The sequence below is a fragment of the Bos javanicus genome, chromosome 4, assembly GCF_032452875.1.
Source record: "Bos javanicus breed banteng chromosome 4, ARS-OSU_banteng_1.0, whole genome shotgun sequence".
In the NCBI taxonomy this organism is placed as follows: Eukaryota; Metazoa; Chordata; class Mammalia; order Artiodactyla; family Bovidae; genus Bos; species Bos javanicus.
In genome coordinates, this window is record NC_083871.1 from 101396439 (window position 1) to 102549871 (window position 1153433).

A 1153433-nucleotide genomic window follows, 5' to 3' on the forward strand; every position below is an offset into this window, starting at 1 on the left:
ACAGTACTTCTAATCTGAGTAAAAAAAAAGTGAAGGTGATAAAATTATTAACAAGATAAATTCAAAAAATTCCCCGGAGTTGAAAGATGTGCTTCTAGATGGAAAATGTCACTAAGGGAGGACCCAGCATTACGCATGATGCTATTTTTTCTCTATATTTGCTCATTTAACCTGTCTTATCATACACATGTGATTTTATTTATTGTAACAAATATGTCAGTGCTTGCAAAGGTATGTCCCTCTTCAATATTTTTGTTCAAAAATTTTTGTTATTTTTATTCATGTCAATTTCATCATGTTTTGATTAAGTTGCATAAATGTGTATAGATATCTGAGTTTATTTTATCTTTACAATGGTAAGGTTTCCTATTCAAAGTTATTCAATACATACAATCAAGTCATCTTTTCTATCCTCTGCTATTTTGCCTGAGTGATTTGTCAATAAACTCTAAGTTTTTTGCTAGTTTAATTCCTAGAAACGTTTTAACCTTTTTTTTTTTTATAAATAGTATTTGTTTGCCATAACAATTTCTGTATATATACCTTCAGTTCAGTTCAATCGTTCAATAGTGTCTGACTCTTTGCAACCCTATGGACTGCAGCACGCCAGTCTTCCCTATCCATCATCAACTCCCAGAGCTTGCTCAAACTCATGTCCATCGAGTTGGTGGTGCCATCCAACCATCTCATCCTCTGTCAGCCCCTTCTCCTCCTGCCTTCAATCTTTCCCAGCATCCGGGTCTTTTCAAATGAGTCAGTTCTTCGCATCAGGTAGCTAAAGGATTGGAGTTTCAGCTTCAGCATCAGTCCTTCCAATGAATATTAGGATTGATTTCCTTTAGGATTGACTGGTTGAATCTCCCTGAAGTCCAAGGGATTCTCAAGAGTGTTCTCCAATACCACAGTTCAAAAGCATCAATTCTTCAGCACTCAGCTTTTTTTTTTTTTTTGAATCCAACTCTCACTATACTCTTACAATTATAAGGTATATAATTGATACCTTAGACAGATATTTAAAAGCAAAGCAGAGGCCAGCAGGCAGATAACTGTAAGCAGCCCTGGTGGGTGGTGGGTGGATGCTTTCTGAGCAAACTAGCATTAAATTTGCATATCCCAAACAAGAGCCCAGACTTCCCCAGTGATGCAGACAGTAAGAATGAGCCTGCAGTGAGGGAGAGCCAGGTTCAATCCCTGGGTTGGGAAGATCCCCTGGAGAAGGAAGTGGCTACCCACTTCAGTATTCTTTCCTGGAGAATTCCAGGGGCAGAAGGGCCTGGTGGGCTATAGTCCCTGGGTTCTCAAGGTGTCAGACATGACTGAGCGACTAATACTTTCACTTTCAAACTAGAGCCCAGATCTCATCTGGACTGGTATTAAGGTCCCAGATGGTTCCAGTCTATGGGAGTATGGATGATTTAGTAGCCTGGTTGTGATAATGTCAAGCATTTCATGATTGGCTTAGAGGTTGAATTGCAAAAGTAGTAACTGAGGTAAGACCTTTCTCCTATTAAAGGACAATTGAAGGATGTCCAGGGCTCTTGCATCATGTGACTTCACTTAGCTTAACATGGAAAATTATTGCTCTACAAATCCAAGTCTTATTTTGATATCCTTCTGTGCAACCCTTTGAAACAAAGTGGTGTAGTATGTCCAAATAAAACTGCTAATTTGGGAAATGTGCAAAATCATCTTAAAATGTCTTTCTTAATATTTATTTTTAAAATTGAATTTAGTATTACTTAGCTGAAAAAACAAAAGTATATAGAAAAAGCTCCTAGAAAAACCAACACCAAGTAACAATTTCTTACTAATTCCAAACTGTAAACACTCCTAGCCTTTTCTTTTTCCTTGAAAATTCCAGAAAGGGAAATGCTTAGCTTATTTTCTTGCTTTTTTTACTTAAACTACAGGATTAAAAGACTTTTAATTTTGGTTATCTCAACTGCTTTCTTTATTTGAATATCTCTATAGCTAATGCACCCAGAGGGATATCAGGTTTCTGAAGTCCTAGGTGTTCCATTTCAAAGAGCCTCATTGTACATAAGCATTGAGCTTTATTGTAGCACGATTCTGTGTAAATAATTTCCACTTTCTATGAGCAGGATATAGTCCTGGCAGGGAGTCTATTTGGCGTGGATATTCTAAATTTAATCTCATTTCCAGTCTCTTTTATGAAATTCATCTATTTAAGCTTCCTATTTCTTTCTACCAGGGTCAGTTTTGCTAAACAACAATTTTCTAGGAAAATATTTTCTTTAAGTTTCCATATATGTTGCACTAAAATTGTCTATAATATTTTTATGTACATCTAAATTTATATCTTCTGTCTCTGTGGCTGTGTCTCCTTTCTTATCTAATAGTCAATATTCTGTGTCTTCTCCCTTTATTGTTCATTAGATTTGTTAGCATCTAAACAGAGAAGAGCTCTTAAAGGAGGAGTTACACAAGAGAGCTCTGATGAGAATCAGACACTCCTTCCATAGTAGTCACGTGTCAGAGAACAATGAGGTGGATTCTACTGACTTTTCAGAATTCTCTACACTGCCAAGTTGTTATTCACATGGCAATGCCCAGGAGGAGATACACCCTTCTCCTATATGCTGTTCTGTGGAAAATGAGGAATTCACTGTGTAAAAAGATAGGCTGTGACTATTCAAATATACAATTGAATCAACATTTTTTTATTAGAGAAAATACTTTATGCTCATATATGTTCCTGAAAATTAAGTAAAATAAAATCAATGTGAAGTAATGTTGGGCTAGAGAGACTAACTATGTCTATGATTTTGAGTATGTGCCTTAAGTCCATAAGCATGGAAAACTAATGTGTTCAACTGCACATGATTCTAGATGCTTCTGGGCTTTATCCCTTTGATTGCCTGATAGACAAGTGCTAGGAGGAGTAAGAACAGATTCTCAGGCTCCTTGAAACCCAGACACATTTCTTTCTAAATCACTGTCATTATCCAGGTCCAGAAAGTCTGAATACGGTGATGAGAGGAGGAGTTGAGGAAAGAGAGAGAAAGGGCAAGAATATTCAAGATTGAATGTATGAGAATGGAGACCAACATGAAGAAGGAAAAAAATAGACAATTGTAGAAGAGTACACATATAACTTGTTGGAACACCAGTAGTATTCCTTGAAAGGCTAGGGAAATTCCAAATCAAAAAAAGTATTAGCCTGGCTTCTGAGAATACAGAAAAGGAGACTGAAGGGGATAGAGCTGCCCTGCATCTACCAAGAAGCATGAGATATAAAGAGTGTAAGATGACTTACCTTAGGACAGCTCCTTTGATTTCCCCAAAACCAGTATGAGGTTGAGAGTATAAAAGAGAATCCTTATATTTTGAGTTCTGGGACCCATTCAAAACCATGAAATCATTAAAGCTTTACATTTCTTTAAAAAGTGCAATAAGATATTCTTATGATCACCCTGAATTGAATCACGAAACCAGGAAGATTTGGCTGGTTTCTATTTCCCTGAGATTAGCAAGAAGAATTAACTGATGAGGATGGAGAGATGTTTATCTTACAGGCAATGACCATGTGTCAGAGTTGCATCAGGGACTTTCTGCCCCAGGGTAAGAAGAGGCAGTAAATAATCCCCAAATGTCCTTTCAGCTCTAAACTCTATGTTTCTAATTCAGTCATATACATGTGGCCTCACGTCATCTTTCTCTTCCACAAATATGAAAATAAATCTTTTTGAAAAGAGGATTTTTCCTAAATTAAAACAAAAAGTGAAACTATAACACAGAATATGTCAAGGCTGTTTATTGCCACCCTGCTTATTTAATTTGTATGCAGAGTACATCATGTGAAATGCTGGGCTGAATCACAAACTGGAATCAAGATTGCCAGGAGAAATATCAACAACCTCAAATATGTAGAAGATACCACTCTAATGACATAAAGTGAACAGCAACTGAAGACCCTCTTGATGAGCATGATAGAGGAGAGTGAAAAAGCTGGCTTAAAACTCAACAGTCAAAAAACTAGGATCATGGTATCCAGTCCCATCACTTCATGACAAATAGATGGGGGGAAAGTGGAAACAGTGACAAACTTTATTTTCCTGTGCTCCAAGATCACTGTGGACATTGACTGCAGCCACGAAATTGAAAGATGCTTGTTCCTTAGAAGACAAGCTATGACAAATCTAGACAGCCTATTAAAAAGCAGAGATATCACTTTGCCAACAAAGATCCATATAGTCAAAGCTATGGTTTTTCCAGTAGTCATGTAAGGATGTGAGAGTTGGACCATAAAGAAGGCTGAGCATTAGAGAATTCATGCTTTTGAATTGTAGTGTTGGAGAAGACACTTGAAAGTCCCTTGACAACAAGGAGATCAAACTAGTCAATCCTGAAGGAAATCAACCCTGAATATTCACTGGAAGGACTGATGCAGAAGCTGAAGCTCCAATCCTTTGGCCACCTGATGTGAAGAGCCGACTCACTGGGAAAGACTGATGCTGGGAAAGATTGAGGGCAGGAGGAGAAGGAGGTGACAGAGGATAAGACGGTTGGACGGCATCACCAACTCAATGGACATGACTTTGAGCAAACTCTGGGAGATAGTGAAGGAATGGCGTGCTGCAGTCCATGGGCTCGCAAAGAGTTGGACACATCTTAGAGACTGAACAACAACAGGAACACACAATAATTTTTATGATCCATCTATGATGTCATTGTTAATATGGTGGTTCCCACTCCTGTACAGACTTTTCTCCTCCCTTTCTTATGAAGGAGAAGAAAACTGACCTGGAAATTTTTAGGCTTCTGTAATTATTATATATTCACAGATACCACATTTTATGATACTGCAAAATAGTATCATTATCTATCTTTATACACAAATATTTGGAGCAGAATTAGTAGAATATCATGCTTTGCCTTTTAGTGGTTTTATATTTAGTTGTATATATATGTATCTGCTCCTAAGGACAGGTCTTGACCACTTTCCAAGCCTAGAATCTAGAATTCCTCAGTGCAATAAGTTTGGTTGAATAAACTTCAATCAGCTTTATAAACGTATGTTTCCTCTATTTAGTAAGTAAAATTCTACAGATGCCTCAAAACATTTCATTCATGCCTAAATTGGCAAGAATGTTCTCCTTCCTTTTGGCAAATATCCTTCTCACTGGGGTTTGTGCAGAACTAATGCCAAACTTACTTACTGTGGTTAGCTTGTGTTTGTGAAACAAGCTTATCATCCACAATGAACACATGGCTTTTAGACATAGGAATTAATCAGTGCTGGAGAGACAGGCTCCTGGCTTAGATTCTGGGCTTCCTGCTTGCATAAGCTTGCTTTTGGGATCTATTACACAAAGCAGAATCCAGGGCTGCAGAGCACAGAATCCCACGCACAGTTCTCTGTCAGCCTTAAACTTTGCAGAAAATGTCTGTTTTGAGTAGAAAATAGTGAGAAACACGGATGGATAGATAAAACTGAGTTAGGAATATGGCTATTTCACAGGGCTAATATGAAAAGCAAATAGAATATTAAATGTGAAAACACTTTAATAATGTGTGTTCTACCTTACTTAAAAAGAAGTTAAAATTGTTTATGCTGCTGCTACGTCGCTTCAGTCGTGTCCGACTCTGCGCAACCCCATAGACTGCAGCCCACCAGGCTTCCCGTCCCTGGGATTCTCCAGGCAAGAACACTGGAGTGGGCTGCCATTTCCTTCTCCAGTGAAAATTGTTTATAGTGACACATAAAATATGGCAAGATATCCTAAATTTGAAATTGATGAGAAAAAAAAAGTGCACAAAAACATGTAAGGTATCCAAGAAAGAAGCTTAATATAAGCTTTGTGTCCTTGCTATTGGTTTTCGACAAAATCAGATTTTATCATTTTATCTGTTAACACATAGAAGAATATCTGATCGATACGGCAGTGCACAATGTCCATATAATTAAATTGCTTAAGAGAAGCACAGTTATTGCCCAGGTTATGGTAGTAAGAAGTTTCTTCCCTGGGTCTTCCAAAATAGAGCAATCTTGGCTACAGTGAGCAAAACACCCTCCTTAACAACTTACCAACATTTTCATAGCCTGACTGTGCCACGTTGTGATCCATCCAGGCTATTCTGGAAGGGCCAATGATATGCACAAGGTTTGCAGGTCTGTGCTGGTTTGCCTCTGGCATCCATACTGAGATGCCAGGAGAAAATGAACTGATTGTTGTTAAAACACTTTGTAAAGTAGAAAGCAAAGTAGTATGTAAATGCAGGATACAATAATTTTCACTGTCATTATGACTTTGCAAGCCAGGTGGTGAATTTGAGACTCAATCCAATCAGCACTAGGAAATCTACAATATTGTTAACAAGGGAGGCTATAGTAAATCTTGTTTTCCTTTTGTTTCTCTTTTGCTGGGAAGCAATTTTCCTCCTGAATAGGTATCAGTCTTCCATAGAAGTATCTAAACGAGGACAGCAATCACTGATTTTACATACAAGCGCTAAGGTAATGACTCAGAAATTCTGGATTTCTTCCCTATCAGGGACAGGCAGATTTTCACAGTAAGGACAGATAATTTATTTGTGCAACAAAAGCAGAAAGTAGAAAATTTAAAATACTGAATACTTTAGAATGCTATCTGCGTATTTAAATGTAGCTATATGTGATATTTTAGAAAGCACCAGTAATGGAAACCAAATATAGATATTGTGCTGTAATGACATCTGTCACCAGGGTTCCTTGTTTCAATTTTTTATGAGAATTGCCTATATAGTATTGACATTAATGCAAGATACGTCTTTTTAAATTACATGTCTTCTCTCTCTAAAGATACCACCCTTTTTACTCTTACATTTACCTGGACTAGAAAGGAAGAGTTTCATTTGTTTGTTTGCTTTTTTAAAATTTTAAATGACTTTTTCTCAGTTACTGAATAGAAAGGGACAAAAAAAATGTTTCTTATGTATTTACTAAATATATTTTAGGTCTTTACTATGAACCAGGCACTAGGTCTACAACTGTCATCATGTAAAATAACAATAATAGCAAAAATAATCAGCCAAGTACCATACTAAGTTCTCTATATGCATTATCTCATTTTAGCATCATGGAAAGCCTATGAACAGTCACTGTTATCATTTCCATTTAACAGATGAAAAAATGATGCACAGAGAGGGTAACTAACTTTTCAAAAGTCACAGAGCTAGTTAGCTACAAAAATGACTATATGGTTTTATTTTGACTCTGCAGTTTAAGCTTTTAACTATGATGATAAAGAGGCATATGACTTCCTGATATAAACTCAGAAATAGAAAGAACAAGTGGTAGGATATGAAGAAACTTGGGGAATATAGCATTTTGGGGGAGGACAATTCCAGTATCATAAAAAGACTCTGTGGAGAAGATTTAAGCTGATTCCCGAAGATCGTGCAAGATTAAGTCTAGTGAAGGAGCAGTGGGGAAAGAGGAGAGGGTATTCCAGATAAAGCAAATGGCATATCTCTGCCATAGCTAAGCACTAGATCTAAATTTAGGATAAGATACAGTGGAGAAAGCAGTAATGTAAAAAAAAGAAATAAGCTAAACAACCCAGTGTCTATAAAGAAATGTAGTGCATTGTCAAGGCAATCATTGAAAGCAAAACAGTAGTCCATTCGTGAGAAAAATAAGATGACATTTCATTATATTGAGATCTAGAGAAATAAATTATATTTTATTCTTCTTCTCCTCTATGATGTATATTACACATTTATTCATTCTCAATAGAGCTTAAAGTGCCTTGAAGGACTTTCTCACCTCCAGCAGCTTATCCTTCTGCTTTATTTAGTAGTCTTATCCACTGACACTTGAAATATTGTTCTAATTAAAGTGCTGGCACTTTAGGGGTGCTGTGAAATTTCTCCTAGAAAAGGGCCCTCTTGTCTTTCTCATTATGAAACCAGGAAAAAGGTTTAGGGACTCATCAAATTTCAAATCTTTTTAAAGCCTCTAGCAATTCATCCTGTAATCATTCCCATGAATGACTGTCAGATCTGGGGTTAGAAATCACCATGCTCGATCTAAAGGTTAGCTTTTTCAGCATTTTTATGCTTTTCAAAATTTCCATAAGACGATAAATGCTGAAGGATCAGTAAGCTCAACAGCTTGGACACCCACTGCTGCCACACAGGCGTGTGAAATGCCTCCATCTGACTCAGAATTAGAGATGTAAAATTGTCATCTAGCTCAGGATTAGAGCTTGGCATTAAATGTATTTATAATTTGTGTTAGCAGAAACTGTGGGCTTGGAAAATCTTTGCTGGAAAACTGGAATTCTTCAAAGAAATTCCAACAAGCAAAAAGGGATCTGAGCAGAATATGTACATATGGAGGAAATAGTCCATCTGCTGATCATCTTCAAATTACTTATATATAGCTACAGCTATTTTAGTCAAAAGTCAACAATACCTTGCATCCTTATTTACATAGGGAAGCAATCCTGTGGTTTTATCTCTTTCTACTCCCCACTGCTGAAACTCCATCCTTACTTTTTTCTAATCAGTTGTCTAATTTGTATATCGACACAGCACAAATTCATTTAAGAAATATTTGTGATATGCCTATTATAAAAAAAGGCAAACTACTAGAAAAGTGAGTATATAATTATGAACAAAATATATGGTTCAAGCAAACTGAAGGACACCGTGAAGCCCCTGCATTGGGACAGATCCTAGTATATTCAAGAACATGAAAGGAACCCCATTCCCTGTTGCCTCATGAAGATGATGAAGATGGACATGAAATAAGGCTGGAGAAAAGGCAGAGCCAGAGCGCAAAAGCTAGATTCCCCTACCTGCCACACCTGTAACCAGTGAGACAAAATGCAACTTGTTAATCAAGATAAAACTTTAGTAGAAAATGTAAAGCTAAAAAATGAGGTCTCGTCTAAATTCCAGTTATTTCATATACAACTTTCTAATCAATTACATTTCAGACTTTGATTTATAGTTGGGATTAATTTGTGTAGTTTTGGAAAGAAATACAATTAGTGCTAAAATGTAATGTACTGGGAGAGATGGCTCTTCCTGTCATGGTGAGGTAGATCACTTGTCACTGGCGTTTTGAATTCAACATTTGAAAAATGACATATGATGTTTATTTTTCTATTTTGGTGGTTGGATTTTTATTTGGCCAAATAAGGTCATTTCAAATAAAACAACCTGTTGTTTCACAAAATGAAGGAAAATTTTACAACAAAAATTGGGAAAGGTATCATTTCAGAATCTTAAAATTAGATTACTTTTATGGCAAGTTAATGAAATGTCTTTATTTTTCTCGTTTCCCTTCAAACCCAGTATATCCTCTCCATTGACCAATGGGCCACATTTAGTAGGTATTAAGATACATGATATTCCATGAGGATTCAGGCAATGAAATTATGAGTTATATATCCTAAATTCTGATGTGTAACTCTCAGTATAAAATGTTCATGTAAAATTCTAGTAATGTGTCGGTTCCTTAAGTAGACATCACGTTCTCTGAGAATTGGCAGAAAGCTGGTTCACTGGGCATGGTGTTGGAGCTCCAAGTAGCCCTTAGGTGGAGACAAATTGGGAAATTAGCATGAAAAATACCACTTAATAAGAATGTGCTTTAAGAACACCAGAATCAAAATGAGGTACTTGCTGTAAAATACATGGAATTCAGCAGATGGCAGGAATCCTAAGACATGCTGAGGCTCATGAAGAGCAGTTGGTTCATAAGAATGTAATACTATTTTACCAAGAGCAAAGATTTAGCAGAAACAGCCCTGCTTGGCTTAAACAAGGGACCTTGCAAGTCTCTCAGCTGGAGACTTGTCTAGGGTTTTCCCTGATTTTGTGTTTAATTGCTGTAGCTCAGTAATATGTGGTTGGAACCAATCATTCTGTGACTGACATTTAAACTGGCTTAGTTGTAATGGTATCTTCCTTCTTGAAGGGAAGTATCCTTTGTAGAAGAGCATGTCTTCTGACCTAATGCAAAGCTGACAAAAGGTATGACTCTTATGACTTTTATGAGGTTAGATTAATTAGAAATACACACACACACACACACACACACACACACATATATATATATATATGTAATTTCTCAGGTTTCTTATACTCAAAGCTCCTTGTGTTTGCAAAGGAATTGAGGCTTTGAATTTATCAGTGCCATTAATTGTTTCTTCTCTCTGCAGACCTGACCAAAAATTTTCTCCTCCTGGTTTTCTCTGTTCTCTCTCTTGGAATCCAATTGTTCAGCTATTTTAACTTGACCCCGTAAATACCTTATTTTCTTCTTTCTAATTTTTCTACTATTTGCTTTATTGGTCCATTCCATTGGAGAATTTTGCATCTTATTTATTTATAAATGTTTATAAATGTATAAATATAATACTGAATTATACAAATCTGCCATCATATTCTTACTTTCTAAAGTTTTTAAAGTAAATCCTATAATTTTTACAACATTATCTTTTATTTCATGGATCCAATCATTTTTTTAAATCTCTGAGCATCTGTGGTCATTCAGTTAATCTAATTTGGAACTGTTTTTCCCAAAATTCCCTTTCCTTTATTGTCCTTGGTTAGAGTTGCCAGTTCACCAAGTGCAGCTCACAAATGTTATCCTTGATCTGTTGGCTACTCTGGGTAGCCAGGCTATAAATCCTCTAATTTCTGCCAAATCTCTTTCTTCAAATTCTCGAAGTCCCAGTCTCAGCACAAATGCAGTTCATGGCAAATAGTACCAACTTTTCTGCAGGAAGTGGACCATTGATGCTGGAGGCGATTAGTCAGGTTATACTTTTCCCTCATGGTTCTAGTTTGCTTTGCTGTCTTCTGCTTCTCATTCAACTTTTATTCCCAACTGCTAACACTTCTGACCAGAATTTAGCTCCACAAGAGATGCAGAGGCAACAGTTTTCCATAGACATGTCCTTCTTTCGTAATAGTGTAAGGACTAATGTCTGCAACAGAAGGCTTTTCTACCTCGCTGGTTGTGGTTCTGCTGCCCTGAATGAACTCTGTGTCCTTTTGGAAGATAGAGAGGAAAAATGAAAAAGATCTAAGACTGGGAACTGACCAGAGAAACTGAACACTATTTATTATTCAAATATAAACAGCAAATATTGATGTAAGCAAGGGGTCTGTTAACTAAATTCTGAAGATAGGAAACAGGCTTCTAAATTCTCATTTTTCATATTAGGATATTAAGAGATAATATCTAAATCTGAAAATAGGGATATATAAATATAAATGTTGGCTATAATCAGTAAGGTGGTAAAACTGACCGTGAGATGAAGGAGGAGGGACAGATTTGCCCATACACACAAAGCAAAAACAGTGGAAAAATAGGACAGTTTAAAACCAACTGGCATGTATAAAACATCACAGAGGATAAATATATGATTCTCTGTATAATTTGCATTGTTGAAGTATAATTTGCTTTACACAAGCTTGGAAGAAAAGCGGTTAGCACACCAAAAGAAAAAAAATTCCAATGAAATTGATATATCAGTACAAGAAGAGGAATTAATGAGCCCAATTTAGTCATGAATGTGGATAGGACCATGAGGTCACTCAGGTAGTAGTGAAAATTAAAGGGGAGTCAGTGTAAGATCTAATGGGGAAAAGAAGAGCTTCTTGTTATTGCTGCTGTTGTTTTCAGTAAAGAGGGAACAGCAAGCATGCAAATGCAATTATTTCTAGCGCTCTCCAGTCTGTTGTTTCCCTAGCTCAGTTCCTTGTGTGTTTAAATAAATCAGTGCAGGCATATTTGTGTTACTTTGCCTCTTCTATTTCTCTATCAGCTAATATCTATGTATAAGCTGTTTTGTTTTGTTTTTTAATTAGGAGTCATAGATGTTCACTATCTTGGCAAGTCCTAACAGGGTTCCTTCCAGAATGTAGCAGCCTTAACTGCTTTCCCTAGTCTTCATGTACACAACAGTAGCCTGGGACCCCAAACCCTCACCCTATAGCAGGGAATTTATAGCAGGGAATACTGCTATAAGTACCCAAAGAAACAATAAAAGAATTGAAAGTAGATGACTGTGGAGAAGAAGATCTGGGTAGATGGGACAGGAATGTAATAGGGGAATACTCTTTTTTGTTGTTATGGCTGTTAAGTCATGTCCCACTCTTTGCAACCCCATGGACTGTAGCATGCCAGGCTCCTCTGTTCTCTACTGTCTCCTAGAATTTGCTCAAATTGATGTCCATTGAGTCAGTAATGCTATCTAAACATTTCATTCTCTGCTGCCCACTTCTTCTTTTGCCTTCTTTCTTTCCCAGCATCAGGGTCTTTCTTTTCAATGAGTCAGCTCTTGGCATCAGGTGGCAGAGTACTAGAGTTTCAGCTTGAGCATCACTTTTTCCAGTGAATAGTCAGGTTGATTTCCTTTAGGATTAACTGGTTTGATCTCCTTATAGCCCAAGGGACTCTCAAGAGTCTTCTCCAGCACCACAGTTTGAAAGCATCAATTCTCATAAGAATTGATGACTTATGATCTACTGGTTTGATCTCCTTACAGCCCAATCAATATTTTGATTGATAATTTGATATTTTGATAATTGATAAATTGATATTTATTATAAATTGATAATTTATAAATCCTTTAGGATGGACTGGTTTGATCTCCTTACAGCCCAAGGGACTCTCAAGAGTCTTCTCCAGCACCACAGTTTGAAAGCATCAATTCTCATAAGAATTGATGAGACTCTTATGAGAATTGATGAGTCTCAATTCTTATGAGACTCCTAAAAGCATGTATTTGGTTATTCACAGATAGTACTTTAGTAAAAATTAAAAAATGCATTTCAAAGGATAATATAAAAATATAAAATAAACATGCAAAATTACCTCAGATGACAGCAAATAGTAAGTACATATCTCAAACATTCTGAGAGAAACCTACTTTCAATCTAGATTCCTATACCTAATTAAACTACTAATCAAGCATAAGGACAGAATAAAGTTATTTTTAAACACCTACGTATTTATAAAGTTATCTTCCCATAAATCTTTCCTTAGGAAAATATTGGAGGATGTATTACCAAACTAGAAGAGGCAGAGGAATGGGGTACAGGAACGAATGAATCCAATTCAAGAGGGTGGTGGAGAGAAGGCTGAAGATGGCAGCAATACAGTGAGCCTAGAGAAAAACCAGTCTAGACAGAAAAGGGAAAATAGAGAAAAATAATTGTGAATATTGACAATATGCAGACTCTAGATGCTTTAAATTAAACACTAGAGAAATTCACCCATAAATTTCCAGCAACAATACACATGGCATATTAAAAGCCCAGACCTGCCCTGGAGAAGTTTGGCACTGTAACACAGCACCTACATTATTGATCAGCCTCAGAAATGTCATTTGGAAAGCAAAACAAACTTATCTGGCTGTCTGCCCATGCTGTATCTACACAGTGAAGGGTTTTTATGTGGCCATTAAAAAGAATGAGGTGTATCTATATTCACTGATATGGAATAATAACCTTGATAAACTAGGAATAACAACAATAATAAACAGACCTGGGAAGCCTAATTTGGATGTAACTTGATTGGCTATTAGCTGTTGGCTTCCAGCCAGTCCAAAGGTGGGTGAACTAAAGTCCTTATCTTAGAAAGAGATGTGAGAAGAGAGTAAGGCCTAGCATCAAAATGACTGGAAACTCCAGTTTGTTTGGGAAGCAGAGAGCAGGAACCTATGGCTCCTAACTTTGCTTGGCCAAACCCCTCTTGATCAGTTTGGAAAAACAGGAGGCAAATAGATGGCTGGAATTCTTGGCACTTTATTGAATAGTTTAGCCAGCAACAGGGGTCAGAATTTAAACTGGATGTTTAAGTGGAAACAGAAAATGGCCGCAGGGCAAGGGTGAATTTAAACTGAGAAAGATTAAGCCCTGAAGACTCACTGAAGGCTAATTTCTATAGTCTCACCCCAGTCATTTTCTTAAACCCACTGTTCATGCAATCTCGAATTTTACTGACTTGTATTTTGAACTCTATTTACCATGCTAAGGGTTTTCATATATTTTTAAATGAAAAATGCAAGATCCCAAGTGTTATATATAACAGTATGCAATAATTTGTGTTATAAATAGAATATTTGAAGACACACACAGGCAGGTACATATATGCTCCCAGCTGTTTGGAGAAGGAGAAGAAACTAATAACAGCAGGTAGAACTGAAGCACAATGATGGGAAGGAGACTTATATTTCTTGCACACATTTTAGTCCTGTTTAAATTTTAATTATTTACCAATTACCTATAATACTTGCTAAATATAATTTTAGTTTAAAAAGAAAAAAAAGAAAAGTCCAAAGGACAAGTCATCAAAATGTTTTAAAAGATCAAAATGTTTTAAAAGAGTGTAAAGGGTTGTGAAAGAAAGTTGATTACGGATGACTGTAGGCTGCTACAAAAAGGGAGAATTTCAGAGTAATGATTAGATAAAGAAGGCTGCATGATATTTGGCAAAACTAATACAATTATGTAAAGTTTAAAAATAAAATAAAATTAAAAAAAAAAAAGAAAAATTGAAGAAAGAAAAAAAAAGAAGGCTGCATGAGATGAAGGGGATGAAGGGGAGGAAATTCTTAACACAAGAATTAAAACATTGTAAATAATGAAATTTGCATAATAAATATTTGGGATTTTTCTTTAAATAACACCTGAATTCACCCTGCTTGGGGAAAATGCAGATTTCACGGTAAAATTCAGGATAAAGGAAACAAACTTTTACTTGGATTAAAAAAAAAAAAACTTTATCTGGTAAAGAAATTATTTTCTTCAATCCTACCATATTTCTATAGTAAGCCTGCTTTACAACATTGTAAGATTTCTTTTCTTTTCTATCAAATTTCTTCCTACATTCCACTCACAGCATTCACCTCATAACACAACATTCAGAAGACAAATCTGTCCAATAGTCATTGATTAAATAGAACTTAATAGGAAAACAAAATGGCTCTCATCTTGAAACTCAACTGAATCTCCACTCATCTCCTCTGTGCTCCAGCTCAACTCTCAAGCCTTTCTAAAGAATCCACAAATAACTAAAGTGGCTTCCTCTGACCACCCCCATCAGGCTGCTCAACACATCCTGACACAATCAGCCTCTTTGCTAGCTGCCGACATCTGAAAATAAAACTCAGTCTTTCCAGATTTTCCTTCCCCTCTTCTTTTTCTAATATATCTGTTTTTGCCCTTGTGATTGACAACAGCCTATTTCTCCTTCATATATGTAAGTAATTAGCACGCATAAAACTAACTCAACATCTGAGTTTTCCTTTGACAATTTCTCCAGTTTCTAGTGAAGCATTATTGACTTGAATTCTAAAATGGTAGCCAGTAAAATTGTGTACCTTAAGGTCTAAATTGTGCCCTTTAAGGGGCTCAGTTTCTCTTGGCTTCTCTGGTTGAATCTCATATGCAGTGATTCAATACTTCAGATCTACCATGCTAAGCACATTTCTTGGTATAGTTTATTTCTGATTATAATTCTGATTGTTTCCATTGTTGACAAAAGTAATGTGGCCGTTGACACTACAGCCTGAGCAACTGGAGATTTCTATCAGGTGGCAGATCGCTGATTCTAATACTGTGGACATTTGGAAGCTTAGGAGTGAGAAGGCATTAGTATTTTGTTGCTCCTTTCGTAAGTAAAATCTACATTTGTTTTTGTTGTTTGCACTGATGTGGCTTCCTCTAATTAAAAAAATTTTCCTCCCCAAACTTAAGCCTTTTTTAGTATTTTTCCATTATGGCCATAGTAGTTGTCAATATCCATAAACATGGAAGTTCGACATCAAAGATGATATTCTTTTAGAAACTTTTGACTGTGATAAAGTGTTATAAGTGGATATTTAGAGTGGAAATGAAAGATAACCTCTGAAATTAAAAGAAATCAACTTTTTTTGATTGGCTAGAAGTCTTTAAACAATGAAATAATTCCAAATTAAGATCCCTTCAGACAGCTTTGGCAATAGCACCCCACTCCAGTACTTTTGCCTAGAAAATCCCATGGACGGAGGAGCCTGGTGGGCTGCAGGTCATGGGGTCACTAGAGTTGGACACGACTGAGCGACTTCACTTTCACTTTTCACTTTCATGCATTAGAGAAGGAAATGGCAACCCACTCCAGTGTTCTTGCCTGGAGAATCCCAGGGACGGGGGAGCCTGGTTGGCTGCCGTCTATGGGGTCGCACAGAGCTGGACACAACTGAAGCGACGCAGCAGCAGCAGCAGCAAGGAGAAAATAGAAATTGATGTTTCTAGAACTTTGTCAATTAAGTTGAAAAATTGCAACTTAAATAGTTATATAAATTTCAAAAGCAGAGACATTACTTTGCCAACAAAGGTCCGTCTAGTCAAGGCTATGGTTTTTCCTGTGGTCATGTATGGATGTGAGAGTTGGACTGTGAAGAAGGCTGAGTGCCAAAGAATTGATGTTTTTGAACTGTGGTGTTGGAGAAGACTCTTGAAAGTCCCTTGGACTGCAAGGAGATCCAACCAGTCCATTCTGAAGGAGATCAGTCCTGGGTGTTCTTTGGAAGGAATGATGCTAAAGCTGAAACTCCAGTACTTTGGCCACCTCATGTGAAGAGTTGACTCATTGGAAAAGACTCTGATGCTGGGAGGGTTTGGAGGCAGGAGGAGAAGAGGATGACAGAGGATGAGATGGCTGGGCGGCATCACTGACTCGATGGATGTGAGTCTGGGTGAACTCCAGGAGTTGGTGATGGACAGGGAGGCCTGGTGTGCTGCGATTCATGGGGTCACAAAGAGTCGGACACGACTGAGCAACTGAACTGAACTGAAGGTATAATTGACATGTAAGAAACTGCACATATTTCAAGTTTACAATTTAATGTTTTGATATATATGTATAAACACCCATGAAACCATTACCACAATCAAGAAAGTGAATATATCCATCATGTCCAAAAGTTTCTTTGTGCCACTTTTTTTTTTTTTTAATTCAGGCTGCAGTGAAGAAGGTGCAATCCTACTACTGACAGCCCTGTGAGTTTTGACATGTGTTTCTGACCTGGACCAGTTTACTCCTCCATAGGCAACCTGGTCACCCTCATTTCAGACAGGTTACCATATTGATGTCAAAGTTAGTGTGGCCCCCAGTGGGCATAGATCACTCACAAAAGCCAGAATCCTGAGCTCAATGAATCCTTCTGCCCCAGCCACCCAAATCCAACTATGACAGTCCTCCGCAGATGATCTTATATTCTGTAACTGGCATAATAATCAGACAGAACATCGAGAACATTAAATTACAGTGTCAATCAAAGATTCCTGAAGCTTTCTATGACAGATGCCATTATCATCTTCCTGAAATATTAATTTTTTCAGTTATTTGTTATCCTTTTCTAATCATTCCAAGATTAGCTGTACTTCTTAAAGTTCTTCCTGAGGTTGACTGATTTTCCCTTCATCTGTCACTGTGCACTTCTGCTGGGCATTGTTGTTGTTGTTCAGACACTCAGGCGTGTCCGACTCTTTGCATCCCCATGAACTGCAGCGTGCCAGCTTCCCTGTCATTCACTATCTCCTGGAGCTCCCTCAAACTCATGTCCATTGAGTTGATGATGGCATCCAACCATCTCATCCTCTGTCATCCCCTTCTCCTCTTGCCCTCAACCTTTCCCATCATCAGAGTTTCTTTCAACTGGTTGGCTCTTCACATCAGGTGGTCAAAGTATTGGAGCTTCTGTTGGGCATAATTCATGCTGTATTGGCCAGAGATTCTGCACGCTTCATGTTCTTGAATTTTTTATTGCTAGAGAATGAGCTCACCAAGCAGACCTTTTTTTTACAATGCTTGTCACTTTCAGATCCATGATCTGTTGCTCTAAATGCCATTTTTTTTTTCAGGTGAAACTGTGGTGAAAAAGTCCCTCAATAAGCTAGACATTCAACACTTGTCAAAGCTGGATGCCAACTTTGCAAGATTCTCTTATTAGGAAGAGCTTTTCAAATTTTCTGTAACTTAGTATACCCATCAATCTCCTACACAAGATTAGGTTCAATCTAATTATAGTCACTAAGGTCACAGATCATATATTTCCACTGAATGAAAGGCTTTGGGGCTATATAGTCACCCCCAACAACAGATAGTAGTATGAGGTTCTGAAGTTTTGTCTTGTAGCTAATCTTGCTAATCAAAATTTCCTGCGAGGCTAGTAATTATATTTAACTGGAGAAAGTTTCAGTTAAGAGACCAAAACTGCTGAAATGATATCCTGAGTTGGGGGTAGGATGATGTGGATGGCAAATACTTCATGGAACCAGATGTAGTTCTTTGTTAGCGCTAAGCCTCCTTTTATTCCAGAGCTATTTTTCCAAGTCCTGCAGACTTCATAGGCCAGGGAAGACCTGAATAGTCACCACACTCCACCACCCACCAGCCAGCAGGTCACTCAGGTGCCAAGACAGCCACACAGCAGCCCGGTGTCCACCCCAGAGTGGCTCCTGCTCCAGGAGCGACTCAGGAAGAGGCCCTCAGCAATCGAGGGCACAGACCAGCCACATGACCCAACAAAGGGTGAGGGGACTCCCAAGGGGGCCTGCCCAGAACCCGCACTCAGTCAGCTAGACAAACCACCTCCTCACCTTTCCCAGAGGTATGCACAGACGGTCTGGTCAGAGGATAACTGACGTGAGGGCACGACCTATCCTTGTGTCACTTTTTAATCTCCCGTGCCTCCTGTCACCCTACCTGGGCAGCCACTTATTTGCTTTCTGTCCTTGTCTATTTAATTGCGTTTTCTAGATTTTATATAAGTCAGAACAGTATGTATTTATTTTTGCCAGGCTTCTATCACTCTTTATAAATAACTTACTATTTCTCCATCGTGTCATGTATATCAGTAGTTCATTTTTATTGCTGAGTATATATTCCCCTGAATGGATGAGCATTCAGTTTGTTTACGCATTCATGTGTTGATGAATATGTATATTGTTTCCAGTATGAGCTAGTTCAAAACAAAGCTGCTAGGAACATTCTTGTTAAGTCTTTCCATATAGATGTATATTTTTATTTCATTGGTTCAAAGTGGTTGTGCCTCTTATATTCCATAAGCAGTATGTGAGAGTTCTGGGTTCTGTATTTCCTTTTTTGGCCGACACATTTCATTTTAGCCAACTTTTGGTATGATCGGGTTTTAATCTTAGGTATTTTTATTTATAACATTTCCACTTAGTGTTTCTTTATACCTTCTATTTATTTGCTGAGACTTTAAAAAAAAATTTGTTTCCAACATGTTTATAATTGCATGTTGAAACACTTTTAAGATGGCTGCTTTAAAATCCTTATTAGGTAAATCTGATATCTCTGTTATCTCACTATCTTTTCTCATTTAGTTTGAGATGTTTGGTTCTTGATATAAGAAGTGATTTTCAGTTGATACCTGGACATTTTGTATACTATGTTAAAAGACTCTGGATTTGTTTTGCAATCTTCTATTTTAACATGTTCCCTCTAGCGCTGCTCCTGTGGTTGAAGAGAGGAACCCGTCATTACTCTCAGTTGTGGGTGTGAGTCCAGGTTTCAATTCAGCTTCTGTTTACACCTGAGGTAGAGGGACTTCTGGTTGCTGCTGGGTGGTGATGGGAGTTCAGTTCAGATTGACTGATGCCAATCTGCCTAGGACAGTCCGATTCATCACTCTTCCCCACGTGACCTCCACTGACCCTGTAGGAGTGTCCTTGTTACTGCCGAGCAGTGATGAAGATCTTGACTCTCCAGTGGGTCTCCTCTGATACCCTGAGATTCCTTGGTGACTCAGAAGGTAAAGAGTCTGCCTGCAATGAGGGTGACCCGAGTTCAATCCCTGGGTTGGGAAAATCCCCTGGAGAAGGACATGGCAACCCACTCAGTATCTTGCCTGGAAAATCCCGTGGACAAAGGAGCCTGGTGGGCTACAGTCCATGGGGTCGCAAAGAGTCAGACACAACTGAGCAACTTCACCTGATACCCTTCCTTCAGAGAAAGAGTAGGCTACCTCCTTACCAAGGATGGGATGAAAGTATAGCCTCTATGTGTGGTCTCTGTTGACATTTCGTAAGGAAGGACACCTTGGTGCCCTGAGTGGAGAGTAAGCACTTACCCTACACTAGGGCTTCTCTGACACCACACTGTCAAAGACAGGGAGGAGGTAGCTTACTACTATTAAGTACAGGTGTAACCCCTGACACAGTCTCCACTGACACAATGGGGTTGCATTATTTCAGATTAGGTTCCCCTTTTTAATATCTGAATAATTATTTTGTGTCTTCTGTTCTAAACATGGTGATTTAGACTGTTTTGACCCTGATCATTCTTTGTCAATATTATATGCATTCTTATGTGTTGTTTAACACTTCCTGGTAGCATTTATTATTTATGTATGTGGGTGTACCTCAAATTTAAGGTAATCATCATGAATACCTCAGGTTGCACTTTTAGCTTCTGCAATTAATAATTTTTCCCAAAAAAATTTAAGAATATCTTTTAGCCTGCTTTATCTTTTCATAAATAAGTTTAAATACTAAGTTTTGTACTCACTATTTTCCCCTAAGATTCTTAAACCCATTTACAAATGGTTGATCATAAATTCTGTGCCAACATAGATGCTTAAAGAGATCTTAAGGTTAAGTATGTAAATTATAACTCAAATTGCACATATTATATCTCCTAAGATTTTAATACTCAGCTTCTGTAAATGATAATACTGAATTCACAGGGAAATAAAAATTAAAGTGCTTGGAATGCTAGGGATGGGATTTATGTATACTTATGGCTGATTCATGTTGTTGTATGGCAGAAACCAATACAACATTGTAAAACATTATCCTACAATTAAAATTAAATTTAAAAAATGATTAATATTTAGTATTTGATCAATAAATACTGATTCACTCTCCTTCAAAGCTAGATTTTATAGACTTAAAAATTTCAAAGTAGGAGAGAGAGCTGAAAATTCATGTTTAGTTTGGAAATATATGAATTATTGGATTAAACTTGTATTCAGTTAGCAGACTCTTTTTATCTTACCAGTTATTCTGTTGAGGAAGCACTTAATGAGCAGGTTTTAGATATCACAAAGGTAAAACTAAAACAATAAGCCCTTAATCCAATGCAATTCAACAAGTATGGTTTGAATGCCCATTAAGCCTAAGGCACTGGACTAAGTACCACGGAGGCTACACATATGAATAAGACCCAGTTTCTGCCCCCTAACATGGCAAAAACGAGTCATTGAAAAGGGGAAGAATGGAAAAGAACTCTATCACAGAGCTGTTGCAACGCACTGTAATCTCATCCAAGTGCACTGAGGGAATGGAGAGAGATAGGCATGAGAAAAGGGAAATGTGGCAGGACGCTAGGAACCTTGCACAAGGGGTTTTCTAGGTTTCCATGGAAACAGTTCGGCTTGAATGCATGGGTGCATAAGGCAGTCTTACCAGGTGCCTGCTATTGGGTTGGAGGAGGGACAAAATTACATTTCCATGACAGTTACAGATTAGCTGAGCAAGTAGCTTTCCAAAGTGATGTACTTGCAAAAAACAGATAAACACTGTCCAGAGTGAAAATGTTTGTATTCTCCAGTGCCAGCTGGGTAATTAGATCTCCCCTTAGAAAGCACGAGATTGCAGTTTGTACTTTCTGACCATTTTACCCAAGATAGCAAGATCTCCTACACAGAAACAGTTTTCTGGGGGGAAAAGTCTCATAATATATAGGTAGACAGTAGGAAAGAAAATTGAATATGTGAGAAAAACTGCCTCAAAGAGAACCCTGCAGACATTTTGGAGGTGACTAAAATAAGACAAGGAGTAAGAGTGTGTGTCCACATAGCAAGTTATGAAATATTTATAATGGCATTGAGACATTGAGGTGTTTGGCGGTGTAGTGAAGCAATACTTTCTGTTGTGAATTGGGATTTAAGAAAGCAACACTTAACCATCCATCACAGATCAAGAGGTGACAAAGAAAAAATGAAAATTAGACAATGTTGCAAAAAGAATCTAACTATATGGGTATAGTCTGAGTTTAGCAAAATATACAATTTAATTTCACACATTTCAGGAACACAAAAGAAAAAATGTTATACTTGCTTCTTCCAAACAAGATAGATAAATTAGGCAGGTAAGTAGGTAGGTAGGTAGATAGTTGCTGTATATTTGATGATTGAATTGTTTATTGAATCTTAATCATATAAATAATAGTGATGAAAGTCACAACAAACCCTCAAAGAACATAAAAGCAATGGCATCGCATACAATAGACTGTCAAAAGTTATAGCATAAATTAAAGATTACTTCTTAAATCCTGCATCATACAGAATAAAGTATTCAGGAAGGGCATGTTAATTGGAAAAATATTTTGAAAGGAGTGAGTTTTGAGTCAGATTTTAAAGATGTGGTGGGTTATGGATTGATAATATGAAGGTGGAGGTCTTATCAGTGGATAGAAATGTTGTTTGCAACCAAGAATAAAATCTATAAACTTCGAGCAAACTTTAAAGACAAGTGTATGGTAAATGTAAATGCAAACATGCAAGTCAGTGACAGGAAGAATAATGCTGAGATAGGTGTAACCGGTCCCCCACCTTGTGTTACTTTTAGAAACTAATAAATTACAGAAGTAATATAGCAATATTGCTGCAAATGTATAAAATATAGAAACGTATAAAATATCCAGTGTAAATGCATGTTCAGTCACTCAGTCATATCCAACTTTTTGCAACCCCAAGGACTGTGGCCCGTACTTTGTCCATGGAATTTTTCAGGCAAGAACTCTGGAATGGGTTGCCATTCCTTTCTCCAGGGGATCTTCCCATTGCAGGGACTAAACACACAGATCTTGCGTCTCCTGCATTGGCAGGTGGATTCTTTACCACTGAGCTACTTGGAAAGCCTCAATTTCTTAAGACTTTTACAATGTTTTCAGACATCTTAATTTTTGACAACAACTGGTTGTACAACAGTATTTTATTGATGTTGTGATTTATTTTTCTAATTACAGAATTTCCAAATAGGACAAGTTATTGGTTATGTTTCTTTTCCTTGTTTTTTATTTGCTTATATCTATTTGTCATATTTCTAGTGGTACTTATCTTCTTTTTTAGTATGGAGAAGATTAATTATTGTTATTTGTTTATATTACTCCTTCATCAACTTTATATATGAAAATAATTGCCCTCAGTTTGTGGCTTTCATATTCACTTTATTTAAGGTGACTCTGATGAAGAAAACTGGTTAATTTTAATTGAGTCTAATTTATCATTTTGTTTCCAGATAATGCTCTATCTTATTTAATACATTTCCTACTATATTTCAGATATTTTCTTTCAAATGCTAAATTATTAAATGGTACTTTACTCTGGGATTGATGTTTTATTCTGCTATTTTATATTCTAACTTTTCCCCATGTGGAGGGCCACCAGATCCATTTATTAAATGGCCCCTCCCATTTCTCTCTGAGGAAATATACCTCATTTCCAGTCATGCAAGGGCCATGATACTGCATTTACTCTTACATCAGCCAGTTTTCCTATTCATGTCACAATACCCCCACTTCCTTACTTCCTATTGTTTTATTATAGGTCTTTATAGTCATTAGGGAAATTTTCCCTTCTTTACCCTTTTTCAGATTGTTCCAGCTATTTAGGCCCTTTGTGCACCCATGAATATTTCATAAACAAATTGTCAATTTATACAAAATATCTTGTGATTTTAATTGCAGTTGTACTCAATACAACACAAAATAGTATTTACAGGTACTGTGGCTGCTTTGTTGACTATGCCAAAGCCTTTGACTACGTGGATCACAATCAACTGTGGAAAATTCTGAAAGAGATGGGAATACCAGACCACCTGATCTGCCTCTTGAGAAATCTGTATGCAGGTCAGGAAGCAAAAGTTAGAACTGGACATAGAACAACAGACTGGTTCCAAATAGGAAAAGGAGTCCGTCAAGGCTGTATATTGTCACCCTGCTTATTTAACTTATATGCAGAGTACATCATGAGAAATGCTGGACTGGAAGAAACACAGCTGGAATCAAGATTGCCAGGAGAAATATCAATAACCTCAGATATGCAGATGACACCACCCTTATGGCAGAAAGTGAAGAGGAACTCAAAAGCCTCTTGATGAAAGTGAAAGTGGAGAGTGAAAAAGTTGGCTTAAAGCTCAACATTCAGAAAACGAAGATCATGGCATCCGGTCCCATCACTTCATGGGAAATAGATGGGGAAACAGTGTCAGACTTTATTTTTTGGGGCTCCAAAATCACTGCAGATAGTGATTGCAGCCATGAAATTAAAAGACGCTTATTCCTTGGAGGGAAAGTTATGACCAACCTAGATAGCATATTAAAAAGCAGAGACATTACTTTGCCAACAAAGGTCCGTCTAGTCAAGGCTATGGTTTTTCCTGTGGTCATGTATAGATGTGAGAGTTTGACTGTGAAGAAGGCTGAGCACCGAAGAATTGATGCTTTTGAACTGTGGTGTTGGAGAAGACTCTTGAAAGTCCCTTGGACTGCAAGGAGATCCAAACAGTCCATCCTAAAGGAGATCAGCCTTGGGATTTCTTTGGAGAGAATGATGCTGAAGCTGAAACTCCAGTACTTTGGCCACCTCATGCGAAGAGTTGACTCATTGGAAAAGACTCTGATGCTGGGAGGGATTGGGGGCAGGAGGAGAAGGGGACGACAGAGGATGAGATGGCTGGATGGCATCACTGACTCGATGGACATGAGTCTGAGTGAACTCCGGGTGTTGGTGATGGACAGGGAGGCCTGGCGTGCTGCGATTCATGGGGTCACAAAGAGTCAGACACGACTGAGCGACTGAACTGAACTGAACTGAACTGTGGATACTAGTGTCTGTCATATATGTTTACTTCATGGATAAGGATGAAACTATAGCTTTTAAATAGAAGCTGAATCCATCTTTCCATCTTCAGATAGCTTCATTTAGAGAAGCTATCTGAAGATAGCTTCATTTCATTTTCTCCCTTTTCACACGGTCGTTAACCTTAGAGCATGTCAAAATGTACCCTCTTGCTGTATTCTTTGTAACTAGATATATAACTTCATAGAAAAGCTACATTCTCCTCTGTAGATAATACTGAGGAGAACTACCATCATTACGGGGCTTCCCAGGTGGGTAAAGAACCTGCCTGCGAAACAGGAGACACCAGAGATATGGGTTCATTTCCTGGGTCAGGGAGATCCCCTGGAGGATGGCACGGCAACCCACTCCAGTATTCTTGCCTGGAGAATTCTGTGGACAGAAGAGCCTGGCGGACTATTGTTCACAGGGTCACAAAGATTCCATAGGTTGCATACAGTTGAATAGGACTGAAGTGACTGAGCACAGCCCAGCACCATCATTATAATCCCAAGTTTTTGTATTTATTAACACATACTATCTTTTCTTCCATTTAAGTATTTTCAATGTCCTTCAAATTGTGTGTTGCTGTTGGCTAGATCTGAATTTATATTTGAGCATTTAATCTCGCTTCCAGCTATCATGCTCTAATTCTGTTGATTGCCTCTAGGTGCTTTAAGATTGCCTGTGAAAATAATAACATGTCCAGTAATAAGACATTTATTTATCCCTTTCCAATCATTACATCTTAATTTACTTTCCTTATTTTATTCCAGTTTTGGCCTTCTACTATAGTGTTAAATAGAAGTAGTAAAAATGGGAATCCCTGTCTTGTTCCTAAATCTATAGGGAACAATTACAGTGCTTACCCATTTATGATCGTGCATATTGTAGAGGGTCTTGTTGTCTTGTAGCAAGTTAGTTTCCTTCTAATTTAGCCTATTAAATCAGTCTTGAATGCTATTAAAAATTTTTCCTGTATCTCTTGAGATGAGCATATTTTTTCTATTATCTATTAATGCAGTGAATTAAATGTATACATTTTCTATTAAAAGTATCATTGTGTTCTTAGAATATAGTGGTGGTGGTTTAGTCACTAAGTTATGCCCGACTCTTTGTGACCCCGTGGACTGTAGCCTGCCAGGCTCCTCCGTCCATGGGATTTCCCAGGCAAAAATTCTGTAGTGGGCTGCCATTTCCCCCTCCAGGGGTTCTTCCCAATCCAGGGATCAAATTCTGGTCTCCTGCATTGCAGGTGGATTCTTTATGGACTGAGCCACCAGGAAGCATATGGTTTTTTTCCCTATAATCTATTAATGCAGTGAATTTTTTATTAAAACATTATTGCATGTTTATGATGTATTTTTGAGAGTACTGGGTTTCATTTGCTAATATTTTATCTAGGACTCTCACAATCATGAGGAAAATAGGATATAATATTTATTTTAATTGATCTAGTTTGGGGTGGTATCAATAAGAATACTGTACCACAGCAAAAAAAACTTCCAAAATTTTAGTAGCAAAACATTATAGTTTTATTTATTGGTCATGCTACATGCTCATCTCACATCAGTCACACAGAGATGCAGGATGACAGAGCTTTCACCATCTGGAACCTTGCCAGTCACCAGGGAGAGAAGGACATAACAAAGCATGCACTGACTTTTAAAGACTTCTTTTTGGAAGTCACACAAATCATAGCGACTCATATTTCCTTAGGCAAAGCCAGGTCAAATTGTCCTGATTCTCATCAAAGGATTAGGCAATTGTAGGTTTGCAGAAGGGAAATAACTAAAAAATTGGTGAATAGCTCTAGGGACTACCATAGTTTACAATTCTGGTAAGAAAACATTTCGTTTTCTCTCCCACACATGTAAAACGTAACCCCCAACTCATGAGACTTAGTACAAAAGTCTTTTCTAATCATGACATCAGTTCAACAAGCCATATTCTAAGGAATATGGTGGTTTGTGCAGTATCTTGGTATTAAGTCTAGATGTGACTCTTGATATGAAGGGCTATAAACATCTCCAAAATCCAATATGTAGTAGTGGAACCAGGACAGATAACTGCTGTAAATATTCTGGCAGAGGACATATTGTAGTCACAAAGAAAACTTTGATCCCAGAAAATAGAGATTTATCTGTCTCAACTCTGAAAAATTTCCAAAAAAACATAATGATAATATCCACTCCCCTCCAAAGTTGGTAGGAAGAGTGGTTATTGAATAGGCACTGGTTCTCTTCTTTAGGTAACTTGTCCAGTTTTCTCCCTGGGTAATTTTTCTTTATCTTCTCTTGCCTTCCCTCTCCCTGCTTTTTTAAAGTTACATTATTCTCCTTGTCTGTATCTGATTTGGACATCATCAAGATGTTCTTCTTGGAACCTGAGCAACTCTCTCGGTTATCTTCTTGCCTATAGATGGTAGACAGCCCTGGGATCTTTTAAGGTATGAAGCAGTCAGGGTCTATTTTAGTCCAAGCTGTTGATTCTTTTGACAGCACAATTTTCTAAAACATAATTTTAGCTTTTCCATTTTATTGAAGTCAGTTCATGAGCAATGACCACACCTAAATGCCTTTGGAATCATAATTCTTACTTTGAATATTTCATTACTGTCTGTTCCTCTTGCCTCTTTCTCCAATTATCTATGTGTATCTAAAGCCTATATGAATGACTTCATTATTACAGTTGTTCATTTTACCAAGTATTTAGCCACTATATAGTAAAGACACTCATTCTTCTGGTCTATGGTAAAAAAAAAACTCCTCATTATCAAGCATATAAGCCATTAAGTCAATATCACATTGTTCGGGTTGTTTGATAGCACTGTATATCAAGGTACCAGTAGCTCTCAGCATAAACCTGACTGTGCCATGTGTGATATTATGATTTATAATAAATATATCTGGCCTTTATCCAGTGCTCTTGGCACAGAGCTCCTAAAACCCTTGGAATTTCCTGTGAGGAAAGTAAAGGTGTCTCTTGTTACATGGCTGAGCCGATTGTAGACCAGCTGGTTATCAGAGCCTTGTGATTAGAAGGAGACTTAAAGTTCTGACCTCCACACTCTCTTCCACATACACACCCTGACCTCCAAGGAGGGAAGAAGGGTTGAAGACCAAGTTTAGCTGCCAATGGCCAATGATTTAATCAATTACGCCTATGTATTGGCACCTCCCCCACTCCAAAAAAAAAAAAGGAGTGGGATCAGAGAGCTTCCTGTTGGTGAACACATGGAGATTTGGAGAGAGTGGCATGCCTGGAAGCTCTATACCCTTTCCCTATATTCTGTTCCATGCACTTCTTCCACCTGGCTCTTCCTGAATTATATCCTTTTATAATAAACCAGTGATCTAGTAAGTAAAATGTTTCTCTGAGTTCTGTGAGCCACTCTAGCAAATTAATCAAAACTAAGGAGGGGGTCTTGGGAACCTCCAATCTATAGCCCGTTGGTCAGAAGCATGGGTGATAACCTGGGCTTGTGACTGGCATCTTTATTAGGGGAGGGAGGGTCTTGTGGGACTAAGCCCTTAACCTGTGAATTCTGATGTTGTTTTCGGGTAGATAATGTCAGAATTCTGTTAAAATGTAGGATATTTAGCTGTGTCCAAAGGATGTCTTGTTGGTGTGAGAGGAAACCACATACACACACACACACACACACACACACACGCACAGGCACACACTGAAACTGGATCCAGGAACCCAAAATACTATGGTAGCAATCAATACCCAAATTATAGGAGCTTAAAATAACAAAGCTTTACATCATTTTTATGATTCAGGGTTGGTTGAGACTCCTCCAAGTCATCCTCACTTGGAGGCATAGGATAAGGAAGTCCTCACTCATCACCCTGGCAGGATAAGGGGAATGTTGCAAACCATTTGCAGGCTCTTAATGGCTTCCAAGCTCAATTAATTGGCCAAAGCCAATCATATGTGCCTGCCTACATTCACCAGAGTGGGAAGGTGCATATTACCACATGCCTGGAAGAAGGAAGGAAAGAAGACAGGAAATCATCATGTTCTATATATATATATCAAATTAATTATTTCAGTTGAAGAAGTATGGGAGAAAGAAAACAGGATGCAAATGTTGGCTGAGATTGTTTCAGCCCTGACCATGAGGGAGCCCTCAGGCTGATATGAACACTGGGTCTTTCTGATAGATGGGATCCTATTGTAAAGACAGAATCATTAAGGCATTAAGCCTGATACCACTAAACATCCTCAGCATTGTACTAACTCATTTTATACCAACTCATGCTCACCACATTATCTTCTAATAAGCTGTCTTTCTATGTAGCTTGCTCTCAAGCAAAAAAAAAAAAAAAAGCACTTGGGAGATGTGAACAGTGTCTGTTCCTTTACAATCATAATTCCCAGTGAAGTTTAGTAAATCAGCATTATGCTTTTATATCTTGTGCGAGATTTGTAGCATGAGTTGGCATCACCAAATCTAATCAGCTCTACTACAGTGACACGATCCAACTCAGAAAAGTGGTAAATTCCAAGGAAAATTACTGCTCAAAAATCTGGAGGCAGGGAGAATCAACCTGACCCTTTTTTCCTTTGCCTGAGGACCACATGAATCTGCATTTATAAAAAATCAAAAACAGATGACAACCCGAAAATTTTGCATTTCCTCTTTTCTTCAGAATACATAAAGTAAAAAATATAAGACAAGGAGATGTGGTAGGAAGAGATCTCAAATTGTGTATGCCATGGTGGCTCAGACTAGGTAAAGAATTTGCCTGTAAAGCTGGAGACCCAGGTTCAGTTCCTGGGTTGGAAAGATCAACTGGAGAAGCGAATAGCAACCTGCCGGGGTCCAGCCCCAGTGGATCCAGGGAATTCGAAGTGGGGACGGCGTCCGCGAGGATCAGGAAACAATTGCTTAATTAAATGTTAATTAAGGATCTAAAGAGTGGTTAAATAAGGATAGCTCAGTGAGGAAATTCAGTGGAGAAAAGAGGCTGAATAATTCAGCCAGAAGGTGAGAGAAAGAACAACATGGGGAGACCAAGTTTCGGTGAACAAGGCCTGCACTTTATTTTCCAAAGTAGTTTTTATACCTTAAGTTATGCTTAGAAGATAATGGGGGAAGGGGTAGAGTCATGCAGTAAGCCAGGCTTTCTTCCTGCAAACTTATCATATGCAAAAGTTTAGGTGATTTACATCATCTTCTGGCCAGGAGGCCTGTTAACATTTTATGACCCTTTCTTCAGAAAACTTATTTTTCTCTAAAGGTGATTATTCTAAAGTCAGGCGCCACCCTCCGAAAGCATTAAAATTGCATTCCTACAGGGCAAAGGTGTGGTGGGCTATAACAAGAAAAGTATTAACTCAAGGGTCCAAGGTTACAAAAATTAAAACTACTACTTACATTCTTATACACCAATTATATTGATCAATACACTGCCAGGGACACAGTAGGTAAGGGACATGGAGACTTAGCAGCAAACACTGGCCCAACAAGTGAAAAAGCCTTCACCAATACAATTTCTAATCAATCTTTTAACTGCTCAAAGGAATCTGTATTTAGACAGTTTAGAACATCTCATGCCTCTCACAGTTGGGAGGCTCTGAACAATCACATGTGGCTGGAAAAACCTATTCAGGCAGGCTAGAGGACTTCCAAAGGAGTTTGTAGGTTGAAACACTGTCACATCCAGGAATTATTAACTGGAGCTGTAAGTTAACTCTTTTTTTCAGAGAGAGGTAGTGGGGGACAGCCCCCCGTAAAGTCCGAGGTGTAGGTGAGAGCACAAAGCAGAAAGTAGGCACTCTGGTTTTGGGGGTAGATGCTCGAGAATTTCCAGGGGGACTCCTGAGGCTCAATCCTGCCTTTGCGTATGCCGAGCCTCCTTCCTCATGACCTTTGCCACGGGTGGAGCTCCTGTTCCCGGCAGCAACCCACTCCAGTATTCTTGCCTGGAGAATTTCATGGCCAGAGGAGCCTGGCAAGCTACAGTCCATGGGGTTGCAAAGAGTTGGTTGGTCATGACTGAGTGGCTAACACGTGCACACACATAGGCAGAGTCAGAGACACTTGTTGGGGAAAAACTGAGCACTAGATCAGAGACTACAGCTTAAAACAAGTCAAGCAGAAAACAGACATGCGTATAAAGCATGGTGATGAGTTGCTGAGTGCAGTGAAAATCAGCCCTGACTGATGGTAGGAGCCGAGACAGGACTCGGAATGGGCTCAGATCACCATGGGGTTCAGAACATGCTCCATCATCCCTGTCCTACAGGCCTTTTTGCAACACAACGAGCTCAATGGATTTTTATTTGGTTGTTACGTCTGCCTGAAATGAGTTTTCACCGTGACTACAAAACTGTGACAGAGGGTAGGTGGGCGAAAGCATGTTCTGGCTGTGCTGGCAACTTCTTGTGCCCTTTTTGCACCATAAGAGTGAAAATAAATGCCTGACAAATGCTTATTGAGTAAATATGAGAGCAACGAATGGCTAAATCATGTACTCCTTTCTTAGAAGAGAAGGCCAATCGTCAGATCTTTGTTGACACAGCATATTGACAAAGGAGATGGGGGACAGAGAGAAACCTGCAGCAATGACATCTTCACAGACTAATCCTTAGTAGGACTAATCTTAGTAGGCTGGTACTATGGTAAAACATAAGACGATAAATGAGAGTCATGAAGTCCCGATTTTGCTGATCTTGATCAGTAGATGATAAATTAATGCTAAATCATTGCACAGAATACCTATTATATCAATGGCTTCACAACAAGCCAGAAAGACTTCCTACTAGCCTAGAGCAGGGCACATATCGCAACATGAGAATGAGAATGAATGTGGGTTCTAAGATGCTCACATCTCCATTTTCTACCACTATGTTTCTATATCCATCCCTCATAAAGAACAATCTCCATTTAGAGATTGAAGATGGATTATCTTGTGCCCATCAGACTCAGGTTAAAAAGAAAGACTAAAATATGAACTCCCTCCACAACAAAATGGAGAAGGCAATGGCAACCCTCTCCAGTACTCTTGCCTGGAAAATCCCATGGAAGGAGGAGCCTGGTAGGCTGCAGTCCATGGGGTCACGAAGAGTCGGACATGACGGAGAAACTTCACTTTCACTTTTCACTTTTATGTATTGCAGAAGGAAATGGTCACCCACTCCAGTGTTCTTGCCTGGAGAATCCCAGTGAGGGCAGAGCCTGGTGGGCTGCCATCTATGGGGTCACACAGAGTCGGACGCGACTAAAGCAACTTAGCAGCAGCAGCAGCAGCCACAACAAAATTAAACATGTTACTAGGCATCAGAAAAATGTAGACCAGCAGTTTTCATGAATTAAAATAATGTGCTTAAAATATGAAATTAAAGCAAAAAATAAAATATTAAGAACTAAAGAAATTATCACTGGAAAAGATAAGTCACGTAAAACATGCAAGCTCTCAAGTCAGAGGTGAAAAGAAAGATAAAAATGTAGCTTTCCAAGCTTCAGGAAAAAAAAAAATCCATCATTAAGGGTATAATTAAATATATTTTAGAATTTTAGAAAGTTGGTGAAGGGTATAGGAAACACAAAAAGAAGTTCAGAAGATATATAGATATGGATATGAAAAAATTGAATAATATTGAAATAAAATTACCAAACTAAATTCAAAGCTGTCTTATCTTACAGGGCAAAATGTATAATGTTCAGATTTATCTTTTCTGGAGAAATCATTTGCATCTAATTAGTTTCCTACAAATTAACTTCCAAGTTTAAAGAGTTGTAAAATGTCTGCTGCTGATCAGTGGGCATGTGTCTCTCAAGTCAGTAGATACTTAGGCAGGTTTATCCGTACAGCATGACTGTGAAGGTCATGCTGCATCCTTCTGCCTTGTATCCACGTAAGATAATCTTTCTTAGCAATCCTTCCTTGTGATAAAAGTAATCACCAAATAGTACTTAATTTACATAAATGGTACTAGAATATGAATCTGTGAATTCATTTATTTTTCTTTGTCAACATTATCTCTTTTTTTGTATTATATAGAGAATGGGAGTGAGATTTTGTTGCTTTTTTTCAAATTAATGTGTGGTGTTCCATTAGTGTGCTTTCACAAGGTGCAGAGCTATGTTCAGGTAACAGTAAAGAGCTTGATGTGACCAGAACATAAGGTCCACAGAGAGAAATCTAAAAGATAAGGAGGATGAGGTCATCTGAGGACAACTGGTAAAGGTCACATGTTTTATGTAATGGTATTTTATTGTTCTGCTGATGATAATGGTTTAATACTAAGTTACTGTTCTTAGAAATTCATCCATTTATTCACTGGTTACCTCACTCACCAAATATTTTTAAAGGGTGATATGTGAAAAAAAAATCAGCAATGTGATAGGTACAAGACAACATGTGTCATGCAAGGAGACAAGTTTTATTTTTTATTTATCAAAATGAAAACATTACACAGGTGATTCATTCTTCGAGTATATACTTCCTTCAACTTTTCATTTATAAATACCCTCTTCTCATCCTTAGGACTTAACATAGATGCTCTGTCTTTTGAGATCTCTCTGATTATCCCAAGCTGAGTTAAGCATATAACTACAGTCTTTGGTAGATACTTCCATTATTGCATTATTGTATTATTATCATGTGTTATTATTACTAGTCTATTTATTTGGCTCCCCACTGAATTTTGTATTGTATCTATTATATTGATATTTTTGGTAGACACATAGCCCTTTATAAATGTTGGGTGAACTGAAAAATCATGAATAAATAGATGAATTCTCTAGGACAGTAACCTAGTATAACACCAAAACAACAAAAAGCCAATATGACTTTTATACCCTTTAAATTATACACAGGACAAGAAGTTCTGGAAACTAATCTTAAGGAAATTAAGTGGCATGAAGATATTTTTTCTGTTATATTGTAACAATAAAATTTGACAGACAAGTCAACATAAATATTGGCAGATAACCATGTAAATAATGGTATATTAACTGGTTAATACATTATTCACTAAAATTATACTATGAACAGTGCAAAAGTATAAAACACTAAGAAAAATCCTTAAAACATAATTATAAATTTAAAAGTCTCAGTTCAGTTGCTCAGTCATGTCCAACTCTTTGTGACCCCATGGAATGCAGCATGCCAAGCCTCCCTGTCCATCACCAACTCCTGGAGTTTACCCAAACTCATGTCCATCGAGTCGGTGATACCATCCAACCATCTCATCCTCTGTCGTCCCTTTCTCTTCCTGCCTTCAATCTTTCCCAGCATCAGGGTCTTTTCAAATGAGTCAATTCTTCACATCAGGTGGCCAAAGTATTGGAGTTTCAGCTTCAGCATCAGTCCTTCCAATGAATATTCAGGACTGATTTCCTTTAGGATAGACTGGTTGGATCTCCTTGTAGTCCAAAGGACTCTCAAGAGTCTTCTCCAACACCACCAAGTTCGGAAGCATCCATTCTTTGGCACTCAGCTTTCTTTATGGTCCAACTCTCACATCCATACATGACTGGAAAAACTAGATAAACCACAACTTTGACTAGATGGACCTTTGCCGGAAAAGTAATGTCTCTGCTTTTTAATATGCTGTCTAAGTTGGTCATAGCTTTTCTTCCAAGGAGCAAGCATCTTTTAATTTCATGGCTGCAGTCACCATCTGCAGTGATTTAAAAATCTAAAAAGTTTATATTCTCAAGAGTTCTAATTATGTAATTATTTATGAATCCAACAGTCAAATCAATGCTGAAAAGATGAAAGATATTTACTTGTTTTTCTATTTATGTTATATAATACTTTGAATACATATTCTTAAGAATTTAACTGAAATAAGCCACAGTTACATGAAGAATAGAAAGTGCTAAAGAAAAAATTTAAAATAAAAATTATTGGAGATAAATCATGTTTAAATTAGACACTGTCTATTGGCATCACTAATTGAAATAAAAATGATTATTAATCACATTGCAAGTTAAGTTCAATTTATATTATCTTATAATTATAGCAAATTGAGATATTTAGGCTGTTAGATAATTAAGCATCATTTTTATCCCTTCTATTTGTCTTACCCCAAATTTAGAACTGAGGAAATTAAGCTTCTCCCTTGTCTCAAATTAAAGGGTTTTTCAAGTGATGAACATATTAGAAATTAAGTATATTGCTTCTTTATTCTGTTCTTTTATCTCCTTGAAAATATCCTGATGTCTTTTCTTATCAGGATGAGAATTTTTTTTTCCATATTTAAATTATAAGCCACATTTGTGATTCCTTCTCTGTGGGAAATAGTGTCAACAAATGCTTAATTAAAACATTTACACATCAGAAAAACACGACTGGAGTTTTATTTGTGACAAGGTATAACACTATTTCTCTCTCCATCTTTTGTCCTTGCAAGCAGAACTCAGAGGCTAGGGAGAGTGTGCAGGACAAAATAGCAGAGAAAAGAGAGATGCACAGACATCTCTGTAGATTTACAGAGGGCCTCCCCTGAGTATTCGACTGAATACTGATCAGCACACCATGGGAGGAAACTGAGGCCAGAGAAAATCACTCACCACGGCTTAAAAGGATAAGAGGTAAGACTATCACTGCTCATACAGGGCAAGGAACAGTGCTTGTTCCCCTGGATTCTGACGATTTATGAGTCATTTAGAATACACAGAGGCTCTTTTCTCATTAATGAGAATTTAATTAGACTGAGCAGTGCTCTGGTCTCAGCTAACAAATCTTAAAAGCTGAAATCAATAGGATCAAACTATCTTCAAGTAACCTAACTGCATTCTAGAACAAAGCTAAATACTGTTTATAGAAACAGAAAAATAGCTAGCATCCAATAAGGTAAAACTCACAGTGTTTTAATCCAATAAAAAATTACTAGGCATGAAAAGAAGCAGGGAAATAAGATCTATAACAAGGACATAAATCAGTTAATTGAAACCTGCCCAGAACTAAAACAGATGTTAGACTTAGCAGACAAGCACATTATAATGGTTATTATCACTACAAGTAGAGTTGTCAAATGAATAGCAATGAAAATACAGTGTGTTCAAAAAACTGAAGTAGAGGCATGGAAGATGGCAACAAGACCCAAATCAAACTGCTAGTAATGAAAACTATGGTATGTTTGGTGAAAACACACTGGATAAAATTAAAAGAAGATTAGGCTTTGGGAAACAAAATATTAGTGAATTAGAAGGCGTAGCAATAGAAGCTATCCAAATAAAATAAAGACATAAAAGACAATGAGGAAAAATGAACAGGGTTTCAGTGAACTGAGCTATAGGACAGCATTAGGAGATCTAACATACCTGCAAATAATGTCCGTAAAATACATGTAAATGGTCTAACTATGCCAGTCAATAGGCAGTGATTCTCAGAATGGGTTAAAAAAAACAAGATCAAATTATTTGCTGCCTACAAGAAATACACTTCAAATAAAAAGACAAAAAATAAGGTATAAGTAAATGAATGGGAAGGCTATACCATGCTACTTTCAAATGAAGTTAGAGTGGCCATATAAATATCAGATAAAGTGTATTTCAGATCAAAGAATATTATTAGCCAACTGTTACTGTTGTTGTTGAGTTGCTAAGTCATGTCTGACTCTTTTGCAACCTCATGGACTGCAGTCCACTAGGCTCTTCTGTCCATGGGATTTTCCAGGTAAGAATACTGGAATGTGTTGCCATTTCCCTTTCCAGGGGATACTCCAGACCCAGGGATTGAACCTGCCTCTCCTGCATTGGCAGACGCATTCTTTACCACCGAAACACCAGGGAAGCCCCCCAAAAGTTATTGCATAATGTTAAAGGGATAGTTTGATCAACTGGATGTAATAGTCATAAACATTTATACCCTGATGTAATGCTTATAGCCTAATATAAAAAATATAGAATAGATGAAAGAGTTCTCCTGCACTGCAAGCAGATTCTTTCCCATAGGAGCCACTAGGGAAGACAATACCCTAATAACACAGCTTCAAAATATATGAAGGAAAACCTATAGAACTACAAGGTGAAATAGAGAAACCCACAATTATAGTCATAGATTTCAATATCTCCCCCTCTCTATAATTGATAGGAAACCCAAGTAGAATATTAAGGCTATAAAATAGATTTTAACACAATCAACAAACCTAGCCTGATAGGTTTAAAACACACTACCTAGCAATGGCAGAACATATACTTTCCTCCAGCACACACAGGATGTTTATAAAAATAGACTATATTTTACTCCCTAAGACATGTCAGAATAAATTTTAAAAGATTCAATTCATATAGTATATATCCTTTGTAATGAGGAAACTAAATTAGAAATCACTTACAGAAAGATAACTGTAAAATCCCCAGATTTTGAAAACTAAGTCATGGGTAAAAGAATAAATCAAAAGAGAAATTGGAAATATTTTTAATAACTAAAATTAAAGCACAGCATAACAAAATTTCTGAGATGCTGCTAAAGCAGTACTGGTAAGGGGAGGATTTACAGCACTAAATAACTGTATTTCAGCAAGACAAAAAGCTATCAACTCAATTAACTCAAGATTCTTTTAAGAAACTAGAAAAAAAGAGAGCAAATTAAACCCAAAAGGGTAGTATAAAGGAGATAATAAAGACAAGAGTGACAATCAATAAAATAAGAAGTAGAAAAACAAGAATATCAATGAAGCCAAAGGTATTTCTTAAAGTGAGTAATAAATTTGATAAATTACTAACCATGAGAGAAAATATGAACTATAATACAGGAAATTTTGAAACTACGTTAGGTGAAAGATGTTAACTAGACTTATTGTGGTGATTATTTCACAATGTATACAAATATCAACTTACTATGTTCAACACTTTAAGCTAATAAAATGTTATAGGTCGATTACATCTCAATTAAAAATATATAATAAATGAGAGAGGTGACATCACTAAAGATTCTATAGCTATTAAAAGGATGATAAGGAAATTCTATTTCTTTAAAACTTAAAGACAATAAATGTAACCACTTAAATGAATGTGCAAATTATTTGAAGGACACAATATATCAATGCTCACTCATAAATAAAAAAATATGAATATCCAATATCTATTAAGGAACTTAAATTTGTAGTTCAAAACACTCCTACAAGGAAACTCCAGTCCTAGATGGCTTCTCTGGGGATTCAACCAATCATTTCAGGAGTAAAAACTACTCATTCTATACAAACTCTTCCAGAAAGTTGAAATGGACAGCATGTCCTGATAGCTTACAGTGAATAGACTTGTGATCTCTGAAGAAGAAAATTTAGCTTCAGGACCAGGGACCAGCTTGATCATTCAAGAGCTTTTGTGTAGCAGAGTCTTATTAAAGCGAGAAGAAACAGAGAAAGCTTCTGACATAGACATCAGAAGGGGGATGGAGAGTGCCCCCACTCACTAGTCTTATCAAGGCCTTATGTACTTTTACCAGACCCACTCCCACAAGATACATCTTAAATTAACAAAATTAGAACTAACAATAAAAAGGTCTTACTAGACTCACTCCCATCACCAGAAAACCTTATTAAGGAGAAATATGTCCTCGAGCAAGATACATTGTTATAATAAATAAAACAAAGCAATGTAAAAAAAAAAATTTGTCTTTTTCTCCATGAGATCCCCAGACCCCTTTCTCCTTCTCTAGGGCTCCAGACCCTTTTCTCCTCCTCAATGATGCTGGGAATTGCTTCTCTCAGTCCCCTGACTTAGTCTGCTGGGCTGCCATAATAAAATAATATGGACTGAATGGCTTAAACAACTGAAATTCATTCCTCACAGTTCTGGAACTGGGAAGTCCAAAATCAAGGTTGCCATCAAGGTAGATTTCAATCTGAGACCTCTTCTCTTGGCTTGTAGATGGCCACCATCTCACTGTGTGCTCATATAACGTTTTCTTTATGCATGCGTGAGGGAGGGGAAGGGAAGAGAGAGGAAGAAAGGGAGAGACACAGAGGGCATGCTCAAGATCTCTGGAGTCTCTTCTTATAATGGCTCTAATCTTACCACAAGGGCCCCACTCTCCTGACCCCATCTAATCCAAATTACCTCCTAAAAACCCCATCTTCAAATACAATCATATTGAGGATTTGGGCTTCAATATATGACTTTAGGAGGGACAAAAACATTCAGTCCATAATAACCCCCAAGTCATTTTACAAAACCAAAATTACCTTGATACCAAAACTAGACATTTTTAGGTGTAGATAAATACCTCTCATGAGCATAAATGCAAAATTTGACAGTAAAAATATGCTTAAAAATGTAGTTAAAAAATTGAATCTGATATTGTATTTAAAAAGATAATACATAGTGATCAAGTGGAGTTTATCCAAGAATGCAAGATTGGTTTATCATTCAAAGGATTCATCAATGCAACACAATATACTAACCAAAAAAGAAGAATATCTGACAATCTCAATCCAGTGTAGAAATGTACTTGACCAAATTCAAGTCCCATTTCTAGTAAAAAAAAAAAAAAAAGAAAGAAAGAAAGAAAGAAACTTTTAACAAACCAGGATTAGAAGGAAAATTCTGCAATCTTATAAAGGGCTTCTATGAAAAATCGACAACCAATAACTATGTATTATGATTTTGGTCTGACCAAAATTGGTCAGTATTCTGTTAGCAAAATTCATCCAACTGTTTGTTAGCAAAATTCATCCAACTGTTCACTTAGAATGGATAGATTTTATTTTTTTATAACTGGTATCTCGATGAGGCTAGGAAAAGTTGAGTAATAAAATCTCTCCTGCAGAATATTCCTTTACATTACATGCTTTTAATTACTATCTGGTCAACATAGATATTTCCTTTGAAAGGGAATTTATAAACACACTAAAGAAAAAACAAAACACAAACCTATTCAATTTTGCCTGCATGCTAATTTGCTTCAGCTGTGTCCGACTCTTTGCGACCCCATGGACTGCAGCCCACCAGGCTCCTCTCTCCATGGGATTCTCCAGAGAAGAATACTGGAGTGGGTTGCCATTGCCTTCTCCAGGGGAATCTTCCTGACCCAGGGATCGAACCCATATCTCCTGAGGCTCCTGCATTGCAGGCAGATTCTTTCAGTTCAGTTCAGTCGCTCAGTCGTGTCCAACTCTTTGTGACGCCATGGACTGCAGCACGCCAGGCTTCCCTATTCATCATCAACTGCCAGAGCTTGCTCAAACTCATTTCCATCCAGTCAGTGGTGCCATCCAACCATCTCATCCTCTGGCATCCCCTTTTCCTGCTGCCTTCAATCTTTCCCAGCATCAGGGTCTTTTCCAATGAGTCAGTTCTTTGCATCAGGTAGCCAAAGTATTGGAGTTTCAGCTTCAGCATCAGTCCTTCCAATGAATATTCAGGACTGATTTCCTCTAGGATGGTCTGGTTGAATCCCCTTGCAGTCCAAGGGACACTCAAGAATCTTCTCCAACACCACAGTTCAAAAGCGTCAATTCTTTGGCATTCAGCTTTCTTTATAGTCCAACTCTCACATCCATACATGACTCCTAAAAAAACCATAGTTTTGACTAGATGGACCTTTGTTTGCAAAGGAATGTCTCTGCTTTTTAATATGCTGCCTAGGTTGGTCATAGTTTTTCTTCCAAGGAGCAAGAGTCTTTTAATTTCATGGCTTCAGTCACCATCTGCAGTGATTTTGGAGCCCAAAAAAATAAAGTCTGTCACTATGACCATTGTTTCCCCATCTATTTGCCATGAAGTGATGGGACTGGGTGCCATCATCTTTGTTTTCTGAATGTTGAGTTTTAAGTCAATTTTTTCACTCTCCTCTTTCACTTTGATCAAGAGGCTCTTTAGTTCTTCCTCGTTTTCTGCCATAAGGGTGGTGTCGTCTGCATATTTGAGGTTACTGATATTTCTCCTGGCAATATTGACTCCAGCTTGTGCTTCTTCCAGCCCAGCATTTCGCAAAATGTACTCTGCATTTTTAAATAAGCAGGGTGACAATATACAGCCTTGACATACTCCTTTCCTGATTTGGAACCAGTCTGTTGTTCCATGTCCAGTTCTAACTGTAACTTCTTGACCTGCATACAGATTTCTTAGAAGGCAGGCCAGGTGGTCTGGTATTCCCATCTCTTTAAGAATTTTCCAGTTTGTTTTTATCCACACAGTCAAAGGCTTTGGCATAGTCAATAAAACATAAGTAAGTGTTTTTCTGGAACTCTCTTGCTTTTTCGATAATCCAATAGATGTTGGATCCGTTAAGACCTTTCATAATATTATAGATTTTGTGCATCAACAGTATCTTAATAACCCGTTTGTACATATACTCCAAACCTTTCCTACTAATTATTGTATTTCTTCCATCTGATGGTCAAATGCCCGTTGTTACTTCAAACTGCCTATTTCCTGGAGAATTTTATACACTTTATTTACACTGTCTTATCATCATTACATGATAGTGTCCCTAGGCAGAACCTGAAGTCTTGTTGGAACTAAAGCTGGCAGTAGCTATTGCTATTTTTATCCAGTTGTAGGTGAGACAACAGAGAGATGTCAATGCGAGGAGCTAACAGAAGGACCAGCTGCTCTCGTTAATGCCACACAGATGAAAAGAATCAAGGGTAGTCATCAGGTACAAAAGTAAATAATTGAGTCATAAAAACAAGGAAATTAGAGCAAGACATACAAAATCCAGGGAGGGAACTAACCTGAGTATGGAGGAAGATGGATATGGCCAAACTTAGAATAAGAAAGTGGTGTGTGCAAAAATAGAGGAATTGAGGACTAAGAAATCAGTGAATCTCTGGAATCTTCAGAAACATACTGAAATGGAGAAGGTACATTCACAGGGATTAAGCTTGAGAATGGATTTCGGTGGTGGCTCTGATGGTAAAGAATCTGCCTGCAATGCAGAGGACCCATGTTCAGTCTCTTGGTCAGAAAGATCCCCTGAAGAAGAGAATGGCAACCCACTCCAGTGTTCTAGCCTGGAGAATTCCATGGACAGAGGAGCCTGGCCAGCTGCTTTCTATGGGGTTGCAAAGAATTGGACACAACTGAGCAACTAACATTTCACAAGCTTGAGAAAGTGTGCCTGGATAGACATATTTGCAGATAATTTCTCCCAGGAAAACCTTGGACCAGGAAACAGGACACAGGTTTATAGAATGAGTGGAGGAGAGGCAAGACAAACAAGCTAATTAAAAGGATCCTTCTAGCTGGATTCTCAAGCCACTCATGTCCAAACCAGTTATCTTCCTTACTTTCAATTTTTGCTTCTATCCTATGTTGTAACTTTCCTTGGTGCCACCTTGTAAAACCGTGTTATTGGTTCTTACTTATTCATTCCCTGAGTCAGTTCCATGTCTAGTAGACTTAAATCATAGCAGATTTAAAGATGTGGCTAGAACCTGGCATGTCCTTGGCTTCTTACTCAGAATAGTGTCAACCTCACAGTAGCAGCAGACATTGTATATTGACAAGATGTATTGTTTGGAAGACTTAAGAGTTACACAGAGTGCTTGGTAGAGGTATGCCCTGGTTGTTAATATTACTATAAACACAGGAATTAGTATTGTGCCAGAACTTAAATGAACACATTTTAGGCCACAGAGCTAAGAGTTCTTATTGAACTGGGCATGGAAGGCCATAGTTAAATTATACCTCAAACTATGGGTACCCCATAATTCACTTGAGTAAGATGAAACTTTGAGTAAAATAGAATATGAATTGGCACAGGAAGAGAAGTTCTGATTTGAGAAGTTGTATAGAATTTGGAGGACTTCCCTGGTGGCTCAGACCGTAAAGAATCCGCCTGCAATGCAAGAGACCTGGGGTCGATCCCTGGGTTGGGAAGATCCCCTGGAGAAGGGAATGGCAACCCACTCCAGTATTCTTGCCTGGAGAATCCCATGGACAGAGGAGCCTGGCAGGCTACAGTCCATGGGCTTGCAAAGTGTTGACCACAACTGAGTGACTAAGCATAGCACGCAGCATAGAGTTCAGAAAAACTGAGAAAACTCACTGAATTCTTTCTTCTCCCCCCCGCCTTACTTTATGATGTAACCAGAACCTACCTTAAAATGCTGTCATTCAGAGTTCTTATCATTAAAATGTTTTCTATTTTATCATTTTTATGAACCTATTCACTCTTTTTTTTCTCACATTTTAGAGATCTTTAATTATGATGAAGAGCACAGTTACTTGCTTTTTAAAATCATTTAACCAATTTACTTTTTTTAAATTTACATTTATTTATTTTAATTAGAGGCTAATTACTTTACAATATTGTATTGGTTTTGCCATACATCAACATGCATCCGCCACGGGTGTACACGTGTTCCCCATCCCGAACCCCCTCCCACCTCTCTCCCCATACCATCCCTCTGGGTCATCCCAGTGCACCAGCCCCGAGCACCCTGTATCATGCATTGAACCTGGGCTGGTGATTCATTTCTTATATGATATTATACATGTTTCAATGCCATTCTCCCAAATCATCCCCCTCCCCCCACAGAGTCCAAAAGACTGTTCTATACATCTGTGTCTCTTTTGCTGTCTCACATACAGGGTTATTGTTACACTCTTAATCCTATTAAATGTTCCACTGGCTGTTAGTTGTAATTTGAAGGGACATAGGTATGTTCTTTGTTTTTGACTGAACCACGCGGCTTGTGAGCTCTTCATTCCCAGACTAGAGATTGAATCTGGGCCCTCAGCAGTAAAGCACTGAGTCCTAACCAATGGACTGTCAGGGAATGCCCCACAGGTAGGCTAGAGACCATCATACACAGTGAATTAAGTTGGAAAGAGAAAAACAATATTGTATATAAATGCATATATGTGGAATCTAGGAAAATGGTACAGATGAACCTATTTGCAAAGCAGAAATGGAGACATGGTGTAGAGAACTAATGGTGTGGACACCAAGTGGGGAACGGGGAGGTGGGGTGAATTGGGAAGTTAGGGTTGACATACATGCATTACTATGTATAGAATAGCTAACTAATGAGAACGGAGCACAGGGAGCTCTATTCAATGCGCTTCGGTGACAAAGAGGGGATATATGCATACATACAGCTGATTCACTTTGCTGCACAGCAGAAACTAACACAACATTGTAAAGCAGCTATACTCCAATAAAAATTGTTTAAAAATTGAGGTCACTGTCAACAGCTGAAGTTCAGTGGCCCCGACCAATAGGGAACATTCCATCGGTCTTTGCTTGGGAGTGTGCCTATTAGGTCTGCTTATTAAACTGTAGATCGCCCACCAACTGCAGCCACTGTATCTAAAAACTGTGCTTTGTCATTAGATAAAATATATTATTTCTTGGTCTCCCCCACACCCAAAGCATACTCGGTTTTCATAAGGATTCTGTAAGGCAACAGAATCTTTTTATTAAACTGTATTATTGGGATAATACAGAAGGCATGAATGTGGAATGAAACCGAGGCCATAATAAATAAACAAAGTAATGTATGGCAAGTCAGTCACTAGAGACTGCCTCCTCTCTGAAGGATTTTTTTTCTTTTTTTTGTAGTTTTACTCATAAAAATAAGAAATATATGCAATGGATAGTGAACTGGGAAACATATTTAAAGGAATATATTTTTTTTTCCTATAGAAAGGCAAAAAAAAAAACCCAGCTAGGAGGCCCCAGTACTGTTCCTGCCTTTTAATTTCAAACTGGAATAAGACTATCAGACAGTAAATCTGTTTTAAAGTGATTTTAACGAGAGAAGGTAGGAGAGACACATGAGAGAGATATTTTAATCTTAGAAGAGTGAAGGGAAATACTTGCAGTGATCTAAAATTGTTATTCTATTTACGTCTAAAATAAACGCGCCGCTGGACAGTCTCACTGAGCAGTGCTCTGTTATGGAGCCGGATTCTTGTTGTAAAGCCCCAGGCTGCTGTCTTCCTTCCCCTATTCCATTTCTAGAAGTTGTGTTGTCGTGACGCCGTGGAGCTCACAGATGGCGGCAGGCAGTAGGGTGGGAGTTATTCGCGGCTCACTCCTGCCTCGCATACCCCTGAGAGTAACTGCAAAATGGAGGCCGTGATTAGAGGGTGGAATTCAGTGACCATTATCCCCGCTTATGTTATTAATTAGGAGCCTTCTGCACATAAACAAGACATGCAGAGGAGCCTGTTATTAATGTAACAAAGAGATCTTTTCAGTATCTGCAATTCACACACACATTAGTCCCCAAGCATTCCCAGAAACTATTAGTACAAGTAAAACCAAGTTGTTTGGAACACATGGTCAGATTTTTGTAATTTCCTCTCCTCTGGGCATGGCATGCTGAAATGAATTATTGAGGGAGAATTTGGGAATAGTAATACTGTTAATTCATATACGTGTAGAGTTCTTAATAGCTTACAAAACATGTACATACATGTTACCTCATTAATCTTCACAACCATATGAGACAGATTACTAATATTATTGCCATTTTTATAAATAAGAGAAATGAAATATCTCATGCCTAAGAAACTTTCCAAGACCCCATGGCTTTTAAATAGTGGAGCTGGAGTTATTCAATATGTGTGGTTTTTTGTTTTTTTTTTTTTTATTGTAAGTTCAAGGGGCCCATTTATGCCAAACTAAAAAGTAACCAACTAACTCCCAAACTGGATAGCATCCTTCTATTATTAGGCACAACCCTATCTGAACATGGGCAAATCATCTTTGCTGAGCACTAGAGATCCATTCTAGGCACAGTAGTAAGGGCCATTCTGAGTATTTGATGTCTCTTAACACAGCACCCCTCATATCATAGTTCCCATACTGCTGGTGGTCTTTCATTTGTAACTGATGTGCAATAAGACAACCACTGAAGTTGAGAACAGACATCTGGAAGACGGTATGGCAATTTAGGGCTTCCGTGGTGGCTCAGTCAGTAAAAAATCCACCTGCAATGCAGGAGACCACCTGTGATGCAGAAGACCTAGGTTCTATCCCTGTGTCGAGAAGATCCCCTGGAGGAGGAAATGGCAACCCACTCCAGTATTCTTGCCTAGGAAATCCCATGGACAGAGGAGCCTGGCAGGCTGCAGTCCTTGGGGTCCCAAAGAGTTGGACATGGCTTAGCAATTAAACCACCATCACAGGGCAGTTTGGCAGAGTAATTTTATGGCTGTTGAATAGTAAAAAATTGAGACCTATATTTTGAATGTCCTTTTTAATAAGTTTTGCTTTTCTATCAATTTATGTTTATTTTACAAAAGGATCAGGCCACAGCAGAATGGGGGGAAAGTGATCGCTCACCCAGTTTTGCATAAAAAAGCACTGCTTTGTCGTACCAGACAGGGTGCCTGCGTTCAAGTTCTACAGGGCATCCTAGGCAGGCTCTGTGCTACTCTACTGAAACTAATTAGCATGGACTCTCCCTAAGGGCCTCCCTCTCTTCTCGTTTTCTCAAGGTCTGCAGTTACAATAAGCATGTCCTTTGGAGTCTGTAATGCCTGCTTCTGAAGAGTGGCTGTGTCTGTTTTGCTGCATAACAGATCACCACAGACTTAGTGGCTGAAAACCACCCATTCATTATCTCCCAGATGCTGCAGGTCAGAAGGCTGAGCGTGATGGAACAGGGTTCTCTGCTCAGGCCTCACAAAGCTGGTACCCAGGTGCTGGCAGGGCTGCAGGCTCACCTGGGGTTTGAGGTGCTCTTCCAGGCATATTCAGGTTGTTGGCAGGATCCAACTTCTTACAGGGTGAAATTTCCCTTGTTATCTGTCAACGGAGCTCACTCTCAGCTCCAGCCACATGTCCTCCTCCAAGACAGGTCACATGTTCACTTGCCTTCTTCCATGCCAGCCTAGAGACGGATTCCAACACGTGACCCTCCTTTACCTCTTCACCTGATTCAGGCAGGCCTACCCCAAATAATCTCCTTTCTGATGAACTCAAAGTCAATTTGTGACCTAATCACTGGATTGATATCCTGTCATGGTCCTTGTTCCCAACCACACTGAAGAGGAGAGAATTGCACAGGGCATGCATGCCAGGGATGAAAATTTGGGGAAGGGGGCAGCATCTTAACATTCTGCCAATCAATGGTTAACACGTGATTAAAAAAAAAAACACTGAGAAAATATATTGCTAATGAACTTTGTCTTAACTACAGTCTTTGAATAGTTACCTAAAAATAGTATTAATTAAAATGTGTAACTTTCCATTCATGTTGAATTATACTAATTCCATGCCTGCTTGTGCCCTCAATTTCTTAGCAGGAGGAATCATCTGTCCCAAGAAGCGTTTTGATCTTCAAATACCAAAATAACAGAGGTCACTAATGCCTTCACGCGGCAAATCCAGACTCCTCAACGCTTTCTGCTGTGGCACTGCCAGATTGCTGGAATTACGCTCATTACAGCTGGCAGTTCTGAGATTACAGGACTGTAAATGAAGCAGAGAACACAGTCTTGGGGTGGGGTCAGAAGTCAGGCTCTGAAACTAATAAAATCAGCACACAATACAACCAAGCGTGACAGCATCTGTAACTCATCCTGCAGTGGGTTTTTTGAAAGTTTACTTCTGAAACTAAGGCATCAAAAACCAAAAACACACAAAAAGAAAATAGCATAAAATAATAGGCAGTCATGGAAATCACAGTAGTTCCATTTGGACACTAATAAAAAATGCTGAAGAAGTCATTGAAAAATTAGAAATTTCCTTCTACCTATTGTATTACCTAAAGACAGTAAAGCTCCAAATTATTACCTTAAAAAAATCAATACCTTTAGTAGTTTCATCCCCAGCAGGAAGGAGTATCACCAGAGTGTTAATAAATATTCTCTTAAATCCATTCAATTCCATTCATTAGCAATAGGCACTAACATTTTATGATACTTTAAAAAAGAATATTTTATTATTTCATGGACATATTTTGATTTGTGCTCAGTCATGTCCAACTTTTTATGGCCCCATAGACTATAGCCCACTAGGCTCTTCTGCCCATGGAATTTTCCAAGCAAGAGTACTGCAGGGTGCTATTTCCCAGTCCAGGGAACCTCCCAGCCCAGGGACTGAACCCACATCTCTTTTGTCTCCTGCTCTGGCAGACAGATTCTTTACCACTAGTGCCACCTGGGAAGCTTTTATTTACTTTTATTTATGCTAACCTTAAAATCTCAAAACAACCTTCTCATTATGATTTGTTTTGACAAATCAATTGTTCTAATAAAAAAAATTTTTTTTTTCTAATAATGAGAACTCTCTGGTGCAAGCTATAGAAATTACTAACTAAAATAGCAAAAAAAAAATGGGGAGGGACAGTTATTAAGAGGATGGAAAAAGGTAATTCTTTAAACAGTATATATATGTAAGGCTCTTATACAGATGTAAAATCAACACATCAAAGATTTTGTTTAACTCATTGATCAATGAGGAAAACAGTAGGTGTTATAGCTTGTTCAAAGTAGAACTGAAAGTACCACACTTATAGTAGTGTAAGGAGGGCTGACACAAATGTTCACAGAAGTTACTCCTGGAAGAATAAATTGAATTTCTGAGCTGAGCTAGAAAGCCTGGACTTCTCTGGACTTTATCGAAGTATTACCAGTATGTGAGATGCATCCAGAAAGAAACAAGTGAATTATTTATCATTAACATTAATGTAGACCATCACATATCAAACCAGCCATCTCAACCGGCCACACCTGAGGAGAGAGTTGCAAAACAAAACTCTCTGCCTCAGTCTCATTTTGCCAGTTCAATGATTCTATACAGATTAAGGCTTGGATTTACCTGCGTATTGTTTGGTATGGAAATTAGACTTACAACTTCTTTAAACTTTTGGAGTTACCCTATTGGAGACACAAACCGATGCATCGTTTCACTCAACCTTTCCTTCCCTAAAGACAGCCTGGTCCAGATTGGCTAACAGAAGGGGCCACTGCAGGAACATCTTGGTAATTGAGACATCGTTAGTCTAATTACTTCTATGGCACCCCTGCTTCACCTTCGCCCTCCCCCCTTTCTTGGAGAAGCATCTGCTAAATGTCAGTAGTTAAGATGTGTCAGACAGGATCCAGAACTGCATAGCTTAGTTTGTTGGGAGGCAGCCAGAGAGGAGAAGAGGAAGAAAAATATTTCTTTCAAATTCTTTTTTTTTTAAATTGTCATCCTGATTGTTTTTACAGAGAGAGAGGAGTCCAACAAAAATTGAAAGAGAAGTTATCTGTGTACCTGAATGAATATGTGTGAGCATATTGTGTGTGTGTGTGTGTGTGTGCATGTGTGAGAGAGAGGGAAAAACAGAGAGAGATTTTCCAGTCAGGGAAGGATAAGGGTATACACATATACAGGAAAAAGCATGACATCACTGGCAAGATTTATATGCCCATTAATGAGTTAATGATTTAATGGCTTTTTAAATAGGGTGGAGAATGGAACATATAAAACTCAGCATTCCACTTGTATCCGTCCCTAATGGATCAGATAGTGAAATTTAGCTACTAAACTAGACACCAATTATCTAAATGTCTATTTGAGGGTGATATCTGTTACTAACTGGTGATGATCAAAATTACATATACCATCTATTCAATGCAAACGTTGTATAAAAGCAAATTTTTCTCTCATCTACAATTAGTGTTTCCCACCGTTTCTATGTGTGGGATAGGGCTACCACCAACAGTAAAACAGGAATTCTTTCCTCATTCTCTCATAGGAGCAGCTACGTCACTGAAGCAATCAACGTCTTGGTATCTGTGGAGAAATCACTAAGGGAAGAAAGATCTGTTTGTTCAAATGCCATCACTTTACTTTGTAAGTACCGATGTCATCAGCAGTCCCTAGTATGTGTATTCAGTCCCATAGAACAGTGGGTCTCACCTTGGGGTCCCCGAAGCAGAGGCCCATTTTTTAAACCCCACAGCTGATTCTCATCTATACCAGGCTGCAAGAATCACTTTAGAGACTTTTGCTCCCTCTGAGCTATCATACCTGTCATACCAGTAGTCACTGCTGGTGGGTGTGTGGTAGTTTAGTCACTAAGTCGTGTCCAACTCTTGCGATCCCTTGGACTGGGAGCCCACCAGGCTCTGTCCATGGGCTTCATCAGGCAGGAATACTGGAGTGGGTAGCCATTCCCTTCTCCAAGTCACTGCTGGCAAATGGACATGGAAACTACTGGATGAGTACATACAAAAGAAAGAAAATATTTTTGAAAAACAATTAATAATTAAATACAAGTTATTTAATAACTTCTTCATTGGTGAAGGAAAAAAATACAAGGAAAAGAATATAAACAAGTAGCTACATGTTAATTCTCTCTAACCTAAACTTACCATTAATTTGGACCACCACTGGCCCCTATTTCTCTTCAGTGGACTGAACACACAACAGGGGAATCTCAATGAGGGCGTGGACTTTGCCATATTCTGCTGTAATTTTCATAGTTTCATACAATCTTGAGCATAGAGTATTGACTTAATAAGTATCAATATTTGTTGAATGAGAGAATCATGTTCTCAGAATAAAATCATTTGGGGAAGAAACTGCTCTGACATTGGTTTTTACATCTTGGTGATTTTTTTTTTTCCAATGCAAAAGCTTCATTATTCTAATCAATGATTATGTCACAAACACCTTCCAAGCCTTGCCTTTGCCATCCCAGCAATCTGGGCCAAATATGAACTATGCTATTCCATAATATCCTTTCCTCTTCCCTCATGTCCAATATCCCTCTGTGCTCCTAATGCAAGAAAATTTACATCAAACTGTCATTTTCTGCTCCAAGATCTGAATTCTGTTTTCAGGGGCCAAAACAAAGGTAAAAAATAAACTGAAAGGATTAAAAGCACCTTGTTTCTGATATCCTCCCCCAGGCATGCTTCTTTAAAAAAATTTTTTTTTCCTATTAGAGAGAGGTTACTTTTGGCCATGAAATCACTCACTCCCCTCCTCCAAGTGTAGCAGACATTAACAAAAACAGAGCTTTTGCTTGCTTCTCTGGTTTCTATAATTTACCATTTGGCGCAGGTTTTCAGTTGAAATGGTTCTGAATTATTCAAGGGAACAATGTGTTTTCCTTTCTCTGAATATTTTACTTCATTTAATATAATAACTTACTCATTCACTTGAAGATATATATTGGACACCTACTATGCTCCAAGCACTGAGTGTATAAGTTGGACACGCCACAGTCTCTCTGTGCTTTCTAGAGGAGGAGACATGCAAGTAAATCAGTGATTAACCATATGAAAACTACTCTGGAAAGTATAGATTTAGTTCCCTGGCAGCGTAAGAGAAGGCTCTCAGAATGTGACAAGACTCTAAAGCAAGACTGCTTAGAAGAAGGAGGACTTGAATCGAGGCTTTGAAAACATGAAAGTGCTACATGATATGTGTAGGTTGGAAGATGTAAGAAACTCTTAACACAAGTGTAATGACTATTACACATAGTCTGAAATGTAGGAAGACTACTTTGGAAACTAGAGTCTGGTACATGTGGAAAGTATATGAAAGTGTGAAGGGAGGTTGGATGAGTAAGAACAATAGACTGAAACGAAGAGTATATGGCAGTTAAACAAATAAACTGACCAGTAGAGTCCAGAAATCAGCTTTAATATAATTTAGTATATGTGTGCGTGTTAGTCACTCAGTCATGTCCAACTCTTTGTGACCCCATGGACTGTACCCCGCCAGGTTCCTCTGTCCATAGGATTCTCAAGGCAAGAATACTGGAGTAGGGTTGCCATTCCCTTCTCCAAATTTAGTATATGACAAAAATATTTTTCAAATATGAAAAATTAATTCTTCAATAGTGGCTTAGGCAACAGGCTAGTTATTTTGCAAAAAAAAAAATTCAAATGAATTTTCTAGCTCACTTCTAATAGCAGATGAAATTCTTTTTTTTTTTTTTTTTTTTTAGCAGATGAAATTCTATGTAGCTCAAAATGCAAAAACCAAATCATAAAGGCTTTGGAAGAAAATATAGGTACTGTGAATTGAAATCCAGCTGAGCTACTTAAAAGATGTCATCCTAAAAGATGATGACATAAAAGTGCTGCACTCAATATGTCAGCACTTTGGAAATTTTTGTACTTTGGAAATTTTGGAAAACAAATTTGCTGTTTTGTTTTGAATGCAATGCCCACAGGACTGGGAAAGGTCAGTTTTCATTCCAATCCTAAATAAGGGTAAAGCCAAAGAATGTTCAAACTACCATATAATTATGCTAATGCTAGCAAGGTTAATCTTAAAATCCTTCCAGTTAAGTTTCAGCAGTATGTGCACTGAGAACTTCCAGATGTACAAGCTGGGTTTTGAAGAGGCAGAGGCACCAGAGATCACATCGCCATTTGTTGGACTATGGAGAAAGCAAGAAAGTTCCAGAAAAACATCTGCTTCTGCTTATTGACTATGCTAAAGCCTTTGACTGTGTGGATCGCAACAAATTTTGGAAAATTCTAAAAGAACCGCGAGTACCAGACCACATTACCTGTCTCCTGAGAAATTCGTATGTGGGTCAAGAAGCAGCAAAACCGGACTTGGAACAATGGACTGGTTCAAAATTGGGAAAGGAGTATGACAAGGCTGCATATTATCACCCTGCTTATTTAAATTATATGCAGGGTACATCAAGCAAAATGCCTGGCTGAATGAAGCACAAGCTGGAATCAAGATTTACAGGAGAAATATCAATAACCTCAGATATTCTGATAACACCACCCTTATGGCAGAAAAAGAAGAAAAACTAAAGAGCCTCTTGATGAAGGTGAAAGAGGAAAGTGAAAAAGCTGACTTAAAACTCAGAATATGATAGATAAATAGATGGCTAATGGTTCAAAAACCGAAGTTACCAAGAGTTTCATCAAGGAACAAGTTGATCTTTTTCTTGGAGCTTTATTTAACCTTTGGTCAGTCCATAGGCCAGTCTTAGGCCAGTTACTAAATATCAACTGCTACTTGATCGACTAAAGTTGCTTTGAACTATTACTGGCTTCTGCCGTTCTACTATAAAATAGTTGAGAATAGAAGTAACCTTCATGCAAAAGAATAGTGAAACAACCTTTTTCAGATCTGTCTGAATGTCCATGTTCCTTTATCCTGAACTTAGTATCAATGCTTTGAAAACGGTGACAAGAAGGACTCTCTTTAATAGATAGAAACAAAGATGAGGCTGAATTTCCTTTTAGTGTGGGATGTCTGATTGCAACTTTTTGTTTTTCCCTCTCTTCATATACTAGATTTTTTTTTCCATTTACTTTATAGAAAATAGATGAGAGCCAATATAAATATGGAGCAATATGCAGAAACAAAGCCAAAATCAAGACTCTGGGGTTGCCTCTCTTCTATTACAATTGTTTTTATTTTGATTTGCTTGCCTGCCAAGTTTTACTTGGAAAAAAGCATTATTCCTCAGGGAAAGTTGAAAAGTCACTAATTCTGCTGTAGAATCAAAAACATTTTGATGCAGTTATAAAAATAACCATCTTTAATTTGAAAATGTCAGTTTGAAAATTTGATATTCAATTCTATTAATTAAAATCAAAAGAAATTACACTCAAGTAACGTGATGGTAAATATTTGGCCACCTAACGCAAAGAACCAACTCATTGGAAAAGACCTTGATGCTGGGAAAGATTGAAGGCAGGAGGAGAAGGGGATGACAGAGGATGAGATGGTTGGATGGTATCATGGATTCAATGGACGTGAGTTTGAGCAAACTCAGGGAGGTAGTGAAGGGCAAGGAAGCCTGGCATGCTGCAGTTTATGGGGTCGCAAAGAGTCAGACACAAGTGAGCAACTGAACAACAAATAGGGTATGCTATTCCTGTAAGGTCTGTATTGACTTTTAAATTTAAATCAAGAAACATCATAGTTTGAAATAGTCCAAAGTTCTCATGTTAATGTATAATTATATATGAAAATAATATTCAAAACTAAATAGAAATACATAGAGGCATTCATCAAATAGGAATAAATATATATTTAGAGTATTGATATCTTTCTAGCAGCCTAGTTGTGATACTAAATGGAAATGCCATCTATTTCCGCTTTTGATGCCAGTGTGTGATGTTCTGATCTTTCACGTAAACTGAAATTAATAAAACTTTCGTGAGAAGGTCATATGCCATTTTTTACATCCATGCTCAGTCTGAAATTTTGTAATTCTGTTACAAAACAATTCTATTGCTACTTCTGGTCCTTTGCTCAGTGCAAAGGGGAAAAAATGCTTGTATGTTTTTACCCTCTACCCTGGTGAGTGAAAAGCTTGTAATATTATAGACATACACATACTTGTCTATGAAGTTTCTGGTTGCAAGATAAAAGAGCAGTTATCATGGGCATGGCATGATTTTCAGTTCTGTTCAGTTCAGTCACTCAGTCGTGTCCGACTCTTTGCAACCCCATGAATCGCAGCACGCCAGGCCTCCCTGTCCATCACCAACTCCCAGAGTTCACCCAGACTCACGTCCATCGAGTCAGTGATGCCATCCAGCCATCTCATCCTCTGTCGTCCCCTTCTCCTTCAGCCCCCAATCCCTCCTAGCATCAGAGTCTTTTCCAATGAGTCAACTCTTTGCATGAGGTGGCCAAAGTACTGGAATTTCAGCTTTAGCATCCTTCCTTCCAAAGAAATCCCAGGGCTGATCTCCTTCAGAATGGACTGGTTGGATCTCCTTGCAGTCCAAGGGACTCTCAAGAGTCTTCTCCAACACCACAGTTCAAAAGCATCAATTCTTTGGCGCTCAGCCTTCTTCACAGTCCAACTCTCACATCCATACATGACCACAGGAAAAACCATAGCCTTAACTAGATGAATCTTTGTTGGCAAAGTAATGTCTCTGCTTTTGAATATGCTATCTAGGTTGGTCATAACTTTCCTTCCAAGGAGTAAGCGTCTTTTAATTTCATGGCTGCAGTCACCATCTGCAGTGATTTTCAAGCCCCAAAAAATAAAGTCTGCCACTGTTTCCACTGTTTCCCCACCTATTTCCCATGAAGTCATGGGACCGGATGCCATGATCTTAGTTTTCTGAATGTTGAACTTTAAGCCAACTTTTTCACTCTCCTCTTTCACTTTCATCAAGAGGCTCTTTAGTTCCTCTTCACTTTCTGCCATAAGCGTGGTGTCATCTGCGTATCTGAGGTTATTGGTATTTCTCCCGGCAATCTTGATTCCAGCTTGTGTTTCTTCCAGTCCAGCGTTTCTCATGATGTACTCTGCATATAAGTTAAATAAGCAGGGTGACAATATACAGCCTTGATGTACTCCTTTTCCTATTTGGAACCAGTCTGTTGTTCCATGTCCAGTTCTAATTGTTGCCTCCTGACCTGCATACAGATTTCTCAAGAGGCAGATCAGGTGGTCTGGTATTCCCATCTCTTTCAGAATTTTCCACAGTTTATTGTGATCCACACAGCCAAAGGCTTTGGCATAGTCAATAAAGCAGAAATAGATGTTTTTCTGGAACTCTCTTGCTTTTTCCATGATCCAGCGGATGTTGGCAATTTGATCTCTGGTTCCTCTGCCTTTTCTAAAACCAGCTTGAACATCAGGAAGTTCACGGTTCACATATTGCTGAAGCCTGGCTTGGAGAATTTTGAGCATTACTTTACTAGCGTGTGAGATGAGTGCAATTGTGCAGTAGTTTGAGCACTCTTTGGCATTGCCTTTCTTTGGGATTGGAATGAAAACTGACCTTTTCCAGTCCTGTGACCACTGCTGAGTTTTCCAAATTTGCTGACATATTGAGTGCAGCACTTTCACAGCATCATCTTTCAGGATTTGAAATAGCTCAACTGGAATTCCCTCACCTCCACTAGCTTTGTTCGTAGTGATGCTTTCTAAGGCCCACTTGACTTCACATTCCAGGATGTCTGGCCCTAGGTCAGTGATCACACCATCATGATTATCTGGGTCGTGAAGATCTTTTATGTACAGTTCTTCTGTGTATTCTTGCCATCTCTTCTTAATATCTTCTGCTTCTGTTAGGTCCATACCATTTCTGTCCTTTATTGAGCCCATCTTTGCATGAAATATTCCCTTGGTATCTCTAATTTTCTTGAAGAGATCTCTAGTCTTTCCCATTCTGTTGTTATCCTCTATTTCTTTGCATTGATCGCTGAAGAAGGCTTTCTTATCTCTTCTTGCTATTCTTTGGAACTCTGCATTCAGATGCTTATATCTTTCCTTTTCTACTTTGCTTTTTGCTTCTCTTTTCACAGCTATTTGTAAGGCTGAAAGGGCAAAATGATAGGATACTGAAAGAGGAACTCCCCAGGTCAGTAGGTGCCCAATATGCTACTGGAGATCAGTGGAGAACTAACTTCAGAAAGAATGAAGGAATGCAGCCAAAGCAAAAACAATACCCAGCTGTGGATGTGACTGGTGATAGAAGCAAGGTCTGATGCTGTAAAGAGCAATATTGCATAGGAACCTGGAATGTCCGGTCCATGAATCAAGGCAAATTGGAAGTGGTCAAACAAGAGATGACAAGAGTGAATGTCAACATTCTAGGAATCAGCGAGCTCAAATGGACTGGAATGGGTGAATTTAGCTCAGATGACCATTATATCTACTACTGCGGGCAAGAATCCCTTAGAAGAAATGGAGTAGCCATCATGGTCCACAAGAGAGTCTGAAATGCAGTACTTGGATACAATGTCAAAAATGACAGAATGATCTCTGTTCATTTCCAAGGCAAACCATTCAATATCACAGTAATCCAAGTCTATGCCCCAACCAGTAATGCTGAAGAAGCTGAAGTTGAACGGTTCTATGAAGACCTACAAGACCTTTTAGAACTAACACCCCAAAAAGATGTCCTTTTCATTATAGGGGACTGAAATGCAAAAGTAGGAAGTCAAGAAACACCTGGAGTAACAGGCAAATTTGGCCTTGGAATACGGAATGAAGCAGGGAAAAGACTAATAGAGTTTTGCCAAGAAAATGCACTGGTCATAACAAACACCCTCTTCCAACAACACAAGAGAAGACTCTATACATGGACATCACCAGATGGTCAACACCGAAATCAGATTGATTATGTTCTTTGCAGCCAAAGATGGAGAAGCTCTATACAGTCAACAAAAACAAGACCAGGAGCTGACTGTGGCTCAGATCATGAACTCCTTATTGCCAAATTCAGACTTAAATTGAAGAAAGTAGGGAAAACCACTAGACCATTCAGGTAGGACCTAAATCAAATCCCTTATGATTATACAGTGGAAGTGAGAAATAGATTTAAGGGCCTAGATCTGATAGATAGAGTGCCTGATGAACTATGGAATGAGGTTCGTGGCATAATTTACTTAACCAGAAACATCCAAAGCTAATAAGCAGAAGACTGTCATGAGCCTCCACAATGAAAAAGTGTAATCCTTTAACCAATATTTGTCAGCTTGTTAATTTTTATAATCTTGTGATTTCCTTTCCCTTTCTAAACTGATATTTATTTTTGTGCCTAATAGGTAATTACCTTAGTTTAGTCAGGCTGTTATGACAAAAATAACATTCATTTCTCACGGTTCAGTTGAGTTCAATTCAGTTCAATCATTCAGTCGTGTCCGACTCTTTGCAACACCATGAACTGCAGCATGCCAGGCCTCCCTGTCTACCACCAACTCATGTCCATTGAGTTGGTGATGCCATCTAGCCATCTCATCCTCTGTCGTCCCCTTCTCCTCCTGCCCTCAATCTTTCCCAGCATCAGGGTCTTTTCCAATGAGTCAGCTCTTCGCATCAGGTGGCCAAAGTATTGGAGTTTCAGCTTCAGCATCAGTCCTTCCAATGAATACCCAGGACTGATATCCTTTAGGATGGACTGGTTGGATCTCCTTACAGTCCAAGGGACTCTCAAGAGTCTTCTCCAACACCACAGTTCAAAAGCATCAATTCTTCTGCACTCAGCCTTCTTCACAGTCCAACTCTCAAATCCATACATGTCCACTGGAAAAACCATAGCCTTGACTAGACAGAGCTTTGTTGACAAAGTAATGTCTCTGCTTTTTAATATGCTGTCTAGGTTGGTTATAACTTTCCTTCCAAGGAGTAAGCGTCTTTTAATTTCATGGCTGCAATCACCATCTGCAGTGATTTTGGAGCCCATAAAAATAAAGTCAGCCACTGTTTCCACTGTTCCCCCATCTATTTGCTGTGAAGTGATGGGACCGGATGCCATGATCTTAGTTTCTGAATGTTGAGCTTTAAGCCAATTTTTTCACTCTCCTTTTTCACTTTCATCAAGAGGCTCTTTAGGTCTTCTTCATTTTCTGCCATAAGGGTGGCATCATCTGCATATCTGAGGTTATTGATATTTCTCCCAGCAATCTTGATTCCAGCTTGTGCTTCCTCTAGTCCAGCATTTCTCATGATGTTGTGAAGATGAAATGTCCAAGACTGAGGCACCAATAGATCCTATGCTTGGTGAGTTCCTCTTTGCTATGACAGAAGGGACAAAAGAGCACTCTGGGGTCTCTGTTATAAGAGCACAGTCCCACTCAGGGGACCTCCACCCTCTTGACCTAATCACCTCCCAAAACCCCACCTCCAAGTACCACCACAATGGAGGTTAGGATTTCAACATATGAAATTTGGGGAAGCACGAACATCCAGCCATTACAATATTAATAATTTATTATTGAAAAAGGAAATTTTAAAATTGATTCTTAAGATTACCAAAGTTCCAGGCCCCCCAAAATCTGGATCTTTCCCTGTGCACAGTGGTTGACTTCATTTCCATTAATTTGTCTATGAGATCACAATATATAAGTTCACAGCACAATAAAACTGAAACCCAAAATTTTTTCTACTGTTTTTGTAGTTAATGAAAAATATAATTTGGGACAAACCACTACTAAATTAGTAGAAGGAACATAAGACTTCCTGAGTAAACTCTGCCACCTTGTTTACTTCTTTGAAAGTTAATCAGACATTTCCTTGTTATATGAGGACTTGGTTTTATGCTGTTGGAATGCTGTTCCCACGTTACCCCACCAAGATCTGTCTTTCAGTTAGTGGATGCAATTTCCAGAAAATAATTAAGGGAAGGTAGACAACACATTTTGATGACTTTCAAGAATGTCAGGAACAGCCCTGGCATTGGGATGTTCCAGAGATAGCATGCTTTGTGTTTGATCAACTTGGAGCAAGGACTCTAAACCTAGAGAGGACAGAGAAAAAACAGGAAAAGAGCACTGGGCAGTTTAAGACTTGAACAAGGTACAATGTATTAGAGGTGGGTGGGGTAAGAAATAATTCCATGGAAACTGAAACTACAGCTGAGAAGAAGGACATTAATCACCTTTGACAGCATTAATCAGCAGAATTAGCATTGCAGAAAATTGATTCGGTGATATACCAGACAATCCTGAGAAGTTTCCTATAAGGCAGAAGGAAAGAATATGATAAGAAAACAACCTAGACTACAATAGATAATGAGAAGAAATAATGAAGATACAAACTCAGAGTGATGGTTGTTCCTGAGTGAGCAGCAGAATAATTAGATCTAAAACAACAGTAACAAAAAGCATAATGTCCTTAGCTGAAAATCAAACAAACAATTAGAAAAACATTAGCATGAAGATAGAATTGGGTTCATCATGTGCCAGAGAATTCAATGAAAATAAATCCACACTGAAACCGACATAACTTTTTTCTTCTTATTATAAGGACAAAAGAGAAATGTCTATAGGTATTCAGGATTAAAAAAAAATCTGAAATCAAAATGTTACACATAGGACATTTTTCTGGTTATATTTAAAAGAACAAAATCTGCCAATATTCAGACTACCTTCTGTAAGAATGAGGTCAGAAACCAAAAAACTAACTCAGTAACTATTTGAAGACAGTAAGATTGTGTATCTAGATAACCCAGGTAATTTAATGGAAAAATTATTAGAAAAAAAGATAGAATTCAAGAAGTGAAAGGGCTGTAGGATGGCCACTGCAGGTTTATGCTATTTTCATCCTGGTTAAGTGGGCTTCCCTGATAGCTCAGTTGGTAAAGAATCCACCTGTAATGTGGGAGTCCCCAGTTCAATTCCTGGGTTGGGAAGATCCACTGAAGAAGGGATAGGCTACCCACACCAGTGTTCTTGGGCTTCCTTGGCGGCTCAGCTGAAGAATCTGCCTGCAATGTGGGAGACCTGGGTTCAATCCCTGGGTTGGGAAGATCCCCTGGAGAAGAGGAAGGCTATCCACTCCAGTATTCTGGCCTGGAGAATTCCATGGACTGTATAGTCCACGGGGTCACAAAGAGTTGGACTCGACTGAGCAACTTTCACTTTCACTTTTATCCTGGTTAACATACCTATAGAATTGTTGAAAACTGGCTGTTGTTTTTGTCTTGGCCATGGTTTAAATTATCCAGTATCCATTTTTTCTACTCATTCCCTTTAGTCATATTATGTTTTGAAAATTGAAGTACACTCTCGTTTAAGAGTTCTTGGTACATTGACAAAGACTGATCATACACTTCTCCTCAAAGAAAAAAGCTTCAATAAATTTTAAAAAGCAGAAATTATCATGCTATAAGCTTTGATAAGTCAATAATAAAATGAGAAATTAAAGCAAGATTTGAACAAAATAACAACAGAACAGAAAATTTTCTGCTAAATAACTCCTGAAGTACTTCAATGATTCAAATGTGACTTGTATGAGGAGAAAAATGTCCTAAGCTGTCTCATTCTCAAGAAAACTGTTTCTCTGGCCAACCCACCAACCTTAGCACGTCCTCTCTCTCCAGGGGTCAGATGTCTCCGGCTAGGATGTCTTCCTTGTCTTTATGCCAGGGTTGTGATTGATTATACATCTTCATTACCTAATCAGTCTGTGCACTGAATGTGGAATGGATTCAGCGGTCAGAGGAGAAAGTGGGAAAACAAAGCTACAACGTCTTGAAATGTGCTATGACTTCGGTATGGAGGAAGGCCTGGCAACCCACTCCAGTACTCTTGCCTGGAGAATCCCATGGACAGAGTAGCCTGGTGGTTACAGGCTATAGGGTCACAAAGACCGTGACACAACTGCAGCAACTTAGCAGGCACACAGAACCTAGGTAAAAGCCGTGGTTTAAGTCCACAGTGATCCCATTCGGCTCTCCACATAGGTATCTTCTTTTCCTTCAGATTTGATGAAGAATGCTCAAACCCTAGAAACGGATTGTGTTCCTCTATCCTTTTCACAATGGGATGACTATTTGTTGTCCATCTTACTGAAAGCCAAGGGAAGCAGCAGTCTAAGGGAAAGGACGTCCATATAGCTAGGGAATAAAGTCAGAAAATTGATGTCTGTATTTTCCCAAAGAACCAAAGCAATTATAAAACACCCTAGTCCAGGCAAAGGGGAGGCTAATTTAATAACTGGAAGAAATAGTTGTCAATAGAAATTATTTGGGACCTCAATCACAGATCCGTAATGATTGTTCCTCACTTCTCAGAAATGGGGAGATTTGGTCTATTTCTTAAAAAATAATTAAGTCTCTGAGAAGAGGAAGACAAGATGGAAAGAAGCATTCTGTGTTTTCCCCTCTACTTCCCTCAAAGGTGAGATCAGAAAACTTCCACAGGGGAGTCCCCAGAAGGGTTTGGGGCTGAGAGACATGTTTAGAAAACCAGAATAAGATTTTGAAGAAGAGAATTTGTTGCAGCCTAATTAAAAACAAAGGTTTTTTCAAGGAAAAAACCTTTAAGCTATTCTAGTGTCTTCATTCTAAAGAGTTGCATTTCAACTAACAGAGGTGGGCAATGTGCTAAGAAATCTTTCTAGGCAGGTGACTGTGTCAGTCTTAGATTCCCCTCCTTTGTTGTACTTCACTGCTCCACGCTTGCCCCTTAGCCCATCGTGATGTGATTGTTTGAGCATGTGTGCGTATTTCCATTAGACTCACAGACTCAGGCGGGCTACCTGCCTGTCTGTTGGTTGTGCAGTGCCTGGCGATAATAACTGCTTGTTGAAAGACTAAATGGAATAGCTACATAGATGGGAATTAGTGGTCATGCTTCTGGTGCTGCTGCTGCTGCTGCTGCTAAGTCGCTTCAGTCGTGTCCAACTCTGTGCGACCCCATGGACTGCAGCCTACCAGGCTTCTCCGTCCATGGGATTCTCCAGGCAAGAACACTGGAGTAGGTTGCCATTTCCTTCTCCAATGCATGAAAGTGGAAAGTGAAAGTGAAGTCGATCAGTAGTGTCTGACTCTTAGCGACCCCATGTACTGCAGCCTACCAGGCTCCTCCATCCATGGGATTTTCCAGGCAACAGTACTGGAGTGAGGTGCCATTGCCTGGTCATACCTATAGTCAAACCTCCAACTGACAGCAGGCATCTCCAGAGAGATGGTACTTTGAACTTTCTGGAATAGCTGCAAGAACAAAGAACTCATGCTTGTAAATGCAAATTAGGTGATTTAAATTATTGGGTAGTGTAATTGGTGATTAACACATTTAGATTATTAGAATATATTAAAATTCTCTTTCTTCTATTGATTTTACCTTACAGAGCTAGGTAGAATATCTCTTCTTCTGTGTATCCCCTCTTTGGTCTTCCCTGGTGGCTCAGCGGTAAAAAAATTCACCTGCCAATGCAGGAAACGTGGGTTCAATCCATGGATCAGGAAGATCCCCTGGAGAAGGAAATGGCAACTCACTCCAGTATTCTTGCCTGGGAAATCCCATGGGTAGAGGAGCCTGAAGGGCTACAATCCATGGGGTCACAAGAGTTGGACATGACTTAGTGACTAACCCAACACCACCACTGCCATCATCTCTTCAAAATCTAACTTCTGCCATCATCTACTCTTTTTCTTTATTATTATAAACAATCTACATACACAGAGCCTCAAACAAACTAAATAACTTATCCAAAGTCAGAAAGCCAAAGTTGATAGGCTATTATGGGACTTAAACTCAGCTCTTTGACTCCATAATCTGTGAGCTTAACCACTCTGTTGTACTGGAAATAACTGCAGTTCTTTAAAATGAACCTTTTTAAGTGGCTTCCACAGTACTTACTATCTCAAAACCCTTTCTCCGTGTACCATTTACTTTGTCAGTATCTCTCAAAAAATGCAGCACTAAAATAAACTCAATGTGTCAGATATTATCTGACTAGGACAGAGTGTGGTGGGGACTGTTACCAAATTTGATTTATCAGGCCCAACAGTTCCATTTCAGTAAAATAAATGTGTATGGATCTTACCAAATCTATATTTATTTTTTAGTAAGCAAAACTTCTGGGTCACTTTTATGCAAATTATTCCAAAGAAAAGTCTCTCCAATCCAGTTGTAGAATTTTCTGTTTTTATTAAAACACAAGATCATTTATCTTTGTTACATTTCATCATTTTGAATTAGACCTGTCATAATCATTTTAAGACTTCATTCTGACGTCTATCATATTAGCCATCCCCCAAATATGATGGCATCTGCACACTTGATAACCATATTTTCTAAGCATTTAGTCATGTCATTGCTAAAATATTAAAAGAACAAGATAAACATTTACCAATATTCTATTAGAAATGTTCCTAAATACAGGAAAAAAAAAAAAAACTAAGCATCTCTGGATCAATGGCTCAATGGTTTGCAGTAGAATAATCTAGATATATTTCACTATATTATTATAATAACTAGAAATAAGGGTAACTTTGTTTAAATGCCATGTAGAAGCCATTATACTCAACATGTCAACTCTATCAAAACAGACTAATTTGCTCTGACATATACTTGTTAGTGAATCCATATTGGCTCTTGATTATCATAGAATCTTTTCTACAGGCCCAGAAAGTGTGAGGTTAATAATATATCCTGGAATTTTCCAGGGAACAGATATCCATGTGTTTGGGAGTTCTTTCTGAGAAAAGAAAACATAGATCTTTCAATGGAAGATAATGGTGAAAACACAAAATGATATTATTCGTAGTACCACGTTTTTGCATAAAACATAATTGTCACCCATTTTCTTCAACACATTTTTTTTCCTGGTCATTTCATTAACTTCACAATTACATGAGACTACATCTTATGTATTTGAATATTTTGAAACTCTCTTATAATTCCAGGATATACTACCAACCTCATACTTTCTGAGCTTGTAGAAAAGATTATGTGATTATCAAGAGCCAATATGGATATTATTGTATGCAGTGTTTTTAAACTAGAAGACAGACTATGTATAGAATTGTATTAGCAGTAGGCCAAGTCCCTTAATATTGTCAAAGCAATTTGCCAATTGGAAGAAAACATGTTGTCATTGCAAATCTTCCTGATGACTGACTATACTGGCTTGAATACTTTAAAAAAAGAAAAATGCTCATCATCCCATAGCCCTTATTTTACTTAAAATCTGTATTTCCTATTATAATTTATATTTCCCAAAAGTTTTCTGTTCAAAAGTGTGAATTTTGCCCTATCCTATACTTCAGACTTTACCACATGAACCCTGTTTTCAGGAGGCGTGGGTTTGTCCAAGGCTCCATTTCACGTTTTATGATTTCATTGATTCTGTTCACAGATCTAATTACTTCAGGCTGACTCTTATTTCTTTTGAAACACTAACTGGTCTTCTTGGAAGGTTTTCTGGATCCCCTCCGGGTTTTGCGGACATTTCTTAGGTATGCTGAGCAGGTGGTATGCACTGACTGACATCTTGGTCATTGGAGTCTCCTCCCTGCAGTGGGGACGTGAATCGCACTGCAGTTCCGACAGGCTCCACATGATGGTGGCCTTGTCTCCGCAAACCGGACTTTAGGTCCCTCCACGTGCTAGAAGTTTACTGGCCTCAGTTTCAGGCTCCCTTATGAGGTTGCTGTCACTTTGCTGAACCCCGTCACATGGCTGAGGTTTTCAGCTTGGGCTCTCCAACTGTGGCTGAGTCACAGAGACTGTGAGCTGCATGAGGCTTGCAGGAGTGCACGCAACTGTGCTTGGCTTTTGATTTTCATTTTTCTCTGGAATATGTTTTCCTAGCACAAAACTCACATTTTGAGGATGGAGGATAAAGATGCAGAATGAAAACATAAATAATGCTACAGTCAGAATTGAGATCTGCAGAAAATGTTAAAACACACACAGGATTTCAAAAGTTTAATATGGAAAAAAGATAATGAAAATTATTTATACATATTTCACATAAAAATGATTACAACTGGAGGTGTATTGGGTTAAATAGAGTATATTAATAAAATTTATTTCACTTGTTACTTTTTAAAATGTGGCTACTAGAATTGATGCTTTTGAACTGTGGTGTTGGAAAAGACTCTTGAGGGTCCCTTGGACAGCAAGGACATCCAACCAATCCACCCTAAAGGAGTTTGGACCTGAATATTTATTGGAAGGACTGATGCTGAAGCTGAAACTCTAATACTCTGGCCACCTGATGCGAAGAACTGACTCCTTGGAAAAGACCCTGATGCTGGGAAAGATTGAAGGCAGGAGGAGAAGGGGACGACAGAGGATGAGATGGCTGGATGGCATCACCAACTCAATGGACATGAGTTGGCGATGGACAGGGAGGCCTAGCAGGCTGCAGTCCATGGGGTCGCAAAGAGTTGGACACGACTGAACAACTGAACTGAGAACTAGAAATTCTAATTTTACACATGACTTGCATTGGTGATTGCATGCTAATTATATTGAACTGAGTTTATATTGTCTAGAAGGAGGTGGGTGATGTTTGTATATTCCTCTGCAGTTATTTCCTAAGGAAATCTCTGACTTCAGCACAGTTGTCAGATTGAGCGAAGAATCTGAATTCTCAGCAAGTGTTGGAGGCCTCCGTATGGCTATGGCATGGAGACATTTTAGAGTGGTCCCAAACAAGAGCTTCTGGGTCATAGTTGATTATCAGAATTATGTGGGAACAACGTTCTAATTGATTGTTGATCCCCTCTACAGATACATTGATTCAATACACATGGATATATTGATGTTTTCCTTTCCTCCATTCGTTTTCTTTCTTTTTCCCTCCTCTCCAATTCCTCCAGTTCCTGGAGGAAGGAGTGACCTCCAGGAAGGAGAATACTGTGCTGCCTGAAGAAACAGATGTGACAGAGGTGTGATGAGTGGAGAGCTGCAGAGAGACTGTGAGCTGAACAAGAGTGGACTGAGGGTTGTCACCTTCAGCGGCACTCCAGAGTAGTTCTGGGATTTCAAAGTAGGGCATATTCAGTTGTACTATCAGAACATGGGCGTAACTGGAAAACCAGCCAGTTGACCCTAAAGTCTGAGGTTGATTTACAGCTACTAAAATTATATAGAATTTCTGCTCACTTCTGTTATCCTGAAAGTGATTATAAAATTGCATACTTTGGACGTACTTTAGATAGGAGATCCATCAGCTCTTCCCTCCACTACTTACATACAACTTTCCTACATTTCGCAGCCATTGGAGCTTTGCTTGAGCTTCACGTACTTTCTCAGAAGGGAACAAAATTCTCTAAAAGAGTAAAATGCATTCATTTGGAAAAGCCTGCAGAATTGAGTTGGGTAGCCGGTGCACTTTTGACCCTTTACTAGTTTCACAGCAACATTTTGACTGGATTCTGTTACAATCTCCCAATGAGGTGTTTTGTTTTTTACTTGTTTTGTTTTTCATTTTAGCAGCCAACTAACTCTCTTGAAGTTAAACTACCAGCCCTAAGATGACATCTGACATTGCAATTTAGTTATTTGATTTTTTTCTTTTTTTAATGGCTTGCTTTGTGTCTACCTTATGTGTCTATATGACCAAAGTGTCAGCCAGAGATTTGAGCAGGGATTTCCACAAAGCTTGGGACTCCCTCTCTCTAGTTCTCTCCTCTCTAAAATTCCTTTCTCATTATCTATCAGCTGTCCCATTTTCTTTGAACTTGCTAGATGAAAATGGATGCTGATTTCCTATCAGAGATTTTGCCTTTCTGTGTGGTTAAGATTATGACCTGCCTTAAGGCTGAAAACCATAATAAAAGGGAAACTTGCCCTCTGTCTTTTGCTTCTTTCAAGTGCTGGCTCCCCTCCCAAATCTCTGTGCTCACATTCTTTCTCAAGTACCTTCAAATAATTATATTTTATGCCTTGACAATCCTTATAGTTGTTGCCTGATGGAGGGCTGGTTCCATGCAAGCTTATTCAGCCATGATGGATGGAAGTGGATTTTCTCCCCTTTGTTATTTTTTATTTTGTAGATTTGTGCTTTCTCCATTTTTATGTTTGATTACTAGCTATCATTTGTATTTGATTGTATAATTTGTTTGATTTGTCTATGTTTCTTCTTTTCCACCTCCCTGGATTTTGATTCATTAATTTGATTTAAAGTTTTTCTATTCTCTATTCATTTTTTATCTGTAATTTTTTCTTCTTTTTGGTTTCTTTTGGCTTATTTTATTGTTATTTTCTACTTTCTTATATCAATAATTTAAATTGTATTTTTTCATGCTTTATATTTATGTATTTATCATAATTATACAAACAATAGCATTAATGTCTAACTATGAAATCTAAATCAGTACACTTTCAAAACAAATGAGCATTTTTGCTCCCCCTTCTCTTCCTATGTATATGTCCTTGATTTTTTTATTAACCTATAAACTTTATTGATCAAATTGCCAACATCCATTGGATCACTGAAAAAGTGAGAGAGTTCCAGAAAAACATCTACTCCTGCTTTATTGACTGTTCCAAAGCCTTTGACTGTGTGGATCACAACAAACTGTGGAAAATTCTTAAACAGATGGGAATACCAGACCACCTGACCTGCTTCCTGAGAAATCTGTACGCAGGTCAAAAAGCAACAATTAGAACTAGACATAGAAAAACAGACCAGTTCCAAATCAGGAAAGTGAGTCTAGGCTGTATATTGTCACCCTGCTTATTTAACTTATATGCAGAGTACATCATGAGAAATGCTGGACTGGATGAAGCAAAGCTGGAATCAAAATTGTGGGGAGAAATATAAATAATCTCAGATATGCAGATAACACCACAGCTATGGCAGAAAGTGAAGAGGAACTAAAGAGCCTCTTGATGAAAGTGAAAGAGGAGAGTAAAAAAAGTTGGCTTAAAACTCAACATTCAGAAAACTAAGATCATGGCATCTGGTCCCATCACTTCATGGCAAATAGATGGGGAAACAATGGAAACAATGACGAATTTTATTTTTTTGGTTTCCAAAATCACTGCAGATGGTGACTTCAGCCAGAAAATTAAAAGATACTTGCTCCTTGGAAGGAAAGTTATGAACAACCTAGACAGCATATTAAAAAGCAGAGACATTACTTTGTCAACAAAGGTCCATCTAATCAAAGCTTTGGTTTTTCTAGTAGTCATGTACAGATGTAAGAGTTGGACTATAAAGAAAACTGAGTGCAGAAAATTGATGCTTTTGAACCATGGTGTTGGAGAAGACTCTTGAGAGTCCCTTGGACTGCAAGGAGATCCAACCAGTCCATCCTAGAGGAAGTCAGTCCTGAATGTTCATTGGAAGGACTGATGCTGAAGCTGAAACCCCAATACCTTGGCCACCTGATGCGAAGAACTGACTCATTTGAAAAGACCCTGAGGCTGGGAATGATTGAAGGTGAGAGGAGAAGGGGATGACGGAGGATGAGATGGTTGGATGGCATCACCAACTCAATGGACATGAGTTTGAGTAAGCTTTAGGAGTTGGTGATGGACAGGGAAGCCTAGCATACCGCAGTCCATGAGGTCCCAAAGAGTTGGAAAGGACTGAGTGACTGAGCTGATAAACTTTATTAGAAACAAATAAGCAAACACTGACTGATACACTGTTCATTTATGGAACCAATCCGTTTAAGTAAGTAACATTTGTAAAGTCTGGGCAAGTTTGATAATGACTTTAAATAATTTATTTTTAGGTTTTTACTTTTATTCCTGTCACTTTCAATGCTATGCACTTGAGTATTGTTTTAAAGTGTTAGTCACTCATTCCTGTTTGACTCTGCAACTCCATGGACTATAGCCCTCCAGGCTTCTCTGTCCGTGGAATACTCCAGGCCAGAATACTGGTGTGGGTAACCATTCCTTTCTCCAGGGGTTCTTCCTGACCTAGGAATCGAACCCAAGTCTCCTGCATTGCAGGAGATTTTTTTTTTTTCCATCATTTGAGACACCAAGGAAGCCCTATTGATTTAAAAGTATCTTGTATATTCTGAATGTTCATTATTTGATTTTTCTTACCATTACTTTTGCAAAAAATTGAATTGCTGACATCCTTACTTGTTATTCAAAACTTGTTTAATAAAAAGTTCTTGAATTTCTAGATTGGACATGCTCACAGGAAAAATAAGTGCAAGATTTAGAAGGTGAACTAGAAGAAGCACCCATTCTAATGCTCTGATGGTGGGTATAGAACTTAAGGTGATGCGGCATCCATGTGTGTAGTCCCTTGTCTGCTAATTCAATTGTTGACATGGGGCAGCATCTAACCCAGCCTCCCAATTCCCATCACATCTTCTCATTTGGTCTCTCAGGTCCTGGCCTATGTGCATTTACAGCTTCATTATAAAAGATGCCAGCTTTCCTGCGGGCCTCCAGCATCATCCAGGTAAGCCAGGAACAGACTCTGGCTCCAGTTTGTACTTTTGGATTCTGATTTATTTCTACAAGTTACAGTTTTCTCTGCTCTCTGACTTCATAAAGACTTCAAGCCCAACCTAGCTCCAAAGGCAACAGTTTGCATAGATTTGCCTACAGTTCCCACAATTGGGAAGAGCCTAATATTATGATAAATTTCTTGTTCTATATCATGTTTAAGAACAGCTTCTTTCATATACCCTTGATTTCAGATATTGGTGCTGGAAGTGGTTCTAGAGAAGCATAACCTCAAAGAGGGTTTCTCTGAATGAATTCTGTGTTATTTGTACTTGTTACTGTGCTGTTGTTGATGTGCTGCTCAGGGAAACATTGATAGTCGATGATAGCATGATAGTTCCTTAAATTATCACCTGTAGATGTCTCTAATAAAGTGTCTATAAAAAACACACAACTTTGGTAGGTCAAGCATTGCAGCCATAAAAGTGTTAGAAAAAATAACCATAACGAGGTGGTTGGTTGGTTGGTTGTATGTTAACTGGAGAATTTGGGGAAAGAATATGCCCAGTCCAAGATTCTACCAGAGTAATTTTATCATTTGCTTGTTAAAAGAAAATTGGAATGGGGACATCTGGGCAGATTCTGTTAAAGCTGGGAAACTTTCCCTGAATTCTGCCAAGTATCTTTGACTCATAAAGAAAGCTCTTTATGTCCTATCAGGGAGATTCATCTCCTCTTTCCCGAAGACTATGTAATGGGCTTCTCTGATAACATTTCAGAATAATTTCTTAATTTTACTAAATTTAGAGAACTACTGATCCTCCTTATGAACTGCCCCCACCATTTCTCATTGTTTCCAGAGCTATAAAAGGACTCGAGTAAAGGCAATCTTAGACTGTAAAGTAAAAAGTGTAACTTTTGAGGAGGACCTCAAAAATGTGCTAATTTGTGTCAATAGAAATCTTGGAAACCTGCAGAGGAATGGATTCTAAGCTACTCATGAGAGGTGTAAGGAATATACTGTTGGATTGCAGCTAAACATTGCTAGTGATGAATTGAGATACGATTCTGTACTCAAAACATTGGCAAAGGTGGCTGGAGGAGCTCAACATTTCATTTGCTTGGTTGACTAGAACCTGGACCCAAAAGTGATCTGCATAGACTAAAGATGAGATGCTTGCTAGACCTTCCAACATAGGTATCCAAAGGATTAGGAAGACTGGAATGTGGTGGAAGACTTGCCCACCCACTCCCTGAATACCTCCCCCCATAAGTCCAGAGGATACTTCCTTCACAAGGGGTATGCAAAATAGATTGGTCAGAGGAGCCCTGACACTACTATCAGAGTGGGTTGCCTGATCTTAATGATGATGATGGGACTCCTGAGTGTCATGGGTCACGTGATGGCACTAAATTACCAAAGACAAGAAATGTATGAATACTGAAAAGAGAGGCAGAGCCCAAGTCTGTAATAGGCATTTTCTCACTGGCAGAAATCGTTGGTATTAAGTAGTGGGTCATGGTTTCTCTAGATAAAAATTAGAGGCCTGCAAAATTTTTACTTAGTTTAGGTAATTAGAAAGCTCTAGGTTTGTTCAACAGAGGACTGACTGAAATCACTGTAATTGAAGGTGAGAAAAGAAGGGGATGACAGAGGATGAGATGGTTGGATGGCATCACTGACGCGATGGACATGAGTTTGAGTAGGCTCCGAGAGTTGGTGATGGACGGGAGGCCTGGCGTGCTGCAGTCCATGGGGTCACAAAGAGTTGGACAAAACTGAGCAACTGAACTGACTGACCAAAAATAACAGAGGGTTTAACAGAGAGCCAGGACTGTGTGGGCACCCTCGCTGGCTACCTCAGGTTAGATGTACTTCTCCTACATCTTCATATATTTTTCATATATTCTTCATCTCATATATTTTCCACTTCTCCTAGTAATGATATCATGGAGTTCAAAACAATGTGCCATTGAAACTGAAAACCAATTGCTGCAGAGAGATACCAGTGATATAGCAAAACTTCACCCTCTTGGAAAAGCTCTTTAATCGGTGGACAACTCGTGTCTCCAGGTTATGATTTGGCACTGCATGCTGAGCCTGTGAGCTCAGTAATCCCTTGTTAACATAGACCTTTTTGGAGGTTCCGCTGATGTGATTGTGAACAATATAAATAGAATAGTGAGTAACAGGGGAGATATTAGGTTAAATGGAAGAGACAATCAGACTACATCTGACTTCACGTTCATCATGAAGCAGCAGAGTTCCATGACCTGCTGCTTTTGAGGTTTTCAAAACTGCTAGTAAAGGAACATTTTGCAGGTTTGTCTTGGTCAGATCCAAATCTACCAAGATTTCCTCATGTCTTGATAAATCAATGGGGTTTCCTCTCATATCTAATTAAAGCTCTTAGTAGAATAATTCCATTATTTCCATAACTTCTTTAATAAAACTCCATGAGTATTGATTTCAAACTCATCAGAGATGTCCTTGGGATTTTTGTCAGTATTGAGAATGTACAAAGAATCTGATTTGTGACCAGGACTGCTATGTGATGCTTTGATGTAACACAAAAGCTACCAAGTATGTACTTACCATTAGGCAGAGATTAACCTGGAGCAGCTGTTACAGACTGGCTGTTGGTGTCCCCCAAAATGTATGTTGGAACCCTAACTCCCAATGGAATAAGAGGGTAACTAGTCCTTTGGGAGATAATTAGGTTCAGATAAGTTCATGAGGGTGGAACCCCCATGTTGATAGGATTAGTGCCCTTAGTAAGAAGAGACTATCTGTTTCCGTGCCATACGAGGATATAGCAAGAAGACGGCTATCTGCAAACCACAAAAGGGGCCCTCACCAGGCACTAAATCTGCTGGCACCTTGATCTTTCTCATCCCAGCCTACAGAACTGTAAGTGTCTGTTGTCTAAGTCACCCAGTCTTTGTCATAGTAGCCCAAGCTGACTAACAGCTACATCAGTTCTGCTTTCTTCTTTGAGGCAGCCAAATGCAGGGTGTGTTTGGGAAGGGAGAGCAGTATGCACACGCACATCATTTGGCAATACATTAGAGTATTTGTTTAAAAAGTAATAACTTAAATAAATACACTCAGGACAGTTTAATCAGAGTTCCTGGATAGGAAAACTATGTGAGGGATTTTGCTGGAAAACCCAGAGAGCAAATACATATTTTCATGGATTCTATCCAGTTAATCAAGATAATGATAGAAAGACCACACATCTCATATATTTTCCACATTGGCAGAATATTTTATTCTTTAATAATACTTGCTGTGCTTAGTATACATTGGAGTATCATTAAAAATGAGCTCATCGTGTGACAGGATGACCGAAAGAAAATAAATCTCCTGTTGCTGTATGTTATTTATCTCTGCCCTATTAAAATTTTCCTTTCAAACTGGCTTTTTAGCTAGCCAGAACATGACCAGATACTATAATAATGACAGTCTACACACACATTTTCTATGAGTCTTTATACAGCTCATGTAAATACTGTAAGAAGTGTCATTCCAATCTTGAAGATTTTTCTTGATATATAAGAACTCTCCTCTCTATGTGCATCATCCTGAAGTCTCTCTTTTCTCCACTCTCATAAAATGTGAGAAGATACTTCTTTCAGAGAGTTATTAAAGTTTGTTTTGCAGTCCACTGGTTGGGAACACAATTTCCTGGTAATTTAATTTTGATGGGTTTCTTAACTTGGGTTTAATTCTATTCATCCCAATAGATATTGGAGTAAAGAAGTACATATTACTGTGAATATGTATTGTATTACTATGAAGTTGAATCATTTTAAATATTTTAATACAGAGCAGTTTCGACTCTGGCAATTTTAATGACTTATATCAACAGTAAAAATTCCAAAAACAGTTACATGAAACAGAAGTATCACTTGGAAAAGGCAAACTGCACACTGGAAATTACACCACAGGACTGCATTACATTGAATAGCATTTCATGGTTCAAGGACTAACCCCAACTCACTCCAAGTGAATTAACAGCATACTAACTCTGGACATGAGAAGCAGAGGGGACTCCCATTAACCATGTTACAGAAAGTGAAAGTTGCTCAGTCATGTCTGACTCTTTGTGACTCCATGGACTATACAGTTCATGGAATTCTCCAGGCCAGAATACTGGAGTGGGTGGCCTATCGCTTCTCCAGGGGACCTTCCCAACCCAGGGATCGAACCCAGGTCTCCCACATTGCAGGTGGATTCCTTACCAGCTGAGCCACAAGGGGAGCCCAAGAATACTGGAGTGGGTAGCCTATGCCTTCTCCAGTGGATCTTCCTGACCCAGGAATCGAACCAGGGTCTCCTGAATTGCAGGTGAATTCTTTACCAACTCAGCTATGTAGAACTGAAGTAGAAAAATCATAATCCCCACATATTGATTTATAGTGATGAAAACAACTCTCCTGGGCTGCAATACTCATTCTGACATGACGCTGATTTTCTTCCCATGTGTGGACATAAATGGGGCTCAGATGTTTGTTCCATGAGATCAGTTCTGTCTAGGCAGTGGTTGTGATAAGGTGTTTGGCCTAGGTTTCCCCTCTGCTGAGTATGTTCATAATGGCACTCCCACATGGACTACTGCAATGCCTCTGTACCTATACTGCTCATCATTTCTCACCTCTCCCCACCACCTCCAGACTCCTAGTTCTTATTGACACATCATTTTTTGATAATTCTGTGACATCAATCTTGCACCACTCAATTTCCGGATCAAACAGCCTTTGGTTTTAAGTTTTCCTTGCATGTGACCTAGTAATCATTGATTTTTTTTGATTAATCCATTTCTTTTTCAACTATATTTTCAAGTTCTGGGAGACTTCCTCTATGTAGATTCCCAACTATTGAAAATCAGCAAAAAAAAAAAAAAATAAATTTACATAATTTTAGAAATTGAAGTATGGTAAATTAAAAACCATTCTGAAAAGAGAAACATAATTAGGAATTACGAAGCAGAGTTGATGGTAGTTAGCTACTGAAGAAGCTGAGCTTAGGCAGATGTCAGAAAAAACATCTTTATGACTCTCAGAAATAACATGATTTCCTTTTGAGAACCATACATTTATTACAAACACTAAACAAGAGATAGTATAAAGAATGAAAGACCCATATTATAAACAATTTTCCCATCCTAGTGTTAACTTATAATGGAGAAAAATAATGACATATCAGGCTTTAATAATCACTTTGACATGAAATTAATTTTCTCTCTTATGTAAAGATTAATATTTATTTTTTCAGAATGAAAGAATAGAATAAGGTTTCAGAAACTCATTCATTACATAAAAGTCTGATCTGGGCAGAGATGTAACATTCCTTTTCTGTCACAGTTAAAAACTGTTCATTGAATTAAAGAATAAGCCAGTGTGTGAGTTCAAGAACAATGAATTAAAAGAAAGCTCGGTAAGAATTGGAGGAGCATGTGGTGGCACTGGTACAAGGAAAGCTAGTATCCCAAAGGAGGAAATAATGGGAACAAGGAGGAAAAGAAAGATGTGTTTGGAGCTTAGCAGGAAGGGGCGCCTGGGGCTTCCCTGGTGTCTCAGACAGTAAAGAAAGTGAAAGTGTTAGTAGCTCCGTCCTGCCCAACTCTGCAATCCCATGGACTGTAGCTCACCAGGCTCCTCTGTTCATGGAATTCTCCAGGCAAGAATACTGGAGTGGGTTGCCATGCCCTTCTCCAGGGGATATTCCAGACCCAGGGATCAAACCCAGGGATCAAACCCAGGTCTCTCACATTGCAGGCCGATTCTGGAGAGAGGAGCCTGGTGGGCTACAGTCCACAGGGTCACAAAGAGTTGGACACAACTGAGTGACTAACACTTTCACATTTCAGGAAGTGTTAGGGAGGAAAGGCAGTTCCCAGTCTGATAAAATACTGAAGGTAAGGTAAGGTGAAGTCACTCAGTCGTATCTGACTCTTTGCGACCCCACGGACTGTAGCCTACCAGGCTCTTCCATCCATGGGATTTCCCAGGCAAGAGTACTAGAGTGGGTTGCCATTTCCTTCTCCAGAGGATCTTCCCGACCCAGGGATTGAACCCAGGTTTCCCGCATTGTGGGCAGATGCTTTACCGTCTGAGCCACCAGGGAAGAGGCCGCTAAAGATTGCAGTACAACAGTACTGTCTTGCTTATGACTGTGACTTCGATTGGAATATGGTTCTGAACCAACCAGTGCCTGAAGTAAACGTGGGAATCCAGGACTTAAATAGGAAAACAAATTATGTTTATTTTCACTCATCTCTAACTGAACTAAAATTAAACATTCTCTTCCCTTGCAAATGTAGGCAACAAACCAAAAGAGTATAAGCAGGATTTTTGACTTTGTCATGAAGAAAATAACAGTCTCGTTGTACTACAGTTATCACAGATAGCTACAAATATCATGCATATTACCACTATCTTCAACAGTTATTAGACTTAACTCTAGATCTAATTTAGTGAGTTAATAGTGAAGCAAAAATATTTCTGCATCAAAAATGTTTCTAAGTATAGAAACTGCATTTCAATATAATTGGAATTATTTATATTCCAATATAGCTTATATTAAGCATTTACAGCATTCTTTGAAGGGATCCACAGCCTTCTCCAGACTGCTAAAGGAGCTCATGGAACAACAACAACAAAAAAACATAAAGAATCACTGCATTAGAATTAGTATTTTGGTTTTAGCATTCCTTACCCTTTTCTCTATCAAATTAGTTCTCCAACAGTTTCCAGGTAAACAACTCCGTCTAGTAGCTCTCTCTAGAATTTTTATGAAATTGATATCTAGGAGAGTCCCTATTAGTATGTAGATAAGATGAACTTTTACATCACCCTTCTGTATTTTCTTTACTCTCTCCTTTGTCCCTTTCTCTTCCCTTTAAATGAATTCCCTATCTTAGCACAGGCTTCTCAGGTGGCACAATGGTAAAGAATCCACCTGCCAAGCAGGAGATACAGGTTTGATCCCTGGGTCGCGAAGATACCCTGGAGAAGGAAATGGCAACCCATTTCCCAGTATTCTGGCCTGGGAAATCCTATGGACGGAGAAGCCTGGCCAGCTACAGTCCACGGGATCACAAAAGAGTTGAACACAACTTTGCGACTGAGTGTGCATGCACACTTTGGCATTTATCTGGAGATGAAGGGGAAAACTTCAAGCAGGCAGGGAGATTCAGGAGGGCTTACATATAAGAACAGAGTTCTCCACACATGGATAGGAGCTGCTGAAAGAAAGGAAAGGAAAAGTTGATGATGGTAGAGGAGACAGAGTTGCCAATGGGAGGGGGAAAGTCCAGCCCAGCAGATAAAAGCCAGCGCTCAGCATCTGGAAAGTACAGACACAGGCCACAGGTTGGCCAGAGGCTAGTATCAGGGAAGTCCGGAAAAAAGTGAAATATTTACTGAAATATAGCCCAGGAAACATGGCAGCAAGTACACTAAGCTCAATCAAAATAGGGATAATTTCCTAGCCTGGAAATTTGATTTGCATCCGATGAGCCGGTCTAGATGTGGAAGAGATTCAGAGCAGGACTATACAGAGGACAGTGGTGGTGTCGACTGGGGCAAGGGTTTGAGAGCAGAAAACAGAGCCCAGATTTATAAGGTAAGGATACCGGGCTAACGACAAAGAAGTTAATTAAGGACATAGTAGAAAAGGGTAATAAAATGGAGGTTTCTTACACTTGGATGCAAGTTGAGCATGAGAGTAATGACGAATTTCTTCTTATTGTATGAGATCATCTTAAATAACGACAGAGAAGATGGTTCACACAAAGTCCGTATTGGGACTAAGTCTGTCAGTCAAGGTGAACCTGATCATTCAAATGGAAACAGAGGGCTTTGAAGGCAGAGAAGCAGGATGTCTATGACAACTGGTCAGCTCTCCAAATCGGCTTTACTCTCTGAGGTATCTATTCCATGTGGCATCAGGCTCCCAAAGCATGAAGCAGAGTGTGTTATTAAGTCAAATCGCCTTGGATCACAACAAAAATAATCAGGCAACAGTGATAGAAGAAGAGAAAAAGAAACAGAAAAAAATGAGTGGGTCGCCAGAGGCAAAAGTGGATGACAGATCCAGATGGCCTTCATTATTTCTCAGTTGGAAAAGTCCAACAACCTCCTAAATCGTCTTCCCATTTTCAGTGCTGCACTACTCAAATTCACCTTATAAACCACTTCCAGGCGACAGACTAAAATTCTTCAAGTGTAAACACTGTTTCTCACTTCAATCTTCTACTAAAAAATACCAACAACTCTTTGTCACCTAACAAGCTCCTTTTCATTCAAATTTCTGCACAATATGGTTCCAACTGATGTCAGTGCTTATTTCCTAGTATGCTTTATTTTTAACTCGAAAGTCATTAAAATAAAACTAGAATACTTATTCTTTGAATCTTCGTTTTTAATGTTTTCTTTTTATTTCTGACAAGTGTGTCCTTCTTTGAAGACTTTCTCTACTTGGTCTCCGTGTGATTTTGGTGGGCTGCCAATCAGAAGGCTATGGACTTCTGACAAGAGAAGTGCCATGTGGCCCTAGAGAGGTCACCCCAGCTCCTCGCCAGGAGGCGCATCCCAAGAGTGCAGGGGCAGGGAGGGACCGAAAGAGTTTGGAACGGAGGCATGTGAGGAATTCTTAGGTGTCTGTGTCTTTATCTCAATGTTCCTCTGATCCTCTATCCTTCCTTAGGCTCTTCCACTCAATTCTTTGAGCTACTCAATATCCTTTCAAGGAATTCCTTTGTGTGTGTACACACACACACAGTTCAGTTTAAGAATAGCAGTTTCTGTTGCTTGTAACCAAAGAACACTGAAGGATGCAGAAATGAGCACAAAAGCATAGGGGAGGCTGTTAGGTACAGAATAGGGCACACACCTTCCCCCACCCTGAGATGACTGGTGTATGTGGAATCAATTCTCAAGCTAAAATATCATAAAAAGCAATGGCACCGACATTAAAATTCTGATACGGGAAATTTAAAGTCATATAAAGGACAGCTGGGAAATAAGGTCATGGATGGGGCTGCCTGGAACACTGTGGGTGAAACTTCTAGGAACTGTTGGCTTTTGTGATTGTTTATCTGGTTTCTGGATAAATGAAACTGAGGGAACTGTGACCTCAAATATTACCATTTTCACTGGGAGGCACGGACTAAAATCCAGAGTCTTCCTGTCCCCATGCCCCATGCATCTCTTTGTACTAGTTGTCACGGGGCTGAGACGGATGAAAACCAAACTGGAGATGGACCGTGCAGCTTGTTACATCAAGGCAATTGAGAATACTGCCACGTATCTTGCATAGATCTCGAGGGAAATAATGGGATATGAGCTGTGCAGCAGATATATTAGTAAACATTTAAGCCTGAAGAAACCTGAGCCACCGGCGCTCTTGCCAACATTCCTGGTCTGCCCTTCCCCTCCTTGACTGAGGAAGCAGAGTCCCCCACAGGAGAAATTAAATGGATCCTGTGGCGCCAAAGCGCCTTGGTGCTGACCTCATGTCCCCTGACCCTCCTGATCTCTTACCCCTCTCCCCTTTGCTTGCTTCACCCCAGGCTCCCTGTTCTTGCTCAGATGCTGGGAGCTCCCATTGCAGGCCTCTGCACTCTCCGCCCTTGCTGCCATCTCTGCTGCCACATTCTCCTGCCAGCGAGGATGGCACGTGGACCCAGTTGCTGCAGCGCGTGAGCCCAGTTGCTCCACAGTGTGTGGGAACCCAGTTCCCCGACCAGGGATCAAACCTGCGTCCCCCGCACTGCAGGGCGGATTCCTAACGACTGGACGACCAGGGAAGTTCCCACACCTGCCTGACTTGTTCCCTCACCTCCTTCCAACTTTTGGGGCCTTGAATGACACCTCCTCCTGGAGATTTCCTCTGGATGTTATATTTGAAATTGCAACACTTGCCCAATATTGTGTTGCCCTTTGGTGTTTTATTTTCTCTGTTGCACTTAACTACCATCCACTATATATTTTACTTTTTTGTGTCCTTTGTTCCCAGACATAGTCCCCAATGAACCCCGCCTCCTGGGACTCACTCCCTCGGGTAGTCCCCCTCCTGGAGAATCTGGGCAGCTCTGCAACTCATTTGAACCTTGAGAATCTGTCAGAAAGGATGCTGAGCCAGTTCCAGGCTTAAGCCTTCAGAGGGCATGCTGACTTCCCACTTTGTGCTTGAGAGGGCTCTGTGCTACCCCGTGAAAAGGCTGGTAACTCCCCTGGGTAGACTCTGTAGAGACAGACAACACCCTGCGGAAAGAGTGAGCCCGTGGACTACATGGAGAAACTGAGAGGCCCAGCCCTCCAGTGGCCCACTTGAATCCAGTTCTCCAGCTGTTTCCACTAAGAGGTCAGGCACAAGAGGAAGCTGCGTTGGACATTGGACATCCAAGCCCTTCAAACTAACATCACACGGAACAAAAGCACTTGAGTCCAGATGAGTCCAGTCAGCCCACCAGGAGAGGCAGGAGATGAACTAGGTGGTTTTGTATGCAGTGGGATGTAACCAAAACATTTTTCATTGTGTTCATTGTCTGTTTCCAGCAAGAGTGTAAATTCCATGAAAACAGGAGTTTGGTGCGGGGTGAAGGGGGGCAGCTCATTTTGTTCTTTGCTGCACCCCTGGCACCAGTAACTGTGCTGAGCACTTAATAAACAATTTGTATGCAGGAAAGCATAAATTAATGAATTTAAACTAAACAGAGACTATGGGATGAAATGTATAATCAGAATTTGGAAGGGGAAATATATTCAACAAGATTTTTAGGAATTAATCTCAATCAATATAATTATCATAGAATAAAATTTGTTCAAATGGGCTTTAGAAATGCACTTCCTAGGAGTGTGGAATCCCATTTTCGATATGATCAAGGTTCTTGATAAGGATGCCTTCACCAGAGTCTGGGTTCAATTTCCAGTGTTGGTTAAGTTGCCAAATTTAACTCATAAACCAAATGGTGCCAATAGAAATCTACTTTAAATGGCCAGATATTTTTTAGCTTAATATAGAGGGAAGGAATTCAGAGACTTCAGGAAATCTTAATCGGAACAGTTATACACAACTTGCCCATTTTCTTCCTGACCACATCCCAGAATAGACCCCTAATAACTCTCTCTTCCTCCTTGCTGCAAGATAGCAGATTGGCATATCTCTAATGAAACTGATGAGAAGCTGAATTATTAGCTATGACCACCTTAAAAGCATACAACTCTGGACTTAGAAGTCTAAAATTTATATCATTTATTGCAAGCATCTCAATCTGTTGGTCATTTATAGCAACTGAGATATTCATGTAATTCTCCAAGAATCTCATAAACTAAGATACTTGAAGATTTCTTTCTCCTGTATTTGATGGATCTGACAACCAAAAGACGGGAGACAAATGATTCATTGCAATTAATGTATTTTATGTAATATTTTACATCTCCACCAAGAGCAAGTTGCATATATGGATTCAGTCACTACATGTTTATACTCTGTAAGGTATTCCTCCATTCCCAGTTTAACTACATGATGTCAGGATTTTCCATGTTGTCATTCTCTAACATAGATTGTATGGCTTCCATGAACATTTCCAAAGAACAAAAGAAAATACATTGCAATAACCTAGATATATAACCCTCTTAGGCTTCCCCAGTGGCTCAGTAGTAAAGAATCCACCTGCAGTACAGGACGTGGGTTTGATCCCTGGGTCAGGAAGATTTCCTGGAGGAGGAAATGGCAACCCACTGTAGCATTCTTGCCTGAAAAATCCCATGGACAGAGGAGCCTGATGGGCTGCAGTCCATGGGGTCGCAAAGAGTCAGACACAACTGGGTGACTGAGCATGAGCATATAACCTTGGCCAATCCTACTAACAATTTAATATTGTAGTTGTAATGAGATATATATATCTAAATACATCAATGTTCTGCTGGTCAAGGTTTTGTCCTTTGAAAATTGTATTATAGAAATTAGATATTGAGAGCTAATTGTTCTTTATTTTTCTTTTTAAATTAAAAAAAAATGGAACACATGTCAGTTTGCATTCATTTGTGTTGAAATATTCTTGAATGACATGATTTTACTTGTGATCCTAATAGGACTAAACATTTACTTTACTTCTGGTGCCTTTTTTAGAAAATTGAAAGACTGGGAAGAAGAGAAACATTGAGGGGGGGGATGGATTGCTAAGATCATGACAAGTTTTTCTCTGATTAAAATGTTCCCTATATTTTATTTCTAGGAGAATTAAAGTCCAATAAGTATCAGGCAGGTATTACTTGCTAAATGCTCTGAATAACATTATGCTCCTTACCCTTATGGAAATGTATTCCAAGATTCTATGTCTTCTTTGAAAGTACTGGAAGATTGAAAATGCATCTATTTGACAGACCTGGAGACATTACTGTCTGCTTAAATAAGTTGTCTGCTGCTTAAATTTCCAGATGCAAGAAAAAGGTGTCCTCTGGCAGCCCAGACTGAGTACGAGAATGCAGGAGGAAAACATGATAAGATAGGGAAAAACATGGAGAGAATTTTTGTAACTCAGAAATAAGCTTGTAGACAGTGAGGAGCCTGTTTTACTCCAAAGAAGAATCTAAAATTTGAATTTACATGAGAAGCGTTGGAACATGATTCTCTACACTCTCGCCTTCTGATTGATTTCACTTTTAAAAGCTTAAAGCTTAAAACTAATTAAATTAAAAGCAAGCCAGAGAAAAAAGAGATTGAGATCAAATGCTTCGATATTGCACATCTAAGGATGCTGATCTGTTGCATTATTTTCCGGAGAAAGTTAATGGGAATAAAGCCCTTTGTTTCACTCCATTAGAGAATCCCACAACTAAAGGCTGATAAAATTTGAATTTTTATGTTTGGAAATTATTTTAAAATAATTCAATTGGTGAAAGATAGTATTTTATATTGCCTCATTCAGTGCTTCCTAAAGCATATTTACCTTTGTTTTTCATTTAAACCAAAGAAGTTATGAAACAATTTCAGACTTTCAGATATATGGAACCAAGAGTTACATATTATGGGAAAATATGTGTTATCTCTTATTCCTAAAGAAATCTGTCTTCTCAGCGGGTAAAGGACTGTAATGTTTCTTTTCTTAAATAAGGCTTCGTATGGTCAAGGACCCATAAATGAAATCATATAGTTCTTTTTTTTTTAATACCTCCACAATTTAGTAGAACTTGATAACTATTTAGAGCATTAAATTCTGTTTGGAGTTCTATTCTTACAGAATTAACAAGACATTATGATATCATTCTAGGAATATAGTGTGATAGGATTCATACAATCAGGACAAATAAGAAAGCCTGTCAAAATCCAAGTGTGAAGGATATGGTCACCATATTGAATAAGGACACATTTGGTAACTGGAAGACTGTTTTTGGTAATTGGGAGAAAACTTTCTTCAGTCGAAGGTCCTTTAAGGAAACATAGCTGATTTCTTTCCATTTCTCTTTCCTTCCTCCAGGCTTAAAGAACACAAGGATAAATAAGTTCATAAAACTCAGAATGATTGGAAGAGAGAGCTTGCTGGGGCACTCTATGAAATACTGAAAATGGTCTTTCTTTTTTTATTTGTCAAGTCAGTGATTTTCAGAGCCTGTCCTTTTGTATTTATGTTTTCAATACTTCAGTAAGATTGAGCAAGGTGTTTAAAGTTGGGGCTGGGATGGAATACTTCTTGAGAATTTAAGTATTTCACACTCTATGCAGTGGAGATTAGCATCCGCACCCTTGCCTTCACAGAAAATCAGGGAGTTAGTGTATGATGTGTTAAGAATCACCCTTCACACAGCAGAGCGCCTTTGGCTTCCTGCCATGTCGTAAGGTTAAAGAAAGAGGGAATGCCATGATTATTTACAGGACTGCTTTTCCTGTGGGAGATTGTGTTCTAGTTCACCTCAGCTCATTACTGATTCATGGGCTGCTATTTTGGCTAAATGATGATGGAGGAGCAATATTAGGTGAGAGGCTAACAAAACATTCTTCAGGCTTTTCCACCATGCCTCTCCTTGCAGAGTCTTTGCTGTCAACAAAACCCAGTCAGGATAATGCCTCCCTTTCATCCCCTCCATCCATCCCCATGAGTACCTTTAGCCTATTAAGGTTCACCTGTAAAAGAACTGCATTCACTATTCATGTTTCTGCATTTGCACTTTACAAGGTACTCTGCTCTTATTAAGCACCAGTTTATAAATTGTTCCACATATGTGCCTAGAGATTCGTTCCTTTTTCTACTGCCCACTGGCAGTTGGCTTTGATTTAGTGGGGAGATATGGACCCCGTCAACATTCCTAGCTCAAGTGGAGTCTTTGACCAGGTGACAAAAATATTTCAACTTTGAAGGCACTTTGGCTGCATCATTAGACCAGTTTGTAATTAGTTTATTGAAAGGTATTGAAACTGTCATTTCTGAAAGTGGACTTAGAGTTATCTTGATAGGTAAGTGTTATTTATTGAGTCTTATCCCTTTAAAAGTAAAGGTGGATTTTTCAAGAGAAATACTTTGAGGTTAATCCCAGCTGACTTCTGAGGTGTTATTTCTCTGAATAATAGAAGCATAGTTGTATGTACTTAAAAACTGTGTTTAGAGCCCAGAAGATAAGGGATTTATTTGCATATCTAGTCTGTGGTACTCATATAGTAGATGATAGAGTAGGAACCATTGGTTTATAGAAACCAGTAACAAGCAACCATTATGCCTGGTGTTAATATGCAAACCCAGCCTTGAATATTCACTGGAAGGAGGGCTGCTGAAACTGAAGCTCCAATTCTTTGGCCACCTGATGTGAAGAAACCACTCATTGGAAAAGACCCTGACGCTGGGAAAGATGCTGGGAAAGAAGGAGAAGGGGGTGGTAGAGGATGAGATGGTTAGATGGCATCACTGACTTGACAGACATAAATTTGAGCAAACTTTGGGAGATGGTGGAGAACAGAGGAGCCTGGTGTGCTACCGTCCACGAGGTCACAAAGAATTAGACATGACTTAGCGACTGAACAACGACAAAGTCCAAACTCAATAGAAGAAGAGCATTTTTCTGTTCCACCAAACCCTAGACTAGTTTGGAACTTTAATTCGGTAGCACCAGTCCAACCTATTATATACGGATAGAAAGTTTAAAATAGAGTTACAGACCTACATCTACAGCTGTGTCAACCCTCTACAACATCTGTGCGCAAGAATGATTTAATTAGTTTGTATGATCATTTCTCTCTGCTAACAGATGAGCTGGGGGAACATAGATGACAAAGAGAGAAGGCTTACAATATCAAATTACTGCACACAAAAGCATCTTTTTTTCAGCATCACCTTGATTTATTTTCCTCGTCTTTTTTTTTCCTCCAATGGAAAAATAATTTCATCAAAAAACAAATATTTCTGCCAAAGTGAAATAATTTCATGTTCTAATGCTTTCTTTTTTTAAAAAAAGTCAACATTGAACTAGGACATGCTCTGACCACCCTCCCCTCATTTTGTTGACTACAATTTTTTAAAAATCCACTGGCAGAAAAAGAGATATTTTCCTCAAATAGGATGACCATATTTTATTGCTGCTTTGTTTAGTAGATATTTTTCTCAATTGGGAAATAAAGTCTAGGTGAAAAAAATTACCTAACAAGAGAAGTAGTTTACATAGTCATAACATTTAAATTGCTGCCAAAAGAAAAAAATGTAAAAAAAAAAATGTAATGTAAAATATCACATAACTTCAAAAAACTTACCTCAGTTTTCTATCACTTAACATGTACTATAAGTCAACATTCTAAATAGGATTACAGTCCTCTATTATAAGTCCCTAGTGGTACTATGGTATATTGATACATTTAAAAAAATGCTACTACAAAATTTTTCTTTTCATTTTGTTTCTGCCTATTGTGTACTTAAGCTATAGATAATTTTTGAATAAAAAGCCTACGGTAGATATAAATGCCATAGTTAACTGATCCTGTTTGCTGATGTCCTTTTCATGGTCCACGGAAGGTGGCGGCTTTTAGTCCAGCATCTTCTCCTGTTTCTTGCCTTCCTTTTTCTTCTTCTTAGATTCTGCTGTGATTAAAATAAAAGAAAGAGAGGAAAAAGTATCACATTAGTAAGCTATGAGAGAGGGAGCCACTTTTATAAATGGCCAGGAATGAAATGATTAAATGCATAGACAAAGTACGTGTGTGTGTGTGTGTGTGTGCACGTGCTTTTGCCAGAGTGCGCCTATGAGAATAGGCAGGAGTAATACAGCTTCCTGTGTGAACACCTATAAATGCCTGGTTTCATACTGGTTGCCCCCATTTGATAAACAACATACTGTCTGGGGGTCTCACTTAGAAAATTGAAACACAGCCGGCCTCTCTGAGAGAATACACTGCTCAATGGAGAGCTACCAACGCTCTCCCAGACCCTCACTTCCCACATTGCCTTCCCATGGGACAGGTGATAAGCTTTTTTTTCCTGTTATCATTTTCAAAGTGCTTCTGCTCCTGAGGTATCCTCTCCTGATGTGTCTTCTGTTTATACATTTGGCCACCTAGTCACAGATGAAGGTCCACCTCTGAATCTACCAAACATGGAGCTTTGACTCTACAGAGACTCCTGGCCTTGGTGAAGCAAGTAAGATGGACCAACCTGGGCTAAACCAGGTAAGTAAAACTATTAGGATTTAAACCAAAAGACTTCATCCTTTTCCATTCAGTCATCTGTCATTTCCCTTTTCCTAAGCCTAGGAGAAAACGGTATGGAATAGGACATGTCAGCTTTGGTTCCAAAGATGAGAATGGTCAGCATCACCAGGCTAGCGAGTGCAAGGATATTGCTAAGTGTTTTTCAGATATTAAATACTTTCCCCATTCTCTCCACATAGCAGCAGACATGTATGGGTTAGGGGCTGGAGCCAGACTGCTGGAGTTTAAATTCTGACTCTATCACTAAGTTAATGTGAGACTCTGAGAAAGTTGTATATCTGTGAATCAGATTCTTCACTTGTGAATGAGCATACGAATAGTACCACTTCATTGGGTTCGTATCCAAATTCGATGAGTTGTATCAGATCCACTGAGAACAGAACATGGGACAATAAAATGGCAATAAAGGTTAGCACTTATTATAAGAACAAGGGGGTGATTGCTCTGTAGGATTAATATTCTTTGTCATCACCAAGACGTTTGCACTGAGCAGGTCATTGAATGAGGAATATCAGGACAGAAACAGTGGCCAGTACGGACTTGTTCATGGGATCACAGGGCACGTGCCCAAGAGGGTCAGAGGTTTATGATGAGAGGGGACATGACCCCAACCACAAGTGGTATACAAAACTCAGCTTATACTTAAGCAGAGCTTGAACTTTTTCCATTCTTATCCTTACCATCTCTTCAGATTGTTCTGAAGTCCATTATATATTAGGCGTAGTAGTATTTCTGTACAAAGTAATTGTCCTGCTGCTGCTAAGTCGCTTCAGTCATGTCCGACTCTGTGCAACCCCAGAGACGGCAGCTCACCAGGCTCCCCCATCCCTGGGATTCTCCAGGCAAGAACACTGGAGTGGGTTGCCATTTCCTCCTCCAATGCATGAAAGTGAAAAGTGAAAGTGAAGTCGTTCAGTTGTGTCCGACTCCTCGAGACCCCATGGACTACAGCCTACCAGGCTCCTCCTTCCATGGGATTTTCCAGGCAAGAGTAACAGAGTGGGGTGCCATTGCCTTCTCCATTGTCCTAAACTTCCTTTATTCAAGCTTCAAGGGTGCAACATACACAATTAGGTCAGGAGTTGCAAAAATGTTGCTGCTCAAAAGTATTCATTTTGTTCACAAATATCCTCAGATTTTTTTTTCCCTCTCCATACTGAAGTAACACTTTTTCACTCTCTCTGTTTCTACTTGTCATTATAATGTCTCTTTTTTGACCTATTATAGGTGAGATGACCAGAACTTCCAAGTTTAAAGATACCTCTAAGGTCAAATAAGGTTTTCTGTTCAGTTTCTGAACAAATAATATCTGAACATTTAATAATCCCCAGTCTTTGGTTGACATTTGAAGTAACAGCTGTATATTAAGATGGTATCCTCAGGGAATAATCTAGGATGACAGCTGAAATATAACTCTTATTTCCCTCGTCTCATTTTCTCCAAATCCCTTACTGGGGAAGCCTCAGTAATTTATAATCCTCTAGCCTCCAGGAGAGGATGTTTGGGGCAACAGTTCACATGTTTTGGCTATCATGTCCCTATTTCAATATGTAAGTAAATGAATCCCACACTCATCAGGTGTTGGTAAAATTTTATTTCATAAAGCTTAAAGTTATTCTGAATATTGGAAACTATTTGATCTAAGTAATGTAGGCAACACTTTGGGAACTGGAATTTCTCCTCAGTTGTCCTTGGTAAAAACAAGAGCACCTCTCTCTGTTACCTGAGCCTGACATTTACTTTATATTCATCAATGAACAACCATTATTGGTTGTTAATGCCATTAAATTTTAATACCATTAAATTGGTATTTAACAATTAAATACCAAGAAACTAAGCAATTGCCTATAAAATCTGCACAATATCAATCAATATTTTTAATGCAACTGACAAATAAGTCACCATGGCATTCTTTTGACACACTACACACCTTAAGTCCACTCTGGGTTCAATCTAAATAGATAAAATGAGGAGTCTTCAGTAAAAGGTAGTGGAAAGAATTTGTATTTGTCTATAGTCAATTTCGGAGAAGGCAATGGCACCCCACTCCAGTACTCTTGCCTGGAAAGTCCCATGCACGGAGGAGCCTGGAAGGCTGCAGTCCATGGGGTCACTGAGGGTCGGACACGACTGAGCGACTTCACTTTCACTTTTCACTTTCATGCACTGGAGAAGGAAATGGCAACCCACCAGTGTTCTTGCCTGGAGAATCCCAGGGACGAGGGAGCCTGGTGGGCTGCCGTCTATGGGGTCGCACAGAGTCGGACATGACTGAAGCGACTTAGCAGCATAGTCCATTTGATTTCTCATACTGTGACCTTTATATATATTTAGTGAGCTTTGTCACTGCTTATCTTTATGGCCTCAAAAACTGATGAACATCCTCTCTAGCTTTACCCTGTCTGTGTTGTGCTGGGCTGTGCTAAGTCGTCTTAGTCTTGTCCGACTCTTGGCGAACCTAGGGACTGTAGCCCACCAGGCTTCTCTGTCCGTGGGATTCTCAGGCAAGAATACTGAGTGGGTCACCATTCCCTCCTCCAGGACATCTTCCCAACCCAGGGATCCAACCCATGTCTCTTTAAGTGTCCTGTGTTGGCAGGCAGGTTCTCTACCACTAGGTCCACCTGGTAAGCCCCAAAGATCATGGATATGTGGCAGCTATTTTTATGGCTTCAGTCCCTATTTCTCTTGCTACCATCACAGATGCATGTTACATAAAAGACAATAAATCGGTATAGAGAAAAAGTATGTCTGTGGTAGATTTAGCCTGAGGGGGGAGAGAATTTCTCCTCTCGGAGTTATTTCATTCTTTTTAAAAAGTATTAGTTTTCCAGCTTTAAGAGTAATACCTATTTATATAAAAATAAAGAAACATATGGTAAAAAAAAATTACCCATGGTTTCACAATATAGAGACAGCACTTCCAGCAAACAGTTCTATTTATGTTTCCTTTCTGCCAATAAATGTAACATACTTTAAGAACATAATGACAGTTGATAGAATATATTATATGAAAAATTCTGTTATATTAGTTTCCCTGCCATTGCATATACTTTGAGACATGACCAAGTAGCATTCTTTTATGACATCTCTGCCTACTTTTCTTCTTTTGTTGGTCAGTCGGCGTGTTCCCACATGTCCCCATTTTTTGTTATTATAAAGAATGAGGCAATGTGTGTTTTGCAGACAAATCACTGTTTGTTTAAACTTTGCCCTAGTGTACATTACTAACAGAGGATCTACTGGATCAAAGAACACAGTATTTTTAAAGCTCTAGGTATGTACTGGTGTATTTCTTTCTTGAAAGGAAGTACAAATTTAAATTTTTATCAACAACTTATATAAGGCTATCATGGGGATGCTCTAGTGCTCCAGTTATTGTGAATCCATCTGCCGATACAGGGAACACAGGTTCGATCCCTGGTTAGTGAAGATGCCACATGCCATTGGGCAGCTAAGCTCCTGCTCCACAACTACTGAACCTGCATGCCTAGAGCCCACGCTCTGCAACAAGCCACGGCAATGAGAAGCCATACACTGCAACGAAGAGTAGCCCCCACTCGCCACAACTAGAGAAAGTCTGCTCAGAGCAATGAAGACCAGGCCCAGCAACAAATAAATAAATAAATACAAATTTTAAAAAAAGAATCGATCACAGCAAACTCCTTCTCAAAAGGCAAATCATCAAACAGGATGCATCATCTCTTTTCCACCCATCCACAGGTCCTTTTAGGAATAGGATCGTCATGTGGTTGGTACAAGTAAACACCCACTCCCATTTCCATTATTAGGGACACCTAGAAGAAATAAGACTGTAAGTGGGAATTGAAAGAAAGACATCACAGATTTTTTTCTGAAGACTTTGAGAGGAGATGGCATTCTAAGAAGCAGAAGAGTTGAAAATTCTGGAGTAAAGTAATCTCATTTTCTTAGCAAAATGTCTTGGTTTGATTTCTTTTTTTCAGATGACCTATGGCATATATAGAAAATGAAAGAAAATTAAGAGATGAAATGATATGAGAGGGGCTTAGATTTTAACTGGGTCAACATCTCTTTGCTACTATTTCAAATAAAATGGCTTTGGGTCATTACACTGATGAGAGGAACTGTTAATTAAAATAGGAAAATATGTTTACCTTCTAAAGAGATAGAATTCCTATAAGAGGAAGCTATGAACTCTCAGAAATGGACACCAAAGCTTTAGAGGTCAAGAGTGCCCATGGACAAGGACAGTGGGTAGTGTGTCACAGAGAGTCCTAAATATAACCTGTGGAGATTCATTCAATAAATCATGAAAACTGAGTGAAGGAAAAGGATCAAGTTACTGTCAACCATGTAAATAAGCCCCAAAGTCTGGATACAACCAACACGTTTGTAATACTTCATGAACGTATTTGAAGGAACTCACCTGTGCTTAAGAATCAGCTGCCTAGTCACCTGGAAATCTCTAATTCCTTCCCAGCTGTTTCTGAACTTTATAACAAGGCTTGCTGAATTGTAAACATACAGCTCGGTGATCCACCAGGGATCTAGGTACTAGCTGGCTCGGCTTCCCACCATGGCACCGTTCATTGAATTCCCCAATATTTCAGGTTAAATGGGGGTCGTGTCTATCAAGTGGCACAATACAAGAAGAAATTTCTGTATATTTAACAATCAAAAGTATCATCTCTTAGTTTTTAATTCTGATTATTCTCAGATATGGTTCAGTCCAACATCTGTGTAATAATTTGTTTCCTCTTCAATTTCTTATTTTGTAATGTCATGCCATTTCTTCTTTTATGGACTCAATACATTTGTAATACTTCTAGAATTATATATGGAATATATGCGTGCATGCATGCTAACTAGCTTCAGTTGTGTCCAACTCTTTGAGACCCTAATGTCTACTCTATTCATGAGATTCTCCAGGGAAGAATACTGGAGTAGATTGTCATGCCCTCCTCCAGGGGATCTTCCCAAACAAGGAATTGAACCCACATCTCTTGACCACTCCTGCACTGGCAGACAGGCAGATTCTTTACCACTAGCACCACCTGGGAAGCCCGTATGGAATATATACATCCCACTATATATATCCACCTTCATAGGGCTGCTCCTCAGTGATGTGCTAATATCTGCCCTTTCCCTCACTGCCCACCTTCCTTTTGCTCAAGTCTATTTCATAACAACACCAACCACTCTCCTCTCTACTACCTGCCCTTCTACACAAGTTTACTTTTGACATCAAGTACAGTACATTAAAAATAGTATACTTCTGTGTCAAAATGCAGACTAAGCATGTCAGGAACCTTTGAGCAACCTCTGTCTGCCTGCATTCACTTAGGGGTGACTCAACACTTAACTGTGTTGCCTCAAAATAGCAAGTTCAGCTATGAAAGCGTGGTGAGTAATGTGGACTTAACAGAGGGTTTAGTGGAGATGAGGAAATTATTTCATCAACTACCCAGAGCAAGTTTAGTAAATGTCCCTAAGCAGGTCAGCTATTTTCCAAAGCAACTCCCCGTGGATCAGTAAACGAAGCTCTTCTCCCTTCACCCAGAGACTCCTCTTTTCAGCCCCTTTTCCCTCTTATCTCTCTGTTTCCTCCTCCTTGAAGGAAAAAGCTGAGACCACTACTGGCTTCTCCAACCCATCAAGAAAGGAATCCTCTCTAGGATGTGCTTTCTTTGTAGGGTAGAAGCGAGTGTGCTGGGGTCACTCCTAGGTCTGACCTATGCACATGGGTTTACCAGGACAAGAGTCGCCAAGTCAAACCCCTCTTTTAACTCAGCTCATTCATACTGTCCTTATGTATCAGTCACGCCTATTCATGTATCTGGAAATGTAAAAATAACACTGAAAATGTTTGTGGACTTTTCCTCTGAGAGTCATGAGAGAGAAGAACGATGAAGATAGGAATCAAGAGATACTTCATCTGTATGTCCTTTAATCCAGGGTTTTCTCACTTGTATACAGTTACAGAAGGAAAACAAAAAACTGTGTGTGTTGTGGGTGTGTATGCTTGTATTCATATTCAGCTGCTACGTTGTTTTTTTCACCTTTGGCCAAAAAAAGTGTTTAAGTACTGAAGAAAATTCAAGAGAGGCAAATACAGCTAAAGCAAATAAAACTTGGCAAAGAATATGTAATTTTATGTAGGTAGCTTTAAGAATGTTGGCATAATTATGGCCATATATATTTGTGGGCTCAATAGCACGCAATTCTGATACCTGTGTTAGAGACTTGTGTGTGCCTGTGTGTGTATGTGTGTGTGTGTGTGTGGTTTGGCAGTCACTGGATGCTGTCATTCTTGGCAATCCTGCCGGCCCTATCTCCATTCCCTACCTACCTTGAAGAACTCTATAAGTCAGCTAGAATAGAGGATATACTTAAATCCACGTGTCTCTGTCTCTCTAACACACACACACATATGCAGAAAGACACACACAACCACAGATGGTGGAATGAATGTCTAGGCTGCTTCTGTTCAGCAAAGCATCTGCTCCTTCCTCGGTCCACAGGCCCCTCTCAACACCTTACACTTCTTGACAGTGACCCCCCCACACAGAGTAACTGACCTCTTCTACATCAAAAGCAGAAAGAATACTTCTTTCTAATATGATATTTAAATGTTTAAAACTTTATTTCTACAATAATGAGGGCATAGGTAGAAAATTTACCTTATTATAAAATGTTATAAATTATATGGTAGCCTAAGTCAGAAATGAAATATATTATTATAAACAATAAGTAGTGCCCACTAAGTACATCATTATTTTTCTATTATCATATCTAATGTTTAATATTTAATGACTGGAGCTATTGGAAACTCAAATTATGATTTATGGAAAAGGGGAAAAGCTTGAACTCTAGAATATTTAAAAACTCAGTAAGTACAGCTCCATGAATCATTTTTAATTCGCTCTTATATTTTTTTGGTTCCTATATATATATGTATACATTATATATGTATACACATTATAAATATATATACATACATTATATATATATGTATGTATATATCAGAATCAGTTGTGATGGGCTGAATTATGTCCCCCTCAAAAATTCCTACTGAATTCCTAACCCCTCAGAGTGTGAACATACTTGGAGACAAAGTTGTTACAGAGGTAAATAGGCTAAAATGAGGTCATTAGAGTGGGCCCTACCCCAGCATGAGTAGTGTCCTTGTAGTAAGAGGGAATTTGGACACAGACAACCCCAGGAAGAGGAGAGCGATCTATGAGCTGAGGAAAGCAGTCTGGAACAGACTCTTCCCTCACAGTACTGAGAGGGAATCAATCCTGCTAAAACCTTGTGAAAAAATTAATTTCTGCTGTTTCAGCCACCCAGCCTGTGGTACTTTGTTATAGCAGACAGTGAACGAATACATCCGTGAACTAGATAACACTAGCTGTCCTTTTTGTATATCCTTCAGATAACCCTCATTAGTTGCAGAAAATATACCTAACTTTATTGTTATTTTTTTTAATGTCCCCCAGATTTTAATTAACATCATTTGAATATGTGACTTTGATACTGTACACGGTAGGACTGTATGCATATGTGTGGTTTCAAGCTGCTCCAGACATTAATCCATCACTGGTCTCCACACCTCCAGATTTAGAGCAGCTGAGCTGTGTTTCAACAACACTCAATTCCACCCTGCCTCCACGCACCCAATGCTCTGTCTACAGCAGCAGCAAGTAGGTCTGAAGAGACTCTCCTCAACTTCTCTGCTGTTGCTGCTGCTGCTGCTAAGTCGCTTCAGTAGCGTCCGACTCTGTGCGACCCCAGAGACAGCAGCCCACCAGGCTCCCCCGTCCCTGGGATTCTCCAGGCAAGGATACTGGAGTGGGTTGCCATTTACTTCTCCAATGCATGAAAGTGAAAAGTGAAAGTGAAATTGCTCAGTCGTGTCTGACTCTTAGCAACCCCATGGACTGCAGCCCACCAGGCTCCTCCGTCCATGGGATTTTCCAGGCAACTTCTCTACATGTTTTTAAACAGCAGTCTTCATAGCAGCTTAATTTATTACTCTGGTGCATGTCAGCAAAGGTCTGAAAATAAAGCTTTTCTGTAGAATGAAAATCATCCCTGGAATTATTTTCACCTTGCAAGAGTGAGCGCCAAGAATGTGTGAGCCTGTGGTAAACAGCTCTGGGCCCTGCCCTCTGTGTGCCCCAGCAGCAGGACACTGGGAAAATGTTTACCTGCTTCTTGCCTTTTGGATTTCTGATGAGCTCTTCTATAAATACTGCATTTTCCTCTAGAAAAAGTCTTTCTTTCCCCTTGCCTCTTTGAGCTGAGCAACAGCCAGCCTGCTTTGATTTCCCTGTAGGTTGCTGAAGGCTGTGCAATGCGGCAGAGCTGGCTGGAGTCACCGGGAACATGCAGAGCGTCTCTCCAGCACTTGTTACCAGGGCACCCACCGGTGCCCTGGATCCTGGGGAAGCACGAGTATTTCAGAGTGGAGAGAAGGTAGCCCCAAAGCCAGCCCTGGGTGGAGCCTGGGAGGCCACCAAGTGTAACGGGGTGCCTGGCACTGCTGTATCTTACTCTGGAGGAAGTCAGCCCCTTTAAGGACCCCCATTGGAGAAAAGTGGCACTAAAAGTTATTATGTGCTCCCATGTGGTTATTATACAAAGAAAAGCTGAGTAAAAAGTATCTGATGCAGCTCAATCGTAAATGACCCCAAACATACTTATACTAATGTTTTAGAGTTCAGCTCAGTACAGTCACTGAGTCGTCGTGTCCAGCTCTTTGCAATGACCCCCCTGGACTGCAGCAGGCCAGGCTTCCCTGTCCATCACCAACTCCCGGAGTTTACTCAAACTCATGTCCATTGAGTCGGTGATGCCATCCAACCATCTCATCCTCAGTTGTGCCCTTCTCCTCCCGCCTTCAATTTTTCCTAGCATCAGGGTCTTTTCCAATGAGTCAGTTATTCACATCAGGTGGCCAAAGTACTGGAGTTTCAGCTTCAGCATCAATCCTTCCAATGAATAGTCAGGACTGTTCTCCTTTAGGATGGACTGGCTGGATCTCCTTGCAGTCTGAGGGACTCTCAAGAGTCTTCTCCAACATCACAGTTCAAAAGCATCAATTCTTCAGTGCTCAGCTTAATTTATAGTCCAACTCTCACATCCATACATAACTACTGGAAAAACAATAGCTTTGACTAGATGGACCTTTGTTGGCAATGTAATGTCTCTGCTTTTTAATATGCAGTCTCAGTTCAGTTCAGTCCCTCAGTCATGTCCGATCTTTGCGACCCCATGAATCGCAGCAGGCCAGGCCTCCCTGTCCATCACCAACTCCTGGAGTTCACTCAAACTCATGTCCATCGAGTCAGTGATGCCATCCAGCCATCTCATCTTCTGTCGTCCCCTTCTCCTCCTGCCCCCAATCCCTCCCATCATCAGGGATCAAGGTCTTTTCTAAGGAGTCAACTCTTCGCATGAGGTGGCCAGAGTATTGGAGTTTCAGCTTTAGCATCAGTCCTTCCAATGAACACCCAGGACTGATCTCCTTTAGAATGGACTGGTTGGATCTCCTTGCAGTCCAAGGGACTCTCAAGAGTCTACTCCAACACCACAGTTCAAAAGCATCAATTCTTCGGTGTTTAGCTTTCTTCACAGTCCAACTCTCATATCTATACATGACCACTGGAAAAACCATACCCTTGACTGTAGGGACCTTCATTGGCAAAGTAATATCTCTGCTTTTTAATATGCTGTCTAGGTTGGTCATAACTTTCCTTCCAATGAGCAAATGCCTTTTAGTTTCATGGCTTCAGTCACCATCTACAGTGATTTTGGAGCCCCCCAAAATAAAGTATGTCACTGTTTCCACTGTTTCCCCATTTATTTGCCATGAAGTGATGGGACCAGATGCCATGATCTTAGTTTTCTGAATGCTGAGTTTTAAGCCAACTTTTTTACTTTCTTTCACTTTCATCAAGAGGCTCTTTAGTTCTTTTTTGCTTTCTGCCATAAGGGTGGACAAAAACCTAAACTATTCAGTTATTTTAGAATACCTAAAGAGATCCCATAGGAAGCAATTTAGGAAGAATTGGTATAATAGAGAAGAACTCTGGACACAGACTCTCTTGACTTCAAGCCTGGCCCCTTACTGGCTAGTGACCTTGTGCATGTTGCAACCTTAGTGTCCTGATTTGTAAAATGCAAACCAAACTCCTTGGGGCTGCTGTGGGGACCAAGTGAGGCAGTACGTGCCAAGGGCTCAGTATAATGCCTTTCCAGGTTTCCCAGGTGGCTCAGTGGGTAAAAAATCTGCCTGCAAAGCAGGAGACATAAGAGACTCGGGTTTGATCCCTGGGTTGGGAAGATCACCTGGAGGAGGACATGGCAACCCACTCCAGTATTTGTGCCTGGAGAATCCCTTGGACAGCGGAGGCTGGAGGGCTATAGCCCATAGGTTCCCAAAGAGTCGGACACGACTGCAGCGACTGAGCACAGACGCACATCATACTCAGTAAACAGCAACTACTCTTGTTACACTCAAGAAATGCTGATGATAATAGCTGTAACCTAAAACTTGAAGCAGAAGTTCTCAATCCAGAAGTTAGAAAGGAAAAATGCAGAAGCTTCAGGGGGAAATAAAAAGAAGGTCCCTCAACCCAGTATCTAATTAGTGCAAACATTGTTCTATTATGCAGCCTTCCTTGATACTAATTATTACATAGCTGTTTTGTGTGTACACAGCTAATGAGCCTCTGAACATGGAATTTACCAAGGGAGATGAAAGCAGATACACAGCATGAAGTAAACCCTACAAATATTTATAGCTGCTAGTCCTCACAGCTGTCCTGGCAATTAGAAGCAAAAATTCTTTAATAAGGATGGGAGTAAAATACCCAGGTGACTCTTCTTCCAAGTGAGTGCCCTGTGCTTTAACTGTGATTTCTCTGTACATTTTTGTTGCAGCCAATGAATGAATGGTGTGCTCTAGTGACCCAGAACAGGATAGTTTATTTACTTGGATACATCATTCAGGGAATTCCCTGGTAGCTCAGATAGTAAAGAATCTGCCTGCAGTGCAGGAGACCCAGGTTTGATCCCTGGGTCGGGAAGATCCCCTGGAGACGGAAATGTCAACCCACTCCAGTAGTCTTGCCTTGAAAATCCCTGGACACAGACAAGATGTCCCATCTTGGACAATGGGGTCACAAGAGTCGGACTTGACTTAGCGACTAAACCACCACCACCATTCATTCATCAAGTCAGTACTATTTGTTAAGCTCCTCTCATGGACTAAGGACCTGAGTTGTAGTAACTTGCATAGGTGAATAGGTAGTGGCTCCTGACCTCCAGTGCTTCAGTGTGGGGCAAGGCAGACATGCACTCATTGCAGAGGCAGTGAGGAATGTCTTATCACAGGAGCCAGCCCTTAGAGATAAGGCAGTCACTGCAGGCTTGGGCAGGGAAGTCTGCAAATTCTCATAGGGATCTCCTTTCTAATCTTCAACAAAAACAAGCTCTTTTTGGCCTCAGGACTCTGAACTTCCCCTTGTTTTATTTAAAATGGTAGTATGGCTTTGTTTTCTTGGGCTCAAAAATCACTGCAGATGGTGCCTGCAGCCATGAAATTAAAAGATGCTTTCTCCTTGGAAGAAAAGCTATGACAAACCTAGACAGTGTATTAAAAAGCAGAGATATTACTTTTCAGACAAAGGTCCATATAGTCAAAGCTATGGTTTTTCCAATAATGTATGAATGTGAGAGCTGGACCATAAAGAAGGCTGAGCACTGCAGAATTGATGCTTTTGAATTGTGTTGGAGAAGATTCTTGAGAGTTCCTTGGACTGCAAGGAGATCAAACCAGTCAATCCTATAGGAAATAAATCCTGAATATTCATTGGAAGGACTAATGCTGAAGCTGAAACTCTAATACTTTGGCCACCTGATGGGAAGAACTAACTCAGTGGAAAAGACTTTGATGCTGAGAAAGATTGAGGGCAGGAGGAGAAGGGGGTGACAGAGGATGAGATGGTTGGATGGCATCATCGACTCGATGGACATGAGTTTGCACAAGCTCTGGGAGATGGAGAAGGACAGGGAAGCGTGGCGTGCTGCAGTCCATGAGGTCACCAAGAGTCAGACACAACTGAGCGACTGAACAACAAAACATTGTAGCTAGCTGCTATTTGTCTTCAAGTCCAAGTTCAAAAGTGACCTCTCAAAGGTGCTCTCCCCAGTTACACTGTCTTAGCCCCCTTCTCTCTTGGTCACTCTAACACTTGGCTCTTTAGATATTAAGACCACTTTCTTCAATACGTAGTTCTCATTTTAATTATTAGTTGTTTATTTTGGTCACTATTATCTACCCACTATCACCACTAGAACACAGAAATAAGAGGGAAGGAAACATTTAACATCAGTAGCACCTAAGATGCAATCTTAAGATTTTATAAATAAATGAATATATTGGAAACTATGTCAAAGGACAGCATGCTTCTCTCAGAGCACTTGGAACTCTCTGCAGTACACTGGGATTTATCTCCTTCTCCTACTGCACTACTGGTCCATGTAGATCATTGTATCCCTGGTGCTGACCTAACCTATAGCACCCACTCCATAAACATTTGCTGAATAAACAAGCTGGGTTTTATAGAATGAAATGTATAAAGCATAGGAGAAGGGAAACAGGTCAAAAGTTTTTAGAATAACAGGTATAGAGAAATGGACATATAACAAATCATGGCCCAGGGATCCATCTGTGGGAGTTTGGTGTGGTTGGGGCGGAGTCTATGAGCAATGCCTGGAGCAAGGATCCAGAAGAGCCAAAGTGGATGATGCATGAGCAGCAAGTCCTGCTAAGGAGCCAGGATCTGATTCTGTGCTCATAGAAGTGACACTCAAAGAGGGATTTTAGGAAGAATAAGTGGGTCTGAAATTCATTACTTTTCTTAGATAAGAAATTGAGAGGCCTATATGGAATAGATACAGGGGTAGGAGGTGTATGCAATGCAGGAAATCTAGAGTCAGGCTGCCTTATATTTAAGTCCTGGCTCCTCTGCCTATTATCTGTATCACCTTACACTAGGCATTTAAGTTTTCTAAGCCATAGTTACCATATATGTAAAATTGGGGATGATCATAACTATTTCACAGAGATTTTGTGAATATTCAATGACAATATATGAGCATTTACCCAACTATAATAAAAACCTATCAGGCTCTCAGGCTTCCCTTAGCTCAGCTGGTAGAGAACCTGCCTGTAATGCAGGAGACCCAGTTCAGTTTCTGGGTTGGGAAGATCCCCTGGAGAAGGGATAAACAACCCACTCCAGTATTCTTACCTGGAGAATCCCATGGACAGAGAAGCCTGGCGGGCTATAGTCCATAGGGTCACAGAGTCAGACACGACTGAAGCAACTTAGCACGCACACACCAGGCTCTCACAAAATATTAACTCTAGTCTCTATTGGTGTAAATCACCATAATTCTTTTGCCTGAAAAAGTGCTGAGGGAAACACCCACCTCAAGAAATCCATTTGGAAGGAAGGAAACATTCTACAAAATACTGCACATTTATCAAAGATTTTTACATAAATTACTTTTATCTATGCAACGTGCTATGAGATATTCATTGTAGATTTTAGTTTCCAGAAGACAAAACAGATATTCCAATAAAAGGTAGGCAGATTTAGATTTTCTCACTTCAAGAACAGTATCATGGATGGGAAATAAAATAGATATTCAAAGATTGCCACAAGCAGAATGAAAAAGAAATGAAAACCTTGAGGCCAAACTGAGTAAGACCGTTTCTCCCTGATCAAAAAGAACAAATTCCCAGGAGTTCTCTTTCTGGTCACATGCAAGGGCAGCAGCCATCGACCCCCCAGGGGTCTCAGAAAGGAGGAAGCCCCTCCCAGACTGGCTGGCACTGGGATTCTGTGCACTGACCTCTCTGAACACGTTCAAAGTCTCTCGGCCTAACAAAGTTCATCCACAGAGTATCGCCATGCTCATTCCCAAGAGACGTCAGAGCCCAAAAAATAGAAAGAAACACTGGGGAGTGTCTTTTATCTTTTAAAGAACTAACCAAAGAATCTATTTAGCAGGAGAGAATTGAGAATGTGGGAAATATAACTTTACTGACCCCCTTTCCCATTTAATGATCAACTGCCAAATGCTATGCTCTGCGCACTGCCGAGTCTCGCACTTAAATGGCTGCTGTGCTTTTGATCTTTAAAGATGAATCGTCAAAGCTGAGAAGCCTAGGAAATCATCCAAAAGAGAGAGAGCAGCAACGTAGCAAAGCTTTTAGAAATAGCCGGGAAGAAATGAAAGGAATCAGGGTTATCGAGAGCAGGGAAACTAGACAAGAACTTGGCACTAGCGGAGTGTACATTGGTGGACAGGATGGCACGAGGGATTAGCGTTGTTGCCTGGACCACCTGTGACACAGCCATCCATCCGTGTGCTCCTCACCCTGCCTCTCCGGGAAACCATTTGTCAATGCCCTCTGTCACACAAACTCGGAAGCAGACACATGCCAAGCTGGTCTGTCGGAATCAAAAGGAGTTTCACATACTTTCTAGTATTTATGTATCTTGTTCATAAAGCAACGAATGATTTCCATATCAAGGAAAACTCAAGATTCTAGAATGATCCAACATGATCATCGTGCTATATCATTTGTGGCACCTAGGAGGATCTCAGCTTCTCTAGGTGCCTCCCACACAAGTCCCCTCCTCGGCCTCATCTCTGACTCTGCACTCAGGTGATAGCTACCAGCAGCCTGCTCCCCTGGGCTGCACCTGCACCCACAGATGGGCCAGCCTGGAGGACCCCAGCCCCCCCCACAGATAGGCCATCCTGCCAGCCTCATTCAGCTGGACCACCTTCTAAGTCTACGGTGAGTCCGTCCTCCAAGGAAACCATGGAGAAACACTCATTACTCTCTGAAGGGTTCTCTGCTCTGATCTTTGTTATAGCACTGTCAACCCTTGCTGGCCACATTTCCAATTTCTGCCCTTGCTCAACAGCTCAAATATTCCTGTACATTATTTTCAAACTGAAAAGACCAAAATGACTCAACAAAGAATGACTGGTGGTTCCAATAAGAAAAGACCTCTCTCTATAGTTGCTTCCCTGATAGCTCAGTTAGTAAAGAATCCACCTGCAATGCAGGAGATCCCAGTTCAATTCCTGGGTGGGGAAGTTCTGCTGGAGAAGGGATAGGCTACCCATTCCAGTATTCTTGGGCTTCCCTTGTGGCTCAGCTGGTAAAGAATCCACCTGCAATGTGGGAGACCTGGCTTCAATGGAAGATCCCCTAGAGAAGGGAAAGGCTACCCACTCCAGTATTCTGGCCTGGAGAATTCCATGGACTGTATAGTCCATGGGGTTGCAAAGAGTCAGACATGACTGATGGACTTCCACTTTCTTTCTTTCTCTCTATAGTTGGGTACTCAACTGGTCCAGTATGATTTTTCTCCAAGAAATGTCATCAGTGCCTCTTCTAGCCCAATAGGAGAGAAGAGTAGGTCTAATGATACACTCCAACACATACTCCCTGGAGGATCACTCACTGAATATCAATTCAAATCCTTTTCAGCTTCTCCTTTGTATTTATAAGCAAAGTTTAGAAAGTTTTAGACATTTTCCAGACCCTCTTGCAGCAGAATTTTATATATGACCCAGTTTACACCATGCAGGCACTCTTAAATGAGTCTTAGAGCAGAGCAAGCAGAAAATAAGGTCAAATTTGGGGAGACTGGACATTTTGGCAAGAAGGGAGGTAGAAGCGTTTGGCTTTGGGGTACAGGGAGGGTGAAGCTTCCAGTGTCCAGCTCTTAGCATTACATGTGTCAAGCAGTCAGTACTTTGAGCAAGAGGGTCTCTGTTCTATCAGTCACGTATGGTGTGATTAGACATTTCTCCTGGATCTGATGTCTTCTCGGCAATATTGCTGAATCCAAGTCAAATCCTCTGGCCCTTCCGGAGAGTCTGTGAGCTATATAAAACTCTTCAATCAACCCCTTTCTGCTTCACTAGCTAGAATAGATCTTGCTGCAGCTAAAATCTCTTCAACAGACACAGGATTTTCTTAATTAAAAATTTTAATTAATACTCTGAATTTCTTTTCCTAAGAAATTAAAATCTTAAGTGCCCAACACAATGACTCACCAATTTCTCCCTGCCAGATTCTGGCAGCAATTAAGCAAATTCCAGTTATAATCTGTCAGTCAGTCAATGACCCTCCCCAGCGCAATCTGTCCTTACCCCAGGAAAGCTACATTTCAATTCTACATCTTCCCATTCTTAAGTCTGTATAGGATATCAATATTCTCCCTTCTTCTGGGTATACAATTCAGAAGTGAATGACTAAAAGCTCTCTTCAGAGTAAGTGGGATTCCAACACAAGAGAAGCTTTAGATAAGGATCGAAATGTTTCACTGAAACTTCGAACCAAGGCTAGAGTGTAGCGTTTGTATAAGATTGCCACAGCAGTAAGAACCACTTCTTTACCTCAAAGGTAATGCTGTGAGAATGAAGCACTATGAATTTTAAGACAATTTTTAACCAAATCAAGTGGGATATTTAGTCATTTCCCAACATTTAGATGGCAATTCTAGATATTAAGCACCTCCTCTCCCCAGGCAAGTCTTTCAGTCTTTTAACCTCATTAATAATCAAGTCACAACGATTATCCCACAAGGAGGATGTTCTCCCATCTTTCCTCAATTTAATGCTGGGTCATCACAGCCTTACAAACATCTTAATATTCCATTCTAAAATTTAAAGAGCATGTTTTTCACACTGAGAATCATGCAGTTTGCATATTAATCCACTACCATTTCTCAAAACAAGAGGCCAGTAACCAAGCAAAAGAGTTTTACAAAACAAGCAGAAAAAAAAAAAAAAAATCCCAGAACTTAATGTTGTGTTTCATGAGAAGGATAATGTTGGAGGAAAGAAAGTATATTTTGGCTATGAGGTCAGTGACTGGGTTAAAAAGACAGACAAATGATGTCAAAAGAGAACAAAGCCTGGAATGATTCTGCTACTAAGCAATAGGGGGACTTGGATGAATCACCGATTTCCTTTGTTCTCATTTGTTACATGAGGGCCCCATCAATCACAGGCAAGGTCCCTGGAAGCTCTACCGTGTAATGAGTCTAGGAATTGGGATTTATCTAATACTGCTAGAGTTTCATGAGTTTATAATCCCTAGCAGCATGTGTGTGTGTGTGTGTGCGTGTGTGCTCAGTCACGCCTGACTCTGCGACTCCACAGACCATAGCCCGCCAGGCTCCTCTATCCAAGGGATTTTCCAGGCAAGAATACTGGAGTGGGTTGCCATGCCCTTCTCCAGGACCTAGGGGCAACACAGAACAATTGAAAAGGCAGTGGGTCTTCCTAGTCAGCTAACTTTACATTTGAATCTTGGTTTCAACACTTACAAGCTGTGAAACCTCAGGCAAGTTGCTTAAACTTTCTGAACCCTGTGTTTCCTCATATAAAAGCAGGATAAACAAAATGCACTGCAAAGTGTTGTTTGATGCTTGAATTAAATGATGAGGAGTACCTATGACAGTGCTTGAGTCAAAATTAGTGGGTCCCCTACCTCCCTGTCTTTTTTATGTGTTTTATAAGCTAAAACACAAGAGAGCATCGATGACTTACTCTTTCCTGAATAAAGGAAGAAACTAATTTATAATGCTATAATTTTGAGAAAAATTTCTTTAAATCATTTCTTTACTACAGCTTCCACCACTCTTTGGTGGATAGGTTTACAAAACATTTTTTTCCTTTTATTAATAGCATTTATTTTATAAATATTTATTCATCACTTACGGTGTGCTGCTCCATGTTCTAAGCAAAAGGGATACAGTGGAGAATAAAATAGACTAAGTCCCCATCCTCCTGGAACTTATATTCTGGGAAATGTCTTTCAGAACAGTTTTGGAAATAATGTTCTAAAAACTATCTTCTTCCATCTGGGCATCATCCCCCACATCACTGTTGGACTTAACAAAGCTCGTGTGTGAGTGCTAAGTCGCTTCAGTCGTGTCCAACTCTTCATGACCCTACAGACTACAGCTCGCCAGACTCCTCTGCCTATGGGGATTCTCCAGGCAAGAATACTGGAGTGGGTTGCCCTGCCCTCCTCCAGGGGATCTTCCTGACCCAGGGATCAAACCTGTGTTTCCTGTGGTTCCTGCACTGCAGGCAGATTCTTTACTGCTGAGCCACCTTTAGAAATCTCATCTTCTCTTATTTCAAAGGAAAATAAACTCATGGAGGTTACCTAATACCCACACGAGATTAAGCAAGAAATCTACAGGGTATGAAAGAGAATATGAATTTAGAGTCAGCCAAGTGTGGACTCTTGTCATTTATTAGAGATGTAGCCCTTGGCAAATAAAGTAACCAGTGTTCTTCAGTATCCTTCATATCAAAATCTACTTGCAAGGATATATGGAATTTTATGAGATAATATATGTAAAACACCTAGAGCAAGGTGAGAGAGTAGAAACAGAACAATACTAATCATAATAGAGATTCTATCTCATTATGACTTGTTTCTCCATTGATTAGAAATAAATGAGCTATCTTAAGGGTAGAAATTGACACAGAGAAAGCTGTAACATCCATTCATGGTTATTTGGGAAAAAAATGGTATAAAAATATATACAACCCACACATGCCACCTGTTACATTTTTACTTAAACCATGAAAAATATGTCATGGAAAGTGTGTGTGAATCCCATTAAGAAAATCTTCTATCTGACAGTCTTCCTAGCTCAACTCATATGGTAAGATTTTCAAAACTACTGATGCTGATTTAGTTGGTCTGGGTTATACCTGGGCACTGGGATCTTTATAAGCTCCCATAGAAAATTGTGTGTGCAGCCCAAGCTGAGAACCTGGTGTGCAAACTGCATTCATAGAACCCTCTGTTGTTGAGAGGGAAAAGATTAGTTTTAGCAAAGGTATGCTATGTACCAAAAGATTGGATCTTAATGACCTATGAGATGCATAACTGGTAGTGTTGTGAAATACAGAACTCACTTCAGGTAAGTCCATTTTCAATTAATTATATACTTTAAATTTTTGACATAAAAAATTAAGTAAAAAAATTTTGACATAAAACAACAGACTGCCTACACACTTGAAATACTGTTACCTCTATTTTTCAAGCCTGAACCAAACTTTTAACCTTCATTATGTATCCCTGGGGCTTCCCTGGTAGCTCAGCGGTTAAAGCATCTGCCTGCAATGCTGGAGACCCAGGTTTGATCCCTGGGTTGGGAAGATCCCCTGGAGAAGGAAATGGCAACCCACTCCAGTATTCTTGCCTGGAGAATCCTATGGATGGAGAAGCCTGGTGGGCTACAGTCCATGGGGTCGCAAAGAGTCGGACATGACTGAGCGACCTCACTTTCACTTTTACTTTATGTATCCCTAAATGGGAAATGTAAAAAAGGGAACTATTCACCAGTCTAATTAAAATGGAACCTCATTTAATGTATTTATCAAATATCCTGAGAAGTCTTTCTTAATCATGTTCCTCCTTTGCCCAACTCATTCCAGACTTTTCGACATTTTACATGTGCACCCAGCCCGACCACCATCCACCACCTGTCTAATCAAAATCCCATTTTTTTTTCTCCTCACCCCGTCAAACTGCAGTTTCTCTTACCAAAGGAGAGAACAGGGAGGGCATGGAAGCTTGTGTGTGTGTGCCTTCCTAACCATGGTCCCTGTGAACTTTACTCTCAATTTTGGCTGATACTGAAATCTCCTAAAAACCATTTTAATTTTTCAAAACTACTGATGCTGATTTAGTTGGTCTGGGTTATACCCGGGCACTGGGATCTTTATAAGTTCCCACAGAAAATTGTGTGTGCAGCCCAGGTTGAGAACCAGTAGACTGGAACATGGAGACATCTTCAATCCCTTTTCTTTTCCACTCTATATTTATGCTGAAGATTTTGGTTCTCTGACTGGATTAAAAATCAACTAATTTGAAAACTGCATCTCTTAGTTCTTCCAGTCTGTGGACTCTCTCACCGAACAGACGAGGTGTGGGATTTTCATTAGATTTCTGTGTCATTGTTTCCAGAAGAGTGATATTTGTACCGTTGGCAGACAAACTCAGTGCACTGACTCTAGCCCCACGTTATGCCTTTCAAATACACACTACAACCAGCAGAGGTTTCCATGACCTGAGGAGAGCGGCCTGAATCCCAGACAGGCACCTGCAGGTCCAGCCTGCATCTGACCATCCTGAGATTGGAGGTAACCGTTTCTAAGGACCACTCCATCAGACTAAAGAGCAAGGCCTATGAAAGGGGTCCTTTCTGCCCATCAGCAGCAAGCCAGTCAATCCTCCTCAGTTTCTGGGGATATTTTTTCTGATTTTAACTTATTATGGACGTTTAATGTTCATTTTCCTGAAGTTTTCCTTATAATTAATCTAGCCAATATGAATTTTCATATCCATTTTAGAGTCCATTTAAACGAGCAAAGGCCAAGGAGATATTTTAAGATAGAGTTCACCAAGGCCCATCATATTCATTTGCTAGGGCTACCATACACCAGATCCCAGAGTGCATGGCTTAACAACAGGAGTTTATTTTCTCATAGTTCTAGAGGCCAGAAATGCAAGATCATGGTGTCAGCAAAGATGATTTCTTCTGAGGTCTCACTTATCGGCTTGTAGATGGCTGTTTTCTCCCTATGTCTTCACCTTGTCTTTCTTGTGTGTCTGTCTGTGTCCTAATCTCCTTATATACTGCTACTGCTGCTGCTGCTAAGTCGCTTCAGTCGTGTCCAACTCTGTGTGACCCCAGAGAGGCAGCCCACCAGGCTTCCCCGTCCCTGGGATTTTCCAGGCAAGAACACCGGAGTGAGTTGCCATTTCCTTTTCCAATGCATGAAAGTGAAAAGTGAAAGTGAAGTCGCTCAGTCGTGTCTGACTCCTAGCGACCCCATGGACTGCAGCCCACCAGGCTCCTCCGTCCATGGGATTTGCCAGGCAAGAGTACTGGAGTGGGGTGCCATTGCCTTTTCCCCTTATATACTAGTCATATTGGATTAGGACCCATCCTTATGACTTCATTTAACTTTAATTACTTCTTTAAAGACCCCATCTCCAGACCCAGTCACATTTGGAGAGACTGAGGGTTAAGACTTCAATATTTGAATTTGGGGGTATATAACTCATCCATACAACCATGAAATAGAAGATTTTAATACCTTCTTGTCTCCCCTCAGCTGGGATTCTATCATATGAAACCATGGCCATGATATTTAGTTTGGTTTACTGTCTCTAGCATGAAAGCTGACTTTCTGGGAATGAATACAAAGATAGCTCTACATAATTTTGGAATTCCATGATAAGCTAATCTAACTAAAAAAAATATTAGAACTACAGAACTTACCAAGTTAGGTAGTAGAAAAAGGAAAAATATAAAATCATGTAACTGATTTCATGAGAACTATATACATTGATTATCTAGGAGAGTTGATTTTGAATTTTCAGCCTTTTGATCTTCCTAAGTGTGTTCACACTTGTCAGGATGTGGTCCTGATTTAGGGCTGAGACTATAAGTCACCACTGTTGTTGTCATTGCTGTTTTAATCACTAATCTTATCTGACTCTTTTGCAAAGCTGTGGACTATAGCCCACCAGGCTCCTCTGTCTGAATGATTTCCCAGGCAAGAATACTGGAGTGGGTAGCCATTTCCCTCTCCAGGGGATCTTCCCGACCCAGGGATCAAGCCTGCATCTTCTGCATTAGCAGGCAGATTCTTTATCACTGAGCCACCAGGGAAGCCTTACAAGTAAGTCACCATAAAACTGTCTTAATTTGCCTGTCTTGTTAAGTTGTTTGTTTCTGCAAGGAGACTATTCCTATACCCTCATCAGTACAGAGGACTTCAATCTGAATGCATCAACTGCCTGCTGCTGAAAAGTACTTGGTGATGCTCAGTATATGGACTCTTTCCAATCCCTTTCTTAAAGTGATTCACAAGACTTCCTTGTGGAAAATTTGCACATCTGAAGATCCTGCCTGAGCCCCTCAGTCCATTCAGATTAAAATTATGGTTCAAAGACAGGAACCTACCTTGAGGTTTGGACTTGGTCAGCTTGCCACAGGGCTTGGAGATGGTGACTGTCTTCTGGCAGTCGGCGTTGTGGAGGGCTCGCTTCAGGCTCCCAGTTCGGGTCTTCAGAGCCGTGTTCAGATCACATTCTCCCCAGGCCTGGAACTGGTATTTGCACTCCGCTGGAGGCAGGGTAGGACCAAACAGAAATCTCTGAGTTCCTCTTGGAGTACCATGAAAACAGACGCTTTTATTTTTGATTTTCTGTAGTGAGGTAATTGTTGGTTCACATGCGGTTGTGAAAAATAATACAGTGAGATCCCATATACCTTGCACCCAGTTTCCCTCCGTGGTGATATCCTGCATAGCTACAGCGCCACCAAGAACTTGTCATGGACACAGTCCAGAGAATCTATTTATTCATTGGAGAAGGAAATGGCAACCCACTCCAGTATTCTTGCCTGGAGAATCCCACGGACAAAGGAGCCTGGTGGGCTACAGTCCATGGGGTCGCCAAGAGTCGGACACGACTGAGCAACTAACACACACACAGTTTCACATGCTCTCATGTGTGTATATGGTATGTGGACACTGACTTCCGTGTGACTTTATCACATGTATAGATAAGAGTGAACACCCCCATCAATAGCATTCAAACCACTTCTAACACAAAGGTCCCTTGGGTGATCCTTTTATAGTCGTAGCTTAGCATCCTTCTTCCTTTCCTACCTCCTTGCCGTGCTGTGCTGTGTTTTCTTAGTCACTCAGTCATGTCTGACTTTTGCGACCCCATGGACTGTAGCCTGCTAGGCTCCTCTGTCCATGGGGATTCTCCAGGTAAGAATACTGGGGTAGATAGCCCATCCCTTGGCCAGGGGATCTTCCCGACCCAGAATCAAACCGGGGTCTCCTGCATTGCAGGTGGATGCTATACCAGCTGAGCTACCAGGGAAGCCCTTCCTACCTCCTGAACCCTTAGTAATTCCTAATCTGTTCTCTGCCTCTATAACTGTGTCATTTTAAGAACACTATATAAATGGAATCATACAGTATGTAATGTTTTGAGATTGGCTTTTTCACTCGGCAGAGTTTCCTGGAGGTCCATCCAACTGTATGAATCAATAGTCTGTTCCTTCCATTGCCGAGGAGTACTCCGTGGTATGCATGTACCCCAGTTTGTTTAACCATTCACCAGCTGAAGGATATCTGGGTTGTTTCCAGCTTTTGGCTATAACAACTAAATCTGCTATACAAATTCATGTATAAATTTTTATAGGAACATAAGTTTCCATTTTCTAGGATAAATGCCTAAGAGTGAAATCACTGCATTGTATAGTAAATACAAGTTTCATTTTGTGAAAAACTGCCATGCTCTTTTCCAGTGTGGCTCTCTGTTCTGTATTCCCATCACCAACGTGTGCATGATCTAGTTTCTCCTGTATCCTTGCTCGCATTTGATGTTATTTCTGACTTTAGCCATTCTTATCGGTGTGTAGTATATAGTGATGCCTCATTGGTTTTCATTTTCATTTTCATCATGGAGAAAAGATGCTGAACATCTTTTGTTTGTTTGCCACCTATGTATCCTCTTTAGTAAAATGACTATTTATGTCTTTTGCCCAATTTCTAATTGGATTGCTAGTTTTGAGAGCTCTTTATGTATTCTAGACATTTATATATATAAGACCTTTAAAACACATTTTAAGACATTTTATGTATAGATCTTTAGAGTAGTTGTACACAATTTAAGATCAAACGGTATCTGAATTTCACCATGCCTTTATAGAATTTACTTCCACTTATATAAAGGTATAACCCCAAAGGTTATAGAGAATGACAAAGATGTAGTGTATGTATTCATTACCCTTCTCCACTGTCCAGTAGCCAAAACACATTTCTGTAAACCAGTGAGAATATTTGGGGCATTGTGTCCCACTATGGCAAGAAAGAGAAGTCTAGAACGTGGGGAAAAAAAAAAAAAACACAGGCAATTTTGGTGTTCCATGGTGGGTTTAGGGTCAAAAGTGTTGAAAGATTCCTTCTCAGATTGGGAGATGAGGTCAACAGGAAACTGGCAATAGTCCCTGAGCTAAAATCTATGAAGAGTGGCTCAGAGCAGTCCAGCTGGGTTGGTGAGGAAAGAGCTATGAACCAGTGTGGCAAGTGGGGAGGGAGAAAGAGAGAGAGAGAAGGCCCGGAAGTAACAGAGAGAGAGATCTGGAGAAGGAGGAGACTAAGTAAGAAAGGAGGAAGGGAAGAAAAAAGGATCTAGAAATAGAAGCAAAGAGCACACTGTTAAGAGGGACCGAGGGCCTATTTTCTGCCCCTGTTGCTAAGGCAGTGGTCTCCGTCAGGGACTACTCTGACCCTCTGCCATGCCCCGAAAGGAAACGTGCAGCAACATCCAGATACTTGCAGCTGTCATAGTTGCTGAGGTGGGGAGTGCTACCAGAAACTAGTGGGTAAAAGTCAGGAATGCAGCTAAATATCCTACGATGCAAAGAGCAGCCCTCCCTCCAGGACAAGACAACTATCTGGTTCCAGATTCTAGCAGTACAGAAAACGAGGGACCCGCGGTTAGGCAAGATGCCAGGTTGTCTTGTATCTGATAAAATAAACTTGTTAAAATAGAGTCAACCTCAAAAAGATACCCGGTGGAAGGATGCAAGAATTATCTCAGGATGGAAGATTAAATCAATAGGACAGTAAGGGTGGGACTCACCTCCAAATTGCTTTTTCCAGTTGCAGGGGATCTTACATCTCTGGGTCTTCATGGTTTGTTTACACTCAGCTCCGGTACGGGTGCCCTCGCGGGTGCCCAGCCCACAGTCCCCACTGGTGGGTACACACACACTCCACTGCCATTCTCCACAGTCAGACTTCTTCACCTTCTTTTCTGAAAGGGAAGAAGGAAAAATTATCAACGCCCAGAAAACTCTTTAGCTCCTGGATAAAACCAAGTTCATTCCTGAGCTCCTTAATTGCATGGTCTGTGATTTTACCTCTCTCTTCAGTGTCTAGGAAAGAGTAGAAACTCGGTGTTAGCTGAATGAATGACTGAATCAACCAATGACCAGGAGAAAACTAGGGAGCTAGAACTAATATTTATTTAATTCTTACTATGTGCCAGGGACTGCGCTAAGTGATGTACTGACACCTCCTTTCGAAGCGAATGTTGCTGAAAAAGAGAAGAAGATCAAAGTCAAGTTAAATCTAAAAAATAGGAAAATAGTCTATGAAAATTAACAGTTGTCAGAGTAGTCATTCCAATGTATGTCAATGCTTCTTTCTCTGTCTTAAGATGGAGTGGTGGTCATGGTTTAGTCACTAAGTTGTGTCCGACTCTTGCGCCCCCACAGGCTGTAGCCTGCCAGGCTCCTGTCTCTGGGATTCTCCAGGCAAGAATACTGGAGTGGGTTGTCATTTCCTTCTCCAGGGGATCTTCCAGACCCAGGGATCAAAACCAGGTCTCCTGTATTGCAGGCAGATTCTTTACCAACTGAGTTACGAGCGAAGCCCATAGATGGAGTAACATGCACTAACTGTGATGGACCACAGACGTAACAGACTCTCAGCTCCACAGCCAACTTAGGACAATGTAAGTGACATAGAAAATGTGCTTTATTCCTGCTAAGATTCAGTTTCCTCCTTTGTTAATGAGATAAAACAAAATTTGCTTCTAGGACTCTTTTTGAAGAAGAGTATCAACCTAAGTTAAACATTTGATTGCCAATTAATTTTCTGAATGATGTAGCTGTTACTAATTATTATTTTAATTAATAGTTAATGGTAACCATCTATATTTCAGGACTTAGAGTGGGGGGATGGGATAAGAGGGCATGTCACTTAGGTGTTCCTCTAAATACTTGGAAGAAAGGAAAGTGGGAAGAAAGGGAAAGAAGGAAAAAAGAGAGGGAAGGAAGGAGAAAAGACAAAAAGCAAGTAGCTGGATTAGATAGACATTAATCAAAGAAGACTTTTGTTCAAAACGATATTGCTCACCTGGTTTCTCTTTCTTTCCTGCTTCAGCGGTGTCCACAGCTGCCAAGATGAAAATAAATGCCAAAAAGGCAGCTGCAAATTTTCGACGTTGCTGCAGGTACTGTGGAGTCTGCATTCTAAGAATAAACAGAGAAATGGAGAAGGTGGAGTCAACCTAAGTCAAAGAAAGCTCACTGAACTCCTTGGTGAAGGACTCCAGTTTCCATTTCTGAAATATCAGATTTTAGGAAAATTTATATCAATTATATGGAGCAGAGTTCAATCTTTTCTCCAACATCCACTGAAGTAAGTGCTCTTCTGCTTTCAGTCATGTATTCATTGATAAAATACAACAGTCCTTCACATAAGACTTCACACATAACCATTTGCTAAGTATGACTTAAGAGCAATGGAAGCAAAAGAATTTTGATGGCATGCATTGGAACAGACTCCTACAGTAAGTCCTACTGATAGTGACACTTGGTAATGGCAATGACTACAGTTATCCTTATAAGTCCTGAAGCTTCCTAAAAACAACCATGATGTTTTCATCCATGTGTATAATGTGAGTAGACATAATGAATAGATTATCTGTGCAAGTATATGTTTGCTGTTATCTTCAGATGCATCCGTAATGATCAATATCTCTCATTTTGTTTTATCATCTCCATGATCACAATTGTCTTATCATCATAGTTGTATTATTCATTGGTCCACTGAAAAGTGAAGCCCAAAACAGAAGTAGAGCTAGCACACCTTCAATATACAGCAAAAACACTTCTAAACTCAAATGTACTAAAAAGCCTCTAAATTCTAGAATGGAGTAAAGGGTTTACATTTACTCATAATTTGAAATCTCCTCATTTGATATCAATAAAAAAAATCCCAGGATAACATTAGCAAGACTCCTGTAGAACTTGAAGTCACTTGTGACAGCATCCTGTCAACATGATCGCCTTGCCAAGCATACTGGGGAAGGCGCCAGGACAAGTGCCAGGACAGCCCACTTCTTGAAGCTGTACCAAGTCACTGGCTGCAGCAACTCACCTGGTAGTCATTGATCTCCATCTAGTATGTTCCTGATATTTTATACTTCATATAAAAATGATAGTAATGGCATACGCTCATTAACTCAGAATTTTTCTTCCAGAAGTGTAGACTGTTGACATGATTTTACATTCTCATGAATGTAAACAATAAAACCTCACATATATAAGGGACTAAGATCACTCTGTTCTGTAATTTCCTTTCCTCGTTCAAGCCTATCTATAAAACGATATCCTTGTCAGTGATTTTTTCTCCCTTTCTGTAACACTGGAAATGCCCATTTTAGTGTTTTTTAATTGATGACTTTGGATTCCATTGTATGGATGAATATTTCGTATTCATCAGTTAAAGTTAATATTTTGGTCATTTGGTCCTTTCCCTGAATCACAAGTCCTAATTAGCAACTCAGCATCTCCATCACTTTCTAAAATCTAAAATTACATGCTTTTACTTTCTGTAAATGTAATTTTTTTTTTTTTTAGAAAGTGAAGATCTGAAGAGCCTCTTGATGAAAGTGAAAGAGGAGAGTGAAAAAGTTGACTTAAAGCTCAACATTCAGAAAATGAAGATCATGGCATCAGGTCCCATCACTTCATAGCAAATAGATGGGGAAACAGTGGAAACAGTGGCAGACTTTATTTTGGGGGCTCCAAAATCACTGCAGATGGTGACTGCAGCCATGAAATTAAAAGGCGCTTACTCCTTGGAAGAAAAGTTATGACCAACCTAGATATCATATTAAAAAGCAGAGACATTACTTTGCCAACAAATGTCCATCTAGTCAAGGCTACGGTTTTTCCAGAAGTTATGTATAGATGTGAGAGTTGAACTATAAGTGAAGCTGAGTGCCGAAGAATTGATTCTTTTGAACTGTGGTGTTGGAGAAGAATCCCCTGGACTGCAAGGATATCCAACCAGTCAATCCTAAAGGAAGTCAGTCCTGAATATTCATTGGAAGGACTGATGCTGAAGCTGAAACTCCAATACTTTGGCCACCTGATGCAAAGAGCTGACTCATTGGAAAAGACCCTAATGCTGGGAAAGATTGAAGGCAGGAGGAGAAGGGGATGACAGAGGATGAAATGGTTGGATGGCATCACGGACTCAATGGACATGAGTTTGAGTAAACTCCAGGACTTTATGGACTGGGAGGCCTGGCATGCTATAGTCTAGGGGGTCGCAAAGAGTCAGACATGACTGAGCGACTGAACTGAACTGAATTGAATGTAAATTTTTATAATTATACTTCAGGGATGATCAAACAGACAAATTGTTACTGATTATGACACTTGTCCTGTGACTTTCATTGGACATGAATTGTCTGAGAAGTGAGTCATATTGGTTGGCAAGTCCTCTCAGAGCTAAGTACCCTGGTGCATCTACACAATACATTTAATACATATCCACATAGCAACTATAATTATGAGATGTAACATGAACCTAAGTGAAGGTCTTCTGGTGTTTTCTCCAAAGGCAGTCCAAGAACATACTCTCAGTGACTAACCACTTTGGAGGAGGAAACTTCTCATTTGAGTCTTCTTAGAGGGTAAGTTATTGGAGAAGGAAATGGCACTCCACTCCAGTACTCTTGCCTGGAAAATCCCATGGATGGAAGAGCCTGGTAGGCTGCAGTCTATGCGGTCGCTAACAGTCGGACACGACTAAGCGACTTCACTTTCATTTTCACTTTCATGCATTGGAGAAGGAAATGGCAACCCACTCCAGTGTTCTTGCCTGGAGAATCCCACGGATGGGGGAGCCTGGTGGGCTGCCATCTATGGGGTCGCACAGAGTCGGACACGACTGAAGCGAATTAGCAGTAGCAGCAGCAGCAGAGGGTAAGTTAACTTTTAAATTTTAATGCATTTCTATGTTGTAATACATCTTTTTGTTTCATAATTACCTATGAATACTTGAAATTAGATTGTGAATAGATTATTGTGTTGTTGTCGTTTTTGTTCAGTCTCTAAGTTGTATCCTACTCTTTGTGACCCCATGGTCTGCAGTGTACCAGGCTTTGCTGTCCTTCATTATCTCCTGGAGTTTGCTCAAACTCATGTCCTTTGAGTCAGTGATGCCATCCAACCATCTCATCCTCTGCTGCCCCCTTCTCCTCCTGCCTTCATTGTTTCCCAGCATCAAGGTCTTTTCCAATGAGTTGGCTCTTTGCATCAGGTGGCCAAAGTACTGGAGCTTCAGCTTCAGCATCAGTCCTTCCAATGAATATTCAGGGTCAATTTCCTTTAGAATTGACTGGTTTGATCTCTTTGCAGTCCAAGGGACTCTCAAGAGTCTTCTCCAGTACCGCAATTCAAAAACGTCAATTCTTTGGCACTCAGCCTTCTTTATAGTCCAACTTTCACATCTATACATGATACTGGAAAAACCATAGGTTTGATTATATGGACCTTTGTTGGCAAAGTAATGTCTCTGCATTTTAATGTGCTGCCTAGGTTTGTCATAGCTTTTCTTTCAAGGAGCAAGTGTAATTTAATTTCATGGGTGCAGTCACCATCTGCAGTAATTTTGGAGCCCCCAAAAATAAAACTGGTCACTGCTTCCACTTTTTCCCGTCTATTTGCTATGAAGTGATGGGGCCAGATGCCATGATCTTGGTTTTTTGAATGTTGAGTTTTAAGCCAGATTTTTCACTCTCCTCTTTCACTGTCAAGAGGTTTTGTAGTTAAGGTAGAATCAAGGTTGCTGGGAGAAATATCAACAACCCCAGATATGCAGATGATACCACTCTAATGGCAGGAAAGTGAGAATTCAGAAATTTCCATCATGAGAGCACAGCTATTGAGAGAATTTTCTGACCAAGCAAAAGAGTGATGCTTGAAGAGCCATGTATCATACACAGTGGAAAGAGAGGTCACTGAGAAAACATGGACACTTAGCAGAAATAGAACTCTTCCATAAACATACACACACAGAGTTATTAATAGAAGGATACTATTGCTGGCTATTTTAACCTCAGCATTTCTAGTCTGACATTGCTAACCTTACTTTTATAATTATTTTTAAAAAGCTTTCTTTCAATCAAGTTAAAGTCACTTTATTTCAAGAGAAAAATCCCACAGAGGCCAGAATTTTCTGAAAAAATGTTCTAAAATCATAGAATCGTCCATTAAACAGGGATCTTAACTGTAGTGGTAGCAGAGAGGAAGAAAGGAGAGAGGAACTGGGATGAGAGTTAGAGTTAATAGAATAAAGTAAACTCTATTTATATTGTTTCCCCCTATGAATTCAGAAAAATTTGGAATCTTAATTAGTGGGCAAATGGTTAATTTCAGCTTTTAGATGTTCTAAAGAAAATGCACACAATTCCATACGTACAGGGAAAATGTGTAAAATTTGTGATCAGCAATAGGTTTGAGTTTTCAACTTATCTTTTCCCCTTCCTCCTGTTTTGGCTGCCATTCTGCTTAAGCCTCTGTTTTGGTAACTTTAGATTCTTCTGGGTAGAGCAAAGGAAACAATTATTTTTTAAAAGAGAGTAAAGGAGTTTAGGAAAGAGATGAGTCAAATTATTAAAAAAAAAAAAAAAAAAAAAAAACAAGTAGCATGCTGGTGCCTTGTTGCGGTGTTAAGAACTTGAGTAACTGAATGTGTGTAGATAAGAGCTTCCCTTGCTTGTGGTATCTGTTGGTTGTTTAACCCACTCCAGTACTCTTGCCTGGAAAATCCCATGGATGTAGGAGCCTGGTAGGCTACAGTCCATGAGGTCGCAAAGAGTCGGACACGACTGAGCGACTTCACTTTCACTTTCTTTCACTTTATTTGTCCTTAGCATCAAACAAAGGCAGAAGTATCTCCATATGGTGTATCTCTGCCGCTCTCCAACACGTGCTAGATGAGCACAGAGGCAAGAATACTGACTTAAGGAAGTGGTCAGGGTCGGGACTTACTTTTCGAATGGAGGGAACTAGAACAATGGCAGAATAAGCCTTGCTAAGCCAGCTCAGGTCTTTTGAATAATTTACTTATTTTCACTCCTCCTACTGCCAACTTTTGCTGTCCTTACTCTGACAGATTTAATTTCATGGGGCTTAAGAGTTAACTAGAAGACTACCCTAGATGCTTGGTGTCTGGAAATCACTGTCACATTATCTCAATCACTAATAAGTATGAATGAAGCTCAAGGATGAAACGAAATCAGTTAAAGAAACCAACTAGGTGGGGGAAGTGTTAATAGATTAAATCCCGGTCACTTCTATAGAAAAAATCACTGATGAGAAGGAAAAGTATTAGTATTTTAATAGGACCTAAAATTTTAAAGATGATTAACATCTGGTGTAAACATAAGACAAGGATGCTGGAATATGTCTCTTAGTGATTTGTTTGGAATGACTAATATAGGATTTAGAGGCAGAAGCTTTGGCTTAAACTTCAGCTCTACCATATAATTTTTGGAATGTTCTTGGGCAAATCACAACCATTTAAACTGCTGTTTTGACATCTACAAAGTGGGTATGATTATAATAACTTGAAAGGTTTGTTGTGAAAATGCAGGATGCAAACTCAGAGCTAACATAGAATATCAAGAAATATTTGTTGTGGAAACTGAGTTGTAGACATAGAGCTAACCCAGATTATCAAGAAATATATTACTAGTTGCTGAATAAAGTTAGTTCACCCCTACACTCATATTACTTATTAAAAGAAAGTACTTATTTTCATTAAGAAATAACGAGCATGACACTTTTAGCTGTCTAATCTTATCTAAAATCAAAGGATAAAATTTTTTTTAAAAACCAGAGAGATATGATTTAATTAATGCCAACTAAAGACTTGTTCAGCTTTATTAGGACACAAATTTGTTCAGGCTTTTGACTTCTTAAAAGGTTAAAAGAAACTCAAGGACCTTTATCCCCAGTATTTCTTTGGAGTTCACTGAAGTATAGAGGCTCCATGTTGAGAACGAATGAAACTGTTATGCAATTTAACATGTATGAAATGAAAAAAAATATAACTTTGCAACTGCATATTATACCTCTTGTGTGGTGAAACTATTCTACTGCCCTCCTTTTATTCAAATACCTGAGACAGGGTCCCAGCACAAAGTTGCCACTTAGTAAATTTTTTGCTAGCAAAAAAATATAGCTAAAACATGGCATCGAATAGAGGAAGTAGTATTCATGCTAAAGTGATGCCTCAGCTCTTTGTCTATGCCATGGATATAAGATTCACTGAAAAAATTGAGCTAGAAACAACCAGGATCTAAAGCAGTTTCATACATACAAGAGCAGTCTATGAATGATTTGTAATACATCAAATATTACACATCACCAAAACTTTCTAGATATTTTGCGATCTATCTTTCTAAAGCTCTGCGAAATAGTAATTTTTTTTTCCTTTTTATAGGCCATTTTTATTTTCACTAACCCTTCTTCAAGTCATAATCCTCAAATTGATTTATTTTCAAATGGTTGATCATTGCCTTAGATTCCTAAAGTCTCATATAAATAACCATTATGTTTACAATGGAATCTTTTGCTAAACCAGCCTTTCACTTTGACCTTGTTAAGCTGCCTTACTTAAACATTAAGCCTTGAAAAGAATGTGTCCCAAGCATGTGTGTTCATGACCTCAGATACACTCTACTCACAGCCCATCAATGAATTCAACCATGTTCTTTGATTTTAACTAAGTACATATCAATCAGATTGATAGTATGACATTTGTTTAATTTTGTATAACACAATAAAAATGGGTAGCTTTCAGGCTGAATTATTTTCACAGCATAATGGCCCCTGTTGGAGAAATGTGATATTTTAGGACATTTTCTTTAGGTATTTATTCACCAATTTTTAGGGTACCTACTGAGGGCTGGATGTCTACTAGGCATAAGAACATGATAAAAGAATATGATTCAGCCCTCCCCCGAAAGAATTCTGTGTAACTGGGAAAAAAATGTGAGAAATGAGTGACATGATTCATTATGTTAAATATCCTGAAGCACTTATACACACAGTGCTATTTGAGTACCTAGGCTCAAGTGATAATTTTGCTTAGCAAGGGTGAGTGAGGTAGAGGGTTGTGGTATATTTTATCAGATTAAAAAAAATAGTTGGTCTTCTAAATAAAGAAATGAGGGAAGGAAGGGAACTTCAGGCAAATGGGATCAAATAAATGAATTTGCGGAGATGATGTATATAATATATTCAGTGACAGAATGTGATTAGAATAGAGTGTACAGTACCAGCTAACAGTGGGTGGACCTCAAAAGGAGGAAGAGGAAATGAGTTAATCATGAAAATTGTGAGGGAGAAAGACAGACAGCGTTATCAACTGCTCAGGAAAAGAGAAGCAAGGGGAAGTCAGGCAGAGAGGAATGTTGTATGCTGTGCTAAGTCACTTCAGCCGTGTCCAACTCTTTGTGACCCCATGGACTGTAGCCCCCCAAGTTGTTCTGTCCATGGGATTCTCCAGGCAAGAATACGGGAGTGGGTTGCCATGCCCTTCTCCAAGAGATATTCCCGACTCAGGGATGAGACCCTCGTCTCTTAGGTCTCCTGCATTGGCAGGTTGGCTCTTTATCACTAGCGCCATCTGGGAAGCCGGCATGCTGTATAAACATAACAAAAACTCTAAGTTACCACGAAAGGGGCAGCCGCCATACTCAACCGGTCATCTCGATACCCTTTATAGTATGTGTGTTTCTCTTTCAGCTTTCTTATTATTTTTGTTTACCCATGTTGTGGATGTTCTGTGTACTTTGGTTCATTTCCAGGTATTTATTACCAAAGTACTTATAATGCTTATAGTACTTGGGAGTCAAGAACATGTTCCAAGACTCACAAACTTCACACACACACATTTAAGAATCTCTTCTGATTTTCATTAGAAAAATAAAGTTAGGCTAAACAATGATTTTTAGAGAACTGCTGTTTCCAGGGAGAGGTCAAGGGCTGCTGCCAGGCATGAAAGAAACCTGAGATGATACTGACAGTCACACCATATCTCCCACCCTTATCTCAGCTTCACCTGCAGCAACTTCTCTTGCACGACTTTCCTTGTAAGGTTTCATTTGTCAAGAAAGAAAAATGTATTTATTTTTTAAAACCAGATACTACTATCTGTTCTTTTTTTTTCAATTAATTTTATTTATTTATTTTTGACTTCACACGGGCTTTTCTGGTTGCAGTATGCAGGCTTCTCATTGCGGTGGCTTCTCTCATTGCGGTGGCTTCTCTCGTTGCAGAGCACGGGCTCTAGGGTGCGTGGGCTTCAGTCATTGCCATGCACGGGTTTACTTGCCCTGTTGCCCTTCCTGGACCAGTGATCAAACCCACGTCCCCTGCATTGGCAGGCAGCTTCTCAACCACTGGACCACCAGGGAAATTCAGAAAAAATGCATTTAAGAGTCACTGGTCTGGCCATTCTGAAAGTCCGTAGGGGATATGATGTTACAAAACAATATTTTTTTCAAAAGTAGAAATGTGAAAATGTTTCAAGTAGTTAATATGAAATATATTTGAGTATGCAAAATGCTTTGTTTTGGGTAGCAAAAACAGGAACTTTACAAGTGTATATTTTAACTATCCCATACTTTAATGTTTGACATGATTATGTCTTCTTATCAAGGATCAAACACACAGTATAATAAGTATGACTACAATTATGAGGAAAATAAGACAGTGAATCATAAGGCATGAAAAACTAATTTTTTAATATATAGAAAAAGAAGAGGGTTTGGAGTCAGCCAGATTTCTTCCATATAAACTTTGTCACTTATTATATCTGTGATGTGAACAAAGCAGTCACTCCCTTTTATTCTCAATACCCTCTGTGGTAAAGAAATTTAAAGTTTTATCATGCAGACTCCTAGTTTTTTTAAAGATTACAATGAGATAACAGATATAAAATATCTGGCATCTTGACAGGCACACGTTAGGTGCTCCATCAGTAGTGACCCCTGTAGCTCTTAGAGGAAGAAAGTGAGGGGTGGAAGCCCCCAGAAGTAGGTTCATAAAGAGGGTGGCAATACCTCCTTTTAAAGTAGTTTGAATTTTGATTAAGTAAGTAAATCTGGAACGAAAAGCATTTCCAATGGAAGAAACATAATCCCTGATGACTCAGCAGTAAAGAACTCGCCTGTAATTCAGGAGATGAGGGCTCGATCCCTGGGTTGGGAAGATCCCCTGGAGAAGGAAATGGCCACTCACTCCAGTATTCTTGCCTGGAAAATCCCATGGATGAGGAGACTGGAGGGCTACAGTCCATGGAGTCACAAAGAGTTGGACACAACTCAGCAACTAAACAACAATGGGTAAATGGAAGAAATTTTAAGGTGAGAAATCAAGAGACTAATTTGAAGGAAATAGTTTGGTTTGTTGGTAAAAGAAGAAAGTGTGATATTGAAAAGTTGGAGCCATAGCAGGCAGATGGTTGAAATCATAATTATTATCAGTGAATATTTAGTGACCGCATACTATGTGAAAAATAATAGGCTAGGTTATAAGGGAGACACAGATTTGAATTATATTTGATCTCACAAACTCTCCAAATGACAAACGCTTTATGGAGCCAAAGACACACGAAGAGTATATGCCATATTTTGTGGTGGAAGATGTAAAAATGTTGCAAGTAAAACAAACGTATTTTTGATGAAAGAAATATCTAATATTCTTGCTAAGATTTCTTCTGCAAATTTTAAAGAGTATTTATCAATTTTAGGCAGTAAAAATCAAAAGAAAGCTGTGGGTACTGGCAAACTTAATTAGTTTCTCAAAGCAAGAGTCAATAGTGTTAACAAATCATGGATAAATGCCCCATGCTGACTGAAGACACAGTCCATACTCCTTCAGCCTAGCTCAGTAAGAAAACACTTTTTTTAAAATATGTGGATCTTAACATCAAATGAAAACATATTTCCTTCAAGATTACCACATTCTCATACTCTTGTAAACAACTGGATACAACTTTATCAACTACTGAGTTCAAATGGCATCTCGTTAATAACTAGTAGCTTTATTTGTTGAAATGAAGTGACCCAATCAAAAATATAATTAACAAAACAGCATGCAAATTTTCATGTTCATTAACATACTGCTCGAAGGACATGAGTTTAAGCAAGCTCCGGGAGTTGGTGATGGACAAGGAGGCCTGTGTGCTGTAGTCCATGGGGTCACAAAGAGTTGGACATGACTGAGTGACTGAACTGAACTGAACATTCTGCTAAGCATTAGGAGAGTATTTCACATCATGTTGTTTGGGGGGTGGGCACTAAATAATAAATATTTTATGGCTGTGTGAGGCAGAGACTTGGTAGAAGAGCAATCAGGATCAATTCAGAGAAGTTCTGCATCTGCCACAAAGGTCAGACAAGTAATGAAAACGTCACACCCGGCAAGTGAGAATTTATTCTTTTTTTTTTTTTTTTTTGAGAGTTTTGAAAAGGGATCTAAATTTATTGACTGGTCTGTTGCAGACTAAACTTGGACCAGAAAAGGAACTGAGTATTACTTTTTGACCACAAAGAAATCACAGAAAATCTCAACCAGTATGTCTTGAATGTATCTGACAGACTATACCAGGTCTCTTAATTTGATACCTAGAATTACCAAAGAACCCTCCAGAAATAAGTTTCTATTTACAATTCAATGGAATTACCCCCAAAAGCTACCAGAACCATAAATGAATTCTGTAATGTTACAGGATACCAGATCAATATACTAATACCAATTACATAACTATATATATGTAAAATATTTATCTTTCAAAGGATTTCCACTAGAATACATAGAGAACATTTACAAATCAGTAATAAGAAAACCCATAAAAATATGAGCAAAAGAACTGCACACTTTCAAAGAAGATACGCAAATGGCAAATGAGCACATCAGAAGATATCCAACATTATCAGGAAACCTCTATGTGATACTACTACACAGCCACTCAACCGACTGAAAGTTAAAGAATAACCATACCAAATGTTAGCAAAGATGTACAGGAACTTTAACTCTCATAATCTGTTAGCTGGAACCACTTTGAAAATTGTCTTTATAGGCATGATGGGGGAAATGCAATTATATTGTTTTAAGGATTTTTTACTTACATAAAATAGTATAAAATTCATTTTAAATAGCAAGTTATATGTCAGAGATACATATGTCAATTCCTAATGCAACCTCTAAAAGAAATAAAGAGTAATAATTTAAAAGAGTAGAAAAATTATAATGCAATGTAAAATAAGGTTTGATTAACCTGAAACAATCAGGAAAGAAGGGACAAAGGAACAAAGAACAAATGGGATAAAAAGAAACAGCAACAAAGTGTATGTAAATCAATACATATGAATAACTGCATTAAATATAAGCAGACAAAATGTATTAAAAACACAATGTCAAGTAAAGAGACAAGCAATATTGAACTGCATGCTATCTATAAAAGATAAATTAAGTATAATTTTTTTTTTAAGTTGAAAGCAAACCAATCATAAAAAAAATTCTAGTGTGGCTATAGTAGTGTTAGTCAATGTAGATGTCAAGACAGGAAGAATTAACAAAACAGAGACATTTCATAATTAGAAAAGTATCTATTAATCTAGAAGACATAATACCAAGAGGGTTTACATATAATAAAATCTCAAAAGACATGAATTACTCAGAACTGGAAAAAAGAAATAGACCAACCCAGAATCATAGTCTAAGGTTTTTGTTGTTCTGTGCCCAACTCTTAATCTGTGCCCGACTCTTTGCAACCCCATGGACTGCAGCATGCCAGGCATCCCGTCCTTCAATATCTCCTGGAGTTTGCTCAAATTCATGTCCATTGAGTCAGTGATGCTATCTAACCATCTCATCTTCTGCTGCCCTCCGACTCAATGGACATGAATTTGAGCAAACTCCAGGAGACTGTGAAGGATAATTGGTATACGTAGAAAAAAATTCAGTATGAATGAACTTGATAACAAAACTTAACAAGGACATTACAAGAAACCTCCTAATGACCATACACTCCTAATGAACATAAACATAAAAACATTTCTAAAATATTAGTAAATAAAATCCAGTAAATATAAAACAAAAGCTAATCATAACGTGGTGTTTATTCCAAGATGCAAGGCTGTTTTAACAGCCAACACATTCACTACATTGGCAGAATTATGACAATAATGGAGAAAAATCATGGGATTAGCTCAATAGATGCCATAAAAATCCTGAATCAAATCCAATACTATTTCCTGATAAAATAATGATGCACTATAATTAAAAATTTCTATAATAGCTTTGTTCTTCTTATTTTTAATGGGTATAAAAAAGTTACCTGGTTATGTTCAAAGACTTTAAGGAAAGCTATCAGAGGAGACTAGTTTTGAGTTTAGTCTCAAATAATATTTTAGGTTAGAGAAAGAAGAACATCCAGGCAAAGGCCTCCAGGTTTGAATAAGTGTGATATAGTCTAGGAATCAATGATTAATTAAAAACTGCTCAAGCACCACTGAGAAAATTTGAGAAATAGAAAAGGAACTAAGAGATGGAAGAGACTAATCTTGTTGTTTCTTGATTGTCATATGTAAGGGTCACATGAGAAATGCAATGATATTTTACTTGAGAAAATATGGAGCTATGAAGAATTTTGAGAGAAGGAGGACCATGGCCAGCTGTGAACCTGAGAGAGTACTCAGCAATAGGTTAGCAGAGTGAACGGGAGATGGTGGACCTGGACTCAGGAGGGCTTAGAGAAGGCCAGTTCACATCATCCAGGTAAGACACAGAGAAGACTTAAACTGTGGCACTGGAAAAGGGATTGAGAGAAGAAAAAAGTAAAGTAGCTATTTTCTACTTTACTAGAAAAGTTTCTACTTTACTAGAAAAATTCTACTAAATTGGCTATTGTGAATAATGTTGTGATGACCATGATAGTTCATTGAGATCTGAAGTTTAATTCTTCTGGATACATATCATATGACAGTTCTAGTTTTAATTTTTCTACTAGCCAATTTTTCTGCTTTACTAGAAAAAAGTAAAAAGGGAAAAAGTTATTTAAGGGGTAAAATGTGTTGGGCTTATCACATTGATTGAACATACAACTTATGTAAGGAGAAGGAAGGAGAAATATAGGACATTTCTCAGTTTCTAATCTTTAATCCAGAAATAGGTGCCAACAGAGAGAATATGGTTTTCAAGCGTTTCCCAAGTAATACACATGATGATCTATGCTAAGGACAGTATTCTCAGCAACTGACATGTATTAAATGTCAGAATATATATAAAAATATTTATATACAATATGGTTTATGAAATATCTATTAATATATTAATACTCAGACATCTGAATGTTTAGGTTCTTCTAATATCCTTACTTTTCAGATCATTAAAAAAAATTGCTTAAAGACACTTAAGGACTAAGATTAAGGAAAGGTAGTAAAGATTTGTTTGGACATGTTGAGTCTGAGGTACCAGTAGGACATTTGGGTTGAACAAGATAGAAGTTATCAATCTGGAAGAAGAGTTCTGATCTAGAGATGGAAATTAAAGTGAAGTCAACATATGCTATCTGAATAAGTAGGCAGACTTGAGATTTCCCAAAGAGACCATGGAGTGAGAAGACATAGAGTAAGAATTGAGGATGTGCATAAGACGTGAGAATTCTGATTCTTACATAAGTGGGAGGAGGGACTTCCCTAGTGGTCAAGTGGTTAAGACTCAGTGCTTTCACTGCAGGGGGACGGGGTTTGATCCCTGGTCAGGGAACTAAGATCCCACAAGCCTGGTGGTGTGGCCAAATTTTCTTTTTTTTTTTTTTTAAGTGAATTGGGAGTAGCAACTGAGGAATAAGAGGCAAGCAAAGGAAGCTGAATCATGGAAACCAAGCAAACAAGAAGTTCTAAGAAGTAAGAAATGATGAACAGGGTCAAATTCCAGGGAAAGGTGTCTATAGGAATTAGCAATAAGGAATCACTGGTAACCTTAACATGGTATGTTTTAGTGAAATTGTGAAGCTAAAAAAATCCCCAAATAGCTGTTTCTGAACCAATCATTAAATTAACATTGCTTTAGAAACTGTTTCTTGGCCAGTGAATATCTATGTTATTTAGCTCAGCATTATGTTACAAGAGCCTAATAAATATTCAACCTGACATAATGAAAGGCTCTGAGAAGTGCCACAGCATAATGGCAAAGACTGTCCAAGAGTCAAAGGACCAAGGCGCCTGCTCAGGGAATGCCATGACTCACAAGGGCTGGAAAGACAATGACTCCTGTCAGAAAGAGAATCCCATGGGACTCCTTCAGGTAATTTGGATTACAGAAAGGAATCTTTTAACTCATTAAAGAAGAAGACATCAGCTCACTGCTTTTGGTTTTGATTCAAAGTGTGCTAGGCACTCAATACTTTGTGTTTTTATAAAGTTCCAAGCCTCTCTTCTGAACCTCTTACTACCCAAAGCACTACTCTGAGACCAGCAGCACCTAGGAGCTTCTTAAAAATTCAGACTAGGTCCCACATCAGACCTGCTAAACTATTCATTCCAACAAGGTCAAGATCCCTAGGTGATATTGAAAATTTCATAAACACTTCTAAACCATAATTTCTTTAGGAATCAAAATTTAAATATTTGCTAATAATTTGATTACTTATTTAAATGATTTATGGCCCAATTTCTTTCAATAATTTTAAGGTAGCTTTTAAAAGATATACAATCTCGAAGAATTACAAAAGAAAAATAAAGAAAAAGGCAAAGGAAAAATAAAGAGTAGGGAAATACAGTAGCCATCATGGATTAAAGGCTTTGCTCTGTGCTAAAAGCTTTATCTTTTATCGTCCCAACATTAGAAATGAGTCAATATTAGTCCAGTTTTGCAGGTGAGAAATACAGAAATTAGAGAATCTAGATAACTTGCCCAAGATCACAAAGTGTTAGAAGAGTGTTTAAGTCAACTTCAATTTTTAAAAAAATAACATTTGAACCTAGATCAGCCAAAACCAAATTAAATCTATGTTCTTAACCACAAAGTTGAATAGAGAAGGTAGAATAAAAAATGCCTGCCATGTACTCTTATATGTTGTTGTTCAGCCGCTTAGTCATGTCCAACTCTTTGTGACCTCATGGACTGCAGCATGCCAGGCTTTCTTGTCCTTCACCATCTCCCAAAGCTAGTTCAAACTCATGTCCATTGAGTCAGTGATGCCATCCAACCATCTCAACCTGTTGTCCCCTTCTCCTCCTGCCTTCAATCTTTCCCAGCATCACAGTCTTTTCTAATGAGTCACCTCTTGGCAGCAGGTGGCCAAAGTATAGGAGCTTCAGTTTCATCATCATTTCTTCCAATGAATATTCAGGATTGATTTTTTTTTTAAGATTGACTGGTTTGATCTCCTTGCATTCCAAGGGACTCTCAAAAGTCTTCCCCAACACCACAGTTCAAAAGCATCAATTTCAGTGCTCAGCCTTCTTTATGGTCCAACTCTTATATCAGTTCAGTTCAGTTCAGTGGCTCAGTCATGTCCGACTCTTCACGACCCCATGAATCGCAGCACGCCAGGCCTCCCTGTCCATCACCAACTCCCGGAGTTCACCCAGACTCACGTCCATCGAGTCAGTGATGCCATCCAGCCATCTCATCCTCTGTCGTCCCCTTCTCTTCCTGCCCCCAATCCCTCCCAGCATCAGAGTCTTTTCCAATGAGTCAACTCTTCGCATGAGGTGGCCAAAGTACTGGAGTTTCAGCTTTAGCATTATTCCTTCCAAAGAAATCCCAGGGCTGATCTCCTTCAGAATGGACTGGTTGGATCTCCTTGCAGTCCAAGGGACTCTCAAGAGTCTTCTCCAACACCACAGTTCAAAAGCATCAATTCTTCGGTGCTCAGCTTTCTTCACAGTCCAACTCTCACATCCATACATGACCATTGGAAAAACCATAGCCTTGACTAGATGGACCTTTGTTGGCAAAGTAACGTTTCTGCTTTTGAATATGCTATCTAGGTTGGTCATAACTTTTCCTCCAAGGAGTAAGCGTCTTTTAATTTCATGGCTGCAGTCACCATCTGCAGTGATTTTAGAGCGTAAAAAAATAGTCTGCCACTGTTTCCACTGTTTCCACATCTATTTCCCATGAAGTGATGGGACCAGATGTCATGATCTTCACTAATAATTTATTGATACATGGCTTTACACTTTCTAGAAACTGATGTAGAAAGAGAATACAAGAACCACATCCATATTTAAGTCTTTGCCCATCAGAATGCTATTTGTACAGTACAGGAGAGCTATCACCACTTTTTAAAGGAGTTATGTGCATGCTCAGACACTTGTCATGTCTGACTCTTTGCAATCCTATGGACTGTAGCCCACCAGGCTCTTCTGTCCATGGGATTCTCCCGGCAGGAATACTGGAGTTGGTTACAATGCCCTCCTCCAAGGGATCTTCCCTACCCCAGGACTGAACCCACATCTCTTGCATTGTAGGTGGATTCTTTGCTCACTGAGCCACCTGGGAAGCCCCTAGAGGAGCTATAGATCCTTGTAAAAAACCTCTACATTTTCTCACTTTGCAGGAGTTCTTGAATATACTTAGTAACATTCTAAAAATGAATGCTGCTGCTGCTGCTGCTAAGTTGCTTCAGTCGTGTCCGACTCTGTGCGACCCCACAGATGGCAGCCTACCAGGCTCTGCCGTCCCCGGGATTCTCCAGGCAAGAACACTGGAGTGGGTTGTCATTGCCTTCTCCACTGCATGAAATTGAAAAGTGAAAGTGAAGTTGCTCAGGCGTGTCTGACTCTTCTCGACCCCATGGACTGCAGCCTACCAGACCATCCGTGGGATTGACTTGAAGGCAAATAATTTCCAAAAGCAAAATAACAAATATTAATAATTTCATCCCCCAAATGTGTGTATGGAGATAGATGGATAGATAGATCGATTGATAGATAGATCGATAGAAAGATCTCTGTAGAGAGATACGAATATAGACTCACATCTTTCACAAAGACACTAGAAACCTTTGTCCTTGGTGTAGGTACCAAAGAAGATGGAGCTGACTGACTTCAGAGCTCATAGTTTTCTCTTTTCTCTGTAGTTTAGGCCCTATGCTAGGTTAGGATCAAACAGCCTGACGGTTATCTTCTCTACATACCCTCCCTCAATCCATGAGTGATGTAAAATCCTTTCCTACACAGTTCCCACACTGGTGGAAGTGTCTAAATGGGTACTAAGCCACTTAAAGGTAAAGATATGGTGTGTGTTTTCTTGGTTTAGCTTGCAAAGGCTGGGTTATTAATGCCTGGTTCCATACCAGGAACAAAGCGCTGGAATAATCAAACAATTGCCCAGGAAGCCATCTGGATTGAAGTTAGTCTCTCCCTCAAGAACGGAAGAGCTGAAACTTGCCAGCTTTGATTTGCACGCCTTTCAGCTACTATTTCCAGCCAATTCAGTTCATACAACTCTAGCTTTCATTTAGAGCTGAGCTCATTGACTAAAAAAATAAAGAAGAATGGGAAGAAAAAAAAAAAGAAATCAAGGAAAGGCTTAATTGATTATGCAGAGTGTTGCTTTGGGAAAGAGGAAAATCTTGTTAGAAGCCTGGCAAACTCACTTCATTAGGGACCTAGTGACATCTTCCAAAATGAGAACATTACATCAGGTTAGTTTAAAACAGCAAGAGACCTTGCAGCTTGGTTGGGATACCTCATCCCCATTCACTCTGTCTGCCTCATTCTTTGCATTCTCCATCATATTTCACTAATGGTGAAAAGTTCGCTACTAAAAAATATGCTGAAAGAGATGTTAACACTGGAAACTAGAAACATTAAAATCAAGGATTGTGATTCTGCTCACTCGCCTTGTCCTCTAAAAGCCCACTTTCTGTTCCTGCTTACATGGTTATTTTCACCTCATTCCAACATCCTCCTCTCACACACATGGTGCCTTCCACTCAATCTTCCTTCATCTGATGATTCACTGAAAGCGCTGTTGGTGAAGGAATTCGGACCTGAGTACGAGACAGTATGCTGGTGCATGAGAATCAATTGCTCCTTGTCCCTTCAGAGATCCTGTGAAGTCCTTCTGCGTGGTTTCCACATCCAAGAAGGAAGCTGATGGTTTTTCTTTCCCCCCTTTTTCGGAAGCATCAATGCCCCACTTACTGAACTGCCTCCTTTCTAGAAATAATTAGCCTGAGGCCTAAAACTACCATTGGAATTTATAAAAGAGTAACGAGATCAAAATGGTTCCTTCACACCAAATAAACCTTATTTAGTTGTGTGAGAAAGTGGCAAGTAATAGTGATCTGATGGCCATAAAGAATCTTGGTTTCAGGAAATTTTGACACGTATTTGGAAAACATACCTCTTGAGTAAGACAGTGAAGTTCCAGTCAGACAATAACACTGTGAGATGGATACAACGTCAGATAACAGGTTCTACCACACAATACTTATATTGAAAGGGGGAAAAAAAATCTAAAATCAGTAATTTAGTCTCTGTCTCAAAAAGCAAGAAAAAAGTTCAAATCCAAATTAAATACAGGTAGGAAAGTAACAAGTACATTTCTATTTTTAAGAAGCTCAAATAGAAAGTTCTTCCTTATACGAGCTGGAGTCTATCCACTGTAAATTTCATTTAATTTTTCTAGCGGTAAATGAGGTGATTTCTTGACAACTCTTACATAGACAATAAGAGACAAAGTTAGCACTGATTATACTATGTCTAACATGACAATGACAGCAGGGAACAACACAAATAGATTATAACCTTGCAGTTGCAAGTTTTAACTAAATTTAAAGTAGTTGCTAACCTAGGTCATGAGCTTCCCAGTAAAAAAATCCCCCTAAAATGCTGGAGACACAGGAGATGTAGGTTTGATCCCTGGGTTGGGAAGATCCCCTAGAGGAGGGCATGGCCACCCTCCACTCCAATATTCTTGCCTGGAAAATCCTATGCACAGAGGAGCCTGGTGGGCTACAGTCTATAAGGGTTGCAAAGAGTTGAATGTGTCTGAAGCAACTGAGCACTAACCTAGATCATATTATTTAAGCCATACAATAACACCTTGCTTTATTGGCAAATAAATCCAGCAATTTTATGTATCTAAAACCTGTGTTCTATATATCTTTTGATCTCTATACTTAGTAATTATGTAGGTACTTGGCACATATTTACTGAATGAATGAAAAAAATTTAAAACTGACCAGCCAAACCCAATGGAACAGTATCACAGGGTTGATACCCTTAGGAGATCCATCATTATCTTTTGAATTTTATATATAATTCTGCAGGTTTGGCTATCTGTTTTTCAAGTCTGTAGTAAATTAGAAGAAAGATAATAAATGCTGCCTCTAAGTATATCATTATCAGCATAAAGATACAGGAAAATATGGGGAAATTATTTTTAAAAACTCAAAGGCACATATGAGTCATTTGGATTGAGTCAAGCAGTCCCCCCAACAACTCAGTTTTCCCTGATTGGAGGCCCCAGATGTCATAGTATTGACATCTGCTAGATAGCTGAGATCATCAGAGACTGAGTGACTTTCACTTTATGATTATGTGGTGGAGGTGATGAATAGAAGATTCAAGGGATTCAATCTGGCAAACAGAGTGCCTGAGGAACTATGGACAGAGATTCGTACACTGTATAGGAGGCAGTCACCAAAACCACCTCAAAGAAAAAGAAATGCAAGAAGTCGAAGTGGTTGTCTGAGGAGGCTTTACAATAGTTGAGGAAAGCAGAGGAGTGAAAGGCAAGAGAGAAAGGGCAAGATATACCAACTGAATGCAGAGTTCCAGAGAATTGCAAGGAGAGATAAGAAGGCCTTCTTAAGTCCACAAAGTAAGAAACAGGGAAACAACAGATGGGAAAGACTAGAGATCTCGTCAAGAAAACTGGAGATACCAAGGGAACACACGCAAGGATGGGCATGACAAAAAACAGACAGTAAGGACCTAACAGAAGCAGAAGATATTAGGAAGAGGTGGCAAGACAATGATGAACTATACAAAAAAGGTCTTAATGACCTGGATAACCACGATGCTGTGGTCACTCACCTAGAGCCAGATATATTGGAGTGTGAAGTCAAGTGGGCCTTAGGAAGCATTACTACCAACAAAACTAGTGGAGGTGATGGAATTCCAATTGAACTATTTAAAATACTGTTGATGCTGTTAAAGTGCTGCACTGAATATGTCAGCAAACTTGGAAAACTTCAGTGGCCACAGGACTGGAAAAGGTCAGTTTTCATCCAATCCCCAAAAAAGGGCAATGCCAAAGAATATTCAAACTACCATACAATTGTACTCATTCCACATGTTAGTAAAGTTATGCTCAAAGTCCTTCAAGCTAGGCTTCAACAGTACATGAATTGAGAACTTCCAGAACCAGAGATCAAATTGACAACATTCGTTGGATCATGGAGAAAGCAAGGGAGATCCAGAAAAACAACTGCTTTATTGACTACTGTAAAGCCTTTGGCCGTGTGGATCACAACAAACTGTGGGAAATTCTTAAAGAGATGGGAATACCAGAACACCTTACTCATATTCTAAGAAATCTGAATGAGGGGCAAGAAGCAACATTCAGAACTGGATATGAAACGATTGATTGGTTCCAAACTGGGAAAGGAGTACGTCAAGGCTGTATATTGTCACCCTGCTTATTTAACTTATATGCACAGTACATCATGCCAAATGCCAGACTGGATGAATTCCAAGCTAGAATCAAGACTACTGGAAGAAATATCAACAACCTCAGATGTGCAGATGATACCACTCTAATAGCAGAAAGTGAATAGGAACTAAAGAGTTTCTTGATGAAAGTGAAAGAGGAGAGTGAAAAAGCTGGCTTAAAACTCAGCATTCAGAAAACTAAGATCATGGCATCTGGTTCCATCACTTCATGGCAAATAAAAGGGGAAAAAGTAGAAGCAGTGACAGATTTCATTTTCTAGGGCTCCAAAATCACTGCAGTCAGTGACTGCAGTCATGAAATTAAAAGACATTTGCTCCTTGGAAGTGAAGTGACGTGAAAGTCACTCAGCAGTGACCGACTGGACTATATAGTCCGTGGGATTCTCCAGGCCAGAATACTGGAGTGAGTAGCCTTTCCCTTCTCCAGGGGACCTTCCCAACCCAGGGATTGAACCCAGGTCTCCCACATTGCAGGCAGATTCTTTACCAGATGAATCAAAAGGGAAGCCCAAGAATACTGGAATGGGTAGCTTATCCCTTCTCCAGCAGATCTTCCCCACTGAGGGATGGAACCGGGGTCTTCTGCATTGCAGGTGGATACTTTGCCAACTGATCTTTGAGGGAAGCCTGCTTCTTGGAAGGAAAGCTATGACTAACCTAGTTATTGTTATTATTCAGTCACTAAGTTGTGTCCTACTCTTTGAGACCCCATGGACTGCGGCACCCAGGTTCCTCTGTCCTCCACTATCTCCCAAAATTTGCTCAAACTTTAAGTCCGTGATGCCATCCAACCACCTCATCCTCTGTCGTCCCCTTCTCCTCCTGCCTTCAATCTTTCCCAGCATCAGGGTCTTTTCCAATGAGCCAGCTCTTCGCATCAGGTGGCCAAAATATTGGAGCTTCAGCTTCAGTTCTGCCAATGAATATGCAGGACTGATTTCCTTTGGAATTGATTGGTTTGATCTCCTTACAGTCCAAGGGACTCTCAAGAGTGTTCTCCAGCACCACCATTGGAAAGCATCAGTCCTTCGGGGCTCAGCCTTCTTTATGGTCCAACTCTCACATCTGAACAAGACTACTGGAAAAACTATAGCTTTGATTATACGAACCTTTGTTGTCAACGTGATGTCTCTGCTTTTTAATATGCTGTGTAGATTTGTAATAGCTAGAGAGCATATTAAAAAGCAGAGACATCACATTGACAACAAATGTCCAGGAGACAGTGCAGGTCAGAGGAGCCTGGGGTGTTGCAATTCATGGGGTTGCAAAGAGTTTAACAAAACAGAAAGAGAATCAGGAGAAACCAGGACCAGTCTACCCCTCAAAGGTAAAGATATTATTTTCCACTTAACCCTTCACTTAGACTGAACAAATTGGTGGTGTGTATGTGTATTACTGTGTGCGTGCGTGTGTGTGTGTGTGTGTGCGCTCAGTTGTGTCAGACTCTTTGTGACCTCCATGCACCACCAGGCTCCTCTGTCCATGGAATTTTCCAGGCAAGAATACTGGGGTGCATTGCCATTTCCTACTCCAGGGGATCGTCCTGACCTAGGGATCCAACCTGTGTCTCTTGTGTCTCCTGCATTGGCAGGTGGATTCTTTACCACCATGCTACCTGGGAAGACCCTGTAAATGTTGATAAGGCAATTCTCTTCATAAAACAGACTCATAAAAAACTTTGGTGGAGTATTTTCAGAATGAGTTAAAAATTCAAAGATATGTTTAAAATTTTATATATATGGTATTAAATTTTTTCCTTTGAAGCACATTTCATTTTAAAGCACTAATTAGACTAAAAAAAAATTAACTACTTTTCAACCCCAAGATGGTATGATTCTATCTTGTTCAATTCTGCTAAATCACTGTGGGATAAACTGTGGCAGGCACTGTTAATCTGCAGTTAATAGACTATGAAATTGAAGATTTAATCGATTGCATAACTTACCCCAAACCACATAGCTAGTTAGTAGTGAAGCCAGATAAGAAGTTAGCTTGATCTTAATCTTAATTAATTATTATATAATATGTCTCAACCATGTTTCAAGACAAGAAATCATCAGCAATCCTACTGCATAGCTTGAATCTTATTCTAGTGGTGTGTTGACAAAGGAGCATGCTGAATAAACAAGACTTGTTCCCTATATGGTATAATAGTTGCTGATCTGCCAGTAAGTTTTTCTCTATCCTCTCTTGACATTCCACAATCATAATTTGTGAACAATTTCACTGTTAACTTCTACTTACAGTGCTTCCTTTAAATAACTACTGTTTCCAGAGGACTTATAAAGAGGGATTTATGAATTACCAAATGTAAAGCTTATCAGCTATTTTGGGGTTGACATGGAGTTCTTTTCTGCTTGGGATGTGATCTAAGTACAAACAAAATGTATATTTTGTTTCTCAGAGAATTTTAAAGAGGAGTGACGTTAAATTGATCCTTCAGCTCCTAATCCATCAATTAGAATTTATTTAGTGTTGTAATGTATAAGACTCCGTGGACATAGTAAAAAAAAAATATATATATATATATATAAATATGACCCTTATCCATAACAAAATTAAATTAAAACTTGAAAGTTTTCATGAAAATGTAAATGCAGCTCCTTTGCTCAGTATGACAAAGTGTCCTATGGAATTAAAAGTTATATAATGTATGTGTTTCTCAAAATGCTTACCACATGGTCCACTGTGAAGCCAGGGAGACCTATTTACTAGATGATTTCTTTTCTTTAATACATTTTTTCCAAATTATAAGTGGTGCATATCATAATTATTATTACCTATAGACTCTACTCAGAAAAGACCAACCAGAAAAATTTGTTAACTAAGAAAAGCTAATTGTACTAAACCTACTACAGTAAGGAAGATATAACCTTGACCACAGGACCCAGGGATTGAACCCATGTCTCTTATGTCTCCTGCATTGGCATGTGGATTCTTTACCACTAACAATTCCTGAGAAGCCCAAGGAATTTACTAGGATTGAGCAAAGTTCATGATATAAAGGTTTCGTGAAACAAAGGTTGTAAAGTGTCTTGATAAGTGAACTGCTGTTTGATAAGCAAACTCTTTACCCAGGTAAGCAATCTATTGCTCTAACTGGGGAACAATTTGCCAAGAAAAGTAAGCTATGTTTTTGAATACATTCGGGAATTTTATGAAGCAACAAAGTTATGACTTGGTTTTATAGCACTAGAGAAGAAAGAAAGAAAAGAAAGAGAAATTTCTCAGTCGTGTCTGACTCTTTGTGACTCAATGGACTGTAGCCTGCCAGGCTCCTTCATCCATGGGATTCTCCAGGCAAGAATACTGGAGTGGGTTGCCATTTCCTTCTCCAGCAGATCATCCCGACCCAGGGATCAAACCAGGGTCTCCCACATTGTAGGCAGACTCTTTATCATCTGAGCCACCAGGGAATCCCCTTATAGCACTATCTTCCTGGCCAAATATTTCCTAGAAAAATGGGAGTAACTCAGAGGCTCTGCCTGGCTTCACTCTCAGGGTTGCTTCTCACCTCCCAGTTCATTTTATATGTTAAGTATGATTTGTAATTATTGTTTATACACTAGAGGATATTTCACCTCATTCTATGGGTCTCCAATGAAAATCAATACATTCAACTTAGTGACCTAAAAATCAAGAATAAATATTAGCATAGAGATGGAAAACACATTTATTTGAGGAAAACAAAATTTCCATTGCAATTTGAAAAATTTAGACCTATCATCTCTCAAGAAAACTAATTAATGTAATATATTCATTAATACTGATATTATTATAGGATATCACTTTTAGTTAACAATAGAAAAACAGCACAATCAGCCCTTCTGCTGGATGGTGGATTTAGTTTGAAAGAAAATAATGTAAATCTGCACTTTCTTTTGCTTTTTTCCTCACTGAAACAAGTTGAGATTATTATTTATTTTGCACTTAAATGCAGGTGTTATACCAAAGCTTTGTACACATATCTTATTTGATAGTCACAACAACTTTGCAAAACAGGTAGCATCATTACCATTTTACAGGTAGCAAAAACAGAATCAAAGAGGCTAAGCAGCTTGCCCAATTCATATAGCTCTTGGCAGAAACACAAATTTTGTATATCTGATTTCTATGGCTGTCTTCTTAGGACTGATAAGAGGAGGTTAACATGACTGTCACTATGAAATTAGAACCTCAGTAATGGGATCTCCTAGCTTTCTAGAAATCAGATCTACTAATGGCTTTCTTGGTCACTCAGTCAGTAAAGAATCTGCCTGCAATACAGGAGACCTGGGTTTGATCCCTGAGTCGGGAAGATACTCTGGAGAAGGAAATGACAACCCACTCCAGTATTTTTGCCTGGGAAATCCCATGGACAGAGGAGTCTGGTGGGCTACAGTCCACGGAGTTGCAGAATTGGACATGACTTAGCAACTAAACCACCAGCACCAATATGGATCCATTAAATGTAGCTATAAAATGGAATTCTATGTGCCCATTACATGTGATCTATCACTATCCACATGAAAATTTGTGACATCTATTTACATGAGAAGTTGTTGACTCAATTTATACACTACAACCCCATTTAATAAAAAAACTACAAATGCACACACACATACAATATACCACATTTTTAGGGTCCTGTGGGATATACTGTTGTTTAGTCCCTAAGTTGTGTCCAACTCTCTTGCGACCCCATGAACTACAGCCCACCAGGCATATCTGTCCATGGGATTTCCCAGGCAAGAATACTGGAGTCAGTTGCCATTTCCTTCTCCAGGGGATTTTCCTGACCCAGGGATCAAGCCTGGGTCTCCCGCATTGCAAATGATGCTTTACCATCTGAGCTACTAGGGAAGTGATATAAGTCATTTTAATTTTCTTTTAATGCTTTCTAAATTTTCTGCAATCCTTATAAGTATTGTATATTATTTAGTGTATTTTTGCCACTCAAAAAATACACTAAAGTGAATCCATTTTACAAAATAATTTGATCCAAACTCAGCCTAGTCACATCCAAGTAACATCAGTTCAGTTCTGTTCAGTCGCTCAGTCATATCTGACTCTTTGGGACCCCATGAATCGCAGCACACCAGGCCTCCCTGTCCATCACCAACTCCTGGAGTTTACTCAAACTCATGTCCATTGAGGCAGTGATGCCATCCAGCCATCTCATCCTTTGTTGTCCCCTTCTCCTCCTGCCCCCAATCCCTCCCAGCATCAGAGTCTTCCAATGAGTCAACTCTTCGCATGAGGTGGTCAAAGTATTGGAGTCTGAGCTTCAGCATCAGTCCTTCCAATGAACACCCAGAACTGATCTCCTTTAGGATGGACTGGTTGGATCTCCTTGCAGTCCAAGGGACTCTCAAGAGTCTTCTCCAACACCACAGTTCAAAAGCATCAATTCTTCAGCGCTCAGCTTTCTTCACAGTCTAACACTCACATCCATACATGACCACTGGAAAAACCATAGCCTTGACTAGATGGACCTTTGTTGGCAAGGTAATATCTCTGCTTTTCAATATGCTACCTAGGTTGGTCATAACTTTCCTTCCAAGGAGTAAGTGTCTTTTAATTTCATGGCTGCAATCACCATCTGCAGTGATTTTGAAGCCCACAAAAATAGTCTGACACTGTTTCCACAACTATTTCCCATGAAGTGATGGGACCAGATGCCATGATCTTCTTTTTCTGAATGTTGAGCTTTAAGCCAACTTTTTCACTCTCCTCTTTCACTTTCATCAAGAGGCTTTTGAGTTCCTCTTCACTTTCTGGCATAAGGGTGGTATCATCTGCATATCTGAGGTTATTTATATTTCTCCCGGCAATCTTGATTCCAGCTTGTGCTTCTCCCAGCCCAGTGTTTCTCATGATGTACTCTGCATAGAAGTTAAATAAGCAGGGTGACAGTATACAGCCTTGACATACTCCTTTTCCTATTTGGAACCAGTCTGTTGTTCCATGTCCAGTTCTAACTGTTGCTTCCTGACCTGCATATAGGTTTCTCGAGAGGCAGGTCAGGTGGTCTGGTATTCCCGTCTCTTTCAGAATTTTCCACAGTTTACTGTGATCCACAAAGTCAAAGGCTGTGGCATAGTCAATAAAGCAGAAATAGATGTTTTTCTGGAACTCTCCTGCTTTTTCCATGATCCAGCAGATGCTGGCAATTTGATCTCTGGTTCCTCTGCCTTTTCTAAAACCAGCTTGAACATCTGGAAGTTCATGGTTCACGTATTGCTGAAGCCTGGCTTGGAGAATTTTGAGCATTACTTTACTAGCATATGAGATGAGTGCAATTGTGGGGTAGTTTGAGCATTCTTTGGCATTGCCTTTCTTTGGGATTGGAATGAAAACTGACCTTTTCCAGTCCTGTGACCACTGCTGAGTTTTCCAAATTTGCTGGCATATTGAGTGCAGCACTTTCACAGCATTATCTTTCAGGATTTGAAATAGCTCAACTGGAATTCCATCACCTCCACTAGCTTTGTTCGTAGTGATGCTTTCTAAGGCCCACTTGACTTCACATTCCAGGATGTCTGGCTCTAGGTCAGTGACCACACCATAGTGATTATCGTGATCATGAAGATCTTTTTTGTACAGTTCTTCTGTGTATTCTTGCCATCTCTTCTTAATATCTTCTGCTTCTGTAAGGTCCATACCATTTCTGTCCTTTATCGAGCCCATCTTTGCATGAAATGTTCCCTTAGTATCTCTAATTTTCTTGAAGAGATCTCTAGTCTTTCCCATTTTGCTGTTTTCCTCTATTTCTTTGCATTGATCGTTGAGGAAGGCTTTCTTATCTCTCCTTGCTATTCTTTGGAACTCTGCATTCAGATGCTTATATCTTTCCTTTTCTCCTTTGCTTTTCACTTCTCTTCTTTTCGCAGCTATTTGTAAGGCCTCCCCAGGCAGCCATTTTGCTTTTTTGCATTTCTTTTCCATGGGGATGGTCTTGATCCCTGTCTCCTGTACAATGTCACGAACCTCCATCCATAGTTCATCAGGCACTCTGTCTATCAGATCTAGTCCCTTAAATCTACTTCTCACTTCCACTGTATAATCACAAGGGATTTTATTTAGGTCAAAGTAACACAGTTACTATTAAGTATCCAAAGAGCCAAATGAAGCTTGAGAATTAAATATGGACCGAGGCTCTCTAACAGATCACTCCTCGTTCCCGTTAATGTAGCCGGGGGCACCAATGTCACAAACTCAGCATCTACCACTGCCTCCAAATCCCTGACTATTCCAGACGCCCAGTTTTGCCTGGAGTCACAAATGTCAATTAACTCTCCCAAGAACATCCTTAACCTAGTCAGGCACTCTGAGCAAAGGAAGAGACTGACGCTTTCTCAAGACTCCAGCTGAAGTGAGTTGAAAGGAATTTCCTTCCTTTATTTTCTCTTTTATGGTCAGTGAAAATATCTGGCTCTTTTTCAATGGCGTTTCCAATCAGATTTGCTGGAATCTATAAATTTCCAGCCAAAGGCAGTGGGTAAAAATGTCCATGAGTTCTTTTGACACACTTGAAAAGTAGGTGTAACTTGGCCAGGGTTTCAATTGCCCATTCTTATCGGGACTATGTTGCTTGGCATCCTCCTCTAGGGACCTAATGTCATTCACCCGCCATGTGCCTTTGTATCTGGGAAATTCAAGCAGCACAGCCCATCCTGCAGCCCACAGGCCTCAGACTGGCTACCCTACTCTTGACTCTCAGGGAAGCGTTCCTTTTCCGGAGCTATTCCTGGTTCTATAAGTGAGCTAACGTAACCAGGGTCTCATGAGAGGCTCATGAGAGGCTCAACAACAGAGTTTGTTTAGACCTAAAACTGCTTCACACCTTAGTCAAGAGATAAGAGAGAAAAAGGAGAATCCATAAATAGATGATGAAGAACCAGCTCCTACTTTCTGAGTCATGGTACTAGAAATAATCATTGAAACTGATTTGTGATGATATGAGGCAGGCATTTTTCACCTCCCAGGCAGTAAAACTACTTACTGGGGAAAAAGCAAAATGCAAGCACCCCTAAATACCTTTACAAGCCATGCATCATACACTTGATAAAGTTTCTGGGCCAGCATACTTGAAATGCTAATAATCGAGGGTGGAATTAGTTGAGCGGGTTGCTGGGGTGCTCAGGGAAGATCAGTTCAGTCTCTCAGTTGTGTCCAACTCTTTGTGACCCCATGGACTGCAACACGCCAGGCTTCACTGTTCATCACCAGCTCCCAGAGTTTGCTCGAACTCATGTCCATTGAGTCAATGATGCCATCCAACTATCTTATCCTCTGTCATCCCCTCCTCCTCCTGCCTTCAATCTTTCCCAGCATCAGGGTCTTTTCCAATGAGCTGGCTCTTCGCATCAGGTGGCCAAAGCACTGGAGTTTCAGCTTCAGCATCAGTCCTTCCAAGGAATATTCAGGACTGGTTTCCTATAGGATTGACTGGTTTGATCTCCTTGCAGTCCAAAGGACTCTCAACAATCTTCTCTAACACCACAGTTCAAAAACATCAATTCTTTGGCACTCAGCTTTCTTTATAGTCCAACTCTCACATTCATACATGACCACTGGAAAAAACATAGCTTTGACTAGATGGACCTTTGTCAGCAAAGTAATGTCTCTGCTTTTTAATATGCTGTCTAGGTTGGTCATAGCTTTTCTTCCAAGGAGCAAGTGTCTTTTAATTTCATGGGGGCAGTCACCACCTGCAGTGATTTTGGAGCCCAAGAAAATAAAGTCTGTCACTGGTTCCATTGTTTCCCCATCTATTTGCCATGAAATGATGGAACTGGATGCCATTATCTTAGTTTTTTGAATGTTCAGTTTTAAGCCAACTTCTTCACTCTGCTCTTTCACTTTCATCAAGAGGCTATTTAGTTCTTCTTCACTTTCTTCTGAGGGAAGATAGAAATATGCTATCTTGGGAAGTGGAGCATTGCATGATTCTACAATGCACAGCACCATGAAGGTGGCAATTGATCTTACTTTTTCAACTGAACAATTTATTATGGAAATAGATATCATGTTAAGAAAGGGTAGAACAGTAAATGTTAAATGCTATTTTCAACAGATGTGATAATGATATTGTGGCTGTAATTTTTAAAGGGCTTTCATCTTGGCATTTTCAGATAAACAATAAAATGTCTAGAATGTGCAAAAGAAAAGTTTTGGCATACCACCCAAGAAAAAAATGTTCACAGAGCATAGTAAGTATATCTCAAGTCTGTTGTTGTATATGTACTCACAATTTGGTTGCTTTTTTGTTTCATTTCCTAGAAAGAAATAGCATTCATATTTAGACCAATTTCAGGTATGTAAGGACATCCACATTTTAGGAATTAGCTCCCTTGCGGCTCAGATGGTAAAGAATACACTTGCAATGCAGGAAACCTGGGTTCGATCCCTGGGTTGGGAAGATCCCCTGGAGAAATGGCAACCCATGGCCCACTCCAGTATTCTTTCCTGGAGAATCCCATGGACAGAGGAGCCTGGTGGGCTACAGTCCCTGAGGTCACAAAGAGTCAGACATGACTGAGTGACTAGCACTATCCCTGACATTTTTTTTAATTGTCCTTCTGTCGTTACTTTTTTATAGCTGAGCCAGGTGGAGTTCTTCCTTCCAGCCATAGTTTGAGTTCTGAACATGGCTGCTTAAGTCCTAAAGTGGGCTGCTGAGGGCCCATAAAGTGTCCTGGTACAAAATTTCACATTGCTTTTCTCCCTACAGCTGAATTCAAGTCCTCAGCAGGGCACAGTCTGCATTGTGTTGCACAAAGTGGAACAGTCTTGGTCCTAAACATTTATGTTCCTTTTCAAAAAAAAATTCATCCCTGGCTGCTTTACTTGGCAATCTAAGTGTCTGGTCAGAAGGCAAATGAGGCTCACTTGCTCCCAATCAGAACATCTCTTGCCCCACCAAAAGAGTTTGGCCAGTTAGGAAGTTTCTCTGCCTTCTGCCCCAGCCACCAGAAAACAGACCAAGCAGCAGTTACTGAAAAGCCCATTATCTATTGTGTCTTTAACCTCTCCTCAGTGCTTTTAATTATGTGTCCCTGTGGTATTGCATATTTGTACATCTTGGGGAAGGTGAGGAGACAAATAAAAACATATCCTATTTCCATTAGCCAAACTGCTTCAATTCCTAATGAAGGTGATAGTAATTGTTTTCATCAAGTAGGTGGAGGACTGGATGTGAATGTCATGTATCTTGGTTACTGTTTCCTCTATTATAAGGCAATCTGTAATTTTAAATAGGAACGTATGCTTACAGAGAGTCTGGCAAACAAAAAACAGAAAAAAATTAACTTTCTCTGGGTCATCAGTAGGTAACTGAGTCAGTGAAATATCCCAACAGTCCATACCTCTCCTGTCTAATACAATAGCCACTGAGTGGATGAACTGTGGGTGGTCTGAACTGAGATATGCAGTAAATGTATAATACGGGCCAGACTTTGAAGACTTAGTATGAACAAAAAGGAACGTAAAAAATATCTCAGAGTTATCTGATTCATTCCATCGAGGACTCATTTACTGACAAATTGGGCAGTGGACTAGTCATTAAAAATGGAGCAATGATTAGTTCTAGTAATTTTCTAGTGGAGTCTTTAGGGTTTTCTATGTAGAGGATCATGTCATCTGCAAACAGTGAGAGTTTTACTTCTTCTTTTCCAATTTGGATTCCTTTTATTTCTTTTTCTGCTCTGATTGCTGTGGCCAAAACTTCCAAGACTATGTTGAATAGTAATGGTGAAAGTGGGCACCCTTGTCTTGTTCCTGACTTTAGAGGAAATGCTTTCAATTTTTCACCATTGAGGATAATGTTTGCTGTGAGTTTGTCATACATAGCTTTTATTATGTTGAGGTATGTTCCTTCTATTCCTGCTTTCTGAAGAGTTTTTATCATAAATGGGTGTTGAATTTTGTCAAAGGCTTTCTCTGCATCTATTGAGATAATCATATGGTTTTTATTTTTCAATTTGTTAATGTGGTGTATTACATTGATTGATTTGTGGATATTGAAGAATCCTTGCATCCCTGGGATAAAGCCCACTTGGTCATGGTGTATGATCTTTTTAATGTGTTGTTGGATTCTGATTGCTAGAATTTTGTTAAGGATTTTTGCATCTATGTTCATCAGTGATATTGGCCTGTAGTTTTCTTTTTTTGTGGGATCTTTGTCAGGTTTTGGTATTAGGGTGATGGTGGCCTCATAGAATGAGTTTGGAAGTTTACCTTCCTCTGCAATTTTCTGGAAGAGTTTGAGCAGGATAGGTGTTAGCTCTTCTCTAAATTTTTGGTAGAATTCAGCTGTGAAGCCATCTGGACCTGGGCTTTTGTTTGCTGGAAGATTTTTGATTACAGTTTCTATTTCCGTGCTTGTGATGGGTCTGTTAAGATTTTCTATTTCTTCCTGGTCCAGTTTTGGAAAGTTGTACTTTTCTAAGAATTTGTCCATTTCTTCCATGTTGTCCATTTTGTTGGCATATAATCATTGATAGTAGTCTCTTATGATCCTTTGTATTTCTGTGTTGTCTGTTGTGATCTCTCCATTTTCATTTCTAATTTTATTGATTTGATTTTTCTCCCTTTGTTTCTTGATGAGTCTGGCTAATGGTTTGTCAATTTTATTTATCCTTTCAAAGAACCAGCTTTTGGCTTTGTTGATTTTTGCTATGGTCTCTTTTGTTTCTTTTGCATTTATTTCTGCTCTAATTTTTAAGATTTCTTTCCTTCTACTAACCCTGGGGTTCTTCATTTCTTCCTTTTCTAGTTGCTTTAGGTGTAGAGTTAGGTTATTTATTTGACTTTTTTCTTGTTTCTTGAGGTGTGCCTGTATTGCTATGAACTTTCCCCTTAGGACTGCTTTTACCGTGTCCCACAGGTTTTGGGTTGTTGTGTTTTCATTTTCATTCGTTTCTATGCAAATTTTTATTTCTTTCTTGATTTCTTCTGTGATTTGTTGGTTATTCAGCAGTGTGTTGTTCATCCTCCATATGTTGGAATTTTTAATAGTTTTTCTCCTGTAGTTGAGATCTAATCTTACTGCATTGTGGTCAGAAAAGATGCTTGGAATGATTTCTATTTTTTTGTATTTACCAAGGCTAGCTTTATGGCCCAGGATGTGATCTATCCTAGAGAAGGTTCCATGTGTGCTTGAGAAAAAGGTGAAATTCATTGTTTTGGGATGAAATGTCCTACAGATATCAATTAGGTCTAACTGGTCTATTGTATCGTTTAAAGTTTGTGTTTCCTTGTTAATTTTCTGTTTAGTTGATCTATCCATAGGTATAGTAAAGTTGCAGGATATAAAATCAACACACGGAAATCCCTTGCATTCCTATACACTAATAATGAGAAAACAGAAAGAGAAATTAAGGAAGCAATTCCATTCACCATTGCAACGGAAAGAATAAAATACTTAGGAATATATCTACCTAAACAAACTAAAGACCTATATATAGAAAACTATAAAACACTGGTGAAAGAAATCAAAGAGGACACTAATAGATGGAGAAATATACCATGTTCATGGATTGGAAGAATCAATATAGTGAAAATGAGTATACTACCCAAAGCAATTTATAGATTCAATGCAATCTCTATCAAGCTACCAACAGTATTCTTCACAGAGCTAGAACAAATAATTTCACAATTTGTATGGAAATACAAAAAACCTCGAATAGCCAAAGCTATCTTGAGAAAGAAGAATGGAACTGGAGGAATCAACCTACCTGACTTCAGGCTCTACTACAAAGCCACAGTTATCAAGACAGTATGGTACTGGCACAAAGACAGAACTATTGATCAATGGAACAAAATAGAAAGCCCAGAGATAAATCCACGCACATATGGACACCTTATCTTTGACAAAGGAGGCAAGAATATACAATGAATTAAAGACAAGCTCTTTAACAAGTGGTGCTGGGAAATCTGGTCAACCACTTGTAAAAGAATGAAACTAGAACACTTTCTAACACCATACACAAAAATAAACTCAAAATGGATTAAAGATCTAAACGTAAGAGCAGAAACTATAAAACTCCTAGAGGAGAACATAGGCAAAACACTCTCTGACATACATCACAGCAGGATCCTCTATGACCCACCTCCCAGAATATTGGAAATAAAAGCAAAAATAAACAAATGGGACCTAATTAAACTTGAAAGCTTCTGCACATCAAAGGAAACTATTAGCAAGGTGAAAAGACAGCCTTCAGAATGGGAGAAAATAATAGCAAATGAAGCAACTGACAAACAACTAATCTCAAAAATATACAAGCAACTCCTACAGCTCAACTCCAGAAAAATAAATGACCCAATCAAAAAATGGGCCAAAGAACTAAACAGACATTTCTCCAAAGAAGACATACAGAGCGCTAACAAACACATGAAAAGATGCTCAATATCACTCATTATCAGAGAAATGCAAATCAAAACCACTATGAGGTACCATTTCACACCAGTCAGAATGGCTGAGATCCAAAAGTCTACAAGCAATAAATGCTGGAGAGGGTGTGGAGAAAAGGGAACCCTCTTACACTGTTGGTGGGAATGCAAACTAGTACAGCCACTATGGAGAACAATGTGGAGATTCCTTAAAAAACTGGAAATAGAACTGCCTTATGACCCAGCAATCCCACTGCTGGGCATACACACTGAGGAAACCAGAAGGGAAAGAGACACGTGTCCCCAGTGTTCATCGCAGCACTGTTTATAGTAGCCAGGACATGGAAGCAACCTAGATGTCCATCAGCAGATGAATGGATAAGAAAGCTGTGGTACATATACACAATGGAGTATTACTCAGCCATTAAAAAGAAAACATTTGAATCAGTTCTAATGAGGTGGAAGATTTGGGAGAATGGCATTGAAACATGTAAAATATCATGTATGAAACAAGATGCCAGTCCAGGTTCGATGCACGATACTGGATGCTTGGGGCTAGTGCACTGGGACGACCCAGAGGGATGGTATGGGGAGGGAGGAGGGGGAGGGTTCAGGATGGGGAACACATGTATACCTGTGGTGGATTCATTTTGATATTTGGCAAAACTAATACAATTATGTAAAGTTTAAAAATAAAATAAAATTTAAAAAAAAGTTGCAAGCCATCGCCTTTAAAAAGACAGTATCTAGGGTGGGACAGGACCTCTATTAGTAAGTTGTATAACTATTTGATCCTTTTCAAATACATGCATATATACTTTTCAAAAAAATTATATTAAAACTTATTTTCCAAAAAAAAAAAAAATGGAGCAATGAATAAGACAAGCTCAGACTTGTAGACAGCTTACAGTCTAGTAGTTGTTATTCAAAACTGTCTTCCCTTATTGGTTGGCCTTCAACTCGAATACTCCTGACTATACTTCTGACATTTTCAAAACAGACATCACTGTAGTGCTGCTGCAACACCAAGGACAGGGATGTCCACTCTGTATGTACATCTTCATGCCACCAGATAAGGGGGCCACTTCCCATTACCTTAGAGCCCCACTGTTCAATAAAACAGCCATGCATCCGAGGGGAATGTTTGAAATGTGACTAGTATAAATTATGATGGGCTACAAGTGTAAAATACACACTGAACTTCAAAAATAGTATAAAAAAACGAATAAAAATTATCTAATTCATTTTATATTGAGCATATAGTGAAATGATATTTTGTATACAGTGGATTAAATAAAATGTATTATTAAAATTAATCATACCCATTTCTTGTTAACTTTTTAATGTGATCACAAGAAAAATTAAGATTACATACTGGCTCCCATATTATTTGTATTGGCCAGCCTTCTCTGTAATGATGCTTTCCACTCCTCCAGGGCAAACAGCCACACCAGATGCCCTCCAGAAACCTGTGGAACAGCTAGTGGAGGAACTTGCACCAAACTAGGGTACTAATAAGCTGGCTCAGCGTCTCCCTCTTTTCTTTTCCATTTGAGGATCACTTGTACCGTGAGTGATTAGTGCATGAGATTCAAATGTGTAGGCAGTATGATGCAACAGAAAGGCAATAGCTGTTAATCAGAAGACCTTGTTTCTGCTGGTCTCAGAGTTCTCAGTCACTTACTGAAAAATCAAGAGCAAATCATGAGATCTTGAGGTATAAATAGAAAAATCTCTTCACGTATTAAATATAAAAACAATCTGTTCTCTCAATTTTAGATAGAATGGTACTACATGAGATAAATATATGCATGTGAAGCCACCTGATAAACTGAAAGCCATATTGTCATTATCATCACTTTGAATAAGGATCATAATAAAATGCTTTCATAAGCAATCAAGAAAACTTTTGAGATGTAAAATATTGAAATACCCTAATTCTGGGGAAATTCGAACAAAAGCAAAAATTCAAATATTAAAACACAAATGTTTCAATAGTAAAACTGGCACAGGAAGAGATGCATTGAAGGAACAGAGACCCCTAGTGGAGGGATGTAGAAGAATGGGGACAGTTTGGTTTTGGAGCTCACCTCTCTATCTATTGCCTGATGCCAAGAGATCACTTTGATATTACTTGTCTCTCCAGTGAACATATTCTTACACATGCTACTGATTTACAACAGCAGCATCAAACTCACCCTATGTATTTGTAGCCAATCATTTGAATATTGCTGCAGTAGCAGTAAGGTCGGAGAAGGCAATGGCACCCCACTCCAGTACTCTTGCCTGGAACATCCCATGGATGGAGGAGCCTGGTAGGCTGCAGTCCATGGGGTCACTAAGAGTCGGACACGACTGAGCAACTTCACTATCACTTTTAACTTGCATACATTGGAGAAGGAAATGGCAACCCACTCCAGTGCTCTTGCCTGGAGAATCCCAGGGATGGGGGAGCCTGGTAGGCTGCTGTCTATGGGGTCGCACAGAGTCAGACATGACTGAAGCGACTTAGCAGCAGCAGCAGCAGAAAGGTGGGCGGGGGGTTTCTGATTTCACAGTGGCTAAGTTGAAGCTTGCTGAAACAGAGGGCACTTTGTACAAGTTCTGGCTTAACAACACCAGGCACCACACCACTTAGCTCATAATTGCACACCAGTGAGACACAGAGACGTGATTATTTTTCTAGGTATGTGAGCTGCTCCCAACATTCCTGGTCTCCATCAGACCCTGAAGATTGGGGCAGACTGATAGTCTCAGAAGTCCTAGTTTGGTTGTGTCTGTTGCAGCCTCAGAAGTTTGTCACAGTGTGGCTATGGAACTATTTCATGCTTACTTGACTGCACCAACAATTGACAAAGTATCCCAATTACTGATTTTAATCAGCAGATATCTCTTCCATTGTGCATGACAAAGAGGTTGACATCATGGGGAAATGTATAGAACTGAAGGAAATGGACTTGGCCCAAAGAACCTTCCATAAGTCAAGGCCAAGTAAATAATGTTAAATAATACTTTCTAATAAAGCATGTTATAAAATAACATATGATCATTTTTTCCCCAAAGAATCTGTGCCACCAGTTTCCTCTATAGTGGCCGGTCAGGCAAGCATGGTTAAGTTTGGCTTAGGTTTGGTTCTGCATTATGGAGGGACTTGGAAATTTACATGGAAGTGGAAATGCTGTAGAGGATATTTAAGACACATGGGCTCCAAAATCACCGCAGATGGTGACTGCAGCCACGAAATTAAAAGACTCTTACTCCTTGGAAGGAAAGTTATGACCAACCTAGATAGCATATTCAAAAGCAGAGACATTACTTTGCCAACAAATGTTCGTCTAGTCAAGGCTATGGTTTTTCCTGTGGTCATGTATGGATGTGAGAGTTGGACTGTGAAGAAGGCTGAGCGCCGAAGAATTGACGCTTTTGAACTGTGGTGTTGGAGAAGATTCTTGAGAGTCCCTTGGACTGCAAAGAGATCCAACCAGTCCATTCTGAAGGAGGTCAGCTCTGGGATTTCTTTGGAAGGAATGATGCTAAAGCTGAAACTCCAGTACTTTGGCCACCTCATGCGAAGAGTTGACTCATTGGAAAAGACTGTGATGCTGGGAGGGATTGGGGGCAGGAGGAGAAGGGGACGACAGAAGATGAGATGGCTGGATGGCATCACTGACTTGATGGACGTGAGTCTGAGTGAACTCCGGGAGTTGGTGATGGACAGGGAGGCCTGGCGTGCTGTGATCCATGGGGTCGCAAATAGTCGGACACGACTGAGCGACTGAACTGAACTGAACTGAACTGAAACCAGTCCCTCTGGAAGGGAGGTTTCACACAGCAGTACATAAAGGGGTCTCATATGAAGCAGTAAGAGTAGTTAGGGGGCATCCCAGGTGGCAGAAAATGCAAGAGATGTGAGTTCAATCCCTGGGTCAGGAATATCCCCTGCAGTAGGAAATGGCACCCCACACCAGCATGCCTGGAAAATTCCATGGGCAGAGGAGCCTGGTGGATTACAGTCATGGGGCCACAAAGTGAAACCAAGAGAAGGTGTTGAAACATCGTGAAGTGAGCAACAAGATGGTGCCACCACCTTTCTATCTGAGGTGGAAAGTGGAAGGAATCATTGTTAGAACCTCGGGAGAGCTCAAAGTGTAGGAGACCACGGCCCCAAAGGACCAACCTCTGCACGCTCAGGAAACAGCCCAGGTCACTCCTCTGTGATCTCTTGACTGTGCCTCCACTGACCAAAGCCAACCAAAATCCAGATGGCAAAGAATCTGTTGATATTTCCTATAAAGGTCAGCCTCCTGGTATTCGGAGAAGAATAGCAAACACTGGAGAGGGAAACTGAAGGGTTGGATAGAACAGATCCCAGAGGACGGATACGTTAGGTCAGGAGGATGCTGTGGGGTGGGAAGCTTCCCTCTGCTGGGCTCGGATGGGGAAGAGTTTGTTTCCTGTCCATCCAAGCTTGCCTGGGTCTGTTTCCTGTTAGGCTCACAACACAGGTATCTCACATGGCAGGCAGCAAAGAACTGTCACAAGCAACTATTCTGTACAGTTTCAACATGAAATCCCTAAGTCAAGGATTAAGGAGCAAGAATGAACAAAAAATAGGTCCCTGGGCCACTTGAAGAGTACAGAAAAATAATTCTTCAATATAAAAACATTATTGTTTCTAATCTTGGGTTTTTGAAAATCCTGAGATTGGTGTTAATTCAAATTTTGATTAAACTAATCCCAAACACTGTATTCATTAGCTGTGTAAATATGCTTTAGATTTTCTTTTTTCTGACTTAGCCAGATATTGATCTGAACTGTCCAAAAGGCTTCTGGGTCTCTTGAGTAGACATCAGACAGAGAAAAGTGTCCCAGTCATTTAATACGGTAGACTCTTTAATGTGATTTTTTTTTTTCAGATTTTCTGCTCCTTCTGTTTTAATAGGTTTTAACACAAAATATTGGTAATTAAAGAGTTATCAACCTCTTATTATAATTCACATTAATAAATACATGGCCACTGGATGGCTGGCCACGGAGACAAAGAGAGACTGAGTCAAAATTCTGTGCACATTGCTAGTGGCTCAGCATACCGTATTGAGAACAGCTTGTTTTCATAGAAGCCCTGCTTTATTCCTGGCCCTGTTGCCCATAATTATTGTAAATCAGGACTATTTCCTGCCTTCCTGCCCAAAATAGCAGGAAGCATCCAACTCTTTCAGCCCACTTTGCTCATGGGCACCACCTCTCTGCAGGGGTTAGGGTTCACTGCCAGGAATTTCCAAAGAGCTAACTCTGTTTTGGTTTCTTATTCAGAACTTCACTCGTGAGCAAAGAAATGAAGCAAGATCTGTCATATATCCAGGGATTTAGAGAAATGGCACCACTTCAGGCCTGGTTAATAGCCCCGAGCCACTGGCAAGATTGAGCCCTCGCTCTTTTCCAGATTCATCATGGGATCAGTTCCAGGTGAGAACTGGTGAGCCTGTGACTAATGGGAAACAACTGGAGAACTCTCAAGAGTTCCATATGAAGTATTAAGAGCAAAGAGAATGTTCACTGCCCCTTGGGATTTAATATAAAACTGCATCGAGCCTCCTCTCTGGGTCCATGCTACTAACTGGGGGCATGCCCAGCCAGAATACTGTTCATGGACAATATGGCCCACATCTAACCTTTGATAGCCCCCAAGGTCACAGGCATCCCAGTGCCCGTGCCCAGTGCCCAGAGTGGACAGCTACTATTTATAATAGTTAACACTGTTATTTATTGTTTGCTTTTGGTTCTGGGCACAATACTAAATGCTCTGTATGCTCTTATCTCAATTACTCAACCCACTCCAGTATTCTTGCCTGGAAAATCCCATGGACAGAGGAAACTGGAAACCTACAGTCCATGGGGTCGCAAAGAGTTGGACACGACTGAGCGATTGAGCATGCATGCATAACCCCACTAGCCATCACTGTTAACCCCACTGTACAGATGAGAATGCCGAGTTTTCAAAAGATCAGGTCCTAAGGAAGGGAGCTAGGGCCCCAGCTAGGAGGTGCTGTGCCATCCAGTGCAGAGGGCACCTGGCCGCACCTCGGAGAGGCCTCTGAGGGACCCAGGGCAGCACCGTGCAGGCCGCAGAGGAGCATCCTGGCGAGACCACCAAACGTGATGGGCGGTCACCTCCAAAGAGGAGGCAGACATTGTTAATACAACTAAACACCATGCTCGGGCATATGAGACACACTCTCAATTACACCCTGTGACCTTGGACAGGGAATCGGCCCCAACCTCTCATCGCTATTTCTGCCCTTGTGAGAGGGACAGAAACACTACTCTCCTATGTTTAACTTCTGCCTGAGAATCAGCCCTAAAAAACTCAACTTCTGACTCTTGCCAGAGACACTGTTCTGACTCTAGAATCACAGGGGCCCCCAAGTAAAAGGTATGCTTTACTTAAAAGGCCACAGAAGTCCCAAATTGTACCATCCCAGCCAAACCCTCAAAACTGTCCTTCATCAGGGCTAATCCTTTCATGGGGCACCCATTCCCTTTTACCCTAAATCTTTTGGTGGGAGCAATGTGGGGACCAAGGGCTTTAGGTGAGGTGACTGTCCCCCACCAGGCAGCAATGTCACCTCTTCTCTGTTTAAAATGAGTCCTTTTTCTTTGTTGCTAGATGACAGATAGATAGGACATTAGTATTGCATTAAAATTCACTATTTAGGGGCATCTCTGGTGATCCAGTGGCTAAGACTCCCTGCTGTCAATATAGGGGGCCCAGGTTCGATCCCTGGCCTGGGAACTAGTTCCCACATGCTGCAACTAAGAACAGGCTGAAACGAAAAAGATCCTGCATGCCACAACGAAGACCAGGGGCAGTCAAATAAATATATAAATATTAAAAATAAATACATTTTAAAAATGAAATTCACAATTTAAGCACCTTTATATCTTTTATCCCATCAGGCCATCAGGGTGGCCATAGGGTCTAAGGCACAGGTTTCGTTGGTCCCAGGAGGATAATTTGGGGAGTATAAAAACACACCAGCTATTTTTAAAGTGCTCAACAATTTTCCCTTATTTCCTTGTGTGTTTATTTTCATTTCTATTTATTAAGTATTTCACAGGTGTCAGCTACAGTGCTAGAGACCAGAGACAGAAGGCAAAACACGGCATGGTACCTGCCCTCAAGGAGACCACAGCCTGGTGGAGAAAACTCACAAAATCAGCCAGCAATGATACAGAGGATATCGAAGTAACATGGAAACAAATGAATAAGGATCTCACTCTTCTTGGGAGTCAGGGTGAGTTGAAGGTGTTTCAGAGACAGTAAAGCCTGGTGGGTCCTGGAAGGGATGAGCAGGCATGAGCATTAGATGCTCTGATGGCACACACAAGCAGGCACCAGGGGCTGGCAGGCCCGCTCAGTACAGCACGTCTCCTGACCAATAAAGAAGGACTAGGGGGATTTGGGAGGAGGCAAGGCAACCCACTCCAGTATTCTTGCCCAGGGGATCCCCATGGACAGAGGAACCTGGTGGGCTACAGTCCAAGGCAGTCGCAAAGAATCGGACACGACTGAGTGACTAAGCCCAGCACAGCACATGCAGGTTTGGAGAAGGGCATTGTATTAACAGCATGAAGGCAAGCCTTCTCTATGTCTCAGATTATCTTCACAGGGCTTTCATTTTTTCCTGAATTCATCAGTTCAACCCCAAGGCATCATAACTTCGATTCCTGAGCAGTACCTTGCCCAGCTAAAGGTTTCACTTCCCAACTTCTATTCTGAATATAGTACAAAATTTGTCTAACCAATTCCTGCCATGTTCTTAGGTGTTGGTTCTTTCATAATTTAATCCTTCCACCTGTACCTTAAAGTGAATTCTCGCTTGCTCCCCATTTGTAAACAGCCACTTCAAGGATATTTTGGATAATTGCAAAGGAGGCAGCAGGCTGAGGTTCTAGAGAGAGAAAATATAAAAGGTGTTGTAATGGATACACTAAAAATGTTGTTTCTGCAATCACCATCCTTATACAACTAGAGTTTCCTAAACAATATCCTAAAGATGTACAAAATGTGTCAGAGAGAGAAATGAACCAAGGCAGTTTGGGAAATAAGAGTTGACATGTGAAAGTAAAGCACTGCTGTAGTTAAAGACAGTCATGGGAAAGAAAACAGAAAGATAATCATCATGTTATCCTCACATAACAACTGGACTGGCTGTTTAAAAAGGGAGAGAAAGTGTGAACATATTGATCAATTCTATCTGAATAGAAGGGTCCTGAGTTTCTCTGAAGGATGCCAAGAGTGGCTGAGAATTATGTATATAAAATCAACAGAAATGTACAACATGCCTACTCCATGCAGAACACCACGTGTAACAGGCGTTTAAATGCTGGATTCTCACGAAAAGGACCAGTGATCTCACTTGACAGGTGCAGAATAAGCAGAATTCCAGGAATTCAGATTAAACCAGGCGAACGTGAAAGCTATTTTCTTTTTCTTTGAACTCGGCATGGTTTTTTTAGTTAGTATCATCATTTAAAGTTATACCTTAGCATTTGAAGATCAAGACCTAACAAAGCAGAGGTAACCCAAAACACTTGACTCTTGATAGTCAAAAATCCAGGCTAAGAATCACAGTGTTAACATAGGTTCTTTAAAAGTTCTGAAAAAAAAAAAAAGTTCTGGTAATTTATTATTATTTTTTAATTTCCTGGGTTTTCACATAACACATCTTAAAAGGCACTCTTTTTAGAAATAAAATTATAAAAGTCATTTCTGTGCAAAATAAAAATTATACAGAGATTTTAAGAGAAGTCAATATAGGGACTCCCCTGTTGGTCCAGCAATTAAGATGCCATGCTTCCACTGCAGGGAGTGCAGTTCAATCCCTGGTTGGGAAACTAAGATCCTGCATTAAAGAATTTTTTAAAAAAATTTTTAATAGAGGTCAGCATAGTAAAGAAAGAAAGTAAAGCCTAAACGGTCCCTACATGTTTTCATTAATTTATGATTTACAAAGAATATTGTGCAGATTTCTTATCTGATCCCAACAATTTTGTGAAGCAAAGGGGGCATCTGTATTATCCCCATCCTCCAGAAGTGAAGCCTAGTCCTCAGAGAAGCTAAATGTCGTGAAGAAGCTGACACATGGATAAACAAGTTGTGGTACATATATACAATGGAATATTACTCAGCTGTTAAAGAAAGGAACACATTTGACCCAGTTCTATTAAGGTGGATGAACCTAGAGCCTATTATACAGAGTGAAATAAGTCAGAAAGAGAAAAACAAATATTGTACATTGATGTATTTATATGGCAATCCACTCCAGTACTATTGCCTGGAAAATCCCATGGACAGAGGAGCCTGGTAGGCTACAGTCCATGGGGTCGCAAAGAGTCGGACACGACTGAGCGACTTCACTTTCACTTCCATATGGAATCTAGAAAGATGGTACTGATCAATCTATTTCCAAGGTAGCAATGAAGAGACAGACATAGAGGACTGACGGACACAGCGGGGGGAAGGAGAGGCAGGGATGAGTTGAGAGAGGTAGCACTGAAACATACCATATATCCCGTTTACCATACGTGAAACAGATAGCCAGCGGGAGTTTCCTGCATGACGCAGGGAGCTCAAACCTGGTGCTCTGGGACAACCTAGAGGGGTGGGAGGAGGTGGGAAGCAGAAGGGAGGTTCAAGAGGGAGGGGACATATGTGTCCCTATGGCTTATTCATGCTGATGTATGGCAGAGGCCAACGCAATGCTATAAAGCAATTATCATCCAATTAAAAATAAAGTCTTAAAAAAGGAGTTAACACAGACAGTAAGAAACAAAGCAGAGGCGATGTAACAGGTCTCCTGACCCTTAGTTACCAAATAGCTGGAATGTTGTTGTGTAGTCATGATATTTAACACATAGGAAGAATGTTATTGCTTCTAAGATGAAAACAAAACTTTCTAGCCATCAGATGAAATTCAGTGAAAAAAATTCAGAGTAGACTACATAAAGCAACATGAAAGTATGGAACTGTTAGTCACCCAGTCGTGTTTGACTCTGCGACCCCATGGACTGTTGCCCGCCAGGCTCCTCTGTCCATGGGATTCTCCAGGCAAGAATCTCCAGAGGATCTTCCCGACCTAGGGACTGAACTCATGTTTCTTGTGTCTACTGCACTGCAGGCAGATTCTTTACCATCTGAGCCAGAAAGAAGAGTGGGAATCAAAAATGGATGCAAACAAGTTTTATTTACCACCAACAATGCCGAATATCACAGGAAGTTTTCCTGGATCGTTAGCACCCTCCCCCTCACATCACCTCTGGGTATGATCTCCAGATAAGGAATTTCACAAGGTATTCAATATTGTGCACTGTCATTGATATGAAATTTTGTTAGGAAGAATGCAACAGAGGACTCCAACATACACTTGGTGCTTTTATAATTTTAAGCCATTTCCATTTCCATTGAATTATTCATTTTATTTTCTTGGTAGGTGGTTGGAATATATAGCATGTGCTATTTAATGGTAGGACACAGTTGCATAAATATCTCAAAATAACTCAAAAAGTGTATCAGTTCTGCTCTGCTCTCCCTGCTTTCAATGTAAACTGTATACAATTTAGTTTCTTCATAAAACAATAGCTATTACTTATATGGCCTCAAAGAGAAAGCACTTGATGTTCGTGTTTATTCATTGTATAGTATTTATTGTAATCATATCAATAAGGCACTGTTTCTATGGGCCAGCTGCATGAGACATGGAAATAGCTTTGTTTCATAACACTCTCTTTGTATTTTTTGGTTGTTGTTATAATGGAATTTTGTTGTATATGGCTCTGAATTCTACTAAGTGCTTCAGACTTGAAGAGTCTGATTGCAAGACTTATTCCTTTACTTTCCCTGTGCTATGACAATAGTTTACAAAACAAGTCGTATATCAGAGTCATCAATTATGAAGCCCAGGAAGAATTTTTAAGTTTCCCAAGTGATTCTGATGAGCTACCAGATTTTTCAATGGCTGTTTTATGGAACATCTTTTTATTTTACTGTAGACTTAGGTTGAATGGTTATATTTTGAGAATTCCATCTGATTATTATTGTATTATTAGAATGAAAACATTTTCCCAGGTAAAACTAAAGCCCAATCACATGAAAACTTCTCTTAGGATGACTCTCAATTTGTAGTAGGATCATTTGATATAAACCAAGTAATTGTGTATGGAAATAATGAATGTTACCAAAGAGAATTTAAGAATTTTTGTCATCTTTACATGATTTTTACATCATCTTTTTACATGATCATATATTACTTAAGTGTTACAATATTACTTAAGTGACAATAAATTTAACATGTAGCATTACCCCTCATCCCAAAAAAGCTTTGATATTACACAGCAGTTTATACTTAAGTAATATCTGATCATGTAGAAAGTACTTAAAATGACAAAAAGTTCTTAGATTCCCTTTGTTTAACACTCATTATTTCCATATACAATTACTAAATAATGTTGAGGTTAGTGCTATGGGCCTAAAGATGAACAGAATGGAGTTCCAGCTCTTAAAAATTTAGTGGGAAAATTACAATTTCATCCTGCTATTAATCTGTTCCTCATCACATTTTTATTGGGAGGGTGTTAAAATAGCATGTATGAGTGAAAGACCAAGCAAATACCACTCACTGAACTACATCTATAGAATTTTTTATAGTTTATCCAAGTGACAATCACTAAGCTCCTAAAAGAGATAAACTTAAGTGCATATGAAATGCCCAGTAGGGCCGTAAAAGACCTTTTGAACACTAGTCTTACAAAGTTTCTAGGAAATGACAATAAATTTAACATGTAGTATCACCCCTCACCCACCTAAAGCTTTGATGTTGCACAATAGTTTGCCACATAATTAAATGGTTTTAAATAAAGTTGTCTACAAGGTAGGAAGGCTGTAATCTGTGTACAGGCTGTGCAATATATTCCAGGTCCACCCCTTAAGAAGATACAGAGACAGATACAAAGCATAATGACTCCCACATGGAGTCACCAAACGTGTTCTTCAAAAACACTGCAAATCATGTTAACTGACCCCAGGGTTTGCATTCCTCCCCTTTTCTCTGATCTTTGCCCCCCTTCTTTCACCTCTCTCCCTTTGCTTTGAGGCCTCTGACAGCCAAGTACTTGCACAGTTACTTTGGGTGACAATATGTTATCCCCAGTGGAAATCACGAGCTTTCATTCAAAAGGTGGCCACTCTTGACCTCTGACCTCGGTGCCTCCCACCCTGCTGCTCCCCTCCATTTTCTGTCTCCATGGATCTGAATAGTCAAGTGGAAAAATGGGAGCAGGAAAAGTCTATAGCTATTCATAGACCAGCCCACTCCCCTTTGCTGCCCTACCCCCCAAAAAGGAGAGAAAGATGAATGAAACTCATTCATCAATAAGCAGGAGATGAAGAAGAAAGCCCTATTGGCTGAAAAGCAAGCCAAGAAGCAGAGAGGGTGAAAGAGAAGAAGTGCCAGGAAAGAAATGGAGAGGAATAAGGGGCTGGTGTCGGGGGCAAGTGGTGAGTTCATGAAAATGAAAACCTAGGCGCTAAAGAGCCACACTGCATGTTTTCCAAGACGAGTTATCTGTAAGGGGCCAACTGTCTCAAAAATGAATGCCTCTCACTTGTGCCACACCTTCTTAAACAAGAACACAGCTAAAAAAGAACAAAAGGGAGAAGGCCCGAGCCTCTGGGACTTCTTTAAACATCTTGATGGAACCTCTGGGATCCAGGACATACAGCAAGTGAGACACTTGCTCTCAGAGTTAAAAACTAAGAACTTAAAATCTACACTCATCCAGAGGAAATGCTTTTATGTGCCAGCAAGTGATAGCAGACATATCCTCCATTACACACAGAGTTGATCTTTATTTCAGCAGTCTTGGTTCAGCAATCTGACGTCCGCAATCTAAGAAAGTGGCCTCACTCAGACTGCCCAATGGCCTCTCAGTCGATCAACCTGATTACAGCATAGAGGCCAGAAAACAGAGAGTAGTTCCTCTCAACCTAAGAATGTTAGGTGTGAAGAAATATCAACATTAAATTCAGATCAATCTCAAGGCTAGATAGAGTTCAATAATTCTGCAGCATTCACCATATTTCCTCCTCCCCCTCACAAGATGTAAACATTTAATAATTTATTAATCATCCATGTAAAAACTTTGGTTTTTTTTTTCCATATGCATGCCATCTCTGAGATTAACAGTTCAAAGAAAAAGTTTTCATTTTATGTGAATCCAAGGCAAAAACACACGCATCTGGATTAAAAAAAAAAAAAAGACCAAGAATATGTTTCTGTGCTCCATTCCTCTTCCACCAGTGGGACATCACTTGCACCCCTATATCTTGATAAGAACTGCATTCACAGCAACGGAGTCACCTGCTTGCTGACATAGTTCAGTTACTTTCAAATAAAGTCTAAAACAATTTTGCCAGAAAATTTGGCATTAGTTCTAAATAATTGTTGCATGTTTCTTAGTTTTCCATCTGTCAGTGATACTCTTCTGACCATCAACATTTCCTAGCACTTAGGTTTTGAGCATAAGAATATGCTTGAAGGAGGTCATGTGTTACGACTGGACAAAAATACAGATGAGGCCGATAGGAAAATTGGCAAATTCACATGAGCTCAAGTCATCAAGTGGAAATCTCGTGAATTTCAAGTGTGTATTACCACCATCAAGGGCAAAGCCCTTGAGCATCTCACACAAAGTGGGACTGGAGATGAGTGTGGAAGAATCCCTGATGGAAGAAGCCATCAGGGACTCTACTATCAGAGTTCTAAGCAGGACACAGAATAACCTGCAGCTAATGATCCTGTCATGACTGCCTGCCTGCGTGGCTCCCTCACCTCCTCCCTTACAATCCTACAGATTCTCATGAAAAGCCCTGAAATGGGGACTAGAATGCAGAGGCAGAGAGGATTCAGCTCCTTTTTGGGCCTCTGCCAGATTCTCATTAGGTCCTGGACATGTGAGCCAATGCTGATTTCCATGGCTGATCTACCCTAAATCTGCCCTTCCTGAAACACTAGCCTTTGTCCTTCCAGTCGCCGTCTCTAAATGGGGATTTGGGTGAGAGCAATACCAAAGGGACCGTCATTATACACCCATTATTATGAAATTGATGGCCTCTAAGTCTTTCTGGCTGAAAGCTCTGACAGGCTGAGATCACACTGGATTGTAGAATCATTGCTTTCCCTGGTAAATCGGGTTACAAATGAGAACTAGAGTGGGAGGGAGGGTGAGCAGGAGGATAAAGGAAGAGTGTTTTTCCTCAAATTCACCTCACTTCATGCTGGAGTGAGAGGCCATCCATACTCACGAAAGGCTAATTATATAAATCAGATGCCCTGGCTGGGTTTCCAACCTCCTGGGAGCTGGGAGAACTTGGAATAAATGAGGTCTTCTGCAAAATGAAAGAAAACCTTTGAAAAAATGCCAAAACCAATGGTTATACAGCTTAACTCACAATTTTTTTTTATAGAAACAGAAAAATCTGGACCAAGGATAACAAAAATAGCTGAGTTTTCATCTTCTAGCAGCTTTGGAAATGTTCTCTGAATTTATTTACCTCCTTGCTAGGATCTACTTGACTTTACTTTGCATCGCTAAATATGACAACTCCCAAGATGTTCAGATGTCTAAATTCATCTTCAAAATAAAAGCTGACTTTTGTTTTAGAAAGATCAGATTTGTGTTAGGATACCATGATAAAAAGCCATTGCTCAAGCAGCAGAGCTAAATAAGGAAAGAAAAATCACATCGTTAAAGGAACAGGGATCTACACCTTTTGTTCTGGCTTTGCCACTTGGGAACATGCAATCTTGCACAATCACTTCAGTTTTCAAGGCTTCAGAGTCATATGAAAATAACTGGATTGGTGTACACTTGCACCATTTGGTCTATGACACTAATTTTCCACACATGCCACAAATAATCAATACTCAGAGGAACAACTAAAATTCACCAGCTGTCAGTGGTGGACATGCCACTTACTTAGAATATGAGTGTTAAACTCTGGGCATTTGGTGGATGCTTTCATGAAGTGAAAGTCACTCAGTTGTGTCTGATTCTTTGCAACCCCATGGACTATACAGTCCATGGAATTCTCCAGGCCAGAATATTGGAGTGGGTAGCCTTTCCCTTCTCCAGGGGATCTTCCCAACCCAGGGATCGAACCCAGGTCTCCTGCACTGAGGGTGGACTTTTTGACCAGCTGATCCACAAGGGAAGTCCAAGAATACTGGAGTGGAATACTTCTTCAGTGGATTGAACCAGGGTCTCCTGCATTGCAGTTGGATTCTTTTCCAACTGAGCTATCAAGAAAGCCCAGCTCATGAAAGTTCTTTCTTATTCTTGTCCCAAGTCACTGATACTGCCTCCTGCTGGATCCACTGAAGTACAGCATCTGAGAACAATTTAATTCCTGACAATGTAAGCTCCTTTTAAGGGCAGGACAGGAAAGGTACCTGGAAATTCTCAAACCTGGTACCTGGAAATCATTCAGTACATGTCTATTAGAATAAATCATTACATAAGTGTGTGAATGTTTGAAGTGAAGTGAAAGTCTCTCAGTTGTATCCGACTCTGTGACCCCATGGATAGAGGAGCCTGGTGGGCTACAGGCAAAAATACTGGTCAGGAAAATCCCATGGAGAAGGGAATGGTTATCTACAGGCAAGAATACTGGTGTAGATAACCATTCCCTTCTCCATGGGATTTTCCTGACCCAGGGATCAAACCCAAGTCTCCTGCATTGCAGGCAAATTCTTTACTATCTTAGCCACCAGGGAAGATGGTATGGATGGGTAGGCTACTTGAATATTTTTAAAGAATGCTTCTAACTGGATGGAGAGCTGACTTATTCATACTGATTTTTCTTTCTGAACAATCCATTTTTTCTAATTTTTCTTTCTGACCAGACCAACATTAAAATTCATTCTTGCCTGTTTAAGAACTCAGACTAAACATACAGGCATAAGTTGTCAAAATCATAGTTATCCAGAGATGGAACATATTACTGAGGCCATCTGGTCTTCCTCCTTTTAGTTTTCAGAGGTAAGAGGCTAAGATAAATTAAATGAAATGTCTTGTTCAAAGTCATACAATCAAAACATGACCACAGTGGAACTGAAGCCAGAACCCATATTTTAGGAAACCTAAGCCAATGGTCTTTCTATCATGTCCCATCCTGATTAAGTTTCTCTTATTTGAATATGTACACACAATATACAATGTATATATACTTAATATATGTATATATGTAAGATCTGCTGTGTTCTTCATAAGTGAGAAACAGCTTCAGCTGCTCATGGAACCTCTAAACTGTCTAGGATTATGTTTTCTGCCCTCTTTTCCCCAAAGGAAAGCATTACAAGATCCCTACTGAGGGGCATACATAGATCTTAGCAATCCTACTCCCTCTAACTTGCTTTTCTTACCGACTGGAAAATCTTTAGTCTGGGGGGAAGGAAGAACCATCTTTTACTGAACCAATTCATCATTTGTTGTTATAATTTTATGCCCTGAGTCCCCCTTGGCTTTGGAGGCCTCCAAATTGATCACCACTCAAAAGTCATAAATTTTGTGCTCTTTTTCCTATGATCTGCTCTAGGCATTCTCTCTTGAGGGCTGCATTATGGTTTTGTCTAGCTACTTAAAGGAAGAAGGGATATAGGGAAACTTGATTTACCAGTCGGGGAAAAGAACAGCACAGAACTAATTCTTCTATTTCACATCATCATTTCATAAAAATACATGCACACTTTTACACAGTCCTACATGCTACCAGTGGTGATTAGATTCTCAAATCAACTAACTAAAACCTATTAAAACCCTTAGAAAGCTTAGCTATCTGCCTGCCTTCCTTTCCATGGTCAGTTATGCCAAAATGCTGGTGAGTTTGGAGTTCAGAGTTTGGTAAGGCAAATTTTTGTTGAAGATATCATAATAGGGACTTCACTGGAGTGATCTAATCATCATCACAGTCTATATTCTAAAACATGCATGCTAAGTCATTCAGTCATGTCCGACTCTTTGCAACTCCATAGTCTGTAGCCTGCTAAACTCCTGTGTCCATAACATTCTCCAGACAAGAATACTGGAGTGGGTTGCCATACCCTCCTCCAGGAGATCTTCCCCACCCAGGTATCAAACCCATGCCTCTTACATCTCCTGCATTGGCAGGCAGGTTCTTTACCACTAGTGCCATTGAAGCCCATATCCTAACACAGGAGAGGATTAAAATCTTTGCAGAAAACAGAATGACCATGGATAAGATGCCCCAAACTCCATCTTGCCATCTCTCTCGAGGACACTCCCCAAGTTCCATGGAACTTAAGACACTATTCTAGGAATTGTGAATACTAGGGCAGAATAAGGTTTGAATCAACTAACTCCAAATTTACTGGGTTACCCTGAATTGTCTGAGATTGATATTTTGCCAACTAAGAGGCTCAAATGGAAATTGTTATCTCTAGACCTAAGAGGATGATCTATCCTATCAGTTCAGATGGCCCGATGAAGTTGGGACTGAAAGATAAAATAAGAGGAGGATGGGATCCAAAATAGACATTGAAATGACTCCTAAAGCAGAGTATAGAGGGAGAGCTGGATAGAGTTTCTCTGTGAAACTGGGTGGTTGGGATGCCTGAGGAAATGGCTTTATATAATCCATTAGCTGCTTTATGCATAGGTAGAAAGACCTGATTGTAAAGTATAGGTGGCAATTCTGAAGCTCTAAGTAATCCATTAAAACTACCAGACACTGCCAACATGGGGGAAGTGTGATGTTTTCCAGTGTGAAGGACAGGATATTAATTATTGTCTATTTTTGGTGCCAGTAGTTTTCAAAGCCAATTTTAAAATTATACAGTGGCAATCATTCTCCAGTGGAAAATGAATATAAAGTAGGGTGTACAGCAACGAAGCAGCCACGTGAATCCATTCGTTTCTCTTTGAGGAGTCTCTGCAGCACACGTTACTTAGGACGGTTTTACTTGCTTTTCTACCAATGAGAGAGATCAGGGTAAATGAGACAGGGAACCAGAGGGTGGGAGGTCTACTGAAATGAGAAATGGAAGATGCTTGAAGATAAACTTTGCCTGGCTTGACATCTTGTCGGGGTGGTTCGTTCGCTTTCTTTGCCTGATGCTTAGCTGTGATCCCTACAGTTTCTGAGCCACATTCTGTGTCTCAACTTTCAAATTCAGTTTACATACCTACCTTTTGAAAGATTGTTGTTATTTATGTTTTAAACTACTCCCCTATCCCTCCTCCATATTTAATGAAAAATATGGGGCTGTTAACACAGGGGAGATTGTTAACCTCTGGTCCAGGGCAGACAAAAAAGGTGGAGAGCTAGAAAATTCTATTTGTCTTTTTAATAAAAATGTTAAAATATTGAATTTTAAATAGAGTCATACTCTTACTATAAAACAAATGTGTAAAACATAAATTATGGAGTAAAGGAATTAGTTAATACTAAAACTGATTTACTTTATTTTTACCTACCTCACAAGGTTGTTCTGAGGATCTAATGAAAAATCAAAGATTGAACATAATAAAAATGCTAAAATAATTTTGTGCTATGGTCTATGTTATTTATACTAGGATATTGTTACCAAGTGCTACTAGGTATTTTAATAACTCTCTCTTTCTCCCTTTTGGTTGTCCATCTCTCACCCATCCTGTGGAAGCCAGGAGTCCTCTTGGTTACGCTCACTCCCACCCAGGTCTCCAAAGAGACTTCTTCAGGGTTATTTGACCTGTCTACCTCCCAGTTTCTATCACATATTGTCTTGTTCAACACCCACCCCAACCCCCTTCCAAAGCTGCAACAAGTGAAAAGCAAAAAGCAGAAAGAGTAAGAAAACTGAATAATTTTTTAAAGAGAATTATATTTCCCAGCCCATCTTAGAGCTGTTTTGTGGCAAAGGCAGCAACTCCTATATTGACCCAGCTCTGGGGTGGGTTTTGAAGAGTCACTCCCAGAAGTTCAACCTAGAATCCATTTCTTCAGCTTTCTCAATAACTCTGGGAAGTATCTCTGTCCCATAATCAATATCTCACTGCTTAAACTACACAGAGGAGATTTTGTTGTTTGCAACTAAAAAAACAGTTGACTTAAACTCACGCTTTCCCTTGTCAAATTCTGTTCTCAGCCCATCCTTCCATAACTGACAAAGGATGAAATAAATTCTTACTAAGATTTTGTATTTCAATTCATACATGAGTAACTATTCTGAAAATTCATAAGACCAGTATAAATCTTACCTCTATCTATCCATATATCTCTAAAAGATTGAAATCTAGTGTATTATAGCTCTCCTATTTGTTGGATTGAGAAGCTTTTATTTAATGCACTTAGGAACCCAATGAAAACTCATATCCTCTTGGAACATAACCTCTTTTCAGCACTGGATGTTCAACACACACAGTCTTACTGGACTGGTAGAGACGTACATTTATTATTCAGCCTCTTTAATTTACCTGCTGAGAAATCACACTAGGAAGGCAGAAGAAAGTACCTGTTTTAGAGTCATTTAAGGAGAATGTTAAGCTATGCCACAAACCCAGAATTTTCAGAAGGCTGCATGATACCCTAAAGATAGTATCCCAAGACAAGCCTGCACTCTAGAATAGGGTTTGCACTGGGTCCTCTGTTAATTACAGCAGGTTCAGCAGTATCATGACTCATTATTCTTTTCTGTATTTACTGACCTACTTTGTTCTATGTTTTAGGGCATACAGCAGAGATGAGAGTCACCATTGAGGAATTCACTGTGAACAGAAGACACATGTAGAGATATTAATAGCAGAATGCAAAGCTGGCATTGTAGAAGTAAAAAGTGCTGTAAGAATACAGACTCTGTCTCAGAAGATTCGATAGGCTTAGAAGTCAAGGAAAATTATATATTCTTGAAGTCTGTCTACATTCTGCCTATTTTTATGTTCTCTTGGGCTCAAACCCATATGCTGCTTTGGGATACTTGATGATTCCTCAGTGTTTCATTCAGTTATCTAGCTAATAACTTTATACATAGTTAACCAATATATATACTCATTCTCTCTGTTAAAATAATTGGTGTGTTGGTTTATCTTGTGGCTAGTCCTGATTGAGCCAGAAATAGACAGCAGGCGTGAGATCAGGAATCAGAACCTCATAGACGGCATTTAGGAACTGGTTTGGTTGTGTCCTTAGGTCTGAACACAGTGATGGGCTCCATGCTAATGGAAAATAGGATGCTAGTAATTATGCAATGCAACGGCATCCCAATTAATCAAATGAACACCTGTGGTTGACTGTGATAAAGTGCCTACTGAAGAACGTGCCTTGAGAGCCCAGATGGCTGATGTCCTTGACCACTGCAGCAGCTAGGATAACTATGGCGTGGGCTGGATTCTTCTGATTACTCTGCAGTGATTAGAGAAAGAAGGGACAAGCTCAAGTCTAAGTTCTTATCACAAATCACAGAAGAGAAGTGGCAACCCTTAAGAGATAAGAGAATCTCTTATGTCTTGTAACTCCTGAGCTGACATTACTGAAAATCTAACGCAACATTTAGTGGTGTGCGTTACAGAATGATAAACTATGTTGAAGTCACAACTTCACCAGGTCTCTAGTGTGAAAGTCAGGACATTGGGAGGTAGAGTTCCTGAAATTTGAAAAGGAGAGATCTAGCTGGACTCAGATAAAACCCAGGTACTTAAACCCCTGAGTTACTCTAAATTTCCCTTTACTAACCATTGCGTGCATGCGTGCATGGTAAGTCACTTCAGTTGTGTCCGACTCTGTGTGACCCTATGAACTGTAGCCCACCAGGCTCCTCTGTCCATGGGATTTTCCAGACAAGAATACTGGAGTGGGTTGCTGTGCCCTCCTCCAGGGGATCTTCCCAACCCAGGGATCAAACCCGCGTTTCTTATGTCTCTGCATTGGCAGCAGGTTCTTTACCACTAGCACCACCTGGGAAACCTGAGAGCCTAACCCAGAGCCAGCTAGAAAAACAGAAATGTGTCTGCAGGGTCCCGACTCCAGCACCACTGGGTAGTGTGTGGAAGAGTGGGTTTGGAGCTGCGACAAGAGTTCCACACAAAAGGGCAGCTAAACTGTACAGTGTGAAAGGAGAGGGGTAGATGATGTTACGCCAGCAAGACTCAGTTACGCTGCTGTGTGATCCTGTCTCTGGCTTTGTTTCTGTATTTGCATATTAAAAAGAAAATGGTGGACTAGAATGGTAGTTTAGTTCCACTTTCGTTTTGAGTAACAAAAACCTCTTATCAAATAAGGCCATGTATAAAACTCAATTACATAAAACATATAAAAATAAGTTGCTCTTATTGTATCTTATACCCAGATGGGGGACCTCCCCTTGCCCACCCTGAGCATCCACCCTAAGCCACCTCTTCAGGCTCTAAGGCTCTACTGAATGCAGTCAGTAAAGCTCTCAAAAGGATCATCTCTCAAGATCCTTCTTGCTCTAAAGGAAGCCGATTCTGAGATTCTCTCTTCATGTCTAAAGTACCTTGTTCTGAAAGCATAGTCCTCCAACCAGCAGCATCACATCACCGGAGACCCAGCAGAAATTAACACGTCAAAGCTGCCTGGGCCCATGTCTCAGGCTCCCCACTCACTCACTGTGCACCCCGGGAGCAAAGTGCTGACCCTCTGCTCTCAAGCCCACCCCTGGAATTTCCATCTCGAGGGCCTCCTTCCTAGTAAGGGAACTCAAATAACATAAGATATCCTTGGGACGACAAACAAGTCACGTTCCTGAGAAATTCAGAGTGAAGCATTTTCCATAATTACACGCCAAGTGACCCAATGGCAGAAAACTTTAAAACAACAGGCCAAGGTCACCTCACACTAATAAGAAAGGCCTCCTGTCTTTCAAACAGGAGGGGGCTGATTTCAAAAATGACCAATGGCAGATACCAAAGGATCGAGAGGGCCCAAAACAGAGTGGAAAGCACTTTCCATGCTGTAGAAACTGACGGGCATTTCAGCAAGAACAATAAGCAGAGGTGCTAAAGGCCCCCCAGGGAGGGCGTGGGGTCTCAGAGTGGCTTCCCAAAGCATCACCTTTCCTACAAATGAGCCAGCTGCCAGATTTGGTAAACGTCATAAATCTCTAAGAACAGGGCTTGCACTCATGAGGTAACCCAGGTGTTTGACCATGGAGGATGTTGAAATATGCAAGGCCAGCACTGCCTGTGCCAAATGGGTCACAGCCGCCCCTCTGGGCACGAGTTTCCCAGGCCCCTTGGTGGAACTGCTCACAATTAACTGCTTTGTCTGTCACCAAGCCCGCCTCTCTGTTGGACATGGGCTTCCTCTCAGGTTGGTGGTCTCTCTCTCTCTGTCTCCGCGTCTCTCTTTCTTATTTCCACGCATGCATAGCAATCTTAATCAGAAATCACATCAGTTACCTAAGAGCCTTTCTGAGACTGTGTTAGTGAATCCATCACTTAGGATGGCAGGCTTGATGAAAAGAGGCCCTGGGTGAGTGGGGAGAGACCAGAGGGCTGGGAAAGCGGACGCAGGCTCCAGGCCTCTTCCTCCTGGTCCTGATCTCTGGATCTAACATGCTTTTGTCATCCCAGCCTGTGTTCAACTCAGAGGTCAGAATGTGATTTTTAGATTTCTTCCCATGTGGTTATGGAGAATATCATGTAAGTTTGAAGATCAATAATTTGATAAACATACAAGCACCTCTGGCATCATAATTTCTTCTTTAAACTTTCTAACTGAGCAGTGGGCATGAGAATGTAGGTAAAAATATGAGAAGAATTGCAGAGGTCCCCAGTGGGGCAACCCCTGGGACCCAAAACTCCTGACCACATATGAAGGAATCTCAACTTTGGGAAACCCTCTAGGCCTTGAAACTTCACTGACTTCCTTTCCACCATCCCAGAAACTCCAAAATGTTCCAGTCTCACATCACCAAATGCAATAACAGATAACCATGGGCCTCTATTCTGTCTGTCATTGGATTTTATAGGGCCTTACTAAGAGAACACCTTAATTAAATATAGTAAAATAATTATATGTAAAACAATTGATACATAAGCAGTGATGCCTTGCAGGGTATTGTGTTATATTTAAAAAAAAAAAAAAAAACTAAGCAGAGTCCCCTATCGTCTTTGCAGGAAGGAAATGCATCAACAGACACTGAGTAACATAAGATCTGTGAATAAGGGCTGACATAAGTACAGTTGGAGCTCAAGAAGTAGATGGTGAGCTTGGATCACTGGGAGGACCCAGAGGGATGGTATGGGGAGGGAGGAGGGAGGAGGGTTCAGGATGGGGAACACATGTATACCTGTGGCGGATTCATTTTGATATTTGGCAAAACTAATACAATTATGTAAAGTTTAAAAATAAAAAAAAGAATTCCTGGATTAAATAGACTTGAAACCTTTCTTCACAAGAAGCAATCTAGTGGCAGAGAGCCCACTGGAGATGAAGGTTTGCAATGGTCCAAGAACATCAGCATCTTGTCATTCTCATGCTGACCTTGATAGTAATCCAAGCCATTCCAGAGACTTCAAACAAATCCTTTTATAAAGTGTTTTATCACACATGGCTCCACATTAAATATTACCTTTTATATATTCTCTATATTTTTTATTTTATATATTGTGGGCTCATCATACATAATTTTAAGACAGCAAGTGGTAGTCTCTTTTTTTTAATTTAAATTTATTTATTTTAATTAGAGGCTAATTACTTTACAATATTGTATTGGTTTTGCCATACATCAACATGAATCTGCCACGGGTGTACACGTGTTCCCAATCCTGAACCCCCCTCCCACTTCCCTCCCCATACCATCCGTCTGGGTCATCCCAGTGCACCAGCCCCAAGCATCCTGTATCCTGCATCAAACCTGGACTGGCGATTCATTTCTTATATGATATTATACATGTTTCAATGCCATTCTCCCAAATCATCCCCCCCCTCCCTCTCCCATAGAGTCCAAAAGACTGTTCTATACATCTGTGTCTCTTTTGCTGTCTTGCATACAGGGTTATCGTTACCATCTTTCTAAATTCCATATATATGTGTTAGTATACTGTATTGGTGTTTTTCTTTCTGGCTTATTTCACTCTGTAAAATCGGCTCCAGTTTCATCCACCTCATTAGAACTGATTCAAATGTATTCTTTTTAATGGCTGAGTAATACTCCATTGTGTACATGTACCACAGAGTGGTAGTCTCTTAAGTTTCATTTAACTTTGTGTTCCATTTCAGAGCTCTGACTCACAAATCTGTGTGCTACGAATGAATGAATACATGAATGAACAGCGGCCACAGGCATCTCTGAGCAGAGTGTTGGTCCTCTTTTATCTTTTAGGGCATTTGTTCATTCTCTGTGAGGTCATAAACAGCATGGATTTTGGAGTCAGACAACCAGAGTTCAAATCTAGCCTTGCTAATCACTAGCTGAGGACTTTCAGATATCTACTTATCCTTTCTAAGACCATGGTTTCCTTATTTGCAAAATAGGATAATAACCCTTTGAGTGAAATAAGGTATTTGAAAACGGTAAGCATAGCACTCAATACATAGAATTAACTTTCCTTCCATCAGCACCCAAGATTCTTTGTTCTCTGGCATTTTAGAGACTAGTGTCATTGTCTCTCCCTTTTTTACCTTACTAAAGGGCGAAGCTTCTAATCCGCCTACCTATCTACACAGCTATCTACTTACCTATCTGTCCATCCACCCCACTAATAGTTAAATTATGTGATATTGCATAACTACTCACAACTTGAGTTCTGGAGTAACACACACACTTGCTTTCAGATCTCACCTACTAACCCTAAGTGCTCATGCCTGCTTGGTTGCTCAGTAATGTCTGACTCTTTGCAACCCCATGGACTGTAGCCTGCCAGGTTCCTTTGTCCATGGGATTTCCCAGGCAAGAATACTGGAGTGGTTGCCATTTCCTTCTCCAGGGGAACTTCCCAATCCAGGGATCAAAACTGTGTCTCCTGCATTGGCAGGCAGATTCTTTACCACTGAGCCACATGGGAAGCCCTACAAACCCAAAGACCTTGTGCGATTTACTTAAGTCTCAACCTCAATGTTCTCATCCATAAAATGGGATTCATTAGTTTCCATTCTGTAGAGAATTACCGTAAGGATTAAATGTCATTTAAATAATGGATTTATCAGAGTTCCCAGCACAAAAATCATTATCTATTGCAAAGCTTGGGCTTCCCAGGTGGCTCAGTGGTAAAGAATTTACCTGCACTGCAGGACACACAGGTTCAAACCCTGGATTGGGAAGATCCCTTGGAGAACGAAATGGCAACCCACTCCAGTATTTTTGCCTGGAAAATCCCATGGTCAGAGGACCTGGCAGTCTACAGTCCAGTGTCACAAAAGAGTCACACACAACTTACTGACTAAAACAAACAATTGCAAAGGTTAGCTTTTTCCCCCTTCCATTTCCTCTCCAGAAGCTTAAGTCTCCATAGTGGGCATGACCTGAATACCCATAACCTGAGATTTCTGCTTTTCAGTATTTCCTTAAAACTTGACATTGAAGCAAAGCACTCCCAGGGACTGAAACTGTCTCTCTGTCATTTTACTGAGACAGCCGCTCTCCGCACACAGCTCACAGTTCTTTTTTTGGCTGTTCAGCTTCCTCAGTAGTCAATGAAATGGAAAACTCAGGATTTCTCCCCGTAGGGTTTTGTCTTCCATTTTATCAGAATCTAACCAAGATCTCAGACTGTTTCTGGGCATCCACAAAGAGTATTCAAACCTGCCCAGACGAGGAGAAGGACAAACTGCCAAGACTTCAGGGCTTGGAGGCTGGGCGCAGGCTCTGGGTTGTCTTGTGGGCAGTGTCTGCTGCCCAGCCTCCAGCATCATGCAGCTTTGCCAGGACTCACTAACACTGTATTTTTCTATGTTGAAGGTAGAGTTTAAGTGACATCAAAGGGTCAGAAGGAATGTTAAGAGGGCCTGGGTCTGTTTCAGTCCATACTCAATAGCACTGCCCTCCTTGATACACCCCTGGATACATACTCTACTAACTAAGAATCTACGTAGATGAGATCCTCCAACATTCTAAGAGGCAGAAAACAAATCCCTCCTTTCTAGCTCTGAAATTCCCATCATACTATATGTACGGTCAGTATGTGCTTGGAAAACACAAACATACATTCATACCTAAATGACAACCATTGAGCATCCTCCAATTTATTTTTATTACTTCTTATTATTTTATGCCATGGAAGAATAAAATAGTCTATTATTTCTTTTCCTATCCCTCTTTCATCACAATTCACCCACACATGCACACACAGCCCCTCCCCCATGCTCACCCTGGCTCCTCACTCACCTGATAGAAAAAATAAAACCCATATGTGGGGTCTAGAATCTTTCTTAAAGCAGACCATTTTAGTGTCAAGTTTAAAATGTGAACTATATTTTCTAACTATTCTATTCTGTTGTTTTCCTCTTAGCGTTTAATACCTGGCCCTGGCGTTAATTAATACATACTTATTTATAAGATTATGAGTACTTTTACTCCATCTACAACTTAAAGCTGTGGCTGGGAGAGATAAAGAAAGGGAAAAAATCTTCTGGAAGGTGTTCAGGTAGGGAAAGAGAATTATGACATGTATCAGAAATACTGTAGAAAAAGATATGATGCTGGACGTGAAACAGAGAAATGGAACATTGTAAAAGTCTGCATCATCCGTTTTCTCTTGATTTTCTGATGTTAGCTTTGCAATTGAATTTCGTTCCTAACAGCAGTAGGCTTCCATAAACCAGTGCTCGGGCCTCTCTGGTCCTGCAGCTCACTGTCTACCTGCCCCACAGGAGACCCTGTTATTCCTCTTCAGAGGTCTGGGCGTGACGATTATTCATCTCCCAGAGCAAGCTGGGCTTGGGGGAGCCCTCTGTGTTAGACCTTCTGGCCTGATTTTCCCCAGACGTCCAGTCAGCTCTGAGGTGAGCTATATGTGCTGTGACTCTGTAAGGAGTATTGAAAAGTGTGCACTGTGTCCCATTCCGAGTATCCAAGCTAATGGACAGTTAAGGAAGTGACCCGACAGCTACTAGGCCTCCCCTGCTATTGCCAGTCCTGTGTGCATGCTCCAAGTGGTGCTGAATAACACCACACGTGGCAAAATAAGCAAAGCAACCCGCCTCCACCACCCTGGGCCCCTCAGGTTAACACCACTTATCAAGTTAGCCTCGGGGCAGCCTTCGACCTGCTCACAGTTGACCAAGAATCAAAGAAATGCTTGCTTTGCAAGAAGACAATCCTTTAAACCAAATATGATTAGAATTTCTGCTTGGCTTTAACAATTTTTAAACAATTCTCTCTATATACATCTACGTATGTATATATGTACACATTATGAATATATGAATAGGAATGAAATGACTATATATATATGTATATATAGGCACAGTTTCATATTTCACCACCTAAAAAAATAAGCTGATGTCTTTGTTTATATCCATGTGTTAAAGACAAAAGTCATATGTGATAATGACAATATTTCTCTTGTCATTAATAGTGCTTATCATTGATGTCAAGTTCTTAAATGACAGATAATAAAAGTATTTTACATGTGGATTTATAATTTCTCTATAACAATATGATTTTTGCAAGCTATGTACTAAAGTTTCAGCAACATTTTTAATGAATGTCAGCATATGTTTTCCTCTCCTTGTCCAAACTCTATTTAATATTCATTTCTCAGTTGAAATACACCCTCAGCCCTTGGGATTCACACATATGGTTCCAGATTAAATACATATAATCAATAAAAATAAGATATTGTCTAATGCTTCAGTCTTGAGTTAAGGTTCTATTCATAAATTCATTATTATGGTTCATTATTAAGGTTTTGCTTTATTTAAAACAGACCATACATGACTAGGCTAAGTAAAACAGTATGTTTCATACCGTGCTCCTGCATTGGCAGGCGGATTTTTTACCACTGAGCCACCTGGGAAGCCCCATTTTATCCCTATCTATCCTTATCTTTGAATTAGGAGAGGAAATAGCATCCTAGCATTCTCAGTGGTAAAAAAAAATCCACCTGCCCATGCAGGAGACACAGGTTTTGATCCCTGGGTTGAGAAAATCCCCTGGAGAAGGAAATGGCAACTCACTCCAGTATTCTTGCCTGGAAAATTCTATGGACAGGGGAGCCTGGCAGGCTACAGCCCATGGGGTCGCCAAGAGTTGGACACGACTTAGAAACAAAACAACAGAAAGTATTTAATAGCTAATTTTCAAAAATATATTGTATTACAAGTTACAGAATAAGAAGTTTAGACTTAGTAACTGAAATTGTAGTTGATAAGATTTGGCAGGTGTTTTTATCACTGTTCAGAAAATAATTTAGTAGAAACCCAATAGGTCTTTCCTGATACCCTCCTCCCTAAACTATCCCCCATTCCTTCAATAAACACAATCATTCTCCATCTAATTGCTCTTTATTATTTTCCTTAGAACTTACCACTAACTGAAATCGTGTCTATTTATTTGGTTCGTCATTTATCAAGAATATAAGTAGGTACCTTTTAGCTTTTCATCCTTGTGTCGCTGTACAGTACAGTATATGGGCATCCTATAAATATCTGATGAGTGATTAAATGGGTGGATGTTTTCATCTATACTCTTTTAAAAATACAAAACATGTAATCTCATATAGTTATATATAGACAGATATACACAGCCACTGCTTTACACAGAAATGTGAAATGATAAAAATGGTCATGTAAACTGAAATCATGGAAAGCAACCTTAATAATAATTAGGAACAGTTATGATTGCTCCTTGAGCTTCAAAAGCTTTTGCAAAATCATTAAAAACTCTTAGTATCAGATGTAAATGTACTGTACATCATGCATCCTTGCTCAGTCGTGTCCAATTCTTTGTGAGCCCATGGACTGAAGTCCATCAGGCTCCTCTGTCCATGGGATTCTCCAGGCAAGAATATTGGAGTGGGTTGCCATCTCCTACTGCAGAGAATCTTCCCAACCTAGGGATTGAACCCCTGTCTCCTGCATTTCCTGCTTTGGCAGGCAGATTCTTCACCACTGCACCTCCTGGGAAGCCCCTGTAAACGCATAGGAAATTTTAAAAATATAGGGAAGCTCATACTTAGTATATGCTAACTTACAACATTAGAAATATTGAGATTTAAAGTGTTTCTTTTTTTGGAAAAATATTTATCATGACTACTTTGAACAGCTTGCTGTCTTCTCACTGTGTAAATTACAATACATTGTGAGCATCTTTCGATGCCTTGGCCAATTGTCATGGCTCTCTAGGTTTGGATTGGCCTCCAGAGTTTTATTCTTCATGCTTTCAATATCTTAAAATATACTTGAGAATTCCATTAAAGTGGGTTTCTTGCCAGCATCAGTTCCTTCGGGACATCTTCATCCTTTGTTTTGTCTGCCTTCCTCATTTATATCGACAAGCTTGTCTCCACTAAGTGTCTTTGGCTGCGAACGCAGAGCTTCTCAACTGGCAGCAGTGTCAACGTACCCACCTACGGATAGATATTTCTTCTCTAACTCCATTTATGTTTCATTTGAATTTCACTTCCAGTGTTAAATCACTTCTCACTTCTCGCCTGCAATTCATCTCTGTTGGCCAATTTCTTCTTTAAATTGTCTGTTTCTGAAAAATGTCATTGGGAGACAAGGAGGCAACAATACTCCAGACTTCACTGTCTGTGCATAAAATGAATTACTGATGCAGAGGGACCACTGATGGGCAAGGGATGGAAGAAATGAGGTGACTGCTCACTGATTATAAAGCAAATCTGTTATTTATGGAGTGATTTGTAGACTGAGGGATTTCCTGGTGGCTCAGACAGTAAAGAGTCTGCCTGCAGTGTGGGAGACCCAGGTTCGATCCCTGGGTCAGGAAGATCCCCTGGAGAAGGGAATGGCAACCCACTCCAGTATTCTTGCCTGGAAAATCCCATGGACACAGGAGCCTGGCAGGCTACAGTCCATGGGATCTCAAAGAGTCAGACACGACTGACCGACTTCACTTTCTTTTTCTTTCTATTTGGGGACTGAGAAGTTAGCAGTTTAATTTGTACTTTATGCAATTACTTATATACTAAAATTTGACCCATGTTGTCAGGGACCTGGTGCTAATTAAACTGTAGTAACCAAACTTCATGCACATTGGAACCATGCAAGACAAAAACCACCCATAATTGAAAATATTAATTCTCTGCCAAACTTTCATATAACCTCTATGTATAAGAGAAGCTACTTTAGAACCATGCAAAATCAGATTCTTTACTCTCAGAAGTCATCAATTAAAAACACAGAGATCAAAAAAAATAAATAAAATAAAAATAATAAAAACACAGAGATCATATTTTCCTTATTGCCCTTCTTTGAGCAATAGAGAACTGTAGACTTTTGGCTGCTGCACAGGTCAAAGAAAACAAGATGTAATTGAACATTTTACATATTCGCATTTATTAGCCAGGATCAGAAATGCGTTAAGTCCGCGGTTTTCAAAGCTCATCATGTGTTAGAATCACCAAAGGGATGATTAAAACACAGATTGTTGACCCCCGTCTGAGTGTTTCTAATTTAACAGGTTTGGGGTGGTACCTGAGAATTTGCCTCTCTCACGAGTTCCCAAGTGAAATGGATGCTGCAGATCAGGAACCACATATTAAGAACCACTGACTGAAGCACATTCAGAAGGGTGTTTCATGAGGAGAGAGAAAAGACTCGGGAGACCAACATTTGGCAAGAAGACAGCCGCTGACTCAAAGTGCTTCAGGCATCTCAGAGATCTTTTTATTTTAGGCTTCTTGTTTTACAATTAAGAAAGTGGAAGCCTGCAAGATTCAAATTACTTAACTCAGAAATAAAGTTAACCAGTCTTAAAGACTGGTCTAAAACCTAGAATCTATTTCCAATAATTTCTGGAAGACAGCTAGCACCATAATAGACCCTATTCTCAACAACTGTAAGGTGAAATTTTTACACACACACACACACACACACACACACAGAGTTTCTCAAACTTTGCTTCATATGAAATGGCCTGGTTAAAAATTAATTTTCCCAAGCCCTCACCTAAAATTTCTGACTGCAGAGGTGGAGGATGCAACCCCAGGAGATCCAAATGCAGGTGAACCGTTCTTTAAGAAACTGCCCTAGAATACTGCAAGCCAATGTTTTAAAGCACAATCTATACACAGGAAAGAATAGAATGCTGACTTTTCTTTGTATTTTTTTTCCACAAAATACTTTTACAGACTATGAAAACTCCTCAAACTATCCTATGAGGTAGATGAGGCACCTCCTTGGAGAACCCTTGGTCAAGTCTCCACTCTCTAAGTTTTCTTTTCCTCATCTGTATAAGGCGTGAAGTTATTAAAACTGATCACCTATGATTGCTCTGAGGACAGAAAGAGAAAAAATATATGAAAGCAATTCGTGAATGGAGAAATATTACATGGAAGTTAGTTGCTAGCTTCATTATAGAGAAGCAAATTTTAATATCAACTGGAGAATCTGCAGATAAAAGATTCTTAATTGTATTACAGTAGGCTCCCCCTGGCAGAAGCTTACCTATTTGTCAAAGGAAACAGAAGAGGTAAAACCTTCATAAAAGTCGTAAGATTTCACTCTCACAGGTTCCCAATTACTGTGAACAGAAGCTGGAGACTAAGTCCTAATTTGTAACAATAAAAACATATAATGTATCCTAGGCACAATGGTTTTCTTAGAAAACTGGCTAATCTCTGTCCCCAGGCCATTTCCTGCCCCTTCTGACTCTCACATGAATTAGGGATTGGAAACCAGACAATTTTGACTTCCTGAGCTTTCTTTGCTCTTGGCAACAATGGAAGAATAATTTTTAAGGCAAGAAAATGAAAATGATCCATTTACCTCGACTCTGCCCTCACTCTGAAGGAGGATCTTGGAGCTGGAGAAAGAAAATACCAGAGAGGGAGGGGAGCCTTCCTTCCCCGCAGAGCGTTGACCATAAGACACGTTCTCCTTTTGAGGGCTCAGCACTTGGGTTTCTCCACATATTTTAATGAATATTCACTGAGCCATAACAATCTGGCATCCACGGTCACTCTGGTGTTGTGTTTCATGAATAACTACTTTTTCCACTGGGTGGAGAAGAAATGACTCTGTACATGGCTGGCAGATCATCATTCCTTCGAGCAAAGCAAAATCAGCAGTTTCAAGGGAAATGTGGGCATCTCAGTGTGGTGATCAGTGCACATCTAAAACATAAACTCAAATTATAGAAGCCAACTCACAGGCCAACTGATCTCTTTTGGAAGATGTGGCTTCAGACCATTCCATGTGCATGTGGAATACTTAGACCTGATTACAGAGTTCTCCTGAAAGCCAATGCATCCCAGGAAACCTTATGAGATACAGCAAAGGAATAACATGTATTCCCCAGCAAATAAAACTGTTAACATGACCTTGCCTCATTCTGGCAGAAGCATGTTGCAAAGTCTCCTGGGGAGGAAGGTACCGTACTGAGCCTGGGAATTTGAGTTCAGCGGGGAGCCTGGTCTCCACTGCCCAAGTGCTGCAAGCCTGAGGCTCCTTCTCATGAAATGGCCTCCAAGATGGTGAAGATGGCCATGAAGGTCAGACCCCCGAGAAGCCTAGATCCAGCTCATGCCCCATTCTGAGGATAATCCATCTTTCCACAATTCCTTCAAGTCCAAGACACTCCACCTCCTCTCCTATATCAGCTCTTTCTGTAGGTTTCTTCCATCAGTGGGACTGGAATTCTTTCAAATTGATCAGCATCTCATTTTTACTCCCCCTTCACACCCATCTTAACATCTAGACTTCCATCCTAATATCAGATAGCTTCTGTTTTCCTTCATAGTGTCTCCAGAAAGAATTCCTCCTAAGTACCCACTAATGTGAAGGCATCAGAAATCCATTCGTTTATTCATTCTTACAGACATTTGACATCATGCGAAGCATTGGGCTAAGACCTCTGTAGTTAAGTAGGGGAGAAACAGCTATTTAAAATAACTGCCATATAAAAATGAAGTCAGGATTCACACTATTGTCCCTACCAGGAACTCCCACATTTTCAGTCTTTAAACACAAGTCTGGAGACACTTCCTCCTGGAAGCCTGCCATGAATCCACTCCCAAATGAATCAGGTATCTCTCTTATGGGCTTTCAAGAGTGCTTATCTAGATCACTGCACTAACCCTGCACCCATTAGCCATTGATGGACCTGCTCTCCAACTAGACTGTGAGCTTTAAAGACACTGTCGTATTCATCTCTGTACTGCTGCTGCTGCTGCTGCTAAGTCGCTTCAGTCATGTCCAACTCTGTGTGACCCCAAAGATGGCAGCCCACCAGGCTCCCCCGTCCCTGGGGTTCTCCAGGCAAGAACACTGGAGTGGGTTGCCATTTTCTTCTCCAATGCATGAAAGTGAAAAGTGAAAGTGAAGTCACTCAGTTGTGTTCGACTCTTTGCGACCCCATGGACTGCAGCCTACCAGGCTCCTCCATCCATGGGATTTTCCAGGCAAGAGTACTAGAGTGGGGTGCCACTGCCTTCTCCAATCTCTGTACTAGGAAGTACTTAACATAGAGCCCAGTAGATCGTGTTTATTGCATATTTTTGAATGAATGGATAAAAACTATAAAAGAAAAATCTTAGAAAGTTGTGAAACAGAAAAAGGAATGAGTATTAAGTTTAGCTAGAGGAATGAAGACAATTTTCATGGAAGATATGGTACTTAAGCAAAGCACCGAAGTGTGAACAGGATTTCCAGAATTTGAAAAGATCAAGGGCTTGGGAGGAGGGGTGGTACACAGAGAATTCCTTTTTAAAACCTAATGGATTCTCCCCACCTCTAATCTGTTATTTCTCTAATCTTTCCTATACTCTAGCAAAGTTTCTCCTTGCTTGTGCAGAACCTCCAAAGATGCCTTATTATTTAACGGGATAAAGCTCAAGTAGATCAGCTTGCATCTCAAGGGTCTTGCTATTGTTATCCAAAACTTTTTTCCTAATCCTAACTTTCACTCCTTGGTCACCCATTGTCTGCACGTATCCAGCCCTTCTACTCTCTGTCCCCAAATATCTTACTTTTTATCATCTCTTTGCTGCTCCTCTCTCTCCAGCCCTCGCCTCGAATGCCTTCCTCATGCCTTCCTGCCATGGACAGCACCACTCTGTCTTTCAAAACCCCACCTCCTTCATGCAGCCTCCCTTTTCCATGCCAGATCAGAGTATCTTCTTCTAGACAACCTGATAACCACTCTTCTACCATTTAACCATTGTGTGGTTTTCTGATTTTAAGCCTGCTTTGTCCCTCTTTGGAAGACCAAATAAGGTACCTACAAGCTAGGATAATGGACAGTGGCTTTTGTAACATGCACAGTGTTTCAGATGACTAATCTGTTGATGAAAAAATCTTGATAACTGAAACACTCTTCTAAGAATGAATGACAAGTCTTTAGGCAGACATCTTATTATTCAGCTACCAGCAGACAGGGGTGCTTTTCCTAGGTACAAGATTGAATTTAATGAGATGAAGCAAATAATCTGTTATTAGTGTGTCTATGTTATGAAATCACTAACTTCGCCTATGTAATGAAAAAAAACTTGCTACTTTCCTCCTTCATTGATAGAAGTACAGTTATAGTTACTTTTTATCTCTTCCATGAAGCCAAAGTAATACTTTTTTTAACGTGTAACTAGCCCTTTAAGATAGGTGCATCCTTTTCAGCGTTTTTACCCTTGCCCTTATCACTGTGGGGCTCCTTCACGCTTTTCAGCTTCCAGGCTTTGCCCCTCGTCAAAGCACATCAATACGAGTCTCCAACCTTAATCATAAAAGACATCTCGAGGGAGAGAGGCTCAGTACTTTACGAAAAGAACTGACCGTATCACACACAACAAGCTGCAAGGCATGGAGAATCCATCACCTAACCTTTCCCAGCCTCTATCCATCTGGGCCCCACTGCTGGATTTCCAAGCTTGACAGTGAATGCTTTCCAATGGGAAACTGTAGCGGGATTTTTTTTCCCATCCTTTGGTCCCTATTGTATGTTCAGCTGCACTGAAGCTAGCTGCTAATCAAAGCCAGAGTCTCTCATACACAAACAAACAAGGCATTGTGGCCTCCCCTGGGGCTGGAACACAGCAATCCAGCAAACACTTTGGTCAGGTGATAGCAGCCCGGAGGAACAGACAGCGCACCACCCAGACATCCTCATCTCCTCTCCTCCCACGCCCGTCCTCAGGACAAGCCAACTGAACACCAGGCCAGGCAAGCCAATGCTTGAGAAAGCAGTGGCAAATAAAATAATATACAATCCAGGCGATCCGGTCTGACAACAGGATTCTTTGTCCAAAAACAGTGGATTCTCTTGACCCTGGTGAGGTAGAAATAAAATACATAGCATGAAAACATATTCCTGGATACAAGAAAGGGGAAGAAGGAAAGGACTGAGTCAAAATATCTTCAGATACTCACTGAGCCCTTGTCACAGAACAGCGGGTGTAGGTGGAAAAGCGTAATGTTTAGGAGCTTTGCGGTTAGATATAGTTGATCTATAATCTCCATTCTACTTCTTGAACTTCCTCGATGGTCCACTGGTTAAGATTCCGAGTGTCTGAAGCAGAAGGTGTGAGTTCAATCCCTTGTCAAGGAACTAAGATTTCACATGCCGCGTGATACAGTCAAGAAACAAACAAATGATGTTCTCGGTTCTACCTCTCACTAGCTTGTGACCTTGAACAAGTTACTTAACCATTCAGGGACTCAGTTAGTAATGTTGGTGAACTGTGCTCAGAACAGAAAAAGGAAAAGTGCTAAGAAAAGAAAGCAAGGTCTCCAGCTTCTAGAAATAGCTGGTGATAGGGGATGAAGACTCCTCCCTGGCCCTGGCACTTCCTAGGATCAGAGCCTCAGATGCGATGGAAGGTCCTGAACTTGACTTACTGCCATTATCCCCAGAGCACACCCAGGGAAACTCAGGATGCCCAAGGCCAGCATGAAGCCTGGATACAGCTGTCTTCATACCACAACAGGCATGGGACTCTGAGTGCCTGCACAATGATTATGAAAACATCCCTAAGTATGAAAGATGGAGTAGAAAAGCTAGAGAGGTCAAAGAAAGTGATTGCTCATGTCATAATTTTTGGTCAAGGCAGCCAGTTAATATTAAATGTCACCAGGGTCGGTGAAGGGAGTGCAGGAGAGCGAGGAAAGTGAGTAGAAACCATGTGAAAGAAAGTGAAGTCCTGTCCGACTCTTTTGTGACCCCATGGACTGTAGCCTACCAGGTTCCTCTGTCCATGGGATTTTCCAGGTAAGAATACTGGAGTGGGTTGCCATTTCCTTCTCCAAGGAATCCTCCTGACCCAGGGATCGAACCTGGGTCTCCCACATTGCAGGCAGACACTTTACTGTCTGAGCCACCAGGGAAGCTCCAAACTTCCCTGTGTGAAAGGTTGTCTTAATTCTATGCAACGATAAACATGAATTGAGTACCTACTACTCAATTTGCCATTTGCTATTTGGGTAGTGGAAGAATTGATGCTTTTGAACTGTAGTGCTGGAGAAGATTCTTGAGAGTCCCTTGGACTGCAAGGAGATCCAACCGGTCCATTCTAAAGGAGATCAGTCCTGGGTGTTCACTGGAAGGACTGATGCTAAAGCTGAAACTCCAATACTTTGGCCACCTCATGTGAAGAGTTGACTCGTTGGAAAAGACTCTGATGCTGGGAGGGATTGAGGGCAGGAGGAGAAGGGGACGACAGAGGATGAGATGGCTGGATGGCATCACTGATTCGATGGATGTGAGTCTGAGTGAACTCTGGGAGTTGGTGATGGACAGGGAGGCCTGGCGTGCTGCAATTCATGGAGTCGCAAAGAGTCGGACACGACTGAGCGACTGAACTGAACTGAATGAACTGACTGAAAGTGAAAGAACTAGAAGCAACTGTCCAGAGGTACAGGATAGAACAAAGAGATCCGGCAAGAAGACACAGGACCACTGAAACTTAGAACCAACACAGTGACTTCCTTTAAATACCAAGGGGAGACAATCCAAAATGATTTAATAATTGAAGCACCTTCATATAGAGACCGACAAATGGAAATAAAATCAGCTAGATGCCATCTTGAGGAATCTATAAGATCTGTAGATTTACTTCAGGAAATACCACTCAATATTTTCATGTCTTATCTTTTCTAGTATGTATCTTAAGTGCTCTTCAATTGCACATGAGACTCCTCGTTGGGTATTTCCAAATCCTTATTTCAGTAAAAGTCAAATTAGTTCGATAAGCCACAGACCCGTAGTTTCTCCATTTTCACCTTCTGGGGGAATTTTTTTTACTTGCTCCTAAGGCTTTCCTAACTGTCCTGCACTCAACCCTTACATTTCTCACCTCTTAAAATTCAGAGGTTCCTAGCCTCCTATCAGGAACTGAGATCTCACTGCAGCATTATGAGTCATAGTAAATACAAATATACAGTAGATACAAATACTTTAGGCTGATCTTCCTCACCGAAGAAACATTAAAATCACCTTAAGGAGAGTGGTCACACCTTCCTGTGTTCTGTACTTATTTTCAATAGTTGCTCAAGTTCCAAAAGATGATGATAAATCTGGCCATACCTTGATATGGACTTGGAAATTAGGTAAGGAAGTGGTCAGATTGAGATGAGAAGAAGACAGGAAACAATACGTAGTTTTTTAAATACAAAGGCCCAAGTCTAAACTTTTTTTTTTTTTTTCTGATTTCAACAAAGATACTTAACATTACATATTAGAGCTGGTGAGTAGAAGTCAAGAGTAGAAAACTAATCCAGGAAACTAACTGGACCAGAAGGGATGCTATTGTGCCCATGAAAGGGAGCCTCTGGGTCTGTTCCTTGATCTCCTTTCATGATCCCCCTACAAGAGTGGGGAAGATATGAAGGGAAGCAATGGGTAGAGGGTAGAAGCCTTATGGACAAGTTGACTCCAGCAACCAGCTTGTCTAGCTCACAGCCCAGCATCCAAGATTGCTCATGTCCTATTTAAGGCAGGAGCTCTTCACTTGAACAACTGATACTGTTTTGTCTGCAAATACTTCCTCTGAGAGAAATAAGGAGGGGACAGGCTTGCTCCTGTCCTAGAATGACTTTGTGGCATTATTATACCAAGAGACATGCAGAGCTTAGGAGATTTAGAAAGCAAACAAGACAAATCCACTGGGGAGAAATCTCCTAACGAACCCCACCAGGGTCAACTGAGCCCAAAGGACCCAAAGAGAGTTCAGGCAGAGTGGAGGAAAGGGTTGGTGGGAACCCCAATACTGGCATAGGCCATAAAAGCATTTAACTTTCACCCCTTCCTAGTGTTCTCTGTAAGATCTGAAGCTCCCAAGCATCAGGCTTCTATCAGACTGTTGGATGTTTTCCCTAAGGCCTCAGTTCAAGTCCACTTCTATTTCTTTTGCATTCTTGGTTCTGCTGCCTTTGAAGTTAAATGCTCTCATTTTAACCTCTTGCAAGAGAAATCACTGGATGAGATATTAGAAACCCATAGTTATCTGCCTTTAGGAAATATGGATTGAGTTAGAGAGAAGTTGGTAGAAATCCACCTCTACCTGCTTATTCCTGCTAAATTGTTTTTGATCTGTTGCTCCAATCCGAGTTCATTTATGACAGCCTTGAAGTACACCTTCCAATCCCCCGATACCATATATCAGAGGGCAAACTCTGTGATCCCTAACCATCAGACCCAAACTGCTGTTTTCAAAGGCTAGAAATTATTTCAGACTCAAGTTGGTGGGAATCCCAATACTGGCACAAACAATAAAAGCATTTAACTTTTGCCCCCTTCTCTACAAACAAGAGTGTGGTTGACAAACCCAAGTGTGATCTGACTCACTTTAAACTAGAGCCAATCTGTACACTAGTCATTCCAAATAATAACAGAGCAAATAAATACTCCCCGAAGAGTGCCAAGCCCTGGGGGGACGTGCCTTAGAGAGGTCAGCTGCCCCTGTAAGCTTACCGCCTGCAGTGCCTCAGGCCCACTCATCTTAGCCCAGAGCAGCTCAGAAGTTCCTCAGGCTCCTGGGACCTGCTAAGGGGTAGAGATTGAACCTGGGTGGGATCAGGCAGCTGTGGCTTCCCTGGGGAGACATTTACCCCTGGATAGTATCTGAAGGGTCCTCAAGGTTAAGAATGAAAGATAATGTTTACCCAGCTTGACCTTTAACTGGCACACACTAAGGTCCACAGGATTATTTGTTCCCATCTAAATATCCATCTTTGCTGGGAGAAAGATTTTTTGTTTGCTTCATTGGATGACGGTTGTTTGTTAGCATTCTTCTATTTCCAACTTTTTAATGAGAGTCCATGATATTAATTTACTAAGCTTTTTATGATTCAAATTTACTGATGTCAAGCTAAATAAATTGAATTTCCGTCTTAAACTGGACCACTTAGTAGAAACAAATGTGCATGGTAATGTGTATAAAACTATAAAAATATAGCATATTTTGATTACAATGTTGACCTAAAAAGCAGGACTATTATTTGCACAACTATTTTCAAAACTTAAATAAGGAAAACTCTAAAAGTGTATCAGAGTGTTAATAGTGGTGCCTATTTTGAGCATAATTATAAGTCATATTTTTCCTTCTTTATAACTTTAAAGATCTGAAAATGCTGTAGCTTGGACACATTATTCCAGAATGAGAAAAAATAGTGTGTTTCTTCAGGTGTATATTTGTGTTTTCCTAATAGCAAACATAGTAATAAAAAAACACATTATGTTTCACATCATTAAAATTAATCAATCTTTTTACAAGTTTGAATTGCACTGAGCTGAATTTAAGGTTCTGAATTTTGCCAGAGGCCTTGAATTGAATAGTTAAACATATATTGTAATTAAAAGAGGATGGGAAGAAAGGCTTTATATTATTGTTTCAAAATGTAAGTACCTCCAACAGTTAAAATAACTTAATAAACTTTCTGCTTTCTTTCACATAGCAGCTTCAGACTTCCTCGTTTGATCATCTTGGACCATAGCTCGTATTTAAAGAAATACATAGTACACAGAAGGCAACATTTTTTTATAGAAAAATTTTTTGAAGAACTAAATTGGCCCTCGCATAAGATTCTCCAAAGCAGCAGGATAATTTTTTTAAGCCAAAGATCCAACTCCTGGCTTAACATGGACACTGTTAAGTGTCCATCTGGCCAGTTGGCAGATGCCCAGTGGAAGCCTTCTGATGTTCTAATGCTCAGAAACGAAAGCCACTATACACTAAAACTTTAGAGGTGATTCTCTGCTGTCGAGAGCAATAATCCCTCAGCCAGGTTAGAAGACGCCGTATTATTCTCAAATGAGGAAGGCCATTACAAAAACATTATTTTAAAGTTTTATATGGTCTCCATTCATTTTATCCTGAGTGAAAAAGAGTTTCTCTGTTAGCTAAAATTGGGACTGAGACATGTTCCTTACTGATTAAATCTGGACTCTGAGACAAAAATCTTTGGCTCCTTCCCTGGGCAGCCCAGTGTCTCCTGGGAAGCCACACAGATGGATGCTCCCTGCTCTACTTCCCTTATGATATGGAAGGGGACCTCCAAGAGAGAAACGATGTTCAAACCTTCAAGAAGAGAATACTGTAGGATGCAGAAAGCCTGTTACATTACATCCTTCTCATACTAAGAATGGAATTTCCTAAATACTTCTTCGCCAGCTTCTAAGGTAAATGAAAATGGCAGTATTTGGCTCACTTACACCCTCTCAGGGAAAAGCTCCAGCAGAGTACCCGTAAGAAGCCTGAAATCACACCTGACAAAGGGCCTTGTATTCCTAAGGGGCTTCAGTCAAGTCAACGGCAATTCGGATGGTGACTCTCAATTTCCTTTGCAAATGATCCAACACTATAAATATTATTTGGACACGAAGATACAGGCGTGATCAGCTTTTGCACTAGAAGGACATGTTACTGCCAGTGACCCTCAGTGTGTGTACTAAGCTATGGACATCATGATTAGAGAGTTCTGATTCCTCTCCTAGTCTTCCAAGGTTATGGAGCTAAACACTGTTGGCTGGTCACTCAACATGAGGTCCCCAGGCCAGCAGCTGCTATCACCAGGGTGTCTGTTGGAAAGGCAGCCTCTGAGAGTCAGCCAGAGGCCTACTGGACCAGAATCTGCATTTTAACAAGATCTCTAGGTGACTGATATGCAAATAAAAGTGTGAGGAGCACATCAATAGTATAAACAAAGGGCTGCTAATCCACCATAAAAACCTAAATTTACTGAGAATAACTGATGGGAATTTTTGGTATGCATCTTGTACAACTCTGAGGAAGCACTCTAACATAATATTTAGTAAAACAATTCAAAAAAAAAAATTCATAGCCATTTTAGTTTAACCTTTTTTAGAGTTGTCTTTTCTCTCCTTTCTTTCACTCTGACTCAAATTTCCTCTTCTTCACACCTGCCTGTCACATATCTCGCCTCCTACTCACTTCATCTGATCAAACTTTCCTTCTGACGTCTTAGGCAGCCTCTAGGTCCTGAGAAAATGATCATGATGAGCAGCAGAAATGAGGAAAGAAACAGAACTGGCCCTATTGATTTTATTAATAGAAGTCATATTTCAAATAACAGTTTACAGTTTATAAACGTTGCATGGACACAACTGCCCTTTACCACCAGCCCACGAGGAAGGCAAAGCATATATCACCACCATCATCGTCATCGCCATCTTACAGCTAGGAAACCTAAGGTTCCAGGACCTACAGGACGTACTCAGCACCAGGCAGAACTGCAGTGAGATAAATGCAGGCTCGCGATTCAAACCTGGACTCCTTCCTCCGAGCTGGCAGCTCCACGAGGGCAGCAGGGCCAGGGAGGACATGGCTGTGGGCATCACAATGCCAGCAATGAAGTGCCTGCACCTTGGATAAGAAGTGTCCAGTGTGCACAATGCTCTCCTGCACACTAACGCGGGCTTCCAAGTGGTGCAATGGTAAAGAATCAGCAGACAAATGCAGGAGATGCAAGAGACTTGGGTTTGATCCCTGGGTTGGGAAGATCCCCTGGAGTAGGAAACAGCAACCCACTCCAGTATCCTTGCCTGGAAAGTTCCATGGACAGAGGAGCCTGGTGGGTTACAGTCCATGGGGTTGCAAAGACTTGGACCCAGCTGAGCAGGAGCACACAGACACTAAAGGAAAGGCCAAGGTCAACAGCCTGATTTGGGGACCTCACGTGTCGGATTCCCTGGGGCCTGGAGCATGATCACATGCCCCATGTGTTTCTTTTCAGAAGGGGTTTTGGATCCGCATTTAGAATAATTTGAGAGTACAGAAGGCAGGAGCATTGCAAGAAGCAGAAAGTCTCACCTTTGTGAGACACATAGGTTTCTGTTTGTCTGTTTGTGTCTCGTGCCAGCTGGACATGAGACATAAAAGCAGTCGAAGAGGGGAAGGCAGAAAGAGCAAGGGTGGGCTTTCATGGGGAGGGATGCACCCCCATAATCAGCATTTCCATTATCTCATCAAATACTCTCTCGCAGTCAGACTCTGGGTTCAGTCCTTCACACTCATTTTCTAGATTAATATTCATGTCAGTCCTAGGAGATAAGTATCATTGCTTCATCTTAGGAATAAGGAAATTGAAGCAAGAAAGATCACAATATTTGCTAATGGTCACACAGCTAGTAAGAAGTGTAGCTGTGATCCACCTTCAGTTCTTTCATCTTAGAGCTCAAATAATGGAGCGTTACAGTTGATGTTTCTAACACATCACCGGCATTCAGGTGGCCTGTCACACGACCGGGTTCTTTGACTCCACCTCTCAAATCAGAATCTCTGGAGATGGGCCCCAGGCATCTGGATGCTAAAACGTGACTCTAGTCATTCTGATACACACTGAGGATCGGAAATCACTACCCTGGGTGATCTGGCCATTCACTGCATAGACACTAGAGATTAGGTTTGATGTGAGAGGCAACAGAGAGAAAATTAACTAGCCAAAGGAAGAGACGGCATTATATTATAGAGGAGGAAAAATATCCAAACTAGGAATTTTAAGATCTTATAAGAACTCCAAGATTCTTGTATGGGGTCATCTTAACCTCTTTAAACTTGTATCCTTATCAACTAAAAAAAAAGTCCTGCTCAGCCTACCTAGGTAGAATTGTTATGAAAATATGATGAGAAAATACATGTTACTAGTTCTGAAAAGCAAAAGCTTATAGCCACACTGAAGTTATGATGAAAATAATGTTCCAAGTGTTCAGTCTTAAGGCTTCAAATAATACAGTTTGTTAAAGAGGAGGTAAGGCATTTCAATGGTTCCATTCTAGATATTCTAGGGTTCTAGGGATGAATGAGTGTCTCTGCCTTCAAGGGGTGAATGGGCTGGGTGGAGTGGAGCTGGTGGTAAAAGTGAGTAATCCTCAGAGGTAAATGATGTGCTTTTCCAATGGTAACACTGCTGGGAAAGGAGGAACTGAAGTCTTGGGCAGGGGTGACAGAGGGGCTGAGAAGACAAGAGGAGGGAGAATTAGAGCACCACCTAGAGGGAGGGTTTGCCTGGGAAAACCCACTCTTGGAGGCTTTAATTTCAGACTGATTCAGTTTCACCCAAATTCCACACTGAAGTTTGAGGACTTGCTGTCTCTCTCTCAGCTTTTCCTCCCACTTCTTCCACTTTTCATACCAAGATATGAGATGACTGTCCTTCAGTGAAATATGTGCCTTAAAATGATGTTTTTGGTTCTCATTCAGCACAATTCTTAGACTTAAGAGCCCAAGTGTCAGTTACTATTGACTTACTTCATTCAAGATTAATATATAACAATAGATCTTTTAACTAACTATGAACTTTAAGAATCTTAAGAATTCTGGTTTTAGGAAACTCATTATGATGATGTTTTTATTCGAAATGTCACTTTATCTAAATCTACTACAAAGAACTGACTCCAAAATAAAGCGGTGTAGAAGAAATTTAATTATTTCTCAAAATACCTTAAGCATGCCATTCACTGTATTCCCTGCCTACTTAAAAGAAATAGGAATTTGTGGTGAGTGTGATCTACATAATCAAATCTGCAATGTTACCATAATTATAATGCCCTCTGATAACATTACATTATAGTTAGCCTTCTAAACCACAGAAGTCTTAACGTGTCATTTACAAATACTAAAATAGGGAGGAACAAAGGGCTTGCTATGTTTGACAATCTAGAAAGGTCTTATGACACCTGGAAAACTATGCCACATAAAAGACTGGCAAGAAGTGCATGGAAACATGGCCCAGTGGATGGAAACTTGAAATGGACATAAACATCAAGCATGGAGAACAGCTTTCCAACACAAGGCTGTGGCCCAAATTCCACTCAAGCCAATTGACTCGATGGGAAAAAGCAGGTCCAGCTCAGAGAGAAGCTCCATATCTGAATATTATTTTACCCCATATGTGACATGGAACTGAGTCAAGAGGAAACAAAAGCTCTCTGATTATTCATTAGAACTGCAGCCAAAAGAGACAACATCACTCACCCTTAGAGAGGCTCCACTCAGCATCCAACTAAGGGAACAAGGGCAACTGCAGACATCTGACTCACCAGATGCTTAAAGGTGAGCATCTCTTCAACAGGACTGGCCTGCACTCAGCTTGCCCCTTGATCACCCTGGGTGGTCTTGGTTTGGGGGAGTCAAGGACAGTTCCCCTTTTTACTATGTCATCATATTAAAAAGTGTATTTGGAGAACTGGGATTCATAATCAGAATTCGGACTACTGGCCCTGAATCCGCGATTAACTCATATACCATTTTGAACAAGCCAACCAAACTCAGTCTCCTGAGGAAATTTTGAATAGTAATAAAATACCACATGGCAAATAAGAATATGATCAGAATGCACATGAGAATGTCATTTAAATGTGAAAGCAAGAGTATCTTCAAAAGGAAAAAAATATTTAAACTCAAAATATTTAATTTCTAAGATTGACTTTATTGATAAAAGCAATTAAAATATTTAAGGATCTTATTTCTCTCAAGTTCTGTGAAAATCCAAACCAGGCCACAAGGTTTTCTAGAGTAAAAACATCAAAAATGTTCATTTAAAAATGTGGGTTCTGTGACATATTGCTATATGTGAAGATTAAGGTATACATGGAAATTTTCAATAAATTGGTAAATGTATTATTCCCAATATCATGAAAAGAAGTCTAGAAATCCACAGAATTGTGTTATAAATATAATATACTCTAAATATTTTTAAATGTTACTATTCTCATTCTATATAAGACCCCATTGAAAAGTCAGATAATAAAAAGTCACATATTAACTGAGTTTCTTTTCTTTCACAGCTCTAGCTTTGAAAATACAATACACTTGTACCGAAATGCACACAGCAGGAACACAGCAGCTAAGGCGTTAAGTATGGCTTCAGGTGGGTGTTCCTTACAGAGGCTTTTCACTACATGAGAAAAAAATGTCCTAAAAGAGGCCTGGGAAGAGGAGGAAGAACAACTTATATCGATTTAAAGTACAATTAGAGAATTCAAAGCACCAAAGTTTCTTAAAGCACAAAATAATAGGGTTTTTTTTTTTTTAATGAAATAATTGTTTAAAAGCCATCCTCTAATTTAAATGAGAAAGTACAAATGTTGCTCCTCTGAAATAACTCATGTCCCAAAGGAAGGAAAAAAAGAAAATATCCACTTAATTGCCTTTGAATTTAACTGGACTATAAATTTTCTTAATGATTTGGTCTTTAGAATGCCTAATTTATTTAAAAATAAAAGCACAAAGAAGATGGAAAAATAGAAGCTTTATTTTCTATGCTGAGAGACACCTCTTTTGTCTCACTCCCATTACCTTCCAATATTTCAAATATCAGTTTATCCCCAGATGCTCAAGAGGCTAAAATGGGCTTTACTGTTTCATCAACTCAACATTTGCCTGAAATCATGAAATTGCTTCATTATGTTTTTAGTTTAAAAGCTTTCTTGATAGTTCCTGGACCTCCTCCCAGGCCCTTTCCTCCAACACATACATACACACACACACACACACACACACATCACCTCTCTCAAGCTGTTAAAGCAAAATGCCTAAATAACCCTCAAGATGAAAGATGTCAAATGCCAAAAAGACTGGAATTTAATTTTTCTCAAATTGTTCCTTCTCCCCAGTCATTGCCACCCCTCCCCCCATATGCCACTCCTAGTTTTTCAGTGTATCCCGCAAACTTATAAAGCAGCTGTTAACAGAGGGAGGGGTAAGTTAACAAAAGTATAAGTAAACTCAGTGTAGTGTTATGTTAAAGAAAAAAGGGTGTTTGCATGTGTGTGTGTGTGAGTTGAAGAGAAAGGAAGTTTTGTTTTATGTATTAAGTAGAGAAGGGAAGCAGTGGAATACATTCCTCTCTTTTAAAATATTTTAACTTATTAGACGCATCAACTCAAAAACTAGGAATCTAGCCAATTAGCAATCAATATACCCTAGCTTTATGTGGAGGAAATAAAAAGTTCAAGTGTCTCGGTACAGGGCAATTCTTAAAATTATTCAAATGAGAAGTGGGATGCAAGGTGTGTCTTTTCAACTTTGGACAGAACCATTTCTAGAACCATTCCTGGGCTGGCAGGCAGGACAAGGAGTGCCCAGATGCTCTGTGAGGGATGCGCAATGTAGCTGGCACTGGGAGGAACAAGCTCCCACTTGGTACCTAGAAATGCCAACCGAAACGCATCAGCTGGCAAGCCCTGGGGCCATCCGGGAAGCTGAGGAAGGATGGGGAAATGAGCCTGCTTGCTCAGGCTGCCTTACTTTCTCTCTCTTCTCTACCCAGCCACAGACACACCTACTAGCTCAGGTTCTACAAAGGGCAAAGCCCCCGCAAGTTCGCCATCCAGCTGGAAGCCGGGAACCCAGTCCACATGCACATCCCATAACATTACAAAACCCAGGGGTCCCTGACTATCTGACCTGACTCCCCCTAAGTAAGCCTCTGGAGAGCTTCAGTGTTGAAAGCAGCCCCACGAGCAGAGACACCAGCAGCCTCTCTCCCACTCTTACCAGTATCACGCGCTGGCGCCCAGAAAGGTGTCGATCCGAGACACCTCTGAAGGAATCGCGCATTCGCTTCGACTTACTTGGAGTCGCAAAAGAGCGGTGCGCGCTCAGGCTGCCTTTGTTGATCCGGGAGAGGTTTTTCTGCCCTGAGTCCAGGTACCCCAGTCGCTGGTGCTCGCGGCGGCCGCTGCTCTCCGCCCCCGCACGCCCGGTGACTCCCTGCTCTCTTTCTTCTACTCTCTCCACTCCGTCTTTTGCTCTGCTCTGTGGCTCCCTTGGCGGGATTTTTGGACTGGAAGGCGGGGAACCCGATCCTGCCTCGGACTGGCGCACGCCCTGCCGGGGAGGGGACGGAAGGGAAATGGAGAATGGGAGGGATGCGAGGAGCGGGCAGGGAGAAGACGCGGCTGGGGAGGAGGGAGCGCGCCGTTCCCTCGCGAGCTGATTGGGAAGCTTCTTCTTAAATGCGAGGTTCTCCCGGGGGCCGTCTCGGCCCCCACCCCCTGCGCCAGCACGCGGATTTGAACCCAGAGGCGGGGAGAATGAAAGACTTGTTCCGTTTTTAGCAGGGACCGATGCAATATCCCTTTGGCAAACTTTGCGCAGGACCTCTTCTGCAGTGGGTGCGTACCCCAGTTTACCAAGTAGCAGACCTGAAATGGACAGTTGAGGGTATCTTAGGTTACAATTTGGGCCCCAGGCGATTTTTGTGGTTGCTACTGAGGGTGAAAAACCACAGTCTTCAGAACCAAGCCCTTGTTTGTCCCCACTCCCCCCCCCAACGCCCTTCCCCCTCTCTCCCAAACCTTTGCACAGCTTCAGTCACTCCCGCGGTCAGTCCCGTCCCACCTGCGCGTCACTAAATGTGCAAAGGACTTTTTGGCGCTTGTCACAAAGAGTGACAGATGTCTGAAAGTTCCCAATTAAATGCCACTTTCCTTTAGGGGGCTCTTTCTTTTTCTGGCTTCCTTGATGCATTTAGTGACCTACTTAATGACATTCTTTGACACTCAAGAATTTAGGGGCTTAATCCACGTGGCTCCAACTCCGAGGTTTTCTTTCTGGAATTTCCATTTTCTTCGAATGAGGACAGAAGTTAAGGTAATATACCTAGGATTATTTGAGTAACACATAAATGAGTATTTGTGATACAGATGAGAGGAAAGTGTTGCGTGAAATTATTAAGTATAAAGCAAATGTACCCAAGCACGGTCAAAAAGGAGATTGTCCACTGCTCACCGGTTCTTTTCTGTTCTTTCTCTTGCTTCTTTTACTTCCTTTCCACTTATTGTTTGCAGACCCCAAACGTAGTTGCAAAATATACTTCCCTTCCGTTTCCCATAGTTCTGAAGTAACTTCCTTGCAAATCGATTTAAGAGATAGCTACTAAGTGACTTATATAACTCTTAAAATTTACATGAACCAACCTAAACCCCAAAAACCATTGTTTTGTGGGAAGTAGCTCTTAGAATCTTAGAGACTTTGCTGGCTACACGGACAAATGTTCCATGGAGGGGCTGGGTGGGGACAAAGAGCCTTCGCTACAGGCAGTGCTTTGAATCAATCAATCCATTTTTTTTTTTTCAAAAGCACAAGCATCAGAAATTCACCTACACACCTCTGGTCTATCCCTATAGCTGAATTCTCCATATACCCGACACACACCTTCTTCAAATGAAATAAATGAATAAGGAGCTGTCTTCCTTCCATATACAAACTTCAGGTTGCCTGCGTCCCTTTTGTGATCCCATTTATCCAATGAAGTAAAGCAATATTTGTTTTAATCTGATTTTACCTGTATAAATTGTGGAGGAATGCATATTATCACTTATGATTATTTTTCCCAGATCCTGTACTGAAAGAGATTTCTCTGTATTCACTGTCACTTCATAGGGGTGAAATTTCCAGGCCATTAAACAAGGAGTTATCCATTTTTTGGTGGTAGTAGATTAGTCGCTGGGTCATGTCTGACTTTTATGACCCCATGGACTGTAGCCCATCAGGCTTCTCTTGCCCACCAGGCAAGCATACTGGAGTGGGTTGCCATTTCCCTCACCAGGGGATCTTCCCAACCCAGGGATTGAACCCTTGTCTCCTGCAATGGTAGGTGGATTCGTTACCGCTGACACGCCAGGGATACCTTCTTAAACACTATCTTAACATCTCCAAATGTAACATATTGCTACCAGTTATTATGGTGCTTCTCTAAAGGGATCCATAAAGTAAGCATGAGATCCCCATGATTTCCATTCTATTGTATGTGTTATATCAAAAAATAACCCTTTATTCAAATAGGGACATATGAAAATTATTTTCATCCGTGGTTCTCAACCAGGAGCTATTTTGCCATTAAGTGAACATTTGGCAATGACTGGAGACATTGCTGTTGTCACAGCCTGGGGGAGGAAGCTGTTACTATGCCCAGTGAGCAGAGGCCAGGGATGCTGCTACACATGGTACAGTGCACAGGACAGCTTCCCCACAACGAAGAATTATTTGGCCTGAAATGTTAATAGAGCTGAAATTAAGAAACCCCGACAAACATTATTAATGTTTGTTTGTATTCTTTCATTTAAAAAATTTGTATTTATTTTTACTTTTTTATTGTGGTAAAATATACAGTAATTTTTAAGTGTACAGTTCAGTGACATTATACACACACATTGTCCTGTGACCAGCACCACCAGGCTTCCTAGGCTCTTAATGAGAGATTATAATGGCTGGATGGGACGATAATAACCATTTTTAGCCATTGTATTTTTAAAATATAAAAGGAAGATGAAAAAGAGGTTTTTTTTCTTTTTTTTTTTTAAGAAATAGAAATCTATAATGTTTAGATTAGTCAACCCAGCAGGTACAACAAAGTTGAAGAAGAAGAAGATGCTTTTTAACACACTCTGAAATGTGCGATTTCAAATTGAAACTTCTTCCTGTGGCACAGACATGGGTCTGTCTGTTGATTTAAGATTTCAAGTCATTTCATTTATTTAGCTGACTTGGAGCACTTAAGTTTTTGAGTGAATAGAGCCATGAACAAAAATAAATGAAAATCCCACTCTCAAATATCTTGCACTTTTATTGATATAAACTAGCAAATGAAATTAATTAACAAATTAGTAAAATTTGTTAAAGATATAAGCCTATGAAGGAAGATGAAAGCATCAGTTTGGAGGAGGAAAGACTTCCGGAGTGAAGACTTAAAAGAGGTGAGGGAACTGGCTGAGAAAATATTTGGGAGAAGGACCTCCAGGCAAAGTTCAGCAAATGCGAAGGCCCTGAGGCCTGACTGCGGGATGGTAGAGGACCTCTGGGGAGGTGACAAGTGGGTGGAGGTGGGGATGGAGGGGAGGAAGGTAGCAGGCCAGATTGTGCAAGGTCTGTGTCCTCCGTCAGGAATTCCGCTTTTATTCTGAATGAGGTGAAAGGCAGTTAAGTCTCTGGTTTAGCAGGGTCTCTCTGCTGTGTTGAAAAGACCACACAAAGACAGGGGTAGAAGCAGAGATTCCAGTTAGGAGGCTACAGCGGCTTCTCACTGACCAGACTTCTGCTTGTCCCTGTTTCTTGTGAAGAATAACTAACTCCAAACTTACTCTTTCACACATTCTCTGCCCCCGAAAATGCCTGTCAGCAGTCACCTTGACTTGCTCATCCCAGCTCCCCATCCTCTCCAGGGTAATTAGTGAGCCCTCTGCATGGGTGTTGCCAGGCTAAAATATAACTACATGCAGGATGATTTGAAATCATAGAAATTATAACATATCCTAAGGGTGTTTTGAAAATGAGGCGGCTGATTCTGCAGTGACAAATACAAGGAGAAGTGTGATCAGCATGAAGTTAAAAAATGTGAAGCAACCTGCTGAAAAATTGGCCAGCGTGTCTCCTGGATTGCCTACTTGGCAGGACGTTTAAATTCTTGATTACCACCCTGAGTTCTTCAATATGCCTAGAATGCAAAAGGACAATTCATCACACCCTCAGTGTGATGCAAGTTTCATTAATACATTTCCCTTCCTCTCTCTGGAATAGTTAAGAGGTAATTTTTTAAAGAAACTTTTTTTTTTTATCTTTGTGACTAAATTACAAAACTTACTTCAATTTAAGGTAATTTTTTTTTAATGACTGCAGTTTTACTGGATAAGAAAACAGAAAACTCAGCTAAGAAGGGCTTAAGTAGTTCGAGAATTTGTCTCATGAACAACATAGTTGGATCAAGTCAGTATTTTAAAGTCTTCAAGGACTCAGGTCTTTCCATCTTTCGACTCTGCATCTTTAATTTGTGAACCAAGTCTCTTCAGTATGGGTCAGGGAGCTTCAGACATATGTGGCTTAAAGTAAAGAAGGTCCCAAACCCTTTTCTCCATATCCTCACCAACATTTGTTATTTGTAGACTTTTTCATGATAGCCATTTTGACAAGTGTGAGGTAATATCTCATTGTGGTTTTGATTTGCATTTATCTGATGATTAGCAATATTGAGCATTTTTTTTTTCATGTGCCTCAGAGCCATCTGTGTATCTTCTTTGGAACAAATGTCTATCAGATAGGCTCTATTTTTAGAAAAAAAGGACAAATTTGGAAGACACATTGCTTGGTATCAAGTCCTGCTATAAAATAAAAATAATCAAAATTGTTGTTTACTAATTATGTTTAATAAGTAGAGAATCATGGATAATATGGAGAAGAAAATGACAACCCACTCTAGTACTCTTGCCTGGAAAATCCCATGGACGGAGGAGCCTGGTAGGCTGCAGTCCATGGGGTCTCGAAGAGTCAGACATGACTGAGTGACTTCACTTTTACTTCATTTTCATGGGTAATAAAGAACAAAATCATCAATTCACAAATGGACTCCAACATATTTCAGTGGAGACAAGATGGTCTTTCTAACAAATGATCCTGAAAGAATTTAATAACCAGATGGAAAGGAGCAAATTTTGACACCATAGAGAAAAGTTGACGGCCCAATAGACCTAAATGTAAAAGCAAATAATATAGAATTTCTAGATAAAGAGTTGGAGAAAATCTTTCTTACTCTGAAGTTGGTAAAGATTTCATAGGTTAGACATGAAAGCACAAATTATTATTAAAACATTGATAAATTGCACTTTATCTAAGTTGAAATCTCGCTCTTTGAAAGCCATCTTAAAAATAATGAGGCAATCCTGACAATGAAAGTAAGTATAGTTGTCCCTCAGTATTTGCCAGGGAGATTGGTTCTAGGACCTCTGTGGTACTAAAACCTAATCATGCTCAAGTCCCTTATATAAAACAGCATAGTGCAGTTGACCTTCTGTATCCATGGGTTTCACAGCCTCAGATACAGGAGAGGCCAGCTGTTTCTCAAAATATGTGTCTGACAGAGATTGTGACCGAGGATATTAAAGATTCCACATAACTCAATAATCAGAAGTCAGCCATCCTAATAAAAAATTGCCAAAAGGTCTCACCAGACACATCACAAAAGAAAATATGTAAATGCTAATAAGCTTGAAATGCAAATTCAAACCCCAGTGAGATACCATTACCTACCTACCCAAAGAGCTAAAATTAAAAAGACTGACAATCCTAAGCATTGGTGACAATATAAAATGATACAACCAGTTTGGAAAATAGTTTGACACCTGTTAATAAATTCAATAGATTAAAAATGCATCTACCATATGATCTGGACTTTTCACTCTTAGGTATTTACTCAAGTTAAATAAAAATCTGTACCCCACACAAGAGTTTTTACATAAATGCACTTTTATTCTCAACAGACCCAAATTGGAAATCCATCAGTTGTTGAATGTGTTAATAAAATGTAGTAGGTCCATTCAATGAGATGTTACTCAGCAATACAAGAATAAACTGCTGATACATACAACAATGTGGATAAACTTCAAAATCATTACACAGTGCAAAACAAGCCAGACACTTGTGAGTATGTAAGGTATGATTATATTATATAAAATTCTAGGAAAATCAAATCTAATCTGCATTGACAAAAAGCAGATCAGCATTGCCTGTGACTGCAATACAGGGTGGGAGAGGTTGATAGAAGAACCACCAAATAATCTATCGATGTGGTTACATGAAAATACACATTTATTAAAAATCTTCAAACTATACACTTAGCATGGGTACACTTTATATAATTAAAATTCTGTATATAATTAAAATTCTGAAATGGACCTCAAGAAAATTTTTTACAAAATCAAATAATAAGGTCTTTAGGTGTAGTGGTTAATAACATTGACTGTAATCAGAGTAACTGGTTCCAAACCTGGGACTTTCACTGACTGACTGTGTGACCTTTAGTAACTTATTTAAGCCCTCTGTGCCTTGGTTTGGGCTTTCCAGGTGGCTCAGTGGTAAAGAATCCACCTGCCAGTTCAGAAGACTGGTTCGATCCTGGGTCAGGAAGATCCCCTAGAGAAGGAAATGGCAACCCACTCCAGTATTCTTGCCTGGAAAATCCCATGGACAGAGGAGCCTAGCAGGCTACAGTCCCTGCAGTCACAAAGAATCAGACATGACTTAGCCACTGAGCATGCACGCATGCCTTGGTTTACCATTTGAAAAGTAAGGATAATAACAGTGCCTGCCACGCAAGTTTGCAAAGGAAATTAAGCTTTTAATATGTCTAGAACACTGCTTGGTTATTAACAAACACTATATCTCCATTTGCTAAATTGGTAAAGAATCTTTAAAATCACTGTGTTAAAATCTGGGCCAGACACTGCATTAAATTGGCTCTAGATCCATGTATAAAGGAAATATGTCATGAAGTAACAAGTCCTTTAAATATAAACATCCCTTAAATAAAAGCTGTATCCTAAGACTTTCAAAAGTAGACCACTTAATTTTAAGAAATCATTTTTTTTCTTTGCTCATTTCCCAAATTAGATTGCTCACCCCTATTATTAATAGGTATTTGGTTGATAGTCAACCAGGAAGGATGTGTGCAGTGTATAGGTGCCTGAGTAGTCAAGCTTCAGATTCTGCTTCAAGACCAGGGCAGTACTTATGCTGGGGGCACACAAAGACAGAGCCACAATGAAAGACACGCGCCCTGTCCTCCAAGAAGTTACGCATATGGCATGACTGGCAGATGTGCATGGGTTTATAATGAAGGGCTTTTTCTTTAGTCCAGAGGAAAAATCACCCACAGCCAAAGTCAGGAAAAATGAGAGAACACTTAATAGAAACAGATTTATATTGGATTTTGAAGAATTTTGTTTGTTTGCTTGTTTGTTTTTGAATGTGAGGAGTAGAGTCAGACACAGCGATTATTCCAGCTAAGAAAGTCCAGTAAGAATGCTGGCTGTGGTTTGTGGGCGGTTTTGGCCAAAGCAGAGACCAGGTCTGGGAGCAAACCTGAGTTGACCCGAGAGTCACTTTGAGGCAGCTCTTGAGTCTGCCTTTATTGTATTGATAGACCCTGCAGAGACGTGGGGGTTTCTGAAAAAGATTGACACAGTGTATGCAGTATTTAGGAAGCTTAATTTGACAGATGTATAACGCATGGAGAAAGACTGAAAGAAAGAAAATCTTTTAAGAACTTGTCATCTTGTCAATCTTTGATTCAATAATCCAAAATTTTCCAGTGCAGGTAAGATGTTTTTGAATGACATTATCTAAAATTTGGTCCTTCATAATGTGTTTCATTTCTCATTGTCTCCAGTATCCATTTTTACTGTAGCCAGGCAGCTGTCCCAGTGGCCTTTGCGTGTAACATGCTTCTTTATGTCTGAGTTCCCGCTATTTTTCTGGATCAATAAAGTCTTCCCTGCTCTAATGCATTTGCCAAAACCTGTTCCTCAGTCAAGTTCCTCCTGCACCATAAAGACGGATAATACAGTGGCAATGAACTGGCCATCACCTCCAGCACCTCTCTCTTGACTCTTTGTTTCAAAAACAAAACAGTGAATTGTCATTTGTAAGGAATGCAAACCCAAGAATATCAGGTTAAAAGTGAGCCTTGTCAGATCCCCTTGACCTGCTGCTGGTTCGTTTTCTTACTTTGAATAAATCACCCGTGAGGTTTGACCTTTTTCTTTGTCTCTCTAAAATATAGTAGTAGAACAAGTGATCTAAACTCCTGATGTCCTGAGTATGAGATTGGACATTTTAATATAATTTCAGGGATTTGGAAGTCCATAATTAATATGTGTTCATCTGAACAAAATCCATCTTTCTTTTCCTTTTACCTCTTAAAATTGTCACCTTCAAGTACTACATACAGCAATACCTCTTTCTTTATGTATTATAAGTTTTACAAAGTCTTTCACATATGTTTTCTCACTTGATGTATATCAGGAACACATAAGGAAAGATGTCATTATTACTCTGTCAGAGCTGAGGAAGCAGAAGTTTAATCCTCTAATGAGGATGGCGGCAAATTTTCAGAGACATTTCTATCTAATCTATGGTTCTCTGCCTCCCTCCCTTCCTCACTCTCTCACTCAGTAATTCCCTCTGCCACTGAACTGGTTCCAGAAAACATACATATTTTGTATGTGAGATGAACTAATTGCTCCCTCACGGCAATTTTGCAGTATATGGAAAAAGAGCAAGATTATGTCCACGGACTCAGCATAGATTGTCCTTCAGACATTAGTATTTCTTTTCTTTTATCAGAAGATATTTTTAGGAGAGTTAGGCAAAGGGATGTGAGCCTGAGCCATCCTGTTCTGATATGTCGGGCTCTGTGGTTTAAGATCAGTTACTATTTAGCAAGGTACAGTCCTAGTCTTATTTTGGAAATGACTTTCAGCTTCCATTGGGCATGAATACTGAAACCACGATTATTATTATTTGAGACCAAAGTTTAGCCTGAGGAACTCAGTGGAACATATTCCAAGACTCAAGGAGAATGTGACTCTAGGACATATTAGTACAGATGCTCTGCAGAGCACCTACCACACACCTATACACAAATACATAATCACACGCACAAGCCAGGAAGGAATCAAAGGAAACCTGTCCACAAATGACATATTACATATGGTCTTTTGGCAAAGGGTACAGACACACACACACACATCTAGGAATGAAAGAAAATGTGGCCACAAATTATGTTTACCAAAATTGCTCCTTGAGATGAAATTTCAGAATAGTCATTAGTTCATTAGAGAGACAGAGAAGGAGAGGGGAAAGGAGAGGCGGAAGCAGAAGAAGCCTGGAGAATCTGAAAACCTTGTTTATCCAGGGCTAACTGGCAGTACGGTTCATAGTCATGTATGGATGTGAGAGTTGGACTATATAAAGAAAGCTGAGCGCCGAAGAATTGATGCCTTTGAATTGTGGTGCTGGAGAAGACTCTCGAGAGTCCCTTGGACTGCAAGGAGATCCAACCAGTCCATCCTAAAGGAAATCAGTCCTGAATATTCATTGGAAGGACTGATGCTGAAGCTGAAATTCCAATACTTTGGCCACCTGATGTGAAGAACTGACTCTTTTGAAAAGACCCTGTTGCTGGGAAAGATTGAAGGGAGGAGGAGAAGGGGACGACAGAGGATGAGATGGTTGGATGTCATCACCGACTCAATAGACATGAGTTTGAGTAAACTCCGGGAGTTGGTGATGGACAGGGAGGCCTGGCATGTTGCAGTCCGTGGGGCTGCAAAGAGTCGGACACGACTGAGCAACTGAACTGAACTGACAGTATCTTATATCTGTAAAGCAATTTTTCTTTCAAAGATATGCTGAACTGTCCATTTCCTGCTATATGTGCATAATGAAGTAGATGCAGATGTTGGATAACAGAGCTGGAATTGGAAATGTTCTTCTTCCTCCTGGGGTACCAGAGCTCAGAGTTTGCAGCAATTTCTGCTTCTGCCCTCTCCCCCCACCCCCGCACGGGTTTGGGTTGTGCATGAAAAGGGAGATTCTGTGACTAATATCAATGAGACAAAGAAATGAAAGCTCTCTAATCCCTGGGCCAGGCGCCAGCCATCCCACTGTACGGGGCCATTGGCCAGAAATCCCACTGTAGGCTGGGCCCTAAGCCAACCAGGATTGGATACAATGAGTTTCACAGCCACCTTTTCAGAGCTGACAGCGAATGTCAGGGCACCAACAGCCTTTGATAAGAGCTCCAACTTTCTCTCTAACATTTCTACCCAATAATAATAAAAAAGCTTTTTTTTTTTTTTTTAAATTTATAAAGCGGTACTTTCTTGAAGATTGCTTAGTGCTTTTAGAGACACAAACTCAATTCATCTCAATGCTTATAGTGAGAAGAGGTGGGGCTGGTGGCCAAGACTGGGAAATCAATATTCTCTTCCTGTTGAGAGAGAGAGGGAGAGAGAGAAAAAGAGAGAGAGAGAGAAACAGGCACATTACTTTATGCAACAGTTCATTCTGTTATTGAGATTTCTAGACAAAATCTCACATGAATATTCTTCCTTAAATTAAATGGGTGTCCTGAGCTAATAATGCATACTTGCGGGGTGATTCCTAATGAGTTGTTTACTTAGAATGTCTTCTCTCTTCTTAAGACTGGGGGCTTTTGAAAGGCCAAACACATACGCAAACCAGTTAGTACTGGCACCCTTCATGGAAATTTCTGGCGGTTTCAGATTTAAATATTGATTTCTTTCTTTCACTTTCTCTGTCTCTTCTCAACGGCAGCAGCTGTCAGGAAGTGAGGAACTTCATGCCAAGAAATCACCCAAGAGACTGTGAACACCATTAAAATATATTTTACCTTTTACTTTATTGTTCTCAAAAGCTCTTGAGTAGCTAGCTGAATATTGGGTAACCAAGACGGGCTGCTCCACACCAGGAAGCGTTGGATCTGATTTCCATTAGAGATTCTGAATAATTTAGTGGGAATTGAGTGCCCTAATCAGTTGCTTTCTGAGTGGTTGCCTCTAGGCACAAGTCTATGTGCCTTGAGGTCTTCTTCTCCTGAACACAGAGCATGCGCAATTTGAAACTTGCTCATTTTTATTTAGAATGGTGGGAGACAAACTTACTTTCTGATAATTAAATCGGGTATAAAATATATCTAGTATGCAAAGTAAGCCCTAGTATACTGAAAATTAACAGAATTGTGAGGACCTCACTTAATCACAACCTGTTGTCATTTTAGTCTCTTATCATAATGTATTCCGCTATACAATTCTCAGATTTTTCATTCTTTCAAACTGCAAATTGATGGTAATTGCTGTAAGAAGTTAAATTCCTAGCACTCATTATCCTGCTGACTAACTGGTATATATTTAGTGGATTGACATTTTTGATTGACACTAATGGAGATTTCAGTGGAAATCTAGACAAGAAAATAAAAGTTTGGGTTGAAGGAAGCCAATATGCAGATACATATATATCGCTTTCTATCTCTGTGTACCTGTGAAAAAGTCATAAAAACTAAAACAATACAACTGACCACTCATTCTAGATTTGTCATTTTTTTCATTACACAGCATACTTAGAAAGGGATTGTACAGGGGATTGATATGAACAGATGAACATGGGTCAGATTTATGGATAACATTGCCCATAGTCTTAAAGAGTTAGAATTTATTTTATTGCTATGAAAGTGAAAGTTCAAGTTGCTCAGTTGGGTTCGACTGCGACACCACGGACTATACAGTCCATGCAATTCTCCAGGCCAGAATCCTGGAGTGGGTAGCCTTTCCCTTCTCCAGGGGATCTTCCCAACCCAGGGATCGAATCCAAGTCTCCCGCATTGCAGGCAGATTTGTTTACCAGCTGAGCCACAAAGGAAGCCCACTTTATTGTTACAGGCATTCCTTAGTCTGTTTTAAGCTACAGAGTGCCATCTATCAGATTTTCACTTGAAAAGTCTTTCTGCATTGAGTTGGTAGAAGAAAACGAAAAAAAAATTAAAAAAAAAAAAGAAGAAAACGAGTGAAGATGAAGCACGGCAGCTGAGAAGACCTAGCTGGGTAATCACATGCTTGAATAAGTAAATCAGCAACATGAATTTGAGTAAGCTCTGGGAGTTGGTAATGGACGGGGAAGCCTGGCGTGCTGCAGTCCGTGGGGTCACAGTCGGACACAACTGAGTGACTGAATTAACTGAGCTGATGGGGCAACAGGAGATTCGAGAAAAAAAAAAAGATCACTGTCAAGGAGCAGTGGATGGGGACATCCCTGGTGGTCCAGTGGCTAAGACTCCCCACTCCCAATGCAGGGGGCCTGGGTTTGAACCCTGGTTAGAAAACTGGATCCCACTTGCTGCAACTAAGAATTCACATACCACAATTAAAGATCCTGCAGGCCACAGCGAAGATCAAAGACAATGCAAGCCACAAAAAGAGAGAGAAAAAAAATAAAGCAGCGGCAGTGGATCAGCTCTGTGTGGTGAAAGGAAAAATGATCAAAAATAACTCCTAGGATTCCACCTCTGCGGATGATGATGCCAGTCTTTGAGACGTGAGACAGGACTGGACAACTAGAGATGAGCTCACCTTTGGAAATGTTGAGTTCTGTGATTTATGTGAGATTCAGTACAGAGCATTATTTAAGCAAAATTCAGAAGAAGTATATACCATGGTACAAACTGACAATTTAAAATTCCTCTTTCATATGTTTTCAAAGAATGATCCAAAACTATGGGCCACTTGCTTTAATTAGTTCATTTATAATGCCTCCCTAAATCAATTTGTGCAAGAAGCTCTCGACCCTATTATAAAAATCTTTTCAAGCTGGAGTTTGCCCTTTTAAAAGGGGTGTTTAATTTATCTTTCTGATGCTTCCATGTCCAAAACAGAAAAGGAGAAACTTAGCTAGTGGCTAATTCTTTGATTTCTCTCCAACGTCAAGGTAACCATATTTTGGTAGCTCCCTGCATCAAAGTGGCTGGAGAAAAGGGAACCCATGCCTTTTAAAGAAAAATCTGGTTATCTACTACTTAAGTGACAAACTCGGGAGCTTAACTCAGTTTTGTTTCCCACCCCATCCCAAACCCCATCCCTTCTCTTATCCATTTAAACATTAGAATGAATTATAACTTGCAAGAAGATTTTTGCTGTTATCCAAGGCTTACAATCTCAGTGTCTTAAACTCTGCTTGCTTTTTGTCTTCTTGAGTGCAAGTTTGTGAGTCTTCTTTCTTTTTTAATAAAATAATTTTACCTTTATTCTATTTTTGGCTGTGCTAGGCCTTCATTGCTGCATGGGCTTTTCTCCAGTTGTGGAGAGCAGGGTCTACTTTCCAGTTGACTGGCACAGCCTTCTCATTGCAGTTGCTTCTCTTGTCATGAAGCATAAACTCTAGAGCACAGTCTCAATAGTTGTGGCTCACAGGTTTAGTCGTTCCACAGCATGTGGGATCTTCCCAGACCAGGGGTTGAACCTATGTCTCCTGCATTGGCAGGCAGATTCTTTACCATTGAGTCACCAAAGGAAGCTCGAGTCTTTGCTTTTCATTTTGTTTCATTTTGGCTTTTCGTGTGCATGCATGAGAGCTTCAGTGCAACCTTGAGGTCTGTGCTATTTCCTTGCCCCAGCTAGAGGAAATTTTTCTGACACTGATATGACACATGTTAAGCTGAGCCTTCAGAACCCCATGAACACTATGAAAAGGCAAAATGATAGGATACTGAAAGAGGAACTCCCCAGGTCAGTAGGTGCCCAATATGTACTGGAGATCAGTGGAGAAATAACTCCAGAAAGAATGAAGGGATGAGCCAAAGCAAAAACAATACCCAGTTGTGGTTGTGACTGGTGATAGAAGCAAGGTTTGATGCTGTAAGGAGCAATATTGCATAGGAACCTAGAATGTTAGGTCCATGAATCAAGGCAAATTGGAAGTGGTCAAATAGGAGATGGCAAGAGTGAATGTCGACATTCTAGGTATCAGCGAACTAAAATGGACTGGAATGCGTGAATTTAACTCAAATGACCATTATATCTACTACTGTGGGCAGGAATCCCTTAGAAGGAATGGAGTAGCCATCACGGTCAACAAAAGAGTCCAAAATGCAGTACTTCGATGCAATCTCAAAAAGGACAGAATGATCTCTATTCATTTCCAAGGCAAACCATTCAATATCACAGTAATCCAAGCCTATGCCCCAACCAGTAACGCTGAAAAGCTGATGTTCAACGATTCTATGAAGACCTACAAGACCTTTTAAAACTAACACCCAAAAAAGATGTCCTTTTCCTTATAAGGGACTGGAATGCAAAAGTAGGAAGTCAAGAAACACCTGAGGTAACAGGCAAATTTGGCCTTGGAATACGGAATGAAGCAGGGCAAAGGCTAATAGACTTTTGCCAAGAGAACGCACTGGTCATAGCAAACACCCTCTTCCAACAACACAAGAGAAGACTCTACACATGGACATCACCAGATGGTCAACACCGAAATCAGACTGATTATATTACTTGCAGCCAAAGATGGAGAAGCTCTATACAGTCAGCAAAAACAAGACCAGGACCTGACTGTGGCTCAGATCCTGAACTCCTTATTGCCAAATTCAGGCTTAAATTGAAGAAAGTAGTGAAAACCACTAGACCATTCAGATATGACCTAAATCAAATCCCTTATGATTATACAGTGGAAGTAAGAAATAGATTTAAGGGACTAGATCTGATAGAGTGCCTGATGAACTATGGACGGAGGTTCGTGACATTGTACAGGAGAGAGAGATCAAGACCATCCCCATGGAAAAGAAATGCAAAAAAGCAAAATGGCTGTCTGGGGAGGCCTTACAAATAGCTGTGAAAAGAAGAGAAGCAAAAAGCAAAGGAGAAAAGGAAAGACATAAGCATCTGAATGCAGAGTTCCAAAGAATAGCAAGAAGAGATAAGAAAGCCTTCCTCAGCGATCAATGCAAAGAAATAGAGGAAAACAACAGAATGGGAAAGACTAGAGATCTCTTCAAGAAAATTAGAGATACCAAGGGAACATTTCATGCAAAGATGGGCTCAATAAAGGACATAAATGGTATGGACCTAACAGAAGCAGAAGATATTAAGAGGTGGCAAGAATACACAGGAGAACTGTACAAAAAGAGCTTCATGACCCAGATAATCATAATGGTGTGATCACTCACCTAGAGCCAGACATCCTGGAATGTGAAGTCAAGTGGGCCTTAGAAAGCATCACTACGAACAAAGCTAGTGGAGGTGATGGAATTCCAGTTGAGCTATTTCAAATCCTGAAAGATGATGCTGTGAAAGTGCTACACTCAATATGCCAGCAAATTTGGAAAACTCAGCAGTGGCCACAGGACTGGAAAAGGTCAGTTTTCATTACAATCCCAAAGAAGAGCAATGCCAAAGAATGCTCAAACTACTGCACAATTGCACTCATCTCACATGCTAGTAAAGTGATGCTTAAAATTCTCCAAGCCAGGCTTCAGCAATATGTGAACCGTGAACTTCCTGATGTTCAAGCTGGTTTTAGAAAAGGCAGAGGAACCAGAGATCAAATTGCCAACATCCGCTGGATCATCGAGGAAGCCAGAGAGTTCCAGAAAAACATCTATTTCTGCTTTATTGACTATGCCAAGGCCTTTGACTGTGTGGACAATAAACTGTGGAAAACTCTGAAAGAGATGGGAATACCAGACCACCTGACCTGCCTCTTGAGAAACCTGTATGCAGATCCGGAAGCAACAGTTAGAACCAGACATGGAACAACAGACTGGTTCCAAATAGGAAAAGGAGTCCGTCAAGGCTGTATATTGTCACCCTGCTTATTTAACTTCTATGCAGAGTACATCATGAGAAACGCTGGGCTGGAAGATGCACAAGCTGGAATCAAGATTGCCGGGAGAAATATCAATAACCTCAGATATGCAGATGACACCACCTTTATGGCAGAAAGTGAAGAGGAACTTAAAAGCCTCTTGATGAAAGTGAAAGAGGAGAGTGAAAAAGTTGGCTTCAAGCTCAACATTCAGAAAACGAAGATCATGGCATCTGGTCCCATTTACTTCATGGGAAATAGATGGGGAAACAGTGGAAACAGTGTCAGACTTTATTTTGGGGGCTCCAAAATCACTGCAGATGGTGACTGCAGCCATGAAATTAAAAGACACTTACTCCTTGGAAGGAAAGTTATGACCAACCTAGATAGCATATTGAAAAGCAGAGACATTACTTTGCTAACAAAGGTCCGTCTAGTCAAGGCTATGGTTTTTCCAGTGGTCATGTATGGATGTGAGAGTTGGACTGTGAAGAAAGCTGAGCGCCGAAGAATTGATGCTTTTGAACTGTGGTGTTGGAGAAGACTCTTGAGAGTCCCTTGGACTGCAAGGAGATCCAACCAGTCCATTCTAAAGGAGATCATTCCTGGGTGTTCTTTGGAAGGACTGATGCTAAAGCTGAAAATCCAGTACTTTGGCCACCTCATGCGAAGAGTTGACTCACTGGAAAAGATTCTGATGCTGGGAGGGATTGGGGGCAGGAGGAGAAGGGGACGACAGAGGATGAGATGGCTGAATGGCATCACCGACTCGATGAACGTGAGTTTGAGTGAACTCCAGGAGTTGGTGATGGACAGGGAGGCCTGGTGTGCTGCAGTTCATGGGAATGCTAAGAGTCAGACACGACTGAGTGACTGAACTGAACTGAACTGAGCTGAGTACCTGTCTCCAGTTAATTTGACATTCCTATGCTCTTACCTTCCCCCGTCTTCCCTTGCAGTACACTAATTTTTGTCTCATCCTAGTTAGGTGAGAGAGAGAGATGGTGAGAGGAGTACAATATTTGGTTCCTGCAGTAATAGATAAAGAATTGGAATAACTATTGAAGAAAAGCTTACACACCAATAGGAATTTTGTCAAAAAGGAAAAACGAATATATTTGATAAGTAAATAAAGATTTTCTTAAAAGCTGAAAAAGAGCAATGAATATTTAAAAATGACTATAAAATTGAACATTTATTTTGCAAATTATTTCAGGAGTATATAGTAAAAAAAAAAAAAAGCTATAATCCTCTTCATCTTCCAGGCACTGGGGTAAGCAATTTACAAATATCACATGTAATTCTCACAAAAACTCTATGAGGTACATGACTCATTATCCTATTTTTTGGATGAGATCACACAACTAGATGGGGTCAAGTTGAGGTCTGAGGCAGTCCTGACCCAGAGTAGACTCTGGTCTTTTTCAATCATCATCTTCCCAAATTTTTCATTACATTTTTGCCACGTCCTGTAACATTTTGATCTGTGGGAAATGAATTATAATGATTGTTCACGTTTTGAAGCTGCAAACTGCTAGAGAAAAATCATGATGGCATTCAAATGTGTAGATAGATTACTATCTAAAGTGTGGCCTTCATCTATAGGGATAATTCAGAATGCTTGCAGCTTCAAATAACAGAAAACGTGACTAATGTTATGTTGCATAATGAGATGTCTAGAAATAGGTGGTTGCTGGCATTGATTCAGTGTCTCAAAGATTTGGATTCAGTGTGATGTCTCTGCCATACTGCTGTCCTGCACTTGTGTCTACAAGATGGCTATATCTCAGGTGTGCAGGACAGAGGGTTTCTCCTTGGGCACCTCTTTCTTGGAGGGAAAAGATAAATCCTTCCAAAGGCCCCCAGAAGACCCCTTACACATTATTAGCCATGACAGGGTTATAAGTGATCGACATGCAAGGAAGATCTAGTAAGCTGAAGATACAATTTTTTTCAGCTTCTATATGGGAGGCAGGCAAAGGGAATAAATACAGGTGGCAGAATGCCATAGGGTGGCCAGCAAACACATCTACTACAACTATTACTTGACGTGTGTATATTGTTCCCCTTTAATTTGATGAGTATGTTGTAATTACATAATCTCTTCTCCAAATACCAAATATAGTGACTTGCACCTACCTGGGTTTTGGTTTTTGGATTTTTGATGCTGAATTTCAGCAATTGTACTGAGTTTTGGCAACATTCTTTAATTTCCTCTAACTACCTCACTTTATTAATAAAAAGCCGTTGCAGTGGAAAAATAGTTATTACGTATAATTTCCATCAAATCACTTCTGCCTGTGCCAACATTCTTTAAACAGTTCTATCCTTTCCCTTACACCTTTCGTTTTCTTTTTATTCATTTATTTATTTTATTTTTGACTGCTTTGGGTCTTAGCTGTGGCGGGTGGGTTCTTCATTAGGGCCCACGAGCTTTTCTCTAGCTGTGGTGTGCAGGCCCCAGAGCCCATGGGCTCAGTAGTTTGCAGCCCTCCCACGGCTTACTTGCCCTGTGGCATGTGGGATCTTAGTTCTTCGACCAGGGATCGATCAAAACACGTCTCCTGAATTGGAAGGTAGATTCTTAGCCGCTGGACCACCAGGGAAGTCACTTTCATTTTCTGTTTCGGACTCTTCCTCTAGAAGAGATTTTGGTTGTTCTCACCTTGTAAACTCAGGATTCCTTAGCAAGTTCTATCGATAACTAATTTGTGTATATTGAAATTAACTATGTATTTTTGATATTAACATTTTGTTTCTCTGGATCAAAGAGGAAAAGGACAAGTTAATAACTGAGAAATTACTGCTTCAAACAATTTTTCTATCATATTGTTTAGAATCAGAAAATAGTAAGAGTATAAGATACGTTTTCAATAAGTCACACTAATTCCTTATCCAACCAAATATTTCATCTGTAACTGGCACAAAAGATGCATAATGTGGCCAAATGTTATTAAAGGAGGGATATCTGTTAAAGAAGGTTAATTCTTCCTGATTAGTCATTAATTTATTTCCTGTTGAATTTTCCAAACCCCAGTGGTTTCAGTTCATATTTCTTTTCCACTTAAAGAGTGGGGAGCTTTGAGAGAACCACATGTAATGCCATCCTGTGGCTGTGCCTCTCTAAAAGCCAGTTAATAGGAAGCCCACTTGTCTTCCAATATGAGCCACACATCCAATATCAGATTTATCAGTAATAAAGGCAATATTTAGGGCTCTCATTTGCTTTGTCCCATTGTGCTTTTATTTATTTTTCTGAGTTGGCTTTGAACTTGAGCTGTAATAGTGGTGTATTATTTACTGGGCCCATCAATAAACAACTTACAAACATAAATCCTTTCTTTCACTCAATAGCTATCTGACTATATAACCCCTTCACTGCTGTCCTCTAATATGTATATATATCATATAGATGACACTTTATCAAAGGACATAATAAAGCTCTGGAGCCTTTAGATCAATATTAGCAGTAAAAGTATAATAATGAAAAAAAATTAATCCACATTAACATAGATAGCATTTACTGTGTTCCACATGTTAATAGTGGTCCACTTCCATGGAAGTGTTGAAGATCACTGGAGTCAATGATACAGATACTGAAAGAACCTGAAAACTGGGATTCTATTCCCAGATTAACTTTCCTGAACTCTGTTTTTGTTTTGTTTTGTTTTTTAACTTTCAAAATATGCTTTGCGAGGACTCTCCAATTCCCTAATTTTATGATTCTATACTATTTCAGGCCACTTCAATACCACCAATTCAATTACTGATTTGGACCAAAAAAAAAAAAAAAAATCATGTAACAGTCCCTCCTGTGTCGCCAGTCACATAGGGAATGGATCACAAATGGTCAAGCCAAGTGGGTTGTCTCCTTTTTCAGATAGCAAGTTCAGTTCAGTTCAGTCACTCAGTTGTGTCCAACTCTGCAACCCCATGGACGGCAGTATGCCAGTCCTCCCTGTCCATCACTAACTCCCGGAGTTGACTCAAATTCATGTCCATTGAGTCAGTGATGCCATCCAACCATCTCATTCTCTGTCATCCCCTTCTCCTCCCACCTTCGATCTTTCCCAGCATCAGAGTCTTTTCCAATGAGTCAGTTCTTCCCACCAGGTGTCCAAACTATTCAGCTTCAGAATCAGTCCTTCCAGTGAACACCCAGGACCAATCTCCTTTAGGATGGACTGGTTGGATCTCCTTGCAGTCCAAGGGACTCTTAAGAGTCTTCTCCAAAACCACAGTTCCAAAGCATCAATTCTTCGGCGCTCAGCTTTCTTTATAGCAAGGTTCTGTTTCAACTATCTATTGCTGTGTTGTTATAAGGAAGAACCTTGTATTCTTCCCTCTTACAAGTTTATCACTAAAGGGTTGTTGCCTGTTCAGCTTAAATTATACATAATGCTCCATCTCTGGGAACCCTGCCTCCTAAGTAAAGAACATTAAGCTAAAATACCTTAGTGTACCTCACAGCTCCACCTGTGAATGACTGCAGGGAGGAGGAAATGCACACCTCTCCCCAGGAGGCTGATGGAAAATAGGAAAGGTTTGGCTTGGCTCCCTCCCCTTTCAGTAAAGAGAAGCCTGGATTCTGACTCAGGCAAGATGATCCCTCAGGAGACAAGTCCGCCAATCTTCTAGGTCTGCTAGTTTTCCGAACCAAGTTGCTATTTCTTGCCCCAACAAGTTATCTCTCAATCTATTGGCCTGTCATTGGGTGACCAGCAGGACCTTGGACTCAGTAAACAAATTTTCGCACAACCAGGCAGTAGGCTTGTGGCAATGGTCATAGCAGCTGACCGACTGCTAGTCCTGAGGACCTCGTCTTGTCCAAGGACTGCTGTTTCAAATTCCCCAAAACAACAGTTGTCCCAGCATCTGTGGGATGGCAATAAGGTGTCACTCCGGTGTACACAGCCAGGAACATTACTGTCTCTCCTTTGTGGGCTTTTTCTCTGGAATAAGCCAGTTTGGCTTCTGTTTGAGTTGGGTACCCTGTTGGAGAAAGGAAGGAGTTGCATTTCCTCTCTGGGGCTTTTTCTCTGAAACAAGTGGATTTGTTTTGCAGTTGAGTGAACTGTGAAAAGAAGAGAAGAGAAAAGCAAAGGAGAAAAGGAAAGATATATCTATTTGAATGCAGAGTTCCAAAGAATAGCAAGGAGGGATAAGAAAGCCTTCCTTAGTGATCAATGCAAAGAAATAGAGGAAAACAATAGAATGGGAAAGACTAGAGATCTCTTCAAGAAAATGAGAGACCAAGGGAACATTTCATGCAAAGATGGGCTCAATAAAGGACAGAAATGGTGTGGACCTAACAGAAGCAGAACATATTAAGAAGAGGGGGCAAGAACACACAGAAGAACTGCACAAAAAACATCTTCACAACCCAGATAATCATGAAGATGTGATCACTCACACTCACCTAGAGCCAGACATCCTGGAATGTGAAATCAGGTGGGCCTTAGGAAGCATCACTGCGAACAAAGCTAGTGGAGGTGATAGAATTCCAGTTGAGCTATTTCAAATCCTGAAAGATGATGCTGTGAAACTGTTGCACTCACTATGTCAGAAAATTTGGAAAACTCAGCAGTGGCCACAGGACTGGAAAAGGTCAGTTTTCATTACAATCCCAAAGAAGAGCAATGCCAAAGAATGCTCAAACTACTGCACAATTACACTCATCTCACACACTGGTAAAGTAATGCTTAAAATTCTCCAAGCCAGGCTTCAGCAATATGTGAACCGTGAACTTCCTGATGTTCAAGCTGGTTTTAGAAAAGGCAGAGGAACCAGAGATCAAATTGCCAACATCTGCTGGATCATTGAAGAAGCAAGAGAGTTCCAGAAAAACATCTATTTCTGCTTTACTGACTATGCCAAAGCCTTTGACTGTGTGGGTCACAATAAACTGTGGAAAGTTCTGAAAGAGATTGGAATACCAGACCACCTGACCTGCCTCTTGAGAAACCTGTATGCAGGTCAGGAAGCAACAGTTAGAACTGGACATGGAACAACAGACTGGTTCCAAATAGGAAAAGGAGTCCGTCAAGGCTGTATATTGTCACCCTGCTTATTTAACTTATATGCAGAGTACATCATGAGAAACGCTGGGCTGGAGGAAGCACAAGCTGGAATCAAGATTGCCGAGAGAAATATCAATAACCTCAGATATGCAGATGATACCACCCTTATGGCAGAAAGTGAAGAGGAACTACAGAGCCTCTTGATGAAAGTGAAAAAGGAGAGTGAAAAAGTTGTCTTAAAGCTCAACATTCAGAAAACGAAGATCATGGCATCTAGTCTTGTCACTTCATGGGAAATCGATGGGGAAACAGTGGAAACAGTGTCAGACTTTATTTTTTGGGCTCCCAAATCACTGCAGATGGTGATTGCAGCCATGAAATTAAAAGACACTTACTCCTTGGAAGGAAAGTTATGACCAACCTAGATAGCATATTGAAAAGCAGAGACATTACTTTGCCAAAAAAGGTCCATCTAGTCAAGGCTATGGTTTTTCCAGTAGTCATGTATGGATGTGAGAGTTGGACTATAAAGAAAGCTGAGCACCGAAGAATTGATGCTTTTGAACTGTGGTGTTGGAGAAGACTCTTGCGAGTCCCTTGGACTGCAAGGAGATCCAACCAGTCCATCCTAAAGGAAATCAGTCCTAGGTGTTCATTGGAGGGACTGATGTTGAAGCTGAAACTCCAATACTTTGGCCACCTGATGCAGATAGCTGACCTATTTGAAAAGCCCCTGAAGCTGGGAAAGATGGAAGGGAGGAGAAGGGGACGACAGAGGATGAGATGGTTGGATGGTATCACTGACACAATGGACATGGGTTTGGGTGGACTCTGGGAGTTGGTGATGGACAGGGAGACCTGGCGTGCTGCGGTTCATGGGGTCGCAGAGAGTCGGACATGACTGAGCAACTGAACTGAACTAAACTGAGCTGAGGGTACCCTTTGGAGAGAGGGAACTGTTGTTGGACTTTGACCCAATTTGTGAACCGGTTCATTTGTTTCTTTGGATGCTAGCATCTGTGTGTGCAGGTTGTGTCTTGTTTTTCTTGAATTTCTGTCTTTAAGAATGGGTAGTGTTAGAACTATTCATAAAGAAAGTCCTCTGAGCTGCATTTTAGGGAAGTGATCTGATTACAGCCGTAAACCCAGTGGGTGAGGAGTATATGATACTTCATTGTAACAATGCTGTGTAACCACAGCACCTGTTAGGATCTCTGCTTGGGTCTGGGCAGGGGTATCTCAGGACCCCACGTACCACTGACTGCTCCCCTTGCTGTGTTAAACACGTCATTTATGGTCTCCTGCATCAGTGTATGTCCAACCTCAAGAGCAAACTTAAGGGCTTATTTAGGATTTTCTGTTTGCCCTTTGTTTTTCATTTCAGTTTGTTTGGTAACGTTGCTTCATTTACAGCCAAATCAGTTTTGTGATATTTAAAACCTTTACTGATGTCAAAGGGAAGAAAGGATCAGGGAAAAAAACCAAACTTTTCTTGTCCAAGAGTGGGACTTTCCTAGGGAAGAAGAGACAGGCTCCACTTGGTCCCTAAAATTTAAAAAAGCTACAAATAGAAATAGAAGTGTGTTTTCCATAAATACTGGTAAAAAGGGGTTAGCCAGCTAGACAGGTGATGTTGATCTGTGTTATCTGCCGGAAGCCCAATTTGAATCCAACCTCTTTTTTTACTGATGGGTTTTATGTTGTTTTACCTGATTCAGTTTTTGTTTTTTTTAAATACTTTTTAATTTTCTCTGGCAGACAGCATTTACAGTTAAATTTAGCCTTTTTAGTTTTAGTGCTACCAAGAGATTCTTCAGTCTTTCTCATTCAAATGACCCATTGTATTGAGAATTCTTTTCTTTCTACAGGACCACTTGCTCACTACTTAAATAGATACAGATTGCAAGAGAACCTCAGCAGGAATGCTGAAGGCATGTGATATAGGTTATCAATTCAACAATTTAGCACTCTATCACCATGGCTTCTGCTTCATAATCAGCAATGAGGCCTTCAGAAAGATATTCAGCCATCCTTTATCTTTACACATGATGCTTCCTGAAATATTTTTCAGTTACTCTCCACAGTGTTAATCATACCATGTTTCATATTTTAAAAGTTTCCCAATCATCAAGTTTTGGCTCAACTATTCTTAAATCTAAGAGGATTTCCATATAATTATGCAAAACTGGTTAAATATTTAAAATTTCTTTACAGAGAATGGTAAGATGAACATAAGTCACTCACATACAGAAATGTTACGATTCGTCTTCAAACTGGCTTTATCACTACTCTTCCCGCAATAAAAAGACACTGAAAATATCATGAGTTTTAAAGATATTTAGATAAATGTAATTCAACTTTCTAAATTCTGAAAACATTAGAGTTCCTCAATATCTCTTCGCATAATTTACTCTTCTCTTAGTTTACTACTTTTGTTAAGAGTGGGACTTTTGGACATTTTCTTAAAAACCTAAAGCAGGAGAAGGAAATGGAAACCCACTCCAGTATTCCTGCCTGGAAAAGTCCATGGACAGAGGAGCCTGGTGGGCTGCAGTCCATGGGGTTACATGACTGAGCGCGCATGCATGAGGGTGGAGGGAGATGGGTTGGTAGCAATAAACTGGTAGAATTTAAAAACAGAAAACAATGCAAAAACCAAATGCAGGTGTCAAAAATAGTAAAGTTTATCAACTGCCTTCATACTCTCACAAGCGAGTAAGGCAACCTGAGCAGATACAATCATCCTCATTTTGTAGACGAAGACACAAGGCTCAGACAAGTTAAATGACTTGTCCAAAATCAAACACCTGAATAACTGGCAGTTCTGAGGCTTGACTGCAGAACTGTAGATTTTACAGTCAGAGCACTAATGACAGGATATACATGGAAGCATAGAGACCTACTGCACTGTTACTCACTGTTGAAATATCTCTGGCCATGATATGCTGATTTCATCCCTCCTACCGTCTTGCTGGGGCTTCTCCTTTGCCCTTCGATGTGGGGTATCTTTTTTTGGTGGGATCCAACATTCTCCTGTTGATGGTTTTTCAGCAGCGAGTTGTAATTTTGGAGTTCTTGCAAGAGAGGATGAGTGCATGTCCTTCTTCTCTGCACATGTGGACATCATAGATGGTAGATACTGAAATCAGATTGATGATATTCTTTGCAGCCAAAGATACAGTCAGCAAAAACAAGACTGGGAGATGACTGTGGCGCAAATCATGAACTCCTTATTGCCAAATTCACACTTAAATTGAAGAAAGTAGGGAAAACCAATAGACCATTCAGGTATGACCTAAATCAAATCCCTTAGGATTATATAGTGGAAGTGACAAATAGATTCAAGGGATTAGATCTGACAGATAGAGTGCCTGAAGAACTATGGACAGAGGTCATGGCATCCTACAGGAGGCAGTGATCAAGACCATCCCCAAGAAAAAGAAATGCAAAAAGGCAAAATTGTTGCCCCAGGAGGCCTTACAAATAGCTGAGAAAAGAAAAGACAAAGGCAAAGGAGATAAGGAAAGATATGCCCATTTGAATGCAGAGTTCCAAAGAATATCAAGGAGAGTAAGAAAGGCTTCCTCAGCGATCAATGCAAAGAAATAGAGGAAAACAACAGAATGGCAAAGACTAGAGATCGCTTCAAGAAAATTAGAGATACCAAGGGAACATTTCATGCAAAGATGGGCTCAATAAAGGACAGAAATGGTATGGACCTAACAGAAGCAGAAGATATTAAGAAGAGGTGGCTGCTGCTGCTGCTGCTGCTAAGTCACTTCAATTGTGTCCGACTCTGTGTGACCCCATAGACGGCAGCCCACCAGGCTCCCCCGTCCCTGGGATTCTCCAGTTAAGAACACTGGAGTGGGTTGCCATTTCCTTCTCCAATGCATGAAAGTGAAAAGTGAAAGTGAAGTCGCTCAGTCATGTCTGACTCTTTGCGACCCCATGGACTGCAGTCTACCAGGCTCCTCCATCCATGGGATTTGCCAGGCAAGAGTACTGGAGTGGGGTGCCATTGCCTTCTCCAAGAATACACAAAAGAACTGAACAAAAAGATCTTCATGACCCAGATAACCACAATGGTGTGATCACTCACATAGAGCCAGACTTCCTAGAATGCGAAGTGAAGTGGGCCTTAGGAAACATCACTACAAAGATAGTGGAGGTGATGGAATTCCAGTTGAGCTATTTCCAATCCTAAAAGATGATGCTAAGAAAGTGTTGCACTGAATATGCCAGCAAATTATTTGTTTGATTAATGCAGATGTGTCTTTAGCATTAAGAATAATGCTTCTACTGTACCTAAGTTTATTGGAAATCAATTAAGACCTTATTATTCCTTTTACAAAGTTTGTTAAACAAGAAAAATAACAATATGACAAAGCTTTTCAGTAAATAAAATAGAGATACATGTTGTAGGAGTTTTAGGTAAATGCTATAGGTATAATTATGTTTGGGGAATGTCTAGCTAAAATAGTCTCTCTTGATTTTCATAACTTGCAACTTAACTAATTAAATAGAGAGACTCCATTGACTTCCAGAATGTGGTCCACTGGAGAAGGGAATGGCAAACCACTTCAGTATTTTTGCCTTGAGAACCCCATGAACAGTATGAAAAGGCAAAATGATAGGATACTGAAAGAGAAACTCCCCAGGTCAGTAAGTGCCCAATATGCTACTGGAGATCAGTGGAGAAATAACTCCAGAAAGAATGAAGGGATGGAGTCAAAGCAAAAAGAATACCCAGCTGTGGATGTGACTGGTGATAGAAGCAAGGTCCAATGCTATAAAGAGCAATATTGCATAGGAACCTGGAATGTCAGGTCCATGAATCAAGGCAAATTGGAAGTGGTCAAACAAGAGATGGCAAGAGTGAATGTCGACATTCTAGGAATCAGCGAACTGAAATGGACTGGAATGGGTGAATTTCATTCAGATGACAATTATATCTACTACTGCGGGCAGGAATCCCTCAGAAGAAATGGAGTAGCCATCATGGTCAACAAAAGAGTCCAAAATGCAGTACTTGGTTGCAATCTCAAAAACGACAGAATGATCTCTATTCGTTTCCAAGGCAAACCATTCAATATCAGGGTAATCCAAGTCTATGCCCCCACCAGTAACGCTGAAGAAGCTGAAGTTGAATGGTTCTATGAAGACCTACAAGACCTTTTAGAACGAACACCCAAAGAAGATGTCCTTTTCATTATAGGTGACTGGAATGCAAAAGTAGGAAGTCAAGAAACACCTGGAGTAACACGCAAATTTGGCCTTGGAATACAGAATGAAGCAGGGCAAAGACTAATAGAGTTTTGTCAAGAAAATGCACTGGTCATAACAAACACCCTCTTCCAACAACACAAGAGAAGACTCTATACATGGACATCACCAGATGGTCAACACCAAAATCAGATTGATTATATTCTTTGCAGCCAAAGATGGGGAAGCTCTATACAGTCAGCAAAAACAAGACCAGGACCTGACTGTGGCTCAGACCATGAACTCCTTATTGCCAAATTCAGACTGAAATTGAAGAAAGTAGGGAAAACCACTAGACCATTCAGGTATGACCTAAATCAAATCCCTTATGATTATACAGTGGAAGTGAGAAATAGATTTAAGGGCCTAGATCTGATAGATAGAGTGCCTGATGAACTATGGATGGAGGTTCGTGACATTGTACAAGAGACAGGGATCAAGACCATCCCCATGGAAAAGAAATGCAAAAAAGCAAAATGGCTGTCTGGGGAGGCCTTACAAATAGCTGTGAAGAGAAGAGAAGTGAAAAGCAAAGGAGAAAAGGAAAGATATAAGTATCTGAATGCAGAGTTCCAAAGAATAGCAAGAAGAGATAAGAAAGTCTTCTTCAGTGATCAATGCAAAGAAATAGAGGAAAACAACAGAATGGGAAAGACTAGAGATCTCTTCAAGAAAATCCGAGATACCAAAGGAACATTTCATGCAAAGATGGGTTCGATAAAGGACAGAAATGGTATGGACCTAACAGAAGCAGAAGATATTAAGAAGAGATGGCAAGAATATACAGAAGAACTGGACAAAAAATATCTTCACGACCCAGATAATCACGATGGTGTGATCACTGACCTAGAGCCAGACATCCTGGAATGTGAAGTCAAGTGGGCCTTAGAAACCATCACTACGAACAAAGCTAGTGGAGGTGATGGAATTCCAGTTGAGCTATTCCAAATCCTGAAAGATGATGCTGTGAAAGTGCTACACTCAATATGCCAGCAAATGTAGAAAACTCAGCAGTGGCCACAGGACTGGAAAAGGTCAGTTTTCATTCCAATCCCAAAGAAAGGCAATGCCAAAGAATGCTCAAACTACCACACAATTGTACTCATCTCACACGCTTGTAAAGTAATGGTCAAAATTCTCCAAGCCAGGCTTCAGCAATATGTGAACCGTGAACTTCCTGATGTTCAAGCTGGTATTAGAAAAGGCAGAGGAACCAGAAATCAAAATGCCAACATCCGCTGGAGCATCGAAAAAGCAAGAGAGTTCCAGAAAAAACATCTATTTCTGCTTTATTGACTATGCCAAAGCCTTTGACTGTGTGGATCATAATCAACTGTGGAAAATTCTGAAAGAGATGGGAAGACCAGACCACCTGACCTCTTGAGAAATCTGTATGCAGGTCAGGAAGCAACAGTTAGAATTGGACATGGAACAACAGACTGGTTCCAAATAGGAAAAGGAGTCCGTCAAGGCTATATATTGTCACCCTGTTTATTTAACTTATATGCAGAGTACATCATGAGAAATGCTGGACTGCAAGAAACACAAGCTAGAAATAAGATTGCCGGGAGAAATATTAATAAGCTCAGATATGCAGATGACACCACCCTTATGGCAGAAAGCGAAGAGGAACTAAAAAGCCTCTTGATGAAAGTGAAAGTGGAGAGTGAAAAAATTGGCTTAAAGCTCAACATTCAGAAAAAGAAGATCATGGCATCCGGTCCCATTACTTCATGGGAAATCGATGGGGAAACAGTGGAAACAGTGTCAGACTTTATTTTTGGGGGCTCCAAAATCACTGCAGATGGTGACTGCAGCCATGAAATTAAAAGACGCTTACTCCTTGGAAGGAAAGTTATGCCCAACCTAGATAGCATATTGAAAAGCAGAGACATTACTCTGCCAACAAAGATTCGTCTAGTCAAGGCTATGGTTTTTCCTGTGGTCATGTATGGATGTGAGAGTTGGAGTGTGAAGAAGGCTGAGCACCGAAGAATTGATGCTTTTGAACTGTGGTGTTGGAGAAGACTCTTGAGAGTCCCTTGGACTGCAAGGAGATCCAACCAGTCTATTCTGAAGGAGATCAGCCCTGGGATTTCTTCAGAAGGAATGATGCTAAAGCTGAAACTCCAGTACTTTGGCCACCTCATACGAAGAGTTGACTCGTTGGAACAGACTGTGATGCTGGGAGGGATTGGGGGCAGGAAGAGAAGGGGACGACAGAGGATGAGATGGCTGGATGGCATCACTTACTTGATGGACGTGAGTCTTAGTGAACTCCGGAAGTTGATGATGGACAGTGAGGCCTGGTGTGCTGCGATTCATGGGGTCGCAAAGAGTCGGACACAACTGAGTGACTGATCTGATCTGATTGAATACCTGGGTCATTTTTATTTATTTTAATTTTTTTTTTAAATTTTTATTCGGCTGCACTGGATCCTGTTGTGGTACGTGGGATCTTTAGTTCCATGACCAGGGATCGAACCCAGGCTCCCTGCGTTTGAGAGCCTGGAATCTTAGCCACTGGACCACCGAAGAAACCCTACCTGGGTCATTTTTAATAGGACAAAATATTAGAACATTAGTTGCTGGGCTGGTCTAAGTTTATCTACCTTTGCCTTCTTAGGAGAGGAAGACTAAAGCATACGTTTGTTGATTGGGAAATGTTAGAATGACAGTTTACAATGACTTGTCTCTAGGTTTTCATTAGAGATTAAGGTTTTAAGGTTAAGAATTATAAGGGAAAGATTTCAGTATGCAAAGATGCAGGATGTGTGTTTTCAGCAAAGAGGATTTGAGAAATGGAAATGCATTTTGTTAGAGGGGAAAAGGTAGTTTTGTCCTAGCACTCATTTCTGAATGTAAGAGAAAGTGAGTGACAGATTAATATGAATACAGAAAGACAAAAGTTTGTGGAGGAGGAAAACTGAGTTTTATGCATGGTCTGGCTTGGCTAAGACGAGATTGAACTTAAGAAAATGAATTTTAAAGGTAAAGTGGTTCAAAACCTGAATTTGGCTAAGAGGAAAAAGTTTTCTTAAAATATTGTATTGCTTTTGGTAATAGATTGTGAATTTAAGTGATCTGTATTTGCCACTGAGATCTTTTATATCACTGGTTAAATTTTTGATATTTTTGAAAAACTTTCCAAAGATCAAATTTTAAATGAAGTTCATTTGACTCCTAACTGACTTGAGGTTTCTCAAAGGGTCCCTAATGTTAGTCACTCAGTCATGTTCAATTCTTTGTGACCTCATGGACTATAGCCCATCAGGTTCCTCTGTGGACGGAATTCTCCAGGCAAGAACACTGGAGTGGGTTGCCATTTCCTACTCCAGGGGATCTTCCCCACCCAGGGATCAAACCCAGGTTTCCTGCATTGCAGGCAGATTCTTTAACATTTGAGCCATCAGGGAAGCCATCAAAGGGTCCCTGAAACACCTCAAGTTATTTGTTTTCTCTCCATCTCACAGAAGAATATTAAACTAATTAGGCTTATTTGGTATGGTAAATTACATGTGAAGCACTGTCAAATATCAATAACTGCAGATACGCAGATGACACCACCGTTATGGCAGAAAGTGAAGAGGAACTGAAGAGCCTCTTGATGAAAATGAAAGAGGAAAGTGAAAAATCTGGCTTAAAACTCAACATTCAGAAAACTAAGATCATGGCATCCAGTCCCATTATTTCATGGAAAATAGATGGGGAAACAGTGACAGATTTTATTTTCTTGGGTTCCAAAATCACTGCAGATCGTGACTGCAGCCATGAAATTAAAAGGTGCCTGCTCCTTGGAAGAAAAGCTATGACCAACGTAGACAGCATCTTAAAAACCAGAGACATTACTTTGCCAACAAAGGTACATCTAGTTAAGGCTATGGTTTTTCCAGCAGTTATGTATGGATGTTAGAGTTGGACTATAAAGAAAGCTGAGTGCCAAAGAATTGATGCTGTTGAACTATGGTGTTGGAGAAGACTCCTGAGAGTCCTTTGGACTGCAAGGAGATCAAACCAGTGAATCCTCAAGGAAATCAGTCCTAAATATTCATTGGAAGGACTGATGCTGAAGCTGAAACTCCAATACTTTGGACACCTGATGCGAAAAGCTGACTCATTGGAAAAGACCCTGATGCTGGGAAAGATTGAAGGCAGGAGAAGGGGATGACAGAGGATGAGATGGTTGGATGGCGTCACCGACTCGATGCATATGACTTTGAGCAAGCTCCAGGAGTTGGTGATGAACAGGGAGGCCTGGCGTGTTGCAGTCCGTGGGGTTGCAAAGAGTTGGACACGACTGGTAACTGAACTGAACTGATTGTCAAATAAGTGGTGATAAAACTTCTTAGGCTGTATCATATGGGTGAACATTATTAATATATACATTTAAGAAATTATATGAAACTCCTAAAATTCTAGTATATCCTGGTTAGTGATATCAGTCATAATTTTAGTAGTTATCATAAATTTTTGTATGTCAATGCAGTAACCAAGTTTCTTTTGAATTGTATAGTAATCCTGGTTGGCTAATGCCAAAGCAAATAGACATCCTTTTAGTGTTTAAGATGGTCAATTAGTCTTTAGGTTTTAGAGTGACTTTTTAAAAAACTGAAGTATAGTTGATTTAAGATATTGTTTCAGTTGAACAGCAAAGTGATTCAGTTACTTATGGTTGTTTAGTCACTAAGTCATGTCTGACTCTTTCGCGACCCCATGGACTGTCGCCTGCCAGGCTCCTCTGTCCATGACCTTCTCCAGGCAAGAATACTGGGGTGGATTGCTATTTTCTTCTCCAGGGGATCTTCCCAACCCAGGGATCAAACCTGCTTCTCCTGCATTGGCATGTGGATTCTTTAACACTGAGTCATCAGGGCAACATATATATAAAATTGTTCTTTATCAGATGCTTTTCCCTTATAGCTTATTGCCAAATACTGAGTATAGTTCCCTGTGCTATACAATAGGTCCTTGTTGGTTATCACTTTATATATGCTTCGTCACTCAGTCACGTCTGACTCTTTGCAACCCCATGGACTGTATCCCATCAGGCCCTTCTGTCTATGGGATTTTCCAGGCAAGAATATTGGAGTGGGCTGCCATTTCCTTCTCCAGGGGGTCTTTCGGACCCAGGGATCGAATCCATGTCTCCTGCATTGCAGGCAGATTCTTTACCTGCTCAGCCATCAGGGAAGCCCTAGTAGTGTGTGTATGTTAATTCCAAACTCCTGATTTATCCTCCCCCACCTTCCCATTTGGTAACCATAAATTTGTTTTTAAGTCTACGCGTCTATCTCTACTTTGTATATAAGTTTATTTGTATCATATTTTTAGATTCCACGTACGATATTTGTCTTTCTCTGTGTTGTTTACCTCACCTAGTATGATAATCTCTAGGTCCATCTATATTGCAGCAAATAGCATTACTTTATTGTTTTATATGGCTAAGTAATATTCTGTCATTTATATATAATATACCACATCTTCTTTATCCATTTATCTGTTGATGGACATTTAGGTTGCTTTCACGTCTTGGCTATTGTAAATAGTGCTGCAATGAATATTGGGGTGATGGATCTTTTCCAATTATAATTTCTCTGGATATATGCCCAGGAGTTGGACTGCAGGATCACATGGTACCTCTATGTTCAGTTTTTAAGGAACCTCCATACTGTTCTCCATAATGACTATACCATTTTACATTCCCACCAACAATGTAGGAGAGTTCTCTTTTCTCCACACTTTCTCAAGCACTTATTGCTTTTAGACTTTTTGATGATGGTCATTCTGACCAGTCTGAGGTGATATTTAACTGTAGTTTTGATTTGCCCCACCCTTATGGCAGAATGTGAAGAGGAACTAAAAAGCCTCTTGATGAAAGTGAAAGTGGAAAGTGAAAAAGTTGGCTTAAAGCTCAACATTCAGAAAACGAAGATCATGGCATCTGGCCCTATCACTTCATGGGAAATAGATGGGGAAACAGTGTCAGACTTTATTTTTGGGGGCTCCAAAATCACTGCAGATGGTGACTGCAGCCATGAAATTAAAAGACGCTTACTCTTTGGAAGGAAAGTTATAACCAACCTAGATAGCATATTCAATAGCAGAGACATTACTCTGCCAACAAAGGTTCGTCTAGTCAAGGCTATGGTTTTTCCAGTGGTCATGTATGGATGTGAGAGTTGGACTGTGAAGAAGGCTGAGCACCGAAGAATTGATGCTTTTGAACTGTGGTGGTGGAGAAGACTCTTGAGAGTCTCTTGGACTGCAAGGAGATCCAACCAGTCCATTCTGAAGGAGATCAGCCCTGGGATTTCTTTAGAAGGAATGATGCTAAAGCTGAAACTCCAGTACTTTGGCTACCTCATGCGAAGAGTTGACTCATTGGAAAAGACTCTGATGCTGGGAGGGATTGGGGGGCAAGAGGAGAAGGGGACGACAGAGGATGAGATGGCTGGATGGCATCACTGACTCGATGGACGTGAGTCTGAGTGAACTCCGGGAGTTGGTGATGGACAGGGAGGCCTGGCGTGCTACGATTCATGCAGTCGCAAAGAGTCGGACACGACTGAGCGACTGATCTGAGCTGATCTGATCTTTGAGCTTTCCAGGTGGCACTAGTGATAAAGAACTTGCCTTCTGATACAGGAGACATAAGAGGTGCGGGTTCGATTCCTGGGTCAGGAAGATCCCCCGGAGGAGGGCATGACAGCCACTCCAATATTCTTGCCTGGAAAATCCTGTAGAAGAGCCTGGCAGGCTACAGTACAGGGGGTTGCAAAGAGTTGGACATGACTGAAGTGACTTAGCATGCAAGCACATGCTTCTTTAGAGAAATGTCTAGTTCTCCTGCCCATTTCTTGTTTGGGTTGTTTGTGTTTTTGATCTTGACTATATGAGCTGTTTGTGTATTTTGGAAGTTAATCCTTTGTCAGTCGTATCATTTGTAAATATTTTCTCTGTTTCTGAAGGTTATCTTTTCATTTTGTTTATGGCTTCTTTTGCTGCATGGAAGATTTATGTTTTACTTAGGTCCCATTTGTTTATTTTTGTTTGTATTTCTATTACTCTAGGAGATGAATCAAAAAAGATATTGCTGTGATTTATGCTAAAGAGTGTTCTGCCTATGTTTTCCTCTAGTAGTTTTATAGAATCTAGTCTTACATTTATGTTTTTAATCCATTTTGAATTTATTTTTCTGTATGATGATAGAAAATGTTCTAATTTAATTCTTTTACAGGTAGTTATCCAATTTTCCCTACACTACTTGTTTTTTATTTATATTTATTTTTAATTGTAGGATGATTACTTTACAATATTGTAATGGTTTTTTCCATATATCAGCATGAATCAGCCATAGGTATGCCTATGTCCCCTCCCTCTTATATTCCTCTCCCACTTTCTTCCCCCTCCAGATTGCTATGGACCGCCAACTTTGGGTTCCCTGCATCATACAGCAAAGTCCCCCTGGCTCTCTATTTTTTATGATAATGTGTACGTTTCAATGCTGTTTCCTCAAATCATCCCACCCTCTCTCCTTCCCTCACTGTTCTCTATGTGTGTGTCTCCTTTGTTTCCTTGCACATAGGGTCATCGGTACTATCATTCTAGATTCCATGTGTATGAGTTAATATATGATATTTGTCCTTCTCTTTCTGCCTTACTTCACTCGGTATAATAGGTTCATCACTCTAGGTTTGTCTACCTCATTAGAACTGGTTCAGATGAGTTCCTTTTTATGTGTATATGTACGATATTGTGTATATCTACTACAATTTCCTTATCCATTCATCTGTCAGTGGACATCTAGGTTGCTTCTATGTCCTAGCTATTGTAAACAGCCCAGCACTACTTACTGAAGAGACTGTCTTTTCTCCATTGTATATTCTTGCCTCCTTTGTCATACATAAATTGACTTTAGGTACATGGGTTTATTTCTCGGCTCTCTATCCTGTTCCATTGATCTCTTTGCCTGTTCTGTGCTAGTACCATACTCTTCTGATGCTTGTGGCTTTGTAGTATAGTGTGAAGTCAGGGAGCCTGATTCTTCAAGCTCTGTTGCTGCTCACGATTGCTTTAGCTACTGAGGACCTTTTGTGCTTCCATAAATTTTTTTAAAAATTTTGTTCTATTTCTATGGAAAATGCCATTGGAAATTTGATAGGGGTTTCACTGAATTTGTAGAGTGCTTTGGGCAGTTTAGTCAGTTTGATAATATTGATTCTTCAATCCAAGAATACAGTGTATCTTCCCATCTGTTTGTGTCACCTTTCTTTCATCAGTGTCTTATAGTTTTTAGAGTGCAGGTATTTTCCTTTCTTAGGTATGTTTATTCCTAGATATATTACTCTTTCTGATGTGATGGTAAATGGGATTGCTTTCTTAATTTCTCTTTCTGATCTTTTGTTAGTGAATAGAAATGAAACAAATATGTATGTATGTATGTGTATATATATATATATATATATATATATATATATATATATTTGCATCCTGCAACTTTAGTGAATTCATTGATAAGCTCTAGTCATTTTCTGGTAGTGTTTCTAGGATTTTCTATGTATAGTGCCATGCCATCTTCAAAGAGTGACTATTTTACTTCCTTTCCCATTTGGATTCCTTTTTTCTTTCTTGTCTAATTGCTGTGGTTAGGACTTCCAAAACTATGTTGAATAAAAGTGGTGAGAATGGACATCTTTGTCTTTTTCCTGATCTTACAGAAAATGCTTTCAGCTATTCTCCATTGACTATGATGTGCTGTGAGTTTGTCACATATGGCCTTTATTATGTTGAGGCATGTTCCCTCTCTGTCCACTTTCTGGAGAATTTTTTATTGTAAATTGGTGTTGCATTTTGTTAAAAGCTTTTTCTGCATCTATTGACATGATCCTGTTTTTTATTCTTCATTTAGTGTGATGTATCACAGTGATTTGTGGATATTGAAAAATCCTTGCATCACTGAGTTAAATCTCACTTGAACATGGCGTATGATCTGTTTAATATACTACTGGGTTTGATTTGCTAGTATTCTGTTGATTTTTGTGCCTGTGGTTATGAGGGATACTGGCTTGTAATTTTCTTTCTCTTTTATGATATCTTTGGTTCTGCTATCAGGGTAATGATGGCCTTACAGAATATGTTTAGAAGTGTTTCTTCCTCTGCAACTTTTTGGAATGGTTTCAGAAGGATAGGTATTAACTCTTCTCTAGATGTTTATAGCATTTGCTTGTGAAGCCATCTTTCCTGAACTTGTTTTTTGTTCAGTTCCGAAGACATGTCTGACTCTTTGAGACCCCATGGACTGCAGCACACCAGGCTTCCCTGTCTTTCACTGTCTCCCAGAGATTGCTCAAACTCATGTCCATTGAGTTGATGATACCATCCAATCATCTCATCCTCTCTCACCTGCCTCTTTTCCTGCCCTCAATGTTTCCCAGCATCAGGGTCCTTTCCAATGAGTCAGCTCTATGCATCAGGCCAAAGTATTGGAGCTTCAGCATCAGTTCTTTCAGTGAATATTCAAGGTTGATTTCTTTTAGGATTGACTGGTTTGACCTCCTTGCTGTCCAAGGGACCTTTTGCTGTCCAAGCAGTCTGCTCCTGCATCACAATTCAAAACCATCAGTTCTTTGGTGCTCAGCCTTCTTTATGGTTCAACTCTCACATCCATACATGACTACTGGAAAAACCATAGCTCTGATTATATAGACATTTGTCAGCAAAGTGATGCCTCTGCTTTTTAATACACTGTCTGGGTTTGTCATAGCCTTTTTTCCAAGGATCACGTGTCTTTTAATTTTATGACTGAAGTTACCATCCACAGCCCAAGAAAATAAAATCTGTCACTGTTTCTATTGTTTCCCCACCTATTTGCCATGAAGTGATGGGACGAGATGCCATGATCTTAGCTTTTCGAATACTGAGTTTTAAGCCAGTGTTTTCTCTCTCCTCATTCACTTCATCAAGAGCTTGTTTAGATCCTCTTTGCTTTCTGCCATTGGGAATTTGTAAATCAGATTTAATTTCAGTACGTGTGATTTTTCTGTTTATATGTGATTTTTCTGTTTATATTTTCTATTTCCTCCTGGTTTACTCCTCGGAGATTGTTCCTCTCTAAAAATCTGTCCGTTTCTTCTAGGTTGTCCAGTTTATTGCTTGTTGTTGTTGTATTTTATGGTCCTTTATATTTCTGTGGTGTCTTGTAACTTCACCTTTTTCATTTCTGATTTTATTGATTTAGGCCCTCTCCCCTCTTTTCTCAATGAGTCTGGCTAAAGCTTTATCAATTTTGTTTATCATTTCAAAGAACCGGCTTTTAGTTTCTATTGTTAGTCTCCAATTCCTTTATTTCTGTTCTGATCTTTATGATTTCTGTTCTTCTCCCCACTTGGGGTTTCATTGGTTCACCTTTCTCTGGTTGCTTAGGTGTAATGTTATGCTGTTTCTTTGAGGTGTCTCTTGTTTTCTGAGGTACACTTGTCTTGGTATAAGCTATCTTGGAACTATTTTTACTGCCTCTCGTGGGTTTTGGGTCATCAAGTTTTTGTTTTCATTTGTCTCTAGGTATTTTTTTTTTTTAATTTTCTCTTTAACTTCCTCAGTGATCCATTGGTTGTTTAGTAGCATTATTGAGCCTCCATGTGTTTGTGGTTTTCTTTTTTTTTGCATCTTTTCCTTATAGTTGATGTCTAATCTCATAGTGTTATCATCAGAAAAGGTGCTTGATATGATATCAATTGTCTTAAATTTACTGAGGCTTCTGTGGCCCAGCATGTGATCTATCCTGGAGAATGTGCTGTGTGGACTAGAAAAGCATGTGTACAGGGAGTCCCCTACAAACGAGTTCTATTCTGAGACTGCATTTGTAAGTCCAGTTTGTTCATAAGTCTGACAAAGTTAGCCTAGGTCCCCAACTAAGTTTTCACACAAATAATACATAAAAACAAACAAATAAATATTTTTAATCTTACAGGATGTTGAAAAATGCAACGGTACAATACAATAGATGGCACACGGGGGCTGGCATTGAGCGAACAGGCAAGAAGAGTTACTGACTGGAGGAGGAAGAGCGGGTATGAGATGGTAGAGCTGAAGGGTCATCAGCAATAGAAGATGGAGGCAAGCTGCAGTTTCATTCATGCCTGACATTGATGGCACAGGTTCTGGTTCCTTGCTGGGTTCAACTCTGTCTACCCTTTTGAAAAAGCGATCCAGTGACATCTGGGTAGTAGATCTTATTTGTCATCATAGATGATACAACACTGCTCTGCCTTCCGAATGGCTGCTGCAGCCTTCATGTACCATTGTACGTTCAGGTGCCTCAAAAACTAACCGTGCGTCTTCAAAAAAATAAAAGAAAAACCCTTGACATTTCTTGCATCTTGAATCTCTTTGGTTCTTCAGCTACTTCTTCTTCCTCTTGTCTCTCTTGGTCCTTTCTCTGGGCCTCCAGTTTCAACAGGTCTTCATTAGTAAGCTCCTCTTGCTGTGCAGCAAGGAATTCAGTGAAGTTGTCCACTTGCAGATCTAGCTCCAGCTTCTTGCTGAGGGTCACTGAATTGCTGAAGACCTCTTTGGGCTCCTCATCCACTTTCTCTCATCCACAAAAATTGTGAATAATCTGTGGGCAAAAGTTCTTCCAAACCCCATTCATGATGACAGCTGTAACCTCATGCCAAACAAAGTAAATGTTTTTTATGGCTTTGTAGATGTTAGAGTCCTTCCAGAATTGTCTTGGGTGGTTCCTGATTTGTCACTCACCTTTACTGCCTGACAAAAAGTGTGACATAAATAATATTTCTTGAAAGTCACTGTAACTCCCTCATCGACAGTTTCGATGAGTGACATAGTATTTTGTGGCAGATGCACTACTTTGATGTTGAGGTGAAAGTTGTCCCCAAAGGGGGGTGGCCCAGAGTACTGTCGAGTAGCAAAAGATTGTTGAATGGGATATCATTCTCCAAGCAATATTTCTCTACCTCTAGGATAAAGAAGTGGAAAGACTAGTCCTGGAATATGGTCTGTGAAACCCAGATTCTTGGGCTTCCCCAGTGGCTCAGTGGGATATGCTCCCACCAGTGCAGGAGATGCGGGTTCAATCCCTGGTCCAGGAAGAGTCCCTGGAGATGGAAATGGCAGCCCACTCCAGTATCCTTGCCTGGGAAATCCCATGGACAGAGGAACCTAGAGGGCTACAGTCTATGGGGTCACAAAGAATCAGACAGGACTTTGCGACTGAACAACAGCCCAGGCTTTGGGATTACTCTTCCACACAACAGGAAACCCTTGGCTATGTTTTTAAGGGTTCTTGGGTTTTCTGGATGATAAATTATGAGAGGCTTAAGCTTCATATTTCCAGAAGCATTGCCACCAAACAACAGAGTTAGCCTGTCCTTTGCTGCTTTATAGCCTGGCATCAACTTTTCATCCTTACTGATGTAACTTTTGTCTGGCTTCTTCTTCCAGTATAGTCTGGTCTCATCCATGTTAAAAACCTGCTCAAATAAATATATAGCTTCATCAATAATTTATCAAAGCATTTCAGGAAATTCTTGGGAAGCTACTGTATCTGCACTCGCTGCCTCACCACTTCCTTTCACATTGTGAAGGTTGGCTCTAGCCTTGAGCCGATGAAACCAGCCAAGGCTGACATTAAAAGGTGCCCTCTCATTCTTCATCGTGTTTCTTCTCTAAGTTCTCATAAATGCTTTCTCTTGAGTCAGCATTAAGCTGAGTGGGACTGAATGCTGATGTGGATCCTGCGTCTATACACTGAGCAATTTCTCCATCTCCTCCCTCACTTTCCCCTGCTTCTTTGATGTCTTCATCATCAGGACAGCAGATTTCACATGTTCCTTGTTCTTTAGAATCATGCTGATGGTTGAATGATTCGTGTTGTAAGAATGAGTGACCATGCTTATGCCTCGATCCACTCTCAATTATTTTCACTTTTGTTTCCATCATTATTTGACACTTTCTAGTAGTCCCAGCTATATCACTGCTGCTCTTACGCTTGCTTCTGGACATCCTGGGTTTGAAATAAAGACACTAGTGTACTCTATACAGTACTGTACAGTAAAGTACACAAAAGCACAATCAGGGACTTCCCTGGCAGTCCAGTGGTTAAGAATCCGCCTTCCAATACAGAGGACTCAGGTTCGATCCCTGGTCAGGGAACTAAGATCCCATATGCTTCATGGCAAGCCAGCACACCACAGCTACTGAGCCCACGTGCCCCAAATACAGAGAAGCTCACGCACCACCACTAAGACCTGACACAGCTAAAAATATATTTAAACACACACACACACACACACACACACAGCCAGGCCTTGGTGCCAAAGCTCTAGGAGAGCTCACACTACACTGATGAATACTCCCTGTTACCTCCACCACCTCATTCCCACAGTGAGCCCCAGCTTCCCCCTGCCTTCCCCAGGAGATGCTCCAAGACCAGCAGGGAGGCCTGGCTCAGCCTCCTGTGGAGTCACTGCTCCGCCCTGTGTCCCAGGGTGCATGGGACACTGCCAAAGGTGACATGTCTCTTTCCCCCAGTCCTGTGGAGTTCCTTCTATAAAGCCCCACTGGCCTGCCAAGTCAATAGCTCTGGGGGTTCCTCCTTCTGATGCCAGACCCCCAGGGTGGGGAGTCTGCTGTGGGGCTTAAAACTCTCATTCCTCTTTGAGAACTTCTGTGATGTAATTATTTCCCCCAGTTTGTGGGTCACCCACTTGAAGAGGTATGGAATTTGATTATATCATGACTTCACCCCTCCTACTGTCTCACTGTGGTTTCTTCTTTATGTCTTTAGATGTAGAATATTTGGGGACAGTTTTCAGTCTTTTTATTGATGGTTGTTCAGCAGTTAGTTGTGATTTGGGTGTGCTTGTGAGAAGAAGTGAGCTGAAGTCCTACTCTGCCACCTTGTCCAGGAACTCCAGCCACTTTTTAAAAAATCTATAGCCGGGACGTCCTGGGCAGTGATTAAGACTTCACACTTCCAATGTAGGAGCTGCATGTTCGATCCCTGGCTGGGGAACTAAGGTACCATGTGCCTTGTGGCATCACACACACACACACAAAAGCAGCTTTTGAAGGACTCTAGCTATTTTGTGAAGAAGCAGGGAAGGACGATGAAATCCTTTATGTGCAAGCATTTGTGCCACTACATCAGGGAAAGTAAGAAAGGAGAGGGTATAAGAGTGAGAATGTTGTTGTTCAGTCGCCAAGTCACATCCGACTCTTTGCAACCCCATGGACTACAGCACACCAGGCTTCCCTGTCCTTCACTATCTCCCAGAGATTGCCCAAGTTCATGTCCTTTGAGTTGCTAATGCCATGTAACTGTCTCATCCTGTGTCGTCCCCTTCTCCTCTTGCCCTCAATCTTTCCCAGCATCAGGGTCTTTTCCAATGAGTTGGCTCTTCGTACCAGGTGGCCAAAGTATTGGGCTTCAGCATCAGTCCTTCCAATGAATATTCAGGGTTATTTCTTCTAGGACTGACTGATTTGTTCTCCTTGCTTTCCAAGATACTCTCAAGAGTCTTCTCCAGCACCACAGTTTGAAAGCATTAATTCTTCAGCACTCTGCCTTCTTCACTCACTTCCAGCTCTCTCATCTGTACATGACTACTGGAAAGACCATAGCCTTTACTATATGGACCTTTGTCAGCAAAGTGATGTCTTTGCTTTTTAACACACTGTCTAGGTTTGTCATAGCTTTCCTGCCAAGAAGCAATTGTCTTCTAATTTCATGGCTGAAATGTTGCTTCAAACTGTAACACCTCTGCTTGAGCTAGCTGTCCCAGGCTCTTACACCCACATATTCATCCCTTCTGCCACCTTCCATTCCTTTCCAGCCCCAATTCCTGGCACGGGCACTCAGGACTGTCTCTCCTTACTGGGAAAAATTAAAAAATTCTGTGTTAATTTCTGGGGCACAGGACTTAGTCTGGTATCACCATCTACAACCCAAGATGGCACCCAGGAGCCACTCCCAGGGCAGGGCAGTTTTCATCACTGTTATCTCATATAGGGGATGAAATGCAAATGATCAGCCATCTGGGTTTCTCAGACTTTAATTGAATCTTTAATTTAAATCTTCCTTTATAGGAAGGATCCTCTAAACCTGGTCCATTTGGTAGCATCCACAGCTGAACCAAACTGGGACCCTAGTGAGGGAAGAATGCCCTTTCTAGAGCACCCCCTATTCGTGAATCTCTGCAGATATTTGAAAGGGGGGACCAAAGCAAAAGCATTTGAACATAATTCAAGAAATTCAGTAAAAAAAAAAAATCAAAACCTTTCTGAATTTTTCAAAAGGATTTATCAGGCCTACAGATGTCATACTAATACAGATCCTGAAGCCCTTGAAAATATTAGAATGGTAAATTTGACCTTTCAAGGGGCAAAGTGCCTTAGATGTCAGAAGAAATTGCAAAATTTAGATGCTTCCTTTGTAATGAACCCTTCTTAATGGGTAGATATTGCTTTTAAAGTGTTCAATAGGGGGAAAGAAAGAAAAAAGAAAATGCCCCCTTTTTTGGCAGCAACATTGGGTTTCCCAGAGGGCAGGAAACCCAAAGAGAAGTAGACCACTACGGGAAAGGAACAATGTGCTTACTGGAAGGAGGGAGAACATTGGAAAACAGAGAGGAACACTCTGATGAATGACGAGGTCCAGGGTACGCCTCGGACTTGAGCTATCTAATTTCCCACGGTAGCCCTGGGCAGAACTGACAGTGGGGAATGAGCTGATTAACTTTCCCGTAGATCTCACCTTGAAGTTTTACCGCAGAACAGCTTGACATCAGAGTCCCACCAGAACTTGCTTTAAGCCTATAGATGGCGCTTATGAAAACCCCAGGAAAGGAGACAGAGCTTCCCCCCGCCCACCCGCCCCCAGGTCTACAGAAAGGGAAGATCACAAGTGTACTAATGGTATCCCAGGGAAGGCCAAAAACACAGGGCCACTGTGCATCCCATTGAGAGGGACACTGGGACATTAATCTAAAGCAATATATTCTGAGGCAAGAGAATTACTTCTTCCACAGATTGACTTGTCAAAATACCAGCTAGAGTATTCAGAAAAGGACCAAGAGACGGCCAAAGAGTAAGGATACACCTTGGACGCTGTGGCCGCACGTTCATAACAGAATCATACATTAAAAAGGAACATCTCTAAAATATGTCAAGAGACCAATTTTACCTGGGTTAAGGCCTTGCAAGTTCCCCTGCTATGGATCAGTGGCTTCTAGGAGCAGGCCTAAATTAACCTCCTTTAAAATATTGTGGGCGGTTCCAGGTGTTAGTCCAGGTGGGAGAACCTATAAATGCTCTAAAGGACCTAGCAATTATCAATTATGCTAAAACTTTGGGTGCTATAATAACCTCTGTTCATGAGTTGGCCTCCAATAGGTCTGTCTATCCAGCTGAAGTAGATGGTAATTTCATTGTAGTTGAAGTGTCAACCAATTTTGTTTAATTTTGTCCAAATTCATTTTGGGAACTGGAACCAAAACCCCAAGTTCAATTACAAATAAGACAAAGTGCTAAGTGGTTTTATCAGGTTCAAATAGTTGTAGATAAAAAACGACTGGCTAAAGAGTCTAAGGAATATTTGTTGCGTCAACTCAGTAGGAATGAGCCAGCAAAGTCTTCATCCCTTTTCCTTATAAGATTGTGAAGTAGATATAGACTGTGGGGAATTGTAATAGGGAAGAAACTTTGTATTCTACTACAAGTCAGGAAAGGAATGTTGCCTATAAGCTTAAATTACACATCTTATCTCTGGGAACCCTGCCTCCTAGGTAATGAGCATTAAGCTAAAATACTTTTGGTTTAGCTCACTGGAAACATCCTGACAAGGCCCACCTGTGAATGACTGCCAGGAGAAAGAAATTAGCACATCCCCTCTGGAGGCCGACCTGAGCCAGGAAAGGTTTGATTTTACTCCTTCCGCTTTTAGTATAAAAGAAGCCTGACTTCCTTTTTTTTGGGGGGGGGGCTTCTTTTTTAATTTTTTTAATTTATTTATTTTTTTACTTAACAATATTGTATTGGTTTTTGCCATACATCAACATAAATCCGTCACGGGTATACATGTGTTCCCCATCCTGAAGCCCCCTCCCACCTCCCTCCCTGTACCATCCCTCTGAGTCATCCCAGTGCACCAGCCCCAAGCATCCTGTATCTTGCATCAAAACTGGACTGGCGATTCGTTTCATATATGATATTATACATGTTTCAATGCCATTCTCCCAAATCATCCCACCCTCTCCCTCTCCCACAGAGTCCAAAAGACTGTTCTATACATCTGTGTCTCTTTTGCTGTCTCACATACAGGGTTATTGTTACCATCTTTCAAAATTCCATATATATGCATTAGTATATTGTATTGGTGTTTTTCTTTCTGGCTTACTTCACTCTGTATAATAGGCTCCAGTTTCATCCACCTCGTTAGAACTGATTCAAACGTATTCTTTTTAATGGCTGAGTAATACTCCATTGTGTATATGTACCACAGCTTTTTTATCCATTCACCTGCTGATGGACATCTAGGTTGCTTCCATGTCCTGGCTATTATAAACAGTGCTGGGATGAACATTGGGGCACATGTGTCTCTTTCAATTCTGGTTTCCTCGGTGTGTATGCCTAGCAGTGGGATTGCTGGGTCATAACTCAGGCAGGATGGTTCTTTGGGATACCGGTACACCACCTTCTCTTTACTTTCCAAGTAAAGTCACTATTTCTTGCCCTAAGAGCTCGTCTCTCAATTTATTCATCTATAACATGGCGGGCAGTATTATCTTGGACTTGGTCACAGTGATAGAAACCACCCAAAACTCAGTGGCATTTACACGCGTATGTTTATGCAGTTTAGACCAGGCTTGTCAGGCCAGTTCTACTCTGCATTATGCTGGGACTAGAACATCTGAGAAGTCTTCTTCAAATACATATCTGACAGATGCCTTAGCTCGGGAGGCTATTCACATCTCTTCTTTCTGTACACCTCCCCATTTGGCTAACTTGGGATTTGTCCAAATGGTGCTGAGTTTCCAGAAGGAGGAGACCAAGGGGACAAACCCAAAGTGCACATGCCTCCTTTCAAACCAGCACTTAGTTCACACCTGCAAATGTCCCATCAGCAAGAGGAACAAATCCAAAGTTAATGCTGGAAGGGACTATAAAGGAAGTTAATGCTGGAAGGGACTATAAAGGACACTCAGCAGAGATCAGGGTTCTCTGGGGCCAAAAGGAACAGTCAGCCAGAGACGCCAACATGAGATTTCTGGTTCAAACAACTAATACCGGGGAGTACACTAGAACAGCTTCTGACCCAGGCTCTTACAATCTGTATTGTTCCTTGAAAATAAAAAACATACAACAGAACTAAACTCTGGGAAATTCATATTTATTGTGTGGGCCTATTCTATCAAATGACTAGTTCATTTTTCTAGTATAAACTGCAGGGATGACATTTAACACTTGTTGCTCAGCCAACTTTTACTCCCTAGTTCTTTTTAAATAAGATAAATAGAATGGAAAATATGAGCTGATTTGGGTCAGACCTAGAAAATCCCATTCCTTCAGTATCGCCCTTCTCCTGACAGCTTAAATGGCTATTTCACATCTGGTGATTAAGAATGTAGTTTTTACCAGAGGCTACTGCTGACGGAGTTCAGACTCCTGCTCCTGATTGTCTCTGTCAGAGAAATAAGTGTCTTAGGCAGACAGGGAAGCTGTAACCTCTTCCTGCAATAAACCAGCAGCTCACTGAGCTGGCACCAACTGCTTCCATCAATTTTTCTATACAGATAATTGAAAATGGCTCATATGCCGGCTCATTGCAACTGAAGAAGCACTTTCCTTTCTGTGGAAGTACCCCCACCCCAAGTACCCCCCTTCAAAACAAACAAAAAACAAAACACCAAAATTCAGAGGAACCAGGCCAATTTCAGAACTGAGATGAAAAGTTATGGATAGGGGAAGTGTACAGAGGCTTCAAGCAATGGGAATAAACACAGAAGCTGAAAATGAACTTATGAGGCATGTGGAGTACATGTTGAATATCACTACAATGCAAACATTGTCACGCATGCTCAGTTGCTTCAGTCGTGTCCAACTCTGCGATTCTGTGGACGGCAGCCTACCAGGCTCCTCTGTCCATGGGGGTTCTCCAGGCAAGAATACTGGAGTGGGTTGCCATTTCCTCCTCCAGGGAATCCTCCTGACCCAGGGATTGAACGTGGATCGCCAAGAGTCAGACAGCACCACCTGGGAAGTTCCAAACATGGTCTTAGGTTTTAAAATTATGAAAGAATCTTCCAAAGTTTGGTTAATATAACATCTAAGTTTAAAACTTTGGTGGCTTTCAGAAAAATGAAGATAGTTTAAAAACAGGTAAATTAAAAAAAAATGAATTCAAAGACTGAAACTAAATTGTTAATATGCACTGAGTGCCTACTCATGCACTTCCAAAGGAAGAGCACGGTGTTTCCCTCTTAAACAGGCAATACACACTGACTGACATACTATGAAACAAGACCAGAGGTCAAGCTGATGGATTTTTTTGCCTTATTAATTTCAGACTTTTTTTTTTTTAACTTTTCTTTTAAATTCCCAGGTAGCTCAGATGGTAAAGAATCTGCCTGCAATGCAGGAGACCTGGGTTCCTTTTCTGGGTCGGGAAGATCATCTGGAGAAGGCAATGGCAATCCACTCCAGTATTCTTGCCTGGAGAATTCCATGGACAGATCATGCGGTCACAGAGCTGGACACAACTGAGCAACTAATGCTACACTTGATTTACAATACTGTGTTAGTTTCAGGTGTATAGCATCCTGATTCAGATGTTGTTATTCAGTTGCTAACTTTTGTCCAATCTTTTCTGACCCCATGGACTGTGCCAGGCTTCCCTGTCCTTCACTATCTCCCAGAGTTTGCTCAGACTTATATGCATTGACTTGGTGATGCCATCCAGTCATCTCATCTTCTGTCAGCCCCTTCTCCTCCTGCCCTCAGGCTTTTGCAGGATCAGAATCTTTTCCAATGACTCAGCTCTTCACATCAGATGGCCAATATTTTAGAGCTTCAGCATCAGTCCTTTCAATGAATATTCAGGGTTGACGTCTTTTAGGACTGACTGGTTTGACCTCCTTGCTGTCCAAGGGACTCAAAAATCTTCTTCAGCACCACAGTTCAAAAGCATCAGTTCTAAAGTGCTCAGCCTTCTTTATGGTCCACCTCTCACATCAGTACATGACTACTGGAAAAACCATAACTTTGTCTATACGGACCTTTGTTGGCAAAGTAATGTCTTTGCTTTTTAATATGCTATCTAGGTTTGTCATAGCTTTTCTTCTATTAAAAGAAGTAAGAATCTTTTAATTTCATGGCTGCAGTCACAATATGCAGTGATTTTGGAGACCAAAGAAAATAAAGTCAGTCACTGTTTCCATTATTTCCCCATCTATTTGCCATGAAGTGATGGAACCGGATGCCATGATGTTAGTTTTTTGAATGTTAAATTTTAAGTCAGCTTTTCCACTCTCCTCTTTCACCTTCATCAAGAGACTCTTAGTTCCTCTTCACTTTCTGCCATAAAGGGTGGTGCCCTTTGCATAAATGAAGTTGTTCATATTTCTCCCAGCAATCTTGATGCCAGCTTGTGATTCATCCAGCCTGGCATTTCTCATGATGCACTCTGCATATAAGTTAAATATTCAGGGTAACACTATACAGCCTTGACATACTCCTTTCCCAATTTTGAACATCTATTGTACCATGTCTGGTTCTAACTGTTGCTTCTTGACCTGCATACAGGTTTCCTAGGAGACAGGTAAGGTGTCTGGTATTCCCATCTCTTGAAGAATTTTCCACAGTTTGTTGTGATCCACACAGTCAAAGGCTTTAGTGTAGTTAAGGAAGAAGAAGGAGATGGTTTTCTGGACTTCTCATATTGGCAATTTGATCTCTGGTTCCTCTGCCTTTTCTAAATCCAACTGGAACATCTGGAAGTTCTCATTTCACATACTAATAAAGTCTAACTTGGAGAATTTTGAACATTACTTCATGAGCATATGAAGTGAGTGCAATTGTGTGCTAGTTTGAACATTATTTGCCATTGCCTTTTTGGGGGGTTGGAATGAAAATTGACGTTTTCCAGTTCTGTGGCCACTGCTGAGGCTTCCAAATTTGCTGGCATATTGAGTGCAGCACTTCAATAGCATCATCTTTTAGGATTTGAAATAGCTCAGCTGGAATTCCATCACCTCCACTAGCTTTGTTCGCAGTGATGCTTCCTAAGGCCCACTTGACTTCACATTCCAGGATATCTGGCTCTAGGTGAGTGATCACATCATAATGATTATCTGGGTCATTAATATCTTATTTGTATAATTTTCCTGTGTATTCTTGCCACCTCTTCTCAATATCTGCTTCTGTTAGATCCATACCATTTCTGTCCTTTATTGTGCCCATCTTTGCATGAAGTGTTCCCTTGGTATCTCTGATTTTCTTGACGAGATCACTAGTCTTCCCATTCTATTGTTTTCCTCTATTTCTTTGCATTGTTCACTTAGGAAGACTTTTTGATCTCTCCGTGCTTTTCTTTGGAACTCTGCATTCAGATGAGTATATCCTTCCTTTTCTCCTTAGCCTTTTGCTTCTCTTCTTTTCTCAGCTATTTGTAAAGCCTCCTCAGACAACCATTTTGCTTTTTTGCATTTCTTTTTCTTGGGGATGGTCTTGATCCCTGTCTCCTGTACAATGTCATGAACCTCCATCCATAGTTCTTGAGGCACTTTATCTATCAGATCTAGTCCTTTAAATCTATTTCTCACTTCCACTGTATAATAGTAAGGGATTTGATTTAGGTCATGCCCGAATGGCCTTGTGGTTTTCCCTACTTTCTTTAAGTTTGAATTTGGCAATAAGGAATTTATGATATGAGCCACTGTTAGCTCATGGTCTTGTTTTTGTTGACTGTACAGAGCTTCTCCATCTTCGGGTGCAAAGAATATAATTGATCTGATTTTGACCATCTGGTGATTGGAAGGAGGTGTTTGCTATGACCAGTGTGTTCTCTTGGCAAAACTCTGTTAGCTTTTGCTCTGGTTCATTTTGTACTCCAAGGCCAAACTTATCTGTACTGCAGGTATCTCTTGACTTCCTACTTTCGCATTCTAATCCCCTATGATGAAAAGGACTTTTTTGGTGTTTTTTTGGTGTTAGTTCTAGAAGGTCTTGTAGGTCTTCATAGAACCATTCAACTTCAGCTTCTTTGGCATTAGTGGATGAAAATCCAAGTCAAATCAATAGACTTGGATTACTATGATATTGAATGGTTTGATCTCTTCAAGAAAATTAGAGACCCTATGGGAAATTTCATGCAAAGATGAGCACAGTAAAAGACAAATGGTATGGACCTAACATAAGCAGAATATATTAAGACGAGGTGGCAAGAATAAACAGAAGAACTATATAAAAAAAACTTCATGACCCAGATAACCATGATGGTGTGATCACTCACCTAGAGCCAGACATCCTGGAATGTGAAGTCAAGTGGGCCTTAGGAAGAAGCATCACTATGAGCAAAGCTAGTGGAGGTGATGAAATTCCAGTTGAACTATTTCAAATCCTGAAAGATGATGCTGTGAAAGTGCTGCAATCAGTATGCCAGCAAGTTTGGAAAACTCAGCAGCGGCAACAGGACTAGAAAAGGTCAGTTTTCATTCCAATCCCCAAAAAAGGCAATACCAAAGAATGCTCAAACTATCACACAATTGCACTCATCTCACATGCCTGCAAAGTAATGCTCAAGATTCTCCAAGCCAGGCTTCAACCGTATGTGAACCGTGAACTTCCAAACGTTCAAGCTGGATTTAGAAAAGGCAGAGGAACCAGAGATCAAGTTACCAACATCCATTGGATCATTGAAAAGCATGAGAGTTCCAGAAAAACATCCACTTTTGCTTTATTGACTACACCAAAGCCTTTGACTGTGTGAATCACAACAAACTGTGGAAAATTCTTCAAGAGATGGGAATACCAGATCACGTGATCTACCTCCTGAGAAATCTGTATGCCGGTCAAGAAGCTCCAGTTAGAACTGAACATGGAACAACAGATTGGTTCCAAATCAGGAAAGGAGTACATCAAGGCTGTATATTGTCACCCTGTTTATTTAACTTTTATGCAGAGTACATCATGCGAAATGCTGGGCTGGATGAAGCACAAACAGGAATCAAGATTGCCGGGATAAATATCAATAACCTCAGATACTCTTATGACACCACCCTTATGCCAGAAATTGAAGAAGAACTGAAGAGCCTCTTGATGAAAGTGAAAGAGGAGAGTGAAAAAGTTGGTTTAAAACTCAACATTCAGAAAACGAAAATCATGGCACCCAGTTCCATCACTTCATGGTCCCAACACTAGATGGGGAACAATGGAAACAGTGAGAGACTTTATTTTCTTGGGCTCCATAATCACTGCGGACAGTGACTGCAGCCATGAAATTAAAAGACGCTTACTCCTTGGAAGAAAAGTTGTGACCAACCTAGACAGCATATTAAAAAGCAGAGACATTATTTTACCAACAAAGGTCTGTCTTGTCAAAAATATGGTTTTTCCAGTAGTCATATATGGATGTGAGAGTTGGACTATAAAGAAAGCTGACCACCAAAGAACTGATGCTTTTGAATTGTGGTGTTGGAGAAGACTCTTGAGATCCAACCAGTTGCAAGGAGATCCAATCAGTCCATCCTAAAGGAAAGCAGTCCTGAATATTCATTGGAAGGACTGATGCTGAAGCTTAAACTCCAATACTTTGGCCACCTCATGCAAATAACTGACTCATTTGAAAAGACCCTGATGCTGGGAAAGATTGAAGTTGGGAGGAGAAGGGGATGACAGAGGATGAGATGGTTGGATGGCATCACCAACTCAATGGACATGAGTTTGAGTAAACTCTGGGAGTTGGTGATGGACAGGGAGGCCTGGTGTGCTGCAGTCCATGAGGTTGCAAAGAGTTGGACACAACTGAGTGACTAAACTGAACTGAGGTTTTGATATAACAGTCTCTCTCTCTTTACATATATGTGTGTGTGTGTGTGTGTGTGTGTGTGTATGTATTTATATACATGATTGAAGTTGCTGATCTTTTAAGTTCAAACTCATTTTAATTATCCTGCATTTGTATTCTCCTCCTCACAATTACAGGTTTGATACCATATTGGTGTGTGTATAATTTCTTAACCTTTACTGTATGTTTGGTTTTACTGGTGAGCTTTCCTTTTTCATAATTTTCTTGTATCTAGTTGTGGCTTTTTCTTTTCCACCTAGAAATGTTCCTTTCAGTTCAGTTCAGTTCAATTCAGTTATGTTCCTTTAGCATCTGTCATAAAGCTGGTTTGATGGTACTGAGTTCTAGCTTTTCCTTGACTGTAAAAGTTTTTTTGACATCTCTGTCACATCTGAATAAGAGCCTTACTGGGTGGAGTAGTATTGGCTGTAGGTTTTTTCCTTTTTTCTCTTAAATATATTATGCCACTTCCTTCTGGTCTGCAGAGGTTCTGCTGAAAACTCAGCTTGATGGTCTTATGGGGGGTTCCATTGTATGTTATTTGTTGCTTTTCCCTTGTTTCTTTTAGTATTTTCTGTTTGTCTTTAATTTTTGTCAGTGTAATTATATGTCTTTGTGTGTTTCTCTTGGGTTTTTCCTGTATGAGACTCTCTGCAACTCCTGGAGTTGGATGACTGTTTCTATTCCTGTGCTAGGAGAGTTTTCACCTATTATCTCTTCAAATAATTTTTAAGGCTCTTTTCTCTCCCTCTTCTCCTTCTGGCACCCCTATATATGAATGCTGGTGCATTTGGTATTGTCTCAGAGGTCTCTTAAACTGTTCTCATTTCTTTTCATTGTTTTTCCTTTATTCTATTCCATGACAATTATTTTTACCGCTTTGTCTTCCAGTTCACTGATATGTTCTTCTGCCCTATTTACTCTGCTGTTGATTCCTTCTTGTATATTTTTCATCTGAGTTGTTGCATTCTTCAACTTTGTTTGGTTCTTCTTTATACATTCTAGCTCTTTGCTAAGAATTTCTTGTATCCTCTTGCTCTGTGCATCCATCTTTTTTCCCAAGTTTCTGGTTCATCTAAAAAGATGATAAGATCATTACTCTGAACTCTGTTTTGGGTACATTGTCTTTCTCCACTTCACTTAGTTCTGAGGTTTTATTTTGCTCCTTCACTTGGAACATATTCCTTTGCATTCTCATTTTGTCTAAAACTCTATTTACATTTTTATGTGTATAGTGGGTGAATTACATTTCTTGACCTTGGAGAAGTCACCCTCTGTAGGCGATTTCCTGTGTATCACAGCAGTACAGTCCCCTCTCATCACTAAGGCCCAGGGAGCAGCTGGTTCCACTGCAGGTTCTGACCAATGTTTTCAGACTCAGACTCAGTTTGCAGGCTGCAGTACCATACTTTTCTTGCCTCTGGTGACTGCCCCATGATGGATGAGGCTGGTCTGGAGGCTCATGAAGTCTTCTTGGTGGAAGGAGTTGCTCCCCGCCTGCTGGTGGGTAGAACTGGATCTTGATCCTCTGGTGTGCAGGGGTGTGTCAAGTGGCATGTGAAGAGGTGGCTGCAGGTTCAAGAACTTTTTAGGGTAGGCTGTCTGCTGATTGCTAGTGCTGTATCCTTCCTGGTTGGTTGTCTGGACTCGGGTGTCCCAGCACTGAATCCCACGGGCTGTTGGATAGGGCTGGATCTCTAGGCCAAAGGCCCACGATGGCTGCGTTCAGCCAGAGTTCACATAGGTGAACACTCCCTGCTATGTTCACCACCAGCTTTTATGACGCCAGAGAGAGCCAAAGCCACCTCCCTACAAGACCCTCCAACACCAGCATGTAGGTCTGGTCCAGGCTCTTGCAGAATCACTGCTTTTTACCCTGGCCCCAGTGATGCAAGACTTTGTGTGCACTTTCTAAGAATGGAGTCTCTGTTTCCCCAAGACCTGAGGAGCTCCTGAAGTCAAACCCCGTTGGTCTTCAAAGCCGAACGCTTTGGGGTCTCCTCCTCCCAGGGCTGGACTCCTGGGCTAGGGAGCCTCACATGGGGCTCAGAGCTCTCATTCCTGTGGAAAAACTTCTACAGTATAATTATCCTCATGTTTGTGGGTCACCCACCTGGGTGGTATGGGATTTGATTATATTGCAAGTGCACCAATCTGTTGTGGTTTCCTCTTTGTGTCTTTGAATGTGAAGTATCTTTTTTGTAGATTCCAGTCCTTTTTTAGTGGATGGTTGTTCAGTCTTTTGTTGTGGTTTTGGTTTGCTTGTTAGAGGAGGAGAGCTCTACATCATCTTGTCTCTCTCCTCTCCATTTCAAACTTTTGGCTATATTTATTGCATATTTTCAGTCAATCTGTTTTCAGAGTTGTACCTTATCACTGTCAAAGTTTGTATATCTTTAACTTTTTAAGACACATTTTTAAGCTACAGGGAATAAAAACAATTGAGGCAAACTTAAAAGGTTAGGACTTCAATGTCAAACCAACTGGATCTAATGAACTAAGATATCTAAAGTGAGAGCATCTTGCCTGTCCCCTATGCCACAGTGCATTCAGTTCAGTTCAGTCACTCAGCCGTGTCCGACTCTTTGCGACTCCATGAATCTCAGCACGCCAGGCCTCCCTGTCCATCACCAACTCCCGGAGTTCACTCAAACTCATGTCCATCGAGTTGGTGATACCATCCAGCCATCTCATCCTCTGTCGTCCCCTTCTCCTCCTGCCCCCAATCCCTCCCAGCATCAGACTCTTAGAACAGTGTTACAAATATGATATTATGTGTTTCACCAGTGTATCATCCCCAGCATATTTTCATAGGTATAACTTACTATGTGGGCTTCCCAGGAGGTTCAGTGGTAAAAACTCCACCTGCAATGCAGGAGAAATGAGTTCAATTCCTGGGTCTGGAAAACCCCCTGGAGAAGGAAATGGCAATCTACTCTAGTATTCTTGCCTAGAAATCTCCTGGACAGAGGAGCCTGGCAGGCTGTAGTCCATGGGGTCACAAAAGAGTTGGACACAACTTAGTGACTAAACAACAACTTACAATGTGCTAGGCATTATTCTAAATATTTTTCTAGACAATATCTCATTTAATGTCCATAACAACTCCATTTGGTTGGCAGTGGTGTTTTCTGTATTTCTGATGAGGAAACTGAGGTTCAGAAAGAGAGAGAGTTATGTGGACTCAGTTTATTGTCAGCACCATAGATGCCAAACCCAGGGCTGTCCACACTGATTCAGAAAATGCCAAGCAGGAAAGAAATCCACTGTGACCCTCTTACATTCAGCAGTGAAGAAGAAACACCCTTCCTCATTAGCTATCATGACCACATCCTCCGTGTGGTTTTAACACATAATGCTTATTAAGCATCCATGCTCTGGGTAAGTTCTGGTCCTTTCCATCTGTATAAAACTGAACTAATTATCTTTACACCTTTCAAGTGATAGACTGTAGAGTCAAGGAACTAGCAACCTGTGGCTGACTGTATTGATCTCTAGAAATAAAGACACACAAAATTCCAAGGTTTGAAACCTGTAAGAGGTGTGGGATTGAAGCCATAGATGTTTTATAGAAAAAGATATTGTAGATTTTTAAAATGCCAGTCAGCATGACTACTATGACAAATATTGCTCAAACAGTATACTTTGTGGGAGACTTTAGTGGTTTCCAAAGTGAAGGCTTTAAACAGTGATCAATTTGAAGCTTTTCCCATCTTTATAATGAGTCTTCTATAAAAAGATTCCCTTCAGGGAATCCCACCACTTGAAAGCAGAAGGAGGTCCAGAGACCATCAGTTGTTCAGACTTGTTTTACAGATCAGGAAACTGGGCTCCTCCAGAGCAGAACTGGGCCTGGGATCCAGTGTATTTTTCTTCTACCACAAGTATCTGCTTCATCCTCATAATTCCTTCAGCTGGAATCTAAAGCATTTGAATGTTGCAATTGTGACACAAGCTGCAGATGAGAAGTCCCTAAGCTTTGGTGAAGTCTCCCTGTCACTATTTAGCTATGTGATCCTGAGCAGTGTTTTAAGCTCTTGGAACCACAGTTTTCTCCTCTGCACAATGCAGTTTGATGGCCATGGTGTCTGGAGTCATTTTACTACTGTAACATGGAACTCTGTGATTTAATCTATTTGAAATGAACTTCTACTTTTCACAAAGTACAGGGCCTTCTTTTTCCTCATTAAGACTCTCTGTATTTCTAAGAAAAATGGCTTTGGAACTAGAATTCCCAAGATAGACAAGCTCTAAAAGATAAAATAGGCATTTTTAGATATGCAAGAACCCAATTAATTCCCCTTATTCCTAGTTTTAATAAGCATTTTGTGGCTATCCATCAGCAATACAAGGAATTAAGACATGGATATCAAGAAGTAATAAGACAAACGCTGAAGCCCAAAAGAAGACCATCCTAAGGAAATAATTTTTCATCATCCCTAGGAAACCATTAATCAAAACTAGAACAGGAAGCCAGTGGACTCTGAGAAGGATGCCTTCATGAGAAAGAACTGGAATGGATTCCAAGAATCATTAGGGAGTTAGATGACACTAGCGACATTTTCTTTTTTTTAATTATGTGTGTACGTGTGTGTTTTATCTTTCCACAGAATAAAAATAACCAACACCAAGGGAAAGAAATTCATAAATCAGAGAGTACAAATATGAAGCAGAATGATTCAAATAGAAGTCAGAAAAGAAACTATTTGACCCAGATAAAGGAACATTGTCTTCCATTGGCATTGGGGTCTGGCCTTGAATGTTATCAGAAAGGAATGCGGTTGTCGCACATTATGATCCATTGCAGGGCACACAAACCTGCCAGGCTAACGCAACTCCCCACTCCTGCTTTCAACTATTAGAATAAAATTTGACAACACACAGAATCTCTAATATTGATACCACATAGGGGTCAAAGCTTACTTCGGTGACAGGGAATATTGTTAACAGATGTTGAGGAGGAGAAGAAGGGACAAAAGATGGGGATGTGCTGAGATTCACACAAAACCATCACTGTGTTCCCCCTGTGACCAGAGAGGGGCAGGAAATGGGACTAAAGGGGGAAAACACAGGAGATGGTAATGTTTTGTTAAGAAATAAAAGCTGGATAGACAGGAAAGGTGCAACCTGGCTAGTGGCAACAGGCATCTTCCCCAGTCTTGTGGGAGCTGACTGCTGTTTCTTACCATCTGGTTCTTTTTCCAGTGTTGGGTACTTTCCTCATTTGCATATCCTGGTAAGTATTTCATTAAATACTTGAGTGGGGGGTCTCTGCAGAACTCTAGGGTTATTTCTCTGTGTGGATCTCTTCTCTCTGATACTCAGTTCTAGAAGCTCTAGCTGCCTTGGTCTCCCAAGGTCTCAGCTCTTTCTTACCAATTTAGGAAATCTTCCAGGCTCTGCCTCAATTTCTACTCCTTGAGCCATTGCCAAGAAACTCTCTGAAGTCTGTAAAAATGAAGAAATCATAGAGCTAATTTTATTTAATTCTCATTTCTCAGGGATTACTGTCTTTCTTTGCCTGAGTCCAGTGTCTTAACAATTATAGTTTTATATATAGATTTTAAAAATTCAGTTAGAGTAAATCTGGTCTCTCTTAGTCCAGATTTACTGGACAAGAAGTCTAAAAGTTTTTTTTCTGCCTTATCAGGAAAATAGTTTAGTTTCTACCATCCCCAAAACAGGCAGTGCTTCATTTGCTTCCAAATTTTGAAAATCGAATTTAACCCCCTAAAGGATAATATTCACACCAACTACACGTAACAGCCAGTAACCAAAGAAAAGAAACTAATTGTAGTTCTTAATTTTTATTCTGTACATGTCCACACAATTCACAATACAGAAAAAGTGTCCAAAAAGTAACTGTAACTAGTCAATGTCTTTTTTCAGAGATTAGTTCAATCTCCCAAATTAATTCCAGTGAAAATCTCTGTAGAGCAACGCGGTGATCAAGATACTTTGTATAAATAGGAAATGCCAGAAAATTAGGGAAAAATACTTTATGACTTTGTTACAAAAACTCCATTCTCCCGCAGCCCACCCTCCCCACCCACCCTCCATTTTATGTTATCTGGATCCTCCTTTACCTGGCAATAAACTTCCTCATCCTCCTGCCGCAGATGCTACTTTGGTTTGGATTCCACCTGCCAGCTGGCAGCTTTGCAAAGGCGTGACTGTGGGATGTGGTAGGGCAGAAGCAGAAATCATGAAAGAGCCCTTTATAATGTGACTGCAATGCTTCCTACAGACATAGCCTTCGAGAGTGGACTCCCACAGCCAAGGGTACTCTGGATGCCCAGGAACATTATCCCACTCAGAAATCAAATTAAATGAAAGGTATTCACTCTTCTGGAACTGAGATTGTCCTCTATTTCTTAATTCTTTACAGGAATGGTTTTCATCATTTTCAATCAGCTATAGTCCATACAATATTCAGATTCATAGTTGCCCACTTCATCATTGGTAATTTTTAAAAAACCCCACAGCCTAACTTTTTAACTGAGACTAATTTGGACCCTAACTTTTCAAAGATGTGTTTTGCAAAATATTCTGTTGTCTTAGAATATTTTGTCTATTAAATTTCCAAATCTCACTACCCAGGATGGCAAGAATCCCACATGTCCCAGCCCACAATCAGGATGTTAGCAAGCATCAAGCTAGGTGCCAGTTGCATTGGGAATTATACATGTTATCAAAGCCTCGGTCCAACTAATGGGGGAGGGGGACAGGGAATGAAAAAGTTTACAGTTAATAAAACCTAAAAGGTTAGGAACCATTTGGATTCATCACACAAAGTACAATAAATATCAAAGCTAGACTCTACCTTAAAAATTGATCTCACTAACATATTTGAGAGAATTACCCACAAATTTAAAAAAATATATAAGGTAAACCAATTTAGGGCTTTCATCTATTTATTTTTACAAGAAAATTCATAATAATCTACTTCTATAATTCTTAAGAGGAAAGGTTACATGTAAACCCCCCAAAAGGAAAGTCATAGTCTCAGAATTTGTAAGGATTATGAAAAAGTCCCTAAATTGTCCTTTATTTTTCTCAGATTTTATCGGAGTCCTGCACAAGTCCACAGTCTAATCTCTGAACATTTGGAGAAACTCTTTCAAAATCAACCCAGTCCTTTGGAAAGCTCTGCTGGAAAGTTCTTCCTTCTATTACCAGAGCCCTGTTTTCTCCTAAATTCTAGACATAATCTAATTCTTCTAAGCAATATATGTTGACTATTTCACAACTGAGAAACTCTTTGTAGCCACTCTAAACCACTTCAATTTTTCTCTGTATCTTCTGAATTTGCTTTTCATGAGGATCAAAGTTTGCTGAGAGTATATATTATTCATTTGTGGGTTGCCATGGCAATTTAAGACTAGCGCCCTATTACTGTATTACTTGAGAATCTTTTTTTTTTTTTTCCCTATTACTCTGCTTTTTCTTACCTTCCTGAGCCAGAGGCAAGTGGGAAGGGTGGGAGACAAGATGGAGTGGGAGCAATTCTCTGAGCAAGCCTCCAGATACGGGTCCACGGTTAACAACTATCTCAGAACGACTCCCACCCCCATGCAGCCAACCTGAAATCTAGGAATTCATGGAAGTAAGGGAAGGTAGGCAATTAAAACTAGTTCACAAACAGAAACATCCTGGGAAAATTAGTCTAGGGATGGGAGGTTAAGTCCTGTTTCATGACAACAGGTTACAGAAATTGCCTCCATGCCTTTTTGTAGTCAGAAAATACAGAGATCTTCTGCCCGTTCTCCAAGCTCCAGTTCCAAATGCACACCCCAAACAAAAAAAATGGGGAGAAAGTAGGAGAGTGAACACTAGATCCTTTGTTTTCACTTTAATTCCTGAATTTGTGACTTATGACTTAGGAGAAATATATATCTTATTTAGAGATTTGGGAATTGGCTGGCAGTGGTGAGTGTGTGTGTGTAAGCAAAGCAAATTTTTTTTTTAAGGTCATGAAATACCGGCTTCTAAATGGTCTGGGATATATTTACAGTGTCTGGTATTTTTACAGAAATACTTTCATTGCATCTATATGGCAGGAACTTCAAAGAAGGGGGCTGTAATTGAGTTCTGCTCCAGTCTAAAATCATAGAAATTGAAACCTGGAAAACATCACAGAAGTCTTAGTCCAAGCAATTGCTTTAACATGATCCCTGATCTGGTTGTTCAATATTTACTTATATGCTATAAGAAACATCAGCTGTGATAAGTTCACTGTTTTTTAGGAAACCCAATTCATTTTTCTGGATGTAATGTTTAGGGAAAACAAAATCCTTACATAAGAAATAAAGCTGCCTCCCCTCCATGTCTGTTCCTGATCTCGTCTGTCCTACAGAATTTGGACCTCATAGTCCTACTTAAGCCATCTTCTCCCAACATTCCTATTCATCTGGCTCCCTTCCAGATTACACACCCCTCTTTTACATATTCATCAACTGCCCACAGTGGTGCCTTGTAAATATGAGATTAGGAATGGAAGGATATCTCAGGCCCGTTTGTTCTTTCTACCTCAAGTGTGGCGTCTTCAGTGTTAGGCCTCTATGTATTGTGTTGGCTAAAAAAGTTTGGGTTTGTCCATAACATCTCATAGACAAGCCCAAAAGAATATTTTGGCCAACCCCATACGTTAATGTGTATGATGGATTTAGCCTTGTATACTCACCCAAAACTTTAAGCTTTGGAGTCTTGAATGGCAAGACACATTTTGGTGCAGTATTCTGAAATATTATTATTCCAGTTGTGACTTTCAAGGAGAGAAAATAATACCAACATTTAAAAATGCTGAGACTCACAAAGCAGAGAAGCCAAGAAGTAAAATTTCGTAAGTGTCATTTCGTAAAATCCATCCTGGTGCCAAAACATTTGGTCTTTTCTCCCCCTTGAAATGTGTCCAACCTGATAAGCCTCTGTCTGAGAGCAAAACCCCTAAATTTTTAATTTCATATTCTCCCTCAGTCCTAACCAACTCATGCTATGGAATCTTAGGTAAATATTTTTTCAAGGAGGCACCTTCTAAATGATGGAAATCTGAATGATGGATGTAAAGAAGCATTGAAAGCAATGGTGGAAAATTATTTACTTAGAAAACATCTATTGTAGACACATTAGTCTGGAATATCTGAAGATCTTAGCTGTGCTACAGTTCTATCACTTACTACATGTATCAGTGTTAGTCAAATTCATTGCTCTGAGATTCTATTTATTTATTTTAAACACATTATATGCATTAAATCTCAGGGGTTTGCACTGAGGCTCAAAAGTGTAAAAAATGCATCAAAATGCCTAAGTAACATTCTAAAATCATTGAAACTGTTACTAATACATTGTACAGATTTGAGTGCTTAAAATTATTTTTATTGAAAGCTATACGCACTAGAGGATTGAGAAACAATTTTCAGTTGCTCCCACCACTACAGCCTCCCATGTCAAATGCTATTTGGCTCAAAATACTGACACTATGGGAAAATGGGCAAAACCAGAATCATTACTTATTTTCATGGGTAAGCTCTCCCTTGTAATTACCATGCCAGGAGCAGAAGCCAGGGAACTTTCCAGGATTGCCTTTCATGGACATTTGCTTGGACCTCAAACATCTTTTAGGCAGCGCTTTCTCCTCTGATTATACCAGATCACAAGTAATTCTAAGAATATCAAACCACAGCACGTTTTTATCCTGAATTTGAATAGACAGTAAAACAGATTTCAAATAGGACTTTTAAGGATGCCTAAGAATATTCATCAGAATCCATGATGCTTCCAGAAGTAGAGTTATACCTCTTGGTATGCTTTCTTTTCATTAGCTCTTAAACTCATGCTTAGTTTTAAGATTTTTAAATGATAAATAAACATCATTCTCTTTAAGACTTAGACTGTCACAAAATGATATTTTAGAAGATTAAAAGTCAAGATTTTTATAAAATTTTTAAAGGGATTCCTCCCTTTCAACAAAGTCATTTTAAAAGAACATTTAAAAAAGCTCCCAGAATCGAATCCAGCCCCCTCAGACACATGTCCTAAATCACAGCATCCCTCCAGGTGGTCCACGTAGCCTCTGCTTAAATACTCCCCATTACTAAAAGTTTCTAATTCTGGGACAACTCCACCATTTGATGATCCAACGGTGGAGTTTTGATTTTGCAGTCAAAATCTAACTGCAAGTTTTGCCTCTTGTTCCTAGTTCTGTCCTCGAAAATAGGATAAACATTTGGGCTCTCATTTTAGTAGAGTTTCTAAGTCTCATCTTGAAGTCTTGGTTTCAGATCCTTTTTTTTTTTTTTTTTTTTTAAGAACAGTAACAAGACTCCAAGAGAAAGGGAATGCAAACTGTGGCTTCTTTCCTATTCTCATTTCACATTTCATAGAAATAAAACATGGTTAGACTTGAACTTGCAGGGCATGCTCCCCAGTACCATGGGCTTCTCTGTACAGAACTTATCAGATTGGAATTTGCATTTTCTCCTAGACTGAGTTCCATGAGGTCAAGAGTTCTCTCTCTCTTGCAGTAATTCTTATATCCTTTGTATGGTGCCTGCACCAGAGTAAACATATCTTCAAATGCATGATTAAATATATGATTGTATAATTGATTTGTGAACAGATGACTGTGTGTAAAATGACTGAATATATGTATAAACAGATTCTGGAATATGTCCACCATGAAGATACCATCCAATATTCAAATCTCTACTTTAAAACATACTGCTTCAACAGCCTAAGAATTATTTTTTATGTCTTTTTTTTTTTTTTTGGTGGGGAGCGGGTTGGGGGGACAAGTTCAGTAACTGCCAGTGTCCTGGACAAACAGGTTGTCGTGAGCACGATTCCCCTCTTAGTTTCTAGTTTTAGGTTTCTCTCTGTGAGGTTGTTGTTTGTCGTTTAGTCGCTAAGTCATGTCTGACTCTTTGCGACCCCATGGACTATAGCCCACCAGGCTTCTCTGCCCATGGGATTTCCCAGGCAAGAATACTGGAGTGGGTTGCCATTTCCTTCTCCAGGGGATCTTTCCTACCCAGGGATCGAACATGCACCTCCTACATTGGCAGATGGATTTTTTACCATTGAGCCACCAGGGAAGCCCATGAGATTTCTCATTCAACTGTGGGGAGATGGCCTAAATCCATAAATGGCCAGTAGGGATAAAACACGCACAGAATCCAGCCACCCAGGTGACTTCCTGGGGGCACACGGTTTACATCACTGGGTGTGGAAAAAGCTTCTATAATTGTGTACTCTCATCGTGTGACTAGGACAGAAATTTGCTCAATCTATCTGGGAAATTACTTCTCAGAATAAGACCTCTTGTAACTGTGCAAGATGATCAAGGTCAGTGGGAGTCTATTTGTCCTTTAGGCAAAATGGATACTTGTCCTGGAGGGTAATTTCATTTTGATTCAGTTTGAACATAATATCTGGGGGAGACTCGGGCATCTGTATAATGGAATTATTGAAGGTAGTGGCAGAAAGTCCAGGAGTGGGACTACTGCTATGGTCAGACAATTGGAGGGACCAGAGATGGGATTATGACCAGGAAATAAAAATGGGTTGGTGCCAAAGTCAGTGTGAGGGGCCGAGCAGAGGGAAAAAAAACATAGGACTTAAAATAATCAGCTGAATATGGCATTTAGAGAATTAGAAACTTGAGATATCCAGAGATGGTTCTGCTAAGACCTGGGCAGAAGCAATTTTATACTAAATAAATGTTAAAGATCAGAAAACTCTCTAAAGGATGTTACACTTTTCCCCCTAAAATAAAAATAATCCATTTAAGTAATCAGTTTTATTGGATGGTTATGATGAGCCAGTTTAACAACAATCTACTTTATTTTTAAATAGCATAACTTAATATAAGATGCTGTTTTCAGTGATTTCATTAGCTACTCTTACTGGAAGGAAGCCAAGTTACTCAGACCCTACCCATAATCCAAGTTGTGACACCTTTTTGGCGGGAGCTTGCCAGAATTAAATATCATTAGGCAGCCTACTGACTGTCAGTCCTGTAAACTCAGCCTTGTAAAGGTGTGTAAGTGTCACAGAGAAACTCTCCACTCGAGATCCACAAATAGCACAGACAAGTCTCGAGGCTCAGGTAGGTTGCATGCTTCATGGAAGGTAAGAAAAACAATTATAAGACCTCTTGGTCACAGATTTTATGACACAGGCAAGAACAAATGTCATGTGCATTTGAAGTGCTGCAGTAACAGAACTGGGCTTAGTAATAGGAAAAATAACACAGAATAAAAGAAAAATTTCCTATTACCTTATCGTTGCCCGTTGGAGTTAACCACACAGGCACAGATGACTAGCATGCTTATAAAATGTTTTTTTAAACTTATGCAATATATGTGTATAGGATATATACACATATATGTCTACAAATAAATACATCTCTATGTGTGCGTGGAGGCTTGTATATGCAGAGTATGTCTGACATATGTACAAGCAACAATGTTTATCTGTGTTCCCGCTGTTTATCTCTAAGGGCCGAACAGAGGACTCTACACCAGCAGAGAGCAACACCTTGACACTGCATGTGATACTCATCTGTGGTATTAGAACTTCTTATAAAAAGCACATTCAACTTTTATAATTTAAAAAACCTAAACATTTAAAATAAAGTTGACATGGGAAAAAAAAAAAAAACTGCTGCCCCACATTTTTTAAGACATGAATATTGTAAGGTGTCCAGTCAATAAATCCTGGAAATCCTTTAGGCAAAGAAACTGTTATTAGGTCTAAATGGAAACTACTTGCTTGTTGAGGATCTCTCAATGTAAACGGACATGCCTACACACTCAGGCCAGCTAGAACAGAAGGATGGGAACAACGGGGCACGTGTGAGGCTTTCCAGTACTTGCTGCTAGTTTCAAGGCTGTGTACTCGGCGGTTAAATTCTCCATTTCAGACACTGCATTCGTTTTAGGTTAAAACCTCTGTGTGTGAGCTCAGTTGTGTTTGACTCTTTGCGACCCCATGGACTATAACCTCTACAGAGGTAACTGAAACTCTGAAAGTGAAATTCCCGGCCATGGTGTTTATTTTCTTCTTAGCTTCTGTTCTTTATCATAGTCCTTGAATGTGATAAGCACAGCACAACTGGGTCCTTTTTCATTAAATGCATCATACCAGAATATAAGGCTAACCAGAAAATGACTAGCTTTAAGGTTATATAATGTTGGCTTTTAATAACTCTCCATTTCTCACACCTCTATCTGCCCAATCTAAAAATGGAATCCCAGAGCAGACAGCAGCACAACGCGAAGAGCTCTCCTGAGCCAAACACAGAGGAATGGCAGCTGAGCCAGCTACACTTGGCAGTGCTCTCAGTAGGTTTTGTGGAAAATTGTATTTCCATAGGTGTACAGTTTCATGTCTTTTAAAGTTACGTGGTTATCAGACCAGCGCCAGACTATTTGCTCCCATGCTTCCTGATGGCCCAGGAGAGGGGCTACTACCTACCTAAGCTACGTTGGAGACTCCTAGAGCACATGCCCTTCTCTCTTTTCTAAAGCCCAGGACTGTCACATGCAGTGGCCATTTTTTTAAAAAAAGCTACAGGAGGTAGATTTAATGTTTAAACCATTAAATAGGTCACTATTCTGACCATTTCTGATGCTTTTTTTCCCCTCAAAACCTAAGTTCTTAGGGTGTTTGCTTTTTCAAAGAGATATTTGCCTTTGTCCTATGTCATTCCCCCATCAATTTTTGGTTTGGAACAATTTCCAAATGCATCAGGACCCCTACAGTAGTCATTACTTCATCTATTTCCATACTGAAGATTTACGTGTGACTTCAGCTGGAGCTATTTGAATTGGCCCACAGCCACCTGCACCCTCAATTTTCTCTGGGCTGTTTGGAAGCATCACAGAGAAATATGAGATGGTGGTTGGTGAGAGCAGAATCCTTCATCCCAGCGATTGCTATGTGGCCAAATGCTTGGCTCAATATAGGGCATGGAAGGCACCATTCAAAGCCAGATTCCAGTCTGTCGTAAGGATTATATTTCTGTCATCACAACATCTCCTTGACAGTCTCACCAACTGAAAAATTCCCAGCAGAAGCCCAGTGATTAAATTCTCCTGGAGCATGTTTCTTTCCAGCTTCTGGAAACAATCTACTGCAGTCCCTTTGGCCCTTGCCAGAAAACCCAAAAGATCGCTCCGTTTCTAAGACTGATGTATGAAAACAGATTCTACTTTCCAAGCTGAAACTAACGCCATCAGTTTGACTTGGAAATAACTAAGGGCAGATGTGGTCCCCATCCACCGAGAGGCTGTTCCCACTTAATACAGTGCATCATCTCTCTACTTTCAAAATGACACGTGACCCAAAGGGGTTCAGATAAGCGAGGCGGCACCCCTGGACTTTAACTTAAATGCAGAGAGACAATCATTTATGCTCACATGCAGAAACACAAAGGAAACACATGGCTTGTGTCTCAGAGCAAAATGGAGGAAAGCTCAGAAGACATTGGTTTAGTTTAAAGCAAAAAGCGTCACCCACTTTCACTTCTGCCTTATGCCCAAGTCAAGCAGATGTTTTCTCTGAAAGTGAGGAGACTTTTTCTCCTGATTCTTTAGTTATGAGAGAGTGCCTAACAGAGGTACCTTTGAGTACCAACTGGTCTGTGGCAGGATGAAAAGCTGTAATTCTACTGCCTGCGAGATGCTTCCAGTTAGACTCCCAACAGTAGTTGGCACTAAGAACATTCTGGCAGGGGAAATAGAGAAAAGGATATATTCGACTGCCCTGTACATGAACAGCGGGGCTACAGTGCTATCAGGCATGACCCTGGAATCTGACAACAGTAGGTGAAGCATCCATCTGAATGATCCAGGCATCTTGAAAGTCTGGCAGTGGAGCTCGTAAAACAAGGCTTTGTCCTTGGGACAAGGCTCCCTCAGGGTAATGAAAACCAAGACCTTAGAAGGAAAACCTAAAGCGGGCCCCCTCTCAGCACTGTACCCGAACCTATTAGCCTCTGTGCAGCACTCCAGTGACTGTTTTCTTCTTAAGTGAGTTATTTTGACATATGTTGCTACTTTTGCTTTTGCTGTTTTATTTCAAGTCAATTAGCCTGCTTTCTACTATCAGTCAAAACGCCTAACAGTAAACGCTGTTGTAGTGCTCCATTTCCTGTCACCAGAGTTCCCACTCACGGTTCTCTGCTCTGCAATTTCAACAGCACTTAAAATGGAGTGGTTCTGCAAAGCCGCTACGGGCCTTGGTGAGAATCCACTGCCCATCTCTGCTGCAGCAAAAGGCAAAGATGGCTACACATAGGCAGTACAGAGCTGGGCCAACAGCCCAAGCTGAACCAGTCCTCCACGGCTCTTGGCAACAGTGCCGCCATCTGGGCTGACCCCTGGGTCCCCCCTCCGAGGTACCACTCAACCCAGGCAACTCCCATGCCACCTTGCCGCACCTCAGAGATATTGCACACAAGCGGACGCTATCTTATGTGGCACTCCCAGCTCCTATATAATGAAAAAGGGTTAGGGAGGGAGAGGAGACATGCAGAAAGGTCACTAAGTAGTCTCGGTATATTTAGTCTTGGAAGTGGAAGCAGTTTTACAGTTATATTTCTGCAGGACATCCAGAGGGTTTGAAAAGACCTTCAGAGTCTCATGGTCTTCAAAGACTGAATGTAAAGAGAACAGATCATATTTTTTGTTTTTAAATCGATGGGTCGTTACAGTAGAATTGTGCGGTACAGGGGAAAAGTGAATGCATAGGGGGGCAAGGGAGCAGTGCCATTTATACGAACATCCTTGGATCTTTAAAATAAATTATACAGGTGAACACAGAAGTTCATGCTACTTGCTGGAAGCAATAAGGATCGAATTTTGTGGAACTCGCAGTCCACAAATCTCCAGGTATCCTGCCTCATCCTCAGTGGGCTATCATGTTCTGTGGTACATCTTGGTAGCCCTTAAAACTGGTGGCATGGTCTCAGATAGATTCTTGCAGGAGAGACAGATTTATGGATTCCATCAGCTTCTTCCAGGGGAGCCGCCCGATCACCAGGAGGGCACAGGTGAGATGCTTGTTGAGGTTCTCTCAGCCTGTCTACCAGGGTCAAACAGCAGTTTCCAGGTCCTCATGGCCAATGATCTTATAATTCTGGCGGCTTTCCAGGTAGGCAGCCAAGTCTGGGTCCCCGGCCTGTTGGGCTCTGTCTTGAGGTGTCTTACCCTGTAGGTAACAGTGAAGAGGAAAGAGACACGAACACTTGGGAAACATTTTTTAAAAAATCATAGAAACAGAGCAGCTCAAAGATAACTCACTAAAACTGATCTTTCCATGTTTTCTGTTTGAGTTGATGAGATACTTTCTAAATCTATTATTGCATCAAACGTGTGAGATATGCAAGTTCAAAAGAGATGATCACTTTTCAGAGGTGGGGCTTCCATCAAAGGAAAGGGAGGTTCTAGAGTAATTAGTTAGACAGCAGCAAATCGTGTAGCACAGGAAGTATGAGAACCCAGATTCTCTTCAGAGGGGGATAGAAATCACTGAACAGAAAGTAGGGAACCAGGCATTCTGATTTCTAGTTTGAAAGTCTTTCTGTGATACTAAATCCTGGGAAAATAACAAGCAGAAACAAAAGAGGGATGATCAGAAACAATTTAAAAGGTGTTTCTTCGCTGGTTTCAAAGTCTTCAGTTTGGTTCTCCCTAATTTAGAACTATTTTATCTCCCTAAAAAGTAAGTTAATTTCTGATAATAAAAGTGATGGGTGTTGAGTACAGAAATCTTGGGAAAGTAGAAAAGCATAAGTAAGCAAAAATCACCAGTAATTCCACTATACTAAGATAACTGCTGTTACCCTTCCCATAAAGTAGCTATTTTCTTATTTCTGTAGCTCTACACACAATTAGTTTTATGAAAACTAAACCATACTTTGTTTATATACTTAGGTAATGTGCTTTTGCACTTAATAACGTATAAAACCTCTATGTCATGAAATGTTCTTCTGCATCATTGTAAATGACTGTATCATTTTTTGCAGTCTATTATAATGTTGGGTTTCCCTGGTAGCTCAGCAGTAAAGAAGCTGGCTGCCAATGCAGGAGGTGCGGGTTTGATCCCTGGGTTGAGAAGATCCCCTGGAGGAGGAAATGGCAACCTACTCCACTATTCTTGCCTGGGAAATCCCATGGTCAGAGGAGTCTGATGGGCTACAGTCCACGGAATTACAAAAGAGTCAGATACAACTCAGTGACTGAACAACAACAAATTATAATGCTATATGTATATTTATTGATTTGGGTCATACCTGAATGGTCTAGTGATTTTCCCTACTTTCTTCAATTTAAGTCTGAATTTGGCAATAAGGAGTTCAGGATCTGAGCCACAGTCAGCTCCCGGTCTTGTTTTTGCTGACGGTATAGAGCATAGGCTCTAAAATCACTGCAGATGGTGACTGCAGCCATGAAATTAAAAGACACCTTGCTCCTTGGAAGAAAAGTTATGACCAAAGTTATGGCAAAGACATTACTTTGTCAACAAAGGTCAGTCTAGTCAAGGCTATGGTTCTTCCAGTAGTCATATATGGATGTGAGAGTTGGGCTATAAAGAAAGCTGAGCACCGAAAAATTGATGCTTTTGAACTGTGGTATTGGACAAGACTCTTGAGAGTGCCTTGGACTGCAAAGAGATCCAACCAGTCCATCCAAAGGAAATCAGTCCTGAATATTCATTGGAAGGATTGATGCTGAAGCTGAAACTCCAATACTTTGGCCACCTAATGTGAAGAACTGACTCATTGGAAAGGACCCTGATGCTGGGAAAGACTGAAGGTGGGCAGAGAAGGGGAGGACAGAGGATGAGATGGTTGGATGGCATCACTGACTCAATGGACATGAGTCTGAGTAAACTCTAGGAGTTGGTGATGGACAGGGAGGCCTGGTGTGATGCAGTCTATGGGGTCGCAAAGAGTCGGACACGACTGAGTGACTGAATTGAACTGAACTGATGTATATTTATACACGTAATATTTCTGAAATGAGGCCAACAAACATAAGTCAACCGTTAAAGGAGGAATGGTCTTCATTATTTTGAATGTTTATAGACATACTTAACCGTCCTTGACACTTCTAATTTTTGTTCAATGGTATCTACTTAAAAATGATATTGTTTTAAAAATGTTTGTTGGAGTATAGTTGATTTACAGTGTTGTGTGTTTCTGCTGTATAGCAAAGTGAATCAGTTATATACTCTTTAGATTCTGTTCCCATATAGGTCATCACAGAGTACGGAGCAGAGTTCCTGTGCTATAGAGTAGGTCCTTATTAGTTAGTTATCTACTTATATATTATAGTGTGTATATGTTATTCTCCAATCTTCCAGTTTACCCTTTTCCTCCTCCCTTTCCCCCTTGGTAGCCATAAGTTTGTTTTCTACATTAGTAACTTTATTTCTGTTTTGTAAATAGATTTATTGGTATCATCTTTTTAGATTCCACATCAGTGATACCATATGATACCTGTCTTTCTGTGTGTGACCGACTTCACTCAGCATGACAGTCTCTAGGTTCATCCGTGTCACTGCAAATGGTATTACTTTGCTCTTTTATATAGCTGAGTAATATTCCATTGTGTATATGTACAAAATGATATTAAGTTCTAAGGAAAGGATAGAGGCATGATCACTGTACCAGATAAATAGTTCCATGTATAAAAATGCACACAAGTATTACAGAAACTATCAAACACTTCTCAGCCTTATCTTTTGCAATGGATGGTATCAACTTCAATTAAGTCTGATCCTAGTAGCCTACAAGGGCATGTGGAATAGAAGACAAAAGGGATGTAACAATGGCTCTAAACGCTCTAAAATTTTTACCTATTTAGTTGGGATTTAATATTCAGCCATAGCTCCAAGTTCCTATAATTTTATTCAATTTGGTTACAGTACTTGTAGCTTATCTTTTTTCTTTTGGAATATAGATGATTTACAATACTGTGTCAGTTTCAGGTATGCAGCAAAGTGATTCAGTTTATTTACACACACACACACATATCCCAATTCTTTTTCAGATTCTTTTTGCATACGGGTTATTATAGAATATTGAGTAGAGTTCCCTGTGCTATACAGTAGGTCCTTGTTGATTATCTATTTTATTTATATGTAGTAGTATGTATATAAAATAGATAATCTCCCAATTTTTCCAAAACTTTCACCAAAACTCCTAATTCCCCGCCCCCCAACCTTTCCCCTTTAGTAACCATAAATTTGTTTTTAAGGTTTATGAGTCTGTTTCTATTTTGTAAATAAGTTTCTTTGTATCATTTTTTAAAGAGATTATCTTGTCATCAACATTAATGAGGTTGAGATTCCCAGTTTCTAAATAGAGGTGGAGTGAGTGAGCCTTTGAGTTGATTTTTAAGGAGCCATTCTCTATTGAGAGAAATTCTCTCAAAATATTGCTTCTCTCCAAAAATTTACAGGAGAAGACCCAGTCATAATTATGATATTCAGCTTTCACCAAGCATAAAATTAGGGAATGGAAAAAATTAGAGGATCCCTGAAAAGGATGAAGCATAGCTCTATTACTCCAAACGATAAGCTCTCTAAAACAAAATGTTGGGTGCAAACGTAGGTTATACAGTAGCATGTAGTATAGCTTGACTTTACCTACTTGCAGGAAATGAGAGAGAAAAATGGACATACCCACATGTGAGGAGAAATCATTAACGTTTTATTGGTATATAGGTCTAGATTGTGGGATTTCTAGCAGTTTTTACTTTTTAAAAAATTTTTGCATTGCTAGAGGTTTCTATGAGGCTGTACTATATTTATAATAAAAATAATAAAACTTTGCATTTTGAAAAGAGGACATACATACATAACACAAAATAGAAATATCAAGGAACATTGAGAACCTTTATTTGATTCAGAAACTTAGATTAAAAAAGAACCATCTGCTCTGGGTCCAGGTCTCCTGGCCAGTCTCTTCTTGGTCCCTCTATTTCATCTTGCTCCTCCCTTCTACCACCTGAGGTGAGACCAGTCTCTGGTGCCCAGACAAGGGCCCTGCTGTGTTCTAGTGGCTCCAGCAAGAAAGGCCAAGCCCACCTCAAATCTTGGCCTCTGCTGATCTTGCTTCCCTGGGTTGTGCCTCTCACTAAGGTTACACATCAAAGCACCTGAATGCAAATATCATCTGGGAAGAATATCACAGTGAGTAATTATCTGCCATTTGGAATCTTACACCCAGTTAGCTAACCAGACAGGTAATAGATCAGCTAGAAATGAAGACCCGGCTTAATGAATTCAATAGTCTAGATTTATCAGAATTAAGACAGCCAGGGACCTCAGAGAGCAAGGATCTGGTGGGTCACAAGGGAAATGAAGAATCAAGGCACTGAAACTGGTTCAGAAAGGACAGAAAGGTCCATATCAGAGAGAAAGCCATGTCACAAGGTACTGCGGTTGGAGGAAACTCCAGAGTGAAAACCACACACAGCTCCCATTAGATTTATTTAAGTGATGAGCAATTCTGAAGTCATCAGTAGGCTTGTAAGTTACCTGTTTCTTGTCTACATTCATTGATGCCAAACTTAGGTTACTTAGCACATACTTAATGAAGTCCTCACTTATATATTAAAATTCTTCTCTGTAACCTGCTACAGTTAAGTGGCTTGTCCTTTCTTAGAGGGTGCTTTAAAACTCAGAGCCAACCATGACCATGACCTCAGATCATCATAGCAAATTACTCTATGGGGTTGATCTCTATTAACTCTTCTCTCTGCCTCTCTCTCCCCTTGAGTCCTGAGGTCAGAGCGTTCAGAGGTCTATGAAGCCCCTTGGACAAGCACACACCCTCCCTTTGTGCTTATACATTTAAACTGCAGTTTCTCTAAATGAAACACTTTATTTTGGCCTCCTTTTTCCAAAGCCCCAGGCACTTCCATAAGTACAGAAAGGATGCCTTTGCTCCAAGGCAATGGAGCCAGAGATCCTGCCCTGGGGAGGATGCCTGCACTCACTCATCAAGTTACCTTGGAGTCCGTCTTTCTCAGAGATGCTCCTGCGTCCACCAGAAGCTGGCACACGGCCCGGTTCCGCTGGCAGGCTGCCTTGTGCAGTGCAGTCTCACCCCTAAATCAAAGATGAAATGGGTAAAGGGCTGGAGGCGGGAGTTGGGGTGGGGGAAAGGGGGCAGGGAGGGAAGCGAGGGTCGCATCGTACCCCTGCTGCTGACCTTCTGTGCCCCCTGGCCACTTTCCCACCTATGGTTGAGACCACAGTTGCAGGGCATGGACAGGGGCGGTGGCTGACCGGGGTCCTAAAAGTACCCTGAGTTGGTCATCGTCTCACCATAACATCTGACTCCAGCCTCTTTTTCAGTGTTGGCTGGTTAGGTAGGCTGAGTGATTTTGTTTTAAATGACTACTGTCTGATGTAAGTACTCTTCAGTGGCACTCTGAAATAGACTGATGTGCGTAGATGTGTCTGAACAGTGTGCAGCCACTCTGTGTAGACATTCCAGCTGTGTCCCGTAGACATTGGGACATAGCCGGAATGACGGGAGGTGAGGTGCACACAGGAGCAGCACGGAGCACCACATCGCAGGGCTCAGTAGACCACCTGGCCCTGGGAAGACCACCTCCTGGGACTTGACTTCAAAGGCCCAGGAGGCAGCCACTCTGCCCGACCCGCTGATTCCTTGTGAGTGGAAGGGGAGGGGCAGCCCCAGAGGATATCTGGGAGGGACAGTAAGAACTCTGGGAGAATTCAGCAGCCCAAGTCACCTCTAGTTAGCGGCAGGCCTGAGGTCAGCCCACTCGGGATGGGGAATAGCCATGGCAAAGCGACTATTTCTCCAACCCCCAGAGCCAACCAGAGCCAGCCAAGACAGCAGAGGGAGAAGAATATTCCCATCCTGAGTCTAAAATTGAAAAGACACTTAATGCCAAGCTAGGGTGAATGACAACCTTGCTGATGGGATGTGTGGTACACGAACAAGCTCCCGTAGCAATGGATGGTTCCTTCCTTGTCAGTGACTCATGACTAAATCCTTCCTACTTTTCTTCCTTCCGGTCTCCTTAGCCCTTCTCCACTCCACTGACTCAGTGGACATGAGTTTGAGCAGACTTGGGGAGATAGTGAAGGACAGGGAAGCCTGGTGTGCTACAGTCCATGGGGTCACAAAGAGTCGGACACAATTTACAGACTAAACAACCATAACTCCACCCCACCCATTCTTTATCCTTGTTATATTTCACTGCAGTTCTCTAGAGGCTCCTCCTGGCTTCCAGGGTTAGATGTTTTTAGCCTTTCTTTGTCCCTGCTTGGGGAATAGTAACTGTTGTGCTATTCTGGGAATAAAAACGTTGACAACAAATGTTATCAGTTTGGGGGCCAACTGCAGAGCTGGTGAGTTTCTCAACCAGAATTCCTCTTCTGAGGCACAAAACATGGAAATGGTTGGAGCCACTATGTTCCTGGTTCTCCAGTGGTTGCATATAACTTGTCCCATTCTAGATTTAGCACAGAGAAATTGTCTCACTGCACAAAAAGGATGCCTTAGGGCATTAGGGCTTAATTTGCTTATAAACCTCAGTTGAGAAAGAGTAAATGGATGGGTAATTAAGAGCTAAGTACATTAGACTTCTCTGCCATTCAAGGTGCACCAGTGCAGAAGTACCTCCCTTGAAGGAAGTTCTAAATGATGACCAGCAATGGTTATGTATGCAATCATCATGACAGGTACCATCTATTCTTACTATGTAATCTTTGATTTAGAAGATTAGCTCTACAGTCATAAAGGCAAGTGAAAGTAGATATTTTTATATGATCTCAAGAAGACAATCTAGACTACATAATGCAAGGCAACACTCACGTTTCACTGTCTGCCATATCCAATAACTCGGACGGTCCTAAAGAAGAGGAAAAGCAAGACGCCCATCAGAAAAAAGTTCAAAAAATCACCATTAATAAAAAAACCAAAACTGTAGTCACAGAATTAAAATACTTTGGGAGGCTGAATAAGAGCAGAGTATTTAGTTTCAGGGATAATAAGACCACCTCCCCCTCCAAAAGAGAAATGCTCCCTCCAACTCCCCCTCATCAATCTCTCAATCATCACCAGGCAATATGTAGAGAATGGGAGATAAAAAAGAACATAGCCCCTGCCTTCAAGAGACTTTCAAACAAGCTGAAGAAATAAAATTAATAGGGATAGAATAAATTAAGAATAATTAAGTGGCTACCTAAAGAGGAAAAGGAGAATCGAGTGGGCTTTAAAGTCTACTTTTAGCACAGGTTGTTCGGGAAGGTCTTATACAGCATACCATTAAAACTACGAGAGACTGTATTATTAAGTGCTCTTTATCTGACATAACGCTTAGCAGCTTACACTAAGTCAAGACATTATCTACCCCAATTTCTTTATTTTAGAAATAGAGTAAAATTCTATTTTTCATAAAATTTCCCTCCCCAAATCTGGAAGAAATGTTAATATACAAACATCAAATGGTTCTAGATGCTTCATCAGGAATTGAACATTCTGAGCTTTCACATTCACAACTTCTTATTTGTTCACTAATTTACTCAATTCAACCTGCAAACGCTGCTTGGAATGCCCATCTCTCCCCCTGCTGCACTACTGCTTTCCTCCAAACCCTTCCTGCAACTTCCTACCTGCAGGTATCAGCTGGTCCACATTTTCTCCAGAAAGCTCTCTATTACTGCATTCTTAATATTGCACTAGATGCCCTGCCCATGTGTTCCCTCATTTTGTATGTTAACCCTATTTCCTACAGTTAGGAGGGTAATATAATTAACCATCAAAACTGAGAGTATCCCTAACAAGTAGGGATATACAATCACCTTACTTATCATGACACTTGTCAAGCCATATTAAAATTACCTGCTGTCTTGTCTCTCTCCACAACTAGATTCTGGAAAACCCCTTGAAGTTGTGGCAGATGCCTTGTCCAACACTGTGTCCACTGGCATAGAGCACGGTGCCAAGCAGAGGCTTAACTGTTTGTCTGAATTAATGAATAAGGAGCCTGGCAAGCTACAGTCCATGGGGTTCCAAAGAGTTGAACACAACTGAGCAAATGACACACAAACAGATGGAAAGGTATACAGTGTTCTTGGACTGGAACAAATGCAATCTCTATCAAATTACCAGTGCCATTTTTCACAGGACTAGAACAATGAAGTTTAAAAATTTTATGGAAACACAAAAGACTCCAAATAGCCAAAGCAATCTTGACGAAGAATGGAGCTGAGGAGTCAGGCTCATTGACTTCAGACTATACAAAGCTACAGTAATCAAAGTTGTTTGGTACTCGCCCAAAAGCATATAGATTAATGGCACAGGATAGAAAGCCCTGAAATAAACTCAGGTACCTATGGTCAATTAATCTACAACAAGGGAGGCAAGAATATACAATGGAGAAAAGAGAGTCTCTTCAATAAGTGGTGCTGGGAACACTCGACAGCTACATGTAAAAACTTGAAATTAGAACATTCTCTAACACCATACACAAAAATAAACTCAAAATGGATCAAAGACCTAAATGCAAGAACAGAAACCATAAAACTCCTAGAGGGAAACATAGGCAGAACACTCTGACATAAATTGCAGCAATATCTTTTTGGATCTGTCTCCTAGGCTAATGGAAATAAAAACAAAAATAAACGAGACCTAAGTAAACTTAAAAGCTTTTGCACAGCAAAAGAGAGCATAAACAAAATGAAAAGACAACTTCCAGAATGAGGGGAAATATCTGCAACAATGCAACCAAAACATGCAAATAGCTCATATAGCTCAGTGTCAAAACAAAACAGAACAAAAAACCCATTAAAAAATGGGCAGAAGATATAAATATTTCTCCAAAGATGATATGCAAATAGCTAACAGACACATGAAAAAATGCTCAACATCACTAATTATTAGAGAAGTGCAAATAAAAACTACAATGAGGTATCACCTCACACCAGTCAGAATAGCCACCATCAAAAATATCTACAAACAATAAATGCTAGAAAGGGTGTGGAGAAAAGGAAACCTTCCTACACTGTTGGTGGTGACGGAAATTGGTACAGCCACTATGGAGAACAGCATAGAGGTTTTTTAAAAACTCAAAATAGAACTACCATATGATCCTGCAATCTCATTCCGGGGCATAAATCAGAGAAAAACATAATTCGAAAAGATACATGCACCTCCATATTAACTGCAGCACTATATACAATAGGCAGATATGGGAACAACCTAAATGTCCATCAACAGATAAATGGATAAAGAAGATGTGGTGCACACATATATGCTGGGCTTCCCTGGTGGCTCAGATTGTAAAGTGTCTGCCTGCAATGCGGGAGACTTGGGTTTGATCCCTGGGTCGGGAAGATCCCCTGGAGAAGGCAATGGCAACCCACTCCAGTACTCTTGCCTGGAAAATCCTATGGATGGATAAGCCTGGTGGGCTACAGTCCATGGGGTCACAAAGAGTCAGACATGACTGAGCAACTTCACTTCACTTCACATATACACACACACACACACACACACACACACAGTGGGACACTACTCAGCCATAAAAAGGAATGAAATAATGCTATCTGCAGCACATGGATGGACCTAGAGAGTATAAGAACTAAGCCAGAAGAGAAAAACAAATACATGATATTGCTTATATGTGGAATCTTAAAAAAAAATTAAAAAAATAAACTTATTTATAAAACAGAAAAAGACTCTCAGACATAGAAAACAAACTTATGGTTACAGAAGGGGAAAGGAGGTGGGCAGGATAAATTAGGAATTTGGGAGTAACCTAAACACACTGCTACATATAAAATCGATAAACAAAGACCTATTGTCTAGCACAAGGAAGTTTACTCATCATTTCATAGTTTTGAAAAAGAACATATAGATACATTTTCTTTTCAATATACGTGTGTGTGCGTGAGTGTGAGTGTGAGTGTGTGTGTGTGTGTGTGTGTGTGTGTGTATATGTACACACACATTAAACTGAATCACTGTGCTATATACCTGAAACTAATTTAACACTGTTAATCAACTACACTTTTCAATAAAAACAAAAGTCACTGGTCAAGGGGAAGGGAGATGTTCACAATCCTCCTGGTCATCCAGGAGCTACATCACCAACCTCCTCTCCTTTCTTTCCATCTATGGTCCTTAGGACAGGTCAATCTTCTCTTGGAACGTCTGTCCTATTACTTGTTCCAATTTGTCCTATTTGACAAATACACTTCCTAATAGGTCTCCGTCAGGGACATAATGAGCATGCAGGACTGTTACTAAGAAAACATATAAAGATCTAACATTTAGATTTCTAGGCTTCAAATTCATCATATGTCCTCTGTCTCCCCAAGTATTTAAAACATTGAAGTTCACAGTCTTTCACTTGGAACTACCCCACCTCAATTTGTTCTCAAGGCTCCATTTTATTTATTTTTTGTATAAGCTAAATCAGTAGCTGCATGATCACCCAAATATTTCTAAGACTCTCCCAGCTCTGAGAGCTTGCTCCCTCCAGCTATGTAGAGCAGCATTTTCTACCCACATACCTAAATCTTTGGAGGAACAAATGGCAATCCAGTCCAGTATTCTTGCCTGGAAAACCCTACGGACAGAGGAACCTGGTGGACTACAGTCCACAGGGTCACAAAGAGTTGGATGCGACTGAGCATGCACTCACCTAAATCTTACACATCCTTTAAAAGCCCAGTGTGTGACCAGGTCCTCTGAAAAGGCCACCTTTAACCCCATTTCTGAACTCCCGTAACACTGGGGTTGGCCCTTGTACTGTGCATTTGCTTTCTGAATGTATGCCTTATCTCTTTAATTATTCTACATCTTTTAAGTGTAAGAACACTTTTTCTTACCCTTCTAACACATTCCCTGTTTCACAGGTTCAATGAGGATTTTATTCATTCATGTTTGTTCCTCAGTCCTATGATTCTAAGGAAACTGGAATGATAACTCTCCACCCCCATCACCCCCTGCCCCACTGACATCCCCCTAATGTGTCAAGCAGTCTAGTGCAGTGATTAAGAGCGAGGGCTTTGGTGCTGAACATCCTTGGGCCCAAACTCCAGCTATCTCTGCCCCTCACGAGATCTCAGGCAAGTTCATTGTATTTCTCAGTCCCTTGATTACTGCACAAGTAAATTATCATTAATAATACTATTTATCGCATAGATTTGTTATGAGATTTCGTAAGTTAATACAAAAAAAGTGCTTAAAACAGTAGCTGGGACACTACATGCAATGTGTAAAGTTTAGGTATAATTAAGCATTCTATTCTCTGACATAACACAGCAGCTTACATTAAGCTCGGGTGCTGGAACATCAATGAGGGAAGGAGATATAAAAGGGTGCCTTGGCTCCCACTTACATTTGAAGTAAGTGTTGACTCCAATTCAGTGTTCTGAGAACCAAGTACTCCAGGCCTATTCCGTCTTGGACGAAGCAGCCTCCACAAGGTCAGGAGCAAGAATGCTTACAGAGCCCAATGATCCTTTTAGAGAGCTCCTGTCACCTTCAGCAAAGTCATTCATTTTGCAAGGAATTCCATGAACATGAGCAGTGGCCTCACCAGTGTCTGTTCCCACCATTACTGATAATTGTGTAACCAAGCAGGACGCTATGGGGACTTCTCCTGGGGACAGACACCTCCCACATAGCTCCTCTTTGGAGCACCTAGAAAATGCACATTTTCTGATGTGCATGATGCACATTTCTGAGTTGTTTTACAGATGCTGAAACCACCAACAAATGGAGGAAGTTAACTGATGATCATGAGCCCCCAGACCTACTGGCCCCTAAGGATTGATAATGTTAACCTCTGTGACACTGCCATGACCTCACCATCAGATGAGCTGATCATATACTCTGCAATGCCTCTCCCTCACCTGGCCTTTAAAAATACTTTGTTGAAACCCTTTGAGTTCGAGGTCTGGGGACACAAGCCACCTGTTCTCCTTGTTTGGCCCTGCAGTAAACCTTTCTCTGCTCCAAACTCTGATGTTTCCGTTTGTTTTGGCCTCGTTGTATGTTAGGCACACAGCCTCGCATTTGGTAACAATTGCACAAATATTTAGGCAGTAGGGGGTCTCATCTCATTTCCTCAGCTCTGTCACCTGGTACTCTCAGAAGTGCAACCACAGTGGGTCCATGGACTCTGGGGTCCATGCCTTCGTGCAGTGAGAGGATGATAAAGCAGTTTAATCTGGGCTAAAAAAAGTGGGACAAAGAAAAGAAGCTTGTTTCTCAAACTCCTGACAAGAAATCACTATAAATGAAACCAACCCAGCAGGATTCCAGAGCTGATCATCTAATCTGGGAGTCAGGCCTGCCTTGAGCTGTTTATTGTCTCCTCCTTCCTCTCCAATCCTCTGTCCTTGACAGAGATTCAGATACTAAAACAAGATGTAACTTTTTGCTCTTAATTAATACCCAAAGCAACTTCAATTAAAGGTTTTAGAAAGATGGACTCTGGAAAGATGGACTTAACTGACAGCAAGGAGATTTAGGAGAAGAAAGGACAAGAGGAGTGCATGCCAGGTGGAGTCTGAGACAGAACTGTGGTTTCCCTCCCTATGTGTGTCTCCAGTGACCTACTGGGAGCTATTTTTAATAGTGTATCAAGCTATCACTGCTATGTGGAATCTAAAACAGGACACAAATGTACCTATGCATGAAACAGACTGAATCAGGGACACAGAGAATAAACTGGCGGTTGCCAAGGAGGAGAAGGCTGGGAGAGGGCTGAATTGGGAGTTTGGGATTAGCAGATGCAAACTGATATATATATAATGGATAAACAACAAGGCCTTACTGTATAGCACAGGGGACTGCATTCAGTATCCTGTGAGAAGCCAAAATGGAAATGAATATGAAAATATATGTGTGTGTGTATATCAGTACATAAAACTGAGTCACTTTGCCGTATAGCAGTAATTAACACAATACTGTGAATCAACTGTACTCCGATTCAAAGATAAAAAGGAATTTTTTACAAAAATGTACATGAGTAGAATTACATTTTGCAAACAATAAAAATTAAGTTTTCTTGGAACAAAAATAGTGCATCATGCTGTCTAATAGCGCCCTGTGTAGATTAGTAGCATAAGATAAGATTTGGAGGTGGGAGCATGTCCAGAGAAACAAAAACCATCAACAAAGACCACAAGTATATTCCCTTGAAAGAAAAAAATAAATGTGAAAAAGCAGCAACTATGATTTTTGGAAAAGTTAATTCCAGCCTCAGCCATAAGGGAAAGAACAGGAGAAAGAGAAAAAATAAAGATGGAATTCCTTCAAGTAGATCAACGGGGGAACATTTGGGTTTGGGCTTAGTTTGTCATGTGTACATACGTTCTGATTGTGGACACTATGCATCTCCCCTAAGGAATTGGAAGGAATGCCGTTAAATTATCAGCAGAGAATTCCTGATTGTTCCCTGAATAGAAAAAGTCTTGGCTTTCTGTCTCCCCAGAGTTTACTAAAAGACCCACAGTTCAGACCCCAGCTGACCTGCCCAGGAAGCAACCACTGAATCTCTACTGAGGGGATATAGGTACAGATTTCTCCATGAACGTTTCAGAAGGTGATCGTCCTTCCATAGTCTATGCCAGTTATCAGTAGAATCCTGTATATGATATTCATTTCAAACTACCCTGAATTGTGGTTGTTTATCTATGCTTTATTTCTCTCACTGAGTTTTAGGAATACACAGGGCAGAGACCATATCTTGTATTATGGGTGAGCTTTTGCAAGTCATCCAGCTTTGCTACACTTCAGTTTTACCACCCGTCAAGTAGAGATAAAAGAACTTACCTTGTGGGCTTGTTGTAAGAATCAAATACATAAATACACATAAAGCACTCAGAACAATAAAGATGAGCAGTGATTATTACAATAATATTTCTGTTTAAAAGTGTATGGGACAGACTTTTTGAATGAATGAATGACATTTAAAAATCCACTTGGATCTTGGCCAATATCACACTTTTTTTCCTAAGAGAGAAAGACCCATAAAAGGAACATGGATTTAAAAAAATTTAAAAAGCCATGCTATCTGAGAAATGGTCTGAAAAATAAAGGGGAAAGAAAAATACATTGTGGGTGGAAACATATCATTTTTCGGATGCGGGTCAGGGAATTCAAAAAGAAGCAAAACTTCACAAACGTCCCAACATTGAAAAAGTCACAGCGTGGTAAGTAGTCAAACTTTCCAAAGTTCAAATCGACTGCCCAGTCAGTGCTCATCCCAGAGGCTCTTCCAGGAACCCATGCAATTGTGTCATCACCATTTCGCCTGTATTATATATGATGTGTCTTTTGTCACAGGCATCCTTTAATTTGCTTCCCACACCGAGCCATCCAAATCCCCTTTGCTGTCCCCCCACCTCCCCGTGGTCTCTCTCCCTCTGGACCTCATTTCCCATTAGTCTCCCTGACGCTGCCAGCAGACCATTCCAAATCCTCCTGAGCGCCGACAAAAGCTGCACAGATGTGGGGAGAGCCGGCACTGGGAACTCTCAACAGCACGGCCATCCTGTCCCAGCGGGACGGGGGTCGTTTCTCTTGGGGACCAGAGGCAGAGAGGGGGGTGGGTGAAAAAAAAAGAGAAAAGAAAGACTGAAGGCAGAAAAAGAGGGAAGACAAAGTAAGCCATTGAAATCAGAAAGGAAATGCATGAGTGAGATTTCTATCAGGAAACACAGTAGGGGGCAGGGGGGGTGGGCGCTGGGAGAATAAAAACAAAAGAGCAAAATGTGCCCGGTGGTTAAAGACTAAGACGCCACAAAAGTCTCTGGGAGGGTACAACGAGGGAGGAGGGAGTGGGCAAAAATATGGTTGAAAGGAGTTGAAAAGCAGGAACCGCTGGGGGGTGGGGGCTCTCCGCTGGAATCCCTCCCGTCCTCCTCTCTCCACCCAGTCCTTGTGGTATTCTTAGGCTCTCTCTCCCACCTCCATTCTCTTTTCAACCCTCCCATTGCCCAAATTCCAGTTTTTCATAAAGGGAAGCAGCGTGTTGTGTATTTAAGAGAAGAAGTCCCAAAGAAGATGAGGGACGAGAAAAATTCAAGCCTCCTGTGGCTTTTGAGAAATAACCATAGGTCCCATGGCCCCCCAGCCCGTGTTCAAAAGAGCCCTGAGAAGAGAAATTTGTGGCTGAATGTGGTGCCTGGGAGAATGACTAAGCTCTCACGACTCCCATTCAAGAGGCATCCTGACTGCGGACCCCCACCATCAATAAGACATGAAGAAGAGGGTGAAGCAGAGAGGAGAGAGGCGCTCCCTGGAGTAAGGATGCAGGAGGCAAACAAGTCCCATCAGTCATGCTCCTTGAAAAGGGCCCTCTGATTTCTTAGGACCCTTGTCTTTAAAGGTATCTTGACAGGCGGGTCTTTGAACAGTCTTTAGGATTTATATACTATAAACCCAAGGAAGGACTTGAATCTAGTTTTTAACACAAAAATTTTAAAAGTACAATTTCAAGAGGTTTGCAACAACCGAGATGGCAAGAAGGGGTGTCTCTTGATCTTTGCCACAGTATGAAATCTGCATGGATTTATTCTTTTATTTATGTGAATCCAAACTGATCAGATCCATCCACTGTAAATCTAACATTAACTTATCAATACGATGCCGTAGACATCTCTGAACCCCAGCCTCACAGAGGCATCTCAGCAAAGGCTATTTTCCATCAAATCAAGGGAATTTCAGAGTCAGCATCATTACTAATCAGGCAAGACTATTTGCTGAGCAGAGACCACACTAAGAAGATGATTACAGAGTAGAGAAAGTGTCATGTTTTCTGTGTATGTATCCCTGACTTCAAGAACACCGCAAAGGGCTTGCTGCAATTTAAGAGAGATGACTAGTTCTGCAAAGACAGTTTTCAATTCTAAACGTACAAGTTTATAAAATCATATCAGCAACTAAAGATATTAAGACAAATGACAACAACAGAAATGGTTGAGCCAAAGTGCTCAGCTCTTAAACAACATGGAGAATTAGGCGGACAATGTCAATAGATTTCACATCCATGCTCCTCAATAACTAGAAATAATGAAGTTGATGTTAAGAATGAAATGGACCATCAATTCAGTCAACCTGAATTGACTATCAGGTTGATAAATACTAATTTTAATAAAAATCAACTACAGATCAGTTTTTATTATTTGACTGTAGGAGAAGGCAAAGGCACCCCACTCCAGTACTCTTGCCTGGAAAATCCCATGGGCGGAGGAGCCTCATAGGCTGCAGTCCATGGGGTCACTAAGAGTCGGACACGACTGAGCAACTTCACTTTCACTTTTCACTTTCATCCATTGGAGAAGGCAATGGCACCCCACTCCAGTACTCTTGCCTGGAAAATCCCATGGATGGAGGAGCCTAGAAGGCTGAATCCATGGGATGGCTGAGGGTCGGACACGACTGAGCGACTTCACTTTCACTTTTCACTTAAATCCATTGGAGAAGGCAATGGCACCCCACTCCAGTACTCTTGCCTGGAAAATCCCATGGACGGAGGAGCCTAGAAGGCTGAATCCATGGGATGGCTGAGGGTCGGACACGACTGAGCGACTTCACTTTCACTTTTCACTTCCATGCATTGGAGAAGGAAATGGCAACCCACTCCAGTGTTCTTGCCTGGAGAATCCCAGGGACGGGGGAGCCTGGTGGGCTGCCGTCTATGGAGTTGCACAGAGTCTGACACGACTGAAGTGACTTAGCAGCTTAGCAGTACCAAAAGGTTAAAAATCACCACCCATCAATATCCAACAGTGATCTTTGGACTGTAGATCATAGTCAGATTTTATTTTCAGACAGAAGAGATGGATTTGGCTGCATGATCTTCAGAGTCATACATCTACCGGCCAATTACAGACCCACAAGGCAGATGCAGTGACCGTGAGAACTGCCTGCCTGTGAGCGAAGTGGAGGTGATTACAAGAATATTGTGTTTTCTCCTTAGTGTAAATATTAAAGTGACTAATTTACAAAAGTTAACCAAAAAAATGAGAAAAATAAGCTTCTCCCTTCCCCAAGTTACTAACAAATTCTTCCTGTCCTTTAGTGTTGACACAAAGAGCTATACTGCATGATTCACTCTTTGCAAAATCTCTCACTCTAAACTGCATGATTCACTCTTGGGATCCAAGAGAAAGGAGTTCGGTGTTGGAATGTCAGGCTTTGGTGCAAGCACTCAGAGATGTGCCAGTTGGATTTCATGGCAGGAAAAGCGTGTGCACTGATCTACAGCTTGGTTAGAAACTCCAAGCCCTGGGAGCTCGAGTTACAGGGGCCTTTCTAGGTCGTCTTATTTAAGGCAGTGGAAAGAGAAGTGGGTGGTGGGGGTTGTGAAAATCCATGGTGTTAGAGCAATACCATCTCAAGCCTCCTCATTCAAGCCCCTGGGGAGACTCAGCTGAAATGAAGATTTCTGGTTTTTAGTGTAAGCATGTCCCCAATATTGCATGGGACATACTTCTGCTAAAAAAGTGTTATCATGACTTGTATTTTGATTTGCTAAATCTTGAAGCCCTAGCTTAGGACCCTAAACCAAGGGAAAATATAAAATCTGAGTTCCAGGGAATTCCAAGTGAGTCAGTAGTTCAGGATATTGAGAAGATCACCATTTTCAGCTGAAGAAGACAGAGAGTAAGGGAGGGGACAGATTGAACACATCCATTAATTTTGGAGCCAAGAGGTCTATTTCTCCGACCCTTGAGCCGGGGCTGCCTCCATGACTCGTTTCAGCTGACAGACTGCCACAGAGGTGAGGCAGACTTCTCCAGCCTGGCCTCTGAATGTCTGGAAGCTTCCATTCTCACCCTCCTGAAACCCGGGGATCGTCATGCTGTGAGGAAGCCTGAGATGAAAGTCCAGGTGTCCCAAGCACCCCAGCTGACAGCCCCGAACACGTAAGAATCCATCTTAAATACAGACTCAGTCAAAAGTGCAGTTCCCTGCAGCCTGACAGGTAATAACAAGTGAGATACCAGCAGATCACTGATGAGAAAGGATCCCAGAACCAGGGACGGGAATTCCTATTCTTCAGGAGAGGTAGAGAGGGGAGGAGAGAGAATTTCTAAGAGGTCTCATCACTCAAATAGATAGCCGGTGTCTCACCAACCCTAGAGAGGTACTTGGGTACTGAGCAGATTAAGGTGTGAGGGCAAGCACTCAACTTCATGGGGTAAAAGCCAAACCAGGAGGGAATATCAAGATGACAGCCACCAGGAGAACTTGAACCTGAGCTAAAAGCAAACAAGGTGAGGGCATATATCCAAAGCTCACCTTCACTTTGTCCAGGGGAAATTCTGAAATCTTTTCTATGAAGAGAAAAATAACTATGGAAGCTTTGTGACCTGTATGCACTGTCTATGGGGCTGGGTTCTCATATTTGGTTCTGCCTGTCACCAGCTTTTGGAAGAGTCACTACAGGAAAACACCTACAGTTTGTGTGTGTGTGCAAAAGGCAAGTAGAATTTATGCCACCATTGTCTATTCAAGTCATTGTTTAAAGAGGCATGCTTTAATTGCTGGAGGCCGAATGGTCAGGGGAGTGGGAGACAGAATATACACACCCCTGACACAGCACCAGGAATAGATCTAGGCTTTCTGGGGCAGACAGGCTCGGGACAATCCAATCTAGCCTATGGGGGTGGCGGAGGGGAGTGGGGAGAAAGCCTCTAATGGTGACCATCCTACTTGGATACCCTTTCCTTTTCCTAAATCACTCTTTCTGCCATAATTCAGGCCAAGGGTTCAGGCAAACTCTCCATGGTGAGAAGGTATTGAAGACAAAAGCAAGGCGAGTCAAATGGGACTGAGGGTCTAATCCTTTTCAAGGTCCTTGTAAAGCTTAAATGATAGGATGTGTTCATTCTAAGCACGTGGCATACAACCAGTGCTCGAGAAACGGCAGCTCTGTTAGTTATCTCTTTGTGACTTTACAGTAGGATTTAAGAGTCCTACATACAACCACTTTCAATTTAATGATGCATATGATTATATTTTTTATCCTGCAATTGCTTGACAACAGAGACTTTATTTTTGTGTGTGTGTCGGTTTATGCCAGATAGTTCCTGTGAAGTACCCACAAATATTCGATGAATGAATGAATGGGTACATAGAATAAGACATGTTTGCTGAACTGAATAAAAAGAGGAATAAAAAGGAATGTAAATCAATACATAGAAAACAAATTTATGGTTACCAAAGGGGAAAAGGAAGGGGAGGGATAAATTGGGAGTTTGGAATTAACAGATACACCCGACTGTATAGAAAATAAACAGCAAGGACCTACTATATAGCACAGGGAACTATATTCACTATCTTGTAATAATCTGTAATGGGAAAAGAATCTGGAAAAGATTAAATATATGTATAACTTATCAGTGGCTCAGCAGTGAAGAATTCGCCTGTAATGCAGGAGACATGGGAGACATGGGTTCAATTCCTGGGTTGGGAGGATCCCCTGGAGGAGGAAATGGCAACCCACTCCAGTATTCTTGCCAGGAAAATCCCATGGAGAGAGGAGCCCTGAGGGCTACAGTCCATAGGGTTGCAAAGAGTTGGACAAGACTGAGCAACTGAACATACATGTCTTTAACTGAATCACTTTGCTGTACAGCTGAAACTGACATACTGTAAATTGACTATACTTCAGTTTTTTTAAAAAGGGAATGTGACTGTGTACCAAAGGGAATGTGACTCTGTGCTAAAATGCTTACTATTTACAGCCAAAATATGGATACAATGAGGGTAGGCCATTGGCTCAGTGCTAGGGCTCACAGAAAATCTTTTAGGATCTCTGTATACCTGAATTCAGCAGAGCCAGAGATTCCTCAAAAACAGCCAAGCTAGGGAGACTTTGCCCGCTTCTATCCTATTTTTCAGTCCTAGAAACACTATAAACAAGGGAAGCAGAAAGTACGGTCTACTTCCAAAGAAAGTATCAAAGAAAGATTTGATACTCCTCTGACGTGTCTGTGCCTCTAAAGGGCTATTAGAGGTAGGTGCTGAGGTCACCATCTAACACCAGATTACAAACCCAGTTAGGAGGCTGTCCAGGGGGTGAACATGGCCTGCCACAGAGGACACAGCAGTACCAGATTTTTTTGAAGAGAATAAAAGGTGACTTGAGTTGAAAAGGTGAATGAGATTCAAATAGAAAAAAAAAAAGGGAAATTAGAAAGATGGAAATAAATATGCACATTACTCCTCAGAATGATCAGCTATAAATATGGATTAGGTACCTGGTCCCAACTCGTTAACTTCCCAAAACCCTTCCCAAACAGTACATGATGCCAAGTCCACACTCGGTTTTATCTTTCATTTTGTAAGTAATCAGCCCCCAAATACCCTGCAAAGGCCTTGATATGGAAATGATTCCTGTTAAGGTTAAGGTGGTTAAGGTACAGGTAAAGGCTTGGTTAAGGTGACCTGTGTCAGGGGTCTGGAATCCTGGCTCCGTCACACAAGCAAGGAGAGTCAGCGAAAGCTCAAGGGTCTCTCCACCATTCTGAGGACAGCCTGGATGAAAGTCAACTTCGAAAATGCAGTCTGTTTCATGGATAATTGATTCTTGGTTTGCTATGCCTACTCACCGTGGTCAAGGATATATTTCACAATGTCCCCGTTGCCGGTTTTAGCTGCGTAATGAAGGAGTGAACAGTGGTCTGGTCCCTGAATTAGCAGGCTGCCTCCATTTTTATAGCTTTCTATTAGCTGCAAAAGAGACATAGGAAAAGCAACTCAGACAGAGTCCGGAACAAGGAAAACAGCTAGCTGGTGATAAAATAAAAGTCATGTAGCAAACCACAAATGTCTCCAGCCTCAGAGGACACAGGGAAAAGTCAAAGAGATGAAGTAACATTCCTGGGTTGTGTTATCATTCAAATAGATGGCCAGTGTCTCAGCAAATTCCGGAGAGGGTAAGTGGGTACTGAACAGCCTAAGGGAATGGAAGCATGCTAAATTACTTGCTCCCTTTCTGTTTTTTTGTCCTTTTCTGGGCACTGAAAGAATGAAAGAGAGGAGAATGAAAGCTTCCCTATGTAGGCTGAGTGTTCTTGAGTTAAAGAACAATTAAGTCTATAGGCAGGAAGAGCTTGATGTCTGGTAGCGATGTTCCCTCCGCCCTTTAACTTTTTCTGCCCTCTCTAATGAACCCAGTTACTGAGTACAGAAGCTGCTTACCCCTTCCCAGCATAAGATCACACACACAGGCATACAGCAGACACATGCACAGCCATGTTTGGCTCCCTCCTTCATCCAGATCTGCAGTCTGCCTGCCTTCTATTTATCATCCAACACATACCACCCAACAAGGCTTGAGATGATCCGTGGGATGAGAACCAAAAGGGTTCAGAGAATGTAGTAGTAGAAACCTAAAAGACTTCCAAAAGACTGGGGGGAAAAACAGATTTTTCAGCCTGAGAATTAGGCGCTAAATAAGGCCACAGTCTTAAGTTTGTGAAATACTGCACATTACCAAACTGTAATGTAAGTGAAAATGGATCTCTGTTCTCTAAACTGTAATAATCAGAACAAGGGCCTTACTAGAGCTTCTAAAATGTAGCTTTAGAATAAATAAGAATCAACTAACTCATCATGTAATAAGCAAAAGGAATATGTCTACCACCAAGAAGTTAGATAGCATAGCATTATTAAAAACAAAACTCATAAGGTCAAAGAGACTAAACTCATAGTTTATACATTCACTCAAATACAACTATAGATTAGCCATGTGCCAGATGCCAAGGAAACTAACATGAATACAACTTGACCACTGACCTCTAAGCCTCCAAGACCTCACTGTCCATGGGAGAGAGAGATTTTTAAAGAATTGCAGAATCCCACTGCTGGGCATACACACTGAGGAAACCAGAAGGGAAAGAGACATGTGTACCCCAATGTTCATCGCAGTGCTGTTCATAATAGCCAGGACATGGAAGCAACCTAGATGTCCATCAGCAGATGAATGGATAAGAAAGCTATAGTACATATACACAATGGAGTATTACTCAGCCATTAAAAAGAATACATTTGAATCAGTTCTAATGAGGTGGATGAAACTGGAGCCTATTATACAGAGTGAAGTAAGCCAGAAAGAAACACACCAATATAGTATACTCACACATATATATGGAATTTAGAAAGATGGTAACAATAACCCTGTATACGAGACAGCAAAAGAGACACTGATGTATAGAACAGTCTTATGGACTCTGTTGGAGAGGGAGAGGGTGGGAAGATTTGGGAGAATGGCATTGAAACATGTATACTATCATGTATGAAACGAGTCACCAGTCCAGGTTCGATGCACGATACTGGATGCTTGGGGCTGGTGCACTGGGACGACCCAGAGGGATGGTATGGGGAGGGAGGAGGGAGGAGGGTTCAGGATGGGGAACACGTGTATACCTGTGGCGGATTCATTTCGATATTTGGCAAAACCAATACAATATTGTAAAGTTTAAAAATAAAATAAAATTTAAAAAAAGAATAAAGTTAATAAATAAAAAACAAAAAAGAATTGCACAGAGATGAAGAGGACAATGAGAAGGGTAGCACAGGGCACTAGGAAAACATGAAGTAGGGGATGGAAAAACCATGGAAGACTTCCTAGAAAACTGATCACAAAGGAGCAACTGACTGGAAGTAAGGAACACGGGGCTTCCCAGGAGGCACTAGTGGTAAAGAACCTGCCCGCCAGTGCAGGAGACGTAAGTGATGTGGGTTCAGGCCCAGGGTTTGCAAGATTCCCTAGAGGAAGAAACGGCAACCCACTCCAGTATTCTTGCCTGAAGAATCTTCACGGACAGAGGAGCCTGGCAGGCTACAGTCCATAGGGATGCGAAGAGTCGGACACGACTGAAGCGACTGAGCGTGCACAAGGAACATAGAGTTTTCATGCCTAAATTGAGAAGCAAAGGAACAGGAAGAAGTAGCTGTCTTCCATGACAATCTAAGAATCCTGTTCTGTTCAACTGTACTGTCTCACAATGGCACATCCATTCTTTGTGGGAAGATCCACAAAGGATTTGGGCTCACAGAGTCACAGAGACCCAACCCATCAGCTGCCCCGATTTTGCCTTACTGTGGTGTTCATAGACACTGTGGCCATTAGGTTAGTCCATGGGTATGCTGTGCAGCCCGGTGGATAGGAGCTACGCATGACAGCCTGCACGCAGGGCTGATCCAGGGTCTATTCTCAGTTCACTGGTGTGCTTGGACCTTGCTTCCCCTTTCAACTCTCCCATTCTCCCCCTCCTTCCTCACACTTGTGACACACACACCCAGTTGAGTATTTAATATTTATAGTACTTTCTACATGGGACAGAGAAATGGAAGAAGATAAAGAAAAGGAGGGGAAAGTACTTGGGAATGAAAAGAAAGCAAAAAGTGAAAAAGAAAAACCCTCAGGCTTTATATTTCACCTCTCAGTAAATCAGATGTTACTGAGTCATTTCTCAGTCATCTAGGAAAGAATTATAACAGAGAATGAAATAAGGCAACCAGCCGAATATAGTGATTACCCTTCTCTCACATAATTCTCTGTTAAGTACCAAAGAAGTGCAGTAACATGCCCAGGGCCCTGGAAAATCTGTTGCCTAGACTAAAAGTATATACAAAACAAAATGAAGTGGTTTCAAAGGTACAACAACATTTTGCAAAATTTTCTGGCTTAGAAACTCTCCAAGAGGAGGGATCAGGTCTGAACTCATGCCTTTTGCTCACAGAATCCAAAAAGGCTTTGCAGGGAATATAGGATAATATTTGGTTTAATCCACTGCTTGGAAATGGCACTGAATTCAGGTATATACACTGCTTAGAGAGCACTTTCCTCTTGTGGCTAGCAATTCCTAGTAACACTGTGATCTGGTCATGGCACGGGCACCATTCCCAGGGATGTGTGTCTGAAGATGACAGTTTAACAAGATGCTGACAACCTTCTCAGCCCTTGTTTTCTTCTAGTAACCTGTTAACAATGTAGCTCTGAGGTTTCTCAGTTTATTCAACAGATGTGCTTCCAAAGAACTTGTATACAAGAGCCTGTGTGTGTGTAAAAGTCGCTCAGTCGTGTCCGACTCTTTGCAGCCCCATGGACTATACAGTCCATAGATAGGATTTTCCAGGCCAGAATACTGGAGTGAGCACCCTTTCCCTTCTCCAGGGGATCTTCCCAACCCAGGGATCGAACTCAGGTCTCCTGCATTGCAGGTGGATTTTTTACTAGCTGCGTCATTAGGGAAGCCCAAGAATACTGGAGTAGGTAGCCTATCCTTTATCCAGCAGATCTTTTCAACTCAGGAATTGAACTGGGGTCTCCTGCATTGCAGGCAGATTCTTTATCAACTGAGCTAGTGCTTCTTAACTTTCTTTTAAGGCTTCTGGGTTCTCAATCTGGGATAGCACTGAACTTGAGTTAGTTGGAGCCTCTGCCTGGGAAAGTTGCTGATAATACAGAGCAGATCAATGCCATTATGACGTATACAGGGATACCCAGGCAGTCTTAAGTCCTGACACCTGAAAATAACTTGGGACCAAATATAGCTTTCTGGGTATTCATGGACTATATTATACTTTATAACAAACATTTGTCTCTCTGTTATGTTTAACTATTAAAGGAACACAGATTAACACTGTATTAACAAAATAGCTATCTTGGGAGAGTCCCTTCTATGAAGTTATAGGAACAATCTTAAGAGCTTTACATGAATTTTATATTCAATCCTCACAGTAAAGCAAAGAGAAGACCAATGTGATTCCATTTTACAGATGAAGAAACGGAAGCCCAGAGACAATTAGGTAATTATACAAAGTCTCATATATAGTCAAAGGCAGAGCCAAGATCTGAACCCAGACAGTCTGACTTCAGAATTTGCATTCACTCAGGAGGCAGCAGTTTCCTCTCAACTAAATTCTCCAGAAAACATGAGCACAAATCACAATATTCAAGGCAGATCAGAGTATCTTCTGATTAACTGTGATCCCCAGAGTTCAAAATGGCAATAATGTTGCATGATGTTGTCTCTTGCTTAAACAAAGTATTTCTGGGTATTGTCCAGGTTATTCTTACAGATGCATTCATTTAAAGACTTGGGCTGAAAGAAATCTTTAAACTTCAAATATTAGTTCCAGATAGCAGGAACCCGGGGTACTATAAGTACTGTCTCCTGGGGACACATATCAGTTGTAACCAGTCAAGGCAGACAGCACTGTGCCTTTGCACAGACCCTTTGCTGTTTGGAGACATGGTGATGCTACAAGGACTCCTCTCACCCTCTCTGCTCAATTCTCAAAAAGAACATCCTTCTGCCTTCTACCCAGCTAGCACCAGGGGGATGGGAAATCATAAATGGGATCATGAAAATTTGGTGAGAAATTATGCTGATTTAGAGTTCTTAAAGAATCACCAAAAGTTCTGGTAGGAAGATATCTTACCTTCATAAGATCACCAGCTATTACTGCCTGCAAAATTGCTGTGAAAGACAAAAGAGAGATGTCCCATTAGTAGAAGACCCTCTCATGAAAATATTACAAAGGGCTGGATCCATATTTGGGAGACACAGTCTACATTTGGGGTGGGGGTCAGGGGAGGAGAAGCATGCCAAAGGTTGAAACGTGGGACAAACTGAGGCCTTCTCTTCACCCCTTCCCTCCCTGGGCATTCATCTTGTACATCATTCTAGAGCCGACAGGAACCCCCTCCAGCCCTAGTACAGAAAAGCGAACATGAAATGTAGAGTCACACATACTGGATTCAAATCTTAGCTCTGACCCTTACAGGCGGTGGAATTCTAGGCGAGTTATCTAACCCCTCTGAGCCTCAGTTTCCACATCTGTAAACCAGCAAGTCTCAATTATATCAGATCTTTGAAAGGGTTTATTAAATCACATAAGTGTTCTTATCTCATCCACTGATGCAGAGTGCCTGATTATTAGGATTGTTTCTGCTCCCTTCTTTCTAATTCCTTCTACTTTGTCCTTTGGGGGTTCAAAAATTATTAGTAATTTTGTGTTCTATAATTATAAATAAATACCTACTGCTATGGAAAGAAGGATTAGAAGCAATAAAGAAGAAACACATATTTTAATTATGTTCTAAAGAAAGTAATCATACATTTAGCATACAATTTATTGGTGATTCTTATGAAAGAACTCTGAAAGTTTAATTAAACTAATTGTAAGGCTACTTGGTGGCGGTGGTGGCGATTTAGTCGCTGAGTCATGTCCAACTCTTGCGACCCCATGGACTGTTGTCTGTCAGGCTCCTCTGTTCATGGGACTCTCCAGGCAAGAATATTGGAGTGCACTGCCATTTCCTTCTACTTAGCTGAGGGGAAAATAATCTAAATACCTGTGCATGTCACGTGGGGTGCAGAAGAAAAACGAAAAAAATATAACTAATAAAAGAGGAAAAGAATATATGACTCTAATGGTGGTTATGACTCCTAAAGGGGACAGTTGTGTTAGGTCAAAAATGGTCCCTTTAGAAAAATACCTATATTTTAAAATTGCTCAAGAAAAAGATCATTTTAAAGTTTTAAAGTCACCTCCCCCCAAGTTAGAAGGTTTGAAGTTTATTTTTCAAAGTATCATTTTACTCTTATTTCAGAGTCTCTCGTATACAGTTGGCCAAAAATGCAGTATCAAAGCATATGGTGGCCTTGACTATCACTGAACAAACCCCGTGAAGCTTTCATCATGCGCACTTATGGGCCCTGGGTGATCAGAGCCAAAGAACCACAGACACGTTCAACTTGTTCAGAGGCCCAGGGCCAACTGCCTTCCCTCTGACCAAAGCAGAAGTCTCGGAAAACTTAGGAAATGATGACAGCTGCTTGAGCACGGAAGGGAGAATAAAGGAAGAAGAGCAAGAAAGGAAGAACAGGAAAGAGAGGGAAGAATGTTTCTTTTCCATAACAAGCTGTTTAAGCTGGGACTATGACTCCAGGCGCAATAATGCTCTTTGTATACAGTTAGTGTGCACCAATCAGTTGTTGAACTGACAGAACAGAGTGCTAGTTGCTCAGTCATGTCCAGCTCTTTGTGACCCCATGGACTATAGCCCATCAGGCTCCTCTGTCCATGGGATTCTCCAGGTAAGAATACTGGAGTGGGCTGCCATTTCCTTCTCCAGACAGAAAAGAGAGCAAAGAGGAAAGGAGTGAAAGGCAATGGAGATAAAAATAACAGAAAAGGGGACTTTCTAATGGTCCAGTGGCTAATACTCTGCACTCCTAATGCAGGGGAGGTGGGGTTCTATCCCTGGTCAGAGAACTAGACCCCAAGTGTCACAGCTAACAATTCACATGCCATAACTAAAGATCCTGTGTGCTGCAGCTATGACCTGGCACAGACAAGCAAACAAATAGATGTTTCTAAAAAATAACAGAAAGGGAATTAATAAAATGTTGTATGTCAAAAGAACCTAAAAAACGTGTCTCATTCTTCCTTTTACAGATGGGACACTGACATTCAGATGGAAATGACTCTCTCAGGGCACAGAGACCATGGTAGCTCAATCACCCCACAATGCAGGTCCCTGTGACCATCCCAGGCTCTGTCCTGTGCCCTCTGGGAGTTCACCCTGTAGTAAGTCTCCAAGGCTTTGTGGGGCCTAAGGAAAATGAAAGGAAATAGTCTTTAACTGGAGTCTAATTCCGATCTCTGCAATTTACTTGTTGTTTAGTCATTAAGTCATGTCCGACTCTGCAACTGCATGGACTGTAGCACACCAGACTTCCCTGTCCTTCACTATCTCCCAGAGTTTGCTCAAACTCATGTCCATTGAGGCGGTGATGCCATCCAACCATCTCATCCTCTGCCAGCCCCTCTACTCCTGTCCTCAATCTTTCCCACCCTCAGGGTTTTTTCTAATGAGTCAACTCTTCACATCAGGTGGCCAAAGTACTGGAGCTTCAGCCTTATCATCAGTCCTTCCAATGGGTATTCAGGGTTGATTTCCTTTAGGAATGACTGCTTTGATCTCCTTGCAGTCCAAGGGACTCTCAAGAGTTCTCCAGCACCACAATTTGAAAGCATCAGTTCTTCAGCACTCAGCCTTAAGAAGTCAAACTTTTTAAATCAACTTTCTTATCTAAAGTAAGATTAACAGCTGTCCTGGTCACCTCTCTGTAGTAAAGATGAAGCCAAATAAGCAGTTTATAAATAGGATAAGTTATACTGACAGAAGGGATAGATTACAGTACTTCTGTGACTACACCTAAGTTACATGAAAAACACATACACACATTTCAGAAGGAGCCTAGCAAGGAGGGTGAATTGGTGTGTGAAGTCAATCGGGCATATCGCTGTTCATATGGCCCTCATCAGAGGTGAGGCCGGGCTGCAGGAGCCAGTGAGATGGTGGAGCTTTCCCAAGATGTCAACTCTGTGTGAGAGGACAGGGAGAGGGAGGCAGGGGCAAGCATGAGCAATTGCAGGTGTGGGCGAATGACTCAGTTTGGGCTTTTACGCTACAGGATACTCTATATCCATTTAGGAGAGAAAGAAGGCTAGGGTAACTGCCTGAGAAGGCAGTTCGTGAAAAGCCTTGAAAATGACACACAGACGTTCCTGACAATATAGAGCCTGCATTTTCAAGACCACACTGAAACACTTCCCAGACATTTAAAAGAAATAGAAAAAAGAAAGAACAAAGGAGAGAGAAAAGTAGAATTCGCTAACTTAAAGCACCAGTGAATAACATTTGGTGCATATGAGCAATAAGTCAGGATGATGAAAAAATTCTCCAGGATAAATACTATTGGAAGAGTATTGAACATGAGTGAATGGATGAATGAGAGGCTGGGGGGAAACTCACTGGCTACCTGCCGAGTTCAAAGGATTGTTGGAGGAGGTGAAGTTAAGCCAACTCTTCCACAATCAGTGGTTTCATTAGCAAAAAAGATTTGGGAAATCCTTAAAAGATGAAGGGAAGATACAAATGAGGACTTGTAAGTTAAGAGGCTGTCCGAAGGGCCCTGGGAAGAGGTCTGTGTGATCACCCCTGAGGCTGGGTTGTCACACATCATGACTGTGAAGTTCCAGTGCGACCACTCCGGTGAGCACCTCTTCGTCCAGAGAAGGGACCTACATTTTTATCCTGTGAGCAATGAGAAGCTAAGGATGAGTTGAAAGTAAATCAGAGAATCACGTAAATGTCCTGACGCCTGCCAGTTTGATTCGGCCCCTCCCTTCCTGCGAACAGAGTTGCGACCTGCTCTCAGTTCATGTGCCCCCATCACGGCAGCTTTCCATTGCTACCTCACTCCATTCCCAACATCTTTATTTATGTCTTTTGGTTTCCTAGCTTCCCAATTTAAAGTCCCCCTGAACAGACAGAAGAGCATATAAAAGAATCATAACCACAAATAATTTCCAATTGTACTGAGATGGAAAACATGAATATTTATTTTTAAGTCAAGCAATACACTCAAGGGTAGCTATTATGCAAACATTATTAGGCACAAGGCCCTCTTCTCTGCTGATTAATGTCCTTCCCTCCTGAACACTGTTGTTTAAGATTTCCTCTGCATAAACAGAGCTTGACTCCATTAGTATTCAACTCCAGATAATAACCTTCTGAAAGATCAAGCTTAAAAACAAATAATGAATTGTTATGATTACAGCATTATTTTTTTTATTATTATTTCTTCAGCTCAGAGCCTGCCTTCTGGCCTTTTCCAAAACTCCTTCATATAGGGTAAACAATGCTCCCAAATTCAAAAGAACAAGGGAAGTTAAATGGCCAGTGGGATACAAGGGTTATTGAGTATATGACTACTAGGTTTCCTAGACGATTAAATCACATAAACTTATATAGTCAGACAGGAAAGTAAAGGGGTAGAGGATTGAAAAGTTTGTCATTTTTGAGAGTTTAGAAGTTGGATCATTAGCTTATAAGAAATGATTTATTTTTCCTTCAGCACTGTGCCTCCTGATCAACTGCAGAACGGTAAGCATCCTGAGACAGAAAGCTGGAATGGAAAAGTCAGGACTACCGGGAAGGTCAAATGTCTTCCTCTTACAGCCCCTCTTCGGCCTGGATTCCCAGAAGCCCAGACATCCTTAGATATCTGTGCACAGAAGGCAAAAAGTGACTCCCTCCCATCATGATGGGAGAAAATAGTCCATGGGCCACAGGCTGGCCCACCTGCTTCTGCCAGGCCAGGCCCTGTTCCAAGCTGACTGTACAAAATAAACTCCATCCTCTCCGAAAACTGATATTTTGGCAAGAAATCCAAATTAGGAAGGGATATATTTTAACTGAGTTTAGAATCATATTGCCTGAGTTTAAGGCTTGTGAGCCTGGTGGGCTACAGTCCATAGCATTGCAAAGAGTCAGACATGACTGAAGTGACTTAATACACCCGCACATCATTAACTAGTGGGCAAGTTATTTTAACCAAGCTTCAGGTCTCTCATTATGAAAACGAAGATAAAATCAGTTCTTTTGAGACTCTGCCTTGCAAGTAAGCTCAAGGAACAGTGACTGTGACCACTGTGGTTTTCTGTGTAGAACACCACGGAATACTGATGTTAACACCATTACACAGAAATGAATCACTTCTTAGCTGTGAAATGAGGTGAGACTCAAGTCAATTACAGTTCTAGAACACGTCACATGACTAATTCCAAAGGGATAGTTTAAGGTTGCAAAGTCTGCTTTGCAACAAAAATATTTGCAAAAAAAAAAAAAAAAGTGTACTGAACTTGGCAAAGCCACAATGCTTGTAAATCTCAGTAAATCAACTAAAATAACTATAAACAGAGTCACAACTCTGAGCACTTGTGTCTATTTAAAAATTTTAACCTTTCATGTTATTTTTCAGTTTTAAAATTAATGTTCTGTTCCTGATTGTCACTTGTTAATGATAGTGGCCATTTAAATCTTTTAATTGTGGGAGAAAAAGATTAAAAGTAACAACAAAAACTGTTGAACAAAAATGGCTTCTGGAGGCCTACGGGGTAAAAATCAGCCGATTCACTGAGATTCATAAATACACATCTGACTTTGCCAAGTTCTGCATACATTTTGCTCCTAAATATTTACAAAGCAAGAATCAGAACATAAAATAATGTGTCAGGAGTCATATTCCACATTCCAGAGCTCTATGTAGCCTTAGTCTAACCCTTGCATTTAATAGAGGAGGAAAATGGTGCTTGAGAAGTAACTTTCCAAGGTCACACAGGTAGTTAGCAATCCAGCTGAGAGAAAAAAGGATGCTAGTTTCTTTTATTTTTATTTTTTAAAAAATATTTTCTCTGAATCTGAGGTCACAGTTCCTTCCACCTTCTGTTTCTTCTGTAACTGGGGGCAGGGTGGCAGAAATTAAAACAACCTCAAACAAAAGCTTCACAGATGCATCAGACAGAAAGTGAAGTCATTTTATGGCTCCAGGCTCCAACCCTTCTTACACCAAAGCAGAGGCTGAAGAACCAGCCCCTCTATGGCCAATGTCAGGTTCACAGTTCCCTTGATCTGATCACAACACGTGTCTTCACACTTTTCCTTTCTTAGTATTGCTCAGCCCCACCGAGGCTGCACTCCCAGGTGCCCGAGAGCTTACTTCTCTGAGATCCATATTTCTACATAGTTTTTCCTGTATTTTCCTTATCAGCAGCATTCTGTCCAATTTCTCTGCTTCATGAACAGCAAACCCTGGTACATGAGCAACAAACTGTGAAGGCTCAGCTCCCCAAAATGGAATTTAAAATAAGCATCAAAAATAGCAAAAGTAACCTAACACACATTTCATGGTATGGATAACTACGCTGAATTATGCTAATCAGACATAAAGGAGGAAGCCGCTCATGAAAATACTGTAATTAATATTATTTTACATACTCTTACTGAACAATTCCAAGACAAGGTGAAAGAAAAGAGGAATTAGATATTGCTAAAGACCTCTGCATGTTAACTGAGGCCTCAAGGAAGTTTTGACAATTGATAATAACATATGTTGCCAAGTTATTTATTAATAGTAAGAGCCAAAGCACTAAGGGTTCTTAAAAATATATTAGAACAAATTTAAGATTATTCTTCTAATGACACACAAATCTGTATCAGTTCCCTATCCTTGCATAGCAAAACATTCCAAAACACAGTGACTTAAAACACGACAATTATTTATTTTGCTCAAAAGCTGAAGCTTGGGCTGGGTTAAGCAGAAATTGTTGTTTCTGCTCAATCTGGCATCAGCTGGGGCAGATTCACTGAGAGCTCAAAGATCTGCTTTCAAGATGATCACACACATGACTGCTAAGTAGGAGGTGGCTTCAGCTGGGAGCTCTGACGCCTCTTGTGTGGACGTCCATGGACTGCCTGGGTCACACACATGACTGCTAAGTAGGAGCTGGCTTCACCTGGGAGCTCTGACGCCTCTTGTGTGGACGTCCATGGGCTGCCGGGGCTTCCTCTGGAAATGATGACTGTGTTTCAAAAGCAACCATTCCAAGGGAGCCCAGGGGAAGTCACCTTGCCTTGGACCCCACCACAGCGTCACGTGTGCCCCGCTTCAGTCTTAAGTTTGTCCATTTTCAAGGAAAGGAGATACACACCCCATAGCTCAATGAAAAAATAGTCAAAGACATGTTGCAAGGAGAATGTGTAGGATGGGAGACAATGCTGTTTTAGGAAAAATACGATCTGTCACATCCTACACTTGCATCATGATGTGGTTGGAGTCAAGGGGTGGGTGCTGACCTTCAGTCAGTGTTGGGAGATGCCCAAGAACACTTGTGTGACAGATACAATGTCATCTGTTTTACATTAAGCATCTCAGCAGATAAATAAAAAAGGCTGAGAACTACTTATCTGAAGAACCAGGTTTTTGGAGTCGGAAGAGGAAAGGCAAGTAGAAGACTCTGCAGACAGCAAATGCTGGTTGAGTTGAATTAAGAATTCTATATAAGGTATTAAAAAGCATAGACATCACTTTGCTGACTAGGGCCTGTATACTCAAAGCTATGGCTTTTCCAAGGTCAGGAGTGGCGGCTGTGAGGAGATACCCCACATCCAAGGTCAGAGAAACCCCAGTAAGATGGTAGCTGCTGGACTGGCTGTGAGGAGATACCCCACATCCAAGGTCAGAGAAACCCCAGTAAGATGGTAGGTGCTGGACTGGCTGTGAGGAGATACCCCACATCCAAGGTCAGAGAAACCCCAGTAAGATGGTAGCTGCTGGACTGGCTGTGAGGAGATACCCCACATCCAAGGGCAAAGGAGAAGCCCCAGCAAGATGGTAGGAGGGTGGATTCACGCTTAGAATCAAACCCCATTCCTGCCAGAGACGCTCAGAGGGCTCAAACAAACCTTGTGTGCACCAGGGGCCAGAGACCCCACAGATACTGAGGACAGAACTGTGTTTGAGTGTCTCCTGTGGAGGTACAGGTCAGCAGTGGACTGCCACAGGGCCAGGGGCTCTGGGTGCAGCAATCCTGGGTATGGCATAAGCCCTCTTGGACGAGGTCGTCATTAACCCCGCCACAGAGCTACCAGAATTTACACAGGATTGGGAAATCGACTCTTGGAGGGTACAGACAGAACCTTGTGTGCACCAGGACCCAGGAGAAAGGAGCAGGGACCCCACAAGAGACTGACCCAGACTTGCCGGGGAGTGTCCAGGAGTCTCTGCAGAGGCGTGGGTCCTGGTGGCCTGCTGCAGGGTTGGGGGCACTAGGGGTAGCAGTGCGTGCATGGAACTTTTGGAGGAGGTCCCCATTATCTTCATTACCTCCACCAGAGTTTGGCCTCAGATAAATAGCAGGGAGGGAACAGAGCCCCTCCCATCAACATTCAAACTCTTAAAGATTCTCTGAGCATGGCCCCATCCATCAGAACAAGAATAGTTGCCCCCTCAGTCAGTCTCTCCCATCAGGAAGCTCCCATAAGCCTCTTATCCTTCTCCATCAGAGGGCAGACAGACTGAAAACCACAGAAAACTAACCAATCTAATCACAGGGACCACAGTCTTGTCTAACTCAATGAAACTGTGAGCCATGCCATGTAGGGCCACCCAAGATGGACGGGTCATAGTGGAGAGTTCTGACAAAATGTGGTCCACTGGAGAAGGGAATGGCAAACCACTTCAGTATTCTTGCCTTGAGAACCCCATGAACAGTATGAAAAGACAAAGATAGGACACTGAAAGATGAATTCCCCACGTCGGTAGGTGCCCAATATGTTACTGGAGATCAGTGGAGAAATAACTCCAGAAAGAATGAAGGGATGGAGCCAAAGCAAAAACAACACCCATTTGTGCATGTGACTGGTGACAAAAGAAAGGTCTGATGCTGTAAAGAGCAATATTGCATAGGAACCTGGAATGTTAGGTCCATGAATCAAGGCAAACTGGAACTGGTCAAACAGGAGATGGCAAGAGTGAATGTCAACATTCTAGGAATCAGCGAACTAAAAGGGACTGGAATGCGTGAATATAACTTAGATGATCATTATATCTACTACCGTGGGCAAGAATCCCTTAGAAGAAATGTAGTAGCCATCATAGTCAACAGAAGAGTCCGAAATGCAGTACATGGATGCAATCTCAAAAATGACAGAATGATCTCTGTTCATTTCCAAGGCAAACCATTCAATATCAGGGTAATCCAAGTCTATGCCCCGACCAGTAATGCTGAAGAAGCCAAAGTTGAATGGAGCTGACTGTGGCTCAGATCATGAATTCCTTATTGCAATTCAGACTTAAAATGAAGAAGGTAGGGAAAACCAGTAGACCATTCAGGTATGACCTAAATCAAATTCCTTATGATTTTACAGTGAAAGTGAGAAATAGATGTAAGGGACTAGATCTGATACAGTGCCTAATGAACTATGGAAGGTTTGTGATACCATACAGGAGACAGGGATCAAGACCATCCCCAAGAAAAAGAAATGCAGAAAAGCAAAATGGCTGTCAGAGAAGGCCTTAAAAATAGCTGTGAAAGGAAGAGAAGCCAAAAGCAAAGGAGAAAAGGAAAGATATACCCATTTGAATGCAGAGTTCTAAAGAATAGTGAGGTGAGATAAGAAAGCCTTCCTCAGTGATCAATGCAAGAAATAGAGGAAAACAATAGAATGGGAAAGACGAGAGATCTCTTCAAGAAAATTAGAGATACCAAGGGAATATTTCATGCAAAGATGGGCTCAATAAAGGACAGAAATGATATGGACCTAACAGAAGCAGAACATATTAAGAAGAGGTGGCAAGAGAACACAGAAGAACTGTACAAAAAAGATCATCACGACCAAGATAATCACGATGGTGTGATCACTCACCTAGAGCCAGACATCCCAGAATGTGAAGTCAAGTGGGCCTTAGGAAGCATCACTATGAACAAAGCTAGTGGAGGTGATGGAATTCCAGCTGAGCTATTTCAAATCCTGAAAGATGATGCTGTGAAAGTGCTGCACTCAATATGCCAGCAAATTTGGAAAACTCAGCCGTGGCCACAGGACTGGAAAAGGTCAGTTTTCTTTCCAATCCCAAAGAAAGGCAATGCCAAAGAATGCTCAAACTATTACACAATTGCACTCATCTCACATGCTAGTAGAGTAATGCTCAAAATTCTCCAAGCCAGGCTTCAGCAATACGTGAACCGTGAACTTCCAGATGTTCAAGCTGGTTTTCGAAAAGGCAGAGGAACCAGAGATCAAATTGCCAACATGTGCTGGATCATGGAAAAAGCAAGAGAGTTCCAGAAAAACATCTATTTCTGCTTTATTGACTATGCCAAAGCCTTTGACTGTGTGGATCACAATAAACTGTGGAAAATTCTGAAAGAGATGGGAATACCAGACCACCTGACCTGCCTCTTGAGAAACCTGTATGCAGGTCAGGAAGCAAGTTAGAACTGGACATGGAACAACAGACTGGTTCCAAATAGGAAAAGGAGTACGTCAAGTCTGTATACTGTCACCCTGCTTATTTAACTTATATGCAGAGAACATCATGAGAAATGCTGGACTAGATGAAGCATAAGCTGAAATCAAGATTGCCGGGAGAAATATCAATTACCTCAGATATACAGATGACACCACACTTGTGGCAAAAAATGAAGAACTAAAGAGTCTTTTGATGAGATTGAAAGAGGAGAGTGAAAAAGTTGGTTCAAAACCCAACATCAGAAAACTAAGATCATGGCATCTGGTCCCATCACTTCCATGGCAAATAGATGGAGAAACAGTAGAAAGAGTGGCTGACTTTATTTTTTTGGGCTCCAAAATCACTACAGATGTTGACTACAGCCAAGAAATTAAAAGACACTCCTTGGAAGGAAAGTTATGACCAACCTAGACAGCATATTAAAAAGCAGAGACATTACTTTGTCAACAAAGGTCTACCTAGTCAAGGCTATGGTTTTTCCAGTAGTCATGTATGGATGTGAGAGCTGGACTATAAAGAAAGCTGAGCAGGGAAGAATTGATGCTTTTGAACTGTGGTTTGGAGAAGACTCTTGAGAGTCCCTTGGACTGCAAGGAGATCCAACCAGTCCATCCTAAAGGAAATTGGCCCTGAATATTCATTGGAAGGACTGATACTGAAGCTGAAACTCCCATACTTTGGCCACCTGATGCGAAGAGCTGCCTCATTTGAAAAGACCCTGATGCTGGGGAAGATTGAAGGCGGGAGGAGAAGGGGACGACAGAGGATGAGATGCTTGAATGGCATCACCGACTCAATGGACCTGAGTTTGAGTAAACTCCGGAAGTTGGTGATGGACAGGGAAGCCTGGTGTGCTGCAGTGAAATAGGTTGCAAAAAGTTGGACACAACTGAGCGACTGAACTGAACTGATGGCTTTTCCAGTAGCCATCATCACGTATGGATGTGAGAGTTGGACCATAAAGAAGGCAGAGTGCCAAAGAACTGATGCTTTTGAACTGTGATGTTGGAGAAGACTCTTGAAAGTCCCTAAGGCAAGAGCAAGGAGATCAAACCAAGCAATCCTAAAGGAAATCAACCCTGAATATTCATTAGAAGGACTAATGCTGAAACTCCAATACTCTGGGCACCTGATGCAAACAGCCAACTCACGGGAAAAGACTCTGATGCTGGGAAAGATTAAGGGCAGGAGGAAATGAGGGAGACAGAAGATGAGATGGTTGGATGGCATCACTGACTGAATGGACATGAATTTGAACAAATTCCTGGTGACAGTGATGTGCAGGGAAGCCTGGTGTGCTGCAGTCCATGGGGCTGCAAAGAGTTGGACACGACTGAGCGACTGTACAATAACAACCACACAAGGTGTGCTCTCATTAATCATCGAATGTGAGAGAAGACTGTGCCTTCTCTTTCTCTTCTCCAGTCAGGCGAACACTCATAGATCTTGAGTCTTAAATTCCTCGTATTCTGCCTACTGGTGTCTCCTCCACTGCTGAAATAGAGCGTGTGGGGTACAGAGCACACATCTCACATATTCCATTATCACCTCTTCTTCGTTGGGATGAACCCATCGGTGGTTAATGTAAAGGCCATTCAATGCTACAGTGGTCTAAGACTCACATACCACCTGTGCCAAATTCCTTTTAGCTTGTGCAACCATAGATGGAGACATAAATAGGTTTTGTGTCTCTCTAATGACAGAGTTAATCCTCAAATTCAATTAGCCCCTGCTAACTGAATGCATGAATGTATATGGGTTCTTTCCATCTGCTGCAGCAATCTTTCTGAAGCTGCTATTAGCATGGAAGACATCTCCTGTTTGCAGAAAAAACAAACAGCCTCCCCGCCCCGCCCCCCAACTCATCCAGCATTCCCTTCTGGCAGAGAATGTGCACCTTGCTGCCAGAGCACCAGGATGTGCTCTGTTCACAGTCACTTCCATTTCTCTTACAGATCACTGGAATTAGCCATAAACCTGAAGGAACCAGATGTCTCTCCCAAACATCTCATTTGTTTATCTCTTGTTGTGAAACTGTTTTCCGGTTATTTTTCGTCTTTAAGCTCCATCTCTGCAATTAAGCCATAAGCACAGAGATGGTGTTTTTAGTTTTTTCCCTCTTTGCTTTATCCATATGCCACCTCTTAATGAAAATTCTCTAGTACAGGAAATATATGTAATGCGTACTAGCCACTTGGTCTGGTGATTCACCTAGCCAGGTGAATCATTTCAACACTCTTCAAACTGTGGGTCAAGGGAGATGTTCTAAGGAATAGAATAAAACCTATTTTACTGCCCCTGCTACACATGGCAGTTGATTTTGGAGCTGAAAATATTTCCATAGCTTTTAAAATTATATCATGGTGCTTACCAGATGCAGTGAAACAGCATTATAAAAGTATCTCAATAAACCAGAAATGTTTACAAATGGGTCAAATCAGAGCCTTTAAGCCTTGTGTTCATTACTCAATTGTGTCTGACTCTTTGTGACCCCGTGAACTGTAGCCTGTCAAGCTCCTCTGTCCATGGGATTCTCCAGGCAAGAATACTGGAGTGGGCTGCCATGCCCTTCTCCAGGGCTTAGTTCCTTGTTAAAACAAATGTCACACATTAATTAATTTGCTTTGGGTACTGGGTTAGAGAAAAGTTCACAGGTTAAAGGGCCAACTGGGTTCATACTCTTTCAGAGTCACAATATGTTACTTTCCACCAACTGTGAAAATATGCAGTGACAATTACTGGGGGCCAGAGAAGTTCTTGAAAATTCCTTCTTGACAGTCTGTAGAGCTCAAAATTAATGTTTTTTCTAGTGATGACAGATTAATGTCATTTTCGTATGAAGTGGGTCAACACACTTTTTTCTTTGTAGTGCCCTCTTCGAAAGTAATATCCAATTATTCCCATAAAACTAGAAAAATATAAATTCATCTTTAGCATCAAGATTATAGAATTATTTATTTTTGTTCAATAAATATTAAGCCTCCATCCACAGTGAGGATTTTTCCTATTAGTCAAGGGTTTTAATCTGATTACAACTGACTGAATTCATGAATCCTAAATAATCGTAGTATACAATAACACTCTTTCTCCTTATCGTGTGGATAAAGTCATACATATTAAAATACTTAGTGCATGGCAAACTGCTTTAGGAATGTCAGAGATTAAAAAGGAAGTTCTAGTATTTTCCAAAAGTTGTTCATCCCTAGAATGCTGAGATAATTTAATTTAGATGGACAAACTTTGTTGATTTTTTTCTTTCCTGGCATTTGGATGATGAAGCATCATCCTGAGAGGGCCGGAGAAATAGAAGAACTAAGAAATAAGGTCCCTGTTAGCCTCACAGATGAGAGGAAGGTGCCCAGGAGAAGACAGGCTGCTGGCCACAGTCCTGACAACTTTTCCTAAGGATCTTGGGTGACAGCATGGGGGCTGGGGCTTCATTCTTTCCCTTATTGTCAGGCTGGCTTCCTCCTGTGACGGGTCTCCTTAAACTCACACGATGTATTTTAGCAGTGTCCTTCATGACGTCTAAAAGGAACTTAGGTTGGAAAAGTGTGCTCATATATCATTCACTGATAGCCACAAGCAGATCTGACGGGGCTTGAAAGTGACGGATGGTTATTGGTTTTAACCAAACATCAAGACTGTGTGGGAAGTGGCATTTAAGGCCAGGATCCAAGAACAAATGATTGTGCTCTTGAGCTCAAACTGATGAGAGGTCTACAGGTCATCCAGTCACCAGGATGTCCGTTGAGTTCCTTGTCATCATCCAGCAGCATGCTGACCACTCTGTCAGATGAAGACCTTTGTGACTGAGAGGAAGACTGCGTTTAGCCCCAACACCCCTCTCTGGAACAAAATAAAGCCAAGGAGGAGTTGACACAGCAAAAGTCACTTTCAGGGACACAGATCAGTGAAATGCACTTCTAACAGAAGTGTACCATTACAGTATAGAATCCACCTGCAATGCAGGAGCCAAAGGAGACATGAGTTTGATCCCTGGGTCAGGAGAATCCCCTAAAGGAGGAAATGGCAACCCACTCCAGTATTCTTGCCTGGAGAATCCCAAGGACAGAGAAGCCTGGCGGGCTACAGTCCATAGGGTCACAAAGAATCAGAAACGACACTATTTTTCTAAAAGATAAAACTTTTAGAGTCTGTCCTTACTTGTAAAAGTGAAGACAGACAAGAAGATTTATACCTGGAATTAGGTTATAATAAAAACACGAATTTTGACTCCTCCCATATCAGCATGTGGGCTTCCCAGGTGGCTCAGTGGTAAAGAATCCACCTGCCAATGCAGAAGACATGGCTTTGATCCCTGGGTTGGGAAGATCTCCCAGGTCCCCTGGAAGTGGCAACTCACTCTAGTATTCTTGCCTGGAAAATCCCATGGGGACTGTGGGCTACAGTTCATGGAGTCGTAAAGAGTCAGACATGACTAAGCACGCACACACACACACATATCTGTCATATGCTGATATGCATATGTGGACAGCTGTGAATTGGAAGCATAGAAAAATCAAACATTTTGTTTCAGAGGAATGAAAAATAAGCTTTAACTTTCACTTAAGTATTATGCTAAGTTGATGAAGCAAGATCACACCTTAGAGGCAAGAGTAATAAAGTTCTTGGTTAGTTCTAATGCTTGCTCTACGGGTAAGATACAAAATAGAATAGGCTTTATTGTATGAGTTGAACTTCAATGATCTTTATTAAAGAGCAGATTTTACTGTTCAGCTTCTAAGAAAGGAAATGAAAATTAAACCTTCATCCTTCTAGGGATTCATATATTCTAAAGACAGAGAGCTAAGAGTAACTATAAAGGGACATGTACACTGACACAGACATAGGGAGCCCTGCTTGCTAAAGTAGCATGATGTACGGAACAATTTCCTAGGGAATTTGTTAGAAATTGTTTCAAAAGGGGAGATTTGCACTGGCAAAAAATGATGGGAGGAAAGTTTTATTTAGAGAAGACACACTGGCATAGAGACATGGAGGGCAAAGCGAAAAGCAGTTTCACCTGATAAAGAAGGAAAGCTGAGGGACCTCCCTGGCGGTCCAGTGGTTAAGATGCTGTACCTTCAGTGCAAGGGGCGCAGGTTCGATCCCTAGTTGGGAACTAAGAACCCACATGCTGTGCAGCAAGGCCAAGGGGAAAAAAAAAAAAGAGAGCTAAAATGGGGGCAGGGAGCAATGAATCATAAATAGAGGGCGCTTCCAACATGCAGAGAGCAATGTGAGGTCAAAGACTTTTTTTAAAAAAAATGTCAATGAAAATCACTCAGCAATTCCATTTTCCAAATATAACCTTGGCCATGACCATCATTCTTTTCCTTGAAGATAAAAAGAGCTTAAATATAGACAAGAGGGGAAAAAGGAAAGGTCACTGGGAAATCAATACCAGAAGAAGAATGTCTGTGAATGGGTCATGTTTTCTGAGAACGAGAAGCCCTCAGGGTTAGTTGAGGAGGATACAAGGACCAAAGAGACACCTGGTCAGACAAACAGAGCAAACTGCTGCTGACACAGTATGGCTGAAATGCCGTTTTTGTTACCTTATAAAACAGCACTCTGATTTTTCCGCAGTGGCTGAAAAAACTGCCTTCACTTCCTGGAGTGGAAAGAGGGGATGGGAATGTCACCAGGCTAAGCACAACTGAGTGGATTCTGGCTGATTACAAGCCCCCTTTTCAATAAGCAATGAGGCTTTGCTTTGTCAGGAGAGAAGCTGGAAGCTGCATAATTAAATAGTAATGTATGTTGCCACTGTGATAAAAAAAAAAAAAAAGCTACAGTGTGAAAGCTGCCTGCAGCCTTTATGCACTTTCAAAGTTCCTGTCTTTTTGGAAGATGGGTGCATGGTGAGGTATGGAAATAGCAGAGCTCTTTGTCACCCAGGCAGAAGTAACAGACTGGCACTCAGTTGCAGGAATCCACATGCTAACAGGACATACGAGTCTCCAAAATACCTTTCCAAAATGGAAGATGACATTATTAGTTTTGCCTCATGTGCTTCATTGTCCAATATCCTTTTCTAGCTCAGAGGTCTGAATTTATAGAACAGAAGGGGTCTCCGGTGTCAGCCAGCTTGGCCAGCTCAGTGAAGAGACCAAGGCGTGAAAGCGTTGCTCTGCCCAGGGTCCCCAGCCTGTGAAGGGTGGTGCCTGGACCTTCTCATGCTAAGACCAAGGCTCTTGGTCTTTGCCTGATACCACCATCCATGCTCGCCTGACCACTGCCCAGAAAGATACAGTCTTTCTCTGTCTGTTGGGCTTCCTAAAGGAGTTGTTTAGTTCCTGTAAATTTATAAAACAGGCTTAAATAAAGTCATAACCTCATGCAAATAGAATCCAGCAGGTTTACTCATTTTGGTTATTTGACCTTGATTGTTTCTTTTGTTCTCTGTTGCATTTTTACTCTCTTGCTGTGTCCCTTTCTTTTGTTAATACTTGCAAGCACACTATGCACTAGGCATAGAGTGAAATGCTTTCCCTACATTATCTGATTTGATCCTCATGGAAAGTTGACAGTAATATGTAGTATTATGGCTATCAACCTCATCTGAAGGATGAAGAAAGTGAGGCTGGCTGAGGCTGCAATCTGCACAAGGGCACACAGCTAGCCTGTAATAGAGCCAGGCTGACAAGGAAGCCTTTCCTCCCCCTTATTCGGCTGTACAGACTGTCAGATGGCGCTATGGTGATGAACCCAGGTCCTCCCTTCCCACCATTCCCCTGGTCAGCCATGGGGGATGCAGGTTTCGTTGTCTCCATGCCCCATACTTTTCTGGCTCTGATGAGTGAAGGTGCAGAAAACAGAGCTGCAGAGCTGGTGAAAGGAAATGCAGAGGTGATTAACCTCTCACAGGTATTGTGTGGAGTTGTGATGACTGGAAGAAGGGATGATGCATGAAGCTAAGAAAGTCATCCCCTAAAATTCAGAGCATCCAAAATGGACCCAGAAAAAGAGGCTGATATAGAAGGTTGGCAAAGACAGGAAGCATTCAGTTGATTTCATTATGTTGCTAAAGAAGAGCTGGACTGATGATGATTTTCCTAGCTCTATGCAGGAGAGCACTGGCCTAAGAAGCCATAATGGGCATTGTGGGCAGACAGAAACACACACTGGAAAACTGCTTCTAGATTCTGGAACGTACAGGTTGAAGTAACACATCCAGAACTAACTTCCAGGAGCCAACTGAAAGAAAGGGCAATGCATTCTAATATTTTGCAACTAGTACTTGTGATGAGAGGCTTAGTCTAAGATCATGATTTAAGGATACCAGTCACCAATAGCACTAACTCAATTCTTTGCAAGAAAAAGCCATCAAAATAGAAAATAAGTTTTAGCTAGAATAAATTGGGGGCTCTCCAGTGGCTCAGCAGTAAAGAATCTGCCTGCAATGCAGGAGACCCAGGTTTGATCCCTGGGTCAAGAAGATCCCCTGGAGAAGTAAATGGCAACCCACTCCAGTGTTCTTGCCTGGAGAATCCCAGGGACAAAGGGGCCTTTCCGACTCCATGGGGTCGGAAAGAGGTGGACACGACTGAAGTGACTGAGCATGCACACACGCACAGAGCAGATTGGGTGAAAAGCTTTCACTGGCTTTTAGGGTTTCTAGTCAAGTAGAGGGAGAGGGCAATGGCAAGCCACTCCAGTACTCTTGCCTAGAAAATCCCATGGATGGAGGAGCCTGGTGGGCTGCATTCCACGGGGTCACTACGAGTCAGTCGCCACTGAGCGACTTCACTTTCACTTTTCACTTTCAGGCAATGGAGAAGGAAATGGCAACTCACTCCAGTGTTCTTGCCTGGAGAATCCCAGGGACAGCAGAGCCTGGTGGGCTGCCGTCTATGGGGTCGCACAGAGTCGGATACGACTGAAGCGACTTAACAGCAGCAACAGCAGCAGTCAAGTAGAACACAGGCAAACAGTGTGACAATAACCATGATCCTTATATAAGGACTGTACTATTATTAATACTATCATAGCTGCCAATGTACCTGCTACCCCCTAGGTTAAATAGGTACCACTATAAACCAGATAAAATCATTGTATAGAGTAAAAAGCTTAAACAAACAGTTTGAACTTTAGTTCAAAAAGCAAGCACAGTTCACTTCTTCATTTCTCACTTTCTTCTTAAACACTTACCTGTAGAACAGGGGAGGTATCTGTAGGAATGAAACCTATGATTGCTTCCCTCGTTGCCGGAAGATCCATGACACAGCCGTGTTTGATGACCTCTTCCCACCCATCCACTTAAAAGCAAACCAGGAGGTTAGCTTTCCTCCCTTCCTAGCTCTCTCCTTTTTTTCTGTTACTTTCTCATTTTGCAATGTTTTTAAATCCTTTAACTTAAATATTCTCTGAGGCCAAAGGCAATCTAAACTGAAGCTGTACATAAATCTTAGTAAAGAATGCTCCCCACTCAACACACACAGACATCTATAATTAGTCTTCAAGAGATAATTAGATAATGATCACCAGCAAAGTCTTCCAAAGAACCCAGAAGGCTCAAAGGATTATAGAGTTACAGTCAATAGTCAGATTTAATAAGGGGGAGTGAGAGAGAACAGTAGGGTCAGGGAAGAAGTAAAGTAATATAACCTGATTTCAGAAAGCCCAGGGTAAGGGTTTGTTTTGTTTTGTTTGTTGGTTCTGATTTGTTTTTGCTTTTAATCAGCAGTGATTGTCTGTTTTCCTAGGAAATGTGAAAGAAGACAAGCCAAGGAAAAGCGTGCTGCCATTTCTGATCCCTTCCTTTCACAGAGCCTGGGGAGCACCCAGTGAGACCACCATTAAAGGCCATCTTTTCAGCACAGTAGTAATGAATTTCTTTGGAAAAGGACCAGCACTAACCTATCTTCTACAAGAGGGAACAATGTTAATGAGGCTACAATGGAACTCAAAGATGTGTACTGAAGGGTTTGTTTGCCAACATCACATACTGCAGCAAATGTAACAGTGAGACTTGTACAGAGAGAATCAACTCTGTGCCAGGGCACAGCACAGAATGGGGCAACGTCTCTATTCATTGAGTGTAGAGTTAAATAGGAAAGGCAGCACCGCCCATGGGGAGAAAAACTGGAATCCACTCAAAAAAACCAGTGAATAGGGAAGGAGAAATCATGGGCATTTGAGCTGTCAGAAAAATTCATCATTGTTTGTCCTTAGAATTGACGGAGGTGGTTCCAAAACACCGAATTAATGAGCACAGAGGAGGGACTGGAATGAAGGACAAGGAAGGTGGTCTGCCAGAGAGATAGTAGGAGGGCACAGCAGCCGCATGGATGTGTGAGTATGAGGGAGATGGGATCTGGAGATGGGCCACAAGCAGGGGGTAGAAGTAATTCATTAAGGCAACAGAAGCAAAACCAGGATGGAGAAGAACCTCAAGAGCCAGCGCTAAAAAGTTTGAATCCAAATAAAAAGCCAATAGAGGCTTCCATATCACAAAGTGAACTGGGGCAAATGGACACACACACACACACACACACACACACACACGCATGCAGAGCAAAAACAAAACACTCTAACCACTTTGTACTAGCTAGCCCAAGGTCACTGCAAAGCGGCATACTGCAATGGCCAATGATAAAAATTCTTCCCAGTAAGGCAGTTAAAGATCAGTAGATGTTTCCATCTGTACCATTGGCTATGTTTACTCATTACATTTTACTAATAAATAGCTTGTAGAATATAAAAGGGAAGAATATCTAACTTTCTTAATCCACTCTCTGTACTGGTCATAAAATACTGGGTTGTTTAAAAAGTTTGTTCGGGTTTTTTGGCAAGATGTTATAAAAAAAACCTGAATGAACTTTTTGGCCGACCCAATAACGGTCTTTATATGTGGTATTTCCTTAAGGAAATAGCTACTTTTCAAGAATTCTACCTCTTTAAAGAGTGAGTGCTACTGACAGGAAATTAGATACCTGTTTCTTTGATTGTGGAAGTGTGAAGGTGAAATAAGCAGACAAGAATATAGCTTTAAATTGTTCTTCTCTATTAAGGGAACTGCTCACTGATATGAGAAGAAAAAAATAAAACCTCTTTGTTAATGATCAGCTCCAACCCAATAATTTTGAGGTCTCTTTTCAGCCAAAAGAATCAAGATTTCCTATTACACTAGCTCAAAACTTAGCCATGCTATTGAGAGATTGTATAGATGGGGTAAATGTGGGATCTGGATGTAAAGTATTTGAGTTTAAATCCTAGTTTTAAGCCTTACCACCTACACATGTGACCTTGGACAAGTCACCTAATAGGTCCGTGCCTTACTTTCCTCATCAGTAAAATGGGAATAATAGTAGTACTATGATTGTACTGAAAATTAAACACACATAAAACATTTAGGGCAGTTTGTTCAGTATATAATAGTTTGGTGTGATCTTATAGTTATTTAATATCTCTAAACCTCAACAGAAAGTCTCTTAAACCAGTGGTCCCCAACTAGTTTGGCACCAGAGACTGGTTTCAGAAGACAATTTTTCCATATACGGGAAGGGGGTAGTTTGGGGATGATTAAAGTGCACTATATTTACTGTGTACTTTAATTCTATTATTACTACATCAGTTCCACCTCAGATCATCAGGCATTATATCCCAGAGGTTGGGGAGACCTGCCTTAAGCCACTGCCTAGAACTTATTAATTTTTAATAAGTACTAACCTTTATTTTCTAGCTTTAACCACACATATTATGGCAAGTAATTTCAAAGAAGTAGTTGAAATTATTTTTGCTAAAACATAAGGACCAAAACCATTAATCCCTCTAAACTTAGTTTCTCAAAACTCAATTATTCTTTTTAATTTCAGAAGATAACATATGTTTTAAAATATAACTCTTAAGGTTTGGAACTATTATTTGAATAAAAATGAATACAGGTTTCTTTTTCAGATAACAAGAGGAATGAGATACTTTCTTAACATTTTAAGCCAAAATGCTAGATTAAAAAAAAAAAATCAGGAAATGTGGAAAGATGCTTGTAATACTTGCAGCAGACTTTTTGAATATTCCCAAATCTCCACATATACAGAGACAGAGAAACTAGAAGAACCAAAAACACACGGTGAAATTTAAGACAAAGTAACCAGATATCCTTACAAACCTCAAGATTATGAGTGGCTGGAGAGAAGACACTGACAAGTCAAGTGACCTGCATTCTATCAACATCTGTGCAGGGAAGCAATGGGGCAGCTGATGGACCTGAGAACAGGAAGCCTCACAACAGCCAAGTGATCATGGAATAGGATAGTGGGCCAAGCTGAGCACAGATGCAGAAACAGTCAGAAGCTTTCCCTACCTGGAACCTGCCCATGTAGACCCCCAAATAAAACTGTGCCCCCAAAGAAAAAAAGCTGTGCAAATGAATAAAAAGTAAAGACGACAAAGGACTTAGCAAGAAACTTGGTATTGTATGGGACTAAACACAAAATCAAAGAACACCTTTATATGAATCTACTGACATCATCTGAATAAGATGCTCTTTGAATTAATATCTCTGTGTTTCCTATGCATTCTAAACAAGAACCAAACAAGCATCCCTACATACAAACGCAAGAATGGAGAATTTAATTTATATTAGTCGAGTCTGGTAGTTTTCTCTGGCAACTGGAAAAGCTCGCAGAAGGAGTTAAAGAACTCTTATGCATAAAGGGCCAAGGAAATGAGCGTCTCACCTAGAACAATCTAAAGTGAACATGAACACGAATTAGTAAAAATGAACACGAAGGTAACTCTTAACTTATCTGGGATTCATTCCAGAGAAACAAAGAGATGACAAAATAGGGAAGGAGGGTAAGACACATGTAGGCTAGCATAAAAATGTCTAACATGCGTCTAAATGGAATTCCAGAAGGCGCTACGTAAGAGAAGGCATTCAGGTAATGCTTGTACGTAAATGTCTGAGTCAGGGGGTAAAAAAGTAGAAAAGGAATAAAAACAAGACAACTGATTAGAGGAAAGGAAGCTATAAACATAAGACACTAATGAAACAGAAGACAAATATATAATACAGAGGACCAATAAAGGTAAAAAGTAGTTTCTTAAAAAGCCAGGAACATAAACAGATCTCTAAGCCCCTGGTGTGCTTCATACACATACAAGAAGCAGGTACAAACAACATTAAACGTGAAAAGGCAGCTGTAACCTCAGGTCTCATAGAAATGACACAGGTAATAAGATAGTATTTAAAAATTTATGCCAACATGAAAAATAACTTTAATAAAATGGATGAACTTCTTAAATATAGTTATCAATATTGATTTAATAAGAAACAGAAAATCTATTTCTGTAAACATTAAAAAATAGAAATCTGTCATTGAAATTTATTCCCACAAAGGGAATGCCAGCCCCAGACAATTTTGCTAAGAGGATGTTTCAAGATATAACAGAAATAGATAGCTCAAGTGTTACACAAAGTCTTCCAGATATTGAGGAAGGAAATCAAGGAAATGAGGGGACAGTTTCCAAATCATTTGATGAAGCTTGGAATACCATACAACAAAAAAGAAAAATCAAAGACCAATCACACTGATGAACATGGATGTAAAAATTCTAAATAGAATATTAGTAAGCTGAACCCAGCAATATACAAAGGAGATATATGTAATAACCAACTTGAGTTCATCTCATGGACATAATAGGTTTTCTATTATAAAATCAATTGATGAAGTGTACCACAGTAAAAGACTAAATGAGAAAAAGCATATTATCATCTCAAAAGATGAGAAAAATCAATAAAATTTAGTATTTGTTGAATTTAACAAATTTGATTGAAGGGTGAAATCCTTAATAGTCTCTCCACAAAGCAACCATACCGGCAGCACCACGACCACCTCATCAGCCTTCACAAGCAGTGCTGACTTGTGGATGGCACTGACTTGGAGATCAGGAAAAGGCAATGATGCTGACTGACTACCTCTATGTCTATTCGATACTGTACCAAGGGTTCTAATCAGCAAAGAAGGAATGAGAAAAACATACCGAGCGTAACGGTTGGAAAGGATGAAACAAAATTCTTAGTCCTTGTAGATAATATTGCCTATGGAATTTTGTCCTTACAAAAGGTCCCTATGAGTATAAATATTAGCAGGAATCTTGAGTTGAGATTTTGAAACAAGACTCTAAGGCAATTGCCTTTTAGTATGCCAACAATAATCACTTGAAAATACAATTTTAAAAATACAAAATATCGCTAAAAATGTTAAGTACTTAGGAATATATTTAACAAAATATGGTCAAAACTTTCATGAAACAAATTATAAAGCTCTGTTGACAGGCACTTTAAAAGGTTAATTAGTCTTAAAAAATTAAATACAGAGATGTGGTTGAGATGCAAAGACTCATTATCATAAAAATATCAATCCTCTTACTACGGAGGTACAGATTCATGCAATTGCCATGGGAATTGCAACAAAAAACTTGGTAACTTGATTCTAAAATTTATATGAAAAAAAATAAAAAAATAAAATTTATATGAAGAAGCAAAAATCCATGTGTATCAAGACACCCTGAATGAAGAACAAATTTAAGGTAACTCCTAGATAATCAAGATTTCCATCGAATTTAGAACTTTTAAAACATGTGAAAAAACTGGCTGGAAACTCAACATTCAAAAAACTAAGATCATGGCATCCGGTCTCATCACTTCATGGCAAACAAAAGGAGAAAAAGCAGAAGCGGTGACAGATTTTATTTTCTTGGGCTCCAAAATCACTGCGATGGTGACTGCAGCCATGAAATTATAAGATGCTTGTTCCTTGAAAGGAAAGTTATGACAAAACTAGACAGAGTATTAGAAAGCTGAGACATCACTGTGCTGACAAAGGTCCATCTAGTCAAAGTTATGGTTTTTCCAGTAGTCATGTATGGATGTGAGAGCTGGAAAATAAAGAAGGCTAAGCATCGAAGGACTGATGCTTTTGAACTGTGGTGCTGGAGAAGACTCTTGAGAGTCCCTTGGATAGCAAGGAGATCAAACCAGTCAATCCTAAAGGAAATAAACCCTGGATGTTCATTGGAAGGACTGATGCTAAAACTGAAGCTCCAACACTTTGGCCACCTGATGTGAAAAGCCGACTCACTAGAGAAGATCCTGATGCTGGGAAAGACTGAAGGCAAAAGGAGAATGGGGGTTACAGAGGATGAGACGGTTAGATAGTATAGCCAACTCAATGTGCATGAATTTTAATGAAATGTGAGAGATAACGGAGGACAGAGGAACCTAGTGTGCTGCAGTCCACGTGGTCACAAAGAATCAGACATGACATAGTGACTGAGTAACAACAAACCTATGCCATCCCTATGTTTAAACCACAGAGACATTCTTGCAAATGGACACCAGGAGGAGTTATAAAAAAGAATGTTCATAACAGTATTGTTTATAAAAAGAACAAAACCAAACAAAAACACCCTAGAGTCCACCTAAACATTAATCAAAATTTGGACATGTAAACTGTTCTATATTCATACAGTAGAACTATATATCAACATGATAGCTGCTCATCAACAGGATGAATCAGAGAAACACTATTGTGAAACAAAAGATACAAATCATAGAAGAGTTTGCAAAAGAATTCAACTTATAAAAGTGCAAAATAAGCAAAACTATATATATATACACAAACATATATGTGGAATACATATATAATATACATATACATATATATTCATATGTGGAATATTCATATGTGTAATAAAATGATAGATAACAAGGAAGTTCTTAACAAAAAAGCAGGACAGTAGTCATCCCATAGGAGAGGGAAGATAATGTATAATAAAGGCAAACACAAAGCTTCCAGATTGCTACAAATATTTTACGGTTTAGGCTGGGGGCTGAGTACTGAGCCCCTTGGCTATAATTTAAACCAAGCCAATAAATTTTATATATTTTTATGAGTATTTCTATTTCAGCAAAATCTATGTACATGGATATATTTATACTAGAGAGAAAAATGAACGTATGGTATTCGAGCCAGAGACAGGCCCTGATGTATTGAGCTCTGGGTCAGTCCACTCTGTGTTTCCCTGCACGACCCACTGCAAACTAAAACTGCCTCAAGCATTTCAGTGGCTCATCCTTGGGCACTTACACGAGTGACTGTAGATGTTACCATTTTTATTTCAGGATAACCCCTCCTCCCATTCTTGTTCACTGTGTTACTGTTGCAACAGCAGAAGTACCATGTAGTGTGAGGACCATTTTTACCAACAACAGGTCTAGCGGGTGGCATAGGAGAGGGACACCTGTTTCAGATATGCCGGGGGAATCAAGATTGCTTGGCACTGCCGCTCCAGAGAGTCCATGGATGTCCTTAACTTTGTAAGTGAACAGACACTGGTTGGAAGCTGACCCTCGGTTGCTGCCTGGGTGTAGATAGCAGCAGCACAGAGGCGATCTGAGTAGCCTGAAAAGCAAGAGGTTAAGACGACAGGGCAAAATCTGAGAGCTCAGAGAAGCAGAGGCAGCCTGGGCACTGGAGGTGGCTCCAGGGGCAATTTAAATGATGAAGTGATAGGCACGAAATGCAGTGGAAACTCGGAGGACAGGGCAATCCATCATCACCAAGCTTATCTTCTGACAAAGACTAGGACTCGGCTTCCAGCTGTAACATTTAAATGTAATGTTCCCCCTGGGACTCAGCATGGCAGGCTTCCCTGAAGCTTCAGTTTCACTCAGTTAACTAATTATGAGAGAATGTGACATTGGTATTTACTTTTTCTACAGGGACAAATCATTCCCAGCAGGAGGGAGAAGTTGTTGTTTTTGGTCTGTTTTGGTTTGTCATTAAAAAGAAATTACTCACACAGTAGTAAATAAACTCTTGTTAGAGGGAAATGTTTTTCTTTCTACAATTCGATCAATTCACCTGAATGGTGACACTCATTTCTTTTGTTCTCTGGGGACATAGTGAGCAAATGAACAAGAGCTGAGTGTTTAGACTAGGTGTGAAAATTAACACCACCACCAACTTGTGTAAGAGCTCTTGAGTTTCCTCCCCTAAAAACTGAGAACACATTTACTGTGTCCTGTGATTTGTTACAGATGAAATGAAATGACATAACTGAAACACTTTAGCAGAGTGTTTCTGCCTAAGAAGCACTCAAAAGATTTCAGCCTTTATTCTTTTTTTTTTTCTCTAATTTTATTTTATTTTTAAACTTTACATAATTGTATTACTTTTGCCAAATATCAAAATGAATCCACCACAGGTATACATGTGTTCCCCATCCCGAACCCTCCTCCCTCCTCCCTCCCCATACCATCCCTCTGGGCCGTCCCAGTGCACCAGCCCCAAGCATCCAGCATCATGCATTGAACCTGGACTGGCAACTCGTTTCCTACATGATATTTTACATGTTTCATTGCCATTCTCCCAAATCTTCCCACCCTCTCCCTCTCCCACAGAGTCCATAAGACTGTTCTATACATCAGTGTCTCTTTTGCTGTCTCGTACACCGGGTTATTGTTACCATCTTTCTAAATTCCATATATATGCGTTAGTATACTGTATTTATGTTTTTCCTTCTGGCTTACTTCACTCTGTATAATAGGCTCCAGTTTTATCCACCTCATCAGAACTGATTCAAATGTATTCTTTTTAATGGCTGAGTAATACTCCATTGTGTATATGTATCACAGCTTTCTTATCCATTCATCTGCTGATGGACATCTAGGTTGCTTCCATGTCTTGGCTATTATAAACAGTGCTGCAATGAACATTGGGGTACACGTGTCTCTTTCCCTTCTGGTTTCCTCAGTGTGTATGCCCAGCAGTGGGGTTGCTGGATCATAAGGCAATTCTATTTCCAGTTTTTTAAGGAATCTCCACACTGTTCTCCATAGTGGCTGTACTAGTTTGCATTCCCACCAACAGTGTAAAAGGGTTCCCTTTTCTCCACACCCTCTCCAGCATTTATTATTTGTAGACTTTTGGATCGCAGCCATTCTGACTGGTGTGAAATGGTACCTCATAGTGGTTTTGATTTGCATTTCTCTGATAATGAGTGATGTTGAGCATCTTTTCATGTGTTTGTTAGCCATCTGTATGTCTTTTTTGGAGAAATGTCTATTTAGTTCTTTGGCCCATTTTTTGATTGGGTCATTTATTTTTCTGGAGTTGAGCTGGAGGAGTTGCTTGTATATTTTTGAGATTAGTTGTTTGTCGGTTGCTTCATTTGCTATTATTTTCTCCCATTCTGAAGGCTGTCTTTTCACCTTGCTAATAGTTTCCTTTGATGTGCAGAAGCTTTTAAGGTTAATTAGGTCCCATTTGTTTATTTTTGCTTTTATTTCCAATATTCTGGGAGGTGGGTCATAGAGGATCCTGCTGTGATGTATGTCGGAGAGTGTTTTGCCTATGTTCTCCTCTAGGAGTTTTATAGTTTCTGGTCTTACGTTTAGATCTTTAATCCATTTTGAGTTTATTTTTGTGTATGGTGTTAGAAAGTGGTCCAGTTTCATTCTTTTACAAGTGGTTGACCAGATTTCCCAGCACCACTTGTTAAAGAGATTGTCTTTAATCCATTGTATATTCTTGCCTCCTTTGTCGAAGATAAGGTGTCCATATGTGCGTGGATTTATCTCTGGGCTTTCTATTTTATTCCATTGATCAATATTTCTGTCTTTGTGCCAGTACCATACTGTCTTGATAACTGTGGCTTTGTAGTAGAGCCTGAAGTCAGGTAGGTTGATTCCTCCAGTTCCATTCTTCTTTCTCAAGATCGCTTTGGCTATTCGAGGTTTTTTGTATTTCCATACAAATTGTGAAATTATTTGTTCTAGCTCTGTGAAGAATACTGTTGGTAGCTTGATAGGGATTGCGTTGAATCTATAAATTGCTTTGGGTAGTATACTCATTTTCACTATATTGATTCTTCCAATCCATGAACATGGTATATTTCTCCATCTATTAGTGTCCTCTTTGATTTCTTTCACCAGTGTTTTATAGTTTTCTATATATAGGTCTTTAGTTTCTTTAGGTAGATATATTCCTAAGTATTTTATTCTTTCCGTTGCAATGGTGAATGGAATTGTTTCCTTAATTTCTCTTTCTGTTTTCTCATTATTAGTGTATAGGAATGCAAGGGATTTCTGTGTGTTGATTTTATATCCTGCAACTTTACTGTAGTCATTGATTATTTCTAGTAATTTTCTGGTGGATTCTTTAGGGTTTTCTATGTAGAGGATCATGTCATCTGCAAATAGTGAGAGTTTTACTTCTTCTTTTCCAATTTGGATTCCTTTTATTTCTTTTTCTGCTCTGATTGCTGTGGCCAAAACTTCCAAAACTATGTTGAATAGTAATGGTGAAAGTGGGCACCCTTGTCTTGTTCCTGATTTTAGAGGAAATGCTTTCAATTTTTCACCATTGAGGATAATGTTTGCTGTGGGTTTGTCATATATAGCTTTTACAACTCTGATATTCTGGTGCAATTGGTTCTACACTTCATTTATGCCTTAAATCATCAATTCCTCATATATACTGATCCTGCATCTAATTAAACACTGGCCCTTTACTTTATCACTGCAAGCTAAATTGTGTATTTTTTTTTACTCCTCCTCACCTAGACAAAAAAATTTTCCAATGAAATTTAATATTTAATGATAATGTTGAAAGAAACGTTTCTCACACGCCCTCTCATTTCCAGCACATCTTTTAACTTGTCAAAGGCAGGGCATAATGCTGAGCGAACATCATAGTAAACACATATTTCCCCATCCACCGTGGACAACAACAGCGTTATGTTAGGGCTGCTTTTCGCAAATGGGAAAGTGATTTCACAGACAATTTCACAACTGAACTCACAACAATCCCATGAGGAAGGCAGGCAAGGTAGATACGAACAGCCTCGCTTTATGGCCGAGGAAACTGAAACCAAGAAGGAAAATGACAAAGCCACGCTAACCAAAGCACATTTTCTGTAAAATGGTGATAATCTGAGGGGACTGAGAAGGTCAGGGCTACCGGACTCTGGAAAATGAGATTTTCTCAAGAACAAAGTCCGTTTTGGGGATGCCCAAAGGGACCAGTCAGAGTGAGGGACCGGATCACTGAGGAAAGCAAATGAAATAGAAAAGCAAGAGGCACTGAGCTTTCTACTCTGATTTCATGATTGCCGATGTGCCTTGACTTTTCTACCCATAACTTTGAGAAAGCAAAATTACTAGTTCTTACTTCTCTTCCAAGTATATTTCAGTGTTATTATTATATACAAACACAGCTTGATGACATGATACATAAGGTTTTATGCAAACCACAGCAAACATGAACACTTTAAAATGTATAAACATAAGAAAACACATTTTAAGTACTAGTAGAAAATCTTGGTGATAAAGGAAAAGAATATTCTTCCATGGATACATGGGCCAGAAGATGAAAATCAGATGAGATTAGTTACATCATCATTGTAAGTTTATGTTACATATTTGAATCACTTTTGGAAGTTGCAGAATCAAATTAAGAGGCATGCCATGTAATAAATGTTTTGAAGCCATGCTGCTGCTAAGTCACTTCAGTCGTGTCTGACTTTGTGCGACCCCATAGATGGCAGCCCACCAGGCTCCCCCATCCCCAGGATTCTCAAGGCAAGAACACTGGAGTGGGTTGCCATTTCCTTCTCCAATGCATGAAAGTGAAAAGTGAAAGTGAAGTCCCTCAGTCGTGTCCGACTCCCAGCGACCCCATGGACTGTAGCCCACCAGGCTCCTCCATCCATGGGATTCTCCAGGCAAGAGTACTGGAGTGGGGTGCCACTGCCTTCTCCATGGATGGAAAAACCCTAAGTTTGGATAATGTTCCTTTAACTGATCACATACACCCATTTTCAAAATAATCGATTCTGAAGTGCTGTTAATACTGAACAAGACTTCCTGGTAGTCATCACCTTTCAGGACTCCCCAGGATACGGGCAGTGCTCACTGATAGCTCATAATCCTTAAGAATTCCCAGTGGACTATGGACTATAGAAATGGAATTCTAAAGTCTCACTCCCTTTTATTCTGGAATAGGGAATAAGTTCTTATACAGAGAAGAAGGCGAATGCAAACAAAGTTCATTACAGTAAACCCCAGTTCAAAATAAATACTGAACATAAGTTTCTGGTTTATCATATGAACCTGAAATCCAAGGGCTCCTAAATATGCAATTTAAAAAACCCAGTCATACCAACACTGATGGACAAAATAGCATACAACAGTAGGTCATCATTAGATGGTCGATACTTGACTTGATAGGCCTGAACATAACTGCCCTATGATTTTTCATAAAACACGACACAACTTTATTCCAATGTAGAGAAAGACGTTATGATATGGCAGCAGAACAGGTCTGCTTAAAAACTGCCCCCTCTCTCGTCAGTATATTCAATTAATAAACATCTTTTGAATGTTTGCTGTTTGTTGGGATCTTTATCAAAAAACTCACAGTCTAGCGGGGAAGACTGGTAAATCAAGCATCAAATTTTTAAGTCAAATTCTAGAATGAAGAAAAATGTGCATTGCATTTTTAAGCAGGGTAGAAGGCTCTCATGGAGGATGGATGATTGACAAGGATAAACTCTCTTTGACAAAAAGGAGGAGGGACCTCGGTCAGAACAGTCTGGATAAAAGTGGGAAACATTATAAATATGGTGAGTTTCAGAAACTATACATAGCACCTCATGGCTAGAGCACAGAGAGAAGGGAAAAGATGCCCAGAGAAACAACAACCAGGAGAGGAAGACAGAGTCCATCATCTAGGACTTTCTAGTTCAGGTTTAAGTTCAGCATTGGAAAGAAGAATACAACTGTTGGTCTAGTGAAAAGGTTTCACCCCACAGGCTATGGGAGTAGATTTTTGCCATAATCAGTTTTGGTGATAGGCAGTTACAAAGTGAAATAAAAGAAGGAATTCTAGAGGAATGGCTATCAGTTAGAAGGCACTTTTAAAGGTCCAAGTAAGACAGAGAGAGGCCCTAAACAAAAGGAATGGGAATGAAAAAGAAAACAGAGAAAAAAGTAGTATAAAAAATAGGGTTGGCAGAATTTAGTGACCAGGTAGGAAATAGAGGGTGAAGAGGAAAACTTAAAACATGTCTTTTATTTTTTTACTTGATTGCCTAAATAAATCATGGTGCCTTAGCTGAATAGGAAGAGCATGAAGGAGAACATCCATGGTACTCTTACAGTCCTAGCTCATCCCTCTTTTATAAGATGAATTGCATTTTGTTTTGTATAGCAGCAGGTATATGGCATTCCACTAACTCCATCCCCCAAAAAATCCTTGAGGGAGAAAGCTGTGTGTCACGCATCATCCTGTCCCTGCACATAGCCCCGCACAGCATACCTGTATAACATGATCATATAACTGACCCACTGTAAACACTTAAACATTTTTGACCGACTGATTGAATACACACACAACTTCAAAGCTTAGCTGAGACAAAACTATACACATTCTCCTTTGAATAAGACAGTTGTCTCTTAAAATGTAAATAACTCATCTTAACTGTGTGACAACTCAGACAACTACCACTCAGCCTCATATCAGATTCATAACATCCTCCACACATCTCAGTGTCCCATTTGGAAGGGACTTTGGGAAATATGTACTACAACCCCCATTTTAAAGGTGAAATCTGTGACTCAGAGAAGTCACACGACTAGCCCAAAGTCACAAAAAGTACAGTTAACCCTTGAACAACATGAGTTTGACCTGCCCAGGTCCACTTGTGTGAGGAATTATTTTCAATAGTAAAAACTACGGCACTACAGGAATCACAGCTGGTTGAATTCAAGAAAATGGAGAGATCACAGATACGAAGGGTCAGCTCTAAGTCACACACAGATTTCTGACTGTGTGGAGGACTGGTGCTCCTAATCCCCACATGGGTCAAGGGTTAACTATATCCAGAGATGGGACGGAAATCAGAATACATTAAACTTTACAATATTTGTCAAACAAATAAGTTGTAACAGATCTGAAGATAGTACAAGATACCAAATTCAGCTAGGGTGAATTAAGCTTTTAAAAGCATTTCATAATTGGCACTTAAAAAACACAAGACAAACATCTTAAAGACATTTTCTTAAATGATTCTGCTGACAATGAAATGCAAGGACCACAGCTCAACTTTCACCTTTGAATTAGTATAAGTAAGACAGATTCTTACCGTGATCTTCTGAAGAGACTGGTGACCTAAAATGAGACAATAAGCATGATAAATCTTTTGCAAGTGATACTGATAATTCTAAGTACAATGATCAAGAATAATTTTGTCGAAATTACACCATGAAAATTCAGTTAAACAGAAATTCAATACAGTAGATGGTATAATTAATGTGTTGGTTGTATGGTATATTCCAGTGAGTAACTCCCAAAGCTTACCTGGATTAGTTAAGTGGTAGATCTTTTACTAAAAGAGTCTATTAGTGGGACTTCCCTGCTGGTTTGGTGGTTAAGAATCTGCCTGGTAATGCAGTAGACATGAGTTTGATTCCTGATCTGGGGAGATCCCACATGCCACAGAGCAACTGAGCCTGCGCACTGCAACTACTGAGCCTGCCTGCCTAGAGGCTGTGTTCTGTAACAAAGGAAGCCACCCCGACGAGAAGCCCATGAACCGCAATTAGAGAAAGTCCTCGCGCATCAGTGAAGACCCAGAGCAGCCAAACATGTATAAACAAATAACATTCAAAAAACAGTCTGTTGGCATGGTGATGTAAGACTGAAACAAACTTAGTTAAACTGTCTGGATTTATCACACACGAAAAAAGAACTCACAGAAATGTGATGATGGACAAAATCCTTGCCATGCCACTACTGCCCAAGGCCAGCTCTCCAGAGAAAATGCCAGGGAGGTAAATAAGCCCTAGATTAAGTGTCTATCGGTAAAAAGAAATCTACTTGGACAATAAAAAATGAAACCAAAGTAAAAAGCAATGATGTTCCCTAAGCATTATTGGTTTTTGCTTCCACTGTTCATGGAATTTAATGTTTGAGTGATATGACATAGACACTTTATAAGTTGGCTTTGTGTTTCTAAACCTATCAGAATCAGGATTAGACAATAGGGCAACCACTGGGGTCCCACAGAATTTTCACAAATCGGTGACTTTTACCTATCATTTGAGGCTCAGGTTTAATTACGACATTAAGATACCAATGGATGGGACTTCCCTGGTGATCCAGTGATTAAGACTCCTTGATTCCAATGCAGGGGGTGTGGGTACCAACTCTGGTCAGGGAACTAAGACCCCACATGCCACAGGGTATGGCCAAAAAACAAAAATAAAGTGACATTAAAGAGAAGAAAGATGCCAAAAGATACCAGTGGATAATGCATCAACCCCTTTCACAATTAAAACCTTTTCTTTCTCAGCTGACTACATATTAAGTTAATTGGGGCAATACAGACACAACCTTGTGGATGAATTCCCCTCAAGCTTGAAAGATACTGTCTTGACTACCAACTCATGCTTTACTTGGGAGAAAGAGATGTATAATACCATCTTCAGAGGTGTTGGAAGTTTGAAGCGAGAGGCAAGAAACCAGGAGGGAGGGGTCCTCTCTAAACGATGGGCCCGCTGGGGCCCATAGCAGGGAGATGACCAAAGGCTAATGCGTGAGTTTGGTAATAAAGCTACCAAACTTAAATAACTAATATTTATATGTAGTCATAATACAACTAAACCTAGACAGCATACTAAAAAGCAGAAACATCACTTTGCCAACAGAGGTCTATACAGTCAAAGCTATGGTTTTTCCAGGAGTCATGTACAGATGTGAGAGTTGGACCATAAAGAAAACTGAGCATTGAAGAACTGTGGTGTTTTCGAACTGTGGTGCCACAGAAGACTCTGGAGAGTCCTTTAGACAGCAAGGAGATCAAACCAGTCAATCATAAAGAAAGTCAACCCTAAATATTCATTGCAAGGTTGATGATAAAGCTCCAATACTTTGGCCACTTGATGCGAAGAGCCAACTCATTGGAAAAGACTCTGATGCTGGTAAAGATTGAGGGCAAGAGGAGAAAGGGGTGAAGGGGGATGAGATGGTTGGATGGCATCACCGACTCAGTGGACATGAGTTTGAGCAAGCTCCGGGAGATAGTGAAAGACAGGGAAGCTTGGCGTGCTGCAGTCCATGGAGTTGCAAAGCATCAGACACGACTTAGCAACTGAACAACAACAACAATATAATGTTTATGAGACAGGATGCAAACATTGAGGCAAGGATGATTCAATTGGGACATAGTGGTTGAAGGACAATTTTAGCTACTTTGGGATGCCCAATACCATTTTACTTTATCTACTGATCAGAAATATTTTTGTCCATTATGTGAACAAGCAGTACAGTAATACAGACATAGGAGTAATGGTGAGACAGCCTTAACTTTCACTGGGTGGTGAAGTGTGAAATTAGTTCAACCTCAGCAGTCTCTTTAAGTAGACACTTGCATGTGAAGACTACAGAGGGTCCCAAGATCTGGTGGAGAGTAAGTAGGCATCTGGGAGGCAGACACAGGGAGGGCCCCTGACACCACCCTAAATCATCTCTGTGGCATCTGCTTGAGAAATGCCACTGGGACTCCCAGGTGGAGCTGACCTGTCCTCTCCCTAAGGGCCACTGTTTCATACTTTCACACACCAGCCTTCTCACTAAGCTGTGGTGGTGGTGGTGGTTTAGTTGCTAAGTCGTGTCCAACTCTTTGCAACCCCAATGACTGCAGCCCACCAGGCTCCTCTGTCCATGAGATTTCCCAGGCAAGAATACTGGAGTGGGGTGCAATTTCCTTTCCCAGGAAGGAGATCCCTTCTTCCTGACCCAGGGATCGAATCTGCCTCTCCTGCTTGGCAGGCAGATTCTTTACCATTGAGCCACCAGGGAAGCCCCACTAGGCTGTGAGCTCCTTGGAAACTAGGACCATGTCTTATTTAGAACACAGAGGATCCCTGATTAAAAGGTATGAAATGGCATTAATTTCAGCACCATACACTAGAGTTTGGACTCAGACACATTCTGGAACTCCTCAAAAATCACATCACCTTCAAACTACCTTCTAGTCTGCCAGCTCCTAGGTCAGCTAGGAAGGAAGGATCCAGGGAGTGATCTGAAGCTTCACATTAGTGACGATGTGGGCACTCTCCAGGCTCCACCCCACCCCAGACATGCCCACCATCCAATAAAGGACCAGAGGGGCCTGAACAAAGGAGCAGCAGGATTGACATGTACACACTGCTATATTTAAAACATAACCAACAAGGGCCTACTGTATAGCACAGGGGACTCTGCTCAATACTCTGTTCCAACCTAAATGGGAAAGGAATTTGAAAAAGAACTGACATATGTGTATGTACATCAATCACTTTTGCTGCACTCCTGAAACTAACACAGCATCATTAATCAACACCACTCCTGCACAAAATAAAAATTAAAAAGGAAAAAAGAAACTGGAGAATTTTTTAAGCTACCCAGGACATAAAAAAGAGCTAGTAACAAGGAAACATCTTCATTCATGGTGTTTTCTGATGAGAAGTAAGCAAAAGCCTGTCTTGGATGGTTCACAATTAATTTCTCACAGAGTTATAGGAATAAAGGAAAATCCATGCCGATGGATGGACCACTAGATGTCTCAGGTGGAAGACCCAGGAGGAAGGGTTTTTGCTGCCTTTCTGTAGAAGCAAAGTACTAATATTAAACCTGAAAAATTCCAGATGGCTCCATGAGAGCCCCAGGGGGATGCCTTCTGCGGTATGTCCAGGCAGCGGGGAAGAAAGATCGATTTCAGACTGTTTTCTAAGGATTAGTCATGTTGAGTTTCTGTGTGGAATGTCTCCCACACGCCTAGGTTTGTGGAATTTTAAGACATATGGAGTATTTCAATCCTCACTCAGCATTTCACCTTTCACCGGAGCGAGTCACTAAATTATTCCACTGAGACAGGCACATCATCCATTATTGCTGGAAATGGGCATAAAAAGTTTTATGGAACTTAGCTCAGGAGAGAAGAAATACCATGAAATCAGCAGTATACACAGTTATTTTTAAAACAGAGAGGTTGAGTCCCGGGAAGAGATAACCTTCCTTAACCTGACAACGCAGGAAGGCAAGAAAGCTCGCTGCTTTTCCTCCAGTTGCACCTGAATGACTTGAAGTGTTGTCCCAGCCTGCTCATTTCTCCTCCACATACATTTTATCCTGGAAAAAGTATCTACTCTCTTAATGCTGACTATAGCTTTGCTGCTGCTGCTGCTGCTGCTGCTGCTGCTGCTGCTAAATCGCTTCAGTCATGTCCGACTCTGTGCGACCCCATAGACGGCAGCTCACCAGGCTCCTCAGTCCCTGGGATTCTCCAGGCAAGAACACTGGAGTGGGTTGCCATTTCCTTCTCCAATGCATGAAGGTGAAAAGTGAAAGTGAAGTCGCTCAGTCGTGTCCGACTCTTCTCGACCCCATGGACTGCAGCCCACCAGGCTCCTCCGTCCATGGGATTCTAGCGCTCAAATAGCTCCAGGATTTAGAGTTTGCCTCCTCACTTTTTTCCTCACCACAGGTTTCTTTTATGATGGGCTTCCCTGGTGGCTCAGGGGCAGAGAATCCACCTGCCGATGCAGGAGATGCAGGTTAGATTCCTGGGTTGGGAAGATCCCCTGGAGAAGGAAATGGCAACCCACTCTAGTATTCTTGCCTGAGAAATCCCATGGACAGAGGAGCCTGGTGGGCTACGGTCAACAGGGTCACAAAAGAGTCAGATACGACTTAGTGGCTGAACAACAACAGGAACTTTATACTTGATTTTGTCCTGTTTTGTTTGTTTTGGTATTATTTCACATGTTTATTTACATTCCATTCAAATCCAGCAGAGACAGTGAAAACAGAAATTCAAGTCCAGCATTTAAAAATCTTTCACCTATTTTATTAACCCTGAATAATGATTATTCAGATCTGAATCTTTCCATTTATAATGACTTGAACCTGAATAACTGTTACTTGAGACCCTCTTAACCACCAGGCCCTAAATGTGATGTAGATTGACAAAGAAACAAGACATCAATTTCAAGGAACACATAACCTAGTGTAGGAGGAAAATATCTAACCAAATGATTATAATGAAAAACTGCAATCATCAAAACATGTATGAGTAAAGAGCACAGAAGAGAGGAAGACCAGTGCTCTTTCAAAAAAAGTAAAAGAAGGCTTCAAAACTCAAGAACTGTCTGAGCTGGGCTTTTTTTTTGTTTTTAGTTGGCATATAATTGCTTTTAAAATTGTGTGTTGGTTTCTGCTGTACAATGAAATAATCAGCTTAAATATACATATATCCCTTGCCTCTTGAGCCTCCCTTCTGCCCCTCATCCCACCCCTACAGTTCAACACAGAGCACTGAGCTGAGCTCCCTGTGCAATACAGCAGATTCCTGCCAGCTATCTAGTTCACATATGGTAATGTATATGTATTGCCAGCAAATTTGGAAAACTCAGCAGTGGCCACAGGACTGGAAAAGGTCAGTATTCATTCCAATCCCAAAGAAAGGCAATGCCAAAGAATGCTCAAACTACCACACAATTGCATTCATCTCACACGCTAGTAAAGTAATACTCAAAATTCTCTAAGCCAGGCTTCAACAATATGCGAACCGTGAACTTTCAGATGTTCAAGCTGGATTTAGAAAAGGCAGAGGAACCAGAGATCAAATTGCCAACATCCGTTGGATCAATGAAAAAGCAAGAGTTCCAGAAAAATATCTATCTCTGCTTTACTGACTATGCTGAAGATTTTGACTGTGTGGATCACCACAAACTGAAAAATTCTGAAAGAGATGGGAATTCCAGACCACCTTACCTGCCTCCCGAGAAATCTATATGCAGATCAGGAAGCAACAGTTAGAACTGGACATAGAACAACAGACTGGTTCCAAATAGGAAAAGGAGTACGTCAAGGCTGTATATTGTCACCCTGCTTATTTAACTTATATGCAGAGTACATCATGAGAAACACTGGGCTGGATGAAGCACAAGCTGGAATCAAGATTGCCAGGAGAAATATCAATAACCTCAGATATGCAGATGACACCACCCTTATGGCAGAAAGTGAAGAAGAACTAAAGAGCCTCTTGATGAAAGTGAAAGAGGAGAGTGAAAACGTTGGCTTAAAGCTCAACATTCAGAATACGAAGATCATGGCATCTGGTCCCATTACTTCATGGCAAACAGATGGGGAAACAGTGTCAGACTTTATTTTTTTGGGCTCCAAAATCACTGCAGATGGGGACTGCAGCCATGAAATTAAAAGACGCTTATTCTTTGGGAGGAAAGTTATGACCAACCTAGACAGCATATTAAAAAGCAGAGACATTACTTTGTCAACAAAGGTCCATCTAGTCAAGGCTATGGTTTTTCCAGTGGTCATGTATGGATAAGAGGGTTGGACTATAAAGAAAGCTGAGCGCCAGAGAATTGATGCTTTTGAACTGTGGTGTTGGAGAAGACTCTTGAGAGTCCCTTGGACTGCAGGGAGATCCAACCAGTCCATCCTAAAGGAAATCAGTCCTGGGTGTTCACTGGAAGGACTGGTGCTGAAGCTGAAACTCCAATACTTTGGCAACCTCATGCGAAGAGCTGACTCACTGGAAAAGACCCTGATGCTGGGAAAGATTGAAGGCAGGAGGAGAAGGGGACGACAGAGGATGAGATGGTTGGATGCATCACCAACTCAGTGGACATGAGTTTGAGTGAACTCTGGGAGTTGGTGATGGACAAGGAGGTCTGGTGTGCTGTAGTCCTTGGGGTCGCAAAGAGTCGGACACGACTGAGTGACTGAACTGGATGTGTATGTTTCAGTGCTCCTCTCTCAACTCTTTCCAGCCTCCCCTGTCCCCACCACGTGTCCCCAAGTCCTTTCTCTTGGGGGAAAATGCATGCCTTTCTATTGTTGCTCTGCAAATAGGTTCATCGGTACCATTTTTCTAACTTCCAGATATATGCGTTAATATATGATTATTTGTTTTTCTTTTTGACTTACTTCAATCTGTACAGCAGACTCCAGGTTCACCCACATCTCCAAAATATACAAACATCTCTTGCAGCTCAATATCAAAAAAAATAAATAATACAATCAAAAAATGAGCAAAAGACCTAAACAGACATTTCTCCAAAGAAGATATCCAGATGGCCAGGAAACACATGAAAAGATGCTCAATATCACCAGTTATTAGAGAAATTCAAATCAAAATCACAGTGAGGTAGTTACCTCACACTGGTCAGAACGGCCATCATCAAAAAATTTATAAACGATTTGGGCTTGAAGGATAAGTCGAAGCCTATTAGGTAAGTAAGAAACAAAGAATTATTTCAGGTGGAGGCTACAGGCATATGAGAAAGGATTAGGATAGAAAATTTCACAACATGTGATCAGATATACAAGCAACTTAGTGTTGCTCGCATGTAGAGGAGTCATAAACATTATGCCTAGAGCCACAAGAGGGAGGGGCGTTTCATATAGAGGCTGAGGGGCTTGTCATTTAGGTTCTAAGCTACACGGAGCAAAGTTCTGATGCAGAGAAGTCACAGCTTCTCATCTGTGCTTTTGATCGTGCAGTTGGGGACAGAGCAGATCACAAAACAGTGAGAATAAAGTCAGAAGACAAGCTACAGACTAGAATCGCAGAACCTCCGCATCCGTGTGCTCTTCAATCCTTTTTGAAATCCATGGCAAATAACAGGGACAATGAGAAACAGAAAAGAAAGCATCATCTCTGGCTAAACTAGAAGACGTCCCTAAATTGGAATTATTAGATATGAAGAGCTACTAAGTCTAGTAAAGCTGGACCACGTTCAAGCAGACAGAATGTGTCCATCTTAAATGAGGAGACAAGGCTAACCAAAGCCCTTAGCTCTGAGCCATTCAGGAGCAGAAGCAAACCCTAGAGGAGAGTGCTGCTAAGAAAGAGTATGAAGACTAGAGACTCAAAGTTTCCAGAAACCCACCAACCTTCTTTCCCTAATTATTCATCCCAAGCAGTAGTTCTAAAAAGAACTCGCCCCAAACAAATGTGAGTTATGAACAAAAGGGGATCAGCAGGACATCTACACAAAACTACCCTAAGAAGAGAGCAGAACAGGGATTTCTGACAGATAAAACACAGGCAGAGTCCGCACTAAAAAGACAACGGCAAGAAGCAAGTAAAAACTTAATGCTTTGCCATGAGATCAATAGATGGAATAAGGGGAGGAAGGAAGAAACAAGGGAAGGAAACAGAGTCTGAACAGAAACTTAAAGAAGAAACACAACAGTCAAAAAAAAGCTAGAAGACCACAGCAGAGGACAAGTATAAAGGTTTACCCAGATCTTTGAATTATTAAATTATAGAAAAAACCTGCAGGCTTTCCCTACTGTGTCCCCACTGCACTGGGGAAATAAAAGGATTAAAAGGAGGTGACTCACAATTAAAACTGCATTAAGAAGGAATCCATTCATTTATTCATCCCTTCAAATATCTGCTTTGTGGAAGAGTTTTGCTTTTTAAGCCACTCTGATACACTTTTCTATGAATCTTAATTTGAACATGGGCTAGTGAAAGTCCCCTTTCCAATGTTAACCCCACTTACTTGAATATTCATACTTTTCTTTCCCTTCAAATGAAGGTAAGACTTCTCAAATGAGAGTATACATGGGAACCTGAAAATAAATGCTTTCCTGGCAGCTCAGATGGTAAAGAATCTGCTTGTAATGCGGGAGACCCAGGTTCCATCTCTGGGTTGGAAAGATCCCCTGGAGAAGGGAATGGCTAACCTCCTCCAGTATTCTTGCCTGGATAATCCCATAGACAAAGGAGACTGGTGGGCTACTTTGCTACCATGGGGTTGCAAAGAGTCAGACATGACTGAGTGACTAACACTTTTCAGGAAAATAAGACATTGCTTTCAGATGGGAATTATATGGTTTAACTGGTAAAATATTTTCATACTGAAAATTCCATAGCCATATTATAGCTATTGATCTCAAAGTAAAAGTCACTTGAATTCTTAACAAAAAACAATACAGTAAAAAAAAAAAAAAAAAATCTGAGTTTAAGACTGTCAGCTTCAGGAACGTCTCCAAGGTCTGCTAGGGGATCGGTTTGTTCTCCTCTGGAAAGGGACGTTTTCAAGAAAAAGGAAATACGAAATGATCTGCTTAAATACAGTTATAGCATCTCAGAATGAATCGTAAGATTAGTGTATGCAGATATCAACAATCCAAGGGGATGAGACATGAAGCACACCCTGGCTGCAGCTGCTGTCCTGGACGGGACTGCTTCTAGACCGTGTCATCATCAAGACACAAGGAACCTCTGAGAATCACAAAGATGCTTGTGTAAATTGCCTTCCATCAGCAAGCTTCCCGTCAAGGCCTCTGATCTTTCAGTCGATCAATCACAAGGCTTAAGGACACTGAAAAATGTGCCCAGTTTTCTACCAGCGATGTAGTAATAAGAGAGCACAAGTATGTCCTGGTTATGAAGGTGAAAGTCTTTGAGAAATATGCCACTGCTTGTGATGTTTTACTGTTTTTAATCAATAAAGCTAGAACTGAGGTGATAAGGCATCATGACTAGTTCAGCCTTTATGATGTGTTAATATTCTTTGCTGTACATTTTTGAAACATGCATTTTCTTGGAAACTTCTATGAAATCTGAGATGCTGTAAATCTACAAGCTCTTCAAATGTGATATCTTTTGTATTTGAGTAATACTGTTCTGACTCTACTTTTTTAAAAGGCCTCTAAAAATATTGTCTTTTTTTTTTTTATCCCATGGTTTTATCTTGATAGCATCCATGGCTTTCTTTCTTGGCCCTTCCTTGGAACATCGGTATCATTTCCCCACTAGGAAAGGGGTAGATCAATAGACTATCCATTTTGCACAATCTTTCCTAAAGATAGATCAGATGAATATTGGGGTGCCACCTATACTGGTCTACTACTTTTTAGAGAGGATCACTCACAAATGAACATCAATCTTTCTTTCCCAGTGTACCCAACACATAAGACTTTCTACTTAAGAGTTTCTAAACCATCACCTGGCTTGGAGTTGGCAACGAACCAGGTCACCACACAGAGGTGAGTTTGGAATGAAAATATAGCACATGTGTAAAAGGCACTTCAAAGAAAGTGAAAGCATTGATCGCTCAATCATGTCCAACTCTTTGCTACCACATGGACTGTAGCCCGCCAGGCTCCTCTGTCCATGGAATTCTCCAGGCAAGAATACTGGAATGGGTTACCATTTCCTTCTCCCGGGGATCTTCCCGACCCAGGTCTCCTGCATTGAAGGTGGGCTTTTTACCATCTGAGCCACCGGACACAAAAACAAAGATTCGTATTCTGAAAATACGAATGAGACATTTCTATAAGAATGTGGATAGGGGAGGGGAGCTCTGAGATATTTCCTATCAACTTACAGGCCTGGCTGGATGAGCCGAGGTCCCCTTCATTTTCTGGTTGCCATTATGAAATTAGAATAGAAAACACAGGAAGAAACACAGTATGGTGGTCCAGGAGCCACACTACCTCTAGAATCCTCCTGGCACACTACAAATAAACCGCCCTCAGGCGTGAAGTCTTCACGAACAAGCAAGTCCGTGTCTGTACTTTGAAAGCAACTCTCGATGTATGTTTCACCGATTTTCCTTTTCATGCCTACCTTTTCTCTTAACACTCCAGCTTTTGGGATGAGCAAAAACACTACTTTCTATAAGCAGAGGGTCGATCATCCATCCTACTTAGGAAGAGAAAGAGAAGCATCTGGTTTCTTCCAGTTTTATGTCAACTCTATTCTTTCCCTCTCTCCTTTGTCATTCTACATTCATTCCTTCTGCCCTCTCCTGACCACAGCCCTGAAAGTTCCCTGGACTTGCCCACTTTTCTCACACTTTGGTGAAACCTAGTATCTGTGCATATAGGCTCCCATCGTGTGCTGATGCACTTATTCCTACTGAAGAACATGAAGAACATTCAGGCCTGATTTGCAGAGATGTGGATGGACCTAGAGACTGTCACACAGAGAGAAGTCAGTCGGAAACAGGAAAATAAATTGCCAACATCTGTTGGATCATTGAAAAAGTAAAAGAATTCCAGAAAAACATCTACTTCTGCTTTATTGATTACACCAAAGCCTTTTTGACTATGTAGCTCACAACAAACTGTGGAAAAATCCTTCAAGAGATGGGAATACCAGTTCACCTTACCCACCTCCTGAGAAATCTATAGGTAGGTCAAGAAGCAACAGTTAGAACTGAACATGGAACAATGGACTGGTTCCAAATTGGGAAAGTAGTATGTCAAGGCTGTATATTGTCACCCTGCTTATTTAACTTATATGCAGAGTACATCATGAGAAACGCTAGGCTGGAGGAAACACAAGCTGGAGTCAAGATTGCCAGGAGAAATATCAATAACCTCAGATATGCAGATGACACCACCCTTATGGCAGAAAGTGAAGAAGAACTAAAGAGTCTCTTGATGAAAGTGAAAGAGGAGAGTGAAAAAGTTGGCTTAAAGCACAACATTCAGAAAACTAAGATCATGGCATCCGGTCTCATCACTTCATGGCAAATAGATGGGGAAACAGTGGAAACAGTGTCAGACTTTATTTTGGGGGGCTCCAAAATCACTGCAGATTGTGACTGCAGCCATGAAATTAAAAGACGCTTACTCCTTGGAAGGAAAGTTATGACCAATCTAGGTAGCATATTAAAAAGCAGAGACATTACTTTGCCAAAAAAGGTCTGTCTCATCAAGGCTATGGTTTTTCCAGTAGTCATGTATGGATGTGAGAGTTGGACTATAAAGAAAGCTGAGCGCCAAAGAATTGATGCTTTTGAACTGTGGTGTTGGAGAAGACTCTTGAGTGTCTCCTGGACTGCAAGGAGATCCAACCAGTCCATCCTAAAGGAAATCAGTCCTGAATATTCACTGGAAGGACTGATGCTAAAGCTGAAACTCCAATACTCTGGCCACGTGATGTGAAGAACTGACTCATTTGAAAAGACCCTTTTGCTGGTAAAGATTGAAGGCAGGAGGAGAAGGGGACGACAGAGGATGAGATGGTTGGATGGCATCACTGACTCGATAGACCTAAGTGTGAGCAAGCTCCAGGAATTGGTGATGGACAGGGAAGCCTGGCATGCTGCAGTCCATGGGGTTGGAACGAGTCGGACACAACTGAGCAACTGAACTGAACTGAACCTATATATGTGGAATCTAGGAAAATGGTACAGATGAACTTATTTGCCAAGCACGTCTAGAGACATGGACATAGAGAGCAAACATATGGGCATCAAGGAGGGAAGGAGGGGGTGGGATAGACTGGGAGATTGGGATTGCCATACATACACCACTATGTATAACATAGATTACTAATGAGAACTGACTGTGTAGCACAGGGAACCCTACTCAGTGCTCTGTGGTAACTTAAATGGGAAGGAAATGCAAGGAAGAGGAGATATATGTGTACTTGTGGCTGATTCACCTTGCTGTACAGCAGAAACCAACACAACATTGTAAAGCAGCTGCATTCCAATTTTGAAAAAAGACAACATTCAGGCCTGGGCAAAGTTCCCCAGGCTGGACTCTTGTCTCCTGCCTGGGCCATTATTACTAGCTGTCTGTTAACAAACTCTTGAGAAATGGCCTGAGTGGAAACTGATTTCCCAGCTGGACATCCTGTCCAGGCTCATTTCAAGGGTCCACACACCACTGCTGCAGAAACACCATCTTTATTTTTCTCTTGTTTTATATTAAAGTCACGAGGCTTCACAAATTGAATTTATTTCCTGCAACTGTGGATGAACGAAGAACACTCAGTTTAAATCAAGCCGGCCTAGGGATGATTTAATATGGTCTCAAAGCATGACTGTAGGTAATCATCTCTGGGCAACTGCATTCTCCCTTGAGCTTTCCTTGAGGATATGCATTGCCTAAAGATTGCTATGCCCAGCCCATGACATCATCTTGAGGGCTTGAGGGAGCGACAGTGAGATCATGGATATAGGTGACATCTTCACCACCATCACTCCAGCCCCCAAGCATCTCCAACAAGGTAAAATAGAACCAGAAATCCCTCAGCACTGAGAATCTCCATCAATTATACAAGCCTCTCTTTGTTTTCTTTTCCTCCCTGCTAATTATGAAAATTGCTATTAAGACAATGAACAAAGCACATACAGTAAGGGAGCAGGCGAGAATAAGAGTGAGAGATGAAAGTTACAGCAGCCACACAGAGTGGCATTGAAATGGGAGAAAGACAAACACATTCTCTATTCAAGTGGTCACAAACCCATTCAGGGACTGCCAAACAGCCTCAAAGGTAACATTCACCACCAACAGAGGGGAGGGTGCGGAAAGAGGAAGGAGAGAGATGGGCATTTGTGTGGAGGTGGGGAAATAAGTTCCAGGACTCAAATAATAAGGCTGTTTGGTGAGTTCTTCTCCTTTGATGTAAATTTCTTCTAATTCTATTCATGCTCATAGTTTCCTCCTATTCAAATATATACCCGATGGTCCCCACGTGAGCTGTACTTGAAATATCCTCTGTTTTTAAATAAGTTCCTGTGTTTAGTTATATTTGGTGTTTTGAAAACACCCCTGTTTTACCACTTGCTTGTATAATTCCGTTTCTCCTGTGCAGAGTGAGCAGGCCCTCCTTAATCAGTCTGCAGAGTGAGGAGGCCCTTAATCAGTCTGCAGAGTGAGGAGGCCCTTAAACGCTCTTTGAGCTTGAAACTGTACTGCCACCTACTGTTTATCACTAAGAACTGCAACAAAGGGAAAGGAAGGTGTTGGAAATGCAAGGACAAAGGGGCAAAAGTGGGAAGTGGATACAAGAAAAATCAGATTAAAAAAATGATGTAGAAGAATCTAATACTGTCCAAGTTCCTTCAACATGAAAACTGGACTATCACACTTTTTATTATGTAAAATCTGAACACTCCAGGGAAATACATTTAACATAACAACAACAAAAAAACTGCATCAGACATTGTACAATCACGCAGAAAAAAAGATGTGATGGTTCATATTACAAGTCAGTCTTTGCAATATAGTTTCCTGCCTAGTTTCTAAAAAGAGACTAAAGGAATAGAAAAGGCATGCTATTCTAAAATCTGATCAAGGGAAATATACCTGCGGAGAGCTGTCCAGAGCATTAGCAAGGAATACCTTTTAGAAAGAGTTGCCGGCTTTAGCCTAATGACTCTGGGAACCCTGGCCTACAACTCCTGTTGAGACACAATCCATCTGGAGTTTTCTGAATGTGGACTTTTTTTTTTAAGCATAAATTGAAACATGAAGCTCTCAATTGTGAGGGCAAGTCACCTGAGTGCTACATTCAGTATTAACACAAGCCAATGTGCTCAACTGCTGCAGTCATGTCCGACTCTTTGAGACCCAGAGACTGTAGTCCACAAAGCTCCTCTGTCCATGGGATTTCCCAGGCAAGAATACTGGAGTGGGTTGCCATGCCCAATTCCAGGAAATCTGCCTGACTCAGGGATCGAACCCACATCTCCTGCAGTGCAGGTGGATTCTTTACCCACTGAGCCACCTGGGAAACCCATTAAAATAAGAAACTTATACAAAAAACTATCTCACATACCACAACATGCAGGAGAGATAATATTTACCTTGTGGGGCCAAGGTGATTGAGCAAGGCTTACCCACAGCTAATTATTTTTATGAAATGCCATAAGGACTTCTGAATCCAGCATCAGAAAACGGAAGAAAAAAATAGGTAGAGTTGGGAGTGGCTTTGCTGCTTCTCCTGAAGATAACTGTCATATACTCTGGAAGTTTTCCTGTCAACATCTCCTCCCATCTCACTCAGTTCTCAGAAGAGGAAATTCACGTTCTAGACACTGGCATGAGAAACAAAATCCAAAAAAAAAAACCAAAAAAAACACACCTCTCTTCCCCACTCTTCTGTGTCCAAAAACAGGGCAGTTTCTATATAACATTTACATTATAAGCAACACAAAACAGGAAAGGAGCTGTAGGAGAAAATGAGAAATTGATATAGATAAATCATGGTGCATTCTTCCACTTCTGGCAAAGCCCCTGAAAACAAACAAATGCCCATTCCTATACTGCCATAAAAACACTCTAACTCCTCCAGTGCAGAAGGAGATGGGAGTTGTTTTCCCAGTTTTAGAATGGTGCTTAAGTGAATTTGTCCCCAAAGGCTCTTGTCACCTTCTGACTTGCTTTCCTTATGCCCTATGGCACTCTGTGTTGTTGGAAGGAAAGAGAAATCCCCTGATTTGATTTTAAAGAAGACTCAATAATTTCCTGAGATGCCCTTCCCATTGATCTCTGCCTCTCAGCAAACTCAAGGAAAGTGCTTTCCTGCACAAATTGCTCTCGTACTTCCCAATGCTCTGGCTTTGCCGTGTCTCTTTTAGTTGGAAATCCGAGAATTCTCTTCCACCCATAACATGTTGATAGTTTTTGGCTCCCCACAAGCCACATTTCTCCCTTCTGTCCAAAGAATATTCACAACCTCTTCAAGAACTAAACTTCACTACCGACATAATTGAGACGTACGACATAGGCTTCTCAGGTGGCGCTAGTGGTAAAGAATCCACCTGCGGGTTCAATCCCCAGATAGGGAAGGTCCCCGGAAGAGGAAATGGCACCACATTCCAGTATTCTTGCCTGGAATTCCTTGGGCAGAGGAGCCTGGTGGGCTGCAGTCCATAGTGTCACAAAGAGTCGGACATGACTGAGTGACAGCACATATGAGCATGGCATGGGAGACATGCAAAGGCTTCTAGGAACAATTCTTTCTCCTGGCTCCACCCTATGCTGTGCTCGTCAGCAGTACCTACCACTGCCAGTGTCCACCAGTCACCTTTTACTGTCTAGCTTATAAAATAGCAACAGCTCTCTGAGTCAGGGATTCAGTGCATCTTTATTACTATAGGATGTTAATTTCCTGCATGCAATTGAGGAGCAATTAGAGAAAGAACAGAGCACCATTTCTTATTAATTATTTTGCACACATAAAAGGAGAGAGTATTATTATGTGTTTGGCAAGAGAGGATAATGACTGGAGGTAAGTTAGGAGAAAAAGAAGAAAAAAGGAAGATACATGCCAGCTAAACTGCACTTTCTCCAGCTTGAGTGATTAGCCAGGGAGAGCAAGATTTAGAGTCATCAAAGGTAAGTAGGGATGGGACCCAACTATCTTCGTGAAGCAGACACAAGAGACTGTCTCTATACTGACAGCACTGATCTCATCTCTGAGATAGATTCCAGCAAAACCTGCCTCCCACTAAGAGGATTAATTTTCTCCCTCTTATCTGATTTTGATGCTTGAAGGATATTTCCACAACCAAAATCGCTGCCCAATAGGCTGTCTTCCTGTTGAGAACCTGGAGCTTTGACAGCAAGCACAATTATCCTTTTTTTTTTAGAATCAGGCCATCACCTAATGTTCCAAGAAGAAATTGGGCAAAGTAAATAGCTGAAGACAAGTCAGGCAAGCAACTGTTACTCCTATATTCAAACCAGAACTTCTGAGTTTTGGGAAAAGGTGAAGTTTGGGATCTATCTTCTTGATAGGGTGGTTCAGAATTCTAGACTACACTAAAAAGACCAATTTTTTAAAGTATTATTAAGTGTTTAGGCTATCCTTAAATAATGTTCCAGTTGTACAAACTTCCTTAAGGACACTTTAGGTAGAGTGATGTGAAACTGTCATGGAATATTCAATTATTTGACAGGCATTTCTGGTGATGAGGGCTTCTCTGGTGGCTCAGATGCTAAAGAATTTGCCTGTAATGCAGGAGACCTGGGTTCAATCCCTGGGTCAGGAAGATCCCCTGGAGAAGGAAATGGCAACCCACTTCAGTATTCTTGCCTGGAGAATCCCATGGACAGAGGAGCCTGGTGGGCTATAGTACATGGGGTCACAAAGAGTCTGACGGGACCGACAGACTAACACTATCACTTTTCTGGTGATATAATGATCAAAGTGAAGAGGAATTCAAAAGCCTCGATGAAAGTGAAAGAGGAGAGTGAAAAAGTTGGCTTAAAGCTCAACATTCAGAAAACTAACATCATGGCATCTGGTCCCATCACTTCATGGGAAATAGATGGGGAAACAGTGGAAACAGTGTCAGACTTAATTTTTTGGGCTCCCAAATCACTGCAGATGGTGGTTGCAGCCTTGAAACTAAAAGACGCTTACTCCTTGGAAGAAAAGTTATGACCAACCTAGATAGCATATTAAAAAGCAGAGACATTACTTTGCCAACAAAGGTCTGTCTAGTCAAGGCTATGGTTTTTCCAGTGGTCAGGTATGGATGTGAGAGTTGGACTGTGAAGAAGGCTGAGTGCCGGAAAATTGATGCTTTTGAACTGTGGTGTTGGACAAGACTCTTGAGAGTCCCTTGGACTGCAAGGAGATCCAACCAGTCCATCCTAAAGGAGATCAGGCCTGGGTGTTCATTGGAAGGACTGATGCTGAGGCTGAAACTCCAGTACTTTGGCCACCCCATGCAAAGAGTTGACTAATTGGAAAAGACTCTGATGCTGGGAGGGATGGAGGCAGGAGGAGAAGGGGACGACAGAGGATGAGATGGCTGGATGGCATCACCAACTCGATGGACATGAGTTTGGGTAAACTCCAGGAGTTGGTGATGGACAGGGAGGCCTGGTGTGCTGTGATTCATGGGGTCGCCAAGAGTCAGACACAACTGAGAGATTGAACTGAATGATGAAAAGCAGATACTTCTCTGATCACAGGCAAAAGATGAAGAAAATAAGCAGAGAGCCCTTTAAAAAGCCTCCTTTTTCCTTAGAGGCTTACATTTTCATTAAATCTTTAAATATTCATCCTTTTGACATAAAAATATAAAAGTGAAATCTAGAGGGAGAAGCAAATTCTTTTTCCTCTTGTTTCCAGAACACTCTATGCATATATCCATTATAACACTTGCCATAGGGAACTATGATAACTGGTTTGTTGAGTATTTCCTCTAAATATATAAATATATTTTCCCATAGAATATAAGTTCTTTAAAGATGATAATTTATCATTTAGTTCTACATCATCAATGCCTCAGTGTGTGTGTACACACACACATATATACACCCACACGTATACACACACACACACACACACACATATATATATAGCTCCTACCTAGAAGGTGCGGAATATGTATTTTCCCAAAAAATAAATGACTAACTGAATGGCTCAACCCATTTTTTAGAGTCCAATCAATCCAATGGAATCCATTTAAATTCCAATGCCAAAAATCCAAATCATAAATCATATCAGATACCTTATCATTCAACTTTTGATAATACTGTCTCTTGATAGAGACAGAAATGCTCTACTGATCATAATAATCCACCAGTCCTGCCTCGGTCGCAGACATCTGAGCACACGGATGTCTAGACTGAACGTCTGCCTTTGGGTGGTTCCCTACGCTGTCTCTCAGTGTCTTTTATTTCTACTCGTGTGACCTTTACCTTAGCTCTTGCAGGCTCAGGACTTGAGGACACTAAGAAAAAGTGCATCTCCTTCAGTCAATTTTGGGGGGTTTCACACAAACCAAAAGATAAAAGACCTAGAAAATACTACTTTTATTCATAAACTAAATAATATCTTCTGGTCCCTTTACCTGTTTTCCCTTAACCTATTTAATTCAGTGGTAAGTCTGTCCTTTCTCAAAGATAACTTGAAAAGATCATATAAGAGTTTCCACTGAGTGCCTATTTTTTCTTTAATCTCATAGATCCTAAAGTCAGGAAAAGTCTTCCTTAGGAATCAAACAGATTCTGTCTGCTAAAATTTTAATTACTTCCTTATGAATCTTGTGTCAAAATATAATCTTGTTATGAATTGTTGTGGTACAATTAATGATGACAGTAAATGTGTTTCCAGAAACATGTTATTTTACTAGCACTTTCATAGACACTGAAAACATTGTTCACAGAGAAAAACATTTTCAAACATCTTTAAAGACAAATTCATTAAGGTCGTAGCAGTAACAGTGTGAGTCAACTATTTCTCATCAATTTATTATAAACATTGGTTCATAAAAACTGTTTTTTTTTAACTGTGTTCATAGGATTTCAAGATCCTATATGTGTTGTATAGCTTTCTTTGGAATTGTTGTCTCCTCTAGAGGACCTGTGTAAGCAGATACAACACACACACACACACACACAGAGAGTATCTACATATATTAATACCTAAATTTTCAAAAAAAAATGAGTAAAGGAAATAACTGAAGACAGGAGAGGGATGAAGTTATTACAGACAAGCATACATATGTCTGTCTATCTATGATTTCCAAATCCTGAGTCAACCAATCACAGACCATATACTATGTTCACAATCTATGGTTGGTTGAATCTGAGATGCTGATCTGCAAATACAGAGAGCTGACTATGGGACTCGAGGCTCCATTTGATTTTGGTCCTAAAATCAATTCCCTGCAGATGCCAACAGATGACTCTATAAATCTTTCTTTAAAAATTGCAATGTATCTACAATGGAATTTTAATATAAATGTAATCAGTTCCAGTAAGAACAGAAATCTAATTCATTCTATGTGTTCATTCTGTTTGCACTCCCTGAAGAGGGATAGAGGTTGATGCATCTTACAAATGAAAGTTAAAACTCTGAGCCTTGCTCCTCTCCCTGAGGGGAGAAGAGGTTGGCTGGGTCAATTAGAGTTTAGAGGGGAAAGAGTCACCCGAGCAGGAGGAAGAATGAGTTGGGGAAGCACTGGAGTTGCATTTTTGTTTGCCTCTTATATTTTAATCTTCTTAGAATTTTGTCTGTTTTGAAAGAACCAATTTTTAGAATTTTTATTATTGGTTAATCATTTATTTTGTCTGTTTTGTTCTCCTTGTCACTGATTTCTATCTCTATTATTTTTCTTCCCCCTTGTTTCTTTGTCCTCTACGCTGGGACTCTTTCTCCAGTTTATCAAATTGAATGCTTTATTTGTATGCCATCATTTTTCTCTTGATAAATGATTTCTAGTCATAAATCATGCTGTGAATACCACTTCTACCATTTACTGCAAATTCTGACAAACAGTATTTTTGGTTCCAAGAACTTAAAACTTTCCTTTTCATTTCTTTACAGAGGGGGTTATTTAACACAGTGAACAAGATGTTAAAATTGAACTTTTACTATCTCCAAGTGGTTTGGGACTTTAAAGCTAAAAGCAACAGATGCCAATTGTGCCTACAATGTTATGCTAATTGTTCAGGTTCCTTCACATACTGCTTTTTAAATGTTTCCAAAGGGAAAGTAAATTGTGCAATATTGAGCAAAGCTGAATCTGCATGTCTGCCCTGTAAGAGACACACACTGCAGAACGTTCACTGTATTTTTAAATAATAAGATATTAGAAATCAACATTTAAATGGAGGAATAAATTATGGCATATTTGTATAACACGATATTCTATACCAAATAAAATGACTTAAAATCTACATATATCACATACTGAGCAGAACCCTATGAGGCCTTCCCAGGACAGGTCTCCCTTCCCCATATCCTCTGCTGTAGCTCCTCTGAAGTAACTAGATAACAGTTTCTGAAATATTTCCAGAGATTTTCAGATGCTAAAACCACCACCAAATGGATGAAATTAACTACTTGATGATCATGAGGATGTAGCTCTTAGACTTTCTGGTGCCTAAGAATCAATTATCATCAACCAGAGAACTGTGTATGAGCTGATCACATACCTTGTGGACCACCCACCACCCACCTTGCCTTTAAAAATGCTCTGATAAAACTGCTCCGGGAGTTTGGAGTTTGGTGGGTACAAGCTACCCATTCTCCTTGCTTGGCCCTGCAATAAACTTATCTCTGCTCCAAACTGATGTTTCGGGTTTTTATGGCCTCACTGTGCATTGGGCACACAAACTTGCATTCGGTAACATCAATATGAGTAACTTTTAAAAATTCAATGTTGTATAAGTGGCAAGCTCTAAAAGTGTATGCACTGTTCATTACAGGTAATGATAAAAAGATAACACAAAACCAAAAAAAACCCCATAAAACAATATATATTTTTATGATATGGTACTATGTTATGGATAGAAAGACTTAATGCAAGTAATAACATAAAACAATAACATATTTCAGCATTGTTGGCACATTAGTATTTTTCATATAATATTTGTATTTATTTAGACTGGAGCATATTTAATATATATTTAATAAAATAAAAGCCTATCTCTAATTTTTGTTTCAGTCTGTTTTTTAAAGGAAAAAATGCTTTAAAATTAATTCTCAACTATATTTACTTGTGGGTAAATTTGCAGCTGTGCATATTTAATGAGCATACATAGCCTTCCTAGATTGTAGAATTTTTCACTTTACAAATGCTAAAAAAGATAGATACCAAAGTAAATCCTTTTGGGGCCTTGGGGCTGTGGGCACCCTGCCTTTGCACTGGCCCTTCAGGAAGACAATGTGGTATGGAGGAAAAGCATGAAGTCAGAAGTCAAGGAGACCTCATTCGAACAGCAATCTCCACATTTGTTATCTTGAGTGACTTAAGATGAATATTTTAAACTCTCTGAGCTTCCAGTTTACTCATCTGTTAAGCAATGTGAAATTTAAAAGGTGTTGAAACAGTTAAGGATAATTTAACAAAGCACACAGGAAGTATCAATACTAGCTATTACTGACCTTATGATACATATGTAGATAAAATATATATATTGCTATGGAATATCTACAATTATACCCCTTTGTATCAAAGATGATCTCTGAAGTAAATAAAGAGATGTTCTTCCTAAGAAATTAATAAACACATGCACACGTTTTCTGAATTAATAGACAATTTGGTTAAGGTAAGGTACTTCCATGGTGGCTCAGACGGTAAAGCATCTGCCTGCAATGTGGGAGACCTGGGTTCCACCGCTGGGTGGGGAAGATCCCATGGAGAAGGAAATGGCAACCCACTCCAATACTCTTGCTTGGAAAATTCCATGGATGGAAGAACCTGGTAGGCTACAGTCTACGGGGTTGCAAAGAGTTGGACATGACTGAATTACTTCACTCTCTCTCTCACAAGTACTTCAATGATTTAAAGCAACCATTTTATTTTGTTCATACATTCTGTGAGTCAGAGATTCGAACAGAGTCCAGTGAAGACAACTTGTCTCTATTACATGGTATCTGGAGATTCAGCTGGAAAGACTCGAAGCTACAGGTTCCAAAGCTGTTATGTTTTCTAATTCACTTGAGAGAAGGAAAAAAAAGGTAAAAAAAATCAGCTGCTTTAGTGCACTTAAGACCTTGGTGTATGTGCTAAGTTGCTTCATTTGCGTCCAACTTTGCGACCAACTTTGCGACCTTATGGACTGTAGCCCTCCAGGCTCCTTTGTTCATGGGATTCTTGAGGCAAGAATACTGGAGTGGGCTGCCATTTCCATCTCTAGCCGATCTTCCCAACCCAGGGATCGAACCACGTCTCATATCTCCTGCATTGGCAGGACGGTTCTTTACCACTAGCGCCACCTGGGAAGCCCATTTGAGAATTAAGTTGTATAAATATTCAGGAAAACTAGTAGCTGCCAACTGAAGATCAATAAAATAATGAAAAGAAATTCCTAAAAGGATAATAAATCCAAATAAAAAAGAGTTGATTTGAAGAACTTGGCTCTTACATAAAGTGTACATTTACTTGTGATTCTTGGAAAGAATATTTACTGTCTTAGAAATAATCTCACATATCATGATATGTATTGACACACTAACATACTATATACAGAAAAACAGGGTATTGGAAACTAGATTGAGATCATGCTCCACTTTTTGCATGTATATAAGCTTGTATATAAGAATAACCAAAACACACATCTGGTTTGTCTAGGCTTAATTTCTATTCTATGACTAATTAAAACTAATTTTCAAATAAATCTGCTTGAAGCTAGATGGCCACTTTTTTAGCTGTCAGTGGGTGGCTGACTCAGTCTGATTCACAAACCTTAATTCCGTATACAAAAGAAATGAAAAAACAGCCTGAATTGTAAGCAATCAAAATGCTATCAGAAACTAACAACACGGTTTAATTAAAAAGGAAAATCCATAGAAATTCACTTTTTCCTTTCCATTCTTCACACAATAGAATAAGAGGTAGTACAGAGAAGCAATTAAAATGAAGTCACCTTTTGCCCTTGGGGTGTTTGAGTAGAACCTTTACCACCAAAATAATTAGCTTCTGATTTCTCATTTTCCTCCCCTTTGTCATACTGAAATTGTTTCTGGTCTTATAAACAATGCATTGTCCTGCCTCTTCAGTTAACCCTAGGCTTCTGAGCATCTCAATAACCTTATTATTTTATTAAAAAAAGGTAAGACTGCATAGTTACAATGCCACTGTCCCCATTCGATTAGGACCTTGAATAGGACTGGAAATTAGCCTGATCTCCTGAATTACAATGAACTTTTATATAATATCTGAGATTGGGTTGTTAGGGGAAACCACTGACCAAAACCACCCACCCTCGCCAGGGTAGCATAGTCACTATTTGCCTGAATAATCTTACAACAGGAGGTCCTGGTAAGGAACATGGAATTAACAAGCCACCACCAACTGAAAGGTCAAAGGAGAGAGAAGACACCAGACCATATGTCCTACCAGCCTCCCAGAATCCTTCTCGCTGGAATCCACCTAAACAATGCGCAAGCCACCGGGAAGGACTCTGAATCAGAATGATTGGCCAGAGGCACCCCCAAACTAGTCCCATCAACATAAAACCTGAGACTGAGAGCCACGTGGCAGAGCAGTCCTCCTGGGTTCCCTTACCCTGTTGCTCTCTGCCTGGGCACCTCTTCCCAATAGAGTTTCTTGCTTTGTCAACATGTATGAGTCTTTGGACAAATCGTTTCCAAGTGTTAGACAAGAGTCAACTCTTGGTCACTGAAAGGAGTTCCCCTCCCTGCAACAGGGTGTCTGGCCTGGAGTCAAATCAGTTCAGTTCAGTTGCTCAGTCATATCCAACTCTTTGCAACCCCACGGACTGCAGCACATCAGGTCTCCCTGTCCATCACCAACTCCTGGAGTTTACTCAAACTCATGTCTATTGAGTCGGTGATGCCATCCAACCATCTCATCCTCTGTCGTCCCCTTCTCCTCCTGCCTTCAATATTTCCCAGCATCAGGGTCTTTTTGAATGTCAGTTCTTCACGTCAGGTGGCCAAAGTATTGGAGTTTCAGCTTCAGCATCAGTCATTCAAAGTCTTCTCCAACACCACAGTTCAAAAGAATCAATTCTTTGGTGCTCAGCTTTCTTTATAGTCCAACTCTCACATCCATACATGAATGCTGGAAAAACCATAGCTTTGACTAGACGGACCTTCGCTGGCAAAGTAATGTCTCTGCTTCTTAATATGCTGTTTAGGTTGGTCATAACTTTTCTTCCAAGGAGCAAGCGTCTTTTAATTTCATGGCTGCAGTGATTTTGGAGCCCAAAATAATAAAGTCTGTCACTGTTTCCACTGTTTCCCCATATATTTGCCGTGAAGTGATGGGACCAGATGCCATGATCTTAGCATAAATAAATGGGTGCAAATGATTCTGTTTGTGACCACAAGGTGCACCCTGAACCTGTCCTGCATAGAGGGGTGACAGGAGGGGGGATTCACAGGGCATGAGGGTACCAACACTGTTGCAAAACCCAATTCCCATCCCTCAGACAAAAACACACCCACTCTTCTGACCTATAAACAAACACTTCATCAATTACCCAGAGAGACTAAAACACAGCACACGCGGCACTGCAGGTGAGCCAGCGAAACCGCCTGGCCACATCACACAGCACAGCCAGAGGCTTGGAACTGGAGATTCATGACGCTGACTGCTAACAGTCCATCCCAACGTTCACACAAATAAAACACTTTACATCATTTCCAGACTATTCATGTCACACTCAGGCATGTCCTTGCGCTATGGCATCTGGTAAACCCTGGGTTCACTTCTAGGGAAGCGAACACTGCTGAGGTTCAAAGTACTGACATGTCCGTGTGCAAGGTCTCACTGAGGCTCAGCAGCACGAGAAATGGAAAGTGAGGCTCCATCAGAGCTTGACGTGGGTAAAAGGGTGCGTGTGAAGAAAATGTCAAACCACAGGGTGATACAATCAGGAGAGAGCTAGGGCACCACTGAGAAGAGAATGCTTCCCTTCGGTGAGTGCCCCACGGAATCCCCTCCCAGCAAGCCCAGTGACACAAGGACAAGAGAGAGAATGCTCTTACTGTAGCACTCGGGAGTGGCTGAAATCTTTCAGATCCGAGTCTTCATAATGCGGGCTTATCATCCCCAGCCCACTGTCGCTCAGCATGCGTTTCCGGAGAGCAGGATTCCACCAGTCTGTCATTCTAGGAGAAAGAAGGACACCAGACACTCAAAGTCAGGCATGGGACTTCATCTGCCCTTTCTCAGGGTGAGTTTTGTCTCCAAACGAGAGGAGAGCAATTAATCTTTATGGGGTATTTATAAGCATTTCACGTTTACTTGGGCTTCCCAAGTGGCATTTAGTGGTAAAGAATCCATCTGCAAGCAGGTGACACAGATTCGATCCCTGGGTTGGGAAAATCCCCTGGAGAAGGAAATGGAAACCCACTCCAGTATTCTTGCCTGGAGATTCCCAAGGACAGAGGGGCCTTGTGGGCTACAGTCCATGGGGTTGCAAAAATTGGACATGACTGAAGCCACTTGGCACATTTTTTAGTTCACTTAATTTTTTCAACAGTCAGGCTCTGTTTGGACGCTGCTGCCCTCTTTATAGATGAGAAAACTGAATTTTGAGATTAAGTAATTTTAAATATGACACAGATAAGAAGTAATGGCAGAGGACTTTCCTGGTGGTCCAGTGGTTAAAACTTCACTTTCCAATGCAGGGGTGCAGGTTCAGTTCCTGGTTGGAGAGCTAAGATCCCATATTCCTTGTAGCCCAAGAAAACAAAACATTAAAAAAAAACCCACCAGAAGTCATATTGTAACAAATTCAATGAAGACTTTATAACATATGGCCCACGTGAAAAAAAAGTAATGGTGACTGATGTCTTATAGAAACGTAGGCCATTCTCTTTCAAAATCATATTCCTGTTGCTAGTTTATTTCCAGAGGGGGCAAGAAAAAAGAAATAAGAAAGGAACTGATTCAAGTTCTTGTGGATTTGCAGGCTACTTTATCTTTGGAACCAGAGCTAATAGCGAGTGACTGGGAGGACAAAGCCCAGGAAGAGCTTGGCTGAATAGGCTCAGACTTCATCAGACTGAATGCTACAAACCAGACCTCGTCGAGGGGAGAACACCTAGACTCCAGCAGAACCACAGCGGACAGGCATGACATCTCACAAGGCCTTCCCCGCGCCCCTTCCAGGACTCTCCGGGTTACATCAGGCCGTGGCTGTCCCTTCACGACACAACAGCTCTGGGATTACTAGCTCTGGTTCCTAAACACAGCCATCCATCTGTTCTAGCCACCACTTCTATCTTTTCCTGGCTCCCCAGAGACTTGGTATGTACCCCTGATATCAGCTGGCCTGGTAGACTGGAAGATACCCAGAAATAGCAGCCACGGTCAAATTAGTGAACAGGGTGAATAGGCATGAGGGTTTTACCTCAAGTGCACATGCCTGTTAACACTGTACAGGTATGTGTACACATTTGCACACGCCATTTGAGTCCATGTGTGTCTGCTTCCTGGGGAAATCCTTATTTAACTATTCACCTCCTATGTACCAGTGAACCTCTAAAGTAAACCATTCAGCTTCATGAGGGCAAAGGTTTCTGTGTTTTCACTTGCACACTGCTGTTTCTTAACCTGCCACATAGAAAACTCTAAAGAAATATTTCTGAAAGTTAAAATAATCTAGAAATATTAATATGTTGGTGGTTCAATATGGTGGTTAAAATATGCATGGGCTCTAGCTTCAGAAAACCTGGGAATAAATCTCAATTTTTTCCCCTTTACTTTCTACACAATAGTGGCCAAGTTACAAAAACTCTCTAAACCTCATTTTGCTTACATGGATTTAAGACAGTAATAGTACCAAATTTGCAGGGTCATTGTGAAATGATGACAATTCCAATAACATAATATGTAATGAATGTCCACCAAGTGCCACAGACAGCCTTAATTTTACATGTATCAATTCATTTGTTTATTTTAAAATTAACTTATCTCTTTGACTGTTTTGTATCTTAGTTGCAGTGCATAGGCTTAGTTGCTCTGTGGCATGTGGATCTTTGTTCCTTGACCAGGGATCGAACCTATATCCTCTGCATTGCAAAGCAGATTCTTAACCACTGGGCCACCAGGGAAATCCCTCAATTCATTTAATTTAAAAAGAATTTTCTGAGTAGGTATTATCATTTCCATTTTACTGATGAGGAAATAAGCATGGAGCACATAATAGTAGGGATATAAAATAGGCATTTAGCATAGTATGTGGCTCTTAATAAGTTCTTGATATTTCATAGTTATTGTTATATATATATATATGTATATATATATATATATATATCTGGCTGCCTGGATACAGGAAAAAAAAAGGAGAAGGATTAGGAAGAGAAGGAGGAGAGGAAGAAGAGGAAGGAGGAAGAGGGGAAAAAAGTCAAACCACCTGTGTCATTTTTCAGTGTGATAATCTAGGCATTCCAGATGTACATGGGCTGTGTGCTGTGGGAAGTCACTTCAGTCTTGTCTGACTCTTCGAGACCCCATGGACTATAGCCCACCAGGTTCCTCTGACCACAGGATTCCTCAGGCAAGAATACTGGAGTGGGTTGCCATGCCCTCCTCCAGGGGATCTTCCCAACCCAGGGATGGAATTCAGATCTCCTAAGTCTCCTGCATGGGCAGACGGGTTCTTTACCACTGGCATCTCCAGACGTATATGCACAAATACTAGTGCCTTCTAGTTTGGTAGGAAGTGTTGATGTGGTGGGTAAAGACAGCTCAGACATGATACAGATCTGAGTGGGAGAGTGATTCTACCCAGACAGTCACAGACCGACTTACAATGTGACCTCAGGAAACACAAGAAAACCTGTACATCCAAACAGTTTGATTTCATTAACTATACCAAGCATGAGGCCAAACCAGACATAGATGTCACCCTGCAACCAGTCTCACCACAAGGAATAAGCCCACTTACCCCGAGGCTTGCTCCACCACCAGGTCAGGCATTCCTGGCGGTGTTCCCGCCTGCTGTGACAACACCATATCTGGGTCCAGAATAAAAATCTCATCTTGAGAAATCTCCATTACAAAGTGCAAATGTTCCTAAGGAAGGAAAAGAAATCTGCCAGATGACTTATAGGATGCTCAAATCCATCATTTAAAGAATAACTCAACAAAGCTATTTGGTCCTGAGGAATACTGAAATTTTATGACATAGCAAATGACCACAGCTTATGATATTTTCAGAGGGCTGACCAGTGGCATTCCTCCCTGAAGGAACATGGTAGCAAAAGGCTGAGGAAGGGGAGAGTTGAATCCTTGGTTTGGGCCTCTTTAACCAGGATCCTGTCAGGTATAAGCAGAGATGGCCTTGCCTCTTTTTCCCAAATACTATCTAAGTATTGACACCCTGCATGCAACTTGGTCCAGCATGTGCATACAATGACCTGGACTTACACCCTCAGTATCCAGTCAAAGCTAAGTGGCATGGCTAATAACTGATTTTATCAATGGATTCCATCCTATACCTTCTTTTACATGAGAATTTGGACAGTGTGTGTCCAAATTCCACTTGCCCTCATTGGGCATAAGCATTTTATTTTCTCACCACCAAACTCTGGAAAGTGGTGAATTGAAACTAAGTAGCCTACAGATACATTTGAGGTTGCAAATTTGCCAATCAGAAATGAAGTTAAAAAGGCATAAAATGTGGCAAGGAAGCAGTAAAACAGCAGTGTGAATGAAAACTTGGAGTGCAGGCTGGTGACAACGTCGACAAGCCTACTTATCTTCTGGACTCATTTTCAAGGTCAAACCATATCACCTTGAGGTCACAAATCACAAACATGTGAGGACAAGTAACAAGCTCATGGCTGAGACTATGAGTATCATTCCAGAACTGTATACATTTCAGTGTTTTTGTTGGGGGGAAAATGTGTAATATTAGTATAGTTACTTGGGAATTTTTCACTTTCACAAATACGTTCAAGAAATCTTACCTGAGATCTGTCTATTCGATAAAAGCGATCAGCAGAAGTAGCTAGGGGGGAATAAAAAGTATATGGCATTCAGAGAGTCCTGTGTTATGGCACCAAATTTACAAGCTTCATTCCCACCATGACACTCCAGTCTTGCTGGATGACTGGCCAGTCCCTAAGTCTACTTAGAAAAATTCAGGACTTCATGCCTCTGTGGCTGCTGTTCCACTAAAGCCCTTCCCCAGGACTTCCTTGCCTGAAGGTTCAGTGGTTAAGACTCTGAGTTTCCAATGCAGCGGACACAGGTTCAATCTCTGGTTGGAGAACTAGGATCCCACATGACCCGTGGCTCAACCAATAAAATAAAAAAAGGGCCCTCCCCATTACACATGACTATTTAAGTCATTTAACTCATAAGCTTGGGATTAAAATTATACACACTACTAAATGTAAAATATAGACATTCAATAACAACCTACTGTATAGCACAGGGAACTATACTCAATATCTTGCAGTAACCTATGATGGAAAAGAATCTGAAAAAGGACATACATATATCTGAGATATATACATATAAATGTGTGTATATGTGTATATATGTGTGTGTATATATATCTGAACCACCTGAAACTAACACAAGATTGTGAATCAAATATATTTCAATAAAAACTTAAAAAAAGAATCATGTCCTAAGAACCAACTTGAATGCCACCTCTCCTGTGAACCCTTCCTCAGCCCCTTCCTCCCTGCCCCAGATAGAATCAGTTGCTCCCACTTCCATGTACATTTGTAATCTGTTTACACTTCTTATAAAACTCTCCTCACTGAGAACTCTCAGACCAAGATATCTGCCTCTTTAAAGACTTGTTTCATTTCTTCTTTTATGTCTCAAGATATGGGCACAGAACCCTCAACAGAGCTGAAACTCGATATGTATTTATCAAGTAAACAAAGCTAGAAAAAAAATCTGTAGGTTGCCTGATTTCTGAGGAAACAATTCTCATTTTAGAAAAAAAAGAGCTTGAATTTGCAGAGTTAGGGACCACTTCTGGTATTAAAGGAATCATTTCAGTTTAAAACTGAGTCCCTGAGCCATGTCTGAAGAAAGCTAAAACAAAAAAAATAAGATTATTTAAGCATTCCTATAAAGGATTGGGCTGTGTGTGTAGTTTGAAGGGAAAAAATACTTAATGATAAACTCTGGGCTTCTAGAAATCAATCTGATTATTCCTAATATTGAAAAGAATTATGTTCCTCCTCATTTAAATCTAACAGAGTCCAAATATTATAAATAGATTTTCTACAAAGTACATAGTACTAGAGGGAAAAACTCAAAATGCAAATAATAGTTCAAAAATCATACATATTTAACAAGTAGCTTCTCTCCAAATGAAATAAGCTAAGAAGCAAGATAATCGTGGTTCTTACCCTCTAAAACCAAGAGTGGGGAATACCTGCCTGAGAAGGACTTAACCTACTTTGTTCTTTTAACTATGACTGCAATCTTGAAGCATTTTAAACACAGCTATTTCTAGAGTAAATGTAGTATCTAGGTTAACGCCATTAACCACACTTAGAATTTTATCTAAGACTATATACAAAATAGACTACATACAGAATAATTTATATACATTCCCATAATTTTCTTAAATATAAGTTGTTCCTCTGCAGATTCAGGAAAAACAAATGACTATGTTTCTCATCATGAGGGAATAAAGGACCTGGAGGGAAAGCAGTGCCAAATATCTTCAGCGGCAGCCGACAAGCCATTAATGAAAACCGATGTCATAATGTGTGGGGATGAGATTCGACACAGATATGGGTGCTCATCTTCATAAAACGTTCACACCCTCACACAGCCCATCATTCTCTTGTCCACATTTATAATCTTTCAGATGTACACAGAGCTAAACAAAAGAGAGGCATACAGGGAAAGCCCAACGTCCGCAGAGATGAGAGATACTGGGTAGCAGACCCACTGGGAGTATCTAAGCAGAAATGTACTGTAAAATGGGTAACTGCACAGAAAAGTGGGATTAGACAGCCTTTAGGGGGATGGATGGAAAATGGACTCATTAACCACATTAACCAACCAGAAAATGACCGACCTACTATGTATGCAACATGTCATGCTCAGCAGAGCAGATGTGAATGCAACTGAAAATGCCCACCCTTTCACAAAAATGTGTAACTCATTCTGAGATGATGGCTTACTGAAAATAATATGGAAGTTCCAAATATGCAAACAGCATGCAAATTAGTACCTATTCCCCCTGCTGATGAAATCCATCTACCAGCCTGAATTGAAGACCAGGCACTCAACTCGTTTTTGGAAAAGGGGGCACAGGAAGGGATGTGTTAGCTTGAGCAATTTAATGCTGAGAAGTTTGGCCAGAGTTAACTGACTTGCTTTGAGGGAGATAGCTTCAGAAAAGTGTGTTGCAATATCAGAAAGTCCACATTGTTTGAGATGCAAGTACCAATCACGTGGAGGGTTCCTGAACAATCTTTCGGAAAACTGGAGTCCACTCAAGCCATCAATGCTTTGCCCTAAGGCTTCCCGAACCCCCACCCCTCCGAAAATACAGAAACACTCACCATCTAGAAAGCACCACCGTGGGGAGAGTCTCTGAGCTGAGAGCGCCCTAGGGAAGGAGGTTTCGTGGTCCTGGAAAGACACACACACATCCTCATGGCTCCATTTGAATAAGCTGAGAGCTGTTCCTTACTCCACATTCTGCCCCATCACCTGTTTCTAAAAGTGAGCATCCTTTCCTACTCAAAGCGTTGGTGAGAGATCGAAGCAAAGTTTTCACTGGAAACACCCACAGGGGCTCTGCTTGGAAATGATTTATTTCGCATAACAACTCTCGCATACAATTTTCAGGAGGTTTTCTATTTTTCCATTAAGCATTCATAAATTCTATAACTTGGGACATGTACTTCCTTTGGGAACTCTCTTTCTTCCCCTTTATGAAGCTGAGGACCTAGTGGCAGCTGGCTGTCATTTGCATTTCAGTTCTCCACACAGGTATAAAAATGTCCCTTACTAAAAGACTCCCTGCCACTCACAATTTTTTAAAACATAAAATGCTAATTTATAAGAGGATTTGGGGTGTTCTGGACTGGACTCAGTGAAACTGAGATAACTGACAGAAACGGTATAGATTAGGAGGGAGGGCAGGTCTCTGTGGGAAGACTCTGGGACTTTGACCTTTATTAGCAATCTGAGATGTTGGACTAGAAGGAGCATCCTTGGAGTGAGGCTGGCTGTGCATGACCTTGTGTGTACAGAGGGGGACGGGAAAGGATATGGGAGAAACAAAGAAGAGGTTAAGAAGAGAGCGAATCAGAGTTTATGCGCTGACTTCTTTGGAGGTTGAACTTGTCCCACATGGTCCTGGGGCAAAGCTTCTACTTCAATCAGTGAATCTTAAAGCATGAACCCTGGGCCAGCAGCATCAGCTTGCGAGGTTGTTAGGAACACAAATTTCCGGGTGCCACCCCAGATCTACAGACACCCTGGGGTGACACACATCAATCACTGAGGTGAGTCTGATGTATGCCAAAGTTTTAGAACCACTAGCCTAAAGTAACAGGGACTAAAATTGCCCATTATTAGGAATCTTGGGTAGATGGAGTTTTTACATGAGTTGATTCTGCAAATTAAATAATGAATAGAGGAAAATCTGATCTCACTCAGGACTGGTAGCAAAATTCCCATGTAGAGATGTAGAAGTGATATAGCATGGATATAGAGATAAATATAGACTTCTTTCTTGAACTGGCTTTTGGGCTACATGAAATCTTGACATGTACCTATTTATATGAGAATTGTGTTTAACATTTTGGGAATTATACTTTGACACAAGTGATATCTTATTTAAAGAAACTTACGATTCTTAATGCATTTTTATAAAACAACTAAAGCTACCAGTGATCATACTAAGTAAGAGGAAGACAAATATAATACGATGTCACTTCTATGTGTAATGTTTAAAAATTGATATAAATGAACTTATTTACAAAACAAAAATAGACTCGCAGATTAAGAGAACAAACTTACGGTTACCAGGGGTAAAGGGTAGCGGGAGGATAGACTGGTAATTTGGGATTGACATGTACACACTGCTATATTAAAATAAAATGCCTTTCCATGAAAAAAAAAAAAAAGAGAGAAATACCTTAAGAACCTTAACATCAAAGACAAATGTATACTGGGATGGATTAAAAGTGGACCAGAAGTTAAGAGGAACAGATTGTCAAAAAGGAAATCATAATAACCCAAAGCCAAGATCTGTCCATTTCTTCACATTCTTGATGGATCCAAACAAATGAGGACCACAGAGGGGATGCAGGTCTTCCGTACTCACATAACTTTTTCAGTTTGTCTATCTGCACCCTCAATTCTCCTAACCAAAAAAGAGGACTAGAAGTGGTAGTGATGTTAGTATGGAGATAATAAAAAACTTGCTGTGACTTTGCCTTAACCAACTCTCATTGCTAACACATTGCGGGTATTATATCAGGCAGACTGTGTCCTCACACAGGACTTGGCACACAGGTAGAGTGGGTGACCCTGGCATTAAGAATCCTGCATTCAGGGTCAGCAGGAGCGTGAACAGCAATGCAGTGCAGGCCAGGAGTCAGACTTGAGCAGGAAACGAGGGAAGTAAGGAAACAAATCGCCCCACCAGGAGGTCAAGGACTGGCCCCCAGGATTTCACGAGGTCATGGAGCCATCGCACAAGGATCCACTCTGACAGACCTGGCAGCATCCTTGCCACCAAACAGTGACAGCCGGAAGAATGGCCAGACATGTTTGCTTTGTGAACGCCACACGTTAAAGTCGGTATAAAAAGACAATTTCTGATGGAGCCACAAAAGCGCAAAAGCAAGCCCCTTTCCACACTGATTGTAGACACTTCAGAAATGTGATCGTCTGAACGCAGCTACATTTCTGAAGACAGTCACATAATCCCCTGAGCGGTGCCACTAACCACCATGTCAACAGCCTTCAGACTAGTTTAGGGCTTCTTGTCTTCTCTGTCCTCTCAAATAGCATAATCAAATCAATGATTCATCAAAGAGATAAGATACTTGACTTGCTCATTTTGTGATCTGTTATTTTTCTTCATAGAAATAGTAGGACTTAGATGAATGCGACCGTCATTGCTCTACAGTGTGGGCAGACTGATATAACCCTGGATGTAATTATGCTTTCTATCTCTTAAAACTGCATGCTCTTTAAATGAGTAATATTAACAAATACTGCTAATTCCCCAAACTCCTGATATGTGAATTTTCTCTTTTGATATATTCTAATGGAAAATCTGTTCTCATGCTAAAAACAGAGCATGCACAAAAGCAAACCTGACATTCCTCAGATATATATTTTTGAAAGTCAACTGGCATGAATTATATGTAATTGATAAGGAAATTACCTTAACCACTATCGGGCAAACACACACCAAACTTACTCAATTACTCACTGCTGATTCACACATAATTTCATGATTGTGCAGCCCCATTAAATACTCCAGTAGGTTATCCAATTAAGCAATATTCACCTAGCATTTAACTACACCTGTACTGAGAATGAAATTCTTTTTCTTTCATAAAATTTAGGGAAGATATAAGCAGAAACAAAATAGAAGTCCCTTTGAATTGGGAATTTCTGCTTCATTTAATAATGTCTAGTCAATGATTACTACTTTTAAATTTCTCTTATGTATCCACTCAAATTTCTTCTTTGCTGGTCTTGACATTTCCTGCATCTAACCCATCTACACATTCATTTTTCCCTCTCTTTCCATCACCAGGCCATATAGCAATATCTCTTATCAAATCTACTCCTTTACTACCCATGATTCTTGCAGAAGAAATGTACAGAAATGGGATACCCATTTGCAAAGCCAGCTTTGAAAGATGATGAAATAGTGATGGTGTGGTAGAAGACGGAAATGAGAGATATTCCAAAATTTTCAAGAGCCCTTTTCTGGCTAGAATGTCTTCCATTAACAACAACAACAACAACAATTCTGTGTGTGTATGTATATGTGTGTGTGTGTGTGTGTGTGAGACAGAGAGAGCTGTCTTGCTTTCACTTGTAATAGCAAACAGAATCTGGCCCCAGGCAAGTCTTACTTTAATTCCCCATTTGAGCCATTTCTGACAGTTTTGATCTAGCACCCAAAAAACAACATTCTTCAAATTCTTTACCTAACTCCTGTCCTTGTCTAAGATAAATTAATTCCCAGGAGGACTCCCATGAACTGGTTTCAACTCCTCCATTCAGACACTTCTAGACTCCAAACCACAAATTAAGGAGGGAGAAACTTCAGAGACAGGAGGGAGATGAGTAAGGGTAGCCAGTAGCAGAAAAGGAATGAGTCAAATATTTGTTGACACATGCTGTTTGCCCAGGACTAGACAGAGCTCCGATGGACTACAGAACAAACCTATCCTCTAGGAGAAGATTAGGCATGTAAAAAAAAGAGATCAGAGGATGAACAAATGGCTATAGAGTCAGATTTGACCAAGAGTGTTTTCTTATGAGGTCTTCCCTGGTGGCTCAGAGGCTCTAAAGGATGAAAGAACTTTTTGAAATTATTACATCTATAGTGAAATATTCCAACTATTCTGGAGTTATTCTAACTAAATTGATTCTTAAAGAGAAGGAATCACCAGATCCATTTTCACCTATTATTGAGTCCTATTGTATTTATTAGGACTTCTCAGGTGGCGCTAAAGAACCTGCCTGCCAATGCAGGAGACATAAGAGATGTGAGTTTGATTCCTGAGTCAGGAAGATTCACTGGAGGAGGGCATGGCAACCCAGTCCAGTGTTCTTGCTTGGAGATTCCCATGGACAGAGGAGCCTGGCAGGCCATAGTCTGTGGGGTCACAAAGTGTCAGACACGACTAAAGTGACTGAGCACACACACACACACGTTGTATTTATTAAAACCTCAAATTATTAGCTCATAATAGTTTGAAAACACACTTCTGTGTGCCAACTTCACCCATACATATGGTGAAACCCTGAGTGTCTACAAAACCCCTAACTGTCCCTGGTTCCATTGGGCCAGCGTATCCATGGATAGCTCTTTCTACTCTCCTTTACCTCTTGGTCTCTTGCTGTTCCTCTTTCCCTCTCTTTCCACTTTCTTCATCTAGCACTGTCATTGGCCTTGTCCCCACATGTCCTGAGAGCCATCAGAATGACTCAGGGCTTCTCACACCCTCACAACTGACATTTGGGGATGGATAATTCTGTGGCAGGGAACTGCCCTGTGTATTGTGACATGTTTAGCAGCTTCCTCGACCTCTACTCAGTAGATTCTGGTACTTCCATGTCCCCTAGTCATGACACACAAAAATATTCAAATTGCCCAACTGTCCTATCAGTTCAGTTGCTCAGTCATGTCCAATTCTTTGCGACCCCATGGACTTTAGCATGCCAGGCTTCCCTGTCCATTAACAACTCCCAGAGCTTGTTCAAACTCATGTCCATAGTGTTGGTGATGCCATCTCATCCTCTGTCATCCCCTTTTCCTGCCTTCAATCTTTCCCAGCATCAGGGTCTTTTCAAATGAATCAGTTCTCCCCATCAGTAGGCCAAAGTATTGGAGCTTCAGCTTCAACATCAGTCCTTCCAATGAATATTCAGAACTGATTTCTTTTATGATTGACTGGTTTGATCTCCTTGCAGTCCAAGGGACTCTCAAGAGTCTTCTCCAACACCACAATTCAAAAGCACCAGTTCTTCCATGCTCAGCTTTCTTTATGGTACAACTCTTATATCCATACATGACTCCTGGAAAAACCATAGCTTCGACTAGACAGACCTTTGTTGGCAAAGTAATGTCTCTGCTTTTTAATATGCTGTCTGGGTTGGTCATAACTATTCTTCCAAGGAGCAACCATCTTTTAATCTCATGTCCCATATGAGGGACAAATCTCCCTCAGCTGACAATCACTAGGATGTTTGAATCTGCCTCTATTCCTTAGTAACCTTACAACTTGGAGTTTAAAAGAGATATAATGAAGTCCAGGGAGGGAGCAGAGAAGAAATCACTTCACAGTAGGAGGCCTCAAGATGAATCTTATTAAATAGGTAGACAAAGTTCAATTTGCCTATGAATTCTAGCTTATCTGCCAAGCTCAGGAATACCTGAATCTACTAGCACAATGCATTTTGTTTATCAAGTTATAACTTTACCAGTTACAGGTTACGTGAGCTGCATTAGGATTGGTGGGGGGTGGGCTTTGTGTTTAGACCTCAGAGATGATACAGGCAGGAATTTTCAGCAGGCTACAAATATCCAATATATTCTTGTATAACTTGTAAGGCCTTGTCAAGTTAATACAAGGTGTCATTTTGAGGCTTAGGGCTTTGTTGGCATTTCAGTATGAATTTGGGAAGGGAAGAAACCAAAGCACTACATTGCTTCAATGGCTAGGAACTGCCATCCGGCTCATTAATAAGGTGTCTCGGGAACTTCACACCTTTCCAAAGCCTGGTTTTTCTCTTGAGTTTTTTTCTAGGCTTAGGAAACAGTCAGCTAAAATCCCAGCTGCAAGTTAGTGAGCCTACAGGAATTTTGCAAGTTTTCAAACTTACTGATGTTTATTCATTCCATGCAAGTTAATTCTTAAGTACATTTACTTCCATCTCATACATAAGAAAAGTCATTAGAAAGCATTTCAGGCTTTTTGTTGTTCACCTTACAGGTCTTTCTCCTAATCACTCGCTAATCTCAGACCAGAGATGCTGATATTACCAGTTTCTGCTTTAGGAAACAAAAGATCTAGTATTAAATTTCCTGCCAGTTGGTTTGGTCACTTTCTGGATAAAACAAATGGTACCTCTAGCCCATGTATTTTATACGCACAGGAATATATTGGAATCAATCTATGTCATCTCAGCCTCCCCTTAGCATTTGACTTATTTCATCACTTCTGCCTTTTTTGAAATACGTTTCAGTTCTGGCTTTCCTGATACCATCTTCTCCTTGATTTCCAGCTATCCAGCCACTCATCTGTCTCCATGACTCTTACTGACTGATTGTTCTCTTAACCTTGTGTTCTTCTTGACCACTCACTAGACACATATGACATTGAGCTCTTTTCTTTATGAAAACTCTCCCTAAGTGATGTCTAGCCTGATAGGTTCAATGAAGTAGCATTCCTTTGCTGCTGCTGCTTTTGCTAACAACTCTCAAATTTCTGTGTTGAGGAATGAATTTTTCAATGAGCTTTGAAAGCCATACATCCAATTTTCTACTCATCAAAACCTCTTGCATCTAATAGGCAGATCAAAATCATTGCAGCTAAAAGAGAACTCTTTATTCACCCTCCCTCCAACTCATTCCTAGTCCTGTCTGTCTGTGCTTGTAAATCTCAGCCAAATGAGAATGTTTTTATATCCCCCTACTCCTTGTCTTAACCAGCTTTCCGATGCTCTGCTTAGGCAATTTCCTTACCACCTTCTCCCTACTCTCCAGCCATGTTAGTTCAAACATCATTTCCCCTCAGTTAAACTACCTATTTAATGAGCAGATTCTGGGCGTCCCTAGACAACCTTACTCCAGCCTTCTCTTAATACCCAAATGGCTCCTGATTTTTATAACTCTTCAAGGAAGTATGTGGTGCAAAGTAACACCCTGACACTCATCTTTGATCGTTGAATTGGTCATCCTATCTGGTCAGTGCACAAACTTTTGGAAGTGACATTTATAATGCAGAAGTTTTGACACCAGGGTTTGACCTGACTGCAAACAAACAACAAAAACAGGAAGATTTTGACACAGATAAGTACCATTAATCCTTCTGTAGGTTATTATGAACAAATAATCAATAAAATAAATGTTCTTATCACATTTTAGAGTCTCAACCATCCCCTGCTATCTGCAGACTTGTAGAAACACGGCATAAAGAAAACACAGTACAAAATATCCATATATCAAAACTCTCATGCCAAAATGACTACATTGAATAAGTCAGGATAATAAATAAATGCATCATAAAACTAATTAGAGGAAATGTTTGGGATGCTTTGATAAAGCTGCAAAGGTTTAAAATACCATGTGTAACAATCAAAAATTCTAAAAAAAGACTTGAAATCTATGGCTAGCAGTGCCAATCCTTAAAGGGTAGAAATCAACTCGTCTTTAAAAACACTTAAAAAATAAAATGATATCTAGGTAGTGACTCTAGGTAGATATGCAAATAATGGATACAAAAAAGGTTGTGCTCTATCTACAAAATACAGTGAAATTTGCCTTCTAAGGGTTGGCATTAAAAAAAAAAAAAAAACAGTCCCAGAAGTAGAATTTATTTTCTCATAGTAAACACATCTAGGTGAATTTTTGTCCTTTCTATTGGAGCCAGATGGAGGGCAGGATTCTGGGATAGTGGGGTACTTTCTCTGAGAAATAAACAGACAAAGAAATAAGAACACCAGGGCCACTTCTGTCATCCAGCCTCAGGATAATTAGGCTGCTTTGACTGAGGGCACAGCTATTGACCTCCTGGGGAAGAAAGTTACCTGGAGGCTACAAAGCACAGGGGTCTTTAAATTGTTTTTGCAAAATGACATTTAACCAGCAGTTTCAGGGGTAGTATAATAGACACCAAAACCCAGAATGAGATGCTACCAGGAATTGCGATTTAGACATTTTAAGTGCTTCTCCCACATGGAAGTATATAGGGTCTAGGAGATTTATTTGGAAGGTGTCACTGGCATGCTGTGTCTTCCACACACCCCTCCCAGCTGGCAAGGGTACCGGGCTTCTCAGGGATAAGGGCTTTTGTGGGACAACTGCGAGCTACTTTGCATGCACCCCTTACAATTTGGTGTGATGCTGTGCACTGGTGTCTGAATCACGCCTGGGAAACCTAACGGGAAGAGGATGGCTTGCAGAGGCCTGTGCTACACAGCAGAGATGGGAAAGTGAGGGAGAGACTGCCCTCCCAGGGAATGTTGGGGCAAAGGCAGCTGAGTGCTCTCCCATGGACTGGAGGTGGGTTACTAGAGAGAGGCAGGCTGGGTTTACTAGATTCTGTCTATGAAACCAGGATGGGACAATCAGATTGCATTTTGGAAAGCTGGTTTGATGGTTGCAGAAGCCCATAATTTACTCTCTTGTTTGTAAACGAGAAACCCAACTCCTGGTTGCTCCTGCCAGCCATCTTGGATCAGGAAAACATCTTGTCCAGGGGTGAAATTTCACAGAAAAGAGAACAGAGCAGAAAAACCAACAGAAAAATGGAGTTTCAACCGTGGTCAAATGGTACACAAAATTCACCCTGGATCTGAACTTTGTGGTGAGGTAAAGCAAAAGACTCCCCGTCAAGCTAGTTTGAGTTGCACTTTCTAGTATTTGTCACTAAAAGCGCTTCATTTTATAATCCCTAAAAGATCTGGGAAGACAGCCACAGCTCAAATTTGTGCTAGACTAGAATTGTCCATTTTTCAGGAAAATGCACAAGAATCAAAATGCCAGCTTCAACTTGGCTCTTGGAGTGAATTCTACCCCTCAAGGAAGATGTGGAATCTAATTCAAATGAGACATTAATTGAAAAACGGACTTCTTTTGGCCAGAAGGTAAGAAACAAGGAGAGTCAATTATATGTTACCTGGTAATGAACTCTCTGGGAGCCAGAAGAAACTGACTGCAAGTCCTAATGAGAAAATGGAAAAAAGAAAACAAAACATACCCACATATCTTAAGATTATTTTGAACAAGCTGCTTCCACGACTCCATCAACTAAATGCCCAATTTTATATTATTAAACCCATCTGGAAAACATCTTACTCTCCCCAATCCCTCAAGGTTAAACAATGAAGATAATGCCAAAAATAATAAAAGCACACTAAGTTGGACTGAGAGAAGAAAGGCCATTTAGCTACTGAAACTTAGAAATCCTAAACAGTGTTTAGAGGTGAGTGGTATAATTTCAAGGATAGAGAAGACCCAAAGTAAAAGACAGGTGATTTTGTTGTAATTAATGGGGGTCATATTTAACTTGCACCTGGACTTTTGGCTTGTGAAATAAGCTGCTTAGGTCCCTTTAGGCGCTTAGGAAGAATTTATTTACCTAAGACCAAAAACATACTGTCATGATAATTGTGTTTATACCAGTAAGTTGCTTGGCAAACAAGATTCCATAGACTCAAAAGAAAATCGCTGACCATCTCTGCATGATCACGAAGTGCAAATTAACAGGACTGAAATTAATGAGGTTTTACTGGAAGATTCTGAGAGCCAGGCTCCCTGTATAAAGTTTTATAACTAAGTCATTGCCACTGTCCTGTCCTGTAGGCTTCCTTGTTAATGAGCATAGTGATTCTATTTACAGATGTCAGCAATCCTGAGTACCTTTGTCTTCACACCTGCTTCCCACAGGCTTTATCAACTTACTGTCTAAGCCCAAGTTTAAAACTCTACCTCTTTATCTGTGCTTGCTCTTTACTTAAAAAAAAAATCCTACTTTTAGTTGAATATTTGTGCAATGAGCCCAACCGTTAAGCTAATTTTCAATAAAGTCAATTCACCAGTCAAATATTTTGCTATTGTGGGATCTTAAGTTACCCGAGTATTTTATATCAAAAAAGGTTTGTTATCAATTATGATTTTTTTATTACAGGTTTTTTTGAGGGAGGATCTACAATAAAAGAATATTATTTTGGAAAAAAAAAAACAACCATCTACTATATGTTCTGGGATTGATTTGGACCTGAGTCATATGCTAAGAAGTTTACCAACTTTAACATGCTCCAGTTATCTTTGGTAAATGTAGCCAAATTAAGCCACAAATATTAAACCCTGTTGACTTTTCTTCTCTCACCCTTATTAACAGTCATAAATCGGCATCTATCTCAAAATATTCTGCATTCCCAATTCCAACTCTATCTGAAACAATGCTGAAGAGAAAAATCAGTAATTAGTACATTACTTTATGCCTTCTACCTGAGTTTATATCCACCAAAAGAAACAGAATCTAATGTTCAAAGCTAAATCTTTTGCAGCCCCAAAGCTGCAAAATTTGAAGGGATTTTAAACACTATACATCTTCTTTATTTGTGATATTTACTTATGTATAATGTGTTGTCTGGAAGAGAGTTGCTCATCTTGGGGTATTTATCAAAATCACCCAATAGCTTTAAAAATAAAAATGTCTTGACCACATCCCCAGAAGTGATTCTAATGTGCATCTTTCACCAAGAAACAAAGATGAAGAAGTGGCTATTTGTGTGTGTGTGTGTGTGTGTGTGTGTGTGTGTGTGTGTGTGTGGTGTGTTTTGCCATTTTCCGGATAAGATACTGAATACTCGCCCTTGAAGTTCTGCAAAAACAACCCATGACCACTGTAGTGAATCTGGGTCCCTGGGGTTTGCAGGTGCAGTTCAAGGGAATGTCACATATGAGACTCCCCTTTCTCTTTCTCAGTGGTAAGACCGGGCTGAGAAAAAAATAATAGATTATTCCTTTGTATTCTGACACAAATTCTTTTGAGATAGAGATTTTTCTTTCCTGTAGAAGTTACATTAAAAAAATAAACCTAGTTGTCTCTGACTGAAGTTTGTACTAGACACAAAGCATTAAGTAACCACAAATCTCTGTTTCCCTTTATTATTTATCATACCCCTTGAAATTCTGTAGAGCTCAAAAAACACAGGTGAGCTGTCTGGCAAGACAAGGACTTCCAAGCAATAGTTATGGATCACACTGGAGCAACATCGTGCTGTTGCTAATCCCATCAACCCTTTCCCATTCCAACCACCTGAGGCAGAGAAACAGTGGGGTGGGGAGGGAGAGGATGCAGTGTATGCTTAAAAGATGAGAAAGACAAGGCCACCATTTTCCCATTTCTCCCCAAATGCCTCATTGTAGAAGTAAATAAAGATGGCTGGTAATTGTAGGCAAAAATGGAAAACTGAGCAGCATAAATAATTGGCTCAAGAAACTCACCTCCTGCAGGCGATCTATGTACATACGGCAAGTCTCCAAATCACAGTCTCCACGCACAACTAGAATGCCCAGTGGGATGGCTGTGGGCAAAGGAAAGAGAAAGTCCAAAATAACATATTTGATTTTTCTATTTTGGCATAAATGCATTTTTTACGGTTGAAAAAGACCTCTCATAAACAATACTGCTTTCTTGGATATCTCACTCTCTCCCGGCACCTCTCCTATGAGCTCAGTCTCTTTACTTATGCAGTTTTCATATTTTTTCCTTGCATGATCCATGTTGCCCCTTGCCACCTGGCCAGCCTTCATTGCACTTTGTCTCAGTGGCCCTGAGGTGAAATATAATGTCATGGAAACTGCAGACTGACAGGGCCAGAGGCTGTTCACAGCCAGCTGCTAATTTATGCAAAAATTTGCAAAAGCCAAGGTACCAGGAAGGAATTAAAAAATCATGATTCTGGACATTTACCCCTTTCCCTCTTAAATGCATGGGATTTAATCTTTCTGTCACTTATTAGTTCCCTAATAAGAGACTCAAGCTACTCAAGGTACTGTTGCTACCTGGTAGCCAATACCAGAACTAAACAGGCAAGAAATACTTAAAAAAAAAAAATGCTTCTAGAAGGTTCACAGCTATAAAATCCAATTGATTTTAAAGATGGTCAGTGTAAATGTGGTAGCAGCAGAGCTTCAGAAATCAATGAGGAGAAGCTGTTAGGGGCTTTAAATATCTTTTCTAGGTGGTAGTAAATGTCACAGGATGACTTTAGTAGATAGAAACTCCTACTTTAGATATAGCCATAGGATTGTCTGAAATAATGAAAGTAGTCTCCTTCCCAAAACTTCAAAAAAAAATGTATGTGTACATTTCTGGTTTTATAAGTATAGTTATATTATTAAACCCATGATTTAAAAAACATTTCAAAATCTTGAATCAACCAACTAGAGATTAACAAGGAGATGACAGGACAGTGGTGTCCACTAAAGATTTTTAAAAACCTTTCACTCATTGAATTTTTAAAGCCTCATCATTGATAAGTAGGTCTGAAAATGCAAAGTGCTAAGACTTTAAAAATGAACCATACAGACAATAAAATACATTTAAACTCATGGGAAAATCTTGAACTCACAAAGTTGTAGAGAAGATACACATATGAAAAATAAGATATGGAACACAGGCTATGGTAAATGCATGAACTTAAGTCACTTGAAGACTAGGCGACAGGGACTAATTCTTGCCTGGAGGGTAGGTTTTAGGCTCTCTGAAGGATATGGAGCCCCATTGGTCTTTTAGAGAAGCAAGAGTGGTCTAGAGAAAAAGAAATAGAATTTGTTTCTCAACATTACCCCTAGATTGGCTCCTTAGGAAGATCAATACCACTGTCTCATACCTCTAGGTTCCCAAAGTGCTACACAATTAAACTAGAAGACATCCATCACCCTGTAGAGCTATGTAAGCCTATGAATCAGTACGGACTCTCTCACCACAGGAATAAGACTTATTTCCTTTACAACCCCAATATCTGGTAGATATGTAATAAAACTTTGTTTTTTTCATACAAAGGTGTGGAGGGAGGAGGAAGACAAGCTTAGAGCCTGTGCAAGTGTGAAAGAGAAAGTGTGTCTTTAAGAACTAAGTCTATACAGGATAGACAAAAAAGGGATTCAGAAGTGAGAGTAGGCAGTGTGCATTAGGTTGGAGCTTGCCTTTGTCTATTCTTCCAGAAGCTAAGCAGGAGAATGGTAAGCAAGTACGTGAGGAAGCATGCAACTGTCATATGTTTGGGGGAACAATAATCTGGGAAAATACTTTTTCCTCTCTCTCTCTCTTTTTTTTTTGTATATAGCTAGAAATTTCCAAAAAAAGTCTTCAGTATGGCAATCATGCATATTTGAAAGGAATGAAAGGGAAATTCAATAAAGAGATTCCTAAAAGTAGTGACTGACGTAATTATCCTCAACTAGACTACTCAATAGGTTCAAATAAGGTGATCTAGTTAAGTAAGAGAAGAATAAGGATTTCTAATCTTTGATGAATGAGGAGGAAAACCTAGAATTTTGGCCTAGAAAGTAAATCACAGATTGTGGGAACAGAATACAACTATACTTATCATGAGAGTCCATATCTGAATCTTGTTTAATGAAATTTTCTCTTAATTTCAAACATGCAAATGCAGAGACATAAAATTCCATTAACATTTACCTATTTACTTAAATGAGGAGGCATCTTATATGGGAATGCAGGAATTTGGTCAACACCTCGGATCTCCTTCTTAATACCAATGCTTGGAGTTAGTCTGGTCGTTAATTCAATATACTTGGTAGAAGATACTTTAAAGTACACTTAAAGATTGGACATTCTAGACCCAAAATAATGAATGTCTAGGAAAAAGTTTGCAAAGATGTGTCATTCATTTCTACTGAGTATAAAATCAGGAACTTTGCTGATTCCTCAAGAAGCTAATTAAGAGAAATTTGATTGATATTAGCTATTCAATTAGGATTAAAAAAAGGAAAAAGGCATCCTATATCACAATTTCATAGTACGATTACTGGCATTTGTTGTCAAATTTATCCTATGAAAGTACTACTGTGCACTAGAAAGAATTTATGGTCATTCTCTCTTGGATTCATAGCCCAGTGCTCTGGTCTTACAAATGACTCATGTTAGCTGTTTTGTCTTGAAACTTAATTCCTTTGATCCTTTGATCTTAGACAGCATATTAAAAAGCAGAGACATAACTTTGCCAACAAAGCTCTGTCTAGTCAAAGCTGTGGTTTTTCCAGTGGTCATGTATGGATGTGAGAGTTGAACTATAAAGAAAGCTGAGTGCTGAAGAATTGATGCTTTTGAACTGTGGTGTTGGAGAAGACTCTTGAGAGTCCCTTAGACTGCAAGGAGATCCAACCAGTCCATCCTAAAGAAAATCAGTCCTGAATATTCATTGGAAGGACTGATGCTGAAGCTGAAACTCCAATACTTTGGCCACCACATGTGAAGAACTGACTCATTTCAAAGACTCTGATGCTGGGAAAGACTGAAGGAGGAGAAGGGGATGACAGAAGATGAGATGGTTGGATGACATCACTGACTCGATGGACATGAGTTTGAGTAATCTTGGGAAGCCTGGTGTCCATGGAGTCACAAAGAGTCAGACATGACTGAGCGACTGAACTGAACTGAACTTGATCCTTGGATTGAAGGCTATAGGATTTAGAATAGGTATCTTCTAGGATTGGGGGAAGATTAAATGCAATACTATATTCAAAAATAATATCCAGAACATCAACATTAGTTCTTCTTCACTCCCTTTACTAACTTTTGAGCCTCTTGAGCTAGAAAATTGGATAAACCAAAAATCTATTTTTCAATGTATCGTGCCACAAGGATTAGCTGGTAGTAGTTCTGTAAGTTATATTCTGCTGATTTAAAACTAACTTTTACTCTTTGATGGAAAAGATAACTGTAGTACAAAAATACTGTAATCTGACACTTCTGTTTGAGGCTTTAAATGGTGAAGAGAAACCAGAAACTTGTGTAAAATTACCACCTTCCTTTTACACTGCTGACAACCAATTGGCCAAACCTCAGTGAAGCTTCCTTCATTTAATTGGGAGCAGTGAGAATACTTCTCACCCAAGCATTAGCATTACTATTCCTGATCTTGATGATTCATCTTATTTTAGTGTTAGAGATTTTATTTGACTGCAATAAGCATCAGCCAATACTCAACCTACATAATGGAACTTTTATTGCAGGGCTCAAATGGAATTTACAAGTTCTAACTAAGCAATAAAGAACAAGCTGGTTTCTATGTTAAGAAGGCAGATTTAACACATACTTACTTCTCTTGTGCCAGAAACACTACTAAATTACAGCACATGCATTTTAAAAAAGATATAAACCAACAAAGAGAGAGAGTGAGGAGAAAATGGCAATGGATAAAGCACATGGAAAACTCATAACTGACTCAAAGGCCCTAGACAGTCTAATTCTAAACTATACGTGGGGGTGGATAAGAACCAACACAATTTATACTGTAAAACCGTCAGAAGATGCGCTACCCAGAAACATCATTTGCAGTTAAAATAAGAATCACTGGATATTAAATCACTAGATTCTACCACCTACTCTTGGTTAGGTGTAGTTACTTTATAGAAAATGGGGATTAACTAATCATCTACAGAATGCAGAGATACCCAACTTGTTCCTCTCACTAGACTTTCCAGAAAGCTGGCAGCCAGACCACACATTCTTAGAAAGAGATCTGAAGAGTCTTCTCTGGGGAATCCTCAGAGAGTTAAGAGAGAATATTCCCTCCATGAAATATAAATATGATTATATTAAAAGATTATATGAAGAAGAAAATGGGTCATTATTCAGAGAACAAATAGGTCCTTGAAACTTGATAGAATGGAGTTTAATAGAAGGGTTAGAAGATGAAGTTAAAGAAATCTTTACAAAAGAAGAGCAGAAATAAAAGGAGGCATAAGAAAAGGTAAGGAAAATAAGACTGACCCAGTGGTCCAACTTTCCAATGACAGGAGTTTCAAAAATCAGAAATAGAAGTAATTATCAGAAACAAACAAAAAATCAAGACTATTTCTTAGAACTGAAGAACAGCAGTTTCCAACTTGAACTGCCCAACAAGCACAATAACTAAAGGACAACAGGAAGACATTTTACTTTGAAATTTAAGAATATTGGGAACAAAGAGAGGGGTTTACAAATTTCCAAAGAGGAAAAATTAGATGGCAAAGAAAATGGGGATTAGACAGTTTTAAACTTCTCAAAGGCAACTGCACAGTCACAGAAGCAAAGAAGCAATGGGTTCAGAATTCTATGACTTTTACACATAATTCAAAACACCAAACAAGTTCAAGGACTGAATAAAGGACATACCCTCCACTAAAAAGTTACTGCAGAACTTGCACCAACAAAAGTTGAATTTGGAACAAGAATGAGGAATGCATGGGATATAATGGGGAATCTAACAAAGAAAAAAAAAAAAACCTTCCAAGGAGATGGGGCTAGAAGATTCTAGGGTGACAGATATATTGGAGCACAGTGACTTAATAGGCCGAGATGTAGAGAGCTGTCATCACCAAGTCTCACCATCACAGGAGAGTTATTTTTCAACCTAAGGACAGAATGTCTAAATGAGTCTGAGCCAGTTTTCTAACAAGCACCCCAAGATTTACTCTGCCTTAACCTGTTCTTGAGAGCAACAGTTAGGTCTTGGTGAAGGAGAAAAATTCAAAGAAGTCCATCCCTTATAACGACAGTTCCACATGATAGCTAGAACCCACCCTAACACCTTACCAAATGCTTTCCAGAATGAGATCATGACCTTGCCCACTAAACCTCACAGAATGGGTGCACAGGTACTCTTGGGGAAGCTGAAAAGTGTTAGTTGCTCAATTGTGTCCAACTCTTTGTGATCCCATGGATTATGGCTCCTCTGTCCATGAATTTCTCCAGGCAAGAATACTGGAGTGGGTAGCCATTCCTTTCTCCAGGGGATCTCCCAGATATCGAACCCAGGTCTCTTGCACTATTACCATCCGAGCCACCAGGGTAACTGAAGCCAGACACTATTCCTGAGATTCTTTCCTGATCTTGACAGCCTTCATCTAAAAGTGAAAGCATCATCACTTCCTTGCTCAGGGAGGTTTAAGATTGCTACTTGATTTTTCAAAACTGCTGTATCTGAATGAGGGATGCATATATTGATGGTAAATACATACGTATGAAGAAAATGGCAAATAGAGAAGTCAGCATACTGGGATTATCTTGGTAGAAGAGGGATAAGATGAGGTATTTGTTCTGCTTATTAATCTTAGTGGGAGGTACATGAATGCCCATTTATTATTAATCTTTAAGTCTATGCATTATATACACATACATATGTGTGTGTATATATACATATATGTATACGGGTATAGGTGTATATACATGTATATATATATGTATATGAACATTTATGAACAGAACAAGTATGTGTATGTGTGTTTATGTATATTTCTGTATACAGTATCTCAGAAGTGAAAATAAGAAATACAACCTATCTGTGGCAATTGATTTTACTGATAGTGGTGCCAAAGTTCACTGTATATTCTCTGCAATGTTTTCTGTGAATTAAAAAAAAATTCTGTATTAGTATCAAATAGGAAAAAGTAGAGAAGTCATCAAAAGCCCCCAAATGAAACCTACTGTTGCAATCCATCTCTAGTAATGGACACCAGGCACACTGAGCAGTCATGACTTCATGGCTCATCATGGCATGTGTATTTGTTTGTGGGTGTGTTTATATAATAAGCAGCAGGATTACCTTGCTGCGTTATCTGGGCCTCAGAAGTCTTTAGAGAAGCCGTGTCCAACAGACCTGTCTGTATGTCCAATACAGGAGCCACGAGCCACATATCAAACTAAGTCCTTGAAATGTGGCTTGCGTGACTGAGAAACTGAATTTTTATCTTATGCAATTAAAGTTTAAATAAACATATGTGGCTAATGAGCATTATGGTTTGTTCTCTGTGGAACCAAAAAGATGAATGTCCTTAGTACCAGATGTAATATATGTCAAAACCATCCATGTGTTAATCATTCCAACCAATACAATATTGTAAAGTTAAAATAAAATAAAATAAAAAAAAGAAAGAAAAAAAAAAAGAAAAAAAAAATCCAGCAAACAAAACTTCTTTGGTCTTTGCCCCTGCCTAGCTGGATCCAGTGTGCTTCCTAATTTCTAGCAGTAGTATTCCTTGGTTGACTGAGGACAAATTTATTTCCCTTACTCTATATCCTACCTTTCTTAAACAACTTCTCTGACTCTCCTTCTACCAAAATATACTTTCAGATCCTTCTTGGCACTTTAGTATAAATGAATAACAATTAACTAAAGGGTTAATCCTTTAAGAACCATCTGAGTTGTAACATGTTTGAAACCTAAGCTAACACTATTGTCATAAACTGAATGATTGTGGCCCCCAAATTCACATGTTGAGGTCCTAACCCTGATATGATGGTAACTGGAAATGTGCCTTCTTTGGGAAGTAATTAGAGTTAGATGGGGTCATGAAAGTGGGGCCTTCATGATGGGATTAGTGCCCTTGGAAGAAGAGATGCCACAGAGCACTCGCATGCTCGCTCTCTCCCACTTTGGGAACACAGCATGAACCCAGCAGTCTACAAGCCGGGAGGAGTGCTCTTACCAGAAAACAAATCGGCCAAATCAACCAAGTCCTTGATCATAGACTTTCCAGCCTCCGGGACTGAGAGAAAATAGATCTCCATTGTTTAAGTCACCAGGCTAATATTTTGTTACAGCAACCCAAGCAGACTAAGACAATGATAAAACTATGACAAATACAGGTACAGAAATAGGGAAGATTGTCGAGTTGACTGGTGATTCTCAGCCCTGAGAAAATTATACTACCAAGTACCTCTCTATAGCTAAAACACAAGCACTACCCTGGCTTCCTTCTCAGGCTTCACCATGGCCCCCATTAACCTCCTTTCCCTATCTCTGCTTGTTTAAATGCCTCATAATCCAGAAGGTGATTAAATTAATTGGTTGAGAAATCCATTATATATTTCATATCACATGCTCTCAATTTTCTGTCTGAAATAAAATGCCAACAGTTCATGATAATTAATTTTGTCTTCTACAGTTGAAGTTAGGACTACCTGAAGTCATTATGCAAATTTATGTCAAGTAGTGAATAAATTAACACCATTCATCTTTAACAAATTCAAAATTTTCTAGCAACCAGTACACAAGTATACTCTTTTATCTATAAGAAACTTCTAAAGTATATATGCACTAAAAGAAAATATATGAAATATTGTTTCTAAAATATATATTTCAGCACAATTGATGAACAGAGTCAGGAAATAAATCTGATTTAGGCTCAGATATCTATATATGGAACTGAACTACCCAAAACATTGAAAACCAAAGTTCTTAGAGGCAATTACATAGAAAATTCCTATAGTTTTCAGAAAACTTATAAAATATTTTTCAGAGTCAGAGTGTGTGTGTACATATGTTAGTCACTCAGTCGGTCCAACTCTATGCAACCACAGGGACTGTAGCCTACCAGGCCTCTCTGTCCATGGGATTCTCCAGACAAGAATACCAGAGTGGATTGTCATGCCCTCCTCCAGGGGATCTTTCCAAGCCAGGTCCCCTGCACTGTAGGTGGATTCTTTAACATATGAGCCACCTTAAGAAAACTTGAAAAACATTTTTAAAGAGTCAGAAATATAATGCAAAAGACAACCCAACTGTTTCCTCAAGACAATAAGTTATTTGATTGAAGACAAAAGATCCTTGGGGATCAAGTCTTAAATGAATGCCCCTCCCCACTCCCCAAGACCTCTGTAGCCATTTTATTCTGGTACCACCACAGAAGTGTGAGCAAACTGAATTAAGGTCAGTGAATTCACAATGTACAGGAATCTGAGGTGAACAAAACTGCAAACTTCATGAGTTCTCATATGCAAAACTCTCCTGCTGGACTGAGTGAGAAGTGGTCATCCTCACTTCACCCAGCTGTTCTGAACCTCAGCCTGGTGGTTCAGAGAAGCAACCATGATAGCGGGAGGAGGGTGGCTGAAGTCATTCGTTTTCTTCTCTTAGTGAATCCTACCTCCACCTTTGGACTAGCCAGCTGTGCCAGAACAGGCTTTGTGCATATGTATATTCTAGGAGCATACTCTAAACCATAGTATATTTAAAGCTATACCTAGATAGCATATTTAAAAAGCAGAGACATTACTTTACAACAATGGTCCGTATAGTCAAAGCTATGGTCTTTCCAGTCGTCACGTACCAATGTGAGAGTTAGACCATAAAGAAGGCTGAGCATTGAAGAATTGGTGCTTTCGAACTGTGGTGCTGGAGAAGACTCTTGAGAGCCCCTTGGGACTGCAAGGAGATCAAACCAGTCAATCCTAAAGGAAATCAACCCTGACTATTTATTGGATGGACTGATGCTGAAGCTGAAGCTTCAATACTCTGGCCACCTGATATGAAGAGTTGATGCACTGGAAAAGATCTTGATGTTGGGAAGGACTGAGGGCAGGAGGAGAAGGGGGCAAGAGGATGAGATGGTTGGATGGCATCACTGACTCAATGGACATGAGTCTGAGCAAACTCCAGGAGATAGTGAAGGACAGAGTAGCCTGGCATGCTGCAGTCCATGAGGTCGAAAAGAGTCAGACATGACTGAGCGACTGAACAACAAAAGAGGAAAAAGACAGTAATGATTATGTGATACAAAGAAGGAGAAACAAGAATGGGAAGAGGAAGAAAAGGAAGAGCAAGGTGGGAAGGAGCCGGAGGAGGAAAAGACAAGGTACTGAACACAAGCCATGTACTTGTTTTATGGTGTTATTTAATCTTTACCACAATCCCAAGAGGTGGATATCACTAGTCCAATTTCTAAAATGAGGAAACCTAGTCTCAGGAAGATGAGGTAACATGCCCTGAAAGGTCATGGCTTCCACATAGAGCACCCGGGTTTCATCCCAGGCTTCTCTGACCAGAGAGCCCATCTCCTGTATTATCCCTCCTTCTTATTAATCCTGGGCCTCACAGGTGATGGAGTCTCTCCTTTCAACACTGAGTTCAGAGCAGTGAAGCCAGAAACTGGTGACAGGCTGACCGAGGAGTGAGGGCAGAATGACAAGTCCTGTACCCAGAGCTACACAAGAACCAGGGAAAGGCTGTGACACTCCGGAAGCAAGGCCAAAGTGAGCAATTTCAGCCTGGGACAAAGGAGTATGGCCCTGAGACTCAGAAACTATGAGTCAAGACACACACATGCTTCATACACACACCTGGCAGGGGTGGGATCACTTTTAAAGACATGCCATTCCCTTCCCCTTTTTACTTTTAAAAGACACGCCATTCCCTTCCCTTCCCAATAGGCCAGCTTCTGAGACTGTGGTAAGTCAAGCTGTTGAAAAGTTCTAACCACATCTGCAATGTAAGAGTCACCAAGTTAAACTCTTTCTTACTTTATAAAGAACTACATGCTACTAAAATATTGTGAGCAGGATTATGGGGGCAGTAGAGGCAGCAAGAGTATATCTGACTTTAATCGGAATCATTATGGACAATCATGTGATTTGTGTTGCTATTAAAATGACTGCATTAGAATTTCCCATACGGAGCTGATGAGCTAATTGACAGCATAAACTAAATGTGAAACCATGTTCTCAACTGAAGTGGAAAAAGTTTATTATGTCAGATGCACAAGATATTAAAAATATTTCCCTCAGATTTTTGATAGAGCATTTACTTAACATTAGTTTTGGGTTGTCAACATTTGATATCATTAATCTGGTAGTTTTTGCTGGGATAGGTTTAAACTACATTAAAACATTCATTTTAATGTTTTTTTATTCTTGGTAAATAACTAATTAGAAAAATCAGAATGGCAGATGTTTTTGATCATTCTGAGTGCTCAATGAACTTATCTTGTCCTTGATATCATGGTACCTGGGTCATGGTGAGGATTAAAGATGTCAGTGTCTGCAGAACACAGTATCTGTGATTCAATTCTATATTCATTCCTATAAGCCTTATTAAATTCATGGATTTCTTCTAATTCCATATCAACATGTACCAGCCATTCATAAAGTCACTTTCAGCAGATCAAAGGTAGTGACTTCTACAGCAGATGATATTGTACCAAAGCTTCTAAAGGCCAAGCCTAAACCACAGCATATAAATAAAAGAATCAACCAAACCTGCAAGGAATCACAGCTGGCTGCTTTATGACACAAGCAAAGACCGCTGGGGCCAAAGCAAGAAAGAGCCACCTTTGCCACAAAATCCACATGAAACTGTTACTGAGATTTATTAAAGGGAGAAACTGCACAGCAGCTAATTCATTCCCTGCAAGATACTGTGATGTGTTCAACAAGGTATCACGATGGAAAGAAAGGGCTGAAAGCTCAGCATTTAAAAAGAAAGAAAGGATTTAATTATCTGACACATGAGCAATTATAGTGCAATTCCTGTTCAAACAGAGTTGTAGCTAAAGGAGCTATTTACCCATTCAAACCACAAACAAAGGTATCTTCAATGGGATCATTAAAAGAAGGTGTGAGACCTTAGGGAAAAGCATCTCAGAAACTGCAAAGGTTTACAAAGAAGGGATTTTAAGCTCTAAATATATGCAGAAAAATAAAAGAATTGCAAAGGCTCTGTTAAGGCTAAATAAAAAGGTTGCTGCTTTCTGAAAAGGACAATAAATGTAACAACGGGGTTAAAAATTTGTAAAACAGAAATGCATTCCGAATTTTATGGGCAAAACCATCAAATACACAGATAATCTTAAAATGAACATAGTTTATGCTAACACTCTTCAGAGATATACTTTTAAATGGCTGACATTCCCTTAAGCATTAATTTTAGGTTTACTGACATAATCAATACAGTTTGTCAAAGCTTTGCTATCTTTCCATCAGTTTATAAGCAGTTTTAAAAAGGCCCTGATGCTGGGAAAGATTGAGGGCAGGAGGAGAAGGGGGTGGCAGAGGATGAGATGGTTAGATAGCATCACGGATGCAGTGGACATGAGTTTGAGCAAACTCTGGGAGATAGTGAAGGGCAGAGGAGCTGGCATGCTGCAGCAGTCCATGGGGTCACAAAGAGTCAGACACAACTGAGCAACACAAAAACAACAGAATGCATTCTTCAGAGGCAAATAGTCTGAAAAAGAAATTTTTCCCTAGAAAATAAGATAGGAGTGAAGCCAGGTAAGCTTGGGTTTGGTAGTTATATTTTATAATAGAAATAACATCAAAAGCATGATCCATAATAGAAAAAGTTGATGACTTGGACTCAAAATAAAAACTTCTGCTCTGTGAAAGGCACTGTTAAGAAAACAAAAAGACAAGACAGAGTGGGGAAAAATATTGGCAAAACACATACCTGATAAAAGACCAGCATTCAAAATATGCAAAAAACTCTTAAAACTCAACAATAAGGGAGTCAATTAAAAAGTGGACAAAAGATCTGAACTGACATCTCACCTAACAGGATGCACAGATGACAAATAAGCATATGAAAAATGTGTTTAAGGTAGTATGTTATGGTTGTTGATTGGTCGCTAAGTTATGTCTGACTCTTTTGCAATCCCATGGACTGTAGCCCACCAGGCTCCTTTGTCCATGGTTTTCCCCAGGCAAAAATATTAGAGTGGGTTGTCATTTCCAGGGTATCTTCCTGACCTGAAGAACGAACCAACATCTACAAATCTCCCGCATTGCAGGCAGATTTTTACTGCTAAACCACTGGGCTTTCCATTCATATGTTATTAGAGAACTGAAAATTAAAACAACAATGTGACCCTATTACACATCTACTATGACAGATAATGGAGAAGCCAATGGCACCCCACTCCAGTACTCTTAACTGGCAAATCCCATGGACAGAGGAGCCTGGTGGGCTGCAGTCCATGGGGTCTCGAAGAGTTGGACACGACTGAGCGACTTCACTTTCACTTTTCACTTTCATGCCTTGGAGAAGGAAATGGCAACCCGCTCCAGTGTTCTTGCCTGGAGAATCCCAGGGACGGGGGAGCCTGGTGGGCTGCCGTCTATGGGGTCACACAGAGTCAGACATGACTGAAGCGACTTAGCAGCAGCAGCAGCAGCATGACAGATAAAATAGAAAAAAATGAACAATTCCAAATGCCAGTGAAAACCTGGATCAACAGGAACTCTTATTGTTGGTGGGAATGCAAAATGGTAGAGCCTCTTTGGAAGACAGCTTAGCAGTTTCTTACAAATTTATACAAACCCTAACTGTGTGACCCAGCAACTGAACTACTTGGCATTTACCAAGATGAGTTGAAAGTTAGGCCCCCACAAAAATCTGCCCATGAATGTTCATAGCATCTTTATTTTTAACTGCTGAAACTTTGAAGCAACCGAGATATTCTTTGATAGGTGGAAGGATAAACACAGTGGTTATCACACAACAGAACATTATTCAGCAACAAAGAGAAGAGTTTCCGAGCCATGAAAGACAATGGAGGAAACTTAAACGTATACTGTTAGGAAAGAAGCCAGTCTGAAAAGGCCACATACTGCACGATTCCAACTATACGGAATTCTGGAAAAGGCAAATCCAAGGAGATAGCAAACAGATCAGTAGTTGCCCGGGACTTTCGGGGAGGGACTGAAGCACAGTGGGTATTTAGAGCAGTGAAGCTGTTCTGTATGACACTGTCATGGTGGACACATGTCACACCTCTGTGAAAACCCATAAAACTGTAGAACACAAGAATGAATCCTATTGTGAAGTATGGGTTTTAGTTAATAAGAATATACTACCGCTTTTGCATCAATTCTAACAATGTACCACTCTCACACAAGATGTGAACAGTTGGAGAAACTGTGTGTATTGGAGGCTGGGGGAAGGTTGAGGGGATATATGGAACTCTACTTTGACTTCATTTTTCTGTAAAACTAAAAGTTATCTAAAAGGTAATGTCTATTTCATGCATCCAACCTGGACTGGCGATCTATTTCACATATGATAATACACATATTTCCGGGTGCTCAGGGCTGGTGCCCTGGGATGACCCTGAGGGATGGGATGGTAGGAGGGTGGGTTCAGGATGGGGAACACATGTACAACCATGGCTGATTCATGTCAATGTATGGCAAAACCACCACAATAGTGTAAAGTAATTAGCCTCCAATTAAAATAAAATAATAATAATAATAAATTAAGAAAAAATAAGTAATGTCTATTGATTTAAAAAAATAAAAAAATCAAGAGCAAAGAGGGAAAAAAGAAACCGTTCTGAGTTTCCCTCAGACAGATACTTTGCTGTTACCAGAGAATAATGACATACAGAAAAACAAACATTATTTGCTTTCTTAGCCCGAGTGTAACCACTATTCAAAAAATCAACAAGAAGATAAGGGGCTGGAGGGGAACATCAAGGAGGGGAGGTCGTGGACCAGAGAAAGGAAAGCCCTAAGGGAGGACGGCAGGGCACACCTAAATCTTTCCATGTTACCTCATTAGTTCTGAATGTGTCAGGGTTATCAGGGCACGAAAATTCTAACTTGATGGCTGATGATAATTAGACAGAATGAGTTGGCAATAGTTCAATCCAATTTTCTCCCTGCATACCACAGGTTTATCGTACAACAACCTGTCATTGTTACCTGCCCACCGTTCACCTAGAACCAAGAGGGGAAATTAATGGGCATATTAGCATTCAAAAGGAAACATAACACCCTGAGACGCTTCCATCCCACCGTGTGGTGCCTGGGTCTGTCAAAGGTTTCACAACCCCCGGTGCTCGTGATGAAAAATGATCCTAGAGTTTGAACTTCACGGCTTGAGCTGAACCGAGTCCTCTCCCCAGTTAATTTAAAATGTCATCCATAAGATAAAAGTCACTATGCAGTTTCCATTGCATTTGATTTGATGATGATATTTTGAAGATGTGCTTTTCAGAAAACAGCAGGTTCTCTACCAATCTGGGTTTCAAACTACAGGTCAAATTCTGCTCTTTATTCTGATGGTCTACAACCTAAGAAGATCATCCAAGGAATAGGCAAGTCACTTTTCTTTTTAAATACTCTGGCAGTATTTAAAATCTTAAATAACGACTTATGGCATTCATCTTCATTTAATTTGGCAAACTTGTATTGTATATATAAAGGATTGTGCCAAAATATTTTTCAGGTCTACAAATCATACACTTAACTAGTCAACAAACAAGTTTTAAGGATTTTCTCGTGCCAGAGACAGTCTTGTGCCAGATTCCCATGCCAGGAGTTGGGCATACAATACCAAGAAAGACACACTTCCTGCCCTCAAGGCGTTATAGGAGAGTGGGAAAAGGGGGGTGATATAAAGACAGCCTCCTGATGACACACACTGTACCAAGAATGCTGACAGCCAAGGACCAAGTGCATTTAGGATCACAGTGCAGGATCTACTCCCCTAAGGAGTTATTTCCCAAGTAAAGAAAACAGTGACATTTGACAGAAGACACAAGAGTTTTTCTAGACAAAAGGACTTCTCTAAATCTTAGATCATCCTTAGACTCTAAGAAACCACGGCATGAAAAGCAGCAAATGCTCAGGACTGGGGAAGTTAGGGAGGTGCAGAGTAAAAAGGGCTGAGGCCACGGTCAGAGGTTGATTTGTTTATGTTAAGGAGCTGGCACTTTATTCTCAAAAGGATTGGCAGATGAGCAAAGGTTTGCAGCACAAAATGGTTTCAGATTGACACTGACTAAAGTGGGGCTTAATGTTGCCCTCAACTTGACTAAACTTTGGACAAGCTTCTTCCTGACTGAATGGCCCTGATCTCCCATTTGCAGAGTATATTATTTAAAAAAAAAAATTATGTATTTATTTGGCTGCGCTGGGTCTTAGCTGTGGCATGCCGAATCTAGTTTCCTGACCAGAGATCGAACCTGGATTCCCTACATTGGGAGTGCAGAGTCTTAGCTACTGGACCTGCAGCAAAGTCCCCAGTACTTACTTTGGAAAACTTGCTGCTGCTGCTGCTGCTGCTGCTGCTAAGTCACCTCAGTTGTGTCCGACTCTGTGTGACCCCAGAGACAGCAGCCCACCAGGCTCCCCCGTCCCTGGGATTCTCCAGGCAAGAACACTGGAGTGGGTTGCCATTTCCTTCTCCAGGCCATAAAAGTGAAAAGTGAAATTGAAGTCACTCAGTCGTGTCTGACTCCTAGCAACCCCATGGACTGCAGCCTACCAGGCTCCTCCGGCCATGGGATTTTCCAGGCGAGAGTACTAGAGTGGGGTGCCATTGCCTTCTCCGTAGAAAACCTGCAGTTATTAAATTCTTTCTCTGCCCTTTTGAGAGGTAAATCTTTTCCCAGCTATCTGCTGGTTCTACAACGCTGGACGTCATTTCCAAAAATCAACCCTGGATGTCATTCCCTAAGACTCTGGGACCCGTCTCTTTGAAATGTAATTGTTGGAGACTTCTTTGGTAATCCAGTGGTTAGGACTCTGTGCTTCTGCTATAGGGTGCCCAGGTTCGAGCCCTGGTTAGGGAACTGAGATTCCACAGGTCATGTGACGTGGCCAAAAAATAACAAAAAATAAAAGAACAAGATGAGTTTAAAAAAAACAACAACCCTGGAAACAGATACATGAAAAATAAACCAATAAAAAAGAAATGTAATCATCCATGAAAAAGAGTACTCCTGTTTCCAGCCTCAACAGGTGGCTAATAAGTGACAATTAGCAAACACAGACAGCCTAATCAAATTGACTTAAGTCCTCCAGTATTTTTCCACTTGTTCACCCCAGTTCTTGAAAAGTCTCGGTCTTTTGTTCCAGCAGAGTTCACTTTCTTTCCCCACTGCCATTGTCTTGACCCCTGTTGCAATAGTCTTGAGTAAAGTCTTCTTGGCTGTTTAACTTTTCTGTGCAATTTTTCTTTGACAACATATTAGAGAATCCTTTGGCAATATGGGAGGCAAATTAATGGAAGACAAGGTGAGTGGCAGGAAGGTGAGTTAGGAAGCTAAAGCAGTAAATGAAGTGAGAAATGCTAGAGTCTGGAACAGAGGAGGGACAGTAAAGGTTAGAGAGACACATGAAGGAGATATTACAAATTAGCTCCATAATCAACTGGATGGTGAGAGAGAAAGGAACCAGGTGATGTAGAGTGGACATGGCACTTACAACCTTATCACACACTTGGTGACAACATGGAAGACTGGGGCCTGCTGAGCTAGAGGGAGGGTGGGAAAACCAAGAAGGCAGGAGAGAGGGAGGCTGGGAAGGGAGAGAGAGTAGAAATAACATAAAAGTAAGTGGCCCTTGGAAAGATGGTTGATAAGAAGCACTTATAAATGCCTCAAAGGCAACTGATAACACCTAAAATATCTGAAACGGACTTCAGAGTTAGAATGTAGTTACAGGCAGAATTGGGGAAAAGAATATTCTCAAGTCTGGAGAATGAAAAGCAGGTAGGGGGCTTCCCTCATAGCTCAGTTGGCAAAGAATCCACCTGCAATGCAGGAGACCCTGGTTCAATTCCTGGGTCAGGAAGATCCGCTGGAGAAGGGATAGCCTACCCATTCCAGTATTCTTGGGCTTCCCTTATTCTTGGGCTTCCCTTGTGGCTCAGCTGGTAAAGAATCTGCCTGCAATGTGGGAGACCTGGGTTCGATATCTGGGTTGGGAAGATCCCCTGGAGAGACAACAGCTACCCACTCCAGTATTCTGGCCTGGAGAATTCCAAGGACTGTATAGTCCATAAGGTCGCAAAGAGTCAGACACGACTGAGCAGCTTTCACTTTCAGAGTAAGGGGGGAGGGAAGGGGAGATTGTCATTCCCCGGACATCCACCCAAGGCTCAGACCATGTCATCTCAGGAACTAAGAGTCACTGATTCTTTTCTTCTTATCTTTCCAGTCATCAGCATACAGCACATGATGAATGGAGAAGAATAAGTAAGAAAGAGAAGTTCAGAAAAAAGAAAAAAAACTGCAGTTTTCTGAAGAGATGAAAGGGGTCAGGGAGAATGCAACTCAATCAAGGCTAATATGTTTAACATTGCATGAGCTTTCTTTTTTCCTACTTTGGATAAATGTGGTTCATGCATTACTGCTAAATGGAGTAGGAAATGGCAGCCCATTTCCAATATTCTTGCCTGGAAATCTCCACAGACTAAAAAGCCCAGCAGGCTACAGTTCATGGGGTCACAGAGAGTTGGACACAACTGAGAGACTGAACACATTACTAGTAATAATCCAGGAGCAAATAAAGGGAAAAGGCCCAACGTGTTTAGTCACTCAGTCATGTTCAACTCTTTGCGACCCCCTGGACAGTAGCCCGCCAGGCTCCTCTGTCCATGGGGATTTTCCAGGCAAGAATACTGGAGTGGGTTGCCATGCCCTCCTCCAGGGGGTCTTCCTAACCCAGGGATCAAACCTAGGTCTCTCACATTGCAGGCAGATGCTTTATCATCTGAGCCACCAGGGAAGCCCAAAAGTCCCAAACGGCCTTCTAATTAATAATAGAAACCAAAGGTCAAGGTCAAACAGTTCTAGAAAATGTCATATCTTCCAACGCAATCTGAAAGTTTACTGACAATGATGTAAAGTTCTATTTTTGATGAAAGGAATTTCATTTCAATGAAGATTTCTAATGTCTGATACAATGAAATTCTAGTACAACAAGGTGGTTTATAAAATTCCTTGGAATGCACTGCCAGTGTTAAATATGACAGATGCATTTAACTGTAAGGTTCTGGAAGGCGCCTGACAAGGACACTGGAAAATACTGTAATTTTTGTCCAGGTATGTTCATTCGGAACGTAATATTTGCAAAATTCCTGGATACAGGGAAGAATCGCCACTGATAATTTACTGCCAGCACTCTAGTATTTAGGAGGGAGGGCTTCTCTTGTAGCTAAGTTGGTAAAGAATCTACCTGCAATGAGGAGATCCAGGTTCAATTCCTGGGTTGGGAAGATGCCCTGGAGAAGGAAATGGCAACCCGCTCCAGTATTCTTGCCCGGAGAATCCCATGGACAGAGCACTACAGTCCATGGGGTTGCAAGAGCTGGACACAGCTTAGGGACTAAACCACCACCAAATACTTAACAGTGACACAAAAATGCTGGCTACATGGTTTGGCTATCCTAATACATGTGAAAATCAAGATGGAACATTAAGTGTTCAGAAGCAAGGATTCATAACCATACTCAAAATGTAAATACTGAACTCAAAATGATGTTTAGAGACACTGGTTCACATCTCTTTCACAAGTTTAACATGCTACTGTCCATTACACATGATGGTGATGGGCAAGGTCACTGACAGATGCTGAAGGAACATTCAGTCACGCAGCTCTGAACCGAGCTGACTGGAAACACGTGAAGAATTAGTCACAGAAGATGCCCTAAACTCTGTTGTAGAGGCCCAAGTCTCTTTGTGGAAGCAAAGAGTAAACATGCAGTCAACCGCCATGGAGCAACGTGAACTATGGTAACCTAAAGGAAAACACACTGCCAGCATCTGACAACCAGGGAACACTCCAGTTCTGCTTATCAGTGACTCCGGAAGGAAAGCAGTGCACCAGGGATTTGGGAAGCCCAGTAAGAATTAAAGAGCGCTTTCCACCAGTAGGAACTTGGAAGGCCTGAAGCTTTTATCTATGTAACGAGCAAATAAAAGTGTGGTTCTGAATCAATCTGCAAAGAGGTGATTTTCAGACCAGCATACATTTCTGTCCTTGGTTCTGTTCAGTTCAGTATCTTTACCCATAAACTGGATCAACATACAGAAGAAATATCCAACTTGCTGAGGATCAAACTATCATGCTATCTCTGACTACAATGTTTGGCTAGAAATAGCCTGAAATTTATATTACCCTGTGTTTAAGTTTCCAGTTTTAATTAGTCAAATTCCAAATGGAGAATTATTTAGCCTGACAGTAGTTTGGGCAAACAGAACCTTTAAGAAAAGGTCAGCATTAACATTTTTGTCTTCTATTTTCCTTAGCTCATTCTGAAACATCTAAAGAAAGCAATTAGCTTATATTCCAATACCCTGAATTTGGAATAGCTGGGAGGTTGGGCTTTCTAGGTGGCTCAAGTGGTAAAGAATCCACTTGCCAATGCAAGAATCTCAGGAGACTTGAGTTCACTCCCTGAGTCAGGAAGATTCCCTGGAAGAAGAAATGGCAACTTATTCCAGTATCCTTGCTAGGATAATCCCAGGGACAAAGGAGCCTGGCTGGCTACAGTCTGTGGGGTCACAAAGAGTCAGATACGACTGAGTATGCAAGCACAGGCCAAAAGATACTACAAAGAGAGAAACTTGGAGGTTAGTGATGCATGAGCCTAATTTCTAGTACCAAGACCAGTTTGGTACATAGTAAGTGTTCAATAAATAGCCGTCACATGAAGTGAATGAATGGACTCAAGGATTTGGGTGTGGGGGTGGTTATATCCTGGTCTTAGTTCAAAAGCAGGTGCCAGGTTATGCAAACAATATGGTGATTTCAGAACAGATATGTTTCCCACACTGGCCCCTCAGATCCGTGATGGACCTGAAGCCCTCATTCTCTCAGCTGCTCAAAGTGCTTGCTCTGCTGACAGTTCACAGCCGAGTCCCTCTCTAAGAAGAACATGACCTCACTCACAGCTTGCTTCCTCCCCGCAGACAGCCTGAACGCTCGCCAATAACCCTTGCCTCACTTGGGACCATTCTAAATGGCCATCCCAGGTTCAAATGTCCATGCGGGAGTGCTCTGTTACAGTCGCATCAGGGCTCAGTTTGTTCCTTGGCCCAGTTCTACTGCTCGCTTTCCACATTCATTCTCCTCTTGGAGCGTCTCCAGTAAACCTCCTACACATTAAGCTCAAAAGTCTCAAAGTGTGTTTCCCAGGGAACCCAACCAAGAACAAGAACTATGATCCCAAATTTCTTCCTGAAAGCACATTTCTTTTAGTGCACAGCTATGTCTTTACAAAGAAGGGGAACTGTGTATTAGAAGGTGTACTGGGTTAGGAGAGAGAAGATATAAATTCTTATTAAAATCCTGTTGCAGCTACATGAGCCTGTGTGAGGCCACCGCTGGAAGTGTCCCTGTAACAGTGACCATTGGACAGTGTATGCAACAGCACTCTGTAAACTATGAAGCATAATGAAGACTCTTAAGTGTTATTTATTATTAAATATTATAATAAGAGTGGTGACTCTGCTGTGGCAAACACCACACCACCCACACGTTAACATGATGAATGAAAAAGTAATAAGTCCATACAAAGCTCTTAGAAGAAAGTCTTCAAAAAGAAATGTAACAACTGTCTGAGTTCATATACCAGAGTTGATGACCTGGGAAGGTAACAACAAAACAGACTAAGTTTTTCTATAAGCAGTGAGAATTAGTGATTATTTGCCTCTGTGTGTGGGGGTGGGGGGTGGGGGTGGGTACACAGGATAAACCAGCCAAAAGGAAAAATATTCCTTTGGGCAAGACTTAAGAATATACTTCCAAATGATGGTTCTCAAAATGGCAAGAACCTAACAGAAGAGATTAAGAAGAGGTGGCAAGAATACACAGAAGAACTATTCAAAAAAGGTCTTAGAGCCTGGGATAACCTTGATGGTGTGGTCACTCATTATAGCCAGACATCTTGGAGTATGAAGTTAAGTGGGCCTTAGGAAGAATGATTACGAACAAAGCAAGTGGAGGTGATGGGATTATACATATTTAAATCTTAAAAGATGATGCTAATGTACTGTACTCCACATGACAGCAAATTTGGAAAACTCAGCAGTGGTCACAGGACTGGAAAAGGTCAGTTTTCATTGCAATCCCAAAGAAAGGCAATGCCAAAGAATGTCCAAACTACCATACAACTGTGCTCATTTCACATGCTAGCAAAGTAATGTTCAAAATCCTTCATGTTAGGCTTCAAGAGTATGTGAACTGAGAACATTCAGATGTACAAGCTGGATTTAGAAAAGGCAGAGGAACTTGAGAACAAATTGCCAACAATCACTGGATCATAGAAAAAGCAAGGGAATTCCTAAAAAAATATCGACTTCTGCTTCATTGACTATGCTAAAGCCTTTGACTGTGTGGATCACAACAAAATGGGGAAGGTTCTTAAAGAGATGTGAATATCTGACCACCTTACCTGCCTCCTGAGAAACCTGTATGCAGGTCAAGAAGCCACAGTTAGAACTGGACATGGAACAACAGACAGGTTCCAAATTAGGAAAGGAGTATGTCAAGGCTGTATATTGTCACCCTGCTTATTTAACTTATATGCAGAGTACCTCATGCAAAATGCCAGGCTGGATGAATCACAAGTTGGAATTAAGATTGTCAGGAGAAATATCAACAACTTCATATATGGTAACTCTCTAATGGCAGAAAGTGAAGAGGAACTAAAGAGCCTCTTGATGAAGGTGAAAGAGGAGAGTGAAAGAGCTGGCTTAAAACTTAATGTTCAAAAAACTAAGATCGTGGCATCTGGTCCCATTACTTCATGGCAAATAGAAGGGAGGAAAATGGCAACGATGACAGATTTTATATTCTTGGTCTCCCAAATCACTGTGGACGGTGACTGTAGCCACAAAATTAAAAGATGCTTGCTTCTTGGAAGGAAAGCTATGACAAACCTTGACAGTATATTAAAAAGCAGAGACATCACTTTGCTGACAAAGGTGCATCTAGTCAAAGCTATGGTTTTTCCAGTAGTGATGAACAGATGTGACAGATGAACCATAAAGAAGGCTGGGCACCAAAGGATTGATGCTTTTGAACTGTGGTGTTGGAGAAGATTCTTGAGGGTCCCTTGGACAGCAAGGAGATCAAACCAATCAATTTTTAAGGAAATCAACTCTGAATATTCATTGGAAGGAATGATGCTGAAGGTCTAATACTCGGGTTACCTTATGGAAAGAGCTGACTCGTTGGAAAACACTGTGATGCTGGGAAAGATTGAGGGCGGGAGAATGGGGTGACCGAGGATGAGATGGTTGGATGGCATCATGGACTCAATGAACAAGAGTTTGAGCAAATTCCAGCAGACAGTGAAGCCTGGCATGCTACAGTCCATGGGGTTGCAAAGAGTCAGACATGACTTAAGAACTGAAAAACAATAATATCAACACTTTAGGCTACTTCCTTGTCTGAGACCTAACATCATTAGCATCTAATAAAGCAAAGCTCTGGAAACTTCTCACTTTCTTGTAAACAAAGCAAGGCTTTGGATCATAAACAAGGTTAGATAATGAAGGGGATTATATTCAAAATAAGATTATTATCCTTCAGTCTAATATCCCCTCGGCATCTGAGTCTTGGAAGACAAGGAGTGCACTCATGTATAAGCCAAGAAGATCCCCAGAAACTGACAATTCAGGGTTTCGGTGCTTTCAAAAAGCCAAGGAGTTCAAGGTTCCAAATTTACCATATGGCTTGGCATTCCTCCCAGGCCACTCACTCTACAGCTCTTCAAGTGACTATTTCAAATTCTTTTTTTCCTTGACCACTGACACACTTCCCTTCCCTACCGTTAACTTGCTTGCTTCTTATGTCACTGAGAAAATAAAAGTAATCAGAATATAACTCCTTCCTCTTCTCGGTACCAAATCCCCGACCTACATGCCTCTGCGCCTACTCCTCTGTCTTCCCTTGTATCCTCTGGGGGACTTGCCCCATCCCTCTGCTGTGCACTGGACCCCATTTTTGGATACTCCAAGGCATCACTCCTGCACCTGGCCCTCTCTATCCTGATTCAAGTTCTCACTCTCTCCTGGACTGGCCCATGAGCACACACACCAGCCTATGGAGCTGAACTAGCTTAGAAATCAGAAAACAAAACCAAAAAAATCCTCCCTTGATTCCATATCTAGCCCCCCTTCCATTTCTCTTCTTTCCATTTAAACAGTTCAGAAGGGTGATCTACATGGAAGCAATTCCTTTGCTCCCACTTGCACCTGGATCTACTCCATTCAGCTTCTTTCCTCTACAACCTCTTGTGAGGTTACTAATAACCAGCCTTTACTCAAATCCAATAGCCAGTTCATAGTGTGCATCACCCTCAACCTCCACAGAGCATTTGACACCACTGTCACTCTTCTTTTATAAAATAAAAGAATTTATTTCTCTCTTGGCCTTCAACTGACAAGCGCTCCAGTTTTTGGATTTTGCTAGCTCACTCTGTGCTCCTTGGCTCCACTTGGGTCTTCCATATCAGCCCCACCTCTACGCACCAAGTTGAAAGTGAAAGTGCAAGTTGCTCTTTGTGACCCCATGGACTTTACAGTCCATGGAATTCTCCAGGTCAGAATACTGGAGTGGGTAGCCTTTCCCTTCTCCAGGGGATTTTTCCAACCCAGGGATTGAACCCAGATCTCTCGCATTGCAGGTGGATTCTTTACCAGCTGAGCCACAAAGGAAGCCCAAGAATACTGGGATGGGTAGCCTATCCCTTCTCCAGCAGATCTTCCTGACCCAGGAATCGAACCAAGGCCTCCTGCATTGCAGGCAGATTCTTTACCAACTGAGCTATTGCTGAGGTCAAAGTCTCAGAGGCATCCTTGAATTACAGTTTCCTCCTACATGGTGCAGCTAAACCCTCATATGATCTTACCAGCATTATCTCCAAAATAGACACCAATTCTGCTGCTTTAACTTCCCTCAACTTTCAGCATGCATATCTTGGAATATCCTGTAGGTCTTGTATCTGGTGCCCTGAATTCTACTTCCACAATCAAGCAGTCAATTCTCCACTCAGCAGCCAGAACTATTTAGTATTAGTACAGACATGTGAAACTTCTTCTCAAATAATTTCTGGACCTTCTCATTACATTCTGAATAAAACCTGAAGCCTCTCCATAGCCTACAAGCCCCCTTCATGGGCCAGCCCTTTCTTACAACTTCAAAACCTTTCTCTACAACTTCAAAACCTTTCTCTACAACTTTGTACCTTTCTCTACCCAACTAACAAGATACCAGCCACATGGATTTCCTTGTACCTTAAGTAGTTCAAAGGTGTTCGCATCACAGGACCTTAGTACTGGCGACTCCCTCTGCCCAGAGACACTCTTCCCTCAGATACCCTGGTGTGCATTCAACTTTTACTTTCATATCTCTGCTTAAATGCCACCTTTTCAGAAAGTCTCTCTCTGATCACCTTAGCAAAAACAGGATCCTATATCACTTTCTCTATTTCCCCTGATAGAATTTACTGATGTATTATACAGTTTATTCACTTATCTGTCTCTCAAATGGAGTATAAGCTATATGAGGGCATGCACTTTTCAGTATCCCCGTCATCTGAAATATGGTAAGTAGCCAATAAATATTGGGTTGGCCAAACTGTTCTTTTGGGGTTTTTCCTTAAGATCTTACAGAAAAACCTAAATGACCTTTTCAGCCAATCTAATACAAGCTGAACTTATGAACGGATGATTTATTTGGAGGGTTGAGGAAGATTCAAAAACAGAAACTTGTTCAACAAACCAGAGTCTGGTAACTTCAGAGAATGTCAGTTTAAATATAAAAAAGCATTTGAGACAGTGCTGCTGAAGATTTAAAAACAAATACGCTATTAAAAATATTTTATAAAAGAAAACAACTACTCCTAAAAAAAATAAGAAGCATAGTGACTAAATAAGTATCAGAATGTGAGACCCTTAGACATTTTCCTTAAGTGTTTTGGACCTCAGTTTCTGTATACATGTGCTTCTCTGGTGGCTCAGATGGTAAAGCATCTGCCTGCCAATGCAAGGGACCTGGGTTTGATCCCTGGGTCGAGAGGGAAGATCCCCTGGAGATGGGAATGGCTACCAACTCTAGTATCATTGCCTGGAGAACTCCATGGATGGAGGAGCCTGGTGGGCTATACAGTCCACGGGGTTGCAAAGAGTTGGACACAACTGAGCGACTAACACACACATTTTTTATTAAGGGTAAATAGAAGATACAGACAGGAGATAGGGTAGAACAGTAAAGGAAACTAAACACAAAGCTCTTGAGTAAATTTCAACTCGTGAAAATAGAAATAAGCATAAACACTGGCAAAGGAATGGACAGTGTCCTTCAAGGGACCGACTGACATCATTTAACTCGTCAGACAGATTGCAAAATGGAACATCTACATCCACCAAATGGAGGTCTAATCTCCACTGAACAAGCCTGATGTCAACTTGTTAAATGAGGGGGAAAGATTCAATTTTAGATGAAGCAATCGATAGGGGGAAAAATCCATGTTCTTAGCAAACTCAAAGCAAAATGCACAACGCATTTTGACACTAGCAATCACTACAATGAATGATGTTGGAGCTTTAAAAACTTTCCTAAGTAAACACATCGGGAGGAAAAATTTTCAGTCCTGTGTAATTTCTATAGGGCTAAACACTTATTATGATACAGTATGTTCTGAGGAAATATGGAGTTTAACCACTGCATTTAGAAGATAAGACAACTGAAGCCTAAAGAAGGTGAATGCACTGCCCAAGGTTATTCAACTAATTAGTGGTTAGCCTGGCTTTTGTTATTCTTGCTTATGTAGTCCATCTCTTCCTGCAGTTATTTAAATGTTGTTTACTAAGGAAACAGACACATAGTGTTTCCATGGCTCTATCATAATCCTCATCTTATGAGGAAAAGCTCCTGCAAGTCAGGGATTATTTCTGCTTTTCTTTCTCCACCACTGTTTGCTTAGTGAAGCCACTCAATACATGTGTACTGAATAAATGACATTGTAATATTACATGTCCTGATTTCATCTCGCAGTACCTGGCACTTAGGGCGAGATCCAGCATATAACTGACACAAATGGATAGTTTTTGGAAGCATGGATGCCTCGATTTGTGAATGGCTCCAGCATTTTGGCATGTTTATCAAAGGCAAGTGAGTCAAACATAAAAACTGGAAACAATAAAAAAATCCAACGATCCACATTCTCCTGTTTTGAAGATGAGTGAAATATTGTGACTCACAAAGAATGACACGGGGAATGGAAAAAGACAGTAACTTTACAGTGGAGAAACCTGGCCCATACAACCTACCAGGAGATCAGGTTACCATCACCAGGCATGTCGTGTGGGCATCAGGTAACCCCTGATGTGATGGGGAAGAGTACTTTACCTCTGCAGGGTTCTTTCCCAAAACCTATGACTCTAATCTAATTATAAGTAAAACAACAGAGGAAACCATAATAGGCGATACTGTGCAGGACACTGGCCTGTATTCCTCAAGACAAGCAACGTCATGGGGGATGGGTGGGGAGGAAAGGCAGAAACTGTCAGAGACCAGGGGTGACTGGGGAGCCAAGCCAACCCAAGGCACATGGTATCCTGGATTAGATTCCAGAACAGGAAGCCCTGGGATTAGTTAACAGTAATAAAGCAATATCAGTTTCTTTGACAAATACACTATAAAAATATAAAATGTTTAACAACAAGAAAAACTGGGTAAGAGGTACACAGGAATTCCTAGTACTATCCTTGTAACTTTTGCATAAATCTAAAATTATTCAAAAGTAAAGTTTGTTTTTAAATATTTTGTGATGGATAACAGTTGATGCACTTAAGGAAATGTATAGGGACTTAAGAGAGTTTGTAGATATCTGACCTGATCTCTAAATGAGGATTTCATAGGTAGAAATATCTGGCCATCACAGCCATCCACAAAAAAGTAAATCAAACGGTTACTTATATTTTCTTCCTATAATACACGCTAGTGTTTCAATCCTCTTTTTGAAGTGAGTTGGAAGGTGGCAATGATGTGTGCAATTTGGTGAGAAGATACATAAAAACAGGGCAGCAGCTCTGAAACTGACTTCCAGAGCTGTAGATTGAAGGGCAATGCCACAGCAGCATCTTTCATAACAGCAACCCCAACAATCATAGTTACCATTTTGGGAAAACTTGCTAATGTTGCCAGGCTGTGCAGCATGGGTTTCATATACAACATTACATTTAACCCTCAGCACCCTAAAAGGCTGCAATTATATTCTCATTTGAGAGATGAGACATTTGGTCATCAGTAAAATTACTCTGTCAAGGTTGCAAGCAAGATGCAAACCCAAACATTTCAAGTCTTTTACTAAATCATTAAACAGAAGATGAGGAAAGTCCCTTAGGACAACTGCCTAAATATTTAACTAGCCATAATCAGTCAGATAATATACTGATATATTATAACTATATAGATATACTAAATTGTAAATGGTCAGATAATACCCATTGTACTGGATGCTGTTTGTAAAAGGGTGGTTGAACATTGTATTTTATATACAAAAAATGTTAGCACCTTCAACCTTTATAGGCTACGTCTGTTTTCAATTAGTTTCAAACTGGTTTTTACTTTTGTGTTTAGGCCCTAGAATCATATGAATCATCATGGCCGTTCAAACAGGCAGAGTAAGCTGAAGCCAGAAGTAGAGTTTAGTCAGCTTACCAGAGACAGAGTTAGATCTTGGCCAGTATCAAGTTATTCTAAATACCAACCTATATGCCATGTGTCAATGAAACTTTTTATACTTAGAAATATAAGAAATTAAAAAAAAAACTGTTTATCCTTTGCTTAGACTATACGATTATATGCTTTATTAGGACTCATTTATATACTTCATTCAGATTATGGAGTGAGTTTCTGCTATAATTATTATAGCCTTACCTTAAGAGTTTTTTTTTTTTTTAAGATGACCACTTTCTCTTTATGTTCTAATTCATGTTGAATAGAATTTCCTCTCTTGGACATCATAACCATTATCCTGAGGATTAATAATTCATAAATCCAGGGTAAAATACTTTAACTGTTATAAGTAAGTCTGAAATTTATCAACAAGGGCAGAGGGAGAGACCGGCAAAAAACTCTACCTCTCTGTATTGTTATATTTTAAAGGAGAAGCTGCCAGGTGAGTTGGGGCTAATGGCAAAGGGATAGGAAGTATTTAAAATACTATAGCCAATTTTCTTTTTTTTTAAATTTAAATTTATTTATTTTAATTGGAGGCTAATTACTTTACAATATTGTATTGGTTTTGCCATACATCAACATGAATCCACCATGGGTGTACATGTGTTCCCCATCCTGAACCCCCCTCCTACCTCCCTCCCCATACCATCCCTCTGGGTCATCCCAGTGCACCAGCCCCAAGCATCCTGTATCCTGCATTGAACCTGGACTGGCAATTCGTTTCTTATATGATATTATACATGTTTCAATGCCATTCTCCCAAATCATCCCACCCTCTCTGTCTCCCACAGAGTCCAAAAGACTGTTCTATACATCTGTGTCTCTTTTGCTGTCTTGTATACAGGGTTATCATTCAGTTCAGTTCAGTCACTCAGTCGTATCCAACTCTTTGCGACTCCATGAATCGTAGCACACCAGGCCTCCCTGTCCATCACCAACTCCTGGAGTTCACTCAGACTCACGTCCATCGAGTCAGTGATGCCATCCAGTCACCTCATCCTCTGTCATCCCCTTCTCCTCCTGCCCCCAATCCCTCCTAGCATCAGAGTCTTTTCCAATGAGTCAACACTTCGCATGAGGTGGCCAAAGTACTGGAGTTTCAGCTTTAGCATCATTCCTTCCAAAGAAATCCCAGGGCTGATCTCCTTCAGAATGTTATTGTTACCATCTTTCTAAATTCCATATATATGCATTAGTATACTGTACAGAATACATTAGTATTCTGGCTTACTTTACTCTGTATAATAGGATCCAGTTTCATCCACCTCATTAGAACTGATTCAAATGTATTCTTTTTAATGGCTGAGTAATACTCCATTGTGTATATGTACCACAGCTTTTTTATTCATTAATTTGTTGATGGAGATCTAGGCTGCTTCCATGTCCTGGGTATTATAAACAGTGCTGCGATGAACATTGGGGTACACATGTTTCTTTCAATTCTGGTTTCCTCGGTGTGTATACCCAGCAGTGGGATTGCTGGGTCATAAGGCAGTTCTATTTCCAGTTTTTTAAGGAATCTCCACACTTTTATCCATAATGGCTGTACTAGTTTGCATTCCCACCAACAGTGTAAGAGGGTTCCCTTTTCTCCACACCCTCTCCAGCGTTTATTGCTTGTAGACTTTTGGATAGCAGCCATTCTGACTGGCGTGAAATGGCTTCCCCTAAAGTCAGGAACAAGACAAGGGTGTCCACTTTCATCACTACTATTTGACATAGTTTTGTAAGTTTTGGCCACAGCAATCAGAGCAGAAAAAGAAATAAAAGGAATCCAAATTGGAAAAGAAGAAGTAAAACTCTCACTGTTTGCAGATGACATGATCCTCTACATAGAAAACCCTAAAGACTCCACCAGAAAATTACTAGAGCTAATCAATGAATATAGTAAAGTTGCAGGATGTGAAATCAACACACAGAAATCCCTTGCATCCTATACACTAATAATGAGAATATAGAAAGATAAATTAAGGAAACAATTCCATTCACCATTACAATGAAAAGAATAAAATACTTAGGAATATATCTACCTAAAGAAACTAAAGACCTATACATAGAAAACTATAAAACACTGGTGAAAGAAATCAAAGAGGACACTAATAGATGGAGAAATATACCATGTTCATGGATCGGAAGAATCAATATAGTGAAAATGAGTATACTACCCAAAGCAGTCTATAGATTCAATGCAATCCCTATCAAGCTACCAACAGTATTTTTCACAGAGCTAGAACAAATAATTTCACAATTTGTATGGAAATACAAAAAACCTCGAATAGCCAAAGCAATCTTGAGAAAGAAGAATGGAACTGGAGGGATCAACCTGTCTGACTTCAGGCTCTACTACAAAGCCACACGCATCAAGACATATGGTACTCACACAAAGACAGAAATATAGATCAATGGAACAAAATAGAAAGCCCAGAGATAAATCCACACACCTATGGGTACCTTATCTTTGACAAAGGTACCTTTGACAAAGGAGGCAAGAATACACAATGGAGAAACAACAATCTCTTTAACAAGTGGTGCTGGGAAAACTGGTCAACCACTTGTAAAAGAATGAAACTAGAACACTTTCTAACACCATACACAAAAATAAACTCAAAATGGATTAAAGATCTAAACGTAAGACCAGAAACTATAAAACTCCTAGAGGAGAACATAGGCAAAACACTCTCCAACATACATCACAGCAGGATCCTCTATGACCCACCTCCCAGAATATCGGAAATAAAAGCAAAAATAAACAAATGGGACCTAATTAAAATTAAAAGCTTTTGCACAACAAAGGAAACTATAAGCAAGGTGAAAAGACAGCCTTCTGAATGGGAGAAAATAATACCAAATGAAGCAACTTACAAAGAACTAATCTCAAAAATATACAAGCAACTCCTGCAGCTCAATTCCAGAAAAATAAACAACCCAATCAAAAAATAGCCAATTTTCTCTATGCCAAAATAAGCATAGTCATTAAAAGGACTGCCATTCTGTGATTATCATAGAGTCCTGCCTTACAGAGAGACACAAGGCTTTGTAAGACAACAAACATCTGAGTTTATAATCTAATATAAATAATAAGCCAGACACATGAGCAAAATTCTATTAAACAGTAAAGGCAAACAGCCACATGCTGTCTGGATGAATCACTTGGTGTATAATCAAAAAAAGGAACTAATTTTTTAAACCAGTAATGTAGGATTGCTCTAGTTTAGACTTCGATGTTGATGATAAATGAACAACTGAAGTGGGAATCACCCATTTTGTTCTTCTGGGATGCAGGTCAGAGCACCTTCCTAGAGTCCCTTTTATCTCAATGTGTTCTCTGCATTTCACTTTATTAACGCTTCTGAAATAACCTATTTTGGTATGTACTGCACATTTAGATTTGAACTTGTTTTTCCCCTTTGTATTCAATTTGAACTGTTGGTCTCCCCATGCATCTGTAGTCTCTTGCAAGTTGGGGCCAGGGAAAAAGGGTGAGAGTGAATAAGAATAAATTCAGAAATCCCCAAGGACAAACTTCCTTGAACAACTGCAACTGAGAAGCATCATCACCATTTATTAAAAATAGAATGACTGAGTTGGTCACTTTTACTTCTAATATGTTGTTCTCCTCAAATCTTTAGAACGAGATAATGCTTTAATTCCCTCTCTGAGCGTTTCTTTGTTCTTTGGGGTCCCAAGATATGGCTGAATTTATTGGGCTTATATTTATACCACATCACCTCCTCCAATTTCAGATCAGAAGTTCCCTCACAGAGATGTTTTATCACATAAGAGATGATGAGTAGAGCACTTGCCAGGAAATGTCATCTTGTAAAAACTCAAGTCACAGTTACTTCTGGCAATAGTGGACAGATAATGCCCCAGAAAAACAGATCATTGGAATCCACAGATAAGCCTCAAATCTCATTTCAGTCAAAAAGTTCAAATATTTCCCCACTCCCAACTGACTCTCCTCAGGATTCTTCATAAGCTGCAAAACATTTCTGGCTTGAGATCCAGGATCTTTGTAATTTTTCAAACTTAAGCTATTTGTTTAGAAGTTTGTAAGAAAAAGAACATAAAACACCATTCTTTATCATTAGTAGCCTCTAAAGGTCAGTTTGGTTTACATTGTAGCCACACATCCCATTGCAAACAAATAGGTCCACCACCTTACAGGTGAACCGAGATTTTGCACTAGTTTGTAATCTCATTTACATTAGAAAATACAGTGTGCCATTGGCAGAAGGGGGAAATGCAGAAGTTCAGGGAATTGCTACTCCTTCACCTCCAAGCATTCTTACTAAAGGGAATGAGAGAGAAGGATGGAGTGAGAAGACTGGGGAGAAGCCAAAGGGTACTGACGTTTACAGAAAGGGATGCAGATGGTTGAAGAAGATGAAGAAGCAGTGAGGGGGTGAGAGAGAAATGCCACACAGGATGCCCTGGTAGGTTCAGTGTCTGGACTATGGGGGCTGAGGGGTGGGGGTGTGGATCCATGCTCTTTGCCACACCCAGATCTCAAAGTCCCTGCCCACCCTGAGACTGTCCTGGATTTTGGGACTTCCCTCCCGTACACCCAACTCCAGATTATAAGTTCAAGAATCAAAGATCAAAAATGTGCCCCCTACTCCATTCCTGCCAGTTTTAACTATCTGCATCTTCTACACCTGCAGGTAGGTCCATACTTGGAGACAGTTTGAGTTTTAGTTCATAAATCTCAGATTCTACACAACACTTCTTTCTCTCCGCTGGCATCCCTATCTGTGCCCTTGGATACTGGCCCTCATCTTCTCAAACTTTACTGCACTTGACTATCAGCTCCCACAGTTAAGAAGGAACCCAGAACCCTAATATCTAGCACACCTATAGTCTTAACTGCTTCTGGTAAACCCTCCCCAATTACTTCACATATCATATGCAGACATGGATCTAAAATAGTGACTAGAATGTAATAAATGCCCAATAAATATGAAATGATGAGCAAAGTGAACTAATACTTGGTTATATATTTAAAGAAACATATGGAAAATATGAACATTGAGAAGGAATTCATACATTGACTCAATTTAAGATTTCAGAAACACTGGCACCTCATCAATGACTCATTTTACCATGACATTTACAATGCTGTGGATCTTAGATGTCATATAATCACATAACAGCTAGAAGTGAAGGAAGTGTCTTCACAGATAACTGTCACACTGGCATGAAGAATGAGGACAGTAATTGGTAACACAGTCTTCAAGAAGGGATGCATGCTGTCTTAAGAATTTCCTAGATGTTATTATACCATATGGTGTCACCAACTTTCTGCTTTTCTCATTTTATGTAAACCTGAGACTAAACTGGTTAATAAACCAAGAGATCCTAACATAGCATCAAGAGCAGAACTACTTCCTTCTAATTTCCTTTCCTAGTTCCATGTTCTTCTATATGGCATCACTTTGGGTTCACGTGTTACTACGCTACCCTACATTTCTTTAACCATGACTTCTGGACAGAGATGAATCTATCCATCGAATCAAGGAGGATCAAAAGACTGAAAATGAGCTGATCCCATTACACCTCTTAGGCACTTCCAACTTACAGGCTTCCCGGAGTTTCTCTTTGTCGTAGTGGAATCCTTCATAGTCTTGTAAACTGATTTTGTTCACCCGGATCCTCAGACGGTCTGGAACAGACTGGGGACTGCAAAACAAGAACCAAGAGGTCGGAAATCAAGGAGAGCGCAGAACTGAGAGTCATAGCCCCTTGCTGGACTAAAGGCAATACTGACTCTTTCTGCTAAGAAAAAGAGTCAATACTCAAACCAGAATCATGGGTTCTTGACCAGAATACAGCAATTATCTGGAGAACACCTCTCTGGAAACCTCAGGTTTCTGGAATTTAGGTAATAACATGGGAATGAGCAGAAAATGCTTCTGGAGCCTACTCGTTTTTGTTTTTTTTTTACTAGTAACTTATTAAAAACTCCAATAATATCATGTGTTCAGTTCCACAATAAATCAGATGTAGCTAATCTGAAATGGTGAGAAGTGGTGTAGAGATGGAAAGAACTGCTTTAGCAGATATGCCCAGAATGGCTTGGCTCTGAGAAGAGACAGAAAAACACGAAAAGCAGACCAACAAGCCAGAAAGCACAGGACTGAAAAAGAAATGGCTCTGCACACCTCAAACTCCCTGAGAACATTTCTCAGTCAAAGCAAACTACAAATAAATGTTGCCCGTGATGATGCCACTGAGCACCCCCAAATGGAGAAAAAGTGTTAAAATAAGTACAAAATACATTCTTTAGGAAGAGACTGAAGTATTTCATTCATTTCTAAAGAATTCAACCCAAACTGGCTCAGGATAGATAATGAACAATTAAAAGGGAGTCATACCAAACTTTCTAAAGCATCCTATTTACCCTCAGAATGTTTTTACCTGGATTCCTTGGGTGTTTTTAACTCAGATTTTCAAAATGGTTTAATCATGGGCATCAGTTTAGTGAAATAATTTGATCTACATCATCACCACTATGAAATAGTACATTTCTCTGATAAATTAGTATGACACAATCCCACTTGTCTTTATGGCTTCTGCTATCTTGTATTATGGGATGAAAGTTCCCATTGACTAAAGCAGAAAGAAGAGCATTAGTCCTCAATTCACTTCAGGAAGGGAGGGACAGGAAGGAGACGAAGAAAGGAAGGAAAATATAGACAGAAAGAAAAAAGGAAGGAAAGAAGAGAGGAGGAAGGAGAGGGAGAGGGAAGAAGGAGGAAAAAGATGGATGGAGGGACAGAGTGATACTTTTAAAATATTGTCGGATACCTCCACCCCTGCCTCACACACACCACACACACACATGCACCCACGCATACACAATTTCACTGAAAGAAGGAGAAATAATTTCATTCTCTTGTCTAAAAATTCCTTTTAGGGCAAAGTATAATAACTCCCTCCATACAGATTCCAACTTAACGAGTACTGATGAATAAAACTGACATGAATATTTAAGTTGGGATGGGAGATGTAGTTTGAAGCACACTTGTGAATATGCAGAACAGACCTTTTGTATCACGCATCCCTATGCCACCATTTACAGAGAGGGCGCCTGAGGTTCAGAAACATGAAGTGAGTTAAGGTCACAGAGCTACTGAGTGACAGAGCTGGGAGCAGAGTCTTGGATTCTTTACTCATCCCTTTTATGCTCCTTCTATTATATGAGGCCAAGGATCCCAAAGATTGACAGCAAAGCCCTAGAGCCTGGATTAGCAGAGTCAGATGATCCCTATGTGGTGCTCAGACTCTTGTTAATGAATAATCAGCAGTGGGGTGGTTAACTAAACTGTTGGTACAAACAGGAGAATGCAGGACAAATAATACAAATGAGCATCTTCATTAGAAAGTCTGACTACAACATATTGTTAAGTGAAAAAAAAAAAGTCATGGAAACTTACATATGGCATAATCTCTTCCATGTGAAATATTGAATTCAGGGTTTTACAGAGAAGGATCTGAAGAAAAGGTTCAATAGGCTGTCTGAGATGGTTACCTCTACCTGGTGGGATTTGGGGATTATTTTTTACTCAGTTTTATCATTTTTAGAAAAATAATATTAATATAATTATTTTAAAAGTGCATTAATATGTAAATAGATGGTAGTTCAAGGCATGAGTAAAAGGAAGGATTATATCAATGTTAGGTGTTAGTGTTAAGTAGATAGGAAAGAATCAACAGAGTGACCACACAATGTTCGCACCAAATGCTCATTTTGAAATTAAGAGTAGCCTGATCTTTCTTTTTTTGGCTTCACGACACAGCATATAAGATCTTAGTTCCTCGACCAGCGATCAAACCCGTGCCCCTGCAGTGGAAACGTCGAATCCTAACCACTGGACCATCAGGGAAGTCCTACGAGGGGCTTGATCTTTTTAATGTCAAGTTCACCTTAATGAACTGCAAAGATTATAGTTATTGAGTATTCAGCAGATAAGAGGGAAGATGGAAGCATAGTATATGGCGGCTCAACAGACTCTGTAACAGGAGAAGAGAGAGGGCAGAGGTTGAAGAGTTCCATCAAAATGTTTTTTGAGACAGTGCTTTTGGGGGCTCTAGTGGCAGTAAGCTCCAGTCCTCTCCAATGGTCTGAGATGTTGAGTCAAGAGCTGGGCCACCACAACAGCTGCAGAGCAGGAAATGGGATGCAGAGAGGAACTGTGGAGCAGTCCCGCAGCCCTCCTCCGGGGGGTTCCCCATGGGCTAACCAGTGTGAGCCACCTTTCTCAAACCCATCAGTATCTGCTCTCTGCCCACACACTTCTGCCTCCCAAGTTCTCATCCAAACCCACTGATTCCCATCACACACTACTGTCCCACCAATCTTATGGAACTTTCCAGATCCCAAACGAATTCTCAAATATCTCACTTCATCTCCAGAATGGAGACCTCCACCAACCACTGGACATGCTGTTTTTCCCATTTCCTACACGTTCGCTCTCCTACTATCATCTCCCATCTTCTCTCAGCACCCACAACACCTCCCACCTTTCCAACAGCAGCAGCCTCTTAACTGGGGTACCTGGCTTAACTCCAGCCTCTGACTAGGGTTCCTGGAGTCTGGGCTGCTATCAAATAGTGCCCCAGATCAGGTCAAATGTTCATCAACAGAGGAATGGATAAAGAAGGTGTGGTAGATATATACAACATTACTCAGCCATAAAAAGGAACAAAATTGGGTAATTTGTAAAGACCTAGAAACTATCACACAGAGTGAAATCAGAGAAAAACAAATATCCTATATTAATACATATATGTAGAATCTGAAAAAAAATTGGTATAAATGATCTTATTTACAAAGCAGAAATAGAGAGACAGATGTAGAGAATAATGCATGGATACCAAGTGGGAAAGAGGGTGGGTGGGTAAAATTGAGAGATTGGAATTGACATATATACTGTATTGATACTATGTATAAAATAGGACACCTATGAGAATATATTGTATAGCACAGGGAACTCTACCTAATATTCTGTGGTGACCTAAATGGGAAAGAAATTCAAAAAGAGGGGATATATACACACACACATAAATATATATATATATATATATATATATATATATATATCAGTTCAGTTCAGTTCAGTCGCTCAGTCGTGTCCGACTCTACAAATACATACATGTATAGCTGATTACTTTGTTATACAGTGAAAACTAATATAACATTTTTTTCAACAGAGTAGAGATGGGAGACAGCTCAACCAAGTGGTTAAGAGCTCAGACCCCAACTTAGGCTGACTGGCTCAGAAGTCAAGTTCCAGTTACCGGTCAGTCGGGAAACTGCTTCAGCTTCCTCGTGGGAAAGGTGGGGATAACAATCTATTCACCTCACAGGGGTGTTAAGAGAATTGGTAGATCAATAAATACAGGCGATGTGCTTAGAAAAATGTCTGGCACATTATAAGTGTATCCTATAAGCTCTTATCGGTCTAATGATGATTCTGAAGCTTGTTCTTTCAGGTGAGGTTCTGCCTAATAAACACGGGCGCCTGCTGCTGACAAGCACAGAACGGAGACCAGGGCACACACGGGAACTCCCCAGACACTTCTAACACGCTGCCGGGCTTCCTCGGGGGCAAACTATCTAGCCTGGCTGGTGTCATGACTGTCCCGGGTCTTCTCGCACTTGGTATTTTACAGGCCAAGTGATAACGTGGAAACAAACGACTAGAACACAGAGGGAGAAAAGTGCACAGAAATGAAATGAAAGTCAAGTAATTCAAATACGTCCTTTGATGACAAAATATATCGTGTCCCATTAACGGCTGACCGGAGGTGGAAGATGACAAAGCTGTTCCTTGGACTCTGGGGAAGAGCACTGCCATTAGTTTTCTAAAATTAAAGTTTGCCAAGAAAGTTGGTAGAGCATAGACGAGACTAACAACCTGGTGAAAATGGATGTGCCAACATCTGCCTGAAGTTCCTCCAGGACTAATGTAAGCTCTGTATCAGGGGTTCCAAACCTGACTTCCAAGGAACCCCTCAAGGTCCCTGCAAAGGACTCAGCAATCATTGAACGTCCTTTAAAATGGGGACAATGGCCTCAGGCTATTGCCTTCTTGCTGATTTCCTCTGAAACATCAAGAATGAGCTCCTTGTGTAGACTGGAAGTTGATGCTCTGAACTTAAGTCACAAATATCCTCATTATGACTTTCTCAACAACCATAATGAGAGCACCTCTTGCTAAAGTCACCAATAGGGGCCTCCAAGAACTCCAGACCACACCTTCCCCCTCCACTTGCACACATCCAGTACCCTGAGATGCTGGGGAGAAGGGTGGGGAGAGGTGGACTGCCATGAAGACAGCTCCCTGAACACAACTTGCATCTCATTCTCATCGCTATCTGCTCTCCTGCAGTTCCTGTCAATAGATTTTTTAAACGGTCTCTTCAAAAACTTACAATCCTTAAGGGTTAAATTCCTCCCTTGTGTCTCCAAGCTTCTTCATCCTCTCAGTCAATTTCCTTATGACCCTCTGTCTCTCTCAGGCTGGTAACAGACTCCTCTCAACCCAACCTCCTATGTACAGACACCCCTCGTGGACGGAAGGGATGAGCTGGGTGCTTCTGTTCCCACTTCCAGACAACTGACATCATATAATCTCATCTTCTCATTTGGAACAGGAATCACCTGAGAGTTGTACCACTTAATATTAAGACAATAAAGCATAGTCCATAAAGGAGGACATGGAGTCAGAAAAATCTTAGCTCCAATATGAACTCTGGCAATTAGTACACATTTGACATTGAGAGCTCTGAAGTTATCTTCTCTAAACCATTTTCTAATCTAAAAATGAGCACTGAATGAGGAGTTGTGTGTAAGACAGCACATTCCTGGTAAATAAGTGTTCAACATAATGTTTCACTGTTGTTTTGTTATGAGCGACTGAACTGAACTGAACTGAATGCTCCTTCAATTTCCACAGGCCTTTTTCTCTTTTTAATTTAGTCCTGAATAATAATATCACAGAAGAAACCAGAGTCATAACTCTAAATAGTAGTTAGTAGGTCGCTAACCTAAAGGAAATCAATCCTAAATATTCATTGGAAGGACTGATGCTGAAGCTGAAACTCCAATACTTTGCCTACCTGATGTGAAGAGCTGAGTCATTTGAAAAGACCCTGATGCTGGGAAAGATTGAGGGCAGGAGGAGAAGGGGACGACAGAGGATGAGATGGTTGGATGGCATCACCAACTCAATGGACATGGGTTTGGGTGGACTCCGGGAGTTGGTGATGGACAGGGAGGCCTGGTGTGCTGGAGTTTATGGGGTCGCAAAGAGTCGGACATGACTGAGTGACTGAACTGAACTGAACTGAACCCGGAGAAGGCAATGGCAACCCCTCCAGTACTCTTGCCTGGAAAATCCCATGGATGGAGGAGCCTGGTAGGCTACAGTCCGTGGGATCGGGAAGAGTTGGACACGACTGAGCAACTTCACTTTCACTTTTCATTTTCATGCACTGGAGAAGGAAATGGCAACCCACTCCAGCATTCTTGCCTGGAGAATCCCAGGGACAGAGGAGCCTGTTGGGCTGCCGTCTATGAGGTTGCACATAGTTGGACATGACTGAAGCAACTTAGCAGCAGCAGTAGCAGATCTCTAACCTTTGCAGGGTGCAAGTCTGTTGGTGCAGGTTGGGAGACAGGGTTCATCAGAGTTACAAGCTCATCTGCTGGATGAGAATGCAAGTGGAGACTGTGAATGTTTGCAAGATATTCTACTAAAAGATAGTAAGGATATAAATCCTAATTCACATTACAAAGGACAGCCTTAAAGCTGTAAAATGATTCTATATTTTGTACCTTGCAATGTCCTGTTTCAACATCTCTTAAATGATTCATGTGGACAGAGGAGCCTGGTGGGCCACAGTCCATAGGGTCACAAAGGGTTGGACACCACTGAAGCAACTTAGCACACACATACACATGACTCACTCAAAGGCCCAGTTAAATTGTATTTCATCATAGAAACCAATGAGTCTACATAGTGTGTGGTTTACGGGTAGCAGTATAATGACCTATAATTTAACTGGGCCTATGTTACTCATGTATAAAGAGTTTTCGTTTGCAAGTCAGAAAAGCATCACAGCTCTGCCTGCCTTTCTCTCCTGAAGCCTGATTTAATAATGAGGAGGAGGAGGAGGGGAGGAAGAGGAGGAGGGAGGAAAGAGAAGAGGAAGGAGGAGCGGGAGAAGTAGCATTAGTGACAGTAGTAGTGTGTACCCGCTAAGTGGCTCAGTTGCGGTAGTGGTAGGGGGAGTCGCTCAGTCGTGTCCAACTCTTTGCAACCCCATGGCCTGTAGCCCACTAGGCTTCTCTGTCCATGAGATTCTCCAGGCAAGAATACTGCAGTGGGATGCCATGCCCTCCTCCAGGGGATCTTCCTGATTGAGGGATTGAACGCATGTCTCTTGCATCTCCTGCATTGGCAGGCGTGTTCTTTACCACTAGGGCAGAGAATCCCAGGGACAGAGGAGCCTAATGGGCTGCCGTCTATGGGGTCGCACAGTCAGAAATGAATAAAGCAACTTAGCAGCAGCAGCTGCAGCAGCAGCAGTAGCAGCAGCCACCTGGGAAGCCATAGCAGATGATTTAATTTCTTTCAAGAAAAGTAAATGTGAGATTCTATTCAGTCATAACATAGATAGGACAAAGGATGTTTTAAACTAATCTTTGACAGAATCCTGGAGAAGGAAAAGGCAACCTACTCCAGTATTCTTGCCTGGAAAATCCCATGGATGGAGAAGCCTGGTTACAGTCCATAGGGTTGCAAAGAGTCAGACACAACTGAGCGACTTCACTTTCACTTTTCACTTTAACAGAATCCATTTGAATCGGCTCAGCTCTTGTTTGATGAATGGACTTTGATTAAGATATTAACTTCCAGTGTGAATTCTTGACATGAAAAACTATTTCTTCCTCCCCGTGGCGGCTCCAGCACCAAAAATAGAGTCAGTCTCTGTTGTTTACAATACCTGATTTTAAACAAATAAATGAGTGAAACGCAAGAAACTCAAATCCTTCTGGGACTCTGAACAGCCCTGAGGCTTAAGCACAGTTTGAAATCAGACCATCTGTGAGATGCTCACTCCAGAATTTTGTCTTCGGAAGCCCCAGGCAAACCCTGCTTTGGCTGTCCATGACTGTCATTGGCTCTCTAGATTTGGAGGTAAATCCATGCTGGGTTATGCTTTCCCACTCTCTCATATCTTACTTCTAGTGGGATCTACACAAACCAAGAGGGCAGAACACACAAATAAAGAGAATGTCCCCACCAGAAAGGCACATAAACCACTTCAAGACTTCTTGTTCTTTAAATAATGGTGAACCAGAAGCATTCACTACCACATCCTCTTATTGTCTATCAAGCTGGGCCTGATTTAAATATACTCAATGACCTTGCCTTTAGCCATTTCCTAGAATTTGCCTGTTTATCTGAGAACATATCGAAACCATGACTGATAATAACTTATCCAAGTGGGCCTCTGTACATTGAGCAGTAAAACCAAATCAAGTCAAAGCTTCTGAAGAGAGATTTAAAATGGACTTTTGACACCTGCCGAGTTCAGAGAGAGCTCTAATAATTCAGTTGTCTCCTGCCTAGAGCACAGAACAATAAGTCAGGACTGGGAAATAAATTGTGAAAGGCTTTTTGAATTTGGAACCAAGGATAAACCAAAATCACATTAGCAGCAATCATGACTTCCTGCTGTCTGACATGTTTTTCTGGAGAAAGTCCCTTTATAGGTTGTTAATTCTTTTTTGATAGGAGTTGACTAAGTTCTTGGCTCCTTAAGACATCCATTTGTGAGGTGGCTCATATAACATGTCATAGCTTACAAATTATTTGAGACAGCTAGCCTTCCAGATCCCAACAAGATAATGAAATTAAAGCATTATGGGGTTGGGAGAGATGTTAGATGTCATCTAATTCAATATTTGGTTTAGACTGCTGTAAGTCTTTGTCAATTCTTCCTAAAGAATATAAACCTCTCTCTCCAGGTTTCCGTTTATTGACCTTTCCTATACTATTTGGGTCAGAATTTGATATTAAGTCACTGAGGTAATCAGCCACTGGCACTAATGGCAAAGATATGTAAACTTTAAGCATGAAAGCTAGACACACATCAAGGAAATGTGCGCTGCCTTCATGGCAAATACACTACAAATAGGCGACAAGTACCAAAGATCAAAGTGCTTTTATGCCACTGGTTGAAACAAAACTTCATTTTAAAACTTTCTTGATATCTTCAAATGCACATTTTCATGCTTCCACTGAAACTGTAATACATTTCTAAGCTTCTGAAATTGTAATCAGTGGATATGCAATAGAGTAAAATTAGCATTATTAGGTTCCCGGCATTTTAAAGAGAAGAGAACAAACTCGTAGCGGTTTTAGTCCGTGGCATTGCAAAGCATCTAGACCAGTACAGCGGTTTCATCATTTCTGCGGAAAGGAAAAAGAAACAGGCCAACAGCTTTGATCAGTATGTCAGATTCTCCTCACCACCCATTTGCTTTGGAGGCAGTGATTGCCACAGATGCTAAGGACTCTAATTAGGACTCAGTCATCTAATGCTGAGATTTCATGTGGAACCACTGCACATAAACTTAATGTTACAACTTCTGGGTACCAGAGACACACATTTATTTTTTTAAGTCATAAATGCTCAAACTCTCCTCTCCATAAGATCACACAGTCTCCTCACTTTCTCCTTTCCCTTTATTCATGCATTTTAAATTCCCTTCTAACCTCTCACCCTAATTCTCCCTTCGGCAGCATTTCACTCTGTGGTTAACTCTCTGCTCCTTGAAGCTCTTTGCTCTTGGATTTCAATAGAAAAAACTCTCCTGGTTTCCCAAGTAAATGTCTGCCTGCTCCTTCTCCCTCCTCTAAATGTCTTCCAAATACATACGCTTCTGGTGTGTGTGTGCGCACGTGCTCAGTTGTGTCCAACTCTTTGCAGCACCACGGACTGTAGCCCTCCAGACTCCTCTGTCCATGGACTTTTTCAAGCAAGAACACTGGAGTGGGTTGCCACTTCTTACTCCAGGGGATTTTCCTGACCCAGGGATGGAACCCACATCTCTTGTGCCTCCTGCATTTGCAAGCAGATTCTTTACTGCTAGCACCGTCTGGGAAGCCTCCTATGCTTCTCTGTGCTGGGCTTAGTCACCAGTCGTGTCAGACTCTTTTCAACCACATAGACTGTAGCCCACCAGGCTCCTCTGTCCATGGAGATTCTCCAGGCAAGAATACAGGAGTGGGTTGCCATACCTCCTCCAGGGGATCTTCCCAACACAGGGATCGAACCCAGGTCTCCTTCATTGCAGGTGGATTCTTTACCAGCTGAGCTCTCTGAAAGTGAAAGTTGCTCAGTTGTGTACGACTCTTTGTGACTCCATGGACTACTGGAGTGGATAGCCTTTCCCTTCTCCAGGGGATATTCCCAATCCAGGGATCGAACCCCGGTCTCCCACATTGTAGGTGGATTCTTTACCAGCTGAGCCACCAGGGAAACTCAAGAATACTGGACTGGGTAGCCTGTCCCTTCTCCAGGGGAACTTCCCCACCCAGGAATTGAACCAGGGTCTCCTGCGGTACAGGCAGATTCTTCACCAGCTGAGCGCTCTACCCCTTCACTGAAACCCTCACAGACCAAGACCAGACTCCTATCATCCTGCGACTAGACTACGTATGCTCTTGTACCCATTCACGCCCTTATCACACCGCACAGGCAGCAGTTAGTATAAAATGTCAATGTGATCATGATATGATGGTTTGTTACCTTCCCTTGTACGCTGTACAAAATAAATAAGCTAAAAGGATATAATGCAGAGCATAGGGAATACAGCCAATAATTTATAATAACTACAAATGGAAAAAAATCTATAAAAATTCTGCATCACTACACTGTACACCTGAAGTGAATATAATACTGTAAATCTCAATAAAAAAAGAACAGAATGCCCAGCTCTCTCTATATATCTAACTTTACATCTCTCACAGTATGTATTAAATATGAGGCTTTCAACACCTAAGTTACTGCTTCTCATCTAGACTCGCTAATTTTGCAATGAGAAACAAGATTTTTCACGGTTAACAGACTATGTTATTCATTCCACCGAATCATGTGTGATGCATGTGATGCATCGTTGTCCAGAATGGGGACCACTCAACAAAATTTGGTTCAAAGGAAAAATCAGTTCCCATTACTACATCCAAACAGGAAATAATTGCAGTGCTCACGTTTCTCATCATTGCTGTGCTCTCCTCATGCATGGAGTTGATTCTCTGGCTGCCTCTGGTTAATACCAGTGGAGAATTTCTACTTGTGATAAGACACCATCTACAGAGGTAAGAACTATGAAAGTGGAATCTCCTTCCCTGGTATTTGCTGAACTGGCAACCAGGGATGACAACCTTTGGGGGAAAATGTCTGTTAGGAGTTTTAGAACTTAAGTTCCCACTTACACTCTTTTTATACTATTTTATGCTTAAAAATATGGAAGTATATGAAGAGGAGAAAACTATCACCATGAAAGGCAAAGAAAACAAATATTGCAGAAAATAAAGAGGGGTTTAGGATGGGGAACACATGTACACCCATGGCTTATTCATGTCAATGTATGGCAAAAAACACTACAATGTCAGTCTCCAATTAAAATAAATAAATTAATTAAAAAAAAGAGGGATGGAAATCAGAGAGAGAGAGGGAACACATATTTTCGTAGAACTCTATAAATTCAAATGGCTGGGATGAAGAACAGCTTGTAACAGGAAGTAAAGAAGTCAAGCCATCTCATCATGCCCAGCCAAAAGCATTTACACTTTATGAAATAATTCCATGTAATGAAGGTCTTATATTTAAAAGTGACTAAAGGTTCTATCATAAAATGCTAATCTGAGCTACTCTGAGTACCCTAGCCTTCAAAAGCATACAGAATTATTTTGCTCTTCTGATTGTAGAGGACCAATAATCACTATCTCCAATGAAGTAAGGAATCACTGGGCTTGAACCAGTGAGCCTGAGACACACTAAAACAATGTTACTCCCAGGTCATTTAAATGGCTTCAGATAGCATGTGCTCCAACAGGAAGAATTTTTCTTTTTACTTCAGGTTTCAACGTTGATATAGCAAACGAAGAAAACCTTACACGTATCTGCTATTTAAATGGCAAAATCTTCCCTTGGGTTTGTAATCACCAATTGCTGTTAATGTCCTGCTCTTATTTGCAACTGATGAGAAAGCAGACTTTCTTTCCTAGAAAATAGTGTGGAGTAAGGAATGGGAGTTGAGTAGTTCAGAAAGCATCATTTCACAGAAGAAAACATTTCTAGCCTTTCACAAATATCCTGAAAGACACTGAAAGCAGGCTTAAAGCCTAACATATTTGGTCATCCTCTAGTAACTAAGCACTCTGGTGATTCAAGTGGAGGTATCTGAGTGGGTGTCTGTGTAACATCAAAACAACTTTTTACCAAAAAGAAAAAAATCCTAGCATGTTTATAATTTAAATATTTTATATTTAATATTTAACATTTAATTCACCTAAAAACTATAGGAAAAGAACAAGAATTTAAAACTGTTTATAAAGGGAAAAAAGCAATGGCCAAAAATGCATAAAGCAAAAATGGAGTGAAAATAAACATAACCATCTACTGTGGTGGAGAAATGTAACTCTAATTAATTTGAGGAAGGGTTGGCTGCATGAATTACAAGATGTGTTCTTATTGAAAAGTTATCATGCAAACTGTGTGGAATTAGCTCTGTATCCCTAGAAAACAGGCTCAGTAAGGACAGGATTCCATGTTTTGTTTCATATCAAGAAAATAAAAAGTATTAGCCTTAAAACAAATGGCATTGCCTAAGAAACACTTCCTTTAATGGTTTTAGCCTTCTATAAAAACATCCATGACATACATTTTCTTAAGATCTGGATATCAGAAAAAGGATGTTTGCAAAGTCATTTTTTTTTTAAATAGGTAGTATTTCACTGTGCTACTTTTTGACTAATTTTTCCCCCAGGTTGACTATGGCTTCCCAAAGTCTGCAATACTCACTCAGCGGGGCTGCACTGGGCTCAGGAGACAGACATGGCTTCATAACCCTTCTATCCATCAAGCTACAGCTGGTGGAAAGCTAAGCCCCCAACTTGTGACACAGATGGGTCCCCACTCCCCCGTGTGTCCTTGTCAGAAATCCAAGAAGAAAGAATTGGAAAATCCTTAAAATCCAACTCTCCAACCCAGCAAATTCAGCCAACTAGGAAGAAACTTTTCACCACCTTTCTCTAATTTCTAATCCAACGACTAAAGAAATTTTTTTCTTGGAATCATTTTTCCTGATGGCATAAGGACAGACAGACTAAAGATGTATTGCTAGAACAGAACTTGAAAAGGTCACAGAACAATTCTGTGACTACCACAATTACTCATCAGTACAGATAATTTTTGTAACGTTTGACAGTAAACTTGGAGAGAACAAAGTTCCTTGAGATAAACTTTTAGTGTGTAGACAAATTACTTGTATGATGATGATGAACATGAAAATACCTGCTACCAGTACTAAAAGAGAATAAGAAAAGAGAGGGGAAAAGGTTACTGTTGAGAAATAATTGGGGTACTTTTGCTGGTCCAGTTTATTCTATCCTCTCACTTATCACATTAAAGTACCAGATGGTCCAGCATTTTGGCCAAAAAGTTAATTTGGACTTTTCTGTAAGATGTCATGGAAAAACCCAAATGAACTTTTTGACCAACCCGATAGATCAAGCCTTTACTAAAGGCGGTATCCTAACATACTCATAAACCAAGAACCTTTCTTCAAGGAAATGTGTAATTGTTTTACTTCACCTAGGTAACAAAACATCCTCTGACCAAAAGACTTATTTATGCCCCAATAAGAGGACAGAAGTCACTTGAAAGCAGTAGAGCCTAAATGATTAATTAAGAAAAATAAAATAATTATAGCTTTCTGTAATATAAAGCTGAAAAGTTTTGGCCTTTTTGTTCCATTTGTAATTCTAACTCCACATTCGTTTTAATCAAATATCTTAGCTGAAAATTTTGGAACATGCTGAATTCTCTTTAGAATTCCATTTTCTGACACAAAATGTGTGACACAAAAGTTCTAGGGATTAATTAAATCTATCATCAAGAAGTATTTTCTTTTCATGTCTTTTAAACTATACTCTTTTTTCATTTCATATAAGCATTTCAGGGTATTATGACAGATGAGAAAAACTCAATTGCATTTGTATAATTCAATTGAAACTCTCACAAATGAAATGCACATTGCATTTCATTACCACCTCAGCAAAGCAACCTGAAATAAATACCCTCCTGCAACACTCAAAACAAATGTCCAGATTTCTTTGTAACTGATATGTTCTTCATACTCCATGGCAGAATATAATATAGTTATCACTGCAGTACTGGAGTAAAAACTGAGATGTTTCTTTTTTTTTTTCTCTGAATGCAGCAATTTTATGACTAACTTCACAGTTGTGTTGGTATATCTAAAGATATAACTATTTTCTAACAGTATTTAACTTTATTTTTATTATAATAATGACTTAGGAATTCAGATCTGAGCAAAAATTTAAAGTTCATATTGTGCTGTGCTCAGTCATGTCGGATTCTTTGCAACCCTATGGACCGTAGACCACCAAGCTCCTCTGTCCATGGGATTTTCCAGGCAAGAACGCTGGAGTGGGTTGCTATTTCAACTTCCCCAGGGGATCTTTCCTGAACCTGCATCTTCTGCATTGGCAGCAAAATTCTTTACCACTGTGACATTTGAAAGTGAAAGTCACTCAGTCGTGTCTGACTCTGAAAAACTCCATGGACTATGCAGTCCATGGAATTCTCCAGGCCAGAATACTGGAGTGGGTAGCCCTTCCCTTCTCCAGGGGATCTTCCCAACCCAGGGATCAAAGCCAGGTCTCCCACATTGCAGGCAGATACTGTGCCATCTAGAAAGCCCCAAATGCTGGGGATGTTGGGAGAAATCATGGGTGTGCTAAATTTCAATGGGTGTTTCTCCTCTTTTAGAAAATATACCAGAAGCTCTTTAAAAACCTTTTTTGAGGGGAGGGTGCTTCATGGCTTGTAGGAATCTTAGTTCATATTGTAAGCCATTTTAGTTTACAAAAAATAAATTTTGGCCTAGAGAGGTAACTGACCTTATCAAATGAGAAGCTTCCTTGGTGGCTTAGATGGTAAAGAAACTGCCTGCAATGCCGCATACCCAGGTTCTCATACCCAGGTTTGATCCCTGGGTCAGGAAGATCCCTTGGAGGAGGGAATGGCAACCCACTCTAATACTCTTGCCTGGGAAAATCACAGTTAATTAATACTTAGAATATGCTACAAATAAAAGAGCAATGTCCTTTAGCCTCTTAGACAGTTTAATTTTAAAAAATTTAAAGAATTAAACGATCAATATATGTAAAATACACAAAGTTCAGCCTTCATGTAGTTGGTGACAGAAGAAAAATCCTAAAATTTATTCAAATTTTTCTAGTACAGTGTTATGGGCTAGATTGTGTACCCCAAAAATCACACATTGAAGTCCTAACCCTACTACTGAAAAAAGTGACTGTATTTGAAGATAAAGTCTTTAAAGATGAACTGAGTTAAAATGAGGTCATCTGCTGCTGCTGCTGCTGCTAAGTCGCTTCAGTCGTGTCCGACTCTGCGCGATCCCATAGACAGCAGCCCACCAGGCTCCCCCGCCCCTGGGATTCTCCAGTCAAGAACACTGGAGTGGGTTGCCATTTCCTTCTCCAATGCATGAAAGTGAAAAGTGAAAGTGAAGTTGCTCAGTCCTGTCCTACCTAGTGATCCCATGGACTGCAGCCTACCAGGCTCCTCCGTCCATGGGGTTTTCCAGGCAAGAGTACTGGAATGGGGTGCCATTGCCTTCTCCGGAGGTCATATGAGTGAAACCTAATTCAATCTGACTCGTGTCCTTATAAGAAGAAGAGATAAGGAGATGGGCAGACAGGGAGGAAAGACAGTGTGAAGATCCAGGGAGAAGATGGCTATCTATAAGCCAAAGAGAGGCCTCAGAAGCAAGTAGTCTTTCCAGCATCTGGATGTCAGACTTCCAGCTTCCAGGTCAACAAGAAAATAAATTTCTGTTTAAGCCTGTGTATCTGGGCACTCTGTTATGGCAGCCCTAGCAAAGTAATACAGATGCCTATCGAAAAGATGCACTAGGAAAAATAACACACTTTGTTTTAATCCTAAAATTATGGCTGATAAAACAATACATAATAGAAGAATGAGAGAAGTCTAATTATTCACTTTCTGAAATTCCAACGTGACTTGGAAATTTCTCCTGGCTTAATGTCACTGTTGGGATGATCAGACCTTAATTTCTGCTTCTTTTCCTCGAAGTCAGAGTATGTGGAATAATCTTTAAAAAGTTGTGTTGTGTTTATTGGACTAATGTTACCTCTAATCTCAGGCTTTTTCATTTTTAATTTTCTAAAATTTACTTTGATTAAACAAACACACTCATGAATTTTCCTCCCCAACAGACTATACCCAAACCTTCAAGAGGGCTTCCCAGGTGGCTCAGCGGTAAAGAGTTCATCTGACAAGGCAGGAGACACCAATTCCATCCCTGGGTTGGGAAGATCCCCTGGGGTAGGGAATGGAACCGGCTCCAATATCCTTGCCTGGAAAATTCCATGGACAGAGGAGCCTGGCGGGCTACAGCCCAAGGGGTCGCAAAGAGTCAGACACGACTGAAAACCTTCCTCTTTATCTTGAAGCTCACTGGGCCCCATGCCCTGCCCCTTGTACAAACACCTGAGTTAAGTGAGTTAAGTATCAGCTTCACTTTTCTTGTTGTTGCTGTTTTTCTTCTTTTGAAGTGACCTTTTATTACACAAGAAGTGCTGACTTGCAAGACTGTTTCTACACCTACGCAGCCATGAATAATTCATCTGTAAATTTTAAAAGCAATGAGATATAATTTTAAATGTTGAGGGAGTCCTAATACCCCTTTACGTAATTACAGCAGATGCTGGAGCCACGATCACCTTTGCTGAGAGAACATAGACACCATCCGTCCCCACAGGCAGGACCCGCCCCTACAAGTCTCTTTTGCAGACTCAACACCATTACAAACAAGCCGAAAAGACTCTCCACCTTCTTTAGCTGTGCGAGAATTTATTTTTAACTGGGGTTTGTCATTCTGACATTTTTCGTATAATAACACAAACTTCAAATCTGCAATCCTAGAGATTCACACATTTGAAACACTCAAAATTGAATTCTAACGTGTTATCTCTGAGGTTTTCTTAAAAGGGGGAGTTTATATAGTATGATTTGATTAAAACTCAGAAGTTACATATATAAAAATGCACACACACAAGAAAATGACCAGAAGTTATATCAACAGCACAATTCAGTGCCTTAAACATCACCCTCAAGCAGCCCTGGATGTTACCTTTTATGACTTATAGCACCTGATCTTGGGCAAGTTTCCCAACATTTCTTATTCTCAGTCTTCTCATCTATGGGGTGGGAATGATAGCAATCATTATCACATAGAGTTATTAGGATGTTAGATTTGATCACAAATATCAGGCCCATATTATCTCTCTGGCTAAATGAAAAAATCCACCCAGGTTCTTGCTGAGAGCAAGTTGAAAGTGTACACAGCCTGGACCCCTGATCGGTACTAAGGATAAAGAATGACCCTGTCCCCATCCCAGGGCACATCTCACCTACTTCATGTCTTAGATCCCTTTGGGGCAGATCTTCATAGAGTCTAGGGTCATGCCCTGAACTTTCACAAGACAGAACTTCAGAGCTGATAAGAATTTCAGAGACCAACTGCATTTCTTTTTAATATCTGAAAAACTGAAATGCAAAAAGGTTACTATAGGGTACAATCGGGTCAATGTCACAAGGACAAAAGCAGGGCTCACATATTCACTCAAAACAGAGGCTGTCTTGCTGCGGCTTGGGGTCTACAGAATGAGGAAGACCCTGCAGTTAGAGACCTGGGTCAGCTCCCGCCACCCTGTGGTCTTTAAGCCACTAAAGGCCCCTGCCCCTGCTACCTGGGTGAGAACAGAAGTGCAGGTGGGGTGAAGAGCTGTTGTGGAAACTCGCAAAGCACAGAGGGGAAAGAAACCAGTGAGCTGAGGTGCAGCCTGGATTCAAGTGTGGAAACTGCAATAAGATGAATTCCATGGAGTTCTCCTTTCCTCCGGTGTATGGGTCTTATGGAACCAGCAGAGAACGGTGCAAGAGGAAGAAAGGAAAGCATGACAGTTTGACATAACTGAAGGTCTAGGAACTGTGGACAGTGGGGAGTGAAATCACTAGAATTCAGAAGATGTGGGGGTGGAAGCGAGAGAAAGGAGGGAGCAGAAAAGACCAGTGAAGCCCAGCAGTTTCCTCTGCTCAGAGGATCAGAGCACAAACAGCTTCATCTTCCAGAAAGCCTGAAGCTAACTCTTTCTTTTATGGAATACCGTTGCTTTAGAAGGCTTTGTTAGTTTCTGTTGTTGAGCAAAGTGAATCAGCTGTATGTATACATATATCCCCTCTTTCTTAGATTTCCTTCCCGTTTAGGTGGCCACAGAGCACTGAGTAGAGTTCCCAGTGCAATTCAGTAGGCCCTCATTAGTTAGCTGCTTTATACATAGCAGTGTATATATGTCAGTCCCAATCTCCCAATTTCGTTCCATCCCTCTTTTCTCCCTTGATAACCATAAGTTTGGCCCCTATGTCTGTGAGTCCATTTCTATTTTGCAAATAGCCTATTATGCTTTGCCATTTGATTCTGAAGTAGAACTGAAAGAAATCTTGCTCAATCAGCAGATTCAACAATTCTCTCCTGTTCATTTAAATTTCATTTTTTTCCTTTTCGTTTTACAGCTGCATTCACTGGGGGAGGGGGGTTGGAGTGTGTGCTTACCCACCTTACTCAGAACCAGAATCCGCTACTGCCTTTCTTTTTTGGCCGTGCCACAGGGCATATAGATCTTAGTTCCCCTGATCAAGGGTGGAACCCGAGGCCCTGGCAGTGAGAGCACTGAGTCTTAACCACTGAACCACAGGGAATTTCCTCTGTTGCCTTTTAAACCAGAGACATTTTTTAAATAGCTATTTTTTTCCCCCTTTACAGACGTGTGCTCATTGAAATCAGTCAAAAACAAAAGTCAATTTAAGAAATGATATATAAACCTCCTACTCAGAGATAATCACACATGGATACAATAATAACGCAAGCTTTAACAACAATACATTCACAATTTTGTGCATCAGTTCAGTTCAGTTCAGTCGCTCAGTCGTGTCCGACTCTGCGACCCCATGAATCGCAGCATGCCAGGCCTCCCTGTCCATCACCAACTCCCAGAGTTCACTGAGACTCACATCCATTGAGTCAGTGATGCCATCCAGCCATCTCATCCTCTGTCGTCCCTTTCTCCTCTTGCCCCCAATCCTTCCCAGCATCAGAGTCTTTTCCAATGAGTCATCTCTTCGCATGAGGTGGCCAAAGTACTGGAGTTTCAGCTTTAGCATCATTCCTTCCAAAGAAATCCCAGGGCTGATCTCCTTCAGAATGGACTGGTTGGATCTCCTTGCAGTCCAAGGGACTCTCAAGAGTCTTCTCCAACACCACAGTTCAAAAGCATCAATTCTTCGGCGCTCAGCCTTCTTCACAGTCCAACTCTCACATCCATACATGACCACAGGAAAACACATAGCCTTGACTAGATGAACCTTTGTTGGCAAAGTAATGTCTCTGCTTTTGAATATGCTATCTAGGTTGGTCATAACTTTCCTTCCAAGGAGTAAGCGTCTTTTAATTTCTTGGCTGCAGTCACCATCTGCAGTGATTTTGGAGCCCAAATAAATACAGTCTGACACTGTTTCCACTGTTTCCCCATCTACTTGCCATGAAGTGATGGGATTGGATGCCATGATCTTCGTTTTCTGAATGTCGAGCTTTAAGCCAACTTTTTCACTCTCCTCTTTCACTTTCATCAAGAGGCTTTTTAGTTCCTCTTCACTTTCTGCCATAAGGGTGGTGTCATCTGCATATCTGAGGTTATTCATGTTTCTCCCAACAATCTTGATTCCAGCTTGTGTTTTTTCCAGTCCAGGGTTTCTCATGATGTACTCTGCATATAAGTTAAATAAGCAGGGTGACAATATACAGCCTTGACGTACACCTTTTCCTATTTGGAACCAGTCTGTTGTTCCATGTCCAGTTCTAACTGTTGCTTCCTGACCTGCATACAAATTTCTCAAGAGGCAGGTCAGGTGGTCTGGTATTCCCATCTCTTTCAGAATTTTCCATAGTTTATTGTGATCCACACAGTCAAAGGCTTTGGCATAGTCAATAAAGCAGAAATAGATGTTATTCTGGAACTCTCTTTCTTTTTCCATGATCCAGCGGATGTGGGCAATTTGATCTCTGGTTCCTCTTCCTTTTCTAAAACCAGCTTGAATATCAGGAAGTTCACGGTTCACATATTGCTGAAGCCTGGCTTGGAGAATTTTGAGCATTACTTTACTAGCATGTGAGATGAGTGCAATTGTGCGGTAGTTTGAGCATTCTTTGGCATTGCCTTTCTTTGGGATTGGAATGAAAACTGACCTTTTCCAGTCCTGTGGCCACTGCTGAGTTTTCCAAATTTGCTGGCATATTGCATGCAGCACTTTCACAGCATCATCTTCCAGGATTTGAAATAGCTCAACTGGAATTCTATCACCTCCACTAGCTTTGTTCGTAGTGATGCTTACCTAGGCCCTTTTAGTACCACCACAGTTGGTTTTTGGGTCCAGAAATTATGACCCCCAAAATAATTATTCATGGACTAAAATATGGGCATATTCCTGCCCCAGGCATGAAGCCCTCTTCTGAAGGTTTAACAGGCCCAGGGGTGCTATCCATCCTGAGGTTCCATGAAGTTGGTGTGTTCACCACTAAGCTTAATTCATTCCGAGGCAAACCATGTCTGGTGGGTCTTCCTGGCTACTTTAGAGGTAAACCCCATAGTTTCCAAAGGCATGCATGTAAATTTCTATGTTGACGAGGCTCTTCCTACTCCCTGAGAGAGTCCAGGGTATGGAAGAGTGAAGTTTACTGAAAGAAGAAAGGAAAAGAGAAAGGGTTTTGGAAAAAACATACTGAATCTTATTTTCTAATTAAAGGGCCAGTACTGAATAAACAAAGTAAATAGGCCTTTCATAGCATATTACACAATTCAATAAAATGCTGAAACAAAAGGTTTGATGTGACTAGTTGGAGACAAAATGACCAAATTTTTAGAAAGCATTTCAAAGAATTTTCTAGTTTACTTTCTTGGCCAGAGGCATGCAAATATTAAACCACCTGTGACCAATTTATATTTTTCCAGTCATGAAGATGAAAGATTCTTGGTTCTCTCTTGGTTATTTCTCAAGAAATAAATTATTAAACTCAACTCAAAAGAAAAAAATAGACACATCAAAAATATTTCTCTTTCTCTTAGTAAAACTCCCTTTCTTCCTAAAACAAAAGTCAATTTGCTTTCATCCTTTACCAAGAAGCCATCACTTAATTGGAAGCAAGTTTAGAATGCAGAGTCATAGTCAGGTTGTGGTCAAAGGTAACAATTCACACTTTTCTCAAGGACCTGTGTCTAACTCTGCCTTCCCCAAGATAACAAGTAAATCCATGCAGTTTAGCATTGGGAAACATCTTGTTTATGTTTAAATTTTGACTGTTGTGCAAGATTGCCTTTTACAATTAACATTGGTTGGTTGCAGTTCAAAACACATTGGTTTCTCTGCAGAGCTTAGCTATGGTACCCTCTGAGTTACTGTATCAGGTAAAAAGAGGATACAGTGTGAAAACTCTCTGCTTTAAAAGACAGCAGATGGACTTTCCCAGTGGTCCAGTGATTGGGAGTCTGCCTTGGGATTCAGGGCATGCGGGTTCAATCCCTGGTCAGGGAACTAAGATCCCACATGTCATGGTGTAACTAAGTCCACATACTGCAACTACTGAAGCTCGAGTGCCACAACTAGAGAGCCTGCACCCAGAAAGAAAGGATCCTGCAAAACACAGAGATGATCCCCTCTCTTGTGCAGTGATTAAGACTCAAAGCAGCCAAAAAAAAAAAAAAAACCAGCAGAGAAGTTCTGATTCTGGGTGAGGAAGGTAAGCACCCACCATTCTTTTCCCCCAATGAATACAGCCATAAAACCTGGACAGAATGCATAAAACAGGTATTTAAGAACTCGAAAAATAAATGACGGGGAGAAGACCAGAATTTAAAATACCATCCAACTAATGGTGAGTTATCTCCTCCTTTGACCTCTAATCAATCCTAGTCTGGAGTCCAGGCAGTACAAAGCTGAAAATGGACAACAGGCAAAGGCAGAGAAAGCTCTAGGAGAGCCCTTGAGCTGATGTGAGGATAGGAAAGGGACTATGAATGAGTAGAGAAACTGGGGAACATCTTCCTCTTTTATTCCTGCTCCATCTTCTCACAATTCAGCACTCAGGCAATCTTGCTGTGCTGGCGGCAGCAATGACAAAGGTCTTAGGTACTTAAAACTATCAAGAGAGGAAGGTAAACAACAGGGTACTACTGGAGAGCACAGGGAACTATATTCACCATCCTGGGATAAACCATAATGGAAATGAATATGAAAAAGAATGTACATATGGATAACTGCGTTACTTTGCTGTCCAGTAGAAATTAACACAAACATCGTAACTCGACTATACTTTAAAAAAAAAAAAAAAACTTTGAGGAAAGGGAATCTTCCTCTCTGATAAGAGGAGCTGTGGTCCCAAGAGGGTGGGATAAACGACCATGCTTCTCTTTCTCTTCCCGTCCTTTCCTTCCCTGGTCCTGGAGGCGGCAGAAGGGAGCCCCAAGAAATGGGACAGTGTGGAGGGCAATGAGAGAGAGAGAGAGAGGCAGGAGCTTGGGGAAGCAACTCCACAGGGACGTTCATGAACTTGGGTTCATCCCTCAACTGCAAATGTGTGACTCTGGCCCTAAGCATAGTTCCACAGACTTTGGGAACTAAAGCTACAGAGCAGACCTCCACTCAGATTCCACCCTGCAACTCGGTGGGGCACGCACCAGACAAACAGGAACAGCACTGCAAAGGCTCTGAAAATACAACTAACGCTCAAAGATGAGTCAGAAATTGTGGTCTGAAAGCTGATTCCACTGCTTTCTAAAACGAAGAAATGATTAAGCAAAACACATATCTAACAAAGGCTTGGATCCAAAATACTGGACCATCTTACTCAACAGGAAGAAAACAAACAGCCCAGTTTAAGAAATGTGCAAAAGACTTGAGAGGATGATTCACTGTAGAATATAAAAGCTGGCAAGTAGTCATATGAAAAGACACTGGTATTAAATGATTAAAATTTTAAAATATTGACATTATTCAGTGCTGAAAGAGATGGGTGACAATAGGAACTCTCATACACAGTTGGTGGAAATGCAGAATGGTACAACCACAATGGAAAACAGTGTGTTGATTTCTCATAAAGTTACCAGATGACCCTGGACTCCCTCCCAGGTGTTTAACCTGGAAAAATGAAAACTTAGTTTTTACAAAACTTGTTAATCAATGTTAATGCAGCTCTATTCAGAATAACCCAAAACTGGAAATAACCCAGATGTCTTTTTGGGTTATTGGGTAAATAAATGGAAACATCCATGCAGGGAATACTATTTAGCAACAAAAAGGAACAAATTATTATTATATGCAACAACTCTGATAAATATCAAAGATGTTATGTTTACGCAAAGGAACCAGTTATAAAGGTTGCATATTGTGTGATTCCATGTATACGGCATTCTCTAGAACAGAAAACTGGGGCTGCCAATTTTGGTGGCTCAGATAGTAAAGAATCTGCCTGCAATGCAGGAGACCCAGGTTCAATCCCTGGGTCAGGAAGATCCCCCGGAGAAGGAAATGGCAACCCACTCCAGCATTCTTACGTAGAGAATTCCATGGACAGAGAAGCCTACTGTGGGCTACAGTCCATGGGGTTGCAAAGAGTCAGGCATGACTGATGCAACTAACACTTTCACTTTTTCAAAACACAAAACTATAACAATCAGCGGTTGCCAGAGGTTGAGATGAGAGATGCAGGGATTAGAGGGTGTGATCATAAAGGAAATAGATTACAAGGCAGCTTTTTGGAATGACAGAACCCTTCTATAGCCTGATTTTGATGCTGGCTAAATGGATCAATACATGTCTTAAAAGTGGGAACTATATATCAAAAAAAGTCAATTTGACCCTATATTAATTTTAAAGTATAAAAACAAATATAATAAATACTCAATAAAAGGTTATTCACATGAAGTACAACCAGAATCTCTATTTGGATGCTTCTCACATTGTGTCATAATTGTGTTAACACTAGGTCTATTCCTACAGTGCATCCATTTCTCCAGGGCAGTAACCTTAGCTTTCTAATCTCTTTTCTCCAGACTCCCACAGAGTATCTGGCATCTAAAGTAGACACTGAATAATATTTTTAAAAGATAGAAAATGAATACTTTAGATGTAACCAGTTCACATTATTTCATTTTGGTAAAGGAAGAGCAGGAGAGAAACAGAACTTAATGAAAAGAACTCCTAAAAGTTAAAGAGTTCCAGAAAGACTCATTTTACAGTTACACACTTTTGGGGGCTTTTGGGGCATGACCACATAACATTAATATTCAGGATTTATGAGATAGTGCGTGTATGTAGTCTTCAACAGGGATTCTACTGTAAAGGCATTAATTATAATGAATTTATTAATTGAGGGACTGCTCTAATAATTCTTTGAGGAGCACTGGGGAGGCAAGGGTGAATGCGGTGAAGGGAGTCAAAAGGTACAAGCATCCATTATAAAATAAATAAATCCTAGGGATGTAATGTGGTGACTACATGGTGACTAGAATTAATAGCATTGCATTGTCTATTTTAAAGTTGCTAAGAGATCTTAAAAGCTCTCATCATAAGAAAAAACTATTGTAACTATATATGATGATAGATACTGGGTTTCACATGGAAAAAGTTGGATGAACTTTTTGGCCAACTCAATATTAACTAGACTTACTGTGATGATCATTTCACAATATAAACAAACACTGAATAATTATGTGGTACACTTGAAGCTAATATAATGCTAGCTGTCAATTATATCTTTATAAAAAAGAAAAAAAGTAAGAATGGCCAGGTTACAAGGTATGCTATATTAAGAAGAGATAGCAAGAATACACAGAAGAACTATACAAAAAAGATCTTCATAACACAGATAACCATAATGGTGCGATCACTCACCTAGAGCCAGGCATCCTGGAATGTGAAGTCAAGAGGGCCTTAGGAAGCATCACTATGAACAAAGCTAGTGGAGGTGATGGAATTCCAGTTGAGCTATTTCAAATCCTAAAAGATGCTGCTGTGAAAGTGCTGCACTCAATATGCCAGCAAATTAGAAAAACTCAGCAGTGGCCACAGGACTGGCAAAGGTCAGTTTTCATGCCAATACCAAAGAAAGGTATTTCATTCCAATACCATTTCATTCCAAAGCCAAAGAATGTTCAAACAACCACAGAATTGCACTCATCTCACACACTAGCAAAATAATGCTCAAAGTTCTCCAACCTAGGCTTCAACAGTACATGAACCAAGAACTTCTAGATGTTCAAGCTAGATTTAGAAAAGGCAGAGGAACCAGAGATCAGATTGCCAACATCCATTGGATCATAGAAAAAGCAAGAGAATTCCAGGAAAAAAAAAAAAAAAAAGATCTACTTCTGCTTTATTGACCATGCCAAAGCCTTTGACTGTATGGATCACAACAAACTGAGGAAAATTCTTCAAGAGATGGGAATACCAAACCACTTGACTGGCCTGAGAAATCTGTATGCAGGTCAAGAAGCAACAGTTAGAATAGGACATAGAACAATGGACTGGTTCCAAAATGGGAAAGGAGTACATCAAGGCTGTATATTGTCACCCTGCTTATTTAACTTATATGCAGGGTACATCATGTGAAATGCTGGGCCGGATGAAGCACAAGGTAGAATAAAGACTGCCAGGGGAAATATCAATAACCTCAGATATGCAGATGACACCATCCTCATGGCAGAAAGTGAAGAGGAACTAAAGAGCCTCTTGATGAAGGCGAAAGAGAAGAGTGAAAAAGCTGGCTTAAAACTCAACATTCAAAAAATGAAGAACATGGCATCTGGCCCCATCACTTTATGGAAAACAGGAAAACAATGGAAACAGTGACAGACTTTATTTTCTCCGGCTCTAAAATCACTGCAGATAGTGACTGCAGCCATGAAATTAAAAGATGCTTGCTCCTTGGAAGAAAAGCTATGACCAACCGAGACAGTATATTAAAAAGCAGAGACATTATTTTGCCAACAAAGGTCTGTCCAGTAAAGCTATGGTTTTTCCAGTAGTCATGTACGGATGTGAGAGTTGGATCGTAAGGAAAGTTGAGTGCTAAAGAATTGATGCTTTTGAACTGTCCCTTGGACTGTTTTGAGAGTCCCTTGGACTGCAAAGAGATCAAACCAGTCAACTCTAAAGGAAATCAGTCCCTATTATTCATCGGAGACACTGATGTTGAAGCTGAAGCTCCAATACTTTGGTCACCTGATGCCAAGAACTGACTCATTAGAAAAGACCCTGATGCTGGGAAAGATTGAAGGCACGAGGAGAAGGGGATGACAGAGGATGAGATGGTTGGATGGCATCACTGACTCAATGGACATGAGTTTGAGCAAGCTCCAGGAGTTGGTGATGGACAGGGAATCCTGGCGTGCTGCAGTCCATGGGGTTGTAAAGAGTTGGACACGACTGAGCGACTGAACTGAAGCCAACTCTGGGAATTATAGCTTTTCTCTGATGTAAAAAAAAAAAAAAAAGGTACAGAACATAAAACTTGTAGTGAAATAATTCATTTACTTTATTTTGTTCTATTGGATGAAGGCACTAAATACCTTTGATTTGTTGCTATTGTTGTCACTCAGCCATGTCTGACTCTTTGCAACTCCATGGATGTAGCTCACTGGGCTCCTCTGTCTATGGGATTTTCTGGGCAAGAATACTGGAGTGGGTTGCCCTTTCCCCCAACCCAGGGGATCTTCCTGACCCAAGGATTGAACCTGAGTCTCCTGTGTCTCCTGAATTGGCAGGAAGATGCTTTACCCTCACCAGTTCAGTTCAGTTTACCCTCATATATGGGCAAAACAAAAATTTCAAGGTTCTCCTTTGTGTAAAGCTGAAATTTCCCCTGTAAGCACATATTAATAGTATGCCGCAATTCCTAATAATTTATGCATTATGTTGTCAAAACCATGACTTCCTCCCTAATTAAAAAAAAAAGTCATAGGAAAGCTAAATAGAAAAGATAATTCAAGTTGCTTTATGAAAGTAACATTTGCTTTAGAAACAGCATAAAGAGGTTTCTCCCAAAGGAAAGATCTTCTGTAAAAAAGAGTTGTTCTGAGCAGAGAATAGCTGATACAAGAGTAAAAAAAGAAAAAAAAAAGTTTAGCTCCCTAAACTGGAATCCTGACTTTCGTGAGGACCCAGGCAAGGTTAATGTGATTCTCAAACACTGCTGCCAACGGCAGCACGGGAGTGGGTCTAAGCTAAATTTACCTCTGCCATAATATTGGCTTAGCCAAAAAGTGAGTTTGGGTTTTTCCATACAATCTTAGAGAAAAACCCGAACCAACTTTTTGGCCAGCCCAATATATAAAGACAATGCTTATTATTGTGCTTGGATTTTTTCTCCACTTTCCTTGCTCTATTGGACAGTGTTTAGTTATCGAATTTTTAGGATAATACTCTAATAAATACTTATTATATAAGTCATCAGTTATACAGATATAAAATCTATAATATGCACTAATTAACATAGTATATATAAGTATAAAATACTTTAGATCAATAGTCAAGTTTTAAGTGGTCATATCTGGGGTCCTGTTATAATCTATGAAAACTAACAGGACAGTTCACCTTCCTATAGCATACATGCCTGGAAAAAGAAAAGAAAGGAACAAAGAGCCTCATTTAAATTATATGATGAAAACGAACACAACCAAAGCTTAAATGGCAATAGAAATATGACAAATATCACCTGCGTGTCTGCTGTTGATATTCTCAATTGTTTGAACTCTATCAACAAAGGTGCTGAAAATAATGAACACTGAGAGCCATTCTGGACTCAAATTTACTGAACAGGACTTATGTAGAAAAATATACCCCAGTAACAGCTGCCAAATTAGAAAGTAAATGCTATTTTCTTGTTGTCTGACCAGTCAATACTGAGTTCCATGAAAGTATAGGGTTGTTGTGCTCAACCCTAAATACCAGGCAGAAAACAGCAACGGACACAGAGCGAGTACAAAATAACACTTTTAGAAAAACTTTTTGTCTTATATACAGAGTTATTGTTACCATCTTTCTAAATTCCATATATACGAGACAGCAAAAGAGACAATGATGTATACAACAGTCTTTTGGACTCTGTGGGAGAGGGAGGGGGGGATGATTTGGGAGATTGGCATTGAAACATGTATAATATCATATATGAAACGAGTCGCCAGTCCAGGTTCGATGCACGATACTGGATGCTTGGGGCTGGTGCACTGGGACGACCCAGATGGATGGTACGGGGAGGGAGGAGGGAGGAAGGTTCAGGATGCGGAACACATGTATACCTGTGGCAGATTCATGATGATATATGGCAAAACCAATACAATATTATAAAGTTAAAAAAAAACATTTTGCAATAAATGAATAAATAAGCATGTTTCCACAAGATTAGAGTTGAAAGTAAAATTATATAATAACAACTTTAGGAATCGCATTGGCACATCCCTGGATGTTAGATATTGGCATGGTTCTATTTAGGCATGCATTCTTTCATTCATTCCACCAACCAACAAACAATTCTTTCTAATTTCAGAATACTTTGTGTTAAGGTCTGTGATCAGGCCTGGGAATACAAAAGTCATAGGAAGATACTGCAAATGATTTCAAGTGGCCTAAGTGTAGTGTGGGATACACACAGATATAGAGCTAATATAATTAGTACTAATCAATTATACCTTGAGAACTATAATAAGTACAACATTATAATAGTGAATTCTAATAAGGACATAACTAGTTCTACCAGAAATACTCAAGGTATAGTTCTTAGCAAAGGCAGTTATTCAACTGAGCTCTGAGAAATACAAAGGATACTGATAGATAAAAAACAGCAGATTATAAATTGTTAAGAACATGAATTTTGAAAACAGCCTGCAGAAGTATGAATCCTAGTCTACCACTTACTAGCTGTGTGACCTTCCTGAAGTTACTTAACTTCTCTGTTCATCAGATCCCTCATATATAACATGGAGGCAATAATACCACTTATAGCATAGGGGTGTTGGGGAGTAAGTTAGTTGACATATGTAAAGCACCTTTAACAGCACCTGAAACATAATATTATATTAAGTATATGTAAGATGGAGAAAAGAAGCAAGGGCAAGAAAGAAGAAACAGCATAAAAAAGTCCTGAAGTGCTAAAAAAAATAATTTCTTTCTGTTCTTCACCAGAAAAAAAAAAAAAAGCATAAAGTGTGCTAAGTACAAACTACTATGCATACAATGCATTTTGCCAATCACTAACAACTTTGGGTCACTGATCATTTATTCCCACTACGGATGCTCAACCCGGAAAAATGCACAGATGCACGTACATACACTGAAAGCTCCGCACATATCAATAATTTCAGGGGTCCACCCACAGAATCAAGAGTAGCGGGTGCTACTTCAAGGTCAGAGCCATAGATGATGGAATGGCCTAATGGGTTTACTTTCCATAGAAACCAAAGCTTGGTATGGAATTTCATACAACCCCATGCAACTCTGGACCCTGAAGTATCTAATCAAAAAACTTAAACTGTGAACTCATAGAAGACTGAGATGAATAAAACACAGAGAACTTCACAGCTGCGTCTCAAATCAAAGAAGGGCTAAAGGGGACAATCACAGCAAGGCGGTTCTTTGTCTGAGAAGCAGACCTGTGAAGGACGAGGAAGCAGGTCCTCTGGCCCTGGGGAGGAGATGAGGCTGAGAGACACAATGTAAAAACAGAACGGTTTTGTACTCACATGGTGAAGGAGCCTGGGGGGGCAGACACTCTCCGCAGGTCCGCAGCTTGCACCTGATGGATACTAGAGGCAGCAGGGAATGAGCAGCGAAGACAGTCAGCAAAACAGCGTGGACAGACAGGGAACAAGCCGGGAGAGAGAAAGAGAGACACACAAAATTTAAACAGAACTTAAATGAGCGCGTCACCAAACAGTGAATGAAAAGAAAAGGAAAACCAAGCCAGCCACAGAAAGAATCCAAAAAGCCAGTGATAGCGACGAAGCCAACGGGACACATGGCAGGGCCGGGGCTCAGGCAAGCCGCAGACTGGGGCGCGAGGCAGGGCGCCTGCAGTTGCTGCAGGAGCGCGGTGCTGCGCGGGGCTGCGGGCACCACGGTCCTCTCTGGCTCTAGGTCTCACAGGGCATCCATCTGTGCGTGTGCACAGACACACACACACACACACACACACACACGGGTGGTAGGCTGGCCCAGTCGACTCGTCTTCCAGCAGAATCAAGGTAAACTGAATCGTTTAACAAATAGTCCTCATGAGCCCAGGGCTTTGTTGAAATGTTCATGTCAAAAGAAAAACCATCTTGAACAGAGCCACCCAACAAAAACTTTACGGTCATACCAAGAAAGCCTAATTTCATCACAACGATGCTGTAATTCCACTGATACTCTTGGCAGCGGAGTGAAACCATAGACTTCTCTCTGTTCTCTACCCCTCCTTTAAAAAAAATAAAATAAAAGAGAGGATCTTCTATGGCTACCACAAAAGATAAAATGTGGAACTGAAGAAATGAAACCCCACATTTCCTGTTACTTTTATGTTATTAGTAACAACTCTTACTTTCTCAGACCATTTGAATGGTTTCAGTATAACACTTTTCCCCAATCCATCTTTTCCCTATAACCCTACTCCCTCATTTCTGCTGGGTATGTAAATTCTTATATGAAGCCTCCCACGAATTAACTCCTTATTATCCTCAAAGGGCTATCAGTTATCACCAATAGTACTCAGCAGCCCAGGATGGTGGAACCCAGTTGCCCAATTCAGAGTCTGCCAACTGAAAACCTTTCCCTTGGAGTATGCAGTCACCCTTCACAATGCTGTCTTAATTGCTAGAGAACTCAGGCTAAGATCTTCCTAAGGACCTGAGTTCATGTAGAACTTCTGATCTCCTTCAAGAGTGCCTTTCAAATAGCAAGATCAGATTTATCTGGCTATCATGTCACTAATACATGAATATGAACCTAGACAAACCTGCTCAATTACTTTTGGGGTGGATGGTATTTATTAGCGTCAAATCTGAAGTAGATTCATAAGCCATAAATGACATATAAAGGCATATGCTCCGTATCAATGGGGTGGGCAGAGGAGGGGATAGTGAACCTAATGGGCCAAGCTAGTCTTTTAGTTTGTATATGGTAATAGCAAATGGGATCACAAGCCAAGAAATATTTTTTTAGAAATTTTTTTTTTTTTGCAGAAGTAAAGATCGAGGGGCATCATGAAAACCATTTAGCTGTTTCTCATGGGATTTTCTCCAGCCATCCATGTGTACCAGATCTTGAAATTCTTAAGCATATATCTTCCACTTGCTACCATAAAATACGATCAAGAGATTTTCTATATTATTTTTATACTCACAAAGTTTTAGATTTATGTTATTTTGGAATCGGTTCCTGAGAAATGCAACAGATGGGACATTATAGATCTGGTGCATGTGGGAGTCCCTTGTTCAACATGTAACATTAAGACTCTGCACACAGACAGGCACTGGGGACCCTGCGAGGAAAACCCCAGGGTGTCCCCCCAGAGCAGAGGAGACAAGTCAACCAGTAAGGACACTAGTTTTGATAAACGGTGTGACAGAAGTAACAAGTGCGCTGCAGGAACGCCGAGTGGTGTATTGAATGGCCAGAAGCAGAAGGAAAAGGATTCTCAGGGAAGGTGATGTGTCGATGGGAGTGTGAACTCGAGGGAGTGTGAACTCGAGCCAAAGCGAACAGATGAAAAGGAAGGAAGGGACAAACTCAAGAAGAGCAACAGGAGAGCAGAAATACGATGACGTTCAAGACAGGCCCTGCTGCTCTCTGTCTGGACTGCAAAGGTGAACTTTGCACAGCGGTGGCCTAAAGAACGAAAAGCTTGACGGACTCAGAACGTGGAAGAAAACGCCTAAGGAGGTATCGGTGGCCAGGCTTCCCTTACACTGGAAACGCCACTTGGAAATTTAGTGGAAAAAGCTGGATTTCCAAACAGAAAGAAGCGGTCTAATCACAGGGGGTGAATAAGAGTAGTGGGTGACAGATTTTCTAAAAATGCAGTGTTGAAGGATACTTTTAATAAGTCGGAATCAAGATCTTTGATAATCTTTAAGATTATATATATATGTCCTTTTAAGAAACGGACAGAATATTATTACTGCCATTTCACAGAAGTCTTACCTTCGAGTCTGAGGCTGCCTAGATGGAGGCACCACTGCCCCCTGGTGGCAAGTAACTGCATTTTTGAGATGAAATCGCTTCTTGAACACCCTCGCAGCTAAATCTGTGAAGTCACATCACATGTACCACATGTACCAAAAAACCCAACTCTTTACTTTTGATTTTAATACGTGAAGAAAGCCCCAATAAATTCTTAATACAGTTTCTGAACAAAAACAACTTTTTTTTTTCTCAAGGGCAAAAATTGTTTGAAACTAAACACCCCAAAATAATTACATGTCTGATAAGACTATTAAAGGTAGAAGCGCCAGGCATGAAAATGAGAGCTGTTTGCCTGTAGATACTAAGAAATTTTAGCCCTGCTAACAAGCGACCTACAAGTGACCCAAAACAACCTGGACTATCTCAGAGAGGACTTACCACTTTGTAGTTCAGATATTCTCTCAAACCTATAGTTCACAGCTTAACTCTGAACATTTTTAAGAAAGAGTATGGCCAGCTGTATACTACTGCTGACACCTTGCCTGAAACTCATGAAGTGTATATCCAACCTAATAGCAGGGAAAGGCGGAGAATAGAAAAAGCAGCCAAAATGACCCTAGAGTTTCTCTAGCTGCAAAATGTAAACAAAATGAAAAAGGCAACTACACCAGCCCTGTGGATAAGGATCTAGAAAAAATGCTGGGCAAGCGCAGAGTGATTCTCGAATAAGAGGGCGCAGAGGAGAGAAGACCCCTCAAGCTTAGAAGCAGAGGCTACAGAGGAAAACACTTTATGAGCCCCGACGAATGCTACTCTTCAACATCTGCCTTTTCAGAACAGGGGCGAAGCTTTGGCAGAGAGTCATAACCCCTGTGTCATGGGTTCATTCTACGCACTTCTATAGTTGTCACATTGACTCAGTAAATCCCTTGGCAAAGCATGCCCTTGCTTCGCAGGCACTAGAGGAAGCCAGCCATTCAGTACAAATACATAACCATGCATCACGGGCCACAAACAGGAGGAGCACCTCCGAGGGTACCTCACTGTGACACAAGAATGGCCAAAATTCAAACCAGAAATGGCCTTACCTTAAGTCAGGTCAGACACAGGGGCATGATATATAGAAGAGGCACAAAAGGATGCCCCAAATCCCCATGTTTCTTCATCCCTTTCTCTAACCCCAAATAGACATTTTTCAATCAAAAATTAGATATACCTGTGGCAGATTCATTTCGATATTTGGCAAAACTAATACAATATTGTAAAGTTTAAAAATAAAATTTATAAAAAAATAAAATAAAAATAAAGCTTACAAATCCCAAAGAATCTATAAGTTTAGGAATATCTGTTTAATTATAAATAAATCATTGTAAATGTATTACGGGAATTTTGGTAACTTTGCATTAAATCAATAACTTAATCTGGTGATCATCAACATCCTAACTGCCTTGAGTTTTCCAAATTATTAAAATGATTATATATCTTCATTTACTTAAGATTTTTTTTGGTTTCCTTTTACCAGAGCTTTGTGTTTTTCAGTATACAAATACTGTACATGTGTTGTTAAATTTATATGTATGTATTTTGGTTTTTGAGTGATTGTAAATGGTATTGTTTTTAATTTTGGTTTCTATGTTTTTATTGCTAATAAATGGAAATACAATTGAAAAAAAATTAGATAAAGGGACTCTATAAAATGAATATGCACTCAACATAGCCAGTCATTATCACCTTTTCCAAATCAGTTTATCAAAGCACCCAAGAAAGGAAAGGGTCCGGGAGGGCTACATTTTGTTCAGGCATTGAGTCATGGGTCAGGTCTCATCTATTAGATAACAGGATGCTCTCCAGCAATGGAAAAACTGAGTCGAAGCATCAGAGAATATGCACTCCAAACTGGGAGCATTGGGAAAGGGACAGTCCACTAACAAGCAGAAGGAGATGCAATATGGGGAGAGGTGAGCCAAAACCCAGTTCTGCCAACCTTCTGCCCTGGAGAAACCAACAATCTCCAAGTGACCAGGGTCAAGAAGAGGAGGCCAACAGTGCCTTCTTAAAATGAAAGCAAACACGTTTAACCAGACAGGTTTTATGACCCTGAACCACTCAATGATTTTCGGCTGGTCCCAGTCAATATATACTCAAGGGGGTGGTCGGCGAAAAAGCATCATCAATCTAACATACAACAATTACTCCTGAAAGAAGCGTGTGGTCACCGTATAGTAAACATGAAGAAGAAATATGTGCAAGAGGCCAAGGGACAGCTGAGGTCCCTGGACTATTCTCCTCTCTCAGCACAGGGAGGCCTCCGGCCATGCACATGCTCAGTGCCCTGCTTGCCACGGTCTCCGTGTTCACAAAGGTGGGCGAGGGCAGACTCACTCATTGAGTAAAGGCATGGACGTTCTCCTCTTGCTCTTCTGCACCATGTTGGCCTGATTCCTCAGTGAGATCCGAATCATAGCCGGGGCCAACCTGCAGGGCTCCCCATCCACTTGCATGGGGATGGATTTGTAAGTTAGCAGCATGACCTCCCGACACTGGTGCAGCCTTTCTCCATGGCCTCCGACTTGCAGGGCAGCCTGTAAAGACAAGAGGCAAAAGGAAACAAGAGCTTAGTGCCTGAGTTACTCAGGAGGGACCTGGTGGTCCAGTGGTTAAGACTTTGCCTTTCAATGTAGGGTGTGCGGGTTCAATCCCTGGTCGGGGAGTTAAGATTCCACATGCCTCACAGTCAAAAAACCCAAACATAAAAAACAGAAGCTACATTGTAACAAATTCAAAAAAGACTTTAAATATGATCCACATTAAAAAAAATCTTAAAAAAAAAAGAATTACTACTCAGGAAACCCAGAAACCCCAAGTCCACTGCATATAATCTAAAGGTCTTTGAAAAACACTTAGTGAAAGCTGTTAGTTGTGAGTAAAATGGGAAACCTTGGGTAAATCATGAATACAAATAAGCTAAAATGTTTAAACTTTTGAAAGCTTGATCACAAATCCTCATTGACAGCCACTTTTTGCTTTTATGTATTTTCAGCCTTAATCATGTTAGGTTAATACAAAAGCTCTTTTTGTTATCTACTTCCATTAAATAACTAATGTGTACAAAACAGAAAGAATATTAAAAAAGACAAAATACATAGTTTAAGACAGCCACTATATTATCACTAATATATAAATATATTTATATATTATATAATTATTATAGTTATATATTAAATATGCATTATATTAAAATATGCTACCCATCCTTAGAAAAATTTTCAAACTTCAGGCAAGCTTTTCCTTCTTACCTAAAACCTCCTCAAACTACTCCTAATCTGTATAAGATCAATGAAATGCAAAATAATAATCCTCAGTTGAAAACATTCTGAAAAGTAAAGCAGCTTTGAGGATCAAAATCAAGCACAATAAGAGCTTGGTTCACTACAGTAGCCACAAAATGAAAAGTCAATCCAACATTAAAATTCTGCAATGAATTAGCATAACTTCTCTGCCTTAGTAAAAAAAAAAAAAAAAAAAAATTACTTTAGTATCACTCACCCTTACAAGGATGAACTAAAATCAAATAATATGTTTGGTTACAGCATACATAGAGAGTGCCCAAACTGTCTTATACAGTTTGATGAACATTTTTATACACATATGTGAATCTCCATCCAGATTAAGTTTTAGGCAATTTACAGCAACCAGAAGGTTTCCCAGTGCCTCTGTCCAATCTCCGATCTATTTATACTCCTCTCACTTCCCACTAACTGATTTCTATTACCATAGATTCAATGTGTTTGAACTTGAAGTTCATATAAATCATCCAACATATAGTCTCATGTCTGACATCTTTTGCTTATCATTATTTCTGAGTAATAGAAAAGTATTGGAGAAGGCAATGGCACCCCACTCCAGTACTCTTGCTTGGAGAGTCCCATGGATGGAGGAGCCTGGTAGGCTGCAGTCCATGGAGTCGCTAAGAGTCGGACACGACTGAGCGACTTCACTTTCACCTTTCACTTTTATGCATTGGAGAAGGAAATGGCAACCCACTCCAGTGTTCTTGCCTGGAGAATCCCAGGGAAGGCGGACCCTGGCGGGCTGCGGTCTATGGGGTCGCACAGAGTCGGACACGACTGAAGCGACTTAGCAGCAGAAAAGTATATTTATCTACTCTTCTTCTGGTAAACATTTGGCTGTTTCAAGTTTGGGGCTATTATTGAGGCAAACTTTCTTGTATTTCTTGGTGGATACATACATACAATGAGTAGAATTGCTATGCTGTAAGTTTAGATGTATATTTAACTATAGTAGATACTACTAACAGTTGTTCAATCAGATCACATCAGTCGCTCAGTCGTGTCCGACTCTTTGCGACCCCATGAATCGCAGCATGCCAGGCCTCCCTGTCCATCACCAACTCCTGGAGTTCACCCAGACTCACATCCATCGAGTCAGTGATGCCATCCAGCCATCTCATCCTCTGTCGTCCCTTTCTCCTCCTGCCCCCAATCCCTCCAAGCATCAGAGTCTTTTCCAATGAGTCAACTCTTCACATGAGGTGGCCAAAGTACTGGAGTTTCAGCTTTAGCATCATTCCTTCCAAAGAAATCCCAGGGCTGATCTCCTTCAGAATGGACTGGTTGGATCTCCTTGCAGTCCAAGGAACTCTCAAGAGTCTTCTCCAACACCATAGTTCAAAAGCATCAATTCTTCGGCGCTCAGCCTTCTTCACAGTCCAACTCTCACATCCATACATGACCACAGGAAAAAACATAGCCTTGACTAGACGTACCTTTGTTGGCAAAGTAATGTCTCTGCTTTTGAATATGCTATCTAGGTTAGTCGTAACTTTCCTTCCAAGGAGTAAGCGTCTTTTAATTTCATGGCTGCAGTCACCATCTGCAGTGATTTTGGAGCCCAAATAAATACAGTCTGACACTGTTTCCACTGTTTCCCCATCTGTTCCCCATGAAGTGATGGGACCGGATGCCATGATCTTCATTTTCTGAATGTCGAGCTTTAAGCCAACTTTTTCACTCTCCTCTTTCACTTTCATCAAGAGGCTTTTTAGTTCCTCTTCACTTTCTGCCATAAGGGTGGTGTTATCTGCATATCTGAGGTTATTGATATTTCTCCCTGCAATCTTGATTCCAGCTTGTGTTTCTTCCAGTCCAGTATTTCTCATGATGTACTCTGCATATAAGTTAAATAAGCAGGGTAACAATATACAGCCTTGATGTACTCCTTTTCCTATTTGGAACCAGTCTGTTGTTCGATGTCCAGTTCTAACTGTTGCTTCCTGACCTGCATACAAATTTCTCAAGAGGCAGATCAGGTGGTCTGGTATTCCCATCTCTTTCAGAATTTCCCACAGTTTATTTATTGTCATCCACACAGTCAAAGGCTTTGGCATAGTCAATAAAGCAGAAATAGATGTTTTTCTGGAACTCTCTTGCTTTTTCCATGATCCAGCGGATGTTGGCAATTTGATCTCTGGTTCCTCTGCCTTTTCTAAAACCAGCTTGAATATCAGGAAGTTCACGGTTCACATACTGCTGAAGCCTGGCTTGGAGAATGTTGAGTATTACTTTACTAGCATGTGAGATGAGTACAATTGTGCGGTAGTTTGAGCATTCTTTGGCATTGCTTTTCTTTGGAATTGGAATGAAAACTGACTTTTTCCAGTCCTGTGGCCACTGCTGAGTTTTCCAAATTTGCTGGCATATTGCATGCAGCACTTTCAAAGCATCATCTTTCAGGATTTGGAATAGTTCAACTGGAATTCTATCACCTCCACTAGCTTTGTTCGTAGTGATGCTTTCTAAGGCCCACTTGACTTCACATTCCAGGATGTCTGGCTCTAGGTCAGTGATCACACCATCATGATTATCTGGGTCATGAAGATCTTTTTTGTACAGTTCTTCTGTGTATTCTTGCCATGTCTTCTTAATATCTTCTGCTTCTGTTAGGTCCATACCATTTCTGTCCTTTAAGGTTCTATTATAATGCATTTGAGTGTCAATTTATAATGATGGCATCACTGACTCAATGGACGTGAGTCTCAGTGAACTCTGGGAGTTGGTGATGGACAGGGAGGCCTGGCATGCTGCGATTCATGGGGTCGCAAAGAGTCGGACACGACTGAGCGACTGATCTGATCTGATCTGAAACAAATCTTTAAAAGGAGTTAATACTAACTGTAGCTCAAAATCTAAAAGATTCACTCAAAAAGGGAAATCTACATATTATCAGCTTGTTTCCATACTTCTCACCTCTATCTTATGAATGAGGAATAAAAACTTGTTAACTGAGATTTGTGAAGTCAACTTCCACTAATTTGGTTCCCAGGTATTTGGATTTATTTTGTGCTTTGAGCTATTTTTGCACTCATATTAATCTGAACAATAGAAACCTGTTTATGTATAAATGCAAAGATAAAAGAAACACAAAGGAACAGAAAGGAGGGAAAGAAAATAGAACAAAAACTGAAAAGAACTTATCATTATTGAACACGTTTGATGTTAAAAAGCATTCAATTGTAACCCTTACATACAATTTTATTCAATTAGTAGAACAAGGAGGCAGAGGAGAATAAAGTAAGAATTTACTAAAATTCTTTCTAGCCTATTACCCAATCCTGTTACTCAGCTGAAAGTTTCTCTGATTGTACTTAAATGACCCATTTAAGTTAATCTATGGATTTGACGCACTATTAGCATCTCCAGGACTTTCCCAATATATTTCCCTTGTCTTCAAGTAATTCGCAGTCCAATATGTATCTGACAAAGCTGTATCCCTTCATTCAGTGGGAGAAATACCAGTTTCTTCTTTTTTCCTCAGTCTTGACTAGGCCTAATGACAAATAAAGGGTCTCTCTGGTAGCTCAGCTGGTAAAGAATCTGCCTGCAATGCAGGAGACCCCAGTTCAATCCCTGGATCAGGCAGATCCCCTGGAGAAGAAAACAGCTACCCACTCTAGTATTCCTGCCTGGAGAATTCCATAGACAGAGAAGCCTGGATGGCTACAGTCCATGGGGTCGCACAGAGTCGGACACAACTGAGCGACTTTCACTTTCACTTTTCAATGACAAATAAAAATGCAGAAGCAGCCAAGTAAGTAAGTTACTCCTTGGGTCTGACAGGACTTGAAACTACTTAAATACTTTCCAACCCCTTGGTATCAGAAGGCTCCCACAGTACCATAGAGCATGTTTAAAGCATATTCTCAGACTCAATGGTAGATCGATAGCAAGTGCAACAAACAGAGGTAATAGCTGTCAGTGGCAGTTCCACTGGCATTTCAGAATCAATCCAGGATCGCTGCACAGGCACAAGAGGAATTATAGTAATTAGCTTCTCAGAATAAAGACAGCTCTATTAGTGTTAGCACAACCATAGTAATTTATTTTTGGAAGAAGCTAGACTAAAGGTAATTTTTAAAAGACTTGTTAGAAATAGGTATTTTTCATCATTCAGATGGGTGTAGGCTTCACATCCTATAAGGCACAGGCTCTAACAACCATAATCATGTCCAGGATTTTTGAATCCACCAATAAAAAATCTATTGGTATATTAATGACAGATATTCAATTGTCTGTTCAACCTAACATGTATTATATTGTTGTGAAAATGTCAAATATTGCCTTTTCAGTAGTATATGAATTTGGAGGAAAACAAAGCTAAGTACATCTGTTGCCATTTACTGTCCTACAGTCACTAACAACTTTAAGGCCACAGGAATAGCACGAGATCTTCTGTCTTTCCACAATATGCTCCTCCCCAGAATACCATTCTTCATCTCTCTTCAAATCTTATCCTCCTTGTTACTACTCACATCCTTATTCCACCTGCTGCCAGATGACAGGATGGACAACTCTGGGTTGGGAGACTAGAAGAGAAAGAAGGCAAGTCCTCTGACATTTCCTTCTCCCCACTGACAGGGGAGACTGGGCTCTGACTCCCAGACCCAGTCCCTGAACAGAAATGCCCAAGGCCACAGTCAGTGATGTGGATAAGAAACACGGGAGACAATCGGCAACACGAAAATCTGTTCTTTTTTTTTTTTTTTTAAAGATGAACAAATCTTGTAATATCTTGTAATCTTATAATATCAAATAACAAAAAAGGGAAAATTTGTTTTATTAAAAAATATAGCAAAAGAGGATAAATATATTATGTGATTGTACATGATATCAAATACTAACCAAATAAGACAGGACATTAATGTGCATGATAAACAGAAATAAGTGTCTTCCTTCCTCTTTAGATTTTATCAACAGAGCAACTGAATATTCTATAGTTTGAAAGCAACATAAACACATTTTTATTGGAAGCCCACATATAACTATCATGAATACCTTTCTAAATAAGAATATTGTGGGCAGCTACTCAAATCAAGACATATATTACATTGGGAAATTTGTAACTCTTCTCCCAGAATATGTTATGAACACTGCAGTTTTAATCAATTAAACGTGCAGTTACTGTTCTGCAAACTGTAAGCTGTGAGTGTATATGCATAGTGTACATGAACTAAGTTTAGAAGTCATGTTATGAAGATCTATATGTTAAACTGGAAACTCTAGGTAAATTTCTGGGAAAATATAACTGCAAAAATTGGTATACTAAATACAGAAATTGGATAGCTTAAACTGGTTTTAAAAATTGAAAGTTATCAAAAACGTTTCTCATTCCAACCCCACACCAAAATGTGCTAAGTGGACTTAGATGTTTTACAAGTTTATCCAAGTTTTAAAGAAAGACAGTGTCTAATAAAACTTGTTTTAGGAAATGATGCTATGGCTGAGATAACAAAACCAGATAAGGGCAGCGACAGAAAACAAAATCTTAACTGGATTTTATACCAATATCACATACCAATATAATTTTAAATTTCATGTGATAGCAGTAGTTTGTGGAAATGTTTTAAATGATATAGATGAACTTATTTACAAAACAGAAACAAACTCCTAGACATGCCAACCAAACTTATGGTGACCAAAGGGGAAAGCAAAATGTGGGGGATGCTGGGGGGAGATAAATTAGGAATTTGAGATTAACATACATATACTACTATGTACAAAATAGGTAAACAATGAGGACTTATCAGGGAGCTATACTCACTATCTTGTAAAATGGAAAAGAATCTAAGAATATACACACACACACACATATCCGAATCACTTTGCTGTACACCTGAAACTAACACAACACTGTAAATTAATTATACTTTAATAAAAATAAAATAAAGCAAAAAAGGAAATACAATTTCACCACATTACATTTTAAGTGAAAAAACCATTATCATCCAAAAGATGCAGAAAAAAATAAAGTCAGTGCCTTTTAGAATCAATTGTTGGAAAACTAGGAATAGGATATAACTTATTTAACTGATAAAAGTCATCTACCAAAACTCCTAGAGAAAACATTATTTGGAATTAAGAAAATATGAAAGCATTCCTTTCAAGGGATAAAATGTTCCACCAGTAATGCAAGTTTTCAGCATAGTAGTGGAGGATCTTAAACAACATAGTAAGTCAAGAAAATAAAACTGGAAGAAAAAGGTTTGGAAGAAAATAAAAAGCAAACCTGGTAATATTCCCACAGGTATCATCCCATACATAGAAATTCCAAGAAAATTCACAGGCCAAGAATTAAACCTCATAAGAAAGGTACGCTATCAAATAAAAAATACAATAGCATTCCCCTTTCCTGGTCATAACTAAGCAAAATCATAATAAAAAACATAAAAAAAATAGGATGTCATATAATACCAACAAAATCAACAAAGCAATGCATGAGACTCTTAGGCAGAAAAATTTTAAACTATTGGAGACACAAAGGAAAACTTAAAGAAATGGAAAGTCATGCCATACTCATGGATGGGACAATTTAATACTCTAATAATATTAATTTCCTCCAAAATAATACATTCAATGTAATTCCAAGTGAATATGAGAAATACTACTGTGAAGAATCTTGTCAAATCAATTCTATAATTAATTCCAAAGAATAAGGTCCACAAACGACTGAGAACCTTCTGAAAACAAAGAAAAATAGATGATCCTTATTAAATATTGAGATGTGTAATTCAAATAGAGGTGTTTGCACAAGACAAGACATAAAGGTCAGAGGAAATGAATTGAAAGCACTGAATAAACCCATATGCATAAGGATGCAGAATATTTGCATATGGGATTATAAATTACTGGAGAAATCATAGATAATTTAGCAAATGGTGCTGGGAATACTTCTTCCTATAATAGAGAAAAATTAGTATTCTAGCTCACATCATACACATTATCAACTCAGATGTATTAAAGGACTAGGAATAAGAAACAAAAATATAAATATAAAAATTAGCTGGGAGAAAGAGAGGAGAGAGCAAATCTTTCTCCTTAGCTCTCTTTTTCTCAAGCAGTATCTGGCTGTGGCTGATTCTTCTCTGTGCTTCCATTTCCCACAGGCTAGCACTCTCGCCCAGCCACCCCTGACTCTATGGTCCAGCCCAGACAGGCAGCAAACTACAGCAGTGACCCCAGCTCTCGTGGCCTGATTCCTTCCTCTGGAGTCCCAGCTCCTGCCTGATGACCCTTGCTGCAGAACCCATCAATGTCACTTCTCCAGGGTTCCACCCCTGCCTAGTGGCCCTGGCTCCTGAGTGCTGGTAATATCGTCTCTTCCCTTTATCCCTCCAGCCTTGGAGGTTGCAGAGAATTTCTGCAGTTGCCAATCCATGGATAGCTATCTACAGGTTACTTCCTTCCAGTTCTTTTTCTAACATCCCATAATTAGTCCACCGGATTAAATTTCCTCAATTGAACTACCTCACATGGGTTATTTCCCCTGTCTGACACACAACCTTAGTCACCAAAATGAGAAATTATTAAGTAATTTGCAGTGGCACCATTATCATCTACTCCACATTTATTTATACAAGTTTTTACATGCTGTTTTATTGCCATGAAGCAATGCCATTAAGTTTTATTGTTTTCCATTTTATCAAATATTAAGATTTCAGGATATGGGTATGTTTTAAAATCCTACTTCAATGCATTCTGTAAGCAGTCTATATACAATCAGCAATTGTATTGCAATTCACTTCATTATTATCCATATGAGTCACTATTTACAGCAAAAATAGCTCCATAGATTCAGTTTCTCTGTATGTTAAATAACGAGTATTTGGTAGCCTATTATGGCCTGTTTTCACACTAGCATTTTATGATGCTAGGAAATAATCTCATGTTCCCAAATTCTACCACATACCATCTAGAGTCCCCTGCCTTACTTTGACAGTATTAGCCATAGGACTAATGCATGACCAGTATGAAGCAGAAGACAGTGAAAAGGAAAGGGCTTTATTTAAAAAACTTGCCTTCTGCTCATTAAAATTAATCTAGGCATTATTGAATACTCACTAACTGTGGTATTGGAGAAGACTCTTGAGAGTCCCTTGGACTGCAAGGAGATCCAACCAGTCCATGCTAAAGGAGATCAGTCCTGAATATTTATTGGAAGGACTGATGCTGAAGCTGAAACTCCAATCCTTTGGTCACCTGATGCAGAGAACTGACTCATTTGAAAAGACCCTGATGCTGGGAAAGATTGAAGGTGGGAGGAGAAGGGGACAAAAGAGGATGAGATGGTTGGATGGCATCACTGACTCAATGGACGCAAGTTTGAGTAAACTCCGTGAGTTGGTGATGGACAGGGAGGCCTGACATGCTGCGGTCCATGGGGTTGCAGAGTTGGATACAACTGAATGACTGAACTGAACTGATGGGTCAAGAATGTTTTTGTGAAACAGGTAAGAGTCTTATAATGTATAAACCTAAGTACTCCTTCTCAATGTGGTTTACTTGTATTATTTATTATTCTTAGTTGCTCAGTCATGTCCAACTCATTGCATCCCCATGGACTGGGGATCTTCCTAACTCAGGGATTGAACCTCAGTCTCCTGCATTGCAGGCAGATTCTTTACTGTCTGAGCCACTAGGGAAGCCTCCTGGTATACTTATGTCTTTCTCTACTTTTGTTCAATTGAGGCAGATTAACTATTAAGGAGAGTGAAAAAGTTGGCTTAAAACTCAACATTCAGAAAACTAAGATCATGGCATCCAGTCCCATCACTTCATGGCAAATAGATGGGAAAACAGTGGCTGACTTTATTTTTCTGGGCTCCAAAATCACTGCAGATGGTAATTGCAGTCATGAAATTAAAATACGCTTACTCCTTGGAAGGAAAGTTATGACCAACCTAGACAGCATATTAAAAAGCAAAGACATTACTTTGCCAACAAAGGTCTGTCTAGTCAAGGCTTTGGTTTTTCCAGTGGTCACGTATGGATGTGAGAGTTGGACTATAAAGAAAGCTGAGCATCGAAGAATTGATGCTTTTGAACTGTGGTGTTGGAGAAGACTCTTGAGAGTCCCTTGGACTTCAAGGAGATCCAACCAGTCCATCCTAAAGGAGATCAGTCCTGGATGTTCATTGGAAGGACTGATGTTGAAGCTGAAACTCTAATACTTTGGCCACCTGATGTGAAGAGCTGACCCATTTAAAAAGACCCTGATGCTGGGAAAGATTGAGGGCGGGAGGAGAAGGGGACGATGGGATGAGATGGTTGGATGGCATCACCGACTCGATGGACATGGGTTTGGGTGGACTCCGGGAGTTGGTGATGGACAGGGAGGCCTGGTGTGCTGCAGTTCATGGGGTCACAAAGAGTCAGACACGACTGAACGACTGAACTGAACTAAACTATTAAGGTGAGTAAATGAGAGGCAAAAAAGCCACAAAGGGGGCTCTTCAACTTCTCTGCCAAGATCTAGCCTGGGATTCAATGGTGCAGGTTGGAAAATCATCATCTCCATGGGTTCAAGCTATTTTCATATCAATCCCCTGAAATCTGCAGTATTATGACAGAGTGAATACAGTACAATCAAACAATCAACAATAGCCTGGGATCAAACAAATCTGTATAACCAACACACCCTATTGAGTTTTTCTTTTTAACACTAGCCTAGTAGCATCCATCCCTTACATTAGACTTAGTAGAATATGATGCTAAAACCGTAGCAGCTAAGTCACAATAAAATAAAAGCCAGACTCCATACAACACATCATCTCTCCAGCATATAATCAATCATACTAGACAAAGAAGCAAGAAAATGTGATCCATGATGAAGAAAACACTTTTGAAATGACCACTAAATTGATTTAAGAGCAAACTGGACAGCATAAAAAAGAAAGGGTCTGTAAACATGAAAACAGAACAACAGAAATTAGTTAATCTGAAAAACAAGAGATGAAATTGTTTTCCAGGATCTGTGAGACAACAACAAGCCATCTTTAGTACACATAAGGGAGTGGAAAAGGATGGAGCAGAAAACACATAGATGAAAATATTCCAAATCTATGGGAAAAAGTCAAACTCCAGTTCCGAAAAGATCAATGAACCTAAAAGAGGATAAATACAAAGAAAATCATGTGGAAGTTAGAATGATGCCCACCACAAGCACCACCAAGAAAAAGATGCCTGCATTCTAATGCCCAGAAACTATGAAAACTTACAAGCCAAAAGGGTCCTTTCTGTTACGATTAAACTAAGGATGTTGAGATAGGAGATTATTTTGGATTATCTGAGGAAGGGGCCCCCAGTGTCTTCACAAGGGTCCTTGCAAGCAAAGGAGGGAGGCACGAGAATCAGAGGACAAGACGTGAGTATAGAAGCAGAGGTCAGAGTGAGGCAGGGCCATAAGCCAGGGGATGCAGACCACCTCAACAAGTGGAAAAAGACAAGGAACTGGGTCCTTTCCAGAGTCTCTGGAAGAAACACAGCCCAACCGCCCACTTTAGACTTCTGACCTCCCAAACTCTATGAATAAACGTGTGTGATCTTAAGCCACTATCTGTGGTAATTTGTTTACAGCAGTGACAGAAAAGCTAAACAAACACAGAGAGGCTTAAACACAGAAGAAAAATCTAAAAATCAGAGAAAAAAGATACATTACACACAAGGGAACAGTGATACAGATGGTAACTGGCTGTTCATCCCTAAAACACGGAGGTCAGAAGAAAGTGAAACCACATATTGAGTTTCAAAGCGACTGCCTTGGTGGTACAGTGGATAGGAATCTACCATCAATGCAGGGCACACGGGTTCGATCCCTGGTCTGGGAAGATCCCACATGCTGCGGAGCACCAGTCATGTGCCAGTTACTGAGCCCGTGTGCCACAACTCCTGAGTCCATGTTCCTAGAGTCTGTGCTCCACAAGAGAAGCCACTGCAATGAGAAGCCCGCACACCACAACTAGAGCAGGTCCTCACAGCAATGAAGACCCAGCTCAGCCAAAAATAAACCAAGTACTGGAAAGGAAAAATAAAGTGCTGAAGCAAGCCAGAAAAGAAACTAGTCAATCCAGTATTCCGTATTCATACAAATATACTTCCCAAAAAATGAGGATAAAATAAAGACACTCCAGAAAAATTAAATATGAAATGATTTACTGCCAAGAGAACTGTCCTATAAGAAATGCTAAAGGAAATCGTTCAAACTCAAGCAAAATGATACTAGATGAAATCTGATCAACAGAAGTGACAAAAGCTGGAAATGGTGAATATGTGGGTACACATAACAGACTATGGACTGTTCTTTCATTTCTAAATTTCTTCAAAATAATAATAAAAGCAAAAATATTAATACTGAAATGTGGGGTTATATATATGTCCAAGGGTAGTACATTAAAAAAAAAAACTAGTACAAAATAAGGGAGATAAAAATGAAATTATAAGAGTAAAAGGTCTGTAACGTATTACTTTTATCAAGAATAAAGGAGGGGATTTTACAGACATTAAAATAAGAGAACATTGTGAACAACTTTATGCCAACAGACTTAATTTCTATGAAGTGGACAAATTCCTTGATAAATACAGTTTATCAACTGAGTGAATAAGAAAGAAAATGTGAGTAATTCTATATCTACTCTTGCCTCAAGAGAAGTCTCAAGCTCTGAGGATTAAATTCTATAAAATGCTTAAGGGAAAAAATAATACCGATCTTATACAAATCTTTCAAAAACCAGACATTTCCTATCTCAATTTATGGGTATAACCTTGATACCAAGATCCATAAAGGATATTAACAAGAAAATAAATTTATAGACTAGTATCTTTCATACACATAGTCACAAAAATGCTTAACAAAATACTAGTAAACTGAATCCAGCATACTAAAAAATGATAATACATCAAGTGAGGCTTATCTTGAAAATGCAAGATTAGTAATTCTTTAAAAAAAATCAGTGGAATCTGTGATATAAAGAAAACAAAGGAGAAAATTAGGTCACTTCCAAAATACCAAAAAAGAGCATTTGATAAGGAGAAAATTAGGTCACTTCCAAAATACCAAAAGAGAGCATTTGATAAAATACATCATTCATTTGTGGTTTAAAAAAAAAACTCTCAGAAAACTGTTCATAGAATCATAATTACTTAATTACATAAAGGGTTTTTCATATCTAATGAAACATTGAATGCTCCCTCCTACAATCAGGAAAAAGGCAAGCATGTTCATTTTTACCACTGTTACTCAATATATTGCCAGCTCATTCACTAAGGCAAGAAAAATAAAAGATGTGGGGTTTCAGATGGTCAAGAATCTGCCCACAATGTGGGAGACCCAGGTTTGATGCCTGGGTCAGGAAGACCCCCTGGAGAAGGAAATGGCAACCTACTCCAGCATTTTTGCCTGGAAATCCCATGGACAGAGGACCCTGGTGGACCCCTGTCCATGGTGTCACAATGAGTAAGGCACGACTGAGGAACTAACACCCCAAGGAAATAATAAAACTTGTCCCTATTTACAAACCACTCAATTAGGTCAGAAAAACCCAAGAATATATCAAAAACTACTAGAAGTAATGAGTGAATTTAGCAAAGTTGCAAGACAAATATCTACACCTGTGTACACATACATATCAGTTATTTCTATGTATTAGCAATAATGATTCGGAGAAGGCAATGACACCCCACTCCAGTACTCTTGCCTAGAAAATCCCATGGACGGAGGAGCCTGGTGGGCTGCAGTCTATGGGGTCGCTACAAGTTGGACACGACTGAGCGACTTCACTTTCACTTTTCACTTTCATGCATTGGAGAAGGAAATGGCAACCCACTCCAGTGTTTTTGCCTGGAGAATCCCAGGGACGGCAGAGCCTGGTGGGCTGCTGTCTATGGGGTCGCACAGAGTCGGACACGACTGAAGCGACTTAGCAGCAGCAGCAGCAGCAATAATGATTACATGCGAAATTTAAAATAATACTACTTAAATAGTATAAAATACTCAGGAATGAATTTAACAAAAGGTATCCAAAGACCTGAACTGCACTGAAACTACAAAAGACTGCTAAGAGAAATTAAAGAACAACTAAAAAATAGAGAAATATATCATGTTTCTAGATTGGAACACTCAATAAAGTTAATATGCCAATTTTTCCTAAATTTATCTATAGACTCAAAGCAATCTCAATTAAAATCAAAACTTTTTTCTTGTAGATAGTAAATGATTCTAAAATCTGTATACAATCAAAAGATGTATAATCACTAAAACACTCTTAGAAAAACAAAGTGAAAAGATTTATATTACCAGGTTGAAGACTTAAAAGAAATCTATAGCAATCAAAACAGTATGGAAGTGGCATAGGATCAACAAATCAATGAAACAAAATAGAGTTTAGAAAAAGACCCACATACAATCAAGAGGCAAAAGCTCCAAGGCAATTCTATAGAAAATAACTGAAATTCTACACAAAAGAAAAGAATCTATAGGCAATTCTATAGGAAAGGAAAGTCTATTTCACAAATAGTGCTGGGAAAAAAACTGGATAAATATATATCTTAAAAACAGGAATCAGTTCAGTTCAGTCACTCAGTCGTGTCCGACTCTTTGCAACCCCATAAACTCCAGCACGCCAGGCCTCCCTGTCTATCACCAACTCTCGGAGTCCACTCAAACCCATGTCCACTGAGTCAGTGATGCCATCCAACCATCTCATCCTCTGTCATCCCCTTCTCCTCCTGCCCTCAATCTTTCCCAGCATCAGGGTCTTTTCAAATGAGTCAGCTCTCCACATCAGGTAGTCGAAGTTTTGGAGTTTCAGCTTCAATATCAGTCCCTCCAATGAACACCCAGGACTGATCTCCTTTAGGATGGACTGGTTGGATCTCCTTGAAGTCCAAGGGACTCTCAAGAGTCTTCTCCAACACCACAGTTCAAAAGCATCAATTTTTCAGTGGGAATAAAATTCTTTTATTTCATCTCTCATGTTATTAAGAAACTTGCAAAGTTTTAGATAATTGTATTTTTTAAAATGAATTTTAAAGCTACTTTACAGAATATACAAGAATTTGAGCTGAATCATACACTTATACATAAAAGCTAAAACTGTAAATCTTCAAGAAGAAAACAAAGGAGAATATTTTCCCAACCTTTCCTGGAGTAGGCAAAGATTTCTTAAGGACACAAAAAGCTCTAACATGAAATATGCCTATCTCATAAAACTGAAATTTGTAAGAATGTTTAAATTTCTTCCCATCAAAAGAAACATTAAAAATTTAAAAATAAGCAGACTATATTTGCACTAAACATATGCCAAAAGACTTGTATATAAATGGTACCTGCAATTCACAGATTCAATGTGATCCCTATCAAATTACCAATGGCATTTTTCACAGAACTAGAACAAAAAATGTCACAATTCATATGGAAACACAAAAGACCCCAAATGGCCAAAGCAGTCTTAAGAAACAAGAATGAAGCTGGAGGAATCAACCTTCCAGACTTGAGATTATACAAAGCCATAGTCACCAAGCTGTATGGTACTGGCACAAAAACAGAAATACAGACCAATGGAACAAGATAGAAAGCCCAGAAATAAACCCATGCACCTATGGGTACCTTATTTTTGACAAAGGAGGCAAGAATATACAGTGGAGCAAAGACAGCCTCAACAAATGGTGCTGGGAAAACTGAACAGCTGCATGTAAAAAAAGTGATATTAGAACACTTCGTAACACCATACACAAAGATAAACTCAAAATAAACTCAAAATTTTCCTCAAAATTTCTTAGAGGAAAACATAGGCAGAACACTTGATGACATAAATCAAAGCAAGATCCTCTATGACCCATCTCCTAGAGTAGTGGAAATAAAAACAAAAGTAAACAAGTGGGACCTGATTAAACTTAAAAGCTTTTGCACAGCAAAGGAAACTATGAATAAGGTGAAAAGACAACCTGCAGAATGGGAGAAAATAAGAGCAAATGAAACAACTGACAAAGGATTAATTTCCAAAATATATGAGCAGCTCATACAATTCAATACCAGAAAAACAACCCAATCAAAAAGTGGGGAAAAGACCTAAACAGACATTTCTCCAAAGAAGACATACAGATGGCTAACAAACACATGAAAAGATGCTCAACATCACTCATTATTAATGTAAATCAAAACTACAATGAGATATCACCTCGCACTGGTCAGAATGCCCATCATCAAAAAGTCTACAAACAATAAATGCTGCAGAAGGTGTGGAGAAAATGGAACGCTCTTGCACTGTCGGTAGGAATGTAAATTGATACAGCCACTATGGAAGACAGTACGGGGATTCCTTAGGAATAAAACCACCATATGATCCAGCAATCCCACTCCTAGGCATATATCCTGAGGAAACCAAAATTGAAAAAGACACATGTATCTCATTGTTCATTGAAGCGCTATTTACAACAGCTAGAACATGGAAGCAACCTAGATGTTCATCAACAGATGAATGGATAAAGAAGTTGTGGTACATATACACAATGGAATATTACTTGGCCACAAAAAGGAATGACTTTGAGTCAGTTCTAATGAGGTGGATGAACCTAGAACCTATTATACAGAGTGAAGTAAGTCAGAAAGAGAAAGATAAATATCGTACTCTAACACACATACACGGAATCTAGAAAAATGGTATCGAAGAATTACTTACAAGGAAGCAATGGAGAAACATACGTAGAGAACAGACTTATAAGGGGAGGAGAGGGTGAGATGAATGGAAAGAGTAGCATAGAAACATTACCATATGTAAAATAGATAGCCAACTGGAATTTTCTATATGGCTCAGGAAACTCAAACAGGGGCTGCATATCAACCTAGAGGGGTGGGATGGGGAGGGAGATGGGATGGAGGTTCAAAGGGGAGGGGATATAGGTATACTTAGGGTTGATTCAAGATGAGATTTGACAGAAAACAACAAAATTCTGTAAAGCAATTATCCTTCAATAAAAAGTAAATTAAAAAAATAAACTGGAGCCTATTATACAGAGTGAAGTAAGCCAGAAAGAAAAACACCAATACAGTATACTAACGCATATATATGGAATTTAGAAAGATGCTAACAACAACCCTGTGTACGAGACAGCAAAAGAGACACTGATGTATAGATCAGTCTTATGGACTCTGTTGCAGAGGGAGAGGGTGGGAAGATTTGGGAGAATGGCATTGAAACATGTATAATATCATGTATGAAACGAGTTGCCAGTCCAGGTTCAATGCACGATACTGGATGCTTGGGGCTAGTGCACTGGGACGACCCAGAGGGATGGTATGGGGAGGGAGGAGGGAGGAGGGTTCAGGATGGGGAACACATGTATACCTGTGGCAGATTCATTTTGATATTTGGCAAAACTAATACAATTTGTAAAGTTTAAAAATAAAATAAAATAAATAATAATAATAAAATAAATAGTGCCTGTAATTCAACAATAAAAAATAAACAGGCCCATCAAAATATGCAAAAAACAGACTTTTTAAAACACCAAAAAGACATAAAAGGTAACAATAAAGATAACATGTCTTACTCTCATTTTTTGTTGGACATAATTGACTATATAAAACATACATAATTTTTTTCTTTCTGGGATGTAATTTTATCCTCTCATTCCGCTTCACCAAGTGTAATATTATAATAGCTTTTTGTCTCTAACCATGAACACATTTCAGCACCTGTTGGGTATTAAATTCCTATCACTTCTCATCAGGTATTCTTATACATTGCTGTTAGGCAAGTAAACAGTATAAAATTTCTAGAAAGTAGCTTTATAATTTGTATTAAGAGGCTTTAAATGTTTATGCCATTGGATCAGTAATTTCTCTCCTGGGGATATGGCATAAGAAGATGATTTAAAATGTAAAATGAGATTTATGAACATCATGTTAATTACAGGAGTTTTTAAAACCACCAAACATCCAGAAACCTAAAAGTTCCATAAAGGAAGCATTTCATGATGAAATAATTATTATATAAATTGAGAAGTATTTACAGAATGAAAGAGTAGGATTTTACTTATGATTCCATATATACTTAAAAACATGGAAATAAGGCAACTGAAAGGAAATACTTCAAAATATAAATACAGTTCATTATGCATCATGTAATTATGACAAATATTTTTACTTTTAACTCTTATACTTACAAATGTTACCAAAATAAATGTTAATATTACCTTTTTCTTAAAAAAAAAATATCTGGTATGTGTATAACTTCAACCTTGGGAATTTCTCTTTGTAACCTTTCTTACCTTTTGCTTTTCTAATTCATAAATACAAAAGAGCCTACATATTTTAATTTTGATTAACAAAAAGAGGGCTGTCTATGCTTTCTTTAAAGTTCAGGAGACTGAAATCTTCGGATTGCATACCATGTAGCAAATTAGGCTCCCAATTGCTCAATCTGAATAATGCTTTGAACTGTCTTGAAAAGTTTAAGATTACTTTCAAACAGACTCAACATGAAAGAACCTTCACAGCTATAATGGCAGAAAGTTGTGACAGAAATAAATAAATGTTACAATGTCTGAATACAGTCTGTTCAGTTCAGTTGCTCAGCTGTGTCTGACTCTTTGTGACCCCATGGACTGCAGCACACCAGGCTTCACCATCTATCACCAACTCCCAGAGATTACTCAAACTCATGTCCATCAACTCGGGGATGCCATCCAACCCTCTCATCCTCTGTCGTCCCCTTCTCCTCACGTCTTCAATCTTTCCCAGCATCAGGGTCTTTTCAAATGAGTTATTTCTTTGCATCAGGTGGCCAAAGTATTGGAGTTTCAGCTTCAGCATCAGTCCTTTCAATGAATATTCAGGACTGATTTTCTTTAGGATGGACTGGTTGGAGCTCCTTGAAGTCCAAGGCACTCTCAAGAGTCTTCTCCAACACCACAGTTCAAAAGCGTCAATTCTTCAGCGCTCAGCTTTCTTTATAGTCCAAATCTCATATCTATACGTGACTACTGGAAAAACCATAGCTTTGACTAGGCAGACTTTTGTTGGCAAAGTAATGTCTTTGCTTTTTAATATGCTGTCTAGGTTGGTTATAACTTTTCTTCCAAGAAGCAAGCGTCTTTTAATTTCATGGCTGCATTCACCAACTGCAGTGATTTTGAAATGAAGTGAAATCGCTCAGTCATGTCCGACTCTTTGCGATCCCGTGGACTGTAGCCCACCAGGCTCCTCTGTCCATGGGATTCTCCAGGCAAGAATACTGGAGTGGGTTGCCATTTCCTTCTCCAGGGGATCTTCCCAACCCAGGGATTGAACCCAGGTCTCCTGCATTGCAGGCAGACGCTTTATCCTCTGAGCCACCAGTGAAGCCCTTGGAGCCCCCCAAAATAGTCTATCACTGTTTCCATTGTTTCCCCATCTATTTGCCATGAAGTGATGGGACTGGAAGCCATGATCTTAGTTTTCTGAATGTTGAGTTTTAAGCCAACTTTTTCACTCTCCTCTTTCCCTTTCATCAAGAAGCTCTTTCATTCTTCTTCCATTTCTGCCTTAACAGCAGTGTCATCTGCATATCTGAGGTTATTGATATTTCTCCCAGCAATCTTAATTCCAGTTTGTGTTTCATCCACCCTGATATTTCACATGATGTACTCTGCACATAAGTTAAATAAGCAGGGTGACAATGTACAGCCTTGACATACTCCTCTTCCTCTTTGGAACCAGTCTGTTGTTCCATGTCTAGTTCTAACTGTTGCTTCCTCACCTGCATACAGATTTCTCAGGAGGAAGGTCAGGTGGTCTGGCATTCCCATCTCTTGAAGAATTTTTCACAGTTTGTTGTGATCCACACAGTCAAAGACTTTTTGGCACAGTCAATAAACCAGAAGTATATGTTTTTCTGGAACTCTCTTGCTTTTTCAATGATCCAGCGCATGTTCGCAATTTGATCTCTGGTTCCTCTGACTTTTCTAAATCTACCTTGAATGTCTGGAAGTTCACAGTGCATGTATTGCTGAAGCCTGGCTTCAACAGAGAATTTTGGTCATTACTTTGCTAGTATGTGAGATGAGTGCAATTGTGCAATAGTTTGAGCATTCTTTGGCATTGCCTTTCTTTGGGATTGGAATGAAAACTGACCTTTTCCAGTCCTGTGGCCACTGCTGAGTTTTTCTAATTTGCTGGCATATTGAGTGTAGCACTTTCACAGCATGAGCTTTTAGGATTTGAAATAGCTCAACTAGAATTCCATCACCTCCACTAGCTTTGTTGGTAGTGATGCTTCCTAAGGCCCACTTGACTTCGCATTCCAGGATGTATGGCTCTAAGTGAGTGATCACACCATCGTGATTATCTGGGTCATGAAGATCTTTTTTGTATAGTTCTTCTGTGTATTCTTGCCACCTCTTCTTAATCTCTTCTGCTTCTGTTAGGTCCATACCATTTCTATCCTTTATTGTGCCCATCTTAGCATGAAATGTTCCCTTGGTATCTCTAATTTTCTTGAAGAGATCTCTAGTCTTTCCCATTCTATTGTTTTCCTCTATTTCTTTGCACTGATCACTGAGGAAAGCTTTATCTCTCCTTGCTATTCTTTGGAACTCTGCATTCAAATGGGTATATCTTTCCTTTTCTCCTTTGCCTTTTGCTTTTCTTCTTCTTACAGCTATTTGTAAGGCCTCCTCAGACAACCATTTTGCCTTTTTGCATTTCTTTTTATTGGGGATGGTCTTGATCCCTGCCTCCTGTACAATGTCACAAACCCCCGTCCATAGTTCTTCAGGCACTCTGTCTATCAGATCTAATCCCTTGAATCTATTTGGCATTAGTACTGTATAATAGTAAGGGATTTGATTTAGGTCATACCTGAATTGTCTAGTGGTTTTCCCTAGTTTAAGTCTGAATTGTCTAGTGGTTTTCTCCAGTTTAAGTCTGAATTTGGCAATAAGGAGTTCATGATCTGAGCCACAGTCAGCTCCCAGCCTTATTTTTGCTGATTGTATAGAGCTTCTCCATCTAGAAATAAATACACTTTACAATGTCTGATTATGGTCTGAATGAAATCCAAAAAGGTAACTGGGTTACCAAGCACCCATGAAGAATCATCTTAATTAATAGGAATGCAATTCAACCAGTAAAATGACCTGAATACTTCTGTCTTGAAATGTTCAATTATAAGATAAATAGTCTAAAAGAAATAATCTTTTCTCCCATTCTAGTAATTCTATTTCAAATTTCTCTTAAAGGATCACTCTGAATATTTTATATACACAAAAACAGATATACTTTTACCCAAATAACTACACTGTTCTCTTTATATAATCATCTTACACAGATGTGCATTTTCAAATAATTTACGTTCTCAGAAATGTAATCCATATAATATTGATTACACATGTGATCAATATAATATTGATTACACATGTGATCAATATAATTTCAAGGAACATGAAATTTAAGGACTGAAAATAAAGCACTTTAATTATTGAATAAAAAAAAAATACACGGTGTCTGCCCGATGGATAAGTACGTAAGTGTTAGTCCCTCAGTTGTGTCTGACTCTTTGTGACCCCATGGACTGTAGCCCTCCAGGCTCCTCTGTCCATGAGATTCTCTAGGCAAGAACACTGGAGTGAATTGCCAGTCCCTTCCCCAAGGGATCTTCCCAACCCAGTGATTGAACCCAGGTCTCCTGCTAAAGAATTGCAGGCAGATTCTTTACCATCTGAGCCACCAGGGAAGCCCATGTTATATGGATAGTAACAACAACAACAATTTGATACTCATACACATCAATAGTAAGATGTATATGAGTATTGACTTGTTGTTTTTGTTGCTCAGTGGCTAAGTCGTATGTGACTCTTTGCAACCCCATGGACTACCGCACGCCAGGCTTCCCTGTCCTTCACTATCTCCTGGAGTTTGCTCAAACTCGTGTCTCTGAGTTGGTGATGCCACCTAACCATCTCATCCTCTGCCACCCCCTTCTCCTCCTATCCTCAATCTTTCTCAGCATCAGGGTCTTTTCCAATGAGTTGACTCTTCACATCAGGTGGCCAAAGTATTGGAGCTCAAGTAACGTTATTTAAATTACATGGGATGTTCAAAACTGTGCAGTTTAATCTACATTTAATAATTTTACAATTTCATGTTCTCTACACCAACTCCTATCTATTCTTTTTCTCCTTTACCTACTCATGACAGGATGGGAGAGATAGATAGAAAGATAAATAAAGATAGAGATAGAATATTAAACACTCTCTCCCAACCTAGTGAGTTCTCTGCACATTTGTATATCTTCTTAGATGTCTCACAGGGATTTCAATTTTGACTTACATGAAACAGAGTTCATTTTTGACACTTTTATCCTTCTTTTATATTTTCTTTCTCATATAATATTGTCACCTTTAATGACCTATGCTGGCCACCCACCCCTTTCTCACCCTCAAGATAAGTTCCTATCCATTCATCAACTCCTTCTGTCTTCATCATCACTTTCTTTACTCAGGCTTTCAGATACTCTCATCTCTTCACCTGGACTTTGGTACCAACATCCTGACTTGTCCATCTGTCCCCAGAAGTGTAGATTCTCGTCACTTTCACACTGAAATCCAGATAACTTTTCTGAGCAACTAATCCAATCCTGTCTCATGCCATCAGTTGCAAACTCCCCATAACAGTTAAAACAACAAATTAAAAAAATATATATCTAACTCTTTCTGCCCTTCATTCACCATCTGCATCACCACTGGTTTCCATGTTCTCTTAAACTGATGCCTCTATGAGAGTGGCCACTTGGCAATCTCACCCAAAAAGACTCCAATCTGTAAACATGGTTCTTTCTATCCTCATTCCACATCCCTTTCCCCCAGAATTTATTACCTCAGTCTGTGATTGCTCGTTTCCTTCCTCACCTCCCTCCCAACACTGGACTGTGGGCACCCTGAGAACCCTGCTTTTCTATTGGTTCATTTTGTACCTGTTTTATCTAGCAAGTGTCATTTACGGGTTCAATAAGTATTTGTGATTTCAACAACTATTCAATAAATATTTATGAGTGACACTAAACGAATGAAAGCAGCGGGATATTTTAAATAAATATTGCCTAGCATTTACAAAATCCCTATTAATTAGAGACCAATCCATACCATATTTCCCCAGTGCTGCATGGCCTTTAATGACCAACCTCAGAAGTTACATAGCATCGATTCCACTGTACTCTATTCGCCAAGTATTTGTAAGCCCACGTAGAGTCAAGGGGAGGTTATACAGACTTCAACCCTTGATGGGAGAAATCCACCAAATCTGATGCCAGTTTAAACCCACAGTCACCGAAGGACACTAATGAACTAAATTACTTTGAAAATATATGAATAAAAGACTTGCTTGTCCTGCTTCTCTGAAACAAACTGTATAACTAAGTAATCAAAGAGTGTGTGCTCAGTCATCTCTAGCTCTTGTGACCCCATGAACTGGAGACTGCTAGACTCTTCTGTCCATGGAATTTTCCAGGCAAGAATACTGGAGCAGGTTGCCCTTTCCTACTCCAGGGGATCTTCCCAACCCAAGGATCGAACTCATATTTCTTGTGTCTCCTTTATTAGCAGGAGGATTCTTTACCACTCTGCCACCTGGGAAACCCCAAAAGTTGGGGCACATGGCTTAGCTGTTGGGAGGCATGTGAGATCGTCCCAGATTAGGGATCAAATCTGTGTCTCCTGCACTGACAGGCAGATTCTTAACCACTGAGCCACCAGGGAAGCCCCAACCAAGCAGCAGGTGTAGGAAAAACTTCTCCTTATAGAAACACCCCAGTTAACAAATGAAGAAGAGAGTCAGAATATCACTGCTGTGCAATTCCTGATGATTCCTAGATCCTAACATTGATCATCAAAGACTATTATTGAGAGAGAGAGAGAGAGAGAGAGAGACAGAGAACCAGACATTACATATGCTCCTTTGGAAGAATAAAACACTGCTTACAAAAGAGATTTGGAGAAATATGTGTCTGATGAATCTATATCCAACTGTCAACTTAGCAAAAACAAGTAAAAGAGAAGAGCACATTATTGAGACTCTGTGGACATTTTCAGCACAGTTCAGACTCAGGGAAACTTCACAGGACAAACAGCCTGGTCTCTTTAATAGATAAATGAAAAAAAAGAAAAGAGAGAGATGGGTGCTACAAAGACTTAAGAGTCATAACAACTAATCACCATGAATGTACTTTATTTGAATCCTGATGCAAATGAACAGAGCAAGAGAAAACAGATGACATCTGCAAGACAATTAGAAACTGAGCACTGAGTAGATATTTAGTAATATTAAGATGCTATTGTTTTTGAGATGGTATGATTGTATTCATTAAAGGAAGTCTTATTTTTTAAAAAACATATTCAGAGATATTTATGGGTAAAATTATATAATGTCTTAGATTTAGTTCAAAATAATGTAAGAGAGGAGACCATAGTTGGAGACAGAAATAAGATTGCGCATGAATTGATAATAGGTTAAGCGACACCTGCCAATGCAGGAGACATAAGAGACATGGGTTCAATCCCTGGGTTGGGAAGAGACCCTGGAGAAGGGCACGGCAACCCACTCCAGTATTCTTGCCTGGAGAATCCCATGGGCAGAGGAGCCTGGAGGGCTACAGTCCATATGGTCGCAGAGGCGGACCCAGCTGAAGCGACTTTCCACACACGCATGCATGAGACTTGGTGATAGTGAATGAGAGTTCAATATGCTGTCAGTTTCTCCAGTGAAATTTCCCCGTAACAAATATTTATTTTGCAAACACACTTTACTGATGCCCAAAGTCAAAACTTCTAGGTAAATTCTCTAGTGCACTTTGTGATATCACCCCTGCCTGCCTCTCCAGGACCATCTGCATCACTTTCGCTCTTCACCTCTTTTTAAGCTACATAAAACTGACTGTAGTCTGCACAGAAGACTATGCTCTCTCAGACTACCAAGTGTCTGTACATTTCCCTTTTTCAAGACTGCCAAGTCCCATCCTTCTTCACCTGGCAAAATTCATTCATCTGTCACATTTCTTATTGCCAATTACAAGTCTCAGGTTCTCTGCAGTGGACGGGTGATACACTAGACTGATGGATACCAGTCAGCTGCCATTCCCACCCGACACTCCACCCCTTCCCTGCCCTGTGAAACTGATCCAGTTAGACTGTGTAGTGGCTGGAGAGCAAGAACTGTACTGATGTCTCTGGCTCCCTCCCTGACAGGCTGGCACAGGATGACTGCTTTCACTTAGCAAACACTATGCCTACCAGGTGGTCCTTCCTATGTCCTTCTTTTTCTGGTACAGCTGACTGCTTCCTCGCCTTTGCATCTTCAGCTCAGGAATACCCCACCGTCCATCGTCGCTTCTCATAAACCTAGTGCACTACTCGTAAGAGTCCATCCATTGAATTCTCCTCTAATTACCCAGTTTCACTCTGCCTTCCCCTTCTTGTTCAGACTTTCATTATATAACTGTAAGCAGAAACAACCCAAACCAAAGAAAGACTTCTAAACAGAATCTAACACAGATATAGACTGAAAAGTTACATGAGAGGAAGAGGTAAAGCACATTGGAGATGGGCAGCATATGCAATGGTCCTGTGGTACAAAGAGGCAAAGGATGTCCAGTGCTATAGCTGACTTGAGAGGCAACAAGCTAGAAAGCACAGAGGGCAGTGGTAAAGGATGGAGATTTGGAAAGGAACTCAATTTTGCAGTAAAGATTTAGTTTGTGATCTTGAGAGCAATGGGAAAGTGTCTCATATTCTCCCTGCCCTTGCAGGCCTAGGTAAGGGATCATCTTCTTTTAGCCATTCCTTGACAGTCTTCTACAGCACAGCCAGGACTAGGAAACTCTCATGGCAAAAAAAAATTCAATACATGTTCACTGGATTCGTGAATAAATGAATGAGCAAAATAACACACGACCAGGTTTGTGACTTTCTCGGGCACCTCCAAACATTCTTCCTTGTACATACCCTAACTGGACTTATTCTTATTTGCTCTTGGCTGAGTCTTTATCTATAATTAACATAAAGACTTTGGAAAGAAAGAGTTACATATGAGCTATGTATGATCTTGAAAATTAGATCATTCCCAGACCAATCTTTTACACTTAATGACCATTTCATTCTAGACACATCAAATGTAATGAGCAACATCACCATCTCAGGAGATGGACATTCTTTTCAATAATCACAAGAGTTTATTCTGTTAAATCTCACCAATTCAAGGTGATGGAGGAAAAGTCACTTGAAATCCATGAGATGGATGAAAGAGAGAGTTGTTTTAGGTTGTTTAGAACAAGAAATACAACTTTCTAGCCTTGGGTTATAACAGCACGAACTAAGTGCTAAGAAGCTTTATTTTCATTTGCTTTACAAACTGATGGTATGGCTGATCTATATCTGATAAAATGATATGCAAAATTTTCAATTAGTTTCTTTATCATTCAATAATAAGTTAAAACACGAGGCTAAAACCTGCTTGCGACTGACCTTATTCTATACACTTACATGTCTAATGCCAGGAACCAAAATTAAAATGCAAAGTGATCTCAAAACTGGTAAGTGAATATTCATTAATGTCGTGAGAAGTCATTCTATATTCAGATATTCTATGATAATGTAGATGCCCATTTTATGCTTAAGTGGGTAAAATGGAGATGAATGCAAATAACCATGTTCTTTTTTATCTAAACTTGAGTCCTCCATGAACCAACAAAGTATCAAATGGCAAGATTTCTACATCAATGTTGGGATATGTTTGTGGCATAATGGTATGTAATTAACATACAAACTTTACATTTCATTCTGATAGAAAATATCAGGAAAACTAACATAATATTCATTTACCTTTGAAGTTCAAACAAATACGCATCAACTTTTTTTAGTGACACAAAGAATGACTTTTTGCTTTTGGCTTCCCCTAGCAACTCTACATTGCATACAGCTTATAAGTTGATAAGCCAGGAGACAACATTATACCAAAATCTTGTAAAATGAATAAACTCTCATTGTGACTAAAACACAGTTTACTTCAATAAAACAGATGTATTGCTCACCAAAGATGCCATGGTGAACCCAATGACTTCAATATAACCATCATCATGACGCTGAGGTTCAAAGTCATGGTGATCTCCTGGGTTCCCCCAGGGCATTGTGCCAGCACAATATCTGCAAGAGAAGAGTAAAATTAGAATTAGAGTTTGTGCCAGTCTTCTCGTGATCATCATCAGGTAATAATTTATAGTTTGATCTGATGTTGATTTCACAAAAGAATGGCTTTCTACTCTTGGTTCATGTCTCCCAACAGAAAAGAAAATGGGTTTATCCCCTTCCCCTCCAAGTATCAATTTATGAAAATGGGTCAAAATTTGACAACAAAAGCACCCCATGGTGTCCAATTTTCTACTAATTGTCAACTTTTTATTTTTAAATTTTTATTGGAGTATAGTTGTTTTACAATGTAGTGTTAGTTTCTACTGCACAGCAAAGAGAATCAGCTATAGTATATATCCATCTCCTCTTTTTTCCCTTTGGAGTTCAAAGAGATCAAACCAGTCAATCCTAAGGAAAATCAATCCTGAATACTCATTAAAAGGACTGATGCTGAAGCTCCAATACTTGGGCCACCTGATGGGAAGAGTCGACTCATTAGAAAAGACCCTGATGCTGGGAAAGATTGAAGGCAGGAGGAGAAGGGGACCACAGAGGACGAGATGGTTGGATGGCATCACTGAGTCAATAGACATGAGTTTGAGCAAGCTCTGGCAGATGGTGAAGGACAGCGAAGCCTGTGTGCTGCAGTCCATGGGGTCACAAAGAGTCAGACACGACTGAGTGATGAACAACAACAGCAATCCCCTCTTTTTCAGACTTTCTTCCCATTTAGGTTACCACAGAGCTTTAAGTAGAGTCCCCTGTGGTGTATGGTAGATTCTCATTAGTTATCTATCTTATACATAGTATCAATAGTGTGTGTGTGTGTGTGTGTGTGTGTTTCTTACTCTATAATTCACACAGGCCTACTTTCTATGACATCCCATGAGTTATCAATAGGTGGTGTCAGAATTTGGTCTTGGAGGGAGACATATACATGCCAGTAAGAGAGGAAAAGAGAATCGAGCTGGGTAAGCATCAGCAGTAAATACATAATTAAGACAATGAGTACCCCAGGATGGGGGAACAGTAACTGAAGACAGGAGTAAAAAAGGGATGAGACAAAGATGTGAGATCAGAAAGGGAAGGGGAAGTCAGGGACACTGAAAAGTAGAATAAACAAAGTCCAGAGGGGGAGATGGGAAGGAGCAAGAAGAGGAATAAGGAGAAGAAAAGAAAATTAAAGCAAGCTAACGAACAATGTTTCCTGAGAATCTAGGTCCCCTACTTCAACGACTAAGATGAAAATGCTTCTGGAATAGGTTGTAAGGGGCTAAACTGAGCATGGCCAAAAGTCACCAGGAGACTATGCTTTCCCAGACATAGATTTACATACACTTCTCATTTCAACCAAATTCAGTCTAAATAGAACTTACTTGTGGATTTTTGTGTCTGAGTTGTCTGGTTTGCAAATAACAAAGAGTCAGGGATCCATCCCTTTCAAATCTTGGCTTGGGAGCCTAGAATCTAAATTTAAGCCCACTGAGAAATGTGCTTATTTTGAGACTAGTTAATCTTAAATACCCCTTTCTCCTGAGGTATATAATAGCACCAAAGAAAGCTGACATTCTGGCTAGAAAATGCTGCTCTAATTGATCCTATTTTTTCAAAGCAATCATCTGGCAACGATTTTGAATGAATTCCATGCTGAAATCAGGCTGGAAGGTTTCCTAATAGCTTTTGGGAAACTAAGAACACGTATTTATGCAAGTCCATCATTCCTGGGGAGGGTGACAGGGTGGAGGGGTCCGTAATTGGGAATTACATTAAAATGTCTTAGTCCAGAGGGCTGCCTGGGCTTCTTAAGCATGGGTAAGTATACACCATGCATGTTATACCACATACATGAAAAAATACCATAGAGAACATTAAACAAAGCAAGTAGGAGAGAAAACGATCAGGCCTGGAGACTCTTAGTAAGTCATTAAAGTAACTATTTTTCACCGCTTGTACCTGGAAATTTTCCATCATGAGAGCAGAGAACCTTAGGTCAAACAGAGTTCACATCAAACCAAGGAAGACAATAAGAACAGGGCTTACCTGGGTATATTTAAAAATACTATACACTGGAACTTCAGTTCCTGGATCTTTGGGGTAAGATCGGTCCCATCACACTGCAACAATCAAAGCAGAAAAAGCAAGGGTTTTGAAGCAGGTGCAAGTCTACGAGCCAACGTAGCCGACAAGAGCAGGTACCAAAGTCTCACCCTTGTCTTTGTCTGTTGCTGGCGTCGATGGCATTACTGTGACTGAAAATTTATTCTAACTTTCCCGGCTCCAGAGTTCAGGGCTTGGTTTTGCTTTGACTTCATGTAAAAACAAAGCTGCCATTTGACCAAAATGTTTTTCTCTGGTCTCACAATCCAAGGAACTCTCATTATTCTTAACGTTGGACTGTGATTAGATACTTAGGCTTGTAGTATCAACATTAAAAGATTTAGGTAGGTAAGTAGGTTTAGTCGCTAAGTCGTGTCTGACTTTTGCGACCCTATGGACTGTAGCCCACTAGGCTCCTCTGTCCATGGGATTTCCCAGGCAAGAATACTGAAGTGGGTTGCCATTTTCTTCTCCAGGAGATATCTTCCTGACCCAGGGATCGAACCCGGGTCTCCTGCACTGCAGGCAGACTCTTTACCAACTGAGCCACCAGGGATTGCAAGATATTGAATATAGTTCCCTGTGCTATGCAGTAAATCCTTAAAAGATTTATGAACACTTAACAAAAGGACAAAGCCTCAAGGTGAGGCCATAGTAATCTCTACCACCATCATCTGATTCAAAAATAGTCATGCATATGACCATTTATTTTCCTTGCTTTTTGAGATAATTTGTCTTTTGAAAATGTTCAATGTAATATTTTGAAAGAAGTTTGAAAGGAATATATCCTGCATGTTTTTTTTCCTAACTATCTATTATAAATTAGCATTATCTCCATTAGTGATTTACTCTTATCAGTGTAATCTCTTATAAACTGCGACTGGTCTTCTGAGATGAACCATTTCATTGGTTCTGGATGTGACTTTGGGTTTCAAGGGCCTCAGGCTGGCTTGGCCTCAATACCTTTGTGTGTGGTTTCCCTGACCCACTTGGGGCTTCCCTGGTGGCTCAGATGGTAAAGAATCTGCCTGCAATGCAGGAGACCTGGGTTCAAGCCCTGGGTCAGAAAGATCCTCTGGAGAGGGGAATGGCTACCCACTCCAGTATTCTTTCCTGGCGATCTCCATGGACAGAGCCGCCTGGCGGGCTACAGTCCATGGACAGAGCCGCCTGGCGGGCTACAGTCCATGGGTCGTAGAGTCAGACATGACTGAGCAACCAGCACTTTCACTTTGCCTGACTGGTTAGTGCTTTCCTCAAGAGCATCCTCTGACTGCTCAAGGAAGAAGCTTTTCGTTTCCCTTTCTCATTTCCCACTGGTGACAAACGTCAAAAGAGGAGCACTCTGGCCAGGACTCTAGGCCTCTTGATGTCAAAGGTATAAAGCCTGCTTTTTATCTGCTCTCCTCACACCCTCATCACAGAATGTACCCCACCCCCACCCCCCGTCTTGTCCTTGGGAGACAGGGTTAAAGCATTCCCAGGATCCTTGCAAATTTCTGAAGTTTTCTTCAGAGGGACTTGCAATCCAGGTTACGATGACTCTGCTAGCCATCAAGGTTGTTTCATTCTCCTCCTCCCAGCTGATCTTAACACAGACTAGTTTTCATGAACATTCTCAAAAACTCTTTCTGGGAAATCTTATAATCCTAAATAAGCAAAGTATTCTCAAATGTTATTTAGATTGGAATGAAGTTCTAGACATTGATCGAAGGTGTTTTCACACTTTCAAAATCTTAAACACACATAAGGTCTCCCAATTTAAGGACTTGAGTTGATAGATGGCTCTACCAGTGAAGAAAAAATGTAGAAGTCTTAAATGATCAAAACTGAGTGTTGTAAGCAACTAAAACTTTCAAAAAAAAAAAAACCCAAAAACATAGCATGTGATATCTTAATAGTATGCAAAGCAGCTCTGTTGCATTACAGCAAAAATCCTATACTTATATATTACTTTATTTAGAACAGAATTATTTTTTTTTAATTTTCTACTTTTTCCACCTGAAAAAAAATAGTGATTCTAGAAACTCAGCAAATTCTATGAAGATGCACGCCTTATAATATTTTACAAAATTTTCCTATATATTATTGCATTTAAACTTCACAACTCTTTAGGACTGCAGTTTTCAACTTTCTCCCTACTTCAAACACACAAAGGAAAATATTTCCAAACAAAAAAATCTTCCTGTGTACAAGCTCCCATGTGGATTAATCGAAACAAGAACACATGTGCAGTAGAACAAAAGAAGGATGTATGCAGGTTTTTGTTACTATCCTCTGGGTGTATGTGTGTGTGTGTGTGTGTGTGTGTGTGTGTATAGTATTTGTGCACATATTTTGTATTTCTGTGAGATTAGATTATTAACTATTACATCAGAAACACTGACTTCACCCCGTGGCAAAGATAAGATAGTCTGCTGTTATGTGTACATCTATTTGCTCTGACTTCCCATCTTTTCAGTCTCACTCTCAGTGATGTAATTGTAGAAACACCCTTGTATATTTCTGTGTCATAGCACAATGGTAATTGTTGTTTCAAATGCATGTGCTTTTAGTCATATAGACAAACCTGAATCCCAATTGTTAAGACTTAGTTTCTACTGTTTTTTTTTTTCTCTTCATAAATAAAAGATGATTACACAGACCAATCCACCTGGAATATTATACCTACTGGCTGATATCAAACCATTTTTAAGTTTCCGGCTGCCACTTTGGCCTCTCTGCAGGCTTTTTTTAATCCCTGTTCTATGGCCACCCATGCCTGAGACATTTCTCAACAGGAAGACTGCCAGATGGGGGAGAAAAGCTCTCCAGTGGTGTGGAGACACACGGAGTTTAATTTCCACCCAGCTGAGTTAGACAGTGAACATCATTCAATATAGTCACTGCCCTCCACTCACTGGCTCTCCAGGCAGGTGCTACAATGTTCCCAATAATGCAAAAAAATACTGGGACAAGAAGGAAAGTTTATTTTTGGCTATTTGCAGGCCCCCAAAGAAGAAAAAGGTTAAGTCTCAGGCAAGGTTGCTGCTACTTAAATAACCATCGTTTTATCAAAATTAAGATTTTCACAGTTGAATGGACTATGTCTCTTTCTCGTATCTAGATTTAAAAAGGCAATATTCCAGTTTTCAAGAGTTGCTACAACTAAAGGATACTAGCTTTTCATTAGTATTTTATGAGAACTGAAACATCTGAAAGCGATGCCAAAGGCTGTTAGTAGTAATGTCTTTGTTTCAAATGATTTAGGAGATTTGTGTCTTGTATGTGGTTTATTGGTGTCAAGAAAATTGAATATTTATTTTAGGCTCCTCTGTATTCCTCTATAAATCCATTAGTTTAAGGTCATATATTTTTCTCTATTTGCATGTATACCTTTTATCCTACCCCCTTCTGTCACAAATGCTATTCTTTATCCATTCCACAATAAATCCAAGCATCGCTGTATTCCCATTTCTTTTTCCTCATGTGTATATTTTTCTGTGTTTCATGTTTCACTTTACTTATACAGGTATGTGCAACAGTCATGCTCATTCCCTCTTTCAACTTGTTTACTTCAAGGAAACACTTTATCTTTCTTAATAATTAATGATATGCTATTTTAAAATATATCTCTTAGAGAAAAAAATGACTTCCCATCTCCCTTGCCTCCAAGATGAGTATCCCCCAACTTGAGACAGAGATTCAGAAGTAAACAGCAGCCAGAAAAACTCCTAAGTGGTAAGGGACCTTGACCAGGCTAGAGAGTAAGTGACCACAAAATACTAAAATCAAAGTATTTTTCTAAAATGAAGACTCTTCAGATAGCCTGGGAATAAAGCTAGTTGTTTGGTGAACATCTATTTCTACTTCAAGACCCAGCTCAACATCCTCGCTTTGATGACTTCCCTGACTACACCAAGGGAAGTTTGCATTTCTCCTTTTGTGCCACCAGCATATGACACAAACAGTCGAATAGCAACATTTATTCTAATGTTCTTCCATGAGTTAGGTGCCCTTCAGCATGACCAAACCATGAGTTTTTTCAGGAGCAAAATCCATCCATCTTATTTAACTTCATCCTCTGTTCAGTGCCTAACACATAACTTAATGCTCCTAAATGTTGGCTGAACACACCACACTCAATTCAGTTCAAGTTCTATGCAGCCCGCTGATTGAGTACATAAACTGGTATTTGGGGTTTATGTTAGGGACATGATATTTACATTCAAAGCAAAATGAGTCAACACGTGCAATACTTACGACAACTTTAACATGTTTGGATAAATCTCTAGAGCTTCTCTGTAGGAAATCAGAAAAAGCTGCCTATACCACAAGGAAAGAAAGAAAAAAAATGCTTCATTACACAGTTATGCCAAAGCCCTGCTTCTGTGATAGATAGGTCCTAGGAATTCTGAGTTATGCAAAAATACAAAATATAAAACGAATTCTCTAGAGTAAAGTAGTGCAGAGGCTGTCAAGTTGAAATCTTTCTCTTTGTTTTCAAAATGTAACATCATAAAATTTAAGATAGCAGTAGGAGAGAGAAAATATAGGTAATTTCAAGGATCAGTTTGGAGATCTGACGGCCTTTCCTGACCTTCCTGTTCATCCAGTAGATGCTGATAAAATCTTTAACTCTCCACTGAGACTGTCTTGTTTCGCCTCTTTTTTACTTTAATCCCCTCTATCCAGTGGTATAAACTTAAGCACACTTTAAAAATTAGTATTTTGGAGGCCCTCTTTTTTTTTTTCTTTCTAGCCATTCACATCCAGGGCTGTCCCTGAGAAGAAGTAAAAAGAAGGGTGCCCGTTTATTTCATTTATGCTTCCATGAAAAAACTCTCCATGGTCTCTTAATTTTGCATCCAAATGTCAATGCATAGGATACATACCCTTGTGAAAACTACATTCTTACCCAAGACTTGCCATACATCTTTCAGTCTACCTAATTTTCCAGTTCTCTAGCTTGACTTTGATGTTTGCTTTTCACACCACTTCTTGACTATCATTCCCACTCAGCGTGCGGGCCTTAAAGTTCAAAGATAATGAACTCTCTGCCAACCGACTTAAGAAATATACCCTTACTTTTATTCTTCAACCAACACATTAAGCATTAACTCTATATAAACATAGGGCTTGCCGGGTGGTACAGTGGTAGAAAATCTGCCTGCCATGCAGGAGACCTGGGTTCGATCCCTGGGTTGGGAATATTCCCCTGGAGAAGGAAATAGCAACCTATTCCAGTATTCTTGCCTGAAGAATCCCATGGACAGAGGAGTCTGGCGGGCTACAGTCCATGAGGTCACAAAGAGTTGGACATGACTGAGCACACACACACATACATAGACACACATGTAAACATCTGTGATGTGTATGTAATTATTAGCATAGTATATTAGCATCTCTATTACCATCAGTAAATTAGTATAAATCACATGTAATCATTAAAAAATGAAATGTATACTTACCCCTGCATAGAACATTTTATTTCGAAAACGACTGTTGAATTTCTCTGGATTTGCTTCTGTGAAAGGGAAAAGGTGGTTTTGTTACACAGACTTCATTAGAAGTAGTGAGTTAGATTAGCTCCTCCACGTTCTCTCTGTCCCTCCCCATCCCAAGGAACCAACAGCTTCATTATCGTGTTTCCCTCAGTTATAGGCAGTTGGCACAATAGCCCAGGGATACAAAATGTAGCCCCAAACTGTCATCAGTGGCAATATCAACTGAGACATGCAAATTATTAGGCTCTACCCTAATCCTACTGAATTAGAATGTCTGGGGGTTGGGGTCTGGTCTAGGAATCTGGTTTAACAAGTTCTCCAGGTGATTCCCATGCACATTAAAAGCTGAGACACTCTGGACTCTATTCAAAATAGAGGAGCAGCGTCAGAAGAAAGAGAGAAGGGAGAAGGGAGAGGGTCCATTGTCTGCTTTGACCTCCATGGAGCACAGCTTCCATAAACTATGTATGAGCTCAAATTTAATATAGGGAATCTGGATAAAAATCAATGAAGAATTTGCTGTCACAGTTTGCAAGAACTCCTAACTACCATCTACACTCTTGTTTGTGACAGGCCTCGAAAAACCATTTGATTTAGTGAAGATATGTAAATATTGTATGTATATATATGTATGTGTGTGTATATATATATATATATATATATGTATATCTATGCAGCTTCCAGGTGGCTCGGTGGTAAAGAATCTTCTTGCCAATGCAGGAGATGCAGTTTGATCCCGAGGTTGTAGTCCATGCGGTTGCAAAGAGTCAGACACAGGTGAGCACGCACATACAGACAGATATAGATACATACAGATGACCTGCAGAATGGACTCAGGGCAAAAGACAGCAAAGGCTCTAAGAACGGTTTAATTTTGTGTTTGTTCCTGGACGTTATATAGGTTGAAGACCATAAATAGATTAAACAAGAATCTTCATCAGAGAATGTTCACATGAATTCAAGGGATGATAAATCCCCAAATGAAATACTATTTCCTTACACTCTTTCTGATAAAATTCCAAGACATTCCAAAGGAACCCACTGTCAACGCTCATCTTCTGCTATTTTGTTCATTTGTTATCCTTTTTTTAGGAATAGCTCTTTCTCCAAGTCATTTCTCATCAGACAGCTGGCTGACTTGCTGCAAGTGTCCAAATCCCAACCCTGTATTTGAATGGCAAGCATGACACCAAATGGCAAAGTTCACAGAAACCAAAATTTTACCTACAATAGCCTGCCTTCTGGCCCCTATAATTCACATCCTTCACATGTGAAAAACACATTCACTTCCTCCCAGGTCCCAAAAGGTCTCATTCCCATTACAGCATCAACTCAAAATCCAAAGACCTCATCTAAATCTCATTAGTTCAAACTTGCCAAATCTCATCATCTAAATCATCTAAATGATTTGGCTCTGAATGTAATCCGTTTATAATGATGACGAAACCCTGGGTATAATCCATTCCATTATTTTAACATATTAATCCCATCTTTGTGTACAGCATAATAACATATGTGCCATTAGAATGGAATCCAAAACTCTACTTTTATCTGTAATTGGTCTTGCCGATTAGGGAGATATTAGCAAATATAAGTTTAACGCTAGGTTTATAAAAGCCAATAAACAATTTGAACGCCATATAACTCATGTGTGCGTGCTAAGTTGCTTCAGCCATGTCCAACTCTTTGTGACCCCATGGACTGGAGCCCACCAGGCTCCTTTGTTCATGGGATTCTCCAGGCAAGAATACTGGAGTGGATTGCCATACCCTCCTCCAGGGAATCTCCCCAATCCCATGTCTCTTACCTCTCCTGCATTGCCAGGCAGGTTCTTTACCACTAATGCCACCTAGGAAGCCCATATAACTCATACATCTTCCAAATTATCTGCATTGGATATTAACCCAATCTTAAGACATCAGTTATGTATACATAAATGACTTCAAAATCTGTGCCTACAGTGACAGCGTCACCTTCAGTTAAAATCCTATGTGTTATAAAAATCTTTTCTTTCAAAGTCACTGCACCTTAAGGACAAATATTTTTACCAGTATTATCTTCATTTTTCTAACACCACGGCAAAAATCTTTCACTCTGTAGTAACTTGTCATCTAACCCACCTTTATCACAAGCTCCTTTGTCCCTCTCTATTTTTCTTTCCTGTCTGAAATGCCCTGACCCATTTTACTTCTTGTCTACATCACATTCCTCCCTTATTTCCCACCATATTCCCCCCTACCCTTTCTGGAAACTTTCCCCTGATACTTTTCTTCTGTCAACAATCCCCACCAAACTCCCATACTACTCACTGCCTATACATCCTCCCCTTACTATATACTCCTCTACTTTTATTTGTCTTTTGTATATGAGCCTATTCTCCAATTTAACATTCCATTCCTATAGCAGACATTTGAGACAGCCACTGGACTTGGCACAGGAGGATAAAAATAAGAGAGTCTTTTGCCCTTATGTTGTTTAAAGAGGGGAAGACAGATCTGAAAATGAAAATGAAAAATGTCACTCTGTATATGCCATAAAAAGATGTCTATATAAGACGACTCCATGGACTGTAGCCCGCCAGGCTCCTCCATCCATGGAATTTTCCAGGCAAGAATACTGGAGTGGGTTGCCATTTCCTTCTCCATATAAGATGAAATGGGGGTGGCAGGGGGGAGTGGGGTCCATACACAGAGAAAATCAAAAGTGTCCCAGAGGCAAGTACACTTGAATCTAGAATGATGAGTAGATGTCACACTGAGGTTCACGATGGAAAAGAAGGTTACAGATAGAGAAGCTTGGACAGGGTTTCTCAAAGGCCAACTGTGCCTGAGTCTCACCACCTGGGCAAGAGCCTGGCAGTGTGTCCTTTGCAGTGATGGTGATGGTGAAATTTAGCAGTCCACCGAAAATAACACCTTTTCAAGGAAATCTGTCAGTTCACCATATGAATCATGAAACATTCATAATCCTTTGAAACATGCTGATCTGCATGCCTCTTTATATTCAGAGAAAATAGCAAATCCCAAATCAAACTTAAATACTGCCTCTTCAGGAGTCATAATTGTATTTCCTTGACCTTGTAGTGTAAGGTTCAAAACCTCTGAATAATAAGCAACTTCAATGAGGGTATGACTCAAGTGTCCAATCTCAGACTAAAAGTTTGATGTGTTTAATATTCTTCATGTCCCCCAAAGACGACTATCTAATTCACATAGATGGCAAAGTGAGACCTAGCTTTGCTACCTGATAACCTTAATCATTGTTACCATGACTAGATAATAGTGGACTAGAGTATTTTCAGTGTACTTCCTCAAGTACTGTCATAATGCAATAGTGTAAAGTACTGGCAAGATTCCAACCGACAATTAAATGACCAATCCAATTAAATCTCTGACTTTTATTCCAAATGTTCTCTTACCAACAGTTCAGCCAGACATGGCTTAGCCACTTTGAGAAGAATAAAACAGCATTTATTTTCCTGTCAAATAAAATATACCTTCTTCTTTTAAAAATCACTTTTTAAAATTTATTTTTTGGCTGTACCACACAGCATGTTGGATCTGACTTCCTTGACCAGGGATCAAACCCACATCCTCTGCATTGGAAGCATGGAGTCTTAACCACTGGCCTAGCCGGGAAGTCCAATATACTTTCTTTTTGATCAAATTATTCAAAGGTTTGCATTATTTACATACAAAGTGAATCAAAATGTTCAGCCTTTCTTTACTGCTTATTTTCTTTTCTATTGGTAATTCTAAAAGCATTTACACAGAAAACGCCAATAATAAACTGTCTCAAAATGAATGTCATTTTAATTGTCCCTTCTAAAAGAAATACAATACAGATAGTAATAAAAGTCTGCAACTGTCCCATGTCAATTTGATGGGCTATTTCGTATCTATGCCAAAAACTTTTTGCAGTTGAATTTTTTAGGATTCTGCTTTAGTGAGATTTGTATTTATTACCCAGTCCATGTAAATGGATTGGCATAATTCCCAATTTATTGTATGTTTTGACTAATATCTAGTAGGTTATTCTATGTAAGGTTATTTTTTTTGGAATGGCTCTCATGAGGCTTTGAATCACTCTGCAAGTATCAGATGCAAATGATACAAGCTTTGTCATGAAGTCACAGTCCCTGAGCAGCTGCGTTAGAGAACAGTTTGGAGTCTCAACTGTGGTTTGCATGGCTTCCAGCCACTATCTATCAACAAAAATAAGTACATATGACCTTAATGAAAATGAAGCCTCACTTTCTTCCTCCTCCTCCTGCAGTGAAGCTTGAGATTTCTTGACTATCCAGGTAAAAACATGGGGAAAACCCAAATAAACAGAAAACAGCAAAAAAAAAAAAAAAAGAAATTAGCCTGATGGGCTTCCCTGGTGATTCACTGGTAAAGAATCCACCTGCCAATGCAGGAGACACTGGTTTGATTCCTGATCTGGGAAGATCCCACATGTCACAGAGCAACTAAGCCCGTGCACCGCAACTACTGACCTTGTTCTCTAGAGCCTAGGAGCCGTAACTACTGAGCCCAGGTGCCACAGCTATTGAAGTCCACATACCCTAGAGCCCGTGCTAGGCAACAAGAGAAGCCACAGCAACGAGAACCCCCTCACAATGCAACTAGACAGTAGCCCTGGCTCACCACAACTAGAGAAAAGCCTGTGGAGTGATGGAGGTCCAGTATAGCCCAAAATAAATTATATTAAAAGAATAGCTTGAGTAATTATACCTTTCATCATTAATAATGATTTCTTTTTTGCTTAATGCAAAAAAGATGGACTAACAGATTCTAAAAAGTCCACACCTCTGGTATAGACACATCAGCCAATCTGTTTCAACATTTCGTGTATATTTATTGTGTACCGCCATCTCTAGATCCTCTCCATGAACATGGTATTCATTACTCTCAGTCAGCATCAATCCTCCCTGACTAGCTCTTTAGTCACTGTTCTTCCTCTTTTTTTTTTTTTTTAATCACTTCTTGGTCATTCACTGACTTTAGTTTCTAGTCAAACCTAAAGATTGGCAGTCCTGAGTCCTGGAGCACACATCCGGTCCTGATCTTTACTGTAATAAGCTCCTATCTTATTGAGCTCCCAAGGTCACCATGAAAGTTCAAATGGAGAAAGAGCAGTAAGCACACTGTGGGCACTTAAGTGATATGCAGACAAAAGGGGACCCGCAAAACACCCGCTGGAAACTTCCTCCCTGGGAGACGGAAAGGGACGCTGTCCTCACCTCTGGATTCGTGGAACTCCAATGTGACGTGCGCATCGAATCCGAGGCTGAAGTAGTTATTGAAAACATTCAGAGGAAGCTGCAATGACGAACAAAGGCAGAGGTAAAGTTGAAAGCCAGACACCTGTCTGTGGGGCAAGTCCTGGGGAGAAAGACCAGTCACAACCCAACGCAGGGGGGTCTACATAGAAGGAACAAGGGATTTTTGAATTAATTCTTTAGGGAAAGCTCAACTCATAGGATACTCCCAAGAATTTTAAATAGTTTAGGAAACAAGAGACACAACACAAATTATTAAATGAGAATCATTCTTGTGGATAGTATAACGCGAGAATCTTGAGGGCTGAGGGATGCACATTCGTAACAGTTAAAAGGGATGATTCACTAAACAAACTCTGCAAATAAATTTAATTGTAAGGATCACATCTAACCTTCTTAATCAGTGGATGCACATTTTTTTGAAGAACTTATGTTCAGCAAATTAATATTGCAACTGAAAATAAATACAATTTACTCTTATTTTCTAAAAATCTATATATTTTTGACAAAAGTCATGTAAGCAATAAGCCAGTGGGAGCCATTTAACTATTCTCAACCTAGAGAAAAACTAAAAGCTAGTTAAGACAGTAGCACTGACATAAACACACTACCATGTGCAAAACAAATAGCCAGTGGGAAGTTGCTGTAGCACAGGGAGCTCAGCTCGGTGCTCTGTGACGACCTAGGGGTGGGATGGGATGGGATGGGAGGGAGGGGACACATGTCTACTTAAGGCTGATTCACACTGTTGTACAGCAGAAACCAACACAACATCGTAAAGCAATTATCCTCCAATTAGAGATAAAATAAAATATATGTGTGTGTGTATTTATTAGTATTCAGATTTTTATTTACTTACTTACTTTTTATTTACTCTATTAACTCTTAGATCTTTAACAGGACCATGAAATATGCAAACACAAACACATAGAAATATACATAAGCCTCAGCTTTCCTTGCCAGAGTCCTCTGGGTCCCTGGCTGTTACTGCTGCAAGTTGAGTAAAGGGGAGAACTATGTAGTCTGAAGTCCTGCATTAAAACTGCAAAGCTGACATGATCTGAAGGCCTTTGGTTTAACGTTAGAACAATTAGGAAAGCATGTGGGAAATGCTAGAAGGCATATGGTGGTTCTTCCACTTTTTCTTCTGCAACTCAGATTGGAAGGTAAATGTTAAAGTAAACAGAGGGGAAACATTATCTCAGCCTGCATGATGTTTCCAGATAATGATCAGGTTGATCCTCCAGAGAGAAATGCACTCTTCTTCTATTAGAAATAAGTGTTTATCCTCAAGATTTCAAAAATTACTGGGTTTCCCATGCCCCTTGATTAGTAAGATTTTTCTCTTTGACTAGAGCAATAATCTTGTTGCAGTAAGAGAAAAATGAAATGAGAGGAAGAGTCAGAAAGAGAGCAAGAGAGAGATTATTAACAATACAGAAACACAGAAATTGAAACAAAGGATGAACCCATCCATGGAAGGCTGACTCAGAGCATGTACTGATTCAGAGGTCAGCTCAGCCCTTAGAAGTGGTTACAAGTGACTGGAGAAGGGAGAGAAACTAAACGCACAGAGCAATGCCAAAACATGTCTCACTCTCCTGGCTTCACATTTGAGAATGTCCAGTTCCTGCACTTAAACGAAAATACAAGTCCTTAGGAATGACAGCAAGGGTTGGTAATCCTGCCAAAAGCACAGATATGTTCATTTCTACCATTTATGTTCTTTTGGCTACAATTCTAACCCATGTCTCAGCATCCGCTGATAACGTAGAAGAACATCTGGTCACCATCCTCTAAATAACATCACAATTTAATCTGTTTTAAGAGTTCTTATTCATATTTTCCAGGAAAAATTGCCCCAATTTCCTACACATCTCCTTACAAATCCACTTTTGAAACCCTTTAATTATCTGGATTAATGTCCCCAGGCTGCATCAAGAAGTCTTTCCATTTCTTAAGCTGTTGGGAAGAGAATTAAATAGAGATTGCTATTGAGGGCCTAACCATTCCAAGTTGAGTGGGGATAGGACCTTAACATTTCCATATGGCACATTTCTTTGTACTTTAGCTGTTTTATGCCCAGTTTCTATAAGTCAAATATATTACAAAGAAATATTATATCCCAAGACGATACTTGCTTAAACAACACTGTGACCTGACGAACTCAAGGTCAACTGAGCAATCATGATAACTACGAAAAACCTTAGTTTCTGGATCACAGTTTAGGTGGAAAACACTATGAAGGTAAGACAAAACATGTTTTAACCAATTTTAGTCAAATAAGTAACTTGAGCTTCTACCACAATTGGTTGGGATCTTGATGCTCATCAACAAAGGTGCATTTGCTGTTGTTTACTAAGTTCTATCTGACTCTTTTGCGACCCCATGGACTGTAGCCCACCATGCTCCTTTGTTCATGGGATTTCCCAGGCAAGAACACTGGAGTGGGTTGCCATTTCCTTCTCCAAGAAAAGGTGCACTGGTTTGGTCTAAAATGATACCGGATTCAAAGGCCGAAGCACCATGAAATCCTGGCTTCAACCAATGGTGTGATCCAGTAGAGCAGGGATGCTACACGGATGCTGGGCCTTCACCCTATATCTACTTAATCAGAATCTCTGGGAACAGGGCCTTGTGATCTGCATTTCAGAGGCACACTGCCTGGAGATTCTTACACAACAAAAATGTGAAAACACTATCATGGAATAAAAAGGCAAAGGAATAGAAAACAAGTGGCTACTCAGAAACCTATCAGATTTATATGAAATTGAAGCCAGAACTTAAAACTGAATTTTCCCCTGAAGCTCTATAGTAGCATCTTTATAATTATATCCCTTGGTTTGTGAGATACAAGTTTAATCACTAAAGGAAAAACGCTAAGTCAAACATTTATTTAGGTGTATCTTCGCATCCCAAACAAGTGATGAAATTGGAATTTTTGCTATCAGACCAGAAATCTCAGATGGTATCTTTCTATTGAAAGACCTGTGCCTAATGTTTTCAGGCCATATGACTTTTTTTTTTTAATCTCCTCATAGTTTTAAGACTTTGCAATGAATCTGAAAGATTAGAAAACTGATATATTTCTTTCTGGTGTGGAATTTGAGGACAGAGAATAGCTCCCTGCGCTACAGAAGCACTTGGAATCTTGATCTTTAGAAGTCTATGGTGCAGAATCACTGGATAGCATTATTCTCACAGCCCTAGTAGCCATAACCTCTATAGGAGGTAATCAGACATAATCCTCTGGCCAGGAATGTATTTCCTGTGGCTCAAGCAGAAAATACTCCAGGGTTCCCTTTCTGCAGAAGGGAAAACTCTCTAACCTTACACACGCCATCTTCCAGTTCTTCAGGAGGCAAGTCTGGGTTTCTTTCCACGTGGAGATTCCAGCGATCCAGCTGTACAATCGTCCCATCTTCTACTTGGCAAAGGATCTTAGAAACAGGCTCATCAGTGTAGCCCTAAGGAATCAAAGAACGAACACACTGCTGTCTGGAATAGTGGACAGTACAGCCAAAGGTATTGAGAGTTCATGCCAGGTGGAGACCTTCTGCTACAGCTCTCTCTTTATTTTCCAATTAACCAGGCTTAGAGTAAACTGTTTTCCTTGAGATATTTAGCATTTAAGACAATAGTCATGGGTACTGTGCACAGAAATACTCTCTCTAGTTGGTTTGAGCAGAAGAGTGACTTCTGTCAGCAACCAAGAAGTAAAGTCAATGGCAGTTATTTGAGAGCCATGCTGGATGGCTGTTTCTATCAGGGTGAAAACAGATTTCCCCACGTCTTGCTCTAGAGAAATCTGGAGGATACACAGAACAAGTGTATGTGGAGAAGCAGGAAAATAATCAAGCGATATCTGCTAGATGATTTCTAATATTCCATTTCACTCACCTCTCCCTGACCTTGTCCTAAGACACCATCCCTTTCAGGACCTAAGGCAAGTCTGACTGATGAACAGCCCTGCTAGGGAGCTATCTATTTACTCCTTGAACATACATGACTGATGGCATGATTATTAAGGATGATCAAGTCACTGATTTAGATAAGAGGAACTAATACTGATAAATACATTAGCTGCTTCATGAGAATATATTATTTATACTATGCTTACTTAAAATTGAAAAAAGACCTCTGGGAAATTAATTCACCCCAGGCCAAATAAATACCTGCTAATATCCTGACATAATTATCACACATGGGAGGTTAATACACCCAAAAGCCAGATTAATACCTGCTAATATCTGAAGATAATTTTCGAGCCCAGCTCAGGCAATAATTTCCTATGAGCAGTTAAACAGCCAGTCAGGCAGCACATGTTAGCATATTATGCTTTCTTATTTTCCTAATATTGTAAAAAATATTAATGATGATGATGATGATAATAATAGTTTTTAAATGACTGTTGTTGCTGTTTAATCACTAAGTCAAGTCCGATCCTTTGCAACCCCACAGACTGGAGCCCACCAGCCTCCTCTGTCCGTGGATTTACCAGGCAGGAACCCTGGAGTTGGTTTGCTATTTCCTTCTCCAGGGGATCTTCCTGACCCAGGGATCAAACCCACATCTCCTGTATTGCAGGAGGATTCTTTACCACTGAGGCACCCGGGAAGCCCCTTTTAAATGGCTGGTTAGTGGGAGATAAACTACTTTCAACAAGCCTGCCTGAAGTTGACTCCAGGGTGAAAAGGAAAATTGGTTACCTGTATAGCCAAAAGCCTGATGACATTGACCAGAAAACTAAACGCTCAAAGCCATGACTCTTCCAAAGTAAGAATCAGAAATCTGAACCAGATGCACCAGGGCAGGACTAGGGGTCAGGAGCAATTTGAGTCTCTGTAATTGCTTAATATGAGGACCAACCCACCCCCTGAATACCTGTGACTACTGTCTTTTCGTGGATACCTCAGACCCAGACCTGTGTACTAAAACCCATTTTTAAAAATAAAACTTCCTCTTTTCTAGCTGATTATAGATTTAAACTGAAGATAAAACCATGGTTCACGGGGACCTTGATTCTCAACTCTAACTTGTTCCTTGAACAAGAGGAGCACATTGCCTCCACTGGAGCCTCTGTGGATTCGGGGACTCCACTGCTTCATGACGTGGGCAGCCCCTGAGAACATGCTTACCCCTCCCCAGTTGAGAGTCCGAGCCAGGTCATTCCCAGTCCCCAGAGGAAGGACCCCGACGGGAGGCTGAGGGCTCAGCTGCAGTTCATCCAGAATGGAAAGGATCCAGCCCACCTACAGACATTTGGGGGCCAGAAGAGATAGAAGAAAGATAAATAAGTTACAAAGAAGACAACCTGAGAATAGGAGGCTTTAAAAGGAGCAAAACAGAACAGGCATATTTTTCTTTAAAAATCCAGCAACCAGGAAACAGAAAGGGCACTTATCGCAAGCAGCTTCAGTGTGCCAAGTCTCTTCAAAGGGAAAAAGAACCATATTGTATACACCATTTCATATAAACAAAACTAGACCCGTTCATCACGTGTTTAACCAGTACGTGTATGTGCTCGGTCATATTTGACTCTTCGCCCCATGGACTGTAGCCATGGGGTTGCAAAGAGTCAAATGCAGGCTCCTCTGCCCATGGCATTTTCCAGGTAAGAATACTGGAGTGGGTTCCCATTTCCTTCTCCAGGGAATCCTCTTGACCAAGGGACTGAACCCACATCTCTTGTGTTTAACTAGAGATCTACTTTAAAATTCAAGAGAGTTTACAATTTAGGGAGGTTGGTTCATCCCTAGGGCATTTCAGGAAATCAGACTAAATCTCAATTCTGGCTCACACTGGCATTGTCATCTTGATTAAATATTTAACCTCAGTAAGACTCATTTATTTGATTTTCAAAATGAGGATAATAATACCTACCTCACAAGACTGTTTATAGATTAAAACTAAAACATATATAAAAACCTTGACATGGTGCATAGCTTATGGAAGTACTCATTAAATGGTTACTCTGTACGTTATCATCTTAGAAATTAGTAGTGCTTTCCTAAATATCCCTACATTCCTCTTAATGAAACATTAAAAAACATAATTATGGATGAACTTAGTACTTATTATAAGTTTAGGCAGAAAATGGATACTTATATACTAGAATCATATTCCTGTTCTATCTTTTTCTAAGATAAATAATACTTGGTATTTTGTCTTATTATAACTATTTAGAAAAATTACCCCAAACTTGGAAACAGCAAAAAGAAACTTGAATATTGTCACAGTGTCATTCTAGAGCAGTGTCACAGGCTTATTTAAGAACTTTATGAGTGTTAAGTTACTGAGAATTTTTGTCCTGTAGAGACACAAACATTGATAAGAGAAGAGCATTTTAAATGCTCTGGTTCTATTCCCCCATCAGAACATAAACCAATTTTGTCTCAAATTTAGAAAAATTATTCTGGTATAAACTACATAATTCTTTTCCTCTTCTTCTCCAATAAACTGGTGGTATTATCTTGCTAACTCCTTTATTACAAACCTAAATAAAGTTTTTAACATTTATTGATTCTAAAGTTGTTTGAGAGTCATGTTTCAAATTTTTTAAAACTGTATTTTAACAGTACATTTATTGAACACTACTATATATAAAGCATGGAAATAAGGAATTGAAATAAAAAGATGAGTGAGACACTCTAAGGTAAGGCAGAATGGTTGCTCTCAAGGATTTTACAATTAACAAAAAGAGGGGCATACTGATCTTTCCTGTGTGCTAGTCCCTGAGAAAGCTTTCTACTGAATTATTAAACTTCAAAACAACTCTCTACAATAGATATAATTTTCATTCCCAATTCGTAGACAAAGAAACCAAGGCTTGAAAGGTTCAGTGACCGCCTTAACATCACATCATTTATATGGTAGAGCTGACATTCAAAGCTAGGCTTGCCACACATCAAAGGCCAACCTCTGAGCGACTCTGGTGCAAGGAATGTTTCAGTAAAGAACTAAACTCAGCTCCCAAGTGGCCTGACCATCCCAGAGTCAATGGCATGGACCTTTGGGATCTTTGGAGCACTGGGGAATCCTTCAGTTCAGTTCAGTTCGTCGCTCAGTCATGTCCGACTCTTTGCGACCCCGTGAACTGTAGCACGCCAGGCCTCCCTGTCCATCACCAACTTCCGGAGTTCACCCAAACTCACGTCCATTGAGTTGGTGGTGCCATTCAACCATCTCATCCTCTGTCGTCCCCTTCTTCCACCCTCAATCTTTCCCAGCATCTGGATCTTTTCAAATGAATCAGCTTTTCACATCAGGTGGTCACAGTATTGGAGTTTCAGCTTCTACATCGGTCTTCCAATGAACACCCAGGACTGATCTCCTTTAGGATGGACTGGTTGGATCTCCTTGCAGTCCAAGGGACTCTCAAGAGTCTTCTCCAACACCACAGTTTAAAAGCATCAATTCTTCAGTGCTCAGCTTTCTTTATAGTCCAACTCTCACATCCATACATGATTATTGGAAAAACCATAGCCTTGACTAGATGGACCTTTGCTGACAAAGTAATGTCTCTGCTTTTCAATATACTGTCTAGGTTGGTCATAACTTTCCTTCCAAGGAGTAAGCATTTTTTAACTTCATGGCTGTAATCACCATCTGCAGTGATTTTGGAACCCAGAAAAATAAGGTCAGCCACAGTTTCCCCATCTATTTGCCATGAAATGATGGAGAATCCTTGGAATCTGCTTAATCAAATTCAGTTTATTTGCAGATTTATTAACTGAGCTACACAGAGGCTATGCTATTTGCTCAAGATCAAATAATCAGAAGTGAAAGAAGCAAGAGTCATAACCAGGTCTGCTGACCCCTTATCTAAAACCCTTTCTCCTCCACGGTGACTATTTTTTAGGATGTCAAACTTGCCCATCCATCAAGAAGCCTAAAATTGTGCTTACCTTTTAGAAAGGGGTAACACAATGCTGGCCCAAGGCGGGAAACTAAAAATTCAGATCTACACGAGAGTCCACAAGTCCCCTAATTTGCTCAAACTGAGCAAAACACCCCTAGACAAGTCCTCAGATTCCCATCCAGGGCTTCTTTAGCTCTTCTTTGACACAACACTCACTAAGCTTGCTACTGAAATAAAAGGAAAAAAAAAATGCCAGACGCTAAAGTAGTGCTAATGACTGTTAGAGGTTGTTCCTCAGCCACTGAAAACACAAATGAGATCGAGTCAAAGCAGAGGCCTCTAATAAATGATGAGAAGGGGGTTTAAAGGTCATGAAAAAGGACATGAAAACTCAGAAATCCCAACAATCTGGGCTCCCTGACTACAGCTGTAAACAGCCCTGAGTAGAACCAGAGACTCTGAGAGAGGAGGTGGAACTTACTGGAAATCCAGTTCCATATCCCATATACAGCAGGGAAAAGAAGACAGACTCTTTAACTTCTCTGAGAGATGCTCTGGCAGCTCCCCATTCTGATTTATACTCACAAGTCAAATCTAAGTTCTTTTAGGTGGATTGAAATGAGAAATATTTTTCTTGTGGTCCTTTGAAGTAGGTCTGTCTTTTCTGGATAAAATAATGCTATGAGTTCACACTTTGAACATTCTATTTCCCTCCAGACATAAAAATAAGAGGAAAAAAAAAAGTCTCCGTGGGTCAGAAACAAAGAAAGCACAGGGGGCAAGCAGAGGAAGCCAGGCGTTTGGCTTCTGTCTGATTACAGGGGATAAAAGTTCACCCCTTGCTGGCAGGAGGCTGTGTATGAACCAGACTCCCTATGTGGTCAGAAGAAAAGAGGCCAAGAAGAGAGGGTGAGGAGCCACTGCCTGAGGCCGTCATCCACAGAAAGCTGTGATGCCTTAGAGCTGGAGGGATAAAGCTTCTATTAGTGAGCTGAGATGCCCATGAGCTTGTTGACACACCCGAAACACCCCTGACCCAGGGTCAGGATGGAGCCCTAACCATTTACAGAAAACCCAACTCGAGCCTCAGGATCCTGGAGACCATTAAAACTACTAGAAAAGATTAGTACAAGGGTGCAGAGAAAGAAAAGGGAAAAATCAAACACAGCCAAACATCTTCCTCTGAAGTCGAGCCTGCAGAGAGAAATTCTAAATACCAGAAAGAACACTAAGAGTAAGACAGACCAGAAGGTCAGAGAATAATTTACAACCCATGAAACACAAATAATTGTCAAGTAACTTTGAAATAAGTGTCCCATAACTTCCACGAATTGATAAAGTGTCTCCTAATAGATCTTTATTTTTTGTGTCAAACTTTATTTTGGGGGCTCCAAAATCACTGCAGATGGTGACTGCAGCCATGAAATGAAAAGATGCTTACTCCTTGGAAGGAAAGTTATGACCAACCTCAGCAGCATATTTTAAAGGAGAGACATTACTTTGCCAACAAAGGTCCGTCTAGTCAAGGCTATGGTTTTTCCAGTGGTCATGTATGGATGTGAGAGTTGGACTGTGAAGAAAGCTGAGCCCCGAAGAATTGATGCTTTTGAACTATGGTGTCGGAAAAGACTCTTGAGAGTCCCTTGGACTGCAAGGAGATCCAACCAGTCCATCCTAAAGGAGATCAGTCCTGGGTGTTCATTGGAAGGATTGATGTTGAAGCTGAAACTCCAATACTTTGGCCACCTCATGCGAAGAGTTAACTCATTGGAAAAGACTCTGATGCTGGGAGGGATTGGGGGCAGGAGGAGAAGGGGACGACAGAGGATGAGATTGCTGGATTGCATCACTGACTTGATGGACATGAGGCTGAGTGAACTCCAGGAGTTGGTGATGGACAGGGAGGCCCGGCGTGCTGCGATTCATGGGGTCGCAAAGAGTTGGACACAAATGAGCGACTGAACTGAACTGAATAGATCTTTGATCAGTATAATTGTCCTTATTCAAACGTCAAGAATTGTTCCTTTCTTTTTCTTGGAAGGCTGCCAAGATTCCACATGAAACTGTGGTGTGATTCCACAAAATGGCAAGAGTCCTCTGGACCCTCTGACTCATCACCATCTCCTTTCTGTTTTACACTTGGCCTAAGTATAGGCTTCTCCAGTGGTTCAGATGGTAAAGAATCTTCCTGCAAAACAGGAGACTCAGGTTTGATTCCTGGGTGGGGAAGATCCCCTGGAGATGAAAATGGCAACCCACTCCAGTATTCTTGTCTGAAGAATCCTTTGGACAAAGGAGCTTGGTGCGCTATAGTCCATGGGGTTGCAAAGAGCTGGACATGGACTGAGCTACTTTTGCTTCGCTTTCAAGCATAAAAGGAAAACATACAGTTGATTTGAATGTAAAGGATCTTCCCCTTTCTTACCAGTTGATCTGGTTTAAACAAAACAAAACAAAAAACACTGCAGAAATAGATTCTCTCTCCTTTTCCCAATAGCCAGTTTGTTGTTGTTCAGGTACTAAGTCGTATCTTACTCTTTGCGACCCCATGGATTGCAGCACACCAGGCTTCCCTATCCTTCATTATCTCCCAGAGTTTGTTCAAACACATGTCCATTGATTTGGTGATGCCATCCAATGGCCAGTTAATCAACCATCTAATTTCCCCCTGAATACAAGCAGGCATCATCAATTACATAACCCTTGGAGTCATTAAACGTCTCCTGCCTTTCACAGCACAGATTTTTTTGTCTTGAATCCATAGTTGGCTCACAGTTCTTTGGCTAACGTGGGTCTGGATCTTCCTTTCACACAAGTCTTGAATACTGTTTCTCATCCAAGAGCTACATCATCACTACCCAACAACCACCTTCCCCAAAAGGCAACATAACCCAGGAAAGGCACAGAGATGGGGGAGACTTGCTGGGTCAGAAGCCTGGCTCCATCACATACTTGCCAGCTGAGCTTAGGCAAGTCAGTTAACCTAGTTCCTTTATCAGTTAAATGACATAAAGACATTGATTAGCAGGTGCCTGACAAATAGGAAACCCTAAAATTAACATTTACTGCTCTGCCTTAAGCTATATTTTTCTTCCTTTTTCTTTACTTCATCCACAAAAGCCCAGTTTCCTAGAAGCAAAATGCCTTTTTCCTGTCTCTCCACTTCGAAGTTGAGCCTTGAATTTCACAGATCGATCCCAATACTGACTGCCAACAAGTCACAAAGTCTTTCACAGACTATCAAAAAAAGTAAAAGCCAAGCTGTACTATAGCAGAAAGGTGAAAGAGACAGGGGATGGGGGTAGAGGGGGCAGGGCGGGGGCGGGGGGGGGGGGGTGGGTGAGACTACAGAACAAATACACCTAAAACAGAAGGAGGCATAAAGATCTTCAGTACTAGTCCGTGTCTCTGCCCCTATGAGTACAAAACTATATAAAAGGTCTTAAAATCTGTTATCAGCGGCTCTCCCTTCCCAGGACCCAGGACCCTGTTCCTGCTGGAAGTCCAGATGCATATTTGTGGGCAGGACTGTGTTTGTAGAGAATTTTGCATTACCCCAAATCATCTCCACAAGCACCTCTTCCATTAAACTTAATTAATTGCAGCAGTGGACACTTAGCATATTTCCCATCCCAACTGAAGAAGGGGCAGAATCATGTTCCAGGTAGCGAGCTCCTTCCTGCCTTCATGTTAGGAAAAGCAGGGCTGATAGATCTGGCACACCAGGGTCCCCGGCTTCAGCCCTGAGCAAAGCAGCCCAGCCCAGAGGCTGCAGCAGTTGCCCGATGCTGCCACCTCCTGGCCACATTCAGCTATAACTATCACCAGATAATTTCCCAAGTGCAGGCTGAGCAGTGTTTTCTTTCAGCAATATGCTAGCTTGAGAACGGACTGAGGGGCGGGCGAACAGGATCGTGAATTGACGTTTTCTTAGAACAGAGCGGGTGCACAATTGCCTTTCCTCATATTATCTGCAGGCAGAAAAGTAAAGGATTCTCATATGAAGAAATCAAAAGAGCGAGGGGAACGTTTCTACACCCCGAAAGACCATCCAAAGGCAGCATTTGACAACTAGGTTCCCTTCCTAGCATGTACACTGCCATTCGTCCTTTTGATATTTTTATATTTGCACTTAATAGTTTACAAAGTCACTCTATGGTAAGATAAATGTTTAAAATCAGCGCCAAAGGATTGAGAAAAAAGCCAAAATATGAGGTTTTTTTTTTTTTTTTTTTTTTTTAATACAATGTAGACTTTAGGCTGTCCATTCTCTCACTGGCATGAAGACAACTGAGGTTACACCATGTGCTGCTTCTCAAGAGAGTCTGGGATGTGGAGAGGTTGAGAGAGAAGACGCATGTGGAACAATTTTCTTGCCCTGTCCATTAGAAGGAAATAGACCTTTTTCCCCTGTTCTGTGGCTGCAGTGAGCCAGGGCATGGGCATGCCTTCTGTTTAGCATGTATCTTCACCTGGGGATGCCAACTGAACCAGAAATAAGCATGCTGTAGTTCAAGTCCATTTAACTCCAGCCCTTGGGAAAGACATCAACAGGATTAAGGGTGGACCTTTGGGTCCAGCTCAGTTCACCAAGGCCAAGGACAGGGTAATGACAGATCACACTGCACCCTAAAGATCCTTAAGGAGGGGAGGGGACCAGTGACTTTAGTGTCTCAGTTTACAGACTCCTTGATAGTTAAGCAGCAGCCGTGGGGATGGGTGGAGATCTGGTCGCAGAAAGCACAGAATGTAAATCTACCCCATGACCAAAGCCAGAATATAAACATGAAGATTTGAGATCATTCTGAGTTATTTTCTCTCCACCTAGAGATCAAAGATGAGACCAGCCCACTGGATACCTGCAACTATGTGACCATCTTGGGATTCTGTAAACCAGTTATAAAGAGCCTGAAACTGTGGCGCTGTCCCCCGCAGCCACCACTGGCCAGGTGTGGTCACAGACTGCTCAAATGTGGCTGATCCAAACTGGAGGCATTGTAAATTTAAAATATAGGCTGGTTCTGGAGACAATACAAACTGAGCATAAAATATCCCATTAGTAACTTTACACTGACTATGTGTTGAAATGATAGTATCTTGGATATACTGGGTTAAAGAAAATATATTATAAAATCAATTTTACCTGCTTCTTAGTTTTTTAAGTGTCTTCTAGAAAACTTAAAGACTGCGGCTTACATAATAGTTCTCCTGAACACCAATGGTCTCTACTAATACAGTGCTACAGCTGTGAAGACCCTTAGGGATCCAAATGTGTCTGTTTTCAGACTTAGGACATCTCAGAAGGGGTTAAGGAACTTGCCAAAAGCCACAGCAATGGTGGCACAAGCATCTCTTCCTCTTCCAAGTGCAGTATATGCCTTTGTACTTTTTAACAGCATCAAATTAAAGTAACTCATACTGAAGCCTAAGAACTTTTTTCCAAATTAATGCAAGATGTCTGTATATTCAGAGAAGGCAATGGCACCCCACTCCAGTATTCTTGCCTGGAAAATCCCATTGATGGAGGACCCTGGTAGGCTGCAGTCCATGGGGTCACTAAGAGTCGGACACGACTGAGCGATTTCACTTTCACTTTTCACTTTCCTGCATTGGAGAAGGAAATGGCAACCCACTCCAGTGTTCTGGCCTGGAGAATCCCAGGGACGGGGGAGCCTGGTGGGCTGCCGTCTATGGGGTCGCACAGAGTCGGACACGACTGAAGTGACTTAGCAGCAGCAGCAGTCTGTATATTAAATAATACTTTGTATATAAACTGACGTGATTAAGGATTAACATATCATCATCCCAACCAGTTAAAAGTATTCCATTTCTGATTCTTCCTAGAGCCTTGTCACTTAGAATTCTGACAACCTCTACAGTGATAGACATACTCACTAAATGAAGGCTGAGCACCTGATGTCAAACATATACCTGGCACTCAGGAATTATCCTTCATTTGCCAAGAGCCAAGAGTTTCTCTTCATGACTCCATCAGCAGGCCTCTCCTTCAAACAAACACTCAAAATTAAAAGTTTCTTATTCTAAACTGATCAAATTAAAAATGTTAATCATGTACCTTGATAAACATGTCATAAACCCCAGATACCTTTCACAGCACAACTTGTTTTAACAAGGTAAAATAAAATCAAATCTGGGTTTACATAAGGTAGAAGATATGCAAAGTTTTGATTCTACATGATTGGACTACAGAGGTTACCACTGACAAAAATAATGAGCTCAAAAGAACGTGTCAATTCTAAGAGAAATATACCACTTTTCATAGCTGTTGTACATATAAATGTCTACTGCAGTTGTGAACTATGTAGAAGGATGTAAAAACTGAAGCTAGGATCATAGATAAGGTACCAGGGAGGAAAAAGCACCCAGAACATAAATGAGAAGTTACATCCAGGCTTCTAGAAGATCTAGATTATGGTCTAGGTCTTCCAGATACCTAATTATGGTGTCTGGAAGATACCAAAAAGATACCTAATTATGGTATGTTTAAAGAAGAGATGCTAGAAAAGATAACAAAAGCAGGAGAACCAGGTAGTCTGTGAGTCAAGAAGGTGACATTAATGACACCAGAAAGTATTTCTAGAAATTCAACACTGTGATTGGATCTGCTCATTAGAACTCCTTATGTGTGTTGCTCATTAGTTGCTCAATTGTGTCCGGACTCTTTGCAACCCCATGGACTGTAGCCCACCAGGCTCCTCTGCCCATGGGATTCTTCAGGCAAGAATACTGGAGTGGGTTGCTATTCCCATCTTCAGGGGATCTTCCCAACTCAGGGGTAAAACCCATGACTCTTTCACTGCAGGTGGATTCTTCACCATCTGAGCCACCATGGAAGCTCAGAAATCATTAGGGTGGTACTAAATCTCACTCATTATGGGTTTTGTCCTATTGATGGCATCTCCAACTCAATGGACATGAGTTTGAGCAAACTCCAGGAGATAGTGAAGGACAGGGAAGCCTGCTACAGTCCATGGGGTTGCAAAGAGGCAGGCACAACTTAGCAACAACGATAAATCTCTCATTCTGGGTTTTGTCTATTAAAGTGTGCCAGGCACTCTATTAAAACTATTCTCCTGAAAACCACCAGTTATCTCCTAGTTTCCAAATCCATACTAATCCTTGAGTCTCTTAATAATATAATTACTGTCTGTCTTGAAACTTCTTTGGGGGTTGTTTTCCTTGATAAGACTACTGGTGGTCCTTCTCCTTCTATCTTTTTCTATTCTTTTGAAATTCAGCTCTGACTCCATAATTACAAATGTTTCACATGTGTCTGGACTAGGCTCTTCTTTCTCTTTCCTTTATGCTTTGAATTTCCATGTTTCCAAACATTTCTCGTCAATACCACAAACCCTAGAACAGTGCTTTCTACACATACCTGCTGAATAGAGGGAAAAAAGCCGTGAGGGGGTTGGGGGTGGGCAGAGAGAGGTCATGAGAGACTCAGGGGAGAAGGGGAAGTTTGGAAGGTGGAACAGCCAGTCCATGATGAAGCCCAAGATATGAAGATGGCACAGGCAGCCAACACGGATTTGAGGTAATTGTCATTTAAGAGAAAGAAAGGACCCTGAATTCAGGATACCAGGGGTATCCCAACAGTCAAATAATTCTGGAAAGCACCAGGTTAAACAAAACAAAATAGGTTTGGCTTCTTTAAGACTTTATAATGAATTTTATAAGCTAATAATGTGTATCAGAGTTTCAAAGAATAGTAAACACTATTTTCTCAACTGAAAATTGTTTTCCTCTCTGCAGAAAATCCTAAAGGACTAGTGGAATCACTGTTTAATTTCTTTCTGGTTGTGCTTATTAGTATATAATGTGTATTCAGGGCAGCATTAAGTGCTCACGTGCTGTGAGAGATAAAATTAGAAGATTCTGTTGCTACCTTTGAGAATAAAACATTCTAATTAAGAAAATTAGAGAAAAGCCAAAGATAGTTCATAATAAAATCCTATGAGATCAGACTCTAAATACAGAAGAAAAGATACTGAACAGCAAAATCTAAATGTCACCATTCTCAATTATTTGCCTTTGCTAAATATAGCAACATAAGTAGAGGGCAAACTGAGAAACAGATGAGACAAACTGGGGGAAATACACTCGTGATATTAAACGTCAGCCCAATTCCATCTTTTCTCCTAAAATGACTCCAAAGAGGATCAACTGTGATCTTTAAGACAAAATGTTGGTCAATATTCTAACTTTTATTTCCACAAGTAAAAAAAAAACAATAATTCAATTGTGTATGCATATTTCTCTTCCAGAATTGTCACCAACTATTAATAATATCTGGAAATAGGTCAGTTTCTGTTTTAAAAATCATTTAGTCATCTATGATCTTCATTCTAGTGATCTGGCTAGAAGATCACTTCTAGTGATCATAAGATCATTCTAGTGATCTAGTGATCTTCATTCTAGTGATCCTTACTTTGTGGATCAGGGAGACGCAGGACAGGAGTGGGGGAAACAGAATTTAGAAAGACCAAGACTGAATCCTTAAGGGCAATAACAAGAATCCCTCCTAACCCTTAGGGGCTTGGATTCACATAAGAGACAAATGTTTTAGGGCAGTGGTCCCCAACCTTCTGGCACCAGGAACTGATTGTATGGAAGATAATTTTTCCAAGGACCAGAGTCAGGGGAGGATGGTTCGAGTGCATTACAATTATTGTGCACTTTACTTCTATTCTTATTATACCAGTTCCACCTCAGATCATCGGGTATTAGATCCCAAAGGTCGGGGACCCCTGTTTAGGGGACTAGAGAGACTGTGAGGTGGGAAGAAGAAATACACATGTTTTCAGGAGAACAAATGGCAGACGGAAGAAACAAGGAAGAGAGCCGGATTTTCTTTCTAGGACCTACCGTTCCATCCCCGCCACAGGCCAGAATCCGCAGGTTTGGTACCTTCCTATACAACTCAAGCCTGTGGAGGAAACAGGAAAAAGTTAACAAAAGAGCCTATCCCTGGCCACGGCAGAGAGCATTATTCCAACACACAGCACAAAAGAGGGGGAGGGGCAGGTGAAGAGAATGTATAATCATGAGGATGGTAATGGCTTCAAAACTAGTTACAAAGCGACTCGATCTGAGTGATCACAAGAGGACTGACTCCAACAGTCAGATTAGAGGCCGGCAATCAGATTAGTGGCCGGCAGCCAACATCGTGTTTAAGTGGCCGGTATTGGAACTCCTAGCGCTTATTTCCCATGACTCCTATCAATGTGTCAACTCACATTATTTCCCTCATTAGTGTCAACTTCCTTCTTCTTCTTTCCAGTCATTCTCCTCCTTTCTCAAAGAAAACCATCATTAATCAATAGTCCTTATAAGTCTCTTCCTTATATTTGATTAGCTTTCCTCAGATCTATTTATTTTTCAGACTTATACTTCCCACTCTCAACCCTAGAAAACCTTCTTCAGAGAGATGGGACACCCCACCAGCATTATTACAACTGCACCCACAACTCCACTCACTTGCTAATACTAAAACCTCCATTTATATCTCTCAGCCCAAAGAGGGAAGATGTACCGAATTTTCTTTATTTTGATTTTGTCTTCTTGAAAATTGTCTTTCCTGTTGTCTCTGAAGAAAATGCAATGACACTTCCCCTATTAAACTGTCTGCTGAAGTGAAGATTCTAATGGCTCTACTCCAGAAACATCACCTTATTTACATCAAATGACATTTTTCCTGAAAACAGTTACTGTCTTGCCATATTCTTTATGGTGATCTGTGAAGTTATCTACCTAAAGCCTAACTGAAAATGATAAAATCTTAAGAAAAGTAAACATAAAATGGCAAAACCCAGGATTGTAGATTTGCTTTAATAGATCTGAATGCAGATGTATTAATAGATGTGTAATAGAATATATAATAATGTATAATAGAATGATGTATTCTATTAAAAAAATAGAAGTCTTATAGCAAACTCTAGTAGCAAAGAAGTTCATAGATTAGAAGAATGACAACAGAAATTAATTTTCATAATTAATCTTCTCCTGCATGCTTAAAATACATAATTTATCCATTTCATAGAGGAATATTATTTGTCTAGAAATTATCTGATAAATTCTCAGAAATGATCTGAGTGCTTCTTTGCCTCTGATATTACTTATTGAAAAGTAATTAGTGTCTCTTTAGCTCTAAAGTTTAACAGATGAAATCTGAACTATCTTACAGGTGGGTTTTCAAAAGGGAACCAGACAACAGCAGAAACATCCCTGGCTCTTTCCTACCATACACCCTTCCACCAAAAGGAAGATATAAGACACATGTCACCTACAATAGACTTTATTTTCCACCCCTTTCAACAAAAAATAGAGAATGAAATTTCTGAGAGGCCCAAACAAGGGATTAAACAGGAACTAGAATGTCTCCCCCACTCTGCTATGGAATCTACAGGTGTAATCAATTCACTCGTTTCACAAGTGCTCATGGATGCTACACACAATCTCTAAATCAAATAAACAAACACATTCATAAACAGATCATGGCCATTCTCCACAAAGACACACTTGTTCCTCTTAAGGTACATCTCCAAAGCTATACATGCAGAAGCAGAAAAAGGATGGATCCTTTCTCAATTCAGACTTGCCCCTTATCTACAGTTACATGTGTCTAGGCAACGAACACACGAGGAGTTAGTAACACACAGGATATGCGTTGAATGAAAGTTAGTGAAGAGGGGAAACATCAGGTGAAGTTTTAGAGGGAGAGTAGTACAGGTGAGCAAGTAGATGAAAGACAGAAAATACTTCACGATGCAATCAAATAAAGCAGGATCCCAAAACAGAAAGATCTTCTCACGCGCCTGAAACAGTATGAACCACAGAGGGTATTTCCAGACTTACGCATCTTTCGGTCCTTCCTGAGAAAGGTCAAAGACTTGCCGTGGGTTCAGGTACCACATGAACATCTGTAGGACTTTGGTTCCCTGTAACAACAACAACAAAAGACAATAATAGGAAGAGACTTCCAAATATTAGCTCCTCATTTAAAGAATAAAAATAAATCCTGTTCCGAAAAATAATATCGAACAGTATAGAGTAGTAGTTAAAAGTCATGGGCTTTGGCCATCTCTATACCTAGGCTGAATGCCTACATACATGCTGTTAACTTGTGTAACTCTGAGCAATTTCTCTAATTTCATTAAGCTCAGCTCTCAATGCAGAGATAAAAATGCCTACTTCACAGTGTGCTGTGTGCTAAATCACTTCAGTCGTGTCCAACTCTTTGTGACCCTATAGACCATAGCCCACCAGGCTCCTCTGTCCATGGGATTTCCCAGGCAAGAATACTGGCGTGGGTTGCCATTTCCTCCTCCAGGAGATCTTTCCAACCCAGGGATCCATCCTGTGTCCCTTCCATCTCCTGCACTGGCAGGGGAGTTCTTTACCACTAGCACCACCTGGGGAGCCCTTCACAGACCTGTTGCAAAGATTAAACACACTGTGGATGGCATGCAGTAAGTGCTTAATGACTGAGCCCTATTAGCTTTTGTCATCATTATTTAATTCATGAAAATCCACATAGGAAAGTTAGTCAACTTATGCAATTTAACATTAATTTTTATTTTATTGTGCAGATTACTAGTGTCTTTGCATAATATGAAATACGGACAGTATTAACTAAATATAATTTTCTTGAAATAAATGTTTTTAACCACAGCAAAAGTATCTCAGGCTCCCCATTATTTATAATATATGGTGTTTCCAAATCTTACTTTGATATTTTTCAATTTCCATGTCTATACCTGTATCTATTTCTCCAAATCATTTCTGGAGTGTCTCAAGTAATTGGAACATTTATAGAGCTGTCATCATGGCAAATACAAGGCACTTCTAGAGGTCATTTCTTAAAGTGAATTGAGAAAAACAATAAAAGAATAATTTTTCATTCAGTTCAGTTGCTCAGTCGTGTCCAACTCTTTGCGACCCCTTGAATCGCAGCACGCCAGGCCTCCCTGTCCATCACCATTTCCTGGAGCTTACCCAAACTCATGTCCATCGAGTCGGTGATGCCATCCAGCCATTTCATCCTCTGTCATCCCCTTCTCCTCCTGCCCCCAATCCCTCCCAGCATCAGGGTCTTTTCCAATGTGTCAACTCTTCGCATGAAGTTACCGAAGTATTGGAGTTTCAGCTTTAGCATCAGTCCTTCCAATGAACACCTAGGACTGATCTCCTTTAGGATGGACTGGTTGGATCTCCTTGCAGTCCAAGAGGTTAGGCAGTATCAAAAGAGGTTTAAAGTTGAGTAGGGTGCCTCACTTTAGATCACTATCAACCACAGCAAATAATATTTGATTGGTTGGGCAGCATCTGTTGCTTCTAATTACAGTCCCTTAACTAGCTATCTTAATTGCTCTTTCTTAAAAATATTCCTGTTTGTATTCCTATATTCTGTATTTGAAAGTCATCCTATTATAGTAGAAATAGCACAATATTTGAGTCAGAGCTAACTTGGATGTTCTAACTGGGTGACTGTGAACATTTATAATCTTGTAGAAATTCAGCATGTAAAATACAGCAGTGTCTGCTTCCCAGGGCGATTATGAGAATTAAATGAATCAGTAATAGTTACATATCCAGCACAGTACGTGGCACAAAATAGGCCTTTGTAAATGTTAGTCCCTTTCTTTTTTGCTCCTTGTTAATCTATTCATTAAATTACACTTGAGGGTGTGAGGGCTAAACTGTAGCTTATAATTATCACATTGTTATGCCAGTTGTTGCAGAGGCCATGGTAGGTCTTTTTGTTCCACATCTCATCCAAACCTATAATTTAAAAGTTCTGCTTTATCATGTGCTTGCTATAAATTTAGGAATAACACTCTATCCTTAATTATTACAACGAACCCAATCCTTCAGTTTCACCAAATGACATGCTTCCCTTCCCATAAAATTCAAACATAGGTTTAGATACATAATGGTAACTAAATACTAGACTGCTCTCTTCTTTCCATACCAGACCTTGGTATCAAGTCAGTTGGGATTATTTCAGGTAATCTTGTATGTTTCATAGGTAACACCAGAGTCATTTTAGTGACCGATTGGCTTATTAAAAACTTTCAACTGACTTGCTAGAAAATTAAATTTTCACTTTTAGATTCCTAGGGCAATGTGTATTGTCAATGTTAATTACTCCCTTCTTGTCACCTTTGGCTCTGGTAGAGTGTGCATTTCAATTTCAGCTTCTCTTACACATATAATACTAGGTAATTAACACCTTTCAAAAAATACAAATAAGAAGCATTGAGAAGGTTTTTTTCAATCTTCAAATTTCTCTAAAAGGTTTGGGTGTTCACACTGTTTTGGTTTTTGCTCATCCTGTGTGAGGTAGAACACCTAACTGTCTACAGTTGTCCTTTTGAAGAAGGATTATTTTTTAAGGCTGGTAAATTTTGCACCCATGCTTCTAGGAGGTGCCACTGACACTGCAGTCTACTGGAACGAGGCGCTCTGGAACTGAGCAGGGGTGACTGGCACAAACACGCAAGGCTGCCCTTAAGTGTTTACCTTCAGTTCAGTTCAGTCGCTCAGTCGTGTCCGACTCTTTTCAACCCCATGAACTGCAGCACGCCAGGCCTCCCTGTCCATCACCATCTCCCGGTGTTCACTCAAACCCACGTCCATCGAGTCGGTGATGCCATCCAGCCATCTCATCCTCTGTCGTCCCCTTCTCCTCCTGCCCCCAATCCCTCCCAGCATCAGAGTCTTTTCCAATGAGTCAACTCTTCAGTAACCTTTCTAAAATATAATCGTTTGCAAAAATGGTCAGTGTCTGAATAACGCATTGCACTGTATTAAGTCAATCTTGGTGGGTAAAGAAAAGAAGCCTAGCACACATTCAAGTCAGGTCTATTAATTCTGCTGTTACCTCTAGGATGAGCTTCTTTAGGGCTTTAATAGATACAATTTATTCAATAGAATTGAATGGGTGGACAAGTACTAACTCACCAGGAAAAGGGTGATTTCTTTCTTTCTCACAGACAAGATTAAGTCTACTCCATCATTTACACAATTCACTAGCAGATTCCAAATACTCTCATAGTCATCACATGCTATATGCCTTGAAAAGCTGAATTTCTGGGCAAGAGGTTTTTTTTTTAGTTTTCTCTAAATTAAAAAAAAAAAGGCTATTATACATCAATTCTAATACACTCTGAAGAGTGTTCTCATACACAAGGTTGTAGCTGTAATACCTCAATATTTTTTAAGATATTGTGAGATTGGATATTCCTATGGAATGTTAAAATATTGTTCTCTCCAGCTGTAGGTGTCAGGAAACAGAGTGGGGCATCATAGACAATAGATACACTTTTATCTATGAAAATAGATACACTTTTCTAGATAGAAACAAGCAGTATTCATCCACTCACCTACTAAGGGCCAGGTACAGTTTTAGGTAAGGGAATCAGGAGATGGACGAGACAGAGAAGATTCTTGCTGTCAAAAGGAAGTTCTCTGATTTATTCATAGAATATAGTAATTTGGGGGTAAAAAGAATCAACTAAGAATGGGTCAGTTCAAACAGCAGCACATCAAGCACTGAAATTCTCATATAAGGCTAAATGGTCTATGCTACTAAGCAAACTTTGGTTTATATCATGGAAATATTTTCTAGATCATGAAAAGAACTGTCCATAAGAAACATCTGAGGAAAATCTAACAGCAGGAGGAAGAGGTGAAGAAATCACTTAACCCAAACAATCCCAAAGGAATACCTGATTTATGCAATAAATCTGCGTTAGGCTCCTAACCTGTACCCATGCGTGCACCCAGGAGCTCAACACAAAATACTCACTCACTAAAGATGGTCAATGTTATGTTGAAGATGCCAACTGAAATGCATAAGTGGCCAGTGGAGACACTCAAAGCCCAATTGTGGGTACTGGACGAAGGCTTCCTATATATGATACTTGAACTTTGCCTTGAAAGATGAGTAGAGTTAACTACTTGTTTTTAGATGAAGTAGACAAAAATGTTTTAGGCACAACCCATGTGAAGCAGCAAGACGTATCATGGAAAAACTATATTCCTTGCAGTCTTTGGACCATAAGGCTGGGGTGGTGGGAGATGAAACTGCACAAGTGAGTTGCAGATTAATTCATAGAGACCAGGGGTCCCCAACTCCCAGGCCACGGACCACCTGTGCACAGCCTGTCAGGAACCAGGCAGCAAAGCAGGAGACGAGTAGCAGGTGAGCAAGGGAAGCTTCATCTGTATTTATAGTTGCTTCCCATCACTCATATTACCGCCTGAGCTCAACTATCTAGTTGAAGGAAAATAAGCTCAGGGCTCCCATTGATTATGTATTATGGTGAGTTATATAAATATTTCATTATATATCACATGTAATAATAATTGAAATAAAGTGCAGAATAAATGTAATGCACTTGAATCATCCTGAAACCATCTCCAACCCCACCGCCCCACAGCCCAAGGAAAAATTGTCTTCCACGAAACCAGTCCCTGGTGCCATCAAGGCTGGGGAGCACTCCATATAGGCTATGGAGCTTGGGCTTTGTTTTGCAGGAAGTGCTTGAATCAGGAGAATAGGACTTACATTTTGATACATCAGTATAACTACAGTCTAAGGAGCTAGACATCCAGGCCCTAGACCTATGAAAGGGGCTAGATAGCTTGGTTTGTCCTATACACTGATGTCTATTCTCTAAAATTCACCCTCAACATGAAGGTAAGGCCTTTGGAAATGGCACACAGAAGACACGCAACATCATTAATTATTAGAGAAGTGCAAATCAAAACCACAATGAGGTTATCACCTCAATGGTCAGAAAGGTCATCATCAAAAAGCCTACAAACAATAAATGCTGGAGAGAGTGTAGAGAGAAGGGACGCCTCCTACACTGTTGGTGAGAATGTGTATCAGTGCAGCCACTATGAACAACAGGATGAAGGTTCCTCAGAAAACTGAAAATAGAGCTACCATATGATATAGCAGTCGTACTCCTGGGCACATATCCAGAGAAAGGTTTAATTTGAAAATATATATGGACACCAATGTTCATAGCAATACTATTCACAATAGCCAAGACATAGAAGCAACCTAAATTCCATCACAGGTAAATGAATAAGGAAGATGTTTTATATTTATCAGTTCAGTTGCTCAGTCGTGTCCAACTCCCTGCAACCCCATGAAGTGCAGCACGCCAGGCCTCCCTATCCATCACCAACTCCCAGAGTCCACCCAAACCCATGTCCATTGAGTCGGTGAGGCCATCCAACCATCTCATCCTCTGCTGTCCCCTTCTCCTCCTGCCTTCAATCCTTCCCAGCATCAGGGTCTTTTCAAATGAGTGAGCTCTTCACATCAGGTGGCCAAAATATTGGAGTTTCAGCTTCAACATCAGTCCTTCCAAAGAACACCCAGGACTGATCTCCTTTAGGATGGACTGGTTGGATCTCCTTGCAGTCCAAGGGACTCTCAAGAGTCTTCTCCAACACCACAGTTCAAAAGCATCAATTCTTTAGCACTCAGCTTTCTTTATAGTCCAACTCTCACATCCATACATGACTACTGGAAAAACCATAGCCTTGACTAGACAGACCTTTGTTGACAAAGTAATGTCTCTGCTTTTTAATATGCTGTCTTGGTTGGTCATAATTTTCATTCCAAGGAGTAGGCGTCTTTTAATTTCATGGCTGCTGTCACCATCTGCAGTGATTTTGGAGCCCCCCAAAATAAAGTCAGCCACTGTTTCCACTTCTCCATCTATTTGCCATGAAGTGATGGGACCAGATGCCATGATCTTAGTTTTCTGAATAAATGCATATATATATATGGAGAAGGAAATGGCAGCCCACTCCAGTATTCTTGCCTGGAAAATCCCATGGATGGAGGAGCCTGGTGGGCTACAGTCCATGGGATCACAGAGAGTCGGACACGACTGAGTGACTTCACTTTCATTTTATATATGTGTGTGTGTGTGTGTGTGTGCATATATATATACACACACAATAGAATATTACTCATCCACAAATAAGGTCATTTGAAGCAACAGGGATGGAACTAGAGATTATCATACTAAGTGAAGTAAGTCAAAGACAAATATCATGTGATAACTTAGATGTGGAATCTAAAACTATAATACAAATGAAGTTATTTACAAAACAGAAACTCACAGACATAGAACACAAACTTATGGTTACTAAAGGGGAAAGGGGGCAGGGGACACATTAGGAGTTTGTGATTAGCAGATACAAACTATTGTATAAAACAGATAAACAATAAGATCCTACTGTAAAGCACAGGGAACTATTACTAACATCCTTTAATAAGCCATAATGGGAAAACACACACACATACTGAGTCACTTCACTGCACACCAGAAACACAACAGTGTAGATCAACTATATCTCAATAAAAAAAAAAAGAATAGTGGCTTTTGATTTATGCTTAGGTTGAGCACAGTAGAAAACAACATCTTCTTTGAGGTTGTTCAGTATTTAGAAGTAGTTTGGGGATTCAGATTTGAAGTTACTTCTGTCTCCTCTTTCCTCCTACCTGGGTTGACTTTCCCTGGCCTGACTCAGGACGGGTGCCCCCGATGTGGAAAAGCCTGTCCACGGATAGGGGTACAAACTCGGTCAGTATGAGCCTGTCCACAGACTGAACATCCTTTCCTCCTATAACCTGCTGATAAGCTCCCTGGGAACTCCCATCCAAGGGTCCAACTCATGCCACGCCTGAACCCTGGGATTTCACACTGAACAGTGTAAGCACCCAAGGTCTGGACACTTGACTCTAAGGACTGCTTGGCTAGAATAAATAGCAATCAGATCCCCTGCTTACAGGAAATAAAGCCTATATTCTAGGAAAACTTGAAGCCTAACCTACAAGAACATTGAATCACTATGTTGGACACCTGAAACCAATATAATACTGTAAATCAGCTACAGCTCAATTAAAAGAAAGACATCTGCCTAACCATGCATGTATAATCTATGTCACTGAAGATGAAATTTGTGAAGGAGACCCAGTGGAAAAGCAGGAAGCATTGAGAGGCATCAGAAAGGCCCATAAGACTCAGGCACAAACGTGCTAATGAGTCAGGGGCATCCAAAAAACATTAAGAGTCGAAGTTAAAGCGGAGATACGCGTGAGCAGTCGGGCCCTTTCTTGAGCCCTCAGGTTTCCACACTGAGGAGGGGATCACGCAGGAATAAAGTTTATCTTTCTTCTTTTCTGCAGGAGACAACACTAAAGTTGGTATCGCAACCCCTAACTCTAGTGAATGTTCCCTCACATAGCTCACATCCCACCAATAACAGCCATACCACCAACTTCCAAAGCTTTGCAGAACACCCAACATGTGTCTACCTGAAGGGTTAGAAAAAGAGACAATTACTGTGAAGCACCTGTTTAAAGGAGGCTTCTCTGGTGGCTCAGACGGTAAAGGATCTGCCTGCAATGTGGGGGACCCGAGTTTGACCCCTGAGTCGGGAAGATCCCCTGGAAAAGGGAATGGCAATCAACTCCAGTATTCTTGCCTGGAGAATTCCATGGACAGAGGAGCCTGGTGGGCTGCAGTCATGGGGTTGCGAAGAGTCGGACAAGACCAAGCAACTAACACACAAATACATGTTTAAAAGAAGTCATTGTTTAAAAAATAAGATATAAAAACCGCCCCCATGTTCAGCTCAGTATCTTCCTGCCAAGTGTTGGAAATTTTCTGAAAAAATACTGAAGAAAGAAAAAAAAAGAGCTGTAGGTATTTTACTTGCCAGCAGATGGCGATGTAGTCTAATTATTTGAAGAACAGCTATCTAAGAAGGTTTTTTTTTGTGTGTCTAAGTGTGAAGCCTAACCTTCAAGAACAGAAAGGGGTAGGGGGAATACTTTATATCTAGACACAGATGAGCAAGACAAATCAATTCTTAAAAGGCAAAAGCCCTGATTTAACAATCAAAAAACAGAGTCCAGGAGATCTTCCTGACCCAGGGATCGAACTCACGTGTCTTTCATCTCCTGCATTGGCAGGAGGATTCTTTGGAAATGGGAAGCCCCATTTCTCTACTAATTGCTGTAAATTCCTGTGAATCAGTGTGGTCTCCAAGCTGCAGCAATGGTGGCACCAGGAAGCTTGTCAGAAAAGCAGGATTTCAGAGGTACCCCGACTCACTGAATCAGAATCTGCATTTAAACATGATCCCTAGGTGATTCATGCACACAGAAGCTTAAGAGGAAAAAAGGCCATGATTCTTAACACTTGCTAGACAAGAAAATCATCTAGGAGCTTAGACCAGTTAAGGCGCCCTCTCCTCACAGGTCTTAGCATGGGGTGGAGTGGACATCACTGTCTTTAAAGGCTGCTGGAATCTTTAAAGGCAGTGGGAGTTGAGAACCACTTCTCAAGGGCTAAGAAATGACCTTCCTTGAAGACTGTAAGGACAAACTGAGATGCTATTTTTCAAACAAAAAAATAAACCTTCATCTCCAATAAATTCTCACCTGCTGTGCTCCTCACACAGGGCCCAGGTAATCTCAGAAACCCTGATATGACTCTGACGATGTGCCCCTAAATGAGTTCCACAAAAGACTGATGTCAGAATTATCTGAGATGCTCACCAGTGGCATTCCTGGGCCTCACCCCAGACACACAGCACCAGATTTTATAGGGTAGAATATGTCTAACAAGTGTTTCCATGGGCTTCATTTACACAGAAATTGGAAAACTACTGGACTATAAGAGGGGAGAGTAAGAGGCACATATTCAGACAGAAATTCCTTGGACTGAACCCTAACGTCAGGATGAAATTTCCTGAATTTTCCCCAAACTGAAAATTTCAGATAAAGATTCTGATGAATGGCATTTCAAAGGCTGTCTGGGGATGTCAAACACACGCAGAGGTCATGTTACTAATCTCAACTTGTCTCTAAGGTAAATAAACGTGAATGGTCTCCTTCTCGAAGGAGAACACCACATCATTTCAGGTTTGAGCACAGAATGCCCCCCAAGGAGAAACTCCAGGTAAGAAAGCGCAGGCACATCCTTCCCCCTTCCTCCTCCCTGGGGATAACCTGCCTTGTTTTCACTGCCACCCTCTGTTCTTCTCTGCCTCTTGGTCTCAGCTGTGGCTCATTTGGGTCAGAGAGTCAAGGGAGCTGAGGAATAAGAAACTTCCTCTGATTCCGTTCTGCCAAGTGGGGTGGTTTACTTCATTCCCTGACCGCCCCCACCCTACAGCTGACTCATGTGCAGTGTGAAGGGCACGGTATGGCCACAGCCAGACCTAAAAGAGGAGTTAGGTCACCCCTGACCATGACTCTGCCCTGCTCACCAGAGCAGGGGGTGGGGGTGGTTAGAGGTGTGCCATCCTAACACTGAAGAAGGAACCATAAATATATGAACCATAAATATATGGAGGTCATTTTGAAAGATTCTAATTATAGATAGGTGTTTGGATTTCTCTACAGCTTTTTCAACATTCCATGTTGTGCTTAGAAAGAAGGTTCTTTGTATTTATTATGCTTAGTAAAGAATTCGAGGGACTTTCCTGGTGGTCCTGTGGCTGGGACTCCAAGCTCCCAGTGCAGGGAGGTGGGGGGAGGGCCTGGGTTGCATCCCTGCTCAGGGAACTAGATCTTACATGCTGCTAAAACAGGATCTAAAAAAGGATCCTAAAAGAAAGGATCCTGCACTCTCCAAATAAAGATCCCACACTCCGCAGTGAAGAATGAAAGCCCCTGTGCCACAACTGGGACCCAGCAGAGCCAAATAAATAAATGTTTTTTTTAAAAAAGAATTCTACTTTACAGAGGAAATACACAGAAGTTTGAAGTTACGCATTATTCATTTTGATTTGCTTAGTCACATTTCTGAGAATCCTAGGTACTCTGGAAGTGACCTCATTTGGGCAATGCATTCATTAGCCAAAGTGCCTCAAGTGACAGCAAAGTCATGAAGCTTTTTGCTTCTAATAACAGGCCAGTTTTAAAACCTGAATATCTCACTGTGATCTCAAATTCTTCAAACACATTTCAACATCTTTCCCAAAATAATTCTTCCCTTTCCTGAAAAATCCATTGATAACAAAGCCACTTTCCAGATAATCAGCTGGAAAATCTTGATGCCTTACTTCCTTTTAAGTATCCCATTCCTCCCCTTGCCCATCTATTCATCCACACAGCCATCCTTTAGCCCATAGGTCTACCCATCCATTCATTGGTCCATCCATTGCACTCTCCATGCAATTTTTTAAAAATTTCATTAAAGCATATTTGACTTACAATGTTGTGTTCATTTCTGCTATACAGCACAGTAACTCAGATATACATATATATAATATATATATATTATTTTTCATATTCTTTTCCATTATGCTTCATCACTGGATGTTGAATATAGTTCCTTGTGCTTGTTGTTGAGGGAAAGACTGGGAGTTTGGGATTAGTAAATGCAAACTATTTTATATAGAATGGATGAACAACAAAGTCCTCTAATTTACGCTAACAAATAGCCTCCTGACTTATATGTATTCTCAATGTGCCTAATTAGTCTGCCATCATATTACTCCTTTATTTAAAAAAATATTTTTCAAAACTAAAAAAAATCTTTAAATAGCAAAAATACACAATTTTTTTTAATATAAATCCAAAACCCTCAGCCAGGATTTAAGACACTGCTCCACAAGTTCTTTCTAATCTTTAACCACATTTCTAATAACTTAATATGTATGCTCTACCCATTATATTGTGCTCAAAATGAATCACTTTCATCACAACACCCCGACTTCTACACATACTGCTGGTTAAACAATTATAGTTCATTCCTATGCACTATGTGTAGAAGGCAGTGGCACCCCACGCCAGTACTCTTGCCTGGAGAATCCCATGGACAGAGGAGCCTGGTAGGCTGCAGTCTATGGGGTCACACAGAGTTGGACACGACTGAGCGACTTCACTTTCACTTTTCACTTTCATGCATTGGAGAAGGAACTGGCAACCCACTTCATTGTTCTTGCCTGGAGAATCCCAGGGACGGGGGAGCCTGGTGGGCTGCCGTCTCTGGGGTCGCACAGAGTCAGACATGACTGAAGCAACTTAGCAGCAGCAGCAGCAGCATGCACTATGTACTAGAAATCATAGGTTCAGAGGGGCAGCCCCGGGCATTAACAAAGCCTGTGTCTCTTCAGTACAGACGCACATAGTATACACAGGACAGGACTTAACGCTGCAATTTCCATAGTACACATGTGCGCCATGGACTTCAGGAGCATAGCAGACAAGCCAATTAGTTTTGAGCAACTGTTCAGAAAGGTGCTGCGGAGCAGTAAAGGATGAACGTGAATGTGATGCAAGAGAGAGGGGGGAGAGGGCACGACCCTAGTTTCCTCTGCACAACTGAGTGGTGTCCGTCTTCTGTTTCAGCCCCTTCCCTGACACCATTTCCTTATCACTCCCAAGTGACTGCTTGCCTCTGAAATTTCACAGCACTTGTGGTCTGATCCACTCAATTGAGAATTCACATCTCCTTAATGTTGCTCAGATTCTTTTTCCCATTCGCCCCTTTTGTGTCATTAACAAACACAACATCCTTAGAAAATTCACTTCTGCTTCCTTGAGCTGTCTTCTATTTAGTGAAAGAAGAAACAATCTTAGATCATCTCTGAAGTCCCTCTCTTTAATAATTTATACAGAGACTGAAACAGGAAAAGGCTGTACCTTAACTGGACTGCCTCCTCCTCAAAAGCAGAGATCATCTACAATTTTCTAAATGTCTTAAAGGAAAAAGCTTATAAGAATTTAATTAATGCATTTTACATAGACTCTTAAGAGAAAATGTACCTGACATTAATTAGCATGTGGAGCTCAGGCGGCCAAAATCATGGAGTCATTTACATTAAATAACTGTGCTGTGGGCCATGGTCCCCAACCATACCCTCAACCCTAGTCAGGCTATGGAAAGACTAGACCTGCTGCTGCTGCTGCTGCTGCTAAGTCACGTCAGTCGTGTCCAACTCTGTGTGACCCCAAAGATAGCAGCCCACCAGGCTCTCCCGTCCCTGGGATTCTCCAGGCAAGAACACTGGAGTGGGTTGCCATTTCCTTCTCCAATGCATGAAAGTGAAAAGTGAAAGTGAAGTCGCTCAGTCATGTCCGACTCTTAGTGACCCCATGGATTGCAGCCTACCAGGAAAATCCGTCCATGGGATTTTCCAGGCAAGAGTACTGGAGTGGGGTGCCATTGTCTTCTCCAAGACTAGACCTAGAGAAGGAGTAAGATTCAGAGCAAATTGAACTTCACTCCCAAGAATTTCTCAAGAGGTAGTTTTAGGATCACCATCATTACAACATGAAGATCATCACTCAGTAAGTCAAAAGAGCAGGATGTTAAAAATAAATTCTCTACTTACAACATTTCTTTTCCCTATGCTCTACAATGTTAATATAGACTTTTAACAGAAGAATTAATATTAAGAATTTTGGGGGGACTTCCCTGGCAGTCCAGTAGTTAAGACATTGCCTTCCAATGCAGGGGGCATGAGTTGGATTCCTGGTCAGGGAGCTAAGATACCACATGCCTCATGGCCAAAAAAAAATTCAGAACATAAACAACAGAAGCGATATCCTAACAAATTCAATATGCTCGGTCAGTCAGTCTTGTCCAGCTCCTTGCAACCTCATGAACTGTAGCCCACCAGGCTCCTCTGTCCATGGAATTTTCCAGGCAAAAATCCTGGAGCAGGTGGCCATTTCCAACTCGAGGGGATCTTTCCAACCCAGGGATCAAACCTGAGTCTCCTGCGTTTCCTGCATTGGCAGGTGGGATTCTTTACCACTGCATCACCTGGGAAGCCCCAACGAATTCAATAAAGACTTTAAAAATGGCCCACATTTAAAAAAAAAATCTTAAAAAAAAAATAAAAAGAATTTGGAGGTTTCCCTGGTGGTCCAGTGTTAAGAATCCACCTTGCAATGCTGGAGACACCTGTTTGATCCCTGGTCCAGGAAGATCCCACATGCCACGGGGCAACTAACACCTACCACAACTACTGAGCCTGACCCTAGAGCCCAGGCTCTACAAGAGAAGCCACCGCACCGAGAAGCTTAGAGCAACCAGAGAGTGCCCCCACATGCTGCGACTAGAGAAAGCCAGCGTGCAGCAATGAAGACCCAGCGCAGCCAAAAATTAAGCAAATACATAAAGAAACATAATTTTGAAGAAAGGAAAGGGGGATAATGTTTCTTTAAATGAGAAGCTTTACTATAATTAACGTGATCTGGAAAACACCCATTAACTTTACTAATAAGAACAAGCATTATCTTGGGTCAATCTTAATGCTATGATTTTCCTTCTTATACGAGGTGACTAAAACAGTTTTAAATCTTTAAGTTGCTTAGCGTGACCCTTCCGGGAATCTTGTCTCAAAATGTAAACTGTACACTTAACAGACACAGAAAATATCATCCAAACTCACATGAAAGTCACAGCAAAACCAGAACCCACAGAGGAGTATTGATAAGAAGCCTCAGAGAGTGGGACGAGAATTAGACGAGGAGACAAACACCTGGATTCTAGAACAATTTCTATCCTTTAAAGAGCTGTGTACATTAAACATGTTATTAAATTTTACTTTTCTAAGGCTATACATTATCCTCAAATGAGGTTGATATTAACCATTCAGTAGGACTTGGGCAAAGACCAAACGAAACCTGTGAAAGGTGATATATTTTTGGTAGCCTTGGTGGCGTCTGTTGTTCATGATTATCATGGATAATAAATCATGATTCTCTCTTCCCTCTGAAGACAGGGGAAAAAGTAGTTGAGTCTCAATTACAGCAGAAAGAAACACAGGTGGTGGTTCAGATGGTAAAGAATCTGCCTGCAATGCAGAAGACCTGGGTTCGATTCCTGGGTCGAGAAGATCCCCTGGAGAGGGGAACGGCTACCCACTCCAGTATTCTTGCCTGGAGAATTCCATGGACAGAGGAGCCTGGTGGGCTACAGTCCATGGGGTTGCAAAGAGTTGAACACAACTGAGCGACTAACACACACACACAAGCTCATGAAGGGCTTCTAACTATAGGAGTTGAGAAAGCTGAAACACTGAGACTTTGTAGCAGGAACTTTCTTGAAAATCTGTAAGAAAAATGTTAGCAATTAGGTTTTTGACACCTCTAGTGAAGCTTGACGTGGAAGCAGAGGGGTAAATCCTAGAACCTCGAGGTTTCACCTGGCCCCGTCAAGTGCAAAGCTGTGCCTTACTGGAGAAACTGGCTTTCTTCCAATGCTAGGAGTCCCACATAGTGCTATTTTACTTGGTGCCAGGAAATGTGTTTTCAAGAAAGCGTTGAAACTTCCAAGTGAAACCCATGAAAACTGACTTACCTGGTTGCCTCCACTCTTGGGGTTCACGAACACAAGCAAAGGTTTCATGAGCGGAGAAGAGATAGGTTTTATCACAAAAGGACGACCTTTGTTTTCCTGCTAAAGAAAGAAAGCAGCACTATTGAGACATACATCCACGACTTGAAAAGCAGCCCCAAAGCAATGCAAGTGAGGTATTTCTAGAACCACTGCCACTCCCCACCCCATCCCCCAAATCAACATATCCCCCCAAATACACTACATCTTGTTTCACAGGGCTTACTCAACATGAGAAAGTGTCTCAAACTATAACTTGCCCCCAAGAATTTAGCCATGATCTTTTCTTTTCCTATAGGCTTGAAGTGTTCTAGATACATTCTAGCTCTCATCTTCATCTTTATCATCTTTGTGACAATACTTCCACAGAAAAGAGCAAATACTTTGATTCTCAAGTGGCAAGAGGTTTTATGTGTATATTTTAAAGGAACCGGCAGAATCCCAGTGTGGTCAGGGTATGGTGAAGGAGAGTGGCAGGAGACGCATCAGAAAAAGGAGCTCGGGCCAGGTCAAGTCAGACGGAGGAGACGGTGGAGAGGAAGGTGGATTTCCCTGGACCATCACCCTCAAGCACTTACTTCGGTTCCTCTTTTGCTGGCTTTCCTTTTAAAGCTTGTTCTCTTCTTCTTCCGATTGGATGCCTTCAGGGAGTTCTGTAGGGAAAGAAAGGACCCCTAAGCCGGGAGGCCGACGGCCCATGAGCGCACCCATGCAGGACCATGTAGAAGGTGACGGCGGCGCATGCTGTTCGGCAGGGCATGCTTCTCATGCTTTGACACTTCCAAGCCACTGCTCATGGGGAAGCCACACACAGAACCCAGTCGCGTGCTTCAGAGTGAGCGACTGACTCCCCACCCCACGGAGAGGCAGGGAGTTAGAACCCTGGAGGCTCTCATGGACTCACATAACAACACATGTTATACCTGCCAACCCTCCCAGTAAAAATGGAAGAATCCCAAATTCTCTGAGGGGCTCCAGTCTCCCGCCCAACCAGGTCCGTCTCCCGCCCAACCAAGTTCAAGAAGTTCATCTCCTGGTATGGAGATCACCTATGTGGAAATGTAAAAAAGGAGGCCATTTTTTCACGTTTTTCTTTTTTCTTTTTTCCCCCTCTGTTTACTTTTTATAGGAGATGACCTGTTCATATAAAATGACTCAACCCCACTGAAATGTTATGATCCAAGTCTTCTATCAGCGTTCATGGCTTAGTTTTCAAAATGCAAAGAGTCAAGTTACTTATGATAGTAGAGTGGCAGTCGCTGCTCTTCCTTTTTCTGGCTAAGGACCCACTGGTTTAAAAAAGCCCTCCCTCCCTTGGCAACCTTGGATCTTTTTCCTCTCACAGAAGTGCATCCAACTTGAAACACATGGACCCCAAATTTACTTTCCCTGTCTTTCTCTTTTTAGGGAACGTATGGACCACAACTCTGATTATTTCAGCTATTTACTCTTAATATTTGATACAGATGCTTTGAGAAGAACCTCTTTCTGGGAGCAGTCACAGCTCCCTGGCTGAAGGCAAGGCAAAATCAGATTTAATTAGTGGAGAGTCCATAATTAATTAGATGGCCATCTTCATAAAGACAAGCTATTACTATCATGACATAGATGTTTTACAAAGTGTTGAAAGCTTGAAATACAAAATTTTTAACTTAAAAGTTTACATAAGTATAGACACATGCATTGTTTGAGCAATTAAATGTTTTCAAACAGCTTGAAGAAACTTAGATATCTATTTTTCAGCACTGTATTTTTTCTTAGAGCATTCAAAATAAACCTTTTAGTCTAGAGCACATCATATATGAACGCATCCAAGTTAGTAAGACTGAAACTATTTAGCTTTTATTTTACTTGCATTTGGACCAAGAAAAAAAAAGTTGATTTGTGGCCTGTGCTCACCAAGGATGAAGGAAACTTTCTTGAACCACCATTTGTCCCAAGGTTTTCTTCCCCCATCATATTAAGAGTCTTCAGGTTTTCTGAATCTCACCAGAAAAGAAATCCAGAAGTTCATGGGTGTTCGCGATGCCAGGTGATTTCTCATCACTCACTCTAGACTATACTTCTCCTGCAAATAGATCTCCAAGTTTCCAAATTCCTCTTTAAATGGATCTATCATCATGTTCCTCTTGGGAAACTTCTGCATTCTTTGAGTATTTGCTATATTTTGACTACTTCCAATTTTATTAAAAGGGAAGAACAATTACTCAGAACTTTTAAATGCTTAATCAGTAGAATATTCCAAGTAGAGTGCTGAAAACTATTAGACTGGCAGAAGTAGTATCTATTACTTATGGCAATTCATGATGCTTTGAGTGTTGGTACCTGGGCCCCAACAAATATTCTTATTTAATTTGTTTAGGGTGAAGCCCAGGCAAAGATACTTTTTAAAAGCTCCCCAGAATAGAATAGATTATGACAGGATGGAATAAAATAAAATAAAATAATAAAAGCTCCTATGGAATTCTAGTGTAGCCAGAATTGAGAACCTCTGTCTGAAATACAAAAGGTAGAATGAGGAGCTGTGTGTACTACGTATAGTAAAGCCAATCACTGGGGTAAGAAGCGTGAAGTGTGGGATTTGACAGACTGAATTCTGAACCTCCCTGTTACTAGCTCCATAATCTTGGCCAAGTCAAACTTTTGAAATAAGTTTCTTAATTTTCAAATGAAGGTGATAATACCTACCTCAAAGGAGAGTTTTGGTGTTTAAATGAAAAAAAAAAAAATGTATGTAATGTAGTTAACCTGGTATCCATCCCATGAGAAACACTTTGATCAATGTTATCAGTTGCCTCTTGATGGCTATATATCCCCAGCACAAATGCTTGGCACACAGTAGGCACCCATATCATTGTGGAAATAATAAGTCAGTATTTTTATAATTCACGACACTGATTGAGTCTTCCCTGATTTCAAAAAGGGTCCTTAGGAAGTGGATGACTGTTGGCTAATTTATTTTGTTTTCGTTGATTTAGTGCCAAGAGCAATGCGGGACACCAAACACTTTTGGCTCTGGACAGGACTCAATAATTAAACTCCAAGAGGTAGGGCACATGAACCAAGTTGAGAGACTGTTTCCTCAACTTGCTTGATCACAGAAATCACAGTTCTTCAGGTGATCCTGCTGATCAAGTGTGTTTGAGAAGAGGGTTAGAAAAACACACCAAAATAAGGCTGTATATGTCTGAAAAAGGAGCAGGCAGGGGACTCAGCTCTCATAGGGAACAGACAGACAAAAATAGCCTTTGTTTTAAACACAGATGCAAATGCTTCCAAACCTCACCAAGCCACACGCACCTGAGGCCTTCATCTCACAGAACAAGAAAGGGGAAAGCTCACGCACAGTGGTTGACTTACAGTACCTGGACGCTCGTACGTGAGCTCTGAGTAAGCTTACCTCCCTACGGATGGCCAAAGAGCAAACGATAAGCATTACGGAGCTTCACACCTCCAAATTCCCCAGGCTTCTTTCTGTCCTTGTGTAAACATGTATCTCTGTCTCAGTACATCACTTCTTTTAGAAGGCAGCTTAATTCAGTGAGGAACAGATGGATGCGAAGGCAGATTCAGGCTGTGTTTTGGCCAAGACAAGTCTTCACGCCTTGCTAATCCACAATAGCACTTACTCTGCCTGGTCAGTCTTGTGAGAGTTAAATAAACATGGTTCCCAAGAATGAAAAAATTATACCGAGACGTTATTATCTAGAATTGTTGACAAAACAGCCAAGAAACCTTTAATACTTTTCCTGGGTTCTAAAACAAAGCATCGCTGTTATCAAAAGCAGCTAACTCAGTGATGCAAAGGGTTCTCTCTACAAGTTCAACTGTCCAAACAGCGAAACGTAGTGCTCTTGTCTGGATTTTTACATACTTCTGATTCCAATGGCATTCACCCCTGTACATTCTGTGCCCACTCTTTTGTGAAATTCTTAAGAAAAGATAAAGGATTTTTGTTTTCTTGTCCCAGGTATTGTGGCACAGGATTACCTTGCCACAAAAATAATCCTATCAACACAATCTTTATCACAGTTATGACGCCTTCCTGGCCTGTTATGAAATCCTACAGGTGAATCACTCCACTGTGAATGAAACCCAACTTACTACTCTTATTAACTCTTGGGATTTCCTCAGGTGACAGGATCACAAAGGATCAATTATAATAACAAAATCTAAAGATACGATATCTTACTTCATCATCCCAGAGGAAGTCTTCCTCCATTCACATGCTGGACAAAACTCTGATGGATAACAAGAGGGCGCTCCATGGACTTTGTCTATAAAAGGATATTCTCACTCTGCCCTGCTCCAGCTTTAGCATTGCAGCAATGGTTGTTATAAGGACAGGCAAGCAGAAGAATCAAGAAAACTTACTCCAAAAGTTAAGGACAGGGTCTCAGCAGCTTCTCAGGCATATTTGGCCAAATCACAGCAACTTGTTTCACACAGCAAGTGTGACATTTAGATTGGCCAAAGGAAGTCTTTGGCATTGGGCACTGAGGGAGATTGTTGGTCATTGCTATTACATACCATGGGATCCCTAGCATTTTAAGATAATCCCATCATAAGGAATAAGGACTAGCATGGAGAAAGCCCATACAAGGGTAGGTAGGAATTGATTGTGATGTTTTTATAAACAGACCACTAGAAATAATATAGATATCCACTGGGAGGGAATTTGCTTAAATCAACTATAAAATATCCATAGCAGTTTAAAAGGAATCAAATATATATGTATTAATATAGACTTTTCCCTATGATTTTTCAAATAGAAAAGCCAAATTTTGAAGCATTAAGTAGAGAATGATGTTATTTATTAAAAACACACACCTCTAGGGTCCCCCCACAAATCTGACCTCGCAAAAAGTTCATGCCGCATGAGTCTTGCTCCATCAGCTCCAAGTGCCTGTACTAGTATTTGAATATCTTTAATTCATTCATCCAAAGCATTATCCTCTAATATTTTCAGTCCAGAGGATAAACACTGAAATTTGTAACTTCAAATATAACTTGGACTTTATATTAACTGATTGAGGCTTTGTCACTAAAATTTGGTTGTTTTTTTTTTTTTCATTTTAACTCCTTTCAGTTATCCGCCTTCCATCATCTTTTCACTTCTAGGTCTCACCAAGTAATTTGGTGATGAAACCTAGCAAATCATCCAGCAAGTTTTCACACAGCGCCCAACTCCACAGCTGGTCACAGAGTCATTATCCACTCAGAACCCGCCGTCTTTCCACGGAGAACGAAAATATATGGTTTAATTCCACCTCTTTACAACTCACTTTTTCAGACCATAATACACTTCAGTAAATTTCCTTTACTCTTCTTCTTTAGAGCCATTTATTTAGACACAAACATCACAAATAAAGCCGACTTTATTTCATGACCCATCTTCACTGCTGTTCTCAGTTAGATCCTATTGGCTCGCATCACCCTTCCCATCCCTCTTGCCAGGGATGTGGTCCACCATCCTTCAAGACCAAGCACCCTGGGCAGATTTTCCATTGAGCCTAAGCTGTTCTTCACGACGGAGGCAGCTCAATTCTGCTTCATGCCCCCACCGTGTTTCTACATCTTAGGTGGCATTTACCCCTTTGCGCCTTAGATGTGCACATGTCTCAATGACCATGGCTGATGCAACCCAACTCTCTGGCCCCTTCCTTTCACGTCCATATGTGTGTCTCTCCCATGAGATGCACACCAGTCGAATAGATATCCCTTCCCACTCTTTCAGTGGGTTAGCCAAAAAGCTTATTTGTGTTTTTCCATAAGATGTTAGGGAAAAAACTTGAACAAATTTTTTGGCCAACCCCATATTAAGGATTTACTTGTGGCTGAATTCCTCTCCAGAATCAAATTCACAAAGACTCCAACCAATGATTTAGGTGGTTGTGTCTATTTTCCTCCCTGGGAAGTACACTGTTTGTGGACATCAAATGAACATCTGATTCATCTTTGGACCTCCTGCTGCAGGTAATAGCATCTTCGAATGTGGTTAATTAAACAGTTATTTAATTCAATTAAGGCTCTTCTCCTTTATCATTGTTAAGCTGTGTCATAGAAAAACAGGTAGGTAGGTGCTTGTACTCAGTTGTGTCTCCCTCTTTGCAACCCTTTGGACTGTAGCCCATCAGGCTCCTCTGTCCATGGGATTTTTCAGGCAAGAATACTAGAGTGGGTTGCCATTTCCTTCTCCAGGGGATCGTTCCTGACCCAGGAATCGAACCTGTGTCTCCTGTAGCTCCTGCATTACAGGCAGATTCTTTACTCGCTGGGCCATCAGGGAAGCCCCAGTGGAAAAACATAGAAATATATGGTACAGGTGGAAAAATACATAAACTCTAAATGCTCAGAAAGCATTTTATCTGCTGTTTTCCATCTACTTTCCAAATTTTCCTTTTTAAAAAAAAAAAAGATTTCCCACCCAATGTCTCCAAATAAATTCTCTAATCTTATTGCTTCCACACCATCTGTAACAGGTTGCCACTCATGCCCCATACTCTGTAAACTACAGCTTTGACTTATCAATGATCTGGTTCCAAACACAAGGACTTCTCTCAACCCTTGTTATTTTTTTCATGTCTACAGAATTGAACATTGATGACTGCCCTATTTTTCTTTTCATTTTTTAATACTGAAACTTCATCCTACCATAGTTCTCTGTCCAGCAAACATTCTCCTCCTCCTTCCATTTCCTAGGTGTGGATGTTCTCCCTGTCTCCTTCTATTCTTTTATTTAGTAAATGAGCAGGTCTTGACTGTCTCCCCTGGGACAGGGATTGGGCTAGTGAATATACAATCCCACTCCGGTGTGAAATACAACAGCTACAGTAATACTTCTAGATACACTTGGAAACACTGTAGATGCCATGCTATGGCCCCTACTCTTGACTCTTTCTACCCCCTGCACTGGGTCTCTCTCTCACCCTCTTTACATCTGCTTTCGCTGTAACACAGAAGGTTCAGGGGTCAGTAACTTCTATCCTGACCCCTGTATGACCGTCCCATTGTTTTCTGTTGTTGCACAGCTTCACCTGACACCTTGTGCTCCTAAAAGTCAACAAGAAGGAAAATAGCAAGAGCTACAATCTGAGTGGTTACAATGAGCCAGGTACTGTTCTCTGTGTGTTAGTTTACATGTTTTAGCTCACCAGTCCTCAAAAATGCTCTATGAAATAGGTACGAGTATTATTTACCCTTTACAGAGGAGAAACTGAAGTAGAAGAGATTAAGTTGAGATGAAACAAGTTATTAAATGGCAGAGCAAAGTTATGAGTCCAGGCTGCCTGGTTCGCAAACCAGAGCGCTTCACCGCTACCCTATTGCCACTCTGTCCCCTCAGGCTCATTATACACCACCTTTTATACAGAACTTAATTAGTTAAATTACTTGATGACTTTGGGACCCAGGGGAGAAGGGACCACCAAAATTTTTAAAGTTATCTAATTCATCAAGGCTGGTTTTAGCAACATGGTAAAGTAGCATGATATATCATTAACAGCTTGGATTTCAGAATCACAATTTGTGGGTTCAAATACATCTCATACCAATAATTGTATAGCCCCAGCTAATTTGTTTGACTTTTCTATTCCTGACTTTCTTCAGCTGCCAAGTGGGACTAATAAGAGCACTGTAACAATGAGATACTAAATGTATAGTACTTAAAATACACAACACATGTAAAGCATTCATAAATGTTAGCTTTCATTCTTATTATTACAATGTCCTGAATCATAGATGGGAATAAAAAGGTGGCTTATTAAAAAATTTTGGACTTTAGCATCCTGACTCTGAACTACTTTCCAAAAACCATTCCCACCAATCAGCTTTGCTAAGATACCAACTTATTATTATGAAAATTTACAAATGAAGGCAAACACAAAAGCATCTGTAAGGTCAAGGTCTCTTCATAGAAAACCTGTAGCTAAAAATTGAAGAGTAAAAATTGAAAAATCACCCTTTAACAAAATCTAATGAAATAAAAGATTTAGGCAACAATCTGTAATGGATAAAATTATAGATGAAAGACAGAGGGACAAATTTATAACAAATGGATTAGGATGACAGTTTCCGAATCCTAACACCACTAACAGTGAACAATCTGGTATTATGTTCCATTAAAAGCAACACTACAGAAAAAGACATCAATACCCATATAGTCCTTTTGCCAAGAAATTAAACCTGAATCTCAGTCCTTACATCTAAATATTTTTATAAGAAATATGGGTCATGATTTTAAATGAGGATTTAAAGGATTTTAAAGCACAATAAGGATACAATCAGTCAAAACTAAAATATGAGCTATGCTGTAGGTAAAGTGACCCAATTTATTCAATAAATAAATGGCAGGAAAAATAAGAGAGCAGAGTGCTATAGATTAAAAGAGATTTAAGAGATCAGTCCACAAAAAGGAAGTTGTAGACTTTGGATCTTAGTTTGAAAAAATGACTGTAAAAAAGATATATTTAAAACAATCAGAAAATAATTTAAGGATGCCACCTCAAATTAATTAATTTTGATGGGTGAAGTAATGGTATGGAATTGTCTTTCTGAAGTATTATCTTTCTGGGAAACAAAAGGTAGCATTTATAGATTAAACGGTATGCTAAACTTTGCTTTAAAATACCCTAGCAAAAGGAAAAAAGGGAGACTTGCACTTTCAAGAAGACAGAGTAAATGGGGTGGGGCCAGAGGAAACACGGGTGTGGCAGTGAAAAGGTAACATAAGGACGCGGACGGTGATGGAAGTGTTCTGCTCTTCACTGATGGTGTCGGCATCCTGGTTCCCATGTTATACCCTGATACTACAAGATGGTACCACGAGGAGAAAGTCTGTAATGGATACATGGGTTCCTTCTGTGCCCTTTCTTAGAACTGCATGGGAATCTCAAAACAAATTTAATTATGAAAAGAACAATACAGCGTGGCAAGGGACAGATGAAACAACAGCAGCAGCAGAAACGTTCATGGTTATAGAATTCATTATGATCATCTTTCTCTTCACTTGTGTGCAAATTTCCACAACCCAAGATCTTTTAAAGTTTACACAAGTAAACTTAGAGCTTCTCTGCAGAGTGATAGTGTCTTCTGGTTTTCCTGTTTTATCTTCAGTCGTCCAAAATCCCGTATCACTAGGTCATCCCACATACTCATGCTAGTTAAACAATTATATTTAAAAATATACATATATATATATATATAATTTTATTCAATCATTCCTTTGTTAAAAGGATAAAGTTTACATGGAGCAAAAATCTCCTTGGAGTCAGGCCTGAACAATCTTATGCTCTTCCCTTTTACTCACCCCCTACATAAACCTTCCTCTGCAGTCAACCTAGTCTCACAGCCCCATGGATATAATTTTGGACAAAGTATACTTGCTCCTGCCATTCTCCTGCATGTTATTCTCTTCTCCACTGATCTAAATCCCATCCATCTTTAAGGAAGCAGAATAAAACCCACCTGCTTCATGAAGCTCTCCCTGATCTTTCCTCAAAGTAATTACATGGTTCTTCAGAGCAAAGATCATGTATTACATTCACAGTGCTTAGTAGCCTTCTTGATACCATCAAGGTTTTTGATGAAAACGTGTTGATTTAACTGAATGTTTACTATAAAACAATTGGAGAGAGTTCTGAATTTTAGGGGGAAACACACGTACAAAAGAGCTTCTTGGTGGCTCAGACCTAAAGAATCAGCCTGCAATGCAGAAAGTACAAGGAGGCTTGAATACAGAATGAGATTAGCTGTTAAGAGGATAAATTCTACTTTGCCTTAAGGAAAGAGTGTTGCTCTCTAAGCAGGCCTCGTGTACTGGGGAAGGTCATGACCCACAGTCTGCGTTGGGGTTGGAAGTGGTGGGAATCGCAACCCAACACTGAAGCCTGCACCACCGTGGGCCCTCACAGTCACTCCCTGGGGTTGCCCAGGCTGCAAGAGAAGAGAGTCGTGTAAGAATCAGCTGCACGCACCGCTCACCACAGGGCTTTAAGGAACTCAGCAGAGCGCCCGGGCGAGAGAATACATATTAGCATCTGAATGGGGAGCAAGCACTCCTGCTGTGAAACTGTGATTTCTTTAGGAAGTAGAGGCTGGTTCCATGAGAGAGCCCAACAGCAGTATAGGGATGGGCTAAGGGGATGAACTGGGAAGCTAAGCATGGGCCTGTGGGGAGGAGTGAGCAGAGATCATAGGAACCCAGAGCCTCGTCAGGGGGGAGAAAAGCAAGAAGCAGCAGTTCCTTTTTCTCTGAGCTGGCCCAGCAGCACCAGGGTCCCGGCAGTTACCTGAGGTTTCTTCACCTTAATGATCCAGGTGGGCGGAACAATAACAGCAGCGTGAGCCCCCAGGGAGCAGGGTTCCTCAATCTGATGCAGCATGAAGCAGGTCACCTTATTGTGAAACTGAAGGGAAAAACAGGCCAGTAAACAATTCTGCATGGAGGGAAATGCTACCGCAAGAAGGAACAAGTGCTTGTGTGCATACTAAGCACACGCTTGCATGCACACACACCCATAGGGGTCCCACGCTCCTCATCACTGCACAACCAGTCCCAGGAACTTAAGAGACCAGACTACAGATTCATTCTACTTTATAGACTGATAACCACTGATTACAAGAACTCAGTTTATAGACCAGCTGAAACTTGATAGCCTTTTATAGGATATTCGGAGGGTTCTAGAAAGGCTAATTTTGCACATAATTTTGTTTCACTTGGTTTGTGCTCCTCACAGACTTGGCTGATTTGGGATAATGTTGAGAAGGAAATGAAGACAAGCAGAGTGTCATTCCTCCTATCTGCCTCTCATTTTTCTAGCCACAGACATCAATCCTTCCCAGTAGTCCCTCCAGTGTAAGGGACCCAGAAAAAAAAAAAAAAGTTTCTTCTAGAGAGTTGTTAGAGGGGAAACAAAGAGGCTGCTTCTGCTGGGTTTGTCTAAAGCTGCTGAAAAAATAATGGTCCTAGCACACTTGGCAAATCTAAAGTGCTTTTGATTTTTGAAAGGAAGGAAGTCAATATAGACTAATGATAATAACAATACCTAGGTTCCAGGGGCTTAACTCTATATCCCAATGGACTGAGTAACCTTAGGCCAATTACATTTCCAGTAATTTTTTTTTCTTTTTTGTGACTGTAAAGTGATAATAACGTGTGGTAGCATTTGTTTTCTAATAAACATCAAATCCCCATTATACAATCATGGGCTTTAAAATTTTAATCATAGTGATTTTTTTTAAAAAAATTAACAGTAGCTGCTACTTAGATTATACTTAATGTGACCACATAATTTATCATCTTAACTGAAACAATTTTAAGAATGAAAGGGAGCAGAGACAATAATTATGTTGGAACAGCAGACATAAATTAGGACTGTCTCAGGAAAACTGTCAAATATAGCCACCCCAATTACATCACATCAGGGCAATTTTATCTTTTCCGCTGAGTAGCTTCAAGATCTGACATGATCCAGTGGCAAATTACTAAACCAATTAAGCGTGAAATACTACTTAATAAGATAATAAATAATTCCTCCTAAATTGTTTGTGATTTGCAAACAATTTGATATACCAGAGAAATGTCATTTGAATTCCTTCTTTAAAAAGTAATTTTCTCTCAAATCATCCCATCTTCTCCTCCCACTGAGTCCAAAAGTCTGTTCTTTATGTCTGTCTCCTTTGCTGCCCTGAATGTAGGATTGTTGGCAACACAATATTGCAAAGTAATTATCCTCCAATTAAAATAAATTAAAAAAATAATTTTATTTTAATAATTCAAATAAATCTCCATATGAATAACCATTGCATTTCTAACACGGCAGGAATCTCAGAGACTGCCGACTCCAACTCTCACAATTTATACCTGAGTACTCTAGAGAGACTAAGACGTGTGTCTAAAACTGCATGACTTTTAAGGGGTAGAGTCAGGACCCGAATAAATGAAACCCAGCTCCCAAATACAGTTTTATTTTCTGCTACAGGAAGTGCCCACAGAAAGCACTCAATTTTTTGACATCAAATATCCTAGAAGGAATTACCTATAGTGTTAAAATACACCACCACCATAATCTGTCTTAAAAGGTTTTGTGTTTTTAGTCCTTGAAAAATCAACTTCTACAATGTGGGACCCTGGTAAACTGAACGATACATGTGCTGTGATTAGTCGCTCAGTTGTGTCCAACTTTGTAACCCCATGGACTGTAGCCAGCCAGGTTGTTTGTCCATGGGGATTTTCCAGGCAAGAATACTGGAGTAGGTTGCCATGCCCCCTTCCAGAGGATCTTCCCAGGTCTTCCCAGGGTTCAAACCCAGGGGTCTTGCATTACAGGTGGATTCTTTACCAACGGAGCCATCAGGGAAGCCCCCAAAGATACAAGAACTGATCAAAACTCTGCCACAAGGGTCAACTGAGAGTTGTTTTTTTAGTGATTCGATCGGACTACAGATTCACGAAAAGAAAGCACATGAGTTCATTGTCAAGCAGGACAGTTTCCAAATTAAATCACCTCGGATCAACCATCTAACCACAACCTGGCAGCTACAGGGTAGCAGCATGTGCACCCTATCTAAGGCCGGGCCGATGCTACCTGGCAAGTGTCATCTCACCGGATCAAGGAAACAGCAAGCATAGACAGTGTTGGGGACCCCGAGGGCCTAAATCTCCTTCTTCCTTTCCAAGCAAAGGCACTGTCTTGATGGCCAGTTGTAATTGGCATTTGCACAGTTCCTTGAGTGAAAGGAAACATGTTCCCTTATATTTGTGAACATGTTCTTGAACAGAAGCACAAAGACTACTTGTAAAACAATTACCTGAAAGGAGATAGAAATGCCAAGAACAAAAAGTGTGCCAGGAGGGTGATGCAGCAAACACTGAACTTTCCCGACCAAGGTGTCCCCACCAAGTAACAGCAGATCCTCCTGACATGTGGGGGCTAGTGAAAGTATGCCAGAGAAATTATTAGATTGAACCTGATGGAACTGCAAAGAAGCAAAAGTTTTTCACCCACAAAAAAAGCCAATTTCATGTGCTTCAAGTAAATGCATCTTCCACTCCTGCCTTGTGGTACTAGATAAAGCTGATGTGTGCAGTACATGTGCTAAGTTGCTTCAGTCAATCATGTCCGAGTCTTTGTGAACCCATGGACTGTAACCCACCAGGCTCCGCTGCCCATGGGATTCTCCAGGCAAGAATACTGGAGTGGGTTGCCATGCCCTCCTCCAGGGGAACTTTCCGACCGATGCACCCTGCGTCTCTTGTGTTGGCAGGTGGATTCTTTACCCCTAAGCCACCTGGAAGTCTGAAGTTTATCTGCACAGCCTTAACCCTTAAGCTTAAACAGCACAGCCCTTTATTTCCAGGTTGGCTGTGCAGTGAGGGGGAAATGTATCCCAATTACAAAGGCATTTAAAAGAACCAGTAAATTGAGAGATTAGAGCAGGGGTCCAGATTGTTTCTATAAAAGGACTGGATAGTAAATATATTAGTCTTATGGGGCCATACTGTTTCTGTTGCATTATTCAACTCTGCTGCTGGAGCAAAAAAGTAGCCAGAGACAACACATAAAGGATGGGCATGGATGTGTTCCAATAAAACTTTAGTTACAAAAACAGGCAGCAGTCAGATTTGGTTTACAAGCCATAGTTCGCTAACTTGTGAGTCAGTCTACATTGTCTAGTTAAAGAAAAACAATACGTTCATAGATCAAAAAAAAAAACAACCATCTGGTTGGGACAGAGCTGTTAAAAAATGAAAAAAAGAGAAGAGAGGAAAAGTAAAAAGGGAAATTATCAGTGGATCCATATGAGTATCCATGTTCAAATGTAAGAAAGAGTAACATTTCAATAAGCTTACAGCCAACCATAACAACATCCAAACCTAAGGAAGAATATAAGCCCACTCTAATCCTAACACAGTCTCATTAAAAAAAAAAAATTCACCCACATCAAAAACAGAAGAACCAAGATGTCTGAATTGCTTTGTCAGAGGGATTATCTAAGGTTGCAACTTCCTTCTACACAAGTTGTCATCGATGACCTAGTGTACTACAGGGCAAGTGGCCTTGGAGTGAAAATCCCTCAATTCTAGACTCAGAGATAGAATCAGGAGGGGATTTGCCAACCTGGGGTTCCAGGTTTCACTGTATATAAATAAAGGGGTTAATTTCTAGTTTCTCGCAGTTCATTTATCCTGTGGTTCTATAGTTCTAATGTGTCCTTCTCCCTCCACAGATCCTATGAGAGAAATAATACATAAATTAGGATAACGTTCCACTTACAGACAGGAGCTCCAGCAATGACATAATTCTATTTTGAGAAAACAGGAGCCCACTTTGTTTTATCTTATCCCCAAACTTACCGCCTGCTTGCACCAGGAACAGCTGATAGCCACAATCTCTTTACTGTGGAAGGAGAATTTTTGCTGGAAGCCCTAGAATATTAGAACAAGAGACAGAGAATTAAAAACCCCTTCCAACCGAGCATGCATCTGCCCTCCTGAAGTCCAAGGAAGTCAGTAAGGCCAGGCTTAAGGGAACTGAGACCGCAAATGCCACAGTGGGCACTTATATCTCCACCTTCTACCACCTTTCCTATCACCAAATTCTCTAAAGTGTGAGAGAGGAGGCACCAGTATTCACTTTACCACTGGCACTCAAAGTCAGCCACAAATACTTTTTTGCTTTGACCTCACTGTGTGGCATGTGGGATCTTAGTTCCCTGACCAGGGATTGAACCTGTGCCCTGTGCACTGGAAGGCAGAGTCTTAACCACTGGGCTGTGAGGGAAGTCCCCAAATCATCGGCCCCTCCACCAAGTAAATGAGGTTCTGATGCATTTTTATTTTAAGTTAAAAAGAAGCCTCTATTGGTTCACATGATTTTTTTAAACAGTGGTTCTCCATCTCAGAGGTCCTACACAACCTTACCATCAAGAAGCCACAAAGAGAGAAATGAAGCAGGAGGCAGTCAGGTGACCTAGAAGTGAGAGTCTGGGAGACGTCCAAGGGTGGAGAAGGAAATTCAAACACTCTCATCATCCCCTTGGGATGTCAGGACTCAAAACAAGCAGCTTTCAATTTCCATTTTTCGCCAGCAAATGGCAATGAGATTAATGGAATGGCAAACACAATCCTCTTAATGAACAAACAGAATTACTTTTCCATCAAGGAAAGAAGAGATGCTTTTTGGCCGCTGTTGTCCCTAAATAATTACCAGAGAGAAGTACACAGTAACTCTCAAGGAAATTTTTTTAGCTTTCCCAAAGCTCACCCATTTCTATCTGCTTTGAAATCTAAGCCAAACAAACTAATGCAGATCAATGACCCAAAACTCTTAAAGCTTTTTAAGTGACCCAAAGCAAACAGAAAGATGTGATGGGCAGGAAAGCTTTAAAGGCAATGAGCTGCATGTCTTGCTTAATGTGTACAGATAACTTTGAGTTTAAAGAAAGTCAATTTCAGTCAGTCAGTCAGTTCAGTCGCTCAGTCGTGTCCGACTCTTTGCGACCCCATGAATCGCAGCACGCCAGGCCTCCCTGTCCATCACCAACTCCCGGAGTTCACTCAGACTCACGTCCATTGAGTCAGTGATGCCATCCAGCCATCTCATCCTCTGTCGTCCCCTTCTCCTCCTGCCCCCAATCCCTCCCAGCATCAGAGTCTTTTCCAATGAGTCAACTCTTCGTGTGAGGTGGCCAAAGTACTGGAGTTTCAGCTTTAGCATCATTCCTTCCAAAGAAATCCCAGGGCTGATCTCCTTCAGAATGGACTGGTTGGATCTCCTTGCAGTCCAAGGGACTCTCAAGAGTCTTCTCCAACACCACAGTTCAAAAGCATCAACTCTTCGGCGCTCAGCTTTCTTCACAGTCCAACTCTCACATCCATACATGACCACTGGAAAAACCATAGCCTTGACTAGACAGACCTTTGTTAGCAAAGTAATGTCTCTGCTTTTCAGTATGCTATCTAGGTTGGTCATAACTTTCCTTCCAAGGAGCAAGCATCTTTACACATTATTAAAAGAAGTCCTATTGGCATTTTTGCAGTCCCCATAATTCCTACCTGTCTGCAGCATTTTATATACTAACGAGCATTTCCTCCTTTGTGGTCCTCTGGCCTCTCCTGATTTCCTAAAACACATCCCAATTCTCCTCCTTCCTCTCCACCTTCTGCACGTGGACAGGAGACTGGGACCAGTGTCAAACCTTGGTGCTCTGCAATTCCACCTTTAATCCTTCTCTTTTTTGTCCAACCTCAAATCCCACTTCAAGAAATGTGACCTCTTCTTAACACTGGACTTTCCTGGATTCTGAAAAGTTTCTCCGTCAATATCCCTTTCTCAACAACTTAAGCGATTATAGAATCGCTCAGTGCAGAGGCATTCACAAAACAAGCATGAGTCTGCTATCCTCACAAAAGCCTGCTTGCAGTGTGGGTCCTTGGCTGGCATTAGGGAACCTGAATTTCGGGAGGGGTTCCCCAGTTGAGGGTGGCTCACTGTGCCTGAATTGTTGGTACAAACACCCTGGTGTATGAACAGCTGCTTTCCTTCTGGGAGTCTGGAGGCCGGGTCTGTGTGGGGCAGGGGGTGATTATGTCACCGGACCCCCAAGAAAAACCTGACCACCAAGTCTCAGATGAGACCCAGGAGACAGTATTTCACGCAAGTTGCTGCAACCTGTGTTGGAAAAATTAAGTGTGTCCTTTGCAACTGTCAGAAGACTTCTGGTGCTTTACACTTGGTTTCTGCAGGACCTTATCCCATGTTCCTTTCCTCTGTTGACTCTGCTTTGTAGCTGTTTGTTAAAATAAATCACAGCTGTGAGTAATATTTCCCACATAGCTCAGTTGGTAAAGAATCTGTCTGCAATGCAGGAGACCCTGGTTCGATTCCTGGGTTGGGAAGATCGGCTGGAGAAGGGATAGGCTACCCATTCCAGTATTCTTGGGCTTCCCTGGTGGCTTAGCTGGTAAAGAATCCACCTGCAATGTGGGAGACCTGGGTTCGATCAGACATGGCAAATCACTTAACCCTCTGTCTTCTTCCTTCATCCATCTGGAAGTGGTCATAAAAATACAAACCTCTCCAACACCACTGAGTAGTTATAAGCATCCAATAAAGCAATGCATTTGAAAAGTCCTTTATAACACAGTATACAGAAGGAGCACATTTACTGTTGGAACCTCTTCTAAGTTCTTGCTAACAAAGTCCTCCAGTATCATATGTGTGACTAGCAATGCTATATTCAATTGTATTAGCTCATCTCTCTACTGACTATTGGCCTTCTGACTTCAGGGAGAAACAGATCCAGTCCAGTGTGGCCCTAACAGCCTGGCTGAAAGCAGAAAGCCACCAGGCCAGCCACAACTGGGGCGCTGGATACTGTGTTTATGTAGAGTTGTGGTGGGTCCCATGGAAATGAGCCTAGTGGCAATTTGCTCTCTGTTTCAGACTCTAGTCTGGCATAGTCACAGTGGCCATGGCTTCAGGGTTACTATCTAACAGAAAGACCTAAGTAGAACACCCTGGCAATGCCAAAGAATGCTCAAACTACCGCACAATTGCACTCATCTCACACACTAGTAAAGTAATGCTCAATATTCTCCAAGCCAGGCTTCAATAATACCTGAACCTGGAACTTCCAGATGTTCAAGCTGGTTTTAGAAAAGGCAGAGGAACCAGAGATCAAATTGCCAACATCTGCTGGATCATCAAAAAAGCAAGGGAGTTCCAGAAAAACATCTACTTCTGCTTTATCAACTATGCCAAAGCCTTTGACTATGTGGATTACAATAAACTGTGGAAAATTCTGAAAGAGATAGGAATACCAGACCATCTGACCTGCCTCTTGAGAAATCTGTATGCAGGTCAGGAAGCAACAGTTAGAACTGGACATGGAACAACAGACTGGTTCCAAATAGGGAAAGGAGTACGTCAAGGCTGTATATTGTCACCCTGTTTATTTAACTTATACACAGAGTAAATCATGAGAAACTCTGGGCTGGAGGAAGCACAAGCTGGAATCAAGATTGCCGGGAGAAATATCAATAACCTCAGACATACAGATGATACCACCCTTATGGCAGAAGGTGAAGAACTAAAGAGTCTCTTGATGAAAGTGAATGAAGAGAGTGAAAAAGTTGGCTTAAAGCTCAACATTCAGAAAACAAAGATATTGGCATCTGGTCCCATCACTTCATGGCAATTAGATGGAGAAACAGCGGCAGACTTTATTTTGGGGGGCTCCGAAATGACTGCAGATGGTGACTGCAGCCATGAAATTAAAAGACGCTTACTCCTTGGGAGAAAGGTTATGACCAACCTAGACAGCATGTTAAAAAGCAGAGACGTTACTTTGCCACAAAGGTCCATCTAGTCAAAGCTATGACTTTTCCAGTAGTCATGTATGGATGTGAGAGTTGGACTATAAAAAAAGCTGAGTGCCAAAGAATTGGTGCTTTTGAACTATGGTGTTGGAAAAGACTCTTGAGAGTCCCTTAGACTGCAAGGAGATCAAACCAGTCAATCCTAAAGGAAATCAGTCCTGAATATTCATTGGAAGGACTGATGCTGAAGGTGAAACTCCAATACTTTGGCTACCTGATGCAAAGAGCTTATTTATTTGTAAAGACCCTGGTGCTGGGAAAGATTGAAGGCAGGAGGAGAAGGGGACAACAGAGGATGAGATGGTTGGATAGCATCACCGACTCAATGGACATGGGTTTGAGTAAACTCTGGAAGTTGGTCATGGACAGGGAGGCCTGGCGTGCTGCAGTCCATGGGGTCGCAAAGAGTCAGACATGACTGAGTGACTGAAAACTGAGAACACCCTGGAGCCTCCATGATCCCACAGGCAGGTTTTGGCTGGGATCTCAGCACAGCAAGAAAAGGCAGATTCCTAATTACCTATTTATAAATGCTGGCCCAAATCTGATATTATGATACCGATAGATGCCCTAGCTGAATTTCAATTGACTCTGATTGTTAAGGGCTACTTCATTCATCACTATCCACAAGGAAAACAGGGGTGTGAGGTCAAATGTGCTGGAGCTAACTTCAGAATTATAAATGCCAAGAACCTTGAGGGATAGAGTTGAGTTTTTAGAATAAAGTTTAAACATCATGTATTCTGAGCAGCTAGAACTTTGTTGCCTCTTTTTCTTGCGCACCCAAGGGCATACACCAAATAGCACTCAGTTCTATAGCCTTGGCTGAAACCAGGAAAGAGAGCTTTACTTGAAACAAACTTTCTTATTGTTTATGTATTTAACTGAGATTTGGGTGAGGGAATTTCCTGACTATAGTTCCAGTCCCTGTACGATTTGATTCAGCCCAAGAGATACTGCTCTTGCCTCCAAAACTTTAACCACTGACAGCAAAATAAACCTCGCCATGTCCACTTGCATATTCAAGACTCACAAAGTATTACAAAAGCAAACCCAAGGGAATTATTTAAGGCTGAATCAATATCCATCTTAGCACCCCACTCCAGTACTCTTGCCTGGAAAATCCCATGGATGGAGGAGCCTGGTAGGCTGCAGTCCATGAGGTCGCTAAGAGTCGGACACGACTGAGCGACTTCACTTTCACTTTTCATGTATTGGAGAAGGAAATGGCAATCCACTCCAGTGTTCTTGCCTGGAGAATCCCAGGGACAGAGGAGCCTGGTAGGAGGCCGTCTATGGGGTCGCACAGAGTTGAACACGACTGAAGTGACTTAGCAGCAGCAGCAGCAGCAGCAACACAGAGTACTTCATTTTTGCTCAAATATTCCCTTTCATTTTTGAAAAATGTATATCCTCTTTTACGCATATTATGTTTAGTATCTAATAAAATGATCATCCTAAGTTTAATTAGATGCAAAGTTCATTATTACTAGAAAAACAAAATTGAAAATTTACCATGTTTTAATTAAAAATTTAAAATGAAACTATTATAGCACTCTTGTAAACTTATCCAGTGGGATAGAAGTACTATAGCGATTTGATACAATGTGGAAGGAAATTTTTCCCACTGGAGCAGATCTCAAACTGCCTGTGCCATTCCCATGCAACTGCTTTTAACCAGCGGAAGCTGACAGCCAGTGATGACGTTCAGCGTTTCACCAGCTGAAGCTAAGTAACTGAGACTTTTGAGTGACCCAGGTATAGACCCACACCAACCAACCTAAGTGAAAACTTTTTTCTAACCAAGAAAAACTGACGTTTGACCTTTGAGTGACCCACAGGCAAACTCACACCAACCTCACTGAAAACTTCTTTCTGACTAATAAAACATGGAACCTATTTAACTGATGATCTACAGACTTACAAATTGTCCTGTACAGAGCTTAACCTTCAATAGTTAATTAGCAAAGTCTTCATGAACCGGTCTCTTTCCTCATAAGTACAAATTGTTAACTTCCTCCCGTCAACAAACTATTCAGCCCCATTTTCCATGAACAGGTACACCCTTGCCTGACAATGCGAATCACTGGATATTAGACTAGTTTTATAATATGCCTTTTCCTTGGCTTTATCATAGTGTAAAAATGGTACCATTAATGTTGTAGTTTATGCAAGATTAGGGTTTATTTAATCATAAAAATCTAATTTACTTGAGCATCCTAAAGCCTCCTATACTGATTTTACTGGTTTTAATTCACACATTTCATAAACAGTCAAGATTTTCAAAATGTAGACATAAATTGAAGTAAAACTGAGTTAAAATAAATAACAGCTTTATAAACTGAATTACAGTAACCAATTTTTCTAACTTCTGACAGTGCTGCAAATTATATGAATCTACAGTTACTTTATTAAGATTATCTTTGAAAAATCGAAATTTTTGTTCACTGGGTTTAACTATGTGGCATTAAGAGCTCTGAAAATTTATGTCCTTATTGGTCATAATAAACTCACTCAAGGGTAATCACTGATTCATGTACAAAGACTGACATTTATTATTCCTTGATAGAGCCTTTATGTCCCTCCCCCTTTTTTTTTTTTGTAATTACAATTCATTAATCAGAGCCAGTCTTCTTATTCTCAGATAGTTTCTGCTTTTTCTATTAATTTATCCAAAGGCCCTTGCTATTAATACAAGCTACAGGTCAAAAATTGAGTATCCGGACCAGGAGTGGAGGTGGGGTGGGAGGAGCAGAATTTAGAGCACAGGATTCTCAACACAATCCTGTTACCACAAACTTGGAAGAGTGTATGAAGTGCCTAAGGCATGATGTCCAGAATATTTTCATCAGATGCAGATATTTCATGGAAGCAGGAGGCTTAACCTTATAATTAAAGTATAATTGAAATTAAGCCTAGAACAATGGGCACAGATCTACATTTCAGTTTACATGTTAACTATTTAACTGTGTTCATATTTTTATGACCACTCTGATTCTAGGATAAAAATGCTTGATACATGGCCAAAATTGCATACAAAATGGTAACTGTTAGTTTTATGTCTTTGTCCTAGAATACCAGGGAAGTTCCTTGTATGAAAATATTTATCTAATGGTACAACTAGCTACAATTAAAATAATAATGGTCTTCCATGAAAATTAATGTCCATCTCCGCCCCATAACTGATAACCTTCCCAATAAAAATTATAACTTTAATGTTGATAATATTCACCAAAGTGAAAGTCGCTTAGTCGTGTCAGACTCTTTGCGACCCCATGGACTATTACAGTCCATGGAATTCTCCAGGTCAGAATACTGGAGTGGGTAGCCTTTCCCTTCTCCAGGGAATCATCCCAACCCAGGGATCTAACCCAGGTCTCCCACACTGCACACAGATTCTTTACCAGCTGAGCCACAAGGGAAGCTTGATAATATTCACCAAGCAGGTCGTTTTTCGGAAAATTTGTTTTTAACCAAAACTACGTTTTTTAAAAGACAGGACTGATGTTATCACAGTTACCAACTACAAATCATTACATATATTCTGAGAAGTCCTATAGTCTATAATCCTGCTGACAGTATGACATTCCAGGACATAACTGGCTATAGTCTCTACCCTTAACTAATGGAGGAAAATGCTATTCTGCTGGTAAAACTAATTACACTTTCTTTTGGTGTAAAATTAGACTTTTTCTGTAACAGCTCCCAGACAACTGAGAAAGATACTGACAAAACTGCTGAAATTATTTAGATTGTGCTCCTTCTGATTTCATGAATTTATGACAAAGGAATGCCACCATATAATGCATGCTTTAGAGAAATAAAAGATCCTGCTACCTAGAAACAGCTTTGACTTCACTTTGGGATTTTAATAGTAAACTGATGGGTTTTCCAGCTGTCTCTGATATAGCAACTCTAGCAGGCCTACTTCTGTGAGATTTTGATTTCTACTTCCTCTATCACAGCAATTCTGGTATCTCTACCTCACTTAACATGGATTTTTTTTTTTTTTACTAATAATTATAGTATTATTATAGCAAAAAAATACAAATTAGAATCAGTCAAAGGAGAGATATATAGGTCAATATCTAGAAGGTTTTGAAACATAAATATCCACTGTCCTCTCTCTGTGCAGTCAGGATATGTAACCATCATGTCATTCTTGAAAAAAATTTTTTAATTGGAGGATAGATTTGTTGCTGTTGCTGCTGTTCAAGTTTCAAATGCCATTCTAGAGTTAGATCTACTCAATCCACTCTTCTTGCTAGTATCTAAGATGACCTAATAATCTTTTCACACCAATATACCCAGTCTGGAATGTGCAGTGGCTGCTCAGAGAGAAAAAGGAATATATCTCGAAAAATCTAGCTGTAGGACCTAACCAATATATACCAACAGGAAAAGGAAAGTGTGCATTGGACTGGGTCCTGGGCGGGCAGGACTTAATGTTGAATAAAAGAGGGTTTCTCAATGTGGGAGCATTCTACAACAAAGAATTTAATACATTATCAGGACCCCCAGACTATAGCACTAACACTAGGATGCTAAAATCAATACTAGAATGGGGTCTGAAAACTTGAGTGAAAAATGAGTGTTCAGTGAAGGAGCAATGCCAGAATTGCTGTGACAGAGGAAGAAGGAATCAAAATCATACAGAAATAGGCAAATTAGAGTTGCCATGGCATTCCAGGGACAGGTGAATAGAGTTCTATATGCTCCTTGCGGTTTCTCTTCTGCTCATGCATTTTAAAGATTCTCTCTATTAAACACATCAAATTACATAATTTGAGTGTGAGATCTCTTTCCTTCCTGGACCCTAAAAGAAAGTGAAAACGTTAGTCGCTTAGTCGTGTTTGACTCTGTAACCCCTTGGACAGTAGCCCGCCAGGCTCCTCTATCCATGGGATTTTCCAGGCAAAAATACTGGAGTGGGTAGACATTCCCTTTTCCAGGGGATCGTCCAAACCACGGAAATGAAACCAGGTCTCCTGCATTTCAGGCAGATTCTCCATGGTTTGAGCTACCAGGGAAGCCTGGACCCTGACTCTTACACAATGTAGGATTACGAATGAAAACAATGTAAACTCAAGCGGTGATCATAAACATGCAGCCTGGTGGTGAGTGAGTGGTAAAGCAACTGAACCACAAGCAGTCTCATTTGCTATTCATTATATGCCACACACACTCAAACACATTCAAGGATCGCAAGAAAATTAGTCCAAATATTTACTGTTAATTTTTAAAAAGCAGAAAGTGAAACTACAAACACTCTTAGCTATAAACACTTACTAATAAGCCCAAATGTTTTTAAACCATCAGTTTAAAAATTTGGTTTTGGTAAGTGAATATATTTATTACCCCATCCGAATGGATAAACTATGGAATAATCTGCATAGAAGCGTGTGTGTGGCAGGGGGGAGGGGTGGCAGGGGGGAATGGTTTAGAAATCTCTGGATATGTAAGAATGTACAGCCAACCATACTGATGAAAACTATGCATAGCACAAAAAATCTGAAATGAACCTTCAACCACCTAGTCTGCAAATGGAAAGAGAGTCACTAGGTTTCTTCTAATCCAGGGGATAAACCAGGCTCCAAAGAAGGGTTATTTATTATCCAGCAAGGAGATGGATTTAAGACCACCCCATGCCACAATTGCTTGAGCCTGTGAGAATCCATAAGCAGCTGTATTATAAACACAGGAGATGAATATAACAGTACAGTATTATAGGAACTTTATGTGAAGAGCTGGGACCAAAGACTTCCCCCACAGACAGCTGTGATGAGAAGCGCCCTGTGAGCACTCCTATGCCTGGGGACACTGGCCGGGAAGAGAGACATGGTCACAGCAACTCAGACTGCAGGGTGTCCAGTTCTTCCTCTGTGGTTGACCACGCCAACAGAAGGCAAGGCCAGAAAGGGGCGTGTAATATGACGCTAGGGAATATTTGTCACAAGATATACAATGCTTATTGATTTTCTTTTAATAAAATTTCTCTATTATGGCTTGAAAACTACTGAGGGGGTGCCAGCTACTAGGCTGTCCAGTGAAAGCAGTTTTTCCAAATCCTTCCTACTGTTCACATCTCTGACCTTAAAATTGGCTGTGCCTACCTGTTCATTCTCTCTTATGCATACACATGTGCACATTCTTATGGGAAAGTTATAGACAGTCTATACTTCACTAAGTAAGAGAAAATTCGTAATCCCGAGTGCAACACCAGGGCTTTCCTGGTGGCTCAGTCAGTAAAGAATTCGCCTGCAATGCAGGAGACAAAGATTCAATCCCTGGGTCGGGAAGATCCCCTGGAGTAGGAAATGGCAACCCATTCCAGTATTCTTGCCTGGGAAATCCCATGGACAGAAGAGCCCGGTGGCCTACAGTCTATGAGGTTGCAAAGAGTCGGATATGACTTAGTGACTAATCCACCACCACTAGGGCAACACTAGAAAGGGAAGGAGATGGACCCAATGAAGGAGGGTCATGTGAGGGCAAAGGGCTGACCTCTTTTTGTTTCCAGCTGTGGAAAAGGGCTGGTAAGCATCTTTCAACTCCCCCTCCCTCCTCCTCCTATTTTTACCTCTTCCCCTCCCCCCCTTTTTCCTCCTCCCCCTTTTATTCTATTTTGTCTGCTTTTAATCTATTTTCTAGCCTGGAAAGATTCCAGGCTAGAAAGGAACCATCTGGAAGTCACTGTGTTGAACTGGAGGAGATATTACCAGTTATAATGGAAGAAGGGGCATACCCTTGAGGCTAAAGAATGTAGCCTTCCAAAGAAGAGCTTGGTGACCAATGGCTGCAGCATATTTTCTTTCCAGGCACTGGGCAAACAACAAAATTAATCAAACTTTTTTCCCGGTCTCACCCTCCACACAACCTAGGTGGCCAAAACTTCCCTGCCTCCCTCTATTGTCAAAAATGCATACTGGTCAGCTCATCCCAGTGCTTGACCCAAAGGAGTCACATGAATAAATACACTTATTAGAAATGAGTTGATGAGGACTATAATTTCCCAAATTATCTTCCACTCTACCAAATCAAAACATCCTTTATTGAGACCAGCTTCTTGTTGTTGATCAGTCACTCAGTAGTGTCCAGCTCTTTGAGACTCCATGGACTGCAGCATGCCAGGCCTCCCTGTCTTTCATCATCTCTTGAAGTTTGCCCAAGTTCACGTCCGTTGCATCAGTGATGCAATCAAACCATCTCATCCACTGACACCCTTTCTTCTCCTCCTGCTCTCAATCTTTCCCAGCATCAGGGACTTTTCCAAAGAGTTGGCTATTCACATCAGATGACCAAAATACTGGCGCTTCAGCTTCAGCATCAGTCCTCCCAACAAGTATGCAGGATTGATTTCCCTTAAGATGGAGAAACAGTGGAAACAGTGGCAGACTTTATTTTTTGGGGCTCCAAAATCACTGCAGATGGTGACTGCAGCCATGAAATTAAAAGACACTTACTCCTTGGAAGGAAAGTTATAGCCAACCTAGACAGCATATTCAAAAACAGAGACATTACTTTGCCAACAAAGGTCCGTCTAGTCAAGGCTATGGTTTTTATAGTGGTCATGTATGGATGTGAGTTGGACTGTGAAGAAAGCTGAGCGCCAAAGAATTGATGCTTTTGAACTGTGGTGTTGGAGAAGACTCTTGAGAGTCCCTTGGACTGCAAGGAAATCCAACCAGTTCATCGTAAAGGAGATCAGTCCTGAGTGTTCTTTGGAAGGACTGTTACTAAAGCTGAAACTCCAATACTTTGGCCACCTGATGTGAAGAGTTGAATCATTGGAAAAGACTCTGATGCTGAGAGGGATTGAAGGCAGGAGGAGAAGGGGACGACAGAGGATGAGATGGCTGGATGGCATCACTGACTTGATGGACGTGAGTTTGAGTGAACTCCGGGAATTGGTGATGGACAGGGAGGCCTGGCATGCTGCAATTCATGGGGTCGCAGAGAGTCAGACACAACTGAGCGACTAAACTGAACTGAAGATAGACTGGTTTGATCTCCTTGCAACCAAAGGACTCTCAGGAGTCTTTTCCAACACCACAATTCAAAGGCATTAATTCTTTGGTGCTCTGCCTTCTTTAAGGTCCAGCTCTCAGAATGACACATGAGTAGTGGCAAGACCATAGCCTTGATTATAGGGACTTTTTCAGCAGAGTAATGTCTCTGCTTTTAACACACTGTCTAGGTTTGTCATAGCTTTCCTGCCAAGAAGCAATCATCTGATTTCATGGTTGAAGCCATCATCCACAGTGATTTTAGAGCCCAAGAAGAGGAAATCTGTCACTATGTCACCTTTTCTCCTTCCATTTCCATGAAGTAATGGGGTTGGATGCCATGATCTTAGTTTTGTTTAATATTTAGTTTTAAGCCAGCTCTTTTACACTCCTCCTTCACCCTCATCAAGAGGCTCTTTAGTTCCTCTTTGCTTTCTGCCATTAGGGTAGCATCAACAGCATATCTGAGGTTGTTGATGTTTCTCCAGCCTATCTTGATTCCAGCTTGCAACTCATCCAGCCCCGCATTTCTCATGATGTGCTCAGCATATAGATTAAACAAACAGGGTGACAGCAGACAGCCCTGTCATACTCCTTTCTCAATCTTGAAGCAATCAGTTGTTCCATATAGGGATCTAATTGTTGCTTCTTGAACCACCTACAGGCTTTTTGGGAGACAGGTAAGGTAGTCTGGTATTCCCAACTCTCTAAGGGCTTTCCACAGTTTGTCATGATCCACACAGTCAAAAGCTTTAGTGTAGTTGATGAAACTGAGATAGACGTTTTTCTGGAACTCCCTTGCTTTCTATATAATCCAGCAAAATGTTGGCAATTTGATCTCTGGTTCCTCTTCCTTTTCTAAACCCAGCCTGGACATCTGGAGTTCTTGGTTCACATAATGCTGAAGCCTAGCATGCAAGATTTTAAGCATGACCTTACTAGCAAAGAAATAGAGGGAAACAATAGAATTGGAAAGACTAGAGATCTCTTAAAGAAAATCTGAGATACCAAGGAAATATTCCATGCAAAGACTGGCACAAATAAGGGACAGAAATGGTAGGGACCTAACTAAAGCAAAAGATATTAAGAAAAAGTGGCAAGAATACACAGAAGAATTATACAAAAAAGATCTTCAGGACCCAGATAATCACACTGGTGTGATCACTCACCTAGAGCCAGATATCCTGGAATGCAAAGTCAAGTGGGCCTTAGGAAGCATCACTACGAACAAAGCTAGTGGAGGTGATAGAATTCCAGTTGAGCTATTTCAGATCCTAAAAGATGATACTGTGGGGAGGGAGGAGGGAGGAGGGTTCAGGATGGGGAACACATGTATACCTGTGGCGGATTCATTTTGATATTTGGCAAAACTAATACAATTATGTAAAGTTTAAAAATAAAATAAAATTTAAAAAAAAAGATGATACTGTGAAAGTGTTGCCCTCAATATGAATGCAAATTTGGAAAACTCAACAGTGGCCATAGGACTGGAAAAGGTCAGTTTTCATTCCAATTCCAAAGAAAGGCAATGCCAAAGAATTCTCAAACTACCTCACAATTGCACTCATCTCACACACTAGCAAGTAATGCTCAAAATTCTCCAAGCCAGGCTTCAACAGTGTGTGAACCATGAACTTCCAGATGTTCTAGTTGGATTTAGAAAAGGCAAAAGAACCAGAGATCAAACTGCCAACATGCAGTGGAATATCAAAAAACCAAGAGAGTTCCAGAAAAATATCTACTTTGGCTTTATTGACTACACCAAAGCCTTTGACTCTGTGGATCACAACAAACTGTGGAAAATGCTTAAAGAGATGGGAATACCTGACCACCTGATCTGCCTCCTGAGAAATCTGTATGCAGGTCAAGAAGCAACAGTTAGAATCGGACATGGAACAAAGGACTGGTTCCAAATAGGGAAAGGAGTACATCAAGGCTATATATTGTCACTCTGGCTATTTTAACTTATATGCAGAGTACATCATGCAAAAAGCTGGGCTGGATGAAGCACAAGCTGGAATCAAGATTGCCATGAGAAACATCAATAACCTCAGATATGCAGATGACACCACTCTTATGGCAGAAAGCGAAGAAGACCTAAAGAACCTCTTGATGAAAGTGAAAGAGGAGAGTGAAAAAGTTGGCTTAAAACTCAACATTCAGAAAACTAAGGTCATGGCATCTGGTCCCATCACTTCATGGCAAATAGATGGGAAACAATGGGACAGTGACAAGACTTTATTTTTTGGGGGGGGCCTCCAAAATCACTGCAGATGGTGACAGCAGCCATGAAATTAAAAGACACTTGCTCCTTGGAAGAAAAGCTATGATCAACGTAGATAACACATTAAGCACAGACATTACTTTGCCAACAAAGGTCCATCTAGTCAAAACTATGGTTTTTCCAGTAGTCGTGTAAGGATGTGAGAGCCAGATTATAAAGAAAGCCAAGCACCGAAGAACTGATGCTTTTGAACTGTGGTGTTGGAGAAGACTCTTGAGAGTTTCTTGGATGGCAAGGAGATACAACCAGTCCATCCTAAAAGAAATCAGTCCTGAATATTCATTGGAAGGACTGATGCTGAAGCTGAAACTCCAATATTTTGGACACCTGATGTGAAGGAATGACTCATTGGAAAAGACTCTGATGATGGGAAAGATTGAGGGCAGAAGGAGAAGGGGATGACAGAGGATGAGATGGTTGGATGGCATCACTGACTCAATGGACATGAGTTTGAGCAAGCTCTGGGAGTTGGTGATGGACAGGGAGGCCTGGTGTGCTGCAGTCCATGGGGTTGCAAAGAGTCAGACACAACTGAATGAATGAACTGAACTAAACTATTAGCATGGGAAATGAGTGCAACTGTCCAATGGTTAGCACATTCTTTAGTACTCCCGTTCTTGGGAATTGGGATGAGGAATGACCTTTTCCAGTCTACAACCACTGTTGGGTCTTCCAGATTTGCTGACATATTGAATGCAACACCTTGATGTCATTCTCCTTTAGGGTTTTGAACAGTTCTACTGGAATTTCATCGTATGCACTAACTATTAACAGCAATGCTTCCTAAGGCCCACTTGACTTCACACTCCAGAATGTCTTTCTGTGGGTGAATGACCACTCAGCTGTAGCAATCCAATTCATTAAGATCTTTTTTGTACAATTCTTCAGTGTATTCTCATCATCTCCTCTTGATCCCTTCAGCATCTACTAGGGCTCTACCATTTCTGTCCTTTATTGTGCCTATCTTTGGGTGAAATCTTCAAAACAAAATGAAGCAGGGCAAAGGCTAACTGAACTCTGCCACGAGAATGCACTGGTCATAGCTAACACCCTTTTTCAACAACTCAAGAGACGACTTTACACATGGACATCATCAAATGGTCAATACCGAAATCAAACTTATTACATTCCTTGTAGCTGAAGATGGAGAAGCTGTATACAGTTGGCAAAAACAAGACCTGGCGCTGACTGTGGCTCTGATCACCAGCTTTTCATAGCAAAATTCAGGCTTAAATGAAAGAAAAGGGGGGAAACCACCAGGCACAACTGAAATCAAATCCTCTATGAAAATGCAGTAGAAGTAATGACTGCTGCTGCTGCTGCGTTGCTTCAGTTGTGTCTAACTCTGCGCGACCCCATAGACGGCAGCCTACCAGGCTCCCCTGTCCCTGGGATTCTCCAGGAAAGAACACTGGAGTGGGTTGCCATTCCCTTCTCCAGGGGATCTTCCTACCCCAGGGATTGAACCCGGTTCTCACGCATTGCAGGCAGACACTTTACCATCTGAGCCACGAGGGAAGCCCACCTTAAGGGAAGGAGGCCTAAAGGAAGGAGGCCTTCGGAAGGGAAGTGACGTACTGAGCCCTGGATTCAGGTGATGGGACTCATGGACCTCAGGTGCTTGCCAAGGCCTGCACACCCTCCTGCGACGCACGGCCACGCAGGGCAACGCCTTACCTTACCGCACTGCTTACACTTTCCTTCCTGCCGACGCCTGTGCACCCAGTGGTGACGCACAAAGTTCTGTGGGAAAACAAAAGTAAATGAATACGTTTCAATCTGCAAACTCCAGAACTCTTTTTTTTTAAGTGTTTTAAGAGTAGAGATTTCCATGAACAATCATTTAAGCCCATCTTAGCACAAAAACAAGTATGTGCCTGTGTGATCTGTTTAACAATAAACACGAATCCACTTGGGAAAACGAAGCTAAGTCTCCATCTTTGGTGATCTTTCATGTTTGCAGAAACCATCAGTCATGCCTTCTCTCTGCAGCTTCCTGGTGACAAATGCCTGTAATGAATTCCTGGTACTCTGCTTTCTTCTTAGTAAAAACATGGTTAGGTTTGTGACCTTGGGCTGGGAGGTAACTGAGGCGGGTAAGAAATATTCTTAAAGAAAGGAGGTGAAGGAGAGAAGGACAAAGACATCCATTTTAGAAAACAAATGTGTATTTAATGCTTTATAAGTGCCAGGCAAGCATCATACTCAACATTTGTGTTAGGAAGAATTTTAAAGAAATCAAATTCTCAGAAAGAAATAGATCTCATGATTTGAGAGTTTGTTTGTTTGTTTTTTAACCAGCGAAAGTAAAGGAAGAGAAACGCTGAAGAAAACTGATGACAAAGACAAGAGACATGGGCATATCGTGAAATTCTGTAATGAGGTTGTCCTTAGGTATTCTGAATGGGATCAGTTTCCAAGGTCTATCCTGGGCTTGTTTGTGTGTGTGCTTAGTCGCTTAGTTGTGTCCAATTCTTTTGTGACCCCATGGACTGCAGCCTACCAGGCTCCTCCATCCATGGGATTTTCCAGGCAAGAGTACTGGAGTGGGGTGCCATTGCCTTCTCTGCTTAGTAGCTTAGTTGTGTCCAATTCTTTTGTGACCTCAGGGGCTGTAGCCCCCTAGGCTCCTCTGTCCATGGGATTCTCCAGGCAAGAATACTAGAATGGGTTGCTGTTTCCTTCTCCAGGGGAGCTTCTCAACACAGGGATCCAACCCATGTCTCCTGCATCTCCTGCCCTGGCAGGTGAGTTCTTTACCACTGCACCACCTGGGAACCCCCATTCTTGGCTTGTGCTGTAGGAAACATGGAAGGTCCTTTTCCTTCTAAATAGATAATCACTCAAGAAGCACATGTCACCCAGCTGTTGGGATGCTTTATAAGAGAGAAAGTGGTCTTCAGGCCTAATGCTACAGGTAAACCCTAGTAACCTACACACAATTCATCTCTCTTAGGCCAATTCACCTAAAATACTTGTTAATGTTTTTATCCTGTCCTTTTCTAAGAACACATACTTTACCTGAAATTAACATTTGTATTGTCAGCCCACAGTCTATGTTTTCCCTTTAAAGTAGGCCCTCTAATATATATTCAATTGCAAATACTTGCTGCTGCTGCTGCTGCTGCTAAGTCGCTTCAGTCGTGTCAGACTCTGTGAGACCCCAGAGATGGCAGCCCACCAGGCTCCCCCGTCCCTGGGATTCTCCAGGCAAGAGTACTGGAATGGGTTGCCATTTCCTTCTCCAATGCATGAAAGTGAAAAGTGATAGTGAAGTCGCTCAGTCGTGTCCAACTCTTCGCAACCCCATGGACTGCAGCCTACCAGGCTCCTCCGCCCATGGGATTTTCCAGGCAAGAGTACTGGAGTGGGGTGCCATTGCCTTCTCCGTGCAAATACTTACCTAATGCCTACTATCCAGGCATTGTTCAAAGTAAGGAGGGACACAGAAAACATCAATGTCAAGAAAAAAAATGTTAAGACATGAAATTCAGAGTGACAAAGATACCTCTAACAAGCATTAGCATTATCAATTCCAAATTGTCACATCTACTTCTCTTCATTATGTCAAACCAATTTAAATTAAAACTTAACAAAGATCCTGGAGGAACAATGGTCTTTTAACTATAATAAGATATAAAGAAGTATAATAGTCCTACTAATTAGTCTAGTTTTTGTCTTGCTTTTTCTACTGTGGCAGTTTAATAAAATAAGGACACAATTCTTACACTGTTCTCAGAAAGAAGCTAATAATAATAGTTAACATTTCTTGAGTACTATCTCTGTGTCAGGCACTTTTTAAAATGCCTTAAAATACATATCTAATACCATACACAAAAATAAGCTCAAAATGGATTAAAGATCTAAATGTAAGACCTGAAAACTATAAAATTCATAGAGGAAAACATAGGCAGAACACTGTCTGACATAAACCACAGCAAGATCCTCCATGACCTACCTCTCAGCGTAATGGAAACAAAAACAAAATAAACAGATGGGGCCTAATTAACCTTAAAAGCTTTTGCACAATGAAGGAAACAATAAACAAGGGAAAAGGCAGTCTTTAGAATGGGAGAAAATAATAGCAAAAGAAACAACTGACAAAGAATGAATCTCCAAAATACATAAGCAGCTCACACAGCTCAACACCAGAAAAACGAACAACCCAATCAAAAAGCGGGCCAAAGAACTAAACAGACGTTTCTCCATAGAAGACATACGGATGGCTAATACACACATGAAAAGACGCTCAACGTCACTCATTATCAGAGAAATGCAAATCAAAACCACAATGAGTACCATCTCAAGGCGGTCAGAATAGCCGCCATCAAAACGTCTACAAACAATAAATGCTGGAGAGGGTGTGGAGAAAAGGGAACCCTCTTACACTGTTGGTGGGAATGCAAACTGTTGCCACCATGGAGAATAGTGTGGAGATTCCTTAAAATACTGGGAACAGAATTGCCATACCACCCGGCAATGCCACTGCTGGGCATACACACCAAAGAAACCAGAATTGAAAGAGACACACATACCCCAGTGGTAATTGCAGCACTGTTTACAATAGCTAGGACATGGAAGCAACCTAGATGTCCACTGGCAGACAAAAGGATAAGGAAGTTGTGGTACATATATACAACGGAATATTACTCAGCTATAAAAAGGAACACATTTCAGTCAGTTCTTATGAGATGGATAAAACTGGAGTCTATTACACAGAGTGAAGTAAGCCAGAAAGAGAAACACCAACAGAGTATATTAACACATATATGGAATTTAGGAAGACGGCAATGATGATCTTATATGTAAGACAGTAAAAGAGACACAGATGTAAAGAACAGACTTTTGGACTCTTGTGGGAGAAGGCAAATGGTGGGAGAAGGTGGGATGATTTGAGAGAATAGCACTGAAACATGTATATTAATATATGTAAAATAGATGACCAGTGCAAGTTTGATGCATGAAGCAGGGCACTCAAAGCCAGTGCTCTGGGACCACCCAGAGGGATGGGGTGGGGAGGGAAGTGGGAAGGGGATTCAGGATGGGAGGACATATGTGTACCCGTGGCTGATTCATGTTGATGTATGGCAAAAACCATCACAATGTTGTAATTATCCTCCAATTAAACTAATTAATTTAAAAAATGCCTTACATATAATAATAATTTTAATTTTCATGAGAATTTTTGTGAATAGAGGTGCTATAGAGTTGATAAGTACTAGTAAAACCCTGAGTTGGTAAAAACATTGAAATATGTCTATACTGATTGATAAATTGCAGTTCGGTGCTTCTACCATCCCTCTGGCTCCTCCATAGCTACCATAGCACCCTCCATGCCCTCAACACTGCACACCATTTCTACCTCCTCATTATTAAGAAATTAGAATGTTAATTCTGGGCATAACAGGTCTCTAAAATTCTGGACCTCTCTTCTGAAAATAAACCATGTTGCCTGGACAATGCCATTGGGTTCCACCACAAAGTCAGAAAACTGGGCTATGCCCCACTGATGGCAGCTGTCTGTCCAGGTATCAATATAAACAATTTAGGGGCCTATGGCTGCAAGTCCAGGAACCTGCTTACTGTCCATACCTCCAGGTCAGTGCAGAAACTCTACTGGGATGAAGGTACCAGACCCTTCACCTCATAGATGAGGCAGACTGCTCCAGCTTTTCAGCCCACTCACATGAGAAGTTCTGCCTGGGAGGACGGGGGCCAACTGCTAATTGTACTCTATCCCAATCCACATCATTGTAGGGCAGCTTATCAAAAGGTCTGACTTGAATTATCATCATCATCCTCATTTTACAGATGATGGAACTAAGGTATAGAGTGGTGACTTCAAATGTCAAGGGCTGAGCAAGGATTCAAACCCAGGCAGGCTGGCAAAAGAGCCTGTATTCTCAAGCACTCTGTTGCAGGGCCTCTTCTCTGCTCTGAAGCATCAAGTTCAAGCTCTTTCAATAAATGATTTCAATGACAGTCAGTAGTGGAAATATTGAATACATAAAAATGTCAGGCGGTATTATGAGAGATAGAAAAATTTACTATAATTGCTGTTAGTTTAGCAGAAGCTGGGGGAGAATGAACAATAACACTGATGTTAAGAGAAACTCTGCTTATTGAGATTATAAATCACCTAATGACTCTCCATTTAAGAATTGAAGGAGGGAAACACTGGAAAAATTTGATGCAATTACCTATGAGAAATCATGATTGACTCATGGGATTATTTAGTGAGTGACAACCTTAATCAAAAGATTAAACCAGCAATTTCCACAAATCAACAATTACTCAGAAACTATGAGACTGACGATGAATCATTTGTGAGGCGACATATATTGTTTGGTAAACAGATTTATAATACCATGTAGTTTAGTTTATTTAGGGAATAAAAGAGAACATTTTTAAATTGCTTATTTAAATACTTATGACTTTGCAAGTTGAATATTTTTAATATCACCCTTCCTAGGAAACAGGTAGGCAACTGAGGCACAGACAAAATAACTCATACAAATCACCGCTGTAGAAACTGAGTAACTGTCTCTGTGACTCTGATTTGAGATGTCAAGTATCCATCTATTTAGAGGTCTTCTTAGATCTGATATAATTTTTTTTCTATTGCTGCTTAAACATAGCTTGAACAAAGTGAAAGCCAATAAATGTGTGTTGAATTGAATGAAATTCTCAACCTAATTTCCTTGACAAATCACATAGCTACCATTTTGGAGGATCATCTATTGTTTTTTATCAGTTAGGGGAAAAAGAACACTTCTAGAGAATCACTGCTGTTTTATCATCCATCTTTCCCAAGCACTTAAAATTTTCATACTATTTCCTTTTGACTATTATTCATTTCTCCTAAATTATTGAACTGAAATTAGACTCAGAAGCCTCACACTGCAAATGTGAGTGTTGATACATGCTGTTAAGATAGCAGAGCAAGGCTTCTAAGACTATAACATCTTTTTATTGTTCATCAATAATCTGAATTATTCATATACCACCGTCAAATACTGGGTAAGAATAGGGTTATTACTTATGGGTGTTAAAATCTTGGCGATCCATTATTTCAGGGATTATTTTCAGTATGGTTAGCAAAAATGTATAACACAATTGCTCAATTATTGTCCAAAGCAGCCAGTTCGATTCATAATATTCAGTTCAGTTCAGTCGCTCAGTTGTGTCCAACTCTTTGCAACCCAATGATTGCAGCATGCCAGGCCTCCCTGTCCATAGCCATCTCCTGGAGTTTACTCAAACTCATGTCCAATGAGTTGCTGATGCTATCCAGCCATCTCATCCTCTGTCGTCCCCTTCTTCTCCTGCCTTCAATCTTTCCCAGCATCAGGGTCTTTTCCAATGAGTCAGTCCCTTCGCATCAGGTGGCCAAAGGATTGGAGTTTCAGCTTCAGCATCAGTCCTTCCAGTGGACATTTAGGATGGACTGGTTGGGTCCCCTTGCAGTCCAAGGGACTCTCAAGAGTATTCTCCAACACCACAGTTCAAAAGCATCAATTCTTCAGCACTCAGCTTTCTTTATAATCCAACTCTCACATCCATGCATGACTACGGGAAAAACCATAGCTTTGAGTAGACAGACCTTGGTTGGCAAAGCATTACTCATAGAGTTTTTTAAAGTATCTTAGAAATTATAGACCAATCCAAGCAGCTTATGTCTAAGGAAACTGAGTCCATTTGGAATGTTTCAACTTAGAGGAGTCAAACCAACATTCATTAAAAAAAGTCCAGGTATCAAGCACCCCACAAAGCCTAGGAGACAGTGATTAACAACCCTGCTCCAGGTCCCAGCCCTAGAGACACCACTGAGGGAAAAAGAAGCAGAGATGGCCTTGGAACACAAGTCAAACTAATTCTAAAGTGACTGTTTCTTTCATTTACATAAAGTAAACTATCTAAGGTCTCTTAATTAAGAATCCCCATGGGTCATGCATCCCTGGTGGCTCAGTCAGTAAAGAATCTGCCTGCAGTGTGGGAGGCCTGGGTTCGATCCCTGGGTTGAGAAGATGCCTTGGAGACAGGCATGGCAACTCACTCAAGTATTCTTGCATGGAGAATCCCATGGACAGAGGAGCCTGGTGGGCCACAGTTCATGGGGTTGAAAAGAGTCAGACACGACTAGGTAACTAAGCACAGCACATAGCATGTGACATAAGAATCATTTCCAAACTGTACTCTTAGAATAAGAGTTCTTAGAGATTTGGGGGGAAATTAACCCCTTCATGGGCTTCCCAGGTGGCTCATTTTGGTAAAGAATTTTCCTGTGATGCAGGAGACCCAGGTTTGATCCCTAGGTCGGGAAGATCCCCTGAAGAAGAGAATGGCAACCCACTCCAGCATTCTTTCCTGGAGAATTCCATGGAGACACCATGGGGTCACAAAGAGTCAGACACAACTAAGCAACTAACACTTTCACTCCTCTATAAACTCATTTGGTTAAAAGATATTCACTGATCACATTTTCTGCATCCTGTTGGTACAATGAGTTTGGAACAAACTTCATGAGTGATCTCCCAAAGCTTACACTAAGGAGGATGGTAACAAACAAGCAAATGAGTAATACCTGTAAATAATTATGACATACAAAGTGCTCTGAAGGGCAGAACAAGGTGCTTTGATAAAGAACAATGTGCGACCTATTTAGAGGTGGAAATCAACAAAGACCTCTGAGAGGCTCTAACTGTTAAGAAACAGCTGGTCATGAATAGAGATCTCCTGTGCCGCGACAAAACACACAAATATCAGAAGATGAAGAATATCTTGATGTGTGCCTCAAGAACTGAAATCCATGTGGCAGACAGATGTGTTGCAAGAGGTTGGCTGGCCCAGCCTATGCGGGGCTTTTGACTTTTCATGCCAAGCCAAGGAGTACAGTTTTCCTCTAAATGACGTGGAAACCACTGCCAAGTTTTAAGCTGGAAAATTATATAATCCAGTGTTCACTTTAAAAGATCACTCTCTTATATCATGGTGGATCGATGGGGTAAATTAAAGAATCCTGGAGAAGTTACTGCAGTGGTCAAAAGCAAGGGATCATGGTGTCTCAGGCTAGGGCACTGGCAACAGAAATGGAGATAAATGCATGATTTGAAATATATTTTATAAATAAAATTGATAGGGCTGGCAAATGGATTAAGTGTGGGGAGTACCTGAGAGAAGCATCATTATGACCCTGTGTTTTCTCATTTGTGGAGTTGGACCAATGGTCCTCTCATTTTCTGAGATACAAAACAATTGAAAAATATAGTTTTTACAGTGATGGCAATAGAGTTTGGTTGGTAATGTATTATATTTGAGATGACTCTGACACATTCAATGGGCATATCAAATGGCACTCCAAGTGTTTCAACCCAGACACGATACTGAAAACCAAAGGACTGGAGGAGTTCTCCCAACGCCAGCAGGCACAGTGTAGTCCAGTACTAACAAGCCCAACAAATACGTAGAAATCAGGGCATGAACAATGGAAGGACTACCCAGTGAAATATTTAAGAGAAACATTAAGAAAGCTGTCACGACACGAGAGCATTTCAAGATGGAGGAAATACTGAGTAGTTTGAACACATTTGAAAGACTGAATAAGAACAGAAAATAGCTAATGAATCTGGCATCAAGGAGATATTGGCAAGATTTAAAAAAGTAATTTCAGTGAATGGGTAGAGTAAGACCAGATCAGAACAGGTTAAAATGCCCAGGAGGGAAACATGCTAGAAACAGTTTATATGGCTAACACCTTCTGGAACTTTAGCACTGAACACAACACTGAGAATCAGAGCTGCAATTAAGACACAGTTGGTAATTAAGGGATATTCTTGTTTGTTTTTGTTTTTTAAAGATGGGAGGTCTCAGAGCACGTTAATGGTGATAGAAATAATCTACAAGGAAGGTGAGGATTTGAAAATGTAGGCATGGAAGAAATAGCAAGTCCTTGACATGAAGACAAAGGAAGACACTGAAAACACTCATGAAGGGCCTGGCTTCACAGAAGAGAAATAATACAGCTACTGAAAACACATCCCCCCAAATCCTTATGTTAGAAATTAGAAACAATCACAATTACCTATCCAAATGGAAAAAGAGAAATCAAAGGACAGGGAGCCAAATATGGATACCCTGGTTAGAAATGTATAAAGTCCATCTTAAAAAACTCAAAACGATTTCTTCTACTGTCCTAAGTAGAACGTCTCCTTCATTTGAGCCATCACTGAGTTATCCCTTGGCCAATGCTATAGTGTATTCCAACGACATCAAGGGTAAACACAAGCCTATCACTTTTCTTAAGACTCTCTCACCCTACATATGACCCATAACCAACCTCTTGCTGACATAATAGACAAGCACAGTGGGGACGGACAGCTAACGGGGACAGCTATTTTTATCTCTCTCTACAACCTCCACTGCCAGCCTATTCTCACTCCACGTTTTCTCCCAATCTCCTTGTATTAATCAGGAACAATATTATTCTTCTTCACCGCGTCTTCATTCATTAACTGTCATTAACACCAATCTATACTCAGACATCTTCTATTCCTATCTTACCCAGTCATCAAGCTTATAGCTTTAATTGCTACCTCGAAATGCCGACAGTTCACCAGCGTCTAACCTCTAGCCCAATCTTCCTCATAAGCTCTAAACTTATATAACCACTCAGCTTTCTGTTGGATATCACCAGTTGGGAGCCTCAGGACAACTCAAACTTGAGAGTCCGACAACTGAACTCATTACTTCTCTACCATATCCTCAAGGCAATTCATTTGCCAACATATTTGTCCTTATAGTCAAAGGACAGGGGAGCTTGGCATAAAGCTATGGTTTTTCCAGTAGTCATGCAGAGATGTAAGAGTTGGAACATAAAGAAGGCTGAGCGCTGAAGAACTGATACTTTCAAATTGTGGTGCTGGAGAAAACTCTTCAGAGTTCTCTGGACAGCAAGGAGATCAAGCCAGTCCATCCTAATGGAAATCAATCTTGAACATTCACTGGAAGGATTGGTGCTGAAGCTAAAGCTCCAATACTTTGGCCCCCTGATGCAAGCAACTGACTCACTGAAAAGACCCTGATGCTGGGAAAGATTGAGGGCACGAGGAGAAGGGGGAGACAGAGGATGAGATGGTTGGATGGCATCAGGGACTCAATGGACGTGAGTTTGAGCAAACTCAGGAAGCTGATGAAGGATACGGGAGCCTGGTGTGCTGCAGTCCATGGGGATCACAAAGAGTCAGACACCAATTAGTGACTGAAAACAACAACCCCTGTCCTTGTGTCCAAAATCCAATCAACTAATATATCCTGACCATCTTATTTCCTTCAAATTCACATTTACCAATTTTCTCCATCTCAGTATTACTGTTAGTTCAGATCACCATTATCACTTCCAAAAGACTCTGATGCTGGGAGGGATTGGGGGCAGGAGGAGAAGGGGATGACAGAGGATGAGATGGCTGGATGGCATCACTGACTCGATGGACATGAGTTTGAGTGAACTCTGGGAGTTGGTGATGGACAGGGAGGCCTGGCGTTCTGCGATTCATGGGGTCGAAAAGAGTTGGACATGACTGAGCGACTGAGCTGAACTGAAACTAAGAGAATAGCCAATTTCCTCCATGCCTTTAACACTGCTGCTCTTGAAATACATGGCATCCCCTCCACACTGTAGATAGATTAATATATTTTGCTTAAAATTGTTCAATGCCCCTCTAATTACTACGATGATGAGACATGCCTTGATTATAAGAGCCTTCGTGGTCTCACTTCTGCTTATCTCTTGGGTCTCGTGCCTTCCTTGTATGTCCCTCACTTTTGAGCCTGTGTGGATGTGTTCTGTCTAGAAGGTGCTCACTCACCCCCGAGCTGACGATCCCCCAAACCTTCACTTAGATCAATCCTTTGGGACTCAGTTTAGTTGCCACCTCTTCCAGGTGGAATTAAAATAGACCAAAAGCCAATAAAATACTATTTCTTTCTTACCTTTTCAATTCTACCACCATTCCCTCTCCCTACTCTCTGGCTCATTCAATAGACCTTCGCTCTCCAGGGCATTCTATGAGAAGAAGAAAGGGGAGCAGACACACCCTGAAGAGACTTGGGGGGTTTACTGATTGTATTTGTTGAGATACTGATAAGACACTAATGTGAAATGGAGGGAGACAGATTTTTTTTAATCCCTGATGACAATGAATGCAGTGAATCAATGGGAAATAAAAGGTGGCATTTGCACTAGAGCTCTGAAATACTTACTTCTCTTGGTGATCTTGAACCTCCTTCTCGAAATGTTGGTTTACATCTGAAATTAATCTGTCATTTAAAAAGAAAAGTGTATTATATTAGGGAGAGCACCTAACTAGAATTACCCTAAAAATTACCTAGAGTTACCCTAGAAAACCAACAAATCCCATGGGCGAATGACAACACTTGCTGTTATTGTGAAGAAATAGGCCCATACCAGGCTTTTCTCTCTAACCTTTTTATTCCTTTACCCAAGAGTCAACATGAAATGATATCAAATTAAAGCTCAGTAAACAATAGAGTGGATGTAAACCTTAAGCATAGTCCTCCCATTATTAATCTGGTGATAATGCTAGACTTCTAGGTTTTTAAAAGAGCATAGTTGTCAAGAAGTTGAAAATGAGAACTGACGCTTTGTCTCTTAAGTCCAAACACTTGCAGGGTAGCAAAGATTGCAGCAGGTGGCGCTGTCTCACCTTTTCTAGCTGTTCAATGCAGGCGGTATGGACGACAATCTTACAGACTGCACACTTCCTCCTGAGAGCTGATTTCTACAACAGACAGTTCAGAAGACAAGGAGAAACGTTAGCAGTCTGCTCTGAAGGGTTCCCTGGTAGTAAAGAGAACATTCAGAAATAAGGCAAACATAAACCAATTTAAAACTTCATCATAGACATTCAATAATATGACAAGCTTCATCAATAGTCCTTTGATCTACTAAGCAGCTACATAGTCACAACTTAGGGTGGCCGAGATGTTCTCTTTACAACATAATTATATACTAGATGTTATATGTTGAGGATATACTATGAGCCAAGTTCTTTATTCTGCTGTTTTTTCCTTCTCTAAGTTTCATGACCTAACATGGTAGGCATTATTATCTTCTAATTTTTTTTTTTTTCATGTTTACTCTAAGGGGTAGGGCCAACATACCAGGTTCAAAACAAGCACTCTTTCCCTACAGTCAAAGAGTCTACATTTCAAGGGGCCTTCACCTCGGGGTTTTATTCCCAGCACAAACCTAAACAAACCTACTTGGGTTTCTGCCCAGATAGTCTGGAAAGTAAAAAGACAAGTCTAACTTTTACTAATCATTATCATCATCATAGCAGCAGCAACAGTAACATAAGAGCAACTCACATGAATGTACTACCTGCCATGTGCTAGGTATTCTAGTAAGCACTTCACAAACAGTAACATTTAATCCTCACCACCCTGAGAAATAAGACACTATTCTTACTTTCATTATACAGATAAGAAAGCTGAGGCACAGGAAGTTATACATTTAGAGCACAGCAGGGCCAGGTGGTCTGAAACAAGACTCCTGCTTAGAAGCATTACATAGTTTGGCCTCGCTGACACTCAGTGCGAGTTAAAAATTCACAATAAAAATACTCCCTGAGGCTGATCTTTTCTCTAACTAAAAAACAAGCAGTAGAGAGAGGGAGAGGAAGGTGTGGAAATGTTGATTCATTGCTCCTAGTGCCATGGAAAGTGTAAGCTACCAATGCTCAGGTCTCTCTGTGAAGGACAAGCTAAAAGGCAGAATTGCATGAATAATTTGGGGGTTTGAGCACTGAAAGAAACTTACTATAACAAAGTCAATCTGTGAAATAGCCCATCAAAGCATCGATGTGTGAAAGGCCCCGAGTCCCTGTCCTCAAGAAAGGCACTGCCACAGGGTACATTCTGAGGACTGGCTTCTCCTCCTGGGATTTGATTTTTGAGCTAAAAATTGAGGTGATACTGCTACAAAAGGAGCCTGGAAGAAATGCAAACCAGCACCTTGGGAGGGACAGAATCGGCAAAGAAACTATAGCCTCCTGCCTCCTAGACGGCTCTACCCATTCAAACACAGGTCTCCACAGTGTCATCAGACACCAGTCAAGCACCAAGAACACTGCAGTCAGTACTGCGGCAATGACATGTGTCACCCTAATACCCACTGACTAAGGTTTAGGTACTGTGCTTGCAAATGCTTTCATCATTCTTGGTTTCCCTCTGCCTGAGGAAAGGACATGGTCTGGAACTTTAAGCAAGTTTGGCAATCAATTGATTTTGCAAAAAGACAGGATAAAGGGAAATCCAAGCATCTAGCTACACCACTGAAAAGTGTCTTGGCTTCACTACTAAAAAGAAAGAGGGGATGATGGGTGGGAAGAAAAAGGAAGGGTAGGAGAAGGGGAGAGAGAACAAGAATGACAAGCAGAAGCGGCGGCACCAGCAAGGGCGACATCACTCAAGGCAACAGTAATAAAATTCCAGGTGTGTAGTTTTTCATGGGCTGAGTGCCCATTAGCAAACTCCTGATGCGCTCCTGTTAGCTGGAACTCCTGGTGGGGACCACCGCTTTAGCGTAACCTGCAGCAAATGCATGGGGCTCTAGAGTCCTGTTGCTCAAGAGTTACAGTGATGCTTGAGAGTCGATCTCATTCTACTTTTTATCCACCAACCCCTAGGAGATTTCACAGCAAGCAAGCAAAGTGATACTCTCATGGTAGCAACCACTTACAGGGTTATTCAAGGCCACCTGAAAAGCCTCCCTCCAGTTAAGTCCTGCCCTGGTCGAGCTTTGCGCCTGACCGTGTGCTCTGTGCTGGGGTCTGCACAAGATTGCATAAGGGCTCCATGAGGCTCCTAAGAAGCCCCTGGGGATGGTGGGAAGGGACAAACATGCACTCGTCGAAGCCAGAACACCTCTTCCTTGCCTTGCTTTCTGTCTGGATTTCAAGTCAGGATCTTTTTTGAATACGGGATCTTGCCGGGAAAAGTTTGAGAGCCAGTAGGTTAAGACCGTTCTCTCTCAGTTTCCTAGGATAACGTGCAGTTACACTGATACATCAGGTTCAGTCCCTGGGTCAAGAAGATCCCCTGGAGGAGGGCATGGCAACCCACCCCAGTATTTCTGCCTGGAGAACCCCATGGACACAGGAGCCTGGTGGGCGACAGTTCATAGGGTTGCAAAGAGTTGAGCATGACTGAAGCGACTTTAGCACACATCCACTCACACGGATATTATTCATGTGTAATAATGCAAGAGCAATGTACTACAAATGATAATATATGAAGAAAAGTGCCTTACACTATAAAACTGATTTTATTTAGACAATATTGAATTTTAAAGGCCCTCATAAAATATAATATGTGCTTCTATGCCTTCTGAGGCAGAATATATAAACCATAATCTGAATTTGTCTTTATAAGCACAACATGATGCCTTTTACTATAGAGAACAGTCATTTTTCTGCTTCCTGTCTTCCTATCAGGCTAGAAGTTGTTGTGTCTGACTTTAGTTGCCCTCAATTTCCTAAATGACAGTTTCTAAACAGCGTATAATCTGATAAATTAGATAATTAAGGTCTGTATATAATCATATGCAAAATTAAGTGAATAAATTCTGATTGAAGGCCCCAGGTCTTTTTCCATAGTAGAAAAATATATCGATTTTTGCTTTTCAACTGATGAAAACTGTTTCAGTGAATCAGAACTCCGAACTGCTGACTTCTTGGTTTATCACTGTGCTTCAATTGGCTCAAGTTCTTTGAAGCAGCTGGATAATAAGCTCCTGGGCAAAAATGCTCAATTCATGCTTGGTTATGTTCCAATTTTTATTTGCAAGATTCAAACTAAATATAAAGATAAAATGCAGGAATCTAGATATTCTAAATACTGTAAGTATTCACCTTTTCTTTAAAAGCTCTTAATTTAAGTCAATACTTTCTTCACTATAAAAAATGATAAAGCAAGAAAAGTCATTCAAATTAAGTTGGCAGATTAGCTGTCATTCTTCTTAGTGGGACAGCTGTGATAGAACCTAGCACCAAAATGGGCAAATTCAAAAATAAATATGACCTGGGAAGTAAACATGCTTAACAATTATAAAAGTTTAATAATTCGCTCTCTTGATTTAAAGACCAATTAGGCTTATTGCTTCAAATATCAAGTGACCTCAGTACCTTTCCAAGGGTTTCCTCATTTTGTAAAAGGAGGTTCATGAATTTGTAATTGTGTATGTGTCCGTGTGTGCAACATCTGTAAAAACTAGTGGGCAGGCACATCTGGGAAAACTAAAACAATATAGGCTATACTATAAATTACATATGGCACCCCACTCCAGTACTCTTGCCTGGAAAATTCCATGGGTGGAGGAGCCTGGTAGGCTGCAGTCCATGGGGTCGCCAAGAGTCAGACACAACTGAGCGACTTCACTTTCACTTTTCACTTTCATGCATTGGAGAAGGAAATGGCAACCCACTCCAGTGTTCTTGCCTGGAGAATCCCAGGGACAGAGGAGCCTGGTGGGCTGCTGTCTATGGGGTCGCACAGAGTCGGACACGACTGAAGTGACTTAGCATAAATTATATCCCATTATACAATGCTTCCCAGGTGGCGTTAGTGGTAAAGAATTGGCTTGCCAATGCAGCAGGCACAAGAGATGTGGGTTGGATCCCTGGGTCAGGAAGATCCCCTGGAGAAGGAAATGGCAACCCACTCCAGTATTCTTGCCTGGAAAATCCCATGGACAGAGGAGCCTGGCAGGCTATAGCCTATGGGGTCACGAGTCGGACAAGACTAAGGGACTGAGCACACATGCAGTGACCAGAATTGACTCATATAATCGTGCCACCATGAATGATATGCTGTGCTTTAGGATGGTGGGCACAACCTGAGCAGCAGACCTAACAGTGATGGAAGAGAACACCTTCCCAGTTCTGACTGGGCCCTGCACGTTTCCCATGCTGCAGGCATTGCTGGCACTCTAAGCAGCAACAATTCCTTTCCAAACTTCGGCTCACCTCAGGCACAGAAGTAAAACAGCCTTAGACCACTGGCACTGGGGATGGAAGCTGGAGAGGGGCTGAAAGGACCGGAGGCAATAGTGGTAGAAAGTATGCAACTGTCCCCGAGAAGAGTTAATATCTCATCCCATCCCACCTGCCCACTCCCTTTTGTCACAAGTCTCTGATTCATCTGTACCACCAAGCAAGCTATGTTTGCTTCCTTTGAATAAGAGATGTGATTTCTACTAAATAATAAAGATCTGGTGGTAGGCAACAGCATTTGATAGAAAGAGAGAGAAGCAAGGGAGGGAAGGAAAGAAGAGGAGAAAGAAAAGGAACCTAGCTTCACAGGTTTATGATTTGTGACAGGTCAAGGCCACCATGCTACGAGGTAACTTAATTCAAATGTCACCCCTAATAATGTGAAATCTGACCCAAGAACCGTGTATGACAAGGCTGACTGAGCCTCTCCCCAATAAATATCCAGCAAATCTCATGTTTCCCTGAAGATGAGCGAGTCATCGTGCCTCTGACCACATCTCTCCTGCAGTATTTTTAAAGATACCCTCCCCCAACACACACACACACACACACACACACACACACAGAGGTTTAATCACAGAGATGAGAAGCAGGAGGAAAAATTTAGTCTCCAGAGACCATGTGGCTACTCTTTCTCAGCCTCCTGTCTCAAGAGACCTCAGGGGCCAGAGCCTACTGCTGGCCAAACAGTAGTATGGGCCTGGCAGCATCTCATTGCAGACAGAGTCCCCAGAACACAGGCTCCCAGATAAAATGCAAGAAACCAATGTTTCCATCAGCCCTGCCCCTGTCACAAGGCCACAGGGACAAAAGGATGAATGGCCAGGAAAGTGGCTCTGGGCAGGGATGCAACCACACTAGGAGAGGGGAAGGAAGCAGACAAAGTCCTGGGGGGAGGATGAGATGAGGAGCTGAGTGGTGAAAAGCTGGGAGAAGAAGGCTGGATGACTATGAAGTAATTAGCCTCCAATTAAAATAAATAAATAAAAAAACAAAAAACAGAAGGCTGGATGAGGTGGTGGGCTGAGCTTCCAAACTCAGGCTCCCCCAGCTGTCTTCTCCCCAGTAATTCTAAACCTCCTCACCCTTCCCACCTCATAAGAATCATGGTGAAAAAGAGAAGCTGAGTGCTGGGAGTCAGGTGAAGGAGAAACAGCAAGTAGGGCGAGAAGAATTTTATCCTCACTTCTGCACCCGAAGCTCTGTTTACAGGGAGGCACTCTGATGGAAAAGGGAGACGGGGCGATTGGGCCCCGTCTTCATCCCTTCTTCATCTCCAAAGGTGGAGGTAAAGGAAACCTCCTAAGCCTTTGGAGGGTCAGGAATCCGGCAAACCTTTAGTGGGGACTGCCTCTATGGGCAAGGCAAACAAGAACACTGCTGCTGTCTAATCCTAGGTAAATGGAAAACAAGAGTTCTTTGATTTATTTAAAAACCTAATTAGAAGAAATGACAAGCATCCTTGGCAAGTGCTACTCCTCTGGGGCGTCTAGGATGCAATCTGCAAATTGGTATCAGGGAAAAAAGAAGACTGACATTATCTGGAGGCTCCATTACTGTGGCTTCAGGGCCAAAGCAAAGGCTTCATGGCCACTTGCGAGGGAGCCTGTCTTTCTCAGATAGAAAGACAGGACATTTTGGACAAATCAAGAGGGTAGGTAGCTGAAGTACCAGCACACCCCTATTGTGGCCTCTCTTACTTGGCAGGATTGCTACTTTGATGGCAGGATTTCACTAGCCTGGACCTGGGAGCAGAAAGGCCACATGTCAGGACAAGTCTGTGCCCAGGGAGAGTCTCCGAGCCCCCTCTCTCTCTCAAGAGTCTCCTGGAGGGAGACCTCGCTCGGTGTGACAGGGTGCCAGCCCTCGCCCTGGGCACCACTGCGCATGTTGGAGAGTCCAGGCCTTCATGTGTCAGGGCGCCACCTGTTTGCACCTGTGTCCTCTGGAGAGGGCTCAGTGAGGGGGCTGGAGCCCTCTGAGACACACCCCATCACCACCGTCTGAGATACTAAAGATGCCAGAAGCGCCTCAGAATATATGAAAGCAAAAGGAGCAAGACCAACAGGAGGCTGGGTCAGGGATCAGATAAACCGTAACAGAAGTACTCATTCAACGCTCACACACACACCCGTACACCTAAATCTGCGGTTCACTGGAATCAGGGCGGTTGGAGGTGTCTGACATAGTGAACTCTGCATGTTGCTGAAACACGGAGTGCTAAGCAGGAAGTGAAGCAAAGGAAGCTTCTGTCCTTCCTGGGAGAAGCTGGCGAGCCACTTGAGACAAGGAGGACTCGAGACGAAGCTTATTAACAGGAGAAGGCCCTGCGTGGCTAAATGCTAAATGAACAGCTCGGACAATAAAGGCTATCATTTAGAGCAGAGGCTGAAGCAGTAAAAAGCACCTCACAGGAAAAAAGAAAAAAAAACCACATACACAATTCTTTAACTGGCCTTAAAAGATATATAAATATTTGAAAAATTGAAGACACTGTCGCAGGAAGAAGATCCAGAGTCTCTTTACACAGTAGGCACTGATGCCTCCTAAGAGGAACAGATCCGGTTTCTGCGTGTCCAGTGGGGCCCCGAGCCAGGGGCTCACAGGTGTCCATTTGCGTGAGTCATGGGGCATCGCATTTCATGGTGGAGTGTGGAGGCTTCTGTGTGTGTTGGGCAGGCGATCAGGTGGAGGGCCACAAAGGCAAAGAGCAGGAACGCTGTCTGTGGGTCACGAGGAACTCAAAGAGAAATAGCAGAGCAAAACCATTCCCGAGAGGCCCAGGGTTAAAAGGATAAGGTTACAAGGAGATGGGGAGAGTCCCCTGTGTTTCCATACTGTTCTAATCCAACACCAGGAAACACTGCCTGATCCATAATAGGAGCTCAAGAGATGTTCTGGAAGGGAGGGAGAGAGGAATGGAGGGGAGAAGAATGGGCTTGCAGACCAGGCCTTTCTCCTAACATAAGCCCCCAGACTAACCTCAGGCTGGAGAACTGGTGGCTTTGGAATGATGAGAGAAACCTCCTCCCCCTCCAAGGCACAGGCATTCTCAGGGTAGGCAACCCCAAAAGGAGAGAGAAAGTGGGACCTAGCGGTGTTTGAGGGACAGAAGACCTTTATAAATCTTAGAGGGAAAATGGGGTGCATAGGCTTCATGGGGAGGACAGCTGAACAAATTTTGTGACCACAAATGGTGTCTTTGAGGGAGTTTCAGAGACATCAGACAAGAACGGTATCTTGCCAAAGGCTGAAAGTGAAAGTATTAGTCGCTTAGTCATGTCCAACTCTTTGCAACCCCACGGACTGAAGCTCATGACGGTAGCCTGCCAGGATCCTCTGTCCTGGGAATTCTCCAGGCCAGAGTACCTGAGTGGGTAGCCTTCTCCAGGGGATTCCCTTCTTCAGGGGATCTGCCAGAGACCCAGGGATCAAACTCAGGTCTCCATTGCAGGCAAAGCAACCATACTCTAATTTTAAATGGTGGTTTTTAAGTAATGAGAGTTCATAGTGAAAATCCACATATTAGGCAATGAGGGCCTGAATTGGAATGATAAAGAATGGAGCAGAAGTAAAAGCAGAAAAGCCAGAGTGATGAACCACTGAGAGAGTGGGGCCCTCTTTCCATCTCACGCAGGTCTCCCGAAAGGAGGCCTCAGCCTGGGCTTTATGTCTTTCAGGAGCAGACCAGCCCCGGATGGCTGCACTCCAAGTCCATGGTCAGCTTGCTGCTGTGCGCGCAGCAGCTGACTACATGCCCTTGTCTCTCGTGCCCTGTTATGGTAGGGACTGCCTCTGAAGTACTGCAATAGAACTCACTGAATGCGCTCTTCAAACAGTAGAGTTTGTTCTGTACTAAGGCACACATTATCTGAAGCACTTTGCATATGAAAGTGTTTATGTTTCCAGAGACACCTCCCCTGAGGAACCACAGATAAGCCTGTAAATCTCGGGTAGGCAGGACCCATCGGAGCTAAGACACAGAAGGGCCTGCTCCACAGCGCCCTAGAGACACAGAGAATAGGAGAAAAGTGCCATTGTTTGGACACGCATACATTTTTTTATTTCCCCAACAGCTAGTGCATTTTGTATTTTTCATGTGAAGAGAAAGAAAACCAAACTCTTAGAGCAGGAAGCCAAAGGGAAAGGAGCTGAGTATGAAGAACCACATGGAAAAAATGAGACTGCCACCTGGAAACCTTACCTCTTCCAGAAAAGCAGCCAATCAGGGCTCACGGGAGGAACAATTTGGGAAGAACCAAATTACTAGCTAGCGAGTTAATTCAAAGCTAAAGTTGATGGCTGGTTATCAATTGAAGCCTCACTGTGTTTTGACTATTGGATTAGGATTGGAACAAGTCGTGGTCAGAACAGCACAGGCACATTTTGGTTTTGTTTCTTTAAATAGTTATTTGGCTGTGCCAGGTCTTAGCTGTAGAAAGTGGGATCTCTGATCTTAGTTGTGGCAGGCAGGATCTTTAGTTGCGGCATGTAGGATCTAGTTCCCTGACCAGGGAGCAAACCTGGGTCCCCTGCGGTGGGAGTGTGGAATCTTAGTCACTGGACTAAGGAAGTCGCTAGGTTCATTTTAAGAGGGGAAAAAGGTACATGTCCCTATCTCAATAGTTCACCCTTACAGTGAAACTCCTGGTGGCTCAGGCAGTAAAGAATCTGCCTGCAATGCAGGAGACACAGAGTGGAACCTTGGTCCAGCAAGATCCCCTAGAGAAGGAAATGGCAACCCACTCCACTATTCTTACCTGGGTAATTTCATGGACAGAGAAGTCTGGTGGGCCCAGTCCATGGGGTTGCAAAAGAGTTGGACATGACTTAGGGACTCAACTCAACAGTGAAATTTCTACCAAATCAGTCTCTTTAAGAGTGATTTAAAAGTGGCTTATGCTAGAGAATTTAGTTTGTTTTTTGTTTGTTTGTTTTTAAATGAGAAGAAAGTGATAGGCACAGGCTTCTCTAATGGGCTTTAATAAAAAACTGCCACGTGACTCTTAGGAGAAGTCTACGTCCTGGAATTTGATTGGGTAACTGGTATACACATCTACTACCTTTTGTACAACTACATAAAATTCAGGTCCAGTTACTGAGACATAAACCAAACATAGATTGCAGCTGCTACTTATGAAACGGATGAAGAATGGCCTGCTAAGTTTGTATTGGCTGGTGCAAGTTTAATGGAAACATACCAACACACGGTTGCCCCCAGAACCAGGCTGATGATGCTCTGGGTGCCCCTCATTGACTGGTCGAAGACTGGTGTTCCTTCTACCAGCTTTGCATGGCCATCATGCATGAAAAAGGGACTTCTGACTAATGAACTCCAAGAAATCATCAAAAATCCATAATTCTATTCCTGATTCTCATTTTACCCAAGGAGACACCATATTTCCATGACTACTATTATTGACTGTCTATGCACTGTTACTCTCATCTCTTGTTTTGCTGTGTATTTTCTTCTGCCTGCTTGTCTTTGCCTCATTTCTTTTTTACCATTTGTTTCCTCTGTGCCTCTCAGCTTTGATGTTAGCAGGTTCTAACAGTGGCTGGTCAATAGCTTTAAGTTTATCACGTGTTATCTTTCTGCTTTGGTTCTTCTCAGATGCTTTTATGGCTGTTCCCTGCTCAATATTTGTACTCTCTTCAAAGTTATCTCAGATCAAAGCTGCCATGTATCTTTCTGTAGATTGAAGTGCTTCTGTATGTACACAAAAATGTATATAAATACGATTACAAGTATACAGGCACTAATAAGTAGATACGCAACTAGAAAACACAAACACATGTGTACTCACTAGTTTCCATCAGTTAGGTGTGAGTTGGACATGTTACAGAAGTCACAGTAGAGACAACAGGAAATGGTGTTTCAATGTTCTCTTAATTGTCTTGCTCTAAGGTAGTGTATCGGGCTTCCCTGGTAGCTCAGAGGTTAAAGCGTCCGCCTACAATGCGGGAGACCTGGGTTCGATCCCTGGGTTGGGAAGATTCCCCTGGAGAAGGAAATGGCAACCCACTCCAGTATTCTTGCCTGGAGAATCCCATGGACAGAGGAGCCTGGCGGGCTACAGTCCAAGGGGTCGCAAAGAGTCAGATATGACTGAGTGACTTCACTTTCACTTTCAAGGTAGTGTATCAAGGGCAAAGCAGAGATCTGAAGCTTAACATAAACTAGGAAACAGCAACCACAGTTTGCCTTTTAATATTTGCCAGCCTGATAGCACCATATATGCCATCTTACTTGCAGCATGATTCCTAATACATTCGCATTATCAGTTCACTCCCTGGAAATACACGGAATTTTTTTTTTTCTTCTAAAGTTCACAGCACAAGATCTCTAAACAATAATCTAGAGACATTTACTTTAATCCATAAGATTGCATCTACTTAAAAAGCCATATCAAACTGTGGTAAATTACCTCTCCCTTCACTGTCATTTCCAACATCCCAAGCTGCTGAGGACATAATGAAGACAAAGTCTTTCAGTCAGTCTAGGCCAGAAGACCACCATTTCAATTTCCATTCACCCAAAACTGTATCTCCAATTGGCCATGTGGTTTTCCTTCACATACATACAACTACCGATACCATTTTTCAATAAGGATACCATTATCACAAGAGTACTTACCAGAAGGCTGGCAGTGTGATATACACACCATGTGTCTGAGAGACACAGCTCAGCTCAGCCGCACAATGTGGGTACCATTCACCTGCCTTACAGATAAGCAGCTGAGACCCAAGGAGACTGAGCAACTTGCCCAAGAGACGCTGGCCAGGAGTGGAACTTAGGTCTTTCTGACTCAAAACCATATCCTTCTATTACATCGTACTACTTACCTTTCATTTTACTAGTGATGGATTAGGGGAACAAGACTAGTGAAGCTAGGAATCCATTATATTTGACATGATTGCCTTAGATGATCTGTTCTCATGAGAATCCCAAGGAGATGATTAATGACAACCTACCATGACGCCCTGTGCCAAGAATGGTCAATAGCAGTCTCTATCTTCCAGGAGAATCAAATAAGAAGGGCACAACATAGGCAAAACTGGACTTAAAACCCTGCAATACCTGTAGAAGTGAGTGTGGCATCTCCCCGTGAAGAGCCTTAAAAATAAGGCAAAAATTCAAACATCTTGGATTCTAAGTATAATGATACTTAAATGGCAGGGCTGATCTGGGGATTGATGTCTGTGTGTGTCTTCCAACAATCTCATCATTGAACTCATTCATTCATTCTGTGAAAAAGGGTAGGGTAAGCACTCAGTGCTACCCGGTTCTCAGTGCTGAGGATCCAGGCAGAGTCCCGTGCTAAATGAAGCTTATGCTTTAATGGAGGACACAGACATGAGTAAGACGTGATGCTGTTACAAAGACGAGAAAGTGATGAGTACTGTGAAAGATCTGGAGACTGGAGAAAGGGCTCAGCTGGGCTGGTTGTTTCACCCTCTTTTATTCAGTGCAAGAGAGGAGATGATGATGGGGCCCTGAAGTTAATACCTGGACACCCAGGGTATCCAATACTCTGGCACTGCCTGCTTGGTTTCAGTTTCTGACAACCCCCTGAAACCACTTTTACTTGAGGAATAACAATCAAAATAACCAATTTTTATTGATCACTTGTAACTGGCCACATCAGGCATTGCTGCATATGCTTTATCTCACTGACAGTTCATGGAAACCATAAGCAGTAGGTATTATCCACACTTTAATGTGGCATATCTAGGCCTCAGATATGAAACTGAGGCCTAAAGAGGTTAAAACAATGAAGGACATCACACAACTAGAAAATCCCAAAGACTAGATTTGAAGCTGGGTCACTTGTGGCACCCCACTCCAGTACTCTTGCCTGGAAAATCCCATGGACGGAGGAGCCTGGTAGGCTGCAGTCCATGGGGTTGCTGAAAGTCGGACACAACTGAGCAACTTCACTTTCACTTTTCACTTTCATGCATTGGAGAAGGAAATGGCAACCCACTCCAGTGTTCTTGCCTGGAGAATCCCAGGGACGGGGGAGCCTGGTGGGCTGCCGTCTATGGGGTCGCACAAAGTCGGACACGACTGAAGCGACTTAGCAGCAGCAGCAGCACTTGATTCCAAAGCCTGCATATCTTCTCAAACAAAGACCTCAGAGCAGACTTTGCCAATTCCTTGCATCTTTAAAACACCACCTTCTGCAATCTGTATCTGTCTGGCATATGAGGTAGGAAAAACAAAACCAAAAAAATCTCCTAAAATACAGTCAATGTCACCTTGGGGCCAGTAGTAGTTCTGGGTAACTGCTAATGCGAATAATGCTTCAGCCAAGCCTGGGGCCTCTCAGAAAAAAGAGGGCTGGTTAGAGCCCTGAGGGACACTGAAGGAAGAAAAAGATTTTCTGTACACCTGGGCATTGCCTGGGTGACATGTAAATCCTATGCCAAATCACATGTAAATTATTTCTATTAAGTAACAGAACCATACCAATGTCAAGTAAGAACTGAACTGTGCCACACAGGCTCATAAACCACCCTCCACCACACACACACAAATGCAGCTTCAATCATCATTCAAGTATCATTGCAAAAAAAAAAAAAAAGAAAAGGGTCCAGGTAAGACTCTGCTTCCATTGCAGGCAGCATGGGTTCAATCCCTGGTCAGGGAACCAAAATACCACATGATGCACAGTCAGTTCAGTCACTCAGTCATGTCCGACTCTTTGCGACGCCACGGACTGCAGCACGCCAGGCCTCCCTGTCCATCGCCAACTCCCGGAGCTTACTCAAACTCATGTCCATTGAGTTGGTGATGCCATCCAGCCATCTCATCCTCTATCATCCCCTTCTCCTCCCGCCTTTAATCTTTCCCAGCATCAAGGGCTTTTCCAGTGAGTCAGTTCTTCACATCAGGTGGCCAAAGTATTAGAGCTTCAGCTTCAGTATCAGTCCTTCCAAAGAATATTCAGGACTGATCTCCTTTAGGATGGACTGGTTGGATCTCCTTGCAGTCCAAGGGACTCTCAAGAGTCTTCTCCAACACCACAGTTCAAAAGCATCAATTCTTCAGCACTCAGCTTTCTTTATAGTCCAACTCTCACATCCATACATGACTACTGGAAAAACCATAGCTTTGACTAGATGGACCTTTGTTGGCAAAGTAATGTCTCTGCTTTTTAATATGCTGTCTAGGTTGGTCATAGCTTTTCTTCCAAGGAGTAAGCGTCTTTTAATTTCATGGCTGCAGTCACCATCTGGAGTGATTTTTTGTGTGGCCAAAAAACAAAAATAATTATTGCGGAACAGATGACTACTATTCTTAGAGGCTCAAACTCTAAAAATAAGATGGACAGACACACACACACACACGGCTTAATGGAAGTTTAGAACAAACACAAAAGAATTACATAAAGATACATAAAAGTTATGAATGAAGCCCCAGGGTGGTGATTAAGTATCTCTGAGTTTTCTTTCCTTTTCATGGGAGTAAACTGCCCCAGTGACCACCCCAAAGGGTTGCTGTTACTGACCAATATTGACAAGAGGAAAACTGCACTGCATGGGTATTTCTCAAATAGTTTTCTACTGAATACTGAGATCCTACAAGATGATGACAGGTGTTCTGTGGGGGAAATAATGAGTTTTCAACAATCATCCCATCCCCCGAGCAAACATATAGGAAATCCTCCACACCACTGCCCTTCTTTGGAGGAAATGGCACCCTCCTCCAGTATTCTCGCCTAGAAAATCCTATGGACAGAGGAGCATGGTGAGCTACAGTCCATGGGGTCACAAAAGAGTTGGACATGACTTAGCGACTAAACAAGTGCCCTTTTTAGAGTTTCAGAGTAAGTATTTGATTGTTAAGGGTGTTTAAGCTTATTTGATTACAAGGTTCTTTTTTTTTTTTTTTATCACAAGGCTCTTTTAAGGAATGATATCCCATATTGCTTTTACAGGAGTTCAGTGCTCTCCAGAACATTTTAATTTTTTTTTAAGCACACTGTACAAATAGACAATGGCGCTGCTGATGCCAGGTCACCTAGGAGGGTGACCGAACCCTGTAGCTTCCTGGGCTCCATATCCTATCATTCTCTTTAGTGCATAAAGTGGGCGGGGTCTGTATTATATGCTCCTCGGGTATACAGATAACACTCCATGCGAAATAATTACAGTGATAACGATAGTTGTAATAACAATGACTAATTTTACTAAGGACCTGCCACATGCTGGTCTCAGTTCTGGGTGTGTACCTGGCTGACCTCGTGGAAATTCCCGACCATCTGGCCAGACACATATGGGCAACACCCCTTGCACCCACGGGAACACCCTGCCCTCTTCCTCCACTCACATCCCCTGACTCAGGGGTCAAAAGCAGAGAGTCCATCTGAGCAAATGCTTTTTCAGAATTATTCTGGTTGATGGCTCTGTTCTCTCTGAGTCATCTGCATTCATGAGCTCCCCAGCATCCTCGTGGTGGGAGGCGTCTCTGGCAGAGAGCAGCGGCCTCAGAGGCTCCACAGAGATGGCATCTTCGCACCAGCATCCAAACAGCTTTGCAAGGCTGGCTTGGGCTCCTGAGCCTCGCTGCCACACTCCCAGCTCTCTCTCTGTGAGCCTGCACCCGCCCAGCCAGGCCACCATCTGGAGGTACAGAGCATCAGTCTGCTATGTTGGATGACCAGAGGCGGCAAGCAGGCAGTCCCAGTGCAGTCTGAGGCTCCCGTTCAGTGCGGGTGCTCTGGGGTGTCCACGCCCCAGACCCGAATGCACAGACGGTCAGAGGTCATCAGCCACCTGTGCTGGGGACCAGCTCTCTCTTCTCACTCCCAGCACACAGAGGCATGCAAACCAGCATCTGCACATACTGCTGTCCGGTACCCGCATCTTCCAGAAACGAAACAGACAGGACTGTCACCAGGTTCACCATCTTTTTTCCTTTTTAAAACAAAAAGCTGAAAGTTTCCTTCAAATAGGACAGAGAGCTACTGCCCTTGTATTCTTGGGATCTTCCCAACTCAGGGATCAAACCCAGGTCTCCCGCATTGCAGGTGGATTCAGCACTCTCTGAGCCACCAGGGAAGTCCCTGTTCTTCTTACAAGTTTCTTTCAAAAACCCAGGGATGTAGCCAGCATCCTCGTGAGCAGATGCCGTGGTGCCCAATGACAAGGATGAGGCTTCTGACCAAGAAGAAGATATGGCCTGTGAAATATAGTCCAGAAGGAGTTACTTTGGTTTATAGCAGTCAGTTGGTTCCACCCACGACCTGGGGAGTCTATGCGTACTACCCACAGCAGCAAAATGACAGGGAAAGTGTGAGACTCTCACTGCTGGGGCTAGGCAGAATCCTCCTGAACAGAAGGCTGTGCTGAAACCAAAGTCCAACCAAATTACTGAGTAGCTCATTCAACCAATGATATTGAAGTATAATCAGGGACAGGAGACAAAGAGGGAGGAGGTTAACCTTTATCAACTAATTTAATCCTCCCACCAATTCCGAGAAGCAGATATAACCATCACTGTTTTACAGGGAGACCTGAGACGCAGAGCAGCAGGACAGGGCCAGGATTTCGATCCAGATCTGCTTGTCTCTGCATCCGAGTGGCTCCTCTCTCTCCACTCCCCCTCCTCCCCATCTCACCTGGCCTCCTTAATGCAATTCGTTCATTTCCTAAAACTATATTTGTTTAGTGCCAAACAGTGTTAAGGTCAGGTGTCACAGGCGGGGTTGGCCACTTTTGCCAAAGGCGAACCACCGAACACACGAACAAAATAATAACAAAAGCAAAACAGTACCCATCAGCCCACCCACAGAAAGGAGGTGACATAAGCACATTTAAAAATAGAGAAGATATATCTGGTAACAGCACTCTGAAGTCTGTCAGCTCCTTTTCCCTCTTACCCAACCTACGCAGTCTCCCTCACCTTTCTACCTTCTCTTTTCCCATAGTTCTTGGCTTCTGGCACCTACCTGTCTGTCTGCTCATGTTTCCAGAAAGCCACATACCTGTCAACTGAAATCCTCCAGCAAGCCCGACTTAAATGTACCTGTGCGAGGGCATCTGAGAGCCGTGTGCAGGCACCTGTGTGGCCAGGTGAGGTAACTCACTTTAACAGAATGAATACTGCCTTCACTTCCTAGGGCTGCCCTAGCCAAGTACCATACCCTGGGGAACTGAAAGCAATAGAAATGTGAATTCTCGCACAGTCTGACTCTGAGGTGTTAACAGGGTTGGCATCCTTCTGAAGTTGAATCTGTCCAGACCTCTCTCCTAGCTTCTGGTAGTAGGTGCAGGGCTTGGCTTGCAGCTCTGTCACCCCAGTCTCTGCCTGCACCAGGACGTGGCTTTCTTCCCTGTCTACCCCTGTGTGCCCTCTCCTCTTTTGTAAGGACACTTGTCAAAATGGATGAGGTCCCCACCCTACTGCAGTGTGACCCCATCTTAATTATATCTGCGGCAATCCTATTTCTGAATAAGTCATATCTGGGGGTCGTGGGGGTGAGGACCTCAGCATGTTTGGGGGGTACACAATTGACCCCGTAACAGCTACTATACACCAGACGTGGGTTCCAGGCCACTTCATTTGGTTCTGATACTCTACAAAGTAGATCAGTGGCTCCCACCCACTGTGTGTGACAGAACATAATATCAGCTGTAGAGTTTGTTTTTAAAATACTCACGTCTGGTCCCACTCTCCAGAGATCCTGATGTGGTAGATCCAGGCAGGGAACCAACCATTTTACAAAGTAAAATTAAGAAGCAAAGTTTCAAAAGGAATGACAATGCTTATCCAGGAATAAGAATCACTGGGGTCCATCTTAACAACAATACAATAAATCAGGAAATGGGGGCAAAAAGGAAGTGAAACGCTATGTCCAAAATTCACTCAGTACTTGGATGAAACAAAAGGTTTTCCAACCCAGGTGAGTTTCACTCAGAACCTCCATCCTTTCCACTACCCAGGTGTGAGCATGGTTGTCTACACCCCTACATAGTGACACAGGCAGTATTTTTAGGTGTAAAAATAAGTGTGCACCCTATGTCCTCTGTGGATTCTTAGTGAGTGTCTTTGGGATCAAGTATGTATTTGGCTGAACATCTTTGTATATTCTATCAGCCACACACCAGAATGACTTCTACAGAGTGTCCCTATAAGTCATGATGTTGTCACTTACAATTAACTGTCACCTGTCACTCTCAACTCAGTCTGAAGATTCTAGTACAGGGTACTCATCCCATAAGTATTTGTAGAACAAATGATTAAAGAAACATCCATTTAAGGAAACATCATGAAGTAAAAGTGGTCCTTGCGGGAATTTTTTTTTTAGTTTTTCCCCTCATAATCATGATGGGAAACCATGATCCTTCTGCTCCAATTTCATTACTTCTGCATCCTTTTCTTCTCTCCAGATGAGAAAAAGAAGCTGTTACTAACCTGGGGACTGTCGCTGATTTGGGAACAACTTTAATCCCATTAAATATCTACTCACAGACATTCTACAGTATTAAATGTTGTCACTGGAGGAAATAAGAAAGGAAGAAGTTTAAAGGTAATTTGATTCAGCCCTGAGATTCTGGAGCACATGCTCCGACAACAGTCTTCATGTCGTCTCTGCCTCATCTGCAATGTCCTCCAATATCAGCCCCCCAGGTCCATCCATGTATGGCAGAAGGAGGTCCGAATTTGCAGGATGGCTTTGGTTTTAAATAAATTCTGGCACTGTCCCCATAAGCTGGGGTGACAGTTTCACAGCAGTCAGTTTCACCCTCAAGTCCATCCTGCTTTAGACAATATGGCCAGGCTCCATCAGCACACAGCCATTTTTTACAACATGCACTCTGAGTTTCAGTTGAGAAAACACAGACAGACACCCCCATCCATCCTGATTTCCATTCTTACCTAACACGTGCCCTTTGCTGTGTTCATGGTGTCTCGTGACTGTCTCCTCCCTCGTACAAAGCATCTTCCTGCCTTTCAGTCTGCCCATGTTCCTCCCCCTGCCTGAAAAGTTCTCCTTCCCCACTCTACTTATGTAAGTCTAACCCATCTTTCAATACTGCCTTCAAGCCCCATTTCCATGAAGCCTCCTCTGTCTACTCAGCCCACACTGATTCCTCCTTTCTCTTAACTTCCACCCGTGACATTTGCTTTGCTAAATTAGGGTATGGAGTGAAAAGCACCTCTTCAGTGATGGATTCACTCCTCCACCATGCTCTGCCTGGACTTTGTTTAGAAGCCTGCAGGTAGCACCTGGTTATGGTAATTTGATACTAAACCCGACAGGTTGGCTTTCTTCAAAGGTGGTTCTTTAAAAGAAATGAGAATACATAATTTGATTACACATGCTTTTATTTTTTTCCCTTTCAAAACTGTTGCTCAATTCTAAGAGAGCTGCAAATAGAATATTAAACTGGAGCCCCTCTTGGAGATCTCCTCGCCTAACCTCTTATCCAAAGCAGAGGTACACCCCTTGCAGCATCCTTGAAAGATGGCCCCTAACCTACTCATAAACACCCTCTTTGAGCCCATCTCTCCAGGAACCTGTGCTCTTGCTGGTTGTCCTAGCTCTGATTGTTAAAGTTCTTCCTTATAATACAGTATTTGTCAAAGTTAAGTTTGTGGCCCATCTGTACCATAATTATTTGAGGTGCTTGTTGAAAATTGCAGGTTCCCAAGTCTAACTCCAGACACACTGAATCAGCATTTGGAGCAAGGATTTTAAAAAGTAATCTACATTGTTAACAGGTTTCCCAGGTGATGTTTATGATACCAAAGTGTAAGATCCACTCTTAGAGTCAGTGGATTCTATATCTAGAACTTAGCTCTACCTTTCTAACAGTGGAGAGCAAGATACTTCCCCTTTCTTCTCAATGTTCAGTGCAGCGCTATTTACAACAGCCAAGACATTAAATCCATGCAAATGCCTGTTGACAGAGGAATAAAGATGTGGTGCTTATATACAATGGAATATTTGTTGTTGCTGTTTAGTTGTTAAGTCGTGTCTGACTCCTTGCAACCTCAGGGACTGTAGCCCGTTAGGTTCCTCTGTCCATGGGATTTCCCAGGCAAAAATACTGGAGTGGGTTGCCATTTCCTTCTCCAGGGGATCTATCTCCCCAACCCAGGGATTGAACCCAGATCTGCTTAGCAGATGGATTCTTTACCACTGAACCACCTGGGAAGCCCCTACAATGGAATATTACTTAGCCATAAAAAAGAATGAAATAATGCCATTTGCAGCAACATGGATGAACTTAGAGATTGTCATACTAAGTGAAGGAAGTCAGACAGAGGAAGACAAATATACAATATCACTTATACCTGTAATCTAGAAAAAATGATACAAATGAACTTATTTACAAAACAAAAACAGAGTCATAGACTTCAAAAACAAACTCATGGTCACCAAAGGGAAAACATAGTCATGGAAATGAAGACCTTAAGCATCAAACCTTGCAACCTGGAGATTTCATCTATTGGAAAAGACACCTGGAAAGCCCCCTCTCAGATCCCAACAGAAAGAGACATACTTTGCATCTCTGGCAGGAAGTGACACTGCTTTACTATCACCGTAAAGAGGAAGAAAGATTTTTTTTTTTTCTTTACCTGGCAACAGCTCAGCCAATGAAAAACCACTATACTTCAAACTCTCAGATTCCCTCAGCGGACTTTTTGTTTATAATAGCCATCCTAACTTCCCCATCTCTTCTATAGGAGAGTTTCCTCTCCTTCCTTCTACTACAAAGTTTCCTACACTGTCCTGGGTCTTCTCTTTGTCAATGTCCTTCCTAAAATGTGATGCCAAAATGAGGTGGAGAGAGCGAGCTAGGTTTTCTAATGCTTTTCTTATGAATACATATGGACAATTTCAATAATGAGAAAACCAGTTTTGTTCCAAACTAGCCAGTGAGGTAGTATCATTCTGTAAATCTTTGTTAACAGACCCACGATGTTGACTTTTCATCGTTGTTTTAATTTGCGTGCCTTTCTGATTGGTTGTTCCTTTGTAAATTGTCTGCTCTTCTCCTTTGTAGGTTTTTATTTTTTTCCTCTTTTAATTCATTATGTCTGTCTGGCAACTAAGCTGATTCAATGCATTATCTCACCTAATCCTCAAAACAACATTTCCCTTACTTTACAGGTAAAGAAACTGGGCCTCCAAGAACGTGAAATGAGGAAACACAGTTAGATCTTCAGCTTCCTCACCAACTTATGCCTTCATTTAATTAATGTTCTTGGGAGGAGAGATCTTTATCTTCCAGACACTTTGTAAAGTGAGCTAAGAGAGCCAAGTATTTGGGATGCAAGCATAAGGAAGGTTCAAAAGAACATTAGAAATTCTCATAACTCCATTATTTACTTACAGCTCCCTAAAATTTCCTTTTTTTTTTTAAATTACTTTCCTGGCCTGGAGGTAACAGTGACCAATTATAATCAATTAGTGCTATTTACTGAAACAAAGGTTAAGGAGGATGTAGGTACCTGTTCATATTTTTGTCAAGAGAGGTAATATATGGCTGACCCTAAAAGACCATCAGAAAAAGATCAAAGAGTAATCTAGAAATAAGGCAGAACCCCATAAAATTACAGTCTATTTGTTGGCAGCAACATCAGTAGATAACAGTTCAAAAGTACACATGCAGGAAGAATTGGCTTTCATTTTTTCCATTTTCCATTATCAAGACCAGTATTTACGCAATTAACTAAGATCCAAATGCTAATTCATCATTTATAGCATTTTAGTCCAAACAGCTGAGCTTCTCTTGGTTTTGGTTAATTTAATCGAATTCCATGCAATTATACTTTAATTGAAATGCATATGCATAAAGTTGAAATGATGTTTAAATCAACTGAATTTACAACTACATTAAAAAAACTCAAACAACAAAGTACAGATCCAAGTGGGAAACAAAATTAATTTAATCCTACTCCATTTTTCTACCTTGAAGGTGGCCAACACCCAAAGGTCAGGCGTTCTCAACGTCACATAGCCAGTGGTAACACTGAGACTCAAATCCAGGTTTCCTGACTTTGGATTGAGAGCCTGTACAGCTGGATCTCTAACTGATATTTAACTGTTCCACCCTCACTCAAACAAACCTTGGTCCTCCAAACTCTCATAAAGTTTTTCAAACAAAATCTATAAACTAGGTATCAAAACAGCTAATGTAATTTTAAAGATCTTTGTTCCCCAGCTTTGTGATTCCAGGCAGCCTAATAAAAGTCCCTGGGGTCTATATTCTTCCAGAAACTTTGGCAGAAACTCAATTTCTTCCTTCTTCATTATTCACAGAAACATAGTCATTCGCAGTTTCTAGGTTCTACATTTTGCCCCAATCTTTCTTTCACATAATAAACAAGCATAATCAAAAAGAAAAAAATTATTAGGTCAATTATGATGCCAATTTCCCCCAAATAAGAAATAATACATCTTTTCTTTCTCTTTTTTACTACTCTAAGTTTCCCATTACTTTCTTTTTGGAACCATCATTTGAAACCACACAAAAATTTTAAGTTCACTTTCTCAATACTAAAATTTTAGTTCCTCCCAACTTACTGCCTGGCAACCACGCTCTTTTCACAGAACATAAAGAGGATTTAACATTCAAACATTTAAAAGCCACATATACTCTTAATGTAATTGACTGTCGTTCATGTATATATTAATAGTTCCTAGAATTTTATCATCTGGAGACTAGTCTTAATTATTTGTAAGCCTGCACTCACCACTAGACCAAGGTCTGCACTCATCTCCAGCTTTGCCCAAGAGTAGTGCCCTCCACCACACATGCTCCCCTACGTAGGAGAGCCCCCTCCCACAGAGACCCTTCCTCCACACACAGGCCTCTCCCCACAAGACACCCCACCCCCAGACATGAACAAATACCCACCCTGGTTATCATGACAAAGTAGCACCTTGCTCCACAGTTCCACCTGCAGAGTCAAGAAAAACACCTAAAACCATTCAAATGAGCCCTTAAATGCCATGCTAATTTGATAAACCCTGTCGGCTGTCTCACAGGGACAGGCTCTTTCAAACCTCTCCTTGGAAATTCAGGCGAGGTGACCCCAGCTGCCTTCAGATTCAATTACCCACAAGGCTCCCTCCACAAAGGCCAGACCACAGGGGAGCCGGGCGCACACTCACTGCAAATCTGACTTGGCAGCTCTCCTCTCCCAGGTAGCACAGGTCTCCCGAGACGTTGGTCTCCAGCCACAGGTGCTCTCCGTTCACGGCATTTTCCTGGAGGGAAAAGACACACCTGACTTCAATTTTCTTTTCAGGCATAAGTGGGGGCCGGGGAGGGGGGAGAATGGATCTCAAATTTAGATTTTTGGAAGAAAACTAGTGAATCCCAGCAGTCTGAAGACTTCTCATTTTACTCCTTACAATACTGCTGGAGTTTGTCCTACTGACATTCTAGAAATGGAAAAAGGTGTTTGAAAAAATTCTGAGCCATAATGAAGATGTTAGCTCCAAAGATGTTTTAACCATGTCGGTGGTCATCTTTGAAATATATAGTAAACAAGGGGGAAAAACCCTCAAGGTATTCAACCTAAAGCCTTATTCATCCAGGCCCACTGAAGAGTCCACAACAACTGAGACCAGAATTCTATTAAAGGTTGATTCTCTTTAACAAGTTAGCTAAGGAGGATAGCAGTAGTAAAGTATTTTAAAGACTTCTTGAAAACACATATGTTATTAATGGGTAAATTATGCTTCTAAACCAGAAGCTTCTTAAAAGTTAGTTTTAAGTCACTGTATAGACTTATATATAGCATAACAAATTTCTACCAGTTTGAACCTATTACCAGTTCAATAGGGCCTTCACCCAATTCTAAGTTCTCCAAGTTGAATGATTTCCCTGCTTCTAAAAATATTTTCATACTTCCAGTAGCAAACAGAGAATAGCTGTAGGTTTGGAACCCTATGGGCTTCCCTCGTGGCTCTGCTGGTAAAGAATCTGTCCGCCATGCGGGAGACCTGGCTTCAGTCCCTGGGTTGGGAAGATCCCCTGGAGAAGGGAAAGGCTCCCCAATCCAATATTCTGGCCTGGAGAATTCCATGGACTGTATGGTCCACGGTGTCACAAAGAGTCAGACATGACTGGGCAACTTTCACTTCACTTCACTTGGAACCCTAAAAGTTCTCAGGTAGTGATGGATGAAATAATGGGAACACGTGTACACCCGTGGTGGATTCATGTTGATGTATGGCAAAACCAATACAATATTGTAAAGTAATTAGCCTCTAATTAAAATAAATTTAAATTTAAAATGAAAAAAAATAAAGAGAGACTTCCAAGGCAAAAAAAAAAAATTAATTAAAAGGCAATGCTCTGCCAGTTATCCTAAATAAATCAAGCTCAACAAACTAAAATATTCTACAGCTGGGAATTTAGTATCCAGCTGTAACTTATAATCATCTGTAGAATTTCTTTCCATTGTCTTATTCTTCAATTTATTTAGTAAGCATTTTTCCACACCCCTGGTGCCAGGCACTGGGTTGTGTGCCAAGTCTCATCAGTCATATCTGACTCTTTGCAATCCCATGGACTGTAGCCCACCAGGCTCCTCTAGGATTCTCCAGGCAAGAATACTGGAGTGGGTTTGCCGCTTCCTTCTCCAGGGCATCTTCCCAACCCAAGGACTGAACCGGCATCTCTTACGTCTCCTGCATTGGCAGGCGGCTTCTCTACCACTCGCACCACCTGGGGAGCCCAGGCACGGAGTTAGTGTAAAGTAAAGCCTAACAATGAGCATGGAGACTAAACAAATAATTATAGCAGCAAATACTAGGAATATTTATTACAGCAGAAATCCCACCAACTCTTTTAAAAAGTGAAGTATAACATGTTACAGTGGGGGAAAGGTCAAAAATCCTTGATAATACCAATCTAGGCAGGCCAGCAACTAAGTCCTGGTAGGTCAAGGAAGCTGGGCAGGAGCAGGCAAGACCTGGGAGTCAGAGATGTGAGAGACATCAGTAACTCACTGGGCTGGGAGGCTTCATTCACGCTAGGCCAGTTGGTATGTTCCTGCACTAAAGACTGCCCCCCAACCCCACAAGCACTCAGGGGCTTGCTGATCACTATCCATGTGCAGCAAGGACTGCTACTGCTAAGATGAACTAGCTTCACTCCTAAGTGGGGAACCTGATTAGAAAGCCCGACATTTGTAAGAGAAGAAGGAAAGAAAAAGGTGCTGGATCAAACACGCTGCTTCTCAAATCTGATTGCTCATTAAAATGACGTGATGAGCTTTGATGAATACCTGACATCATCCCATCCCCAGAGAGTCTGCTTTCACTAATCTGAAGTTTTTAGCAAATACTTGCAGTTGCAAGAATGGGAACACCATTTACTGAGCATTAAGGGAGAAGACTAGAGTAAAAGCAGACTTAGGGAGTAAGTCAAGAGTTCAGGTTCTTCTTTTATTCTATTTTCAATTGTGTTATAATTAACATTCAATATATTAGTTTCAGGTGTGTAATATAGCACTTGATATTTTAATACGTTATGAAATGATCACTGCAATAAGAGTTCGGTTTTGAGGATGTGAAATTCTGAGATGCTTATTAGACCTTCAAGTGAAGATGTTGAGAAGGCTGTTTTTTATAAGTCTGAAGTTCAAAGAAGAGGTTTGTACTGTATGAATAATTTGGGAGACAACCGTTAACTGATCTAAAGCCAAGAGAACTGAATGGAAAACCCTAAGGACTGAATGTGGATGGAAAGCTCTGATTTCTGAACCGTGGAACGTTCCAACATTTAAGAGTTTGAGAACATAGGAAAGATCCAGCACAGGAGACCTGGATGGAGTGGCCATTGGAGTACGAGGAAAACATAAAAAGAGTGTAACGTTTCCAGGAAGAAAGTGCCCCTAGAAGGTCTGCATCAAAAGCTGAAGACTGAGAACTGGCCATTGGATTTCTCCATGTGAACATGGTAAGTCACTGATGATCTTGACAAAAGTAGGGACAGTGGAATGAGGAGGAAGAAAGCCTGACGGAATTGGGTTCGGGAAATAATGTTACTGACTTTAGTTTCAAAATGTGTATGAAACCCGATTAATGCTCACCGCCTCTACTGTTACCACCTGATCCTCCATCCCCCTAGCTTGGAATATTCCCGATAGCCCCCTGACTGGTGTCCCTGCCCCACTTGTCTCTTCCTTTCCCTGTCCAGTTGCCTCATCTTCTATCTCTCTCCCTCTTGGTCACTGACATGCAGTCACACTGGTCTGCTCGTATTTCCCAAGCAGACTAAGCAACCTCTCATCCCAGGTCCACTGAATTTGATGCTTTCTTAACTAAAAATTGTTTCACTGTATATTGTTTATTGTATCCAAATTATTTATTCCTCTCCATTCTGACTTATGTGGTTAATTTCTATTTACCCTTTGGTCACCAAATTGAGTGTTACTTTCTCAAAGAAGCCAACACTGACCCTCATATCGAAGTCATTTTGTTAGTTACTCTCATAAAACCATATTTATCTCCCATCATTTATCCCAGATGGCAATTATTCATTCATCAGCATGACTATCTGATTCATGTTTCCTTCTTATGCTAGATTCTAACCTTCATATGGACATTAAATGTCCAGCACTTTTTTTTTAAGTCGCTTAAGTCATGTCCAACTCTGCATGACCCCATACACAGCAGCCCACCAGGCTCCCCTGTCCCTGGGATTCTCCAGGCAAGAACACTGGAGTGGGTTGCCATTTCCTTGGCACCTTGCAAACAGTAGATGATAAATAAATTTAGGGAACTGAGAAGATGAGACTAAGAATCAATGAATGAATCACATTCTTGTTATATAAGGTTCCAAGGAGTAGAAAGGATAATTACTTTTTTACCTGTCCATTAGCTCAGAGTCATACATCGTGAGAAATAAACATGGATGCCTGAGAGACTTGACAATCTTTCAAAATCATGACAGAAACAGAAGCATGCAAGAAAAGGCCAGTCATGCAAGGAAAACATGAAACATACCTTTCTTAGACTATATTTTCCCTGTCTCATCCTTTTCTTGTACATCTGTCTTGTCCAATGCATCAGAAAGAAGTAACCTTACCCAAAGAGAGGTTTGGGCTTTGCCCTCAACTATAGGATGGTAATTTAAGTGCCTGGGATGTCTTGCCTGATAACGGTATCTTTGTTTACCTGGGGACCCTGGGTCATAGTTCAGTTCAGTCGCTCAGTCATGTCCAACTCTTTGCAACCCCATGAATTGCAGCAGGCCAGGCCTCCCTGTCCATCACCAACTCCCAGAGTTCACTCAAACTCACGTCCATCGAGTCGGTGATGCCATCCAGCCATCTCATCCTCTGTTGTCCCCTTTTCCTCCTACCCCCAATCCCTCCCAGCATCAGAGTCTTTTCCAATGAGTCAACTCTTCACGTGAGGTGGCCAAAGTACTGGAGTTTCAGCTTCAGCATCATTCCCTCCAAAGAAATCCCAGGGCTGATCTCCTTCAGAATGGACTGGTTGGATCTCCTTGCAGTCCAAGGGACTCTCAAGAGTCTTCTCCAACAGCACAGTTCAAAAGCATCAATTCTTAGGTGCTCAGCTTTCTTCACAGTCTGACTCTCATCCATACATGACCACTGGAAAAACCACAGCCTTGACTAGACGGACCTAAAATAGTACTGACTTATGGTGGGGCATATACCAACTCAACCTCCAGAGGGTTAAGTGGCTAAGGTTAACCATGCAGGTTATGTCCATATGACTAAGCCCCAATTAAACTCTGGTCACCAAGGTTCAGATGCACTTCCTTGGTGGCAATACACCATACGTACATTTCCACCATGGCTGCTGGGAGAAGTTAGCTCTGTCACAAATTTACCGGGAGAGAACAGTTGGAAGCTCCTTTACAGGAATCTCCTGGACTCTGCACCATGTACCTCTTCTCTAGGCTGATTTGAACCTGGGTCCTTTCACTGAAGTGGGATTCCTTGGTGACTCAGATGGTAAAGAATCTGCCCACAATGTGGGAAATCTGGGTTCGATCCCTGGGTTGTGATGATCCCCTGGAGAAGAGAATGGCTACTCACTCTAGCATTCCTGTCTGGAGAATTCCATGGACAGAGGAGCCTGGCAAACTACAGTCCATGGGGTTGCAAAGAGTAGGACATGACTAAGTGACTAACACTTTCACTTTCCTTTCACTGTAAAAGTTCATAAATGTGAGGAAAACAGCCCTCAGTAAATTCTGAGTCCTTCTAATGAATGACTGAACATAAGTGTGGTCTTTTGAATTCCAGAAGCTGCAGGTGAGGGTGACCTTGGGAACTCCTGAATTCTGTATAAAGGTATCTAGCTGGGTGGCATTCACCCATTAATAGAGTAGATAAATAAAATATTGTTTTCTTCTTACATTTCTGGTAAATCTTAATCCACTTCAATATTAGTAAACATAAGCTTTGGAGTCAGGTAGACTTGCTACCGACTAGCTCTATGACCTGCTGCTGCTGCTGCTGCTGTGTTGCTTCAGTCGTGTCCAACTCTGTGCGACCCCACAGACGGCAGCCCGCCAGGCTCCCCCGTCCCTGGGATTCTCCAGGCAAGAACACTGGAGTGGGTTGCCATTTCCTTCTCCAATGCATGGAAGTGAAGTGAAAGTGACCTAGGGTCTCTCTAACTTTGCTAGACCTCAGTTCACTCCCCACTGAAGTTGCAATAATGATTTTACTTCTCTCACAAAATCACAATGATGTTTAAATGTGAAAATGAGTAACAGTCAATGATTTACCCACAATGAGAAGTTAATACAAGTTCAATGCAATTCTTACTATTATCATTGTGGTTGGGTTTTCCTTTCCTGTCTTCCTAATCCATAGATATTGGTATCACCCAAGTTTCTCTCCTGGGCCTTTGTAGTCAAGACTGCTAGCCATTCACCAAATTCATTTTCCTCTTCTTCCTGAACACACAGTTAGAGTTTGCTACCCAGTCTCACCTGTAACAAGTGTGGCCACATAACCCAGTTCCAACCATGAACAAGAGTAATGTATACTGTTTTCAGACTTGGTCCACTAAGCCTCTCATGCGCATTCCTCAATACTCTGTTCCCGTACTGGGTACGTGGGAAGTTGGTCTTTGCAATGATTTGAAAGTCTTCTGATGAAGTTGTAAGAGTAACTGTCAGTCTGGGTCACTGAATAACTGTGTGGAACAGAGCCTACCCCCACCCCAACCTGGCACAGTCCTGGTTTGCTCTTGGGTGGATTTCCTTCCCACGTAGGTCACCGCAGAGCATTGAATAGAGTTCTCTGTGCTATAGAGTAGCTTCTCATTGTTGCTGTTGTTTAGTTGCTAAGGCATGTCTGACTCTTTTGCAACCCCATGGATTGTAACCCAGCAGGCTCCTCTGCCCATGGGATTTCTCAGGCAATAATACTGGAGTGGGTTGTCATTTTCTTCTCCAGGGAATCTTCCAACCCAGGGATGGAACCCGTGTCTCCTGCATTGGCAGATGGATTCTTTAGTTATCTATTTTATACACAGTAGTGTATGTATGTCAATTCCAATCTCCCAACTCACCCCACACCCTCCTTCCCCCCACCCTTGGCATTCATACATTTGTATGTCTGTCTCCATTTCTGCCCTGCAAATAGGTTCCTCAGTACCATTTTTCTGGATTCCACATATATGCATTAATATACAGTATTTGTTTTTCACTTTCTGATTTACTTCACTCGTATGACAGTTTCTAGGTCCATCCACATCTCCTCTCTGATATTTTACACTGCTATAAAATTAACTTCCTAAAAACACAGCTGTGATTATGACTCTCTCTTGCTCAGGATGCTAAAAAAATTCTCTATTATTTATAAAACAAACTCCAAACTTAATCCCACATACTAGACCTTCCATTAATGGTACCAGTCTGTCTTCCTTATTCACCTTCATACACAGTTTCATAGAATGTATGAGGCTATGTATCTCAACATAGTCATATTTTCCTTTTCTGTGTCATGTTTTTTATTTACCTCATTCTCCACACCCAGGTACCTCTTTCTCTTCTCTACACATGCATCTTGAAATTCCATCTCAAACGCTATACAACTCAGAGTACCCATCTGTGCCAGACAGAAACAATAGCTCTATTTCTACATGAAGATAGCATTTCTTCTATAGTAGTGTTAAAACAATGTATCTATAGAGATACAGAGTATCTCTAGAGATATACATAGATTTATATAGATCAACCTGTCTATGGATAGATCCAGTTACCTAAGAGTAGAGACCCACCTATGTAAATATAGATATGATTCCTTGCCCTCAAGTTGTACCTGAACTCTTAGTAGTAATTAGCTACAGGTAAAAAGATGCCAGTTGTGAATGAATGACCCAAATAGGATATACTGACACCAGAAGCAAACAATCCACACAAAATGAAGACATTTACTGGCTATAAAAAAAAAATTCTAAAACAATAAGAAAATTATAAATATGTATCAAATATAAATATCCTTGCTGCTGCTGCTAAGTTGCTTCAGTCGTGTCCGACTCTGTGCGACCCCACAGACGGCAGCCCACCAGGCTCCCCCGTCCCTGGGATTCTCCAGGCAAGAACACTGGAGTGGGTTGCCATTTCCTTCTCCAATGCATGAAAGTGAAAAGTGAAAGTGAAGTCGTTCAGTCGTGTCGGACTCTTCGTGACCCCATGGACTGCAGCCCACCAGGCTCCTCCGTCCATGGGATTTTCCAGGCAAGAGTACTGGAGGGGCGCCATTGCCTTCTCTGATAAATATCCTTACAAATTCAGAAATGGAAAAAATCTGGACTGCCTCCCCCTAAAATTCTTTAAGGTAATCATGGGTAAAATCTGTCTTGGATGGTTTAGATCTGTGCTGTCCAATAAGCAAATGGTGATTCAACATTGGAAATGAGACAGGCACTAATTGAGATGTGCTGTCAGTGTAAAGTGAAATAAATAGCAGACTTTGAAGACTGACTTTCTGTAAAAAGTGAATTCTCTCATTGATCATTTTTATATCAAGTACATGTTGAAATAGTAATATTTTTCATATATTTGGGCAAATAAAATATAATACTAAAATTACTTTTAGGGGCTTCCCTGGTGACTCAGTTGGTAAAGAATCCATCTGCAATGTAGGATACTGCCTGCAATACAGGAGACCCAGGTTTGATCCCTGGGTCAGGAAGATCCCCTGGAGAAGGAAATCACAACCCATTCCAGTATTTTTTCCTGAAAAGATCCCATGGACAGAGGAGCCTGGCAGGCTATGGTTCACAGGGTCACAAAGAGTCAGCTATGACTGAGCACAATGTTCTGTCTTTCTGTCTGATGGTCCAGTGGCTAAGACTCTGTACCCTCAATGCAGGGGGTCCAGGTTTGATCCCCGGTCAAGGAACTAAATCCCACACACCACAACTAAAGTTTGCATGCCACAACCAAAGACCCTACATGCCAAAGTTAAAACCTGGTGCAGCCAAATTTAATTAATTTTTTAAAAGCTAGCTCTGTCCTTAAAATTTTTTTTAGAAAACAGAATTAATTTTACCTATGTTTTTTTGCTTTTTAATGTGGCCACTATAAAATGAGGCTTACTTTATGGCTCACATATATTTCTTCTGCTCACCTTTATTAGTTTATAATCACTTGCTGCTGCTGCTACGTCACTTCAGTTGTGTCCAACTCTGTGTGACCCCATAGACAGCAGCCCACCAGGCTCCCCCATCCCTGGGATTCTCCAGGCAAGAACACTGGAGTGGGTTGCCATTTCCTTCTCCAATGCAGGAAACTGAAAAGTGAAAGTGAAGTCGCTTAGTCGTGTCTGACTCTTAGTGGCCCCACGGACTGCAGCCTACCAGGCTCCTCCGTCCATGGGATTTTCCAGGCAAGAGTACTGGAGTGGGGTGCCATCGCCTTCTCCATATAATCACTTACTAAGAGGCAAAAGATTAGACCTAGTTACTTCTCAGTGAGATGTGAAGCTGTACGATTCTATGATTTCTCCCAGCAGCCAATGTGATATCATTTAAAATTCTCATAATTTTAGAAAATAAAAGACTAGTGAGGGTGCCTGAATTACGCTAGATCTGTCCACTATTAAGATGACTGGTCACAGCCAGGACCTTCACTAATTCATAGATGGTTAGCTCCTCCTGCTTGGCTCAGCAATCTGATATCTTGATTAATCTGACAATGTTTTTCAAAAGAGGGATGGAAGTGAAGAAAGATATCAGGTTGTGTCACTATGGGTGATGACACCCAAGCCTGAAGTTAAAGAGCAAAGGCCTGGAGCTTGTAAAGAAGGCACAGGTCTGTGAGGACCTCCCATTGTAAACAAGGCTAAAATGAGAGCATGCGCATGTACATATGGGTATACACACACACACACACACACACACACACACACACACACACACCTGCCTCTTCCTACCTTTCCATTCAAGGTTTCCAAAGATAAAATGACCTAGTTTCATAACCCAGTTTAACCAATCCCACGTGAAGACTCTGTTTCCCTAATCTTATCTCTGAACCAAACTGTGAGGTGAGTGTACCCACTGTTCCATGTTCTACCTGCCTAAAAGAACTCTTTTTCAACTATCAGCATCCAGAGGACAGGAAAGGTGGTCGGGATATAAAGTCTGGGTTTGTTTGCATTGAGGCTCTGTTTTCCACAGCCCTCAGCATTGGAGGAAATTTGCCAATGAGAAAAGAGAAAATGAACAGAAATCAAGGATGCCAGATTGAAAACCAATATAGTTTTTTTAAAGAAAGATTTTGGTGGGTTTTTCACCATTGCTTGGAGAACTGTTTCAGGCAGTGTAATGGGCAAAAGCAAATTACAGAATAGAGGAGACAGAGTGAAGACCCACATCCTATGTTTTCAGCTTTAAGCATAAAAACAAGGAAGAAATCTCCATGTCCAAAATAAGTCTCCATCCCACAAGAGGCATGTGACATTTAAGAGAAGATATGCATTATCTATGCAATAGACTTACTTCAAAGTGGATTGACTCCCCCCCCCCTAAACTGGAAGCTTGGATTCCAGCCCAGGAGATGGGACTATTTTTCCCTTTTAGAGCATTACTCCCTTCCTTTCTAGCAATCTAGCCTGTTTTCCCCAAAACTGGCTTGGCTGATGTTCATGGCATGGTGTCAAAGGGAGCAGCCCTGTAGGTTCTCACCATGAAAGGGGAGAGAGGATGCCACTGGGGTGAATGGGAAGATCAAAAACTGTGCAAGCTTTAAGTCTTAACACAATGTACTGGATTAAGAAGGAAATTTTAAAAGAGTTACTTGGAACTCAATAGCATAAACTCATTGACGTTTCAAACAGGCTTTTGACTTGTGTCTTCCAGTGTCCTTCTGGAACTGGAGATCATCTGAGTGCCCATCGGCTCCCAGAGATGTGTCCCTTTCTTGCTGACTGAACAGAAAAGCTGTAATCAATTCATCCCTGACATCCACCAGACAGTCACTAGGCCAATGATGCTGTGCAGTCCACTGTGAAGAAGATACATATTTCTGCTTTTAGCAGAAAACACTGCTCCTCCCTTCAAAGTGCCTCAAATCGAACTATGACCTAGAATAAGTCAACCCAAAACACAAATTTGGCTCTAAGACAATGCCCTATTGGTAGAGATTTTATGTGGAATCAAAACAGAAAGTAAATAAAATAAACAGAACTAATTCAACCAAACAAATGAGCACAGCCTGGCAGAGAGCAGGAGTCAAGTCTTTGTAGAAAAGAGCCACATTCACCTCAGGTGAAGCCGACTGTCCACTGTAGTCAGTAGAAGACCCCAGCCCCGTGCTGAGGCTGGATCTGTCTGTTCCCCATCATTAAGGCTTCCATCCCTGACATGAATGGAGAGGAGGGTCTGTGTGCAGGTGGCAGGCCCAAAGATTGGCAAAGAGTCATCAAGGAAATGACCCTGTGTGGGGCAGAGAATCTCATAAGTCAAAATAAAATATTTGAGTGAATCACAGCGGAAGAGAAGTTTCCGAACTTCGAGGAACAGACTAAAAATAAGAGATAGTATGCATCACTAAGTAGGGAAATGGGAATATGAAAATGGAACACTTCAAGGAAATTATTAAGTTCACGCACCCAAAGCATAAAAACTGACTCCCGCAACAAGATTTTTCTGGCCGAATGCCGAGGGGCCTATAGTCTAATCTCACGTGGGTCTCAGGCACTCCACAAGCAGGCCACTCCTCAAAGCTCTTTGCAAGAGGATGTTTAGGAAACAATCGTGCCCCTTCTGAAGTCTTTGGTACACACTAGAGTCAGAACAGGACTTCCCAGGTGCAATGCAGGAGTCTCAGGTTCAGTCCCTGGGTCAGGAAGATCCCCCGGAGAAGGGAATGGCAACCCACTCCGGTATTCTTGCCTGGAGAATCCTACGGACAGAGGAGCCTGGCAGGCTAGGGTCCACAAGGTCACAAAGACTCATTCGTGACTGCGGCAACTGAGCACGCACGCACACAGTCAGAATGGGGCCCGCTGAGATTTCTGCAGTAAGCATAAACTTGGGACTAAGATTGAAATTCCAGGTTCACCTTGATTTGTCTTCAACTTCAGATGCAGCATGGACAGCTTTTGCATCTGTTTTCTCACTGGTGAAAGGAGGAGAGGGGAGGTAACGTAAGTTAGGGGTCATCGTACTACAGGTTTTTGAGATGACTTTCCACCTCTGACCCTCTGAGGCAAAGAGAATCTCAATGTATGAATCAAGGGGGTTGAATGCAAAGCAAAGTGAACTTCCACAGCCCTGCTCCACCCCTGTTAAGCTGGAAGCATCCTCAGCTCTACTGGGGACTCTTATCTCATCCAAGACAAGAAATTGAAGTTCCTCCTTTTTTGCCTTTATTTTGAAATTTTTGCCACTCTTCTCATTTGGGAAACTCTTAATGAGAGGCTCCAACCCAAATCAGCACTTAACAATCAGTAACAATACAATGATCATTTTAATGCATTTAGTTCAGAAGAGGGAGCTGATAGGAGAGAGGTGGTTACACTGCTTTTTTGCAGGGAAGCAGACGAGGACGTGGAATACAGGCAATGGTGGGAGGTCAAGACTAGGAGGGCTACTTTCATACTTTAAAGTTTAGAACAAAGAAAATCCTGGTTTAGCTTTCTGCACAAGCAGGCAAAGCAAAGTGGCATAAATGAAGCTGGTGTGAAGCAATTCAGTTAGTAAAAGCAAAAATTGGGAAGCAAGGGCAAGTCTCAGCAAAAAAAAAAAAAAAAAGGCATTTAAATGTTTTTAACAATCTGCTTCTTCCTCTCTTCCAAGAAAAACCTTTTCGATAACTGTAATAAGAACGTGTAGGGTTGGTTGCTGCCTGGCTTCAGCAATATTAGCCCACAATTATGGGGTTTTTCAGAGTCACATCTTGTAACTCCTTCCATATAAGATCTCTAAATAAGCCCTGAGATAAGAGTGTCTTCAGAGAAGGCTTTCAATTTTCCCTCTACTGTTAAACATCCCCAGAGTGTTACCTGTCACTGTGACAATTCATCAGGCCACCAAGATGAAGTGACCGCAACTGAAGGGGCTGAGAGATGAAGGATCAGCTACACACCAGCAGCCTTACTTCCTACTCACTCTTTCTGAACCGTGCACTGCAGCCTCCCACCACCAGCCAAAAATACCATTTTGATGAAATATTAGACCATAGAGCTCTTTACAGTACTCTGGAAAATAACACCTCCTAGTCAAGCTTTGGTTCAGGAAGGACATTTTTTCTAAAAGCATTTTTCTGGTAACTCTTTCCAACATCAAACAGGGATGGAGTGTCCTTCCTCACACCCCTGTGGCACTCTTTGAACCCCACCATGCTTGGTGTCACGGAGAAGGCAATGGCACCCCACTCCAGCACTCTTGCCTGGAAAATCCCATGGATGGAGGAGCCTGGTAGGCTGCAGTCCATGGGGCCGCTAAGAGTCGGACTCAACTGAGCGACTTCACTCTCACTTTTCACTTTCATGCATTGGAGAAGGAAATGGCAACCCACTCCAGTGTTCTTGCCTGGAGAATCCCAGGGATGGGGCAGCCTGGTGGGCTGCCGTCTGTGGGGTCGCACAGAGTCGGACACGACTGAAGCGACTTAGCAGCAGCAGCAGCAGCATGCTTGGTGTCACTGCCCACATTTTAGTGTCAATGTCTTTTCTGCATTCTAAGCTTCTTAAAAGCAGAAACCATACTCCTCACCCAGAATCCCAAGGAACCAAGCAGGTTCCAGAACAAAGCAGTTACCCCACAAATGGTGATAGATCAATGAATTCATCAGTGACTTAACTTCTGAATAAATAAACCTACCGGCTGTACAGTTTACAAGGACTTTTACACTCACAGCCCCATTTGATCTTAACAACAGCCTTGAAGTCCCCCTGGGAGACGGGGGGAGAGGGAGAGGTCACCATTGTTCCCATCTATAGATGAGGACACTGCAGCTGAAAGAAATCAAGTGACTTGACTAATGTCACACGAGGGGCAGAGAAATGATTTAATGGATGCGTGTGTGCACACTCAGTCGTGTCTGACCCTTTTGCAACCCCAAGGACTGTAGCCCACCAGGCTCCTCTGTCCGTGGGATTCTCCAGGCAGGAATACTGGAGTGGGGTGCTGTTTCTGATTCCAGGGCATCTTCCTGATCCAAGGATCGAATCCACGTCTCCTGCACTGAAGGCAGATTCTTTACCAATGAGCCACCTGGGAAGCCTGATTTAATGGGTGTTTCTATCTAAATGATGGAAACTCTCTCTCATTAGAATCTTGCACCTCAAATAGAATCCTATGAGTTTGGATCAGAGGATCTAGAACATCATGGATAATAAACTAACATTTTTGGGTCCCTGATTCTTAGCACATCCTCATCATTGGTCCATATATATCCCTTTTTAAATTTAACTTATGTTTGTTTATGTATTTAATTCTTTTAAATCATGTAAGCACTGGTGTCAATATATTCTACATTCTAACCTTTTAGGAGTTTATTAAATGACTGTCCTAGAATAAAGGGAAACTTACAGGAGGGCAAGAGTCTTCCCAAATATTAACTCAACATACACAGGTGTGACCTGAACAGTCAGTTATGACTTAAATTCAGACTGCAATCTTCAAGTTAACAGCTTCCGTAGATGTCTTTTAGATAAAACATTAAAATCAGCTAATATATACAGCAGACTTCATCAAGGAAGAAAGTTTCATTTCAATTAGATTCAGTCTTTTGCCAGGTACTTCATGTATTACATACATTGGTGTGTGTCCAGAATATAAAATAAGGATGTTAGTAAGTGTGTTCTTGGGGAAGAGGGAGAAATATTACAGTATTAAATGATATTAAGTTATGGCATATGTGCCAAAAACAAAATTTAGTTTACAAAGTCATCTCCTCTCTGGCACCCTGCCATGGTCTTTCTTATGGGAGGAAGAGAACATGGATTATTCCCTCTGTTCAACTCAACCAGAAAGGCTATACAAGATTCATCAGGACCAGACTGGAATAATCTCAGAGCAGCCTCCTCTAGCTTCATATCACTTCTTACATTCCTTTAGGAAGGGACAGGCCTTTCAGTCCATAGTTAGACATGGCTTCAACCAAGAACTTGACTCACCGAAGACTCTCAACAAATGTATTCTAATTGACTTAAGAAACTCACACTGCAATCTTCAATTTAACAGTTTTTATAGATGTCTCTTAGATAAAACATTAAAATCAGTTAATATACAGCAGATGCAAACTATTATATAAAAGAATAGATAAACAACAAGGTTCTACTGTAGGGCACAGGGAACTATATTCAATATCCTGTGAAAAACTGTAACGGAAAAGAACATGAAAGAGAATATACACATATGTATAACTGAGTCACTCTGCCACACAGTAGTAACTGGGCTTCCCCGGTGGCTCAGTGGTAAAGATCCCACCTGCCAATGCAGGAGACACAGGTTCAGTCCTTGGGTCAGGAAGATCCCCTGGAAAGGGAAATAGCAACCCACTCCAGTATTCTTGCCTGGGAAATCCCATTGACAGAGGAGCCTGGAGGGCTACAGTCCTTGGGGTTGCAAAGAGTCAGACAAGACTTAGTGACTAAACAATAACAACCACAGTAGAAGTGAACACAACATTGTAAACAAACTAGACTTCAATAAAATAAATTTTTAACAAATCAGCTAATATACCTACCCCACTGATATAAGACCCATTACCTTTGGGTTAGGAGAGGAAACATAGCAAACAGGAGGACATGGAGTGCCTGGAATGTAAAGTGAGGTCATCCTCTCTCAGGAAAAATGAAAAAGGAAAGAAAAGCACCAAAAAAGAAAAAGGCAGCTTGAGCTAAGGAAATCAAACTTGGACTTTTCGACTTAGTCTCGAAGAGTAAACTCTATTCATCGCCAACTTGGCAGGCAGGGACCAATGAAGCATGTGCACAGAAGTACTTTTTATTTCACAGCTGCAATCCCAGGCAAATAGTGCTTAAAAGGATTCCTGAAGTTTTAAGCCTAGTCTTCAATATGTTTGACTTCATAAAAGAAGCTATGTTCCTGGAAATCTGAAAATGGAGCCGGGGCTTAGATACTCGAAGATGGGTCAGTGAACAATACTGAAAATGATCAAGTCTTGTCGGGAGCTACAGGAATCTTGAGAATGAGAAAGACACACATGCAGTGAAATGACGTTTACATGAAAACGCCGACACCTACGCTCCAGTCCAGAGTCGCTCTGGGCTCCTTCGCTGGACCGTTTGCAACAGGAAGGCTGAGGGGATGCGCAGGAGCCAAGTGCTGCAGGCCTGCCCGAGAGATTGCTTTCCTGCAGCAAGAAGGAAAAAAAAAAAAAAAACACAAAAACCAACATCAGAATGTAATACAGAGCTGAAAACTTCCCGTGGGGTAGAAACGATGCCTGAGTTAATCTTGCATGTATGAAAACCTTTGCAAATGTACTGGAATCTCTAAAGTGCATGGTAGGAACCAAGGGTGGCAGGTCTCAAAAGACAGGAAGATTGAGGGGGCCGCCTTAGGGACATTCAGGGAAGACAGCAGAATGCAGGTCTCTGTTTGCAGAAAAAGACCTGAGGTTGAGGTGGTCACAGTCCCTGGACAGTTTTAAAGCTGCCAGAGACTAAAAGCAAGTAAAGCAGGTTTGTGAGGTCTTTGATTAAAATTCCTTCATTTCCCCGCAAAGAGCTCTCCAAGCTGGTCACCACCCCCAAGTTCACTGTTACATATCTCAAGAACATCCGCCCTTGGCCTTGCAGAGGATGTCTACAGTTGACTTGAGGTTCTAAGCAGGAAAAGACTGATTCGTATCCTGGAAATCACACAATGCAAGACCAATATTTTATCAAAGTCTGGGGTAAGATAATTCCAAAACACATTGGTTGGATTTTAGGTTTGTTGAGTGGAACATCACAGAATTCGGGTCAGAAAGGAAGGATGGAATCACGAGAGGTTGAGAAAGTCAAGACTGACCTAGGCAAAGATAAGACATAAAAGGAGTTGCTTTAGCAAGCAAACATGCCTACTGCTGAGCAAAGGGGAGGGAGGAGATAAGGGCAGAGTGGAGAGAATGAGGAGAGCAAGATAAAGGAAGAAAGCAGGGATCACCCACGGAGAGCTTGTGGTTCCATCATGAATAATAGAAGGCCAATTTCTGAATAGCTCCATCAGAAATGTCAGACAATGGTCTCGAGCTTAAACAGGAGTGCTGATCTGTGGCTTAACTAAGTGGCTCCCTGGAAGGGAGAGGAGCAGTCCTCTCTGGGAGTGTCCATGCGTGCTCTGAGAACAACCTGAACTAGAATAAGGGGTGCCTTGTGATGCTGCAGCTCTGAGTTCTGAGTCTGGGGTGGGCTTTGGGCAGGGGTGGGGAGGGCAGGAATCTGAGCTTCCACATGCTTCCTAGGTGCTTCTTTCTGTCTCTAACGGCTTCACACTGCTCTACAGGAGCGTGGAAGGATTTTAATCTAAAATGGAACTAGACACTATGAAATGGAGAATCTCCCACATGTGCCCTCAGGCAAACAAAACGTAAGTGCTAAGAGACTGATTTCCAGTAAATGCCTGATTTCCAGGAGACAGATGCTTATCCCTCCAACACAGAATATCTGCCAAGCATCTCTCCCCATCCTCAAGCCAATGAGCTTGCTGCTTAGAGTCTGTCTGGGCTCTCACTGCTTTACTCTCTTTGACCATAAGGACACTGCATCCCAAACTATCAGGAGACTTGCCCACAGCTTGCTATAGTCTGCGTGTCCCACACTGCACTTCCTCTGCTGAGTGCGTGTGTACTCAGTCGCTTCAGTCGTGTCCAACTCTTTGCAACCCTATGAACTGTAGCCTCCCCACCCCCAGGCTCCTCTGTCCGTGGGATTCTCCAGGCAAGAATACTGGACTGGGTTGCTGTGCCCCCTCTTCAGGGGATCTTCTGACCCGAGGATGGAACCCGTGCCTCCTGCATCTCCTGTTCTATCGCAGGCGGATTCTTTACCACTGAGCCACTCAGGGAAGCCCCACTTCCTCTGCTATTCCTATATAAACTCAGTATCTGGTCATTCAAGCTCGTTTCAGTTCACTTCCTTATTTAGGTGGATAGAACAAGTAGCTTGGGCAGGTGAGAGGCACTGAGTACCCCTGGCCTATCCAGGAGGAGGAAATCAGCAACCACTTCATTGCCCCCTTGACACCCCCATAGCTCCCTGCAGCCTGTCTCACAAGACATGAACAAGACTGAAGGAACCTGCCACCTCTGACACTGGACCTGCAGATGCACCAAGTCCCCAGGGAGGCCCAGATCCTCATACAGAGGAGCAAGGTGACACACGACAGTAAGATGGGATCCCATTACAGCCCAGCAGAATCTTGCTAATGACAGATGATCTCCCTGTACTGTCCACTGACCTCTGCAAGCTCCACCCAGTCACATCATTTGTAAAGGTGAGCAAGGTGAACAGCAGCCCCCAAACCCAAGGAAAGGCTGAGCAGACTCCAGAAAAGAAGCCAGTCAGTCATCAAGGATCAAGTATGTCTGAGAGTTCAGCCAGTGTCCAGCCTTCTTCACCCGTCCTTCTTCATCTCCTCCTTCCCCTCACTCCATTATACATTCCATTTTGTTGAGCCATAAAGAAAGAATACTGGAAGATTCTTCTTCTTCTCCTCCTTCTCCTTCCCCCTCCTTCTTCTCCTTCCTTTTTTCCTCTCTTTCTCTTATATTCCTACACAGGAAGTCCCAGAAACACTGGACAGGGCTTCAGTAATTGAAAGTGATCATATCAAGCTTGCCAGCAGCCTACAGAAGCTCCCACTGGGCAGCAAGGAATGTACTTGCTTTACATAAGCCTCCCAAAGCAGTCATCACACATATGTAGGCCTTTAACGAAGACAGTCCGATGACACAATATTTTTTCCCTCACTTTCATCAAGGCAAATAAGGAATAACATCAATTTTGGCCCCTGACTCCAAAGTATATTCCATTTTCTTGAGCCAGAAGAAAAGAATACTAGAAGACTCTTATATGGTGAGACTTCACTTCCTCCCCCAGGCATTTTTTCCTCCAGCTGAGTTCAAAGACTGTCTTTAGCATTTTTCATTATGACTTTTCTCTGATTTACCCTGTATGGTGATTCTCAGTCACAGTTTTTATCACAAGAAAGTCAGATCTCTGTGGAGTCAACATCTACAGGCTCCACTTTTGATTCCCTAACAGTTATCACAATCTAACTTTAAGTGTTCTGGCCCAAAAAAAAAAAAAAAGGGTGCCTAAACACAAAGTCTTAGGACAGCTGAAGAATTCCTGAATTTCAAGTGAATGAGAAAAACACAGATCCTTCATTTTTTCATGAATGGCCACAGAGAGTTTTGATCAGAAAATAGAAAGAAGAGAGGAAATAAAATTCTATTATCACAGAGGAAACCATAGGACAAATGAGGATAAATGAGTTTAACTCATCAGAAGCTGGACCCCCCAAAACCTGATTATTTTTGCTAATGAGGACTGCCAGCAAATTGCTCAGAGAGTAAAATTAGGATGCAAGGGATACATATGTCTCTAGAAGATCAATGTGGTTATAAGGTAAGAGACAAACTAACATTTAACCCTGGATGCGTGGCTGCATGTCTCTCACTCGTGTCCGACTCTTTGCAATCCCATGGACTGTAGACCACCAGGCTCCGCTATCCGTGGGATTTCCCAGGCAAGAATACTGGCATGGGTTGGCATCTCCTTCTCCAGGAGGTTTTCTGGACCCAGGAATCAAACCCACATCTCCTGCACTGCCAGGCAGATTCTTTACTACCGCGCCACCTTGGAAGCCCTAACCCCGGATAAGCCCAGCAATGAAACCTCAGTCAAATCACACTTTCACCCAGCCTGTGAATACAAATGATTAAGGGCTTTTGTTGATTATTCCCCATTGTGGATGCAAATTTAAGGTTGGCTTTTTTGTAACATTAATAGAAGAAAATTGTATATCTACCACACATAAAAACATTAATTAGGGGTGAAATAAATAAGAAACTTCAAAGTGGCTGCCAGTTAGTAACTGTAAATGGGCCTCACAAAAGGATATTACATAAGAGAGAGAACAGGAAAAATATATAGAGGTAATAAAGGGGGTGGGAGGTAACTTCTGATTATAGCTTCCCATTCTTCCAAATAACCATGGGAGAAAAAGCCTTTTTTCCCAATAGTTCATACATGTATACATACTTTGTTCCAAAATAAGAACGCAATTTCATTATTTCTCAGACCTCAGATAACATTAGTATACGTGATTTTTCTATTTGGATTCATCTTGGTTGCAAAAGATGACATTTAAGAATCTGATAGAATTTGATGTGTGTTGAGGGGGTTTATGCTGCAGTTTACTACAATTAAAAAAAAAACTCAATGGAGTTTCAATTTTCATTCTTTCCTCCTGCTCAGGATCCTCCCAAACCCACAGTAAGTAAAACCGTGAAATGTCAATAATTCTTTCTATTAACTTTACAAGAATATTTTGTCAGGTGATGACTATAATGGCAAAAGAGTCTTTGAAAAGGAGAAGTGTGATATTAATGGTGAAACAGATACAAAACCAAAGTGTTCTAAAATGCAGTTTCAGGCACACAAAGTCACAGTTGATGTCAATTACCTGCCATGAAAGACCGTGAACATATTTAAAGTACAAAAACCATCATACATTTTAAATAGCATTCTATTATTTCCTTCACTTCATTCAATAAGACTATAAACTCCTAAAGGACAGGGCTCAATTCATCTACTAATCTTATTATGTTCTAGCCTGGGGTAGACACAGCATATATTCAATAAATGCTTTCTGAGTTAATGAATGAACTTGACCAAGAAGCTAAGCCAAACAGCTTGCTGATTAGATCAAGGGTTGAGAAATCTGATTAGGATGATTTGAATTATATCCCAGGCCTTCCATTTCAGTGATATTCTTTCCTGAGAAAGCCAAAAATCCCTCAAAGAAGCTCTTTAAAGATAAAGGCAACGAGAGGGAGAATCCAGTGTTAAGAAGCCTAAGAGACCTCGAAACGGCTTCGTGGTCAACATTAAAATGGAATCTTTTGCTACAGCATTTGTAAAGGGCATACGATAGTCAATATTTTCTTAATGCAAATTATTGAAATAAACATGCAGCATGTACTCTTCATAAAGAGAAAGGATCTTTTTTTTTTAATTTATGGGAAAACATGTAAGTGGTTTTTACTGGGCCAGAATCCTTTGTAATTATCCATTCTGCAAATTTCTCTTGGTTCAGGTTGGTTCTCCTGTTCTTCCAGGTTGATGTGGCTCCCAGAATTGATCCATCCCCCTCTTGCAAATTCCCTCTCTGAGTGATGCTACCTGCGGGGACAGAATGAGGAGCCCAACTCCTGGGAGGAGAAGCGCCAAAGAGTTAGGAGGTCTCCTTAGCCAGGAAGTCTCTTAAGACAGGGACTCATGTCCTTGTTCTAGAAAAGGAACCAGCTGCCTCAAAAGTTATTCTGTACCTCGGTTTAATTCCCCAAGTACCTTAAGCAAAATCTTAATTATGGTACATGTTGGTGTTTTCCCTCCATTAATTGCACTAACTTTGCCTGTGCTCACAGCAGCCCACAGTGCTTCTTGGTTGATCCAGACAAACTGCCTGTCATGTTAAGGGGAGTCTACTCATTAAAAAAAATTGTCTCAAACCCACACAAATTTCAGATATCTTCCCAGAGATTTATATAGAGGAAAAAACTGTAATTATTTGAGCCTAAACCTTAATTCATTTTAATATGAAAACAGAGTATTTTCTGACCATCTTAACATCTATTAACATTTTCAGGAATATAATTATTACTGAAACAAAGGTTGGATTTAGGTACCTAAGGGTTGAAAGGCATTTAGAAAATCACCACTGGTGTTGAATCTTCAATATGTTATACATGGATGACTCTACACTGGTATCTGTTACTTTCACAGTGATTCTCAACCTTTGCCTATGATGGGACTTGGAGAATCAGTCTACTTAAAGGCCTTCCAGGTATTTCTAACATGAATTGTGAACTGAGAACTACAGTTCTATATAAAGGTATGTGCATCTGACCACTTCATTATGTCTGCTAATGTGACTAAGCCCCAGCATTTATATACTGAAATACATTTATTCATTCACCAATGTATTTACTACTGAATGTCTATTTCATACCAACCACTGTTCTAGATGTTTAAGATACATGAATGAAATAAGCACACACAAACTGTTGCCTTTGTGAAGCTTCTAGCAGGAAATATATTTTGCCAGGCACTGCTTCATTTTACATTCCTTATATATCCCTCACGAGGCAGGTACTTTTATTATCCCCTAATTTACAATTAAAAAAATTATAGCACAGAATGGTTAAGCTACGTGTCCAAGATCACACAGATGGGAAGAGGTTCAAGTGAGATTTGAATCCAGGCATCTGACTTAACCATGTACATACTTAACCATGACCCAAACCCACGCTTACATGAAAGGGTGACAGCACACACTTACACAGCAAAAGAGACATATGACAAATCAGCCTCTTGCCATGCTACTTTTGTAATTGTTGCAGTGATAAGTGTCTGATCTCTATAAGAATGCAAGCTTTCAGAGAGAGGCCGATTAGAGAGACATTCGATCACACGGGTTGAGAACACACCCTACCTCACCCGTCACCAAGTTGCGTGACCTCTCTTAGCCTTTCCTTGTATTTCAAATCAGAACAATGTTATCCAACTCAGAGAGTAGCTCTGGCCATTTTCTTAAACGTGTGCGGGATGCCTGGCACATGACAAGCACGATAAATAGTCACGGCTATTACCGGTCTTGCATATGCATCAGCCATCCTCACAAGCATCCAGCCAAGACGAGGTATATGGTAAATCTCTGAATAAATATGTGCTTTTTATTCGATTGCTCTCAAATATTCCAAGTTCCCTGGACACTGCTGTTCCTTCGATAAACATTTAACAAGCTTCTATTATGTGTCAGGCAGTTCAAAGGGGTTATTCAAACAGATTCTTCTTCCAGTCATCGTAAATAATTCCACGGTTGCCAAAGGAATGAATCACTTTTCTTCCCTGGCTTGCCTAACTGCCTAGAGCAAAATTAAGAAGCACCACACACTCCCCTCAGACAAATTTACCAACATATTAAAAAAAAACGCAATCCAAATGACATCGGAAGTATTAAATGATATTCATGTAAATGACTGCAATACCAAAAGGCAACTGTTTGTTTGTTTAATCTGTAAAGCAGACTGGCTGCTACATGCCCCTGGGAAATTGGGAACCCACTGTTGGGATTTATTTCCCTAGCCTAGTTCGTCGTCAGCACATTCCTAGAGCAGTGCTGGCATGAGGTTGGTGTGCAATGCGTCAATGATGTGGACATGAGGCAACATTTCTTAACTGGGATTCTCTCAGGAGTTAATGACATTCTTCTCCTTAAGATATCAGTTGAGGTAATCCCTGGGGATGGATAAAAAGTAATCATACTATTTGGGGTTGAATTGTGTTCCTGCATCAAATTCATCTGATGAAGGCCTAATCCCCAGGACACACCAGAATGGGACTTTAATTGGAGAGAAGGTCTTTACAGCGATAAACAAGTTAAAAGAGGGAATTAGAATGGGCCCTAATCCAATACGACTGAGGTCCTTATGGAAGAGATGATTTGGATAGATACATACATAAGGAGAACACTATGTGAAAATAAAGGCAGAGATCCAGGGATGTGTGTATGAGCCAAAGAAGGCCAAGAACTGCCAGAAAACCACAGCACCTAGAGGAGCGGGGCCTAGACCACATTCTCCCTCACAGCGTCAGAAGGAATCAACCAGCTGATCTTAAACTTTCAGCCTCCAGAACTGTGAAACAATAAATTCCTATTGTTTAAAACAGTGTTTGGTACTTTGTTAATGACAACTCTAGCAAATATACATGCTTTAATAGCAAATACACTTCAAAGCTAGATCCACAATCTTGATTTAGTATGACAGGGTTTTCCAGTTTAGTTCAGTTGCTCAGTCGTGTCCAACTCTTTGCAACCCCATGGACTATAGCATGCCAGGCCTCCCTGTCCATCACCAACTCCAGGAGTTTACTCAAACTCATGTCCATTGAGTTGGTGATGCTATCCAACCGTCTCATCCTCTGTCGTTCCCTTCTCCTCCCGCTTTCAATCTTTCCCAGCATCAGGGTCTTTTCAAATAAGTCAGTTCTTCACATCAGGTGGCCAAAGTATTAGAGTTTCAGCTTCAACATCATTCCTTCCAATGAACACCCAGGACTGATCTCCTTTAGAATGGACTGGTTGTATCTCCTTGCAGTCCAAGGGACTCGCAAGAGTCTTCTCCAACACCACAGTTCAAAAGCATCAATTCTTCGGCAGTCAGCTTTCTTCACAGTCCAGCTTTCACATCCATACATGACTACTGGAAAAATCATAGCCTTGACAAGATGGACCTTTGTTGGCAAAGTAATGTCTCTGCTTTTTAATATGCTGTCTAGGTTGGTCATAACTTTCCTTTCAAGGAGTAAGCGTTTTTTAATTTCATGGCTGCAATCACCATCTGCAATAATTTTGGAGCCCCCAAAAATAAAGTCAGCCACTGTCTCCACTGTTTCCCCATCTATTTGCCATGAAGTGATGGGACTGGATGCCATGATCTTAATTTTCTGAATGTTGAGCTTTAAGCCAACTGTTTCACTTTCCTCTTTCACTTTCATCAAGAGGCTCTTTAGTTCTTCTTCGCTTTATGCCATAAGGGTGGTGTCATCTGCATATCTGAAGTTATTGATATTTCTTCCAGCAATCTTGATTCCAGCTTGTGCTTCATCCAATCCAGCATTTCTCATGATGTACTCTGCATATAAGTTAAATAAGCACGGTGACAATATAGAACCTTGACATACTCCTTTCTGGATTTGGAACCAGTCTGTTATTCCATGTCCAGTTCTAACAGTTGCTTCCTGACCTGCATACCGATTTCTCAGGTGGTCTGGTATTTCTATCTCTTTCAGAATTTCCCACAGTTTATTGCGATCCACACAGTCAAAGGCTTTGGAGAAGTCAACTCCAAAATGTTGACTTCTGTCCCCATGAAATGCTGGGTACTTTTCAATCATAATTCTACCCTTCAGAAACTAATAATACTTCAGAAACACACTCCTATGAAAAATCAGTGTTAAGAACAACACTCTCACACAGACAGTGAGCATCTGATAAAGTTCTATTTGATTCAACAATGAAGTAATGAACAGAGGAGACAAATGCAAAAACCAAAGTCTGTATAAGAAACTGGGTACTAACGCATATGTATGGAATTTAGAAAGATGGTAACAATAACCCGGTGTACGAGACAGCAAAAGAGACACTGATGTATAGAATAGTCTTAGGGACTCTGTGGGAGAGGGAGAGGGTGGGAAGATTTGGGAGAATGGCAATGAAACATGTAAAATATCATGTAGGAAACGAGTTGCCAGTCCAGGTTCGATGCATGATGCTGGATGCTTGGGGCTGGTGCACTGGGACGGCCCAGAGGGATGGTATGGGGAGGGAGGAGGGAGGAGGGTTCGGGATGGGGAACACATGTATACCTGTGGCGGATTCATTTTGATATTTGGCAAAACTAATACAATTATGTAAAGTTTAAAAATAAAATAAAATTAGAAAAAAAAAAAGAAACTGGGTATGACAAACTGATTATTTTTAATAATCAGGAAGAAAGTACCTAAAAAGACTTCTAACTCTGCTATAACAATAGATAACTTTCTACAAGTTAATAAGACCTCAGCCCCTGTGACATTAACCTCTCTTTGGTCTATAAAATCATGACACATCAGCCTTTCACAGGTCAACCTCTAACTTTTTATGGGGATATAAACTGCCAGCACCTCTATCATTTGTGGATAATTAATCAAATATACAGAGACAACAAAAATATAATATCCCAGAATATCAGGTAAGATTCACATAACTAAGAAGCAAGGTTCTACTTCTTTTGGAGCAGGCTAATTAGAATATATATGCTCTAGTAAAATAACATTAAAAAAATCAAACAATAACCTTTTTCCATTGTCAGAATTTAGGGTAACTTTATATTCCCTACGCATGGTTCAAACTACAAATTAGAATTTGTTGTGTTGCTGTTGTTGGTATTTCCCTCATGGCTCAGTGGTAAAGAATCTGGCTGCAGTGTAGGAGACGTGGGTTCAATTCCTGGATCAGGAAGATCCCCTGGAGAAGGAAACAGCAGCTCACTCCAGTATTCTTGTCTGGGAAATTCTGGAGAGAGGAGCCTCTGGAGAGAGGCAGGCTACTCATGGTTTAAACTATTAATTAGAATTTGCGTGTAGCTTTATATATGTCTAGAATATTTTGGAAAATCTCATAAAATATATGATCTTACTCTCCAAACAACAATAATAATAGCAATCTGCTAGATACCCAGTATGCCTTGGACATTATTTTAATGGTTTTCTGTGAGGCTAGAAGCAGCTGCTTGCAAGTTTACTAGAGAGCTTGTTGGGGAGTGAGGGGAGCAGGACTGGCAAAGTAAGAAGTTGAACCGTGATGCAATTAGAGACTTTGGTTAATCCCACATAACAATTTGGAGCTGGAATGCCCTTCAGAGCTGTCCCAATTTCAGGCAGAGACGCGACTTTGAACCTCCACATCAATCAGTCATTGGGTGCAGGCAGCCCCCTGGCCAAGCATAACATGGTCAAGAGACTCTCTTACATTGAGGCAATGCCTGGGGAGGGGCTCAGCTGCAGACTCTCGGCAGCCAGTGCTCCTGGAAGCTGAAAAAAATAAGCACCTTGGTCCTGAGGCACGGGGGCAGCAACCCACAAAATCCACCACACACCTCTCTAATACTCACAACAAACTAGGAAATGGATCATTTTATTATGCCCATTTTACTGATGGAACAACTAACATGAGAAAGTTTAAGGAAATTATAAAAGCCATTCAGCTCAGAAGTAATGAGGCCAAGACTAAAGCCCAGATGTCTGGCTCCAATGGCTCCACCCATCTGCATTCCCTCTGAAAGGGAGGAGGGAAGGGAAGGAAAGGCATAGAAGGAGAGAGAAGGATGGACAAGATGGTACAGGGGCTGGGCAGACAGTGGCTTGAAGCGACCCATGAGATGCTCTGGTGTGTGGAGGGCAGAAGGGCATTTTAAGGACACAGTCTAATGTCCAACTGGAAGTTGAGCTGCTGTCATGGAAATGCCCCTCCTCTGTATTTCCCACCTGCTCTTATGTCTTCAGGAAAGCCTACTCCTAGCTTAAAGGCAGTTGGGTTTTATGAATGTGAAAACTGAAGACAAGGCTGAATTTTACATCTAGGTCAATGAATATAGAATAGACTGCCTACTGGGATAGAAAGATAATCCGAAATTGAACAAATTTAGAAAAAGCATGAGCCTCGGAACAGAAATAACCTTATGATCGTAAGCCCTTTGGGAAACCACAGAATTTAGGGGAAAGAATTTAGATTTCTGTGGGGTTGTTCCCAGTAAAACTGGCAACAGGAATTGTTTATCTTTAGAGCTGTCCCTTCCCTGCTTCCAGGCTAGGACACTTTCTGAGTGCCTTCAGTTTCTCGTCACTCCCGGCACCTTTGCTGCTACCACCACAATCTTGTTCAGCCAGTAATGTCACATAAGAGATAATACAACACAGCTTCATCAACTGAAAACAGTTTAGGACATGTCCCTAAGAAGGGTGTCGATAAGAGACCCGTCTTGTCAAAGCTATGGTTTTTCTAGTAGTCATGTATAGACGTGTGAGTTGGACCATTAAGAAAACTGAGTGCTGAAGAATTGACGCTTTTGAACTGTGGTGTTGGAGAAGACTCTTGAGAGTCCCTTGAACTGCAAGGAGATCAAACCAGTCAATCCTAAAGGAAATCAGTCCCAAATATTCATTGGAAGTACTGATGCTAAAGCTGAAGCTCCAATACTTTGGCCACCTGATGTGAAGAGCTGACTCATTGGAAAAGACCCTGATGCTGGGAAAGATTGAGGGCAGGAGAAGGGGGTGATAGAGGATGAAACAGTTGGATGGCACCGTGGACTCAATGGACATGAGTTTGAGCAAATTCCAGGAGATTGTGAAGGACAGGGAAGCCTGGTGTGCTGAAGTCCATGGCAAAAGGTTGGACACGACTGAGCAACTGAACTGAACTGAAGAGACTCGTGAAAATGCAAAAACCTTCATGATCCAAAAGAATGGAGTCAAATGATATTCAAAGTGGTCAAAATAATTTCCCTAAGCTACAACCCAAAATACTGCAAAATAGATGGGTGGAGGGTGGGTTTAGAGGCAGCAACCTACTGCTTACTTTGAAACCAGTCCTAGGATGATGCTAGGTTTACAGAGAGGCTTAAGAATGTAGCTATGTCTTCTCAACTGGTATCAGGGAGAGAACATTCCTGGTCATAAAGAAAGCTCACTTCAGATAATTTAGACAAAAAGACTTTCATAAAGGAATTATTTTAAAGTAAAATTATGAGGACTTCTCTGGTGATCCATGGTTAAGAATCTGCCTTCTAATGCAGAGAACTGGGGTTCAATCCTTGATCAGAGAATTAAGACCCCACATGCTGTAAAGCAACGAAGCCCATGTGCCACAACCACTAAAGCCTGTGCACTCTGGAGCCCATGCAACACAACTAGAGAGCTCGTGTGCCACAGTGAAAGATCCCAAGTGCCACAACCAAGACCCAGTGCAGCCAAACAAATAAATATTGTAAAAGGAAGGTTAGGGAGCAAACCACTCCCTGAACTCAAGACTTACAAAAAAGCTCAAGACCCCAGAGCATGTGGTATTGAAGAAAAGAGATGTCAAGGTACCCAGAGACTAGACACCAGGTGAATGTTTGAATGGTGCAATAAACCACAATCAGTAACAAATCAGTGTATATCTCAGCCTTCTCTTTAGCAGACAAAGGAAGTCCATGATCATCAATCTCTTCTCACATTTCTTATTTTCAAATCTGTTAGTCACATTTGCAACTCTACCAGGCTTTGTCTGAAATCAACTTGGCTCTTTACTGCATCTCTGGGTCCAACGTAGAGAGCAAAATACCTCATTTGAGGTCAAATAACTAGTCAGTGGTGGAGCCAGGAACAGAAATCAGGCCTCACCTCAGCCCAGCCAATCTACATTATCACTGTATGGCTATCATCCATCCCACTCAGTTTGGCTTACATGTGTACATGTTCTCTCCATTTTTCCTGCCCGACACCCCCAGCAACTAATTCATCACCACCCAGATCTTCATGCTTCATATGTGTCCTTTGGGACTAACAAAAAAGAAAAAAAGTGAAAGTGTTAGTCACTCACTTCCAACTCTTTGCGACCCCATGGACTATAGCCCACTAGGCTCCTCTATCCATGGGATTCTCTGGGCAAGAATACTGAAGTGGGTAGCCATTTACTTCTCCGGGGTAGCTTCCCAACCTGGGGATTGAACCTGGGTTTTCCAAATTGCAGGTAGATTCTTTACTGTCTGAGCCACACAGGGAAGCCCCAATAACAACAAAAAAATCATGACTGAAATTTTCAATAAGCTAGAAAGAGAAAAAAAGTCTTCAATATGATAAAAGAGTTGTCTGAAAAATCTACAAGTAATATTATACATAAGATTTTCTCCCTAATATTGAAACAAAGTACGTCTACTTTCACCGCTTCTATTCAACATTGTTTTAGAAGTCCTAGCCAGTGGAGTAAAAGAGAAAAATAAGTAAAGAAAAAAAATATTGGGAAGGCAAAAGTAAAATTTTAATTTGCAGATGACTTAATTGTGTAAAATCCCAAGTAATCTACAAAAATCTACCAGAATTAATATGTGAGTTTGCAGTCATAGTGTTCAGAAGCCATATACAAAAATCTCCGGTATTACTACATATATGCAACTACGAATTGAAAAATAAAAAATTTAAAATATCATTAAAAATGACATTCAAAAAATGAATTATGAAGGTATATATCCAAGAAAATATGTATATGACCTATACTGAAAACTACAAAACTTTACTGAGAGAAGTTAAAGAAATTGTTAATGAACGAAGGTATCATATTTGTGTATTGAAAGACTCAATACCGTTAAGATGTCAAATCTTCTGAAACCCAACTGGTATTAAAATGTTTATATATATATATATATATATATACGTATATATATACGTATATATATATATATATAAAATACATAAAATAGTCAAAAACCTTGAAAAACAATAAAAAGTTGAAGGACTTTCACTACTCAGTTTAAGACTTACTATAATGACAAATCAAGAGCATGCGATATCAAAGAATGGATAATTAGGTCAATGGAAAAGAATAAAAGACTTCAAAAATAGACTTACACATGTATGACTTCAAAAGAGGCACTTAAATCAATGGGGGAAAGAATATCCTTTTAACATATAATCTTGAAAAAAAAAAAAGATTATTTGTACTGTTAAAAAATTTAACCTTGATCCCTATCACACACTGTATACAAATGATGCTACAAGAGGAATCACAGATACAAACCTAAATGGTAAAACTATTAAGTTTCTAGAAGAAAACATGACCTTGGAGTAGACAGTGATTTTTTTTTTTTTTTAGATATAATGCAAAAAGTTCTAACCACACAAGAAGAAACTGACAAATAGGAAATCATCAAAATTAAAAACTCCTACTTATCCAAAAAGATATCAAAAGATACTTCTTACTCTGCTATTCCCATTTCTGTGCCAATAGTAAAAAAGGTTGTGTTAAAACTTCTGAAAAACTGCTCCTTCATAAATAGCAATGAGAACACTTGCAAAATTGTCAAAATCATTATTTTTGAGAACTCTGGAAATTACCAATTGATCAGATGAGGCTGGCAGCAGCACTGCCCTTGGTTAGCTACTAGGGCAGGCTGAGCCCCTCGTCTTAGGCCAATGGTAGCTTCAATCTGCCCCACTGACCAGGGGTGCAGCCCACTCAGGAGTCAAAGCCCACTCCGTCAGCACTGACCATCCCCACCAAGATTTCGTCTTCTCGTCCACCCGATGGCAGGACGGAAACTGCATCAGCCTGCAGTCTTCTAACGTCCAGGATTTGCTGTTGATGTTGTTTGCCTTCAACTCACCCAGGACTGTGATGATACTGGTAAGACTGCACTTGTCTCTCACCCCCAGCCCCAAATTTCAACCACCTGTTCTTGAGAGCCTGAGTGAGGTCAATTTTCTGAAATTTCAGGGAACCAAGAACTTGAAAGGACCCCAATATTTGCTCCCTTTTGCCTGGCCAATCCCCACCAAGTCATCTGTTCATGATTTCGTCTCTCCTGCTGGGATGGCCCAGCAGCCACGTCCATGGACTAAGCAAATGCCCCAGGTCTGTCAGGCCTTTGTGCAGACACCCTTCACTTGCAGGACTATTCTCTCTGAGCCCTCTGCCTCAACCCCTAGTGGCAGCTAGAGAATGAAAGAAATCATGAAGCTTTCTTTACTAACACTGTAGTCTGAACAAAGCAACATGTTCCCGCCTATCCTCTGTGTTCACTGATTTACAGGAATGGACAGAAGGGCCGAGTAGAAGAATTTTCTAGCCTTCTCAATAGGCAGCTCTGGCAGCATTGCAACTTTAGAACGGGTCCTCCTTAGTATGTTTGTAGTCTTCAGCTTTGACACTTGACCATAAGTCCAAGGTAACAGGAAAAAACCCTCCACTAAGGGTTTTTCAGAAAGGGGGAGGCAGTTTATATTTAGGAAAAATAAAATGAGTTTCAGAATCAGACTTTTAGATAGTCGATACTTAGTAGCACATGCCTATATGTACTACAGAGCAGTGCAATGAATTGCTGGCTGTACAGAAGGACAGCACTTATGGCCCCTCCCCTTGTTAAGCAACAGATAATAAATAATACATACATGAATTATTGCTGAGAGATACAACTGTTATAAAGGGGATGATAGGAACAAGTGGTGTAGAATGGGAATGATGGTGACAAGGGACCCGACCAGGAGGAGATGACAGAAGCAGAATTTAAAGTAACCTGGAGTGGAAGTCCTGCTCTCCTATTTGCCAAATACACGATCTACCATGATTTAATGTCTCAGACTCAATTTCTTCGCCTGTAAAACAGGAAGAATAATTTATACCACATTGGGGTTGTTGTTAAAATTTAATTAAGAATATTAAACACATCTTTTTCCTATTACTTTCCTAGAACACAATAAAGGTTTTTTAAAAAGGCATCTAAGGATTAACTTTATAACTCTAGACAAGCCATGTACAAGCTCCAAGCCTTCTTTTCCTCAACTATAAAAGAGAGAAGGCAATATCTTACAGACTGTATGAGGCTATAAACTACATTTCAAATAAAAATATTTCTTTGTAAAGTTCTAATGTCCTTGATATGATAAAGTAATGAATATACACTCTTAAGCTTGGTTCAATTTATCATGAAACTAATGAAGTGTAAATTTTGGGGGCCTCTCACTTGTATGGGCCACTGTGAGTATCAGGAGTCACAGAACTTTGCATGTGGGAGTGTGAGACACGATATAGTGAGGAAGGATTTACATGTAAACATTCCTGGTGTGTTGTCTAAAGAGAACTCAGGAAAAATAGGGGCTACATATCAGAGTCCATTCATGGGTCTACAGACAATATGTCTGTCTTGGATACTGGTACTCAATGATAGAAGGGAAAAAAAACTCTTCCTTGAATATTAGGCTGTAAGCTAGCCCTTACATAGGTTTGCTCCCTGAGTTGTCCCAAAGAGTCAACCCAAATATTTAGTATAAAGTAGTTATGGGTTAATAAATGTTCCCAGACCACCTGACCTGCCTCTTGAGAAACCTATATGCAGGTCAGGAAGCAACAGTTAGAACTGGACATGGAACAACAGACTGGTTCCAAATAGGAAAAGGAGTACATCAAGGCTGTATATTGTCACCCTGCTTATTTAACTTCTATGCAGAGTACATCATGAGAAACGCTGGACTGGAAGAAGCACAAGCTGGAATCAAGATTGCTGGGAGAAATATCAATAACCTCAGATATGCAGATGACACCACCCTTATGGCAGAAAGTGAAGAGGAACTCAAAAGCCTCTTGATGAAAGTGAAAGAGGAGAGTGAAAAAGTTGGCTTAAAGCTCAACATTCAGAAAATGAAGATCATGGCATTTGGTCCCATCACTTCATGGGAAATAGATGGGGAAACAGTGGAAACAGTGTCAGACTTTATTTTGGGGGGCTCTAAAATCACTGCAGATGGTGATTGCAGCCATGAAATTAAAAGAGGCTTACTCCTTGGAAGGAAAGTTATGACCAACCTAGATAGCATATTCAAAAGCAGAGACATTACTTTGCCAACAAAGGTCCATCTAGTCAAGGCTATGGTTTTTCCAGTGGTCATGTATGGATGTGAAAGTTGAACTGTGAAGAAAGCTGAGCGCCAAAGAATTGATGCTTTTGAACTGTGGTGTTGGAGAAGACTCTTGAGAGTCCCTTGGACTGCGAGGAGATCCAACCAGTCCATTCTAAAGGAGATCAGTCCTGAGTGTTCTTTTAAAGAACTGATGCTAAAGCTGAAACTCCAATATTTTGGCCACCTCATGTGAAGAACTGACTCATTGGAAAAGACCCTGATGCTGGGAGGGATTGGGGGCAGGAGGAGAAGGGGACGACAGAGGATGAGATGGCTGGATGGCATCACTGACTCAATGGACGTGAGTCTGAGTGAACTCCGGGAGTTGATGATGGACAGGGAGGCCTGGCGTGCTGCAATTCATGGGGTCACAAAGAGTCAGACACGACTGAGTGAACTGAACTGAAGTGTCTAAGGAGTAAATACAAGCCCTCCCTAGAAAAACCAATTCTTTAAATCTACGTCTCAAAGAATTTCAAGAAAGTACCAAAACACATGAAATCTCTTATCAAAAATTATAAACACAGAAGAATCAACGAGTACAAGCCAGCAAAAGCAAAAGACTCTAGAATACTAAAATTGTCATGACTAGAATATAAAACCATGTTTGGTGTCTTTAAAGGAATAAACAATGGGAGTAAAATTAAAATTGGTAAGAGACTATTACAGTTAAAGACAATTTTTAAAAGACTATAGATAACTTTTAATAAGGAAAACTAATTAAAAGCAAATAATAAATGAGCACATAGTATATAGAAGCAACAGAAAAGTTAGCAAACTATAGTGAAGATTTAAAGAAATTATCCAGAATGCATAATAGAGACAGAAAATTGGAAATGAAAGGAAGGTTAGATGCAAAAATCAGTGAGAAAATAGATCTAACATATGTCTATTAGAGTTTCAGAAAGAGAAAAGAGAACTGTCCAGAGGCAAACTTAAAGCCATATTAGAAAGCAATCCAAACACCCAAATAAAAGATCTTTGTCTATATGGTGGAAGACTTTTTAAAGATGTCAGTTCTCCCCTGAATGATCTGCTGCTGCTGCTGCTGCTGCTAAGTCACTTCAGTCGTGTCTGACTCTGAGGCTCCTCTGTCCCTGGGATTCTCCAGGCAAGAACACATGAGTGGGTTGCCATTGACTTCTCAACCCCTGAATGATTTAAGGATTCATAAAATTCCAATCAAAATTCCCACAGGCTTTTGGGTGAACTTGACAGACCCATTCTAAAATTTACATAGGAGAGTAAAGAACAAGAGTAGCCAAGGTTCCAGAAAAAACCCTGGAAGTAGGGTTAGCATTAACAGATATCAAGACTTGCTATAGCATGTTGACAAATAATACAGTGTGGTTTTGACACAAGAATAGACAAGCTGACCAACGAAACAAAAAATGTGATTCAGTAACAAAACAAAAAGTATACGGAAACTTGATTTATGACAGAACTGGCACTGCGGAAAATTGAGAAAAAGATACATTTTTCAGTAAATGATCCCACAAAAAATTATTATCCAGACAGAAAAAAAGAAATTAGACCCTACCTCGAAGGATGCATACAAATTGATCCCAAGTAGATTAAAGATGGAAAAGTAAACCAAAAAACCAGGTAACATTCATAAAATAATATAGGAAAGCATCCTTTTATCAAAGTGGAGGGAAGCCTTTACTAAATATACATATACAAAAATGCAGATATCCTAAAATGCTTTACAAGTTTAATTAAGTCATTCTGTTTATCAAAAACACTATGCAGAAATAAAATAACAAACCACAAAATAAAAAAGATGTCTTCCACAAATGTAATTGACAAAGCATTAGTAGAAATACATACCAAAAAGAACCCCTCCCCCCACCGATAAAATAGGAAAAAAGTGGAGAAAGATGGAAGGAAGGAAGGGAGGAAGGAGGGAAGGGGAAAAGAGAAGAAAAAGAAGTAGAAATTCATATCCTCCCCCACTCATTCTTTTCTCTATCATTTCAAACCACTTTGTACACATTGGCAAAATTTTTAGTTTATTTCTAATATTAACTCTTGGAAATATTAACCATTGGAGAGAGAGGGAACTTATAAACTGTTAAAAGGTATACAGTAAGGCACAATCACTGTGAGAAACACCTGGCATTACCTAGGACACGGAAGGAGTATGTGCACGTGTGCGTGCTGTGCTAAGTCGCTTCAGCAGTGTCTGACTCTTTGCAACCCTATGGACTGTAGCCCACCAGGTTACTCTATCCATGGGGATTCTCCAGGCAAGAATACTGGAGTAGGTTGCCACGCCCTTCTCCAGGGGATCTTCCTGACCCAGGGATCAAACCTGTATCTCTTAAGTAACCTGTGTTGGCAAGTGGGTTCTTTACCAGTAGTGCCACCTGGGAAGCCCCTGAAGACAAACACAGCACAATGTTTACCAATGACACTCCAAGGTACAGATCCTACATATCTCTGGCACATACACACAAGATGCTATCAAAATAGTATAGCAGTACTGTTTATTATAAAAAAAAAAAATAGAAGAAGCCCAAATGTCCAATGAATGCAGAATGGATAAATACACTCATAATGAGAAATAACACTCTGTGGCAATGAAAATGAATGAGCTCCACAGAATGAAACAGATGCAACTTGGGAAGAGTGATTGAAAAACACCAATCGCAGAAGATGTACAGTTGTATCTACTGATATGACATTAAAAAAAAAACACAAATAGGACTACACTATGTATTCTTGAGAGGTGGTGTGGTGTGGAGGGTAAGAGCACACAATCTGCAAACAGACCCCTGGAGTTGAAATACAGGCCATCACACTTAATACTAACTCTGCTGCTGCTGCTGCTGCTAAGTCGCTTCAGTCGTGTCTGACTCTGTGCGACCCCATAGACGGCAGCCCACCAGGCTCCCCCATCCCTGGGATTCTCCAGGCAAGAACACTGGAGTGGGTTGCCATTTCCTTCTCCAATGCAGGAAAGTGAAAAGTGAAAGTGAAGTCGCTAGTCGTGTCCGACTCCTAGCGACCCCATGGACCGCAGCCTACCAGGCTCCTGCGCCCATGGGATTTTCCAAGGAAGAGTACTGGAGTGGGGTGCCATTGCCTTCTCCGAATACTAACTCTAGGATTTTATATACTTCATTTCCTCAACTGTACAATGGGTACCTCTGAGGATTGTTTTAGGATTAAATGAAGATAGGGCACCTCAAATGTTTACCATATAAAAATCACTATAAAGTTTTATGCTGCCACAGTGAAAGATATCAATAGGTTAACAGAATAATGAAACACAGGGAATGATAAGTAAACAATTCAGGTCACTTAAAGGAGGTTCAAGGATGGATTAAGGACATCAGAGGCTATGGTAGTGCTCTTTGTTATTAAAATGGGTAGCAAATTCTCAGGTATTTTTTGTGTCATTATTCTTTATAACTTACTAACATTTTATAAATGTTTTTTTGCATTCTATTTCCTCCTTCCACTGAAAAATACTTTTAAATGTTGTAAAATTGGAAATAAAAGGGGTAGGGGAGTTCAAACAGTCAAGTTACTGCTGTCCATTCAAAGCCACCACCCTAGAAAACACACAGAAAAATCTCTCAGTAACAGATGGCATTTTCCTGAGACTCCAGTACCTTGTTCAGAATATTAGTGATTTTTCTTTTTTGGAAATGCCTCCAGAGCCTGCAGCCCTTCTTTTGAGCATTCTGAATGCTGACAGTTCTCATCCTTTGAGGGGAGATTTAATTTTTCTCCAAATAGCAGCAAGCGATTTGAAACCAACTTTGATAGATGAGATGGGTGATTTTGCTCTCTGACAGATAAGTGAGGTAACAGTGTTTCATAAAACAGTTTCTCAAAGTAATTTCAAAACATAATGGACTTCCAGGCATAGCAGAGTAATCAAATCCAACCTCCCTCACAACTAGGGAACTAGATCTGCCAGGACCCTGACAAATGGCTAGGCAGCTTTTACTCAGAATTTACAAATAACACAAAGTCAGACAGAACACCCTAGAAGATGGGTGGTGATAAGCACTGATATCTACTCATCAATCTAATTGCCATATTTCCTAAGTATATAGCCTTCTGTTACATTTTACTGGTCAATATTGGACCACTGTTTCCACAGACAGATATCAAAATCTGACATCTTAATATTAGGTGCATCAGCTCTTTTTCAGAGGAGAATAAGGTGGTAAATATTATTTATGATTCACCTAAGACACTGATGCAAGTAGCAACCAGATTATGACCAAGTGCAGAAATCCTGCTCAAACAGGACCTGGCCTCCAGTTTGGAAGTAATTAGTAATATCTGTGGAAATGGTTTCCATCTTGACCATAGGGAAATCATGAAAAAGGATCACATGCATTGTTAAAAGTTAGATACAAATTATCTATGGAATTTCCTAAATCTATTACTGTAATAATCCTACCCAATAAATGAAATGAGCCTAATTACATGTATTTATTTATATGTATGTGCATAATATATATTTTATTTATTTATATTTATTTATGTAATGTATGAACTTCCTGATGTTCAAGCTGGTTTTAGAAAAGGCAGAGGAACCAGAGATCAAATTGCCAACATCCGCTGGATCATGGAAAAAGCAAGAGAGTTCCAGAAAAACATTTATTTCTGCTTTATTGACTATGCCAAAGCCTTTGACTGTGTGGATCACAATAAACTGTGGAAAATTCTGAAAGAGATGGGAATACCAGACCACCTGACCTGCCTCTTGAGAAATCTGTATGCAGGTCAGGAAGCAACAGTTAGAACTGGACATGGAACAACAGACTGGTTCCAAATAGGAAAAGGAGTACATCAAGGCTGTATATTGTCACCCTGCTTATTTAACTTATATGCAGAGTACGTCATGAGAAATGCTGGACTAGAAGAAACACAAGATGGAATCAAGATTGCCTGGAGAAATATCAATAACCTCAGATATGCAGATGACACCACCCTTATGGCAGAAAGTGAAGAGGAACTAAAAAGCTTCTTGATGAAGGTGAAAGTGGAGAGTGAAAAAGTTGGCTTAAAGCTCAACATTCAGAAAACAAAGATCATGGCATCCGGTCCCACCACTTCATGGGAAATAGATGGGGAAATAGTGGAAACAGTGTCAGACTTTATTTTTTTGGGCTCCAAAATCACTGCAGATGGTGACTGCAGCCATGAAATTAAAAGATGCTTACTCCTTGGAAAGAAAGTTATGACCAACCTAGATAGCATATTCAAAAGCAGAGACATTACTTTGCCAACAAAGGTTCATCTAGTCAAGGCTATGGTTTTTCCTGTGGTCATGTATGGATGTGAGAGTTGGACTGTGAAGTAGGCTGAGCGCCAATAAATTGATGCTTTTGAACTGTGGTGTTGGAGAAGACTCTTGAGAGTCCCTTGAACTGCAAGGAGATCCAACCAGTCCATTCTAAAGGAGATCAGCCCTGGGATTTCTTTGGAAGGAATGATGCTAAAGCTGAAACTCCAGTACTTTGGCCACCTCATGCGAAGAGTTGACCTATTGGAAAAGACTCTGATGCTGGGAGGGATTGGGGGCAAGAGGAGAAGGGGATGACAGAGGATGAGATGGCTGGATGGCATCACTGACTGATGGACATGAGTCTGAGTGAACTCCAGGAGTGGTGATGGACAGGGAGGCCTGGTGTGCTATGATTCATGGGGTCGCAAAGAGTCGGACACGACTGAGTGACTGATCTGATCTGATGTAATATATGTAATGTATGTAATATATATTTACATACATTTTATTTCATGCTAGTTCATTGTGATTTTCTTTTGTAAGTCTACATAAAATATCTATTTAAGAACTCCAGGGAATTTAATAGAGGTTGTCATTAAACTTATTAAGCTACAATTTCATCTGCACAATTTTGACCATGGAACCTTTTCCTATAACCAATCTTCCAGAAACACTGCCATCTGCAATATTTCTCAGACGTTATTGGTCCAAGGCTCTGTGATCAAATCTGCAAGGTCTCTCACTATCTGTGATACAATTTAGTTGAATATGGAAATCTTTCCTCTTCAAAGAAACTAGGTTGTTTTAAAATCTGTTCTTTTTGATTTTAGATTCTTTTCTATCATCAATATTTATTCATTTCTTCCAATTTGAAGGTAATTCTCCTTCATGGAATTACCTGAAGTAACATTAGGCAAAAATCCAATTTTAAATTTTCACAGATCTAAAATTCTAACATCATTTTCTTCTAAGATTCTTTGAAGGGTATACAAAAATGTTAAAAAGCATCAAACACATACTTGCTTTTAAGTATATATTTTAAACAATGCAGAGTGTTTTAAAGCAATTTTCACCTTTAAGACTGACTAGATGTCCGTAACTGTTACTTTTAAATTTTTCTTCTATTTTGTTGCACCAATATGTAGACATTTACCCCAGAAAAAGGACAATGACATATCCAGCACAGAACTGGAAACAGAGACTTGGAAAGGACAAGAGAAGCAGAGGTGGGGCAGAGGGGAGCAGCATGAGCCGCCCAAATTCCACATGCGACCCTGGTTCATGACATTGAACCTGTAAAATAAGAGGCAGCCAGTATACCACAACTATCACACAAACTGGCCCTGAACAAAATCCTTCCACATTACTACTTATGTCAATCCACCTTGTTATAAACTGAATGTTTGTGTCTCCCCCCATCCAAATTCAAACTCCCAATGTGATGGTATTTGGAGGCAGGGCCTCAGGAAGACAATGAAGTCATTGACTGATGAGATTTAGTGTCTTTATTTAAGAAGAGGAAGAGATCAGAGCTATACACACACACACACACATACACACAAGGCGAGGACACAGGGACACAATACAAAGATTGTCAGCAGAACAGAAAGAGGACCTGTATCAGGAACGAAATCAATGAGCACCATGGCCTTGGACTTCCCAGCCTCCAGAACTGTAAGAAGTACACCCCTGTTGCTTAAGCCACCCAGTCTGTGTTTGTTTGTTGCTGTTGTTGTCTTTCTAAAGCCCAAGCTAAGACACACCATAAATGCAGTAAGATGACATCTTACTGAAATTAAATGTTAACTATAAAATCACTCCCTTGCTGAAGGAATAGAGATGCACAGATAGAGTATGGACATGAACATGTGGGCAAAGGGGTGGGTGGGAACTGGGAGAGTAGCATTGACATATATATATATACTACCGTGTGTTACTTTCTCGGGCTCCAAAATCACTGCAGACGGTGACTGCAGTCATGAAATGAAAAGACACTTGCTCCTTGGAAGAAAAGCTATGACAAACCTAAGCAGTGTATTAGAAAGCAGAGACATTTACTTTGCTAACGTAAAGGTCCGTATAGTCAAAGCTATGGTTTTTCCTGTAGTCACGTACAGAAGTGAGAGGTGGACCATAAAGAACGTTGAGCACCAAAGAACTGATGCTTTCGAACTGTGGTGCTGGAGAAGACTCTTGAGAGTCCCTTTGACTGCAAGGAGATCAAACCAGTCAATCCTAAAGGAAATCAACCCAGAATATTCACTGGAAGGACCTATGCTGAAGCTGAAGCCCCAGTGCTTTGGCCACCTGGTGTGAAGTGCCAACTCACTAGGAAAGACCTTAATGCTGGGAAAGATTGAGGGCAGGAGAAGTGGGTAACTGCCGGGGTCCAGCCCCGGCTGATCCAGGGTATTCGAAGGGGAGACGGCTTAGGCGACTATTTAAATATTCATCAAAGATATAAAGAGTAATAGGATGAGGATAGCTCAGTAGGAAAATTCAGTGGAGAAAAGAGGCTGAGTAGCTTGGTTTACGCGGGAGACCAATAAAACTTCAAGACAAGAAGCTTGCACCACTTACATAGGCCGCAGGCGTCCTTCCATTCTCCCGAAGGAGTGGAGACACTGAGGCCTCCCCAGTCGGATCTTAGAAGCCCAGGCATAATAAGTAAGCATGGCGGGTTCCACGCTCCAGATGGAGACTCAGCCAGAGAGAGAGAGAGAGAGACATGGGGAGACCAGTCTTTCGAGGAACAGATCCCAATTCTTTATTTTCCAGAGTCTGTTTTTATACACTGAGATGTTATACAAAAGTCACGCGGGGACAGCAGTCCTGACTTTTATTAAAGTCAGGTGCTTCATACAAATGTATACAGAGGTCTTAGGGGTGTTACATCATCTTCTGGCCAGGGGGGCCTGCTGACAATTTATGACGCTCTCCTTGTGACAGTGGTCAGTCAACCAGAACACTTGTTTTCTCCAAGGGGGATTATTCTTAAAACAGACGCCACCCAAATAAAGTTACATTCCTATAGGGTGAGGGTGTAGTGGGTTTTAGTTAAGGAAAGAATTTACTTAGCCTAAGGTCTAACATGATTAATATCAAAGGTTAATACTTATTTCTTCTATATATTCATTAATGTGTGTAAGGGCAGGGGATGTGGAGTCTTTAGCAGCAAACATTGGCTCAACAAATGAAAAACCCTTCACCAATACAATTTCTAATCAGCCCATTATACTTATACTAATAGTTTTCTAACTTTTCTAAGGAACCTGTTTTTAGAAGGTTTAAAGCATCTCGTGCCTCTCACGGTTGGGAGGCTGTGAGCAATCACATGTGGCCGGACAAGCCCGTCAGGCAGGCTAGAGAACCTTCAGAGGAGTTTGTAGGTTGAAACACTCCTATCATGCCCAGGAATTATTGTTAACTGGAGCTCTAAGTTAACTCCTTCTCCAAAAGAGGTGGTGGGGGACAGCCCCTCGTAAAGTCAGAGGTGTAGGTGAGAGCACAAAGTAGTAAAGTAGGCAGGCTCTGGTTATGGGGGTAGATGCTCGAGGATTTCCAGGGGGACTCCTGAGGCTCGATCCCGCCTTTGCGTATGTCGAGCCTCCTTCCTCATGACCTTTGCCATGGGCGGAGTACCTCACTCTGGCCCCCAACAGGTAACAGAGGATGAGATGGTTGGATGGCATCATGGACTCAACAGACATGAGTTTGAGCAATCTCTGGGAGATGGTGAAGGACAGGGAAGCCTGGTGTGCTGTAGTCCATGGGGTCGAAAAGAGTTGGACATGACTGAGTGACTAAATAATGTGTAAAACAGATGGCTAGTAGGAAGCTGTGTATAACACAACAAGTTCAGCTTGGAGCTCTGTGATGACCCAGGGGATGAAATAGGGGGAGGTGGGAGGGAGGCTCAAAAGGGAAGGGAGGGACCTATGTATACATAGAGCTGATTGATGCTGTTGTACAGCAGAAACCAACACAACATTGTAAAGCAATTATACTGCAATTAAAAACAATAAATAAATAAAATGACTTCCCTACTTAGAAATGAAGTAACTGCTTGCTCTCCTCAACATTAAACCCACATCCTCACCCTAAACTTGAGACGCCCCACCTTCCCTGTGTCCAGTCATGCAAGTCTACCTCATTAATCCACACAGGCAGTCTTTCCATTAGCTAAAGTAAACTGCTCATTTCCGTGCCTTCACAAATATGAATTCTTCCACCTGGAATGGCCTTGCCTGTCCTTTCTGGCTGTTTATATTGTTCTTCTTCATGCCTCCCTCCTCATCAGAAAACACAAATAAAAATAAGCACCATAAAAACTAATAAATACGAGCCTTCTCTGCAATTTCCCATAGGAGAATCAGCTGATGCTGCCCTGCTCCCTTTCACTTCTTGCTTCCTGGTGAAAGGCAGGAGCACAAGAGCTTAGATCAGCGATTGGTGTTACAGATTCTGTGTCAAATGGTGCGGGTAGGACCCGGGCCTTGATATTTGGAAAACCTCCCTGGGGGACTGAACGTGCATCCAGGAATGAAAGCCGCCTCTCGGTCTAGCTGTGCACAGAGTCTCAGGCAAAGCTCTGGAAACATTATCTTAATTAGGAGTCAGTGAACAGACCTACCGAATTAGATGCTCAGAGGCTGAGGCATTTGTATTATTAAACAGCTCTCGACAAACCTAGGCTGAGAAACTCAGGCCCAAACAGTACATTAGCCTGATGGTGGAGCAGGACCTTCTGTGCTCAGGCCCACTGCCCTCTTTCTTCCCATTTTGAAAGTCCCTCAAAGTGTAGCAGCAACGCCCCTTTTAGCATCACCCAAAACATCACTTGGGTATTCCATGATGCTCTAGAGGTGGATCATGATGAAAGCCCCAGGTTCACCTAGGGTGTGTCTATAGTATAATAGGCCCAACAAAAACCAAGTGTGGACACCTGCAACAGTGGCCTGTTTTTGTGCAGAAGAAAAAAGGAGGAAAATGCAAATATGCAAAGCAACAAGGAAAAACATGTTACTCAGAAATACTCTGTGTGCCGTGAACACCAATCACACAATGAAGAAACAGCCCACAACTCATTATCTCAGTGGTAGAGCCAGTCTGCAAGGAGCACAGAAAAGGGAGTGAATTTTGCCTAGAAGAGGGTACAGGTACAAGGAGGTGGCACTTAAGCTCGGTATGAGAAGGGTTTAACCAGATGGAGATTTAGATTCAAAGTGTGCTAGGAAGAGGGTGCAGCATAGCAAAAGCCCAGAGCTGCAACAGTGGCAGTGACAGTCTTGTGCTGGTACCAAGAATCACCACTGTGCTTACGTGGAAGAAATACAAAGGAAAGAGACAGCACGAAGCTGGATGACTGAGGGCAAGAGCATGAAGCCTTGAATGGCCGACTGAAGAGGTCATATCACCAAAGCTCTTATATCAGAGAGTCCGTTACCTCTCTGGCCTCTGCCAAATATTCCTTATTTTCAGCTTTAATAGAACCTCAATAGCAAGTTCAACATGATAGTTCTCTGGAAACCGTGAAACCTTCCTATAACTGTCTCATTATAATTTTGTTTAACATCTTCAGACAATCTGAACATTCATGAAAAGGTTCACTATCAGAATAAAAACCACAAGAAAGATCTTTAAATGACTGCAAAATTTCCTAAGAAAAGCTTGCAGACTCTTTAGGCTCACAAGCAATCCCCACAGGTATCCCCAACTGCTATTGCATTCAGTTGCTATAACAACTTGCCACTCATTTCGACTTTATACCAATAACCCAAAGACAGCTGGATCCAGAATAGGTTAACTCAAACATAAAGCAAAAGATGCCAGTGGAGAAAAACTCAGCAGGGAGGTAATTAAAAATGAAATCACTATTCTCTTAATGATCTTTAAAAGCAAATGATAATGTAGACCCTTGAACACAAGCAGTGTGTGTTGAAAGACTGAAAGGGACTCCAGGAGTGAACATCTTACCACTGACCAAGAAAGGGCCCCTTTTCCCAACTTCATTTCCATCCCTGCCCTCTCTGGAAAAGACGACGCAAATCCCCAAAGGTCAAAGTGGGTACTTCCTTAGCCTTTCACTCCTCAACTTTTTTTTAATTGGGGTATAGTTGCTTTCTAATGCTGTGTTGGTTTCTGCTGTACAAAAAGTGAATCAGCTATATGTGTACATATATATATATATATATATATATATATATATATATATATTGTTACTTAGTCATGTCCAACTCTTTGTCACCCCATGGACTGTAGCCCACCAGGCTTCTCTGTCCGTGGAATTTCCCCGGCAAGAATACTGGAGTGGAATGCCATTTCCTTCTCCAGAGGACGTTCCCAACCTAGGGATGGAACTCTCATCTCCTGTACTGGCAGGTGGATTTTTATCACTGAGCCACCTGGGAAGCCGATGCACACACACACACGCACACACACACACACACAGACACACACATACACATCATCCCTCCCTCTTGAACCTCTCTCTCACCTACTCCCCATCTTGCCCCTCTAAGGTCATCACAGAGCACCGAGCTGAGCTTCCTGTGTTATTCAGCAGGTTCCCACTAGCTATCTGCTTTACACATGTTAGTGTATATATGTTAGCCCCAATCTCCCAATTCATTCCCCTCCTTCCACCTGCCATGTCCATATGTCCATTCTCAGCATCTGCATCTCTATTCTTGCTCTGCAAATAGATTCATCCATACCATTTTTCTTCCCTGGTGGCTCAGAGGTTAAAGCGTCTGCCTCCAACGCAGGAGACTCAGGTTCGATCCCTGGGTCAGGAAGATCCCCTGGAGAAGGAAATGGTAACCCACTCCAGTATTCTTGCCTGGAGAATCCCATGAACAGAGGAGCCTGGTGGGCTACAGTCCACAGGGTCACAAAGAGTTGGACATGACTGAACGACTTCACTTCATACCATTTTTCTAGATTTCACATATATGCATTAATACACGATATTTGTTTTTCTCTTTCTGACTTACTTCACTCTGTATGACATCTTCTACTTTAAACAAGTTCTATTACTGACCTACTCCTTTTCCTCTCCCTCTGAAAAAACTCTAGGCCTAAGCAAATTTGACCCCCAATGTTGATTTTATTCTGTCTGTTTCTTGCACAATGCTGTATCAACAACCTTTTGCTCACTGATAACTGCACACTCTCCTTCAGACCAGCTCTTATCTTATGAAACTTGTCCTATTCCACTTGTCCTATAAGGTCAGTTCATCTTGCTAACCTTTATTAAATTCTAGAACACTAGGGGACAGGGACTGTGTTTTATTTGGGACCATAACATACCAGCAAATAGTAGGTAGCCAGTATTCTTTCACATGATTGGAACTGAAGGAAGAAATTTCACCCCATACACAGAAAAACTCCAAAAAATTGCTTTCTTCAATCTGTTGGTTTAGAACCTGTGGGATATGAAAGATCCTATTATTTAATCCTGGTCAGAAATGGCTTTGACATGCTTTTCTTGGCTTTCAAGAAGGAAACAAATGAAAGACTGTGGTTTTTTTTTTTTTTCTCTTTCTGTAACTTAGAAGAAACCAACATTCTATTTAAATAAGTAGTTGGCATTTTGGCTGTAGGGAGCATTTCTCAAGAAGATGGTAAACAAAATAAAATCTAAGAGTAGACAAGCACATTTTAAGTGACATCAGCATTTTCTAAGATGTGGTGGAACCTCTCTAAGCTTAATGGTGGGTCTTGTTTGTTCATTTACAGGAAATGCAGGCACAGCTCAGTAACACTCTATATGAGTGTGTGTGTGTGTGTGTGTGGCCACACTCCTGCACAGAATTTTTTTTTTTTACTTTGATTTTACTTTGAACATTTTATCTGGATATTTGGAAGTGTTCAGACAAATTTCCATAAGAATTAATGAAAAGTGGGATATTATGTAGGTGGGAAGCAGGCATGAAAAAGGAAAACACGAAATTCTAACAAGGGAACAAGGGGATTCACACCTCATCTTCTCCTGAAGACTTCTCATATAAAACCTGCTGCCCAGAATGGCCACTCCAGGCTGAAAAACATCTCAGCATGTACTTATCAAACCATTTCCACATACACTACCCCGACGGTATTAAACTCCCCCTTAGCGTCTTTAGTGCAAACTACCACTCCATCTTACAGCTGTTGCGATCCACTAGGGAAGGAGAAATCATGAGCCCTGTTCTCTTCCACCAGAAGAGCAGTGCTTCTCAAAGACAGCCTTCTCAGAAGTGCTCAGAGTGCAGGCCCACCCGGAATGGGAAGTGATAAAAGGGGTCCTGCCCACTCACAGCATCTCTGGTGAATGAAACAGAACCAACAGGACTGGCCGATGGCTCCCAGCCTTGGCAGGAGAACGTGGTGAGCAGGAGGCTTTTGTTTTTTTTAAAGCAAACACTAGGCTGCATGGTTAGTATTATTGGAGCAGTTCTGCGGATGACTATGATGAGGCCCAGAGAGGTTGTATAACTTGCCTGGCTCAGATGACAATCTGCCTGCCAATCCAAGAGACCCAGATTTGATCCCTGGGTCAGGAAGGTCCCCTGGAGAAGGGAATGGCTACCCATTCCAGTATATTTGCCTGGAGAATCCCATGGACAGAGGAGTCTGGAGAGCTACAATCCATGGGTTCACAAAGAGTTGGACACAACTGAGCGGCTAACACTAAAATCACAAGTAAATCAAGGTTAGACTTGGGATTCCAATCCAAAGGGCGGCCCCTTGGGGAAGAGATGCCCAGCCTGCCAGGAGATGTGATGTGAGTGTTGACAGGGGAGGCTGAAGAATGAACCACAGTGAGGAAGAGGCTCTGTGACTAAAACTGTAGGCCGAAGACTTCTTTCTGATGCAGGCCCAGTCTGTGGGACTCGAGAGCTTTCTCTGTAAATCACACAAGGTTCCAGCCAACACAACTCCAGTCACAGTGTGACTGCCTCAAAAGGCCATGAGACTTGCTCAGAGCGGCAATACCCACACAGACATAGAAGGGACGCCCTCTGAAAACCCTGGAAGTCCAAGGAGGACTGCAGAAAACATGGGAACATCCAGTCACAGGCAGCTTGTAAGTCCTACCAGTGAGTACAGGGTTCTCTGGGACTCTGCCAGGGGATCTCCCAGCCTCGAGCAGTGACGGGGACAAGAAGCTCCTTTTGGGGGCATCAATGACTCTGAGAGAGCTGGGACACATACTCTGCCATGTAAGGTAACAGCAGTCTGACATGAATAAAAACTGTCCATCTGGGGGATTTTCCTGGCAGTCCAGTAGTTAAGACTTCACCTTCCAGGGCAGGGGCTACAGGTTCAATCCCTACTTGGGGAACTAAGATCCCACAGCCAAAAAAAAAAAAAAAGAAAAAAATCATTAAAAAAAGGAATAATCAGAAGCAATATTGTAACAAATTCTTATTCAAATAAAGACTTTTTAAATGGTCTGCACAGAAACAAAAAAGAAAAAAGCTCTCCACGTCCATTCAGAGAGACTTGGAAATGTGATCACAATGAAAGCGGTCCCAAACTTTCAATGGGATGGGTTCTGTATGAAATACACAAGGGACACTGTGTCCTTCACTTTGTTGCTATATTGGTCAGCAGAAAGTTCCTGGCCTTGGAGCATAGTATTTTAACTTCTTGGACAGTTAGATTTTCTGCATCTATTTGCTATTCTGTATCCACTTTTAAAAGATGCTGCTGAAACTTAAACAGAGCATAACCCTGAATCCACTTGAAATGTGCCCTAAAATCACCTAAGTACTGTCTGCAGCCCAACTAGGATTCTGGGCTCAAATACTGTGTCGAAAGGTGTGTGCTCTCAGAGCCCTTGATGGACTCAGAGCCGCATGGGGTGAAGTGGGGGCACCAGGGTCTCACAGCTGTCTCCTCAGCCAAGAATTAGTTACAAGTCCCTCAAGTATTTTAGAAACATCTCATAAAGCCAGAAGATTTTCTGGGTGAGCCCTGCTGCATTTGATCAATAAATCACAGGGTTTACGAGCTGTATATCTCCATTTTCCCCTTGAGCATGAGTCTATCATTTTCTAAGCTGCATTCATCAGGGATTCCCATGGAGCCACGCTCCTCCAGAGGCCCCCATGCTGAATGGTACTGGAGGAAGAGGGGGCAAACGAGGCACTTAAAGGGTTTGTCAGAGGCTGGCTGGGGTGGCATCACCCCTCAGCACCAAGGTCCCCACACCACTTCAATCAGAATCACCTGGGAAGCTTGTTCACCAAAACTTCCCAGCTCCTGGCGGGATTTCTGGTCCAGTGGTTTTGAGGAAGGGTGCGGGGGTGGGGAGGCATAAATGTATATTTCCAATAAACTCCCCAGAAAGTTCTGAAGCTAGACATCTATAAACTGCATGGAGCAGCATTCTATTTGGACTCATTGTCAACATAAGAGGAAAGACCCTACAGTCCATTCCTGCTTTACTCTGCAGTTACAATGGTGTAAATCAACATCCTTTTCAGAGACAATTAAGCTGGGCTTTCCAACAAGGGCATCACAATGCTAGGACTCTTGTCTCTGAGAGGATGATTAGAGAGGAATGATAATCAGACAATACAATGAAGACTCTTGAGAATCCCTTGGACTGCAAGGAGATCAAACTAGACAATCCTAAAGGAAATCAGTCCTGAATATTCATTGGAAGGACTGATGTTGAAGCTGAAGCTCCAGTACTTTAGCTGCTGCTGCTGCTAAGTCTCTTCAGTCGTGTCCAACTCTTAGCGACCCTGTGGACTGCAGCCTACCAGGCTCCTCTGTCCAAGGGATTTTCCAGGCAAGAGTACTGGAGTGGGGTGCCATTGCAACCTGATGCAAAAAACTGACTTATTGGAAAAGACTCTGATGCTGCGAAAGATTGAAGGCAGGAGGAGAAAGGGACTACAGATGGATGGCATCACTGACTTGATGGACATGAGTGTGAGAAAACTCCAGGAGTTGGTGATGAACAGGGAAGCCTGGCATGCTGCAGTGCATGGGGTCACAAAGAGCTGGACACGACTGAACTGAACTGAAATATACTCTCAATTGTTTGAGTTACTGGTTTCCTACAGAAAGAAAATATCTATCTTCTGGCTTCCCTGGTAGCTCAGTTGGTAATAAATCTGCCTGCAATGCAGGAGACCCCCGTTCTATACCTGGGTTGGGAAAATCCAATGGAGAAGGGATAGGCTACCCACTCCAGCATTCTTAGGCTCCCCCGGTAACTCAGCTGGTAAAGAATCCACCTACAATGCAGATTCTGCAGGGAAGATCCCCTGGAGAAAGGAAAGGCTACCCACTCCAGTATTCTGGCCTGGGCAATTCCATGGACTGTATAGTCCACGGAGTCGCAGAGTCAGACATGACTGAATGATTTTCACTATCACAGATAGAAAAGGAATGAGGAATAAAAGCATGCTCCACCTGGAATTTGCCTTTAATGTGTCATTCCTTTTCCTCAAGACTTATTTTTAAGGTTTTCTGACATCCAAATAATGTCAATAGTGAATTTGATAACTGCAACCAGAAAATGTTCCAATCCCAAGCTCACCTAAAGCCCTGGCACATTCTAAGAAAAGCCACCATGTGGCCCTGAAGCATTTTAGTGAGATGCATGGGTGAGGGCTGTTGAAGTCTGCCCCATCTCAAATGACCTGAGTGACTTTCAGAGTTAGAGTGGAGAGAAATCCAGAAGGACAAACTCCATCTAATATTGTGGTCCTGCCCATGAATCTTTTCAATCACACCACATGTTCTTTATGCAGAGTGTTCTCATGTGCCCTGGCGGGAGGAGAAAATCCTGAGAGCTACCCCAGTGTTTCTGCACCTGCCACAGAACATGAAGCTCCTCACACTTTTTAAGGAACTAATATTATCTGAGAACTCGAAGTGGAATCTAAAACTCATCAATCTTGCAAATTTTCACATTTACCGTCAAGTCCTTAGAATAATTTGCAAAGTGAAATTTTTGGTAAAATTATTAGATATTTAATGTTTCTGTGATGGTATTTCTAAATCCAAATCTCTGCTTTCAAACCTTAATCCTACATGTGTGCATTAATTTCTAAGGTCAATTAATTACATTCATACACTCTCCCTCCCCCCACATACTATTTCAAATTCCACATTTATTACATTTATATTTAATTTTGCCTTGGAATTTATACTTATGGTATAAATCTTTATTGTCTCAGAGGTTTCTAAATGCTTATAAACCAGTATCATGCTTGCTTTATTCCCATTTGCTAATGAATTTAACTGTCTGCATTATCAAGTTTCCCTGAATTATTTTTTTAATTTTATTATCTTAAGAGCTAATACATAAAGATTTTAAAAATTAGCTTAAAAAAGATGTTTCCTTACTACTTTAGCCTCCATTCCTCCAATCCTTTTTCTAATTTTATGTAAAATATCAATACTTACATTAAAAGATTTTACGTATCTTTCCAGAACTGTGTTATGCCTTTACAAGTGTATATATATGTGTACAAATATATTTTTATAACACAAATCACAGCAGACTATTCACTGTTGTGAACCTTTTCCTTTTGACTTTGTAATATATCGTGGTAATCGTTATGTCCTTATCAGTACTTAAAGGCTTGCATCCTGCTTTTTCACTGCTGCATCACAGTTCCAGCTGCACAAATTCAAGGAGCTCCTTACACTGTCTTCTCCATGAGCAGCAGCTCCTGGGCTTCTGCAAGGCCCTGCACTACATTGTTTCTAACCCTTCTACATACAGCCCTACGATGAAGAGGCCTGTGTGTATGCCCCAGTAACTAGTCGATCTGTAGAATGAAGCCTTAGAAGTCAAGTGACTGATTAACTGACCCCTCTAAATGAAGCCGTCTATACCTCCATTCTGAAGGAGATCAGCCCTGGGATTTCTTTGGAAGGAATGATGCTAAAGCTGAAACTCCAGTACTTTGGCCACCTCATGCGAAGAGTTGACTCATTGGAAAAGACTCTGATGCTGGGAGGGATTGGGGGCAAGAAGAGAAGGGGACGACAGAGGATGAGATGGCTGGATGGCATCACTGACTCGATGGACATGAGTCTGAATGAACTCTGGGAGTTGGTGATGGACAGGGAGGCCTGGCGTGCTGTGGTTCATGGGGTCGCAAAGAGTCGGACATGACTGAGCGACTGAACTGAACTGAACTGAACTGATAGCTCCTGCTTCCTCGAGCACATCACTGAGTCCTTTGTACCTCAGATCTATAGTACCTTCCCATCACCTCCACCCTGGACCAGGTCACCATCACCCCTTTGTTGGGCTATTGCAAGACCTTCCGAATTGGTCTCCCTGCCATCTGCCCACCTGCCTTCCAGCTCATTCTCTACAGGGTCACCACTGAGACCGTTTGAAAGTATAAATCTATGCACTTCAAGTTCCTGCTTCAAGCTGTTTCACGTTTCCCTTCGCCTGAGGAAACTCCAAATTCTTTTCATGGCCTCTCTGGCCCTTGGTAATCATCAGGCTCATCTCTTACCCCCTTACCTGCCCTCTCTGCTCCAGCCACACTGAACCTCTGTCACGTCCTGAGGAACTGGTCATGATCTGACTCTTGGCACATCTGGCTCCACTTGCCCCGAACACTCGCTCTTGCCTAATTCAGCCCCTTATCTAGCCAGCCACTCCGCTGTTCTCAGTCCTCCACCTAAACACACAGCATAGTGGTTAACAGCACAGGCTCTAAAAGTAGGCTGCCTGGGTCTGCTTCTACCATTTATTAGCTGTATACTCAAGTTAATCTACTTCTCTATGCTTTATTTTCCCTATCTGTAAAATGGGACTAGCAACAGTATCGACCTCATGGATTTGTTGTGAGGATTAAACTGGTTCGTGTGCATGAGGTACTAAGCACAATAGATAGCTCATCATAAATGCCCCGTAAGTGACAGGTATGATTACTTTTATGTACCCTCCTTTGAGGGAGGCTTCCCAGGTGGCGCTAGTGGTAAGAGCCCGACTGCCAATGCAGGAGACACTAAAGACATGGGTTTGGTACCTGGGTGGGGAGGGATCCTCCTGGAGGAGAGCATGGAAATCCACTTCAGTATTCTTACCTGGAAAATCCCATGGACAGAGGAACCTGTCAAGCTACAGTCTATAGGGTCATAAAGAGTCGAACATGACTGAAGCAACTTAATACACATGTACACACCATCCTTTGAGAGGTCCTCATGGACCCCTTAGACAAAGTTAGATCCCTTTGCCATAGTAACTGCCATGTGAGTGGATCTAAAAAGTAGAGGAAGATATACTAGTGATTAACTTACTAATGTGGCTTTATCCATTCACTCAGTCATTTATTCACTCACTCAATACATATTTATATGCAAAAATTCTGCTCCAGGCAACCATACTGCACACCTGTGAGCATTGATCAGACTCACAGCCCTTCCCAGGGCTGCCAAAGTAAGGAACTGATCTCCCTGATTAATGATTTTACTATTCAGTCAGTTAACATTTATGGAGCTAATAGCTATGCCTTGTGGCCAGGCAATCTTCAGGATGAAAGACATAGAACAGGAAAGCCCAACTAAGTCCCTCACTGAGAGCGTTTACTGTGGAGTAGAGTCAGACAATAAAACAAAGACAGTTTTAACATAGAGTTAAACTGTGATGGACTGTTGAGAGTCCGTTGGACTGCAAGGAGATCAAACCAGTCAATCCTAAAGGAAATCAACCCTGAGTATTCATTAGAAAGATTGATGCTGAAGTCAAAGCTCCAATACTTCGGCCACCTGATGCAAAGAGCCGATTCACTGGAAAAGACCCTTATGCTGGGAAAGATTGAAGGCAGGAGGAGAAGGGGATGACAGAGAATGAAATGGTTGGATGGCATCACCAACTCAATGGACATGAGTTTGAGCAAATTCCAGGAGATGGTGAAGGACAGGGAAGCCTGTCATGTTTCAGCCCATGGGGTCGCAAGGAGTTGGACGCAACTGAGTGACTGAACAATAAAACTGTGATAGCAGAGATCATGAGAGAGGAGTAAGGGATGCTGTTCTAGATAAGGTGTTATAAACTCCTCTTGGAGGAAGCAACATGTGGGCAGGCTCTTAGATGAAGTGAGAGAGCACCAAGGTCTGTTTGGTGAAAGAGAGTTCCAGACAGTGGTAACTCCAAGTGAAGAGTCCCTCAGAATTTTGTCTTATTCAGGGACAAGCAAGAATGTCAGTGAGGCTAGACCTCAATAAGCAAGGGCGAGAGTGAAGGAGAAGAGACCGGAGAGGCCTCTGGGGCCAGAACATGCAATGCTTTCTAGGTCAAGATGAGGACTTCGGATTTTCTAAGTCTGAAAGAAAACCATCAGAGGTTTTTGAGCCAAGAGATGGTCAGAACAAAAATTGCAAAAGATCACATTAGCTGGTGTGTGAGGAACAGATCTGAATGTATGTGGAAAGGGATAGGTATAACCAGAGAAACTATTTAGGAGGCTACTGAAGTAGTCCAGAGAACAGTGGCTTGGGTGAGAATAGGAACAGGGCTGGCGGTCAGACGTGGTAAGGTTGGGACTTCCCTGGTGGCCCACTAGTAAAGAATCTGCTTTCCAATGCAGGCGATGCAGTTCGATCCCTGGTCAGGTAACTAAGATCCTGCATGCTGTAGGGCACGGCCAGAAACAACAAAGAAGAACAAGAAGTGTTGATGTATGGCAAAACCAATACAATACTGTAAAGTAATTAGCCTTTAATTAAAATAAATAAATTTTAAAAAAAGAACAAGAAGTGGTCAGATTCAAGACACATCTTGAAAGCAGAGCCATCTGCTAATGGACTGAAGGAGGATTACGAGTAAAAAAGAGAAGCTAAGGATGACTCGAGGTTTTACAACAAAACGGTGAGATGGGGATACTGAGGGAGGACCAAGTGTTGGAGAAATGGAATCAAGCATCTAAACCAACATGTCAAGCAGGGAGTCTGGAGCTCAGCAGAGACATCAGGACCGAGATGATATTTGAGAGTCCTTATGGGGTCGCACAGAGTCGGACATGACTGAAGCAACTTAGCAGCAGCAGCAATAGCATACAAATGGTACTTAAAGTCATTGGGCCAGATGAGGTCCCAGTGGGGAGCAGCTGGGAAGAGAGAAGAAGAGAAGAGCTAGTCTTGCACCCTGGGGCTCACCAAACAATGGCAAGTTGAAAAGGCAAGACTGTTCTAGCAAAGGAGGCTAAAAAGAAGCAGCTAGTGATGGAGGGGGAAAATCAAATTAGAAAAGAGAATAACTATTACAGTTACTAAGTCACAGAGGGAAAAAGGGGTAGAAGGGGAAAAGGTACACAAAGGATTCCTGATGAGCTCATCACAAGTATTCTGCTGGCATCTCCCCCTTTTATTCTTAATACCACACCCTCCCAGAGCTGATGGTTTCTCTTCCATGCCTACTCCCTAGGCTTCCTTCCTGTCTGCATTTCTGCTGAATCAAATGTGTGTGTGCGTGTGTGTGTTCATATGTGCAACACTTGCATTAGGCAGCCAAGAAAAGAACTGGACAAAAGATATTCAACCAAGAGGAGAAATACATCAGTGAAATTGTTGGGTCTTCTTAGTTTTGCTGCTTAAGAAGTCTTGGGATTGACATATGCATACTACCATATAAAATAGATAACGAATAAGAACCTATGGGATAGCACAGGGATCTGTACTCAATAACCTATATGGGAACAGAATCTAAAAAAGATATATGCATATGTATAACTGATTTGGGCTTCCCAGGTGGGGCTAGTGGTAAAGAACCCTACTGTTAACGCAGGATACATAAGAGATGTGGGTTCAATCCCTGGGTTGGGAAGATCCCATGGAAGAGGGCATGGCAACCCACTCCAGTATTCTTGCCTGGAGAATCCCATGGACAGAGTAGCCTGTCGGGCTACAGTCCATAGGGTCTCAAAGAGGAGGACACGACTGAAGTGATTTAGCACGCATGCACATAACTGATTCGCTTTGCTACACAGCAGAAACTAACACAACATTGTGAATCAACTATACTGCAATAAAATTTAATTTAAAAAAAAAGTTCGAGATCCCGGAAATATATTCTTCTGGGCAGACATACAAATCAAACCATTTTGACAAATGGTCAAAATAGCCAAATTTCCCCTAGTCAAATCAAGCTTCTCTCAATTATTTAAAATTTCAGGCCTGTAACATCCTCCTTTTCATTTTCTTTATTATGTCACTATGTCCCTGAGGTGACCTGGAGACATCAAAGCCACATTAAATCCTTGGACCTTGCTGGAAAGCTTCCCTTCAGCTTGAAAAAATAGACTCTAACCAGAGGGATTTCTATTTAAAATAAATTTTAAAATGTTGTATAATTTTTGTGAAATCACTTTTATGATATTTTTCTCATTATAAAACATAAATAGATGTAATTAGCCCTAGAAAATTAAAATTGGTGGTAAACTAATCTGTTTATGTTCTTCCCATACGTTTATATCCTGACTTCTGATAACAGCCTCTGTTTCCCTTTCAAGGACACATTTCCATGAAAATTAAACCACAAGAGAAAAAAAGGGAAAAGTTTTAAATTTCTCTCTGAGCCTCTCTTATTAATACTCTTTGAATTTATTGACAGATTTTTATTGGCCCCAATCTAATGTCTTTCCTTTGTTCGGGGGGTATTTCAAGTACATCATCTCTTTTTACATAATGGTAACACAGTACCTGAAATTAGTTATTAAATAAAATACCCAAATCCTCATCAAATGTTAATTGTTGTAATGTGCCATATCCGTAGTCCAACAGACTCTTTTTAAGCCTCAACTCATGTTTCCTTGTTGTTCAGTCAGTCATGTCTGACTTTTTGCGACCCCATGGATAGCAGCATGCCAGGCTTCCCTGTTCTTCACCATTCACCATCTCCCAGAGTTTGCTCAAACTCACGTCCATTGAGTTGGTGATGCCATCTGGCCAATTTATCCTCTGCCGCCCCCTTCTCCTCTGGCCTTCAATCTTTCCCAGCATTGGGGTCTTTTCCAGTGAGTTGACTCTCTGCAACCAGGTGGCCAAAGTACTGGAGCTTCAGCTTCAGCATCAGTCCTTCCAATGAATATTCAGGGGTTGATTTCCTTTAGGATTGGTGGTTTGATCCCCTTGCAGTCCAAGGGACTCTCAAGAGTTTTCTCCAGCACGACAGTTCAAAGGCATCAATTCTTTGGCACACAGCTTTTTTACTGTCCAGCTCTCACATCTGTACATGACTACTGGAAAAACCATAGCTTTAACTATATGGACCTTTGTAGATAAAGTAATCTCTCTGATTTTTAATATGCTGTGTAAGTTTGTCATAGCTTTTCTTCTAAGGAGCAAGCATCTTTCATGGCTGCAGTCACCATCTGCAGTGATTTTGGAGCCCAAGAAAATAATTCTGTCACTGTTTCCATTGTTTCCCTGTCTATTTGCCATGAGGCATTGTTTCCCCGTCTATTTGCCATGAGGCAATGGGATGGGATGCTATGATCTTCATTTTTTTGAATGTTGAGCTTTAAGCCATGTTTCCTACTGCTTGCTTTATATCTCACCTAGAAGATTCCTCATACCTACCAAGCTTTAAACTGAAGGTTTGGTTCTTTCTTCATCCCAATCATTCTTATTGCTGTGTGCTCAGTCACTCAGTTGTGTCTGACTCTTTGAGACTCCAAGGACTGTAGCCTTCCAGGATCTGCTGTCCATGGAATTTTCCAGGCTAGAATGGTAGAGTGGGTTGCCATTTCCTACTCCAAGGGATCTTCCTGACCCAGGGATCAAACCCTCATCTTTTGAGTCTCCTGTATTGGCAGGCAGTACTTTATCACTCATGCCACCTGGGAAGAATTCAATGGTTCTTTCATCCCCTCAGTTGCTGAGTCTTCCCCGTGGACTCCATCACCCTCAACCTCCATAACCAATTATCGCTAGATTCAGTCAAGTCCACTTCTACAATATGCCTTTTTAAAATTTATTGTTGAAACAAAATTTAACTTTTTTTTAAAGCCTTTAATAAATTTGTTACAATATATATATTTTAATGTTTTGGTTTTTTGGCCACAAGGCAGGTGGGATCCTGGCTTCCAGATTAGGCATCAAATCTGTACCCCCTGCATTGGAAGGTGAGGTCTTAATCCCTGGACCACCAAAGAAGTCCCTACAGTATGTCATAAAGCTCTCCATTCACTGCATCTCCTCTGTTCCCACACCAACCCAAGGCATCCTCACTTATAATTACAGACTGCAAAAGCCTCCTATTTAGTCTCTCCTCTTCTATAATTTCCCCTACCAATCCAAGCCCAATCTCAAAATATTTTTTGCATAGACATCATTCTGAAAAATAAAATCAGGTAAAATAATTCCCTGGTTATCAAAACAACCCTGTTAGACCAAAATTATTCATCAAAACATAATGAAACTGAATTATCATGCCAGTTGCAAAAAGATCTGAGAGTTCCAAAAATCTAAGCAAAATTTAGCTCTTAATTTAATAATCCACACATGATATGGTCATGAACTTTCTTCTTCTAATTCCGTATTCTTCCATGGAGGGATCGAGGATTCACATGTGAGACAAAATCATCAACAACCTTTTTTTCCTGAAGAAGTCAGCTAAGAATGAGGAAAGAGTTTCTAAAGCTCTGTCCCTTTAAAAACTAGCTTTTGGGGTTCAAGAATTCTTGGTATATCACCACTGACCTCTTCTACAAACCACAGAGTTTTATGAAAGATGTTGACAGCATCACTTCTTGTTTTAATTTCCTCAAAAAAAAAAAAAAGTCCTATTTTGTGCAAAGAGGTAAAGATTTTATGACTTCTCCTGGGAGTCTGTTCCCCACTCCTAAACGATCTCACTCTTGTTATTACAGCTCTGATAAAGACTCTGATGAAACACTTCTTATATATTTCTATTTTATTTATCAAAACATCTACTTATGCATGCTGTTAGTTAAGGGTGCTGTTGTTTTCAAGATGTGCAAGAGAAAACAAAATGCTATCTCATGAAGAGGAGATGTTTAGCTACCAGAGCTACTTCCTAATGCCATTTCCATGGAAACAGGACATTTCCCCTTAACTGCAATGACATTAATAATCAGGTGTCTAAAGTCATACAAAAGGGAGAAAAGAGGACAGAAATTACCAGCCAATCTTTCCTATGTCAATGGGGAACACGACGATCATGACCCTCATCCAAGACAAGAATAGATGTTCAACAAGTTAATCTTTCATCTTATTTTTGTTTCTAAACACATCGTATGAAAACAACAACAAAAAAAGTTGCCATCCAAAGAAAGGATTCTGCAGAAAACCACTCAAGCAACAATTGAAGAGCAGCTTAATCCCACCGTTCCTCCATGAAGCCTCTCCACACCCATCGTGTGCCACCCACAGCCAAACACAGAGGGCATCTGATCAAATGCAGAAGTAAAGGATTTGGGCAAAGATGTATTTCTTGTAATTTCTTTGTACAGACCTCTGTAGAGCTCTATTTACACAGTGACAAAGGAGTATATGAAAGAAGTAAAGGAAAAGCTCAAATAACTCAAATCAGAATGTTTATAAATTTATGAAAGTCTCCAACTATACATCCAACAGTCAAATAACTACTTTTTTTCTTTTAATTTTCCCCAGGTGCTCACTGTCATGTCAGTAGCTTTAAGTCTCAAGAGTAAAATAATTTGCAAACCATGAGAAAAACTACATACAATTTTTCATAGCAAAAGCTTAAAACAGAACATATTGCTTGTGGCCAGAATTGGGAAGTATGAAACTATCCTGCTATGATTAAACCTTTTTCTATCCACTTCTTTCAAGATATGCAAAACAAATAATCCATCAGACCAGAATTAAGGACAAAGAACTGGCTTGGAGTTTTTCTATCATCACAGGATGATCCAAAATCATGTGAAAACAATTTTGTGAATAAAAAGTTTACAAAAGTTTGGAACTACTTCTTGTAAGACATTCACAAAAAGTGTTGAACCAACTAAAAAGTGCATGGTAAAAACAGCAAATGTTACACTTCCACACAGTTTTCTGGAATATCCGGTCAATAAACATGCTATTAATTTGGCATTCTCTTCAAAATGATAATTTGAGGAAATCTTTAAAGGAAAAATTATGGCATGTCACAATGTGGTTCAAAATAGTAGCAACACAACCTCAGATATATAGCCAGGAGTAAGACTGTTGGATCATATGGTAGTTCTATTTTTTTTTTTTTTTTGAAGAAACGCCATATTGTTTTCCATTAGTGTCTGCACCAATTTATATTTGCATCAACAGTTTTGTGTGTTTGTCTAAGCAGTATCTTAAAGAGCTATCTGCACTCCTGTGTTCACTGCAGCATTATATACAACTGCCAAGATATGGAAAACACCTGTGTCCTTTGATGGATGAATCAAAAAAATAAAATGTGGTATATATACACCATGGAATATTATTCAGTCATAAAAAGAAGAAATGTGCCATTTTCAGCAACATGGATGAGCCTGGAGGGCATTTTGCAAGTAAAATAAGCGGGGAAGAGAAAGACAATTATTGTATGGCATCAAGCACGTGTGGAATCCTTTTATAAAAAAATCAATTTCATAGAAACTGAGACTAGAATGGTGGTTGGTTGCCAGGACCAAAGGGAGGAGAAAATGGTAATGGCAAGGAGTATAGATCAAAGGGTACAAATTTCACTTATAAAAAGACTATATTTTGAGGATCTAATATACAGTATGGTCACTCTAGCTAATTACAGAGCACTGTGCACTTTAATGCTACAGAGAATAGATTTTAAGCAAATAGATATTTTAAAAAGAGTTAATTATGTGAGGTGATGAATGTGTTAATTATCTTGATCTTGGTAATCATTCCACAATGTATATCAAATCATCCCATTGTGCACTTTAAATATACATAATTATATTTGTCAATTTTTCCTCAATAAAGCTGGAGAGGGAAAAAAGAAAAAAAAAAACAATGGCAACATCAAACTCTGTTCCCACCTGGGCAAAGTCATAGATCAGTCTTGCTGGCTAGTATCACAGAGATGCAATCAACCCTCAACCCTGCAGGCTCAGATTTCAGACTGTCAGCACAGGTAGTGCTAGTGGTAAAGAACCCACCTGCCAATGCAAGAGACATAAGAGACATGAGTTTGATCCCTGGGTTGGGACAATGCCCTGGAGGAAGGCATGGCAACCCACTCCAATATTCTTGCCTGGAGAATCCCATGGACAGAGGAGCCTGGTGGGCTACAGTCCATGGGGTTGCAAAGAGTCAGACATGACTGAAATGACTTAGTACACACTCAGCATATCAAAGAATCCTTCTCCCATAGCTGAGACTGAAGATGAATCCAGGATGCTAGTTTAGGAATTTCTACTGAGAAAAGATCCAAATAGTGACTTCCATTTTTTACTTCAATTTTCAGTCTGTGTGAAAAACAGCATTTTACCCCCAGTACGATGGTGGTTTTTCTTCCTTGGGAAGGAAGGAAGGAAAGAGAAAGAAAGAAGAAAGGAAAGGAAGGAGGAAAGAAAGAAAAAAAAAGAAAGAAAGAAGTAGGGTGGATAGAAATGATGCAGTAAATGTAAGGGTTGACATTCATCTCACACAGCCCAGCCTCCCTGATCCAATGTACCCATCTGTACTGTGCTTAGTCACTCAGTCATGTCTGACTCTTTGCAACTCCATGGACTGTAGTGCACCAGGCTCCTCTGTCCATGGGGATTCTCCAGGCAAGAATACTGGAGTGGGTTGCCGTGCCCTCATCCATGGTTAATCTTCCCAACCCAGGGATTGAACCCAGGTCTCCCTCATTGAAAGCAGATTCTTTACCATCTGAGCCACCAGGGAAGGTCAAGAAGATAGAGTGGGTAGTCTATCCCTTCTCCAGGGGATCTTCCCAAGTCAGGAATCGAACTGGAACCTCCTGCATTGCAGGCAGATTCTTTACCAGCTGAGCTACCAGGAAAGCCCAATATATCCATTTGGTCTCTGCCAATGCAACCCAAGTGCCCAAAGGCATCCATTTATCAAGGTTCCCTCTCAGCAAATCAGGATTCAGAGAGGCATTTCTAGCTTTGCCCTAGCTTCTTCTCTGTTTTCCCATGGCTAATCAACCTCAGTGCTCAGCAACACATTCTCCCATTAGATATATTAATACTTTTAATCACATTCAAATTAAGTCTGGTGGGGAGGGGAGCCATTCTGTATCTTTCAGGTGACTTTGTACATTTCTCTATTACAACTGATTTTTAAGTTTAATTTCAGTAGATCATCTCATGTCTTTGATTTTCTCAAGTGCTCAGGGGTTATACCAACAGGTCTGTAACTACCAAGGACTAAGTAATCTCATGATTCCAGCTACTTCACATTGTCCATATTGAGTCTGACCCAGAAAATATAAAGCTTTTTTTTTTTTTTAAGATGGCTGTTTATAAGAAATTAAAATCATTGAGGAAAAATGAAATAACTGATAAGAAAGTTGTCAACTTATTTTGCTAAGAGCATTTAAAAGAAAAATATACCATCTACTAAGTAAAGATTTGTTGTTATTATTCAGTCACTAAGTCATGTTCAATTCTTTGCAATCCCATGACTGCAGCACACCAGGCTCCTCTGTCCTTCACTATCTCCAGGAGTTTGCTCAAATTCTTTTTTTTTTTTTTTTTACAGAAAGCACATTCTCCTTTATTTATTATTATTTTTTTTTACATGGTGAGTGAGTGAAGTCGCTCAGTCGTGTCTGACTCTTTGCGACCCCATGCACTGCAGCCTACCAGGCTCCTCCATCCATGGGATCTTCCAGGCAAGTGTACTGGAGTGGGTTGCCATGTCCTTCTCCAGGGGATCTTCCTGACCCAGGGATGGAACCTGGGTCTCCCGCACTGCAGGCAGACGCTTTACCCTCTAAGCCACCAGAGGGAATATGAACATGGTAGTGCGGCTATAAATGGAATCATTTTCTTCTTTTTCAGATAGCCATCATTAATACGTGGGTGCATTACTGAGTTCTGTATGTTAATTTTTTGTCCTGCAACTTTACTCATGTGGATGATTAGATCAAGATTTTTTTTTTGGATTTTCCATATATAAAATAATGTCATCTGCAAATAGAGACAGTTGTCCTTCTTTTTCAGTTCTGAGGACTTTTATTCTTCCAGTAGCCTGTATTATTTGGTAGGGCTTCCAATACTATGATAAATACAAATGCTGAGGGAGCATCCTTTTCTTGTTCCTGATTTTAAAGGAAAGCTTTCAGTCTTTCACCACTGAGTATCATGTTACATGTGGACTTGTTATGACCTTTATGTTGAGGTCTCTTCCTTCTCTATTTAATTTGTTCAGAGTCTTTACCTTGAGCAGATGTTGAATTTCATCAGTTTTTTAGATGTTCATACGTTCCTCCACCCCTTCCATTCTATCAACGACATATATCATGTTGATTTTTGTGTATGCTGAACCTTCCTTGCATCCCGGGGACAAATCACAATGGATCAAGGTGAATGATCCTTTTAATGTGCTGCCAAATTCAGTTTGCTAGTATTTAAGTCAGCATCTTTGCATCTATATTCATCAGGGATATTTGCCTGTACGTTTCTGGTAGCATCCTTTTCTTGCTTTGGTGTCAGGGTAATAGCGTCTCACAACATGAGTCTGGTAGTGTTCCTTCTAAGAATTTTTGAAACTATTTGAGACTTGGGATTGAGTCTTCTTTATTTTTTTTTTCTTAAGCCTGTTCTATACATCAGTGTCTCTTTTGCTGTCTCATATACAGGGTTATCGTTACCATCTTTCTAAATTCCATATATATGCGTTAGTATACTGTATTGGTGTTTTTCCTTCTGGCTTACTTCACTCTGTATAATAGGCTCCAGTTTCATCCACCTCATTAGAACTGATTCAAATGTATTCTTTTTAATGGCTGAGTAATACTCCATTGTGTATATGTACCACAGCTTTCCTATCCATTCATCTACCAATGGACATCTAGGTTGCTTCCATGTCCTGGCTATTATAAACAGTGCTGCGATGAACATTGGGGTACACGTGTCTCTTTCCCTTCTGGTTTCCTCAGTGTGTATACCCAGCAGTGGGATCGCTGGATCATAAGGCAGTTCTATTTCCAGTTTTTTAAGGAATCTCCACACTGTTCTCCATAGTGGCTGTACTAGTTTGCATTCCCACCAACAGTGTAAGAGGGTTCCCTTTTCTCCACACCCTCTCCAGCATTTATTATTTGTAGACTTTTGGATCGCAGCCATTCTGACTGGTGTGAAATGGTATCTCATAGTGGTTTTGATTTGCATTTCTCTGATAATGAGTGATGTTGAGCATCTTTTCATGTGTTTATTAGCCATCTGTATGTCTTCTTTGGAGAAATGTCTATTTAGATCTTTGGCCCATTTTTTGATTGGGTCATTTATTTTTCTGGAGTTGAGCTGTAGGAGTTGCTTGTATATTTTTGAGATTAGTTGTTTGTCGGTTGCTTCATTTGCTATTATTTTCTCCCATTCTGAAGGCTGTCTTTTCACCTTGCTAATAGTTTCCCTTGATGTGCAGAAGCTTTTAAGTTTAATTAGGTCCCATTTGTTTATTTTTGCTTTTATTTCCAATATTCTGGGAGGTGGGTCATCGAGGATCCTGCTGTGATGTATGTCAGAGAGTGTTTTGCCTATGTTCTCCTCTAGGAGTTTTATAGTTTCTGGTCTTACATTGAGATCTTTAATCCATTTTGAGTTTATTTTTGTATATGGTGTTAGAAAGTGTTCTAGTTTCATTCTTTTACAAGTAGTTGACCAGATTTCCCAGCACCACTTGTTAAAGAGATTGTCTTTAATCCATTGTGTATTCTTGCCTCCTTTGTCAAAGATAAGGTGTCCATATGTGCGTGGATTTATCTCTGGGCTTTCTATTTTGTTCCATTGATCTATATTTCTGTCTTTGTGCCAGTACCATACTGTCTTGATAACTGTGGCTTTGTAGTAGAGCCTGAAGTCAGGTAGGTTGATTCCTCCAGTTCCATTTTTCTTTCTCAAGATCGCTTTGGCTATTCGAGGTTTTTTGTATTTCCATACAAATTGTGAAATTATTTGTTCTAGCTCTGTGAAGAATACTGTTGGTAGCTTGATAGGGATTGCATTGAATCTATAAATTGCTTTGGGTAGTATACTCATTTTCACGATATTGATTCTTCCAATCCATGAACATGGTATATTTCTCCATCTATTAGTGTTCTCTTTGATTTCCTTCACCAGTGTTTTATAGTTTTCTATATATAGGTCTTTAGTTTCTTTAGGTAGATATATTCCTAAGTATTTTATTCTTTTCGTTGCAATGGTGAATGGAATTGTTTCCTTAATTTCTCTTTCTGTTTTCTCATTATTAGTGTATAGGAATGCAAGGGATTTCTGTGTGTTGATTTTATATCCTGCAACTTTACTGTAATCATTGATTAGTTCTAGTAATTTTCTGGTGGAGTCTTTAGGGTTTTCTATGTAGAGGATCATGTCATCTGCAAATAGTGCGAGTTTTACTTCTTCTTTTCCAATTTGGATTCCTTTTATTTCTTTTTCTGCTCTGATTGCTGTGGCCAAAACTTCCAAAACTATGTTGAATAGTAATGGTGAAAGTGGGCACCCTTGTCTTGTTCCTGACTTTAGAGGAAATGCTTTCAATTTTTCACCATTGAGGATAATGTTTGCTGTGGGTTTGTCATATATAGCTTTTATTATGTTGAGGTATGTTCCTTCTATTCCTGCTTTCTGGAGAGTTTTTATCATAAATGGGTGTTGAATTTTGTCAAAGGCTTTCTCTGCATCTATTGAGATAATCATATGGTTTTTATTTTTCAATTTGTTAATGTGGTGTATTACATTGATTGATTTGCGGATATTGAAGAATCCTTGCATCCCTGGGATAAAGCCCACTTGGTCATGGTGTATGATCTTTTTAATGTGTTGTTGGATTCTGATTGCTAGAATTTTGTTTAGGATTTTTGCATCTATATTCATCAGTGATATTGGCCTGTAGTTTTCTTTTTTTGTGGGATCTTTGTCAGGTTTTGGTATTAGGGTGATGGTGGCCTCATAGAATGAGTTTGGAAGTTTACCCTCCTCTGCAATTTTCTGGAAGAGTTTGAGCAGGATAGGTGTTAGCTCTTCTCTAAATTTTTGGTAGAATTCAGCTGTGAAGCCGTCTGGACCTGGGCTTTTGTTTGCTGGAAGATTTTTGATTACAGTTTCAATTTCCGTGCTTGTGACGGGTCTGTTAAGGTTTTCTATTTCTTCCTGGTCGAGTTTTGGAAAGTTGTACTTTTCTAAGAATTTGTCCATTTCTTCCTCGTTGTCCATTTTATTGGCATATAATTGTTGATAATAGTCTCTTATGATCCTTTGTATTTCTGTGTTGTCTGTTGTGATCTCTCCATTTTTGTTTCTAATTTTATTGATTTGATTTTTCTCCCTTTGTTTCTTGATGAGTCTGGCTAATGGTTTATCAATTTTATTTATCCTTTCAAAGAACCAGCTTTTAGCTTTGTTGATTTTTGCTATGGTCTCTTTTGTTTCTTTTGCATTTATTTCTGCTCTAATTTTTAAGATTTCTTTTCTTCTACTAACCCTGGGGTTCTTCATTTCTTCCTTTTCTAGTTGCTTTAGGTGTAGAGTTAGGTTATTTATTTGACTTTTTTCTTGTTTCTTGAGGTGTGCCTGTATTGCTATGAACTTTCCCCTTAGGACTGCTTTTACTGTGTCCCACAGGTTTTGGGTTGTTGTGTTTTCATTTTCATTCGTTTCTATGCAAATTTTGATTTCTTTTTTGATTTCTTCTGTGATTTGTTGGTTATTCAGCAGGGTGTTGTTCATCCTCCATATGTTGGAATTTTTAATAGTTTTTCTCCTGTAATTGAGATCTAATCTTACTGCATTGTGGTCAGAAAAGATGCTTGGAATGATTTCTATTTTTTTGAATTTACCAAGGCTAGCTTTATGGCCCAGGATGTGATCTATCCTGGAGAAGGTTCCATGTGTGCTTGAGAAAAAGGTGAAATTCATTGTTTTGGGATGAAATGTCCTATAGATATCAATTAGGTCTAACTGGTCTATTGTATCGTTTAAAGTTTGTGTTTCCTTGTTAATTTTCTGTTTAGTTGATCTATCCATAGGTGTGAGTGGGGTATTAAAGTCTCCCACTATTATTGTGTTATTGTTAATTTCTCCTTTCACACTTGTTAGCATTTGTCTTACATACTGCGGTGCTCCCGTGTTGGGTGCATATATATTTATACTTGTTATATCTTCTTCTTGGATTGATCCTTTGATCATTATGTAGTGACCTTCTTTGTCTCTTTTCACAGCCTTTGTTTTAAAGTCTATTTTATCTGATATGAGTATTGCTACTCCTGCTTTCTTTTGGACCCTATTTTCATGGAAAATCTTTTTCCAGCCCTTCACTTTCAGTCTGTATGTGTCCCCTGTTTTGAGGTGGGTCTCCTGTAGACAACATATGTAGGGGTCTTGTTTTTGTATCCATTCAGCCAGTCTTTGTCTTTTGGTTGGGGCATTCAACCCATTTACGTTTAAGGTAATTACTGATAAGTATGATCCCGTTGCCATTTACTTTATTGTTTGGGGTTCGAATTTATACACCATTTTTGTGTTTCCTGTCTAGAGAATATCCTTTAGTATTTATTGGAGAGCTGGTTTGGTGGTGCAGAATTCTCTCAGCTTTTGCTTGTCTGAGAAGCTTTTGATTTCTCCTTCATACTTGAATGAAATCCTTGCTGGGTACAATAATCTGGGCTGTAGGTTATTTTCTTTCATCATTTTAAGTATGTCTTGCCATTCCCTCCTGGCTTGAAGAGTTTCTATTGAAAGATCAGCTGTTATCCTTATGGGAATTCCCTTGTGTGTTATTTGTTGTTTTTCCCTTGCTGCTTTTAATATTTGTTCTTTGTGTTTGATCTTTGTTAATTTGATTAATATGTGTCTTGGGGTGTTTCTCCTTGGGTTTATCCTGTTTGGGATTCTCTGGGTTTCTTGGACTTGGGTGATTATTTCCTTCCCCAGTTTAGGGAAGTTTTCAACTATTATCTCCTCAAGTATTTTCTCATGGTCTTTCTTTTTGTCTTCTTCTTCTGGAACCCCTATGATTCGAATGTTGTAGCGTTTAATATTGTCCTGGAGGTCTCTGAGATTGTCCTCATTTCTTTTAATTCGTTTTTCTTTTATTCTCTCTGATTCATTTATTTCTACCATTCTATCTTCTAATTCACTAATCCTATCTTCTGCCTCTGTTATTCTACTATTTGTTGACTCCAGAGTGTTTTTAATTTCATTTATTGCATTATTCATTATATATTGACTCTTTTTTATTTCTTCTAGGTCCTTGTTAAACCTTTCTTGCATCTTCTCAATCCTTGTCTCCAAGCTATTTATCTGTGATTCCATTTTAATTTCAAGATTTTGGATCAATTTCACTATCATTATTCGGAATTCTTTATCAGGTAGATTCCCTATCTCTTCCTCTTTTGTTTGGTTTGGTGGGCATTTATCCTGTTCCTTTATCTGCTGGCTATTCCTCTGTCTCTTCATCTTGTTTAAATTGCTGAGTTTGGGGTGTCCTTTCTGTATTCTGGCAGTTTGTGGAGTTCTCTTTATTGTGGCTTTTCCACGCTGTGTGTGGGTTTGTACAGGTGGCTTGTCAAGGTTTCCTGGTTAGGGAAGCTTGTGTCGGTGTTCTGATGGGTGGAGCTGTATTTCTTCTCTTTGTTCAGTCGCGCTGTGGGGAGGGAGGGAGGGATGCTGCAAACAAATAACACTGGTGTGCGCTCGCAGTGCCTCAGCCACACTGGGTCTGCCCCCGCTCATGACGCGTGTAGCCTCCCTGCCCACACTGCTCGGGCTCTAGGTTGTTCCGCCGGGAACAATCCGAGGCTGGCCCTGGGTTGCATGTACCTCCCAGGTCCAAGCCGCTCAGGTTCAGGCACTCGGGTAGTCCTCAGAGGCGCAGACTCAGTTGGGCCCGAGTTTTGTGCTCTTCCCAGGTCCGAGCAGCTCAAGTGATGAGGTGTTTGGCGAGCGCCAATGCTGCGACTTATCGCCTCCCCACCACTCGGTTATCTGGGTGTAAAACCGGCGCACCTTCTCAGGCAGATGTTAACCATCCAGACCCCCAAAAAGTTTTAGTTAGCAAAGAAGCCTGCTTACAGTTTTATAGATAATGTCTCTCTGGGGCTGCGATTGCCCCCTTCCGGCTCTGGCTGCCTGTCACCAGAGGGGGAAGGTCTGCAGCCGGCTATCTCTGTTCAATTCTTTGTTCCGTGTGCGGGCCTGGCGGTCTTAGGTTAGGGCTGGCTTTTCGCGTGGTAGATATCCCACAGTCTGGTTTGCTAGCCCAAATTATTTCGCTCAGATAGTGCTCAGGGTATTCAGGCCAGATTCTTACTTTAAGCGATACAGCCCGCGCTGCGCCTCCCTGCCCAGCCCCCGCTTGCTAATGGCGCGTGCAGGCGTCTGCGCTGCTTCTCCGCTGGGGGTGTTACCGTAGGACTCGCAATCTTCGAGTTTTAATTGTTTATTTATTTTTTCTTCCTGTTATGTTGCCCTCTGTGCTTCCAAAGCTCGGCACAGATTCGGCAGTGAGAAGGTTTCCTGGTGTTTGGAAACTTCTCTCTTTTTAAGACTCCCTTCCCGGGATGGAACTCCGTCCCTCCCTCTTTTGTCTCTTTTTTTGTCTTTTATATTTTTTCCTACCTCCTTTCGAAGAGTTGGATTGCTTTTCTGGGTGCCTGATGTCCTCTGCCGGCATTCAGAAGTTGTTTTGTGGAATTTACTCGACGTTTAAATGCTCTTTTGATGAATTTGTCGGGGAGAAAGTGTTCTCCCCGTCCTACTCCTCCGCCATCTTGGCTCCTCCCCCTCAAATTCTTGTCCATGTAGTCAGTAATGCTATCTAACCATCTCATTCTCTGTCACTCCCTTTTTCTTTTGCCTTCAATTTTTCTCAGCACCAGGATCTTTACCAATGAGTCAGACCATCTTCGTGTCAGATGGTCAAAGTACTGGAGCTTCCAGCATCAGTCCTCCCAATGAATATTCAGGTTTAATTTCCTTTAGGATTGACTGCTTTGGTCTCCTTGAAGTCCAAGGGATTCACAAGAGTCTCCTCCAGCACCACAATTTGAAAGTAAAGATGTTTCAACCCAAATATAAGGGAAAAGACAGTCTCAGGATAAAACAGTGCCTTTACGATGGTTCCCTTAGTTTCCCCACTTTTCTTCCCACCATGAGCACCTTACTTTTTTCCAGCATTGTTAGGTGGGCATGGGCTGGCAGAATAGCATTTGGGAAACCATTCTCCATAGCTCCCACACTCAAGAGAGTCAACTCCTAGAGCTCAGGCAGAATGTGACCCAGAAATAAGGGGACCTGCCTCGTGTTCCAAAGTCTCCTAACAAAGAGACTCCAAAGCTCTTTCTATATTTAAGAAACAAAAGTGAAAATCTATAAAAACTAATTCAATTCTTCGATTCTGGAAGAACTTTACAAAAATATAACAATGCAGACTATTTCAATAAAATGCCTACTTTCTTCCTTCAGAGCTGAGCTTCTGGGAAGAACAGTTCTTGCATGCATGCCTGGATCCACTCTCGTCTGGCCTCTGCCCTCGCATGCTACCAAAATAGCCCTCAGGGGATCGTTATTAACCTTCTAATGGCAAAATCCAATGAAAGCATTTCAGTCCTTATAAGATTAAGGTCTATGCTGACTACTTCCTTTTTCTTAAAATTTTCTTGGCTTCCAAGACACATTCCTTCATCTCCTTAATAGTTTCACATTCACTGCCTTAAATCAGGGATGTCCACATGCCTCAGGGCAACTAAGCCCACATGCTGCAATTACTGAGCCCATGTGCTCTAGAGCCCATGATCTGCAACTGGAGAAAGCCCTCACACTGGGATGAAGAGCCCACATAACCAAAAAAAATCTTAAATAAACAAAGATAAGTAAGGGATGGAACAACAGACTGGTTCCAAATAGGAAAATGAGTACATCAAGGCTGTATATTGTCACCCTGCTTATTTAACTTATATGCAGAGTACATCATGAGAAATGCTGGGCTGGAAGAAGCACAAGCTGGAATCAAGATTGCTGGGAGAAATATCAATAACCTCAGATATGCAGATGACACCACCCTTATGGCAGAAAGTGAAGAGGAACTCAAAAGCCTCTTGATGAAAGTGAAAGTGCAGTGAAAAAGCTGGCTTAAAGCTCAACATTCAGAAAATGAAGATCGTGGCATCCGGTCCCATCACTTCATGGGGAGGGGAAACAGTGGAAACAGTGTCAGAAACACTGTTATTTTTGGGGGCTCCAAAATCACTTCAGATGGTGACTGCAGCCATGAAATTAAAAGACACTTACTCCTTGGAAGGAAAGTTATGACCAACCTAGATAGCATATTCAAAAGTAGAGACATTACTTTGCCAACAAAGGTCCGTCTAGTCAAGGCTATGGTTTTTCCTGTGGTCATGTATGGTTGTGAGAGTTGAACTGTGAAGAAAGCTGAGCGCCAAAGAATTGATGCTTTTGAACTGTGGTGTTGGAGAAGACACTTGAGAGTCCTTTGGACTGCAAGGAGATCCAACCAATCCATTCTAAAGAAGATCAATCCTGGGTGTTCATTGGAAGGACTGATGCTGAAGCTGAAACTCTAGTACTTTGGCCACCTCATGCGAAGAGTTGACTCATTGGAAAAGACTCTGATGCTGGGAGGGATTGGGGGCAGGAGGAGAAGGGGACGACAGAGGATGAGATGGCTGGATGGCATCACTAACTTGATGGACGTGAGTCTCAGTGAACTCTGGGAGTTGGTGATGGACAGGGAGGCCTGGCATGCTGCGATTCATGGGGTCGCAAAGAGCCGGACACTACTGAGCGACTGAACTTAACTTAAGGGATGGAAAGGAGAATTCATCTTCCTGTTGACACTGATCTATTGCAGTGGGTTCTGAGACCACTAGCAGAAATCAACCTTGAATATTCATTGGAACGACCAATGTTGAAGCTGAAGCTCCAATAATTTGGTCACCTGAAGCGAAGAGCTGACTCATTGTAAAAGTCCCTGATGCTGGGAAAGATTAAAGGCAAAAGCAGAAGAGGGTGGCAGAGGATGAGATGGTGGGATGGCATCACCGACTCAATGGACATGAGCTTGAGCAAACTCTGGGAGATGGTGAAGGACAGGGAAGCCTGGCGTGCTGCAGGCTATGGGATCATAAAGAGGCAAACACTACTTAGCGACTGACGGACAATGACTGAGAACACTGTTCTGAGAGATTCCCAAGAGTGCAGGGCTTGATGAACAGTGTTTCTCATGAGGTTGAAAGGAGGCACAGAACAAAACGTGTGCCGGAGAGCTTTTAATCTCCTGTTAAGTACAGACACCGCCCAAAGCTTTATCTTTCACTCTCTTCTCATCCCTGTATCATGTCAGCTGTGCCCACGGCTTCAATAACTTCTCACACACTGTCTCCCACATCCCTGTTTCTAAACTGGACGTCTCCTGTATTAAACTATCTATTAATCTGAACATCCCATGGGCCCCCCACTCTCAGCATGTCTGTAACTTCATCATCTTTCCCCAGAACATCCTGCTCCTCCAGAATTCTACACTTTGGTGAATAGCACTTCTCACCAAGCCGGCAGACTGGCAGTCGTCCTGGGCTTCTTTTCTCTCTCACTCATTATTCTGTATGGTTCCCAGGTCTTGTCACCTTTACAGTCACGTTCCTCTCCTCCTTTCTCTCTACATCACCTTAGCTCAGTTCTTTATAGCTTTTCCCTGCAGTTTCGTGATCATTCTCTAACTGATCTCCAATCCATCCTTCACAAAATACGAACATCATTTCTTTGCTTTAAAATTCAAGCCCTTTCCTAATATTTTGAAAATATTTTTTCTTTATAACTTTACTGAGGTATGACTAATACACAATAAAATGGCACATATTGAAAGCAGATTATTTGATGAGTTCTAAAATATGCAGGTCAGACCACCTGACCTGCCTCTTAAGAAACCTGTATGCAGGTCAGGAAGCAACAGTTAGAACTGGACATGGAACAACAGACTGGTTCCAAATAGGAAAAGGAGTATGGCAAGGCTGTATATTGTCACCCTGCTTATTTAACTTATATGCAGAGTACATTCTGAGGAACGCTGGGCTGAAGGAAGCACAAGCTGGAATCAAGATTGCCGGGAGAAATATCAATAACCTCAGATATGCAGATGACACCACCCTTATGGCAGAAAATGAAGAAGACCTAATGAGCCTCTTGATGAAGGTGAAAGAGGAGAGTGAAAAAGTTGGCTTAAAGCTCAACATTCAGAAAACGAAGATCATGGCATCCAGTCCCATTACATCATGGCAAATAGATGGGGAAACAGTGGGAACAGTGGCTGACTTTATTTTCAGGGCTCTAAAATCTCTGCAGATGATGATTGCAGCCATGAAATTAAAAAGACACTTGCTCCTTGGAAGGAAAGTTATGACCAATCTAGACAGCATATTAAAAAGCAGAGACATTACTTTGCTAACAAAGGTCCATCTAGTCAAGGCTATGGTTTTTCCAGTAGTCGTGTATGGATGTGAGAGTTGGACTATAAAGAAAGCTGAGTGCCAAAGAATTGATGCTTTTGAACTGTGGTGTTGGAGAAGACTCTTGAGAGTCCCTTGGACTGCAAGGAGATCCAACCAGTCCATCCTAAAGGAGATCAGTCCTGTGTGTTTAATGGAAGGACTGATGTTGAAGCTGAAACTCCAATACTTTGGCCACCTGATGGTAAGAGCTGACTCCTTGGAAAAGACCCTGATGCTTGGAAAGATTGAGGGCAGGAGGAGAAGGGGACAAGAGAGGATGAGATGATTGGATGGTATCACTGACTCAATGGACATGGGTTTGGGTGGACTCCGGGAGTTGGTGATGGACAGGGAGGCCTGGCAGGGTCGCAAAGAGTCGGACATGACTGAGCGATTGAACTGGAACTGGAAAATACGTATGTGGGGCTTCCCTGGTGGCTCAGGGTTAAAGAATATGCCTGACAATGCGGGAGACATGGTTTTGATCCCTGGGACAAGAAGATCCTTTGGAGAAAAAAAATGGCAACCCACTCCAATACTCTTGTCTGGGAAATCCCATGGGCAGAGGAGTGTGGGGGGCTGTAGTCCATGGGGTTGCAAAGAGTTGGACATAGCTTATCTCAGTTGGTAAAGAATCCACCTGCTTCGATTCCTGGGTTATGAAGATCCACTGGAGAAGGGATAGGCTACCCACTCCAGTATTCTTGGGCTTCCCTTGTGGCTCAGCTGGTAAAGAATTCACCTGCAATGTGGGAGACCTGGGTTTGATCCTTGGGTTGGGAAGATCTTTTGGAGAAGGGAAAGGCTTCCCACTCTAGTATTCTGACCTTGAGAATTTCAAGGACTGTATAGTCCGTGGGGTCGCAAAGAGTCAGACACAACTGAGCAACTTTCCCTTTCTTTCTTTTCTTTTACAATGAAACAGCAGGAACAAGACAAAGTATTAATACATATGCACATGGGAAACCATCACCCCAGTCAAGATAATGAACACATCCACTGCCCTCCAAATGTTCTTGCATCTCATTGTATTCCCTCCTATGCAGCCTGTATGTGAGGTAAAATCAGGCCATTTGGGTAAAATCTTCATTCCAAAACTTCAAGACTGAGTTTGGGCAAGTCACTTAAGCTCTCTCTGTCTCAACTTCCCAATTAAAGTAAAAAGGGAATAATAACACTACCAATTTCATGTATGTATGGTGAGGAAAATACAGCTTAAACTTCAGAATGTTAAGAGAAACCTCCAGTGGCTCCCATTTCACTAGACTAAGAGTTAGAACCTTTAAAATGACCACAAGAGAGACTGCATGATCTAGCTCTCAACTCCTACAGCTCTGCTCTGCCACATCACCATTCCTTGTATTCATAATACTCACTGAGCCATTGCTGACCATAGAGACTTTATGCCCACTCTTCCCTCTATCCAAAATATTCTCCCCCAAACTTGCCCATTCCAGTAGTCGTATATGGATGTGACAGTTGGACCATAAAGAAGGCTGAGAGTCAAAGAATTGATGCTTTTGAATTATAGTGCTGGAGGAGACTCCTGAGAGTCCCTTGGACAGCAAAGAGAGCAAACAAGTCCATCCTACATGAAACCAACCCTGAATATTCATGGGAAGGACTGATGCTGAAGCTGATGCTCCAATCCTTTGTCCACCTGACATGAAGAGCTGACTCGTTGGAAAATACCCTGATGCTGGGAAAGACTGAGGGCAGGAGGAGAAGGGGATGACAGAGGATGAAATGATTGAATGGTATCACTGACTCAGTGGACATGAGTTTGAGTAAACTCCGGGAGATACTGAAGGACAGGGAAGCCTGCTACTGCTAAGTCACTTCAGTCATGTCCGACTCTGTGCGACCCCATAGACAGCAGCCCACCAAGCTCCCTGGTCCCTGGGATTCTCCAGGCAAGAACACTGGAGTGGGTTGCCATTTCCTTCTCCAAAGCATGAAAGTGAAACATGAAAGTGAAGTTGCTCAGTCGTGTCTGACTCTTAGCAACCCCACGGACTGCAGCCTACCAGGCTCCTCCGCCCATGGGATTTTCCAGGCAAGAGTACTGGAGTGGGGCGCCATTGCCTTCTCTAACAGGGAAGCCTGGCACACTGCAATTCATGGGATGGCAAAGAATCAGACTAAGCAACTGAACAACAAATTTGCCCAGTTTTTTCTCATACTAATATTACATCTCTCTACAAAATGCCCTTTCCTGTACAAGTTTTTACCCATCCCTTTTCTGTTTACTCCATTTCTTCCACTTTCCAAAGTTCTTTTCACCCTCAAACTTTCTATATATTTGCTCATGTATTTATTGTCTCCCTCCACTCTCTCCCTCCAGCTAATGAAAACATTAGCTCCATGAGAACAAAGACTTTGCCTATTTTGTTCATTGTTTCTCTAGCACCAGGTTCCTACTAGACACTAAAAACATTTATTGAATTAACAGGGCCTCTGGCACATAGTGCAGACTCAACACATGGCAGCTGTTATCAGTAATGTGATTGTCCTCACCGTCCTCATCACACATGCCCTGGCATCACCGTACCTAGTGAACAACCTCCGCCTCTAAATGAAACTGTAGGCCAAACCCTTTCCTCCCCAAACCAGGCCCCCATCTGCATTCTGAGGACAATGCCACTGTGTCAACTCACATTTCTCCACAGTCCTTGACCTTGCCTAACCTTGATTTCTGGAACTAGCTGTTTCCCGTAATGTTTTCTTTCTCAGCTTCCTAAATCTGGCCTCACACTAAATAAACCACAGACTTTCCATCAGACCATGGCCCATTTGACCCTTAAGAATCTGCTGAAATTAACCCCTTACTTTCTGATTCCCAAAATAAAAATCCACACCATATGTCACCCTAAGCTCTGTTTGATCAGGCCTTCTCTACAACTAACTGTTCATGCTCTAGTTGGACTAATAACTTTAAATTATATATTTTTATGCAACAATAATTCATATAAGTACTTTTCTGTCTCAGTAAAAGCTTCCATCTTCCCATAATACTTTCACAGTTCTTGAGAAAAACTTGCAATTCTGCCATGTGTAATATCGATTTATTTGCCTAGATGACAAATGCTATGCTGATATGAGTACACAAATACTAACTAGCAAATGAAATAGTGATCTATCTCACAATATTATGTATAATCACTTTTCAATAGATATTTGTAAATATACATTTGTGGGCCTTTCATACCAGGGGGCTGTATAGATATTCAATGAAGATATATTAAATTGAGTTTGCAGGTGTTGTAGAATGTGTGTGACAGGGCTCTGAAACATAATCCTAGGTCATTTGACACCTTGCCTGATTTGCACTGCCTGAGTACTTTGCATACAACATATTTGTTATAGTCAAATATTCTAATTCAGAGGCTCCCACAAATATAATACACTGAAAGACTGTTCATCGGCTGATTTCCTTCCATCAATGCCTTTCACTATGATAACTTCCCTAGAGCCTGCAATCCTAACTGCCCTAAATCACCAACCCCTCTCCATAGTTCAGCAGAGCTTAGTCTTAAAAGAAGTTTCTGGGACTGGACAGACACCAGACTAAATGATGCCAAATGGGTGTCATCCAAAGCCACCACAATGTCTATTCCAAACCTGCCCATGTACCACGTTTTTATCTATCTGGAAAGTTTCACACATTGTTCTTATATACGAATGGACTTGCTTCAGTGTCCTTTCTCACTTCTCCCAACCCACCATTTGTACCATTATTTATTATTTAATAGCTGTGTCTCCAGATGACTCCCCACTGCACTGATTCTCTCCATAACACATACCAACATACACAGATTCATACTCACACGACGACCACTACTCCTCCCAGCCTGAAGACATTCTCAAATCTCACTCATCCTTTATGAAGAAGGCTCCTGTAGTTTCATCTCTACAAACTCTGGAAATGTTTTGTGCATGTGGTTAAATATACATAACATAAAATGTACCATCTAAGCCATTTTTTAGTGTATCATTCTGTGGCATTAAGTAAACTCACAGTGTGTACAACCCTCACCACCATCCGCCTCCTTCCTCTTAGCCCTGGGCAACCACTATTCATTCCACTTTCTGTCTCTGTGAATTTGACTACTCTAGGACCCTCATATAAAATCATACAATATCTGTCCTTTTGTGAGTAGCTTATTTTCACTTAGCATTATGTCTTCAAGGGTCATCCACAGTACAGTATGTGTCAGAATTTCCTTGCTATTTAATACTGAATAACACTCCACTTGATGTATGTACCATATCTTACTGATCCATCTGTGGACACCTGGGGTGCTCCCACCTTTTGGCCTGAATATACTATTCTGAACACTTTTATCCTTTTCTCCATAACTACTGAGAGACAAATAAACATTAGGTATTCAACTAAGCACTAAGGATAAATCAGGTACAAAATCATGAATTCTGTTTTCATGGAGTTTACGTTTTGATGGGAAGAGACAAACAATAAATAATAATTAGGTAGAGCGTTAAAGAATGTGCTAACCATTGGACAATTGAGCTCATCTCCCATGCTAGTAAGGTCATGCTTAAAATTTTGCATGCTAGGTTTCAGCATTATGTGAACCAAGAACTTCCAAATGTCCAAGCTGGGTTTAGAAAAGGAAGAGGAACTGGAAATCAAATTGCCAACATTCACTGGATCATAGAGAAAGCAAGGGAATTCCAAAAAAAACATCTACCTCTGTTTCATCAACTATGCTAAAGTCTTTGACTGTATGGATCATAATAAACTGTGGAAAGCTTTTAAAGAGATGGGGATACAGACCACCTTACCTGTCTCCTGAGAAGCCTGTATGTGGGTCAAGAAGCAAAAGTGAGAACCCTGTAGGGTTTCCCTGGTGGCTCAGATGGTAAAGAATTTGCCTGCAGTGTGGGAGACCTGGGTTGAATTCCTGGATTGGGAAGATTCCCTGGAGAAGGGAACAGCAACCCACTCCAGTATTCTAGCCTGGAGAATTCTATGGAAAGAGAAGCCTGGCAGACTACAGTCTGACTACAAAGAGTCAGACATGACTGAGTGACTTTCACTTCCACTTTTCACTTTCTTGGACCAACTGATTGATTCAAGATTGAAAAAGGAGTACAACAGGGCTGTCTGCTGTCACCCTGTTTGTTTAATCTATGCGCTGAGCACATCATAAGAAAAGCCAGGGTGGATGAGTTATATCACAACCTGGATAAGTAAGATAGGCAGAAAAAACATCAACAACCTCAGAAATGCAGAAGATGCCACTCGAATGGCAGAAAGAAAAGAGGAACTAAAGAGCCTCTTGATGAGGGTGAAGGAGGAAAGTGAAAGAGCCAGCTCAAAACTAAATATTAAAAAGCTAAGATCATGGCATCTGGGCCCATTCAGTTCAGTCACTCAGTCATGTCCGACTCTTTGTGACCCCATGAATTGCAGCACACCAGGCCTTCCTGTCCATCACCAACTCCTGGAGTTCACTCAAACTCACGTCCATCGAGTTGGTGATGCCATTCAGCCATCTCATCCTCTGTCATCCCCTTTTCCTCCTGCCCCCAATCCCTCCCAGCATCGGAGTCTTTTCCAATGAGTCAGCTCTTCACACAAGGTGGCCAAAGTACTAGGGTTTCAGCTTTAGCATCAGTCCTTCCAAAGAACACCCAGGACTGATCTCCTTTAGAATGGACTGGTTGGATCTCCTTGCAGTCCAAGGGACTCTCAAGAGTCTTCTACAACACCACAGTTCAAAAGCATCAATTCTTGGGCGCTCAGCTTTCTTCACAGTCCAAATCTCACACCCATACATGACTACGGGAAAAACCATAGCCTTGACTAGATGAACCTTTGTTGGCAAGTAATGTCTCTGGTTTTGAACATGCTATCTAGGTTGGTCATAACTTTCCTTCCAAGGAGTAAGCATCTTCTAATTTTATGGCTGCAATCACCATCTGCAGTGATTTTGGAGCCCAGAAAAATAAAGTCTGCTACTGTTTTCACTATTTCCCCATCTATTTCCCATGAAGTGACGGGACCAGATGCCATGATCTTAGTTTTCTGAATGTTGAGCTTTAAGCCAACTTTTTCACTCTCCTCTTTCACTTTCATCAAGAGGTTCTTTAGTTCGTCTTCACTTTCTGCCATAAGGGTGGTGTCATCTGCATATCTGAGGTTATTGATATTTCTCCCTGCAATATTGATTCCAGCTTGTGCTTCTTCCAGCCCAGCATTTCTCATGATGTATTCTGCATATAAGTTAAATAAGCAGGGTGACAATATACAGCCTTGATGTCCTCCTTTTCCTATTTGGAACCAGTCTGCTGTTCCATGTCCAGTTCTAACTGTTGCTTCCTGATCTGTATATAGGTTTCTCAAGAGGCAGGTGAAGTGGTCTGGTATTCCCATCTCTTTCAGAATTTTCCACAGTTTATTGTAATCCATTACTTCATGGCAAGTAAGAGGGGAGAAAGTTATAAGTAGTGACAGATTTCCTCTTCTTGGGCTCTAAAATCACTGTGGATGGTGACTGCAGCCATGAAATCAGAAGACGTTTGCTTTTGGCAGGAAACCTATGACAAACCTAGATAGTGTGTTGAAAAGCAGAGACATTACTCTGCCAACAAATGTCCATGTAGTCAAGGCTATGGTCTTCCCAGTTGTCATGTACAGTTGTGAGAGCTGGACCAGAAAGAAGGCAGAGTGACAAAGAATTGATGCCTTCGAACTGTGGTGCTGGAGAAGACTCTTGAGAGTCACTTGGACAGCAAAAAGACAAAACCAGTCAATCTTAAGGGAAATCAACCCTGAATAATTGTTCAGAAGACTGACACCGAAGCTGAAACTCCAGTATTTTGGTCATCTGATGCGAACAACTGACTCACTGGAAAAGTCCCTGATGCTGGGAAAATTTGAGGGCAGAAGGAGAAGAGGGCATCAGAGGATGAGATGGCTGGATGGCATCACTGATGCGATGGACATGAACTTGGGAAAACTTTGGGAGATGGTGAGGGACAGAGAGGCCTGGCATTGTGCATTCCATGGAGTCGCAAAGTGTCGGACATGACTGGGTGACTGAATAACAATAAAGCATTAACATGAAGGCTGAAATTTTAAATAGATTGGTCAAGATAGACCTCACTGAAAGGGTGGCCTCTCAGCAATGATTTGGAGGTGGTCATTATTTTGATGGTTTCACACAGCATTTATGAAATGAGTAATACCCACCATCTACATCTGCAGTACCAATGCTGCTAGATATATTTGCTTGAATAGATAAGTTTTTGTCTTCATTAACCCCCTAAAATTTATTCTTTCAGCGTATTACTGATCTTCATCAATATGTTGCCACTACTCAGTCATGCAGATGTGGTATGTGGTAGGCACCTCTCAGATGGTCCCCAAGGATTCCTGTCTTCTGGAATCCTTGCCTTTGTATAATAGCCTTCCCCTAAGTGTAAGCTGGACTCAGGGACCTCCTTCTAACAAGCAGAATATAGCAGAAGTGATGTAAGGTCATTTCCAAGGCTGAGTTTTTTAAAGACTGTAGTTTCTGACCTGGGCAGTCTTTCTCACATCTCTTAGATTGTTTTCAATGTGCAAAACCAGTTGACATGTTATGAAGAAGCCCTATGGAATGGCCCCTGTGACAAGGGACCATGACCAGTCATCAGGCATGTAAGCACTCTTAGAATCAGATTCCCCAGGTAGGGCTAAGTTCTGAGATGACTGTAGCCTCAGCCAACAGAATGACTACAACCTCACGAGGGACCTTGAAACAAAGACCTCCAGCTAAGCCACTCCGAGCTTCCTGACCCACTAACATGTGAGATAATAAATGCTGATCCCTGTTTTAGTATAATCTCTTAAGCAGCAGAAGATAACTAATTTGTAAGAAGAGATCTTGCAACCATTCTCTAGATTTTTTTTTTTTTTTAATTCCAGACTGCTACATCCCAAGATCTTGAAAGTGCTTGGCACAAAGCAGGTGATCAATAAACATCAGTTAATTACTCTCTCTCCTTTACACATCACTATCAATCATCAAGGCCTGTTAATTTGCCCTTCTACAAAAGTTGAGAAATTGTCTGTACCCCTATTACCATTATCTTAGGTGGATCCCTTCTCATCTCACACTTAAACCATGTCAGTATCTCTTAACTAAGTCTCCCTGCCTTCACTCGGGCTGCATCTGTGCACATTCTCTTCAGTGGTGTCTGTCCAACTCTTTGCGACCCCTAGGACTATACCCCACCAGGCTCCTCTGTCCATGGGATTTCCCAGGCAAGAATACTGGAGTGGGTTGCCATTCCCCATTCCAGGGGATCTTCCTGATCCAGGTATTGAACTCACACATCTCCTGCATCTCCTGCATTGCAGGCTGATTCTTTATCCACTGAGCTAAAGCCCTCACTCTAGCTACTGCCCCTAAAATTGATCTTTTATGCTGCAATTAGAGTTGTCTGTGTGAAAAACATCTGTCCTATTTAAAATATTTCAAGGTGCCCTGTTGCCTAAAATAAAATTCAATCTCATTGGCACTGCATTTTAGGGCTCCATATCAAGGCTTCAGACTATGTGTTCAAACCTACCTTCTGCCATTCACTACCTTATATATCATGCTTTAGGATATTTATCTATTTTGATTTTTCTTTACAAACCATCAGGTTTTTTCTCCTTTCCTTGGTTCATATTGTGATTTTACCTAAAAACCCTTTCCACCTCTATCTGGATAGATTTTACCCATTCTTTAAGACATCACATCAGGAATCATCCTTCCAGAAAACGTTCTCTGAATGCTCCACATCGGGCCAACTAGCTCTTTCCTGTGCTTCCTGGGGTCCTCGTGATATACCTGTGTTTTAGGGTTTACTGCTGTAGTGTTACCCACTCCACTGTTCTTTCCTGGAGAATCCCAGGGACGGGGAGCCTGCTGGGCTGCCGTCTATGAGGTCGCACAGAGTCGGACACGACTGAAGCGACTTAGCAGCAGAAGCTGTATTGTTACAGCGTCTCTGAGGCAAATGGTAAGGGAGAAAGATTTTCCCTTCAATTTTTTACCTAAAATAAATTAATTTTCCTTGATGACGTAAAGGTATCTCTTAGGGATTTAAATGTCTACTGAGTGGCAAGTCATTTTCTTAAGATTAAGAAGTGCCAGAACATAAAATTAGTCGCTATGAAGAAAATGAGCCCAAGGGAATTTGAGGAGGGAAGGAAGTAAAACTCCAACTCTCCACCGTCCAAATTTAAAGTGAAGGACACTGGCTGGGACAGACCAAGTGAGCCCTTTCAAGGCCCTGCCACAGGGCAGGGAACAATTCCTGAAGAAGGCAGTGATTAGGAGCAGAAGCCAAGGCTTCAAGGGTGGGCGATGAGCCCCTGTTATGGCTGCAGTACACATGTCAGTGAGGCAGGATGTTCTTGGACCCTATGCCCTAGCATGGCAATTCCTCATCGAGAACCATGGCTGGAAATGAGCAGATGCCTGCAGGCTGAGCCCTCTGCGGGGGGGGGCTCCACCCACACATCACACATGTTATACATGGAGCAGCTCGACACCAGGGAACCCAGTTCAGTTCAGTTCAGTTGCTCAGTCATGTCCAACTCTTTGCAATCCCATGGACTGCAGCACACCAGGCTTCCCTGTCTGTCACCAACTCCCAGAGTTTACTTGAACTCATGTCCATTGAGTCAGTGATGCCATCCAACCATCTCATCCTCTCTCATCGCCTTCTCCTCCTGCCTTCAATCTTTTCCAGCATCAGGGTCTTTTCAAATGAGTCAGCTCTTCACACAAGGTGGCCAAAGTACTGGAGTTTCAGCTTCAACATCAGTCCTTCCAATGAACATTCAGGACTGATTTCCTTTAGGATGAACTGGTTGGATCTCCTTGCAGTCCAAGGGACTCTCAAGAGTCTTCTCCAACACCACAGTTCAAAAGCATCAATTCTTTGGTGCTCAACTTTCTTTATAGTCCAACTCTCACATCCATACATGACTATGGGAAAAACCATAGCCTTGACTAAATGGACCTTTATTGGCAAAGTAATGTCTCTGCTTTTGAATATGCTATCTAGGTTGGTCATAACTTTTCTTCCAAGGAGGAAGCGTCTTTTTATTTTATGGCTGCAGTCACCATCTGCAGTGACTTTGGAGCCCAAGAAAATAAAGTCTGACACTGTTTCCACTGTTTCTCCATCTATTTCCCATGAAGTGATGGGACCAGATGCCATGATCTTCGTTTTCTGAATGTTGAGCTTTAAGCCAACTTTTTCACTCTCCTCTTTCACCTTCCTCAAGAGGTTCTTTAGTTCCTCTTCGCTTTCTGCCATAAGGGTGGTGTCATCTGCATATCTGAGGTTATTGATATTTCTCCCGGCAATCTTGAGTCCAGCTTGTGGTTCATCCAGCCCACCATTTCTCACAATGTACTCTGCATATAAGTTAAATAAGCATGGTGACAATATATAGCCTTGATGTACTCCTTTTCCTATTTGGAACCAGTCTGTTGTTCCATGTCCAATTCTAATTGTTGCTTCCTGATCTGCATACAGATTTCTCAAGAGGCAGGTCAGGTTGTCCTGACCACATCCAAAGTCAGGAGCAGCAGCTGTGAGGAGATACCCCACGTCCAAGGTCAGGAGCAGCAGCCATGAGGAGATACCCAACATCCAAGGTCAGAAAAATCCCAGTAAGATGGCAGGCCCTGGAGCGGCTGTGAGATACCCCACATCCAAGGGCAAAGGAGAAGCCCCAGCAAGATGGTAGGAGGGGCAAATTCATGTTTAGAATCAAACCTCATTCCCACCAGAGATGCTCAGAGGGCTCAAACAAACCTTGTGCGCACCAAGACCCAGGGACCCCACAGAGACTGAGACCAGGGAACCCAGCATCTGTTTAATTTTCCACACGGCTCTCTCCATTCCCATCTCAGCTCATCCCAACTTCTGCAAAGTTAAGCAGAAGTAAAAGTTGGAGGAGACATCATTAACGTGGCCTCACTCTCTTAATAAATGTCCAAATAGATTTTGCAGCCTGAGCAATGTGGAGAGTGGGAACATCGATAAACCACTTCCAATATTAAAATAGAATATATGCAGCAGACAATCTCTGTCATGCCACGTGTTGACAAAGGGCAGCCTAAGTGAGGGTTAGGCAAGGGTTTTGGAGACAAATGAAGCTGAATTGCAGATGTGCTCAACCTCTTACTAACTGTGTGACAGTGAGAAAGTCATTTAGTTCCTCTGTGGCTTTTATCTGAAAAGGCAAAATGTTGTCAGGTTGCTGTGAAGGATAAATGAGAGAATTTATTGAAGGGCTTAGCAATCGATAAATTTAACTTCCAAAGTGGTCAGCTGAAAGGGAAAACACTTAAAGCCTTTCTATAGCATCTCAGGCAAATGGTAACGGAAGGTCAGACGACAAACCCACAAATAGCGTCCTGTTTGTCCTCAGCAAAATAAACATCTAGGGAAAACACTGGATGCGATGGGAACTTGAGACTGACCATATGGGATCTTCTCCAGGTTGTAAAAATAGCTTAATTTAATCAGAAACCCTCAGCTTCCAAAAGGTCTGCATACATATGAGAAGGAAATAGATTTTGTCAATCAAGCCCTTGTGTCAGTCTCCACATTCAATACAGTATTGTGGCTAACTTAATCAGAGGTCATATGGACCACAGGACAAGGCAAACATTGTATTCAGTTTTTTTTTTCCTAGTATCTGCCTTCAGATCATTAATAATAGGGGCTTTAAATAATGATCTTTGTTTGTTATCTCTTATAAGTCAGGATGAACCATAAGTGAACAATCTGTGGACTAACCCCTAAAAATTAAGGCTAATTAGTTTAAACTGGACTGAACACCACTAAGCAGAACATGATTGGATGACAGGTAATAAGACAGTATTTTTAAAATATAGACCCCAAAATATTTAGTTTCCTACACTGGGCCTGCGGACACTCACCTAAACATGCTAGCTTTAACTGGAAAATATTTCAACGTGCCTTATTTTAAGAAAAAACAAAAAACATGCAAATTATTTTCCCTGAAGCTGGGAAAGAATGAAGGTAAAAGAAGAAGAGGGTGACAGAGGATGAGATGGTTAGACAGAATCACTGACTCAATGGACATGAATTTGAGCAAACTCCAGGAGATGAAGGACAGGGAGGCCTGGAAGACTGCATTCCATGGGTTGCAAAGAGTGGGACACAACTTAGCAACTGAACAACAGCAAAAATGCAAATTTTCAAAGCAGAGACATCAGAAGATAATGATTTGCATTAGAAATATTCTTGGAAAAATTCCTTAGACTATAGCAACACTAAGTCCAGAAACTGAATCTGCTTGTACTCTATAAAATTGTATCTGTATCAATGCATTTAAGGAATTAGCAAAAACAACCAAAATCTTACTATCATAAAATGGAAAAGCAGGAAAATATCTTGAAAATCACAAAGGCTAATCCTCTCATTTTATAAAATTGAGCCACATCAGCAGGTGGACTGATAGCCTATCACCGATCATCTGGGGACTGGACACAGAAGCCATGACTTCATCCTCTAGGTACCTCTCATCACCCCAAACTGCATGCCTTTTTCCTTACACATTATTTGGACACTGTATTTTGAAATGCTTCTAAATATCAACTGTCAATTTTTAATAAGCTAAGAACCAAAGTTCAAGTCTCCTATCAACTACCGTCTTTAGGAAAGGGCAGATCAATCTGGAGGTAAATGAAGTGTGGCAGAAGAGATACGCCAAACTGAAAAGGCCCAGCCACATGGGAGCTCATTTCACACACAACATCCTTGGCCATCTGAGGCTTCACTGCACGGGAGCCATGAAGAAATGGGATGATTAATTTATTCACCCAATATCTGTTGTTTGACTATGCACTCCAAGCTCTGAGAGTAACACAGAGAATAAGTCAGAAGCAGTCTTTTACCATCCATCAGCAGTGGCAGGAAATACTTATCGAGGGCTTCCATGCTAACCAATCACGTGGATTTTCTCATCTAACACACCCAATATAAGTCTGATGAAATATGTCCTATGGTGGTTAGCGTTTTACAGCTCCAAAAGGGAGCACAGAGAGACTGAGTAACTTCACCAATGTCACACAGCTGCTAAGTGACAAAGTGGAATTAGAAACCAGGCTTCCAGGCTTCCACCCTTAGCCAGTATGCTGGACTGACTCCAACAGAGTGGAGGAGATGCACATTAAACACATATCTGCAAATCATCACTTATGTTACAATTGTAGTTAGTTACACAAAGGGGAACTTTAAGTTACTAGATTCTTTACAAGAAGGATCCAGTCATTGTCATAGGCCTATGTTCACTGCCAGACTTTTTCATTACTTGTCAATGTTACAGTGACATTTACCTTCCAGTACAAAATGCCATATTAGTAAAGTACATTTATAGTAATGGGAGAGGGAAGTTATGTTTATAAGCCTTAAGCATTAACCACTGAAACAAATCTGATTTCGTTCACTCAAATTCTGGCTGCCAGAGGAAATGTCTTCTTTTAAGCTTGAAAATGGTTCTTGAAGCCACCCAGCCCTGTCATGTTTGAATACATATTTTTTTTTAAATCACAGAGAAGGTGGGGTTTTCTCTTTTCTTTTCACATCCAATTCACTAGCTACTCAAGGTGAAGTTTGCCAGACTTTCATTAAGTCTTTTTCCTTTCCTACAACTCTGACAATGCCCATCATTCATCAAGCCAGCCCACGCAGGTCTGGTTTCATCCTAGTTATCCACGCCCGTAACTGCAAGAAAAAAGAAAGATTCACCTCTCATCCCCAGGTCTGCCTGATTTCTGCCAAATGAGGGCAATTAGTAGACATATGGACAACCTCATCTACCTAATGGAAAGTTTATTCCCTGACGCAGTCACGTTTTCCATCCAAATCTGTTTTAAATGAATCGGGAAAACCATGCAGAGCCATTTCACAAAGTGCACAATTAGTACATCACAAACAGGGGGTTGGAAGCTGACCTCCAGCCTGGACTCCACCCTCTGAGCCACACACTGACCTGACTGTGTGTCGACCTCAGACCTCAGGTCACCCAGCCAGGTGCCTGAGGGCTGTGTTCTCCTGTTGCACATCTTAATAAATCCACACTCAGTATCCTTTAGTCTAGCTGGAGCTATAGAATTACTCAACCCTGTGAAAGTTGCATCTCACTGGGTCTCATTGCCTTCATCTCTAAAATAAAAAGATGGACAAAATAAATTCCAAGGCTCCTCTCATGTTTAAAACTCTAAATACAAAGGTTTAGGCTTCCCTGGATTATTCAGAGATGCAGTGTGATCTGCCTAAGAGGGAAAAAAAGCAGGAGCAAGCGATCCTAGAGGCTTCCTATGGAACCTCAGGCAGGACTTCTCTGTAGACTCCAGCTCTGGCTCTCCTGCTAATTTCCTAAGGGCTGCCTTAGATACCTCATCTGTCTCTTTAACCATTTGCCCAGCCCCCAGAGTACAGTAATGGCCAATGAAAGGGTAGCTGTGAAAGCAGTTGGCAAATGTAAAATGTGTTCCATAGACGTATCTGCTGGGTCCTCCCAGAGGTGTTTATCCTCCAGATTGTCTGGGGGGAGTTCTTTTTGGTTATATGCCTCCCAGCGCCCTTCTCTCCTATTTTTCCTATTTGTCAATAGATCCCATGAGAGTGAACATCTGCTTTCCAGTCTGCTTTTGCCATTCCCAGGATTGAGTTGGCCAGCCAGACGAAGTTGACACTGGAGTCTTCATTACTCCTCCTGGTGTTGTCCAGTGATGCTGGTCCACCACGACTATCAAGGTTAGAGCAGGAAAGCAGAAGCTCCTTGTTGCAACAGAGAACATCAGCCAATCAGCTGCCTTGGAATAACGTTAAAGAGTAAGCCCACTACCATATTTCACCACATCTTCTCAACTTAAAGCCCTACAACAGGATTTGGAAATCACAGACTAGCAAATTTAAGCACAAATTCTATTCATGCAGTCTGAGAGACAAACTGCAGAAATTCATGTTCTTGGGAAATAAACGTAAAATACCTCAATTTATTAATCCTGGATGAAAGACCAGCTGCTTCTCTCTCCCTTCCTCTATCCTGATTTTGTTCCCATCTTCTTGGGGAAAAGTGAGCCCGGATCAGTACTGTTTGGCATGAGCACAAGATGTGTGACATGAGGAACCTCCACAGGGAGGGTGCCTGAGGTCAGGCTGCAGAAGAAATTCCCCCAGGACACCAGCCATGCTGCCCTGTGTCTCCACCTCAGCCTCCGCCAAAGCATCTCAGCAGCGGCCGGCACACGAGGAACATCCATCAAGCTCTCTCCAGGGATTCCCCACGGTTGCTCCGACCTCCCTCACAACTGGAGACTCAAGAGACTGTCTCGCTGTAAGTAATAGGGAAATTTACCTAGACCAGCCCAACCCTCTCTCTCCCTTCACAACAATCAGCCCCAACCTTGGCGGCTCAGTGTGTTCAAAAGTGGTGCAAATATTGAATCACAGAAACATCTCTGGAAAGTTTCTTTGACTTGCTGGTGTTGTAATGCTCGACCTGAGACTCTAGTTTTAAATAAACAGGTGGCACTCGGGGTAAAAAATCTGCCTGCTGATGCAAGAGATGCAGGAAGATCCCTGGGTTGGGAAGATTCCCTGGAGAAGGAAATGGCAACTCACTCCAGTATTCTTACCTGGAAAATTCCATGGGCAGAGGAGCCCGCAGGTTATCGTCCATGGGGCCTCAGACAGCTGAACAGGACTGAGCAGCTGAGCACATGGAGCTCATACTAAATCCACACAGGATGAGGATGCTGTCATGCAAAAGTAAGAAAGACTGGACTCTCCAGCCATGCCCTGCTTCTAAGGCAGCCAGGATACTAGAAGGAGAGTGGGCTTGAGAAGTAGCTCTGGGTCCCAATCCTAGTCTGTCATCCTCTGAGTAACTGGACAGATGAGTTAGCCTCTCTGAGCCTGTTTTCTCATCTATAAAAAGGGCCAATAAATCTCTGCTGGAAGGGTTATTTTGAGAATTTAAAAAATACATTTAAACAGTCAGTGAAGAGTCTGTCCCAGAGTGGTAAGATATCACCATCATCTCTTGCTGAAAGTCTTCAGCTCTTCTTTCTCGCCTCCCATCAGATCAAAAATCCCAAAAAGGAGACAACCCATCCAGTAGGAGCGGTGTACATGGAAGGTCATACTTCTTGATTTTATTTCAATTTTTAAAATTAATTAATTAATTTATTTGACTGCACCAGATCTTAAGTTGTGGCATGTGGGATCTAGTTCCCTGACCAGTGATCAAACCCAGAGCCCTGCATTGGGAGCATGGAGTCTTACCCACTGGACCACCAGGGAAGTTCCTTCTTTATTTTAATTAGTGAAAAATAGCACATATTTGAAAGTCAGCCTGCCACAGGCACACTATTCTGTACATAAATATCAGAGGTAGTACTCATTCCAGCTCAGTTTTACAGATGACTCTTCACACCCATCGGGTATCTGGAATGCTCAGAGAAAATGCAGATGGACAAGTGAAACATGGAGGTTTGAAAAGAGGGCATGTAAAAAAAAAAAAAAAAAACTTAGCCAACTTAAAGAAGAAAGTTAATACCATGAGGTTCCTTCTGGCCTATCCCAGCTTCTGATTCTTCATATGTCATGTCCCTCTGGACTTTGATTCCTTCCTGCAGAGATCACGGAGAGGTCATCATTTACACCGAAAGATTTTGTTGGAAAGCACTACTCGGGGCTCCAAGAAGCACCTGTATTTGGATGGTAAAACCAAACAAACCACAGATGCTGAATGTGCATGGAGCCTGAGAGCCAAACATGACCACCTGTGCCCGAAGAATTATCTGAATCACTAAGCACAGTCCCTCTTGGGCTCCGGGTGGAACCCAGTTGTGTTAACTATCTCGACAAATCTGGACGCTCTCTCCAACGTCGTGAATTTGCAGCATTGGAAGATATGGAAAACACAGCCAATAGATAACACAGATAAAAACTCTCGACGGTAGCAATGCTGAAAACCACAGGAGTCATGATCTAATAGCGAGGTTCTATGTTTTGCTAGTGTTTTTACATTTACAAACACAATATTCAAGCATCATCTTTATCCTCTTAAAAAGATTCCTGTTGAGAATTCCTATTTGCCTTATGGATAGCTTCTCTCATAGTTTTGTGGGTAAAGAATCCGCCTGCAATGCAGGAGACTCTGATTTGATTCCTGGATCAAGAAGATCCCCTGGAGAAGGGATAGGCTACCCACTCCAGTATTCTTGGGCTTCCCTTGTGGCTCAGCTGGTAAAGAATCCACGTGCAATGTGGGAGGCCTGGGTTCAATCCCTGGGTTGAGAAGATCTCCTGGAGAAGGGAAAGGCTACACTTTCCAATATTTCCAGCATTCTGGAATACCCACTCCAGTATTCTGGCCTAGAGAATTTCATGGACTGTATAATCCTGGGGTTGCAAAGAGTCAGACATGACTGAGCCACTTTCACTTTATGGATAACTGGAGAAAAGTTATTTGTGTACAGCAAGATTTTAGTGGCCCAACTCATAAATCTCACCAAGGCTGTGCTAATTGGAAAATCAAATATCTGTTCTTTATAATAATGAGCTCCCATAAATAGTTCCTGCTTGAGTCAGATTTACAGCACACCTCCTTTCAAGGAGGCAAAGAGACAAACTCTCTCACACGCTCTCATATGCCAAAGGCGGGTCTTTGGCTCACAGACTGTTCCCAACTGACGACTGCCATTCCACCCGCCACCCCACCCCCCTCACCCACCTACTGCCTCTTCAATTCTGTCGGCTATAGTCTCCACAAGGAAAAAGAAGAAAGCAAGAAACAGGACTTTAAAATCCTTCCTAGGTAGGGTCCCCTGGCAGGCAGAACAGCGACAGAGAATCTCAGCGTTGCTCTGGGTAGAAAATACAGCTTCAATTTTTAAAGGTGCCAGCAAAAAATCAGAAATTTAAAAACTGGGGGAAAAAAGTGCCAGCAAGTGAGCTTAGAACTCACTGGCATGGCCAGGTGTGCATAAGGAAAGCCAAGGATGCTCTGCACACCTCCACTCAGCCCCACAGACAGGTGAAACCTTAACCAGGGCTCTGAGCATGCAAGAACCATTTCTGAGGCAGAGACTGGCTCAGACCGGGCATGAGGAGATTAATATGCAAACCACGAACACGTGCTCATGGAATGAAAGCCCAGGTATACAGTAAGCCTATATTTCACTGGATAAATAGAACCGCAAGAAACAAAGTAAGTTACTGAGAAAAAAAATCCTTGAAGTTGGGAAGAAAGAATTAAGTGTGTGAGTGAGTAAAAAGGGCTTGATTCCAGAAGTAACCACGAACAGGACTAAAATGCAATACATAAGGGCACTTACTAAATAAAATAATACACGGAAAGATACAGAGTAGGAAATGGAAGACTGTTTCCTTATAATCACAATACCTAATATAAGGGACTTCTGGTGGGAACAGACTTTAAAATTGTTGAAAAACATCCACTTGTGTGAATCTCTGCTTTAAAAAGTGATGAAGGCATGGTGGGGGCGGGGGGCGCGGGGCAGAGTACCAGCAAAATTAGCCTTTGTTATGGAAAGGATTGCTAGCAGGTCTTTTATTCAGGTTGATGGAAGGCAACAAGCACCTTCCCACTCATCTTTGGAAAGACTGAATTCAAAGAAACCCACTGTAAAAGTTCTAAACTAACAAATTAAGTGTTAGTTGCTCAGTAACGTCCAACTCTTTGCAACCCCATGGACTGTATAGCCTGCCAGGCTCCTCTGTCCAAGGAATTCTCCAGGCAAGAAAACTGGAGTGGATTGCCATTCCCTTCTCCAGGGAATCTTCCCAACCCAGGGATCGAATTCAGGTCTCCCGCACTGCAGGCAGATTCCTTACCATATGAGCCATAAGTGACCACAACATACTAAGTATCTATTTAATAATGAAAATTGGCTACTCTAACAGAACTATGGCAATGGCACCCCACTCCAGCACTCTTGCCTGGAAAATCCCATGGATGGAGGAGCCTGGTGGGCTGCAGTCCATGGGGTCGCTAAGAGTCGGACATGACTGAAGTGACTTAGTAGCAGCAACAGAACTATGTCTGCAGAGGCAGAATCATATTTTTGGGTTTTTTCCCAAAGTTTGATTGAGAATTGATCAATCCTTGAAATTCTGGTTTATTCTTGAGATACTGTGTTGTATCATCTAGGCTTCTGCTCCCAGAAAATGGAGCTGGAGTTAGACTGTTAGGACTGAGGTAAGGCTTCACTTTCCTTCCCCTGCCCTTGGGGGACAGGCCACAGGAAGGCAGTATGGACTTGGCAAACCATAGTCTGGATAGGCTGCTGGTCCCCACAGGGCATGATCTGAGCCCAAATAATCCAGACTTGGATTAAAGCACTGTTAATTATATGTCAAGCCTGTATACTGTCACCTTGCTTATTTAACTTATAAGCAGAGCATACCATGTGAAATGCCAGGCTGGATGAATCACAAGCTGGAATCAAGGTTGCTGGGAGAAATATCAACAACCTCAGATATGCAGATGATAACACTCTAATGGCAGAAATCGAAGAGGAACTAAAAAGCCTCTTAATGAGGGTAAAAGAGGAGAGTGAAAAAGCTAGCTAAAAACGCAACATTCAAAAATTAAGTCATGGATGGCATCCCATCCCATCACTTTGTGGCACGTAGAAAGGGAAAAAAAATGGAAACAGTGACAGATTTTATTTTCCTGGGCTCCAGACGGTGACTGCAGCCATAAAATCAAAAGATGCTTGCTCCTTGGAAGAAAAGCTATGACAAACCTACACAGCATATTAAAAAGCAGAGGCACGACTTTGCTGACAAATGTCTGTCATTAAAGCTATGGTTTTTCCAGTAGTCATGTATGGATGTTTAAGAGCTAGACCATAAAGAAGGCTGAGTGCTAAAGAACTGATGCTTTCGAACTGTGGTGCTGGAGAACACTCTTGTAAGTCCCTTGGATGGCAAGGAGATCAAACCAGTCAATCCTAAAGGAAATCAACCCTGAATATTCATTAGAAGGACTGATGCTGAAACTGAAGCTCCAATACTTTGGCCACCTGATGCAAAGATCTGACTCACTGGAAAAGACCCTGATGCTGGGAAAGATTGAGGGCAGGAGAAGAAGAGGTTGACAGAAGATGAGACAGTTGGATGGCATCACTGACTCAATGGACATGAGTTTGAGCAAACTCCGAGAGATAGTGAAAGACAGGGAAGCCTGGCGTGCTGCAGCCCATGGGGCTGCAAAGAGTCAGACACAACTTAATGACTGAACAACAAATTATATTTTCAGGGACACAGGGCCAAGCCACACCGTGAATCTCCCATGGAAAAAAAAATGAGTTTCTCCTTGGCAGTCATCCTGGGGAGAAATACTCCAGAGTTCATAAAAATAAATGCCTTGAAATAGGTCAAGGAAGTCATCCTTGCTGTCTGAGCAACCCGCTCGAGTCCAGAGACTCTTAAGTGCATAGGAGCTTGAACAAGGGGTGAGATGGAGATGGAAGTGAGCCCAGACCCAACAGAGTGAGAGACCCTAAAGAGAAGTCTAGGTCTGAGGCTCTATGAGTCCAAACACATCTGGTACCAGCTGTGAGCTGTTCTCTGGGTCTTCCTCATGCTATAGTCAAGTTTTCAAAATGTTCTTATGAACTGAGCCTCATGGCTGTCCTAATGGGAACTAGGGAGCGTATGAGAAAGGGATGCAGTGGTGGTTACTGGCAGAGGACAAGCAGACATAGCAGCTCCTCTCAACAGCACCAGCATCAGCCAACGGGCAAGATGTGGGGGTCAGAAATATAAAAGATCTGTTAGAGCAGCAATCTCCAACCTTCCTGGCATTAGGGACTGGTTCTGCCGAAGACAGGTTTTCCACAGACCAGGGTCGGGGGCAGGTGGTGGTTTCAGGATGATTCAAGTGCATCACATTTACTGTGCACTTTCTTTCTATCATTATTATTACATCAGCTCCACCTCACATCATCAGGCATTAGATCCCGAAGACTGGGGACCCTGTCTTAAAGAATCCCCAGAAGCCAGGACTCAGCAAATTCCTCAAAATCACTGAGAGATATTTTGATGAGGAATTTATTTCTAGTAATTTGGCTAGTTGGGTTCCTTGTCATAATAATTTAAGATTAAAAACTAAACGTAATCTGTTTTTTTTTTTTTTTCATCACAGGCTGGTGAAAGTGTGGATTCTCCCAACATTTGTTGGAGTTACTATTATTAGCCTCTGGTATAAAAACTACGAGTGCTCACCCATTCCCGGGTCTCCTTTTCTTCCTCGGTGTTTAAAACCTTTACTTCCAGTCCCTGCACTTGAGTGCAGCTATATGCCTAGATCTGCACAACGGCACATGAGCAGAAGTGACATCTAATGTGTAACTTGGATGTCAAGGCAGTTAAGAACTGGATGCCAACACCCATCTTTCTTCTCCCTTGCTGCACAGACATTAAAGATCACATGCTGAGATGGAGACTCGGTGGTAAAGAATCTGCCCATCAATGTGGAAGCCACAGAAGACCAGGATTCAATTCCTCGGTCAGGAAGATCCCCTGGAGGAGGAAATGGCAACCCACTCCAGTGTTCTTGCCTGGAGAATCCCACGGACAGAGGAGCCTGGTGGGCTACAGTTCATGGGGTTGCAGAGAGAAGGACGTGACTGGGCATGCATGCATGCTGAGATGGAACACAGCATCACTAGAAGAAGGTAAGCTGCGTCCTCAGAGAGAAGAGGGCTCTCACCACCCCTGCCTCCCTCCCCCAAGAGCTGGTCCAGACCTGACTCAGAGTTTGTGTGAGGAAAGAAAACTCTTTTGTTGTGCTAAACCAATTAGATTCCAGGGTTTATCTGTTCCGCAACATACTCTAAGGCATCTTTACTAACAAATGCCATCACATTTGACAGACAGGGAGATAAGGTCTTTAAAAACACTGGGAACACAGACAAAACACACAAAAGAAAGTAAAAATTCCTCATGGTTTCTTCTCCCAAGAAATCATACTAGAATGTAAGAGGTCATTTTCATGCTCTGTTTCAGTCCCCAAAAATATTTGGCATAAACGACAGAGGATGAGATGGTTGGATGACATCACTGACTCAATAAGTGTGAGTTTGAGCAAACTCCGGGAGATGGTGAAGGTCAGGGAAGCTTGGCATGCTGCAGTTCATGGGATTGCAAAGGATTAGACATGACTTCAGAGAAGGCAATGGCACCCCACTTCAGTACTCTTGCCTGGAAAATCCCATGGACAGAGGAGCCTGGTAGGCTGCAGTCCATGGGGTGGCAAAGAGTCGGACACGACTGAGCGACTTCCCTTTCACTTTTCACTTTCATGCATTGGAGAAGGAAATGGCAACCCACTCCAGTGTTCTTGCCTGGAGAATCCCAGGGACGGGGGAGCCTGGTGGGCTGCCGTCTATGGGGTCGCACAGAGTCAGACACGACTGAAGTGACTTAGCAGCAGCAGCAGCGGCAGACATGACTCAGCGATTGAACAAGACAGTGAATAGTGCTTCCTTTGTGGAAAGAATAAATGACAATTTTGTGTATTTCCTTTAAGTCTTTTTTCCTATACACATATGTATGAAGAGTTTATAATAATGATTGTATTTACATCTTTAAATCATATCTATATTTCAGTTTTGTAACTCCTTTTGTTCATTCCAGCCATTAGATGCATTTATATTCAAAAGTTTTTAGAGGGATCAGAAGAAAATACAATAAAAACAGCATAATATATGGAATGATTTTGGACTGCTTTCTTTCCACAAAGTCTGATACTATGTATACTCTTTATATACTATTAGAAATTCATTTTAAACCCACCATTCCTAGTCTAAACCCACCATACAAAGCATGATCCACTTTCTTAAAAACCTTTAGAAAAATCTGTCAAAATTAAGAGAGAGTATCTTAAAGATACCTGATAATAAAAGGAAATTATGACTGGAATTATTAACCTTTTATGATTTACAAGTTACTGGTTTCTTCCAATAAAACTAGCAAAGAGCTAACGATAAAAGCTGAGTTGGATGACAAGATAATTTAGTGTCATGCCTTGTAGACAATAACAGCAACCCATAATTACACTGACATGCAGGTTATGACTACGGAATTATTTATGGAGTCAAGAGAATACACTATTTGCAACAGGGATGTATGGTTGCCATATCCACAATGTGATCATCAAATATTTATGAATGGAATCACCTTTTCCGACTCTAGCACTCTATTGTCAACAAACTTGTAAAACAAGATTCCCAACTTCATGTAAGATACATGAAAACAGCTCCTTTGTCTTCTGTCCTTCCATGTTGAGATCATAAAATACCTATTCTTTGTTCCTCAATTTGAAAAGCACACAAGAGAACACTAAAATAAGGGGCAGGCCCTACCACTCTCTGCCCTTCCTCTCCTCTTTCCTCAGCTCTTACATCTGCTATCATTTCTGTGGACACTGTTAACTTTCCCCAAGCAAGGTCTCCTGTCAAACCACTGCCGAACTTCAAGCTCACAGGCAGCAAAGACTTCAAAGGACTCACTTGGCCCTTCTTACCCAGACTCTAAAGAATTCTTATTTTCTCCCTCCTTCTCTCTCAACTCCTTTTTGATTGCTTAAAAAAAATCCTGGTTGTTTTTATAACTTCAGCTAAATAATAATAATCATTCAGCGACAGGCAAAAGCTGTGAGAGGGAGGGGGAAAAGAGACTGAAAAGGAGAAATTTTATAGAATGGACGTTTGAGCTAAAAGAGATGTTAAAGTTCATCAACTCCCAACTCATCATTCTGCATATGAAGAATCAGGGTCTGTGAGGTTGGCCAAAATCCCATCCGATTCCATACCTGCAAATCTAAGAGCTATGAGAAGAGGGACATGGTCTTCATCATTTTGTCTCTGCCTAGAACAGTGCCTGTGAAACCCTGTTAAATCATCAAGAAGTGAAAAGTTCCTGATCCAGACAGAGCCGGGGTGGGGCTGTTCACAGCAGTGAATGGGTCTTCAGGTGGAACTCACGACGCGGAGCTGAATCTGGATCAGTGGGGCCAGGTAGGAGGCGGAAAGCCACGGAGGAGAGCACAGTGTCGTGGGACAGCAGAGGCCAGCACCAGGACACAGCACTAGCAAAGAGGAGTCCTAGCAAGAAGCAACAGGACAGGAGATCGTGACGGCAGAACCTGAGGTCAGCAGAATCAGAAGAGGCAGCAGAGAAGGCAAGCCTCGGTGAGGCTAAGGAAGGGACCCTAGCCCTAAAAGAACTCAGGGAAAGGTATTACAGTCAGGGTTTTGGCTACAAGAAAAGGAGTGGCAGGTGATATGGGAGCTCGGACCCGGGCCTCCCTGCTCCAGGTCCAGGCCCCAAGTTGCTCCCTCAGAAAACATCCTCTCCCCTGGTGAAGTACACACACCTGAGATGTGAGACCCCCAAGGGGTGGCCCCTTGTCTGTTTTAAATCTCTTGCATCCTATGTGCAAGGGACAAAGTCTGGAACACTGCAGGTACTTAATAAACGTAGAATGAATGAACAAATGACTACTCATTGGCAGTTAAAGGGAAGTTCAGATCCCCCATCCTGTTACCTGTGTGTCATTTTCTCATCTATCCGATCCCTCCCCTGCTCCCACAAACCCCCTAACACTGGTGTTCCAGGCTCCACTCAGCAACTGTAGAAATACAGAGGGCACTCCAAAAAGAGCGGAGCACCCTGCCCAGCCCAGCCCTGGAAGGTCTGCCGCCACAGGCAATCACACCAGGCAGCCAGGAGAAGGTCAGTCCTCGGGAGCTTGTCAATATTTCACTCTATCATCTGTGACCCTTGGGGATTCTGGAGGATAAAGGAAAGGACGGACATGTTAATGAAGGCCTTTAAGACAATGAAAGACTTTATGCTGATATTTCTGAGATGTTCTCCACATCCACAGAGAATCTGGTTTAAAATTTGAGAAAAAAAAAAAAAAGATAAGCTAATAAAATTTAATAAAGACCAGGTGGTCAGAAGTCCTAGTTTCCAGGGATAATTTTATACAACTAACTAGATGTCTGGGCCCCAACTTCTTCAGCTGTAAAATGAGTGGGACATCGGTAGGTGATCTCTAAAGGCCACTCCTAGTTCCAGAGTCATTTGGATTTTAATTTACAATTTTGTTCCTATCTAAGGTCCGAAACGGGACATCTCTGAATCTATTAGAACTGTGAATCTCACACCAATTAAGTGGTTAAGGTTCTTCCTATGCTTCCTCTGGAGAAGACAAGCCTCCCTCAACAACAGATGCAAAGGTCTACTTTGGTGAAGAATTGGAGGCTGCAGATAAAGGTCTCCTTCACTATTACAGGGAGCAGGCCTCACAATCATTTCTTAATTTCCATCCCAAAGTTCCTACCTCCTAGACTGCTCTAGAAAAGTCGTTTTGTCTCCTCTGAACACCAAAACAGGATGTATTTTTCTACAGCCCGTTATGAGAACCTGTCAGACCCAGTTATTTTATCAGATTTCTCCCACTGACAGTTAACTCTCTGAGAATAGGGCCATATTCCCACCTACTGAAGGTCTCCCACTGCACCCGACAGGCTGCATTTGCACATAGGGGCATGGCACTGTAAGTATCTGCTGGGCATCTTTTATACATTTTTGCCACATTTTTACCATATGCATTCCATACTTGTTTTAGGTGTCTCTCTCTTCCTTGTCTGATTGCTTTAGAATCTCCCTGAGCCCTGGTAATGCTCATACTTTCATTAAAGATCCCCTAAATATTTAGTATCACTGCAGACCTTTTGAAAGTAGGTAAAGGAAACAACAACAAAGGAAATGAGGAAATTAGCCAGACCATGACAACCTATGTATGTTGACGATCAAATACTAAACATTTTAGGCTTTGTGGGCCATGGCGTCTCTGTCACAATTACTTAACTCTGCAGTTGTTCTACAAAAACAACCACAGACAATTCATTTTTGTATACATGAGCATGTCCGTGTTTCAATAAAACTTTATTTACAAACCAGGCCAGAATGACCTGTGGGCTGTAGCTTTGCAACCTCTGAATTAAATTTTGGAACAAAAAAAATAAATAAATAAACATAAGAACAATTTATTGTCATCTTGCCAGTCTTACTGAGAAACATTTGATCCTATATGGACCCTGAAGGAGCAAGTTAAGAAAATGAACAATAATAACATGATAATAATGAAGAGATAAACTAAAGCAACATCTTTCAGCTTATTGACCATCTCTGGGCACTAGTCAATCATTTAACTGTATTTAATACTATGTACATATGACATATGCCTTTAAATATATAACCACATACAATCTATCCCTGTTTCAAAATTGTAAGTCCTGCCACAATAACTTGGACTAAAAACCCGGCTACTTCCAAAACGTATCCCCATAAGAAACTTCCCCTAACCTGTTCCAAAGAGATTTCTCCCTTAATAATAGAAGCTGGGGGAAAACAAAGAGGAAGATGTGGCCAAATTATAAAAATGGTGGGTGGCAAACTCCCATCACTCAAGAATAATCCACACAAAGAGAAAAGAAAAACCAGATCTCATGATCCCCACAAAGGTGTAAATAGGGGTGGCCTCATTCATGAACTTCATTCCGTGAAGAAGGAACAGGAGGGTCTAATATTTATCGACTATATTTTTCTACTACAGAAGGTGGGAAGTTCCTCTTTACTCACCAGCCACCTGAGGGCTCTGACCCTCGCCCTGGACACTTGTTTTGGTTCCTGCAGTTTCGATGAAAGAGACCCATCCATGTGGGATTCATCATTCCAAGACAAGCCAGAGCACTCCTGGACTCATACGTGTGTTCTCAGGTGCTCGGGCACACACATACATACACACACACAGACACACACACACGCATCACTGGCCTGGAAGCTTGGTGCTCTACTTCAGAGTAATCATTTCCCCCTCCCCCGTGAGTCCCTAAATAATAAACCAAGTTAAACTTGAGTGGTCTGAAGAGCGAGAAGAGGAGAAAGGAAAAGACAGGCTGGCTGCGCCAAAAGATAACAGAGGCTGCAAACTGATCCCCAGGAGCCTGGAGCTGGTTTAAATGGCACCAGGACACTCACAGACCCGGACGTTCTCAGGCGCTAGACACTGGCCCAGAAAGTGGATTAGCTGGGCACATGGTAAAAGCCTCGGAGCCCGGATCCCTGGGACAGCCCGCCAGCGACTGCTGGGGCACCCACCACACACACTCAGGAAGAATTCCAAGGCTTCCCAGGACCCAGCCGTCTGCACACACACACACAAACACACATCCAGGGGCAGTGTAGTTCCTCGTTGCTGAAAGGAATGCAGGAGAAGCAGGGGGAAGAGACTGAGTGAAGAAAACTTCAGACAGGACTGTGTGTGAGGTCTGAGCCAGTTCACCCCAAAGGCAAAGCCAGGAGAATGTTGAGTGTGTGCACTTTCGGTTCTCTTTGAGTCAAGCTCTGTCTTCCTCTCCCTCACTTCACAGTCTGAGGTGTACAGATGATGTGGGGCCTGGAAGGTATTCCCAGGAGGCTACAGAACAGGTAGGAGTCCCTGTCCTGCCACCAGCAATTCCATTTCTGCGGCTAAGACAACAGAGACATTGGTATCGTTATGATACAGCAGCTCTGGTAGCAGATTCCATCAGCCAAGTGGGTGGCAGATAAAGGAGAAAATGACACCAGGGCAGCTGGTCACCCTGAAATGGGATAATGGATGTTTTTGTTACAGTAATTTTTTTTTAAAGGAGAAAGAGGAGGGAGAGAAGGGGGAGGGGGAGGGGAGGAGACGAGGGAGCAAGAGGAGGAGAGGATGGGGGGAAGAAGGAGGAAGAGAAGGGGGAAGAAAGGGCCAGCATCCTTGCAGGTCCAGAGGGAATACCTGCCCCCCCAACCCTGGCACACCCCTGTTTCTGCCTCACATCCACCAGAGATGCTCCCAGTGGAGGGAGGGGGTCCACCCCACCCCCCCATCCCCCTCCCACCTCCTCCATTCCTTCTCCCAGGAGCTCCCCAACTGGGCCTCATCTGCACACATCCTGTGGCTTTGAGAGGATAACAAAAATGACCTCTTTGGCCCAGAGATCATCGTCTTCACACGCTGCAACTTGCATTTTTCCAAAAGGGCTTCTCCTATGTAAGCCGGCACAGGTAAATAAAAAGGCCAGGAGTCTGCCTGCCAACCAGCTCCGGATCCGCCCCTCCAGCCATCTGGAATCCTTCTCTGGCCTCTGTGCAGCAAGAAATGTCTATTTCACCCTTTTCATCTGGAGCTGTCCCCGGGTGACCTCCGCCCCCTCTCTCTCACCTCAGGGCACCTGCCTCAAATAACTTCCCCAGTGTTGTCATTCACCTCATGGATAATTGATAGCGTGTCAAGCGGATGCTAAGAAAAGAACAAGGTGGTTAGACGTGTGCCTACTATAAATAGACCCACGACATGACCAGCATTTGCCAACTTTTGAGCAAAGGAGGCAGAAGCAGAAGCAGAAGCAGGAGGTGGCAGCTTCCCCCGGGTCCCCGGGAGAGCTGGCTTCGTTCACGCCGGCAGCTTCCACTGACAGCGGAGGGCGGGCCGATGACGCCGCTCCCATTGGGAGCAAAAGTAAAAATATCACACGTGCCGGCAGTTTGAGGCTTGTTTGACAGAGGCAGCAGGAATGCTCAAATGACACATTCTTTAAAACACTTGCCTTCTCCTCTCATATTATCCCTTTTCTCTTCATGTTTTAGGCACTTCATTTCTGTATTTTGCTCTTGAGGACATTTCTTGTTCCAGGTTTTTATATACACCCACTCACATGAGTAAACCGATGAGTAATTGGCACCTAGCCTGTGTTAGTGGCTGAGTCGTGTCTGACTCTGTGACCCCATGGGCTGTAGCCCACCAGGTTTCTCTGCCCATGGGCTTTTCCAGGCCAGAATACTGGAGTGAGTTGCCATTTCCTTCTCCATGGGGTCTGCTTAACCCAGAGATCAAACCCGGGTCTCCTGCCTTGCAGGCAGATTCTTTACTGGCTGAGCCACCAGGGAAGCCCAATTGGCACCTAGGTAGATATAAATAAGGGGCAGGTCAGACACTGCAGATACAAAGAGGGGGAATAAACTAAGGTCTCCAGGCTCGTGAGACATTAAGCAAGAATCCTTTTGTCTCAGACACATGTACCCCAGTGTTCACTGCAGCACTATTTATAATAAGCAGGGCATGGAAGTAACCTAGATGCCCACCAACAGATGAATGGATAAAGAAGTTGTGGTACATATATACAATGGAATATTACTCAACCATAAAAAAGGAACAAATTTGGGTCAATTCTAGTGAGGCAGCTGAACCTAGAGCCTGTTATACTGAGTGAAGTAAGTCAGAAGGAGAAGAACAAATATCATACATTAATGCATATACATGGAATCTAGAAAAACGGGACTGATTAACCTATTTGTAGAGCAGCAGTAGAGACACAGCCATAGGGAAGAGACTTGTGGACCCAGGCATGGAAGGAGAGTGTGGGATGAATTGAGAGAGTGGCATGGAAATACATGCATTACCTTATGTAAAATAGGTAGCCAGTGGGAATTAGCTACATGATGTGGGGAGCTCAACCCAGTGCTCTGTGAAAACATAAAGGGGTGGGGAGGGGTGGGATGGGGTGGGAGGTGGGAGGGACGTTCAGAAAGGAGGGGACATGTGTACACTTATGGCTGATTCATACTGATGTATGGCAGAAACCAATACAACACTGTAAAGCAATGATCCTCCAATTAAACACCCTAAAAGTTTTTAAAAAAAGAATCCTTTTGTCTCAAGCAGCAAAAACCTATTCAAAGTAGAAATATAAATGGGAAAATGGTAAGGATGCAAGGCCTTTCACAACACTTCCTCCTAAGGATTCACCACCAAATGAGGGAGCCAGTCCGTGGCAGGGATCCGATGAAGGGGGTTGCCTTCCTATCCAAGCCTATGTTTCTTCATTTGGCTTCATGGTGGCATGTCATGATGCCATTGACAGAGAAGGGGAGAGGGAGGGACAGAGGACAAAAGCAGGAGTACGAAGCTTTCCAGGCTTTAGTATTACTTCCGTGTGTAGACTGAGGTCTTTGTCTTGGTTACTCACTCATGGCACAAACTGGAAACAAATCAGCCTGAATGCTCTTAATTCTCTGAGGGCATTGAACTGCCAAATAAACAAGTCCAGTCTGAAAAATTCGATAACTGCCCATCCTCCACAGGAACCCCAGCTCCCCCAGAGCTCAGGCTGTGAAAGCTGTCAGGCCCTGGGGAAAGTCACCCTTCTCCTGGCCTGCTTCACAGAAGTGTCCTGGAAAACAGCAGGTGAAAAAGAAAGTAGACAGAAACTAGAAAGAGACACAACCAACTGCAATCACTGTAAGAAATCACTATATTTCAGGCTCGCAGAAGCGAACCGTATAAACTCCAAGCAGAGCAGCAAGCTGGAAAACACTGGACATGTGAAGGAAAAGGCTTGGGTCCTTGGTCCAATTCCTAAACGCATGACCGAGAGAGCCCCTCAACCTTATGAAGGGAGGTCCATCGGGGAAGGTTCGTAGGAGAGGTATATTTTGAGCCAGACATTCACCAAGCACTGCAGTCAAACAAAATCAGTTCTTCCTCAATCCAGTCAGTTACCAACAGTAAGTGGCAAAACACCATCAGAGCCAAGGAAGCAAAAGAGTCACCAGCGTACATACATCACTAATAAACCTGTTTCCTGCACAGGCCTTAATAGCTAAACAGATAGGAGATCTCTCGCCTTTTTCCAAGCAGAGCATCTCATCAGTAACCCAGACAGGAGACAACACGCCAAGACAGGCTGTGCCCTCCCCATCAAGCACGACCTCAGGGCCCCCGGTTAACGTGCCCTGAGTTCACACCTAGGAGACAATGGAAATTCACCCTTGGCTGCACAGCCCTTTTCTGATTCATCTGAAAGCTACACTAATAATCCCATGATGCAAACACAGGGGGGAAGAAAAAAATCATTCGGGAGCCATCAGAAAGGTTATTTTTGCAAGACATAAGGGAATGATTATAATGATTTATTAAAACCTTACAATGTGGGAAAGTAAGATCGGCAAACAAAATCCAATTAAGGAATTCACCAAATAAAAAGGAATTGAACTCCTCCAGCCTGAGGTTGACAAAGAAGCCATTCAGTCGAGGGCTTTATATGCTAAACTTAGCTGGGTAAACCTACTTATTTTCCATGCAGTGCTGCTCTTAAAAGAGCTATTTAACTTCATCCATCTCTACGATCTGAAAGACTAGGTATTCAGACTTGCAGAGGGTTTTTTTCATTATTATTATTTAAATTTCAATTCTAAAATGAACTTCCCTCAGAAACTACATTGAGTAGATTTGAGCTGATTGATAGTGTTCATAAGACTATCTGCTCAACATCTCTCTCCTCCCCTCCCCTCTCTCTTCCCCTTCTCACAACCTACCCTCCTTCAGTTTTCCCCTCCTCTCGGTCAAATCCATCTACCTAGCTTCTTTTTCTCTCAACCATGTGGGCTCCCTATATTTTAGACGTGTTTCTATATATATAACCTGCTTGTTTATTCCTTTCAGTTCAGTTCATTTCAGTCGCTAGGAGTGTCCGACTCTTTCCGACCCCATGAACCTCAGCATACCAGGCCTCCCTGTCCATCACCAACTCCTGGAGTTCACCCAAACCCACGTCCATTGAGTCCGTGATGCCATCCAACCATCTCATTCTCTGTCGTCCCCTTCTCCTCCTGCCCTCAATCTTTCCCAGCATCAGGGTCTTTTCCAATGAGTCAGCTCTTCACATCAGGTGGTCAAAGTATTGGAGTTTCAGCTTCAACATTAGTCCTTCCAATGAACACCCAGGACTGATCTCCTTTAGAATGGACTGGTTGGATCTCCTTGCAGTCCAAGGGACTCTCAAGAGTCTTCTCCAACACCACAGTTCAAAAGAATCAATTCTTCGGTGCTCAGCTTTCTTCACAGTCCAACTCTCACATACATACATGACCACTGGAAAAAAAGATGTCCTTTTCATTATAGGGGACTGCAATGCAAAAGTAGGAAGTCAAGAAACACCTGGAGTAACAGGCAAATTTGGCCTTGGAATACAGAATGAAGCAGGGCAAAGACTAATAGAGTTTTGCCAAGAAAATGCACTGGTCATAACAAACACCCTCTTCCAACAACACAAGAGAAGACTCTATACATGGACATCACCAGATGGTCAATATCGAAATCAGATTGATTATATTCTTTGCAGCCAAAGATGGACAAGCTCTATACAGTCAGCAAAAACAAGACCAGGAGCTGACTGTGGCTCAGACCATGAACTCCGTATTGCCAAATTCAGACTTAAATTGAAGAAAGTAGGGAAAGCCACTAGACCATTCAGGTATGACCTAAATCAAATCCCTTATGATTATACAGTGGAAGTAAGAAATAGATTTAAGGGCCTAGATCTGATAGATAGAGTGCCTGATGAACTATGGAATGAGGTTCATGACATTGTGCAGGAGACAGGGATCAAGACCATCCCTATGGAAAAGAAATGCAAAAAAGCAAAATGGCTGTTTGGGGAGGCCTTACAAATAGCTGTGAAAAGAAGAGAAGTGAAAAGAAAGGAGAAAAGGAAAGATATAAGCATCTGAATACAGAGTGCCAAAGAATAGCAAGAAGAGATAAGAAAGCCTTCTTCAGCGATCAATGCAAAGAAATAGAGGAAAACAACAGAATGGGAAAGACTAGAGATCTCTTCAAGAAAATTAGAGATACCAAGGGAACATTTCATGCAAAGATGGGCTTGATAAAGGACAGAAATGGTATGGACCTAACAGAAGCAGAGGATATTAAGAAGAGACAGCAAGAATACACAGAAGAACTGTACAAAAATATCTCCACGACCCAGATAATCACAATGGTGTGATCACTGACCTAGAGCCAGACATTCTGGAATGTGAAGTCAAGTGGGCCTTAGAAAGCATCACTATGAACAAAGCTAGTGGAGGTGATGGAATTCCAGTTGAGCTATTTCAAATCCTGAAAGATGATGCTGTGAAAGTGCTGCACTCAATATGCCAGCAAATTTGGAAAACTCAGCAGTGGCCACAGGACTGGAAAAGGTCAGTTTTCATTCCAATCCCAAAGAAAGGCAATGCCAAAGGATGCTCAAACTACCACACAATTGCACTCATCTCACACGCTAGTAAAGTAATGCTCAAAATTCTCCAAGCCAGGCTTTAGCAATATGTGAACCGTGAACTTCCTGATGTTCAAGCTGATTTTAGAAAAGGCAGAGGAACCAGAGATCAAATTGCCAACATCTGCTGGATCATGGAAAAAGCAAGAGAGTTCCAGAAAAACATTTATTTCTGCTTTATTGACTATGCCAAAGCCTTTGACTGTGTGGATCACAATAAACTGTGGAAAATTCTGAAAGAGATGGGAATACCAGACCACCTGACCTGCCTCTTGAGAAATTTGTATGCAGGTCAGGAAGCAACAGTTAGAACTGGACATGGAACAACAGACTGGTTCCAAATAGGAAAAGGAGGACATCAAGGCTGTATATTGTCACCCTGCTTATTTAACTTATATGCAGAGTACATCATGAGAAACACTGGACTGGAAAAAGCACAAGCTGGAATTAAGACTGCCAGGAGAAATATCAATAACCTCAGATATGCAGATGACACCACCCTTATGGCAGAAAGTGAAGAGGAACTCAAAAGCCTCTTGATGAAAGTGAAAGAGGAGAGTGAAAAAGTTGGCTTAAAGCTCAACATTCAGAAAACAAAGATCATGGCATCCGGTCCCATCACTTCATGGGAAATAGATGGGGAAATAGTGGAAACAGTGTCAGACTTTATTTTTGTGGGCTCCAAAATCACTGCAGATGGTGATTGCAGCCATGAAATTAAAAGACGCTTACTCCTTGGAAGGAAAGTTATGACCAACCTAGATAGCATATTTAAAAGCAAAGACATTACTTTGCCAACAAAGGTTCGTCTAGTCAAGGCTATGGTTTTTCCTGTGGTCATGTATGGATGTGAGAGTTGAACTGTGAAGAAGGCTGAACGTTGAAGAATTGATGCTTTTGAACTGTGGTGTTGGAGAAGACTCTTGAGAGTCCCTTGGACTACAAGGAGATCCAACCAGTCCATTCTGAAGGAGATCAGAACTGGGATTTCTTTGGAAGGAATGATGCTAAAACTGAAACTCCAGTACTTTGGCCACTTCATGCGAAGAGCTAACTCATTGGGAAAAGACTCTGATGTTGGGAGGGATTGGGGGCAGGAGGAAAAGGGGATGACAGAGGATGAGATGGCTGGATGGCATCACTGACTCGATGGACATGAGTCTGGGTGAACTCCGGGAGTTGGTGATGGACAGGGAGGCCTGGCGTGCTGCGATTCATGGGGTCGCAAAGAGTCGGACACGACTGAGCGACTGAAACTGAACTGAACTGAACTGACTAGATGGAACTCTTGGGAATGTGTGCTCAGCCCTCCTCTCTTCCTTCCATAATTTCCCTAGAAGTCACCCACTGCATGCTGGGGCAACTCGCCTGCAATGAGGAGACCTAACTTTCCATCTCTGTCTGAGACCTCTCTCCAGTCAGCTAGAAGGGGACAACTTGAGTTCAACATGTCTAAAACTACCACTATCAGTCCCCCAACCTGGGCTTCCTAGGAAAACAAATCATTCAATCCAAGAACTGGAAAACAGGCTGATACTTCCCTCTTCTTTATTGCTTACATCCAGTCACTAAATCCAGCCAACTCCCTCTCCCCTTCTGCAGCTGCCAGGCTGGTTTAGGACATGGCCAGACAACCCGGCTCTTCCTGCTGAACACACCACTCCTGCTGTAAGATTAACCAATGGCTCCATACCAAACTACAAAGTAAACCAAAGCCCTCGGATATGTTCCTTCTCACATTTCTCTCCCACCTGCTAGCTTTCCTAAGTTATCTGTGGTCTCCCAAAGGCAGAAACTCCAGTACTTTGGCCACCTGATGCGATGAACTGACATTGGAAAAGACCCTGATGCTAGGAAAGATTGAAGACAGGAGTAGAAGGGGAAGACAGAGGATGAGATGGTTGGATGGCATCACCGGCTCGATGGACATGAGTTTGAGTAAGCTCTGGGAGTTGGTGATGGATAGGGAGGCCTGGCATGCTGCAGTCCATGGGGTCACAAAGAGTTAGACATGACTGAGCGACTGAACTGAACTGCACAGTTCAGTTTCAGGCAGAAAGCTCCTCCATCCCTTCCTGTCTATTCTTTTTGAGGGAAAGGAATGCATCCACATCTCCTTTGACTAACTGTTTGTGATATATTTCAATTGTCATCTTCTCCATGAAGCCATCCGTTATGGACCAAATTCATATGCAGAAGGCCTGACTCTCAGCGTGCATACATGTGGAAATGGGGCCTTTAAGAAAGTAATTAAGGTTGAAGTGAAAGAAAGTGAAGTCACTCAGTCATATCCGACTCTGCAACTCCATGGACTGTAGCCTACCAGGCTTCTCTGTCCATGGGGTTTTCCAGGCAAGAATACTGGAGTGGGTTGCCATTTCCTTCTCCAGGGGATCTTCCCCACCCAGGGATCAAACCCAGGTCTCCCGCCTTGCAGGCAGATGCTTTACCCTCTGAGCCACCAGGGAAGCTCTAATTAAGGTTGAAAGAAAGTGAAAGTGAAGTCGCTCAGTGGTATCCGACTCTTTGCGACCCCATGGATTGTAGCCTACCAGGCTCTTCCACCCATGGGATTCTCCAGGTAAGAGTACTGCAGTGGGTTGCCATCTCCTTCTCCAGGGGATCTTCTCGACCCAGGGATCTAACCTGGGTCTCCTGCATTGTAGGCAGATGCTTTTTACAGCCTGAGCCACCAGGGAAGGCAGGGAATTAAGGTTAGGTGAGGTCATAAAGGGCCTCCTAGGTGGTGCTAGTGGTAAAGAACCCACCTGCCAGTGCAGCAGATGCAAGAGACATGGACTCGATTCTAGGTCAGGAAGATCCCCTGGAAGAGGGCACTGCAACCCGCTCCAGTATTCTTGCCTGGAGAATCCCATGGACAAAGGAGCTGGGCAGGCTCCAGTCCATAGGGTCTCAAAGAGTCAGACACGACTGAAGTGACCTAGCATGCATGCAGGAGATAGTAAAAGTGGTGCCCATGGTCCCATAAAACTAGAAGAAAGAGGTACAAGGGAACTTTCTCTCTCCTCCTCCCTCCCTCCCATCGTGTGCACACTGAGAGAAGACCACTGCAAGAAGGCAGCAGTCTACAAGTCAGGAGGAGAGCTCTTGATCCTACTGGAACCGTCATCTTGAGTTTTCCAACCTCCAGAACTGGGACAAAATAAATTTCTGTTGCTGAAGCCACTGAGTCTGTGGTGTTCTGTGATGGCAGCCCAAGCAGTCTAATCCATCTTCCTCAATCCCCTGTCCTCTCACTCTGGAGAGAGCTGGTCATCCTTCCTACCACTCGCACAACTATCCATCTACGACAGCATCCGCCATCTGGTAACCCAATGATTGTTCACACAGCCTTCTTGCCAGCTAACTATAAACTCTCGGAGGGCAGAAACAATGTCTTACCCACTTCTGCGTTCCTTCTCTTGGTCTAGAACAGGATCCAGCCACAGTAAATGTTCAGTACATGCCTGTGAGATGAATTAATGAACTAGTACATGACATGCATAAAGCTGAATTTCCTGTTTGCAGCTGGGTTGACAGGTGGGCATTTACACGTGTGGATGCTGTGTAGGGCACCTATGCGATGAGATGGCTTACTTGCAAGAGGTGGCCATGTGAGTAAATCCAGCTGTTTCATACTCAACTGTAGAACCATATCTCCGTTTCTCCATTTGGGGATTCCTCCCCAAATCCTCTTGAATGCTCCTAATGCAGTTTCCACTTAAAAGAAATTGCCTGACCTCATTTTTATATCTGGGTCTTCCTTGTTTTCCCACAAATTTGGGGTGCAGCTGCACACGGTTTTGTCCCCTTTGGCTGGTACTGACGACATGAAGCCAGAATGAAGTCACTGGTTCAGAAAATCTCTCTAAACCAACAAGATCTCAACGTAGAGCCTGTTTCCCCAGGGCTCTGGGAACTCTGCATCACTGCTGGACAGAACTACATGTTTACAAGTGATAACGCAGCTGAGAACAAGATATTCTCATCTGGCAGAAGTCAGTTAAAAAAAAAATAAAGAGTTTTAGGTTTATTGCAAAACTGAAGAATTGTGCACATCCTCTCTCCAGCCTGGAGATAGATCTCCTTGCCTCCTGGGGACGTCAGGCCTCATTAGCTTTTTTCTTTTCACAGCTATTTATTACAGCTTGGAACAATGAGTTCAAGTCCCATACCTCTTGTTTCAACTATCCTTTGTGCAAAAGAACCTTCTTTTCCCAATAGCTAGAACGCTGGTTGTTTGGACGTAAAGAGATTTGGAAATAGATACAAACCCACTTTACCACCACCTACCCAATAAAAACTGCAAAATCTTGCTAGTGACACTAAATCTGTGAAAGTCAAGTCTGTGGCATCAACATGACTCTAAGAGCCCCTGAGTGAGGCTTGGGGCTCTCAGATCTCCCTGAGGTTCACTATTTACTTGGGGCCACCACCCATCCCAGGGATGAGTCCAGCATGCGTTTCCATACAGAGAGCTTGAAAGGAAAATCTGTTAGAAAGGGAGGACGGGAGTGGACTCTCAAAGCCCTATGTGCAATGTGCTTTGCTAGATGGAGAGGAGGTCTGAGAGGTCCCTTCCCAGCAGAGGTGCTGGAACCATGTTTTCTGAGACCACACGGGGTGTGATGAGGAGATAGTTAAGCTATAGGCCTCAGTTGTAATCGTGACAATTTCTTACCTTTCCTATTTAGGTGTTCTGATCTTATTCAGAAAGGGACAGCTGCATTCACATATTTAAAAAAAAAATACATGCATGGAATCCAGAAAAATGGTACAGATGAACCAATTTTCAGGGCAGAAATAGAGATGCAGATGTGGACAAGGGACATGCAGATACAGGGGGGAAGGAGAGTGTGGGACGAACTGGGAGATTAGGATTGCCAAGTACACACCGTGTCAGTCGCTCAGTCATGTCTGCCTCTTTGTGACCCTATGGATTGTAGCCCACCAGGCTCCTCTGTCCATGGAATTCTCGAGGCAAGAATACTGGAGTGGGTAGCCGTTCCCTTCTCCAGCAGATCTTCCCAACCCAAGGATTGAACCTGGGTCTCCTGCGATGCAGCCAGATTCTTTACCATCTGAGCCACCTGGAAAGCCCATATACACTACCACGTGTAAAACAGGTAGCTAAGAGGGAAGCCAGGAGGACAAGGAGCTCAGCTCCGTGCTCTGTGATGATCTAGAGGGCTGGGGTGGGGAGCGGGTGGGATGGAGGTTCTAGATGGACAGGATATAAGTATACATATAACTGATTCACTTCACAGTACTGCAGAAACTAACACAGCATGTGTTAACACAGCATGTAAAGCAATTATCCTCCAATAAAAGAAATTGTGAACAGTGAAAAAAAAATCTGCATTCGACTTGACAGAGAATCTCAAGCAGCTAGAAAGTGGCTGGACAAAGAAGAAGGGCAAAAGACTTTCAAGGAATCTTTAGGTAATTACAGGCCTGGGCTGGCAAAAAGGCTGCATTAATGTGAACTCACCAACACACACACACACACACACACACACACACACACACACACACTCAGCTGACCACGCCCAGTCCTCTTCTGTACCCCCCAGCCAGATCCTTGCTTGCCCTCAGGGGTGACTCCCTTTCCTGAATCAGCTGGCCCCACCCCACCTCTTTTCCCTTCCATTTTCTGTTGGTGACTATGGTGATTTCTGTAACAGCCAAGAAGCCCTGAAGGGAGGCATGGCATTTTCTAAACTCTGGGCTTATACCCAGCCAACTCCTTCCACCTCCCTGCCTCCTCCCCAAATCCTGAGTGCCTCAGCCGGGAGCCTGTCGTCATGGTTACTCTAATCTTTGTCTGCTTTGCTTGTTAAACAGGCTGACTTCTTCCCTCCAGCCTGTCTCCTGGTGGCCCCAGCTCCACGTCCTTCAGGGCTTCCCTGCCTCCCTCCCTCACCATCCTCCAGTCCTCCTTCTCCTCATAGATGAAAGGAATGGGCAGTGACCAGTTGCTCCCTTCCCACCCCTCCAGCCCACCAGATCTTACCAGGAGGGTTTTCTTTCACGCTCCTGAACGGAAAAGTACCACTCATGACAGAAATAACCAATGACTGAAAATGAAAGTTCTACACAAATTCTAGAAGTAGAGGAGGAAAGGAGGAAAAGAGCCAGGAGGGATGAGTTCAGTGGGGGGACAAAAAGAGGCTGGTGTCTAGAAAAGCTGGTTGAGATTGGCTGATGCCAGTGCACCCAGCAAGCAATGCCCAGAAAGACCTTGTGCCCTACTTTAAACAGACTGTCCCTCACTTCCCTTCCTCATCCTCACATCACATCCCTCATCTCTCCAGGTTAGAAGGATGACACTTCTCCTCTGGTCCAGGCCAGTGCTGTTCAGGCTGCTCTGGATTCTGCAACCTCCTGCCACCTTAGGGGTCTCTCTTTTCAACTTCATGGAGTTGTAACCAACAAACAAAAATTGTATATATTTCAAGTGTACAACTTGATGTTCTGATAGGTATATACACTCTGAAATAATCACCTCTATCAAGCTAATCAACACAGCCATCAGCTCACATAGTTGCATTTTTCTATTTTTTCTTTCTTCTATTCTATTTTTGTGATGAGAACTCTTAATTCAACCAACATTCCCTCAGTCTCCTTAATCTTAAACCAATTTCTTTGTACTTACTCTTTCCCCTCAGCATGTAAACACAATTTCTCATCTTAAAAAATTCACTTTTGACCTCATATTACCCTCTAATTCCTGCCCACTCGTTCTCCTTTTAGAAAGCCATCTCCCCTTCCTGTCTCTATTTCCTTGCTTTGCATTCAACCAACGAACAAGTGTTTCCTCCAGGACCAAGGCAGAGTCCAGGTTATGAAGGACTTTTCTGTTGCCAAATTCAGTGGAGACTCTAGTCTTTCAGCCCTTGCACTTCCTAACAAGGAAGTGATGGCTAACATTGTGATAGTTAATACCCAAGACTCCAGAGCCCTTTTACTTATTTTCAGCTTTGGCTCTAGCATTTATCAGCTGTGTGGCTTTAACCAAGTTATTTAGCTCTGTTGCCTCAGTTTCTCCTGATTTCACTGAGGTATTAACCATTCCCTGGGGCTTCCCTGATGGCTCAGTGGTAAAGAAAATCTGCCTGCAATGCAGGAGACATAAGTGAGGTGGGAGGAGATATTGATAGGGAAACTTCTGGAATATATGACAGTTATCTTCAGGAGAAGCACCAAAGCAACTCCCAACTCCACCTATATTTTTCTTCCATTTTCTGATGCTGGATTCAGAAGTCCTTATAAAAATAATTAGCTGTGGGTAAGCCTTGCTCTATCGCCTTGACTGCACAAGGTTAATATTATGTATCCTGAATCCTGTGATATGTGAGAGAGTCTTCTGTATAAGTTTCTTATGTTAGTGAATTTCCCAGGTGGCTCAGTGGGTAAAGAATCCACCTGCAGTGCAGGAGATGCAAGAAACGTGGGTTCAGTCCCTGGGTTAGGAAGATCCCCTGGAGAAGGGCATGGCAACTCACTCCACTATTCTTGCCTGGAGAATCTCATGGACAGAGAAACCTAGCTGGATACAGTTCATGGGGTCGCAAAGAGCTGGACCCGACTTAGTGACCAAACAACACAGAAACAATACCCACCTCACTGAGTTATGATGACGATTAAATGAGGCAGTACATGTAAAACAACCAGGTAGTATCCATTCATAGAACGCACCTGAATAATGACTGTTGACTATTCCTATTACCTGAAGCCCTCGCAGCATTCAGAGTTGCTGCTCATCCTCTTCTTGAAGCCCACTCCCACATTTTCCTTCTTCCCCTCCTTCCCCTCCCTATTCCTCTGTGAACATCTCACAGCTTTCTGAATGACTCACAGAGTTCTGCTCTGGACCTCTGCTCTTCTAACTTTAGACATGATCCCTATGCAAACGCAGTTATATCCAAGGTGTTAACCACCATGGTGCATGGTCAAGCATCAAATCTCTGTGTTCAGCCAAACTTCTCTGCTAGATGCCAGACCTGTATATCTAAGTGCTGGATATCTCCACCTGGGTATTTCATAGGCAACTTGAAATCAGTTTAATCAAAGTAGAACTCTCCATCTGTCTACTGTATTCTAGCCGAATGAATGATACCACGCAGTAGCCCAAGCCAGAAAAGTGGTTTCCCTTATCCCCTCCATCCAGGTAAGAAGAAATCCAATTACCTTTACTTCAGTCTCTCTCAAGCCCATCTAAACTGTCTACATTTAATGACCTTTTCTAGGGACTCATTATTTCAGGCTTAGATTATCAAAAGTATTTACCCCTCTCAAGTGTAATGTTTTAGAATTACGGTGCTGGTGAAGACTCTTGAGAATTGCCTGGACTGCAAAGAGATCAAACAAGTCAATCCTAAAGGAAATCAACCCTGAATATACATTGGAAGGACTGATGCTGAAGCTGAAGCTCCACTACTTTGGCCACCTGATGGGAAGAACTGACTCATTGGAAAAGACACTGATGCCGGGAAACATTGAAGGCAGAAGGAGAAGGGGACAACAGAGGATGAGATGGTTGGATGGCATCATCGACTCAACGGACATGAGTTTGAGCAAACTCTGGGAGATAGTGAAGGACAGGGAAGCCTGGTGTGCTGCAGTCCATGGTATGACAAAGAGCTGGACACAACTTAGTGACTGAACAACAACAGCCCCTCTCAAATCATTTCTTTCACTGTTGCCAGAACAACCCATTTTAATGCCAATAGAACAGCATTTCTTCCTTGCATTAAATCTTAAATAGCTCATCACGACCTATAACAGTATTTCCCAAACTTAACTGTTTCTTAAAAAAAAAAAAAAATACATGTGTCCCACTCTAACAGAAATCAGGTTCTTCAAGAGAGACAGCATTTTTAACAAGTGTCCAGTGACTGTCATGATCAGTAAGTTAGAGAAAGGCTGGCCTCTAAGATCACAGAGTGTGCCCTTTGTGTTATAGCTGTTCCTCTTTAGAGAATTCCTAAGGTCTCTCATATTCTATAATCCAGCAACAGGGAACAAAAAAGTGAGGCAAGTACATAACACACCTCTCTGTCCCAGTTTCCTACCACTGATGGCCACTATCAACTAGTTTTCCATGTTGCCTCACACCCAGTCCCACTGCTCCTGGTCACTGCACCATTTTAAATGCTGCTCCCTAAATGTGAAACCCCTTAGCCCAGCATTGATCACACAGCCAACTCCTTCTCATTCTTCAAAACTGTTCAAAGAGTACCTTCTCCAGGAGGCTGTGCTTGGTTCAATAGTTCTCCCCGCCCCCACCCATCCCAAGCCTTCATGAAGTTCATCTCCTCTGGGCCCCTCCAGAATCCTGGCTTACCCTCATCAACCCTCCACTAAAGACACTGTCTGCTTCTTATTCTCCTTCTACAGGCTGTGATTCTGAAACCCAGCAACCAGTCCAACTCCTGGCAACCAGGGAACTTTATATTGTCAAGGGAGTGGCAAAGAATGATCTCAGTAGGACTTAGCTCCATTCTCTCAACCATTCAGATCTCTCTGAAACCTTATCATTTCAACCAAAGTCCTCATTATCCCTCCTAACTTCAGATCACTTAAAATTTTGCTCTCATGTTCTTTTTATCCTCATCTAAGTTATGATCAAAAGTTTCAATGCAGAGCCCACGGGAGAAATCTATCTGCATGCAGGTCAGGTATTGGCTGTAAGGACCCTGGAGAAGTCATTCAAACAGGGGTGATGCTATCTGATGGTCCTTTTATACAGCTTGCATTTATTGATATTGTCCAGGAAGCTCTGGGTGGAAAGAGAACTGACACAGACACTATCAAACATCTTGCTGAAGTGCAGATATAGCATATCCGCTATATTTACTTTCTTAAGGCTTCACAACTTTAAACTTTCTTCAAAAGAAATTATGCTACTCAGGCAAGATAGTCTCAGTGAGCCAATATTTGCACTTAGGGACCACTCAGTTTTCCTATCCAAGGACTCACAAATTGTCTGTTTCATAACCTGTTCAAGAATGCTTTATGGAAATGATCTCAGGCTCTCTCATCTATCATCCTCCCATTTTTCAAAACCTAGAAAATGTTTGCCTATCTCAGCTTTCCAGCTCCTGTCCCATTTGTTATCCACGATTCTCTGAAGATTCTAAATTGTAATTCAATAGCTTCTCTCTGTAACCTAGAATGTAATTCATCCAGGCCACAGGGCTTGAATCATGTAGCTCAGGCCGGTGTCTGCCTACGACTTCCTCATCTGGAGAGAATTTGAAAAAAGAGAACTAGGACTAGCTTTTTCCTATGGTTACTGGGGGTGTATCTTGCCATGTCCTTTAAAGACTTGGACAAATAAATCATGTATTGATTTTTTTCAAACAGAGAGGTACACACACACACACACACACACAGAGGTTCTGGAGTCAGAAAGACCAAAAGTAAGAATTCAAGCTTTATTATCTAGTAGCTTTGCACCCCTGGGCAACACTATTACCCTCTATGAGCCTCAATTCAAAACAAGAAGAACAATAATGCCATTTTCAGAAGAGCTTAAAGATACCAATGGATTGGGGACTTCCCTGGTGGATCCAATAGTTAGGATCTGCCTTCCAATGCAGGGGACGTGGGTTCGATCCCTGGTCAAGGAGCTAAGATCCCACATGCTACGGGGCAATTAAGCCTGCACCCAGCATTGACTGAGCCCAAGCACTCAGGAGCCCCTTGCACTGCAACTTGAGAGAGACCCAGTACCTCAACAAAGACCCCATGCAGCACCCCCAAAAGGATATCAATGTGTTAATACAAAGGCAACTGTAAATAGTACCTATTACTGAAACTATCATTAGGCTCTTTTTTTTTCAACCTATTATGAGTAATTTTTAGCATGGGATCCCAGATGCGAGAGTCCAGAATGATGCCAGGAATCCAGTGGTAGGATGAATTAAATCATTCAAGCACAGCGATGCAGGATTCCCCTATAAGAGCTGTTAAAGACTGCTTATAAATCTTACCCTCCTTATACATTTGATGTGAATTCCACATTGTGTGGCTGAAAGAGTAAAGGACGCCCTCTTGAATCATGGGACAGCAAAGATGCTCTGTAGGAAAAGAGAGACAACCTAGAACAGAGTGAGGAATTGGCAGAAGCAGACCAGTTAGGGTCAGACCTTGCCAAGAGCTCTCAGATACGGCCTAGAGGCCAAGAATTTAAAGAGCAGGTGAACTGGGTATAGTGTCTAGGTAGCAGGCAAATCCTGCTGCACTTAATCCTTATTTCAACCGGAAAATACATAACCCATATCTCCATTCCCTGCCATTGGTGGCCTCTATCAACTGGTCTTCTACTGTCAACTGCGTTTCCACATGCATGCCCCCATATACTGGTCCCCCCATATCTGGAGGCATTCTGAGGAACAACTGTGATGGAAACACTCAAAGCTTTCTTGGCTTTCGATTCCTGTTATGATTTTTTTGCTTCCCGTTTCTGGTTTTAGACATGGAAACAGCTGAAACGTATATTAACTCTTACTCAAGGTGTGCAGGCCTTCAACGACCTCACTTCTTACTGGGCTCAAATCGGACTTGGGTGGGTTAAATAGTGGAAGAGAGGAAGAACACAAGTCCTCACAGGAGTCAGCTGCTCACTCATCACCCGGGAGGCACTCTTGATTCTTAAACCTTTCTACATTACTATGGTTGTTGAGGTGGATTCAAGTTTCAAGAAAAAAATAGCACTTATTTTTCAGTCCTCTGAAATAGAAACTATATTATAATTAGCCCAAGAATTTTCATCTGCCTTTCATGAGAATTGTGTTTTCTTCAGTAAATTTAACATTTTTCTCTAATCCCCTCTCACACTTATCTCTTGCCTCCAAGATAAAATCCTTCCAATTGGACAATGAGAAAGCACAGAATTCTTAGGTCTGGGGTCATCCATTCTCACAGGGCAGACTTCTTCCTTCCTAAGAAGAGTCACTGTCATACAACAGAGGATCACTTAGCATCTCCCTTTTGGGAGCCCCTGGACTAGGGGACCCTTATGTGTCTTGAGGTCCACTGACCGTTTCCTGAGCACAGCAGTGACTCAGCGGTCAGTGGGAGGGAAGTCAGAGGGGAGAGAAGGGTTCCTCCCTGATCTGCGGGGGTGTTTACTTTCCCCTCCAGGCAAGAACAGAGGTACCTGCCTATCCGAGAGGAGCTACTCTTCTCCATGGGAACCGTAGGCACAACACGCCGAGCCATCTGCCCCTGGTCCCCAGTAAGGCCTCCACCCACCACGAAGCAATCGTCAGTCTCGTGTAACAATGATAGAAATGTGCTGTAATATGTCTGACCAGAAGGACAGAGCAGTCCTAGAGCTCTGAGGACCAGAGCTCTAAATAAGTGACCGGATATCTACCCAGTTTGGCATTTGCTCCGTGTTTGTATTATCATCAAAACGTTGAATTTAAGCCTCTAAAGGTGCCAAGTGAGGGCTTCTGGGTTGACTCTGTGGGGTCCTAGCACAGATCCAGCAAGTATTTAATAAATGTGTTTTGCTGCTCAGCCCCAATGTGGATGGTGTCACCCTAGCAGAGCTCACATTTCTTAAGATGCCCCACCCCTGTTCTGACTACACAAGTTCAGGGTGGCACCCTGGGATTCAGTATTTTTAAGGTGCTCCCTAAAGGACACTAGAATTATTGTTCCCAGTGAACAGACTTTCACACTTTAGTTTCATAATTCAGAAGGAACTTTCCCCCCTCTTTTTGCCAAATATGTACATCTAAAAGAATTTGGGGAAAGCCAGGATGGTTTCTGTTTAACTTGTTTCAGATACCCCCAACAGAGCATCACTTGCAGCAGTGGTTAATAAATTCTTAAAAGTGCATTTAGTCCACTTTCACCCATGGCAGACGTGCTGGTGCAAAACAGAAGTACATCCAAGTTCAAAGTGCCTCCAAGGGCAGGTCATTTACCACCCAAAAGGCCATTTTCCTCTCCAGTAGCACCCATGACAAGGACGGTCTCTCCTCCAGGTTGGCCTGGGGTACCAGCCACAGTTCCATTTTACATCCATCATCCTGGTGTATTTAACAAGCACCCCCTTTTGCTATCAATATCCCGGTTTGGAAGATAGTAAGAGTGACCACACAACCTACCTACAGCACAGGATAAACTTAAGATTCCTCACCCTGAGACAGTCCCAATCTCCCCCCACCCCACGTCCTTTCTCTCCCATCTCATCATCCAACACTTCCTGCCATGCTCCCCTCCTCGCCTCACCCAGAAATGCTCTCCTCTCTTCACTGCACACACGCTGCCACTGAGGAACAGGTAGTGACTCGCCTAATGTTTTCCAGCTAACAAGTAGAAGACAGTTTCCCATCTAAATACCAGTTCCATCATTGGTTTCTCCCGAGATGCTGCTTCCAGACCCTCAGGCCCTTTGCTGATTGCCCTTCTCTGGCAAACTCTCATTTTGCTCCATCTAATAAAAGATACACAAACACAAGCCTTCAGGTGAGTCTAACCATCGAATAGGGTGTTACCTCTCAGGATCAATACATTATGGTTCCATTAATGCCGCTTTTTAGTTGCCTCCCCAGATTTAGCAGCTTATATTGAGCTTTTAGTCAAATAAAACCTAAATGTCTTTTCTCTACCAGAACTACTGCCAGTAAATTTTTTTTTTCCTCCCATTATCACCATTGATTTTTTTAAACTCCCAAATAACATTTTACATTTATCTCTTTGTAACGTCATCTGCTTATTTTTAACCCAACATTCCAGTGTATTTAGATCATTTTGAGACAGGTTTTTGTCAATGATTACATTGACCATTCTTTCCAGCTTTGCATCTGTTTAAAGTTTGATATTCACATGCCTCCCGTGTCTTCTTCCAACCTGCTGGCAAGGTGACTGCCCAGGGCAAGTCCAGGAACTGGAAATCTCAAAATGATTTTACCAGTGATACTCCTTGTCTTGTCTGTGTGATCACAGTCCTCAACTGGGCATTCCTGCCGAAAGCATGCCCTTGCCAGAGTTTACAACCATCCCACCCCAGCCCTCTGCAGTGAGATGTGAACACAAGAATCTTCCTGGAAATCAGGCCCTAAATCACACCATGACTAAGTGATTCAGCCAAGTAGTCCTCAGGCCTGGGCCGACTCTAATGACAGGCAGAATGTGATATGGAGGTTTCCAGAAAGGCCCTTATGGAGAAGGAAATGGCAACCCACTCCAGTATTCTTGCCTGGAGAATCCCGTGGACAGAGGAGCCTGGTGGGCTACAGTCCATGGGGTCCCAAGAGTCAGACATGACTTAGTGACTAAACCACCACCACCAGAAAGGCCTTTAAGCCCCAAAGCAGTTCAGCCTTCCAACTGGCTAAGAAGAAAAAAAAAGTCTTTATTAGAGTTTCATTCCCAAAGCCTTATCCTTGTTCCTAAGAGAAGCTACACTTAGACCTTAAGCCGATATCAGGTATTTGTATTTCACTGTGCTACAGAAAGGTTTTCAGAGACGATGCCTGAAAGCAAAAGGCCAAAAGAAGCCTGGCTGAACAGGTTTCCCTGAATGTCAGATCTAGTTCCTCAGTCCTGACAGTCAGTCCTTTTCATTTACAGATAAAGACAGGAGTACAGAAGGTTGAGAGAAAAGAAAAAAGGGCTACCTCAGGGAGGCTCCAGCAGGAAGAACAGGGACCCACTCTGTTGCTCTGCAGGATTTTCTAGCCTAATAGGAAAATGAAGCAAACTCCAGAAAATAAATGTTTTCAACAGTGATATAATCAGGCTTCCATTAAGCATGCCATATTAACGTGGTGTTTATCTCTGCTCCCATCCCAAAATGCACCATAAGGAGAGTAATTAAATTTAAAAAGTGAAGTTCCACAAGGACAAAGAGAAAGGGAGAAGTGATAACAGAAAGACGGAAATGTCACCAGTCTTCCAGAAAACTGACATTGCACAAGCAGGTCATTACCAACCTGTGAGAACAAAGCAAAAACTCTCAAAGGGCAAAGCCAAGGAAAGACGACAGTCTGTACTGGAGCCCTCAGCAAGGCTCAGCGATGAGAAGTGGTACCACGGAAGTCCTGCAGGGTGCAGACAGCCCGCCTGACCTGCACTCAACATAAGAACATGCCTTCACCCACAGTGCAGGGGACGTGAGATTCTCTTTCTAGAGAAATTAAAAGAGGGTCTTCAGGAACAAGGGGAACAAGTGGGGAGGGCTGGTGTGAATGTGAGGATGGTGCAGTGGTAAACGTGAGTCTGAAAAGGGAGAACTGAAAGTCAACACCCATCAGGAGATCTCTCTGTCTGTGGCCCCAAGCTGGGCTCCCACAACACCTGCAGCAGGCACATGTCCCCAGGAACAAGTCTGGAAGATTCTATGCTGGATAATCTGACCAGCACATGGGAAAAGCTTCCAGGTGATGCTAACTGGGGATCCTTCAACTGGACAGATCAGCAGATCCCAGACCATGTGACCGTGAGACCTGCTAACTGAAAAGCCTGTGCCCCCCTCAGCAGCTCCTCAGAGCCCCCCATCTGTGTGAGCTGTGACGTGCCACAGATCTCCTGACAAAGGAGATCACTAATACACAAGACGGGACCACAGGAGACAGTCAGGAAGAAGGAGCTGAACGAAGGGATGTGTCCCAAATAAATAGTTCTTGGGATTTAAAAACATCACAGAAGAAAAAGTCAACAGAACAGTTAAAAGATAAAATTCAGGCAAAATTCAGGCCAAAAGAAAATGAAGATAAACGTAAAAAAGAAGATCAATTCAAGACACCTAACTTCCAGGTATCCAGGGCTCCAAAAAGAAAAACAAAAAAGTGACAGTGAAAAGAAGGAAATGACAGCAATTAAAATGCAAGAAAAAGAGCGATAGGCACATACGACTCCTTTATGAACAGTATGTACAAAATCACAGTGACTTAAAGAGTACGTAATTAAAAGCAGACTCCATCACAGACTCAGAAAATAAACTTATGGTTACCAGGGGATAAGGGAGCAGTGATAAATTGGGAGATTGGGACTGACATATACACACTTCTTGTGGTTTAGTTGCTAAGTTATGTCCAACTCCTTCACAACCCAATGAACTGTAGCCCACCAGTCTCCTCTGTCCCTGGATTTTCCAGGCAAGAATACTGGAGTGGGTTGCTATTTCCTTTTCCAGGGGATCTTTCCGACACAGGGATGGAAACTAAGTCTCCTGTATTGGCAGGCAGATTCTTTACCACTGAGTCACCAGAGAAGTCCCCATCTATGTTCTACTTTATGTAAAATAGAAAACTAAAAAGAACCTACTGTATAGCACAGGGAACTCTACTCAATACTCTGTAATGACCTATAAAGGAAAAGAATCTAAAAAAGAAAAACAAGAGTAGATATATGTATATGTATCACTGAATCACTTCACTGCATCTGAAACACATTATTAACCAACTGTACTCCAATAAAATAGGAATTTTAAAGCAGATTCTAGAGCCAGATTTCCTTTAATCTGAAATCTACCAACTACAACCTTTATGACTGAAAAAGTTACTTAATCTCTTTCTCAATGTCCACATCTGCATAATAGAAAAAAAATAACAGTACCTACTTGATACTGTTGCTATAAAGATTAAGTTATTATGTGTCTAAAGCTCTTAAAAGGTGTCTTACATTTAGAAAGTGCCCAAATGTCAGCTATTATTTACCGTGTTACATAACATTACAGTATAAATAATATGGGCTTCCCTCCTGGCTTATTGGTAAAGAATCTACCTGCTAATGCAGGAGACGTAGGTTTGATCCCTGGAAGATTAGGAAGATCCCCTGAAGGAGGAAATGGCAACCCACTCCAGTATTCTTGCCTGGGAAATCCTATGGACAGAGGAGTCTGGCAGGCTGCAATCCATGGGGTCACAAAAGAGTAAGACACGATTTAGTGACTAAACAACAAATAGTATAATCATTAAATTTAACCCAAAACTTTGATGTAAATATAAGAGGAAGAGAAAAAGGAAGAGAAAGCATGACAGATGGGACTCAGGGATGTTAGTCTCAAACCTTATCATTCATAGAAAGAAGCCAGTACTATAATGTCTAATAACATCTTCAAAGGGCAAATCAAGTAATAGTAGCACAAACAAGGTGTTTAAAAATGAAGAGGAAGACAAAAACACCAGAAGGAACAGCTAGAAGAACTGAAAGTTGCTGTTCCCTGCATCCCTTCACAGGACTCCACAGTGGGGAGGAGGCCAGACACGTGAACATGAGTAGTTTATTTTCATAGCCATTTAAAACACACACATGTTTAAGTAACCTTATCACACTGAGCTGAAACCCAGAATGGATGACAATAGATGACTCTCCCCAAGCTGCTTCTTCAAAAGCTAAGCACTGACTCAGAACAACAAAAAATATCCTTCTGGCTGCTTCAAACAAAAAGTAAGCAAAGGCCATGTTCTAGGAGAAAGGGAGGCAACCAGACTTGGTGCACAGCCCACCTCCCCTATATACTTACCCAGGTAAAATCCTGCTGCACTCTGATGCACCCAGGTACCTTGAGTCTTCTCCCCTCCCTCCTAAGACCCAGGCAACTGCCAAGCCAAACCTTCCTCCAGCCCTCCTTTACACGAAGGGACAAAAGAAATTGCTGTGGCTTGATTGAATTGTTAAATTGTGCTCTCAAATCTTCTGAGTTTTCTATTAAATGATCTATATGGTGGTTTCATCAGAGAAACTAACTCTTGCAGAAAAGTACTTGTTTTATAAGATGACACGTGGGCACTCTGTATTCTACCCGAGAGGCACGCTGTAATCGTTAGAGGTGCCAGAAGATGAAAATACCAGTTACTGTAAGAGATTTCTGAAGAAGTCAGGAGGAACAGAAAGACAATTTTGTCTTCTTAAAAAAATGGAAAGTGGGTCAGGAGAAGCTGAGAAAAGAAAGCATTTATACATAGGGATTCATCACGCTGATTATGGAGCCATACTACATGATAATAGTCACGCTTTCTGCCTCTGCCACTTTCAAGGGAGAAATAAGAGCAGATGCAGGAGAAGCCAGAGCATGTTACAATAAATACAGCAGACCAACTCCACTTCAGGTAGAATCCAACTATGGCAGTTGAGGATGAAGTGCTGTAAAAAGATATAGACCCCAAATGTTCCTGAAAATTTGAAGCTAAAGTAAAAGCTATCTTAACCGAAGCAAGCTATGAAGAATTACCCTACAGACTTATGGTTGCCAGGGTGGAGGGGACATGGGGGCGAGATGGACTGGGAGTTCTGGATTAGCAGATGCAAACTATTATACCTAGAATGGATAAACAACAAGGTCCTACTGTATAGCACAGGGAACCTTATTCAATATCCTACAATAAACCATAATGGAAAACAATATGAAAAAGAATGTGTTATATATGTGACATGCACATGTGTGCACGTGCTCAGTCACTTCAGTCGCGTCCACCTCTCTGCAACCCCCCGGACTGTAGCCAATCAGGCTCCTCTGTCCATGGGATTCTCCAGGTAAGAATACTAGAGTGGGCTGCCATGCCCTCCTCCAGGGGATCTTCCCCACCTGGGGATCAAACTCACATCTCCTTTGTCTCCTGCATTGCAAGCAGATTCTTTACCCACTGAGCCACCTAGGAAGCCCATACACACACACACACACACACATATATATTTGTTTTTTTTTTTTCTAATTTTATTTTATTTTTAAACTTTACATACTTGTATTAGTTTTGCCAAATATCAAAATGAATCCGCCACAGGTATACATGTGTTCCCCATCCCGAACCCTCCTCCCTCCTCCCTCCCCATACCATCCCTCTGGGCCGTCCCAGTGCACCAGCCCCAAGCATCCAGCATCGTGCATCGAACCTGGACTGGCAACTCGTTTCCTACATGATATTTTACATGTTTCATTGCCATTCTCCCAAATCTTCCCACCCTCTCCCTCTCCCACAGAGTCCATAAGACTGTTCTATACATCAGTGTCTCTTTTGCTGTCTCGTACACCGGGTTATTGTTACCATCTTTCTAAATTCCATATATATGCGTTAGTATACTGTATTTATGTTTTTCCTTCTGGCTTACTTCACTCTGTATAATAGGCTCCAGTTTCATCCACCTCATTAGAACTGATTCAAATGTATTCTTTTTAATGGCTGAGTAATACTCCATTGTGTATATGTACCACAGCTTTCTTATCCATTCATCTGCTGATGGACATCTAGGTTGCTTCCATGTCTTGGCTATTATAAACAGTGCTGCAATGAACATTGGGGTACACGTGTCTCTTTCCCTTCTGGTTTTGTATATAATAACTGAATCATTTTGCTATACAGTAGAAATTACATGCACAATATTGTAAATCAACTGTATTTCAATGAAAAAAATTTAAAGAATTAGTTCTAATCAGTGAAGATGAATGCAGTACCATTCACTGGTTAATAAAAACTAAACAGTCACTTTAAAAAGTAATTAGTTATACCCAGGTGGATTTTAACAACATATTTTAGGAGTATTTAAGGTTTGTTTATGTATTTAGAATTTAATATCATCTTATAGTCTTGGAGTGAATTAATAAAACATAGACAGTTACGTACTCCATTTATTTAAGGCAACTGTTGAATGAAATACATAGAAGTTGAATCTATATGATCATCAATTTCCATTTTGGTATAATTCTGATCTATTTTTTCTGCATCACATGGCATGTGGGATGTTAGTTTCCTGACGAGAGATCAAACCTGTGCCCTCTGCAGTGGAAGCACAGAATCTTAACCACTGGACCGCCAGGGAAGTCCTGAATAATTCTGCTTTTTATTCCTTATCTGAGTTTATATTTTATCTTTGAAATCATGTTCATTCATTTTTATACAAATCATTTTCTTAAATCCCTAATAAAGTATTTACCCTGCTAGTTTGTGGGGAAAACAATTCATATTGTATGATATGTATCATATCTGTTGCAGATATTTTTGGTGCTGGCCATCACAAACCCATAAAATTAAGCCAAAAAGACTTTTTGTACAAAATTAAGCAAATTTTAGTCTAACAAAGCTATTGTTTTTCCACTAGTCATGTATGGATGTATGAATTGGACTATAAAGAAAGCTGAACACCAAAGAATTGATGCTTTTGAACTGTGGTGTTGGAGAAGACTCTTAAGAGTCCCTTGGACTACAAGGAGATCAAACCAGTCCATCCTAAAGTAAATCAGTCCTGAATATTCATTGGAAGGACTGATGCTGAAGCTGAAACTCCAATACATTGGCCACCTGATGCAAAGAACTGACTCAATGGAAAAGACCCTGATGCTGGGAAAGATTGAAGGCAGGAGGAGAAGGGGACAACAAAGGATGAGATGGTTGGATGGCATCAACAATTCCATGGACATGAGTTTAAGCAAGCTCCAGGAGTTGGTGATGGACAGAAAGCCTGGTGTACTATAGTCCATGGGGTCACAAAGAGTTGGACATGACTGAGCAACTGAACTGAACTGAAGCAAATTTTCTCTTGAACAAGACAGAGGAATAGCTAGATATTACAAAACGTGAACCTTTATTTCAATGCTATTTTAGTGCTATAGTTCAACAATATTTTAAAAATCAAAATGACTCGGTACACTCTGGTGATATACAAAGTAATGCTGCTTTGCTCTTTGAGGACAGTGGAACCTCATGAGCTACTGAACAAGCTGAGAGATTTACTCAAATCTGTCTACCAGACCCCAGATGAATCTGGAAGCTTTGTCAGTAAAACCAGGAGGACTTAGGGCTTGAGACAGATGCTCAGCTTGCCTCCAACTCAAGCTGGGAAACACCTTCTAATAATAAGATGGCATTGCTCTTGGGTGCACTAGAATCATTGGAAGTCACTAAAAATCCTCTGCATGTGGACACGGAAATTGGCAGCTGTGGGCTTAAGGGAATGAAAAATGTCCTGAGACACGCACAGCCTATTCCTCTTTATGATTTTGACCCAGTGTACACTGTTTGCGCTCATGTCCAGAGAGAAAGGAGCAAAATAAAACTCATGACTGATTTTATGCCTCTCTCTCTGACTCATTTTGGAGGCTTCCATGTCGAGTAAGATTAGATCAAGTCTCGTCTATTCTTTTTCCACTAAAACCAAAACTGATCATTAGAATGCTGTTCAGATATACTCATCATAAAGACAGAAATTAAAAATAAATGTATGAATAGAATATCTGGGGAGGGAGACACTTAACTCCATGGCTACCTCCCTCTAAGTTGGCATCATATTATTTTAATATGCCTATGGTCTGTTCTGTCTCTCCAACTAGACTATGAACTCCCAGGCAAGAGCTGGTCCTTATTTGCTGCTGAGCTGAGATGACCAGCACAATGTCTGGCACAAGGCATTCAGCAAATTTTATTTAAATTGAACTAAGCCTACTTAAGGGAAGGATTTTTTAAAAAGTCAAAGTAATACATACATCTGATTTTAAAAAAGAAAGCATGCAGAATGGTTTATAATGAACAGCCTAAGTCCCCAGACCAGCTTCTGATACTACTCCCCAGAGGCAACCACTCCTAAGGATGAGAATTTGTTTTTAAGGTTTCATCACATTTGTTGCTAATGCAAAAAAAAAAAAAAAAAAAATCCAGTTTAAAATTATTCATGCCTCTTTACTTAAATAGGCCTCAAATATTTGGAAACACGGCTGGCAGTTATTCCAAGTTGTTGTAGTCATACATTCAACAAATATATATTGTTTGTGTTGAAAGTGGTGACATTTCAGTTTTCACACTTTTATTAGTAAAGACCAGCTTTCTTTCCTCCTAGAATGAAAGAGGCATAAGCCAGTATAGCCCTAGAATTAGTGGGGCCAGAGCACATCAGAACTAGACAATAGGGGTGGAGAGGGGGTGGGTGAGTCAGTGTCACAGTGGGGTGAAATGCTCTGAGTTAATGTCGCAGGATGGAGGAACCGCCAGATGCAGAGACCTGCTCCCCTGGTAGCTTTAGCTTTCTCTGAGCAGACCTCATTCTGTACAAGGATGGCGCCCACAGGGCAATCACATTATGCCCCATTTTACATCAATAGACTCCATCTATGACAGCAGCTCCACGATCTAGGGAACCATCCTCTTATTTTGAACCAGTGAAATAATCTGCAAAATCCCTTGGAATTATTTATAACGGGATTTCTCTTATATTAGCAAAAACAAGTAGAAGCATAAAATGATGCTACATTTATAGCACATAATGGTTGGAAACACTCTGCAAAGACATGACAATTCGGGAAAATCCCCACTCTGATCAGAGTGAATAAACATGATTAACTTGCAGAGAAGATGCTATTAGGCTCTTTGCCAAAAAAACAGATTACTGCTTTAAAGAGTCTGCCTGCAAAGGTGACCTGACCCCCAGGAGATGCTGGAGCCCTGAAATAGTGACCCTGAAGGGTCCCCAAGTGACGGGTCACCTATGTGACAGGGCCTCTGTGCACCCAGGGGAGCACAGAGGAACTGAGAAATGAGATGCTGATCAAGAAGCTCGGCTGAATGGGTGGCTGTTTATCAAGACAAGAGACCAATTCAGAAAAAACCCTGTTGACAGAATCCGGATTCAGATACTTCAAGATCACCTTCTATCTAAACTGAGGAGAAACCCAAGGCTCAGAAAGAAAACACACACACACATACATAATGACAATCAGGAAATAAGAAAAATGGAGAAACTGATGTTTTCCACATCCTTAATGTGGATTGATGGTTTGTTTTTTTTTTCTCGTTAACCTTTTATTTTTAACTTAATTTTACAGTAAAGAAACAGAAAAGTATTATCATTAAAAAAATACCATAGCTGTCAATCTTAAATGAGATTGATGTTTTATGAAATTAATCTGCATTAATCCTCACTCCAGTACTAACCTGTAGCCATTATCTTCAGAGCCTCTGTAACCTGCAGAAGGCCACAGGAGTCATAAAGGGGATTCAAATTCAAGACTGACTCTAAATCCATGTTCTTTCTATCATGACAGGGAGAGTGTCCAGAAGGTGAGAAAAATCCTGTATCTTAATGCACAGACATTATACATGGTGAGACCTCTAGGTTTACAAATGAGTAAGCAAGTCTGGGGATGCAAACATTACCAAGCTTTTTTCAGTCACTTAGACTTTCTTTTTTTTTCTGGCCGAGCCACACGGCTTGCAGAACTTGCCCAACCAGGGATCAGACCCGCACCCCCTGCACTGGAAGCTCGGAGTCTTAACCACTGGGCCACCAGGGAAGTACTAAACTCATTTTCTTAACTGAGTACCTTAAAATACTTCTTGGGCGACTAATTTAGGTCCATGTTTTAAAATACTACTAGGGTCTGGTAAGAAGATCCTTGACATTCAACTGGAATTTTAGTTCTAGAAAATGAACTTTGCTTTACAGAGCGATACAGTAATAAGAACACATCTGTGAGTATGCTGCCCGGTGGGTCTGTGCCCCAGACTGGTATCTCCAGCTGCCACTGACAGGGTGATTGTAACTGTGCTCACCTATGCCTTAGAGATGTGTTTACTAACACCAGAGGGGAAAGAAGCTACTATTTAAACAACAAAAAAAGACAAATTCCACTTTTTATGAAAACAAAATATTAACGTACACAGAGCATTTGATAGAGGCCTGCATGTGGACTGTATTTAAACTCTCCAACAGATTCAACAGTGAATCAAACAGAATTCACAGTCATAGTTTGAGCAACATGAAAAGCACATTACAAACAGTTTAAAAAAACCTCCCATTTTCCAAACTGCTTTTGAAATGGGTCAGTCAGACAGAGATTTTCCTCAGAAAGTCACAAGTTTGTGAAAACCGAGTAAAACTAGAAGCTGCGATGCAACTTCTACCACATCAGATCTATAACTGTGGAGGGTATTTTTCCCCCTACTGTAAACAAAACTAAAACGTTCACCCTCATATGCATGAATATCATAAAACTGCATCTGTGCCCACAACACACACATTTATCATCACTTCCCCCAACACACACACAATAAAAAATAAAATTGAACTCAACCTTCCCCCCATCCAGGGGTGTTTTGCTTTCCAGCGGTCCCACATTGTCTGAGTTGCCAATAGTAGCCGACTGTTCACAGGTCACCTTTATCAAACAGCCTCTTCTCCAAAAAGGCCATTGGAGTCTCCAAAAAGACCGCTGGGGTAAATGGTTGTCGGGCAGACTAGCACCTCCACCTGTCTTCCTGTCTCCTCTTCTCCCTCAATCCCTTAAGCGAAGGTCCTGTATGAAAAGGAGCTGGGATGGGCTTCATGAGAGAATGAGCAAGACGAGCACGAGTCAAGATTTCTGTGATGTCACGGGAGCATTATTAGTGGCCGCTCACCATTTCCAAAGAGGCACGAAAATTCTTAGTCTGCTGTCAAAGTCTATCAGCCATCCTCAAGCTTTCCATTCAGCAGTTTTTCCAGGCAGGTCTCCACACATAGCTTCTTTTTTTTTTCTTAACACACTAAGCTGACTCAGACGCACAGGCAGAAGTCCTCTGACTCACTTCTCTCTTCCTTCTTTCTTTCTCTGCTTTTCTTTCTTTCCTTTTTTTAACTCCTGGGCTCTTGGAAATGGGGATTAGTTCTTCTCATCTAAGCTGGGGAGCCAAGTGCAAGATCCAGCAGGGCAGTTTGTGGTCTTCAAAAGACAAATTCCACTTTTTATGAAAACAAAATATTAAAGTAGGCAAAGCATTTGATAGAGGCCTGCATGCGGACTGTGCTTCAGTGCTCAGAAAAGTGCAAATGCTAAATATCCTTGGAAAGACTGATGAGGAAACAAAACTCAAGGGATTTTCTTCAAGTCTGGCAGAAAGATAACTCATTCCAGGAGGGTAAATGTGGACACTTCTCTGGACCTGCGGTCTTTCCTCTTCTCCCTCACTTTCTACCCAGGTACCTCTGCCATTCTTATTTCTTGCCTACTTAATTGTGCCTGCGGAGAGGGCAATGGAACCCCACTCCAGTACTCTTGCCTGGAAAATCCCATGGGTGGAGGAGCCTAGTAGGCTGCAGTCCATGGGGTCACGAAGAGTTGAACACGACTGAGCGACTTCACTTTCACTTTTCACTTTCATGCACTAGAGAAGGAAATGGCAGCCTACTCCAGTGTTCTTGCCTGGAGAATCCCAGGGACAGGGGAGCCTGGAGGGTTTCCATCTATGGGGTCGCACAGAGTCGGACACGACTGAAGTGACTTAGCAGCAGCAGCAGCAACTGTGCCTGCTCTTTGAGGTCTATGGATACATAAATACTTGTGTATACACATACACACATATAATGAGTTTAATATGTGTGAGGTATATACAGGATTGATACACATATTTTATTCACTGGCACAGCTGTGTGTGTCTTCAGTCACTTCAGTCATGTCTGACTCTCTGCGACCCTATGGCCTGTAGCCCACCAGGGTCCTCTGTCCATGGGGTTCTCCAGGCAAGAATACTGAAGTAGGTTGCCATTTCCTCCTCCAGGGGATCTTCCTGACCCAGGAATCGAACCCATGTCTCCTACACAGCAGGGAGGTTCTTCACTGCTGAGTCACTGAAGCTCCACAGCCACATCCTTTGTTAAACTATTTAAAGACTTCCATAGTGATGGGGAAAGAGAAATCCTGCACTTAATAAGCCCACAGATAACTCAACAACACTGTCCAGTGGTGGTCACAGAGGTGGGTGACTGGACCAGGAAACAGAGCTCGTGCAGATGCACCTGGAGCCCAACACGGACAGCAGGTGCAGCTGGTGGCTTCCGGGGGCCTCACCTGGGAGCCAAAGCACCAGCTCTCCACGTCCACACATTCAGGTGTGTGTCCAGGTACCTTCTGCTGGAAACAAAACCCTGGGCTCAACGACCTGATACTTATCAAGGCCACAAGCGAATTGTGGAATAGACTGATGCGTTTCCTATTTCAACCCACGGATCACACAGGGCTATCACTTAGCTAGAGACAGCTGCATTATACCAACGAGGAATCCACAAATGCTTTGAATGTTATCAGAATGATATGATGAATGATTTTCCCTCTAACATATCACTTGGTAGACAGTGATATAGTGATATGCCCACTAACATATCACTTGATATCATTTAAATATAGTGTAGTTCACTTAAAGAATTACCTATTTTTAAGTGATGAATTCTGAATTTATTTACATTACCATACTAGTGGGCAAATATTTTCATCATCACCATACTAGTGGGCAAATATTTTCATCATCTTGCTATATGTAAGCATGTGTGTGCATTCACAGATGCTTAGAAAAACTTTGGAAGCCACACAACATAGCAAATGGTTAAGTGCAGTTACCTCTGGGTTGGAGGAAAGAGGTGTTTTGGGAGCAGGTGCATTTAAAGGAGAAATTTTCCATTTTTATACTATATTCTATAGGAATAATGTGTGTGTGCTCAGTTGCTCAGTCATGTCTGACCCTTTGCAATGACCACATGGACTGTAGCCTACCAGGCTCCTCTGTCCATGTAATTTTCCAGGCAAGAACACTGGAGTAGGTTGCCATTTCCTCCTCCAGGGGGTCTTCCTGACCCAAGGATAGAACCTGTATTGCTTGCATCTCCCGCACTGGCAGGCGGATTCTTTACCATTGTGCCACCTGGGAAACCCAGTGTGAATAATACATTTATTATTTTTGTAATTAAAAGTTTAAAAAAAGAGTATACATGTATATAAACACTTGTAAACATGCAAATAACGAGTCTGAGGGAACTGAACAGAGAAAGTGGATTATCAGTGTCTTAAGGAAAGATAAAAGGAGATGGCCTTGTGAGAAAGGAGAGGTATCTGAGGGGTCAGGTTTACTGCTGGGAGGCTTGGAGCAAAAGCGCAGTGAATACAGGAAGGCAATGTTTTGCAGATTAATCCAAAGGGAGAGGAAAAACCAGAAAAAGAAAGGGGGTATAATGAAATAATCATTAATTGGAGGAAAAAAATCTTTGAAAATGTGAGGGGGTGGGGAGAAAGAAAGGAAGAAACCAAGAGAAAGGAGGGAAGGAGGAGGGAAGAGAGAAAGGAAGGAGGAAACAGAGGAGAAACAGGGAAGGGAAGAAGCGAGGAGGGAAGAGAAGAAAGGGGAAAGAGAGAAAGGGAGAGAGAGAAGTTGGCTGACATGTCCAAATAAATACCATGGATTTGGCTCCCAACAAAGTAACAGCCAGAGCAGTATGGTCAAGCTTCTGTCAGCATCCCCTGTGCCACACTGTTGACCGTGTAGCTTCAAGAGATGCTTGAGTTTTGAAATCATAATCAGCCCTTTCCCTTGTGTTCACAAAACTTTAAATCACTTCTCAATAAGTGAAACTGTTGCATCATTGGCTCATTATTTTGTCACTGCTTTCTACTCATAACTGACCTTTAGTCTCTTTAAAGGATTATATACACGTATCTAAGGAATACACATGTTCTAAGGCTCCTGAAAGGCTTTGCTCTGGATGAATGGGGCATTTCTATGGCTCTACTTTGATTTAGAGGCTCTACCTTAATTTCACACTGGCAATAAAATATTGACAAAGAATTTGCCTGCCAAATGCAGGAGACACAAGTTCAATCCCTGGGTGGGGAAGATCCCCTAGAGAAAGAAATGGCAACCCACTCCCGTATTCTTGCCTGGGAGATCCCATGGACAGAGGAGCCTGGCAGGCTACAGTCCATAGGACTGCAAAGAGTTGGACACAACTGAGCATGCTTGCAAAAATAAAAATATCCAGGGCCATGAACCAAAGGACCAAGGGAAAATAATTTAGGATGGTCAGATGCATGCTAAGTTGCTTCAGTAAGGTCCTACTCTTCATGCCTGGCAGGCTCCTCTGTCAATGGGATTTCCCAGGTAAGAATATTGGAATGAGTTGCCATTTCCTCCTCCAGGGGATCCTCCTGACCCAGGGATCAAACCCACATCTCTCACGTTTCCTGCATTGGCAGGTGGCTTCTTCACCACTAGTGCTGCCTGGGAAGCCCGGTCAGGCACCTACAATTTACAGTCTGCATTTACAAAGCAACCATAATTTGACTATAATGCCCATCCATCTTCCTTTATTTCCTTTGACAAGAATACTAGGCAATGGACAATCAAAAATGACTAAGACATTGACCCTTCTCTAAAGGAAGCCTCATACTCAAAGCCTCATACTTGAGGTAACAAATAAGTGACTAAATAAGTAAATGCAAGTTGATAAGCTCTATGATACTAACCATTTCGTTCTCCGGCGGATCTTCCCAACCCAGAGATTGAAGCCAGGTCTCCCGCATTGTAGACAGACGCTTTACCGTCTGAGCCACCAGGGAAGTCCTATGATACTAAGACACAGCAAGAACAATGGGAAAATAAGAAGGCATGAGAAACACAATTTGAGGTAGTTTCCCATGAGCGTTAATGCTTTCAGCTGACTTTGAAAGAACCGTAAGAGTTAGCCAGGCTATAAAGAAGGGAGAGGCATTTCAGAAAGGAACCATTACATATGCAAAGAACAGGAGATTGTTCCAGGGAAGGGTCTGTCTAGGGAAACGCCAAATGGTCAGTAAAATCAAAGAGCACATGAAATAAAAATGGAAAATCTAGGAAAAGAAAATAATGAGAAACAATGAAAGCAATGAAGAGCCACTGATTAAGGAATGGTTTGCTCATGTTTGCATTTTTCTAAGATAGCTCTGGGGACCATGGGCAGATGGATTATGAAGCTGAAGTAAGAGGCAAGGAAACCACGGCATGGCAGTTGAAGGAGATGTTCAGTCTTTTCCTAACAGCTCAAAACAACTGTTCCACAAGTAACAATGATAAAATCCGTGCAATTTTTTTTTTTTAGCTACTAAAAAATACTGAAAAGTGACCAAGGTATGGCAAAAACTGGAGAAGACTGCCATTAAAAGGCAAACTGTAATGCATGAAGTTTGCAAGTTTGCAAATTTTTACCTGAGAGCACTCTCACTCCACAGATAGCTGGGCCTGCATAAAGCCTAAGCTTCTTACTGGGCTAAGATGTCAGATAATTTCAGGGAAGGCAGAACTTTCAGAAAGTTACAGGGTATGTTGGAAGTAAGGAAGTCACAAAGGGAGTGAATACTGAAATCTGCAAATAACCCCCTCAGATCAGATCAGTCGCTCAGTAGTGTCCGACTCTTTGCGACCTCATGAATCGCAGCACGCCAGGCCTCCCTGTCCATCACCAACTCCTGGAGTTCACTCAGACTCACGTCCATCGAGTCAGTGATGCCATCCAGCCATCTCATCCTCTGTTGTCCCCTTCTCCTCCTGCCCCCAATCCCTCCCAGCATCAGAGTCTTTTCCAATGAGTCAACTTTTCGCATGAGGTGGCCAAAGTACTGGAGTTTCAGCTTTAGCATCATTCCTTCCAAAGAAATCCCAGGGTTGATCTCCTTCAGAATGGACTGGTTGGATCTCCTTGCAGTCCAAGGGACTCTCAAGAGTCTTCTCCAACACCACAGTTCAAAAGCATCAATTCTTCAGCACTCAGCCTTCTTCACAGTCCAACTCTCAGTCCCTAGCTAATCAAGAAACTATGCATGCAAATTAACCAGATGAATCAATGCAACCAAGTCATAATCCCAGCAGGGCTTTATAAATAAAAACTGACATAATTCTAAAATCTAATTGAAAATGTAAAGGATCTAGACCAGTAAAATAATCACTGCTGCTGCTGCCAAGTCGCTCCAATTGTGTCTGACTCCGTGCAACCCCCATAGACGGCAGCCCACCAGGCTCCCCCGTCCCTGGTATTCTCCAGGCAAGAACACTGGAGTGGGTTGCCATTTCCTTCTCCAATGCATGAAAGTGAAAAGTGAAAGTGAAGTCGCTCAGTTGTGTCTGACTCTTAGCGACCCCATGGACTGCAGCCTACCAGGCTTCTCCATCCATGGGATTTTCCAGGCGAGAGTACTGGAGTGGGGTGCCATTACTAGAAAAGAACAAAGATTGGAAAGTTATACTATAGGACTTCAAGATACCTTTAATCTAGAGGGTGAAACTGACATAAAGACAGACAGATGAAGAAGACAGAACAGAGTCCAGAAATGAATACACAATTATATAGGCAATTGGCTTTTGACAAAGTAACCGACACAGTTCTTTAAAGTAAGAAGAGGCTTTTCAACAAATTATGCTGAAACAGCTAGATACCCATATGGAAAAAGATATCTTCATCTTATACTATGCACAAAAATCAATCCAAAATTGCTCCTACATATAAATATGAAAGTTAAGATATAAAACGTTTAGAAGAAAACATAGGAGAATATCTTCATAGAGGACAGGGTAAAGATTTCTCTGATGGGAATCAGAAAGCAATACCATAAAATAAAAATGAAAATTTTTATGCTTAAGAAAAATAACACTAGGAAAATTAATGAGCATGTATCACATTGGGAGAAAATAGTCACCAAACATATATCTGATAAGAGACGTCTAGAAATTTTAAATCCTATACAGTTCAGTTCAGTTGCTAAATTGTGTCCGACTCTTTGAGACCCAATGAACCGCAGCACACCAGGCCTCCCTGTCCATCACCAACTCCCAGAGTTTACCCAAACTCATGTCCTTTGAGTCAGTGATGCCAGCCAATGATCTCATCCTCTGTCATCCCCTTCTCCTCCTGCCTTCAATCTTTCCCAGCATCAGGGTCTTTTCAAATGAGTCAGCTCTTCGCATGAGGTGGCCAAAGTACTGGAATTTCAGCTTCAGCATCAGTCCTTCCAATGAACACTCTGGACTGATCTCCTTTAGGATGGATTTGTTGCATCTCCTTGAAGTCCAAGGGACTTTCAAAAGTCTTCTCCAACACCACAATTCAAAGGCATCAATTCTTCTGCACTCAGCTTTTTTTATAGTCCAACTCTCACATCCAATCATGACTACTGGAAAAACCATAGCCTTGACTAGATGGACCTTTGTTGACAAAGTAATGTCTCTGTTTTGTAATATGCTATCTAGGTTGGTCATAACTTTCCTTGCAAGGAGTCAGCGTCTTTTAATTTCTTGGCTTCAGTATCCATCTGTAGTGATTTTGGAGTCCAAAAAAATAAAGTCAGACACTGTTTCCACTGTTTCCCCATATATTTGCCATGAAGTGATGGGACTAGATGCCATGATCTTCGCTTTCTGAATGTTGAGCTTTAAGCCAACTTTTTCACTCTCCACTTTCATCAAGAGGTTCTTTAGTTCTTCTTTACTTTCTGCCATAAGGGGGGTGTCATCTGCATATCTAGGTTATTGATATTTCTCCCAGCAATCTTGATTCCAGCTTGTGTTTCTTCCAGCCCAGCGTTTCTCATGACGTACTCTGCATATAAGTTAAATAAGCAGGGTGACAATATACAGCCTTGACGTACTCCTTTTCCCATTTGGAACCAGTCTGTTGTTCCATGTCCACTTCTAACTGTTGCTTCCTGACCTGCATACAGGTTTCTCAAGAGGCAGGTCAGGTGGTCTGGTATTCCCATCTCTTGAAGAATTTTCCACAGTTTATTGTGATCTACACAGTCAAAGGCTTTGGCATAATCAATAAAGCAGAAATAGATGCGTTTCTGGAACACTCTTGCTTTTTCAATGATCCAGCAGATGTTGGCAATTTGATCTCTGGTTCCTCTGCCTCTTCTAAAACCAGCTTGAACATCTGGAAGTTCACGGTTCACGAACTGTTGAAGCCTGGCTTGGAGAATTTTGAGCATTACTTTACTAGGGTGTGAGATTAAAAAAAATTTTTTTTTAACAAAATAAGCAAAAAAAAAAAAAAAAAGAGCCCAGACATACACTTCACCAAAGAAAACATGTGAATGTCAAATGAGAAATAATGCTTTATAGCATCAGTTACCAGGGAAATGCAAAATAAAACCATACTGATATCATCATGAACCCACTAAAACAGTAGGTTTTAAACACTGAGGATACAAATGTTAGTGAGGATGCAGCCCAACTAGAATGCTCACACTTTGCTAGTGGGAAATAAAATGGGACTTCTGGAAAAGATCTATCAGTTTTTTGTTTTGTTTTCTTATAAAAGTCAACATAACCCACTGTCAACCCCATTGCCAGGTGTTTACCCAAGAGAAACGACAGCATATGCCCACAAAGAGACTTCAAGAATGTTCAAAGCAGCTTTACTCACAATCGTCAGAGATCTAAACAACCAAAATGTCCATCAACAGGAGATTCACAAGCAAACTGTGGTTTATTTATACCATGGACTGACATTCAGCAATAATAATGAATGAGCCATTAATAATACAGGCAATTCTATAGATGAATCTCATGCACACTACACTGAGTAAAAGGCACAAAAAGAATATATGCTGTATGATCCCATTTCTATGAAATTCTAGAACAGGTAAAACTGAACTAAGAGTTAAAAAAAAACAGAACACTGCTTGCCTTAACAGAGAAGAGAGGAAGAAAGGAAGAGGGAACTCCTGGGGAAATGGAAAAGCTCTTTAACTTCAAAACATGTGAGTCTGACACAAGGAAGGATGGGTTGAGGATTCATGTATCCATACTGCATATCTAAAATTTATGCATTTCAATGAATATATATTTTACTCTAAAAAAAAAACCTCTAACCTGATCCTCATCATTAGCAAGCCTGACTGGAAAGTTAGTTGAGCTGTTGACAACTTTCAAAAACTAGGTTCTGAATAGGTGGGGGTACCAGTTTATTTACCTGAGTTTTTGCAGTAATTCAAGTGAGAGATGACGAAGGCCTGGATTAAAGAAGTAGCAGTTAAGTTAGATAAGATGAAACTGAATGCTATCCAAAGGGCTTCCCAGGTGGCTCAGTGGTAAAAAAATCCTCCTGCCAATGCTGGAGAGGCATGTTTGATCCCTGGCTGGAGAACATCCCCTGGAAGAAGAAATGGCCACCTACTCTAGTATTCTTGCCTGGGAAATCCCATTGGCAGAGGAACCTGGCAGGCTACAGTTCATGGTGTCGGATGTGACTTAGCATGCATGTAGACTATCCAGAAGGTGACTGATGACTGATACTGAACCACTGTGAGACGTAAGAGAGAGAGAGAAAATTCACAGATTCCAAATGATCCACATAGAACTGTATTTCCATATCATTGGTTTCCATAATGGCCCCCTGGAGGTAAAAACATGATTTTGAAAGGTGTCACTAGACATCACTAGATTGCAGAAAGGATGCTGGCAGCACATACAAGCTTAAGAACCTAGAGATGCTCAAACTCCAGGTTTCTGACTTGAGCAATTAGGTAGATTTTCTAGGTGCCATTTATTAAGACTGAAGAGAAATGACATGAAGATGGCTGGGTATTTGGGGTGGAGGGTGGGGTTCAGATAATGATGTGAGGTAAGTTTGTAATATTTTGATCAGGGAAGCCCAGTAAGCTGCCGGATCTAAGAGCCTGCATTTCAGGAAGAGGTCTGGGCTACAGAGACACTGGGGAGTCATCAGCATGGGGGAGATCAATGACTGTAAACTGGGGTCCTGTTGATGCCCAACTTCTCATCAAGAGAGACCCAGGCTTCCCTGATAGCTCAGTTGGTAAAGAATCCACCTGCAATGAAGGAGACCCCAATTCGATTCCTGGGTTGGGAAGATCCGCTGGAGAAGGAAAAGGCTGCCCACTCCAGTATTCTGGCCTGGAGAATTCCAGGGACTGTATAGTCCAAGGGGTCTCAGACACGACTGAGCGACTTTCACTTTCTTGTCTACCACAACACGGCCTGGTTCCACCCTTGTTATCCACTAAACACATCCCAGAGGCCATAAATCCTGCCTCTGTGTAGCAGAATTCTCTCTGCAACAGCATAGGAAAGTTTGACAGAAAGGAGAGGGAAAAATTTTACCTATGTAACAAGATGTTCCAATGAATATTCTTTCTGAAGTCTCAAGGAACAACCGACAGTAAATTTCAAAAGGGGAGCTAGACCATTTGCAAAATTTACCAAAGAAAGTGGCTATAAATTATTTGTGAAATTCATAATTCCTTTACCCCAGTAAGGGTACAAAGGATCAAGATTTGGACATCTTGGGTGGGGGGGACTTTCCAAGGCAGTTGCTGATGAGTGGAGAGTATACATCCCTCCAAACAAGGAGGGTGTTGATTAGGCTTGCTTGCCTCTCCATCTCATATCAAAACAGAGGAGCCAGAACAGGCAGACACACATCTGTCCTCAGCAGTTCAAGCAATTTGGGAGACACACAAACTTGCGTCTGATTCACAGCTGAAACCTAGAAATAGAGATGGGCTTGCTGGCTGCGTTGATGGTGAATTCAGGAGAGGCGGCTGCACTCCCAGAGTCTGCAGAAACAAAGGACGCTTGAGGGTCCCCCACGGAACACAGTGTGGACCGTGTGCTAGGGACAGCCACGTCCGGGCTGGCTTACACACTCCGCCACGGCCCTTGGCTGAGATTACGTGGATGTGTTACCAGGAGCCTAGGGGCTGAGAAAACTGCAGCCAGGAGAGCAATGCATTGCCCTGTCTCCAGGAACTGCAAATAGGGATCCTTAGCAATGAGGGAGTGGAGGCTGCAAAGATGCCATAGCAGATATTCAAAGAGAAGAAGTCACCTTAAATACCTGCTAGATTCAGAGAGCACTGACACGAGAAACACAACCATGAGTCACATAGGTACTTAACTGCTTCCTCCCTCCTCTCTCCCAACCCAATTTCAACTTTAGAGAGGTCTGCAATGGAGCCCACTATGGAAGACAGCATGGAGGTTCCTTAAAAACCTAAAATAGAGTTGCCATATGATCCAGCCTGGTGAGCCACAGTCCATGGGGTCACAAAGAGTCAGATATGACTGAGCAACAAACACTTGCACTTTCATAAGATCCAGCAATCCTACTCCTGGGCATATATCCAGACAAAACTCTAGTTGGAAAAGATACATGCACCCCAGTGTTCACTGGGCTTCCCTGGTGGCTCTACGCTAAGGAATTCGCCTGCCAATGTAGGAGACATGGGTTCAATCCCTAGGTCAGGAAGATCCCTTGGAGAAGGAAATGGCAAACCACTCCAATATTCTTGCCTGGGAAATCCCATGGACAAGGGAGCCTGGCAGGCTGCAGTCCATGGGGTGGCAAAGAGTTGGACACAACTGAGTGACTACACAACGACAATGCTCACTGCAGCACTGTTTACAATTGCTAAGACGTGAAGGCAACTCATGTGCCCATCGACAGAGGAATGGATAAAGAAACGTGGTACATACTGTGTCCAATTCTTTGTGATCCCACAGAAGGCAGCCCACCAGGCTCCTCTGTCCATGGAATTCTCCAGGCAAGAATACTGGAGTGGGTAGCCATTCCTTTCTCCAGGGGATCTTTCCAACTCAGGGATGGAACTTGGGCCTCCTGCATTGCAGGTGGATTATTTACCTTCTGAGCCACCAGGGAAGCCCTATGATACCACTTATATATGGAATCTAAAATATGATATAAATGAACTTATTTATGAAACAGACTCACAGACATAGAAAACAAACTTACCAAAGGGGAAAGGGGGTCAGGAAGGGATAAGTTAGGAGCTTGGGATTAGCAGACACAAACCACTATACACAAAATAAACAACAAGCTCCTACTATATGCACAGGGAAGTAATTCAACATGCTGTAATAAATCATAATGGAAAATAATATGACAAAGAGTTACATACATGTTTGTATGTATGTGTGTGTATGTGAATCACTTTTCTGTACACCAAAAACTAACATAACAGTGTAAAGCAACTACACTTCAAGAAAAAGAAAAAAAGACAGACGGAGAGAGAGGTCTGCAACTGAGGCCAGCAAATAGGAAGAAATGGTGGAAGAGCAGTGTGGAGTTAACAGGGGCCTGACCACTCGTCTTCTCCCTGACTGCAGGAGGCCCATGGCAGGCCAGAGCTGGGGAGGGAGGAAGCCTCCATTCTGATTCAAGTCTAGAGTTTTTACTCTTCCCAATCTCTGGAAGTCTTAGTGACAGAGTTAGTGTGGTGTTTTACAACTGAAAGCTGTTTTTTGGGCTTTTTATTTTAATTACGTAAGAGTGACCAGCAGTAGCATGGAAGGACACGCCCCACCACGCAGATTTAAAGAATGAACGGCTGTTTCATGATTATCTCCCAGGAGGCCGCTGTGCCTCCCCACAAGCCTTCTCAGATGGCACCCAGATTTCTGGCTCCCATCCACATCTCCTTCACTCCTGGGCCCATATTTCCAGCTGCCTACTAGACAGTCCAATATGGTGGGGCTCATCCTCAACTCATTGTGTCCCAAGATGAACCTTGTCATTTTTTACAGATCTCCATATCCTTCTCAACCCAATCTGCTCCTTCCCCTTCATTATCTGCCCATCCCACACACCGCCAACAGAAAGATCTTAAACAGAACACTCAACGTCGATCCGCTGCCTGCATTTTTCAGTGGCTACCAGACATAACTTCTCTCGGTGGATCCTGCCTACGTGTTCAACCACCACTCATCTGCACGTTCTTAGAGATCTCATGCACAAAGCCAAGGGCTCCCTCACCACCACACCTCTATTCTTGCTGGTCCAGAGTTGCTTGGAATGCCTTATCAACCCCAGCATTTTACCTGGAAAATGACTCTTTGTCTTCAAAGCCGCCCAGATGTCACCTCCCTTGAAAAAAAACTTTCCTATGCTCTCCAGGCTGGAGAGTTAAGTGGATTACACACCTCTGCAATAGCATTCATCAAATTTTATTTTAAACAGCTCAGTGCTTAATCATTTGCCCATCCCTGTGCTATTCAACCAAGCAAAACAATGTTCTTTGACAAAAGCCTCCGTTTTGTTTGCCAGCATAATGCCTGGTACAGAGCAAGTGCTCACAAATATTTGTTTAACTGAATTAAAGTCCTTAGTGACTTCAAGGAATTTGTAATTTGAAAGAAAAATGAGAACAGGGATTCTCTAATTCATCTCTAACACAGAGTAGGCCTCTTTGTAAGTTTGGTGAATAAATGAACACAAAAATGAATAAAAGATCATATAGAAAGTAGGGTATACCTAAAATGGAGCAGATAAAGATGACAGAAATTTAATGAAGAGAGACAAGAGCCCTTTCTCCTTTCGTTTCTTACTCTGGTATTTTACACTGCAAAGCTTAAAATAAATGAATGCAAAAGGGATGGAAGTGGGAGAGGTTTTCTTTTAAAAAAATAAAATAAAAATAAAAAGACTACCACCCACTACCCATGCTGCCTTCCCACCAGAATGACTATAGTTTCTGCATCCCTAATAGGATTGTTGCAGTTTTGAGAATGTTACCATAGTAACCAACCTCAGCCCTTCCCCTAATATAAGATAAAATTTAGCAAAAGGAATAAATAACAGACTCCCATAGAAACATTATCAGACCTTTCCATATAAATAACCTGAGTAATTAAATGTTTCAAAACAGAATATTTAGAGAGCTGTGAGGGGAAAAAAAAAAGATTCTACAAAGTTTATTTTAAAACAAAGAAAAAAAAAATCACAAAACATCAGCTGGAATACTTGGCTGAATGGTTTCAAGGAGTCACAATTTCCAGACTCGCCTGGACACAGTCAGAACAGAGACACATGGGTCTATATTTTGATGCACAAGCAATCTTCCTATCAGGGACTCCCAACTCCTACTCTGAGGAGTCTTTTCATCATATAACTAAGAGCCCTGTCCCTTTCAGATTCCCCCCAAACACAATGAGGGGCACATGGAAAACATCTGCAGCTGACCCTCATAGTATAACTGCCTAGAGAACATCCTAGCTTTGCTACAGCTTCCTTATCACTGCAAGAATTCTCTTGGTGACTTATCTATAACAGAGGTCACAAATTTGTCCTGTAAAAGGCCAGTAATGAATATTTTAGGCTTTGCAGGTCATACAGTTTCTGTTGCAACTTCTAAACTCCACCATCAAAGCATAAAAGCAGCCAAGGACAACTGTTGTGTTGTTCAGTCAATAAGTTGTGTCTGACTCTTTGCAACCCCATGGACTGCAGCACACCAGGCTTCTCTGGCCTCCACTATCTCCTGGAGCTGGCTCAAATTCATGACCATTGAGTCGGTGATGCCATCCAACCATCTCATCCTCTGCTGACCCCTTCTCCTCCTGCCTTCAATCTTTCCCAGCATCAGAGTCTTTTCTAAGGAGTCAGTTCTTCACATCAGGTGGCCAAAATATTGGAGCTTCAGCTTCAGTGTCGGTCCTTCTAATGAATATTTAGAGTTGATTTCCTCTAGGACTGACTGGTCTGCCTGTGACAATACATACACAAATAAGCATGGCTGTGTTTCAGTGAAACTTTAAGAACAGCCACACAAATCTGGCCCCGGGGAAGAAGCTTGCCGACTCCTTACTCATAGTATTCCTTGTAAATGTAATTTCTATGTATTACAGGAAAAGCTGTAGCACCATCTCTGGCCAGCAGGGAAGCTAGGCCCTAGAGAATACCCTACACTTAAAAGGAGGGGAAAGGGTCCATGGTATTGATGATCCTATGACTGACTCTGGCAATAACCATAATAAGTTCTCAGGAGAAACTGTGAACTTCCTTCCTGTAGGAATTTCAAAAGCCAAAGAGAAAACCATCTGTCAAGGGAGGGTACATACAATGCTCCCTGCAACCAACTGGATGCTGTTCTACTTGAAATGGATAAGAAGCTTGGCTGACTGGCATGGGGCCCAGTGACGCACTGCTATTCAATAAAGCAAATTATTATCAGTCTGAAGCCTGGAGCAATTTCAACCAATTTGGAACCTTCGATGATTTTCCGAAGTTCCTTTAAGTTCTGGAAAGAGATGTGGATGCAGCTGGTGAAACAGAAAGAGCAGGATTCAGGAGATGGATGGTGCACGCTTCTCCACTACCTGGTTATGTTACCCAGCAAACCCCTGAATGACTATATCATGATCCGTAGAATAGGTATAACAGGACCTGTGGCTGGATTTGTGAAGGATTAAATTAGATAATCTATAAAGAACATGTGCTTCAGTGTAAGGATTCAGTTAATGTTAGTTGCATTCTCTTCAAGGGAGCAGGCAAACCTCCAGCCTTTGGCTTAATTGTATCTGTTCTCTCAGAAAGACATCACTTGGGTTAATGTTGCTATAGTCCAAAGAAGAATTTGTTTTTCTTCTGGCAAACTGCTATAGGAGGAGTTTTCTTCTGGCAAATGCTTAAACAACTCATTTGTACAGAAACCAGTGCAAGTGAGCAACAGCATATGACAAGCACCTCAAAACTCACAAACCTCCCCCTTCTCTATCCTTCTATTTCTTTTTTGACCTGGTAAAAATTTTAAAGACACATTACATTATTTCACATTTGACAAGACAAGACACATACAAGACATATAAAAGGTTTTCAGATAGATTAAACAATTATTTTAGCCATTAACAAGAACAGCTCACAAGTGTTTAATCAATACAGAATTGCAAGAGGTTCTTGTGAGTGAAGTGTGAAAGTCGCTCAGTCATGTCCGACTCTTTGTGACCCCATGGACTATAGCCTACCAGGCTCCTCTGTCCATGGAATTCTTCAGGCCAGAATACTGGAGTGGGCAGCCTTTCCCTTCTCCAGGGGATCTTCCCAACCTAGGAATCTAACCCAGGTCTCCCACCTTGCAAGAGGATTCCTTACGGTCTGAGCACCAGAGAAGCCCAAGAATACTGGGGTGGGTAGCCTATCCTTTCTCTAGCAGATCTTTCCAGCCCAAGAATCGAACTGGTGTCTCTTGCATTGCAGGCGGATTCTTTACCAGCTGAGCTACCAGGGAAGCCCAAGAGGTTCTTACCCTTCTCTATTTCCATGGGCATCTGTCTACCTCTGTGTGCATATTTTTCTCTCCTTTCCTTCTTCTAATCCATCCTATTTCTTCCCCTATGTCCCCTCCCTCATCTTCACCAATCGGCCATGATGTGAGCTAGAAGTACATTTATTTAATGGTTGCACATTCCCTCTCAAATCACCTAAATTAGATTGCTCTTTCTTAAGTGCTCTTTCTTAAGGGGCTTCCTTAATAGCTCAGTTGGTAAAGAATCCACCTGTAATGCAGGGGACCCTGATTCAATTCCTGAGTCGGGAAGATCCCTTGGAGAAGGGATAGGCTGCACACTCCAGTATTCTTGGGCTTCTCTGGTGGCTCAGCTGGTAAAGGATCCACCTGCAATGCACAGACCAGAGCGACTTTCACTTTCAAAGAAAAGGCTTGTTTAATGTCAAAATGCAAGCCAACTCAGAAGGACCCAAAGATGTCAAAAGAACTGGTATTTGCATTTCTACAGATTTTTCCAATTAAACTAAGACCTTTACCAGTTGTAAGCCCCTGTAAAATCCCTTGGGCTTCCCTGGTGGCTTAGTGGTAAAGAACCAGCCTGTCAATGCAAGAGACATAGGTTCGATCCCTGGGTGGGGAATATTCCCTGGAGGAGGAAACAGCAACCCACTCCAGTATTCTTGCCTAGAGAATTCCATGGACAGAAGAGTCTGGCGGGCTACAGTCCATGGGTGCAAAGAGTCAGACAGGCTTAGTGACTAAACAACAATAAGATCCCTTAAGCATAAACCTGCCCTGTGGTTCAGTGGTTAAGACTGTGCTTCCACTGGAGGAGAATTGGGTTCAATCCCTGATCAAAGAAGTTCTGCATGCCATGTGGTGTGTGGCCAAAAAAAAAGAGAGACAAAAAAAAAAAAAAAAAACAGGATTCTTTAAAGCTGAAAATGTCACCACCATACATGGAAACTGAAAAAGTTGGCTTAAAACTCAACATTCAAAAAACGAAGACCATGGCATCCGGTCCCATCACTTCATGGAAAATAGATGGGGAACAATGGAAACAGTGACAGACTTTCTTTTCTTGGTCTTCAAAACCACTGCAGATGGTGACTGCAGCCATGAAATTAAAAGACGCTTGCTCCTTTGAAAAAAAGCTATGACCAACCTAGACAGCATATTAAAAAGCAGAGACATTACTTTGCTGACAAATGTCCATATAGTCAAAGCTATGGCTTTTCCAGTAGTCATGTATGATGAATGTGAGAGTTGGACTATAAAGAAAGCTGAGTGCCGAAGAATTGATGCTTTTGAACTGCGGTGTTGGAGAACATTCTTGAGAGTCCCTTGGACTGCAAAGACATTAAACCAGTCAATCCTAAAGGAAATTAGTCCTAAATATTCATAGGAAAGACTGATGCTGAAACTGAAGCTCCAATACTTTGGCCACCTAACACAAAGAACTGACTCCTTAGAAAAGACCCTGCTGCTGGGAAAGACTGAAGGCAGGAGGAGAAGGAGACAAGTTGGATGGCATCACCAACTTGATGGACATGAGTCTGAGCAAGCTCCAGGTGTTGGTGATGGACAGGGAATATTGGCATGCTGCAGTCCATAGGGTGGCAAAAAGCTGGGCACAACTGAGTGACTGAACTGATTTACGGACACTTCTCTTTTCTATCACATAGCCCTAGTGATAATTGAAAAGAACTTTTGGATTCTTGAAAAGAGCTGCTAGATATTTAAATTCCACTCTCCAACTTGCTTCTGTTTTAATTCCACTCTGGTTTGCTGTCACATGGTGATGGGGTGGATAAAGTTCCCGACTTTTGCTCTCTGGAGCAAAATGTTCTCCGGAATATTTTATTTAGTGGTGGGTGAAGAAATATAAGTGAAATATGAACCACTCAATCCTTTTCCTCTCACTTCAATTATTCTGTTAAATAATGATGAGATTTCTAGGGATATTGGCTCATGCATAAATGTTCAATGTATTTCAGCATAAAATAAAGTAGTTTAGCCACAATTAAATAGATTGTATCAAACACTGAAGAACTGATGCTTTCAAATTGTGGTGCTGGAGAAGATACTTGGGAGTTTCTCCAATGGCTCAGTGGTAAAGAACCCGCCCGCAATGCAGGATGACACAGGAGATGCAGGTTTGAACCCTGGGTAGGGAAGATGCCCTTGAGGAGGGCATGGCAACCCACTCCAGTATTCTTGCCTGGAGAATCCCATGGTCTGAGGAACCTGGTGGGCTAGAGTCCATAGAGTTGCAAAGAGTCAGACGTGACTGCAGCGATTGAGCACACACAGGTACAGAAGACTCCCGAGAGTCCTTTGGACGGCAAGGATATCAAACTAGTCAATTCTAAAGGAATCCAACCCTGAAAACTCATTGGAAGGACTGATGCTGAAGTTGAAGCTCCAATACTTGGGCTACCTGATGTGAACAGCCAACTCACTGGAAAATACCCTGATGCTGAGAAAATTGAAGACAAAAGGAGAAAAGGGCAGCAGAGGATGAGATGGTCAGATAGCCTCACTGACTCAATGGACATGATCTTGGGCAAACTCTGGAAGGTAGTAAGGGAAAGGGAGGCCTGGCATGCTGCAGTCCATGGGGTCACAAAGAGTCAGACATGACTTAGCAACTGAGCAACCACCACCAAATATCTTAGTGATCACTCAGAGAGGACAAATTATTTTTAAAAGCTAATTTAAATATGGCGCAGAAAAGAGAGTATCTTTCTCACTAACAGCATTGCTCTGAAGTATGAGCCATAGGCCTAGAACACATTGGTTTATCAATTAACACAAATATTTACTGAGCATCTGCTATAAAACACAGACAAGGAGTGCTGGTCTCCAAGAATCATGAATCTACAGATAGGTATCCATTAGGGTGGCAGTGGGCAAAGGAAAAAATAAAGAGAATGAGAGATAAAGCTAATTGGGAGAGTAAAAGACTAGAGATCAATAACCACTTTCCCCCAATTCTCCATGGGGATTATATTTAGAATGGAAATCAACAGTCAAATGTGATTTTATTTAGAATCAATATATTTCATTCCTACATTGAGAGAGATTTTATTTCTCATTCATCCATTCATCAAACATTTATTAAGCATCTGTTACAAATAAGCACTGAGTTGGGTGCTGATTTTGAGGAACAGAAGTGCCACTTGACAGCACCAGGAGGTCCTTTCTTCCAGGAAATAACAGCTAATAGCTAACATGTATTGAGTGCTTACCGTGTGCCAGGCATTTTCCCAGGCAACTTGTAAGAATTAGCTCATTTAATCCTCACCATGAAGATTATGAGAGTTGGTATTACTCCTATTGCCTCAGGTGGTTTATCTCTTTTATACTTTCTTCTTTCTCTTCAATATAAGGCCTCAACTGCTTGATGAGATTTCTCTCCTTTATAATAACAAACTTCAGTAGCAAACAACGTCTGTCCCGCCGTTACCTTGGTCTACATCTACTGCCTGCATCTCCTAGATTATGAAAACAGACCCCTACCTGGTCTACCTGACTCCCGTCTCTTCCTCTTCCAGTTCACCTAGCACTTCACTGTGCTTAAATAACTTTCAAACACCATTTTTTCACATGGTTCTCCTGCTTAGGAACTTGTAACTTATAAAAAATTAATAGGTGCTACCAATGTCTATGATATCTCTCCAGCTTCCTCTCCTCTTCAAGTGCGATCTCTACAGTATATCTCAAATATCTGCATACCTGGAATAGTCAAGAATATATTGAAGGGCTTTATATTCTGGAGTTTGAAAGTGTCTTTTTAACCTGTTAACCATTTTCCTAAAAACAACCCCAAATAAGCATCCTCCTACCCACTCATGCCTTATTGAAAATTACTCACCAAATTTAAATACAAACCCTTACCAAGCTTTCAAGGTCCCCATAATCTAGTCATCCCCCCAAATGTGTATCAATTCCCATAATTTTTATATAATCCCTCACCTCCAGTCAAGCTAATCCTCCCACTGTTCAGTTCACAGAGAGTTTACAGTGCGCCTACTCTGTGCCAGTCACTGAGGATCTAGAGCGAGACATAATTTAGGCCTTCAAAATTTTACAGTTTGGAGATCTGCATATAATAAATAACTCCCACCTCTGTAGGTTGGCCCATATTCTTTCATCCACTTGATACGTACGCACCTCCTCCTGTTATTTCCTCAAAGCCTAACTCAAATGATGCCTTTCTGGACTACTCCAGCTCAGATGAACTATCTCTTTCTCTGGTATTCTTCAAATTCAACTCTTTATCTCCACTATAAAGAACTACAGGAAGGACGAGATAGTACAAAGACTAGAATCCTCCAAACTGTTAGGGAAGCTGATAATATACTTCTGAGATTTGGGTTGAGAAATACCAACATGAATTAGATGAGGCTAGTCAATTGCAGGGATCTTCCCAGGACAACCACATAAAGATGTAAAAATTCTATAGGCATGTACTTCTCAGACTTTAATGTGAACATAAATCACCTTGTTAAAATGCAGATTTCGATTCAGTAAGGGTGGAGAGCAATCTGAGGTTCTACATTTCTAACAAGCTCTCTCTGAAGCAGTGCTGATGCTATGGTTCCTGAGACGCACTTCAAGCAGCAAGTCAACAGCAAGCGCATCTTAAGGGTCCCCAGCCAACAGCTCACTATCAACCAGTCAATCCCCAAACCCGACTGCCACAACTAGGTTCTTCTGGCTTTATTAGGGTTCTAGGCTGAGACATGCACTCTAACTTTATTATCAACAGCAAACAGCCCTCCCTTCTTTCATGAGCTCAAGGCTTAAGGGAAAGGCCTCATCATGTTGGATCTTGTACACAGAAAGATGAGGTACAACATTCCCCTGGAGACATAAATATCCATCTCTCCGAAGTGGAAACAAGCACCAGGCTTAATCACCGTGTAGCCTCGGAGCACATCCATTTCCATTTTTCTGATACTGTACTCACTGAACAACTTTCTGGTCTGAAATTTGTGTCTCAAAAATAGTTCTGACATTAAAACCACCTAGAAAGAAAAAGCACTTCTAGAATGGTGCTCCCTGAAAGCAATAAGCACAGTGGCAAACATGGTCAAAATTAACTTTTTCAAAACACAGAAATTAACCCAAGGGTTGCAAGAAAATGGTTGATTCTCTAGAACTAAGCTCTGTGGCATTTAAACTTTCCCTGTGCCCTTCTCCCTCTTCTCATCTCTGCAGTATCTCTGAAAACAACCAGCTTTAGAGACAGGGTAGCTGTGAAAACTACCAGCTCTTGGAGACAGCAGAATGGGTCTGGAGGTGCCCAAAATGCCACATTTTCAGAGAACAACCACTACTGTCTGGCAGCTCCCTGGGAAAAGCCCATTCACAGAACTTATTAATATCTTTATCTGACTTAATGCAGATATCATTAAGTGAGGAAATCCCTATCTCTGGGGTGTTTTCCCAAAGGAATCAGGAACTGTTTAACATCACAACTAACTGAAGTGGTGATACCAGTTGGGGAAAATAGAAAGCTGACCAAAAACCTAAAATTCTGTGGAATGAGTTATCCATCGAGGGCTTTGGAAAGCTCTGACACATTCCACATTCCTGGGACTCAAAAAAGCCATGCACATGTGCTAGACTGTATATGTTCACAGGAAAGGTCTGAGAAGTCCCCCTAATCTCTCATCTATGGTGGTGAAGGCAGGCAGACCTGTAAAGTGCCAGAGCCCTGAAGGCACACCCTAACTCCCAGACATACATACAAAAGGGTGGAAGATCCATTAGTTGAAGGAATTTAAGGAAATAACTGTCCGATCATAGCTGACCACTAAACTAATCAAGCAGAGACTTCAGAATCTGCATACATAAAGAATATAGACCTTAAAAAGTTAATGAAGTCACTAAACATTGATAACTAACCACTACAAGCAGGAACAAAACAAACTAAGGAGAAGGGCAGCAAATCGGATTTCCAGAGATGCCTCATTATGCTATGTTAAAAGTCTAGTTTTCAGCAATCAAAACAGACAGAACAGGAGATACATAATGAAACAGGGAAGAGAAATCGATGAATCAGTAGAAACTCTCCCTGAAAAAGCCCAGATGTTGAACCTACTACACAAAGTTATAAGTGAGCTGTTATAAGTATATTTGAAGAACTAAAAGAAACTTTGCCTAAAGAATCAAGGGAAAACACAACTATTGATGACTCACCAAATAGGCAGTATAAACAAAGACACAGAGTTATGAAAAATAGTAAAATAGAAACTCTACAGTTCAAAAATACAATAATATGAATGAAAAATTCACTGGAAGAGATCAACAGTACAACTGAACAGACAGAAAATAAGTCAACTGAAATTATTCAATTTGAGGAACAGAAGATGGGGGAAAAAATGAAGAAAAATAAAGCCTCAGAAACCCATGGGACATGACAGCATCTCAAACATACAAAAAGGGAGTTTCAGAAGAGGAGTAGAGTGGAAAGGATAGCTGGAAAAAACAGTAATGGATGAAAGGTTTTCAAATGATGGAAAATATTAATGACGCATTCAGGAAAGTCAATGAACTCCAAGAAGGATAAACTCAGAGAGCCACATAGATAATAAACTGTCAAAAGCAAAGAAAACAAAATGAGACAAAGCAAAACACAGAATTTCAAGAGCAGCAAAAGAAAAATGACTCATCAAATGCAAGCAAGCTTTAGTAACATTAACAGCTGACTCCTCATCAGAAAATATGGCATCCATAAGCCAATAGATGACAAATTATTAAAAGAACTGAAAGAAAAAAAAATGTCATCAATATAAAATCTAGAAAAACTATCCTTCAAATTGAAGGACAAATTAAGACATTCCCAGATAACCAAATTTTGAAAGAACCCTTTACAAGCAGACGTGCCCTATAAGAAATACCACAGGGAGTCCTCCCTGCTGAAATGAAAGCATGTTATACAGTAACTTGAATACCCATGAAGAATTAAAGACCAGTGCTGAAGGTTACCACATAGGTAAATACAAAAGGCAATATTAATGTTTTTTATTTACTCTTTTTTCCTATCAGATTTAAATGACAACTGCATCAGTTAGTAATGATAAAATGGTCCTGGTGTAGATATAATTTTTGTGATTTTTATGATGATAATAGCACAAAGGAGGATGGAGGAAACAGAGTTACATGTGAGCAAAGTTTGTTCATACTGCTGAAATTTAGTTAGAATCGAAAATTTTAAAGAATCAGAACTAGATTCTTTAAAAGAAAATATGTCAAAGGCAACCCCCAGGGCAACCATTTAGAAAATAACCCAAAAATGTATAATTAAAAGGGCTAGTAATTAGAATGGCATGCAAAGATATGTATATTTAACAAAAAAGAAGGCAGTAATGAAGAAATATAAGAACAACCACAACCAAAAAAAAAAAAAAACCCACAAAGACAAATTTCAAGTCAATAACCTATCCTCCCATTTTCACTAAAAAAAGGGAAAGAAAAAATAAATAAATAAACCCAAAGTGAGCAGAAGGAAGGAAGGAGATAATAAAGTATAGAGCTGAAATAAATGAAATAGGGAATAGTCAACTATATTTAATAGAGGAAACTTGCAAAATCAAAAGTTGGCTTATTTGTAAAGACTAATACAATTGAACATCCCTCCACTAGGCTGACCAAGAAAAAAAAAGGATAAAAGAAGGATATCACTACTAATCTTACAGAAATATAAAGAATACTATAAACAACTCTATGCCAATGAATAGATAACCTAGATGAAATAGGAAAATTCCTAGAAACAAACTAATGAAACTATCTCAAGAAAAAGTAAAAAAACCTACATAGACTTATAACAAGTAAAGAGACAGAATTAATAAGTTAAAAACTTCTCATATAGGAAACCCTCAGACCCAAATGACTTTGCTGATGAAATCTACCAGACATTTAAAGGAAGAATTAATACCAATCTTGCAGAAACTTTTCTAAAAAACTATAAGAGTAAGGAACACTCTCCAACATACTCTTTATGTCTAGTATTACCCTGTATATTAGAGTTCTCCAGAGAAATTGAAACAATAGGAGATAGATAGGTAGACAGACAAACAGATAATTAGATAACAAGTTGCCAAGGATGTGGAAGAAATTGAACCCTCATTCATTGTTAGTGGGATTATAAAATGGTGCAACACTAGAAAATGGCTTGTTAGTTCTCCAAACTGTTAAACATAGACATCCAGCAATTTTGCCCTTAGGTTTAAACCCAAGAGAAATGAAAAGATAAGTTCAGACAAAAACTTTTACACAGATGTTTGCAGCAGCATTATTCTTTATAGCCAAACAAAATGTAGAATATCCATTCAATGGACTATTATCTGACAAAGGAAGGCAGGCCTGATACATGCTACCCCATGGATGAACCCTGGAATCATTTCGCTAGGTGCAAGAGAAAATGGAAGAAAGAAAGCAAGTCAGAAAAGATCACATATTGTGTGATTCCATTTATTCAAAATAACCAGAACAGGCAAATACATGGAAAGAAAGTAGAGAAGTGATTGCCAAGGGCTGCGCAGAACAGGGAAATGGAGAGTGACTGCTAATGGGTACAGGATTTCTTTGGGAGATGGTTAAAATGTTCCACAGTGTGGATGATCGCTCGACCCTGTCAGTAGTATAAAATCTACTAAAATGTACACTTTAAAAAGGTGAATTTTCTGGTATGTAAATTATATTTCAATAAAGCTGTTATAAAATCAAAAGCAGTCCAACTCCTCTTAAAAACATACTGAATTCAGCTATCCTGCCTAGAATGTATTCCTTTAAAAGTAATCACTTTGACATTACGGTTCATCAGCTTTTGGCTATACCGTTAAGAAATCAATCACCTACTTTCCTAAGGAAAAATGATAAAAAAAAAAAATTTCTTAACCTCCAAGAATTAAAGCCAGAACATTCAGGAACCCAATCTAAAATAGTGAGGCAATCAGCTTCATCCATCTCAAAGGAACACCTGAATTAAAGAACAACCAAATGAGAGATGAGTTACAATACCTCCCATATAACACTGATATTGTCTACTGCTGCATCAGATACATCCATTTTGAATCTCTAACTGGCTTTCAAACTCACTATGATTATTTTTTTAAAAAAGGATTTTAAAAAATATTTCCCTCTGTACTGATTAGTTGCAAGTGTTCAATGACATCAGAAAACACCTGGTTCTATTCTTCAGCGCGTTTATCGTCAGATGACTGTTGGGAATAGAGCAGGAAGAAAATACCAAAGGCAGCAGGAGTGAAGGACATGGTTGTCTTAGTCAAATTGTCCCAGAGCCTTCATAAGGGTAGTGAGAACTCTCAGGTACCCCAAGGTTTCCCCACTGGAGAAGGCGGCAGGCTTGGAAGTGAGCTTATTGCTCAAGAGAATTCGAAGACAGCTACTACATCCTTAAGACAGGCTGGAATGATACACTACCCGGGTGACTTCCCACCAGTTTCATGAAAGGAGTAAAACAGACTGATGTCCATTTTTAATAGGTAAAAAACACTAGACGCAGACAAGACCAGCAGAGCAGAGATTCAGCTCATGCTTACTGGTATTCAAGTCTTATTTCTGCACTGTGTACTCATCTTACTTTAATGTTTCTGCCCCCACCCAGGGCCCATGATGCCCAATCTAGTTAATGCCCTTTCTGTAGTACATGTGTCGGTACTCTTTGCAATTTTTCATTTTGCAAAGTGTTTCATTCTACTCTGTCTGTGTATCATGCGTGTGATAGTCACTCAGTCGTATCCGAATCTTTGCAGTCCCTGTGGACTGTAGCCTGCCAGGCTCCTCTGTTCTTGGGATTCTTCAGGCAAGAATACTGGAGTGGATTGCCATTTCCTTTACCAAGGGATCTTCCAGATCCAGGGATCAAACTTGGGTCTCCTGCATTGCAAGCAGATTCTTCACTGCTAAGCCACCAGGGAAGCCCTCTACTCAGTCTAATGAAACCTTGTATTTCTTATTCCATTACTCTTATCCATCTTATCCTGAGAAACTTTTGAAAGGACCTGATTCATGGGTCAGAAAGAGAAGAGAAAGAAGTATCAGATGGTGGTTAAAAAGCTAGAAGGTCCAACGCTCCCCAACTTTAGAGTCAAATTTTGACTTCTTTATCTATTTGTACATTCATACTCTCCTACAAAAGGAGAAGGGGTGGCAGAGGATGAGATGGTTAGATAGCATCACTAACTCAATGGACATGAATGTGAGTAAACTTCAGGAGATAGTGAGGGACAGGGAAGGCTGGTAAGCAGTAGTCCATGGGATCGCAGAGTCGGACACAACTTGGCAACTGAACAGCATTCATACTCTACTACTCACATGGAATGTCTTTTATAATTCTCTTAACCTTCAAAGACATTCTTGATGTTGTTTTGAACATATAAGAGAGAAGACAAAAATAAATGAAAAAAAAAAAAAAGGGAAAGGAAGGCAAAGAAAAATAAGGATCACAAGACAAAGAGCAACACTACACACACAAGAGTGGAAGACACAGGAGCCTGGCGTGCTCTAGTCCACGGGGTGGTAAAAAGTCACGACTTAGCGACTGAACAACAACAACAACACACAAGAGAGTCCAAATGTGGGTCAGGCCACTTGCATTACGGAAATTTCAGCCAAGACATTCTGGAGACATAGCGGGCATTTAAAATCCTGCCTCATTTGAAGAGACGGGATGGAGGGATTCTAGCAGAGAATGCCAGTGAGACAAAATGAAATTCAGGTCACAGTGATGAGACAGAGTTTTGTAACAGAGTTAGATCAAGTTTTCATACGAGGAAATAACAAAAACTGGGGCTCTGTTTTGTGATTCTGATATCAATAAGTGTACTAAAGCAATCCTCAGAGGAATCCTCAGCACTGATTTCACATTTTTTTCAAGAGTTAAATATACTCTTTATATAACTAAAAGTTTATTTGTATAATATTTTACTTTTTAAAGATTTTTTTAAGGCAGACCATATTTAAAGTCTTTATTGAATCTGTTATAAAACAGTTTGTTTTTTTTTTTTAATGTTTTCATCTTCTGACTATGAGGTATATGGGATATTAGCTGCCCAATCAGGAATGGAATCCATATCCCTTACATTGGAAGGTGAAGTCTTAACCACTGGACCCACCAGGGAAGTACGAATATTTCATTTTTTATTGATGTTATTTTTCTCTCTGTTGTCTACCTACTAAAGAAATTCACCTCTCCCATTTGTAGACAGAGACTTAACATAGAATGACATATTGAAGGCTCTGGAAATTTTTCCCTGAGCAAAAGTATTTCCCCCGTTTACCAATGAATTTCTTCCACAAATGCCATTTTACCTGCAGGATCTCCTATTAAAATACAAACACTTCTGCAGATGTAACATGCTAAGTCCACATCAAATACTTTGGAGAACTTAGTAAGCATTAAATGTACCCTGGAAGAAAAACACAATGGCTTAAGAGCTAGACATACCTGGGTCCAGACTCCAGTTTGAACAATCACTGACTGAGGTTAGCTGAATAAGGGAAACAGAAAAGCACAGTCTGTGCTTTTCATTGTCTGAAAACTAAGCTGAAGAGCAAGTCCACTTTGCAGTATTGTCTACTCTGAGACCTAACTGCCATACCTCCTTCATACAATACCTGACAGTGAACACTCGGCAAATGCTCTGTGAAGCGCTCAGCAAGAAGTACTTGGTTCACGTTCTCCCACATCCGCAGTGCCTAGCAAAATGCCTGGCACACACTGGGCACTTAATGTCTGATTTTGATATTGTTGGACAAGAAGGAAGCAACGGAGCACGGACTTTGGACTTCTCTCTCCCCCTGGATGTGTCAGCTTGAGCAATTTGTCTCTCTGAGCATCAATCTCCTTTTTCAAAAAAGACAAAAACCACCATTTTACAGTTATTGTAAAGAGATTCTATTTTTTAAAGGATCTAGAATGTTCTAGGCATATACATAAAGGCAAATTTTTTGTGCTTTAATAGGATTTAATTATCGGCTCTCTTCCCTGTTTCCTTTCTGAAAATGCTCATTCTCTCCTTTTAAGAAATCTCATAGGCCCCCTGCTCATTCATTGAACATCAATAAAACTATATCTGCTATTATAAATTATCTATAAGAACGAAGGCAGGGTATTGGGAGATTCAAATTGAGATATATACACTACTATGAATAAAACAGATAACTAATGAGAATCTACTGTACAGCACAGGAAGCTTTACTCAATGGTGACCTGAATGGAAAAGAAATCCAGAAACCAGGGGAGAGATGTATACGTATAGCTGATTCACTTTGCTGTACAATAGAAATACATTGTAAAGCAAATATACTCCCATAAAAATTTAAAAAGAAATATGAACAGAGGCAGGGAAATTTTGGATTCTTCAAGAAAAAACTAAAAATTTTAGCTTTTTGGTGTTTGTATGCTTCATGTTTAACATCAGTACTGGCTGGGAGAGGATATGAAATAAAAGCAGAGACATCACTTTGCCGACAAAGATCCACACAGTCAAAGGTATGCTTTTTCCAATAGTCATGTACAGATGCGAAAATTCGACCACAAAGAAGGTTGAGGGCTGAAGAATTGATGCTTTCAAATTGTGGTGCTGGAGAAGATTCTTAAGAGTCCCTTGGACTGCAAGGACATCAGTTCAGTTAAGTACAGTTCCTCAGTCATGTCCGACTCTTTGCAACCCCATGGACTGCAGCACGCCAGGCCTCTCTGTCCATCACCAACTCCCGGAGTTTACTCAAACTCACATCCATTGAGTCGGTGATGCCATCCAACCATCTCATCTTCTGTCCTCCCCTTCTCCTCCCGCCTTCAATCTCTCCCAGCAGCAGGGTCTTTTCAAATGAGTCAGTTCTTCGCATCAGGTGGCCAAAGTATTGGAGTTTCAGCTTCTACATCAGTCCTTCCAAAGAACATTCAGGACTGATTTCTTTTAGGATGGACTGGTTGGATCTCCTTGCAGTCCAAGGGACTCTCAAGAGCCTTCTCCAACACCACAGTTCAAAAGTATCAATTTTTTGGTGCTCAGCTTTCTTTATGGTCCAACTCCCACCTTCATACATGGCTACTGGAAAAACCATAGCCTTGACTAGACAAAACTTTGTTGGCAAAGTAATGTCTCTACTTTTTAATATGCTGTCTAGGTTGGTCATAGCTTTTCTTCCAAGGAGTAAGCATCTTTTAATTTCATGGCTGCAATCACCATCTGCAGTGATTTTGGAGCCCAAAAAAATACAGTCTCTCACTGTTTCCATTGCTTCCCCATCTATTTGCCATAAAGTGATGGGACCAGATGCCATGACCTTAGTTCTCTGAATGTTAAGTTTTAAGCCAACTTCTTCATTCTCCTCTTTCACTTTCATCAAGAGGCTCTTTAGTTCTTCACTTTCTGTCCTAAGGGTGGTGTCGTCTGCGTATCTGAGGTTATTGATATTTCTCCCAGCAATCTTGATTCCTGTTGTGCTTTATCCAGCCCGGCATTTCTCATGAGGTACTCTAAATATAAGTTAAATAAGCAGGGTGACAATATACAGCCCTGACATACTCCTTTCCTAATTTGGAACCAGTCTGTTGTTCCATGTCCAGTTCTAACTGTTGCTTCCTGACCTGCATACAGATTTCTCAGGAGGCAGGTCTGGTATTCCCACCTCTTTCAGAATTTTCCACAGTTTGTTGTGATCCACACAGTGAAAGGCTTTGGCATAGTCAATAAAGCATAAGTAGATGTTTTTCCAACTCTCTTGCTTTTTCAATGATCCAGCGGATTTTGGCAATTTGATCTCTGGTTCCTCTGGCTTTTCTAAATCTATCTAGAACACCTGGAAGTTCATGGTTCATGGTTCACGTACTGCTGAAGCCTGGCTTGGAGAATTTTGAGCATTACTTACTAGCGTGTGAGATGAGTACAATTGTGTGGTAGTTTGAGCATTCTTTGATATTGCCTTTCTTTGAGATTGGAATGAAAACTGACCTTTTCCAGTCCTGTGGCCACTGCTGAGTTTTCCAAATTTGCTGGCATATTGAGTGCAGCACTTTCACAGCATCATCTTTTAGGATTTGAAAGTGCAAGGACACCAAATCAGTCAATCCTAAAGGAAATTATATCCTGAATATTCACTGGAAGGACTGATGCTGAAGCTGAAGCATACTTTGGTATGCTCCAATACTTTGGTCACCTGATATGAAGAGCTGACTCATTGGAAAAGAACCTGATGCTGGGAAAGACTGAGACTGGGAGGAGAAGGGGGCAATAGAGGACAAGATGATTGGATGGCATCACTGACTCAATGGACATGAGTTTGTGCAAACTCTGGGAGATACTGAAGGACAGGGAAGCCTGGCGTGCTGCAGTCCATGGGGTTGCAGAGTGTCGGGCACAACTTAGCAACCAAGCAACAATAACAACAAAATCTCCTGGATTAAGGGCTTGGGTGGATGTAAGGAGGGAGAGGAAATGAGGTGTATTTTTTAGTAAAGAATCATGCATTAAAAAATTATTCACAGCAAGGCTTTGCCTATCCACCAAAAGAAATGGAAAATGATGTTTATCCCTTGAGGGCAGAGCAAAATGCCTGTCTGTTTAGTCTAATCTTACTTTGTAGGCTTGTGGAATTGAATGACTATTCAAACCCTCATCCATGTCTCCTTTTCTGTGTTCAACTTACATAACTTGTTCTCTAAATCTTCAGCTGTGTTTCCACCAACTCGTTCTCAAAGAGAGTAGGTTAAGAAAAACCCCAGAAGCACCTGGGCTGTGTATTACCTACTTGTTTACACATCCCTGTCATTAAAAACTACAGGTTGACACACATGGGTGACTCCACTATTGTACTAATGTGTATCGAGTGCTATTTTGCCAAGATGCTTTACAAAGATAATTTCACTCTGTATGCCTTCTCTCTTGTTTTATTTATGTTTTTTAACATAATAGGTGCTGGCTTGTGTATATCTCTAGGAAATCTGCTTCTTTGTCTTTCAGCTGTGCTTGGGGGAAGCGAATGCTGACTCACGTCAGATTCTGACATCCCTACTGAGTGTGACAGCATTCTCCCTTACCTGGCTGACAATCTCCAGTGCCACTCCTGGTGAGGGTCTGAATGGAGAGAAAGTGTCTATCAACCCTGGGGTGTCCAGAAGGGTGGACAAAACAGGTCCCTGGCCAAAAGGCAGCCACCCAGAGTCATCATGAATTTTTGTTGAGACAACCTACCGCCTTGAGAGCTTCCTGGCTAAGGTGCCAAAGAAAAGCAGCTGTGGTTGGTTCCTCAGCAGACGTGAGACAATGATTTGTGGCCATAAAATATTGTCCCTACTAGAAACAATGGAAAAAACCACGTTCTTCAAGGTTAAACAAGGGGAATGCATAAGCAGGCAACCAGGCAGACAGATGGAAACACCTGCTAGAAGCTCTTCTGAGCTCAGAAACGGAAATGATTTACATCCATTCTTCCTCCTGTCTTCAGTCTTTCTCCTCTGAGCCCTCCCCCTCTCCGCCCTTCATAATGCATTCCACTTGCTCTCAGATGGGCCAAATCTCTTGGAATTTTATAATTGGAAATACCTTCCAGATCACAAAGGTTGATGCTCTCATTTTAAAGATAAGAAAACTTAGGCTAAGAAAGGTTGGAGGGACTCACTGGAGTTCCCACAGGTCAGCCAAGGTTGGGTCAACATCAGAACTGTGGCCTGAGTTAGAGGGAGCTAAACAAAGCATAAGCTAATTTCTGTGAAGCTAAGTGATAACACAGGCAGCACCTGAGTGAGAGCAAGAAGACAGGGGATTTTGCTTCCTCTTCTTGACCCCATCTATGATGGACCACATGTGAGCAAGAACAATGGTGCTGCCTCCCTTTACCACCCGCCTTGAACACCCCTTCTTCAGCATTCTGATTTACCAGATGAAGCTCCTCACCTGAAAGACAGGGGATGGACAATCAGGACACTGGGGACAGCAGCCAAGGGGGCTGTCACTGATGGGGAGTGTATGCCCAGCGACTTGCAACTTGCATTTTATTCTCCGCATTGCAATAGTCAGGGGTTATTGTCCCCCCACTTGCAAATGAAGAAACCAAGCCCTAGAGAGGTTAGGTAACCAGCCCAAAGCGATAGAGACAGAACTGGAATCCAGACCTAGCCGCTTCCCAAGTCAACGCTACACTAGACCAGGGAGAACCAGGCACCGGGCCTTTGCTTCTGTGCACAAGACTGGGATGAGTAACAGCCAGGCTTCTCGTCTGCCTTCCTCCCCACCAGGCACGACTTCATCCAAGTCAGGAACCCAGCAGAGGCCAAGCACTGGAATAAAAACTGTATAAAATCGCTACAGGGCTCAATTTCCACCCCACACATCAATCATCACCAGCAGCCTTTTTGCCAGAGGGGTGTGGGAAAAGGGAATGAATAGGACTACAGGCACTCGCTTCCCCTAACCTACAAGTCCTAGGGAAGACGATGCTCATACAGTACAAGGCACAATGTAAGAACTACACCAAACCTCTAAACCCCGGGTCCCTGGAATAGCCTGTTCTGTGCCAGGTGATTTGTTCAGTTTAAAAGAGGGGCATTTCACTTTTCAATTCTATCTGTGAAGACCGAAAATATTGTGCATCATGCAATACTAAAGTATATTATTGCCAAATGCTGGTTTGCAAATACTAGGACTTCTTTTTAATATAAAATGTTCCAAACCTTCGCCGAAGAGCTCTTTGCTTTCAGGTTTAGATGCCTGAAGAAATACATAATGATGAAAAAAGCTACTAGGAATCAGTAACCCTTCCAAATGAATGCTGTATTTTGTCATAATAGCATCTAGGTACATTTGGAACAAAGAAATACTACATTTATGCATGAGCTACACTGTTTATGCAGTTTTCAGACTCTATTGGAAGTGCAGATGGATTGATGGGCCCCCTGGAATGATCACAGGAGAGGCCTAAGTGAGTCATCGTGAAGTGAAGTCCCCCAGCATCCTCTAGGCCAGTGCCCCTCAAACCTTCCCCCACTCGTGACTCTGAAGACCCTTTTAAAGCACAGATTCTAATTCAACAGGCCAGGGACCTGGCCTGAGACTCTGCACTTCTAGCAGATGATGCTGTTGCTGCTGCGTGTGGACACACTTTGAGTAGAACAACCCTGCCACTCACACTGACCCCGACTCTCGCCTACCTACCTGCCCACTCAACTGCGTTTACTCTACTCATCAAGTCATACACCCTCTTGCCACCATTTTTCCTAAATGGTAACTATGAGTGTGTGTATGTGAACGCGGCTCCCCAGAAAGTGAATCTCATCTCCTAGGCCTTGCTAAATCCCATTCACTCCCATTTCGCTTGCAGACCAGACTGCTATTACACAGCCAATTAAGCTTTCTGCCTAGGACTGTCTCACTGCTGTTTTACATGCATGTGCGTGGATGTTGGTGGTATTCAGCTGCAATCTCCTTGAGAGCAAGGATGACACAGTAGTAAATATGTCCACAGTCACTAACATTTGCTCAATAAATGCTGGCTGGTTCATAAAGTCTCTGGGTGAGAAATCAATGCATACTGGTATGGACATGGATATGAAACAATCCAGCACGTGGGTGAAAGAAACATATCCCCAAATTAATCATGAATATTTATTTCAAAAAATAATAGGTGCCATTTATTGAGCACTTAAGAGTCAGGCCACTGAGCAAAGTGCCCTTTACGTGATCTCATTTAATGTCACAAGGACCCTAAGAGGAACACTCCAAAGCCCATAGGTCAACAGAGTGCTGCCTCTCATTAAGTGTCTCCTAGGTACCAAAACACCTGGTATAAGATCAGAGAACAAAACACTCTCCTGTTCTCCAGGCAGTTGCAGCCACAAGTAATGAGGCTGCAGTATGGCAAGTACAATAATACGGGTCAAAAGGCAATAGAAATAAGAGCAAAAATAAATACATGCGACCTAATCAAACTTCGAAGCTTTTGTACGGCAAAGGAAACCATAAGCAAACTGAAGACAACCTACAGACTAGAAGAAAATATTCACAAATGATAAGACTGACAAGGGCTTAATTTCCAAAATATAAAATAGCTCATACAGCTCAATAACAACAACAACAAAAAAACCCCAAACAACCCAATCAAAAAGTGGGCAGAAAACCTAACAGACATTTCTCCAGAGAAGACATGCAGTTGACCAGAAGGCACACAAAAAGATGTTCAACATTGCTAATTATTAGAGAAACGCAAATCAAAACTACAACGAGGTATCACCTCACCCCTCTGACTGATGTTGGTCAGAATGACCAAAATCAAAAAGTCTACACACAATAAATGCTGGAGAGGGTGTGGAGAACAGGGAATTCTCCCACACTGTTGAAGGGAATGTAAATTGGTGCAGCCACTAGAGAAAACAGTCTGAAAGTTCCTTTAAAAACTAACAGAGTTACCATATGACCCAATAATCCCATTCCTGGGCATATATCTGGAGAAAACTTTAATTCAAAAAGATACATGTACCCCTAAGTTCATAGCAGCACTGTTCACAATGGCCAAGACACAGAAGCAACCTAAATGTCCACTGACAGATGAATGCTTCAAGCAGACATAGTAAAGATATACAATGGGATACTACTGGGCCATAAAAAAGAATGAAATAGCGCCATTTGCAGTAACGGAGATGAACCTAGAGATTATCAAACTAAGTGAAGTCAGACAGAGAAAGACAAATATCATATGATAACACTTACAGGTGAAATTTAAAAAATGATACAAATGAATATGGTTACAAAACAGGAACAGACTCACAGACATAGAAAACAAACCTATGGTTACCAAGCGGGAAAGGTGGCAGGGGTGAGGGGCGAGTAGGGATACATTAGGGGCTTGCGATTAGTAGATACACACTCAGTTCAGTTCAGTTCAGTCTCTCAGTCGTGTCTGACTCTTTGTGACCCCACGGACTGCAGCATGCCAAGCCTCCCTGTCCATCACCAACTCCCGGAGTTTACTCAAACTTATGTTCATTGAGTCATACTGCTGCTGCTGCTGCTGCTGCTAAGTCGCTTCAGTCGTGTCCGACTCTGTGCGACCCCATAGATGGCAGCCCACCAGGCTCCCCCGTCCCTGGGATCCTCCAGGCAAGAACACTGAAGTGGGTTGCCATTTCCTTCTCCAATGCATGAAAGTGAAAAGTGAAAGTGAAGTCGCTCAGTTGTGTCTGACTCCCAGCGACCCCATGGACTGCAGCCTACCAGGCTCCTCCGTCCATGGGATTTTCCAGGCAAGAGTACTGGAGTGGGGTGCCATCGCCTTCTCCGCTACTATATATAAAACAGATAAACAACAAGGTCCTTTGTATAGCACAGGGAACTATATTCAATATCTTGTGATAACCTATAATGGAAAAGAATATATACAACTGAATCACTTTGCTGTACACTAGAAACTAATACAACATTGTAAATCAACTATACTTCAATAAATAATAACAACAGTAATAATACAGATCAATGCAAAGTGTCACAGGAAGAGAGAGAGCCATCTGGGAATGTTGGAAAAGGTCTAAGAACTGACTTTTAAACTAAGTCTTAAAAAACACAGACTCAAGCAGAGGAAGAAAGAAGGGTGGAAAAAGGATGAGAATGCATGTACAAAAAGCAAGGGGATATAACAGAGCGTGAGGAAGGGTTGAGGACGCCTGGGAAGTTTGGGGTGTCTGGAACCCACACTGCACATGGTGGCATGGCAGGAGAGAGCAACTGACCGTGCTGAATCTCTCCGGGGAGAAGGGGATGACTAGGTGGAGAAGAAGTAGTCTCTCAATCGCTGGGGGACCTTTCTTAAAACTGCACATCCCCAGCCCAGGAGCATGTTGTCTCCCTTCCCCATCATTCACCAGCTTATCAGAATTTTCCAGGGAAGCGAGTTTGGGAATGGGAGTTTGGCAAGTGCCATGAGTGGTTCAGATACTGCTAACGTGAGGAGAAATCATGGCAGAGGAGGGGCTACGGGCTCAGGATGGAGGGCTTTATCCCCTGGGCTATGGAGGAAGAAGGCTTTGGAAATGGGGAAATGACAGGATTGAATCTCTTTTTAAAAGATGCAGAGTATGGATCGGAGCAGAGAAAATGTAGAGGCAGGGAGAACATGAAGCTGCCAAAATAGCAATAATAAAGATAATAATAGCAGATTCTTATCGATGTCCCAGGCACTGTTCTAATTTAATGGTGTAATCACAGATTTAAGAGCCTGATCGGAAGCAATGTCTGGAGGAATGAAGAGAAGAAATTGTTTCAAAAGAGATGTCTAATTGGGTAGGATATGGGCTTAGAGTTACAAAGATGGCTATTTTTTCACCAGGTATCAAATTGAAGTTTCAGGCTGTCCTTAGCCCTGCCCCTTGCCCTTTTAGCACTTAATAATGATGAGAGATATCTTAGGCATGTCCTGAAGGGTTGAAGTTTAGAACTGGGGAGAGTCTCCAGGGTCAGAAAAATTATAATTTATTTGAAACCACCTAAGTTTGAAAAAAAAAAAGAAAGTGAAAAAATTTTTCAGAGCCAGCAGCAGTTCAGATGCTATGGCCCTGGCCAAAAATGATTCAGGATAAGAAGATCTGCTTTCACCAGCAAGAGTCCCAGGCATTTCCTAGGTTTGCTGGGGGCCCTCTAGTGCTCTCCCACTGACCACACTGCAGCCACTGATAAGGGGGCAGGGACTCTCTCTCATCGGGGAGCCCTGATGATGATGCAAAACAGTAGGACTTAGAGTTGAAATAAAAGAATAATTGGCAACAGTGAGTTCAGAGAGAGTCAAAATATTTCGATAAAGCTAATGGCAAGTTCCCTTCAAATTACTGGATTTATATAAAATTCACTCATTAGTCATTTTTTATGTGGACGCAATCCACCAAGCAAAACATTAAGGGCTTCAGCAAGAAGAAAATAGAAGGGGAAAAAATTTTAAGGAAAAAAATAAACTAGACTTTGAAGCTACTAAACAAGTTTTATTGCCCCCTCTAAAACATTTATTATTAAAGCCTTACATTTTTCTCAGATGCTTAGACAGACTTTATAATAAAGTTAAAACAGAGAAAACAAGTGCCCTCAAGGTTACATCTTGACTGGTCACCCAAAGTGCAAGTCCCGGACCTGGATCATTGCATTAGCTGGGAGGGAGGAGGATATACCGCAGATACATAAGCAGTGTCTCATTTGTTAAAATAACAAAAATTTATCTCTAGCCCACACTGTCTGTCTATACAGGGTTAGCCAGGAGTCTCTGGGACCCAAGCTGATGATAGGGAATGTTGCCAGTAACTGTGGCAGAATAAAAAGACATCTCTGAAAGATGACAAACATTCCAGCCAGAAAGTGGCATGCGTCACTTTGAATAGCAACATATGTCCAGAACTAGTCACCCAAATATAAGGGATCCAGGAATTACAACCAACCATACTCCCTGAGTGGGAAGAGCAGAATATTTGGTGAACAGCACCAGTGACCACCACAGACACATGGCAGAGTGGGCCCTGTTTTAACTCACCATGAGCCCAGAGATTGAGCTCATGCATCAGCCTTGATCAGGCAGTCTAACATGATTATTTTCAGTAGATAAACTAAAATTGTTCCTGAATTCTGCTCCTGAAGCAATAGTGTGCTACCCAAAGATGAAGTGATAAAGAAGGGGGATCTAATAACACATGCAATTGAGCTTAAAGTGATTAAACAGTAACACCCCTGAGCTACTCCTTACCTACTGCTGTCAGGAGGCTCCTTAATGGCATTACACTGGAAGAGTTATGGGGTTTCTCAAATGATGAGATCCATTCTAAGCACCATTCTGACCAAGAACTGACTTAAAGGATTTTATATACCTCTTCCCATCATTCCCACCCATAATCATAGCCTGCAGAAGCCAACTTCTCCCCAAAATAATCTCTTGACCAAACTCAGAAGAAAATAAGCACACAATACTGTGTCAGAAAGACCACAAAGTGCAAGTATTTTGCAAAGCTTATTGGGAAGAACTGAAATCTGCCATGTAAATCCCTTTGACATTGGGATAAACTGAGACTCAGTAAAAAGACTGTGATGCAGTCTTTCAGATCAATCAGACTGTGCAGGACAAGAATGACACATACACTGGTTTGGATCAAGTCACACTGGTTAAAAGTGATTAAGCTCTGGTTGCATCGTGAAGAGAAAAGCAGCCTAACCTCAGAATGAATGGTCCCTCCTTCATTACATGTTAAACACATATTTAAAAAACAGAATCTACATCATTTCTGATTGCTCTGGCCAAGCCAGGTAAGGAGCAACTCTCAAAGTATCTCTCTGAGCTTGCTTTGTTACAGATTTTACTTCATTCTGAATCTCTCCCAACATCCTGTGCAGTAGCTGTCATGGTTTAGTTTACAGATAAGAACTCTGAACTTCAAGCAAGCTGAGTGGCCTGTTCAAGGTCCAATATCTCATAAGTGGTAGATCCCAGGAAAATCCTCTTTACCTCCCATTCCCCAAGGCTTCTCTTTGGCAAGAGAACCAGTCAGTTGTTGTAAAAGAGACAGCTTATAATAATGATAAATAGTCCAGGCTCTGGGCAGATAGGTCTGGAAACCAATCCAGCTCCAAGTCTTTGAGTTGCCATTTATGTCACAATTTCAGCCTAACTGTAAAATGGAGATAAGCCTGCCATCATCTAGTTTTTATGAAGAATAAGTAAAATTAGGTCTGGCACCTCATAGGCACTCAATAAATGCTGGCTATCGTCATCATCACCTAGGCTCTATATCCTATAAAGCCAAGAGGCATTTAACTGTAGCAAAGGTTATTCCCAACCTCTCAAGCAATTTCACATATATTTCCCTGGAGTCTTAAAGACAGTAAAGTGCCAAAGGAAAATGACTACTGAAGAAACCCTGCTCTTTCAATTTCAAGGTCATGATACTGAGCCCCTAGCAGGATCATCATAACTAAAATTTGAAATCGTAATGTATAAAAGACACCATTTCAAAATCAACACAACATTGTAAGGCAACTATCCTCCAACTAAAAATTAAAATTAAAACAAGTAAATAATGAAAGACACCATTCCAAGCCCTTTGTGTTTATTAATTCATTTAATCCTCACTCATAATAACCCTATGTGGCAGATTGTACTAACATACCCATTTTACAGATAAGGAGACTGAGGTCAAGAGAGCTTAAATAACTGGCCTAACTCCATAGACCTAGGAAGGGACAGAGTCAAGACTTAAACCCAAGAAGCCTCATCTTAAAGCCTGTGTGCCACCCACTAAGTCACACTGCCCCTGTGTAATATTAATTAAGTGCACAGTCATATTTGAGGCATTAATAATACAGGATGTATTATGTGTATAACAAGAAACGCTGCAGCCTCCCAAGTCACTGACATGATGAATTGAAGCAGGCAAGCACAATTGTGAGATAAGTCAACAATGTGAGTTGTGAGAACTGTAAAGAATTTAAGATAGCAAGGCCTCAAACAATGACTGGGGAGTTATGCAAGGGACACAACTCAACAAGCAATCAGAAGGAAGGGAGCCCCTCTTTTTAAGCAAACTAAATAGGCCAAGGATGGTGCTGATAGGCACCATCCACATAAGAACAGAGACTTGGGCAGACCATCTACAGAGCTAATGAGTGACTATGGTAGTTCACAGATCTCATCATCAGAGCCAAGACAGACGGAAGAGAGTTCTCTCGGGGGCACCCAGACAATACAGAGCAGCTGCTTAGGGGCCCAAATCAGAGAGAAAAAACTGAAAACCAATTCCTAGCTTGGTCTTTGATTTCTTATTTGGCTTTGGCAAACTTAAAGTCTTCTTTGTATGTATCAGAGTGAGTGAGTAAGGATGAATCCCACACTCATATTCCCAGGACAGATTCAGGTCAGGGGAGGGACAAAAAAGGACCATGATCATCAGTTTCGTCATGTCAGATTGGGGCTTGCAGGGCTGTGGATGTCAACACTGTGGGAACCACAGCCTCTGGTGTTGAGTGCGCTGGTGCTGACTTTATCTACCATTCAAGGAACTGAAGCAGAAAGAAATGAACCTCCACTCAACTTCACCTTCCACCTGAAGGCCTGCTCCCAAGGACTCACCCTGTTTATTGCACTCCCCAGTTCCAGACCACTTTGCAAAGATGGTGGAAAGTCCCTAGCTATAAATTTCAACTGGTACAATAGCTCTTGCCATGAGACAGACGGAAAAAATGCATTTTTGGCAAGATTCTAACCCACTCGAATGTAGTCATTTTTCTCCAAACTGAATCTTGGCATTTCAAGCTGTGCATTTAATGCTGGCAAAATGCAACTTCTTGGTTCAAGATAGTTAATAACTCTAATCGTTATTGAGTGCAATACGGGCAAATGAGGCTAATACCTGGATATAATTTTTCTTGAAATAATCTCTGAAGTGAAAGCCCAAGGGAAAAATACGTTCATAATGAGGCAGAAATGGATTTCTGCTAAACACAAAAACAGTGCAAGACACACTATTAAACCCCAAAGGACAGCTCTGGCTACCTGGGTTGATCAATGGTTCATCCTTTCAATCCTCCTCTTTTAAAGCTCTCCGCATGGGATGAAGACAAAGGAGGCCAAGGAGCCACCAGCGGAGCACAATGACCTCACTCACAAAAGCCATTACAGGGCCTTTTCTAATCAGACTCTCCGTTCAAGGGTTAAGAAAAACTCTCCTCACTGGAATGGAACACCTTCAAGTGTTCTTACAAAGCAGGGAAATTACGAAGGAGCATTCAAATTCCATCACCAACTTCATCCCTCTTAGAAGGGGTGAGTCTCTCACACTCTTGAACACTGGACAGCTTCCAGCTTCTCTGGCTACGTGGATCTGAGCTGCTCCAAGCAACCTGACCCATAACCAAGGCCTGGAATTAGAGAAGAAATGCCCTGGCCTAAGCATTATTAAATAGTGTAAAACTCCCTACAGAACAAGTATAGAGAAAATTCTGAGCCTACCAATAGTCCAGAGGTAGGATGAACTATGTGGATATGTCACTTACACTTAAAAACAAATGGCACACTGGTTTTAGGTCAAACAGGTCTATAAACTGAAAATCCTGGGGCAGCAGTTTCCTGTCTCTGGGTTATTCAAGATGTCTCCGAGTTCGGACAATGGAGCTTCTCCTTTGCTATCTCGAACTCCACTGCAAACACGGAAATATCAATAATTATCCAAAAGATTTGCTCTGTTTTTGCCTCCCACTGAAAAACAGTAGCAAATAACACTGGCTTTCCATTCATAAAAGTAGAATTGTTTTATTACTTTTGTTGTCTATCTATAGAATCTGCATTTCTTTTCCTTAGTCTTTCAAAGAGTCATCCTCCTTTTTCTCCCTGGAAGCACAGACAAGAGGATCTGTGTGTGTGCACTTGAGAGCAAGGAGAACACGAGAACCATCCCCTCCACAGACACCCAGGTGAAGCCCACACAGCTGACCCTCTTAGGAAATCATACTGTTTGAGTTACTGGTCCAGCTTTTCCCACTCCCATCAACCTCCTAATGTATGCCTCCCTCCAACTGCCCCCTTGGAAACTGTACGTTTGTTTTCTAGGTCTGCGGGTCTACTTTTAATAAGTCCATTTGTATCTTTTTCTTTTTTTTCGAGTATACATATAAGTGATATCATACGATATCTCTGTCTGACTTAGTATGGTAATCTCTAGATCCATCCATGTTGCTGCAAATGGCATTACTTCATTCTTCTCATGGCTGAGTCACTTTCCACTGTATATACGGATCGCATCTCCTTTATCATTCTCTGTCAGTGGGCCTTCAGGTTGCTTCCATGTCTTGGCTGTTGTGAACAGTGCTGCTACGAACATAGGAGTATATGTACCTTTTCAGATTATGTTTTTTCTCTGAGTACATGCCCAGGAGTGGGATTGCTGGACCCCATGGTAGTTCCATGTCTAGTTTTTAATGAACCTCCATACTGGTCTCCATAGCAGCCGTACCAATTTACATTCCCATCAACAGTGTAGGAGGGTTCCCTTTCCTTCACAGCCTCTCCAGTATTTATTGTTTACAGACTTTTTGTTATGGCCATTCTGACAGGTGTGAGTTGATACCTCACTATAATTCTGACTTGCATTTCTCTAATTATGAGTGATGTTGAGCAGCTTTTCATGTGCTTGTTGGCCATCTGTATGTCTTCTTAGGAGAAATATCTGCTTAGGTCTTCTGCCCACTTTTTAATTGGGTTGTTCTGTTTTTATATTGAAGTTCATGACTTGTCTGTATATTTTAGAGATTAATCCCTTGTCAGCGGCACTATTTGCAAATATTTTCTCAAGTTACAGATCCAGCTTCTGCAGGTGGTTATGGCACCAATGTTAAGTGCTCACTTTTCAGAAATAAGTGAACTTGTTTGCTTAAGAAGTTGGGGGGAGGGGTTCCAGTCTATTGTGAAATAGAGGAAAAAACCCAATGGTCTACAAATGTCCTCATCCTCTGACGTGGGTTAAAAACAAATTCTCTAACAAAATGGTACATTATTTCTTTCAATAAACATTTTCTAATTCATGTATTCAATACCACCTGTTTATTGAAATCCTACAACACATCAGCCACTGAAGTTCATACTAAGGACACGGATGTGAAAAAAAGTGAGGATCTAGGCCAAAGAAGTTTATAGTTTACCTGGCAGTCATAGCACTAGCTATCAACTATTGCCTCTGTAACATCACTTACTACATCGAAAATTAAAAATACTAGAGGACCAGAAGGCAATGGCAACCCACTCCAGTATTCTTGCCTGGTAAATCCCATGGACAGAGGAGCCTGGTGGGCTATAGTCCACGGGGTCGCAGAGTCAGACACGACTTAGCAACTAAACAAAGCAACAACTAGAGGACCAGTGAGAAAGAAGTAATTCTACAGCAGAACAACTTCAGACAGAAGCACGCACCGAACACAGACCTGGAAAGATAACTCTACTCCTTCTTACGGGCCTGACTTCAGTGTCCCTTGCGTCCTCTTTTTTTCTTATCCTACAGATTATCTGTCGATTATCATGTTCGCCCTCATGGTTTCTGTTCCCATTGTACAATCTACACATCCAGCCTTGAATACCAGAGTCCCTTTCACATTGGCTTTTGGTGTCCTGATGGCAACACATTATCTCGTATGCAATAAGACTGAAAAGCCATCATTTCCCCATCCCGTGTAGCTCATCATCTTCTATTCTTTATCTGACACGCTAGTTGCACAAACCAACTGAATGTGAAAGACAGAAGTCATCCTTGATTTGTTATTCATTCCCAAAAAGTCACACTCAATCATTCAGTCCTCTTAATTTTAAATCCTAAAGAGTTCCACCTCCTAGCTCTGCCTTGCCCATTTTCTTGCACCTAGACTAGCATAAGAGTCTCTATTGACCCATCTCTGTGCAGTCATTTGAATAGTCTAATTAAAAGACAAGCCTGAAAAATTCACTCCCTTATCTAAAACCTGTCAGTATCAATCCATATGTTGTTTAGTCCCTCAGTCATGTCTGACTCTTTGTGACCCCATGGACTGCAGAACGCCAGGCTTCACTGTTCTTCATCATAAAATGGCAACAAGTCCTCCACTTCGAGTACTGGCTTTTGCTCTAGGAATCAGCCTCCAGGACCCGTGGCTTCCCCATGAAGGTCCTCTCTCTCAGCATAATTTTCTCATGAGACCTATCCAGTCTTTCCTTCCCAGTTCTACTCTTCCAACCTCTGTTTCACAAACTCAGCTGGACTCAAGCCAATACGTCCAGACACAGCTTCACCTGCAACTCAAACTAGAAGCCTCTCCTGCATTAGCATCTTCTTCTGCTAGACATCAGTTCCAGCCAACCCTGTGCCAGCTCCAGCTTCTGGAAACTCAACATGGACAAGAGTGCCAAGTCCCTACTATGGAAGGAAAAAACCCAAGACCATTTCTTTCTGGGTTCCAGCCTAATATGGTAGCCCTAGCACTCTGCTATTACCTGCATCCAGCTGGAACCATCCTGTGCTGGATGTAGAGGAAACCAAAGCCTTCAACAACAGGTCCCGAAGCTCTTTCTGAACTGTGGTTTTGGAGAAGACTCTTGAGAGCCCCTTGGACTGCAAGGAGATCAAAGCAGTCCATCCTAAAGGAAATCAGTCCTGAATATTCATTGGAAGGATTGATACTGAAGCTGAAGCTCCAATACTTTGGCCACCTGATGTGAAGAACTGATTCATTGAAAAAGACCCTGATGCTGGGAAAGATTGAAGGTAGGAGGAGAAGGGGATGACAGAGGATGACATGGTTGGATGGCATCATTGACTCAATAGACGTTAAGTTTGAGCAGGCTCTGGGAGTTGGTGGTGGACAGGGAACCCTGGTGTGGTGCAGTCCATGGGGTCACAAAGAGTCGGACACAACTGAGCAACTGAACTGAAAGTGAAGTCACTCAGTCTTGTCCGACTCTTTGTGACCCACAGACTGTAGCCTACCAGGCTTCTCCATCCATGGGATTTTCCAGGCTAGAATACTGGAGTGGGTTGCCATTTCCTTCTCCAGGGGATCTTCCTAACCCAGGGATCAAACCTGGGTCTCCCGCATTGTAGGCAGATGCTTTTACCATCTGAGCCACCAGGGAAGTCCAATCCCACCAGCCTCCACTGACACAAGTAAAGCAACCCCAGCCCTCCCCCCCCCCCCCCACCTCATAACCAAATAGTGCTCTCCAGTGTCAGGAAATCCAACTGCATGTGAGGAAGCCATAAGCTCAGAACCCAACATGCCCTGCCCCCATTAATGCCAATGGCCCTTCCCACAAGTGGTGAGATGTATTCAAAACCTAGAGATCCTCCCCCATTTTGTCCATAAGGTGTGTGCACATCAAGACTCCTTGAGCTCCAATGTAGAGTTCCACCATCGGGAAAGAAAGAAGAGAGAGAAGGAAACAGGTAGGTAGTCATCTCCCTCCCTTGTATCCAGGTTGACAGTGGGAAGCACCTGGCACCCCAGCCTGGCTACACGAGGCCAGCCATGGTATGAGGGGGGCAGGTCAGGGCTCCCACAAAGCATAGGTTGGATTATTTCAACAGGAACTAGAAAAAGACCCTGCAGTGTGGTCTTCCAGTGTCTGGAAACTCAAGTGAGACAAGAGTTGAGAGTGTCAGAGCCACCAGGACAGGAGGTGTGAGGGTGAGCAGTCTTATAAGAATGAAGAAGTGCCTCCACCCCCAGCCACAGGGGACACCACCCAAAGGATGCCTTGGAGGCCAGGGCTGCTTGTGTCCCCTCCAAACCAAAGTGCTTCCTTAAGGCAGAGCATCCTGGTCCTCAGCTTTGATCTCTCTGGGTCACTAGACACCCTCATGAGGACAGCACACTCCATCCCTGGTAAGACTCCAATTTTTTCACTATTAAATCTTTTATGTCCACCAACTACCCCACTCCCTGATTTCTATCTAACCTGGCATCTCTGATTTGGGGCACATTGTTCGAAACCTCTTAAATCCAATCACAAGTCCTCTATCTACCCTCAAGAGCAAAAACTCAGACTAATAGCCATAATGCACATACCTGTGCAAACAAACAACAGGTATTATACCGCCTTAGTATTGCCACTTGCTAGATGCATAATCTCAGGAAAGCAGTTAAGCTCTCTCAGTTTCCTCATGTGTAGAATGAAAATAATCATGCTGCCTACCTCCTGAGGTTGTTAGGGGATAAATGAGCTGATGTGTGTAAAATACTTAGAACAGTGCCTGGTAGGTACAGTAAAAATAAATGTTCCCTAGTCTTATTATTCCGGCGCCACAGAATGTGTATCCAACATGCGGCACTCCTCCACCCAGAACTTTCAGATATCAAATTTTTCAAGCATTTGCCTATGTGCCCTGCACTATGCTAGGCTTTAGAGAAATAACAACCAACAAATCAAAGACCTCATGGCATTCATTTTTTTAGGGAGGAGAGACAGATAGTGAAAAAAATACAGAATGTGATATCAGATGGCATCAAAGGGCATGAAGGAATAAAAATAGGGCTTTGCAACAGGGAGTGACAGAAGAAGAGGCAAACGTTTCTGTGGCAGCTGGGGTAGGCAGCACAGCCACTGCAGAAGGACCTTTTGAGCTAAGACTTGAACGATTCAACCCAGACATGGTGGAAAGATCAGGAGCAGGGTTTCTCAACCGTGACACCCCTGACATTCTAGGCCAGGGAATTATTTGCTGTGAGGGGCTGTCCTGTGCACCATGGGACATTTCTCAGCATCCCTGACCTCAAACCATTTGATGCCAGCAGCATCTCCAAAGTCAAGACATGACCGCCTTCACTGAAAAACACTGAAATACAATGACAACATGGTTACCATCCTGGTCTCATTTCTTGACCCAATCTATTGTTTGATAGTCCAGGATTCTCAATTTACTTTTAGTTTTCTATACAATCATTTCCCACAGCTCCATCTTTGCTTGTATTGACTTCTTTACCTTTGTGGAAGACCCTTCCCACCCCTCTATAATTGAATCATTTCCTCCTCACCTTTTCATAGCCAACACATATACTGTAATTGTCTGTCTGCTTATCAGTCTCTTTGTGAGGTTCTTTATGAAGTAAGGGTACGGACCTTATTCATCTGTGTTTGGTGCCTAAAACAGACACTAGTTGCTTGACACACCCCAGGTGCTTAAGAAACATCTGTTGAATGAATTCATTGCTGTGCCCTCAAGAATATTACCATCATTTTGAAGCCAACAAGATACTCACAGACAAAACTCTCCAGGAATACCAAAAATGATATGTGACATAAAGAGAAATAACTGTTGTTAGAGTTCACAGTCAAGAAAACTGACTTTCCACTAGGTAGTGTATTCATTTGCATAGAACAAAATAAATACTATATGTTGTTAAATTGTGACTCCCCCCCACCCTCGTCCTCAACACGGTCCTCAACATAGTCACAGACTATGATCGTAATTTTATGAGTGACCAATAAAGGCCTCACAGACCAGGCGTGAGGATGTCTGTGGTTCATACTGACCCTCACTCCTACTGGAAAGCACACCTGCAGGTACCAGCCGATTGTTTCAATGCTAAGAGGGTGAAGAATGCAGGCATCTGAGTTCCATGTCTGAGTGAGGCCAGTACTCGAAGGCACCTTTTGATCTCTTTCTTGCCCAGTCCCTTTAAGATGTCAAGTCTACCAAGTTTCTTCCCTGTATGTGTGCATGTCCAAGCCTCCCTAACATCAGGCACGTGCACATGTATGAAAGCAAGAGTAGTGACAATGAGTGTCCACATCCACACTTTACCAGCCGTTCTATATTCCAATACCCTTCTTGGCTTCACCTGTCTTAAGCAATCAGACGATCAGTGACATTGTCTCAAGGCATGAGAACTGAATCAAAAACTGAACCATGAACTGAACCACCTAGGAATCTTTTACCCCTTCCATTACAAAGATGAGCTAACTGGAAAGTATTTTGAGAGGATCGCTTGGCTAGTGAGCTAAAAACTCAACACAAAAAATTTAAAAAAAAAAAAATCTATCTCGAACACAAAACAGGCAACTCAGAGATTGGAAACTGCTGTAGAGTCTGATCAAAGTGCCATGTGGTTCCAGAAAACAAGAATCCCCTAGGGTTTCAAAGTTCAGCAAGCATAAGCTAACACTTGGGAGTCTGGGGATGTGTCTGTCATCAACACAAGTGCCGTCCTAAGATGGCCCGGCTGGAACATTTGGCTGAGGCTTTGCGGTCCCAGTGCGTCCCTAAGATAGATCTTGCAATGTTGTTGTTTGCATACATTTTCAAGTCATCCCCAACTCTCATCCGATTCCTCCTCCAAAACTCAGGAAAAACTCAACACAAGTGCATCACACAAAATTCATGTACAGGTTACTTGTATCTATACTTGTTGACAGCTAATAACTCAATTAGAAAAAATGCTAAGCTTTAAAATAAAAATTTTCCCCTCCAATGTCCTAACCCACAGCCAAGTCATTATCATATAAAACTACTTCAAAAAACAAAACCCTCCCAGCTGCACAGAAGTGAAAATGTCCCTTTCACATGTGCCAATTCTGAGACATAGACAGGTCAAGTGCTTGAGCTGGGTTCAAAAATCCTAATCAAAAGCTGAAATAAGATTTGGAAATTTCAACTCCAGCTTCACTCAGGACCTGGTGCTCCAAGCCCCGCCTGACATTACCTCTTAATATAGCTACTGAGTCCAGCCCACATTTAAACACCTACTCACAGACGCTACACCAGATAACACTCCTCAACAGAGCTGTGTTCCCAGACCCACATCTTCATGCCCACACAGAGAATCTGAGAATTTCAGACGACAAGGGATCCTAAAACCATCTAGGCCAGCCTCCTCATCTAGCAGAGAATCAGTACAGTTCTCCAGCCCACCTCTACCACCACCACCACTAAGGAGAAGTCCAAGCTCACCTTAAGGGGGACAGCACCCTCCACCCTCTGGCCCCATTTATTTCCAGATGCCCAGTTTGCCAGCCCACTTTGCACCTGTACCTGAGGACCAACAAACAACCAACCTTTTCTAGAACATACCATACTTTTTCAAACCTCCATCAATCAAGATTTGGCAACTGGCTCGAATGTCATCATCACTATAAAGCATTCTCTGACCATTTCAGAAGCCCTTCTTCCATCCACCCATGATACTTTTTACATGCCTCTGACCTAGTTTATTTTTCATCATGGAACTCTATGCTCTTTCAGTTCAGTTCAATTGCTCAGTCGTGTCTGACTCTTTGTGACCCCATCGACTGCAGCACACCAGGCCTCCCTGTCCATCACCAACTCCCAGAGTTTACTCAAACTCATGTCCATTGAGTCAGTGATGTCATCCAACCATCTCATCCTCTGTCGTTTCCTTCTCCTCCTGCCTTCAATCTTTCCCAGCATCAGGGTCTTTTCCAATGAGTCAGTTCTTTGCATCAGGTGGCCAAAGGACTGGAGTTTCAGCTTCAGCATCAGTCCTTCCAATGAATATTCAGGACTGATTTCCTTTAGGATGGACTGCTTTGATCTCCTTGCAGTCCAAGGGACTCTCGAGCATCTTCTCCAACACCACAGTTCAAAGCCATTCATTCTTCAGCGCTCAGCTTTCTTTATGGTCCAACTATGCCGTTTGCAGTCTGTCTTCTTTCACCGGGGGATGAATTCCTTGAAGACAGCAACTCTATTTCATTCATTTTTGTCATCTCTGTGTCTAGGCTGGCACTCAGGGACCTCTTAAAAAAATAAGACAAATGAGATAGAGAAATAGGGGAAAAAAGAAAGGCAGGGGATGGAAAGTTGGAGAATTTAAGAAATTTGCTCAAGATCACCCAAATGGACACCTGGATTCCACATCAGGGGCCCTGCAACACGTGGTCACACAGACCAGGGGACGCAAGGTCAGTCTGCACCCATGTAAAACATCCCACATCCACCACCTTCCCCGTGTCCTCTCCACCAGGACACAGTTTCTGGTTCTGAGCAGTTTCCCACCCACTGTTGTGTCACACTCAGGTGGGGACACTTGCAAATGACAACAGCAAAGAGAAGCCTGAACCTTCTGGAAGCAGAGAAGAAGAGCTGCTGATGAGGGCTCTCTGGTGAACAGGAGTCTTCAAGCAAGGCTGCCGGGCAGATACTCGGGAGGAACAGACACTCACCCTCCTTCCAGCAGTTGCTACCAGAACAAGGGCTCCACCACCAAACCCCCAACCCCTTAACCTACCAGCATACCAACCCCAAGGACAGCACCTCTGCGGACCACAGGTCTTCTTGGCTCCCTCTCCAATGTCTGGGAAAGCCCCAAGAATGAGCACGGCCTCTCCTACTTGCAAGGAAAGCCAGCCAGGAAACCCAGCCAAGAGATTAGCCAGCTGGCAGGAGCTACGGGGCTGAGCCTGTGTGAGCTCAGAGCAGCCTCCAGGCACTGTGCAAGGGCCTCCCTGGCCCGGAATCAGGCTTCACAGCCCACAGCCAGCCTCCCCGGGCAAGTGTCAGAGACATCACCCTCCCCTGGGGCCTGGCCCAGAGAGAGCAGCCCCTCCCCAGTCACTGCCAATTTGCACCTCATTAGCAACAGTCTCTCCCCAGTGATGGGTCTTCAGAAATCCCAGACTGAGCACCTCATTGGTGCTAAATGGACTCTGGGTGTTTGGGGAGAATGGCATCTGAGCTGCTAGGAGAATGACAAGTCTGAGAGCTTCCCAGAAAGCCAGTGGAGTACAGGCTACAGAAGGAAGAAAGCCAGGAACCTCATGTCTGGCGGAAACCAGCTGTTCAAGGTTGGGTTGTTGTTTAGTCACTCAGTCGTGTGCAACTCTTTAAAACCCCATGGACTGTAGCCCTCCAGGCTCCTCTGTCCATGGGATTTACCAGTCAAGAATACTGGAGTGGGTTGCCATTTCCTTCTCCAGGGGATCTTCCCAACCCAGGGATCAAAATGGAGTCTCCTGACTTCCCTTCAAGGTTGGGATGGGCCAGCAATCAAAGGGCTAGACTGAAACTTTAGTTGACGGCTGCAAGGCAAATGGCGAGCTGATAAATGCAACAGTATTGTGCAAAATGCCAGACAGAGATCACAAGAGTACCTCTTCCTCTTGGAGGCTTGAAAAATTATGTAAAATTACCCTTTCCTCCTCTAGCACAGAGAAAGTTAAGAGAGATGAAACACCTGTGAAATTCCTAAAAGTCTTTTAGAAGCAAGAGGCACTAAGGACATTACAGTCTGTTCAAAAATTCTAAAGGAATACACTGATTTCTTCAGTAAGAACAATTTTATGTTGTTCTTACTGAAGAAAAACAGTGAGAATTTTCAGGTCTCCATGATAAGATGAACACACACCTTTATCCCAATTCTGTCTAAAACTTCCCACTGAAATGAAAGTAAAAGAAATAAAAGAGACAATGTCAACAAGAAAAAAGAAAAAGGCGCGATGATAGCAAAAGGGGTGACAACAAGATTTGGGGGGCTGGGGAGTGAACTGGGTAAAGGTAAGCCTGAGTAGGCAGGGCAGAGAAGGCTGGGAAATAAGTGCAGGAAGGACGGAGGAGCAGTCAAGAGGTGGATTCACCCCGCAGAGCCAGAAAAGGGCAGGGATTGGAGGCACCAAGTACCACCGAAGAGAGGGTGCGAGAAGAGGATACACGTCTTTCCAGAGACGAGAGTACCATCTCAAGCAGCCTGGGGGCTCCTCTTGCCACACACAGCCCAGAGTCTGGAGATGTAGTTTCTAAAGAAGCCAAGCCAGAGATGAGCTAGAAACACCGACCACAGCTGGTTTTGAGGAGGAGACCCTCCACTGCCAGCAAAGAGATCAACTGAAAACCTCTACCTTGAGTAAGAAAAATTCCAGCCCCAGAGAAATAACAGTTAGACATCAACCTCTGAAGTGTAAAGGGGACCATTCTCCTCTGAGGAAACTGACCAGAAAATATGAATGTTTAGTGTTTCCCCAGCAAAACAAACCGGATCCCCAACCAGTCACTCCACAGTGGAGTTGAATGAGTTCCTTCCAGACTTTGGGCTTGCTCTTTTCAATATGACTGGATAATCAGACATTCGAACAGAGTCTCCAACAACAAGAGAAGATACTACATAGAAAAAAAAAGTCCGAAGAACACAGAATTGTTTTAGGATTAATAAAACGTCCACAAATGTCATTAAGGGCTTCCCTGGTGGCTCAGTCTGGTAAAGAACCCACCCGCGATGTAAGAAACCTTCTGAAATGCAGAAGATAAAGGGTTTATTACCTGGGTAAGGAAGAGCCCCTGTCATCAGAGATATAAGAACACATTAAAGCCACAAAACAAGAATGGAATGCCAGAAAAACAAGCACTAGAACCCAAGAGCTTTTAGAAATCAAAATGCGATTGCAAACAGTGAAAATCCAATTTAAAAATGGAAAATAAATGAGGAAAACCCCCAGCAAGGGATAAAAAGAAACAACTTCAATAGAAAAGAAAACAACAGGAATAGTTCAGTAGATACAATAGTTTTATGATACCAATTCCAGAAAAAAGCAATCAGTGAAATGGAGGGGAAGAAGATACTCTCTTCCACTCTCGAAACTAATACCAGGAAATTTCTTAGAACTCAAAATTTTCAGACTGAAGAGATCTAAAAAGTCCCCAGTACCATAAATAAACGTGCCATGCTAAACCACTACAGTTCTGATATTTCTAAACAGTAGATGGTGGTGGTGGTTTAGTCAGTAAGTCATGTCTGACTCTTGTGACCCCACAGACTATTGCCCATCAGGATCCGCAGAGGGAAAAAAAAGTGTTAACCCAGGGGGAAATAAAAACACAAAGCTGTTGAGAATCAGAATGGAACTGGCCTTCTCCACTGCAATTTTGGAAGCAGAGCAGTAGAAAGGAAATGTCTATACCATTCTGGGATAATATTCTTTCCAGTCCAGAACTCCATACCACGAAAAATGCTCAATCGTGTGTGAAGGTAGAAAAAAGATATTCCCAGACACGAAGGGACTCAAAATACCTCCCTCCTATGTACCCTTTCCCAGGATGTATCCCACTTCCTGGGAAACTTTTTAACTTAGTCATCTAAAAATATGATGAAAGTTCCTGGAAAAAAACCTATCCAGGAATGTGGTATTATTGTTCTTGAAATTGCTGTGTGTTCCACCAAACAAGGTAGAAAAAAAGATGTGAAATCCAGGAAATCTAGACAATAGAGGATGCAACTATGAGAAACAGCAATGAGAAATCAAGAAAATTATTTTAAAAAGAGAGAGAGAGATGGGGACTATACTCTCAAACAGTCCAGGAGGACTGCTGACAAGAAAAAATAATGAAACAGATATATTACTTTACACATTTAAATGTAATAGAGAATTTATGGTTCTGTTAAGAAGTGTGTGGAAGATTGAGAAATAAGCCCATGTGAAAATAATTTTTTAAATGACACCAATAACGTAAGAAAGAAAATGCTTCACTATCACACTGGGTCGCTCAGCTGTGCATGAGATTTACAATGCCAATAATACAAGCATTTATGAATGCTTTAAATAAGACTGTGATAGGAAGATAGCAGAAGGATTATAGAACGTGTATGTGCAGACGGGATAAAAGAGAACTAAATCCCCACCTTCTCGTAGGAAAACAGTTGAGAAAAATTATAAAACAGCACTCAGTGGCATATTATTAAAAACATAAATGTAGACTACAGAGGAAACAGCTAACGTATCATAGCAGCTTTGGGGAAATGAGAGTACAGAAGAGAGAGGGAGAAGGGACCTGCTGGGCTGGGTTATAGCCTGCAGTTCTAGTTAACTATGAGCCACGTATTAATCCATGCTATGGATTCAGTTCAGTTCAGTTCAGTCACTCAGTCGTGTCCAACTCTTTGCAACCCCATGGGCCGCAGCATGCCAGGCCTTCCTGTCCATCACCAACTTCCAGAGTTTACTCAAACTCATGTCCATTGAGTCAGTGATGCCATCCAACCATCTCATCCTCTGTCATCCCCTTCTCCTGCCTTCAATCTTTCCCAGCATCAGGGCCTTTTCCAATGAGTCAGTTCTTTGCATCAGGTGGCCAAAGGACTGGAGTTTCAGCTTCAGCATCAGTCCTTCCAATGACTATTCAGGACTGATCTCCTTTAGGATGGACTGGTTGGATCTCCTTGCAGTCCAAGGGACTCTCAAGAGTCTTCTCCAACACCACAGTTCAAAAGCATCAATTCTTCGGTGCTCAGCTTTCTTCACAGTCCAACTCTCACATCCATACATGACTACTGGAAAAAACAAGGCTTTGACTAGACAGAACTTTGTTGGCAAAGTAATGTCTCTGCTTTTTAATAAGCTGTCTAGGTTGGTCATAACTTTTCTTCCAAGGAGCAAGTGTCTTCTAATTTCATGGCTGCGGGATTACTTTGATTAAATATGTCTTATATTTGGTAGTGGTTTAGTTGCTAAATTATATCCGACTCTTTGCAACCCCATGGACTATAGCCCGCCAGGCTCCTCTGTCCATGGGATTTCCCAGGCAAGAATATCAGACTGGGTTGCCATTTCCTTCCCAAGGGGATCTTTCCCACCCAGGGATCAAACCCGTGTCTCCTTCATTGAAGGTGGATTCTTTACAGACTGAGTCACCAGGGAAGCCCTGTGCTATATTTTAAAACTAAACAAAAAGCCGGCTGACCCTCCCAAACCCACATCTGCACATCTCCACAATGACATGCACCCTTAGCAGACAAAAGCTCCAGGGCCATCATGAAGAAACTGAATTGCCCTGAGACATTCACAAGGTCTTCACATCACCCCATGGCAGACTGCACATGCACAATTCAGCACCGTGGCAGCGTAGCCACTTCTGGCATTTATATAAGACTTTAGAGGGCCTCCCTCACAGCTCAGTTGGTAAAGAATCCACCTGCAATGCAGGAGACCCTGGTTCGATTCCTGGGTCGCGAAGATCCCCTGGAGAAGGGATAGGCTACCTACTCCAGTGTTCTTGAGCTTCTCTTGTGGCTCAGCTGGGAAAGAATCTGCCTGCAATGTGAGAGACCTGGGTTCAATCCCTGGGTTGGGAAGATCCCCTGGAGAAGGGAAAGGTTACCCACTCCAGTATTCTGGCCTAGAGAATTCCATGGACTCTGTAGTCTATGGGGTCGCAAACAGTCAGACACAACTGAGCAACTTTCACTTCACCTCACTTACAGTGTACAGAGTACATTCATCATTCCATTCAGGAATGGAATGAATATATTTAATAATTATGCTGTGTACGAGGCATCACCAGCCTCACTGTTCAGATGACAACACTGGAGATTGCAGAGAATGAGGCCTATATGAGGGTTAGTAAGCGACAAGTAAACAAGCAAAACCCATCTACACTCATACATACACACATACACACACACACACACACACACACACACACATTCTGAAGCAGGTAGTACTATTTTCTAACATGAATGGACAGGGACACATTAACCTATTTGGTGTTTAATTTTGTTTATGCCTTATTTAATCTAGGGCATGATGGTAAATATTTTTGAATGAAAGCTATCGGGGGAGGGGGGGAACTGCGAGTAGTATATTTCATGTCAAACAAAACTGACTTTGGGATTTATTTCTCTCCTCATGTTGATGGACATTGGGTTGCTTCCAGCTTACAGTGGTTACAAATAAAGCTGTGATGAACATTTGTGTACTAAAAAATTGGCTTCACTGAGTAACACAGAACAGAGTAGGAAGTTCTGCATTTTAGAGTTTAGTAAATCGAACAGAATGATGACACTGCGTGGTAGTTGCTACATTAAGAATAACTTGATTTGGTTGGAAAGTAAAGAGAGGGTCCTAGTCTTAATCCTGAAATTAGTCTGCAGGCTGCATTCTCCCCATCAGACAGCTCACATGGGTCTGTGAGCCCAAGAGTGCTCATCACTCTGGGTGGCCTGGAGCCAAGATCCTATTCTTTCCTTGCATGTTAATATTACTTTGATCTCCAAGTGGCTCCCTCTTCTCCTCTATTTCCTCTATTTTCAATTTATATGAGAAAAAATGATGATTTTCCAAAATGCAGGGCACAAGCTAGCTCTCGGGCGTTGCAATGCAATGTACATAATGCAGAGTGTAAGCTGGACATCATCCTAATTCTCCAGGAAAAGGCGTGAGAGCCAGGGGACTGAATTGGTCACACTGACTTTCAACCACAATGCTGCACTCTATTTACTGAAGATTAGGTCTGAAAGGAGTGTGCAGTCTGCAGCGAAAGCCAATCTTTCCTAGCTGCAAAATTATCTGTGTTTCTATTAACTGGTCCAACCAATCGCTGTTCATGTAATAGTATTAGGCAGGAACACAGCCCTCTAACAGGGAACAACATTTAAGCTGCTTGACAACTATTTTCTAATACATTCGGAACACATATTTATCCATTAATTTGTTCAGTGATTTCCAGGTCTTGGAATCTGGGGGATAAAACATTCCACTTCATTAAAAAAAAAAAAATCGATGATGTGAATGTGGGGAGTTATTCCAAACAGATTAGAGAGGAAGTCCCCAGCTTAGAAGCAAGCCCAGTCCTTCTGTGTGGTCAGTGCTTTGAACTTAACACAAGATTATTTAGCTAAAGTATTAATGAATGACATCAAATCTAACCATGTATTACACTACTTTATGTAAAAATGAGTTTGTGCTCAGACTCTGAGGACATCCCACATTCTCCTTTTTCCTTTCTCCTTTCTCAAACTCTCATGAATTTTAGAGTCACTCTGCTTCCTGTTTCCAATTGTCCCAGAGGCTTCTGAGACACCATGGGCACTGGGTCTCCCTTCACTCTTCATGTCCTGGGGGAGGGCGGGAAGCTCTCGCCCAGTCTGGATGCTGAGAGGCAGGGCAGCATAGAGAGTGGTTCCACAAAGGTCCCTGGCAATGAATCCAGGGAGGACTTCCTCACCTTTGGGTACGGAGTCAACTCTCTGCCCCCAAACTTCCAATGGGTTTCCATTATTTAATAACTACAAAATCTGAATTCTTCTGATGGCCTTCCAGGTCTTCTGTAATGAGCATGCAATTTATCTTCTTGGTCTAAACTTCTACTACATACCTCCATGCATAAAGCAACACTGCTTCCCAAATATTCACACATTTCTACCCACTGAGTCCTTTCTCATTCAATTCCTGTGGCCTGATTGTCTTCCAGACCTGCCCTCCTGTGTCCCATCTCTTTCTTCAAACTCCAAGAAAACATCTTCCACTCGTGACTAACCACTCTCCCCTCTTTTGTGTTCCTACCACCCAGACATGATCATGTCCATCACTGCATGCCTGCTGTTTACCTTTGCCCAAGAAGCTGATGTCTAACAAGGATGGAGTAGACAGAACTCTTACTAAAGGTCCTTTATGTGTGGATTTAAAACAGGTAGCAGAACCTGTTTAAAGCTTCCCTCATTCAAAAAATTCAAATGATCAATGTGGGGGTGCTGTTCATAAGAGATTAAAAGTACATGGATTGTTTTGAGACTGTTTCTAGTTTGCCATTTAGAACGTGGGATGTGTGCATGAACCCCTATGTTCATAGCAGCACTATTCACAACAGCCAAGCCGTGCAAACAACATAAATGTCAATCGACAGATGAATGACTACAGATGTGGTATATTTATGTAATGGAATACTACCCAGCCATAAAAAATGTAATAGTATCATTTGCAACAACAGGGATGGACCTAGAGATAATCCTACTAAATGAAGTAAGTAGAAAGATAAAGGGGAGAAGGCAATGGCACCCCACTCCAGTACTCTTGCCTGGAAAATCCCATGGACGGAGGAGCCTGCAGTCCATGGGGTCGCCAGGGGTAGGACACGACTGAGCGACTTCACTTTCGCTTTCCACTTTCATGCATTAGAGAAGGAAATGGCAACCCACTCCAGCGTTCTTGCCTGGAGAACCCCAGGGATGAGGGAGCCTGGTGGGCTGCCGTCTATGGGGTCGCACAGAGTCGGACACAACTGACGCAACTTAGCAGCAGCAGCAGAAAGATAAAGACAAGCACCATATGATACCACTTACATGTGGAATCTAACATATGACACAAATGAACCTATCTACAAAAAGAAAGACTCACAGAATGAGAAAACAGACTTGTGGTTGCCATGGGCGAGGGACAGATTGGGAGCTTGGGATTAGCAGATGCAAACTATTATATACACAATAGCTAAACAAGTCCAACTGCATGGCACAGGTAACTCTATTCAATATCCTGTGATAAACCATAATGGAAAAGAATATGAAAATGAAAGTGTATATACGTATATGTATATATTTGAATCACTTTGCAGTACAACAGAAATTGACACGACACTGTAAATCAACTATGTGGTGGCTTAGTTGCTAAGTAAGTCATGTCGGACTCTTGCGATCCCGTGGGCTGCAGCCTGCCAGGCTCCTCTGCCCATGGGATTCTCCAAGCAAAAATACTGGAGCAGGTTGCCATTTCCTCCTCCGGGGGATCTTCCTGACCCAGGGATCAAACCTGGGTCTCCAGCATTGCAAACAGATTCCTTACCAACTATACTTTAAAAAACTTAATTTTTAAAAAAAGAACTTAAGGCATGTTTTCTGCATTGAATTGGTAAACAAAGCTACTTAGCTATCTCTATCCAGCTATCTCCTCTTCCTTCTTCAGGGCACATTTAACCATCAGCTGCTCTAAAAGATCTCTGTCAAACCCTTCCTCTGGCCTCTCTCACCTTGCCCCAAACATCCTTCTAACTCTGTGTTTATCGATCTGTATTGTTTCAGATCAAATTGTTTTTTCTCTCTCCCTAGACCACAAATTCTTGATAACAATGGTTCTTATTTCTCTTTTATTTCTAGCATTTAGCATAGTATTTAGCATACAGTAGGCACTCAAAGCAGTTTTTGTTTCCCCAATAACTTATAAGCAACTTGAACCAATTTTAAGGGAGAAATGATATATTGTTTAACTTTGGATTCCTGGGGGAGGGCTTGAAACTGTGCTTCACACTTGTAACAAGTGAGTACCCTACTGTTCAGTTGTTAAACACGTCCGACTCTTTGTGACCCCATGGTCTGCAGCCCACCAGGCTTCCCTGTCCTTCACTATCTCAGGGAGCTTGCTTAAATTCATGTTCACTGAGTTGGTGATGCCATCCAACCATCTCATCCTCTGTCACCCTCCTCCTCCTCAGGCCCTCCATCTTTCCCAGCATCAGCATCTTTTCCAGTGAGTCGGCTCCTCGCATCAGGTGTCCAAAGTATTGGAGTTTCAGCATCAGTCCTTCCAATTGAGAATTCAGGGTTGATTTCCTTTAGGATTGACTGGTTTGATCTCCTTGCTGTCCATGGGACTGTCAAGAGTCTTCCCCAGCACTACAATTCAAAAGCATCAACTCTTCAGCGCTCAGTCTTCTTTATAGTCCAACTCTCATATCTGTACATGACTACTGGAGAAACAATAGCTTTGACTATATGGACTTTTGTTGGCAAAGTGATGGCTCTGCTTTTTTAATTTGCTGTCTAGGTTTGTCACAGCTTTTCTTCCAAAGAGCAAGTGTCTTTTAACTTTGTGGCTGTAGTCACCGTCCGCAGTGATTTTGGAGCCCAAGAAAATAAAGTCTGTCACTGTTTCCACTTTTCCCCCATCTGTTTGCCATAAACAGTATGAGCATCCCATAACTATTCTTATCAAACAGGTACATTTTTTATCCAGGGAACTGCTTGGATTATACAACATAGGTAAGAAAAACCCAATGTTTCTCCTACTGACACTTTTTTCTTTTTGTACTTTTTCTTGATTTTCAATATCAAGACTTCAAAGAAAGCGCTCAGTGCATGGGAGAGCCTCAGAGGCCATTGAGATTCGAGTATTTCATTGCTCATCTTCTAAAGCTTCTCTCCTTTTCCATTTCTCATCATCCTCACAAATTATCTCACTCCCTTCGGCAGAAGATGCACATTACCCAGGTTATTTTTAGAACACCCTTGTGTGTAGTATTGGCAGTTCAAAACACCAGAGAGAATCCACACAAACACATAAGGATTCTCCTGGGGCTTTCGCTTTGTCCTTGAAGCTCTTTGCATAGCTTTCTAAGGTCTTTCCTGTAGGAACCAGGTGAGCCACATTAAAGGTTTAAATCCAGGCTTTTACTTCCATGTCTCCCTGATGAATGTACAATAAATATTTATTGAACATAATGGGAACTTAACGTTAAGACTAAAACAGGGGGGAAAAAAATGACTAAAACAGGGCATACTGAGCGCTTTCCGTGACATAGACAGAACCTGAAGTTACATGTCCATACTCCAGGTTTACACCTGTATCTCGGGCCATGCCCTTGCCCGAATTTCAGGAATCTATTTGTAGAGAAGCAGTACTGCTCTCTCCACACCCTTCACTCTACCCCCAGATGCAACTAGTACTGACCTAAATACTGATACTTTCAATGACCAAAAAGCCAATGCACCCTCAAGTCACAGAACATGTTCACTCCCGCACAGAGCCATGTATGTCTGGCAAGGCAGAGGAAGATGCAGTTTACAAAGGAAAGAGAAGACACACTTCCCATCTCTACTGTTATGGAAATCAGCCACCACTGTAGTGAGGAGGGGAGGAACACAGGACAAGCAGGCTGATGGGGGACAAGCTGGCCGATGGGGAACACCCAGAATGCCTTTCTCTTTTCCCCTGTCTACAGTGCTCTCTCCTACTTAGCTATACCTCTAAGTGTAATTTTTTTTTTTTCTGAAGTGGAAGTGTTAGTCATTCTGCCATGAGTGAGTCTTTGTGACCCCATAGATTGTAACCCTTGAGGCTCCTCTCTGTCCATGGGATTCTCCAGGCAAGAATACTGGAGTGAGGTGCCATTCCCTTCTCCAGGGGATCTTCCCAACTCAGAGACTGAACCTGGGTCTCCTGCACTGCACACAGATTCCTTACCATCTGAGACACCAGGGAAACCCTAACACACACACACACACACACACACACACACACACACACACACACTTCCATTTATTTACTTTTGGCTGTGTTGGGTTCGTGGCTGTGTGGGCTCTTCTCTAGTTGCAGCAAGCAGAGGCTACTCTCTAGCAGTGCATGGGCTTCTCATTGTAGTGGCTTCTCTTGTCACAGGGCAGGGGCTCAGGGTGCACAGACTTGAGTAGTTATGGCACATGGGCTCAGTGGTTGCGGCTCCCAGGCTCTAGAGCACAGGCACAGTAGCTGAGGTGCATGGGCTTAGTTGCTCTGAGGCATGTGGGATCCTCCCAGATCAGGGATAGAACCAGAGTCTCCTGCATTGGCAGGCAGATTCTTCATCACCAAGCCACCAGGAAAACCCCTAAGATGTAACTTCTTAATTACAGAATTAGACAACTTAATTCAAGAACTGTGCCATTCAAGGTTGTTGTTTAAGGATGATTAGCTAGAGGTTTTTCTGTAGTCTTGATAAATTAGTGCCTTGACACTAATCCCTCAAAGCAGTGCCATTCAATAAAACCTTCTGCAGTGATAAAAATGGTCTGCATCTGTACTGCCAATAGGGTGGGTCCTAGAACCTATGGCAATTAAGTACTTAATGTGCAGGGAGTGTGACCGAGGAACTGGATTTCAAACTTAATTTATTTTCTCTTGATAGACACACGTGGCTCATGTCCACATATTGAACAACCCTATCTAAAACAGCAAAAGGTTTTCTTCTGGATAAAATAAGCAACCTCCTTGACCACCAAATATAGGTTTAGCCAAAATACAGATGGATTTCTTTATCAGCTCTGTGTCAACTCACTAAAACAAAGCTCACCCAAACCTCTCAGACAAATAGCTTAAGCCAGTTTTAGAAGAGTTGGACACAGACATTTGTCCATCAGCAGTAGGGCCCAGAGAAGAGCAGTACAGGCACTAAGTCTGAAAAATGGAGATAACAGTAAATAGTAGTTAAGAGAGAGCTTCCCCTTTCTTATTTAGGAAAAAAGAGAGAAATAAAGGGAGGGCAAGAGGAGGAATCGGGAATGTTCTAGAAGTGTCTGGTGTCTGAAGTAAATATAAAACATGCCAAACAAACATTTAGCCAAACTGAAATGACGAATCTTAAGTGAAATGTCTGCAACCTAAGCTAAACTATGGAAATGTCATCAGTAATTTGTTGAATTGGCAGTCTGGAAATTTGGCTTTTGAAATGAGTTTTACAGCAACTGGCCTGCACCCAGGCTAATCCATATACTCGTGGCAAACAATGGCCACAACAAGAGAACTAAGTCCCCCAAAGCCATACCTACACTTGTGCAGATAGTGTACTGCACGAAGGGCCACGCAGAGACTAAAATCCAGCCTAAGTACCACCCACCACATGCTAAATCCTAGTTCATGGGCTGACAGAGCTCGGGGGTAAAAGAGGTTCACTTGCTCACTTGTTCACTCAGACTTGGACCTATTTCTAATTCTAACAGAGACATCCTTTTCACTAGTGGTGGCCCTGGTGAGACCACAATTTCAGTTTACTGCTCAATTATTTTCTGTTTTTTGGCCACACCAGGTGGCAGGCAGGATCTTAGTTCTCTTGCATTGGGAGCACACAGTCTTAACCACTGGACTGCCAGGGAAGTCCCAACTGCTCAACTCTTATGAAGAAGGCCATAGATAAACCAGTATGCTATCAAATTAGGAATATCCAGAAACATGAAGGTGACTGAAAATCACCTTTGATATGAGATAAGGGAACAATAAAAGTGGAGATGGTTTAGTCTGAAGGAAAGAAGGTTAAAGAAAAATGTAATACCCGACTTCAAATATTTGAAGACCTATCATACAGAAAAAGAGGGAGAATTATCCTGACTATTCCCCAGAAGTGAAACTGTCATACCAGTAAGTAAGAAATAAAGCAGTCCGTTTTGGGCTTAACACGAGAGCAGCATGGTATAATAGGAAAAAATGCGAGCTTTGGGTGACCTCAAACTTAGTCTAAATCCTGATTCCATCAGTTAACACCTCTCTGACTTGAAGCAAATTGGTTCTTCTCTGTAAGATTCAGTGTCCTCGTCAGTATAATAGAAATAACTAACTCAGAGAGTTTGGATATTTAAGAGAACAATTAAAAGAGAGGTACAAAGTATCTAATTCATGCTAAAGATACATGAAATGATAATACTTTAGTTTTTTCTATTAAAAAACTTTTAACAATTATATATAACCAATTGTTGTTGTTTAATTGCTAAGTTGTATCCAACTCTTTTGTGATCCCCCTGGACTGTAGCCCACCAGGCTCCTCTGTCCATGGGAGTTCCCAGGCAAGAATACTGGAGTGGAGATCTTCCCAATCCAGGGATCAAATCCATGTCTCCTGCATTGGCTGCAGATTCTTTACCACTGAGCCACCAGGGAAACCCATTAATCTGACCAGTGGGATAGCCCTAATGTAGCCAAGAACTTCTGACATGGAAGACACTTGCCAATAGAGGCTGGCAGACCATTTGCAAAGATATTTTGTCAGTTAGGTTTTTTGGGTTTTGTTTGTTTGTTTTTTAGCTGCAAACAATAGAAACCAACCCTGGTTAATGGAAACAAAAAGGAACCTCATTGGGAAGATGTTGAATAGATCACAGTTCAGTAGAAGGGCTGGTGATTCCTGCTTGAAAAGGACAGGAACCAGGGCAGGAGGAACCGCCCTATGGGGCCACTGATGGAAATGAGCAAACTGGCACTTCCTTTGACAGCCCTTTAAGAGGTGAGGTGGAAGAGTCTGTGTCCAAGCTCATGCCCCGAGTCCCAAGGAGGAATCAGGATGGTGAGGGGAATCTGCTACAACAGCTCCCAAAGACCTCCCTGGTTTCCATGGCACAGAGCCAGGCATTGCAGTGTACAATCCCACACCCCTGCCCACAACAAGGCAGAGAGAACTCCCAAGGCAAACAGGTGCAGTCACACACTTACACTGGGCTATAGCCCAGAGTAATCTTTCCTTTTTTCTGGCTGCACTGGGTCTTCACTGCATCTCAGGGGTTCCTCTATTTGCTGCAGAGGGGTTTCTCTAGCTGTGGAGCACAGGCTTAGTTGACCTGAGGCATGTGGATCTTAGCCACCCCCCACCCCCCGCCCCCAACCAGGGATCAAATGCATGTCGCCTGTACTGAAAGGTGGATTCTCAACCACTGGGCCACCAGGGAAGTCCCTGGCCCAGAGTAGTTCTTAAGTGCACTTGCCAGGGAGTTCTTTTGGCATTTACATTCTGGCTCCAGAGTCCATCAGCTGTGAGGCCCTGAGCTGTTCCTCTGTGCCTGAGTTTCTGCTTCTGTAAAACTAAACAGTAATCACACCTACCTCATAAGACTGAATTACCTGAAATAAACAGGTAAAGCACTCAGCACAGTTCCTGGCACACACAGTAAAACCTCAGTAAATGCTGTTATTATTATTATTAATACACTATTAACAATGCTGAGAGCACATCACTGAGCACCTTCCAGATATGCTTTATCTGAGAGACACTTAGCATCTAGCTTCTCTAAGGTTCCAGGCCAGGAAGTCAAAGATTTTAGTCCTCTCCTCCCCAGTCCTCCTTGACTTGATTCTCCCAAGTGAATAAGGAGTTTCTATAACACCACAGCTGCTTCACCAAAGCCATTTCGAGTAATCATCAGAAGCCCACAATGAAATATATGAGAAGCACTAATTGTCGGAGAGAATGCTGAAAACACCCACGCTACGGAATCCAGCACCTCAGTGGGAATAACTGCTCACCATTTGTGGATTCACCCATGTGTTATTTCTTCCGAACATGACTTTCAGTTCCTGGAAGAGGTACTTTGCCATAAATGGGAGGACAATTTACTGGAAGTTAAAGGTTGGCTTCCAGGCATTCCATCTCCTCCTGGAAAAAGGGACTTTCTCCCAAATGGCCTGGGGAGAGGGACTAAGGTGTGGTGGTGTGCAACGCACTCTTAGAAAACAGAAAACTTCGCTGCCTTAATAATTCCTTGGCAGCAGTGCTTGGGAGACAAAATCCTTATCTAGAGACATACAAGTTTCTCCACCATCTGAGCTGCAACAGAGATGGCGGAAGTGCCTGAAAAGGCAGGACCATGATCTCCCACCAACAGACCACCTGCCAACTTTGTACTCAAAATCTCCCCTTTCACACACACATTTATCAGGCCATTCAATATCTTCCTCTACTCCCCACTCTTCTTCCTGATACTCTCCACAACATGCACAAGTTTTGTACAATACTTTCTTTTGCCTTCATTTTATTTTTATGTTTTCAGTTAAAGACATTTATGCTGATTTCAAATAGAATATGTGACAGTTGCGGAAAATTTAGAAAATACTGCACAAAGTTTAAAGCAATGAAAACCCATCCATCACTTGTCTTTTGTCTTCATTTTAAGGGCCTTGGGTTGCCAACAAAAATCTCAATACAATGAAATCTTGGCCTAGATCCAACCCCTTGGCTGCAATCACATTTTGCTCTCTGCCATATTACTTCAAGTAACAGAACTGCCAACTGTCCAGAGTGTTCCATCAAGATGTTATCGGTTCACGTCAGATATGGCCTCACAAAACATACCTATTTGGTGGTCGAGCTTCCCCATCCTTAAAATCGCTGCTCACTCTTAATCACAGGATGTAGGAGTGTGGCTATTAGGTGATCAGCTCTACTGAATTTCCTCCATATATTCAACAAATGTGTTGAGGCGCCTATTTCTCCTCCGAAAATCACTGAGCATATGCTATATGGAGACGTGAAATGCAGTTGCTGTAAAAATGAAATGCTATTCTGGGAATACCTATGTCATTACTTGAGCCGAATCTCCTTTACAATGAAATGGCTGCTGCTTAGCAACTAATGCAAGGGAAGAGCCTGCAGAGTTCTCTATCTTCCCCTCAGCCCACCCCTGCCCCAATAGGAAGAATATGAAACACCTACCATCACCCTGGTGGTGTCACTGTATGGTTTGCACTTAAAACAGGGGGAGTCAGGACAATGACGATGAGGTCATTGTCCTCGTCAGTGAGACACGGATTTGGGACCCTAGCCAGTGGTGGAGCCCAACTCTGTTCATCACAATGAACAACTGAGATCAAGTCAGTAAAATTAATGAGGGGAAAATATTGAGAACCATCTTTCCAAAGAGCAGTGGGAGGAGTCAGGGTGCTGAAGGGAAGGGAACATGGGGCTTCAGATCCAAAAACTAGACTGAGCCTGGCAGTGCCCATTGCTGGCATGTGGCTTTAGGGCAGGTACTTAGCAGCCATGCCTGCTTTCTGAACAGCACAAGGGTTCTGAAGACAATACCTGCTCTACCTGTTTGGAAGATTAAATTAGATCAATTATGTGAAAGCAGTTTTTAAATGGTAAAGCTCTAAAAAAGCATCACACACATCTTTATCATATGTATCTAAATTTAGTCAGTATTAACAATTTAAGAAATCTCCAGAAATTTGTCTTTTGTAGAAAAAAAAAATCCCTTAGATCTTGTTATAATTCTGTACCGGCTCATAAAAAGCTTCTGTTTTAATCTTTAAATAGCTTGGACGTTTATTTTTGAACTTGAGATTTATTTTGCTAAGAAATTCTGAAGGTTTTCTTCAAATGTGAAAGAATGACTCTGGTTTTTTAACTGATCCTTTGGAACTTTCTAGGGGTCTGTAACTATGCACACAGATATGAATTCTAAAATATGCTGCTATGGAAAAACCTGCGTTACAAGAACTTGAAGCCTGAATAGGCCCTTTAGTTAAAGGCAAAAGACTCTTCTTAGGATATTTTTTTTTTTAATCAAATGGTACCTAGTATGCCATTTTGTCCACACAAAGTACACATGAATTGTTCCTAATTTCTTCACCTCAAATATTATATTACCCAACTCCCTTCAAGTTCTACTCTGATTACAACTCATAAGATTTTATACTGAAGGTGGAATTGGAATCAGGGAGTTCCAGGCTATAACCCTTACAAATCATTTACTGGCCTCAGGAAACTGGATTTGTTCCTCAATTCATGCAATGGAAAATTCATATAGTTTGAAAAAGAATCACCAAGGACAGCTCAACCTTGGTCTTCTTAAAATTGCCAGTAGCACAGAGCTATTCACAGAGCCAAGTCCATGCTTGAACAGGAAAGGAATTCTTGTTTTCTTAGCCCATCACCTTTGTTAAGACCTTCTTCTATGTCAAGACTGTGTGTGCACACTAAGATGAAGTGCACAGCTCTCTCCTCTCAGGGGATTTTGGTCTAATAAGCTACGAGAGGGTGGAAATATGGCTATTTATACACAGGAAACGGAAACAGGTGAAAAAGAACCAGGCTGAAAAATTGTATTAGAGAAGCAATAAGCAAATACAGGCATAGATCTAAACTCTGCCATTTAAGTGGCTTTGTGACCTCAGGCAAGTAGCTTACAATCTAAGTCCCCATGTCTTCATTTGTAAAATGGAAAAAATAATAGGCCCTACTTAAGTGTGTTAGTGTCACTCACTCAGTCGTATCCGACTCTTTGCAACCCCATGGACTGTAGCCCACCAGGGTCCTCTGTCCATGGAATTCCCCAGGCAAGAATACTGGAGTGAATTGCCATTCCCTTCTCCAGGGTTACTTAACTGAAGGTTAAATGAAATACTATTATAAAATGTTTAGCAGCTCTTGGCACAGATTAAGCATTTCATAAAATTAGTAACTTGGACTGATTAATAGTCTCACAAGTAGGTATGTGAATAAACTAATACTTGCAGTCCAAATTTGAGGGCTTCTCAAAGGGCTCAGTGGTAAAACCTGCCAATGCAGGAGACACAGGTTCAATCCCTGGGTAGAGAAAATCTCCTGGAGGAGGAAATGGCAACTCACTCCAGGATTCTTGCCTAGAGAATACCATGGACAGAGAAGCCTGGAGGGTTGGGGTCACAAAGAGTTGGACATGACTGAATGACTGAGCATGTACACATGTCCAAATCCGAATGAAGAAAAGTTTTTTCCTTCTCTTAGCTGCATGTCACCAGATCTTTGTAAGTATATAGGCTGCCTCTGCAGACTATCAGAGGTTGTTGGGAAGGAGAAGAACAGTGACGTGTTGCTTTTTGGTCATTGGGAGGAAAGGGAGGGTGCATTGGGAAAGCAGGTGGCTCTCTGGGTGTTCATTCTGCCAGGGAAGACTACTCTCTCCAGCTTCTGGGGTTCAAGGTTCCTCTGCTTTCTTTCTAACTTCAGAAGCTGAGGACAGTGTTCCCCCACTGGAGAAAAACAAAAATACACTACAGCTTATTGACTGAGAGGGGGCCAATTTAAAAGGAAGAAACTGTGTTAAAGTAGGCTCTCTTCTCAAAAACCTCTACAGGAAGTGCTCTGAGAGAGACAGCCTGAAACCGTGTCATGTACAGGACAATGATGAGAACACAGTCCTTTCAGTTTGCAGACTGTTTCAGAAGTTTATCTCAAAGTGATGCATGGAACCCTTTCCAAAAGGTTCCAGTTAAGTTTACATGAAGCTCTTTAAAGAAGATGTGGTACATGTATACAATGGAATACTACTCAGCCATTAAAAAAGAATGAAATAATGTCATTTGCAGCAACATGGATGGAGCTAGAGAGTGTCATACTGAGTGAAGTGAGTCAGACATAGAAGGAGAAATATCATATGACATCCCTCATATATGGAATCTAAAAAGAAATGATATAAATGAGCTTACAAAATAGAAAGAGACTCACAGACTTAGAAAACGAACTTAACGTTGCTGGGGGGAAGGGACAGTTAAGGACTCTGGGAAGGTCATGTACACACTGCTATATTTAAAATGGATAATCAACAAGGACCTATTATAAAGCATACGGAACTCTGCTCAAGGTTATGTGCCAGCCAGGATGGAGAGGAGTTTGGGGAAAGAGTGGATCATGTATATGTTTAGAGTGGATCATGTATGTATTTAGTGGATCATATATATGTCCCTTCACTGCTCACCTGAAACAATCACAACATTGTTAACCAGCTATACCCCAATATGAAATATTTTTGGTGTTAAAAATAAATAATTAAAAAAAAAATCTTTAAACAAATTGCTTTCAAGTGTTTTTGAAACAAAAATTAATTTTTCCACAGAATTTTGACATCTTATATACAAAAGAAGGACACATTTTAAAATGTTCTTTGGACCATGCAAGATGTCTATCTTCTGGCTATTTCCTGAAGATCTTCAAGATATGCAAAAGCAATTAAACTGCCTTTCAAAGAAAAAAAAAGTGGATTTACTTCCTCAATACCTTAACATCCTGAGCCAGTTTTATTTGCTCAACAAATATTTAATAATCTTCTAAAATTAAAAAAATAAAATAAAATCTGCTTTGGTCTGGCTGAGATAACTGACAGCATGTCCCAGAAGGCCGAGCCTTCCATTTCTGAAATAATCCGGGACAGGTCGCCCCTAGGAAGCTTTTTTCTCTCACTGCCAGGACACGGCAGCCAGCTACGGTCTGCACGTGCAGAGAAGACAGCATCTAGTCAGGCCAGGAGAGGGATGCCCCCTGTCCTGGGGGCCCTGGCGACAGCTCTGTTTCTAGCACCTCTGCCTTTATCTGCATATCTATTCCTGGCACTACAAAGCTCTGAGACCCCCATTCCCTCCACGACTGGCTTCCTGCTCCCAGATGGCAGCTGGGCTGTGGGCTACTGCCCCCTGATCACTCTGCTCACTGCGCCTGTCTTCTCCGACCTTGGCCTTCTGCCTGATCCGATTTCCAGAGCACTCAGAAGCAGCCTTCAGATCCTCTAGGAAGGGTGAACTAGTTTTTAATAAGTTGTGAAGGGAAAAGGACATATTCTCTACCCCCACTGAATGTCAAAACCTGTAAATTAAAGTGTATAATCGATCTCATTTTCATATTACCTGAATAATCTTATCACTTGCTATCAACATTCGATTAATGTTCAATATTTTGAAGACTAAAAAACAAAATCTGGTCCTTGGTTGGACATAAGTATGGCTGATGCCACTTATAATAATAACATATAATAAACATACTCATGCTGCTTCCATTGTTACAGAGACCGTTATCAGTTAGCTTTCAAATAATCACACAGGGTAGGGACTATTATCATTACCATTAGACAGGGAAACTAAGGCACAGAGAGGTTAAGTAACTCGGCCATGGCCCGACAGCAGGCAGAGGCAGAGATATGACCCAAAGAGATAGGGCTCCAGAGCCAGGGCTCTCAGCCACTACTTCACTCTGACACTCAAGGAACTGAAGGATAAGAATAATGAGAGCCGACTGCAGTTTAATTATCACTGTTTTTAAGCTTTGAATGTCTCCCCCTCCATCTAACAAAAGCCAGACCATTAATATTATAGCTTAACTCAGAATTTGTTCCATATCAGAGCATTATTTATGAGTCTGAAAAACCTAAAAGACCATTCTCCACTGGAGCAAATGAAGTTTGCTAACTTCATGGAAGTTAGGCACAAGAACTCCAGAAGTCCCCATCTAAGAGCTGTTGCCTTAAAAAACAAACAAACAGTATTCACTCCACTTCAACAACTCACAAAGTGCTGGAAGGAAAGAACTAAAATTAATCTGCAAAGATCCTTCTTCCCACCTCTACCCAACTATAGCCCCCTGCCCCAGCCAATACACACACTTCTCATGGGTTAATTTTTTTTTTTTTCTAAAATTAGCCAAACAGTGCTCATTCCACCTCTCTGAACACTACTGGTGTCAGAAAACTCACCAGCCATTCTTCAGGTGCTTTATATGTTATGCAAATAAAAAGTAGCTGGTACTTTCTCAAAGACTTTGGGATTAAATGCGTTAAAAACAAAACAGAGGTTTAGTTAGTCACAAAGTTGATTGAGGAATTCTTCCTAAAATAACTTTTCCATCCGAAGTCAGTCAAGGGAGCTGGGAGGAGAGAGTGAGTAAGGTAATACAGAAGAGAGGCCATGGGGGTAACTTCGGGCTGGCTGGACCACGGTTGGTGCAGATGCCGAAAACATGGGGCAACCATCTTTCTAAGTTCTACTCAGAGAAGGAAAAGCCAACAGAAAACTCCCTAAGGAGAAAATCAGTGATGCCCCTTGGAAAAGGATGAGACAGACAGAGAGCCGGAGAGCTAATTAGTGCTACTCAGAAGGCAAATTAAGGCCTTTTCTGTGACAAGCTGCAAATAGCTGGTTAAGCAAGATATTCGGCCACCCTCTCCAGCCTCCAACAGCTGGCTAAATGGCTGGCACAGGTACTCGCACAGGAAGCTGTAAACAGAAACAGTCCTGGGAAGCTGGACAAAGTGTAAATGAGAAAAAGGCAGACGCTTCTCTGAGTAGAAAGGAAAAAACCCACAGCTGAGATGGACAGGGAGCACATAACATAGTAGCTTATTTAAAGAAGGCAATTAAATTCATTCATTCGATAAATATTTATCCAACACCTACTGAGCAATAAGAACAGGATTCAGAGATTCCAATGATAAGGTGCAATTTCTGTCCTCAAAGGAACTCATGACCTAGCAGGGAAGAGTAAGACTTTTTTTTTTTTCAATAGTTCTTTCATTTTTAATTACAAACGAAATATATGAAAAATTCTAATGACACAGAAGTGTATTATCCCCTTGGCTCTCCAACCAAGATCCTACTCTCCAAAAGTAACTGGTGATGATGGTTTGATGTACATGTTTCCAGGATATTTTCTATACATAAATAAACACATTATAAACCAAAATGAGGGCCTAAATAGACATTTAAAGTTAACTCTGCTCAAGGCACTGTGCTGAGTTCTCACCATAAAATAACTCATTTAATTCTCCTAACAAACTTCTAAGAGAAGTATTATTATTACCACATGAGCCTCAGAGGGGTGACATAACATTCCCAAGCTCAGCTAGAACGTGCCAGGTTCAAATCCTAGTCTAATTCCCAGGACAGAAAACGACAACTCAGCCCTAACACAGATGTTTGAAAGCATCATGTGAGGACAGGAGAGAACCACAGAAAGTGGACCTTCTTGAGCTCAAGCCTAACAAGGGGTGTGTCTGGGGAACAAGCCAGAGATGAGTCTGGGGAGCGTTATGTGCAAACAGAACTAACTTAGGAGTTTTTCTTCTGTTAATCTCCTTGTATAATACGCTGGTCTGTTATGCCTTGCAATAGGCATAACATTCCAACCAGTTCAAACAATTCCAAAAGTTCAAACAGTTACAACCAGTTAAAACACTTTGAAATTAGTCCATTTTTATAGTGATTTTGACCAAATTCAACTTCAAAGAAACATAAAAAGCCTAACAGCATAGATTTTTACTCTGCTCTTTACCTTCTTCCCTGAGCTACCCATTCACATTCCACATTAATGCAGTAAATACTATGCTAAAACTACCATTATAGGGTCTCAGAAAAAAATAATTAGGATCCATGTTATCCAGTGCAAACCCTTGTAAGAAAGCAAATGTCACATAGCCCAACATGTAGGAAACTGTTTGGATACTTCTTGTCTAAGGGTGAGTGCTTCTGAACCCACTTCAAGGACACCTCAAGGTTGCATAAGGAATGTGTATTCTAGCCCAGAAGAGTCTGGAAGATGCAGCTAGCCTGGACCCTCACAAGGAGTCCTTATTGTTTCAGATTAGAAAGTAAAGCATTCCCTGTTCAATGTTATGTGGCAGCCTGGATAGCAGGGGAGTTGGGGAAGAATGGATATATGCATATGTAAGGCTGACTCCTTTTTTGTCCACCTGAAATTATCACAACGTTGTTAATTGGCTATAGTTAGTTAGTTCAGTCACTCAGTCGTGTCCGACTCTTTGTGACCCCATGAACCGCAGCATGCCTGGCCTCCCTGTCCATCACCACCTCCTGGAGTTCACTCAAATTCATGTGCATCGAGTTGGTGATGCCATCCAGCCATCTCATCCTCTGTCGTCCCCTTCTCCTCCTGTTCCCAATCCCTCCCAGCATCAGGGTATTTTCCAATGAGTCAACTCTTTGCATGAAGTGGCCAAAGTATTGGAGTTTCAGCTTCAGCATCAGTCCTTCCAATGAACACCCAGGACTGATCTCCTTTAGGATGGACTGTTTGGATCTCCTTGAAGTCCAAGGGACTCACAAGAGTCTTCTCCAGTACCACAGTTCAAAAGCATCAATTCTTCGCTATATTCCAATATAAAATGAAAAGTTTTAAAAAAAGTAACAAGTTCCAAAGAATTAGCTCTAGTCCTACTAAATCTGACCCTACGAGGCAACACTGCTGTTGCCAGAGCAGAAGTAAACACCAGCAAGGCTCCCATCCACTTCTTCATCCCCTGATGCCACAGGACCCAGTGTTGTCACTCTGCCATGTGAAAACCAAGCCTTGAAAAGATCAGCTAGAGCAGATTAAGTACTCTGGACGGTGGTTCAAGTGCAAGCTTGCCTAGTGTATATGCTGATGGAGAAAGTCTACACTTAGCCAAGTCCTAAGTCATTATTGAAGAGGGAAACAGTAACTTGGAACCAAGGTTCTACCTAATCTAGAAGCCTCTAAATATCAAACAAGTATGTGAAGCACAGATGAAAATAAATAATATAAATAAAAGTGGTTTACAAAGGAGGATGCTGTGTACTGATATTCAGGAAAAGAAAACTTTCCCCCATACACTATACATTCCCATGCAAGGAAAAACAAGTTCCATGTTCTCCTACTCAGCTTTCAACATGACAACAGTCTTTCCTAACGTCACAATGCTGTGTTGCAGGGAAATACTCAAAATGGAAATACTGTCCTCTTATCAATGTGTAAAGAATAACAGAACCATTTTTACCATGCAGCATAATGTAAGAAGCTAAATGCTCCTTGTGACTTTTATCTCATATCCCAAATTCCCTTTCAGGAGGGTCTGATATTACCATCCAGGTTTATAAATAGAGAAACTGAAGCACAGGCATTAATATCTCATAAGTAACAGTAACTGCCCAGTCCTCCTTACAAACAAAATCACACTTGATCATTTATTCTGTGCTGCTCAAAGAGGTACAGACAGGCCACCTCCTCCCTGGATCAAGGTTCACCTACACAACACCTGTGTAGTTTTTATTAAAAGTCATATAAAACTCTAAACATGGAGATCTTCAGAGATAGCAGGTGTCATGTAGGTGGTTTTGTTCTCAGAAGCAAAACCAATGTATTTTCTGGTGATCGTGAATTTAGATTCATTTCTATTTCTGAAAGAGTAGAGGAGTTCCTTAAAATTATACATCCAAAGGGACACAGTCCAAAGAATAAATTATACAAGAGATAATAAATAATGACCTGTGGCATACTATGGAAGAGGTAAAAGAACAGCTTACATTCATGTGAACACAGACATCCAAGGGACACATTCAAAACAGAAGTGAATGTTTAGGGGAGAAGGATGGGGTCTAAAAAGAATGTCATTTAGAGTCAGATCTGGGTTTAAATTCTGTCTCCTACCCAAGTTCTAATCCTTAGGTTTGTTTATAAAATAGAAATAACCACAATCATATCAACAACAGAAGGGCTCCAAACAGGAAAATGAGAACATAAAGGCTGTATATTGTCACCCTGATTATTTAACTTATATGCAGAGTACATCATGCGAAATGCTGGGCTGGATGAAGCACAAGCTGGAATCAAGATTGTCAGAAGAAATATCAATAACGCCAAATACACAGATGACACCACCCTTATGGCAGAAAGCAAAGAGGAACTAAAGAGTCTCTTGATGAAAGCAAAAGAGGAAAGTGAAAAAGTTGGCTTAAAGCTCAACATTCAGAAAACTAAGATCATGGCATCCGGTCCCATCACTTCATGGCAAATAGATGGGGCAACAATGGAAATAGTGAGAGACTTTATTTTGGGGGGCTCCAAAATCACCACAGATGGTGACTGCAGCCATGAAATTAAAAGACACTTGCTCCTTGGAAGAAAAGCTATGACCAACCTAGACAGCTTATTAAAAAGCAGAAACATTACTTTCCCAAAAAGGTCCATCTAGTCAAACCTATGGTTTTTCTAGTAGTCGTGTATGGATGTGAGAGTTGGACTGTAAAGAAAGCTGAATACCAAACAATTGACGCTTTTGAACTGTGGTGCTGGAGAAGACTCTTGAGAGTCCCTTGGACTGCAAGGAGATCCAACCAGTCCATCCTAAAGGACATTAGTCCTGAATAGTCATTGGAAGGACTGATGCTGAAGCTGAAACTCCAATCCTTTGGCCACCTGATGCAAAGAGCTGACTCATTTGAAAAGGCCCTGATGCTGGGAAAGATTGAAGGCAGGAGAAGGGGATGACAGAGGACGAGATGGTTGGCTGGCATCACCGACTCAATGGACATGAATTTGAGCAGGTTCCGGAAGTTGGTGATGGACAGAGAAGCCTGGTGTGCTGCAGTCTCTGAGGTTGCAAAGAGTCGGACATGACTGAGCAACTGAACTGAGCTGAAGAATCACATCATGACCGTCATGAAGAGTAAATAAGACAGAACATGAGATGGTTGGATGGCATCATTGACTCAATGGACAAGAGTCTGAGCGAACTCCAGCAGACAGTGAAAGACAGGGAAGACTGGCATGCTGCAGTCCATGGGGTCAAAAAGAGTCGGACACAACTGAGCAACTGAACAACAGGACAAATTTAGTGCCATTCCTGGTACACAGGAGACAATGAACATCAGCTACCTTCTCCTTCCCTTCCCCTGTGTGTTTCTAAAAGATTTTTTTTGTTGTTATACTGACTTAAATGGGAACTCTTACAGTGGTTAAAAAAACAGTTCCTACACATTATATAGTCATTGGCACATATGTATCTGTTGCAGCACCATAATTTGCAAAGAAAAAGGAAGTAGTAATTTTAACAGAAAAGTACTAGCTCACTTGCACTGCTTTCTAAACCCTTCAGCTTTATGGTCTACAGAGATTATTTGCTCTAGGGGAGCAGAATGTGAAATAAAGGAAAAATTCTCGTGGGAAAAAAGGTTCCCAAAAAAAGAAAGAGAAGATAATGAGGGGAAATCGAGGGGTATAGAAAGGAATTTATTTTACTTAACAAAGTAAAAGTCAAGCAAAATGAATAATCTGCCTCCAGAAATGGTTATTTAAAGGTTTTTTGCAAAGGGCTCTGGTTCCTAAAAAGACAGAAGTCATTGCATATGCCCACCCACTCCTCATTTATTTTTAAACCCTAGCTTATATGTTCCTTAGCAACAGAAGGAGCAGATGAGACCCCCTACACACAGGCGCACACACACACCCTCTCCCCTAGCCCCCTTCTTCTCTCCTGTCATGTCATTCTGTAAACACCCATGTTCTTCAAAAGATATTTATTTTTGACCACCTGCAAATCTCTTCCTCCCCACTTCAACTGATCCCCCTGACATCGTGGCCATATTCCACACCCTAACTCAACCCTTTCACTTAGATTCCATTCTGTGAGGTGTTCTTGACCCCCATCCATTATCTTTCTCCAGTCACTGTCCTTGGGTGCAGTGAGGTGCACCTCCCCCTCAGAAGTGAGGTGATGTGGTTGGTCCTCACTGAGGAGCCAATGCTCAACTTCAGTCAAAGTCTCTTTTCTTACAGACCATTCATCAACCCACCAGTGAAATGGCCAGGCCTAGCTACATCTGAGTCCAGCATAAATGGCTTCCATGATGAATAGGTATGCCATTCACCACCCATTCACCAGGTCTCTAAAAAAATAATCCTCCTCCTCATCAAAATAGAGACACTCTCCAGGCTACCAGCACAAACACATGCTGATGAAATACCTATTTTTCTGTCTTTCCTCTGACTTTGGGACTGCTAGCCATGTTTGGCTGAGCATGGATTATGAGTTTAAAGATCAACTGCTTACCTCTGGGGGTTTGGGGGGGAACACAGACCAGCAGACCTCAGATATTAGTGTGCTTACGCATCACCTGAGGAGCCTGTTAAAAAATGCCCACGCACGGAGAGTTTGATTTTGAAAGTGTGGGGTGGTGGGCATCTTTAGCCAGCTTCCTGAGGCGATGCTGATACAGGAGGCTTCCTGAATTGGAGACTGTAAAGCTTTATTTAAAAGGAAATGATGTTCACAAGGCAGAAGCCACTTCTGTAGACTGTAAGGCAGATGCAGTCTTACTCTTTCTCTACAGAAAAAAAAAAAAAAAACACTGTCTGGGCCTACGTCTGTGTTTGCCTGTGAACACCCATACACATGTATGTGTGAGCATGCAACCCAGAAAGCCACAGTCCCACACAGTACTCTTTTCCAAGAGAGAGAGGCTCAGGGAATGACTCCTGCCAAGAGGCGAGCTGAAATGATTTCCCTTGCAAACTCTGGCTTTGCAACCCAGGAGGAGCCTGATGATGAATACCAATGACACAGGAACGATTCTGGGCCCAGGAGCCCAGACACACAATATGTTTCATGTAATCAACCGCCCCACAGCCTCCAACTCACAATTCCTAAATTAGGCTGAATGTAGTCCCTGGTCCCCTCAGGGCCAGACAAGCCATCCTAGCTAGGAAGTAGAACTGCCTGTGTCCTAGCCTACCTCCTCAGAGCTGCCTCACTTTCCACCACTTGTCTATTTTTAGAAACCAAAAATATCAAGAGAAAGATCCATTTTATCCTGATCTAAGTGAGTAACTAAAAGAGCAAGTCAGGTGGGAAACTCCTTCAATGCACAAAGAACAAAATGCCCTTGAGGGACAAGGGAGCAACACTTTCCCCAGGAAGATGGTCTTGGAGTTGCAAGGACTAAATACTGAGACACAGAGTACATGCCCTAGTGACCGGGTCCTCCAGTCCAGGTGATGTCCGTAGGGATCCCGATGATTCACACACATGCCCCCAGAAATACAACACACATCCTCACAAACCCACACACCTCTGTCATCTGCTTTTGCTTACATAACAGCACATGCTGTAAGAGCCTTAGTACTTTATATGGGTTTCTGGAGAGGACTGCTAACTCAAAATGAGGAGGGTCCCTTGCTTTCTTTTCAAGGAATACTCCGAGCCTGAGCAAGTGAACATCTTTGCAAGTCTATGCTTGTTTATCACCTCAACTTTTAAGATTAACAAGCAGGAAGGGTAGTCTCCCAAACTCTCCAAACCTATCAATATCTTTATTCTTGCCTGGGGTGGGAGACTGGGCAGCGCAGAGGAGAAAACTTACCAAATCCTCCTTTCTTATCTGTGACTCCTGACACAATGTGGGGTAGTCTTTTAAAGCATCATTTGGGGGGCATTTATCCCACACTGTCCTAGTCTTGCAAATACACCCATGCTGGGCACAAGCATGGCCCCATTCTTGCCCTCACACCTTCTGTGCCAACAGGCTCCCCAGGTCGTCCTTCTGGGCACACCCAAGAGAACTGGTACTTTTCTGTTAAAATTACTACTTCCTTTTTCTTTGCAAATTATGGTGCTGCAACAGATACATATGTGCCAATGACTAGTTCCCAGGGCGGGGGGGGGGGGGTGTCACATGTACAGGTACCCCGGGAACTAGTTGCGTACGTACAAACAGAGATTCACAACGCAGCAGGACCAACTTCCGTAAGGATTTCTCTACAGTGTAGAGCGCTGTTCTTTTCTGCCCGTCTGTGATCTCAAGTATCAACTTAGTGCCAGAGGTTCACTCAGTGAAATAAGGAACGGAGGGGGAGTGGGTGAAGATGACCCAGGCTTAGGGACAACTTCGAGGACTTCTCTCAAGAAAGCCGGCACCTGTGTGTGCACCCCCTCACACACACACACACACATACACGCGCATTTTTATTGTTCTGACCTCAGGGAACCAGTCTTCTCTCCAGTTCCGGAGGGAAACCTGGCAGACGTAGCTTCCCTCCAGCCCAGAAAGATCGGATGGGAAGTGAACACACAGCCCAGAAGGGGGAGGAAGAAACAGAGAGACAGACAGAAAGAGCGAGCGAGAGAGAGATGCCCCCAGTCCGAAGAAGCGCCTCTCCGAGGGCGTAGAACCGGTCTCGCACCCCGCAGCGGCACCTGCCTCCCGGTTGCCCAGGCTCGCGCGCCTACCTGTAAGAGACCTGCTTCCGGAAAGTTAAGTTCCGCAGCTTTTCCTCCAGTGCCTCGTCCTTCTCTTTCGGGCCGGCGGCCCCGGGCTCTTCCAGGGCAGCGGCCGCCGCTGCCCCCGCGCCCCTCGGGTCCGCGCCGCCCTCGGCGCCCAGGCAGCAGCTCCCGGCGCCGCTTCCGCTGCTGCTGCTGCCGCCCGTCGCCCCCTTCTCCTCTCCCGCCGAGGAGCTGGGGTTCATGGCGACCGCTCCGGCAGCCGCGGAGGGAGCCTAGGCGCCGCCGCTGCAGAGGCCGGGCCGGCGGACGGCGCTGACGGCTGCTGCCACTGCAGGAGAGCGAGCAGGTCCGCGCGCCGCTGACAGGGGCGGCAAATGGCAGCCCCTTCCCGCAGCATCCATCCGCGGCGGCCCCGCACCGGGGCATTGTGGGAAACTCCGTGCCTCCACTCCCCCTCCCCGACCAATCAGAGGCCACCTCCCTCCACCTCCCCTCACCCTCCCCGCTCACACCCGCGCCCTCCCGCCCCTCTGGCCTTTTCCGAAATCCGGAGCACCTGCCACCGCCGCACCTGAACTCCGCCCTGAGGCGTCGGGTGGCCGGAGAGGTGGACAGAGGACGGAGGGGGGAGCGGTGAGGGGAGGAGGGTGAGGAGTTGCCCGGCTGGGCGCGCAGACAGGGCCAGCAGGAGAGGAGAGCTCCAAAGGGAAACTCGGAGGACGGCGTGCCGCGCCCTGGTTATTACACGAGGAAACGGAGACCAGGAAGGGAGAGGTGCCCTGCCTGGGCTGCCGGCCCGGGAGCGCTACCGCCCACCTTGGTCCCCGTCCCCATGCCTGACGTCCGATGTCCGGGACGGCATTCTCCCCACCGCCGCTGCCCGACCCTGCACGGCGGAGCCCGGCAGAAGCCGTCCTACGCGGGAAACGTGGGCAATGCAATGCGCGCGTGGTCTGTGCGAACCTGGGAGAGAATTCGTGCGCAGGGTAAATGAGGGATGAGGAGGAGGTAAGTTTAACATGCAGGCGAAAATCTGCCTCCTCTCGCAGGACAAGGGCTGGGATCCCCTCATCCCTAAACCCCCCAGCCTAGAGCCTTCCTTACGCATAGAAAGATCTTCCTAAAGAGCTGTTCATAGACTGAATCAGATCACAGGCCACTCAGCGAAGTAGAAACACCGAGAGAACCAGGAGACAGAATGAGGACCGAGCGCTGGTTGCTGCTGCGGGCGGCAGAGCAGGGAGGAGAGGATGGGCAGCTCGAAGCGGGGCTTCCAACCTCTCCGGACCCCACTGCCGAACAAAGCCAAGCTTGCAGGCTCTGCAGATTTAATTGCCCAGCGGTCTCTTGTTTTTGTTTTTAAAAATTCTCAGAAACTCTGTGAGGTTTGAATGATGTGCTACGAAGTGTGTGAGACAGTTTTCCAAATTAGGGATTTCCACACAAGAATCACCGCTGTCAACAAACACGGGGAAGATGTATACCTAAGGCTAAGTGGAGTAACCAAAATACAGACGGGCAATGAGAGAACCAGACCAACGAAGAATTTCGGGTCAATATTGCATGACCCCAAGCAAGTTGCTTGACTCTTTTTTTCCTTTATTTCTCATGACTAGAATTAGGAGGTCGAATAAGATATCTCAAATCTCTCTCAAGTGCCACATTCTGTATCTCTTCATATGTACATTATAATAAAAAAGGTCAGGGCTTTTCCATAGTGGTATAAGGAAAGGTAATAATAATAAAAATAATTTAAAAACCAGCTAGTGGTTATTAAGCCCTCATTTTCAATTCATGACAATTCAATTCATGACAAATATTGTGCTAAGCACTTCACTTGCCTATCTCTGTACTTTTCACAGTAACCCTCGAATGTGAGTACCTACCCCATTGCTCAGGCTTATTCAACTAGACATTGGCAGAACCAGGAGTTATTACAACCAGGCTGCCTGTTTGTAGGTCTTCGCCCCCCCCCCCCGCCCCCCGCCCACCTCACCCTGTGCAGCATGCCCCATCTTCAGAGGAGACTGAGTCATAGTAGGTGCTTCAACAGACATGTTAAATAAGATCCGTGACTATCTAGTGTATGGCTAACACTGAGAAAACATCATCTTATCTGAATTACTAGACAGCTTCCTAACTGCTCTCCATACCTCCTCCAAACAATTCTCTAGCTCAACCCCCCAGATACTTTTGATATGTTATCCTCTACCTAAAAGTCTTCCGATTACATCATATTGTCATTAGGACCAAATTTAAACAACCCTTTCACTGATTTTCAAGGCCACATCAGTGGGTGGCGTGCCAGCCCTGCCCACTTCCCATCCACCGTGTCCTGATAGTGCCAATCTGAACTCCACTACGTAGCCAGCCCTGATGCTCCTTCTGCTCCCATCTTTGCATGCATGGGTCCACTGCCTCCTTTTCCAAACTCCTCCCATCCCCAATATTAGCCTAGCTAACTACATGTAAATAACCCGTGTCCATTGACAGATGAATGGTTCAAGAAGATATGGTACATACACACAATAAAAAAGAACAAAATAATGCCATTTACAGCAACATGGATGCAACTGGTGATCATCATGCTAAGTGAAGTAAGTCAGAAAGAGAAGATAAATACTATGATATCACTTACATGCAGAATCTAAAATAGGGCACAAATGAACATATCTACAAAATTAAAACAAATTCACAGACAGAGCGAAGAGACTTGTGGTTGCCAAAGGGAAGGAGGTGATGAAGGGAAGGACTGGGAGTGTGGGATTAGCAGATGTAAACTGTTATATATAAGATGGATAAACACAAGTTACTACTGTATAGCCCAGGGAACTATATTCAATATCCAGTGATAAACCATAATGGAAAGAAAAAAAGACTGTCTATATGTGTATAGCTGAATAACTTTTCTTCATGGCAAAGAGACTGGTGCAACATTGTAAATCAGCTATGCTTTAATTTTAAAACTTTTAAATTAAAAGTAAAAATAACTCAGTTTTAAACTATAAGATGCCATTTTTAGAATAAACAATTTGAAAAGAGATGATATATTGGTTGAGGGGGTAGGAAAGCCAACATTTTCTCAAAGTGTTGGTATAATCTTTCTGAGGGGACTTGGAAATACCCATCAATATTTGAAACACCAGCCTAATTAACCTAGCAATTATGCTTCTAGGAATTTGCTCTCTGATATCCTTGAAAGTATATACTAAAAATTTAAGACTAAAAATAACTGAAATGTTTGCTAGTATAGGACTAATCACCTAAATTATCATCCATCCAAATAATGGCATTCTCTGCGGCCATTAAGAGGAATAAGGCAAACTGATGAGGTATTGATATAAAACAATCTCAAAAGTATAACTAAAAAGAATAACCAGGGTTCAGAGTACTTAGCATGCTACCATTTACAGAAAAAGAGAAAATAGCTACAGATATAAGATTTAAGGGAAGATAAATTTAAAAAAAACAGTAATAATCCTCAGATTTGAATGACCTTAGCTAGAATTATGAGTTTTGCCTGATTAAATAAATACATTCCAACAGGAGGCAGCCTGTCTGCCAGGCTAACAGGAAAGCCATCTGTACCAATCAGGTGTGTATTTGCATGTTTAAAGAGTCTATCAACAAAGATGGGCTACTATATAAAGGAAAATAGGGTAAATAAAAAAGATCATTGAACATTCACTTGAATTTAAGACTGAGAGAGAGAAACCTACACCTAGGAGCATAATTCCAAATAAGGAATCATTCCAGCATAAGGCAAATGAAATCTTGTTGTGGGGTGGCCTTCTGAGAAATTACTTAAAATAGCAGTTGTCTTTTTAAACAATTTATTTTCCTTTTTGTTTTCCAGTGGTCACTAAGCAACTTTGTAATTATTCATTCAACTTCTCAGTTACCTCGACTCTAAAAAGTGGAATCTATGGGCATAGGTCAAAAGCCCCCAATCACAAGAAAGGAAATTGAGGTTGGCGTTCCAAAAAGTATCAAAAAAAAAAAAAGTGTATAATTTTGACCAAGGCTGAGTACATAAACAAGAAAATGAGCTTCTCTGGATATATTGAAATATGCTGCTTCTCATCTCAGACCTCCCCTAGAAAATTTTTCCATCATTGGACCGAGAGCCATGCCCCTTCTAGGTGGACTCTTTACCTCATCTTTCTGTTATTAATTCAGTTCATTCTAAAATAGGGATCATCACAGTCTCAGATACCAAACTTAAGTCTCCCCAATACTAGGTCTGACCAAAAAATCCTCAAGCATGAAATTTTAAAGAAAGAAAAAAAAATTTAGAGTTTAGACTGCAAGGCCAGTAATAAAGAGAACATTATATCTAAAAAAATTTTAACGTATGTAGTGATTAAAAATTTTCAGGAAATAACACAGAATCGTTTTTTTGTCTTTTAGACAGCAAGTAACATACATAAACCATACACATACACAAGTAAACGATACACACACCATTTAGGGTCTAGGTTATTTAAACACCAATCTAATTGGAAAATACTGTCACTAAAGGGAAAAAGAAATGGAAGTTGACAGGGTCGAGCTGATATGCATAAGCCTATTCCCGCCTCCCACCTTCTCACCTGCTACTTTTGCTGCCTGGAATGCACCAGAGATTCCCAAACTTACTCAGTTCACAGAACCCTGTAGCATCTCAGAAATTATGTTTCCTGGTACCTCTAGACCAGAAGAAGAACCTAACATTAAGGTTTATTAGGTAGTTAAGTGCTAACAATTTAATAAGTATTTATGTCTTAACAACTCCAGTTGCTGTTTTTAAAAAGTGATACATAAAAATTGAAAGGAAAAAAAGGGTTGTATTTCGTTCTCAAGTAGCCCCAATGACTTACTAATGAGACAGTAATGGGCACAGCACAACTTTGCAAACCTTGGAATCATGTTAGACACTGCTGCTGCTGCTAAGTCACTTCAATTGTGTCTGACTCTGTGCGACCCCATAGACCGCAGCCCACCAGGGTCCCCCGTCCCTGGGATTCTCCAGGCAAGAACACTGGAGTGGGTTGCCATTTCCTTCTCCAAGGCATGAAAGTGAAAAGTAAAAGTGAAGTCACTCAGTCGTGTCTGACTCTTTGCGACTCCATGGACTGCGGCCTACCAGGCTCCTCCACCCATGGGATTTTCCAGGCAAGGATACTGGAGTGGGTGGCCTACTTAGCTTCATATCAGACCAACCACTGAAAAACCAGCTCTGCCACAATAACGTCATTGAAAAAATGTAGCATGATATACTGTTGAAACCGTCAACTACTGGAACTGGTAGTTTGCATGGTATCTAACAGAGGTTGATCACTGTTTGCCCTGAAATTTTCAAATATCCTGCAGTGTCCCTATGAATTCATGGCAGAGACCTGAGCACCTCCAGGGAGTTGAGAAACCATGTCTCCACCTTAATATTTTTACATGATGTTTGTTTTTGCACGGATTCCCTAGAAAACAGATTCTTAGGCAAACCTTACACACCAAGGTTTGATGGAGAATTGTAGTTCCAGGAGTTTAGGAAGGGAAAAGAGAAGTAAGGCAGAAAAAAAAGGGAAAATAAATTCAAGGTGGTGAGTATGAGGTGGCTACATCCTCACAAATAAACATACCTGGTTGCTTGGTCACCAGAACTTCATCCAGACAGAACTTACATCATCACTGGATTTGGGAACATACTGTCTGCAGAAAGAAGGGGAATTTCTCTGCTGGTTTCTTCCTGTCTCCTGACTTCTGTCTGTCACTGGTTCAAGTCTGTCCCTTAGGGAATTGACTCACCCTCACTTCCAGGTTAAGTCACTGGGGAACCCAGCCTCCTGCCGCACAGCCCGACTCCTCAGCCCTTTCTCGAAGCAATGGGAGGGCTGAGCATCAAGCTGTTGAGCTTCCTGCCAATCCCAGAGTCCAGGCCTCCTTGGGGAGGTAGAGAGAGATGGCAGAGGTAGGATATGAGGCATCGTCAATGTCAACCATTAAGCAATAAATAAACAAGGGGTGAGGGAACAGCAGGGGCCAAGCCATTCTGGGTCCTATACGCTCTGCTGCTTCTCATCATTCAGGCCTTACTTCTCATGTTACCATTTCACAGAAGCCTTTCTGAGATTTCCTAAAATGTCCTTCTCAGACAAAGCTGACATAAAACTGTGTGTGTGTGTGTGTGTGTGTTTCCATAGAACTTGCCACTGTCTAAACTGTATTGTTTATTTACTTCTTTGTCTTTCTCCTCTTATTAGAATCTGAGCATTCTCTTAGCTAATGTCTTCAACGAAACTATACTAGGCACACAGTAGACACGTTATGCTCGTTGGATGGATGAATACATGTTACATAACGTTCATTTGCCTAGAAAGAAAATCAGAGGGCCAGTCAGGAGGGTGCTAGGATTGTAAATTTACTAGCTAATAAGGAAAAGAGAGATCTGTATGAGGACCGTGTGTTAAGCCCAAGCTTCTCACGCTTACACTGTTGTCATACAAACTATGAGGCTGAAGTGGGAGCCTGTTGAATCAGAATGGAGAACAATCTCTTCTTGGCCTTTTGGCTGAGATCAAGTGGAGAATGGAGAACAATATTTTACGTTCTACTGATAGGAATTAGAGGAATTTATTAGCTCAGGCAGTCTCGAACTAGATTTAAATTAAAATTGAGCTATTCTTTATCCAGGATGAAAGGGATCTTAAAATCATCTATCCAGCCTTCTATTCACTTCAGCTTCCATCCATGAGTGGTACTCCCATAGCATCCCTTGACATGACCCTTTTCAGACTTGAACAACTGAAGTTATAAGAAGTCATTACTTCTTAATACAACTCAATCATTCTCAACAGGCTATTTCATTAAATTTCTTCTCATTTTTCACTGTAATTCCTCACTCAAATTGTTGTTGTTGTTCATTGTTGTTCAGCCCACAAATCATGTCCAACTCTTTGCCACCCCATGCACTGCAGCACACCAGGCTTTCCTGTCCTTCACTATCTCCTGGAGTTTGCTCAAAGTTTGCCAGTGGTTGCTGCACCTCAAAGAAATAATATAATTTACAATATTTCTGTACTTGAGCAGCTGGTTTGGGGCCAAATGGAAGAAATTCATATTTATTTTCATTCAATTTTCCCTTACTGTGCTCTGACAATCATTCACCCATCCAGGAATCTTGGGGATCTGAAGGATATCATTCATTGTATTCACAATCTGTCTTGATTATCAAGAGCAGATCCAATCTGCAAAATGCTGTGAAGTTGCCAACAAACTTCCTAAAAAGGATATGGTCAGAATGCATGGTGTACGTCTAGAAACTTCAATTCAGGCTGACAGTGTTTTACAGGCAGCTACTAAATATCTACATGTGATATTCTCTGTTCTAGGCACTAGCGATACATCAGGGAAAAACTAAAGACTTTTCTCTCTCTCTGCTGTCTTGGTGCTAAACATTCTAGTGGTCTATTCATCAACAACTTTTTTGAACAGTTATTAAAATCCAAATTAAAACACTGAACTGAACTTTTACTGAATCTACATTTCTCTATTTGTGGACAAATTTCAGTTGCAGGACTATGTCCAATACTCTATCACATTCCCCCAAAGTATCAGATAAGAAAATCTATCCAAGAAAATGAGGGTAGTTTCATGTGACTTTTTAATTAACCCATCCTAATTTTCAGAGATCGTATCTTTGCTTTTTCAACATGTTACCAACATTTCTTGACCCTTTCCTATTAGCTAAACAGTAAGCTAATGGTGAAGATGGATATAATTCAGTAAATTCCCTGAAAGAGGTTGGTATTAATTGTAATAAATACAAACTATTTCCTTTCATTTTTACTGACAGTGATGAAAGTCATGTGGCAACTCCAAAGTCTTTTTACTCAAAAGTCATTCATGTCCCGTTTCTCCCTCTTCTTCCTAGACTACAAAGACATAAAAGATAATATACTCTTTCCCAAACTGCCCTGCGGTGAAGTGTGACTATGTGACCTGGTTCTAAACAATGAGATTGAAGCCAAAATAACCAGATGAGACTACTGGGAGAGCGTCTTATTAACTGTAGGGAAATTATATGCCTCTTCAGTCTTTGCCCACCTTTCTTTTTCAATTCAGTGCCTAGACATGTAATAGCCATTTTGCAACCATGAAGACAAAAATCATTTACTAAGAATGAAAAAGTCAGCTGTAATGACCTTGGTCTGTGATGACTTCCTCGAATAGTTGCTAGCTCAGGACAGCTCATCTACCACTAGCCTTTTTATTACAAGAGAAAATTAAACTCCAGTCTGTTTAAGCCACTGTTGATTGGTTTTGCTTTTTTGTTTTTTGCTTGCGGCTAAATGCATCCCTAACTTTTAACGGGAACAAATGAATTCAGAAAAAAAAAAATACACTGGTTGAAATATTCATAACCTAAATCAAATGGGGTAGTTTTGGTTAGAGACTCCCCCCAGTTGTATTTTGTGAATAATCTGTGACGTTAACTATAAAATTAACAATATTACTCTTTAATCAAATCATTCCACATCTAAAATGCATCTTAATTAAAAATCCCAAGTAAGAAGAAGTAAAGAAAGGAAAATATTTGTTGTAGAGTGATTTATAATGACGAGGAAGTGACCTAACAGATAAACAATAAGAAAATAAGTAAGTAAAATTTCCAATGTCCATTGAAGGAATGTTTATGCAGACCACCAAAACAATATTTAGGGATCCATGCAAATTTGTTATACAAATTGCTGATGATGGGCTAAATGAAAAACACTGAGATATAAAGTTGGATAACACCATTATTGAAACTACATAAAATATGGATCTATAAGACAGAAAAGGAATGCCACAAATTAAAAAATAACTGGTTTTGAGATGACTCAATTTTTTTCAAAATTATTTATACTCATAATTTTATACTTATAATTGTAAGACATTTTAGATTACAAATATTATTTTATTAAATACCATATTCTTTCAAAAATATTTTTTTGTACTCCTACCAGGGACAGAGGTATCATAAACTTTTGGCTTAGATTCACTGGAAATATAAACAGATATTTAACTTAAATAAATGGCATAAAACATTTTAGCTCAGAAAGGAAGTGAAGTTTTATAATATTGGGAAATTTCATTAAGATTAGAATGGTTGCTCTCAAGAATAAACAAGGAGTCAAATGATTTAAAGAAATTCGGTTTTGTTTTCATTTACCTTGCAAGTCATGGAAAACAAAATTATTTTAATGATTAAAATTGTATTTTGCACAAATAAAAATGGCAGCAAAATAATGTCAGAGTTGGGAGGAATTTAGGAGATTATCTGCCCCAACCTTTTATTTCACAAATGAAGAAACTGACGCCTAGAAAAGTTAAGTGACTCACCAAAGTTCACATAGGTAGTCAGTCTAGAGCAAGAATAGTGTTCAGGTCTTCTTTGACGTTACTCATTCCCAAGAATAAACACTTATTCATTAAATAAGAATTTATTAAGTAGTTACTCTGTATTGCTATACTGCACACTGCGCTAGGCACTGTATTCAAAGATAAGCTGAGGATGATACACTACTCTGCAAGGATCAGAGTCCTGTGGGGTGAACAACAGGACAATAATTATAAGCTATATTGACATAAGTGCTTTATGTTCTACTACATTCCAAACTTTGCTGACAAAGGTCCATATAATCAAAGCTATGGTTTTTCCAGGAGCTGTGTACAGATATAAGAGTTGGACCATAAAGAAGGCTGAGTGCCAAAGAATTGATACTTTTGAATTGCAGTGCTAGAGAAGACTCTTGAGAGTCCCTTGGACTGCAGGGAGATCAAACCAGTCAATCCTAAATGAAATCAACACTGAATATTTATTGGAAGGATTGATACTGAAGCTGAAGCGCCAATACTTTGGCCACCTGATGCCAAGAGCCGACTCATTGGGGAAGACCCTGATGCTGTGAAAACACAGGAGAAAAGCTTTACACCATCGGGTTTGGCAAATATTCCCTAGATATAACGCCAAAAGTCGAAGCAACAAAGTAAAAATAGATAAATTGGACTATGTCAAAATTTAAAAACTCTGTATATCAAAGGACATAATAAGCAAAGTGAAAATGCAACCTACAGAATGCTTCAAACCATAATGAGATATTGTCTCATACTCATTAGAATGGGTACTATAAAAAAATTTTTATGCCCAGAAAATAACAAGTTGTTGGTGAGAATATGAAAAACTGGAACCCTTGTCCACTGTTGGTAGGAAAGTAAAACGGTACAAGCACTATGGGAAACACTGTGGCAGTTCCTCAAAAAATTAAAAATAAAATTATCATGTTGCTGTTCAGTCATCCAGACTCTTTGCAGCCCCATGAACTGCAGCACGTCAGGCCTCCCTATCCTTCACTATCTCCTGGAGTTTGCCCAAGTTCATGCTCATAGGATCAGGGTTGCCGTCCAGCCATCTCATCCTCTGACACCCTCTTCTCCTTCTGTCCTCAATCTTTCCCAGCATCAGGGACTTTTCCTATGAGTTGTCTGTTCACATCAGATGACCAAAATACTGGAGCTTCAACTTCAGCATCAGTCCTTCCAGTGAATATTCATGGTTGATCTCCCTTAAGCTTGACTGGTTTGATTTCCTTGCTGTCCAAGGGACTTTCAGGAGTCTTCTCCAGCACCACAGTTCAAAGGTATCAATTCTTTGGTGTTCTGCCTTCTTTATGGTCCAGCTCTCACAACCACATGTGACCACTGGGAAGACCATAGCCTTGACCATATGGACCTTTGTCAGCAGAATAACGTCTCTGCTTTAAAAACAAACACTGCCTAGGTTTGTTTTTGCTTTCCTGCCAAGAAGCAATCGTCTTCTGACTTCATGGCTGCAGTCACTGTCTGCAGTGATTTTGGAGCCCAAGGAGAGGAAATCTGTCACTACTTCCACCTCTTCCCCTTCTTTTTGCCATGCAGTAATGGGGCCAGATACCATAATCTTGAAGTTTTTTTTTTTTTTAATTTTAGTCTTAAGCTGGCTCTTTTCCTCTCCTCCTTCACCCTCATCAAGAGTTTCTTTAGTTCCTCTTTTCTTTCTGCCATTAGAGTGGCATCATCCACATATCTGAGGTTATTGATGTTTTTCCCGCCTGTCTTGGTTCCAGCTTGTAACTCATCCAGCCCGGCATTTCTCATGATGTGCTCAGCATATCAAACAGGTTAAACAAACAGGGTAATAGCAGACAGCCCTGTCGTACTCCTTTCTTCATCTTAAACCAATCAGTTTTCCATATTGGGTTCTAACTCTGGCTTCTTGACCCACATACAGGTTTCTTAGGAGACAGGTAAGATGGCCTGGTATTCCCATCTAAGAGCTTTCCACAGTTTGCCATGATCCACACAGTCAAAGGCATTAGTGTAGTCAATGAAACAGAGATAGAAGTTTTTCTGAAATTCCCTTGCTTTCTCTGTAATCCAGCGAATGTTGGCAATTTGATCTCTAGTTCCTCTTCCTTTTCTAAACCCAGCTTGGACATCTGAAAGTTCCTGGTTCACATACTGCTGAAGCCTAGCATGGAAGATTTTAAGCATGACCTTACTAGCATGGGAGATGAGTGCAATTATCTGATGGTTAGCACATTCTTTGGTATTACTCTTCTTGGGGATTAGGATGAGGATTGACCTTTTCCAGTCCTGTGGCCACTGCTGGGTCTTCCAGACTTGCTGGCATAATGAATGCAACACCTTGATGGCATCCTCCTTTAGGATTGGAATAATTCTTCTGGAATTTCATTGCATCTACTAACATTACTAAGAGCAGTGCTTCTTAAGGCCCACTTGACTTTGCACTCCAGAATGTCTGGCTATGGGTGCCTAACCACACCACCATAGTAATCCAGTTCATTAAGATCTTTTTTATACAGTTCTCCCATGGATTCTTTCCATCTCTTCTTGATCTCTTCAGTGTCTACTAGGTCTCCACCATTTTTATCCTTGTTGTGTCCCTCTTTGGGTGGAATCCTTCCTTGATGTCTCTCCCCTTTTGTTCTTTTCTTCTATTATTAAGCATTGTTCATTGAAGAAGGCCTTCTTGTCTCTTCTAGCTACTTTTTGGAACTCTGAGTTTAGTATATATCCAAAAGAATTGAAAGCAGAATTTCAAAGGGATATTTACACATCCATGTTCATAACAGAACTATTCACAACAGGCAAATGGTGGAAGCAACCCAAATATCTATCAGCGGATAAATGGAAAAACAAAATATGATCTACACACACAATGGAATAGTATTCACTCTTAAAAAGGAAGGAAACTCTGGCACATGCTACAACATGGGTGACCCTTAAGGCCATTATGCTAAGCAAATATGCCAGTCACAAAAAAACAAATTCTCTATGATTGCACTTATACAAGGTACCTGGAATGGTCAAATTCAGAGAAACAGAAAGTAGAATCATGGTTGCCAGGGTCTAGTAGGATGGGGGAATGAGGAGTTATGGCCTAATAAATGCAGAGTCTTTGTTTTGCACGATGAGAAAGTTCTGGAGAATGATTGCCCAACATGTGAATATACTAGATAAGAAAGCCTTCCTCAGTGATCAATGCAAAGAAATAGAGGAAAACAACAGAATGGGAAAGACTAGAAATCTCTTCAAGAAAATTAGAGATACCAAGGGAACATTTCATGCAAAGATGGGCTCGATAAAAGACAGAAATGGTAGGGACCTAACAGAAGCAGAAAATATTAAGAAGAGGTATCAAGAATACACAGAAGAACTATACAAAAGAGAGCTTCATGACCCAGATAATCACGATGGTGTGATCACTCACCTAGAGCCAGACATCCTGGAATGTGAAGTCAACTGGGCCTTACGAAGCATCACTACAAACAAAGCTAGTGCAGGTGATGGAATTCCAGTTGAGCTATTTCAAATCCTGAAAGATGATGCTGTGAAAGTGCTGCACTCAATATGCCAGCAAATTTGGAAAATTCAGCGGTGGCCACAGGACTGGAAAAGGTCAGTTTTCATTCCAATCCCAAAGAAAGGCAATGCCAAAGAATGCTCAAACTACCTCACAATTGCACTCATCTCACACGCTAGTAAAGTAATGCTCAGAATTCTCCAAGCCAGGCTTCAACAGTTCATGAACCGTGAACTTCCAGATGTTCAAGCTGGTTTTAGAAAAGGCAGAGGAACCAGAGATCAAATTGCCAACATCTGCTGGATCATCGAAAAAGCAAGAGAGTTCCAGAAAAATATCTATTTTTGCTTTATTGACTATGCCAAAGCCTTTGACTGTGTGGATCACAGTAAACTGTGGAAAATTCTGAAAGAGATGGGAATACCAAACCACCTGACCTGCCTGTTGAGAAATCTGTACGCAGGTCAGGAAGCAACAGTTAGAACTGGACATGGAACAACAGACTGGTTCCAAATAGGAAAAGGAGTATGTCAAGGCTGTATATTGTCACCCTGCTTATTTAACTTATATGCAGAATACATCATGAGAAACACTGGGCTGGAAGAAGCACAAGCTGGAATCAAGATTGCCAGGAGAAATATCAATAACCTCAGATATGCAGATGACACCATCCTTATGGAAGAAAGTGAAGAGGAACTAAAAAGCCTCTTGATGAAAGTGAAAGAGGAGAGTGAAAAAGTTGATTTAAAGCTCAACATTCAGAAAACTAAGATCATGGCATCTGGTCCCATCACTTCATGGGGAATAGATGGGGAAACAGTGGAAACAGTGTCAGACTTTATTTTGGGGGGCTCCAAAATCACTGCAGATGGTGATTGCAGCCATGAAATTAAAAGATGCTTACTCCTTGGAAGGAAAGTTATGACCAACCTAGATAGCATATTCAAAAGCAGAGACATTACTTTGCCAACAAAGGTCCATCTAGTCAAGGCTATGGTTTTTCCAGTGGTCATGTATGGATGTGAAAGTTGGACTGTGAAGAAAGCTGAGCACTGAAGAATTGATGCTTTTGAACTGTGGTGTTGGAGAAGACTCTTGAGAGTCCCTTGGACTGCAAGGAGATCCAATCAGTCCATTCTAAAGGAGATCAGTCCTGGGTATTCTTTGGAAGGAATGATGCTGAAGCTGAAACTCCAGTACTTTGGCCACCTCATGCGAAGAGTTGACTCTTTGGAAAAGACTCTGATGCTGGGAGGGACTGGGGGCAGGAGGAGAAGGGGACGACAGAGGATGAGATGGCTGGATGGCATCACTGACTCGATGGACGTGAGTTTGAGTAAACTCCGAGAGTTGGTGATGGACAGGGAGGCCTGGCGTGCTGTGATTCATGGGGTCGCAAAGAGTCGAACACGACTGACAAACTGAACCATGTATTTATAAATGATTAAGGTGGTACATTTTATGTTACCATTTTTTACCATAATAAATTAAAAAAAAACTACTTGTAGATATTCTCTGAAGCAAGGGGTTTAAAAAACTGTGTTGGGGTTGAATTTTTAAATAAATTTATGCTGAGATCACAAATTATTAAATTTGTCTTTGACTTTATGCCTCAGACCATGAGCAAGGAAAATTAAATTCTGCTGTGAAGATCAGTCTAAATGCAGGTAGGGGCAATTGTGAGGCAAGGGAAGAAATAATTTCTTGATGGAGCATCTGTGCTAAGATGCCAATCCCTGTACCAGATTTCGGGATGTTAGAGTTTGCCCTTTCCTCTTCATTAATCAAAGATAATGCAGAATTACAGGATGGAATTACTTGCCAAAGAGTTTTCCATTTTCTGCCTCTCTCAGATGATGGTGATTGGAATGAGAAAAGTTCCCTAAGGACAAATGTTTCTGTTCTTAGGACCAGAATTTGCTTGCAGCGAAAACAGAGTGCTCAGAGGTCTGCTTTTTTATTACTCAGAGTACCTCTGTTGAACTGAATACAGTCAGCAATACTCCCCCAGGCCCATCCACCATTATGGAACTGCACATGGGCATTTCCCCTTTGGTTTCTAGCCAGTCAGGTGGTGCTAGAGGTCAAGAATCTGCTTGCCAATGCAGGGGATGCCAAAGATGCAGGTTTGATCCCTGGGTCAGGAAGAGCCCCTGGAGTAGGACATAGCAACGCACTCCAGTATTCTTTCCTGGGAAATTCAACGGACAGAGGAGCCTGGCGGGCTACATCCATGTGGTCTCAAAGAATCAGACACAACTGAGCAGGCAACACACACACACACACACACACACACACACACACACACACACTCAATGTAACCTTCCTTGTCCAACATTGCTATCCAAGCAGTGAGAAAGCAGCTCCTGTTACATTTCTCTGAGCTCTTATTTGACTCATAGTTTACACTACTGTTTCTCAATCTTCACTCATATACTGAACTATCTTAAAGAAAAAAAAAGAGATTCTTATAGAGTCTCACAGATTCATTTAGATTCTTTAGATTATCATTTTAATTATGTTTTTGCAAAATAAGCCAAAAGTCAGTCCTCATATTGGTTGCTGCTGCTAAGTTGCTTCAGTTGTATCTGACTCTGTGCGACCCCATAGATGGCAGCCCACCAGCCTCCCCCGTCCCTGGGATTCTCCAGGCAAGAACACTGGAGTGGGTTGCCATTTCCCTCTTCAATGCATGAAAGTGAAAAAATATAGTGAAGTCGCTCAGTCGTGTCCGACTCCTAGTGACCCCATGGACTGCAGCCCACCAGGCCCCTCCGTCCATAGGATTTTCCAAGCAAGAGTACTGGAGTGGGTTATAAAGACCCAAAATACCCCAAATAATTTTGAAATACAATTCAAAGGGACACAATCCAAATATTCAAAATCACAATCTTTATTTGTATGATGGACATGTTGTCCTCAAGATGAGTCACCACCTTCAACAGGATTATGGTCTTGTTCACTTCAGAGCAGGCTCTTGAGATGGGTGTTTTGTGAATACTCAGCTCTCCGGTCATATTTCTAGACTCCAATTATGATGAAGCCTTTGCTCATACAGCCTGTTCTGTTGCCACTTGGCCTTACTTAGCACAAGGGCATCATATGTGTGATAATTCCATCCTTTATTCTTTACTCATTAGCCCATAGTTACAAAACAGTGCTACTTGGTGATCATTGTGAATGGGGGCTCCTGAAATTAGGTCATTTAGTAATAAGAGGTAATCCAGGTCATGCAGAATTGATATACACTGATTTTTTAGACAACCCTCTAAATAAAGATGAAAAAATTAACTTTGGAGATAAATGACAGACGATTTAGATTCTTAGAATCTGTTGAGGAACATTACAGCGCACTTCCCTTGCTGCTGCCAAGTCACTTCAGTCGTGTCCGACTCTGTGCGACCCCATGGACTGCAGCCCACCAGGCTCCCCCATCCCTGGGATTCTCCAGGCAAGAACACTGGAGTGGGTTGCCATTTCCTTCTCCAATGCATGGAAGTGAAAAGTGAAAGTGAAGTCACTCAATCATGTCTAACTCTTAGTGACCCCATGGACTGCAGCTTACCAGGCTCCTCCTTCCATGGGATTTTCCAGGCAACAGTACCGGAGTGGGGTGCCATCGCCTTCTCCCACACTTCCCTTAGCATCTACTTAATTAGTAAATAAAGTGTTTCGTTGTTTCCTATGTATCACTACCAAGTTAAAGTGACAGCAACTTGAAGGCAGTAAGTCCCATGGTTCTGTGGCTGAAGCCAATAAAGCTGTGCCCGTTGCTACAAATTACCACCGCCCAGCTTCAGAGGTTGCTGAACTGATTGATTAAGGTTTCCTGAGTGTTTACTCCTTTGGAGCCTATACCGCCCAATTTATTTTATTTCCAGCTTATTGAGATACAAGTGACATATAACACTGTCCATGTTTAAGGTTTAAAATAGGTACCAATTTACTGAATTAAAGGATATACTATTATTGGGACCAGGAAATACATTCAGTCCATGTGTGGGCCATTTTGAGACATGAAAAGAAGTTCTTTCGGCTCACCAAAAATAGTGTCCATTGGCCACCCGCATCCAGACCATACCACCTGATCACTCAAACTTCTGGACTTCTTTCACATAGAAAATGGGAGCTGGACAAGAATGACAAGTATGGGAAAACCTATACCAAATCTTCCATTGTCAAAGCCCTTTGCAGAAGGCCCTTGTAGTAAAAATCAGGATGCTGGGTGAGAAAGCCAGAGCCCTTCTTGCCCTGTATTTATCTCAAGAAGTTATGTGACCTTAGGCAAGTCACCTAACTCCTCTAATATTTGGTTATCTTATTTACAAAGTGAAAGAGTTGAAATAGAAATTCCATAAGGTTCTTTCTCATTCCAAGAATCTAGTAAGTGTGAGGCGGAAATGTAAGAGTTGAGGTAGGCTGCCGTCTCATCACATGTTTTGCTGTCTGTGTGTGTGCTCAGTTGTGTCTGACTCTTTTTGACCCCATGGACTGTAGCCCGCCAGGCTCCTCTATCCATGGAATTCTCCAGACAAGAATACTGGAGTGAGTTGCTATTTCCGACACCAGGGGATCTTCCCAACCCAAGCGTCAAATGCAGGTCTCTGTGTCTCCTGTATTGGCAGGCTGATTCTTTCCCACTGAGCCACCTGGGAAGCCCATTTTGCTGTCTAGAGCAACCTGAATGACACTTGTACTGCTCATTTGTTTCATTTTTCTCTCCAGTCTCTCTTTCTCTTTCTCTCCCGCTTCCTTCTCCTCTTCCTCGCTTCCCTCTCCTCTTCCTCGCTTCCCCCCTCCAGATGGTGATCAACCTCAGGAAAGAATGAGGAATGGCATCAAGAATGCAGTCAAAGGGTATAACCACAGACCTTCTTAAACATAGGCATGTGTTCCCTTCTCTCAGAAATAGATATGGATTCTTTTGATGTTTTTCTGTCTCTGAAAGTAATTTTATGAGTATGTTTGCCAATCTGAATGTTGAACGATTTCCAAAAGATCACTTCATCAAAGCTAATGGGTAACTGTGTCTGGTAGTCAAGAGTCCACGGATGTGTTTCCTGCTCCATTACTCAGTAAGCATTAAATAACAATAACAGAAATGGTACTATTAAGGCCACTCTGGAAGAATTCTTTGAGATGGGAGGAAGGAGGAAGGGAGAGAAGAGAACATATCATACAGAAAGCTGTAACTCATACAAAAGGAGATGCGTTTGTTCCCCATAGCCCAAAAGGGACTTGGTGATTTGCTTTGAGTGTTACTCTGGCAGGTGATGAGATAGAAACTTCTGCCCTTCTACAGGGATATGTAATAACACTGAACATACTAGTTCCACTGTGTGTAACCTTTGAGAGAAGATATGGAGAGGTTTAAGAGAGTTCAGAGGCATGTAACAACAACTACTTAAAAAGTGGAGAAAATGAAATGAATTGAACATGTTTTGTGAATTTGAAAAGGGTAAAGCTAATGGCTACCTCAATTACTGTCTTGTGGGAATGTCTGTAGAGTTATCAGGGGACAGAGCAAGAGAAAGCAAACTTTCTGTATTCCTCTAATAAATTATTAAATTCAGAATTTCCTTTGATTCCACAAACTCTAATTTGTTCCTTACTCAAACAACCTTAATAGCTCTCATTATATTTTCATTAACATTGTCTTCAGTTCTTCCACAGAGAGAACCTAATCTGATTATTCAGCCTGAAGTCCCTTTTTCAAACATTTCTATCTCCTTCAATGGCTAGTGATAAACATCTGATGGTGTTTCTTCTTCACCTACTTGTGCCAGCCAGTCTGTGGTGTCCTTAACACCAGTGTGGTCAGGCTGTCAGGCCTCTTAGGTATAAGCAGTCAAGAAGTGAAAGGTAAGGAATGTATCAATTCTTCCTCCAGGAGGCCTGAAGCAAAAAGGCTGGTCAAGAACGGAGTAGTGCTGAGAGGTCCTGCCAGAGTAAACAAGAACAGACAGCCTCTCTTCCAGCCAGCAAACTTCTGCTCCAAAAAGGTCCATTGGCTCAGCCAGTTGGTTGCCCAAGGCAGCTAAGCAGACGGCAGGCCTGCCCTGCAACTTCCTGCTTTAGGGGCCATCCTCTCTGGTATAGCTATTTGAGCTGTCCACCAGCTCCTAACTTAGGGGATGGTTCTAACAGGTCTGTCCACCAACTTCCAATGTTTGGCCACAATTACTTTAGCTACTAAGTTGCCCATGCAAAAATCAGAAAGATTAGGCAGTCTGAACTCTGCAGTCAAGTCATCATATCCCTAAACCCCTCAGCGCATTCACCTAACCCAGAGCTTGAGAAAATGATATGGAAATTTTACATGGGTTTTGAGGAATTTTTTGCAACCCTAAGTAATTTACTGGTTTTTTCATTTTCTGTTCCACCTACAGTTTCACGTACCTATTTTCATTTTCTCATGCTTGTCTTGTGCCACCTACCTATCCATTCAACTAATCATTTTTCCAAGCAAAAAAAGAGAGAGAGAGAGAGAGAGAGAGAAACAAAGTCCCACAAATTCTTTCCTTCTTCCTACCTGCTTCTGTTTTTGCACATAGATCACCATTATGCTGGATAGGAATGTTGATAATTTTCAAAATGTGAATATCTCAGTGGAGCATGTAAAAAATACTGATGGTTGAACTTCACCCCAGACCAAATTACTCAGACTCTCTTGAAATGAAGTCCAGGTATCAATATTTTGAGAAAAACTTCCTTGGCAGTTCTAACAGGATTTTGAACCCTAATTGTCTGTCTCCAGGATCTCTGCCCTAAATAACTCTAAGACAGGAGACCAGATCTGGGGCCAAATTCCATTATAGAACCATTTGATTATCTGTGATTCTTTAGGCTGAGCTAAACATTTTCTGTTTTCCAACTCTATTAATGGGTTCTAATATTGTCGTTTGAAGACCAATCTGCTTCACATACGGACATACTCCATTTCATTGTGCGTCACAGGTGCATTTTTCACAAATGGAAGGCTCGTGGCCACCCTGTGTGTGGAGCAACTTTCTCAGTGCTATTCTTCCCACAGCATTTGCTCACTTAGCATCTCTGTGTCACATTTTGGAAATTTTCATGGTATTTCAAACTTTTTCAGTATTATTATATTTGTTATGGTGATCTGTCATCGACGATCTTTGATGTTATGTTACTACTATGACTCACCAAAGGCTCAGATGATGGTTAGCAATTTCTAGCAATAAAGTCTTTTTTTAATTAAGGTAAAGACTTTCTTAAAGATGTAATGTTATTGTACTCTTAATAGACTATAGAGCAGTGTAAACACAACTTTTATATCTACTGGTCACACCAAAAAATTTGTGTAACTTGCTTTATTGCTGTGGTCTGGAACTGAAGCTGCAATATCTCTGAGGTATGCCTGTAATAAAGGATTTATATATCTAGGATTATAGGATTACATATAATCTAGGATTAGGGCTGGAAAGGCCTCATAAATCAACACAATCAGTGTTGCCTCTGCATTTTATAGATGTCAAAGCTGAGGGCTAGAACGTCTGAGATATATTCAAGACTACACAGCTAATCAACTTGACTCCTGGCAATATGGTGGACTAACTCTCCAAAGACATTCCCTTGGTACAGATAGCCTAAATTTCTGGATAAAATACAGATAACATTTTTTAATGAATGTCTGATTTATTCATTAAAATCCTTCATTAAACTGATCCCTGTTAAATAGAATGGATGTTTAATGGTCTGTGTGGTTGGGGAACAGAAAATTAAGCCCTAACAGGTTGATAAATTGGATTAAAGACTCACACACAGCCAAAATCCCTGAAACATTGCATCTACAGTGAGAGAGACAGAAAAAATCCACACCACAGAGGAAGTTGGTAGGGTTGACTGCACTGTAAAGATGCTTGGTGAGGAGCTAAAAGCAATAAAGAAGGAGGAGGAGAAATAGAAAAAGGAAGAGAAATGTGGCAGAGGAGGAAGAAGAAGAAAGTCTCCTCAGGAAATGTCTCATCACATTGATGAAGACTGGGGGTCAGAATTAATACTAATTAAATGAGCACAGCTATTAATAATTATCTGAACACAAACTGGAGATTCGTTTCAAGTAGCTGGAGGTAGGTAGCGTCTTGGTCGGAGAAGGCAATGGCACCCCACTCCAGTACTCTTGCCTGGAAAATTCCATGGATGGAGGAGCCTGGTAGGCTGCAGTCCACGGGGTCTCGAAGAGTCGGACACGACCGAGCGACTTCACTTTCACTTTTCACTTTCATGCATTGGAGAAGGATATGGCAACCCACTCCAGTGTTCTTGCCTGGAGAATCCCAGGGATGGGGGAGCCTGGTGGCTGCCGTCTAGGGGGTCACACAGAGTTGGACACCACTGAAGTGACTTAGCAGCAGCAGCGTCTTGGTACCTGGTGAAATAAAAGCAGATTTTCTTTGGAGGAACAGAGTTCAAATCTAGATCTCACTGAATTTCCACAGATAATTTCAAAAAAAGATGAGTTTACAATCAAATATCACAAAACCCATCAAGAGGAAAGGCACCATAAGCCAGAGTCCACAGAAGAGCAAACTGCAGAATCATACTGCCAAAAATTCAGATCTGGAAACTTTAATGCAGAATATAAAATAATTATGCTTAATATGTTTAAAAATAAAAGAAGATACTGAAACTGTGATGTAAAAACAAATGACAAAACAGACATTTTCAAAAAAACTAAGTAAGCACTTCAGGAAAAAATAATAATTGAAATTAGAAATGTCATAAACAGATTAAGCAACATGTGGTAGATTCAAAGATGAGCCATCAAGATTCCTCTTTAAGGAAGGACTTAACTCAGCTGCAAGGGGTGTGGTAATCAGACAGCCTCCAGCTGTCATCTCCTTTGCCTCAGGTGCCAAAAGCTGCCTTTGCCAATGTCATTGGAGCAGCCTGTATCCAGCGACCGATGAAGGATACAAAAACCCTGATGGTTCCACCCCAATGCAAGACAGCTCTGGTGGGAAATATTCACTCCCTGATGGATTGTTTTGTTTTGCTGAGTCATTTGGTCATGATTGACTCTTTGTGACCCCATGAACTGCAGCACGCCAGGCTTCCCTGTCCTTCACTGTCTCCCGGAGTTTGCTCAAACTCACGCCCATTGAGTCGGTGATGCCATCCAGCCATTTCATCCTCTGTCGTCCCCTTCTTTTCCTGCCCTCAGTCTTTCCCAACATCAAGGTCTTTTCCAAAGAGTGGACTCTGCATCAGGTGGCCAAAGTATTGGAGCTTCAGCATCAGTCCTTCCGATGAATATTCAGGGTGGATAACCCTGAGCAGGTATTTTTAAAATTCTTTCATAGCTGCCTCATCTCCAGTATCTGCTTCTCCTGCAACTTAAACATTTTTCTACACCTTATAGCTTTTTGAAATGTGTGAGCCAGACTGTATCAGCTGAGAGGATAACCCTGGATAATGAGACCATAAATTTCTTTGGCTTCCAGCTTCATAACAACAATGTCCACTTTTTTATTATTATTATTCAATCCTCATCTCATGAATCCAGAAACTTAGCTGCTCTTCCACCTACTCCATGGCTTCATCACTCATTATAGGTGTTACTTTAGCGCTTTTCAGAGTAGATTCATGTCCAGATCAGGATTTGCTCTTCCTTTTTCTGAATGTACTGTGTTGTTGATTTATTAGCACTGACTTCACAACCAACAGCACCATAACTCATGCCTGAATGAAGCTTCTCTAACACATACTTTCTCCATAAGACACATCACAACTTTATTTTATTTTTATTTTTTTTTTGCACTTAGGAACACAGAACTTCAGCCCTATGCCCCGGGGGCCATTTTAAACAGCAAAATCACCCCCAAAAAGAACAAAAATGGGGAAAGTATGACACTAAATAGATCGCAAAAAGGACAAGTTTAGAATATGAGAGCTGAGGTAAGAAGGCAGAGTGTCACCTTGTTCAATGCATCAGGCAACTCCCATTTTTAGAGTCCTGCACAAGTTCATGAATTATCATCAAAGTGCTGTGAGGATTGATTTCAGGGATACAAGTAAATTTTAATGAGTAGACAAATTCATAAATAAACTCTGTAAAACAGAAGGATCAACTGTACAACTGAATTATTGCACAGAAATTTCATGAGAATTGGAGAGCTGCTCAGAATTAAGGCATGCTGAGGTTCTTAGATTGCTCAGGAGAGTAACCATACTGATAAATTTTAAATGTTTAAGTTAAATGTTCATGAAAAAGAATAAAAGCAGTATGTGAAGAATAAAAAGTGTGTTTTACTTCCAACAGTCACAACCACAAGATGTCATTTTATACCCATCATAGTAGTAAAAATTAACATCAGTTCACATTAAGCATTTGGTGAGAGTATTTGCAAACAGAAACACATATATTGCAAGTGAAAGTGTAAATTGATGGAACCATTTTGACAAAGCTTGTCTATAACCTAAGAAGGCTTATGATATATATTTTAAAGTGTGGTGCCCAGAACAGAATGGTACCCCAGGATGGACTATTCCTGGAATCCATTATGTCAGAGCAGAGTGGACTCTTGCTTCCTATGGCTTGAGGCAGATTCTGACTTTGCACTCACTTCACAACAGCCACATTCTAAAGCATCAACAGAAACTCTAAGAAACAAGGCTAAGCCAGAGCTTCCTCAGTCTATTATTGGAAAGGCAAGGTTTTAGACCTAAAAATAGACATTCCATTATACCAAGTGTTCTGCCTCTATCTGCTACCACCTACTTTATCCTTTTTTCTTTTTTAATTGGAAGATAATTGCTTTACAATGTTGTGTTGGTTTCTGCCGTACAACAACGTGAATCAGTCATAATTATATATACATATATTCCCTCCCTCTCGAGCCTCCCTCTAAATTCTGCCTCCACCGTGCTGCGATCAGGTACCCAGGAAAGGCACAGGGAGCAAACCTTACATATGCGAGATGCCACGCAGTCCTGATGGAAGGGCTCCTCTCTGCCACAGCATCCTCTCCCACTTTTCACCCAGGACATGTTCAGCTTCTAAATATATGTTTAATCCCAGCTTGGAAACTGTTTGAAAAATTGGGTTCCAAGTTCTGGCTCTTGTTGACAACATCTACCCTTTCAGACATGCAGTGCTACTTGACCTTGGTTTGTGCAAAAACTCAGGTACGTCTAGAGCAATGAAAACAGCATCAGAGACCACTGCAGGCTTGGCGATGTCAGAGGGAGGTGGAATTTGAGCAGAAAAAAAGAAAGACTCACTCCCGGCCAGTCCTTGGTGCCAGCCTTTGATACATCAGTCAGGCAATGGTGGGTGAGAGCAACTGCTGGGTCATCGAGAAGGTTCTTGGAGCTTCTTTAATGGAGATAATCCAAATAGAACATAGGTTAAGCCACCAGAGACACAGGAAAGCAGAGGGGAGGCGTGGGGTGAAAACACGATGAAGTAAACCACGTACCGAATGATCAGATCTCTAGGTCCCATTTCCCGCCATGATCCCAGAATACCTGCACAGTCAGGACACAGAAACACTCTCCTCTTAAGAAGCCTGAATGGTCCCAGATATCCATATACTACCCTTTGAGAATCCTAACAAGAAACACTAACTTATCATCCTATCTCATTATATAGAGAGAATTCAGTCAGTTTTTTAAACTGAAGCATAGTTGTCTTACTATATATATATATATTTAAATACTTATTTGTTTGGCTAGTTGATGTGTGCAGGCCTAGGTGCCACACAGCAGGTGGGATCTTAATTCCCTGACCAGGGATCAAATTGATATCCCCTGCATTGGAAGGCAGATTCTTAACGACTGGACCACCAGGGAAGTCCCTGACTTACAATATTATGTTTCAGGTTTAAAACATAGTGATTCAGTATTTTTATAGCTTATACTCCATATAAAGTTAAATATATTTGTTATACTCCATTGCTATACATGAATGCTCTTTTTTGAGAATTTAAAACATTTTTATGGTGACCCTCAGAAAGACATACCTTTTAAATTGTGACCCAGAACAGCACTTTTATACACACAAATAGAGCTGAAATTAAAGTCATATGTGTCAAATGCTGTTAAACAGTGTTGCTGCTGCTGCTAAGTCACTTCAGTCGTGTCCGACTCTGTGCGACCCCAGAGATGGCAGCCCACCAGGCTCCCCTGTCCCTGGGATTCTCCAGGCAAGAACACTGAGTGGGTTGCCATTTCCTTCTCCAATGCATGAAAGTGAAAAGTGAAAGTGAAGTCACTCAGTCGTGTCCGACTCTTCGAGACCCCATGGACTGCAGCCTACCAGGCTCCTCCGCCCACGGGATTTTCCAGGCAAGAGTACTGGAGTGAGGTGCCATTGCCTTCTCCGGTTAAACAGTGTTAAACAGCATTAAATTCTACTAAATGCAGTCTGCTATTTTCTATTTTATTCGATGAAATTGCATTCCATCCCAACCCCATGCTACTCCACTCCATTGTTTCTCTTTTGTAAGTTGGTGATTAAAAATACACAAAATTGATTTCTCAGCCCCATGGCCCCCAGTTCAAAGAACACTAGGCTAAAAGAAAAGAAACATTTGCTTGCCCTAACTTTCAAATTTACAACTAATCACTGTAGATCATCAGTGTTCTTTTATGATTGGGAATGGAAAACAAAAGCCATTCAGGTCTTTGAGAAAGGTTGGTAATACGAAAGAGAGATCAAATAGGGAAAGAAGTGTGTGTGTGTGTGTGTGTGTGTGTGTGTGTGTGTGTGACAGTGGTGGTGGTGGAAAACTTATATACATAAAAGAACGTTAAGAGTCAAAAATTGATATGTAAAGTATTAAAGCATAAATCAATGGACATGGGTTTGGGTGAACTCCAGGAGTTGGTGATGGACAGGGAGGCCTGGTGTGCTGCGGTTCATGGGGTCGCAAAGAATCAGACATGACTGAGCGACTGAACTGAACTGAAAGCATAAATGCATTATATATAGAGAAATAGATGCAAAAAGAAATTTAATTTGGTTACTTCCAAGAAGTAGGACTGGTGGATGGAAAAGATACAGAAAAAATGAACTGCCATTTTTCAATAAAAGCTTTTTAGTACCCTAATTTTTTTAGCTATGGACAATATCACTGCAACAGTATTTCAAAATTTAATTATATTGCAGGAAAATTTTGTCATGGGCTTCAACAGCACTCTTTCCCCCACTCTTTTCCCTGTTATGTCACACATGCAGACTTTTACTCTAACTGGCTTTTTCCAAAGCATCTTTCCTGGTTCAACCTATATCCTCTGTCAAATAGTGCCCCTGAGGTAGGACTGCATGGAATTATGTATGTGATACTGCACATACTATTTCAACTATTTTCTGCATTCATTTACAACTTAAACAATCTCAAACCAGGATTTCAAAAGCTGTATTAACCACTGAAAGCATTCAAATGATGGTTAAGACAACAAAGGAAATATTAGGGGAATCAGAGGCACCTTTTCTGTCCTGGTGGTCTCTAAACATGCAGGTGGTTGTATATTTACATTTCTTCTTGGGGTGGGAGATTTTTTCTTTGAACCAGCCTCAGCACATGGCATCTCTCATATACTCATCCAAGTGCCATCTGTTTTTTTTTCCAGAAATATTGGGGAGGACATTAGTTATGAACACGCTGGCAGCCCCGATTCCCAAATACTTTTCTCTTAAGAGATATTAAACATTTTGAAACAGATTTCTTGGAAAACAGCACAACAGCCTCTCCAGCAGCTTTCATGGTATCCTCAGTGGTTATTTTTGTTCCTCCATCTAAAAACAACAGCATAGAAGGAGGAGGAGAACACATGGGCTCCTCCTGGGGCCAGAACTCTTCTTTAAAATTGCCAAAAAAAATCTAGCAACAGCTGTGCCCACTGGAAGACAACATTAACTTGTGTGACCTGCCCAGACTTATCAGAATATGAGGGATCAAGTTGTAACCAGCCTCCTTGCAAACGGTGGCTTGGATTATTTTGCAGGAAAGGACTAAGATGAGTCATCTTCTTTCCTTTCCGTTCCCTGTAGAGACAGGAGCCTTTGGGAGTGTCCCAAATCCTGGATTCAAACTCAGTGCTGAGAATTCTAGGTGAAAGAGTATGGCAGTGCCATCTTGTAAAGTTCCATTAGAGGGGTCATGGATGACAGCTATTGTCACCTGCCCCAGATCAGGGACAGCTCATGGAACTAGGACTAGGCTGGAAATTAGGACAGCTGGTTTGTGCTTCTGCTGTGCACACACTCACTGTGTAACCTAATGTGGAGCCATCCGCGTCTCTACAGCCCCACCTCCTCAGCTTAGCGACAGGAACAATAACAATTGCTCCACCTTCCCCATGGATAATCAGCAAGTCACATTAGATGGCATATGGAAGCACTTCATGGAAAACACAGGGTCCTATACAAGAGGGATCATTTAAAAGATTTTTCATACAAATTTTGAGATAATGAAGATTTTTCTCTAGGATTAAGAACAGAGCCCAGATTGCATTTTTTTCATATAGTGTGCAAATAAAGGCAATTGCTGTATATATGCCTCCTCTGCATATAGTCCAGGTGCCTCCCTATTCAGCCCTCTCCCTGTCCCTCAGGGTGAAACTAACCACACTCCCCACTCCCACCAACACAGTATTTTTTCCTTTATGCCCTCTCTCATGACTCCCAGAAAGTCAGCCACCATCTAGTCCAGAGGCTGTCAATTCAGATGACAGAAGGACCAGGTAAGTGATATAAATGCATGAACTAGCCTGGGTGTGGGAAATGCGGCCACACAGAGATGGCCTACACCACCTAAGGAGCCACCATTACTCAGCTCCTAAAATTGCCTGGTCTTCAAGTCTTTCAAGAAAATACAGACCTGGAGTTGTATGAGAAATCTTTGAATGTTGAAAGGTTAACCAACAATTTTTAAATGTTTGAATCATCCTAGGGCCAAATCAGAAGCATTTGTGCATGAGCTGAAGGTTTGCAGCCTTTGATCTAGGCTAACTCCTGTATTTTTACAAGTATAAATCCTCAAGTCCTAGAGAACAGCATAGTATAGCTCACAGACTATGTACTTGGAACCAGTGAAGACCAGGGCTCAAATCTCTCATTAGCAGTTAAGTTACCACATGATCATTTGGGTAGGGGTCTTAATTTTGGAACCCCAGTTTCCTCAACTGTGAGAGGGGGTAATTATGCATCCTCCATAAACGTTCTAGAGAAAATGAACAAGATCACAGATAATGCATGAAAATCACCTGGTAGATAATAGGCACTCCGTCTGTGTATGCTCGCGTGTCTAACTCTTGGCGAACTTATGGACTGTCGCCCACCAGGCTCTTCTGTCTGCAGGGATTCTCCAGGTAAGAATACTGGAGTTGGTTGCCATGCCCTCCTCCAGGGGATCTTCCCAATCCAGGGATGGAACCCGTGTTTCCTGCATTGCAAGCAGATTCTTTAGCCACGGAGCCACCAGGGAAGCCCACGCACTGTGTCTCCTTTTCCCTCAAGGCCAATAAGTTAACGGTTATGAAGCAAGAGCCCGTAACTTTTATCTCCTGAATCCACTGGTTCTTTTCCCCACTGTATCCCAGCATTCCTTCACCTGGATAGCTCTCGTTTTCAGAGATGTGAGGCACGATTTGCCTAGGAACTGAGCACAGCAGCAGCACTTTATAGACATCTGCTTTCTGATTCTTTCTTTTCTTAAGCACAAGCCCCACCAACCTGTGTAGGTCTCATTTATTTTTTCTGGAACAAAAGTGACAACCAATGTAAAATGAGACAATAAATCTGTGTTAACATTGCTCTAAATCATAGTAGGCCCCTCTGTGAAACCTGTCCATGAAAAGGCCTGTGAGCCCGAGATCAGCCTCTGATTTGACAGCCTGATGCCTAAGGAATATGTTTTAAAATATAGATTTTATTATTATTCAAATACAGTGAGGCCAACAGATAAAGAGATGATTGCTATTGAAAAGGTAGTTTGTAAAGAAATTTAAAAAAATAGAAGCTTAAAAAATGATGTTCATCTTTATCCAGAAAATAATCTACAAGAAGATTCAGATTACATATTAATTAGCAGGGAGGTGAATCAAGTTGAAAGAATATGGAACATTATCAACATATTCACTAATAAATAGTGAGTATTTTCTAATGTTTCTATGTCTTATAGTTTCCTAGCTTCTCCAAGTTTTATGCTATTGTTATAGTTTGTTCTATGCTATTATTATAATTTTTCTATAACATTTAACAGGTTTCAATAGACAATGAATACTTAATAAATATGCAATAATGATTATTAATATTAATTAAAGCTGTTGAAAATTTTTAGAAAAGAAAAGGTAGTTTGTAAGTTTCAGTTCCCAAGCACCAAGGTTGGTTGAGAAGCAGAGGAGGAAAATTAGGCCAGAAGCTTTACTGTAGTTTCTGCAGAAAGGAACAAGCAAGGCAAGGAAAGTAGCTTTAGGGTGGCTAGTTTAAAGAATTTCAGTGGGCTCTGAGGTGTAGAGGTTGTTTCTAGTGGTCTGGTCCCTGGTCATGGTGATTAGGGCAGGGGGACAGTGAGGTCCTGAGAGCTCATAAAGGAGGTGTTTGAGGAACCGGCTCTGGTTGGCATATGAAAGTTGTGCTTACAGGCAAGTCCTTTACTATGTCTTGGCTACCCCTGTGAGGAGCAGTCCCTTTCTGGGTCACCAAGGTCCCAGATATCAAAGTATTAGGAATACAGAAAATACAAAGGCATGATTAATACAGAGTATCTTCAAACTAGTAAGTACTGCCCCCTCCACACATCCCTGGAAAGATATCAGAATGTCAAAGAGGAAGTTTCCATAACAGGCTCGCAGAATAAGAAAGAGGGAGGGTGACTAAAATCCTCCACTGGGAAAGGACCCTTGTGTAAGAATAGAAGAAGAGACGGTCAAGGCACCCAGAGAAGAAAGGCAGCAAGACAGTAACGCACCCAGGAGCTCAAAGAAAGTTTCCACACGCTAAGAAAAAGAAAGTCTTGAGGGTGGGTGGAGCTCCAGGTAAGCGTGGTCCATGGCCTTAGTCTCTTAACATCTTGGCTACTTTTTCTAAGGTTAAATGAAGCCCCGCTTTCTCTGAGTGGAGAAAATTAAATTTGAATACAGAGACTGCAATGGAATGAAGGTAATTCTGCTTGAGTGCATTGACCTTTATCAACCATTTAACCATAATTTCTGGAGCATGAATCCAATGTTAGGCATACTCTGCGACTGTTCCTATAAAGAAGGATCCTTCTCTTCTGGCTCAGGACCAGGCCATCATTCTCAAGCATCCCGAGACAGGGAAAGAAAAATAAAATTCACGGAGTTCTGAAATCTAGTTAAAGAATAGTTGTAGGAGACAACGAAAATAGCAGTCAGGCAGCATAAATCTCCAGAGAATATGAGTTTTCTTCCTGTGACTGGCTGAAAAAACAATTATATTTCTCAATATTCCTCCAACTGAGACTTGGATTCAGCACTTGATAACATACAAATTGCTGGTTTGAGGCTCTTTTTTTCAATTGCACTAGATAGTTAGGAAAGAATGGCTAGGCACACATAGGCAGATCCAAGCTTATACAAAAAAACTTTTAAAAGCAGAATATCAAGGATTTTCAAGACTGGACAACTTTTTACTATTTAAGAAAAAATATTTTTATTTGCAAGAAATGGAAATACAAAAGCATAACAATTTAAATTCATTTTTTTCCAAACTAAATACAAGTATCCTACAAAGCATTTGCTTTTTTTTTTTTTTTGTATTTACTTAACTATGATAAAGAATAAAAAGCCATTAAAAAAAAAACAGCGTGATAATGACAGATAATAGACTCACAATATATTTAGACTTAAACATTACTGGTCTATATAACCTGTTACCAAAGAGAGAAAGCTCAGCCTGTCAGCACAAACATTAAAGCTCATGGTTGATTATAGTCCAGAATCTGTTCAGTATTGTTTAAAAACTGTCACCCACAATTTGTCAAAGAGTGCTGGTGTTTTTCGTAGACTCAGAAAATATTCCGTCTGAAAGGGAGATTTGCTGAACAGTGTAGGCCATGGGTCCATGGTGCAAAAAGTTCATGTTCTCAGTCAGCTGGTGAGCAAGCGAGAGGAACAGAGAAACAGCTAAAATTGCTGGTGTTGCTTTCCCAGGATGCAGAGGCTGCTAGCTGTAACTATAGAGGATGGGATGAACTGAACAGATGAACATCTACACTATAAAGCAAAAACCCCTCAACTTTGCACAGCGGGGCCAGCCCAGGGAGTAGGAGGCACTGCATTCTCCGCCCAGAGGAACTTCAAAGCTTACAGTGTGCTCACGCAGAAAGAGATCTGTTCAACCTAATCCACAAATTGCTGCACCTCCCATATCACTTAGCTGTTTATCATCTCATAATAATTAGTTGCCCTTGTTTTCTCTCTCTATAACATTAAAAGACTTATTTAGTATATGTGTGCATGCTAAGTCACTACAGTCATGTCCGACTCTGTGATCCTATGGACTGTAGCCCACCAGGCTCTTCTACCCACCAGATTCTCCAGGCAAGAATACTAGAGTGGATTGCCATCCCCCCAACCAACCCTCCAGGGGATCTTCCTGACCCAGGAAATGAACCTATGTCTCTGGCAGCTCCTGCATTGCTGGTGGATTTTTTTACTGCTGAGTCACCAAGGAATCCCTTACTTAGCACCCAGCATTTAGTAAGTGTTCAAGAATTATCATTTTCCTTCCTTCCAGAAACTCAGACATAGCATTCCTGAATTTTCTGTTACCCAAAATGACAACATGAAATATGTCCTGTGGTAGGTGGTACTGACCCTTTGGCCATGGAGACATGGAGCCTGAATCCTCAAAGGTACTGGATTCTTCTCTGCCAAGAAAATGTTCTGCTCTGAGGATTTATAATACCTTGAATCCTGGCTGGCCATTTTCTGATGTAACTGCACCTTGGAAAAATGGGATTTTCCTAATGGACGTTACTCTGTTTCTTTTCTCCTGATGTATAGATGTGATCAAGGCTCACTTTTAGGAAACCAGTTTTTGAGCCTTTGGAAGTTTCGTCATCCAAACCCACTTCAATTTAGTACTACCAGGGTGTATACAAAAACTCCCAATGACAAGGTGGCCCTCAGTCATCCTGGATCAAATATAAGGCACATGTAACACACAAATGAGTATCTAAGACAAGGGAGGAATGTATTCTTGTGTGTATCTATGTGCATCTATGTGTGTGCCCACACAAGGGGTGGGGGAAGGGAGGGAAAGAGAGAGCTGGCACTGGGGCCTTTTGAATAGTTACTGATTAATGAAGCTTCCTCAGGCCCCTTACTCCCCAATATCCACTAGGGCCTCTTGCAACACTCTTTCTTGGGAATGAATGACAACTCAATGAATGAATGGGTGAGTGAATAAAAGAAGAATCTGAATTCTGTCTCTGGCTGCTTCACAGGCCTCTACTCTTTCCCAGAGCTGTCCTCCCAGAGGGTCTTATCCGATCACATGTCTCCTAACTGTCTCAGCTAAAAAGCATTCAAAGAAAACGACCTTGACCAGAGCACTACCTGCTAATAGTCTGTCTGCACTGCAAGCAGGAGAGCTAGTGTCTGGAATAAAGACTGGACTCCACAGAACTGAATTACTGACAAGAGCACTTGGCAGAGAAGGGGGAGGCTACAGCCTTCTCCTCCATCTCCCATTTCCCCAGGTTAGCAAGGCCGCACGGATGCTCCATCTCCCCGATGGGAAGCGGGAGGTCTCTGAGCGTGCACCCTGTGCACAGACGACATGTGTGTTCAGAGGAGCTGGCCCTGAGGGGCCTCTGATCCTTGTCTTTTGCTCAGTGTGAGAACACAGAGGAAGGAGACACAAAGTGCAAAAAAACCACAAATTTTTAATAAAACACTTGTGTCAAAAATTCTGGACACTGACTCACTGCCAGAACAAAGGTGAACCAGTTCAACACTCTTGCTCCAAGGACACATGAGAATCACAGCCCTCTCTTGGCATTCAGGCATGAGGAAGGAAAAAACCCCACGGTATTTATAGTTGGTTTGTAAATAAGTTGCACTAAAAGTTGCTTTCACAATCTGCAAATGAGGTCTCTAAATCAAAATCACTTATACTAATAAAAAGATTATCTAATTTTGCCTATACTGGTGTCAAAACTCATCCCCACCTCCTGCCCAAAAGGAGCAACCTAGTTCAGCTGTCAGGTTTTTATATAACACTCTCTTTATGTGAGCTAGGCTCCAGAGTCCTAACACTTCACAGAAATCCTTTCTTAAACTTGGCACTGAGGCCTTTCATTTACAGTAGCCATTTCTAAGTGCAAAGTCCAGAGCTGTGAATAGAACCACGCTGGGGAGTCTGGGTTACTCAGGTCTCACCCAGTGAAAAAAGTATGTGTTCTCTGAACTTTTTACAAGACATCTCCTCCACTAGGCTAATCAAAGAAAGGGAAGAGGAAAACCTGCTGACATGATGGAAAATATATTAGTATATTTATCATGAACATTGATTCTTTATGATTGATGGTTGTGCTAACAGTCTCAAATTTTCCAAACCTGAGGTTCCAAAGCCGAAAGCCTGCCACTATTTAACATCTTCAGGGCTAACCAGGTATTACTGACTCATCTATGCTATGGGATGGTTCTGGGGGGAAAACAAATCCACTGACGTTGTGAGCTTAACCCTGGAAGAGAAAATGTGCACATTAACTATTTAGAACCAATCTGGTGTTATCCAACTCTTCTGCATCCTCTGGACTCCATTACATTCTCCTTAAGGGGTAACTGTTTAGCTCCTCTTCTTCGCCTGAGCAAGGAGTGGGGAGCGGAGGTCTTTCTCAAAATAGCAGCAACTGGTCCTTGGGTCCCCTTACAATGGCCATTTGAGCCCTCAGGCTGATGTCCTCAGTCTCTAGACATAGATTCAGTTCTGGAAGAATGGCTGCCCAGAGATCAAGCCCTGCTGTTTGGAGGGCTGGAGAGAGTGAGGTCAAGTGAGGAAATAAAATCCTCAAGGCACTAAGGATGGGCCCTAGGAGTTGGTTGTCCTTTGCCTTCTTCCTCTTTACTCAGAAGAAGAGGTTTTCCACTCAGGCTGATCCAGGAGCCTTAAAAACCCGATCTGCTTCCAGTGTGTCAGTGGGTAAGCTGACCCATTCTCACCGACACAGGAAAAGCATCACTTTCTAATCATCCAAATACTAGAGTTAATAGTACCTTCTCACCTTCTTAGCCACCCTTGACCCCACCCCATGGGCTGCCTGTGCCTGATAATTACATGACACATTAAAGAGAGGGGTGGGTCAGTACTGGCCCTTGGTTGGCAGACACCAGCCGGACCCAGGAAGGTCTAGAGCAGAAGAGAAGGAGAGAGTAAAGCAGACAGAAACAGAAGGGAACAGGGCATGTACTAGCAACCCTCCTTCCACACGGCGCAGCCTGTCTGGTCTCACCCTTTGCTGGCCAATGGATGGGACAGCGAGAGGCGACCACTGGGATCCTGATCCAGATATACACAGCTCCAAGAAGAGGAACTTGGCCATCTCCCTGTCGGAACTTTCTCCATCACAGTAGGGAGAGAGAGGAAATCACTGACGGTGAGCCCTGAAGGTACCAGATCTGCTTATGAGTTCATTGTTGTTCAGTCTCTAAGTCGTATCTGATGCTTTGCAACTCCATGGGACTGCAGCACACCAAGCTTCCCTGTCCTTCAGTATCTCCCGGAGTTTGCTCAGACTCGTGTCCAATGAGTCCACTGCTTATGAGGTCTCATGGCAAATGTTAATGACGCCAAATTCTGTGGCTGGTATGGAACAGAGGGCCCAGGAGTGGCTTAATCTCTCCTACGTACAGGTTCCAATGACAAAAGAGATGAGAAAATCAGAGACAACAGAGTTCAAACTAAATGTGCTTCAGCTACTTCTAAAAATAAAAAACAAAATGTGAGCAAATTTCTTACACAAAATCTTTTACAAGCTAGGGAAAAACATTTAAGGGGAGCCTTCTACATTATACAATAAAACGTCTATTTCTATTTCTTATTTGTATGAAAGAGGAAAGTTTTTTTTTTTTTTTAAACTACAAAAGTTACTCTTAATCATTAAAAAAAAGAAGTAGGTTGGGGGATTAGGTCATGTCTCTTTGGGTGAGCTGCAAAGTGGCCAAACCTGACTAGAAAAGGTAAGACAGATACACAAATGTCGCCTGCTCTGACCCCAGGAGCAGGCCTCAGGCCCAGCCCTCTGTATGGAGGCAGAAGAGGAAGGGAAAGCAGAGGTGTCAGGGGAGGTGGGGAAAACTGGGCTAGCATGGCTGTCTGAAACGCCTGGGGTCAGGGCTTCCCTGGCATGGGCACAGGGCAGAAAAAGCACCTGTCCACAGAGCCTCAGACCTGAGCCCTGCTCCGTCTTCTCTGAGTTCATGCTTCAGGAGGACGCGTGCTTAGGGAGGTTCCCCAACTATAATTAGAAGCCTCCAGCAAAAAAAAAAAAAGAAGAAGAAAACACAAAACAAAACATGGCCTGGAAGAATGGGGAATCCCAGAGTCCAGGCCGCCCTCTTCGCTCCACAGGCCAACAGAGGACCTTGTGAGCCTGGAAGGGAGGCGTCCGGATGTCTTCAGTGGTCGCCCAGGGAAGCCTCTGCAAGCTAATAAATACTATTTACAAATGGGGAGGAGAAGCCAGGGAGGCAGAACTAGGGGCGTGTGGGGACACAGACTGTGAAATCCTACAAGCAACATGGTGGGGCAGGTTTGCCTGGAGTAGAGAAGCCTGATTCCTTCAGGCATTGCACTTGCGGCCTGAGAGTACGAAAGGGGCGCCTTGCTCCAGCGAAGGGGCCCTGGGCCGGGGCCCCGGGCAGAGCGGCAGGGGGCGCCCGCGGGGCACCGCAGAGCCAGGCTGAGGAAGGCAGGACGTCAGTCAGTGCTTCGCCAGAGCATCCTGGTATTTTTGTGGGGTCTCGAGTGAACAACAGTCAGCTCTTCTTCAAGGAGGCGGTCACACCCACCCCGGTGAGAATCGGGCCGTATCTTTTTGGCACTGTCGGTAGAAACAAGCCTGCTTGTCCCACCCCGACCGAAGATAATTGCCTATGGCAGTAAGCGAGGGACGGGGCGGGCTCCTCTGCAGGGAGGGACATGGGACCGGGGGAGGTGCTCTCTCACCGCAGGCGGAAATTCCAGGCCGTCCGTCCTCCCATCCAGAGCCAGGACCGCCGGTCCAGGTTTTCGTCCAGATTGGGTGGGCAAAAAGGAAAAGCTTATGACAAAAGGTGGTTTGGAGAGGTAAAGGCTAAGTGAAGAGACAGAGGGAGGTGGTGATAGCCTCTTTAAAAGGTGGCGTTCACTCTTCTGTCGAGTTCTACGACTTTTAGGGTCTCATTCCCCTCCAGGTTGGTGCTGACCCTGCGAAAGCATCAGAAGGAGAAAGAAGTCTCACCATCATGCTTGGCAGGGTGGCACAATCATCCCATGACTGGACTCAGTGGGCTGGCCCACGCACGCCTCTTGTCTTCTTCCCTCCCAGCAGCACTTCTCCGTTCCAAGGTCTCCTGCTACCTGCCTGTCCACCGTCCACATTCCTCCTTTATCCTCATGCCAAAGGAGACATCCCAACCCAAAGGATAAACCTGGTGGTTTGATACTGATTCCTTGTATTTTGCTTAAAATTACTGTATTTATTGAGGATAAATACCCATGCTAAACCCTGGGAAGGAGAAAATAAAAGGATAAAGGCTGATCCTTAGTCTAGAATAAACATTTTTTTTTTTTAATTTAGATAAAGATGAAACCTTTATACAGATTAAAAGATTCTAGATGAAGGTTAAAAAAACAAACCCCAAACTATCATGAAATAACAATAAATATAACACAGAAAATAAATACATTATTACATTGTGTAACAGCCTAGAACACCTTGTAGGCCGTCAGAGGAAGGTGATGAGGACTCTGGTATCAGGGAGACATCCCAGAACAAGAGGGATTTCAATGGGGCCTTGAATAGCGGAGAGAAGACTTTTGTCATGAGCCAAGTTACTGAAAGGTTAAGTCTTTTCTGGCTCCCAAGAGTAGTCTTCTCTGGCTTCTACAATTCTCTCTAGGAAATAATAGTAATATCTAACCTTGTAAAGTATTTCAAAGGATTTATATGTTACACTTACCTAGTTCTTAAAATAATAAGTGCTATAAATGTTAAATATGCATGTAGAATATAAATATATAAAAGTATATATAATTACAAACTTTCCAATGCAGCATTAGGGGAGGAAAGCTAAAAAATTTGAAACAAAAACTTTCCTACTTGTATTGGAATAGCATTATCTCTAGGAGGCACGAGTTCTGCTAGACCACCAACCACACCACGTATAACCAGGATTGTATGCAGACACTCCTTCCCATGTCATATAGTGTGCTCAGGTACCTCCCCTGCAGGATAACAATCCCCAGCAGTATACAAGTCTTTATGTTTATACAAGGACTCTTCCTCATAACTATCTAAAGGAAACAACTCATGGAGAATTGGAGACAAATATATGTTATTTTCAATAATAGAAACACAAGAACAGCGCCTCTCAAAGTGTCCTTCAGTATTAATATATAACTATCTAAGTATAATTAACGCATGTTTGCATGTGTGCTAAGTCACTTCAGTCGTGTCCAACTCTTTGCGACCCCACGGACTGTAGCCCGCCAGGCTCCTCTATCCATGGGATTCTCCAGGCAAGAATACTGGCATGGGTTGCCATGCCCTCCTCCAGGGGACCTTCCTGACCTAGAGATCGAACCTGGGTCTCTTATGTCTCCTGCCCTGTCAGGCAAGTTCTTTACCACTAGCGCCACCTGGGAAGCCCTAATGCATGTTTATTTACATGTAAATCATAAAACTACGTATTGACATATAACGTGACATATATGTATCTCTAGTTGGAAGGAAGCTTGGAAATGTGCCTTGAGGCAGCATTTATATAGCAAGTACACTGCTGTTACTGGACTGTATGTTTACTTGTGAGACTCTGAGGAGAGGAAGAAGACAGGGAGGAAGGGAGTCAAGCCCTTTCCCCAATTATTGGGGTCTCCACTGCCAGCTCCCCAGTGGCATAGCAGATACGGGGCCAGCTCTCACCATGTCTCTTCCCCAGTCTCTGTGAGGGCCAGCTGTTGACAGACAATGGACTCTCCAGAGCCCAGGTGCTGGAAATAGGTCCTGAAAAAGCCAAGGGTTGGACCAGGCCAATGGGAAAGTCTACTCTGCACGCGGCAGTTTGCTGATTCATAACCCACCATTGGGGCCTTAGAGGAGGCAAACCCGTGTCTGTTTGACTTACATGTGCTGCTGCAGCTCCAACAGCACTGATTTCTCCAGGCTGGTCTCATTTGAGATAATGAAATGGGGAAGATCCACGTCCGGCCTGGACTCCAGCCCTTTTGCCCTGAGCAAAGCAGAGCCTCGGTCCCAGCGTCCCAGCTCCCCAGCTGAGGCGGAACTGGGTGGCTCCTCCAGGGGAGAATGTTCCTCATAGATCAGCAGGTTCCTGGATCTCACTGAGAACAAAGTAAAGTAACAGGTGTTACATCACACCTCCCCCTAGATGCTCAGGGTGGGGAGAAGATGATAATTCACGGGTTCTTGTTGCCCAGGACTTAGGGTGCCAACTGGAGTTGGCTTTCTATAAAGGCTTCAGGATTTCAGAGTTTGGTGTGTTGAAAAATGATACCAATTATAAAGTGCTGGAAGAACAATAGAAGAACAAATACACAGGAAGCAAACTGCCACCCCCACTGCTTTGAAAATAAAACTCCCCTCCAGGCCACCACCACCACCCCCTCACAACCATCTGGAGGAGTCAAATATTTGGAGGTGTCCAGACTCAGCTAAAGTAAGCATCCTCAATGAGTAGGTCTTGCGCAAGGAGAAGGTACAAGGGCAGAAAACTGTGTTTTCATTTAGAAACTAGAGAGGAGACACAAGGCCAAAGCCATAAATCAAACAACGGAGACACACTCTTGTTTTATAGAATAGTTGCATAGCTAGATGGCTTGGGAGCAATTTTCTACAACATAGAAACTTTGCTCTCATCAACTTTCATTTAAATTTAGAGATATATGCCCTTGGAGGAAAAAAAAAAAAAGAATTCCCCAGGAGACCACTGAAATTATTTGTTGAAATGCTGGACCTTCTGTCATATACCTGGCAGAGACACACGTACCTCAGATGTTTCAGAACCACAAAATTATGCCTACCCTCAAAATCCAGTACCCCTAATTCCACACTTGTTCTTACTAGTGTATGTATCTATTTCATGATCCCTACATACCATCCCTTTATTTACCACATACTTAAAAGAGATCATTGATCTAGATGAGACTATCACATCTAACACCCGTGTCTCCAAATTCTCTAAATCTTGGGCATTATATTTTGTAACACGGGCTGACTGTCTCATGTCACTTTACAGATGCTTACTGTGGTAACATCATTCCCACTGAGTGGAATTCCTTTAAACTGTGATGGAAAATTTACGGCTCCCCCACCCCTTCCCTGCAAATGCACATTCCTCCCCACATCAGAACTCAAAAAGGTGGTGTCAGAATCTGCCAGGAACACAGTCTAGAGCAGAAGTCTGAAAGCCATGCACTGTGGAGCTCTAGAGAATTCCCAGTGGTGTCTCAGCCCAGTGTGTGAGGGGCAGAAGGGGAGACCCAACAAGTGGCCTGGGCACCAGACTTCCCATGGCCCTCTTCCTCCCTTCAGTGGGGAAGTTACATTTTTACCACCTTTTAAACATTAGGCTTTCACATGTAAGCAGAAGCCGAGGACACTTCCTGCAAAATCCTGGAGGTCAGAGTGATAACAGCTACTACACACTCAGTAATTTGGGGGCAGATGCTTGTGTTGATGCTATTCAATCAATGTTTTTTATGGGAGAGAGGGAACAGTGACTTTGAATTGTCTCCTCCCAAGGAATGGATATATATATGGAGATATATATATATATATATATATATATGCGTTTTTATAGAGAAATGATTTTGAGACCACTGCTCTGTACCCAAGGAGGCTTACGTAGAGCTATTTCAAACCAAGTGATTTAATACAGTTCTCCCATCAGAAAAAAAAAAAAAATTAGACTTTCACATAAGACTTCTTTCAGAAAGTTAAGCTTTGAGAAATGAAAGAGAAAAGAAACAAGACACCTCCCCAGCTGCTAAGCGCTGTCTTACCCACAGAGGATGTGTAGGGTTCCTGCAGGGAATGCTGGCTGGGCAGGGCCATCTTGGTGGCAGAAGGATAGGGCCCATAGCCCTGAAAGAAGCTGCCAAATGCTACGGCAAAGCACAGCACCACGACCTGCAGGGTGAGAGAGAACGTGGGAGCTGTCAATTCCAAGATGCACAGAGCAAACCTGCAGACCTGCAGCTCCTGGGAGGTCTGGAAAGACGACTCTCCTCTGTCAGGCCAGCAGACCGCACCCAGGTCATTCGCTGTCACATCATAGGAGAGAAACAGCCTCGGAGCGAGCTGTGGTTCCTCCAACCCCCAGCACTTGGACATGGCAAGCTGGGGAGAGGCTGGAGCCTGGCGAGTAGGCCGGGTTGGTGACGGTGCTCTTCATTTGGGAAACTCACCATAAGGCATGTGCCAGTCTGCGTGCCGGCCAGCTTGCAGGTGCGAGAAACCTTGCCCATCACCAAAGTCTGAAGCTTCTGCAGCTGCTGCAGGAGAGTTCTGCAAACACAACAAATGAAAACCATGAAGGGCATCTCAGAGAGAGAACGCTTGTCAGTGATCTCCTCCCCAGGCTCCAGGGAGGCTCCTGTGGCTTTGTGTCTGAATCAGAACACAGTACCAAGAAAAAGGTTCCTCTGATGAAGACACAGACACCACTGTCTTCCAGCACCGGACTTGCAGAGCTTGTGGGGCTCAGAATCTGCCCCCATGAGCAGCTTGTCCATTCTATGCTGTTCTAAGAGTCACCTTGATGCTCCCAAATCACCCCTGATCATCCCGGGATCTGTTTGTCAGCCACTGAGAAAAAAAAGAAGCAAGAATTGGTTGGGGATGGTGACACAGAAGAACTCGTTTACCCAGGAGAAGAGAAATACCAAAGAAGATGCAAGAAAGGAGAAAAGCGTGGAGAAGGAGATGCCCAGCGGAGAACAAGTGAAGGGGTGGCCAGCAGTATCACTGAGCAGCAAGTGCTCAGAGAGCAGATCTAAAGAGAAGGCGAGAGACAGAGAGGAAAACAGGAAGGGCAGGGAGGCCAAGTGCCACAGGCCCCTCAAGACTGTGGTCCTTGAAGGCTCACAGCACCTCGACAGGCAGAAATGAAGCCCAAATACGAAGGAGCAAAGAAGCCGGCTCAGCTGGACACAGGTTCAGAGCCAGGACCCCAGAAGCCATGCTCTGATGCAGGTTCTGATGTTTCTCCAGGGAAACACAGAGAGGAGGAGTTAAAAAAAAAAGAGTTCTGCCCCAAATGGGACAACTGCACACAGCCTTAAAAGGGGAAGGGTTGGGGATGAGAATAGTATGTTCTGTTCTGGGTGACATCAGGTCACAAAAGGAGCAGACAGTGACATTCCTTGCAAATTCTGAACAGTGCAGCCACAGAAAAGGATCTCCCAGCCCGGGCTCCCAAATTACAGCCTTGGGGATGGATTCTGTGTGAGCAGCGTAAAGAGCTGAGGCTGCTCCCTGCCCCCATCCCTCTTCTCCAAGCCCAGGGCCCTTGGCAAAGTGGAGAGATTTTTCAAGCAGATGATTTGTTGAGTCTCAAAGAGTTTCAGAAAATTCATGCTGTGAGGGTGACACGAGAAAGCCAGACAAATTCACTGGAAAACATCAGCAAATCACTCATTGGCAGAAGAATTCTGGGTGTTTGCAGATACTGCAGCCCATTTTGCAGACAAGCAAAATATTCCCAAGTCTGCAGCTTCCCTCAACCTCCCCATCCATGACCAGTACCAATGAAATGAGTTCTCCCAGGTTTAAGCCAGGTAGGGACAGGTTGGCTGTAAGAATGATATTGCTCTAGCTTAAATGGATAAGATTAGGGCCAGAACTGGAGCCCACAGCACAGGCAGCACAGGCCTTCTGAACTGAACAACCCCTGTGGGGTTCCACCTACATTTTTACCTTGTACAGTGGTCTTGTGTGTGTTTGTGTGTTTAGTTGCTCAGTAGTGTCCAACTCTTTGCGACCTCATGGACTGTAGGTCACCAAGCTCCTCTGTCCATGGGATTCTCCAGTCAAGAATACTGGAGTGGGCTGCCACTCCCTTCTCTAGGGGATCTTCCCCACTCAGGGATCGAACCCAGCTCTCCTACATTGCAGGCAGATTTTTTACTGTGTGAGCCACCAGGGAAGCCCCAACAGTGGTCTTAATGTAAGCAAAACAAAATTCATCCCATTATTTAACATCATTAAATTCTATTAATATGGAGGTCTTTTTAGTACTTAGTCGTAAGTTTTCTTGCTTTATAGTAATCTAGAAGCGTAACCAAAAGTAGTATAGACTGGTTTACATTTATATATACTCAAGCAATATGTTCTTTAAAAGAATTCTGTGTGTTACTCAAGGCTGAGTAATACTAATGGTGTGATGACTTTAAATTCTCCTTTAGGGAACTGTGTCACTTGTGACAACATGGGTGAACCTGGAGGTCACTATGCTAAGTGAGATAAGCCGGATAAAGAAAGATAAACACCATATGGAATCACTTACACGTGGAATCTTTAAAAAAAAAAAAGAGCTGAACTCAGAGTAGAAAGTGGTTGTCAAGAGCTGGGGGAATGGGAGACAGGAAGTTTGGTAAAAGAACACAAACTTTCGGCTCTAAAATAAATAAGGTCTGAGGATCTAGTGCAAAATATGGTGACTACGGGTGATAAGCCCTGGAGGAGTACATAGCAACACACGTCAGTATTCTTGCCAAGATAATGCCATGGACAGAGAAGCCTGGCAGGCTACCATCTATGGGGTTGCAAAGACAGACATGACGGGGTGTGCACGCGTGTGTGCGCACACACACACACATACACACACACAGGATAACACTGTATCATATAATTGAAAATTGCTGAGAGCAGAACTTAAATGTGCTCACCAAAAAATAAAAATAAAACAAGGTAAGTAGGTGAGGTGATAGACGTGGTCATTAACTCAATGTGAGGAATCCTTTCACAATGTATATGCATATCATTATGCTGTACACTTTAAATATCTCACAAATTTACTTGTCAATTATACGTCAGTAAGATAGAAAAAAAATCAGAAGTTTGCAGCTAAAGGATCTTATGATGCAGCAAGTTCCTTTCCTCACGCTTTCTCTCTTCTCCCAAGAACTCCCAAGAGCACCGCCTTCTTGCACGGCTGCCATTTCAAAGCTGAGAGCTGAGTGACCTCTGACACACGCTCCTCCTGGATGAACGTTTCTTCCGGCAGAGCTGACATCTGGCAGGCAGTGGCATGCATTTTATTGACGACTGTCTGTCGTGCCAGCCCCAAAGGCCTCTCTGGGGTCTCCCTGCTATATTTCTGGAAATCCTGGGGGCAGATGCAAAGGCGAGCCCACAGATAAGAGCCACGTTTGACTGCACGGCACAAACCTTTTCTCCCGTATTCTGGCCTCCTCTCATGTACCAGTTAACAGGCTCTTTGTCAGCAGCTACACTACAGAAAGGGGCCTCGCTGTTTCCTTGGTGGCCTGCTGAAGGCCATGTCTGTACCGCCAGCTGCCACTCTTGATGGGCACCCCCAGCTTCCACGGGGCACCCTGCTGCCTGCACTGCAGCACCAAGGTGCTGAAGCTCAGCTGTGCTGTGTTTAGGGTGGGGTGGGGGGTCATCCCTTCATCCAGACTTCCATTAGACAGCAGATTTACAGATGTTACCAAAGCCATTCACTTTTGCTCTGAAGTTTCAGGTGTGAATTTTTTAAAAATGTAATGTCCTGGTATTCTATTTTATTTAGCGGGTGGCTGCACCAGGAGGCGGACATGGGGGATCTTAATTCACCCACCAGGGATCAATTCTGTGCCCCCTGTGTTAGAAGCATGGAGTTTTAACTACTGGACAGCCAGGAAAGTCCCTCTTAAGGTGTTTTTAAAAGTGAAACCACCATTTCCACTTTTACCAACAGTCCCTACAACCTTCCCACCCGTTCCCTGCCTCTTGTCCAGTCTTGAGAGCATGAATTACTGAGGAAACCAGTTCCATGCAATACTTGGAATCACTCCTCCCTTCCAATTTCTGATTGGGATCACAAGGTCTGGGACCCTATCCCTAGGATGAAGAGTCTCCCAGGAGGCTCAAGAGTTCATCCTGAAGGCAGACCTCTAACAGGCCAACACACCTAAGCCCTGATGGTATAGTACCTGAAGCTCAAATTGGGCCCCCAGCCACAGGTGTAAATGCTGCCAGTTTGGAAGAAGGACCATCTAGGTCTGACTGGGTGAGCAGGGAGGCCTGTATCTTTAGAGGTGTACGATGCTTTACTTGGCATTCATCAGCACATCCTTTCCAAACTCAAAGATAATTATGTGCTGAATCCACCGTAAATGAATCATTGTTTAATGGCCCCTGATTTCTAACAGTTTATAATGCAACTCTTTAAGATAAGCAAACATGTAGTTTAAAATAGATTTTTCAGTTTGAAATTTCTGTGGAAAGCAACAGTAATTTACAATGTGCTGTTTGCTGCTGCTTCTCCTGCTCAGATTAGTGAAGGTAAGCTGGTGGGAAGGCTGACGCTCTGAAGGCCCCATCCATCAGCAACAGAGGGATTCTACCCAAGGAAAGCAGGTTAGCTCATCCATCCCCAAAATTGAAACAGATTTCCATGATGCAATAAAGTTTGGGAAATTCATGGACATTCACACAATAGAAACACTCATTTTTTGTCATAACCAAAGAAAATTATCAGTGATTGAGTGTCCACCGACTGAGTTCTAGAACTTCATACGAGATACTACATAAATGTCTCAAAGACATGTAACTGGTAACTAGAAGACCAAAGATGTAAACCCATATCTATCTGACTCCATAGCTCACGTACTTTCCAATTCAGTACAGCATGGTACCCCAACCTATAACCTAATAAAATTAATGATCAAAAGACTTCTCAGTTAAGTAGATTTTTCTTAAATCCAGTGACATTAATATCATATTGAGGAAATTCTCTGGTGGTCGCATGGTTAGGACCCATTGCTTTCACTGTTGAGGCCTGAGTTGGATCCCTGGTCAAAGAACTAAGATCCTGCAAGCTGTATGGCACGGCCCCTGAAAAAATATTATATTGACAACAGCACAGTCAAGAGATATGTCCACTGTTAAACAAGAAAGGATTACTTTCAGTGACTAAGGGAGGGATTGGGGGCAAGAGGAGAAGGGGACGACAGAGGATGAGATGGCTGGATGGCATCACTGACTTGATGGACGTGAGTCTCAGTAAACTCTGGGAGTTGGTGATGGACAGGGAGGCCTGGCGTGCTGCGATTCATGGGGTCGCAGAGCCGGACACGACTGAGCGACTGATCTGATCTGATCTGAAACTACAGACAGAAAGGCCACAATGACTCCGATGGCAATGCAATATGTACTAACGAAGTTTCCGTGATATTGATACAAATAAAAGCAATAAGGTAAAATATACATTTCTTGGCAGATCTCTGGAAATGACAAGATAAAATGTAAGAGATGGATAAAAGAATAATGGGTATTCCTTAGCCTAAGTCAAGCGTCAGGAAGTCAAAGCTGAGCTTTGTTTAGGAAAATGGAAATTATAAGCCCTGTCCCTCCACTGGATACCAAGAGAGCTGATGAGATGGTTTCCAAATTACTAAGTCAGTAATATTCACCAGAATAGGGCGATGAACTCTCAGGATAAGAAATCTGAATTTAGATCTCAGTACCACAGCTGTGTGCTTTTAATCATATTACTTAAGCCCTGAGTTTAGGCAGCAGTTCAATGTTCAGCAATGTCCTCTGAACTGCTGCCCAAACTCGGGACTTGAATAATATGGTCAAAGTTAATTCCTTTGACCAGCTAACAGAATAACGAGAGAATCCCTGTCTGGGGTACTCTGGCTTTGCTGGAACAAATACACCTTTGCAGAGTGCTTGCTGTTTCTTTCCACTGATGACTCTGTATGGGAAAGCCTGGGACCTCAGGGCTGATACGCTGGTCTGAGATGACGTGGTACTTTCCCTGGTGGCACTGGGACAGATGCCATGCCCTGCAGCCCTGGGAGCTCTGATGACAGCTGTTATTCTGCTTGCATAAAGGGCTGGCTGGAGAAAAGGCAGGCACCAGATGAAATGGAAGAATTATTTTAAAACTAAAGCTATATAAAGTCAATCATAGGACACACTCTCCAACCGTGCATTCAGAACTCGGTAAAAACTTCTCCTTTATTACTGCACTTTAAATCATCAGTGATCATGGCTAATTATGGCTTAATGAATTCTTGGGCTTCCGGGAGCAAGGTCTTAATTTAGAGAGACGTTTATCTGGGCCAAGAAATTTTTCACAAGTTGTTAAATCGGAGTGTCCAGAGCTCGATTGAGAATGTGGATTTTTGTCCTGTGGTGAAATGTAAAAATAAACTTTACGGCTGTGCTCGCATAGCTCCAAGGAAAAGAGCAGTTGAAGGCAGCTGCCAGCCTCGCCCAAAATAAAGCATCACCCTGTATCTTGGGAGATGGATCAAAGGAAATTGGGCAAAACATTCGAAAGTAGCCGACAGTGTGAGACACAGTCTCATAAAAACTGGGAAATGCATCAACAGCCTCATGTGTTTTCTTGTAGTTGGTTTCATTTTGTTTTCTTCTGTTTCTGTTATTTAAGAGAAACAGTGGGGGTGAGGAGAGGAGGGAGCAAGAGAGAACAAGAGGGATGCAGCGGCTGCATCCTGTGCTTTGAACATTCTAGTGTCTAATTTCCCACTGGAGTCAGAAACTGGGACCCAGGGAAAAGGATAAACTGGTGGTTCCCAATTACTTGCTGTGCTAGGAGCTGCCAAGCAGGTCCTCTCTATAAACACACTTTCCATCAAATCCTGTGACACGCCTTTCTCAGAAGTGAAACCAGCTGTGCTACGATGTGTGTGCGCACATTTGTGTGTGTGAATGAACCACTCCGGGTGCATCAGCCTCCCACGGGGATGAAGAAACTTTTTTAACACCCTTATGGAATGACTTAGAGCAGTAAGTTCTAAATTCCAAATCATGAACCATTCGTGGGCCATGGAAACAACTGGGGTGTGACTGATGTATTTTCTAAGGCTGCTGCTGCTTCTGCTAAGTCGAGTCAGTCGTGTCCGACTCTGTGCGACCTCAGAAATGGCAGCCCACCAGGCTCCCCCGTCCCTGGGATTCTCCAGGCAAGAACACTGGAGTGGGTTGCCATTTCCTTCTCCAATATATGAAAGTGAAAAGTGAAAGGGAAGTCGCTCAGTCGTGTCCGACTCTTAGCAACCCCATGGACTGCAGCCTACCAGGCTCCTCCATCCCTGGGATTTTCCAGGCAAGAGTACTGGAGTGGGGTGCCATTGCCTTCTCCATGAAACAGAATCAAATAAAACACACACTATCTGAGGGCATCACACATAGTAAATAAGTAATTATCTGTGAAACATTCGTATTAGTTATGTATGTGATGTATGTGTGGTGTATCTGGGTCGTTACACAACATGTAAAATGATATGATCAAAAAGTCTAAGTGTTATTTAACTACAGTGCTTATGCAAAAAAAAAATTATTATGAGTGACTATTATATGGCTTCATGATGGAAGAGGTAGGCATCCATGTTCTTCTGAAGCAAAATCCCACCTAAAGCCCTCCACATCCACCCCAGTCTTCCAGAATTAGTGTCAAAGACCTGAGGGATAGGAGGGAGGTATTACAAACCTGAAACGTGTACCTCAAAGTCCTTAGGTGGAGAGAGACGAGCTGGTAGCATATATTGTTAATAACAATGCCAAATACTGCATAACAATATTTAAGGAGACTCGTGTGTGTGCTAGCTGTTCAGTCGTGTCCAACTCTTTGCTACCCCACAGACTGTAGCCCACCAGGCTCCTCTGTCCATGGGATTCTCCAGGCAAGAATACTGGAGTGGGTTGTTATTTCCTCCTCCAAGGAGGCTCGTGAACTACCACAAAGACTTTTAAATACTAAGGTGCAAACTCTTACACAAAAGATAATCACATTCTGCTAAAATCCTGAACTTTGAATAAATATTCATTTATTTATGACCTTTTACTTAAGTTTTGAAGGCTGTTTATGGGGTTCTGGTCTAAATTTTTAAAAATACAAATGGTCTCCCTTTTCTCACTGTGCAATTGCCACATTCCAAGGAGCTTTATTTTTCAGGGACCAGGAGGCACTTTTGAAATATTCTACCACCTACTTGCCCAAGATCACAAAAAAGAGAGTTCTAGAACGTTTTCTGGGGCTGAGGGATGTGTAACTTCACCATGAAATCATACTAAAATGCCTTTCTAAACTCTCTGGGAAACTCAGCCTTGTATCAACAATCCTTTGAAGTTTGTAATGTTTTCACCTGAAGAAAAAAAGTTTATACTCTTCACACAGCCAGAAGTTAGAGATAACGGAGAAATGAAAAGTGATTTAAACCAAGATATAGGTCTACAGAGGGTCATTCCTGGACTCGGGTCATTCGTCAGCACTCTAACAGCCTCTCTATGCACAGCAGGAGAGGGGGACCAGCTGGTTACGGACAGTGGAAGAGAAGAGAAGACATCACACAGGGAAAACCATAATAGCTCGGAGGGAGCCAGCAGACAAAACTGGTGCAAAGGGACATGACTGTGTGGCTAAACAAACAAATCAGGAGAGGCAGAACATGACCAAAGCCCAGTGGGCTTGGCTGGAAAGACCTCTCTCAGAAATCGCATGCAGATTGTAAAGAACAAGAAGAGCAGAGACAGAGAAGAGGACTAGAGTTACGAGGAAGGTCAAGGAGGAAAACTAAGGAATCCTTGTTTCTGATAAGAACACAAATACAGGTCAGGACAAGCACATCCTTCACTTCTGTGAGGGCCAGGGAAAGGGAACCAGTGAGGCCCACATCCCATGTCGTATATCCTAGCCCTGGCCTGCAAACACTGCCTACAGGTACCCCTGAGGCCTGCTCCCTCGAGCTCCCTCCGGGCCAGGTTAAGAGCTCCAGACAGACATATCGCCTTGGTCCTGCTGACTCCTCATCCTACTGGGAGGGGCCTGCTAGGGGAAACCAGAGCAGGCCCCCTAAAATGTGGGTCCCGAGCAGGGCCCTCTCATTCGGATCCAAGGTCGGCCCTGTGATGAGGAAGGCATTGGTCCTTGGAGAGAGCGCACAACAGGGCTAGGAGTGACTGAGGAAGGGACCATTGGAAAAATGAGCTGCTTGAGTCCCAGTTCCCGTCTTAACTCTAAATGTCTGGATGACCTTAACCTCACCAGCCCTCAGTTGCCCGCTCTGTGAAATGAAGTGATTAGCAATTAAATGAGATGATCTCTAAAGTATTTTTCAAGTCTGAGCTCCAGATATGAGGGCTCCCATATCCGGAGCTGGCTGCAACTCTGGTCTCTCCATTGATTGCCAGGGTTGATTCGGCCGATCTGCTGGCTAGGCAGGTGTCCCCTTCCTCTCTCATCGCTCCACATGTGACCCTCTCAAAGATTCGAGATCAGTCAAAGAGGACAACCATCTCTGATGGAGGAGGACCAGTCTTCGATCAAGAATATGTGAGTGGCTGCACTCCCCTGCTAGAACCTCCAAACAAGCTCTCACGTCTAAGCTCCTATGAGTCTACAAATCAGCCCTGTAGATGCTCAAGGGCAAAATTAGACAAGAAAGGAGCAAACTGAGCCACAGATGCCTATAAGGAATGGGCTAGTCGAATCACTTGTGTAGAAGAAAAGGCTATAAAGTGGGGGAAAGACAGGGTCTCTCAAGAATGAGTCATGCAGCTTGGAGACGAATGAGAAGCAAGGAAGGCCAGGAGACATCACACGCAGTCTCGCCTGGTCTTTGTAAAAGCAAAAGTATTTCCCGACTGAGCACAGGAAGGAGGGCCCCCTGGGAAACCATCTCTCTCTGGCTCACACATTTCTTGGTGGTAGGCGATTAGCAGATCGCCTTACAGACAAGTGTGAAGGTGACTTCCCACTGCTCCAGCTGCCCAAGGTTCCAGTGGTAAAGGCTGCAGAAGTCTCCTCTTCTGTCCCCACCCCCTTCCAGCTTGCTGAGCTCAGGCAAAAGGGCCTTTTCACCTCGAAGCCAGTAACATGCTACCTGACTGCTGCTGGGGCCAGTACTACCCTAAGATTCAGGACTGACTCCAGCTTTGAGTCCTCGTTCTCATCTGGATAGATGAAAGTCCTTGTAGGCTTCAGAAGCGGTAAAATGTAAAGAGGGGCAGTTTTTCTTTAGTTTGGCCAACAGTGAAGCACCCACTTGCCTCTCCTGCCAGGTCATGCCAAATGAAACGGTGGCACCCCAGGTATCCCATCCACTTCTGGGTAGCCAGGATCCTGTCCACGTCTGGTAAGCATTTCTGCCTCCGCCCGCCTACCTCCGAAGGATGGTAATGTAAGAAGCGCGAACAGGACACAAACACAGGTGTGTGTCCACTGAGCCCTGCTCTGTACTTAGTTCAAACACTGGGCCAGTCACTCGGTGCCATGAATAAAGGGCCCGAACGTCTCCCCCTCCCACAGGCCCACACCATCATCTCCTCCTGACCAGTTTAGGGCAGAGACTGCCAAGGTTCAAATTGGTCACTCCGGTCACGGTGTCCTCTGGGCAAGGAGAGGCCCTTGGCAGGAACAGAAGGAGAAGGGAGAGGAAGTCGGGGGGAAGGCGGGCCCTTCCCTGTTTGCACAAGAGCAACTCTGCTTTATTCCCTGGCTTCTCAAGCCAAAACACACGAAAAGCTACTGGACCGACAGATTATGATCTAGGAGGCCCCTCATCAGATTGCTTGTGAGAGGATGGCAGGTTAATCAAGTATTAACCATTTTCACCATAAAGGCTTGGTTGTCTACCAGGAGTTTGGAAAAGGGAGGAGACTGATCACAGAGCCTGTTGGGGAACCACAGTGGAAGCGCCTGCCAGTCAAGGGGCAAGCAGAGCACCATAAGCACGAGGTAGATTGTGTTTTCAGTGGAATCTCCTGCTGGCTGAATTGCTGGCAAAAGCTCCCACAGTGAAGAAGATAGAAGGAAAACTACCATTGGCTCTCAGGGAAGAACTCAAGATATGCTGACCCCAGCTCAAATACACAGGGGCTCTCTAACTCATATTGTATAATAATCGACATCATATTAATATAGTCGTGGCCATTATTTTAAAGGGCTTCCCTGTTGGCTCAGACAGTAAAGAATCCACCTGCAATGCTGTAGACCTGGTTTCAATCCCTGGGTCGAGTAGATCCCCTGGAGAAGGAAATGGCAGTCCATTCCAGTATTCTTGCCTGGAGAATCCTATGGACAGAGGAGCCTAGCGGGTTACAGTCCAGGAGGTCACAAAGAGTTGTGCACGACCAAGCAATTAACACTCATTATTTTAAAAGATACAAACAATTGGCAAAGCACAGATTGTTCCTGACACACACATAATCAGATGTGCTTTATGTCCATGCTCTGCAGATAACAGCTCTTCATCAAAATCTGACAGAAATAAAATTATGTAGAAATACATTTACTGATACGAAAATATATGGCCAGTATGGCCAGTGATTTCTGTTAAATGGGGAAGGTTCTTAACAGAAGAGGATGTACAACATAAGCACATACATATAAAATATTCCAGTTCAAAATGTAAACATTTCTTTGGGTGAAAAGATTTGGGGGGGTTTCTTTTCTTTTTTAACTGTATTTTCTAAAAATTTTTTTACAATGGGCATATATTACATGTGTGTGGGTTTTATTTTTTAGGTTTAAAATATATGATACAGCAGGGTCAGCCTGGAGAGGGGAGGAGACACCCTTTTCCAGTAAAGGGGGCAGGCAGCGAGCCCTTCTCATCACAAGCACCCACTGCTCTTTGCGCCTCTGCTGCCCCCGTGTGGCTGCAGGAAGCCCTGACATCTGGAACCCCTAGACAAGACCCAACCTGGACCAAACTCCATTATGTTGGACGGATTCCTCTTTCCCTTTTCACCATTTCATGGCCTGGATTTGTCCCACTCATGAACATGGGGGTTTTGCAATAGCGATGGCTAAGATAGGAGGTGGGATGGACTAGAATCTGCTCAAGATGCTTACAAAATGGATACAGACTCTGGTGGGGGTTTAGGACCCAGAGAACCACTCTGGCAAGAACAAAAGTGGAGATAAGAAGGGATGAAGCCTCAGGAGACTAATCGCCAAAGACAACAGCAAAACCAGAACCCTGAAGTGCCACTGGAAACCAGTTCCTCTGCATGGGGGATCAAGGTGATATCACAGGGAGCTGGTGACATTTTCTTACTTCCGTTGTTTGTCTACAGCGTGCTGGAGGTGACTGTCCTTGACCTGCCATATGAGCACACGTTCCCAGAAATGCAGAGAGAAACCCAGTGGGGTCACAATGTCCACTTTTCCTACTGATGGTATTTTTAACTGATGACTCAATTAGCCTGCTGTTTGAGCAACAGACCATGAAGATTTAGGAAACGGGAGCCAAATGTTACACTATTATCAGATGACATGTAAATAGATTTACCCTGATCCCTTAACATTTGCAAAATTGTTATTAGGCATTAATGCTAAGCCTTAAAATCATGAATTAATATTTTGCTTACCTAAAAGTCAATTTTTCTCTGCTTGGATTGTTGGATCTATAACAGCTAAGGGCAACTTGATCCCTTGACTAATGAATACTTTAATTTTCAAAGCATGAGCAGACTCTGAACACACACACACACACACATGATGAAACTCCTCAACCACCGTTTCTCAGCCCTATACCTTAACATGACCCAGGATAAAGCTCATCAAGGCTCTAGGGCCAGACTGCCTGTCTTCAGATGCAGCTCTGGCATTTACTGTGTGACCTTGGACAAGTCACCTAACTTTTCTGAGTCTCCATTGAGTTCAGTTCAGTTGCTCAGTTGTGTCCGACTCTTTGTGACCCCATGGACTGCAGCACACCAGGCCTCCCTGTTGAGTCTCCATTACCTCCTCTATATAATAGGGATAGTAATAGGACTAGGTCATAGGGTCATCAGAAGGTTAAATGAGTTATTATCTATAAAGTCCTGAAAACAGTACCTGACACAGGAGATGCTAGATGAACTCATTAATCCATCTGTCTTACAATTATTTTTCAAAATGGATTTAAAATGTAATCAATTAATTAACTTTTAAACACAGTAATTAAAAACTTTTTAAAAAACAAACTTGGTTTTCTCTCCTTTTTTTTCACTAATAAGCACTAATTTATTTTACTCAAATTGGGTGACAAAAAAGTGGCGACTCCCTCCTTAGCCACCTCTATAAAGTCTGATGTCATTTTCAGGAGAATCAGACTCATTGACCATATTCTCTCCCAAGCCTCTTCCTTAACTCCCTCTTCATGAAAGCTCTTGTCAGCGTCAGCCTCTTCATCAATCTCACATATTTTAGGGAAAGTAAAGGACATGCACAGGCGTGTGTATGTGTGTGCACAGGCATGTGTCTGTGTATGTATGCGCACAGGCGTGTGTGTGTGTGTGTGTGCGCACATGCACACCGGCGGCAGGAACAGGTTCATGGAGCATGGCCGCCCTGAGCATCCTGGCACAACTACTCTTTCAATGGCATCTCTTCCCCTTTCTTCCCAGCTCCCTTTCTGATCTGCCCCTCTCTCCCCACCTTCCATCAGGCATCCTCACTCCAGGGACCCTCACCTGTTGGTGTTCTCCAGAACCTCCACCTTCTTCCGAAGCTCCAAGTTCTCCGTTGAACAAGACTCTACCCTACAGAAGAGAGAGAAAAAGAAAAACCCGAGTTTTATCAGGGGAGCAAGCACTAAGCCAGGAGCTAGGATGAAGGCAGGTGGGGTTCAGAGAAAAAATAAACAGAGAAGCAGCTACTCTGGGGAGATTAGGAAGAGAGCTAGGCCAACCTGAGTTGGGGAAAAGGGTGACACAAAAGAAAAAAAAAAGAGATTAGTAACAAATGGCTCAATAATGGGAAATGAATTGGAACGGTACACAATGTAAACTTCTTATGTGCTGAGGACGGTCACTCAGTCGTGTCTGACTCTTTGTGACCTGATGGACTGTAGCCCGCCAGGCTCCTCTGTCCACGGGATTCTCCAGGCAAGAACACTGGAGTGGATTGTCATGCCCTCCTCCAGTGGATCTTCCCAACCCAGGGATCAAACCCAGGTCTCTTGCCCTGCAGGTGGATTCTTTACCATCTGAGCCACCAGGGAAGCCCAAACTTCTTAAAGGGTTTTTCCAACTTGATTTCTCTTGACTTTTCCCTATGGCTCTCAATGCTCATCACACTTCTCCCTCCATATTACAGGGTCTGAATGCTGCTAGCTGTGCTCTTGGCCAGAAAGACTGACAGGGCTTGGGGCAGGGGGAGAGGAAAGGACAAGACCCTAAGACCTCAGGACAAGGAACCCAGGTGCTGGAGGCGGCATGCCCCAAGGGGCCATAAAGAGATTTTCATCGAAACATCTTGACCCCGGATACCTCAACAATGATTGGTAATAATTCTTATTACCAAAACCTAAATCAGGAGGAAGAAACACTGACTTTCAGTAGGAACTTCAAAAACCAGCCAGGATCCACCAACTGCTCCTCTCACCACATATACATAAAGATTCATTTCTAGATCTAGGGACTCATTCCCATTTTAAAATGATACTAGTTTGTCAGATGGGAACTATTTTCTAGGGTAATACAAAATTGTGTTTTAATTTATGTTTTTCTAAGAGCCCTCCTGATATTCCAGGCTATTCAGAATAACACAAGGTATCTTCAAGTGTTTTTGTGCAAAGTCACTCACCTATAACATGAATCATAGCAGACAGAAAATAAAGAATGCCAACTTGTCTTATATCCCCTGCTGCTTTCTCAAGGGTGCAAGGCAGTGTGGCCAAGGGTAACTGATTAATTAGCCCTGCTCTTTTCTGCCAAAATAGCACCTCTCCTCTGAGAAGTCCAGGAATGTGCATGAAGGTTTGTATTTGTGCTTATTTGAAAGTAAGCCTTCAAGGATTTATGGACCCTTGGTTGAAAACAGTTCTGTACAAACGCCTACTAAGATCAAAAGTGGAAATGTGTTAGTCACTCGCAAGTCCAGCTCTTTGCGACTCCATGGATTATAGCCCATCAGGCTTCTCTGTCCATGAGATTCTCCAGGCAAGTATACTGGAGTGGGTAGCCACTGCCTTCTCCAGGAGACCTTCCTGACCAAGGGATCGAACCCAGGTCTCCTGCATTGCAGGTGGATTCTTTACCATCTGAGCCACCAAGAAAGTTGTATTTCTTTAATTTCTTGCTAGATTTATAAGGTTCTCCTCTAAAAACCACTAGGTGGCAGGCAAAACACAGGCTGATAAACCAACAGCCTTTGCTGGGAGCCAGGTGAGAAACTGAACCCCCTTGTCATGGAAATCAGGGGCCCCCTGGCACTCACATTTCTCTACGTGAATTGCTCAATACACACAACCAGTTTGGCAGGAGGCTTACTTTTTCTCCAAGCTGTCCATGTATTCTTTCTTCTTCCTCCTACTTTCCTGGGCTGAAATCTGCAATGGAAGGGGAGACGAGAGGATTACACTCCAGCTGTGATCAGTAAGGGACAACAGAGGATGAGATGGTGGGATGGCATCATTGACTCAACAGACACGAGTTTGAGCAAACTCCAGAGACAGTGACAGACAGGGAGGCCTGGCGTGCTGCAGTCCATGGGGTTGCAAAGAGCTGGACACGACTCAGCGACTGAACGACAACAGAGCAGTAAACCCAGATGACTGGAGGCCGTGAGCACAGAAATCACAGAAGCCCTGCTCACTTCTGCAGCCACTTCCCATTTCTTTAACCTGCTGGCTCATCTACTAATCGCCTCCCCTGTTCCCCGTGGTTTCAATCAGTCTATGCTCTCATCTACTTTAACAAATTAGGCCACAAGTGAGAAGGATGGTGGTCCAGGAGTCAGACCAGAACATGTACATCATGAACCATCGCTATGGTCTCAGAAAAATGACTTCAATTCTGTGGACCTAGTTGGGTCACTGTAATACATAATATAAGCCAGTTGGGGTTAGTTACACAGAAATTCCCTGGTGGTTCTGCATGTGGGTGAAGAATTATGACTCTAATCTCTCTCCTCCTTCCTCCCTTAGTCTCCTCCCTCCTGCTCTATCCACACCCTAGCCATGCCAACTTTTTTTTGCATTTGTGCTTATTTGAAAGTAACCCTTCAAGAACTTATGGACCCTTGGTTGAAAACAGTTCTGTACAAATGCCTACTAAGATCAAAAGTGGAAATGTGTTAGTCACTCAGTCAAGTCCAGCTCTTTGCGACTCCATGGACTATAGCCCATCAGGCTTCTCTGTCCATGAGATTCTCCAGGCAAGTATACTGGAGTGGGTAGCCACTGCCTTCTCCAGGAGATCTTCCTGACCAAGGGATCGAACCCAGGTACTATAGGGGCCCAGGACTTCGAAACTGCTAGACCCAGGTATAGAAGAGCCAGCAGAATTTTTTAACAAAAACCCCTATCGAGAAAAAAAATTAAGAAGCACCCATAATATATTGATATTTATGTATTTATAATATTATAATTTATAAATATTTATAAATTGCATAAATGCCTACTAGGGGAAATATTGTATATATCATGAAATAGAAATTTTAAAGTCTGAGATGTTTTTAAATGTAAATGGGAGTTCTAATATTTTCCTCCCATGCTTGAATAGGTTATCTTGAGCATCATGGAGTATGCACACCCAATTTGGGGACCCACTGACCAGAAGATGGATGGCAGGGCTGGAGGATGACAGGGCCAAGCCTTGGTCCCAAACCAAGGGCCGGGTCAGTGTTGGCCACCGGGAAGGTGGGACAGGCACATGGCTCGGTTCTGCTCACTGAAGTGCCTGCGTCTGATGGACCCACCTTATTCTTGATTTTCCTCCGGATTTTCTTTAGGGCCTTCTCCTCTGATTTCGTCAGGGGCAACTTGGTGGGGATGGGATAGCCCTCGGCGATCAGGGTCCTCTTCTCCTCCTCTGTCAGGACCAGGGGGCCTGATCCCTGCAGCTTCTGTGTAGACCAAGGAGCAGAAAAGGGTCAGAGAGGAGCAGCCGGGAGCTCCTGAGGGGCGCCTCCTGAGGGGCGAGGAGGGTCTGATATGATGTCTTGCAAACAACTAAGGAAAAAGGATGCCCATCTGTTCGGGTAAGAAATGGGCACTCTGAAGTGGAAGCAAAAAAATGGAGAAGATACCCGTGTGAGTGTTACAACCCAAGGATTATAATTTAAGGGAACAGGTAAAGAAACCTCCACCCGTTATTTCCCACAAAGTACCCCACTGGCTAAAACATGCAAATTAAAAGACAGAACTCATTTCCTACATCCCTGGAGGTTTCCTGTCGTCAGAGTGATAAGGAATTCACTTGGAGTTCTGTGGAAAGTTTTGTTGTTCTCCTGAAAAGGCCATTTTACAAGATGCTCTCTATACACTAGGAGCCGCTTCTCAACCTCCACTTCCAGCTAAAGGGTTAGAACTCCCAGGGATGCACCGGCAGGCTTGCTCCACGAGTCTCTGGTCAGCACTGTCCTAGACTATCCATCGTCAGTGGAGACGACAACTGTAGCTCATCCCATGTCATCCATACTAGGACAATGTGTTTATAATTAGGCAATAAATGGAGGACCTATTGCATATTAGCTCTGTGTTAAATGCATGGAGGAATCAAAACGAGCTCTGTCTCTTAAGTAGCTAATGATCGAGACCAAGGCTGAATTGACACACAGGAAAGAACGAGAGCAATTAAATGCTAGACGGTGATATTCACTCCAGGTGCATTAATAACATGAAGAAAGAGAACACTTGTGTGAGTCTCTGCGATAAGGGAAGGCTTAGGGTAGCAGATAAGACTTGAACTGGGCCTCCTGAAAGAAAGGGGGTGATTTACACAGAGAAGGACTTTCCAACAAAAGGCAGCCTTGTAAAGAGTAACAGAAGAAGCCGCTCTGCCTGGACGGGGTGAGCTCTTGAAGCTGCTGCAGGTTGGGCACATACAGAGGGTGTTAGTACCCAGCAGAGGTATGAGGGCTTGATGCCAACAGATAGTAGGGAAACACAGCACGGATGCTGAACCAAAGTCTGACGTGGGGAGGATTTAATCCATGACCATGGAGAATGAACTGATTGTGGCAGGACCCACAGACCCATAGAATGAACACCATTGCAGTAATCAAAAGAGTGAAGGGTTAATGGTGAGAGGATAATGATGGAGTGGAAAGAGGTAACCCACTGGCCCTCAGTAATAGTGATACATAAGATCATAGCCACAGATCTAAGAACTTGCTGAGTTTCTGAGACAGACTGCATTCAACTTTTCAAAGTTATACTAATTGATAGATGGCTTTTCTAGAATTTTTTCATATCTCACTTCATTCAATACTTTGGCCACCTGATGCGAAGAGCTGACTCATTTGAAAAGACCCTGATGCTGGGAAAGATTGAGGGCAGGAGGAGAAGGGGACAACAGAGGATGAGATGGTTGGATGGCATCACCGACTTGATGGACATGGGTTTGGGTGGATTCTGGAAGTTGGTGATGGACAGGGAGGCCTGGCATGCTGCGGTTCATGGGGTCGCAAAGAGTCAGACACGACTGAGCGACTGAACTGAACTGCATTCAAATTTGCTCTATGTGATATTATAAATTCAGTAAGGTTGACTATGATTTTTAAATCCTCAGAGAAACCAATTGACTATTCAAAACAATGCAAAATTAATCATATATGCCTATTTTTTATTTGGAGAAATTATATATGTGAGGAATGAATAATGACTCATGAGTTCCATCCTGAGTCACTGGGTTAAGAGCTGAACCACAGATAAAAAGGGTTAAATTATATGCGTGTGCTTTAGACATCAAAACGTTTCATCTCAGAGCAATTTTTCAGTTCATTGAAGATTGTTTATTTAAATAATAAGCTATTTCCTATCCTAGGTCACAAAGACTGCCTAAGTTGATGATAAATATTTGTGATATAATTTTGAGAAGAATGACAACATTTTTATTCCTCATGGTTGTAGCTATAAAAAATACGCACATGAATAAAAACCGGAAGCATGCACAGAAAAGGAAAAGAACGTGTTAGCACGATGAGATCACAGGCAGTTTTTAGAAAATGTTCTCTAAGTCTGTCATCCCCCAGCTTTAGCAATCAGACTGAAAACTTCCCAAAGGAAGAAAAGCCAAGTGGCTCGGAATGGCAGCCACGCTGGGTGAAGCTCCAAACGACAGGATGGGAGGATCGGGTTGCAGGGATGCAGGGACACTCACATGAGGAGCAGTGAGGAGCGGGGAGCTGGCCAGCGCCGAGGGGGCCCGCGCTGGGGCCCTGGCGGGGCTGTGGGTCTGCGGAAGGCCAAAGGGGTGCAGGCGCGGGCTGGGGCTCAGGCTGCCCTCGGAGTCGCTGCTGTTGCTGCTGGGAGGAGTGGGCGGTAAGTGCAGGTGGTCCACGGAGGCTGAGGGGAAAAGAACGGATTGCATCCATCAGGGAGCAACAAAGCAGGACGTGGGGGCACTTAAACATGCAACATCCAACCTAGGACAGTCGAACAAATGGATGAGGACATGGAACAGCCTCCAAGATGTACTGTGAAGGCAAAATTTAAGTGTTTCTTTCGAAAAACAGTAGACTGAATTATTGGGTTCCAACTTGATACAGCCTCAAGCAGGCGTTTTCTTGGCTTGATTTTCTGGCTTTATTGTGGATAATGGGCTTCCCTGGTAGCTCAGTTGGTAAAGAATCCACCTACAATGCAGGAGACCTGGGTTTGATCCCTGGGTTGGGAAGATCCCTTGGAGGAGGGCATGGCAACCCACTCCAGTATTCTTGCCTGGAGAATCCCATGGACAGAGGAGCCTGGCGGGCTGCAGTCCATGGGGTCACAAAGAGTTGGACACAACTGAGCAACTTAGCACAGCACATTGTGGATACATTTTTGGACTGGATTTTTGAGTTTTACTTTGGTCAACAGGAGTTTCAGTAGATGTGACATAACTGTGTGCTGGTCTCAACCTACAGATGAGAGAAATAAATCAAGGTGCAAGACAGTGTATAAAGTAGACTTCCTTTTGTATGAAAAAGCAGAGAAAGAGAATACAGACCCTATTTGCTTCTAACTACATAAAAAAAACTCAGGAAAATATGTAAGAAAGTAATAAAATTATGACAAAATGGGGACATGGGAAATTACAGCAGGTAGGGATGGTGCTGGCATAACGTTCCCTCTCTTCATTTCATATAGTTTCCACAGTTTGATTGTAAACCACCATGTTAACGTATCAAGATCTTTAAAAAAGAAAAAAAAAAAAATAGCAGAAGCAGGGAGCCCATGAGGGTTTGAGAAAAGCTCATTTGTTTCTGCAGGAATGTGCATGGCAGGGCCCACAGGCCAGATGCCAGGCATTCTTGATTCAGATAACACCCAATCCATCTGTGGATAGAAAAGCAGGCACTGGGAGATAAATGAGGGGGAGCAGGGTGTCCCCCGCAATGTCCCCCAGCATCAAGCATCCCTCACCTCTCCCCAGGGAGACACCCATACTCTGCCAGGCCTTGGGGCCTTGGTCAGTGCCGCTCAAGCACCTCCAGGGCAGCGGAGACAGGTTCCAAAGGAAGTGCTGTCTCTGAGTTCAACCTGACACATGAGCTTTGGGGGTCTCACTCTTTTTCTGACTGTGAATCTTCACATCGTGCTGGAATACCTTGATGGCCAGTCACCATTACTGAGCCAAGGGACGTGACCTTGGGTAAGCCTTGCACTCCGCACGCCTCCTGGGACCCCCAGGACAACAGAGCCCCGAGTGCAGCGGCTCTGAACTGGGCGAGGAGCCCGGGGGCTGCATACACACCTGGACTTGGTCAACCAGAGAAGAGCCCGGGGCCATGGAAAGGCCTCCTGCCTGAGATACTGAAGATGGAAGGAGCCTTTCTGAGACACAGCTACTCACCTCAGAAAAAGGGCCCTCAGAGCTGCCTTTGGAGGTGAGAAGCTGGAAGCATGGGGCTCTTCTGCTCACTGAAACACTGACTGTCCCAGGGAACCACAGGTGATCCATCTCTCTCAGTCACCTCCCCACCTTGCCCCACCCCCACTAACAGCACATACTTTTTCCTCTTTCTTTCTTACGCTAACCCCTCTCTTTTCTCTTTCTAACCTACCCTGCCGTAGAGCTCCCTGGTTTTTTAGAGTCCACGGGCACTCCTAAAGCTAAAGAATATTCTAAAACAATCCCATACATCTCTATTGTCAACTCTTTGGCCACTGCTTCCAGGAAGCTAAGGAGGGTAGGTAGGCGTCTTAAATACGTGTTCACCTAGAAAGGAGTTCTAAGAGTGTTAAGTAAGGTTTTCCCAACCCCATGATGACCTACGGGACTCTAGTGTCAGGTCAATTAATAAGCGTGGAAGCTGTTACCCTGGGGTGTCTCCAGTGCTCTGGCCACTTACACAGGCAAACCAAAATCCAATCCTGTAAATGCTTCAAGGTTATCAGGCTGGAATCTAAGGACAACTGGTCACAAACAGCCAACTAAGTTTTAAGTTATAGCCCATCAATAATCTCCTTACTTTGCTTCCACCTTCTCTTTATAAAAGTCTCCCCCCAGCTCTTGTCAGAGGAAACTTCTAACCAGTTTGGTGCTGCAAAGTCTAATTAATTTTTGCTCAAATAAGCAATTGAAATTTTTAAGTTTTTAGAGCTTATCTCTTAACAATGTTTCCTTTGGACTTCAAGGAGATCAAACCAGTCAATCCTAATGGAAATCAGTCCTGAATATTCATTGCAAGGACTGATGGTGAAGCTGAAGCTCCAATACTTTGGCCACCTGATGGGAAGAACTGACTCACTGGAAAGACCCTAATGCTGGGAAAGATTGAAGGCACGAGGAGAAGGGGACAACAGAGGATGAGATGGTTGGATGGCATCAGACTCGATGGACATGAGTTTGAACAAGCTCCGGGAGCTGGTGATGGACAGGGAGGCCTGGAGTGCTGCAGGCCATGGGGTCACAGAGAGTCAGACATGACTGAGCTACTGAACTGAATTTTAACAATGTTTATCTTTTAGCCATGGTAAACAAACAAGCAAATAAAAACAAAAGTAAAACGAAACCCGGGAGCAGACAAACCTCACAGGGGCTCCTGGTGTCTGCCATGCAGAGCTATTAGTCTGGAGAATTAGTCAAGAGTACTAGAGCTTACTTTTCCCTTTGGCTGGGCACAGTCCAAATTATTCTAGTACTTTTCTCCTTCCCAAGAAGAAGGTGCTCCACACACACAACAAAATGGAAATGGCATGGCAGGAAAAGTGAAGCAAACTCGAATCTCCTCTTACCCACTTATTGAGAGCTACTGCCCTGGTCACAAGTGCCTCAGTATCAGATTTCTAAATTCACTTGAAATATGGCTCATGGGTTACTTCCTGACAGGGCTGGGGACAACAAGCCACTTTGCCTAGAAGCCCCGCTACATTCAAGGATGTTGAATTTCCTCCTCCCTGTTTATCTAGGATAATGAGGAAAGATGGCCACTTCAAGGAAGGACCCTGAAACTCTTCTCCTCTACAGAGCCGAGATTCTGAAGCCACTACGGGGTTTACTGGTACTGTGATGACATTTTCAGAAGCATATGGCAACACAGATGGAAAGAGCAAAATGTATTTGATAGTTGTTACCAGTATCACAAACATGAAAGGAATTACTTTCTTTAAAGCTGAAAGGCACTAAAATGTGTATCACTCAGTTAAAATAAATATTGTCTCAATATGGATTTTAGTTAGTATCACTCATTATAAAAACTAAATCCTGGGACTTCCCTGGCAGTCCAGTGGTTAAGACTCCACACTTCCAAAGGGGCATGGATTCAAAGAGAACTAAGATCCCATATGCTGTGCTGTGTGGCCAAAAAAGTATAAAAAAATAATTGAATCCTTTCTTTACTGATGACAAAGGTAAATGCCAACCTTGATTAAAGTATCATGGATAAATCTTGAGTATGTTTCTGGTGGGATGAAGTAGACTTTGTTTCCGTGAGCATTACTCCTATATATTGTAACATCTGCACCTTATGTCCACATCATAGCACAGATACCTTTCCCATGACAAGCCCGTATACTAGTTTCTTATTTGTTGATCACATTGATGAGCTGTCCTTCTAACCATGTGCTGAAAGTATAAATAAAAAGGGAGGGAATGGCATGTCTTAAGGCACTGAATTAAGGAGCTCGGCAAAGTATATCAATTAAAAAGGCGGAGAGAGCTTCCTAGACTGTATGAGACTTAAGGGTCTGCATTCAGAATTCCTACCCATGGGCTTCACAGGGGACAAGGAAAAGACTGACACAGGGAAAGAAGAAAGTGAGAGTGTAACCATTTCAAGTACTGACACCACTTATTTCTAAATAGACGCAGGAATAGAGGAGTGGTAGTGGTTGGTGGGGATTTAGTCACTAAGTCGTGTCCAACTCTCGCGACTCCATGCACTGTAGCCCACCAGGTTCCTCTGTTCATGGGATTTCCCAGGCAAGAATACTGGAGTGGGTTGTCATTCCCTTTTCCAGAGGATCTTCCTGACTCAGAGATTGAACCTTCATTTCCTATATTGCAGGCAGATTCTCTACCAGCTGAACCACCCGAAAATCAACATTTAAAAATACTGAATTGCCAGACAGATAAACTGTGAATCCACTTCACAAAGGATTTAAAATTAGAGTTTGTTTTAAGCCAGCAAGTTGGCTTTGTAAATGCCCATTAGGTCTGTACTGATCATCACGCCAGGGCAGGGAGCTGGCTTTCACTCATAGGATGGCTTGAGGGCAGGGGTTCCCGTGTTCCCTTGTCAGCACCCAAGTCACGAGAGTCTATAAACATGTTGAAAGGTCACCCTGGCTTAGAGTAAAAGTTGAAGATTTACTTGAAAATTAAGCATACACATATATGGGAAAATAAAATTTAGCTTTAAAGTTTGTATTTAGAGTCAAGAACAGCTATTTCATAAAACGAGCTCTGCCTCCAGTACAATCAACAGTCCCCACTTTCCCTGGGGTGGTGCACCCACACCTGTTAGCCCAAAGGGGAGAGGAGACAGACCTTCCTTGGGAGAGAAGTTTAGGAACTGATCCACTTCATGAGGCTCCAGCTTAATCTTAGGAATAATGGTCTGGCATGAGGAATCAACCTAAAGAAAGAAATTCAAACACAGTTTTTAAAAGCCAATAACAAACCTGAAGCAACACCCAGGGGAGCTATTTGTCATCCTGTCTTCCTCCCAGGGCTGTGCTAGGGCTGGTGAGGCCCGGCTGAGCGCAGGCTGCTTCTTGGACCGGGAGGTATTTAAGTCCTTAACCCTCCCCCATTGCCAAATCTGGCAGTACAAGTGAGGGAGCCCTCAGAATTCTCATCTAGATGAAGCAGCCAGGGCTCACTTGTCAGTGCTTCATTCTATTGTGTTTATGGTACTGTACAGGCATTTTACTGCAAGGAAATCCAACCAGTCCATTCTGAAGCAGATCAGCCCTGGGATTTCTTTGGAAGGAATGATGCTAAAGCTGAAACTCCAGTACTTTGGCCACCTCATGCGAAGAGTTGACTCATTGGAAAAGACTCTGATGCTGGGAGGGACTGGGGGCAGGAGGAGAAGGGGACGACAGAGGATGAGATGGCTGGATGGCATCACTGACTCGATGGACGTGAGTCTGAGTGAACTCCGGGAGTTGGTGATGGACAGGGAGGCCTGGCATGCTGCGATTCATGGGGTCGCAAAGAGTCGGACACGACTGAGCGACTGAACTGAACTGACTGACAGGCATTTTACCACAAAACTAGTCTGGCATGTTCCTAAAGGGTCACGGGCCTCCGGCAGGAGGAACTGTGTGAACCCAACTGCATGCATTCTCTCCAGGTTCCTGACAACTGACAACACATAATCACGAAACACTGGGTAGGGAAAGGAGGACAGGTATCTGGCCCAGGCATGGGGGAAAGGCCATGACTCTGATCTTTCCTAGTGACTTGCTTAAAATTCAAACTAAAGCATCACAGAGCAAGGAGACTAATACAGACTCCAGAAGCCGCAGCCTATAAACAGACTCAGGTAGCTATTGAGAAAGGAATTCTAGAGGGCAGCATACAGGTGCTCTGTTCAGCTCATCTTCGTTGGCCCTCATCTTCCCGATGGACGGAAGGTAAACAGCACAAGGAGTGAGGATGTAGCCAAGCCTTGGTGGTGCCACCACGCTGTGTTACCTTGTCCTGATTCCTCTACCTTGCTCAGAGGAGAAATGACTTAGAGAAGGTCAGTGGAGTCATTGTAACATAACCTGTGGCTTTGAGCATATGGAAAGTTAGGACTGGATTCCAAATATCCAGAAGAAGATGTACAAGTATCACCCTGGTCCACCACCAGACATTGAAATACCTCAAGAGAAGGTGGAGCAAAATTAAATCCTACTTGCTATAGGCATGGAACTGAGCAACTCCCAATTTCTTATGTTTTCCATGGGTAATACAATAAGAAGTGGTAGCTGGGAAATCCCTGAATTAAGTCAGGGCAACTCGCACAGCACTAGGAAAATAAAGCATGACACAGGAACAAGCATTCCTTGTTGCCACAGCCCAGAAGCTATGAATAGCACCACTGCTGTAACCACTCCCTTTCAACTGGCTTAAAAATCAATTCCAGGGAGAATTTTTTTCCAACATGGATATCCCTGAACTTTTTCAATTTTGTAATAGCATTCACAGAAAAACCAAAATGAGACTTCCAGTTTTTCTGGACAATGCCTTTAAAGGAAGTGATATAACCAGTGTTGATACCAAGTCAACATGCTCTGGATAGACATAAATACACTTTTACATATAGTTACATATCCTTAAACATATACAACCACTGGCTCCAAAAAGATTAAATGCCTTTTTGGAGAATGAGGATGTGTTATCTCTGGATCCAATCTGTTTTTATGGAAGAAAAGTGACTTTACCCCAGCGTTCATTTCCAGAGGGGTTTCCTCCTTTTCAAACGGGGTGGAGATTGCAGTGATGGTCAGCGTGACAGAGGGGACGAGTCCTGAGGGTGGCTCGTCCGTGATGGGCTCTGTCTTGATGGTTGTTGGTGGAAAGTCTGGAGACAGGTACCATTTCTCACTCTCCACTTCATCTATGGGAAAAAAAAAGCACACTGTGTGAAGTCTGCTCAGGGCATCAGGTATAAGTAAAACAAGTGACCACTGACCTTTCTCCTCAAAAAGACCTCCAGCAAAGAATTATTGAGGGAGTCTCTGGTGCTACAGGGGATAAGAATCCACCTGCCGATGCAGGGGACACGGGTTTGATCCCTGGTCTGGGAAGATCCCACGCGTCTCGGGGCAACTAGGCCCCTGAGCCACAACTACTGAGCCTGTGCTCTAGAGCCCAAGAACCTGTAGTGCTGAGCCCATGTGCTGCAATCGCTGAAGCCCGTGTGCCCAGAGCCTGTGCTCCACAAGAGAAGACACCACAATGAGAAGCCCTCACACTGCAACTAAAGAGTCGCCTCTGTGCTCCCCGACTCGAGAAAGCCCACCCACGGCAGCAAAGACCCAGCACAACCAAAACTATGATCAATTAATAACTAATAAAAAATACTTATTGAGAGTAGAATTAAAAGAAATGAAATGAGAACATGAGAGAGGAGATCAATGGATGAACAAACGAATGCAGAACAAGAATCTGTGCTTTCATTCACTTGAGTGTAAGGATGCCTAAGGCCGCTCTGGAAGCATGCATATGAAAGAAAGAAACCCAGCTCCCTGGCCACAGTGGGAGGAGACTGGGTGGATGGCAAATAGGGTAGGATGGACAATTTCGGTGTGCAGTGTTTTATACTTTTTGGTTTTCAAACCAAATGAATCTACTATCTATTCATAAATGAATAAGTACATCTAAAAATATGAAGGAAGAGGGAGGATGGATCGGGAGATTGGGATTGGCACATATACACTACTATGTATAAAATAGATAACTAATGAGAATCTACTGTATAGCACAGGGAACTCCACTCAGTGCTCTCTGCTGACCTAAATAGAAAGGAAATCCAAGGAAGAGGAGGTACATGTACACGTGAGACTGATTCACTTTGCTGCACAGCAGAAACTAACACAACACTGTAAAGCAACTATATTCCAATAAAATATATATATATATATATTGGGTTGGCCATAATGTTTGTTTGGGTTTTTCCATAACATCTTGCAGAAAAACCCCAACAAACTTTTTGGCCAATTCTACAATTAAAAAATAAAAACAAGAAGGAAAGAGTGAATGACGGCAACCAGGGTCTCAGGAGACAGGACCAGAGACAATGGTTAGAAGGTCTCTGCCCTTCTCCCCAGTGGATGCTTATCTGTTTCTTTTTTTCTTCTCACGCCCCATGCTGGTCCCAGCCTGCTTCCCTACAACTGCACTTAAGTCTTACACCTGACCTAGACTTCCAGAACTTTACTTAGCCCTCTCAGAAACTTCAGTTTGTAAAACATGTTGCTGAAATGCATGAAATCCAGAGGGAAGGGCAGCTTCTTGCCGAGTCTGGTCTTGGCCTCTGGCTTTCGTGATGGTCACAGGCCTGGGGATCGCAACAAAGGAACAGCACTGATTGGACAGAAGCACCTCCATCGCTCAGCAGCATTCTCCCAGGAGCCCGCACAGTACCCTGCACTTCTCACAAAGTTACTTGAGAGCAGGTACCTCGGTGCAGCCCTGGAAAAGAAGGTGGAAGGGCAGGGCAGAGGATAGCAAGGAGGCTGCAGGCAGGTGCGGAACAAGAGAAAACAAGTCAGGCTCCCAGAGTCAGCATTCCTCACCTGATGCCAGTTTACTAAAACGAGACTGAAATAAAGCCAAGATATGCTCCCTTGCTTTATTAAAATGTACACAGACATTCACACCTTAGTGAACTGTTATTGTAGAGAGCAGCAAAGTCATTCACATTATGAATTATTTCACACTCTAGAATCGGGTTCAAGTTTTCTTATGAAAAGGTACATGAACATCACATCACTCAACCATCAAGGGGCAGTGGAAGAGTGGGTACGGAAGCCAAAAACTACAGCTTGCAGTGATAAAGGTTGTATTTCATAAGCAACTTCCTTCAGGGGAAGGTTAGATTCACCTGCATTGAGGAAAATGATTTTCCCCCAAATCCAATTTATAACTGACTCGATTAAATATTCCAGCCTCAATGTATTAATATTTCCTGGCGTAAAATAAAGACAGGCACGTTTTCAGTCGGTTGAAGATGTTTCACTTTTAGAGCTGGTTCTCCGGAGCTGCCGAACGCTCTGGAGTGGTGGAGGAGTCCCATCATTCCCAGGGGATTGGGGACCACATCCTGGCCGAGCGGGAGGGGCAGGAAACAAAAGGCCTCTTGAAGGCGGTCAGAGGATGGAGACCGCACTGTACTGGATGCAGAGTCCTGCTGGCCAGATGGGCGCCCCAGCTCAGCTTGGGGGTAGCGGGGGCAACTGGATGAGGAGCCAAACCAAGTTTTTTTTTTTTTTTACTTCTGGCTGCACTGGGTCTTCATTGCTGCGTGTGGGCTTTCTCAAGTTGCAGTGTGCAGGAGCTACGCTCCAGTTGTGGTGCAGAGGCTTCTCATTGCGGTGGCTTCTCTTGCTGAGGAGCACAGGCCCGCAAGCTCAGTAGCTGCAGTGCATGGACTTAGGTCCTCCACAGCGTATAGCATCTTCCCAGACCAGGGATTGAACCTGTGTCCCCTGCACTGGCAGGCAGATTCCTATCCACTGTACCACCAAGGAAGTCCCAAATAAAGTTTCTCACACCACTCCCAGGAGGAGTTAGGAATGAGAAGTCTCTGTCAGCTGCAAGGAGGACACGCTCAGGACCTATGTGGGGAGTGGCTAGAGAGACAGACAGAGCATAGATCACACTTTTCTCCACTCAGGAGTGATGTGTTCATACCTCCACCTGTCAGCACTTACAGCCTGTGCACAGTGAGAATATTTATCCCCAGCAGAGGCTGGAAGAGAGACAGCAAGATGAAATCCAGCCTCAGTACATATGAAAACGAACAGTAAGGAGGCATCACTGAGAAAAAGAGCACATGCAATTATCAGGAAATGGTGAGATAAGGCCAGACCCCATGGTTGTGCCGTTATGATCACTGTGATAACAGGTAAATCACAAGGCACAGAAGAAAAGGCAAACATAAATACAAAAAGCAAATACGAAATTACAAGCGCACCTTCCCTGGCGGCTCAGTGGTAAATAATCCGCCTGCCAGGGCGGGAAACATGGGTTCGATCCCTGATTGGGGAAGATCGCACACGCTGCAGAGCAACTAAGCCCGTGTGCCCCAACTATCGAGCCTGTGCTCTAGAGCCGGGAGCCACTGCTACTAAGCCTCATGCTCCCAATAAGAGAAGCCACCACAGCGAGAAGCCTCCACACCTCAACTAGAGAGTTACCCCAGCTAGTCACCCAGAACTAGAGAAAAGCCCGTGCAGAAAGGAAGACCCACTATAGCCAACTATGAGTAAATAAATAAAATTATTTAAAAATAAACAAAATTACAAGCAAAATGAAGACAGGCAATAGTTCTTCCAATAAGCTAAGCCATTCTCAAAGCACACATCTATTAAGTAGGTCAAGAGTTTATAATCTCAATGCTCAGTGCCCTACACTCTTGTTTTTAAAAAGATTTATGTAAATATAATCTCTGTTATGTCAGAGATGGAGCCTGGAGGACAAATGACATGTGAACTATGAAACAAAACTTCCCCTGAACTCTTCCAAGACAGAAGCCCAAAGAAGCTTCCACTCCTCTCCTGAGCTTTTTGGTGACACACAACTGGAGTTGCCTGCCTGCTTCCAGTTCAAACCAGCAATTTATTACTCTCCCTTGAAGGATATTTTCTGAATTAGAAAGAAGTTTAAGGCCATCAAGCTCTATATGTGATCTTACAATGAGGAAACTAACAGGCAGGTCTAGACCACACAGCAAATGAGTGGCAAAACTCAGGTGTCTGGATCCATGAAAGAAACAAGTAAACATAGACAAACATTTTTGCACAGATATGCTCATTCAGCATTATTTATAATCACAAGACACTGAAAGTAACCAAAACAGTAAAAAGGAAGGGCAAGGTTAATGAATTAGGGTGTACTCATACAATGGAAATATTATGCAGCCAGTAATGTTACATGCTAAAGCCTTTTTAATAACAAGGCAAAGATTTATGATAGAGTATTAAGAAAAAAAGATATAAATGTGTGCACTATTAATAAGGAAAGTGACAGAATGATCTCTGGAGAATAACTCAGAACATGAGTAATTTTTTCCCCCAATTTCATACTATTTCTAAATTTCCTATACAGGGAATATTATCATCCCCGGATGACCGCACATGGAAATGGCCTGCTTTTGCCTGCTCTACTTTATACCCCAAAACAGTAATTACTAGAAGGCTTAGTGGGTCAAGGGGCCCATTCAGAGTCCCTCGACAAAGAGTCAATGAGCACCTTAACATATGTTATAAATCACGTAATTGGCTCCACAGTTCTTCATTTGTCCCTTTATCCACGTCCTCTGCCATGTAATCTGGCAGTGCCCTCCCACTGGGGACTAATTTCCATCCTGGGACTGACCACCTGACTTGCTCTGGCTAAAAGGATATGCGCTTCCTAATGCAAGTACAGTCTTGAAATGCACAGCTGAACTCACACATTTGCGCCTTTGCCATCACAGTGAGAAGGATGTACTAGGACAATCTACTGATCCCAAGAGGACAGACACATAAAACAGAATTGTCCCCAGATAAGTTTGGCCAAGATCAGCCAACTCTCAGCCTTAGACATGTGAGTGAATCTAGCTGAAACCAGTAAAACAAGTCACTGCCCCTAACCCCACCGAAATGAGCCAACCTCCAGTCAAGGGACAAATGTGTGAACTATAATAAGTGATTGTTGTCAAAGCTAATGAGTTCAGATAGAGATATAGATGGAGAGAACAAATGTATGGATACCAAAGAGAAAGAGGAGGGCCATGAATTGGGAGATTGACATATATACACTATTGATGTGTGTGCTGTGTATTTAGTCACTCAGTCCTGTCCAGCTCTTTGTGACCCCATGGACTTGCAGCCCGCCAGGCTCCTGTCCATGGGGATTCTCCAGGCAAGAATACTGGAGTGGCTTGTCATGCCCTTCAGGGAATCTTCCTGACCCAGAGATCGAACCCAGGTCTCCTGCTTTGCAGGTGGATTCTTTACCATCTGAGTCACCAATATATAAAATAAATCACTAATGAGAACCAACTGTGTAGCACAGGGGATTGTATACAGTGCTCTGTGGTGACCTAAATGGGAAGGAAATCCAAAAAAAGAGGAGATATATGTATACCTATAACTGATTCAATTGTTGTACAGTAGAAACTAGCATAACGTTGTAAAACAACCATACTCCAATAAAAAAAAATTTTTTTAAAAAGCTAATGAGTTTAGGAGTGGTTTTTCAGGAATATAGCTGGCTGATATAACACAGCTGAAAGTATCAATATATACAAGAAATTAAATCCATCACATCAGAACCTAGGCGACACAATAGCTGAACCACATTCCCATAATAATTTCTCTAAACCACCAACTGTAAACCATATCAATAAATATTTGTAGCTTGATTCGATCTACCAGTTAAATCATAAAATAAATGACTTCAGCTGAAGAAGGTCAGCCAGTAAGAAGTTTGCTGAGAACAACATTCCAGCAGCAGTTGAAATTAGAAAAAAGGAGCTTTCATTCTGAACTACGAGGTGTTAGCTTGTACTCTGTCTGCCAATGGAAATAAATCTGAGGAAACAAAATGACAAATATAACCTCTGAGGTATGACAGAAGATAAAGTGAAAGGGAATCAGTAGAATATGTATTACACTTTTTCCATATGACCTTACTTTCACAGTCTTTTTTCACTGGCAAAACATCAGCAGAGCACCATAGCTTAGAACTTAGATGGCTGAGTTATTGATAAAACTACAAAAATAAGAGTCAGTACACACTCTATACATGCTCCAATCTGTAAAACTTCTGAAGCTCAGATCTTGATTAAAAAAAATTTTCCCCCTAAACTATATCTATATGCCTTTTAAGTTTCCTTTCAGGAGGAAAACATCACCTGGGTCTTTCCTGGCCATCCGATGGCTAAGACCCTGAGCTTCCATGCAGGGGGCACTGGTTCGATCCCTGGTTAGGGAACTAAGATCCCACATGCCATGCAGCACAGCCAGAAAAAAAAGAAAAAAGAAGGAAAACATGACCCAATAAGGCCAGTAGTGCACTGTGGAGAGTAAGAAGCACAACCAACATATCTTCTGATTTTATTTAAACAGCTTGCTATCAAAGGTCAAACTCGACTGGCAGATTTCCTGGGCATCACCACTTAGCTGTCAGCAAGAAAACAAAAACAAGCCGCTGTCTCATGATGACCAGTCCTTCACATCCAAGGACAAAATGGGGCAGCTGTGAGCACTGGGGCTAGATGCTGAGATTACCAAGACAGCAGCTAAAAAGCCCACAAACTAAAGCCAACATAGAGGCAACACCAAAATGCAGGTCCTCAATCACTTCCATAAATAATTGCACTGACTAGAAACTGACTCCTGGGAGGGGGAAAGAAAAGATTAAACTCTAAATTGGGAGTAGAAAGTATCTTTATGTGATATATATGAGTTATATATATATGTATAAATAATACATTTGTACCTATATATACACATACACAGATATACATTTATCTATAACATATGTCTGTACTCTTAAAAAGAGAAATTACATAGGGCAATACCACTTATATGATATACATACATATGCACCCATTAGCTATTTATATGTCTAAAGTAAAAAGGAAATTTTTGTGAATTAAATAAGTATGCCTCATCTAAATCCTTCAGTATTTCATACTTCACCATTTGCCCTGTGAATTTCTTCAACAGAATTGGCAAATCTTGACTGATTTTTGGCATAAACATCTCTTAAAGGAAAATGCCAAGGCTGGGTTCTGGAGGCCAGGAGAGGGGAGGAAAGTAGGTGAATGTATCAAAGAGTCATGCTAAGCTGCAGCCCACTGTTCAGACAGAAGGTAGATGCCTGCCTGCCCAGGGTCCCTCCCTGAGTGTCTGGACAATGAAATCACCTCTACTGTGAGTTGTATGGGGAGGTGTTGAAAACAGTGGAAACAGCGAACACTTAATTATGAGTGTTTACTACGTACTAAACATTGTTCTAAGTGCTTTAGATATATAACAACTAATTTAACCCTGAGAGTGACCCTGGAAGGCAAGCACTATGAGCGTCCTCATTTTATAGACAAGGACACTAAGAGATTAAACCCCTCAACCTACGTTACCCAGCTGATACACAGCCTCCAGCTGGTATACGGCCCCTAGCTGGTATACGGCCAAGCAAGGTCGCACACCCAGGCCAACCAGTCCCACAGCCCGTGGGATATTGCTTTGCAAGAGATCAATGATGAAACATCTCTGCCAAAAGTGAGTATTCTTCAATTAATGTTATTTTGAGCCCATAATTAGCCACTAAAAAAAGTGCAATATCGCTTCTTCCTATACTTCTCACCTTCATTTATATGGACTCCTGATCCACTGTTGCTAAGGTGAAGTATGCCAGTTTAAGACCAGCCAGTAATAGCTCAAATGTTTTGAGATGGGGCCTGTGTGCCAGGCCCCGCTCTTCATGTTTACCTTCCTGATTTCCTGTTCTTTCTGTGCCTGTGTTTACAACCTCTTTCACTTACTCTGGTTGTTAATATGGTGGTCAGTTGGTAAATTATGTACTGAATTATGTGGTAATCGGCATAAAGCAATAATAACAAGAGCAAAGCAATAATGACAAGAGCTAATATTTATTTAGTCCTTACTAATTGCCAGGCATTGTTATAAATGTATAATATGTATTAACTTAATCCCTACAACAATAGTACAAGGTTGAGTATTATGAATATTATTTCCATTTTAAAAATCAGGAAAGAAACACAAGAGTTGAGCCACTTGCTCAAAATCACACCATTAGTAAGTGGCAGAACCCAGATTCCAATTCAAGCAAATTGATCCCAGAGATGAACTGCTAAGTTCTATCTGTGGTCTGCATTTGGTATCTCAGGTCCTCCCATAGGAAACTGTGTTTAGAGTATGCATTAAACAAATATCTGTGGAGCAAATGACTGATTTCAAAAGATTTACTTAGTGTACACATGCAAAAAAAACCCCTCTTGTGTATACTTTTCTTCACCAAAATTATGACTCTTACTTGTGAACAGAGTAAGTTTAATGCTTTGTTGTTGTTCTTCAGTCGCTCAGTCATGTCTGACTCTTTGCGATCCCGTGGACTACAGCATGCCAGGCTTTCCTGTCCTTCATCATCTCCTGGATTTTGCTCAAACTCATGTCCATTGAGTCAGTGATGCCATCCAACCATCTCATCTTCTGTCTACCCATTTTCCTCTTGCCCTCAATCTTTCCCAGCATCAGAGTCTTTCCCAGGTTTAATGCTAGATAGGAAGGCAATGCCAAAGAATGTTCAAACTACCACACAATTGCACTCATTTCACAACGCTAGCAAAGTAATGCTCAAAATTCTCCAGGCGAGGCTTCAACAGTATGTGAACTGAGAACTTGCAGATGTTCAAGCGGGATTTAGAAAAGGCAGAGGAACTGGAGATCAAATTGCCAACATCCGCTGGACCATAGAAAAAGCAAGAGAGTTCCAGAAAAACATCTATTTCTGCTTTATTGACTACACCAAAGCCTTTGACTCTGTGGATCACAACAAACTGTGGAAAATTCTTAAAGAGATAGAAATACCAGACCAACTCTCACATTTCTCAGGAGACCACATTACCTGTCTCCTGAGAAATCTGTATGCAGGTCAAGAAGCAACAGTTAGAACTAGACATGGAACAACAGACTGGTTCCAAATTGGGAAAGGAGTACATCCAGGCTATATATTGTCACCCTGCTTATTTAACTCATGTGCAGAGTACATCATGTGAAATGCCAGGCCAGATGAAGCACAAGCTGTAATCAAGCTTGCCAGGAAAAATATCAATAACTTCAGATATGCAGATGATACTACCCTAATGGCAGAAAGCAAAGAGGAACTAAAGAGCCTCTTGATAAAAGTGAAAGAGGAGAGTGAAAACGCTGGCTTAAAACTCAACATTCAGAAAACTAAGATGATGGTATCTGGTCCCATCACTTCATGGCAAATAGATGGGGAAAGAGTGGAAACAGTGACAGATTTTATTTCTTGGGCTCCAAAATCACTGCAGATAGTGACTCCAGCCGTGAAATTAAGACACTTGCTGCTTGGAAAAAAAGCTATGACCAACTTAGACAGCATATTAAAAAGCAGAAACATTACTTTGCTGACAAAGGTCCATCTAGTCAAGGCTATGATTTTTCCAGTGGTCATGTATGGATGTGAGAGTTGGACTATAAAGAAAACTGAGTGCTGAAGAACTGATACTTTGGAACTGTGGTGTTGGAGAAGACTCTTGAGAGCCCCTTGGACAGCAAGGAGAACAAACCAGTCAACCCTAAAGGCAATTAGTCCTAAATATTCATTGCAAGGACTCATGCTGAAGCTGAAGCTCCAATACTTTGGCCACCTGATAGGAAGAACTGACTCATTGGAAAAGACCCTGATGCTGGTAAAAACTGAGGGCAGGAGCAGAAGGGGATGACAGAGGATGAGATGGTTGGATGGCATCACCAACTCAATGGATGTGAGTCTAAGCAAGCTCCAGGAGTTGGTGATGGACAGGGAAGCCTGGCATGCTGCCATCCATGAGGGCAAAGAGTCAGACACCACTGAGTGATTGAACTGAGCTATAAATATTACTTTCTTATACTATTCTAACATTTCAATGACCAAGCAAACAAAGAAGTCATTATTTCTCTTTTAAAAAGTTGAGGAGGTATTTTCCATACTAGTTAGAAAAAGAAAATAGAAGGTAATCTCAAACGGATGATAAAGAGCAAAAGAACGTACACCACTAGTCCAGGTTTCAGATTCTGAAAAGAAGACTGTTCCTCTACTTGTCCACCCCAAAAGCATCAGGTTCTTTCTGTAGGTCATCCTTGCCAGGGGACCCAGCTACTTCCCATAGGTAAATGACAGATACGTCTGCATTTTTTTAACCCTAGAATCTATGCCCTCTAAGATGGCTTAGACCCATGCTCTTGTCAGCAGCTCTAATCAAATGTGACGAAAACAAAGCTCTTTGTCATCTCTCTGGGACTTTTTTTCCCAGGTCCCAAGGCCTTGGAACATTTCAATATCAAGATGTCTTCACCACTGCAAACAGAAAACCTAAGTCACCCATGACTCATCTGTACCCTTTACTCAGCATACCCGATGTTGTGCTAGTCCTGCTCTGGGTTTCATCGAATCCTTTCAAAATCCATTTTTTCTTTGTCCTACATGGCACACACCTTTCCATTTCTCCCTGGACTGCTATATCAAGCATACCTTCCCTGCTCTGGCATCATCAGCCATCATTTTTCTTCTTCAAGTCTCTGAAAAAACACCACTCCACTTTACTAAGGCCCTGTTTCTCATCAACTGCTGAGTCTCCGCCTTCCATCAGGCATCTGTTCATCTTTAGCTCAGAGACTATTGTTTTCACAGACACCTGTGAAACAACACCATAAATTTAGGATATCCATACTAAGCCAGTGCACCTGGTCACTCCTTGCTCTGCTGACTTTAGAAGCCTAACCAGACCAGCCAGAAGGAAGATGATTATTTTTCATGTTTCGGTCCCACTGTCTGTAGAACTGGGAGATTCACAGTTACAGTTCTTGATTCCACCCAAAATAAAGTTACCTTGACTTGTGCATGGTGCCAATAGATCACTTCTGGATTAGTATATTCTACTCTGAGTCTGTTTACATTTGTATATTTTCTAACTTGTTTCTTATACCATCTTGGAGGACAGGGGCCATGTCTAGTTCTCTCTGAACAGCCTTCATCCAGCACTAGGTTTCCTCTTTAGGAAGAAGACTGAAATTAACGAACAAAAGTAAATCAATAGGTAGCACCCCAATTACAAAGGAACATGAACAAAAATAGAGTAGCTCATGAAGATACCCTCCAGCTGGTAAGGAGCAAGACTTGATCATTTAAATATAAGTTTTTCATTCCTCAATCTACTTGGGCACTTCTGCTTATCTCTTTATAAAATCTTCACTTTTAAAAAAAAAGAACCGAAAACCCTGCTTACCAGCTTTAATCATGGGCAGAAATGAACAAGCTGAAAGCAGGATGTCTCTCCGGCGGTTTCAAAGGCGGAGCCCACATTCCTAGGACTGGCTCCTGTGGTTGCCAAACCATGTGAAGTTCTTTAGTTCAAGTGTTTCAGAGAAGTCTAGAGTAAAATTCAGCCCCGAAGACGGAAGACTCCTATGTAATCTTAGACTAGTGTTTCTCAATCTTTTTTTGGTCACAGGCTCTGTTGAGGATCTAAAAAAAAAAGTTATAAATGTCCCCAGCAGAAAATCTGACAAATATTGTCAGCCCCAAATTCTGCATACAATTTTAGGGGTGGGTCCACTGTCCATCTGAAGAACATGATAGACAAACACCAAAATGTAGGATAAGAGCACCTACATTTGCCCAGTAGTTGCTCAGGGTTCAAGGAGGGAGGAAGAGGGAAAAGAAAGAGTTAGTAGGGAGAACACAAAGAAGGGAGAAAGAAAGAAGGATGATGGCAGGAGAGAGAGAGAAGGGAAAAGCGAGGAAGAAAGAAAAATCCTAATAAACTGAGAGTCTCATTTGAATTGTTTAGCTTATCACTTTGTTTCAGGCTCAGAAGCAATTACAGAAGAATTCCCTTTAATCTTTAAAACTGGACAAGAAGATTGGAATCGTTGACATTGCGAGGTACAGTGAAATACTAACCATCACTAGAAACAAGGATTCCTAGTTCTGGGCTTTAGGCTGTTTAGACAGTGCAAACGATGAAGAATATTAAATTTAATGCAAACAGTAATGTTTAAATTGCTGCCTATTTATGCATCTCCTAAAGAAATATCATCCTCCTGGATCAGGAAAGCAATCTGCTTAACAGAACACAGACTCCAGAGGGATCTTTGTGAATTAATCCTCCCTAAGGCAGATGCCAACTGGGATTCAAATGAATCAAATTGTTCTGTTCCCAAACATTTGCCTATCCACACAAAACTCAGAAAAACAATTGAAGCCAAGACTTGCACAATGCGTTCCTCAGCAAGTTCCCCAGCTCCTTCGTGCACACTGCCTACCTCCGATTTCACAGACTCCAAATGGTTACTATTCACGCTCATTATTCCCTGCATACAAAGGGGTTTTTGCTAGCATAGGAAGCCTTTACTCAGAGAAAAACTGATACTTAAGATGAACTGTGGATCAGAAACTCTTTGCAAAATATATCTGACCCACTGTACCTACTCTCAGCAAATTACCAGCTCAGTCTATTGCAGTGTGGTCCAAAAAAAAAGCACAGCCTAAAAGTTGAGAAATTTGTTTTATTCGGCAGATTTCTGAGGACATAGGTCCAGGAGACAGCCTCTCAGACAGCTCTGCGGGACTGCTCCAAAGAGGTGAGGGATAAGTCAGGATGTACAGGAATTTTTTGCAACAAAAACCAGGTAGTCAGAACATCAAAAGATTACTGTGAATTAAAGAAACCCAGACACCTGAAGTAAATGAATTCAGCACTTTTCTTTATATGGGAAGATGCAAGAGTTTGGGCTCATTGAAATCATTCCTCTTATATGCGCCTTAACTATTTAGGGCCAACATCCTGCTTTTTTCCATCCTGAACCTCCTTAGGGGGCATAGTCTAGCTGACGACCACAACACCTTTTGTTGACTGATATGGCAGGGAACATTCCTTGTGTATGGCAGTATAACACCTCTAAATAGCAGGGGCCAGATGGGGAAGCTGAATGTTGTTGTGCACTTTGGTCTAATAAGAAAGCTTCCAGAAAAAGATTGATCATTTCTCTCCACACTAAGCTATAAGTATAGGTGGCTTCTTTATGCTACATGTATACCGATTAGCATAAAAAAGCAAAAAAAAAAAAAAAAAGTTATCAGGAAGAGGAAGGGATCCTGAACTTTTGGAAACCTGCTTTATTTGCAATCATTTCCCTCAGGGTCTTGTTTTAGAAGAATCAGTATCCCAGCCCTGTGTCCACTATCTGCTCCCCTCCAACCATCACCACCGTTTCAATTCTACTCAACACTTGAGGGCTCACATGAAATTCGGCCTCGTTCCTGCAACTCTTCCTGTGATCATCACTGGACATGCTCTTTCTCCTCTGAGCTACTACACTGCTCACATTCAGTCTGATCAAGAATTGGGGTACATGGTATCTTCCCTATGAGCTACTTTGAGGTAAGAATCTAAGTTTTACTGGGCTTCCCAGTTGGTGCTAGTGGTAAAGAATTCACCTGCCAATGCAGGAGAAACAAAGAGACGTGAGTTCGATCCATGGGTTGGGAAGATCCCCTGGAGTAGGAAATAGCAGCCCACTCCAGAATTCTTGCCTGCAGAATCCCATGGACAGAGGAGCCTGGTGGGCTCCATAGGGTTGCAAAGAGACGGACATGACTGAAGTGACTCAGTACACACCATTTTACTATCATTGTCTCACAAGTATCTAGAACACATGGTAAGTGCTCAGCAAACATGGATTGGAAGGGGAAAGTTGCCCAGATTGTTCAGGCCAGCTCTAGGCTGTATATTCTAGAACCAAGGCTACTGCATGGATGACTAGCTCCACAGATGATAACTGAATACAAAGAGGTATCGCTCTGTTGTTATCGCACCCCTGACACAGAGCCATTCCTCTGCCTAGAAGCCTCTTACACATACACCTAGTTCTTTTCCTCATCTGCTGATCTTTGCTCAAATGCTACCTTCAGAGAAAGGCCTTCCCTGTCTATCCTAGTTAAAATGTCAACTCGCCTTCTGCTACGGTTTGAATGTTTGTGTCCTCCCAGAATTCACATGCTGAAATTCTAATGCCGAAAGTAATGGTCATAGGGGGTGGGGCCTGGGGGAGATAATTAGGTCATGAGGGTGAAGCCCTCTGTAATGAAATGAATGCCGTTGTAAAAGAGTCCCCACTGGGCTCCAGTCCTTTCTACCATCTGAGGACACAGTGGGCCATGAAGGAACTCAGGATGGGAAAGAACAAGTTACTGGCCCTAGATAATTAAGGTGCACATCAGAGGAATGATTTCAATGATCCCAGTCTCTTACATCATCCCGAAACAGAGAAAAATGCTAAATTCACTAACTTGAGATGTCTCAAGTTAATTAACAGTAATCTTTGGATGTTCTGACTCCCTGGTTTTCATTGCAAAAACTCCTATATAACCTGGCTTCTCCCTTACCGCTTTGGAACAGAACCTCAGAGCTATCTGAGAAGCGGCATCCCAGGCTTCAGTCTTCAGAAAGTCCACCAAATAAAACATAATTCTCAACTTTTAAGTTGTGCATTTTTTTCAGTCAACAGCTAGTACCACCTACGTGAGCAAGTCCTGAATTCTTGATCCACAGAAATCATGAGAGGTAATAAATGATTATTACTAGTTTAAGCCACAAATCTAGGGAGATCTGTTACACAGCAGTAGATAACTACAAGAGGTGTTAGAAACGACTTCCACAAAGGGAAGTCAGGCTTGAAACAGAGCCATCAAAGGAACTATAGGGATAACAGAGGCAAACCAGTGAAGAGAATATGGGTGATGTCTCCCCTGGTAGTCCAATGTTTAAGATTTCACCTTCCAATGTAGGGAATGCGGGTTCGATCCCTGATTGAGGAACTAGGATCCCACATGCCTCACAGCCAAAAACACCAAAGCATAAAACAGAAACGTTATTGTAACAATTTCAATAAAGACTTTTAAAATAGTCCATATCAAAAAGAATATTAAAAAGAGAGAGAGAGTATGGGAAAACCATATGCAAAGGCAGTTACAAATGTTAAACAGAAACCACACCCACGCAGAACCTCAGCACTGGGAGAAAACTTAAAGGTCATTTAGTCCAATCTCCCATTTAGTGCTGCTGCTGCTAAGTCACTTCAGTCGTGTCCGACTCTGTGTCACCCCATAAACTGCAGCCCACGAGGCTCCCCTGTCCCTGGGATTCTCCAGGCAAGAACACTGGAGTGGGCTGCCATCTAGTGCTAGAGTCCACTTAAAAAAAAAAAAAAAGCAACTAAGGCAGGGACTGCATGAGTTTATCTAAGCTAAAACGCAGAAAAGGGCTGACTCCCTATAGTTGTCCTCCACGTTATAATAAAATGAAGGGTATACAGTCATAACAGAGACCATATCCCTGAATTTGAACAGAGGTCATTCCTGGAAATGATTTAAGAAGAAACTGAAAGGGGAAAAAAGACAGAGAGCAGAGGAGGGGAGAAGAAAGACTGAAAGGAGGAGAAGCAGGAGGAAAAGAAGGGGATCAGGAAAACGAACAATAACAACTCTGCAACAACAGAGGAAGAAAGAGGAGGTGAGGAGAGAAGGAAGAAACACTGAGTCACTGAAATGCTATGTGGTGGGCACTGTCCCAGGTTCTTTAAACTCACCATCTCCTGTTACCCTCAGAACAACTCCACATCCTCGAATTATTTCAGCTGTATTTCCTCCCTTCCCTCCCAGGGGACTTCCCCTCACCCTGTTCCCTTGTCGAGGCAGGGAAAGTAGACAAACCACAGAGAAGAAGGATTAGATCATCATGCATCTAACCTCTTGTCAGGAGAAATCTGAGAATACAGTTAGGGCTCCAAAGGGTCCAGTCAGGAAAGAACTCACCCACAGATTTGGGACCCTCCCTTCATTGAGGACAGAAGGCCAAAGTTCCTGGGCTGTTTGTGGGTAGACCTCTAATCAAAAGAAGAATGAGCCTGAGAAAGAAAAAACCTGCAGCATTCTCTGTCCCAAGATATGATGTTTTACTGATCCCAGAGTTGGTTCTTTTAGAGGTCAGTAGTAGATCTAAGGAGCTCCCCTGGCAGCTCAACTGGTAAAGAATTTGCCTGCAATTCAGGAGACCCTGGTTTGATTCCTGGGTTAGGAAGATCCTCTGGAGAAGGGATAAGCTACCCACTCCAGTATTCTTGGGCTTCCCTAGTGGCTCAGTCGGTAAAAGAATCCATCTGCAATATGGGAAACCTGGGTTTCCCACACACAGCACAGTAGATCTAAGAGGGATTCCCAGGGGGATCAATGATAAAGAATCCACCTGTTAATGCAGTAGACACAGTAGTCATGGGTTCAGTTCCTGGCTCGGGAAGATCCCCTGGAGGAGGAAATGGTGACCTAGTCCAGCAGTCTCGCTGGGAGAAATTCATGGACAGAGGAGGCTGGCAGGCTACAGCCTGGGGGTCAAAGAGTCAGACACAACTGAGCATGCACATGCATGCATGTGATAGATCTAAGAACCCCAACTGGAGAAGGGATTCCCCCACAAAGCTAATGGCCTATCTGTGCCATGTGCCTTTAACCCAAGGAAGCAGGAGGCATCCTGTCCTGTAGGTAGTCACTTCACAAGATGCTGCCAATGTGTACAGTCGTATAGGAGGAGAGGGGCATCGAGGTCAAGCCAGAGGACATCAAGATGGGACCATCCTCTCGGGAGAAGAGAGCATATGCCAAACTAGCATTAGGGGATACAGTTTTCAAAACTTACTCAAGGTACTAAAACAGGTGGTTGTACTTCTAGGAAAACAAATGTAGAAAATTCAATCTTAAAAGTTTCATAGAGCCTATACTAATTAAAGGCCTATGCAGTAATGGTCAAAACATGTGAACATCTCTAAGACCAGGAACACTAAACTCTCAACACATACCAAGCGAATGCCTTTGATAATGGGCATGAAAGGGTAACCAAGGAGAAAGTCTAGGAATGCTCGCCAAGATCTCCTATACACGGGGTTAAGGAAACATGTGGGAAATGGGTCAAGAAGATACTCAAGAAGTGTTTATGGAGAAGAGTGGTCACAAAAATTCTTTCTCAGGAAAAAAAAAAAAATGGCATGACCTCTTAAAATGGTGGATGTACTGGAATTAGCAACCAGAGAGGCCAGGCTGATGTGCAAAAGGAAGCTTTGCTGCCCAGTTCACAGGGTCACAGGGTCAAAGAGAGCAATTAGTACCATTCAGTTCTAGCAAATTCCCAGAGCACACAGTCTCAGGTAGAGCTACATTCTGTGCCTCTTTGCATTTCCCCAGGGCCCAAGCACAGGCCACACACAGCAGGTATGTGGCTGAATGGGGTGCTGATGATACTGTAACGCACGCTCCGCACCCTCAAGGAGGTCAGGGTCAAAGGTGCCAAGGTCCCAGCTGCTTCCCCCACTCTGGGTTTACCGTCATTGAAGCTGTCGCTGGCCGTGATGTGGGTGAATGGCGACTGGGCCCGAGGCTCCTCACATAGGGAGTAGCTGTGCTCGGCCTGGATGAGGGGTGCCGGGGACGTCGGGGATGGCTCCACCTCCATCGACACGCTCTTCTCTGAGAGGAAAGGGTCGTTGAGGAGCTGGCCCAAGACATTCTGGGAAAACTCATCCAGAAGCTCCGAGAAGTGCTGCAAGTGCAAAGGAGGAAGAACTCTTTTAACCATGATCTGATATTTACACACAAAGTCTAACACAAGGGCTTCCCGGGCGGTGCCAGTGGTAAAGAGTCTGCCTGCCAATGAGAGACGCAGTTCAATCCCTGGGTCAGGAAGATCCCTTGGAGGAGGGCAATGCAACCCAGTCTAGTATTCTTGCTGGGAGAATCCCATGGACAGAGGAGCCTAGCAGGCCACAGTCCATAGGGTTGCACAGAATTGGACACAACTGAAGCGACTTAGCACATTCACACGGGTTCTAACACCAAAATATTAGCCACAACTTCTAACAACATCTAAACGAAGTCACTCATACACAATGTCGAATTATCTATTGCTATGTAGCAAGCCATCCCAAAGAGAAGTGGCTTAAAATAGCCATGATTTACTGTTTCTCACTATGCTTTGGGTTGGCTGGGTGAATACACTGATTCATCTGCGTTCACTAACAGAGACAGAATGAGCTGGAATTTTGGCAGGGGCTAGGCTGGGCTGCGACACTGGGTGTCTAGGCCTTTTCCTCAAAGAGGCTTTATCAGGAGGGGAGTTCTCGCATCACAGCAGAAATGTTCCTGGAGGGAGAAAGGCAAAGCTGAGTGGCCCCAGATGTCACACATCATTCCCTCCAAATTCTTCAGGTCAAGGCAAGTGACAAGGCCAGCCCAGATTCATGGGTTGAAGAGACACCACCTCTTGAACAGAGGGATGGCAAAAATCACACTGCAGGCAGGTGTAAACAGGATGGCATGACTCACTCAGGGCCATGATTGCAACTATCTACCACCTTTTACGTTGGGAATATCTGAAAATAAGCAAGCTATCCTGCATTTCTGTAGCATGAAAATGTAATTCATAGCCAAGTGCCAAGTTCAAAGGCACCCGAATAAGCTTTCCTCTATTCTCCCAAGTACCTGGACTTTGTTCCTCTCTAGTTTTTCCTTAATCTACTTTATCTCTTCCCATCTTCCATCTCCAACAGCATCACCTCCCTAGCCCCCACCCTGCCAGGATGATGATATAGGAATGGTCTATGCATAGCCCCACAGGGAGTCCTGCAATCCCTGTTCCACAGCCCCACACCAAAGGACTGTAGCCCCAGCCTCATTGATAGAGGGATATTCATGATATGAGGGTCTATAGAGCCAAGTTTCTCAACCTCAGCACTACTGCCATTTTAGATGGCAAATTCCTTGTTATAGGGGGCGGAGTTGTTCTGTGCATTGGGGTGTTTAGCAGCATCCCTGACCTCTAACCTCACGAGGCCAGTAGCACTCCCCTAGTTGCGAAAACCAAACATGTCTCTAGACACTGTCAAATGGCCCCGGGGGGGAGTAAGGGGAAGATCACCTTTGGCTTATTTTTATTTTTTTAGATTATTTTTTTAATGTGGACCATTTTTTTAGTCTTTACCGAATGTACAATATTGTCTCTGTCCTATATTTTGGTTTCTTGACCACGAGACATGTGGGATCCTAGCTCCCCAACCAGGCACTGAACCCTCACCCCCTGCATTGGAAGGCAAAGTCTCAACCACTGGACCACCAGGGAAGTTCCTCACCCTTGGTTTATTATAATTTTTAAAAAAATATTTTGGCCACAGATTATGTGGGATGTTAGCTCCACACCTGGAACTGAAACCGAGCCCCTCGTGGAAGCGCACAGGCTTAACCACTGGAGCACCAGGGAAGTCCCTACCCTTGGTTTAGAACTCATGCTGTAGAGTATATTAAAAATAATTCTAAAATAATTTAATTTAAAAGTTTGGTTGACACCAGCTGTTAGAGCCACTTCTACCTTAACGTTCCCTGAGTCACAGACCAACAAGTGTCATCATTACTGATTAAACTTCAGGGACACTTAGGGAAGTTCAGAAAGCAGGCACAGTAATAAGAGAGCTGGTTGCAAATGGTGATACCTGGGGGGAGGCGATGAAAATTTCTAAGATTCACAGGGCAACTAAGTCCTACCATGGAACTGAAGGGTCAGTGAGGGTGTTATGAAAATGAATGCAGCTTAGGGAAGGCGGGAGCAGGAGGTGACCCTAAGGTTAGAGCTCTAAGATGAGGATAGTTGTGGGTCAGAACCGCCCCCTTCCAGAAAGAACAGAAGGAGACAACAGAGAAGAGGCCTTGTAGGCTAGGTCCTTAAAGCAGCGTTAGATGGGTGGGTTTCACCAACAGCACAAACATGAGAAAAGCTGCATCTCGTCAGGACAGAATGCACAGAAGCATCGGGTACATCCTGATAGGCACATGTCATGTAAGAGAGCAAGAGAGGGTGGTTGGGTAAGAGTTCTCTGTGCACAAACATATTTAAAACTGAAAGGTCCTTAGACATATCTAAGGCAAGAATTCCCTGAGAGGGACTTCCCTGGTGGTCCAGTGGATAAGACTCCACGCTCCCAAAGCAGAAGGCCCGGTTCATTCCCTGATTAGGGAACTAGACCCCATATGCTACAACTGAGAGTAAGCATGAGGGCTTCCCTGCCGTGCTGCAGTCCAAGACACGGCTGAGCGACCGAACAACAGCAAAGTTGCAGAGGAGGTGGCTCAGTGGTGAAGAATCCATCTGCCAGTGCAGGAGATGCAGTTTTGATCCCTGGGTCGGGAAGATCCCCTGGAGAAGGAAATGGCAACCCACTCCAGTATTCCTGCCTGGGAAATCCCACGGACAGAGGAGCCTGGTGGGTTACAGTTCATGAGGTCACAAAAGAGGCAGACATGGCTTAGCGACTAAACACCACCACCAGTACAGCAACTAATAGTTCACAGGCTGCAACTAAAAAGATTCTGATGCGGAAACAAAGATCCCACACTCAGCAGCGAAGATCCTGTGTGCGACAACCAAGACCTGATGCAGCCAAGTGAAAAAAATATATATTTTTAAAATCCCCTTAGAAAGAATGCCAACTGTCTGCATCACAATTATCAGGAGGATTTTTAGTTGTTTTATAATGAAATATTTTAAGCATTCAGAAAAATTATAGAGAATAGTAACATGAATAATGATGATAATGAGTAATAATGATGATAATACCTTTTCAAAAAAATCTTTTTTTCCATGTTTGCTACTGCAACTTTTTTTTTCTTTACTCTTTCTTTATTTAAAAAAAAATAAAACATGAAGCTCCCATTTAATCCCCTTCTTCCCTCTCAAAGTTAACTAATGCCCTGAACTTGGCGTTTATTTTTCCCATCTAGAACTTGACACTTCTACTACATAAGTATGTTTCCATTACATACACACGGGTTTTTTTAAACTTTAAATAGTACCATACTTTACACCTCCTCTGCAACTTTCTTCTTTCAAAAAAATTCTTTAGACTTATTAATGTTTACATGTGTAGCTCTATTCATTCATTTAGATTTTTGAATTGTATTACATTATATTTATTCACTTCCTCTTAAGGGACATTTAAAGATTGTTTTAATGTATGATACTGTAATAAACATTACTGAACATAACAGGAAATTTTAAAACATAGAAATCCTATGACCCATCTTCAGAGCTTTTGACTTATTAGGTCAAAGATAGCCACATTAAAACCAATTCATGTTGATGTATAGCAGAAACCATCACAATATTGTAAAGTAATTATTCTCTAATTATAAATTAAAATTAAAAAAAAATAAAACCACCACTGCCATCATCAGTCATTCAAATGTTCATGTCTGTTTTTCAAACACTGAAGGTTGACACCAGCTCCATTCACCACCCTTCTCTTTACACCACTTTACAATTAAGTCCCTGGAAGTTTACAAAGTCCCTAGCAGTTTGGACATGCTCAAAGTCAGAGAAAGATTCATGGATTTTGCAGCCACTGTGTGCTAAACTTTAGATAGGTCCTGTGGATACAAAAAAAAAAAAAAAAAGAAGAAGAAGATAGAGGAACTTCCCTGGTAGCCCAGTGGTTAGGAATCTTCCTTCCAGTGCAGGGAATGAGGGTTCAATCCCAGGTCAGTTCAGTTCTGTCGCTCAGTCACGTCCAGCTCTTTGCAACCCCATGGGCTGCAGCATGCCAGGCTTCCCTGTCTATCACCAACTCCCGGAGCTTGCTCAAACTCATGTCCATTGAGTCAGTGATGCCATCCAACCATCTCATCCTCTGTCATCCCCTTCTTCTCCTACCTTCAATCTTTCCCAGTATCAGGGTCTTTTCCAATGAGTCAGTTCTTCGCATCAGGTGGCCAAAGTATTGGAGTTTCAACTTCAACATCAGTCCTTTCAGTGAATATTCAGGACTGATTTCCTTTAGGATGGACTGGTTGGATCTCCTTGCTGTCCAAGGGACTCTCAAGAGTCTTCTGCAACACCACAGTTCAAAAGCATCAATTCTTCAGCACTCAGTTTTCTTTATAGTCCAACTCTCACATCCATACATGACTACTGGAAAAACCATAGCTTTGACTAGAAGGACCTTTGTTGGCAAAGTAACGTGTTTGCCTTTTTAATATGCTCTCTAGGTTGGTCATAGCTTTTCTTCCAAGCAGCAAGCGTCTTTTAATTTCATGTCTGCAGTCACCATCTGCAGTGATTTTGGAGACCAAGAAAATAAAGTCTGTCACTGTTTCCCCATCTATTTGCCATGAAGTGATGGGACCAGATGTCATAATCTTAATTTTCTGAATGTTGAGTTTTAAGCCAGCATTTTCACTCTCCTCTTTCACTTTCATCAAGAGGCTCTTCGGTTCCTCTTTGCTTTCTGCCCTAAGGGTGGTGTCATCTGCATATCCGAGGTTATTGATATTTCTCCCAGCAACCTTGATTCCAGTTTGTGCTTCATCCAGCCCAGGATTTCTCATGATGCACTCTGCATATAAGCTAAATAAGCAGGATGACAATACACAGCCTTGGTGTACTTCATTCCCTACTTGGAACCAGTCCATTGTTCCATATCTGGCTCTAACCATTGCTTCTTGACCTGCACACGTATTTCTCAGGAGGCAGGTCAGGTGGTCTGGTATTCCCATCTCTTTTAAGAATTTTCCAGTTTGTTGTGATCCACACAGTCAAAGGCTTTGGTGTAGTCGATGAAGCAGAAGTAGATGTTTTTCTGGAACTCTCTTGCTTTTTCTACAATCCAGTGGATATTGGCAATTTGATCTGTGGTTCCTCTGCCTTTTCTAAATCCACCTTGAACATCTGGAAGTTCTTGGTTCCCTGGTCAGGGAACTATTAACCCACAATCCTCGGGACTACTAAGCCACCCATACACACCTGCGCACTACAACTAGAGAACCCACGCGCCACAATGCAATATCCCAAGGGCCGTAACTAAGACCTGAGGCTAAATATTTAAAAAAGAAGAAGATAAAAAAAGAGCTCTGCCTTCTCTAGCCATATCACGTCAACCAAACTTTTATGTGCAGATGAGTCAGCTGGGGATGTTAAGACATAGATGATTCACAAATGCAGGTGGGCCCAAGATTCTGCATTACTAATCAGCTCCCAAGTAATGTGGCTCACCCATGGACCAGACCTTGCATGGAAAGGAGTAGAACAGCTTTAAGATTAAGACTAGAACCCAGAGACGTCCCTGGTGGCCCAGTGGTTATGAATCTGCTGCTAATGCAGGGGAAATGGGTTTGCACACCCCAACTACTGAAGCCCTCCTACTCTAGAGCCCATGTCCTGCAGCAAGAGAAGTCACCACACAGCCATTAAAAAGGAAGAGAAAAAGACTAGAACTCAGATTCACTGATGACCAGAAGCCAGAGTCTGATTCCCGAAGCAGCTCCCCAAAGTCACATTTACTTGCTGCCTGATGGCAATTACTCTGCAAGCATCTGACAGAATTCAAGATGGAAATTAAGGAAACTAGAAGAGAAATAAATAACACAATGTAGAATGCAAAAGCAAGCCCTGAACTCACAACCCCTGCATTCTAAAGCCACAATTCCATCCTTGTGCTGCAGTGTCAGCCCTGGCCGGCTGTGCGAGCCCCACTAAGCCTCTGGAATCCCACTTTATCCTGAGGCAAGGCTCTCTTTGGTTGTCCGTGCTTTCCCATGGAAGTTGCCAGGTTGGTCTACTCTGCTGACACTATTTTCTTTCTCCTGAGCAGCACTAATGAATGTTTTCATGAACATCCCCTGGATAAGCAGTAATAAACCTTCTTTCACTCGGCTAACCATCCCTGACCTCCCTTCACATTGGATTCTGCATTATCATGTCACCAAACAATTTAGCCCTAAATCATAGGGAGTCCTGAAGAACTCATGGCTGTTACCAAGCACATTATGACAACCTCCACTCTGGAAATCGAAGCTCCTCAAAAGAAGGGAGCAACTGTGCTTATCCACCACCTACGCTGAGGCACTCAGCAAAGTGGTAAGCAGGAGAAGGTCCCAGAGAGACACTTGAGATTGAAAAAATACGCCCAACTTGTCTCAGCCAGACACAGTGACTCAACCCAGCAAATTAGCTCCAGCTGGGTCTCCCTGGCAGCAGTGGGCCCTAGGACTCAGTAGATAGGTCAAGACACCATAGTCCACGCAGGGATCAGGCCAGAATCATACCACCTTTAATGCCAATGAGAGAAGGGCATACAGTCCTGGAAGCCAAACACTAGAGAAAGGAGCAAAGTGAGCCTCAAAGATGGAGGCTTTCTGCTGAGAAACACTCGAGCAAAGGACTACTCATGTAGTAGATCAAGGATTATGAAATGTCAGTTGAATTCTTTCAAAGCTATGGCATAATGGAGTTTTACCATTCTGTCTAAGAGGTTATGGGTTTATATTTTCATAGCTTTTCCCTCAACCAACATTTACAACAATCCTGGGAAGCTGGTTTTAAACCTATTGTCCAGGGTCAGAGTTGTGTACTATTTGAGCTTGGACTTGACATAGATCTTCTTACTGCAAACTGAACAAACTTTCCCCACATTGCTTTTCCTAGGAAAGAGTTATCTAAGCTTCACAATATAACCCCATGGAGAAGTTCTAACCAGGGTGAAAACATGATGCTGATGCTGATCATTAATGAAGATGCTGACAGGATCAGATGGTAGGCTCATCCGACAGGCTAAGTTCTTGACTTTTGGAACATAAGGTAGGTGCTTTCTGATAAGATAGGCATGTCCCCATTTATAGATGAGAAAACTAGGGCTCAGTGTGGTTACGTACATTGCCAAGGTTAGCGCTGAATTGCTGAATTACTATTCCATCCCTAGTCGAGCCAGTCCCAAAGTCTACCCCCTTTCTATGCCCTTTCTAAATGCCCCACCATTTAGGTCAGCTTCTAAAGGTGACACATAGCAGAGACCGAAGTTTAAAAAAAGAAAAACAGACTCACTGATAGCCCATTCCTTCACCCATTATGAACACACAGTCTTCAACATTCAAAGTCTAGAACTGTGTCAGGGGATTGTTAAATTGAGAGTCTCCTGGTATCACTTCCATGGGGTGTCAGCAATAAAGATGGACGTATTTACTTGCTTCAGAGCATGGTTCTGCCAAAGGGTTCAAAGTCACAGATTCTCCAAGTTGGAAGATACTTCCTGCTTGGGTCAAACCTCTGTCTCATGACAGGAGTGTTCCTCCTCTTCTCAGTGAAGATGCATGCAAGGTCTTTCATGAATTCATTTCAAAGTCTGTCTCCCCATTACTGAAGACCTGACATTTAATGCTCCAGCCTGGCCCCAATCATCCTGTGAAGTCTCATTTCCCTTTATTCTAATACCTGAGACCTTCATTCCAGCCCTAACAGTGTCCATATGACACTGGATCAACACAGCTTTGAAGCCAGACAACTGGATTTGAATCCTGGCTCCTAGTAGTGCAAACCTGATGGAGATCCTTCAGTTCTCTAAACTTCAGTTTGCTCCTTAGTAAGGATAACAATAGTACCAGCTTCCTGTTATGATGATTTAATTAAATAATGCTTGTAAAGCACCTAGTGCTTCACTGGCATAGCAATCAATATTTTGAAAAGCTTTTTTTTTTTTTTATAAAAACCATCAAAATAAATAGGGTTTAATGTCTACACATGGACATCACCAGATGGTCAATACTGAAATCAGATTGATTATATTCTTTGCAGCCAAAGATGGACAAGCTCTATCAGTTCAGTCGTTCAGTCGTGTCCAACTCTTTTCGACCCCATGAACCGCAGCACGCCAGGCCTCCCTATCCATCACCAACTCCCGGAGTCCACCCAAACTCATGTCCATCGAGTCGATGATGCCATCCAACCATTTCATCCTCTGTTGTCCCCTTCTCCTCCTGCCCTCAATCTTTTCCAGCATCAAGGTCTTTTCCAATGAGTCAGCGCTTTACATCAGGTGGCCAAAGTATTGCAGTTTCAGCCTCAACATCAGTCCTTGAAATGAACACCCAGGACTGATCTCCTTTAGGATGGACTGGTTGGATTTCCTTGCAGTCCAAAGGACTCAAGAGTCTTCTCCAACACCACAGTTCAAAAGCATCAATTCTTCAGTGCTCAGCTTTCTTTATAGTCCAATTCTCACATCCATACATGGCCACTGGAAAAACCATAGCCTGGACTAGACGAACCTTTGTTGGCAAAGTAATGTCTCTGCTTTTTAATATGCTGTCTAGGTTGGTCATAACTTTCCTTGCAAGGAGTAAGCATCTTTTAATTTCATTGCTGCAATTGCCATCTGCAGTGATTTTGGAGCGCAGAAAAATAAAGTCAGCCACTGTTTCCACTGTTTCCCCATCTATCTGCCAAGAAGTGATGGGACCAGATGCCATGATCTTCGCTTTCTGAATGTTGAGCTTTAAGCCAACTTTTTCACTCTACTCTTTCACTTTCATCAAGAGGCTCTTTAGTTCTTCACTTTCTGCCATAAGGGTGGTGTCATCTGCATATCTGAGGTCATTGATATTTCTCCCAGCAATCTTGATTCCAGTTTGTGCTTCCTCCAGCCCAGTATTTCTCATGATGTACTCTGCATAGAAGTTAAATAAGCAGGGTGACAATATACAGCCTTGATGGACTCTTTTTCCTATTTGGAACCAGTCTGTTGTTCCATGTCCAGTTCTAACTGTTGCTTCCTGACCTGCATACAGGTTTCTCAAGAGGCAGGTCAGGTGGTCTGGTATTCCCATCTCTTTCAGAATTTTCCACAGTTTATTGTGATCCATACAGTCAAAGGCTTTGTCGTAGTCAATAAAGCAGAAATAGATGTTTTTCTGGAACTCTTTTGCTTTTTCGATGATCCAGCGGATGTTGGCAATTTGATCTCTGGTTCCTCTGCCTTTTCTAAAACCAACTTGAACATCTGGAAGTTCATGGTTCACGTATTGCTGAAGCCTGGTTTGGAGCATTTTGAGCATTACTTTACTAGCAAGTGCTGCTGCCAAGTCGATTCAGTTGTGTCCGACTCTGTGAGACCCCATAGACGGCAGCACACCAGGCTCCACCCTCCCTGGGACTCTCCAGGCAAGAACACGGGAGTGGGTTGCCATTTCCTTCTCCAATGCATGAAAGTGAAAGAGATGAGTGCAATTTTGCGGTAGTTAGTGTTCTTGCCTGGAGAATCCCAGGGATGGGGGAGCCTGGTGGGCTGCTGTCTATGGGGTCGCACAGAGTCGGACACAACTGAAGTGACTTAGCAGCAGCAGCAGCAGAGCATTCTTTGGCATTGCCTTTCTTTGGGATTGGAATGAAAACTGACATTTTCCTGTTGTGGCCACTGCTGAGTTTTCCATATTTGCTGGCATATTGAGTGCAGCACTTTCACAGCATCACCTTTCAGGATTTGAAATAGCTCAACTGGAGTTACATCACCTCCACTAGCTTTGTTCGTAGTGATGCTTCCTAAGGCCCACTTGACTTCACATTCCAGGATGTCTGGCTCTAGGTCAGTGATCACACCATTGTCATTATCTGGGTCGTAAAGATCTTTTTTGTACAGTTCTTCTGTGTATTCTTGCCACCTCTTCTTAATATCTTCTGCTTCTGTTAGGTCCCTACCATTTCTGTCCTTTATTGAGCCCATCTCTGCATGAAATATTCCCTTGGTACCTCTAATTTTCTTGAAGAGATCTCTAGGCTTTCCCATTCTCTTGTTTTCCTCTATTTCTTTGCATTGATCAGTTATGAAGGCTTTCTTATCACTCCTTGCTATTCTTTGGAACTCTGCATTCAGATGGGTATAGCTTTACTTTTCTCCTTTGCCTTTAGCTTCTCTTCTTTTCTCAGCTCTTTGTAAGGCCTCCTCAGACAACCATTTTCCCTTTTTGCATTTATTTTTCTTGGGGATGGTTTTGATCACCTTGTGTTTGCAGGTCAGTAGTTGTCAGAAGGTGGAGAAGGCAATGGCACCCCACTCCAGTACTCTTGCCTGGAAAATCCCATGGACAGAGGAGCCCGGTGGGCTGCAGTCCATGGGGTTGCTAAGAGTCGGACACGACTGAGCGACTTCACTTTCACTTTTCACTTTCATGAATTGGAGAAGGAAATGGCAACCCACTCCAGTGTTCTTGCCTGGAGAACCCCAGGGACGGGAAGCCTGGTGGGCTGCCGTCTATGGGGTCGCACAGAGTCGGACACAACTGAAGCGACTTAGCAGCAGCAGCAGCAGCAGCAGCAGCAGTTGTCAGAAGGAGCTTACAAAGTAAGAGTGAGTGGTTTTAAGTGTGGGCTGTCTCCTGCTGGCAACTGCCCCAGGAACCAGGATCATGGGGTGAGGAAGGAAAGTAGAGTAGGAGGAAGATGAAGGATTCATAATTCTTGAGCTCAAAGAATTTGCTGTATAAAACTAAGAATCTATCTTCCTTATGCTGCTCACCACGGAGGTTCACTCCGTCAACAGAGCGAGCAGCTACTGTGAATGAGACCCAGGCTGGGCAAGGGATGAACAGAAGATGCTTAAAGGGCATTTATAAAGAGAGGACTGCTCTGAGGTGTGACATGAGTTATCTAGCTTTATCCTGTGACTGCTGTGCTCATAGAACAGGTTCTAAAGCAATTTTGTTCCCCTGAGGTGGGTCCAAAGTCATTTTTTTGTGCCAGATCAGAGCAGGGACAGGAGATCTGGCCCCAGCCACACCTGACTGGTTACCACCCCCATCTCTTCTGGATTCTGTTTCCTTGTCTGTAAAACTGTGTGTGTGTGTGTGTATGTGCCAGTGTGTGTGTGTGTGTGTGTGTGTGTGTGTGTGTCTGTGCGTTGTGTGTGCTGGAAAGTGAGGGGAAGTGATGGAGTAGACTTTGGAATTGGTCAGTAGTTTCTCACCTTTTTTGATGGGTGGACCCTTTTGAGAATCTAATGAAAGTTTCCTGGTGCAAAAATGTCCACGGGCGCTACATGCCAAGTGCAGGATTGAGGGGGGCGGGGGGACTCACTCAGCCCCTGAGCCTGTCCATGGAGAGGAGGGTTCCATGGATTCCCAGCAGACACTCCCAGCAGAGGGAGTGTAATAACACAAGGAGCCTTATCGGTTGTTGCTCACAATCTATTCGGCTCTGCTACACTAATTTTCTAAAGTGTGACAGGCGATTTTAAAATGGAAAAGCTCTGCAACTTAGGAAAAGAACAGACAAGGGGAAACGCCCCTGTTGCTGCTCCCTGCATTTGTTCATCTTTGCCCCATTCCCCTGCCCGTGGGCAGTGAATCGGGCGGGGCGCAGGTTCCGCAAGCAGAAGTTGACCGCTCCTTGCGAGGGGCCCTGGTCCAAGGCTCGGGCTTTGCCGCCCGCGCCCCACAAAGATGCCATTCTCCAGGCCTGCCTGGAAACCGGTTGCCTCCGCTGCCGGCCTCTGGCTGCAAGCTCCATCTCAGGCAGGGGAAGAGAGTTTTTACTGAAAAATCGTTGCCAGAAGCCTTGCCCAGAGCACAGCAAGCTACAAAAACATCAGTCACGGATATAGTGAGCACAGTGGGGGCAAGCTGACAACCCTCAAAGCCTCAAAGAAATGCAGGGAAGTAGTTTTGACAGCACACCTCAAATTCACTTTAGAAAGGAAGGTTTCTCTGCAGCAGAACACTGTTCGCCTGTATTGTGGAGGAGGGAAAAGGGAAGGGAGAAGGAGGGAGTGGAAGGGCCGAGGAGGAAGAAGCCGGGAGGAGAAAGGAGTCCAAAGTCTACTCCTCTCCCAGGGGCCCACCTTCAAGGAAAGCCACCTTAGACATGAGGGGATTCCTGCCCTGCACACATACATAGGAAAGGGCCAGATGATCATCTGAAAAAGAAAAGGCCATTTGGTCAAAGTCACAAGGAAAAAAATTAAAAAGGCTCACAAGTCAAACCTTATTACAGTAAAATTTCAAGGGGACTCAATTTTTTTCTGATACCAAAATTTAAGTACATTACATATTTCTCTAAATGTTAAAAAAAGAGGTGGGGGTGGAGGGGAGCTGAGCCTTGGAACTCTATTACACTAGAGGTTTGGGAGTTTGGGAGGTTTTTGTTTCTTTGATGAAGTGATGTTGACTTTACTGAAATATTACAAGCAGTAGAAAAACTGATTTTTAAAGAGCCCAAATCCATTACATGCTTATTTTGGTTTGTCATATCCAGATGTGGCTTTCTTTGTAAAAGAAATATGTGGAAAAGGTCAATCAAATTATAAAGGCACTGGGGAGGCTTACTAAAAGAAAACCTGCTATAAATTCATTGGTAGAATATATTCTTTTTTTTTTTTTTTTTTTTTGCAAAAAGAGTTACCCCTAATTTAATAATTATGGAAGTATGAAGTTTTACATCACCATGTGTGTCAAGGGAGATGCACCAATACTACTAAATAATTCCTCTTGAATTACATCATTCTTCATCATTGCAAAGGTAATGATGCCCTTTCTCCAAATGCAGTCAATCCTGAATGGTCTACAGCAGCTCTCAGCTTAACATTTAACGTGAAAAAAATTCATCATCTCATTTTATACAAACAAATCAGTTAATGAGATTAAGAGAAAAACACCAATGGGTGGGTCCTGCTGGCAAAGGAAAACTAGGAGATTCAGAGTTAGCTGGCACAAAGAAACTCAATCTACCTATTTCCTGGCTTACTTATATATAATGCTGCAAATGCCCCCAAATGAATTCTTTGCTCTTTCTGAACCCAAACTAGACTTAGCTTGGTAAAGATCTCTCCTTCTGTGGCTTAACAGTCTAACCAGCCCTCATAGGAACAAAAACAACAAGAAAATATAATAATAATATCATTTCCCACATTCAACACATAATGGTTTACATATGACAAAACACTTCCACATCATTGTTGTATCTGATCTTGGCAAGATCAAGGATTATCCAGAGTGGACAGCTGGAGATTGTGGAGCAGAGTGCGATAGGGCAAGATTCCTGCTTTCTGGCTCCGATGCCCATATACTTTCAGCATAGGCTGCTGACTCCCCCATCACTAACACAGAGAACTCAGGGACTAGATTCCTGATGGTCAAATGCTTCTTGAATGGCAATGTAGGGCTGAGATCAACACAATCCCCTCATATTAAGGGAGGAAATCCTTAGGGTCCTTTCAGAGCAGACAGAACCATTACAGAAATAAATAATGCTTCATATCAGATGGAGTAGTCATCTTGGATTTGTTTTCAGAAACTCAAACTGTCCTCCAGAGTCCTTCCATTGCCTCTTCGTTATGCTAAACAGCTGAATTCCCCTGACAAACACAAGCCCTTCAAAACCATGATCAGGAGAACCATTCAAGGCTGAGGTAGTATGGAGTCTGCCCTTCTGTTCTTGCCAGCTACAGTGGGAGGTCACAGAGGCCTGGGATGTTGAGAGGCGGCCATCTTGACGAATGAGTCTTCCCTTCTGCCTTCTCCACTTTGACCTCTAATCCAGAGTCCACCTGCACACTCTCCATGAGTGTGCTGGTGACCCAGCAGGGCTTTCTGCCTGGTCTATCCTACATGCCAAAGCCAGCAAAATGTTTGATTTAAACTTCCCACACTTAAAACTCTCCAACATAACTCAAAAGTCCAAACTCTCCACAGTTAAAATAGATTTAAAAAAATTTTTTTAATTTCTTACTCACTCTCTCCCAAAGTCCATGAAGAATTTCTTCCTAATTGATGTCTTACCCTTTCTTTGATACTCCTCCTGTCCTGTACCTTCAATGTGCAGATTTCAACCCTTTTATGTTCTCATTATATGAGCAAATTCAGAGGCTGCTTTTAGTCAGGCTCTTCTAATTGGGTCTCCTGCCCCCACTACAAACATAACCTTCTCCTCCCAGGCTCCCTCCACTCTCCTAGCAGAAAACAACTCCATTTTGCCTCCTTCATCACACACCTTCCATAATCAACACTTCACTTACTCCACCAGGAAACACCCAGGGCACTCCCTCATAGTCCTCAGTGGAGGCTAAGATATTCATTGTTTGTACCCGCTTAGGCCCTACCCTAGAGATGGGAATACCAGACCATCTGACCTGCCTCCTGAGAAATCTATATGCAGGTCAAGAAGCAACAGTTGGAACTGGACATGGAACAACAGACTGGTTCCAAATCAGGAAAAGAATACATCACCTCTATATATTGTCACCCTGCTTATTTAACTTATATGCAGAGTATATCATGAGAAATGCTGGGCTGGATGAAGCACAAGCTGGAATCAAGATTGCTGGGAGAAATATCAATGACCTCAGATATGCAGATGACACCACCCTTACGGCAGAAAGTGAAGAAGAACTAAAGAGCCTCTTGATGAAAGTAAAAGAGGAGAATGAAAAAGTTGGCTTAAAGCTCAACATTCAGAAAACGAAGATCATGGCATCCGGTCCCATCATTTCATGGTAAACAGATGGGGAAACAGTGACAGACTTTATTTTTGGGGGTTCCAAAATCACTGCAGATGGTGACTGCAGGCATGAAATTAAAAGACACTTGCTCTTTGGAAGAAAAGTTATGAGCAACCTAGATAGCATATTAAAAAGCAGAAACATTACTTTGCCAACAAAGGTCCATCTAGTCAAAGCTATGGTTTTTCCAGTAGTCATACATGGATGTGAGAGTTGGACTATAAAGAAAGCTGAGCCTCAAAGAACTGATGCTTTCAAACTGTGGTGTTGGAGAAGACTCTTGAGAGTCCCTTGGACAGCAAGGAGACCCAACCTGTCCATCCTAAAGGAAATCAGTCCTGAATATTCACTGGAAGGACTGATGCTGAAGCTGAAACTCCAATCCTTTGGCCATCTGATGTGAAGAACTAACTCATTGGAAAAGACCCTGATGCTGGGAAAGACTGAAGGCAGGAGGAGAAGGGGACGACAGAGGATGAGATGGTTGGATGGCATCACCGATTCAATGGACATGAGTTTGAGTAAGCCCCGGGAGTTGGTGATGGACAGGGAGGCCTGGCGTGCTGCAGTCCATGGGGTTGCAAAGAGTCGGACTTGACTGAGCAACTGAACTGAACTGAGGTCCTACCCTAAAATAACTAAAACTTGGCATTTTTCTATTCCACAAACAATTCCTATTATTATAACAAGCTCTAAATCATGGACTGATGAAGCGGGAAGAAACGCGAAGTCATCTGAGGCTTCTTGGTCATTCTAATTTGGGAAATGACCTTGAGGTGCAGGGTGGTACATGAAATCAAAGAGTGGAAGGTTGAACTCTTAACACTGTGTGTGTGTGTGTGTGTGTGTGTGTGTGTGTGTGACATGCACTCAGTCGCTCAGTCATGTACGACTCTGCAACGCCATGGACTGTAGCCCACCAGGCTCCTCTGTCCATGGAATTTTCCAGGCATGAGTACTGAAGTGGGTTGCCATTTCCTGCTCCAGGAGATCTTCCTGACCCAAGGATTGGCAGGTAGATTCTTTACCACTGTGCCATCTGGGAAGCCCCTTGATACTATAAGGGGCTCCCTATAATGTAATAAGAAAGATGGTGCCTAATCACTAAGAATTACCAAATAGATAACTGAAGAGGGTCCCATAAATGTCTTCCATAGAATTCTCTGAATAGGACATATGTTTTGCAATTAGAGAATTCTGTCTCCAAATCAAGATCCAATGCCAAAGATATCAGAAATGAAAAATTAGAAGAGCCCATAAAGTTTTTATGAAAAGAAATGGCATACTCCCTCGAAAGCTATTGTTTATTTGTGAGCCAGATATGTCGTAAGAAATACTGAGGTAATTTCATCCTTAGAATGCATGAAGGAGAAAAGAGAAAGAACTTCAGACGTAGGAGGAATTGTCTGCCTTGTTTCATAAATGCACAGGGATGATTCACTGCCAGAAAGTACTCCTTCCCCCTGAGATAAGAGCAAGGAAAAAATCCAAACTGGGAGACACTGGTAGGTTCTGGCTTAAAGCCACTTAGATTCTCGCTCTGTCAGATCTCACACTCATGCTCCCGCTGGCCTGCTGAAACACACCAGAGAATCTTAACCATCTGAAGGAGTATTTTATGCAGTGAAGTCATGAGTCAGAAGACACATATGCTGGACTGGCTCTACAGTTATCAGCAATAACTTTGGACACATCACCCATGCTTCCTGTTCCACCCAATATTAGGGAGAATACATTCTGCCTTCCAAAATTGTTGTGAAGATAAAATGGAGATATAGTCTGATTCAGACACAACATGGTACCATAGTAAGTGAAAACTGGCAGAGAACCATTAGTGGGCTGTGAACATCAAAGTTACTTCATGGTCATCCAGAGTCACGTCCATCTTGACTAGTAGTTAGCAATGGCCACTAGTGAAGCATGGTACCCATTGGCCGTCTGCTCCTGCATGTTCCTTCCTCTTATAAAACTCAACCAACTAGGTAATCAAGTCTTTTTTTTTCCTCTTCAAATGCTGCTAGAATACAGGAACTCAACAGCCTGGTCAGGACAGGACATCTAGGGAAAGTAAGGAATGAAAAATCACCGGATAGCTCTCTGTTACCCACACCGTTTGCTTCAAGCTGGGCCATTAACTCCAGTCCCATCACTAGAAACCAGAGCATTCAGAAAGGCAAGCTCCATTATTTTTTAAAAAGAAGATATAGTTAAGAGGTTCTAAATCACCCATTCCTCTTCCAAAAAAGAAGTGAAATTTAACATTACTCACTTAGAAAAGTTGCCTTCACTAATAAGAGTTCAGTAAATGATAGCTGTTTTATTATGGTTGTTAGTACATGCCCTGCTAAAACTGGGACAAATTATTAAGCACGTCTCTGATCAGCCTATTAACACTATAAAAGAGTATGAGGATCATTAAATATCATTTATTCTTAGTGATCTCATCCTAGATTCTAATTTTCCCATTTGCTTACCAAGAGGTTTAAAGTTCAGTTCATCATTCACAATTCTGATGGTTTGTTTTTAACATTTACTTTTAAAAAATTTATTTCTTTGGCTGCACCAGGTCTTAGTTGTGGCATACGGATTATTTTAGTTGGGGTACATGGGATCTGGTTCCCTGACCGGGGATCAAACCTGGGCCCCCTCCACTGGGAGTGCAGAGTCTGTGTCACTGGACCACCGGAAAGTCCCCATCATTCATAATTGATATTTCTTCCTTTTCCCCTTTTTGAAGACCAGGCCCATATCTCCAGTCTCAAACACCTCTCACATTCCTTGTGAGTCCACCGTAGACCATCATCAACATTTTGATCACATTTATATATTTCTTCAGTGCCGTTTCTTCATTTTTAACCAGCAATTCCAATTTCTTTTTTTTAAACCTTCTCTGAAATGTTTATAAGAAAACTGGTCACAGTCAAAATGAATTATCAAGTTCCCTCTTTGGTTGTACTATTGACAAAGAAAAAATAAAAGGCCCAGAAAGTCCCAAGTAGGCCAGTAAGAAGAATGAGATCATCACCCAGTGGGCAGCTCAGAGTCCATGATTTTGAAGCATCAACAGAGAGGGAGAAAAATAGAGCATCTAGGTGGTGAGAAAACATCCTGGACATGCTCAAAGACTCCTGACCCTGGTCTAAGCAGCAGCCGGCCAAATCCTTTTCAACAGATGGCTAGGTTCAGGTTCTCATCTTGCTCTGGAATTGGAGTCCAGGCGCTCCAAAAGGAATCCCTCTAAGTACCTTTGCCACCAAGATAGACCCTGTCACCCAGCTAGAACCCTACCCCTCTTCTTCAACTGACCTTGTAAGAGTTGAAGATCATCTACAGACGGTGAAAAAAAAGAGGCCATTATATTCTCTTTCTAAGAAAGACCATAAATGGAATCAGGTGATCTCAGAGTTGTTTGAACCAGAACATCACCTGCCCTATCAGTAAAGTAAGGATGCTGCAGCCATCAAGACAGCCTGTTACAGCTGCCCCGACACTGAGCCTGGAGGGAACTAAAAAAAAAGTGAAAGTGACAGGGTTAGTCGCTCAGTTTTGCCCGATTCTTTGCAACCCTACGAACTGTGGCCCTCCAGGCTTGTCTGTCCATGGGATTCTCCATGGAGAGGGTAGCCATTCCCTTCTCCGGGGGATCTTCCCAACCCAGGGATCAAACCTGGATGGAAACAGATGGGCTGCTCACGGCCAAGCCACAGCCAGCTGCTGCAGCCATCCCCAACAGAACACCGGAGGAAACCCCGGAGGAGAAAACGCAGGATGCTGGCCCCAGCTAGTTGAGGTGTGTATCAAAGGAGTCATTTCACTGGGCCCAGCCTCTTCCATCTTCCCACACAAAGAAAAGTGCTGAATTCCTTAACTTGAGATTTCTGGTTTTGTTTAATTAACAGTAATCTTTCGATGTTCGACTACCTGGTCTTTTGCTGCAAAAAACTCCTGAATACCCTGACGCCCCTTCTTGCCTCTTCTTGCTGTGTCCTGGGCTTAAGTCCTCACTTTTGTCCACTGAATAAAACATAACCCTCAACTTTTAGGTTGTGCTTTTTATCCCAGTCAACAGTTGTTATGAGAATAAGCAAAGTGAAGATTTTCTGCAGTCCCTTTGGGAAACTGTGCAAACACCACATATTAAAACAAATAGCTTAACTGAATCCTTTTCTCCCACAGAGAATACAGAACAATGCTTCTACATTTTTTTTTTTCATGATTGGACAGTGGTGGATAACTGCTTACTGCATCGTCAACAGGGAGCCTTTGCCTTTTGCTCTTAAAAGATTCTTTTCTATTGCCCATGAATCCAATGTTCTCAGAAATGACATAAGATTTGAATGAAACAATGATGCAATGCCTTGGTGGGGGTGGAGGAATATTTTAGAAAGGAAGTCAGCAAAACTTCATGAATAAACAATATAAGAAGTCAAAAGGGTAGCAGCTGGTGTAGTAGAAAGAACACTCTGGAATCAAAAAGCCGGGGTTTAGATCCAGCTCTGTAACATTAAATGGCTCTGTGACCTCAGGCAAGTCATTTAACCTCTCTGGGTCTCTTAAAATATAAAATAAAAGAGGAGGACCAGCTAGTATCCCAAGCCCCCATAGCTCTGACAGAAATTCTGTTATGATGTAGGTGGCCTCTGCTTTCATATACCGAAGGGAATAAAATAGGCTGAAAACAAATTTTGAGCCTGAGTCAGTGTTCCCTGCAACTCCCCGCTCTCTGGCCTTTTCCAAGACTCATTTGGCAAAGAATGAGTTCCCCTGAGGATGGCTGAGTTAACAGCTGGGCAGTATTGGCTGATTTCTGCCTTTGAACAGCTGGTCTATGAGACAAACAACCAGACAGACTTTTGTCAGAAAGTGTGACTCAACTTTTACAGGCCAAGTATAGATGGAGAAAAATAGACTTAAAAAGCTCTGTGCGGCTTTCTCCTGACCCACATCTCCTTACATGGACCAATATCCTTCTAACCTTAGCTCTGCAGGCTCTCTATGAGAAATAGGGGACAGAGAGAGAGGACCAGACAATTTCTAGAAAGCTCCAGAAAAAAAAAAAATGTATGGCCATAAATTCTTGTTTTCTTTTCCATTCCTTTCAAGAACTCAAAGTTCCAAAGGGCTTGAGGCTCTCAACCAGACCATGCTGGGATTTTAGGTATAAAGATTCTTCCCTGCTTGGCCTTGTCCTGAACATCACAGGTCCCCTGGGCACTAAGTGCTAGATGGGTTCCTCTCCCCATCATGATGCCAACCAAAAAGGCTACCATGTGTTTCTAAAAGCAAAACAAGCTGACTTTCAATAGATAGCAGCTGGATTATAAGGAATCTCTATGTTGATTCAAGAGCTTTCCATGGCTCTGTTTACATTACTATAAAAAATTCTCTTGATAACCATCTGGGTCATTGAATTGTCTTCCCTCCCCTGCCTAAGGCCCCACCAAGACCTGAGTGCCCCTTTCCCTATTCTTCCTAATACTCTTAACATTTGCAAAGCTCAGGTTTCTAATAGGTTAAACCTGTAACTAACTTTTAAAGTCTGGGTTTGTAATAAACCGATCCTTTCCTCACCTTTGTTTAAACAGATTTTTGCCACGAGCAGCCCATTTGGAAGGGAAGGGGAAAGAAAAACAGCAAGTCACAGAGCTGCGCACAGCCTGTGCGGAGGATGAAGGTGCAGGTGGACCACCTCGCCGACTCGTGATGTCTGTAACGTGCAGTGAAATTAATAAACTGTGCCAGCGCTAATGCGCCAGTCTCAACAAAGCGGTTTGTTTATTAGGGCTTCTAGCTCACAAAAGAGGTATTTAAAAACTCTGCACGTAGCCTTGGGAACAGACCCGGGGAAAAGTAAACATAAAGCTCAAGTTTTGCCTTTACAAGCGGCAAGCGCAGCATCAATGACATTAGAGCACCGAACGAATGAAGGTAAATGAAGTTAGCGCTGGATGAAGACAACAGCATTACAACCTCTAAGAGACATCTACTGATCAAAGGTGAATAACCCTCACTTAAGAGCTCTCATCTATCTACCTAAAGCTTTAAATAGCCCCATGTAAGATTGTTTCAACAAATTACAGTATTTCTAGTTAGTTGCAGTTGTTAAAGTAGTAGTTAAAAACATTACTGTGGAAGGCTATTAATAAGTGTTCATAATATATATCAAAGTGAAAATATATTACAAAAACTGAATTTCCCATTCCTTATTATATAGTAGAATTGTCTGTAAATGCTAGAATGCAGATATGTATGGATGGATATCTGCAAAATGTTGACAGTACTTCTGCAGAGTGTAACGTGGTTTTTTGTTCTTAGATATATTTTGTATAATAAAAACCTATGAGTTTCTAATGAGGGGCAAGGCATTTGTTTTTTTGCTTAAAAAAAAAACAGACTCTATTTAATCAAATTAAGTGAGAACTGGTTTAAATAGTTCTCAGGGAACTAAGAATAGTAAGGACAGCTGACTAGAGACAACATTTTCTACACAGAAGATAGATAGTCTATACTTCATTCCTGATTAAAAAAAAAATAACCCACTGGCAGGCACAGGCTTAAAAGACAAACCCATATCCAGGACAGTCATACCCCATTTTTCTTGACACTTTACATGTTAAATGGACAGAAACCACCTCTCTAATTTTATCCTCCTTGTTGAGAATAACTAGGACCCACAACAGCTGGGCCTTTGTCCAACGAGCATGGTTACCCACAAGTCATGTGCAGGGTTTGTCTTTAAAAACAGCTCTCATCAGGAACTCTGTATGCAATAAAACCTCCTCACACTTGCAGAGAGCTCCTCTCATCATTAGGCTGGGCCCTGAAACAGCTCCTAACAATCTGCCCAATCAATAACACTTTCTTTCATAAATCAAAAAATTTCCACTGTGAGCTACCACAATTAAGTTTTTAGCCTTAGATTGTACTTAGCTGTAGTTTCTGTTCTCTCATGACTTGGGGCCACAAACACCTAAAATAGTATCTTTGATCCTGCTCTCCAACCCCTTCCCAAATTACAGTCACTAAATGGAGAGAACAGACAAGCACTGGTCACTTTCTCTCTTGCCCTCTGTAGGAGGCTGAATTCTAAGATGACTCCAAGATTCCTGCTCCCTGCTGGACACACCTCATAAGGTCCTCTTGATGTGGCCCAGGGATATAATGGATGGGCTCCTGTGAGTGCCAGGTTACACTGTGGGGAAGGCAATTTTGCGGATGTAATTAAGGTCCCAAATCAGTTGACTCTAAGTTACTCAAAAGGGAGATTATTTGGGGTGGGTCTGCCCTAATCAGGCAAGCCTTTTCAAAGAAGGTCTAGAAATCAGAGATTCTCCAGCAGGCCTGGAAGAAACTGGCCACCGAGAGGTCTACAGAACAAGAAACTGAATTCTACCAACAACCACAAGCTCAGAGGGACTGTAGCCCAGCTCCCAGCTGACACCTGACTGCAGTGTGGCGAGTGAGTCTCAGAGATAGGAACCAGCTAAGTGGTGCCCAGATTCCTGACCCAAGGAAAGTGTGAGATAATACATGTTGCTGTTTTAACCCACTAAATTTGTAATAATTTGTTACATGGCAATAGAAAATGAATACCCCTGCCGACTGGCCATGCGCACGTGGCTGTCCACGTTTTCACCCATGCTCTCTCTTCTTGCTGTCCACCCGCTGTGAGGCTATTTATGTGGAGGAAAAAAGAATCCTCTGTGATCCTTGGAGGCAGCCTCAAACCAGGGAGTGAGGCCCACCCGGTGATGACTTGTCAGAGGCACTCCACCCTTGTTTCTTGAACCCAATGCTCTGCTTCCCCGCCCTCTGTTCACTCCTTTTGGGAAGTCAGGCTTAGATTTCAGTGGCTGTGAATTCATACCTGACCTCCCAGATCATGGATCTAGGTCTGGATAAATCTCTTTTTCCTGACAGATGGGCCAAGGTCAAATCGATTTTATTTTTTTTAGAAAGTTTTTTTTTTTTTAAGAAACTTTTAGAAGAAAACAAAGGGAAGGAAGAAGAAGGAATTTTTGCAATGAAAGTAGACACATATAGGACACATTTCTTGCTCTAACTTAACTAACGGCTGGGCACAGCCTGGCTTGGCTGGTGTCACTCCTGGAACGTTCACGTCCACATCCGCTTCCCTCCCCAGTCTGGTCTTTGCAGGAGGTTTGCAATTGTGCCAGGTTCCCTCTGGCCTGAAGTGCATTTGAGTTGGCACCTTACTAGCCCTGGAGCCTCCCTCCCAGGTCCTCCCTCTCTGGTTTCTGGCTCCAGGGATGAACAAGGAACTTCCCCATCTGACCTCAATGATTCCTCCCTGAGGCCTCATGCTGGGGACCTTGTAAGACATTTGTGCTTCGCTCACCATCTTCCAGACCTCTATGCTCCTGTGTCTTACTCTTACTTTCTGTCTCCCTGGCTTCAATTCACCTAAGATAGGTTAAGAATTCACTGTGTGTCAAGCAGCTGTGCTGAATTCCAGAGCTCTGCGTAACAGAGATGCTATCATGCAGCCCAGAGCCTATGAAAACTGCCTAAAACACGTTCACTAGTCCATTAAGGTTCTATATGATTTCCATAACTTGTACTAATAGATTCATGCCCAGCCTATTTTTCTTGGCTACTGCCTAAGTGGCATCTAGCTAGTAGCCAAAGGAGCACCATGCTAGGGACCAAAACTTAGCTGCAGCTCATCTGTCTCCTATATAATTATACCCTATAAAGTTGTAAGAAAATAAATGTAATAGAACTTCAGTGTCTAAGTTCCATCTCCCTACTAGACTTCTCACTATTACTGTTTATTTGCAGAATCCCATTGCATGTTACATGTAATGTTACATGTATGTTACATGTAATGTTACATGTGTGTTACAAATAACAGGAGAAAACAGGATACTGACTTGCTTTGGCCAACTTCAATCCCTAGAGTTTTGTAAACATTAACCTCTAAGAGGGTCTTCTCGGTTATTCAAATGTGTGCTAGTCTCAATACGAGAATTCCCTAGGAACTTAGCTGGTGGTCCAGTGGTTAAGAATCCACCTTACCTGCCAATGCAGTGGACAATGCAGTTTGATCCCCAGTCCAGGAAGATAGCATATGCCATTCAAAATGGGGAAAGTCTCAAACAAGTTATATGTGAAGGCATTCCTCTATCTAATCAAGAGCTCACATCAGGGTCCAGAGATCACTGGTCCCAGAGGAATCTCAAAGGCCAAACTAGCAAAAGCAGACGTCATTTTCTCTCAGGCAGATACCAGCTATCAAAGTTCAGAAAGAAACAGCCACCTGGACGTGGAGTTTAGCATTCAGACTGCTGACCCCATCACCCCTGCCATGGTGGGGTCAACAGGGACCTTAGAAGAGCACTCTAACAGATGGTTTCATTTTCTATTGATGCCGCACAGATGTTTAAAAAAGAATGTGCCGGAAACTGTGCTGCAAGTGTAAAATGGATCTCAAAACGTTTTACAAAGGACCCACATATTCACTTCATTGCAAAGCTATCAGGAAAAGAATCTTTTCCTACTCCCCTTCCCCCCAACTCTAATACTCCAAAGACTGGCTGCTTGGGAAAGCTTAATCTACTTTGGGGGTCTTGCTGCACAAGTCACTTCCCTATATGTCACTTTCCCATCAATAAAACAGCTACCACTGTTGCATAAACCTCTTCCCATGTCATGTATTTGACCTTAGTCTGCTTTATGCTATAAGCAGCAAGCCTCTCCCATCCCTTTGTTCAACATGTACAAAAATCTTATCAACATTCCAATCAAGATTAGAAAAAAATCAAGGGAGACTTCATTAATGTTTATTTTGAAACATTTATATTTCTTCCACAAGGGGAAAATGCTGTGTTATGGAAATGACATTAGTTTAGACATTCACTGATGCAGAAGTCAATGCAGACTGTTTATTTGCTAATGGGTCTGTTAGTGGTTGGGTAATCTCCAGGCAGAATTGTTAGGAAACAGAGGTTACTGTCAAGATACTTATTGATTTTATCTAAGGATCTATCAATAAACGTCTTGTCAACAGTTGTTACCATCAGAAGTATAATGAGGAAAGTGGCTAAATATATTATTTCATTAAATTTCGTCACAACAAACGTGTGAATTAGGTAATAGTAATGTTATTACCCCCATTTTACCAAGGCAAAAATGTAAGCTCAAAGAGGTTTGACAACTTAGCTGATGTTGCACAGGTAAAGAAGGAGCAGAATCAGGGAATCAAACCACTTCTCTGACTGTGAAAGCTACACTCTTTCCACTACACTATCCACCTCTCAACCCTCCATGGTGGACATGTAGGTGGATGTTGTCAAGCACTTGTAGGACATAGGAGAGAGACTGTTTCCCAATGCGATATCTATTCTCTGGGCATCTGCTGAGGGCAAAATGCCTGAGTCATTTCAGAAAGCCAAGTAAGGCCAAGTATGTGTACCATCAATTCACATTTGTGTCTTTTTCTGGGAAAATGTAGATAACAGTTCCATTTCCCTTACTGGGTCCTTGTAAAGATCCAATTACACAGATCACATCAAAGAACTTCACAAACTGTAAAGCCCTCGTAACTGAAAGGTGATATGATTACCATTATTCCCTCTCAGACAGGGGACTGTTTCTCACCTATCCTGGGCTTCTGAGCTATTCTTTAGCAGGACTTTTCCAGGATTTGGCTTCTTTGGGGGTGGAGAGTAAGGAGAAATTAGGGAGGCTCCATAAATGCCAGAGCAGAAGCACGTCTGTATATACATCCACGGCGAGTCATTTATGCTCCAGTTAATCATGGCACGGTCAGTCAACAGAACAGCATACAACTGACCCTCATTACTCACAAACTCCATGTTTGCAAATTTGCCTACCTGCTAACATTTATTTGTAACCCCTGATCAATACTTGGGATGCTTTCATGGTCATTCACTAATATGCACAGAGAAACAGAAATCTGAGTTTTTGAACTACACATTTTCAGCTGAGGCTAAACAAGGCCACACTCTGCCTTCTTTCAGCTCACACTATAAACAAGTATGGTCCATTCAGTGCCACATTTTCACACTTTTGTTATTTTTGTGGGTGATGTCACTGTTTAAAACGGCCCCCATGTAGAGTGCAGAAGTGCTGGCTAGGGTTTCTAAACTGAAGAAAGCTGTGATGTTCCCTGTGGAAAAACTGCCTGTGTTAGATAAGCTTCGTTCAGGTATGAGTTATTGTTCTCTTGGCATGACTTCAGTGTTAATGAATTGAAAATACATGTATTTGGGGGCTTCCCTCGTGGTCCAGTGGCTAAGGCTCTGCACTCCCAATGCAGGGGGCATGGGTTTGATTCCTGGTCAGAACTAGATCCCACATGCCACAACTAAAACCCAGCACAGCCAAATAAATGATATGAAAAAAAAAGTTTAAAAATATATATGTATGTATTTTGAGTAAGGTGGTTTTTTAAAACATACACAGGAAACAAGGCAATGTATTGATCAGTTCATGAAAATGTGAGACCAGAGGCTCACAGGAATCTAACCTAGTATTTCCCCTAGGAGCAGCGATTCAGTATTCACTAATTCACTATTCACAGGGACTTTATAGAACACAACTACCTCCCACACAAGAATGGATTATCAGTCAGTCAGTTCAGTTGCTCAGTTGTGTCCGACTCTTTGCGACCTCATGAACCGCAGCACGCCAGGCCTCCCTGTCCATCACCAACTCCCGGTGTCCACCCAAACCCATGTCCATTGAGAATGGATTATATTTAGTTATTAAAATATGTAAATACAGAGTATTAACATAAATTTGAGGAAGCGTGGTAAAATGTCTGCTGTGTATTTACAGGACTATGTATTTTTTATTCCAGTTTCATTGAGGTATAATTGACACAGGCATAAGATATACAGCATAATGATTTGATTTACATACATCGTGAAGGGATTATCACAGTAAGTTTAGTGACCATCCATCATCTCACACAGAAACAAAATTAAAGGAACAGAAGAAATTTTTTTTCTTGTGATGAGAACTCAGGATTTACTCTCTTAACATGTTTCATATATAACATATCTCATTGTTACTTATATTTACCATGTCATACATTACAAGTAAACAGCTACCTGTTAACTATCTAAAACCAGATACATGAAAAAAGACTGGGAGGGGATATATAAACATAGAAGTATTTCTGGGTTTGCATAATTATAAAAGAGCTTTCTCATTTCTCCAACTTTGGTAATATATTATTTTCATGGTTTAACAATAAAATTTTAAATAAAAAAAGCTCCCACCATTAATATCTATGAGAAAAACACAAAAGTCCACATTGTCAATTCTAAAACTAATCTATGTTGGGCAAGCCCCCAGAGGTAATTAAAACCATCTGGAGGGCTGGTGAGGTTTGATTCACTTTTCTGAGAAGCTGGAAAAAGATATTCCTAGTATGGACCTGATTTATCATCCAACAACGCTGAAGGTTCTTCTGGTGTTTTGATTTCTACAAACCATTCACTACTATATACTCAACGTCCTTCTCTGCTTCCCCACTGCCAATATGGCATCGCTCCTAGACCTTCATATTCTCAGCCCCTCAACTCAAACATCACCCTGGAAAAGCAGGGCTCATAACTTCCAATTGTAGTCACAGACCTTGTTTTATCTTCTTCATGGCATTTACCATTATCTGAAATCATTGAACTTATTTATCTGTTGCAGCTTTAATTGCCTGACCCCTGCCCCCTTACTGGAACATATAGGACTGTCCATCTTACTCATTGTTGACAGTCACATTACCCACCCCACCCCCCACCACACCTAGAAGGGCCTAGGGGTAGATAGGAGGAGCTCAATAAATATTTGCTGACTTACTGACTCAGGCTTTCCTGATTCCTTTTTCTCCTTTAACCCCAAGCCAGCCGTCATCATTTGCTTGTCTATCTTAATCCAAAGGGAGTTTAGGAATACCCCAATCCTGTAACAAGTCCTTTCAATTCATATTTCTCCATGTTGCTTGATTCCATCCCAGTTTGTTTCCTGGGAGACAACAGGGTCCAGAGTTAGAGATTTAGTTCTCTCTAATTCACTGCAGTTGATTTAAAGTAGGATTAGCTGATGGTGATGTTTTGCTGAAAACCTGCTTATCACTGAGTTGCTTCACAGAACACATTCCTTCCTCATGACCAAATTCCTGCAACAGGCTTTTGAAAACTCTTCTACACACACTCCAGTCTGGCTGAGGTCCAAGGAACCGATAGGTCAGTAAGAGTCTGAGCTTTGTGTAGGTTTACACTCATGTTCTTTAAAAATGGCCCACAATCTCCAATACATGACCCTCCAGAAAGGGAGGTCTGTGGGGGGAGAGGGAGGTGGAGCAGGGCAGATATGGGTTGGTGGTGACCATCTCGAGATGTGAGTATGAAGCAATCATTTTACCTCTGTTGAAAATTTTTTTTCACTTATCTGTGTTTTAAGACCATGAAGAGGTGTACACTGAGCTATTTCTGACATCATGTCTTAATCAGAAAGCAGCTGTAATATAGAAAAAATGCTTCATTTAATCCTGTTTGCATGATGGTTTCTAGGCAACTGCTTAATGCTTGGATAAGATCATGGGTTTTCAGAGGGCCCAATAAGATCACACAGCCATGTCACTTTGCCAGGAGGAAAAAAGAAGCAGGGGTTTGTGAGTAGCAAACATGGAAGAACAAACAGAACTTTCTTGATGAATCATCCAGAGAAAAAGAAAAAATCTAGTCCCTCTCAAAAGAGAGAAGATCAAACCCTTGAGAGGCCCCTTGTGGACTGGGATTTTAAAGTCCCACAAGCATAACTAGATTCTGCCCTTTGATCTCAAGATGCAGGTTGTATTTGTTCTACTTAAGCTTGAGGGATAACGAAAATGGCAACTAAAATTGTGAAATGACTGGTAGCATTTAACATTCACCGGGGACAGCAGTATAGGACTTTCAGATTTACACCCGCGTATTACTTTTCCTGAGAGGAAAAGACTAGTCATCAATGCCAGGGACAGAATTCACAGTTTACAACTCTACCTGCACCTGCAGGTGGGAGAAAAAGGAGGGGAACAGGGGCCTGTCTGCTCCTTGCTCTAACTGTAGTTTTCTATTGTCGCAAATGTCCAGCAGTAGGAAAAGCACTGCAAAGAAATAACCGGAGCACCACAGTGTGGTGCCACCCCTATGAAGACAGACAGACTTCAGCCTGAACTATTAAGGAGCACCCCATCTTTAAAAACTGGTTGTTTCATCAAGCTCCCCAGGCCTGGGAAAGATTGAAGGCAGGAGGAGAAGGGTATGAAATATTTGGATGGCGTCACTGACTCAATGGACATGAGTTTGGACAAACTCTGAGAGATGGTGAAGGACAGGGAAGCCTGGCGTGCTGCAGTCCATGGGGTCACAGAGAGTCGGATACAGCTGAGTGACTGATCAACAACCACCAGGCCCCCATGTGCAAAGCCCCTGGAAACAGTGAACAGAGTTGTTGGGAGGCTCATTGCATGGTGTGGCAGTGACAGGAGGCCAGAGAAATGGGGCTGGCAGTGGGGCCGGAAGGAAGGGGAGCCAACTGCCCAAACTTGCCCAGGGCTTTCCTGGTTTTAGTGCTAAAAATCCTGCCTCTTAGAAGATTCCTCAATCCTAGGCAGACTGGGACAATGGCTCAGCCTACAAACAAGCAGAAAGAACACTGCAGACATTGCCTAAGTGCAGACGTACTTAGTCATTCCACACTCTTAGTCACAGAGAATCCAGACTCAGGAAGCCTGCTCCTCGGTGTCCCTGCTCTAATACTACAGGGAGCCGGCATCTGCAACGATGTAGCCGCCCCACCCTGCTCCCCCCACTTGGCATCTGGGTTCTTTCTGGATATCAAATCAAGCAGAGCATTTCTCTGACTGAGCCACTGGTAAAGACATCATTCTTTCACCATTTTACCCTATCATTTTTCAGTCGCTAAGTCGTGTCAGACCCTGTCAGACTATAGCCCACCATAGACTATGGCCCACCAGGCTTCTCTGTCCGTGGGGTTTCCCAGGCAAGAACACTGGAGTGGGTTACCATTCCTTCTCCAGAGGATCTTCTCAACTCAGGGATGGAACCTGCGTTTCCTGCAATGGCAGGCAGATTCTTTACTACAGAGCCACCAGGGAAGCCCATTTTACTCGATGAGCTGAGTGAGTGTTAGTCGCTCAGTCGTGTCTGACTCTTTGCGACCCCGTGGACTGTAGCCCCCCAGGCTCCTCCGTCCATGGGATTCTCCAGGCAAGAATACTGGAGTGGGTTGCCATTTCCTTCTCTATACTTGGGGGTAAACAATCAACGGCCAAGAGAAACCAATTACCTACCTGACCCCTAATTTTCACTCAGCAAGTCTCTTGTAAATGGTTAAGCATATACACTACCGAGCCATCACTAGAAATTCTCTTAGAAATCTTTGCCCATTTTCCATCTTTGTAGAGTAAGAAGCCATCAAACAGGCACAGAGAAAGCACACGTTCACAGACATTTCTTTTAAGAAGCAAGCAGCAAAGGCCTGATGGATAGAAGCAAAGCTTCACAGTAGTTTCTTAGGAGCCACAGGAAAAGTGTGACAATGACAATTACAGACTTCATTCTTCAGCACTGCCACCTCTCTCATCTCCTAAAGGCCCACAAGCTCAACATAAACATTGGATCCAAAAATCCTTACTGAGTCTAGAAACATGAATGAAGGCATCTGGCACTTTCACTTATAATTTCTGATGAAAGTTTATTTTAATTAGGAAATAATTTGAAAAAGAGTAATTCAGAAAATAATGTCACGGACACCCCTGAAACCCACCACCAGATTTTTCTTTTCTTTTCTTTTTGTAACACCAAAACACTTTGTTACTGGGGTATAGTTAATGAACAATGTTGTACCACCAGAATTTCCAATCTGCTGTGTTGGCTTCAGATTTTCTAAAAAGCACAGAAATGTGGCAGGTAACACCAGATCCCCACTCAAAGAGGCGGAGGCCATAGGAAGTGGAAACAGGAGCTCAGAAAGGTTAAGCAACTCCCCGAAGCTAGAGGAAGGGTCTCTGGGAACACTCGCATCCCAGCTGCAAGTACGATTTCTCATCTCTCAGTGTACCTTGCATTGCACTTGGAATGTGCGTGCTCAGTCATGTCCCACTCTTTGCAATCCAGACTATAGCCCACCAGGCTTCTCTGTCCATAGGATTCTCCAGGCAAGAATACTGGAGTGGGTTGCCATTTCCTTCTCCAGGGGATCTTACTGACCCAGGGATTGAACCCGGGTCTCCTGCATGGGCAGGCGGATTCCTTACCTGAAAGCATTCCTAATTGGACACTTCCAACACAAACCAAAGCATGTGATTCCAGGACTCAGACTCTGCTGCCACGAAATACCAAAAGATGCCAGGTATTTGGTGGCGAGACGGAACAGTCAATTCACCTCAGGAATGTAAAATTTTGAGTCAGAAAAGCCCCAGAAGGCCTTATGATTACTTACACACAGTTGTTTCCTGCTTATAAGTGGAAAATGAAAAAGCAGTCATTGTGTAAAGAGAGTAAGATATCGCTAGGTGTGTACAATTTCAATATAATTAAACGTTTTGGTTCAATTATATATCACTTTTCAAATGGTTTAACTATAAAACTATTTTTCAAATTTCCTCTCTATAAAACTGAGCATTCTCTTACTCACCAAAGGTCTCAGGCCCACCGGGTCCATTGCATGCTGCCATGTCACTCTACATTTTTCATTTGGGGGCCCTGACAAGCTATCAAATGGAGTGTCGTTAAATATTTTCTGAGAAGCCCCAAACCCAGAAATGCCACATCAAAACAGCAAAAACTAACAATGGCAGGTATTCCATTTTAATTCACATTTCACAATATCCAGGTTGTGAATGTTACAATCCGTACGTAGAGTACAATGCTTCACCTGAAAAGTCAGGCCATCTAGTGGGTGAAATAACATTCCCCAGGGCTAGAATAATCTGTTCCCCTTTTTCTAGGAAAAGGAATTCTCTGCTTACAGGGAAGCAGTCAAATTCAATTAGCCTAGTTGTTGAAGAGCTGCTTTTAAATGTGAGCAGCATTTCAATTTGTAAAATAGAGACCTTTCTATAAACTGTGTATGTGAATTTAATCCAATTCCCCCTGCCTCCCCCACCCCTATACGCATAAAATTCTCAGAATGTTTTGTCTTTCTTTCTTCCTGCCCCTTCACTGGCATAGGCCCTGCTCTGGTCTAGCTGGCCAGAGTGATGTGGATTTTCCCAAGCACAGTGCTCATCAAATCTGTCTGACTTCATTATTATGTTTTAAATGTATTTGTTCAGCTGCACTGGGTCTTACCTATGGCACTTAGGATCTTTGATCTTCATTGCAGCACGTGAGATCTAGTTCCCTGACCAGGGATTGAACCTGGGCCCTCTGCATTGGAGGCAGCCACTGGACTAAGACAGGGAAGTCCCCCATCTGTCTGACTTTAGACATAAGATTTCTGTAGCCCAGAACTCCCTCTTCTCCTGGGAAACTCTGACTTCATAACCCAGTCTTTTCCCACTCACCCCGTCACCATCCACACTCAAAGTGCACACAGAGCCCCTCATATACTTCTCTAACTACCTTTATCATTTGTGCATTTTTACTATCCCCCCGCCCCGCCCCACCTCAAGGATGTGACCACAGGACCTAACACACTGCCTAGACATGGGCAGAATCAATGCTTGATAAAGCCTATAAAAGCCGTGCCCTGTTGTCTTCCCTACCCTTCTGTACTGCCTCCTCACCATTCATGGAACTGCCTGGCTCCACAAGTGGGTGTTACCTTCACCATGAAAATCTCGACTTAGCCCTGACGACCTCCCACCAGAAAAAAGTACAGCAACTGCAACCTAAACAACCAGGCCATTCCTTCAACTAATGAAGAATTAGTCCTTAAATTCAAGTGGTGACAGATAGTTTTTCTTCATTTTGGGAAAGTGAAGAATACTTTGCTAATTCAAATAATTCTTAATCCATTCAATTTACCTCCCTCGTAAGTTTTCTTCAAATAACACACCTGTAAAAGGACAATTACGTGTAAAGGGAAAGTGGTAAATGCAATGACCTGTATCTCCTTTTTCTGCAAAGGAATTAATGATCATTAAGCAAAAACACCTCCGACGAGTGCTTACTAACTTTTGCTGTCATACAAGGAGGAATAAAGATCACAATATAGCATCTCCTCCCAATGTTCAAAGCGCAGTTTGGCATGTTTTTTATTTGGCCTGACCCTCTTGACGAGCTGTTAAACTGAATCAGTCACTTCCTGGTTTTCTCCTAATCCAGGTCATCACTGTACCTGACCCACATGGTCACTGAGAGAATCAAGCAACTCCTTGATCCTTCCTCTTCCTTCCTCGCTCATGAATTTCCCTGGGGTTGGTAGAAATACCGTGGAGTTTAGAGTTTATAGGCGAGTAGACAATCAGGGAGTTTGAGTTACCCAAGGCATACAAGGCCAAGGCCACAGCTAACATACTTGATGGTCTAACACAAAGTAGAAAAGTGTATTCCTGCTTCAAAAAAAAAGAGAACTCCATTAAGTTTGGGACTTAGAGACAAACTACTGAGATGTTTAGTCATTAAGTCATGTTCAACTCTTTGCGACCCCATAGACTGCAGCACGCCAGGCTTCACTGTCCTTCCACATCTCTTGGAGTTTGCTCAAACTCCATTGAATCAGTGACGCCACCCAACCATCTCATCCTCTGCTGTCCTCTTCTCCTTTTGCTTTAATCTTTCCCAGCCTCAGGGTCTTTTCCGATGTGAAGTCGGCTCTTCACATCAGGTTGGCTCTTGCTTGGCTCTAGGCTCAAGTGTAGTATTTAGGGAAAATGAATGGAGTTTCTACTCCCTCAAAATGATCAGAAAGTTACTCTTTAGCTGCTCAAAACACACCCAGCAGCTTGAGATCATCTGATGGATTTAAAAGAACTCAAAATAACTTTATTTAAGGAACTAACTTATCTGCTTAGCATTTGCTGCAAAGCAATGTCTAGATGTTCCAAGAAAGCCAGTAAAATATGCAGGGAGGCTCTTTTGCCCACACACCTCCTGCATCAGAGGACAATGAAACAGCTGCTCTTGAACCTGAGCCACCTGAGCGGCCTCCAGCGAGGCCGTCCAGCTGACCCTGCCTGCCTCTGCCCCGCCTCCGCTTAGATATGGGTGAGTGGATCTGCTCAGGGATGAAATCCAAGCAGGGTCAGGGTCAAAATCTCCCGGTGCCAGAATTTTACAAACTTGAGCTCTGGCCGCAATCAGAGGAAGTAATCACTTCAGCATCTTTTTTCAGTCTTCAGATTACCAACTCATGCAAAAAACAAAACGAACAAAAAGTGGGCATCCCTGGTGTCTCAGTGGTAAAGAATCTGCCTGCCCGTGCAGGAGATATTGACCAGGATTTGATCCCTGATCCGGGAAGATCCCACAGGCTGCGGAGCAACTAAGCCAATGCACCACAAGTATTGAGCCTGTGCTCTAGAGCCCAGAAACTGCAACTACTCAGCCCACGTGTCCTACAGCCTGTGCTCTGCGACGAGAAACAACAAACGACCGCAATGAGCAGTGCTTGCAACACAACTAGAGAGAAGCCCCCGCTCTCCAAAACCAGAGAAAAGCTCGAGCAATGAAGATCCAGCACAGCCAAAAATAAAGAAATAAATAGTTAAAAAGAAAAAAGAAAGGACAAAAAGTAAAGCAGAAGATACTGCAGTAGACTTGAGAAAACCTACTGACTCCAAGGAATTGTAATTGAGCTATTAATGCAACCCACTCCAGTGTTCTTGCCTGGAGAATCCCAGGGACGGGGAGCCTGGTGGGCTGCCGTCTGTGGGGTCGCACAGAGTCAGACACGACTGAAATGACTTAGCAGCAATGAGGACTGCAGCATCCTCATCTGGAGAGGGGTGCAAAAATGTCAATACTGGGCAAATCCTCCCATGAAGAAATGGCCTCTGTTTCTCCATTCGTTGGAGAAGGAAATGGCAACCCACTCCAGTATTCTTGCCTGGGAAATTCCATGGACAGAGCAGCCCGGCAGGCTACAGTCCATGTGGTCGTGGAGTCGGACACAACTGAAGTGATTAAGCAAGCACTCTCTGTTCATTGATTCTGGAATGGCCTCTTAGGTTGTTCTAGCCAAGAGCATGTGATAGAAGTGATACTGTCCTACAAGCAATAAATGCTGGAGAGGGTGTGGAGAAAAGGCAACCCTCTTACACTGTTGGTGGGAATGCAAACTAGTACAGCCACTATGGAGAACAGTGTGGAGATTCCTTAAAAAACTGGAAATAGAACTGCCTTATGATCCAGCAATCCCACTGCTGGGCATACACACTGAGGAAACCAGAAGGGAAAGAGACACGTGTACCCCAGTGTTCATCGCAGCACTGTTTATAATAGCCAGGACATGGAAGCAACCTAGATGTCCAGCAGCAGATGAATGGATAAGAAAGCTATGGTACATATACACAATGGAGTATTACTCAGCCATTAAAAAGAATACATTTGAATCAGTTCTAATGAGGTGGATGAAACTGGAGCCTATTATAGAGAGTGAAGTAAGCCAGAAAGAAAAACACCAATACAGTATACTAACGCATATATATGGAATTTAGAAAGATGGTAACAATAACCCTGTGTACAAGACAGCAAAAGAGACACTGATGTATAGAACAGTCTTATGGACTCTGTGGGAGAGGGAGAGGGTGGGGAGATTTGGGAGAATGGCATTGAAACATGTATAATATCATGTATGAAACAAGTTGCCAGTCCAGGTCCGATGCACGATACTGGATGCTTGGGGCTGGTGCACTGGGACGACCCAGAGGGATGGTATGGGGAGGGAGGAGGGAGGAGGGTTCAGGATGGGGAACACATGTATACCTGTGGTGGATTCATTTTGATATTTGGCAAAACTAATACAATATTGTAAAGTTTAAAAATAAAATAAAATTAAAAAAAAAAGAAGTGATACTGTCCAACTTCTGAAACTGGGGGCAGAACTGGACTCAAGAATCTCTGATACCACCATTCTCCTTCTTGGAAACTCGATGTACTGTATGAACAAGCCAGGGCCAGTCTTTCGGATGATGGGAGACTCATGGTCCCCACCACTCCTTTCCTCTCTCCTCCAGCTCGTCATCCAGAAGGAGAGCTTCCCAGCTGACCAAAAACTGTTCATGCACTCACTTGCGAGCCCCACTGAGATCAGCAGAACTATCCATCTGAGCTGGTCCACAGAACTTTGGACTAAATAAAATGGCTGTATGTTATTAAATCATTTAATTTATTGATCAGTTATTAGCAGCAAAAACTCATACATCAGTCTCAAAAACTTTTTAGGAGAGATGAACATATGTCTGAATGGCATTCAACTCTTTGAAAACAGGGAACCAGACCAGTGATTTCTCAGTCTACAAACTTGGGTGAATGAAATCATGATGAAAATCAAAGTCATAAAGACCAAATTAACTTATCCTAGGGAAAGTGCTTCCTTCACTATCCAGTGAGGGAAGAAGCTACAATATTTTAAAATTTTAAGTAATTTTACTACTAATTTACCAGTGCAGCAGAAAATCAAATAGTAAACTACTTACCTCAATAACGTTTTGCTTTCACTCCATTCCCTTTATTTCTCAAAAGTGTGCTCTTCTGTGTTCCCTTTCCCTAGTTTTTCTAATTCCCATTACTTGGAATTCCCCATTGTAGTTTTCTAACGAGAACAAAAGGAATAGCGGTAACTTCCACTTATGGAGGCACCTCAATAGACACTTTAAAAACATGATATTGTGCATTCACACAACCACTCCTTTTGGTGAGTATAATTAGACCCATTTTATAGAGCTGTAAACCAAGGCTCAAAGAAGTTAATTACCTTGCTAAGGTCATTTGGTTCGAAGGTGCTGGAGCCAGAATTTAAACCACTAACTGTGTGATTACACAGCTCATAAATTTTCCATTATGTAACACTGCCTCCATGGGACCATAAAACCTGCTACAGGCCTCTCATGAGCAAGGAAGCTTGAATCCAGGGACTATAGTGGTGGTCCAGTGATTAAGACTCCACACTTTCAATACAGGGAACGTGAGTTCGATCCTTGGTTGGGGAACTAAGCCCCACATGCCCTGTGGTGTGGCCAAAAGTAAATAAGTAAATAAAATTCAGTGACAATAAATCAATTCAAAATAAGTATTTAGATGTATGCATATACGTACAGGGAGAGAGTGTGTGAAAAAGAATAAAAGAGAAAGAAGTGGCTGTGCAAACTGCATCTACCAAAAGAACTGAGATTGTACTGATTTTGGCCAAAACCTTTTTAACACTTAGAAAGAAAGAAGCAGGAATATGCGATGGTTAGGATTCATGGTGTATTTGTCCCAAACCATCAGTAAAAGACATTATTGGCCCAATCATCTCTGAACGTGAAGTATACTTGTGTGAAGACATCAGAAGGGGAATCACCTAAAATTCACAAAAATGCAGCCTGCTGACTATGCATATTTATGAAAAGTTTTGCATAATACAACCACTACTAAACTCAAGCATACATTTTATTTAAATTAACAAATAATCTTCTCTATCAACTATTTTAAACTTAAAAGTAAATTATCTCTTTTACTCCAAAAGAAGGGCAGCTTTAAAAAAGTAAATCTATCGCTAAACAATAACATAATTGAATCTTATGTTCTGTATTAAATTCATTTCCTTCTTCCAAATTATTTATAAACCAGAGGGGGAAGATGTAAACGTTTTAAACGTTTGACTGCCCCAATTTTCCCAATTGTAACTGATTAGCCCAGTCTTCTGGGGATCAGGCCAGCATATGTGGGGGAAAGTGTACAAATCCTCTGAATTAAAACCAGGGAGAGAACACCACCCCGGCAGAGCGAGGAGGGCAGGGGATGTCCCCCTCTATGGACAAAGTAAAGATGAGTCTGAGCCTCTCTGGTTGAGTCAACAGTTTCTGCCCACATCAAGGGCCCCAAACCTCGGGGAGCCTCATCCTTTGCTGAAAGACCCCCTCCCCTATTCCCCTCCCACCCAGCACACTCTCCAGGCCTCTCTCATCTGATCTTATGATGACAGTGACGCCCTCCTCACGCCCAGATTGCCCAGCTCGCTCCGCCCCTCTATGCCTGACGCTCTAATTTATCTGACCCACAGAGCCCCTTTCTCAGAAACTCAATCTGCTCCACAAACCTGTCTCCAGATCTTCATTTCTCCTTCCCATGACCCCCACTCACTTCCAGGCCCCACTCCACTTTCCCATGTGCCACCACATCAAAAGTCAATCCCAAAGTCCAGGAACTCTTGTCCTTCAAGTGGGAAAGAACCAGAGAGTGCTCAGGTCAAAGGGCATCTTGCAGTTTTCCAATGTAAACCCAGGCTCAATGCCGAGCCTGAAGACGAAGCCCTCACGGAGCTGAAGTGGACCATGGCTGAGCAGAGCAGCATGAATCATTTCACTGTCACATGATAAACTGAAAGCCATCTCCCTCTAACTCTGGTTGTGGTTCTGACTTGAGAACGTCTTTGAAGACTGCCCTACAGAAGGATTCAGTATTTATTCTCTGATCTTGTGGCTCCTCTGGGGAAACAGACATCACGCGGAGTGTTCCTTCATCCTCACAGCTTCCAACTCAGGGGCCACATTATCAGAGAGGCCTTCCCAGACCACCCTGGGCAATGAGCCACCCCCCACCTTGCTGTTATGGAGTTCTCCATAACACTAGCACCTCCTGAGAAATTAGGTGCATGCGTGCATGCTAAGTTGCTTCACGTCCATGGGATTCTCCAGGCAAGAATACTGGAGTGAGCTGCCATGCCCTCCTCCAGGGGATCTTCCCTACCCGGGAACTGAACTCGTCATGTCTGCCTGAGTCTCCCGCATTGCAGGCAGATTCTTTACCCATTGAGCCACTTGGAAAGCCCAAGAAATTAAGTACTTATCTAATTCTCTTTTCTCTCTTCCTCAGTGGCGTGTCAGCTCCAGGAGGGCTGGACCTCCGTCTGCTGCACCTCCAGCATCCAGAATGCAGCGCCGGGCACAAAGTGAGTACTCCATAAATATTTATTCAATAGGTGAATTCCCACCCCTCCCCTGCTCACCATCCCCCGTCCCTCACACACACATCTGCTTTCTCTCCTACGGGCCTGTGTATCCCACCTGCCAAGCCAGCCGGGGACTGTGAACATTGATTCTGGCACGTGAGCAGTCCCTTCCAGCTGTGAGTCCCTGGGGTCTTCTGTCCTCTATTCTCCTTCCTTTTTTCCTCCCTCACGTCGGCCCCCTCCTTTATGCCTCTTCCTGATCCAGAACCTTCTACCCCAGAGAAAGTCATAAAAAGCATATGGTCTATGTTATTTTCTAATTTACTGATACAAAAGATGCATAGATTTAGCCCTCCTAAAGAACCTCCTCGTCTTTAGTTTTAAGCCAGAATCCACATTCTCTTTTTCTTCTACTTAAAAAAAAAAAATTGTTATTAGATGTAAATTTTTATTTTATTTTTTATTGGAGTATAGTTACATTATAATATGCTACTTTCTGATATATTGCAAAATGAATCAGCCATATGTTATACATGTATCCCCTCTTTTTTGGATTTCCCTCCCATTTAGGTCACCACAAAGCACTGAGTGGAGTTTCCAGTGCTACATAAGTTCTCCTTAGTTATGTTTTATGCATAGTATCAATAATGTATATACATCCATCTCAATCTCCCCATTCATCCCATCCCCCCTCGCCCCTCTCCTTACCTATACATTTGTTCTCTATATCTATGTCTCTATTTCTGCTTTGCAAATAGGTTCACTTGTACCATTTTTCTAGATTCCACCCTTTTACACTGTTGGTGGCAATGTGGATTGGTGCAGCCACTACGGAGAACAATGTGAAGGTTCCTTAAAAAATTAAAAGCAGAGCTTCTGTATGACCCAGCAATCCCACTCCTGGGCATATACTCATAATCCCAAAAGAAACATGTACCCCAGTGTTCATAGCAGCACTGTTTACAATAGCCAGGACATGGAAGCAACCGAATGTCCATCAAGAGAGGAATAGGTAAAGGAGATGTGGCACATATACATTCTCTTGACTATCTCTTAGCAAATCCATGCAACTACTCAGCCAGCACTGCTTTCTTTCATTCCTTAACAACCTGCTTAATCATAAGCTCTAGATGTTTCCCAGTGATGAATGTTAAGCTTTTCACTTTTCAAACATCTGTACTGGACTTACCTCGAAACTCATACTTCACTTTGGTATTCCTCATTACAATTTAACAGTCCTCCCTATATTTGTCCTAAGATTAATGGCAATCCTTCTGTCTTTTGGATACATTCTTTGAAATTCTCTAAATACTCTCTGGTGTCACATGACTCCCTATCTATGTTTCACTGTTCATGTTTTTTATAGATTAAATTGTTTTCTAATCCCATTATTCTTTATTTATGTTAGTCTTTGGCCATGGAGCTTACCTAATTTTTTCCCCTGGATCATTAGAAATGCTATGCAATTTCTGATATGGGCAAAATTATGTTCAAGTATTACTTGATGTGTTTTTATAGTCTTAAAATAGAAATGATCATTCCCCTCTTATTTTTGGTGGGGTGTTTGTTTTAGACTATTTGCTCAGTGTTTGGCATATTTGTTGAAGAAAGAAAGAAAAAATAAAAGTGAGCAAACGATGACAATATCAAAATAAAAACGTATCACAACTTCCAGCAGAAACAGATCCTATAAAGTGTAAATAGTCCCCTTATCTTCTTTTAAATTACCGTTAAACAAACTTGTACTTAATGGACCAGCAAGTGTATATATCCTGGCTCCCAAAACACTTGCCAATGGAGCAATGGAGACACGGACATTGAGAACAGACTTGTGGACCCAGGAGGGGAAGGAAAGGATGGGAGGAACTGAGAGTAGCATTGAAACATATACATTACCACATGCAAAATTAGCCAGAGCAAACTTGCTGTATAATGCAGGGCGCTCAAATCAGGTGCTCTGTGACAACCTTGAGGGATAGGATGTGGGAGGGAGATTCAAGAGAGAGGGGACATATGTATGAACCATGACTCATTCTTGTTGATACATGGCAGGAACCAACAAAATTTTGTAAAGCAATTCAATTATCCTCCAATTAAAAATAAACGCATTTAAATTAAACACATAAGTTCTTGTTGATTCTTGCCAGCCTCAAATAGAAGAGGGAAAGCTTGGAATAAGCTAATCTTTTGGAGAGAAGTGGCACAATGCCTCACTTTGGGCCATAGAAAGTTTAATCTGGAGATTTTACAAAGAACAAGCAATAACACGTTTTGCCACAATTTCATGACTCTGGAATGAATACTAATAAAAATAAGCAAAGTATAAGAAGAAAGATCTGAGGAAAGAACCTATACCAGAGTTAACTGGAGCTTCCTTCTAAAGGCTTTTTACTGACAAGCTGCAAGAACTGTGGTTCTGAAATTTTTTTCTGCTTCCGTGTAACACTATGAGTAGCACTCTTCACAAGGTAACATCTCTCATTATATAGACTCTCAAGTGTCTGGGAAAGGGAGCATGGAAGACAGGGCATATAGTCTGAATATCTGCATCCCCCTAAAATTCATATGTTGAAGCCCTAACGCTCAATGTGATGTTTTTTGGACATGGGGCCTCTGGGAGGCAATTCGGTTAAGGTGAGGTCATGAGGGTGGGGTTCTAATGATGGGATTAGTGCCCTTATAAGAAGAGACCAGTCTGCTTGCTTGTTCTCTTTCTCCTCCTCCCTGTCTCTCTCTCTTAACCAGGAAAAATTATGTCTGTTGTTTAACCAACCCAGACTATGGTATTTTGTTATGGCAACTCTCACTAAGACGGAAGGGGAATAAACCTAGATCAACCCAACAATTTGGTCTCTGGACTCATTATCAAGGTATCATCATCAACCTAGTGACAATTTGGGCCAAGTACCCAGGAAGAAGAGCCTCTTTAATGTAATAGTAGCATCCCATCAACAGCAGTTCTAAAAGAGAATACATCCCAGGCTTAGTGTGAGTCCCAGCCCCTTCACAGTGGCTCCACCCAAACCCCCAGTTCCTCCCTAATGCTAACCCCAAACAAAGGATGCTCCAGATGGATCAACAACAAATCACCCTCGCCCTTCATTTGAACCTAATGGGACAGTTTGGCTCTGGCAACTGGATTCTCTTCTGGATCCCAGGCCCCATAGAATCGTGCTTCTGATCACTGGAACCTGCCTTATATCACAGGCAGCCTGCCATGAACTCCATTTCAAAGGACCTTCTTCTACCCACTGACAGATCAGCCTCAAATTGGTCATCTGCATGAACTTAACAACATCCGCATGTCACTGCAGCACTCCATTTATAGGACCACCTTGTAAATACCTGTGCTGTGTGCTGAGCTGCTTCAGTCATGTCCAGCTCTTCATGATCCTAAGGACTGTAGCCCACCAGGCTTCTCTATCCATGGGATTCTCCAAACAAAAATACTGGACTAGGTTGCCATTTCCTCTTCTAGGGGACCTTACAAACCCGGGGATCACACCCACATCTCTTACATCTCCTGCACTGCCAGGTGGGTTTTTAAAATGCAGTTTATTGAGTAACAACTCTATGCTAGATCTTGGCTTTCACATGCATTATCTCTAACCTTCAACATGGAGCTGTAAGATAGATATTACTCTTCCCATTTGTAGGTAAAGAACGTGAGACTTAGAAAGTTAAATAATGTTCCTATGATCACATAGCTCATTGGTAAAGTCTTGCTATTTTAAGCTCTCTGTCTGACTTTAAAGTCTACAGTCCTCCCAATACACCACTATGCTATTTCTTCCCATTTTGGCACACCCCATCTTCTTCCTATCTCCCACTGCTGACACTTCCCTGGACCGGAGTTGACGCTTCTCACCTCCTCTTAGCCTCATGTGGTGCCAAGAGGCTGTCTGAGCCTCTGCAACAGGGTCTACCCAAGCTCAGTCCCCCAGCACACCCTCCTCGACCCCATGATCTGGTCTCTATCCCAACCCCTATATAAGATCCAATCTGGCAGCTCCCACCTGCCACACGATCAGCTTCTAGACTGAGGCACGAAGTAATTATAGTGCATAACACCACGTCTTGTGTACATTATGGTGGGGGAAGCGTCAGGGAAGAGGAGAAGAAGGGAGAAAAGAAAATGGGGAAGGGAAAAAGAGAAGGAGAAGAAATAAGACAAAAGCAGAGCTGAGGAGACAGAAGGAAGAAGGAGACAGGGTACCCAGTAAAACAACATGTGTCAAATAAGGTCATTTGTGAGACTGCTTAGTCAGGACAGGCAGGAAAATCTGGAAGTGCTGCAGAGTCCCTGGTCTTTTAGTTAAGCCAAAGCAAACTGTTCCTAGTCTGAGAAGAGAATGTGCCTGATATCAAGATTACAAACCATAAAAGCAAAGTCTGATTTTTCACTGGATATTGGATTAAAAAAACAAAAAACCCAGCTATAAAGGTCATTTGGGGGACAACTGGGGCAATTTAAACATGGACACATTAGAAAACAGCAGTGAATCAACGCTAAATGTTTTGGAGTGATAGGATTTTCATTGAGGTTGTTTAGAAGCATGTCTTTGTTCTTCAAAGATACCTACTAATGCATTTAGAGCGACAATGTCAATGTCTCGGTTAACTTTTTAAAGGTCAGCATAAACAAAACACACACACACACATGCAGAAAGACAAATAAGCTAAAAGGGTAAAATATTCATGCTTGGTAACTTCATCATACTACTTTTACAACTTTTCTCAGGGCTGAAATTTTTCAAAACAGAAAGTGTAGGGGGAAAATTATGAATTAGCCCCTAAGGCGTGCTGCAATTCATGGGGTCGCAAAGAGTCGGACATGACTGAGCGACTGAACTGAACTGACTGAAGGGGCAAAACTTCCATAAGCCGCACCTACTGGCCTTGAAGGCACTATTTTGTGGGGATTAAAGGCTCATCCAACCCTGGATTCATGCTGCCTGGGCCAGGACACCATCTATCACTAATGAGCAGAACAAGTTACCTAACCCCCACAAGCCTCAGTTTCCTCACCTGTAAAATGGGGCCAAAATTAGGACCTAACCCCAGGGGTTGATTGTGAGAGCTAAGTGAAATTTAGCTGTTCACAAAACTATTACTATTATTTGGAGAAAGGAATGGCAAGCCACTCCAGTATTCTTGCCTGAGAGGAGCCTGGTGGGCTACATGATCCATGGGGTCACAAAGAGTAGGACGCGACTGAGCAACTAACACTACCACTACTATTAATTTTATTATTACTGCATGTTGCTGTGTGCTAAGTCACTTCAGTTGTGTCTGACTCTGTAACTCCATGGACTGTAGCCCGCCAGGCTCCTCTATCCCTGACATTCTCCAGGCAAGAATACTGGAGTGGGTTGCCATGGCCTCCTCCAGGGGATCTTCCTCACCCAGGGATCAAACCCATGTCTCTTATGTCTCCTGCATTGGCAGGTGGGTTCTTTACCACTGGCTACCTGGGAATCCCAGACCATTATTACTCTTACTATCCTTACTCAAATTGCCCAAATAGAATCCAAATGGATAAACTATTTTGTTTTAAAATTTTCTTTCTCTCTCTTCCTCTTAAGTAAAACAGAGAAAGCAAGCCCAGAAAGATAGCATGTGCCAGATACTGGAATTGATCTACTTATCACAGCTCTTAACAGTTGGGTAGGGTGATGCCTCTCTACCAAACTGCGTTTCTTCTGAATTCTGTATTTTAATATTATATTCAGGTGAAGCCCTTGCAGTGAAGAAAGAGCAGCTGTAAGAAAGAAAACTGAAGCTTCCTGTGCAAGCAGGACAGTTCATGGAACCAGAGAAAGGGCGGGGTGGGAAGTCTGAAGTCAAAACACATTCCTTCTTTCGGCAGGAGACGCTCAAGCCGAGGACCCGGAGGGCTGGCTTCTCCCTCCCTACAGCAACTGCCTTGATGACTGGAGTGCGGCCCAGACAGAGCACATTCCTTCGGGCTGGAGTGTGGGCGTGTGGCCAGTGGCCGTTAAACACCACGTTTGTGTCCTCCAGGAAGAAAGAATGTCTGGAAGCAACAGCCCATGCCTTGTTCTCAGAACAGACTTCTCCAGCCATCTCTCCAGCAGACAGAGGAGCTGTTAGGCAGCGCACATCCACCTATACTGCACTTAACCTGAACACTGAGGGCTGCAGTGTGAGACTCTTCTGAATATCCGTATCTTTTTAAAAGCCTCCGGAGTGGAATGTTTGCAACATCAGAACCAACCGAGTCCCTGAATTCAGTTGGCAGAAATACTAAGACACGCAAATTTAAAACAAAACAATCAAGTCTACACAGAGCCTAAAGGTGACCACTTATTCCTAGAATTTGAGTAATATATATATATATTTTTAAAGTTTTGGATGACACACAGGTTATCATACAGGACATGAAGCAAAGTGGCAGTCATGGCAGAATTCACTCTCTCCGAGGCAAGGCTCTAAGGTCTGGGTATGTGCAGGACTCCAGCCCTTACTTCCTATAGCCAGAACGTTCACCCTGGGTCTCCTTTCCGGCTGCAAACCCACCTTACCATACTCCCTTCTGAGCCTAATCATGCACTTCTCTGGAGAGTCACAAAAAGCCATAGGATGTTTATAACGCATATTCTGTTTCTTTTAACCTTTCTAAAATTATTTTAAAAATTAATCCTATATTTATATATGGGCTTCCCTAGTGGCTCAGAGGTTAAAGCATCTGCCTGCAATGCAGGAGACCTGGGTTCGATCCCTGGGTTGGGAAGATCCCCTGGAGAAGGGAATGGCAACCCACTCCAGTACTCTTGCCTGGAGAATCCCATGGATGGAGGAGCCTGGTGGCTACCGTGCACAGGGTTGCAAAGAGTCGGACACGACTGAGCGACTTCACTCATATATATATATATATATATATATATATATGGCCACATCATATGGTATGCAGGGATTCTATTAATAGTTTCCTGAACAGGGATCAAACCCATGTTCCCACAGTGAAAGCATGGAGTCTTACCCACTGGATCACCAGGGAAGTCCCCCAATGTCTTTTAAAGGGAAAAAAATTCCAACACTTGGATATTTGTTAAGAAACTATAAAATACAAATACAGTGAAAAAAACAGGCATTAAAAAGTAATAGATAAGAAGTATTAAAATTTTTAAATATCATTGAATATAAAAGAATATGATACAAAAGTTTTATGAAAAACTTGAATTGTAGTATATAAAAGAAATATTCATAGAAAAATATCTCTGAATGCTAATGCAACAGAAGTTAATAGTAGTTGGGGGAGAGTGAGTTTTTAAGAGATGTCATTTTTATTTTTCAGTTTCTATAATGGGGTAATATTCTTTCTGTAATGAACAACAGGAACAGTTTTTCTTGAAAAGAAAAAACAAAACAGTGAATCTAGAATAAGGGCAGATTTCTTATTTTGAATTCCGCAATCACCTAAGGGAACTAAACACCAGGTACCCATAAGAGTCATTAATAAATACATTGTGGATCAATCAACACAGCGAGAATTTTCACACCAGCCAGTTCCCATATGGACACTCTGGCAACAGAGTCCATCTGTTTGATTTGGGGAATGTTCCCTAAAACACTGCAATGCAAGGGGCAAAAATATTTATACATGAGAACACACACACTAAAAATGGGAAGAAATAGGCTAGTATGGAGGACTGAAATGGTTTGAAATCCCTCAACTAATGACAAACTCAGTCATAAAGAGCCCTACCCCTATATGTTCTTCTTAGGTAGAAGACCTGGGTCCTAAGGGGTAGAGGTCCCAGCTGTTCTCTGAATCTATAAGCTCACAGTGGGCATGTGCTAAAAGTTGATGAGCTTTTACTAAGTCAGTGTAGTACAACAGCAAGAAACACAGAGTTTCTTAGACAGTGGTCCACAGGTCCCTCTTCTCTTTGAACACAATGGAGATTCGCGTGGCCCTTGAGAGTTAGAAGAAAGCATAGCCGGAGTAAATTATTCTCCATGGTCTATAGAGGCACCCAGCAGCAAAAGATATGGGAGACGTTCCACAGTCAGGAAAGCAGCAACTGAGGGCCCAACTGGCACCAGATGCCTTGCTGTGCTCAGAGAGCTAATAGGAAGGATTTGAGACCCTGGATGCAGGCAAAATGTGAGAATGGCAAGACAGGTCTCAGTCAGCCAGAGCTTCACAATTCAGTTTCAAAACTCTCCTTTTAAGGGACATCTCTAGTGGTCCAGCAGCTAAGACTTCATGTTCCCAGTGCAAGGGATCCAGAGTCCATCCCTGGTCAGGAACTAGACCCCACATTGTGCAACTAAGACCTGGCACAGCCAAATAAACAAATATTTGAAAAGAAAGAAAGAGATGGATGGAGGAAGGAAGGAAGGAGGGAAAGAAATGAAAGAAATGTATGAATTTTAAAAAAAAGCCCTTCTCTTAAAAACCCACTGTTCATAACTTAAACAATTATCCATACTGAGCTTCTAATTAATGACTCTCCCATCCATATTCACAGATAAATTCTCCAATAGTGAATGAAACAAGTTTTCACAAGATTTCCAGCGATCTAAATACATGTTATGAGTTGGCATTGATGTTCTGGGGAGCATTTTCAAACCAATGATTGCTCATCACTGATGACTGGGATGAAGCTGGTATCAGCTGGGAAAAAGAAATGATGGTAGAAGGAACTAATTAGAAAAGAAATAAAGCCAAGCGTCTGCCTTAAAAAAAAAAATCTCCTTGTGTTAAAAAAATATGAATAAATAGGCTTGTCCTACCTACCCTATTGGGATCATTCACTGAACAAATATTTCTGTTTGACAGAGACTGGGGTAGAATGGTGGTGAAAAGCAAACAGACTCATTCATACTCACCTGGAACTTACACTACTCAGAGACAAGGTGTCAATCCATCAAAATAATGGATATGAAAGATAGAGGGTTATAACTTCTCTGAAAGAAAGGAACCAGATCTCTAATTGCAAGGAGAGTTTGTTTCAGGTTTGAGGTCAACTGAAAGAGTCAGATATGACTTAGTGACTAAACAATGACAAAGGCTAAGCAGCAGTTAATTGGACAGAGGCGGGAGGGGAGGAAGAGTGTTTCAAACAGGAAGTAGCAAGCGCAAAGCCCCTGTGGCAGGAAGGAACATATTTAAAGAACTTAAAAAGGGGAGCGCAAATTGCCAGGGCAGGACTCTTCAGGAGTCAAACCACAGAAGGAGTTGTAGGCCTTGTTAGAGATTGTGTTTATTTCACAACAGCAATATAAAGCCATTGAGGGTTTTAAGGAGTGACAGTGACCTATTTGGATTTGCAATTTGTAAAGATTTCTTCCAAATTCAGGGATGATGAGAAGGCAAGAGAGCAAAAAAAATGTTAGGAGAGTTGTAAATAGGTTGCTGCAGTAGTCCTGGTAAAAGATGGGGGCTGCATTGTCTTAAAAGGCAGCTGAGGAGATGGAAAGAAGTGGATGGAATCGAGACGTTTAGGAGGAAGGTGCATAGGACTGAGTGACAGATTGGACCTGAGGGTTTAGGGGGAGGATGACATCAAGGATGACTCCTGGGTTCCTGGCCTGTCCCAGTGGATGGATGGCTGTACCACATGCTGTGACAGGGAACAGGTTTGGGGTGGAGCTTGGGAGACAGAAGTATCAGTTCAGTCTTTGATGCATTTCATGGAGGAAACTCAGATAGCTCGGTGGAGAGACAAGCTGGCAGCTGGATAATCAGGTCTCAGAGAGAGATCCAGGCTAAAGATATAAATGATAGACCTATCATAATATAGATGGTAACTGACAAGACAGAAGCTGCCCAAGGAACGGTTACAGAGTGAGAAGAGATGATGTTTCAGCATTGAGCCATGAGGTACTCAAACTCTTATATTTATTTATTTATTTGGCTGCACCGGGTCTTAGTTGCAGGATGAAGGATCTTTGATCTTTGTTGCAGCAAGTGGGATTTTTAGTTGAGGCCTCTTGAGTTGTGTAATTTGAACTCTTAGTTGCAGCCTGTGGGATCTAGTTCCCTGACCAGAGATGGAACCCAGGCCCCCGGTGCTGGGAGCGTGCAGTCTTTGCTACTGGACTACCAGGGAAGTCCCTCAAACCCTTTGAGAAGGTTGGGTGACTAAAAGGCGAGAACATCTATGAATGGATTTTAAAACTTAAAACACTATAAAAATTAGTTACTGTAAACTCTGTAAGTTTCCAGTAGTCACGTACGGATATGAGAGCTGGACCATAAAGAAGGCAGAGAACTGAAGAATTGATGCTTTTGAACCGTGGTGCTGGAGAAGACTCTTGAGAGTCCCCTGGACAGCAAGGAGATCAAACCAGTTAATCTTAAAGGAAATCTGAATACTCATTGGAAGGACTGATGCTGAAGCTGAAGTTCCAATACTTTGGCCACCTGATGCGAAGAGCCAACTCATTGGAAAAACCCCTGATGCTGGCAAAGACTGAGGACAGGAGGAGAAGAGAGTGACAGAGGATGAGATGAATGAGATGAGATGGTTGAGTGAGATCATCGATGAGTTTGAGTACTGGGAGATAGTGAAGGACAGGGAAGCCTGGTGTGCTGCAGTCCATGGGGTCTCAAAAAGTCAGACATGACTTGTCGACTGAACAACAATAACAAAATTCTGGAGGAGGCTGGAGACTCTTCAAGGCTAACATTTCTCCAACTAAATTTCTCTGCATTTTATAGGTGTAGAAACTGAAAGAAAGGTTACAGATCAAGCTCAGTGAGGCCAGGAGTTGTACAGACAGGACCAGACTGGAGTAAAATCCATAACAAAGCTTCAAAAAGTCCAGGAGAACAGCCTGTCTGAGTTCTCTGTGAGCCCAAGAGGCTGGGGAAGGCGGCTCAGCCCTACCCATAATCAGCAGGGTATTTCTTTTCCAGAACCCACAAATGAGCCCCATACTCAGGCCTCTGCACTAAGCTGGCTGAGGCTCCCAGGGGCCTGGCTGACACACTGTAGCCTCACATCTGCAGGGCTCTCCCTCTCTCTCTCTCTTAAAGGGCCTTTGTCGCTTATTCCTCAGCCCCACAGGCAGAACAGAAGGACCTTTGCTTCTGTAGCCCTTAGAAGCGGAATGAAGTTTGGGGAGCAGGGAAGTTAGAGAGAGACTTTATTCTGCCCGTTTCAGGGAGGACCGGGACCCATGACTCAGTGAGAAGTAAAACACAAACATCACACAACACGCTTTTCCTGAAGGCACTCTTCATTTCTTGTTGCCTTGACGCCCAATTTTAAAATAGCAGGAGAGAGAGAGGCGAGCAAGCTTTGCACAAGACAGCTTTTATTTTTCTCCTAGGAAAGCTGTTTTAAACTATATTCATTTGCTGGAATTAAAAGTGATTTCATCCTCAAAACAGTGACCTTAGACTCATTCTATCCAGCTGCATAAATCAAATGCAATTCAGCGCAGGGCCGCTGGGAAAGACATTGAGTGGGAGGCTGACCAGATGACCCTCAATGGTTTCTCCAGCTCCAAGACTCTGCTCCTGAGCCTAAGAACCAGATGTTCTTATAAAGAGTCAGCATCTTTCAAAAACATCTATTTTCTCTGTGCTCATATGTGAATCAATGCCATTCAGAATTCCAATTAACCAAGTTTGGGGTTCAGATGGGTATTTTTTCAGACAGGAGTCTGCTCTCACTTACTGTCTCTCTGGAGCCTTGCTGGGGTCACTTATCTAAATATACAGTGGCCACCCAGCCACCAGGCATGGGCTAAGACCTACTGACCCTACATTCTTTTCCCACCAGACAGACACAGTTTCTTTCTACTCATCTTCACTGTCAAGTCTTAGGGGGCATCAGCCCCAAATTCATCATCTGGAGAAGCAGGGAACTTTCCCCCCAATATTCTAATTTGAAAAATGTAAATCTGAGCTAAGTTGAAAGAATTCTATAATGAATACTGTATGCTTACCACTTTGATGCTATCATTAACATTTCATCGTTCCTGCTTGACCACAATCCTACCCACCAATCTATTCATCGATCACTCTATTTTTTTTTAATGTGTTATATAGTAAATTACAGACCTCCAGGATAAATACAGACCTGATCTGGCAACTATTTTAAAACAATCCTTATGCCCCTAACCTCAAACTAGTCCTAAAAAATATCAAGCCCAAATTGAAGAATGTGCTACAAAATAATTATCAGTTATCTACAAAAGTGCCAGGAAATGTAAAATGAAAGAATGTAACACGGTCACATATCAGAGGAAACTAAAGAGACATCACTACTAAATGCAATGTGGAAGTTTAAATCAGATCCTAGACCAGAAAAAAATACATCAGTAGAAACACTGGTGAAATCTGAATAAATATCTGCACATGAGTTAACAATCAGATCAGATCAGTTGCTCAGTCGTGTCCGACTCTTTGGGACCCCATGAATCACAGCATGCCAGGCCTCCCTGTCTATCACCAACTCCCGGAGTTCACTCAGATTCATGTCCATCGAGTCAGTGATGCCATCCAGCCATCTCATCCTCTGGCGTCCCCTTCTCCTCCTGCCCTCAATCCCTCCCAGCATCAGAGTCTTTTCCAATGAGTCAACTCTTCGCATGAGGTGGCCAAAGTACTGGAGTTTCAGCTTTAGCATCATTCCTTCCAAAGAAATCCCAGGGCTGATCTCCTTCAGAATGGACTGCTTGGATCTCCTTGCAGTCCAGGATTTCCTAGTTCCCATAAGTATACTATGGCCATATGAGCTGACATTCACTTCTGCACTATTTTTTCTACTTCTCTACAAGTCGAAATTCATTTTTTAAAAACAATGAAAAGTTTCTGCTTTCAAAAAAAATTCATATGCCCCATGTCAAGAAATTTTGATTTAGTTAATCTTGGATGGGGATCAGATACCAGGATTCTTTTCTCCAGTCTCCCCAGGTAATTCAAACATGTAGGAAAAGGATTGCTGAGAGCATATATCTGCTTCCCATGAGCCCTGACAGGTGGGGGTGGCAGAGGCCAGTGGGCAGGGGCGGAAGAATGCAACGAGCTTTGCTACCCTCTGCACTGCCTACAGGAGGATGCACACTACACACACAACCAACCACAGACAAACACACAGGGCAGAGGACACGGGGGTGGGCTGGAATGACTTGCTGTAACTTCTTTAGAACTGAGGCTGCAGTAGGGGAAATTCAGGTCTAAAGACCTGAGCCGACACACTGGTCCGTGGCCCCTGCCTCCCTTCATCCTTGATAGCGTCCTTCTCCCCCTCACTCTGCCTCCAGTGTTCACTGGAAGTCTGCATGGAGATGGGGTTGTAGGTATTCTCAAAATCTAGCAACAGGGGAGAATGGAGGATTAGCAAAACACCCTGCCTAGGTTTTTTGGTCTGGATGATCCAGGAGCAGAAGGCTCCAGTGGCAGCAGTCCTTGAAGCAGCAGCATCTCCAGTTTTGTTCTCACAGAGACCCAGAGCATACACAGGAAATGGTTTTGCAACATGACTGTCTCCAAGTAAAACAGTGGGCGCAGATCACGCCTATAGGAATTCAGGAAAAGGAATGGCAGACTGTGACTATGGCAAGAATCTTGGTATAACCCACTGGACATCTAGTCATATAATCAGTAGCAGTTATCAGAAAAGCCTGGATATTACTTTCATGATATAGAACAGACAATAGATAGATGGATGGATAGATAGATACGTTGATTATACGTATTAATAACAACACCGACAAACTTTGTTTTGTTTAAGAAATGCAAAAGCCGTGTTCAGCAGTGCCTTTTAATTAGAATTTAGTACTTTACAATTAGAGAGGACTCAACCTTTTTTCAAATGACCCCACCTAAAAATCTCATTTAATCCTCAAGCCAACTCTGTGAAATCAGTGGGTATTATCATTCCACTTTATAAATGGAGCAAATGAGGCCAAGATAAATTAGAGACTATTGAGCTTAATGAATCCAAAATACAAATGACCTGGTTTCTGGCCACATTTTGTAATCTGAAAGCACTTTACAGAAAAATCAAAAGCAAGGTCAGATAAATAATTTCTCTTAAAACAGACTTTTAATAATGGAAAAGATGAGCTTGAAAGGCCGGCAGGAGAAAGTAAATAAAATGTCCTGATGTCATTTCTGGTTCTGATTTCAGAAGCATCTCCCATGGGTGCAGAAACAGTACTTATTAAATTAAACGCAACACAGATAAACCACAACCTGGACAGTCATGTCTCAGTCAGTCTCGACCAAGGCAGCTCAGTGTACACAGGTTAAAGCCTTTGCTCAATTTCTGTGCATCTGAGGAGAGTCTAAGATTTCTCTCTGAATGGCCCATAAGGATGGGCCACCTCTACTTTGTGTTTTTGTTTGTTGCTTGGTTTAATTTGGTGGTGGAGTGTAGCAGGGCAACTTTTAAAAAGCAAGAGATTTACAGAAAAATCTGTATTTCTGGCTTCTTTAAAAACCAGATCATCTGTTAATAGTGGGTTCACATTCCCGTCTGGTACCTTCTGTCAGAGCTGAGGGGCTGCCAATTCCACTGAACAGGTCCCGAACCCACCTGCCCCCCTGCCCCCCAGTCTCTCCAGTCCCAGCTAGCCCCTACAATCTCCCTGATCAGCTTCAGTCTTTTATTTGCCAGATTCCTAAGCTCGAGTCAACATAAAAGCAGGTGGTCCAGAAAGGTGGTAATAGACAGCTCTGATGCTACATGAAGGTTAGTAAGTCAAATCACACTGTGTTTAAACAATGAAGACCCTGGTGGTCTAATGCCTAAGAGTCTTGGCCTCCCAATGCAGGGGAGGTCGGGTTCAATGCCTGGCCAGAGAACTAGATCCCTCAGGCTTCAACTAAGAGTTCACATGCAGCAACGAAGACCAAAGAGCCTGAGTGCCACAACTAAGACCTGGCACAGTCAAATAAAAAATAAGTATTAAAAAAAAACACAAATAATGAGGACCCTGGTCAGGCAGTGATCCTGGGGGTCAGGAAGCAGAATGACCCAACCCATTGCTAGTCCCACGGAGTGATGAGAAAAGAAAGGAACCAGGCAGGGGTGAGGCAATGAGGCAGGAGGCTGGGTCCCCATTAAGTGTGTGTCCCTCCTTAAGTCCCAGCCCCTTGCAGCCCTGCACCAAGGGCTGCCCCAGAAAGATCTGTGGGATAGAGACAAGAACAACAATCTCAGAGATTCGGACATTCATTCTACCAATGGCCTGCGAGGGCTGAGAGATAACAAGAGCCGCAAATTGAAGCAAAAGATGCTGACAGCATCTCGGATGATATGTGAGAACTCGAAAGTTGTGCTCAGAAACCCAAGAATCACCTTCGGAGTAGTAAATGCTGCTGCTCCGGGAAAAAGAAAATTCACAGTAGTTGTATCTTACGTGCAAAACCTAAGGAATTGGCACTGCCTACCTGGAGTGCCCTTTAGGCAGGGAAATTAGGGTCAGTCCCATGTGAGCTCAGAAAGTAAAGGAGCTGGCGCCGTCTAATGCAGGCAAGGGGGGTGGAGGCGAGGAGTCACATCTCCACTGTGCACCTGTCATTTCTGTTCTACCCATCCCAGCTCTAGCATGTTTTTTTTTTTTTTTTTTTTTTCATTGTCTTTCATGAGCCTTCTGTTTTTAGTCTGATTTCCCTACTTCCATCCCCCAGGGTAAGGACAGGGCAAGCTGCTGGGCTGACCAAGCAAAGCACCACAAGGTCAGGCCGTCAGTCCAAGGCTTCCCAAAGCACAGACTGCAACCAATTCCACTGGCCTCCAACTTCAGACCAGACCCTTGCATCCCTGTTGTTGAAATATGCTGGGACTTTCAAGGGGACAGGTAGAAAAGCGATTGGTCAGGAGTGGGAGGGAATCTAACCCAGATATAGAACCAACCTCCAAGAAAGGTTCATGGAGGGAAAGCCAGTGTCTTGGGGTCCTTCTAACCAGACCTGGCATCAGTACTTGCTGTGGTGTTCTGGCTGGGGAGCTTACCCCTCCAAGGTAGGGCAGGAGAACGTTCTAGCCCATAGTTCTTAGACTCAAACGTGCACAGGAATCAGCCAGGAGCTGTGGATCTTCAGATTATCACTTGGAAAGTCTGGAGTAGACTCTGTATCAGGGATAACCTCCCAGGAGATGCTGATACTGCCAGTCCATGGACCAAGTTTCAAGTAGCAAGGCCCCCAGCCAACAGTTCCCAACCTTGGTTTCATTTTGGAATCAACAGGGAAGCTGTTAAAAAAAATCTTGCTGCCCAGGCCTCATCCCCAAACCAAGGAGATGAGAATCACATAGGCTGGGACCCAGGGGTTGATATTTTCTAAGCTCCCAGGTAATCATGATGTGTAGCAAAGACCAAGAACCATTGCTAGAGGCAACAGAGGTGATCACAGCAGGAACCTCATGATTCCAAGAGGTTCATCAGGTCTAAAACACCTTGGGGAGTGAGACCAACCAAGGAGGTGGCCAGAGGGCCTATAAGAAGAACGTAGACTGGTGAGCCACCCCTCTAGGTCTGGAGGAACACAACTGGAGAAAGGAAAGGGAAGGGCTGCTGATGCCCAGGGCCAAGCATTATGGACACCAGTAACTAGCAAACCTAGATCCAGATTTCCAAAACCAGGGGACCAGGCTTGCTCAATGTAGGTGACAGAACTGTTAGACCTAGAGATCCCCAGTGTCCCAACTGAAAGGGGAAAAATAACAAGAAAGGCAAAATAGGCAAGAAGTTTTCCACTATCAACCAGTAAAACTCCTCAGTGATCTCTAAGAGCAACTAGCTCCCCTCTTGGCTACTTCTGCTCTTTATTTATATGTTGGTCCAGTTACTCCACAATGCTCCTTCTGGGTCTTCAGCTCCTGAATATTTTGGACAGTCAATACTGCAATTTCCAGTCCGCCTTTAACAATGCACACCATTAATGTGACAACCTCCTGAATGCCACCATCAACTGGGACCACAGGTTCTGGCATTGAAGCAGGAGAATCAAATAACAGATTCCAAACCCTGAGTTGGGGGTCCTCATACCATCAGGGCTAAACAAAACTCTGGAAACAGTGGCAGAGTTAGGGCACAATCAGAGAAGAAAGGAAAGACCCAGGAGAGCAAAGGACACAGAAGGAGAAAAAGAAGGACAAGAAGGAGATGAGAAGGAAGCTGGGATAGGGAACAGGACCCAGGCCAATGCCACCAGCATCCTTCAGGGACTGTGCCCAGGTCAGGAGTGAGCCAGTCAGATTCTAGGCAGGTCTGTGCTTTTAAAATGTATTTATATTTACCATGTTTCCAAAATGATTCAAATGGCTTGAAAGAAATATATCATACGAAGTCAAATAAAACTCAAAATGGATGTACAGGAGAATTCCTACATGTAGAGAAGAAATCCTTCCTGGGAGGATCAGGAAGAAGAGAAGAAAAAAAAAAAAATTAAGAGCAATTAGGTTTAGCACTGGCTACAATGAATGAATGCATGGGCTTTCACTTATAATCAGAAAAGACTGCTTCAACTTTTGACTACTTTGAGTCAGAATCTTGAGAATACTATGAAATATCTTTATAATAAGCAAGATTTTTTTTTTTTTTTTTGGCTTATGATGCAAGCCACTCGTTTTTTACGCATGCTACAAAAAAAAACAGACAAAGGGTTTAGGGTACAAACAATGCAGCTTCTGGGAGAAGAGCTCCCCTGTCAGCAGTCAGCATCTAACTGGCGCACAGCAGCAGGAGCAGGCAGGGCTTCTCCGGAATGCTGGGGGAGGAGTGGGCAGCATGGGGCAGGGGTGTGGTGGGGCGGCGGTCCTCTCCCGTGCACGCGGGATGCTGACCGTGGACACGGGCTGTGCACAGACCTGATTCCTCTCAGCCTTCACTTTAGAAATACAATCTCTAGGACGGTAGGTCTTAATATTTCGGGGTCATGAATTTCTTTTGAAAATGTGAGGAAAAATGTACATCATGTACTACACCTACAATACCCTGGAGAGCATTCCAGGAGGTTCTCAGACCCACTTGAGTCCATGATCTCAGCTGTAAAGAATTGCCACTCTACAGGTTTTCAACTCTTACAGGTGTCTTCCAGCAGGAAACACACTGCCCTGGTCCCCCCTACTTGTCAGTCAGGAGCCTCGTGAAACTCCAGTGGACCCCCAGTGCTGTGGACTGAACTGTGCCATCCCAAAACTCATACGGTGATGCCCCAAACCCCAGTGTGATGGTTTTTGGAAACAGGGCCTTTGAGAGGTAATTAGGGTGAGATGAGGTGATGAGACTCCAATCGGGATGCTCTCCAGAGCACTACTGGGCCCACAGATACAGCACCATGGAGACTGGCTGCACCCCTGAAAGAAGGAATAATCAAACAGTGAGAAGCAAGGACAGAAGTGAAATGTCAGGGCTGCCAGGCAGTCCTTGGGAAATAGGAGGACTGAAATTGAAAATTCACAGGGAAAGTTAGTATGGAGCTAGTGGTCTTTCTGACATGTTCTAGTAAATCTGCCTAACACAACACCCCCTCTGCACACACCATAAACTCTGTTGACTCAAGGCTGCTCTTCTAAAGGAAACACACCAGGCTACACAGGCCAGTGTTATTAAATGGCTCCAACCTGGCAAAGCTGTTTACCCTCAAATCAGTGTTTTTACACACCATTGCTCTCCACCAAATAACAGACCTTTACAAAGCCCTGCTCAAAGCCAGCTCCTCCAGGCTGTCTTCCTGGCCCGGCTCCTTGGTCTGCCGAGGCCGTCGCCCACCATCAGTACTCATCACACATGTGCCGTTGAACTGGGAGCCCTGTTTAGGCTTTGCTCCCCTAGGGCAGAGCTGAGTCTTCCATGGCTTTAGCGAGCGTTCCAGGAGGCCGGATCTCAGGTTCCGTGCTCAGAGGCCGCCCAGTAATTATTGTTGGCTGGCTGCTTTTCCTGAGAAGGTATAATCAGAATTTTGGATTCCCATGCACACACTACCCTGCCCCTGCCCCTCTCCTCTCCCATGAAAGGGACTTCGCAGACACTCACATTCTGGGCACAGTTTACACATCTGGGGATGAGAAGCTCAGCCCAGGGATGCCCAAAATCCAACTGAGGGGCTGGCACACATGGAGCCAAAGTATTACAGAAGAAAATGAAGCAGCTCCCTTATCTTGGCAAGAAGGGTTGTCCTCGGCCATCTCAAAGGCGCCACCACACCTAGGATCCTATAAGTCTGGGAAAATGTTCTTTTGTGGTACAGCAGACACTACTGCTTAACCACTCAGTATCCATCCTGCCCTCCTTCCTCACAGTCAGATGCTACTCTTGTTCAGGGTAACAAGGTGTCCAGCTAACGCACCTTCCTGGCTTGTCTTCAATGAGAAGTGGCCGGTGAAACCTAACAGGAATTCTGCTAGGGACCTCAGAGCAAGCCTTGGCTTTTCTTATTTTTATCTTTCAGTGGAGCCACTTGGCATGTGTGGTCGTAGTTCCCTGACCAGGGATCGAACCCTCACCCACTGCACTGGCAGCTCAAAGCCTTAACCACTAGACCACCAGGGAAGTCCAGCCATCCTTGGCTTTTCTAATACAAGTATTACCCTCTTCTACTTTGCCCTCTCACTTTCTCCCTGCCAGGGAGGCTGATATTATGCCGGAGATAAAGTAATCATTTTGCAGTCATGAGGCAATGTATAATGAAAAGACGGGACAATCCTAGGCCCCACTGATACTGTTCAACCACTACACCAATCCTAAAAGGCCTCGATCAAGACTTCTTGGGGACTTCCCTGCTGGTCCCGTGCATAAGAATCCCCAGTGCAGGGGACATGGATTTCATCCCTGGTCCAGGAAGATTCCACAGGCCTCAGAGCAACTAAGCCCGTGCACCACAATTACTGAAGCCTGAAAGCTCTAGAGCCCACACTTTGCAACAAGAGAAGTCATCGCAGAGAGAAGCCTGCACATCACAACTAGAGAAAGCCCACATGCAGCACCAAACACCCAGTACAGCCATAAACAAACAAATAATAAAAGACTTCTTGGTTCATAAGATAAGTAGGTCCCCCTGACACATTTCAATGACTATATTTTGAAGCCAAGTGACATATATACTTGCAATCTTGAAACCTTTGTTCCTGGTTTTATTTTTTCTAAATTTGGCTTAGGCAATAGTTTCTCAAAAGGGCAACAGGAAAAAAAATCTACCTACCAGGATATTTTTCTTTTGGTTGGCAAATACCAAAGAACAAACTTCTCCATGAAAATCATCTACATTTCATGAAAAACCAGTGAAGGACTAACCAGTCTCCCAAACTGCCAGCTGTTTTGCAATAAAGCAGCTTTATAGAGAAAAACCATCAGGTAACTTATTCACACTTGTTAGCCTCTACAGCTAAGGGTTTTTCTCTCTGCGGCGTTCACTCCGTTACCAGCCATGGGTTTTGTGTGTGTTTGTTAAATAAAAATTGTACCTTCCAGAGGGGATGAAGATTTGGACACAGGTTTTCTAACAGCTCCCTCTCAAAGTTTTACTGAAACTGCCCCACTCCAAAATAACAAGGCATTATGGATGTGAGTCCGCTCACATGCCAGAATCTCTATGGACCTTCTGATAGACAGAATGCTAGTTGGTCCACATAAAAGGCAGTCAGACAACTAATAAGGACCTGTGTAGCCTAGGGAACTCTTTACAATACCCTGTAATGACTTCTATGGGAGAAGAATCTAAAAAGGAATGATTTCATTTATATGTATAACTGATTCACTTTACTGCATGCCTGAAACTAGCACAACATTGTAAATCAACTATACTCCAATAAAAACTTTTTAAAAAGAGGCAGTCAGAGAAAACCAACTTTGAATTCTGCTTCCCAAAAAAGCAGAGTCAGAGGAAGTTCCTTCGCTAAACTACTTACACTAAATCCTCTGGAAGGTCAGTTCAGGTCGTGGGTCAGAAGGAGAGCCCGTGGCTTAAACACCTTTTGCTGCAGCTTACCAACAGAACTCGCAGTGGCTCTGCTGGGAGGCCCAGAGGCCAGGCAGTACTGCAGCGGACAGCCTTACTGCTATCCCACACCATACTTACCGTTCTTTCCCTCTCTCTTCCTATTAAATGACTTCCCAACTTTATCACAATCAGCCCCAGAAATGCTCTTTATATTTTTTTAAAAAAGCAGTGTAAGTAATTTCAGTCACAGATGGCTGTTTCAGGCGAAGGCAGGAATAGCGAATGGACCAGCCCCTGCATGCCCTCCCTCTGGTGACTTGAAGAATGTTAACACCTGCTACCAACCCACCTCCTCAAAACCTACACAGAATTTCAGTTCTGCAGAAGCAGGTGCCTGAAAAATCAAACTGTGAACCCAGTCATGCAAATCAAAACCAGGCCTTGAGCCTAAAAAGATTCACATAGGAACTGAAAAAACTTTTAGGATTTTTTAAGGTTTTAAACTTTTAGGGTTCTCCCCGGTCCCCCACACCTAAAAGTCATCACAATTAGGCCACATTATGGTGAAGATGGTCAAAAGGTACCAACTTCTAGTTAAAAGGTAAATAAGTCCTGGGGATATAATTTACAGCATGGTGACTCTATTTAACAATACTGTCTTGGGTATTTGAAAGTTTCCAAGAGGGTAGATCATACAAGTTCTCATCACCAGGAAAAAAAAAATTGTAACTTTGTGAGATGATTTAACCAATTTTATTTTGGTAATCATTTTGCAATATATATATGTATATATATATATATATATATATAATGTTGTATATCTGAAATTCCTAAATTATATGTCAATTATATCCCAATAAAACTAGAGAAAATAAACAAAATAACTAGGTCACATTAGAGAGGCTTTATTCTGTTTACTAATTTTGTTCCCTTTTGATTAGAATTTAGCAAGTGTTTCCTTCCTATGCCTCCCTGAAATTACCAGAAGAGAAAAATGGGATTTCCCTGGTGGCCCAGCAGTGAAGACTCCATGCTTCCAGTTCATAGGGCATAGGTTCAAACCCTGATCAGGGAACTAAGATCCCACATGCTGCATGGTGAAGCCAAAGAAAATTTTTTAATAATTTTTTTTAATTTAACAAAGAAAAACGGAGGACAGGAACCTATTACCTCCTAAGCAGAGGCCATGTACCAGGCTTGGAGACAGACACTTTGTTTACGTCATATCACTCATCCTCTGTCATGGCCTTGTGAAACAGCCTCAGAAAGATACCCGGGGTAGGCAGTGCCAGATTGTAAGCCCAGAATCATTCATCCATCCACTCAGCAAATAATTCACTGGATCCCTATGATATGTTTGCCAATGTTCTGGTAGCTTCTCAAGAGTGCATCTATGGAATGCCCTGAGTAGGGGCTGGAGCCCACAGAGCCCCTGGTGGCCTGAGGTGATCGGCCTCATCCATTACTTCAGGGACCCGGGTGCATAACATCATTCTCTTTTGGTGCCAAGTTGACACCACTAGGAAGCACTGAATAAACAATTTGGTCGGTGGTGATGAGGACTGTGAAGTCAGTGCTGACTACAAAATCCTTGTTTTTTCCTACCAACCCTCTGCCCCAGTGGTTGAGCAATCAGCAGACAACAGGACATTCAGAATCCACAACAGAAACAGGAAGAGCAGGAATAAGAAAGCTGAAAATTCATCATATTCAATCTGCTCAACCATCCACCTCTCAGCTGGGCCGAGCTTAATTTCAGTTTCCTCCTATAAGTCGAAAGGAAACACTGGGTTCCTTTTTATTTAAAACCCACCTCATGTTCCTAAGGTGTAAACACAGCTGAAACACCAAATAGTTTTTTTTTTTTTTTTACTTCTCCTTCTCTGCCTTTGTTTCTCAACAAACATGAAAATGTGACAAAATGCATGTGTACATTAAGACCACCAGGATCACTGGCTCCTTCAGTTAGAACATGATGCCCTGGAACCCCAGGGGGTCAAGCTGGTCTCCATCTGGGTTTGGGCTTGACCTCCTCGGCCTCCTCAGCCCACAGTCTTAGGCCTAACAGCTGCTCCCAAATGTAGGTCATGGGCTGCAGGGGAACCCTGGAAGAAAACTCAAAAACCCAGAGCAGAACCAGAAAAACAACTCCTGGTACTGCCTGAGAAATGAATACCACCTCACGGTGGTATGAAGTTAAAAGTCCTAGCTACAAAGATTGCCTTCAGGTTCTATGGTTACAAAAAAATATAGTATTTCCCCCACTCAATCCCACCCTCCTTTCCAATGTCCAGCTCCTAAGCCACCTGTAAATGGAAGGGGGCAGAGGTTGGGGAGGGAGACACACCATATTTTAAGAGTTTAATTGTAGTCTCACTGACTCAATGGAGATGAGTTTGAGGAAACTCTGGGAGATAGTGAAGGACAGGGAAGCCTGGCGTGCTGCAGTTCATGGGGTCACAAACAGTAAGACATGACTGAGTGACTGAACAACAACAACTGAAATCTATATGTCTGCTCCTAAATTGTCTAAAATAAATTTTTATTCAAAAGAAACAAAAAACAGCCTACACACACTCTCAAAAATATAGGTTTGAGGCTCTTTGGACCAACCTGGCTTCTTGTTGGATTACAAAAGGAAGCTTGTCTGTGACTAATTTTAAAAAACAAAGTTAAAATCAAAAGCTGTCACAGGTAACCCTGGCTTATGGGAATCCACATTCCAAAAGTGTGTAATGGCAGGATGTTGATGCTGGGGTAGGTTGTGCTTGGTGTCAGGGAGTATATGGAAACAGTACTTTCTGCTGAATTTTGCTGTGAACCTAAAGTGTGTTACTCATTCAGTCATGTCCAACTCTTTGCGACCCCATGGACTGTAGCCCACCAGGCTCCTCTGTCCATGGGATTCTCCAGGGAAGAATACTGGAGTGGGTTGCCATGCCCTCCTCCAGGGGATCTTCCCAGCCCAGGGATTGAACCTGGGCTCCCGCACTGCAGGCAGACTCTTTACCATCTGAGCCACTGCGGAAACCCATGAAACTTTTTATTTTTATGATTTACTTATCTATTTATCTGGCTGCAGGGGATCTCAGTTGCAGTACCCAGGCTCTCTAACTGAGGTACATGGGCTTAGTGGCCCCATAGCATGTGGGATCTTAGTTCCTCAACCAGGGACCGAACCTGTGTCCCCTGCAAGGCGATTCTCAACCACTGGACCAGCAGGGAAGTCTGTGAACCTAAAGCTGTTCTAAAAAAGTTGTCTATTTTTTTTAACTTTGACCCCGCTGCTTCCTCCCTGTGCAGTCAGGATACAGAATTCTTCTCTTTTTTTCTCTACCCTCTTCTTTCTTGGGCCAACTTCAGTCCTGGAGACAGAGTCCTCCTCTCATTCCTGTTCTACACCTCCTGGGGAGGTTTGAGGGCCTTGAAAATGACATCCTGGACACAGGGCAGCAGACAGTAAAGGCAGCATTGAGCCACAGCACGCAGGGGGCATGGGGAGGACTGAAGGATATCCCCCACCCAGAGTCCTCCTTGTAGGTCCTGAACCAACAGGCACTGCTTGGAGCTGCACGTTTTCTTTGAAGCAGCGTCATTTATTTTAATGTCCCTTTCACTGGAAAGCCCTTGGGTTCATACATTTATTACAAAAACCACTTGTCCTCACCTTCCCCCTGTTACTATGTCATTAAAAGTGGGGCCAATTTGGTTTTTTTGTATTTTTCTACCATGTGAATAATGTTGATGTCTCTGTGATCAAACTCGTCTTTGGCAACTACTGGGTCCATGTGATACTTCGTCATTTCGAAGAATCAGCAGATATATAGAAAGGAAAATGCTCAAACTTCACAGGCAGTTGATAAATTTCAACTCTCTGAGTCCCTCGTGGCTGCAATGCAGGAGGCTTGGGTTTGATCCCTGGGTGGGGAGGATCCCCTGGAGAAGGGAATGGCAACACACTCTAGCATTCTTGCCTGAGAAATTCCATGGACTGGGGAGACTATCGGGCTACGGTCCATGGGATTACCAAGAGTTGGATGAAGTGAAATGAAAGTTGCTCAGTCGTGTCCAACTCTTTGTGATCCAATGGACTGTTGTTCTCTAGGCCAGAATACTGGAGTGGGTAGCCTTTCCATTATCCTGGGGATGTTCCAAACCCGGGAATCAAACCCAGGTCTCCTGCAATGCATATGGATTCTTTACCAGCTGAACCACCAGGGAAGCCCAAGAGTTGGACATGACTGAGCAACTAATGTTGCAGTTGTTAACCCTCTTACACAGATATCACAAGTCCAGAAAACCCTCCTTCTATATACCCCAAAGCCTGAGATCCGTAGATGACAGATGCACAAGGGACCCCAGCAAGAGAAAGATGTCAGGAATACAGGGATTCAGTCAGAAGAGAAGAATGAAGAGAGGATGTTCACAATACTGCACAGGCACCAGGACAGTCTCCAAGGCTAATTTTGAGGATGAAATTTACAAAAACAAAGGGAAAGAAAGAGGCACTGTTGTACAGATTATCCACCACATATATTTACTCCCAGCGCCCGCCCTTCGGCAGTGTCTGCTCTTGGCTGGCAGCACGGCCTCCACTCCATCGGCACAAAGCCACGGAGCCGCCCACAGGTATAGACCCCCGGGGCCTCAGCGACTCCAGACACAGTCCCACCCTGAGCTGACACCACACAGTGGTCCAGGGCTTGGCAGGCAGCTGAAGAGCACACAGTCCTTCTTTATCTTGACCACTCTGTAGCCACCCTCCCCTCTTTTGGATCCTGCGATGAGATTTTCCTGGATTTTCTCCACTTTTTCTGCTGATTCCTTCTGTGTTCCATCTGCAGATTTCTCTTCTTCTTCTGCTAACCCTCCCCAGGTCCCCAGGGCTGCATTCTCAGCCCGGCTTTCCTACTCTTCACTCTCTGCCTGATCTCCCTGGACTACTGGCTTCACTTCTCCCCCATGAGACTCATAACACCCAAATGTGCATCACCAGACCTTTCTCTAGAACTCCAGACCCATGTTTCCAAACGCCGTTTAGATATCTCTCCTGAATGTTCCAACACATCAGATCGCCATGTCTAAAACTCAACTCATCATCTTCCCCACCAAACTTGTCCTTCCTCCACCAAGAGCAGCACCATCAACTCTGTCTGCTACATCAGAAAACAGGACGTTGGGACTTCCCTGGCAGTTCAGTGGTTGAGACTCTGAGCTTCCACTGCTGGGGACATGAGTTCAATCCCTGGTAGGGGAACTAAGCTCCAGAATGCTGTGCAGCACAACAAACAAAAAGCTAACAGGATGTCTCCCATATCCCGTCATGCCCCACTGCCACCAGGTCCCTACATCCAGCTCCTGACCTTCTCTTGCATCCGTTTGCTGCTCCCCATGGCGCAAGGCCCCCCTGTGCCCTGTCCTACTTTCAAGGATGACATAACCAGCCAGCAGATCATCTTGCTGCCACCAATTCTCCCCTCCAATCCATCCTTTATAACCACTAGGGTTTCCTTGCGAAGACACATTTCTTCCCCTCTTCTTTTTGTTAAAAGTCTTAAGAGCTTCCTACCCTGCAGCCCACAAAAGAATATCCAAATGGGTTAACAAAGCAGGCCAACTTTGTATGATCTTATCCTTATCTCCCAACACTCCCCACAGAACACCCTACCTGAAATGACAAAAAAACTACTTGGAATTCACAGAATCAGCTATGACATTTTATACAGTCCTACTCTGTACCTACTATTCCTATGGCCCAGAGAAGTCCTATTTATACTTCAGGACCCAATGCAAATACCATCTTTTTCATGAGAGGCTCTCCAACTCTTCATCTCCTTCAGATCTGTTACTGTACCCTGTGTGCTCCAGAAAGACTTTGAATACAGCTTTAAAGCATACACCAGATATTCAATGACTTACGATTTAATAACTTATTTACATATCTTCCTTTTCACTGGCTGGGAGAACCATGAGGCCAAGAATGCATACCCTCCTTGCCTAGAACACACAGGTTTAGAAAAGCAGTTCACTAAGTTCCTTTAGGAAGGACCAGCAATGAGAGATGTTTCCCCAGGATGTACAGACAGGAAGCAAAGGGAAGGAAGGAGTTAATGGCTGAACCTTTCAAATGCTATGACTGGTAACCTTGGATTTAAATTTCTGTTTATCACAATTGGCCGGTGAAAAAGCATTTTCATCACGAATCCTTGTTTCCTCCAAGTTTTCTAAAAACATAGCCCTATCAGTTTGAATCCTGCAGGCTCTTTCTCAGCCAAAAGGAATTTCCCTTTAAACAAAAACTATTCAAACATTTCCAAGCTATGAAATGTTATTTAAAAAAAAAAAACAAGATTTTCCACTCAGACGACTAGAAAACTGTTTGTAGGGCTTTTTTTCCCCAGACTCCTCTTACTTGCCAAGAAGTCTGAAGAGGGTTTTGTGTGTGTGTGTGTTTCTGATGTTAAAAAAAAATGTTCCTACCTCTGTGCCTCTCTGTTTTTCCATTCTTTATTTTGTCTGAATTTTACTGAGGCAAGGTTTTTAGGTCAGAAGACATAAGCTATGAAATGCAAAACTATATCCACCGAGTTACCCAAATGAAAGAAGCAATCAACTGAACTTTGTTGTTGGTGTTTTAAATCACCCATTTTTTTTAAAGATCAAGAGTGGGAGCATGATACTCAGCACAGAACAGTGGTGGAGTTAAAAGGAACCTCTGGGACCATAATACAAACGCTGCATTTTAGAGCAGCATAAACCAAGGAGGAGGATGTGAAGTAACTTGTACTATAGTGAGTTTTACCAAAGAAAAACTCTCTTCCAAGATACTTCTAAGAAGAAGCAGGCATAGACGTTTGAGTAGCTCAGAGTAACCCATCTCAACTCTCTAAAAGCTCTTCAATAATGTCAATAAAATTTAGATAAATAAATGACACAAGAACAGAGCAACTCAAAGGCAGGCAATTCAACACAGGGCAACTGTAACTGGGCTCGACAGCAGCTACACACACCCAAGGGATCAATGGCACATGATCCAAGAGGTGATGTCTGACTTTCACATGGACCTTCCACTTAGTCCCAGAAAAAAATTAGACATACCACTGTGGAACACCACAAAGGGCTTCCCAAGCTGAATAAGCACAAGCCCACCCCAACCTGCATCTAATGGGTGACACTGACTTGAGAAACAGCTGGGTCCCAGCAGTGACTTGTGAGCCTCTCATGGGTTTACCCTGCAGTAGAGTTGGGTCAGTAAACATCCCCTAAGATCACAGGGGTGCAGTGATCAGGGAGATCAAAGTGTTCCCAGCTCTTCTCAAAGTACCACATCAGGAAGATTCAAAAGTCATCCAGCCAGAGCTACTCAACAGCTCATGATGGCCCAGAAGAATCTTGGGTCATATTCCAAAGATCTCCCAGGTTCCATCCACTGACAACTAACAGATGTAAAGATCTGAGACCAGCTGTACTGAAGCTGATAGAGGAGCCCAAGAGAGCACAAAAGATCAAGTACCAAACACTCTCATTTAATAGATGGTTAGGCAGCCGGCAAAGGAGGACACATGAAGCATTCCAGGTGTCACCAAAGCCAAAGCAAAAATGAGTTACAAGATGACCATGCGGTCAGCCAATACTGCCAAACATCTCCATGAAGCCTTGCAGGTAGGGATGGAGCAAAGATTAGTGGATCGAGCAAAGAGAAGCTGGAGACCCCTGAGGCAGCAGTTGGAACCAGAACCTACAGGAGGCCGAAGTAAAAAGTGAGGAAGTGGAGACTGCAGCTATTGTCTGAGAAAACCTGGCAGTAACAAGAGAGAAAAACTGAGCAGAGGAAGGAGGGGCAGTAGCATCTGGCAAACATGTGTTCAAGGCAGAGGCCTGTGTTTACAGCAGAAGGCAGAAACTGAGGAGGAGAGGAAATGAAAATGCGTGAGAGGGAATAATTACAGGTCCCTGAGCATCCTGAATGATGTCAGACTCCTGAGATGGGAACACGTCCTCCCCAGAAAAAAAGACATTTGACTTTGGGGAGAGGGTGAAAAAGTGTGCCCACTATGGGCCTGGCAGATACACGGGAAGAACCTGAGCCCCAAAGAGGAGAGGGAACTTGCCCATGGTCACCAGACACAGTGGCCCTGGATTCCAAATCTGCCTGGCTCAAAGGCCTATCTTTTCCACAATGCTGCCTTCAACTCTAGTGGAAACTGGGGCTGTTACACAATCACGCCCCCTCCCATCTTGTTCTCAAAACTAAACAAGAAAAGTTATTGACATCAAACTACCCAACTCACTTTCATATTAAGTTTTCAGACTTGCAGAGGCTTTAACAAGCATCCAGAGTTTTAAAAAAATACATTAACAGAAGAGACCAAGGCCACCGAGCTTCTCCAAGACTGCCTCCCTCTATGAAACAGTGTGTTAAACAAGTATTACACATCTCTGAGCATCGTGAACTTGGTGGTGGTGGTTGTTCAGTCACTAAGTCATGTCCCAATCTTTGTGATGTGACCCTGTGGACTGCAGCACGCCAGGCTTCCCTGTCCTTCACTCCTCACTACTGAGGCGTTTGCTCAAACTCATGTCCCTCGTGTCAGGGATGCCATCCAACCATCTCATCCTCTGCCGCCTCCTTCTCTTCTTGCCCTCAATCTTTCCCAGCATCAGGGCCTTTTCCAATGGGCCGGCTCTTCACATTAGGTGGCCAAAGTACTAGAGCGTCAATTTCAGCATCAGTTCGGGAGCAGAGAAAAAACAGTCATGTCCCCTGCCTTCAAGGAACTTGTGTTACAGCTAAGCATCTCTCATTTTGGTTCAAGGCCTCAGATTCTTCCCAGATAAATGGGCCATCACCTCCTAAGTGCTTTATGAGTAACCCAGACACTTCCATTCAGGGAAAAAATGAGGTCACGTGGTACTTCACTTGAAAGAGCCGTGAAGGGCATGTGGTGAGCCACGTGGGGGGATATACTCAAGGCTGACACCAATAATGGATTTCACCATTTCCTTTCAGTCTTGCCTCTGCTGAGGTAGGGAATGTAAACACTACTCCTTCATTCATAAACTCACTCACTTGGGCAATTCAGACACAGTGCAGCCATAGGCCCTCAATCCTATCAAATGCCCATCCAAGGCCTTAGGCCATTTGCCCCAAGACAGTCCACAGAGAGCTCAGAGCTATGCCAGGCTGAGGCAGGCAGTTTAAGCTGCAAACAAGCACACTCTGACCTTATCCCTGTTTGAACAGCCATATGCAAGTGGAAAAAACAACTTCTTTAGAAAAACACATCCAGCTTTCTGCCTGCAGAGATGAGGTTACGTGGACCTAAAACAGAATAAGTCATTCTTGTCCTGCATGGTGATCGTGATCAAGGCTCAGCTAGTTACTTCCAGCCCTGCTATTTAACCATGATACAACGAGTTCAGATAATATAGGTAATTCTACATGTCTTCATTTGTGAGTTGGAACACAGCAATACCCTCTCCATGACAGCCTTTGCATGCATTGCAGTTTAGTTGCTAAGTTGTATCCGACTCTTTCACAACTCAATGGACTATAGCCTACCAGGTTCCTCTGTCCATGAGATTTCCCAGGCAAGCATACAAGAATGGGTTGTCATTTCCTTCTCCAAGGGATCTTTCTGACCCAGGGATCAAACGTGAGTCTCCTGCATTGGCAGGCACATTCTTTACCACTGAGCCACCTGGAAAACCCATGCATGCAGAGCAATTTCATTTTTAAATGTCTCAAAACTTCTTACATTTGCTAGCCCATCTTTATGAGAAAAACAACCATTGGCTAAAGGAACACACCTTTTCATGAAGGAAAGGTCTAGCAACTCAGACTATTTTAGCAATGATTGTTACACATGGTCATGCTGGTTGAGTCTAAACCAATCAGGTAAATCCCTTTCTAGCCATTGGGATTTAGAAATGATGATGTCACCCAATCCTTGATAATAAAGCTTAAAGAGAAATCAGCTGGTGGGCTTCTGAAAAGTTTCTTCCATCCTAAAAACGGACACAGGCAAGGCACTACCACTCTTCTTCCTCTGGATATTGTCATCTTGAATACTTGAGACCCATATGGGTATGAGTTGCTTTCTGGTCCCCAACAACTTGAAGCTGGAACCTGGAGATGGAATCTAGGTTCACAGTGACACTGAGGAGCTCATGAATCAGCCAAACATGTAGCTATAGTTTTAGGCGTCTTGTAACAGAACATAATAATTCACTTATTATGTAGGAAATGGTGGCAGCTCAGCTGGTAAAGTATCCTCCTGCAATACAGGAGACCTGGGTTCGATCCCTGGGTTGAGAAGATCCCCTGGCGAAGGGAAAGCCTACCCACTCCAGTATTCTGGCCTGGAGAATTCCATGAACTGTATAGCCCATGGAGTCAGATTCAACCGAGCAACTTTCACTTTCACTTTCATTATGTAAGCAATCTGAATCAATTTTCAGTTGCTCACAGCTGCAAGCATTGTCCTTTAATTTGATTATTAATCTAGATGCAAGGCCTAATTTCTCCTGCCAGAGCAACTTCACATCAGAGTTCGAGAGAAGATTATCACTCAGGGATCTCTCAAGACAGACAAGTACAAAACTCATCATTGCCCTCTCATCTTCCAGAACCGTGTCCAAACCCACCTTCCCCCAACCCATGTCAACCCCATGAGAACAACTTTGTAGGAAATAATATATTTGAGTCAAAGACTTTTCACCATGTCAATGAAAATTCTTTAAATCATCACTAAATCAGTAATACAATGCAAGGCTGCCTTGGGGAGGGAATTCCCCAAATACTTCTCCCCACCACCACTACCTGGTTATTGCCTTGGGTTCTGCATTTAGAGATTCACCCTTTTAATCTGAAATAATTATTGTTAAATATAAATGCCCACTTAGAGGGTCATGTGTTAAGTATTATAAATATTAATATTTTTAGTGTTAAGCTTATCAAATCTTTCCTGAGAGCAAAATTAAAGAGAAGGGGCTGAAAAGGGAACACCATTACAGCAAGCACTTGGGGTCCAAGAAGTGAGGGAAACACAAAAGGAGTGAAGGTGAAGAAAGGTGACTTAGGGCCTCCAAGACATAATCTACTGACTTCACAATTCTGTCTCCTACTGGAATTCATTACCTTTATTCAGCTGGTGGAGGTCATGCAACCAGAAGTCATGACTTCTCACTCATGAGGACCCAGAGTCTCACACAGAATCTGGCCAGGGACCAACAGCTGGAGATGAACATCACAGCAAAAGCCCCCATATCCCACTGGAGCCCTATCAAGTCTCTGGGCCACCAAAAGGAAGGGGAAAGCACCAGCCTCTGAGATCAGCATCTGCCTTCCAGCAGTCACTGTGGCTGTGGAAGCCCGAAGGCCTCACATTCTCACCCCAGGCAGAAGGACCCTCCTCTTAACTCACTCCCCACCTACCACCCTCTGGGCTCAGTCTTTCTTTTATTGGATTATAATTGTTTACAACGTTGAATTAGTTTCTGTTGTACAACAAAGTGAATTAGCTGTATCACAATAGCCAGGTCATAGAAGCAAGGTAGATGGCCATCGACAGATGAATGAATAAAGAAGATGTGGTACACATATCTGATGGGCTCAGTCATTTAACTTTAAGAACCAACTGGATATAAAATTTAAGCAGTATAACCACTAAATAATTCTACAAAGGACTGGATTTACACAAATTTAGCATTTAAAATGAGCAGAACTAAAGTAGGAGGTTGGAATTAACAGATACACACTACTATAAATAAATCAGTAGTGTGTATCTACTTATAGCATGGGAAACTATACTCAGTATTTTGTAATAACCTATAAGAAAAAAGAATCTGAAAAAGAAAAAAATTATATATGTATATAAATAAATCTCTGTGCTGTATAGCTGAAACTAACACAACATTGTAAATCGACTATTTTGTTGTAGTTGTTTAGGCAGTAAGCTGCGTCTGACTCTGTGACCCAATGGATCCGAGCCTTCCAGGCTGCTCTGTCCATGGAATTCTCCAGGCAAGAATACTGGAGTGGGTTGCCATGCCCTTCTCCGGGGGATCATCCCAATCCACTGATTGATCTCGCGAGTCTTGCATTGGCAAGCAGATTCTTTACCACTGAGCCACCAGGGAAGCTCAGAAATATCTCAGTAAGATAAAATAAAATACCAAGCAGAACCTCTGTCATTATCTTTGCAAACACTTGGTAGTTCCAACTGTATACCTTTAAAAAAAAATCATTGTAAACATTGATAAAATCCCTGTTTTTCAGATCGCTAAACTGAGCCATAAGAAGATACCAGGAGCATGAAGTATCATTCACAAATCCACTGCTAATCTTCCAGCCTCAAAGCCCTTCTTCCCCCGAGCACTCCTGCTTCCTCTATTCAGTACCCAAGGCCTCCCCGGACTCTGCTGGTGTTAAGCGAGCATCAGATCCCCAGCCCTACAAGGAAATGGAGGCTAAAATCACCTCTAGTCCAGTTTTCTGTGGTGCCTTTATGTTGTCATTATTCAATCCCTAAATACTTTCAGGAGGTAAAAACTTGAACAGTACGAAAAGAACGGTGTGAAAACAACTCCCTCTCTCTCCCTCCCTCTCTTGACCTCTAGTCTCTCAAGTCACCTTACTAGAAAATCATTAATTATGTTTCTTAAGCTTCCTCCCAGATATTGTTGTTGCTATTCAGTTGCTAAGTCATGTCCAACTCTTTTCGACCCCACGAACTGCAGCATGCCAAGCTTTCCTGTCCTTCACTATCTCCCGGAGTTTGCTCCAGCTCATGTCCATTGAGTCGGTGATGCCATCCAACCATCTCATCCTCTGTCACCCACTTCTCCTTCTGCCCTCAATCTTTCCCAACATCAGCATCTTTTCCAATGAGTCAGCTCTGTATCAGGTGGTCAAAATATTGAAGCTTCAGCATCAGTCCTTCCAATGAATAGTCAGGGCTGATCTCCTTTAGGATTGACTGGTTTGATCTCCGTGCTGTCCAAGGGACTATATCCCAGATTTAGTCAGTGCATATAATAATATACACAAATAAGATTTATAGACTGTTTTGCTCTTTAAATTGCAAAATCCCACAGTAAATTCCCAGAAGTGTAATCTGCACAGAATCTTAGAGGAAACACAACATCAACATTAGAAATGTCCAATACTCCGGCAGGCTGAGGGGAATTTGACAAGGTGTCTTACAATGATTTGAAAATACACACTCCTCATTTTCATAGCTGCCATCTTTTATGAAATCACTTTTAGCCTGTATCCAAAAGAAGTACTCACTGATTTAAAATTATATCTCATCATCTGTACGGGAACTAATTTGTAAGCTTCAAGAGGAACTGCAAGGCTCTAATAATTCAGGATCTAATGAGCAATTCCAAATTCAGTCTGTCTATGCACGCCTTTCATTGCGCCTGATGGTTCAGAGAAGGTGCCTGGGAGATGTGACAATCCCAGCCTCCGGCAACTTCTATGTTTTGAAAATCAGGTAGGTGACAGTTTTGCCAAACAGACAGCAGCAATCATGCATGTAGTAGATAAATCCCTATTTGGAGCAAAAGAGTAATCACGCTAAGAAGGGCTGGTGGCTGCACTGCCACCTTGGTTAAATATTAGCTGCTTTCAGACTCAGCAATTTCTGACTCCCCAAATATCCTTTCCCATTCCCTGACTCAGTTCCTTTTAAGTCTAGATCCTTCATTCATATAACACAGTGGGCAAGAGTTTGGGCACTAGAGGCAGGCAGACTTGAGTTTAAATGACCTTTACCAATTTGCTTAAACTCATTAAGCCAAAGTTTTTTAATCCGTAAAACAACTCCTTCATTAGAACATTGAAAGTTTTTTTTTTGTTTTTTGCCACAACGCAGGGCGTGCAGGATCTGAGTTCCCAGTCCAGGGATCAAACCCATGCCCCTGCAGTGGAAGCAGGAATTCTTAACGACTGGACTGACAGGGAAGTTCCATTGAGATATCATTTTTGTAAAGCACTAAGTACAATGCCTTTCATCAGAACTAGCTACACAATCTATGGGACCTGATACAAAATCCAAATGTGGAGCCCCTTGTTCAAAGATGATTAAGGATTTCAAGATGGTGACAGCATAGCATCAGATTGCGGGGCCCTGTGGGACTGCACAGGTGGCAGGCCTATGAAGCTAGCCCTCCCTTTCAGATGATAAATATTCAATAGATGGTAACTACATTACCTTACCGATTTTCCTCCCTGCAGGCTCTCCACTCCCTATGTGATGCCTAATTTACTCAACTTGGAAAGTTTCAGTGGGCCTTTCCAAAAACAGGCACTTTGCCTGGAGTAACCTGCATTTACAAGGAAAAAACTGACCCAAATGGGGGGATCTAAAACAGAAAGTGATGTTACCATAAGCTCATGCCAGATGCACTCCCACCTGAGCACCTTTGCTCTGGTTTTTCAACCTGCTGAGATCCTTCTCTCCTCCTTCAAGCCTCTGTTCAGATCCACTTTGTATGGGAGGCTTATTCTGATCACTCAATTCACTCTATCCCCCTTACCTTACTCTCTATTCCCCTTACACTCTATCCCCCTTACCTCACTCTCATTTTACTTTTACCATAGTACTTCATTGTCCGGCATACCATATCTCTTACTTCTTATATGCTTATTGTTTCATTGTTTATCTTTCCTTGAACACACACACAGAGTGTAAGTTTCTCAAGGTCAAGCATTTTGAGGTTTTTTTGTTCACTGATATACCCCAGCTGCTTGAGGGCAAGAGGAGAAGGGGGTGACAGAGGATGAGATGGTAGGATGGCATCACCGATTCAATGGACTCGAGTTTGAGCAAACTCTGGAGATAGTGAAGGACAGGGAAGCCAGGTGTGCCACAGTCCATGGGGTCGCAAAGACTCCAAGATGACTATCAAGTGAACAACAACAACTGCTTAGAGCAGTGTTTTGCACAGAGAAGCTACTCAACAGCCATTCACTGCAAGAACAAATAAATCTTTGAGTGGATGCATAATCAGGCCACCCTTTTTCCACTTGGAGGTCAGGCCATTTCACATTATGGACAAATGGCAATAATAACCAGCTCTGCAACTGGACACTCAACAGAGTTCAAGAGACAGATGGGAAAGTTATCTATTTTCAAATCTCTGCCAAACTCCCCTTAGTTTAGAAGGAATATAATCTAGTCGTCTGTGCTACTAAACCTCATCTTTCAACACTAATTCATATACTCAGTTTCTGGGTCATGACTTGCAACAATGACAAGTGGTATTTTATGAGAGCTGCCCAGAAGAGAGACAAGTCCCTAAGTGGCAGACATAAAAAATAATTGGAAAAAAAAATCAAATTAGAAGAAAAATAATCACCCATCACTGCTTCATCACAATGAGAAAAACTAAGCCCTTACTACCAAGAGAAAGGTAAGGTCTTTACTCCTTAAACTGTTCATAAAGATGTGAGAGCCAGCCTGAGCAGTCTACCTGGAGTTAATGCCACAGTCACAGGTAGCATCTCAAACCCTGAGATCTCACAAATGCAAGTCCTGAGGCCCTAAGAAGGGAATGTGGACCCTGTGCATAAATTACCCCACCAGCTAAAAACAACCCAAAGCATTACAGCTGCTGGATGAGACATTTTCACAGTATTCACGAGGACAAAAGAAAAGAGCCGCCCCTCGCACATGGTTAAAGTGTGGCCCACGTCAGGAGAAACATCTGGAGATATTATCAGAAGATATTTGAGAGCCAATGTGCTCTCAGTTTTGTCCTGGCAACAGGAAGCACATCTGGGCCCCCAGTCCAAACGCAGCCTACATGGTCTCCTCAGGGCAGGCTGGTCGAGCACAGCCCAAAAGATCATACCACACATCTGGCTTTTGACCCAGCATGGGCTTCCACTCCCTCTCATTCCGCCCTCCGCCTGTTTTCAACAAGCCATTCTCAGCCACCACAAACGCTTTGGTGGGAATCACAGGGAGGCCCTCCTCCCTTTTCCCAAAATAACGTCAGCCAGAGGCCAAGGCCAGAGAGGTGGAGCCTGCAGGCCATTTTGCAAGTTTCAAATATCCTGGCACTGACCCCACTAAAAGAATCATAAAGGGAAAACAGCCAAGCTTCTCATTTTATTAGTGTTTCTCCCTCTCTCTCTCAACATAAACTCTGCATTTGTAAAAAGAAAAAAGAAACAAAGAGATCTCACAATAAAGTCACAGTCTCAGTGCTGGCTGTTGTAAACAAAATTTCATGTTGCAAATTTAATACTAAACACTTAGTTGAAATTGAAAACTTTTAAAGAAATGTGTGTGCTCTATGAGAGTTTAATGCCCAAAAGGGTCGCTGGGGCATAAGGCTGAGCAAGAAACTGGTGAGCTGTCCCACCTTCCCCAAACCCTTTCCGAAATGTGCACTCAGATTTTCCATACCCCTTTGCTGATCTTTCCTCTGAAGAAGGAGGAAGCAGACTTCTTGGCTGCATGGTTAGAAGAGTCAAATAAAGTAGTCTTTCTCCTAAAAGGAAGGCCTTTTTTCAAAACACACACACATACACAGAGGTATATTTCTTAAAATACAAATTAAAAAGTAAAGAAGAGAGGGAGAGAATATGACGGCGAAGGAAAGAAACTGCTACTTTGTTTTGTCCAGTTTTTTAAAAGCATCCCACAAAAATCAGTAGCAAACGAAACAGATTATCAAACCATCTACCTCCTCTCCAGCTTTATGGAGCAATAGGAAATGAAATAGCAGATGTGAAAAGCCCTCGGAGAAGAGTATAAGTTGCTAAAGGAATACAAAGGGTCGTTACTGTTATCAAAAATTTTAAAGGGCCAGCGGCTTTCAGCTAGAAAAACCACACCTCTCCCCAGATTGCTCCATTCTGGGCAGGCTCTTCCCCAAATACTCCCTTCCCAGTTCCCGGTCCCGAGCTGTTCCTTTGATGACAATTACCCTTCTCCAGCCGCCCCTTCCCCTGCCCACCGAGTCCTCACCGTGTGGTACATGAGAGCCTCGGTCTCCCCGGGCTCTGACAGCTCGCTCAGCTTGCGGTCCCACTGCAGGACGCTCTGCTCCCCGCTCTCCAGCACCTCCATGGTGGTCCGAGGCGCGCTGGGCCGAGGATGCTGAGCGCAGGAGGGGAGCGGACTGGGCGGCCTCGGTGGGCGAGATCCGCCTCCGCGTGAGGGTATGTGCCTGTGTGTGTGCCCGTGTGTGCGTGCGTATGCGTGTAGCTTATGCACTTAGGAAGCAAACCGTTCGCTCCTCTGCCTCAGAGAGAACTGCCAAGGGTCCAGTGTCCTCGGAGACCTGAGAATCTCCTAAGGAAACAGACTGTCCAGAGATCAGATCGTAGGCTGAGGAGAATAAACCAGAGTGTGCCTCCAAAATAAAGGCAGGAGATCAATCCTCATCCCAAGAAAAGCCCCTTTCAATAAACCCACTCTCCGCTACTGCTCCAGACTCAAAACTTTGAGACTCCCCAGGGCTCCTCAGCTCTGCTCCAGGACGCAGCTAAGATCCCGCCTCCGTCCAGGGCGAGGACCAATCGGATGCTCACCTCGCCGCCCTATCCAATCAAAAGTCTTGCTCTCCGCCCAAAGGCGGGGACTGCGGGAAGTCCCCGCCCATGCCTTGGAATGTGGGCAGGCAGCGCCTTTGACGTCACCGGGGAACTACTCTGGCTGAAGTGCCGCTTGCAGCCACGGTCTGCTGCAGCAGACAAATGGAGAGCTTGGATCCAGGAGTGAAGGACTGGGGGAACAACCAATGAGAAAGGAGAGTCTGGGAGGAACAGCCAATCAGATAGCGACAAGAATACATTTTATAAGAGGGAGGGTGCGCTCAGTCTCCTGAGAAAGTCAGAGAAATTAGGGCACGCGTCTGGAAGGTAGCGGTGCTGTGAGCGCGGATTTAAATTCTGTCTTAAGTATTTTCAAGTAGATTAGCTTATTTAACTATTTCAGAACATTTTAAAAATAAGTCACACGTTGCACACAAATATAAATATTCTCTAGTGCATGAATTTATGTTAGCATATATCTGGCAAATTGTAATTGCTCATGCTTCTCCCACTTTTTTCTCCCACTTTCTGTTAGGCTCTTCTGTCGTGTTTTTTATGGGCCTTTATTTTATTTTTTCTTTTATTTACCCAACATACATTATTGAGGAGAGCCAACGGCTTTCTTTTCCAGGAGATAGAAGTCTTAATGGAAGTGACAGGCAGTAAACAAACAAACAAACACATGTCAGAAAGTGGTAACTGCTATAAAGAAAAACAAAACCAAAGTAAGCGAATGATATTTTAGATAGTAGTCGGGAAAGTTCTTTCTATGTAGGTGAGGTTTGAGAACAGACCTGAATGAAGTGAAGTTAGGGGAGAAGCTGCTGTTACTGACAGGCAAGGAAACACATGTGGTTGCAGTTTGAGGTGCCAAGCACTGAGTGAGGGGAGAGGGGGCCTCAGAGATGGGCGGGGCCCAGACCAACAGGCCTAGTTTAGGAAAGAAAAATCCTCTTCTAAAATATTTTCCCCCAACATTGTGATTTTTCTTCCTCCTTTCAGACTCCTCCTTTTAAAGAAACAAAGTGCTTGCATATATAGTTTGCTCATTTTAAATATAAGGGAGTCTTTGCAAATTGTCCCTAAAAGTTCCTTACACTGACACATTCCAGTGTGGACGTTTGTCACCTTCATAAGTATTTTTTGATAGATCAGTTCAGTTCAGTCGCTCAGTCGTGTCCGACTCTTTGCCACCCCATGAATCCCAGCACGCCAGGCCTCCCTGTCTATCACCAACTCCCAGAGTTCACTCAGACTCACGTCCATCGAGTCAGTGATGCCATCCAGCCATCTCATCCTCTGTCGTCCCCTTCTCCTCTTGCCCCCAATCCCTCCCAGCATCAGAGTCTTTTCCAATGAGTCAACTCTTCGCATGAGGTGGCCAAAGTACTGGAGCTTCAGCTTTAGCATCATTCCTTCCAAAGAAATCCCAGGGCTGATCTCCTTCAGAATGGACTGGTTGGATCTCCTTGCAGTCCAAGGGACTCTCAAGAGTCTTCTCCAACACCACAGTTCAAAAGCATCAATTCTTCAGCGCTCAGCCTTCTTCACAGTCCAACTCTCACATCCATACATGACCACAGGAAAAACCATAGCCTTGACTAGACGAACCTTTGTTGGCAAAGTAATGTCTCTGCTTTTGAATATGCTATCTAGGTTGGTCATAACTTTCCTTCCAAGGAGTAAGTGTCTGTTAATTTCATGGCTGCAGTCACCATCTGCAGTGATTTTGGAGCCCAGAAAAATAAAGTCTGACACTGTTTCCACTGTTTCCCCATCTATTTCCCATGAAGTGATGGGACCGGATGCCATGATCTTCGTTTTCTGAATGTTGAGCTTTAAGCCAACTTTTTCACTCTCTACTTTCACTTTCATCAAGAGGCTTTTTAGTTCGTCTTCACTTTCTGCCATAAGGGTGGTGTCATCTGCATATCTGAGGTTATTGATATTTCTCCCGGCAGTCTTGATTCCAGCTTGTGTTTCTTCCAGTCCAGCGTTTCTCATGATGTACTCTGCATATAAGGTAAATAAACAGGGCGACAATATACAGCTTTGATGTACTCCTTTTCCTATTTGGAACCAGTCTGTTGTTCCATGTCCAGTTCTAACTGTTGCTTCCTGACCTGCATACAAATTTCTCAAGAGGCAGGTCAGGTGGTCTGGTATTCCCATCTCTTTCAGAATTTTCCACAGTTTATTGTGATCCACACAGTCAAAGGCTTTGGCATAGTCGATAAAGCAGAAATAGATGTTTTTCTGGAACTCTCTTGCTTTTTCGATGATCCAGTGGATGTTGGCAATTTGATCTCTGGTTCCTCTAAGGACTTTTTCAAATTTTCTTAGCACAACACTCAACATGAGCAAGCAAGGTAAGAAACAAGTACAACTTCCTTAATGCTGGAATACAAACATTCATCTGTCAAACACTTCTGTTTTAGGCAGAGTCAGTCCCTGGTTTTGCCCATGTGGTTGGCAGCATCTAAGATGGCTCCAATGATCCAGCCTGTCTGTGTTCACACCCGCTTATAACTGCCTCCCCTTGAGTATGGGTCGGACCTGGGAACTTCCTTTCAACAAAGAGAATATGGCAAAAGTGATGAGACGTCAAAAAACATTCTGGCTCCTGGCTTCCTCATTCTCTCTTCCTCTTTTGTTTGCTTGCTCTGAGCTGCCCTATGGAGAAGCCTACAGAGCAAGGAATTAAGGAAGATGTCCATCTAATAGCCAGCAAGGAACTGAGTCCCTCAATCCAATAACCACAAGTAACTGGATCCTGCTAATATAACCACTGGAGTGAATATGGAAGCAAATTCTCCCCAAGTTGAGCCATCAGATGACTACAGCCTTGTTGAGAGACCCAGATCTAGAGGACTCAGCTATGCCATGCCCAGATTTTTGACCCACACAAACTAAAGGCAGTAAGTTTATATTGTTTTAAGCCGCTGAGTTTTTCCTTCATAAAATCAGTAATATAATAGCTGGTGTCCTAAAATGCTTTTGAACCGTGGTGTTGGAGAAGACTCTTGAGAGTCCCTTGGACTGCAAGGAGATCCAACCAGTCCATTCTAAAGGAGATCAGTCCTGGGTGTTCTTTGGAAGGAATGATGCTAAAGCTGAAACTCCAGTACTTTGGCCACCTCATGCGAAGAGTTGATTCATTGGAAAAGACTCTGATGCTGGGAGGGATTCAGGGCAGGAGGATAAGGGGACGACAGAGGATGAGATGGCCGGAAGGCATCACTGACTCGATGGACATGAGTTTGAGTGAACTCTGGGAGTTGGTGATGGACAGGGAGACCTGGCGTGCTGCAATTCATGGGGTTGCAAAGAGTCAGATACGACTGAGTGACTGAACTGAACTGAACTGAAATGCTTGATTAAATTTATCTCTATTGCCATAGTAGTATCACAGTCCCCCAGTGATGAGTTTTTTCAGCCTCCTTTATTTCATGTACCCTTCTGTTCACTGTATAGAAGACTTCTTATCGGCACATTTTTTCTACTACATCTTGAGTCTAGAGTTTGTCCCTTTCCCTCTCATTCTTAGGACTTAAAAAATTTAGTTGACTCTTTTTCAGCTTCTCTGGCATCCCTTAGAAAATAGCAGCCCTTGCTCCCCTGTCTGTTGTCGTTGTTGGGTTTTGTTATTTTTTTTGAGTTAATATTGACATGTCACATGATATCAAATTCAGGAGCACAACATAATGATTCAATATTTGTATCTATTGTGAAAGGATCACCGCAATGTTTAATTACAGTCACCATGCTGTACCAACCAGAGAAGGCAATGGCACGCCACTCCAGTACTCTTGCCTGGAAAATCCCATGGACGGAGGAGCCTGGTAGGCTGCAGTCCATGGGGTCGCGAAGAGTCAGACACGACTGAGCAACTTCACTTTCACTTTTCACTTTCATACATTGGAGAAGGAAATGGCAACCCACTCCAGTGTTCTTGCCTGGAGAATCCCAGGGACGGGGGAGCCTGGTGGGCTGCCGTCTATGGAGTCACACAAAGTCGGATATGACTGAAGTGACTTAGCAGCAGGACTTACTTATTTTATAACTTGAAGTTTGCCTTTTGCCCCTTTCACCCATTTCACTACCCACCCCCACTTGAAAGCCCTGCCTCTGGCAATTGCCAGTCTATTCTCTGTCTCCATGAATTTGCTTGTTTCTTTAGATTCTACATAAGTGAGGTCATACAGTATTTGTCTGTCTTTATTTGGTTTTCTATAATGGCATGCTTAGATGAGGCTTCCCTGGTGGCTCAGTGGTAAAGAATCCACCTGCAACCTAAGAGAAAGAGGTTCAAACACTGGTTTGGAAAGATTCCCTAGAGAAGGAAATGGCAACCCATGCCGGTATTCTTGCCTGAGAATCCCATAGACAGAGGAGCCTGGCAGGCTGCAGTCCATGGGATCACAAAAGATTTGGACATGACTTAGTGACTAAACAAAAGCAATGCTTAGATTCCTTTATCTTTTGTGATTTTGCTGTGTGATTGCCATCAGGCTTACAGCAAACAACTCTAAGTAGGTAACAATATAAGTTTGAATTCTTTCTAAATCTCTATATTCCTCCCCACCCCTCCCCGCGCCCACATTTCGTTTTTGGTCACATTTTACATCTTTTCATCTTATGTGTCCATTAAAAATTATTACAGTTACAGTTATTTACTATTTTTGTTCTTTAACCTTTATACTAGCTTCGTAGGTGATTAACCAGTGTGCTTTTACTGTCCTGTTTTCCTGTTAGTACCCTTTTATTTTAGCTTAGAGAAGTTTCTTTCACAATTCTTGTAAGGCCAGTCTAATGTCAGTGAACCCCTTCTGCTTTTGCTTCTTTAGAAATCTCTTTATCTCTCCTTCAGTTCTGAAGGACAGTTTTGCCAAGAAGAGTATTCTTGATTGGAAGTTTTTTCTTTCAACATTTTGAATATTGTGCCACTTCCTTCTGGCCTGCAAAGTTTCTGTTGAAAAATCTACTAATACTTTTATGGGGGTTACCTTGTACAAAACAAATTGACTTTCTCTTGCTACTTTTAAGATTCTTTCCTTGTCTTTAAATTTTGACACTTTGATTTTAATGTTTCTTCATGTGGGTCTCTTGGCATTCACATTATTTGGAACTTTCTGGGCTTCTGGATCTGGATGTCTGTTACTTTTCCAGGTTAGGGAATTTTCCAGCAATTATTTCTTCACATGTTCTTCTGCCCCTTTCTCTCTCTCTCTTTTCCTTCTGGGTCCCCATAATGCAAATATTGGTCCATTTGCTGTTGTTCCATAAGTTCCTTAGACTATCTTCACTATTTTTTTTTTTTTTCTTTTCTTTTTGCTGCTCTAATTGGATGAGTTCCATTGACCTGTCTTGAGTTCGGTGATCCTTTCTTCCACTTCATCTAGTCTGCTGTTGAAGCCCTTTATTGTATTTTTTCAGTTCAGGTATTCTTAGTTCTGTGATTTCAATATTGTGCTTTCTTATATTTTATTTTTGTTGAAATTCTTACTTTAGTTTACCCATTCTTCTCTTAAGCTCAGTGAGACACTTAATGACCATTATTTTGAACTCTATCAGATAAGTCACTTATCTTTTTCATTAAGGTCTTATCTTATCCTTGTGTTTGGAACATACTCTTCTTTCTCTCTTTGAGTCTGTACTAGTTTCTATACATTTGCTAGAGCAGCCATCTCTCTGTCTTGAAGGAGTGGCCTCGTGTAGGAAGGTTATTGTCCAACTCTGCCTTAACTCTTGGATGTCTTTCAAACCATTGGGATTGTCTAAGCAGCATACTTTATTCTTAGTAATTTACATTGGTTGAAGCTGTGCCAAGCCCTGTCAATATCCCAAAGGGAAGGATCTCAGTCTGCACCTAGATTCAGGCTGATTGGAAGTCAGACTCTCAGGCAGCACTTGTAAAGTATGCAAATTTCACAGAAAGATGGGAGATGGGCATTTCTGTCTGCTCACTGTACACTGATCCTTGGGGAATAGCCATTTAAGAACTGTTTCTTTGTTTGGTACCATTTCATTGAATGCAAGAACATAAGCCCCACTTTCTGCTAGGGCTGGCTATCAAGGGATGTTTTCTGGGTAACAACCACAGAAGGTCAGTGAGACAGACATGTACACAGCTCTTTGCTTAGAGACTCAACAGCTTGGGGTGGAGCAGAGGATGAGTGTGAAGGTGGCACTTGTGGCCTCCCTGGTCTCTGTCATCAGTCCCTAGACGTGTTTAATTAGAAACCTACTCCTCAGGCCATAGCTATCAAGGCAAACTAATAGGTAAACTCCTAGAAAGACTGGAGATGCATTCCAGTCTGCTGTCTCCTGACTGTGCCCTAGTGGGGGAGGGCTATAACTGATTATGAACTTGCTCTCTATTTGACACAGTTCTGTGGGACCCAAGAGTGGAAGACTCACTAACAACCAAACCCTGGTGATCAGGAGTGGCCTCCTGTAGGAAGGTTATTGTCCAACTCTGCCTTAACTCTTGGATGTCTCTCAAACCATTGGGATTGTCTAAGCAGCATACTTTATTCTTAGTAGTTCACAGTGGTTGAAGCTGTGCCAAGCCCTGTCAATATCCCAAAGGGAAGGGATTTCCTCAGTGCAACCACAAAATTTGGGGCACCCATCAGACAGGTTCACAAACTCCTTTCCAGGAGATACTGGCAACTGGAGTGAGGCAGAGGAAAAACTCAAATATGGTGCCTGCTGACCAGTGTCCTTGGAAAGTATTTCATAGCCCCCTAGATGAGTGTTAGATTAGATGCCTGCCCCTCACTCCAAAGATAAGCAAATAGGACTGCTTCATGAGCTGCTTGATTGTTTTCAGGAGCTGCTTTAGTGTTAGGTCCTGGAGGGGAGCCAGGGGAGTTCATGTGAGCCCTTTAATGACTGCTTCTCAGTTCACTATAATTTTGTGGGGCTTGTGGCTACAAACCCCACTGGCTTTCAAAGCCAAGATGTTTTGAGGGCTCATCTCTCAGATGCTGGTCTTAAAAGCTGGGGTGCCAAATGTGGGGTTCAACCCCTTCACTCCTCAAGGGGAAGCTCAGGTTGTGAGACCCCTACCCCCTTTGCTTGTGGGTCACTGCATTGGGTGTGAGTTTATGACAAGATTGTGTCTCAGCCTCTCCTGCCCATTTTGATGTGGGTTTTTTCTTGTTTGCTCAACATGCAGGAGTCACTCAGCTCCTTTGGGGGTTTCTTTCAGAAAGAAATTGTTCCATGTGTAGCTGTAGATTTTGTGCATATATAAGAGGAGGTGAGTTTAGGATCCTCCTATGTTGTTACTGTTGACTGAAAAAAAAATGCTTGTCACCCTGCTTATTTAACTTCTATGCAGAATACATCATGCAAAATGCCAGGCTGGGTGAAGCACAAGCTAGAATCAAGACTGCCAGGAGAGACATCAACAACCTCCAATATGCAGATGATACCACTCTCATGGCAGAAAGTAAGGAGGAACTAAAGAGCTTCTTGATGAGGGTGAAAGAGAAGACTGAACAAATTGCCTTAAAACTCAACATTCAAAAAACGAAGATCATGGCATCTAGTCCCATCACTTCACTGCAAATAGAAAGATAAAAAGTGTAAGCAATGACAAATTTTATTTTCTTGGGCTCCAAAATCACTATGGATAGTGACTGCAGTCATGAAGTTAAAAGACACTTGCTCCTTGGAGGGAAAGCTATGACAAACCTAGGCAGCATGTTAAAAAACAGAGGCATCATTTTGCTAACAAAGGTCCATGTAGTCAAAGCTAGGTTTTTCCAGTAGTCACGTATGGATGTGAGAGTTGGACCATAAAGAAAACTGAGTGCCGAAGAATTGATGCTTTTGAACTGTGGTGTTGGAGAAGACTCTTGAGAATCCTTTGGACAGCAAGGAGATCAAACCATCAATCCTAAAGGAAATCAGTCCTGAGTATACATTGGAAGGACTCATGCTGAAGCTGAAGCTCCAATACTTTGACCACCTGACGTGAAGAGCCATCTCACTGGAAAAGACCCTGATGCTGGGAACGATTGAAGGCAAAAGGAGAAGGGGGCGACAGAGAATGAGATGGTTAGATAATATCACCGACTCAATGGACATGAATTTGAGCAAATTCCAGAAGATTGTGAAGGACAGGGAAGCCTCATGTGCTGCAGTCCCTAGGGTCCCAAAGAGTTGGACATGGTAGTGACTGAACAACAACAACAAAAATGAACAACCTAAAAGCTGAGAATCCTGTTTTATCTGGCAAACTTTCTGAGGACTCACACCTGAGAGGTGACCTCTCAAATAGCTCTGTGGGACTGCTCTGAATAGGCAAGGGAGGAGCCAGAATACACAAGCATTTTACAACAAAAACCAGGTTGTCAGAACATCAAAAAATTACTATTAAAGAAAACCAGATATCTCAAATTAATGACTTTAGCACGTTTCTATGTAAGGGAAGATGCCAGGGTCTGCACTTATTGAAATCCTTCCTTTGGTATGCACCTTATCTAATGCCAGTAACTTGTTTTTTTCCCATCCTGAGTTCCCTCAGTGTTCACCATAAAGGGCTGTACTGGCTGATGGCTTGATGGCCACAATATCCTCTGTTTGCTCTTAAAGGCAGGGGCATTCTTAGTCCATGGAGCTTCCCAGGTGGCGCTAGTGGTAAAGAACCCACCTGCCAATGCAGGAGACGTAAGAGACACGGGTTCAATCCCTGGGTGGGGAAGATCCCTTGGAGGAGGGCATGGCAACCCACTCCAGTATTCTTGCCTGGAGAACCCATGGACAGGGGGGCCTAGAGTCCCTAGAGTTACAAAGAGTAGGACACAACTGAGGCAACTTAGCATGCATGCATTCTTAGCCCATATTATCTTGTCCCCATCTATTCTTGACAGATAAATGGTCTCTGAATAGGCCATTTTAGTGGTTTTAAAGTTTCTGAAGAAGCAAGTATCTATTTTGCTCTCTAACGCTCTTGACTTTCTACCATCCTTTAAGAGTTTTCATCCTATTTTAATTTGTTCTATCCCTTAACTCTGGTTTGGAATGGGAGCAAACTTTTACTGCTGCTTGATGTCCCTTCTTTTACTTCTCCCTATTCTAATCATATTCAGTTTAACAAAGACAGTGTCCAGCTTTGAGGATTTCTTTCAGTTATCATTACTTAACTAGAAATGGTGTCTTTCCATTTGACAGACATTATTATTTCCTGCACATAGCACCCAGAACAGAGATGATGTCTGGGAGAATCTCTCCATAGAAAACCAGGGATTACAAGATTGGCTATGGAGTCCTTTAGCCCCGAGGGATCCTGAAAAAAAATAATGGTATGAGAACCCTGAGCACTGAGATAAAGAATCCCACAGGAGGAGGAGATGAAGGGAGAGGCTGTAAACCTCACAGGAGTCAGCCCTGAGGAGACAGTGAGCTGGAAAGGGCTGGAGGGTACAAGACCCTTGGCATTAGTAACAATTGCTTGTTGACAGAGAATAGTCCCTGAGAAGGGTCCTGGTGCTGCCATTCTGCCTGAAGCCAGGAAACAGTGTCTCTTTCCTTCCCCTCCCCAGTCCCACCCTTTCTCTCCCCACCTTCCTCTCTTCCTCTGTCTCTCTCAACTCTGAGAGAGGGGGCCAGGAAAGCCTAGAGAGCAGGCTACCCTTGGAAAATCTAATAAACGTGTAAACCTCTTCCCATCCTGGAAAGATCAGCGATGGCAGAGCCACTGTGAAAAGGAGGACTTGCTAGAGATGCGGGCAGCTGCGGCCACGTGTCACCGGCCCTGCTACACCTTTGTTCCCCTCAGGTCTGAGCTACGCCCTCCCTCTCAGTCACTGTCTGAATCCCTGCTCATGGCAATTTGCCACCGAGACTGAGCTGGCTAATAAACTACAGCTTCTTTTAAAACGTGAGAGAACGTTTTCTCAGCCAACTGGATAACTGTGTGAAAATAAAATTTTATAAGCCCTGCCTCACAACTTATGTGGAAATAAACTTCAGATGGACTGAGGACATGAGTGTAAAAGAAAACAGAGCTGTTCCGAGATAAAATACTTTTATAATTTCAGTGTGAGAGCTAGACACGATATAAAAGGTAGAAAACATAGAGGAAAAGCTAGATGTGTGTATGTTGGAATATATGTGTGCTTCCCAGGTGGCTGGCTCAGTGGTAAAAAATCCATCTGCCAATACAGGAGACATGGGTTCCATCCCTTGTTGGGAAGATCCCCTGGGGAAGGAAATGGCAACCCACTCCAGTATTCTTTCAAGGATAATCCCATGGACAGAGGAGCCTGGTAGGCTACAGTCCATGGGTTTGCAGAGTTGGACACGACTGACTGAGCCACACACACAAGCACTCATGAATATATGTATGAAAAGTGAAAATGTTGGTCACTAAATCGTGTCTGACTCCATTGACTGTAGCCCTCCAGCTATTCCCTTCTCCAGGGCCTCTTCCTGACCTAGGAATTGAACCAGGGTCTCCTGCATTGCAAGCAGACTCTTTACCATCTGAGCCACCAGGGAAGCTCAAAAATATGTATATGTGTGTATATATATATATATACACACATATATATATAGTTAATATATACATACACACACACACACACATATATATATACACAGAGAATATGTAACTTAAATAAATGTCATTAAGATGTTATACATGCTGTTGTTAACCTGAATCGTATCTAGTGAGGATCTTTTAAAATTGCGTCTCCCTGTGCTCCCATCCCATCACATGTAAACAGTGTTAACAGTCCTGTATGTATCTTTCCCCTCTTTACATTGTGCTCATATAGTTCTGTACAAATACACACGCCTATGGAGGAACTTGGTCATTGCTGCATTATGCACACTTCCCTGCATTTTGCTTTTCTTACTTAACAAGAGATCTTGAAAATCCTCCTACTCTTCCAATACAGATCTAATGTATTTTTGTTAATGACTGACAAAAACAAGACTGTTAAAAGATAACTGAAATATATTTAAAATTTTTAAGAGTTTGCTGGAGCAAAAAGCGATTTGAACCTGGCATTAGTGAAGCTGGCAGATAAGAAGGAGTTCCGGGGAGCTGTACAGAACAAAAGACTTACAGACAAAAGGGAGCAGGAACAAGGAAGTTACACTTGGCCAAAAAACAGGTTGGTTATGATGAGGTTATTTTCCTTTAGGGATGGCAGGAATCATCTATAAGGCAGTTTACCTAATGAATGCTAATCAGGAGATTCCATTTCTGGGTGAGCAGAAACTCTATGTTGTCTCACTTTGGTGAAGCTTAGCATGAGTGACTTCATTTGGGGCCTGTTGTCTTATTTTACAGGATAAAGCACATTTTATTCCCCAAATGATGAGCATTTATTCCATTTCTAGATATTAAATGGGTTAACGCGCCTTTCTCTTTTGAATTTCCTGATAAGTGACCTTCTCCTAGTAATGGAAGATTAGGCTCTGATTATTGCATTTAACAGACAACAGAACACCCAGTTCCCAGAGAAAGGGAATGGGGTGCCAGGTGTGGAGGACAGAAAAGAGCAGGGAAATAAAAGGGCTTGAAGGGGTGGGGAAGAGACAGAGGCCTAAAAGATGACTTTGCTATGCTATATTATTGCCTCATGAGTTGAGCAAGCTCTGGGAGTTGGTGATGGACAGGGAAGCCTGGAGTGCTGCAGTCCATGGGGTGGCAAAGAGTCGGACACGACTCAGCGACTGAACTGAACTGATTATTGCCTCAAACCAGTGTAGGGGCTTTTACCTTGGGATATTCTTTCTGATATGTCACAAGAGAAGGTGGTGGAGGCCAGAGATTGACAGAAGGAGGATGGAAGACACAATCAACCTGAAACTAAACATCTGAACTGCAGTTCAACTCAGTTTAATCGTGTCTGACTCTTTGCGACCCCACTGACTGCGGCACACCAGGCTTCCCTGTCCGTCACCAACTTCCGGAGCTTGCTCAAACTCATGTCCATCAAGTTGGTGATGCCATCCAACCATCTCATACTCTGTTGTCTCCTTCTTCTCCTGCCTTCAATCTTTCCAAAGGACAAGAATTGAAGTTTCAGTCAGAATTTTGTTCACTTCTACAACACTGCCACCATGTGGTTATAGAAGAACATTGCAGCTAGCAAACACTGATGGGTTGGGAGAGTTGTTTAGTTGCTAAGTCTGGTCTGACTTGAGATCCCATTGACTGCAGCATGCCAGGCTTCCCTGTCCTTCACTGCCTTCTGAAGTTTGCTCAAACTCATGTCCATTGAGTTTGTCCATTGAGCCATCCCACCATCTAATTCTCTGTCGTCTCTTTCCCCTCCTGCCCTCAATCTTTCTCAGCATTAGGGTCTTTTCCAGGGAGTTGGCTCTTTGCATTAGGCAGCCAAAGTATTGCTTCAGCTTTAGCATCAGTCCTTCCAATGAATATTCAGGGTTAATTTCCTTTTGGATTGACTGGTTTGATCTCTTTGAAGTTCAAGGGACTCTCAAGAGTCTTCTCCATCAGTTCAGTTCAGTTTAGTTCAGTTGCTCAGTCATGTCCGACTCTTTGCAACCCCATGGACTGCAGCACACCAGGCCTCCCTGTCCATCACCAACTCCTGGAGTTTACTCAAACTCATGTCCATTGAGTCGGTGATGTCATCCAACCATCTCATCCTCTGTTGTCCCCTTCTCCTCCTGCCTTCAATCTTTCCCAGCATCAGGGTCTTCATATGAATCTAAAAAGAAATGATACAAATGAACTTTACATAAAGAACAGAGACTCACAGACTTAGAAAATGACTTATGGTTGCCAGGGGGAAGACTTTGGGAAGGTCATGTACATACTGCTCTATTAAAATGGATAACCAACAAAGACCTCCTGTATAGCACATGGATCTCTTCTCGATATTATGCACCAGCCTGCATGGGAGGAGGGGAGAATGGATACATGTGTATGTGTGGCTGAGTCCCTTAGCTGTTCACCTGAAACTACCACAACATTGTTAACTGGCATCAATACAAAGTAAAAAGTTTAAAGTTTGGGGAAAAACAAACAAATAAATAAGCAAAATATTTTTTTTAAGATTAATTTTTTAATATAGTTATCCAATTGCCCTAGTACCACGAGAGCCTCTTTCTTATGCAGAAGCTTGTATTGTGGAAACTCTTGCCTGGAAAATCCCATGGACGGAGGAGCCTGGTGGGCTGCAGCCCATGGGGTCACTAAGAGTCGGACAGGACTGAGCAACTTCACTTTCACTTTTCACTTTCATGCGTTGGAGAAGGAAATGGCAACCCACTCCAGTGTTCTTGCCTGGAGAATCCCAGGAACGGGGGAGCCTGGTGGGCTGCCGTCTATGGGGTCGCACAGAGTCAGACATGACTGAAGCAACTTAGCAGCAGTAGCAGTATTGTGGAAAAAAATACATATGTACTCACAGGAGATTTGCTTTTATTCCAAAGCCTTTCACCATGACACCAAACTATCCCTGTCTCCACTAGAGGGAACCATTTTTTGTTTGTTTGTTTCTAGTTTGTTGTTCCAGTGCTTCTCTTTCAAAAAATTTCCCTCCATTTGCATGTTACAATCAATGAAATACAGGTAATCTGCCCCAAGTAACATACATTTTAGTACTGCTGGCTTTTCAACTTCAGAAAAAGGACATCATGACTATTTGTTCTTTTCTGAGGCTCTTTCCCCCTATTCTGTTATATTACTGAGACTCGTGCATGCAGCTCTGTGTAGCTGCTGTCCACTCAGTTTTACTGAGGTGTTCTATTCCATAGTGTGGATATACTGCAAGACGTTGATCCTTCTGTCACTAGCATTTGATTGTTTCCACTGTTTCTCCTATTATGTATACTCTCTTTTAAGAAAAAAAAGACTTATTTTTGTATTTAGCTGCGCTGGGTCTTAATTGCCGCACTTGGGATCTTCAATCTTTGTTGAGGCATGCGAGATCTCTAGGTGAGACATGTGAGATGTAGTCCCTTGATCAAGGATTGAACCCGAGCCCCCAGCACTGGGAGTGTGGTGGAATCTGAGCCATTGGACCACAAGGGAAGTCTCCTATTTTGTATACTCTTGTGAATATTCTTATTCATGTTCCCTAGTACATGTGTCACCCCACTCCAGTACTCTTGCTTGGAAAATCCCATGGATGGAGGAGCCTGGAAGGCTGCAGTCCATGGGGTCGCTGAGTCAGACACGACTGAGCAATTTCACTTTCACTTTTCACTTTCATGCATTGGAGAAGGAAATGGCAACCCACTCCAGTGTTCTTGCCTGGAGAATCCCAGAGACGGAGGAGCCTGGTGGGCTGCCCTCTATGGGGTCGCACAGAGTAGGACACGACTGAAGTGACTTAGCTTAGCTTAGCTTAGTACATGTGTGAGACTGCCACCTATCTAAGCAACATGGAATTGCTAAGGAGAACAGTATGCAATGTCCCACTGTAGTAAAAATTGTAGAGACTTCTGGTTTCCAGTCCAGCATGTAAGGAGCTTACAAGTCATCATTCCTAGCCACACGAGAAGAAGCTTAACCCATGGCACAGGGAACTCTATTGAACATATTCAGTGTCTTGTAATAACCTATAATGGAAAAGAATCTGAAATATATATATATATATATATTCGTACATGTCTGAATCACTTTGCTGTTCACCTGATGCTAACACAACATTGAGCTTGAAACAGTCTTATGGACTCTGTGGGAGAGGGAGAGGGAGGGAAGATTTGGGAGAATGGCATTGAAACATGTAAAATATCATGTATGAAACGAGATGCCAGTCCAGGTTCAATGCATGATACTGGATGCTTGGGGCTAGTGCACTGGGACAACCCAGAGGGATGGTATGGGGAGGGAGGAGGGAGGAGGGTTCAGGATGGGGAGCACATGTATACCTGTGATGGATTCATTTTGATATTTGGCAAAACTAATACAATTATGTAAAGTTTAAAAATAAAATAAAATTAAAAAAAAAAAGCACAACCTTTTTTAAAAAGGATTTTAAAAAAAGAAAAGTTTAACAAACTGAAATTCAACAGTGCTTCTTAGAGCTAGCAAAGAACTGAGGTAGCAGGGCAAACTGCTGTCCTTCAAATTGGAAAGAGAGGCAAATACAAATGACCACAAATTATTAAAGTAAAAATCTTTTACAAGAAACTGTCCTGGGGTAGGAAACCCTGTAACTGTGAATTTCTGGAGGCTCAATGTGGACAAGTTTAAGAATTAAAAACTCAGAGCAGGAGAGGAATCTTTGGTGAATCCCCACATTTTTATGAGTTTTATGGCCAGAGGCGCAACCAAATTCTTACAGTGAAGATAAGAGAAAAATTCTCTCATCCTCTGGCAAGGTGAGGGAGAAAGCAGTCTGTTTTTCTTAACAAGCCCTGACCTCAAAAAAAATACTGTTTTATCAGAGCCTAACTGACCTGGGGAAAGGGACTCCAGCCCCCTCTAGCTTTCTTGTCTTACCCAAGGAGGAAGGGAGACTGAGATGTACTTGTGAAGGTCACATCCCAAGGGCACAGGCTCTCTAAAACATGGAGACCTAGTCACAGCACTACAGAAAGCTTCTCTTGGGCTTCCCTGGTGGCTCAGTGGTCAAAAACAAAACAAAACAAAAAAAACACCTGCCAGTGTAGGGGACACGAGTTCGATCCCTGGTCTGGGAAGATCCCACCTGCTATGGGACAACTAAGCTCGCACATCACAGGTTCTGAGCCAGCACTCTAGAGCCGGTGAGCAGCAATTACTGAGCCCACACAGCGCAACCACTGAATCCCATGCTCCTAGAGCCTGTGCTCCGCAACAGGAGAGTGGCCAGAGCTCACTGCAACTACAAAAGCCTGCACGTAGCAGTGAAGACCCAGCACAACCAAAAATAAAGAAGTTAATAAATAAATCTTTGGGGAAAAAAAGGAAGCTTTTCTCTCCCAGTACCTTACCTCCACATCAGCAAGGCTCTTGTGTAATAACAAATTACAGCTTCAAGCCTCAGGCCTTATTTAAGAAGACGTATCTAGAAACCCAAAAGACAGCAGGTGAAGCAAAAACAAGGACACTGAGGAAATTTTAGCATCTGGCAACTACAGGGACAATGAATAGCACATACATCCTAACCCCCAGCCAGGTAAACCTAAAACCTCACATTAAAGGCCTGTGTACTCCCACACCTTTAGCCCAGCATGCTGTGTCTAGTTTTCAACAGACCATTCCAAAGCATGCTAAAGACAAAACAACACATTTCGAAGAGGCAGAGCAAGCATTAGAACCAGGCTCCGACTTGGCAGAGATGTTGTAATGATCAAACCAGGAGCTTAAAACACCTATATTAACATGCTGTAAAGGGAAAAGTGGGAAGGATGGAAAACAGATGGGTAATGAAAGCAGAGAGATGGTGTGAGTCTAACGGAGTCCGTGATGTTGATGCATCCATTATGTGCGGCTGAGCTGCTGCACAAGTTGTGAACTGGCAACAGCCCTTCCTGTGAGTGCATTCCTTAGATAACAGCCTGCAGAATCACAAGCAGATTAAATTCTTGATATGACTTCCCCAACTACCCCGTGCTAAGCACTTTTCCTTGTCTCCCAGCATCTTCCCATTGGGTACATAAGATCATTGTGAAGCTTACCAAAACCTTGTTCATCTGTGTTTGAACTGACCAATCTGGCCTCAGCCTGGGAACCCCAAAGCTTTCTACCCATAGACCCTAATAAGAACGTGTGCCCCAGGTCCTGCCCTGCCCTGCCCTCTTGGCCTGCATCCTGCCTTGACCTCCCCGTGGAGCCCTTCGAGGTGTGTCCTTTAAAAAAAAAAATTATTTATACAGTCAGCAAAAACAAGACCAGTAGCTGACTGTGGCCCAGATCATGAACTCCTTATTGCCAACTTTAGACCTAAATTGAAGAAAGTATGGAAAACCACAAGACCATTCAGGTGTGACCTAAATCAAATCCCTTACAATTATACAGTGGAAGTGACAAATAGATGCAAGGGGTTAGAGCTGATAGAGTATCCGAAGAACTGTGGACAAAGGTTCGTAACATTGTACAAGAGGTGCTGATCAAAACCATCCCCAAGAAAAAGAAATGCAAAAAGGCAAAATGGTTGTCTGAGGAGGCCTTACAAATAGCTGAGAAAAGAGAGTGAATGGCACAGGAGAACAGGAAAGATATATCAATCTGAATGCAGAGTTCCAAAGAATAGCAAGGAGCCATAAGAAAGCCTTCCTCAGCAATCAATGCAAAGAAATAGAGGAAAACAATAGAATGGGAAAGACTAGAGATCTCTTCAAGAAAATTAGAGATACCAAGGGAATATTTCATGCAAAGATGGGCTTAATAAAGGACAGAAATGGCATGGACCTAACAGAAGCAGAAGATGTTAAGAAGAGGTGGCAAGAATACACAGAAGAACTATATCAAAGAGGTTTTAATGACCCAGGTAACCACAATGGTGTGATCACTCACCTGAAGCCAGGAGTCCTGGAGTGCGAGGTCAGGTGCGCCTTGGGAAACATCACTATGAATAAAGCTACTGCAGGTGATGGAATTTCAGTTGAGCTATTTCATCCTAAAAGATGATGTTGTGAAAGTGCTATGTTCAGTATGCCAGCTAATTTGGAAAACTCAGCAGTGGCCACAGGACTGGAAAATGTCAGTTTTCATTCCAATCCCAAAGAAAGGCAATGTCAAAGAATTCTCAAACTACCTCACGATTGCACTCATCTCACACATGCTAGCAAAGTAATGCTCAAAATTCTCTAAGCCAGGCTTCAACAGTACGTGAACTGAGAACTTCCAGATGTTGAAGCTGGATTTAGAAAAGGCAGAGGAACCAGAGATCAAACTGCCAACATCCATAGGATCATAGATAAAGCAAGAGAATTCCAAAAAAAAAAAAAAATCCACTTCTGCTTCATGAGCTATGCCAAAGCTTTTGACTATGTGGATCACAACAAACTGAGGAAAATTCCTCAAGAGATGGGGATACCAGAGGCACTTTAACTGCCTCCTGAGAAATCTGTATGTGGGTCAAGAAGCAACAGTTAGAACCAGACATGGAACAACAGACTGGTTCCAAATTGGGAAAGGAGTATGTCAAGGCTGTATATTGTCACCCTACTTATCTAACTTATATGTAGAGTACATCATGCGAAATGCTGGGCTGGATGAAGCACAAGCTGGAATCAAGATTGCCAGGAGAAATATCAATAACCTCAGATATGCAGATGACACCACCCTTATGGCAGAAAGTGAAGAGGAACTAAAGAGCCTCTTGATGAAAGGGAAAGAGGAGAGTGAAAAAGTTGACCTAAAACTCAACATTCAAAAAAACTAAGATCATGGCATCCGGTCCCATCACTTCATGGCAAATAGATGGGGAAAGAATGGAAACAGTGACAGACTTCATTTTCTTGGACTCCAAAATCAATGCATGTGGTGACTGCAGCCATGAAATTAAAAGATTCTTGCTCCTCAGAAGAAAATCTATGACAAATTTAGACAGCATATTAAAAAGCAGAGACATTACTTTGCTGACAAAGGTCCATCTAGTCAAAGCTTTGGTTTTTTTCTGGTAGTCATGTATGAATGTGAGAGTTGGACTATAAAGAAAGCTGAATGCTGAAGAATTGATGCTTTTGAACTGTGGTGCTGGAGAAGACTCTTGAGTCCCTTGGACTGCAAGGAGATCAAACCAGTCCATCCTAAAGGAAATCAGTTGTGAGTATTCATTGGAAGAACTGATGCTGAAGCTGAAACTCCAATACTTTGGCCACCTGATGTGAAGAACTGACTCATTTGGAAAAACCCTGATGCTGGGAAAGATTGAAGGTGGGAGGAGAAGGGGACGACAGAGGATGAGATGTTTGGATGGCATCCCAGACTCAATGGACATGAATTTGAGCAAACTCCTGGAGATAGTTAAGGACAGGGGAGCCTGGTGTGCTGCAGTGTATGGTGTTGCAAAGATTTGGATGTGACTGAACAACAATTCTTTCAAAATCAAAAGGCACTGACTGCATATAGGCAACCAATTGTAACCATTAAGGAGGCCAAAAATTTTAGGAATAACAATTAGGACATTAATTCTGTGTTATTCTGTTAATATTGCAGCATATTTTCAAAGTTTATTCCAACTCTGAAGTTCTAGGCTTCATTATTCAAAGGCTAGACCATCTGTGTAAACTGAATTCAAATAAATCTTTTTTTCAGCCTCTTTTATATGGTAGAAACTATGCCACTCAATGAGAATACAAAATTTTACAGACCATGTAACTCACCCCTACGAGTTCATTTCTATGAAAGACATAGACATAAGTGAATTATTGCAGGTCATGTTCCACAATACATTTACTTCTTCTACAACATTACATTATTCAGCAGAGTTTATAAAAAAAAATGTTCACAATTATATTTATTCAGCTACCTGACCTTTGGCCCCAAAATCCTGGAATAGGTTCACATTTACTCCAGATCAATGTCACATTTACTTAATAAACATCATATAAAACCAAGTGAAAGTCACTCAGTAGTGTCCGACTCTTTGTGACCCCATGGACTCTACAGTCCATGGAATTCTCCAGGCCAGAATACTGGAGTGGGTAGCCTTTCCCTTCTCCAGTGGATCTTCCCAACCAAGGGATCAAACTCAGGTCTCCCTCATTGCAGGCAAATTATTTACCAGCTGAGCCACAAGGGAAGCCCCATATAAAGCCAAAGCAAAGGTAAATGCCCTTTTCAAGAGGCAGGTTCTTCACATCAGGTGGCTAACGTATTGGAGCTTCAGCAATGGTACTTCCAATGAATATTTAGGGTTGATTTCCTCTAGGATTGACTGGTTTGATCTCCTTGCAGTTCAAGGGCCTCTCAAGAGTCTTCTAAATACATGATAACAATGATATAAAAATCACGAGAGTGGTAAATGGAGTTAAAATTAAACCTCTTAGAAGAGGTTACAACTGATATATTTTAATCAATTTTATTGAAGCATAATTTAAATACAGTAAAATGCACCCTTGTTAAGATGCCTGCTTACAGGATGACAGCTATACAGTGGTCTTACTCCAGAGCAGCCCTGAAGATACAGGTGAAAGAAAATCCTCCCAGTGGGTGGAGTGTTGCAAATGTGTCTAGTTGCCCACTTTGTGTGAAAGGAGGAATAGTCTCAGGAGGGATGTCCAGCTAGTTGTATAGATGCCTAGAGAATGAGCTGTTATTTCTTAGTACCCAACAGGACAAAGGCAGAAATTGCTCTCTTCTCTAGAGGACTGTGTTGTTTTTATTGGTAATGGATTGACTACACCAGACCCCTTCTACCAAAGAGGGGACAGTGTCCTCATTGAAATTTGACACTTTGGCTGAGACATGCATTCCTTGCTCACAGCACTTCTTCCAGAATAGAAATATTTACAGAATCTTCATATATTGTAATTATTTACCAAACAGCAGTGCCTCTGACCAAAGATCATATTTATTTGGAAAGAAAGTATGTCAATAGATTTATGTTCATACAAGTCATGGTCTTCTGGTTGATGTCTAATCATCAACCAGAAGCATCTAGTTAAATAAAGTTGGAACAGACAACTGAAGACTCAGCCATGGAGCCAGCAAAATAGTCCTTGTCACATAGGTCTTTTGATTTTTTTCCTAGTGTTTTGCGAATATGAATAATTTATGCACACACATAATTTTATGTCTTTGCCATTGTATCTGTGGCTATATTCCCAGGACAGTAGTTGCTAGATTGATGAGGACATGTGTATGTGATTTTTCTGGACATTGCCAAATTTCCCTCCCTAGAGGTACATAGGGGTGTACCTCTCATATACCCTTCTTGTATACCCAAGTGTGCCAGTGCCTGCTTCTCCTCTGAAATATCAGCCTCTCAATGGGGCAGATATTTTCCAGTCTGACATGTGAACAATAATATCTATATAGTTTTAATTTGCATTTCTATTACTGTGAGAGAAGTTGAACTGCTTTTAACATGTTTAAGGGCCATTTTAATTTCTTTTCATCTGAATTTTCAATATTTTTAAAACTTTATTTTATAATATATTGGAATAGAGTTGATTAACAACGCTGTGCTAGTTTCAGATGTAGAGCAAAGTGATTCAGTTACACACATATGTTATCTGTTCTTTTTCAAATTCTTTTCCAGCTTAGCTTATTACACAATATTGAGCAGAGTTCCCTGTGTTATACAGTAGGTCCTTGTCGGTTATCTGTTTTAAATATCACAGTGTATACATGTCCATCCCAAACTCCCTAACTATCCCTCTTCCCCACCTCCCTGCCAACCCTGTAAGCATAAGTTCATTCTCTAAGTCTGTGAGGCTGTTTCTGTTTTGTAAATAAGTTCATTTGTATCATTTTCTAAAAAAGAATATTCATTGTTTCAAGTTGTTTATTATGTTCTTCATTTTTTTTTTTTTTTGAGAAACTGTTCCTTAGTTAGGAATATCAGTCCTAATTAAAGTCCTAAATAGATGACACACACACACAGTTTTATTATTATTGTCTCTAGATTTTGAACATGGGGAATTTTTCTTCTATATTTGGAGAGACTCAAATGCTACATTACCATCATAGTCTTGCTCTTTCTAGAAGTCTCCCATAAAGTCTTGAGTAAAGTGGCTAAAAAAGCCCTTCTAATTTTCAGAGCCCTGTGTTACATAATGAGTGACCACTTTTTGAGTGTATCACTTAAAACAAATTTACCTTTACTCCTAAATTTGGGCACCAAATTTAAGTACAGGACTATTCTCCACAAATATCCTGTCAAACTAATTTTCAAAATGTTGAAAATACGACTCATACAAGTATAATATGAACTATAATAATATATATTGTATAATATATATAATATGTAAGTATAATATGAAGTATAATATCAAAGATTTCTTTCACCTATTAAGAAGGGAACAAATAAAATGGTACAGTTGGTTCCACAAAGATTTTAAAAACAAAAGCTTAAGTAATCCACCAGGAGAGACATTTTAAAAAATTAAGGAAAAAATTGCAGGTTTAGACACAAAACTGGTTAATGTCCCACAGAGCAATACAACTATAATTTGGGGAGTTATTTTTTCTAACAGAAATCTACAAGTTAACATATAAATTCAATCCTTAGACTTTGTTATCAAGTAGTAAAGAGTCCTAGAGAATTAAATAACTCTTGGAGGAAATTTTTAAACAATGCACGCATGCTAAGTTGCTTCAGTTGTGCCTGACTGCGCAACCCTATGGACTGTAGCCCACCAGGCTCCTCTGTCCTCCAGGCAAGAATACTGGAGTGGGTTTCCATGCCGTCCTCCAGGGGATCTTCCTGACTCACGGAATGAACCCATGTCTCCTGCATCTCCTGCATTGGCAGGTGGGTTCTTTGCCACTAGCACCACCTAGGAAGCCCCTTTTAAACAATACTCCCATATGATTTCCAAGTTTTATGTAAGTTTTCTTAACAATGCCCAGGGAAATTGTCACACTGCATTATCAGAATGCAGACGCATCAACATTACTGCTATAATCATGTAGAATTACTTTTTGCCCTTGCTGTAAATACCTGGGAATAAACCAGGAAGAGAATTTTGCATAGGGGCAGCATTATACATAGACCTCCCTGGTGACTCAGTAGTAGAGAATCCCCCTGCCAATGCAGGAGATGCTAGTTGGATCCCTGGGTTGTGAAGATCCCCTGGAGAAGGAAATGGCAACCCACTCCAGTATTCTTTCCTGGGAAATCCATGGACAGCGGAGCCTGGAGGGCTGCACTCCATGGGGTTGCAAAGAGTCGGACACGAATGAACAACTAATCAACAACAACAAGCATCATATGTAATGGGTTAAATCCTATATAATGCAAAAATATTTTCTGAATCTCTCAAACCTTGTTTATGTTCATATTGTCTACTAAAAAAAAACCACCCTGATATATTTTTTTGCCAAGTACATTTCCTATATTTAACAGCTCTCTCCTTGTAAGTCCTCTTATGTACTTTCTTCTAGTTCATGTAGCAGCAAGAAGGGCTGGGTGGACCTTGGGAGTGCCTGAATCAGGGAGTACAAACACCAGCGGGACATTCTCCATTACTTGTCACTGCTTTTCTCTGCTTGTCAGTTGCATTCTCTCAGATCATCTTCCTCTTTGTGGCAGTGATCCTGATGACAGCTACTTTCATGTGCCTACACTCTGGACCAGTTGGCACTGGCCAGGCAAGTGGGAAAAATACTGTGATTAGCAGCCTCTGTCATAACCACATGACTAGACTAATCAAAGCAACAAACTTCAAAAAGATGGAGGGAAGATTGCCTCCCAAAGATGGTAAGTGCCCTAGGCAAATAATAGATGCTCACCAAAATTTATCAGTCACATAGTATTGACAAGTTTTTATTCTGGTTTCCTAGGCTTTGAAGTGTGCTATGGCTTCCCATGGGGCTCAGTGGTAAAGAATCTGCCTGCCAATGCAGGCGATGCAGGAGATGCGGGTTTGATCCCTGGGTCAGGAAGATCCCCTAGAGTAGGAAATGGCAAGCCACTTCAGTATTCTTGCCTGGATTATCTCATGGACAGAGGAGCCTGGTAGGCTACAGTCCCTGGGGTCGCAAAGAGACAGACACGACTGAGCATGCACACATGCACAGCCTTTTATGTAGAGGTAATCTTTACAGGCTTAGCAGTAAATATAGAAAAGCACAAATAGTAAGACAGGATAATAAATATAATTTGTCTATTCATCAATGAAATTGTTGCACAAGATTAAGGTTATAAACCCAATATAATAAACATAATTTCATTTAATATGCTTATAAATTAATTATATATTAAGACTAAAATTAAAGCCTTTATATTTATCATCTATTGGAATAGTTATATATCTTTATGTGTCTTAATACTTACATATAAATACTTACATGTTAATAAATCTGTTATTTTATTACAAATTATTATATGACTATTGATCCAAAGAAGAAAATTACAATGTGGGTTGTCTTTCTGTAAAATGACTCAAGTTATTTTGTGCCATAGTAAAAAGGAACTTTTTTTTTCCTATTAAAATGTCTTTTTATTGTCACAGTATTCTGTTAGACCTCATTAATTCTGGCATGTTCTTAAACTATTTTTTAAAATGTTATTTACGTACTTATTTTTGGCTGTGTTGGGTCTTCGTTCCTGTGTGGGCTTTTTTTCCAGTTGCGGCGAGCAGGGGCTTCTCATTGCAGTGCCAACTCTTGTTGCAGAGCACAGGCTCAATAGCTTTGGTGTTCGGGCTTAGTTGCTCACCGGTGTGTGGGATCTTCCGGGACCAGAGAATGAACCCGTGTCTTCTGCTTTGGCAAGCGGATTCTTTACCACTGAGCTACCAGGGAAACCCTGAAACCATTGTTTTAAAACATTTCTTATTGCTTAAAACAGGTTACAGTTTCTAAAAATGGTTGCTTCTGGTTGTGATTTGCTTTAAAAATAATGCCTGGACAATATAAAACATTCCCTATAACTTGTGCTTGCTTCTAGAAACTTAGGTCTTATGGTTAGAACGTTTATCCTCTAGACATTCTTGATTTGCCTTTCTCCAATGTGGGTCCCAAATTCAGAAAAATAAAACTATATGGACAATACCATCGATTTACAGGTGGAATGAAAAAACTATTTTTATCTCAATCTCCTAGATGACATTTTTTGTTTTTTGGGCAATGCTGGGTCTTCCTGGCTGCGTGCAGGACTTCTCTGTGTTGCAGAGAGCAGGGGCTACTCTCAAGTTGCAGTGCACAGGCTTCTCCTTGCCTTGAATTCTCTTGTTTCAGAGCAGAAGCTCTAGGGCCATAGGCTTCAGTAGCTGTGGCACATAGACTTAGTTGCCCCGCCCGACCCAGGGATGCAACCCATGTCCCTGCATTGCAAGAAGAATTCTCTACCACTGTACCACCCAGGGAAGTCCTGGATGACATTTTTGACTCTTGGTCAAAAAGGGGGTCAATTTTATGGTCTGTGAGTTAAAGAAAGAAACTCCCTTAGAAATCAGCTCTATCCCCAAGATCAGTCTCTTTACTGATGATGTGCAACTAGCCCAATCAGCTAAGTTAGCTGGCCAGAGTCATAAACATCCATTCTGGAACTTTGGTCTTGAGCTCCAGCCAAGGCTAAGATACCCCTCAGATGTTGGTTGTTCTGCCAGGACACCAGGCATGCTGTGTGTGTGAACGTGTACCCTGGGGAGCTTGAGTCTGGGAGGCCGCTTCTCCAACTTGTCATTCTTGCTTGCCTGCACTGCTTGTTGTGCTCTGTCCTTCACCTCTAAATCAAAGCATTACCTAACTTGACTCTGTGGGGTCTCATGAGTCCTTTCAGATGTACCAAGCTGGGACAGTTTTTTCAATGAAAATGTCTTTTGATGACCAACCTGTCATTGAGTTTCCTGAAAAGACCACTGAGTACCACAAAATTTAATTTAAAAAATAGGTAAAAATAATAAGGTTTGCTGGGGTATTCTCCAAATTTTCATTAAGTTACAACAGCTATACAAACTCTTTTGTTTACAAAACTAAAAATAAGAAGTGGAGGGTGGGAGGGAACCTAATAAATCAAAATGAAAATTTGCATTCCCAGGTTAATTATGTATAAATAAAATGTATTAATATAAGTACATATCAATAATTGTATACTTTTCAGGTTAAAAGAAACATACATATTATTAAATAGAGGGCTGGTAAAGTTGTTGTTCAGTCTCTAAGTCATGTCCAACTCCTTGAGACCCCATGAACTACAACACGTCAGGCTTCCTTGTCTTTCACTGTCTCTTGGAGTTTGCTCAGATTCATGTCCATTGAGTTGGTAATGGTATCTAATGCTATCTCCTCTGCTGCCCCCTTCTCCTTTTGTCTTCAGTCTTTCCCAGCATCAGGGTCTTTTCCAGTGAGTCAGATCTTCGAATCAGGTGACCAAAGCATTGGAGCTTCAACTTCAGTATCAGTCCTTCCAATAAATATTCAGGATAGATTTCCTTCAGGATTGACTGGTTTGATTTCCTTGCTGTTCAAGGAACTCCCAAGAGTCTTCTCCAGCACAGTTCAAAACAGTTCAAAAGCATCAATTCTTCAGCTCTCAGCCCCCTTTATGGTCCAACTCTCACATCCATATATGACTACTGGAAAAACCATAGCTTTCACCATATGGAGCTTTGTTGCCAAAGTGATACCTTTGCTTTTTAGTAAATCTGTATTAAAAGATTGATTTCCTGGATTTTAGACTTAAATGGCTTGTCAGTTGGAAATAATTATAATATATTTATGGGATTAGATTAAAGGCCCAGAGACAAGTTATTGTCATCATTGATTCTTCTTCACATATCAAACTATCCATAGCTGTAGCATCTGGAACCCAACAATCCCCTTCCACACTTGAGCAAGAAAAATCCCTTGATTGGTATGTTTTGTTTTGGTTTGGTTTTTGGCCATGCACCACAGCTTGTTGGATCTTAATTCCCAGACCAAGGATTGAACCTGGCCTCTCAGCAGTAAAATGGCAGAGTCCTACTCTGGATCACCAGGGAATTCCCAAGAAAAATCCCTTGATTGTTTAACCTGTGTAAGGAAATTACCTGAACCTCACCTGGACCTTTGAATAGTCCCTTTGGACTAATCCAGCTGATCTGAATTAGCCAAATACTTATTTCCAGAACTGCTTGGAGCATGATAGTAACTCTTGGCAACACTAAGAGATGTATGATGTATTAGATTGGTGCAAAAGTAATTGTGGTTTTGCAGTGTTCAACTTTGCCATTTGGTACTGGAATACATTCTTAAATAAATATGGCTGTTTTATACATCATTTTAATGTGGGTCTCTCACTTTTTTTTAAAATTACTTATTACTTGCTATTTATTTTATATTTATTTTATACTAGGGAAATGATGTTAGACAAAAAGCAGATTCAAGTGATTTTCTTATTTGAGTTCAAAACAGGTCATAAAGCAGCAGCGAAGAGTCAACTGGCAACATCAACAATGCATTTGGCCCAGGAACTGATAATGAGTGTACAGTGCAGTGTTGTTGCAAGAAAGTTTGCAAAAGAGATGAGAGCCTTAAAGATGAGAAGTGCAGGGATGGGCCATCAGAAGTTCACAAGGACCAGCTGAGAGCAATTACTGAAGCTTATCCTCTTAGAACCACACAAGAGGTTGCCAAAGAACTCATCATTGACCATTCTATGATCATTCAGCATTTGAAGCAAACTGGAAAGGTGAGAGAGCTTGATAAGTGGCTGCCTCATGATCTGACCGAAAATCAAAAAAATCATCATTTTGAAGTGTTATCTTCTCTTATTCTATGCAACAACAATGAACCATTTCTTGATCAGATTGTGATGTGTGATGAAAAGTGAATTTATACAATAATCAGCAATGACCAGTGCAGTGGTTGGGCTGAGAAGAAGCTCCAAACCATTTCCCAAAACCAAACGTGCACCCAAAAAAGGTCATGGTCACTGTTTGGTGGTCTGCTGCGTGTGTGATCCACTACAGCTTTCTGAATCCTGGATAAACCATTATGTCTGAGAAGTATGCTAAGCAAGTTGATGAGCTGCACCGAAAATTACAACACCTGCAGCCAGCACTGGTCAACAGAAAAGGGCCTGTTTCTTCACAAAGCCTGATGGCTGCATGCTGCACAACCAATGCGTCAAAGGTTGAATAAATTGGGCTACAAAGTTTTGCCTCATTCGCCATATTCACCTGACTTCTCACCAACTGACTACCACTTCTTCAAGCATCTCAACAATTTTTTGAAGGGAAAATACTTCCACAACCAACAGGAGGCAAAAAACGTTTTCCAAGAGTTCATCAAATCCCCAAACATAGATTTTTTTATGCTACAGGAATAAACAAGATATTTCTCATTGGCAAAAATGTGTTGATTGTAATGGTTCCCATTTTGATTAATAAAGATGTGTTTGAGCCTAGTTATAATGATTTAAAATTCACGGCCCCAAACCACAATTACCTTTGCACCAACCTAGTAAAGTTTTCAGAGAAGGCAATGGCACCCCACTCCAGTACTCTTGCCTGGAAAATCCCATGGATGGAGAAGCCTGGTAGGCTGCAGTCCATGGGGTCACTGAGTCAGATACGACTGAGCAACTTCACTTTCATGCACTGGAGAAGGAAATGGCGACCCACTCCAGTGTTCTTGCCTGGAGAATCCCAGGGACGGGGGAGCCTAGTGGGCTTCCATCTATGGGGTCGCACAGAGTCGGACACGACTGAAGTGACTTAGCAGCAGCAGCAGGAGCAGCAGTAAAGTTTCTGTAACCATGGATTTGAGTAATCTGGAGACAGAGATACCAGCCTATCATCAGGGTTCAGCAATAATAATTGGATTTATAACTTGCACCTGATTTGGGAGTTGCCCATTCAGAGTGATCATGCCGCTTGAATATGCCTGGGCCACCAACCAGCTTAGCTGGAACAGGCTTTGGCACCGAGGTGGCACCAAGGTGCTTCACACACATGGCAGTGAAGGTTCACAACCTAAAGACAAAGTATATCCTGGGCAACTCAGTGGTGGAAGAGGTAAGGAAGCCTGAAACCAACATCCCCAGCCTACCCAACCCCCAGTTCATATACTTCTCCTGTGGTTGTCGCTATAATATATAATACATATAGCTCTTATTTTGTTATATTTGTTGCCTGTGAGTATAAATTGAGCCCTGTGAATCCTTTCAGTAATCAAAGAAACAGAATAATGAACCTTTTGGTAACCCTAATTTAATTTTTCTCTATTACTAGCTCATACTTAAACACAAAAATTAGCAGTTGTCAAGCAATTTATGCACCCAGATTCAATAAGAAAATTCACCTCAGATAACAGTTACCTGGGCCATCCTGCCAGTTAGCATGAAATAAAAGAGCAAATATTGATCTGCTCACTATGCTTTAATCATTATTTGCTTATTTTTAAGATAGACTAAACTTTTCTTCTCAGATGATTAAAGAACTCTGAAGAATTTTGCTTTTTACTCCTTATCTTTATCCTTTATCTTTACAAAAATGTGGAGAAAGCCAAGGAATTCTAAAACTGAAAATTGTCAGAACTCTCAGAGACTGGAATTTCACTCTAATCCTTGTCTTTGCCTTACAGCAAGCTGATATTACTAATCTTATCATTAAACAGAAACGAGTGGCCTTCCCAAATTAACCACAGAAGGAATCTCTGAATGACGTGAAATGTGAAGATTGAGTCTTCTGGAAAAGATGACAAAGGGAGACTTGCCTTGGCTCCAACAGATAGGTCCTTATCAGGTACTGTTAATAATTAACACGGTAATAAAACTCTAAGGAAGTGATCCTTGGATTCATATTTTTCATTTAAAAAACTTACCCCAGTTTCTCTAAATCATCAGACTTCCATTTCATTGGTAGACCTCAAGCTGAGAGTTCTTTGAAATCTCCCAGAAGTAGATCAGATCAGATCAGTCGCTCAGTTGTGTCTGACTCTTAGCGACCCCGTGAATCGCAGCACGCTAGGCCTCCCTGTCCATCACTAACTCCCGGAGTTCACTGAGACTCACGTCCATTGAGTCAGTGATGTCATCCAGCCATCTTATCCTCTGTCATCCCCTTCTCCTCCTGCCCCCAATCCCTCCCAGCATCAGAGTCTTTTCCAATGAGTCAACTCTTTGCATGAGGTGGCCAAAGTACTGGAGTTTCAGCTTTAGCATCATTCCTTCCAAAGAAATCCCAGGGCTGATCTCCTTCGGAATGGACTGGTTGGATCTCCTTGCAGTCCAAGGGACTCTCAAGAGTCTTCTCCAACACCACAGTTCAAAAGCATCAATTCTTCGGCGCTCAGCCTTCTTCACAGTCCAACTCTCACATCCATACATGACCACAGGAAAAACCACAGCCTTGACTAGATGAACCTTTGTTGGCAAAGTAATGTCTCTGCTTTTGAATATGCTATCTAGGTTAGTCATAACTTTCCTTCCAAGGAGTAAGCAAGCGTCTTTTAATTTCATGGCTGCAGTCACCATCTGCAGTGATTTTGGAGCCCAGAAAAATAAAGTGAGCCACTGCTTCCACTGTTTCCCCATCTATTTCCCATGAAGTGATGGGACTGGATGCCATGATCTTCGTTTTCTGCATGTTGAGCTTTAAGCCAACTTTTTCACTCTCCACTTTCACTTTCATCAAGAGGCTTTTTAGTTAGTCTTCACTTTCTGCCATAAGGGTGGTGTCATCTGCATATCTGAGGTGATTGATATTTCTCCCGGCAATCTTGATTCCAGCTTGTGCTTCTTCCAACCCAGCGTTTCTCATGATGTACTCTGCATATAAGTTAAATAAACAGGGTGACAATATACAGCCTTGACGAACTCCTTTTCCTATTTGGAACCAGTCTGTTGTTCCATGTCCAGTTCTAACTGTTGCTTCCTGACCTGCATACAAATTTCTCAAGAGGCAGATCAGGTGGTCTGGTATTCCCATCTCTTTCAGAACTTTCCACAGTTTACTGTGATCCACACAGTCAAAGGCTTTGGCATAGTCAATAAAGCAGAAATAGATGTTTTTCTGGAACTTTCTTGCTTTTTCCATGATCCAGCAGATGTTGGCAATTTGATCTCTGGTTCCTCTGCCTTTTCTAAAAGCAGCTTGAACATCAGGAAGTTCACGGTTCACATATTGCTGAAGCCTGGCTTGGAGAATTTTGAGCATTACTTTACTAGCATGTGAGATGAGTGCAATTGTGCAGTAGTTTGAGCATTCTTTGGCATTGCCTTTCTTTCCAATTCCAATCCCAGAAGTAGACAATCCTCCCAAATAACAGTTGACTCAAAACCCTCAGCTGAAACTAATGGTTACACACAGTAGACAGTTTCTGCTCAAATCTTTGAAACAAGATTCAATTTCAGGGAACTCATGCCTTTTTTCTTTGAGTCTGATTTTTTTTTTACTAATCTTGCCTCATAGCATACATTGTAGTTCCCTGGAAAATGACAAAAGCATCCTACAACTTCATTTTCTTTCTTCTAAACCCCTGTGATCTTCTGGTGCCATTTAAGGAGAGACAAAACATTCTCATGCATTTTTCTCAGACCATAGCCACTGCTGTAAATCTAATTGGTAGATCAATAGCCATTTGAAAAAAAAATTAATCAGGATAGACTTCCTTATGCAGACTTCATCTAAAATTTCTCTCATACTAGAGAAATTATGAGAATCCATGTTCATAACATGAATCTCATATAATAAATCCATGTTCATAATATGAATCTCATACTATGAATCCAACCATCAACCTTGTAAAAACTGGACTTCACATCCACATAAACCAATGCTTCCTGTGAGATCATTAAACCCTGCCCACCAAACCTAGTTTACTGAGAAACAGGAACCACCCTCACTGCAATGGTCAGTGTGCTCTCTTCAGAGTCACGGTATCCTGCTTGGTAGGAACTGGTTAACTTCACTCAAAATATGTCTACCCTTAAGGCCCAGTTAAGATAAGCACTCCTGTTGAGATGAACAAAATTTTACTGTCCATAGAATCTGTGCCCTCCTTCCCCCCAAAGTACAATTCCTTAGTGGATACCACCACTAGTACTACTAGAGGCCCATTGTTGGCGTTCAATCCCTAAGTCTTGTCTGACTCTTTGTGACCCCGCAGACTGTAGCGTGCCTCACTCCTCTGTCCTCCACTATTTCCTGGAACTTGCTCAAATTCATGTCCCTTAATTTAAATGGTTTAAATTCAGAGACAGTCACATATCCCTTGATTTCTTCTTGACTAACCAAGAGAGGGTTTATGCCAGAACAAATATACCATGACGCACATAAATGCCACAATAGACCCAACGAGATTTTTAAGCACATTTTTGAGACTTGGGTTTAGTCATCTAGACCCTGTGATGAATAGTCTATAAAAAACTGATTTAAAAAATTTCTGATAGTTGCCTGAATTGCAGTTGATCAGTGTATCCTGTCTAGTCTTAAATGAAACTATATAGCACTTTAATATCAGACGATTCAAAAATTCATTCTACAACAGAAGATCAGGAGGGACCAACCCTTGTCCAACTTAAGGGTAACATTCCCCAAACAATCTAACCAGAAGAATTCTGACAGTGTGGAAAGTTCTGAATGTCAAAGATTAACATTGCATGAAAGCCTGGCGTGCTGCCATTCATGGGGTCACAAAGACTCAGACACGACTGAGCAACTGAACAACAGCAGCAGCAGCCTGACTTTGTTGGTCTTTGTCCAAAAGTAGGGAATGAAAAAAGAAAAAAACAAAAACCAGCCCTCTACCTATCAGTTGCGAGCTGGCCTTATTTCTACTGCTAGGCAATACTGCTCTCCTACTAAGTCTAAATGATTTCAGATTATCAAAATCAAATAAGGACTCTTCATGGAATAAGAAGAAACTAAGTTCATCACATGATTGTGCCTGAGAAGAGACGCTAGAGCTGAGTGCTGAAGAATTGATTCTTTCCCACTGTGGTGTTAGAGAAGACTCTTGAGTCCTTTGTACTGCAAGGAGATCAAACCAGTCAATCCTCAAGGGAATCAACCCTGAATATTCATTGGAAGAACTGATACTGAAGCTGAAGTTCCAATCCTTTGGCCACCTGATGCAAAGAACTGACTCATTGGAAAAGAACCTGAGGCTGGGGAAGATTGAGGGAAGGGGGCAAAAGAGGATGAGATGGTTGGATGGCATCAGCAACTCAATGGTCATGAGTTTGAGCAAACTCCTAGAGATAATGAAGGAAGGGAAGCCTGTCATGCTGTAGTCCATGGGGTCACGAAGTTGGACATGACTTAGCAACCAAACAATAACAAGAGTCATTAGGCAATCACAAAATTTACCAAATATCCCACCTTCAGCTAGTGAGCAACTCCTACTTTTTTCCCAGTGGCAGCTTTAGCCACATTCTGTTCCTTCTGCTTCCTAGATAAAAATTGTTAAAGTACCCAATCACTATACTGCCTTTATGAAGGTGCACGCACGCTCGCATGCACATACACACCTGCATCCTCAAGCCTGCCCCCCCAAATTACCTAGCAGATGCCCAGTTCCTACAATGAGCCCTTTCTAATATATCCTGTGCTTCGCCGCAGATTGCAAGTCTTGCCACAGGAAGCTTATGACGCTGACTTCATTTGTCTACAGATATTTTCCTAGTGGTCCTTGACCAATAGCACCACTAAATAATTAGTACATGGGACCATGTAAAGCACTGACTGACTCGCTGGGCTTCCCTGGTGGCTCAGCTGGTAAAGAATCCGCCTGCAATGCAGGAGACCTGGGTTCAGTCCCTGGGTTGGGAAGATCCCTCAGAGAAGGGAACGGCTAGCCACTTCAGAATTCTGGCCTGGAGAATTCCATGGATGGTATAGTCCACAGGGTCGCAAAGAGTCAGACCCAACTGAGCTACTTTCAAAGCACCTGACATATCATATACACAAGATATTTTTATTACCGTTTTTGTTGTAAAAATGATTATTGATATTAGCTATCCAGGAAACAGATAAACTTTTATCTTTGATCTGATCAAATGCAAGGATTTTTCTATAACAGACTACAATGATAATAATAGTTTCTAGTTCACATTATAAGCATCATATATACATATATATATATATATGAAGGTCTGAATTTATTTTCATTTAATTAAGACTTGTTTGAGATAGTCATTTCCCAGGTATATTTAAAATACTTCTTTGTGGCTGATTGATTTTAACTGATGAATTTGATTGAATTAGTCATTCAGTTCAGTTTAGTCCCTCTGTCCTGTCTGACTCTCTGCGACCCAATGGACTGCAGCACACTAGGCTTCACTGTTCATCACCAACCCCCAGAGCTTGTTCAAATTCATATCCATTAAGTTGGTGATGCCATCCAAACATATAATCCTCTCATACCCTTATCCTCCTGCCTTCAATATTTCCTAGCATCAGGGTCTTTTCCAATGAGTCAGTTCTTTGCATCAGGTGGCCAAAGGATTGGAGTTTCAGCTTCAGCATTGGTTCTTCCAATTAATACTCATGACTGATTTCATTTAGGATGGACTGGTTGGATATCCTTGCTGTCCAAGGGACTCTCAAGAATCCTTTCCAACACCACAGTTCAAAAGCCTCACTTCTTCGGCACTCGGCTTTCTTTATAGTCCAACTCTCACATCCATATATGACTACTGGAAAAACCATAGCTTTGACTAGATGGACCTTTGTTGGCAAAGTAATGTCTCTGCTTTTTAATATGCTGTCTAGATTGGTCATAACTTTTTTTCCAAGGAGCAAGCATCATTTAATTTCATGGCTGTAGTCACCATATGCATTGATTTTGGAGCCCAAGAAAATAAAGTCTGTCACCGTTTCCATTGTTTCCCCATATATTTGCCATGAAGTGATGGGACAAGATACCATGTTTGAGTGTTTGAATGTTGAGTTTTAAGCCAACTTTTTCACTCTCCTCTTTCCCTTTCATCAAGAGGCTCTTTAGTTCCTCTTCACTTTCTGCCATAAGGGTGGTGTTATCTGCATATCTGAGGTTATTGATATTTCTCCTGGCAATCTTGGTTCCAGCTTGTGCTTCATCCAGCCCAGCATTTCACATGATGTACTCGATATACAAGTTAAATAAGCAGGGTGACAATATACAGCCTTGACATACTCCTTTCCCAATTTGGAACCAGTCTGTTGTTCCATGTCTGGTTCTAACTGTTGCTTCTTGACTCGCATACAGATTTCTCAGGAGGCAGTTAAGGTGCCTCTGGTATTCCCATCTCTTGAAGAATTTTCCACAGTTTGTTGTGATCCACATAGTCAAAAGCTTTAGCATAGCTCATGAAGCAGAAGTTGATTTTGGGGGGGAATTCTCTCACTTTATCTATGATCCTATGGACGTTGGCAGTTTGATCTCTGGTTCCTCTGCCTTTTCTAAATCCAGCTTCAACATCTGGAAGTTCTCAGTTCATGTACTCTTGAAGCCTGACTTACAGAATTTTGAGCATTACTTTGTTAGCATGTGTGATGAGTGCAATTGTGTGGCAGTTTAAACATTCTGTGGTTTTGCCTTTCTTTGGGATTGGGATAAAAACTGACATTTTCCAGTCCTGTGGCCACTGCTGAGTTTTCCAAATTAGCTGGCATACATGAACATAGCACTTTCACAACATCATCTTTTAGGATGAAATAGCTCAACTGAAATTCCATCACCTCCACTAGCTTTATTCATAGTGATGTTTCCCAAGGCTCACCTGACCTCACATTCCAGAATTCCTGGCTTCAGGTGAATGATCACACCATTGTGGCTACCTGGGTCATTGAGACCTTTTTGGTGTAGTTAGTTCTTCTGTGTATTCTTGCCACCTCTTCTTAACATCTTCTGCTTCTGTTAGGTCCTTGCCATTTCTGTCCTTTATTGAGCCTGTCTTTACATGAAATGTTCCCTTGGTATCTCTAATTTTCTGGAAGAGATCTCTAGTCTTTCTCATTCTATTGTTTTCTTCTATTTCTTTGCATTGATCAGTTCTGAAGGCTTTCTTCTCTCTCCTTGCTATTCTTTGGAACTCTGCATGTAGGAGGGTATATCTTTCCTTTTCTCCTTTGCCTTTCACTTCTCTTCTTTTCTCAGCTCTTTGACTGGTTTAATCTCCTTGCAGTCCAAGGGACTCAAGAGTCTTCTCCAACACCACAGTTCAAAAGCATCAATTCTTCAGCATTCAGCTTTCTTTATAGTCCAACTCTCACATCCATACATGACTACCAGAAAAAAACCAAAGCTTTGACTAGATGGACCTTTGTCAGCAAAGTAATGTCTCTGCTTTTTAATATGCTGCCTAAATTTGTCATAGATTTTCTTCTGAGGAGCAAGAATCTTTTAATTTCATGGCTGCAGTCACCACATGCATTGATTTTGGAGTCCAAGAAAATGAAGTCTGTCACTGTTTCCATTCTTTCCCCATCTATTTGCCATGAAGTGATGGGACCGGATGCCATGATCTTAGTTTTTTTGAATGTTGAGTTTTAGGTCAACTTTTTCACTCTCCTCTTTCCCTTTCATCAAGAGGCTCTTTAGTTCCTCTTCACTTTCTGCCATAAGGGTGGTGTCATCTGCATATCTGAGGTGATTGATATTTCTCCTGATTCCAGCTTGTGCTTCATCCAGCCCAGCATTTCACATGATGTACTCTACATATAAGTTAGATAAGCAGGGTGACAATACACAGCCTTGACATACTCCTTTCCCAATTTGGAACCAGTCTGTTGTTCCATGTCTGGTTCTAACTGTTGCTTCTTGACCCACATACAGATTTCTCAGGAGGCAGTTAAGGTGCCTCTGGTATCCCAATCTCTTGAGGAATTTTCCTCAGTTTGTTGTGATCCACATAGTCAAAAGCTTTAGCATAGCTCATGAAGCAGAAGTGGATTTTTTTTTTTTTTGGAATTCTCTTGCTTTATCTATGATCCTATGGATGTTGGCAGTTTGATCTCTGGTTCCTCTGTCTTTTCTAAATCCAGCTTCAACATCTGGAAGTTCTCAGTTCACGTACTGTTGAAGCCTGGCTTAGAGAATTTTGAGCATTACTTTGCTAGCGTGTGTGAGATGAGTGCAATTGTGTTGCAGTTTAAACATTCTGTGGTATTGCCTTTCTTTGGGATTGGGATGAAAACTGACATTTTCCAGTCCTGTGGCCACTGCTGAGTTTTCCAAATTAGCTGGCATACATGAACATAGCAGTTTCACAACATCATCTTTCAGGATGAAATAGCTCAACTGAAATTCCATCACCTGCAGTAGCTTTATTCATAGTGATGTTTCCCAAAGCGCACCTAACCTCACACTCCAGGACTCCTGGCTTCAGGTGAATGATCACACCATTGTGGTTACCTGGGTCATTAAGAACTTTTTGGTATAGTTCTTCTGTGTATTCTTGCCACCTCTTCTTAACATCTTCTGCTTCTGTTAGGTCCATGCCATTTCTGTCCTTTATTGAGCCCATCTTTGCATGAAATATTCCTTTGGTATCTCTAATTTTCTTGAAGAGATCTCTAGTCTTTCTCATTCTATTGTTTTCTTCTATTTCTTTGCATTGATCAGTTCTGAAGGCTTTCTTCTCTCTCCTTGCTATTCTTTGGAACTCTGCATGTAGGAGAGTATATCTTTCTTTTTCTCCTTTGCCTTTCACTTCTCTTCTTTTCTCAGCTCTTTGTAAGGCCTCCTCAGACAATCATTTTGCCTTTTTGCATTTGTTTTTCTTGGGGATGGTCTTGATTACTCCCTCCTCTACAATGTGACAGACCTTTGTCCATAGTTCTTCAGGCACTCTTTCTGTCAGGTAAGTTAGTCATTAGCACACGGTCTTCAAAAGATCTTCTGAGGCTGATTGATTCTGTCAACAGTACAGTTCCATTAGGGTTACTGGAGGGCATTAGATAAAAGCGTGAGCTCTGGAGTCAGACTGACAATTCTTCCTGTTATTCAGTAGTTTTTGACAAGTAAATCATGTTGATCTCAAGACCCTTCCTATACAAATATCACCAACTGCATTAGTTTCTGTAGGTGGCCATTATAGATTACCACAAACTGAGTAGCTTAAAACAAAATAAATTTATTTGTTGACAATTCTGGAGTCTGAAAGTCCAAAACTAAGATTTCCGCGGGCCTGTACTCCCTCTGAAGGCAGGCTCTAGATAGAAACCCTTTTCTTCTTAATGAAAGTCAGTTAGTTGTGTCCAAGTCTTGCGACCCCATGGACTGCAGCCCACCACGCTCCTCTGTCCATGGGATTCTCCAGGCAAGAATACTAGAGTCAGTTGCCATTTCCTTCTCCACGGGATCTTATCTACCCAAGAATCAAACCCGAGTCTCCTGCATTGCAGGCAGATTCTTAACTGACTGAGCTATGAGGGAGGCTTGCCAACAATCTGTGGTGATCTTTGACTTGTAGATACACACTCCAATCCCTGCCCCATCAATACGCGACATTCTTCCTCAAGTGTCTGCATCTGTTTTCTTATAACTTCAGTCATTGGATTATAGTTCAGTCTAATCCATTATGCCTTTATCTCTCTCTCTTTTTTTTGTTTTACTTTTTAAAAAATTATAGTTAACTTACAATGTTGTGTTAGCTTCAGGTATACAGCAAAGTGATTCAGTTTCATATATATATATGGACATATATATTCGATCATAGAATATTATAAGACATTGAATATAGTCCTCTGTGCTATACAGCAAGTACTTGTTTTTTATCTATTTTTACACAGAGTAGTGCTGTGTACATTAATCCTCAACTCCTAATTTGTCTCCTCCCATCCCACTATCCCCTCTGGTAACCAGAAGTTTGTTTTGTATATCTGTAAGTCTATACTCTGTATTGTAAATAAAATCTATTTCTATATTCTGTTTTGTAAATTAGTTATTTTATATCATTATGACTAAACTAATTATATCTGCAAAAGTTCTATTTCCAAATAAGATCACACACTGAGGGCTTGGGTGAGCATGAGCTTTTGGGGGATTCTGTACAACTCAGGACATACATCACATAAAACTGAAAATTAAATAATGAGAAAACCCATGTAAAGGGCATAGTAAATACTCAAAAATAATCCATTATTGTAATCAATAAAATTATTCGTGAATTTATATCAGCAAAGTAATAATTCACAAATAGTTCTTTTACTGAATGAAAATGAGTTATTTTAAATTAGGTCAGTTTATTTTGAAAGTGTTGATATATAAAGAGTAACTTCAGCCATTTCTCACAAGAAAAGCAATCCAATATGTAAATCACATCAATTTAGTCAACACGTGCAATAAATTAAAAATTAATTTTAGGAATAGGTGAGGGTTCTCGCTCTAGGTAAAATGAAGTAAGCATATTCTATCTGACTCTCCCACTGAATACAGCTTTCAAACATGAAATAGTAATGTGAGGAAGTTATTTCAGGTCTCTGAAGAGTAAATAGTAGCAGGTATAAGGCACGACTGAGTGACTGAACTGAGGAAATGAGTTATCAAGCTATGAAAAGACATGGGGCGGGGGTGTGGGGGAGATGTAGAACACTCTTATATGTGTTCAGTTCAGTTCAGTCGCTCAGTTGTGTCTGACTCTTTGTGACCCCATGAATCGCAGCACACCAGGCCTCCCTGTCCATCACCAAGTCCTGGAGTTCACTCAGACTCACGTCCATCAAGTCGGTGATGCCATCCAGCCATCTCATCCTCTGTCGTTCCCTTCTCTTCCTGCCCCCAATCCCTCCCAGCATCAGAGTCTTTTCCAATGAGTCAACTCTTCGCATGAGGTGGCCAAAGTATTGGAGTTTCAGCTTTAGCATCAGTTCTTACAATGAACACCTAGGACTGATCTCCTTTAGAATGGACTGGTTGGATCTCCTTGCAGTCCAAGGGACTCTCAAGAGTCTTCTCCAACACCACAGTTCAAAAGCATCAATTCTTCGGTGCTCAGCTTTCTTCACAGTCCAACTGTCACATCCATACAGGACCACTGGAAAAACCATAGCCTTGACTAGACGGACCTTTGTTGGCAAAGTAATGTCTCTGCTTTTTAATATGCTATCTAGGTTGGTCATAACTTTCCTTCCAAGGAGTAAGCATCTTTTAATTTCATGGCTGCAATCGCCATCTGCAGTGATTTTATTCTGGAGCCCCCAAAAGTAAAGTCTGACACTGTTTTCCATCTATTTGCCATGAAGTGATGGGACCAGATGCCACGATCTTAGTTTTTTAAATGTTGAGCTTTAAGCCATTACTAAATAAAAGAAGCCAAATCTGAAAATCTGTATGATTCCAACTATAAGACATTTTGGAAAAGCAAAAACTTTAGAAACAGTAAAAAGATCAGTGGTGGCCAGGGACTAGGAAGGAGGTCGGGGTGAGTAAGCAAACCACAGGGGATTCCTAGGGCAATGAAACAATTCTGTATGATATTGTAATGATGAGCACATAATATTATATATTTTTCAAAACCCATAGAATGTACAACACCAAGAGTCAACCGTGATGTAAACCATGGACTTCAGTGGATAATGATGTGTCAAAACAGATTCACTGATTGTAACAAATGCACCACTCTGGCGTGGGGGAAGGGTGTTGATAGAAGGAGAAGCATAAAACTCTTGTACTTTCTGCTCAATTCTGCTGTGAACCTACGACTTCTCTAAAAAAGAAAGTCTACTTAAGAAAAAAAGAACTCAGTGGATGAGTTCAGTGGCAGAATGGAGTAGATGACAGAGGAAAGATAAAGTGAACTTGAAAAACATAAGTAATCCAATCTCAAACAGATAAATAAAAAAGATTTTAAAAAAATGAATAGACAAAAATACCACAGTAATGCTGTCCCTTTACAAAAAAAAAAAAAAAAAAGCTGACGAGCTGGTAAAAGCTGTCAGGATCTTTTTTTTTTTTTTTTTGCAGAACTCTGCTGTCTAGTAAAAATTTAGAACCAGGGGAAAGCTTGATAAGGAAAGAAGCTGTTGCTTTGCAGTAAGATACAGCTATGGTGAGTCAAATTGCTACCTACCATGCCCTGTACCCCATGTGTGGTGCCAGTTGTGAGGATTGTACCCACATTCCTGGTACAGGATGCTAGTGGCCAGAGGGAGCAATGCAGAATTTCTCAAAGAATTTTCTAGGAATTTTGGCTGTTGAGTTTCAGCCTGTCTAGTGGCTCCCTGAAGGGCTTGTCTTTATTTTGCTTGATTCAAAGCATTTCTAGTGATAAGGTGGCTAATCAGGAGGCTTTTGCTATGTGCATTTCAAGGCAGAAATATTGGCTGTAGCAGCCATGGGCTAGGGATAATAGTAACAAACAATTAACAATTAATGTCTCATCCACAGGGGAAAATAAAGAAATTAATAGACCCTGTCCATGAGGACACCTAGGCATTTAGACTTACTAGGTATAGACATGGAGAAGGCAATGGCAACCCACTCCAGTACTCTTGCCTGGAAAATCCCATGGACAGAGGAGCCTGGTAGGCTGAAGTCCATGGGGTCGAGAAGAGTCGGACACGACTGGGCCACTTCACTTTCACTTTTCACTTTCATGCTTTGGAGAAGGAAATGGCAACCCACTCCAGTATTCTTACCTGGAGAATCCCAGGGACAGGGGAGCCTGGTGGGCTGCTGTCAACGGGGTTGCACAGAGTCGGACATGACTGAAGCGACTTAGCAGCAGCAGCAGCAGCAGCAGGTATAGACATTAAACCAACTCTCTTCAATAGGCTCAAAGAGCTAAAGGGACAAGCAACAAACAAACCAAGAAGCCAAGGAAACAACAGATTGGGAAAAATGATATTTAGGGGTAAGGGAATTTTTAAAGGCTCCTGTGCATACCACGGAATCAGATATACATAGTGTCAATACTGCGTATGTGCTAAAGATAAAAAAGGCCTGAAAAGACTCCAGGCTTTCATCTCTGATTGGCCTTCAGGCTCTGAGCAAGCTTTGAGTGAAGGTTGAGGCAAAATTGTAAGCAACCTGGCTAAGAACTGAAGGAGTGCTGCAACACAGAACTAATCTGCAAAGACTAAGAGAGTATTTTTTTATCTTTTCTTTTTCTTCCAAACATTGAAAGAAACACTGTTAAAACAACAGGTGACCCCAAAGTTAATGGAACACAGATTTCTTCACATAACAAATAATACAAACTTCACCAAAATTGTCTGGGAAGTCACAAAACAAGCAAACAGCAACAGCCAACAAGTAGCAGCAAAAACAAACCCTTGGGAGGAGGAAAATCTCATTTCCAGAGTTGCCACATGTTAATATTAAAAATCTCCAGATCTAAACAAACCAAAAGAATTCAAAACATGTGACTAAACATGGAAGCATGGCTCATCTACAGGGGAGAAAAAAGAAATTAATAGACTGTCCATGAGGACACATAGGTATTTACATTCACTAGACATAGACATTAAATCAACTCTCTTAAATCTGCTCAAACCAAAGGAAATCATGGAGAAAGAACTATAGGAGCCAGGAGACTGTGTCTCACCAAATACAGAATATTAGTAGAAATTATAGAAATGAAAAAAATAGAAATTTTAAAGATTAAAAGTACAGGTAGATCAATTGACATCCAGTTTAAGAAGTCAAAGTGTTAGTCACCGAGTCGTGTTCAATTCTTTGTGATCCCCATGGACTGTAGCCCGCCAGGCTCCTCTGTCCATGGGATTCTCCAGGCAATAATACTGGAGTGGGTTGCCATTCTGTTCTCTAGTGGATCTTCCCAACTGAGGGATCAAACCCAGGTCTCCTGCACTGCAGGCAGATTCTATACCATCAGAGCCACCAGGGAGAGTCAAATTGTCAAATCCCCAAGACAAAGAGAGAATCTAGAAAGCAGCAAGATAAAGTGACTCATCACATACAGGAAACATTGTGTGCAATTCATAGCCCATTTTTCTGTGGAAACTGGAAGCCAGAAGGCAGTTGGATGACATATTTACCTTTTTTTTTTTTTTTGCCATACCAGGTGGCATGTGGGATCTGAATTCCCAGGCCAGGAATTGAACCTGCAGCCTGCAGTGCCAGGGTGAAATATTTAATGGGCTGAAAGAAAAGAATTTCACCAATAATTCTATGTCTAGCAAAACCATCCTTTAAAAAAAGAAATTAGCACATTGCCAGATAAAGACAGAGGGAGCTTGTTACTAGTAGACCTGCACTATAAGTCATGCTGAAGGGAGTCCTCCAGGCTACAAGATAAAGGGATACTTGAAACCATATGAAGAAATAAACAACACAACAGTAAATGTATCTACATAATAAACAGATAAATATAAAAACCAGTAGAATTGTATGTTTTGTTTATAACTTCTCTTTTTTTCTACATGACTGTAAGATAATTAAAACATAATTATATATGCCATGTTAATTGATCCCTGGTGTATAAAGATGTAAAAATAACATCATAAAGGGAGGAGATGGAGTTGTAAAGGATTGGAGTTTTTATATACTATTGAGAGTAGCTTGGTAATAATTCAAACTTGATTCTTACAAGTTGTTTTTTTTTTTTTAACTTAATTCTTACAATTTAAGATACTAACTGTAACCCCAGGATAACTATTATTATGGATTGAATTGTGTGTCCCCAAAATTCATATGTTGAAGCCTTAACTCCCAATGTGATTGGCATTTGGAGACGGGATCTTTGGAAGGTAATTAGATTAGGTCATGGGGCTGAGGTCTTCTTGATGAGGTTTATATCCTTATAAGAAGAGACCAGAGTGTGCTCCTTCTCCCCTCCTCTCTCTCTGTCTCTCTCTTTTTCCCACCATGTGAAGAAAGAACTAGAAGCCGGCCATCTGCAAGCCAGGAAGAGAACTCTCATCAGGAACTCATTGCCAGTATCTTCACCTTGACATTGTGCTTTTCAGTCTCTGTAACTGTGAAAAATAAATGGCTGTTGTTTAAGCCACATAGTCTATGAGATTTTGTTACAGCACCTCAATCAGACTAAAAGGTATCAAAAATAAATAAATAAAAACAAACACCTTTTAAAGTATACAGAAAAAGAAACAAGATGGGAATCAGAACAGTAAACTAGGAAAAAAATCACCCACAGAGCAAGGCAGTAGTGGAGTAACTGAGGAATAAAAAGACAATAAGACAGAAAACAAGCAGCAAAATTGCAGAAATAAATATTTTCTTATCAATAATTACATGAACTGTAAATGGATTGAACCCTCCAGGGAAAGAGAAGAGATTAGTGGACTTTCCTCGTGGTCCAGTAGTTACGAATCCATCTGCCAATGCAGGGAATATGGGTTCTATCCCTGATCCATGAAGATTCCACGTGCCTCCAGGCAACTGAGCCTGAGAACCCCAACTACTGAAGGGCCTGCATCCAGGCCTGTGCTCAACAAGAGAAACCGCTGTGTTGCAACTAAGCAGCTGGAGTAGCTGGAGTAGCTTCAGCTTGCAACCACTGGAGAAAGCCCCAGTACAGCAGCAAAGACATAGCACAGCCAAAAATAAAGATAAATAAATCAATACATTTAAAAAAAGAGAGAGATTGGAAGAATAGGGAGGAGCTAAGATGGCAGAGGAATAGGACAGGGAGACCACTTTCTCCGCCACAAATTCATCAAAAGAACATTTAAACGCCAAGTAAATTCCACAAAACAACTTCTGAAAGCCGGCAGAGGACATCAGGCACCCAGAAAAGCAGCCCATTGTCTTCGAAAGGAGGTAGGAAAAAATATAAAAGACAAAAAATGAGACAAAAGAGGGAGGGACACGGAGCTCCGTCCCGGGAAGGGAGTCTTAAAAAGAGAGAAATTTCCAAACACCAGGAAACACTCTCACTGCCGAGTCTGTGCCGAGCCTTAGAAGCACAGAGGGCAACATAACAGGGAGGAAAAATAAATAAACAATTAAACCCCACAGATTACGAGCCCAGCGGTAACTCCCCCAGCGGAGAAGCAGCGCAGATGCCTGCACCCGCCACTAGCAAGCGGGGGCTGGGCAGAGAGGCGCGGCGCGGGCTGCATCGCTTAGAGTAAGGATCTGGCCTGAATGCCCCGAGAATAGATATTTTAAAATGATCTAAATATATGTTGCTAAAAAGAAGCTCACTTTAAATCCAAGGACACAAGTAGACTGAAAATAGAAGTAAATTCTATGCAATGCAAAAAATGCCAAAAGAAAACTGGGGTGGCTATACTAATATCAGGCAACATAGACTTGAAGACAATAATTGTTACAGGACAAAGAAAGGCATTATCAATACATGTTGACAAAAAGATCAACATGTCAAGATATACTAATTATAAACATATGCCTCTAACAAAAGAACCACAAAATATATGAAGCAAAAACTGATGTAATTGAAAGAAGAAATGGTTTTACAGTAACAGTTGGAAACTTCAATACCCCATTCCAAAGAAGAGATAAAACAACTAGACAGAAGATCAGTTTAAAAACAGAAGATTTGAATGATGCTGTGAACCAACTATGTCTAAAAGACATCTGCTGCTGCTGCTGCTGCTAAGTCGCTTCAGTCGTGTCGGACTCTGTGTGACCCCATAGACAGCAGCCCACCAGGCTCCCCCATCCCTGGGATTCTCCAGGCAAGAACACTGGAGTGGGTTGCCAATTCCTTCTCCAATGCTACAGAAGACCAAAACAGCAGATTACATATTTTTCTCAAGTGCATATGGAATATTCTTCATGATAGTATGTCAGGCAACAAAAACAAATTCAAGTCTCAATAAACTCAAAATGATTGAACTCATAAAAATTAATCCTATTTCTATGTATTACCAATGTACAGTTGGAAACAGGATTTTAAAATTCCATGTACAATAGCTCTAAAAAATAAGTATTTATACCTATAGTTAGATATAAATCTAACAAACAAATATAGGATGTGTGTTCAAAATGGTGATGACCAAAAGAAATAGAAAGAAATACTGTCTTCACGGATTCAAAGACTCAGTGTAGTAAAGAATAAGAAATTGATCTACAGATTTAACTCAATTAAAAAAAAACTTTAGCAGGACATTTAAAGACAAAGAAAAGCTGATTCTAACATTTATGGTAACATTTATTCTAACATTTATGGTAGGAATTAAATAAATAAGAATAACTAAGGCACTTTTGGAAAAGAATAAGGTTGGAGAAATTACACCATATGATTTTAAGGCCTTTTATAAAGTTAAAAGTATCTAGACAATGTAGTGTCAGTGAAGGAAAAGATACATAAATCAATGAAACAAAGTAGAAAGTCCAAAGTAGATTTACCCAAATATGACCCTTGATTTTTAACAGTAGTGCAAAAGAAATTCAGTGGAGAGAGCATAATATTTTCAACTAATGGGATTGGAGCAATAGGATTCCCTTATATAAAACAAAATACTTCCACTTAAATATGCTGAATTATACAACAATTTACTCAAAATGGATTATTGGTCTAAATGGAGAAGATGAAACTAAAACTTTTAGGGATAAAATAGAATAAAACTTTTGTGATCTAGAATTCAAAGAGTTCTTTTATGTGAAATTCAAAATACACTGTAAAAATACTGAACGTTATCAAATTAAAATCTTTTGCTACATGAAAGGCACAGTCAAGAGAATGAAGACAAGCTACATACTGAGAAAAAATATATTTGTAAGCCATGTATTCAGTAAAGAACATGTTTTAAGACTTTACCAAGAAATCTTAAAACTCAAGACTACAAGGACAAACAACTTCATTAAAAAAATGGGCACTGAACCCGCGTTTGAACAGGCACTTCACTACGAGGATATGTAGATGGCAAATAAGTATACAAAAAAAGTGTTCAACATCATTAACAATGAGATACCATGACAAAGCTATCAGTTTTGTCAGGTTAAAGTTTTAAAACACTGACAATCTTAAATGCTATGAAAGATATGGAAAAATAGCAATTCTTATGCATTGCTAATGGGGATGCAAGATGATATAGTTGTTCTGAAAATCAGTTTGGCAGCTTCCTACATAATTAAACACACCACATGACCCAGCAATTCCACTCCTGAGTATTTAGCCAAGAGAAATGAAAACTAGTGTTCATACAAAAGTCTGTACCACTAAGTCAATCATAGGGGTGGTACAGTGGATAAGAATCGCCTGCCAACGCAGGGGACATGAGTTCGATCCCTGGTCCAGGAAGACTCCACATGCTTCAAAGCAATTAAGCCCATATGCCACCACTACTGAGCCCTGGTACCTAGAGCCTGTGCTCCGCAACAAGAGAAGCCACCACAATGAGAAGATCTTGCACTGCAACAAAGAGTAGCCCCCATTCACTGCAAGTAGAGAAACCTGCATGCAGCAACGAAGACCCAGCACAACCAAAAATAAAATAAACTATTTTCACAAAAGAAACATATATATAGTCAACATCTCAGCACACAAAGGTGCACCATAAATGTTTGTTGGATTTAATTACAAACAATTATTGAAGACCACTACTCCCCATATTCCACCCTGCCCCAACCTAGTGGAAATTACTGTCTGCTGGCTGATCATGAATCCCATGGATGGAGGAGCCTGGTGGGCTGCAGTCCATGGAGTCGCTAGGAGTCAGACGAGACTGGCCGACTTCACTTTCACTTTCATGCATTGGAGAAGGAAATGGCAACCCACTCCCGTGTTCTTGCCTGGAGAATCCCAGGGACGGGGGAGCCTGGTGGGCTGCCCTCTATGGGGTCGCACAGAGTCGGACACGACTGAAGCGACTTAACAGCAGCAGCAGCAGCAGAGAGAGAGAGACAAGATAGTTAGAGACAAACTTCAAGCTACTTAACTAATATGGACACAGTTATCTTTAAGATCACCAGGTCCAGACTCACACACAGCACAATCCTTTGGAGGAAGACTGTAATAAACTTGTGTTAATTGTTTTGCTAACTGCTACTTCTTTCCATTTTTAACAGTCTTCAGAATCTCCCCAAGTGGGATTAAGCCCAACTCCAAATTTAGAAATGACTTCTATTTATTTAAAGCAACCAGTCTTTTATTTTCTCTGACCTCTATGATTGACTTAGTGGTTGATTCCGTGAACTAAAAGAGTCAACTGAGGCCAACTGGACCCTATTTCTGGATTACCACATGAGCTATGATGTAAAGTCCTTTTTTTCGTTAGGTTTGAACTTGGAATCACATCAATCTAAGGACTGGCTACCATCTTTCAGTGATGAGGGGAAAGTCTGCTGAGAGAATAAGGAGACAGAGATATGAATTGGAGAATGAGAATTTGGTTCCTGGTCAAATCATTTTCTCCTCCAGTCCAGTTTCCCACTTAACTTCCTTCCTTGTATATGTGCTCAGTTATGGCCAACTCTGCGACCCCATGGACTGTAGCCTTCCAGGCTGGCTCCTCTGTCCATGGAATTTCCCAGGCAAGAGTACTGGAGTGGGTTGCCACTTCGAGCTCCAGGGGATCTTCCCTACCCAGGGACAAAACTCATATCTCTTGGGTCTTCCTTACCATTGAGTCACCTGGGAAGCCCTCCTCAACTAGGTAATAAAGTTTCCAAACCCTTTCCCAGTCCTGCCAGCTTGAATCTCTAGGGAAGTCCTAGAAAACTTACTCTAGTCGCACCTGGTGGAGAAGGCAATGGCAACCCACTCCAGTACTCTTGCCTGGAAAATCCCATGGACGGAGGAGCCTGGTAGGTTGCAGTCCATGGGGTCACACAGAGTCGGACATGACTGAAAGACTTCACTTTCACTTTTCACTTTCCTGCATTGGAGAAGGAAATGGCAACCCACTCCAGTGTTCTTGCCTGGAGAATCCCAGGGACAGGGGAGCCCGGTGAGCTGCCGTCTATGGGGTTGCACAGAGTTGGACACGACTGAAGCAACTTAGCACCAGCAGCAGTCTCACCTGAAGCTAGCCTTAAGGCTCATAAATTTTTTAAAAAGAATTTGCGATAGATCTGTTAATTGCCGACAAAAGCATCCTGTCAGACGTCAGATTGCTTCCTTTCATCTTTAAAATCAATTATTTGTAGAGACGTAAGCATAAGATCTCAATGGGTTATTATCTACATGCCTTGCATAAGTTCAAAGGACAACCTCAGGATTTCCAGAACAACCTGAAAAAAAAAAAAAACTAAACAAGTTGAGAAATCTCTTCCCTCCCACTGCTCCTCCCTCCGGCTCTCCTTTCTTTGATTAAATAGGCATTAGCACACCTTCTCAAGAAGACTGCTCTGTGGTGTTCACTATCATCTCTGCACATTTGAAACCTCAGACTCTCCCAGATGCACCTCAGCGCTGTGTATCACCGCATACCTCTAAGCGATGGGAACAGCATTCCTATCATCGGACTTGGTACCTACTCGGAACCTAAATCGGTAAGCTTGTCTCTCCCTCTTTTTTTTTTAAATGAATGCTTTCCTAAAGGATAATCTGTCATTCATTTTGAATGGACTTCACTGATTTAATTTTTGTAGTAATGAATGGAACCTTGAAGGACAGCTATTTGGCTGAATGAGTACTGAGCCAAAGGTTGAATCGGTTTACAATTTAAAAGTATCTTGACTTAACGAATGGGACCTTTCTGCTTCTTTTACTAAAATTCAGCCTGAATACTGATTATTAGATTGAACTGAAGCACATAAAATTTCTGAGTTTCTGGTTTATGATTTTCTTTAAGTTCGTATTTGAGAATTTTAAGTTCCGTCTGACAAAACTTTTAGTGAAAACCTACCATATATGAAGCACTAGGGGCTTCTCAGGTGGCACAGTGGTAAAGAACCCACCTGCCAATACAGGAGACATAAGAGAAGCAGGTTTGATCCCTGGATTGGGAAGGTCCCGTGGAGAAGGAAATAACTACCTATTTCAGTATTCTTGCCTGGAAAATCCCATGGACAGAGGAGCCTGGCAGGCTACAACCCATGGGATCACAAAGAGTTGGACAGGATGAGCAACTGAACAGAACTGAACCAGAATAAAGAGCAGTATGTCTAGGAATGCTACTGAAATTTGAATGATCCTGAGTGAATGAACTCTGTTAAGCTAAGTTAAGCAGAGTTGAGGCAGGACATTGTAGACAGAGAGGGAAGCATAGAAGCACAAAGTTAACAATCTAATTATGTCATGCCTCTGCTTAATTTCTCAATGTGCGTGCGTGTGTGCGTGCATGCTCAGTCACTCAGTATGGCTCCCTATCAATTATAGGGTGGAGGACACACTCCTTATTCACACCTTGGACTTTATGGTTCAGTCAAGACCTGTCAGTTCAGCAGCACCTACCACCACTCTTCCACCTCTCTCCACGTGTGAAACACAGCTCCTCGAATAACGCACCGAACTCCATGACCTTGAACATGCTGCTTTCCACCTGGAACATCCTTTCTCCTGAGCTGGTTAATTTTTACTAAACCTGCAAGACTCAGCTGAAGGATTCCTCTCCTTAGAAACCCACCTCCTAGCCACCACAGCTTGCCCCTCCTGTGTGTTCAGGAACCTCTTTGTGCTCAACTCTACTGAAGCAGTTATCACACGACATTGTAACCATTGTTTCTCTGCAATCTTCCCCACAAGGTGTAAAATCCATTAGGAAAGAGACCATTTCTTGTTCAGCTCTATACTCCCAGTATAGTGTTTGGCATGTGCTGGGTGTTCAGCTAATGCTTGTTAAGTGAATGAATTTGTGAAAGGAAATGCATAATACATATATATATAGCTTCCCAGGTGGCACAGTGGTGAAGAATCCGCCTACAATGTAGGAGACTCGAGTTTGATCTCTGAGTCGGGAAGATCCCTTGGAGAAGGAAATGGCAACCCGCTCCAGTATCCTTGCCTGGAAAATTCCATGGACAGAGGAGCCTGGCAGGCTACAAGTCCAAGAGGTTACAGAGTTGGACACAGAGTTGGACACAGCTGAGTACGCATGCACACCTCTGTGTGTGTGTGTGCATCGGAGGCCATGGAGATGTAAAGGCTTACAATAATAATAGCTTAAATTTCCTTAATACCTAACCATGTGCCAGGAACTAGTACTTTATAGTACATGCATTTTCTGACTTAATCCTCACAACATTATGAAATACTATTTTATCCTGTTTTACAGATGAGAAAACAGAGGCATTGAGATATAAAATAAAATCCCCCAAACCTAAAGAAGAGAACTGGAATGTGAGCCTATGTAGTTTGGTCCCAGATTGTACCTTCTGAATCTCTATACTATATTGCCTGTTATAACTATCTGTTATGTCAATAAGGCTGCATATTTTTATGACTTTCTATGTGTATTTCTATATATGAAAGTATATAGGTCTATATATCCAGAAAGTACTTAGGATGAATACATGGATAGATAGATAGTTAGGTAGCTGGGTAGAATGATAGATCTAGGATATGAATCTGATTATTTCGCTCCTCTGTTTAATTATTTCAATGACCCCCTACCAATTATATGACTTCTTACTTGTGCATCTATCATTCTATCTTTCTACCTATCTCCTGAAACTCAGTGGGGCTCCAAGTGTTGCATTTACCAATAAAAATTATTAAGTGCCTACTATGTGTCTAGTAATGCTACAGGTTAGAGACATTCTAACCTGTATGTTATGAATGTTAGAGACATTCGAAAGTAGTTGTGTGTCATCCCAAAAAAGGTTGTAACTCATTTCGGAAGATAAGACATAGTGCAATTAGAGATGATGGCATTAGTGGCATCCTGCACTGTGGATGCGCCAGCCACATTTGTGATCAGAAATACAGAGCTAAGCCAATGCCTCACAAAATTCATAGGTGAAGAACACAACCCACCACGGAAGATTTGGGGGAGGAGGAGACAGGGAGCAGGGTATCTCTTAGCCAGAGCACTCCTTACATTCTGTTCAAAGCCACACAACTGACAATTCCCTCACCACTGACCCAGGACCGATGAGGCAGACAATAGGGGTACCTGTGCCCAAGTCAGTCGCTGGGAAATCAAAGTATCGTATTAGATTTAATGTCAGACTCTTTGTCTGAGGGCTGCAATCTGAGGCCCAGATTCAGTCTTCTCCCCTTAGTGGGCCTGAGGTTCTTTACACAACCTTTCATCTCTCAAGAGATGGAAGGAGAATGACAGGCTGAAGTAACTGAAATACTTTACAGTTTGTGTATATATAATCAAGTCAGTCAATATTTGTCCTGGGATCCTGTTCCATTTTGATACAGAAGTTAGAGAGCAGCAGGCGCCAGGGAAAGGTCTAGGCTTATCTTGAGGGAAGGCTGGGTGGGCGCAGAGGTGAAAGGCAGAGATAAATAAGATTTAACAGCAAGCTCTTCTCCAGCATCCACCCAGCTGGGACTCCACTGTTGCACAGGCAGCAGGAACTGTAGCGCGGCAGTCCAGATGAACGTTACCACGCAGCTGTGTGAGGCCAACCAGCCTTCTGATTTACAAAGACTTTTTTTCTCTCTCTCTTACTATGCCCAACTTTCTTATAAAGATTGTTCATACCTGTAGAGTCAGGGAATTTGAGACAGAACGAACATTTAGTGGCACCAAGCTCTCTGTGCATGTTCTCGGTGGATGATCACTAATGAAAACTGGAATGTACATATCATCTCTGTACCGTTTCCCTAAGACAGCCTCCCAGAATGGTTTCATACACGGATGAGATCAACCATAATAGCCTCCCAAAAGATCACTCTTCTTCCTCTCTCTCTCTCTCTATCTCCGTTGGAGAAAGTCTGATAGGCAAGAGTTTTGAATCCTGTTCTTTTTCCTGCTTTGATAGAAATTAATTTGATTTTCTAATGCATATCAGCCCATGAATTAATAACCAATATTTTTCAAAACTTCAAATAAAACTCAAGAATGTTACAAAGTGTGTAAATGACACAAATCTAGGACCAACTGCAAGTATTTTGGAAAATGGGCAATTCAGTAAATATTTTTGTGTGCCTAACCATGTACGAGTGGGTCCCCAGGTGGCTTAGTGGTGAAGAATCCTCCTGCCAAACAGGAGACACAGGTTTGATCCCTGGGTTGGGAAGATCCCATGGAGAATGAAATGGCAACCCACTCCAGTATTCTTGCCTGGGGAATCCCATGGACAGAGGAGCCTAGTGGGCTACAGTCCATAGGATCACAAACAGTTGGACACAACTTAGTGAAAGTCCCTCAGTCGTGTCTGACTCTTTGTGACCCCATGGACTATACAGCCCATTGAATTCTCCAGGCCAGAATAGTGGAGTGGGTAGACTTTCCCTTCTCCATGGGATCTTCCCAACCCAGGGATCAAACTCAGGTCTCCCACATTAAAGGGAGAGTCTTTATCAGCTGAGCCACAAGGGAAGCCCAAGAATACTGGAGTGGGTAGCCTACCCCTTCTTCAGTGGATCTTCCCAACCCAGGAATCGAACTGGGGTCTCCTGCATTGCAGGTGGATTCTTTATGAACTGACTTAGTGACTAAGCAACAAATGTACGAGGCATTTTTCTAAGTAACACAGGGATGAAAACTATGGGTTAGAAACAGGGATTTAAAATCTGTGGGTGATTTAAGGCAGAAAAAGTAAATACACATAAAAATAAAACATAAGGAAAAGCTGAAGTGCTTTAAGAGAGACAGCACTTGTTTGAAGATGAAAGTAACAACAGTTACAGGATTATAACTGAGGCAGTACCCTTTCCTGGGTGGCCCTGGTTAAGATTTCTGTCGCTATCCATAATTTTCACACTCTGAAGAGTGAGTCAAAGGCTTTGTACATGGGGCAGAGACCGGGAAGTCCAAGTCCTTAAGTACCAACCAAGGAGGAGCCTAAAACATCAAGGGGACGCTGTGATGGAATTCTGCAGTGAGGAAGAGAGATTGGTGTCAACGCTGAATACATGGGCAAGTGAGAATTTATAACCAAGGAGTAGGGTCTGGGTCTATGAGTACAAAATTACTAAAAGGAAACTTTGGGAATAAGGGACTGCTGCTGCTGCTGCTGCTAAGTCGCTTCAGTTGTATCCGACTCTGTGCGACTCCATAGACGGCAGCCCACCAGGCTCCGCCATCCCTGGGATTCTCCAGGCAAAAACACTGGAGTGGGTTGCCATTTCCTTCTCCAGGAGATAAGGAACAATTCTTGCTAAAGCAACTTAACAGGATTCTTGCTGAAAAGAGGGAGTGACTAGACATCTCCTGGGACACAGTTCAGTTGAGTTCAGTTCAGTCACTCAGTTGTGTCCGACTCTTTGGAACCCCATGAACTGCAGCACGTCAGGCCTCCCTGTCCATCAACTCCCAGAGTCCACCAAAACCCATGTCCATTGAATCGGTGATGCCATCCAACCATCTCATCCTCTGTCGTCCCCTTCTCCTCCTGCCCTCAATCTTTCCCAGCATCAGGGTCTTTTCAAATGAGTCAGTTCTTTGCATCAGGTGGCCAAAGTATTGGAGCTTCAGCTTCAACATCAGTCCTACCGTAAATGAACCCCCAGGACTGATTTCTTTTAGGATGGACTGGTTGAATCTCTTTGCTGTCCAAGGGACTCTCAAGAGTCTTCTCTAACACCACAGCTCAAAAGCATTCATTCTTTAGCACTCAGCTTTCTTTATAGTCCAACTCTCACATCCATACATGACCACTGGAAAAACCATAACCTTGACTAGATGGACCTTTGTTGGCAAAGTAATGTCTCTGCTTTTTAACATGCTGTCTGGATTGGTCATAACTTTCCTTCCAAGGAGTAAGCAAGCGTCTTTTAATTTCATGGCTGCAGTCACCATCTGCAGTGATTTTGGAGCCCAGAAAAATAAAGTCTGACACTGTTTCCACTGTTTCCCCATCTATTTCCCATGAAGTGATGGGACCGGATGCCATGATCTTCGTTTTCTGAATGTTGAGCTTTAAGTCAACTTTTTCACTCTCCTCTTTCACTTTCATCAAGAGGTTCTTTAGTTTTTCTTCACTTTCTGCCATAAGGGTGGTGTTATCTGAATATCTGAGGTTATTAATATTTCTCCCAGCAATCTTGATTCCAGCTTGTGCTTCCTCCAGCCCAGTGTTTCTGATGATGTACTCTGCATATAAGTTAAATAAGCAGGGTGACAATATACAGCCTTGACGTACTCCTTTTCCTATTTGGAACCAGTCTGTTGTTCCATGTCCAGCTCTAACTGTTGCTTCCTGACCTGCATACAGGTTTCTCAAGAGGCAGGTCAGGTGGTCTGCTATTCCCATCTCTTTCAGAATTTTCCACAGTTTATTGTGATCCATACAGTCAAAGGCTTTGGCATAGTCAATAAAGCAGAAATAGATGTTTTTCTGGAACTCTCTTGCTTTTTCTATGATCCAGCGGATGTTGGCAATTTGATCTCTGGTTCCTCTGCCTTTTCTAAAACTAGCTTGAACATCTGGAAGTTCATGGTTCGCGTATTGCTGAAGCCTGGCTTGGAGAATTTTAAGCATTACTTTACTAGCGTGTGAGATGAGTGCAATTGTGCAGTAGTTTGAGCATTCTTTGGCATTACCTTTCTTTGGGATTGGAATGAAAACCGACCTTTTCCAGTCCTGTGGCCATGGCTGAGTGTTCCAAATTTGCTGGCATATTGAGTTCAGCACTTTCACAGCATCATCTTTCAGGATTTGAAATAGCTCAATTGGAATTCCATCACCTCCACTAGCTTTGTTCGTAGTGATGCTTCCTAAGGCCCACTTGACTTCACATTCCAGGATGTCTGGCTCTAGGTGAGTGATCACACCATCGTGATTATCTGGGTTGTGAAGATCTTTTTTGTACAGTTCTTCTGCGTATTCTTGCCAACTCTTCTTAACATATTCTGCTTCTGTTAGGTCCCTATCATTTCTGTCCTTTATTGAGCCCATCTTTGCATGAAATGTTCCCTTGGTATCTCTAATTTTCTTGAAGAGATCTCTAGTCTTTCCCATTCTATTGTTTTTCTCTATCTCTTTGCATTGATTGCCGAGGAAGGCTTTCTTATCTCTCCTTGCTATTCTTTGGAACTCTGCATTCAAATGGGTATATCTTTCCTTTTCTCCTTGCTTTTTGCTTCTCTTCTTTTCACAGTTTTTTGTAAGGCCTCCTCAGACAGCCTTTTTGCTTTTTTGCATCTTTTCCTTGGGGATGTTGATTCCTGTCTCCTGTACAATGTCATGAACCTCCATCCATAGTTTATCCGGCACTCTGTCTATCAAATCTGGTCCCTTAAATCTATTTCTCACTTCCACTGTATAGTCATAAGGGATTTGATTTAGGTCATACCTGAATGGTCTAATGGTTTTCTCCACTTTCTTCAATTTAAGCCTGAATTTGGCAATAAGGAGTTCATGATCTGAGCCACAGTCAGCTCCTGGTCTTGTTTTTGCAGACTGTATAGAGCTTCTTCTACATTGGCTGCAAAGAATATAATCAATCTGATTTTTATGTTGACCATCTTGTGATGTCCATGTGTTGTTGGAAGAGGGTGTTTGCTATGACCAGTGTGTTCTCTTGGCAAAACTCTATTAGCCTTTGCCCTGCTTCATTCTGTATTCCAAGGCCAAATTTGCCTGTTACTCCAGGTGTTTCTTGGGGCACAGTGGAGTATGAGAAACATGATTTCATATCAAAAGTGAACAGATATGGAGGGTGAGAGGGTGTGCTTAAACTGATGTAGCAGAATTCTTGCTATACTTGGACAGAGCAGAAATAAGTATGAAAGTCCATGTTGGAAAAGAGTTCAAAGGAGCCTGATTAGAGGTTGGTCCATGAAAGAATCCTTGGCAGGGTTAAGGCTGTTTTCACAATCTCTGCCTAAAGGGACCAGGGACAAGGCAGGAACCATAAGTCAATGGTCCTGGAGAGCCAAGTCTGCTTCTCAGCCTTGTTGTGCTTGCCCATTTTGATAATAGATATGAGCGCTGCTGCTGCTGCTAAGTCGCTTCAGTTGTGTCTGACTCTGTGTGACTCCATAGACTCAGCCCACCAGGCTCCTCCGTCCCTGGGATTCTCCAGGCAAGAACACTGGAGTGGGTTGCCATTTCCTTCTCCAATGCCTGAAAGTGAAAAGTGAAAGTGAAGTCGCTCAGTCGTGTCCGACTCTTCACGACCCCATAGACTCAGCCCACCAGGCTCCTCCGTCCATGGGATTTTCCAGGCAAGAGTACTGGAGTCGGGTGCCATCGCCTTCACAGTGGTAAAGAATCTGTTTGCCAACGCAGGAGATGCAGGAGTTAGGAAGCTCCCCTGGAGAAGGGCATGGCAACCCACTTCCGTATTCTTGCCTGGAGAATCCCATAGACAAAGGAGCCTGGTGGGCTACAGTCCAGGGTGTTGCAAAGATTCGGACACGATTGTGCATGCACACGTATATGTGTGAGTGCAAGAAATGCTTTCTTCTTCACTACAATACAAAACCAAAACACACAAAAAACTAACAAAAACACATGCATGTAACACTCAGGAGACCACTGCTGGTACAGACACAGTAAAGGCCCAGGGATTTCAGGCACTGTTCTAAACGAACATGGCAATTTCTCCACTACAGCCAGTTGTCATTCATAAACAAAAGTTCCGTGTGGCCTGATCTTCTCACATTTTTCAGAGAATTTTGTAAAGTAATTAACATTTTTTAAGTAATGGCAACTCGTTTATATTACTGTAAAACACTGTGTGGGCTAGTATTTTAAGGGTCAAAGAAAGTAATTCAGCTGGGGTTTGTTTTTACTTTTAGTAGAGTGAATATCCTGAGTTCCATTCAGCACTTGTGACACCTTCACACTCACTCCCATTACAGAAACCCTGGCTCTTAGAAATCAAATACCAAGAACTGACTTGTACATTTTATGTCATTCCTCTCCAGAGGCAATGAATACTGTGCATCAAACTGCAAAAAAAAAAAAAAAAAAAAAAAGCTTGATAGTTGAGGTAGATGGTAATAAAAAAGAATACCAGGGAGAAAAACGTAGATTCATATTTCAAAGCCATTAACCTGCCAACGTTAAAATGGATTAAAATGAGCAGAGATGAAATATACAGAGATGAAGTGAGATGGCTTCCATAATAAATCAGGCAAAAAGTAATAAGAACTTGAACTTGGTTGGTGGCTGTGAGGAATATAATTTGGCTGGAGCCTAGAAAAGAAATAACCTGGCTGAAGGATACAAATCATGGAGTAGATTCTACAAAGCTCCAGCTACCAACTGGGTCCAAACAAAGGAGAATGGATAGTAGCTCCAAGGACAAAAATGGATGTTCCATGCCCAGGTTACTACATTCTTTGGATCTAAGGTTTTGAGTTTATCTGCGACTTACCTTTTATTTTTGACCTACTTCCTCATTTTTTTTAACATTTAAAAACCTGAAATATGCAGAGGGGTGAGTATATCTTCATTCTTATTTATTTTTATTGAAGTATAGTTGTTTTACAATGTTGTCAATTTCTGTTGTAAGCAAAGTGATTTGGTTATACATGTATATACATTCTTTTAAATATTTTTTTTTCCATTATGGTTTATCATAGGGTATTTTTAAAATAGGGGAATACTTTTAAAGCCAACATCTGAGTAACCACCACACAGATCCAAAATTAGATATACCCACCCACAGAAACCCTCTGTGTGCCCTTTCCAGTCCAGAGCCCTCCTTTCCTCAAGAGGTAATTGGTCTTATAACTCTAATGGCAACTATTTTTTTGCTTTTTTCTAAAGGTCATTCAACTTTTTTCAGGTAGATTGCCTGGTTCCTCTTCATTTAGTTGTTCTTGTGGGTTGTCATCTTGTTCCTTCACTTGCAACATATTTATTTGTCATCTTGTTTTGTCTAACGTCCTGTGTTTCTGGTCTCCTTTCCATAGGCTGCAGGATCTTAGTTCCTCTTGCTTCTGTCCCACTGCCCACTGGTACAGCAGGTTGGTCTAGGGGCTTGTGCAGGCTTCCTGGTAGAAGGGCCAGGTGCCTGCCCTCTAGTGGTGGAGCTGGGTCTTGTCCTTCTGATGGGCAGAGCCATGTCAATGGGTGTGTTTTGAGGTGGCTCTGAGCTCAGTACTCAAAAGACAGTACAGCCTGTCTTCTAATGGGTGGAGCTGTGTTTCTACCTTGTTGGTTGTTTGGCTTGAGGCTTTCCAGCCCTGGAGCATGCAGGTTGATGGACGGGGCTGTCTTGGTGCTGAAATGTAGACATTTCAGGAGAGCTCACTCCAATCAGTATTCCCTGAGGGCTTCTGTTACCAGTGTCCTTGCCCCAACAGTGAGTTATAGTCTACATTTATCTCCCCAAAAGACCCTCCAAGACCGCTGTGTATGTCTAGCCCAGGTTCTCATGGGGGTGCTCCTTTGTACTGGGTCCCAGTGCACATGAGACCTTGTGTGTACCCTCCAAGAGTTGCTATTGTTCAGTTACTGACTGTTTGCGACCCCATGGACTGCAGCATGCCAGGCTTCCATGTCCTTCACCACACCCCAGAGCTTGCTCAAACTCATGTCCATCCAGTCGGTGATGCTGTCCAACCATCTCATCCTCTGTCGTCCCCTTCTCCTCCTGCCTTCAATCTTTCCCAGCATCAGGGTCTTTTCAAATGAGTCGAATCTTCGCATCAGGTGGCCAAAGTATTGGAGTTTCAGCCTCAGCACCGGACCTTCCAATTGAATATTCAGGATTGATTTCCTTTAGGATTGATTGGTTTGATCTCCTTGCTGTCCAAGGGACTCTCAAGAGTCTTTTCCAACACCACAGCTCAAAAGCATCAATTCTTTGGCTCTCAGCCTTCCTTATGGGCCAACTTTCACATCCAGACATGACTATTGGAAAAATTATAGCTTTTACTATTTGGACTTAAGTCAATAAAGTAATGTCTCCGATTTTTGATATACTGTCTAGGTTGGTCATAACTTTCCTTCCAAGGAGCAAGCGTCTTTTAATTTCATGGCTGCAGTCACCATCTGCAGTGATTTTGGAGCCCAAGAAAATAAAATCTGTCACTGTTTCTTGCCCTCCAAGAGTGGAGTTTCTGTTTCCCTAGCCCTGTGGAGCTCTTGCATTCAAGTATCACTGGCCTTCACAGCTAAACGCTCTTGGGGTTCTTCCTCCTAATACTAAACTGTCTGACTATCACGGAGGGCCATTTTTATGCAGCAGCATCCCTGTGCAGCCTGCCTGGGTTTAATATTTTTTGGTGCGAGGGTTGTTTTTAGTATAGATATCTGTGTGTGGCTGATGCGGTGGTGACCAGAGCTATACTGGATATTGATCAAGGCCTCCCCTTAGCTCTGTGGTTGTCCCTGCTCTGTCAAGGTGGGGTCTGCTCCCTAGTTGTTGTAGTCGAGGCCGCCCCCCCCCCAAATCTGTTTCTTGGTTGTATTTCTGATCTGCGGTGTGAGGGAGGCAGAAGTGGAGCACTCCCACTGGGAGGGAAGCCACTGAGTATTCCTCCTCTGGAGCTGGTCACCTATGGGTGTCCTCTGTTGTGTCACCTTTCAACTGTTGTGCAAGCTCTCAGATTACACACCTCGCACTGCTTTCAGCCCCACCTTAACCATGGGCATGCCAGCAGTTGGCCTTGTGTCTCTCAGATGTTGATTTCACCAGGCCACCAGCACAGATCCGCTGAAGTCAGTGCCCAGGTTGCAGTAATCATGGATTTGGCCCTCTGTGGGCACTATGGAGGCAGCTCAGACTCTGGCCTGGCCCAACCCCCCTGTTTAAGTGCCCACAAAGTCTACAGCTGCTAAAGCTAGGCCTTTCTTGGACATAGGAGCCCTCGTTGTCTGTTTAGAAGTTCTGCAGACACTGAACGTCCAAAGCTGGTCTCAGGGGTGTCAATTTGCAGTTTTTGCAGTTGTGAGAAGAGATTTCAGCTTTTCTTCCTTAGTTTCATGGCCCTTGGGGCTCAGCTATAGTTTGAGCACCATCCCCACATGTGGACCACCCAAAGGGTCTGCTCCCAAGGCTGTCCTGGTGCACATAAGTCAGCCTTAGTGAGGAGGGGAGTGCGGATGCAGTAGTGGCCAGGGTCACAAGAAGGAAGCCTTTCCTAGTGCCCAGGGAGGCAAGGGCCACGTGTGGGGAGAGAGGCTTCAGTGGTGGTCCCACCTCTTGTGTGTCACTTAACAATGGTGCTTCACTTCTATAGTGGTCTACATTTCCTCCACAAGCATTCTCAGCTGCATTTTTCCCCACTCCCATTCCCTTAGGCTGTCTCCTCATAGCCAAGAGCAGTGCTCTCCCCAGGTCTGCTCACCAAACCCCTTGTTTAGCACCCAGCCCTCATGTGCACTGGCAACACACCTCTCAGGCTGGGGCACGCAGGGTTGTGGCACAGACCATCTGCAGGTCTCAGTCTGTCCTGCCTCAGTCAGTTCAGTCGCTCAGTCGTGTCCGACTCTTTGCAACCCCATGGACAGCAGCATGCCAGGCTTCTCTGTCCATCACTAACTCCCGGAGTTTACTCAAACTCATGTCCATCGTGTTGGTGATGCCATCAACCATATCATCCTCTGTTGGTCCCTTCTCTTCCCGCCTTCAATCTTTCCCAGCATCAGGGTCTTTTCAAATGAGTCAGTTCTTTGCATCAGGTGGCCAAAGTATTGGAGTTTCAGCTTCAGCATCAGACTTTCCAATGAATATTTAGGATTAGTTTCCTTTGGGATGGACTGGTTGGATCTCCTTGCTGTCCAAGGGACTTTCAAGAGTCTTCTTCAACACCACAGTTCAAAAGCATCAATTCTTCAGTGCTCAGCCTTCTTCACAGTCCAACTCTCACATCCATACATGACCACTGGAAAAACCATAGCCTTGACCAGACGGACCTTTGTTGGTAAAGTAATGTCTGCCACAGATCATTTGTGCTGTCCTCTGATAGCCCCCAAAGCTCCCCTTCCATCCCAACTGATCTCCCCACCAGTGAGGGGGCTTCTTTAGATGTGGGAACTTCTCCTCTCCTTCAGCTCCCTCCAGGGGTGCAGCTTCCCATCCCATCTCCTCTCCTTTTCCTTTTCCCTTCTTTCTTTCATCCTACCTGGTTATGCAGGGATCTTTCTTGTCACTTTAGATGTCTGAGGTCCTCTGCTAGTGTTCAGCAGGTGCTCTGTGAGGACTGTTCAATTTGTAGATGTATTCTTGATGCACTTGTAGGGAGAGATGAACTCTACGTCCTCCTACTCCTCTGCCATCTTGACTCTCTCTAAAGGTCATACAAGAGAAAAAAAAATTTTTTTTAATTGAAATACAGTTGATTTGGAATGTTGCATTAGTTTCAAGTGTAAAGTTTATGTACAGATATACATTCTTTTTCCCATTCTTTTCTCATATAGCTTATATATAAGATATTGAGTATGGCTTCCTGTGCTATACACCAGGTCCTTTTTGGTTATCTGTTTTATACAGCTACTACTGTACGTTAATCTCAAACTCCTAGTTTATCCCACCTCCCCTTTCCCCTTTGGTAACCATAATTTTGTTTTCTATGTATGTGAGTCTATTTTTGTTTTGTAAATAAGTTCATTTTTTTTTAGATTCTACATCTACATGATATTATTCGATATTTGTCTCTGTCTGACTTACTTCACTTAGTATGTAATCTCTGGATCCACCCATGTTGCTGCAAATGGCATTATTTCATTCCTTGTTTATGACTGAGTAATAGTCCATTGTACATATATATTTCCACATCTTTATCCATTCCTCTGTTGATGGGCACTTAAGTTGTTTCCATATCTTGGCTATTGTAACAAATGCTGTGATGAACATAGGGGTGCATATATCTTTTCAAATTTTGACAGTTGTTGGATGTCTTATAAATGGAAACATACTGAATGCACTATTTTTTGATTTGCCTCTGTTTCCTAATATTATGCTGTAAGAGTCACCGTGTTATTGCTGATCAGCCACTTTTATTGCTGTATAACATTGAATTCAAAGAATATATCAGTATCTGCATTCTATTGGTGGGCATTTGTATCGCTCCCCGTTTGGGCTTTCACAGACAGTATTGCTACAAAGAGTCTTACACACATCTTGTTGCACAAGCACATGAGTTTCTCTAAGACATGCACTGTATGAGTATCAGTATCTTCAGTTTTAGTAGATGATATCCATATAGACAATTTCCAAAGTAGTTATGTAGTTTACATTCCCTCTAAGAATTCATGGGTGAACTTCTTGCTCCACACTATCACCAATACTTGGTGTCTTTTTAATTTATGCAACTTTAGTAAGAGTAAAATCATCTTTCATTGTGGTTTTAACTTGCATCTTCTTTACCCTACATAAAAATGGTCAATTTTCATATTTTTTCATATTTTATTAGCCAGTTGTATGTTTTTTGCAAAATGGCTTTGCCTTCTATGCATTATTCTTTATTGGATTTTTCTCTTTTTATTTATATGGTGAATTTTAAAAATATCTGGATATGAGTTCTTTATCAATTATGTCATGTAAAACTACCTCTTTTGAATTGCCTTTTCCAATAGTGTCTTTTGATGATCAGACGTCCATGCAATGCGGGACACCTGGGTTTGATCCCTGGGTCAGGAAGATACCCTGGAGAAGGAAATGACAACCCACTCCAGTACTCTTGCCTGGAAAATTCCATGGACAGATGATCCATGGGATTGCAAAGAGTTGCACACGACTGAGCAACTTCACTTCTGACTTTGATGATCAGGGTTTCTCAATTTTAATACTGTCACATTTACCACTCTTCTAATCTATAATTAGCACTTTGTTTAGCTTGTTTAAGAAATCCTCCTTTACCCAAGTGTCTTAGTTTGGGTACTCTGGGAAACAGCCTCTGGGAGAAGGAAATTTGCATGCAGGAAGCTTACTGGGGCGTAGTCTCAGGAACCAGACCTGCAAGGGGGTGAGAAAAGCAGGTCTGTGAAGAAGGGAGGGTTGAACTGTGATACAGCAGTTCATCAACCCCACAGAGAGCTTGTTGTACTAAGTCAAGGGGACAAGGCTTTTACACACTTGCACCGTCCATAGAGGGAATCAGTATGTATAATTAGCAGCCAGCACTACTGACAGCTGAGGAAATGAGTGCCTCTGTTTTGGGGGCTACCCCATGCCAACTACTAGTCTACCCCTGGTGCCAACTAGACCTACTGGCTTTGTGTGCTAAGTTCTTCCCTGGGAAAAACCCTTCAATAATTATTTGGATTCTTTCCTAGAAAAAGTTTTAAAGAGGTAGGTTATCAGTTGAATACAACTCCTGCCACTAAGGCTGTCTTAAGAACTTCCCTGGTGGTCCAGTGGTTAAGAATCCACCGCCAATGCAGGGACACGGGTTCAATCCGTGGGTCAGGAAGATCCCACGTGCCATGGGGCAACTAAGCCCGTGCACCACAAAAGACCCAGCGCAGCTAAAAAATAAATAAATATTAAAGCTGTCTTCAAGCTGCAATTGATACTTATTGTCTCCCTCTGAGACTCCCAATTCTAGATTTCTGCACCCTTAGCCTATACCTCTGCTGGTCTGGGTGGCTTATGTGGTATTATGACCCAGATTCTCATCTCTGAACTGTGTGAGTCTCTTGCCAACTTATCCTTCTCAGATCATTTACTCAGGTCATTGTCCATTAACTATCGAAATTGGGAAAGGGTATATCATTGACCTGGGTGCTAAACACTTTCCTCCCTGTCCCACTGGGTAAATATGGAGGAGCTCTACTGCCTTCGATTTTAAAACTCACTCATCCCTGCCAGAATGGCAGCTTTTCACCTTGAATGCTAAACTCTAGAAATAAGGAGCCTGGTTTGCCCCTGGAAACTAGGATCCATGGAGCCCAAAACTCAGGGATGGGAATCACACATTTTCTAAATGGCGTCAAAGGGAGTGATGCTAAGTCTGTTGGGTTTTCAGACTCCTGTATTCTACTTGTGGGTCACACAACACTGGATGGTGGAAGTTGACCTAGGGTATGTCACACCTCATCCTTACTGGATTCCCCACTTTCTTAAGTCGATAAAAGGTGCTGCTGTCCATTTCAGAAAACAGACTTCTTATTTTACTAAAAGTGTTCTTATGTATGGAGTCAGTTTTTTTGTATTTTAGATTCTCTGATCTTATCACTTATTTGAGTCTACAAACATGGTATTCTATTTGAGCTTTCTTATTTTTCCCTAAAATTAATTTCCCCCAGAGAATCTGTCTTAATTTACATAGAATTCTCTTCTGCTACATTTAAGACCTACAGAGAAGTATTAATACTTTTCTCACATCCACATTTCCAAATAGTTCCTCCATGTTGATTAGAATTAAGTCCCAAATAGTAATTCACCTCACTGCTGCTTCTGCCATCTAACAAAATATTTTTAGCAAGTAAAGATTGTTTAGAAAAGGCTCTTTAATGATACCTGAATAATCAAACTTTTCACTACTATAACCTGCTGCTGTGCCATAATCTTTACTTAAAAAAGCACCAGCCATATATTGCTCAGGCTGAATCAGTACCACACTCCTACCTTAGTCCTTGTTGTTTACCCTTTCTTTGTACTAAATGTTTCTTTTCTTGGGTTAACCTTTGAAAATACAATTATATAGTGACTTCCCTGGTGGTTCAGTGGCTAAGATTCTGTGCTCCCAATGCAGGGGGCCTGGGTTCAGTACCTGGTCAGGGAACTAGGTCCCCTATGCTGCAACTAAGGGTCTGCATGCTGCAACTGAGCATCCTGCAACCGAGCATCCCGCAACTGAGCATCCCGCATGCCACAATGAAGATCTAAGACCACACATGTTGTGACTAAGGCCTAGCACAGCCAAATAAATTTTAAAAAATTTTTAAGAAAATACAATCATATATTTCAATATGCATTGTTTTGGGCTTTTCCCCTTGTATTAAATTTACTTTAGCTGTATACTTGGTGGCTCAGTGGTAAAGAATCTGCCTGCCAATCCAGGAAACTTGGGTTCAATCCCTGGGCTGGGAAGATGCCCTGGAGAAGGGAATGGAAACCTACTCCAGTATTCTTGCCTGGAGAATTCCATTGACAGAGGAGCCTGGAGGGCTACAGTCCATGGGGTCACATAGGGTCAGCCATAACTGAGCGACTAACACTTTTCACTTTCCCTTTTCATACTTAAACTATCAGCTCCAACCCACAGAATCTCAGTGATATGTCTGAGATATATTTACTATCTCATATTGAACTTTATTGCTTTTTGTTAGTACTACGTATACACCCAAGAAAGAAAGCAGTATTTTCACCTTTTCCCCAGTAAATTTCTGATTCTACCCGAACCCTCCTCTTCCCACTGTGCTTTTATTGTCACAGTTGTCATCCATAACACCTCGTTTTACAGCTTGGGGGGTTTGGGCTTAATTTCTGTTCGAGCTTTATTGATCATGTTGTTAAGTCACCCAAGATGTGTTTCTAACATTCCTGAAAAGTGTGTCTCCCTTTCCCAACTATTTTACATTTGTGACTATGAATTCTTTTTTTCTAATACCATCTGTGTAGCCAACTGGTTCATTTTTCCTATCCTCTTAACATTAGTAGTAATGACTTTTAACTGAAATAGGGGAAGAAAAGAGTTTATGCTCCCAACACTTTCTGTTTCCAGCCCAGAACTATAAAGTCACTAGATATACAAGAGATTCCTGGTTTCATTCATTCCGCAACAAATCACCACTTGTCTGATATGACATTATCAAGCATTTGATTAGAATACTGAAAATACAGACACAAGCACAAGTAGTTTTCAACATTTGTGAATGAGATGGAAATGATCATCATCTGAATATAAGGTCTACAAATCTACAAATAGCATTAAGCCTCTCCCCTATAGAAAACCTAAAATAGGACTTGGAATTTTAATTTGATGAGATTAGTTGTTTGTCTTAAGGAAAGTCTCCATCAAGTCCTTCACTTCTCATTAAGAAAAAATGTAAATGAAGCACACTCTTGTATATTTAAATGTCTTCATAACTAAAGATCAGTAATTTATATGTGATTTGAAAAATGAATAACTTACACCTCAAGTGCTAAGAATTTGTCAGGTTTGGGGGTCCTGAATACCCTCAGTCTTATGCTTCATGCAGTTTTATGAAACGAACAAAGCTCTGGCTGCCAAATTTGATAAAAATGCATCTTGAAAAATGTAACACACCCCTGACAATCTTTTTATCCCAGCTCTACTGAGGTATAATTGACATATAATAAACCACATGTATTTAAAGTGTACAGTTTGATGAGTTTGACACATGTATATATTTGTGAAGCCATCATCATAATTAAGACAGTAAACGTATCATCACTGCAAGCTTGTTTGAACTCCCTTGTTTTCCCTCCCTATGATTCATGCCCACAGACCCTACCCACTACCACAGGCGATTGCTGATCTGTGACTGTAACTATAGGTTAGTTTTCATTTTCTAGTATTTTAATAAATAGAATCAGAAAGTATTTATTCTTTTTTTATCTGACTTCTGGTATAATTATTTTGATATTCATCCATGTTGTTGTGTGTAACAATAGTTCATTCCTTCTTATTACTGAGTGGTATTCCAGTCTGTGGATGTATCTCAGTTTTTTTTTAACCCATGACTTTACCTTATAATTGAGCCTTCTTCAATGAACTTGTGCCCTCCTATAACAGGACTGGGCTTCCCTGGTGGCTCGAATGGTTAATGCAGGCGACCCAGGTTTGATCCCTGGGTTAGGAAGATTTCTTGGAGAAGGAAATGGCAAACTACTCCAGTATTCTTGCCTGGAGAATCCCATGGACAAGAGGAGCCTGGTGGGCTACAGTCCACGGGTTTCAAAGAGTCAGACACAACTTAGCAACTAATACACACTCACAACAGGGCTATCGTGAAATCTCTTGTCTTTGGGAACAATTGGTCAAATTACATTTCTGAAGCTGCAAAGCTAAGGACAGCCCTGAGATGAATGAATCTTCCATTAAGGGTTAGAAGCAATCTGATAGGTCAATTTCTCCAGTTTTCAGACTCCATCTTCCAGTCACAACAGCATAGAATTAGCAATTTGTCATGTTTGCTATAAAACAATGTATGTGCCAAGTGTCCTGATTCAGTTAAGTTCAGTTCAGTAGCTCAGTCATGTCCGACTCTGTGACTCCATGAACTGCAGCACACCAGGCCTCCCTGTCCATCACCAACTCCCAGAGTTTACTCAAATTCATGTCCACTGAGTTGGTGATGCCATCCAACCATCTCATCCTCTGTCGTCCCCTTCTCCTGCCTTCGATCTTTCCAAGCATCAGGGTCTTTTCCAGTCAGCTCTTCTCATCAGGTGGCCAAAGTTTTGGAGTTTCAGCTTCAGCATCAGTCCTTCCAGTGAATATTCAGGACTGATTTCCTTTAGGATTGACTGATTGGATCTCCTTGCAGTCCAAGCGACTCTCAAAGAGTTTTCTCCAACACCACAGTTCAAAAACATCAATTCTTCGGCACTCAGCTTTCTTTATAGTCCAACTCTCACATCCATCCATGACTACTGGAAAAACCATAGCTTTGACTAGACAGACCTTTGTTGGCAAAGTAATGTCTGCTTTTTAATATGCTGTCTAGGTTGGTCATAACTTTCTTCCAAGGAGCAAGATTAAGAACGATTAAACTAAACGAAAGACGTATTTCTCTTCTCCCCCTCCCAATCCCCTATCATTTTAGACTCCTAAGGGGACCTGTGCAACATCAGTGAAGATTGCCATTGACACGGGGTACCGGCACATTGATGGGGCCTACCTCTACCAGAACGAGCATGAAGTGGGGGAGGCCATCAGAGAGAAGATAGCAGAAGGAAAGGTGCAGAGGGAGGATATCTTCTACTGTGGAAAGGTGAGTCTTCCCTTCACCTACACGGTGGGCCTGATATCACTTTTCCTGCTGAAGAAACTCACCAAGCCACCAGCTTGTGGGATCTAGGTTTCCCACACCCCCTGCAATGGAAGTACAGAGTCCTAACCACTGGACCATCAGGGGTGTCCCAAAGAGTGAGTTCTGAACTGGCAAATTCCTCAATCTTGCCAAGAATTTAGGGACTAAATAGCCCCTTGAAGTTAGGGCAAAGTTTTTTCTTCACACTTGGGCATTGATTTAAGACAATATGGAAGAGCCACACCTACAACAAAAGTAGATTTGAGGAGTAAAGGGACATGAGGAAGTGGTTCATATTACTTGTCACAACTTTTTTCTTTAGAATAGGTAGTCTTTTTTCTTCTGTATATGCCAGTTTGTCCATAGATCACTAATTTTTTGAGATATAATTCATGTACCCTAAAGCTCACCGTGTAAAATCAGTGCTTTTTAGTATATTCACAGAGTCGTACAACCATGACCAATACCTTTTCCAGAATATTTTTATCACTCCAAAAAGAAACCCCTCACCTACTAGTAATCACTTCCCATTTATCCCTCTCCGCTAGCCACTGATAAACACTGATCTACTTTATTTCTCTCTAGTTCTCCTATTCTGGACATTTCTTACAAAAGGATTCATGCAATATGTATTCTTTTCTGTGTAGCTTCTTTCTCTTATTATGTTTTCTACTTTCATTTACGTTGTAACACTTATCAGAATTTCATTTCTTTTTATAGCCAAATAATATTCCATTGAACGGATATACCACATTTTGTTTACATCTTTTGAGAAATTGAAATCTCCAACTGATGACAGTTAGAAATCACTATCCATTGAAAAGTAATCAGAAATATAAAGTATCATGATAAGATGAGAGCCAGTGGAAATATGGAATACATATTTACAGGCAGCCTTGAAGGAATGAAACTTAATAACTTTAGAGAACTTGTAATCCAATTCTCCTAAGTTTTCTAAAGAGAACAGAATGGTGCTTCAGACTTCACTCACTGCCCCTTCTCCCAACTCCTTTCCAAGCTCTCTGGGGGCCTGCAGTTCCCCAAGTCACCAGCCACTTATGGGCTATGATTTCAAGGGGCCATGTAGAACCACTGTCCCAAAACACCAGCCTGAAGCTTGTCACTTCATTACAGCTTTGCAGTCTGATTCCTAAAGATTTTGTTTTTACAGAGTCTTTCAGGAGAACTCACCAAGAGTTTCTGGGGAAGAATAAACTTGAACTCATATCCTGAGGCCATGAGCCAAAGATGGAAATATTTTTGAAGTTACAAATGAAAAACAAAAAAAACTTTCCTTTTTATCTCCCTGGTAAACAGTTAAAGTTGTTGCAATACCTATCACACTGAAAAAGAACTGAATTGCCCATTTCATAAGGTTGCCAAGTTAACATTTAAAAGCACTTAAAGAGAACCTAAAACTGTTGAATAAAGATAGATTAAAATATATAAAACAGAATTTTCAATTAGATGGGATGTCAATAATATACAAAAAAGACCCACATTAAAAGCAAAAACACATTTTTCACTACTCTTGCATTGTTTTCTCTTTTCTGTGCTTTGAAGGCAAGAAAAAAATTATTGTTCAACATAGGAAAAAAAATTTACCAGTTTTGCTTGCCCTTACTTGTGGCAAAATGTGTATGGAAATTCAAAGGTTTTTTTTTAATCCAAAAAAATATGTGAGCAAATTTGATGCTCCAAGAAAATATCCTCATTTATCCTGAGGCTCTGACTACCCCTCAGTACCCTAAGTTTCACAGACCTCAAGGGTACACATGCTCCATTCTGAGAACCCAAGGCTGAATTTTTCATTACTTAGCACTTTAGTGACTGAGTAATTTATTTTTCTTTTTTCTTATATATGTTAAACTGTCTACTTGCCTTTTATTTACCTTTTTGGCTTTATTGAAATATAACTGATGTATGACACTATATAAGTGTAAGTGTATAACACATTGATTTGATACAATTATATACTGCAAAATGGTTACCACCATTGTAAATTAGCTAACACCTCCATCACATTACATAATTACCATTATTTTTTGTGATGAAAACATTGAAGATTTATTCTCTTAGCAACAGTATTACTAACTACAATCACCATGCAATTCATTAGATCCCCAGAACTCACTCATAACGGAGTTGGCATCCTGTGACCAACATTTTTATTGGTTTTTAATTCATGAATAGCTGTTTAACTGATGATCATTTTGGAGGACAAAGATCTCCAACAAAGGAGTCTCCCATGCCATCATTTTGGTGACATCACCAGTTCAGATTGAGTACTTTCTTGTTAGGGATTGGCAGAATTTTCCTGGGGAAATGAGGAAGTGGACCAAATGGGAACAAAGGAGCTATCAAAAGGGATCTAAACCTTTACAATAATTTAAAATTTCACCAGCATCTACACCACCCATCACAATGTGAAACATTGGTGAAGTCACGTACACAACCATGTTTCATACTCAGATGAGTCACACCTTCTATCAGTGAAATAAAAATAAAGCATCAGGCCAGGGCAGCACCACTAGTTGGATACGTGTTCCCTAATTACACAATGAGGAAAAATGAAAGTGCTAAGGGTGGATTCGGCAATTAGCACTGGGAAGAGGAAGACTTTATTGCTGATTAGGTTCTCTGTGGTTCAGGTGGATCTTTAAATCTCTGGTACTATATTTGGATCACATTATACTCTGGGCATCAAGACTTATATCAGTTCAACCTATACTCAGATGACACTGCAGTTTAAACATATCTCTGTGAAATTAAATGAGTGAATACAATGTATATGAGTGTAAAGGCAACTGGGGTGGAGAATTCCCTGGCTGTCCTATAGTTAGAACTCCATGCTTCAACTGCAGGGAGCATGGATTCCATTCCTGGTCAGGGAACTGAGATCCTGTGTGCTGTGCAATGCAGTTAAAAAAAAAAAAAAGTTAAAAATATTTTAAAAGGGTGCATTATTATTTTTAAAAATACCATGGATATTAACTATCCCCTTTTTTTCTTTCAGCTGTGGGCTACAAATCTTGACCCAGAGTTGGTCCGCCCAACTCTGGAGAGGACACTCAAGGACCTCCAGCTAGATTATGTGGATCTTTACATCATTGAAATACCCATGGCTTTTAAGGTAGGTTCAGATACCTAAAGGTTATGCTTCACTCTTTGGCAACCATGAGCAAAAAGCTCTGTGCAGGAAGCTCATTCATTACTTAGAACCATAAAATAAAATGATGTTTTGTTACCATAAATAAGATAGTACTGACCAGGCCCAACAAATGCCAAGAAAAATCCTGTGTATCCATCTCAGGCCTGGATCCCAGGTTTCTTGATTCATAATCCAATGCATGTTCTATCATGTCTTTACAGTAATACTTTGAACTTTCTTTGTTAAACCAACATGTAATCTACTAACTGTAGTCCATACTGTAGTTGCCCAGCATCCAGCACACCCTTCTTCCCATTCACACAGTCACAAAAACATCTCTGCACAACATAATGTAAAGTAATAGATACAACTGAAAACTTACACTCCACCCTTCAGGTTTTCTTCCTTTGGAGAGAATAGTCAGGTTTTTGAAGCCAGCTCCAAGATCAGGACTTTTGTGTGATATATGTTCCTTTAGTTCAAATCACTCCTTCCTTGAACTTTCTCAATCTATGGGCTCACTGTTAATTTAACCATCACCAAAACACCCACTATACACTTCTGAAGATCAGCAACAGCTTTAAAATTTCACTGATGGAAGGAAAGACTGAAAAACAAAGTTGACCACTTATCCATGAGGTATGTGAGGTCCTGCTGGACAGGAAAAACAAGAGCTCTCTGCCATTGCAGTGACCAGAATTTCTTTACACAGCCAATTTGGCTGCCCCTGCTCTGTTCTCTAGAAGCACCTTCCTTATTGACCTTCCTCTGTGGTCATATCCAAGATGTGACCTAGTGGTGGTGGTTTAGTTGCTAAGTTGTGTTTAGCTCTTGTGACTCCATGGACTATAGCCTGTCAGGCTCCTCTGTCTATGGGATTCTCCAGGCAAAAATACTGGAGTGGGTTGCCATTTCCTTCTCCAGAGGATCTTCCCAACCCAGGGATCGAACCTGGGTCTCCTGCATTGCAGGTGGATTCTTTAGTGACTGAGCCACCTTAGCAATTATATATCCCAATAACCTCATTTCACCAAAGAGAAAACTTAGACCACAAGTAATGAACTACTCAGTCAGGCTTAAAGTCCATCAGAACTGGGACCAGATCCTGGTCCCTTAATGCCAATCCCAATCTTGTTCCCTTATATTACCCTATCTCTTATCCTCATGAGCTTAATGATCCCAATGTCCTGTGGACTACAGTGATGTTTTGAATTCAGGCTCTTTGGATTTTGACCTCAACCCTTCTCTTCACTCAGCTAACTTTGATTCTTTTTCGAATGGCAGAGTTCTTACAGATTTGGAAAGAAGCTATATTTAAAAGTGAGAAAATGAAATTTACTTCTCTGTAGCTGACTAATGACTTGTAAAATCTTTTGGAGAAGGTAAATAGAGAAATTCTATTTCTATTTTTAAATAGGATCAGAGCTCAAGGACACAGAGAAGGTAAAACTTTTAACAGTGACAAATTTCACAATACAGTGACATTACCTCCCAACTGAACCTGTACTTCTTGTAATTGAGAAATCAATCTTTGAAGTCAAAATATCACATGCTTTTTGAATCTCATGATTTTTAAAAAACAAATACCTTTCTTGCTAAAATGTTTTAGCACTTTGTTATTTTTTAATGTCAAGTTAACAAGCAGACACAATTTCAGAACAAAATACAAAGTACGAAAAAGCATAAGACATTTTAAAAGGACAAAGTTATTGCTAAATAGGAATGAGAATGGACAGGGTGGATTTTTAGAAGGTTGAATTATTCTTCTAATAATGCTTTATAGTCAGGAGCAGGAAAGGAGGAAAAAGACAATGGGCTTGTCCAGATGAAGGGATTAGTAAAGTTAGCACAGTGGAAGCTTAAGGAGACATCATAGAAATATCTAAGATGGGTTCAGACATGATAAAGAATTAAATTTTGGGAGAGTAAAAACTATTAATATTAACAGAGTTCATGATGGAGGCATAAAGCCATTTCAGATCAGAAGTAAAATTAGGAAATGCTAAAGATAAGAAACATGGAGGTAGAATAGAGTGGAAATAAGCATCATAAGGTTCGTCTAGTAAAGGCTATGGTTTTTCCAGTGGTCATGTATGGATGTGAGAGTTGGACTGTGAAGAAAGCTGAGTGCCGAAGAATTGATGCTTCTGAACTGTGGTATTGGAGAAGACTCTTGAGAGTCCCTTGGACTGCAAGGAGATCCAACCAGTCCATCCTAAAGGAGATCAGTCCTGGGTGTTCATTGGAAGCACTGATGCTGAAGCTCAAACTCCAATACTCTGGCCACCTGATGCGAAGAGTTGACTCATTGGAAAAGACCCTGATTCTGGGAGGGATTGGGGGCAGGAGGAGAAGGGGATGACAGAGGATGAGATGGCTGGATGGCATCACTGACTCGATGGACATGAGTTTGAGTAAACTCCAGGAGTTGGTGATGGACAAGGAGGCCTGGTGTGCTGCGATTCATGGGGTTGCAAAGATTCAGACACGACTGAGCAACTGAACTGAACTGAACTGAAGCATCATAAGTGTTAAGGAGGTCAAAGGGCTTAGAAATCAGAGATATACAGGGTAGTTAATATGAAAGATTACATGGCTTTGATGAGAAAGGAGTCCTTTTCCCACTTTCAGTGTAACAGAAGAAAATTTAGATGAAAATTTTAGATGAAATTTAGATGCCCCCTTTATTAAAGAGGGCATGGAGAAAGTGTGATCACCAGGTAAAAGTTTCATTCAGGTTAGATGGCAGAGGGGAAAATTCAGGAAATTTTTTTTTAATATGATGGATTTTATCCAATTCCTTGCTCCTTTTTAATAGCAAAAAAAATTCCTATTATCAAGATCTACAAAGACTTCTATGCCACCAACCAAATCCAATAGACAGTTTGTCCTCATATTTTATTTAACCTCTTTCAATGCAATTGATCACTGCCTCTTTCTTTGTACATTTTCACCTTGTGGCTTTGATGATGTCATCCTCTGATGATTCTTTGGCAGCTCCTTCCCCACTAAACTCCAAATGCTTTGCCCAGTGCTCTTTCTTCAATATTTTTGCCTGACTGAGCCACACTCGTTCTGTAGGTGATTTCACCCAATTGCATGGATTGAATATCATTTAATATGCTGAGGAACTCCCACATTTTACCTGTGCCCACAGTCTCTGAGCCACCATCTGAGACCTCTCTGTTCTCTTCAAATATCCACTTGAATGTCTAACAGTCATTTCAAACTCAAAATGTCCAAAACAAAACTCTCAATTCATTGTCCAGCCTCAGGAAACGGTTACCATCATCCACTCAAGGAATCCATAAATCATCTTTTATTTCTCTCTATCCCATTTCCAAACCCATATGAGATGGGTCCCATATTTACATATAGGAAAAAAAGGAGAAATATGAAAGACAATTTCCACACCATAGTCAATAGATAAACCTACACAGTGTATTAAAAAGCAGAGACATCACTTTGCCAACACAGGTCCATAGAGTAAAAGCTATGGTTTTTCCTGTAGTCATATATGGATGCGGGAGTTGGACCATGAAGAAGGCTGAGAGCTAAACAATTGATGCTTTTGAACTGTGGTGTTAGAGAACACTCTTGAGGGTCCCTTGGACAGCAAAGAGACAAAACCAGTCAATCCTAAAGAAAATCAACCCTGAATATTCATTAGAAGGACTGATGCTGAAGCTCCCATACTTTGGCCAACTGATGCGAAGAACTGACTCATTGGAAAAGACCCTGATGCTGGGAAGGATTGAGGGCAGGAGGAGAAGGGGACGACAGAGGATGAGATGGTTGGATGGCATCACCGACTCAATGGACATGAGTTTGATCACACTCTGGGAGATGGTGATGGACAGGGAAGCTCGGCATGCTGCAGTATGGGATTGCAAAGAGTTGGACACTACTTAGCGACTGAACAACAACAGTCAATCTTCATTGAAAAAGTGTCACCAAAAAGCTAGAAAAGGAGGTTCAACAGTTAGTGTGTGAGGTAGAAAAAATGATGCTGAACTCCTAGAGGCAGCTAAACAGGGAAAGAAAGGAACCACAAGGCGATTAGCCAGACCTAAGAATTAATGAGCTGTCCATTTCTCTTATACTTAAGGAGCATTCCATTCATGAACTATGTTTTTCTTAGCTGAAGAATTCCTTCTCAGCCTTAGTGATGACATTTGGTTTCTCATAAGAATAAGAAATTTGCTGCCCTCAACTTTGGCAAGGATATACTATCCAAACACTGAGTCTAAACGTCCTAATTCTCAACTTTTACGTTTTTCTAATGAGAAATGTTATCATTAAGAGAGAACTTCATGACTTAACAACAATAATCTGTCAATAAATAAAGGAAAAATAAATGCCAGGGTGAGAGAATAAGACGAACGTGTTATATATATTGAACAAGTGAATTTCTGGATAGCTCCACAAAGGGAAGAAGACAAATTTATATGTATATCTTAAATTGGTTTCCCAGGGTCAGGGTATATTGAAATATAGACAACTCAAATTCCATCATTTTAATCCTCAGATATACTTGCCTTTTTTTTTTTTTTTTAACAGCCTGGAGATGATTTTTATCCTAGGGATGAAAATGGCAAATGGTTATATCACAAGTCAAACCTATGTGCCACTTGGGAGGTAAGTTAAAATGAGCTTCTTAACCTTAAAAGATTACATTTTTAAATTGTGATGTGGTTATTCCTGTTAGCTTTATGGAGAGTTGCAACCTTTACTCCCGATGAAGAGTAATAGTCAGGTATTTCTAACCATGAGCAAAGATGCATAAAATCTCCATTTCTGGGCACTGAAAAGTGTTTGATTTTACTTTGATCAAAGAGAAGAATGCCAAAGATAAGGAGGAGAGACAAGTGAGAGGCAAAAAGAAAGTAAAGGAAATAAGCTTTACTATAACAGTAAATAAAAATATATAAATGAGATAGACTCATAATTCTTTTGCTTCTCAAACTGAATTTTTAAAAATCAGTAATATGATGTTTAAAAGAAACAAATGTAAAATAATAAATGAAAAACTGAAAAATAATTCTGGTTCCATTTCTGAGCAATCTGCTGGTTCCTTCCCCAAGATTATAAGAGTGAAAAAGTAGGGGGAAATAATGAGAAAACCCTTATGGACTTATGTGTTGGGGGGAGGCAGGTACAGATATTATGAACTGGTTTGTTATGTGGTAACATGGCAGCTTCTACCCAGAGTAAGAGGCAGTGCAGCAACCAGTAAGATAATTTAGGAGAGGAGCTACTGGGGTTATTTTTACTCTTATGTCTCTCTTGCTATAGCCTTGGGATAAATAAAAGCAAAAATAATGCCAATAGTTCCTCTCTTATATTCTCTTACTGGATGCTGGGCTGCATTTTACTCTGGGTAAAAGGGCCCATGTTAGCCTCAGGAGGGGCTTCCCTGGTGGCTCAGCAGTAAAGAATCCACCTGCAATGCAGGAGGCCCAAGTTTGATCCCTGGGTCAGGAAGATCCCCGGGAGAAGGGAATGGCAACCCACTCCACTGTTCTTGCCTGGAAAATCCCACGGACAGAGAAGCCTGGAGGGCTCTAGTCCATGGGTCGCCAAAGAGTCAGACATGACTTAGCAACTGTAAAACAACATAGCCTTGTTCACTCCACACATGTAGACACTTAGGACTCATGTTCAGACATCTTCAGGAATCAAATCAGAGCAGAACTGAAATCTTGCACTTGTGGGAAGCTAGGGAAAACCTAAGTCTCTGCCTGACCTCTGGCAGATGTTTTCCTGCCTCTTCCAATTCAAACTCCAAAGGCTGGAAATTATAATCTAACAATTATCTCATTCAAAGAGTTGAACACGGCTGAGCATGCATGCATGCAATAGACTTCCCCCTCATGTATAATTTCCTCCAAAGGCTGGAAATTATAATCGAATGATTATCTCTTTCTACTAGACTTCCCCACATGTCGGTAACAGCTTAAAGCTCTGAACTGTGGATTGTTTTTAGGGTTGAGGAGGCACTGACTATGTTTTCTGCTGTCTGGGCCTCTCCACCTGAAAAACCATTTACTCAATCCATATGCTACCAATGCACAATTGAAAGCAGATTTACTCCTTTAAATTTTTTTTATTAATTTTTAATTGAAGGATAATTGCTTTACAGTATCACATTGTTTTCTACCAAACATCAACATGAATCAGCCATAGGTTTACCCATGTCCCTTCCCACTTGAACATGTCTCCCACCTCCCTCCCCATCCCACCCCTCTAGGTTGTTACCAAGTCCTGGTTTGAGTTCCCTGAGTCATACAGCAAATTCCCATTGGCTGTTTATTTTACATATGGTAATATATGTTCCATGTTACTCTCTCCATACCTCCTACCGTCTCCTTCTTCCTTCCACCCAAGCAATGTCCATAAATCTGTTCTCAATGTCTGTGTCTCCATTGCTGCTCTCCAAATAGGTTCATCAGTATCATCTTTCTAGATTCCATAAATGTGTTAGTATATGATGATTATTTTCTCTTTCTGACTTACTTCACTTTGCATAATAGGCTCTAGGTTCATCCATCTCATCAGCACTGACTCAAATGTGTTCCTTTTTTGTGGCTGAGTAATATTCCATTGTATATATGTACCACAGGAAAGTGGAATTTGTAAAAAAAAACAATATTAAGTATTTAGAGATAAATTTAACACAATCTATGTAAGACTTATACAGTTAAAATTACAGTATTTTACTGAGAAGATTTTTAAAATCTAAATAAAAGGAGAGCTATATCATGTTCTTTGACAGAAAGACTGAATACAGATAAGTTGTTAATTCTCTCCAAATTCATGGATAGATTCAATGCAATCCCAATAAAAATCCCAAAAGAAATTGAAAAGCTGACTCCAAAATATATAGGGAGGTACTTCCCTGGTGGTCCAGTGACTAAGACCCAGCACCCCCTGGATTTGATTGTTATCAAATCCAGCATGCAGCAACTGAAGAGGTAACATGCCTCCAGCTGAAAAAAATCCCACATGCTTCAGGGAAGACCAAAGAGGCTATGTGCCACAATTAAGACCTGGTGCAGCCAAAAAAAAAAAAAAAAGTATAGGGAAGTGCAAAAGCCATAATGATAAAGATTTAATTTTCTAAGAAGATATACAATTTTAAACACATACATATCAAATAAAATATATTCAAAATATAAACAGCAGAAACTGATAGAATACAGAAAGACATTGGTAAATGCACTGTTACAATGGGAGATTTCTGATATATTCCTTTAAATTATTGAAAAGACAGGAAAAGCTTGACTTTTAACCTTCTAAATAATGTATGTATGTGAAAGAGACAAGCAAGACCTGTATCCAAAAATAGGAGAAAATACATCTTCCACACATACCATATACATAAAATTTTCAGGTACTATACCAAAAAGAAAACCTCAACAGATTTTAAGAAATAAGATCATTATTATTGTGCTGGTATATGTTATAAAGGGCTTCCCTGGTGGCTCAGATGGTAAAGAATCTGCCTGCAGTGCAGGAGACCTGGGTTTGATCCCTGGGTTGGGAAGATCCCCTGGAGAAGGAATGGCAACCCACTCCAGCATTCTTGCCTAGAGAATTCCAGGAACAATGGAGCCTGGTGAGCTACAGTCCATGGGGTCACAAAGAGTCAGATACTGAGAAACTATCACTTTCACATTTATACATTATGAAAATACAAGGGGAGGGTATGATAAACAATTCCCTCAAATCATTCATTTACAGAATTCCTATTTCCTCCACTTTTCTTTAGTTCACATAATGCTTATTAACATACCCAGGGACTTTCCTTTTTAAAGAATTCACAGTCACCCTTATAAATGTTTATTCTTGCTTGTGTTGAGGCTTTTTTTCTTGACCCACTGGCTTTTATCCTACAGGCTTTGGAAGCTTGCAAAGATGCTGGCTTGGTGAAGTCCCTTGGAGTATCCAATTTTAACCGTAGGCAGCTGGAACTCATTCTGAACAAACCAGGGCTTAAGTATAAGCCAGTCAGCAACCAGGTATGGCACTGACAAGGGAAGGGAGGTGAGGGGGGTGTAGGGGTTGGGAATGTGAAAGAATCCATTACTTAACAGAGGAATCCTGGATTAGGAGTCAGAAAGCCTTGAGGTCACTTTACATACATATCTCATCATTACGTCCTGGGCAAGTCAGTTTATGTCTCTTAAGAAGCAAGATTAGAAACTTCAAGTCCAGGGAAAAGTAACCCAAAATTTTCTGAAGAAAACTATTGAGTGGGAAAAAAACCTACCAGATATTGACATCCACAGTATTTAAAATAATGTAAGATTAGCACAAATGGCACAGTGGTAAAGAATCCACTGCCAATGCAAGAGATTTGGGTTTGATCCCTGGGTGAGGAAGATCCCTGGGAGAAGTGATTGGCAACCCACTCCAGTGTTCTTACCTGGAAAGTTTTCATGGACAAAGGAGCCTGGTGGACTATGGTCCATTGAGTTGCAAAGAGTTGGACATGACTGAGCAACTGAGTATGCACACATGCAAGATTAACCCAAGGAAAACCTACAAATAAATAGAAAATAAGAGATATTGGGCTTCCCTGGTTGTTCAGTGGTTAACAATCCACCTGCCAATGCAGGATTCATGGGTTTAATCCCTGGTCTGGGAAGATTCCACATGCCTTGGAACAACTAAGCCTATGCCCCCCAATTACTGAATCCCTCACACCTAGGGCCCCTGCTCTGCAACAAGAGAAGCCACTGCAATGAGAAGCCTGTGCACCGCAACAAAGAGTAGCTCCCATTCACCCCAAATAGGGAAAGTCTGTGCAGCAATGGAGACCTAGAACAGTCAAAAATAAAATAAATAAGAAATATCTTAGATACAATCTCAAATAAAATAAAACCCTAATGTAAACTAATGAAAAGGAATTTATTTTTCAGTAAATAGTGTGGGGAAAATTGATAGTTGTACAATAACAAATATAGATCTTTGCTTCATGTTATACTTCAAAGTGTCTCTTTGAGCAGGAGCTAGAGACAAAGTAAGAAATTATTTGTGAATACTATGAAAGAATTTTAGTTATCTGGAGCTATGGATAGAAAGGGAAGTCATGGGGAAATTATAAAGAATACTAATACATGTAATAGTATAAAAGTGTTAAATCCTAAAAATATTAAAAGCAAAGAGCAAAGAAAATTAGATGATTATATTTTAAAAATATAATAAGGATTCTTCAATATATGTAAATCAATGTGATACACTATATTAACAAACTAAAAAGATAAAAACCATATGGTAATCTCAATAGATGCAGAAAAAGCCTTTGACAAAATTCAGTACCCATTTATGATTAAAACTCTTCAAAAAAATGGGCACAGAGGAACCTACTTCAACATAGTAAAGGCCATATATGATAAGCCCACAGCAAACATTATTCTCAATGGTGAAAAATTAAGATCAGGAACAAGGCAAAGGTGTCCACTCTCACCACTATTATTCAACATAGTTTTGGAAGTCCTAGTTATAGCAATCAGAGAAGAAAAAGAAATAAAAGGAATACAGATCAAAAAAGAAGTAAAGCTTTCACTGTTTGCAGATGACATGATACTATACATAGAAAACCCTAAAGATACTATCAGAAAATTACTAAAGCTAATCAATGAATTTAGCAAACTCGCAGGATACAAAATCAATACACTGAAATCACTTGCATTCCCATATACTAACAATGAAAAACCAGAAAGAAAAATTGAGTAAACAATCCCATTCACCATTGCAACAAAAAGAACAAAATCTAGGAATAAACCTAAGGAGACAAAAGAACTGTATACAGAAAACTATAAGACACTGATGAAAGAAATCAAAGATGACATAAACGGGTGGAGATATAGTCCATGTTCTTGGGTAGGAAGAATCAATATTGTGAAAATGAGTATACTATCAAGTGCAATCTACAGATTCAATGCGATCCCTATCAAATTGCCAATAGCATTTTTCAGAGAACTAGAATAAAAAAATTCACAATTCATGTGGAAACACAAAAGACCCCGAATAGCCAAAGTAGTCTTGAGAAAGAATAATGGAGCTGGAGGAATCAACCTTCCTGATTTCAGATTATACTACAAAGCTACAGTCATCAAGACAGTATGGTACAGACACAAAAACAGAAATATAGACCAATGGAACAAGATAGAAAGCCCAGAAATAAGCCAACACACCTATGGGTACCTTATTTTTTTTACAAAGGAGGCAAAAATATACAATGGGGAAACAATGTACAAAAACAGCCTCTTCAATAAGTGGTGCTGGGAAAACTGGACAGCTACATGTAAAAGAATGAAATTAGGAACACTTCTCAACACCATACACAAAGATAAACTCAACATGGACTGAAGACCTAAATATAAGACCAGAAACTATAAAGCTCTTAGAGGAAAACATAGGCAGAACATTGGAGGACATAAATCAAAGCAAGATCCTCTATGACCCATATCCTAGAGTAATGGAAATAAAAACAAAAGTAAACAAGTGGAATCTGATTAAACTTAAAAGCTTTTGCACAGCAAAGGAAACTATAAGCAAGGTGAAAAGACAATGCACAGAATGGAAGAAAATAATAGCAAATGAAACAACTGACAAAGGATGAATTTTCAAAATATACAAGCAGTTCATACACAACTCAATACTAGAAAAACAAATAACCTAATCAAAAAGTGGGGGAAAGACCTAAACATACATTTCTCCAAAGAAGACATACAGATGGCTAACAAACCCATGAAAAGATGCTCAACATCGATCATTATTAGAGAAATGCAAATCAAAACTACAAGAGCTATCAAGTGCCACCAGTCAGAATGGCCATCATCAAGAAGTCTACAAACAATAAATGCTGGAGAGGGTGTGGAGAAAAGGGAATGCTCTTGCACTATTGGTGGGAATGTAAATTGATATAGCCACTATGGAAGATGGTATGGAGAATCTTTAAAAAATTAGGAATAAAACCACCATATGACCCAACAATCTCACTCCAAGGCATATATCCTGAGGAAACCAAAATTGAAAAAGATACATGTACCCCAGTGTTCATTGCAGCACTGTTTACAATAGCTAGAACATGGAAGCAACCTAGATGTCCATCGACAGATGAATGGATAAGGAAGTTGTGGTACATATACACAATGGAATATTAGCCATAAAAAAGAATGCATTTGAGTCAGTTCTAAAGGGGTGGATGAACCTAGAGCCTATTATACAGAGTGAAGTGAGTCAAAAAAGAGAAAGATAAATATCATATACTAATGCATATATACAGAAACTAGAAAGATGGTGCCAAAGAATTTATTTGCAGGGCAGCAATAGAGAAACAGACATAGAGAACAGACTTACAGACACAGGAAGAGGGAAGGAGAGGGTGAGATGTATGGAGAGAGTAACATGGAAACTTACATTACCATATGTAAAATAGATAGCCAATGAGAATTTGCTGTATGATTCAGGAAACTCAAACAGGGGCTCTGTATCAATCTGGAGGTGTGGGATGGGGAAGAAGATGGGAGAGAGTTTCAACAGGGAGGGGATATATGTATACCTATGCCTGATTCATGTTAAGGTTTGACAGAAAACAACAAAATTCTATAAAGCAATTGTCCTTCAATTAAAAAATTATTTTTTTAAGTATTCTTGCTGAAAATTAATTGCTTGAGAACTGAAAAAAATATATAATAGTAAGAGGAGGTCATATCCATATGAGTTAAAAACCTAAAAAATATCAATGAAAAAAATCAATGAGAAAAAATACTATGGCTCAAAAGAAATGAACAGAAATTCACAGGTGACAATTTGCAAGACTGGTAAACATATGAAAAATGTTTAGCTGCACTAGTAATTACAGAAATTTAAATTTAAGTGAAATTTTGAATTATGTATCAAATTCACAAAGTTTTTGTTTTATTTTTTAGTATTATGTTCCATGTAAGCAAGTGATGGAATACTGGTAAACTGATTCAACTTTACTGAAAAGAAATTTTGCAAGAAGTAGCAGGAGCCTTAAAAAATGTTCAGTTTTCAAGTTCTAGGAATCTATCCCTGTGTGTGTGTGTGTGTGGGGGGGGGGAATCAGAACACCCATGTGTCTGTTTATCACAGCACTGTTTATCATGGCAAAAAAAAAAAAAAAAAGGAAACAACATAAATATGAAAAATTCAGGGAATGTTTAAATAAATTTTAGAACATTCGTAATACGTAAGCTCTCAACAAAAGATGTTGTTGAATCACTTTTGAGGAAAAGAGACATGGCCATGATACTAAGTGGAAAGACCAGGATGCAAAATGTATCACAGTATGAAGGTGATTATATTATTTAAAAAGTACAAATATTGGAAAGAAATATATTCAAATGCTAACTGTGGCTATCTCTGGCTGTGAATTTTACAAGTAAATTCTGTTCTCCTCTTTATACTTTTCTGTATTTTCAAGTCTTCTGCAGTGAGTGTATATTACTCTTATAATCACAACAAAATACTATAATCTACTTTATTAAATGGGGAAATGATATCCTCTTCCCTCTACTTCATAAAACCTTGAGAAGCTGCACTGAAAAATGTTCTTGAATATGGTAAATATTCACATGTTGGGATGATGGTGGACTTGTTGGTTGAATTCATTGTTTTTAGAAACTCAAAATAGTTCATAACAGAAAAATGAATTATCACCTACATCATGACAGTAACCCACAGCTAAATAGAAGTCTTGCCATATTTAGAAGTAGCACTGTCAAACTGACACTTCAGCTAGTGCTGTACCTGAAGCTGTCAGGAACAGAGAGCAACAAACTTTGTCTCCCTCACTGATCTCAATCCAATCCTTTATTTCTAACCAATCCCCTCTGCAGCATATACTTCCTGCATCCCTAAGAACAATATTTTGTTATAAAAATGTTGAAATGACAAGCAGCTTTCTTCTTACAAATGCACGGAGACAGGTGGTGACTTTTGACCTGAGAATGGAAAAGAATGAAAATTTGACAGTGTGTTTCCTCATGCCAAGCAGGAAATACATTGATCTGTCAGCATGAGACTGTTGATTAACTTCACAAATGTTTCCTGAAAGAGAAGCAAGGTGTGTAGGAAGATCATGCTCCTGCTGCTACTGCTGCTAAGTCGCTTCAGTCGTGTCCGACTGTGCGACCCCATAGACGGCAGCCCACCAGGCTCCCCCATCCCTGGGATTCTCCTGGCAAGAACACCGGAGTGGGTTAGGAAGATCATAGCCTGAACCTATTCATGTGTTCTGTGCTGTTTGAATATGTCAAATATTAGCACAGAACATATGAATAGAGCTGGCACAAATCAGAATGCAGGTCCCCTGGCCCCCAGCATCAACCTGTGCCATGGTAGAACTGTCTCTTCTCCAGAGATACAAAATGAGCAGCTTTCAACCCAGGAATACAATGTGCATAATGCAGGCCTTGGGCTTCCCAGATGGCTCAGTGGTAAAGAATCTTCCTATCAATGCAGAGCTATAGGAGACACGAGTTTGATCCCTGGGTTGGGAAGACCCCTTGGAGAAGGAATCTTCTCTAAGAAGATTAAGAGAAATGGCAATGCACTCCAGTATTCTTGCCTGGAAAATTCCATAGACAGAGGAGCCTGACGGGCTATAGTCCATGGGGACAGAGTGGACACATTTCATATACAAGGGATACATATCCGAAGGTCTTGCATAATTCAAAATTAACATATTTCATAACTAACTTTCCCGATACTGTTATTGTTGAGTGGCTGAGTTGCCTCCAACTCTTTTGAGACCCCAAGGACTGTAGCCTGCCAGGCTCCTCTATCCATGGGATTATCCCTGCAAGAATACTGGAATCTGTTGCTATTTCCTGCTCCAGAGAATTTTCCCACCAGTCCAAATCTAACATAAAGTTTGCAAATATTTGTACTTTTCATTGACTTCATGAACAAACTGACACAAAATATAAGCTCACTCAGTACTCATTCTCAGAGCCTGAGCAATCCAAGTTTCCTTAGTACTCACTGTGGCATTCATCTGGAGTAACATCCCTCTGGGCTCTGCCCCTGGCTTAGACAGTCTGAAAGTCTTCCTAGGGTCAAGCAGTGCTCTCCCAGTCCAATTCAAAGGGAACTGTGGATCTCTCTCAAGCGGTTTCATTTCATACACAGTTCCAACACATAACTCTAGGAACAAAGGAAAGAAGGGAGGTAAGGAAGGATGGAGGGAAGGAAGGGAGAAAGGAAGTAGTAAGGAAAATTTCCAAATTCTTCCATTTTTCCTGATCTTATTCACTGTGCCTAAGTCACAAATGTCCTGACACAGAAATTAATAAATATTTGTTGAGTGTCTTCCACAATGAAGAGAAAATTCAGTGCAGTTTTTCATGGAAAGACAGAAGAGGTTGGGGTTAATTAATGAAAGGACTTTTGCTATTTTCCTTCATGGATTCTGTCCAGCTTCTTATCTTTACCTTGCAAGATTCTGATATCTATCTAAAACTACAGAATTTCCAAAGACTGTTGTAAATACATATGCTATATACACATGTGAATATACTTATTTAGGCCAAAGACAGGTAACAGGACTCCAACCTGATTAGAAAGGAGTCTCTATGGGGAAAACTAAATGTGTTTGGAACAATCAGGCAGGGATGAAATTAAGGAATTCATACTTAGTCTTTGAGCAATGGAGTGACATGATTTAAAATGTGTTTGGAAACATTAGTGTGACAATAAGATGAAAAATGGGAAAGATATTAAAGGGGGAGAGTGATGCTAGGAGTGGAAGAGGATAAGGGAAGGAAACAGACCACCCTTCATATCCCTGGGTGCAAATATGGAGGACCCACTGTAGTACACCATTTCACAGAATGGACTTGAGCATCTGAGGATTTTGGTGTTTGCTGAGGGGTGTTCTGGAACCAATCCTACATAGATACCTAGGGTCTACTGTACTATGGACACTATGTGTCACTTTTTAGAATGAAAAAATGTTCCCAAAGAGTGTCTTAGGGAAAAGGAGAGGTCAATATAATGAGGGGGCAAACTCAACATTAGTAAAACCAAGGTCATGCGATCCAATCCCATCACTTCCTGACAAATAGAAGGGTAAAAATTTGAAGCAGTTTTCTTGGGCTCCAAAGTCACTGTGGACAGTGACTACAGCCATGAAATTAAAAGAAGCTTCCTTCTTGAAGAGAAAGTTATGATAAACTTAGATAGCATATTTAAAAGCAGAGACATCACTACTGATAAAGATCTGTATAGTCAAAGCTATGGTTTTTCCAGTAGTTGTGTATGGATGTGAGAGTTGGACCATAAAGATGGCAAGTGCCAAAGAATTGATTATTTTGAATTGTGGTGCTGGAGAAGATTCTTGAGAGTCCTGACAACAGCAAAGAGATCAAACCAGCCAATCCTAGAGGAAATCAACCCTGAATAGTCATTGGAAGGACTGATGCTGAAGATGAAAGTCCAATACTTTGGCCACCCAATGGGAAGAGCCGACTCATTGGAAAAGACCCTGATTCTGGGAAAGATTAAGAGCAGGAGGAGAAGAGTGCAACAGAGGATGAGATGGTTAGACAGCATCACCGATTCAATGGACATGAATTTGAGCAAACTCTGGGAGATAGTGAAGGACAGGGAAGCTTGGCATGCTGCAGTCCATGGGGTCTGCACAAAGAGTTGGACACAACTTAGTGACTGAACAACAACAAAGGGGAAAGAGAAGAAATAGGAGAAACTGATAGGGAGTAAAAAAAAAGGTTGTCAAATTAGATAAAGGAAAAAAGACTCACCTCTAAGACCTCTGGTTTACCTTTCTACTTTATCAACAGCATTTTCTTGTGCCTTCTAGAAATGTAACTTGTCAAGTATTTAATATTCCAGGTAGTGAAAATCATAATTATATACTTAAAATTTTTAATTAAGCCTTGGTTGATTTTAATTAAAAAGAAAAGAAATTAATAGGTCAAAAGCTACCATAGTGTTTAAGAAGAAGCTTAGAGAACAACTTTTGTTGACACAAGTGTTTTTAGTGCAGGAATGTTGTCAATAAGATACAGGAAATGAAAGTAGGTCTACATTTAGTGCTGTAAATAACTCTCCACCAAGAAGACAAAATGCATCTCTAAATTTACTTTATACACACTCTACTCTTGTGAAAATATTCTTAAATGATAGTGAGGGATAGAGGGCTTTTGCAACATGTCACTTCTATTTACCAAGACTGTAATGTGAACTTGAGACTATGTGTCTGTTATGGAAAATTGTATTTGCTAGAATATTTACTATAAGGAACCAAGTCCATTCACTTATAGCTTTAAAGAATGATAGCTGTAAAAATTGAATTTGTTTCCCAGTTATTTTAGGATTAACCCATAGATAGTGACCTCACTAATCTTGTCTTCCTTCACCTCACTCATATATAAACAATGTAAACTTCTTTTTTGGGAAAAATATTTAAGATTTGCCTCACTATCCATACTACTTTGCAACCGATTTTGTTGAATTATTAAAATCTATATAAAATTGCATTCATCCACAAGTCCTTAATTTTGTGCTCTGCTCTCCAACCACATAGGTTGAGTGCCATCCATATTTCACCCAGCCAAAACTCTTGAAATTTTGCCAACAACATGACATTGTCATTGTTGCATACAGCCCTTTGGGAACCTGTAGAAATCCATCCTGGTAAGTTGTTGTGGTCCTTTAATGGACTGGAACCTGGTGGTCCGGAGTCGATGATACGAAAGGAAAAGAGAGAGAGAAAGAGGCTGATATTCCTTGGTTTATGCAGAAAACCAATAAAGCCCTTTGACACAGGGCTTGCGTCACTCACGAAGGCACCTGACACCCTCTCGAGCGGGGTGAAGGCACAGTGCGCCTTCTCAAGAGGGTCTTAGAAGCCTGGGCAGGAGAATGAGCATGATGCATCTCTGCACTCCAAAGGATTAGCCTGAGAGAGACAGAGAGAGAAAGCAAGACACGGGGACCAAAGCTCTGATGGAACAAAGGTGTTTTAATCAACATGGTGTGGGCATATATACTGTCTTACAAGGTAATTATTCTCAACAAAGATAAAGATTAAAATTCCAGACTTACAAAACATAGGCAATCCACATTAAAGAGAGAGAGAGAGAGAGTTGTAAACAATCACTTTCACTGTATGGTTCATAAGAAGGAAGAGGGTACTTATCACCGTATTGAAAAACTAACAAAGGAAATGCCTGGATTCCTCAGCCCCAGGAGAGGCTTGCCTCTCCTCTTAATTAATAAGGAACAGAGGATTCCTGACAGATCCAAAACAGTACACAGGAAGCCTCCTGTTAAATGCTTCCTGACAGTAAGTAATGCAGTCTGTCTCCTCAGTAAGTATATTTCCTTTGGAGTATTAGGCTAATGTAAATTGCTTGACTGAAATGACTATTCATCTGTGTGATCTTAAGGAAGTAACAATCTCTTCAAGTCATTCTTCACATATACAAATTACAGCTAACAAAACCTTCCTCATTGAAGTGTAATAATCACTTAGACTCTACCTATGAAATTGCCTACCAGTACCTTGATTATTACCTGCCAGAGTAATATTCAGCCATATTCTGAAATTTTTGAATTTTTTGAATCTCTGTATTCAGTGGCAATACTTCTACTGTGATCTCTTCCACAGACTAAAGTAGGAAAATTTCCACTCTGATTTTTTTTTCCCTTTTTTTTTTTTTTTTCCCACTCTGATTTTGAGTTGTGCCTCTGCTTCTCCTTCAGTTTTCTTGCCTTTCCCTGTGTGCCTACTTCCAACTCCATTCTCTCTATAAGATCCGCCAAAGAAATATTAGTATTAGTTACCCTCTGGAAGAGTGGGATACCCAGGTGGTGCTAGTAATAAAGAACTGCCTGCCAATGCAGAAGATGCATGAGATGTGGATTCAGTCCTTGGGTCAGGAAGATCCCCTGGAGGAGGAAATGGCAACCTACTCCAGTATTCCTGCCTGGGAAATTCCATGGACAGAGGAGCCTGGTAGGCTACAGTCTAAGGGGCCTCAAAAAGTTGAACATGACTGAGCACTCTGGAAGAGGCAGGTCTATGAATCTGCCTGTCTTGATCTTCCCATACTAAGCACTAGTCTTCTGAATACTCTGCATTCAGAGAACTTGGTTACAGGTGACCTGAGTGTTTTGGATAGGTTACCAGGTGAAGGTGGGGGGATTGTCAGAGGAGGAGGGTGATTGGTTAACCACGGGTTCTCATTCAGTTCAGTTCAATTCAGTCATTCAGTTGTGTCTGACTCTTTGCGACCCCATGAACCGCAGCATGCCAGGCCTCCCTGTCCATCACCAACTCCCGGAGTCCACCCAAACTCAACGTCCATTGAGTCAGTGATGCCATCTCATCCTCTGTTGTCTCCTTCTCCTCCTGCCTTCAGTCATTCCCAACATCAGGGTCTTTTAAAATGAGTCAACTCTTCGCATCAGGTGGCCAAAGTATTGGAGTTTCAGCTTCAACATCAGTCCTTCCAGTGAACACCCACGACTGATCTCCTTTAGCATGGACTGGTTGGATCTCCTTGCAGTCCAAGGGACTCTCAAGAGTCTTCTCCAACACCCCATTTTGAAAGCATCAATTATTCTGCACTCAGCTTTCTTTATAGTCCAACTCTCACATCCATACATGACTACTAGAAAAACCAGTCTTAACTAGATGGATCTTTGTTGACAAAGTGATGTCTCTGCTTTTTAATATGCTGTCTAGGTTGGTCATAACTTTCCTTCCAAGGAGTAAGCATCTTTTAATTTCATTACTCAGCCTAAATATGATACATGTCTTGAATTCTTTTTTTTAAGGGTGAATGTCTCTTCCCCACCTTTGCTAAAGGATCCATTTCTAAATGCACTGGGGAAAAAGTACAATAAAACAGCAGCTCAAGTTGTTCTGCGTTTCAACATCCAGCGAGGAGTGGTTGTCATTCCTAAAAGCTTTAACCCTGAAAGGATCAAAGAAAACTTTCAAGTAAGAGAATTGCTTCTGGAAGTGTAAAAACCAGTGTTTTGTATTGTTTTGTTTTTTTTAAAGAGAATTTTCTGTTCAGATCAATAAGAAAGCTGCAATGACTTCATATGTTATTTTATACTAACTCCTCAACCCATTCCACCCATGTCTGGATTTAATTTTAGCTGAAATTGTAACAGTTCCTAGTAACTCAGGGATTGCTTTGCTGCTTCTATGCAGTCTAGCTCCTTTATTTCTTGTTTCCTTACCTATTGACTCTGGACACAACCTTCTCCCTTCTCTGCCAGCACAGCAGGAATAGAAGGTATAAAATTTGAAATTCATAGTAGTCAACTTTCCACCTTCTTAATAGCTCTAGAAAAAATTGGGGACAAATTTGAAAATTATTGAAGATGATCATTTAGACATTATGAATGCCAGTTCAGTTCAGTTCAGACTCTGTTGTGTCTGACTCTTTGCAACCCCATGAACCACAGCACGCCAGGCCTCCCTGTCCATCACCAACTCATGGAGTCCACCCAAACCCATGTCCATTGAGTCGGTGTTGCCATCCAACCATCTCATCCTCTGTCGTCCCCTTCTCCTCATGTCCTCAATCTTTCCCAGCATCAGGGTCTTTTCAAAGGAGTCAGCTCTTCCCATAAGGTGGCCAAAGTATTGGAGTTTTAGCTTCAACATCAGTCCTTCCAATGAAAACCCAGGACTGATCTCCTTTAACATGGACTGGTTGGATCTCCTTGCAGTCCAAGGGACTCTCAAGAGTCTTCTCCAACACCACAGTTCAAAAGCATTCATTCTTTAGCACTCAGCTTTCTTTATAGTCCAACTCTCACATCCATACATGACCACTGGAAAAACCATAGCATTGACTAGACAGACCTTTGTTGACAAAGTGATGTCTCTGCTTTTTAATATGCTGTCTAGGTTGGTCATAACTTTCCTTCCAAGGAGTAAGTGTCTTTTAATTTCAAGGCTGAAATCACCATCTGCAGTGATTCTGGAGCCCAGAAAAATAAAGTCAGCCACTGTTTCCCCATATATTTGCCATGACGTGATGGGACCAATGCCATGATCTTAGTTTTCTGAATGTTGAGCTTTAAGTCAACTTTTTCACTCTCCTCTTTCACTTTCATCAAGAGGCCTTTTAGTTCGTCTTCACTTTCTGTCATAAGGGTGGTGTCATCTGCATATCTGAGGTTATTGATATCTGTCCCAACAATTTTGATTCCAGCTTGTGCTTCCTCCAGCCCAGCATTTCTCATGATGTACTCTGCATATAAGTTAAATAAGCAGGGTGACAATATACAGCCTTGACATACTCCTTTTCCGATTTGGAACCAGTCTGTTGTTCCATGTCCAGTTCTAACTGTTGCTTCTTAACCTGCGTACAGATATCTCAGGAGGCAGGTAGGATAGTCTGGCATTCCCATCTCTTTCAGAATTTTCCACAGTTTATTGTGATCCACACAGTCGGAGGCTTTGGCATAGTCAATAAAGCAGAAATAGATGTTTTTCTGGAACTCTCTTGCTTTTTCGATGATCCAGCAGATGTTGGCAATTTGATCTCGGGTTCCTCTGCCTTTTCTTTTCTTTTCTTTTTTTTTTTAATATTTGTCATAGTTATTTTTTTATTGAAGTATAATTGATTTACAGTGTTGTGTTAGTTACTGCTATACAGGAAAGTGATTCAGTTATATATACACTCTATTTTATTTTTTTATTATTATTTTTTTAATTTTATTTTATTTTTAAACTTTACAATATTGTATTAGTTTTGCCAAATATCGAAATGAATCTGCCATAGGTATACCCATGTTCCCCATCCTGAACCCTCCTCCCTCCTCCCTCCCCTACCCTCCCTCTGGGTCGTCCCAGTGCACCAGCCCCAAGCATCCAGTACCGTGCATCGAACCTGGACTGGCAACTCGTTTCATACATGATATTATACATGTTTCAATGCTATTCTCCCAAATCTCCCCACCCTCTCCCTCTCCCACAGAGTCCATAAGACTGATCTATACATTGGTGTCTCTTTTGCAGTCTCGTACACAGGGTTATTGTTACCATCTTTCTAAATTCCATATACATGCGTTAGTATACTGTATTGGTGTTTTTCTTTCTGGCTTACTTCACCTCTGCCTTTTCTAAAACCAGCTTGAACATCTGGAAGTTCACGGTTCACATATTGCTGAAGCCTGGCTTGGAGAATTTTGAGCATTACTTTACTAGCGTGTGTGATGAGTGCAATTGTGCGGTAGTTTGAGCATTCTTTGGCATTGCCTTTCTTTGGGATTGGAATGAACACTGACCTTTTCCAGTCCTGTAGCCACTGCTGAGTTTTCCAAATTTGCTGGCATATTGAGTGCAGCACTTTCACAGCATCATCTTTCAGGATTTGAAATAGCTCAACTGGAATTCCATCACCTCCACTAGCTTTGTTCATGGTGATGTTTCCCGAGGCCCACTTGACTTCACATTCCAGGATGTCTGGCTCTAGGTGAGTGATCACACCATCGTGATTATCTGGGTCATGAAGATCTTTTTTGTACAGTTCTTCTGGGTATTCTTGCCACCTCTTCTTAATATCTTCTGCTTCTGTTAGGTCCATACCATTTCTTTCCTTTATTGAGCCCATCTTTGCATGAAATGTTCCCTTGGTATTTCTTATTTTCTTGAAGAGATCTCTAGTCTTTCCCATTCTATTGTTTTCCTCTATTTCTTTGCACTGATCACTGAGGAAGGCTTTCTTATCTCTCCTTGCTATTCTTTGGAACTCTGCATTCAGATGCTTATATCTTTCCTCTTCTCCTTTGCTTTTCACTTCTCTTCTTTTCACAGCTATTTGTAATGCCTCCTCAGACAGCCATTTTGCTTTTTTGCATTTCTTTTTCTTGGGGATGGTCTTGATTCCTATCTCCTGTACAATGTCACGAACCTCTGTCCATAGTTCACCAGGCACTCTATCAGATCTAGTCCCTTAAATCTATTTCTCACTTCCACTGTATAGTTATAAGGGATTTGATTTAGGTCATACCTGAATGATCTAGTGGTTTTCCGCACTTTCTTCAATATAAGTCTGAATTTGGCAAGAAGGAGTTCATGATCTGAGCCACAGTCAGCTCCCGGTCTTGTTTTTGCTGACTGTATAGAGCTTCTTCATCCTTGGCTGCAAAGAATATAATCAATCTGATTTTGGTGTTGACCATATGGTAATGTCCACATGTAGATTCTTCTCTTGTGTTGCTGGAAGAGGGTGTTTGCTATGACCAGTGCGTTCTCTTGGCAGAACTCTATTAGCCTTTGCCCTGCTTCATTCTGTACTCCAAGGACAAATTTACCTGTTACTCCAGATGTTTCTTGATTTCCTACTTTTGCGGTCCAGTCTCCTATAATGAAAAGGACATCTTTTTTGGGTGTTAGTTCTAGAAGATCTTGCTTCCCTGGTGGCTCAGAGGTTAAAGTGTCTGCCTGCAATGCAGGAGACTTGGGTTCATTCCCTGAGTTGGGAAGTTCCCCTGGAGAAGGAAATGGCAACCCAGTCCAGTATTCTTGCCTGGAGAATCCCATAGAGAGAGGAGCCTGGTAGGCTACAGTCCGAGGGGTCGCAAAGAGTTGGACAGGACTGAGCGACTTCATTTTCACTTTCACTTTCTAGAAGGTCTTGTAGGTCTTCATAGAACCGTTCACCTTCAGCTTCTTCAGTGTTACTGGTCGGGGCATAGATTTGGGTTATCGTGATATTGAATAGTTTGCCTTGGAAATGAACAGAGATCATTCTGTCGTTTTTGAGACTGCATCCAAGTACTGCATTTTGGACTCTTTTGTTGACTATGATGGCTATTCCATTTCTTCTAAGAGATTCCTGACCAGAGTAGTTGATATAATGGTCATCTGAGTTAAATTCACCCATTCCAGTACATCTTAGTTCGCTGATTCCTAGAATGTTGATGTTCACTCTTGCCATGAATGCCAACCTCCTTTATTTCCTCTATAAGTAATCTGTAACCAGCATTATAAACTATTGATTAGAAAACATGTCACTAGAGAATGGAGTAATTAGTTTATCATGCTTCTTCCAAAGAATAACTGCTAGGTATTAATAAATGCAGCTATAGGAAAGTACCATGTAAAGTTAATCATTACCCATCAGTTGATAATTAAAATCTCAAAAGTAAGTTGTTTTTTGTCTTACTCATAAAGATAAAAATGGGACAGTATTTACCCCCTCAGATAGGGAAATAATCAGAATGCTGAAAATATGTGGGAAAACAGGCAGTTTCATATAATGCTGTCAGAAATACTAATTGATGTAAGATTTGGAGAAAGATCTTTTTCCAGCTCCATCAAATTTCAAATCTATATATCTATATATCTATATATATATATCTATCTATATCTCCACTGACCTGACAATCTTTTCCTATAGATGCATTTGCATGTTTATGTGCATGTATACAGATGTTTATTACAGCATACTTTATCAGCTAAAAAAAAAAAACTGGAAACAATTTTCAGTAGGATCTTAAAAAACAAATTATTATTTATTTGTACAATGAAAGATTATATAGCCATTTTTATGTACTTTTCTTTTTTAAAGAACTCTATTGAGGTTAAATTGAAATGCAATGAGCTGAACATAAAGCGTAACATTGGAAAAGTTTTGACATATGTACACACCATGAAACCACCACAATCAGTGGAATAAAGATCTCTAGTATCTCCAACAGTCTCTTTAGGCCCCTTTAGAATCTATCCCTCCTGGTCCCCAAGCCCAAGCCAAGTACTGATTTGCTTTCTATCCCTAAAGACTAGTTTGCATTTCTTAGAATGTCATATAAATGAATTTACATAGTATGTGTGTTTTTATATCCATTTTTAAATACTGAAGTGAAAATATAAATACCGATGTGGGAAGACATCCATATCAGATAATTATCTTCAGGGCTTTTTTGCTACCACATGAAGGAATGCAATTCAAACTTACCAAAGAAAAAAAAGATACAATTTACTGATTCTCATAACTGGAAAATTCATGGATAGATCAGACATGACTGGACACATCTATTCAAATGATTTATAAAGGGACTGAGTTCTCCCCACCCCCTTTCTCCATATGGTAGCACACACAGTCCAGGTTAATCTATTACTCATGTTTAGTAAGGACAATCACAGAGAAAGGCTTCTATCTCTATCAATCCCTGCTTGTCCCTTTATGGGTCATTGCTACCCTCATAATAATCAGTGTCCAATGAACAAGATACCTTGATTGGTCCCCTGAGCGCCATCCCTTTTCCTGTGCTAAAGGAGGTGATGTCATGTGACAGATAGCCACTCTCAGTGGGGGAAGGTGTTAAGAAGAAAGGAAGCTTGTAAGGATTTATTTTTTAAGTGATTTCTTCATGACTGTTTTATGTTATAATAAAATTCCTTATACAATATCATAAACTCTAATACTTGGATAATAAATAATCAAAGGAAAGAATGCTCTGAAAAGACCACTTGGAAATGATCCTTGGGGAAGTGATGAAGTAAATCATACACATCTATATGATGGATGCAGTGGCTAGATAGTCAGTCTGTATATTTTGGCAGAAGAAATCACCAAGACATATTATGCGAATGAGATAAAGCTGCAGAATGATAAAAATATGATACAATTATTGCATTTTGCTCTTGGTGTGCTGAATGTTTGGAAGGAATCTGTAGGAAGGAGACTAGGACTGATGTGGTGGATATCAAGGCACTTTTGGTTTTTTTACTCCATAAATGTCAATGTACTTCTATAGTCTTTCATTTACAAAGAAGTCTTTCATTTCTTTACATATATTTATGTATTACATAATTAAAATTTATTAATGTAAATTACTAAAATAAAAGCTTTTTAGAAAGATACAAAAGTAATAGAAGATAGATTGTAAACAGATAAACCAAGTGTTAAAAATAAAAATAAGCTAAAACAAACTATTAAAATGTTCATAATGGACCATCATAAAACCAAGGTATAAAGTCTATAAGCTAAAAAGAAAATAAAACAATGAAAATGTAATTAGAATTAAAAGGTAGATGAAGAGACATTAAAAGTGATGAAAGGATTAACAGGATGAAATAAAGCAAATTAAAAGTTAAAAAAAATACATAAGCAAATTTAGAGACCAGGGAATATTTTTGTAAAAAAAAGTGTATGAAGATCACTGTCCAGAATCAAAAGCTCAGCATCTTATACCAAAGTAGTAAGAATTCCTTACTTCTAGAATTTCAGGAAATGTTCTGAATGCATATTGTTTCAGAACACCTGAAATTTATTGCAAGATGTCCCCAGCAGGATTGTCTTAAAGACCAAGGGCAAGAAGAATTCCAGCTCCCCATAGGTGGGGTGGCCTCCCAGCATCTGCCTAGTTCCTTTAGGACATTTGCAGAGATGTCCATAATCTTTGAAGGGCTCTCACTGCTGGCCCCTCTCCCTGATCCCAAGCTTGACTCATCTTCTACTATTCCAAATGTCTGTTTTTTTGTTTCTGTTATTTCAGATCTTTGACTTTTCTTTCACTGAAGAAGAAATGAAGGACATTGAAGCCTTAAATAAAAACATCCGCTTTGTGGAAATGCTCATGTGAGTTCTGGGGATCATGAATCAGTTTCTGCCCAGTGGTGCTGGGTTGTCAAGAGTCAACCAACAGGCTCTTAGAAATCAGGCCCATGTCCATAGAAGGAACAAGGGTAAAGGTCGGTGGGCAGCATGTATTGGATTAGGAACTTCGTACAAACCTGCATTTTTATTTAAAAGAAGACTTCTGGCATTTAGGACATTTCCATTGGTTACATTAAGGCATAACAGGCTAAAGACAGTGAGGAGAAATAAGTCACTGTGTTCATATGTTAATACAATGGTGGCATATTCAAACAACATATTTATTTCTTCCTTAAAAATCAAAGTGGGCACAAATTAGAGCAAAGGTGTCAGCAAGAACAATTTTTGGGAAAGAGGCATGAGAGTGTAGGAGAAACAGCACCAAGTTGGGAAACAAGAAACTTGAGTTTTAGACAAATGTTTGCCTATAAGAGTTGGAGTATTTGGTTTACCTATTGCCTGACTTTAAAGAAAGTGAAAGTGAAGTTGCTCGGTCATGCCCAACACTTTGCGACCCCATGGACTGTAGCCCACCAGGCTCCTCCATCTATGGAATTTTCCAGGTAAGAGTGCTGGAGTGGGTTGCCATTTCCTTCTCCAGGGGATCTTCCCAACCCAGGGATGGAACCCAGATCTCCTGCATTGTGGGCAGACGCTTTACCGTCTGAGCCACCAGGGAAATTGCCTGACTTCCAACAGAAAAATTCCTTCAAAGTGTAGCCAAGTTCACCTATCAACAGAAATAACCCTTTAATCTCTGAATATTACAGAGCCTTAAAAATTAAAAATGAATATAGTTTATGCATATATACATGTATATATTTGTATACACACATACCTTTTTTGCTTAATCATTATTCATTAGTATTTCCAGTTCTTAAAATCATATGGATACTAATCTTTTTACAATCTTCTCTTCAAGTGAGTATTTTTAAAATGCTAATTAAGATGGTTCATATAGTTTGGGCACTTACTTATTGGTCTCACTATTTTTCATAAGTCAGAAACTGCTGACTATGCTGATACTGAATTTCTAAATCAATTTCTGAATTAATAAAACAGCTTTCTAATGTGACTTTTCCAGGGGAAGAAATTAATTGACATCAAAAAGCACCTCCTAGCCTGAAGAACAAAAAAGTAAACACAAACATGTAACTAACAAACATTTATAGGTTAACTAACAGATCTCAAAGATAAACTATTTCTATGTAATAAATATCTAAATTAAAAAGAGATAGTAAGAGAAGCAAATCCACCAATGTGCTGCTATTTTTACAGTTGGTTGGTGACATTAATTGGTTTGACATTTGACGTTTTAAATACCTAGTTCTAACAACACTGCGAAAATAACTCATTGCACCAGGAAATAACTAGAAAAATCAGCAAGGAGAAACAAAGATTGATTTAAAAAATATATCATTTAGAAATGCTGGGCATCTGGGTGAGCTTTGAGAGCCTTTTTGGTTTTGTTTAATATTTTATTGACAATTTAAAGCACATAATACTTACAGAGAACTAAATCTTAGGTGTTTCAGGACAGGCACACACACTGCAGTCCTTTTATAGACTGTTTCACCATTATTCTTGCCTGAAGAATCTCATGGACAGAGGAGCCTGGTGGGCTACAGTCCAAAGAGATGCAAAGATTTGGACATGACTGAGCACACATGCACACACAGCCTTCCTCTACCCACCCCCTACTCCATACACACACCTACACCAGAGTGCTATCTGGGGCTTCAGTAAAAGGCACTGGCTTGAGAGGAACCATGGGCAGAAGCTGGGCACAAAATATAAATGTAATGAGTAAAAGAAAAGAGGGAGTGTTTGGCAAAATTATCAAAAGATGCTAGTAATACACACAGATGTGCAACATTAGAAGTGAACTTTTTCCCTTTGGGGGAATTGTTTTGGCAGGTGGTGTGACCATCCCGAATACCCATTCCATGATGAATACTGACTTCAGAGAACTCCACAGCAGATATTTTCCCTTCTACGTGTGCTAGGACTTTGGGTTGGTGGTTGCTCCAGCCATGGAAATGGCTTACTATCCTCAGATCAAGTGGTGATAGAGATATTTAACTTGTGTGTAGTGTTAGCGACTTTGATTTAACTATGTGGGCTGGGGGGAGGTTTAAATCTATTGAAATAACTGTTGGAAATTATCAGCTAATGTTTTATTAAATCAGTGTCTTCTGGGTTTCAGACAGAAAAACATTAGGCTTTAGAGAAGACTTCAGAAGTAACATATGAGGATAATAACTCATGAATTTGGATACTGCTGTCATGGATAGTCTGAGTTCTTCAGCTGTTAACAGGGCAAGAAGAGGATAGAGAGCTAGACCATGCCAGTGTGCTGGCATGTTTGAGCCACTGACTGTAATATAGACACAGTCAAGTTAAGATCCACACATGTACTATTAACAAGGACGTGCTTCACCTTATCTTGAGCAGAGAGAGAGGGCTAAGTATAGTAAAATCTTTAAAAAAAGAGAGAGAGAGCTAATTTAACACCAGAGCAGTTAACAAAGCCATACTGATTTGGTTGTTGTCTGTTTCCATCCGGTGTGTTTGTGTAGCTTTTATCCAGCTTGAGAGATGGATAATTGGTGGTTCTCTCTTGCATGCTTTAAAGGACCTGAGCTTCAACAAGCTAGTGATTTATGATACCACTGCCTATCACTCTTGCCCCCATTCATTATACAACTGCCATTATGCAAAGTGACTTGAGACAACCAATAGAAATAAAACTCTGTTTTATAAAGTAGTCCACAGACTATTATTTCAAAATAAGACATATAAAAAGAAAGTGTTAGGAAATGTATTGAAAGAAGAGGCTTTGTAAATTCATTAAACTTAAGACTTTGAAAGTTATTGGGATAACTGAATTTTGAGAAAGTAGCAAGTTCAAAAGAATACTGATAATTTTATTGTATGTAAATTTTTAAGTGAATAAAAAGATTATTAGAATTCCATAGTAGAGATGTACCTATTTTCAATCCACCCAGAGGAATCTATTTTATTCATATTAAGTCATTCTCACAGGGCAAAAGAGCTCTTTAAAACTTCAAGACAAACTTATGTTTGTCCAAGACCAATTGCTTATAGGTAATCTTCTATGACCTGAAGACATACATTTCTGAGGAATTATCACTTTAAAAAATTGATCTTTACTTATGGTTTCCACTAATTCTAAAATTAATACTTACAATGCTGTTCTGTGGGAAATAGCTTGTTCATAAGAAATAATAAAAATGATGATTTATTCTAGGACATGAATCTCTATTTTGTTGCTTGAGGTGGGTGGGGAGAATCATTTGAATTCATTTAAATTAAAGGCCTTTGACTGAATTCCTACTATACATTTAGCACTGGGAAGATAGGGAAGAAAAGGGAATACTATAAGGAAAGAACAGAAACTCAATTCCTGATCCCTATTGTCAAAATTCTTCAAAATACTTTAGGGGACTGGTGTGGAAGAAGAACCACACCTATCACACCACTTTTAAAAGATAGGCACTGGAAAAGAGCCCCATTATTTGTCTGGGGAAATGTATTGGGTTGTCCAAAAATTTCGTTAATATTTTCCCATAACATCTAATGGAAATATCCAAATGAACTTTTTGGACAACCCAATGTTTCTAGATTGAAAGAGGGAATACCCTCTTAGTCTAAATAGAAATAGAGGAAAAAAGAGTTGGAGACAGAAAAGAGATCAGGAAAGAGTGATGGTCTACATGAGTTTCTGCATGTCATTTCTCCATTCACTTGACTCCTTCCCATCTATTTTGGAATAAATTGTATCCCCCCAGAATTTATATGAAGTCCTAGCCTTCAGTACCACAGAATGTGACCTTATTTGGAAATAGGATCATTACATATGTGATTAGGTAAGATGAGGTGATACTGGAGTAGGGAAGTCCCTAATCCAATATGACTGGTGTCCCATAAAAAGGGGAAATTTGGAAACAGACAGCACACAGGGATAGCATCATCTACAGATAGAGGCAGGGATCAGGGTGATGTTTTTACAAAGATTTCCAGCAAACCACCAGAAGCTAGGTGAGAGGCTTGGGCCAGATTCTCCCTCAGAGCCCTCAGAAGGAACCAGCTCTGCCAACACCTTGATCTTGAAGGTGAAGTTCTGGCCTCTAGAACTGTGAGACAATAAATTTCTATTAGATGTCTCTGGTTTGTGGCACTTTGTTCAAGCAGCCATAGCAAACAAATATACCATCTCTCTATCAAGTTTTCCAACCTCTCAAGCTGACAGCAGCAATAAAAATGGCCTTAGTCAATGCTTAACTGAGCTCAAATATTGATGACCAATGCTTTTTACCTTCTTGGGGACCTTTGCAACCCCAGAGATGTTTGTTAATCCAAATCAATCTCTGTGCCAATCAGAGATCTCTAATGGAATATGGAGTAAGATAAATCAATAGTTACATAACCTGACTGGAAAAGGAGAGGAGGCCAAGACCATGTCCACTGATCCGTAAAAACACATGGACAAGAACAGCAAGGACACTCTGCCCCAGCCTGCTAAAAGTTTTTTGTTTGCCCATGACTAACTGTTCTCCCTGGAGGACCTCCCCCAGGCACTGTCTTCCATAGATAATGATACAGAGGTTAGTGGAAAAACACATGAGTGGCACATAGGCACCTACCCCATGTGCCTATGGGGTAGGTGCCTATAGGCAGGCTTCAGCACTGTGACGAATTGCACAATTCATGACCACAGTTGTGGAAATTCAAAGGTTGAGCTACATTATATTTCCCAGATTCCAAATTTCCCTGAAACTCCCTTAAAATTTTCAGCTTTCATTGGGTACTTCAATTTCTGACCATTGCAGACTAGTAACTAAATCACGGTACCTTGTAGATCTCTGGTCTTGAATGTGAACCCTTCCTGAATCTGAGCTGTACCCATCATGTTTCTACTTCCAGATACCAAATCCCCAAGTTTGCACGTCTCTTGAAGGGGTAGGGGGGGCGGAGGAGTAATTGATAATCACAATCTCTTCTGGACATGGGCATTTTAGCTGGTTTGAGAGCTGAGATGCAGAATATGGTAGAAGGGAATAGACATGGTCTTGACAAAAGTACATGAACTTTGTAGAGCCTCCATTAAATCTGGCTATTGGTAAATTTTTCTACAAATACTATGTGGCATCCTTAGGAGCATGAGGGCACCTTTAATCCTGTCTTGGGGGTTGTCAGGAAGAGATAAAATTGCCAAAGGAATTGGAGCTGGGTAATCCTCACTTTAAGTCCTGCTGAGGTTGGTCGCATGTTGGTCAGAGAGGAGCAACTAGTGGAAATGACTGAACATATGCTTTTAAACTGTGTTGCTATTTGATATGTACTGTCATCTCACACTCTAGTAAAGTAATGCTCAAAATTCTCCAAGCCAGGCTTCAGCAATACATGAACCATGAACTTCCGATGTTCAAGCTGGTTTTAGAAAAAGAGGAACCAGAGATCAAATTGCCAACATCCGCTGGATCATCAAAAAAGCAAGAGAGTTCCAGAAAAATATCTATTTCTGCTTTATTGACTATGCCAAAGCCTTTGTGTGGATCACAATAAACTGTGGAAAATTCTGAAAGAGATAGGAATACCAGACCACCTGACCTGCCTCTTGAGAAACCTGTATGCAGGTCAGGAAGCAACAGTTAGAACTGGACATGGAACAACAGACTGGTTCTAAATCGGAAAAGGAGTACATCAAGGCTGTATATTGTCACTCTGCTTATTTAACTTATGTGCAGAGTACATCATGAGAAACGCTGGGCTGGAAGAAACACAAGCTGGAATCAAGATTGCCAGGAGAAATATCAATAACCTCAGATATGCAGATAACACCACCCTTATGGCAGAAAGTGAAGAGGAACAAAAAGCCTCTTGATGAAAGTGAAAGAGGAGAGAGAAAAAGTTGGCTTAAAGCTCAATGTTCAGAAAACTAAGATCATGGCATCCGGTCCCATCACTTCATGAGAAACAGATGGGGAAACAATGGAAACAGTGGCAGACTTTATTTTTCTGGGCTCCAAAATCACTGCAGATGGGGATTGCAGCCATGAAATTAAAAGATGCTTATTCCTTGGAAGGAAAGTTAGGGCCAACCTAGATAGTATATTGAAAAGCAGAGATATTACTTTGCCAACAAAGGTCAGTCTAGTCAAGGCTATGGTTTTTCCAGTGGTCATGTATGGATGTGCGAGTTGGACTGTAAGAAAGCTGAGCGCCAAAGAATTGATGCTTTTGAATTATGGTGTTGGAGAAGACTCTTGAAAGTCCCTTGGACTGCAAGGAGATCCAACCAGTCCATCCTAAAGGAGATCAGTCCTAGGTGTTCATTGGAAGGACTGATGCTGAAGCTGAATCTCCAATATTTTGGCCACCTCATGTGAAGAGTTGACTCATTGGAAAAGACCCTGATGCTAGGAGGGATTGGGGGCAGGAGGAGAAGGGGAAGACAGAGGATGAGATGCCTGGATGGCATCACCGACTTGATGGACATGAGTTTGAGTGAACTCCGGGAGTTGATGATGGACAGGGAGGCCTGGCGTGCTGTGTTTTATGGGTCTCAAAGAGTTGGACATGACTGAGTGACTGAACTGAACTGAACTACACTGATTGAGCATTTTTGTATTGAAATTTATGTATAAGACTATTATATAGTTTTATTTGTGTATACTGTTTAGTTTCTTTTTAAATTAGTATTTAACTAACTTTTAAAAATTAGTTTCTTTTTAATTTAGTTCAGTTCAGTCACTCAGTCATGTCCAACTCTTTGTAACCCTGTGAACCACAGCATGCCAGGCCTCCCTGTCCATCATCAACTCCCAGAGTCCACCCAAACTCATGTCCATCGAGTCGGTGATGCCATCCAACCATCTCATCCTTTATTGTCCCCTTCTCCTCCTGTCCTCAATCTTTCCCAGAATCAGGGTCTTTTCAAATAAGTCAACTCTTCGCATCAGGTGGCCAAAGGATTGGAGTTTCAGCTTCAACATTAGTCCTTCCAATGAACACCCAGGACTGATCTCCTTTAGGATGGACTGGTTGGATCTCCTTGCAGTCCAAGGGACTCTCAAGAGTCTTCTCCAACACCATAGTTCAAAAGCATCAGTTCTTCGGTGCTCAGCTTTCTTTTTAATTAGTGCAATTATCAGATTGTGCTCTTTTCATTGTCAAAAAGAGAGCCGGATTTTCTTTCATGTACCCCACTCTAGAACAAATTAAATTTAAATTGTTTGTTTCTTAAAATATAGGTAAAATTCACTTGAGAACTGCATCTCTGTCAATAGGGAACCTGTACATTTTCTGTATCATCTCAAATCAATTTTGAAAATTTATCTTCTAAAATTTTTCAATGCCATATATTTGGCAAATGGAGATATATTCATTCATTTAATCAACAAGTTATTTTGTGTGCCACTCTGGCAGACTCTGTCCTAGGCAGTTGGGATATTTCAATAAACAAAAGTCCCTAAGAGATCTGCATAGCAAGATGGCAGAGTAGAAGGATTTGTGCTCTCCTGTTCTTATGAGAACCCTGGAATCATGATTAACTGCTGAACAACCATTGACAAAGAAACACTGGAACCTACCAAAAAAGATACTCTACATCCAAGGACAAAGGGGAAGCCATGACCAGATGGTAGGAGGGGCACAACTGTGATAGAATCAGCTGCAGAATACACTTTCTTTCCAAGTACACACAGAGCATTCTCCAGGCCAGATCACATCTTGGGTCGTAAATTAAGCCTTGGTGAATTTAAGAAAACTGAAATCATATCAAGCATCCTTTCTGACCACAATACTATGAGATTAGAAATAAACTATAAGAAACGATAAAAAAAACACAAACACACAAAGGCTAAACAATATGCTACTAAACAACCAATGGATCACTGAAGAAATCAAAGAGGAAATTTAAAAAAAACACCTAGAGACAAATGAAAGCATAATGTTCCAAAACTTATGGGATGCACAAAAGCAGTCCTAAGAGGGAAGTTTATAGCAATACAATCTTACCCAAAGAAATGAGAAAAGTCTCAAATAAATAACCTAACCTCACATCTAAAACAACTAGAGAAAGAAGAACAAACAAAACCTAAACTTAGCAAAAGGAAAGAAATCATAAGATCAGAGCAGAAATAAATGAAATAGAGACAAATAAAACAATAGCAAAGATCAATGATACTAAAACCCGGTTCTTTGAAAAGATAAACAAAATTGATAAAGCTTTAGCCAGGCTCATCAAGAAAAAAAAGGAGAGGACTCAAATCAATAAAATTAGAAATGGAAAAGCTATAACTGACACCACAGAAACACAAAGGATCATATGAGACCACTGTATGTCAATAAAATGGACAACCTGGAAGAAATGGTCAAATTCTTGGAAAGTTACAATCTCCCAAGACTGATCCAGGAATAAATAGAAAATATGAACAGACCAATCACAAGCACTGAAATTGAAACTGATTTTAAAACTCTAGACAAACAGATGCCCAGGATCTGACAGCTTCACAGGTAAATTCTATCAAACATTTAGAAAAGAGCTAACATCTACTCTTCCAAAACTGCTCCAAAAAATTTCAGAGGAAGAAAAACTCCCAAACTCATTCTGTGAGGCCACCATCGCCCTGATACCAAAACCAGACCACAAAAAAAGGTATCACACACACAAAAAAAATAACAGTCCAATATCATGATGACATAGATGCAAAAATCCTCAACAAAATATTAGCAATCTGAATCCAACAATACATTAAAAAGATCATACACCATGATCAAGTGGGTTTATCCAGGGGATGCAAGGATTTTTCAATATCCACAAACCAATCAGTGTGATACATCATATCAACAAACAATAACTGAAGAATAAAAACCATATGATTATCACAATAGATTCAAACAAAATTCAACACCCATTTATGATTAAAAAAAGGACTCTCCAGAAAGTGGGGATAGAGGAATCTATCTCAACATAATAGAGGCCATATACAGCAAACCTACAGCTAACATCATACTCAATGGGGAAAAGCTAAAAGCATTTCTGCTAAGATTAGGAACAAGATAAGGATATCCACTCTTGCCACTTTTATTCAACATAGTTTTGGAATTCTTAGCAATGACAATTAGAGAAGAGAAAGAAAGAAAAGGAATCCAAATTGGAAAAGAAGTTAAGCTGTCATTGTTTGCAGATGACATGATACTATACAAAGAAAATCCTTAAGATACTTCAAGAAAACTACTAGAGCTCATCAATGAATTTGGTAAAGTTGTGGGTTATGAAATTAATACACAGAAATCTGCTGCATTTCTATACATTAACAATGAAAGATCAGAAATAGAAATTCAAAAAGCAATTACATTTACCATTGCATCAAAAAGAATAAAATGCCTAGGAATAAACCTACCTAAGGACACAAAAGATCTGTACTCCAAAAACTGTAAGATGCTGATGAAAGAAATTGAAGACAACACAAACAGATAAAGAGATATACCATGTTTGTGGGTTGAAGGAACAATATTGTCAAAATGACTGTATTACCCAAGACCATCTACAGATTCAGTGTAATCTCTATCAAATTACCAATGGCATTTTTCTCAAAACTAGAACAAAAAAATCTTTAACTCTGTATAGAGACACAAGAGACCCAAAATAGTCAAAACAATCTTGAGAAAGAGAAACAGAGCTGGAGGAGTCAGGCTCCTTGACTTCAGATTATACTACAAAGGTATAGTCATCAAAATAGTATAGTACCAGCACAAAAATAGAAATATAGATCATAGGGACAGGATAGAAAGTCCAGAAATAAACCCACACACTTACGGTCAATTAATCTCTGATGAAGCAGGCAAAATTATACAAAGGAGGAAAGACAGTCTCCTTAATAAATGGTACTGGGACTACTGGACAGCTACATGTGGAAAAAAAAAAAAGAAGATTCTTTAATACCATACACAAAAATAAACTCAAAATGGACTAAAGACTTAAATATGAGGCTGAACACTACAAAATCATAGAGGAGAATAGAGGCAGAATACTCTGATATAAATCCCAACAAGATCTTTTTTGATCCATCTCTCAAAGTAATGGACATAAAAACAAAAATAAACAAATGGGACCTGATTAAACTCAAAAGTTCTTGAACAGCAAAAGAAAACTATTAAAAAAATGATAAGACAATCCACAGAATGGGAGAAAATATTTGCAAATGATATGACCAACAAATGATTTGTCTCCAAAATTTATAAACTGCTCATGTGGATTATTATCATCAAAACAACCTAATCAAAAAATGAGTGGAAGACCTAAATAGATACACAGAAGGCCAAAAAGCACATGAAAAGATGTTCAACATCATTAATTATTAGAGAAATGTAAATCAAAACTACAATGAGATATCACCTCATACCAGTCAAAATGATCATCAAAAAATCCACAAACAAACTCTGGAGAGGGTGTGGAGAAAAGGGAACCCTCCTACATTGTTGGTGAGAATGTAAATTGGTACAGCCATAATTGGGAACAGTATGGAGCCTCTAATGAAAATGAGTTAATGCAGAAAACAGAAGTTATAAATTATTTCTTCAGTATGAATCAAGAGAAAATTGCTCTGATAAATAACAGACCACCATTGAAAGATAGAAGTAATCCAAAAGATTAAATTAAGCTGGTAATCTACTCTCCTTCTTGTCCTAAGTTTCTTGAAATAGCTAGGCAGAGAACCAATTAAATAGAGCACATCTATAGCACCTCTAAAATAAAGAAAGGGTGCCATCACTGAACCTCAAATCCTTAAGATTAGAAAGTTGAGGTTATTGGATTGACAAAGAAGTTAGAGTAGATAACTGTAGCTGGATGTACTTGCAGGAATCAAGTGCTTCAAAGACAATAGCAATTTTAGATGTGCTTCAAATTTAGAGTAAAACAGAAATAATAGAAGTTCCCATGACTTCACACCTGACAGGGCTCTCCCGTCCTTACAAACAATGCTGAGAGACTCCCAATAGCCTTGTTTGCTCCTTGGGCAGAAACCTACTTCTTTTTATTAAAGTGAATACTATGCCAGTAGAGAGCAGGTATCACAACATAGAGACTGGAGAAACAGATCACAGCCTGAAAAACTTCAAAAAATCACACAAAAGGTAGGATTAAAAAAAGAAAAGAACAAAGCCGATTTTGGCATTTACTTTCAGGATAAAGCTCTGAAATGGGGGATGGGGAGAAGAAGTGATAATAGAGGGAGGATTAAAGGCTACCCTAGGCTACATGAGAACCAGTGTATTATAACTGAAGCAGAACAGATCTTGGACCTCAAAAATATTCCACTTTGGCATAAGAATTATTTTGTGCTGAAAGCAACTGATAAACAATAGACTTAAGAAAAACTTCCTGTCCTCCTCCTATTTGCCTAAAAAGAGGACATAAGCTTACAAAGGTGTCCCTCCACCCTCTCTACCAGAAAGAATGAAAGTTAATCGCTAGGGAAAACTTTAGATCTTTATCAATCCGAATATGGCACCAGAGGGCTTCCTGGGTTGCTCAGATGGTAAAGAATTTGCCTGCAATGTAGGAGACCTGGGTTCAATCCCTGGGTCTAGAAGATCTCCTGGGATAGGAAATGGCAACCCACTCTAGTACTCTTGCCTGGAAAATCCCATGGACAAGGGCTGGAGGGCTACAGACATGGAGTCACAAAGAGTTGGACATGACTGAGTGACTAACGCATGGCACCAGAGGAATTTACACAACAAACTTTGCTAACCAGACTTTATCTTCTGTTAGTCTCCCATATATTTATCTTCCCACAATTTGCTGTCCCTAGAGACTCAAAATCCTTTTGTCTTGACAGTTCTGTAATGTATTATTCCTTGGTTAGGAAACTATGTAAGGGGACTTCTCTGGTAGTCCAGTGGTTAAGGACACCTTGCAAAGCAGGGGACATGGATTCAACCCCTGGCCAGGCAATTAAGCCCACTTGCCACAACTACTGAGCCCATGGATGCTGCAACTAGAGTCCATGTGCTTCGATGAAGATGCCTCCTACAACAATAAGAGCTAATGCAGCGAAATTAATTAATTAATTTTTTTAAATGAACAGGAAAAAACACATCAAACTCTGGGAGATAGTGAAGGACGGGGAGGCCTGGTGTGCTGCAGTCCATGGGGTTGCAAAGAGTTGGATACAACTGAGCGATTGAACAACAAGGGGGAAAAAAAGAGGTTATGTAAGACCAAATTCTAACTAAGCCTTTGAGTTACTCGTCTCCCTTGTGTAACATGCATAAATACACATGTTTGTAAACTTGTTTGTTTTTCTCTTGCTAATCTGTCTTCTTGTCAGTCCAATCTACAGGACTCCAGCTGGAGAACCTAAGATGGGTAGAGGAAGAAATCTGTCCTTGCCTATAAGACTATTGAACTGTGGTGTTAGAGAAGACTCTTGAAAGTCCCATGGACTGTGAGGAGATCAAACTAGTCTGTCCTAAATGAAATCAACCCTGAATATTCATTGGAAGGACTGATACTGAAGTTGAAGCTTCAATCCTTTGGTCACCTGATGCAAAGAGCCAACTCATTGGAAAAGACACTGATGCTCAGAAAGATTGAAGACAGGGGGGAAAGGGGACGACAGAGGACAAGATGGTTGGATGGCATCATTGACTCAATGGACATGAGTTTGAGCAAACTTCAGGAGATGGTCAAGGACAGGGAAGCCTGGCTTGCTGCAGTCAATGGGGTCACAAAGAGTCGGACACAACTGAGCAGCAACTGAACAACAACAATAAGACTATGTCAGGTAGTAGTTGGTAGTATCCTTTTAATAAGGGAGGCAAAGAAGCCAAAGGCAAGAACAGACCAGTTGTCTCCTCTTGCCAACTCAACCTGCCTTCTAGGCAAGAAGCCTCTGACAGAGAAGTTAAACACCAAGGTGAACTATGAAAAGTTGAAAAATAAGAGCAGAACATAGTTTACATCAGCAAAGAAGACAGCCACAGGGCTTTGCCTAAAATGACCTTGAGCAATCAGTAGTCCAGGAGGCAGAACCAGATAACTACAAGACTCCAAATGCACTGCTGACATTCCAAATTCCAGGAACATTCTTCAAGGATGTGTGGCATGAAAAGGATGGCCCTATGCAGGGTTGTCATCAGTCACACTGCATCTAACTGTTACACCATCAATTTCCACCACCCCCATTCCCAGGCTTTTTAAACAGGAAACTGCATTCTGACTGGGTGGTAGACTCCGCCAGGAATACCTTACACGTATATCCTCTGGAATAATTCCCCAAACACAGATTTTTAGGGTCTCCTTGATAGCTCAGTTGGTAAAGAATCCACCTGCAATGCAGGAGACCCTGTTCGATTCTTTGGTTGGGTAGATCCGCTGGAGAACGGAAAATGCCACCCACTTCAGTATTCTGGCCTGGAGAATTCCCTGGACTGTCTAGTCCATGGAGCTGCAAAGAGTCAGACAGGACTGAGCAACTTTCCCTTTCATTTGGGCTTCCCTTGTGGCTCAACTGGTAAAGAATCCGCCTGCAATGTGGGAGACCTGGGTTCAATCCCTGGGTTGGGAAGATTCCTTGAAGAAGGGAAAGGCTACCCACTCCAGTATTCTGGCCTGGAGAATTCCATGGACTATATAGTCCATGGGATCACAAAGAGTCAGACACGACTTAGCCACTAAACCATCATGCAATGTAAAAGAACAGCTCTGTGCTAATACCTCAGAACGCTGCACATATCCACAGAGGCAGAGACAAAGCTTGACCTGCAGCTGATCAGAATCTTGACCGAATATCCTGGATCCTCTGAAAACAAGAGTGTGCTAGAGACGTGTGAGGAGGTGCCACCAGACCATTTCTCACTTACTTCCCTATAAACCAAGGAGGAGCCCACAGTGAGGCAGTATCTCATTTTTCCCAGGTTCTGATGAGGTCTGAGGCCTCTGATGCAGCCCCTGGCATCCAGTGCAGACTATCAAGTGCATCAGCAGCAACACAGCGGTGGCCCTTCAGCAGTAGGATGGACCATCATTCAGGTTGCAATCATCTGGACCCTTTTGTTTTGCTGTTGTCCTACTCCAGACACTAAAGGAAGGAGGTTGCCATTATCACAGGGACATAGAAGCCGATTTTTTAAAACAGAGATTATGCTACTATAGACAGAAAAAAAAGTTATTAAAAAAAAAAAAACAAGGGATCTGCTGGTACATTATTACATCTTTGTTTCTTTAACTGATCAATATTCCTAAAAGATAGATCAGCAAATAGACACTATTTCCATGTGAGAGTCTCCTCCTTTGTCACCATTCCAACTCCAGCTTGCACAAGAGGTTGCAAAATTTCTCATATTATAAATATAATTTATATACACTGTATCTAAGGGGAAAATGTCTTGTTAAAGAAGGTAAAGATTTCTAGGGATTTTAACAAGTGGTGCTGGTAAAACTGGTCAACCACTTGTAAAAGAATGAAACTAGAACACTTTCTAACACCATACACAAAAATAAACTCAAAATGGATTAAAGATCCAAATGTAAGACCAGAAACTATAAAACTCCTAGAGGAAAACATAGACAAAACACTCTCTGACATAAATCACAGCAGGATCCCTATGACCCACCTCCCAGAGTAATGGAAATAAAAGCAAGAATAAACAAATGGGACTGAATTAAACTTAAAAGCTTTTGCACAAAAAAGGAAACTATAAGCAACGTGAAAAGACAGCCTTCACAATGGGAGAAAATAATAGCCAACGAAGCAACTTACAAAGAATTAATCTCAAAAATATACAAGCAGCTCCTGCAGCTCAATTCCAGGAAAATAAATGACCCAATCAAAAAATGGGCCAAAGAACTAAACAGACATTTCTCCAAAGAAGACATTCAGATGGCTAACAAACACATGAGAAGATGCTCAATATCACTCATTATCAGAGAAATGTAAATCAAAACCACAATGAGGTACCATCTCACACCGATCAGAATGGCTGCTGTCCAAAAGTCTACAAACAATAAATGCTGGAGAGGGTGTGTAGAAAAGGGAACCCTCTTACACTGTTGGTGGGAATGCAAACTAGTACAGCCACTATGGAAAACAGTGTGGAGACTCCTTTAAAAACTAGAAATAGAACTGCCATATGACCCAGCAATCCCACTTCTGGGCATACACACCGAGGAAACCAGAATTGAAAGAGACACTTGTACCCCAATGTTCATTGCAGCACTGTTTACAATAGCTAGGTCATGGAAGCAACCTAGATGTCCATCAGCAGATGAATGGATAAAAAAGCTGTTGTACTTATACACAATGGAATATTACTCAGCTATTAAAGAATGCATTTGAATCAGTTCCAATGAGGTGGATGAAACGAGCCTATTATACAGAGCAAAGTAAGTCAGAAAGAAAAACACCAATACAGTATATTAACACATATAGATGGAATTTAGAAGGATGATAATGATGACCCTGTATATGAGACAGCAAAAGAGACACATGTAAAAAAGACTTTTGGACTCTGTGGGAGAAGGTGAGGGTGTGATGATTTGACAGAATAGCATTGAAACATGTATATTATTATACGTGAAATAGATCTCCAGTCCAGGGTTGATGCATGAGGCAGGGTGCTCAGGGCTGGTGCACTGGGATGACCCTGAAGGATGGGTTGGGAAGGGAGGTGGGAGAGGGGTTCAGGATGGGGAACACATGTACACCCATGGCTGATTCATGTCAATGTATAGCAAAAACCACTACATTATTGTAAAGTAATTAGCCTCCAATTAAAATAAATAATTTTTTAAAGTTTCCCATATTATAAATATAATTTTTGAGGAAATATATATCTTATCTACCTCTATAAAGAATTAATAAACCAGATTATTAAAGTTATTAAAATTTAATGGAGAAAGTTTTTATTCCAATTATCCAATATAACATTAATCTATCAAATATTAATATAAATCTGACAAGAAGGTAAAGATTTCTAGGGATTTTTTTGCTTTTTTATGCTTTATATGCACTGTCCCTAAGGGGAAAGTGTCTTGCTAAAGTGGGAACAGAAAAAAATGTTTTAAAGAAGCTTATGATCATTGGTTACTTGGTTACTTGGAAATATGTCAAGAGCGAAAACTGTTTTTAAAGAACTTAAAATTTTTAATATCTGACACAAAGTTACACATAGGGAAAAGTTTTATGTTTATTTTTATAAAGTTTTTTTTATCCAAGATGACACCTTGGATAAATTAGACTGGTTTAACCTTTTGGTTTAGAAATAACTATCTTGAGGGGAGGGTGGTCCTAAGATGGTACAGGAATAGGACGGGGAGACCACTTTCTCCCCCACAAATTCATCAAAAGAACATTTAAACGCTGAGTAAATTCCACGAAACAACTTCTGAATGTCGGCAGAAGACATCAGGCACCCAGAAAAGCAGCCCATTGTCTTCAAAAGGAGGTAGGAAAAAATATAAAAGATAAAAAGACAAAAGAGGTAGGGATGGAGCTCCATCCCTGGAAGGGAGTCTTAAAAAGAGAGAAGTTTCCAAAAACCAGGAAACACTCTCACTGCCGAGTCTGTGGCGAGCCTTGGAACCACAGAGGGCAACATAACCAGGAGGAAAAATAAATAATTAAAAGCCACAGATTACGTGCCCAACGGTAATTCCCCAAGTGGAGAAGCAGTGCAGATGCCTGCATCCGCCACTAGCAAGCGGGGGCTGGGCAGGGAGGTGCTGGCTGCATTGCTTAGAGGAAAGACCGGGCCTGAATGCCCCGAGGGCAATCTGAGGGAACTAACTTGGGCTAGCAAACCAGACTTCGGGATAGCTACCAAGTGAAAAGCCCTAACCTAAGACACCGCCAGGCCCGCTCACAGAACAAAGGACTGACTAGAGCTATGTGAAAAGCCCTAATCTAAGACACCATCAGGCCTGCTCACAGAACAAAGGACTGAGCAGAGCTAGCCGCCTGCAGACCGGCCCAGCCCCTTCCAGTGACAGGCAGGTGAGGGCAGCCAGAGCCGGAAGGCAGCAGGCGCAGCCCCAGAGAGGCATTATCTACCAAACTGCAAGCAGGCTTCATTGCTAACCAAGACTTCACGGGATTCTGGACGGTAAACATCTGCCTGAAAAGGTGCACTGGTTGTATACCCAGAAAACCAAGTGGCAGGGACAGGGGAGGCGATAAGTCACAGTGACTGTTCTCGCCAAACACCTGGTCACCTGAGCTGCTCGGACCTGGGATGGGCACAAAACGCAGGCCCAACCAAGTCTGCGCCTTTGAGGATTACCCGAGTACCTGAACCTGAGCGGCTTAGACCTGGGGCTGGCCTCAGACAGTTCCTGGCAGATCAACCTAGAGCCTAAGCAGTGTAGACAGGGAAAGCACACACGCTGTGAGCAGAGGCAAACCCAGTGCAGCCGAGACACTGCGAGCAAATGCCAGTGTTATTTGTTTGCAGCGTCCCTCCCTCCCCACAGCACAACTGAACAAGTGAGCCTAAAAAAGTGTCCACCACCACCCCTTTGTGTCAGGGGGGAAATTAGACACTGAAGAGACCAGCAAACAGAAGAAGCTAAAACAGAGGAAACCTCCTTAGAAGTGACAGGTGCAATAGATTAAAACCCTGTAGTTAGTACCGACTACATAGGAAGGGGCCCATAGATCTTGAGAAAAATAAGCCGGATCAAGGAACTATCCAAAAATGAACTGACCCCATACTGCCCACAACAACACCAGAGAAAGTCCTAGATATATTTTTAATATTTTTAGTATCATTCCTTAATTTTTTAAATTTTTTTTTATTTTTAAGTCCTCTATTATTACTTTAATTTTCATTTTTATAACCTACTATTACTTTGCAAAAAAAAGAGACCCTCTTTTTAAAAGCAAACTTCATATATATATTATAATTTTTGTAACTTTTTTTCTTTAATATTGTATTTTTGAAAATCCAACCTCTACTCTAGATTTTTAATCTTTGCTTTTTGATATTTGTTATCAATTTTGTACCTTTAAGAACCCAATCTTCAGTACCCATTTTTACTTGGGAGCTAGATTACTGGCTTGACTGCTCTCTCCCCCTTTGGACTCTCCTTTTTCTCCACCAGGTCGCCTCTATCCCCTCCCTCCCCCTTCTCTTGTCTACCCAACTCTGTGAATCTCTTTGTGTGTTCCAGGCTGTGGAGAACACTTAGGGAACTGATTACTGGCTGGATCTGTCTCTCTCCTTTTGATTCCCCCTTTATCCTCCTATTGGAGAAGGCAATGGCAACCCACTCCAGTACTCTTGCCTGGAGAATCCCATGGACACAGGAGCCTGGTAGGCTGCAGTCCGTGGGGTCGCTAAGAGTCGGACATGACTGAGAGACTTCACTCACTTCACTTTATCCTCCTGGCCACCTCTGTCTCCTTCCTTCCTCTTCTCTTCTCTGTATAACCCCGTGAACATCTCTGAGTGGTCCAGACTGTGGAGCGCACATAAGGAAGTGATTACTGGCTAGCTTACTCTCTCCTCTTTTGATTCCACCTCATCTCATCCTGGTCACCTCTATCTGCATCCTCCCTTCTCGTCTCCATGTAACTCTGTGAACTTCTCTGGGTGTCCCTCACTGTGGAGAAACTTTTCATCTTTAACCTAGATGTTTTATCAACGGTGCTGTATAGATGGAGAAGTCTTGAGGCTACTGTAAAAATAAGACTGAAAACCAGAAGCAGGAGGCTTAAATCCAAATCCTGAGAACACCAGAGAATTCCTGACTCCAGGGAACATTAATCAACAGGAGCTCATCAAATGCCTCCATATCTACACTGAAACCAAGCACCACTCAAGGGCCAACAAGCTCCAGAGCAAGACACACCACACAAATTCTCCAGCAACAGAGGAACATAGCCCTTAGCTTCAATATACAGGCTGCCCAAAGTCACTCCAAACCCATTTACATCTCATAACTCATTACTGGACACTTCATTGCACTCCAGAGAAAAGAAATCCAGCTCTACCCACCAGAACACCGACACAAGCTTCCCAACTAGGAAACCTTGACAAGCCACCCATACAACCCCACCCACAGTGAAGAAGCTCTACAATAAAGAGAACTCCACAAACTACCAGAATACAGAAAGTCCACCCCAAACACAGCAATATAAACAGGATGAAGAGACAGAGGAATACCCAGCAGGTAAAGGAACAGGATAAATGCCCACCAAACCAAACCAAAGAGGAAGAGATAGGGAATCTACCTGATAAAGAATTCCAAATAATGATAGTGAAAATGATCCAAAATCTTGAAAACAAAATGGAATTACAGATAAATAGCCTGGAGACAAGGATTGAGAGAATGCAAGAAAGGTTTAACAAGGACCTAGAAGAAATAAAAAAGAGTCAATATATAATGAATAATGCAATAAATGAGATCAAAAACACTCTGGAGGGAAAAAATAGTAGAATAATGGAGGCAGAAGATAGAATTAGTGAGGTAGAAGATAGAATGGTAGAAATAAATGAATCAGAGAGGAAAAAAGAAAAACGAATAAAAAGAAATGAGGACAATTTCAGAGACCTCTGGGACAATGTTAAACGCCCCAACATTTGAATCATAGAAGTCCCAGAAGAAGAAGACAAAAAGAAAGACCATGAGAAAATACTTGAGGAGATAATAGTTGAAAACTTCCCTAAATTGGGGAAGGAAATAATCACCCAAGTCCAAGAAACCCAGAGAGTCCCAAACAGGATCAACCCAAGGCAAAACATGTCAAGACACATATTAATCAAATTAACAAAGATCAAACACAAAGAATATATATTAAAAGCAGCAAGGGAAAAACAACAAATAACACACAAGGGAATTCCCATAAGGATAACAGCTGATTTTTCAATAGAAACTCTTCAGACCAGGAGGGAATGGCAGGACATACTTAAAGTGATGAAAGAAAATAACCTATAGCCCAGATTACTATACCCAGCAAGGACCTCATTCAAATATGAAGGAGAAACCAAAAGCTTTACAGACAAGCAAAAGCTGAGAGAATTCAGCACCACCAAACCAGCTCTCCAACAAATGCTAAAGGATCTTCTCTAGACAGGAGACACAAAAAGGGAGTATAAACTCAAACCCAAAACAATAAAGTAAATGGCAATAGGATCATACTTATCAATAATTACCTTAAACATAAATGGGTTTAATGCCCCAACCAAAAGACAAAGCCTGGCTGAATGGATACAAAAACAAGACCCCTATATATGTTGTCTACAAGAGACCCACCTCAAAACAAGGGACACATACAGACTGAAAGTGAAGGGATTGAAAAAGATATTCCATGCAAATAGAGACCAAAAGAAAGCAGGAGTAGCAATACTCATATCAGATAAAATAGACTTTAAAACAAAGGCTGTGAAAAGAGACAAAGAAGGACACTACATAATGATCAAAGGATCAACCCAAGAAGAAGATATAACAATTATAGATATATATGCACCCAAGATAGGAGCACTGCAATATGTAAGACAAATGCTAACAAGTATGAAAGGGGAAATTAACAGTAACACAATAATAGTGGGAGACTTTAATATCCCACTCACACCTATGGATAGATCAACTAAACAGAAAATTAACAAGGAAACACAAACTTTAAATGATACAATAGACCAGTTAGACCTAAATGATATCTATAGGACATGTCACCCCAAAACAATGAATTTCACCTTTTTCTCAAGTGCACACGGAACCTTCTCCAGGATAGATCACATCCTGGGCCATAAATCTAGCCTTGGTAAGTTCAAAAAAATTGAAATCATTCCAAGCAATTTTTCTGACCACAATGCAGTAAGATTAGATCTCAATTATAGGAGAGAAACTATTAAAAATTCCAACATATGGAGGCTGAACAACACACTGCTGAATAACCAACAAATCACAGAAGAAATCAAAAAAGAAATCAAAATATGCATAGAAATGAATGAAAATGAAAACACAACTCAAAACCTGTAGGACACTGTAAAAGCAGTGCTAAGGGGATGGTTCATAGCAATACAGGCATACCTCAAGAAACAAGAAAAAAGTCAAATAGATAACGTAACTCTACACCTAAAGCAACTAAAAAAGGAAGAAAATGATTTCCTTCTACTAACCCCAGGGTTAGTAGAAGGAAAAAAATCTTAAAAAATATGGCAGAAATAAATGCAAAAGAAACAAAAGAGACCATAGCAAAAATCAACAAAGCCAAGAGCTGGTTCTTTGAGAGGATAAATAAAATTGACAAACCATTAGCCAGACTCACTCATCAAGAAACAAAGGGAGAAAAATCAAATCAATAAAATTAGAAATGAAAATGGAGAGATCACAACAGACAACACAGAAATACAAAGGATCATAAGAGACTAGTATCAGCAATTATATGCCAATAAAATGGACAACTTGGAAGAAATGGACAAATTCTTAGAAAAGTACAACTTTCCAAAACTGAACCAGGAAGAAATAGAAAATCTTAACAGACCCATCACAAGCACGGAAATTGAAACTGTAATCAGAAATCTTCCAGGAAACAAAAGCTCAGGTCCAGACGGCTTCACAGCTGATTTCTACCAAAAATTTAGAGAAGAGCTAACACCTATCCTACTCAAACTCTTCCAGAAAATTGCAGAGGAAACTCCAAACTCCAAACTGATTCTATGAGGCCACCATCACCCTAATACCAAAACCTGACAAAGATGCCACAAAAAAAGAAAACTACAGGCCAATTTCACTGATGAACATAGATGCAGAAATCCTTAACAAAATTCCAGCAATCAGAATCCAACAACACATTAAAAAGATCATACACCATGACCAAGTGGGCTTTATCCCAGTGATGCAAGGATTCTTCAATATCCGCAAATCAATCAATGTAATACACCATATTAACAAATTGAAAAATAAAATCCATATGATTATCTCAATAGATGCAGAGAAAGCCTTTGACAAAATTCAGCATCCATTTATGGTAAAAACTCTCTAGAAAGAAGGAATAGAAGGAACATACCTCAACATAATAAAAGCTATATATGACAAACCCACAGCAAACATTATCCTCAATGGTGAAAAATTGAAAGCATTTCCCCTAAAGTCAGGAACAGGACAAGGGTGTCTACTATCACCACTACTATTCAACATAGTTTTGGAAGTTTAGCCAAAGCAATCAGAACAGAAAAAGAAATAAAAGGAATCCAAATTGGAAAAGAAGAAGTAAAACTCTCACTGTTTGCAAATGACACGATCCTCCACACAGAAAACCCTAAAGACTCCATCAGAAAATTACTAGAGCTAATCAATGAATATAGTAAAGTTGCAGAATATAAAATCAACACACAGAAATCCCTTGCATTCCTATACACTAATAATGAGAAAATAGAAAGAGAAATTAAGGAAACAATTCCATTCACCATTGCAATGAAAAGAATAAAATACTTAGGAATATATCTGCCTAAAGAAACTAAATACCTATATATAGAAAACTATAAAACACTGGTGAAAGAAATCAAAGAGGACAGTAATAGATGGAGAAATATACCGTGTTCATGGGTCAGAAGAATCAATATAGTGAAAATGAGTATACTACCCAAAGCAATCTATAGATTCAATGCAATCCCTATCAAGCTATCAACAGAATTTTTCATGGAGCTAGAACAAATAATTTCACAATTTGTATGGAAATACAAAAAACCTCAAATAGCCAAAGCAATCTTGAGAAAAAAGAATGGAACTGGAGGAATCAACCTGCCTGACTTCAGGCTCTTCTACAAAGCCACAGTCATCAAGACAGATATGGTACTGGCACAAAGACAGAAATATAGATCAATGGAACAAAATAGAAAGCCCAGAGATAAATCCATGCACCTATGGACACCTTATCTTTGACAAAGGAGGCAAGAATATACAATGGAGAAAAGACAATCTCTTTAACAAATGGTGCTGGGAAAACTGGTCAACCACTTGTAAAAGAACGAAACTAGAACACTTCCTAACATCATACACAAAAATAAACTCAAAATGGATTAAAGATCTAAACGTAAGACCAGAAACTATAAAACTCCTAGAGGAAAACATAGGCAAAACACTCTCTGACATAAATCACAGCAGGATCTTCTACGACCCACCTCCCAGAGTAATGGAAATAAAAGCAAGGATAAACAAATGAGACCTAATTAAACTTAAAAGCTTTTGCACAACGGAGGAAACTATAAGCAAGGTGAAAAGACAGCCTTCAGAATGGGAGAAAATAATAGCAAATGAAGCAACTTACAAAGAATTAATCTCAAAAATATACAAGCAGCTCCTGCAGCTCAATTCCAGGAAAATAAATGACCCAATCAAAAAATGGACCAAAGAACTAAACAGACATTTCTCCAAAGAAGACATACAGATGGCTAATAAACACATGAAAAGATGCTCAACATCACTCATTATCAGTTCAGTTCAGTCGCTCAGTCGTGTCCGACTCTTTGCGACCCCATGAATCGCAGCATGCCAGGCCTCCCTGTCCATCACCAAGTCCCGGAGTTCACCCAGACTCACGTCCATCGAGTCAGTGATGCCATCCAGCCATCTCATCCTCTGTCGTCCCCTTCTCCTCCTGCCCCCAATCCCTCCCAGCATCAGAGTCTTTCCCAATGAGTCAACTCTTCGCATGAGGTGGCCAAAGTACTGGAGTTTCAGCTTTAGCATCATTCCTTCCAAAGAAATCCCAGAGCTGATCTCCTCCAGAATGGACTGGTTGGATCTCCTTGCAGTCCAAGGGACTCTCAAGAGTCTTTTCCAACACTCATTATCAGAGAAATGCAAGTCAAAACCACAATGAGATATGATTTCATGCAAGTCAGAATGGCTGCTATTCAAAGGTCTACAAGCAATAAATGCTGGAGAGGGTGTGTAGAAAAGGGAACCCTCTTACATTGTTGGTGGGAATGCAAACTAGTACAGCCACTATGGAGAATAGTGTGGAGATTCCTTAAAAAACTAGAAATAGAACTGCCATACGACCCAGCAATCCCACTGCTGGGCATACACACTGAGGAAACCAGAATTGAAAGAGACATGTGTACCCCAGTGTTCATCACAGCACTATTTATAATAGCCAGGACATGGAAGCAACCTAGATGTCCATCAGCAGACGAATGGATAAGAAAGCTGTGGTACATATACACAATGGAGTATTACTTAGCCATTAAAAAGAATACATTTGAATCAGTTCTAATGAGGTGGATGAAACTGGAGCCTATTATAGAGAGTGAAGTAAGCCAGAAAGAAAAACACCAATACAGTATACTAACACATATATATGGAATTTAGAAAGATGGTAATAATAACCCTGTATGCGAGACAGCTGGAGAAGGCAATGGCACCTCACTCCAGTACTCTTGCCTGGAAAATCCCATGGATGGAGGAGCCTGGTAGGCTGAAGTCCATGGGGTCGCCAAGAGTCAGACACGAATTCACTTTCACTTTCACTTTTATGGATTGGGGAAGGAAATGGCAACCCACTCCAGTGTTCCTGCCTGGAGAATCCCAGGGACGGGGGAGCCTGGTGGGCTGCTGTCTATGGGGTCACACAGAGTCAGACACGACTGAAGTGACTTAGCAGCAGCAGCAGCAGCAGCAGCATGCGAGACAGCAAAAGAGACACAGATCTACAGAACAGTCTTTTGGACTCTGTGGGAGAGGGCAAGGGTGGGAATGATTTGGGAGAATGGCATTGAAACATGTATAATATTTGTGAAACGAATTGCCAGTCCAGGTTCAATGCATGATACAGGATGCCTGGGGCTGGTGCACTGGGATGACCCAGAGGGATGGTATGAGGAGGGAGGTGGGAGGGAGGTTCAGGATGGGGAACACGTGTACACCTGTGGCAGATTCATGTTAATGTATGGCAAAACCAATACAATATTGTAAAGTAATTAGCCTCCAATTAAAATAAACAAATTTATATCAAAACAAAATTGAAAAAAAAAACCAAAAACTATCTTGGGACTTCCCTTGTGGTCCGCTGGCTGTGCTCCCAATGCAGGGGTCCTGAGTTCGATCCCTGGACAGGGAACTAGATTCCACATGCTGCAACTAAGACCTGGTGCAGCCAAATAAATAAATATTTAAAAAAAAGAAAGAACTATCTTTTTTTCTGATTTTACCAGTATAAAACTATTTAGCATATTTTCTTCGGTTTATTTTCTAATAAAAAGAGCTAGTTAACTTGAGTTTTCTGGATTTACTCTACTGATTTGAATGGACAATAAGCTAATTCATATAAGATTATAAAATATTAAAACTGTGTCAAAATAAGTTGGATTATAATAGATAATTCTTTATAAGAAGAATTCTTGCAATGCTATAAATCTTACAGGCTTAATGTGTCAAAATAAATTATAATATCCAAATCCTTAGTTTTAAGCACTTAAACTAATATTAAATTGTATTAATTATGGAGTCATCTTTGGATACATGAAAAATTACTAAGTAAGATAAAGACATGAAGCATTGGTCACTAAACAGATTAATTTACCATCTCTTATTTTTACAAAAATTACAGAATGGTGATCTGCAAATTCAAGGACGAAGATGCCTTTAAATGAAAATATACAGGACTATTTTTGCCAACTTAAAATTTGATAAAATGATAGTGTGGATAAAAAATTATTTCTCACCATCCACCTCTACAGGGACTAGGTCACTAGCCACTGCAGTCACTGACCTTCAACACACCCTGAACAGAGTTCAGGGAGGAGATCAGCAATGAGGCACTCTGTGCTCTGGGCAAACTGGCTGAATAGGCTTTCAGATATGTTTTCAAGAAAAGATTTTATGAGCCCAATTTCATACATCTTTGAATATCTAGAAAAGCACTAATATCATTAACAGAGACATCTGCTCCTGGTAACTAGCAGCAACCTTCTGCCAAAATGTGTGCTTGATTGCCATACCTACCCCCTTTCACTAAAATCACATATTTCCTAATGAAAATGCCAATTAATTTGAGTTTTTAAGATTTCCTCTGCTGCCTATATTCTCTCTCCACACACCCCTTACCTCCAGAAAAGTTCCTTAGAGCTATCGGAGAGGCTGTCTCCTGGGTTGTAGTCTTCATCTTACCCCAAGTAAAACTTAACTCATAACTCTCACACTGTGCCTTTTTTTTTTTTTTTTTTAAATGTTGACAACAGATAATTAGTAGTCATGGACAAACATAACTACTTAGTTCTTGTTTTTTCTCATTGTAATTTTCCATCAGTTGGATACAAAATTTGGTTGCTATAGCTGAAAATCTCAAAAGCCACCTCTTAAAAGCCAGATCCTAAACAGACCTTCCTTTCCTAACAGGTATTATCAGTTCAGTCAGTTCAGTTCAGTCGCTCAGTCGTATCTGACCCTTTGCGACCCCATGAATCGCAGCACACCAGGCCTCCCTGTCCATCACCAACTCCCTGAGTTCACCCAGACTCACGTCCATCAAGTCAGTGATGCCATCCAGCCATCTCATCCTCTGTCATCCCCTTCTCCTCCTGCCCCCAATCCCTGCCAGCATCAGAGTCTTTTCCAATGAGTCAACTCTTCGCATGAGGTGGCCAAAGTACTGGAATTTCAGCTTTAGCATCATTCCTTCCAAAGAAATCCCAGGGCAAATCTCCTTCAGAATGGACCTGTTGGATCTCCTTGCAGTCCAAGGGACTCTCAGGAGTCTTATCCAACACCACAGTTCAAAAGCATCAATTCTTCGGCGCTCAGCCTTCTTCACAGTCCAACTCTCACATCCATACATGACCACAGGAAAAACCATAGCCTTGACTTAGACGGACCTTTGTTGGCAAAGTAATATCTCTGCTTTTGAATATGCTATCTAGGTTGGTCATGACTTTCCTTCCAAGGAGTAAGCGTCTTTTAATTTCATGGCTGCAGTCACCATCTGCAGTGATTTTGGAGCCCAGAAAAATAAAGCCTGACACTGTTTCCACTGTTTCCCCATCTATTTCCCATGAAGTGATGGGACCAGATGCCATGATCTTCGTTTTCTGAATGTTGAGCTTTAAGCCAACTTTTTCACTCTCCACTTTCACTTTCATCAAGAGGCTTTTTAGTTTGTCTTCGCTTCCTGCCATAAGGGTGGTGTCATCTGCATATCTGAGGTTATTGATATTTCTCCTGGCAATCTTCATTCCAGCTTGTGTTTCTTCCAGTCCAGCGTTTCTCATGATGTACTCTGCATATAAGGTAAATAAGCAGGGTGACAATAGACAGCCTTGATGGACTCCTTTTCCTATTTGGAACCAGTCTGTTAATAGGTACTATAGCAATCAACAGGTATTATAGCAACCCCCAAACTCTGGGCATTTCAAACTGTGATAAACCTCTTTCACTATAAATTTATGAAAGTCAACTTTATGGTTTAGAGTAGTAGCTTCAGTTTAAACTCTAAATTTGGGAATTCCCTGGCAGTCCAGTGAGGACCAGGTTCAATCCCTTGTCTGGAAAATAAGATCCCATAAGCCACATGGTGTGGCAAAAAAACCTAAACTTTTCTCATTCTAATTTGTCTGATACTAAACTCTGAAGGATTGATGTGAAGCTGAAGCTCCAAACTTTGGCCAACCTGATGTAAAGAGATGACTTATTGGAAAAGACCATGATACTTGGAAAGACTGAGGGCAGGAGGAGAAGGGGATGACAGAGGATGAGGTGGTTGGATGGCATCACCAACTTGAAGAACATGAGTTTGGCAAACCTCGGGAGATAGTGAAGGACAGGAAAGTCTGCCATCCTGTAGTACATGGGGTCACAGAGTTGGACATGACTTAGGGGCCAAACAACAACTGAATATTTTATTTAAAATATTATGCTATGAACAAATCATTCCATTCAGATAACTGACCCAAGCACGCCACATTATCAGAGGTTAGAGAATTAACATCTATGCTTAATACTAGATATTATGCTTTTAAAGTTGCTTATGAATTTGCCATGCTACAAAAATAAAGACATTTTCTATGTCTTTGTGAAGCCCAATAAAATTACTGGAGATAGTCCAACATCCAAAAAAACACATTATTAAGCTTAAAACCATTGAAGAAAATGCATTATCTATTATTATGCAAACAACTAACTCTTACTGGTTTGAATCCAAAAGAAACTAAACATTTATAGTCAATAGAAAGATAATTATGTACTCTAGTTTCTGGAAGAAAAAAATTACTGATAAAATCTTGCATTATTTGTAATTTTCATAAAGCCCTAAAAAGCTGAAACTGTAGCATGAGACCCAAAGCCCCTATCGAATGAACCACTTGAACATTTAAAATGAACTTCATTTTATTGTTTTAAGTTTTGATATACATTTTAATAATTACTTATAAATAAATATTCTGATGGAAATTAAGTCAAACTAAAGAGCCTCTTGATGAAAGTGAAAGAGGAGAGTGAAAATTGGCTTAAAACTCAACATTCAGAGAATTAAGATCATGGCATCTGGTCCCATCACTTCATGGGAAATAGATGGGGAAACAGTGGAAACAGTGTCAGACTTTATTTTGGGGGGCTCCAAAATCACTGCAAATGGTGACTGCAAAGAGTCAGACATGAATGAGCGACTGAACTAAATGAAACATCAAAGTCAATACAGCCCAGCTTCTAAAGAAGCTTACTCTAGCCCCAATGATAATAAGATCATATTTCAAAATCTCCATAAACTCTCACTACATTAGATTGTTATTAAAATTCCCTTGAGATTTGCCTTGCACTCTCTGCTGACAGATTCCACATTGATGCATTCTGATCTCATTGAGTATTATTATTTTATTAAGCTAATTTATGTGCTCAGTTATATACCCACGAGCTGCCAGCCACATATTCAAAAAGGAAACCAATAATACACCTCTACAGACTAGTTTAGAAGTTCTACCACGTTGATGAACTGTGAGGACATCATGGTAAGTAAAATAGTCTCAAAAGACAAATATTGAATTATTCCACTTAGAGGAGGTACCTAGAATAGTTAACTCACAGAAATAGAAAATAGATGCATGGTTGCCAGAGAACTGGGGAGAGGGACATGGCAAAATGGGGAGTTAGTGTTTGATGGATATGGAATTTCAGTTTGGGAAGATGAAAGCTCTGGAAATGGATAGTGGTGATGGTTGCACAACAATGTGGGTGATACCCCTGAACTGTACATTTAAAAGTGGCTAAAGTGATAAAGTTCATTTTGTACTTATTATACCACAAGAAGGAAAGTTGACAGACAGAGAAGAATTTAAGATTCTACAAACTGGCCACACAAACGGGGTAGGGACCTGACCTTGAGACCCACTAAAAAGGCTTCAGAAACAGATCACCACCAAAGCAAACAGTTTCCCATGAATTCTGTAATTTGAGATTCTCTGATTCAAGATAACATTGGGTGGGACTTCCCTGGTTGTCCAGTGGTTAAGACTCCAAGAGGTGTGGGTTCAATCTCTGGTTGGAGAACTAAGATCCCACATGCCACGCAGTCAAAAAAAAAAAAAAAATAACACTGGGTATAGACTGTGTTCTGCCAAAGCCTTCAAATCAAGACTCACAACCAGTATATAGGATTCACATTCAGGCTTAAGTTTAGTAATCATCTCACCTCCATTTCCTTTCAGGTTAACCCTTTCTATGGGCAACACTACCACTTTTCAACTATTAAATTTGCTCTTCAACCTTCTGAAGTTTCAGAAACAAAGCCTGACATCAAAACTCACCAAAGAGGATCTAGGACACTGGATTTCACTGATTTCTGCAAGGATTCTACTCTGGTGAGAAGTTTCAAAAACTGCCAATGTGTGAGCCATAATTTATTTCTGATGATGAATCAAACAACAGTTAAAATACTCCATTAAGACAGGCACATCAAAAAGAGCTTATTTAAACTTAGTGAAGCTACTTTTCTCGCTAGGCTTTACGTTCCCAGTTGTAATGTCTGTAGCTGTCCTTGTCCCTTTATGCCCTCCTCCACTACCTGATAGCCGGATGTGAAAATGTTGCGATACAGTCATTCCAGTATCCGAAACTGACACTCAACTGACAAGATTGCAAGAGACTGGAAGAGACTAACCCCTTATCGACAAACCTGCTTCACTTGGAGTTCATTTTACCAAAAGGGGGAAGCTGAAAAATTTCTGTGAAGGAAGTGACAGCCAAAAGGCGATGGCTAACCGAGAAACCCAGGCAGAGGGTACACAGAGACAGCTATTGTGTATACTCCATGACTAATCTCCCAAATTCTTCTGGAAAATCCACAAACCAATGAAGTTCTCAGGTACCAATAGTAAGTCTTGTCAAGAACAGAATATGCAGACCAAACTCCTATACTAGCTGCCAACTAGCTATCCAAAGGGGAAATGAAAGTATATTGTAATAAGGTTTTTATATTGAAAATGAAGTCATTTGACAATAGCCTGTTTCAAGTTAAACTCGCAAGTGTGTTTTAAACTCTAAAACAACCATTAAAAAAAAGTGCAGAGCTAATAAGTCAATAGTAGAGATAAATGTAATAAAAAATACTCAGTAAATTCAAAAGGCAGAAAAAGAATAAAAAGGAATCAAAAAACAGATGGAGCAAATAGAAAGTGTATAGCAAGATGGTAGATGCAAACCCAGTCAAATTCATAATTATAGTTAATGTAATTTTTTGAGAATTCAAAATAAAAGGAAGAGATTGTCATACTAGGTAAAAACATAAGACCCAACTATATGCTGTCTATAGGATATTCATTTTAAATATATATTTGTAAAGGTAATGAGACCATTTTATACTTAGCAAATTAGAAAAATTGGAGGATAGTAGCCTTAACGAACTGCTGATGGAAGTGAAAAAGTTGGCTTAAAACTCGACACTCAGAAAACTAAGATCATGACATCTGGTCCTGTCACTTCATGGCAAATAGACAGGGAAACAGTGGAAACAGTGACAGACTTTATTTTTTGGGCTCCAAAATCATTGCAGATGGTGACTGCAGCCATTAGAAGAAATTAAAAGACACTTGCTCCTTGGAAGAAAAGTTATGACCAACCTAGACAGCTTATTAAAAAGCAGAGACATTACTTTGCCAACAAAGGACCGTCTAGTCAAAGCTATGGTTTTTCCAGTAGTGGATGTGAAAGTTGGACTATAAAGAAAGCTGAGTGCCGAAAAATTGATGCTTTTGAACTGTGGTGTTGGAGAAGACTCTTGAGAGTCCCTTGGACTGCAAGGAGATCCAACCAGTCCATCCTAAAGGAAATCAGTCCTGAATATTTATTGGAAGGACTGATGCTGAAGCTGAAACTGCAATACTTTGGCCACCTGATGAGAAGAACTGACTCATCTGAAAAGCCCCTGATGCTGGGAAAGATTGAAGGCGGGAGGAGAAGGAGACGACAGAGGATGAGATGGTTGGATGGCATCACTGACTCAATGGACATGAGTTTGAATAAACTCTGGGAGTTGGTGATAGACAGGGAGGTCTGGCATGATGCAGTCCATGGGGTTGCAAAGAGTCGGACATTACTGAGTGACTGAACGGAACTGAACTGATGGATGTGTATTCTACCAATATAGTTATATTGGCACTTCCTCAAGTCTGCAGTATCTTGTGTTCAGCTATACAACATGTGAGTATTTATCCCAAATAAATCCCCATCCGTGTCCATAAGGTTTTATGCACAAGGATATTCATGGAAGCATTGTTTGTTTTAGTTGGGTGTCAAAAGCAATCTGGATGCCCATGGCAGAGGAGAGAATGAGTAAAATACAGTTAAATACATGGAGTACTAATGCAGCCAGAAGACGCAACAGGTTAATTTTAACAGCCTAATGTAAACATAGCAATATGGATATTTAAAACACAGTACTGAGAGAGAAAAATAGATAAATAAAAAAATAAGAAACAAGATGAGATATGTAATGATTCAATTTACATAGTTAGAGACATGGATTCTAAACAGTGTTACCCATGTTAGAGCAATACAAACAAAGAATATGCATTTTAAATATTAGAATGGTTACTTATATAGAGAGAGGAGTAAGAAAATGAAAAGGGATAAATAACTGTTCACACATATATATGTACACATAAAAACCAAAAGAAGTGCCTCACACACTTTGACAATGTGCCATAAAACAAGACTTGTGATTAACTCACCCCTGCACATGAAGTCCAACTAAGAAGAACGTACATGAAATAAAGTGTCATACAGTCGGACCTGTCGGTGTTTTCCTTTAGACTTTCTGACTTTTTAACCCTCTCCTAAAATTATATAAATCAACTCAATCTTTCTAATCGTTTCTAGTTGCTCTGTGTGCTTACATTTAGATCTTTAATTCATCTGAAAATACTTTTGCATTTGCTATGCAGAATAGTCATAACCATATTTTTAATGTAAATACAACTATCCCAATGCGTCATATTCAAAGAGCCATCCTTTCCCAATTTTAAATGCTCCATTTATTATACACTTAATTCTCACATGTACATGGGTCTATTTCTGGGTCTTTTTAATCCTCTGATCTATTTGTTTATTTTTCTACTCAAACCACTGTCGCTTTATATTTTAGTATATTTAGTATGAGTTAGGAGAAGGCAATGGCACCCCACTCCAGTACTTTTGCCTGGAAAATCCCATGGACGGAGGAGCCTGGTAGGCTCCAGTCCATGGGGTCGCAAAGAGTCGGGCACGACTGAGAGACTTCACTTTCAGTTTTCACTTTCATGCATTGGAGAAGGAAATGGCAACCCACTCCAGTGTTCTTGCCTGGAGAATCCCAGGGACAGAGGAGCCTGGTGGGCTGCCGTCTATGGGGTTGCACAGAGTCGGACACGACTGAAGCGACTTAGCAGCAGCAGCAGCAGCAGGGGTTCCCTATTATTCCTTTTCAACAATTTCTTGGTAATTATCACATTTTTCCCTTAAGATCAAAAACAGATCCCCCTAAATGCTCTACTGTGATTCTGTTTGGAATTGCATACAATTTATATACTTTTCTGAGAAATATTGACAGCTTTGTATCATATCTTCCCACCCAGGAACAAGATATGTCTTTGTATTCCAGCTTTTTTTTTTAAGTCCTGCAGTAAAATAGTTTTCCTCAGATATGTGTTCCATCTTTCTTGTTTAATTTATACTTGGTAATTTATAATTTGTTGCTACTATAAATTTTTTTTAATGTCCATTCCTAACTGAAATGCTATTATAAAGAAAAGTTGGTGATTTTTGACTATTTACTTAGTATCTAGAGATCATTTCAAATTTATCTTTTTATATGTAACAATGCTTTTTAATATCTTAAATTTTCAATTTTTAGAAAGGGATAGATGATTGCTTTCCTTTCAGAGTGAGCAGGAGAAAAAAAAGAAATTTAGATTCAAACTATTTCTATTTTATACACACATACACACACAGTGAGCAGAATGCCTACAATACCTTTTAAAAACTGGAAATTTTTAAAGCATCTAGTTTACCAATATATAAGGTAAAGGTTGTATCCAAAAGTAAATATAAACAAACACATACAATGAAATGAGGTAATCAGGAAAAAGAAAATATTTACATATAAAATTAAGGAAATTCTGTGGGCCAGGCATAACACAGAAGCTTGAAGTTTAATGTAGAAAAACATTAATAATACTACATTTAAAAAAATAATCTGGAGGAGGACAAGACAACCCATTGCAGTATTTTTGCCTGAAGAATCCCATGGACAGAGAAGCCTAGTGGGCTACAGTCCATACAAGTGCAAAGAGTTGGACACGCCTGAAGTGACTTCGCACAGCACAGCATTTTAAATAATAAACGTACATAAGTTTATACCAATAAACAACAGTGTATCAACTACAAGTAATCTTCCCTTTGCATGCGATAGTTGCTCAGTCATGTCCAACTCTTTGGGACCCCATGGACTGTAGCCTGCCAGGCTCCACTGTCCAGGAATTTTCCAGGCAAGAATACTGAAGTGGGCTGCCACTCCCTTCTCCAGGGGATCTTCCTGACCCAGGGATTGAACCCGGGTCTTCTGCACTATGGCAGATTCTTTACCATTTGAGCCACCAGGGAAGTCTCTTTGCATGTGGGGCTATAAAATACAAAGTACATGCAAGGTAAAACTGTGCAAAAAAAATCTATTAATCAATAGAAAAAAATTATAATTGTCTGTGATGTCTAATATTTTTGTCAAAATATTAAAAATTCTCTTATCCTTAATTATAAATACATAATAATTGCAAAAAGAACTAATATTTAGTCATTGTGCCATAATTTAAAATTTTAGAAACACTGAGAATTAAAATGTTTTATTTGTTTGTAAAAAACTCAATCAAAGGTAGTTTAAACAGTTTTTGCCTATTTCTCACCTAACTTATGACACAGAGCAAGTATCTTTTATGTATTTTGGAGAATTATAATATTTCTCTTCTAACTTTGGATCAGATACCAACATTTTATTCTTTCTGTTTTCAATGTGTTAATCATAAATATGATTCCATTTATATGCAATGTCCAGAACAGGTTAATTCCATAAAGACAGAAAACAGATTAGTGGTTGACTAGCTTTGGGAGATTTGGGGAAATGTGGAGTGGCTGTTAATGGAGTTTTTAGGGGGAGATGATTACAACTACTGGCACTTCTACTTGGACCAGAAGGGAGGTCAAATTCCATTAAATTCCCTCAACTGAGTTGTCTACTGAGATTGGGTAAATTCTCTCCAAAAGGGTTTTTCATGTTTAACTAGGGCCCTGACATTATCAAGTCTTTGTGATTTTCAAACTTTTTTTTTTTTTAGCAGTAGAACCCATTGGCGGGGGGGGGGGGGGCGGTTGGGGAATTAAGTTTGAGAGACCAGTATATAAGAAAAACAAATCTATTTTTAATTGACTTAATACAGTTTATAAATTCAAATTTGTAGTATTTATTCTCATATATGTGTGTGTGCTTAGTCACTCAGTCATGTCTGACTCTTTGCAATCCCATGACTGTATCCTGCCAGGCTCCTCTGTCCATGAGGATTCTCCAGGCAAGAAGGCTAGGGTGGGTTGCCATACTCTCCTTCAGGGCATCTTCCCAACCCAGGGATCGAACTCAGGTCTCCTGCATTGCAGGCAGATTATTTACCATCTGAGCCACCAGGGAAGCCCATTTACTATCATAAAGTCAATTAATTAGAATAATGAGGATATTTTGATGAACCCCCAAATTTTAAAATTTATCAAATTTTATCAGTTCAGTTCAGTTCAGTCACTCAGTTGTGTCCGACTCTTTGCAACCCTATGAACCACAGCATGACAGGCCTCCCTATCCATCACCAACTCCCAGAGTTCACTCAAACTCACGTCCATCGAGTCAGTGATGCCATCCAGCCATCTCATCCTCTGTCATCCCCTTCTCCTCCTGTCCCCAATCCCTCCCAGCATCAGAGTCTTTTCCAATGAGTCAACTCTTCGCATGAGGTGGCCAAAGTATTGGAGTTTCAGCTTTAGCATCAGTCCTTCCAATGAACACCCAGGACTGATCTCCTTTAGAATGGACTGGTTGGATCTCCTTGCAGTCCAAGGGACTCTCAAGAGTCTTCTCCAACACCACAGTTCAAAAGCATCAATTCTTTGGTGCTCAGCCTTCTTCACAGTCCAACTCTCACATCCATACATGACCACTGGAAAAATCATAGCCTTGACTAGACGGACCTTTGTTGGCAAAGTAATGTCTCTGCTTTTTAATATGCTATCTAGGTTATAGCAATCTCTATATCAAATTTTTTTAATTGCACAGTATTAAAAACCCTGACACAATAGAGTAATATTTGTAAAGAGTAACAATTGCTATTTTCACCCCACTATATTTATTATATTGATAATCATTTCCTCAGCTCTGGCAAAAATGACAGCAAAATAACATATACAATTTTGAATGCTCAGATCATTGATATAAAATCAATAATCATTTTTTTAATAGCTCTTGAAACATGAAAGTAGTACAACATGAAATGTTGATTGCAAAGTTAAATCACTGGCAATTGCTAAACTCAGTTTGTGTCTTTATCAACAATATACAAAATCAAACATGAAGTCTTCAAAACTTATGGTAAGGACTGAAAATTTTATATGACATTATTATTAGACAGTATGTTATATATTTATTTACTACTGTATAGAGTCCCTTGGACTGCAAGGAGATCCAACCAGTCCATTCTAAAGGAGATCAGCCCTGGGTGTTCTTTGGAAGGAATGATGCTAAAGCTGAAACTGCAGTACTTTGGCCACCTCATGCGAAGAGTTGACTCATTGGAAAAGACCCTGATGCTGGGAAAGATTGAAGGCGGGGGAGAAGGGGACGACAGAGGGTGAGATGGCTGGATGGCATCCCCAACTCAATGGACATGAGTTTGAGTGAACTCCGGGAGTTGGTGATGGACAGAGAGGCCTGGTGTGCTGCGATTCATGGGGTCGCAAAGAGTCGGACACGACTGAGCGACTGAACTGAACTGAAGGACAACTACCCAGTGACTATGAACATTCTCAATAAAGCTCAAGACAGATACTAAGAATCTCTATCTTCTATTGTAGAACAAGATAAAAATTATAAATTTTTAATATATCAATCATCTATTTATATACATAAAATTTGGACACAACTTGACATTAAAATGAAGTCATAGAGCTATTATCTGCCATTAGCACTTTTAGAAGGAAATAAGGTACTAAAGATTCTGGATGCCTAAGAATTAGTATCTGCTGCTGCTGCTGCTGCTAAGTTGCTTCACTCAATAATTATTGCAGAGCACTAGATGATACTAGTGCTCTGCAATAATTATTGAGTTTGTTGCTATTGCGATGTTATATGACCTAGCATATTGGGGAACAAATTTTCCCTGAAGAGAAGACAAAGATCTTTGAGAATGAATATCCATATAGTAGTGTTTCCATGAGAGAAAATGGATTATTTACAAAGGAAGAGAGAGTGTATGTATTTCCTCTCCCCAGTTGAAACCACGGCTTAAGTGATAAGGCTTTAGACCCTAAATCTAACAATAGATAAAACAGTGCTTCACATCCAAAGCTAGTACTATTTCTCTGAGAACTGTGGCCATAGCTCCATCTCCAATCTAGGACACCACAGACCTGCTTTTTCAGACTGAGAACACCAGGTGGCATATGGTGGCTGAATCAGAGCCTTGGTAACCATGGCAACCAGCTACCATTCCAGCTCCTGCAGCTGCCATTTTTTATCCAAAGCAGTGTTTTGTGCACACTGGGGGTTTTGCTTTGAAATGGTTGTACTATGTGCTTTTCATTCTTCACAGAGTTAGGGTTTCTACTTCTGGGAAGGGAATCCCAATGTCAGAGATATATACCTTGGGTCAGTTGCATTAATTATATTTTATGTGCATTATTCATTGCATCTGCAGAAAGCAGACTATGCAGTGATATTTGAGAAGGCCACGCCTTCCATAGCAGGCTTTCTCTAGGGAGGCTAGACTTCATTGAAGGGAAATGCATGATGGAGTGAGAGACTCCTCTCTGGATTTGGGTTAAAACAAAATAAAAATGCCCAGTTCAGTGCTTGAAGCCAGTTGTAGGTACAATGATTCTGAGAGCTGCCTGGACAAAAGGAATGTACATAACTGTCACTGGTCTGTAGACAGAAGATGTCTGTTTGCCAACCTACTGGAAGGATGTATTTTACATAAATAGTATCTTCCCATAAAATATGTTTTGGATGTGTTTTATGTCATGCAATAGTAAACCAAATATTTATAAGATGGAGACTATCCTTTTCCTTTTCTATCAGTCGAAAGTAATGAGATTTTCTAAATTAATCACCAGGCGTTGCCTCTAGTGATTGGCAGTATATCACAAGCCAGGCTGCCAAAAGCCATTCTCTTTGCCATTGGGAACAGAGCTGAAAGGAGTTACGTTATCCAAATGTCTTCTCTAAATTCCTAAAAGGTTCTGTTCTGAATGGGGACTCATTTATAAACACATCTATTGCAGCCTGGTGTTGTTTCTGGCTGTTAGATAGAGCAGCCATATCTTAAATGTGCATTCTTCGGATGAAAGATCCTTCTTAGAAAATTTAAATTCTATGTGTTAAAAACATTATTTTATGACATGAAAAATGAAGAATTTACACTGTATAAGTAATATAATAATAATCATCAAGGATGGAAGAAAGGAACCTCGGCTAAGAAAATGGTTGAAAAGAAATACAATAAATATTAACAGCTGTGAGACTTTGGAATTTTTTCTCTTCCACACTTATGTATTTTCTAGTTTTTAATCAAGAAAATTTACTACTATGTCATAAACATAAAAACAATAAAATGTATTTTAGAATGTATTTTAATTTCATTAAAACAATCTTATTTTTCACTTACAAATGTAAAAGCTTTTAACATTTTATTTGAAAAAATTATTTGAAATCATGAACTTCCCAAAGAAAATAATTTTAAATCATTTTAATGTTAAATAAATTTTAATTATATTTGTGATAACAGACAATAAACTCTCAAAACTTATAAATTAAAAAATACTCAAAACAATTTTTACATAGTATTCTCTATGAATTGAAGTATTAATTAAGGGTATCAGAAGAGGAGAGTTAATAAATATGATTATATGTCAAATTCAGTTTCCTGTTATTTTATGAAATTATTGACAAGAAAGATGATTTGAGAAAATAAGTAATTTGAGAAAATTAGTCATGGGACTTTCATGCATTTGCTGGTTTTATACTATTGCACTTTTCCTATCTTTTTATCTAAGATTTTGATGAAACTGAACCAAGAGCAGTACTGTGTCAAGAGACAAGAATACACCATCCATGAAGGCCAATAATTTGGTACCACTTCATAAATATTTCTCCAGTGTTTACTTACAGGAGCCTGTGTCACTGACTGGGGGAAGGATGGAGGAAGGTCCCTGAGCAAAGTGACCTGGTCACTTTCCTCCCTAGCAGGGCCACAGCAGTAAATGCAACTTGTACTTTGCACTCAGCACAATGGAATTCTGTGGGGCTTTTAACAATTACATCTAGAAGTGTACTTAATAACATGGAAATATATTCAAATTATGTCATTAAGTGAGGAAACATTATGATATTGAGATCGATGACAGATAGACACACCCTCCAAGTGATTAAGAACCATCATCTCTGTCATCATTTAATTAGTGCAGTTGCAAGTCATTATTTTCTGATTTTATTTTTACACATTACAAACATTTTCTGCCAGATTGTTGCTTTTTAACATTTTTTTCTGATATCTTTGTCTTGCCTCAGTGTTTTGCTTTTACCTGATGAAGTCTCTCAATCGTATCTTTTTGTGATTCTTGATAGGCATTCCAGAATTAAATATTATCAGTTTCTTCTATAACTTTTTTAAAGTGTTTATGTATATTTCTTTAATGTACATGGAATGTATTTTTATGTACTAAGAGGAAGAGTTAACTTTGCAATAAGGAAAAAGTTATTATCGTTGAGGGGGTTCAGAATATTCCACCCCAAGTTATGCCACTTTGGCATGTAGATTGTTTTGAGCTGGGCAATCAAGAGCCAGCAGACTCAGTAAAAACTTTTAACTGCCTAAAAGAAAGTATAAATTTCCCCACTTGCCAGAAAAAAATCTACATTAATAAAGGAAACTTCCATTAGAAAGAATGTCTGTACCAGGAAGATACTATCAGAGATAACATTTTTCAAAAAGGGCAAACTTCATCCACCACACATTTCCTCCTGTCACTATCCTGGGAATTGCCTCCTCCCCACTTAGATACCCCAAACGCCAGTCCCTTTCTTTATCTCAAAATGCTATATAAATATCAATCCTCTGGCCACATTTGAAATCTCATATTTTTTGGGGGGCTTCTGTGTGTATATATGCAGTTAAGTGTTTTCCTTTTTTTAATCCTCTTAAGCTGTTTTATGTCAATTTAATTTTTATACCAGTCACAGAAGCTAGAAGGGTAAAAGGGAAGCCTTTTTTCCTCCTCAATGCTATTATTATAATTATTTTATTAGACCTTTTCTAGATTTTTGTTCTTTCTCTTGTAGTTCTGCCAAATTCCCTGAATCAAATACATATATTAGGTTCTTTTTGGTACTATGAAGGAGTAATCTTACAAAGAAGAAATGACTTTGAGAAGAAATACAAATATTAAGATACTCATCCGATCACTTGCATGCATTTGTGACTAAAGACCATGGAGGATACAAGGAAAAGGGCTATAGTGCTGATTCATGTGCATCTCGGTCAATTTGGTCATGCCCAGTTATTATTGGCCTTATGATAGAGCACCATCCTTCTCAATAATTAGAGGCAGGTGACACCTACAGGGACCTCACTTCCAGATGGTATGTGATAATGAAAACAAGACTCATTCTGCCACATGTATAAATATTTAGCAACCAGGTCCCAGACAATCACGTGAGCAGCTTAGTAAGTTGATGAAGCCTCAGTACTCCAGCCTGTTAGGTGCCCAACAGCACTCCACAGACACCAGAGGTCAAGAGAACAAGGTTCCAGCTTTGGGGCAGGACTGAGCTCACAAATCAAAGCCAGGTGCAAGAATCCTTCCATTACAGTCCAAGACACAGTTTAGCATCCCAAACATGGATAGATAATCCAAGGTGCGTAAACTGTTAGGCTGGCTAGATTTCTTTCATGCTGTTTATGCAAGGGCAGGAATACATCTAAACATGTTTAGTCAGTCCACATAATTGACACTTGTCTGAAACTCATTTCACCAATGAGAAATTATCTCACCAATGAGAAATTATTTCTAACTCATTATGCTAATTAACAAAACCCCCAGAATAGATATAAGATAAAGATGGCTGGAACCTGTAACCAAACTCCTCTGTGATATGGCTTCTGAACTGAGAAATTCAAACACTAACCTACCACACCCAGAGTGTGTTTTCACAATTAGGATTCTTCAAATATAGAGTAACCTTTCCTAAGAACAGAAGAAAATTGAATATACTGTACCACATTTTGTATGCCAAAACATTTTTAATTTCAACGTGAAGATCTTCTAATCACGGACATGTATTTCTTATTATTTTTGGTGATACTCATATCTCCTATTCTGACAAGGAAAACTTACCTATGCTCCCCAGTAGCTTTCCAAAAATAATCCTCCTGCTTCCTGTTCTTCAAGCAAACAGAACAAGGCCTCCTTCTGTTCAGAAGCAAAGCTTTCTTTTTTCGTTTTTTAGCCACACCCTGCAGGATCTTAATTCCCCAACCAGGGATGGAACCCACAAACGCTGCAGTGAAAGTGCAGAGTCTTAACCACAGGAGACCAGGAGAGTCTTCAAGTTTTATTCTTGGATAAAAGAATTGGGAGGTGAAAGTTCAGGCTCTAGAACACACTCTCCGGACAGGCTCAGGGTGGGGCTGCTTTATAGGAAGGGATCTCGTCAGCGGAGAGGGGATGAAGCTCTCCTGAGGCTGGTGCATCAGACTGCTGCATCGAGACTGCACACAGCCTGCTGTCACTGACGCCGCCATCTTGAATGGAGTACTGTGCTCAGAGCTTCTCTCCAGGGCCTGTGAGCTGAGATACCTGCCCCGCTATTTCACACAAGGAGCTCTCAAGTACCGCGTGCCAGGCCTCTGACCCTGGCACCCTAGGATCAAGTGAAAACGGAGGAAGCGCAAGGGGGGACGTGGGGGGGGGGGGCGGTAAGGTTAGACTCATTACCCAGATTCTATTTTTATTCTCCAGGAATTGTTAATGGGCTTTGCTGGTGACAAATCTCTCTTTTACTGTCCTGCTCCTCATTCTGAGGGGCGATGAGTCATCTTCTGCAGCCGCTTTCTGCTGTGTTTGGGCTTCGGTTGTCATAAGCGTGGTTAGAGGAGCACAAGTTGTGTGGTGGTCACCAGGCCTCAGGCCTGACTCTGTAACCCCCGCACCCACCGTTTGGAGTTTTATAGATTCTCACCTTTTAGAGACAGGACACCAGACAGCTTAGGATGCAGGCCCAAATATTAGCAAGAGAATGACGGTCATGGGGGTGGGGGGGAAGGCGGGGCAAAAAAGTACAAACCAAATGAGGCTCCAAAGTCCTGTTATCCCCACAGGCGTCTGTGTTTGTTCAGCCAGAGTTGGCAACCAGGTTTCTGCCAGCCAAGTGGTTTCTCCCAGCAGTCTGTGTGCTCTTTCTTCATTCAGGCCACTTGCATCAATGCAAAAACAGCCCAGCATACTAGCTGGTGGATAGACTCCTCTCTTGTCAGCAGCTAATAGTTAATCTAGGGCTATCTGATTACCCAGGACTACCAGTCAGGCAGAGAAGGCAATGGCACCCCACTCCAGTACTCTTGCCTGGAAAATTCCATGGATGGAGGAGTCTAGTGGGCTGAAGTCCATGGGTCGCTAATAGTTGGACACGACTGAGGGACTTCACTTTCACTTTTCACTTTTATGCATTGGAGAAGGAAATGGCAACCCACTCTAGTGTTCTTGCCTGGAGAATCCCAGGGACGGGGGAGCCTGGTGGGCTGCCGTCTATGGGGTCGCACAGAGTCAGATACGACTGAAGTGACTTAGCAGCAGCATACCAGTCAGGAGCAAACTGACTTAACCTGAAGTCAAGGCTGGTCTCATCAGCCACCAGCACCATGTTGGCTGCTATCTTTTTATGGTGACAGAGTTTTATAAGATCCCCCAGGCCAAGGTCACTAGAACCCTCAAGAGAGCAATGATTCCTGCAATTAGTAGTCTGCTTTGGGAGGCACTCTTTTGTTGTTTTTCAGAAAAGAAGCTTCACATCTGAGAGAGATTCACAGGAGTAGTCAAGGGTGTCCATGGCCCCAGGTTATCTCTCTGAGGTCCAGCCTTGGGGGCCCCTCTTCACTCAAGTGTGAAGTGCCCATGGAGTGTTCCCTGAGACTTCAGAATGGGTGGGTTAGGATTACCAAGTGGGGTGGGTTCCACTCTAGAGTGAGGCAGCCTTGGAGAAGGAAATGGCAACCCACTCCAGGATTCTTGCCTGAGAAATCCCATGGAGAGGAGCCTGACAGGCTATAGTCCATGGCGGTCACACAGGGTCAAACAGGACTTAGCCACTGAACAACAGTTGGTTTATTACTTGTATCAAATGTATCACATTAATGCACCAGAGAAAACTGGATGTGGGATATGTGGGAATTCCTTGCATTGTTTTTCTGTAAATCTAAAACTATTCTAAAACTAAAAGCTTATTTTTAAAAACACAAGAAAATATTTATAAAGCATATATCTCATAAAGGACTTGTATCTAGAAATATATAAAGAACTCTTTAAACAAAAACAGCCTAATAAAAAGTGGGCAAAAGATTTGAAGAGATATTTTCTAGGGAAGATATATGGATGGCAAATAAGCCCTTGAAAAGATGCTCAACAATATTAGTCATTAAGGAAATGCAAATTAAAGCTACAGCATACATAGGTTAATGGCTAAAATTAAAAAAAAAAAAAGAAACTCAATATTGTAAAGTAATTATCCTCCAATTAAAATAAACTAATTAAAAAAAAAGAAACTGATCATACTAAGTCTTGGCATGGATATGGAAGAACTGGGACTCTCATACACTGTTGAGGGAGTGTAAAATGGTACAACCACTTTGGAAAACAGTTTGACAGTTTCTTAAAAGTTAGATAAGGGCTTCCCAGGTGATGCCAACGGTAAAAGTTAGATATATATCTACCATATGATCTAGTCATTCCACTCTTAAGTGTCAATCTAAGAGAAAACAAATGTAAAAAGATAGACATACTTGAAAGTTCATAGCAGCTTTACTTGTAGCAGTCAAAATCTGGAGACAACACAAATGTTTCATTTATCAACAACTGAGTGTTCAATGTTCTATGATGACCTACATGGGAATAGAATCTAAAAAAGAGTGGATATGTGTATATGTATAACTGACTCACTTTGATGTACAGCAGAAACTAACACAATGTTGTAAATCAACTATAATCCAATAAAAATTAATTTAAAAAAACAATTGAATGGTTGAATGGATAAACATACTGTAGTACAATGAAATATGATTCAGCAATAAAAAGGAATAAGCATTGAACACTGGCAACAACATGGATGAACCTCAAAATAATTATTCTGAGTGAAAGAAGCCAGACCAAATCACAAACAAAAAACATAGTACATGCTAGATGATTCCTAGAAAACAGGATGATTTCTAGAAAATAGAAATTAATCTATGGTAACAGAAAGCAGAGAAGTAACTACATTGGGAGTAAGGGGAAAGAGGGATTAAAAACAGCATGAGGAAAATTTTAGGGGTGATGGGTATTCTCTATCCTGATTATGGTGAGAGCTTCACAGTTGTATATATATATGTTAAAACTATCAAGTGGCACCCTTTAAAATATGTGCAGTTTATTATATGTCAACTATACCTCAATAAAGAAAACATTTAAAGAAAAGAAAAAAAAATGAGGCGGTCTTGTGGTTGCTCGTTTTCCGGGTTTTTAGATACACTCAGTCTCCTCCCCTTTAGTAGCGGAGGGCTAGATCAGTGGGTACAGACACACCTGATTACCATATTTCATGAGGGCTTTCATGGTTTCTTCTACTTGAGGACTTACTGAAGTGGTTCCATCTCAAGGGAGCTAAGGTGTCCCTTCTCTCAGGCTTTGGGAATGGGCCTACCATATGCAAGTTCAAACACACTTAAATTTAACTTATATCTGGATACTAATGGCATGCATATCAGGGTGGTTGGGAATAATTTAATCCAATTTTCTCAAGTCTCTGGCATAGCTTGACTAAGGTTCATTTTAAGGTTTGATTAAATCTCTCTACTTTCCTCAATGATTGGAGTCTCCAGGCTGAGTGTAAGGTTCATTTAATACCCAGGGCACTTGTCCCTTTTGCCATGTGAGACACAAATGCTGGACCATTATCACTTAGTCGGGATCTTGGCTTTTTTCTCTTTTATTAATGCATTAGCCAGTACTGCTGCCATTTCAGTTCTAGTGGGGAAGTCCTCTACTTACCTTGGAAATATGTCCACTAGCACTAAAAGATACCTGAAATTGCCTGGTACTGTCAGAAGGACAGTGAAAACAATCTGACTATCTTCCCCAGGATATATCCTTATGATCTAAATGAGCCTTATCTTGGGGGCCTTATCTGGGGATCCAGTATTGGGGTTATTCCTTGAGCAAATGGGGCATGTCTCAACTATCCAACTGATCATACTTTTCATGCCAAGAGTTTTCAGACTTAAACTAACCAATTATGTAAGGCTTCCCTCCTGTAGTGAGTTCCTTGATGAGCCCCTCCAATGGCTTGATAAGCTTCAGTTTTGGGAAGGAAGTATTGTTTATGCCCATTAACTAACCTCCTAGGTCTCTACTGAAGCCCCATTTCTGGGCTTTGTCTAATTCTTCATTTGTATAGAGTGGGGAGTAATTGGATAGATCTGTCCTCTTAGGCATGAGGGGTAGTTGCCAGGTTACTGGTTCTAGGACTGCCCTTTTGGCAGCTCCATCTGCTTCATTGTTTCCCTTTTTTACCTCTGTTTGGCCTTTTTGATGACCCCTTACAGTGAATCACTGTCACTTGTTTCAGAAATTGCACTGCTTCTAGGAGTCTCAATATGTTTAAGCCATGTTTCCCTTGCTCCTTCTCTACATTAAGCACAACTCTTTACTTTCAAATAGTCCTGTGTGCATGTAGGAGGGCATATACACACTAGCAGTCTGTGTAAATATCTAAGATTTTCCCTGTCCTGAGCTCTAAGGCTCAGGTGAGGGCCATCAGCTTGGCCTTTTGGGCTGAAGTCCCTGGAGGTAGGCTTTGTGCCTCAGTGACTTTGTCTGAGATGTCACTGCTTATTCCACTATCCTTTTTTCTTCTCTCATAAAATTGTTTCCAACTGTGAACCAGATACCTCTTTGGTGTCTGAGAGAAACTCACTTCCTAAGTCAGAGCAACTTGAATAGATGGTGTTTTGTATAATCATGCTCAGGAGGCCCTGTTCCTGTTGGTAGTGGGGTAGCATGATTTTGAGTGACAGGTTTTTATGGTAATGACTGTGTCCCCCTTCAAGGACACTGAGGACATTGTCTCTTCCAGTGTCGCTCTTGTTTACATATGGTGCACAGACTGGGACCCAGTTTCTTTGTCTTGCTCTCCCTCGGTAAGGGCCAGTGGTCACTCACCAGAGTCAGAGGTCTCTATGGGCAGTTAGTTCAGATTCCCATGCTGACTAATTCACATTTGAGGGCAACAGCCAATATATGAGCTTGCCTCCAACTGTTTTTATCCTCTGACTTTTCCTCCTCTATAGCTTTGTTTTTAAACACCCAGTCAGCAATCTCCTACTTTTGTCTTATTTTTGTGGCTCAGATGGTAAAGAATCTGCCTGCAATTCAGGAGACCTGGGTTCAATCCCTAGGTCAGAAAGATCCCCTGGAGAAGGGAATAGCTGCTCACTCCATTATTTTTTTCCTAGAGAATTCCATGGACAGAGGAACCTGGCGGGCTACAATCCATGGGACTGCAAAGAGTCAGACATGACTGAGTGACTAATACTTGCACTTTTCAGGCAACCTCCACCAGACAAGAAGTAGGGCTATCTGGTTCTATTTTCAGATTCTTAATTTTATACCTAATATCAGCGGCACTTTGGGAATTGAAATACAACATCAGGATTGCATTCCCTTCCAATGACTCAGGGTCAGTGGTAGTATAAATTCAGAGACAGTCCTTGAGACACTCTAAGAATGCCAAAGCGTTTTCTATTGGCTCTTGTTTGATTTCCTTTATTTTTTTCCAATTGACCAGTTCCTTTCCTGCTGCCTGGATTCCCTTTAAGTTATATTTTTACATTGACGGGACTGTCTCAGGGATATAATGGTTATCCTCTAGTTTCTACAGTATCTAGTGTAGGACAGAGCCTGGTGAGTTCAGAGCCTGGTGGGTGGGTCCAGGTGGAAGGGCTACAGTCAGTCCCATCTGAGTCACCAAAAATTTGTTATCAACCCTCCCTGACTCTTCCAAAAGGGTTCTCCTGCGTAATGTCACTCACACCAATACAGTGAGGCTGAGTTTAGTTGAAGCAAAGAAAAGCTTTATTCTTTGATCAAAGAATGGAGAGATGTGAGCTTGTACTCTAGAGTCCATGCTCTTCCTCAAAGACCATTGGTAGGGCTGCCTTATAGGGTTCTTGTCAGCAGGGAGAGGATTGGAGCTCTTGAGGCTCAGCACAGCTGTGCTGCTCACAGCATTCCAGATCAAAGTGCTGGGTGCAGCATTTCTGCACACAGCCTGCTAAGCTGAGATGTCAGACACAGCCATTTCACACAGGAACTCTAGTCTGAAGTGCCAGATGCAAAGCCTCTGCATGTGGTACCCTATGAACAAGTGAAAATACACCAAGCACAAAGGGGAAAAGGTTAAGCTTTTTATTTTATTACCCAGATTCTATTTTTATTAACATTCCTGGGAATTGTCAATAGGCTTTACCAGTGACAGCAATACCATTATTTGTGATTACAAAAATAAGACTCATCACCTGCCTTTTAGAATGACATTTGGTTCAGGCTTGGAAGTCTCCATAGAAGCCCAAGTCCTCTTTTGTCTTAACCTTAGCTGTTATGAATAACTCTCCTCTCAGTGTAGCCTGTGATTCTCAAGAGGAGATGGGATATTGGAGAAGGATCCCTTTCCAAGTCTGGCTTATCAGAATCTCCTAAGGGTAAGACCTCTCCATTCTGTTAATCCCCCCAAGAGGGAAAGTTACTATTCATCTTCCCAAGCTCAACTCTCTTAGATTGCATTCCCATAGGACTCCTCTCTGGAGTCTGTATTTCACCATCCCCTTGACCTTAATCAGTAACAAAGGCCTTTATAATATTACCATGGCATTTCTCCCTCCCCACCCCTCCCCCATCCCAAGTTTATAAACTTCTTAGCTCCCTTGCCTCTGGGCAAGTCTGTTTATTGCATCTCACAAAAGAAGAAGAAAGAAAGAGTAGAAAAAAAGAATGTCTAGCCCTAAGCTTTCTTTTGCATCTGTGTTCGTGCTGGCCTCTGAATCCCTGAAGCAGTGAAAGGTAAATAAACCTCTGGTCTATTCTTTCTTTGTTCTCTGAACTGGGACTTCACTCCCAAGGAGATTTTCTACTCAGATGAGATTTGGAGAGGTCTTTTTTCTTTGGTTAGATGATTTGAACTGATAATTTGCATCTACAAAGGGAACTAAAAAATGCTAAATGGCTCTTAGAAAACACTGTGGAGGCACTCCTTAGGATAATCTTGCCTCCACTCTGAAAGAGATGAGACCTCCATGTGAATAGAAACCCAAAAACAAAATTCTCAATTGTCCCTGGATAAATCTCTCTATGGTCAAACAGGTTTGAATTCACTAGTCTTAAAACCAGTACCCACTCTCCCCACCAAGGAAAACACTTAGATAATTTCAACAAAGATAAACAAATAAAAACATAGGACAAAAAACAAACTAACCTAGTATTATTTCAAACAAAAATAACCCAATATTACAAACAATAGAAGATTAAGACAGGAAAGACATGTGTGAAAATCTCACACAACCCCATCTCCAGTTGAGTTATTTCATAAAGCACAGATTTTTAAATAAAATATACTCAGCTTATTCTCAAGGAGACAAAAGAAAGCATTGCTTTCCTTTATTACACCAGAATAGACTTTCATAAGAGAGACAACAAAAGATAGCAGCTGAAATAAAATAAAGAGATGATAAAGATGAAAGAAAAGCAGGCATTACTTAAAAAAAAAAAAAAAAATCAGAACAAATAGAACAGAAGCAAAATGCATCTGATAATGCATTGTGAGAAATCACCATGTTATAGAGGAGGGAGGCTGTGAACAGAGAGCAATGCTCCTACATACCTTGGGAATAGTTTTAAATTCCAAACACAAAGGAAGCAGGGACTCAGCGTGCAGCTTTCTGCTGAAGAATTTATGAGGTTCCTTGGCCCCTTCATCTAGCACCTAATCTCAGAGCCACTTTTACCTGAAAATTCTCCTTTTTCTCTTACACAAAACCATCAAACACATTATAAAAGCTGAGCTTTGGGCTCTAGGAAACACTAGACAATGAATGACAGAATTCTGTGGAAATCAGAAAATATCAAATTTGATTTTATCAGACTGACAATAATGACAGAAATGTAAGTTACAGTTATATCTAAAAAGAAGCTTGATGAAGTCAAAAATGCTGGACTGGCCATTATCTTTCTCAGTGCAAATGATAAAGAGTTGTCTAAAGAATATTTACATTCTGGTGATAACCATTTAAAAAAGGAAAAAAAAAAAAAAACAACAACTCATGACAAGGATTCTCTCCTTGACTAAACTTCAGTGAGGTTTCACTGAGCCTTCATCTCAAGTACACCTGCTGACCTTGGCCTTCTATGTCCATCTTTAAATTGTCCAATTTTAGCAAGAACCCTGTGAAGTCAGTTTAGCCAGAATCCCTACCCTTAATATCTAGTCTGATCAGATAGATTCCTCATTCCCTACCATCCCCCAGGTAACATTGCCCTAGCCTGTCTTCATCAAGAATGCTGTTAGGTCAGTTTAGTGAAAAAAATATTTCCAATTAAATATGTGAATTGAATATATATTTGCCTCTGCTCATCCAGAAACTTCACTGAATAATAGTAAAGCTCTATGAGTCATAAACCTGAAAGGGCAACAAGGATAGGAGAGTGGAGGTCAGAGGGAAGGACGTTAACCAAAATCTGGGAGCTGGAATGAAAACGAAAGTTGAGTAACTGGTTTACCAAGCCAGAGAGGACCTGAAGGGCAAGGGAGGGCACAAGGGTATGTGGAAGCTGAATTTAAGCAAACTGATTCACAGTGGTTTTATTTGCTTTTTAAATTTAAGAGTTTATTTAAGCAAAAATGTATTCATATCTGGCAGTGCCAAACCAGAAGTGGTTAAGAGTGCTTCTGATTCATAAGGTTGAAACCCAGACAATCTAAGGGATTTGAGGCACCAGGGCCCCCCAAATGTGGGATGCGGGGAGTCTAAAAATAGATGAAAAGTTGAATAAAAGTAGGAATGAATGAGTGAAGTGGCAGTGATCCTATTTGTGGAGTTTGCCTCAGATGTAAGCTGCAACACAGCCATGGCTCAAGATACCTGGCAGAGAACCACCATCTGGCAGAGCCACTTGCTTGAAAGTGAAAAACCCCAAACTCCTACTTGTAGATGACAGCACCTTGGAAAGCTACCCTTAGATGTTGTCTGAGCCCAAGCCCTGCCAATGGTGACCTCAAAAAGAAATTGATAGAAAGACTTTATGCAGAAAAATGCAAGCCTGTTTTGCTTCCATTCCAATGTGTCAAAAAGCTTGGAAGTCATCATTCCCATCCTCAAAACAAAGGGAAAAGCTGTGCATACTGAAAATCAATCTTTCTTCTTAAAACCATCAGAAAGTTGAAGTTTTAGGACAAATTCGCACTCCAAAATCTGGAGATACAGGTGGGTCACAGCTTACATGGAGCAGAAGCCACTAGAGATGAAGCCTGTAGGAATACTTCAGATGTTATTGACTAATTACTGGAGATTGAACAAGGACTGGCTTGAGAGTTAAAACCTTGCAGGGACCCAGTCTCAGGGTGCCCCCTGATACTTTCATGAGTTTATCTCCAAGAGCCCCACCAGATCCTCATAATGAAAATCACAGAAAAATCTCATGCTTAGGGTAGGGAGAGGAGAAAACTAACCATCATAAATAAATCCAGACAAAAAGTTTTATTCTCCATAAAAAAAAAAGAATTCACTCTCAGAGAAACCAGTGCTTTGTCAGAGTTTAATGTGTTCTAGACAAAAGGCAATTAGACAGCCTTCTTGTCCTTCTCCAGCCTTCCTGTATCACATAAAAAGAGAGGGGAAAAGCTATAAAAATTCTTCTGAAGGTTGCAATCCAGGGACACAGGCACACTAAGAAAATAAAAACAAGATTCAATAATAAAATTACAGGATACTTCCTTTATGCAACACCTTATCACCATATAAACAGGATTCTGGTATAAAAGTAGGGATTACAATTGACAGAACTGTAAAAAACAGACTCTTACTAAGAAGGAGTTGCTAGGGAAGCCCAAAGGAACAGGAAAGACAAAAACACTAGAGGAAATTGAATTCTCTGACACCTACAGTTATAGCAAATATTAAACACAACCTAACACCTACTCAAATAAACATAAAACCTCACACTACAGACTAGTTCCTATTACCCAATACATTGGGTAATTTGTTCAACTGTCAACAAAAAATTCAAAGTCATGCTATAAAGCAAGAAAATATACAGTCTGAAGAGACAAAGCAAGCATCAAAACCAGTCGCAGATAGAGCAGAAATATTGGAATTACCAGGCAGAAATAATAATTATGATTATTATCCTAAAAGCTATAATGGAAAAGGTGGACAGCATGCAAGAACAGATGTATAATGTCAGAAGAAAAATGGAAGCTCAGAGAAGGAAATGGCAACCCAGTCCAGTATTCTTGCCTGGGAAATCCCATGGACAGAGGAGCCTGGTGGGCTACAGTCCATGGGGTTGCAAATAGTCAGACATGACTTGCGACTAAACAACAACAACAAAATATGTATTTGTCCATTTATACTTATATAAGTTTCTAAGGCCTGTGTATATTTATGTTCACAATCCCCCCCTTTTTTTAATTTTACAATTTAAAAATTGTAATCCATTCAGTTACTAAACCTGAGATGACCTGAATTCATCTGCTGGTGAAATAAAGACTGTTTATCCCCACCCCAAAAAAAGAAAAATGGAAGCTCTAAGAAAGAATCATGTTTAAAATTAAAAATGAAAACATTGTAACAGAAATGAAGAAATGAAGATTATCTTTGATGGGTTTATTGGTCAATTGGATACAGAAAAGGAAAGAATTGATGAGTTTGAAGATATTAAGAGAAATTTCCAAAATTGAAATGCAAAGAAAAAAAAACAAAAAACAGAAAATTCAGGAAATGGGGTACAATTGCAAAAGGTGTAGAATACACAAAATGGAATTACCAGAGGAAGGAGAAAAAGGATAAGAAGAAATATTTGAAGTAATAATGGCTGAGAATTTTTCAAAATTAATGACAGACACCAAGTCACAAATCCAGAAAGCTCAAAGAACACCAAATATGATAAATAGCAAAAATCTACACTGAGGGACAACATTCAAACTGCAGAAAGCAGAATAAATTCTTGAAAGAAACCAGAGGTATAAAAAAACTTGCCTGTACAAGAATGGGGGCTTCCCAGGTGGCATTAGTGGTAAAGACTCCGCCTGCCAATATAGGAGGAGATTCCCTGGTAGTTCAGAGGGCTTCACTGCCCACACAGATGGTAAAGAATCTGCTGCAAAACGGGAGGGGGAGGTTCAATCCCTGGGTTGAGAAGATCTCCTGGAGAAGGAAATGGCAACCCACTCCAGTTCAGTTGTAGGAGACTTAAGAGGCATGGGTTAGATCTCTGGGTTGGGAAGATCCCCTGGAGGAGGGCATGGCAACCCACTCCAATATTCTTGCATGAAAAATCCCATGGACAGAGTAGCCTGGCAGGCTACATAGACCATAAGGTTGCAAAGATTCGGACTCAACTGAAGCAACTCAGCACACATACAAACATGATGATAAGAATTACATCAACTTCTTTCATAAACCATGCAAACAAGGAGAGAGTCAATGAAATACTTTAAGTATTGAAAAAACAAAATCAAGACCCTACAATTCTGTATCCAACAAAAATTTCCTTCACAAGTAGAGAGATAAAAACTTTCTCAGAAAAACAAAAACAAGAATCTCTTGCCTATAGACCTACCTTTTAAGAAATGTTAAAATAAGTTCTGTAGCAAAAAGGATTATTTAGGTCAGGAACTCAGATATATATAAAGAAAGCAATAGAAGTTAAAAAGGAAAAAAAAAAAAACAAGGGAAAATAATTTAATATTTTTTCTTATTCCTATTGATCTAATAGATTAATGTTCATTCAAAATAATAATAGCCATAATGTATTAAGTGATTATAGTGTATGGATAAGTGTAATGAATGATAGCACTGTTAAAAGGGATGGGAGGGAGAAATTGAATACTCTCTTATAATGTATCTGCACTAGATGTGAAGTGGTATGTATATTATTTTGAAAGTGAACTTAGATTAGTTGTAAATGTATAATTTAAACTCTAGGGCAAACACTGAAGAAAAATATAAAACGAAGTATAATTGATATGCCAAAAGGAGGGAAAATGGAATCATATACTCAAAACCAGAGGAAACAAAAAATAGGGAAAGATTAAAAACAGAAAGTATATAAATAGAAAACAGTTCAAAATATGCCACATATTAATCTAACTGTATCAATAATCACCTTAAATATGAATGGTCTAAATATACCAATTAAAAGATACAGAATGACAGAATAGATTAAAAAAATAAGACCCAACCATGTTATGTACAAGAAATCTACTTTAACTATAGAGATAAAAAATAGATGAAAAGTAAAGGAAGGAAAAGATACACCCTGTTAACACTAATCAAAATAAAGCTGCAGTAACTGTCTCAATTTTAGAGAAAGCAGATTTCAGAATAACAAAAATGATCAGGGACAAAGAAAAGCATAATCTTATGACAAAGGGGTCAGTTCTCTAAGAAGGCATAACAATTCTTTATGTGTATGCATCTCATATCAGAGCATTAAAATATATAAGACAGAGCCTGATAGAGCTATAAGGAGAAATAAATAAATCCACTATGATTGTTGTAGACTGCAACTCTCCTTTACCAATAATTGACAGAAAATCAGTAAGGACATAGTTGAAGTGAACAGCATCATCAATCAACTGGTTCTAATTGACATTTATGGACTACTTCATCCACAGCAACAGAATAAACATTTTTGGTAAGCTCATATGGGACATTCACCAGTGATTACTATATTCTAAGCCACCAGTCACACCTCAGCCAACTTAAAAGAATAGAAATCATATGAAATGTGCTCTCAGACCACAGTGAAATTAAACTAGAAATTAAAGTATCTGGAAAATTCAAAATATTTGGATATTAAACAGCATGCTTCTAAAAAACAAATGAATCAAAGAAGTCTTAGAGAAATTAAAATACTGTGAAATAAATGAAAATGAAAAAAGTATTTAGATGTCTATATGCCCTTCCTCCAAATTCCAAAGAAAGGCAATGCCAAAGAATATTCAAACTACTACACAATTGCACTCATCTCACATGATAGCAAAGTAATGCTTAAAATTTTCCAAGCCAGGCTTCAACAGTACATGAACCATGAATTTCTGGATATTTAAACTGGATTTAGAAAAGGCAGAGGAGCCAGAGATCAAATTGCCAACATCCATTGGATCATCAAAAAAGCCAGAGAATTCCAGAAAAACATCTGCTTTATTGACTTCTCCAAAGCCTTCAACTGTGACTTTCTACAACAAACTGTGGAAAATTCTTCAAGAGATGGGAATACCAGACCGCCCTTACCTGCCTCCTGAGAAATCTGTATGCAGGTCAAGAAGCAACAGTTAGAACTGGACATAGAACAACAGACTGGTTCCAAATTGGGTAAGGCACATGTCAAGGCTGTATATTGTCACCCTGCTTATTCAACTTATTTAACTTATATTTCATGCGAAATGCCAGGCTGGATGAACATGAGCTAGGATCAAGATTGCCAGGAGAAATATCAGTTACCTTAGATATACAGATGATGCCACCACTTACGACAGAAAGTGAAGAAAAACTAAAGGGCCTCTTGATGAAAGTGAAAGAGAAGAGTGAAAAAGTTGGCTTAAAATTCAACATTCAAAAAACTAAGATTATGGCATCCAGTCCCATCACTTCATGGCAAATAGATGGGGAAACAGTGGAAACAGTGAGAGATATTTTTTTAGGCTCCAAAATCACTCCTGATGGTCACTGCAGCCTTGAAGTTAAAAGATGCTTGTTGCTTGGAAGAAAAGCTATGACCAACATAGACAGCATATTAAAAAGCAGAGATATTACTTTGCCAACAAAGGTCCATCTAGTCAAAGCTATGTTTTTTCCTCTAGTCATGTATGGATGTGAGAGTTGGACTATGAAGAAAGCTGAGTGCTAAAGAATTGATGCTTTTGAACTGTGGCATTGGAGAAGACTCTTGAGAGTCCCTTGGACTTCAGGGAGATCCAACCTGTCCATCCTAAAGGAAATCAGTCCTGAATATTCATTGGAAGGATTGATGCTCAAGCTGAAACACCAATACTTTGGCCAACTGATGTGAAGAACTGACTCACTGGAAAAGACCCTGATGCTGGGAAAAACTGAAGGTGGGAGGAGAAGGGGACAACATAGGATGAGATAGTTGGATGGTGTCACCGATTAATGGACATGAGTATGAGCAGGATCTGGGAGTTGGTGATGGACAGGGAAGCCTAGTGTGCTGCAGTCCATGGGGTTGCAAAGAGTCAGACATGACTGAGCAACTGAATTGAACTGAACTGAACTGATGCCTTCCTTATTCCTACAAAGCTAGGACCCTTCCCCACCCTGGCAGAAGACTTGAATTTACTCGCTGGAGATCTTGCTTTGATCTCTGGACTCAGGAGAACAGGCATAGGTGAGGATGCGATCTGAATAAGGGAAACTAAGTACTAGTCTATACACCAGGTATAACTCTACTTCCCAGGCCCCTTCTCCTATCTGTCTTACAGAATAATGGTAACCAAGAATATGCCCTTGTGGTAGGCAGAATAATGGTCCTCCAAAGATGTCCACATTCTAATCCATGGACCTGTGAATATGGTATGTTACATGATAAAGGAAAATTAAGGTTGCTTATATACCTGTATTATCTGAGTCAAAATTGAATAATAATATTGGGGATAGAGAAAGAAGACATTGGGGTACAAAGGTGGAAGGATCCTAAAGGCTAATGTCTCTTTCCATACTGCTGCTAAGTCACTTCAGTCGTGTCCGACTCTGTGTGACCCCATAGACGGCAGCCCACCAGGCTCCCTTGTCCCTGGGATTCTCCAGGCAAGAACACTGGAGTGGGTTGCCATTTCCTTTTCCAATGCAAGAAAGTGAAAAGTGAAAGTGAAGTCGCTCAATCATGTCCAACCCTCAGCAACCCCATGGACTGCAGCCTTCCAGGCTCCTCTGTCCATGAGATTTTCCAGGCAAGAGTACTGGAGTGGGGTGCTGTTGCCTTCTCCACTTTCCCTACTAGGAGGTTTATAAATAATACCTAAAATTCCTAAGTCAAGAAATAGTATGTTAATAATTTAACAGTTATATTAAAATGTGGGAAAAACATTAAACAATTGAATGAATTAAAGTGACTTCCTCTGAAGAGTGGAAATTAAAGATAAAGCAGATATAAGACAGGGGATGATCATTTACCACTAAAAGATTTAAAAATCATTTGATAAAAAATATTTTTTAAAGATTAATGTTTGCATATTCTGCTTTTTATATACAAAATCCTCTTATGTCTACTGATAATGATGAATAAAGAATTTTTTCTTGCTATCAGACAATCTCAGGTCCCTGATACAAATTCCCAAGTGTGCAAAATGCAAGCTAATAAAGAAATGCGTTGATGTAATGAGGGTGGGAGGAAAGGGTGAATGTGATCAAAGGATGCAAACGTCCAGTTATAACATGAAAAAGTTCTAAAGTTCTAACATATATAGTGACTATAGTTAACAATACTATATTGTATACCTGGAAGTTTGCTTAGAGAGTAAATCTTACAAGTTCTCATCACAAAAAATAAATAAATGGTAAATATATGAGGTTGTAGATGTGTTAACTAACCTTATTGTGGCAGTCATTTTGCAACATATTTATAATAAATCATCATTGTACACTTTATACTTACACAATGTCTTGTGTAAATTATATCTCAATAATACTGGCAAAAGAAAGAAATGTATCTTACAGATCCAAATAGAAACACAGCATGAAGCTCCATTCTTCCATAGTTCTGAACCACTTCTTTCAACCCTTTCCATGTATTTCTTTTTTCATCCTACTTCTAACCCTCTGTACTAGTATCCTAGACCAGCTTTAACTAAGAACTATAAACAGTCATTGGAAAAGACCCTCATTCTGGGAAAGATTGAAGGCAGGAGGAAAAGGGGATGACAGAGGATGAGGTGGTTGGATGGCATCACCGACTCAATGCACATGAGTTTGAGCAAACTCTATGAATATGGTGATGGATAGGGAGGGCTGGCATGCTGCAGTCCATGGGGTCACAAAGAGTAGGGCACAACTGAGCGATTGAACTAAACTGATAAACAGGGTAGCTTAAAACCATAAAAATATATTGTCTCACAGAAAACAAGGAAGCTGGAAGGCCTAAATTAAGGTCTTAGCAAAGTTCCAGGGGAGGATCTTTCCACACCTCTTCCTAGTTTCTGATGTTTGCTGACAATTCTTGTCTCTGCTTGGCTTGTAGATGCATCAGTCCAGTCTCTGCCTTCATCATCACATGGTGTTTTCTCTGTGTGTCTCTCTCTGCATCCATATTTCCTTCTTTTTATAAGGATACCAGTTACTGAATTGGGGCTCACCCTAATCTAGCATGACACCATTTTATCTTTTTTCTTTGCTTGTTGCATATCTACTTTTAAATTAGAAATCTAGCATTCTATTCATACCAAGTCAAACAAGTGGAATCACAATGTCATAATTTTTTTAGTTAGGCAAAAATCATGTTTTCTAAAATATGTATTATACATATTTATATATATGTATACAAAAGATTTTCTACTATACTTGGTAAAGGTTTGAGAAAGAACATTTAAAAAAAAAGAGAAGAGATGGAGAAATTGGAGAACATAAATGAAATGGGAGCACTGAACATGAAATAGAAAAACTGAAACAAACTAGGTTAAAGTGAAAGATCGCCATACAGTCCAGTTGTTTTTAAACATGACTACTCACTGGAAACATATCTGGAGCTCTTGAGGAAAAAAAGCAATACCTCAGCATTTGTATTTTTCAAAAATTTTTAAGATAATTTCTGATATGCATCTGGATTTTAAAAAGTGATTACAGGTTTTTCTAGTAGATTCTGGTGTTGGTGATATAGAGTTCTATTATTTTTCTGTTGGCCAATCATGATACAATGGTATTAAGTGAGTAATAGTTACATAATCACAATGGTAAAATATGTTTATCAGTTTTCACAATCAATAGCCAGACAAAAAATAAAAGATAATTAAAATTGCAAGCCAAAATGGAAACATAATTAACTTACCAATATAAAAAAATTACATACAACTTGGGGTGGGGGGAGTCCAGCAGAGTGATGTTGGTAAGTACAAGTGCAGAGATGTACATGTTTTCATCCACCCAGGCAGTCTATGTCTTTTGGTTGATGCATTTAATCTATTTGCATTTAAGGTAATTATCGATATGTATGATCCTATTATGGTTTTCTTAATTGTTTGGGGTTTATTTTCTGTAGGTCTTTTCCTTCTCTTGAGTTTCCTGCCTAGTGAAGTTCCTTTAGAATTTGTTGTAAAGCTCATTTGGTGGTGATGAATTCTCTTAGCTTTTGCTTGTCTGGGAGGCTTTCGATTTCTCCATCGTATCTGAAGGAGAGTCTTGCTAGGTAGAATATTCTTGGTTTTAGTTTCTTCCCTTTCATCACTTTTAATATATTGTGCCATTCCCTTCTGGCTTGTAGAGTTTCTGTTGAGAAATGAGCTGATAGCCTGATGGGAGTTCCCTTGTATGTTATTTGTTGTTTCACCCTTGTTGGTTTTAATATTTTATCTCTGTCTTTAATTTTTGTCAGTTTGATCACTATGCGTCTCAGTATGTTCCTCCTTGGGTTTATCCTTCCTAGGACTCTCTGTGCTTCCTGGACTTGGTTGACTATTTCCTTTCTGATGTTAGGGAAGTTTTCAGCTATTTTCTCTTCAAATATTTTCTCAGGTCCGTTGTCTCTGTTGTCTAGGTTCCCTATAATGCTAATGTTCATGTCTTTAATGTTGTCCCTGAGGTCTTTTAGACTGTCTTCATTTCTTCTCATTCTTTTTTCTATATTCTGTTCTGCAGCAGTGATTTACACCATTCTGTCCTCTAGATCGTTTATCTGTCCTGCTTCAGTTATTCTGCTATTGATTCCTTTTAGTGTATTATTCATCTCTGTTTGTTTGTCTTTAGCTCTTCTAGGTCTTTGGTAAACATTTCTTGCATCTTCTCAGTCTTTGCCTGCATTCTTTGCCCCAAATCCTGGATCATCTTTACTATCATTATTCTGAATTCTTTTTCTGGAAGATTGCCTATCTCTACTTCATTTAGTTGTTTTTCACCCACATCTCCACATGAGGCCCTCCAACACTAGCAGGTAGTTTTGGTTCTGTCTCCTGGGGGGGGGGGAGTCACTGCTTCTCTCCTCTGGGTCTTGGTGCTTGCAAAATTTTGTTTGTACCTCTGGGATGCCTGTAATCAAATCCCACTGGCCCTCAAGGCCAGATCCCCTGGAGATTCCCAGTCCCCTTGTTGGATCCCCAACCTGGGAAGCCTGACCTGGGGTTCAGAACTTTTACAATGCTGCAAGAACTTCTTTGGTATTATTGTTCTCCATTCTGTGGGTCACCTACCTGGCAGGTATGGGATTTGATTTTATCATGATTGTGCCCTCCTACCGTCTCACTGCAGATTCTTTGTCTTTGGACGCAGGGTATCTTTTTTTGTTGGGTTCCAGTGTTTTCTGTCAAAGAGGGGGATGGCACCCCATGCCAGTACTCTTGCCTGGCAAATCCCATGGATGGAGGAGCCTGGTAGGCTGCAGTCTATGGGGTCTGCAGCTAAGTGTCGGCATGACTGAACGACTTCACTTTCACTTTTCACTTTCATGCACTGGAGAAGGAAATGGCAACCCACTCCAGTGTTCTTGCTTGGAGAATCCCAGGGACGGCGGAGCCTGGTGACTTAGCAGCAGCAGCAGCAGTGTTTTCTGTCCATGGTTGTTCAACAGTGTTGTGGTTTTGATCCTCTCGCAAGATGAGATGAGCTCACATCCTTCTACTCTGCCATCTTGAACCAGAAGCCCATTTTATCTTGAGTTTCAAATTAGATCACACTCATAGGTACAGGGATGAGGACCTGAACATATCTTTTGGGAGAATGGAATTCAACCCACAACACCTTTCCAGGTAATTTTGCTGTTTATTGTAGCACTGTTTTTCTTCCATTTCCCTCCAGACTTTACCTTAGCCCTGCTTCTGTAAGGCCAAACTAGGCTTCTCTCAGTAATATAACTGCTTAAGGAAAACGCTCCTCTAAATGAGTCCCAACCCAAACCCACGTGGCCCAGAAAATTTATACATTCCATTGGGTTAACCTTGTACTTCCAAATGGGTACCCCACAATACTTAGCAGTTCCCAATTGAAGGTGATATGTAAATGTCACAAAGATCCCATCATAAAAATAGAATAATAGTGTGATTGAAAGAGTACAGGTTGTGAAATCAGAAAACCAGAGTTACAATTTTTGTTACAGACAGGTACCTAAAAAATCAGGACCAACCCAGGTCTAAATTTCCACGAATGCAAGGCTAGAAAGCTCTACCTGTGACCCAAATTCAATTTCCAAACTAAGGGCAACCATAGATGGCACTGAATATATTACCATCATTTAAATGGAAACTCTTGAGGGGAAAGAAAAGGAGGAGGGGAATAAAGAGGAACAGAAGAAAGAGGAGGAATTAGCAAGATACAGTCTCCATAAAATCTCTTTTAATGATTGTTGAATAAATATACAAATAAAATTTTCAAAGCAGACTCTCTCTTAGAGTTTTCCTAAAGATGAATGGAAAGAAGACTTTGGCTGTCACCAGCATCAACTTCATGCTATTTTGGTTACTGGGTGAGTCATACATGCTGGTAGTGAATTTCCCAGGCTTTCCATTTTAAATGGGAGTAGATAGTGCAAGGCATTCATTTTAGCATGGAGTGTTTTCTCCTGATGTTCATAAAAAGAATCCATTGTGTTATGATTAGATCATGCTTGACCCACCTCAGGAATGTTTTCAAAGTGACAGAATATTTATTTCTCAGTGACATCACCAAGGTTCAAAAAGGTCTGATGAGCATCTTTACAAAGCCCTACGATCCTGAAAGGGCTAAGACAAATCCTCCCTCTTCTTTGCAGGTCGACTGTTAATTGTTCCTCCATCTGCACTTGGGCAATAAGGCCCACCTTTCCATTCTAAACATAGAATAAGAGAGTAATTAACAGAAAGAAAGAAATCCTGCTTTAAAAAAAAAAATCTTTCTTCAGAATAATTTAATTGTGCTTCATATGTGTTTTGAGCAAAAATTTTAGACTAGAATTTAACCTTAATACTAGTAAGTATTTATTACTGGTAATACTGCTGCTGCTGCTGCTAAGTCACCTCCGTCATGTCCGACTCTGTGTGACCCCATAGACGGCAGCCCACCAGGCTCCCCCATCCCTGGGATTCTCCAGGCAAGAACACTGGAGTGGGTTGCCATTTCCTTCTCCAATGCAGGAAAGTGAAAATGAAGTCGCTCAGTTGTGTCCGACTCCTAGCAACCCCATGGACTGCAGCCCACCAGGCTCCTCCGTCCATGGGATTTTCCAGGCAAGAGTACTGGAATGGGGTGCCATTGGCTTCTCCAACTAGTAATACTAGTAAGTATTTTTCCTCAGCCTATCATAATTACTCAATAAGCACATAAATTTTAACTTAAAAATTTAAATCTAAGATATTCATGCAAATTGATTGTACTTATGGATAAAACCACTGTAAGTGTTGATACCAAAAATATCTGATGCCCCCAAATATGCAAAACAAACAAACAGAAAACAAAACCCCAAAATGTTTGATGCCAAAACTTTCAAGGATTTGGCTTCTGAAAGTCAGCATATCCAGGCCAAAATCAGCAAACTGGATGCACTGAAGCTGACCCAGTGCCCATGCAGTCACAGTTTTAGATTTGTGACTAATACAAAGATTGATTACTTCTCCTTGGATTTGTTGTTTTGAAGGGATATCAAGTGAAAGATTTTGGCTGTGACAGAGAAGCAGTCATGTATCCCTTAGAAATTTTTAACTGAAAATAGTTAACTGGGCATCCTTCCCATTCAAATACCAAATTAAAACAATATTATAAATCAAGTACTCCAATAATAATTTTTTAAAATATCAAATTACAAAAATGGAGATCTTTTTTGAAACAGCTGCTGCTACTGCTGCTAAGTCACTTCAGTTGTGTCCGACTCTGTGTGACCCCATAGACGGCAGCCACCAGGCTCCCCCATCCCTGGGATTCTCCAGGCAAGAACACTGGAGTGGGTTGCCATTTCCTTCTCCAATGCAGAAAAGTGAAAAGTGAAAGTGAAGTCGCTCAGTCGTGTCCGACTCTTCGAGACCCCATGGACTGCAGCCTACCAGGCTCCTCCATCCATGGGATTTTCCAGGCAAGAGTACTGGAGTGGGGTGCCATTGCCTTCTCCGTTGAAACAGCTAACAATAGCTAATTTTAAGGAAAACTTAGGTTTAACATGATCAATTCACATTTTAATCATTCCTTTACAATGTTAGCAATTGTGAAGTTTTTTAAAGACAAGAAATGTAATTAAGTAATAAGACAATTGACCTAAAGAGAACCTCTGTAGGGTTCCTTTGTTTTAAAGTAATGTCTTCCTCCTCTAAGGGCAGATTGCTCTACAGATAGCAGCTACATACCAGAAGAAGTAATAACTTTGTCTTTGGTTTTATAATAAATCAATAAAAATATTTAAATTCTCCAATCAAACAAGATTCCCTAGGATTGTTGTTGGAATTGTTTATATTACTGCCATTACAGAATAGTTCTTTGGAATATAAAGTAAAAGTTAACTGAGACATATCACTAATGGAAAAAACAAGGCATTGAGGGTGTTTTTTTTTTTCATTGTCAGGTTTTTTTCCCCAACACCTCCATTTGATTAAAGCACAACATTGGACATTTGGTTAAAAAGAAAAGCACAATGGGGGAAAAGGCACTCTGTATGTTTATATACACCAGTTTCTCTATGTACATTAAGGAATGGAGTATGGGACAATGAAAGACTTAACACAATTAGTCTGGAATAGTCAGGGAATAAGAAGGCAGGGTGTGTGGAGGGAGGGGGTCAAACTTGTTACCTGAACATGTGCCACTGAGGGAGCACAGTTCAGAAGTAGAGTAAGTCTCCCTTTATAGTAGATACTCCCTGCTGCAGGGACACAGCTTCTCCCAACCAGCGTTCTGAACTAGATATGTGTGTTCCTTACACTGATTGCTTCCGTCAATCTGCCTCATTGACAACCTATATTATTCTGAGTACCTGTTAACTAGTTAATGATTCTGCACCCAGTTCCTGTGTGTATGTGTGTACAAGGGAAGGGAGTTCCTATACCACCAAGCAATTCTGACACCAACTGGATGTCCTACAATTCAACTTCCACTCTGACACTATCTACCTGGAGTGGCATTAGATCCCACAGGTTAAGAGCTTAGCCCTCAGCCACCTTCAGACACCAGGTGCAAGTCCAAGTTTATCAGCTGTGCATCTAATTGGATACAGATTGCAGGTGCCAACCACTCCTTCCCTGTATTCAATTCATTTGCTACAAAGGCTCACAGAACTCAAGAAAACAGTTTGCTTACTAGATTGTCAAATTATTATAGAAGGACATGACTCATGTACAGGCAGATGGAAGAGGTACCTAGGGGAAGGTATGTGGGAAGGGGCTCAGAGCTCCATACTCTCTCTGAATGCTCCACTTGCTGCCCAGTCCCTCCATGTGTTCACCAACTGGAAGGTCTCCAAACCCTGTCCTTGTGAGCTTTTATGGAGACTTTATCACACAGGCTTTATTTTTTTGGGCTCAAAAATCACTGCATTTGGTGACTGCAGCCATGAAATTAAAAGACGCTTACTCCTTGGAAGGAAAGTTATGACCATCCTAGATAGCATATTAAAAAACAGAGATATTGCTTTGCCAACAAAGGTCCGTCTAGTCAAGGCTATGGTTTTTCCAGTGGTCATATATAGATATGAGAGTTGGACTGTGAAGAAAGCTGAGCACCGAAGAATTGATGCTTTTGAACTGTGGTGTTGGAGAAGATTCTTGAGAGTCCCTTGGACTGCAAGGAGATCCAACCAGTCCATCTTAAAGGAGATCAGTCCTGGGTGTTCATTGGAAGGACTGATGTTGAAGCTGAAACTCCAATACTTTGGCCACCTCGTGTAAAGAGTTGACTCATTGGAAAAGACTCTGATGCTGGGAGGGATTGGGGGCAGGAGGAGAAGGGGATGACAGAGTATGAGATGGCTGGATGGCATCACTGACTCGATGGACATGAGTTTGGGTGAACTCCTGGAGTTGGTGATGAACAGGGAGGCCTGGCGTGCTGTGATTCACGGGGTCGCAAAGAGTTGGACATGACTGAGTGACTGAATTTATCACATAGGCATGATTGATTAAATCATTGGCTATTGGTGTCTAAACTCAAGCTCCAGCTCTTCTGCCCTCCCTAGAGGTCAGGTACCCAGCCCTCTAAGCATTTAATTGATTCTTCTGGTGACAAGCCCCATCCTTAGGTGACCCACAGCTTTCCAAAAGTCGTTTCATTAGCATAACAAAAGTTATGGAGAGTTATCACCTAGGAAATGTAAGAGTATTAGGCCCTTTGTGACAGAAACAGGGACAAAAACCTAATATATATTTCTTACTATAAATCATCACACTAATTTACTTCATGGTATATATTTCTTAATTTTTGATGGTGCCACCGAACTACCTTGTCCCATGTTGGTTCTCATACTGGCCCCTGTGCATGGAGGGCAAGAAGTGACTGAAGAAAGAGGCAGAGCAATTCATACTGGTGGATAGTGGGTTGAATAAGAAAGGGAACTTACTTGTGAGGCTTGTCTTGGGCACTGAGAGACAACACATCTTTGCACCCACTGCCAGAATCTCATAACTTTGTGTAGAGACCATAACAGTTTCAGTCACACATTCAGTCCAGTTGTTCTCAGCACCACATTGCTCTTCCTATCAAGGATGCATCCTTGAAAACAGTTCCAATTGTAAGAACAATAGACAGAGCATACATTCCTAGGACAGGGGAGAGAGGGAGAAGCCTCCCATTGCCCTGGTCCAGCTCAAAGGTCAATTGGTGGTCACATCTTCTCCAAGGTCTCAGGACCTTGGAGGTGAGGAAACTGAGGTTCAAGGAGATTAAACCAGTCAATTCTAAAGAAAATTAGTCCTGAATATTCATTGGAGGGACTAATGCTGAAGGCCGAAACTCCAATACTTTGGCCACCTGGTGCAAAGAATTGACTCACTGGAAAAGACCCTGATGCTGGGAAAGATTGAAAGCAGGAGGAAAAGGGGATAACAGAGGAAGAGATGGTTGGATGGCATCACCAACTCGATGGACATGAGTTTGAGCAAGCTCTGGGAGTTGGTGATGGACAAGGAAGCCTGGCATGCTGCAGTCAATGGGGTTGCAAAGAGTCGAACATGACTGAGTGACTGAACTGAACTGAACTGAACTCTTCTCCATGACTTCCTCTAGCATCCACCACCTTCAAATCAACATGATCCCTGCTCTCCTCCTGCCTCAGGCTCTTCTTGGGTAGTGGTGACCAACTTCCTCCACTGGGCTGCTGCTTCACAAATGAGGAAACAGGCCACATCCCAGGAACACACCAGTTGCACTCATGCATGAAAAACATCTTAAAATTCTAATGAGAAAAACATCATAAAATACATTTAGAGTAAGATTTAAGAAGATAAAAATTGCTTTTAGTTACTTTACTCTCAATCATAGGATGTTTGTGCTGGGAGGGACCTTGGATATGAGGAAACTGAGGTTCAGGGAAATAAAGTGGCAGGTACAAGTTCACCCTGGGTGAGTTGTGGCATTAGGATGAGCACCCAGGTACCTGACCTACTTGTCCACTACTCTCCATCCCTCCTTTCTCTCTCATCAACTGTCCCAAACCTTAATTTTTATCTCTTCATGGCTTTAAAGGAAGAAAATTTAAACTTTCTTTTGTTTCATTCAGTGCTAAAAGCCCACCAAAATTGTGCCCAGCTCTGTACATTTAAATATTAGAGGGAATAAAAATAGTAGAGACCATGCAGTGACCCAGGAGCCCATGAAGGTGTATCATGGAGGGGATTTGAAAATAGCCTGCATAGCTAGCCACACAGCCACCTGCTCGGCTCACTGGGTCTGATCCTTGGTTGGTGGTGATGTGTCCATTCTCACAGCTGCCAATGAACCCCATCAAACTTTCCACCTATGATCCAGGCCACACCTTCTGTGGCAACCTCTTAAAAACATGGTCCCCAACAGACTGCTGGGGTAAGCAGAGGCTTCATTACACCCAGAAGTTGTCCTTTTAAGGTGTGGGTCACATGTTTATGCAAGCATGTGAGCCCTGGGGGTCCCAGGTAATGTTAGTCTTGTATATATTTTTCCATTTGAGATGGAACTTTGTTGTGCCTGCCTCATTTTGTTGGTTGAGTTAATGTTAATCCAGGTTAGGATGGGCTGGTCAGGCCTTGGCAACAGCACACACGCATAGTCATATGTTGTCTGTACTAGCACCTAGTAATAGCCTAGGAGTTGTCACTCATCTATGTTGATCTGGGACAGCATAGTCCAGGCAATGACCTCAGTTGGTTGGGTCATTAACCTCAAAGTGTTTGTAGGACCAGCTCAACATGTCTTTTTAGGTGCAATTTGGGATGGAGTCCAATGAGACATTCCAACTGACTTTAAGGAGAAGCTTCTGACTATACCTATGTCAATGAAGAATTAATCAATTGATCTAACAAAGAAAGAGAAATTTTATTTGAGCCAAATTGAGGATTCAGTTCAGTTCAGTACAGTTCAGTCACTCAATCGTGTCTGACTCTTTGCAATCCCATGAATCACAGCACGCCAGGCCTCCCTGTTCATCACCAACTCCTGGAGTCCACCCAAACCCATGTCCATCAAGTCGGTGATGCCATCTAACCATCTCCTCCTGCCCTCAGTCTTTCCCAGCATCAGGGTCTTTTCAAATGAGTCAGCTCTTCGCATCAGGTGGCCAAAGTATTGGAGCTTCAGCTTAAACATCAGTCCTTCCAATGAATACCCAGGACTGATCTCCTTTAGAATAGACTGGTTGGATCTCCTTGCAGTCCAAGGGACTCGTTATAAGCTAGGAACAGCACCTCAGAAAACTCTGAGAACTGTTTCACCCATTGGAAGTCAAAGCAGAATCATATACATTTTTTTTTTAATGGAGGGTTATATATTAAATGGTGTATTATTGACAGTTTACACAATCCAGATCTGCAGATACAGACTGGTGGGTCATGTGACCCCTAACAAGATTAAGAAGGAATGTTACCTTCAAAGAGTTATCTTGGTGCTAGAAGAATGTTGCTTTATATGGGTGAGCAGGTATTTCTCCCCTTGGGGAGGTTTGGTCGATGTGTAATACAGATACACAATGCACAGTAGAGCAGAGTGAAGTGAAAGTTGCTCAGTTGTGTCTGACTCTTTGCAAACCTATGGACTAATCCATGGAATTCTCCAGGCCAGAATACTGGAGTGGGTAGCCTTTCCCTTCTCCATGGGATCTTCCCAACCCAGGGATCAAATCCAGGTCTCCTGCATTGCAAGCAGATTCTTTACCAGCTGAGCTATGTGGGGGCCAAAAGACGGAGAAAACTTCTCATGTTTAAATGTTTTGTGTCTTGCCATAAAATATTAGCTTTGTTTCACACCTAGTACTCCTGACCTCAGTCAAAAGCACAGCACCTGGTGGAGTTGTTTAGACATTGAATACAACACATTCCACACCTCTGCATTCTGCTTGTCCACTGGTGCAAGTCAAAAACCCCTTCTTAGAACTGGAAGAGAGGCATATTGGAGGAAATACATTGTGAAGTACATGCAGCCCTGCCCAGGAGCTCCACTGCCCCTCAGGCCTGAACTTCGGGTCTCAGCAATTTTACTGAACAGAACTTGTGTCCAATTGCTTGCCATGCAGCAAAGCCAATCTACTGACACTGGGTTGTGGTAAAGGAAATTACAGTGTTAATTTCAGGTTTCCAAGCGAGGAGAATGGGCAGTTCATGCTCAAAAGACCCAAATACCCTGATGGCTTTCAGGGAAGGGTTTTTAAAGGCAGCATTTATGGTGCGGGTTGCAGCTCAGGAACTTTCTTCTGATTAATTGGTGATGAGGTAACAGGCTGATGTTTTGAGAATCTTAACCATCAACTTTCTTTTTCTAACTAGTCTGGAGTCTACATGCTTATGGTCATCATGTAATCACTTTCTACACTTGGGTATTGGTCTTATTTCCTTCAGTTCAGTTCTGTTCAGTTCTCTTCAGTTGCTCAGTCGAGTTCAACTCTTTACCACCCCATGAATCCCAGCATACCAGGCCTCTGTGCCCATCACCAACTCCTGGAGTTCACTCAAACTCATGTCCATCAAGTTGGTGGTGCCATCCAGCCATCTCATACTCTGTCATCCCCTTCTTCTCCTGTCCCCAGTCCCTCCCAGCATCAGGATCTTTTCCAATGAGTCAACTCTTCACATGAGGTGGCCAAAGTACTGGAGTTTCAGCTTCAACATCAGTCCTTCCAATGAACACCCAGGACTGATCTCCTTTAGGATGGACTGGTTGATCTCCTTGCAGTCCAAGGGACTCTCAAGAGTCTTCTCCAACACCACAGTTCAAAAGCAGCAATTCTTCGGCTCTCAGCTTTCTTCACAGTCCAACTCTCACATTCCTACATGATCACTGGAAAAATGATAGCCTTGACTAGACAGACCTTTGTTGGCAAAGTAATATCTCTGTTTTTTAATATGCTATCTAGGTTGGTCATAACTTTCCTTCCAAGGAGCAAGCGTCCTTTAATTTCATGGCTGTGAAATCACTCCATCTGCAGTGATTTTGGAGCCCAGAAAAATAAAGTGTGACACTGTTTCCACTGTTTCCCCATCTATTTCCCATGAAGTGATGGGACTGGATGCCATGATCTTAGTTTTCTGAATGTTGAGCTTTAAGCCAACTTTTCCACTCTCCTCTTTCACTTTCATCAAGAGGCTTTTTAGTTCCTCTTCACTTACTGCCATAAGGGTGGTGTCATCTCCATATCTGAGATTACTGATATTACTCCCAGCAACCTTGATTACAGCTTGTGCTTCTTCCAGCCCAGAGTTTCTCATGATGTACTCTGCATATAAGTTAAATAAGCAGGGTGATAATATACAGCCTTGATGTACTCCTTTTCCTATTTGGAACCAGTCTGTTGGTCCATGTCCAGTTCTAACTGTTGCTTCCTGACCTGCATACAGGTTTCTCAAGAGGCAAGTCAGGTGGTCTGGTATTCCCATCTCTTTCAGAATTTTCCACAGTTTATTGTGATCCACACAGTCAAAGGCTTTGGCATAGTCAATAAAACAGAAATAGATGTTTTTCTGGAATGCTTGCTTTTTCAATGATCAGTGGATGTTGGCAACTTGATCTCTGGTTCCTCTGCCTTTTCTAAAACCAGCTTGAACATCTGGAAGTTCACGGTTCACATATTGCTGAAGCCTGGTTTGGAGAACTTTGAACATTACTTTACCAGCGTGTGAGATGAGTGCAATTGTGTGGTAGTTTGAGCATTCTTTGGCATTGCCTTTCTTTGGGACTGGAATGAAAACTGACCTTTTCCAGTCCTGTGGCCACTGCTGAGTTTTCCAAATTTGCTGGCATATTGTGTGAATCACTTTAACAGCATCACCTTTCAGGATTTGAAATAGCTCAACTGGAATTCCCTCACCTCCAGTAGCTTTGTTCATAGTGATGTTTTCTAAGGCCCACTTGACTTCACATTCCAGGATGTCTGGCTCTAGGTGAGTGATCACACCATTGTGATTATCTGGATTGTGAAGCTCTTTTTGGTACAGTTCTCCTGTGTATTCTTCCCACCTCTTCTTAATATCTTCTGCTTCTGTTAGGTTCCTACCATTTCTGTCCTTTATCGAGCCCATCTTTGCATAATATGTTCTCTTGGTATCTCTAATTTTCTTGAAGAGATCTCTAGTCTTTCCCATTGTGTTGTTTTCCTCTATTTTTTGCATTGATCACTGAGGAAGGCTTTCTTATCTCTCCTTACTATTCTTTGGAACTCTGCATTCAGATGCTTATATCTTTCCTTTTCTCCTTTGCTTTTCACTTCTCTTCTTTTCACAGCTATTTGTAAAGCCTCTTCAGACAGCCTTTTTGCTTTTTTGCATTTCTTTTCCATGGGGATGGTCTTGATCCCTGTCTCCTGTACAATGTCATGAACCTCTGTCCATAGTTCATCATGCACTCTGTCTATCAGATCTAGTCCCTTAAATCTATTTCTCACTTCCACTGTATAGTCGTAAGGGATTTGATTTAGGTCATACCTGAATGGTCTAGTGGTTTTCCCTACTTTCTTCAATTTCAGTCTGAATTTGGCAATAAGGAGTTCATGATCTGAGCCACAGTCAGCTCCCAGTCTTGTTTTTGCTGACTCTATAGAGCTTCTCCATCTTTGGCTGCAAAGAATATAATCAATCTGATTTTGGGTTTGACCATCTGGTGATGTCCATGTGTAGAGTCTTCTCTTGTGTTGTTGGAAGAGGGTGTTTGCTGTGACCAGTGCATTCTCTTGACAAAACTCTATTAGTCTTTGCCCTGCTTCATTCTGCATTCCAAGGCCAAATTTGCCTGTTACTCCAGATGTTTCTTGACTTTCTACTTTTGCATTCCAGTCACCTATAATGAAAAGGACATCTTTTTTGGGTGTTAGTTCTAAATGATTTTGTAGGTCTTCATAGAGACGTTCAACTTAGCTTCTTCAGCATTACATGGTTGGATCACCATGATATAAGTGGTTTGCCTTGGAAATGAACAGAGATCATTCTGTTGTTTTTGAGATTGCATCCAAGTACTGCATTTTGGACTCTTTTGTTGACCATGATGGCTACTCCATTTCTTCTAAGGGAATCCTGCCCACAGTAGTAGATATAATGGTCATCTGAGTTAAATTCACGCATTCCATTTTCTTCAGAACAACTCAAATAAACACATCAGATTGTTATGAATATCCCTCAAGGAGGAACTGGGATTCTTTTATCACTAACCTATTCTTTAAACTATCCTTGCACTTCCTTTTTTTTTTTTTTTTTTGCATTTGCTCACTTTCCTAGTTAGTAATTGCTTAAGTCTGCTCTTTGGAACTCAGGGAAGTCCTAGGAAACTAAATTCCTTTTCTACAAACAAGAAACTAAGCACATAGAGGGGCTTTTGTCCCCAGGAGGGCCCCACAGGGTCCTGCTCAGTTTTGGCACCACTCATCCCAGTGGACTGGAGCCTATCCCAGTAAAAACCTGCTACTGGCAGTGGGTGACCTGTTAGGTCTGGACCAGGAAATTTCAACAACAACCAGGTACTCTGAGCAACAGCTTCTTTAAGAACTCCAAGGTAGCATAATTATATTTTATATCCTTCTCTAGATATGTATTCCATCCATCAGGATTTTTTTTTTTAAGCAATGATGGGAATCTATACAGTAAATGAGTGAGAAGGAGACACAAAATCTGATATCTGTGGGAGCCGCTAGTGTTGCTGAAATGTCCAGAAACCATTTCTGATCTCTCAGTTTAGAATTTGGAAAATGTAAATCATGCTCTACTGCCCAGAAATCATAAATGGTTTCTTTGTATTAACTTTTTGCGAAGAACTCCTTTGTTTTCCAATCTTTAAAGTTACCCTGAGACAAAAAAAAAAAAAAAACAAAAAAAGGAATACAAGTGAAATTCTTTGCAAACGTAGAGGAGCAGAATTTGCCACTGAGAAATATATCTCGTTAGCATATCGATTATTTTAAGCTGGACGGAGGAGCCTGGTAGGCTGCGGTCCATGGGGTCGCAAAGGGTCGGACACGACTGAGCGACTCCACTTTCACTTTTCACTTTCATGCATTGGAGAAGGAAATGGCAACCCACTCCAGTGTTCTTGCCTGGAGAATCCCAGGGACGGGGGAGCCTGATGGGCTGCCATCCATAGGGTCGCACGGAATCGGACACGACTGAAGCGACTTAGCAGCAGCAGCAGCTTTTTTCTAAGAAACAACATACGTTAGAAAAACTCTGAAAACCAAGTAGTGTGCACTTAGTCGCTCATTTGTGTCCATCTCTTTGCTACCCCATGGACTGTAGCCTACCAGGCTCCTCTGTCCCCATGGGGATTCTCCAGGCAAGAATACTGGAGTGGGTTGCCATGCCCTCCTCCAGGGGATCTTCCCAACCCATGGATCAAACCCAGGTCTCCTGCATTGCAGGTGGATTCTTTACTGTCTGATGCAGGGAAGCCTGAAAATCCAGTAGGAGTTGCCCTTTTGTAAGACATATTTATATTTGTGAGGGGAATCCTTTTTTGTAAGGGTGTCTCCATCACTGTACCTGGAAGAGGAGTATGACCAAACCTATGGAAAATATATCAGTAGAGAAGCCATTGACTCAAATATGTATATAACAACCTTATCCTTGTTTACTGTGCTTTTCCTGGTCACCTTCTGTAACTGACTCTCCCCACCTTCAAAATCCTCTTTTGTCTTTAGCTGAAGGTGGTGTTTAAGGTGAGGGCTTTGACCATTTTGGTGAGTTTCCCTGGATCTTTCCCATGTATACATGTCATTAGACTTTTGTTTCATTTCCTCCTATTACTCTGTGTCATGTTGGTTTAATTCTTATACCAGTCAGAGAAACCTAGAAGGTTAGAGGGAAATTTCTTCCTCCCCAACATAAGGAAGAAGAAATGTCTAACCACTGTCCAACTAAGAAATGTCTAACCATTTTTTAACCATTCATTTCTGCATGCATAGTCTTGGTGATCCTCATGAGAATTATTGTATTATTGACCCCATTTGAGGAATGGGCTTCCCAGGTGTTGCTAATGGTAAAAAAAATCTGCCTGCCAGTACAGGAAACACAAGAGACACAGGTTTGATCCCTGGGTCGGGAAGATTCCCTGGAGTAGGAAATGGCAACCCACTCTATTCTTGCCTGGAAAATCCCATGCACAGAGGAGTCTGGAAGGCTATAATCCAAGGGGCTGCAAAAGAGTTGGACATGACTGAGCACAAGGGCGATTGAATGTTGCCACTTACCGCTTGTCCCTAAGTGGGATACCAGAAAGAGAACCAGTGTCCTTGGCTTACGGTCCTCAGTGTCTTTGCTTTCTCCCTTCACTCAACACTTAATCTTTGTTTTGATATCATTATATTTTAGGCTTTCGATGTAACAGAACTTCCCAGGAGCCCTAACCCCCTTTCTAGACTTCAGCCAACAGCTCAGCTCAAGGCAGTAGAGTTTCACCTCTTTCTGGCTTTTGGTATGCATACCAGACATTATCCAGACAAACCAAAAAGACCCACTAGACCAGGACAGTTGCAAATGAAAATGACCAGGAGAAAATGGAGCATTTCTACCACGTTTACATTTATTTATTTGTTCATCCATTACTTCATTCCTATTCCTTTATCCACATGTTTTGCATTGAAGAGGGAAATTAAATAAGTATAATATTCCCTGTCTGTCCTCAAGAAGTTTATAATCTACTTAGGGAGCTTATGTGTATACAAAAATTATTCATAGTCTCAAACTTTTTTAGAGTGTGTAAACATGGAACTTGAGGGATGATGGGAGGAAGGCTCAAGAAGGAGGGAATATATATATATAGATATAGTTACGGCTGATTTGCATTGTTGTATGGCAGAAACAAATACAACATTGCAAAGCAGTTCTCCAAATAAAATTTTTAAAATTTTTGGAATTTTATAATTTTTTAAAATCAATTTTCTCAATGCTGTTTCTCAGTGAATAGTTTTTATGATGCTGCCTTAGTCTTAAACTTGCCTGTGTCTGAAGTTCACTTTCATTACTATATAGTGTTCCATTGTATGTAAATACAGAGCTTTCCTGGTGCTCAGATGGTAAAGAATCTGCCTGCAATGCAGGAAACCTGGGTTCAATTCCTGGGTCAGGAAGATCCCCTGGAGAAGAGAATGGCAACCCACTCCAGCATTCTTGCCTAGAGAATTCCATGGACAGAGGAGCCTGGGAGGTTATAGTTGATGGGGTCACAAAGAGTCAGACACAACTGAGTGCCTAACACTTTCACTTTCTATTCAGGATGGATATTTGAACTGTTTCAGTTTGGTGCTATTAGACCATAATCCAGCCCTTCCCCGTCTGTTGCAGCTGTGATGTTAGGTTATTCTCATCACATGGTTCCCTCCTGGCCTTTATTAAATGTCTGAATGTAGGTATCTCACATTATTTTTGCCAGTAGTAGTGTAACCCCATACAAACAGTCCTTTGAATGGTCTGGCTCCCCAGCCCAGGCTCTGCCATGGACCTGGCTTCCCAAGGACATGGGCCACACTGGAAGGAAGCATGTTACCCATGAAAGACTGTAATCACAGAGGACTCCGGTTCCAGAGCATGGCCTGTGAGTGTGAGAAAAAGCAAACCCATTTGAGCTGTTTTTGCACAAAAAGATAGACTTCTGGCAGTTGTCAGGGAAATCCCTGCCATAAACCTCTCCTGGCTGCTCTGAAGACAAACTCCAGACTTCCCAGTTACATTAACCCTTAACTTCAGGCTCCAGCACTTTCTAGTCAACTTTCATCCTCAGAGACCCGACCATCCTCAGTTTCTCAGTCTAGTTTGTCACCTCACCCAATCGGACTCACGCAAATGCTGTCCTCTGGAAAACCTAGTGTCCAATGTCTTCCCAGGTGGCGCTAGTGGTAAAGAACCCGCCTGCCAGTGCAGGTTAGATGTAAGAGACACTGATTCGATCCCTGGGTCGGGAAGATCCCCTGGAGAAGAGAATGGCAACCCATCTCCAGCCTGGAGAATCCCATGGAAAGAGGAGCCTGGCGGGCTACAGTCCATAGCATCGCACAGAGTCAGACACGACTGAAGCAACTGAGCAGGGACCACTGGAAAACTCATTTAAAAGACCAGCTTACCCTTGTAGAAAACTACATACACCTGATGATTGGAAAATGGCATTGGACAAATAATTATAAAGTAGATAGCCTGAAAGTGATGATTTACATTTGCCATGGCAGAAATATAACATTTAGGTATAATGAGTATAATTGATTAAAAAGAGTACTTCTTTGAGCAATTGCTATTCATAATGTGAAGAAAGTGAAAGTTGCTCGGTCATGTTCAACTCTTTGCAACCCCAGGGACTATGCAGTCCTTGGAATTCTCCAGGCCAGAATACTGCAGTGAGTAGCCTTTCCCTAGGGGATCTTTCTAACCCAGGGATTGAATCCATGTCTCCCACCTTGCAGGCAGATTCTTTACCAGCTGATCCACAAGTGAAGCCCAAGAATATTGGAGTGAGTAGCCTATCCCTTCTCCAGTGGATCTTCCTGACCCAGGAATCGAACCAGAGTTTCCTGCATTGCGGGCAGATTCTTTACCAACTGAGCTATGAGGAAAGTCCCCTGAAGAAAAAAGTAAGGCTAAAATTGTTTGAATTGTTTTACAGAATCCATTTTAAATGTACTTCACCAAATAATATATTGACTGAGAGCATAATAAAATTAAAAACAAAATTCACTATTGTTACCAGAGCACTGGCTCTAATTTCATATTGTAATTGATACCATCAGCTTTGTGTTTGTTGTACTAGAAAGGTATTATTGAGCTTCTAATTTAAATCTCTTAAGTTCTTTCATTATGAAGTGAATCACTATGTAATAATAACTAATATTCATTTAACACTAAAAGTTCACAAAGCAGCATTTCATAGACATAAATTAGAAATCACTAAATGATTACCCACTATATATTTTATAGGAAGAATTTCCTCAATATTATGGAAATTTCATCAGTATAAAAATAACTGCTATTAACATTTAGAGTGTATAGCATGCATACTATTTTACATTTATTTTTATTTTTAAATAATATCAAACTTACAAAGAAGTGGAAAAAAAAGGATAAGACATTCTCTGTATATACTTCACTCACTTTTCCCTAATGTGAACCATGTAACCATCATACAATGATCAAAACCAGGAAGCTAACTTTGATAAACAATACTATTAACTAATCTAAAGATCTTATTCAGATATTACCAGTTGTCCAGTTAATGTCTTTTTCTGGTTCAGAATCCAGTCTGAAGTCCCACGTTGCATTTAGTTACCATGGCTTCTCAGTCTTTCCTAATCTGCAGCAATTTGGTTTTGTTTTGTTTGTTTTGTTCTGTTTTGTTTTACTGTTGTTACTTTCATGGCTTTGACAGTTTTGAAGAGTACTGACAAGTTATTTTGTGAAACATCCCATAATCTGGGGTTATGGTATGATAAAACATTATGTTTGGTCTTAGAAATAAACCCATGTACTAATGATTAATTAACCGATGATAAAGGAGACAATATATAATGGAGAAAAGACAGTCTCTTCAATAAGTGGTGCTGAGAAAAATGTACAACTACATGTAAAAGAATGAAATTAGGATATCCTCTAATACCATAATCAAAAATAAACTCAATGGATTAAAGGCCTAACTATAATCCCAGATACTATAAAACTTCTAGAGGAAAACTGAGGTAGAGGACTTTTTGACATCAATCACAGCAATTTTTTTTTGTTTTTTGTTTTTTTTGGCTCTATCTCCTACAGTAATGGGACTAAAAGAGAAAATAAACAAATGGGATCTAATTAAACTTAAAAGCTTTTGCACAGCAAAGACAAAATGAAAAGACATAAACATAATGAGTAGACAATCTACAGAAGAGGAGAAAATATTTGCAAATGATGTGACAGGCAAGAGATTAATTTCTTTCATATACACACACACACATATATATATGTGAATCATTTTGCTGTATACCGAAAACTAACACAACACTGTAAATCATCTATATTGTGATTAGAAAAAATATTCAGTCTTTGTCCCTTTTTCCTGACATTGAGCTCCTAAAACCCTTGAGATTTCCTGAGTGATAGAAGTGTCTGTTATGCTAATAAGGTTACTCCTGACCCTAGCTAGCATCTGGATAGACACTTACTGCCAAAACCCCCCAACCATCTGATTAGAAGTACAGAACATTCAGCCTCTGTAAAGAGGCATTTGAGATTGAGTTTAATCACCACAAACCAATGTTTTGTTAACCGAAAAAAACGCACATTGTGAGAGTTGTGATTTAAGTCTTCTTTGGGACCTAATAGGGCTATAGCCTGGTAGACAACCTCTCAGATAGCTCTGGGGAACTGCTCCGGAGAGGTAGTGGGGAGGTCAGTATATATGCGATTTTAATGAAGGGAAGATATACACAATCAAGCACACATTTTGGCAGAAGGTTGTTTCTAGTCACAAGAAGGTTGCTGCTAGTCACCAGGAGATTTCTCCATTAATGATTTTAGTGCTTTTCCAGATATGAAAAGATGCAAGAAAATGGGCTCATAAAATCTTCTAAAAATGTCCAAATATCTGAAAGTCTGTTCTGCCAGTTTTTCCCAGAACACAGAGTGCCTCATTTCTGATCTCTGCCCTGAGCTCCTTTCAGGGTGTCTTGGAGATCAGTGGCTGCAGTAGCTAGTGACTCCATTCCTGTAGAAGCAGATGGTGAGTGACAACTTCAACTTTTAGTTGGCATAATTAACCACGTCTAGGTAATGAAGGCTTGATAGAAGCTCTTGAACAACAAGGTTCTGCGAGCTTCTGGGTTAGTGAACACTTCAGTGTGCTGGGAGGATAACCACCTGGAGAAAATGTGAAAGTTCTGTGCATCCCAGTCCCTCCTCAACACTAGTCTTATACAGCTCTTCCATTTGGGTGTTTCTGAGTTGTATCCTTTATTATAATAAAACTGTAGCTGTAAGTATAGCAGTTTTCTGAGGTCTGTGAGCTATTTTAAACAACCTTCAAAACTGAGCAGAGGAGCATGGTTGTGGGAAACCCCAAATCTGTGATTGGATAGGGAGAAATTTGGTACTTTGAGGACACCCAAGAATTGCAGCTGGTATCTGAGGTGGGGGCAGTCTTGTGGGACTGTGTCCCATAACTTCCAGTGAGGTAGAAATTGCTAGACAGTCAATGTAGAACTCTGAGACCGCAGTCTTATTTTCAATAAACATCTCGCTCCATTAACCTTGAACTATACCCTTTGTCCTGAATTCCTGGAATGTGTCCTTAGACTGATAAATTAACAGCACTCAGATCCTGGAAAGGGCAGTAATTAACTTCTGTTCCATATGCTAGAGGGAAAAACAACTAGTAATCATTAATCTTTATTTCATACATCTGGTCCATTGTAAAATGGCCAGGGGGCATGAAAAAGGGTGGTGACTTAATCTGAAGATCAAGTTCAGTTCAGTGCAGTTCAGTCACTCAGTTGTGTCTGACTCTTTGTGACCCCATGAATTGCAGCACGCCAGGCCTCCCTGTCCATCATCAACTCTCGGAGTTCACTCAGACTCACGTCCATCGAGTCAGTGATGCCATCCAGCCATCTCATCCTCTGTCGTCCCCTTCTCCTCCTGCCCCCAATCCCTCCCAGCATCAGGGTATTTTGCAAGGAGTCAACTCTTCGCATGAGGTGGCCAAAGTACTGGAGTTTCAGCTTTAGCATCATTCCTTCTAAAGAAATCCCAGGGCTGATCTCCTTCAGAATGGACTGGTTGGATCTCCTTGCAGTCCAAGGGACTCTCAAGAGTCTTCTCCAACACCACACTTCAAAAGCATCAATTCTTCGGCGCTCAGCTTTCTTCACAGTCCAACTCTCACATCCATACATGACCATAGGAAAAACCGTAGCCTTGATTAGATGGACCTTTGTTGGCAAAGTAATGTCTCTGCTTTTGAATAGGCTATCTAGGTTGGTCATAACTTTTCTTCCAAGGAGTAAGCGTCTTTTAATTTCATGGCTGCAGTCACCATCTGCAGTGATTTTGGGGCCCCCCAAAATAAAGTGTGACACTGTTTCCACTGTTTCCCCATCTATTTCCCATGAAGTGATGGGACCCAGATGCCATGATCTTACTTTTCTGAATGTTGAGCTTTAAGTCAACTTTTTCACTCTCCTCTTTCACCTTCATCAAGAAGCTTTTTAGTTCCTCTTCACTTACTGCCATAAGGGTGGTGTCATCTACATAGCTGAGGTTATTGATATTTCTCCTGGCAATCTTGATTCCGGCTTGTGATTCTTCCAGCCCAGCATTTCTCATGATGTACTCTGCATATAAGTTAAATAAACAGGGTGACAATATACAGCCTTGATGGACTCCTTTTCCTATTTGGAACCAGTTTGTTGGTCCATGTCCAGTTCTAACTGTTGCTTCCTGACCTGTATATAGGTTTCTCAAGAGGCAGATCAGGTGGTCTGATATTCCCATCTCTTTCAGAATTTTCCACAGTTTATTGTGATCCACACAGTCAAAGGCTTTGGCATAGTCAATAAAGCAGAAATAGATGTTTTTCTGGAACTCTCTTGCTTTTTCCATGACCCAGCAGATGTTGGCAATTTGATGTCTGGTTCCTCTGCCTTTTCTAAAACCAGCTTGAACATCAGGAAGTTCACGGTTCACATATTGCTGAAGCCTGGCTTGGAGAACTTTGAGCATTACTTTACTAGCATGTGAGATGAGTGCAATTGTGCAGTAGTTTGAGCATTCTTTGGCATTGCCTTTCTTTGGGACTGGAATGAAAACTGACCTTTTCCAGTCCTGTGGCCACTGCTGAGTTTTCCAAATTTGCTGGCGTATTGAGTGCAGCACTTTCACAGCATCATCTTTCAGGATTTGAAATAGCTCAACTGGAATTCCCTCACCTCCAGTAGCTTTGTTCGTAGTGATGCTTTCTAAAGCCCACTTGACTTCACATTCCAGGATATCTGGCTCAGGGTGAGTGATCACACCATCGTGATTATCTGGGTCATGAAGATCTTTTTTGTTCTTATGTGTATTCTTGCCACCTCTTCTTAATATCTTCTGCTTCTATTAGGTCCATATCATTTCTGTCCTTTATCGAGCCCATCTTTGCATGAAATGTTCCCTTAGTATCTCTAATTTTCTTGAAGAGATCTCTAGTCTTTCCCATTCTGTTGTTTTCCTCTATTTCTTTGCACTGGTCACTGAGGAAGGCTTTCTTATCTCTTCTTGCTATTCTTTGGAACTCTGCATTCAGATGCTTATATCTTTCCTTTTCTCCTTTGCTTTTCGCCTCTCTTCTTTTCACAGCTATTTGTAAGGCCTCCCCAGACAGCCATCAAGAGGAGCCATAAAGATGTTAAATTAAACATTGTGACCTTTAAACTGATTGGTTAGAAATGACGTATTTTAAGGACAGATGCCTACCAAAAATGTACGGATGAATACTAGTAAGGATAAAAACTGCTAAAGTCCTGCCTTCTGGGAGACACTTTACACCCTTTCAGTGTCTATGCTAAGAGCCTGTGTACTTTTCTCTCAAATCCTATTCACTTCTATTGTGACTGTTTGTGCATTCACGAAGCTCATTCTTTGGCTCCAAGAATATGAACTTGGATTCCCATTTCACCGTATCTGTACTAATTCCAGGTTATTAGTATCTGGACTGAAATGAATTGTAGAACACCCATCTGGTATCGCAAAATTCATCTTGGAAAATGACACACAGCGTTATCTGATCTGTCCTCATGATAAATTCAGGTTAAGATTTTTGTTAAGAAAACCACAGAAGTTGATCTCATGGGGCCTACAGAGTGCCGCAACTTGAAAAGGATCTTAGTTCCCTGACCTGGAATTGAACCCAGGTTGCAGTGATAACAGCATCAAAACCCAGCCACTAGAACATGAGGCCCAGAAGACTTGAATCAGGATCTCAAACCTTGCCTTCTTTGAGGAAAGAATTCAGCACAGAAATGGAGATAGTGAAGCACATAAAGCACTTATCAGAAGCAAAGTAGCCATGGAAGAAGACATGAGCAGGCTTGGAGTGAGCCATATGCTTTTGGATTGACTTAAATTGTTTATACAGAGCCAGTTTTTTGGGTTCTTATTCATCTTGCTGGTTGCCCACATTTTGCCTGACCTAGGGTCCTTCCTGATGTGCACACACATCTTTTAGCCAAGATGGATTTCAGTATAAGGTTTTCTGGGAGGTTGGCAGGACCTATTATAGGCTGGTTCTCCCTTCCTTCCTTGACCCCTAAGGAATATTTCTTTGCATGTGTGGTTTGGGAGGCCTCCTGGATTCCCTCCCCCCCACCCCACCCCACCCCAAAAAAATGTGTTCTTCTTATCTTTTACTCAAGCAGAGTTCTGCTCCTGCCATTATCTTTATTTCAAGATAAAACAGGAGACAAGTTCCAGCTGCTCACCCTGGGGCCAAGATATCTCCTGTCTCCAAGTGATACTGACTCCTTCTCAGTTCATGATGTCAGCAGGCACATGATGATGTCATGTCTTATCTCAGGGAGGAAGAAATTTACTATTCTAGGTTCTTCTGGCTGATCTAAGAATTAAATTGACAGGAGGTAGACTAACAGGAGAAAATCAAACAAGAGTTTAACAACCTGTATACATGGGAGAGGAACCAGAGATCAAATTACCAATATCTGTTCGATCATCCAGAAATCAAGAGAGTTCCAGAAAAATATCTACTTCTGCTTTATTGACTATGCCAAAGCCTTTGACTGTGTGGATCACAACAAACTGTAGAAAATTCTTCAAGGGATACGAATACCAGACCACCTGACCTGCCTCCTGATAAATCTGTATGCAGGTCAAGAAGAAACAGTTAGAACTGGACATGGAACAATAGACTAGTTCTAAATAGGGAAAGGAGTATGTCAAGGTGGTATATTGTCACCCTGCTTATTTAACTTATATGCAGAGTACGTCATGAGAAACGCTGGACTGGATGAAGCATAAGCTGGAATCAAGATTGCCAGGAGAAATATCAATAACCTCAGATATGCAGATGACACCACCCTTATGGCAGAAAGGGAAGAAAAACTAAAGAGCCTCTTGATGAAAGTGAAAGTGGAGAGTGAAAAAGCTGGCTTAAAACTCAACATTCAGAAAAGTAAGATCATGGCATCTGGTCCCATCACTTCATGGCAAATGGATGGGAAAACAATGGAAACAGTGACAGACTTTATTTTTCTGGGCTCCAAAATCACTGCAGATGGTGACTGCAGCCATGAAATTAAAAGATGCTTACTCCTTGGAAGAAAAGTTATGACCAACCTAGATGACATATTGAAAAGCAGAGACATTACTTTGCCAACAAACATCCATCTAGTCAAAGCTATGGTTTTTCCAGTACTCATGTATGGATGTGAGAGTTGGACTATAAAGAAAGTTGAGTGCCGAAGAATTGCTGCTTTTGAACTGTGGTGTTGGAGAAGACTCTTGAGAGTCCCTTGGACAGAAAGGAGTTCCAACCAGTTCATCCTAAAGGAAATCAGTCCTGAATATTCATTGGAAGGACTGATGCTGAAGGTGGCCAGTACTTTGGCCACCTGATGCAAAGAACTGACTCATTTGAAAAACCCCTGATGCTAGGAAAGATTGAAGGCGGGAGAAGGGGACAACAGAGGATGAGACAGTTGGATGGCATCACTGTCTCAGTGGACATGAGTTTGAGTAAATTCTGGGAGTTTGTAATGGACAGGGAGGCCTGGTGTGCTACAGTCCCTGGGGTCGCAAAGAGTTGCACACAACTGAGCGACTGAACTGAACTGAACTGATAAGTGGGAGAGACCCAGGAGAACTGAATAATTTACCAGTATGGCAGAAGCCCTCACCTTAAATACCACTTTCAGCTAAAGACAAAAATGGATGTTGTGGGTAGAGGTTTGGGGCTTCAAATAGGAGGAAGGCAACTCACAGGGATATGGTAAAGCAAACATTGGGTCAACAGAGACAATAAAACATGGAGAGGAATTTTGATAGACTTTGCAAGGTTCCTCCCTGTCTACCATACTTAGTTTGTACTGTCATTATCTATGGTGATAGTTCCTTTCATAGAATAAGTTTTCTATCTACATTCTTTTAGACAGTTAGGGAGAAGGTCAAAGTTTCTTCTGGAGTCTTTTGGTTTTTGATCATTTATATCTCTAAATAATCCAAATGCCAAACAGGCAATTTGGGATAGGTGAATTTTGTTCCTTTACACTCATTGCTGGAATGTTAACTTTGATCACTTAGTTAAGGTATTATCTGCCAGGTTTCTATACTGTATAGCTATGTTTTCCCCAAACCTATTATTTTTAAATGTTTCAAATTATAAGATATTAAGTTATTTATAACTTCTTTCCAGATGTCAAAAGAGAATTTTTAAAAAGTTATCAGTATAAGAAAATAGAGCTCCATTAGAGAAAATGAAAGAAATATTTTTGTATAATTGCACAAATTTTTGGAGGAAGTAAGTGAAATGCAGGAGAAAAAAGGAGGAGAACTTAAAGTTACCAGTTTCAAAAGAAGGTATTTCTGAGATGTCACTGATTAGACACCATATGCATTTTCTGTCTTTCTCTATATCAATAACAACTGATAAATTTTCATTTAAATTGGAAAAGAAAAAACCCAAAGACTCTATTAAACCCAATGTGAATGCAGGTACATACAAATCCATATAACGTGAATATCCAAAGGAAGCTCCGGTTGATAATTATCCACCTCAAGTTACAAATAATAAATTTTAGGGACCATTACAAAAAAATTCTTCCAAATAACACACACAAAAAAAGATTACTAGAACTTTCAGCTTCCAAGATGTCTGTGTTTTATCTCTATATCATATCAAAGTCATTGAGAATGGGGAAAAACTGACAAGATTGATAACAGTACAAAGTTCGTGTGCTTAGTCATTCAGTCATGTCCGACTCTTTGCCATTCCACCAGGCTCCTCTGTCCATGGGACTTTCCAGGCAAGAATACTGGAGTGGGTTGACATTTCCTTCTCCAGGAATCTTCCTGATTCAGGGATGGAACCCACGTCTTCTGCATTGGCAGATGAATTCTTCACCACTGCACCATATCAGAAGCCCCAACACAATTGAATTTTTGCATATTGATTTTGTATCATGCAACCCTGCTGTGTTCGTTTCTTAGTTTTAACAGTTTGTGTATGCATGGGTATATATGGATTCCTTGTGTGCGTGCTTCAGTTGTGTCCAACTGTTTGTGACCCTATGAACTGAAGCCCGTCAGACTCCTCTGTCCATGTCATTCTCCAGGTAAGGATACTGGAATGGGTTGCTATTCCCTTCTCCAGGGGATCTTCCCAACCAGGGATCAAGCCCACGTCTCTTACATCTCCTGCATTGGCAGGCAAGTTCTTTACCACTAGGGCCACCTGGAAAGTTTGACAGCATTTATTACATGCTGTAAATAAACATGAACAAAATTAAATGCATATGAACAATAGAATTATACCTTTGAAACTGAACTGTGATTTTAAAATATAGATATAATTATTAATGCTATAAAATAGAAACTATGTAGAAATAAGATAAAATATCTCACAAAATTGTTAAAAACATATAGATGATACAGTTTTAGTTGACAGTACTAATATTCAGGTTATCCAAGAACTTAATAAGCATAATTTAAGTCTGAACTTGGCAATAAGGAGTTCATGATCTGAGCCACAATCAGCTTCCAGTCTTGACTTTGCTGACTGTATAGAGCTTCTCCATCTTTGGCTGCAAAGAATATAATCAATCTGATTTTGGTGTTGACTATCTGGTGATGTCCATGTATAGAGTCTTCTCTTGTGTTGTTGGAAGAGGGTGTTTGCTATGACCAGTGCGTTCTCTTGGCAAAACTCTATTAGCCTTTGCCCTGCTTCATTCCATACTCCAAGGCCAAATTTGCCTGTTATTCCAGGTGTTTCTTGACTTCCTACTTTTGCATTCCAATCCGCTATAATGAAAAGGACATCTTTTTTGGGTGTTAGTTCTAAAAGGTCTTGTAGGTCTTCATAGAACCGTTCAACTTCAGCTTCTTCAGTGTTACTGGTTGGGGCATAGGCTTGGATTACCATGATATTGAATGGTTTGCCTTGGAAACGAACAGAGATCATTCTGTCATTTTTTGAGACTGAATCCAAGTACTGCATTTCAGAGTCTTTTGTTGACCATGATGGCTACTCCATTTCTTCTGAGGGATTCCTGCCCAAAGTAGTAGATATAATGGTCATCTGAGTTAAATTCACCCATTCCAGTCCATTAGAGTTCGCTGATTCCTAGAATGTCAATGTTCACTTTTGCCATCTCTTGTTTGACCACTTCCAATTTGCCTTGATTCATGGACCTGACATTCCAGGTTCCTATGCAATATTGCTCTTTACAGCATCGGACCTTGCTTCTATCACCAGTCACACCCACAACTGGGTATTGTTTTTGCTTTGACTCCATCCCTTTATTCTTTCTGGAGTTATTTCTCTACTTATCTCCAGTAGCATATTGGGCACTTACTGACCTGGGGAGTTCCTCTTTCAGTATCCTATCATTTTGCCTTTTCATACTGTTCATGGGGTTCTCAAGGCAAGAATACTGAAGTGATTTGTCATTCCCTTCTCCAGTGGACCACATTCTGTCAGCTGACTGTGGCTGACTGGAGTCACATTCTCGAGCTGACTGTGGCTCAGATCATGAACTCCTTATTGCCAAATTCAGACTTAAATTGAAGAAAGTAGGGAAAACCACTAGACCATTCAGGTATGACCTAAATCAAATCCCTTATGATTATACAGTGGAGGTGAGAAATAGATTTAAAGGACTAGATCTGATAGATAGAGGGCCTGATGAACTATGGACTGAGGTTCGTGACATTGCACAGGAGACAGGATTCAAGACAATCCCCATGGAAAAGAAATGCAAAAAAGCAAAACGGCTGTCTGGGGAGGCCTTACAAACAGCTGTGAAAAGAAGAGAAGTGAAAAGCAGAGGAGAAAAGGAAAGATATAAGTATCTGAATGCAGAGTTCCAAAGAATAGCAAGAAGAGATAAGAAAGCCTTCTTCAGTGATCAATGCAAAGAAATAGAGGAAAACAACACAATGGGAAAGACTAGAGATCTCTTCAAGAAAATTAGAGATACTAAGGGAACATTTCATGCAAAGATGGGCTCAATAAAGGACAGAAATGGTATGGACCTAATAGAAGCAGAATATATTAAGAAGAGGTGGCAAGAATACACAGAACTGTACAAAATCATGATATATCACAAAACCAGATAATCATGATGGTGTGATCACTCATCTAGAGCCAGACATCCTGAAATGTGAAGTCAAGTGGGCCTTAGAAAGCATCACTATGAACAAAGCTAGTGGAGATGAGGGAATTCCAGTTGAGCTATTTCAAATCCTGAAAGATGATGCTGTGAAAGTGCTGCACTCAATCTGCCAGCAAATTTGGAAAACTCAGCCATGGCCGCAGGACTGGAAAAGGTCAGTTTTCATCCCAATCCCAAAGAAAGGCATTGCCAAAGAATGCTCAAACTACCGCACAATTGCACTCATCTCACATGCTAGTAAAGTAATGCTCAAAATTCTCCAAGCCAGGCTTCAGCAATGTGTGAACCGTGAACTTCCAGATGTTCAAGCTGGTTTTAGAAAATGCAGAGGAACCAGAGATCAAATTGCCAACATCTGCTGGATCATGGAAAAAGCAAGAGAGTTCCAGAAAAACATCTATTTCTGCTTTATTGACTATGCCAAAGCCTTTGACTGTGTGGATCACAATAAACTGTGGAAAATTCTGAAAGAGGTGGGAATACCAGATCACCTGACCTGCCTCTTGAGAAACCTGTATGCAGGTCAGGAAGAAATAGTTAGAACTGGACATGGAACAGCAGACTGGTTCCAAATAGGAAAAGGACTTTGTCAAGGCTGTATACTGTCACCCTGCTTATTTAACTTCTATGCAGAGTACATCATGAGAAACGCTGGGTTGGAAGAAGCACAAGCTGGAATCAAGATTGCAGGGAGAAATATCGGTAACCTCACATATGCAGATGACACCACCCTTATGGCAGAAAGTGAAGAGAAACTAAAAAGCCTCTTGATGAAAGTGAAAGAGGAGAGTGAAAAAGTTGACTTAAAGCTCAACACTAAGAAAAGTAAGATCATGGCATCTGGTCCCATCACTTCATGGGAAATAGATGCGGAAACAGTGAAAACAGTGGCAGACTATTTTGGGGGGCTCCAAAATCACTGCAGATGGGGATTGCAGCCATGAAATTAAAAGACACTTACTCCTTGGAAGGAAAGTTAGGACCAATCTAGATAGCATATTAAAAGGCAGAGTCATTACTTTGCCAACAAATGTCCGTCTGGTCAAGTCTATGGTTTTTCCAGTGGTCATGTATGGATATGAGAGTTGGACTGTGAAGAAAGCTGAGCACCGAAGAATTGATGCTTTTGAACTGTGGTGTTGGAGAAGACTCTTGAGAGTCCCTTGGACTGCAAAGAGATCCAACCAGTCTATCCTAAAGGAGATCAGTCCTGGATGTTCATTGGAAGGACTGATGTTGAAGCTGAAACTCCAATACTTTGGCCACCTCATGTGAAGAGTTGACTCATTGGAAAAGACTCTGATGCTGGGAGGGATTGGGGGCAGGAGGAGAAGGGGACGACAGAGGATGAGATGGCTGGATGGCATCACCAACTCGATGGACATGAGTTTGGGTGAACTCCTGGAGTTGGTGATGGACAGGGAGGACTGGCGTGCTGTGATTCTTGGGGTCGCAAAGAGTCGGACACAACTGACCAACTGAACTGAACTGAATAAGCATGATAAATGAGAATTTTCTTCAACTGTAAGAAACCACAAGAAGTGATAACATTAAATGTAGAACTTTTTCTTAAAATACAAACATCAGAGCAAATCAAACATTTGAGTAAAGTAAAAGTAAAGCAATTGGCAAAGTGAAAGTTGCTCAGTCGTGTCTGACTCTTTGTGAACTATACAGTCTATGGAATTCTCCAGGCCAGAATACTGGAGTGGGTAGCCTTTCTCTGCTCCACAGGATCTTCCCAATCCTGGGACTGAACCCAGGTCTCCCACATTGCAGGTGGATTCTTTACCAGCTGAACCACAAGGGAAGCCCTTGAGTAAAATGACTAAAGTGAGAAGTGCTAAATATCACTTATTTTATTTATTTGGCTGTATCGGCTCTTAGTTGTTGCACTCAAGATCTTCACCAGTTCATGTGGACCCTTTGTTGCAGCACACACTGTCTAGTTGTGGCGCATGGGCTCAGTAGTTGTGGTACACAGGCTTGCTCCATGCATGTAGGATCTTAGTTCCCCACCCAGGGATCAAACTTACATCCCCTGCATTGCAAGGCAGATTCTTAACCACTAGACCACCAGGGAAGTCCCTCACCTATTTTAGATACAACCCCTGATACACACTATGTAGAATAGATTATATACATTTTTTTCTATTTCAAAAAGGCACACACGTATGTAAAATTTTATAGGAATGTGTTCAGCACATTACATGACTAGAAAAAGAGTATATGTATTTTTAATAATGTTGACTGTTTGTCAGGACTAGTCCAACAACAAACCGACCTGAGGGAGTGGTGCCATAAAAGAATAAGGAAAAATAAGACTCAGAAATAAAGTGGGCATCAGGGGGCTGATGCCATTCGCAGGCAAAAGCCCAGATCCTAATCCTTGTATGCCTTTTATTGTTAACTTCTACTTCCTTATTCGTCCTCTAGAGATATCTGTTCTTTACAATCTCAGATCAGGGATAAAGATATACAATGCACAGTCCTCAGTGTCAAACCTTCAGGCCTTTCATGACTTTGTTTAACACTTTGGCTAGTGACACCCTTTCTCAGCAACTCCCTCAAGGCCCCAGTTTTCCAGGAACAGTCACTAATGGTTTCCCATCAGTCACATCAGTACTTCAACATCTTGTTTTCAAGATGTCTTTCCAGGATGTACTTTTTACTGCTCCAGCCCCTTCACCTGGATGTGATGAGAAAGTCATTCTTATTTTTCAAAGAAGCCCTGTTAATTATAGTACAGGCCTGTGCATAGCATATTCCCTACACTGTTGACTCCTTCCACAAGAATTATCAGAAAAACCTGTTGGTCAGGGGAAACCAAGTGTATTGGACTTACAACATCAAATGAGAGCACCATCTTGTCAGAATGTTAGTGTCTCAACAGTCTGTGTTCAGGTAACTTAAGGCAAGCTCTTCCAAATAGGGAATTGGTAAGGATTAGACAAAGTTTGTGATTTCCCTTGTGGCTCAGACGGTAAAGCGTCTGCCTACAATGCAGGAGACCCGGGTTCGACCCCTGGGTCAGGAAGGTCCTCTGGAGAAGGAAATGGCAATCCACTCCAGTACTCTTGCCTGGAAAATCCCATGGATGGAGGAGCGTGGTAGGCTACAGTCCAGGGGGTCGCAAAGAGTCGGACATGACTGAGTGACTTCGCTTGATCACTTGGTCTAGACAAAGTTTGTAACCTAATAGTTTAGGATTAGTGGGCAAATTAAGTCTTGAATCAAGTCTGTAAACATAAACTCTTGGTCTGATAAGCAAGCTGTTTGCCCAGGTGAGCACACTGTTCTTTTCACTATGAAAAGAACTATAGTTACCACTATGAGGTAACTGTTTGCCTTGATAAACTGGTGTGCAGAAATTTTCTGAAGCAAATGATGAAGTTAGTTATTTACTGTTTAGCAGTCTTGTCTCCTTGGGCTAGAAATTCCTGGGGAAAAACTGTTAAGCTCTATTGACACAGACACTATCAATTCTCAGTAGAATGCCTACAAAAATAATCTAGACAAATCTACAAGTAATAAACAAAATAATCTAGACAAAATAATTTGAATGGCAAGGAGTATGACAGTGGCATAACTACACATGGAAAACATAAGGGATCATAGCAACAAATCTCTGAAAAAAAAGACAAAACATCCTGTATTGTTCGTTTTGTTTAAAATGGATAGAAAACATACAACTTGTTTAACACCAATATTGGAGTTTATTGAAAACAATTTTAGGAAACAAATTTGAAGCCATTTTTGGGGGGGGAAAAGAACACACGAGAAAGTGAAGTTGTCATGACACTAGACACTTACTTAAAGTAAAAATGCAATGTTCTGTCAAAAACCATTGTGGTGGTGCATTTTCTGCAACACAAGTCAAAGGTACGCTTTTGAAAATAATCATTTTAACATTTATTTGGTTACTACTAACTTGTAATAGCTTTGGTAAAGCCAACATTAAATTAAAAATGATGCCAGAACAAAAATTCCAAGTACACAATGCACTTAGAAGCATCAAGGGAATTAATACTTTTTTGAAAGACAAATGAAGCAATAATATTTATGAAAAATATGTTGATACTACACAAATTGCAGAATCTCTTGACATTGATAACTTTCCCAATATCAGCAGTACCAAAAAGGAGTGTTGTGCTTAGTCGCTCAGTTGTGTCCAACTCTTTGTGACCACATGGACTGAAGTCTGCCAAACTCCTCTGTCCTTGGGGATTCTCCAGGCAAGAATACTGGAGTGGGTAGCCTTTCCCTTCTCCAGGACCAAAAAGAGTAAGAAGTTTCAATTCAACTGAGAATCCCATTTATGATTCAAAACTAAAACTCAGATTCAAACTTCTTTTCTGTATATTACATACAACAACATTATTTTTAAAGAAGAGTTTTAAACTACTGAAAGAATATACCTTTCAGTGTCATAGTGTCATATGTTTGATATGTCATATGTTTGATGGCAAACATAACTTAAAGAATAAACTGCTGCAACTATGTAAATTCTAACAGTTGAAATTGGTGAACAAAGTAAGGACAATGATACTGATGGAAATTCAATGTATAAGGAGTAGAATCCTAAACTGATTTCTAAAATCTATACTTACAATACTCCAGTTTAAGAACTGCAGTATATTTGCAGTAATAATTTGCAGGACACATTTCCAATAACTTTTTGTAGCTCTTGGGATAAATGTTACCCTACAGTTATAATTGCCAATGAAGTTTTATAGCTTCACAAAAATAAAACTTATTAAAGTATACAGTCACCAAAAAAAAAAAAAAACTGCATTTCTATAGGATATAAAACAAAGGGAAGTATGCATTGAAATTGCTATAAAACACATTTTGTCTCTGTGAAAGCAAAATGTATAAATATTTTGTAGCAAGTTATTATGTCATAATACCTTGAGTATTTTAGAAATAATTATGATTAAAATTGTGTTTATTGTATGTTCAGGAATTTAATTTGTAGATTTTCAGAATTATTATGTAAGTTTCAGATGTAGTGTTATAAGTCAACAACTGTATACACTGTAGAGTGATTACCACAAGTCTAATTATCATCCATCACCATACAGTTGACCCCCTTCACACATTTCACCCATCCCCGAAACCCCCCTTCCCCTCTGTTAGCCTCTGATCTGTTCTCCATATCTATAAGTTCACTTTTCTTTTGTTTGGTTTGTTTTAAAGATTCCACATATGAATGAAATCACACAGTATTTGTCTTTCTCTGTCTGACTTATGTTACTCGGCATGACATGTTCAAGGCCTACCCATGTTGTCACAAGTGGCAGAATTTCATTCCTTTTTATGACTTAGTGGTATCAAATATATATGATATATATATATATGTTTATATTTATATATATCTCACATCTTCTTTTTCCATTCATTCATCAATGGACATTTGGAATGTTCCATATCTTGACTATTGTAAATGATGCCACAATGAATATAAGGGTGCTAATTTGTAGACTTTATATAGGATGACCTCAGGCTTACTGTAATTTTGTTATTAAAAATAAATAATATACTACCTTCTATAAATTGTACTTGAAAAAATAGGTTTTTCCATTAGCCATGTATGGATATGAGAGTTGGACCATAAAGAAAGCTGAATGCCAAAGAATTGATGCTTTTGAACTGTGGTGTTGGAGAAGACTCTTGAGAGACCCTTGGACTACAAGGAGATCCAACCAGTCCCTCCTAAAGGAAATCAGTCCTGAATATTCATTGCAAGGACTGATGTGAAGCTGAAACTCCAATGCTTTGGCCATCTCATGTGAAGAACTGACCCCTTGGAAAACACCCTGATGCTGGGAAAGATTGAAGGCAGGAGGAAAAGGGGACGACAGAGGATGAGATGGTTGGATGGCATCACTTACTTGATGGACAAAAGTTTGAGCAAACTTCGGGAGTCGGTGATAGACAGGAGGCCTGGCATGTTCCAGTCCATGAGATCACAAAGAGTTGGACATGACTGACTGAACTGAACTGAAGGAAGGGACAAATTTCCTAACACACAAAATCAGTATGTGGGTGCCAAAGTATAGTCTCAAAATGTTAAAAAGCATAACTCTTAATCAGCACATGTCAGATATTTATCAAACTTATAAAGGAACTAGCAGAATAAAACCAAAGGAGAATTTAAGAAACTGAGACTTTTACAATAAATGGGAAGTTAATGCTGAAATAAAATTGCTAATTTAGATAAAATCTTCGATTGTGTGGATCACAATAAACTGTGGAAAATTCTTAAAGAGATGGGAATACCAGACCACCTTACCTGCCTGCTGAGAAACCTGCATGCAGGTAAAGAAGCAACAGTTAAAACCAGACATGGAACAACAGACTGGTTCCAAATTGGGAAAGGATTACATCAAGGCTGTATATTGTCACCCTGCTTATTTAACTTATATGCAGAGTACATCATGCAAAATGTCGGGCTGGATGAAGCTTAAGCTGGAATCAAGATTGCAGGGAGAAATATCAGTAATCTCAGATATGTAGATGACACCACCCTAATGGCAGAAAGCAAAGAGAAACTAAAGAGCCTCTTGATGAAGGTTAAAGAGGAGAGAGGAAAAAAACTGGCTTAAAACTCAACATTCAGAAAAGTAAGATCATGGCGTCTAGTTCCATCATTTCATAGCAAATAGATGGGAAAACATGGAAATAGTGACAGGCTTTATTTTCCTGGGGTCCGAAATCACTGCAGATGATAAAACACACTTGCTGCTTGGAAGGAAAGCTATGACAAACCTAGGCAGAGTATTAAGAAGCAAAGACATCACTTTGCTGACAAAGATTTGTATAGTCAAAGCTATGGGTTTTCCAGTAGTCCTGCATGGATGTGAGAGTTGGACAATAAGAAACGCTGAGTGCTAAAGAATTGATGCTTTCAAACTGTGGAGCTGGAGAAGACTCTTGAGAGTCCCTAGGACTGCAAGGAGATCAAAGCAGTCAATCCTAAAGGAACTCAATCCTGGATATTCATTTGAGGGAGTGATGCTGGAGTGGAAGCTCCAATCATTTGGCCACCTGATGGGAAGAACAGACTCAGTGGAAAGGACACTGATGCTGGGAAAGATTGAGGGCAGGAGAAGGGGGCGACAGAAGATGAGATGGTTGGATGGCATCATCCACTCAATGGACATGAGTTTGAACAAACTCCAGGAGATAGTGAAGGACAGGGAAGCCTGGCGTGCTACAGTCCATGGGGTTGTAAAGAGTTGAACACCACTGAGGGACTGAACAACAACAACAATGTTAGATAAAGCTATGCAGTGGTTAAAATCCTATAGGGTAATAAAGCCATCACCTTCAGGTTTGTCTTTCCTATCAAGCAAAAAAGAAAATAATCGCCAGAGATTAGCTTTAAGAATTATAAATTATTAAATCTCTGGGCTCTAATTAATTGTACCAACAAGCTTATGTTCTCAGTGTAAGATTCATTACCACTGAGCCACCAGGGTAGCCCATGACATTAATTACTTTTTGATTTATATCCAAGTTTGGGATAATTTTTTTTTTTTTTTTAACATGGACTAGTGTCAGTCCTTTGTATTCACTCTGGAGCAGGATGCTGCACTTCATTGTATCAAAAACAAAACAAAAAGAATTAAAACCCACAATTCACAGAGGAGTGAGTAACACTTTACTAAAGGTTGTTCAGTGTTATAAAAGAGAGGGTTACCTTGCCTGCATGGATGCTTGCATGCTAAGTCGCTTCAGTCGTGTCCAACTCTTGTGACTCAATGGACCGTAGCCCTCCAGGCTCCTCTCTACATTGCCTGTCTCACAGCAAAACCTCGTTTTTGAAATTCCATGAGATACCTGCATGCCATACTTTCTATCCATCTTTCCTAAGGTACTCTCCTCCACATTGCCTCTCCCCTAACACCTTTCCTAGCTCTTCTTTTTTCTAAAGTAAAGTGTTAGATGGAGGGAATATTGAGGAACATCCTCCAAACTGAGAAGGAACTTTGAGGCAGAAAAACAAAGCAGGCAACTCCATGAAGTGCAATTATGACGTTTATTGTGGGTAACTCATATGCAGGCAGAATCAGGCTGACGAAGATCCAGAGGCATTTGAAGCTGCACTCTGTGCGGGAAGAGTTATGAAGGATTTAAGGGGCCTAACCTAAAAACTTAATCTGACTACTAAGGGAGGAACACGTCCATAGGACCTGGGGTTTTTTCCTCCCCTTCCCCCTAGTGAGGGTCTCATGACCATCATGCCCTGCAGGGCATTAACTACCTACATCAGCAGAAGCCATTCCTGCACTTTTCGTATCAGATGAAGGCAAAGCTAAATGTTGATAGAGAACTGATCTGGCTCCTTTTTGCATTCCAAGTGAGTAGGCTAGAGCTCAGTCATGCAGAAAGGGGAGGGGCTGGACTGTGGGCCTGAGATTGAGCTGACAAAATGGAATCATTGTGTTGTAGCCTCTGACTACAAGCCTTCTGCTATGTTGTAGCCTCACATCCAGCAGGCTTTAAGCAAAAAAACACTTCTTACTAATGTTCAGTTGCTTGTGTCTGATGCTTCACAACCCCACGGACTGCAGCACACCAGGCTTCCCTGTCCTTCACTATCTCCCTGAGATGGCTCAAACTCATGTCCATTGAGTCAGTGATGCCATCCAGCCATCTCATTCTCTGTCATACTAGTGGGATTCAAGATATGGGACCCCATGGGACTTCCCTGATGGTCCAGTGGGTAAGACTCCATGCTCCCACTGCAATGAGAGCAGCTTTGATCCCTAGTGGGGGAATTAAGATCCCACATATCACCTGCATAGCCAGAAAAAAAGAAAAGACATGTGACCCCAAAATACGGCACTTTGGTGTATTGAATATCTTAAACAGGAGTATGAGGGAAAAAAAACAGCAGAAAGAGGAAGGTCATTCTGACCTCCTGTGTCTTACTCTTCTCTGAAATAGGTCAGCAATCCCCCACATGAATGTACCCTCCCTGTACCAGGAGGAAGAAAGGCACCCTTATTACCATAGATAGGGAAATGGAGGCTGAGAAATATGTATAAATAAGCCTTGTAAACTAACTCTTACCTTCCTAATTTCTCCTTTATCATTGACTACTCATAGTGCAAGTATCTCTGTCTTCTCAATTCATCACAAATTTATTGTTTCTTTATCTACAAAGTATAGAAGCTCCTACTCTAGTCCTTTTCTTTTGGTCTTCATTCTCTACAGGAGGAGCCCATGTATTTGTAACAATTCAGTAGAATGTGTATGTGTTTTTCCTGTTAATCTGTCTTAGATGATTTTAATTTTCAGACCTAGCCAGGGACCCTAAGAGGGTTGAAGAAAATTTTCCTCCTCTGTAGTACGTCAAGAGCCAAAATGAATAATCAATTTTCAGCATTTTTTTTTCTTTTTATTGTCACTGTTGGCCAAAACTGACCAGCCTTGCCTAAAAAAAAAAAAAAAAAAACCCATAAAAGATAAGCTGGCTGGTCTGTTTCCAATCGTTATTTCCTGGGTACTAACACTGTGTTCCATCTTTTCGTATCTGTTATCTCTCTCAATCCTTGCTATAATTACTGATATTACTATCAACATTTAACAAATTAAACAACTAGGTTCAAAGAGGCTTGACAAGTCATAGGTAAAAATAAATAGCAAGGCTCCAGTTGAGATTCAGGTCTTCAGATTCCAAGCTCAGAGCTGATTCCTATTGCCTAGTTTAGAATTTATGTACATCCATGATTTTGTGCTTACTCTAAGGTGCTGCTTAGAATCTATTAACTATTTCTTCTTCTGCAGGATTTCTCAACCTCAGCACTGTCAACATTTTTCTTTTCCTCAAGAGGCTGTCCTGTGCACTGTAGGATGTTTAGCAGCATCCCTGGCTTCTACCCACCAGAATTCAGTAGCACCCATTCCCAGCCTTCCCTAACCCTAATCATGCAAAATCAATCTGAATGGAGAATCACTTTTCTACTTTGTGCTGAGTTCCTTTGGGATTTGCATCTTCTGTTCCCTTCAGTCTGTGAGAACTTGGAGTCTCAAATATGGTATGTTGATGTGGAAAACCTCTCTGCCTGTACCCTGTACTGGTACAGAGGTACAGGGTACCTCACCTGCAGTAACTGACATCCTCACTGTGAACTTCTATCTTTTCTTGGAGAGCATTCAAAACCTACTTACATTGTCTTGATTCTGCGCAAGCTTATCCAATCTACTTGATGCAGTGACTATTCAAGACCAGGCTTAAAATTGAATTGGCTGCCCCAAAATGATTTACTGGAGGCTTCTGGAAAGATCCCCCACAACTGGATTAACTATTTTGATTAATTTGGCTTGTCAGTTTGTTGGGAAGGAAGGGGAATAGCCATTTAATTTATTTATTCACTTAATTTATTCAACTTAACAATTTATTTAGATTCATTGCTTTATTTAACTGATACTGGGACTGAGAAGGCTTTTTAAATTTTTTTTACTGAACTGAAAAGCTAAATTTATCAGATCAGTTGTGCATTTAGACTCAATCTGGATGCAGCATCTATCTCAGCACAAATTATTTCATATCCTTTATTTCCCAGAGAATGTAGTTCAGTTAATAAATAATCAATTTTCAGAGGCTATTTCTAACCACTCTTTTCTTTTTACAGCAGAGAGGATAGGATGATTTTTTCCTTAAATTTCAGAAACTATTTTAAAAAATAAATGTTTGAAGAGCACTTGTGCTTGTTTGATCATGCGTTTCAGGCAAGAGAGAGTATTGTTAGTGTGTACATAGAACTCAGAACAATCAATGTGTGTCATTGTAGTCCATGGTGGATTTCCTGTGCGATGGAGGGAAGAATAAGAGGAGACAGACCAGAGGGTGCACGTCACACTAGATTTCTTAGGAAGCTCGTAAAAAGGATTTACTGTATTTTGATTAATCCATCCTTCATCCACCTTGAGTGTCTCCATGGCAACCAGATATTTGTTTCCCAAAGATGGTCTTTCAGACTGTGGAAGGTTCATTCAGCTCCATACAAAACCCCCTGTATTCCTGAAGCCCACATCTTTGAAATTCTGCGTGCATAGACAACCACTCCCAAGCCCTTGTCTGTGTTACTGATCCCAATGCTAGTATCATTTTATCAATGCCAAGGCATGATCAGTTGTTTAAAGCATTTTCTCAGAGCCAACAGAAACATCTGTTTCATCTCTATTCCACAAAAACAAAATTTAAGTGTTTTAATCTCAGCCTAAAGGAAGCTAGCTAAATGGTCATTATGGGGCTTGAAAACATATATACAGTGTCACATATTGGCTGGAGTATTTCAGAGCATCCACCAGTTAAATGGTCCCATAAATTTAAAAATTACCTTTTATTAAAAGTTAATGATCCCTTTTTCAAAACAAAGTTATAAAGCAGAATCTAATTCAAAGTATACTAACATGCAAAGAACATATATTTTATAAATGAGGATGGGATGATTTGCCCATTGACTCTCATTAGTCAGAAACTGACCTGAAATGAGGGCATGGAGACCCAAACTCCCAGCACTTAGCTCTCCCTACCCTACAGCAGGTCTGCCTGCCTTTGTCCTCAGGGGAGCCTGAACAGTGCCCTGGTGATATGTTTTGTGAGTCTTCTACTTCCTGGGAACAGGAAACTCCTCTGTCCTGCCTCAACTCCACCTCTCTACTTCTCAATATGAAAAGATGGCATGGATGGATGGATGGACAGATAGAAGGAAGGAAAGAAAACTCTGTATTAGAAGTCTGAAAAAATACATAATTTTTTTTTAACACATATCCCCAAAAGGTGTTATATGAGGGAAATTCTCTTTAAATGTCTTATATTTTTTTTCATGACCATGAATGACTTAAAGTCAACAAAAACAAAAGAAAAGCATTTCCATTTTGGAAAAAAAAAAGTTATTTTTCAGGTTTCAAATAATACTCCAAAATAAATTTATCTCTAATGTAAAAACAAACCAAAAAACTGACCATTTGTGAAACTGTAATGCAGTAATTTGGATTTGCACAATTTCTCTCATTATTTCATTTAAAAAAAAATCATCACCTGATTTGTAATGCTGTTATTAATGATTAGGGTAATAAAATCATGTTCTTTTACCCATATTATGGGGCTAATAATTTCAACCTTTATTTATTTATTTAGCCTAAAAGTAATATTGAATTAGTCTGACACACAGTTTAGGAATCATAACTTGAATTATTGGAATTCATTCAGGAAGCCCAGCCTCACTTAAAATTGCTGCTGTCTGCAGTATAATAAATGTGATCGATGGCCTTCTGCAGCGACGTAGCTCAGCTGCTCCTCCATTGCTGAGAGAGGTCTCTTTATGTGTGTGCCTGTACAGATTTCTTCAACATTCTGCAACTGCTTCCAACAGGAGCTAGTTTTGAACCTCCTGTTCACAGTTATTTAAGAATAGACTATTATTTTCCATTCACCATGGATCAATTTAGATTGCCTATAACAAAAAGAAGCTTACTGAAGATCAATGACTTGTAAAAAAGTAAAAATATACTCAGAGAGAGCCTTTATCAGTTCTGCTTTCCTTGGTTCTTTTTCAAGCTAGAGGAAGAAAATTGGTCTCTACTAGTAACTATAAATTTCCCATGATCATCAAATTAGGCAGATTAACAAAAGAAGACTTAAGTTAGTCTATTGTTGCTTTTTAAGAAATAAATGTATAAATAAACTTCCAAAGTAAAAACAGATTGTATCAATGCACCCCCAACATTTTTCCAACAATTCTGATCTTCCTCTTCTGGATTTCCTCCTTCCTTCCATTGTATTTACCACTCAAATTAGTCATTTTAGAACTAAATTATTTGATACACCTCTTGTAATTGGTTATGACATAACTGTGTTCGAGGATAAGGCAGATTATTTAAGAAATGCCCTATGGTAACTTGTGAAATATTTAACTCATAAATCAATTCTTTCATTTGTAAGTTTATAAATCTAATTAAATATTTGCAAAGAAAAACAACTGCCCACAAGCCTTATCAGGCTTTTATCCTAAATATAGTTGCAGAATCTTAAATCATAAACTTTTTTATTTGAAAGAAATCTTAAAGACTATTTCATACACAGTTAGACTAAGGTACACTGAGGCTGAGTTATTTACCAGTTTCGGAGCATGAGTTACTTAAGGAATCCAAATGCTCCCTGAAATCTCTCCATCCTACTATTGTTTTCCATGGGGGGAGAGGAAAGAAAGTCACATACATAACCTTCCTCATTCAACACAACAGTCTTGTGAGATACATATTATTCTAATGGAAAAGATAAAGCAGAGTCTTCTGAGACTCTGCGAAGTTACATAATTTGTCCAAGGTCACACAGATACTATGAAAAGAGAAATTTAAATCTCAAATTGTAACCTAAGTGGATTCCATGAGCAGCCTCAATCCTTAGCCATATCCAAGTTCAGACTACTGATGAAAGGCATAGATAAGAAGAGAATGTTTTGGCCCTTCTCTGGCAGTCCAGCAGTTAGGAGCTCTTGCTTCTAATGCAGAGAGTGCAGGTTCAATCCCTGGTCAGACACTAAGATCCTACATGCCAAGCAACCAAAAAGAGAGCAAAACAAAACATAACATTTTACTGACGATTGAAAGTATACATTGAGGAAAATCCATATCACATATAACATTAGGCAAAACCTTAGTAAAATTCTTCTTTAAGTATTTGTTATCTCCCTGCAAAAGTTTCCTATCCTCAGAGATTTCTATTCTATGATGTTACAAGTAGCAATGGAAATAATCAATGTGCACTCCATGATAAAGGAGAGAAGAGAATTTTATTCAAGCTGAGGGCTATAGCCTGGGAGAGACAAATTCATGAAACACTTGAATTGTGTTTTGATTGTTTACAAAATGAAGGAGGCTTAATAGGCAAAAACTGCCAAATTACATATGTTGTTCATCAAGAATTAGTATTGGAAAGAATCCCCAAGAGGGCCAGTGGTTAAGACTCCAAGTTCCCACAACAAGAGGCACAACTTCAATCCCTGGTTGGGGAATTAAAACCCTGTATGCCATGCGGTGCGGGGGGAAAAACATTAGAAGTATAGGTGATAAGAAGTAAGGGTACTTGTTTAGTAAGGATTCCTTGGGGTCTGAAATTGTTGCATAGTTACAAGGGGAGAACTTGAGTCCATAAGACTGTAACTGGCTAGCAGCTATTGTTTTGAAAAATGGCTTGTGGTATCCTTGAGATTGATACAGTTCAGAAAATTCAGGAATTGATGCAGGAAAGTGTTAGAAACCACACCCACAAGGGCCACTCAGCTGCATTTTGGATGCCTGAACCATAGTCCTTCCATTGCTATTATCAAATCATCTTAAACATGTCATCACAAGGGAAAGGAATTATAACTGCTTGGTTAATACAGAAGACAAGGTTAGTAAAAAGATGGCCTATTGCCAAGGCTGCATACTAGAAATGTTGCAAACGTTTTACTTTAAAAATGAGGGGTGGATCACCCTAATACCAAAACCTGACAAAGATGCCACAAAAAAAGAAAACTACAGGCCAATATCACTGATGAACATAGATGCAAAAATCCTTAACAAAATTCTAGCAATCAGAATCCAACGACACATTAAAAAGATCATACACCATGACCAAGTGGGCTTTATCCCAGGCATGCAAGGATTCTTCAATATCCGCAAATCAATCAATGTAATACACCACATTAATAAATTGAAAAATAAAAACCATATGATTGTCTCAATAGATGCAGAGAAAGCCTTTGACAAAATTCAACATCCATTTATGATAAAAAAAAAAAAAACTCTCCAGAAAGCAGGAATAGAAGGAACATACCTCAACATAATAAAAGCTATATATGACAAACCCACAACAAACATTATCCTCAATGGTGAAAAATTGAAAGCATTTCCTCTAAAGTCAGGAACAAGACAAGGGTGCCCACTTTCACCATTACTATTCAACATAGTTTTGGAAGTTTTAGCCACAGCAATCAGAGCAGAAAAAGAAATAAAAGGAATCCAAATTGGAAAAGAAGATGTAAAACTCTCACTGTTTGCAGACAACATGATCCTCTACATAGAAAACCCTAGAGACTCCACCAGAAAATTACTAGAACTAATCAATGATTATAGTAAAGTTGTAGGATATAAAATCAACACACAGAAATCCCTTGCATTCCTATACACTAATAATGAGAAAATAGAAAGAGAAATTAAGGAAACAATTCCATTCACCATTGCAATGAAAAGAATAAAATACTTAGGAATATATCTACCTAAAAAAACTAAAGACCTATATATAGAAAACTATAAAACACTGGTGACAGAAATCAAAGAGGACACTAATAGATGGAGAAATACACCATGTTCATGGATTGGAAGAATCAATATAGTGAAAATGAGTATACTACCCAAAGCAATTTATAGATTCAATGTAATCCCTATCAAGCTACCAACAGTATTCTTCACAGAGCTAGAACAAATAATTTCACAATTTGTATGGAAATACAAAAAACCTTGATTAGCCAAAGCAATCTTGAGAAAGAAGAATGGAACTAGAGGAATCAGCCTGCCTGACTTCAGGCTCTACTACAAAGCCACAGTCATCAAGACAGTATGGTACTGGCACAACGACAGAAATATAGATCAATAGAACAAAATAGAAAGCCCAGAGATAAATCCATGCACCTATGGACACCTTATCTTTGACAAAGGAGGCAAGAATATACAATGGAGAAAAGATAATCTCTTTAACAAGTGGTGCTGGGAAAACTGGTCAACCACTTGTAAAAGAATGAAACTAGAACACTTTCTAACACCATACACAAAAATAAACTCAAAATGGATTAAAGATCTAAACGTAAGACCAGAAACTATAAAACTCCTAGAGGAGAACATAGGCAAAACACTCTCTGACATACATCACAGCAGGATCCTCTATGATCCACCTCCCAGAATATTGGAAATAAAAGCAAAAATAAACAAATGGGATCTAATTAAACTTAAAAGCTTCTGCACAACAAAGGAAACTATAAGCAAGGTGAAAAGACAGCCTTCAGAATGGGAGAAAATAATAGCAAATGAAGCAACTGACAAACAACTAATCTCAAAAATATACAAGCAACTCCTACAGCTCAATTCCAGAAAAATAAACAACCCAATCAAAAAATGGGCCAAAGAAGACATACAGATGGCTAACAAACACATGAAAAGATGCTCAACATCACTCGTTATCAGAGAAATGCAAATCAAAACCACTATGAGGTACCATTTCACACCAGTCAGAATGGCTGCGATCCAAAAGTCTACAAGCAATAAATGCTGGAGAGGGTGTGGAGAAAAGGGAACCCTCTTACACTGTTGGTGGGAATGCAAACTAGTACAGCCACTATGAAGAACACTGTGGAGATTCCTTTAAAAACTGGAAATAGAACTGCCTTATGATCCAACAATCCCACTGCTGGGCATACACACTGAGGAAACCAGAATTGAAAGAGACACGTGTACCCCAATGTTCATCGCAGAACTGTTTATAATAGCCAGGACATGGAAACAACCTAGATGTCCATCAGCAGATGAATGGATAAGAAAGCTGTGGTACATATACACAATGGAGTATTACTCAGCCATTAAAAAGAATACATTTGAATCAGTTCTAATGAGGTGGATGAAACTGGAGCCTATTATACAGAGTGAAGTAAGCCGGAGAGAAAAACACCAATAGAGTATACTAACGCATATATATGGAATTTAGAAAGATGGTAACAATAAACCCTGTATACGAGACAGCAAAAGAGACACTGATGTATAGAACAGTCTTTTGGACTCTGTGGGAGAGGGAGAGGGTGGGTGGATTTGGGAGAATGGCATTGAAATATATGTAATATCATATATGAAACGAGTCGCCAGTCCAGGTTCAATGCACAATACTGGATGCTTGGGGCTGGTGCAATAGGACGACCCAGAGGGATGGTATGGGGAGGGAGGAGGGAGGAGGGTTCAGGATGGGGAACACATGTATTCCTGTGGCGGATTCATTTCTACTATATGACAAAACCAATACAATATTGTAAAGTTTAAAAATAAAATAAAATTTTAAAAATATATAAAAATTAAAAAAATAAAAATCAGGGGTGGGGGTGGGGTACACAGTCAAGCTATAAACAAAACCCAAGATGCCAAAAAGAGAGTGAACAGAAAGTCTAAGCAGCATGAGGAAGCTGAAGCCAAAATGGCTCACAGAGTTCTTGGAGTTGGATGGCTCCCTAAACGTTGTGGGCTAGTCCAGTTCAGTTCACTCACTCAGTCCTGTCCGACTCTGTGACCCCATGGACTACAGCATGCCAGGCTTCCCCATCAATCACCAACTCCTGGAGCTTACTCAAACTCATGTCCATTGAGTCAGTGATGCCATCCAACCATCTTATCCTCTGTCATCCCCTTCTCCTCCCACCTTCAATCTTTCCCAGCATCAGAGTCTTTTCAAATGAGTCAGTTCTTCTCATCAGGTGGCCAAAGTGTTGGAGTTTCAGCTTCAACATCAGTCCTTCCAATGAATATTCAGGACTGATTTCCTTTAGGATGGACTGGTGGGATCTCCTTGCTGTCCAAGGGACTCTCAAGAGTCTTCTCCAACACCACAGTTCAAAAGCATCAATTCTTTGGCACTCAGCTTTCTTCACAGCCCAACTCTCACATCCATACATGACTACTGGAAAAACCATAGCTTTGACTAGATGGTCCTTTGTTGGCAAAGTAATGTCTCTGCTTTTTAATATGCTGTCTAGTTTGCTCATAACTTTTTTCCAAGGAGCAATCATCTTTTGATTTCATGGCTACAGTCACCATATGTAGTGAATTTGGAGCCCCCCAAAATAAAGTCTGACACTGTTTCCACTGTTTCCCCATCTATTTGCCATGAAGTTATGGGACCAGATGCCATAATCTTCATTTTCTGAATGTTGAGTTTTAAGTGAGGACAAAATCTCAGGAAAGATCCTTCAGCCTATGCCCTATGCACAGAGAATTGGACCAGGGACATGTGCATGAAGCTAAGAGTTTTGGAGGGTTGTCCCAGCTCTGATATTATTTAGAAAACACTACCCAATGAACAAAGCTAGTGGAAGTGATGGAATTCCAGTTGAGCTATTCCAAATCCTAAAAGATGATGCTGTAAAAGTGCTGCATTCAATATGCCAGCAAATTTGGAAAACTCAGCAGTGGCCGCAGGACTGGAAAAGGTCAGTTTTCATTCCAATCCCAAAGAAAGGCAATACCAAAGAATGCTCAAACTACTGCACAATTGCACTCATCCCACATGCTAGTAAAGTAATGCTCAAAATTCTCCAATTAAGGCTTCAACAGTACGTGAACCATGAACTTCCAGATGTTCAAGCTGGTTTTAGAAAAGGCAGAGGATACAGAGATCAAATTGCCAGCATCCATTGGATCATCAAAAAAGCAAGAGAGTTCCAGAAAAACATCTATTTCTGCCTTATTGACTATGCCAAAGCCTTTGACTGTGTGGATCACAATAAACTGTGGAAAATTCTGAAAGAAATGGGAATACTAGACCACCTGACCTGCCTCTTGAGAAACCTATATGCAGGTCAGGAAGCAATAGTTAGAACTGGACAAAGAACAACAGACTGATTCCAAACAGGAAAAGGAGTATGTCAAGGCTGTATATTTTCACCTTGCTTATTTAACTTATATGCAGAGTACATCATGCAAAATGCCAGGCTGGATGAAGCTCAAGCTGGAATCAAGGTTACTGGGAGAAATATCAATAACCTCAGATATGCAGATGATACCACCCTTATGGAAGAAAGTGAAGAAGAACTAAAGAACCTCTTGATGAAAGTGAAAGAGGAGAGTGAAAATGTTGGTTTAAAGCTCAACATTCAGAAAACTAAGATCATCACTTCATGTCAAATAGATGGGGAAACAGTGGAAACAGTAGCTGACTTTATTTTTTTAGGCCCCCAAATCACTGCAGATGGTGATTGCAGCTATGAAATTAAAAGACACTTACTCCTTGGAAGGAAAGTTATGACCAACTTAGACAGCATATTAAAAAGCAGAGACATTACTTTGTCAACCAAGGTCCGTCTAGTCAAGGCTATGGTTTTTCCAGTGGTCATATATGGATGTGAGAGTTGGACTATAAAGAAAGCTGAGTGCCAAAGAATTGATGCTTTTGAACTGTGGTGTTGGAGAAGATTCTTGAGAGTCCCTTGGAGTGCAAGGAGATCCAACCAGTCCATCCTAAAGGAAATCAGTCAGGAATATTCATTGTAAGTACTGATGTTGAAGCTGAAACTCCAATACTTTGGCCACCTGATTTGAAGAGCTGACTCATTGGAAAAGACCCTGATTCTGGGAAAGATTGAGGGCAGGAGGAGAAGGGGATGACAGAGGGTGAGATGGTTGGATGGCATCACCAACTCAATGGACATGAGTTTGAGTAAACTCTGGGAGTCGGCGATGGACAGGGAAGCCTGGCATTGCTGCAGTCCATGGGGTCACAAAGAGTCAGACACAACTGAGGGACTTAACTGAACTGAACCAAACCCAATATAGTTCCTAGAAGGAGATAAAGCAGAATATCTTTGTGACCTGAGGTCGGAAGCAATTTCATAAACATAATTTTCAAAAGTAGAAACTTCAAAACAAATTATTGATAAACACTCTTATATCTAGACCAAGAATTTCTATTTAATGAAGAACACCAGGGTGAAAACTGAATAGAAGAGAATACATGAATATATTTGTGATGTCTGTGAAGGAAGGGCTTCCCAGGCGGCACTAGTGGTTAAGAACCTGCCTGCCATTGCAGGAGATGTAAGAGATGTGGGTTCTATCCCGGGATTGGAAAAATCCCCTGGAGAAGGAAATGGCAGCCCACTCTGGTATTCTTGAGTAGAGAATCCCATGGACAGAGGAGCCTGGCAGGCTACGGTCCATGGGGTTGCAAAGAGTCGGACACGACTGAACCTACTTAGCACAAATGGGAAAGAAAGGGTTAAGTGATAAGCCTGCAGTCTCTCCTCTTTTCTGATTGAGGGGAAAGAGAGTGAGGGCAGAAATCAGGCAGATGACTAGACCACATATCCTTGTAAACATGCTAATGATTACCTCCTAACAAAAGAGCTGAAGGAAAAAAAAAAAAAAAAAGAGCTAAAGGGGTTTGCTAGCAAGAGAGTCCTTATCTATGGAATGCTTCTAACAGAAAGAAGCTGGTTGGTTCAGATTGCTTCTGATAAACAAGCCAGGAATCCATGGCTCAAGGGAAAATGTTATGTAATGGATAAAACCATCTGATTATAAATTGCAGATGTTCATGACCTAGTTGACAAAATATTGATTTATCCCATTTTTCTTTCTTTCTTTCTTTCTTTTTTTTTTTTGTCTCACTCTGCCACACATGGAACCTTAGTTCCCCAACTAGGGACTGAACCCATGCCCCTGCACAGAAAGGATCAAATTTTAACCACTGAACCACCAGGGAAGTTCCTCCCTCCCCACCCCCTACCTGCCCTGTACCATTTCTAATGAACTTAACTTGATCACTTGGTTAAGATAGTCTGTGTATGTGCTCAGTCTGACTCTGTGACCTCATAGACTGTAGCCTACTGGGCTCTTCTGTCCATGGGATTTCCCTGGCAAGAATATTGGAGTGGGTTGCCATTGCTTCCTCCATGGGCTCTTCCATGGTTAAGACAGTATCTGCCAAATTTCTCCACTTGTTATTGTTTTCCCTTATTTAACTGTAAACAAAGAACAAAAGAGCATTTTTTGCTTACTACCTAATTCTACATAGATTCATCCACTGCAGTCTCTAATGAACAGTGTACATTGGGCTTCTGAAGGAAAATTAAGGTGAAACAAGATGAAGATTTTCACTCCAGAAGATGGTAAATACAGGATGCTATGTGCTTTGGACAAGCAGTTCCCCTAGATAGTTAGATATATAATCTCAGAAGGAATTTTATTGAGCCTAGATTCTTGCATATTTTCATTCATAGAAAAGCATTAAAATGATTAAGTTGAGATATTTGTTCTTTGAGACTAGTAGAAATCTTTTACCAAAATGGATCCTTGACTGCTGGGGAAGGAAATGGCAACCCACTCCAGTACTCTTGCCTGGAAAATTCCATGGACAGAGGAACCTGGTAGGCTACAGTCCATGGGGTTACAAAGAGTTGGACAAGACTGAGCAACTTCACTATATATATCCTTGACTGCTTGTATTCCCCAGCCAAAAATCACAGTTAGATTGGCTTCTTTCTCTATCTCTTCAGAGCAGCTTTCCCTGAGGTACTGAACAGCTGTCTCCCAGGCTATATTCCTCAGTAAAACCCTTAAAAAACTTAAACCAACAGCTTTTATGTTGTGTGTTTTTCTTTCAGTTGACACAATGTATACCTTTTAGAGACATATTTTGGACTTCCCAGGTGGCGCTAGTGGTAAAGAACCTGCCTGCCAATGCAGGAGATATAAGAGATGTGGGTTTGATCCCTGGGTCAGGAAGATCCCCTGGAGGAGAACATGGCAACCCACTCCAGTACCCTTGACAGAGAAATCCCATGGACAGAGGAGCCTGGTGGACTAGGACTACAGTCCATGGGGTCCCAAAGAGCCAGACACTACTGAAGTGATTTAGCACTCCCAGAGAGAGATTTTGACACTATGTGAGAATCCTGTTTGTCATCACATTTCACCCATTCATTTTAGGCTCCCTTGATGACTCTCCTCTAAGGTAATTATTCTATGTTCATTGTCAAATGGCAATTTTCTAACTGAATCAGTTGTTCTGCATTTATTAGCTGGAATTTTGGTGTAAAGAAGACCTTTCCCTATCCCACCCCACCCCCCATTTCTTTTTAAATTTTTATTGAAGTATAGTTGATTTACAATGTTGTGTTAACTTCTCCTGTACATGAAAGTGAATTAGTTATACATATACATATGTATATACTTTTTTAGATTCTTTTTTGGATTATTTCCCCATATAGAACATTACAGAGCATTAATAAGAGTTCCCTGTGCTATTCATTAGATCTTTATTAGTTAACTATTTTATATATAGTAGTAAGCATATGTCAATCCCTATCTCCCAATTTACAACCCCCCATCTTTCCCTTCTGGTAACTATAAGTTTTATTTTCATATCTATGTGTCTATTTCTATTTTGTAAGTAAGTTCATGCCGGAGTCCAGCTCTGGCAGCCAAGGAATCAGCCTGAAGGGGTGAGCGGTGTCGGTGGATGATGATGTAGCCTCCGACTCATAGTACGGAAAGTGAAAGTGAAGTCGCTCAGTCGTGTCTGACTCTTTGCGACTCATGGACTGTAGCCTACCAGGCTCCTCTGTCCATGGGATTTTCCAGGCAAGAGTACTGGAGTGGATTGCCATTTCCTTCTCCAGCGGATCTTCCTGACCCAGGGGTGGAACCCAGGTCTCCCGCATTGTAGACAGACGCTTTACCGTCTGAGCCACCAGGGAAGTCCAGAACTACATGTTTATTTCAAGCTTCAGGTTTTCTTTTATATTTGACAAAAGCATTAGGTCAGAGGTTTGACATTTTTAGTTTCCCCCACCCAGATTTACTGTCTCCAGAAATCATTGTTGTCCTTCAAACAGAGTTCCTGCTTCAGTGATTTTCTCAGAATCACCTTCACTATATATTATCTACATTCTCTTATGTGTCCTATACTTAACTTGTGATTCATTGTAACTCATGCTACATTCCTCAGTTTATTTCTTATCTTTATAAATCCTGTTTGCCCCTAGCATCTTAAGATCACTATCCTAAAAGCCTTCTAGCTATCCTTAACTATTCCTAAACCCTAAACTCAACAAACTTCTTTTGCTATAAATATTTCCCTCACAAATAGGTCTCAGACAACAATCCTTCCCATGGCCTCAAGCTGCAGCCTATGTGCTCATCCTGGGACATTCTTTGTAAAGATCCTTGAATAAATGTCAATGGTTATTTTATAGATTATTTTCTTGGCACAACTGCAGAAGGCTTTGTGCTTTCTCATGCTTCTCTCAAGCACCTTAACATTCTTTGCAGCCAACTCAACTGAAGAAAGGAAAGAACAAGTCAGAATCACAAGGCCTAACTCCTTCATCCCAGGGCCATGCCTGCAAGATGAGGAGAGGGGGTTGGGGGCCGTGCAATGCAGTACTTGGATGCAGTCTCAAAAATGACAGTTAATCTCTGTTCGTTTCCAAGGCAAACCATTCAATATCACAGTAATCCAAGTCTATGCCCCAACCAGTAATGCTGAAGAAGCTGAAGTTGAACGGTTCTATGAAGACCTACAAGACCTTTTAGAACTAACACCCAAAAAAGATGTCCTTTTCATTATAGGGGACTGGAATGCAAAGTAGAAAGTCAAGAAACACCTGGAGTAACAGGAAATTTGGCCTTGGAATACAGAATGAAGCAGGGCAAAGACTAATAGAGTTTTGCCAAGAAAAAGCACTGGTCATAACAAACACCCTTTTCCAACAACACAAGAGAAGACTCTACACATGAACACCACCAGATGGTCAACACCGAAATCAGGTTGATTATATTCTTTGCAGCCAAAGATGGAGAAGCTCTATACAGTCAGCAAAAACAAGACCAGGAGCTGACTGTGGCTCAGACCATGAACTCCTTATTGCCAAATTCAGACTTAAATTGAAGAAAGTAGGGAAAACCACTGGACCATTCAGGTATGACCTAAATCAAATCCCTTATGATTATACAGTGGAAGTGAGAAATAGATTTAAGGGCCTAGATCTGATAGATTGTCTGATGAACTATGGACAGAGGTTCATGACATTGTACAGGAGACAGGGATCAAGACCATCCCCATGGAAAAGAAATGCAAAAAAGCAAAATGGCTGTCTGGGGAGGCCTTACAAATAGCTGTGAAAAGAAGAGAAGCGAAAAGCAAAGGAGAAAAGTAAAGATATACCCATTTGAAAGCACAGTTCCAAAGAATAGCAAGGAGGGATAAGAAAGCCTTCTTCAGTGATCAATGCAAAGAAATAGAGGAAAACAACAGAATGGGAAAGACTAGGGATCTCTTCAAGAAAATCAGAGATACCAAAGGAATATTTCATGCAAAGATGGGCTTGATAAAGGACAGAAATGGGATGGACCTAACAAAAGCAGAAGATATTAAGCAGAGATGGCAAAAATACACAGAAGAACTGTACAAAAAAGATCTTTGAGACCCAGATAATCACAATGGTGTGATCACTCACCTAGAGCCAGATATCTTGGAATGTGAAGTCAAGTGGGCCTTAGGAAGCATCACTATGAACAAAGCTAGTGGAGGTGAGGGAATTCCAGTTGAGCTATTTCAAATCCTGAAAGATGATGCTGTGAAAGTGCTTCACACAATATGCCAGCAAATTTGGAAAACTCAGCAGTGGCCACAGGACTGGAAAAGGTCAATGTTCATTCCAATCCCTAAGAACGGCAATGCCAAAGAATGCTCAAACTACTACACAATTGCACTCATCTCACATGCTAGTAAAGTAATGCTCAAAATTCTCCAAGCCACGCTTCAGCAATATGGAGCCATGAACTTCCTGATGTTCAAGCTGGTTTTAGAAAAGGCAGATAAACCAGAGATCAAATTGCCAACATCTGCTGGATCATGGAAAAAGCAAGAGAGTTCCAGAAAAACATCTATTTCTTCTCTATAGACTATGCCAAAGCCTTTGACTGTGTGGATCACAATAAACTGGAAAATTCTGAAAGAGATGGGAATACCAGAACACCTGATCTGCCTCTTGAGAAATTTGTATGCAGGTCAGGAAGCAATAGTTAGAACTGGACATGGAACAACAGACTGGTTCCAAATAGGAAAAGGAGTATGTCAAGGCTGTATATTGTCACCCTGTTTATTTAACTTATATGCAGAGTACATCATGAGAAACGCTGGACTGGAAGAAACACAAGCTGGAATCAAGATTGCCGGGAGAAATATCAATAACCTTAGATATGCAGATGACACCACCCTTAAGGCAGAAGGTGAAGAGGAACTAAAAAGCCTCTTGATGAAAGTGAAAGTGGAGAGTGAAAAAATTGGCTTAAAGCTCAACATTCAGAAAACGAAGATCATGGCATCCGGTCTCACCACTTCATGAGAAATAGATGGGGAAACAGTGGAAACATTGGCTGACTTTATTTTTCTGGGCTCCAAAATCACTACAGATGGTGACTGCAGCCATGAAATTAAAAGACGCTTACTCCTTGGAAGGAAAGTTATGACCAACCTAGATAGCATATTCAAAAGCAGAGACATTACTTTGCCAACAAAGTTTCGTCTAGTAAAGGCTATGGTTTTTCCAGTGGTCATGTATGGATGTGAGAATTGGACTGTGAAGAAAGCTGAGCGCCGAAGAATTGATGCTTTTGAACTGTGGTGTTGGAGAAGATTCTTGAGAGTCCCTTGGACTGCAAGGAGATCCAACCAGTCCATTCTAAAGGAGATCAGTCCTGGGTGTTCATTGGAAGGAATGATGCTAAAGCTGAAACTCCAGTACTTTGGCCACCTCATGTGAAGAGTTGACTCACTGGAAAAGACTCTGATGCTGGGAGGTATTGGGGGCAGGAGGAGAAGGGGACAACAGAGGATGAGATGGCTGGATGGTATCACTAACTCGATATAGGTGATTTTGAGTGAACTCTGGGAGTTGGTGATGGACAAGGAATCCTGGTGTGCTGCAGTTCTTGGGGTTGCAAAGAGTCAGACATGACTGAGTGACTGAACTGAACTGAATTAGTGATGTTGAGCATCTTTTCATATGTTTGTTAACCATCTATATGTCTTCTTTGGATAAATGCCTATTTAGATCTTCTGCCCATTTTTTGATTTGGCTCTTTGTGGTTTTCTTTTTTAAACAATATTGAGCTGCATGAGCTGTTTGTATATTTTAAAGATTAATCCCTTGTCAGTTGCTTCATTTGCAAATATTTTCTCCCATTCTGATGGTTGTCTTTTCATCTTGTTTGTGGTTTCCTTTGCTGTGCCAAAGCTTTTAAGTTTAATTAGATCCCATTTGTTTATTTTTGTTTTTATTTTCATTACTCTAGGGAATGGGTCAAACAAGATATTGATGTAATTTATGTCAAAGAGTGTTCTGCCTATGTTTTTCGCTAAAAATTTTATAGTGTGTGGTCTCGCATTTAGGTTTTAATCTATTTTGAGTTATTTTGGTGTATGTGTTAGGGAGAGTTCCAATTTAAAAAGAGATAATTGCATATATTTTTTGGGAAAAAACATGATTTGGAAAGAAAACCAAAGTGACAGTATTTAATACTGAAAAAAAAAAAAAAACTGAAAAACCTACATTTCAAATTTGTGAAATATGCCATGATTACTGCTCTGAGGAATATCTGTAGCCTTGAATGCTCTAATTTGAAGACATAAATTAAGATTTCCACTCAATATAGTAAGAATAACAATAAGGAAGCAAACTAAAATAAAATGTGGAAAGTGACAGAAAAAAAACATGCAAGAAAACTAATGAAATAGATAACAATAAAGGAGAGCTAGTCAATATAACCCCAAAGGATGTGTAGTATAATATGGTGTGTGTGACCACAAAACAATATATCATGATCAAGCAAACTTTCTCTTGTCAGTTCAAGGATGGTTAACACAAAACTATCAATATATTTATTTTTAAAAACCACCAATATAATTTACCATGTTAGATTTAACAAAGAGAAGTTCAGTTCAGTTCAGTCGCTCAGTCATGTCTAACTCTTTGCAACCCCATAAATCGCAGCACGCCAGGCCTCCCTGTCCATCACCAACTCCCTGAGTTCACTCAGACTCATGTCCATCGAGTCAGTGATGCCATCCAGCCATCTCATCCTCTGTCGTCCCCTTCTCCTCCTGCCCCCAATCCCTCCCAGCATCAGAGTCTTTGCCAATGAGTCAGCTCTTCGCATGAGGTGGCCAAAGTACTGGAGTTTCAGCTTTAGCATCATTCCTTCCAAAGAAATCCCAGGGCTGATCTCCTTCAGAATGGACTGGTTGAATCTCCTTGCAGTCCAAGGGACTCTCAAGAGTCTTCTCCAACACCACAGCTCAAAAACATCAGTTCTTCGGCACTCAGCCTTCTTCACAGTCCAACTCTCACATCCATACATGACCACAAGAAAAACCATAGTCTTGACTAGACAGATCTTTGTTGGCAAAGTAATGTCTCTGCTTTTGAATATGCTATCTAGGTTGGTCATAACTTTCCTTCCAAGGAGGAAGCGTCTTTTAATTTCATGGCTGCAGTCACCACCTGCAGTGATTTTGGAGCCCCAAAAATAAAGTCTGACACTGTTTGCCCATCTATTTCCCATGAAGTGATGGGACCGGATGCCATGATCTTCGTTTTCTGAATGTTGAGCTTTAAGCCAATTTGTTCACCCTCCTCTTTCACTTTCATCAAGAGGTTCTTTAGTTCCTCTTCACTTTCTGCCATAAGGGTGGTGTCATCTGCGTATCTGAGGTTATTGATATTTCTCCCGGCCATCTTGATTCCAGCTTGTGCTTCTTCCAGCCCAGCGTTTCTCATGAGCTAATCTGCATATAAGTTAAATAAACAGGGTGACAATATACAGCCTTGACATACTCCTTTTCCTATTTGGAACCAGTCTGTTGTTCCATGTCCAGTTCTAACTATTGCTTCCTGACCTGCATACAGATTTCTCAAGAGGCAGGTCAGGTGGTCTGGTATTCCCATCTCTTTCAGAACTTTCCAGAGTTTGTTGTGATCCACACAAAGGCTTTGGCATAGTCAGTAAAGCAGAAATAGATGTTTTTCTGGAACTCTCTTGCTTTTTCCATGATCCAGCGGATGTTGGCAATTTGATCTCTGGTTCCTCTGCCTTTTCTAAAATCAGCTTGAACATCAGGAAGTTCATGGTTCACATATTGCTGAAGCATGGCTTGGAGAATTTTGAGCATTACTTTACTAGCATGTGAGATGAGTGCAATTGTGCAGTAGTTTGAGCATTCTTTGGCATTGCCTTTCTAGTCTTTGTTAAATATTTTCAATAGTTTTAGATGAAAACACATAAAGAAAATTCAATATTCATTTATGATAAAAGCTCTTAGCAAAGTAGGAATAGAAGACAACATCTTTAAACTCCTCAATGGTTTTGTAAAACATTAATCAACAGAAAGCTGAATTAAATAGAATTAGAAGACCAGAAGGGGAGCTCTCATGCCCTATGATGGTAACAGAGGCCTACAGGAAAAAGAGACTCCTTTCCTGGCAAGGACTCAGCCAATCGAAAGCCATGGGTTCTTTGGTTACTATAGCCCTCCCATCTTCCTTTTCCTGCTTATAAAAAGCATGCTCCTATCTTTATCCTTCACGAACTTGCATGTGACTCACCATAATTACAGAGCCTGAATTGCAATTCTCTGCTATCCAGGATAAACAAATATTTACTGGAGAAATATTTGGTTGTCTATTTGTTTCAGGTCAACAGTTTGGTAAACTCATGTAAAAGAATAAAAGTCTAAAATAATACTGCAAAGTAAAAGAGGGGATACTTAAATTTACTATAAAACCATATAAATGAAGACATGATTCACTCAGTCGTGTTCAACTCTTTATAATCCCATGGACTGAAGCCCACCAAGTTCCTCTCTCTGTGGACTTCTCCAGGCAAGAATACTGGAGTGGGTTGCCGTTTCCTTCTCCAGGGGATCTTCCCGGCTTAGGGATCAAATCCAGGTCTCCTATATTGTAGGCAGATTCTTTACCACTGAGCCACCAGGGAAGCCCAGCAAATATATAAAAGGCCCCAGAAACACAATCAATCATATGAGGCTCTAATGTGTTAGATGTTAAAGCAAATTGCTAGGAAAATAATGGATAACTCAGTAAATGACCCTGAGTCAACTGGATTACCATATGGGAAAAAAGTTAGATTTCATTTCATGAGAAAACTCCAAAAGTATATCAAACTTAATTGTAAAAATAATTATTTAAAAATTTCAGGGAGGGCTAAATTAGAAGTTTGAGATTAATATATACATAAACATTACTATATATAAAACAGATAACCAACAGGACCTACTGTGTAACACAGGAAACTCTGGTCAATATTTTATAATAACTTGTAAAGTTATTTTATAATAACTTATTGTATTTTATAATAACTTGTATATATATATATATATATATATATATATATATATATATATATATATCTGAATCACTTCTCTGTACACCTAAAACCAACACAACACTATAAATCAACTACACTTTCATAAAAACAATAGAAATTAAAATTCAGTAGAAAATGTAGAATATTTTTATAACTTTGGAGCAATGATGGATTTCTTAAAAACAAAATCAAAAAATTTTAAGACAGAAATCATAAAGAAAAAAACATAAATTTTGGTACTTCAATATTAAAACTGCCAAACAAAATCATTGTCATAAGCTTTTATTCAAAGACAAACCACAAAAGATTATGTCAACAAAGAAATTAGTTGATCTGAAAAAATGGAAAATTTTACTCGAGCCAAATTGAGAATTATAATCTCAGAATTATAATCTCAGAAAGTTCTGAGAACTGTTCTGCCCAATAGAAGTCAAGGCACAGTTATTGTAAAGTTTTTGAGACAAGGGGCTATGTAATAAATGATGTATTATTTACAATTTATGCAATCCAGACCTGGCCCTTTACAAGATTAAGGAGGAATGTTATCTTTTAAGGAGTTGTCTTGTTAATGCCAGAAAAATGTTGCTGTTTATGTTTGAGCAGGTATTTCTGCTGATGGGAGAGGTCTGGTCAATATATAATGCAGATACACAATGCACAGCAGAGGGGAAAGAGAAGGCAAAAGGGCAGAGAAAATTTTTTATGTTTAAATCTTCGTTTTGCCATAAAATATGAATTTTCTTTCACAGTTAGTATTCAGAATATAAAGAGAACAAATCAATGAAAAGAGGCAAAGAGAACATCGAAGTTACATTAAAAAAAATAACATTTGCTTTATTTTGGCTGTGCTGGGTCTTAGCTGTGGCCTGCAGGATCTTTGATCTTTGTTCTGGCATGTAGAATTTTCAGCTGTGGTATGTGGAATCTATTTCCGTGACCAAGGATGGAACCTAGGCCCTCTGCATTGGGAGTGCAGAGTCTAAGCCACTGGACCACCAAGAAAGTCCTGGTTTGTGTTTCTTTTTAAGATAAAGAATTGAGTTTGCAATTCACAAATCAAGAATAACCAAAGAACATGTAGAAAAGTTTTCAATGTTTTCAGTATTCAGGAAAGTACACAAAATGTAATTAGATATCTTATAATTATCAGACTGACAAAAATTTAAAAGTCATATAATATCAAGTATTCACAAGGATGTGAGCAAACAGAAACATATAAGTTGCTAGAACTTGTCTGAAAAATTATTGGAGTAATAGCTATTACCTTGAAATTAGCATACCTTACAACACAGAAATTTTTTCACTCTTTATTATCTCTAACATATGTATACAAGGAGACTTAAACAAATATGCTAAATTGCAACAAGAAAATTTCTTTTTAAAACAGCTCATCAGCCACTTGGGAGATGGATAAACAAACATTGGCATGTTCACAGGGTAGAATGAGCTTCCCTGGTGGCTCAGTGGTAAAGAATTCACCTGCCTAGCAGAAAACTCGGATTTCAATTCCTGGGTTGGGAAGATCCCCTGGAGAAGGAAACAGCAACCCACTCCAGTATTCTTGCCTGGGAAATCCCATGGGCAGAGGAGCCTGGTCGGGGTACAGTCTATGGGGTTGCAGAAGAGTCCCAACATGACTTAGCATCTAAACAACAATAGAATGGAATATGGATTACCATTTCTATGGAAAGAATCAATCTCTATGGATCAAAAGATCTCAAAAGACAATGCTGACAATAGATACAAGTTGCAGAATCATATGCATTTATTCCATTATGTAGTTTTTAAAATGCATAAAATATAATCTCTGTCTACAGAAAGTAAAAAAATAAATAAAATCGACTCCACTCATAAGGTTTGTAATGCAGAAATGCAGGGAGATATAAAGCAGAATTCAGCTACATCGGTAATGCCCCAATTATTTATTAAAATTTTCAGAGAAAAATGATGAAACATTAGAATTAGTTAATTCTGAGTTATGAATACAAAGATATTGGTTCTGTTATTCTCTATACTATTCTATTTTTTTAAAAAATTAATAAAAGGGTGAAAATTAAAGTCATAAATGTTTAACTGAAGTTAGATGTAATAAATGTGTACCATCATCAAACTCTAAAGCCCTTAACAGTTGCACAGAAATTCCCCTTATGTTAAAATATCTAAAGTAGGCCCAGGATGGAGTCACTCACGATAAACTAAAATTTAACTTTCTATGCTCTGCTCCCAGAGAAGGACGGTCCAGACTGACGAATCAGTGCTTGCCTCCTCAGCACAGTTTATCCAACCTGCTCTGAAACTTACCTTGGCTACAAATAAGGAAGTAACCCTACTCTAACCAATCAGCACATGCCCAGGATACAGTGCTTGTTCCTGCTCACATTAGACTATTAAATTCTCTTGTGTTGTACAGCTCTTTGGAGCCCCTTCCTATCTGCCCGACTATGAATCACTGAGTAAAAGCTAGCAGATCAGTAAATTGTCTATAGAGATTTTTCTTTTCACACCTTATAACTTGATTTTTTTTTTAAATGAGACATCTATATGATAAATTATGTCAGTACTCAAAAACACTGATGGAATTATTAGTAATGAAATTTGCCAATGATTTGTGAAACAGTATTCACTGAAATAATGCAAAAATTAAAAATGTATATTTAGCAAGTTCTAATTTAGTGAAAATGCATGGGTACAGATAAGAGATTGGAAGAAAATACAATTCAACCAAGAGTTATTTGTCTCATCTCTGGGAGATGTGATTCTTAAACAGATTTTTTCCATTGTAATTTCTTTTCCAGTTTTTCTAAAGAGAAGACATTTTAGAATCAGGAAATATTATCTTTGAAATGAAATGAAGTGAAAAAATGGCTTTTCATTAAAAAAAAAAAACTTTCAAGATATTTTTATTAACAAGTTTTTTTTTTTTTTCTATTTCTCTCATGACTAGCACTGAAATAGCATTTTTCCTGTTACATGTAAGTGATTTAAGAATTTAAACCAACTGCTACATAATGCATAATATTTTGGATCAGCCCTCACTTGTGATGTGGAAACATTTAAAGTTTTCAAAATAGGAATTCATTCCAGAGGCAATGACAGAACATCAGCCATGGCAAATATCTGTCTGGTCTTGGGACCTTGAACCTGTGTACTGGTTTATAGAGTGGTGGGCAGAACCAGAGCCCAGCAATAATCCTGCCATTCACTTGCTATGAGTAATGACCATCTGCTGGGGACTGGGGAGGACCCAGCTCAGCCAATTTGACTGCCTTGGTTTGCATGATAAAGGAAGGTCACAGAAAGTCAATACAATTGAAAGAAACTCCCCAGGTGGCAGAAAAGATCTGCAAGCAACTGGCAGAAATGGCTTGCATTTGAGGACTGCAACTCTGAAAAGAATTTTCTTTCTTTGGAGATTGCATTTCTCCAAAAGAATGCGACTTACAAAATAAAAGTGAAATTCAAAAACTACATTTCTTTAGAAGGGCTTAGATCTTTTGTTTGTCTCCTCTATTACTGCATGGAAAGAAATATATACTGTAGAATATTTTTTTCTTTTTGAATCTCAGGTGCAAAATAATTTATCATATTCTTCAATTCATGGTTCACTATCACCATAAATCCATGTGTGGCTTTCTTCTATTTAATTATAAAAATATTTCATCCTTTACGCCCAAACTCAATTTCCATTATCCCTCTTCCTTCCTGTTTTAATGTGCTAGATAAATGTTACTAAATATGCGTTTTGTGAATGAACAGTGAACCAAGTCCTCCACTTTCTCATGTGTTATTTTCCTCTAACATTATTTTGAGAATGTTTATAAATTAAAGATCTCCTACACTTGGATAAATTAAATTATCAATTGAAAATTTGTCCAAATAACAATAGCATTACTGAGACACCTGGAAGTAAGTAGGTGTGGGAAAACTCTGCTTACTCTAAGAAATAGCTGGCTTTTTGTCAAGCCTGTCAACAGAATGGCCAATCAGACAAGAACAAACACAAGAACATCATTCACTCATTTAACAAATATTTATTGAGTGCTTTCTTTGTCGGGCTGAGATGGGGCCTAGAAATGAATCACTAATCATGGTTGCAGTGCCTGCTCTGCCACTTATTAGTGCCATGAATTTGTGCCATCATCTAAATTCTCTATACCTTAAGTTTTTTCATTTGTAAAGTGAGAAAAATAAACCCCACCTCTATCTCTTTTGTAAGATTGTCTTGAGGAGAAAATAAATGGGTACTGAAGGGTAACAGAGTATGCAATCCCAAAATATGCCTTTGGGCATATGGATTATTTTCAGCTGATTATTTTTGAGGGAAAGCAGACACAGGAGAACCTATAAAAACTTTTTTTAAATTTTGGCCATGCCGTGAGGCTTGCAGGATCTAAGTTCTCCCCTATCAGGACTGAACCCAGGCCACAGCAGAGAATGCTCTAAATCCTAAACACTAGACCACCAGGAAACTTCCTAAAAGCATGTTCTTTATATGGAAATTTATATTTATAAAGGAAATCTCTATTTGTGTCTCCTTCACTGTTCTAGAGAAGGAAATGGCAACATATTTCAGTACTCTTGCCTGGAAAATCCCATGGACAGAGGAGCCTGGTAGGCTATGAGGTGGCAAAGATTCGGACACGACTGAGCAACTTCACTTTCTTTCTTTCTTTCTTTTCTTTCTCTGTCCCAGGGGGAAAGGTTGGCTCTAAATAGCAGGAGAACCTTGTCAATGGAGAAGGCACCCAGTTAAATCTGCATAGCAAATCTTACCTTTCTTTCCTGCTAACCTCCCACATCTAGACTGCCACCCTCCCCTACATCTTTCTTTTCTCTTTAGCTGAAAATGTTGTTCAAGTTTGTGTCTTGGACCATTTCAGGGAGTCTTACTCAGTTTTCCTAGATATCTCGCATGTATACATGAAGTGTACTTGTTTGTTAAACTTTTGTTTTTCTCTCATTAATCTGTCCTTTATAATCTGAAGTGGTGTTTGAGCCAAGAATTTGTGTA

General features: G+C 41.2%; 4 protein-coding genes, 2 long non-coding RNA genes and 1 other non-coding gene across 11 annotated transcripts; 3 read left to right on the top strand and 4 right to left on the bottom strand.

Moving 5' to 3' along the window:
• The first annotated feature begins 82513 nt into the window (after positions 1 to 82513).
• LOC133246469 (uncharacterized) lies at positions 82514 to 89947 on the top strand. The gene is made up of 3 exons (XR_009736048.1): positions 82514 to 83774; positions 85860 to 85967; positions 89228 to 89947. It is a non-coding gene; the product is annotated as an uncharacterized LOC133246469 (long non-coding RNA).
• PTN (pleiotrophin) lies at positions 84630 to 193684 on the bottom strand. Of its 4 annotated transcripts, none has more exons than XM_061414827.1 (6): positions 193335 to 193612; positions 153978 to 154067; positions 112083 to 112198; positions 110803 to 110976; positions 108101 to 108262; positions 84630 to 85380 (listed from the first exon to the last, which is right to left on the bottom strand). In XM_061414827.1, the coding sequence occupies exons 2-6, from the start codon at positions 154004 to 154006 to the stop codon at positions 85328 to 85330; spliced, it is 534 nt and encodes a 177-aa protein (XP_061270811.1). In that variant the 5' UTR covers positions 154007 to 154067; positions 193335 to 193612; the 3' UTR covers positions 84630 to 85327. The 4 variants fall into 4 exon arrangements, with proteins under 4 accessions (XP_061270811.1, XP_061270810.1, XP_061270813.1 ...); XM_061414826.1 differs by having other exon boundaries at positions 84630 to 85383; positions 193335 to 193609; XM_061414829.1 differs by lacking the exon at positions 153978 to 154067 and having other exon boundaries at positions 84630 to 85383; positions 193335 to 193684.
• A 66127-nt stretch (positions 193685 to 259811) lies between these two features.
• On the bottom strand, positions 259812 to 775017 carry DGKI (diacylglycerol kinase iota). Of its 2 annotated transcripts, none has more exons than XM_061414831.1 (33): positions 774698 to 775017; positions 582077 to 582185; positions 566522 to 566617; positions 544038 to 544112; positions 543574 to 543630; positions 532993 to 533058; positions 517000 to 517071; positions 512933 to 513049; positions 503222 to 503296; positions 502608 to 502706; positions 488101 to 488183; positions 486112 to 486172; positions 474500 to 474613; positions 472691 to 472828; positions 469323 to 469401; positions 464042 to 464097; positions 462834 to 462896; positions 458535 to 458608; positions 456398 to 456509; positions 429373 to 429572; positions 394928 to 395028; positions 361365 to 361444; positions 359029 to 359073; positions 349984 to 350053; positions 347407 to 347447; positions 346383 to 346510; positions 343474 to 343596; positions 318364 to 318389; positions 285755 to 285792; positions 280912 to 281032; positions 267143 to 267179; positions 265299 to 265398; positions 259812 to 260487 (listed from the first exon to the last, which is right to left on the bottom strand). In XM_061414831.1, exons 1-33 carry the CDS (start codon positions 774931 to 774933, stop codon positions 260371 to 260373), a joined length of 3009 nt encoding a protein of 1002 aa, XP_061270815.1. In that variant the 5' UTR covers positions 774934 to 775017; the 3' UTR covers positions 259812 to 260370. The 2 variants fall into 2 exon arrangements, with proteins under 2 accessions (XP_061270815.1, XP_061270816.1); XM_061414832.1 differs by lacking the exon at positions 774698 to 775017 and adding an exon at positions 696438 to 697577.
• On the top strand, positions 611281 to 611353 carry TRNAW-CCA (transfer RNA tryptophan (anticodon CCA)). The gene has a single exon. It is a non-coding gene; the product is annotated as a tRNA-Trp (tRNA).
• Positions 775018 to 807437: 32420 nt separating the features above from the next.
• Positions 807438 to 935709, bottom strand: CREB3L2 (cAMP responsive element binding protein 3 like 2). The gene is made up of 12 exons (XM_061414833.1): positions 935176 to 935709; positions 858245 to 858461; positions 840793 to 840968; positions 838904 to 838991; positions 834089 to 834273; positions 831684 to 831830; positions 830255 to 830313; positions 828455 to 828523; positions 815203 to 815302; positions 814798 to 814924; positions 812901 to 813117; positions 807438 to 810981 (listed from the first exon to the last, which is right to left on the bottom strand). The coding sequence occupies exons 1-12, from the start codon at positions 935275 to 935277 to the stop codon at positions 810906 to 810908; spliced, it is 1563 nt and encodes a 520-aa protein (XP_061270817.1). The 5' UTR covers positions 935278 to 935709; the 3' UTR covers positions 807438 to 810905.
• Positions 842189 to 858236, bottom strand: LOC133246472 (uncharacterized). Its single transcript, XR_009736049.1, has 2 exons — positions 843066 to 858236; positions 842189 to 843022 (listed from the first exon to the last, which is right to left on the bottom strand). It is a non-coding gene; the product is annotated as an uncharacterized LOC133246472 (long non-coding RNA).
• A 48678-nt stretch (positions 935710 to 984387) lies between the features above and the next one.
• AKR1D1 (aldo-keto reductase family 1 member D1) lies at positions 984388 to 1036068 on the top strand. Its single transcript, XM_061414834.1, has 9 exons — positions 984388 to 984585; positions 1003795 to 1003962; positions 1007018 to 1007134; positions 1011713 to 1011790; positions 1015051 to 1015173; positions 1023738 to 1023847; positions 1025996 to 1026161; positions 1032689 to 1032771; positions 1034707 to 1036068. The coding sequence occupies exons 1-9, from the start codon at positions 984493 to 984495 to the stop codon at positions 1034747 to 1034749; spliced, it is 981 nt and encodes a 326-aa protein (XP_061270818.1). The 5' UTR covers positions 984388 to 984492; the 3' UTR covers positions 1034750 to 1036068.
• The last annotated feature ends 117365 nt before the right edge of the window (positions 1036069 to 1153433 follow it).

What these genes read in the sequence shown, in the direction of transcription:
- DGKI (XM_061414831.1), bottom strand. Translation starts at nt 774,933, where the DNA reads ATGAACCCCAGCTCCTCGGCGGGAGAGGAGAAGGGGGCGACGGGCGGC. An exon ending in CCAGCAAAAGAGGAACCGAA is followed by an intron (nt 502,707 to 503,221) that starts GTAAGTGCTTGA and finishes TTCTTTCTTTAG; the next exon opens with CAGGAAAACAAAGGTCGTCC. An exon ending in CCAAACATGTTAAAGTTGTC is followed by an intron (nt 458,609 to 462,833) that starts GTAAGTATTGCA and finishes TGATTGTTGCAG; the next exon opens with TGTGATGGGACCGATCTTAC.
- CREB3L2 (XM_061414833.1), bottom strand. Translation starts at nt 935,277, where the DNA reads ATGGAGGTGCTGGAGAGCGGGGAGCAGAGCGTCCTGCAGTGGGACCGC. An exon ending in CTCTGGAAATGAACGCTGGG is followed by an intron (nt 838,992 to 840,792) that starts GTAAAGTCACTT and finishes TTCTTTCTTTAG; the next exon opens with GTTGATTCCTCATGCCAGAC. An exon ending in TTGGAGCTGCAGCAGCACAT is followed by an intron (nt 810,982 to 812,900) that starts GTAAGTCAAACA and finishes ATGCTTTCGCAG; the next exon opens with GGTCAGCACCAACCTGGAGG.
- PTN (XM_061414826.1), bottom strand. Translation starts at nt 154,006, where the DNA reads ATGGGGAGCAAGCGAGAATTCACTTTAAG. An exon ending in AGGAAAGAAAGAGAAACCAG is followed by an intron (nt 110,977 to 112,082) that starts GTGAGCAATATC and finishes CTTCCCTTTCAG; the next exon opens with AAAAGAAGGTGAAGAAGTCT. An exon ending in CTGGAAAAAGCAATTTGGAG is followed by an intron (nt 108,263 to 110,802) that starts GTGAGTCCCACC and finishes CCCTGCCTCCAG; the next exon opens with CGGAGTGCAAATACCAGTTC.
- AKR1D1 (XM_061414834.1), top strand. Translation starts at nt 984,493, where the DNA reads ATGCACCTCAGCGCTGTGTATCACCGCATACCTCTAAGCGATGGGAAC. An exon ending in ACCTATGTGCCACTTGGGAG is followed by an intron (nt 1,011,791 to 1,015,050) that starts GTAAGTTAAAAT and finishes TTTATCCTACAG; the next exon opens with GCTTTGGAAGCTTGCAAAGA. An exon ending in ACCTGTAGAAATCCATCCTG is followed by an intron (nt 1,023,848 to 1,025,995) that starts GTAAGTTGTTGT and finishes CTTTTTTTTAAG; the next exon opens with GGTGAATGTCTCTTCCCCAC.